The 1077130-nt window shown below is 42.6% G+C and overlaps 4 protein-coding genes and 8 long non-coding RNA genes across 24 annotated transcripts; 4 read left to right on the top strand and 8 right to left on the bottom strand.

Moving 5' to 3' along the window:
* Positions 1-193455: 193455 nt before the first annotated feature.
* On the top strand, positions 193456-711927 carry LOC310757488. Its single transcript, XR_014545260.1, has 3 exons — positions 193456-193673; positions 710236-711611; positions 711779-711927. It is a non-coding gene; the product is annotated as an uncharacterized lncRNA (long non-coding RNA).
* LOC310757429 lies at positions 459240-483236 on the bottom strand. 3 transcript variants are annotated; one of them, XR_014545199.1, is made up of 4 exons: positions 483141-483230; positions 468345-468503; positions 465260-465376; positions 459240-459513 (listed from the first exon to the last, which is right to left on the bottom strand). It is a non-coding gene; the product is annotated as an uncharacterized lncRNA (long non-coding RNA). The 3 variants fall into 3 exon arrangements; XR_014545197.1 differs by lacking the exon at positions 468345-468503 and having other exon boundaries at positions 483141-483236; XR_014545198.1 differs by lacking the exons at positions 459240-459513; positions 468345-468503 and adding an exon at positions 462267-462398 and having other exon boundaries at positions 483141-483236.
* On the bottom strand, positions 656174-678911 carry EDEM1 (ER degradation enhancing alpha-mannosidase like protein 1). 2 transcript variants are annotated; one of them, XR_014544964.1, is made up of 12 exons: positions 678005-678911; positions 672724-672796; positions 671377-671480; positions 669078-669249; positions 668170-668353; positions 666623-666797; positions 664732-664852; positions 663075-663245; positions 662496-662569; positions 661281-661360; positions 660701-660886; positions 656174-659369 (listed from the first exon to the last, which is right to left on the bottom strand). XR_014544964.1 is itself a non-coding variant. In XM_083601281.1 (12 exons), the coding sequence occupies exons 1-12, from the start codon at positions 678484-678486 to the stop codon at positions 659280-659282; spliced, it is 1929 nt and encodes a 642-aa protein (XP_083457407.1). In that variant the 5' UTR covers positions 678487-678906; the 3' UTR covers positions 656174-659279. The 2 variants fall into 2 exon arrangements, 1 of the variants encoding a protein (XP_083457407.1); XM_083601281.1 differs by having other exon boundaries at positions 661264-661360; positions 678005-678906.
* On the bottom strand, positions 685623-714093 carry ARL8B (ARF like GTPase 8B). The gene is made up of 7 exons (XM_083602549.1): positions 713734-714093; positions 694256-694336; positions 692471-692544; positions 691181-691274; positions 690196-690263; positions 689908-689978; positions 685623-687911 (listed from the first exon to the last, which is right to left on the bottom strand). Exons 1-7 carry the CDS (start codon positions 713854-713856, stop codon positions 687862-687864), a joined length of 561 nt encoding a protein of 186 aa, XP_083458675.1. The 5' UTR covers positions 713857-714093; the 3' UTR covers positions 685623-687861.
* Positions 714094-715123: 1030 nt separating this feature from the next.
* On the bottom strand, positions 715124-717125 carry LOC310757447. Its single transcript, XR_014545216.1, has 3 exons — positions 717026-717125; positions 715733-716776; positions 715124-715554 (listed from the first exon to the last, which is right to left on the bottom strand). It is a non-coding gene; the product is annotated as an uncharacterized lncRNA (long non-coding RNA).
* A 29735-nt stretch (positions 717126-746860) lies between these two features.
* Positions 746861-747155, bottom strand: LOC310754537. Its single transcript, XR_014543857.1, has 3 exons — positions 747029-747155; positions 746930-746990; positions 746861-746898 (listed from the first exon to the last, which is right to left on the bottom strand). It is a non-coding gene; the product is annotated as an uncharacterized lncRNA (long non-coding RNA).
* Positions 747156-752281: 5126 nt separating this feature from the next.
* LOC310757471 lies at positions 752282-758471 on the top strand. Its single transcript, XR_014545241.1, has 3 exons — positions 752282-752421; positions 753934-754081; positions 757844-758471. It is a non-coding gene; the product is annotated as an uncharacterized lncRNA (long non-coding RNA).
* Positions 758472-787541: 29070 nt separating this feature from the next.
* BHLHE40 (basic helix-loop-helix family member e40) lies at positions 787542-795473 on the bottom strand. Of its 2 annotated transcripts, XR_014544555.1 has the most exons (6): positions 794747-795473; positions 794364-794433; positions 793682-793789; positions 792541-792664; positions 789941-790878; positions 787542-789895 (listed from the first exon to the last, which is right to left on the bottom strand). XR_014544555.1 is itself a non-coding variant. In XM_083599077.1 (5 exons), the coding sequence occupies exons 1-5, from the start codon at positions 794833-794835 to the stop codon at positions 790019-790021; spliced, it is 1251 nt and encodes a 416-aa protein (XP_083455203.1). In that variant the 5' UTR covers positions 794836-795241; the 3' UTR covers positions 787542-790018. The 2 variants fall into 2 exon arrangements, 1 of the variants encoding a protein (XP_083455203.1); XM_083599077.1 differs by having other exon boundaries at positions 787542-790878; positions 794747-795241.
* A 44329-nt stretch (positions 795474-839802) lies between these two features.
* LOC310757410 lies at positions 839803-844725 on the bottom strand. 2 transcript variants are annotated; one of them, XR_014545174.1, is made up of 3 exons: positions 844513-844725; positions 842874-842963; positions 839803-839932 (listed from the first exon to the last, which is right to left on the bottom strand). It is a non-coding gene; the product is annotated as an uncharacterized lncRNA (long non-coding RNA). The 2 variants fall into 2 exon arrangements; XR_014545175.1 differs by having other exon boundaries at positions 844447-844564.
* Positions 839928-880549, top strand: LOC310757347. The gene is made up of 9 exons (XR_014545082.1): positions 839928-841100; positions 841498-843227; positions 850778-850913; positions 862775-862830; positions 863389-863471; positions 870776-871293; positions 875163-875366; positions 875494-875664; positions 880410-880549. It is a non-coding gene; the product is annotated as an uncharacterized lncRNA (long non-coding RNA).
* LOC310757473 lies at positions 852966-861684 on the top strand. The gene is made up of 4 exons (XR_014545243.1): positions 852966-853978; positions 854753-856059; positions 856429-859179; positions 860805-861684. It is a non-coding gene; the product is annotated as an uncharacterized lncRNA (long non-coding RNA).
* ITPR1 (inositol 1,4,5-trisphosphate receptor type 1) lies at positions 863473-1063262 on the bottom strand. Of its 8 annotated transcripts, XM_083600271.1 has the most exons (62): positions 1062952-1063157; positions 1059905-1060011; positions 1039696-1039803; positions 1031024-1031094; positions 1000071-1000186; positions 994783-994869; positions 993620-993778; positions 989833-989931; positions 988534-988617; positions 988293-988439; positions 987017-987112; positions 985863-985907; positions 980372-980526; positions 979718-979817; positions 978834-978994; positions 978145-978286; positions 977092-977250; positions 976491-976663; positions 975179-975298; positions 974618-974812; positions 973701-973952; positions 973205-973346; positions 972252-972405; positions 969963-970150; positions 968444-968579; positions 967275-967326; positions 964925-965093; positions 964659-964829; positions 963045-963110; positions 961826-961963; positions 960311-960436; positions 959178-959378; positions 958145-958396; positions 957605-957730; positions 956572-956700; positions 951892-952012; positions 949029-949213; positions 945507-945655; positions 943889-944000; positions 942444-942476; positions 933314-933349; positions 931456-931503; positions 926560-926692; positions 924746-924936; positions 914718-914898; positions 913094-913350; positions 910492-910692; positions 908958-909068; positions 907248-907343; positions 905882-906004; positions 905286-905390; positions 903881-904073; positions 901974-902096; positions 899436-899611; positions 898878-899042; positions 896883-897078; positions 893056-893160; positions 888669-888808; positions 887795-887960; positions 886232-886392; positions 869781-869942; positions 863473-865289 (listed from the first exon to the last, which is right to left on the bottom strand). In XM_083600271.1, the coding sequence occupies exons 3-62, from the start codon at positions 1039785-1039787 to the stop codon at positions 865203-865205; spliced, it is 8259 nt and encodes a 2752-aa protein (XP_083456397.1). In that variant the 5' UTR covers positions 1039788-1039803; positions 1059905-1060011; positions 1062952-1063157; the 3' UTR covers positions 863473-865202. The 8 variants fall into 8 exon arrangements, with proteins under 8 accessions (XP_083456397.1, XP_083456396.1, XP_083456398.1 ...); XM_083600270.1 differs by lacking the exon at positions 1059905-1060011 and having other exon boundaries at positions 1062952-1063260; XM_083600272.1 differs by lacking the exons at positions 985863-985907; positions 1059905-1060011 and having other exon boundaries at positions 1062952-1063262.
* Positions 1063263-1077130: the final 13868 nt, after the last annotated feature.

Here is a 1077130-nt window from a genome sequence, read left to right as displayed (position 1 = left end):
AAACGCTGTGTCCCAGACTGAAGCCATCAGCTATGATTTCAGCCATCTATTAGAATCTGCTAAGAACTGGAATTAGTCTTGTTCTGCCCTAGTTTCCATTATTCATTCACACTAAAGTGTGACAAAAAGGATGCTACCTCTCACATGATTTCAATGCATGCATGTGGTGTGTGGGTGTGGGTGTGGGTGTGTGACTCCCTCACAGTTGACCTATGTTAGGCTATGCCTACCAGCATTCACATTGGCTAGCTATGTGTAGTACAGCTGTGCGGGGCTGTTCCACATGAGGGGCAATTCTAGCTGGCACAGGATTCCCTCTCTTGTAAGGAGAGCCAGCGTGGCGTAGTGGTTAAGAGCGGTGGACTCGTAATCTGGTGAACCAGGTTCGCTTCCTCACTCCTCCACATGCAGCTTCTGGGTGACCTTCGGCTAGTCACACTTCTCTGAAGTCTCTCAGCCTCACTCACCACACGGAGTGTTTGTTGTGGGGGAGGAAGGGAAAGGAGATTGTTAGCCGCTTTGAGACTCCTTAGAGTAGTGATAAAGCAGGATATCAAATCCAAACTCCTCCTCCTCCTCCTCTTCTTCTTCTTCTTCTTCATGGTAGAAGATCCTTGTGTACATACATCTGTATGCATGTGCTACCCCTTTACACAGCTGTCAAATAAGCAGTTTGTGGAAGATGTGACCAGCACAATGCACTGGGAGTTGGAGGGCAGCTCTAGCCAGCATGACCCCATGGCTCCCACACACACACCTGGGTGAGGGGTCAGTTAACCCTACTAGTGAGATGTGAGCTAAAATTTCAAAACTAGTGATACCATTGCTCATCTGCACATGTACTTTAGTCTGTGTTATCCTGATTTTGTTTCATTGTTACCAGCAAACGTGTGGCTAGAAGACACACTACTGTGGTTATGTTTATGCATAGAAATCAAGAAGAAGAAATAGTGAAATAATAATACGATTTTTTAAAAGCCCTGTCTATATCCACATCTAAGCCCTGATACTTAGTACAGCAGTATATCTATCTATCTATCTATCTATCTATCTATCTATCTATCTATCTATCTATCTGATAATACCCACTACACAAATAATAGCCACTCCATCTTACTGGTTCAGACTTGTGGTTGGTTTCTGTGTCCCTTCTAAATCACTGGTGATAGTGAGTGAATGGTTAAATCTTAATTCTTTCATGTCTCTATCTTCAACTGTTGAGTGCTGGAGTAAGTGTCACTTGTGTAGCCTGATTCAGCATCCTAAATCAAATTCTGCAAGCTAGCTGAATGTGTCATGACATTTAGAAACTGAAAAATGTAACCATCTTGTCTCAATGACCTCTTGTATTTAGACACTATCTTCATGAGATGCAATGCAACCACTGCCCACAGTCTAGTCCACTATACAGAATACAACATATACCCTAGCATCAATATACAACTCTGTAAATACACATATTTTGCAAATATTCTTAAAGTGTCTTGCTCACATAGGTCTTGCTCACTTTTTACAGCATTCAGACTGGGAAACTTTTAGGCAGGAGAGTAAATGAAATGCTTTTCTTTTGTTTGTTAAGAAGAAAACACACGTTTTAGTGAAATGTCTGTCTTATTGACCCCAGACACATTTCTCTACAAATATGTGACTTTAACTAGAGATAAATCAAAAGGTGAAATTCAAAATATTATTTCTTCTGTTATGTACATCATAACAAACTTTTCTAATGGTCTGACAACATCTGTCAAGCTCCATGATATAGCTTTGAGATCCACAATACAGAAGATATATATCCTCCAACATAGCCACTTTAACATATTTTGCATATTTTCAAAATAAACCACATGCTCTCTTAGGTGGAATCTACACACATATAAAAAACGCCATGAAAATGCTTTTTAAAAAAAACATTTTGAAAAACACATTGAATTTTGCATAGCTCATTTTCACCATCTAGTGTCACATTTGTATACTGCACTTTACAACACATTTAAAACGTTTTATTTGCAGCGGTTTAGCTGAGTCCTTAGTGTTCTGCTATTTCTATTTCTACCCCTGACAGCATCCAAAATGAGAAATTGTTATACAAGTCAACAGAGGAAATGGGCTTTTCTTTTTTTTCTGGTTTAAGTGACTATTTTAAGAGAATCTATATATTACTAGCTCCACATATGATTCTCATGCAGGTGTATCCTTATGCAGTATTAAGTAAAAGGTAAAGGTACCCCTGCCCGTCTTGACAGTCTTGACAGACTCTAGGGTTGTGCGCTCATCTCACTCTAGAGGCCGGGAGCCAGCGCTGTCCGCAGACACTTCCGGGTCACGTGGCCAGTGTGACAAAGCTGCTCCGGCGAACCGGCACCAGAGCAGCACACAGAAATGCCGTTTACCTTCCCGCTATAAAGCGGTACCTATTTATCTACTTGCACTTAAGGGTGCTTTTGAACTGCTAGGTGGGCAGGAGCTGGGACCGAACGACGGGAGCTCACCCCACCACGGGGATTCGAACCGCCGACCATGCGATCGGCAAGTCCTAGGCGCTGAGGTTTTACCCACAGCGCCACCCGCACCCCTTATGCAGTATTAGTCTTTCAGAAATATAAACCTCATTGGTGAGTGGGATTGTACTTGCAATGACTTTTGAGTGACAATTATTTGTGTAGGGAGGGGCTTTGGGGATGATTTGCTTGATGATAAAGAAAACCATGTTTATGCCTATTAATGGAGGCTGTCATGTAATTCCGTACATGGATGTAGCCAAGGGGGGGCAGGGGGGCAACAGTCCCCCTAAATCAATAAGAATCAATACAAAGCTGAGGTTCTATCCCCTCCCAACAAAAGCCTGCACCCCTAACAAAAATCCTGGCTATGCCCATGATTCTGTGTGAATCAAATATAAAAGTAAGTAATTGATTTCTTGTTGAATGGTAGCTTATTCTGAAGACGAAAAGCAATATGGATTCTTATGCTTTTTTGTTTGTTTGTTTAAAAAGAGAAATGACTAAGGTAGTGGTTTTGTATGTAACAAACAATTCAACAGATTTGGACCAGATTTGTGTGGGATTCTTCTTCCTCAATTGAACAATGGTCTGTTTTGGAAGAGATAGTCACAACTGGAAGTGGGGTAAATTAGGATAGCTTTTGGAGGTTTGTGGCCACACATTTTTCTGTAAAGAATTAACAGAATGCATTCATACAGTAAAAACAAAGTTAGCATTCTGTACACATGGGATCACCGGATATGCACATAACAACCCCACACTACATTATGAGGGAGAAGAACCTGAGATACTAAATGGCAACCTAAGTTGTTAGCTTATGGAAAAGCCTAAAGCATTATTTCAATGATTCAGGCATTTCTGGATGAGGTCAAGTGTTCTGGACCAATTTCTGTCTGGCTTCAGGCACTCGTTTAGGATCAAAATAGTCATGGCCACCCTGACCAATTATCTTCTATGGGAGAAAAGCAATAAAAATGTGACCCTGTTGACATTCCTGGATTTCTCAGTGGTTTTTGTAACCATAATTAATGCATCTCACCGGTATAGCTCTGTGGGTTGGGAATTGGAAGTACAGTGGTCCTACTCCTACCTACATAGCCAGTTCCATATGTAGCACTAGGGGATTTCTGTTTGGCCCTGTGAAGGAATTAGATTGTACTTAAATAGATGGCTTCTAAGGACTCTGATTTTATATGTATTATTGTGTATTTTTATTGTCTGTTCAATTGGAGATTATATAGGGTTAACTTGCTGTACCTGGAGGCTCAAATAAAAAGGCAGTAGAACTCCATTGTGTATATGGATTATGACATGTCTCTTGTCTGAGTGTGGGGAAACTAAAAGGCTCCAATACTTCCTGCTGCCCATAACCTGGTAGGTGGAGTCTGCGATTTCCAGGGGTGGATAGGGAAAGTCTTTATCTATAGGTAGCTAGCCTGAAGGTGTGTGATTTAAGGTGGAGCTCCTGAGGCATCAAAGCTTTGTATGCCTGGGAGAGAATGGTGGTAAGAAATATGTACTGGGATTGTACAGGACAACAAATAAGTTTATGATTCTCACTTTAGGGAATGCACTAGCGTTAGGGATAGAGTGTTGTGTTTAACCATTTGTTTGTCTTTTGCTTCATTTGGGTGATGTTGGTTTTCTGTGAAATTTTCCTTGTAATATCTTTTTCTTAAAACACCATATAACTTCAGATTTTGTTTCATAAACTTATTGTGGTCTTATCTCACTTTAACACCTCCAAACCTAGAAGCCATAAACTATGCTACCCTGAGAGGCCTCAGGGAAATATACTCTGTGGTGGCCAGATGTTCCTCTCCCAGGTGGTACAGGACCCAGGGTAGTGACGGGTGTCCACCAGAGGCCCCAAGACAGTTGATCCATGGAGTCCCTCAAGGTTCTGTTCTGTTCACAGTGCTATACAACATCAATATGAAACTGCTGGGTGAAGTCTTCAGATGATTTGGAATGGAATAGATCCAGTATCTCACCAGAGTTAGATGAGGCTGTACAAGTTCTAGATAAATATTTGGCCACCGCAATGGGCTGGATGAAGGCCAGGAAACTGAATCCTGTTAAGAGGGAGATGCTGTGGCTGAGTGGTTCCCTTGTTTTGTGAATGGCCTGTTGTTGAGGTGTGCAATGTGGAGCACCCTACACAGCTGGATGGTGCTGTGCTGCTGCCCTTCCACCAACACACACATAACCACAACACGTGTGAACGTGATTTACGTAAGGAGGCAATTGTGGTGTGTGTTGCCCTTCCATCAATGGCTACATTGTTGTATAGCTGAAAAAGTATGACATGGCTTTTTGTGTGTGTGTTTTGTGATTTTATTGTAATGCATATAGTGATCTTATGACATTTTATTGTTATCTGCCCTGAGATATTTAGGCTAAGGGTGGGATCTAAACATTTTAATAAATATTGAATGTACCTCTAAATAACATAAAAAAGCAGGTGAAAGAAAAAAAAAAGATTTCTGTCATTCTGGGACCAGTCTACTGCAATTCAAACTATAGTTGTGATTAGACAGCCACTGTAGGTGGCTGGAAACCAGAATGCTAAGAAGTGGTCTTTCTATTAGAGGGACCAAACAATTACAGGCACAAATCCATCATAAGGTTTTGAGAGACACGTCTCAAGCAGGAACTCTGCTATATCCTTCAGCTAGACATTTCAGAACATGGGGGCTCTCTTTAATGCTGGCAGTTTGATGATATGGACCAGGTGTACGGATTGTGCACTACAGTGTGCTGTGCATTTGGCATGGGAAGAGTTGTTGATGCAAAGAGAGAGAGAGAAGAGGATTGAAAGCAATTAATTCACTTTGTCTTTAAAATGCAGGGTGGCTGATATGGTCAAAGGCATTAGGGAAAATGTCCTAATAGAACTGCAGTTCAGTACAGCAGTCCAATTGCATAGGGAAACAGCTATCTATGGAATCTTGGTGGTCTTCAAAAAGGGCTAGAGAGGAGTTTGCCCAGGACACAAGATCTCTGGTTTAATTAAGATTCCTTTGTTACCATAGAAGGGGGCGGGATTTGTCTGTGGGGAAGTTGAAATTCTGGAGAAAGGAAAGGAGAATTTGTGGAAGAGTGAGAGCCCTGGTGTGGCTGTTGATGGCTTTGCTACTCCTTCCATGTGTGATCATTGGGAAGCAGCAGTTGGGAAGCCCAAGTTGGCAGTTTCACTGGGGAGGTGTAAAGCTCCGCACTGAACAAGCAAGCTCTTCCTGTAGAGATGCCTGCAAAGCTCAGATGCCAAAAGCAACGGGAAAGCCGGCTGAGCCCTCCCATCCTCCACCTCCTGGCTTGCGGAAAACGGAAGAAAGAAGGAAGATACAGGAACCCGACATTCTTGGGCAGTGGCACCAGCACCTGCACCTCCCTTCTTCCCACCTGGTGCAGAGCCACGGAGCCCAGAGGCAAGAGTGGATCACCACCAGATTTCTCCCTCTTCACATCACCCCCAGGCTAGGCGAGAGCAGAGCAGCCGGAGCCGGGCGATCGCCGCCTCAGGAAACGCAGCCAGGAAAGGCAGCCCCGCTGGGGGAACGAGGAATGGGGAATGCGCGCTGAACCAACGGCGCCAAACGAGGACAAGTGGCGGAGCCTAACTTTACGCTGCCAGCTACAAGTTGACGCACCACTCCTCTTGGGCCAGCCCAGCCTAGCCCAGCCCAGCTGCCCTCCCCAGTCGCTTTCAGCAGCGAAAGCAACCTGCTCCCTCTCTGCGCTCCGCCTTCCACGGAACAGTTGCCATGTGGCAATTAGACGCGAAATTACAGGGTGTTGCGAGGGCGGACGGCGGAGAAGTGCCCCCACTCTTTCTCGCCCCGTTCCCCCATTCCTCCTTTTCCTTCCACTTTGATTACATTCAAATGCTTTTCTTTCCTGATCTGCTGAAGTCCTCCTATTTGGAACCCAATCAGAGTTCGAGGCTATAAATCATTCCCTTCTTTTCTTTTTTTAAAAACAGAAAGGCATCCTCCCTGCCCAAACCTTACAGACGAAGCCTTGGCTTTTGGGTTAATTAAATGCCAGCTCTTTCCCACTCCGGTGGATACAAAGGCCATTGAGTACCAGAGAGTCTGGATTGTTCACCAATTACCAGACATCCAGTCGTCTCACCCAAGGAGACCGTAGGCACTTTGTAAACGGGAGGGGGCTCGCTGTTGTTGCTGTTATGGGTTGGTTTGTTTTCTGGAAGAGGGCGGCTTTAACTCCAAATACTGAAGCACAACTTCGTATCAAAGAAGGAGGCTTAGTTTTGGGAATGCTTCAACGCAGCTGCAGGCCGGTGAGCCGCTGGGACTGGGCTTTAGCGCCCGCAGGGGAAATTCAATTTGGGAAAGGGGGAAAGCCAAGGGAGAGGAGAGGGAGAGAGAGATACACGCGGAAGCAAAGCGTCGCAGCGACACACGTGCGCGCGCGGGGGCAGACACACGATGGTGACATCCTTTAATCTCGCTTCCTCCGCCCATCTTTCACCCTTTGCTGTCCTAGCACTTCTTAGGATGATTCTGCTGCTGAAATTGACGAGACTGACAGAAAAACTGACTGTTCTTCGTTATTCCTATTTCAAGGCGTTCAGATGGCTAAGGATGGGGGATGCAGCTATGCATCTCTTTTGCAAAACGCATCTTCAGTCACCCCCATTTCTGGTTTGAATACTGCCTACTTTGTCAAACAAATATTGGACCCAAACTGGTACACCAGCAGAAAAATAATCGAGCGAAGTTCAGCTCCCCCTCACGGCTCCAGTTTATAAAGACTGGGCTTTAAACTAGAACGCAAATAAATGAAAATGAAATAAGCTTCTTTCTCCTATTAACCAGTAAGGTTATTCCCTCCAGCCCCAAAGCCGAAAAGTGGCGGCTTGCTTCCTCGCCGTTTCGTGAAAGCTGCCCCCTCCTCACCCAACAGCTCGCCTCTTTCTATCACTGAACCAAGAGCTTGGCGGGGAACCGGTTGCCTTTAGCCAAGCCATATTTCACTCTAATGCAAACCCATTGAAATCATCGCCTTGCGTCTCCCCCCTCCGTCGTCTTGATTCACTGATTGATTCTTGAAAATGGGATCATAAATCCAGAGAGTGTCAGGAGAAAAATCCCGAGGATACGTGCTGGAAGGGAGGGCGCCTCTGATTTCCAAGGAGGGAAGAGGCGGCTGGGAAAAGAGAGATGGGAGCGCTGGGGAAGGCAAAGAGCAGAGCAGCAAACTCCCCGGGGGATGGGAGCGTGTGAACTGCCTGCAGGAGGGAAGTGGGATGGGGTGGATTATCTAACGCTGGGCATCCTGGTCCTAAGGAAGCCCTCGAGTCTAGTGATCCTACAGCACAGTGCCAAGTTGGTTGGTTTCCATTGCTGGGGCTGCTCTCTGCCATGCCCGCGGCTGGCGCTCTCCTTCAGCACCACTCCCTGCCAGCCCGCGTGCCAGGGCTCTCTGGCCATTTGTGGCGCCAACAACCTGATGCTGGAGCCTCCGCGGAGCGCCCTACCTGGAAGAGCCTCAAGATGTTGGCCACCATGATGGAGACGGAGCTGCCCGACGCCCCGATGACGCCCACCACTTTCTCCGGCTTGACGAAGACCGGCGGCTCCCCGTTGGTGCACCTCACGTCGGAGGTGTCCTTCTGGATGAGCGCCTGCACGAAGGTGAGCGACTGCTCCAGCGCGTACGTATCCCGGGAGCAGGTGTCCAAGATCCTGGCGCCCAGGGTGACGTTGGGCAGGAGCTCGGGGTCGCTGTTGATCTGGTCCAGGGCGTAGAGCATGGCCTCCAGGCGGTGGATGCCGTTCTCCTTCTTGATGTCCCCGCACGGCACGCCGGTGGGGCCCTTGGCGTGGACGGGGAAGAGGCCGCCCAGGGTGATGTCGCCCTCCAGGCGGATGGAGTGCGGGGCGTACATCTCCTGGCCTTGCGCCACCGCCGACAACAGGAACTCCAGCAGGCACCAGGGCAACTTCATCAAAGTCAGCAGCTGCCACAGCCTCCCCGGCTGGAGCATGGTGGGCACCCAGGCTACCACGAGCAGGAAGGAGGGTTCGCCGCTGTTCCAGCAGCCGCCAGCCAGCCGGGGGTCCGGGCGCCTCCTGCCGCAAGCGAGCGAGGATTCCCCCGAGGGGCGGGCAGGGGATGGTCGGCTGGGGCGGAGAGGTGCAGCTCCGGACTCTTGCCGTAGGCGCTTCTTCCCGGACGCGCTCGCCTGCCTGCCTGCCTTCCTCGGCTCGCTACTGGGCGAAGGGGAGGCTGGGCTGCCGCTTTAAATGCTCGGTCGGCTCCTCTCCGCCTCCCGCTCGCGCTCTGCCCACCTCCTTCTCCTCCTCCTGCTCCCAGGCTTGCCTGCCTGCCTGCCTGCTCTCCCTGCGCGTCATTACGCAGAGATGCGGGAGGAGCGGAGAGAACCGGCGGCGAGGCGGAGGCGGCTGCGGGAAGAAGGGATGGCGAGCCTCTCGCAAACCGGGGCTGTTCTCTGCACGGCGGAGGTAGGCGACATCTCCAGCCTGCCTTAGAGTGTCTTCTCTTCGTGTCTTTTCTGTTGCCTTTTCAAATAGTTTTTCCGCTGCTGTCCACTGGCTTATTCTCTGCTGATTCAAAAGAAGACCCACCTGTTATCCTCTGCTGAACCGATTCGGGTCCCCTGAAACTGAGATTCGGGCACGGTGTACCTTGTGTTGATTTCGAAGAAGGAAAGCACATTCTTCTAATAGATTGTGAACTTTCTGGGACAGGGATGCTCAACCCGCTGTTCAGCACCTTGGAGAGAAGAGGGCTAACTTTGGCTTCTGGGATTTTTCTTGTGTTTTACTAGAACTACTAGAAGTATCAGCTACTGTAGTGCCGGTTGCAGAAGGCATCCACTTAGATTTGAACAACATTGTTTCTCTGAGCAGCTGCTAGGCGTGCGGTTTGGTTTTAAGCACCAGGACAGAATTCAATTTACAATCGCTGTATAAAGAAAAAGGGGGAAAAAATCTGGCAATTCCAAATTTTCTTCACCATTCTAATTGGGGTGGGTGCTGGGTAAGTAATTTTGTTGTTAACATCCTCTACCAATACAGATGGTCTGTTTAAAACTGTCGATTATAGAGCTTCTGGAGTTCCAAAGCTGTGCTACCCAGAGCAGCAGGAGACAGGAGAGAAACGGGAGAAACAAGACAAGCAAACTATTTTCTAGCGTAACTTGAATCAATTCAATATATTATTTAACCCAATGATGCTCAGCCACACAATTGGTTTCCAATGTCAGGGCTCAGGTCCTTTATCTGTGCACAATTCATTTCCTTTTTCAACTACTCTCCATCTCTTAGGATACTAGAGTGCCTTACAAAGTAATTAAAACAAAATACATTATATAGAATGGTCATTTATTCTCTCGTGACTTTGGCAACGTGCAGAGTACTTCCTAAGTCACTTGAGCCACCCACCAGAAATTTCAGTGGAACCTACACTTGATCAAGAGTGCATAGGATTGATAATTAATTCCAGCCTGTGGGATGGGGCAGGTAGGGAAGTCAGCTGAAGTCACCATCAATCTGTTCATTTGCCCTGTGTGTTGATGGCACTGTCAGAAGAGGAATCAAAATGAATGTTATGTAAACTAGCGCACTATCTTTCCCTTTTTTGTTTCCCTTCAGTGTTACTAGAATTCTGAGATCTTTCACAATTTAGGGAAGGCGACTTGAGTACACTTATAGCCTTTTGGAATCTGGATGTGGAGCGAACTTGTGCCCAGTCACACACACTCTGCCCTCTCCCCCCTGGATATCCAAGCACCAATGCAGATATCTGCAAAGGAAAAGGCTTTGCATGTACAGCTTCCACATGACTGCAAACTCGTGACACACGATCCAGGATGCGTGAAAACTGCATCTACCTTCCCTTTTGCAGACATCCAGGCAGTGGGGCTTGGGACATTTACTCTCTGTCACCTCTTTTCCAGACTAAGCATACTCAACTCCATCAATCATTCTTCTGGAAACCAAGCCTGAGACTGAGAGGATATATGATAGCCATATTCTAGTACCAGAGGGGCTGTCACATGGTGGAACAAGCTTGTTTTCTTCTTCTCCAGAGAGAAGAACCAATGGATTCAACTTAAAAGAAAGGAGATTCTGACTAAACATTAGGAAGAACTTTCTGATAGCAAGAGCTGTTCAATAGTGGAACGTACTCCCTCGGAAGGTGGTGGACTCTCCTTCCTTGGAGGTTTTTGAGCAGAGGTTGGATGGCCGTCTGTCATGGATGCTTTAGTTGAGAGTCCTGCATTGCAGAGGGTTGGACTAGATAACCCTCAGGAATCCCTTCCAACTCTACAATTCTATGATTCTATGAAATTCAAAGTGGCTAAGTACGCTTCTTTTTCATGACTGAGGTACATGGAAAAAATACAGTTGGGATGGAGTGTATTCTGCACAGTTATATACCCGCTGGCAAACTCCCTTGTTTTAGCTGCAAGGCAGAAGTCCAAGTGGTGTGTTAGATTAGTTGCATTCAGTGTATTGGACTTCAGCAAGGACAGCATCTCAGATCAGACATCTTGATCTTTCTAGATTCAGCCAAATTTTATCCTGTAACATTAAGATTTCATGGTAGAAGTAGGCTAGCAGATGTGGCTGATCAAATTATAAGTGGTTCTAGCTGATTAACTCTTGATTGAGTTTTTCAAAGCACCCTAAGGGATTTCAGCACATCTCCCATTAATTTGAAACACATATTTAGTGGAAAATTTGTGTTCAAATATGCTTAGACAGCTCTGAAAATCGAATTGTGCTGAAGACAAAGAGTAGGCATCAGGTACCTTTAACAAGGAGCATAATGCTCTAGGACAGCCTTTCTCAACCTGTGGGTCCCCAGATGTTGTTGAACTACAACTCCCATCACCCCTAGCTAGCAAGGCCAGAGTTCAGGGATGATGAGAGTTGTAGTCCAACAACTTCTGGGGACCCACAGGTTGAGAACCGCTGCTCTAAGACTAGGTTCTTCTTCTCAGCTGATACAAGCATGAGCTTTGTTTTTGGTTTTTGTTTAAAATGGGGCTTTACTACATATGCAGTATGTTTTGGTTGCACCCCAGCCAATAAGACTAAAAAAAGAATTTCCAGCTAGATCAAACTAAGGACAGATCTGCTCCAGCATTTCCCTGGCTCCCCGAGGCAAAGCATGAAGCTAGAACCTTCTACCATATTTGGAGTTACCTATTTTGAAGTTCCATTTAGCTATCATGACTAACAGCTATTGATAGACCTGTCATCCGCATTGGATCTAAATCTCAACTTGTTTTGTGATGGGCTGGCCACCCTGATGCTTTCCTGTTGCTGTTGCCTTCTTCCTTTTTCACGTCCCCTCCCTCCCCTTTCACATGGAGGTAATTTTGAAAGACTGGGTTAGCTTTCATTAGGCTGTTCAGAGCTGTCTAGAATTGTGATAGATGTAGTTCCTTTCCCATGGTTTTTTACATCCTTAGTGGGACATACACCTCATCCCCATTCAAGACTCAGCACTATCATTAGTCCAGGAGTAGCTGCCTTGGTAGGGCAGTCTCAACAGAGGCATTTCTGCTGCTTACAGGAATGATTACAGGCCTGACCCGGGGGTGGCAGAGAGAAGGCATGGTGGGGGCAGTGGGAGCACTGTGCCTCTCCTCCACTGGGCTCCTGCGTGTGAGATTGCCACTGGCCCAGCACTGCCAAGCTGCAATTTTACTCAAGGGAACAGAATACAAACAGAGATACCTACAGCCCTACTGGCCCTGGTAAAGCAGTTGCCTGACCTTGGGGCAGCAGCACCATGCCTCTCTTCCACTGAGCTCTGGTGCACGAGACTGACGCTGGCCCAGCACCACCGGGCTACAGCTCAACTCCCAGGTCAAGGCCGACCTGGGGATAGCAGCATCAGATAGACAACGACAACACTGGCAGCACCGCCCCTCTCCTTTACTGGGCTCTTGCATGCAATATTACTGCTGACCCAGTGCTGCCAGGCCACTGTTCCTCTTCTGGGTCAGGCCTGACCTGGAGGTGGCAGTGGTGGAGAGAAGGAGTGGCAGTGGGAGAGGGAGAGAGAGAGGGAGCACTGGGTCTCTCTGCCACTGGGCTCTGGCATGCAAGGGAGGCGAGGACAGCCCATGCAGTGAGATCATGCATGCAAGGCCAGCAATTCTGTTGGTTCCTGCAGAGGATGGGCCTGAGTTGCTAGTTCTGGCTAATCGTTGGGGGCTGGGCTTTGGTGGTGGCAGTGGTGAGCCTCTCCTCTTCTGCTTGTTCTCCAGCAGCCACTTGGAGCTGCAAAAGGGAGGAGGCCAGCAGCAGAGGCCATGGAGAGGCTCATTTTAATGTATTTTTAATCTTCTGTTGAAAGCCGCCCAGAGTTGCTTCCTCCTCCCTGAACTTGGCAGCAGTTCTGGAGGGGGAAAGCGGGATATTCCTGGGTCCAAATGGAAGCCAGGAATGCTTCTGTGAATCCAGGCTATCCTGGTAAAATGGGGGTGGTTTGAGGGTATGGGAGCAGGAGGAACTACTCCGGTGTATACAATTCTAAGCCAAGTCTCTAAACAGCAAAGTAAGAGGGAGGAGTAAGGCGCTTGTGAGCATTTCAGAGTCTTCCAGTCCCATGAGCGTCACCAGGAAGGTGCAGGTGGGGGCAACTTCCCCCCTACATCAAGTAAATAAATAAAAATACTTAACTAACTGCCCAGTTGTGCCACAGATAACTCGGTTCTGGGTCTCTTTAACATAAAGCTTGCCTCCCCTAAAATAAATCCTGGCTACTTCCCTGCTCAAAGCAGGGTGTGAAGGCTGCAGTCTATGTAGGCCCCACTCTGCAGAGTGAGCAGGAAAGCCCCTAAACCCAGTAGGGCTGCCTTAAATTTTAAAGTATGTGGGAAAAAATAATATATATTACCATAAGCAATAAGACCATTAAATCCTGAGGGCTGCTGGACCAGCCTCTGGCTCCACAGTCTTGAGTTGCAGGTGTAGACCTCAGGCTGGCCGTGGAGCTGGTACTGAAAAATGGCTGCTGCATGAGGGAGGAAAACTGCCTCCCTCCTGTCTCTTGACAGCCTTCCCGCCACACATTTAAAGCACTGTGATACCACTTTAGACAGAGAGAATTATGGGAGCGATAGTTTGTTAAGAGTGAGGAGATCCCTAATCCAGTCCTAGAGGTACAGTTGGCAGAGTGGTTCAAAAAGTGATCCCCTCTTCATGGGGAACTCTGGAAACTATGGCACTGTGAGGGGAATAACTCTCTGCGCCCTTCACAAACTACAGCTCCCGTAATAATTTGAGGGAAGCCATGGTCGTTTGAAGTGGTATCATAGTGCTTGAAATGTCATCATTTCTCAGTCTCTCTCTTTCTCTTTAAAATTTCAGAACTGTCTCCCACCCTGAGACCAAACCTTTCCATTTTCTAGGGCACCACCAAAGGGCCTAAAATGGCTGTACCTGAGGCATTCCACAGAGGGCTTACACTGCCCAGGGTTCCATAGTGATTAATAGTCCTATGGCTCATGAGGAGGCCACACTCAGGTCAATGGGGCTTCCTCCTAGGCGAGTGTGCCCAGGATTGCAATCCAGCACGATGAAAATGAAACAGTTTCAGAACCATGTAGTTATTGTTTAAAATACAAATATTGTTAAACACAGCCACACACAACCACCCCTGGAGAAGAAAAAAATATTTGATGATAAAGATTTTGGTTCAGTGTCCCCGACCTCTTCTTTTTCTGTTTGTATGGAGGAATAATATTGCTCATCATCAGGTTGACACAATTGGGACATGGTGTCAAGTTAAGCAAAGCAAGCAAGGTTTCCTGGGATGGTGGCATAAACAGAGCTGTCCAGGTCAGATGGAAATGGAGGGAGGATGAGGCCAGAGATGTCACTGGAAATTTCTCGTGTGCTCCACTGACTGCTGCCCTCCTGAGGCCCACTGATGCTGAAACATACCTGTATCTTGCCCTGTTCCAGTCAAACAGCAAGCTACTGAGGCTCGTTTATCATCCCTCATTTGTCATTTCAACCCATTCAGTTGCTGCTCAGCTGAATGTGAATCTTCATCTCTGCCTGTCACAAAAGCATCCCAATAATTTGTCCACGCTGACTGTTGCCTCTCCATGTTTGCTCACAGAAGGTTGAAACAGTCAGACACTTACTACATTCATTGGCACTTTCCAAGTTTTCCAGTGCTAGTTCTGATCACATGGGGCACAGCAACAGGTGGGAACTTCTCCTGGGCCTCCCCGCTAGAAATGAATGCCCGCTTGCCATGCCCTTACACGCTTCACTTAATGTCATACATTTCAGCAGAAGTGGAATAGAAATCTCCTAGAAAGTCAGTCCTCTGCTGTTGTCCTCTGCAGTAACAGCAGCAAGAATTTTGTTGGCCCAAAAATGGAAACAAGAAGAATTACCTACGATGGAAGAATGGAGAGTGAAATTAATGGACTATGCAGAACTTGATAAACTAACAGGGAGGATCCGGAACCGACGAGACCAGAAATTCACTGAAGACTGGAATAAATTTACAGATTATATGAAAAGTATATGTGATGATCAGATAACGTTTGTAAGTTTTCAGGAAGCTCTGTGAGAATGTATAGTAGAAATATTGTTTAAAAAATAAGGTAAAATAAGAAGAAGAGTTTGGATTTGATATCCCGCCTTTCACTCCCTTTAAGGAGTCTCAAAGTGGCTATCATTCTCCTTTCCCTTCCTCCCCCACAACAAACACTCTGTGAGGTTAGTGGGGCTGAGAGACTTCAGAGAAGTGTGACTGGCCCAAGGTCACCCAGCAGCTGCATGTGGAGGAGCAGAGACGCGAACCCGGTTCCCCAGATTATGAGACTACCGCTCTTAACCACTACACCACACTGGCTCTCGATGTTAATGTAGTGCAATATTAAATTGAGAAATGTGGAAGAAGTGAGTAAAACGGAGAATTATCAGACATGCTGATGGAAGTCCAAAAAGAGGATGTTGGTGATAAATTGGAGGTTTTGTTTTTGTATAATTTTATATTGGAAAATTAATAAAAAATTTATTTATATATATATATATATATATATATATATATATATATATATATAAAGAAAGTCAGTCCTCTGTAGGCTCTAGCCTTGTGATGAGATAATGTTCCCCATGCCCTCATCTTCCTCACATTTCATAGTAGCTGCATGGTTCATGATAAAGATTTAAATAAAAACAGATTATTATTTTTTGCCAGCCATCCCTCAGTTATATTTACCGTGTAAGCAGCTATCATCTTTAGCATGCAACCACCATTTCATTGATGATTGTTTATTAAAATGTGAGTTTAGAACTATGGTGTGTGGGAGTTTTTTAATCAGTGAAATAACTATGTTAATTATGGGTATTTACATTCTACTCGTCAGACTGGGGAATTGCCTGCTGCGCTTTGCATTGTTTTGCATTGAATACATGTTCATGTGTTATTTATTTTGATATTATTGTGACTTGTTTTTGTTTTATATTATAAAGCTTATCTCACCATGTGGCCAGATCCTACAGGCAGCCATTTCCCTCTGTGGTTAATGCTGCATGGAGAAAGAGGAGAGGGTGATTTTACAGCAGTGGACACACAGTTGTACAGCAACAGATACATCTGTTTCCTCCACAGTCTGGTCTTCTCCTTAGTGCTACTACTTGCCACCATCCTTACTGTTTATATTCATTTAATCTTATTTTTCGTCATTAATAAGATTTTGAGGCTGCTTTTCACCAAAGGCCCCAAAGCATTTTTCAGCAATAAGAATACAGATAAAAACCAATATAAAATCAAAGCAAGCATTACAGAATGTGGAACAGAGAAACCTAAAACCCCATATACACCACTGAGAGATTATTGTAGCTAAGAAGTGGTGCTGAAATTGACTAAATAAATAAATGTGCCAAGGTGCTGTCATTCACACTTTAAAATCACAAAAGCAACACTCACTTCCACAAGATGAGAGGATGGCCTTAGATTTGTGCTACACTGCAATCCGATTGACGTTTACTCAGAAGTCAGTCTCATTGTGTTCAGTGAAGCTTATGCCTAGGTAAGTGTACACAGGACTGCAGCCAAAAGAAGAGGATTATACAAATTCATGGAAGGTAGTTTCAAAGGCAGTTGCTGGTAGGCAAATGACAGAGAGAGAGACTATCACTTTCCTGTCTTGCTTGTGGGATTCTTAAAAAGATTTGGCTGGCCAGTCCTGGAAACAAGCTGTAGTACTAGTTGGGATGATCCAGCTGGACTCTTCTTATCTTCTTGAGTAGTAGCTCATGATCACTGAAAGGCAGAAAACAGAGGCTGGGAGATCATGATCCCAAACCAGAGAGAGTTAGGGTGCCTAAAGTGGATTTGTGCATAGTCTTCATGCCATCCACCTATTGCCACCATCAAAATGCCAGCCTGCTCTCTTTCTTTCCCTGGCCATGTAATATAGATTAGTGTGTTCGACATTGGTGAATGTGATATTGGGGTACGAGGAGAGCCAGTTCATGAATCACGAAGTCCTTTGTTCGAGCAGAGCTCAAAAACTGTTTTGAATAGCAGATCGTCCACCAGCTTCAAAATCTATGAACGACAATGCTTTATTGTCAGGGATAGAAGAGGATGAAGGGATGGTAATGAGGTATCCGTCATATGAGAGACTCATTTTCTGTTTGTTCGTTTTTAATCTTTTCATTTGATCCTTTGGATCCTTTTAGAAGAACATGTCAAGAGGCGTCAAGTAACTCCAATTTTGCTTTTTAAAAAGGGGGGAAAAGAAGGTTTTCTTATGCAGGAGTTTGAAAACTATTGTAATGCAGGGCAATTTTTTGTGTGGGATAAATATACGGCAAAGGCAGCAACTCCCAAGCCACTGAATACAGCATAAGCCCAGTGATTTTGGTGTATCAGAGGATCTGCTTGGAATAATAGATTTTGAGTACTGCTCTTGAATATATATAGAACTTCTATAAAGAGACATGAGTTCAAATCCAATTAAGGTACAACCTTAGGCTTCAACTTGTTGCATTATTTTAGGCTTGTCATGTAGTTTGCCCTAGCACAATAGGATTTGGTTTTTTTTTTCTTTGCCTTCAGGGATTAGCCAGTGTGATAGGGGAGGGGGCTGAACCAGACTGGAAACATGGCAAGATCTTTAACCCCAATATGGTCCTGATGGGACTCAGCTACCCTCCCTCTTGCTTGTTATTTGTAATGTGACCAGGGGCGTGGGAGAATCTGATCAGGACCACAGCAGGGGCAAAGTCCTTTTTCCCATATCATGGTCCTGATCCAGATCACCCTTCCATCCTGTACCCCTCTACTAGCTATTTTTTAAAGAAAACAACAACAACTATGGAAAGGAATAGGGCACTGTTACAGGATAATTTGGAGCAAATTGTATGCAAAGTGCTAGCTGCTGCCTGTGTGCATTTAGACTTCACCTTACTATAGGGGCAGCTCTGTAAGTTGCATCCTTTTAGAGAAACCCTGCATTTCTGTGTGTATTTTGGAAGAAGCTGATGGATTAGGGTCACCACCATTAAGCACCAGTGTATTCAAAGTAAACTTTAAATAATAATGGCCTATTTACAGAAGGTAACATGTGTAAGATTTCTTCTGGAGGCTTTTTTTTTTGCCAGTTTCCATGCTATTATCAGACTAGAGTGCAAATTGCCTATTTCAACTCAAATTTTCTTCACATAATGGTTGATATTTGCAATTGCAGTGATTGCTCCCAATACATTTCTGTGTCAATTTGTATATCCTTTCACTCTCTCATCACCTTCCCCATCACTATAAAATAATAATAATGTCTGACTGTCCATTTATATGACATTTCGATGTACCTGGAAATAAGCATGTTATCATCTGTTGCAATGTCATTACATTAGGTTTCTATTTCCCCCCTGTTATTTTAACTTCACTACAGGCCAGGTTACCCCTGGGCTAAGTGGTAGCTGCTTCTTCCTTTTCTGACCCACACGGCTGATGGATGTGTGTATGAATACTTGAATGACATAGGCAAGACCATTGGTGTGGATCATTCCAACTGAGCTGGTTCCAGCCTATGCAGAAGAATGCCAAAACTCACACCACCAGTCACACAGGTGGCTGATATATTTACATGCACAATACAGCCACGTGGTGCAGACCCTTGGAAAAATAGAGACCCTGTGGCTTGGTGTGCATGTGAAAGGGGTCATGGGATGTCACAGTGAAAAAATGGTTCCTGGGAGAAGAAGGCAGGGCTAACTAGATATGCTTCTACATAGGGTGGCCACTTACATGTTGCCAAAAAATGCATCACCAAAAAAGAGGACATGAATTTGCATAAAATCCAAATAAGCAGATTTATATGCATAGGAGCAAATTTAGAAATGATTACTGTAATTTAAATAGAAATGCATATAATCACAGGTAAAGGTAAAGGACCTCTGGACGGTTAAGTCCTGTCAAAGGTGACTATGGGGTACAGCACTCATCTCGCTTCAGGCTGAGGGAGCCGGCATTTGTCCATAGAAAGCTCTCCAGGTCATGTGGCCAGCATGACTAAACTACTTCTGCTGCAATGGAACACCATGGTGGAAGCCAGGGCGCACGGAAGCACCATTTACCACAATGGGGAGGAGTGTGGCCAAATGACTTGTGTGCTCATTCAGTTTGCTTTCCAGGGGCAAACAGCTGATATGCTGCTCCAAGAACCCTACTCACCTTTCTAAACTGGACTTGGGCAGGAAGCCCTTCAGAGGACACCACCCAACAGAGCACTCCATTTAGGAAGACACATAGCCACCCCATTTCTACATGCATCTCAAACACTTGAAATTTAGTACTGGGGGATGCCTACTCATCACTGATGAACATGAACTATTCATCAAGATCCAGAGAGCGGGGCTGTAGCTCACTGGTGAAGCATCTACATTGCCTGCAGAATGTCCCAAACTGAATTCCCAGCATCTCCAGGTACAGCTGGGAATGTCCCCTTCATGGAACCCTGGAGAGGCACAACCTCTCAGTGTAGAAAATACTGAGCTAGGTGGACCAAGGGTTTGACTCAATATATAAGGCAATTGATTTATATTCACATCCAATACAAAGGTAAGGTAAGGTAAGGTTTACCTCACATCCAGTAAAATTAATGAGAAAGGCGGGGGAAGGCAACCATCACTGTTGCAGTCCATGCGCGGACAAAAGAAATTAAGTTGTGGGCAAATGCTTGCTGATTAAATGGCTCCCTATTTGAAAATCACAGCTTCTGCTCCAACAATGAGTTGCGCTGTCATGTGAAAATGGCAGGGAATTATTGGCTTGGCATGAAACCACATCTGTCAGCGACTCCTGAGAATGCCAAGTTGGACACTGGTGAGGTATGTAATGGAATCGGCCGGGCTCTCTTGAGAACCGACTGCTGTTTTTCTGCAACGTTAATGTAAATCTGAAGGTTATTTCCAGAGATGCAGAGCTCAAGAAAATGAGCAGAAAATTGGGGTGTTTCCGTATTGTCAAATTCTGATTTTGTTTTTTTACACTAAATTATAATAAAGATGCTTTCACTTTCCACAGAGTTACGATTTTCCACCATTGACAAGGTAAATTGTTGCACTCCACTTTCAACTTGTCTTTTAGAAAGGAAACAATTTTTTGCATGATTACAGCCACACCACATGAACACTAAAAATGAAGAGAACTTTTCTTATGTGACCTGCGGCATTTGCCACACACACACACACACACACACACACACAAACCTTTTCAGTAAGGCTTGTAGGAAAATATTTTTGGCATGGAGCCCTACTCATGGGTTTGGCTGGGCACAGTTAGAACCTTCTCTGCAGCTATGAACCCTGAACATCTCGAGTTATCAGCTACCAGGAGGCTTCTAATCAAATTCAGTTGGATGTGGTTTGACTCTCTCATCAGGCTTTGTGTTCTACATGTGAAGGTCAGAGGTAGAACTGTTGCACCTTGGTATGGGGGCAGGGCTTGCATGCACAGCTGCCTCCCCATCCTCACCTTAAGACCACATGTGTTCACTCAAACACTGACAGGGGGCTCTGGTGGGGCCAAATGGGAACCAATCAAAACTTGGTCACTAACATGGTGGCCACATCAAAAAGTTGATTGACTAGCTCACACTGGGCTTAGTTTGGCACAGATTTATTGCTGCAGGGCTGGTCAATGAAAATATGGCTCCAGAGAACAACATGCCCAGTCACATTCCACTGTCAGCATCTAAGGGGGGGGGGGGAGACACCCCTATGAGTTTTTGGGTTGTTTTTTTTTAGACATTTGGGGAAATCGCAGGGGTCAGCACACCTGCAGTGCAATGGATGAGCCTCACCCTGGGAAAACCACCTTCATGATCAAGGTGTCTCCCCCGCCAGGTAAGTATGACACCCCCATGAGTGGACAATGGTAATGCGTGGACAGTAGGCCATTGCTGACAGTAGAAGTCAACCAACAGTTAGTGGTCTATAGACTGAAGACTGAAGTTCAACAGTCCCATTTTAAAAGTAATTTCAAATAGAAAGGGTCTTTCCAGCTGTGAAGAATCTAGAGCCAGCGTGATTCAATATTGTGTTCAGAAATGGGAAATCCCCATTTCAATTTGGAGCAGCATCCAGTAGAATGAGAAAGGAGCCTATTTTGAGCTTCTAGGAAAATGTGGTCCTTTGTGGTTTTGACAGAGTTCATGTACACATGGACAGACATACAGAGGTACATACTCAGTGGTACCATTCCAATGGGATATGCAGTCATTGCTGAGTAAAATAGCACTGGCATGTAAGAATCTGTATGTTTTTGGCTGGGCACAATTAAAAATGCATGGCACCGTTTAAGGTCATTTTTTATTCTGTACTAATGGAAGATGTACAAGCAATTAATTTGTTGGATGGAGTCAGTGGTAGGTCCTGAGCCAGGGCTCCTGCTAATCTGGCACTGAGTAAATAATGGAATTTTGTTATCAGAAGCCGGGGGGGGGGGGAGATACTGTGATCTTTAAACCATAAGGTTTTACAGGCTCTCTTTCTAAGAGGAAAGTAGATATCAAAACTCCTGGAGTCAGAAAAATCAGCAAGTTGTCTTGGAGGTAGCAATGGCTAGCCAGATCTATTGCTGGTAGGTCAACTTGTGTCATGACCCTTATCTGAATGACTTACTTTTTAATTCATTTTCTCTTCCTCTTTTCTCTAGCTAGCTAGCTAGAACCGTAAAATTGTATAATTGTAGAGTTGAAAGGTACCTTGAGGGTCATCTGGTCCAATCCCCTGAAATGCAGGAATCCTAGCTAATGCATCCATGATAGATCCATGATAGAAAACCTCCAATGAAGGAGAGAACACCACTTTCTGAGTCTGTTTCACTGTTAAACAGCTCTTACTATCAGAAAGTTCTTCCTGATGTTTAGTCGGAATCTCCTTTCTTGTAACTTGAAGCCATTGCTTTGGATATTGTGGGGTTTTTTTTGTCACTATGGTATATATTTTTGTGTTTTTATATTGTAAACTTCCCTGTGATCTTCAGATGAAGGTCATTATAGAAATTTAATAAAGAATAAGAATAATGTTTGACTTTCTTTCCCCGTGCTTTCCTCACTCAAAGGATCTAAACAGGACAACTTACTCCTTTTCTTAGAAGCTCAGCAGTGTTTTCCTTTCATTGATCTCTTTTTGCTCCCCATCAAAAACTCCAGGTCTGGTGTGGTTCTCCTGCCTGTGGGGAAACTGTGAATGTGACAGCAGCTCTCTGTGGCAACTTTATACAGTATGAAACACCTTCTGGATGATGCCAGTGCATTCACAACCAATGATCGTGGTGGCATCGATTCACCATAGATAGTGCCTGTGGAAATAAACCATCATATTCTGCTGCAGTGTGGAATTTTTCAGAGGATCTGTTGCTGCTTCATAGTCAAGTCCAGATCTTGGAAGCAGCTGCCGTAACCCAGTTTGAAAGATGCCATGTGTCTTCATGGGCAGCCTGCATAGTCTTCGTGATTAGCACACACACACACACACCCTTCATCTTTCGAGAAAAGTTTTTCAGCCTTCTGTCACACGCTCGCAATTCATGTCCCTCTCAAAGTCACATCAATACATGTCCCATCACTTTGAAAGCTGTCCAGGCCTTTAAAAGGAAGGGATCAATCAATTATGCAAGAGCAAGAGAAAACTATAAAATGGTCCCTTTGAGAGTGCAGATATTTCAAATAGGCAGATATATTAGATGAGTGCTGGAGCCAAATCATCAAGCACACTGCAATCTAAGAAGGACAATCTTACTCCCCCACTGCTCACCCTCAAATATTTCATTAGTATTGCATGAAGTTGGATCTGTCTTGGTTAAGTGAAAACTTGCTCAATTTCCCTTTCTTTCCAGCTGATGTCACCATCTTTTCTCAAGCTTAACTTTTTCCTCTAGCTTGATTAAACCAGAATAGTTGGATGTAAAACACCGTCTTTAGTTAGCTTAAACTGGCCAATACATCTTAACTACTTGAGCAGTTTGAGATTAATGGGATAAATCTGACAACTTTCCCCTTCATTTCTACATGTTATGGGAAAGTGAGTTCTTGTTTGTTTGTTTTTCTGTTGGGAGACTTTAAGCAGGTCTACAAATCCTCCTTCACAAATGCAAGACCATGTATGCTTTCAGTTTTGTACGTGATTGGGCCCAATGTGCTTAGATCACATCAGAGGACCTACACACATAGACATTTACAGGTGAGGCTGCCATTCACATGAAAGGTTCTGGGGAAAGGTGTGCATAGGTGACATCCATGCCTGCTTTGTGGTTAAGCTTAGTGCAGGGACTGTGTATGAATCAGCACTCAGTGGCCCATACTGTTAAGAAGAGATGCGCGTCTGGAAAGAGGAAAACACATACCTCACCTAATTGCTACTCCTAAGCACATGTAAATTGCCAGACTGTTTTGCACGTGGGGAACCCTTCCCTGCATGAGACCTAGAACTCACCAGGAAGTCGCCGTGTGACCTGGGGCAGCCTAAGCAGATGCCTGTTTGACAACAGCCACATTCACCACCTGCAAAGGTGCTAAAAAAAACAGGCAAGCTGTCTCCCTAGCTGGTTTAGAGGTCACCCTTGATTCTGGCGCAGGTCAAATTAATGTGCCCCCACTTCCCTCATTCTCTTTGATTCAGGCGGGTGACTAGGGCAGCTCGGAAGGGCCCTCACCACCCTTGTGGAGGTACTACAGAAAGAGAGCTTTCATTTTGAGGCTTCATTTCCTAGAAAATGTTGGGATCAACATTGTTAGTCATAAGTTCACAATTCATGAGAAAACAAATACACACACACCCTCCTTACATCTGATGGTATGAAATGCATGTGTCTGACAAAGGTTCTAATAACACTTTAAATGGTCACATCTCACCTTCAGATTACATTTTCGAAAGTCTCTTCAGAGTACAAGGGGATGATTCAGCGAATACTAGGGTGATTGCAGTGGTTTCAATGACTGTGCACCACCCAAAGTGGTTTCTGAATAATCTTCAAGGGTAACTTGAAAATCTCATTGTGAGTGGTTCAGATTTATTATGCCAATAATGATTACACATGCACAGAGTCAATAGGGGCAAATGTGTCAACAGGAGCCAGGCTACTCGCTAGAAGAAGCACTACCTGCTCAGAGCAATTTGTTTCAGTACACAGAATTACAGGACCATCCTATAATGGCTTGGTCACTCTTGGAGTTTATATTAGCAACCATGACAACTGCTAGAAATGAATCACAGTAATCTCTGCTTTCTCTTCTGGGCAAAGTTTTTAGCCATGATGGATGTGACACAAAAAAACCCTTGAAAACGACCACAATGTGTCCTACCCCCCCCCCCCCCGCAAAAAAATAATAATCACAGAATATTTTCACTTGCAGGTCAGCTGAGGTGGAAAGTGAGCACCAGGGAGTTTATTAGCTACAGAAGCTTCCTGTCAGGCAGTTTTAAAGCACTGCATCCACTAGGCTGAAGCCACATCTAGTGAGGGGATCTTGAAACCCTAAGTATGCTCTTAGCTCCTGAAGGACAGAAAGGGGTTTGAAATGCAGTCGTATCTCATCTCTCTCTCCAACTAGACCCACAGAGTGTCTATTTTATCATTTTGTACTTATTCTGGCCAACCCCCCCACTTTCGCCCACCCCCTCTCACTCCCACTCGTTCCTTCCTTCCTTCTCCCGCCTCCCTCCCTCCCTCCCTTTCTCTTTATCCCCCTTCCTTCTCTCTCTCTCTCTCTCTCTCTCTCCCTCTCCTTCCTTCCTTCTCTCTCTCTGTCTCTTCTCTCACACCCTTTCCTTCCTTCCTTCCTTCCTTCCTTCCTTCCTTCCTTCCTTCCTTCCTTCCTCCCTCCTCCCTCCCTCCCTTCCTAAAAAAACCCCACTCTCTAATGTACATTAAAGCTGGATATCAAAGCCAAGGACAGAAATTCTGAATACATCAATATGTCTTGTCTTGTAATCAGGGCTGAGGCACAACAACCTCCCTGGTTTCACCGCACCCACCCCAATTCACTGGCGGAGAAAGAGCCCCCTGTAACATTCAATTATGCTTCAGAGATGGCTTTGAATAGTAGTGAAACATCCCCCTACTTTGGAAGGCAGGGACAAGGTCCCTGGGTTGCATAGGCAAACAGGTGATTGTGAGTGCTGGAAATGAAGCAACTGCAGTGCAGTTTGGGAAGACAGGGATACCTCAGCCTGAGCAGGCAATGGATATGTTCCTTATCTTCTTGCCTTGCTGCAGTGTTTTCATCGCCTGTCCTCACAGAGTAGTAGAAGAAGAGAAATACTGCATTCCCACATTGCCAAGGCAACTGAGTGATGCTTCCTCCCCAACGTTGCATTGTGAAGGTTGGGCATTGAAACCACTACCGTCCAGTAAAATAAGGAGAAGATGCCTGATTCTCTGGGTAATGTAGAGACAAATTTCTCCCACTGCCCACAGCAAGGCTGGCTAGCTTGTCCCAGCAATTGTGTTATGCAGCCAACCTGATTGGCCATAGGGTAGTGTGATGCCTCATTCACTGCATGAGCCCTGATTGGCTAGTAGCACATTGTAACGGAAATGACAAAATGGAGCCCGATAAGCAAGGGTGACTGGGAGCAGTATGGCTGTGAAAATCCCTTCAATCATCTTTGGTGGTTTTTAACTTGTTCACAAGCAACTTGGAATTAGGGGTGAGCAGTGAGGTGTCCAAATTTTCAGATGACACTAAATAATTCAGGGTGCGAAACACACAAAGAGGTTACAAAAGAGGTCTGAAAAGGTATCACAAAAAGCTTTCCAGATTGTGTGAATCGGCATTAAAATGGCAAATGCAGTCCAATATAAGAAAGTGTGAAGTGATACACAAAAAAATCTGAATTTCGTATACAATTTTTTGGGGAAAATAATTTTTATTTGATTTTACAAGTATAAAAATATAACAGTACAACCATAGACATCCACATTTACAGATTCCTCTGAATCTCTGCTGGACTTCCCACCTCCCCTCCATGGGTCCTATTATTAAAGCTTTTCTACTGCATCTTTTACAATAATCTGTATTTTACATAACATCATTGTCTCTATAGTACTTGCTACATTACAATCCTGATAATGTTTCTGTCTGCTTACAGTGGTCTCCAAGATAGCTAATTTTGTATACATTGATAGGGTTTCAGTTGGTCAAATTGTAGGATCATAGAATTGTAGAGTTGGAAGGGTCTGTTGGTTATTCTGCAGATTAGTTGCGCTGCAGAAAGCATGCTGGGGAGACCACACATTCAAGAAATACGAAATAACTTTTGCTAGGTTTTAATTAAAAAAAATTAAAATTCCTTGTACACTAAATTACAGTATACCAATAAGAATGACCCATCCACCAGGGCACTGAGAGAGCTGCATGCTGCTCTTTATATACCATACCCAACAGCTTAATTACCACAACTTAACAGCACCTGCTATATTGCTTCACAGCTGTAAAACTAGGTCACGTTATTTGCTCTGGCCTTTAAATAAATATACATCTTGTGAAAAAATAATGAACCTTCAAATTTAAAGAGACCATTCAACAGGGTCATCTAGTCCAACCCCCTACAATGCAGGAATCTCAAATAAAGCATCCATGACAGACGGCCATCCAACCTCTGCTTAAAAACCTCTCGTCCAGCACCTTCCAAGGGACTCTGCCACTGTTGATCAGCTCTAAGTGTAGATAACTCAATAACAATGTAAGGACAATCATGCTGGTAAAGGTAAAGGGACCCCTAACCATTAGGTCCAGTCATGGCCAACTCTGGGGTTGCGGCGCTCATCTCGTTTTATTGGCTGAGGGAGCTGGCGTACAGCTTCCGGGTCATGTGACCAGCATGACTAAGCCGCTTCTGGCGAACCAGAGCAGCGCACGGAAACGCCATTTATCTTCCCGCTGGAGCGTTACCTATTTATCTACTTGCACTTTGATGTGCTTTCAAACTGCTAGGTGGGCAGGAGCAGGGACCGAGCAATGGGAGCTCACCCCATCACGGGGATTTGAACCGCTGACCTTCTGATTGGCAAGTCCTAGGCTCTGTGGTTTAACCCACAGCACCACCCGTGTCCCGTGTTTTTTTGTAGCTATGACAAAAAAAGCAAATTCCTCATTAGGGATTGTTAGTAAAGGGATTAGAAGTGGCAGCAATGACTCACCTGCTGAGTGATCAGGTAAGAGTCTCTGCCCCACCACACCATCTGCTACTGCACCTGGTACATTTTAGTAATGCTACAGCATCAGATGCTGCCAAACATACCCTGCCATTGCTATGGAACCATCAGCTATAAACAACACAAGCAAGTGGGTAACCTGTCATCCTCTTACCTTACCGTCAATTGCTAGAAAAATTTCTAGGAGCATTGTGGTGCATCTTCCCATCTTCTGATTTTAAAAGTAACACATCTCTAAATATAGACAGCCTTTGTTCCGTCTACAGAAAAGTGAAAAGGAATTATCTATTCCATTAATGTCTGGAGGATGGGCGGTTAGAATAACACTCACTTCATTAAAATCCGTGAGATAGATTTCCAATTGTCACAATGGAAATTAATTATTTTTATAATGGATGTATATAATTGTACAAAGATTACATCAGGGATGAACGAGCCTTTATAATTAAAGGTCTGAAAGGTTTTCATTTGTAAACTATTGTTTTCAAAGCCTGAAACTAAGTTCATGTCAGGATGAAAGCACACATACCAAGCCTTATCGAGAAGCAAACATTTTCTCCCCTCCTATTTTTATTTCCCTACCAAATTTTAAAAGAATGCCACATATTTCACAAAATGATAGTCCATACTAATACAAGATATTCCACAAGTACAAAAGGTTGACACGTAAGTTGTAATTAAAGTAGCAGAAAGCTAGATTCCTTTCAAATGAAAAACATAGCACCAAGGTGAATGTTCCTTCAGCACAAGAATTTCTTACTGCATGGTGGAACATTCTCTGCCTCCTCCTCTCTAGATATTTTCTGGGTGTTCCATCAAACCTCTGGAGCAGATATGGGGATGACACAGGGCTTTATGGGAGGAAACGGGGAGAATCTACTTGCAGTAGTACTGCTAGCACAATACCACTTCCTGCTTCCCTCTAATATAGTGGATCAGAGGGATTCATTTCTGTAATTTGGAGTGTCCTTTTAACTTAGTTGTCAGTTTAATAATTTCTGTCTGCTCCAGTGATTTTTTTGCAGTCGCTCCTTCTAAGAGGGTCGTTGATTAGTTTTTCCATGTTTTCACATATACAGTTCTTGGAATGAGGCATCTGATCATAGCCTGCATTTTAATCAAGGCTTATATTTTGATCAGATTCCTGTATTCTAAAAATGAGCTTAAATTCACATGTTTCTTTCGAGACAGGAAACCAGCAGGCAAGGTCTTTGTCGCAGGCAAGGTCTTTGTCAGAGGCCCCTTTGGTTTATTGCGGTCATAAAACAGGCTGGGAGCAAAAGGTCACACTGACCATACAAATGATAGAATACAATCAAGGTTGCAAAAACACAAATAGTAATAATTATTGTGCCTCCCATTAAACTTGAGCCACATCTTCCTAAGGTTAAAAGGGCAAGAGCTAATACAAACAGCAGCTGGCTAGGGAAGAGGCCTCTCTCTCTCTCTCTGAAGCTGCTTTGAAGCTTCAGAGAATTTAGGGAACTTAGAGAACTTAGCTTTTACTAAGTTCCTTTTTACTTAAGACGAGATCTTTGCTTCTAAAAATCTATATATGTTATGTATGAAATATATTGGCTTAAATGTAATTATGCAAAGGATTTAGAAAGTAAGAAATCATAGAATCATAGAATCATAGAAGAAGTTGGAATAGACCACGAGGGCCATTGAGTCCAGACCCCTGCCAAGCAGGAAAAACAATCAGAGCACTCCTGACATATGGTTGTCAAGCCTCTGCTTAATGACCTCCAAAGAAGGAGATCTTTCATTGATAATGTGTGGGAAGGTGAACAAAAAGATCTGTTCAGATAAAATTAGCCACCATCTGTTTTGGAGTGAATAGGGCAATAGGGCAAAAGATGAAATGTTAGTTAAGGCGCCTAGTCTAGGGCAAAAGGTTATCTGGTAATTAAGGTGCCTTGTAGAGGGTAATGGCTGTTTGCCAATTATAAATAGAAGGAAATATAGCTCTTTGTCTCCCATAAAAGGTAATAGGAAATGGGTGTATCTTTTATGATTGGTTCTAGCAAACAGCCAATAGGAATTTTAACCAGGCTGATTGGACAGAGGCAGCCAAAGGAGGAGCAAGGGGGCTGGGCTGAGGGAATATAAGTGCTGGCCATAATGGCAGGAGGCCAGGCCAGAGCTTGGTAACCTTATACCACTGTGCCTCACATTTATTTGTCTGACAAATAAATTATTATTTTAATTTCTCTATTGCTGCGTTGAATATTTCATTCCAGCTAAGCGTTAACCACAAGCAGGGTGCTACAGGAACAGTAAAGACTTGAGTACACAGAACCATCAGTTTATTGCATTGCTTTTATAGCACTGTAAGAAGAAGAGAAGAAGAAGAGTTTGGATTTGATATCCCGCTTTATCACTACCCGAAGGAGTCTCAAAGCGGCTAACATTCTCCTTTCCCTTCCTCCCCCACAACAAACACTCTGTGAGGTGAGTGGGGCTGAGAGACTTCAAAGAAGTGTGACTGGCCCAAGGTCACCCAGCAGCTGCATGTGGAGGAGCGGAGACGCGAACCCAGTTCCCCAGATTACGAGACTATCGCTCTCAACCGCTACACCACACTGGCTCTCCAGTGTAAACCAGCTTTATATTCTTTTTAATTAAATACATTATATGAATTAGTGAAAGACTGATGTACTTTTCTAGGCTAATAGGGACAGAACTGGTGGACAACATTGCATTGCAGGGGGCTGGACTAGATAACCCTTTGCATCCCATCCGTTTCTTCAAGGATTTCTTGATGATAGCATTTAGAGTTCCGGAAAAAAAGCAAATTGTGGTGTTCTCATAATGAGTTTTGCAGACCTGAAATAATAAAAAAGGAAAGAAAAGGAAACCCAGACACGTTCCTAATGTCTTCAGTAAGTAGATTAATTAGTAATCGGCTCTTCAAAAATATTTAAACTTCCCTTTGTGAAAAGCTTTGTTTTTTTGTGTGCTCAGAGATCACAGGAACTCCCCCAGTGCTGATTGCTACAGCAATGCACAGAAGTGCTGCTTAGATGTCAAAGGTAGATTACACTACTTTTCTTTCCTTTTTCATGTTTTTAATAGTACATATTCATTGAGGCTGCCATGCTACACTCATTTAGGAGTAAGCTATATGCAGTGCTAAATTCAGCATCAGAAAGCACATCAGGAGGCTTTGTCTACAAAATCATGGGTGTGGCATGCCCTAACTTTTATTGGTTCTGGAGGTTATGGGGACATTTAATCCATTCCTCCTCAACCAAGTTCCCAAAGGGAAAAAAGACCTCCTCATGCTGCTATTCATCTTAGAGAAAAAGCTCCCATTGAGAGAAATTAGAGGTTCTCTTCCCTAAGGCTAATAGCAGTGCAGGGGGGATTTTCATGAGGATTCTATATATGAAGAGAAGGATTTTATTGGTCCCAATAAATAAAAGCTTCACCCCACACCAATTAAATAAACAAGAAATACTGCTGTAGTTTCTAATTATGCATTTACTATTATGTTAGTTTGGGCCTTTATTTGGGAGTGTGTCCCATTCAAGCTGGTGCAGCATTTATCCAAAAAGATGTTCCTATTTTGTGGTTACCTACCTAATCTATCTCTTTCCTCTGGATTTCCTTAAGTTCCATATTCACAGACTTTCTTTCGACTCACCACCTCCAACCTCAACCTTCCCAATGCTTCTTCCCTGGCCAAAGCAGTGGTCTTCCTTTCCCTCTGGAATCTGAGTGAAATACAATCCCTGTCAAAATTATCTTTCACACCTTCCAAGGGGACCACAAAGATTATCATCAGGCCTCTAATTGCCAATAACATCTCCAAAATGTTTGTGAACCATACATTCAGTGACATCACAGAATCTTCCAAAACCCCATCAGGGCTATTAGCAGTGCTTTTTTTAAAAAAAAGAAAAAAGAAAAATGGTGCCCATACTCATCACGAAGCTTAGTAAGTGCCACACTTTGATCATGTTTGATCTTGATCCTTGAGTACCACCAGAAAAAAGCACTGTATCAGGTGAGGCAGCCAATAACATTTCAAGATAAACTCTACTGTAAAATCACGTACTTTGACCCAGCTGTAAATTTGTTACAGAAATATTCCATAGGTTTCAGTCTTTGACAACTCTCAAGAGGTTGGAGAGCATTTCCTTAACCAGATTTGGTGGGTGGGAGTGAGGTGGGGAGAAGTAGACTAGAGAGATATTTCTTAAACTGTGAATGCCTAATGGGCTACTTTGAGATATTGGGACCTGGGAAATACAGTCCAGCTTGCCCTTCACCTGTCCCCCATCAAACTTGTCATGAGGCAAAAGCTCATTAGATGCATGGGACATGCATCACCCCCATTTCCTGCTGAGAGGCATGTGATCTGCAAATTCCTGTGCCTCTCAATTCAATTAGCTTGGCTGGAAGATAGAAGAAGCAGCATCTCCCATGCTGCCTAGCAATAAATGATGCCCCTGAGCATCTTCAGAAATCTCAAGGCATTACGATGTGCTCCATGTGTTGGGATAAACTACAGATTGAGCCATACAGCTATTTTTACGTACTTACATATGCATTGCTTCAAAAATGAAACCCAGCTACCAGTCTTGTGAGGGGTCTGACAAGTGGTGGGAGAGGGAGGAAGTTCTTTGATAAGCGGGTCTGCCCAGAAATAAGGAGCTACACTTTCATAATATGTCATAATCATTCACAAAGCAAAGCACTATGCACAGAGAGGAAAAGGCAACTCAGACCTTATGGAGCACATAAGGTCTGAGATGCCTTAGGTCTGTGTGAGGCAGGACTCTAGAGCTATGAATTCACCCGGGGCCCCTTCTTTCTGGTGTGATATTACTAGCATGGGAACCGCCATGTCTGGACTATTCTGCTTTGTTAACACTGGAAGCCTTAAGTAACATGGAAGGAGCCGGTTCCCTCTCATGCTAGCTTTGCCCCGTCTAGAAGTGATGGCAAAATAAGTGTGGGAAAGAACCACGAAGCACAAATTGCTAATAACATTGGCAGGGGCCCCAAGAGGCATCTGGCAAGCTATTTCCTCTAGGGGTGCCAAGCCTTCAAAGGCAAGAAGGCCCATAGCTGTGTGGTACAGCCCATACTTTGCATGTTCCTTTTGACGTATTATTTCCTCCTTTCAAGATCACTTTGCTTCCCACAATATTTTAAAGAGCCCCTTGCAGAGAAAAACCTCCTGACTCCTCTCTTTTCTATTTAATTTCCAACCCTCTGACACAGATATCTGAGAGCATTTTTCAAAATAAAGGTGCACTGCAGGCTACGCACACAGTGGGCCCTCAAATATTGAAGTCTCTGCATCATGAGTGGTAACCTAGTAATTTCTCTGGAAACTCACACACTCAGTTTGTACTTGAGATCTTTTTTCCTTCTTCTCATCGGTAAGTCAGCAGCCAGAAACATCTCTCAAAGGAACCTATGATTTGTCTTTCTCATTCTCCTCACTGTGCTCAGAATACTTCATTAATCTAATGAAGAGAATGGAATGGATCAAAAAATTATTTTCAATGACTTACAGCAAAAGGGCAAATTCTCTCCATTAGGAAATGCGAGGTGGGGCAGGGGGAGTATCTCTGTGGGTTGTTCAGGCAGAAGTGGTGTGAAGAGAACCTTGAAGGGAAAAATCCCCTCTGAGCTAATTCTACCGTAGAACAAAAAAATTCATTATTATTAACAACTCTTCTCATCAAGAGCAGCAGGAACAGCTGATTTAATGTGCAAGGTATTGCCTTTCCAAAACCACATGCCTTGAGGCACCAAGCCCAAACACAGTTGAGCTATTTTTAAATGGAAGTGCAGATGGGCAGATTCATTTTTAAATTTGTAAATGATTTTACGCAGGCTTTGTAGCATCCACTCAAAGTATGTGCACACCAATACAGGCATGCCTAAAAGCCTCCAGGATCTATTCCTTTTCTTTGAGAACTTACGTTGTTCAACACTTCACCATCCAAAGGAGCAGGCCACCCTTTCCTAAGAACACTGTGGCTCACCTCATAATTTATGTTTATATACCATCTTTTGGTTCCAAGAATCTGCCAGCATGCGACAGTGGCCACAGCGGGAACAGCTTCGACTGGCTGGCTAAACCAGTTGAAGGTTGCCAATCAATGGGTCTCAAACCCTCAGTGAGTCCTGTGAACACAGGCTCTGGCGGATTGCACGTACAAGGCCAAAAGTGGGTCCAAGAAAGAACAAAACAAAGAAGAGGATAATCTATGGTGCTGCACCAATGTAACAAAAAGGCCAGGTAAATATCAAACAGAAAAACACACACTGTGGGCCATATCCAATTATGTGCGAGGAGTCCAAGATTCCCAGGTAGTTACCTATACCGGTGTCAGAGTGCTGAACCAAAAATTGGGACATTCTGGGAATGAAACAGAAGCTGGCTTCTGTGATATGGGATGTCCTGGTTAAAACGGGGCTGTTGGCGGGTCTGGATGCATTCCTTGGAGGCTGGATCTGCTGCCCCTGTGAATCCTGCTGCCCAAGGTGGTCCTCTCACCTTGTCTCATGGGTGGGCCAGCTCTGAACACTGTCTCCAAGTAGCCATAACCACAGCAAGGAGTTTCAGCATTTGCACCCAGCCTTATAGACAGGGAACCAAAGAGCCACCACATAGGTGCTAGCCTTACTATTCCTTCCACCCCCTTGTGAACTGAATGGTGGCTGCTCCTCAGCACTAGTCCTAGTGGTTGATTAGAGCCAAGTGCAATCATAATTATTTGAAATGTGGACACTTCATTGCAAGGCATTGGACTGCACCCATCAATAATATCATTGTCTTGCTAATAAGCTTGGCTCACCTCCAGACTTCAGCTTTCCAGAAGCTAGAGAGGGATTTGAAATCCTATCAGGGTTATCCATGGAGAAAGAGATGTAAGGGGAGGGAGGGAGGCAGAGAGGGAGAAAATTCTGCATTTTACCATTGAGGCTCTAATCAAATTAAGATTAAATTAAGGCAATTTGCGCTGGCTATTACCATTCAAAAAGCAGAGATGTTAAAGCACTTAGAGCACTTTCACACAGAGGTAACTGCAGTGACTGGAAGTGGTTTCAGACATTTTCCTGGCCAATTTTGAAGAGGCAGAGTATTCTAAAAGAGAAAGAACAAAGAGAGAGAGAAATGGGGGAGGCACTAGTCCATTCCCCTGAAATACCTCCTATACTTGAAGTTTTGCAATAGAGGCACATAGCAGGAACTTGTCATGGCATGTTCTAGAGACACTTTGAAAAAGTCCAAGAACAGTAAAATGTGCAATGGTTTACATCAATCTGTCAACACCAGGACACATGTTATTATCAGCACATTGGAAGGGAGAGTGGGACGTCGGCCACTTCCATGTGTCCTCAATCTCTTGCGCCGAATATCAATACATTGAGGTGTCTGAAAGTAGGGTCCATGCACACAACTGTTGTCTATGTGTGCGTGTTCTCCGTCTGACCATAAATTCTGCAGAGTGGTCTGGTCCAAACTGCAACTCTATTACTGTGAGGGGGAAAACTCAGGCTAAAACTCATGCTTGGTGGCATTTATAGAAACCTACTTCCGTGTTCTGCTGCACAGAACTATCATGATTTGCTGGAGCCAATCAGGAGCAGTGTTACAGCCGAACATGCAGCTTTCTGAACAGTGACTTGCTGCAGAGGCTGCTCCTTTGGTGGGGCAGAACTATAGCAATAGCCCCTCGGCAGTGGCGTCAGGAAGGGGAACAGTGAGGTGCCAGGAAGACACATGTATGCACCAGCAGAAGCACTGGATTGGCTGCACCATTATGCCCATGGGCAACCCCAGGGGGTGCAAACTTCAATAAAATATTGGGGGGGGGGGGAGATAAGCCCCACATTGCATAATTGATCACATGATGTGGTGCACGTACATCAATTGAATGGCAATGCCCATCAACTTTGGGTGTGTGTGTGTGCTCTGCCCCCTCAAATATTTTAGAGGGTGGGGGCTGAAGACCCATCAGCTCCTATGAGTTGGATTCTATGGGCAACCCCAATTTTGCTACCTCCCTATCACTCTCTCACACAGTGGTAGTGACGTCATGCTGGGAGGCCATTGCTGCAGCTGCACCCTGCCACTCCTGAGTTGCTGGCCCAGGCCATTCTCTAGAACTGGGAATGTATGCCTGCCCAGTTCAAGTAGGAGTCAGGGCCGGCCCACACATGAGGCAAGTTTAGGCAACTGCCTCAGGCGGCAGGATCCAGAGGGACCTCCAAGAAATTTATTACCCTCTGCTGCTGCTGTGGTGGCAGTGACAGCTGCAGTGCACTCCTTGGAAGCAGCATCTGCTGCCTCCTCGGCGGCCGCCCACCCCTGCCCCAAATGCTGCCTCTCAGTGAATAGGAGGCCCTGCTGGTCTCCTTCCACTCCTAGGAGGTGGGGGTGCCCTCTGAGGTCTCCTGGGCTCTGCATGCACCCAACATGATTCAGAGCGCACCTGCCCCCCCCCCGCCCGCCCAATGGCCTTGAATTCCTACTTCAGCTGTTGGGTAAGGCTGATTTGATTCCCCCAACGCTTGTTCCTGATGTAGATCTTCACTCTGTCCTTCTTCCCTGGTAGGGAGATGCACCATTTTGTGGTTCACCTCGGGTGCCAAAATATCTTGGGCTGGCCCTGGTAGTTTGAGTTGTAGTTTGAGGGACAGAGAGCTTTGCCAAGGGGCATCGCTTCCAGGGACAGTGGGGTCCAGTGCTGCTGACAGAATTTACAAGGTGACCAATTATTTCAATATTGAAACTGTGTTGTTGTTTAGTCGTTTAGTCGTGTCTGACTCTTCGTGGCCCCATGGTCCAGAGCATGCCAGGCACTCCTGTCTTCCACTGCCTCCCGCAGTTTGGTCAAACTCATGCTGGTAGCTTTAAGAACACTGTCCAACCATCTCGTCCTCTGTCGTCTCCTTCTCCTTGTGCCCTCCACCTTTCCCAACATCAGGGTCTTTTCCAGGGAGTCTTCTCTTCTCATGAGGTGGCCAAAGTATTGGAGCCTCCACTTCAGGATCTGTCCTTCCAGTGAGCACTCAGGGCTGATTTCCTTAACTGTGGGTTGTAGCTAATGCTGGTCCTACTCAGACTGGAGCCACTGAAATTCATAGACATAACTTTGTTTCATTAATTTCAGTAGGTCTTCTCTGAGTAGGATCAGTGCTATTTTTCTAGAAACAGATACAGATAGGTAGCCGTGTTGGTCTGCCATAGTCAAAACAAAAAATTTTTTTTCCTTCCAGTAGCACCTTAAAGACCAACTAAGTTAGTTCTTGGTATGAGCTTTCGTGTGCATGCACACGAAGAAGTGTGCATGCACACGAAAGCTCATACCAAGAACTAACTTAGTTGGTCTTTAAGGTGCTACTAGAAGGAAAAAAATTTTTTTGTTCTAGAAACAGAGCTACTGGAATTCACCATCATGAATGCTTCCCCGTTATTTTAGAATGGCAATGTGGCCCACCTGAGAGCTCCAGCGAGTTCCAACTGGAAAAAAAGCCCTGAGTAGGGCTAGCACTGGTTTTAATCCTGTGCTTGGGGCAATGGTGCTGGTTGGAAGCTGTCAGATAATATTGTCTAATACCTGTCTAATGCTTTCAAAAGATGGTCCGATACTGTCACCATTATTCCATTACGGCATGATTTTTCATTTAAAATGGTCCGAAAAAATAAAGCTGTGAAGCAAATTGGTTTCTTTATAGAATATATGCAGCCATATATAACATCAATGGGATGATAATACTTTAATAGGGCCAACTAAAAGGTTGCAAAATTACTCCTCTTTAATATGTTATGCTAAACAAAACATAGCAAAAAGTGGAGCGGATCTATAGGGGTGTGGCAGAAAAGCTTGTATGTGGGTAATTTCAGAAATGTAGAAAATGCAATTTCAGAATTAAAATAGAAGTTTTTATTCCATTCCTGCAATGCAGGGAGCTGGAATAAATGACCCTTGGGGATCCCTTAAAGGTAAAGATAAAGGGACCCCTGGCCATTAGGTCCTGTCGCGGACGACTCTGGGGTTGCGGCGCTCATCTCGCTTTATTGGCCGAGGGAGCCGGCGTACAGCTTCTGGATCATGTGGCCAGCATGAGTAAGCCACTTCTGGTGAACCAGAGCAGTGCACGGAAATGCCGTTTACCTTCCTGCCAGAGTGGTACCTATTTATCTACTTGCACTTTGACGTGCTTTCAAACTGCTAGGTTGGCAGGAGCAGGGACCGAGCAACGGGAGCTCACCCCGTTGTGGAGATTCGAAATGCTGACCTTCTGATCAGCAAGCCCTAGGCTCTGTGGTTTAGACCACAGCGCCACTTGCGTCCCTTTTTCTATGATTCTATGAATTATGAAGCAGTATGTATGGGACTGGATTGTGGTATAAGTATGTGAGCAGGCATGAGATACAAGTTTCTAATGGGTCCAAAAATGGTGCTTGGCACCTACATGCATATAGTATATCTATAGAAGTCTAACAAGAGTATAGTCCTGTTACAGTTCAATGCATCTTTGCTTGGATGTACAATCTGCCTATTTATAACTAAGGGAAATTTGTGGACACAGAAAAGCTGAAGTGAAGACTGCATTTTTTAAACACATATTTTATCATCATTTTCAATTTACAATAAAAACATCAAGCTTTGCTGTCTAAGCATTATATTACAGTCTTCACATACTTCATGAAAACTTAATATAGTAATAAACAGTGTTGGAAAACACCACAAGAAAAAAGGTTATTTGGAAAATGTGGTCATTTTCCAGACACAAAATTACAGCTGTCCACGTTAATATTACTTCAGTTATAATGGCCAATCCAGTTTCTCAGAAAAGGCTCTCATGTTGGATAAAAGTTCTCTTTCTGTAACAGATTTTTGTCTGCCTGTGAATAATTTGCTAATTTTATTAACTTGGCAGTATGCCATGTTTTATTGAGCTACTGTAATGCACAGAAGCCTATCAGATTTACATTTAGTACGACCCAGAATCATTGGCATTATCAACATGTTCTCTATTAACTGATAATTGCACTTACTAAAAGGATCTTTAATATAGCAGAGTAAGGCTACCTCTGCCTTTAATTGGATTATACACCCTGTTATATATTTTGTATACCTGATAGTGTATCAGCCAGTAACTCTTAATTTTGGGGCAATTCCACGAAATATCACAAAATCTCTTGTCAAAACTTAGCATATTAGAGGTAAGGATTACTTAGATGACAATGACATTTGGAACCCATCCTTATTTCATAGAGAATCAGTTCCAAATTGCCAACTTTTAGAGAACACACCTGCCTGCAAGCCAGCTACACAATACAATTTTCTACACAGATATCTGTGTAGTGTCCACGATATACAGCATATACAGTCAAATCATGACAATTGTAAATTCCTGTGTTTCTGGAATTGCAAACCCAGTTCACCAGGAGGAGAGCTGCCACCCAAGATATTTGTGCATTTCACATGCAATTTTTGTGGCCACCTTTTTTCCTGTATGGAAAGATTACAAAAGCAATCTTATGTGCAGCAAGGTTAGGTTTCTGTGTGCAGCAGTATAGTGAAAAACTTCAAATAGCCACCTTATTTATCAGACAGCTATGGTGGAATGGGAGTTGTATACAGTGACAACTTTTCATTTGAACTCACGGCTTACAATCCCCTTCTCTCCACTAAAAAAACCGAACTGTAATTCAGAAGAACACTTAACACACCCAGTGAAGGAGACTGTAGTCCATGTTGGTGCTCCCAGTATGTTTCTGAGCACAATTCAAAGTGTTGGTGCTGACCTTTAAAGCCCTAAGCAGCCTTGAACTGGGCAGGCATACATTCCCTGTTCTAGAGAATGGCCTGGACCAGCAACTCAGGAGTGGCAGGGTGCAGCTGCGGCAATGGCCTCCCAGCATGACGTCACTACCACTGTGTGAGAGAGAGAATAGTCTTGGTGTTGATAGATGGATGTGGACACACATTGGCTCCCAGTACGTTTTTGAGCACAATTCAAAGTGTTGGCCCTAAGCAACCTCAGCCCAGTATACCTGAAGGAGCGTCTCCACCCCCATCGTTCTACCCGGACACTGAGGTCCAGCTTTGAGGGCCTTCTGGCGGTTCCCTCATTGCGAGAAGCGAAGTTACAGGGAACCAGGCAGAGGGCCTTCTCGGTAGTGGCGCCCGCCCTGTGGAACGCCCTCCCATCAGATGTCAAGGAAATAAACGACTATCTGACTTTTAGAAGACATCTGAAGGCAGCCCTGTTTAGGAAAGTTTTTAATGTTTGATGTTTTATCGTGTTTTTAATATTCTGTTGGAAGCTGCCCAGAGTGGCTGAGGAAACCCAGCAAGATGGGCGGGGTATAATAATAATAATAATAATAATAATAATAATAATAATAATACATTCAAGTTTTGAAGAGTGGTAGGGAAAGGCTATTTTGGATGAATAATTACTGTAATGTCTGAAGCCACACAGGATTCTAGTTTTGTATTTGGTATCCAAACTTATCATGCAACAGGACTGGATGCAGTAAAGATTTATAAACTGCATTTGCCTTGAAAATGAAAATGTTTAAATTACCATAGGAACACTTTTTATATTAGTATTAAGACAGGGACAGAAGATGAATTCCAAAGTCCTTTGTTCTATAGAGTTTGAGTCTGTTGTTCTGAGTGGGAATTTAAAAAAGACATTTAAATAACCATGCAATCTTATGTGTGCCTACTCAGAAAACCCCCATTTAGTTCAGGTAAACATGTATAGGACTGCAGCTTTAAGCTTCAAATACATTCAGTCTTTACAGAGAAAAGAAGTAAATAAATACTTTTTAGGTGAGTTTATATATTTTTTTGTAATGCGCATCTTCATTCTGTGTAATACAAAATCGAAAGCAATTGTTCTGAAACAGAATAATTGCCACCTGTAACTACACTTTCAAATATAGCCTTAATACGCATGCTTTAATCTTGTCTACTCGACAAAATTCCTTTGACTACAAAGAAATCTCTAACAGTGTTTCTTCTTCCTTAGAAACATACACTTGGCGAGCATTCAAATGTTATTTGTGCATATGTATACATACCTGTATTTAGTTTCATCCAGGTACGTAACCCTCCATACCCACTGGCACAAATTGAGTAACCATGATGGCTATGTTCTGCCTCTAGTGTTGAGGCAGTATGCTTCTGAATAACATGTGTTGGAAACCACAGAAGAGGAGAGTGCTGTTTCCCTCAGGTTTTTCTTCTGGACTTCCCTCAGGCATCGGGTTAGACACTATGAAAACAGGATGTTGGACTAGATTAGCCACTGGTGTGAACCTGCAGGGCTATTCTTATGCACTCATGTTCTGTAAGTCATAGTCCCAGGTACTGACAGAACTGTCAAGGAGTCATAGAACCATAGAATCATTGAGTTGGAAGGGACCCCAAAAGTAATCTAGTCCAACCCCCTGCAATGTAGGAATCTGAACTAAAACTTCAATGACAGAGGGCCATCCAACCTCTGCTTAAAAGTATGTGCATTAGAGCAAATCACATTACTAATAATAATAATAATAATAATAATAATAATTTTATTTATACCCCGCCCTTCCTGGTTCAAAAACCGAGCGCAGGGCAGCTAACAACAAAGGTAAAACACTTAATTATAAAAGCAGCATAAAATACAGTATAAAAACATAAATAACAATAAAAATCAAAAATCAGTTAGATACGGTAATCCCCAGGCTAGCAGGCTGAATTGGTCCTACTTGGGCCAGCGAGGAGGCCAGGGAAGAATTTTTTCTCCACAGGTATTACAGTTCAGCTTCACAATCTTCTGAAAATAGGTGCTCCCACAACCAAGGGGCAGAATACTGGTTAGCTTTCAAATGTAATAAAACAAGAAGAAACATTGTTTACTAATGTCTCTCCCCACACATAAAAAAAAATCACCATCCATTTTGATGATCTTAAGTAGCTTGCACACAACTCCCCCCCCCCCCCGTAAAGATGCAGCAATTAAAGGGTTGTGAGGGCTTCAGATGATAAAGGTAATAGGCCCCACATAAATGAAAGATAGATATCTCTGCTCTCTGGATTCAGCCCTCGTGGAGAATTGCCATGTGTTTCACATTAGCATTAATAGACATGGCCAACTTAAATACCCACCTATCTCTTTCAAAACGGATTACGCTAAATTAAATTTAGGCCCAATAATGCATAAAATACAATTAGATCTCAGCAAATGGGAACAATTAAAACTTTATGCTGTTGGGTAAAATAGCGTAATTGCAATTGGGCTGAATTTGCTCTTCAGGATATTATGTATACTTAATGTTCTACTGTACCTATAAATTTCAGTACTCCTTAATGCTAACTTAAGGCTGGTTTGGATATTTCATTGTGTTTCTTTTTAATGAAAATATGATATGTGCAGTACTTATGATAGTTATACTGAAGGATGTGCTACTGCTTGAAGTTTATGAGAGGAAACAAATATTTCTTTTTTAAAAAAAGCTCTAAAGCTTTAATTGGGATTATATTACTTTCTACATGAGTTACAGATACAGAAAATTATCTCCAGTTTACAACATGGGCGATCTGCTGTTCCCTCAGGCTTTCAGTATGTGATAATGCAATGAAAGCATTTTTTAATGAGAAGGGTATCTAAAACATTAAAACCAAAGGCTGCTCTAATTTCAGCGCATGTGTGCTAAAGAGGTAGCATGCCAAGAGACTGCAGTGACACTTCTGGTGCATCCCAGAAGCGAATTGGCTTCTAGGGATTCAACTCTTTCAAGGAAAGCAGGATACCGTATCAGGGGGATGTCTGAAACCACTTTGAAACATTTCCCTCTTCTGGCTTCCTTTGAATTCCTAAGACATTTTGCCTGAGTTGGAACATTAAAATTGCTTTCGGTTTTGCCCTATTTGATACATTAAAACTAAGAAGAAAAAGAAATACATTAAAAATACACTGCCTACTTATAAAGGGCCACAGATAGTTAAAGGCCAAAGTCCTGGTTATAGAGAAAATATAATGATGGCACCAGGCAAGCCTCTCTGGGGAGAGCATCCCACAAGCAGGGAGCCACTCAGAAAAGGGCTGTTCTTGTGCTGCCACCATCATGGAGGGAGCACCAGAAGGGCCTCACAGGATGACTTCAGGATCTGGGTCAGTTCACGTGGGGAGAGGCAGTCCTTGAAGTATTGCTGTCGTGAGCCAGTTTCCCTATTGCCGGTTGCTCTGCAGCGCCTTCTAGTGTCACATTTTAATAACGCGTTATGAACGTTACAAGCAAAACGTAATGTGTCCATTACATCATGAGAATCATTCCTTAACCCTCATAAACATTATAAACCATGAGTGTAGAGGTTACCAGAGCATAGACAACAGATAGGGGTGCAGCTGGGTCACCAGCCAAAACTAATGGAAGACACTCTGCACCACCAAGGCCATCTGAGCCTCAAGCGGCAGCAGCAGATCCAGAAGTTTTCCCAAGGTGAGTACCCGCTTCTTCAGAGGGAATGTACAGTGGTACCTCGAGTTAAGAACTTAATTTGTTCTGGAGGTCCGTTCTTAACCTGAAACTGTTCTTAACCTGAGGTACCACTTTAGCTAATGGGGCCTCCCGCTGCCGCTGCCCCGCCGCCGTGTGATTTCTGTTCTCATCCTGAAGCAAAGTTCTTAACCCGAGGTACTATTTCTGGGTTAGTGGAGTCTGTAATCTGAAGCGTCTGTAACCTGAAGCATCTGGAACCCGAGGTACCACTGTTATCCTATCAAGAGCTGTCAACCTCCCAAGGATCTGGTATAGGGAACTGCCCACTAACAGTGCTTCACTTGTTGTGTGTGCATGTGGACTGGAAGCAGACTGGAAACAGAGATAGAATCATAGAATCATAGAATCATAGAGTTGGAAGAGACCACAAGGGCCATCGAGTCCAACCCCCTGCCAAGCAGGAAACACCATCAGAGCACTCCTGACATATGGTTGTCAAGCCTCTGCTTAAAGACCTCCAAAGAAGGAGACTCCACCACACTCCTTGGCAGCAAATTCCACTGTCGAACAGCTCTTACTGTCAGGAAGTTCTTCCTAATGTTTAGGTGGAATCTTCTTTCTTGTAGTTTGGATCCATTGCTCCGTGTCCGCTTCTCCGGAGCAGCAGAAAACAACCTTTCTCCCTCCTCTAGGTGACATCCTTTTATATATTTGAACATGGCTATCATATCACCCCTTAACCTCCTCTTCTCCAGGCTAAACATGCCCAGCTCCCTTAGCCGTTCCTCATAAGGCATCGTTTCCAGGCCTTTGACCATTTTGGTTGCCCTCCTCTGGACACGTTCCAGTTTGTCAGTGTCCTTCTTGAACTGTGGTGCCCAGAACTGGACACAGTACTCCAGGTGAGGTCTGACCAGAGCAGAATACAGTGGCACTATTACTTCCCTTGATCTAGATGCTATACTCCTATTGATGCAGCCCAGAATTGCATTGGCTTTTTTAGCTGCCGCGTCACACTGTTGGCTCATGTCAAGTTTGTGGTCAACCAAGACTCCTAGATCCTTTTCACATGTACTGCTCTCAAGCCAGGTGTCACCCATCTTGTATTTGTGCCTCTCATTTTTTTTGCCCAAGTGCAATACTTTACATTTCTCCCTGTTAAAATTCATCTTGTTTGTTTTGGCCCAGTTCTCTAATCTGTCAAGGTCGTTTTGAAGTGTGATCCTGTCCTCTGGGGTGTTAGCCACCCCTCCCAGTTTGGTGTCATCTGCAAATTTGATCAGGATGCCCTTGAGTCCATCATCCAAGTCGTTGATAAAGATGTTGAATAAGACCGGGCCCAAGACAGAACCCTGTGGCACCCCACTAGTCACTCTTCTCCAGGATGAAGAGGAACCATTGATGAGCACCCTTTGGGTTCGGTCAGTCAGCCAGTTACAAATCCACTGAGTGGTAGCATAGTCAGGACCGCATTTTACCAGCTTCTTTACAAGAATATCATGGGGCACCTTGTCAAATGCCTTGCTGAAATCAAGGTAGGCTACATCCACTGCGTTCCCTTCATCTACCAGGCTTGTAATTCTGTCAAAAAACGAGATCAGGTTCGTCTGACATGACTTATTTTTCAGAAATCCATGCTGACTATTGGTGATCACAGCATTCCTTTCTAGGTGCTCACAGACTGTTTGCTTAATGATCTGCTCCAGAATCTTCCCTGGTATTGATGTCAGACTGACTGGGCGGTAATTATTTGGGTCCTCTCTTTTCCCCTTTTTGAAAATAGGGACAACATTTGCCCTCCTCCAGTCTGCCGGGACTTCGCCTGTTCTCCAGGAATTCTCAAAGATGACTGCCAGTGGTTCTGAAATCACATCTGCCAGTTCTTTTAATACTCTTGGATGCAGTTCATCTGGCCCTGGAGACTTGAATACATCTAGACTAGCCAAGTATTCTTGTACTATCTCCTTAGTTATTCTGGGCTGTGTTTCCTCTGCTGAATCATTTGCTCCAAATTCTTCAGGTCGGGCATTGTTTTCTTTATCGGAGAAGACTGAGGCAAAGAAGGCATTGAGGAGTTCAGCCCTTTCTGTGTCCCCTGTTTGCATTTCACCATCTTCTCCTCTGAGTGACCCCACTGTTTCTTTGTTCTTCCTTTTGCTACGAACATACCCATAAAAGCCTTTTTTGTTGCTTTTAACCTCTCTAGCAAGCCTGAGTTCATTCTGTGCTTTAGCTTTTCTGACTTTGTGTCTACACGTGCTGGTTATTTGTTTGAATTCCTCTTTGGTGGTTTCCCCCCTTTTCCATTTTTTGTACACATCCTTTTTTAATCTTAACTCAGTTAAAAGTTCTTTAGATAGCCACCCTGGCTTCTTTAGGCACCTTCCATGTTTCCGTCTCATTGGTATTGCCTGAAGTTGTGCTTTTACTATCTCCCTCTTAACAAACTCCCAGCCATCATGAACTCCCTTTCCTTTTAGTATTACTGTCCATGGGATCTCACCCAGCACTTCCCTAAGTTTTATGAAGTCGGCTTTCTTAAAGTCAAGAAATTGTGTCCTAGTATGCTTGGCTGCTCCTTTCCGCTGTATAGTAAACTTCAGAAGAGCATGATCACTCGCGCCTAATGATCCTTCCACTTCTACCCCACTAACCAGGTCATCAACATTGGTTAGGACCAGATCTAAAATGGCTGTTCCTCTTGTTGCTTCTCCCACTTTCTGGACAATGAAGTTGTCTGCAAGGCCAGTGAGGAATCTGTTTGACCTTATGCTCTTGGCTGAGTTTGACATCCAACAAATATCCGGGTAATTGAAGTCCCCCATTACTACTATCTCCCTTCCTTTTGCATGCTTGGCCATCTGCTCCAGGAAGGCATCATCTATGTCCTCCGTTTGGCTTGGGGATCTATAGTAAACTCCCACAATGAGGTCACTGTTATTCTTCTCTCCCTTAATTTTGACCCAAATGCTCTCACTTTGGCTTTGAGGTTCTAAATCTTGGATCTCTTCACAGGTATACACATCCCTGACATATTTGGTTGTTGTTGTTGTTTTAATAAAGCTCTTTTGTTTAAGCTGCTCTTTGCTGGACTTTGGGGTTTCCCTGACAACCAAATGGGGAAGCAAGATCTCTTGTGGGGTATTAATGCTGTGAGACCCCTCAATTCTATGCTCAGTTTGTATGTCTGTGTAAAAAAACAACCACCATATATCCAAAAGATAACACAGTTTCACTCACCTTCATTCCAATGAACCCAAACCTTGGATAATCACTAGAAGCTCTCAGGTCTCTCACTGCTCTGAAATTTGGGTGGTGTGTAGCAGTATGAAATATCCATTTTTATTTGCTTAATTATTACATTTGTATTCTACTCTACAACTCTGGAGAGCTTATAGTAAAGCTAGAAACTTGTGAAATCAAAACTATGAAACCATTAAAAAGTAGAAAAAGTCCTACATCTATACTCCCCACACCCCTGAAATTTAGAACAAAGGCCCAGACTATCTACGCTGCTTAAAAGGCCTTTTTGAATAAAAAGGACTTCAATGATCTTAGAAGTTTTACATGAAGAAGGGCTAGTTTTGCTTTCAGTTTTTCTCTCCTATAAGAAGTAACACCACTTCCCCCATCAAACACACATTATATTGTATTTTCATTTATCCAGAAAGCCCAGATAAATGCCTTGAACATAAACACTGTCATAAAATAAGGATAGTGGAAACTGTAATCAAGTGATTTGACATAAAGAGGTAATTGTGGGTCATAAGTGCAACGGCAGATACATCTTTGGAACAGATTCTTGTCGGAGAAGATTCTTCATTTTTGACTGCAGATGCACAAAAATCCTTGTGACAGATGCAGATGGGGAGAATGAATAGTCAAAGTGACTGCTGTCAAGTTAAAAAGAAAGAGTAAAGAATAAATATGGAGAGCAAAGAGGGTCTGGATATTACAAAATGCATTCCCGATTCTAACTGCTGCTGGGAATGTGCCATATTGGAACAGGAGAAGCATTTCCCTGCCACTGAATTCAACTTGGGAGCCTTACCCTTTTCTTTCAGGTCTTCTCTAATGGCATATCTAGACTACATCAAGAGTCATTTTCTCTCCTAAGTGAATATTTTAATTTGTAGGTCTGAGCTCAGGGAGACTAATGACCTCCATTAGAGAGATCTCAGCAGTTCGCCAAACTACAATTAAATTGTTCAGTTTTGAGGATAACCATATTAGCAGTTTATGGGTATAAAACTATGTTAATAGTTCAGATCTGTTGCTATTATTAATTTTTTATTAATATTTCTTTATTTATTATTTTATTAATATTTATTAATTGCCTTCTAATCTACCATCTCAAGATGATTTACACATATGGATATAAAATTTACAGCATGTTAGAGTCTCAGAGAAAATTACATGAAAATGATATCTTGGTGGTATCTAACACCCAGTAAATTGGCAAAAATGTATAAATCTAAATCAAATAAGTGCTGGAAGTGTAAAGAGAAAGAAGGTTCTTTTTATCATATGTGGTGGTCTTGTAGGAAGCTTAAAGCTTAATGGAAAATGATATATAATGAATTGAAAAGGATGTTTAAAAGAAAGTTTGTTTAAAAAAAACCCAGAAGCTTTTTTTTTTGGGGGGGGGGGGTTATAGGGACAGAACTACCCAAACTGTACAGAAACTTATTCATGTATGCTACCACAGCGGCAAGAATGTTACTTGCCCCAAAATGGAAAGAAGTAGAAGTCCCAGCAAAGGAAGAATGGATTCAAAAACTTATGGAATATGCAGAAATGACAAAACGTACTGGAAAAATAAGAAATCAAGATAACAATTTTTTAATAAAAGAATAGAAATGGTTTATTGAATATTTACAGATAAATTGTAAACAGATAAGAACATTGGCCGGATTATTGTAATAACCTGCAGTTTTGTAAGCGTATATATTTAAAGTAAATGAATAAATGAACCAATTAAGTTAATTTGGATATGCAGAAGATATTAAAAATACAGGAAGAGGGGGAAGGAAGTCAAGTTTTGAAATGTTAAAAGGATTGTAAAATTTTTGAAATGTATAAACCTGGAAATTATAAATACTTTTTTAAAAAAAGATGATTTACATATACAATAATTAAAAACAGTTATGAACACAAAGAAGTCAAATACATTTTAAAATGGACACTAGTGGTAAAGACTCATTTATCCAACTGGGAAAGTTTGCATCTTCAATCGTTTTTTGTAATGTACAGTTAGTGGGCACTCATCAGGAAAGCAATTACACAGAACAGGGGCAGCCAAGCTAAAAAGCTCTGTTCTGAATGACTGTGGAATCTGGCTTCAGAGATCTTTTGAACTCACAGAAGAGACTGTCCCACAGACCACAACAATCTACTGGGTTTATATGGGATGAAGCAGTCTCTCAAGTAACCTGCTAAGGTTAAGGTTGCAAACTGTGATTGACGGACCCTGGGACAGCCTCCCGGTGACCCAGAAACCAATCAGGGCTGGGTGGAGTGTAAGCCAATCAAGAAACAGGAGGGAGTTAAAAAAATTGAACCTGAGAGTTTCACTGTCAGTTAGGGCTTGTTTGTGTTATTTAGGGCTTTGAAAATGTCTAGATGGGGTTCAGTTTGGAGCCTAAGACTGAATTAGGGGATACGTAGGCAGGGCAACCCAGAATGTTTTCCTGAGTAGATGATAAATATCCTAGAAGGGACTGGGAGTGTTTTCCTGGTGTGAGACCAATAGCCATTCTAGGAAGAATTCGGCTATTCAAATACAAGTGAGAATTTTTGGAAATTCTTCTTAACTATCTCTGTAAAGAGAATTTGTCTGAAAGAGTGTTGTGCCTTGCTAGAGTAAGCTACACCCCTCATCAAGTGTACTTAAATAAAATTATAGGTTTCCTCCCCCAAAAGTGCCTTATCCTTACTTTGATCCTCTGGGTATGGGATAAGGATGAACAAGTTTCATAATTGAAAATATATCTTGCTGCTGGATATTAAGAAATGCTACCACATACAGACAATAGCTGACCTCTCAAGTGTCCTGACAGGGAGAGTCTGAATTTTAAAATGATCCCCCAATCCAGTCATGTTACCTCACCTCCATCTTCACTGAGGGAGATTACCAAAGAGGCATTCAAATTTCTCATAGGCCTTCTTATACTGAACTCAGGTGGTTTCCCTTTACTCCAGGACTTGTGTCAACCTCCTTTTCCAAGGTTGCTGCTGAAACCAAATCTGAAGTCCCCCTCCCCATCCTAGCTTTCTCATTGTACACATCTGACTTCTTTAATTTCCATAACATAATGATATTGTGTTACTACAGTGTGAATCATTTGTATTTTGCTTCAATGCTTGAGCATGAGGTGATGGACTCTTATCAAGTTGCCCCTTCAGGCTATGAGTACAGGAAATAAATCTCTCACTGCTTCCAGATGTCCCTGAAGAAAGGAAACTCTGAGCCCTGGGGATGCAGAAACCCGCTGCTGCAGAATCAAATATCACTTTCTTGAAACATTATACATTGTTGGCATCCAGCTGTCTCAGGAGACAATGGAAAAATGTCCTTTTGGGGGCAAAGTCATAGTGTTGCAGACTTACAGCAACTGCTGGGGCTATGGATTCTGATACATTAGAGACATGCTTTATTGCAGGTGGGGTAGATGAAGGTGGCTGGTTTTGCTGCTACAGGTGCGCCATGGCGTTTCTTCTCATTGCACATTGCAGTTTAAAAATTGAGCATCACATTTACTGCTGTCTCCAGAGATTGCAGTAATAAATATGCAGTCAACAAGATGGAATATCAAATTATGAAACTGAATCAAGTGATGTGAGTGGTATACTGGCAGTATACAACCTCCTTGGTGATAGATAGATAGATAGATAGATAGATAGATAGATAGAACCTTCCATTCTTGGGCAAGGTGATTGAGCGCGTGGTTGCTGAACAACTCCAGGCACGCCTGGAGGATGCGGACCATTTGGATCCCTTCCAATCAGGATTCAGGCCTCATCATGGGACTGAAACTGCCTTGGTCGCGCTGGTTGATGATCTCCGGCGAGCTAGGGACAAAGGTGAGAGTTGTTTCCTAGTTCTGCTGGATCTCTCAGCGGCCTTTGATACAATCGACCATAACATCCTTCTGGACCGTCTAGAGGGGCTGGGAGCTGGGGGCACTGTTATGCAGTGGTTTCGCTCCTTCCTCCTGGGCCGTGTTCAGAAAGTGGTGGTGGGGGATGAGTGCTCAGACCCCTGGGCCCTCACTTGTGGGGTGCCTCAGGGTTCCGTCCTCTCCCCCATGCTTTTTAACATCTATATGAAACCACTGGGAGAGATCATCAGGGGGTTTGGACTGGGTGTCCATCAATATGCAGATGATACCCAGCTCTACCTCTCTTTCAAATCAGAACCAGTGAAGGCGGTGAAGGTCCTGTGTGAGTGCCTGGAGGCAGTTGGAGGATGGATGGTGGCTAATGGATTGAGGTTGAATCCTGACAAGACAGAAGTACTGTTTTTGGGGGACAGGAGGCGGGCTGGTGTGGAGGACTCCCTGGTCCTGAATAGGGTAACTGTGCCCTTGAAGGACCAGGTGCGCAGCCTGGGAGTCATTTTGGACTCACAGCTGTCCATGGAGGCGCAGGTCAATTCTGTGTCCAGGGCAGCTGTCTACCAACTCCACCTGGTACGCAGGCTGAGACCCTACCTGCCCGCGGACTGTCTCGCCAGAGTGGTGCATGCTCTGGTTATCTCCCGCTTGGACTACTGCAATGCGCTCTACGTGGGGCTACCTTTGAAGGTGACTCAGAAACTACAACTAATCCAGAATGCGGCAGCTAGACTGGTGACTGGGGGCGGCCGCTGAGACCACATAACACCGGTCTTGAAAGACCTACATTGGCTCCCAGTACATTTCCGAGCACAATTCAAAGTGCTGGTGTTGACCTTTAAAGCCCTAAACGGCCTCGGCCCAGTATACCTGAAGGAGCGTCTCCACCCCCATCGTTCTGCCCGGATGCTGAGGTCCAGCGCCGAGGGCCTTCTGGCGGTTCCCTCATTGCGAGAAGCAAAGCTACAGGGAACCAGGCAGAGGGCCTTCTCGGTAGTGGCGCCTGCCCTGTGGAACGCCCTCCCATCGGATGTCAAAGCGATAAATAACTACCTGACATTCAGAAGACATCTTAAGGCAGCCCTGTTCAGGGAAGTTTTTAATCTGTGATATTTTAGTGTATTTTGGTTTTCTATGGAAGCCGCCCAGAGTGGCTGGGGAAACCCAGCCAGATGGGCGGGGTACAAATAATAAATTATTATTATTATTATTATTATAGATACCCCCAGTGCTTTTTTTCTAAAAAAATGTTTAGGGGTACTCTCATTTTCCTACTCATATTAAAATACTGCCCATCAATGAGGCCAAACTTAGATTCACAAAATGTTTAGGGGTATGCATACCCCTGTGTACCCCCAGAAAAAAAGCACTGGATATCCCCATTTATAAAATCCAGTATCCTTACTGCATATCAGCACAATAATTAAGCCGTCTATGCTTTATGCTAGATTGAAAGTCCACCTCCCAACCAATTATCAAGTAAATGCTTCTGGAAGATTTAAACTGGTTCGAGAAATATGTTCAGCAGTTGCAGCTGGACTTAAATTTGTTTTCCAGAAAACCTTTTGAGAATCTTTGTTTGCTAATTCAAGCTCAGTTTGTGGAAGTGACATCTGTTTCACAGGGAATGATTCCCCCATCCCACAGTAGACAGCACACTCTCATGTATACAGCTGTACGTGGTAGTAATACTGTAATACCTTGTTGACAGATACTTGTCTGGATAATTCAGTGCTGGAAAACTTGGCTAGACAGTTATAATCCTACAACAGTTGCTGCGTACATACTAACTAGGTATAGGTGAGTGCCCTAAATGTCAGTCTGTAGTTCACTGACTAATTCCCCAAATGTCTGATAGATTTAAAATCCAGTTAATCTGGGTTTTGAATTCAGACCTGCACATTGCATGTGTGATGGGTGTAATTTGGTCCACAGAAACACCTGACTTGTAACATTAATTAGAACCAGCCAGATGTCCAGAGAAAACACAGTGCCAACAAAACAGAGTTTATATAGTTCTAATGGCCCAAAATTGCAATCACAAAATTTGAGGCTGGGTGGAATTCACTTTCACAATCACACCATCTGTTGTGGACTTTGCTGACAAAAAGTGCCCATAGTTAAGAGCAGGTCCTAGAGTTACCATTGCATGTTTCTGTGCACTATATCCAGTTCTTCAGTTCTTTAGAACTCGCCAGGCACAAATTGCATTTGCCAAGTATAAATGGAACATTCCCACCCACCCTCGTATGAGGTGCCATTCCCTAAACTGTAGCAAAAGAAATAACTATTCAATTAATCAGATCTCAGTAATAATTCATGCCCTTTGAGTTATGGTACTGTTAGGCTGTCTGTTATCCCAGCCTTATTTCTGCTGGTAAATAACAATTCACTTAATTACAAAAATAAATCTGCTGGATGGCATTTCAAAGTGATGAAAAAGTTTAATATAGAAATACAGACCATGATCATATGTAATGTTCGGCCAACATTTGTTTTATTTTGTGATTCACAGGCTGGAGGGCTGGGGAACTATTTTGCAGAGAGGGAACAAAAAGTAATGCAGAGTCATCACCCCCTTTTAGAAGGGGGAGGGCTTGTTCTCCTTCATTTATTATTGTTGATCTTGGGTGAAATTCTTTATAGCTTTTGGACAATGGAGCATCATATATTTTATACATTGCTGTGATTTGGATAGGTGAATTTTGTAATCCGTTTTAGGAGAAAACTTTTTATTATTATTATTAAAGGATATCATTAAGTTTTATTTGCCTTAGTCAGGCACCTTCACTGTATGCTTCTGATATCAGCAGTCTATAAAATTTGGAAATGAACACATAGCTCAAAAGTGCAATTGTTTTTATCTGAAAGTCTAATAACGAATCCTATTTTCATTTGGCCTTGGATTTGAACTGCTGGTCTTTTGTAGGACCCAGATGTCTCACGGTTGTTCCAGTAGCATTCCTTATGACCTTGGATGTTTTTTCTTGTGTGTGTGTGTGTGAGAGAGAGAGAGAGAGAGAGAGAGAGAATTCAAATCCTAATATTGTATTTATTGCAATGATTTTGAAAAAGGAAGGCTATATTTATTTTATATTAATTTATTAATTTATCTCATTTGTTCACTTATTTTCTTAAAATATCAGGGCTGTATGCAGCAACATACAAAACCATTAAAAGCAGTATATGTGAAATTTCTACTTTTTCTACTTCTCTTTATAACCCAGAATGAGGAACAGACCTACTATTAGGCAGACTAAGGCAGCCACCCTAGATATGGCCATTCCAAGATATAGTAGTGGTAGTAATCATAATAATAATACTTGCATTTGATCCAAACAGCAAGGACCACTGGCAAGCACGTTGGTCTTAGACACGCAGGCCCTGGGTTCAGTATATCTTCTGGGCATGGTGGAACATCATTATACGGTTTCACTTTCAGAGGGTTTTTGGGAACATCTGAAAGTAGCAGCCGACAAATGCTAAGAGCAATGTTACAACTGCTTCCATTTTCTCCCCTTTTGCCCTGCCAAACCTTTCAAACGGCATCCCACATTTTCTCCACCTGCAAATGGGTTGGTGGAAATGGGAGAGGCTTTTAGGCTCAGCTCTTGATCCCCTTGCAGGAATAGAAGTTTAAAGACGCTCTCAAGGCAAATCTTTAAAAATGTAGTATAAGCACTGATAATTGGGAAACATTGGCCTGCGAGTCCTCCAACTGAAGAGTAGCCTCTACCCAAGGCGTTGCGGATTTTGAAAAAGCACGAACTGAGGACAAAAGGGAGAAATGAGCTAAGAGGAAGGCATGTTTAGCAAATCCTCACTGTGATCAACCTGGAAACCTATGTCCCCATTGTGGAAGGATGTGTGGATCCAGAATTGGTCTCCACAGTCACTTATGGACACACCATTAAGACCATGTTCATGGAAGACAATCTTACTCAGCTACAAGCGATAGTAGAAGAAGAAGAAGAAGAAGAAGAAGAAGAAGAAGAAGAAGAAGAAGAAGAAGAAGAAATAGGGATAGGAAATACAGTGGTACCTCGGGTTAAGGACTTAATTCATTCCAGAGATCCGTTCTTAACCTGAAACTGTTCTTAACCTGAAGCACCACTTTAGCTAATGGGGCCTCCTGCTGCCGCCATGCTGCCAGAGCATGATTTCTGTTCTCATCCTGAAGCAAAGTTCTTAACCTGAAGCACTATTTCTGGGTTAGCGGAGTCTGTAACCTGAAGCGTATGTAACCTGAAGTGTATGTAACCTGAAGCATATGTAACCCGAGGTACCACTGTAGAAGCATTTCCCATTCTGATGGACCAGCTCCTGCAACTGAAACAAATGTATGCATTTGTATGCATCCATACTGGTGTTGGAGCAGACTGCAGGATCATAGTGATTGTATCCTAGTGACTGTGTGTTGAAATCCTGTCCCACTCATCACAAAGTCTGAGCAATGCACTATACCAGGAAGTTTAAGTTCTTTACAGCCTGTTTTCCCAGCCTTGAGTGTAAGAGTAATTTCAGACCTTCACGCAAGAGCACCCAGTCACACAGGTATACCTGAGTCAGATTGGAACTGACTGCCAAGAAAGAGGGTAAAAATTGAAAGTGCTCTTCAACACATTTAGAAAGCATAGTCCTAGAACCTGCTGTGGCCCAAAGCAGTCGTGATCCTGTCTCTCAAGCTAGTGCCCATCAGCTTCAGTTAGTGACTTGGGAGTACCTCCTATTGGATTCAATGTGGTTTACTTCCAAGTAGACATGCTGCTAGTGATATTCTTTATAGTAATAGAAGTAGTAGTAATATATTACTTATACCTCACCCATCTGTCTGGGTTGCCCCAGCCACTCCGAGAGGCTTCCGGCATAATAAAATCACAGCAAAACACCAAACACTAAAAACTTCCCGATCTGCCTTCAGATGTCTTCTAAAAGTTATATAGTCTCTTGGACATCTGATGGGTGGGTGTTCCACAGGGTGAGAACTACCGAGAAGGCCCTCTGCCTGGTTCATGTACCTTCACTTCTCACAGTGAGGGAACCACCAGAAGGCCCTCAGAGCTGGATCTCAGTGTCTGGGCTGAACTACGGGGGGTGGGGACGTTCCTACAGGTATACAGGACCAAGGCCATTTAGAGCTTTGAAGGTCAGCACTAACACTTTGAATTGTACTGGGAGCCAATGTAGATCTTTTAGGACCAGTGTTATATAGTATTGGTGGCCATTCCTTGTCAGCAGTCTTGCTGCCACATTCCGGATTAGTTGTATTTTCTGAGTCACCCTTAAAGCCCCAGGTAGAACGCATTGCAGTAGTCCAAGGGGGAGATAAGCAGAGCATCTAGCACCCTGGTGAGCCAGGTAGGGTCTCAGCCAGTAGCTGGTAGATAGCTGCCCTGGACTCAGAATGAACCTGTGCCTCCATGGACAGCTGTGAGTCCAGAATGACCCCAAGGAGTTAAGATTAGCAGGCGGGGTCTGTTAGCACTGCTGCTGTGCTCTGTGCTTCAAAGGGCAGTGGTACTTGACAGTGACTTCTCTGTGATGGCCACCGTGTTGGGGAATGATCTGCCCTCCAGGTTGCCAGCATTTTATACATTTTGATGTTTGCTCAAGATACAAATCTTTACCTAGGTCTTAGGGTGAGTGGATGTTTTCCCTCCTTCTGCATTGTTGCTTTGTAGTGCTGTTCTGTTAATTTTGTTATTGGTTGGTATTGTGACAGTATTTTATGATTTTAATTAGAGTGCATGCTGTTTTTAAGTGGGATATTTTTGTAACCCGCCCTGGAGTCATTCATGAAGGGAGGCTATAAGTATGTTGCTTCTGACAACAGCAGTGCGAAACAGTTGGATTATGTACTGGTTTTCCAGTAGTTCACATCATTACTCATTTGGGAGGTGTCTGAATCATACCAGGCAGAAGATAGCCAATAAAATAATCATTAGCAACCTGAATAACAACTCAGTAGAAGTTGGGGTATATAGGCAAGATGGTAACCAATATGCACAACACTGAACCCTTTGAATATAAGATGTGCAACTACAGACATCTCTGCTTCTACACAAATAAATAAACTCTTCCTGGACTGTATTATTCAAAATTGCTGGAAGTAATGTGGACTGTTGGATCTCCAGTGTCTATTACAAAATATCCAAACACATTATAAACAAATATTGCAGTTTGGCACCTGCAGTAACATTTTTCTATCTAGCATCTATTTTTCTATGTGTGGCGTCGTTTTATATGAGGAAGCATTGAACTATTTGACCCACCCCAGCCATCAAAAGTGATACAGTCTAAGAATAGGCATTTTATCATATAATCTTCTGCTTATACCCCCGAGATTGTGGGGGGTGGGGAGGAAAAGTAAATGTTATACACAGTCTTCACTACTGGTTCCCATTCGAATGCAGCTGTATGAAAGACACTTCTGAACGGGGAGTCCAAATCTTTCTGGAGTCTTTTCCTGTTGCTTGCATGAATTACCTCACATGTTCACTTGGGAAGTGTTGCAATAGTTTCACTGAGTCTGTAGTCGCTTGTTTCATGTAGACCAGCCCTCGTGCCAACTTCCAGTATTTCCACGTATTTTTCACACATCCAAATGAATTCTAAACTCTAAATTCTCAAGTTTTTCCATTTTGCTTTATGAAACCAAACTTGTGCTTTTAACATAAGCAATGCAGGCTTCGTTTCTGAACACTGCTGTAACTCCAGTGCATATTGCTTCCCCCACTTTCCATTTTCAAATGTTGCTAACTACTACTGGAGTTAATGCATCTTGATGGGCTGATTATGTGGAGAGCAGTCACAACCTTGTTGGCCCTAAAGCAAGACATTAATTATCAACTGCTTTCAGCATGAAGTCTTCCAGAAGCACCGGACTCTTATTATTTATGTAGTGCCATCAGATTATGTGGTGCTCTGCAAAATTAAATATAGCAGAACAGTGTTTTAAAAGCATCCAGTCTCTGCTGAGAAAAATCAACAGTGAGTTGGGGGGGGGGGGAGAGAGCACATATAGAACCTAGTTAAATGCTACGGGTGTGCACTGAGAACAAGATTTGGTTCAGATTCTGGTTTGGTGCTTTAGAAAGCAGACAACCTTGGAAGCTGCCTGATTCAGTTTGGAATCCTAGTCTGATTTGAAACAATTGGGGCTTCATGACCCATCACCACCATTCACCATGGGGAAATAAAAAGCAGTCACAACTTAAAAAAAATAAAAATAAAAAATGCTGTTGACAGAAGTTGATGAAATTTGCAGCTCAGTAATCTCTCTAGAGTGAATATGTGAAAAAGCCAAACACACACATATACTAATACTAAGACTTTATACTACTACTACATCTAGCTTGTCATCTATGACCAAAATATCTTGGCATCATCTAAAACTATTCCTTTCCTCATACAAAGGTACTGCTATCTGAATGTGTGGATTTCTCAGCTCTGAACACATTTTTTTTTAAAAAAAAAATGAATGCTGGCAGATGCTGCTGAACTGTTGCTTCTTGGGTGTCTTCCATGCTGCCCTTAGTTTTCTGTTCAACTATTTCTGTTAATAATCACACAAGGTTTCTCTTTTCCCCATAGTCTGTAACCTTGGGGTCAGCTGAGACTCAGAAATGTCTCCATAGTCTGTCATTAATCAGGTTGTTAAGTTTCGTATTGCTCTGGCCTGGATGTGTGAAAGCCAAGGCCTAGATGTTTTTATGTAAGCCCTCAGCCCAGCTCTCTGTTGTTATTATAACAATATATTTCACCCTCCCTTGTTCTTCTCCATCCCATTAAATCTTTCAGTAGCAGTCTTAAGAGGAATCATTCTGTCTCACAATATCATCTCCTCTGAAGAAAACCCATTTTATTTCTGAATGCTTTAGCGTGGCCTTCTCACATCTCATGTCAAAGAATGTTAGGTTCTCAGAACCATGAGCATACAAGAGGTATATATATATGGAGGGCGATCCTTTCTGTCTGTGAGTCAACCACACTGGCAGGTGAGGAGATTGATCCCCAGCTGTAGCCAGAGGAGATGTTGACTCACACAACACCACTGAGAGAAATTGCCTAGCTATTACACAAGTTCACTGACAATGCAAGCCTGAAGTGCAGTATGATAACTTGTAATAAGTAACAGCTTACTATATACTCCACTTCTTGAGGCTACAAGTGTCCCACTTAAGCTATATTCATTTTGGTTCTGGCACTTTCCCCTGAAATACCATTTAAATTATGTTGAGCTAAGGGCAGTAGATCTGCCCCCATCTTAAGGCACTATAGAAGATAGGTGTGTGCCAAAATACAGAAGCCCCAGTGTGTAGCAATGATGCCTTGTCAATTAGCATGTTGCAACTCTGAACTTTTAAACTATAGAATAATTCCCCATCCCTGTTTTGTCCTTTCCTCTATTTAGGTGAAAATGTAAGCAACAAACACCCAGCAGCTAGGAGCAGATGAGGATGTCACAGTGAAAAAAACAACAAACCACCACTATACAACAAACAGATCTCAAGCAATTCTATACAGAAATGCTAAGTGTGTATCTGAGGTTAGGTATACCTAACTAGAATGTTTTTATGAGAGATTTCAATTTCCTGCATCTCTTGCAAAATAAGAACTCCACACAATTAAATATCTCCTCCTTATTTTCCTTCTGCCGGCAGGTGAAAAATATTTTATTCCGACAGGCTTTTGGGAACTGACTATTTTCTAAGGAAAGGGCTTTTATATTGTTTTGATTCTCTCAGAGTTTAATTACTTTTGAACTATTATCTTTTATATGTTTTAAGCTTTTTGTGTCTTATCCTTGATACTACATTTGCAAGCCGCCTTGGGTCTCAGTTCTGGAGAAAGGTGTAACATTAATAATGACATGATGGATTTGTGAGTGCCCTGCTGGGTGCTGGGGTTTAACCAGTGTTTTGAAAATTAAGGTGAGTCGATAGGTAGTAGATTTAGCAGTTTTCAATTTTCGAAGCTACCAACATGAGTTTGACCAAACTACAGGAGGCAGTGGAAGACAGGTGTGCCTGGCGTGCTCTGGTCCATGGGGTCACAGAGAGTTGGACACCACTAAACGACTCAACAACAACAAGATTTAGCAGTGAAAAAATGGAAAATAAGTGTCTTTTCTATACCAGGGCATTGTTTTATGGGTGGGGGGAGGTGGACTCATTGTAGAAACAGTGGTGCTGATAACCAGTCACTAGACCTTCAAAGGACACCTTAATATCTCCTTTTGTAATAAGTTTTACTATATATAGTAAAATGCATTGCATGTGATATGATTGCATTACAGAATTTCTAACGTCTCTTCTAAATCAATAAAGGGTATTTTTTTTTTAATCTTTCTGTGTCTATCTCATTTGTATACCATATTTCCTCCAAGGAACTGAAGGTGCATACATGAGGTTATTTCGTTTTATCTTCAAAGAGGTAAGTAAGGCTGAGAGATAACTGGCTGCTCAGGGCCATCCAGTGATCTTTATGACTAAATGGGGATTTGAACCTGACTTTCACAAGGTGAAGTCTGGCACTCTGCCTACTTTGCCACACTGGCTTGCATCTGAATTTCTATTTTTAAGATACCTGCTATTAACTTGTGGAAAAATAATTACTCTGTTGGGGTGGGGGGGATATGTAGTTCTACCAAGTCAGACACACTCATCTTTTCATCGAATAACAAATAAAGAGGATTGCACCAGAAAACTACAAAAGAAAACCCAAGTATAGGCACTGCAATTTGAAAACTTGAAAAATCGATTCACTGAACTGGAAGCCAACAAAGATTAAAAGAGTGTGTGTGTTTAAGGGAAGCCTGTGAGAGGGGAAAGTAGCAAGCATTGCGAAGACTCTTGAGCTAGCTAACAGCAAAATATTATTTTAAGACCGAAATCCTGCTACTGGTTGCCTAGAAACTAACTTTCTGGAGGGGGAAAAATAGGTTGAATCATAGTGGTTGAGAATGTTTTAATAAGGAAATTATGCCATCTGGCAAAAAGCACCTGACATTCTTCCTCTGACATGATGAAGAGCCAGGTTACCAGCCAAAGTGAAAGATTACTAAAGTGCTAGCAATAAACTCTCATGGAAGATGCCACCATTGCCACAATAGATCATCTAAGTTTGCTTGTCAAGTAATGTCTGAAGGTAAAGTATTTTGTACCCAATATCATGAGAAACTGGGGTTGTTTTTATTATCGTTGTCATTGCTATTAATACAACTGTATTCATTTTTATACTAAAAAGCCTCTGAAAAGTCTTGCATTAGGCAAATGAATGGTGTGCAAAACTATCAATCCAAGGCCAAGCTCATTAATTTCCTCACTGATTCATTATATTTCTACCATCTCTTCCGCCTGTGAAAGCCCAGGGTGCATAGAACATGGTCAAAGAGGGCATTTTGTGGCAGCCTCTAAGCTGTAGGATTCCTTCCCCACAGAGGTGCCTCTGGGATCTTCACTGTATAGCTTTCGTCGTATTCTGAAGATGAGCCTCTTTCCTTCAGCCTTTGAGACCTGAGATCTTGTATTTCTGTATCCCACCCTGGGACCTTATGGCAAAGGGTCAGTAAGAAATCTAAATTATTATTTATTAAATTTGTATGCTGCCCTTCATCTGTAGATCTCAGGGAGGTTCACAATATAAACATTGTTGTTGTTGTTTAGTCGTGTCCGACTCTTTGTGACCCCATGGACCAGAGCACGCCAGGCACTCCTGTCTTCCACTGCCTCCCACAGTTTGGTCAGACTCATGCTGGTAGCTTCAAGAACACTATCCAACCATCTCATCCTCTGTCGTCCCCTTCTCCTTGTGCCCTCAATCTTTCCCAACATCAGGGTCTTTCCAGGGAGTCTTCTCTTCTCATGAGGTGGCCAAAATACTGGAGCCTCAGCTTCAGGATCTGTCCTTCCAGTGAGCACTCAGGGCTGACTTCCTTCAGAATGGAGAGGTTTGATCTTTTTGCAGTCCATGGGACTCTCAAGAGTCTCCTCCAGCACCATAATTCAAATGGATCACTGCCTTGCTGTGGTGAAGGGGCTTGAATAACTAAGAGAAGCTATGAACTATGCCGAGCAGGGCACGCAAGATGGACAGGTCATAGTGGAGAGTTTTGACCAAACGTGGTCCACCTGGAGCAGGAACCGGCAAGCCACTCCAGTATCCCTGCCAAGAAAACTCCATGGACAAAGACAACATGCAAAATATAAACATACAAGACAAAAACAATACTAATAATGTAACCCTTAGGCCACACATATGAGGAATTTTGAAGGAACTCAAAGGAGTTTCAATAACAAGGGGTACATTTCTCAGGAAGTTTCACACATCCACATTTATGGCCAAATCCTAGAACTTGATACACTTCCAAATTAAGCATTGGCAAGGGGCATAATGGTTGTTGTGCCAGCATGATGTCATGGGTAATGGAATCACGGCGAAATTACTCTTCCTTACCTAGCCAAGGTAGTTGCTGAGCAGCTCCACCCATTTCTATCTGGCTTCATTGAGCTTTGGCATTGTGGAGGAGAGCACAGTTCAAATTGGCTCAGAAATAAGCCAAGCTATTTGGCTTATTTGGGGGGAAGTAACTCAGGCCAATCTGATGTAAGCCTGTCGCTACATTTCGAGCCATAAAGATCTCAGGAATAGGTTATTCGAAAGACAATCTCCTCTCCTCTCACATGCACCTACCTGTAAGCTTACCTCAGTTGCAGGCAACCCTCTGTGTATCCCATTGCCATGAAGTTGGCTAACGTGTGAGAGGGCTTTCCCTGCTGATGAACCTAGGCCAGATGGGCAACCTGTGACCTGGGACAACAACTCCCATCACCTCTTACCTTTAGCCATGCTGGCTGGGGCTGATGGGAGCTAGAGTCCAACAATATCTGGAGGTTCCCCATCCTTGGCCTAGGCCATGAAACTCCCTATTCCAGGAGATGCAGATGACATTTCAATCCACTGAAGACATCTCTCTACTGGCCCTCTGGGAGACTCTTGTAGTTGTGGAAGACCAGGGTTCTAAATTGCACGTGGAGCCTCCACAAGTACAGGAGACTTCCACTTCAGAAATCTGCCCTTTGGTTTGTGGTAAGTGATGGAGATGGTGATGGGGGGGGGGGGGCAGAGCTTAGAATGTTCATCCCTGGTCACCTGTTTATTTTGCATATGAGTGCAATGGCTCAAGAGGGCTGTAGATGTGTGTAGAACCTTGCCCCATGACTCCAACCCCCCAAATTATGCTTTCTTATGGAAATCAGAATTCTTTATTTGAATAAACAGCAGTTGAATAGGATGAGGCACCATTCTTCTGACATTTTTCACTCAAACCACAGGGTTGAGATATTATAGAGGTCATTTTGCTTGCAATAGCATAGGTGTACAGTGATGGTTTTCAAATGTTCTACCTTCTTATATAAAGTATTTTCCGGCATATAAGACGACAGGGTGTATAAGACGACTCCCAACTTTTCCAGTTAAAATATAGAGTTTGGGATATACTCGCCGTATAAGACTACCCCACTTCCAATGCACATAACGCAAATAAAAATTTAAAAAACGTCTCCAGTCCAGCTCGGAAATCCGCTCCACTTCCCAGTGGCCAGGGCGTGGCATGGCCGGGTCTGTTTAAACAGAGGAACGAGCTGGAGGGCTTCCTCTTTGGCTCATTTCCTCAATTGCTAGGACGTCACTGAACTTTGCTCAGTTATTGCTTTTGTCAGACCTGCTGAAGCATTTTGGGGGGATTTTTTACTTTTGTTGAGCCGCTCTTGTGGAATTTGCTAGTGGTCTACTACAGGGAGCAGTTAGGGTCGTTCTGTTGCTGGTGATTGGGGGGCTTCTGGGGCCAATTTTCAAGCATATTTCTGCTTCATCTAGAGAGCTTTGTGTCCTCTTATTTAATTTGCTGTCGTTTTGTCCTTTGGTGGGGAGTTGCTGCAGGAGCTGCTGCTGTAGCCGGCGTATAAGACGACCCCCAACTTTTGAGAAGATTTTCCTGGGTTAAAAAGTAGTCTTATATGCCAGAAAATACAGTACTTATATGCTATAGAACGTATGCATACTTTAGACAGGTCTGGACAGGTCATTTAGATGCTCACTCAATTCATATAGAACTATCACAAGAAAGTACCATTGAACATGATGAACTCTCTTGAGAATCTGCATCACAAGGGAAGAGTGGCAGTTGTACAGCAAGCTCGCTTTCAGGGAATCTGGCCCACTGTTACTGTTCTTCTCACTGAGAAACCCTTGAGAAGCTTGGGGTAGACCTTAGAGGGTTCCTCAGAGTATAATTTGAAAAGTGCTGGACTGGAATAACACAACAAGGTACTAAAAACTGGATCTCCTTGGAGTTAACTGCAGCTAGGGAGTCAGTGTCATTCACACTGCTCACGTCATTCTTAAGTTTCACATTAGGTCAAGCATCAAAGAAGATACTATGCCCAGTTTTCTAGCCTGAAAGAGTTGCTTAGGGACTGCACTTTTATCCCTTTCCCCCAAGAATTAGGTCAGTTTAATTATTTTAAAATTCAACTGAACAGCCACCTCTCTGCTAATTACTTTTGGGCACATACATAATTCATTTACCACAAGAAAAGGGGAGTATATCGTATAAAAACTAGTTGCAGTCCTTAAAAGAGTCCGTCTGCAAATAATTTGGAAATATTGCACTGAGAAGGCAAACATTTTAAATGTTAAATTAGTTTAAAATGACCATAGTGTAATATCAGTCAAGTTTTTATTCTGCGAAAATGTTCGTGATTTCTCATCCTTTTATTGTAGCAACCCATAACACAATAATCAATTAATAGTATAATAATACAGTAGTATAACAATCCGGTCTCTTCATTTTTAGGGGTGAGCACTGATCTTACGTAGCCAAAAATGATACATGTACGAGGGAAGTAGCTGCTTACTTGCAGAAGAACAAAAGATCATTGAAATGTGGATGAATCTTCTCTAAAGAGACCAGTGGGGACTGAGCATGCCATCAGGGCTAGTACTGGGCCCTGTAATAATAATAATAATAATAATAATAATAATAATATATATATATATATATATATATATATATATATATATATATACCCCATCCATCTGGCCTGCATACCCCCATAAGGTATGCTTAATGTGCATAGTAGAGGAGCCATGAAGATGGATGACAGTATGCCATGTCTATGTCACTTCTGCATAAGTTGTTTGGAAAAACAACTTTGGAACCAGAACATCCAGGATGTCTTGCCATTGTGATAAGAGCAAATATACCCACAACGTAACTGGCTGTGTTTAACTATATGAATTCTTTATCCATCATATAAACATAACTCTTTTCACATTATCTAATTGAGTAGAAGTAATTAAAGACCAAGATTTAGAACAGGAAATACAAATAGATCGGTTCTTATATATGTAATGTCCAAATAGAAGCTTTTGTGTTCCACGTATGTCTTAGAGAATACAAGTGTCAAACGTAACAACTTTAAGGAGCAGTACTTGCAAAAGATGAACTTTTCTTTGTAATGTTCCACATCTGCCTTTGCAAAGTATGGTTATTGTATGCAGCTGCTGTATGCAGGTATCAGACGAAGGATACGGAAGATCTTAACATGTGCCTTTGCAAAATATAGTTGCTGTATGCTGGTGTCAGACGAAATAACTTAAATGTGACAAGGATTCCCGGAATAATATCTTGTTTCACCCTGCCGGTCTTCTGTGACAAGATTAATTTCAATATAATTTTAAAAAGTTTTGTACTCTATTAGAGTGATTTGCTTCAGTTACAATATTTTCTGTATTTTTACTGGTTTGTTTTTACTTCCTCTTCCACTGGAAAATTTGAACATTGGTAAAGCCAATGAATGTTAGTGCATTTACCAGGATTTTGGCATTTACCTTGATTGGATGACCAGACCGACCAACTTATAGCCTCATTCCTCATGAATTTCACTAATCCTCTTTTAAAGCCATCCACATTCATCACTACCTCTTGTGGGAGCAAATTCTATAGTTTAACTATGTGATGTACCATAAAAAATAATGTGCTAGATGTAGGAAAGTAAAGTCTGCTTTGTTTTATTTATGGCATGCTATTTATAACCTGTCCTTCACTGACAGGTCCCGGGGAGGAATACAACAATTAAACAAGAAGTCAATAAGACGATAACCCATACCAACATAATAACTAAATGTCGTAAAACATTTTCAGAATGCACACAATGAACTAGCAAGAAATGACAAACTGCTTCTGTATTGCTCATTGACTGTCTTCAGGTGGTAAGCATTAGCATAATCTTAAGCAAACTATGTAAAAAAGCTTAAGACAGAAAAATCATCAGTCAAACAAGGTGAAAATAGATTTTCACTTTTCACAATGAATTGAAAAAAGTGTTGAAAATAACTTTTGTTAAAATGCCAGAAGCTTTTATTTTAGGTATACTCGGAGAAGAGGTGCCGAAAGACCAGAAAGAACTATTTCTGTATGCAACCACAGCTGCCCGAATGATATATGTCCAAAACTGGAAAGAGGAATTGACTCCAAAAAGAGACAACTGGCAATTAAAGCTGATGACATATGCAGAGATGGAGAAATTTACTGGAAGATTAAGAAATCAAGATGATAGACGTTTTGTAACAGAATGGGGAAAATTTATTGAATATATGAAAACAAATTAAACAATTAAACAGTAAACAATTAAAAACGTTAGCAGGATTTATATAAACACAAGCAGTAAGAAATTTAAAGAAATTGTAAAGGATAAATTTGTAAAAAGGATAAATTTGGATATGCAGTAGCAAAATGACAGAAAAATAAGAAACTGCAGAAGAGGAGCTACTGGAAGGAAAAAAATTTTTTTGTTTTGACTATGGCAGACCAACACGGCTACCTATCTGTAACTGGAACTATGGAAGGCACCACATTGAGCCGCATGAAATGGAAGTCCATCAACCTCACCAGCTACTGGAAGGAAAAAAAAATTTTTGTTTTGCAGAAGAGGAGGGAGGGAAGTCGCATCAAATATTATTTGATTTGTGTAGATTTATATTCATTGTTGAAGGTTGTAAAATGGAAATAAACAGAAAATAACATATATATATTTTAAAAAGGAAATAGATTATCTTATTGTATAGTCACTTTGTACAACTTCTGCACATGAAAAACAGGTCGTTGTGTTCATTTACAAGGAAAGAATGAATAAAGATGATTAATCTGAACCACCAAGAATCTCCTTCTATATGTTCATCTGTCTACGTGTCTATGTGTGGTTCAATAGGTAGGGAACTCTGAGGCTGTGAGGCACATATCCTTGCAGGCCCATGCACATTGTACCTTAGAGTCATCAGATCAGGCTGAATGGCAAGAGACTCGACAAAATGAAGTACAGTGGAATCTCAGTTTTTGAACCTAATCTGTTCTGGAAGACCATTCGACTTCTGAAAGGTTCGAAAATGGAGGATCAAAGGGCTGTCAGCAAATTCAATTGAGAAAATTGAAAAACATGCAGCAGAAGCTGTTTGACTTCCAAGGTGCCTTCGAAATGGAAGCAATTACTTCTGGGTTTTTGGTTCGAGTTCCGAAACATTCATCAACGGAGATGTTCAAGAACCGAGGTTGCACTGTACATCTTCACAGACGTGTTGATGGCCATCAGCTTGGAATACCTGAAAGGTAATTAGACAAATTCATGGAAGAAGATGCTCTAAATGGTTTCTGGTCATATGCAACCTACAGGATCAGAGTCACCATGTTACTGCATACACTACAAAATTTTGGGAGGGCAAAACAGGACCTCCCAATCTCCACACACCTTCTCCATCCCACCTGGCCGATCTACATTCTCTTTCACCCACCCACTGTGTGAAACCAGGGCACCCCGGGATGAAGGCAGAGCCTAGGACACCTTCAAAGAAAGTGGAGCTGTCCTGCTTAAAACAGGGCATGGCATGTATGCCACTGAATACCAGTTGCTGCAGAGCAACAGTGGGTGAGGCCTATCGCTCGCATGACCCTGCATGTGGGTTTCCCATAGGTATTTGGTTGGCCATGGTGGGCAACAGGATGTTTGTCTGGATAGGCCTAGATATGCTTGTAGGAAGCATCCTCCAATTGCTAGGCAACCAAATTTGTTCAACCCCCCTTTTTTTAAGCATCTCAAGAAAGATTGGAGAGAACTGCTGTAATATATTGTACCTCGAGTCACTCATAAACTGGCAGACACCATTTTGATTTGGAGTAACAACTTTTATTCAGTGTTCCAGTCCTCTGTTTATAACAGTATCGTGTATGCTATTGCCTCTTTCCCCCAGAACCCTAAAAGAAAGCTTTTGTTACTTATTCTTTATTACAGAATGGACCCAACCAATGGGGTGCTAGCCAGATATTGTTGAACCAGAGCTCCCATTGTTCCTGGCCTTTAGTGATGCTGGCTAGGGCTGCTGGGAGTTGACGGCCAACAAGAGCTGGAGAATATCACATTGGATGACTCTTTGCTTATTACTAAAATGACCAGATGCAAATAAACACATTGGCAAATGAACACAGCTATATAGAAGGGATTTTGTAAGGCACAGCATGTCGTGCAAGCGTAGTAATGGCTTGCTCATAATCATTCTTCCACACAGCAAGAGCCTTAGCCTTCTTCTCATTCCCATATCCAAAGCATAACTAGGGAATGGCAGCTGTATCCCCACAAGCAGTGAAATATATTAGTAAAATGTTTCTAATCCATTTCAAACAGAGACTAGATTGCTGGCTCTAGTGACTGCACTGCCAATCAGAGAACAGCCATTCCTGCTGCTTTCTGTGAGGTATGGCAGAGAAATGTATTTATTGATGAGCATCCATTGATCTGGTGTAGCCGACCATGCCACACACACACACACACAGTCCTTCCCTTCCCTGCTTTTATCTGGGGGTTGCCTGTACTGGTGGTTTGCAAGATATGTAATAATGGACGTTTGAGCCTGATAATGTAAACTCCCATGCACAGACAGCACTTTTTGTCAAATAAAAACTCACTGGTTTCAAACGTTTCGTACCCACAAAGTGTGCATCGGCTTATGTCATCCTCTTTTGATGCATGTAGCGGCTTTAAAATGTTTGTAGTCAAAAAAATCAAATGTGCAAAAATGACAGCTTCTTACAAAATATCTTTATGCTTTGCATGCTTTCAGCAAGGAAATTAGTTTTAATGTCTACTACTGCTACAGAGGCAAGACGTCAATAGGATGTTAAGCTTTCAGCCCAGCTGTCTTTTCTTTGATGAAAGTAGAGGCAAGATAATTTTTTTACCTGAATATCACATCTCAGGCCTGCCATTAGAGGAGTCTGGTTTGGGCATATAAACAGGATCAAAAAGAGCTTGAAATAACAAAAATGAAAGCTTGGATGATCCACTATTTCTATGCTCCAGCATGCAGAGCAAAGTGCTTGCAATTTTTTTTATTTTAAAGTAAACATTTAAAATGGGCCTATAATAACTGCAGGGGAAAAAATAGGCATTGCTACATTGGTGAATAGCACATAGACCAATAGGTAAAAAGACAAAGGCTCTTTAAAAACGACAACAACAGTTTGCTGCGCTGAATGTACCTTTAGGCTCAGCACAGTAGTGCCTCTTGTGTGAAGCACAGATAGACAAGTGCAGTGCCTGGGGAAGAACACTCACATGAACATAAGAAGAGCCTGCTGGATTAGGCCAATTGCCCATCTCGTCCAGCATCCTGTTCTCACAATGGTTAAACAGCTGCTAATGGGAAACCCTCAAGTACAAGAGCACTCCTTCCTCCTGTAGCTTTTGGAAGCTGGTAGCCAGAAGCATTACTGCCTCCAATATAGGATAGCCATCATAGCACTCTCCTCCATGAATTAGCACTCTCCTCCATGAATTTGTCTAATCCTCTTTTAAAGCCATCTGCATTGTTGGTCATCACCACCTCTCGTGGGAGCAATTTCCATAGCTTAACTGTGCACTGCATGGAGAAGTGCTTCCTTTTATCTGTCCTGTTCAAATTCAGGTGGAAAAATAAGGATGAGCAAGGCACTGCGTCATGGAGACATGGAGACTGAAGGCAACGGATAAGAAAATCATCTCAGAGAGCCCTGTAGGAAAGTTATGGTGCTGCATTTGTATATCCCAGGTTAGGAATATACAGAGAACAATCAAGGGAAATAAATTCATAGAAATTGCTTCAACTGTCTCAAAGGCCTGAGAGAATTTTTTTAAAAAATGTTTTGCCTGGTCCAGAGGTGGCAGGTGTACTTTCTTGGAGATTGAATTCCTGTGTTGTGCTGTGCATTGACAGTTAATGCCAGCAAGCATATGAGCAGGATGATATATGAGGAGGTGTGGCTTAATGTTTTGGTGTTGTACACTATGAAGGGTAAGCAGCAACAGTTTAAACTGGGGTTGTATACAAACCAGTAGCCAGTGACTGTCATCAAAGCAGAGGCCAGTGAGGTTCTTTCCAAAAACTGGTGAGATACAGTATGTTCCAGCAGGGAGTCCCAGCTGTGCTCTGTACTAATTGCGATTTCTGAGCTGCCTCCAAAGAAAGCCCCACATACAGCTAATGGCAGTAGTTTAAAAAGAAGACTAATAGGATATGCATCAGAGGGCCTTCTCGGTAGTGGCGCCCACCCTGTCGAACGCCCTCCCTTCAGATGTGAAGGAAATAAGCAGCTATCTTATCTTTAAAAGACATCTGAAGGCAGCCCTGTTTAGGACAGTTTTTAATATTTAATGCTGTATTGTTTTTAACACTCGATTGGAGTGGCTGGGGAAACTCAGCCAGATGGGTGGGGTATAAATGATAAACAACTTCAACAACAACTTCTTCTTCTTCTTCTTCTTCTTCTTCTTCTTCTTCTTCTTCTTCTTCTTCTTGTAATTAGATTATTCCCATTCAGCATTGTGGACACCCTGGGAATTTATTTATTATTCCTAACCAAGACATTGCAATTTTCTCTCCCAAATAAATTAATTCGGAGTAAAATGCTACAGCCTCATATATGTGATGAACAAGAACAAAAACTCTCAAGGTAAAATGATGGTGTGCAGCATGTTGACTTGTTGTGCGAAGTAAAGGTCTTTGGTTGGATTTTTCAGGATGCTGGGCTTCAAAAAACATATTCACTCACACTGTTCTTCAGGGCGATCATTAATATGTATTTTCCTACATACCACGCACCCACAAAAGAAAACTATTATTCTTCTAACACAAGTATATGTGTGTGTGTGTATGCACACATTCATATTTACATATACATAAAATCAACAAACATTGACACAAAATTGCACAATCATCTCAACGTCTCCTTGCTGCAATCCTGTCACACGCTCGATTAATAAGACTCTTAGCTTTTATGTTAATCATGCAAATCCTTCGTAGTAGAGGCTGTTCATTCATTGATTGGTATCTGCTAAAACTGCTATAATATGTCACTGGGTCTGAAGGATTTCCTTGCAGCAGCACAAGGATGCCCCCTTCTGAAGAAACTGACTAATAACATACTATCAGCTATGCATGCCTTTTCCTGGACAGTTATCTTATGGGCATCTCTGTACTGTGAACGTGAGTTAATTAGTTATTGTTTCTATTTCTTATTGTAGAATTTCATAGTGTTTTCAGATAGACTCCTGTGTGAAAAAAGTGGAAAGTGCAATCAGGGAATGGCCCTTCTTCGTTCATCTCCATATCTGCTTCACGTTTTTTTCATAGAAGCAACAGAGTCAGAGGAACATTTTGTACTGTACCCTTTGACTAAGTAGGTAAATCTGTACTGCAAACATCAGGAAGGCCTCCAAAATTTCAATTTCCTTCTTCAAGCTACGTGCAATCTTTACTCAGGTAAAACTTTAATTGCATTTGTTTAAAGAAAGAAAGAGAGAGAGAGAAGGGAGATCATGTATCAAAGTTAAAGTATGAAAGTTAATTGCCTGGAAATGGATTCCAGAATTTCAGCATATTAAAACAAACAAACTGCATACCAACTGAAGAAACTGGAGCTTAAGCATTGAAAGTTCCCTGTTGATTCCACACACTTACTAGAATTCAGCTGGCCATGATGGGACTGGGATGGTTTGAAGATAAGCATTCCAGATGCAAATGGAGACTTATCCGTGAAACTTACTTCATGTCTGGAGTAGGGATGGAAGGATCTATAAATTTCTGTTCTCTCGCTTTCTTGTTTTTTCAGTCTTAAATTCAGTTCTTCACATATCCACAGCAATTTCTGCAGCAATTGAAAAAAATAATCTAATGAAAAGCATTTTTGTGAAACTTCCTCCTGATAAACACAGTTTTGACTAGCGTACATTTTTTCTTGCAGGCAATTCCCCCCATATAATGCATCTTTGTATGTTGTGTTCACTAATATATTAAGTTTATGCACAGTTTCCTGTCATATATACACTTTGGTCAATGGTTGGGTGAGAACTCCATTGCAGCATTCACACAAGTGTGAATTTTGAACGGTGGTTGTGTTTCCGTTCTCATATCGTTTTGGAAACTGCCAGTGTGATAGATTGAAATGTGAATGGAATGGAATTTCTCCCCCATCCCTCATTGGGAGCTGCAGGACCCCTCATCTCTGGGCACAGCTGCTTCATGTGGAGAGTCCCCAGAGCAATAGGATGGAGCTTATCCTCAGGCAATAAAGGTTCCCAGGCTCAGAACTCTGATCATCCAGGCTGGACTTTGGCTCTCACTTAACAGGAAAGACTGTGAAGACTGGAACTTTGCCTGGGCACTGATCAGCTGCACTGGCTCCGACTCCTATCTCAACACCCCACCCCCGGCAACTGCTTACCTCTGACGCTGGGTGCCTTTAAGGAAGAACCTGCATGCATGATCTGCATGCAGAAAGTCCCAGGTTCAATTCCTGACATCTTCTGGTAGGACAGGGAGAGGCCCCTGTCTAAAATTCTCAACATTTGCCACCATAATATTGAGATAGATGCAGTGCTTTTTTTATGCGCAGGGATACGCATAACCCTAAACATGTTGTGAATCTAAGTTTGGCCTCATGGAGGGGCAGTATTTCAGTATGAATAGGAAAATGAGAGTACCCCAAAACATTTTTTTTAAAGAAAAAAAGCTCTGGCTAGATGCTTCCTGGTCTGATTCAGTATAAGGCAGCTTCCTATATCCCTATGTTCTTGTTCATTGAGACAGCAAGGTGCTGGGTGCAAGCTCTGATATCTCCGGGTATGGCAGGGAAACCTGCAGTTTGAAACCCCAAATCAGGGATCAGAGTCAAGATGACAGGATGGAGGAGAAGGAGGACTAGTGGGGATCACCCCCCCTTCTCTTGACGCTGCAGGAGAAGAGGGAGATAGCTTTGAGGTGTTTAAGGAAGGTCACAGCGCAGTGATAGACAAACAAAGGAATTGGGACGTGTTAGAAGAAGGGGGGGGGGAGGATTGCAACAAGGCAGCCAGAGGACACATTGTCACTGGAGAGTATTTCTGATCCCCCTTCTCCCAGAACTTGGTGTTCATTACGGGTGCAGAAACAATGGAATTAGAGACATTTGACCACAAGTGGCCACCGTAAGGGGGGCTGCTGTTGCTAGGAATGCGGGAGGAGAAGCCCAGTTTGGAGCAACACCATTGTTAAGGCTTGGTTGTGTTCTTTTGTCTCTCTCTATTAGGATTGAATAAAACAAACTAATTCAAACGGACTCTCCTTATTTTTATGCTTTTGCTGCAACCGGGGGAGGAATAGCTTTCCTGAAGCCTTGGCAGAGCCTTGACACCCAGCGAGAGCTGCTTCAGTCAGTGTAGACATGACTGAGCTATTGGACCAATAGACTGACTTTGTATAAGGCCATTTCTTACATGGTAGTTGTTGTAAGCTCTCAGCCTAATCTGCTCACAGGATCTTGCAGCGTGCTTTTTCTTGGAGTGAGCACAGCGAACACCATTGCAGCTTACCCTGCCTCACACTTTGTTTTAAGAGTCTGTCCTACTCCCACCAAGGTACCATTCCACCATGCTTGCATAGTGATCTGTCTATGGCCGACCACCTGAATCAGCGTAAGGAACTGCATCTTATTTATACAAACATCCCTGCCAACAGTGCAATCACACAGAAAAAGCTGAAAAAAATTCACTCTCAAAAATCTCTAGCTGAGAGCTTAATAATTGCATCACCTCTGTTATCACAGTGCCGAGCCAAAAATAAACCCACACTTCATCTTTGAAAGGAAGAAAGAAAACCTCCTGCATATTATCACATCCCAGTCAGCCCTGGATAACTGTTATGTAAATGCCTGTGACGACCTTTACTTCCCTTGCCATTGATCCCAATGAAACACTGCAGGAATAATTCTTTCTAATGGGTGCTTGCTGAATGGTTCCCTGAAAGAGGGAACAATTGTTTCTGTGTCCTGAATATCTTCTAAAGGTGTTCACTGCACCCTCCATGTTCCCTAGAGTATTTTCTACTTGTGGTTGGTTTGAAAAGCTTTAATACAGAAGGAGTTGCCAGCAATGTTTATAGATCAAGGCCAATAACTCATTGGTTCACTTGCAGAGATCTCTGTTTCACTGTTTATACACACTGTTCCCATCCCCCCCCCCACTGTGAGGTAAAAAAAATTTCTATTGATTCTTGCCCCCCAACCCCTTGGACTTGAATATATATAGAAGGGGTGTGTGGAATACACACACACACACACACCTGAATAAAAGTAGGTTTACAGTAACTACATATTTCCATAAGTTGCAGTGCATTTGGTCTCTGAGGATAGTTAAGGATCGTTTGGCCTGGCCCAGTCCTTTCTCTATTGCTGCCGCAGCTATCAGTACATGGATGCTTTCAGAATGTCCCTATTTTCGTGTGGTATTCAATCACAAACAGTAACAGAAAATTCAAGTGATGCATTTAAAGTTGATTTGGTGCTCTTCGGGAAGACACTCACTCCACCTGCCCCAATTAGATTTTTGTGATAGGGAAAGTGGCAAGAAAAATCCTGGGAAATGTGGGATAATAATTCATTGATGGCACATCATAGAACCTTCCTTCAAACAAATAAAAATTAATGCCCCCCCCCCCGCAAATCTTCGTGCAAACAAATCAGGATGAATCCTCCATAAAGAGGTTGTCTGGAAGTCACCTATGACACAGCCCTCTGTCTCTCTGATACTGCTCCCTATAGCTGGCTTAGTGCTATTGCAAGGGAACCAAAGTCTTACTTCTGCCTTTGCTGTGAAGTTCCTGAGGGTAACTGGGTGGCCTGTCTGACTTGACAAGCCTGCCACTCTTGCTCTGCTCACAACTGTTGGGACACTACACCCTTAGCGTCCTTAATTTGCTTGTACTTTTATAGGGGACTCTTGCAAGGATTCTATGACCTGTTGCTTGGACCCAAAACTAAATCTGTTTCCTAGTAGGGGCTGAAAAAACGCTCAGTTCCACATTTTGTCAAGCTCTGCGTGTGACCTTTCAGAGCCAGCCAGAGTCAACTCACAAGGTCAAATGTATGGTGCTATTATTTTTTTTACATGAAAGGTTGGCAGTCTGTTCTGAAACCACAACTTAGTTTAAGCAGTCTATGGACTGTGTGAACTTTTAAGGGTTGACCAAATTTTCATAGCTGGACAGGACCCAAAGGCTACTGAGTTCAACCTGTGCTCTGAGTCAAGGCTATTCATCCACTATGTGACAAACTGCGACAATCAGCAACATGGCATGTGCAGGCAGAAATGGCAACATACAAGCTGGTTAGGAAACACACTGGGAGGTAACAAATAGATGAAGAACATCATCTGATGCTGTTGACATTTGTTAGAGTTTCCCAGCCAACATTAATTTTGGAGGTGGATATTCCCCAGGGAGGCTAGGGTGATCGTAAATTGCTAAGTTGGCATAACATGAGCATCATCCAGAAGAAAATGTGCAGCAGAAAATTATTGCAGACAGGCCAATTCCCAATAGTCTCTCCCTGTCTCCATTTTTTTTACAACTTGTGGAGCAAAAATAGTGCTATTATTATGTGGTTTATTTTCTTCGCACCTAATTATGTACACCAGTATGGTCCAGTGGATGTAATATTGACTGAGAACTGGACTCAAGACCTGGATGAGGCATTATGAGTTCCCTGAGTGATTAGATCACTTTTCAAAATAGATGCAATTTATGCCAAGAAATGTACCTGTAGAAGGATTAGGGGTCAACACCTATTTACCCACAATAACATTTAGTGTGCATGGCAGCTGCCCAAAACTATGGATGTTATACAGCCCCTAATGTTGTTGGACTACAACTCCCAAAACACAGGATCAGTGATAATGCTATTGGGGGTTGATGGGAATTGGAGTCCAACAATATCTGAAGAGTCACAAATTCTCCATCTCTCATTTAATCCTTACCTGAGATGATATGATAATACTCCTCAAATGTTTAACCCTAACCATCTAGGATACTAAAAAGCAGTGGTTTTTTCTGGGGGGACGCAGAGGTATGCATACCTCTAAACATCTTGTGAATCTAAGTTTGGCCTCCTTGAGGGGCAGTGTTTCAATATGAGCAGGAAAATGAGAGTACCCCTAAACATTTTTTTTTAGAAAAAAACACTGCTAAAAAGTATATTGCTAAAAATTCAAGACAAAGTTATAATTGTGGCAGCACAACACTCTCAAGTTCATATTTTACCACCCATTTTAAAATGTCACAAAAATAACATGACTCAAAGGTTGATGAATATTATATGTCATGTAAAGTACAGTGTTATTACATTGTGTTAGTCTGCTAAACTTCAGTTTACTTCGGATTAGCAAGCATGCCATTCAGGGGCTTGTGTCATCTCATCTGCCCCACATACTGAGCCCTAGAGGTAGAATACCTGCTTTGCACACCAAGATATAGCAACTTTTTTTTTATTTCAGAGCAATGCTTTCAGATCTCGACCTTCACCACATTCTTTCATAGGATCCTATTTGAGCAGGATTAACACAGTAGTGCCTTTGTGAGATTATACTTATTCTGGCAGCATTTAGAGTCCTCTGCTCTTCCCCACCTGTGGATTCTTGTCTGCAGTGATAGGCACAAACAAAAAGTTGGGAAATAAATGTATATCAGGCACTAGAAATCCCCATTTTTCAGGCCTAATATATGTTTGCTAGACTAGGAAATGACTGTAAAACCTAGTTGACAACAGACAAAAAATGTTAATTATGACATCTTATTTTTCATTTTGAATTGACAAGTGGAGAGGTGTTTATTTTTCTTAACCAACCTATTTATTATAGATGATGCTGTTAAGGTGCTACACTCAATATGCCAGCAAGTTTGGAAAACTCAGCAGTGGCCAGAGGGTTGGAGAAGATCAGTCTACATACCAATCCCAAAGAAGGGCAGTGCCAAAGAATGCTCCAACTACCGCAACAATTGGGCTCATTTCACACGCTAGCAAGGTTATGCTTAAAATTCTACAAGGCAGGCTTAAACAGTATGTGGACTGAGAACTCCCAGAAGTGCAAGCTGGATTTCGAAGGGGCAGAGGAACCAGAGACCAAATTGCAAACATGTGCTGGATTATGGAGAAAGCTAGAGAGTTCCAGAAAACATCTACTTCTGCTTCATTGACTACGCAAAAGCATTTGACTGTGTCGACCACAGCAAACTATGGCAAGTTCTTAAAGAAATGAGAGTGCCTGATCACCTCATCTGTCTCCTGAGAAGTCTCTATGTGGGACAAGAAGCTACAGTTAGAACGGGATATGGAACAACTGATTGGTTCAAAATTGGCAAAGGAATTTGACAAGGCTGCATATTGTCTCCCTGCTTATTTAACTTATGTGCAGAATGCATCATGCGAAAGGCTGGGCTGGATGAATCCCAAGCCGGAATTAAGATTGCCGGAAGAAATATCAACAACCTCAGATATGCAGATGACACAACCTTGATGGCAGAAAGTGAGGAGCTCCACATCAATAAAACTAAGATTATGGCCACTGGTCCCATCACCTCCTGGCAAATGGAAGGGGAAGAAATGGAGGCAGTGAGAGATTTTACTTTCTTGGGTTCCATGATCACTGCAGATGGTGACAGCAGTCACGAAATTAAATTAAAAGATGCCTGCTTCTTGGGAGAAAAGCAATGACAAACCTAGACAGCATCTTAAAAAGCAGAGATATCACTTTGCCAACAAAGGTCCGTATAGTTCAAGCTATGGTTTTCCCAGTAGTGATGTATGGAAGTGAGAGCTAGACCATAAAGAAGGCTGATCACTGAAGAATTGATGTTTCAAATTATGGTGCTGGAGGAGACTCTTGAGAGTCCCATGGACTGCAAGAAGATCAAACCTATCCATTCTTAAGTAAATCAGCCCTGAGTGCCTTCTCAGTGACTGCTCCCAGATTTTGGAATTCTCTCCCTAGAGAAGACAGACTGTCTCTCTCCCTGCTGTTCTTCCACTAGCAGGTAAAGATTTTCTTGTTCCAACAAGCTTTTGGGAACTGACTGCTTTTAATTAAAGGGCTGATGTCATGTTGTTTTTATGGTAATTATTGGTATGTCTTAAACAGATTATATATATGTATATAATTTTAATTCTATCAATTTTTAATTGTATTTTAATGATTGAATTTGGTTCTTGTTTTTTTATGTGTAAGCCAGCTTGTGTAAGCCAGCATGTGTAAGCAAACAAACAAATAAAAACAGTAATAATAAAATGTGAAAAATATTCCCAAAAATGTCAAAAATAAATCAAATAGATACCTTTCCCACAATATTCTTATGTGCACAATTGCTCAGTTAGCCAGTGATCTGTGATTTTGTTTTTAGGTGGTTTTTCTTGTCGAAATATATTTGTTGTAACCAAGTTGATATTTTTAATGAATTGCAGTATGTAATGATTTTTATAGATACACAAATGAAAAAATAAACAGGATGGATAACTGAAGGCAACTGAGAGGAACTGCGTAGCTGGACAAGCTCAGAAATATTTGCCCTGTTCACAATTGTTGGGTAGATACATTCTCAGTAATTCAGGCAGTGCGTTGCATTTTTGTAAGTGATAATTGTGGGGAGCAGATGTCTTGTGGCTGGGACTGAACCATAAATCAATATGTTTTTTCAGGCTAGAGGCTGAAATTTCAGTCAGTTCTGCATTCAGTTAATTTCTGCCCATGACCCATCTGACTCAAGCAAGTAGCTCACAAGGATCTGCCCTGGCTTCATCCCCCTCCATACTGATCTTTATGCCTGCCAGATACCTCTGTTGTTGTTGTTGTTGTTGTTTAGTCATTTAGTCATGTCCGACTCTTCATGACCCCATGGACCAGAGCACGCCAGGCACTCCTGTCTTCCACTGCCTCCCACAGTTTGGTCAAACTCATGCTGGTAGCTTCAAGAACACTATCCAACCATCTCGTCCTCTGTCATCCCCTTCTCCTTCTGCCCTCCATTTCCCCCAACATCAGGGTCTTTTCCAGGGAGTATTCTCTTCTCATGAGGTGGCCAAAGTATTGGAGCCTCAGCTTCAGGATCTGTCCTTCCAGTGAGAACTCAGGGCTGATTTCCTTCAGAATGGATAGGTTTGATCTTCTTGCAGTCCATGGGACTCTTAAGAGTCTCCTCCAGCACCATAATTCAAAAGCATCAATTCTTCGGCGATCAGCCTTCTTTATGGTCCAGCTCTCACTTCCATACATCACTACTGGGAAAACATAGCTTTAACTATACGGACCTTTGTTGGCAAGGTGATGTCTCTGCTTTTTAAGATGCTGTCTAGGTTTGTCATTGCCAGATACCTCTAGCTTCTCCATTTGGTTCATCAGGCTCTACCATAGCTCTTCTCCCTTGGCCTTGCCCATGAGATCACAATTGTTGAAATTAAAACTTTGCATACATACTCTCAAGTCACAAACATGGTGTATGACCTGTGTGAATCTCACAGTGTGATATTAAATATATAGCTCAGAGGAGGAAAGGAACCAAAGGCTATCTAATTCAACCGTTGTTTTGAAGCAAGACTATCCGTCTATCAACTTTCCCCCAAACATATCACATCAGACCACCCAAGCAACAATGTGACATAAGCAGTAGGCAGTTGTGTGCAAAAAGAATTGCCAATATGTCTAATGTAGCAGCTGGTTAGGAGATGGATCAGGAAATAACCAAAAGATGGACAACAACTTTATTTGATGGTTGCTGCTGTTGCAGACATCTGTTAGTGGTTTTTTGAAGGCAACTGAAATCCTGGAGGGCCAGATACTCTGGTGGGACTATGACCATAATAAACTGTAGAGCTGACATAAAATGGACATAATCTAGCTGAAAATATGCAATGGACAAAGTTTCACAAATGGGTCAACTTTGGGTTGGCCTTGCTGTATTTTGTCAGGATTGCTGCCCTTTTCAGAATAAGAACAACATTTTTGGAAACTGTTTTGGCATGCAGGATTTTTAAGCTTTCCCTTGTTATAAAGTTCAATTTACATTAATAATACACAGACATCTGTGTTCTGCTTCTAACTTCATTCCCCACTCCCACCCTAGATATCTGTGTTGGTGTATTTTTCTTGCTGAATGGTGTTCAAAAAGCAACAAGAAGAAGCTGCCATGTCGTAATCATGGAACAGTAGGGGGTTTAATCTAGTTCCTCAAAAATGGAACACAGAGTCCTTGGAATAGAGAGTTTCTTTATTTTTCAAGTAGTTTTGCACTGTGAATTTTGGGAGTAATGTGGCAAAATAACAACATAGCTTCATCTTTGATCAATGCATGCTGGCAAAATGAGTAACTAATACTGATATTTTGATGTCTGGTTTTATGCATAAGTTCTTTGGGTTTTTTAATCAACAGCTACAATGGTATATATTAATGATGATGAGAAGGATTAAATAAAACACAAAAGATTTACAAAAACCCAGTATGGCTTGCAACACCTTTTATATATTGACATACTTCCCCTGTTGAAATAATCCCAGTATCATCGAGTATTTCCTTACATCATAACACTATTTCACTGTTTCAGTCCCAAACCTACAAAGATATTCTGGGTAACAGTTTTGTTTTGGGTGAAAACAGTTTTGCCTCCAGGTTTCCAGATGCCCATAGGGTGTTCCCTCCTCCTTGATCATTACAGTTACTGTTGGGTTCAGAAATAGATGGCAAAGGGACTAGGGATTGATGTTCTTTCTCCTTGCAACAGGGTTGGCTAACCTGGGGCTCTCCAGCTGCTGTTGAACTACAACTCCCATCATCCATTGGCAATGCTGTTTGAGGCTGATGGGAATTGTAGTCTAGCAACAGCTGGTGAAAAGTCACAAGCCAGCCACCAGGGAAGGAGGAGAAATCAATTCAAGTTGGCATTTCAAGCCAAATTTATGAAATCTATACTTTCCAAAATGTTATAGGAATGGAAACACAGCCATCCTTAAAAATTCACACATCTCTGAATTTTGTGATGCAGTGCTCCAACTAAACCATGTTTACAAACATGCATATGTTTTGGGGAAAATGTGCATATAACGAAAATATTAGTGAAAATGAGGTCCAAAAATGCATTACATTAGAAGAAATGGCTGGCAAGAATTTGTACATTAGTCAAAACTGAATGCATCAATGTGTTCAATAGGAGAAATTTGCACTAAAACGATGAAGAACTTTCATGAGGAATTGCAGAGATGTAGAGGACAGAATTTAAGATGGCTGGGGGAAATGAGAAACTGAGAGGACGAAAATTATTCAGCCTTCCATCCTTATTAGCCACAGCTGCCTTAGAAAGCAGCCTGATACTATTAGTCCATTGCTGTCACAGATTGGCAGCTGCTCTTCAAAGTTTCAAACAGACTTTTTTCCCAAAGCTATTTTGAGAATTCAGCATCTAATCCTGGGACCTTTTGCTTGCAAAGCATGAGCTGTACCACTGCTATCTGCTTATTCCTCTCACTGCTTGGAAAGCACAGGTGACCAGAAAGCAACAGAAAGGAAAGGGAATAGAGGCAGGGTCAGGGGAAAGTCTGGAGGCTGGCAGCAAGGTCCCTGCCAGATTGCGGGGGCTATCTTATGTTGATGATGCCAGCCCTGGGTAAAAGATTACCAATAAAAACCTGAGGGAGGGTGTTTCACCACCCAAAAATCAAGACACGCCCATTCTCATTCCCTCAGGCTTCCTGGATATTCCATGTTTGTTAAAAGGATAATGTGTGCTTTCACAAATGATATAACTAGCTCAGAAATCTGATGGAACAGGATGGTTTTTGGACATGTGGAAGTATCCAATGTTCAGCTTTTGTAGACATTTGCTTCTGGCACTGAACTCAGCAAGGAGATTCCCATTTTACAAAACACTGGAGGTTGATCCATCTGTCTCTTGAACAGCCCGATCCACATGTATTTCTGGCACATGTAGACATTGTTCTAGAGGAGCTAAGAATGGCAAGAATGATGAGCAAGAATGTCCTCCACTCACCAGAGATTTGCATAAACAGTTAGTCAAAGAAAGCTGTCAGCCAGAGCTTACTGTGGAGTAAAAATCCAAACCACATCTAACACAAATCAGCAGCATTGTACTGGGTATGAGGATCACTCATGGAGCACTGTAACTGACATAACATAAATTCATAGTGAATTTATTTATCTATTTACTGCGTTTCTATCCAACCTTTTCCCCACAAGGAGCTCCATGTGAGGTCAGTTAGGCTGAGAGGGAGTGACTGGCCCAAGGTCACCCAGTGGGCTTCATAGCCAAGTGACAATTTGAACCCTGATCTCCCAGGTCCTAGTTTACCGCACCACACTGAACGATGTCATGGTCAGAATATTCAAAGAGAAATGAGTCCAAGATGGATGGCAGTTTCTTAAAGGTGAAATATCGAAGGCCCAAATGCAAACCATTCCAACAAGAAAAAAAAGTGGGAGGCATCTGCAATGTGTCTGCAGAAGGAGCTTACAGATGAGCTGAGATTTAAGAAGGCCGTATATAAGAAATGCAAGAAATGAGAAATCACAAAGGAAGAGTATGCACAAGTAGCTAACAGTGGCAGGGTGAATGTCAGGTGCACCCAAGCTCAGAATAAGCTCGGGCTTGCAAAAGAGGTTAAGAATAATAAGAAAGGTTTCTTCAGCTATGTTCAAGGCAAGTGTAAGAACAAGCAAGTAGGAGGTCCTCTGCATGGAGAAAATGGAGAAATGCTACTGGGTGACAGAGAGAAGGTGGAACTGCTCAATACCTACTTTGCCTCTGTCTTCACCCAAAAGGAAAGCAGTGTCTAACCTGGTAATAACAATATAAACATTGCAAGGAGGGAGCTGCAGCCCAAGATAGAAAAAGAGGTGGTAAGGGAATTTAAATGAATTCAAATCTCCAGGGCCTGATGAGCTGCACCCAAAGGTACTAAAGGACCTTATGGATGTAATTCCAGAGTCTGTCTATAATCTTTGAGAATTCTTGGAGAAAAATTGAAGTCTATGCAGACTGGAGTTCATAGCCTAAATCACATCCCCATTGATTTAATAAGGTTGTGTGAATCTTCTGATGTACCTAGCAGAATTTTATAGATTGTGGATGTTATACCTGGGTCTTGTAATTCTTGTCAGGTCTTTCAAATGGTGGTGGGTTGTTGTTTTTTTAATTAAAGAAAACAACAACAGTGTTCCATCACATATTGCACTGTGCATATAACACACATACTGTTCTATCTATCTATCATCTATCTATTTATCTACCTATCTATCTATCATCTATGTATCATCTATCTCTATCATCTATCTATCTATCTATCTATATCTATCTATGCATCTATAGTATTTTTTGAAACATATGGCATTACACATTTATATTACTTGGCAGTATAGAGTTAACAAGTTCCTTGCTGTTTTCATATAGATCAGAATGAGTGTAGGGAAATTATTCTAAGTCTGTTTAAACTATAAATTAAATGTTCAGCCATCTGAGTTCTCACATGATTTTCAGCCCTGGAGGCAAGCAAACATGAGGCAGTGATAAAGAATGTGCTGTGCCACTCTTCCAATTGCAGCCAATGCTTTGAGAGGCTGAATTCCTCAAAGTCCTAAAGTACTGCACATGTTCTCTCCCAAATGTTGCATAATGTATCTATTTGTGTACCTACTTACTTTATTATAGCTGGTGCATTTATTCAAGGTTGCTAAGTGCTGCTCATCTGGAGACAGCTCCGAACTTGCGTTCCAAATAAGGACAGGATGAAAACATGGAGAGACGAGTGTGATCACGGATGTGGCCTCCGTGCATTCTGCACACCTTGTTTATTCATTTGTTAGATTTGTTCCCGGTTACAAGAATAAAATGGGCAATTATGAAACAAAGAAAGTGTGAAAACAATTAAATGCAATCCCCATATATAGAAAAATCAACCGCCATGCCAGATTGGGTCAGTTTGAAGTGATTCAGGCCTGTATGAAGCACAACTTGCTCCCAGCAAATCTGCCTGAAATTTGGGCCCTCCCCAACCCTCTTGAGCGATTTGGAGATTCAGAAGCAAAAACGTCTGCAAACACCACAACTTTTCTCTCCAGCGATTCCATATGAGGAAAGAATCAGGGTGGAGAGAGGGGAGATATACTGCTGAGAGATGTAGTTTTCTGACTGGCAGGTCAAGCTTCTAACCAGATGGAATGATTTTACCAGGGCTTGCCAATCCCAGGGCTTTGGGAGAGGGAAGAAAATGTATCAGTCATGTCTGTTTTGTGCTATCGACTCAATTTTGTGAGTAGTGCCTGCTTGGAAAGTGCCGAACATTCAAGTCCTTATGCCACTCCCACACATCCACTCCTGTCAAACCAGCTTTCCTCTTAGTTTTTGTGACACTGGTGCCAGCTGAGTGGAAGACAAAAGAAACACACACACATTTTTTTTAAAAAATGTGCTAACGCTTGTGTGTGGTGTCGGGGTTAGAGTGTTGAACTAGGACCTGGGGGACTAGGGTTCAAATTGCCACTTGGCTGTGAAGCTCACTGGGTGACTTTGGGCTAGTTACTGCTTCTCAAGCCAATTTACCTCACAGAGTTGTTATGGGGATTAAATGAGCAGGCGGAGAACTGTGTACAGTGGTACCTCGGGTTACAGACGCTTCAGGTTACAGACTCTGCTAACCCAGAAATATTACCTCGGGTTAAGAACTTTGCTTCAGGATGAGAACAGAAATCATGCTCCGGTGACCGGCGGCAGCAGGAGGCCCCATTAGCTAAAGTGGTGCTTCAGGTTAAGAACAGTTTCAGGTTAAGAACGGACCTCCGGAACAAATTAAGTACATAACCAGAGGTACCACTGTATATAGTAAATCCCTAACCCTTGCACTCTTTTAAAATTCTAAAATAGTGGATCTGGAACCTGCAAAATATATACCATTTTCATGCAAACTGATGCCCACGAAACCCTAGGAAAGGAAGCATGTTCTCTTTCTTTTTAAAATTTCTTATCTCCAGTCAACTTTTAAAGCACCCAGGACAAAAATTGCTGCTTGTAACCTTCCGAAAATTGGCAGGGGCACCTCTATGATTTCTGCTATTTTCATGCAAATTGCCCACAAAACAATAGGTGGGATGAAGTGAATCCTTTTTTAATTTCCCCAAAGTTTAAAGCTTCCAAGAAAATACCTGTGCATGTATCCTTCTGAAATGCGGCAGTATCAAGTCTACAGTTTTTACTGAGTTCTGAAAAATTAGGAAAGTTATTGATGTTTCCCTTTGTTTATTTCTTTATTTGTTTATTTAGTAAAGGTTGCCAGCACAAATTCCCTGTTCCTCTCTGTCTGGAATTTAGCAGGCTTTATACTGTGCCTGCAAATTTCATTCAGTTGTGCCAAAAAGGGTGGGGAGTTTGTGGATGTCCTCACAGCAGCCGAAGGAGAACTATGAGGCTCTGGTTCTCCCAAACTGGCATTGGACCCAAGGTGAACTGGGCTGCCTTTGAGCAGATCAAGCCAAATCAGGTCGATTTATAGAATGCTGAATAGGGATTTGAACTGAATCTTGTGGCTGGTGCCCTAGTTAAAGTGTTGCTAAATTGCAAGAAAACACAAATGTCCTCCAAACTAAACGGAAAGGTAACTATGGAATATTTGCACTTAAGAAGCAACTCTCTAAAACACTTGATACTTTAGGGGCTGCTGTATGCCAAAGATAAAAGTGGGGGGAACAATAGGTTTTAGTACATAACAATCACCTTGCTGGATGATTCTAAATTCTGACCCATCCCTAACTGTGGCCTGTTAGACACCATAGAAAGACTGCAAATGGTTTGGAATCAGATTATTGGAAGGGCCACTTGCTTGGGTTTTAAGATTGGTTAATCCACCAGACGAGGCACTAGAGACAGTTCTTTTCAGTAATGGGTCCATATCTTTGTAAATATCTCCCCAAAGAAGAACATATGGTCCCACCAGTGGCAGATTTTTTTTAAAAAAAGATATTTATTGAAATTTTCCAAAAAATAAAGAAAAAATATAAACAAAACAAAAACAAAAAACAACAACACACATATAATTACATTCCTTTCTTTCAATAACATATTTCCTTGACTTCCCCACACCTCCCCTTCTTGTATTCCAATTCAATTTTAGTTCAGCAAGTTCTTATCCCCAAATTTTACCTTATTATATTTTAATCCTTTTAATTAACCAATTTTAACATAAACCTCATTCTTTATGCATCAGTACTTATTCTTAATATCTTTTTCTAAGATCGACCCCAATTCCCTTTCACGAGTTCCCCATTTTAATATAAGTAACAAAACAAAAATATAACAAAACAAAGTATAATTGTACAGCCTTTGGATGCCCAAAACCCCACTCCCCACCTTTCCCGGTTTCAAGCTCCAACAAATGTCCATCAGTCTATCTGGTGTCAGCCTGGTGACCTCACATCCGAGGCTCTTAAGTCTCTCACCAGTGGCAGATTTTAAACAGCCCTTAATTTCATACTGCCTTCTGTTAAAAGTTAGTTGGGGTGATCTGAAGATCTTGCTGCCCTTTCTGCATTAGAACATTTGACTAATAATTGTCAAGCTTGTTTGTATCCTTATTTGGACATATGGACTGCTTACATTAATCAACAATATTTTTTATTGTCAGTGTCAGCTGATTAAGATTTTATTTTCCTTTCTTTATATTAGAATTGCAAATAAAAATTCTTCCCTACTCCAAAACAAACCCAGGAATGAATGGAAGCTGAAACAACCCACAGAAACTGAACCAGGACAGATAGAACAGAAATTAGCCCACTTTCAAGTATCTTTGCAGGTTTTGATGCAGGGAGTTCTCTTAATCAGGGAATGATATTTCCACAGAGCAAAGCATTCTAAGTCAAGAGTCAAAACCTGATCTACTGTATAATGGAAAGATTGTGGAAGACTAATTTGTTAAACTGGTTCTATCAGCTTTTGAAATTTGTTACAATCATATTCGTAAGTCTAAGATTATCACCTTTCACAGTGATTTTGTACAAGGAGCAAACAATTTTAGCAAGAGAACTATGGAAGCAATGGAACTGTTTAAAGCTGAACTTCAGAGCTCAAGTCCAGGACACCACAGAGAGCCAACTGTAACAATGGGAAGTGGTGGCAGCAAATTGGGACATACTGCTTGAGCAGTCAAAATTAAATCTGCCTGCCATTTTATGTTCAAACAATGCAAGAGTGGCAGTGAACTTGTCTGAACACATTGAAAAATGGGGTTAAGGAAGGTGGAGAAGGGTCAAGTAATTCCCCCCCCCCGAAGTTTGTGAAACAAGCACCCACCTTTTCGTGCCCTGGCAGACTCTCACACAGGAGAGCTGGAACCTTGCAGAGGCAGAAGTACAAATGAAAAGCACCAGCAGTGAGGAGAGAGGAACCACATTGACTGAGCAGTTTGTCCCATAGCTGTGTTCACCCTACACCTGTCATTGCATAACTGCCAAGTGCCCTGGGGAAAACGGGACATCCTATTTTTTGCGCGAGATCGTGATGGCCATTTTGGGTGCCGTGCTCTCACCCTGCAAAAAGCACAAACAAACAAATCTAGAAGGTAAAGATGAGAATGAATTATATTCCAAGTGTTCATACAGGAGATAAATCCATTCCTTCCATTGGAATTTTGCAAAAGTCCAACTGCACAAAAACCACAACTTGTTTCTGGTTCTCCACGGAGGAAGGAAAAGTGACTTACTTTGTTTTGTTCTGCTTTTGCAACATTGAGCTGCACTGTCTGCTTAAAGCAAAGCTCCTGCTTTCAGCCAAAAAGCAGAGAAGAACAAAGGCAAAACCCTCTCTTCTTTCTTCCCTTTGGGCCTTTGCAGGAAGTAGCGGCAAGGTGCTGCCTGCTGCTAGTGCTTTTTGCAAAAGAGAAAAGAGCTTGCCTCTCCTTCCCCAGAGAGGCCTTTCAATCAGATCGTAGTATAGCAGAGCTCAGTCAGGATTGAGCCGGCTTCTTGCAAAGCCCCATTCCTGTTTACTCGCAAGCAGGGACGCAGTGGGAGAGGAAAGATTTTTTTTGGGGGGGGAATTAAGATGTAAAAGGCCAAATGGAAAAAGGGACATCCCACTCTGTACTGTGCCCTGCTTCAAAATCACAGTTTCATCCCAAGAACCTCATGGACAACCTTCTAAGGAACACTTGGCAATGGAAGAAGGGGCCAGAGGCAAGTGTAGGTGGAGCAATGAGTTTACATTTTACATTTATACAATAGGCTACATTCCACACACACTCACCCACCCCTCTATATCCTCCATGCAGACAAGCAAGAGGAATTATTTATGATCATGATCATTCCTACCCCCATCCTGCCCTGCCCTTCACCAGAAGGTCCCAGGGCAGGTTACTGCAATATAAAATACTAATTGTCAGAATTCAAGGGCATAGTCTGGGTGTGAGGCAAGGCCAGAAAAGGGTGTGTTGGGGAGAGTTCAAAGAGCCAGCTAGAGAGGCCTGGAGGGCTACATTTGGCTCCCAGGACCAAGGTTCTCCAGAACACTTTCCACCTTAGAGCAGATTTATGCCACAAGGTGCCATAGGAAGGCACTGGACATAGTAAAAGATCCATCGCATCCTGGTCACTGTCTCTTCGAGCTCCTGCAGTTGGGACGGAGATACAGGACGATGAAGACAGAACGAGCCGTCTTAAGAACAGCTTCTTCTCCAGAGCGATCTCGGCCCTGAATGGGAAGCCTGGACTTTGAAAGACATCTAATCTTCCTTGCTGTACTATACTGTATTGTTTTAATTAGTGTTTTCATGGAGCAGTCAAGTAATTTCGTTGTCCCTGAGAGGGGGCAATGACAATAAAGATATTATTATTATTATTATTATTATTATTATTATTATTATTATTAAACAGAACTGAGCACGACAGGTATAGGGTAAGGGTCATGTTTCCTTGCTAATTATCTGAAGGTTCTCATGCATTCATTGAGGCCTAATGTCTTCCAGTGTGTCACGGACTGGCAGAATGCAGAGGAATGGTGGAGGCACTGGCTAGGGAACCCTCAAGGGATGAAGGCTCGGAGTTGGGTGGCAGGACAATGAAGAGGGGGAAGGGGGAGAAGACTGGGAGGAGGAGATGTTGAAGCTGGAGAGGTAACAGGGTTTAGTGAGGGGGGGGGCAGTCTGTGGCAGAGAGAAGTCCAGAATCAGAGACAGAAGCTTCGGCGGGAGAGAAGGGAAGCCAAGAGGCAGAAATTAGTCTGGCTGGTGAAGAAGCAAGGATGTCTCCCCCTTCTGCTGTGACAAGCTCCCCTACCTGGTCTCCCAGAACCAGGAGAGGCATGCAGTGAGAGAAGCAAAGACAGACATGTCAACATAGTCTCAGATTTCTTGGGAAGGACTTGGGGGGGAGGGACTTAGTCAGCTGTGGGAAAGTAGACCTTCAGTCTACACAACTGCCTCATAGGAGCAAGACCTACTTAGAAGAGTTGCTGTGCTCATAAGTCCTGCTGCTCTGGTTCTCTTCTCATAAAGAGTTAACTTCACTTGCCCTGTGTATTTATTGCTGGCTGGCTCCCTGAAATAGTGAGCAAAAAAGGGGGGAAAGTATTAAGAGACATAGAATTGCAAAATATACAGGAGAATGGGAAATAAAAGTTTGTGAGTGTGTGTGTGTGTTTTTTTTTTTTTTAAAAAAAAGGCCTGATTGCTCATTCTCAGGAATTTCTGTAACAGCCAAATGATTATAGCCATTATGATTAGTATGTTTTCTACAGCTTTAGCTGTAATAATTATGCCACTTAATTTTATTCGTAAAAGCAGTATGGTGTTATGCAAATGTCAGATTGTTAGTATTATTATTATTTTTTATTTTTAAAAAAGAAGAGGTTGAATATAAAAATTCCCTAGCTCAATTTTTAATGACAGAAAGCTCGAAGCATTTTTATTACTTCTCTTAACTACACAACAGAGTCAAAGACCTCAGGGGTTATAAAACTAAAATCAAAAATAGAAAAGCGATAAAGGCACTCATGTATCAGAGCCCCAAATGGCAATATTTAAATAATAAAAGAGCTTCCAAAAATGAAATGTGAAGAATGAATAAAGTTATATATGCTGAAAAATCAGCAATAAAATAAATTAACTAGCTGAAAAAACAAGTACTTTTATTTCATAAGAATATCATCTTACTGCCTGAATTAGCAATAATATAGAAACCGGCATCTCTGCCTCCTTCTCATACTTCATTGTAATATAACCATTATAACAGTTATTAGGCAGAGCCTTTAAGAGCTGATTAAAATGTGTATTTTGACACAGTAGTGCTTTCAAACAAATATATACATAAATAGTATGGTTTGGAAAGACTCTGACCCAATTACAGCTATTATTATTATTATTATTATTATTATTATTATTATTATTACAACAGTAAATTGAGGTGATGGAAACTCATTTTTCCTCAAGTGGATTTGGATTGGGGACTTTTCCTGCCCAACACATTGGGCTAGATTTAAAAACATAGTTGCCTTAGTACAGTGGTTCTCAGAGAGTGTGGCAGGAGAGGATAGCAAGTGTGGCAGGAAGATTCAAGGGCAATCACTATTATATTTTGGGAATAACTCATGTTCTTATGTAGCTGCATCATTTTCTACTTTCTGAATGTCCCATGATCGTATTACAAAGTAGTTGTGTTCTATGTTACAAATCAAGCACTGTTAGGAGTTGTTTTCCATTGCATTTCTTATCAATAAAAATGTAGCGTGGCATGAACGAATTTTGATTCTGAAAGTGTCGCCCAGAGAAAAAAGCTTGAGAACTACATCTCTAGTGGGAGCCAGCAACAATAAGTCTCACTGGTGCAATGGACTTCTCATCCTCCCCCCACATCCTCCAAATCAGCTCTGAGGGGGGTTAGGAAGACCCCCAGAATGGCACAAGGAGGGAGAAGAGGGGATATTGTTCCATCTGGCAAGAAGAAATTCGATCATAAGATCCCATCGTTGAATTCCGCCCTTTTTATTTAAGCCCTTCATTGTACATTTGGAAACCAGATTTCCTTATAACCCTTCGTAGCATTCATCCGTCCATATATTTTTTATGGTTAATTATTCTGAAAAAGTGCAATTTGCGGGTTTTCTTTTAACATAATACTTACAGAGAGACTTCCATGGTCTACACATGGGCAGATATGACACTGTAGAGACAAAGAAGGCTTTCCCATTCAATCAGGGAGTTCATGACTCAGAACCAACAGTGCTGTTTGTCAGCAAAGACCTTGAGAGAATCTATAATGAATTCAGATGTGTGGAAGTGCAGTTCACTTCAAACTGTTCCGCTCCCTGTTCTAGCATTATTAGTAACGATGCCCTCAAATTCTGAGCCCAGTTTGGGTGCCAGTTGGGGCAAATCACTTTCAGAACATCACCCATGAACAAAAGGCTATTTGCAGCAGATTCCTGTCCTGAAAATGCTTTGCTCAGGTGCAGTTAGTTGATGGCAAGGCCGTCCCACCAATGAGGCAATGTGAGGTGACAGCCTCAGGTGGCAGGATCCACAGGGACAGCAGATCCTGATGTAGAACTTTATTCCTTGCTTGTTCCTCATGTAGATTTTCAGTCACTCCTTCTTTCCTTGAAGGAGAAGAGGGGGGCACCATTTTGTGGCTCTCCTTAGGTGTCAAAATGTCCTGGGCCGGTCCCAGCTTGTGGTAAACAACACTTAAAATATTCATTTGCCCGACATTCTAATCCTTAGTCATCAGAATGTTAACTATGTCTCTGCCAGGTGTGCCATGGAGATGGGCTGGTTCCTAAATGCTAGGAGGAAAACACTGGTTTAAAATCATTCTATGCAGATGAGGCTGCTCTTAATTGTAGCTGAGTTTAACTGAAACACTTCTTGTTAATCCTGTTATTATTAACCTAGCTGGAAGTGCAATACAGTGGTACCTTGGGTTACAGATGCTTTGGGTTACAGATGCTTCAGGTTACAAACTCTGCTAACCAGGAAGTGGTTGCTCCAGGTTAAGAACTTTGCCGCAGGATAAGAATGGAAATGGCACACCAGCGGTGCAGCAGCAGCAGGAGGCCCCATTAGTGAAAGCACACCTCAGGTTAAGAAACGTTTCAGGTTAAGAATGGACCTCTGGAACGAATTAAGTTCTTAACCCGAGGTACCACTGTACTGGTCCCACATGGCATCTAATGTAGCACTGTATTCCCATTTAAAACCCACAGTGCAATGCCCACCCTCTTTATTCAGGAATAAGTCACATTTGGTCAATGGGATTTACTCCCTGGAAAAGTATGTTATCATCACTGCCTTTTCAAAGTTGATGTTTATTTTTTCTGTTATAATAATAATAATAATAATAATAATAATAATAATAATAATAATAATAATTTATTATTTATACCCCGCCCATCTGGCTGGGCCTCCCCAGCCACTCTGGGCGGCTTCCATAAAAACCAAAAATACAATAAAATATCACACGTTAAAAACTTCCCTGAACAGGGCTGCCTTAAGATGTCTTCTGAATGTCAGGTAGTTGTTTATCGCTTTGACATCTGCTGGAAGGGCGTTCCACAGGGCGGGCGCCACTACCGAGAAGGCCCTCTGCCTGGTTCCCTGTAGCTTTGCTTCTCGCAAGGAGGGAACCGCCAGAAGGCCCTCGGCGCTGGACCTCAGCGTCCGGGCAGAATGATGGGGGTGGAGACGCTCCTTCAGGTATACTGGACCGAGGCCGTTTAGGGCTTTAAAGGTAAGCACCAACACTTTGAATTGTGCTCGGAAACGTACTGGGAGCCAATGTAGGTCTTTCAAGACCGGTGTTATATGGTCTCAGCGGCCGCCCCCAGTCACCAGTCTAGCTGCCGCATTCTGGATTAGTTGTAGTTTCCGAGTCACCTTCAAAGGTAGCCCCACGTAGAGTGCATTGCAGTAGTCCAAGCGGGAGATAACCAGAGCATGCACCACTCTGGCGAGACAGTCTGCAGGCAGATAGGGTCTCAGCCTACGTACCAGATGGAGCTGGTAAACAGCTGCCCTGGACACAGATTTGACCTGTGCCTCCATGGACAGCTGTGAGTCCAAAATGACTCCCAGGCTGCGCACCTGGTCCTTCAGGGGCACAGTTACCCCATTCAGGACCAGGGAATCCTCCACACCTGCCCGCCTCCTGTCCCCCAAAAACAGTACTTCTGTCTTGTCAGGATTCAACCTCAATCTGTTAGCTGCCATCCATCCTCCAACCGCTTCCAGACACTCACACAGGACCTTCACCGCCCTCACTGGTTCTGATTTAAAAGAGAGATAGAGCTGGGTATCATCCGCATACTGATGAACACTGGTACATGTGCTGTTGTGCAGCAATGGGAATGAAGAAATAAATAAATACAGATGGCCTTGAGCTAAGTTTCAAAGTAATGGTGTGTATGTGTGTGTGTGTGTGTGCGCGCGCGCATGTGTGTGTATGCCTGTATGTAACTCAGAGAGAGAGGGGGGATGCTAAGAATGTTTACTCAGAAGTAAATCTAATATGGTGCTAATGGAGTTGCACCATGTGGAAATGTGTGCTGCAGATTACTATATTTTTAAAGGTTTCAATAGCTCAGGACTTGAGCAGCTGGACTGTAATGGGAATGGTGAAAAAGCAGCACTACCAAGCACATCTACTGAAACTCACAGAACATCCCTGCTGCCGCTTGTATCTGTAGAACTTTGCCAGTCTCCATGTAAAATCTTGGTACTTGAATTATAGCACAAGTCTGAAAGACAAACACAAATCTGGTCCTTTAAAAACAAAAAACAAAACAAAAGAGAAAGATAAGTCAGGAAATAGTGGAACGCAACAGGCTAGCCAACTTTGTTTACCTGGATTTCTCATGACACCAGAATGAAATCACTCATGTTCTGCTTGCCACCTTTCCATGGGCATCTGGTTATCCATTGTGAGAACAAGATGCTGGACATTGACATGATCCAGCAGGGCTCTTACGTTCTTATGAATGTAGGATGGAAAGTTCAGAGAAAAAGCCTATGATGGAAGAGTTAAATCAGGACAAAGAATCCAGGCTTGGAAAGACAGAAAATTACTACAGCTTGACAATCCTTGTAAAACCTTGAAAGCCTGAGACACTGCTAGCTTCTTCCCCTTCCACCCCCAATTTCCCTTTATTCAGAGAATAATATTTTGTTTGCTTGCATAGACCTGAGGATCCTATAGGCTGCACAGTTGAAGGGCATATTGATTGCTCCTGTAGCTGCCTCAGCTTCTGCCAACCTAGCAGTTCAAAAGCATACGAGTACAAGTAGATAACTAGGTTACCATTGTGGTGGGAATGTAAACGGTGTTTCTGTACACTCTGGCTTCTGTCATGGTGTTCTGTTGCACCAGAAGCAGTTTAGTCTTGCTGGCCACATGACCCAGAAAGCTGTCTGTGGACAAACACCGGTTCCCTCAGCCTGAAGCGAGATGAGCGCCACACCCCAGTCAACTTTGACTGGACTTAACTATCCAGGGGTCCTTTACCTTTACCTTTTATGCGAAAAAAGAAAGACTCCGTTTTGTGTTTGTTGTAGGAGTGTACTGACAGGTAACAGTAGCTTTCTGTCATTCCAGCCATGCAAAGATTCTCTCTACAAGTTATCATTTGTGAGCAAATATGTATTTTTATGATCTAATTACCGTTTTTACCATTCCAGATTGTGATTTTAATGCAGAAAATAATTCTACCAGCATGTGGGAAAGACATGTAACGCTCCTTTAAGAATTGCATAAAATAATGAATTTGCTCTACTGGAGCATTTGCACCATTTCGAAATAAACATTCATCCTTTCTAGCATCTTTTGAGATAATTCTCTTTTTTGTTCCCGTCTGAGTACAGGCACCATCTTTTGTGAGGTGATGGTGGGGGGTGGGGAGTGATTCAGACAGGGAAAATGGCATAGATTAAAGGTTCCCTTTTCCAGTACCACTACTCTGTCTAAATTCACAGTCCTTACCCTCCCGTTACTTTACAGTACAAAACCAAAAAAACAACTGGGAGATCCAATCACAGATAACTTGCAGAAGGTAGTTTGGCCTTTAGGCTATTAGTCCTAGGCAGAGATTTATCTTTTATTGTCTCTTGTAATGGTGTAGATTGTGATCACTTTAATGGAACTATCTGGCTTTCGGATCACTTTTGAGTGAATTTAGTGTCTCCTAACTTACCAAAGATTTTGGCAAATAGGAATAAAGCCCTCGCACTGCAGAGACAGGACTGTACTGTTTTAAAGGTGGTGGGGAGGCAGAATAATATCGTTGCATGCCACCTCAGTCTATGTGCAGCGCAAGATTACAGGGGTTCCAAGCATTTACCCAGGGTCTGTTTCCTTTTGGAAATGAGGCACAGTGGAGACTGTGGTGTCTTTAGGATATATGGTTTATTACGCATATATTGTATACCACTTGAGCCAATAATGAAGGAATTACAGCATCAACACCCCAAAAAGGTCTTGTTTATCCTATAGTCTTGATAGATTGATTTCAGATAGAAATCAAACATAATGCTCTGACTCTCTAGCTTTCCAGCTTGCTGCAAACTCAACTCTAAACTCTGGCTTTTGTCTTTCTCACTATCTGTGAGTTGAGGGAGGGGCACCACCCATTTCCTATGTGAAACACATCTCCCTCTCCTTTGCTTTCTTCTTTTTTAATTCATTATATTTTATTGCATTTCAGAAATTTCACATATACATTCCAAAACATAATAATTTTTTCTTTTTTTCGACTTCCCCTCCGATTTTCCACAGTTTTTTAATTTCTCCCCCTTGCTGCACCATATTTTCTCTCTCTTATATCGTAACCACCATATAATAATCTTGGATTCCTTCTGTCGCTCATAGTTCAAATCCTGCTCACGAATTCATCATACTATAATATTTCTTTAGATATTCTGAAAAGGCTCTCATTCTTTCACAAGACAATCCACATTAGGTTATCTTGTTTTTGCTGTTAGCTTGATCAATTCTGCATAGTCCATTGCTTTTCGTATACATTCTTCTTTGGTGGGAACTTCTTCTTTCTTCCAGTCAGGCATCCAGATTAACTCAAGACTTGATTAAATTTTAACACTTAGTGGATCCAGGAACGTAGAGGAGTCTGGCACCCCCAAACTCACAATGGTGTATTACAAGTCTACAGTACCTGTTGTGGGGGCAGGGGTGGATGACAATGTATATTTCAAATGAAGTCCAAATAGTATAAAAAGAGCCACAGGAAATGAACCAAGTATTTCTGATGCACGTATTTGTGCTAGTAGCAGAGTCCATGTCAGCTGCATGACTTGCAAAGGGAAATGACATAGTATCACATGCCAGATTTTTTATTTTTATTTTTTTTGCTATTGCAGTTATTTGGCAAACATTTGGGGAATTAACTAAAATATTCAAGACTCATATCTACCAGTGGATAATTAGTGAACAGGGAAAATAGGGAAAACTCATCAAGTAAATTATTTGTGGCAAATTATTCATTCAAACTCTGCTCCCACTTCATTAGTGATGCAGATCGATAAACTTTAGGAATACATTGGCCTCATATGAATATTCAGTCTCTGCATTTTCTGGTTTTCTGATGGGAAGGCTAATATATGGTCAGATATTGAACGACGGTTGGTGTATCACAGTGCTGGAGTGAGTTAATGAGGTACTCTCAATAGTCTGTTGCAGTTAACTACTTTCGAGTCCTCGCTGTACATTTAGAACATTTAAAAAGCAGTTTATAACATGGAATAACTTTGTGAGGATAGACCAAATCAATTCACAAAGCACTTGTAAAAAAAGAAGTCCTAGTGCATTCAATGAGGCTTTTGCAAGTGGCTGCTGGGATAGCTCAGTCAGTAGAGCATGAGACTCTTAATCCCAGGGTCATGGGTTCTGCATTGCAGGGGGTTGGACTCGATGGCCCTCATGGTCCCTTCCAACTCTACAATTCTATGATTCTATAAAAGGATCAGGCCTGGCATCAAAGGAAGCACCACTTGCTACCTGCTGAGAACCTTATCCCTGCCGGGGATCCACTGCTGACCTCCAGAGCCTCCTGTGGGTTGTGCAGCTGTCCATTTCTGTTCTCCTGCCGTTCCCAAGCATACAAGACATGACAAGGGACAGAACAGGGAGCAGCATCCTCCACCTGCCTCTTTTTCTGCAGTTGTATGGATTGAGTCCACAGAGAGGAGACAAGCAAGTGAGCAATGGGGAGATTGAGGAGAATGGTATGGAGGAGGAGATTGAGGAGAATTTTGATATTCCAAAAGGCTCTGGATTGGCTCAGCCTACTTGGTTATTATAATAACATGAGAAGAAGCTTGCTAGATCAGGCCAAAGGCCATCAGGTCCATCATAAACTGCTTTGAGGGGTTCCCTCCCAATCAAGCAGCGTATAAATTTTATGAAATGAATGAATTAATCTTGTTCTCACAGTGGTCAATGAGATGCCTGTGGGAAGCCCATAATCAAAATTCGAGCACAAGAGAACTCTCCCCACTTGTGATTCACAGCAGTATTGGTATAGCCATCATGGCTGGTAGCTACTGATAGCCTTGCCCAACATTAACTTGTTTTGGGCCATGTCCGCACTATACAGTTAAACCATTATGATGCCACTCTTAACTGTCATAGCAGCCCCCAAACAATTCTTCAACGAAGAGACTTAACAGACTTTTTCTGCAGACCACTGCAATATATATAACAAATTCAAAAAAAATAAAAGTCATGTGAAAGGCAGAGTGTTGGGGGTAGAGCTGTTTTCTTTGCACACTTTTTCTCTTCAATAATAATAATAATAATAATAATAATAATAATAATAATAATAATTTATTATCTGTACCCCGCCCATCTGGCTGGGTTTCCCCAGCCACTCTGGGCGGCTTCCACAAAGACCAAAAATACACTAAGATGTCACACATTAAAAACTTCCCTGAACAGGGCTGCCTTAGGATGTCTTCTGAATGCCAGGTAGTTGTTTATCTCTTTGATATCTGATGGGAGGGCGTTCCACAGGGCAGGCACCAGTGGCGTAGCGTGGGGGGTGCAGGGGGGGCCGGCCGCACCGGGCGCAACATCTGAGGGTTAGGGTTAGGGGGCACAAATCCACGGGTTAGGGGCACAAATTACTTGCCTTGCCCCGGGTGCTGACAACCCACGCTACGCCACTGGCAGGCACCACTACCGAGAAGGCCCTCTGCCTGGTTCCCTGTAGCTTTGCTTCTCACAATGAGGGAACCGCCAGAAGGTCCTCAGTGCTGGACCTCAGCGTCCGGGCAGAACGATGGGGGTGGAGACGCTCCTTCAGGTATACTGGTATCCTTTAGAAATATATTGCCAAAGAATAGAGTGTAGTTTAGCCAGATCCTTTTTGCAGTCCCCCCCCTCTCTCTCTGTGTGTGTGTGTGTAGGAGAGAGAGAGGGAGGGAGAGAGAGAGAGAGAGAGAGAGAGAGAGAGAGAGAGCGCACTATTTTATAAATGTGCATCTGTGAGGGATAATATTCTGATGTTCCTCAGCCAGACAAGTTTTTATTATCCAGTTTGGCAGTCCAGCTGAGGCAATGCCAAGCAATCTGAGGGTAAAGAATCAAATTATGCCTCATATGGTCATCACCACAGAAGATGGATGAAAGAGTTCCAGGGCCAGAACCACAGAAAGGAAATGGTGGCTGGGTCTCCACTCCTTCCCTGGCCCCCACCCCTATTGATAGTGCTGTAAGCGTAAGTATTTCAAGGGGGAAAGGAAACGTACCTGTGTGCAGCACTAACTTAATGTTTATGGTTGTCTTGAGAGCACAAACACTTCTGGAGCCCTGTCTAATTATGTATGCATTATGGGTCCAATTTACTAGCAGCCTGTGACCTTAGCTGTGACTTATTAATGAAGACAACAAGGCGGTGGGAGAGAAAACTGTTCTCAGAGAACCCTCCTGTCGGACCTTGAAGTCAATGATGTAAGCCTCAATGAATCATGCAAGTGCCTGTCACAAGCAGAACAGCATCGGTCAGCTGTTGTGAAAACAGTCAGGAGGGAGCAGGGAAACAGGCTCAGTAGAAGCAGACAAGTCTGCTGTACATATCACTGCTTATTAGTTAGGAGCACTTTAACCAGGGGTGCATTAAAAAAACCACACCTTTATTTTGCAGTGGCCAGCAAGGAAATCTGAACTCAGCAGCAACCCATGTGCCGGTCACCAGACTCCATTGTTAACTTTGATATATTTATTTCACACCAATGTTTGTTTCACATGCTTTCAGCCATGGCCTCTCAGAGCAGCTCACAATGATATAAAAATGACAATAAAACAGGTAAGCAGCATAAAATGGCATTTTAAATAGAGCCCTGTCCTGCCATCAGCACTTTATTTATTTGAAGATTTATAAACCACTTCACAACAGAAGTGTTTCCCAAGCAGCGCTCAGTGAAATAAGAACTTTTGTTAGAGGTGAGTATAAATAAGCCTGCGGGTATAGGGTAGTATATAAATTCAATAAATAATAATAATACACATATATTTCCACCCACCAACCAACTTCCCCTAAATTGTGGCTATGTAATCTTGGCAGTGACAGGGAAAGAGTCAAAAGCCTCATAATGCCCATATATGTCAGAGATTTAGCAGGCACCTTCAGCAATGCATTTCCGACAGCAATTAAAAGCATTTCTGTTCACCCAGACAAAAATAAAATAAAACAGATTACGAAGGCAGTGAATGAAATGATAATAAAATCAGTTATATACTGATACAGTTATTATTCCAGAAAATGATGGGCTCTCACACTTCAGGGAAAAGCCTCTAAAACAAAATGACTCCAATAGGTGCATAAATACCAAGATGCTTGTCTGATTTCAATTGGTAACTGATTCCAGAAGGCTAGAGGTGCAGCACTAAAACCCTAGTTTCTAGTGCACACCAAGCACACCTCTGTAGCATGTGGCATTTATGGCACCATTGAGCATCTGCCAGGGCCCCCAGGCCTCAGTCCCTGGCCTCCCACAACTTGGAGGTACCATTTAAATTCCTCACAATGATCTGGAGAAATGCTACATAGGGGCACTTTGGTCAACTTAAAATAGTAGTTCAAGAGAAACAACTGTGACCTTACTGTGAGTATCTGCTGCAGACCTCCAAGCCAGACCGGAGACTTGGATGATGCCTTCCTAGAGCAGATTATAAAACATTCAGAAAGGATAGATAGAGTAGTCATGGGAGACTTCAACTACCCTGATATCTGTAGGAACTCAAACTCTGCCAAGAATGTAAGGTCCAACAAATTCCTTCATTTCCTTGCTCCTCTATAGGTTTCTCAAAAGCAAGCCATGCCTGATGAGCCTCATTTCTTTTTATGATTGAGTTACAAGCTTATTGGATCAGGGGAATGCAGTAGACGTAGAGTATCTTGATTTCAGTGAGGCTTTTGACAAAATCATCCATGAAATTCTTGTGGAGAAACTGGTATATTGTGGGCTAGGTGAGGTAAGTATTAGATGGATTTATAACTGGGTGACTGACTGAATCCAAAGAGTGCTAACTGATGATTTCTCATCATCCTTGGAGAAAAGGACAAGTAGGGTGCTGTAGGGTTCTGTCCTGGGCCTGTTTTTGTCCAATGTCTTTATAAACGACCTAGATGAAGGAATTGAGGAGACTCTCATCTAATTTGCAGGTGACAAATTGTTGTTGTTGTTGAGTCGTTTAGTCGTGTCCGACTCTTCGTGACCCCATGGACCAAAGCACGCCAGGCTTTGGTGACAAATTAGGTGTTGCTAATACATTGGGATTCAATATGACCTTAACAGATTGAAGAACTGGGTCCAAACTAAGAAAATAAATTTTAATAGGGACAAATGAAAGGTTCTACACTCAGGAAAGAATAACCAGCTGCATTAATATAGGGTGGGAGACATCTGGTCAGTAGGACATGTGAAAAGGATCTAGGGGTATTAGTGGATCACAAGCTTAATATGAGTAAACAGTGATGCAGCAGCAGCAGGAACCCCCCCCCCAAAAGAAAACACCTTATGCTTTTCTAGGCTGCATCAACAGAAGTACATCAAGGGATGTAATAGTTCCACTGTTTTCTGCCTTGGTCACACATGGAGAACTGTGTTCAGTTCTGAGTGCCACAATTTAAGAAGGATATTGACAAGCTGGAACTTGTATAGAGGACAGCGACCAAAATGATCAAGGGTCTGGAAACCAATCCCTATGTTGAACAGTTGAAGGAACTGCATATGGTTAGCCTGGAAAAGAGGAGACTGAGAGGAGATATGATAGCCATCATCCAATATCTCAAGGGCTGTCGCGTGGAAGATGCTTCAGAGTGTAGGACCCAAACCAATGTCATCAAGTTACAAGAAAGGAGATTCTGACTCAACATCAGGAAGAACTTTCTGACAGTAAGAGCTGTTTGACAGTGGAACAGACTGCCTTGGAAGCTAGTGGACTCTTCTTTCTTGGAACTTTTAAAGCAGAGGTTGGATGGCCATCTGTCATGGATACTTTAGTTGAGATTCCTGCATTGCAGGGGGCTGAACTAGATGGCGCTTGGGGCTAGATCTTCCAACTCTACAATTTTGTGATTTTGTGATTCTAAACTTAGGGTTCCTTGTAGATTTCTGCCTATATAATTTTTGCATTCAGAATCTGCCTTATACCAAGCCAGTTCCATGTGGCTCACTGTTGTCCAGGGTGTCAGACTGGGGCTATTCCCAGCCCTACCTGGATCCTTTCATGCAAAACATATTTTCTACCACCGAGCTATGTCATTTCTTACATTGCCCACATAATGTGCAGCACCCATGAAAGATCAGGTACATCAGTATAGCACCTGATCGACACAAAACAGCAATGGAGGCCATAAAACTATTCATGGCACTGCATTTTCCCTTTCTTCTTATTCTTTTAAAAAAAGTTACAGCATAAGCACATTTGGTAAAAATAAAGAAAAAAATGTGGTTCTAACATAAGAGTCGTGCATGGCAATCACGCCTTCCTAAACATAGGTGCAAAGATGTAAAACATCCCCAAGTATCTCGTAAGTCCAATCTTTTTGATATATTGCAAGCCATGCACATGAATCAATTTGCTGGTGCTATAATACAACATTCGGAAAGAAGATAAAATGCCTTCTTAAACTCCACTAGAGCACCTGGAAGGAAAAGATGAGAACAGAAACTCCATCTAAAGCAGCTTTCTAAAGCAGCTCTCTCTCCCCCCGCCCTTAAATTGCTATGCAGAGGTGCTTCTAATAGGGATGTAAGGAGGCATCGTCCAGTCCTGTGTTTGTCACATTCAGCACTGTTTCCTTTCTGACGCAGTTTGGCTTCCACTAAAACCAGTGTTATTAGCTTTGCTATCCAAAACTAAGGTAATTTATTCCCTAATTAGTTACATAATTAATTTCAACAGAAGATAAATGTCAGGGAATCAGGAGCAGGAGCACTGGGGAGAGAGGATTGGGAGAGCGAAGGGGAAGAATCCGAGGGCAGCGTAGGGGAGTATGACAGTGGCCCGAGAGATTCCATGAGCTTCTCCAGCGAATCAGAAGATTCCCAGAAGGGGGCGCCGATGGTCAGGGCAAGGGGGGTCCCAGGGGGGACGCACCAGAAACAAGGAGCCAGAGGGGAACCCCAAAGCAGCAGTGGAGGATCGGGACCAGTTTCCCCACCAGAGCGTAGTGGGGGGGAAGAGTCACATGTGTCAGGGGCAGTGTCTCCTCCAGAGAGGGAGTCAGGGCTGACCACGCCTCCAACGGAGGGGAGGTCAGTTGCAGCTAGCCCCCCCGAAGGGGGAAGCAGTGACAGCAGCAGTGGAACGGTCAGGAGGAAAGCTGCTGGCTGGGCGCGCGCGCCAAGTTCAAATGTGCAGGCGCGCGGAACAGCAGGAGACCCGGATGGGGAACCAGCTCCTAAAGCCCGCCGGAGGGAGGGAGAAGGCTCAGGGGAATCAGCGGGAGAAGAGGCTAGAAAGGGCGGAACCCCGGCGGGCAGGCGGACCCAGAGGAGGAAGGAGCAGCGGAGAAGGTGGAGCAAGGCTAGAATCTTAAATTGGTGTCAAGGGGGAGGAGACTCAGACGGAGCATCAGCGGTCTGACACTTGAGACGTGGAGCTGCGCACTGCGGCTCTGGAAGTGAAACTGAACTTCAATAAAGACTTTTATACTTAACAACGAAGCAGCGTTGGTCCTTTGTGAGCTGGGACCTAGGGTAGCTCTGACAATAAATGTCTCCTAACAATGCAGAAAACAATTGTTAGTGTAATGTTTGCTAAATAAAAACAACGAAAGCAAATATTGCTCACATTTGCTTGCATGATTTCTATTCCTGAGCTTGGATGAACTTGCAAATTGCAGCAATTTCTGTTCCCATTTCCATTTGCAATGGAATTCTCAGATACTCCCAGCTGCTAAGTATTTAAAAGATTTGGGGTGCAGGCCTAGGACACAGACTTGCTCTGATGTCAGAATCTTGGCCACCTTGTAAACAAAAGCAAAACAAAAGTTAAAACCAGGCAGAGGGCCTTCTCGGTAGTGGCACCTGCCCTGTGAAACACCCTCCCATCAGATGTCAAGGAAATAAACAACTATCTGACTTTTAGAAGACATCTGAAGGCAGCCCTGTTTAGGGAAGTTTTTAATGTTCGACCTTTTATTGTGTTTTTAATATCCTGTTGGAAGCCACCCAGAGTGGCTGGGGAAACCCAGCCAGATGGGCGGGGTATAAATAATAAAATTATTATTATTATTATAAACGGGAATGGGAAAGAGATCCAGGGCCTGGTGCAAAAGACTTCAGCCCACCTGCTGAGCCTTCACTGCCAACAATGCCCCTATTGTTATACCTTTGGAGCAATCTTGTTTCATGAGGTAACCTCAGATGTGAAACCAGTCAGAATACAGTGGATATATTTCAGAGATGAAATACTTGCCCCTCCTTTCTCAGTTTTGCTCCATCTTTGACCACCGTAGCTAATGAGCTCAGGATCGTCAATAATTATAATCTAGGTTTGAAGGGAGAACTCACAGCGTCATATTCGAACATATTCCGCATTCGTAAGCACCACTCTGTATGCTGGGAAGCAGATGCTAAAAGGACCTCTCTTCTTTAGCTGCCAGAAAACAGAAATATTCATGCAACATTGATGAATTCTGAAACGTGCTGACAGCAAAAAGCTCTCCGGGAAGTCTTCACATAGGAGCTACAAAGGAATTTCTAGTAGAAATTGTTCAACATCCCATTCTTATCACTCACAATGTGGAGGAAAACAGAACCTAGTGAGAATTGGGAGGAAAAGAAAGAAGAATCCAGCACCTGAATTTGCTGAGTATTATATTTTGCCTTGGAACCCGAAATCCTGTTTATTCCCATCTACTTTTCCTTACCTAAGTTAATATTACCTGCTTCTTATTCTCTCTCCCTCTCCCTCTGCCTCCCTCCCTCCCTCTCTCTCTCCTCCCCTTCCTACCACTGCGCAGTGAACTCTGTTCATTCTTACCTACTCATGCTTTATCTTACGAGGAGGCAGCTGCTTGACTCAATACAAAAGATTATGAACACAAAATAGGATAAGGGCTTACTTGAGGCAAGGCCACGTTACCAGTTACCAATGCATGCCAGTACCCAGACTGTTTTCCATTTCCGAAGAAATTCAGCTACTCAAAGAGAGAGGGGGGGGGGCTAGGAGATTTAATACAGTGGTACCTCGGGTTAAGTACTTAATTCGTTCCAGAGGTCCATACTTAACCTGAAACTGTTCTCTTTTTTTTATAATAAATTATTATTGGTTTTACAACATATATTAACACAAAAAAACTAACAATTCACAACATAACACATTAACAAACAAACATATAAACACATATAGTTTCATAACCTTTTTTTCCTAAACCTTATTTCAACGACTTCCCCATACCTCCCTTTTCTGCATCCCTGTTTTAAACTTTTTCAGCAACCCCTAATTTCAATTACTTATAATTCAATTTCTTTGATCCTTTTTCTCTTACCCAATCATTTATCGCTGCAATTCTGTTTTACGTTACCCATGACATTTTAGCACTCATTAATTTTACAACAGTTCTTAAGATAAACTTTAAATTTCTTCCAGTCTTCTTCCACTGTCTCTTTCCCTTGGTCACGGATTCTGCCAGTCATCTCGGCCAGTCCCATATAGTCAATCACCTTCGTCTGCCACTCTTCCAGCATGGGTAGTTCTTGTGTCTTCCAATACTTTGCTAAAAGAACTCTTGCTGCTGTTGTAGCATACATAAAAAACGTCCTATCTTTCCTTGACACCAATTGGCCTACCATGCCCAGGAGGAAGGCCTCTGGTTTCTTGTGAAAAGTACACTTAAGTACCTTCTTAATTTCATTATAGATCATTTCCCAGAAGGCCTTGATCCTTGGGCACGTCCACGAAAAGTGGTAGAAAGTACCTTCAGTTTCCTTACATTTCCAGCATTTATTATTGGGCGTATGATAGATTTATGCAAGCTTGACTGGGGTCATGTACCACCTATAAATCATTTTCATAATGTTCTCTCTTAAGGCATTACAAACCTGAAACTGTTCTCAACCTGAGGTACCACTTTAGCTAATGGGGCCTCCCGCTGCCGCCGCGCCACCAGAGCACGATTTCTGTTCTCATCCTGAAGCAAAGTTCTTAACCTGAAGCACTATTTCTGGGTTAGCGGAGTCTGTAACCTGAAGCATATGTAACCTGAAGCATATGTAACCCGAGGTACCACTGTACTGTTCATGTGTAAAATGAAGGTTGCATACCTGTAAACTGAATCCTTTCCCAAATGGCTCAGTTCAGTCATAGCGATAAGCAAAGCATATGCAGACCATCTTAGAAATGGAACCTTCTTCGTCATGAAGGAAATGTGCAATGGAAGAACACACTTCTTTTTGTACCAATAGTGACCTCTTTCTCCCCATCAGCCAGACATAGTCCTCGATCCAGGGGTGCAATCTCTCTAACACATCACACCTGAAAAAGAGAGACATTTCTGGCTGGGACAGAGCTCAATGGGTCAATGGACAGAACCAACACAATCCATACAGGAAGTGGACCAGAAGGACGGGGAACAAAAACTGCAGACCATGTCACAACTTACAAAAGGAGTTGGGCACAAATTGACATTTTGGTGGGGGTGGGGCGGGGCTATAATTTCCCCAGTTTAAAAGGCCACAGTCTGTTTTGAGTTGGCCCCAGAAGCCTTCAAGTTCAGGTCCAGAATGAAATGGGCTTTACCAGACTTTCTGTCATTCTCTTCCCACCGCAAGCCATTTCCCTACTCTAAGGAAAACAAGGGCCATAGGTCAGTGGTGGAGCATCTGCTTTCCATGCAGAAGGTCCCAGCTTCAATCCATGCCATTTATAGGTGGGACAGGGAAAAGACCCCCCTCTGAAACCCCAGAGAGCTGCTATCAGTCAGTGAAGACAATGCTAAGCTAGAAGGATCCATGCTCTCTCTTTGTGTAAAGCGGTTTCTTATTTTCCTAGACTGATATACAACCAATATAATTATATAAAACAAGGTGACCCAGCAGCTGGCAGACATTGATAAGGTATTGATTGAGTGTGTGATACAGTGGTACCTTGGTTCTCAAACGCCTTGGTACTCAAACAACTTGGAACCCAAACACTGCAAACCCGGAAGTAAGTGTTTTGGTTTGCAAACTTTTTTCGGAAACCGAATGTCCTCCGTTTTGAGTGTTACGCTTCCGTTTTGAGTGCCACACTTCCGTTTAGAGTGTTATGCTAAGGTCTGCCTGTTTTTGCTCTTTATCATTTTTGTTTTTTGTGGTTCTTTTGTTTTCGTTTTTGTGACTGTGTGGAACCCAGTTCAGCTACTGATTGATTGTGTGACTGCAGTACATTGTTTATTGCTTTCATATAAGTGCGCCTTGGTTTTGGAACCCTTTGGTTTTGGAACAGACTTTCAGAACAGATTAAGTTTGAGAATCAAGGTACCACTGTATAGCCATTTCTATTCTCACCATTCTAGTACCTCTGGATAACTTACAATGATTCAAAACCACAATGTTGTAAATATAATACAAAAATGTAAATTAAAAATAAACAGAAATAAATCTTAACAATGCAGCTAAGGCAGTGACTCTAGGGGAAAACTGGTCTTCACAGAAGAATACTGCAGAAAAGCAAACTAGTTGTGACTGTGTAGGTAATTGCATCAAGACTTTTGAGTGTGCTGTTTTACCAATGCACAGCTGCATGTGTAAAAAAAAAACACTGCACAAAAAATCGCATGCAATCCTGGAGCTGCAAAGAGAGAGAGAGTTCCAAGTCACTTCATGGACCACAGTGCAGAGCTCATGGGCTGTATTTGAGGTTTTTGGTCACGGGTTACATAGCACTGTCTATTCCTTCATTCCCTTTCCCTAAGGCAGCTTTTCTAACCTGTGGGTCCCCAGATGTTGTTGAACTACAACTCCCATCACCCCTAGCTAGCAAGGCCAGAGCTCAGGGATGATGGGAGTTGTAGTCCAACAACATCTGGGGACCCACAGGTTGAGAACCACTGCTCTAAGGGCTGGTTCAAAGAAGACAATACCATCTTCCACATATATATCTGAAGGCTATGTACAAAACATGATAAAAATCAACCAAAAGATAGTTAAAAACAACACACACAAATGAATATGAACCTGTGGCAAGAGACCTGTTCATCAAGCTGGGAAAGCTTATCAGAACAAAAATGTCTCCAGATTTTTCCAGAAAGCAGAGATGATGGGCCCCTGGCATATCTCAACAGGAATGATGCCTGTTCCACAGAATGGGCAGCCACACTGAAAGCCCTGCTCCAAGTGTCTCTGATCACCATCGCTGTGTGAGCATCACAAACAATCTCTTCTTCAGGGCAGTGTTTGGTATAGAAGTTGCAATGTTTAAATGCATCTTGTTTGTCCAGATATGAGAGGCACTCCATGCCGTTGCTGTACTTTCCTGTACCCCTCGGTCACTGGACCGAGGGAAAAAGCCTCCTTACACACATCTTTGGTTTGATCCTAATTTGGCATTGAAATCCATTTTACCTTCCCTAGAAACATTTCCTTTGTTTTAGATTAGGATGTCTGAGTTTAGGCAGCAGAGTCCTGGCACATTAAAATGTATGCCAATACCCATAATGCTGCTCTTTCTCCTACATTTTAATTATAATTCCATCTGTAGCATGATTGCTGGTTCACACAGTCCCTTTAAACCGGGAGAGACAAAACGAACTGAATTTTTAATGGAGGGCTTTAGATGTAGCCCATTGCAGATCCATTGTGCGCGATGTCAAAAATGACAACACTATAATCATAAAACAAATTCTGATTTGTACAGAAGAAATTATACTCATGAATCCACGCAGCACACTGGCTTCCCTCGCTGTCATTTGGCCATTAAATTGTTCCCGGTAAAATCACTTGTAAAGGATGTTGTGCAATAATCTACTTCACATCCTGTATAAACAGTGAAGTCACAAAACAAAACAAAAGTTCAGAATAATTATCTGACATCCGACTTGCTGGAATTAGCTGTTATTAATTCTTAGAAACAATTCTCTGTTTTCTAAAAAAGAAAAAAGATGGAGGGGAATCCTCTGTGTGAGTATATGTGTATTTTTATTCTGATTTTATTTTGTTTTTCATGGTATACTGCACTTACAGTAATTACCGTATCTTTCTAACCTACCTGGGACCAAAGACACTGTACACAGACAAAGTACCTGTTGTTTGTCCTGCTCACTTTTGCATGTGGTCCCTAGAGGGTTACTTAGAATGACGTGTAGCTCTAGGGCTGAAAAAGTTTTATCGCCCCTGATTTATCAGCAGTTAACCAGCAATTCTTTATGTAATGATCACACTTAAGGCTTTAGAGATTATCCAGCTATGAGCCAAGCATTACTAATTTTGTGGTTTCTAATTGCTTTTAGCTGTGCTTTGGTGTTAACACTTTTTCTGTCTAAATTTACTTGAGGCATATTCTATGTATAGCAAAGCATATTGTCGTATATTATATGAAAAGGTGTGTGTTATTTCCCACACTCATACATACAGTGGTACCTCAGGTTAAGTACTTAATTCGTTCCGGAGGTCTGTTCTTAACCTGAAACTGTTCTTAACCTGAAGCACCACTTTAGCTAATGGGGCCTCCTGCTGCTGCTGCGCCGGAGCCCGATTTCTGTTCTTATCCTGAAGCAATGTTCTTAACCTGAAGCACTATTTCTGGGTTAGCGGAGTCTGTAACCTGAAGCGTATGTAACCTGAAGCGTATGTAACCCGAGGTACCACTGTATATGTATATAATCTCAAAGAAAGTCTCAATGGCTCAAGAAACCTTGACTTGTTTCAGACATCTGGGCCTATCTTCTATGCAGGCATCTGTCTAGAACACAATGACAAGCTGCCTGATGATAATGGAAAAAATGTGGACCAAATGAAACTGCTGGGGTGGGATCTGGGTGTGCTGTTGCAGTGGATGGATTAGCGTAACTTTTCTTCCCTTCCAACTCTCTGATGAGGCATGGAAGCTTAGAGGAAAACTTGCCCCCTGTTCCTCCTGCTTTTGATTCCCTATGGACCCTTGTCTTCAGTTCATGTTTTTAGTGTCACTACAGTAGGTTGTGTAAAGAGTTTTCCAAAGCATTTTATTCCTATGCCTTGGGCCTTGTTTAAACTCTCAGGAAGGCAAGACGGAAATAAATTTTCAGTTTTCTAGGTGTGCGATTCTCTTGCCATAATTGCTGTTGCATCTCTATACAGCCATTTCTTTTTTTCCTAATTGCATTAAATTAAATACTTTCCGATTTGCATGGTAAAAGTGCTCCTGCCCCATCCCCCCACCTCAGTGTCTGCTTCCCTAGCAGCAGGAGGTTTACTATTTGTTTTAAATGGCAGGGATTCCTTTTAAAAAGTCCAGACTGTAGCAAGGAGATGTGGTTAGGCAAGTGATGACATAGCCACTACAATTTCACTGCCAAAGTAACCAGCTTCATTTTTGTATTAGCATAAAAGAGAATGGATATACATTTCAGGGTAAAGCCCCCATCTTGCTTTGATTGAACAGCTAAGAACTTCCCAGTAATATCTCTAGTGCTGAAATAACAAACTCAATCATTTCAAGAGAAATCAGAGAAACATAGGGCTCTGCCCACAAAAAGGCAAAAATCTGGAAGAAGCACAATGAATACTAAACAGTATGTGTTTTGACAATTAGTTAATGTTCATTGAGAGCACAACAGCACAAACCCAAAACCTGGATCATAATGTTTTGATGCACACATCTTTCTTGTGTTCATATGGCTCCAGATTCCTTCCCAAATATTATCGCAGGCAGTAATACTAATGTCACATTGTTCTTGGTCTAGATATATTCTCCATTTGCATGAAGCACCTAATTTCCCTTTCAAACCTTTCTGTATATCTTGGTTCCCACAAGTCTCCTCAAGTAGCCTGTAATCGTAGACCTCTTTACTATGCTTTCAGAACAAATAATTAAAGTGTGCAAGATGGAGCAGAAGCACATCTTCTGACCTTGCCCCTAACACTGACATACTCCCTACATTGAGTGTGGACATCTGCAATGAAGTGGGCCACAAATGTCAGGCTTCAGAGACTCAGCTTCCTTCCCTCCTTTGGCAGCAGATAAGCAGAACAAAGAGAAAGGAGTCTCTTACCAGTTAGAAATTTTAATGATCACAGTAAGAGAACAAAGAATCCATTCCTCGGAATGAAGGTGCTCCCAATTAAGGGTTCCACCCACTTCCTCCCTAGTCACCCACGTCCCTCCCGTGTCTTGCAACCTGATCTCACAACCACTTTGCTTTCTGTGCTGCCATCTTATCTGCTATTCTTGATCTTGGGCTGAGCGGCTGAATGCTTTCCAGAGACAATGCGTCTGTTAACTCTCTCTCTCTCTCCTTGTTCTTCTCCTCCTAACTGTTTCTCACTCAGTACTTCCCAGCTTCTGCCTTCTGAACTATGTCCCTCTGCAAACCACTGTTCCAAATCTATACTGTCCCACTGCTCCTGGGAAGATTCAGGATCAGGAGGAGGGGGAGGCTCCCACCATTCTTCCTCAGTGCAGCCCTGCTCAGTACGGTCCCTGACACAAATGACAAACTGCCATATGCAGACAATTCGCCCACCACCTGCATGTTCAGGGTCCTGACAGCATGAAGTCCCTATGCGTGAACAGCTGCTCTTGTACTTTTTTGCTCAATATGTGGACATTTGGGCGTGTGCTCATATGGTTGCAGATTCCTTCCCAAATACTACCACAGGCAGTAATACTAGAGAAGTCTAAGTTTCCAGTGTGCATGCCCTCCAAACAAAGGAAGTTTATCCAGTAAGAGCTATATTAAGCCTATGAGTGATCGCCAAAGAAGAAGCAGCCCAGGAAGAGAAACATAAAACAATACCACCTGTGTGGTTATTTATAGAGACTTAGGTCAAAATGCAGGCAAATTCTATCTGCCATTACAGTTCCCCCCCCCTACACACACCCCAGTTAACATGTTCACTCTCATTTTTCCCTAGTTATTCAGCTCAGCTTTCATTATATGTCCTTGCTTTTCATAAAACAGCCTTTTGTTCTCATTATTTTATTCATTGCTTGTCATGGACATCCTCCTCTCTCTTTCTCCCCTGAACTCATCTCCTGTCAAAACATTTTCTCTGTAAGTATAAAAGCCGGTGGGGGTGGGGTGGGGGTAGGGTAAAAGAAAAAGAAATGAAAAGAAAGGATGTTTCATTGCCAAAGTGGAAAGAAATATGATGGAAAAGCCAAGCCGCACATCTAATTTTAGGCCAGCCATCCAAATTTAAAACTACCTAACTGATATACCAAATGGCAGATATCATCTAAGATGGACACAAATCCTGAGATTCCTTCCAGATACTCGTGTTTTGCCCCTCGTTAGAATGAAGTTATGTATCATGCTAGAAATGTGAATGGCAAGCAGTAGGGTGGCCACATATGCATCAGCAGAAAAATGAGGGCACACATCACCAAACAAGAGGACAAAAGAAGAAACTGATTCATGCACGCTGATTTATGTGTCATGATGCACATTTAGAAAGAATTGGTATAAGATAAATAGAAATATGATGCATCTGACCAACACTATGAGCAGGTGACCTGTGTTGCTCCTCAGTCTGCTGTCCGGGTGCTAACTGCTGATTGGCAACTTCAAGGCCCCTTACCCCACCTCTTCTTGATTTGTTTAGCTTTACACTTGACTTGAACTGGACAGACCTTCCATTAGAGAATGCCTTCTAACAGAAGACTGCCCTCTGATGAAAAGCAGACCAATGCTAACTTCTGCAGTACTGGGATGGAGATAACTACGACACTTATATCTGCTCTTATATCTGCACAGGAAGCAAGATGCAAAGGTTTGGGTGAACTGGGCCACATTGATTAAAATATTTAACCCCAAAACTAATCTCCAAAGGTGTGGGATCTAACTAATAACCAAAATTTGGGCAATCCAACCTTGCTGATGCAGCCCACCCTCTACCCACTCCCTTAAGGTCCACCCTTTCCATTGTATTGGAAGGCCTTCCTGCTCCACCCCCTCCTGGAGCCCCACAACTCCAGGCAGATATTACCAGTTTATCCCAAAGGTGCCCCCTAACAATGCCATTGAATCCCACAGCCCCCAAAGGCAGGTCCTGGGATCACACCTTTACCCTTTAAAGTTGCCCGAGGATGCTCACCAAACCTTAACAACCACATAACTTCCCCATTACTTGCCAATGTGGCCAGTTAACCTATTTGTTGACACTCACTGAATACTTCAGTGCAGAGTAGGAGGAAAGACCCACCAGCAAAGCCAATCAGCTGATAAACAAAAAATCCTACTCTCTCAGGGTGAGGGGTGGGTTGAGGAGGGCTTAAATCGCCTACGCATCAACCATGTCCTCTCCCCAGCATCAACACCGACTGCACACTGAAGCCACTTGCCACATCTCCCCCATTCCCTGAGTGGCCTCTGTAGCTACTTGCCAGTGCAACAGTTACAGGATTATTTTTATACTTTTATATGCTGTGCTCTCAGCAAGAGTCTGGACAAACACTTAAAAGGACAGGACTTGAAATGTTGCATTTCATTGTTTCATGAATATTATCTTGCACTGCTAGTTAAAAGTATGCAGGTGAGTAAAATAAATAAAAGTGTGTGTCAGTTCTCCTGCACATGTTTCATTTCAGTGAATGATGGTGCTCTAGCAGGGTTCATCACAGCAGGTCTTATGCTATCATTGTGAGCTTAAATAAGAATATTATATTGAGGGATAGCAGCAGAAAGGAAGAAACAAAGAAAGAAAGGGTGCGTGCAGGATCATTTTTACAAAGGATTGTATGCAAATAGTGTTAGGAAGAATTTATCCAACCTGGGTTGAAAATACTCAACCAAATGGCGTGTTTAAATCATGTTGGATTAAAAAAGAAAAGAAGAAAAGCCCTACTGAGGAGTGTAGTAGAATGGAAAGAAAATGGAATAGAGAGAATAAATCTTTTCAAACCTCTCAAATCCACAATTTATGCTTCTTCTCCACAACAGAGATGTGCAATACTTAGCATGTCCGCCCCCCTTTCAAATGCAATTTTTGAAAAGAAAAAATAGCCCTTGGCAATTGGATAGGTATGAGTTATGCATTGTGCTTAACACAAAAACAAGCAGACAGGAAAGAATTAGCTTATAAAATTGATTTGGTTTGTTTAGGTACACCAACAAGAAATATGGTATTCAGCATATCACCCTACTCGGTGACAGACAATTTTTCAAAAGTTTATTGCCTCTGAAGTTTCATGTACAGTGGTACCTCTGGTTATGAACTTAATTCGTTCCGGAGGTCCATTCTTAACCTGAGGTACCACTTTAGCTAATGGTGCCTCCCGCTGCCGCTGTGCTGCTGGTGCACATTTTCTGTTCTCATCCTGAGGTAAAGTTCTTAACTCAAGGTACTACTTCCGGGTTAGCGGAGTCTGTAACTGAAGTGTTTGTAACCCAAGGTGTTTGTAACCTGTGGTACCACTGTATAAACTTGTAGGAAACCCCTCAGAACTTCAGCAGATGATGTTCAAACTGAGAATATAGGGCACAACCCTAAAATGAAGGTAGGTGTGCTGAAGTCTGAATTAATGCCTAATTCTGTGTTGGACTGTGGTCATTGTCTTTTTTCTTTCCTTTAGGAAATACCCACAGCTTAGTTTTAAACAGACAAATCATAGCCTGGGCTTGAATGACATGGCAGGTCATAGTGTGGCTTGTCTGAGCCAGGCTGGCGCCATGTGGGGAAAGGGGAAGACTCAGAGTTGAACCGCTCTTTTAGACAAATTGGATTATTGTGATGCATGAACAGGGCCAGTGAATAGTATTCATTCTTTGGAGTTCCTTAAGTCATTCAGGGCAGCCAACTGACTGCAGGAGAGGGAACAAGTACAAGAAAGCAGAGGCATTAATCTCAGGAAGAGTGAAAGCCATTTCTGCTGCTAAATTTATCCATGGTGGCATCTCATTCATGGAATTCCCAAACTGGGCAAGTGCATGGCACTGTTATGATGATGGTGTTTAGGTGCCTTTGAAACTCAAACGTTCATTGAAATTTCAGTGGGTGATACTATTTTGTATTTTTGCTTTAAGAAAAAGAATATTTATTTACGCACGGTACTTTTATTGTATACATTGTATTTTTACATAACTTACCACCCTGGGCTCTCAAATGCAGAAAAGTGGTAATGAAATGATATCATATGAAATATATTTAAAATAATGCATTTGAAGGCTCTAGAAGATATGTGAGTAAATAAACTATCATTAATGTACAAGTTTATAAACCTATCAGACAGAGCTTTATGTCAGTGGCATTTTGAGATTTCACCCCACCTCAGAATTCTTGACATTTTTAGATTTTCCTGTAATAACAATAAGTTCTTATTAAAATGCATATAACAGTATTTCTTTATGGAAATATATGTGTCTCTCTGCGTGCGATATAAAGTGAACTAGTGAAGCTGCCATAGGAGCCTGCCAGAAGGTTCCTTCACCCCACGCCCTAAAATATTTGAAGGGCCACCCCCGCCCCAAGTGAGATGAGCATTTCCATTCAAATGGTGTGTGCATGCTACATCATGTGATCAATTATGTAGGGAGGGGCTTACCTGTGCCCTCCAATATTTTATTTAAGTTGGCACTCCTGGGGGCTGCAATCCTAACTCCATGTACCTGAGAGCAGGGATGGGGGAGCAATTTGTTTCAGTTTTAAGGGAAGGCAAATGTTCTGAAACAATATGTGAACCAAAACACAGGCATCCTTTGAAATTCACACTTCTGATTTTGCAATGCAGTTCTCCAGACAAACCATGTGTACAAAAAATGCATGTACTATAGGTGAAAATGACATACAAAATACATTGTATGTGATGTAAACCATTTTGATGTCATGCCTGATGAAAAGCACTATAAAAGATAGATAGAATCAAAGATATGGAGCGGACCCTGTGGGTCGTCTAGTCCAACCACCTGCAATGCAGGAAAATCAAACAGGCAACCTTGGTGTTATCAGCACCACGCTCTAACCAACTGTGCTATCCAAATAGATGGACAACAGGGAATACGTTGAGTGCCATTAGGAGTATTATGCTAAAGCAGAAGTGAAAACAGTGGCTCCAAAACCAGAAGCTGCTGTGTACAGAATCAAAACATTAGTTTTTTGTCTTTTCTGACTGGCAGAATCTCTCCAGATTTTCAGGCAGGTCCTGCACCAGCCCTACTTGAAGATGCTGGGGATGAAACCTGAGATCTTCTGCTTGCAAGACCATTACTTCTTCTTCCACTGAGCTTCAGGCCTTTGCTGTGCAGAGAGAGCATCAGAGCCTGGGGAACCCACAGCAGGTTCAGGAAGCAGAATAATCTCTCTTGGAAATCCAGGTTCATTCTGATGAATGCATTTTAAGGGAATATTATTTTAGCAGCCCAGTCAGATGACTGCAGGCCTTCATCTCTCTCCTGTATGAAACTGAAGAGCTGAAACTTCCACTTAAAGGTGAAGGCACTCGTCACTGTAGAGCACAGGGAATTGAGGGAAAAGCAAGGCAGAAAGCTTGATGTGAAGTTTTCGTGTGCGCGCCTGCTCTAATTTCAAAGGTTGTGTGATGTTTGGGATTTATTTGTGATGCAGTCAGCAGAGGCTACACAATATATCGTTCCGGAAAGAAGCAAATGCTCTGTTCTGGTAACAAGGAGAGAATTCTGATTTGAAAGGGGGGTGGGAGAATACCTTTTTTTGCACATTTCTTCGGCGTTGACAGGTAGCTTTCTCCCCTTTCAGATCACACAGTAAGCTTAACTGCTGTTAATTAAGGACACCAGACTCTCTTACTTTTCCAATCCCAAAACGCAATTGTTGTAAATATTGTAAATTACTACAATATTTGTGATTTGGCTCCCCAATGAGAGCCTTGCGCCTAGTTTAAACAACAGCAGCCACTTCCCAGAGGAACATGTTACACCTGGCAAGTGTTTCAAACTGTTTCAAAGAAAAGTTTTGCTTTCTGGCTTTTGCCGTAACTTTTTCCCCCCAGCTGAAAAAGAATCTGAGAAAGAAGAATACGTTTTCAGCTAAAATGACTGGATTTTGCTGTGCACTGTGACTAGTCACAGCAGGCAGGACAGGGCTACTATCTTCCAGAACTGTGCTCTCAGCCATAGCACCATGCTGCCTGGCTGAGAGGGAAGCTGTTCGCCTGCCTCTTCCAGCTTGTGTTGTGACTTCTAGCTCAGCACAGTCTGGAAGACATGGCGAACCAGACAACTTCTGCATCTGTGTGCATTTCTTAGGAACTGACAGGGGGGTTGAATGCTGCAATGGCTCTCCTCAGCCACACTCCACAGCTGACCTCAGAGCTGACTAGAAAAAGGCAAAGGCAATCATCCAACTAACCCAAGGCCATGGGACCACTCTTTCCCCTCCCTTGCAGAGCTTATGCTAGATAGCCCATGAATGAAGCTGTGCAGGTGGGTGTAGCAGGCAGTGTGGGATGAGGTGCTGTGCTTTTGTCTTCCATGACCTGGAATGCTGTGCTCAAGAGAAAGAGCAGAACAGAAGTGCTGCTATCTTCTTGCCTGATGCTCATGATCTGCTGTCTGCACCTTTCCATCTGGCCACTTCTATTATCTTCAGCTGACCCTCCAAGGTGCTACCAGATACCTGGGGACTCTTTTCCCCAGGTTGAATAGATTACCCAGGGGAAGACGATAGAAAGAATGTTCCTTTCCCATTGTCCATTCTGTCCAGTAGACTTCGTAGATAATCAAGGGACCAATTTATGTTTGTATTTTTATATTTTTAAAAATATCTATTTTTATTAAAGATTTCATTGTTTACATGCATTGTCTCTTTTTTCAAGCTGTGTTTTCTACAGATCAGCTTCATTTGTTGTGAGGCATTAGTGTTGCTTACAGTATTAGGTTGGGAAGAAAAGAGGGGGGAAAGAGCGGAGGGGGAATGGTGAGTGGGATTGGTTGGTTGTGCTTCTATTTTTCTACTTTGTGTATGTGTGGGGTTTTGTGTCAGTGTCACTGTATGGGTTCTCTTACTATTCACTTGTTTTATTTCCTTGATGGTGAGAGAGGTTGGGGGTGGCCTTGGGTGTGGTTGGTTGTCTTGGTTGGCTGTAGTGAGATTTGTTTTTGTGTGAGAGTGGGGTGTGTGTCTGTGTATTTTTGGATCAGGTTAGCAAGATTGATTCATATGCTGTTGGTGGATTCTTGTTGCCTTGTTTGGCTGTGTATGTGATAAAGGAGAACCATACAGGGGTGAAGGCGTCTTCTCCTAATGTTTGTGTTTTAACACGAAGTTTGATTACTTTGATCTGCAGAGTTTGCCCTTGCCATTCAAGTCCCACTCAAGCCCCATATGATGGTTGTTCTACAACTGTGGCGAGTCAATATTTTAGTGCAGCAGAACCTGGAATTAAGGAAGGTATTCATGTATGCAACCACTGATGCGAGAATGCTGATAGCCAGATGGTGGAAGGGTGATAAAATACCAACTAAAATGGAGTGGCAGGCGAAATTATTTGAATATGTAGAACTGGCAAAGATGACAGGAAAAATTAGGAGGGTTTAGCTGGCTGATCAAAGCTGTTATTTATTAAACGTGCATCCCACCCTCCCAAAGGAGCACAATGTGGTAATCACACTGGTGATAAAAATGACATACTTAACAATACAATCAAATATTTAAAACATGTTAAAACATCTGAAATGCAAAAAAAAACCTGAGAGTTTGTTTTCAATGAAGTAAGTCTAGCACTTCCATAATCATATTAAATTTCAGGCAAATCTAAGTAAGATTCAAGTATTCTTTAACAACCCAAACATGCTCTTATGTATGTGAAAAACAGCAAGACTTTGCATATTCTACTTTTTCCATTAATGCATTACCCTCCCATCACTTACATTCCTCCATACACGCTAGCTCTAGTAATTACCATGAAATACATTAAGAGGTGTCTTCTGTTAATTATAAGAAGAAAAAGAATCATAGCAATTAACCTTTCCATGTGGGAGGTTACATGATTGAAGAGTTCACCAGTAATTACAAGCAGCAGAAAGTCATTGAGCAACACCCTTCTAACCATGGCTAAAAACAGTAATTTGCTTTTAACCAGTTAGTTGAAACGTGCTGATTTTACTGTTCCGTTAAGCAATTATCATGCCTGACTATGGCGTGACACTCTTTAAAATCTTTAAAGAGGAACTGGTCAGTACAAAACTGTAGTGCGCCAGTCTGGCTCCAATGGTAGTGTGAATGAATTATGTCTCTCCCTAGACATCATGAGGGTGATATAAATTTCCACAGTCTTTTCATACTCCAAAAAAGAGGCATTGTACCAATGATTCATGAACCTCCCTTCCCTAAAAGGCATGTGCTAAATTCAGTCTTATCGCTCTTTTTTCCAGCTCCTTTTAGGATCTGTCTGGGTGCTGTGACCAGAACTTTCTTCCAGTCCAGACTCAATATATTTCTCTCAATATTTCTCTATCCAGAGTTTGTCTCCTAATCTCCCCTAGATAATTTTTCTAGCCCCTTCTCAAAAATTCTGACTCACTTTCTCCCCTGATTGTTCTTATCTCCACTGTTTCTGAGACCTTGGACATGTGGAAGGGTATCTTAATGTTTTCCTTGCTTCTCTGTGGTCTTTAGGGGAAGTGCTAGATCTCAAACTTTCTATACTGAAGGAAGAATGTTTTCCATAACCTGGCATACAAAAGCTGAAATCCAGGTACAAACATTGCCCCCTAACTGGATCTGAGATCTTGAGGGACAAGATAGTTTAGCATAGCCTGTAGCAGAATCCCTGAAATTCTGGTTGCCACTGTGATCCAGCAATAGGGAAAGTATGTTTACGTTCTGGCTGGATCACAAACCTTTTATCTAATTCTTTGCAGAGCACCGAAGATACCACATCCAGCAAAGACAGGTCTTTTTTTAAAAAAACTCATTTGGTCCTGGATCAGGCCTAGGAATGCTTCAGTCCCTACCAGAAACCATCAGTCTGGTTCAGTTCCAAAGAGGTTGGGACTCTGATCCATCCCTATGAATGGGACAATAGAACCTTAAGAATCCCCTTTCTGCAAATGAGCCAGTTGGTGAATTCCATTCTACTTCAGAGGCCGTATGTACTTTCCTCCCCGAAACCATCTGACTTGTAGTCAGTGAGCCCTGGAATGGGGACCTTTAAAGCGGTGGCACCCAGAATTTGGAAGTCTACACTTGGCTCTGACGCTACTTGTGATTAGAGGTCAGCCAGGGCTGGATTTAGGTTTGATGAGGCCCTAAGCTACTAAAGGTAATGGGCCCCTTTATATGTCCAGCTGTCCTTTGTCAACAACAAATTGTTGCTGGTTTTTGTGTTGAATATATGCTATATGGTAATTTATGGACCTAATAGGTAACTAAAGCCATTTGCACATGCAGAATGTAGGCACCCTGTATATAGAAATGGGGAAACCAGAGATATTTTAGGGTGCAGGCTAGCAGGCGGGGCCCATTACTTACATCATAGGAGCCTACACAACACAAAACACTTGCTGTATGTAGGTTTTATTTTATTTGTTTTTTATCTTATATTTTGGAAATGTACATCCAGGTTTTTTCCCTTTAATCTTTTTTGGGGCCACCAAGAGAGTGGGGCCCTAAGTTATAGCTTGTTTAGCTTATACTGTACGTAAATCCGGCACTGAGTGCAGCAAAGCTATTTCCCCTGTAGCAGGGGTTTCGTGGGGATTTCATTACTTTTTTAGTTTTTTTCTTATTTGGTTCTAGTCAGTTGTGTTCCTGTTCTTTGCTGGGGCAGAGACTTCTGCAATGGAGTGAGAAATGATTTGGCTGCTTTCCCCTTCTCCTCTTCAGGGCCCTCTCTCCAAATCTGCTGCAAAGGATTGGGGGACCCTTTGGTATCAATCAACAGAAGTATATTGTCTTGGATGTTTTAATTGACATTTCTGGATTGCAGGGGGTTGGACTAGATGATGATGATGATGATGATGATGATGATGATTATTACTTGGTAATCCACTTTTCAACTTATTTATTTTTAAAATCAAAATGGAATATATTGTTTTTAAGCAGATATACAGGATCAGGTAATCCAGAAGACCAGAATGTAGGGAGAGATTGAGAGTCTGATGGTATTTATTATAATAATAAAAATTTATTATTTCTACTCTGCCCATCTGGTTGGGTTTCCCCAGCCACTCTGGGCAGCTTTCAACAGAAACATTAAAAACAGAATAAAACATCAAACACTAAAAACTTCCCTAAACAGGGCTGCCTTCAGATGTCTTCTAAAAGTCAGATAGTTGTTTATTTCCTTGACATCTGATGGAAGGGCGTTCCACAGGGTGGGCGCCACTACCAAGAAGGCCCTCTGCCTGGTTCCCTGTAACCTCACTTCCCACAGTGAGGGAACTGCTATTAGGCCCCTGGCTCTGGACCGATGGGGGTAGAGATGCTCCTCCACTAACTCAGATTACATTTCTGGGGCTTTCTTCACTGTAGCAAAGAGTGAGCACTACCAATTTCTGTCAGAGCTATTTAGAAGCACCCCCCCAAAAAAAAACACAATCTAAAACCCCTTAGAAGGCAGCAATTGCAGCTATGGAATCAGGCAGAGAAAAGTGCTGCAGAAGCATTATTCCCATTATCTACTTTTAGCACCTGGCCATCTCACAGTGAAGTGATCTGAATTTCCTCAACATGATGAGTGCATAGTGCTTTGGAACATTTGTTTGTGTGTGGCAGAGGTTGGGATGGTTAACAAGCCCACCATTTCAGCTGGCTGGATTAATTAATTTTCTACAAAGAACTGCAATGCATGAGCTACTCCTTTGATCAGTTGCTTTGCCGATGTCACCCATCTGAACACATAAAGGCCACTGCACCAAAGCATGACCTTGAACATGCAGTCTGCACCCAGCAGATGAGGAGCCTGGTCTGCTGTGCACATTGAAGTGCTAGAGAGTTTCCTGCCATCCAAACCCCATGGCCAGATTTTCTTGTCTTTTAACCCACCTCATGTGGGACTTGTGGCAGACAGGATTCCACAGTCAGAGAGCAGCAAGAGCCTCAGTAAATTCAGAGCACCTCTCCTGTGGATGCCTCAAGGCTGCATGCCAAATCATAATCTAAATAAATGGGCAACTGTAAAAAGATTCCTTTCACCTCATAAAAGACCATATAAATGGCATATGGTTGTGTACACACACTGAGAGTGGTACTCAACTAAACCGTAATGGGAAGTTTCCCTTCTCCTCTCTGCATGATTTGTGGACTCCCAAATCTGCTTGAGGTTGGGGGAACCCCTAGAATAGATCTAGCAGGTGCGTGGGGGGGGGGAGGGAGGAAAAGTTCTATTGTGAGAGCAATAATTCTTGCACTGATGGAACTATGTAGCATAATACACTTAAAGCACCCCTTCCAATCCTGGGAATGGTAGTTTGTTAAGGGTCCGAGGAATTTTAACCCTGTGAGGGGTAAACTACAGGTCCCAAAATTCTTTGGATGGCTGTTTTTAATGTATGTTGGGTGTCTACAGCAAAAATGCATACACAGAAACATGATTAACCATAGTGCCTTTTAAGTGTTCGGATTCTCATTATGGTGGGAGCATTATGGGCCAGAGTGAGTCTGTATTCATTAACTCCTTCCCCAGTGTTGTGCAACTGCTGTCCCACAGCCACACATGGAGTGTGAATGTCATAAAAGTGTCACAACACATAAGCAGTTGTTCATGCATAGGAGAGTTTTCAGCCAATGCCAAACTCCACAAATGACACCCAACAAAAGCATGCTCAGACCAAAGGAAATAAGTGGACATAACAGACCCTCCAAGTGTCCCTATTTTCCACGGACGTCCCTGATTTAGAGAAGCCATCCTGGTTTCTGATTTGATCCCAAAACATCCCACTTACGATGTCCCTATTTTCATTGGGAAAATGTTGGAGAGTATGGAGTTCTCCGACCCCCGAGCCGACTGAAGGCAATCCTGTATAGGGATTTTTAAAAAATGTTTAATGTTTTATTATGTTTTTATATATGTTGGAAGCTGCCCAGAATGACTGGGGCAACCTAGTAAGATGTGTGGGGTATAAATAGTAAAACTATCATTATGGAATGGGACATCCCTATTTTCAATAGAGAAATGTTGGAGGATATGACATAAGTTGCTCCAACCCAATGATTTCAATGGGACTGCTCCAAGTAGGGCAAACTTTGGATGTCACTCTGTAACAGGGATGAAGAACCTGTGGCTCTCTGGGTGCTGTTGGACTCCAACTGGCCAGTGGCTATGCTGGCTGAACCTGATGGGCCACAGGTTCCCCATCTTTGCACTATATGCTTCATTCCCCCCACTCTTCCAATTATGGCTAGAGTTGGGTAGCCAGGATCCGATCAGGAGTGACCGTGGCATTGCAAGATCACTTGCTGTGTGGACTATATTTTGAATTAATTGAATAATTAAAATATAGGATTGCCAAGCCCTTCATCCCACGGTCCCTAGAAGCAAGCAGAAGGTTTCAACCAATACATCTTAATAACACAAAACAACAAAAATATTTTATCCATTTCCTGTCTTAAACAGATTAGTCTTCTAGTGTTTTTTTTTTTAAAAAGCATGCCAATAATCCTGTATTTTTTTGTTTATAGTGTGCAAACATTTTCTTTTAAGCAAGCACTATTTTGAGCCCCATTTTCTGTGTGCAACCCAGAGCGAGGCAGAGACTTAATCTGAATACTAAAAGCAGATGGCTATCAAGTGTGTCCCACAATGCATGCTGGCAGGAAACTTGAGGAAGACAATATATTTTGACAGTTTGCACAAATGTATACCCCAAGGAATTCAGGAGGAATTGACTGTCTGTGTCTTTACAACAGAAACAATTTATCTATGTGAAAAGGTGCTATGCACTGAAATCCCATTAGGCTGCAATGCACACAGCGTTAAGGTGGGAACAGTAAGTTTTCCATTTAATTGCTCCTCTATTATCTTTTATTAATATGATCTTTTTCTCATTTCTGGAATTCTTCCAAAACAGAGAGAAATTCTGCTCCTTTACTGTTAAACTCTCTTGCTTAGTTTAACATCTGCTAATTGCTTATCATAAGTGAGAGCTGCAACAAAATGTTTCAGCATGCAGTGCTGGAGTGCAGGATTCCAATCACTTCATTCTATTCACGATCCCCCTCATTCTCCACTTCCATGTTCAAAAGTCAACCAGCATTTTCTGGACCCTGAGCATGTTATGTTCTCATTGGATCCTTTGGGGAATTTTCACCCCTTATGATTTGTTTCGTATTTGTGCAAACTTTCTCATGTCTCTTCTTGTCTATTGGTGCCATTTTGGCTTCATAAGGAAGCATGAACCTAAAAAATAGAGGAAATTATGTGTTTGGTCATGATTTCTGTAGTCTATTTAACGTTCTCCTGTGATGTAATCCATATTCACACATTAAACATTAAACTGTATGGATTTTGTTTCATTTTGATGGGTTTAGACTGCTAGATTAAGCCTCACATTTATATCCCTAAGAACGTAAGGCCCAGCTGAATCAGGCCAGTGGCCCGTCTAGTCCAGCATCCTGTTCTCACAATGGCCACCCAGATGCCTGTGTGTAGCCTTCAAACAGTGCCTGAGTGCAACAGTACTCTCTCCCTCCTGCTGTTTCCAAAAACTCCTATTTAGAAACATGCTGAGTCTGATGGTGGAGGCCATCCACTGTCCTGCCTCCATGGAGTTCTGGGAGGTGAATGCCTGGTTAGCCCATTTCATCCTTACATCCCCAAAGGTAAGCCAAGCAAAGAGTTAGTGGCCAACCCAAGATCACCTAGTGGGTTTCATGGCTGAGAAGGCTTTCATACTCACTCGTCTCCAGTCCAAGTGCAAAATAATATATGAGGCAGCTTTACTGTTTTCTGAGGACGAAATTCTCTGGAGGGAAGTTGTTGGGTACCACATGCTCAAAGAAGTACGTAGTGAGCACCTGTTGCTCTGTCCCAGCTCCTGCCAACCTAGCAGTTCGAAAGCACACCAGTGCAAGTAGATAAATAGGTACCGCTGCGGCGGGAAGGTAAATGGCATTTCTGGGCGCTCTGGCTTCCATCACAGTGTTCTGTAGCACCAGAAGCAGTTTAGTCACACTGACCACATGACCCAGAAAGCTATCTGTGGACAAACGCCAGCTCCCTTGGCCTGAAAGCAAGATGAGCACTACACCCCATAGTTTCCTTTGACTGAACTTAACCGTCCAGGGGTCCTTAACCTTTACCTTTTTACCTGCTCAAAGAAGACAGGGCCAAAACACATATATACCCGATTCTTTCTCTTCTAGGTTAGATTACTCTAATTTAGGGGATGGAGGTGTCTTCAGTTCCCTCAATATTTGTTTGAAGGGTGCCCAGCTGCCCAACGTTGAGGGGGCCCAATGCAATGGCCTGTGTGGTGTTGGGAGACACTGTGGGGACTGGCACGCCTGGCACAAGGTTGCATTGGCCTGTGCAGCAATCTCCCAATGCTGTGGGGACTGGTACAGCCTAGCAGAAGGCTGCATTGGTCTGCAAGGCATTGTGAGATGTGTGTGACATTGCACAATGCATGTCATGCATGTGACGTAACACATAGAATACATGCCAGGCTCCCCCCCCCCCCCAATCTTGGGGACAACCCAGCGCCTCTGGTCATAGTCAAGTGATGGGCAGAATCTGCAGGTGTGGTTGGGTGGAGCCACGGAACCGCCCTCCCAGCATGCACCTGTGAATTAGTTATGAATGGCAGTTGTTTGTAGATTGCCTTCACATGCTCCTGCCTCAGGGAGTTTGATGGTTGTTACTTCATTACTGTGAGATGTATCCTGGCACATACATTTCAAAGAGCGTGCTTGACTATGTCACCTCTTTAAAATATTTAACATTCTGATGTTGTTAGCCTTCTACTGCCTTGCATTCTTAGCACATTTATAGCATTTGATTGATGTTGTTTGGAGGTTTGATGATACCAATGTACACATTAGAGTCCAAAGGAATCATTAGCTGAGATCCACTGAAGCTATGCTCACTTAGGTCTCCCTGGCACATTAGGATGATGGTGGGAGGCTTGCTGTACAGGCGGTGGGGGGGGTGTTTGTGTGTGTGTGTGTGTGTGTGTGTGTGTGTGTGACTTCAGAGATGCTGCCATTTAAGTACTGAGCTTTAAGCTTTATTATGATAAACATTAAAGGCAAATCTGCAGGGTGTGTAATGATGCTTGTGAGTAAATTCAAGCCCCACGGTGCACTATACCACCAGTTCTCATTCCGTAAATGAGGGATTGCACCAAACGGCAGCAATGTCAATGACTCTTTTCAATTCTGCCCCTCACCATAAAATCCGTAAGAGCAGGCAGAGCTTTTTTCTTGCATCTGTATAATTGGGGTCACTTCCAGATGGCCTGTTCATTGAGCATTCATCTCGATTTTTTTACAGGGAGATTAGACAACATCAGCTATCCATTGTGCATGCATTCTGATTTGTGAGGAGGTGTGATGTAAAAAGCAGAGACATCACCTTGCCAACAAAGGTCCGTATAGTTAAAGCTATGGTTTTCCCAGTAGTGATGTATGGAAGTGAGAGCTGGACCATAAAGAAGGCTGATCGCCGAAGAATTGATGCTTTTGAATTTTGGTGCTGGAGGAGACTCTTGAGAGTCCCATGGACTGCAAGAAGATCAAACCTATCCATTCTGAAGGAAATCAGACCTGAGTTCTCACTGGAAGGACAGATCCTGAAGCTGAGGCTCCAATACTTTGGCCACCTCATGAGAAGAGAAGACTCCCTGGAAGAGACCCTGATGTTGGGAAAGATGGAGGGCACAAGGAGAAGGGGACGACAGAGGGTGAGATGGTTGGATAGTGTTCTTGAAGCTATCAGCATGAGTTTGACTAAACTGCGGGAGGCAGTGGAAGACAGGAGTGCCTGTTGTGCTCTGGTCCATGGGGTCATGAAGAGTCGGACACGACTAAACGACTAAACAACAACAGTGATGTGTCCCAGCAAGTGTTGTCCTGCACCACCCAGTGCAATTTCCAATCACTTTCCTTCTTAGAAAAAGCCCACCCTTTGGAGAAAGTGGATTTGTTTGTGCAGAATCTCCCAATCAACTGTCGATGAATGTACAGCCTGAACTGCTGGTGTGTGTTTGAATCCCACCTGGAAGTACGGATGGTCTGGAAGCACCTTTGGTGCATTTTAACAAATGCCTTTGAAATGCTCCTCATAAAACCAGCCAGAGATACAAATCTCTAGCACTGGTGGCTATGTAAACATCACTCCAGGTGCTCAGACCGACATATAAATATTCCAAAGTTCCATTTCCCCCCCAGTATTCCTTTTCTGTGCCCTTGCCATTGCAATCACTCTACCTGAGTTGTCAGCTCTGGAGATCTGAACAATATTTATCAAAAGGCTTCAAGGAAGAAAGGGGAAGAAGTAGAGAAAAGGAAAAATAAACTCTGTACCCTTTGGACCTGCTTTAGAACAAAATTTATCAAATGTAAGAGAGTTTTTGATGCCAGCTTCCTTTGTAATCCAATAGACAGTGTCAATGACGGCACCAAATGCCAAAGGCCACTGACTGATATAAATTAACATAGGTGACTTCTGCATCCACAGGTACCTGCCAACTGATGGAATATTGCAAAGGAGAGAAGTAAGTCTTTAGCCAGTAATGTGTTTTTTTTCAGTTGCTGTAGTGTTTTTCAGAAACAAATCTAGGTTTATTCAATGCACATGGAGTCAGGGGCTTGGATACACCAGCAAAAATATCAACGTGGAAAAAGAGGGCAGACAGATTCACAGGGTACTACAGCAGAAGACTGCATTATTATTATTATTATTATTATTATTATTATTATTATTAATAATACTCCCCCCTTTCCCCCAAATGGTACTCAAGGTGGCATTGCTAGAATGTGTTCAGACCATCTAATTGCATTCCATAGTGTTTCACATGACAATCTCATTGAAAGGCTCCATGAAAAAATATGGGACTTTATCTCACCTTTATTATTCTGTAAGATCAGCTGCTGCTACTAATTTGACACCTGCTCACAACTAGAGTATAAAGGATCTTGGGATAGGGAAGGAGAATAGAAAGCCCATGGAAGGCCTAATGTTTGGGGCCAAATGTTTGTACACTGGATGTAAACTTGTTGAATGTAACATACGAACATCATTAATTTGTCTATTAAAATGGTCAGCCTGGGCCCATTTTTAAAGTCCATAGCTAAATATCTCTGGTTGCGAACGGGATCCATTCCGGAGGCCTGTTCGCAACATGAAAAGAGCGCACCCTGAAGTGCCGTATCTGCGCAGGTGCGCGGCGCGATTTAGCGCTTCTGCGCATGTGCGAGCAGCGAAACCCGGAAGTAACCCTTTCTGGTACTTCCGGGTCACTGCGGGACATAACCTGAAAGAACGTAACATGAAGCAAACGTAACATGAGGTATGACTGTAATTGTAGTAAAAGGTGGCAAGAGAAAAGATGGTAGCAAACCAGCAACAGACTGCAAGATGCACCTTAAAAGTATTTTGCATCATCATCAGTTCCATTGGAGCCACTGAGTCTAGGGAGAGTTCAGTCTCTTATGGGTCTAGAGGTTACAACAAATAATTAATGCTATAACTTGTTACAAAAGGGAACTAAGACTCACCAAATTTTTGATTCATAAAACTTTAGAGAAATAGATTTTTCAGCTAATTCATTTTAGAGAACTTATTCATCACTGGCAATCCCATCAGAAATGCAACATGAACCAAATGGCCACTGTAAAATACTTGCTACTGACTTTTTCTCTGCTCTTTTGAACTTTTCTCCCCTTCAGAAAGGAAATAGGACTTCCATGTCCTAAGGAAAAGCAGGACATTCCAGGATCAAACCAGAAACTGGGACAGCTTCTGCAAATCCAGGACTGTCCCTGGAAAATAGAGACACTTGGAGGGTCTGCAGTGTGTATGTTTGTGTGTGTGTGTGTGTGCATTCTCATGTACGACACTCATCTCATTTGCGATAGCAAATTGATGTCATGGTCTTGATCAACTACAGGACTAAATAAAAAAACAAAAGGACCTTTATGCCTGAAAACAATTGTCATGCATTGATCATGCTACTGACAAAGAAAATCGATTGGACCCAATTTGCAGACTAATTTAAGGCTGTATAATCTGAAGGCAACTACTAGCCATGTACGGTCATACCTCGGGTTAAAGACGCTTCGGGTTAAATCTTTTCAGGTTGCGTCCCGCGGCCACCCGGAAGTACTGGAAAGGGTTACTTCCGGGTTTCGCCGCTCGCACATGCGCAGATGCTCAAAATGACGTCACGCGCATGCGCAGAAGTGGCAAATCGCAACCCGTGCACGCGCAGACATGGGTTGCATTCTGCTTAGGTTGCGAACGGGGCTCCGGATCCCGTTCGCATCCAGAGGTACCACTGTATGACAGCCCATCAGTGCTTTGATTTTTTTTAAAAAGAAGTCGTTTTACTGGCTACCTGGACTGTAAAAACAGGGTGGTTGTCCATCATCTGCCCCAGATTATCTTGCATGGTGGCATTTGGCTTGATGGGTCACACTGTGGAGGCTTGGCCTAAATCAACATGAAAGATTAAATGGAGCATACCCTGCTCCTTCTCAACGACTTTGCTGACTATTGTTTCTCTCTAGTATAACCCACAGTCTGACTTTTGCAATCCAGCAGGAACTTCCTCTTTCGCCATTATCGATAGCTGCTTGATAGATGAAAATAAATAAAATAAAACTTCAATTAAAGTTTCATTTATTTTTATATGCACTTACTGTTCTCTCCCAGAAGGTATAGAGATGATGACAAGATGACAAGAAGATTGAAACCATCATCCTTTTTTCTTGTACTGTGGAATAAGGTTACAGTCTCTCTCTGACATATTAATAATTCACACTTGCTTGTACATTCATTAGCATAAATTTAAGAAGTTGTTATTTGCACATGATTTTTTTAAAAGAAAGTTGAGTTATTCACCATATGTTTCTTCAGAGGGGAACACACTCCCCCAATCCTTTATCATTACTCTACCTAATCTCATGGGTATGTGGGCTATAAATTTCCTGGTATGTGACAGAATCCCACCTGAAAATAGCAACAGTCTGGAAGAAAGTTGTTTTTCACTCACCCCCAAACTGTGAAGTCTGCCTTTCTGGGTGAAGCTATCCTTAGGAAAGTTGGCAGAATTCATGCCAAACAAATCACCAAGAAGGCTTGCTTCCACATTGTCACCAGGTGGTCATGGAATGACCAACATAGGCTCCTTAGGAGATCTTAAAGATTGGCTTGGGCTGTATCCAGGAAGGCAGCCAACTAGGGATCCTGGCCTCAAGTTCATTTGGGATTTAAATATTATCAACAAAATCTTGAGCTTGGCTCAGCAGTTAACAGTGAAGTGTGTCCTAGCAGTTGGTTGAGACATCCAAAATATGCAGAGCGAGGGTGCAATCCTAGCCCCTAGGGGGCAGCCATAGGGCTTGACGAAGAGGCGTAGTCAGTGCTGCAGCTGGGGAGAAGATGAGAGAGTGCTGGGAAGTGGGGGGAGGGGGACGTCCCTCGCTGCATCATTTCTCAGCTGGCGCAGTGATGAGGCTCAGATTGGACCAGTTGTCACCATGTGAAGGTAGCATCATCTGCCCAGGATCCAGCAGCCTCTGTGCCTGCCCACCCTCACCTACTCTCAACACCATTTGGGTAATTTCTGCTGGCCAGCCAAAGTGAAGATGCAGTAATATCCAAAGGCAACACAATGACCAAGTACAACAATGTGATGTCAATATAAACTCTTTATATAATCTATACAGAACATTGAACAATATGAAATATATGAAATATGCACTCTCTGCAAAACCAAATAAACAGAATTCTTCCAAATCTCTGAAAGTCACAGAATATGCACTATTGATGGATTCTCTTGAAAACATAGAACCAAATAAACATAAATCTTATAGGTCTCTGAAAGTCTTTGTGGGCTATGCAAGTCTCAGAAAGAAGCAATGGGTCAGATTCCTATCTGGAGAAAACAAGCCGCAAAGCTTTGTTTTATGACGTCCAACGCTGCCGAAGTGGTCCGCAAACAGACGTAGTAAACAGTGATTCCGGATATACCCACTGTTTTGTGGAATTCTTCTTCGGCACATGAGAAGGATACAGAAATGCTTCAAAAACCCATCTATATGGTGAATGGAATTGTATAACAACAATTGCTATGGAGCAGTGGTCATAAAGTGGAGATGCTGCAGGAAGTAGCTTCTCCCCACTTTTTGGGGGGGAGGCACATTGTGGTGCTTCACCCTGACAGGGATTTGCCACCAGTGGCAGAGCTCCTTTCCTGGTGGGGCCTGGCAAGACAGATCAGAGGGACATCTATTCTCCATCCAAACCACCAGATGTGAGGTTTGCTTTGTTCTGCCCTGCTACTGTCCTATGCACACCTGCTTGGAACTAATCCCCATTTAACTCAGTGAGACCAATTGCATTGTAGAGGCCTCACTTCACAATACAAAGGAAGATTTGCTAGCATTCCCAGACAGCTGATTTTTACAGAGAAAAGGAGAGGAGCTTTGGGTAGGGAAATTTGGAGCAGAGAAGCAGAAAAGGCTACAGGTTTCTTAAACTTTCCCCTATCCACTGCTTCTCCAACCCTGTATCCCAAACACTAGAGACCTTTGCCCTCACAGACACAGGCCTGGAACTCCTCAGGGAAAAGTGAAGAAGCTGGCTCAGACAGCATTTTGTGGGGTGTCATGAAAGGCCAGTCACTTAAATTATTATGATGGTATTTTTACTCTATGGGAAAGGTGATTGTGCAATTTCCTGCCTCAGGTACTGAGGCATCTGATCAAGGCCTGTATTTTAAAATGAGCTTAAAGATATATTTGCAAATGTTTGTATGTTTCATGCCAGGCAGAAACCAGCTGGCTAAGTACTTTGGCAGTTGTTTATCTTCCTGCTCTCCTGAACAAGGGCCCCCCTGATTTATAGCAGTACCAGGAGACAAGTTTCTCAAAGTTGTAAAAGGGAATTACAGGCTGGGAGCAAATGTTACACTGACCCTACATATTACAGAATACAATCAAGCTGCAAAAACACTAATTAAGAGTTGGTAAATAGTAAGATTTATTGTTTAACAGAAAATAATACCATGTGCCTCCCATTAGACTCCAGCCATATTTTCCAAAGGTTTAAAGTATACTGAGAGAGTTAAAGGGCAATAAATTTTGGGAAGAGCTAATGGGAAAAGCAGCTGGCTGGGAAAGCGGGGTGTAAACTGAAGAGGCTTCTTTTGAAGCTGTTTTTTACTGAGTTCCTTTTTTACTTTGCAAAGGCCTTTTCTTCTAAAAAGCTATCTATGTTATGTATGAGATTTGTTGGCTTAATGTAATTATGCAAAGGATTTAGAAAGTAAGAAATGTTAGATTCTTATGTTAGATTCGTATTTCAGTGATGGTGTGTGAGAATGTGAACCCAAGATCTCTGTTTAGATAGAATTTAATACCACAAGCCATTTGTTTTAGCCATTTGTTTTGGAATGCAGGGGCAACAGGGGCAAAAGGTGATCTGGTAATTAAGGTGCCTTGTCGAGGCAAATGTAAGATATATGGCTACTTGTCTGCCATTTATGGATAGAAGGAAATATAGCTCTTTGTCTCCCATAAAAGGTAATAGGAAATGGGTGTATCTTTTATGATTGGTTCTAGCAAACAGCCAATAGGAATTTCAACAAGGCTGATTGGACAGAGGCAGCCAAAGGAGGAGCAAGGGGGCTGGGTTGAGGAAATATAAGTGCTGGCCATCAGGGCTGGAGGGGGCAGAACTTTGGTAACCATATACCACTGTGCCTATCATTTATCTGTCTGACAAATAAATTATTATTTTAATTTCTCTATTGCTGCGTTGAATATTTCATTCCAGCTAAGTGTTAACCACAAGCAGGGTGCTACAGTACTAAAATAACTCGGCCAGCTTTCTGTCCTTCGCACCTTGACTTGTGCAGTTGGGAAGCAGGTGGTGAAAGGTCCAGTTGACCATCAGGCCTGAGGCAGCAAAATGTCCTGGGCTAATCCTGGAAGAAATTTATCCAGTGGCCTGGAATATTTGACCTTTTCCTGCAGTGTATATTCATCCACCATTCTTTGTTCATCTAAAACACCTTGCTGTCCGGCTGTTAACCAGAAGGCTGGTGGTTTGAGCCCACCCAAGAATGACTGTTGGCAGGATTACTGTACTGAAAGGGTTTGGACTAGATGACCCCTGGGATTCCTCCTAACTTTCTATGATTATATGATTTCCATTGCTTTCTGCCTGTAGCACACTTTCATAGTAGTCGTAACTTGGAAGTCGAACAGAATCTGTTCTGGAAGTCCGTTCGACTCCCAAAACATTCAGAAACCAAAGTGCGGCTTCTGATTGGCTGCAGGAAGCTCCTGCAGCCAATTGGAAGCAGTGGAAGCCCCACTGGATGTTTAGCTTCCAAAAATAGTTCGCAAACCAGAACAGTCACTTCTGGGTTTGCGGCGTTCGGGAGCCAAAACGTTCAAGAACTAAGCTGTTCGAAAACCAAGGGAGGACTGTAGATTTTACACAGGAAGATAGGAACAATTGAAATGGCCTCATATCAAGTCAGACGCTTGGTCCACCTAGCTTAGGACTGTTGACACAGGCTGGCAGCTGCTTTTCAGGGTTTCAGACTGGGGCACCACTGGATGAGAGAATGCCAGATTTTGGACCAGATACCTTTTTCATGCAAAGCAGGTGCTCTACCACTGATGGTCCCTTCTTGCAGCGAGGAGGAGCTGGTGAGCGTTGCTTTTTGGTGGCAGGTAGGACTGGATGATGGCTTTCAAGAAAGTGATTTTATACTCTTAGCTTATAAGGACTGCAAGCAGATCTGCTTATAAGATTTTAAGCAACAACACTAAATGCTTGTAACGTAATTACAAAGTTCTTGAGCAGTCCCTGGATGGCTACTGCCGCAAACAGAATGTTTGCACAGCTAGATCCATGTGCTTCGTGGGTAGCAGCAATCAACAGTGCAAAAATTCCAAAAGTCACATTTGAATCCATGGTAGAGACATCAACATACCCACGGAGAGTGGGAAGCAAAGTTTAATGAATCGGAATAAAAAATACATATAAATGCTAATGCAGAAAAGAGAGGAACAGCGTGGGGTTCTTGCGCTTTCCATGCTGTACATTAGGCGGGCTTGGCGTGAGAGCACGTTCTCTTTCCTTTTCACAAAAATGAAAGTGGAAGTTCTTCTTTGTAGGATCATTCAGGGATGCGGGAGAATTGTCTGCTGGTTTAATTGCAAATGACAGACAGTGAGCAATTTACCAGAAGGTAAGTTTAAATGTCAGTTGATAGTAAACCTTAAGCTAGCCAGCGGCGTCAGTGCGCTGCTTCCCTACGGTGGAAAAGCAACATCACAGATTATTTTTAAGTCAGGGATTCTGACATTTCGAGGGGGGGGGAGTTTGGAAAATGCAACATGTACCCCATACAAAAGAGTTTGGACCAAGCATTGACAATACTAAGGAGAACTGAAAAATGAAAACTTGCTCCCAACATAGGATCAGATGGGGACAACTGGAACCTGTTCTATATTGTGTCTTTATTTGTTTACCAGTAGCATTTCTCTTCTGCTCTGGCCCAGAGACAAAACGGAGTTAAAAATATAAAATGGTTGTATTACGATGACATGTCAATTAAAGCAAAATATAAACTCTGGTAAAGTAGCAGCCCATTGAATTTGTAAAGTTCTTTTTTTATTTAAAAAAGTACTCATTTCAAACCTAAAGGCATATAAGGAAGGAGCAGGGAGCAAACCCCTATTCTAGAGCAGGGTAGGCTAAGCTGTGGGCTGCCAGGTGTTGCTGGACTCCAGTTCCCATCAATCCCCAGCCACCACGGTCAGGGATGATGGGATACGTAGTCTTTCTTCTAATCCGAGATGATAAAGGGATATAGAGTGGTGGAATTTGTTCTAAGAAAACTTACCACAACATGTAATTACAGTACAAATATTTACAGAGAGGAATGGAATCGGTTTGAATAATTATTAATATTACTATATAATTAATTAATATAGCACATAATTTCCAAAGAGAGGTTTCTTCTGAGTGGTTTACCAGTACAAAACCAATGGCAACAAAGCAGGAGGAAAATACTCCTGACCTGAACAAAACATAAAGCAAGGAATTTTGCTACTTCCTCTGTACTCTACACAAGTCCAACCTCGTTTCGCACACCTTTCCCAGTTCTGAGTGCCGCACTTTAAAAGGGCTATTGACAAATCAGAGCAGGTAGAAGGAAGAGCAATCAGATGGTCAGTGAAATGGAAAGCAGATCCAATGAGAAAAGATGGAAGCAATTGGATATGTTTAGCCTGGGAAACGGACGATGGAGGGGAGACATGATAACTCTCTTTTAAATACCTGAAGAGCTGTCATTTAGCAGAGTTGTTTTCTGCTGCTCCAGAACACAGCACTAGATAAAACGGGCTTAAATTATATGAGTGTATATTTTGGGCATCAGGAAACTTCTTAATGGTAAGAGCAGTTGCATAATATAATCAATTACACAGGAGGGAGGGTTCTACCACTCTGAAGTTCTGCTGGAGGCTGGACAGTCATCTGTCGGGCTTACTCCAGCTCTGGATCTGAACCATAATCTGGTTCAAATGACGTGTGCCTATTTGTCACACAGAAGGCTGGCCCTCCAGGGTCATGTGGTGTGGGGCTTTCAGCAAGCTGCTGCTGCGCTGTTGAAGTCAAAGTAGTGAAATTGCAGCTAATAAGTTTAAATCGTATATATGATTGACACTCTTTTTTGGAAATTAAACCAACGTCCAGACTTTAATATTCAAAAACTACTTGCAGAAACTTATAGCTGTAGATGAATTAAAACATAATATTTACAGTCACACGCTTCTCCAAGCATGGGGTTACAGTCTCTTCTTCTAACTTCCAAACAATTGTATTTCCCTCTCTTTCCAGAGCTCATCACTCTCAGCCTTCTGTATCTCAGTTAGGCCATGCCTTGCAGCTCCTATGAGAGATTTTCACTTTTACCTTCTCCTGCAGCTTTGCTCTCTTTCTTTCAAGCAAAGAAGCACTCCAGCACTCTATTCCACTTAGCAGTGTTCACAGTGGATTCTAAAACACAGTCATCTCTAGATACCTCCTATGTGACCAACATTAGCTAATCACATGAGAACTGCTAGAGCACTCTGGAATTCAGTTACTAACCAATCAAATTTAAGGACATAGTAATGCCTACAAGTAGGGACATGGGTGGCGCTGTGAGTTAAACCACAGAGCCTAGGACCTGCCGATCGAAAGGTCGGCGGTTCAAATCCCCACAGCGGGGTGAGCTCCCGTCATTCGGTCCCAGCTCCTGCCTACCTAGCAGTTCGAAAGCACCCCTAAGTGCAAGTAGATAAATAGGGACCGCTTTCTAGTGGGAAGGTAAACGGCGTTTCCGTGTGCGGCGCTGGTGCTGGCTCGCCAGATGCAGCTTAGTCACGCTGGCCACGTGACCCAGAAGTGTCTTCGGACAGCGCCAGCTCCCGGCCTCTTGAGCGAGATGAGCGCGCAACCCTAGAGTCGGTCATGACTGGCCCTGATGGGCAGGGGTACCTTTACCTTTACCTTTAATGCCTACAAGTATTTACAATTAAATTATAATACTTAACATGTACAGTACAACTCCATTAAGCAAGGCTTTGGTGGGCAGCGGAGCTGGTGGCATGGGCAGCACCTTCCTGTTTCACCTCAGGTGGCTAAGCAGGACAGGCCACCCTGGTCACATTTCCTTATCATCTCCCATATGGGGGGATGGAAAAGAACTGAGGAGTGAATGGTAGAGGAGTCATTCTGCCGTTTGCATCCTATTCCTTCCAAAGCCAGGTAAAGTACAAGGACTGAACCACCAAGTAAATATGACTGTTTACTTTCTTAGCCTTGAGGATATCACTTGGCTGCTAGAGAAGGAAACATTTTATTCTGGTTTCCTGCAGGTCTGCCCCAAACCCTCCTAGGTGAAAATGCATCCTGCTTCCGAATGTTCCTTAGGGTGTTAACTGTAGTCATCTCATTGACCCACTAAAAACATACTCACCTGAAATGAAAGTAAAACCGAAAGATGTGCTGGTAACTTAACTCAACGTAAAGGGCAATAGTTGTTCATTGTTCAGAGGCAATAGCCCATACAATTGCTTCTAAGTACCTGATTTTTTCATGAACTGCCATAAATTTGATTTCATACCAGATCAAAAATCAAAAATAATATTTGGAGGGCCTTCTCCAGGGCCACCATCGGGCTTTGGAATCTACTAGAGTGGAAGTAAAAGTGCACTTACTTACCAGCTTTCAGAGAAAGCGCAACACCTTCCAGTAAGCTTTGGAAGGCTGCAGTTTTATTTGCTGCTGAGATTTTATCATTGCTAAGGGGGAGGGGGGTGTTTGTTTTTCTTTTTTTACTGGGTTGCATTTTATTGGGTTAACATTGTATTTTGTTGGGCTCTATTTTTTATCCTTAACATGTTTTATAGTTATAGGATTATTATCAGCCACCCTGAATGTGAGAAGGGTAAGATGTAGATTACTAAACAAAGAAACTACTTAATAAATGCCCAACTTAGAGAGAAAATTGTTGCAATGAATGTTCAAAGAGGCTGCCTTTTTCCAGTGGCACATTCCCTGCCCCCCATATCTCTTCCATTCCCACCACTACTCAGGACATGTACTGCTCTTACAATATCTTTCATTGTCAGATAAAAATCTGCAGGACAAAAGGCAGATCATCACAGTTATGAATGATGACCACATGAGTGGCAGATCTGATCAGGTTACAAGTTCCTAGGATATTATTTAACAGCCCCCTTAATGATGGGTTGTTAAATAATTGTTTATCTGGTTTCATTACCAAAAGGACAATCAGGGCTTAATTATATTTTCAAACCAGAATGGAAAAAAAATATGACAACAGTACAGTATAGCCATGAATGCTCCTGGCAGTGTTTTATTTTTCTTCCAAAACAATTCAAGCACGGCATTCTTTTCAATTTTGGGCAGCAGCATCCCATGAACCTGTCACAATATGTTGTCTTTCTTAAGTTCCCCACCAATGTGCTATGCTTCGTAAACTGGATAACCATCTGCTCTAGCTGTCGTCCGATTAGTCCCAGCTTCACGTTGGGAGATGCAAACCTGTGAATTATGCATGTGCTCCGTAAACACAAACAAAAAGACAATTTGTATGCTTACAAGATTTTCGATGTCTCCGAGTATCTTGGAGAAATACTCAGGCATAATGTGATTTGCTTATATTTGTTGCATAGCGTTCCAGAGGGGCTAGGGAGGAAGCATAGATTAGGCATTTGTTATTAATGCCAGCTAACCAGGAGAAACCATTTTATCGGGCAGGAAAGGGCCAAATGGAGCCTTCAAAGTAAACATTTTAACATGTAATGGCTGCTAGGTGGTAGATGTGTTTGCATACATGTGGAGGTCACTTTTAAAATTACTCCATGTAGCACCTGGCATCATGCAAAGGGGCTTCCAGAGTTGGGCTTAATGTGCAAATTGGTCACTGAGATACTGCAAGCACCTACAAACACATTGTCTACCTCAACTTCTGATCTTATGGCAACAAGCAAACTGATACCTTAATTCGGTGTTACGCAAAGGACATTGGGGTGCTTTCTGTACAGGAAAGTAATTTTTTTGCAGCCAGGGACTCTAGATCAGGAGGGATGAGCTCCCCCTATCCCCAAGATTGTCCAGGACCCGAGATGTACAGGCGAAGCAACAACAACACCGTACTGTTGCAGTCAAGACTAACTGGTAACGAGAGAGTAATACAGACTTAGGAACTTGAAAGTGCAGCATCTTGCTTGCTTTTCCTTGACAGCGGCGCTCAGCTATAGAGAGAGGAGACAAGCAGAGCTAAGCTGTAAAATAATGTGTGGAACAAGGGAGAGGAAGCCTCAAGGTTTAGAATGGAGAGGTCAAGCATTGAACAGGGAGCTTCTAGTTCTCCTACTATTCTGTAATAATGACCGCTCCCCGCATAAAACAGGGGGCGACCTTTGCATGGACGTGCGCAGCCCCTGGATCTGGAGCGGCTCCATCAGCATAGGCTTGGCTTCGCCTTCCCTCAGGTGGGATACCTGGAGGTCTCCGCCTACCCCAGTCAGCTGTCCAATCCCACCTGGGGGAAGCGTTGCCAAGGAGATCAGGCCAGGTAGGGGAAGGATTACCTGCCCACACAATAGAGGGAGGATCTTACCTGGGAATCCTCACTTGGCTCCAGAGCTTCTCCCACCCTACCCACCCTCAGTTAATGCATTATTTTGCAGGTTAACTTTTCTTCATAGGTTTTGCAGGTTAACTTTTCTTCACGGGTATGCAGGCGCTGCTATGTTAAGGTCGCTGTCAAAGGGCCGGAAAAGAATTTCCCTGCATTGGCAGGTTTCGCCTTTCCCGGAGCAAAACGTCACAACTTTGGTGGTATCAGGCCTTGGGCGGAATCCTTTAGTCCATCTTCCTCTTTGCAGCGGCGATACCAGGGTTCCCTGTTAAAGGGGTTTCTGAAGGGAGGCTTTGACCGTACGCCAAAAGGTTGTCATTGCTCTCCCCTGCGGCGGCGGCGTAACAGGGGCGACTATCTCTGCTTGAACATATGTTCTCCAGAGCCGGCCCATCCCCCCCCACACACTGGATAACCCTGATGCTCCCTACGTCCCCAGCTGGGGACTGGGGAGGGAGAACGCCCAATGCCTTAGCCAAGGTCTACCCACATTTGAAATTTAATAAAGTTGTGGCCAATTTAATCCCATAGCACGTTTTCTTGAGTCGTTATTCCACATGACGGGGGGACCGCTCGGGATCTGGGGACTCCGCCTGTCCACGCAATATCCATGAACTGTGTTTTCCCAGTACAGTCTGGATCCACTTCTCATGGGAGCATATGAGAAGACACTTCATCAAGGAGAAAGAAAAGGAAGATCAGTGGATTTTTTAAGACACTGCCAAGATGGTCAACTATCTGAGCCACATATACCAGCAGTGAGGAGGAGAATATAAATTCAGCATGCAAATTCACACTTTCCAAAACAATCTATGAGCTGAATTACAACCATCCTTCAAAAGTCACACTTCTCTGAATTCTCTGAATTTTTCACTGCAGCTCTTCAACCAACAAATGTGTACAAAAATAAATATGCTAAAGTGTGCATACAACATGCATATATTAGTGAAAATAACACAGAGATTATCACAGTGGGAAACACTTTGCAAAAATCTATCTATCTATAAATATGGGTGCAAATTGTCAGGATTTTTTTCAACCTCTCAAACTAATGTGGAAAACTGAATTTAAGACTGGAAAAATGAGAAACTGAAAGAAATCAAAATTTATATATTCTCCCAGATCTAGCTTGCAGGATTGGCCCCTTTTGCAGTTTGATAGGCATACAGTTTTAAAGTTGTTACCTGCCCTGGGATCTTAGGGTGGTTAGATAATAACAACAACTTTATAGGTCAGTAGTGCCACTGCTATAGATGGCTGCTCAAAAGCAAGCCCCACTGAGTTCAGTGGGACTTACTCCCAGGTCAATGCATACAGGATTGTGATACCTCTTCATGGGAGCTCATTGATGATTATTGACATCTCTGTGTAATAGGATATAGCCATTTAAAAAAACACCCAGTGTACTTCTGTTCCTGCTACCATTAGATTGCTCCATTAACTTTGCTATTTCTTCTGTGAAAGATGTAATCTCAGTTCTTTATTGCCCCTCTCAAAAACTATTTAATAACACAATTGGAGAGAACATGCCACTTTGGAATGGAAATTGATTCCGGAGAATGTGCTAATAAAAATTACACTGGATAAATGGTGCAACCTGGACTTTTTTTGCTCTCACAGAAGCAAGTTATGGGAACGAAAAACCCTGAATGTAGTATGGTTGGGGACAGAGAAGGCAGGGCTGTGAGAGACAGGGCTTATGTTATGAATAGGTGAGTTTGAATCATAGAATCATAGAATCATAGAGTTGGAAGAGACCACAAGGGCCATCGAGTCCAACCCCCTGCCAAGCAGGAAACACCATCAGAGCACTCCTGGCATATGGTTGTCAAGCCTCTGCTTAAAGACCTCCAAAGAAGGAGACTCCACCACACTCCTTGGCAGCAAATTCCACTGTTGAACAGCTCTTACTGTCAGGAAGTTCTTCCTAATGTTTAGGTGGAATCTTCTTTCTTGTAGTTTGGATCCATTGCTCTGTGTCCGCTTCTCTGGAGCAGCAGAAAACAACCTTTCTCCCTCCTCTATGTGACATCCTTTTATATTTGCCTTTCTTAGTTATCATGCCTGTATTTTCTAAACATGATAGCCCATAGTTATCAATATGAATGCTGAACATTTCTGATACTTCTTCTTTTTTGGTGACCACTCGCAGCTGAGTAAGATTGTCTCCCATGAACACGGTTTTAAAGACGAGTCCGTAAATGGCTGTGGAGGCCAATTCTGGATCCACACGTCCTTCCATAGTGGGGACATTGGTTTCCAGGTGGGAGTTGAGGTGAGGGTTTGCCAAGCGTGCCTTTCTGACAAACATTAACAGGAGCAGAACAGAAATTATAAACCCAAACAAAAGCAGAATAAAATGAATAACAGTAAATGGGTCGTCCCCCCACGGCACATTACCTAATTGTCAGCTAATTTTTGTCACTCTTAAAAATGAGAGGATGCAGTAGAAAAAGCAGGTTGACTAAAACCCTGTTGCAAAACTGCATATAGTACTTATGGAGGGTTTTGTTTTTACTCGCAAATTCATTATTTCCTCTGTGTTCATTTCTGTGTGCAAAATGCAAAGATTAGATACCTAAATATTTTAAGTCTTATGCTTCCTAGTACTATTACACAAGCAGGGTGATAGGGCTACCACAGAAAAGAACAACAGAGTGCTCCTCTTCCTGCGGCCACGTCAAGCAGATTTGATTTTCTGTCAGAAAAATAATACTATTTGTATCATCCCCATTTGGGGTCCCCCCTGCATCGGTAAAGTGCTCAGTGAAAACAATCTATTTTCCTGAGGCTTTGAATCCAGCTTTTGCCAGGAGTGCCTCAACAGCAACCAACACCCAAGTCAGGGTGATTCATTGGATCAATAATTCTTGAGTCTGCACCTAAAAGGCTGGGGAAAAAAAGGGATAGGACTTGGCAGAAGAATAATGTTGGCAGAATGGTAATGTTCAGCATAATGGCTATTGATGCTTGGAAAAGGGACATTTTGTGGAGGGGTGGAGGAGAGGGTGAAAAATATGTATATCGTTGTACCCTTATTTGCTAATGTTGTCAAAACACTTGGTTATTGTTGTGCTAATACCACACTTAACACCATTTACTTCTATTGCCAAGTCATCATTGTCTTAATTTATTTGTTTGCTCTGTCTCCAATTGGCCTCCAGAATTCTCATTATCTTGGATTGGTGTATTGACATAGGAAAGAGAGTAAAGGATTGGTAAGTCAGAGGAAAGCTATAATTGAACCTTACTAAAGACCTAATTGATTTGGACAGCATGTTTTACAATTAGAGTACAGAGGTTTGCTTCTCTTCTTCATCTTCTTCTTTAACTGGAATTCTCCTTCTTTCTTGATGTATTAATATCTTCTCGGCTAAAGACTTACCTTCTCTATCTGTATTCTATACCCTTACACCAGTGATGGCCAAACTTGCCTCCCCCCCCAGCTGTTTTGGGACTACAACTCCCATCATCCCTAGCTAACAGGACCAGGGGTCAGGGGTGATGGGGACTGTAGTCCCAAAAACAGCTGGAGGGCCAAGTTTGGTCATCACTGCCTTAGATAGCCTTTGCCAACCTAGTGCTCGCCAAATGTTTTGGTTGGAGCGGATGGGAATTATAGGTCAAACCAACCTCAGGTTGGTGAACGCTGCCCTAAAACAGTGAACTAAGTGGGGGAGCCCTTTCAAATCTAGGCAACCCTGAGAACTTCACAAGTGGGGCTTGCAGGAAAATGCCATATCGCTGAGTGCTTTTGCTTGGTGGGCCAATGGGATTACTCAGTACAGTGCTAACTTGGGTTAAGTACTTAATTCATTCCGGAGGTCCATTCTTAACCTGAAACTGTTCTTAACCTGAGGTACCACATTAGCTAATGGGGCCTCCTGCTGCCGCCTTGCTGCCAGAGCATGATTTCTGTTCTCATCCTGAAGCAAAGTTCTTAACCCGAGGTTCCATTTCTGGGTTAGCGGAGTCTGTAACCTGAAGCGTCTGTAACCTGAAGCGTATGTAACCCGAGGTACCACTGTATATGGCAGCTTGCAACATACAATCACAGCCTGCATGTTTTCAAATGTAGCCGCTTGATATAGAAAAAGCTGTTATTTCTTGGGTCGTGCATCAACTCTCAAATTCAGCACGAGCCCCAGCTTCCACATGGAATACACAAACACCACTTCTTCCACTGCAAAGGGCCTAGTACCACATAAGTGTTGTGAACACGCTTCTCACACGTCACAAGTCTGGAGCTGTTTCTTAGCTATTTCCATTGGCAAGGAGTTAGGTGCAATATTTCACAGTTGAAAGATGCCGCTGTTAGTAATTATTTGTGTGTGGAACAAAGGGAACATTCTGTGCTCTCTCAAATTCTGAAAACTTGGGCTCAAATAGCCTGAGGACCAAACGCTCACAACATTGCACCAGAAATAGCACAAAGTAGATGGCTCTGCATACACTACTAAAATTATAAGGACAAAGGGAAACTATGGGCTTTAGCTCATTGATGGTGGCGTTAACTTTTTCTGCTAGGGGGACTGCTTTGCTCAGAAATTGAAATTGTTGTTGTTGTTGTTACTGCTGTAGAAGAAAGGCCAAGAAAATGTCACCTCAAACCCATGTATCCTAGCACTTTCATATAGGAACCTAAGAAAATGCTTAATACCAGGTCAAGCTATTTGACTATCTACTCTGGCAGTGCAAATCTCTCAGGTACAGTGGTACCTCGGGTTAAGTACTTAATTCGTTCCGGAGGTCCGTTCTTAACCTGAAACTGTTCTTAACCTGAAGCACCACTTTAGCTAATGGGGCCTCCTGCTACCGCTGTGCCGCCGGAGCACGATTTTTGTTGTTATCCTGAAGCAAAGTTCTTAACCTGAAGCACTATTTCTGGGTTAGCGGAGTCTGTAACCTGAAGCATATGTAACCTGAAGTGTATGTAACCCGAGGCACCACTGTATAGATCTTTCCCATAACATGCTCTACCTGACCCTTTTAACTGGAACTGCTGAGGGCTGAGCTTGAACATTCTGCATGGAAAGCATGTGCTCTACCACTGAGCCATAGTCCATCACCCAATTACAGCTGAAGGGGCAGGAGAAAGCACCACACACATGATTTACAAAAATGCCCTCAGCAGGATGCAATGGCCTGTTGGCTATGCAAATAAAGTCTATTCTATTCTATTCTGTGTGCCCTCAGTAGGTACAGTAAGTACAGAATTCTTGCACTTAGGATGGTATTTCTGGATAGAGGTGGGCAAGCTTTTTAAATTAAGTGTTAAAGTAGAACTTACATGTTTTGCATACAGAAATGAGATTGTCATGACAAAATTTTACAGTTTGTGCAATAAAAACATAAAAATAAAGCAACTGATTTCTCAGCTAAAACCAATAATTCCAAATGCTACATAACCATGTTTTTTTGGGGGGTGGGGGGTGGGGGAGGGGGGATAGAAAAAAAATCAGGGTTTTCTAAAACCAAAATTACCCCTTTCAAGCCAGTCCTCCCTTATCTCCCAAACACTTTCCCCACTGGCTCCTAATCGCCATTCTTCCCTCTTCTTTAAAGGAATGAGGGTTTTTTCTCCCACTTCTCCACACCTTACAGTACATCCTGCCTGTTATATAATGTGTCACTGCCATCCATGGGCGATAAGAGTTTTTCTGTGGGCTAAATAAAAGAAGAAGGTGCGGGGGGTGAACATATATTGTACCCTCTATTGGTTCTCAATGTATATCAGGAAACATAATTTCTGTAAAATTACTTTTTGCCTAATAATGTTACTTTATGGAAAGAGAACACTTTTCTTAACAATTTGAGGCATCTGTTTCTCACCACATGGGGTCCATACAAGATGTGTAAGTAACAATTAAAGCTCCAATAAACTTTTATATTCCTTCTTTTATATTCCTTCTAAAATATTAATTATATGAAAGGAAGAGCAATGGAAATAAAAGGGATTTAAAAGAAGAAAAGGGTCAGGACAGAAGAAAACAGAGGAGCAAACGTTTGCAAACAAGCATTTTGAAATGCAGGTGTGAAAGAACTATCACAGCTCTTGTAAGAAATGCGGAAGAGAGTCATACTCCACAGAAAAAGAATTTGTCCAGAAAATTATTCATGGAAGCAAAGCCACGTGAAGTCTCACCATTTGTCAAACTCATGACTCAAGCCTCAGAGCAGCTACATGAGCACATCAGCTCAAGTGTCACTGTTACGCTTAAATGTAAGGGAATGAGAACGGAGGAATAGTGATGATTCTGGGAGAGTTTTCAAACTCAGATTACCATGACTTTTGCAAAACTTTTTTGTGAAGAGTGTCTAAGATTCCTCTCTAAATTGAATTATTATTATTATTATTATTATTATTATTATTATTATTATTATTATTTATTAATTATCTATTATATCCAGAGTGGGTGTGTGATCAGAATATTTATAAGGAGGAAGCCAAGAATTGTCCACCAACACATTTGTAAGGTTCTGCTACTCCCCAAACGTTATCAAATTATTTCCATTCAAACTTTATCCTCTCTTCCCTACCTATTTGGTATGGGATTCTAAAAAAACCAAAAAAAACCCAAACACCTATTCTCAATGATAAAGGTTAGGACAAATCATAAGGAAGACTGTCTCCCGATACTTGAAAGCCTGGTGTGGAACAAATTGCTTCTGTGATTAACTATCTTTAGGTTTAACAGTAAAGATGGGCGAATCTGTCAATTTCAGTTTCAGGTTCTCAGTTATCCAGTCTTAAATTTGGTTCTCCACAATTCCAAACCAGTCTGTGAATTATTGTTATTGTTGTTAATAATAATTATGATGATGATTTTTAAAAAAATCCTCATGAAAATGCAGCATTTTAGTGGAAATTTATTCATATATATGTGTGTATACTGGGCAAATATACCATCTATCTATCTATCTATTGCCCAGCATACTCATTTCACAAAGCAAACTAGAATAGACACATCCAACAGCTTCAAGCCCATCATGGAAGAGGCAGCTGATAATATGTGAGTGCTCTGAATAATATAGAGAGGCTTGGCATGAAAATATGTAATAAGTGTTCTGGTTTTGCAAATTTTCATTCAGAATTAGATTGATGTTGCAAAGGTAAGCTTTGGAGGTTGGATGTGAGGCTTTTGACACAATAAGAAAGCAAAAAACATCTCAAGCCTTTGGAATGCCACACCCTTCAGTGAATGGGAGGCAAGACAAACAGTTTGTAGTTTGAACTTGAGTGTGGAAAGAGAATCAGAAATCTGGGAGTTTAGTGTAGATTGCAGCTGCTGTTCTTTGCAAATCTGAAACGGGATTGCTGATTATGTTGCCAGTTTGGTTTCAGGATTCTTCGTGTATTTTTGTGAGCAAATGGCTGCTATATAGACATCATAATTCTACAATGCACACTTTGTAAGTTACCACCTGAGGAAATTCCATACTACATAGGGAAATGGGGCGGACTCACTGGCGGACTCACTGGCAGCGCGATCCCAGTGGGGTGCCATTGCAGCTGTCCCCCCACCCGCACTGGGCACCCTGCCCCTGCGACACACGCCAGCCCCGCCCCCACCAGCACTCTGCCCCCCCCCGGTGCCGGAGCATGAAGCACCGCCACTGGGCGGACCCCCACTTTACAGCAGCATAAATTGGGCCTCTGTACTGAACCCTTAAGAAAGAGCATTCTCGCTGATTGGGTCAGCTGGGGAACTTTCACTTTTTAGAAGTAATTAGATGCTCATCCTAGAGGTACTACACACTATTAGACTGAAAACTGATTGTAAAGGATTTGACATGGGCATTCTACTCTGTTATGAAAACTCTACTGCTTAAATAAAGCAATGTACCATGGAAAGCACTTGAAAGTGTAGCAATAAAAAGAAAGTGCAAACATATTCCTGGCAGTTTCAGCTGCACAAAGGACAAAGACGTCAGTATTATATTATATGACACAGTTGCTTTGATTCTGGGGGAGGTGGAGTTGGCAGGGTGTACGTTACCCTAAGATATCTCTCCACCATGAGGGTTGTCACTGCAGATTCCCTATTTTTTTTTTACAGCAGCTGACATTGGAATTTCAAAAAGAAATTGATACATGATGTAACTCCCAAGGTCTTTACATATTTTTTTTTTTGTTACCACAAAACAATGCCGCTAAATGTATAAAGCATTGAACAAGTTGGCCAGTTCCTTTCCCTGCTGATCTATGATATTCTACTAAGCAATGATCAGGATGATTCACCTAGAAGGTATTCAACTAAGAGAAAGAATTTGACACACAGTTCCGTAAAGTTAGCAATGGGAATAGAGCACTGCTTTCTTACCTCCAAATGAAGCTGGACTTTTGTAAGAATAGCTAGATATGTTTTCTGGCTTTTGAGTTACCCTGCCAACAAATCTGCTCTTAAAGTGGCTAAAGGACCTGCATACCTCAACATTCCACCCCATAATTGGCTTGGCCTGCTTTATAGTGGAATATCAACCCCTATTATGCACTATGCTTCATTGGTTGGCTCTTAGGTACAAAGCAGTCGTGTTTTCACACTTTCCTAGTAGCTATGACTTGGGATAGGTGTGCAGTAAATTGCAGTTTTCTCTGTGGGGTGGAAGTACATGGACAATTTAGTGGCACCAATTGTCCTGCATTTTAAAGACGTCACAGTTCTAGCAATCAGTGTGTCTTGGGGTATACATGTGTCAAAATTCAGTTTTCTTAATGGCCTGGAAGCACTCTAACCATTGGGAATACATACTAACGACCTAGTTTTGAGTAAACTGTTTACAAATGCCCACTTTTAAGGTCTGTTTAATAATCAGTAATGAAGGCCGAACCTTTTCCCCACAATATCAGTTACTGTAAGTGTGTTTGACTAACCAGAAAATGACTAATCAAGCTCTTTGCTCTTTAAGAATGCAGATTTGTGGCTGATAGCAACGCCAGTGCAGATTGATGCTATCAGGGTTTGCACTCAAGCCAGGTACTGCTGCTACCTTCTAAGGTAGCATGGTGTGCCTGCCCCATGTTGAAGTTGCAGACCACATCACATTCCAACACCCCTCTAGTTAGGGCAATTGATCCACTTCCCCATGCAGCAGCACTCAGTGATGGACAACAGTTGTCTACCAACAAACTACTGCATAAACCACCACTACTAGGCAAGGTGGCATTGAAGAACTTTTCTGATATGTCTTCTAGACGGCTACAAGTTTTGTAAGAACATAAGAACAAAAGGGACGCGGGTGGCACTGTGGGTTAAACCACAGAGCCTAGGACTTGCTGATCAGAAGGTCGGCGGTTCGAATCCCCGCGACGGGGTGAGCTCCTGTTGTTTGGTCCCTGCTCCTGCCAACCTAGCAGTTCGAAAGCACGTCAAAGTGCAAGTAGATATATAGGTACCACTCCGGCAGGAAGGTAAACGGCGTTTCCGTGTGCTGCTCTGGTTTGCCAGAAGTGGCTTAGTCATGTTGGCCACATGACCCGGAAGCTGTACGCCGGCTCCCTCGGCCAATAAAGCGAGATGAGCGCCGCAACCCCAGAGTCGGCCATGACTGGAACTAATGGTCAGGGGTCCCTTTACCTTTACCTTTAAGAACAAAATAGGGATCTGCTGCATTAGGATCATTACCCATCTAGTCCAGCATCCTGTACTCACAGTGGCCAACTAGATGCCTACAGAAGCCTGAGCACAACAGTACTCTCCCTACCTGCAATTTCCAGCAGTTGGTTTTCAGAAGCACATTGCCTCTGACTGCGGCAGCAGAAAGCAGCCCTCCAGGTCTATAGCCTTCTCCTCCATGAATTTGTCTAATCCTCTTTTAAAGCCATCTAAGTTGGTGGCCATCATGGTCTCTTGTGGGAGAAAATTCTATAGTTTAACAATGCGTTGCATGTCTTATTGTCTAACTTCTTTCATTGCAGGGATGATATTTCAGGAGTAAAGAAAGGAAAGAGGAACAGAACATTTTTTTTTTTGCGGTATATTAGCTATTCCGAACAATGTACATGAAGCCTGGAGATACCTTATAAACTAATAGTGAATGGAATACAGGGGATTGCCTTTGGTTTTGGGGTTATTGGATAATTTGTCAGTTGTGGCATTTTTGGCACATAACAAAGTAAAGAACACCTAGTGGAAACATAAGCAAAAGACAGACTCTGACTCACTTTTCTTTATTGCTCTTTATACAGAAGCTACATTTAAATAAATGTTCCTGGTACAATGGTTTTAATATGCACAATGCTGCAGTATTGTTCCCCCTTCTTGTTCTGTTCTGTTGAGGTTTTCTCTGCCTCAAGTTTTGCAGCATTTTCTCATTTGTGTCATGGCATGAATGCAAATGATAATGCCGGGCGGTTCAGAAAAGGCCCGCTGTGCTACCTTTAAATTGAGAGTACTTCCTGTATCCCATTAATACTTCCATTAGCTCCATTAGTGGGAGATTTGTCTCTTGATGGATGTTATGAGCACTAATTGCCAAGAAGAAGGCATTAGATGAAACAAAATGTCATGAAAGTTTGTAAGATGTCCAACCTGTGGCTAGTTTCTCTAGAGTAAAAAGAGAGGGGTGGGGTGAATAGATTTGGGGGCAGATATCTGTCTTAAAGCCATACTCTGACTATGAAGTCCGACTGTAGATATGTGGAAGTGGGATTTGTTATTCATTGATACTTGGACTACTTTTGCCTCATTATTTCTTTGACTGTTCTGTGGTTGAGCCTCAGCTTTCAAAACTTTTGTGGTTGTTGTTGCAAAGATCTCTGAGCGAAGCAGCTGCTGGTAATTGATGCAGGTAATTTCAAGTAGGCATTTCATGATTTTTCATTATTACTTGAATTGCTCCATTATCAAAAAGGAAATCACACAACACAAACACATGAAAATCCTTAATTATTGGGCCACCCTAGGGGAAATCACTGAGCATATCAGATGATTGCCCTGCCAAATTAAAGGTGTGCACCAGGCAATGCGTAGCATTTTGAAATCCCATTGATTTCAATTAGAGGATTAAACACATGCTCAGTCAGACCCTCCAAGTGTCCCTATTTTCCAGGGACGTCCCTGATTTAGAGAAGTCATCCCAGTTTCTGATTTGATCCCCGAATGTCCTGCTTTTCCTTAGGATGTCCCTATTTTCAATGGAGAAATGTTGGAGGGTATAGAGCTATTCGACTCCCAAGCTGTCTGAAGGTAATCCTGTATAGGGAAGGGTTTTTTTAATTATTATTTTTTTTAATTCAAAATTATAACAAGACATATTATCCAAAAACATATCATCCTTGTTCCCCCTCATTTTTCCTCCCCTCCCACAGAACCCACCCACCCCCACCCCACCCCCCGACTTCCCTCAGTTCCAGTCTTTGGTTTCTCTAAGAATGCTGTTTTCTGCATGTTACAAAGTTGTATAGATCCTCAAACTATTTAGCTGATTATTATCAATAAAAAGTTTGTGAATGTTTATTCAAAACCTGCCAAGGAGTCCAGTTCACTTTGTTGCGTCTTCAGATACTTTATAAAAGGTTCCCATTCATTCTTAAAGTCACAGTTACCCTTGTCCCATAGGTTTTTTTTAAATATTTAATGTTTTATTATGTTTTTATATATTTTAGAAGCCATGCAGAGTGGCTGGGGCAACCCAGTAAGGCATGTGGGGTATCACATTATGGAATGGGACGTCCCTATTTTCATCAGAGAAATGTTGGAAAGTATGTTCAGTTACTCCCACTGATCCCAATGGGATTTCCAAAATATTAAAATTTGGCTGGGTCATACCATAACATTTTGCATGGACAGGATAACCTATAAAATTTTCAAAATATTGAAATACTGCACACACACCAAGTGAAAATATGCCAGTAGGTAGGCAGTGAGACAAAATCATTTTATTACAATTCATTGTGTCATTGGGGGAGAGAGCAAGTTCTATCTGCAGACCTTTTACAGATGTAATGCCAAAAATGTCAAACAGAACTCAGTGCTCCAGGGACTGGGACAATCAGAAAACAGGTGGTGGGTGGTTTCACAGTCATTAAAACTACTAGCTTAGGGAGCTAGGACTAGGCCCTACAGTGGAGCGCTGAAGGCTGGAAGCCAATTACACACTTAGACACCATACATTTTCAGAAAATTATATTCCACAGCTTGGCATCCATGTCTGCTGAGTAATCTCTACATGTACAAAGACCAAGGATGTCAGGCTCTTTGCTGATCCATGTGGAGGTGGAAATAGAATTGAATCAATGCTGCCAGAAATATGATGATGTCCTGACAATGTATTAATGGGATTATGTGAAGGTGATGAGCCTAGATTTCATTTTCAGTCCGATTACATTGTGAAAGCGGGGGCAGGAGGGAAGAGAGAAAGAAAGAAAGAAAGAAAGAAAGGCAAGTTTTGGGGGGCGGGGAAAAGCCTATTTAGTTCATGAAGGCCCAAAAAACATTTTGTGTCCCTTTCACATGCCCGTTGGTTATTTTAAAAGTGCTTTCATTACTGAGATTTGCAAACCTGTGCCCTGAAATCTTGGAAACTCACTTCTCCTTCTTCCCAATCAAAAGAAGCGTGCTTTTTACACCTGTTGGGTTGCCAACAGGTGTGGTGTGTCCTTCAGGCTACAATCCAATCTCTGCTTATCTTGGAGTAAGCCCCAGTGGACTAAGTGGAACTTATTTTTGCATGGAGGTTTACATAATTGTGCTTTCAATAATGGCATGGAAGGGAAGAATTCAGAAAGTTCCATCCCTGTGAGAACAGCAGCAACTCTGCCATTTTCAATCCCATTGGGGTCCCAGAAGGGCCCCATCCGACTGGGAAAGAGGCCACTGCTGCACAAATGAAAGCAGATTTTTAACACAGCATTTTGCTGGTAATGTTTCCGTTGGGATGCTCAGAATTCGCACATTCCAAGCCTAAGAGGCTACTAAGGGAATTCGTGAAGAAAGCCTTTAGTAAAGCTGAAGTGAACAGAGCTTTTAAATGTGAAGGTCAGACCTGAGTGTTTATTTCAACAAATAACTCGGCTCTGAATTATAATAATATGCTAAATTTGAACGTGTGCTGTTGATTAATCTCCCCGCCCCCAGCACATTCCGTTCCACTCACACACAATGAAAGCTTTGCTTATTCTCTCTCTCGGAAGAAATTAGGGCTCTCTGCCCGAGGAGGTAAAACGTTTTAAGTAGGAATTAAACTTACTTCACCTCTTCATTTATTACTCTCGTATTTGAGGGTGCAAGACCTTTACCCCTCTTTTGGCGAGAAGTGAGCAGTGCCACTGATATGCATAACCTTTTGTGGAAGGCTTTCTGGTGCCACAGAGTGCAGTCAGGTGCTCAGCACCCACTGAAGGTCAAAGACAATGAAACACCTAATTTCCATTTGTGCCTTTGAATTCTTTTTTACTGGTGATGGGAATATTATTCTCCTGGCTACAAGGAAGAAAATGTGGCCTTGATACCCCCTCACACACCCCACTTAATGCTATGCTAATATTCAAACTTAGCAAAACTTTTTCATTCTGGCTTTCATGCATTTCAGTTACCCCTGGAAAGAAGGGGGGCAACTAAAATCCCCTGCTTTATGGGTCAGTTGCTAAACATGGAATTCTTAAGGAACTGTGCAGCAGCCACAGCTGAATAAGCCCAAGGACAAGGGAATGGTTGTGTTTTGCTAGAGTTCTACTGCTGTTGGTGGCTGCCTTGTCAGAAGGATGAGTCACCAGTTTCACTTAGTAACTAATAAGTTAAAGCATAGTTCTGTTGTAGTTATTTCTATTAGATCAGGGTCCTCCTGTAATTCCATGCTGTAATTGTGATGTTTAGCTTATTTTTAAATTGCTGGTTTGTTACTATTCTGATTGATTTACCGATTATTTGTTAATTATATTATGTGATTTATGCTGTACTTGTGATGTTGTAGTATAGTGGTACCTCAGGTTACAGACGCTTCAGGTTACAGACTTTGCTAACCCAGAAATAGTACCTCGAGTTAAGAACTTTGCTTCAGGATGAGAACAGAAATCGTGCGGTGGGGGCAGCAGGAGGCCCCATTAACTAAAGTGGTACCTCAGGTTAAGAACAGTTTCAGGTTAAGAATGGACCTCCAGAATGAATTAAATTCTTAACCCGAGGTACCACTGTATGTTGTTTTTGTTTAATGCATGTAAGCTGCTTTGGGATTCATCTGAATGGAAAGCAGCGTAGAAATACAAAACAATCAAATCAAGATCAAAATGGTGCAAAAAGGTTTGTCAAGGAAAAAATCTACCTACAATACACAGATTATAATTGTAAGGGACTGGCATGGCTCTGAAAGGTGTGGGGCAGAGGCCATGGGAGGGACCCAGGAGAGGGGACCAGTAATTTATGGGGTTTGGTGCCACCCACAAGGCAGGAGCCAGGGCAAAGGGAGGAGGAAGGCTGCTGCATTTTAGACTGAAGTTATTGAGTCATCTTCAAGGGCAGCCTAGAGTGCATTGCAATTATCCAGTCTGGAAGTTACCAGAGCATGGAATATAGTGGCCAAGTCATCGCTGTCCAAAAGGGGTCGTAGCTGGTGAACCATCCAATTCTTCCTAATCCTAATCCTTTTATAGGCAGTTTCCTTTAAACACAAAGTACCCCCCTCAATATTTAAAGGCTGCCTGCATGACATGTCTAAACCTCTTTGTCTGAAATCTGCCAGATTTCATGTACTCACAAGGAGCTACTATGCTTGTAACTTCGATCCAATGCTGTTAAAAAAAAGTTCGGATAGACTGTTCATTCATTCATTTTCCCACATGAGTACGAGGTATGACAGGTGCCCAATATCTGCATTTTCCAGAAGCAACAGAAGACGTTTTTGTCCCAACAGGCCTTCCCAGCTAGAGAAGGGAGTCTTTGCAAGGGTTTTAGTCTTGTTTTAAATGCATGTGGCATTTTGCTATTTTAAATTATGTCTATATTGCATTGAAACAGTTGTTTAGAAGATGGTCAAGAAATTGATGGTGGTGGTGTTAGTGGTGATGATGATGATAGACCTGTTTGCCCATCAGCTGATTGGCCTGGCTAGCAGCTTTCCCCCCACTTACTCTGCACTGAATTAGTAGAAGGTGGACTTAGCAGGTGGCAGCCATTCAGTAGGCTGGTTGGCTACACTGGCAGGAAGGTGCAGGAAGTTATTATGTAGTTGAGGTTTGGGGAACTCTCTTAGGCACCCTTACAGGTGATGAGTTTAGTCCTGAGACTTTCCTTCAGTGTGATTAAAGTTTCCCTCGTGCTTAATGAGCACCTTTGAAGCACCTACCCAGTGTTGTAGAGGCCTCCCTACTCACCTAAGAGGATGGGGCTTAAGGGAAGAGGTAGATGAAATGCTACCCCTCACCTTTAGCAGGGCTGGCTCTCCCAAAGGTTGTTGTGTGCAGTTAGGATCCCACAGCATGGTCCCTACTGCAGATCTATTGATGTTAAAATGAAGAAATCTGGCCCAGTTCTCCCAGCTTTGTGTCTTCCCTGCTTATTTCCCTGCACAGGCACAAGTCATAATATCTTCCAGAAGCCATGGACTGCAGATGAATAAGCAGCCTATTCTGCTTGGTCTTCTGCATGGCTAGCAATCAATTAAGACTTCCAAGATAATGTATTTTTGTAAGCCTTGGGGATGAGGCTTTGAATATTGTGCATTTGGCAAATAAAGTGTGGTGCTTTTAAACAAATAAGAACATAAGTATTGCCCTCTTGGATTGGACCCAGGTCTATATAATCCAGTTATGGCTACCTGGAAACCTAAGTATGAAATTTATGGCCATCGCTGCCATTCAGCATCTCAGCATGGGAGTTCCATTGAGCTATTTTGGCTAATAGCAATTTGACAGACATGCCCTCTTTGTAAAAAAAATTAGAGAACTTGCATCTTGTTGTCTTTTACAGCCTGCCTCTATCTCCACCTGCTGGATCATACTAACTCACCATTCTGTTTCCCACAGTAGTCAACTAGACGCCCCCAGGGAAAGCCTATAAATAGGTCGTCATCAGTGGTAGGGACAGGTGAATCTGCCAATTTAGTTTTCTCTCAGTTGCTCATTTTCCCACTCTTTAAATTCACTTCTCCATACATCTGTATCAGTTTGTTATACCGGTATATATATATATATATATATATATATATATATATATATATATATATAATCTTTATGAAGGGACGCGGGTGGCGCTGTGGGTTGAACCACAAAGCCTAGGACTTGCCGATCAGAAGGTCAGCGGTTTGAATCCTCATGACCGGGGGAGCTCCTGTTGCTCGGTCCCTGCTCCTGCCAACCTAGCAGTTGGTTACTTGCGCATCAAACTGCAAGTAGATAAATAGGTACCACTCCGGCGGGAAGGTAAATGGCATTTCCGTGTGCTGCTCTGGTTCGCCGGAAGTGGTTTAGTCATGCTGGCCACATGACCCAGAAGCTGTACACTGGCTCCCTCGGCCAGTAAAGCGAGATACGCGCCGCAACCCTAGAGTCGGCCATGACTGGACCTAATAGTCAGGAATCTCAAGCCTTGTCAAAGGAATTTGGCACTCTCCAGGTGCCCGGCTTTGATTCCATGTTGACCTCCCCGTCAGCGACTCCCGGCAAGACAAGGCGAGGTCTCTATCGGCTGATTCTCCTCAACGTGAGAAGAACACAACCACTCCTCCCCATTCCCTGCCATCCCCAGGGAGGGGAAAGAGACAGACAGAAATGTCTTTACATGCCTTTATTTCTGTCTTTCCAGTAGTGCAGAGAAACGTGTCTGCACCCTCTCACATCAGCAGCCAGAGAGAGAATAACTCCACCCATGTACTTCCAGTACAGGGTCATGTGACACTCTGAGCTAACATCCGGTGCTCAGTGCACATAATAGACTGTTCCTTGTTCCCACGGTACAGTCCCATAACATCAACATCCTGTTTGGCTTTCCAGCCATCTGGAGCACTCAGCAGCATTGCTCCTTTTTCGTAACAACCTCCCCCAAAAGAATCAATGCATGTTGCGGCAAGCAAAGCGTGGTCCAGAGAAGAAAACAAACAGTTGTTATACACATAACACTCCCCTGTTGTTTCAGTTCCACCCTTGGAACTACCCGCCACTGGTTTCCCCAGTGTACCTCTCTGGTTGTCTGGCTTCCAAGGAATGAGTGCATCTGCATTACCTTGGCTAGCAACTCTCTGTTGTGTCTTTGTCTCTGACTTAGACACAGCTCCAACCTGTCCTCGGTTGTGTACAACAGCAACACATGCAACAGCTAAATTAGCATACTCTTCTGAGTACCTTTTGGGTGGTTCACCCTTTGTGACTTTCTCAGACCTGCGTATGAGGTGCTGATCCTCTCTGCTCACTGGTTCTGTCTCAGGACTCTTAGGAGAACCAGTTCCAACAGTAAACAGTGGTTCAACCTTCACCTGTGAAGGTCTATCCATTGTGTGAGATTTCCTCTCAATGACTGTGACAATTGAGCTCTCTGAGCTATCACTGTCACTCTCAGTACCACTGTACTCTGTGAAATCATCATCATCATCTGAATCGTCCTCTGTGGGAAATGTGTGCACTATCACTCTCTCCTGTTCAGGAGCACTCTCTAGAAATTTTGTGAGAATCACCTGACCAGATTCAGACAAAATTACTCTGTAGAGACCCTTTTCATACCCCACAAAAATGCCTCTGGCATTCTTTACTCCACCTGGAGCTTCTGTCCTCACATGAGACCCAAAAACCTTGAAATGGGCAACAGAAGGTTTTCTCTTGAACAGTTTCTCAAAAGGAGAACTTCCCAACTCTCTTGAAACCTTTCTCACCCACGCATAATTAAACGACATGAGTGACTCCGCCCAGAACTCATGTGGCAGATGTGAACTAAGCAATTGCGCATTCATCCCCTTTTGCAATTCTTTGTTCACCCTTACACAGACACCCCTGTTCCACGCTTCCGCTGAAACAGCAACCTTGTGTCTTATCCCTTTCTTGTGCAGGAACCTCTGGAAATCCTGTAAAAGAAAAATCTGCTTCTCATCTGTGAAAAGACAATCAATGTTAGCATCATGCATATCTTTAACCTTGTCACAAAACTCCTGAAACCTTTCCAAGGCTTCCTGTGGCTTCTTTAACACATAAACCCAGACAAAGTTAGAGAAATGATCCACACACACAAGATAAAATCTTGCATTGCCTCTAGATGGTTCTAGAGGACCAATCACATCAGCATACACCCGCTGAAACGCTCTGTCGACCCTGGCCACCTTCTTGGCGCTCGTTTTGGTCACACCTGCAAGAGAAATCAAGTTAGACTCAGAATTACATTCGATGTAATCACTTTGGTCAAAAGTCAACAAATACAGTCCATCTTTCTGTCTGGCAGAAAGATATAACTCTCCATCTTTGAAGATCTCGCAGCTCTTATCATCATAGGACAGTTTCAGTCCTTTCTTTGCAATCTGCGAAACACTCAGCAGATTGAACTTCAATTCAGGAACCAAGTAAACATTGTGTATAGTCAGGTTCAGACTCCTGAGATACACAGTTCCAACCCCGGTCGCTTCCAGCTTCTGACCGTTGGCTTGTTCCACAGCGAAGCTTTGCTTCTTAAACGTCGAAAAGAGTCCTCTGTGCGGGGACATATGAAAATTACAGCCCGTATCGATCACAAACGAGTGTCCAACATCTGGCGTGGTTCCTTTCGCCATCAGGGCCTTTGCAGGTTTCACCAAAGACGTGGTATGACTTTTGCCTGCTCCCTCAGGCTTTGCTGAGCGGCCCTTTACTCCTTTCGGCTGGCGTTGCTTCTTGCAGTTCCGCTGAAGATGCCCAGCCTGTCCACAATTGTAGCATCGGACAACGTTCAAAGCTACAGCATCCTCTCCAGTAGCAACATCAGTGGGGGAATTAGGACTCCGTTCTTCCCTCCCCCTGTCCTTCACCTCCAGTGCAGCAAGCCTGTCGTGTTCATTCAAAACAACGGCAGTCACCCTCTCCGCGGTCAAATCGTTCGCCGGAAGGGAACCCAGCTGACTGGCAACCGTTTTGTAAGTCCGATTTAAGCTGTTTATCATCATGAAGCAAAACACTTCCTCCTGTAGACGGAAATTGCGTTCCACCATCTGTTGGCGCAGATATTTCATTTCCGTCAGGTGCGCTTGAACATCTCCATCAGGCGCAAGCCTCAGATTGGTCAGCTTCTCAAAATACAACAACGCTGAAGAGCCAGCATCTCTCTGGTGTGTTCTACGCAGCGTTTCCCAAATCTCACGCGCATATTCCAAATCCTGAATATGCACAAGTTGATCATCCGAGACACACAGAATTATAGCCGTCCTGGCCTTCACATTCTGTGATTCCCAACCTCGGGTTGGTGCTGCAGGGATGGGGTTCTCAATCACATCAAAGATCCTCTGATTCTGCAGCAGGGCCTTCATCTTTACAGACCAAGATGAATAATTGTCATTAGTCAGGGGAGGCGGGTAAGGCAAGGCCCCCCCCTTCTTGGCATCCATTTTGAAGCCAAGTCTCAGCTCTTCACCCTCGAGCTAGTTAAAATCCAAAAGCTCCTTTTTGAGCTGTTTTTCTGCCTCTCTCTCAGGCAGGCAATCTCCAAGCTGTCTCAAAGTCAAAACAACTTTCGCTTTCCCGGCTCTGACTGAGCCAGCCCCAGGTGTCAGTAGTTTTCCACTGTCCTGACTGTCGTTGCTTAGCAACTGTGCATACCTCTTCCTTATCTCACCACAAAAATCTGTGGTATGCAAGCCTTTACTCTCAGAGCTGTTTTTCCAAACGCAGCTCTCGTGAACCAGAGAATAAATCAATCTGCATTCACACTTTTAGCCCGATATTCAGCATACCTTTATGGGGCTCCGTTGCTTGGAAAACACCCCCTCTTGGTGTCCAGCCGTCTGTTCAGCTGATCAGACGTTATCTTCTTTCCTTGGTGCAGAGGATGGCACACGATCCATCAACCTCTCACCTCTCATGCTGATTCCCATGGATCAGATAACCAGCAGCGTCTGCTACCATATGTTGAATCTCAAGCCTTGTCAGAGGAATTTGGCACTCTCCAGGTGCCCGGCTTTGATTCCATGTTGACCTCCCCGTCAGCGACTCCCGGCAAGACAAGGCGAGGTCTCTATCGGCCGATTCTCCTCAACGTGAGAAGAACACAACCACTCCTCCCCATTCCCTGCCATCCCCAGGGAGGGGAAAGAGACAGACAGAAATGTCTTTACATGCCTTTATTTCTGTCTTTCCAGTAGTGCAGAGAAACGTGTCTGCACCCTCTCACATCAGCAGCCAGAGAGAGAATAACTCCACCCATGTACTTCCAGTACAGGGTCATGTGACACTCTGAGCTAACATCCGGTGCTCAGTGCACATAATAGACTGTTCCTTGTTCCCACGGTACAGTCCCATAACATCAACATCCTGTTTGGCTTTCCAGCCATCTGGAGCACTCAGCAGCATTGCTCCTTTTTCGTAACACCCTTTACCTTTACCTATATAATCTTTATGATTATTATTCAGTCAATTTCTCTCAATATGCACATTTTTGAAGGCACTTTCCCCAATGCATTTTGTATGTTATTTTCACTCTATGCATTTTTATGCACACTTTACTTTAATACAGTGGTACTTTGGTTTACAAACATAATCCGTTCCAGAGGTCCGGTTGTAAACCAAAACAGGTTGTAACCCAAGGTGCACTTTCGCCAATGGGGCCTCCAAAAAACGTTTGATTGTAATAAAAAAAATGGGTTGTAATCCAAAAAAAGGGACACACACTTCCGGGTTTGACATGGCTATAATCCAAAATGGTTGTGATCCAAAACAGTTGCAAACCAAGGTACCACTGTATATGCATTTTTGTAGAATTTACTTGACTGGAGAACTGCCTTACAAAATTCAGAGGAGTGAAAATGTTGAAGGATGGCTGTGTCCTGGTTCACCATTATTTTTGAAAGTGTGAATTAGACAGGCTCAAATGCACAGGTGTCAGGACTAGTAGTCACTGATTGTTTTATCCACTATGAATTTGTCTCATTTTCTTTCAAAGCCACCCATAAGTCTCAATCACACTTTCGTCTCACTATCAGACCACTTTTCCTGTCCAATGAATGTCCAAGAATGTCAGTCAGTTTGGCCAATCAGAAGTGCAATTTTATAATTCTACAACTCAATTTAAAAATATCTTCACTTTCCCCAGATCAATCTTATGTAATTAAGAAACAACCAACTTCCCGCCACCAATCACATCACTGCACACACATATTGAATGCTTTATATACATTGTGTATTGTGAAATATACCCTGTTCCATTAAAGACACTTTAAAAGTGATCGACCACTGTTCATTACAAAATGTTTCTTGCCCAAGTTGGTTTACACATTTTTGTAGGGCTGCCATACTTCCGAATTTTACATTACCAGGATTTCAAAGGCGGAATTGACGTCCAGGGGGAATTTTTGAAAGGCAGCACTTTGTCCCGGAACTTAGGCAAGTCAATCAAAAAATTGTGGTTTTTTGGCCGTTTTTGTAAAGAAAAGCCCAACAGCATTGAGATTTGTCTTTAAAAAGCTCAACAACTTTCACGGTGTTCTGGTTTCTATTTTTCAAAATATGGCAATTCTACATTTTTTGTTTCTACCCAAACAAAGAGAAAGTTGGCAGCTGAAGTCTTTTTGATCTATCAGTCAAAAACATGAATAATGGCAACCACCTATCTCTGAAGTTGTCTCTCTAAGTTAACCATTTGATCAAACATCTAGATGATGTTAATTTATTGCCTAGCACAATCTTTTCAAACCTTGCCAATCCAGCCATTTATTGTGCAGCCAGATATCTGAATTCCAAGTTTCTGCTATCTTCATCCTTGTGGTGCAAGCATGAAAATAATTACCGTATTTCTTTGTGTAGTTTGCTTCTTATTATCTTGGGTGGGCGAGTGGGAAGTCCAGGCATTAACAGAGCACTCAGTTGGCTAATATCAATCCAAACAATTTAGACTAAAAGGTTTTCACTGGTGGATATTTCCATCCAATGTGAAATAATGTGTCTCCTGTTTTGCATCTTCTCCAATATGAGGCTAGTAAGAGGCTGTTATTAATATGATGCAATCTTGTAAGTGTTGCCATCTATTTTGCCATCTATGTATAAAAGAAGACGCTCTGATTGTTGCTGAGATAGGTTTGTATGGAATTAAAGCTCACAGAGAATTATCATCCAATTCCTACATCATATTTAAACCATTTGAGCTTCCCAAAGTGTCTCTTATCAGTAAATTATATATTGTGGAAACAATTACCTTCAATTGAACTGTGATCTGGAGACAATGATTTTCAAATATGCTTGGGTCCAGTAAGAAATATGAAATACAATAAATAAAGAATATTTCTTACTAGATTGTTATTCTAACTTCATAAGAATGGCTGTGTGTATGTGTGTACACTTGTTTGCTATAATTGTTGTTAGCAAATGACTTGACTTGAAGTTTCTGCATACAGTTGGAGCTATTCTCTCCTACAGCTTATACAGTATATCTGGTGGTGGCTTGCCCCTTTCAAAAAGCTTATTGAACATGTAGATACACCTTTTCCGTCTGTGTGCATATGAATGAAGAATAAGTGACAAAGGCACTGCTGCTTATTCCTTTTACCTAGTAAAAAATTGCCCTAAACTTTCCCCCGTTCAGCAAAGGGCAAGTGTGAAACATTCTAATCAGCGAAATCCCTTACCCATTGATATGCTTACCCAAGATTCTTTTATCCAGCAAGTATAAAGAAAGTCACAATCATCAGTTGCTCAAAGAGAGTTTCTGGAAGAAATTGCCTTCCATGGACTCTTTAGAGCATTTTCATTATGATTTTTTTTTTAGTGGCAGAAATTGACATTTGTAAACCAGGAAGCACAACAGGAATAATAGCCAGAAATGGATTCTGACCCACTAGGTACCCTCACCAGCTAATTAGAGCAAATAATTCTATTGAACAAAATATAGTTATTATCCCAGAGTTCATTGTGCTCCAGCGAGATTAAAGAACACTGGGTTGCCACTTTTTGTCCCCGGGGGTAAAATAATCCCAGTAATTACACTATATTATCTAACCACTGTGGCTCGTATGTATCGTCTCTAATGATTGCTGAGCTCTTCCACAGATCATTTGAATACATAAAATAAGCAGTTGCCAATACTTTTTTATTCCTTTTGTACAGCAAGTGGTAACTACTTTGCCTGATAAAGAGCTGATGTTTAGCAGCAGGATACGCCGTGCACTTTGAAGAAAATTAAATGTTATGTTATTCATGGTAGTTATGACACCTACTTTACTCATAAGCTTTTAACTACAGGGATTTGAAAGCAGTGGTTTTTCAATGGATAACAGTTAGAATTATGAGCTTTCGGACGAGAGTTCAGTTGCTGGGTGGCAAACGCACAGATGAAGTGAAATCACTCATTTAGCAACAAAGTTAACAGAGTTGTTTTCTGGCACAGCAAAATGTGTGCAACCACCCCTTGTGTTACAAGAAATGTGCAAAAGGACAGCTGCCTCTTTAAAACTCTTTATGCAACAGCTCATTAATGCAACCATCCCCTGCTGGCAGGAATTTCTTGGTGGACCAAACTTGACAGCTGGGTAGGGAGGCTCCCCTGTCACTCACTTGATGCCATAATGATATCAGGTGATGCTGCACTTTGAAGCCCCGATTGTTGGGACTTCAAAGCGTAAGCCCTTTGGAACTTAAGCCATGTGCCTTGCTCAATGAGAGAGAAGTGCTTTCACTGCTTCTCCCTCCCTGCGTTGCTCCTTAAACTTTCTGATTTCAGGTGTCTTAAGGAACAGTCCAAAGTTTTCCAAGGGTTTTGCGAACGGCCCAATATGGCTCCTTTAAATGTCTCATTTTGCAGGTTCAAAGGAGCAGCATGAAGCAGGTTGCAAAGCCATTTGCACGCAGCCCCACACTGCCCCTTTAACCTCTGAAATCAGGTTTAAGGGAGCAGGATAGGGAGGTAAGAAATGGCTTCCATTCAAAGGAAATTGCTTCCCCCTCATTAAGGAAAGTGTGTGCTTACCACCCATGATGAGCAGGTGGGAGAATGCCTTCCTCTAGCAAAGGAACCAAAAGGGCTTGGCCCCTGCCTTGAATACCTTTCATAACAGGACTTTTTCATATAAATACTTCACTCCTATACTGTTGTTTGCATCACTTGTTTCATCTTGGCTCTTTGACCCCTCAAATAAACAATAAATTTGGGTACCAGAATGATTTTAGTCAATTAAAATTTCAAATTAATCATTATGTTAAATTTCATTCTCCTAGCTTTTCATCTAAATATGAATTAAGTTTATTTAAAATTAACCAAGGCAAATTGGTCCTTTGAGTGATTTTCTCCCTTTGCTATTTAGATTTCAGTTTGTTTTCTTAAGAGGGAAAAAAAAGTCTTGCTTATTTGACTGTTTTGCCTCCTATTGACAGTGCTGCCTAATTAGCTCTACATTAATTTGTATTTTTCTATACAGCACAGCAGATTGATGGAGTCCAATTAACATACTGATATACTGTGTGTGTATGTGTACACTGCTAGCCTAATTTTGCTTCTCAGTATTTTTTATAGCCATTTGCCTAGGATCTTGCAAAAGGGGCCTAAGGTATAAAGTAACTGTCTCCAAATGGAAGCCTTGATAGTGGGTCTGATCCCCTCAATTCAGAATGCAAATATAGAGGGGGGAGCTTTCCTATAAATACAGACACAAGACAAGAGCCAACTGTGGATGTATAAATATATCAATTTCAGTTTCTCATTTTCCCACTCTTATGTTCATTTCACCCCACTTTTGTATACGTTCCTGATTTATTTATTTTAATCATATGAAAATTTGTACCCATTTTTGGTCATGTTTCTCCTATATATACACATTTGGTATGTTGGGCTAGATGACCCTTGGGTTACCTTCCAACTCTACATTTCTTTGATTCTATAATGCAATGCCTTTTTGTACATGGCTTCAACCAAAAATATATGCATTTTTCACAATGGTGCACTTTTCACCAACAGGCACATTCTTTGGTTGCAGAACCAGAGAACAAAATTCAGAGAAGTTGGGATTTCAAAGGTGGACCTTATTTCAGGTCTGGGAACTGTCGATTTGGTAGCTTTGCACTCTAATCCAAACCAAACAGATGTCTTCCCCATCCGTACATCAAGGCTTTGGACTTCTTGAAGGCAGAGACAGGTGCTAAATGGAATGCCTTTTTTGTCAATTGACAAGCCCTTCAAAAGCAATTTGCAGTATGCCTGGAGCGTCTGCTGCTCAGATGGAAAGATTTATATATATATCATGTCTGTATCTGTATCTGGATCATCTGTATCTGTATCTGTATCCATATCCGTATCCGTATCTGTACCATTGGGTGTTCCTGAAGTCTTACATTAGACCCATGACACAATGCAGAAGAATTAGAATATCCACACTTTGCATTGGTCCATAAGAACAGAGGAAGTTTCTTGCTGGATCATGCTGAAGGCTATCTAGTTTAGCATCCACTTCTCAAGGGGCTAACCAGATACCTATGGGAAATGCAGGTAGTGCCTGAGTGTGCAATTCCCAACAACTTGCATTCAGAGGCATACTGAAAATGGAAGCAGCACATCACCATTGTGGACCGCCACCAATATCTTTATCCTCAATGTGACTGCAGAAGTCTGCCCGAAATCTCTTAGTAGAGATGCTGCAGAAGTTTGCCCGAACTTTTCTTGGAAATGCATTTCTTTAAAAAGTGATCTCAAAAGAGAGATGAGCTCTCAAGAATCCCCAAGCCATTTGTTGGCTGGGATCAATATTTGGACCTGAAAAGGATTTGTGGGAAAGAGTCCCTGGTGGGTTGTTAGTCTCTAAAGCATCCTTTTGATTCCTCTCTTTACTTATCGGTGAGCAAAGAGTGCAGAAGGTGGCAATGACTGCAGTGGGGAACAGGGCTAAGGAAGATTGATCTTCCCATTTCCTCTCTGCCATCCTAACATGCTTCAGAGGGCATCAGGTCTGGCAAGAACGGATGGAGAGTGAAGATGGCATCAGCACTGGAGTTAGGGTGTTGCCAGCAGTTCCCCTGCACCAAGAGGTGCAAAATAACAACTACAGTGGTACCTTGGGTTACAGACGCTTCAGGTTACAGACTCCGCTAACCCAGAAATAGTACCTCAGGTTAAGAACCTTGCTTCAGGATGAGAACAGAAATCGTGTGGCGGCAGCTGGAGGCCCCATTAGCTAAAGTGGTACCTCAGGTTAAAAACCATTTCAGGTTAAGAACAGACTTCCCAAAGTACCACTGTACCACCTATGTTTACTCAGAGTTAGAAGGGTTGCCAAATTTTGTCCCTGATCAGGACACCGTGTTACCAAAGACCACTCCTGATGGTTTGTTAGTGTAAGAAGATCCAGCTGGGCCTCATGACTTGAGACTGAACATAAGAACAACCCTGCTGGATCAAGCCAGTGGCCTATCCTGTCCAGCATCCGATTCTCACAGTGGCCAACTATAGATGCCCATGGGAAGCCTGCAAGCAGGATCTGAGCACAGCAACACTCTCTCATCCTGCAGGTTCCAGCAACTAGTATTCAGTAGCAATACTGTCTCTAAGTACGGAAGCAGAGCACAGCCACCATGGCTAGCAGCTGTTTATAGCCTTCTCTATGAATTGATCTGATCCTCTTTTAAATCCATCCAAATTGGCTGATTAACATTCTATGGCTTTCAAATGTATTTCTGACTGGAGGGTGGTGGTTTTTTGCTTGTTTCTGTTTCTGTTTTATAAGGTATTTTGTATTCTTATTTTGTATTTTTCTGTTGTGACCCATCCTGAGAGCTTCAGATGAAGGGCGCTATACAAATTTAATAAGTAGAACAACAACATTTGTAGATGCAATAGTTTAATTTTTAAAAAAGATGTGCCACATTTTTTAAATGGTTCTAAATTGCCTTTAAATGTTTTCAATGTTTTGTTATTTATTTGAAATCGTACTATTTGAGAGGAAGGACAAAGTTGAAAATTTCAGAACCTGCTTAGATGTTATATTACAATCAAACGGTGTATAATTTTTTTAAAAATAAAATGCAATAGAACAAATAAGGGAACTTTGACAGCCCTTGCTCATACTGGATGGGGTATTACCTTAGGCCCTAAGCTTTGGGGATGCTCTGAGACTGCATAAATCCCTTCTGTGTTTTCTCAGCACCACAAAATCCTGCTCCATTTTTTTTTTAAATCTGGCCCCAAAATGATAATGGAAAGGTGGGCGGGTTTATTTCCAGAACTCAGTTGTGTGAAAATGGTTCCCTCCACAGGCCCTCCTACTACAGCTTCAAATAAGGAATGATTCCTTTTCCAGCAAAGAAGCACATGCACACACATCAACGAAGAAGAAAATGAAAATATGTAGATCTTTATCTAGCCTTTCCCCTATGTTCTTTTCCTTTCGTGCGAATTGAAAGAACGTGCAATTTTAGTCACTGAATGTAGCAGCATGAAATAAACATAGATAGGTAAAGGGGAGGAAATCTTGTGAAGGTCACTAACGGCATAAATACCTGTGTCTATTTATAAAAGATAAAACAAGTTTGCATAGAGAACGTCTACCTCAAGGCTTGACAGAAATGGAACAAAACACTTGTCAAGTGAAGAGAAGGAAAGCGGGGGGGGGGGGGGAGGACCACACAACCTCACTTTTCTTCAGCTAAAATTACCTACCTGCATAATTTGGGTTAGGGAGCATGATATAATAAATCTCTTTAAAGAAAGTATGCTTGTAAGTGATTACAGTATGTTATGCTGCTTAGGATAAAAGGGAACAGAGTTCCCATAGCGATAGGTATTTGCTTTTAGTAAACACACAGAGAGAATGTGAATATAACCCAGAGTCATAGGCCTAGTTCTCTCAAAGAACAGGTGAAGCAGTCTTGATGCTGATTCTTGGCTGTAGCAGAGGGCTCACCTATGCAGTTAAATTCCCCCCGCACAGGAATCTAGCATGGCAAGGATTGCTGACACCCCAGATTTCTAAATACAGGAGTTCTTTCATTTCGTAAAGAGGAGCCTTCATTTATGTGAACCCCACATGCAGTCTGAACAACTACAGCCCCAAATTAGGTTACTATGTTTGGTGTTTTTTTATGAACTGGATCACAGACAAAGGGAAGGAATATTACTGATGAAGACAGCAGAAAAACAAAGTATAGATAATATCAGCAAGTTATTCCAATCCATTAGAAAATGATGTAGGGGTTCCCATGTCTACCACCAAAATGAGGCAAACTCCCAAACCCTATATACCACCACAGGTTATCTGACGGGTTTTTGCGAGAGGTAAAACTTTGGTACTTGGAGACTTAGGCAAAAAGTGAACAAATGAGAAAGATTTATTTTACAGAACTTAATTTGTAAAACAAAAGATGTGCCAGGAGACTAATAATAATAATACCTTGCACAATCAGGATTCTAAATCTTTTGGGTAGCCTCCCTGAGTACAGGAGACTCCTCGTATCAGACCTTTGCCCTCAAAATTGTGGAGGCCTCTAAACAATGTTAAAGTGATGTGACAGAAGGGTCAGGGCTTGGCTGCATGTCCTTGTTCCCCTTTATGAGATTGCTTACATGTGAAAAATTTGAGCAATAGGGCTTGTGTTTCAGCCAGTTCCCATGGCTATCTATCAGAAGGCTGAGGTGCTGGGTGGCTGTGTATCAACACAGAAACACACACACACACGCAAAAACATACAATTTTATTTCTGTATCTTTGTTTCATTGGCCAAACTATTTAAACTATCAAGTGTGTGTGTGTGTGTGTGTGTGTGTGTGTGTGTGTGTGTGTCCGATTTACTGAATCTTCCTTGTGTGCCAGATTATGGGTGAATGCAAGAAGATAACAGAAAGAGAGATAATTGTGATATTGCATATGTGTGCATGCAGTGATTTATTGTTATATCTGTCTGTGACAGAACCTCTTTTAGATTTTAATTAATCCCACTTAGCATTTAAGTGTCCTATATATCTGCCAATGTGAGTTTAATTCCTGGTTGGTGTTTATTAGCAAGATAATTGTGCTTATTACTTAAGCATAGTGCCTCTCTGGCAGTCAGCCCAGATGGGGACTTTTATCTTCATTGTATCAGGAGGGGCGGGGGGAAGGGAGAGGAAGAGTTGGATTAATTTCAAGTAAAGCAGATGTTTTATCCATTAGCGGGAACTTCATAAAATGCTGTAATCATAAAAAGTCAGTTTGCACCCTGTGCACATTCCAGTCGCGAGTATTAGCAGAATGAAAAAGCAGCAAATTTGCCCATTGTGAGACTGAACATTGTCCTTGGTATGTTTAACACGTTACACAGAATTGGCTGATAGACTGAAGTGGCTTGGTCTCTGGCCTCGATTCTACCACTTCATACTGCAAATGGAGATGGTTCAAATTTTTGAAAGTTTCCCATACTGAACGCAAACAAATAACTCTCTTCCTATAGTAAACTGGCATACTGAAACAAAGCAACAAAGCCTAAACCTCTCACTCTGGTGGACTAGTTCACTAATAATAATAATAATAATAATAATAATAGTAATAATAATAATAATAATAATAATAATATATTATTTATACCCTGCCCATCTGGCTGGGTTTCCCCAGCCACTCTGGGCAGCTCCCAACAGAATATTAGAAACACAATAAAACACCAAAAATTAAAAGCTAAAACAGGGCTGCCTTCAGATGTCTTCTAAAAGTCAGATAGTTGTTTATTTCCTTGACATCTGATAGGGCATTCCACAGGGCGGGCGCCACTACTGAGAAGGCCCTCTGCCTGGTTCCCTGCAATTTTACTTCTCGCAGTGAGGGAACTGCCAGAAGGCCCTCAGAGCTGGACCTCGGCGTCCGGACTGAACGATAGGAGTGGAGATGTTCCTTCAGGTATACTGGGCCAAGGCTGTTTAGGGCTTTAAAGGTCAACACTTTAAATTGTGCTCAGAAGCATACTGGGAGCCAAAAGTGTGCATATAAGAAAAGAGACATTGATCATAAGTCTTGTATGTTAAGGTACCATTCTAGGTGTGTGGGAAACATGTACTGCTCTATATTTCGATATGTCCTTTGTTATAGTATGCCATATATACAACAAAATCCAAATAAAAATGATTTTAAAAGGAAAAGAACATGTGTGAATTTTTACACGTGTCTATGACTGCATACACACCATACAGTTAAAGCCTGTTTAAAGTACATTGCTTCACTTGAAGAATCTTGGAAACTATTGTTTACCTCTCACAAGAAACGATAGCTTTCAGGGTTCTGCTTTCAGTCGTCTGCTTTCAGCATTTGGTGTGTATGCTGCTCCTGTCTCTGAATGATGAGGGGCCGCAGAAGGCCCAGCACATTCCTTGGATGTGATTCCCTTGGAATGAAGGTTAATGGACAGGTAGTGTTTTCTGTGGTGTATACTTTATTTTCACATATCTACAGGCCAAACATAAGATGGAGCATTACCACAGTTAGGGATGCTTCGCAACATCTGAAGGGCACCACCTTGGCCTCCTCTGGTGTATAGGATTTCACTATTAGGCCACCTTTGCACACTTAAAAAGGTAAACGTAAAGGGACCCCTGACCATTAGGTCCAGTCATGGCCAACTCTGGGGTTGCGGCGCTCATCGCGCTTTATTGACCGAGGGAGCCGGCATGCAGCTTCCGGGTCATGTGGCCAGCACGACTTACTCGAGAGCAAATCCCACTGAACTCAATTAGTCTTACTTCTGGGGTGACATGCATAGGAATTCACTATAATATATGAAGGTGTCCACCCTGCCTTCACCTCCCCCCATAATGTCTCGATTTCAGACTTTCTATGTGTAATATGCAATGTATATAAATGCAATGTAATATAAAAATAAGGTTTATTTCCAGGCTACAACTATTTGTTTTTGTGGGTAATGATAACTCTTAAGCTATTTAAGAGCCCATTTTAGTATTGCAATGAAAGGGATTCACCTTTTAAAAGAAAAAGAAAAACTCGCCATCTTAGCAGGATAGATTGTGAAATCACAATCTTTTCACTGAGTCTATACGTTCTTAAAATTGTCCATGTCGCAGAAATAAATACCTGCAATCAGACTGTATGGTGTATAAGCACCATAGTTTTTTTTGGGGGGGGGCAGAAATTAAGTTGTCAGAGGAAACACAAGGAGAATTTGTTTTGCATTAATGTTGCTATCCACTCTATTGTGTAAGCTCCTTCACTGCAACATATTATTCATAGTGTTATCCATTGTCATAATGAATAGACAGGAGAACAGGCAAGAAAAAAGAATACTTTTTGTTTTTTTTATTTTTCATCCAACCCTAATTTCTGCCCTGCAAATAAACTTTGTTCTTATTTGTTTTAGCCTGAAAGCATAAAAATGCAACATTCCAATGCTATAGAAATATTTTGACACGATGGAGCATGAAATGTCTTGCGCCCATGTTGCTGCTTGATGTCCTGTGCCAGGTAAATAGGGGCAAGGCAATTCTATGCCACTGCATGAGGGTCACAATACCTCTAAAACAGCCTGTGGCCATAATTTAGAGCATGGGTAGGCGAACTAAGACCCAGGGGCTGGATCTGGCCCTATTGCCTTCTAAATCCGGCCCACAGACGGTCCAGGAATCAGCATGTTTTTACATGAGTAGAATGTGTCCTTTTATTTAAAATGCACCTCTGGGTTATTTGTGGGGCATAGGAATTCGTTCATTATTATTATTTTCAAAATACAGTCTGGTCCTCCACATGATCTGAGGGACAGTGGACCGGCCCCCTGCTGAAAAAGTTTGCTGACCCCTGATAGAGTTTCACTGCTGTAGCTGGCTTTGTAGTGACTAGAACACCTTAAGTGTGACACAGAAGCACAAGTCCTTTCATGCTGCTTCCATTCCATCCAGTTTTGCATCACTACTATACTTCATTTGAATTTTTAATTGTTCTTTCCAGAGTAATGAGTAGTGCTTTCAGGATGTTTGGCTTGGAGTTGAGCCAAGGTTGACTGCTAAAATTTTGGGTAATTTCCTTTTTCTTCACTCCCACTTTCCCAGACATTTTCAGAATATTATCTCCACCACTTGTTTTGTGCATGATAAGCAGCATAAGCAGAATGACTAGTGGGGCAAAATGATGGCCTCGCTGCCAACACAAGAAGGAGTGGAAGGGAGTGTAGTCCCATCAATGGCAGGCAACTCCACATCCATCTGGTCTAGGCCACTAACAGTGCCTCAGTCTTATCTTCAGTTCATCCAGTCCATTACTGTGGCAAGGCAACAGTCCAGCACATCCACTGCCATACGTGGCTAAAGGGGAAAGGAGCTATTTGGTGGAGAATCAGCTGGCACCCACCTTCATTTAAGTCCCCTGGCTCTTTTTATACTACCCTCTTATATAAAGTGCAAGAAGATCAAACCTATTCATTCTGAAGGAAATCAGCCCTGAGTGCCCACTGGAAGGACAGATCCTGAAGCTGAGACTCCAATACTTTGGCCACCTCATGAGAAGAGAAGACTCCCTGGAAAAGACCCTGATGTTGGGAAAGATGGAGGGCACAAGGAGAAGGGGACGACAGAAGATGAGATGACAATTTATGTCATGGCATATATACATATATATATATAGTTTGCTTAATGTAATTTTAACTTTTTGTAAACCAGCCTGAAAGTTGTTGAAAGGTAGGATAAAAGTCAAAGAAACAGAATAACACAATGAAAGACTAAATAAATTGAAAAATTAAAAAATTGTCCAGTAGCACCTTAGAGACCAACTAAGTTTGTTCTGGGTATATGCTTTCATGTGCATGCCCACTTCTTCAGATACCAATGAAAGACTGTAAAACTTAAGAGATCAACCCAGCAATAAAAACAGTAAATTCACCATAAAACCAGAAGACCTGCCTATCAATTATTGCAAGGCCAGGCAAAACAAAGGCCAAAGGGCCAGGGCTTCTGCAGGCAACTGACTTTGGATATGAAATGCAGGGAAATGTCAGGACTAATATGTCTCAGTTCTGATTTTTACTCTCACCACCAGACAGCTTTGATAGCAATGGCCTAGACGAACCACTGGTCTTACTCAGAATAAATAAGCAGATGTGTAAATAATAGAGATCAATTTCCATGGCACAGCAGTGGACAGACTGAGATTTCCAAGTGCATACTTTAGTAGGAATTAATGATAAAATTATGCAGGAAGGAAGGAAGAGGTGCAGTAGTCTCTGAGTGGTTATTCTAATGCAGCGTTTAGAATTCCGTACACCATGCAATAAAAATAGCACGCTATATAAATGCCAGTTTGCTTTTTTTTCCACATTAAAAAAGGTAGCATTCTGAAACACATGAGACATTTATCATTCAAAGTTACTTTGCCTTGTCTCATTCCGGAAAGCCTGCTGAACATACAGTGAAACCATCTGAGGTAACCCAGTGGCAGTTTGCGGTGATGGTTCTCTCTTTGTAGAATCATAGAGCTGTAGAATTATACAACATGAGAAGAGCCTGCTGGATCACGCAAATGGCTCATCTAGTCCAGCATCCTGTTCTCACAGTGGCCAACCTGTGGTAAACCAAGAAGCTGAACAGGAGTACAAGAACACTCTCCCCTCCTCAGGTTTTCAGCAACTGGTATTTAGAAGCATTGCTGACTCCAACTGTGGAGGGAGAGCGTAGCGATTATGGCTGGTAGCCAGTCCTCCACGAAACTGTCCAGTTCTTTTTTAAAGCCATCCAAGTTGGTGGCCATCACTGCCATCTGGAAGAGCAAGTTCCGTAGTTTGACTATGCACTCCAGTCTAAACACCTGCTTGATGCAGGCCATCAAGCTTTAGAGCATTCCCAATCGGCGGCTGCCCAGATTGTGCTTGAAGACCTTCAGTAACAGAGAACAACCCCATTCCCATTAGGTAATGGATTCCATTGGTTCTATCATCAATTTTTATGTATTATTATCACAGGCGACAAAAATATCCTCTGATGGTTTCAGGTGTCTGATACACCTGGTTGCTGGACAGAAAATTGGTAATAGGTATTTGTTTGTTCATTTGTGTACAGTGGTACCTTGGGTTACAGACGCTTCAGGTTACAGACTCCGCTAACTCAGAAATAGTACCTCGGGTTAAGAACTTTGCTTCAGGATGAGAACAGAAATCACACGGTGGCAGCGGGAGGCCCCGTTAGCTAAAGTAGTACCTCAGGTTAAGAACAGTTTCAAGTTAAGAATGGACCTCCGGAACGAATTAAGTTCTTAACCCGAGGTACCACTGTATTACTCCTCCTCCTCCTCTTCTTCTTCTTCTTCTTCTTCTTCTTCTTCTTCTTCTTCTTCTTCTTCTTCTTCCTCCTCCTCCTCCTCCTCCTCCTCCTCCTCCTCCTCCTCTTCTTCTTTTCCTGTTTAAAATTTGGTCCTGCATTTAAACAGGAGTGATCTTCAGAGACTGGACCTACATCTTGAATGGAATTTTCCTTTATTTTTAGACCAGATAAACACCAATATGCTGGTTTGCACCCATCACTAGTTTTGATGTATGCTATAGTAATATACCATAGTTTTGCAGAAGGGAAAACAAATTGGATCCATAGGAAGTCAACCATAACTTCAGAGCTGATGGTGTTTGAGGCTTTAATATTGGGCTAGTTAGAGCATCTTTGGTTTCTGAGGCATTAAAACAACTTCTAATTGAATAAACCTTGAGAGTAAAAATGAGATTTTTATTGATTTGGGAGAGAATGGGGCCTGGGAAGCCAAATACATTTTTACGCACATATATAGTTCAAAGGGAACAGAACTGCTCACAGCCTGCTCTCTTCCTTAACCCACTCCTGAGCTAGCTGCTGGCTGTTCAGTATGAATCACTTCCATGCTGATTCGTACAATAGCTCACGCTTGAAGGTGGCCAATAATTCAATTAGGCTGACTGAATTCACAGTTGTGTTTTATCTTAATAATACAGTACTTGGAGCTGCAATTATTTCCGTTGACTCTTGTAAAAAAAAAGAAAAAAGAGTCACATACTGAAAGAAGAAGCCGTCAAAATAAAATGAGTGGCATCTATTAATTGCATCATACAAAAGGCTATTGAAATGCTATTCTTTCAGAAGCAAAAGCAGAGAGAGAGAAAACACGCTATCAGCCTCTAACAAACGCTATGGATGGAGAAGGGCAAAAGGCCGACAAGCTCAATAGCTGAGTTTAAAACAAAAATCACTCTGTGATATCAGTTAGCATGCTTGGATTTCTGTGAAGACATGCTGGTGCCTACCTGCTTGCACCCCCATGTTGATGGGGGGGGCTCCTTTTCAACCCAAGGGTCACACTCCTTCATGGGCAACATTCTGGGGCTGCATACCAGTGGTGGATTGGATCTAGGGATCAGGAAAAACATTGATTCACTTCATATTTAAAGATGAACTTACTTAATTTGTAGTTCCCAGAACTGCTTGTGACGGTAAACACAGCCATTTTTCAAAATTTGCACTTTTCTGAATTTCCCAGTGCAGTTCTCCAGCCAAGGAATCTGTTCAAAAATGCTTATACCAGAGGGAAATGTAAGTATAAGGGCACATTAGTGAAAACATAAGAAATGTCTTATTTTTGGGGGGGGGTTGTAAAAAAGGGGGGGCATGAATTAGGCAAAATTGCATACAATCATGTGTTTATGAGGAAAAAATCACACTAAAATGCTGATGAGTTTTGAGGGGGGCTTAATTTTTTAAAAATAAAATAAATCACAAACTGATGTGGAAATGTGGAGACCTAAACTGTGTTCTGACTTCTGTCAGTTTCTCCTTTTTCTAGTCTTCGGTTTATCCAAACATCCCTAGGTGGGGTCAGTGAGATACAGAAGTGGGCACGACAATGGGTGTGATTCTGACCTTTGTACCATGGGTTACATTCCAGTCATGCAAATGTAAGACATTTCTGCACACATGTGCACACCCACACATCTCCATCCTCCTTTCTGGCAAGCAAAAGGCATTGTCATGGTTTAAGGGCACATTCTAGACAGACAAAAGCATTGAAGGATGGTGTGGTCTGTGGGACGGGTGTGGCTTGGAGTTACAAGGGCCAACAAGAGAGACATATCCATATTTGGTCACCAGGCCTGAGCCTCCCCAGCCCAGTGTACACCATTTTATACATTCTTTCTCTAAATACATTTTGTGTGCTTTTCAATGTACAGTGGTACCTCTGTTTGTGCACAGGATGCATTCTGGAGCTCCAGTCGGATCCTGAGGAATTCGCAACCGGAGGTGCCACTTCTGCGTATGCGTGCGGCACAGTAGAGCACTTCTGCGCATGCGCACGGTGCATAGAGCGCTTCTGTACATGCGCGCATGGCTAAACCCAGAAAAATACTTCCGGGTTTGCCGCGTTCGCATCCTGAAGGATACGCAACCAGAGGTGTGCTTATCCAAAGGAACCAATGTATTTTCCCCTAAATCCACATTGGTTTGTGTGCTTTGGGAAACAAAACCATGCCACAAAATTCATGGCAGTGTGTGATATCATTCACTGTGCTCCAATCTGCAGGTGTCTAAGGCAAGATGTGGACCAAATGAATTTCTCCTCCCTTTCTGTTTGCAGGATAACTAATTACTTGGGATTTATAGCATCTTCACATGTAGCTAGTCATACGGCATAGGCTTAAATATATTCAGATTTAAATACATTCAGATATAAAGCTCTGTGCCTGAATAGCAACTGTTTCTGAAATTCTCTTTTATTCATGGCAGGCTTGTGATAAAGGAAACAGGTTCAACACTGAACTTCTCAGCAAAGTCTCTGTGCAGCTTTGTTATAAAAAGAGAGAGAGAGAGGCTGCATTCATGAATAAACAAAACTCCCATGATGCCACAGTGAGTGAACACCAGCCGACAGGATATTGCAGACATATCACTCCTGACAGGGCTAAGCAATAGGTGATAGAGATAAGTGGGGTTGGAATAAAATGTGATTAATCCAGCCTTTTCGATTCTGTTTTGATTTTGAAAAACACAGAGCCAGCTATTCATCTTCTGTCTCTGGAAGGAGTAAATCAGCTGATAAGCGAAAGTGAAATATAAGTGGGGTGCTGAAGAAGTCAAATGGCCATGTGTTCATAAACTGCTTATGCAAATCTGGAGAATGGGATTAAGAAGCCATTGGGAAAGGTTGCCCAATCTTAGTGACCATCAGAATTTATGCAGATAAGCACACTGGAGGGAAATGATGATGCAAATAACAATCATACGAACAGGCAAAGTAAATGAAAGAGCAAAAAAGAATTTAGATTAGTAAGCCCAGGCTATTATACCACTGAAAAATTAAGGTCAGCTCTAGGAACAAAGAAAGCTGGTAGTTTATGTTTTCCTTTTGACTTATGCATTACCAGTCAAATGATAAGGTTTAAGAGGTGTTCAGAAAGTTTAGCTGAAATATTGAAGAAATTGTTGCCCAGTGGGTGAAATAATATTATCCTCCTTGAATGATTTGTTGGTTGATTAGCCAGATTTTTTTTTTTAATTTCACACCTGCAAAAAATTAATAGTTTTTTTAAAAAAATTAAAAAGAACACAGATTGCTCTTTTAATCATAAAAACACACTTTACAATTTTTTTGTTAGAATAGACGGAATTCCCCTCAACTGGGGAGAGTATGAACATCAGAGAAATGCAAATAACAATATAGGGTGTTGTATTGTTTGAATCGGAGTAGGATTGCCATTACTAACTTAGGTTCATTAATTTCAATAGGGTCTCTTCTGAACCAATTTAGTTTAATACCACTCATAGAAACTATTTTTAAAATCGTAAGATCATAAGAAGAGCCTGCTGGATCAGCCCAGTTGCCCATCTAGTCCAGCATCCATTTATTTCTAGACATGCCTTGCCACCTGAGGGTGCTCAAGGCAGCCCATAATACAAAAAAAGTGATAACATGAACACTGCAAATGGTTATATGCAGTTTAAAATCAACTGCTTAAAAATAGTTCAGGACAAACAAGGCTGCAGACCAAAGCAACTCAGCTAGAGAGTTTTTTAAATGGTTGCCAAAAATAAATGTGCCCTGATAAGGTGCCAAAAACTCCATAAGGATGGTGCCAAGAGACACTGTTTCCTGGGACAGAAAGTTCTATAACCTGGGCATGATCACAGCCGTCAGTGTTTATACTACATTTTTTTAGATTTGCCTTCAGACAGTCTTTAAACCTCTTTTGTTGACCACCAGCATTACGCTTTCCATTTTTAAGTTCGGAATAGAGTAGTTGCTTTGGAAGACAATCATCAGGCATCCGCACAACATGACCAGTCCAACGAAATTGATGTTGAAGAATCATTGCTTCAACACTGATGATCTTCGCTTCTTCCAGTACACTGATATTAGTTTGCCTGTCTTCCCAAGTGATGTGTACAAAATTTTGGAGACACCGTTGATGAATATAAGACACCAGGGACAGCTTTGAACTCCACCCCCTGTAGTGCTAGTTTTTTTAAGGATAGACTCTTTTTTACATAAGGGAGCATTTAAACAAGCAGACAAATCACACTTCACCTCCCAACTGCTTTATAATGATGATGTACCTGTAGATGGGTTCTGTGCAAAGGAAAATAAGAGAATTTTTCTTTATGCGACAGTGGCAGCAAGAATTCCAATTGCCAAAATTTGGGGGAAAATGAAACAATCCCAACAGAGAAAGAATCGCAAGATAAGCTATTCAATTATTTAGAATTGGCTAAACTGACAGAGGCAATTAGAGACCAGTCCAAACAAAAATTTCAAAAAGAATGGGGAAAATATAGTGAATACCTGAAAAAGCAGTGCCCTCAAATTAATACTTGGACTTGTCTGGACAATTTCACAAAATAAGATATGGTGTAAAAATGTAAGATACAGAAGAAAAATAGAGAAGAGGAACTGAGAAAGAAACAGTTTATTAAGTATACAACCAGACCCGCAAAAAAAAAAAAATAGTATAAACTATGTTGTGGTACCCAGTCTTCTCAGTCATTATATTATTAGAAGAGCTGCATGGAATATTAAAATGTTCCGAGTCCAAGGTGTCTTGCAATGGATTCTTGCTGCAAAGCTTCCTGAGAGTCAGTGGTTAAAGTCAAGGAACAGGAAGCCTATTTTCAAGTTGCAGGAGGAAAGAGCATTAATGTTCGAAATGGAGTCAATTTGGAGGGCTGAATGTGCTAAACAAGCCACTCCGCGGAATCCCTGGGGGAATACAGGAGTCTCCTGAGGAAAGGGAAATTTGGCACTTAGCACTGGAGAGAGCCTTGAGGGAGGAGAAAGGCAGTCCTTGGAGTGATAGCAGGGTAAAATGAGCCAGAAGAAAAGATGATAGGGTGAAATGGGAGAAATGAGCTGCATTTTTCATGAGCTCATAGAAGAAGTAATCATTAGCTATATTCTTGCGGGCTTGCTTCGGTGTTTAATTAATAATACATCCAATTTTTGAAGACTAGCTCTAGCAAATAACACTTATTTTCTCTCTCTCTTTCTTTTTCCTGAGATATTTCCCCCATTATTGTTACTTTGCCCAGGTGTTAAGAACTGGCACAGAAAACAGATTCCAAAAGCTGAGCCTTGGCCTAAAGTTATGCACTGCCTCTTTGTTCGGAGACAACGCAGAACAAGTTATTGACTTACTTACTCAGATTATTTACTTTCTGCTCTGTGCACAGGTCACAGGGTGGTTTACAATAAAGCAAGTATTAAAAGAATACATAAAAGCCATAAAAGCACAATCCATTCAAAACATACAACAACAAATCACGGAATGGCAGTTCCTAAGAGCAGCAGCCATAGCAATCAGTTCTCACCTCCCCAAACGCCCTCTGAGAAAGATACATTTTAGCCAGCTACCTGAAGCTATATAGAGATGAGGCCAGATACATCTCAGTAGGAAGAGGTTTCATATATGAGGAACAGCCTCTGAAAAAGCCGTTTCTTGGGCCCTCACCCCATCATCTCACATAGAGACCACCAAGAGAGTCTCACTGGCTAATCTTAAAGCATAGGCAGGTTGATATGGGAGAAGAGATCAGCTGCTTAAATGTTGCAGGTGGGGATGTTCCACATTCCAATCGACTGGGTTCCATGCCAGTATACCTGAAGGAGCGCCTCCACCCCCATCATTCTGCCCAGACACTGAGGTCCAGCGCCGAGGGCCTTTTGGTGGTTCCCTCACTGTGAGAAGTGAGGTTACAGAGAACCAGGCAGAGGGCCTTCTCAGTGGTGGCACCTGCCCTGCGGAACGCCCTCCCATCAGGTGTCAAAGAAGTTTATGTGACTTAGAAGACATCTGAAGGCAGCCCTGTTTGAGGAAGTTTTTAATGCTTGATGTTTTATCGTTTTTTAAATAATATGTTGGGAGCCGCCCAGAGTGGCTGGGGAAACCCAACCAGATGGGTGGGCAATGAATGAATGAAACAAAATAAAATAATAATAATTATTGCTATTGTTCAGGGGTACCAGGCCTTATTGGGGCCTAATCTCTGTGCCAGCTCCAGGCTAGTGGAGCAATCTTACTACTCACTGCCATGGCTGCTTGATGATGATGATGATGATGCCACCTGGGGAAGAGTGACCAAGCCACAAGCAGATGCATGCTTCTTCTTGAACTGCTTTTCCCCACTTTGAAGCCACTGCTGCTGCCAGATAAGGGACAAATTATTTACCAAGCAACCCCTCATTAAACAGTCTTCAGAAAGTTCCCTGGGGTCTCTGTGAGGCCTCCTTAGGTAGAACAAGGATAAAGCTATAGGCATGAGCAATTTTGCATTAAGATGAGACCACACAGGTTTAAAAAACAAAACAAGACGGCAAAAAGTTTTGCCCCCCGTAGTGAAAACAAACCAAAATTGGATAAACACAATTCCCTACCCATTGCCTACACAGACCCGAAAACTCACCAGCCTCTTAGTAGAATTGCTGCTCACAGGTAGCTTTTTGTTCCTTGAAGCCTCCCTCCTAGGCTTATGCTGAAATCCTTTTCTTCTAAAAATAAAAATAAAAAACCCAAGATGGCAACTGCTGATATAGACCACCCCACACCAGTCATGTGCTCCTTCCCTTGGGGTATCTGCTCAAGAAAGTGCAGGGCATTTATATTTCCAGCCCTTGGAGAGAGATAAGAAATAGGAGATGCCTTGGGGCATAGCAGGTTAGCCTTAAGAATGTAAGAAGAGCCTGTTGGATCAGGCCAATGGCCCATGTAATCCAGCATCCTATTCACACAGTGGCCAACCAGATGCCTGTAGGAAGCCTGCGAGCAGGACATGAGCGCAATAGGACTTTGCCCGCCATTATTCCCAGCCACTGGCTTTCAGAGGCATAATGCCTCTGGCAGTGGAGGCAGAAGAGACTTCCCAAATTATTATTATTATTATTATTATTATTATTATTATTATTATTACCACTGCTTTTTTCTAGGGGGATGCAGGGGTACGCATACCCCTAAACATTTTGTGAATCTAAGTTTGGCCTCATGGAGGGGCAGTATTCCAATATGAGTAGGAAAATGAGAGTACCCCTAAACATTTTTTTTAGAAAAAAGCCATTATTATTATTATTATTATTATTATTATTATTATTATTATTGATTTCTTTATTTCTACCCTACCTTTTTCCCTGACAAGGCTCAGGGTGACTTACCGATAATAGCATGTGTGGCCCAAAAAATAATCCTAAAAATGTTAAATTTTAATAGAATCAAAACTATATGCATATATAAACATATATGCTTCATCTTCAGGCTAGTGGGCTTTCTTGCTTTCCTTCCTTCTTCGCTTCCTTTGTTCCATGTTTTGCCACATGCAGTCAATGCCGCACTGCCTGTTGCAACAGACATGCCAACAAAATTGGAAAAAGCAGCCTGGTAATTGCATTTTTAAAAACAAATCTTTGAGTAATAGAACGAAGGCATGGGTCAGAGTGAAAGGATGGATTTTTTTTTAATTGTGAATAAATTAGATTGCTCCTGCTAACAGACTGCCTTCAAACATATTGCTGTAACATGGGTCAGCCTGACACTACAGTTCTGCGAAGAATGTTAACTACCATCACTTTAGTTGGTAGTCAGGAAGACATTGCAACAGAAGAGAGGGAATCGGAATAATGATAAGATCGTTCAGAGGCCTTGTGCCAATTCAATGGCCTGCCTGCCTGCCTTTACTCCAGAATGCATAGGAAGCTGGCATAAAGCAAGTTGTTGTGAGTTAAGATGACGTAAAGTTGCACCAGATCTAAACCCCATTTAGCAGTGGGGCTGCTGCTCTGCCTAAGCCTGGCAGAGACCAAACAAGCCTTTAAAACAGTGTTCTATGCCAAGTTCCAGGTCTCATGCCCAAATTGAATTGGTTTAGGTTCTAGCCTATGTCCCCACTCTTGGGTCCCATATTTCCCACACTCCTTTGGGGGACTTGCACAGGCCTCAATACAGCCATCTCCATCTCAGCTGAGCATATCTTTGGTTGGGGACTTAACACCAGCAGAACCTCGCTGAGCCAGGAATCAGCTAGCTGAGTTGTTGATCCACTGCACATTCCAGCAGATCTTCCCACAGAGCTATCAATGGCTCGTCTCGGCTGCCACAGGAGGATGCAGCAATGCTTCTGAATAGCAGTTGCTGGAAGCCACAGGAGGGGAGAGTGCTCTTAGGCTTGAATCCTGCTTGCTGGTTTCCCACAGGCATCTGCTTGGCCAGTTTGAGAACAGGGTGCTAGACTAGACGGGCCAGCAGTGTTTTCTTATGTTCTCATGCTTGCTCCAACCTCCCCAAGTCAGCAAGAAAGTATACTACATACAAAATTACAGTAACTTTGATAAAGGTATCAGTATCAGGGGGAAAGCAATGCTGTCCAGGGTTGTAAACACTGCAGAGAGAATAATTGGGTGCACTCTTCCCACCTTAGATAAAATCTATGCTGTCAGGTGCCACAAGAAAGCTGCAGAGATAGTGCAGGATAGTACTAATATAATGATCTCTTTCAGCTTCTGCCTTCTGGAAGAAGGTATAGGGTTATAAAGACCAGGACTAGCCGCCTGAGAAACAGTTTCTACCCAAATGCAATTCTGGTTCTAAACGCAGTATAAGGAGTCTCTATAGTATATTGTATTTTTAAATGGGGTTTCTGAGTTTTTAGGGGTTTTGAATTTCTTAAGATTTTTCAATTTCATTGTTCTGTATGGGACAATGACAATAAAGATATCATATCGTATCGTATTGTACAGTAAAAGCATCGCTAAACACATTAAAACACCAGTAAAAGCTGGTTGGAACGGAAAATTCCAAAGGTTTTGGACGGTTTTCGGAAGATGTCTGAAAGTGGGCAGGGGTGATTCCTGCCAAGATTCTACTGGCAGGGAGTTCCACAGGGCAGGGTCTTGCCACATTAAAGGCTCATTCTATAGTCTATAGTGAAGGCAAACCAAGTCTCAGGGCTATGGAGAACCATCAAAAGTGCCTTATCAGAAGATCACCATGAGCAAGAAGGAGCATAAGGAGTCAGGCAGTCGTTAAGCTACTTTGGACCTAAGTTGTTGTCTTGCCAAATGCAATGTGGTTCTTTTAAAATGAGATTCAGATGCAATGCAAAACACAAGTGAGTGAGAAGATTAAAGATTTTATTCTGAACAGCAAGCAATATATACATACCAAGTAAGCACCTCAATCTGCCACTTGGAAGCGCTCAAGAAGTGGAGGAGCGACTCCCCCAGGTAGCCTCAGGTGGCATGGCCCCGAGGCCGTCAGTCCGTGCACGAGCCTCTCAGAACTTTGCCCAAAATCATCTGATTTGTAGATAGGTTAGCCTGCGGCTTGCCTGACTGGCTACCTGCTGCTAGCTGTGTGTAGATTATTCATTAGCCACCTCTCCCAATGCCTCACTTTCTTCAAACAATGTCCAACATCAAAAGAAGGTACCCAGCAATATCACTTCATTCCAAGAGATTAGGACTAGGAAATTAATGGCTGTTCTCAGCCATCAAAGAGCTTAACGAAAGATAGGGAAAAGGAAGGAACAGGTGGCAGGAAGAGGGCAACTGAGTTAGATCACTAACTCCTCGAAATGCAAATATCTTCCAGATAGATTGCCCATACTGTTGTTTAGGGCTTTGTGAATTAGCACAAGGACCCTGAAAATTCAAAGATACCGAGAGACCTGGAGATTTCTAAAGGAACGACGGCTCTATCCGTATTAGATTTGAAATTGTTTGTATGAATGGAATTCCTGAATGTTGAAATCAAGGGATACTACCCATGATGGCTATGGTCTGCTTCCATGGTCGGAGGCAGTACTGCTTCTGAATACCAGCTACTGGAAACCACAGTAGTGTCAGGTTCCATTTGCTGGTTTCCCACAGACATCTGTTTATTCACTGTGAGAAGGTAAAGGTAAAGGACCCCTGGACGGTTAAGTCCAGTCAAAGGTGACTCTGGGGTTGCGGCGCTCATCTCGCTTTCAGGCCAAGGGTGCCGGCATTTGTCCACAGACAGCTTTCCAGGTCCTGTGGCCAGCATGACTAAACCGCTTCTGGCACAACAGAACACCGTGACAGAAACCAGAGTGCATGGAAACGCCGTTTACCTCCCCGCCACAGTGGTACCTATTTATCTACTTGCACTGGTGTGCTTTTGAAATGCTAGGTTGGCAGGAGCTGGGACAGAGCAACGGGAGCTCACTCCGTTGCAGGGATTCGAACCACTGACCTTCTGATTGGCAAACCCAAGAGGCTCAGTGGTTTAGACCACAGCACCACCAGCGTCCCTGCATTCACTGTGAGAACAGGATGCTGGACTAGATGGGCCATTGGTCTGATATATGGCAGGGCTCATCTTTCCTTCTTATGTTCTTGCTTTGCACTTGGCCCAGTAGCAAAATGTGCTACACTACAGAGACAGAACTTCTCCAGGGAATTTCAAAGAGGCAATATTTTAAAAAGACAATTGCCAATATGTTGAAATCTATGAACACAGAAGTCAAGTCATAATTAGGTGCAGTTATTGAATGAATTATATGTGGCACAGCTTCTTTTCCATGAACAGTTACATAGAGGGGGAAATTGACTGCAGCTTTATTCTCCATTGTGGCGTTACGATTTGATAAGATGTACCTGCCAAATTTCTGTGTCGTGTGCCACTTAAAGGAGCAGGGGGCCTGTCCCATATTTAGTTTGTCACCACACCTATATTTAACTGAATATTAAAATTGGTATTTTGAAGGAAGTGAAAACACGAATGGATATGGGATGGATAGGAATGTCAGGACTGCTAAGTCTATCCCCCTCTCTCTCTTTTCACACTGAGAAATGTGGGGGGTTGGATGTGAACAGAAAATAAAGCTATTCTGTTGAAGAAAACCTTGCAGATTAGCATGCTTCTGTTGGCCAAATTCTATTCTAAACCACAGTGTGTGGAGCTTGGCATTAATTCTACAGGCGTGTTGCCATGAGTATTCAATCACATTGTTCAATTACATGGTAACTGAATGCTGACACCTACTGACATACAAAACTATCAGACTATAATAATACTGTTGAAAGCTGATTGATGCACATCATACATATTATTTTATTCTCCCTCTGCTTTACTCAGCAGCATTTAGCACTAAAAAAACAACAACGGTGTGCTGTGTCAAGCCAAAGAAATGGCATAGTTAAAACTGCACAATTGATGCCAGCGTAGCAATTAAAACATCGGGGTCTTCCTGAAGCTGAGTTACTGCACATTTAGTGCCACTGAAGCAAATGGGACCATATCCACTTCAGGTAGCCTGAAATGACACAGCATCTTTAAAGTGTATAGAACTATACTTGGGCTTGCTGATCAGAAGACTGGCAGTTTGAATCCCAGCGACAGGGTGAGTTCTCGTTGCTTTGTCCCAGCTCATGCCAACCTAGCAGTTTGAAAGCATGCCAGTGCAAGTAGATAAATAGGTATACTCTGGCGGGAAGGTAAACGGCATTTCCGTGCGCTCTGGTTTCCGTCATGGTGTTCCATTGTTCCAGAAGCAGTTTAGTCATGCTAGCCACATGACCCAGAAAGCTGTCTGTGGACAATTGCCAGCTCCCTTGGCCTGAAAGCGAGATGAGCGCCGCAACCCCATAGTCGCCTTTGACTGGACTTAACCGTCCAGGGGTCCTTTACCTTTTACCTATAGAACTATGCCTGTTAAAGATCAAAATGCTGGTGAGAAAGGATTATTCCCACCCACCCCACTTTGATCCTAACATGTCCCAAAGGCTCAGAGCAAGCTAGAATATGTGTATCTCATCCTAGACTCCCAGTGCAGGCAGTTCTAAATGGTGCTGTCCTGAGATGGTTCAGACTACAACTCCATCATCCCTCAGCACTGGCTAGCTAGTGGGGCTGGCAGGAGAGGTAGTCTAACAGCATCTGTAGCACACTGTGTTTGTAACCTGTGGGCAAGAAATTTGAGTGACGGGCAGGGCAATAGTTCTGATAGGTAAATTAAAGCAGTGCCTTACAAGGCCACTTACTGAGCATTGTGCTGGACTAGTGATTTAAATCTGGCTACTCCACACTCAATGCTAAATAGGGCTATACAGGGTTTTTTGTTTTTAAACATAATTTTTATTAACAGGCCAATCATATCACATTATTTCAAATCACATTAATTCCAAATTATACAGCCGAATTTTTCAATTTTGTTGGGGGTACCCATACATCAAGCTCCGGATGAGAATCCAAACATCACTTCTATTACTGCTTTAATTAAACAGTTCTATCCAGTTCTATCCAGATAGTCTCTTTTTTACTTTCTTCATCTTCTTGTTGTTGTCATATATTCCTTTCTTTGCGATCTCTGATAATCTTCACAGGCACGTTAAGAACAAACATCGTCTGCGTGGGTTTTACGCACTCCACAAGTCATATTTCATAGGGACAGCTGCCATTCCACTCCTCCTTCAAGAATTTATCTTCGGTCTGCCCTTTAGTTTTCCCAGGCTTGTAAAATATCTCCTAGAGGGCTCTGCCAGGTTAAAGATCAAATTCCAAACATCGTTCATTTTCAAATAGTCCTGGTTCTCCTCCCCCCATCTTTCTTAAACAAGCCTGTCTTGCTAGACGCCATTTTAAAACTGCGCCATAAATTTTTTCCATTCTCCGATCTTTACCAATCCCCTCTTCATTCATCATTAATTCATCCCACACAGTTTTTAGATTCCTGCTTGTGTAGTAAAATACGGCGGTTCTTTTTTCTTTGGGGTGGAGGGTTATTATTTATGCTCATATAAGATAAAGAAAGAAAAGTTTTTTCCTCCACCCCACCTTCTTAGCTCCAAACATACCCATTTCTTAATGGCGCTTCATCTCTTGATTTATTTGTCTTCGCCCGCCGCTCCGATCCCAGAGATCCATTAATCAGCAGTCTTATCTCCCGACCTTTGCTTGACGTATGTGCTTTAACATCTTCCAATTATATATTTCCAATTATATTTTCGTGTTAAAGCAAGCCAGCACGCGCAAATTGGAGACGGCATCCGGGAAGAGCCGACCGCACCAAGGGCTTAGCCAAGTGACCGGCGCACCCCCTTCTCTCGAATCTGGGGGTGCATTGTGGCCACCGCTGGCAAGGCAGTCCCCCCATATCCTTGGGGGGGGGGGGGAAGACTGCATACTTCCCATAGCAGCCTCTTAATTACCTCGTGTGGGTCGGAGAGATGTTATTGTCAGCCATCTTCCAATGCGCCACCTGGTGGCCCCCCAGGGCTGTACAGAGTTTTTATATGTATCAAATTTGTCAGCCTCTTTCTTAGCAACTGGGCTAACATGGTCAGAACCTGGGGAATGAAATACTGATGAACTACAGAAATATATGACACCCAAAATATGAACCTTAACATTTTTACAGGTATGTACAAAAATATTTATTGTGATGTAAGTATTTGGAGAATTCATGACAGAATATAGCTTGTGTGACTATGAAGGTTCCTTTCTTAGGTGCGTTATAGTTTCACTTAACAGAAAACAAACAATCACACAGTTAAGGGTATAAAATAACTTCCAGTTATGACCACATAGATTATTTCCACTGTACTTTGCTCTCAGAATCGTTTTTGTGGGTCTTTGCACCATAATAAAGAATGTGTGACCACATGGAAAGGCTCATTCATATTTTAGCTGAAATTGTTGGCTAGAAGTATGTTTGTTTCAAGTTAAGGGGATGATATTATAATACAAGGCATTTACTGGTATGCACTATGCAATTTATGGTAAGATTAGGAGGAAGTGGAAAACTAAGACCATTTAGTATTATCCCATAGGTTCTACAACACTATTTGAAATTCCTGTTCTATTGGTTTTCCACTACTCTCCTCTCAGTGTCAAGATCACAATAAATAGATTGTTCTTCTATGATATTCTTAGGACATCACTATTGGTATGGTAAATATATATCCCAGCCAGATGAGTGGGGTGTAAATAAAATAATGCGAAGAAGAAGAAGAAGAAGAAGAAGAAGAAGAAGAAGAAGAAGAAGAAGAAGAAGAGCAACAACAACAACATTCTATTGTGGAATGAAAGTGTAAGTTTGAATGAGATTCCTCTTTTTTAATTCTTTTAGGAGTTTTTAATTGTTAGAATTTATTTTTAAATCACCCAAATGTTCATCTGTGGTTTATCTTTGTTTCTCTGCAGCCCTTGGATCCATTTACAGTTTTTAGCAGAGCCTGCAGACTCAAGAAAGCATACTTATTTGCAGGCATATTTCCATGACTTTGATTTTCAAGCAAAGGCATTGATTTAGAGTTTCATATTTTCAAGGGATTCCTATTGCCATATATTATTAGGATATCCCTGCACGGCAGCCAAATCCTGTGTATGCAACAAACTTACCTTCCACAGTTTCCAAGGATGAAGGTCTACAAACATGAACTCATGGGGAAGTCCTGCTAGATCTCTTTGCAGTTCATGGGACACTAGTTCTCTGTGTTGCACTGGCCCACACCAGTTCATCCTTGACCACAAACAGATAATTGTATTTCACTGTACACATTTGTGCACCCTCGTTTGTTCAATGTTAGCAGCACAAATCATATTGCTGCCCAATTAAATGAAGTGTTGCATCTTAACTGTATTTGTTTGCTAATTAAGAAGAAAATATGAGATTCCCATGACTGCAAGGATGCCTATAGCTGAGTGAGCCTTCAAATGCCAGTCTCAATCTCACGTTCTGTTCACAACTAAGCATCCCCATCTCTACACTGCTCCTTCTGACTCCATTCCCTTGGTTCTTGCTGAAGGATTCTTAAGGAATCTGTTGCATCATCTGATCCCCACATCCTGAACAAATGTATGGATTGTAAAGTAGTTTGTCTTTGGATTCCACAATGAAACCTAAAGGTTGCTGCTGCTGCTGCTGCTTCTCCTCCTCCTCCTCCTCCTCCTCCTCCTCCTCCTCCTCCTCCTTCTCCTTCTCCTTCTCCTTCTCCTTCTCCTCCTCCTCCTCCTCCTTCTCCTCCTTCTCTTTCTCCTTCAAGCTGCTCCTTGAAGTAGCTTGAAAGCATGCACTGCAAATGGGACCACAAATGGGTGCCATGCTCCCATTCCAAAAGCAATGACAGTGACTCTTGCTATTACAGTTTCCAGAGTGGTTTGTCAGCCTATCATTCTTCGCAGGGAACTCTGGGAATTGTAGCTCTGGGATGGGAATAGGAGGTTCCTAACAACAGTCAGCACTCTTAACATACAACAGCTTCCAGAATTCTTTGGGGGAAGCCATGACTGCTTAAAGTGATATCAGTGCTTTTAAGTGTGGATACAGCCAAAATCATGACAATATTTGCAGTTATATTTGATCTCTAGAAGAAATGACTTGTAGCTTATAAAAACTTACTTACAAAAGGGTTCACCCACACTTATACACTAAAAGCTCAATCAAATGCATTCCATTTCACGTAAAAGTATATCTTATTGACTTCAGCAGGACTTATTCCCAAGTACATATCCATACAGCAGCAGTCTTTGTAGGCTGATCTGGAGGCAAGCAGCCAAGCTTCCAGCGCAAGAAAGTTTTTGAAGTGTCATTTGAGAAATAGTTTTCTGAGCTGGGAGGGGTGTGTTTGTGTGTGTATGTATGTGGAGCCATCAATTACATAGTCCAGTATTCTACATGTATCATTGAAGCGATGAAAGCAAACACTGTACAGTGGTACCTCAGGTTAAGTACTTAATTCGTTCTGGAGGTCCGTTCTTAACCTGAAACTCTTCTTTTTTTAAAATATAATTTTTATTAACAAACCAATCAAATCACATTAATTCCAAATTACACAGCCAAATTTTTAATTTTTTTGTTGGGGGTACCCATGCTTCGAGCTCAGAAAGGGATCCAAACATCTCTTTTGCTGCTGCTTTAATGTTTACAGTTGTGTCCAGATAGTATTCACAGTTCTGTTCAATCTTCTCTTTATTATTTTCCTCATCTTCTTGTTGTTGTCATATATTCCTTTCTTTGTGACCTCTGATAGTCTCCACAAGCGGGTTGAAAATAAACGTTGTTATGTCCTGTGTGGACTTTATTCCTCCAAGAGCCATATTCAAACAGACAGACCCATTTCCGCACTTCCGTACAAAACATTCTTAAAGTCTGCCCGTTAATTCTCACAGGTCTGACAGTCTCTCCTTAATCTTCTCCGGGGGTACTGCCAGGTCAAACTCACAGTCCGATATAATAACAAGCCATGGTCTCCTCCCCCTCAATCATAAAACCTGTAGCCAGACCTGCTCTAACAAGTCTCTTTTTATAACTGCGTCACAAAGGCCTTTCATTCCTTTCCAGATATTCCACAAGAACCTGAAACTGTTCTTAACCTGAAGCACCACTTCAGGCTAATGGGGCCTCCTGCTGCTGCCGCGCTGCCGGAGCACAATTTCTGTTCTCATCCTGAAGCAAAGTTCTTAACCCAAGGTACTATTTCTGGGTTAACGGAGTCTGTAACCTGAAGTGTATGTAACCTGAAGCGTATGTAACCTGAGGTACCACTGTACAGTATTAGGTTTTTCAGAAAAATGCAAATTGCTTTATTGAGAGAGCCCTTTTCTGCAAATCATGAGTTTTGTGTTTCCTTTCAATTGAAGGTAAAACAATTTTGTAGACACCAGCAGTTATTGATATGTACAGGATCATCCCTGCAATGCAGCCTTAGGATTTTTCCACTTGTTTCAGAACAACGTCCCCTGCTATGGCAATGGAATGGAAGACATTGCAGAAGGGATGTTAAACAGATTGTTATCTGCCTTGATGGAATCGCTGCATGAATAGTTCTTCCTCTAAACATGACAAATTGAAGCATAAAAGTTAAATTAAAGTTTGGGAATTAGCCTGTATATAAGTATAAAATAATTATGACAGATAGCTCCTTTATTTCTATATTAAATTACCAAATTAGTTACCTGTAAACAGGCAAATACCCCTTTATTCTTATCAGGTTATATGCAATTTTTCCTCTCTTTTTTTGCCTCTTAATAAGTCATTAAAGTCCCATAACACTCCTGGAGATTCCAATTAACACTGCAGTGCCATCATTCACCTGTACTACTTTTATGCATCTCAGTAATTGGATAATTATATGTATTGCTATTTTTTCTGCAGTATAGACAACCACATACTTCGACATTCTAAACATCGAGATATCTATGTTTAGGGAAGTTTTTAATGTTTGAAGTTTTATTCTGTTTTTAGTGTTTTGTTGGGAGTTGCCCAGAGTGGCTAGGGAAACCCAACCAGATGGGCAGGGTATAAAAAATAAAATCATTACTACTACTACTACTACTACGATGCATTTTTCTAGGAGAGGGGTGGAAACCTGTAAACCACCAGTTGCTGTTGGGCTCCAAATTTCCATCAGCCCTGGCCAGCATGACCAATGGTCAAGGATGATTGAAAGCAGTATTGCAACATCTGGAGGGCCACAGGGTCCCTACTTCTACTTGCAGGTATGTTCTGTATCTTCACGCACTCTGTGAGCCCAAACCAAATGGCTATGGATGATTGTGAGCACCCATTTATTTACCCTAGTATAACTTGCCATGATAAGAATGTTGTCACTTGGTGCAAAGGTTTTGACAACAAATATATACAGTGGTACCTCGGGTTACAGATGCTTCAGGTTACAGATGCTTCAGGTTACAGACTCTGCTAACCCAGAAATAGTACCTCGGGTTAAGAACTTTGCTTCAAGATGAGAACAGAAATCGTACGGCGGCAGCTGAAGGCCCCATTAGCTAAAGTGGTACCTCAGGTTAAGAACAGTTTCAGGTTAAGAACGGACCTCCAGAACGAATTAAGTTATTAACCCGAGGTACCACTGTAATCAAATCTCAGAAACTATAGGACACAGTGGACAAATGGATCCACCATTTATGTTACTTAAACTGTTTAGTGGGTACAAATGTAGGTACACTGGAAGTTCTGTCTTCTTCAGAACAGCCTTCCACTCTTATCAACAGAAGACTGAAAGTTGTTGCTTTAGTAGACTCAACGGGCACAGTTTGCTAACCCCTCACACTTGCTGAAATTCACCTTAGTATGTTTTAGGAGAATGCTTAAAGAGAATTTAGAAAACAATATGATTTGCGTAGCTGCATGTTTGTGAGAGGGAAAGGCAGTTTGGCAAGAATATTTTTTGTCAGCAACATTTCCTAAGGGGAAAGGCTTAACAATCCCCATCACTTCAATACACGCACACTAGTTTGCCCATTCAGATTGCTGCATTGTGCTAAATATAAGCCACACAGCTGTCAGATAAAGATATTGAAAACCCAACTGTTAGGCAACTTGTCCACAACTGTGAAAGATAACAAGTCAAAGCCATGCCTGCAGTTGATGAGGTGTTGATTGATCAGTCGTGTGGGATGTGACAAGGCATTTCATTTCATTCAATTTTATAGAAACCATGATACTACAAGTCAGGCAGAGTTTCTAAAGCCTCCTTCCTGCTTCTCAGTGGTTACTACAGTTACCCATGTGGTTTAAAGAACAGGGCATGACTGGGCATGAAGAGTCATCATGATACATAACTGAAGTTCTTAGTTACTATATAACTTGATAATCCAGGTGCAGTCATTGCAGCGCTTTTTAGATATTGTTCGTCTCCCAGTTCCCATCAGCCCCAGCCAGCATGGCCACTGGTCAGGAATGATGAAAATAGTAGTCAATGACATATGGCCATCACCATTTGGCTACCCCTCACTTCCACAACTTGCTCCAGTGCTTTCCATGAATACAGCACACCATAATATTAAAGACATCATCGTCATCATCATCATTATTATCACCATTATTACAATTTATTACTTGCCCTTCACCCTAAGGTCCAAGGGTGGGTTGCAACAAATAAATTGCTTTGAGCTTCTTTTCAATCAGGTGGTGTAGAAATTGTATGAAATAAATAAACGCACAAAATTAATATCAAAATATAATATTACACAAAATTAAAAACAGTTTAAAACAACTTGAAATTACATAAAGCTCAATTGATTGGAGCATGGCATTGATAATGCCAAGGTTGCAGGTTCGATCCCCGTAAGTGACAGCAGCATATTCCTACATTGCAGAAGGTGGGACCAGATGATCCTCAGGGTCCAACTATGAGTCTATGTTTCTTAAAGCCAGGTGAACAGATGCATTTTCAGAATTCACTGAAAGCTGTCTAATGAAAGGGCCAGATGTTCCTCTGTGGCGAGGGAGTTCCACAATTTAGGGGCTGCCCCATTTAATGCTCTCTCCCGGGCCACCCACCACCACCCCATTAGCTTCTGAGGGTGATGGAACTACCAAGGGGGCACCTTCCAACAAACTTAGTATCTGAGAGGGTCTGTAGGAAAGGAAGTGGTATCTCAGGTATTGGGGACATGAATCATTTAGAGCTTAAAACACTAACATGAACCCCCTGAACTGGGCCTGGAAATGAACTGGCAACCAGTTTAGCTGTTTAGGGATTGCATAAGATCTGAAAAGAACCCCAGCCAGCAGTCTGACCCACTACTAATGGTGAGGGAAAAAATTTAGGTAAAGATACAGGCAGATTTGACTATCTTATTCAGAGTTAGGTACAACTAAGCCAGACTGGCATTAAGATCAGACTGCACAGTGAAATGCACAACTAGATTCTGTGCAGTTTTTGGTGAGGAAATTTATATATTTATTTATTTATTTATTTACAAAATACAGGTGTTATTAACAAATAGTTTGCATAATAAAAGCAATTAATCAAAGAACGGATTTCCATTTTTCTTAATGGCACATCTAACGCTGAAAGTCAAATCATATTTCAATAACATAATAATCAATTTAGAACATGAGCCCTTATCCATAAATGGCTATAACACTCTAAAATGTGTCCTTAAAGATTGCCCCAAGGAATATGTGGTATTGCCCCAAAGAAAATTATTAGCCTATTTAATTTATCCTTGTCAGCAGTGAAAAATTGCTGCACATGATTACTTTATATTGAGTTTATCCTGGAAAGTATGAAAGCCTCCTCTACCTTCCCCTTCCAGCATCATAATTTAGGCAGAAAATGGGGTAGGGCAACATATTTTGCTTCTGCACAATATTCTTGGGTCCCTAGATGTTGTTGGACTAAACCCTGACCGTTGGCAAAATTGGCTGGGGACAATGGGTATGATGGTCGAACCAGATATGGGGACCCAAGGTTGAAGAGCACTGTCTACCTGCTTGAAAAGGTGAACGGGCAACCAATCCTGAAGTGTGTGGCAACATGACTTAAACAGCAATATGCTGGGCTACACATTCAGTGCCTGTGTTAAAGTAAGCAAGCTACATGCCTCAGAGCTAATCTGGCAATCCACATGCATGGGGCACCACAGCATGAAAGCAATAACAACTCCAGAAAGACTTTGGCAAAGAAACTGGGCTTTTATGGTCTCTCAGGTCAGGGGGAACCAGCTTGTTGAACTTAGATTACCAGACAAATTGGATTAGAGGTAGGGAGTCTACCCATCACTAATGCTTCACTGGTGCTGTTTCCAGAGATGATTTTGGCTGTCAGGGCAACGCTTTGAGACAGGGAACTGCACTAGCCAAGAGCTTGTGAGTACCATTTGTTGAATGACTTAATAAATGTATTCCACCCTCCGTCAAAAGGCCACAGGGTGGTTTGCAACACGGTAACACAATAACAATTAACATCACATAAATACATGACATGATAGACTTAAAATACAGAGAACGAAAACAGTAATATACAGTGATACCTCGGTTTAAGAACAGCCCTGTTTACGAACTATTCAGTTTACGAGCTCCGCAAAACCGGAAGTAGTGTCCCGGTTTGCGAACTCTACCTCAGTGTAAAAATGGAAGCCGAATGGTGGAAGTGCACCGGTGGTGGGAGGCCTCATTAGGGAAAGCGCGCCTCAGTTTAAGAACAGCTTCAGTTTAAGAACGGACTTCTGGAATGGATTAAGTTCGTAAACCGAGGTACCACTGTAAATGATTGTCATTGTTGTATTTTGAATCATTTAAATGTTTTTCTTTTATTCGAGGGTGATATAACATATTTAAAATAAATAAATACATAAATAAATAATAGCAAAACAATAATAATATCATAGCAAAAGAATACAAATAATAGCACTGTTATGTGTAAGGTAAAAAGGTAAATGACCCCTGAATGGTTGAGTCCAGTCAAAGGTGACTATGGGGTGTGGCGCTCATCTTGCTTCAGGCTGAGGGAGCTGGTGTTTGTCCACAGACAACTTTCTGCATCATAAGGCCAGCATGACTGAACCACTTCTGGGGCAACAGAACACAGTGATAGAAGCCAGAGCACATGGAAATGCTGTTTACCTTCCCACCACAGCAGTATCTATTTATCTACTTGCACTGGCATTCTTTCAAACTGCTAGGTTGGCAGAAGCTGGAACACAGAAACGGGAGCTCACCCTGTCATGTGGATTTGAACTGCTGACCTTCTGATCAGCAAGCCAAAGAGGCTCAGTGTTTTAGACCACAGCACCACCTTATGAATAGAAAAACATATACAGGAATGAAATATATAGGAATCAAAAGGTTACAAATAAGCAAGACTGAGTTGAATGAGCATTACCTGTGGTTGATTCGGATTTGTCATTGCTGAAAACAATCTTCAGTCACAATAACCGATCCAGCAGTTCTGCTGTTATTCACAAACACTGACGATTGCCTTATTTCCCCAGGATTTGTCTGTTTCTATTTCTTCCTGTGACAGGGACAGAGGAAGATGTCTTCTGCTAAGGCAGACCATTGCTCCATCCAGCTCATTATTGCCTACACTAGCCTCCCCCAACCTGGTGATCTGCAGATATTTTGCACTACAAGCCCCATCAGGCCTGAGCCTTGGCCATGATGACTGGGAATGATGGGAATTGCAGTCCAGCAAATGGTGGAGGGCACCCCATTGGCTATACTTGGTCTGCACTGGCTATCATTGGCTATGGAAGTTTTCAGACTGGGGTATTTCTCAGCCATACCAGGAGATATCAGAGATTTGGGTTGGCATCTTGTAGATGTAAAGCATGTGTTCTGCATCTGAGTTATAGCGCTTCCTTCATTCTCATAATCATTATTAGTCTCAGATTTTTAAAAAAGGAATATAGGAAGCTGCCTTATATTGAGTCAGATTATTGATCCATCAAGCTCAATATTGTCTATATTGCCTTTTAAATTGGGAGTGGGGGGTGATTTTTGTTTGTTACGATGTTGTGTATTCGGTGTTTTTATATTACAAGCTTTGGATGAAGGGCAGTATAGAAATATAACAAACAAACAAATAAAACATGTGTCCAGAATTTCAGAAAAAGGGTCTCTCTCATTCTTTTCTGGAGATGTCAGGGGTTGAATTGACATCTGTGTGCAAAAGAGATGCTTCTCCACTGAATTACGGCCCTTCCCTATTCATTTATTTTTACCAATCTTGTCTTCCAGGATCTATGGTAATGAAATTCAAACTGATGGGCCCTCTTGTTTCCACCTATTTTCAGAGCAATGGCTGCTGACCTGTTACTCCTGAGTCATAAATCAGAATTCTTCCAGTTCCATGGTCTGCTTAGTTTTTAATTTCTCATTAGTGAGGTTTTTCATGGATCTGAATTGTTGCCGCATTAAATAATATCCAGTGGTTTCAAAAGAACCTCTCCCCCCTCAGTTAAGATCATGTGCTGAATATAAATTGTTGTTAAGGGCTGCTTCACAATTCAGGCTTTCGACCATAAATTTATTAAAACTTGGTATGCAGATGTCCTTTTGTCCTAGTGCCACCACACACTAAATACTCCTTGCTCTCTCCATCAGAGGCATGACAAGGCAATTTTGCAACTTAGTGTTATCATGTAAGGTTATTAGAAGGGCTGGACTATTTGAGCCCTCACTTTACTGTATTTGCAAGAACAAAGAACAATTTGAAATCTAATCATGCATCACATTGACTATAACAGCTTTGTTTAGATGTTTGGCTTTAAATTCACAGAAGGGAAGTGGCACAGCGGAATAATAGCGTGGGAGGGAAGCCAACTGTGGTACAACGTAGGTAGCCCAGCCCTAAGGGGCTCTTTTATTTATAGCAATGAAAAGCACAACACTGGTTTATGGAGCTGAAACTTAATTAGGATCCTGTATAGAGGTAGGTTCATTCAAACCATTCCAATTCTAGGTTCCAAACTAGAGCCTGGTGTAGTCATGCTGGCCGAGAAGGCCCAGGGCTAATGTTGACAACCACCAGGATGCCATGCTGAGGCCATCACTGCCCCTTCCACCACCTCATATCCCACCTTGCTCACCAGGGCCACATAAGTGAAACAAAGGTTAAAAACAGAGCATTATTTGGGAATTCTGCTGTTCAGTATCTCTTCAGCATTTGACCATTTAGGGAAATGCACTGTAGCCCTCCCAAACTCATGTGGCACTTATTATTGATCTGATGTGAGATCTTTTCTATTCTACTTAATTCAAGAGGGTTCTGGAAGCTTCTCTGTGTGAAAGAAACAAGCAGAAGGTTCATGATGTTTGGGTTATTCCTTCAGAGAGGCTGCGTACAGCTGGCTTAAGCTGGTTCTCTTATCTCTTCTGTCAAGGTCATGCTGACTATGAAAGTAGGGCCAGAAGAAGCCTGGGTTTCTCTTTCTCTTGCTAGCTCTTTTCCTTCTGGTGTGGTTTTCTGTACAGTATATGTATAGTGTTAAGGTTTAAACTTATTGTAAGTTAATGTAAGTTTAAATTAAGTCTGCTGCAACTGGATTTCTTACGGACAGTGCCAATCCTGAATATATTTGATTTGTGACCATTATGCTCATTTGCCTTCAGTAGCAGCAAAGCTCTGCTGGATGAAATATTAATTGCCTCTGGTCTATTTTTTGGGAATCCTACAACGTGTTTAAGTTTTTACTCTGCTAATTATACATTGGAATCTGCTCTGGATCAATATTGAGTAGAATTTCCAAGACACTTCTTGAGCAGTAGCAGCAGTCACCCCTTTTATAGTATGGGAAAAAAACCAGTGTTTGGGAACAATAAACTTTTATAGTGTAGCTCATCAGCAGAATGATCCAGAACAGGATGTTGCTGCATACCTGACTTCCCAATGCCAAGTATTGGTGCTGGTTGCTGAGAAGTGGGGAGTTTGTGCTAGTATCAATCTTTGCTGAAACTTAGAACAGTGATTTGCTCACTTACTAGAGCAAAAGTTTGACAGCGTGCCACCAGCCTATGTTCCAATGGCAGTCATCAGGGCAATTCTGGGTTCTGAGCATTGTAAAAGAAATGTTTTAAATAAAGCAAGGGGCACAGGGCATTCAATAAGTAACATCCAAATGCACCATTCAAAAAACCAACCAACCATGAGGCTTCTAGATTTCTGTCATGACAACAGAAACAGAATGAACAATAAGAATTTCCAGAATGAGTGTGAGCCAACACACAACTTCTTTCAAGTGCATAGTTCAGTTTATATATTGCTCAAAGTATATATATCTGACCAAGGCAGAGCTGCAGAGGCCTGCTGCCCTTATTGATTTTGCACTTGCTATCACCCAGATGGTAAAGGTAATTTTAAAAGTTCAATAAATGATGGAGCGGGCAATGAAACATCTCTTGCCTAGCTTACAAGCAGCATTCTAACAAATTCTAACATCAAATCTTTTTGTTCTTAAGCATATTGCTTTCACATAATGGTTATTCAATTTTTTCTCATATCATTATTTATTTTTAAGAATATCAGAAGTAGTAATTCGTTGGCTGTAATGGTTTTTTTTTTACATTTTGGAAGCGGAAGTACTTGTACAGCAGGAGTGGGGGACTGGATCTGACAGGCAGGCCTAATCCTTAGGTGACTGATGGGAGCGACCCACTTGCCAATCCCCTAACATTAAAATAATGTCAGGTGACCTGTTTTTGCCCACGTAGATTATCAGTAGATAGTTGGAACTTGCAACAAGTACAAACATATCCATTTAGGCCTCCTCCATTTGAATGGGAACCCTAAATGGCCAGGGGTCCACTTATTATGGAAGAGGACAAAGCAAATATGCACAAAAGGTTCCACTGCCATGTCAGTACTTGGCCAGAAGCTGGTAAATGGGTGAACTTGGGTTGGGGAAGTTTCAAAAGGGTTGACTTGTCCAGACCCTAGACTTGGTCACCAAGAGTGTGGACATTGGCATTCCCTTATCTAAATGCCTCAGATTCACAGACGTTCTTGAGTTGCATCTATAGACGGAGCATGGGGTCTCATTCATCCCCTGCATCATATATATTACCAACCTTCCCATACTGAGCAGGAAGATCTCTTAGGGGTTTGTCAACACGTTCAGCTGAATGCTGTTACAACCACTACCACCACGCAACAATCAGAATAGGTTCCTGATTGTGGGGAGCAATGCCCCTTCAGATCATCCTGATCCTTGTGGGAAAGTCAGGAAGAAACATGTCCCTGCTCCACCTCCATAGCTTCAATTTTAGAATGCCTGACTAGAGCTATGACAATTCACATCCCTGGCTTATAAAGATATATCATTTAGTAGGAGAGAAGCATTCTTCCTCTTGTCTCACATCACCAGAAGCTGCCAGCATGGGCTTAGTGCGGCAGGGTTGGAGAACTGTCTACTCAATGAAGCTTGATTTTGGTGAAGAATTTATGCTATATATTACACTCTCCAAACAAATGATGAGATTTTCAAATTGAGTCTGTGAATGGCCTCTGCAAGATCAACTAAATTCGGGATAAGCTTACAATAATAGAGACAAAGCTCTCTAAATCCCTGAATGCACCTAGCCCTGATGAGAGTTAGCCATTTTATGCTGTCTGGATTTATCTTGAATCAGGAAAAATCCCTCTACACTAATTAAATGTCCCCAATAAATTTCTTCATTCCGAAGCCATCCGTTCACTTTTCACATTTTAGTCTAAACCAAAGAACTCCCGCTGATTAAAAGAAAAACGAGTTTTGTGCAAGGCACATTGCAAAATGCACCATGAAATTGTATTCATTAATACAGAAAGCTGTGGCAGACACTTGACTTTCATTTTGTAACATCCATTGATTCAGTTGTCAGTGTCCTTCTTGTTGCATATTTCTTAATCTAACCTCATCTCCATCTACAGATCAATCATTCACTCACCACGATTTGGACTTCTGCAAAGTATTTTTCATTTTCCTAAGTCCATAGATTCTTAAAACTCCCTCTCTACTTTCCAAGATTCTCATACATCTGTGAGGGTTCATGACAGTCACTTGACTACTCTGTGGACACACAGCTTCCTATCCATAGATTGCTGCCACTGCTACTAGTCACAAAATAAATAATGTACATTCAGAAAAATCCTCTGTGAAATTGTAGTTTTTAGTTTTCTCCTTGGGCAAAACATTTTGAGAAAAAGCAAAAGAGATTTGATCAGACTAGTAACAATTCTCAGGACCAGGTTCAAGTCAACTTGCACAATATTAGATACAATCTTTCATTGGTGGTTATCCATATCATACCCTCAAAAATTCCTCAGATGAAAATAGGGAGATTTTTCACTCCCCAGCCAACTGACCCTCCTTGACCCCCTCCCCATTTTTGTCGTTTTCCCACCCACAGAGCATTTTCATTCATAAGATTGCAGATATCTATTGCAAACAGTTAAGCATCTTTTAGAGTTCTTCCAATTTTTTGATACATCCATATGATGCTTTTAATATTCATTGTGACTATAAAATCATTCACAGGTTTGGAGTACCTATATTAGTCTCTGGTCCATTATACTAACCACAGTAATATTTCTGCAGTAATATTAATGCAACTTGAAATCTGGGATTCCTAATTCACCCTCCTTCCATGACCTTATTTCTGCTGTCATTGCTATTCTGTTTCCTAAACCCTTTCCCATATAAAATCATGTATTAATTTCCTATTCATATACCTCTCTCTAGAACACGCTACCAGGAAATGCTGAATGGGTTATGGAGGAAGCAAAGGTCAATGGACTCTCTCATCTTTTGACTCACCCACTTCTGAGACCTCCCTTCATACACTTATGAACCCCTCACATATTGCCCTAGCACTGAACAGGGTTTGTATTCCCCTCTCATAAATTTTATAGGTTATATTAAACTGGCGTCAATGCTGTAATCATTTATATACCCAAGTTGTGAGATGCTATATGGCCTAATTAGCTATTGCATCCCTAAGGCCTCTGTGAAATCTGCAAGGCTCCACTATCAGATCTGAAATTTTAATTCCCAAATATCCTAAAGTTATGTAAATCCTTCTGATTGTTTTTCATTTCCCCTATAGAATATAATAGCAACTGCAGTATAATTACAAAAGCAGATCTTTGTTCCATTGCTGGAGATGTAAAAGAAGAAGTTGCAACTATGATGCACATGCTAGTAAAATTTTGTGAGCAGACACAGAACAGGCTGGGAAGGCAGCTGAACAGCTAAAATAAAATGAAAATACTGCTCTTCACAGTTATGCTCAGGAGATGGATGGGTGATGACTGCTGTCAGCCCCGGGCTGGCATTAATGTATGCTTCTTTCATTGAGCATTCTGAAAACCAGGTCTATCAGAGGTCAAGGTGGAAGGTTGGACTGGAAACTAGGTCTTCTTGCTGAAGTTTCCTCTCATCTCTCAATATAACAAAGTAGTATAGGCATTGTTGGGTAGATGACTACTGAATATATGTATGTATGTATGTTATTGTTTGATTACTGCCGTTTTTAAAATTTAAAAAGTGCCAAAAAGGAACCCAAGGAACCATCCTTTGCAGCTCAAAATGTGCATACCACAGACTGTGGCCCAGTTCACACAGGTAGAAGATGCGATGAAGTGATAAAAGTATTGCTGGACTCTTATCAGTTGATGGCAGGTGAGGATTTGCATAATTGAATGCAAGGGTGGAATAACCCTGCAAGCCCAAAATGAACATATTGGGAAGAATACTGAACTCTTCTGCGCTGGAATATTTTTATACAGAAGAGCGTCAGTCATAATCCCCATTATGATCCCCATTACATTGGTACCTCGGGTTATGAACTTAATTCGTTCCAGAGGTCCGTTCTTAACCCAAAACCATTCTTAACCTGAGGTACCACTTTAGCTAATGGGGCCTCTTGCTGCTGCTGTGCCGCCGGCGCACGATTTCCGTTCTCATCCTGTGGCAAAGTTTGTAACCCGAGGTACCACTGTACTTTTTCTTTGTTCAGTGGGAAGGTGTGCTGCTGCCAGAGTATCCAAAGACCCCACAGATGGAGGCTGGATCAGGGCACCACTCCTGCTTCATAGTTGATGGTGACTACAGTCAGCTGGGACTTCTCTTGCCCATTCTCATCTAGCGCAGAAATCAGCATCATTTTCTTCCCACCACTATAATATTAGATCAAAATAAAACTTGATTCCTTGCCAGTTGTGGTTTTCTCTCCACTCCATCTCAACTAAATCATAACAACATATTGTGCTTGACTTTATTTATTGAGTTTATATCCCGACCTTCCTGCCGAAGGAGCTCAGGGAGGTGGCAAACACATCTACGATTTAGAACAAAACAAAAGCATTCTAAAACAGTTAAAATGTGTTTTGTGTGTGTGGTTTTTTTTAAAGAGCTAGTTAAAAACATTCTTTAAAAAACGGTTCCAATGAGAAACATCGTCTCGTGATCTCAGGGGTGCCAGGAGCAGTATTCATCAGTCATGAAATGCCTGGGTAGCCAGGAATGTTTTCAGATTCCTCCTGAAAAGTAATCTCTGCTAAAGTCCCGTTTGGGACCAGACACCTGCTCAGGACCAGACACCTCTCAGGCCTGCTATTTTCAATGTCAGAACTTCCAGTGGTGCAAAGGACAGTTATTCTTCCAACATAAATATCAGGCACAGGGATCCAATGTGAAGCGTGATCACAGCAATAGACTGAACTGCAATCTGAACTAAAGCAATTATTTTGGCCTTTGATTTTGTCCCAGTGTCCCTGCCTCTGCCACTGCACATCTCAAGAACACACCATTCCCCTTGAGCTTTGAAGGGGCTCTGTGAGTCCCTAGTGAGCACCTTCCCAGGGTGTCAGCACACAGCCTGGCACTCTGTTGTAACAGGGTGAACTTGGATCCATGGATGGACCAACAGATGGACAGATAACTGCACCGAGTGCATGAGCAGCTTACAGTTGCTGGCTGGCTGGCAGAGAATAATGCATCCAAAGGAGCTTTCCACCCATCTGTCTTTAACAAAACTAGATGATGAAATTCGGGATCCGGTTGCTTTGATTTTTCCACAGGCTATTCAATAGGATAATAAGAAAGCTGATCCCCAAAAAGCCATTTATAGATTGTAACAAATCCACCAGTAATGTGGGTATTTGTTTCTTCTGAACTTGTTGGCTCAAAAAGTATTTTACCTCCCTTTTTCCGATTTATGACAAGAGGTTATTGTGCTTGAATGAACCTAATAGCATCGCCAATCCATTGTCCCGTTGAAAGCAATGAAATAAGATTAGTATGGCTCAGCTCAGCTCAGTTCAGTGGGTTGGGGTTTCTCACACTTTTCAGTTGTGGAAAATATGTTTACATATTTTTTTTTAATGGCCTGAAAAAATGTTCAAAAGTGATGCATAAGAAGTTGCCATATAGTGAATCTGGCCACTGTTCTGTGTAGTATTGTCTAAGCTGGTATCAGCTTTCCAGGGTTTTGGATGGGAGTTTTTCCTTACCCGACCTAGAGATGCTGGCAATTGGCCATGGGATCAGCTGTAGACATCACAAAGGCTCTACCACCAAGCTACCCTTTTAGAAAACCTTTCTTGTACTTGTAGAACACAGTTTAAAATGTAGTGGTGTGGGCATATTATCTGCTGAAAGCAAAGGCAAACATTTGCCAACCCCCCTGTGCCCTACTGCATTCTCTCTTGACCCATACCCATCCTAGCTGGTCTATGCAATCCTTGGAGGTTGACTAGGTGGATGTAGGTGTGGCTAACACTTTATGGCATGATGTGGTGCTCTGTGCTGCCTTGAAGGAGCATGTGACATCAAAATGTATGGCTTAAAAGAGGATTGGAAACTTCATGAAGGTTAAGGCTATTGATGGCTACTAGCCACAATGACTATGTTCTGCTTGCCCTGTTGGAATAGAGTTCTGGTCTAGATGGATCTTTGGTCTGACCCAGCAAGCTCTTCTTATGTTCTTATCTGTCCTTCTTCTTCTTCTTCTTTCGTGATCATTGTAGCCGAGGAAGACTGTCTTCCATAAACACAATGAGTCCTTAAGTGACTGTGGAGTCCAATTCTGGATCCACACATCCTTCTACAGTGGGGGCATTGGTTTCCGGGTGGGAGTTGATCACAATGTGGATTTGCCAAGCATGCCTTCCTCTTAGCATGTTTCTCCTTGCGTCCTGAGTTTGAGTGTCTTCAAAGCTCATGACACCTTTGGTAAAGGCTGTTCTCCAATTGGAGCGCTTGCAGGCAAGTGTTTCCCAATTATTGGTGTTTATACTACATTTTTTTTTAGATTTGCCTTGAGACAGTCTTTAAACCTCTTTTGTTGACCACCAGCATTATGCTTTCCATTTTTAGGTTCGGAGTAGAGGAGTTGCTTTGGAAGATGATAATCAGGCATCTGCACAACATGACCAGTCCAACGAAGTTGATGTTGAAGAACCATTGCTTCAACAATGGTGATCTTTGCTTCTTCCAGTACACTGGTGTTAGTTCGCATGTCTTCCCAAGTGATGTGTACAATTTTTCAGAGACACCGTTGATGGAATCTTTTGAGGACTTGAAGATGGCGTTTATAAGTGGTCCATGTTTCACAAGCATACAGTAAGATTGGTAGTACAACAGCTTTGTAAACTAGCATTCTTGTTTCCCTGTGAATGTCCCAGTCCTCAAACACTCTGCACTTCATTCAAGAGAAAGCCTCACTCGTAGAGTTCAAGCGATGCTGGATTTCAGCATCAATGTCGGTCCTTGTGGAAAGATAACTGCCCAGGTAGGAGAAGTGATCGACATTTTCCAATAAATTCCATGAATTCCATGCTAATTCATAAGTTTTTTTAAAAAAATTCCAGGGTTGACTCATGTATAGTTCCTGCTTCTTTCAGCTTCTTTAAATCCCTTACATCCTATCTCCCTCTATATTATCAATGCACAGAGGGCAATAGAGTTTGATTCTGCTGGCTGCTGTTCCCTGTGGGGAATATGATGACAGAAGAGAGTCCTGCAGTCAGAAGGATCACATCCCTGGTGGGCAGTTCCTGCATTACTGCTGCACATGTATCAGAGACTGGACTTAAGGGGACAAGATGGAAGAGGAATGGTGGAGACGGCCCCCCCTTCTCCTGAAGCTTCCAGAGAAGAGGAAGGCAGTATTGATTTACAGCAGGGGTTTGAGGGAGGTCTCAGCACAGAGACAGGAGAACAGAAGAGTTGGGGGGTGTTAGGAGATGGGGAAGGGGAGGCAGAGCCAGAGCAGCTAGCTGACATGTTGTCACTGGAGGGTATTTTGGCCTTTGTTAACAGTGCAAGAGCAAAAGACCCAGAGACAGTTGGCCGCAGGCAGACACCATAAGGGGAAATGCTGTTGCTAGGAAGGGAGGGAGCTCAGTTGGAGCAACGCCATTATTGGTAGGCAGACTGCATTCCTTTGTCTCTCACTATGATGAATGAATAAACTCATTAGAATGAACTCTACCTTGTTTTTCCCTGCTTCTTGCTGCCACTGGGGGAGGGATAGAATTCCTGAAGGCTGACAACACATGTGGCTGCTGTGCCACACCTACTCGCTCTCTCCTTTCTACTGTCACCTTCTCCTGCATTGTTGTCCCTAACATGTCCCCCGGCTAGATGTGGTTCAGGCCCCAGCCATCGTTGCTACCAGCACCACTGATGTTGCCACCTATTCCACTTACCCAACTGTGGCTGCACTGCGGGATAGCCGCCACCTGAGCTACACACCATCACCATGTGGGCCATAATTCACAACAACAACAACAACAACAACAACTTTATTGTTTATACCCCACCCATCTGACTGGGTTGCCCCAGCCACTCTGGGCAGCTTACAACACATATAAAAACAGAATAAAATGTCAAACATTTAAAACTTCTCTGTACAGGACTGACTTCAGATGAGATGATGGTGAAAGATTGACCAGCCTCTGACCCAACACTGGGGTGGTAGCTGGTTCCTTCAACCTCCTCTCTTCTCCACCAGTACTAGGGCTACATCTCCTCTTCCAGCCATGGGACCTCTGCAGTCTCGGCCACCCCATATTCAGTCTTGCTGGAGTCTGCTTTCCCAGTGTGGTAACTTGCTGTCAAAGCAGACCCCTGCAGCCAGCAGGATTGCAGTGAAACCTTCAGTCCTTCTCAGTTGTGTATGTTTCTTCCCCTGCTGGCAACAGGCATGCATAACGCAAGCACAGTGTGTGCAGCGATGTGGCACTGTTTTGACCCAATTTGGTTGGAGTCTGCATCTGCTCAGATTGACCCAATTCAGCCCGGTTACTGTGTTAAAATCAGTGCAGTTTGGAACAGTTTGGTCTGACGTCTTGACTCAAAATGGCATCCAGTGTAGGGCAAAACCTTTTCCTCCATTATGCAAAACTGGGCAATGACATTCAGGGGTGTCCAAATTGGTGCAGTTTGGAGCCACAATACAAAATTGGCTGACATCATGCCAAACTGAGTGCCAATATCTTCACAGGCATCCAAATTGGCAGAATTTGGAATAGTCCAGTCTGATATCTTGAGTCAAAATGGCACCTGATGATGTCCAAGCACAGATGAAAACTGGCTGTTTTATCTCTGGAACTGTCACACCAAATTGGGCAATGATATGTCAAGACACAACTGAACCCATAGACAACAGATGGACGGACAGACCACTTCCCCAAATATATTGTAAGACCATCACCATCTTTTATACATTTCTGCAATGCAATTTGATACACATCAACTCAGAAATAAGTGCTATTGAGTTCAGTGAACCTTAGAGGATTCATCCCTAGTCTGTTATCTGAGAAATTTGTAGGACAGGGATCTTTGATGCTGTGGCTGTTAAGAAGACCAAGAACCTCTCTTACACTAGTCGTCATTATATGGGCCACGTGAAACAAACTCAGCTGAATACCTTCAAGTAATACTCTTTCAAGTAGCTTTCTTTCAAGGACTTTTGGAGTGTCTGTTATTTTCTAGTAGAAAGTTTTAAACGGTCATCACCAAGAAGGCTGACAAAGTAGGGAGCAAGAGTTCGAAGTAGCTCAGGCTGTGACATTATGATGAAGCCGCTAGAAAAGTTCTTACTATTTTTCTTTAATTTTACTGTAGTTGTTAGCAACTTAATTAACAGTGAAAATCAGAATGAAAGGGTACTTGGAAAATAATATGAGACAGGCTTATATTAAAAAAAGGAGAGCCCATTAAGAAAGGCTTGCTTTTTTAACATCCATAATTTTATGCCAACAGGAAACTACAGAGGGGTGATGAGATACTGTTCTGAGTTGCAGGTGCAAGGAGATTCAACAGGAAGGATCCAGGGCCCATTGTAGCAAAGTATTTCCTGTGGAGGTGCTTCAAGGTTATATGGATTCCTGCAGTGGTTCGATGAGATTGTCTAAGGAATGGGGCAGTGGGCAGCCCAGGGGGTCCAGATCCCATACTTCTGAACTTGAGATAAAAAAGGAGCATGTTTCTTGGAGACTATGCATACTGACCGAAGAATGCATATATTTCCTAGGCAAAGTATTCAATGAGGCCCGCTGCAGATTCTGTGCAATGGCTGGCAAATGTGCAAAATTCAGTTGAGGCTTACACATTCTCTAAAGCCAATAGGGGAATATGCATAATGGCCGGTGAATGTGCAAGATGCAGTTGGCACATTTCCCAACAGGAAGGAAATCCCCACCCGTCCAAAAAATCCCTTCAGGTAATATGAAGAGGAAGAGTGCAGGTTCTGCCCAATCTGCCAAGCAACAGTTATAGAAGCATCTTCCCACCTCTCACCTATGCAAAGCATACAGGCTTAAGCTGATGTTTGACAGAGGGAATCTGGTCCCTCTTCCCACCAGTAGCTGCAGAAGGCTTCTTTTCCTTGCATGTCTTTTTTGCAGGAGGCAGTATGGCCAACCCACCCATGAGGTGGGCTGAAGCAACTGCCTCAGGCAGCAGAATCCCATGGGGCTACCACAGCCACATGACCCCAGTAAGTGAAGGGGAGGCACCTTCCTGTTCTGCCTCAGGTGGCGAAATGGAACAGGCCATCTCTGGGAGGTAGGAAGTATTCCTACAAACACTGCCTACCTCAGATATCTTCTATATAATTTTTTTTTGGGGGGGATGTGTGATCCTCGATAACAAACTCCACACAAATATCTGCTCCATATAAAAATAGGCAAATAGATGCGGTGCGTAAGGCCAATGTAATTCAAAACAAGTATTCCATGGAGCAGGAATATAGTTCTTTATCTATGAATCTGGACCATGAAATGCCACAACGGATATACTTGATGCAACCAATGCTTTCATGGGCTATGCTTTCCATGACTAATAATAGCACTGGCTATTATTAGAGCAGAAACTGAACGTAACATTCTATCTGACCTACTCATAGCCATTAAATATTCTGTGGTACAAAGTAATTTGGTTAAATTGTAAAATCTATACTCTTCAGGAAGATTTAATATTACACAAACCAAAACACAGATAGAACACCCAAGCCACAAGTCTCTGGCCATTATATCCATTAAGCTGCAGGTCCTTGGGCTAAATTAATTTAATGGAATCCACTGACTCCATCTAAACAGGTTTCTATCATTTTTCTTTTTTTATCAGAAGCAGGGAAATGCACTATTGGCATTTTTCTTTTTTGAAAGACACACACACCATGGTGAACTTCTTTGTGAACACAGTAAGAAATAATTTGAGCTTTCTGTGCTTGTAAAAAGTACTTTACTATTCTAATTTGAGGATCAAAAAAATTCCAATTAAGTCTTTAATATAGAGTTGACCCTCTCCTTGTAACTCTGTCATCTTCTGAAATGTGAAGCATGTGCAATATAATTATATGTATATTTCTGCTGAGTGAAAATGGCCCTCCCACTTATGCAGCCCTATTCACAGACCATTAGAGTAAGGTGCCACTTCAATTTATTTTCCTGTGTAAGGGCTAAATTTGTAGGATAGGAGCTGCATCCCCCTCCCCCGAAATCCCTGTTATCATATAGTGTCAGTGTTGTGGGGTGGGTGGCAAAGGAAAATGGCAGTCTTCAGCTGGTGGTCATCAGGCTGACCTCAGAACAGTTTTCATGAGTTTTCCCCCTAACCCAACTTTCAAATACCCATCAATGAAAACAGGGTGGAGATTTTGGCTCAGCACTAATATATGTTCAATAGCTTTAACTTTCCGATATATTTGATTTGCTCGGTACAAAACAAAAGATAGATGTGTAGTATTGATGAATGGTCTCGTTTAAAAACTACACCCAAAGGTTTTATTTCCTGAATAAAATCTATAACAATTCACTTTAAGGCCGTGACCATTTGTTACAATAGTATTTTGTTTTGGACATGGCTTTCCAGAATCGCTAGCACAATTAAGACAGGGAATGCGGGAACAAAGCCTAGAAACCTAATCCATGCCTGACCGATGACATATTTGCTATGCTCAGGCAAAAGCAGAGAGAGTGGTGTCTATGTAAAATATTCTGCAAGGTCTTCCAGGTCTGCTTCAGCTGCCATTACTGGAAATTCTCCCAGAGTTTACAGTATTAATGAACATGTGTGCATGTTGTGCTGCGGTTGGTTGGCTGGCTGCATGCATTCTGATCTGGGATGTTAATCTCATAAAGTGAGTAGAAAACCTGTTTCTCTTTTGGCCAGTTCGGTTGGCTCTTGCTGTGGTGGCTGCAGAACACTCGTCATTGCTGTTTTCTCATCTGATTCTTATGTCCAGTTGGTTTGCCTGTGTGCTAGAGCAGGATGTGCTTGTCTATGCTGAAATAGGCTGCATCTTTCCTGCTGCTCCTCACCGGGGTCCATGAGCTGAAACTCAATGATTTTGTTGTTATAGTTTATTTATCTTTGCTATTAACTCTATTGCATGCTGGGCTTTTCCATTGCCTACAATAGCTATCCCTTTGGCAGCATGAAACACTTTGAAATGTTAGGAACACAGGGGCTACAGACCTGGTAGTATCTATCAATAACTAGGGGATGGGCAAATCTGGCTTCTCTCAGTTTCTCCTTCTTCCATTTTTGAATGCTTCTTCTATGGTTTTTTTCCTTTTTCTTCTGCTTTGAGAGAGAGAGAGCACATGTTTACATGTAAGACCTAGGGATGGCTGGGTCTGTCAGTCTTTGTTCTCTCAGTTTCTCATTTTTCCATTCTTCAGTTCAGTTATCCACATTTCTACGTCAGTTTGAGAATCTTAAATCCTCATGAGAACTCAGCATTATTTTAGTGCAAACTTATTGTCATGTACACACCCTTGTATGCAATTTTCCTTTAGTATACAATTTTTTTCAAAGCCCCTTTCCCTTTTATTTCACAAATATCTGCACTTTTATGCCAATTTTACCCTAGCATATGCATTTTGGGTACACATTTCTTTGCTGGGTAACTGCACTGCGAAATTCAGAGAAGTGCAAATTTCAAAGCATCGCTGTGTTTTGGTTCTCAAGGTGTTGCAGAAAGTAAGAATCATGTAGGTTCACCTATAAATGTGAACTGAATTAAGAAAAACCCTCATCTCCATCAGTGACATCCCCTAGATTACCTGGAGGGCAGCCCAGAATCCAGAAAGCAAAAATAGTGCATAAAGTGGAAGTAGAAACTCGTGACTCTGACTGAACGTGATGTACTGTGGCAAGGATGCATATACAAATAATCCCCCATTGAAGCTGATCAGATCTGTAAATGGGTTATTAAATTCTGCTTCAGCCCAGCTGGGTATAGATCATTCAGTGGCACACTCTGGCTCTGTCTCAAAGTATGCTGAAGAGAGAGAAAATGTGCAGCTCCCTATAGATTTTATTTTATTTTACATAGGGTGTGGGCTATAGGCATCATTGGTGTTCTCTGACTGCAATGGCAGAAATCAGTTTCAAACTTTCCACCTCTGATCTGAACAAGATGCTGGTTTGTGTCTCTGTGTGTGACCATCTGTGCTTCTGACCCTTATTCCAGTTGGCTGGTTAAGGTGAAGAGGAAGCATCTGGCTTTGTGCTTATCAAAGTGTTCCTAAGGAGAACCGGGATCTACCCTCTTTTTCTGAAATGTGTGTTATCACCTTATCAGTCTCAACTGATTATTAAACAATACGTCTTCATATTGCTAGGTAAGAGCATAATGGTTATAAACCACAATGGTGTTGCAAGGTGTGTTTTTTTTTGGGGGGGGAATAAAAGGTAAAAAAGGTAAAGGACCCTGGATAGTTAAGTCCAGTCAAAGGTGACTATGGGGTTGCAGTGCTCATCTCACTTTCAGGCCAAGGGAGCTTTCCAGTTCATGTGACCAGCACGACTAAACTGCTTCTGGCACAATGGAACACCTTGACGGAAGCCAGAGTGCACGGAAACACCATTTACCTTCCCACCACAGTGGTACCTATTTATCTACTTGCACTGGTGTGCTTTCGAACTGCTAGGTTGGCAGAAGCTGGGATACAGCAATGGGAGCTCACCCTGTCAAGCAGATTCAAACCGCCGACCTTCTGATCAGCAAGCCCAAGAGGCTCAGTGGTTTAGACCACAGCGCCACCCACTCCTCATGGGGGCTGGGAAGGGTTAGGCTGTATGCCTGAGTCCCTTCTCATTCCTGGATCCACAGTGACCTACTGGGTATTATAAAGAATAAGGTAGTAACCTGGTACAGCACTGCTTCCTATGTGCTTTATAGTGGGTCCTTTGCTATAAAGCAGCTAGGTATACGACAGCTTCCTATATGCCCCTGCTATAGCCTCATGGCTCTATAAAAGAACCAGAATGCCAGGTCTCTGGAAAAGAAACATGAGAAATAAACCTCTTAGAGTCAGAACAAACAAATCAAAGCGCAAGATATGTATCAGGTCTGACTTGCCTATGACGGCTTGCGTGGAAAATCTCCGCCACTTATGGACCAAGGTTTGATAGAATTAAAGTGAAGTCAGTTTTACCGCTTGTGTATGTCACACACCCCTGTCCTTAGCTGCTGACAGGGTGCTTTCTCCGTACACTTTGACAAGTTCTAAACCAAACCTTGAAGCTGAAATTATACATTCAAATAGATTCCATTGACACCAAAACTGCTGAAATGACAAGTAAACACACCAACTGGGTTCCGTTTGAAACACTGGAGCTGAACTCCCTCCTTCCCACCTTTGGCTAATAAATATGTGTCAAATACTATTGCTCAGCAAGTTAGCTGGCTTTTGGGAGGCTATTAGTGCAACCCAGTTTAAACAGAATTATGTCACAGGAGGAAAATATGAAATGGAGTTTGCTGTGAATACAAAATGTTTGTGGGCTGTCTAAAGGGACTGTCAAAGACACGTTCATTTTCTGATATACAACCCTCATCAGCTTGGCAATGAATCACTTATTTTCCTGCTCTCTTCTGTTTGACCTCCTTCCTGCTATGTTCCCCGTACACCCACATAGATTTCACAGTAAGTATTTTTAAACTCTGCATTAATCACAGGTCACAAATAGGCTTTTCAAAATGCTGGTGCGCGTGTGTGTGTTTTAAGCAGGGTGGCTGTGCAGAGATACACTACACATGGTAAAACGATTCTAATTAGTTTTAATTGGTAATCTGCGCAGGAATTTCCGTGACTTATTTAAGATTTTGTTATTTGAGGAGGGGAAACCCTGAAAATGCTTCTCCTTTTTAGTATTGCATTTCTAAGACATTCCTAAGACATTTTGAAATCTCACCTTGACCCACCATTGACATCAAGAAGGTTTACAAATACTTTGTTTTAGGAAGAAGAGAGCACAGCCTTTGTAGCATGACATCATTAATGCTATAGTTTATGTGGGATGTAACATAAGCAGTCAAGTACAACACTTCCTGTTTGCCCAGAGTGGACACAGAGGGGGGTGTCACTCCAGGACTTCCTGTCACAGCTGGTCTGGAGCTTCCTCCCTCTGTGTGTGACCAGGTAGGTGTGCGTGACCCTGGGAGACCCCATAAAAGGGGCTGGTCACACAGCCATTTTTTTCTTGATGCCATTCTCTCTCTTTTGTTGCTGATACTGTTGTATTTTGCTGTCTGCTGGCTCTCAACCAACAGGACATGGGCTCAAATCCCTGCATGGGATGAACCCACTCTCTTTTCTGTAACTCCAAGCTAAAGCCTGCCTTCAGGGATTCAACTGAGAACTGAATGTGAGTAAACTTCTTGTTACTTTAAAAATAAGATTGTGTCTTTATTCTTTTTAGGAGGGGTAAAAGGGGACTTACCAGGAACAAAACCCAATCTGGACAAAGCCAGATTAGATTGCTTAAGTAAAGAAATTCAAGTGAATCTACCAACTAGCTTCCTGCTATATAGGGTAGACGCTCGGGTTGCGAACATGATCCATGTGAGAAGCACGTTCGCAACCCGCCGTGCCACATCTGCACACACGCAGGTCGCTATTCGGCGCTTCTGCACATGCGCAAGCGCTGAAACCCGGAAGTAACCCGTTCTGGTACTTCTGGGTTCGGCACGGTGCGCAACCCGAAATCATGCAACCCAAAGTGTCTGTAACCCGAGGTATGACTGTATTGGGGAATGCACCCTGCTGCTGACCTACAAACATGAGTGAGGAAGGATACTATTAAATCAATATATCCTCTCCTAACATCCACAACATTCCCACAGCTTACAGTATTGTGCCATGCTGAGCCATTGATACGGTTGAGCCATGCTAAACAAATGCAGACAAATAATTTGAAACATAGATATGCTTTAGAGTCTAACGAAGGTTCTGCTGCTGGGAGCTTTCCAGGAATGGAGTTCCACTTGCGGGATTCTCCCACCAGCAGATAATGGACCCCCACCCCCATTTCCCCATTCTCTTGCTGTCCTGTTGCCCCTTGAATACCTGGTTGCCCTCTAGAGCAAGTCACGGTTCAGGACTGCAAAGGAAAGGGGAGATTGGTGAAAAATGCTACCTAGCTCCATTGGATCCCTCCTCCTCCCATGAGCAGATGGGACCCTTCCATTTTGCAGAAGCCCAGTTGGGACCCAAGCCAATGGCAACTGTGTTGCATGATGGGGTGGGTGAAGCAGTACCATCAGTGCTGTGTTTACCCAAATACAGATGGGGCATGGCAGGGTTGAGGGGAGCTCTGGGTCTCTGGCAATGTTCCCCGGATGTGTGGTTGTGGCTAGTCACACTGGGTTGTATCCAGTGCTGCAAGGAAGTCTGCTGAATGAGTGCTTGATGACACAACCTTCTGTTTTTAAATGGGGAAGGCAAGGATTGATTAGGAAGCTTGCCCATTTGAGTCAGCTTTCAGGCAAGCAGCAGGGGAAGAGGTCTCTGGTTCTTGCCAAGCCCACCAAACACCTAAAAGCCAGGGCAGGGTACCAAACTAGCCCTTTGACCATGTGCAGTTGGTAGGTCATGAGGCTCTTAATCTCAGGGCTATGGGTTCGAGCCCCATGTTGGACATAAACATAATAAATTATTATTATTATAAAATATTCCTCCATTGCAGGGGGTTGGACTAGATAACTCTTGTGGTCCCTTCTAGCCAATGGGTGGGCATGTCTTAGCTTTCCCCTCCCTCTTCCAAAAGGTATACCAACAGCCTACCCAGTGGGTGCTGGAACAAGACAGCAAAAGTTTCAAATAAAGGACAGTGTCTTGATTAAGATTTCAGGAAGATCCCAACATTTCAGCTGATACAATTTTTTGACTGAATGTTTAGAACTCAGAGCTTTGGACAAGTCTCTATATAATTCTTGGGAATTTCCCTGTTAGTGACACACTTTTTAGACATGCATCATTTCGTGACACAGTAATTCAGTGTTACTAGCAAACCAGAGGTTAAACTAACCCCTTCCAGCTGCGGGAAGAGTATGGGGAGCATTTGCATGACACACCTACACACTGCAGCCGACACACTAACATGTTGCTACATACAGTTTGGAAAGCTCTGCTCTAACCACTGCACCAGCCTGGCTCCCTATCACATCATAATCACACCTCTTTTGGATGCTTTGCTATTTTATTTCATTTGGAAATTGGTTTACATAAAACCAATTGAATATGTTCTTAACACACTTCCAGCAGACTTAATTTTATATAAAAAAAAGTATAGTGCCATAAAAGTTTAAAAGTATGCAATTAAATGTTCATAATGTATTCATGAGTTTATTAGCAAACTATTCTAAAATCTGAGGGTAGTGTTGTATGGAAAGAAACTATTTCTTTGATGAATATTTTTAATGAGAAGTATTTGTTTGCATTCCTTCTTATATATTTTACATATTTCTGACGTATTTGATGATAAATATATTTTTTGGCACACACTAACTCTCAAACCCTCCTTTAGCAGCTTTCTGGGGAAAACCTTTACAAGATGTGAGCTAACAGGTAAGCTTCAAACATTGATATCCGAGTCCTTTTAATGGCACCAAAGAGTATTGCAGCTATAAATTTGCTATGGAAGACTTGGCTCCTGTTCTGTTTTCTCTTGATTGTTTCATGAATGCCTGTGCATCATGATTTGTCAACAATCCTTGATTACCAGCATTTGACGATGTTCTGCCAATGACATAGTGGTAAACTCACAATGTGGGAACTCACAATGAACCAATAAGCATTCTGTTTATTAGGATCAGCTGGCAGCCATAGAATGGTGAAGAAGCTGGGTGTGTTAAGCCTGGAAAAGAGACTGAGAGGAGATATGGCAGCCATTTTTAAATACCTAAAGGGCTGTCATGTGGAAGATGGAGCAAGCTGGTTTTCTCCAGGAGGGTAGGAGAACTAATGGGTTCAAGTTACAAGAAAGGAGATGCCAACTGAACATCAAGAAGAACTTTGTGATAGTAAGAGCTGTTCAACAGTTGAACAGACTCCCTCAGAAGGTGGTGGACTCTCCTTCCTTGGAGATTTTTAAATAGAGGTTGGATGGCCATCTGTCATGGATGCTTTAGTTGAGATTCCTGCATGGCAGGGGGTTGGACTAGATGACCCTCAATGAGCATGATTCTGTGAACCTCTTGAGCTAGTTGTAATGCAATCTTACAACAAAGTGCTACCATTTCAACTGCTATCATGAAGTAGGAGCCCCATCAAAAAAAATATAATGAAAGATGTATTCGGTGGTGCTGTTAGATAATTTTAGAGTCCAGAATTACAAAGGCTTTCTCTGTAGATGGAAATATGTATTTACTTTACTGTCATAAGTCTGTCTGCTGCATTTGGAGATGTTCCTACACATTTTGCTGGGTGGACCCTAGACTTCTGCCCCAAAGCCATGATCTGCCTACAGCAACCACGATATGATTTGGATACTCTTAGGAATTAGCCACCTGGATCAGGTGATATCTAGCCTCTGCTTGAATTGTTCCTCATTTGCTAACATCTTCTATGATCTGTCACAAACTTGAAAGCCTCATTAGCACCTCAGCGGGTCCATCCATATCCCTGGGGCTCTGGCACATGATGTCAGGAGTCCTGCTCCATTAAAAAAGAAAGAAAAAAGAAAATCCTTGAGTCGTGCCCCTCTGTGTTCCTCACCAACTACCCCACACCAACAGCGGCTGGGAACTGTCTGTATCCTTCAGATGTAGGGCTCCCCCCCTCCCAATGAATTCTCTCACAGCAATATATACAGTTTGTTAAATGAATAAATGTGTATTTCAAGAAATATTTCTAAATTCATTTTCCCTCACAAGACACATATTAAATGAGCTGCGCAGAGTGGCTGGGACAACACAGTAGATGGGCAAGATACAAGTAGTAATAGATATATGATTTTTCTCAAACCATTTGGGAAGTACAGAAACCCATAGATAACTCGCCTGTTCTGACCCATACATAAGTCTGGCAGGTAAAGATCCAGTCAGCTCACCTCAGAATTATGACTCCTCAGGCATCCCTCATTCCATGGTGTGCTTTCTTCAGCCCACCTCTCTGCTTTTGGGAGACAGCAGTCTATTTCATGTGGGCCAATTTGCGGCTTTGAATGTGTCGGCTGTCATGCCTGACTTGTAACTGGGGCATGGGACTTCCTGATCCACAACTCCATTTCCTCAAATAAATGTTTGTACGTAGATGTTTACGATGGTGTTCATATCTCACCTTGGCAAACCGTATTTTGGTTGTATCACAATGACAAGCATTGTTGAATCCAGCTGCAAATGTATTCTAGCAGAGTAACCGGCGGCAGCTGAATTGAAGGAGAGCCTCCGAACAATAGAGTGACAAAATATGTCACTATCGGAAGAAGATAGCATCGTACCTTGGCTGATATTGGCCCTGCTCATGAAACACGGCATTCATAAGCACGGTGAAAGGTCATTTTTGAGCGGAACAAATGCAAAGGATCCATTATCCCCCACATTTGCATACCTTTTAAAGATGTTTAATGTTTCACCAGTGAGCTCTATATTAAACACATCTATTCTGCTTTACACTCACATTTTTATGACTGCCTCCAAAAGTGATTCCCCCCTCTGAAGAGCATTTAGGAGATGCTGGGCCCTTTATTAGCTTTGTTCCCTCACCCCTTAGCCTTCTGTTTTCTTATAGTACCAGAAACCAAACAGTTCAGGGTTCCTGTCGTGAGGGCACGTTTCCCCCACAGGTGCTTCTTCTAATTAAGCTGGGAGCCCAAATGAAATGCACAGTATTGCCTCTCCCTGGGAATCCCCTGTCCAATATTGACCTGTCTCCTCATGCAATCATTTATTACCTGCTGATAAGTCTTCTCACGGTTTCTCTTTCTTCCTCTACATGCTGTTGTTTATCTACTTTTTTTTTTGCTGTTGTCTATTCCAGCAAAGCCAGCTCTGCTTCCTTGTTCCATTCTTAACCACTGCGGTAAGTGGTTTTCGACTCAGGGTTTTCAAATAGAATATCTTCGGGCTATTCACAGCAGTTTACGGATAAAATAAATCCAGCTTTCAGAGTCCTAGGGGAAATCTGTCCTTCTTTCAATTTCAAGATCAAACTCTTGGAGCTATGTTCTAGAGAAGGTCAGTTTTCCAGCATATATGGATAACAATTTCTTCAATGGCCATCTGGCTGCCAGTTAACTAATGGGGTAAGTTCAAGGTACAGGTTTGGAGATCAGGATACCTGAAAGATCATCTTACCCTTTGTATTGAGATGGTATGGAAAATTGAGATCAGCTGCTAAATAAGGTATCGTGTGTGCAAGCTGATCAGATTTGCCCACATAGGTAGCAGGAGATCATGTGGGATGACTGCTCATTGAATACTGCACCATTCAAATAGTCTGAAAAGCTTGATTGAATACTGTTGCCTGGTTGGAATAAAGGCATAAAACTTCCCTCGCAAGCCAGAGAAGCATATCAAAATTTTAGTTACCTAGGTCCCATTCACATATTGCATGAAACTAGCCAAGGCTAAAGCCAGGGAGAACTGTGAGTGCTGGTGGTTTAGATTCATTCTTCCAAGTCCCGTTGGAAGTTGTGTGCTTATACACAATATTTGCTCTTTGATGTTCCAGGGTCCCAGGAACTTAGATGTAATAAATTGCTCTTTCCCCATCAGAATCATGTGGCAATAAAGGCATGTTTTTAGTAATCATAGTCCATTGCTGCCTTGATGCCTGACAACCACCAATGCTGGGGGTAGCTTGCCCCTTCACATGCCACAAGAAGAGTGGACCATTTCTGTGTCTCCATAAATCCTTTGGGCATGCTCAGAGCTTGTTTGGTTACTCATTCTTTAATTGCACCTCAAAATCTCATACCCTTACATCCTTTTAGCACCTTGTTCTTGCTAGCTGGTTTTGTTTACTTGATGTTCCTTCAGAAACAGGGTCTCTGTGCTTTATATTATTTTAGCCCCTGTAATGTAAATCCTTTCACACCTGCATTCATTCACTCAAAAACTTCTTTGTGAGCGAGCTTCTGGGTATCTGTGATGTCAGGAAGTAACAACATGACTATTTACTTATCCGTGTCCTCTATCAAAGCTACAATGTAGTACTTTATCCCCAACTACATTCTTTCATAGCAATTCTGCAAAACTCAGCAGATTTTGTTCTTTTCGCCCACTTTGTAGCTAAAAGATTTTATACAAAGTTTCTTCATAATCCTAAAAGGTGATGATAAGGATACATTATAAAATTGTTGGTTGTTACCAAGTAGTCTTAAGTGGACACAATAATACATTTATCCCTTCATGATACTTCAGAGGTCTTGATACATTGCTTTTAGATAGATGCTACATTAAATATTTCTGGAAGTTGCCAAATACAGCTCTTAGGCACAGTGCTTCTGTCAATCCATTCATTTATTTTGCCCCATTCACCTCTCTTTGCCCTGACTTTCATTTATTTTCTCCCTTTTTTTTGTTTCAATTTATTTACATTATTTCTCTATGCTTCCCATTCAAGTGTTATTCCCCCCTCCCATACAAATTGATTTCTCCTGGCAACATCTTTTCCACATATTTTGTAATACCCGTTTGACATTTCTTAATTGAAATTAAGTACCTCTCTGAAATGCTGTTACTGTACTGAAATCAAGTTAAGTCAAAGGCAGTGATGCTAAACATTACAGTACCCAACAACTTTCTCTAACTTTCTCTCTCTCTATATATATATATATATATATGAAAAGCTTATAAAAAGAAAAGCTGGAAGAGCAGCTTATCACATGCAAAGTCAAGTTACTTTAAAGAAGAAGAAAACCATTGAGAAGCTCCTCGAATGTGCCACAAAATGAAGCAGCATACATACATTGACTAGGATGTCCACAAAATGAAAGGAAAAGAGACCAATGAAGGGGAATATCATTAATTTATTTACTTATTATATTTATTTATATACCACCCTTCATCCAAACCATCATAGGGTGGTTTACAATAGGCTGGGAAAACAGCAGTAATATTCATTTTTCCAGGTAGCATCACAACGAACTTTTTCTGCTATTGAGGAAGGGAAATGGGAGGAGACAGATATGGTACTCCAGAGACCATAGGAATTTGCAGACGTTCCTATCCTGGTGTCGAGGTATAGATAGGTACACATGGAAAGAGCAGAAGCAGCTACACAAGCTTCCTGGCAAGTGGATCTCTGTGGCTTCTCAAAAGGGAGAGGTGGGAAAGTGAGGCAGCAGAGAAGTTGGCATAGCTGCACTGCTTTCATTGCCCTGGCCTCCCTGCCTCTCCCTATCTCCTTCTCAGTACTCATTAGCAACCCTGCTGGGAAGCTAGCATGGCAGCTCTACCTCACCCAGCCAGCTGCTTCTGGGGAGGAAGCGTTGAAGGCGATTATGAAGAATGCTGATGCTGAGCAAGCTTATTCAGGAAGTATGAGCAGATCGTGCACTTTCCTCCTCCTGATTCTAAATAGTGACAGCAGCATAATTGTCCATTATGATGGCACAGCACTCAAGCAAATCTGGCGTAGATCATAAGGGCTCAGTCATGCAATCCTAAGCACTTACTTGCTGGCATAGTAGGGTCAGCTCATTGACTGTTCATTGACTTGACATATTTCTTATGATAAGAATGCAGCAATAATACCTTGACAGTCGTTATAAATCCTGCAAGGGAGTAGGTAAAGGGATATCACATCAGAGTCAGGACAAAGAAACTGAAAAAGTTGGAAGAAACTTGCAGAATGAATTCACAGCTGTATTTTTCCTTCCTCATCAAAACCCTTGGGGTTATTTTCCCGATCATATACATTGACTAATTCTGTTTTGATCTATGTTTTGTTTTCCAAGCGAGGGGACTGATTAACCCATGTCTTACTAAACAATAGCAAGTGTAAGTCCCACCTGTATGATGTCATTATTACAGGACATTCATTTCACAGTCATATAACTCAGTAGTTTTGAATGTGGTGCTGATAATGCCAGGGTTGCAGGTTTGATGCCTGTATGGGACAGCTGCATATTCCTTCATTGCAGGGGTTTGACAAGATGAAGAAGAGAAGAAGAAGAGTTTGAATTTGATGTCTCGCTTTATCACTACACTAAGGAGTCTCAAAGTGGCTAACAATCTCTTTTCCCTTCCTCCCCCACAACAAACACTCCGTGAGGTGAAAACAACAACAAAAAAAATTCTTTCCAGTAGCACCTTAAAGACCAACTAAGTTAGTATGAGGTGAGTGAGGCTGAGAGACTTCAAAGAAGTGTGACTAGCCGAACGTCACCCAGCAGCAGCATGTGGAGGAGCGGGGAAGCGAACCCGGTTCCCCAGATTACGAAACTACCACTCTTAACCACTACACCACACTGGCTCTCAGGGTCCCTTCCAACTCTAAGATTCTATGGTTCTATGAAATGGTGAACAACTTAGCAGTCACAGTACCTTTTAATGTTAAATTTGAAAATACATTGGTTGGTTGGTTGGTTGGTTGGTTGCTTTTGAAGAAGAAGAAAAGAGTTTGGATTTGATATCCTGCTTTATCACTACCCGAAGGAGTCTCAAAGCAGCTAACATTCTCCTTTCCCTTCCTCCCCACAACAAACACTCTGTGAGGTGAGTGGGGCTGAGAGACTTCAGAGAAGTGTGACTAGCCCAAGGTCACCCAGCAGCTGCATGTGGAGGAGCGGAGACGCGAACCCGGTTCCCCAGATTACAAGACTACCACTCTTAACCACTACACCACACTGGGAAGCCGCTGCCAGAACTTGGGCTCACCTTTTTGAATTCTATGAAACTGAACCCAGTACCTAAGCTACCAAAATGCAATTTATTCTGGGGGGAACCTATCAAATGCTTCGTCATAACAGTGCCAAAACAATGCATCGGATCTGTTGAAAAAACACCCAGGAAGGCCACCACCTTCCCAAGACACCGGGGCGTCTCTCCGGTGTTCACCCTCTGGCTATAAATCTTCCTCAGTCCAGAGAGACCAGTGATAAGCAACCCCTCCCTCCTGAGAGGAGCACGCTCGTCTTCTGGCATCTCATTGCAGAAGAAAGAGTCAATCGTAGTTCTAAAACTACTTTATTTTACAGCCTATATACAAAGAATCCATCAGCATGTCTGTGCTCTCTCAGCAGCAGTACAGAACAACATCTCACACAGAAGTGAAGTGAATCCAGTTCTCCAGCAGTACTCCAACAGTACTGAGACTTCCTTTTCATGCTCTTAGACACTCACATGATATAAACAATATAGTGCTACTTGCTGAGCAGCGTGGCGAGATAAAAGTCCTAACAGGATCCAGTTCAGGCACAGTATAATTCTCCCTGACATGCATAAATGCAACAGTATGAAGATATAGCCTGGCATGATCACAGTGATTAAGCCACTCCTACTGGAATTTCTCATTTCTCTTGTTGCCACTGGAGAGAAGGACCACAGGGATGGATGTGAGCAGCTGAGCTGTCCACAGTTGTTTGGAGAGCACAGAAACAAGTCCAGAATGTTTCTAAATGTGAGTTGCTGCACAGAATAGGAATGTAAGGAACTGAGAAAGGACAGGGCTACAGCTTGGAAAGGGGGTAGTTGGGGGTTTAAGGTAGACAGTGTCTGATGTGCACTCTGTAAGTGAATCATTGCCATTGCTTGTAGAGTTCTAGGGTCCAGAAATGAGCAAACAAACTCATCAAGGGATTGCTTGCAACATTTGGGACTTTTTATATTTTTAAAAGCCAGGTAACAGGGACATGATAGAGGTGTACAAGATTACACATGGTTTGGAGAAAGTGCACAAGAGGACATTTTTCTTCCTCTCTTGTAATATTTAAACTCAGGGCCACCCAATGAAGTTGCTAGGCTCCGGAGAGATAAAAGTGCTTCTTTGCACATTGCATTGTTCCACTAGGGAATTTGCTCCTGCAGCATGTTGCGAGGACCAGATGTGGATGACTTTAAAGGAGGATTTAGAAACATTATAGATAAGGATATCAGTGGGTACCAGCCACGATGGCGATATCGTGCCTCCAATGCCAGAAGCAATGTGGCTCTGAGTACAAGCTGCTGGGAATGAAAGCAGGAGAGAGAGAGCTGTTGGGTTCAGATTTTGCTTTCATGCTTCTCATGGGCATCTGATTGGCCATTGAGAAGACAGGATACTAGACTAAAAGGGTTATTGGTTTGATTCTGCAGGAATCTTCTTAAGCTATTCTGTTCTCGGGCAAGTTCCCATTCACATTTTATAGGAGTGGGCAGTATAATTTTGAGCCTATCATGTACGTGAATACAGGGATGATAAGAGTTGTATCCAACTAAATTCTTCTCAGAGCAATCCACCGAAATTAATGGATATGAGTAACTCAGCTCCATTAATTTCCGTTGCTCTACTGTCAGCGAAACTTAATTCCTCAATCTACAATGAGGATCTATTTTACTTTTGCTCTTCTTTTCTCCATCTAGCAATTTCAGGGCGTAGTAATAATACCAATACTGTGAAGGCCATAATGCAGTGCAACCAGAATGCATGTGTTCAATGTGTTGGGACTTTCTTCACCAACCGAGTTTGCACAGCAACTGGGGCGATGGAATAAAAACTTGCCTGCAACATCTTTGCTTATCTTTATTTTTAAATAATAATCAAACAGTTGCAACTCACCACTCCACACCAGCCAGTACAATACAAAGCATTTGGTCAACCTAAATACAGTTTTCAAAATAATCAAGTACCCTATCACATCGCTGCATTCGATGCAGCATGTAAACTCCCCCCTACTAATTAGTTAAATTGTTAAGATACCACAGGTATGTTGAATTGTTAAGAGCTCACAGATGTGCTGCTATGCAGGTTATAATTACAAACACACAGCTATGAGTAGCACCATTGACCACATCAACATTAAGAAAACCCAACACGATGCACTCATAGCATGCATCTACAAGTCAAAATACATGAAGAAAGACATCTGAGGCTAGGCACAAAAATGTGTAATTGACAATATTGGGGGGAAATGGCAGTGCTGATTGCATCACTTGAAGTTCAGCTAATCTGATGCACTTTCTGCGGTTTTGGCATTTAGAGAATGGAATCAAAAATTGAATTCCTCCTGTAATTTTTGCACATTACTTATTCTATTGCACATTCCCCAAGAAGCCACAACCCCAAGAATGGGCACCCTTATTAACAAGGTTAGTGCTTTAAACTGTGCATTGGGTTGTGGCTTGAAAATTTGTTTGTTTGTTTTTAGCATTTTCCCTCCCAACTCCCAAGTTTTCTTGGCAAGATGATGAAAACATAACAACACATATTTTTGTATTTAAACTTCCTAGATGGCATGTATCATGCAATTTCAAGATGAATTTTAAAGGTCAGCCATTATGACACAGTATGATTGGTTCAACCTGCTGTGAAATGGCCTTAATAGTCTGAACTCCATAAGATCAACTTGACAGGTAAATTTTTAAAATGATAATAATATAGGAGGTATACATTCTGCCGCTTCAAATATGAAATAATAAAGCATTTGAGAAGGTTAGCTATGTTAGCTTTGTGAAACAAAAGCAACAATGTGTACACGCACACATGTGCACACATGTCCTCTGAGATTAGATCATTCTACCAAATGAGATTAAGACATGAATGAACATATCTTCAAGGAAAATAGCATGAGTCAATCAACAGAAGTTACAGCAACCGGAATGACATAAATCAGGAAGTCCATAGATTTAGATGGGCCAAGATGCACTCAATTCTTGCAAGATGCTGCTCTGTTTTCATAACACTACACATGCTATAATTATAATAGGTAAAGGACCCCTGACAGTTAAGTCCAGTTGTGAACGGCTCTGGGGTTGCGGCGCTCATCTCACTTTACTGGCCGAGGGAGCCGGCGTTTGTCCGCAGACAGTTTTTCCAGGTCATGTGGCCAGCATGACTAAGCCGCTTCTGGCAAAACTGGAGCAGCACACAGAAACGCCGTTTACCTTCCCGCCAGAGCGGTACCTATTTGATCTACTTGATCCCTTCTTGATCAGCTAAATTGACCAAGCCTGGAACTAGCAGAAACTGATCTAATACTCTGACAAAGTCCTTTTCTTTTCTTTTCTTTTCTTTTCTTTTCTTTTCTTTTCTTTTCTTTTCTTTTCTTTTCTTTCTTTTCTTTCTTTTCTTTTCAAAACAGAATAAAAAATTTCTTCCTTCCTTTCTATAAATTAAATTAAATGCCTGGTCTTGCTGCCTGGTGTCTTAGCTGTGCTCCATAGCAGGCACAGGCATAGATTCTCTCTCTCTCTTTTTACTCCTTAATAGATAAATCCTTTTTCCAGATAATGTAGAAGTAACAGTTACTATTATAACAAAATACCCAGCTACGCCTTCTTCCCTTTATCAGATGTGTTTTGTTGTCAAATGTGCTAATTATTTTTATGGAATTATATTTGATTGATTTTTATGAGCTTTTTGTATTGTACTGGGAAGGAAAGCTATAAATGACACACAATTAAATTAAATTAAAAAACTAAAATCCTTATCCAACCAAGATCAAAATTCATGTCCACAATATGGGCTAATTATTTCTAATGTGTCTCTAATTGTGAAAGTGCTGCTACTTTATTAATTTAAATGGATAGCTGCATATGGCAAGATTGAAAATTATTGTCAGTGGATTGTGGTGGATATTTTTAGTTGAAATTGATTATTTTGGATGTGACAAATGTATTCCATTCAAGGTCTTTGTTATTTTTCAATCCAAAATTAATAGATAGTCTGAACTTATTTTATATCACTCAACCTCAAGTATTTCAGCAATTGGCAAGTCCTGGAGCCTGCCTGCCAGCGTGTCTTCTTTTGTCCATGGACAGGTTTGAAATGCTGAACTGAAAGCACACAGCTAATCTTTTGCTGTCAATCCTTTGATTCCAGTAGCTCATGAATCAATGAAGTCATGCTTAGCCCAAGTTGACCAAAGGATCACTAAATTTCATGATGATAAATTAACATCAAATGTCAGGTCTCCCATCAATCTTTGTTATCTTTCTTAAACAGGCCAAATCAAATCAATCTCTGTGATTCGAATCAGTTTTCATACACCTGTTGAGTCTAGGCTGGCAGTGTGTCTTAGAACACTCTCGTAACTAATGCATTTAGTTATGATTTATATATTTGAGTGAATTCAGAACTTAAGTTGATTTTCCCCCTATGTTAATTGTGGAAGGTGCACAAAATATATAAATAAATACTTCAACTCTGGAAGTTGGGACACTGTTCATCTAATTGAAGTTCCCTAAACTCTGGTTACTGCTAAAATAAAAAGCCTTAAAAGAAGCATCCATTTTCCTCACACAGTGTGTTCATGACCTTCAGTTTTCATGCACATATCATGCTTGAGCAGCTTCCCAGATAATATATGGTCCAAAACCTGCATAAACACAACAAATTCAAAAATCAACTTTGAGAAGAGCAAAATAAATGAATCCAACATTCTAACGTCAATTAGAAAACAGCCTTTAGTGTTGCAACTCCCATCCTATGGAATCAGGTCCCAATCAAACTTAGATGAGCAACTAACATTTTTGCTTTTAGGCAGCTATTGAAAACTTAGCAATGGGTGTAAATTTGCTCAGTCCTTTTATATTGCATGCTATATGGAATCTGTGTGATTTGATGTGTTTTTTTAACAAAAAAAAATGTTTAGATTGTTACCTATATCTTTACTTTTGTTTGGTGTTATTCATCTAAGTGTTACTCAGAGCAATAAACATAACTGTTTCAGAAGACCAGCTGGTTTGATATCAAAAAGGATTCTCCTTTCTAATGCCGACAGATGTTATAGGAAGTAGATCGTGCTTAAAATCAGCAAAAATGTTTACTCTGAGAACCAATGTGATAAAAAAAGCTAGCATATTGGGTCTGTAAGTGAGAAACCCATGTTTAAATCCCTACCGATCAATCTAATGGGGTAGCCTTGGGCCGGCTAATATATGCCAGCGTAGCCTAGTTAACAGAGCATTTGACGAAACTAAAGCATTGCTCTCTGTGATTCTTGGAGGAGTGGTGCTGTACAAGTGTAACAAATAAACAAATAACAAATGCTTCTCCAGCTTGCTTTCAAGAAAAGGAGCTTCAACCTACAATTATCTGACAAAGATGCCAGTTCTGCCTGCTTGATGGCAACAGTAAGTAACGAATCAATGGGATTACTTATGCAAATGAAGCTGTAGACGCTTATGAACACATTTATCATTAAACCGTTCTATACTGCGCTGACAAGTCAGATGAAGAGGCTCACACACTCCTTTTCAGTTATCATTTTCTTGCTTTCAAAACATAGCGGCTGCTTAATGAGTATAAAAGAGGATCACCAAAGTGTAATAAGAACGAAAGTGGGCTGAAACGTACTTGCTATTTATAGGCCAAAGGATGAGAACACGGAGAGGAGCGTAATGGGGTGAAGTCAGATGGAGGAGCCTGTCAAATATGACCTAGCTACCTGGCTAATAGCTGTAGCTACTATTTAAGTGTGTGGTTGGGCGGAATAAGATATGACAAGGTGTGAAGGAGGTTATATTAATTCGTGGCTAGTGTGGGGTAAGCAGTGCATCTGGGCATGCAGTAGCAGCTGGCAATGCTTATATCTGAAATGACATTATATATATATATATAGTGCTCTCAGAGATGCACACCATATTCCATGTCTGTGTGTCCAAGTTATTCTGCTTGAGAACTGAGGACCGTGAATCACCGTCCATATCAGGACACCTGGGTCTTTTTGCTCTTCTCATTTCTGGGATTCTACATGTATCAGCCAAGCTATACTTCTTGGATCAGTTGGTTGAGTTCCAAATCTACAGTCTCATCCAGTCCAGATTGATCTACAGCTACTTTGTGGGCAGGAAGGTAATAGGGAAGGGGCGAAAAAGATAAAAACCAAAAACCAAACAGGGCGTTCCTTCAACGTAGTCTCTTTGGCAACAGCCATTTTTCCTATCTTTCAGTTTGTTTAAAATACAGGGGGTCAAAGGAATGAAAGAGGATTTTAAGAGATTAAAAGGTTTTGAAGGTTAAAAATCATTTAAAAAATTTTTTTTAAAAAAATGTGGAGATATAGCTGTCAGGGCGATGACTGCAAGGCTGTTAGGCTTCGTTAAAACTAATTTACGATGCTGGTTTCACAAAGTGCTATGGTGCAAATTCCTGGGGTTGCCGGAACATATAAAACAACCTTGCCTTTGATAAGAGGAATTTTAAGAAGAATAAGGGGGGGGGAGCCAGCAAGGCAAACCCCCGTCATGTAATTGAAAGGGAATACGCAGAGCTCTGATAAGCACATTTTACTTTGGCACCATCTTGCCTCCATTTGTGTGTGTTTGTGTGTGTAAATTCCTGAAAATGAGTATAGTATGGTCCACATGAAACTAAAATATGCTTAATTTGTTCCCTGGGTTGTGGCTACTGCTATACACAGCCGCAGTCATGAACATTGTCCAAGAATTACGTTGGACAAGGAATACCTTACCTGCACTGGGTTAGAAGAGGGATACATTTTAATAGTTCACCAACGTATTTTCCATAAACAGTTTGACCTCACCGCCAAAGATGCATTCCTTCGTTGTCTCCTGAGAGAGATGGATGCCAGCTTAGCTTAGGTTGCATCATTCCACATTACAAACAGCACAAACAGGACAGCATTCTGTGACAACTTGGAAAGAGAGAAATTGTAATATAAGTTATTGTGGACACCATTCAATTCTTCAGTTGCCTAAAGTTTAACTCTCAGCTGCATGCACAAATATGCATGGGGTGGGAGGGATTGTAAGCAATGACATCAGGTGGTAAAGGAAATGCAAAACTACTGACAGTGGCAATTCAATTAGAGCCAGAATGTAGGCAAAAGAAACACAGTGACCTTTTACAACAGCAGTGACAGGTGATAAAACAACGGTTTGGTAATGCGGAGTAATTTAACATCTGTAGCGAGACAGAAGACCACTGTCTTTACTCAGTTCCACATGACTGGAACTGAACTTCTTGATGAATTGTGTTTCAGCAGTTTCACATCGGAGAATAATGGAGTGTTCTGGTAGATTGAAACATTTTCCTACTGGTTTCTATATGACATCAGAAATGGAAATGTTCAGAAAGCAGGAGAAGAACATCTACACCAATCTACCAGGATACTCTGCTCCAGATCTTAAGATGGCCACACTTGAAAGGGATTTCAAAGTAAAGTGCAGCTGTTGAACTACAATTCATCATTTCTATTTATATGGGTTTCCTTTGCATTATTGGACTATAATCCACACATTTATATATTGAAATGCATTCCCCAAATGATTAATTGGAACCCTACCCTGACCTTACTTAAGGAGCAGTTTAATTTGACATTTTATTTACACATTTTTATTTTCTGCCGTATATAGAACATTTTATTGGCCCTGTGGCATCAGCATAAAGTGGGGTGTTATTGTCATTTACATAGAACCATTGAGTAGATCCACACTATGCACACCCAACACACATTTAAAGCACATGACTTCCCCCAAGGAATCCTGGAAACTGTAGTTTCCCCTTACAGAACTGTCATTTCCAGCACCCTTAACAAACTACAGTTCCCAAGGTTCTTTGGAGGAAGTCCTGGGCTTTCAATGTATGGTGTGGATCCATCTTGTGTTTTATGAAGTACATTAGAACAGCATCCCCCCCCCCCCCCGATGACTTTACAGTCTACAATTTGATGCAAGGTACATCACCGAGTAATTGAAAGAAATGGAGGCACAGGTAAATGGGAAGAATACTAATTTGTTTCAGTTACATTTACTTAGGATTAGTTACGATACAGCAGGGGTGGCCAACGTGGTGCCCTTCATATCTTGTTGGGTTTCAGTTCCCATAATCCTTGACTGTTGGCCATGAGGGCTGGAGCTAAAGGTAGTTGGAGTCCAGAAATAATCTGGATGGCACCACATAGCTATCCCTTCAGAAGAGGAAGAAGTTGTGCCAAAAACTCAGTCTCAAACCAGTATGCATGTAGTAGGATATTCAAAATCCAAAGTCCAGATATTGTTTGCTGCCATCCATTCCTGTCAATTTAAACAGTAAATCTACATGCTCCAGACCAAAGAACTGAGCAACATGTTTAAGGCAGAGTTAATATCCAAACATCATATTTATATACCTACCACAAGTGCTGTTATTACATTTAATTTGGTTTCCATTTTATGGTAACTGATACATTGGTCTGGTACTGTAATGAGATTATTAGGGAAATAATTACTAGATAATATATTGCATATTATCAATTGATATATAATATCGAAAACAAAATGATGTGCCATTAGCAAAAATCAAATCACAAACTTTTAATGAGGTCACAGTTGGAATGATCTCCAAGGAAATGCTGCAAGGCAGGAAAACTAATTCCATGATTTGAATAAATCAAAATCTTGACTGGGATTTATTTCCTCCAGTACTGGGAATTAAACAATTACACTGATGAAGTTCTATTGAAGTAAGGGAGGGCAACTGGGTGAACCTGCCCTAAAGATATTTGGTAGCATAGTGCTTATTCAAGTGTTCCATGACATTGAAATCTGAGGCTGTGGTTCAAACTCCATCAAAGTTTTGGAAACTGTGCTGTATTTTGGGGGGGATGGGGAGCTATATTCTCTGCCATCAGGTATACCAGCAGCCAGGGCCGTCTTACCCATAGGTGCTAGGGGTGTGGGGCACCCGGGCACCAGGCTCTCAGGGGCACCAGGTCGAGAGTCCGGGGCCCAAGAGAGTCCGCAAGCCTAGGGAGCCCGGCGGGAAGTCACGCCGGTCTCCCCAGGCTTGCGGAGAGCTGCGCGAAGCCCAGGCTTCGGAATGCAGGCAGCTCTGCGAAACCCTTGGGAGACCGGCGCGAAGTCGCGCCAGGCTCCCTAGGGTTGCGCAGAGCTTCCTGAAGCCTGGAGAGCGAGATGGGTCTGTGCACACCAACCTCTCTCGCTCTCCAGGCTTCATCGAAAGCCTGCATTTGCCCCATAGGATGCACACACATTTCCCCTTCATTTTTGGAGGGGGAAAAGTGTGTCCTATAGGGCGAAAAATACGGTATGTGAAAATAATTGCTTCTGTGATTATGGAACATTTTCCTGTTCTGTGCTTCATGGAACTGGGTAATAACCAACTCTGTAAAGCAGCTTGTCATGATTATTATTATTATTTTTCAGAACTGAGCTCTGCATTGACCTTGAATAAGTGTCAACCAAGGGATTAGGTCTTCTGGACAGAATCTAAAAAAGACTTGCAACTAATTAGAAACACCAGATTTTCCTCCTGAGAACAGAGCATTCTAGAGCTAGTTATCTAATGTAACTCGCACCAACTTCCTTAAGAAATGCCTTTATTGAACTGTGTTTCCAAGTGATGATCATCACAGTTTTGGATGGCCACTATAACAAGGTTCTGTATGCAGACAGACTTTGTATTCATGGTCAACCGCAGTTGGAAAACATCACTATATGGCCCCTTATATGGAGACCAAAGAGATCGCTTTCTGAAACCTTTGTTCTCACAAGCAAGCAGCTACACCACAACAGAAATCAAGCTGGATTTGAGCTTCTTGGTGCCTCTAGCCTTTGGCTGGAACAATAAACTTATGAATTTGAACTTGAACATTGCAAATTCATTTTCAGTTGTCTTGAATATGCCCTGTGAACATTAACCTTCACTCCCCCACCTCCATGGTGATGGGGTATGAGTGCAGCCCTACATGTGTCACCGCACCAGCCGTTATTGTCTGCTCCCCTCCTCTGCCTCTGTTGCAGCCTGATGGAATGGCTGCTGATAGCATTGCTTTTATTGCCTCAAAACCATATTATTTAAGAGCACATCTCAGTTCAGACACTGAAAAACCTATGAACCTCCTAAGGGCCATACTTAGATATAGTTTTAGCTTTCCCCCAATTATCTTAGCATACTTTTAAAAACTTTTGAGCTACACTTTTTGCAGAAATTGATTTCAGATAGCTGAAACAACATCACAGGCCTGAATCTTACAGGGTTGGGATTGTCAAATTCCTGATTTAGATAACGCATAATAGAAAATGCATTTTATAGCGCAGAAAGACTAGGCACTGTAGGAAGAAAGCAGCATTCCTGCCTAAAGGTTTACAGTCCAAGATAGTGAGGAAAATGTAAGAAGGGAGGGAGGGAGGAAAGACAAAGTACTGCTGAATCACACTGCCTTTTGTCACCCTGGGCTTGGGGCCCCCAGACCTGCACCCCATAATCCAGCCCTAACAACACCAGCACATACTTCTTATTCATAGGAATGATAAATACCTTAGATATTAAGGAAAGATTATAGGGCTCCACCTTGCGTATACCACACAACCTAGACCAGGCATACACAAACTCCGGCCCTCCAGATGTCTAGGACTACAATTCCCATCATCCCTCACTAACAGGACCAGTGGTCAGGGATGATGGGAATTGTAGTCCCAAACATCTGGAGGGCCGGAGTTTGCCTATACCTGACCTAGACCAAAGGATATTTCACCCTATTTCTCCTTACACTTGGGAATATATTAGCCCTCTCCCTCCCTCCGCAGATCTTCAAAAGGATTCATTTTGTGGTTATTACAGCCGCCAGAAGATACAGCTCTGCTAGTTGTTCCTTGTTACCTAGGTCAGAAGCTCATTCACTCTGTATTTTGTTATTATGCAATGATTGAATGATTTAAGATGGTGGACAGGGCTCAGTGGTAGAGTGATTGCTTTGCTTCCAAAAGGCCCCAGGTGTCAACCCCTGGCATCTCCACATCAGACTGGGAAGGAATTTTTAAATGTATCTAAGGAGCTTGTTTGAGATTCTGGGGGTATTGGTCAATCAGTTCTGGGTCAAGTTAGGGATCTCAGGCTGCGGCTGGGGATAGTCTGGATCCAGAGTAGGAAGACAAGAAACCAAAGGCAATTAACACAGGCTGAGATAAGTCAATGGGCAAGTTTCAGGGCAAGCGGGCAAAGAGACAGAGTAGCTTTCCCCAATGATACATTGTTCAGATTAAGGAGCTGATAGTCCTCCAGACATTACTGAAGACTAGAGAGTACCTCTGACCTGCTGAGAGTCAAAGTGTTAGTAGAATGGGTAGTAAATATTTGAAATCTGGCTGCTGACCATGGTTTTCCACCCCCCCCACACACACACAATCTCTCACACACAAAATCTTAGATTGACATTTATTAAGAACTGATACCACTTGATTATGTACCACAATAATGCAGAACCTTCAGATTATTTCTTCAGTCTCCAGTGCACTTTCCCCCCCTGAATATGATGTATAGTTAGACTTGAACTTTCACAACCTAAGGAGTGGAGAGTATGAAGCTGTAAACAATCCCACATTTGAATCATTGATTGCATCATATGCCTCACAAGTTGCTTTGCAATACATTCCATCAACTAACTCTGAATTTTCAGGTTTTGCAATAACAAGGTAAATGAAGAGTGGCCTGGTTTTTAAAATCTTTGAGCTTTCCAGAGTTCCTGCTAGGCCAAAGGGCACTCAATTCCCGCAGAAACATCCAAACTATGCATGGATTTTGAACTACATAGAAATTGCTAGCCAGATACTTAATTAGATACCCAGATGAGAGCTGAGCTCTTTAGAATTCTTGTCCCACTTACAGATATTTCAACTTTTTCTTTTGAAAAACATGTCCCACTAATTAATTTACTGTTGGCCTGTTTCCCAAATGTATGCCTTGCAGTTAATTTCTGTGGCACATGATGATCAGTTTTATTCTGCTTTGCTTGAGGTCCAGCTCTCTGTTCCATTAAACTTCATACTAAATAAAATAATTGCCTATGTCATTGGTGTCAGTCTAGATAATTTTGACAGAAAAGGTAAAAGGGTTACTTGCATTATGTCAACATGCCAAAATCCTTTAAGCAATTAGAGTGTATGTGTGGCAGAAGAGTGTTGGGATTTAGCGGAAAGTACAAGACTTGCTTTTTAAAAATAAATAAATACTGTCTATGTACCTCTATCTTGCTAGATTGACAGCACAACCATATGCATATGTACTTAGAAGCAGGTCCCACTTGGCTCAGAATGGATTGTATGCTTAGCAAGTATGCAAAGCATTACTTACACTTAATGGGAAATACAGTCGTATCTTGGTTTTTGACCAACTTAGTTCTTGAACGTTTTGGCTCTCAAATTCCACAAACTTGTAAGTGAGTGTTCTGGCTTGCGAACTATTTTTGGAAGCCAAACATCCGATGGGGCCTCCATGGCTTCCAATTGGCTGCAGGAGCTTCCTCCAGCCAATCAGAAGCCATGCTTTGGTTTTCAAACGTTTTGGAAGTCAAATGGATTTCTGGAATGGATTCTGTTCGACTTCCAAGGTATGACTGTAAGTTCCAGGAATTCAATGGGACCTTTTTCTTAGTAGACATATATTGGATTGCATTGTTAAATTGTTAAGATCCTGCAACTTTGTAAGCCAACAGTTGGATCAATATAAAATTACGGTCAAACCATGGAAAACAGAAGAAATAAAACCTTCTTTACTACTTACGGCTTTGGATTTTGTTATGATAAAACTGTCATACCAGCTGAAGGAGGTGCAGAGTAGTAATTATTTGGCCCACCTTTTGATTCTAGAGCAAAAATATATAAGCTACTACAGGGATGTCAAAACGTTACATGTTAGTCTTCATCTGTAGAAATAATAATGAAGCAACCAGGGACCATGATTTACTCTTGCCTTTCCCCACCTCCTTTAATTGCTACTTCCTTTCATTATGACTCCAGCAGTGCTTATAACTTGCTTTGGTATATTTATTGTCTTTGGATAAAGCAGTAAAGAAAGCATTTTTGAAAAGTGTGATTAAAAATAAAATAAAAATAAAATAAAAGGCCTAGCTATGAAAAGAGAACAACTGAACCACTGGAAGGCTTGAAACACACAGCCTCCAAAATGCTAACAATCATGTCTCCCCTCCATGCAGAATTATGAATGGCTTTGAGGTGGAATTCACCTCTTCAAGCATCTTAAGAGTTCTAATAGTTTTAATTGAAAGTCGTCTGTTTAGCTACCTTACGTTAAACATGCAATTAAAGCTGCGCCGCCTGCCACTGGCTTTGCGGAAACACTTTTTGATTTCCTTAACAACAGTTCCCACTCGCATTGTTCTTTCTCCCCCTTTCCTCAGCATGCTGTTTTCACGTACAGCCAAATATGCTTCCATTACACTTGCTAATAAATTTGCTATTCAGATACTTTAATTATAATAAATTTCATGCTGCTTCGAAAGACCACAAAGCACCCTATCTTTATCACAAGAAAGTAACTGGCAGAGAATAATTTGGAGTTTTTAATAACACTGAAAATCTTTATTATAGGCAAGCTGGGCTCTTTTGTATTGCCGAAGAGAGGGAGGCACTGTGACAGTGGAGGATGGTAAGTTAGGGCATATGGTCCACTGCCCCAACAGCCTCAGTCTGCCATCAGTCAGCAACCATGCCTGCGTTCTTACCTACAACCAGTCCAGCGGATGGCACTGCCTGTCAGCTTCCCTCTCCTTGGTCTCAGTATTTCCCCTGGTGGAATTTAGAAGGGAGCAGTATGGGGACAAAATTAATTGGCTTTGCCTAGCTTTGGCTGTGGTTGCTACTGTCATCCGGTCTGGCTCCACCTACTGCTGGCCTCCTGCCTTACGCCCCATTAGTCCCAATGAACAATAACCATCAGCGCAGTGTGAGGAAGTCAAAGTCAGGGTATGCTCATGAAGGTTCTGCCATTCAAGTCTTTGGGGCTTGCCTGTTGTTGATCCTATAATAGAAGAAGGAACTCCAAGCTTGAGTTTTACTGTCTTACTCGTTGCTGCTAAGGTGTGTGTGTGGTTATAATCATTTATCCTTATACAGTGGTACCTCAGGTTACAGACCCTTCAGGTTACAGACACTTCAGGTTACAGACTCTGCTAACCCAGAAATAGTACCTCGAGTTAAGAACTTTGCTTCAGGATGAGAACAGAAATCGTGCAGCGGCAGTGGGAGGCCCCATTAGCTAAAGTGGTACCTCAGGTTAAGAACAGTTTCAGATTAAGAATGGACCTGTCAGCATCGCCCTTGAGCCAGTGCCACCAACTGGACTCATCCACTTCAGCCCCGACTGGGCTAGGTGAGCTGGGTAGCACTTCCAGAGACCACCTTCTGCACAGGAACAGGTTAAAGTGCTGTGGACTCATAGCTTAGAGTTGTGAGCACCGGATTCACTCCAACAAGAAGACAGTCATCGCACAGCAGAGTATAGCAGAGCATAAACGACTCGGAGAGCAGCTCTGTAGAATAACTACTTTTATTCTATCTACAGCTATAATACACAACTATGTACAGAGCTAAATGAGGTCTAAATGAAAATGCTGAACTGCACTGAGTGTCTGCAGCTGCTCTTAGCAGCAACTTTACCTATACACATGATCTCTAACACTCAGTCTCTCTCTCTCTCTTTGATGTGAGGCTGGAGCGGAATAAGTAGAGAGCAGAAACCGCCTCCTCCTCTCTGGAAAATCAGCAGAGAACATCAGCAGATTCTTGGATATGGGAGGGGTGAAATCTCCTCATCACCTCCAGAACGAATTAAGTTCTTAACCCGAGGTACCACTGTAGATGGACACTTCGATGCTTATAAAGCCAATGTGCTGTACTGGTTAGAGTTCTGGACCAGGACTAGGGAGAGCCAGAATCAATTTTAGGACCAGTCACTGTCTCAGCCTAACCTACCTCACAGGGTTGTTTCCAGTGCTTTTTTTCTAGAAAAAGGTCCTAGAACTCACCGTGAATACCTCACTTGTTCTCTTATAATGGAAATGGTGCACACATGAGAGGTGCCCGAACTGAGTTCTGGCTGGAAAAAAAGCCCTGGTTGTTTTGTATATAAAACTGAGGGTAAGGGGAGAGAGAAAACCTTGAAGTTATTGGAGGAAAGGCAGAATATAAATGTAAATAAATTAATGCTAAGTTGTAGTGGGTTCTTTATAATTGAATTTTATAGTAAACCATTCCAAGATTATTATTTTTAGGTGAGGCATATAAAGAGCCATTATGTCAGTAGATCATGATGGCTAGATTTATGGTTTTCATAGAAGAAAATGTAACAGACACCACCGGTGAATTAATATTATGCTCACAATTTGTAAACTTCAAGGAAAGAAGCAGGACATTCCTCAGGAATTCCTTGAAATATGTGTAGCTCATCATTACAGAGGATTGTATGTCCACACGAAGAATGAGTTGCATCTCTTGAGAGCAGAGCAGTATAAGCTTCCCACACTGTGCATTACAGGTAATTTAATTTTCAAATCTGTATTGTGTGGAGTTTGGAACTGACAGGGTTAAAACTCCGTGGTGTCCTTTATCTGGGAGGAGCTTGTCGCAGAGAAGTGAGTCACAGCGTGTGACTGCATTCAGACTTACTTTCGTTTCTGACTGAGACGCAGCTCAGCTCAGAGGCTGCGTGTGTGCTTTTGGAGCACGGAGAAATGTCGGAAGTTTCTGATGGATTTACTGCCTTGTAAATAAACGCTTCTAGAGATAAGAACCGAACTGTCTCTGGACTTGATTTATCCCTCATCTCACACGGACACAGGACCGCTGCTACTCTGCTCTCCTGCCAGGTCAGCTCCCAAGCAGAGCCACGCAGGGAAGCTTACTGGACGCAGGGAATTTTTTTACGCAAAGGTTATGGAAGTTACGCGTTTCCTGACAAGTGTGAGAAGGGAGAAGGCTGCCAGCGTTGAGTTGCGGTGATCTCCTGCCAGAAAGGGCAGTGGGAGATGCTGGAGCGAGGAGCCAAAGGCCAAGACGGGCGGCTGCTTCAGAGGTCCAGCTTGCCGGCAAACTTGTGAGTACGCTGAAGCCCCGGGGGGGAGGAAGATGGCTGCTGCTCAGGAACAGCAGGGCCATGAGAGCTACCCCAGTGAGAGACTGAATGGGGTCAACTGGGAGGCCTGGTCAAGAAGAGCAAGGGGGTGGTTTGTGGCCACAGGGCTCTGGAGTCCAGTCCAGAAGGAGCCGGCCCCACCCATGCATGCTGCTGCTCTGCTGAGTGAGAGAGAGCAGAGAGAGCTCTGCATCTTGAAAGCAAGTGTGGACGCTTTGCTGTTGCCCCACCTGGAGGGCGTTAAATCGGCGCAGGCCGCTTGGCAGGTGCTGAGGAGTCTGTGTGAAAGCTCAGCAGGAGCCAAGGGCCGGGAGGAAGCCGAGGGCCAAGGGAGCAAGCCTCAGGCTGAAGTGAGAGCCAGACCAGAGGGGGCTGTTCCGGGAAGCTGTTTCTTTGCTTCGACACGTCTGTGTGATGGTGCTGGAGAGCAGCTGAGAGCTGTGGAAGAGGGCACAGGCTGCACCCCAAGAAGGAGTGGGGGGGCAGGCCAGGTAGGCCATTCCAAGAGCTCTGAGAAAGTGAAAGTCTTCGAAAGTTGTTTGTGCTTTGAGACGACGTCCAACAGCGCTGGGAAGCGTCCGCTAGAGGCCCAGGCTGCCAAGGACACCGGCTGGCGTGGAATGTCAACAAAGCAGGTTCCCAAGGCCAGTTCCCAGCAAAGACGTGGGAAAGCAGCAGGCCAGGAGGAAAAGAAAAACAAGGCGTCTTATCACCTCACAGCTGCGATGGTGTCTCTGAGAAAAGGCAAAAGCCTCAGTCGGGGGGAGGCTGTGGCCATGGCAACCGATGGGAACGTGAGCAGCGCCATGGCATCTTTGGAAAACAGCCAGAGACACTCTTTATCTCTTGTTGTCGACTCGGGAGCGTCTCACTGTCTCGTCAAATCCCGAGAGCTCCTGCGGGACTGCAAGACAATTAAAACTGGACGCTATGTCACCTTAGCAGATGGGTCTCAAAGACCACTGACTGAATCTGGGTTTCTATATTGTTCTTTTATAGATCATTGGGTAGAAGCTTATGTGGTCCCCGAGCTTGCCCACTCTCTTTTAAGTGTGCCAGCTCTGATGGCTGCTGGGTTCGATGTTCTGTTCTCTAACAATTTGTGTTCCTTCTACAGGGATGGGAAGAAGATCTACAGTGTCGCGAGAAAACACAGGCTCTTTCTAGTGGAGATGCCCATTGAAAATGGGACTGGTGGGAAAATGGGGCTGGTGGAAAATGGGGCTAGTGGAGAGTCCATTGAAGATGCCCAAGGGCAGTGTGCTAATGTCCCACCACACCATGATTGTATACACTTATGGCACAGGAGATTTGGGCACGTTGGGTGGTCATATGTGAGGAAGGCCACAGGCAACACCATTGGGTGTAGGTTCAAGGCATGTGACAGATACCTAGATTGTCAAGCCTGTAAGCAATCGAAGGTCACAACATGCACATACCCCAGGTCAGAGAGGAGAACCAGCAAACCCTTCGAACTTGTGCACGCAGATTTGTCAGGCCCCATGCCGACACCTTCTTTAGCTGGGTCTAAGTGGGTTTTGCTTCTGATTGACGATTTTTCTAGACATTCTTGGGCTTTTGCGCTGCAACAGAAGTCAGAGGCAGCTGCACTGATCAGGGATTGGATCACAGCGGTAGAGCTACAGTTCTCTACCAGGGTGATTTCCTTTCAATCTGATCGCGGGGGGGAGTTCACAGGTTCTGCGCTGCAATCGTTTTTCAGGCAGAAGGGTATCAGTCATCGACTGACTGCCCCCTACAGTCCGCAACAGAATGGGGTTGCAGAGAGAAAATTTCGCACACTACAGGAGTCTGCGAATGCTATGTTGGCAGACTCGGGTTTGCCACAGCGCTTTTGGGCCGAGAGTTATAAGACGGCATGCTTTGTTCAGAACAGGGTGTTCAATTCAAGTGTGGGAGACACACCATACTTTCTGCTGCATGGGAAGCAACCGAAAGTGGATTTCTTGCGTGTGTTTGGTTGTGAGGCTTGGGTCCTCATTCCAAAGGCCATGCGCAGAAAGGGTCAGCCAAGGTCCAGGAAGATGATCTTTGTAGGCTATGAGCCGGGTTCAAAGGCGTGGCGTTTCGCATACCCTACTGGCAACCAGTCCAAGCTGCTTATTAGCGGCAGTGCTGAGTTTTGCGAGCAGAGTGGGTGGAAGCGTCTTCACGGGAATCCAGATGTTCCGTTAGACTCAGATGAGGAAGAGGAGGAGGACGAGGCTGAACCTGTTGCTGAGGTGCACAGTCCACAGCCACAGAGTCCAGAGCCGGGATCTCCAAGGGAGAGGCTCCGTATCTCTCCAAAAGGGAGTCCCAGGACCCCTCCAAAGGTCTCTGTCAAGTCTGAGCTAGGGAGTGAATCATCCTCGCCAGCAGGACCAGCTGTTCGCCCTAAACGGCGCAGCAGGTCAGAGGGGGATGTTTCTGAGGGTGGTAGGGTTGATCCAGGTGATTCAGGCGCAGTTCCAGAATTCACGCTGAGGAGGTCAGCAAGATCAACCAAAGGGAAGCCACCTGAAAGGTATGAAGCCACAAGTGTCTGGGTTGGTGTGGCTAGATGTGAACCTGAATCCTTTGAGGATGTTCAGAACTTGCCTCGGGAAGAAGCCAGCAAATGGCATGAGGCGATGCAGAAGGAGATGAACTCAATGGAGTCTCTTGGAGTGTTCTCACTCACACAGCTGCCGGCTAACCAGCAAGCTGTGAGCTGCAGATGGGTTTACCGACTTAAACCCACAGAAGCAGGAGAACCACAGTATAAAGCGAGATTAGTGGCCCGTGGATTCACACAGAGAAGGGGTGTCCACTTCACAGAGGTATATTCGCCGACCTCAAGGGCGGAGACTTTGAGAACGCTTTTGGCGATAGCAGCACAGAGAGGTTGGAAGGTGAACCATTTTGATGTGGATGTCGCCTACCTGAACTCAGATCTCCAGGAGGAGTTGTACATGCTTCCTCCTCCAGGGTTTGAAGTCAGTGAGCCAGGCGTCGTGTGGCGGTTGCACAAATCCATCTATGGATTACGCCAATCTGCCAGGAATTGGAATATGTGCCTACATGAAGCCTTAGAAGAGCTAGGTTTTAAGAGATCTCTTGCAGACAGTTGTCTTTACATTAGAGATTCAGGCTTGCAACAGCAAGTGGCTCAGGTGTTTGTTGATGACATCTTGCTCATGGCAAAGACAGGTGAACAGGTAGAGAAGTTTGCTAAGGAGCTTGGAAAGCGGTTCAAGCTGAAGCGGCTTGGAGATGTCAAGTCCTATCTAGGCGTAGAGATCACAAGAGCAAGTGATGGAAGCTTTTTGCTTCGCCAGAAAGGTAAGATTGAACAGTTGCTTGAGAAGTTCAGGATGTCTGATTGTGCAGGTGCCAGATCACCCATGGAGACTGGGTACGTGAAGGAGTGTCAGCAAGTAGAGCACGTGGTGTTCGAAAATACTGAACTCTTTCAGTCAGCTCTGGGTAGTCTGTTGTATCTGTCACAGTGGAGCAGACCAGACATAGCGTTTGCTGTCAATCTGCTCAGTAGAGAGGCTTCAAGTCCTAGTGTGCAGGCCTGGAATGGTATTAAGCGGGTGCTACGTTACCTGCAAGATACCAAAGACTTTTGCCTCAAGATGTCAGCTGAGGGTGATGTCAAGCTGACCGCCTGGGTGGATTTGGATTGGGCTAACCTTGAGGACCGCAAATCAGTGTCAGGCCTAGTGGTGAAGTTTGGGGACTCAGTGATTGGGTGGAGGTCCCGGAAGCAAAGTCTCATAGCGCTTTCATCTACTGAAGCTGAGTTCAGTGCGCTATCAGAGGTTTGCAGAGAACTGGAGTTCTATGTGTGTTTGGTGGAGGAAATCTGTGGAGAGAATTGTCTGCCCGTTGTGGTGCATGAAGACAATCAACCATGCCTCAAATTGGCTGAGACAGGGCAATTCAAGGCGAGGACCAAACATTTGGACATACGGTTCCGGAATGTATGTCAGAGCGTTCATGAGGGGCTAGTTGCTCTGAAATACTGTCCCTCAACCAAGAACCTCGCTGATGGTTTCACAACACCATTAACCTTCCAGAAGCACGAGGAGTTCTGTGAGGGTCTGTGTATGGGGAAAGCATTGTTGGCTATTGTCCCCAGATGCAGGACAAGAGGGGGTGTGGAGTTTGGAACTGACAGGGTTAAAACTCCGTGGTGTCCTTTATCTGGGAGGAGCTTGTCGCAGAGAAGTGAGTCACAGCGTGTGACTGCATTCAGACTTACTTTCGTTTCTGACTGAGACGCAGCTCAGCTCAGAGGCTGCGTGTGTGCTTTTGGAGCACGGAGAAATGTCGGAAGTTTCTGATGGATTTACTGCCTTGTAAATAAACGCTTCTAGAGATAAGAACCGAACTGTCTCTGGACTTGATTTATCCCTCATCTCACACGGACACAGGACCGCTGCTACTCTGCTCTCCTGCCAGGTCAGCTCCCAAGCAGAGCCACGCAGGGAAGCTTACTGGACGCAGGGAATTTTTTTACGCAAATATTGCACCTCTCTTCCAAGAGCACAGGGATGTGTTATGCTATTTCACCATCACATCAATTATGTGTGGTGGGTCAGACTGAGATATGGCAAACTGTTCAGGCATAATACCATAAAGATGTAGGAGGGCTGGTGCTACAATGAGGCAGAGTGAGGCAGCTGCCTCAGGTGGTAGATGCTGAGGTGTAGGGAAGAGATAGAGCTGTGAGTGCCATGTACTCACTAACCTAGCCCAGAAGTCAAATTGGCTTCTGTATATACCTTGTGGGAGGGTGCCATCTTGTCCTTTGCCTCAGGCAGCAAAATGTCTCGAGCCACACTTGTGATGTACTATTATGAGAATGAGCAGACATGAGCATTGGGAGCACGTATTCACTCCTCCTTTTCTGCGTCTTCAATGAGAAAATATACAAAGCTCCTGTTCCTGCTTTGGGGCAAACCATAGTTTGCCATTTTGTCTGACCTTGTACAGTGTTTAGAGGTTCAATGGTGGAAGAATCCTGGGTGATTTCCAAACATCCTTATTTAGAGACCTACACGCAGGATAGAATATTTTGAAAAGCAATGCTTCCACACAGAAATAACCAGAATGGGTAGGTTCGTGTGACCACATATGACAACTGGCCTCATTGCATAATTCTTCTTTATAATGCAGGAATAAACTACCACTGAAAAAAGCAAAAAAGAGAAATGTGTGCAGAATGTATATAGACACAGTGGGCTGCATCACTGCATATGCCTCTGGATTCTACTTTGCTGTCTTTCTTTTCTTTCTGCAATATTTCATGTTAAATAGCAATTTTCAGTATCAAAAGAAGTAGGCTCCCCCCATCATAAAGTGCTTCCTTTCTTTATAATAAAGCAGTGCAGAATAATAGTACAGTAGCAATAAAAAGATAATGTCAGTCACTCCAGGCTCTCAGCACAAGACAAAAGCTTTAACATCATTATTCTCTTTGGGGTTGTAGAAGTGAACATTTCGAATCCACATTTCCTTAGTGACTATTTAGCATCCCAGGATTCATTACAGATCTGATGGATAAAGCTCCTACCAACATGTTCTACCTATTTGCACAGAACTCAGCACTCTGCAAGGGAAACAATAAGCATAAAATCAACTTAAATGCAGGCTCTTTTTATCAAATGTAATAGACACACCTAGGCACTCTTACATTTTGTTTTTGCTTTCAATTCTTAATCAGGCTTTCTCTCGCTCATATTTTTTTAATCCTCCCGGTTTTCTTCTCTTCCAGCTGACAGATATGAATTCTTTCCCTGGTTGTTTGTTATGGCATAAAAGCAACACTTCTCCACATCATGTAATTCTTTGTCTGTGTACCAGAGAGATTCACGTAATGGGATTAGCAAATTAACCTTGGCTCCCAGTGATGAATGGATGGCAAATGTGTGTTTGTCTTTACAATAGGAAAGAACAGCATGTGAAATGTCTTGAAGGGCCCGGAGTACAGTCTGAAGACACAAAATGCAGGAACTTTGGTGAAGCTCAGCAGGTCTGAGTGTGGAGATAGACTCTAGCTGTCTCCTTTCATTTTCTGACACTGTAGAATGACCAAAAATCAATACCCTAAATATGAGGCCATTAAACAGAACAAGGATTCTCAACAGCAGCATTTGCCACAGGGTGGTAGCAGGGTTGACCTCTTCCCCATGATGGACCAGTACATCCCTGTACTTTCTGGCAGATGAAAGGCATTGATGCTATTCACTCCTATGGGGGAGAAATGCTGCAACCAGTGGCACTGATAGGGTTGGATTATGGGGCACAAATCTGGGGTTGCCAAAAAACCCAAAATACCTACAGCCAGTGGTGACTGTCGCTCATTATGGCAGAAGGCAGGGAGACCAACTGGTGCAGCCATACTCAATTACAGAGAATGCCAACTAATTCTAATTTTGCCGCCCAAAGGCAACATTGAGATGAAAGAGGAACACTCACAGCCACCTTCTGAAGGGATGGCAAGGAAGGAGGCAGGCAGATGGGTGCTAGCAGAGGGCTGATTAAGATGGGTGTAGAAGTGTCTAATTCACCCAAGTGGACCAGCTCCCACTTCCCACAACTTCTTTCCCACTCTTTCAGAGCAGAGCTTCTGCACTGCTCTCCTGGGAGCAATGGTCTACAGACAGCTGTGCTGGTCAGCTTTAAATTCCTAATCTGAGACATGAAGATGGCAGGCATGTTCGCCTGGTGCTGATGGGCACCTTGCTGGTTGATACAAAAAGAACACAAGGAGCACTTGGTTCACTTCCAATTCTGTCGGTGACTTTGGAAGGACTGCTTGCTCAAGACCATGCCAGCATCTCCAGTGTTCTGTTTCTTCACTAGGCAGTCATGAGGCAAATGTAGGTGGAAGGATGGGAATGAGAAATGCCTTGCTTTTTCCAATGGAGAAAGGTCACTCCTAGCTCTGTGGAAGGGGACGTCTCTATTTTCATCAGAGAAATATTGGAGAGTATGCAACATTATCCCCATTTATAGGTGCTGAATGCATGTGTTGATGTGTGTATATGGGGGGGGGGGTTTCATGGATTTGTCTTGGGGTGGAAGTATGGAGTGTTTTATAGGGTGTGTTTTTAAAAATACAGTATTTTTGCTTCCTTGTGGTGGCCATACAGTCATACCTCTGCTTAGGTATCCCTCCGTTTATGTAAACTTTGGGATACATAAGCGGCAAACCCAGAAGTATATTTCCAGGTTTTTGCCGCGCGCGGATGCACAGAAGTGGTCCCTCTGGTTGCAGAAACCTCGGGATCCGACCGGAGCTCTGGAACAGATCCCGTCCTCAACCAGTGGTACCACTGTAGTAGTAGCAACAGTAGGCTTCAGGCTGGCTTAAGACCCATCTGTACCATACATTTAAAGCAATTTCTTACACTACAAACAGTCATGGCTTCCTCCAAAGAATCTTGGGAACTGCAGTTTGCTAAAGTTCTCTGCACAGAACTACAACTTCCAGATTGGTTGAAGAGTCAGTTCCCTTTCCAGGGAACGCCTCGCAGGCTCAAGTTAGGAATGCTGTTCATTCTTAGAGAAAGGTGCCTACTTTAAACAATGATCACAGAAACTGTTTGTTTTGGAAACACATACACTTTGGTAATCTCTCTGTGTCAAAAAGTAAGATAATGCCATCAAAATATTCTTGGTAAAAGGCTATTGTGTGCAACTTGAAAATACAAGATGATACTTTCAGATGACCCTCTATGATATGCAGCAGACTGGCATATGGGGTATAACAAAATGCCAAAAATTAATTAATTGGGCATTTCTGTTCATCCAGATGCTCGGATTCACCAAGGTTTTGTTCCAGACAGATAATGAAAGGAAGAAATGGCAGCGGTGTGACAACAGCTTTGGGGAAGCACATATCAGAACAATATTTTGACATGCAAAATCAGATCTGATAATTGGTCTTATTCTTAAGGAACTCCAGTCCTTAGTTTAGGATTCTAAGCTGAAGTTTTAGCATGTTAGCATCATTCATGGAAGATACTGATGAATCAAACTACACCATGTCACTTTTGTATGTGTTAGCTCCTAGGCTGTCCCATCCTGTTTCTTCTCATCAATCTGCATTTTAAAAACAAACAAAAGTAGGAATATATTCCAACCTGAAATTTGCAATTTGGGGGAGAGGCTCTCCTTATGTTCCCATGATAGGAATAGTATGAAGAGAAGAGACCCAAGACAGGGCATCCTCAGTGGTGGCACCAAGAGTAACCAAGAAACAAACTCCAGGACAAGCATAATAAATTCATATTGAAACCACACCGTATAGTCAGTGATAAGCTTGCACTAGGGATCACTTATACGGAGAGATTTGAAGTCTCTGTTTAAACCAGGTTCTACTCCATACTCTAACTGGTGCTGCCCATCAGCATCCAGGCTCTGCCTCCTAACAGCGCCATCTAATATATGTCTTCTCATGAAGTATATTACATGGAATTGGGTGGGGCTTACTCCTAGATAAGTGGGCACAGCACAGCAGTCTCTGGAGTCCTGCCAGTATCCAGTCAGAGAGTTAGATATCTCACCACAGCTCACAGCAACAGAACATATCAATAGAAACAACAAATCACAATAAAATAAAGAACATTTGCTTTGCATCCATGCCCAGCTGAAGGTGTTCACACTAGCTTAAGTATACTCAGAGTCCTGTAGTGATTTCATGCTCTTTATCGCAGCTTGTAAAACAGTGATTGAATTGCCCCCCACCCCTCAGGCTTTTATATACATTATTTACACAATGAGTCCTGTCTGACTGGCTGATTCTGCTTCCCTCCTGGAGCCTGATTGGTCTTTTCCTGCAAGCCAATTGGTTGTTGCATTCTAGGAGCCTACTTGCCTATTGTTCTATGATCCAAGCTTAATACATAACACTAGCGTTTAAACAACCCCGGATATCTGAAAGACCACCTCTATTCCTATGAACCTTTTCAGGTGTTAAGAAATCAGAGCTGGCTTTGTTGGTAGCTCTGTCACACACAGAAGTGGAAGAAATGGCATCCTGGGATATGGTTTTCTCAGCGGCAGTTCCTAAACTGTAACTCTCTCTATTCACAGAGGTGCTGAAGATGTGCTTTTTGCCCTGACCTTTGTCAGTTAAGGTATTTTGTTTTGTGGGACTTGCCTCTGTTACTGCATTTATACTGTCCTGATCCATTAGAGATGGCTGTATTTATTTCATAATTGTAATGGTTGTGTCTATTTTTATAACTCTGTGCTGTACTGTTGTATCCTGCCCTGGGAACTCATGTTGAAGGGCAGGTAAAATAACATCTGAAGCCCGGCAGCAATCCCTGATCTAGCCCACACAAGATCAAACTCAAACCAGCTTGGCAAAAATGTTAGAGTCCCTTTGTATACTGTCCAGCCAATGCAATGTGAGACTTGTTCAATCTCCTGGAGCCTTTTGTACAGCGAGATTTATTTGGCATCTGAAACAGGTATCCGAAATCAAGAAATATTTCCAGGTTTTATACAGTGTTTATAACCTGTTCCATCACCGACGATCTCTTCTGGAAAATGCAAATTTTGACATGAAAATCATGAAGACTAGATGAGCTTTAATTTGAACTGCAAACACAGAAGAGGTTAAAATGTAGTCAAAGCCAAGATATTTGAAATGCTTACCATATCAAAGCAGCATGGATGCTTTGGGTTGCTTTTCTTTTATGTTTTGTATTTGATCAAAAACATTGCCTTTCAATGGTCTAAGTCAATATTCTGGACGGTGTATTGCCCACCTGCTCTCTATTGGTTCATATATAGAAGAGAAATGTTTATTTTATTTATAGTGATAAATATTTTTAAAAATGCAGTCAAAGAAAAAAAACACAGCACAGCAGCAGAAGCTGAACATCAGGCAGCATTTTAGTCCTAAAGCCTTCTGAACCAGGAAGCTTTGAACTGTCTTTTAAATGCTGGATCTCTTGGAAGAGTGTTCCATACCTGCATTCAGTAGCCAGCAGGCATTTCAGAGCAGGGCCAGCTCAAGACATTTGAGCACCTGAGGTGAACCAAAAAACAGTGCTCACTCCACCAGGGAAGAAGGTGTGAGTGAAGATCAACATCAGGAATAAGAATGGGAGGAGAGCAGCAGAGCCAAGAGTCTGTTGCATAGGTGGCATTGTGGGGGGCTGCCAAGGAGGGACAGATCCAGCCTCCAAGGAGTGTGACACACCTGTCACTGCCATCAAAGCACAGCAGCAGCAGCAGGCAATGCATTTCTCAGGAGCTGGATCTGCTGCCTCTGTGGATCCTGCCACCTGAAGCAGTCACCTCACATTGCTTCATGGATGGGCCAGCCCTGTTCCAGAAGCAAGGTGGGGCTAGGGTCGCCCAGGATTCATTGTTCAATGAATGTACAGTGTTCTAATCCGAAGCCAGTCTCACTGCAACTGTTCAGTGGCACCAGGAACTATTGGGCCAGCTCTGTGCCAGCTCCAGGCTAGTGCAGCAATCTTACCACTCACTACCCTGGATGCTGTGTGGGCTCATTGCTCCTTAAAGTCCCACTGGTAAATGGGGGTGGCGGCGAAGGCTTGGATTGCTCCCTTAGTCATTCTTAGAGCAGACCCATTGAAACTTGATGTTTCCTCCTCTTCCATTAGCTCCTACTATGAGCTCAACTGGATCCCATCCAGGGCCAGCCTAAGACATTTTAGCACCTGAGACAGACCCCCAAATGGCACACCCCTCCAAACCAGGGAAGAAGGAGTCAGCGAAGAGATACTTTAGGAACAAGGGAAGAAGAAAGAATGACATAAAGGACTGCTACCCATGTGAGTCCTACTGCCTGAGGCTCTTGCCTCATCTTGCCTCATGGGTGGGTCAGCCCTGATCCCACTTGTATTGTTTAAAGTGTGTTGAAGGTCACAGCATAGCCGGGAGCTCCAAACGTCCACCTCAGTTTCACTTAAAGAACAATGTATAATGTTCAAAAGATATCTGCTACACCAGAGTAAACTTGGACTTATTTTATTAATTAGCCAGTTAATTAATTAAAGATATTTATAGCACACTTTTCTTTTTGCCCTTTTAAACACACACACAAAGTTCAAGAGAAAAAATAACTGATGCTCAAATGAATAAAATTAATTGTGAAGCACTGCTCACCACAACATCAACATGGTCTCAAAGGTGAATGCCTGTTCCTCATTAATGTTTATAATGAGTGAAGTTTTCAAGCTGAGATTTAAGAAGAAAAATGGAAAAGTTTTCTTTTCTTTTCCCCTGTTCAAAAAATCAGTGTCTTTTGTTGTCATTCGCTGCTGAGGACTCAAAAGAATCTGAACAAAATCAGATTGTTACTGGTGATAAGACATTTGCATAACTCATCTGACTCACAGCCACTATTATGTCTAAGTCATTATTTCCTCCCTGCCAGTAATAATTTTATTTGGTTGGATAATCAATACAAGGCTCATCTTTCAGAGGAATATGTTTCACTTTGCATTGCTAAGGGCATGCAAAGGAATTCATTTCTGAACAATGAAATATGCTGAAGGAAGAAAGTTTCCATTTGTAAATTCATCCTTGTTGTCATTTTATGAGCCTTGCTTCATTGCTAGTAGGTGCCAGGGAAACTGCCCAATTACTTTGATTGTACAAGCTCATTGCAAAGGTTAGAGGTGCTATGAAACTGGATAGTTAATTTGGTTGTTCAGGAAGGACTGTGAGGCGAATCAGGAGTGGAAAATCAGGAGCTGTGACACAGGCCAGTGTTCAGGGAAAAAACAATGTCTTAACATTTTGATGAAATTGTTTTACTCTGAATTTTAATTATGGGTCACTACAGCTTTACAATATATTTAATACTTGCTATTTTGCTGTTGGCTTTTACTTGTCTGCGAACCACCTCAGTATTTCTTTTCAAAATGAAAGGCGATACAGAAGTTATTTTAATCCTCTCCTAAAAGCAGGACCAAGGAGCAAACCAGGATTCAAGTTGGCAGAACCACCAAGAACTCAGCAACACCACAATTTCACACCGCTTTAACTCTCATGGTGTCTCCTAAAGAATCCTTGGAAGCGTAGCTTGTTCAAGGGTGCTGGGAATAGTTGGAAGGCCATTATTCCCATCACAGAACTAACAGTACCCAGAGTTCAGTCAGAAGAAGGATTGATTGTTAAACTAATTCAAATATGTGATGTGTTGTTCAAGCGTGGCTCAAGTGGAACTGGAAGCTCATTATTCTCCTTCCTGCTGGAAAAAAAAAATCCAGTGGTCAGCTTGTGTGGGCATAGTCAATCCTGAAGGTTCTTCAGTGAGATGGCTGCCTAGTGGCTCAGCACACAGAGCAGCCAAGCATAGATTCCAGTAGTTCCTGACAAGATTTACATATCAAATGTTACATAGCTCCAGTGCTTTTTTTTCTTTAAAAAAATGTTTACTCTCATTTTGACTCAAGAAAAGCACCATTTTATAGTTCAAATCAGGGAAAATAAATACAGTACAGTGGTACCTCGGGTTAAGTACTTAATTCGTTCCGGAGGTCCGTTCTTAACCTGAAACTGTTCTTAACCTGAAGCACCACTTTAGCTAATGGGGCCTCCTGCTGCTGCCACGCCGCCGGAGCACAATTTCTGTTCTCATCCTGAAGCAAAGTTCTTAACCCGAGGTACTATTTCTGGGTTAGTGGAGTCTGTAACCTGAAGCGTATGTAACCTGAAGCATATGTAACACGAGGTACCACTGTAAATGGACACAAGTACAAAGATTCACAAAATGTTTAGGGGTATGCCTACCCCTGTGTCCCCCCCCCCCCCCCCCGAAAAAAAGCACTGCATAGGTCAGAAAAAGCAGGCAGCGAGAACATGAAATTTGGGAATAGGTGTAAACACCTCCTTCCCCATCACACTATTTATTATTATTTTTTTGCAAATGCATTGACACCCAGGTTTGGCACAAATACTCTTGGGTGAGAGAGCCCCTGAAGAATTTAAAAATCACAAAACATGCAGCCGAGTTAAATGTAGAAATACAGGCTGTTAGACCTTTAAAAATATCCCCTTCTAAGTTGTTTCCAAAGACCACACATTTGGTAAGTTAAAAATGGTTTACTTATAAATGCTTCAAATGTCAGATTCCTGTACTGTTCCATTTAGCAGCAAGAAAAGAAAGGCAGTAGGTTCCAGAATGGTAAATGTTTCTAAATTATTTGTACAGAAACAATGATGGCTTGCTTAAGCCATGCTATCTAGGCTTGGAGCATCCAGCTTAGACCTCCCTACTGGTAGGGTTCACATGGGAAAACAAAAAGGTTGGTAACCTTTCCTCCCAAGCTGAGGTGGCATGACCTAGCTAAGCCTGGCTGGAAAGATTACTCTATAGTCTTAACCCTTCATGCATTAATTATTGTTAAGCATACCTGGTCTCCCTACAAACTTCATGTCCATGTGTGTTCTTTGGGAATGCATGAATAGGGCTATTGGGAAATGTACTTCTAATTTTGAGAATGGTGACTTTTGTACTTTCCCACAGTAGAATACATCCCTGGGCAAATGTTAAGCAGAGGAAAAAAGTGAAGGAAACATAAAACTTACCTGTTAACATAAATTATTATGTGCTCTTTCCTCTGTGCACAAATCAAGATATTTCTGTCTTGTCGTTAAGAAAAATAAAACTGACAGCATATGTAGAGTACAATCCAGCTATTAACTATTGTTAAGATGCTCAGTCCTGCGTGAGTGATTCCTTGGGTTTTTTAAAAATGTTTTTTTCAAAAAACGCTGACTGCCAGATTAGATAAATCACTGGTTGGTTTAATACGTTTAAAACACCCAATTGTCTTTCTGCATCATAAATAAATTTAGAAGGATCTAATAATTGTTGTATTTTAACCCTGAAATTTCCCCTTTTAAAGTTGCAGTAAGCTCTCGGGTATAAGGCAAGCTGTCTTGTGTCAAACTGCCGCTAAGGGATTGTTTGTTTCAAATGGTTTTCCTCATTAAATAATTTGTTGTTACTGTTGACGCTGATGACATGCGGCACGTCAGCTAATAAAGTGTGAAAGGATGATACCAATTAAAGGGAACCTTTCACGAAGAACGGACGGGTGTTGCTTTAGTTAGAGCAATATTCTTAAATGGAACGTTTAGCTTATCTACATGCTTCCATTAGTTTAGGGCAGCCTTCAACCTGGTGCCCTCAAACTGTTTTGGCCGACAATGCCCATCATCCCTGAGAGTTTTGCGATGCTGTCTAGGAATGATTCAGGGAGGACTGGCTTAGGGCATGAGGAAAGGTAACACTTTTGCATTAGTGCCTGGTGTGCTCTGGTCCATGGGGTCAGACACGACTAAATGACTAAACAACAAAGAGACTAAGGAAGAAGGTAAGAACGGTGAGACAGAAATTATAGGATATGGTGTATAATCTGAGTTTCTTCCAAAAGAAAAAGAAAAAAAGGTGCCACCCAATGGAAAGCAAAGTAACCACGGCCACCATCTTGAATATTCCTTTTCCCCAAAGAGACATGTGCCTCATTTGGACATCACTTTAAACCATAGGTAAACTTGACTATGGTTTAAAGGTGCAGTGTGGTGGTGCACAGGGCTCAAATCATGGGAGCTTTGCTCCTCTGCTGCCCCGCTGGTGCCAGGAGTAAAGCCATGGTTTGTCAAAGTGTTATGTCTCAACCTGGGTTCATGGTTTGTTTTCCCCGAATAAACCAGGAGCAGTTATCCAAGAACAAAACTTGGTTACTGCTCATGGCTTGTCTGGAGAAAAACAAGCCATGAGCCTGAATTTGGCTGTAACACTAAGCCTGAGCTCCTGGAAGAAGGAGGAGTGAAGCACTCACAATTTTATCTCCATGGAAGTGAGAGCTGGACCATAAAGAAGGCTGATTGCCGAAGAATTGATGCTTTTGAATTATGGTGTTGGAGGAGACTCTTGAGAGTCCCATGGACTGCAAGAAGATCAAACCTATCCATTTTTAAGGAAATCAGCCTTGAGTGCTCACTGGAAGGACAGATCCTGAAGCTGAGGCTCCAATACTTTGGCCACCTCATGAGAAGAGAAGACTCCCTGGAAAAGACCCTGATGTTGGGAAAGATTGTGGGCACAAGGAGAAGGAGACGACAGAGGACAAGATGGTTGGATAGTGTTCTCGAAGCTGTCAGCACGAGTTTGACCAAACTGTGGGAGACAGTGGAAGACAGGAATGCCTGGCGTGCTCTGGTCCATGGGGTCACGAAGAGTCGGACATGACTAAATGACTAAACAAGAACAATCAGCAAGCTGTGTTCTCACCTTTAAACAATAGTGAAGTTAAAACTATGGTTTAAAGTGATGTGTGAACCAGCCCATGGAGGCAATGGCAGTACTATGTGGTGCAGCATCAGAAGCAGTGTGAGGAAATGGGAGAGGATGAAGAGCAAGGGGGATGAAGAGGGTGTGAGGCTGGAGTGGAAAAGGGTTGGCTCAATGCACTGAAAGCTTCCTTTCACCCTCACCAACATGCCATCCACCTCACATCCACCTTTGTGGGGAGTGTTACGCAAATCTGCCACCAAGCTATTCATTCCAATCAGGTTTGCCTAGGAGCCATTAAGACATGACCTCTGTCACGTAGTTGGGGGTTGAATAATTTTTGTTAAAATAAATAACTGGCATGGGGTCCCTGGAGCCAGATTGTCACCTGCAGCATGGGGAATGAGGCTTTTATGCTTTCGTCCCCATCAGAACTGCACCCGCCCACCCAGTGCCTGCTATTGGCAGGCTGCTTCCTAACCCAGTCATCAAAATGGGTTTCACATTATATTATAGCAGCCCTCCGCCCCCGCACCTGACTGTGGGCTTCCTTCGCAGAAAATAATAAGGCACAGTTTATAATATTATAGTGACTAATAACAGCAGGTTTAAAAATAATAACATTACCGAGAAACTCATTGCTACTTTCAGGGACTCTTGGAATTTATACCTCAGTAGGGTTTTTTAATCTATTAAAACACTGCTTAGCATTGTAATATATGAAATGCTTGAAATTGCAAGTAGAAACAAAAACACATCACTGGAAGCTGTCCCAGTTTTAATTAAACATCATTTCCACACCTGGATGTGCAGTACACACATGGCTTTGCTGGTTAATGATGTTGTGCAAAGACTACCACCCTGTGCTCTTGGTGGATGATTTATTAACGGAGGCAATGAAAAAAATTTCTCTTACACATTTGGCATCTGAAAGACAGAGGAGATAATTAGGGGGCCCAAAGCACTTTAAACCTCATATTTACTCGGTGTGCAAAGTGATTTGCATCATTCTTCATCTCAGACTTTATTTAGCTGCCTCGCAGCAACCTGGTTTTGGCAGGGTGGGAGGGCTGGTTTGTTGCACTGGTTTCTGGTCCAGAACCAATTTTGTTGTCCCTGGAATAAAGCTGGTTGGGTCATGCTCAGCAATAACTGGACTCTTATTCTGTGAGAACTCTGTGTGCTCTTCAAGAGTCCGTTGAGACTGAGCTCACTGTTATTTTCTACAGCCGCCACATTTCTAAGATGCAACTGACTGCAAAATCCCCTAACCTGCTTTGCTCATTTCAGAGTCAATTAAATGCAGCCGCCTGATTAGCAATTCTCCCCAATATTTCAGGTTGTCAAGCTCATTTCCCCCCTCCTTATGCTTTGAAGCATCTCTCCTGACATCCCTGGAGCAAGTGCAGGAGATAATACAATTGAATCTTTCAGATAACCCGCATTTACATAAAAAAATTTCTTCATATCCTTTTCTCCTCCAATGTTTCATCTAAATGTCAGATACCTTCTTGAAATGTGTAAGGCTTTGGCTGCTGTGCAGGAAAACTTACTCCCAAAGTTAGCATCCCCTTGACAACTAGATACAGACATCCCTAGTTCTCCCCCCCCCCCCGCCCCCAAGTTACTATATACTTCGTGTATTCACAAAACTGGGGTTAATATATGGATCAAGGTTTAGGTGTTTTTTGAAGGGGTAAATATTTCATTGCTTTATGTTACAATTTGGTCTGGTGCACAGACCTTCTTTAGCAAATGAATAGTAAAAAAAAAAAAATAATAGAAGCAAGTATTCTGCTGTATTCTCTTTGCATTGTATTGTATTGATCTTTATTACGGCCATTGGCCCATCACACAACAGTTTCCCATACCAACATAATGTACTTAAACCTCCAAATTTAAAACTGCCAAAAACTTACAAACAACAGACAAGAACCAAAGCAAAACAAAAAACAAAGGACCAACATCATACATTACATAAAATTTGTAACATAAATATCACCCTCTGCTTATAAATTAGTAAAAGACATCCATGGTGATATCACCTAATTACAACCTAAAACATAGATCATAGTTTAAAGGGATTATCCGAGCCGCACAGGAGTCCGTTTCTCTTCTTTAGGGATAGGACGCTGATCAATAATCTGGCAACCATGAGTGATCTTAGGGGGTCATCATCATTTAATAGATATCTCAGTTTGGCTTCATTCGTATCATCGGCAATTCCCTTTAGATATTGAGCGAGAAACTTGCTCCTGGCCGATGAGTGAAGAGCACAGTCAAGAATTATGTGATGCAACGATTCCGGTACCCCACAATTACAATCACATAAGAGCGATATATGTCCATTGGAGAATCTATTTCTCAGCACGTTCGATGGGAAGGTGTTGAATCTTGCCTTTACAAAGGCATATCTATGAGCCGAAGAAGTCAAGGAATTCAAATAGTTTGGGAGCCTTAAAAGGGGTAATAAACCAAGGTTTAGAGGTGAGCAGGTACCATTGCCCAAGATCATTTTCTGCTGCAAGTCCATCTCCTCTAGTTTACAGGTTACTGTTCTTTTAGCTGGAACTATATCCTGCTCTAGTAATTTGGATGGGGAGATTCCCATTGCCGTAATTTTCAGTTGTAAATTTTTTACCCATGGGCTCTGGAAATCATCTCTCCACATACATTGTATCAAGTACAAGTTTGGGAGACTGTGCCATAGAGATAGCCAGTGACAAAGTATGTGCTTCCACAGAGCGTTTTCCAGGGATACAATATTAAGTTCTATGCGTAGCGCTGAATTACTTACACAGTTGGGCAGTTTCAATATCCCTCTTAAAAACTGATTTTGAATAACCTCTAAGTGAGATAAGTTGACAAAAGTCCCCCAAATTGAGATGGCATAAGCAATTGTCGGGATCACCTTGGCCTTGAAGACTTTCAGCGCCGATGGGATATGAAGGGCCCCATCGGTGAAGAAAAATCGCAAGATCGCCAAGGAGATAGCTTTGGCTCTGTTTGTAACATAGGCTACATGGGCCTTCCATCTAAGGTTATGTTGTAACCAAACTCCCAAGTATTGGAATCTATAGACTTGTTCGATGACTCTCCCGTCAATTCTCCAATTATGGAGTTTCCGGCTCTTTGAGAAAACTAGGACTTTAGATTTTCCATAATTAATTGTAAGGGAATTTGCGTTACAATATGATCCAAAAACTTTTAAGGCCCTCATAAGACCTACTCTAGAAAAAGAAAGGATGACTGCGTCATCCGCATATAGTAACAAAGGGCAGCGATAAAGTGCTAGGCGTGGTGCGTGAATCTTTTCTTGAGCCTCTATTAGGGGAGTCCTCATGTCGCTTATGAACAAATTGAACAGGAATGGAGCCAATATACAACCCTGTCGGACACCTCTGTTAATGGGAATTGAATTGGTGAGATCACCCTCAGGGGTGAGTCTCACTCTAGCCGCTGAGTTCTCATGGAGTTTGATTATTAGCCAGAGAAGCCTTCTGTCGATGCCCCAGCGGGTGAGTTTTTCCCAGAGGATGCTCCTGGAGATACTATCGAATGCTGCCTTTAGGTCAATGAATGCCACACAGAGTTGGCCACCCTTTGGGGTGGAATATTTCCAGGCAAGATGCTGTAAAATTAGAATATGATTAATTGTTGACTGTTTTGGGCGGAATCCAGCTTGTTCGGGCCCAATTAATTTTTTCTCTTCGGCCCATTGAATAAGTCTGTTCAACAGGAAGCGGGCATACAGTTTCCCCACTATTGAGAGCAGACTGATATTTCTGTAATTCCCAGGGTCATCTGGTGAGCCCTTTTTGTGGATTGGAATGATAACAGCGGCCTTCCATACTTCCGGGATCATTCCAGAGTTGTTAACAGCATCGAAGATGGTTGCCAGGACTTTGGCCCACCAGTCCGCGTGGTATTTTATAGCTTCTGCCGGGATCAGGTCTGGTCCAGGCGCTTTCCCTGTTTTGAGTTTAACGATCAAGTCATGGATGTCATCCGGATCGGTGGGGGGCCAGAGGGGAAGCTGATCTTGAGATTCATCTCTTGTGTTAGCAATACAGTCGGTTGTGGCAAAGTAGTTTTTTAAGTAAGATTCCCAAACCGGGGCAGAAATAATAGTTAAAGGGTATCTTTTAGTTCTTTCATTTAACAGGAGCCAAAATTGTCTGGAGTTCCGTGATGATGAGGCTTCTATGATTGCCCACCATTGATTCACTTGCCATTCCTGTCTGGCTCCCTTTTGAATTTGCTTGTAGGCCGATTTTGCTTGGAAATATTCTTTTGGCAGGACCGTTGCCCCGGAGGCTTTATACTCTTTGTAGATGTTACCAAGAAGTTGTCTAGCCTGTTTACAAGCACTATTGAACCACAATGCACCTATCTTCCTTTGTGTTCGATTTATTTTATGCATCGGGACAGAGAAAAAGGACGTTAAATCTTCCGACAGATTCGAGAATAGTCTTAGAGTTTGGTCATAGTCATAATGATCCTCAATTAAGCCTGAGTATGCTTGTTTTAGTCCTTGTTGGAAATATTCTGAGTATTTTAGGGCCTGTAGTTTGGACCATTTTATACTTTTGATTTGCAATGCTGAGTTCGTAATCAAATGTGATGGGTGTCTGTCTCCATCTGGGGTCCAGTCTATAGTCATTGTGGCGACCAACGGTAGGTGATCGCTCAGTTGAATATTTTCAACTTTAAAGTGGGAAAATTTGGGGAATATATCATGAGATACTAACATATAATCCAGGACACTGTTTGCAGAGGAGCTTATGTGTGTAAACTCACCCGGTACGTCAGGCGGGCAGTTCCCGTTTAGAATCACTAAGTTTAGACGTAGTACCAATTGGTAAAGAAGGGTTCCTGCTTCATTTACCCTTTTGTCTTTGGAAAGTCTTTGATTATGGAGGGAGAGGTCATCAATGAATTCTGGGGTTGTCCACCATTTGGCTTTGATTAAGGACTCCCAGTTGGTTGCAATGCGAGCATTGAAGTCCCCTGCAATAACATTGGGTATATTGGGGTATTTGGAGTGACAAAGAGTAAGATGTTCCTCCAAGATTCCCCATTTATTGTATAAGTCTGCAATGTTGCCTCCAGGAGGAAGATAAACATTTGTTATAACAAGTTCAAAGTTTTTCCCCGTAATCAGGGCTGTAATTGCAAAGGTGGAAGCATTTACAAGCGTGAGTTTTGCCTGTATTTTCAGGGAAATTGCTATAACTAATCCTCCACTAGGCCGGCCTCCTTTAGTAGACGGGCATGCCGGTAATGATGTAACATCAAAACCATTAATATCTACTCTCCCCTCTTCCCATGTTTCTTGCAAGAGAATTACTTGGTGTGAGTTTATTAGTTTTACAAGGTCCGGGTCAGATTTTTTCCCTTTCCAGCCTGCTATGTTCCAGCTTAAAAGGGAGAACGGGGGAGGATTTGACTGAGGTTTAGGTAGTCACAATGGAGAAGGGGGGAACGCTGATCTTGGTGGGTTGTCAATTTTAAAGAAGTCAGTAATTCTCCTTTGCCTAATAGTAGATGACTTCTCTCCTTTTGGCACAGGTGTGCTTCTTAAGCTATTTGTAATTATGCTCTGCTCGCCCGGTCCTATAGGGGTAGTGTCCTGGTTTGGTCTAGACTCCTCTCTGAAATCCCTTATTTTATCAGAGAACTTATCACCTAAGGGAGCAGAGGTTAAGTCAGTACAAGTTTTAACTATTATTGGATTTTCCTTCCGTGGGTATATCATCTTATTTATATGGCCCAAGGGGTCTTCTGTCCAGTCCGTATCGGTAACGGATTGAACTTCTAAATCATCAGCTAGAGATTCTCCGTCCGATAATGATGACTCCAGGTCAGGCATTGAGGAATGTGTCGAAATTTTGTTTACACTTTGCTGTTCTTTAGTAGGTATAACCATTCCGGCAGGTGCAGGAGGAGCTGGTTCCAGATTAGCTAATGGGGGTGGCGAGACGATTGTCTGTATCGTTGCCTTGGATTTTAAGGACCTATTTTGAGGCTGTGGGCTAAATTTGAGAAGGTCCACTGAGCCTCCAATGGCCCTGTTGGTTTGAATTTCTTTGTTTCCTATTTTGCTTTTGGCCTGAGACATCTTCATCCTTAATTTGTCTAATTTATTTATTATTTTTTCTTTTTCTTGTGACTGTAATTCGTCAAATGAATTCATAAGGGCGCTTTCATCATTGGATATTCTGGAACCACCCAAGATCGTTCCTGGTTGTGGACTGCAGGCAATCTCCTCCGTTCTATGTGGGGATAGCAACATCTCTTGGTCTGACGATTTTGTAGAGCTATTCTCTTTACATAATTCCTATGGTGGCAGTGCTGGAACACTATTAGTAGTGGAACACATAATAGTTAGCTATTATGCAGTCATCTAAGCCTGCAAAAATCCACAAAGGCATTTTCAACTTTATTACTAGAAATCTTGTTTCTAACAATCAGTGTATCTTAAAAACAGTTTATCACTGGTTCTATATTCTGGTCCAGTTTGCTCATATCCAGCAGTTAGATGTTTCTTGTGATGGTGGAACTTTATTGAAAATTGGTCCTAGTGGCACCTTTGGTGGACTTGATCATTCAGATGCCCTTTGGAGGAACGAGTGGTAATGGGAGACGTTATTGGGGAAATGGTGTCCCTAAACCCCCAAACTATGTTTACCACTGGTGTCTGAGGGGAATAATACTACAGCCTGGAAAGATCTAGAACAGGGGTCAGCAAACTTTTCCAGCAAGGGGCTGGTCCACTGTCCCTCAGACCTTATGGGGGGCCGGACTATATTTTGAAGAAAAAATGAACGAGTTCCTATGCCCCACAAATAACCCAGAGATGCATTTTAAATAAAAGCACACATTCTACTCATGTAAAAACACGCTGATTCCCAGACCGTCCGTGGCCTGGATTTAGAAGGCAATTGGGCCAGATCCAGCCCTCGGAACTTAGTTTGCCTGCCCATGATCTAGAAGCTTATGTGATGGTTGCAGTCAGGCTGGTTGGAAGGACCCTAGGTAGATGGTACTCAAATGTGCTCTTTATTGCTGTCTGGAGGGGGGGCTAACTCACCATTTAAAAACTCTCCAAGCCCAAACTGACTCAGAGGATTTTGCATCAGTTTGGTGGAAGTTTCTCACACACGTGAACAAACCAACATTTTGCATGATCATTCCATCATGACTCACAGCAAATGTGTCTCGTGGCTCATGGCTGCGTCCCTAATCAAAATGCCACAGCAGGAGTACCCTCCAGATGTTTCACACTACAACTTCCACCAGTCTTTACCCTTGACCATGCCGGCTGGGGATGAGATATAGTTCAAAACATCGGGGGGGGGTCACACATTGGCTACAGCTTCATAGAACTGAGGACACAGGTTGTTCGTCCTTATTTTATTGAAATGTTTATTTGACCAGCCCGCATAACTGGGATTCACTTGATAGTTGTTGTTGTTGGTTTGTTTTTGTTTTGTTTTTTTAAAAAAATATTTATTGATTTTCAGATAAGCAAAAAAACTTAGAAAAGCAAATAATAATAATAATCCCCAAAAGTAAAATTTAAAATATAACAATATAACACGTTAACACACCAGAGCAGAACAACCTCTGCTTCATTAGATGTTTTGAATATGTGTCTTTAAAAAAAAAAAGCATTTGGGGATACTATTATTTATTTGGTGTTTGTTGGTGCCCTTGACTGTACAACATGCATATGACCTCCCCTCTTTTTGTTATATTTTGTATTTGATCATTATAACTTTGTACATGAAACAACATGAACACTTTTCACGAGAAGTACGCCTTTCATCTGTGCCTCCCTAAAATCCCCTCCTACTATATATGTTCCAAAGTGTGTGGAATAAAGATAAGATTAACCATGGAGATAGAGCAGATGACCTCCCCTTTTGGAGAAATTCTCAACTAGTGCTGATGCCTCATTGGGTGCACAGGGAAATATCGTTTGTTTACTACATCATATAGCTGCTTTCCATTGGTACTGATACCACGGTGAGGCATAGCAAAACTAAATTATAAAAACCACCAGGAAAACAAAGACCATATTCTTGTGGGAGAGGGACTCAAAACAAAAGCAGCTGAACTGAGGAGAAAACTCAGTCACTCATTCAAAGCCTAAGTATACAGGTAGATCTTCACTTGACACTGAAATGACCATGTTAATGCCCGGTGCCCCTTTAAGGATATGACATTCCACAAACAGGGTGCCATCATGGAGATATACATCTATTTATTTTTAATTTTTGCAACCCCACTCTTAGCAACTTGATGTGTTCTCACAGTGCCTTTACATGATACAATTAAAATCAACTAATTTCATATTAAAGGTAAACAATACATCTAAGCCACAGCTCTTCCATTAATATAGCTCGCTTAATATAGTATAAACTTTGGCCAAAGCTGAGTTTCGAAGCAATGCCATTAGCTTATTTTATAATATAAACCCAGCCTTTGCCGCTGTGTAAGGGTTTCATCTCAGAATAACAAATTGCTTCTATTAATCCTGTTTGCTACACCTGCTATGAATCTAAGATCTTAGGAGCTGTATTATAAAAAGGAAGGTCACTTTCATTTAATCAATACTAATATGTGGGTGGACTTTCTGGAAGTAATATGGCTTGCCACATTGCCTTATATAAAAAGGCATCACTTTGGAATTGATATTCAGTGTAATAGGATCTTACTTTATTTGGTTTCTTTTAAAGAACTACGGGGGAAGATAGAATTCCACCATTTTACGGGCACTAAAATCAACATATTTAGCAAAGAGCAAGATGTGTTTTGTTGGTAAAAGGTAGCTCAGTAATTAGTTTATAAGTTAACAGATGATATTAGGGTTCACATTAATGAGGAACAGAACTTCTGCTACCCTGATGTTACATTTGTCAAGCAAAGCTGTCCATATAATTACATTTTCCCCCTCCTCTCCAGACTCCAATCTGTTTTGTGACCTGTTATTATTTATTAATAGCATTACATCAGCAGTGAGAACATTTCAAGGTGAAGGGTTACTGTTATGATTCAGTGCCAAGAAGATTCTGACTAATAATTCTTAAACTTTAGAGCAGGGTGGCCAACTTCTGTCTTCTTGGAGACCTCCAGATTCAGGAAAAGTGAATCCCTTCACTGGCCACAGTTCGTCTCTTCATTAAAGCTGGGACTGTCAAGAGATAACAATAGTAACCAGGTTATTATACTTTTTGTTTAGAGTCTCAAGGTATGAAATTGTATGTAAAAACCCAAGAAAAGTGTAACATTAACATGTGAAATAGCTCAATTTCTCACCCTTCTGAAAACCACCAATTCTCCTTCTCCTTTTCCTTCTCCTTCTTAATGGAATGATGGTTTGTTGTTTTTTACCATACCTAAATCAAATTTAGGGTGCAGATAAAATTGCTTCATAGACCACATCTGACTTGAGCACCACCTGCTGGCCTACTCAACTTCAAAGGACAAATATCAGGATTCAGGGTAACAAAGGATTCAAAATAATTCTCAAGTTCATTCTGGGTGAATCAGGCTCAATGCAAATGCAGTGAAGAGTTTGATTATTTTATTAGGTGCTCCGATCACAATTTAACATACCGCAGCAACCATTCTTTCGGAAGTGTTTGCAATGATGCATTGAATTGGTAGCTAGGCCATGTTGACTAGTCCTCAGACAAGAGAAAAGGGAGATACAGCTTGAGCTGATTTATGCCACTGTAAATTTCTTTTTTGTGTTATTAAAAAAACATACCACATAGTACCTTGTCAGGAAATCCCTGTTTGCCACAAAAAAATTAAAAATTGCTCATTAATGGACCTTCCCCCCTCCATTCTGCCACAATGAATATATGACTACAGCCATTCTGTGCACTGCTAACTTTATGACATGTTGGAGCTAGATGACTGGCTGGTTCTGTAGGGTATGTATTAGTATGCTAGGTGATAGCTCTCCTTTGCCTCAAGACTGTGAAACTCAGTTCAGTATGGTGCTCATTAATGGAGGCAACTGGAAAGCTGTCAAAAGTGATTTAGCATGGATGGTTATAAGTATCTGAACCCATTTGAAAGCAGGTCTTGCATTACACATTTAATCTTTCAACTAACCCAATATGGAGTCTAACTAATAAGGCAAGAATAAGAAATCATTCTCCTTCACTTGCATTGTGTAGCTACTTTTCATATTATTGTGAAATATATAGCCAGGAACAGTGTGATTCTAGGAACTGGGATGGAGGTTGTACTGCACAGAGGGGTGCAGGGTGACGAGACTGTTCAGGAAGCTGCAGAACCATGACCAATTCATCACTTGTGGCCAGCTAAAAGCTTCTATGTTATAGAATGATTACACACCTCTGCCATGAATTCATTCAGAAATTGAATTTTGGTGAGGTTTCTTTTTTTAATGCTTTACAGTTCAGGTAGTAACAAAAGAGTTCTGATTCAAAGTTCTAGCATCTTGCTCAGCCACCACCAACCTGGTGTTATCCAGATGTTTTGGACTACAATGCAGCCAGCCAATACTGGCTGGGGCTGATGGCAGCCATAGTCCCAAATATCTGGAAGGTGCCCATTTGGTGAAGGCTGAGCTAACTGATGACTGTATGCTTTATAAGTGAAATACCATGTTTCATTAAACTATAAATATTACAAGCTTTCAAATCCAAAGACTCATCCCAGACTCATGGCAGATGTAATTTTCCCAAGACCAATGCCTACTACAATGAGGAGGGAGGGAGGGACAGATCTCACTTTCACCCTCCAGTTGTGACACATGCTACTCCCACCACCAGTTTAAGGGGGAAGGGCATGTGTGTGATATTTTGGAAACTGGAAACTGGAAAGGGCTATCATAGAAGGAAGTTTTAGGTTTATTTTCCAAACGTTGGATTGGCTTAGAACAAGGGTTGTCAACCTTTTGGGACTCATGGACATACAGAAACTCACCCAGACAACTGCCTGCCCCCTCCACAAAGCCAACCACCAGGTAACCCCCCGCTCAAATCATACCCACTTGCGTAAACCCACCAAGGAAGAAATCCTATCCCCCAAAATCAAGGCCACCTGGACAAATCCTGCTAAAAATGACTCCGACCTAGACAATATTCCCAGCCCCTCAAAACATATAAATAAAACTCCAACCAGTCACATAAACACAACCCAGCAACAGTCTATATAAAAGACAAACCCACCCAGGCAAAACCTCTTACGCTCAAATCAACCACCACCAAGGCAGTATTCTGCTCCCTGCCCCCCAAATAGCGTTCCACCCAAACCCACCAAGACAAGAGTCTATAAGCTCTTGAGGATGCATGCCAGTGATGGTGCATGATTGTGGTGTAATTGGGAATGATCCATTTCACACAGGGCCATAGGCAGTCCTGAAGCAGCCTGAAATGGGTTTGTTAAGGTGCAGAACCCCTGAAATCTGGGTTGACAGGGCTTGCTAATACATAACTAATCTTCCCCCCAACTACCACTTGAATGCTCCATCTGCTTCAACAACTTTTGGTGTGGGTGATTGTGTTGACTTCAACAACACATTCACACCACCAACCCTTAAGCCTCCACATCTGTAGTTTATGTAACTTATGTAACTCGTATTAAAAGATCAACACATTTATTATTAGAGGAAGTGCAAGACCTGGCACTTGTCAAGTCCGAGGCAAGGCACTTGCAGCAACATAAAACTGAACACAAAGAAGTGGAGTGAAGCAGATCTTCAGCAAGAGAAAGAGAAAAACATCGGGAGAGTATCCTTATTCCTTAGGAGAGAGAGTAAACCTGACCCAGAAGTTTTAAAGAGGATTGTCCCTTAAAACATGACTCATTTTGGCACACTCCTGTTCAAGAGGCTCACTGTGGCCTGAATGGTTATATCTGAACGTGCCAGCCCCCTTGGCCACAGCCTGGTCCAGGAGCACATGCAGGTGTCCAGCGACCCACCTCTGGTGGAGCTGTGGGCACGCTAATGCATCAGCAGGGTAACAGCAAGAGGCGAGGCTGTGGAGGCATTGGCATTGTGAAAGCTTCCTTTATTTACAAATCAAAACAACAAACATGGCTGCTGTGAGCATCAGCTTCACACATCTGCTCTGTCCAAAAGCAACGAACAAAGAAAAAGACCACAGAAGCACATAGGACGGAAGCACAGTGTCTAGTTCCGTTCCCACACTCCTATCACAAAGGAATGTAAACAGTAGATCACAAGATCCAGTGGCAATGGAGAATGTAAATACTAACAGTATTGGCTACCTTGATGGGGGCACACTGATTTTGTGACATCACCCAAGCTCCACGTTCACAACCCACTGTGGGAATGAATAAAAAGTGTGTTTGTCTAGATACTCATTATCAACATATGGCATATAAGTAATAAACTTCTGGAATGAGCCATAGCCAGCCCTTGAGGTGGAATTCCTTTCAGACCCATTATGATTGAGGCCAGTGTCTTGTAGACAAGAATGTGACCCGACCAGTTAAAAGGGGAAATTATGGCCAATTGTTAAAGAGGAAAATGTCAGGGCAGGTGTTGCGAGCAGGTCAGCAATAACTCACAAAGTGTCAGTGGAATGAATTCTTCATTCAAAGAAATAAAACAGCACAGGCCTAGTGATCACAGCAGATATTCCCAGTGGGTCATGCCCCAATGAGGCAGTTGTGAGGTCCTTCCGAAGCAATCTTAGGCTCCACTATCATGTCTCTCATTGCTCCACCCTCTTCATTTCTCTGTGTGTTCTGCGAGACCAGAGAGGAGGGGAGCTGGTCACAGCAGGAGGGGGAGACTCCCTTTCATCAGCAGCCTGCCTCCACTCTGCCTCTTAGCCACCCTCCTCTCCAGCCTCCTCTTCTGCTTCTGCCTCTGGATTGCCTCTTCCTGCTTGGTCAACCTTGTTGCCTCTTTAGCTTCCAACCCCTCCTTCCTCCAGTCTGCTCCCTCTTCTCCTTCTGACCACTCATCATCATCCCAACACCAATCTCCTGGCTCTGAGCCTTCTTCCCTTGGGGGAACCCCACCTAGTGCTTCCAACCACCCCTCTGCATTCAGGCAGTCCATGACACAAAATAACTCCATGCATCTTCATACATGTAAAGTAACAAATGGGTTGAGTAAGTTGTATTTCGGGAACTGCAGTTGGATGAGAGTTGATCAAATGCTAGGGTGGCAGAAGATGGTTGGGTAGAGGATGAAACAGCTAAATGACATGTATTTGCCTATTGAGTTTGTGTTGTACTGAAAATGCTCTCTTAGATTCTTTGGACTCTATCCTGCAATGCCAAATATTGCTGATTGTCCAGAATTGCCTTGCGTGCGTAGGGCCATACATACCTAGGCTCCTTTGCCATCAATTCTGTATGTGTAGCTACTGGAAACTGCAGCAGTTTCAATGGACTTCTCAGTGTCATTGACAGAGCATGCTTCCAAGCTGCCACACAAATCCATGACTACTCTACCAGATCTCAACCCTCCTCCTCACCTGAATGTGTTTGTATGGGTCATACCACGGAACAGTATTGGGTCAACCCCCCCAAAAAAAAACTACATGCAAAGGGACTCAGCAGAGAACACTATGCCCCTCCAGTAAACTGTACATTCATTTACCATTTACATTTCTTTCAAAAGTAAAAAATGATGAGCACAAGAGCATCAAACACAACACAGTTATGACTTCACAGAGCATTGAATCATGTTTAATGTGCATTATAGATTCACATAGACTGTGTCAGTTTCTGAGATCTAGGACCTTTAAATAATGAAGGAAAAGGTTGAGAACAGTCACTTCATTTATTTATTCAACATCCCTGCTTGGGGGGGGGGGGATGCAGAGGCTGAATATCTTCATTATGTGTCAGTGAACAGCAAAAGCTTCTTATGTATGAACAAGAAAAAGCAAGCACATGCCTTACTAAAGTCAGTAGCATTATTTCTGGAATTTTGATTTTTGTAGTGGACAGGTTGCCTTATCCTAAGGACATCTAACCTATGACCTTCCAGATGTTGTTGGACTCCAGTGCCTATCAGCCCCAGGCAGCATGGCCAATGGGCGGGGATGATGGGAGTTGTAGTTCAATCACATCTGAAGGGTCACAAATTTCCCAAGCACTGCTCTGTGGCCACTGGTTTACTGGGGCACCTTTTCATGTTTCAGTAATGGTAAAACAAGGCTGATTTCAAAGCATTCAAAATTACAGTGGTACCTCGGGTTAAGAACTTAATTCGTTCTGGAGGTCTGTTCTTAACCTGAAACTGTTCTTAACCTGAGATACCACTTTAGCTATTGGGGCCTCCCGCTGCCACTGCGCCACCAGAGCAGTTCTCATTCTGTTCTCATCCTGAAGCAAAGTTCTTAACCCGAGGTACTATTTCTGGGTTAGCAGAGTCTGTAACCTGAAGCGTCTGTAACCCAAGGTACCGCTGTATATTGCAAAAATATGCAACAGAACAATTGTACTGTCAGGTGTGTGCATGCATTAAGGAGGTAATGCTATTGGCATACATATGTTTAACAGAACCATTACATTGTTTACAGTAACAATGATTCAGCTATATAAGTACTTTTGAGGCATAATGTGTTTTGGCTTGAAGGTAAGGGTGGTGTTTGGTCTTCCTAAGCAGTTTGTGACAGAGGAAGTTTCATGCATTCCAAAATACTACTACTACTACTACTACTACTACTACTACTAATAATAATAATAATAATAATTTATTATTTACACCCCGTCCATCTGGCTGGGTTTCCCCAGCCACTCTGTGCAGCTTCCAACAGAATATTAAAATACAATTGTCTATTAAACATTAAAAGCTTCCCTAAACAGGGCTGCCTTCAGATGTCTTCTAAAAGTCTGGTAGTTGTTTTTCTCTTTACATCTGGTGGGAGGGCATTCCGCAGGATGGGTGCCACTACCAAGAAGGCCCTCTGCCTGGTTCCCTGTAACTTGGCTTCTCACAGCGAGGGAACCACCAGAAGGCCCTCAGCACTGGTCCTCAGTGTCCAGGCAGAACGATGGGGGTGGAGTCGCTCCTTCAGATATACTGGACTGAGGCTGTTTAGGGCTTTAAAGGTCAGCACCAACACTTTGAATTGTGCTCGGAAACATACTGGGAGCCAATGTAGGTCTTTCAAGACTGGTGTTATGTGGTCCTGGCGGCCGCTCCCATTCACCAGTCTGCCGCATTCTGGATTAGTTGTAGTTTCTGGGTCACCTTCAAAGGTAGCCCCACATAGAGAGCATTGCAGTAGTCCAAGCGAGAGATAACTAGAGCAGGCACCACTCTGGTGAGGCAGTCCATGGGCAGGTAGGGTCTCAGCCTACATATGAGATGGAGCTGATAAACAGTGTTCTGTCTCTGCAATGGAGAGCATTATTCCACCTTGCCTTTTTGTATGAGTTCTGGAAGCAAATGGGAAAATAAATTCAGTTCTCTTGCATTTCCTCAGAAATTTCCCATTCAGGCTAGTGAAGGGGAACTTTTGCATTGGCAAAGAGATGCATAAAGAGTTTTCATGTCCCTTGCAATGAATAAGGGAAGGTCATTTGTGTGTGACCTGGTTGAGGGCAACTCAGGTTGCAATCAGGAAACATCCCTTTGAAACCAGTATTTAATTGTGTCTTACATCTCATTGATTTCACTGAGATCAAAGAGGCATTATGTTGTGTCCGGTTCATTTTCCTTTACATATGTAGAGCCCTTCACTTGCTTTATTATTATTTTTTACCAGTAATATTCATAGTGAGTGGGACTGACAGATGCTTAACCACTGAGCGCGTCAGTTACTACTTCCAAAATAGCCACAAGGCACTCATACAGTATAGCACTCACTATTCCCATGCATCTCCTCTAAATCTGCCTAACATCCATGACGTCCTCTTCCCACAAAAGAGTAATGGTGATAAAGATAGTTCAAGCCAAGTATTCCTCTGAAATGATGTTTAGCCTTCTGCTGCCCTCTCGCTGACTCTTCACTGATGAGACAGGCCTCGTATTTTCTTGATGTATATCTTGAGTTACATGTGGTGCTGTTGGGGCCATGTAATGAAAAATGGAAGGCCCCTTTGTGGAAGAGGAAAAAAAGCTTGCACATTTCTGACGCTCACTAAGAAAGACCAGCATGGTGAATGTGTGAGAGGAGCGCTTACACATGAAGGAAATGCAGAAGAGGACAAAGAGAGAAGAAAACACCATTTTTTTAAAAGAAAGAAATCACATATATTGATGCAGGACCATAGCTGAGTGGTAGAACATTGTTCCTTCATGCAAAAGGTCTGAAATTCAACCTCCAGCAGAGATTCCTGCCCCAAAGCATGGAGGGTCACTGTCAGTCAGTGTAGACAATACTGAGCAAGATAGACCAATGGTCTGACTCGGTATAAGGCCAAATAATAATAATAATAATAATAATAATAATAATAATAATAATAATAATTTATTTGCACCCAACCCATCTGACTGGGTTGCCCCAGCCACTGTGGGTGGCTTCCTATGTTCCTATGATCTAAAGAAGCTAACTACCATTTTAAAAAAGGACTCTTTAGCTCAATGTCTGTATTTCATAGTCTAAAATGTCACTGACCGCAGAGAAAGATGTGTGAAGCAGGGGCAAGAGTGCTGGGCTAGTTCAGAGTTGAACTTGGGCCAGTTGAACATGGGCCATTCACTCACATTCAGCCAAACCCTTTGAGTTTATTGGAGGATGACATGATGCTGGCTCTGTGCAAGACGAAAGAGATTTAGCAGCAGAAGAGAAGCATCAAGAATGCAACACGTTTCCTTTAAATGTAAGCACTGCAGATACTTGAGCCTACAAGGCACTTCCTGTAATGCAAGCTGTGCTCATCCACGAATGAGAATGGTGCTAATATTCTGCGCGCACAAAATATGCAAAATTCAGCAACTGCAGGTTCTTAATTTAAGGTCTTCTGGGGGTTGAATCTGACTATCACCAGCATGTAAAGAAGCACTTCACGTAGTAAATTGATTTCTATAGCTGCTGCCAAATTTCAGTTTAAGGCAAATTTGGAGGTTCCTTCTCAGTCACAGCATCTGTAGAAGTCTAAAGGAAACAGGCTGCTAAATAACAACCTACCTTGAGCCATTTGGCGAGTGTTTGATGACTGCATTTGGAAGCAACGTTAATTTAAGCCAGGGGTCAGTAAACTTTTTCAGCAGGGGGCCAGTCCACTGTCCCCCAGACCTTGTGGGGGGCCAGACTTGTTGTTGTTGTTTAGTTGTTTAGTCGTGTCTGACTCTTTGTGACCCCATGGACCAGAGCACGCCAGGCACCCCTGTCTTCCACTGCCTCCCGCAGTTTGGTCAAGACTATATTTTGGGGGCCAGACTATATTTTGGAAAAAAATTATAAATGAATGTATTCCTATGCTCCACAAATAACCCAGAGATGGATTTTAAGTAAAAGGACACATTCTACTCACGTAAAAACACGCTGATTCCCGGACCATCCCCGGGCCAGATTTAGAAGGCGATTGTGCCGGATCCAGCCCCTGGGCCTTAGTTTGCCTACCCATGATTTAAGCCATGGTTTCTAATCCCATTTTCTTTCCCTAGGAGAGGGAGGAGTGTATGAGCTGAGCATGTAATGCTAAACCATGGTTTATTGAGACAGACTTGCTAGGTTTTAGACATAATGCTAAACCGTGGTTTAGCATTATGTCTAAAACCTAGCAAGTCTGTCTCAATAAATCCCAAAACTTTATTAACGTTAATGAATAAAACATTCCATGATTATTCCTCAAATATTATCTGCACATTTTGGGATGTCTTAATAAACCATTCTTAGATGTGAGTGCCAGGGGATGGGTAGAGGAGTCACGTGCCACGCTGGTGCATATCTTAATTCAAAAATAAAGCACAGAAGTCAGTCTGAAAGAATTTGATGGTGTCACTTCTGCTCACACATGACTTGCATTGCATGAATGAAAGCGTTTCTTATAATATGTGCAGCAAAACCAGTCTTACATAAATGCCCTACATCATACAAGTAGTCACTCTCTGATCTTCAAATTCCAACAGAATTATTTATAGCTTTTTAATGAAATATTCATAAAGAAGTGTCCGTTGCCTGCAATTTCTGCTAAGAAGTGATTTAACTTTTTTATTTTCTTTTTCTCTTCCCCCTCCTTCTATCAAATTAATTTAGGTCAAGTAGGGAACAAAATAGCATTAATTAAAAATGGGAGGAAAGTATTTGCTATTTTGGAGTGACTCTTCATAAAAGGTCTCTCTCTTTAAAAAAAAAAAATTAAGGGGAAAGACATAAGGGTGCACACAGATCTTGCTGGTTTCTCCCCTGAAATTGATGATAGTAGAACAACATTGGACTATTGAACGTTGTGCTAAAGAAAGGCTCTAATAATAATTCCTGTCGAAGGAGCACAAGGGAACTAAAATCCCCATTCCAAAATATCGCAGCAACAGTAAGGTGGCAATCTCATGCACTTTTACTTTGGAGGAAGCCCCAGTGACCGCTGTAGGACTTGCTTTTGAGTAAACTTGATTGGGCTTGGGTGCTGAGGATGGAGCGATGTGATTCAGCCCTAAGCTGCGCTGCCAGAACAGCCGTTTCCTTCCCTGAGGAAACCTCACTAATACATCGTTTGAGAAACACTGCTCGTTTAGAAATGTCTTGTGCATGGGAAAAGAGGCTAGTGGAATCAATTATTCATTCTGCTCCAGCAAATAGAAAACAGTATTGTTATAGTCGAGAAGTTCAAATCCTAGAGCTTTCATACTTCTAACTTCACCGAAAAGCCTGGGGGAAAGTAGCGTGCAGGCATCTAAAATTAAACGCACAATAACTGTGTGGGTTCTTACATCCAATTGAAAAGAAAATGTGGGGATTGTGTTTATTTCTTTGTTCTGCTTCCTGTGGTTTTCTAATGTTAGGTCTTCTGTTCTCTATTTGTCTCATCTGAACCTGAGCTTCTCCTGATGGAACTTTAGTAGTCAAGATGTTCCCCGCCCTCCATTTTGTCCTCACAATAACCTTCTGAGGTACCTTAGGCTAAAAGACTGTGAAACTTGTTCAAGGCCACCCAGTGAGCTTCATGAGGATATGAAACTGTTATTCCCCTGCCCTAGTCCATCCTCAGTTTGCCATCTGCTACACACCAACATTGGACCTCTCTCATTTCAGTAAGTATCTCATCTTGGCATCCATCTTATCTCGGGAGACAATGGAGGAGTGCATCTTTGGGAGTAAAGTCAAACTGTTGGAAGGTTATAGCACCTGCTGTGGTTGTAGGGGCCGATACAGGAGCGATATGTTTTGTTGCAGCTGGGGCAGATGAAGGTGTCCAGTTGTGCAGCTACAAATGCACCAGAGTAAGCATCTCTGAACTTTTGGTATTTAATATTCTGGTGTCTTCAAGGGAGCATTGGGGAACTCAAAGACCCTTCCTTTGCAATGTCAAAAGCAGAGAGCCCTGATCATTTTTTGAACTCAGAGCTTCCACAAGAGATAGCAACGCAGGAAGCTGCCTTATGCTGAGGTCTGCCTACCATAGTGTTGTCTACACTGACTGATAATGGTTCTCTACGGTTCAAGACAGGAAACATTCCTGTCTGGAGATGAACCTGGAACCTTCTGCATTTGTTTGTTTGTTTGTCTGTTTAATACCTTTTCTCTAAGGAGCTCAAGGTGGTGTGCAAATATCTTCCCCTCCCCATTTTATCCTCACAACAACTCTGTGAGGTTGATTAGGCTGAGAGATTGTGACTGGCCCAAGGCCATCCAGAGAGCTTCATGGATGAGTGGGGATTTGAACCCTGGTGTCCCAGGCCCTGGTTTGCATGCAGAGAATATGCTCTACCACTGAGCTTCGGTGTTCCCCATGATTGCACCGCCTCAGTTGCCACCATACTTCTTTGCATCTTTGTTCCCTCTGCCGCCCCTCTTCTTCTTCATTATGGTGACAGAGGCCCTCTCCTCACTTTAGCCTTGGCAGTGGCAAGGCCCTCCACTTCCACCTCCTGACTCTGTGGCTTGCCCTAGGAAGAACTTGGCAAGATAGTCCTTTCCTCACAAAGTGAGGCATTCTGAGAGGATTGGTCATGAAGGCACTTGCCTAGCTTGGTTTGCTGCATTCAAAGGTCTGCAGCAAACCACAGCAGCACTGCATGACCACCTTGCCCACAATGTCTAGCTGTGAGGAGAGGTCATCCACAGGTCCTTCTTAGAGTGAGGAAGGTGTTGGTGAGTCTTGCCAAAGGGATGGGTGATGATAAGCCTTGCCAGATGGGCAGAAATGATGGAGGACGGCAGGACCAGAGGCCATCAATTCTCTGCTCTCCTGCACCTGCCACCTGAGTCAGCTGCCACAGTTTCTCTAATAGATGGGCTGGCCTTAACTGAATGTTATGGTCCCAGAATGTTAGGAGGATTCTGCATAATTATTAGTTGGGGTTTGTTTTGATTTTGTTTGTATCAAACTAGGTATGAAAAATCAGTAACTTCCCAACTTTTACAATTATTTTTGTTTCATTCTGTAAAGAACTAATTCTTCTGTCTGGAATTCAAATAAAATGTGGAAGGCTGCCTTTCCAGAGATTTAAAACCCCTACTGATTTTCCTTTCTCTTCTTAAAAATGTGGAGCACTATTTTTATAGTATTCTTTAAAAATATATATCCAATGAAAATAAGGAGGGACAGCTTGTCTCATGTTTAGCCACTCTATGTGCAGATTTAGGATATTGTGTCTATTTCAAAAACGTGCAGTTTGCCAATCTTCAGACAAAGGCACCTACTAAGCAACAGAGTATAGGACATAATGTAAACTACAACATAACACTGTAAGCTTCAAATGGCAACGTGTCAGCTAAAGGTCGATTTCCCCTTTGATTGTGTTGATAAAACCAAGGTTGAAAAGGAGAATGATAAAAATACAGTTTCTGGATAAATTAGACTATAAACAAGAACTTTGCATTGCTTGTCATATCTCCAGGGTGGGAGGCGCAGGTGGAGCATCAAACAGCCTGAGGAAGATTGACCTCTGCTACTCCTACTAGAGTTGCCAACTTATCTTCTGTGATCCTGCACCTCCGCCTTAACTTTAGCAATAGTATAATGATTTAAAACAGAAAGCTAAGCAGATGAAACTTTCTTCATCATTTCATCTTCATTCCAAAAAGCAGATCTTTATGAAATCATACCTCTCTCAAAGGTGCACAGAATCTTTCTCTTTTTAAAAGATCACTGTTGTGAAATAACACTGCTAACAAAGTCTTTTAACTGAAATGTGTACCAGTTTCCACAAGAGCTGTTTGGCATTCAGGATATTAATAGCATATGCGTGGACAACTGTGTCTGTCAGGATATTGTGGGAGAAATGTTTCATATGCAGTGTAAAAAGGGTTTGCAAACGTTTTAGACAGGATGGATTTTACCTGAATTTACAGATCAAGTTTGCATATGGTATACTGTTTTGCAAAAGTCTAGGAAAGAATCGGAATACCATAGTCTAAAACTACTGCTAGAGGACAAGAAGCCCAAGACTACATTAAATGTAGCTAAATTCTGTGCGTCTGCAATCAATCGCAGGAAGCAAGTGGTATCCCATAATGTCCAATCCCCTAAATGTTAATTACAGGGGGAACGCTAACAATTAATTTTAATTTTTATATTTAAATTCTTGTTATTGCATATTGTCCCTTGTATTCCTGATATTTTTTATGATCTGTGATATTGTGTGTGTTGAAGCTGGTCTATGACCGTATTAATAAATTCATTTCATTTCATTTCATATGGTATAAGTTGTGGGCAGAGAAAGAAGAAAGAACATATCATGGCAAAAGTGTTTTATTTATTTTCTAAATGTGAATTCTTTAAAAGTTCTGTGCTGGAACATTTGAAAGGCCTGATCTTAAAAACTGCTCTGCTTTTCTGTCATAAACCTCATAAAACAGGATGAGAATGATTTCGCTGCTTCTTCTAGAACTCAGCTGGGTACAATGAGTCATACATCTCCCACGCCCCCTAGAGTTGCCACCTGCCACCATACATATCTACAGTCATACCTTGGAAGTCCGTTCAACTTCCAACTTCCAACTTCCAAAACATTCAGAAACCAAAGCACAAAGGAAGGTCCTGCAGCCAATCGGAAGCCACAGAAGCCCTGTCAGACAGTCAGCTTCCAAAAGAACATTCAAAAACCAGAACACTCACTTCCGGGTTTTGATCATTCAGGAGCCGATTTGTTTGGGAGCCAAGGCATTTGAGATCCAAGGTACGACTGTACTCTACCTCTAAATCTTTCAATCCTGGGACTTATGGGCTAGTCCAGGAAGTGGTTTTCTCTGTAATATGCTCCTAAGTTGGGAAATCTGTGGAAGTGCATCTATAGGAATTTTTATTTATGTTAAAAGTTTCACATGATCTGAAGCAGTAGGAGAATCAAAGCCCAGCTATCCTTTGAAATTTGCACTTATTGTAATTTTGGAAGGGAGTTCTCCAACCAAACAATATTGATAAGAATGTGTTTATTGCTGAAAATAACAAAACAAAACGAAAAAGAATTATATTGCTAGCAACTATGTGTACATTGAAAATACCGCATACAAAATTGTGTTTATTAGGAGAAATTTGCACTGAGGCACTGTAGAGTACTGAGGAGGATTTAAAAAAAAAAATGCTGCAGAAATGTGGGTAACAGAACTTAAGATTGGAAATATGAGAAGCTGAGAGAATCAAAACTGAAGGCTCCTTATGTCCCAAGTCTAGCATCACTACTAGATAATTTCTACCATGTACTGAGCACACACATCTTTCCCCCAGCCTTTGACATCCGAGATATAGTTTTTAGGACCCAATCTATTCTTCTGAATGTAAATTGTTTTATCTGATTTTTATATTGTTGCGTCCCACCCTGGTACCTTATGGTATATGGTAAGCAAGAAATAATAATAATAATAATAATAATAATAATAATAATAATAATAATAATTCTCAGCGAGAAAATTTGCCAGTTCCAATTGCTTGCCTGCTCCCCCTCCCTATTTGAAGTCAGACCCTTTCCTCAGCTTTCCTTAGCCACAACAACATGAAGAAAAGAGTGAGGCAAGCTATCATTCTGGCTATTCTGGCCATTGCAGGAGAGAAAACATTTAGACAGGAATTTAACAGGCTTGGAACAATTAAAACACAGTTCTTGGGATCTGCTGGGAAATGTAACAGGCTCATTAGCTGTTTCCTGCAAGGACCTCTTCCAGTTGACTGATTTCACACCACTTTTTGCATCTCTGTTTCAACTTCTTTTATTCCAGTTTATCAGAGGGGTCAGTTTAGAGATCCACAATAACAGTTCAACAGGCAATATCCATCACTGCTGGCCCTAGGCCCCCTTTTATGATGCTGCAAAGAGTGCCGGGAAGCCAGCATCCCCAAGGAATGCTGCAGTGCTTCGTGTATTATGGGCAATTACAATGAGCACTGCCTGATACCAGTGAAAGGAGTTCTGCCACCACTCTTTTCCTCATCTAGTGAGCCTGTTCACCCATTCCTGCATCTGGTGGGAATAAGGAGGAGGGAGCAGGGAGGAGCAGGGAGGAGCTGCTTGCCACGTGCTGATATGGAGGGACTATTAGTCTCCACAGCAATGCCCACTTTAACAATGTTATGTGAAAGCTAGAGGAGCATTGCAGCAACCACTTCCTAAATATCATGTAAAGTGATGCAGCAAGTACCTGAAAGTTGCCAGCTGGCATATCACAAGCAGCATCCATTATTGAAAAGAATAGCCAATAATAACATCTGCAGCAGCCTGAATCTACCTTAAGGGTCAAAGACATTAGACACCTTTCCCTATAGACCCCCAAGATTGAGGGGAAGCAGATTGGCAGAGACGGTCCTATTGTTTGTTTTGCTGCCTATAGAAGTTCAGGGGCAGTGTCCCAGAAGAGAGCACCCCCTAAGTCATGGGTAGGCAAACTAAGGCCCAGGGGCTGGATCCAGCCCAATCTCCTTCTAAATCCGGCCTGCGGACAGTCCAGGAATCAGCACGTTTTTACATGAGTAGAATGTGTGCTTTTCTCTAAAATGCATCTCTGGGTTATTTGTGGGGCATAGGAATTCGTTCATATATTTTCCCCCAAAATATAGCCCGGCCCCCCACAAGGTCTGAGGGACAGTGGACCGGCCCCCTGCTGAAAAAGTCTGCTGACCCCTGCCCTATGTTGTGGAATTCCCTCCCCACAGAGGTGTGTCTCACATCTTCATTAGACAGCTTTCAGCGAATTCTGAAGACACACCCTTTTACCCTGGTTTTCGACACCTGATGTGCATGTTTTTAGGATTTTGAGTATTAATTGTTGAGCGCTTACTGTTCGCAACCCTAACCCTGCGGAAAGCCATCTAATTAGACTTTAATTTTGACCTGTTTTTAGGAGGTAATTTAATTATTGTTTGATTTTATACTAATGTTATATATCTGATGTTAGCCGCCCTGAGCCTAACTTCGGCTGGGGAGGGCAGGATATAAATAAAACTTGATGATGATGATGATGATGATGATGATTAGCCTGTCCTGGGACCTTAGGGTGAAGAAGAAGAAGAAGAAGAAGAAGAAGAAGAAGAAGAAGAAGAAGAAGAAGAAGAAGAAGTACAACTACAACTACAACTACAACTACAACTACAACTACAACTACAACTACAACTACAACTACAACTACAACTACAACTACAGGATGGTGATAGTTGCAACTATGGTAGAACAGCAACCTTAGGTATGGAAATCTGATGGAATTAAAGGAAACACTCCACTAACAAAACAGCAGACAAAGCAAACAGACCGAAAAACCCCAAGATGCTCATAAGGCCAGAGGGGAGAAAAGATAAATGCATTCCCTGAATTTCTGGCATATTTTCATTAAATTGTATTGTTCAAAGACTGCACTACTGAAAAAATAAATACATTGACTAAACACTTTGATGGAACTTAATTTTCAAGTCCAAGTAAGAATGCCTGCGCATTCACACTGTAGGACTAAAATTAGTATAAATATACAAGGTTGATGCTGTATTTGCTTATGAAAATTGCAACTGGAAGGTGAATGCTTTTAGGTAATGAAGAATAAGGCTACTACAGCTAGCTCATAAGCAGATAAATTATTCAGCTGCTACTTCTCCCTTTAAGCAAAATCATGGTACTTAATAAGACGAAAGTAATAAAAAAAAAAAAGGAAAGCACATGCCTTCTAAAACTACCTTCCTTGCTTATGCGGCACATATTGTATTAAGACTTTCCTCCCCAGGCCGTGAAAAGGAGGGTACAACTTAATCACCATCAGAAATCAAAAAATGTTGCTGATAGTTCTCCCTTGTCCTCTGTTAAATCAGGCTTCATCTTTAAGATCCTAACTTACCAAGAAGAAGATATTTGGCTCATGGAATGTCTTAGGAATGTGAATTGAGTGAATAAACTACCTCAGAATATACATTTGATTTTTAAAAGGAGCAAATTATTCTTGCTTTGTGCTCTCTGTATACTCTCTGTCAGAGTTTGTGGACATTTAATCCCTTTGCTCTGAAGACCTCCTTTTCAAGAAGATGGCAGATAACTTTCATTGTCACCCTACAAAACTATGATGACATTCGCACCACTATAACATGCCTGGTGGTATCTAAATTTATTGGAAATTGCTTTATATTTGAAGTTGTTTTAACTGTTTTTATGGATGCAATTGTTTTGTATATGGCTTTACTTCTATTGTGAAATTGCTCTGAGATGTTCATAGAAAGCAATTCTTAAATGAATCGCCACCACCATCATCACTGTGGGTCTCCCCCCTCTTACACAGTGCTGTCTGCCATAATAATTTACTTTGAAATACCCTGTCCACCCCAGTTGTTTTCAAAGCCAAGAAGGTGTTGCCAACAGCTCAAAATGAAGAGATACAGGCCAGCTTCTCCTGAAAAGTCCTTTGGGGGACTTGCAAAGCTTGCCTCAAAAGGCAGCATCCCAAGATTTCCCCTGCTTCACATATCCCCACTATCTTCTCCCATCCCACTGACTCTGACGTATGCAGCCAAAGGTTCGAAAAGGGGTGCCTACATGCAAACCCCTACATGTAGGTGCAGGTGGCACTATGGTCTAAACCACTGAGCATCATCTTGGGCTTGTCAATCAGAAGGTTGGCGGTTCGAATCTGTGCAACGGGGTGAGCTCCTGTTGCTCTGTCCCAGCTTCTGCCAACCTAGAAGTTCAAAAGCAGCCCAGTGCAAGTAGAGAAATAGGTACCACTGCGGCAGGAAGGTAAATGGCATTTCTGTGCACTCTGGCACTTGTCACAGTGTCCCATTGTGCCAGAAGTGGTTTCGTCATGCTGGCCACATGACCCGGAAAGCTGTCTGTGGACAAACGCCACCTCCCTCAGCCTGAAAGCGAGATGAGCACCACACCCCATAGTTGCCTTTGACTGGACTCAACCATCCAGGGGTCTTTTACCTACTTCTGTCTCATTTTCTACTGTTCCTTTCACACTGCAATACCTGTTGTGTGAAGTGATGCGGGTGGTGCTGTGATCTAAACCACTGAGCCTCTTGGCTTGCTCTGTACCAGCTCCTGCCAACCTAGTAGTTCAAAAGCACATCAGTGCAAAGTAGATAAATAGGTACTGCTGCAGTGGGAAGGTAAACGACATTTCTGTGTGCTCTTGTTTCCGTCACGCTGTTCTGTTGCACCAGAAGCGGTTTAGTTGTGCTGGCCACATGACCCAGAAAACTGTCTGTGGACAAACGCCAGCTCCCTCAGCCTGAAGTGAGATGAGTGCCACACCCCATAGTTGCCTTTGACTGGACTCAACCATCCAGGGTCTTTTATCTACCTTTTCCTACCTGCTTCACACAATGAGGAAATCTGTGTAATCCACATTCCCTGCAAGCATGCAAATGCTCCTTTTCAGGTCTTTGACTCTATATGCAAAGGTCAGGGGGGTGTCTGTGGAGCATAGTGATATTGGTTTTGGAACCTGCAGGCATAGTCTCCCTCTCCCTTCCATTATTTATTCTATACCTAGAAGGAGTTTGTGAAAGGGGCTATGGCCCTGTGGTGTTCATTGTGATATAGAATCAACTCAAAGGGGAAATAAATTCTCACCCTCTCCTCTACAAATATTTATAGCAGGAAGTAAAACAGATAGGATACTCTAATGACGTCTGCCCTTAAAATATCACTTTAAGTTTCCCTAGAACAGCAGCCCACTGCTTGTTCCCATATAATTAAAACACTAAACTACATTCATTCCTTAAACATGGTAATAAATTGTTCAAACATCCTTCATAGCGGCAGTTAATTCAAGCCGTCTGACAGGTTAGCGAGTGTTTTAATTATATGGGAACAAGTAGTGGAATATTGCTGTTTTGAGGGAGTGTCTGAAGGGCAGAAATCATTAGTGCCCTGCATATTTTTTTATTATAAATATTTGGAAAAGAGTAGATAAGATCTTTTCCCCTCTGTAAAGGAGTTTATGTATTGAAATTACATGTATTGAGCCAGAAGAACTAGGACATGACTTGCTACGTATATATCAGTTTCCTATGTTCCTACTGTGTTGGTAATTGTCTGCAGAGGAAGAGATCCATGCAGCTATTTTCCTTGCAACAAATGATGCCGCTGGAGGTGTGCCAAGGCGAGGCTTAGAGGTCTTCAAATCTGTAGACCTTTCCTGTGCTTCTCCTGGTATGCAAATGCTTTACCCTTTACACCAGTAACACTCCAGAATCATTCTGGAAAGGCACAGTATATAGCAACAAGCTTGGAGGGCATTCATGGCCTAGAAACATATATCAAGTGGATGCTCAAAAGAGGTCTGAAATCCACAAGCAAGCCAAATCCAGTTAAATCATAGCTCACCAGGAGCTTTACAGATCCATACCGTCAAATCCCAAATGGTTTGGCGCTACCTGAACTGTTGGACTATTGTCAAAGATGTCTGGTAATAGCAGCTTTGTGAAGAACTTGTATTAGATTCTTTGTTGGAAGTTGCTAGTACTTCTATAATAATGTAGCCTTCCCTGAATTCCCTTGATTGAGAACTATGATACTGAAATGGGCTTAACCTGGTTTAATTTTGTAATGTTGGCAGATCTTTTGGCAAGCTTCTTCAGAACTGCATTTCTCGGTAGAACTGGGGGTGATTTTGACCCTTTCAAAGAAGAGAAAAACATGTGGATTTTGGATGCTCATGACAATGTTGTTGGGATTTGGGTGGGGATATTTGACCACTTTTGACCAACTGTGGCGCCCCACCCTTCTCTTCCTGTGTCATGGAGAGGATTAACTAGCTGCCCATTTTGGGGGCTGAGTAGGAGGCACTTTGTCCTACCGACTCTTCACTTCAAGGTGGTTTGGGTTTGGGGCTGATTTGGCTAATCAGCTGTTACAATTTACAACCAGCCGGTAAGATAGGTAGCCAAGAGCAGGGAAAAGACGCCTGTGCAAGTACCTGCAGGCACCTAGAGTGTGAAGGGACAGTTGCTGACCTACCTCTCATTGCCGGCTGTAATGATGGAGGGAAGGGGATGGACCTTGGCCCGTGGAGGCTTTGACCTGCAAAATGGTGCCCAGGGCAGGTGGGCAGGAAGTGGGAAAGACTCCTCAACTCACTTTTTCTTATGCTACCTATGAAGGGCATCTATCAACCAGTTAGCTGAAATGGTTACTTGAGCCAGGGTGGTACTAGCAGCTGTTCAGAAGTGGAACAGACTCCACTGGGAGGTGGTGAACTCTCCTTCATTGGAGGTTTTTAAGAGGGGTTGGATGGCCGTCTGTCATGGATGCTTTAGTTGAGATTCCTGCATTGCAGGGAATTGGACTAGATAACCCTCAAGGTCCCTTCCAACTCTACAATTCTGATTCTTTGATACCCACTTCAGTTCCAATGATCTGCTGAACCCAAGAGGGTGCCCACACTTAGCCTTGTGTGTTATTCATGTTGTAGTTTTTGTCCTGTCAGTTAATAAACTTGCGACTCTTAGCCCAAGAACATGCCTCATGTCTCCCTTCCTGGTCGAGGGGAAATTTATTTGCACCCTCCATTCAGTCCTATTAGTATCAAGCAGAGCTCTGCAAAATGTGAAACATCTTGCAGTGGACTCCTGCTTTGGGAAGATGTGTTTGGAGGCTACATCACTATGCAGTTAAAAAAAAGGAACATAAGAATGCATACATCAGAAGGTGAAACGAAGCACTTAAATAAAGCTTGAACCAAGACACAGAAATATTTAAAGAGTTCAAATTGTGAACTTTTGACATTGCTTTGAAGGTAATGTAATCTATCACAGTATGAGTTCCTCTCAGAGTAAGCTCACAGGCTCACATCAAAGGATTTTTGCAGGCAATTCTCAAGAAAAAAATACTAGGAATTGCTTATTGACTATTTTAAACCTGCAGCCCTACAATCACTTACCTAGAAGTAAACTAGGTTGGACTTCCTACTGAGTAGACATAAGTGGGATTGCACTATAAGGCTGCAATCCTATGAACACTTACCTGGTGTAAGACTCATTGGATTGGAGGTGGACATAGATGAGAGGAACTCCACTTATGCAGCAGGTATTTCATAGCTATTCCTCTCCCTCTTAAGTACCATGCATTCACCCCAAAAGCTGCACCTGGGGTTGAGGGGCCCATTGGAATGGTATGTGATGAGACATGGTGGACAATAGTAGGAAAAAATTGGCAGGGCCACCTTCCACAACGTTCTTTTCCACTCACACAAAACATTTCCAAATTCAAGCCATTCAGCACAGTGGGGCTTACTTCTGATTAAGCATGCATAGCCTTGCACTGTAAATAAATTTGTATGTAAATTAAGCATCTAAATATTAAGATGTGTTAAATGGTAGAGCTATTATTCCTACATGATAATGAAGAGTAGTTGCTCATGGAATTATTAGCTTTCCTATAGCGTGAACTGCTCAGCAGTGGGAAAGAGTTCTATCTGAGAAATCTACTTTTGCCCAAATGTAAGAGCCTGTCACAAAATAACAAAACAAGTGACATAATATTGTTGAATCAAGCCTTGTCAGAGGAACTTGGCCACTCTCCAGGTGCCCGGCTTGATTCCATGTTGGCCTCCCCCGTCAGCGACTCCCGGCAAGACAAGGCGAGGTCTCTATCGGCCGATCCTCCTCAACGTGAGAAGAACACAACCACTCCCCCCTGCCATCCCCAGGGAGGGGAGAGAGACAGACAGAAATGTATTTACATGCCTTTATTTCTGTCTTTCAGCAGTGCAGAGGAAACATGTCTGCACCCTCTCACATCAGCAGCCACAGCAGAGAGAGAATAACCCCACCCATGTACTTCTGGTACAGGGTCATGTGACACTCTGAGTTAACATCCGGTGCTCAGTGCACATAATAGACTGTCCCTGGTTCCCACGGTACAGTCCCATAACATCAACATCCTGTTTGGCTTTCCAGCCATCTGGAGCACTCAGCAGCATTGCTCCTTTTTCGTAACATCCTCCCCCAAAAGAATCAATGCGTGTTGCGGCAAGCAAAGCGTGATCCAGAGAAGAAAACAAACAGTTGTTATACACATAACACTCCCCTGTTGTTTCAGTTCCACCCTTGGAACTACCCGCCACTGGTTTCCCCAGTGTACCTCTCTGGTTGTCTGGCTTCCAAGGAATGAGTGCATCTGCATTACCTTGGCTAGCAGCTCTCTGTTGTGTCTTTGTCTCTGACTTAGACACAGCTCCAACCTGTCCTCGGTTGTTTACAACAGCAACACATGCAACAGCTAAGTTAGCAAACTCTTCTGAGTACCTTTTGGGTGGTTCACCCTTTGTGACTCTCTCAGACCTGCGTAAGAGGTGCTGATCCTCTCTGCTCACTGGTTCTGTCTCAGGACTCTTAGGAGAACCAGTTCCAACAGTAAACAGTGGTTCATCCTTCACCTGTGAAGGTCTTTCCATTGTGTGAGATTTCCTCTCAATGACTGTGACAACTGAGCTCTCTGAGCTATCACTGTCACTCTCAGTACCACTGTACTCTGTGAAATCATCATCATCATCTGAATCGTCCTCTGTGGGAAATGTGTGTACTATCACTCTCTCCTGTCCAGGAGCACTCTCTACAAATTTTGTGAGAATCACCTGACCAGATTCAGACAAAATTACTCTGTAGAGACCCTTTTCATATCCCACAAAAATGCCTCTGGCATTCTTTACTCCACCTGGAGCTTCTGTCCTCACATGAGACCCAAAAACCCTGAAATGGGCAACAGAAGGTTTTCTCTGGAACAGTTTCTCAAAAGGAGAACTTCCCAACTCTTTTGAAACCTTTCTCACCCACGCATGACAAAACGACATGAGTGACTCCGCCCAGTACTCATGTGGCAGATGTGAACTAAGCAATTGCGCATTCATCCCCTTTTGCAATTCTTTGTTCACCCGTACACAGACACCCCTGTTCCACGCTTCCGCTGAAACAGCAACCTTGTGTCTTATCCCTTTCTTGTGCAGGAACCTCTGGAAATCCTGTAAAAGAAAAATCTGCTTCTCATCTGTCAAAAGACAATCAATGTTAGCATCATGCACATTTTTAACCTTGTCACAAAACTCCTGAAACCTTTCCAAGGCTTCCTGTGGCTTCTTTAACACATAAACCCAGACAAAGTTAGAGAAATGATCCACACACACAAGATAAAATCTTGCATTGCCTCTAGATGGTTCTAGAGGACCAATCACATCAGCATACACCCGCTGAAACGCTCTGTCGACCCTGGCCACCTTCTTGGCGCTCGTTTTGGTCACACCTGCAAGAGAAATCAAGTTAGACTCAGAATTACATTCCATGTAATCACTTTGCTCAAAGTCCAACAAATACAGTCCATCTTTCTGTCTGGCAGAAAGATACAACTCTCCATCTTTGAAGATCTTGCAGCTCTCAGCATCATAGGACAGTTTCAGTCCTTTCTTTGCAATCTGCGAAACACTCAGCAGATTGAACTTCAATTCAGGAACCAAGTAAACATTGTGTATAGTCAGGTTCAGACTCTCAAGATACACAGTTCCAACCCCGGTCGCTTCCAGCTCCTGACCGTTGGCTTGTTCCACAGCGAAGCTTTGCTTCTTAAACGTCGAAAAGAGCGCCTTGTGTGGGGACATATGAACAGAACAGCCCGCATCGATTATAAAAGAGTGTCCAACATCTGGCGTGGTTCCTTTCGCCATCAGGGCCTTTGCAGGTTTCACCGAAGACTTGGTATGACCTTTGCCTGCTGCCTCAGGCTTTGCTGAGCGGCCCTTCGCTCCTGTTGGCTGGCGTGGCTTCTTGCAGTTCCGCTGAAGATGCCCAGCCTGTCCACAATTGTAGCATCGGACAACGTTCAAAGCTACAGCATCCTCTCCAGTAGCAACATCAGTGGGGGAATTAGAACTCCGTTCTTCCCTCCCCCTGTCCTTCACCTCCAGTGCAGCAAGCCTGTCGTGTTCATTCAAAACAACAGCAGACACCCTCTCCGCGGTCAAATCGTTCGCCGGAAGGGAACCCAGCTGACTGGCAACCGTTTTGTAAGTCCGATTTAAGCTGTTAATCATCATGAAGCAAAACACTTCCTCCTGCAGACGGAAATTGCGTTCCACCATCTGTTGGCGCAGATATTTCATTTCCGTCAGGTGCGCTTGAACATCTCCATCAGGCGCAAGCCTCAGATTGGTCAGCTTCTCAAAATACAACAACGCTGAAGAACCAGCATCTCTCTGGTGTGTTCTACGCAGCGTTTCCCAAATCTCTTGCGCGTATTCCAAATCCTGAATATGCACAAGTTGATCATCCGAGACACACAGAATTATAGCCGTCCTGGCCTTCACATTCTGTGATTCCCAACCTCGGGTTGGTGCTTGAGGGATGGGGTTCTCAATCACCCCAAAAAGCCTCTGATTCTGCAGCAGGGCCTTCATCTTTACGGACCAAGACGAATAATTGTCATTAGTCAGGGGAGGCGGGTAAGGCAAGGCTCCCCCCTTCTTGGGATCCATTTTGAATCCAAGTCTCAGCTCTCTTTCTCGAGCTAGTAAAATCCAAAAGCTCCTTTTAGAGCTGTCTTTCTGCCTCTCTCAGGCAGGCAATCTCCAAGCTGTCTCAAAGTCAAAACAACTTTCGCTTTCCCGGCTCTGACTGAGCCAGCCCCAGGTGTCAGTAGTTTTCCACTGTCCTGACTGTCGTTGCTTAGCAACTGTGCATACTTCTTCTTCGTTATCTAGCCACAAATATGCCTGGTATGCAAGGCTAGGCTCTCAGAGCTGTTTTTCCAAACGCAGCTCTTCTGTGAACCAGAGAATAAATCAATCTGCATTCACACTCTCAGCCCGATATTCAGCATACCTTTTCGGGGCTCCGATGCTTGGAAAACACCCCCTCTTGGTGTCCAGCCGTCTGTTCAGCTTCTGGCTGCAATGCAGACGTTATCTTCTTTCCTTGGTGCAGAGGATGGTGCACGATCCATCAACCTCTCACCTCTCATGCTGATTCCCATGGATCAGATAACCAGCAGCTTCTGCTACCATATGTTGAATCAAGCCTTGTCAGAGGAACTTGGCCACTCTCCAGGTGCCCGGCTTGATTCCATGTTGGCCTCCCCCGTCAGCGACTCCCGGCAAGACAAGGCGAGGTCTCTATCGGCCGATCCTCCTCAACGTGAGAAGAACACAACCACTCCCCCCTGCCATCCCCAGGGAGGGGAGAGAGACAGACAGAAATGTATTTACATGCCTTTATTTCTGTCTTTCAGCAGTGCAGAGGAAACATGTCTGCACCCTCTCACATCAGCAGCCACAGCAGAGAGAGAATAACCCCACCCATGTACTTCTGGTACAGGGTCATGTGACACTCTGAGCTAACATCCGGTGCTCAGTGCACATAATAGACTGTCCCTGGTTCCCACGGTACAGTCCCATAACATCAACATCCTGTTTGGCTTTCCAGCCATCTGGAGCACTCAGCAGCATTGCTCCTTTTTCGTAACAAATATAACAGTACCACACACATGCACAAAACAAAACTCTAGCAACTACTCTTTCTCTTCCCATTCATCTGTATCAAATTGTTTAAGCTCCATCAAAGGGCTCCAAAAATCTCTGGTTGTCTGTCAGTAGCTTACCTCAGAAAAAACCTATCCACAGTTTACTTCAAAAAGTGGTCTTCTGAGTACATTCAGCTCCACAGTATGGGTTCCATTTTCCCCTGCTTTATATTACAGTCATTCTGACCAGTTCAGTTCATCATGACTTGGAATAACTTCATAGCAGCGCTGATTTGCACAAAACAAATTATTACAATGAGCCATTATTAGTCGAGGGTTTATAATCCACAGGATGGTTGAAAAGTCAAGAACATAATCTTTGAATGCGATTGGTTTGGTTCAAGCTTTCCCTGCTCCACAAGGTTCCTTAAATATCCCTACAAGTGTCAAAGATACAAATTCTCGGGGGCAGCAGCAATTGCTACTAGTGAAATTTCCTGCCATTTTGTATCTTCACGTGACTAAAGACATGATTTGGATCAAACTACCCCAGTAAAGTGCTGAGTTGCAAATGTAGACAGTGGTGTTCAGACAACAGTTCCAATTTTAACATCCTTTGGGTTCCAGGTAAAAAATTATATCTTCTCCCAGACACCTGGTGGATTATGATGATATGTTGGATGATACATTTTGCTGCCAAAGCTTTTAGTGGTTTACAAAGATTCATTAACAATCATGTACGACACCTTCTATTACATGAAATCTTAAATAATATGTACAATGCAGAAATAATAATGACATGTGTAACCCAGTATCTCAAAGCCAAACAGTCCACATATTCCTGAAATAAGTCCCTATGTGTATACTTGTGCTGGTGTGGTCTCAATGGAACTCCAACAATGAGATACCTGGATTTCAATCTGTGTTTTGTGAATCTTCTTCTGGTTGGCCCAAAAAGGAATTATACAATGGCAATCAATGCTCCACCAAATAGGTCAGCTTCAACCTTAGAATGGCACTTGACTCTTTTTTAAATAGGCCATCAGACATATGGACTTATTTCAGGAATATTTGGACTGCTTGGCTTTGAGATACTGAGTTGCGTGTGTCATTATTATTTTAGCATTGTATATATTATTTAAGATTTCATGCATTAGAAGGTGTTGAAATATAAAAAGGTGTTGAAATGCCGTGCATTATTCTTAATGATTTTTTATAAACCACATACAGAGTTGTTTAGATAGTGATTTATATCTCTGTATTGCTTTGGTGTGGTGTTGAGCGCAAGCTTTTTGTGCTATTTTACTGCACAGCACTTTTTCAGGGTAGAGTGCTTTTTCTTGGCAAGATCTTGGTGCAAATTCTTGCAAGATCACAGCACCCAAAATGGTATCATGCATGTCATGTGTCACCATATGTTGTCTTCTTGTGATTACAAAATATAAATCTATTTGTTGTGAAACCAGTCTACCAAAAAATTGTGTCTGACTCTCCATTCTTTGCACATTGAATGCTGCAATGCAGGAATCACAGGTGCCAAGGGCCCTGGGAAAATAATTTCCCCATGATGCATGAGTCCGGGACATACTGTTTCCAAGGTACCTGATATCATTCAGTTGTCCTGGGAAAACTAATTGACTTCAATGGAACTTAGTGGGTGAAATTCATCTAGCTCTTTCTTTGTCTAGCACATTGTGAGCTCAAGCTGCTGTTATTCCTGAGTTTCCTCTAAAATCCAAGTCATGTACAACAAAACCTTGGCAGCTCCTCCAGCTATAACCTCTGAGATCCTCTTATTCTTAAAAATAAGACAAGTGCCTTCAAAGTCAAGAGGCAATTTCTTCTTCAGCAATTGCAGACGAAATCACACCCTGCAATGAAAATGTGACGTTTCAAGACAACGAATATACTTCTTGTTGAGTTCTTAACATTCACTTATATTCTCATATTCAATATTTCTTCAGTTGCAACTGAAACACCCAGTTCTTCTAAAATTACAGTGGTGTCCTGTAGATCCGGTATGACCTTCAATCTTTCAGAGGAGAATGTAATGGTTTTTACTCCCCTTAGGACCATCTCATTTCCATCTTCAGTCTCTAAGTAGGGAGGAAAAACTCTAATCTTTTAGTCAATAGTATACTGTAGTAGCAAATTCAGAAGTGCAGGGTCCACAGCCTGTCACAATCATGGCCCTTCTATGTGAACCTCCTTTTCTTATGGGATGGATGTACCTGTCCCATGAAGGTAGAAGTACCAGCAACATCAGTTTATCACCATAGCTCAGTAGTACAGCACATGCTCTGTAGACAGAAAGTCTTGGTTTCAGGTCCTGGTATCTCAAGCTATAAGGATCAGGTAGTAGATTTTGTAAAAGATCCCCAGGGAGACTCTGCCTGATCGAGTAAATACTGGGCTAGGTGTACAAACTGTCTGACTTGGACCTCCCTTGGTTCCCTGGGTTCACTAAACAATACCAGAAGGACACTGTAGGAAGAGACAACAATACTAGCCTGTATAAGAGGAATGGGAAGTTTCAATATGCAACTGTCTTTGAAAAGTCCTTGTCCCTGTTTCAGCTATCATTGGACTTCAGCAACCAGTGGGACACTCTTCATTGTAGCACAGTCACAACACAGCAATAAAGGGAAGGAACTCCTTGGGGTTACTGTGGTAACCACAACTGTTAAATCCATATCTGTTCAAAGAATTCTGGGGAAATATTTGCACCAGTTTCTCTAGGGAGTGTTAGGACAGACACATCTGGGTCTAAAATCGAAGTGATTTTCAAAAAGGGTGTTGTTGTTTTTTATTATTATGGTGATGATGGTTTCTGTCTCTCCCTTCCTCCCACTGGAGCCTGAGAATGAGAGCCATGCTTAATTTCTGCTTGATGCCAAAGCTGTGGTGTGCAACAATACATTTAAAGCACATTGCTACTGCCCCGCTTGCCTCCCAAGAATCCCAGGTACTGAAGTTTATCCCTCAAAGAGCTACAGTTCCCAGCATCTTTACCAAATGACAGTTCCCATGGCACTATTTCTTGGGGGGAGGCGTACTTTAAATGTATGGTGTACAGTGGTACCTCAGGTTACAGGTGCTTCAGGTTACAAACACTTCATGTTACAGACTCCACTAACCCAGAAATAGTACCTCGGGTTAAGAACTTTACTTCAGGATGAGAACAGAAATCATGCAGTGGTGGCATGGCGGCAGCAGGAGGCCCCATTAGCTAAAGTGGTACCTCAGCTTAGAAACAGTTTCAGATTAAGAACAGACCTCCAGAATGAATTAAGTTCTTAACCCGATGTACCACTGTATATGCAACAGGAGTCTCTCCTCAAGTGGTTTTACTCTACTTGTCTCACCCATGTGAGTGTACATTTCCCTGTTTCCCCTTAATTTGTCATATTATTGTATCCTTATGTGCCTTCCTTCCTCTTGGTTGTTTGAAAATAAACTTTCAGATAGTATTATTTATTATTAATGTTAATGCCTCAGTTTAATGGGGTTACAGTTGTGTGAAAGCAGCTGAATTATTCCTAAAACAGGTAATTCCAAGGAAGAACAGCTGCTTGAAAGCTGCCCATTCTGTGCTCCCTTGGTGACCAAAAGTTAGCTGATAACACCTCTCTCTGACTGTGAGCACTGGAAGGAAAGCAGCTCTGCAGAGGTTGTGGTGGGGAAACAACAACCACCACCACCGCCCATCTGGCTGGATTTCCCCAGCTACTCTGGGCAGCTCCCAACCGAATATTAAAAACACAATACAGCATTATTAAAAACACAATACAGCATTAGTCAGTAAAAGCCCCCGAAGGCATGAGTTCTCTCTTCCTCACCTATTCACCTACCCATCTTGCTGTTTAGCCTCTGAATTAGCAAACTACAGTAAAGACTGGTTGAAGGACATTAGCAGCATTTTCCGTTCATTTGTTCCTCTCCCCTTCATGCCTGGCAAATGTTGTTCATGGCAAAGCCTCACTGCTACAAGCATACAATAAAAGATGCTGGAAAGATGCTGGGAAAATGCCAATTGGTTTCAGTGGAGTACAGAGCTGTCACGACTCATCAAAGTTATACGAAACTTTCTGTGTTTCATGGGATGTCTCTAGCATTCCGGATTTTTCTTCACAGCCATCCAAATCTGCTACCAGCAAAGAACTCCTTGTTAACACAGTTTGGTCTTGAGCTTGTTTGCCGCTGTTGCGCTGTGCTCAGAAGAGAAGCCAGGCTCTCTGAGCAGGGATTCTGTCAAATACCAGTAGCTTCAAGCTAGAAGACCTGGGTCAGGGCAGGCTTCAGATTTGGGTGAGGCCTTTTGGGCAGGAAACAACTAGCTGGCTCTGTTTAGCTCTTCCAATGCCTTCTCTTGTCCTATTCCCACACTAAATTTGTCCATCTTTCAGCCAGAAGCTTCCTTCCATGGTTTTTCCAGATTTGATATGGTTAATTTTAAGTAAAGGATGTGGGTGGTGCTGTGGTCTAAACCACTGAGCCTCTTGGGCTTGCTGATCAGAAGGTCAGCGGTTCAAATCCCCACGACGGGGTGAGCTCCTGTTGCTCGGTCCCTGCTCCTGCCAACCTAGCAGTTCGAAAGCATGCCAAAAAGTGCAAGTAGATAAGTAGGTACCGCTCCGGTGGGAAGGTAAACGGTGTTTCCATTCGCTGCTCTGCTTTTACCAGAAGCGGCTTAGTCATGCTGGCCACATGACCTGGAAAAACTGTCTGCGGACAAATGCCAGCCCCCTCGGCCTGTAAAGCGCCGCAACCCCACAGTCATCTGCGACTGGACTTAACTGTCAGTGGTCCTTTACCTATACCTTTTTTTAATCTATAGGGGGGATATTTTTAGTACATATTTAGACCAAAGACTCTTCAAGTTGTAGGGAGGTAATATTGAGCATTCATCCTGATTTGCTTGCAGAAAGCTTACATTGAGGTTAGACCACGTCCAGTCTTTATTGACTGAGCATTCATTCTGATTTGTTTGCAGGGAGGTTATAGGACAATGAGCATCAATCCTGATTTCATCCTGGTCCAAATACCTCAAGGACCACACCCCCACCGCCATATGAAATGACCTGGACCCTGTGATCATCACCTGAAGCCCTTCTTCAGGAGCTTCCCCCCCCCCCCGTGGGAACCCAGAGGGTGTCAACTAGAGAACAAGTGGTGGTTCCATTTGTGGAATGTTCTCCCCACGGAGGCTCACCTGGTGCCATCATTACACATCTTAAGAGCCAGGCAAAAACAGTCCTTTTTTCACCAGGCCTTTGGCTTTTAATTACCTATGGCCTTTTTCTATGAATGGGATTTTTTAATCTTTTTTTTTTTAAAAAAAATGCAATTGTTTAAATCTTTCTCTTAATACTGGTTTTAATGTATGTATTTGCTACCTCCAAGTGCTGTGAGATTCCAGGGGTGTCAGGATCTGTGTTTCCTTTTAGATAATGAGGCACAAAGGAGACTGTGGTATCTTTGAGGCATATGATTTATTTACACACCATGAAGCCCTGAGCCTGGGATGGAGGGCTGCATAGAATTTCACCCCACCTCTCACTGGCACAGAGAAATCAGTTTCTGTGTCTTCATTACAGCCTATCCCAGCCAGCCCACCTGCTGTTCTCCTTACATTTTCTTCATTCTCCCTGCTAACATGATGAAAACCAACCCTTCCCAGCCTACGTCGTTCAAAACTGAAATCCAAAAACCTCCTTGTCTCTGTCTGCTAACGCATAGCTGAAGGAGGGGCTTGCCAAACTGCTAGGATTTTTTCCTGTTTGCTTATATCAGACAAAATGTAACCCTACACCAAAACAAGTGGTCTTCTGTCTTATTGACTTCTTCTTTGGTGATCACTCGTAGCCAAATAAGATGGTCTTCCATAAACAATGGAACAGTTAAAACAGAGCTTGACATATACACCCCTCCCCTTTTGCAGGTGTAAATTCTGCTAGGTAGCCAGTTCATGTGAATGAATGAGGCGATTCCAGCATAAACCCCCCTTCCTCAGTCCCATGCCTGTCTCTCCCCTGGAATGCCACCCCCCTTTTATGGATTATGCTGGTATAGGATCTGCCTTGGGGGGAATCTGTTCTATAGGATAAGTCCTAATGATTTTTAGCCTCCTGATGTTCTGGACCATTAATCTGCAATTCATATGCAGAGGACAATTATGCCTTTAGTTTACCCAGAATGGAGCGCAAGACTCCACACTTCCTTCGATTTGGATTTTTCTTTTATGCTACTTGCATTTTCAACCACTTCCTTCTCCTTTCGCCCTCCACCCTGAATTCTGAACGATGGCTGAGATTTGCAGCCCTGTGGTGCTAAAATCCATTATCAAATATGCTTCACTAGCTCAGCTTCAGCACTCGGAGGTGGAAGGTACTGGGAGGGGGCAGGAAAACAAAAAACAAATGTGCAGCTCCCTAGTTGGATAGAAACTGGTGAGGCATACAGTAAATGCATAATAAATTCAAAAGCCATTTGACAAGCTAGGAGGAAGTATGTGAGTGTTGTGTAAAAGGCATGCATTCATTTCTGCTTTGCTAGTGGCCTCCTGCGCTGCAGTTTGAATACCAGAGAAAAATAAATAGATGTAATTGTGCACATAAAGTCTGCATTTACCAGCTTTCCTACACTGCGTTTTTGTAACGGCTCCTGCGATTCGGCGAGTTAGCAAGGGCAACCAACACTTTTAACATACTGTATAACCAACAGAAGCAAAATATCAAAATTCAGGATTTGTGACTAGAGGATAATGCACTGGCTCTCCCTCCCCCCCCCCCCGTCTTGCCGTGTCCTTTGGGAGAAATCTGGGGTTTATGAGGAAGGCAGCTTAAAAGAAATCCCTCTTACAATATAATGCAAATGCTCATGGGTGCTTTAGCTGAGATTCCTGCATTGCAGGCGGCTGGACCAGGTAACCCTTCGGGTCCCTTCCAACTCTACAATTCTATGATACCTACCATGATGGCTGCTCAGAGCCATCTGGACACATTTGCATTTCTTGAAGGCAGGGCCAAAAAGATTGCTCAATACCAATAGTGCTTGTTTAGCGCAACTTGGCTTTCCAATTTGGATTTTGAGTGCTCAGATGCAGATCTCTCACATCAGTTCTTAGCTGTGCGCCTTAGCTATGTCTTCTGCTTTGCAAGGGGTTGGACTAGATGATACTTGTGGTCCCTTATAACTCTGCTAAGGTCTGATATATGGGAAAGCAGGTTTCTCTGCCCATGCAGTTTACAGATGAGGAACCAGGCAGTCACAAAAAGATACGTGCTTGGTTTGAATCACAGGCTATTCCAGGGCCTGAATCTTCTTCTTCTTTGGTGATCACTCGTAGTCGAGTAAGATTGTCTTCCATAAACACGGTTTTAACAATGAGTCTGTAAGTGACTGTGGAGGCCAATTCTGGATCCACACGTCCTTCCACAGTGGGGACATTGGTTTCCAGGCGGGAGTTGATAATGGTGTGGATTTGCCAAGCGTGCCTTCCTCTTAGCACGTTTCTCCCTTGCGTCCTGAGTTTGAGTGTCTTCAAAGCCCATGACACCTTTGGTAAAAGCTGTTCTCCAACTGGAGCGCTTGCAGGCCAGTGTTTCCCAGTTGTCAGTGTTTATACTACATTTTTTTAGATTTGCCTTGAGACAGTCTTTACACCTCTTTTGTTGACCACCAGCACTATGTGTTCTATTTTTAAGTTCGGAATAGAGTAGTTGCTTTGGAAGACGATCATCAGGCATCCGCACAACATGGCCAGTCCAACAAAGTTGATATTGAAGAATCATTGCTTCAGCACTTGGTGGTATTGGTGCCGGTTGTAGCCAATAGATTTCTATTCTTAAAAAACTCGGAAAAGTCACTTTCATCCTTAACCAACCATTTCTCCACTTCACAATTACCATCATCAGACGGGAAGAGAAATGTCTGGTTCATGGTCTGTGCCCCATCCCACGTGTTCCCATCCCCCCCTTTCCTGTAGATCCCCACACGTTGGGGGCTGATGTTTTCAGCAGGGTGCCTCCTCTTCTTGAGTCTGCTCCCCAGACTATTTTGATCCTGGTATTCCAGGGGTTCTAATAGTGAAGCCAGACTATGTGATTATTTCAGGCTTCCAGCTGCAGACATTCAGCCCCCGGCTTGCAGGTGTGGATACAGGTAGGGGACAACAGGCTCGTCCATGCTCTCCCTCATGTGATGATGCTTGTGAGAGTTTCAGGATAGTACTTGTTTGCTTTGTGTGCAGCAAAACCTAAGTCTAGTTTTATCTGCAATGTTGTTCCCTGCCAGAAAGATCCTGGGTAATTTTGTATAAGTGAGCATAGCATCGCTATGGCATTTTCTGCTGTTTCATGATTATTCTATTGTAATATATTTTGACCTCTTGCCCTTTGTTTAATATTCCAGTATGCTTAAGTTCACCCCTAAACAGACCAAATTCAGCTGGGACAACAAAGTTTTTAGAGCCTTGGCTTGGTATAAACCTTATTATGCCAGCTTTGAAGAGAAAGTTGTGTATCTCCTTCTCATAGCAAACACAGAAGTCTAAGAAGCAAGCATCACAATGGAATGGCTTATCTCAGCCAATAAATTCCAATATTTAGTTTAGGATGCAGCTATAGCCATTGACAGGTGGGTGGAAAGGGTTGTGTTAGGGGGGCTGCAGCCAGCAGGGTCCCTGGAGTCTTAACTTCCTTTTTTTTTAAAAAAAAAAAAGCAAGTTCCTATTCTAGTTCAAAAGATAAAAACTGAAATGTGAACTTCCATTCACCCACCAAAATTTATGTGAAATGACCGAGACTGGTTGGTAGTCCTTGCCTTACAGGGGGTTTTTTAGCCAATGAGCGAAGTCAATAGATCTTTTGGGACAGCAGCAGACAGAGCTAGGAAATCTAGAATGGTGTTTGCCTCCATCATGTGAGCTGAGTGAATTTATAAGTTTCAGCAGCAGTACTGGGTACATGTTACTGCCTGCCCACTGTTCTTTTTGGGTGCACTTCCAGCAAAATCCAGAAAATCAGAGAAGCACAGAATCTTTGTAGACATACACATCAAACCATTTCAGTGATGGTGATGATGACATGTAGCTTTAAAAAAACACAAGTAATAATTAAAGGAGCCATTATGGTGTAGTGGTTAGAGTGTCAGACTAGGATGTTGGAGATCAGGGTTCAAATCCCCACTTGGCAAGGAAGCTCCCTGGGTGACCTTGGGCCTGTCACTGCCTCTCAGCCTAGCCAATTCACAGAGTTGTGGCAGGGATTAAATGAGGAAAAGAACCATGTGTTCCACCTTCAGCTCCTTGAAGAAAAAGGCAGTACAGTGGAACCTCGGGTTGCGGATGTAATCTGTGATGGAGGCACATCCGCAACCTGCAGTGTTCGTAACCTGCAGCGTCGCGTCTGTGCACACGCATGATGCACTTTAGCACTTCTGCACATGCATGAGTGGCAAAACCCGGAAGTAACCCTTTCTGGTACTTCCAGGTTTCCTGTGGTCCGCAACCTGAAAACACGTAACCCAAAGCGTCTGTAACCCGAGGTACCACTGTACATACAATGCAGCAAGCAAGCAAATAAATAAATAAAATAAAACAACAGCATATTTCACATTATATCTATCAAGTAAATGCTATAATATAAGAGTGTAGATGCAGTTTATGATGCCATTTAAATGGGTTGGCTGTTATTTTCTAAATATAAAGAGCTATACAATTTTAATTTTCCAGTGCTGCTGAACAATGCAGTTTATTTGCTTAATTCAAATCTGGTCCTTCCCAGCATACTGTGAGAGTAAGGCTGCAATCCTAATCCCATTTACCTGGGAGTAAACCCACTGAATTCAACAGTACTTACTTTTCAGTAGGCATGGGGAGGATTGAGCTGCATATCACCAGGAAGAGAACTGAATACCACAGCAAACTGCAGTGTAAGCTCGATTAGAAAAAGAGTAACGTGGACTCTCTAGGAAGATTTCCCCAAAAGCTGAACAACTTGAAGCTACAAGAGAAATCTGCTTATAGGAAATGTTTATCTACTTAATTGAAAAGCACAATATCTCATTGGATGGATGGAAGGAACACGGCATTATGAAAAACAGGTGGAGAGCTGTCACTAGTCCTAGCAGAGATGACAGAGTCATGAGGAGTGTCCAGGCCAGTCTGGTCAAGCTATATTCCTGTGTCCAATATAGGAACTGTGTTTGTACCTCTCCAGAAATGCAAATGGGGCTGCTTATTGTAATTAGGGTGGAATAGGTTCACTGGAGAAATCCATGACTCAAAGAGGATAATTAATGACCAAATTACCAGAATTAGATATGACATTGTTTCCACAAGTTTAATTAAGCATGTGCGCACATGATTCTTTATACTGAGAGACCATTGGTCCACCTAGTTCCAAATTTTCTGATGGGCAATGGCTCTCCAGGATTTCAAACAGGGGTCTGGACCTACCTCAAGATGCCAGGGATTGAATTTGGAACTGCTCTCAGGCCCTTCGCAGCCAGCCTCCCCAGTTTCAATTAAGCCCAGTTTATAGGATGGCCAATTCCTTCTTTGGATTCCCCCACCACTGCAGGGTTGTATTTAACATAGTGCTGAATAAGTAGATCTGTTGGCACAGGATATCTCCTTGTGCAATGGAACTTCACCCCCTTAAACTGTTCTGGGGGTTCCCCAAACCCTGTATTGCAAATTAGGATATGGAGGCCTGCAAGGGGGGAGGGAAGCAGAGTGAGGAAATCCCATTGTTCTAGCTATAATCACTATGCTGACAGAACTGTTTAGCTGAATGCCAACTACAATCTTGAAATTGCAAATGACAACAGAATTGCCAAATCTAAGTGCAGCTTTTATACTAACTTGCTGTGGGACAACATTTGCTGCCTATTGTCCATTTGGTGCCCTCAATGTTGCAAGTCATCTGTACATCCTGCAAAAAAAGATTAATTTAATGGTAAATCATTGACATAACTCTTCTTTATATAGTCACCTGGGAACTCATTTTCCCAGGCTCAGCCTCTGAGATAGATGAAAGAACACATGAGGCAATTGTCTTTGAGAAAGAAACATGAAAGAAACTTTTCTGTCTTTCTTCCTTGAAGCTTCTTTTTCTGATTATGTTAGCATAAATGTCTTATTTAAGTTTTGGCTGACAAGACGGAACAGGATAAATGCATTCAAGATGGCTCCTATTGTGCTTGTGCCCCTCTTGCTACTTAATTTGTCACCAGCTGAGAAGGATCCAGATTCACATGAAGACTTCTCGTGCAAGAACTTAGCCTATTCAATTCACAGGGACGGCAGGTCTTTATAACTGTACAGGAAGGTTCTGGTGCTCTTGTGGAAGATACATTCATTTAGTTCACATCTCAGTGCAGACTGGCCTAATGAGCTCATCCTGAATCACTGTGCAAACTGAAGCACAGCTATTGTTCAAAAATTCGCTTCTCCAAATTTTGTGTTGCAGCACTTCAATTTTAAAAATGCATGCAAATATGTCCGTGTTGGGTAAAAATGCACACAGATGCATTTATTCATAGTAGTATTTCTTATATCACACCAATAAAAGGTAAACGTAAAGGACCCCTGGACGGTTAAGTCCAGTCAAAGGCGACTATGGGGTTGTGGCACTCATCTCACTTTCAGGCCGAGGGAGCCGGCCTTTGTCCACAGACAGCTTTCCGAGTCATGGGGCCAGCACGACTAAACCATGTCTGGCGCAATGGAACACCATGACAGAAACCAGAGCACATGGAAACGCCGTTAACCTTCCCGCCGCAGCAGTACCTATTTATCTACTTGCACTGGCATGCTTCTGAACTGCTAGGTTGGCAGGAGCTGGGATAGGGCAACAGGAGCTCACCTCATCTTGGGGATTCGAAGCATGGACCTTATGATTGGAAAGCCCAAGAGGCTCAGTGGTTTAGACCACAGCACCACCCGCGTCCCTTATCACATCAATATTCATATAGAGCGCATGGCTGCTAACCACCTTAAAAAACCCAACAAAAACATGGGGGGAAAGACATTATGTTAGGGGGGAAATGCTTGCAAACATCCATATATTTGGAAAATGTGCATCAAAAATCTGTATAGTAAAAGAATGCACACAAAAATGTTTATGCATTTTCATGCAAGCATTTATTTATTTATTTAAAAAAGAAGATCACAAGCAGAAGCAGAAATTGGGTGAACCGAGCAAGACCAAAATAGCATCAATGTTTCCATCCTTGCCTGTGACATTGCTTTTTTTTCTTCATCTCCCTGATAGAAGGGTGGATGAGCAAGATGATAATTCACTTGTGGAAACAGACATAAAGCTATTCAAATCATGCTGGCTTCAGCGGAGTGGGGGTGGGGTGGGAGATTAGTGAATATGTTGTTGATTCTATTTATCAGTCATGCCTTTTCCCATGGGCAAATCATTCCCTTCAGATTAGCACAGCAACAGCAGAGTGGAAAACCCATGACATAAAATCCAAACTGCAAAAATTAAAAGAAGAAAAAAGACAGAGAAGAAATTATTCCTTGAAACACTTCTGCACAAATGCTACGGACTAGCTGCAGATGCATAATTTATTGCATTATTGCTGACCTTTCATAATTCATTAGTGACTTGGCTTTGCTCTACTTCATTCATAAGGTCAGCAGGAGCCTGTAGAATGTAATCTGAAGAATTTTTAAAATTCTGCCTCGTTGAAATGGCCTTCATGCAACATCAGACTTGAGGGAAAGAGATGATTTTCATAGCAAAAGAAGTTTGACCGAGGTTTTCATTCCCTTTCTTCATATGCCTATAGAATATTTTTGCAGCTGTCTTGCAACCTACAAGGTTTGTAGGAACACAAATAGAATATTGGGAAGTATTCAACTAAACCGTCCCACCTGCCCAAGAATTATCACAAGTCTGCTTACCTTGTTAGATGGGTGGCGTCGTGGCTGGATGGCAGGACCCATGGTGATCTGGCCGGGGCTGGAGAGTGCCACCCTCCTTGCCAGGGCTTGGCCATGCCGATGGCACTGGATGGAGTCCTGCCCAGATGGGCGGGCCCTGCTGATCAATCAGTGTTGGTGGGGGTGTGTCCATGGCCCTGGCAGAGGAAGGGGGTACAGTTTGCCCCGGGTGTCATCCCTGGGGGGTGACATCACTGCACCACCCCCCTGGGATGCTCGCTACAGGCAGCGGAGCCCCCATGCTCACAGCCCCACCCCCATGGGCGGGTGCACAGCTAGCTCCGCCTCTGGTCTGCGGGTAATTTAAACTGCAGAGGGAGACCGCCCTTTCTTGCCCTTCGCTGGATTTCTGCAGCTGTCGTGCAAAAATTACTATCATCATCATCATCATCATCATCATCATTATTATTATTAACCATCTGCAACGGAGGGTTGGGGAAAACTCCTAGAGCAGATTTAGGGAGCACACGAGGGGAGGGGAGGAAAAAAATTCCATTGTGCAAGCATAAATCCTTGAGCTGAGAGCACTACAGTGGTACCTCGGATTAAGAACTTAATTCGTTCTGGAGGTCTGTTCTTAACCTGAAACTGTTCTTAACCTGAAGCACCACTGTAGCTAATGGGACTTCTGCTGCTGCCACGCCGCCAGAGCACAATTTCTGTTCTCATCCTGAAGCAAAGTTCTTAACCTGAGGTAATATTTCTGGGTTAGAGGAGTCTGAAGCGTATGTAACCCGAGGTACCACTGTATTTACTTAGTGCTACATTGAATACAACTACATTGAATACATTTGTCTTAACCTTCTTTCAAGGAACTCAGTGTTGCATGCAAGTTTACAGCCCCGTACGCCGTTGCTTTTTCCTCACTACTGTGAGGTGATTAAAGTGGACAGGAGTGAAGGGCCCAAAGTCACATAGAGAGCAGCACAGCTGGGGCACTGAACGTAAATCTCAATCCTACATGCTAACCCAGGCTTTGCTAACCTGGTGCCTTCCAGATGGCTTGGGCTACAACTCCCATCAGCCCCAGGCAGTGCAGCACAAAGTGTGGAGCACCATGTCTTTAAGCACCATGCTGTGGAATTCAATGTAGCACTAAGTGAGGTACATGCATGCTGAATAAGGTCCTCTCATTCAACAGCACTTTGACTCCTCTCCCTCTGCTGTACAGCCTCTAAACCTCTTCTGGGGCTTTCCCCAACCCTTCAGAGCTGATTTAGGGGGTGCAGGAGTAAGATGCAGGGAGGGAAGTCCCGTTGCATGAAGGCACCTCATTGCTTAGTTGGACTTCATTTAATCCCACCCTATCTGTACACATTTCAGGGAACCCTGGACCAATCAGGGCTCTCATTGTTTAACAATTAGCCAATCAAGGTTAATACCGGGACTTTTTTTCAGCTGGAACTAACCAGAACTCAGTTCCAGCACCTCTTCGGTGGGCGCCTTGGCATTATAAGAGAACGAGGGAGGCATTAATGGTGAATTCTGGCACCTCTTTTTCTAGCAAAATAGCACTGGCTAACACCATTTTTTTAAAGGGAATGAAATCCTGGCATATCTGCCCTTCTGTGGCAAACACAGTTGGTGTGTAAAGCAGACTGGGATGAGAACAAATGGTAAGTACATAAAAGACTGGCTCACTGCATAAAAGAGCACGAGAAGAGAAAATACTGTTTTGTTTCAGGAGAAAGTGAGGGAGAGGTTCGTCTATTAGCACCCAATGGTGGTCAGATAGCTCCGTCTTCTTATGGAAATAATTTCTGCTTAAAAGCCAGCTCATCTTTTTTAAAAATAATAATAATATTTGTCTGCCTGTTTTTCTTTTCTAGAACAAAAAACCCCAGAACAGACACCCCACCCCCTCAGGAGACACCAGCCCCAAAGTCCCCAAACTGGCAGAACCCCCCAAGCGCCGCTCAAGGTTAAACTCTTTAAATAGCCAGACTTCTACAGTTTGCTGCTGCGAGGCACATATGTGTGAAGTGTAACGCCCCACACACAGTCTGTGCAGTTTGGCTCCGCTCAGAGCGTTCTGTCAGCATTTCAAAGTTCTTGGAATCCACCTCAGCAGTTCCTGGGCTGCCACATGTGGTGCCTCACAAACAACTTCCAACCGCAACTGTCACTTCGGTCTAAATAAAGAACATTCATCATCATAATCCACCATGAAAACAGGTCAGCATCCCAGCTTCCCTGCCCAAATCTAAAATAGTATAATGTCTTAGCTTTGAGGGATCAAGATGGGAGGGAAGGTGGACAAGCAGGAGCTGGCGTTTAGGGGATGTTTTTTGTGCCAAGAATATTATTCATTATTAGCCAGGCAGATAAGTGGCTGGCAGGAGTGGAGAAATTCAGAGAAATGCTTTGCCTTTGCTGTAACTGAATAATAGCAACATGGTTTAGGCCATGAGGTGTGTTTTTTTCTTGCCTAGGCAACCAGGGGTGTTCGCATGTTACATTCTGTGTATGCAGTGGCTGAGCTGTATAAACCAGCAAGCCTACAGCCTTTCACGCAAACACTTGTACATGTGTACAGGCAGCTTGTACCTGCATTCAGCCTTTTGGCATGTGTACCAAGTGATAACTTACATTTGTCTCTAGGTAGCAAAAAATCTAGCTATAAAAGGACGCTTTTACCAGCAGTGTTATGAAACCCCTTTTTGTTCCAAATGTATTTTGTTTTCTGCATCTTTACAGGACAGGTGGGAAATGCACGATAACTATGCCAACAGAGCAGCTTCCCTAAACCTGCTCAGCCCTAGGTTAGTGATAGGGATGGGACGATATGCCCATTTTGATTTCTCTCAGCTTCTCATATTTCCAGTCTTAAATTCAGTTTTCCATATTCCCACAGCTATTTGTGGTTTGTTTTAAATCCCCATGGAAATCTGACAGAATTTTGGTGTCACTTTCTCCTGAAAAACACATTTTTTTCAAGAAATTTCCTCAAATATGATGCATTCTCATTTGTTGCTTTCAGTAACAGGTGCATTTTGATGTACACCTTTCCTTAATTAGATACAGTTTTCTACACCTAGGTTGGCTGGAGAACTGTATCAGAATATTTGGGGAAGTGCAAATTTCAAAGGACAGCTATGTTTCAGCTCACGTATTGGTTCTATCATGTGAATTAGGTAGTTTCTTGTCTTCTTGTCACCCTTGCAAACATGGAACCCAGGGTGCACCACCCCCACCCCCACCTTGTGACGCCACTGCCACACTAAGAGTCTCATATATGCTTTTGATTACAGCTTTTCTCCAAACTCCTATCTCCCTAGCAAAAGATCCTGGAATAATGCGTCTCTAAATTGAAATGATTATCCGTACAATTACACCATTATCCATATTTCGGTCCCATAAGTTCACCTCACACCATTAACGGGAGTTGGTATGCAAAAAACAAAACAAAAACAAACATAGTGCCCTCCAATTTTCATGTGTCATGTTCTTCCACTGAGATGGTGTTTGTGCAACGCTCTTCTTTCTTTGCATAACCCACCCTCATGCAGACTAACATTAACTGCATTTGCAGGGTGGTGGTGGTGCAGAAAGTGAATAGGGATTTGGAAATGTAACCCTCTGTGGGCACCGCCATACTAGAAAGTCAAAAAGAAACATTTTGCTTCCGGCCATTCATGTGATTTTGATAGTTGTACACAGCATTTGTTAGGTGTAATGAGAGCACAAATTAGCCTGTGGGCGTTATCAGATCCTTCAAAGGTTTTAAGTCAAATTCCTCAGAGATTTGAAGGCATATAGGGCTTAAAAGCAAACTGTACATCAGGAGCAGGACACAAATTGACTCTGCTCTAATCAGCTTATCCTTCCCTCCCACTTTGCTGTGCTTCACTCAGAGTTAGCCATATGTTCAGTGGTGCCATTAATTTAGCAATAACATTATTTACCAAGGCAAGTGCTGGTACTTGCATTTACCTGCGTAATCATGCATACAGTTCTGAACAGCGTACAGTAGCTTTGTTCCAGGAATCACTGAAGCAAATAATAGAGATCCAATGGCTCTTAGCCTCCAGCTTCGGGGAGTGTTTTGGTAAGCCGTTTTCCTGCTCTAGATTAGTTGTGAGCACACAGCACTGGCAGAATAGTGACCACCACCATTGGCCATTCACTGACTACCATTGATGAAGAAATGTACTTATTTATATTTCATAAGTTTATATACTACTCTTCAGCAAAAATGATTGGGCAGTTACCAACAAGAGATATAGTCCTTAGTCACTGAAAAATAATGGGTCAGCAGGGAATACAGGAGGGGAGTGGGGAAGAATGCCCAAATTCATATTAAAATCTCATTAGATGTTAAAAGCTGGAAAAATTAAAAAGGGGTTTCACCCAGTAAGATATCAATATTGGTTCCAGGCAAGCCTCTCAGGGAGAAATGTTCCATAGATGGGGTGCCACCCCAGAGAAGGCCCTGTTGTTTCCACCCATGCAGCAGCCACCATTAGGTGAGGCTGCAGCCTAGCGCCACGTGCTCCTGGTAGTGGCTAGCAGTACGATGAAGACGCTTCACACTATTGGGCTAAGGTAAGCAATGTCATGGTTGTCTACATGGAGAGACACATTGGCATGAGGGTCCTTAATTATTTAGTGGACAGAATGCCACTGCCATTTAAATGGCCAGATTTTACCATCTGGATTCTGATGGCAAAGACCATTTATGTTAATATAAATGTAGGTTCTCTATACAAAGTCACGATACAAAAACTGGAAGCTTCATCCTATTCTGCTTCAGACGTAGCGAGGACTTAAAGATAATTTTGATCAGTTCTTCCAGCATATTCACCTCCCTTTCTTCCTGGGACCCTGCAAGCAAGGGGCTCCAACCTCTTTCGGACCTGTGGATGCATTTGGAATTCTGGGAAAGTGTTGTGGGCACTGTCACAAAATGGCTGTGGGGGGGTGTACGGCAGGAGTGGATCTACTATGAAACTAATGAATCTTCAGCTTCAGGGCTGCTAATCCCAGAGGGGCCCCAAAAGCAACTTGATTCATGCATGTATATAACATGCCCCTAATTTTCACCCATAACTTGAAAACTACAAGGAATAGAAAATATTTATTCACACCAGTGGCTTTAACATGTGAGGTAATCCAGTACAGCAATTGTAATCAAAATCTGAGATGCAGTAGTTAATTTTTTTAAAAAAAAATATTAAAATGTGGTGATCTGTCGTTGAACAACCCCACTGAAGAAGATAACAGTGGTTACCCAGACCTCATTGCTGGTTGTGTAGGGACCCCATAACAGTTCAAGCTTCAGAGCTCCAAAAATAGGAGTCTGCCCCTGAGGGATGGCCACTCACAAAATGTAGTACTGCAGTAGCATTTACTACTTAAAAAAAAAAAACCCTCAGAAGGCAAACTGGCCTCTGGGCCAGTAAACAGTACAAAACAGAGGTGTGATCTGAGCCTGAAATACAAATGCTCTCCTTTGAATCAACTCCTTTCTGCTCCAATACAGTAACAGACCGTCTAAGTGTGGTTTGTAAGCCACTCACTCTTCAGGTTTGCCTACGGTATGCAGTAGATAAAGGTCTTCAGAAGCACCCAGTACTGTTTTCCCCTTGTTTATGTGATCACAGACCAAGGCAAAATAAACATCTCTGTGACATAGTTTCAGACTTCTTTCATTCAAGACTTTGTTGTATCCACTCTTAGTAGTAATCCACAAAGATTCGCATACTTTGTTCATGTTTAGGAAAGCAGATGCCTCATTTCTTGTTGAAATATTTAATGTGATTTAAAAAAACAACAACTGTCCAAGAGCTGAGCAGGAGGCTTAAGCTGCAAAACTGCAAGCTTCTCTTAAATAAAAATGTGCATTTTTAAATATCCATCATCATTTCCCACAGCAGTGAACTATCAGGTAATTAAATGTTTAGAACTTAATTGTATGGGATAGTTATGCGTTGTGCTATGAAACAGGAAATTAATGATTCAAAACATATGTTACTGCATCTTATCTGCTGTGTGAACTGCAGGCACTTGCTTAAGAAAGCTTTCATATTTGGAAAAATTAATTTGAAATGTGCAGCTTTCACTGCTTTATCGGTTGCTCACAGGAAAGTATGAAGAAAACATGCATTTGCTCAATACAGGAACAGAGATTAGCAAGCTCCCCCAGGCTCAGATTGGATTGGTTTAGAATAAACTGTGCCATTTCCTTATAACTAAATTAAATGGGGAAATACCTTTCCTATTTCAAGTTCAGTTGACCTATTCCACCCCCCACATGTGAGCATCCAAGCTCACCCCAACATCCCCACAGAAGCCTCCTTCCCATCTTTCATGATACACCAATTTCTGTTTTCCTTTGCGTGATTATTTTGGATAGTTTAAGGGTATATATGTTTGGGTATTTTAAAATTTTATTTACTCCTCTTTGTGGATTTTGAAAAAATTATCAATAAAAATTTCTTTTAAAAGTGCACAATACTAACAGATCATATGTGGGGAGCTTTTGGCCCTCCAAATGTTGTTGAACATTATTAACAACCACAATAAAGAATAGGTCCTATTCAGTGCTCTTTTTCCCCTCATTTTCCTACTCATATTGAAATACTGCCCCTCAATGAGACCAAACTTAGATTCACAAAATGTTTAGGGGTATGCATACCCCCAGAAAAATAAACACTGGTCCTATTTATATGGGGCTTCTTGTCCACACAGAAACTCCAGGAAGCTTTTGATCCCAGTCCTTGTGCTTAAATTCTTTTTTAAAAGAAGCCCAGAATAACCAGACTCTTAATGGGATTCAGTCCTCCCTGTGTAAACCACTGACTTCTGAGTAATCCTGAAGGAAATAAATGAAGCTCGTCTTTGTGGGAATGCTCAGCATTTAGAATTGCGCAAATTAGTATTCCCTATAAATGCTGAGGAGAAACAGTCCACTAGGTACACTGTAAAACTTCACAAAGCAGTCTCTTGTCCTAGGGTAATTATTTTAAAAGATTAACTGCAGCTGAAGTTCCTGAAACATTGACTGATTGATTATTTGCGAGTTGAGGAGGTAATGAACTTGACAAATTTGTATGCGCTCTGCAAGCAAGCTGGAAACAACACTGGGACTAGTTTATTGACCTGGATTCTTTAGGCTCTGTTTGGCTATGCAGAGTGTCCACATGAAGGCAGCTGCGAGAGAAAAAGCAATTTTAAAAAAATAAAATCAAACAAAATAAAAGTGTGGCCTGTGCAAAACTAAACACTCCTGCTTCAGTTAATGGGCATTTTACAGCACAAGCTTTTAAAATTTTTGTGGGGGGAGGGAAGGTGAGGAAGCAGGAAACATGATAGAGGTGAATCACATTATGCACTGAATGGAGAATAAAAGAACTCAAGGACGTCCAATGAAAAAGCTGAATGTTGGAAGATACAGGGCAGAGGCAATACTTCTTCACACAGTTATACTACAGAATCCGCTTGCACAAGATGTAGTGACTGCACAAGCTCTTTAAATGGCTTTAAAAGAGAATTAGACAAATTCATGAAGAATGAGGCTTTCATTGGCTACTGGCCATTATGACTATGTTCTGCCTGCACTGTTGAAGGCAGCATATTTCTGAATGTCAGTTGCTGAAGATCACAAGTGGGAAGAATGCTGTTTTGCTTAGGTCCTGTCTGTAGGCTTCTCACAGGCATCTGGTGGGTCACAATGAGAACAGGATACTGAACTAGATGGGCCTTTGGCCTGATCCTGCAGGGCTCATCTTACGTTCTTATAATAATGAGGCAGGCTGGGTGTAGGATTGTAGCTGCATTTAATCAAATATAATTGTACAATCCAAGGTCGTCACTGCTCCAGATGTCCTCAGATTCCAAAATGAAGGTTGATTACAGGAATCAGTGTTATCATTAGCTTTATATATTTCTTAAAATACTATTGAGACTCAAATAAGCATTGCAAATAACTCAAAAACAACAACAGAGTCGCCAGGCCTGGAATAGAGAAGGAATTAATGCTGCAGGTATTATGAAACAATCATTTCCCAAGAAACAAGTGTGTTACACAAGCATATCTGAACCGGATTTTATTTCCTTTCTAAAAAGCTTGCAAGGAAAAATCTGGTGCCCCTAAAAATAGTCCAGCTTTTCCCAGCCATGCCATATATAAGAGGCTCACTACAGCCCCCACCTCCCGCCTCAGCACAGCTTCTGTGCATTTACCTGCAGTGCCAGAAGGCATCTCACAAGCACGCTGAAGAACGCTCACCCACTGAATTTCTGCTTGACATGTTGGTTTAAGGATGGGAGAGAGTCCTGTTCAGTTAAAAAGACTGACAGACTAATTGGGAATGAGAAGACCCAGGTTTTAGGAGGCTTGCTCAAGGCTCCGCAGCACTGGATTAAATTTTGAGCTTGAATTTTTTTCACCTCCTTTCCATTGCACTCTGAAGCACCCAATGGGGCACTCAAGGCAGGATTTGGGGACAGAGGTCTGGGGCCCCAATTAATGGAATGAGCAGGGAGCCCTGCGCCAACCGTTAAAGGTAAAAAGGTAAAGGACCCTGGACGGTTACATCCAGTCAAAGGCAACTATGGGGTTATGGTGATTCTGGCCGAGGGAGCTGGCATTTGTCAACAGACAGCTTTCCAGGCCATGTGGCCAGCATGACTAAACCGTTACTGGCACAACAGAACACTGTGATGGAAGCCAGAGCACATGGAAAGGCTGTTTAACTTTCCACCGCAGCGGTACCTATTTATCAACTTGCACTGCCGTGCTTTTGAACTGCAAGGTTGGCAGGAGCTGGGACAGAGCAATGGTAGCTCACTCCATTGCAGGGATTCAAACTGCCGACCTTCTGAATGGCAAGCCCAAGAGGCTCAGTGGTTTAGACCACAGTGCCACACCAGCCCTTACTGTGTGGTGAGCCAGTGCTGCTGTGTTTGGGGAACATCCTGCTCCTTTTGCTGGCGGTAATATGGATTACGATCTAAAGAGCCCCCTCCCCCAGATCGTTGTGCGTGGTGTAATGGTTAGAGGGTTGAACTAGGAACTGGGAGATTAAAGTTGAAATCCCCACTCAGCCATGAGGTTCACAGAATGACCTTGGGCCTATCACTGTCTCTTTGCTTAAGTTACCTCACAGAGTTATTGTGATGATAAAATGGTGAGTGGAGACAACCATGTATGCAGGGCTATCTTAAGCATATGCAGTGCCGGGGTACAAAAATCCGCCCAGCATTCCCCCCCGCCACCGCCACCACCACCTTCTGGATGGAGCTGCTGCGGCCGGCGCTCAGTCAGATGCTGGGTGTTGGTGACAGGGAGGGGGTTACAAATCAAATAAAATGGCCAGGGACTCCGGCGAGCTGATTTCTTTGTCACCTGCATTGCCCTCTCTGATCACATGTTGCCCTCCGTCTCCAGCAAGGCACCTAAAATTTGGGAGGCAGAGAAAGAGCAAAGTTAAGGCTGGTGGCCGCCGGGCACCCAAGTGGCAAGCCTCTGCGGGTGGTTCACGAAAGCCTGTCCGGGGACCCGGGGCACCTGCTCACTTTGGTCCCATGGCGCCGCAGCACCTTAAGACTTTGACGATGACTCCGCCGTCAGATGCTGGGCAGGAGGGCGGAGGGTTGGGCCGGAGAGCCGTCTGCAGCAGAAGAGCCCACTGCAGTGCTCCAACTGACAGTTGGGTTCTTCCCCTGACTCAACTCTTGGGCCCTGGACTCTCAGCCTGGTGCCCCTGAGAGCTTAGCACCCAGGTGCCCCGCAACCCTAGTGCCTCTGGGTAAGACGGCCCTGCATGTACGCTACTATAATCTCCTTGAAAGAAACATAATAATAAGCATAAGGTGCAGGGAGGCATATAGGACCATTAAGTTCAGAGTCTAAGATTAGTACTGGACATACCAAACAGAATTTCTTTCTTTTCCACTTAGGGGTATTGGACTATCACCCAAACACGGAAAGAACAAGAGAGAAAAAGTCATTTAAATGACAAATGGTTATGTCTTCCCTCCACCCCATTCAGAAAAGGACCTTTGTCAATAAACTTGGTGTTTGTGCAGATGTCAATATTAACCCCTTAATGAGCCGCACAGCAAGAGCTACACCCACAAAAATGAATCCTAGGAGCTTTTTCCCGCACTCGGGCCTCCTGCATCTGTGACTCTTAAACAACAGGCAAAAGTAGGGCAGAGGCTTGAGCAAATACAGAGCTGAAAATGATCTGCTTTGGTCTGCTGCCTTGAAAATGGTTTTCTTGATGAAACTCACGAGTCCACTCGAGACGGAGACGCAGATGGATGAGCAAGGCCTATGATAAACCTGCTGCATGAGTTTATAGTTAATTGCCCATCATCTTTTTTTGTCTTCCCATAAAACATTTCACGCCCACCTTGCACAGTAAAGGTAACGTAAGTGTCATAAACCATTTGTCTCCTGTGCTTGCTTTCTGCATTGTTCGATTGGTCTTAGTCTTGAGGTGCTGGTGAGACAAGACAAATTGCACAGCTCCTCTGGAGACTGGGATTTCTGCATCTCCTTTCAAACAATCCCCAGCCCTAACCTAATGAGGAAGAGCATCTTTCAGGGCCATTTACATAGCAACATCTTCATTGTTCCCAAAAACTCCCCTTTAGCATCCTAGTAAGGTCTCTACTGACTAATAGGCACAAAGATTCCAGCAAAGTCAGAAATGTTCCCCACCCCTTTTCTCCCCGAAAGGCATTTGTCTCCTACAATTTTTTTAAAATGAAAAAAAAAACTTCATGCAATTCTTAAAGGTTTTCAGTGTTGGGTCATCTAATGAATATGAAGAAGCAGGGGCTGCAGTCAGTTTCTCTTTGAACTAAGAAGCAGTCAAACAGTTTTGTCACTGAGAAGAGCTCAGGGGCATTCTCGGGGCAGCTATTCCCATCGGACTATATTTAATAGGGAACACTGCCACTGTTGTTGCTTCTTCACACAGCTTCACCCCCACTTGAAGTGGCAGGAAAACTCCTCCTCCTGTGACTATTGTGTAGCATCAACCCCAGGTAGAGAACCTCAGGACCCAGGAGCCAAACATGTCCTCCCAGGCCTCTCTATATGGCCAATCTCCTGCAAAGGGACCCCCAAGGCCATCTAGTTCAACTCCCATGGGGCCTGAACCCACGACCCTGAGGTTACGAGTCTTGTGCTTTACCGACTGAGCAATCTACGCAGGTCACACTCCTCCCAACCCACACCATTTCTCCTCAGGGCACATTGCTCATCAGCCCTACTGTCCTGGAGTGTTTTTGCCTGGCTGGAATGTGCCCTTCAAATCTGACAGCTCTTGCTTACCTGGGTGGGGAATAGGCAGGAGTGGGTGAGTGTGTAATAACTAACCCACACTCTGCCAAGCAGGCAGTAGGAGTCACAGATCATCACTGTAGGCTCAAAGTTAGCAAGCTGATGGATAGGTGTTTGGTTTCTGCTGGAACAGACAGAAGAAGACAACAGTCCCTATTTTCATTGGAGAAATGTTGGCGTTATGTGATCCCCAGACCAAGGAGATAAGTAACTATACAACCTGAAGGCAGTCCTGTATAGGGAATTTTTTTTAATGTTTAATGTTTTGTAATGTTTTTATATATGTTGGAAGATGCCCAGTATGGCTGGGGCAACCCAGTCAGATGGGCGGAGTATAAATAATAAAATGATAATGATGATGATGATGATGATGATGATGATGATGATGATGAATTAGGATGTCCCTATTTTCACTGGAGAAATGTTGGAGGGTATGCAACACAGCTAGGCTAGGCAAGGCCACTTGTGCTTCTTAGGCTTACACCCAACCCCCAAGAGGACTGGTGCATTTGGGCATCATCATCTTAGGGCTGTGCACAGGATTCAGCTGATTGGGGGAGGGGATCTGGGCTTCAAATTGCCCTGGATATTAGGGTGTTGAGTGCAAGAGACAGGAACGAGAGGCAGGCATCGGGTGGGAAGAAAGTAGGAATGGGAAGAAGGGGGGGGGAAGGTCAGGGGAAAACAAACAAAAAGCCCTTCCATCACTTAACAAAAGAGCAGCAGCTGGAAACAGTGGACTATTTTTTATTTCAAGATGGGCATAATGAATATCCCCTCTGAAATTGCATGTGTATAATATTCAGAGATCACCAGCTGAGAAGGTAGCACAAGCAATGAGTCTTTCAGGCCAAACTACACATTATATTAAACACATGCTTAACATTGCCACTTTCATTTCGCTCTTTGGGCCCTTTTCCAATAAGGAAAGTGACGGAAAAAGCACTGGAAAGTGTCTAATCATTCCTAAACAAAGCGAGATGAATGCTCAATCCATAGCCGATGTCCTGTAATCTCCCCACAAGCAAGTAAAAATGAACACTCAATAAACAGGTTGTCTGGAAGTGACCGATGGCATTTTTAAAGGCAATTTTGTTTGGACACAGAGACATCTAGCAACCCAGGAGTTAACTGCTCCCACCTATTGTCACTGGAGCAGCCAAACAAACCACCTGGGCTGGTATAAATCCCAGCACCACTTTGCAGCAATTGTGAAGAAAGATGGATCTGAAGACTGCAATTTGGAAACTGCTAGCTCCTGGCTGAGCAGCCTATTGTAAAGGGAGAATGCTTCCAGAGTTACAGCACTTTGCTTCTTTTGTGTTCCCTCGCCTGCCTTAAAATATTTTCTTCCTCGACCAGCCGTTGTCACCATTTATAAAATTAACATTGATTTTCCTCTTCCATTTCCTCATTTCAAAGAACTCTTAGAAACCTCTTTACTCCACACCCTCCAACTACATCCACCCACCCTGAACACCGCTGTGCCGTTTATCAGCTGGCCATTTAAAAAGGGCCAAGAGGACCTAGCTAAAATGTTTAGCAGTGTCAGGGTTTCCCTAGCAAAAGAACTCAGTGGAAGCAATCAGACACACTTGCTGGAAATGAACAAAGTGAGCCTAATGGGCAGATAAAAGAGTTAGAAGGTATTTCCCAAGTGTGCCTTACAGAACATGGTCTTGATTTCCAGCATTTAAATCTCTGGCAAAAAGCTGCTTGCTACACGTTTTAGTGCATCAGTTCATTTGCCACTGGCAGGGGATCCTTTTAAAAGAGCAATAATAAAAGGAGAAGGGGGGGGGGGGAATGGCTCCTATGCTAACACCCCCCCACTCTCCATCCCCAAATCAGGCCTCCTATGCCTTTGGCAATTTGCAGACAAGCAAAAGTTCAACAGGTGCCAGCTTTTTTGGAATGGAGGTGCACCGATGTAAGATAAATGAATATATAAAACCTTAATTCGTCAGATAGGTGCCTATTGTGGTGTTCTCAACAGCACAGGAGCCCTGTGAGAAAAAGCTGCATCAAACTGCAATAATAATAATATTATAATTATACTGTATTACCTATATCCCAAGGGACGCGGGTGGCGCTGTGGGTTAAACCACAGAGCCTAGGACTTGCTGATCAGAAGGTTGGTGGTCCGAATCCCTGCGATGGGGTAAGTTCCCGTTGCTCAGTCCCTGCTCCTGCCAACCTAGCAGTTCGAAAGCACGTCAAAGTGCTCTGGCGGGAAGGTAAACGGCATTTCCATGTGCTGTTCTGGTTCTCCAGAAGCGGCTTAGTCATGCTGGCCACATGACCCGGAAGCTGTACGCCGGCTCCCTCGGCCAATAAAGCAAGATGAGCGCCGCAACCCCAGAGTCGGCCATGACTGGATCTAATGGTCAGGGGTCCCTTTACCTTTACCTACCGTACTTTTCGCACCATTACACTCAGTTTTTTTTGCCTAAAAGGTAAAGGGAAATGTGTGTGCGTGTTATGGAGCGAATGCAGGCAGGAGGAACCGCTCTTGCTGGCTGTTCGGCAGCCTCTCTTCCTCCGCTTGGCTGGCTGAGAAGCCGGCAACAGCTGAGCAACAGCTGAGTGTCGGGAGACAGCCTCTCTTCCTCCTGTCTGCCTGCTCTATGGCTTTTTGGCGAGGTGGGAGAAGGGAAGCAGCTCGGAAGCCAGCAAGAGCTGCACGCAGTGTGTAAAAGCCAAGGTGGGGAAAGGGAGACAGCCTCTCTTCCTCCTGTCCGCCTGCTCTATGGCTTTTTGGCGAGGTGGGAGAAGGGAGGCAGCTGGGAAGCCAGCAAGAGCTGCACGCAGTGTGTAAAAGCCAAGGTGGGGAAAGGGAGACAGCCTCTCTTTCTCCTGTCTGCCTCCTCTATGGCTTTTTGGCGAGGTGGGCGCTCGGAAGCTGGCAAGAGCTGCGCGCAGCGTGTAAAAGCCAAGGTGGGGAAAGGGAGACAGCCTCTCTTTCTCAGTGTCTGCCTGCTCTATGGTTCTCCCTTACACAAATGTAAGCGGCTCTTACTCTGCTTTTTTTACAATGAGCCGGAAGGACCCCAGCACCTCACCGGTAAATTCAAACAAAGCAGCTTACAAGGCTCGTGTCCCTGAGTCTCCTCCTCCTCTTTTTGCTCCGGTTCAAGGCAAGGCAGCTCCACAAATGTGAGTTCCCCCTCTCTCTTCCTTCCCTCCCTCCCTCTTCCAACTTCAAAAAATATTGGGGGGACAGCCAGGTAAGCCCCACTCACATGCCACAATGGGGGATGGGGGATGACTCCCTCAAATATTTAATGGGGGGGGGTGAAGGCACCTAGGCCTATAGGAGTTGGCTGCTTTGCCTAGGACAAGTGTGAGCTCCCCCCCCCTCTTCCTTCATCACTGTATTGGAGATATCATACATTACTGACAGTTCCTTCATTCACGTGGTTACAAAACACGGATCCACATGGATCCTCAGGATTTTTGCACTGGGTCACCCCAAATTCACCATCAGATCACATAGCATGTCCATGGCTACAGCATGCACCAAAAAAATCACGCACCCACTGTTGCCTGGGGCCGCAGTGGTGCAAAAACGTGGTTACAAAGTACGGATCCACGTGGATCCTCAGGATTTTTGCATTGGGCTACCCCAAACTCACCGTCAGATCACATGTCTGTGGCCACAGCATGAACCACAAAAATCATACATCCACTGTTTCGTTTAGAATATTTTTTTTCTTGTCTTCCTCCTCTAAAAACTATGTGCGTGTTATGGTTGGGAGCGTGTTATAGAGCGAAAAATACGGTATATCCCACCCATCTGTCTGGGTTGCCACAGCCACTCTGAGTGGCTTCCAACAAATTTAAACATCAAACACAGTAAAACATCCAACATAAAAAATTTCCCTATACAGGGCTGCTTTCAGATGCCTTCTAAAAGAGGGCAGTGAGAAGCGACTGCCATTGACTCGTGACGAAAGCTGTAAACCTCAGGTGTCTTTTAAAAGTCAGATAGTTGTTAATTTCCTTGAAATCTGATGGGAGGACATCACACAGGGAGGACACCACTGCCTGGTTCCCTGTAATTTCACTTCCGCAATGAGGGAGTGGCCAGAAGGCCCTTGGAGCTGGACCTCCGTGTCTGGGCTGAATGATGGGGGTGAAAATGCTCCTTCAGGTATACAGAGCCAACACTTTGAATTGTGCTCAGCAATGTACCAGGAGCCAATGTAGATCTTTTAGGACCAGTGTTATATAGTCCTGGAGACCGCTCCCAGTCACCAGCCTGGTAGCTGCATTCTGGATTAGTTGTAGTTTCTGAGTCACCTTCAAAGGTAGCCCCATGTAGAGCACATTAAATAATAATAATAATAATAATAATAATAATAATAATAGTAATAATAATAATAATAATAAAATTATTTATATCCCGCCCACCCCAGCCAAAGCCGGGCTCAGGGCGGCTAACAACAATAAAATAGTGCAACATTCTAAAAACATTCCATTATACAAATTAATTAAAATCAAATTGATGGCGATTGACATTATGTCCCACTCGACGCAGCAGGTAGGTTCTCAGTTGGCATACCAGATGGAGCTGGTAGACAGCTGCTCTGGACACAGAGTTGACTTGTACAGTGGTACCTCAGGTTAAGTACTTAATTCATTCCAGAGGTCCGTTCTTAACCTGAAACTGTTCTTAACCTGAAGCACCACTTTAGCTAATGGGGCCTCCTGCTGCCGCCGCACTGCCGAAGCACGATTTCTGTTCTCATCCTGAAGCAAAGTTCTTAACCTGAAGCACTATTTCTGGGTTAGCGGAGTCTGTAACCTGAAGCGTATGTAACCTGAAGCGTATGTAACCTGAGGTACCACTGTAACTCCATGGACAGCTGTGAGTCCAAAATGACTCCCAGGCTGTGCATCTGTTCCTTTAGGGGCACAGTTACCCAATTCAGGGCCAAGGAACCCCACACACCTGCCCGCTCTCTGTCCTCTAGAAACTTCTGACTTGTCGGGATTCAACCTCAGTCTGTTGACCTGTGGTTCTAATAAGTCTCATGATGAAACAAAAGCCAGCTATGACATTTGTATGTTATCACCAAACTCACATGGAACATTACACGGAACTCACATGGAAGAGAAGGACCATGCTTTCGTGCATTTGCTGGACCAATTGCAGATGCCCTGTGCATGTTTCAGCATAACAATATATGCACAGTGCATCACTCATGATGGCACATGCAGCAATGTTTTTTTCAGTTCGGAAGCTGACATGAACTTCTGTGCATGACATTGCAACATAGAAATTTATGAAATGGAATCCACTATATTGATGCAAATCAGGAGATGAGATTTTTCTCTACTACAATTATAGTGTGGATTTAAATAGGCCTCAGAACTGTATCAAAACCCAAAGGGGAGGCTTTTTTAAATCTCTTTCAAAAGGCTGCCACCATATGGGGAAATTGCTTTAATGCAAGTAGGCTTTCCCTCACTGTCACTGCAAGTTTAAATGGGGGGGGGGCGGTGAGGGAGGAATGTCTTCTTGGAAATTTTCTTCTTGTCTTAATATTGCTCTAGTCTAGACGCTGGACAAACCACATCAGCCACCCTGGGCCAAGATAATTAAAGAGTGGTTGATGTCAACTGATTGCAAATGAATGTGTCTTTATGGGATATGATTGTTCAAATATGTTTCTTGATACAGAAGCCTTTCTGCAATGTTTGGAACGCTGTGGGTGTGGAAAGCCATCAGAAGATTGTGGAAGGTTGCAAACATTTCCTGCACTGTGCGCGCACACACACACAACATGTGTCAACCGTTCCTGCCATGTTCATTTTAGTGGAGGGTCTGGCAGGCATCTGCATGTGTCTGTGAAAAGAAACAAAGGAGAAATTGCAGGTAGAGGCAAAAAGGGGGTGCTGGAAGATAGTTAACTGAAGCCTAAAAGGTACATTGGGTTACCACTCTGGAGATCTGAGCATTTTCTGCTTGTAGAAATGCTGCAATATCTGTCTCCACTTATGCTCAATTTGCATAATTGAACACTCACTCACATATTACAAAAACATGGCAACATCTCCAATGATCTCTCCTCCAAAGGAAATCAAAAGTGAGCAAGCATGGCCTGTTGGAATGTCTTACTGCTTAGGGAAGCGGGGAACACATGACATTAGGTAATTTCTGAAAGGAAACTGCATATGAGCTTGCTGATTACAGCGACGCTACTGTGCAAAATTCAACCACACCACACTACTCAAGGCAGCCAAATACTTATTCAGGGTGAAATACATAGTGCCACAATAGTGTGTGCTCTCTCTCTTTCTCTCCACACATACATAGATGATAGATAGATAGATAGATAGATGATAGATAGATAGATAGATAGATGATAGATAGATAGATAGATAGATGATAGATAGATAGATAGATGATAGATAGATGATAGATATTAAAACGAAAGGTGTCCTTTTTAAATGCTTTTAACGTTCCACACCTTAACATTCCACACCTTTAACGTTCCACACATTAGGTCCAGGATACCTTAAGGCCTACCTCCTTAGTATCTTCCAGCCTTCTCCCTAGAGTAGAAGGAGAAGCCCTTCTCTCTGTCTCCCCTTTAGTGCTAGACTGCTAGGGGCCATGATGAGTTTTCCTGATGGTCTGCCTTGCCCATTGAATAATTGGGTATCATAAGCATGGCGCTCATGGGTCAACAGTACCTCCTATGGTGCCTAGGAAGACTCAGGATGGTATTCAACTAAACTTTACTCAGAATAGACCCACTGAAATCAATGGCCATGACAAAAATAGGCTCAATAGTAAAACTTAGTTGAATACCAGTAATAGTAAATATCATCTCATACATAATACACGAAAGACTGTTTGCTCTTCCTATCCAGTTACTGTTTGTATCAGATCAGCCTCTCCTGCAGTGACCCCCTCCCCCAGTCCTTTAAAGATGCTCGCATAATATTAGATGCAGGGATTGGATGGACACTCCCTTCTGCCACTATCAGAGCAAGAATCAAGGCAACCATATTTAAGGCAACCACCAAAATTCTTATTCATACTGGATGACATCGAAATACAGGAGGGAGCAGTTCTTCCCCAGCTCAAATTGATATCTAAAGTAGAGAAGAAACGTCAAAGGGAATACACCCAGTTTAGATAACAGGGGCACATTACAAGTGTACGAAATTAATATTCTGAACTGAATCATTGTGGGTGTTGGAAGCACTGCTAATTCTGCCTTCAGTTTTGCAGAATTACAACTAGTTTCCAACTCTGAAAACAGTAATTTACCAAGCACAAAAACTGCATATACAAGGGGTTCTTCAGCATTAAGGTGGGGTTTTTGATCAAGGGTAACTTTCTGCTTTGAAACAAACCAATCAGCAGCACTGGTTTAAGTGTTGCAAATTAACAACAAGCAGTTTAACATGTGGGTGAAACATAGAGAGGAAAGTAAGAAGTGTCCGTTGAATTCTGATTAATGCAATTAGTCATATCTGCACACATTTGGATAAAGTTGCCTGTGAGGAAGAATGTTAAAGGCTAAGGTAAATAAAGAGTGCTAGGAATTTGCAATATGTCAAGGTCAAAGTTTAGTCTAAAGGACTCATAATTAACAGGCAGAGAAAGGAGGAACGAATCCCCCAAACCAAATACAAACTAAGGGAGAGGCAAAGTCTAGCATTTGGGACAGAGCAAATTATTATTACCTGAAAATTTCACAACATGTTTTGAAAACCACCTTTCTTGGGGGAAAACATTATTCATGTATCTCATACCAGTTAAAACAATTAGCTCATTTGCATGCCGACAAATCCTGCCCCCAACACCCCAGTGTATTCTGCTTTTACTTTAGACCTTCTCGTATTGCAGGAACTTCTTTAAGCCTGGGGGCTGCCTTCACTTATGGAAAACTTTACAGAAGCTACATGCCAGTAATAAGTGGGGCCAGAAGCAGAAGTGGGTGAAACAATTGTTGTACGTTTTACCATTTAACAGAAGGTTAGTTTCTACTCATATCTCTCTCTCTCTCTCTGCTTTCTTTCTTTTTTAAAAAATTATTTTTATTAAGTTTCCCATTTTAACAATCCAATCAAATCACATTGAATGTTCCAAATTATACAAATGCATATCATATAGTCCAAATATTCTGCCTAAATTATAAAATTTTGTTGGGACTTCCCATGCTTCAAGTTCGGAGGGGCTCTAATCATCTCATATCTCTGCTGCCTTGAATAGTCTTTCCAATAGTTCCTTTAAATCTTCCTATTGTTAATCTTCCTTCTTTCATGCCTCTGAGTTGTTTCCACAAGCGAGTTGAAACAATGATATATCTCTCTGCTTTCTATCCAGGCAAGCAAGGGGCATCACCAGAGTTCAAGGAGACATTCTAGCCAGACAAAAGCCATTCCAGGTGTGAACAAGGGCCAGTGAGGGGTGCAGACCAGAGAGAGCCTCCAGGGCTAGATAGAGAGATCTGGAAGATGACATTCAGAAGGAAGTCTGAAAGTGTATTCCAAGGACACGTGTGGAAACCTATCCTGTTAAGTCAGGGGACCCAGAATTTTCCTCCCAACGTCTAGCATGCAGCCAGCATGTGCCTTACCCTGTGCCCTACCCTCTTTCATCCCACATGCATCCAGGTGAATACTTGAACTGGGCTGGTTTCTAGTCCAAATAAGCTCAGTCTGGAAGCCATTTATAAATAGCTCATGAGGACCTTTGTTTGCCAGCCATGGAAAACAATGCAGTGAGTCTTCATCATAAGAACCCAGCAATACTCTCAAAAGACTCTTTCCCTGTCTACTTTAGACAGTATTAAGGGAGGATTAGACACATGGGGGATTAAATCCAACACTGGCTTCTAGTGATGATAAATCTATGCTTCCTCCAAGTTCATATGCAGTATTTCACCACATGCCAACAGGAGAAGGGATGCCCACAATGTCCTGCTTGTGAGCTTCTCAAACGAGTTTGATAGACCACTGGGGCAAACAGGATGCTGAAATAGATAGAAGATTGGCCTGATCCAGCAGACATCTTCTTAGGTTCTTCTGAAGCCCACTTCCCTCATGACAGAGATATCGCAAAGCACTCAGCATTTCTTCCTTTCTTCGGTGCTGACTATTGTTTTCTCCCAGAAGAAAAAGAAGTAAGTTTATTCTCTCAAGCTTTGTCATTCCTATTTCTCAATGGGTCACCAGCAAATTGATGCTTTAATTGTGCTATTGATTTGTGCCATTAGCTTAAACACTGACAGATGTGAAAGGAAAACAACACTAAGTGAGGCTATTCAACAAAGCTGCTTCCCAGCACATTACCATAAAGCAATGGTGGCAAACATGTCTTCAACGTGATCTTTTGTTTGAATGGAATAGGCCACAAGGGGTACCGTAAAGAAATATGAATAAATCAAATCCACCCTATTTTGAGCAAACAAAATAGTGCCTGTGACTCGATGAGCAAATATTTTTTCTGTAAATGTGGCAAGATTTTTTAAAAAGGTTATGTAGGAAATTCATGCACCGTGTCTCGTTTACCTTGACAGGGGGAACATTTAATGGCATTTTCTCATTGTGCTGCACAGGGTGAGTAAACTCTAATTGTGGATGATGCAGTGTGGCAAAACAGCAATGTTATGTGCAATGCTCACTTGGCACCTGAATTGTTCAGTTACCTACATAGCTGAGTTGTCATATGGTGACATATGAATCAGCTTTCAAAGTTCCATACATTGATTTGGGCACGGTACTGAAAACACAGTGGGAAAATAGCATTTAGGGGGGGAAACTGCCATCAATATTTTCATCTCCTTACTGCATTTTCCAAAATGACTGCTAATTTTAAAGTTTATTTGCTGTGTCCAATTCCCCTCTCCCCGTTTTCAATTCAGTTGTCCTGAAATGTCTTAGTCTACTCTGGTGAGAAAGATTAATGAGATTGTAGTTTGTTTAGTGTGCGAACTGGAGGAACAGAAATATGGTCTCAAGCTCTTGCCATTATATCCTCTGAGAAAGGGAAGGAAAGAGCATTGTGGGAGCTGTAGCTTGCGGTGAGTAGCTACTGTTAAAAATGAAGAGCATATTGATGGAAAGTGTATTCACTTCAGAAATCCAACATCTTTCTGAAACTTCATATGTTGATTCGAATCCCAAACCTAACCACGTTCACTGCAGCTAAAGAATATCCTGCTTGAATTCTCTATATGTTCTAGATATCTAGGAAACTGTCACTTGAAGATTCAATCAAGAGTCTCAGTTAAACACAAGAGCCTTGGGGGATCAGGCCAAATACCTGTTCCGGCATCCGGTTCTCACAGTTGCCAACCAGAGGCCTATTGGAAGCCTGAAAGGGGCATTGCTAGGTTTCACTATTGTTGGAGGAACTATGCTTCTGGGTTCCAGTTTCTGGAAACTGTAGGAGAGGAAAGTCCCTTCTCAGGTCTTGCAACTTCAATTCCAGCTATTAGAATCAAAAGAATGGTGAGGTGATAGATGTATATCATTTGCCAGAGAAATGCTTTAAATTCATGCAAGGAGAGTATTTTAGATTTCTGTGTAGCATCTTGCTCTTTGATATATGAACAATAAGATTAATATGCTCGAAAGCAACATGTTCCCTTGAATTAACAACTAAGCAGCTACTAAAATCACAGCTTCAGAGCAGCAGACAAGAGCTCATATTCTTCATTTCAACCAAATATAATTTATATAGTCGTGGCTTATTGTGCTACTTGTCATTTATTGTGTATGAAATATGGCATGAGGTGAAGTAAAGTTATATATGAGTGGCAGGGGGAGAATAGATTATAGTGTTCAGCCAAAATCGCACACAAAGATTTTAACAAGGCTGTTGTATCACAGGTAAATTGCCTTCAGGTTATCGTTTTTATTGTATAAATAACACTTTTAATATGTCAGAACTTTTACTAGCTTCATGTTTCTTTGCCCAAAGGTATACAGTGCAGCATAATTTATAGAGTTTCATATTTGAATTGGGGGAAAAACCTTGGTTTAAATCCCTGCTCAGCTATGAAGCTCACTGGGTGACCTTGAACCTTTCACTTTCCTGGAGCTTCATATATTTATTGGGATTGTTATGAGGACAAAATAGGGAGGACACTTCCCCTATATAAGAACATAAGAAGAGTTTGCTTTGGTGGTGGTGGTTTTCCATTAGGTTTTGGGGTTTGTTTGTTTTAAACCTATTTCTGCAAATCTTAGGATTCCCCAAGCATACTCATACTTCCCTCTTGCTTCTTAGTAACCTCATTTTACTTCCATTTTGTTGGCACATGGCTCTTTATGGAAAGATAACCGTAGGCTAAATATCCTATATATTCCTGTCGCATTCTATTTGATTGTACAACATACCTTTACTTGTGAAATAACTTGTTTATTTGCAATTATTATTATTTTGTCAAATACCCTATTTTATTATGATTCTAAACCACATGATTGGCTTGGCCTAATTATGTTTACAACTGTATGTAATGTTCTTTACATATCAATTTTCTTTCATATTATTCGTTTACACTACTTTATACCGTTTTATTGCATTCAGTACTTCTCTACACATGTCACACATAATAGAAATAGAATAGAATTGTAGAGTTGGAAGGGACCACAAGGATCAACCATATGTCAGGAGTGCTCTGATGGTGTTTCCTGCTTGGCAGGGGGTTGGACTCGATGGCCCTTGTGGTCTCTTCCAACTCTATGACTCTCTATGACTCTATGATCATCTAGTCCAACCCCCTTCAGTGCAGGAATCTTTTACCCAATGTGGGGCTCAAACCCACAACCCTGAGATTAAGAGTCTCATGCTCTACTGACATGTTTTGGTGTAACCCATTACCTGTTATCATAGAGGAGAGGGCTATCGATGGCCACTAGCCAAGATAGCTATGCTCTGCCGCACAGTTTGAGGCAGCAATGCTTCTCAATATGTTTCTGGAGTCCGCAGAAAGGGAGAGTGCTCTTGTGCTTGGATCCTGCTCATGGGTTTCCCACAGGCATCTGGTTGGCCACTGTGAGAACCAGATGCTGGGCTATTGCCTTGGTCCAGCAGGCTCTTCTTATGTTCCTGATGACCAGTTGCCATCCATGTCATCATTGTTTCTGTGTTGCAAAATTCCAATTAAAAAAAAGTGTAAAACAAAAGCGCCTAAGTTTTCTATGAGAGGAAGTGATGCGTAGGCCTAAAGAATCAATAACCACCCCCAGAAGTAAGCATGACTAGGGAATGCCATCCATCTGTCAACAGTTCCTCTGCCATATGCAGGACCCCTCCCCTTTATTAGAAACTCACCTCCCTCCAATTCTTCAAGGCTCTGTCATACACACTGCCACCATATGAGCAACTCCAGAGAAACTTTTATTGGGAGAAGGAAATTGCTCTCACTAAACTGGCTTGCTTTGTTTTTATGTGGAAGGCCACTGCAAGTCTACTCTTGGTTAAATTTCAGATGCCCAAAGTACTAATAGTTGCCATCCACGAATCTTGCAGTGCTCTAGTCTGTTGTACAGAGAAACAAAACAATGGGTAAAGCTCCACTAGCATTACACTAATGTGGAGTTCTGTTTCATAATCATAGACACGTTTATGAGATGTTTTACTGCATCCCTAGGTAGTAAAATCTTATATGGGGATCATGTGCAGCCTGACCTCCCTCCTCCACCCCAGTATAGCTTGATCTAACTGTTACCCAGCTCAGGTGAAGACAGATGGAATTTATAGAGCGGTGAGAAAAACACTCACCACATTCACATAGATCTTCCCCCCAGTGTTGAGCTCCAGAGCTAAAAAGGTAGCAGAAGCTGCAGACAGCGTTGATTGGCTAGGCCAGTAACAATCCCCCTTCTTCCCCCTCCCCAATGCTTGAAGAAGTTATTGCACTTCAGTAATGACACTGATTTGGTATTGTTACATGGATTCCAAACCTCCTCCCCGCACTATTAACAACAACGTGCCTTCCGAGTGCTCTTACACTGAAGCAGGCAAAAGCCAATGAAGGCAATAAATTAAGTATACTGCCTTCTCATTTTTCTCTTTCCTTGGCTCCACAAATCCCTCTGAAACACTGACAGCACTGGTACATTGCTAATGGCTTCCATTGGTGTCACTGTAAAGAAGAACTATTGCTTCTGTGCAGGAAACTGAATGAACCATCTAAACACAAACAGCACCATATTGAATCTGAGCGGGCTTTTCACTTGGAGCTTTATAGCTATTTTGGTTCCGAGGCAACATGAGCAATAATGTTAATGCAAGCCACCTGAGGGCTGGGTTGGGCTACATATCTGTGCTTCCCCACTTTGGAGGGGATCGCTCTCCTACAGATTAGTTAGATGGCTACAAGGCTTGCCTGAATGAGAGAGTTCTTTTGGAGTAATTATGAATGAAAAGAGCAATGCATAGTTTGGAGGCAGGGTAAATACACTGAGTACAAACAGCAGAGTGGTTCTGCTGCTACACAATAGAGAGTGGCGGGTCTGCATTCATATGGACGGCTCACAGGTTGGACAGGCTCACATGATGCACACAACACAGAACTCCCTCTTCAAGGTTCCTTAGCATGTGGTCATGATTCTTAAAAGTATGGAGAAGCAGATAAGAGGGAAGTTTTTGTCCCACTCAAAAGGCATGGATATTCAATGAAGCTGAATGTTGAAAGATTCAGGACAAAAGAAAGTACTTATTCACATAAGGTAAAGCATTAAACCATTAGGTCCAGTCGCGGATGACTCTGGGGTTGTGGCGCTCATCTCGCTTTACTGGCTGAGGGAGCCGGCGTACAGCTTCCGGGTCATGTGGCCAGCATGACTAATTTGCTTCTGGCGAACCGGAGCAGCGCACGGAAACGCCGTTTACCTTCCCGCCGGAGTGGTACCTATTTATCTACTTGCACTTTGACATGCTTTCAAACTGCTAGGTTGGCAGGAGCAGGGACCGAGCAACAGGAGCTCACCCCATCATGGGGATTTGAACCGCCGACCTTCTGATCGGCAAGTCGTAGGCTCTGTGGTTTAACCCACAGCGCCACCCGCATCCTTGTACTTCACATAGTGTGTAGCTAAACTATGGAATTTGCTTCCATAACAGGCAGTGATGGCCACCAATCAGCATGGCTTTGAAACAGGATTAAACAAAGTCATGGAGGATAAGGCTTTCAGTGGCTGCTAATCCTGATGGCTATGTTCCTGCCTCCATGCTTCTGAATCCCAGCTGCTGGGAAGCATAGTTGTGAAGACTGTTGTTGTGCTCAGGTCTGGCTTGTGAGCTTCCCATAGGCATTTGGCTGGCCTCTGTAGAATAGGAAGCTGGACTAGCTGTGCCACTGGCCTGATCCAGCAGGCTCTTCTTATGTTCTCAGCATTTCATCAAATCCTAAACCAAATCCAGAAATTCCTGCAGGTGGGCATGGCATCAGAATGCTTCTCAGATATTGGAAAACATTAATAATTGTAAAAGAATAGTCCATTTTGGAACACTTGAAGCTGCTATAGTCTCTTGAAATATCATGTGTCCCCACTACTGCTCTGAGTTAGGTGTAAATAAAACTACTATCTTGCTTTAGTATGAGATATATATTTTTTAAAAAAAATGAAAAGCGCAGTTGTGAAATAGTACATTTTCAGGGGAATCAAAATGTCTGTTATAAGAAAATCTAGGAGTTTGTGATATTGCATTTTCTGCAACTGGTAAGAACATTGGATATTTTACTTTGAGCCTCAAGCATTCCGAGCAAGAATGATATCCATCCCCTGCAAAGTTTAGCATCTGTTATACGGAGAAAATCAACACGTGTTAGAAAAATCCCTTAATCTATTCAGCATTCATTTACGATCTTTATCTTTAAGGTTTTGTCTCTTGGTTGTTGTTTTTTTTAATGATAATATATTGAGCAGTAAATCTGTTAAAAATGGTTTCCTAAAGTTCATTATGTCTCAGAGCTTTTAAGGGTCCATTACTGTAGTCTAAGTATAGAAAATCTTGTTGCATTGCAAAGAAAGAAGATTAACTTTGAAGTTCTTTCCAGATGTATGCTGCCATGATTCTACTCGGATTATATGCTTTTATTCTGGGTGCAATCATTACACTCGTGATTTTACAGGCAATTAAGACTGAATCTCAAAATCTTGGTGGATTATGCTGCAGCAAGAAACAAAGAAAACATAATTAAGCTTACAAACCTTGTTGATCCTTACACAGAATGTAGTTTGATACATAGAAAATGCCCAGCTGTGTACAGATATTCTTTCCCAATGATACTTCATTAATCACAGCACTCCCGTTTTTCTCCACCCAAACCAGCATCTTTTGCTTGGATTCTTCATCATGCCATACTTTTGGATTTCAGGGTACAGTTCCAGAAAGAAATGAAATTCACTGGGTTGTAATCAATGGTCATTGCAGAAGCAGGACAACTTCTGTTCACTCCCCTCCCCAAAAGAAAGCTGCTTTAGGAATCCACCTCTGGGGTAGATGTGTGTTTGGGGGGGGAGGTGTAGGTGGTGTGCAGGGGAAAGAGGTTGAAAAGAAGTTCCACTGCATCTGCAAAAGTTCTTCATTGGATTCAGTCCTATGCCTCCTACTTCAGTGATAATGTTGGAACTGTGCACCAAAATCTCGCTAACTTTCCACTATATCTCCCTTTTCAACATCCCTCCTCCAAACTTTCTCATGCCTGCCCTCTTTCCCCGTCAATGAGACAGCCTCTCTACTCTCCACATTGACCCTCTCTAGATGCCTTCTGACTTTTGGTTGCCCACTTCCCCATCCCTATTATATCCATCTACACTGCCACATTATCAGCATAGCCATCCTTTCTGGTTCAAATATGACACGTCCTCCCTCATTCTCGAAACATCCTTCTTTGCCAACTGATTTTGCCTCTTAGTTTCTCCTTAAGACTCCTGGAGCATGCTGTTCAGTCCTGCTGTCTCGGCTTTCTCCCTTCCAAGTCCATGGTCTAGCTGATGTCATTTATTCTAACCAAACGCCCAACTGCCAAACTCAGAGGTGATTTCTTCACTGCCAAATCTACTCTGTTCTTGCCTGCTTTGACCTCTCTGCTGTTCCCTTAAATTGGGTTAATTATTATCTCCTCTTTGACTCGTGGCATGCTTTAGGGTTTCAAATCCCTGTTCTTCTTAGCCAGTTTGTTAGATCACTTGTTCAATGTCTCCACAGGGAAAAGTTCCTTCCCAGCCTTCCTTAAATCAGCAGGACATTTGGTATGCACAAAGGCAGAAATATTGGAATGAAGCCATGCTGAATCATGTCTTTGAAGGCTGAAATCTACATTAGAGTCTATGAAGAGAATAATATCTTAAGCAAGTAGTGTCAGTGCAATTGTAGGGTTGCATCCAGTTATCCCGTTGGCACAAGGACTTCCACTTGTGCAATGGTACTTTATCTCCCCAAAGGCTCTCTATATCCTGTCCAGATCTGCTCCAGAGACTTGGGAAAACCCACAGAAAAGATTTGGGACTACATGGGAAGAAGAAGTTCCATTGCACAGATGAAAGTCCTTGCACTAATGGGACAATTTCACTGGATGAAACCAGAGCTAAAATAATCAGCAATATTTTGTAGGAGCAAAGTGAGTATTATTGCAGTGTATGGAGAGGAGAGCAGAGACATCACCTTGCCAACAAAGGTCCGTATAGTAAAAGCCATGGTTTTCCCAGTAGTGATGTGAGAGCTGGACCATAAAGAAGGCTGATCGCGGAAGAATTGATGCTTTTGAACTGTGGTGCTGGAGGAGACTCTTGAGAGTCCCATGGACTGCAAGAAGATCAAACGTATCCATTCTTAAGGAAATCAGCCCTGAGTGCTCACTGGAAGGACAGATCGTGAAGCTGAGGCTCCAATACTTTGGCCACCTCATGAGAAGAGAAGACTCCCTGGAAAAGACCCTGATGTTGCGAAAGATTGAGGGCACAAGGAGAAGGGGACGACAGAGGACAAGATGGTTAGACAGCGTTCTCGAAGCTACCAGCATGAGTCTGACCAAACTGCGGGAGGCAATGGAAGATAGGAGTGCCTGGCGTGCTCTGGTCCATGGGGTCACGAAGAGTCGGACATGACTAAACGACTAATCAACAACATGGAGAGGCAAATCTGCAAATAAGCTTTCACTCATATATGGGTTAATTTATGAAACCACCTCTGTGGGGGAAGATTTAGATACAATTGCTCATAATAATAATAATAATAATAATAATAATAATAATAATATATTAATAATTTATTTGTATCCTGCCCGTCTGGCTGGGTTTCCCCAGCCACTCTAGGCAGCTTTCAACAGAGGTTAAAAATACATTAAAACATCAGTCATTAAAAACTTCCCTAAACAGTCCTACCATCAATTGTACAATTGCACTGTCATGACAGATTCAACTAGTAGTCTATAAGCAGCATGTCATTAGAGCAGGGAGAGGGAGAGATCATTTGAAGTTCAAATGCCCCTAAGGATACTAAAGAAAAGTCATTACTACTGTGAATTCGGAGACGGAACTGATGATGGACTGTCAGATAAGATGCTCTTGTGCTAATCTGAAAAGGTAATTTCCTGTCATAGAGAATCAATACTTTGAATGCTACAGTACTGTTATAAATTTTAGTATTTTATGTCATCCTGGACCCAGTTGGATTAAGGGTGGTATACAAATATTTTAAATAAACAAATGAATAGATTTCATGCTTAGAATTAACTGTTGTAAATTTTGAATTCAAGCAAGAATTTCCCCCCAAGTTCTATGAAACTGGTGGCCTTTGTCTGCCTCTCTAAAGATGTTTTGGATGAAAAGTGAATGTGATGCAATTTACTTTCGGGAACCATCTAAATGTTCTGGATGCAATTCCAGTGTTCTGTTCTCCCTGAGGCAGCAAGATGATAAAATGTAGCATCTATTACAGTAGCATCTTCTATGATTTCATAACATCAGCTGATTCAAATAGCCTCTCCTGGATTTAAAAGCAAATAGCATCCCCTAGAAAAACTCATCTGAGAAAGAGGTAGATCCCAGCCCAATGACTGTCCAGCATTCTTTATCATTATGGTAGCTGGCAAATATTAATTTGTAGGGAAGAGTGCTCAGGGTCCCTTGTTGCTGCACTTTAATTATTAAAGAAATAACCCATTTATCAAAGAGATAACCCATTACAACAGTGTAATGCAGCTAAGATTTAATATGAGCAGTAAGCAAACACATCAGGCTTAATGGAATATAAATAGTAGCATTCTCTTTGTTTGGATTCACAAGGGAAGTGGTGTGTTGATTTCTAGCACTCATTTATACTACTGCATTGCTAACATGCTTAACAGGTCATTAGGTACATCAGCAAAAAATGGCACATAGTCATGATTTAATATCGGCAATATGAAGTTGGGAAAAGCAAGGTAGAGGCAGAGCAAGGATCAGGGCCAGTCGTACCCTTAGGCGGAGGGAGGTGGCTGCCTTGGGTGGCTGATATAGGGGCGAGCAGCAACACCTCCCAGTTGTTTCCATCCTCCTAGGCTAGAGCCCCAGCAATGGTGATGCTTGCTTGTTGCTATCCTAGGCTGCCTGGTGTCCCATATAGATGCCTTCTCTTAATGCATCAACAGCTATTCAAGGATTTTCCCCTCTTTCTCCATGATTAAGAATGGACAAAACAAGGTGGAAAAAATTCATAACTAGATGGATTTTCGCCGAATCTGCAGCCAGATTTAGCCCATCCAAGAGAAACCAGAATGCAGGGTAACTTATCAGTTCTTGATAAGTTCATTAGGCCTGTCCAGAGAAGCCATTGAGGTCTGGCATGCACTGATGATGCTGTTAGTGCGCACTGACATCTAGAGGCCTCTGGGAAGGCTGCAACCTGCATATTGAGAAATGATCATGTTTTCTGTCCCAAAGGAACCATCCATGTAATTAGAGATAGGAACATAACATGCAGCAGCAGAATATACCAAAAGCTTTGGCTTCCCAGATTCTGAGAATCTGTCTCTTAGTCACATAATTCATGATTTCAGATTTATTTCTACCACTTACTGGCACTATCATTATTTTGCTTAAAAGTGAAAAGAGTCTCAGGTTTTACAATGTAATGGAAGATCCTATGCCAGCATGAACTGAACCCAGTTCAATGTGTGCAAAATTGCAGGAAACAAGCAAACATTCTGACATTTAAGCGTTTGATTCTGAATATCTCGAAAAGGGAAGGCATGCATAATCACTTCTACATTCTTCCATTCAAGTTTCTCTCGAGATGCAAATACTACTGAAGAAAGATTGATTCCTCTCCTACACTATTTCCTTATCAATTTTACTTTGGGGCTTTTGTAACTTGAAACCTCTGCACCTGACCTCATTATTTATTATTGTTTAAGCAATTTTTTCTTTGTTCTAAAAAGCAACAGACCCAGCTAGAGCCTTAAGTCTGATGAGAAACATGTCGCTCCTAATGCACAATGCCAGCACTTCAAAATCTCCACTTAGTCAGTTTTACCCCTTGGTGACTGCAAAAGCCAAACATGTTTTCAAATGGGCTGTGCTCCTCTTCAAAAAGAACAGCAAATGTGTATGTGGAACTAGTCGAGTTCCAGCCCTACCATTAGGCAGAGTGAGGCAGTGGCCTCAGGCAGCTGATGCTGGGGATCAACAGTAGCAGCCTCCCCAGATGTTCCTATCCTCCTGAACTGGGAGCTTGCAGGACTTTTCCACCAACCTGAAAGGGTAGTGCCCTGACAGACTCCAGCTAAAAAGGCTCAGGCTGCTGAACAGACTCTTTGGCTGGCGTATTGTTTAGGAGTTTTCACTGGTAGGTTTTGTTGCTGTTATTGAACACAGAACAGAACCTCACTTTGGAAAATCTGAGGTTTCATTGACATATATGGAGAACTGAACAAATGGCAACTTTTTAAACATTTCTGACAGACTCCTTTGTGGGATGGCATGCCAAATTCCAGACTAATAGGCATTTTTCATGAAAGCAATTTATATCTTTTAAGGTTTGTTTGGTTTTTATAAAAAAGAAAAGAGAAAGAGAAAATTTCCTATAACTTTTTTGGTAGAATTTCATGAAATTTATAGGCATAGATGCCTCTTTATGCTTGGCATCAGATCACATAAGATATAGATGTCACTAGTAAGTAAATGAAGCCTGCCAAATTTCAGATAGATGGATACGGGGTATATTGTGCAAGGGAATCTCTAAAGTTTGGAAGGGAATTCTTTATCTAATCCTTCAGGGAATTCTTTATCTAATCCATGATTTATCTGGGGGCCAATTTGTATGAAAATTGCATACATAGTAGAGGTGCCTCTCACTTTTTTAAAAAATGAGATAGGTGCAGGAGTTTTTCTGCTCAATTCACAGTGACTAATAAGTTCCTTCAACATCCCTTCCCATAGTACTGTGACTAGAAGTAAAAAGGAGAGCCATGGTACAACTATATCGTGTATTGAAGTTAAAGAGATCACAAAATGACACCCTTCTCTTTTCTCTACCGCACTCCTGATTTTTTTTTTCTTCTTTTAATGGCAATCTTGAGAGGAAATGTATCTAATTTTGCAGATGGCTCTGTGTCCCTCCAAATTAGTCCCAAATTTTGTGAAGAGCACAGTTCACTTTAGGCCATTTCAAAGAACATCTGTTTGCTTTTTGACAAGACCCAAATATCTCTGAAGCAGCCTACTTTGTTTCAGCAAATGCACATCCGCACTGCATACTAATAGTGAATTCAATTTTCTGCATATGGATTATACGGCAGCCAAAACAGCACCATCCACACACAAAGGAGAGGCTTGGAGGAACCCAAAGTTTTGAAGAAGTGCAAGAAGTATGGTTCCTTGATACTGGAATGCTCTCCCCAGGAAAAAAATAACATTATTTTCCCAAGCCTTTGGCTAATTAAACAACTGATGCAGTAGCATGCCATTAGTGGACATGGAGAACTAGATTAGTCCCCTAAATGTTGCCAGTAAATTAGAGTATTAAAGTATTAAAGCCTGGGGCCTCCTTCCCAAAGTCCAGGAAGCTTCTGCCCAGCTTAGGGATGGAGGCACAATGCCCATGTGTGCAACGTCCCCACAATCAGCCTCGCAAGCTGGCACCTACCTCTGTTCCTAACTGTGGCCCTACAGTATGTAAAATTTCACCACACACCACTGAATCAATGGCCTTTTAAACTGTGTTTGGGATGGGTGTTTTTTTGTTGTTGTTGTTGGTTACTATGTTATGTATTTTTGTGTTTTCATACCCTGTGATCCTCAAATTAAGGACAGCATAGAAATTTAAATATAGCCCAATAAGGACTGAGCATGCTCAGTAGGCATGGAATGCTGACTGATGGTTGGAGGGCAGAATAAAATTTTGGGGCCAAAAGGGGGCTGCTGGAATGTCCTGAAATAACCCACATTAGGCTGGCTGGAACCATGAAGAGGGTCACCCCAAACTGCTTCACTTGCTATACCTTAACATTTGCATTAGTTTACAGCCTTAAAGGCCTTTTAGTAGCCCAAAACATTTTCCTTTCAGAAAACAATTGCGGAAAGTGCAGTTTAAAATTCAATGATACGTGTTAAAGTTCACATTCAAGCAGCAAATTGCTTCCCAGTCTGTGCCCGTTAGCTTGCTTTCCCATAGATGATGGCGGAGAAGAGAGGGAGGACCTGCTCAAAGGAACCCTTAGGGTAGCTTAACTTCTGCTAGCAGTCAGGTCACAATTCTTTTTCCAGTAATCCAGTTATAGAACAGCCTACCCAGGGGAAACCTTGGTATCCCCATCACTTGAGACACTTAAAATTAGAGTTGACAAAAGATTAGAAAAATACCCTGGAAGGGAAAATCGTGAATTGTCAAGAAGACAGATTAAAAGGCCTAGCGGGGCTCTTTCCATGATGCTATTGTTTTGGAGTGGCAGAACTGCGCTTCTGGAATGAAACGTTGCAGATCCTTCAGAAAAGGGTAAGGTCTTGTTAGCTTGAAGCAACCTGACCTTTCCCTGTAGCTCACAGAAAAGAAGAGTTAACAGGGAGATAAATCAGATTGCCACCGTGCCCATTTAAAGCCTGTTCTGAATCATTCTTGCCTTGCTTGGATTCAAAGGATTTCCCAGTATTAATCACATTTGCCCTGATCCAAACGCGATACTCACAGGTTCACCCTGTGGGCTCCATTCACTGGCCCACTCCAACAGTACATCCCCTCCCACTGGATGAAAGTGTGAAGGCAGGAGCTTACTCTACTCCTGTAGGTGCCCCACATGAGATGAGTCGGTGAGGGAAATGATGTCAGGGATGGGGCCAGCCAGTGCAGACCTGCTTTACTTTGTGCTCAACTGATCACATGAGAGGTGAAAACCCAGCTAGGACTCATGGTTCTCCAGGAGTTCTCCACAGGAGAATCTCCATCCTCTTTAGTCTAGGCAGGTCCAGATTGAGGACAAGGGCAAGAAAGGGCACTTGCCACAGGCAGAAGTTAGTGGAGTAGCAAAACAGCATCTTGTGTACAAGAGTGAGTGAGTGAGTGAGTAGTTAGGTGAACACCTAACCTGACTTACCTGGGAGTAAGCATCATTGATTTAAAGGGGCCTTATTGCTGAGTAGACACAGTTGGGAATGGATTTCTGGCTAACCCAGTTACAGTTATGTACATGAATGGCAATGACACCTTGTACTTCACACCTAACTATATGTGTCCATGTGTGTTGGTGAACTCCCCAGTTAGTCCCATTGCACATTACTAGTTCCCCCTAACCACAACCCACCCACCCCCAAATCATGACAGGATTAGAAATACAAGAATGAATGCTAATGGCTGCTGACATCACCTCAGTTAAACAGAATTCAAGAGAACACACATTTCTGGAACACAACAGATCTGACGTTGAAATGGGTTGCAGAGTTATAATGGTCTGGTTTGATAAGTTGCTGGTCAGTTCTTTTTCACGACTGAAGAAATTTGTAACGCTAAAATGGCTAACACTCACATGAAACCTGATTGGCTCACAAAGCTCATGAATGGCCATGAGTGAGCCAACAGAGCTGAGCTCGAGTGCCAGCTTGATTATTGTAAAAATCATCACCATCCCTAGTCAGGATAGCACTATTAGTATGTTGCTTAATCATAGCAATGGGCGATTCAAATTTGAACTATCTTGAACGTGGATGACAAGATGAGAAGCAAGTGAGCAGCAGAAAATCAATTTTGCAAGCTGAATGCAATGGGAGTAATACATGTTCCCTCTAAATGCACACAAACTATTATCCAAAGCCCCATACACATTTAAGTGCATTCCATTTTCTTCAGTGAGAGGAATGTTCCACACTGTTCTATTGATTTCCCATCACATATGCTAAGTGTTTCCATAGGAAAGAATAGGAAAGCCTTCCCTGTGCTGCACCCAAGCTCTTTGGACAAAGTCAGAGCTGCTGGATTTCAGTCTTGATGCTGAAAATGTGGAAAAATAAAAATTGGCAAAGGCATTGCAGTACTGTGCATCCTTGAGTTTGTTGAAGCAAAATGCCCACAAACTTTTGTAAAGTTTATAGATTGTGAAAAGTGGTGGAAACATGGGTGTTTATTTGGGGCAGTGGAGGCTACTATCTGTATTTGTTGTTGTTTTTTAATCTACTCTGTTTCTGAGTCACTCTGTGCTCTCTTTGCTTCAGTCTGTATTTCAAATTCCAAGTTGCTCTGTTTAAAATGAAACTCTGTTGCACTATTGACTATAAAGCCAAATTTTAAAATGGCTATAACTTCCTAGCTACGTTAAATGAATTCAAATCACCGAGGCCTGATGAGCTGCACCCAATGGTACTAAAGAAGCTTGCGGATGTAATCTCAGAGCCTTTGTCTATAATCTTTGAGAATTCTTGGAGAACAGGTAAGGTTCCTGCAGACCGGAGATGGGCAAATATTGTCCTCATCTAAACTACTACTTCTTCTTCCAAACCTTGGGGATTGTAGTCCTGTTTAAAAAAAACAAAAACTTGGAGGGGGAATAAGATCCAGGAAATTACCAACCAGTAAACTTCACATTGCTACCAGGAAAGGTCCAAGAACAGATAGTTCAACAGTCAGTCTGTGAGCACTTACAAAAGACTAAGGCTTTTGACAAAGTCCCCCCCCCCCAAGATTTTTGCAGAACAGCTGGTAAAATGTGCCCTGGATAAGGTAACTGGATTTGTAGCTGGTTGACTGACCAAACCCAAAGGGTACTCATTAATAGTTCCTCATTATCCTGGGAAAAATTGACAAGTTGGGTGCCACAGGGTTCTGTCCTGGGCCCGCTGTTGTTCAACATCTTTATAAACAACTTGGGTGTGTCAGTGTTTGTAGAAAGAAAAAGGTTCTGACCCAGTGGCATAGCATGGGGGGTGCAGGGGGGGCCGGTCGCACCGGGCGCAACATCTGGGGGTTAGGGTTAGGGGGCGCAAATCCACGGGTTAGGGGGCGCAAATTACTTACCTTGCCCCGGGTGCTGACAACCCACGCTACGCCACTGTTCTGACCTCCTTTGACTCCTTCTCCTGGTCCTCGGACCCTAGTTGGCTCAGAAGAGTCCTTGAAAAAGAGTATCTTTGCAGAGTATTGCTGCTTTTATTCTTAAAAGTCTTCTTATCCCACCACGACTGACAGCTTTATAAATATTAATGCAACCAGCTTCCAACCATCGGACCACCCCAACCCACCACACAACAAACAGACCATTCATGACCACCCTATGTATACGAGCGTATGTAGGTGAAAGGTTTCATGAGTCATGCTGACTCAGTTTCTTTTTGTATTAAAAAAACAGCAGCCAATTTTAAGCCATGACAGGGTGAAGGAATTAAGGGAATGCTCATCAAATCTGCAGATGACTCAAACGGGGAGGAGTAGCTAATGCCGCAGACAAGAGAACTGGGATTCAAGATAACCTTAACAGGTTGGAGAACTGGGCCCAAAAAAACAAAAGGAATTTCAATAGGGGAAAATGTTAGGTTCTACACTTAGGCAGGAAGAACCAGCAGCACCAATATAAGATGGGGGACACCTGGCTTGCCACTAGTACATGTGAAAAGAATCTCAGGGTCTTAACATGAGTCAACAGTGTGATCCAGAAGCAAAAAACTAATGCTACTTTAGGCTGCATCAAAGAAGTATAATGTCCAGGTCAAAGGAAATAATAGTCCCACTCTGTTATGCCTTGGTCTGACCACACCTGGAAAACTGTCTGCAGTGGTGGTACCACAGTTTAACAAGGATATACTGGAACAGTTGCAGAGGAGAGTGACCAAGATGATAAAGGTCTGGAAACCAAGCCTTATGATGATCAGTTGATGGAGTTGGGTATGTTCAGCCTGGGAAAGAGGAGACTAAGAGGAGATATGATAGCCATATCATATTTAAATATCTAAAGGGCTGTCACATGAAACAAGCTTGTTTTCTCCTGCTCTGGAGGACAGGACCTGAGCCAATGGATTCAAGCAACAAGAAAGGAGATTCTGACAAAACATCAGGAAGAACTTTCTGACAGTAAGGTAAAGGTAAAGGTACCCCTGCCCGTCAGGGCCAGTCGTGTCCGACTCTAGGGTTGCGTGCTCATCTCGCTCAAGAGGCCAGGAGCCGGCGCTGTCCGAAGACACTTCCGGGTCACGTGGCCAGTGTGACGAAGCTGCATCTGGCGAGCCAGCACCAGCGCAGCACTCGGAAATGCCGTTTACCTTCCCGCTAGAAAGTGGTCCCTGTTTATCTACTTGCACTTAGGGGTGCTTTCGAACTGCTAGGTTGGCAGGAGCTGGGACCGAACGATGGGAGCGCACCCCGCCGCGGGGATTCGAACCGCCGACCATGCGATCGGCAAGTCCTAGGCACTGAGGTTTTACCCACAGCGCCACCCGCGTCCCTACGTCCCTACAGCTCTTACGTTTCTGACAGTAAGAGATGTTTAACAGTGGAACAGACTGCCATGGGAGGTTGTGGACTTTCCTTCCTTGGAGGTTTTTAAGCAGAGGTTGGATGGCCATCTGTCATGGATGCCTCTAGTTGAGATTCTTGCATTGCAGAGGGTTGGATTAGATGACCTTTGGAGTCCCTTCCAACTCTACAATTCTATGATTCCATGATTTCCCTGTTTTGGCCAAAGTGGGTAAACTTTGCAGGTACAGGTGCCCCTTCAGAGTAGCTTAATTCTGCCAAATTGCAAACAAAAAAAGATTTATGGGCATTTTTTGTGGTTTGTGTTGCTCCACACAGGAGCCCTGCCAAAGGTTGAAAGGTTTTAACTGGAAACACAAAGTATTGAACCTGAGACCTTGTGCATGCAGAACATGTACTCTGCAACTGAAGTCCACTCCTGTGCACTGCATTTTGTATGTTAGCATATGCTTTGGAGAGGGAGTTCAGTTTTATTGCATTAATAAGGCCATTCAAGGTATTCTGTCAATGGCACCTGCAGTAATTTATTCATAGAGTTATTTTGCTCAGTAATTGACCTATAACGTTAATTAAGTTATATTGATTTACCATGATGTTTGAAGTTGGAATGTTCACATTATGTGGCTGTGTACTGAGGCATGAGGTTAAGTGCTGAGAGCCAAAAGCTACCAACCTGCCATTTCTGAGGTAAACTGTCCCACCATTTACTTTCGTAATATCTGAATCAATTCCAAGCTTCTTCTAGAGAAGCACTGAAATCCCTATGTGGTGTTGTTCATGTATTAAATCTTGACTGTGTTTTTTAAAAAACCAAAATAACAATCCTTTAGGTCATGCATTCAAGGACATTTTTTTTAACATAAAGTTTGCTTCCTGCATATTAACAGGGATATTGCTTTATTGTGGGACAAACGAGTCAGGAAATTATTGCTGTTGTTGAGGTGGTTGTTACCTGTCCATTACCAGCACGTTGCAGGGTGAGTTAAAACAATTTTTAAAAACCAAGCTTCCTTGCCCTTCGCTGCCCTAGCTCCCTGCCCAGGCTGGTGCTGCCCTCTGCCTGCACCTCAGAGCTGGGGCATCATATGAGGCTGGGCCTTGGCGATGGTAGCCTCTCCTTCTCCTCACCTGCTCTCCAGTCAACACTACAAGCTGCCCAATGGAGAAGGCCAGCAGCAGAGGGAACAGGATGTGGCCTCACAGCCACAGCACCGACAAGCACCGACTCTGACTCCTCCTCAAGCTCGGTGGTGGCAACACTAGCAGGGGAAATAGAGACAGTCCAGGATCAAATTAGAAGCTGGGATGGCTTTTGTAATTCCGGGACTGTCCCTGGAAAATAGGGACACTTGGAGGGATGTGTGACTGTGTGTAGATCCTAGTCTACTGGAGAAAGGTAACTCTTGCATTTGTTGCTGCACCCACTTTTGCCTCAACCCTGTGGCCCTTGTCCGCAAGGGAAGGTAGGCATTGGATCAGTAGTAGGAATGGTGTGACAAGCCTTTTTGAACTATTGGCAAGTGCAGTGGAGGGCTTGATTCACAGACAGTGGGCTAGGCTCAGAAAATCCAGTTGGCGATCCTGTTCAGCCCAAGAATAGACAGCTGATAACTGTGCACGGTCTACTTGCTTGTCTTTTCCCCATAAGAACAATGAGAATAAACAGATCCTTTCATTAATTATACTGCCTTCCCCAAACCGAATTTTCAAGGTATTTCAATCTGGTATCCATGTAGCATTGCTTTAAATAGATTTGAAATGTACTACATCGGTGTAGCTTGCCTTCCTGGGGTGAATTTTTTTTTAATTACACATTAATATTCTTTTTCTCTGCACACTGCATTTTTGCTTTCTCCTTCTTTATTATTAAAATGTCAAGGTCAGTTTGCAAATGATTAGGAAGGAGTGTGACTGGTCTGACTGCGTTATGTCACCTTATGTTTGTCTTTTTGTCAAATATTCTGCCGCTGGGAAGGAGACTATGACTAGAACGGATGGGTTAGCAAGTTCTGTTTTGGCATGCTTTTGAAGCTAGACAACAAACCACTCCATCATCGAAGAATCAAGATGATCCTAATTGCTGTTTTGTCATCAATATTTGTCTTCATATTATACATTGCACTGGAAAATGTAACCCTATTTTGGTTTTAATAATAAAATAATACAAAAGCATTCTTGCCATCACACATATGCACCATCTTGCCCTTGTCCCTTATACACATGTGTTCTTATTCCAAAGCCAATTAAAACTTTGAGCATTAAATTTGTGGTGAATTGGACATGCTTGTCTCTGAATCCTGCATTGCAGGGGGTTCCTCTATAATCAGGCCTTTGGCTGATTAAACAATCTATGGCCTTTAAAAAGTATTTGAGGGAGGGGTTATTGGGTTGTTGTTGTTGATGATGATGATATTTATTTTCTGTTTTCATTTTGTGGTTTTATGCTGTAAACTTCCCTGCGATCTTTGGACGAAGGGCAATATATAAATTTAATAAGTAAATAAAATACATGTGATCCCTGCATTGCCTGGGTTTGTTCTAGATGACCCTTGGAATCCCTTCCAACTCTGCAGTTCTCTGATTCTGTGTTCAGGCATACTAACATTGATGTCAATGGGACTTACTTCTCAGAAAAAGAACATACCTGAAAAGGAATAAGAAACCAAGAGTGCTGTGAGAGTGATTCTACCTTCCTGACATTCTGGCCTATATGAAACAAGGTTCTTACTCTGCCCACCATTGGATCTGAAAACTTGCAGGCAAAAGGCAGAGATGGCACTCCTGAGTTCTGGGTCACAGCTACTCCATACATTTAAAGCACTTCCCTCCAGAGAATCCTGGGGATATTTGTTTTAAGGGTGGTGGGAATTATTGCTCTGTAAGGGGTTAAATACAGTTCCCATAATTCTTTGGGGGCAAGCCATGACTGTGTAAAGTGCTTTATATGTATGGCGTGTAAACAGCCTTTGTCTTGTATAACTGAAGAGCAAGAGTTCCTGGTTTACTGGTGTTTCTCAGAGACTGCGGGTGAGTGGGAACAGGAAGCCGTAGAGATCGCACAGGGAGTCCCGGCTGATTACAGGGCAGTCATTCCTGAGGGGCTGCACAGCTAGTCTTGCATAAATATATGCCGTATACTGTGTCTGCCTATGCAAACCGCATAATGGCACAAATGGTAAATCAAATGGTGTGGTTAAACATCAGGGGAATGGGAAATCATTTTCATTTCACCACACCTCGTGCAGTAAATCCATCAAGATAATTGCCTGTTCTGTAGCCTTCTATTGTAGTGTGCCATGTGCTTCAGAGAAAACTACACCTGAGGGACTATTTTTCTCTATTTATTTCTCTCCCTTCCTGCCCCAGCGTCACAAAGGGCCGCGCTGCATCGAACCCCTTGTGCTTTCTCTGTACTGACACCAGTAGATTGTATACTTAAATAGCACAGATCTAAAATTGGGAAAGGGTGGTTAACAGCGTGTTCTGACTGCTGCATTCCTTGGGGTGGAATAAACTACCCATGGATATTAAGAATTAGCCAAGACTGGAATACATATATATCTACCACTGTGTATTTTCCAAGGAGATGCAAAATGAGTTCTGTAACTTCAATTCATTCCATTTTGGCCAGCCAGCATTTGAATTCCTGCTTGGAGATTCATTGCAGTGTTGTTGCTGTTGCTGTTGTTGTTGTTTAAAAAATAAAAAATAAATCAGGACACAAAGCACTCAGTCTAAATATAATCAATGTACATTTTATTTTGCACACTCGGTGAGGAAAATTAAATATACAATGTTTTTATTACTCCTAGAGTAATAGAAATCCAGAAACGTACCTCTACTGAGAAATTTTTTAATACACTATTTCAAAACAAGTGATATTTGGACAGACAAACACTTTGAAACACGTAAGGCAAGAATGGGGAACCTGTGCCCCTCCAGATGTTGTTAGACTACAACTCCCATCATCCCGGTCCACTGGCCATGCTGGCTGGGGCTTATGGAGTCTAACAACATCTGGAGAGCCATAGGTTTCCCATTCCTGAGCTAAGGACATACATATGAATAAACAGGCTTATGAGCTGCATATAATGGATGAGGAAATGCAGGCATAAATTGGATCCACATTATTTCTGATGTACACTTACATGTCATCCAAGGCTCTGTTCTGTTGTTTTGAATGGCATGTACAGCCCATTGTACATTTGAATGTACATCCCTTCTAGCATCAGAAACAGTGTGTTGTAATGGTCAGAGGACTAGACTATGGCTGGGGACTGTGAGTAAGACAACATCTGGGTAACTGGAAGGCAGGGAGAGTAAATGTGGAGAGTGCCATTAAGGCTGTAGCATGTGACGTAAGAAGGAGCGATCACAGGGGAGAGAGCTTGTCACGTATTGCAGTGGTAAGAAGAGAAAGCTGGACAGCTCCACCCAACAGGTAAGAAAGAGCATGGAATAGTGTGTCTGCAGGCAGTTGCCTTGGTGGTAGACCATATAGAGGAAGCAGACATGGCAGTCACCGCAGAGCAGCAGAGCCTGTGCTAGTACAATTGAAGTACATATAAGTGTTCTGAGGATGAGATGAGCCCTGAGCTTTACTCAGATTATCCCAAGAGAAGAAAACTCCAGAAAACATCTTTGTGTTTTCAAGGTCTTGATATAACAGGGGGCGTAGGGCAAAAGTCCAGCAAAACTATGTACTAACAACTCCTAAATTGCCATTAAATTGTCTTTTAATTTTTCTGTACGAAGCAATAACGGTAGCATTACACAATCAGTTTGCTACAGATGCATAAGGCTTCCCTAACACTTAAATAATGTGAGATTTACACATAATTACCAACTTTGATTAGCTATCACTGGCGTTTCCGCAAACAATGTGAGAAGATTCCTCATCATCCATCCCCTTCCCATAATTTGTTTTGCCGGAGCTGAGTCGTGTGCTGTGTGCCAAATTCATAAATTCTTGGGAGCTATTATTGACTTGATTAGCTAATTACAATTGTACCCAGAGTGATTCACTCAGTAATTCAGAAGCGCCATGTGCCAAAATAAAGGTCCAGCTGAAGATTACAGTTCAAAGACTGCCATTTGAAGCAAATGTTTAAGGTCTTCCCCAGCTACAAATCTCAACAGTTGCATGAATTTCTAATAGTGAGAGGTTATGAACATTTTGAGCCATGCCACTCTGCTGATAAAAATGCCCCCCACTGCTTTGCCCCCCACTGTACCTATTTCTTATTCCTCCCTGCACAATTAGCAACTCAAAAAGTGGATTTTAAACACAAAAATTGCACTTGTTGCTTTGTTGTTGTTTAGTCATTTAGTCGTGTCCGACTCTTCGTGACCCCATGGACCAGAGCACGGCAGGCACTCCTGTCTTCCACTGCCTCCTGCAGTTTGGTCAAACTCATGCTGGTAGCTTCGAGAACACTGTCCAACCATCTCGTCCTCTGTTGTCCCCTTCTCCTTGTGCCCTCCATCTTTCCCAACATCAGGGTCTTTTCCAGGGAGTCTTCTCTTCTCATGAGGTGGCCAAAGTACTGGAGCCTCAGCTTCAGGATCTGTCCTTCCAGTGAGCACTCAGGGCTGATTTCCTTAAGAATGGAGAGGTTTGATCTTCTTGCAGTCCATGGGACTCTCAAGAGTCTCCTCCAGCACCATAATTCAAAAGCATCAATTCACTAGTGGCAAGTTTTACCAAATGTACCAAAGAACAAAATAAAATCAGGATTGGGGTTTTTTCTCAGGATGGTGGAGGGCGTGTGTGCTGTGTCCCGTTGGTGTAGTGATGGTAGCACTTGCTCTTCTGATCAGAAATGCTCTGGGGGTGTGTGTCCAGAAATGTGGGGTCGAGGAGGGTCAATTGGTGGGGAGTGAGAAATGTCAGTATTGTCATCTGAGAAATGTTGGAAGGTATGCTCTTGTCCTCCATCCAAGCAATGAGAAGCATCATCAGAGCTCAAGGACGCATTCCAGGCAGGCAAAAGGATTAAAAAGCAGGGCTGGTGAGAGTGTAGCATGAGATGATATGTAGCCTAGGAAGAGTCCCAAAAGCCACATTGGATCCATGGGCCTCCACAGCCTTTCAAAAGAGTTACAAGGTTTTTCTGAGAAGTTGCCATCCACAGGTCTATGTGTACTTGCTCCGAGAGGGAGAAAAGCTCTCTCTGTGTGTGACATGTATTATATCCCAAAATGTCAGGTGTGGCGAATCCTATCCTCCCCTGGTAAGAAGAACAAGGAAGTTCATATTTATGGGTTTCATTCAGTCATCTGGTTGCAAGACAAAGAATCCATGTCTCTACGCAAGGGAGATGTTGCCTACTCTGAGTCCCTCCTCTTCCGTCCCCAACAACGTCCTGAGTCCCTATGGAAATTCCTGGGAGTCACATGCCTCTGCATTCTCTGTTCTTGAATGCGAAGTGTTTGACGAGCCCTTGGAGAAAGAGGCTCTCCCAGACTCTCCAAGGAGGTGTCTGCTGGCTACTCTCTCACTCCCCCCCTCCTCCTTCACTATCTCGTAACTTGGCAACTCTTCATTCAGCTGTAATTCAACCTTCTCTCCTTCTCCTCTTGAAACTGCTGGAGACAAGGGGGTGCTAATCTTCCCACTCCCCCTACTCTTCCAGTAAGAGCCCAGGAGACAGAGGGGACAGCTCCCAGCCTACCTGTTCAGTTCAGCCCTGACAAAAAACATTCTGCAGTGCATTTCTTTCTTTCTTTCTTTCTTTCTTTCTTTCTTTCTTTCTTTCTTTCTTTCTTTCTTTCTTTCTTTCTCTCTCTCTCTCTCTCTCTCCCCCTCTCTCCTGGAGAGTTATCATTGGAGTATATTAAATAGCATCTCAAATATATACATGGTGAAGCTCTATGCAAGCTTTTAAGTTTTCTTGCTCGGGTAATAACCCTGAGTCCTCTTCCAAATGCAGATATATCTTCCAAACAATGTGGTAGTTAGTTATCACTTACCCTATAAAAGTCCATTATGAAAGATAAATAGCCGAGTCCAGCTAATTAAGACCTCATTTCCCCATTTGAAATAAAGCAATCTGCTGTGTTTGCTTTAAAAATTGAGCACCAAGGGTGTTTGATCCATGGAGGATCCCATCAAAATGGGGTCTTCTATTTCCATACCTAGAGGAAACATTGGATGGAATGTAAACAAATACCATAGCAAATGAAAGCATGATAGTTGAGAGGCAAAGCTTTTTCCCGCTAAGCTTTTAAGATCCCACTCCTCATAATTCGGAACTGCTGCATATAAGATTGTACGAGTGGAACCCTGCAAAAATCTGTAGACCTAAAAAAATAAATTAAATTGATTTGACCTCTTTTTTATTATAATTTGAAGATTTTTCAATTACAAAGGAGCGGAACATTAATCAGCATTGACTCTTTTACTGTATTTATATCTTACCTGCATCTGAGGGGCTCAGAGCAGCCCTTGTGGTTCTCCCCCCTCCCTCCATTTTCCACTCCCAACAACTCTGTGAGGTAGGTTAGGCTGAGAGATAGTGACTAGGCCAGGGTCACACAGTGCGCTCCATGACCGAGTGAGGATATGGATCTGGGTCTCCTTAGTCCTAATCCAACAAAGCAGACCTTTTACACAGGAATGGGATGTCACACCCACAGAATATCCTGAGACATCATTGCTGTGGTCACTAGTCTCAGAATTTGACCCAAAGTTTTAGGGTTTTAGCCTTTTTCTCAGGCTCTCTAGGGCTAAGAGTTAAAAAATGACAGGCCAGAATCAATTGGCAGATAACTTTATATGGCTTCTGAGATCTTTGGAAATTTTAGGAGAGGCTCTCCCACAGACTGCAGCGATCTGCTGGGTGTGTAAGGGATAAGGCAGTCTCTCAAGTAACCTGGTCCTGAGCTCTATAGGGCCTTATATGTTAGTACTGACACCCTGAAGTGAGTTCAAACCCATACTCAGTTGGGAGGCTCAGTGGAACGGCATGAGCCATTTACTATGCTTGAGCCTAACCAATGCCCAAGGGTAAAGTAAGAGGTGGTAGCTTAGGAAAAGGCAGGAGAAAATAGAGAAGAAAACCAACTCGCTGGCCCTTCAGTGACTTCTGGTGTTGTGGTGTGGTGGTTAAGAGCCAGTGTGGTGTAGTGGTTAAGAGCGGTGGACTCATAATCTGATGAACCGGGTTTGATTCCCCACTCCTCCACATACAGCTGCTGGGTGACCTTGGGCTAGTCACACTTCTCTGAAGTCTCTCAGCCCCACTCACCTCACAGAGTGTTTGTTGTGGGGGAGGAGGGGAAAGGAGATTGTTAGCCGCTTTGAGACTCCTTAGGGTAGTGATAAAGCGGGATATCAAATCCAAACTCTTCTTCTCTTCTTCTTCTTCTCTATTGAACTACTTGCAACAACCTAAATCATAGAATCATAGAATCATAGAGTTGGAAGAGACCACAAGGGCCATCGAGTCCAACCCCCTGCCAAGCAGGAAACACCATCAGAGCACTCCTGACATATGGTTGTCAAGCCTCTGCTTAAAGACCTCCAAAGAAGGAGACTCCACCACACTCCTTGGCAGCAAATTCCACTGTCGAACAGCTCTTACTGTCAGGAAGTTCTTCCTAATGTTGAGGTGGAATCTTCTTTCTTGTAGTGTGGAACCATTGCTCCGTGTCCGCTTCTCTGGAGCAGCAGAAAACAACCTTTCTCCCTCCTCTATGTGACATCCTTTTATATATTTGAACATGGCTATCATATCACCCCTTAACCTCCTCTTCTCCAGGCTAAACATGCCCAGCTTCCTTAGCCGTTCCTCATAAGGCATTGTTTCCAGGCCTTTGACCATTTTGGTTGCCCTCCTCTGGACACGTTCCAGTTTGTCAGTGTCCTTCTTGAACTGTGGTGCCCAGAACTGGACACAGTACTCCAGGTGAGGTCTGACCAGAGCAGAATACAGTGGCACCATTACTTCCCTTGATCTAGATGCTATACTCCTATTGATGCAGCCCAGAATTGCATTGGCTTTTTTAGCTGCCGCGTCACACTGTTGGCTCATGTCAAGTTTGTGGTTAACCAAGACTCCTAGATCCTTTTCACATGTACTGCTCTCAAGCCAGGTGTCACCCATCTTGTATTTGTGCCTCTCATTTTTTTTGCCCAAGTGCAATACTTTACATTTCTCCCTGTTAAAATTCATCTTGTTTGTTTTTGCCCAGTTCTCTAATCTGTCAAGGTCGTTTTGAAGTGTGATCCTGTCCTCTGGGGTGTTAGCCACCCCTCCCAGTTTGGTGTCATCTGCAAATTTGATCAGGATGCCCTTGAGTCCATCATCCAAGTCGTTGATAAAGATGTTGAATAAGACCGGGCCCAAGACAGAACCCTGTGGCACCCCACTAGTCACTCTTCTCCAGGATTAAGAGAAACCATTGATGAGCACTCTTCTACATGGGGTGGGGGGCAGTCATTTGGTTGTTGTTTTTATTTTGATTATGTATGCTGTGGTTTTATATTTTGATTTTGTTCTGTAAACTGCCCTGAGACCTCCAAGTATAGGGTGGTATATAAATTCAATAATAAAAAAGAATAAAAAAATAAGAAGAAGTAGTCCAGGAACTTGCCTTGTTATTGGGGGGGGGGGGCTGAACAACCAGTTGATGACTCTAAAGTCCAAACAGGAAAAAGTAAAAAATATGATCAAGTACATAGGCATATTTATATCTACATTTCTAGCACTTCATCAGAGCCTAAATTGAATATTTTCTGCTTTACAATGCTTCAACGATGTATTTCATTCTTTATTAACCAAGTTTTATCATCCCTTCTCCTGGCACTACTCACATATTCTCCTTTGGTTGAGGACAAATGAGGTGTGCTGTAATGAAACCACTCTCCAGAAACCCAGAAACAGAAGCAGGTATGGTCTTATTCACTCCAGGATTGCATTAAATAATCTACTAATGCCAAGTTCTCATGGAAAATATATTGTTTTATAATGCCCATAAAAATAAAATACAGCTGTTTATTGCTGCAATAAAAGCTAGACTTGTCTAGAACATTGGTATATGTTGTCAATCATGAGATTTAAGTGGTTACGCTATGAAAATCACATTAGGGTTATAGTTTTGTTGGTTTTTCCACCTCTCTAAAATTGCTAGTTTTATGTACACATTTTCCATTCCAAATACAATAAAGTAGATCTCACTGGATGATTTCCCAATAGTTTCATAGTTCGGAATATTCTGGCTTTTAGATATTTATGCTTTTTTTTTAGGCATATAGGATGGTCTCCTAGAAATCCACTCGGCTCTATTTACGTCAGTGATTCTTAAATGGTGGATTGAATATTGTACTTTCAGGTGACATAGAAGCATGGAATTGTAGAGTTGGAATGGACCACGAAAGTCATCTAGTCCAACCGCTTGCAATGCAATTGCCCAACATGGGGCTCAAAAGAGCTGAAGGAAAAATGTAACTTTCTGCATTTGGTGCGGGGAAAGGGCTGTAGATCTGTGGTAGAAGGTCCCAAGTTCAGTCACTGGCAACCTACTGAGCCAATCCTCAGTGGCTGACTCACTTCCTTTCCCCCGATTGGCTCTAATCAGCAAAGGGGCAGGACAAGTTCTTCTCAGTGGCTAAAAAGCCTCCCCTTTCATGCTAATTGGGTGACTCTAGGACACTGGAGACAGAGGCCCTGCTGCAGAAATAGTAATTCATTAATAACAATGGGTCTTTGACCCCTTCCCTCAATGATCCCGGACCACTATGCTTCTATTCATGGGATGAGCTGGCTGGGTTCCTCAAGGCCTGGTGGACTTACCATTCACTTCTTGGGTAGGTCTCCCTCAGCAGATATGTGTAGATTGCGAGCACTGAAGGGTAATGAGGAGCAATAGAGAATGTTTTGGGGCTCAGAACCAGGGCATAGCTGTCAACCGTCCCATATTTGGCGGGAAACTCCCTTATCCCAGTGCTGTGTCCCGCTGCTGTCCTTTATTGATGATGTCCCTTAAATTTCCTGGGTTTCAAAGGAAACAGCTCTTCTCCCTCCTTTCCTGCCGGTCAGGGAGGAGGGAGGCTCCAATTGTGTTGCTTGGCTGCATTGCTCACCCAATAAGGAGTCTAAGAACGACTGGGGGGGTGGAGCTTGCATGCCTTGTGCCGATCAAATCGGCCGCGTTGCCTGGGGACTCGCCTTTGCTCAGCGTTTCCCAGCGGAGAGGTGACGGTGGTTTCCCTTGCTGCATCCCCTTTGCCGGGTTGCTGTGCTGTGGGAACCACCGCTTGAGGCTTCGTTTGGCTGCTGGCTGGGATTTCTGCCTTTGGCTCGGAGGGGCTCAGAAGTTGAACCCATCTGTGCTTGGAAAATCCCTTATTTTGGCTGCTGATCCCTTATTTTTGAGGCTACTGGTCCCTTATTTTCAAATCTGTAAGTTGACAGCTATGAACCAGGGTGGGGTCATTCAGCTAGGGAAAAGTTGTAAGGGTAGGAGTATCTCTTCTGCCTTTTTAGGATGGCAAGAAATGCAGTAGGTGGGAGGCAGAGCTGAGAAATAAATCACATTGCAGGTAATATTCAAGTCAATTCATGTTGCCTTGGCTATATTTTAACTGTGCATTGTGTCCTGCCATCCTTCTGAATTATGGGAACAAGGGGCGAAGCTCTCTGAAGGCATTTATTCTCTTAAATAATCAGGCTGCTAGTTAGAGAAACTAGAAGACTTGCATATAAATTAGATATTTAAGTGCAATTCAAGCCGTCTTCAGATCATGGGAGAGCTGGTGTGAAAAAAGAACAAGAGTACATAACATTTAAGAGAGTTGACTTATGGGGAACAATTTCATTCATGTTTTCTTGACAGCACGTTTCCCAAGTGTTCACTGGGGCTTACTCCCTAGTTTGTGTGTTTAGAACTGTAGTCTCTGCAGTTAGTTTTTTTAGATAAAAACTAACTATGCAATCCTGCGCATGTCTACTCAGTGTATGTCCTCATCATGTTCAGGAGGACTTTCTCCCAGAAAAGTGTGCTTGGTCTTGCAGACCTACATAATATAGTCAAATCAGCAATGAATAGTATGGTGTATAATATTCTTCATTTGAGGCTTCTAGGAAGTGACTTGACAAGCATCTGGAACCAAATGTAAGGGATTGCACTAAGCATTCTGTGTTGTCACTTCCAACCCCTTGTTTGTGTGAGTCTCAATTTTTAATCTCCCAGCACCATTTGTGATTGCAAATTTTAGAGAGAAGTGTCCCTTCTAGCACAGCAGCAGTAGTTAATATTGTGTTTGGTTATCCCATAAGCCTCTATTTTGAGAGGCTTATCCTTCAGCCACGCAGCGCTGTACTAGGTGAAGCTCAAAATAATCTCTCCTCCCTTGAGAATTGTGTTGATCTTGCTGTTGGGCAGGCATAAGAAAATAAGATAAATATTGTAGACTGATTAATTTTTATAAGAAGCCAGTGCATTTTCCAACCGCTGAACTTTTATCCAAATCTCTTGTAATGAAATTTTAGAATAAATGTTTAGCAAAACTTAAAAATGGAGAAGTTACACATATTCAAACGTAATACATTGTGACATGAACTTCTGTGTTTGTGCAAATTGATTTAAAAAGTACCAAGAACATCCACACCTATGAACAAAATCTGAACATGAGTTTTGGATTACAGAAAATAGCTAGCTGTATTCATAAACACACTGAATTAATACATCTTTCCAGACCAGTGGAAAGCCTTACACTGACAGGATCTGGTAGCTGGAAGTTCCAGCACAAAGTTCCAGTTCTTCAAACTGTCTCAGATAACAGAACGAGATTACTTTAAAAAAAAATAAAAAATGGTAACTACAATCTTCATAGCTTGCCTCTCATTGTACCACTAGCAAGTGAAGGACAATAAAACACTGCTAACTTTCAAAATATGTAAAATGAGAATATGTGACAGGTACACAGCTCTATGAGCAATTAATCAAACCCAACTATGCTTTGTCTTGGTTGTACGTTAACTATCTAATCACCTGCAACAGAACCATGCAATTTTGGACAGTGATTATGTTTCAGGGTGTCTATGACTTGAATAGGAGAGTATTGTTGCAGCATTGCTAGTTTTTGAGGGATATGATTAATTACCTCTCTCTTTTTTATTTCCTGTTTCCTTGCAGTATTAGTTGAAGAAACTATAGACATAATCTACTGGCCTCGTAGATTTCCCCTTGTTGCTGGAGTATTCAGTTTTGGCATTCAATAAAGAATACATTTCTACATAGGTTGGACTAGATGAGCCTTGAGGTCCCTTCCAACTCTACAGTTCTATGATTCTATGAAGACAGGGGCATCATGCCACCAAAGTACTGTAAAAGCACTTTCAAGTACTTTGATTTCAAGCTCAGAGATTGAAATGTCTGCTTAACTTACCAATTGAATTCAATGAGGCCTAATAGTGCTCTGAATATTCAAAGCTGCAGTAAGATGGGGGAAAGTTTTACACGTCGCAGACAGAATGTCCTTTCCACTTCCACAAGCTATCCTCAGTAACTAACCAAAGAAACAGAGTTTCTTCTAGTGATTCTTTAAAATCCTACGAGCAGTTGGATTCTAACCCAGACCTCTGACCTTATGCTAGAGAACCAAAGATAACTGTTGCTTGTGTTTTAATTGGTTCCCAAGTGCCATGATATTTTAAAGACAGTAACACTCGAGGAACCCTTCAGAGCTATAGGAAAACTTTTAGGAGTTTTCCTTTTATAATCATTATATATCTACAAAGATATTGTCCCGAAGGAATAGGGAGGATATCAGACAGAGAGCATAGATTCTATAGGCTTTAAACTTCTGGCTTTGTACAAATTGAACAGAGAAAGTTGTGTTACTGAAGTATCTTCAAACAAGATGTTATAGGAATGTTATTGTCAGTCTAGGAATTAGATGCTATTTTGCAGCTACAGGCATCCCAGTGGCTTACATTCCTATAAAGCTGTCATCTGCTGCTGTGCAAGACACTAATATACTAATCATAGAATCATAGAGCAGGAGAGTTGGAAGGGATCCCAAAGGTCATCTAGTCCAACCCCCTGCAATGCAGGAATGAAAGAATTCTGAAAGATAGCCATCCAACCTCTGTTTAAAAACTTCCAATGAAGGGGTGTCCACCACTTTCTGAGGTAGCCCGTTCCAACCGTTGAATAGCTCTTATTGTCAGAAAGTTCTTCCTAATGTTTATATAAATCATATATATATATATGAACTTGACTGCTGTAGGATAAAATGTGTTTCTTCCTATTTGCATATACACATGTACAGTGGTACCTCAGGTTAAGAACTTAATTCGTTCTGGAGGTCTGTTCTTAACCTGAAACTGTTCTTAACCTGAGGTACCACTTTAGATAATGGGGCCTCCTGCTGCTGCCGCGCCGCTGCCACATGATTTCTGTTCTCATCCTGAAGCAAAGTTCTTAACCTGAGGTACTATTTCTGAGTTAGCGGAGTCTGTACCCTGAAGCATCTGTAACCTGAAGCGTCTGTAACCCGAGGTCCCACTGTACAGTCATACCTTGGTTGCCAAACGCCTTGAAATTCATACATTTCGGCTCCCAAACGATCGAAAACCGGAAATGAGTTTTCCGGTTTCCGAACAATTTTCGGAAGCTGAACATTTGATGGGGCTTCCACGGCTTCCGATCAGCTGCAGGAGCTTACTGCAGCCAATCAGAAGGTGTGCTCTGGTTTCTGAATGTTTTGGAAGTCGAACGGACTTCTGGAACGGATTTTGTTCGACTTCCAAGGTATGACTATATGTGTTGTACATGCCTATGTGTACTATAAAACATAAATATGTCTTTCTGACGTGTGTAAAATACTACTGTAATATGAGGGTATATCTGGCATTCTGTGGTGTAGTGGTTAGAGTGCTGCACTAGGACTTGGGAGACCACGGTTCGAATCTCCACTCAGCCATGAAACTCAATGGGTGACTTTGGGTCCCTCACAGTCTCTCAGCCTAACCTACCTCACAGAGTTGTTGTGAGGATAAAAACAGAGAGCCATGTATGTCACTGTGAGCTCCTTGGAAAAATGGTGCAATATAAATGTAACAATAAACAAATAAATATCCATTTGGGCTAAATGACATCTATCAACACTCTTGATTTACCCTGCCAGGCAAGCGTCCTCAGATATGCTGAAATAGGAGCATTCAGATTAGAAATATTTTCAGTGCAGGACAAGTGGGGTTCCTTGGCTTTCGTTTTAAGCATTGGGGTAAGTCTTATTTGATGTATAATGTTCACATTGTACATGTCTGAAATACCCTGTTCTCTGCATGGAATCAGTTGTCCTTCCTTCTTCTGTTTGAATTTCTGTAAAAGATCACACTGGTGGCTGCATTGTTAATAATTGCTCAGCTTTTTCCATTCTAGCCTCCAGTCAATCAGACATCCAAGGAATTATTGAAAGCGCAAATGTGATATCAGCATCTTGGGGGTTTCGTATTCCCTGACTCTTTTTCATTAAAGATGAATTTCCTGCTGCTTCTGTAGTTAAGAGCATCCTCTTGGGTGAGGAAAAGGTGGAAAAAGGAGGCCATGCAAATTGAAGATCTACACTAATATAGAAGATCTACACTAAGACTGCAGTGGAAACTTTTATTAACTTACAAAATCACTCAGCTTCAGTGGTCAGCAAACAGATATTCTATTATCCAAAGAAAATAATTCTAGGATTTTAAACAAGAGGATTAAAGAGGATAAGTCATCTTTGTTCAGCAAAACATGACTTGAGGTGCCATAAGGAATTGCTGTTTGTACTATTGGCAGATTCATTCTTGGTATCCCTTTATTCCTAGCTTGGTCTTTCTTGCTGACCAACTAGTCATTAAATCATGTTTTCATTGTCGTTCTTGAAGAAATATTTCTGATTAACAAGACAGCTCCCTACACAAAAGCAAAGACAATAAACACACAAAGCTTATGCAGAGAGCATGAAACACTGTAAAATGCAAACTTGATCATACATATGACTAAATCAAATATTTGCATGTGTGTACTTTACTTCTGGGACGCGGGTGGTGCTGTGGTCTAAACCACAGAGCCTAGGGCTTGCCGATCAGAAAGTCTGTGGTTTGAATCCCCACAATGGGGTGAGCTCCCATTGCTTGGTCCCAGCTCCTGCCAACCTAGCAGTTCAAAAGCACATCAAAGTGCAAGTAGATAAATAGGTACTGCTCCGGCGGGAAGGTAAACAGTGTTTCCGTGCGCTGCTCTGGTTCACCAGAAATGGCTTAGTCATGCTGGCCACATGACCTGGAAGCTGTACGCCGGCTCCCTTGGCCAATAAAGCGAGATGAGTGCTGCAACCCCAGAGTCGTCCATGACTGGACCTAACACTCAGGGGTCCCTTTAACTTTACCTTTTACTTTACTTCTGCATGGCTGCTCCTGCAGTAACACCACACAAGAATCTTGATAAAAGCTAATGTAAAAACTCCCAGGTCATCTAGTGATGCACCTACCTTCTTGAAGCTGCACAGGTCTGGGACAGATACGTGCCTGCTTTGGAGACTGTGTGTTCTGTCTTGAGAATTCCTATGTATTCTTCTTTGCTTTCCATGATGAAGGCACAAATACATCAGTAAAACACCACACAAAAATAAACTTCCTGCAATCATGAGTAAGATCACATAAAGGGTGTACTGTTTGCAGTGTTTTTTTCAATCTGTACAATGTGTGTGTGTCAGCCCACCCATGAGGCAGGGTGAAGCAGCTGCCTCAGGCAGCAGACTCTCCTGCAGTGTGACCCCACTCACCCCACTGCTGCTGGAGAAGCTCCACCAGCATCAGCTTCAATCTCACCAGAAATCAGCACCAATGCTAGCGGGGGACTAGGCAGGCAGCGAGGCAGGTGGCACAGCAGAACAGGATGGCACTTCTTGTTTCACCTCAGGTGGTGAAACGGGATGCAACATACCCCCCCCCCCACGTGTCTGTAAGACACGAAAGAACAGAAAAAAATGTAAAACTTGCAAACTGCACATGCGCAGCGCTCCGTACAAAAACTGTACGTAAACATGGGAGGGTACCTAATATTGGGCGAACAAGATCTGAGAATTTGAGATTCAACTATCAGAAGAAAAATTCAGATGAGAAGCAGATTCATGCTTCGGTGCAAAATCAAAGCATTACCTGTGGCATGGCTGTCTTTCCAGAACAGTTCTGTGCTGCATGTGTGACACCCATGTCCAGTCTCTACAGAGAAATGGGGAGGTAGTGATGATAATGGGTGAGTCACTTATTCACCTGTACCGCCATGCCCTGAGTGTGAATTTCACTAACATAGTCTGTGCCATAGAAGAGTAACTTATGGTGTGTGGGTGTGGGCAGGTGTGCCACAAGCTATGGCCTGAACTTTAGGGCAAAAGCAAGGGTCGCATTGTCACCAGACAATTAGAGACTGAGTTGTTATCTCCTGAGGCTGCTAATACTTACACATGTAATATTATACACATGAGCACTCTTATTAAGTGCATGAGCATAAAGTTACTCATGCGCATAGCTATTTGCATTAATGGGGCCATAATTTGTAGTAAATTATGTCTCTGATGCTTGCAACAGTTAACCTCTTTTACTGTCCATCTGAGGCCATTTTTAAAAGAAGTTATTTAGTATTCAGAAGTAGTTTCCTCATAATTGCTGGAATGAAAGTGCAAATAGAACAGCAAGGAGCTGGTCATTACTGAATTTCAACTGTGTTTGCTGGTTTCATCTTGCCTTAAATAACTAAAGAGGTTTACACTGGATACACTCCAGGAGAAACTTCACCAGTTCCACTGGTATGAATGGGAGTTGCTCAAGAAAGGATGACAGTTCTTTCACAAAGCCTCATTTTCCCCCATTCAGCTTTGTCCAAAGAAGTGCCTTAATGCATGTAGCTAAAACTGAATTCAGCCACACAGAGAATACTTTATCTGGTACAACTGTGATTTACAATTCAACAGTACATATGCAAATGAAATCAGAATTTGCAAAAACACAATGATAGATTCTCTTGGGAGAATTAATAGCTACTGCCTGCCCTGTTTATGTTGAGGTTTAATTAAATTCTGTTGCATAAACTAAAGGGGGGAATTAATTCAGCATCCAATATCATAGTCAACCATTAATATGCACCAATATTTAGCCCAAAGACCAGCATAGATGAGTTGCCTCCATTATCTAAAGAGGAGGCATTAAAAAATACACAATAATAATAATAGCTAGCACTCAGGCACACAGCAAGTCAAGCCACACATTGTTTTTATTGTTGTTGCTGTTGTTAAATTTCTTACCCATCCGTCGCCATAAGTTCCCAGGGTAGATTTCAGCAATTAAAAATTATAATGTTCAAATAAGTTTAAAATAAATTACAGTCAAGAGAACAGAGTGGGCTATAAAAATATAAATCACAGTAGTAGAAGGCTAGGTTTGTCAGGAATGAGAGAGTTTGTTTCAGATAGCTGAACCAACCTCTTAATTGGGGGTGGTGAATTTGCAGAAACAGTCAGGAATACCCATTTAGTTCAATTGAACTTACTTCCATGTAATGTGTGCAGCCCTAACAATCCTTGGTTGGAGGAGGAATAAGCTCCTATGGTAGGCTCCAGGAACACAGCTGTGCAAGTAAGTGTGTGTGTGTGTGTGTGTGTGTGTGTGTGTGTCCTCAGTTGGTATGTGTGTGTACACACCCACCCATTTTCCTGCAGCACTACTACAGCTATAGTAACTATAGTAACACCAAGAGTGCCCGCAGATTGTCAGTGTTTGTGGGAGGGATTCAATAACTTTTGGTTTGTGCAGTCAAAGTAGATTAACATGCACTGTCACCCTCGTGCAACAAATCAAATTACAAAAGAAACTGACCTTTTACAATTAGTAAAGTGAGAGGAAAATGCATTGAAAAGTGTAGGATGGGTGATTGACTTACAACCCCTACCTCACAGGGCTGTTGTAGGGATTCAATGAGGAGAGGGAATACCATGTATGCTGCCTTGAGCTCATTGCTGGGGGGGGGCTATAGATGCAATCAATCAATCAACCAGGTGTTTATATGCATTACATATTTAATGGATGCTCACAGGTGATGATGATGCCAGCTCTATGACTAAAGCTACAGAAAGAACAGGTCAGGAAGGGGGGAAATAAGGTATCTAACTTGCTATAACTTTTTATTCAAACATAGTGGTACTGTGTAGCCACTGTTAGCGCAGACCACATTCATACAATGATGAAGTATCCTATCTTATCAATACATTTTCAAATGTGTGCTGGTTGTTATATGCCCCTTGAAGTGTGACTAATGCAAGAATGAGGTCATAAAACTTGGATACAATCTACAGAAGACGGGTTTTCTTTGCGTGTGTGTTGTACGGAGCTCGAACCAGAATCTCTTTCGTATGTATGAGGAAAGGAAAACTTTGGAATTCAGAGTAGCCTGGTGAAGATGTAACTTGAATACAGTGGTACCTCGGGTTACATACACTTCAGGTTACATACACTTCAGGTTACAGACTCCGCTAACCCAGAAATAGTGCTTCAGATTAAGAACTTTGCTTCAGGATAAGAACAGTTTCAGGTTAAGAACGGACCTTCGGAACGAATTAAGTACTTAACCTGAGGTACCACCATACAGTGGTGGTGGTGTTCTTCCAACTCCAGATTTTTGTTTGGCTAACAGTTCCCAATACTCTCATACAGTGTTGGATTTATGTATAAGCTAAACAAGCTATAGGTTAGGGCGCCACTCTCTTGGGGTCCCCCAAAAAATTTAAAGGGAAAAAAAACCTGGATGTACATTTCCAAAATATAAAATAAAAAACAAACAAACCTGCATACAGCAACAGTGTTATGTGTGGTGTAGGCTGCTATGAGGTAAGTAATGGGCCCCACCTGCTAGCCTGCTCCCTAAAATATCATATATAAAGGGCCCCATTACCTTCAGTAGCTTAGGGCCTCATCAAACCTAAATCCGGCTGGGCTCCCATAGTACTCTGGGACAAAGCTTTAATTAGGAGCAAATATATACCAAAAGCTATACATACAGTATTAGGGCCCTGATCCTGTGTAACTCCCTCTTAGCCAAGATTAAACAGACCCTTTCCCTGCTGAACTTCAGGTACTTCACTATTCCAGCAGGTGTTTCAGGTACTTTTCTGTTTCTAGGGTGAATGTTAATTATTCTTGGTATTATTTTTTTAAGCAAAAATCAAGAGCCTCTGGCTCCACTTATGTTCACAGTGAAATTTTGCAGCAGGCAACCTAGTGCTTCTGCAGAGGCTCCTTTCCTTGATCTTACAAGGTATCCACACGCTTGTGAAGCCTCCACAGATATTCAGACATGGGGAATATTGCATGACTTTTCCTGCCTTGTTTTCTATCAATCCTTTCACACTGCAGTACCTGTTGTGTTTAGGAGTCATGACTTTGCAACCGATATACTGGCATATCACAATAAATTTCATTCACACCAGTGAGCATGGTGTGACACAACAGTAAATGTCATGGGGCCTTGTTGCTACTCCCTCACCCTTTCCCCACATGTGTGCTTCTGTTCCCCCCTGATTCCTGCATGAAAACAGCAGGAAGGAACTCTTATGCTGGTAGGTAAAGGTAGGTAAAGGGACCCCTGACCATTAGGTCCAGTCGTGACCGACTCTGGGGTTGCGGCGCTCATCTCAATTTATTGGCCGAGGGAGCTGGCGTACAGCTTCTGGGTCATGTGGCCAGCATGACTAAGCCACTTCTGGCGAACCAGAGCAGCGCATGGAAACGGTGTTTACCTTCCCGCTGGAGTGGTACCTATTTATCTACTTGCACTTTGACGTGTTTTCGAACTGCTAGGTTGGCAGGAGCAGGGACTGAGGAATGGGAGCTCACCCCGTCACGGGGATTCGAACCGCCAACCTTCTGATCGGCAAGTCCTAGGCTCTGTGGTTTAACCCACAGTGCCACCTGCGTCCCCTTATGCTGGTATACCGCCCCATATTTCATCACTTTATGCCCGTTATTTTCTTGATGAAGGGGGCTGGCAAGTGGACTTTTTCCTGAAATTAATGTCATTAGTTTTCCAGAAGTTCCTTTTTTGTCACATGAAAGCTCAAACATAATGCAGAAATTAACAGTTAAGGAAATGTTGGAGAAATGGAATAAACTGCCTTGTGAATGCAGCTTCTGTTTCACACAGTTAGAGAGCAACAAGACCAGTAATGACGAGGGGGCAGATTTAGCACCCTTGCCGCTTCTGCCCCCACCCTTGAAAGGTAACACCAGCATAGATCTGAAGACTATTTATCAAAAAGCAAATGTTTTGTAATCCTTCCTTATCTGCATAGAAACAGTTCAGAAAGAACGAGTGTGGAAATAATTTTATATCGATTATTATCCTCCTTACAGATGCAATTTCTCCTCCAGCCTCTGGCAATTGATAATATAGCCATGTATGTCAAATGAAAGCCCCTTACACATATTATATTGGACAATCTGCTGGCTCGATGTCATGAAATATTAAAGAGATGAAATGAAATGAGTTTTAAGGTGGTTGTTTTTTGAGAAACAAAAACATGCTGTTTTTCAAAAGCATCCCTTGACCCTTCCTGCAGAAGAGGATGTCTGCCATGCCACAGGCACTCAACTATTAGCCATCAATCATGTCACTGTAATAAATGGCAGCCTGAGAGGTGAGCCTTCGAGTGGCAGATGTTTGCCGGTGGTGTTTTGAAGCCATTCCACTGAAATGTCAGAGATGCTAGTAAAAATTACGTTGAGCGGGATTTTTGTAGGCTTTCATTTTTACACCAACTCTAATGATAAGATAGACTTTCCCATCTAAATGCTTTGGCAGCTTTCTGTTGATGTTTTATGGTAAGGAGGTCCTAAGCTGTTGAGCTATGAAGTCTCTCAGCACCCAGTCTTTGGATGATGGGAATGTGCAGTGCTTGAGTTGAGGTACACACAACTGGAATGCTTGTCTTCCGAACTCAGCCGAGCCAGCAACTTTCTCTTTGTATACCCAAAGCCCTTCCCTTAAACTATGTGACTAGCAAGGTTGCTCTCAGTCACCTTGTACTGCATACCTAGACTGATAAGCATGTGGACTGCAGTTTTATTGATCGGTCAGTTAATCAGTTTGCAAGCTGTTCATTAGCTAACAAGCGGTTTCCCAGTCCATCGGGCTATATCTGATATGGATATAGACACATGTGTGTGATTTATTCTAGCCTAAGTATTTTCATGGGTAAGGGCAGGTTTAAATCTAACCAAGTTTTAATGTGATTTGAGCAATTGCCATTGTGCTTAATTCTACTATTTGAGAGTAAGAGCTTTCTTTTCCAAACCTTTCTCTCCCCAACACTATGATCTTTTATTTCTTGGTTCACCTGAAGCCCCTACTCTTCCCCATTGCCCACAGTATCCATTGAAGCTCCATTGCTGGTAGGAGGGGGTGTCTCATAAAATATGGAAGCATAGTCAGCATTCTTATCCCAAGATTTGAAAATGCCTAAGGCTATCCTTGCTGCAGAGCAAAATTATTCACCCTCCAGATAATCACCAACTTTGCTGTGTGTTTCTTGAATGGAGACATTTATTAATTTTGTTCTAGCCTCTGTAGTCTGTAGTCCCTCTGTCAAGCTAATCTGAAGTCATTTTTGTGGCGACCAAAACTGCAAATAATGCCAAAGTTTAGGAAAGAGGCAGTGAAAAATGCTTGTTTTAAAAAGTAGAGCATGGGAAGTAAAAAAGGAACATACAAACAATATTTAATGGTGTTGAAGTGAAAGAAGATGAAGAAAATATATGAAAAGGCGGATTGGAATAGAAAAGACATTTTAAGTTATGAAACTGAACAGAAATCAAATTTATCAGATTGCCTAGAACACAGTGAACGTGAAATTGCTGTATTGGGATTGACAGCAAATACATTTCCATTATAAATATACATCTTGAGGCGTAAGGAAATTGGGTGAGATGAAAGAAATGTAAAGTCCATAAACCAGGAAGGTAAAATGGGGTGACATAATAGGAAAGAAGGGATTGCTAGGGTGTTGCAGAGGTATAACTTTTGTGGGGAAAACATTTTAGAACATATGGGAAAATATGGTCACAACTCAAAAGCTAAATCCTGCTTGAGAAAGGGGCTGGTTAATATGTTATCACCATCTGATGGAGGCTTCTATAAATGGCTCCATGTGGTAGATCATAGATTTGGTAATAGGATGAGCCATGCACATGATATGCAAATTCAGACAATGGTGCCGCCAGTTATTAAGCCAAGTTACACAAGCCTCTTGCCAAGGACATGCAGCCCTTTCACATATGTGATGATTAAACCAGGAAATTTCTAGCTTTCTATTTATGGTCCAGCTTTCACTTCCATACATCACTACTGGGAAAAAGCTATGGTTTTCCCAGTAGTGATGTATGGAAGTGAGAGCTGGACCATAAAGAAGGCTGATCGCCGAAGAATTGATGCTTTTGAATTATGGTGCTGGAGAAGACTCTTCAGAGTCCCATGGACTGCAAGAAGATCAAACCTATCCATTCTTAAGGAAATCAGCCCTGAGTGCTCACTGGGAGGACAGATCGTGAAGCTGAGGATCCAATACTTTGGCCACCTCATGAGAAGAGAAGACTCCCTGGAAAAGACCCTGATGTTGGGAAAGATGGAGGGCACAAGGAGAAGGGAACGACAGAGGACGAGATGGTTGGATAGTGTTCTCGAAGCTACCAGCATGAGTTTGAGCAGACTGCAGGAGGCAGTGGAGGACAGAAGTGCCTGGCGTGCTCTGGTCCATGGGGTCACGAAGAGTCGGACACGACTAAATGACTAAACAACAACAACAAATTTCAAAGGTAACTATAGTCACTATCTTTGGAGCAAACAAGGATATTAAACCATGGTTTGAAGTTGGTTTAAGAACTTGGCTCATTTCAAAGCTTGTAACCAATTTCGGGGTTTTGATTGAATGGGAAACTGCGGTTAATTAAAGACTTCTTGGTTTAATTGCAGCTCACAAAAAGAGACGTATATAGGGGCTCTACAGCAGGCTCATAAGTATCTGAGCTCAATATGCTAAAGTATTGTTGTGAATTTAGGGTGTTACTCTGTATGCAAGACCCCTCTAATCATTGGTTCCAGCAAGTGTTACAAGCTAAACAAGCCTTCTAATTCCCAGAATAGCCAAGCTGGCTTCCTAGTGAAGTGATGGGGGATTAAGGGGCTTGGCGCAAGATGACAAATGGGTGGGGCCCCAAAAAGCCAGAGTTGAGTCCAGACAGTTGCATTGAAATGGGTAAGATGTAAAGCAGCAAACTGGAAGAAGGCAAAGATACAGAACAATGTCTGTTTGAATCCAAGGCTACAGCTATGGGAGAAACAAGACCCTCTTGGGGTGTTAATGCTGTGAGTCCCTCCATCATAGGTTCAAGTTGTAAATATGTGTAAATGAACCACATATCCTAAAGACGCCATAGTCTCTGCTGTGCCACGTTCCCATGAACCCCAGGGAAGTGCCTGGACCACTGGGATCCTTCACTGCTTGGAAATTGGGGTTGTGTGCAACAGTATGATCGTCCAAACTGGGACAATGATTCAGGCATGTTTTGATATGCTGTGGTAAAGCTTACTTTAGGGACATTTCCTGTACATATATAAAGATTTGCAATGGTATCGTTAAACTAGCCTAGACCATGTGGAGATATCTTTAATATTTTTTATTGCTAGTTGTGGTCTTAGAGCGCAGTTAAGTTGCATGTTTTACTCTCTCCCCCTGCCCTTCAGCTGTTCACATTGGCTCAGCTTCCATTTGTTTCTGTTTGTGTACACACTAGGGAACACTGACAGGGCAAGGGATGTCTACTCTATGCCAAGGTTTTCTACACCTTGACTTGAGATGAATTAGGAGTGGCTTAAGGACTCCAATTGGTGTGAAGCGGTTTTCCCCTATGTGGAGTTCAAAAGACGAGTATACACATATTTGAAACCAATGGAGAAAAGCAAAAGTTTGGGGCAGAAAAGCAAGAGTTATGCATTCGCTTTCCCTGCACACTATTTTTCTCAAAATCCACCCACTGGATTTTTCCTTTCTAAAAAGTTGCTGATTCCACATGGTGTAGCCAGCCATTTGGAAAGCATAAGGGCAATGCAATTTTACTCCATTGCTGGGGGGTGAGGAATATAGTTTCCTTGTTGGCCGAAGCCAAGACATGGTTACTGTAAGTGATGAAAGCCAGGCTCTTTTTTTAATTATTAAAAATCAATAGCTGTAAGAAGAAGAAGCCATTTTTATACAGAGTTATTTTATTTTAAAAGCATGCACTTGCGGACACATTGTAGACCCTCCTCTCACTTTTTCCAGTTCTTGAAAAGAACAATAGGATATTAGTTTCAGGTTTTAAAATAAATTTCTTATATTGAAGACCATATCTTGATACTCACCTCCAGTGCTTTTTTCCCTAAACATATGTTTAGGGGTACTCTCATTTTCCTACTCATACTGAAATACTGCCCCTCAATGAGGCCAAACTGGGATTCACAAAATGTTTAGGGGTATGCCTATCCCTGTGTCCCCCAAGAAAAAAGCACTGCTCACCTCTATTGATATTTTGAGGAACAATTTCACTGACACTAAAGCCCTCTTCGAGCATTTGTCTGAACATGAAAGCGTTATAAGTGTGCAGCGGGGCACATGGAATTTCCCCTTCCACACGTCTTCATGTGTATAAGCTCTTCTCAGACATTTGTGTGTTGAGTGTGATGGTCTTGGGGTACTTAAGCATGCATTTGAGCAAATGCACTTGGGAGCCTCTGCGCAACTGAGAACACTATCTTATCAGGATTCCCCATTCCACAGGGTCTTCGGTTTCATGAGCTTCAGTAAGTTGCACAAGCAAGTAAGTTGCACAAGCAGCTGAGCTGGAGCAACCAGTTCAAACCTCTGTACACGCTGAGCTTCTCAGGTAGACTGAAGGGAAGAAGAAGAAGAAGAAGAAGAAGAAGAAGAAGAAGAAGAAGAAGAAGAAGAAGAAGAAGAAGAAGAAGAAGAAGAAGAAGAAGAAGAAGAAGAAGAAGAAGAAGAAGAAGAAGGAGAAGGAGAAGGAGAAGGAGAAGAAGAAGAAGAAGAAGAAGAAGAAGAAGAAGAAGAAGAAGAAGAAGAAGAAGAAATTTATTATTTATACCCTGCCCATCTGGCAGGGTTTCCCCAGCCACTCTGAGCGGCTTCCGACAAAATATTAAAATGCAATAGTCCATCAAACATTAAAAGCTTCCCTAAACAGGGCTGCCTTCAGGTCTGGTAGTTGTTTTTCTCTTTGACATCTGATGGGAGGGCGTTCCACAGGGTGGGTGCCACTACCAAAAAGGCCCTCTGCCTGGTTCCCTGTAACTTGGCTTCTCGCAGTGAGGGAACTGCCAGAGGGCCCTCGGCGCTGGACCTCACTGTCCAGGCAGAACAATGGGGGTGGAGACGCTCCTTCAGGGATACTGGACCGAGGCCGTTTAGGGCTTTAAAGGTCAGCATCAACACTTCAAATTGTGCTTGGAAATGTACTGGGAGCCAATGTAGGTCTTTCAAGACCTGTGTTATGTGGTCTTGATTACCTAGTTCCTTGCAAGGAGCAGGGAAGTGGACTTAGATAAACCTGGCAGGACAGCTTGCTTTGTGGTATTAACCCCTTCATTTTTTAATTAGACTTAAGCATGTTGTTTATATGATGCTGATTATGCCACATGTTTAGTGTTCAACTCCTGTGTCCATCTTCCTATACATATATAACGGTTCCTTGACTATGATAAGTGTACCCCCTAACATCAATTCCCCCAAAACTTGCTTTCCATTTTGCTTCCAAAAATGTTTCGAAAAAGCAATCTCCCTAGGTGATCAAAGTTAAAGCCTGTTTCTATGTCAGTTTATGTTCATATCTAAATTTCTCAAAACCCATCTGTTTACTGCCATCATAAACATTTACATTTTTGTATGGTATGCCCTACCATTATATCGCAGGAGTGTAAAAGATACACATTGTGCTATAAAAGGAAGCCCTAACACTAATAATATCTAAAGCAATGTGAAGTTATAAATAGAAAATTATAAATTATGTAATAATCGCAAGAATACCATGAAATGTATCTTGCCCCTCGATCTCTCAATCCATGCCTTTTCCCCTTTCACATAGAACAACAACAAAAACCACAGAAAAAATTTCCCTTGACCAGCTTGCTCTCAGTAAGGGGAAACAAAAAGAATAGATAAAAAGAAAACTCACAGCTTCCCAACTCTCTCAATCTCCCACAGCACCAGCTTTCAAAGGAATTCCCAAGAAAGCAATTCTTTACAAAGTACCTGAGCTTGACTGACCTGACTTCAGATACTTCTGTAAAGGGGATGGTAGGTGGAGCACCTTTTTCTTTGCTTTAGAACATAGGCTGTTAGCACACTTCTGCATCTGTGAGATGTCACCCACGATTTGGATAAAACAGCAGCACAGAGATGTTCCCACTGGAATCACTGAGGCAAATATTCAAGGCTGGGAAACTGTCTGAATGCTCCTACATGCCAAATTCCATCTCTCCAACCGCACTCCTCATTTATAGCTTTGCAGGCTTCCCATGGGCTTCCATGTTGCTTTTTTTTTTTTTTGTAAAAAAGAAATGAGGTGTTGGTAGTCATATCTTGACAAAAGTGCCGCAGGTGCCAGCAAATAATGGTCGTCAGGTAGAGGAAAACAAAAGAGGCGACGGCAGTCTGTGCTGGTGATTATCATCACACAAAAAAGGAACTGGGCTTCTGGTTGGCTACTCTGAGAACAGAATGCTAGACTAGATGGACCGTTAAGAACTTAATTTGTGGTACCTCGGGTTAAGAACTTAATTCGTTCTAGAGGTCCATTCTTAACCTGAAACTATTCTTAACCTGAGGTACCACTTTAGCTAATGGGGCCTCCCACTGCCGTCGTGCCGCCAGAGCACAAATTCTGTTCTCATCCTGAAGCAAAGTTCTTAACCCAAGGTACTATTTCTGGGTTAACGCAGTCTGTAACCTGAAGCGTCTGTAACCTGAGGTACCACTGTAGTAGTCAGTAATATCATCACTGTTTATTTGCCATTGGTCGTTCTATTGCTTTGGGAGGGTGCAAATCACATATACTAAGGATAAAGATACAAGCATAACTTGTATATTGGTGAAATTTCCATTGAGTCCAAAACAGGCACTTATTTCTTGAGAGCACTTTGCACTCCAATAGGAAGCTGCCTGATGCCAGTTAACAATATGTGTCCATCTAGGCCAGTGTTGTCTTCTCTGACTGGCATCAGCTCTCCAAGATTAGAGGCAGAAGTCAATTCTGAATACCTGCTCCCTGCTCCTTTTAACTGGAGATTTCAGAGATTGAACTTGGGCCTGCCACATTTGAAGAACGCCCTTTACACCTGCACGATGGTCACCCTTCTCCCTGGTCTCCTTTATCAGCCTGCCCTTACAGAACCTCCTCAGTTCTTCCACACACCATCCAAAGATTCTAGTGCATTTAGGCTACAGTTTATATTTCCTTTCCCCCAGACAGTAAATTGTTTCTTTCTGACAGGTACAGGAGACAGGAGGGGGGAAATCACATCGCTCACAGTGGCACAGGAAGGCGGTAAGAACACTAAATGCTCTCAAGCATAAGGAGCGTTTATTAGCCTTTGTGGGAAAGAGAATCCTTCTTTCTTGACACCTACCTTGGCAGAGAGGTAGCACTGTGCACACATAGCCTCAAGAAGAGGCTTCTCTGTGAGCGGAGTCTTTTTATTCTGCTTTCCCGTTCTTTACTGTTTAACTGATTGCAGAGCTTGCCTCTTGACTTCATTTAAAGCCAAACTGATAGTCTTAATACGGAATTGTGTTTCGGTTTGAAACCAGTGGGCTAATTGCTCCAGTAATAAATCCAGTACGATGACGACAATTATCCATGTGCAAAATGAGCTTGCCATTGTGAACTCATATGTGTAAATGGTGTGTGACATCAATTAACGATTCAACATAACAAGCCTGGACAAAGGAACAGAGACTAATTGAAAAGTAGAAAAGCAAGCAACATGTCATTGCTTGGTGGTGCTGAAATAATGGCCAGAAAAATTCAACTCATTCATGGTAAGCCTGATGTTTAGATAAGAATTAGTCAAGGATGACATAAGCCATTACCTAAAAGCTAATCTTTTTTTCAGGCCATGGACCTCACTGACCTATGATCAGCCCACCAGGGCAACATGGAAAAGTGGGTGTGGCTAAGGTGGAACTTCCTTCCCGAGCAGCTCTGTAAACAGAGCAACCAGAAATTGAAAGGTCCTTGAACAGAGTACTAAAAAGAAGATGGGGGGAGTGTTAGAAGCACCCAGAAATGGAAATTGCCTTAAAAAATACCAGAGGGCACTTGGAGAAGCCCAATATAACAAATATTGTTAGTAAACAAGTAAACAAATATGCAAAACAGAAAAGAACAAAAACTACAAAGCAATTCAGATATAGATACACCCCACACATCTGTTTTGTTGTTGAAATGGCAGAGGATCCCCAAGGGCCCCCAAGGCATCTCAGTAGGCATATATACTCTGTGGGTCACTAGCCACCCTGGTTGGTTGGTTGGTTGGTTGGTTCAAAAGAATTTCTATACTGTTTGACTGTAATAAAGCTCTAAGCGGTTTACAATAAATATTTAAATGATCAATAAAGACAGTTAAAAGCAATTAAAAACAGTTTAAAATAATTTAAATTATCAGTAACCAGTGGTACCACGGAGCAGAGGATGGATTGGGTAGTCTTTTGAATGGGATTTATTGTCTTCTTGGAATACCTGCACCACAAGCATGAGTGCATGTGTAAAGGGAATTGGGGTTGCTCGTGCGTAAGGGGGCTGCTGCTCTAGGCAACGTTGTCTGGCTAAACCTTTCCCTGGCTGGACAGCCCTTTCTCCGTGGCTGTGTCAGTCACTGGCAGAATCCGTCAGTGGGTGTTTCCTGAACTTCTTCCAACATAAAAGCTGCTTGACGCCAAGTCTCCGCCTAGCTTCCCTGCGTGGAAGTCTTCTGCGCAGAGTGGGCGTGGCCAGCGGAGGTCCTGGGCTCTCCCCGCTGGTCTCTGTGGAAGAGTCTTGGAGCCATCTCTCCGAAGTCCTTCCCTGCTCCCCTTTCTTCCTGGTGTCACGCCGATTTCCTTCCCCAAAGGAAGTGTTCTCTCTCTCCCTGTTGGTCCCTTCTCCTGCATCGTTGGGGAGCCTTACCTCCACTCTTGGCTCCGATGGCAGTTCCCTGACAGCATGCTTTAACATAATTGCCCTAGACAGTAATTCTTTGCATGTGCTTTCCATCTCACTATTTTTCTCCACATCAGCATGCATATGCACCTGCCAACAAAGACTGACACTTCATGCATCTCATGAAGTCTAGTCTAGAAAGCTTTTGGCCATAATTTTGTTCAGCCTTGAAGGGAACTCAAGACATTCTTGCTCTCTGCAGAAGTATTGGAAGTTATTGAGTTAGCTGGGCCAATGATTCTGAACAGGCTAGTGTGTGACACTTTGTCCCTCCAGCTTGTTATATATTTTTGTTATGGTCCTAGGAGCTGGACATGTTTCCCACCTCTTATTTTTAAAATTGCAATCAAAGTGGGACCTGTCATAAGAATAAACATGTCAGTTTCTTGCCCTGACTGGCAGCTTTTCTCTTCTCCCATCTTCTGTCTGTAACCTTTCCTGGAGCCAGAACCATTTCCCATGACCTTTCCACCTTAGCTCCATGCTACTGTGGCAAGGTGTTTTATCTCACACCTCTCAAGTAATGTTAATGTAGAACGGAGGGCACAGAGAGCACTTGCTGGAACTAAGAGATGACATGATCTAATGAGCAAGAAGCAGCCTGACAGTTGTTCTAATGTTATTGATCATTCCTCTGCTTGGGAAACTGAACACCATCCTTCGCAGAGGAATAAAGATACATTTCGAAGCATTAGTTGGAGGAAAACCTCTGGGCAATGAAAGCTGGTAGCAACCAACAGTGGAAACTAAACTCTGCCCATTTAAGAATTGAGTCCCTCAGGATTCTTCTTCTTTTCCCTCTTCTCCATTGAAGCAGAGGTGAAGCCTTACTGTGGAGATCCTTGGGTTTCCAGCATGGCGGCCGGCAGCATGAAACTGGGTTGTATCCAGATTAATTTAGTCATGCTAAATCTGGATACAGTCCAGGTTCAGGTTTCAAGTTAGTCATGCCTAGATCCCCGTGGAAACCAATGTGGGAAGTTAATAGTGACTTACTCAATAAGAGCTAAATGAGATGGACTTAATCTGGATCCAGCCCACAATTTACAAAATAATCCAAAGAGGAAGAATAATACATGATATATTATTGTTACACAGCAGATGCTGAGGAGTGGCAATAAGACATTGCAAGAAAGAGTTATGTGGGCTACTCCCTCAGATGTTCTGTCCTTTTATCAGTGTTAGATTCAACTGCTGGCCCAGTTGCTTTCTATATATTGAATGGTAGGACACCATCTTGGCCTTTGCCTGAGGCGACAAAATGTTGTGGCCTGGCCCTGGTGATGATGGCCAGCTTAAAAATCTCAAAGCAATGAAGCAGATTCAAGTTTTGCAGAACCTGAACGTTCAACAAAAAGAGATGGGCTAGGAAAGAGGATGTTTTTGCTCGAAATCATGGTGGATGTTCTTTACAAGCCACATCTATTTGTTTTTCTTTGTTTTCTTGTTTTGTTCTATTCAACATAAATACTATGGAACAGTTTTATGAAACTTGACAGCTAGCTCACTGCTTTGCGATTGTTGGTCCCTGTTTGGATTATTTTATAAGTGATGTTTCTATTTTAGTTTCAGATTAGTTTTCAGAAACCCATGGATCACCGCAGCAAGACTTACTCATCACTGCTGCTTCAGTGAGGTACCGGGAAAAGGAGACCTCTGAGGAACTTGACACTATAAACGTAGAGTTTGTATCAAGTTGGTTGCCTACATTGTTTTACAGGCTTATCAAATGTGGTGTGTAATGTACATCCCATGGTAGAATCTAATGCAACAGGTGAATATACTAAGGTATCTTAAAAAGTAGAGACATCACCTTGCCAACAAAGGTCCGTATAGTAAAAGCTATGGTTTTCCCAGGAGTGATGTATGGAAGTGAAAGCTGGACCATAAAGAAGGCTGATCACCGAAGAATTGATGCTTCTGAATTATGGTGCTGGAGGAGACTCTTGAGAGTCCCATGGACTGCAAGAAGATCAAACCTATCCATTCAGAAGGAAATCAGCCCTGAGTGCTCACTGGAAGGACAGAACCTGAAGCTGAGGCTCCAATACTTTGGCCACCTCATGAGAAGAGAAGACTCCCTGGAAAAGACCCTGATGTTGGGAAAGATGGAGAGCACAAGGAGAAGGGGATGACAGAGGACAAGATGGTTGGACAGTGTTCTCGAAGCTACCACCATGAGTTTGACCAAACTGCGGGAGGCAGTGGAAGACAGAAGTGCCTGGCGTGCTCTGGTCCATGGGGTCACGAAGAGTTGGACACGACTAAACGACTAAACAACAACAACAACAGTGTCAATTAAATGGGTGATTCCATTGGACCTTCCCCCTGGCAGTTAAGACCCACTCTATTGGGCTCAGCTATAGTATTGCATTATGAACAGTGACCTAGAAGATGACCATGTGGGTCTGAGATTTTGACGGGGGGTGTAAAAACAAAATGCTTGGCATTCTCATTGGAAGGGTTATGCTTCAGTTGCCCCAGTTGGCCAATATTTCTGTCAATTTACCTGACAACACTGGCCATTCATTTTTATGTTTATTATAACTGGAATAGAAGAGCAGTACCTAATATCCCTCACCTTCTGAATGCTGTGCTAATAATGTACTAGAGTCTCTGTCACGGCTGCTTCTCTACTGTTACTCATAATGCTCATTAAGAATGAAAGCTTATACCATCAACTTCTGTCAGCTTGCCCTAGTCCAGATCAGTTAACTCAGTTTATGTTTTCATTGGGTTCTTTTTCCCTCCGGAATGTAAAATAGTCCATTAAGCTTGTTTCTGGAAAGACTCTCATTATGAGCAGGACTTGCAGGCCGTTATGCTAGGGTTTATTTATGCATTTATTTATTCAGTATTTCTTTTCTTCTTGTTTTATTACATTGCATTCTTAAATTCTACCATTTATTTCTTGATTGCATTTTTATCTAGCCCTTCATCTTGGAAGGGTGAGGGACCCGAATCCACTGCCCACCCCTCTTTATCCTCATAATAACACTGTGAAGTAGATTAGGCTGACAGAATGATTGGTCCCAAAGCTTCATTGCTGACTGGGGATTTGAACCAGGCCCTTGTCCAACATTCTAACCATTGCAACACACAGCCAAATGTTAAATGCATCTTTAAAAACATCTTTTAAAAACATAGTGAAGCATTCGGCATCCCATTTGTCAACAAAAGGTTCCCAGAGCAGCTTCTAATGAAAAATATAGTACAAGAAGAAGGCAAGCTTGAATTCCAGTGAATCTAAAATGTGTGGACAATGGGGAATTTTAACTTGCTGTCAAAAATACAGCAAACTTGGTGCCAGGCAAACCTTGCTGGGGAGAGAGTTCTGAAGGTGGTGGCATCACTGTAGGGAAGACCTTACCCTCAGTCAACAAACTCTTCGCCTATGATTGTTAAAGGACTTGGAAAGGAGATCCCAAGTCACTTCTACATACATGAACATGTTTGAAATAAGCATAGACAGGTGCAGACAACAGAGGAAGTTGCCTTGTGCCAAGTCAGACCATTGGTCCATCCAGCTCACTGCTGCTGGCTGGCTGACTAAGTGTGGTTCTCTGAGGGTTTCAGAAAAGAGTCTTTCCCAGCCCTACCTACACACACTAGGGATTGAACCTGGAACCATTTGCAGGAAAAGGATGTGGTCTATCACTGACCTACAGACCTTTGCCTTGTAATGGAGAGTTGCTCCGTTAGAAGCCAGTATACCACCACCATTCCCTCCATGCTGGAACAGCGTCCAGATGCAATTGCCCTTCCTACATGTGTTGTCTCATGTCCCAGGTATCCACAGCCACTTCCATGAAATGACAGCCTTTTGTCCAGCCCGCAGAAGCTGGTGTGTGCTGGAATTGGCATAAGTCTTGAGATGCGTAATGGTTTAGGGTGAGATCCAGAAAGAGTTCTGCTTGAAGTAAAATCTTGGACCATGTCAGAAGGGGGGAGGCAACCATGGCCTGGTGTGAAGGGTCTCTTACTAGCACCCTGAACTATTTCTCTCTTCCATAATTATTTCATTAATGGCAAGGCCAAGGTGTAAAACCCATCTTTTGTGCTGAATCTAATCAGCTCTGTATGAAGATACTACATATCTCATAATCTCTAATATTACACACAAGGAAATCAAAAGTTAAGTAATACTATGGAGGGGGAGATATTATTTGGACAGAGTTTTATTACTTGGATATTGATATATTTCTGACCGGATAAAGCTCAGCATAGGGCTGGAAATGCTTCGTATAGTCTCAAAACTGTGATTTGAGAAGGTTCAGGAACTAAAAAGGAAGAATTTACTATTGCAATCACATTAAAACCATCACATTTCACTACAGATGTTATGGGGGGTGTTGTAAAGAAATGTATGAGCAAAACTCTATGAACTGCAGTAAACAGAACTGGAAAGCAACAAAACAATTGGTTTGTTTAAGAAATAATGCAGATTGAATAGGGTGCTTTTGAAGCATAATGGCCTATTGATGAAAGATAACAAGAGGAGTGAAGCTGAGACATTGATGGGAAAACTATCAGAACATACCCAAACATTATTTTCAAAAGTAGGAAACATTGATCCTATAATTACGACTGATTGCGTTGTGTATTTTCCCTCCTCCACAAATAACTGATGATACTTCTGATGCCAATATGAGTGCATCAAAGTTTCTTGCTGGTTACGTGTTGAATAGCTATATTTTCAATTGAGCTATTACGACTAATGGTGAGTTGAAATAGGAGTGCTTTTTGCCAAAGCTTTCACAAAGGGCCACCTCTTTTTATGAGTTTTCAGGGGACTGCCATCAAGCTCCATATTGCCCACCCTGACTGACAGTGGCTTTCTAGGGTTTTAGAGATGGGGTCTTTCCCACCCTTGTCTGGAGATGCCAGGGATTAAATCTGGGAGATGCCAAGGGTTGAACCTGGGACCCTGTGCATGCAAAACTGCTTATTCCCAGGTAAAAGTGTTCACTGAGGCAGCAGGAGCAAACTCCATTTTATTCCTGTCGTCATGCTTGTACCATGATTTAAGTGAGTTTATAATGTGAAATTGCACAAAGAGGATGGTATTCAACTAAGTTTTATTCAGAGTAGACCTACAGAAATTAATGGGTCTAACTTAGTTCATTAATTTCTATCAGTAAACTTTGGGTAAAATTTAGTTGAATACTATCCAGAACATTAACAAAAAATAGGAAAAGGAAACAGGAATGTAGAAGGCATGGTAAAGAATGAAATGGCAGTGAAGAAAAATGTGGGCTGTGGACTTCACAACTGAAATAACAAATCTAAATATTATTTATTTTATTTTTATCTGTTACATTTATATACCACCTTTATCTTCCAAGGATGGTGTACATGATTCTCCTCCTCCGTGTTTCACCTTCATAACAACCCTGTGAGATAGGTTAGGCTAAGAGATTGTCACCCTACCCCCCCCCCTGCAATCCCAACTTCAGGGTCTCAAATTATCTATCTTTACATTTCCCATACTTAATGCCAATAATAGTAATAATAATAATAATACTTTATGAAGCACATTGTGAAGGAGGCATTTAAAAGGAATAGCCTATGTTAGAGGACAATGTTGGGCTGGATCAAAAAGCTCTCTTCCTTTTCATGGAAGAAGTATTTCCTTCAGTCCTAGGGAACCTTTGGATTCAAGAGTGTTACTCAACTCTTCCCCTATTTAAAGGTAAAACAGTCCTTTCTCGAGTTAATGGTCATCTAGCTGAGGGAAAGGCTGGTGTTGCTGAATCCTAGTGCAGAGCAAAGTAGTGGTAATGTTGGCTCTAAGTGGGACGGGTACCCAGCTGCTTTGGAATCTTAAGCACCATCCATGTGACTGATATTATTCCTGTACCCATGTATCTAGTTCAGAGCACAACACTATCATCAAACTCTGCTTCTGTCTTCAGTCCAACATTTCAACCGCGGTCGTAAAGTGTGACAGATGCACCCATAAGTCCTTGCTGTAGGTACAAAATAAGAACGAGCTGATATATCATTTGAGGGACCCAGTTTGCTCGACTCTCTGATCCTCTCTCTCTGCTCTTTTATCTATGCATTACTTAATCATATTGTGTAGTAGCCTCTTATTGATTTCTTATTGGCTGCACTTCATAAAATGGCTCGCTGGAGATAAGGAATCCTTTTCACCCACCTTGCCCAGATTACAGATCTTTATCGCTGCAAAAGCACATAGCTCAAGGTCAGGGGGGTTTGCAGTGTTTAGTCTGGAAAGAAATCAAAGCAGTATGGGTCAAAAGAAGGAGGGGGCCAAGTGTTTTGCTTACCTGGAGGATTTCTGCTTTGATCGCAGACTCAAATCTAAAGAACTACAATGGATGTTTAAGGAGTACTAAAGGTTCTTTTTTCCCTTAAGTAATTTACTATCTCTTCCCTTCTTAATCTTCTAAAAGGTTTTATTTGAATGCTGTGCTCCTTATTGCTATTACAGATTGCACTGAGTAACTATTTGTTATATACACTGGCCATATTACATAATATAGTGTTATAGGATTGGGTGGGGGGTTGGTCTGGATGATATCCATGGATCCCTTCAGAGTCTGTGAAAATCTAACAAAGGATCCTGCTGAAGTCATCAGACCAGTGCTACTTTTCTAGAAAAAGAGGTGCTGGAACTTACCATGAACACCTCCCTTATTCTCTTATTTACAGTGGTACCTCAGGTTACAGACGCTTCAGGTTGCAGACGCTTCAGGTTACAGACTCCGTTAACCCAGAAATAGTACCTCGGGTTAAGAACTTTATGTCAGGATGAGAACAGAAATCACACATCGTGGCGGCAGTGGGAGACCCCATTAGCTAAAGTGGTGCTTCAGGTTAAGAACAGTTTCAGGTTAAGAACGGACCTCCAGAACGAATTAAGTTCTTAACCACTGTATAATGGCAATGGCGCCCACCTGAGAGGTGCCGCAACTGAGTTCTGATGAGCTCTGGCTGAAAAAAGCTGTGACGATACACATCCTGCTTCTTTGTCTCGGTTATACATGCCAGACTGGCATATTCTTTCTGAATTCTGTCCCAGATGTTCAACACCTTCCCTTTGGCCACCACTGCATTCAGAAGAAGCATCATAGGATCTGAGGGGACCATATTTCAGCCCCAAATGTTATCAAAGTTGGAAGATGGTGTGGGAGGAGAGACAAGGCATAGATGTCTGCCTTGCCTTGCATCTACTTGCTGTGTTTGTCTCCCACTCACCCATAGTACCTTCTGCCCCCTATGCAACCCCTATAACAGCTCCTCTTCAATTGGTTTAGATCTTCCCTGTTTTTTGAGAACTCTGCCTGCGAAGACTACAGACGTTTTCCAATAGCCATCACTGCAGGCAGAAAAGAGGACTTCATTTTCCAGGCGCCCAAAGTGAGCAAATCTTTTTACTGAGATTTCTTGAGCTCTCCTTGCCAGTATAATGGCAGCTGCTGTGCATTAAGAGTACCGAATAAGAGGAAACATTGATCTAATCTGAGCGCTGCGTAAGCTTTCACTACTGGCAGGTAGAGCCACCTGTGGGTCGGCACACTTGCACAGCTTGAAATCTTTATTGCTCTGCCATTTGTAACGGGGCTGAGCATTTTAAGCGTTTAATCACTGATATGCGGTTGGCAAATGGAGCAGCCAGCTTTTGATGGCTCGTTTTGCATGCTTTCGGTGCTTTTGGCATTGCCGTCTCCGACTTCTATTCAGACCCGTTTTGGGGACCTGTGTTCTAAAATGAAAAGTGACATCAAACTGTTAAGTGTTTCACTCCAGCCTTGAGACAGAGAGAGAGATAGTTCTGCCAATGAAGCCCTTGTGGCTGTCAGTGGAACCCAGGCTCAGTTGATGGAGGGAAGGGTGCCTGCTCAGCAGTATCTGCTGTGACTTTTCCCCTTTTGGCAGAAGCAGACTCACACTAGCCAGCTTAAATTTATTGGCAGTTGCTATGTTGCAGGGTGGTGATGTTCTCCAGTGGGTATTTGAGGGTCAGGTTGTCCTTAATGCTGCCTGAAAAGTGCTGAAGAGTTCTAGAGATTTAGGGTGGTGGAGGGGTAAAACAGAGCAGCAAATGTGCTTTTTTAACAAAACAAAGCTTTTAACTTAAAAGGAAAACTCTCCTCTGCTCTGCTGTATCTACAACATAAACCATTCAGAGCTCTTAAGTGTTCTGCAGGTAATATATATAGGGTCATGGGTGGTGCTGTGGTTTAAACCACTGAGCCTCTTGGGGTTGCCGATCAGAAGGTCAGCTGTTTGAATCCGTGTGACAGGGTGAGTTCCCGTTGCTCTGTCCCAGCTCCTGCCAACCTAGCAGTTTGAAGCACGCCAGTGCAAGTAGATAAATAGGTACCGCTGCGGCGGAAAGGTAAACGGCGTTTCTGTGCGCTCTGGCTTCCATCACGGTGTCCTGTTGCACCAGAAGTGATTCAGTCCTGCTGGCCACATGGCCTGGAAAGCTGTCTGTGGACAAACGCCGGCTCCCTCAGCCTGAAAGCAAGATGAGCCCCGCAACCCTATAGTCGCCTTTGACTGGACTTTACCTTCCAGAGTTCCTTTACTTTTACCTTTACCTAATATATATAGACAGCCTCAATACCTGAAAAACCCACGGACCTGAGACCTGAACAGCAGGGGGACATTTGGCCCCATCTGGAATCCTAAGCATATTCATTTACAGTGGTACCTCTGGTTAAGTACTTAATTCGTTCCGGAGGTCCATTCTTAACCTGAAACTGTTCTTAACCTGAAGCACCACTTTAGCTAATGGGGCCTCCTGCTGCCGCTGCACCGCTACTGCGCAATTTCTGTTCTCATCCTGAAGCAAAGTTCTTAACCCGAGGTACTATTTCTGGATTAGCGGAGTCTGTAACCTGAAGCGTATGTAACCCGAGGTACCACTGTATTTCAAAGTGTGTTGCTACAAACACACACATACACCCCTAGTATACCTTCCAAGTGCCCCAGGAAAAAAAGGGACATCTCAGTGGCCATTTTGAGTGCCATGCTCTCATGCTGTGTCTCCCCACCCCCATGCTTTTTTGGGGGGTGAAAGCAAGATGCGTGCCACGTGACTCACTCGGGAGCACATCCTGGAAGATGCGTGCCCAGGTTTAGCATTGGAAAAAGTCGAAAGGTATGAGCTAGCCAGCAAGAGATTTAGGGTGATATTTGAGACAGGCAGCTCCGACGATTCCTGCTTGTTCTGATCTAATGATGATGCTTCTGCAAATGTTACAAGGTATGGAGAGCGAGTATATTTGGGGCTTTCAACATGTCACAGATCTCACCGATACATTTTAAAAACCCTTTTCAGCTGTTAGCGCCATTACAGAGCAGAGCTACTCTCTACTTGTGCTGTCAGCCTGTAGGGGACAGGTAGAATAGAGTCCTTGGGCTTGGCTCCCAAGACAGCTGGCATGCCTCCTTTTTACAAACTAAGCACTGAAGTTTCTGAACTGCAGTCCTAAAACATTAATATGCTTAGAAGGTAGTGTATATAATACATGGAGTGTTACTCTAACATCCTTTAAAAAATGTTGGCTGTTGATCCCAGGAAAAAGAACCTCTTGTACAGTTAGATTCTACCACTGCTACAAACTTGAATTTCAGATACCAGGGTGCATTTGTGCCTGAATTGGGGGTGTAGGAGTGTAAGCACTGCAAAACACCTCTGCTCCCTTTTGAGAACCACAAAAAATTGTAGCTTTCTCTATAGAGGAAGTTGGGGCCATTTTGGCTTCACGTGGTATTGGTTTATAAGGTTTCACAATACCTGAACTGTGCCGACACTCAGAGACAGATAGGTAGCCGTGTTGGTCTGCCATAGTCAAAACAAAACAAAAATTTTTCCTTCCAGTAGCACCTTAAAGACCAACTAAGTTAGTTCTTGGTATGAGCTTTCGTGTGCATGCACACTTCTTCAGATACACTGAAACAGAAGTTGCCAGATCCTTCTATATAGTGAGAAGGTGGGGAGGGGTATTACTCAGAAGGGTGGTGGGAATGGGTGGTTGGCAGATAGCTGTGATGAGCCTGTTGACGACTCTTAACGACTGCAATAGGTCTTACAGGAAAAAGCAAGGGGTGAGAAGGTGAAAAATGGCTTTGTCATGTATAATGAGATAAGAATCCAATGTCTTTGTTCAGACCAGGTCTCTCCAGGGTTTTAAGTTTGGTAATGAGTTGCAATTCAGCAGCTTCTCTTTCCAGTCTATTTCTGAAATTCCTTTGTAGTAATACAGCTACTTTGAGATCTTGTATAGAATGTCCTGGGAGATTGAAGTGTTCTCCTACTGGTTTCTCTGTCTTGTGATTCTTGATGTCCGATTTATGTCCGTTTATTCTTTGGCGTAAGGTTTGACACTCAGAGAGTTTTAGTGAAGGAATGTTCCTGGTGCTGGTGCTGTTTTGGCTTGAGATTCGGCTATCCTCAGAAATGTGGCAAACCCTGAGCCACAATGCAAGAGAGAGAGGAGACACAGTTTTGTCAAATTCCTTTGCTTTCAGCAAGACTTTTAGCTGTATTGAGCTCTTGGACTATTTCTGTCACCGTTACAAAAACAAAATCTTTGAAAGAGGCATGGGTGCTTATTTAAAACTTCCCTGCTCTCCAGCAGACAGCTGCTGATTATATATATTTTAAACCCTCTCTGGTGCTTTAACGTGCCCATCATCCAGCTGATGGGGTTATATTTAAAATGCCTCAGTGCCAGCCAGATGATGCACAGATGGTGTTTAAAACACCAAATAGCATTTTAACAAAATAAAAGGAAAGTGTGTGTCATATGGCTGATGGGGGAGACCTTTAGAAGCCACCACCACTCTTCTATGCTCAAATACTTACTCCACCACAGGCAAGAGTCTCCATTTAAAAAACAAATAAAAGTAATTAATCTTTTCAGTATGCCAAAAAGAAGAAGAAGCAAACCTCCATGGTAGAAGATTATTTTGTTTTCAGAAAGCCTCAGACATCATATTGGTTTTTTCATGTTTGGAGAGCAGTACTCAAACATAGATCCAAATTGTCATTGTCATTTGGGAGCCGCCATTTTGGAGTTCTACGAATGCAAGACTCAAATATTGGTTGTAGGCCACAGACCTTCACTTGAATTTTATATTGCACACAATGGGGGCAATTCTATGGCAAGCTTAGGCTGCAAAAGATCTCTGGCTCAGCTGACTGGTTCTCAGCTCAGCTGGTGGTAAGTCCCCAATCCTGTTGCTCGTCCCAGCTCAGCTGGGGCTCAGCCAGCTGAGATAAAACTGGTTGAGCCAAGACCAGTGACCCAAAAGGGTCACTCTGGAGGTGTGATGGGAGCAATAGGAGAAAGGAGGCACTTAGGCTGGATCCTAAACCCATGTGGATCAATCAAGCGACCTGGTAGGCTTAGGACACTATCTGAAGGCTTGCTTTCAGACAGAGCAACTTTACCCTGGGTTAATTTACAGCAGATTGCTTTATACATACTTCTTGTCCATAGAACTGCTCCCAAGGAAGTGAATTCTGTGATTGATACATCTAGATTGATAGCTTTTAACCTTACTGAAGAAGCGGGTTCAATGTTGCGTTATTATTATTATTATTATTATTATTATTATTATTATTATTTAGATTTCTTCACCTAACATCACAGGGCAGGTTAAAACAATACAAAAAGACAATATTAAAAATTCAGTTAAAGCAATGTACATCCCATATAAAGACTATATGTCTATATTTTCCCTTTCCTTCTCTCTTCATCTTTCTCCTTTTCCCTTCTTCTTTAGAAGAAGGCAAATATTTATGCCACATGGTGCGACATATCTATGGGATAGAAAGATTCAAATGTGCATGCACACACAAACACACATATTAAAAGGGATGGGGAAGAACAACTCACGATACAGGCAACGTGAAATGTTTTGCGAGGGAACACTTCAGAAGTGACGGCATGGCACTGATTTCTCTTTATCAACAAGATGCTAATCTGCTGCTCATTGAATTCACGAAGTCATAGCAGTTATCCCATTTAAAACTGAAACATCTATCTGGGCAAATCACAAACTCCTTTTCTCTCAAAGCAATTTGAATAATGAATCCAACCTTTATGGGCTAATCAAACTAATTCTCTGTACACCTATGTAGTCCACTCCAATCAGTTTCCTCCTTCTTCCCCCAGGTTGACTTGCATGGCCTGCTGTGGGAGTCTTGCTGCCCTTTGGCATATAAGCATGGCTGAATTCAAAGGATAAGCACTAGTTACCGTTTACCAGCACAGCATATGACTTGCCTCCACACCTTTCACTGATTAGTCATAAGAATGGAAATTGCCACAAATCACAACTTTGCATATGCACATGTTCTCTAACATTTATTTACATCTAATACTGCGGTCTTCATCACCTCCTCAACATGCCTTCCAATGATTCTGAAATTGCCCTGTCAATAATCATCCATTTGGGGGGTGACAGATGAGTTCATAGTCATGATTCAAATACCATTTTTTTTATACTCAGGTTGACTCATAATACATGTAGATGCCTGTGTTGTGACAACCCTTATCACAAAAATTATAGATGCCCACATTCACTGTAACCTTTCTAGCCCTCTGCAGATAAACCTTCTGAAATGAATGTGTTGAAAAGGAAGGTCAGTCAAGATGGCAAGGAACAATCAATTCTTCATTGCTATAAAGTATGAATTCTGTAGATACCATGCTGTTAATTTGATCTGACATCTTTTGTGAGATCCATGAATAATTTCTCATACAGGTAAAATGAATGACTTTATATTAATGACTTAAAGAAATTTTTTAAAAAACCTAATCATTTTTTGGTTTGTGCCTCTCTTTTCTTTGGAAAAGTTCTCTTTCAAGTCAGTCTGAAATTTTAAATATCTAAGTCCCATTATGTGCATCATTCCAAACTTCAGAGTAAGATGTCTTACGTACGAACAGTAAAACTGCTAAGATGAAAAACAAGATAAATCCATACAAGATAGCACATTCTTGGTTAGTCACCCAGTAGCTGTGACTTCCTTGAATTACTGTACATGGGAAGTATCATATATGTAGCCCTCTTCAATAATTGTAATCGGGTGTTAACGAAATGCGTATGAGAGCAGTGGGGACTCACACACCAGCTGTGTCTTCCATTGCCCTCCAACTGGGTTAGAGGCCTTATTCGTGGTGCCACTGCTGGATGCTGCCTGATGGAGCTGACCCATGACACCACCTTCTCAGTGGCAGTTCTCTGTTTGTGGAATGCTCTACCTGGCAAAGTGCACCTGTTTACCTCAAATTAACTTCAATGAGTGTCAGGCATGGAGTATCCTCTCAGAGGCAAGAAGAACAAAGATCATCATCATCATCATCACCATCATAATTTATTTATACCCTGCCCATCTGGCTGGCTTTCCCCAGCTACTCTGGGCAGCTTCCAACAAAATATTAAAATACAATAGTCTATTAAACATTAAAAGCTTCCCTAAACAGGACTGCCTTCAGATGTCTTCTTAAAGTCTGGTAGTTGTTTTTCTCTTTGACATCTAATGGGAGGGCGTTACACAGGGAGGGCGCCACTACCGAAAAGACCCTCTGCCTGGTTCCCTGTAACTTGGCTTCTCGCAGTGAGGGAACCACCAAAAGGCTCTCAGCACAGGACTTCAGTGTCGGGGCAGATCGATGGCTTTTTATTCAGTCATTTGGTTGCAAGACAAAAGATCCATGTCTCCACTCATAGGAGACATTGGCTACTCTGAGGCCCTCCTATTCCATCTCCCACAACCAGTGCTTTTTTCCCTGGGGGTACCCAGGGGTACGCATACCCCTAAACATTTTGTGAATCTTTGTAGTTTTGTCCATTTACTGTATTTATTTTTCCTGATTTGAACTATAAAAATGATGATTTTCTTGAGTCAAAATGAGAGTACCCCTAAACATTTTTTTAAGGAAAAAAAGCATTGCCCACAACATCCTGGGAAACTATCGGAAGTCACAGAAGTTACATCCCTCCTCCTTCTCTGTTCTTGAATGCAGAGGGACCGACGAGCCCTTGGACCAAGAGGGTCTCCCATACTCTCCAGAGAGCTTCGTAGCTGGGCATTTCCCCATTCAGCTCCTCACCATCCCTGTCTCCCTCTCCTCCTGAAACTGCTAGAGACTGGGGGGGGGAGGGGGCTTGCGCCTCCTCCTCCTCTTCTGAGTGGAGCCGATCAGACTGAGGGCTCATTTCCTATTCCTCCTGTTCAGTCCAGTCGCTGACAATGAGGAACTTACAAACATTCCTTTTGATCTAGGCCAGGCATCCCCAGACTTGGCCCCCCCAGATATTTTGGGACTGCAACTCCAATCATCCCTAGCTAACACAACCAGTGGTCAGGGATGATGGGAACTGCAGTCCCAAAACATCTGAAGGGCCGAGTTTGGGGATGCCTGATCTAGGCATTTAAATATACTGTTCCCCAAATCCTTGAAATTAAGTGACTGTTTTGAAAGTTTTTAGATGTCCTTTCAATGTGTTTAGATGTGGGTGAAATAAAAATTTAACAGCACTAACTGCTGTACTCAAGGAAGCTGACTGTGGGTTTTATAAAGCATGTTTTCTAGGATTGTAAAATGTGCAGGGAGCCTCCAGAAACACAGAAGGCACCACACTTCAGGTGCTTTCCTTCCGTGAGTTGAAAAGCAGAGGGAAAACCAATGGAGGTGGCTTGTCCCTGTTGCCCCATCACAAGTTTACTTAACTCCTAATTAGTCCAAAGAGGACTAGAGTTCTGCCCCCTTACATTAACTACAACTGTAGTCAAAAGATGTGCCTACCTTCTGAACTGCAGCACCTGAAGCACCACTTTAGCTAATGGGGCCTCCTGCTGCCGCCGTGCCGCCGGAGCACGATCTCTGTTCTCATCCTGAAGCAAAGTTCTTAACCCGAGGTACTATTTCTGGGTTAGTGGAGACTGTAAGCTGAAGCGTATGTAACCTGAAGCGTGTGTAACCCGAGGTACCACTGTACCAGATAGTTACCATTCCTTTTCTGGCTGGCTTTCCCCAGTCAAGGCTCAGGAAACCAGAGCAATGACCAAGTTCGTAGGATTGAAGAGCATAAGAAGAGCCAGGCTTTTTCAGACCAAGACCCTTTGAGTGATATCTAACCATGGCACCCCACTGGTGCAATGGACGTGCTTGCAAAATGCAATTTCCTCATGTCAACCCCTGCATGCCCCCCAGATATGCTTCAAGGGATTAGGAGGCCCCCCCCAACTTGAATTCTGGAATGAAAAAGTCCCAGAACCTCTATAGTGCATGATAGTTCTCATCCCAACATTCATTCTAAGCTTGCAGTAAACCAGTGGTTGCAAACATTTCAATGTCCTGACTTCCTTTCAAATGATTGCATTTATTGAAGTCCTCCCCACACCCTGTTTAGGGTGTGATTGCTTCTGTGTATATTCAAATGTCAAATTTCCAGTCACTACAAAAGCAACTGAGAGCAGGCAAGTGGTGGTATGATAAACATCTTTACAGCCTTTATTGCAGGAGTAGACAAGGTGGCATCACTGTTGTTCAGATTCACTGGACTACAATGCCAATCAGCCCCAGGCATCAAGGCTGTTGGTCAGGGATGATGGGAGCTGTAGTCCAAAAATATATGGAGGGCACCATTTTGCCTTCTCCAGCTCTACTGAAAGAACAAGGTTACTAGTTAATTAAGCAACCCTTTCCATACACACCAAAACTAAACTTGCATTCACACAGACGTATTTTTGTGAGTGAGATCGAATGTTTTTTTAAAAAAATAAAATAAAATACCAAACCAGCTCAAAACAGAATCTGAACTGTATTAAATGGCTACTTGATGAATTAATAAAAATGCAGATAAATAAAATAAAGCAAGTAATGACTGCAGTACTAACAATAAAATATCAGCACGCTAATTTGTGGCAGCTCTTGGAAACCTAAAATTGATTCAAATGATTCTGTATAAACTAAATACCTTGCACATTATGACTTTCACCAAATTGGTGTTATCTTAAAATCTCTTGCAATTACAAGAGTCCAATCAATAATGCATTATAAACAGAGCGGCACTGAGCTTCCTTCTGGGGAATTTGCCCAGAGAAATATATGGAGCAATTGGATTTTAGAGTGTCTTGGTATTAGCTTTACCCTTTGAAATCATGATTCTATTTTAAATTAATTGCAGAGGATCGTTTGATCCATCCCATTTTAAATATGCTTTGGTGCAGGAGCCTCTCACATTTCTTGAACTGATCTATTTATAGTCCATTTTGGATAACACATCTTAGATTGCCCTGATATGTCTCTAATTCATCAACACATCATACCATAATTATTTATCAGATTTCCAAAAACCTTCTCCCAATGAAAAAAAATGAGGAACTTCCAATTTCTTTGAGCTGGGCATTATTATAAATTACCGTATTTTTCCATGTATAAGACTAGGTTTTTTCCCTAAAAAATAATGTCAAAAATTAGAGGGCATCTTATACACTGAGACGTCTCCCCCCATTTTCTTAAATCTGAGTCCCCAAAATTAGGGGGTGGCTTATACATGGGGGCATCTTATAGATGGAAAAATATGGTAGTCTGTCAAAAAACAAAACAAAACAAGAACGACAGAATAAAACATAAAATGCTCAGAAATCCTATTGAATTTAGTAGGATTTACTCCCAAGTAAGTGGAATTACAGCCTTATTTAATTTTCTTTCTTTTTTTAATCCCCTGTGTTACAACGTTGCTGTAGTATTTAGTTAATGGAATAGTTAATGGAATCACCTCACACTATTGGTTGTTATTGCATTTTTAAAATATATGAAAAACAAAACAAAACACAGCTAACAGATTGAGCACTAAGTTTTATTCATTTTAATTCACTTAGAATGCCTCTTTTATGAAGCATCCTCTCTTGTTGAGAAGATAGTGGATTTCTAAAAGGCATTGCTGTTCCAATAACAGCTGCTTTTCAACATCTTTATGCACCCCCTCGCCCAGCTTGTCCGGAGTTTTGGGCTGGGTTGCCATCAATATGCTGATGACACCCAACTCTATTTGTTGATGAATGGCCATCCTGATTCGGCCCCAGACACACTGACCAGATGTTTGGAAGCTGTGGCTGGATGGTTACGTGGGAGCCGGTTGAAGCTAAATCCTTCGAAGACAGAGGTCCTGTGGCTGGGACGGGACGATATGGGATTGGGGGGGCAACTCCCATCTCTTGGGGGCGCAATTAGTGCCAGCACCGTCCGTTAAGAGTTTGGGTGTAATCTTCGACACCTCCCTTTCCATGGAGGCGCAGATTGCAGCTACAACAAAGGCGGCATTTTTCCATCTCCGCCAAGCTAAGCAGTTGGCTCCTTACCTCTCTCGCCCTGACCTAGCCACTGTGATCCACGCGACGGTCACCTCCAGACTGGATTATTGTAACTCGCTCTACGTGGGGCTGCCCTTGAGACTGACCCAGAAACTCCAGCGGGTGCAGAATGCTGCAGCGAGACTCCTTAAGGGGTCTTCGCTGCGAGATCACATTCACCCGGTGCTATACCAGCTGCACTGGTTCCCGGTGGAGTACAGGATCAGGTTTAAGGTGCTGGTTTTAACTTTTAAATCCCTATACGGCCTAGGACCCTCATACCTACGGGACCGCCTCTCCTGGTATGCCCCACAGAGAAACTTACGGTCTTCAAATAAAAACATCTTGAAGGTCCCAGGCCACAGAGAAGTTAGGCTGGCCTCAACTAGAGCCAGGGCTTTTTCGGCCGTGGCTCCGATCTGGTGGAACACTCTGTCACAAGAGACCAGGGCCCTGCGGGACTTGACATCTTTCTGCAGGGCCTGCAAGACAGAGCTGTTCCACCAGGCCTTTGGCCAGGGCACAGTCTGACTCCCTCCCTCGGCAATCTTCGCGGAGCTCTGGCCCAATGGTTGCCAGTGGCTTGAATTAATTAATTTTATAATGAATGATTTTAGAGTGTTGTTTGTGCTGTACTTTTGTACTGTTTTATTGTTGTTAGCCGCCCTGAGCCCGGCTTCGGCTGGGGAGGGCGGGATATAAATAAAATTTATTATTATTATTATTATTAAGAGCATATGAACATAAAAAGAGCCTATTAGATCAGGCCATTGACCCATCTAGTCCAGCACCTTGTTCTCACATTGGCCAGCCAGATTCCTGTGGGAAACCTGCAAACTGGACCCGAGAACAAGACTACTTCCCCAATGGAGCCACTCAGCTCCATTAAAAACAAAAATAGCAGCTTCAATATTCACCTGGAAAATTTCAATGCAGCCAAAGCAATCACGAAGATGTGCAATTTCTTTTAAACAAGCAAAGAGACCTGCATTTGAAATTAGAAAGCTGCCTTTGCCCATTCTCCAGGGTTTATCCTTCAACATCTGAGAAGTCGTTCACCTCAGTTGATACCTGCTCCTCCCTCCCTCCCTCCCTCCCTCCCTCCCTTTTATTTTTGTGAAATTTGGGAGTGCCAATTATTGAACCTGGGACCTTTGGTATAAAGAACAAGGGTTCTGCTCCTGTCCTGCTGCTTCCTCTAAGGCTTGCTATCTTCTGATGATATGGTAGGAACCAAGTTGTTAATGCAATCAGGGTCACTCCACTCCATTTTGCTATCTGAGGCACATGAGATTGCAGGTAAGTCCTACTTCAAAACTGATGGCAGGACAATGTGCTCCCATGTAGGCTAGCTTAAGGTTGTTATTGGTTATGGGTTAGTGGGGGGAAACAGGGGTTCCCCAGGCTCATGGGTGACAGATTTCCCTCTCTAGATTATTGGGTGTTGGGGTTTAATCAGAGCTGAACGGCTGAGCTTGTTTTTTTCTGCCAGACAGAGGGGAGGAGGGAAATGATGGCCCATCACAAAAACTATCTACAAGGCAGAAGACTCTACAGTAGACTCCCCCCCCACTCTGTAACTGAGGTGGAGATTGCCAGGGCAACGTGCGTGGACATGATGTCACACTGGGGGGGGGAATGGTCTGTTTACAAGAGGGTTTATTTTGGCTGGGTGTTCTGGGGACAAGAAGGAGGAAGTTGGGAGAATTCTATGTGGCACTGGCTGGAGGAGGCTGCACCAAGAGACCAGGGCCCATGACTGGCTGCTGCTTTGGACCCAAGCTTGCTGAAGTTATGAGAGGGGCAATGAGGGACACTCTTGCAGTATAACGTTCTTCAGTTGTCAGGCTTTGGGGAACTGGCTTCCTCCCCCGTGGCCGTAAATGAGCAGATCAAACAAAAGGAATTCTTACCAGTTAGTTTCTTTTATAAACACATCAAAGGGCAAAAAGAAGCATCAACCCAGAATGGCAGTGCTCCCAATTAAGGCTTACTCCCCCCCCCATTAATCTACGCCACTCCTAGGTCTTGTAATCTGAGTTTGTACCCTCTGCGCTTTCTGTTCTGAGACTTTCTGAGCTCTTCTCGACCCTGGGGAGGGTGGTGGAGGAATGCTGTCCAGTGACTGTGAATCTGTTTACCCTCTCTCTCTCTCTCTCCAGTGTTTCTTCTCCTAGCTGTTCCCCATCCAGTATTTCCCAGCTTCTGCCTTCTGAACTATGCCCGTCTGCAAACCACTGTTCCAAATCTATACTGTCCTCCTGCTCCTGGGAAGATGCAGGAGCAGGGAGAGCAGGTGGCTCCCACCATTCCTCCACAATGCAGGAGGGCCTCAGCACGGTGCCTGACAGCAGTCCTTTTATTGAAGTCTCCACGTGTAAACATGTGTGAATAAACAGTACAGTGGTACCTCGGGTTAAGTACTTAATTCGTTCCAGAGGTCCGTTCTTAACCTGAAACTGTTCTCAACCTGAAGCACCACTTTAGCTAATGGGGCCTCCTGCTGCCGCCGGGCCGCCAGAGCACGATTTCTGTTCTCATCCTGAAGCAAAGTTCTTAACCCGAGGTACTATTTCTGGGTTAGCGGAGTCTGGAACCTGAAGCATATGTAACCTGAAGTGTATGTAACCTGAGGTACCATTGTATTTCTAAGGTCCTGCAGGCCCTGCTGTGCATTGATTTTCTAACAGATATTTTCTAACAGGATGAACACATGGAACTCTCTTTAATCTTGCTGCTGCTCAGTAGCAGTTGGGGTGGCTTGTAACAAAATATATGCAGCATATGCAATAATGCATTATTATTATTATTATTATTATTATTATTATTATTATTATTACATCATTCACCCTAAGCTCTTACAAATTTTCAAAAATTTAAAATGCAACATTTAAAAGCTCAAAAGCTTACAATATATTTATATATAAAAAGGGATAGATTCTGAGTTGAGTGATATAGGTGGGATGAACAGATAGAGACAGTCTTATCAAGTGTCTTCCATGACGGCACGTGAGTTACAAATGGAACTCCAATCACTACTGAGCACAAATGTATTCCAAGCGGTTTTCATCTTCCATTCTGTACCTTACAAATGGAAGAGAGATAAGAACATTCTATCCTTGACAGAGACAAAATAAATATGCTAGAGAAAAGAGTGTAGTTCTGTAGACTACATCAAAGTCTCCTGCATATGGAAGCTTAATAGCACTGGGATTTGAGGAGCCAGATGAGACAATAAATGAGATGCATTTTCTTTCATGGAGAATAACTGAACAATGTGAGTACACTCAGTTGCCCTGAAAATAATTCAGGTATTTATTTCTAACATCAGAGCAAAACCAAAACCACCCTGGCATCAGAGTTTGGTGTGGGTGGGTGTGCTTGAGGTTTAAGGTGTAAAAGTTCTCCATCTTCTTCAAGAATCATTGTCAAAGGGCAATACTTTTATTATTTATTTATTAAATTTGTATACAAAGTAAGAACACAATTTTTTTTTATTATTATTTATTTATTTATTTAAAAACCCAATAACCCTGTTAACGTAACCCTCCTTGCCCTTAATCCCCAGTCCCAAGGTAGTCCCTTTTTGGGTGTCCTCCACATGTTTATTGGACCCCAACTCCCATTAGCCCCTGCTAATGTGTCCAGTGAGCAGGGATGATGGGAGCTGTAGTTCAGCAACTTCTGGAGGGCAAGATAGAAGGTAAAAAAAGGTAAAGGACCCATGGACGGTTAAGACCAAAGGCGACTATGGGGTTGCGGTGCTCATCTCGCGTTCAGGCTGAGGGAGCCGGTGTTTGTCCACAGACAGCTTTCAGGGTCATGTGGCCAGCATGACTAAACTGCTTCTGGTGCAATGGGACACCGTGACGGAAACCAGAGCGCACAGAAACACCGTTTCCCTTCCCGCTGCAGCGGGCAGTGGCGTACATTTTGACATGCTTTTGAACTGCTAGGTTGGCAGGAGCTGGGATGGAACCACAGGAGCTCACCCCATCATGGGGATTCAAACCGCCGACCTTCTGATCGGCAAGCCCCAGAGGCTCAGTGGTTGGTGACCTCTACCTTATCCTAGCCTAGAAACAAGGCCAAGGAGAAAAAAATGGGAACAAAACACTTGGAACAATTTTTCCATTTATTAAAGAAAGGTCCAACATTTTATATATAGCACAAAGTGCACTGTGCAGGGGTGATGAACAAACTTCGAACTTTGAAAGGCAGCTCTAGATGTAGTCATACATCACAGGAATGCAGGAAGCTGTTTTTCAGAACATTGGTCCATGTAACTCAGTATTGTCTAAACTGACTGGCAGCAGTTCTGTGGGGTTTCAGACAGGGAGTCTTTCCCAGCCCTGCCAGGGAATGAACCTGGACTCTTCTATATGCAAAGCAAATTCTCTACCATGGATACCACTGTCCTTCCCATAATTGGCATTCTTCATTTGCAGGACTCCAGAATCTTGATTGCTTCTTTTGCTTCCCTGGCTCACTTTTTCAAATAATACATGTACTAAACTCCTCTTAAATTTCTAGAACAAATGTTGGTCTTTCCAAAGTTGGATACATGTTTGGCTTCCACCTGCTGGTCACATTGGTACTGCAAAAGAATATCACAGCTGTATTGTTAGCAATATCACCATAAGTAAACCCAACATCAATCACTTGCCTGTTTCCCCATCTCTCTGCTCACCTTTACTTCCTCTTCTGCTATATTGCTGTAATTACCCTTTGGCACCAGGATGATTGGCAGACCAACTTTGCATTACAAGGATGTCTGCAAACATCCCACCCTGCCATGTGGGAATCCCTTGAAGACAACCACAGTGCCCTGAAACAGGCAGTCAAGTTGTGTATCCATAGCATTACTTTATGTATGATTGTAACGTGGTATGTGTTGAAGACCAGATAGAAATGAAAAGCAAATTTAAAAAATATTATAAAAAGTGGTGCATCTATAGCAGTGACCAGAGAAGAGATTATAGTTGGGAGGTGCACAGACAGAAGAAACCCCATGGTGCATCTGCAGCAGGATGCCTTCATCTGCCCCAGCTGCAACAAAACATGTCTCTCCCATCAGGAGCACCAGGTTCCGCCCAATAGTGTGGGCGTCTGGTGCTTGCGTGTGATGTCAAGCACACGGTGCACATGATGTCACATGGCAGGAGGAGGCCCAATGGGGCTTGTCATGCCCTCCAAAAGGCCCAGCAGGGCCTGCTGTGACTGTGACAGGGTCAGTTGTGTCAGTTGGGCCTTTCAGAGGCCTCCTCCCACCATATGGGCTGCAGAATATTGAGGGGGCCCAGCCCTCTCATTGAAAATTTGTGCGGCTCCGCCCCCACCGCCCTGCAAAGATGGTGCCTATGTCTCCCATATTGATGTCTACAGTCACAGCAGGCAGAGTAACCATCCAACAGCTTGACCTCACCCCTAAAGGCACTCCCCTCTATTGTTTCCCAAGACAGATGGATGCCAACCATCTCTTTGGAGCACTCTTGTAAAGAAGACCGGAGAATTATGAATAAAACTAACACAAGGCAAAAGTGGGGGAGCATCAGCAAAGCCACAAGCTCACCATGAAGAGCCTCAAAAGCTCAGCAACTGCTACATACAGCCCTGCCATCAGGAGTTAAAGTGGTTGGCAGCTGCTGGGGGCCCTGAGACTCAGAGGGTCCACCAGTAACTGGCCCAACCTTGCTGTCCATCACTCTTTCCACTGACTGCTGGGCCCCCTGGATAAGTTTTAGTAGTGGGAGGGGCTGCTGCTTTGGAATGTGAGCCAAACGTGGCTCCAGTCTCCTGTGGCCATCCGCCATGTTTGAGCACCCAAAATTGCCATGCCTGATCTAATGTTGCGTTGGGCAATTGCATTGAGTAATTTAAATGACAGGAAGGCAGTGCAGAGCACTGGCTCAAAAGTGCCACCATTTCTCATTACCTTGGGTTACAAACACCTCAGATTACAAACACTTTGGGTTACAGACTCTGCTAACCCGGAAGTAGTACCTCGGGTTAAGTGCTTTACCTCAGGATGAGAACAGAAATTGCGCACTGGCGGTGCAGCGGCAGCGGAAGGCCCCATTAGCTAAAGTGGTACCTCAGGTTAAGAACGGTTTCAGGTTAAGAACGGACCTCCGGAATGAATTAAGTTTGCAACCAGAGGTACTACTGTACTCAAACCCATGAAAGGTGGAGAGAGTGAAATGAAGGATTGGATGCAGTTGCACTTCTGCACTGGCAAGCTATAGCATCAAATGGGAGCCCATTGTCAGCACCATGCTGAAGTCTGGAGCCAGCCCTGACTATATAAATACCAATAATTAAAATTTATCCAGTCCTGAAGCCTGAAGGTTGGTGGTTTGAGCCCATTCAGGGATGACTGTGAGCAGGATTCCTGCACTGCAGGTGGTTGGACTAGGTGAACCTCACTTGTCAAATGATGTTCATGGAGGGTGATAGCAGAAGAAGAATGTTCCTTTAGATTCCTGCAAAGAGGGTGCTTAGTGCACCACCACAAGTCAGGCAAAACCTACCAAGAAACTGAAGTAGGTCTGAGCAGCCATTACACCTGGGAGCTCTTATTTTGCTCAGAGCCTATGTTAATGCATATTAGAAATGAGATCATTGTGGGTTTTCAGCTTATCCTGATAAGGGAGCAGGGGGCAGAAGCAGAATTAGATAGACTTAAATTTTGAGTTTGTTCAATACAAATCTACAAATAATTCAGAACCCTCCAGTATAACTGCAGGGTCATTTTTAGCTCCACTGAATAGTGTGATTTCATTATTTAATCCTGAGATTAATGGTAGGTACGGAAACTTTATAATCTCATACAGAAAAGCCTAAGGAATTTCATACTGCAGGAATCTCCCTGGAGATCAGCATACCAATCAAAAATAATTTAAACCTTAAGGTATCACCGGCATACACAAACTTAACTCTGATATATTGGAGCCACTCCATGTGAGAGGCTGAGAGTACCATACACTTATTGCATGATTTTCCATGGGCAGATTCAGATATTGAGCCATATGCGTTATATAGTCCATGCTTGGATGTACCCTCAGAAACTGATGTAGAGGAGAGTTGGGAAACGGGATCAGGATGATACAGCAGGTCCTTTGCTCCCATACCCCTTTGACAGGTGGGCAGGGCCACTGATCTGTCAATCACCCAATATCACCATTACTTCAGGTGACAGAACCTCTAAGGAAAGAATCGGGAGAGTACTCCCTGCTGAAAGGGGCTTGCAGTCAGCGTTTACAGTCAAACCCCACTGGGATCTTCTGGGAACACAGGGAACTGTGGCAACTCAGGGAACGCAGAGGCTTGCTTCTTTCCCTCCACAATATCCCTGCCCTCGCAATGCTACCATATCAGGACAATACTCTGAGGAGAGTACTCCTTCCCTCCAAACTCCTAAGAAGTCATTGACTCTGTCAAAAAGCAGATCGCATGTATCTCTGCAGATGCCCATTTGCCTTAGGACTGCAGATCATTAACCATTCAATGCAGCATATCCAATGTACCAATAAGAACCTTAAGTATGAAGACTACAGGTCAATGGGAGGAATTTAGTGCCACGCTAAAATTCTTCAGGTTCTTCAGCTTCCCCAGTGGAATGACCTCTCCCCTGCATGGTGTCCTAGGGATGCTCCTGACCGCCAAAGCTGATTGGTGGGGGGGGAGAGAAGAGGGTAAAACCCTGCTGCAGTAGTAGGAGCTCTTGTGTTGGCCCCCGTGATCATAATGACTTAGTTGAATCTGACCCAATCTACTTAAAAGCAAACTGGTGAGAATCAACTACAGTTATACCTTGGATCCCGAATGCCTTGGTACTCGGACGTTTTGGCTCCCGAACGCCACAAAGCTGGAAATGAGTGTTCCGGTTTGCAAACGTTCTTTGGAACCGAAATGTCCAATGGGGCTTGATTGGCTGCAGAAGTTTCCTGCAGCCAATCAGAAGCTGTGCTTTGGTTTCCAAACGTTTTGGAAGTCGAATGGACTTCCGGAACGGATTCCGTTCGACTTCCAAGGTATGACTGTATTAACTCAATGAAAATACCCCTAATCCTGAACTGACATATGCCGATATAAATTGTTTTTGTATTTCAGCCTTTGCTATGATCTGCCCCGAGGTCTTCAGTAATGGGTGGAATATAATTTTTGAAAAATAAATACCGTATTTTTCGCCCTATAGGACGCACTTTTCCCCCTCCAAAAATGAAGGGGAAATCTGGGTGTGTCCTATGGGGTGAATGCAGGCTTTCGCTGAAGCTTGGAGAGCGAGAGGGGTCGGTGCGCACTGACCCCTCTCGCTCTCCAGGCTTCAGGAAGACATCCGCAACCTAGGCAGCCCTGCGGGAGTTCCCGCAGGGCTGTCTAGGCTGCGGATAGCAACCTGCTTCCCGGAGCGTCGGGCGCTCTGCTTTCGGGGCGCCCGGCGCTTCGGGAACACATCCGCAGCCTAGGCAGCCCTGCAGGAGGTCCCGCAGGGATGTCTAGGCTGCGGATAGCAGCCTGCTTCCCGGAGTGTCGGGCGCTCTGCTTTCAGGGCGCCCGGCGCTCCGGGAACACATCCGCAGCGTGGGGAGCCCTGCGGGAGTTCCCCGCAGGGCTCCCCATGCTGCGGATAGCAGCCTGCCACCCGGCGGGCGGGGCGCCCTGAAGCAGAGCGCCCTTCGCGCCGGACAGACATCCGCAGCGTGGGGAGCCCTGCAGGAGTTCCCCGCAGGGCTCCCCATGCTGCGGAAAGCAGCCTGCCGCCTGGCGGGCGGGGCACCCTGAAGCAGAGCGCCCCTCACGCCAGGCAGACATCGACCAGCCCCACAAGCTCGGGGGACAGCAGGGAGGCGCAGTGCCGCCATCCCGCTGTTCCTCGACCTGGTTCGGTTTCCCCGACCTGCTTTTGGGGGGGGGGGAAATAAAGGGGGGAAATTCCTTTATTTCCCCCCAAAAAAACTAGGTGTGTCCTATGGGACGGAGCGTCCTATGGGACGAAAAATACGGTACATAAAATGAAATAAACAAATGTACATTCCCACCACAAATAAGACGTGCTTGCAAATCAGACCTTCCTGTCTTTCCCTTTCCTCAACAGCATGCTTGTGAATGGTATAGAAATGGCCACAGATGTGATGGGGTGGAAATCCCACCCATTTACGTGAATGGAAGAGCAGGCGACAACTTGGAATCTAAACCTATGTGCTTGGGCATGAGAAATGCTTTAAAATAATGGTTCTACTCCCAGTGTCTTGTACTTTTTAGCATTTCATTATCAACAATGAAAACATACAGGCTGCTGAATACTTTTGTTCTCTTTGGGGAAGGGTAGGAGGGAAGATAGAGAAAGAGAAAATGTTTTATGAGCCAAGTTCTGCCCTGGCTTGTTTGTTTTTTTAAAAAAAATTATATGCAATGGAATTGAATAAAATAGAGCATCCAAAACCAAGAAATGGTAATGAGAGTGCCAACAGACCCTTAATTGCTGTTTTTCAGCACACTGTACACAATCAGTGCCGAAACAGTTTGGAAATGTCTTGTTTAAAATACATTTAGGCCATTCAAAGAAGATATTGATATTCGCTTGAGAGCCAGTAGTGCCTTGAAGGCATCTCTCAGCAAGAGGAACTATTTCTGCTGCGTGACACTCAGTAACAGCAGGTGGGATGAAACACTGAGAAACAGGGAGGAAGGCAGCACATATTAAGTATTTAAGGCTCCATTTGGCTGCCTGCTTGGTTGTTATTTCTCATAAGCTGGCACTGGCTGCATAAAGCCATCATCGGCACCAAGGGCTACTCTTGCGATACCATCTCCGGAAGCCAAGGGGTCAGCTTTACTCCTCCCCCTGGCCCTCCCCATATCACATTTGATGGGACTGAGTTAAAAAAAAATATCTTTAGAGCGAAAACATGATTCTGCTGCTGCTGTAAAGCCTGGCAAATAGATAGATGATTCTCCAGTTTGATTTCACTGTAGAAAGTCTATGGGCTGTGACAATGTGCTTTCCTGGAGAGCAGCTAATTCAGTTGGTGGTAGCACACGCAGTGTTCGTGGGAGGCATGAATTTGGTTTCATTCTCCGGTCATATAATGTAGTATTTCTACTTCATGCAGGGATTTGTAAGACTTGTGGGACAATATACACCCTCCTGTATACATAAAAAAATGTAAGGCTGTCGCCGCGCAGTCCACATTGGAGGATTTGTAGTGCTGCATTGCAACCCTGGGTTTGCATGTAGTCAGGTAAGGAGAGGGGAGCGAAAGAGAAGATTTGCTTTAAAATGACTCTTTAAAATGACTATATTGGCAATAGCATATAGAAAATGCGTGAAGGTAAAAAAAAAAATGGATGATTGAGGGATGTGTTGGTGGAAGTTCAAAAATCGGAAATTTGTAAACATGGTTGTATGAACTTATTTGGAAAGCGAAAACTTAATAAAAATTTATTAAAAAAATAAAATAAAATGACTCTTTTAAACAACAGCAGAGGTTTGAATAAAGAAGGGACAGAGGGACACAGAGGAGCTGTGAGGATATGTGGGGCCTGATGAGTAGTGAGGGGATAGGGTTTGGGAGGAGTGGGGTTTTGGGGGGTGGAGGGTAGGTTGGGTTGGTGAGCAATGTTAGCAGGAGCAGAGCACACACAGCATATATGCCATCAAACCGTCCCGAGCATCTCACATCAGTCTTGGTGTGCATATTCCGGTTCCCCTCAACATCCTCCCTCCTTCCCTGGAACAACAAATCCGAGATTGCTTTAAACAGCTCAATCAGAAAGATTGCTTTCCAGTGGGATGGCTCGTAACACCAGCGAGAACAGCAATCTGTTCCAGTTGTCCAGCGCAAGATGCAAACAGTCAAAACTTGAGCACAACAAAGAGAAGGAGCTGGAATTTTTATAGATCATCCACTCTAGTTCTGGTGATTGTTATTATTTGACAAATGCTGAATCACAGGGTGGCTCACTTTTGAATCAACTTTGAATCACAGTTCAGATGATTCACACAGACTAAGCAGATTGTTTCTGGTGCAACTTCTTCCCCATTTATTCTGAACACCTGCAGGTATAGGGAGGTATATAAATTCTAACAACAACAACAACAACATCAACAATTCATTTTAGGGAAACAACCTGATTTGCTTCTGTGACTAGCTGCATGCATGGATCTGCCCTTTCTCAATGGTGCATTTGTCCCCTCTCCTTCTTATTAAGCTATATGAATCTTTGAAGCTAAGTCAATATTTTGCAATGTTATCTACTGCTGTTGTTGTTGTTGTTGTTGCTGCTGCTGCTACTACTACCACTACTACTACTACTACTACTACTACTACTAATAATAATAATAATAGTTGCATTTTCCATAGTTTCTCAAGTCACTTCACACACACACACCCCATCACACACATCCTTAGAATAGAATGCTGGTGACTATGATTATTCCCATATTACAACTGGTGGATTAAAGCGAAAATGGTGCAACTTGCTAATTAAATTTAGTTATGTGATGTATGAACTCGAGATTTGCCCCCACCCCCCCTGCAAAGATGAATCATGAGACAAAGCATTGGGGTAATTCATACTTCATAGCAGCATGGAGGAACTGCAAACCAAATCAACCAACTTCAGTATAGCTCATTCCAGTTGGGAAGCATTTCTCCACATCCCTGGGCATGTGACGCAGCAGCCTCTTGCTCTCCAACAAAGAATGGGAAGGAACTCCCTCCCTCTTTGCTAAGTGAGTCTTGGGTAGGCTGCGCTATCCAGCATGCACCCACTGCCCCCAAGTCCAGCCAGGCATACTGTGCTGGCAGATCCCTGAACACTGCCTTTAACAAATAATGCCTCATTATACGTAATGTTCCTCACCTGCCAAGACTCAATACTGTAAGAACAACCAAACCACTCCCAAATGCCAATCTAAATCATTCTGCCAAGTGTGAAAAGGGGAGCAATCTTGGCAAATCAAGGAATCCCTCAAAAAAAAAAATCATTTTTAGCCCTATCTAGCAGGTGTTTAGCAAAATCCCACACTGCATATAGGGGGGTAGGGAGGATGCAGCCAAGTGTGCAAGGAGGAAGAGCTCAGGGGAGGAGCAGGCTTATAAAGCCCCACTTCAACCCTCTTTCCACTGGCCCTCAAGCCCCCAAATGCCCCCTCAACCCTTTCCCTATGGGAGTCAATATTCCAAGCCTTTCTTGAGGAAGGGGAGTGCGGGCAATTGTGCCCCTATTATGAGAGTGGGGAAGATGTTTTTAGAAATCTGTTCCATGCTCCCATTTGTGCCATGCACAGGTCCAGGATTTCCAGGTCCTAGCAGTTCCTTCCTTCCTTCCTTCCTTCCTTCCTTCCTTCCTTCCGCCCCTTTCCCTAGGAAAACCCACATTTTCCTGCTGCATCCGAGCAAATAGCAGTCCTTGGAAAGCCCAATTGCTGTTTGCTCCAGTTCAGCAATAAAGCATGGGTCTTCCCGGGGAAAGCAGCAGACCTGGAAATCTGTGCCTAGAAATGTTGCACAAAATGAAGTGTGGATGTTCCCTTAATGTTCTCAGCAACATCTTATCATCATATACATATATTAATAGTGACCTCTATATAGCAATCCATGTTATTTGCTATTTGTTACTCCACTTGTGCTTTTCAGTGATTTGATTTGTCTAATGGTAATCTCAGTTGTCCCAGTGCTGGCACTTAGGTAGGCAAAATGGCTTCATCCATGACAAGAAGGAAGTATCAGTAGGGTTGGGGAAAATCCAGTTTTTGCAGAGGTGCAAACAAAAAATGCTAGGCTGGAGACACACCCTCCACCCCCACAATAAAGTATCTAATGAAGACTGAGAAAAACACAGCATCTGTTGATGGGTTAGGGAGTAAAACTGGGATGGAGGTAGATGGAGTACCCTAAAAAAGTTTATTGCTGACTGGCTGGAAAGCTGAACAGGACCTCAACATCTTGCTGCAGCTATCACTTATCAAGAGGAGTTCGAAGATTCCAGTGTGGTGTAGTGGTTAAGAGCAATAGACTTGTAATCTGGGGAACCGAGTTCACTTCCCCGCTCCTCCACATGCAGCTGCTGGGTGACCTTGGGCTAGTCACACTTCTCTGAAGTCTCTCAGCCCCACTCACCTCACAGAGTGTTTGTTGTGGGGGAGGAAGGGAAAGGAGAATGTTAGCCACTTTGAGACTCCTTCAGGTAGTGATAAAGCGGGATATCAAATCCAAACTCTAAATGTTTTATGCTCATACAAACACATTGTATATCTCCCCAGCCCCCTTCACTTTTGGTACAATGTTTCCTTACCACTAAATGCTTTTCTCCCTTGCCCAGGATCCCGAAGTTAATCTTTGTGCAGAGTGTGTCTAAGTACTAAAGCATAATTGCATTAGGCTAGGCATGCACAGTGATTACAGATGCCTCACGTCGTCCAGGCCCCCATCCCGGCCTAATATCCAGTATTTCAAAGTGACCTTTCTAATGACAACCTTTTCTTTTGCATGGGTGCTTTAATCACATAAGAGGTAGGCCCCAATGTTTTAAATTCTCCCGGAAGAAATCAGAAGAAGAGTACCAATTCAATCAATGTCCACGAGTCCCTAATAAATAAACTCAACTGTGATTAGCATCTGCTGCGGCTTACTCAGTCATATCTTGCAAGTAATTAAGCAACTCCCTTCCAAGCCATTACTTGATTGCTTGGCACATTTCAGCTCAGGCCACGCAGGGCAGTAGTTAAGCATCTGTGTGTCATCCATTATACAGCGTCCAACTTTGTTTGTTTTCTGGAAGGGCCGTGGAAGAGATGAAGCGACTCTTTATAGGGTTTTAAACGGATGGTAGGTATTAGACCTAGGAAAGAGGACTCAAGCACCCAAGTTTCAAATGGATGGTCTTTAATTTGGCAACTTCATGTCCAAGGCAGCAAGCTGAATATGGAGAAATAACTTAGGGTTCTGGGTGGCCCCTAGTTGAATGGCAGTAGCTTTCCTTCAATTCTTTTTATCCATCATGATATTTTTCTACTCAGATCCCATCCTCAAGTTGCTAGCCTACCTATGAAGAGACCAACAAAGAGAGAAAAGCAGCTTGTGGTGAATAATAATAATAATAATAATAATAATAATAATAATAATAATAATTTTATTTATATCCCGCCCTCCCCAGCCGAAGCCAGGCTCAGAGCGGCTAACAACAGTAAAATGAAGGGAGATTTTGACCAGGAAAGTTATGGAAAGGGTTAAGCAGCTACTTCTAATGCCAATACTGTTCCACTCAAACTGGCAGCCTTCCACAACCAGACCTTAGTTTTAAAAATAATAATCAGAAGAACACACGCATTTCTTCCATGTAACATCTACAATTCTTCACTGGCCCTTAGACAGATCCAGCTAAATTAATAAACCCATTTTGTGTTCATTCTTCAGGGCATTCAGTCTCAGGTATTGTGATAAAAAGAGGGTATTTCAGTTATGTCCCAATGTAAAAGTGGGGGGAAATATATATTAAGCTGCAGTGGAGAATTAAGCTCTTTTTTATGAATTTCAAGAAAGAAGATTATAAATAATGCCCTTTGAATCTGAAGATGAGAAGTGACTGAGGCCAAGAAAGAAATTCTGTTCCTCATTCTTTCAGAAATGAGGATCAGGAGGTGGATATTCTTAGAACTTTGTGCCCCATCCTCCACTGATAGATACGGATGTTCCAGTATTGACTGGAAAACATGATTCAATTAAAACAAAAAAAAATTTTCCCTTCCAGTAGCACCTTAAAGACCAACTAAGTTAGTTCTTCGTATGAGCTTTCGTGTGCATGCACACTTCTTCAGATACACTGAAACAGAAGTTGCCAGATCCTTCTATATAGTGAGAAGGTGGGGAGGGGTATTACTCAGAAGGGTGGTGGGAATGGGTGATTGGCAGATAGCTGTGATGAGCCTGTTGACGACTCTTAACGACTGCAATAGGTCTTACAGGGAAAAGCAAGGGGTGAGAAGGTGAAAAATGGCTTTGTCATGTATAATGAGATAAGAATCCAATGTCTTTGTTCAGACCAGGTCTCTCCATGGTTTTAAGTTTGGTAATGATTCAATTAATATGTCTTCAGACATCGCTCATCATGAAAACTGTCTTTTCTCCCTGGTTTTGTACAGAATTAGGCATGAATGGGATTGCGCCACCTCCCAAAGATTGCCTTAATTTCTTTAATCAGAATTTAAACTGTATCGTTCTCTATGGACCAGCAGCGCAGTTGGAAAGCTGTATTTTAAAACCTGCTGTTCCTGAGTTCCCTGAATGTGGAGATGGATATGAAGAGAAGGTGACTCTGGGAAACTGGATCTCATGATTAATAAGTTGGTTGGGACACCGTTCCTCAGCTACGTTGTCCTACATTGGCATAACTCTGTTTCCTGCAGTCTGTATGCCTGAGGCTTGCCATGGCTTGGCTGCCTGAGCTGGAATTTGTAATATCATTAGCAAAACTGAAGAAGAACAGCTTTCCTGGGAGTAGCAGGGGGACGGGACCCTGTTTCCAGGCAAACAACTCCTAGGTTCAGTTTGGGCACAGCTTTAGGTTTCAAAAAAACCTTTTGCTGCATCTCTTTTGCCACAGTGTAAATCACAGGGAGGACGCATCGCAGCACCATCATACAGTGGGCCTGTGGCTCATGCCTCTCTGTAACAGAAACATAACCAATGTTATACATTGCTCATTCTTGAACATATTTTGTCCATTTCTTTCCTCTGCAGCATCAAAACTCTAGGTCAGGAGTATCCAACACAGTGGGATACTTTTTATTTCAGAAACTTTGAAATAAAACTCCCATCATTCCTGACCATTAGCCATGTTGAAATTGAAATACTTTATTGTCACTTGTACAACTTGTATACAGTGAAATTACACAAGCACCCCCCACTCAGCTCTCTTAGTCTTAATTCCACACGTTTACTGACGCACACCCACCAAACCCGAAAGTCAGTTGCCCTGTTGTTATCTTTTCATTCAGCAGCCTAACAGCCCACGGATAGAAGCTGTTCTTTACCCTGTTGGTGCAACTAATCATGCTTCTATATCTTCTGCCAGAGGGCAGGAGATCAAGAAAGTGCCGGCCAGGGTGTGAATCATCCCATAGAATTTTCCTCACTCTCCTGAGGCAACGTTCTTCCATGATGTCATCTAGCAGATTCACAGGACAGCCCATAATATCTTGTGCTGTATTCACCACTCTCTGTAGGCACTTCCTATCAGTTGATGTCAAACCAGCATACCACACCATGATGCAGTATGAAAGGACACTTTCTATTGTGGACCGGTAGAAGGAGATCATCAAATGTTGATTGACATCGTTCTTTTGCAATACTCTGAGGAGATGGAGTCTCTGTTGGACTTTCTTAATCACCTGGGTTGTATTGATTTTCCAAGTAAGGTCTTCACTGAGATAAACTTGTAGGAATTTGAAGGAAGAGACTCTCTCCACACAGCCCTCCTTGATGTACTAGTTCTACTCTCTTCCTCCAAAAGTCCAACACCTGATGGGAGTTTTGGTCCAACAACATCCAAAGGACAAGTTGTCTACCCCTCTTCTAGTCAGTGGACCACATCAAAAAATGATTGCACAAGACAGAAACTGTGTTTGCCCCTCCTATTTAGGGGTGGGACATGTGAAGGTGGGGGGAGAATGCAGCATCCCCATATAGGGAAGAGTGTCGGGAATAGGGCCTGGCCCTTTATAAGGCAGCTTCAACTTCTCCTCCTCTCTTCCCTCAGTGCAGCTACCCATTCAGCCATTCTTGGGTTGGCAGTGAGGGCTATGCTTGGTCGCTCTTTGCTAGAGATGGGTGATTGACACAGGTTTGGGTCCAATTAATTAAAACACCAGTGTGACAGAAACAAGGAGCAAAAACCTGTATTTGTAACAAAAGATATTTATAGATAGTCTTAATTATTAGTTGGTTTAAGATTTCTTCCTTGAGAAAACCGACATCTAAATGATAAAAGCAATTCTTTCAAGTATTTTTCATATGAATCTGCTTTAATTCAGATAAAACCAGTAAAAATGTGTGAACAATGTTCAAAACTTAAAAGAGAGAGAGAGAGAACATAATCCTTATAAAGGATTTGTTCCACTGATACATTTCGACAAGCCAGGTATCTAGAGTGTTGTCATAAATATCAATTTAATGGGAGTAATCCATCTTGTAAAAACAATTTCTGGGAGCTTATCAGTCATTCAAGTAATATCTATATGAATCAGGCAAACATTTTGCTATCTGTGCTTATCAGCTGGTGGCATATGCCCAGTATTAGCTCACAGCTAGAGAACAATAGCATAAAACATGAGACTGGAAATCCAAAATTGTGGAGATGAGATCTTTCAGTCTTCCTGCCATTCCTTCCATTAGTTCAACATGCCATGGGTGATCAAGATAAAGTGAAATTCATTGCTCTGCACCTCTTTATTTAGAGGGTTCAAATGATTTTATTTTAATGATTTGCATTGCCTGATCTAGTTGATCAGAAAGAGGTTCAGATATAATAGGTGGCATGCTGATCTTGGCTCCTCCTCTTCCCAGTTACTCATCTCTAGATGGGGCTCCTCAAATGTCTATCCAGTGATGCCATGAACTTAACTGGTGTTCTAACTGGGAAAACTGTATGGAGATCTGGAAGCAATTTCCCTTGTGGCCACCAATCCCCCTGGAACCTCCTAACATCATACTGACTCTGTCAGAGCTGCTTAATGGTGCTGTGCGGCTGTGCAAGAGATCAAGGTGGTGGGTCCTTGCAAGACGGATCAAGTTGTATCCTCATGTTGGCATTGGAACTGTTTGCACGAGTCTTTGAGCTGCTGGTTAACATGGCAGGTCATAAAACATTGGTCTTCAGTTGTGGGCTCCTGGGTCAACCTTGTGTGGAAGTCAGTTCCACTGAAATCAGAAGTCCTAGGTGAGTCTTTTAGCTCCTTTCTTCAGGAGCAAGAAGTGGAGCTACACTGGTTAGCCTTGCCACATGCTCCATACCCAATGCCTGCATATACAGTATTTATGTCTCTTGGGCTTTTACTGTCTGAGGACGAAGGCTTCCATGGGATCTGGAATGTCAATTGTTTGTGCTTCCACATCCTATGGAAGCCTTTACCCATATAACTACAGGTCTTTACAAACATTTACCTGGGGGTGGGGCGTGCACATTACTGGGGGGCAACTACCTGGGTTCGCCCCTCTCCCATGTTGATCAAGACAGGATCTATAATGTCCACATACGGTTACTGATTTGGGAGCGATTCACACTTTGTAGTGGCAGGTGTATCTCCCACACTTATACCTGCGTTTCCTGCTAAAGCAAGGATGGGGAATGTGAAGTGCCACCCCCCAGATTGTTGGACTGCTACTCCCATCAGCTCCCAGTAGCATGGTGAGGCATTATGGGAGTTGTAGTCCAGCAACATTTGGAAGGCCACAGGTTCCCCACCCCGGCTTCAGTAAAGACAGTATCCAAAACAGGGCCTCTCCTGAGGATCCGCAGCCCATGAAGGGCCACAGATCCCCACGCCTCTGCTAAGGACCTGTGAAGTATTAGGGGAATGCATGGGTTTCCAAACAGCCAGGGACATACTATAGCTGTGGGCTGAGGAGCCATGTTTGGACAATGCCTTTTGACCCATTATAAATGCATGCTTGTGGTACTGCATCCCATCCTCCATCTCAGTGTTTTATACATCCCCTGCAGAAAACTTCAGCGTAAATACAGCAAACAAGTATTTTACTGCTATAAAGAGAAAAATGCCCCTTACATGGAAGACAGTTTATTTTGGATTGAGTTTCCAGGCACATAAAATTCCAGCTCAATGGTTATTTGTTAGGCATCTAGGAATAATATATTTGCAATCTTATACATACCATGTCCAATACGGCAGGCTGCACCTTCCAAAGTTTCTTTACTTTATATGATTTATTTAGGACCATTAAAACAGTGTACGCCAGATAGGTATCTGAGGCATACATATTGTTAAATGAAAATCTTTTCCACAACGGGAGCATAAAACACAGCTGACAAGCCCTGCTCACTCTGGAGATAGATTCTCTGTCATACTGGAGCATAATATCAGGCATTCTGTATCTGTTTAGTGTTGTCACTTCAGCCTGCAAACCTCCCTTATCACAAATGTATTCTTTGGGGATTATTTATCTACAGATTATGGGCATATTAAGCTACAATATCCCCTTTGGAAGCAAAGGTCATCAGTTACGTCGACAGCAGAAGTTTGTACCTTTCTACGGGTGTGAAAAAGAAGCCGTGAAGTATGGGTGAAATAATTTAGTTTCCTTTCCACATGCTTGGAATTTCAGGATATGGATAAAAAGATGCAGGCAGGGTGCACTTTGTAACTTTATCTCTGGGTAATCCTCAAAACAACAAATAAGAAACAATAGGAAATTTTTAGAGATTTCGGGGGGGGGGGGATGTTGGATACTCTGCTGGTTTAAAATAAATTTCATTTGTGAGCCTTCCTTTGGGCTTCTTCAGATATTACTGGTTCTCTGACACATAGCCTGGTCTAGATATACAACAGAATGATGGAGTGGTGAACTCCTAAGGCATTAGAGTGGGCTGTATCACTTGAGATTGCAAGTAGGGAACAAGATCTTGATGTTCCTGCCTGTAAACACGAACCCTCTCCTTCTCTAAGCAGAAAACTAGCTTATTTAAGAAATTTGTTCCAGCCATCTATCTTCTTGGGAATTTTGTTTTGTTTTTATTTTTTAAGGAGGAACATTCAAAATGTTCCCTCCCTACTTCACTGGAAATAACTCCCCAAGAATTACATAGCACAATCCGAACCATGACCCTATATTTAAAGCACATTTAAGCACATGGTTTCCCCCCAAAGACCCATGGGAACTGTAGTTTATTCAGGGTGCTTGGAACTGTAGCTCTGTGGTGATTCCCAGGATCCTAAGTCCTATCAAATTCAGTGGGGCTTACTCCCAGATAACTGGGGTCATGACTGCTGCAGCCTTACCTAGGAAAAATTCCCACTACGTGAAAGGAACATGGTTAGAGTGTTGCAGTCCATTTTACCACCTCAGCAACTTGTCACCTGAATTCTGAATGTGTTGGCATCAGGAGACAACAGAGGAGTGCACTTTTGAGGATGAAGTTAAACTATTGGAGATTTACAGCGCCTGCTGTGGCTGTAGAGACCGACACAGGAGAGACATGTTTTGTTGCAGCTGGGGCAAATGAAGGTGCCCGGTTGTGCTGCTGCAGATGCACCAGGATGTTTCTTCTCTCTGCATTCATCTCAATGGTCATGCTTCCTCTGGTCACTGCTGTAGATACTCAGCCTGACTGTCTCCAGGCAGGGTGGTTGTCCGCAAGGGATTCCCACGGTGACCAAAAAATAAATAAATGCTGAGGTGATAGAATGCAAAAGGTGGTGTGATGGACTTGCAAACTGTGACTGCCCATATGAAAAAAAACAAAAAGGATTGGTGCTAGTACACGACTCAAATAGTCAAAACAGCATGGAGGGCCACTTGGTTTGGCATGTGAAGATACCTCATTGAACTTGCATTGCAACTGACTATCCATAATGCTGTTGACAACCCAGTCTAGAACTTCCACTTTGCCTCCAGACGTAGAATTGAGTCCTGCTTCCACAAAACATTACCATGATAGCCATTAGTCCCCCCAGAGGTACTCAAGGGTACGCAGTACCGGCACCTCTATTTTTGTTGTTAAAAAGTGTGACACTTACTGTAACAACTTCATGGTGAGTACCGGTACCTATTTTTCTAGGGGAGGAAGGCCTTGATAACATGTATGCCATGGATTGATCAGGGTGCAAAACAGTTAACAATGAATTATATCACAGATGCCCTTGTAGATAGTTGCTCTGAGTACATTTTTGACCCTTCTGACACCTTCAAAGTTCTCTGTAATTTAAAGGGCTTTGTTTCCATTTTCCTTGCTGTCTCTTGGTTTCGGCGTTCTGGTTTGAAGCCAACTGTTGAGAACATAGCGATGGCTTTTGTAACTCCCAGAGAAATCTCTGTCAAGAGAGACTCATTTTAATTTTGCTGAGGAAGGGGATTTTTTCCCTGCAGAAATGTCTACAATTACATCTGAGTGTTCTTGTTTTTATTGGTGGTGAGTTGTTCATCCTTTTAAAAGGGCTCCATGTCAGCTTCAAAGCCAACGTTCATTGTCACAACACCTTGAAAGACTTTTCTTGCACTTCTTTCCTTGGGAACCTGGGAAGTTCAGAAGATACAAAAGTTTTTAAGTACTTGCTTTTGGTATAAGAGATGAAATTTCTATGTTGCTAAAAATGTATCCTTATAATCAGTGCTTTTTTCTTAAAAAATGTTTAGGGGTATCTCATTTTCCTACTCATATTGAAATACTGCCCCTCAATGAGAACAAACATAGATTCACAAAATGTTTAGGGATATGCGTACCACTGTGCCGCCACCCCCCCAAAAAAATCACTGCTTATAATAATTATTTTATTTCAGGAATGGAGCACCAGCAGCCCTCTAGATGAAGCTTGGGGTGCAATGGGTCAGTTCATCCAGCTGTTAACCAGAAGGTTGGTGGTTTGAGCCCACCCAGGGATGGCTGTGTGCAGGATTCCTGCATTGCAAAGGGTTCAACTAGATTACAGCTGCCATACCTTGAAAAGCAAAAAAGAGGACAGCCTAAGCCACTGCCAGCCTGAGTCAGGAAAAGAGAAGTGTGGGCACACAGGCATGCCTCTTTCCCTGACTCAGGCTGGCAGCAGTCATGGCGTGCAGAGCAGCCTGAGCCCAACCCCACCCCACCCTGACATTTCCTTAAAAATGTAAAAATCCAACTAGATGGGCATGTTGGCCCCCCAAAAGAGGAAATGTTTGGGTTTCCCCAGATGTATGGCAACCTTAAACTATATGACCCTTGAGTTCTCTTCCAATTCTATGATTCGGTGTTGGACCGCAGTTCCTATTATCCCTTACTACTGACTATGCAGCCTAGAGTAGAGGGAAATTGGAGTCAAACTATATCTGAAGGACCGCATGTTATTGGATGTCAGATATCCAGACAACCCAGCCTTTAAACCATGTAACAGCCATGAAGCTCACATTGGCCAGCCACCGTATTCTCACTTCTCTCACAGCGTTTTTGTGTGGGTAAAATGGAGGGAAGGATATCTTATGAGTGCCTTGAGGGAAATGACATTGCTATTTTGGCAGGGCAGCACAAACACAAAAGAAAGGGGGAAGGCCTGTCTCCTTACATGAAGCACACTGCCGTTTCTCTTCAAGACTGACAGCACAATTCACCATAAAGCCCTGCTAGTCCTGCTGATGGGGATGGGAATGACACTAGGGCTTAATGTCATCTGGGGATGTGCACTGCAACATCCTCATGGATTGGGTTCCAAAGCATTTCCACAAAGGAGCTGCAGCTACTTAAGTGCAATTTGTACCCACTGGAAACCTTGCAAAATCCCTCAGATCAAATCTACCCCATTAAACCGCAATCTTGGTTGGTTCTGCAAAGGAATTCACACACTGCTTTTAGGTTAACGAATCATTTTTGTAAAATGGATTTCAGGAATCAGTTTCCGACCAAGGTAACATTCTGAGTTGTGATGTGAACAGAAAATTTGTTTTATTTTCTCTCGAAAATCCTACACGTTTTTAAACGACAGACAAAGCCTATCCCTTGTATTTTGATTCCAGGATCAGAGTTGTCCCTATTGCCCCAAAGCACACAGCTCCGTAACTCATGTCTCCCAATGGTATGACATGCCAGATATCAGAGCAGGAGGTACAGCAACAAAGGCCGTGGTGCTTGGGTAGCTGATGCAGTTGGAGGAACAACAAAGACCTGCTGTGAGATCAGAGGGCCTGGACTACCTGGCTTTAGGGACTCTCTTGGCAAGAAGAGCACAAGGAAGGCCATTCCTTTAAAACACAAAAAGAAAGACATAGAGTGTTCAAATCATTCACTCAAAAAGATTGTTGAAATGTTTTATGTGAACAGCTGGTCAGATGCAACAGTTGTGGGTGATCTTACAACAAAGGACCCTTTGTCTTATCTGTACACATTCTGGGAGTCATGAGATGTGTCTAAGATTATGTATCGTTGGTACCTGACTCCGAGTACAATTGCAAAAATGTATAGAACCAGCTCAAATCTGTGCTGGAAATGTAAAAGGAAAGAAGGTACCTTTTATCATATGTGGTGGTCCTGTGAGGTGGTAAAAGCTTTCTGGGAAATGATATATAATGAATTAAAGAATATGTTTCAACCACAGGCTTCTCTGTTAGGTATAATAGGTGAGGAACTACCAAAGGAAAATAAAAGATTGTTTATGTATGCAATTACGGCAGAAAGAATGCTTCCAGCCCAGAGATGGAAAGAAGTACAGACCAGAGAAGAGTGGCAGACCAAGCTGATGGAATATGCAGAAATGGCAAGATTGATGGGAAAGATCAGAAACCAGGAAGACCAAGCATTCTGAAAAGACTGGAATAACTTTGTAATATATTTAAAAGACCACTGTAAACAGCTGAAATCATTGGCAGGGATACAATGACACTTGTAAAGTGAAATGAACTTTGGTTAATATGATTACTAATAGATAGATAACAGTAAAAGATGCAGGAAAAAAGATTACATTTTTCAAAATGGAACCCATGGAGGGAGGGAAGGAGGTCTGAAGGTTCAAAAGAATCTTCTTTATTTTGATGGTTTGGAATGGTTATGGCAATTGTATAACTTTATGTAAAATCAATAATTATTTTTAAAAATGAGATGTGTCTAAGATCAGCATAGCAAGCAGCCAGAAGGAAAGGGGGGTTTAGTGTGAGAGATTTCAAGTGTTTGACCTTCAAAGCCTCTAATACAGGAAGATTGTCAGCTAGTTGCTACATGATTAAAGATAATAGATTGGGTAATGTGAACTGACACAGAAGAAGCAGAATATAGTTTTGAAATGGCCACAACCTTCTTTGGCACCATAGTGATCCTGAAACATAGGAAGGTGCCTTATTCTGAGCCAGACCAGTAGTCCATCTAGTTCAATATTGTTTGCACAGACTGGCAGTGGCTTTCCAGGGTTTCAGAATGGGGTCTCTGCCAGTCCAACTTGGAGATTCTGGGGAGTGAACCTGAGACCTCCTGCATAAAAAGTACATGCTCTTCCACTGAGCTCTTCTCCAAAGGTCCATCAAAACTGATGTGTCTTGCTGCCCAATAGATGCGCATAAGACTGTATATTCTTGATATTGTGCCTTGTGACTCTTGCAAACCATGGTCAGAACACAGATCACATCTGTGCCATATATCTACAGCACTATTATACCATTTTAAGGGTCACTGCTTCCCCCAAAGAATCCTGGGAGCTGTGAAGGTGCCAAGAGTGGTTAGAAGATCCCTATTCCCCTCACAGAGCTACAGCTGCCAGAGTAGTTTATCAATCAATCCTTCTTCCCAAGGAATTCCGAGAACTACATGCAGAGACTTCCCCTCTCAGACATCCATGGGTGTTAAAGGGGCAAGTAATTAGGAAAGCGCCCTGCTCCTTCTTCAATGCATGGAACCTCACCTTTCATGAGTAGTACATGTCCCATTTACCTCCTGGATGATGCAGAACAACACCTGATTGAATCAGACTAGGATGATTATGATATTCTTGACAGGTTTCCTCTGAGATAATGGTGATACCAGCTTCTGAATACCATTTAAAATTAAGATTCCCCCCACTGAACGTTTCCAGATTTATTTCCCCATATAGCCTAAGGAAAAAATCATTTCTTTTACTCACTCACCATCATTATAAAACACACAATACAACACTGGGGTCCTCTGTCTATAGTCAAAGACCTCTAATGTTTTGGATCTGAAAGATGCTCCTTACTGCAATGTGTTTTCAAAATGACTGGATTGTTTTTTCTGAGCCTTTGTGCTGCTTTTCCAGTTAAGAAAGGAATAAGGAATATGTATTTTTCAAAATGGCTGCTGAAGGTCCCCCCCCCCCCCCCGGATTTATTATGGTTGTTGTTTAGTCGTATAGTCGTGTCCGACTCTTTGTGACCCCATGGACCTGAGCATGCGAGGCACTCCTGTCTTCCACTGCCTCCCGCAGTTTGGTCAAACTCATGCTGGTAGCTTCGAGAACACTGTCCAACCATCTCATCCTCTGTCGTCCCCTTCTCCTTGTGCCCTCAATCTTTCCCAATATCAGGGTCTTTTCCAGGGAGTCTTCTCTTCTCATGAGGTGGCCAAAGTATTGGAGCCTCAGCTTCAGGTTCTGTCCTTCCAGTGAGCACTCAGGGCTGATTTCCTTCTGAATGGATAGGTTTGATCTTCTTGCAGTCCATGGGACTCTCAAGAGTCTCCTCCAGCACCATAATTCAAAAGCATCAATTCTTCGGCGATCAGCCTTCTTTATGGTCCAGCTCATTATGGTAATGATTATTAAAGAAGAGACTACATCTTCAAAACTGCACTCAAGTTGCTGCTGCACCCTTTTGCCATCTTTATAACCTTGCAAAGATTTACTTCTCTAGCAGACTCTCATTCTCTCAAAGAAGAAAGCTTTTGTCTAGAAATGCTCTACTCTAAGGTGTTTTTCTCTCTATCTCTTTAATCAATGGCCGCGCCTCATCCCAGCTTCTCCAGGTTTGATAGAAACAAACACTTTCACAAACCACATCCCAGTTGGGAAGAGAATGTGCATCAAATTTGACAAAGGAATTCTCATGGTCTTGTTTATTGTCCTCTTTAACAAAATATTGATCAATGTTGTCGGCCTCTTTCCCCACAGCACAGCAACATAAACTTACACACTTCCTTACTTCATCTGGAGTCTCAGGGAGAACAAAGTAACTTTGGCTTTTTTTTAGGTTATGCTGAAAGATTATTAAAACTGCAGGCTTCTAGTGCAAAAAGGGAAATTAAAATAAAATAGCATTTTGCTGGTTCTTTCAAGGATTTGTTAAACTGATGCTATATTACAGAAGGCTTAATGAGTATCAGTCAGATTGATATTCTTTATTGTCTTCAAAGGAAGAGATCAAGAATAAAAGGAAACTCCTGGCTCAGTCCAAGCTGCAGCTAATAATATTGCCACCTAGTGACTAAACTGTATAATGATCACTTAGTTCTTCTGAATCGGTGAACTTAGTGCTGGGCGTTGGTCGTAACTGTTATCTCTCTGTTCTTGTTTTTAAATTGGACTCTTAGTGTCATTAGATGTGGCAAAATCTTTACCAAGTGGTAAAGACAGCATTTATAATGTATATTTCCAAAAGCCGGGGGGTAGGGGAGAGCAAACAGAAAAGATTTCACAAACAGCATTTTCCACATGTTATATTTTAAAGAACATTCAAAGCACGTTACTCCCTCAAAGAATTCTGGGTGGTGTAGTTTGCTAAGGGTAACTGGAAATTGTAAGTCTGTGAGAAGTAAACTGCAGAGCCCAGAATTCTTGGAGAGAAAGAATGTGCTTGTAACTCTTTTCAGGTGACGATAATTTGGAAGTAGTCGTAATGATACTATTTTATCAAGACTAGAGCAAATTCAATGTATTGTATTAATATATAATAAAAGTTGTATTATGATAAAGTGAAATAAAAAATTATGCTATGTACTCTTGAAATCCCTTTCATGTACCTTTGTGGGTACACATACCACACTTCAAGAAACAATATTCTAAAGGTGGAGTGTGATCTTAGAACGAAGGAATTGTTTTAAGTGACCAGCATAGCAGAAGTAATATTGTAAAATGATACATGTTAGGAATGGAAATGACCTGTTTTGGCTATCTAACTTTTCCTCCTGCAATCAGGGTTGAATTATCCCCTAGGGTATATTGGCAATAGTCTGAATCTTGTTCAACAGTAGTGTTTCAGACTGTAATAAAACTTTTTCCTTCTTTTTTCTGTTTAATGTGCTGAACAACTTTCAGTACTGCATCTTTCTCAGGATGAAAGACCAGCATCTCACCGTTAGCAGAGCTCAGCAGCAGGTTTTGAGTATATAACACAACTATTTATTCTTTCCCAGCACTCCCTCTCTGAATATATTCAAGCAATGTGTCCAGGATGCACGAGGCAGCATTCAGTATGTCAGCCAGCAAAGTTGGGGTAGCCTCTGATCTGTTTCACGCTACACATTTACCCCAGCTGGTAATTAGTAACTAGTCAGTTGTTAAGCAGTAATTAGAAGACATGTGCCCTTTGAAAAGGGGATGTATTCATTTTATTAGACCCATTCCTCACTGTTTATCGATTGTGTGTGGAAAGGTGGGACCGTAACTATTTGCTTGCTTGCTTGCTTGTAGCATTTCTATCCCACCTTTTTCTCCCAGGAGCTCAAGGTGGTGTAGATAGTTCTCCATTTCCTCATTTAATTCCCAGAAGAGACTAAGAAGAAGCAACCTGCTCAAGATCACCCAGTGAGCTTCAAGGCCCTGTGGGGATTTAAGCCCTGGTCTCCCACGTCCTAGTCCAACACTCTAACCATTACACCACACTAGCAGTAAGGGGGAGATCAGAAAGGCAGGAAATGCAGAGTCCCACCCCTGGCCTTTCATTGTCTATTTTTGGTCCCAGTTTCATCCTGCAAGTCAGTCTTAGGATGAGAGACAGGGAGTATCCCAAGCTCCCACAGTGAGCTTACTCAAATGAATGGACGTTTGAACCTGAATTTGCCCTGACCATGTTCAATACTGACTTTCATTAGTGACCACCTTATAACAAAAGAAAAAAAACCGCTAGGGAAAATCATGTTTTAAAATTTCCTGCTCTCTGGCACCATCTGGTGTTGCATGTTTATAGTGCATTCAAATAGTTGTTTCTTTACTAATGTAGCTAAGTCCTAAATTATACACTATATTATTTAGTAATGTAACTGACCAGGAATCAGACCCCCCAAAATGCCAATTTCACTCACACTGGTACATATAAATATATATATGAGGTGCCTTATCAGAAGGCTTCCCAAAAGGTGGGGGATATGCACTCGTTAAATAAACAAATTTTTTTAAGTCAAATGCATGAAATGTGTTTCTACCACCACCTGCTTTCAAAGAGTAACCATTTGTTTAATTTTCCTATCTAATACAGTCTAGTCTGCACAGAACTACGCCGACCATTGTTCTTTAGTTTCCTAGGAGCTGGGTTTGTTATTTTTCATTACCCTTTCAATGACACCCTGTTTTTGCAATGCTCCACTGATTCTGGGAATAGCACAGCCAATTCTCCATGACTAAGGAAATCCGGAAGCTGTGAGGATTCCAGTTTCCTTCTCTAATTCCTTGTGGTCAACAAATATCAGTCACTTTGCCACTTCCCAATTAAATCCTATTCAGCAAAACAGAAAATTAGCTATAAGCCATTTTGGAATCCAGAGTCATATCTAAATTGCACTTGCAAAACAAACATGGCAGCCCATGGCCCAAGGCTCCCAGGTTTGCTGTTGTATGATTTTTAACTGCTTTTTTAAAAAAATGGCTCAATCACCTTTGGTATTTTTTTCCCTTCCTTAACAGCATGCTAATATTTTCTTAAGAAGAAGAAAAAAACCCAAATCACAAAACTTTATTTAAGAAACTAAGTTATCCCAGCATGGCATGCAAGTGGGAATAAAACTCTTTTTTGAAGAAGAAAAAGAATAGAAGCAAAAAGCTGCCATAAAGGACAAATAATGATGAATATTATCTTGCTGTAGCTTTACAATTTAGTTAACAGCACCAATAGAAAGCAATCTAAATGGAAGTATCTGAAACCTCAAAGCACACTGTTCCCCTTTTGTTGGCTATTTACTTTTGATTATCCAGTGCTATCTGATTCTACTCTTTTTTCCCTCCGCATTCATACATTTCTGTGGTTTGCATTTGTGTTGCCTTGTTGTACATAATAAGTAAACCACATTGATAAGACTGGCACACTCATGGGACACAACCAAATAATAACAGCTTTGGTGGAGCTAATCTCCCACAAGAAGGACTGGCGCTGAACAGCTCAGTACCTGGGCTTTAAACTCAAAGTGCTGATCATTTCCTTCACACAAGGACTTCCGAATGGCATCTATTTTTATAGAGAAGGAGCAAAAAGACCAGGAAAGAAAACTTGAAATTAGCGGTCCATAGAAAGGGTAAAGGCCATCATCTGATTGAGCTACCTCTGTGCAAAGATACTGTCTCTGATTCTTCTTTTTTTTAACCACCTCCATTCATGGGTCTCCTCCATTCATGGGTACCAGAAGATCAGTAGGTAAAGAACTGAGTTATTTTCACTGGATGTGTCTTCAAGTTATCCTAAATCAGCCTTTCTCAACCCAGTGTTCTCCAAATGTTTTGGTCTACCACCAACCCTAGCCAGCAGAGCCAGGAAGGCAGGCAGGAAGGAAAGCAGGAAGGTTGGCAAGGTAGATCCAGAAGGTGAGAGAGTAGATGCAGGGGCCAAGAGGAAGTTGTCCATGTTGATGCAAAAGGGCATTTATGTAACTTAGCTTATGAAAGTGTTGTCAAAACTACTGATAAAAAATAAAGGTAAAGGACCCCTGGATGGTTAAGTCCAGTCAAAGATGACTATGGGGTGTGGCGCTCATCTCACTTCAGGCCAAAGGAGCTGGCATTTGTCCACAGACAGCTTTCCAGGTCATGTGCAATGGGACACTGTGACAAAAGCCAGAGCACACAGAAATGCTGTTTACCTTCCCGCCACTGGCGTGTTTTCAAACTGCTAGGTTGGCATGAGCTGGGACAGAGCAACGGGAGCTCACCACCATCAAACGGATTCAAACCGCTGACCTTCTGATCAGCAAGCCCAAGAGGCTCAGTGGTTTAGACCACAGCACCATACTGCTGATATCCTATGTTATTTGCCCTAAAATGTTTTACCCTATCTAGTGCATCACAGAAATGTAGAGTATGAAAGGGAGAGGGAGGGAGAGGGAGGAGAGAGGGGGGGGTTAAAAAGATATATATAGCAGAAGAAAAAGTGATCCCAGGAATAGAAAAAAAAGGCTTCAAAAATATGTTGTGCTTCTCAACAAATATGTTCTGACACCCAAAGCATTGCAAGGTGTCAAACAGACTGTGATATGCACCCTGGTGCCCCAGTGAAACTGATAACAACACCAGCTGCTCATGTTTGTCAAAATGACAGCACAAACCTGATGTGTGGCTGTGTTTACTACTTACACACTCAGATTTCAGACAACTTTCTTTAGACAATATGAATGGGATCATGTAAAGCTTTCTATTTATTTCACTTTATTCATCCTCTGTCAATGGTATTCTCCATTTTATGGTGTGTGATCAGAATGAAAAGTCTACTTTAGTCAATACCAAAGACTGGTCTTAGGACATACTTCCAAGTGTGCTGATTACAAAATGGTGAAGTGATGATCTTGTAGAGGAACTGCCATTTGCCCGATATTATAAGTTACGCAGCATAATATGAAAAGGCTAAGTGGATCTGAAAGATGACCCCCAAACAAGATTTTCAATTCTTGTTTGGGGACCATTTTCCTCCCCGTTCTGCTACTTAAGGAAAATAATGATTCTGGAATTACATTTAGGTGGCTTAACACATATCCAAACATGTATTCATTCATTCATTTTATTTGTATGTTGCTTTTCCCAAAAATTTTTTAATGATAATCCCGAAAGCCAGTTACAATGTAAAAAACAAGGATGCAATTCAAACACTACAGTAACCATTTCCATAACATAGCAAAACAATAGCAAACATAACAACACACACACAAAACACATTTCAATAATATAGATATAACAAGATTAATTAAATATCATGCAGCAATGAGGCACCCAACAGCAAAAATAAAAGTTTCACCTTAGTCCTTGAAACAGCCTTCCCCTGATGTTTCTCACAGTTCCTCTCCTGCAGCCACTTTCAAGGCTTCCAAGGCACCCCCGAAGGTGCATTCCCCCGAAGGTGCATTCCATTGTGTCTCCATGTGCTGGTCTTTAGTACAGCCATACCTCATGTTGCGTCCGCTTCAGGTTACATATTTTCAAGTTGCGTCCCGCGGCAACCCGGAACTACCAGAATGGTTACTTCCGGGTTTCGCCACTCGCACATGCGCAGAAGCACTAAATCACACTGTGTGCGCAGACATGCCACTTCTGGATATGAACTCTTTGAGTTGCGGACGTGCCTCCAGGACAGATTACGTCCGCAACTCGAGGTTCCACTGTACACCATTTTGAGCATTTGTACATGTTCCTTGGGTGAACCAAAGTAATAAGTTTTGGAGTTCAAGATACACCCCACTTGTCACGAGAGCTTAAAGAAATAGAAGGGACCCAAAGCCTAACAATGATTGTATACTCAACATGAAGAATTCATCTTTTTAGGTTAAGAAGCTTATGTTGACTTTTTCCAGTTGGCCCCCTGAAACGTGGCTCTCAAAAGAGGATATTAAATCAGCAGCTTCTCTAGTGAGGCTCTTCTTTAAATTTAGCCACTATTTACAATCAGGCTGGAGACTAATAATAAGATTGGCCTCAAAATCCGAGAATAAGCTCTGCTAAAATCTATTCATATTTGTTATGTGATCAGTTTAAAAGCAGTTTCCTGAAGGAAAATGGACCGATCTTGTCGTAAAGGAGGATCTGCTTAGGCAACACCATTTAAACTGTTCTTTTCTGTAGGGTTGTCCCTCTTCTTTGGGGTTTGTTAAGCAATATGGTTGAAAAGGGACAACACGTCCCAGAATTGAGATAGCTTTTATTGTGCTTTTGAATGTCTTGCCATAGGCTGCCTAGATAATGTGACTGAAGGATGGGGTATTATTAATAAACAAAAGTAATATATTGGGCAGTCTAAAGTTTCCAAATTTCACTAGATGGTTGGTATTCTATAGTAATGTTAGTGAAGTGTCATGGCAGAGTTAAGATTTGAACCCTGTTCTCCCAAGTCCTAGTTTAGCACTCCAATAATAATAATAATAATAATAATAATAATAATAATAATAATAAACAACTAGTTATCATCCTAATAAAGTCCAGTACTTCTGAATATTCAAAAAATGCTTTTCCCTTGGTATTAGGCAATGGTGTATGTTTTTAACTATTTGTGAAAATGGTGACCTATTTAATGTGTATCTAGTTCTGAGCTTTGTTGATCATTCTGGTTGAATTGCTTCATGTCTCTGCCTGCAAATGTTCTGTTCTGCCGTGTAGAATCAAAACTAAATGGTGCTCTGAGGGCTGTTTTCAGGGTCCAGATTCCTCCACTCAAAGTATGTCTGCTTAGCTTTGATTTGCTGCATGCTGTTACATCCTCCTTTTGCCAAGTAGCAACACCAGGGTGGCTAACAAGCAAGTGCTAAGCACAATGCGATATTAAAAGACTTTTGGCTAAGACAAAGAAATTCCATTTGCTGACTACAAAAAAAAAAGGACAAGATCGCTGAAAATATTCATCATAGCAACCATGTTGTTATCCCAGCCTGTCCTCCTACTCTTTCACATTAACATCTCATCATTTTTTAAATATTTTCTTGGTGTCACACAAAGATTAAAAAACAAGACAGTCCCTGCCTGCAGCTTACAATAGACATGGGCGGGGGGGGGGGGGGGGAAAGGGAAAGGGGAGGAGGAGGAGTGAAGACCAACAAAAGCAAACCGGCAGCAATGCTTAAAAGTGACCAACTGGGATGAAGACACTTCAGGGAGGAGAGGAGCCAAATGCTCCTGTTGTCCCACTTCCTCCTCAGCACCAACCAGGTGGGGGAGATTCTAATAAGAAAATATTCAGGAGCACAGGGATCAAGTGTAAGCTATTCCTAGCTAATTTGATGGAGTTGGTTGCAATTTGGGATTTGATTTTTGGCAAGATATTAACTATAGTGATCTCTACGGCAATCCTTTTTTCTTCTTCTTCTTTAGCTAGCAGCTACCAAACTATAGTCAACAACAACATTGACTCCGCTGTAGTTTGGTAGCTGCTAGCTAAATGTTGTTCTTATTTCAATCAATCCCAGTGATAAGCAATGTGACGTGCTTCAAAGAGTGGCAGAAAGATATTTCGAGATTTATCTTGTGAGGAAAGAAGCCAAGAATAAAATATAAACTATTAACAGATCTTAAAGATAGAGGTGGCTTCTCCTTACCAGATTTAAAATTATGTTAGGCAGCTCCTTGCATATGCTGGATCTGGGATTGGATAGTATTAAAAAATACAGATTTATTAGACTTAGAAGGACATGATAATAGATTTGGATGGCATGCGTATTTGTGGTATCAGAAGGCAAAACTACATAAAAGCTTCCACAATCACATAATAAGAAATGTGATTTTTAAAGACTGGTAGAAAAATAAGGGGAAGTGAGAACTGGACCATAAAGAAGGCTGATCGCCGAAGAATTGATGCTTTTGAATTATGGTGCTGGATGAGACTCTTGAGAGTCCCATGGACTGCAAGAAGATCAAACCTCTCCATTCTGAAGGAAATCAGCCCTGAGTGCTCCCTGGAAGGACAGATCCTGAAGCTGATACTCCAATACTTTGGCCGCCTCATGAGAAGAGAAGACTCCCTGGAAAAAGACCCTGATGTTGGGAAAGATTGAGGACACAAGGAGAAGGGAACGACAGAAATGGTTGGACAGTGTTCTCGAAGCTACCAGCATGAGTTTGAGTAAACTGCAGGAGGCAGTGGAAGACAGAAGTGCCTGGCTTGCTCTGGTCCATGGGGTCACGAAGAGTTGGACACGACCAAACAACTAAACAACAACAGAAATATAAGGACTTGTTAGAACAAAAAACACCATGGTGGAGGGGTAGCTGAAGTTGTATCTGCAAGGCTGGCCCAAGACATTTTGCTGCTGTAGGCAAAACACCACAATGCTGCCACCCTCCACAGATCTGGACCCCTCCCTGCCCCCAATGTTGCACATCTACTGCCGCAGTCCCTGCCACCACAACTGCACCCTCACCTGTGGCTGCACCCGCACTGCTGCCATGGCACAGGGGTGTGGGTGCAATCAGTGCAGTGAGAGCCGTAAGGGCTATGACTCTCTTTCTTATAACTTACAGTGCATTCACACAGCAGTTCATTTTGTCTTCCTGACATTGCCCTAGCTTGATTTCTGTATTATCTTTGAGCTTTCATGTGACATAAAAATCACTTCTGGAAAACTAATGTTTAGCACTCATTTCTGAGTTATCTGATTCCAGAAAAATATCCACCTGCAGCCCTCTTAACCATAACATCACAGGAGCAAGGTGGTCTAAATTTGAGACGGTATACCAGCATACAGGGTTTTCTGCTGTTTTCATGGTGGTATCATGGGGGAAGAGAAGCATGCATGTGCAAACAGAGTAATAGGGTAGCGACATTGTCCAATGACATTTATTGTTGTTCCAGACCACACCCACTGGTGTGTGTTAAATTTAGTGTGACATCCAGGTACATAGGTCAAAAAGCTACAGTTTCACAACACAGCAGGCGCTGCAGTGTGAAAGGAACATTAGGAAATGGGACAAAAGTGCTAGCATTGCAATAAAGAAAATTATCACAATATTCTCCACTTCTGAATGCATCCTTAGTATCTAAATCTGCCCTTTCCAGAGGAAGCTATGGGATATCCTCACTACAAGTGTCATCTCTTTTACCACAATCACAGATCTGCTGTATAATACTTCATGATACAGATTTAAATTGTCTCCCTGCATCCAGTGCATGGTATTAGTTGAAATCTGCAAATGAAATGAACAGTCTAGCATCATCTATGATCTGTATCATGATTTCCACTTAATGGACCCATTTGTAACACAATTAGAAGAATGTGTTAGTATTTCTTTGAATGGAAGCTAATAGACCTGCCAAAACAAGTTAAAAACACTTTACCACTCCTACTCTGCAAATAAATAAAAAAATAAAAAATCACCTCCCCACTGGTAATAAAGTGCCAGACACACAAAACTAATTTTGAGATAAATAGTATTTAGACAACAAAAATGTAGAGCAGAAAAGATTACGGGGTGGAGAGATTGTTGGTTTTGAAAGCAAAATTAGTTACATTCAAGCAGAACACTTTAGGATAACAAGAGAAACATAATAATCAAGAGATGAATAAGAAAATATGTGCAGACATTTGAAATAATTCAAATCACTTTAGAATTAATTTTGCAAGGGAAAATCTTCTGTTTTACTTATTTCAGCTTAACGTTTCGCTGACATGTCTTGGTTTGTCCAAATTTCTTCTTCTTTGGCAAGTTTCACCAATAAACTCCTGTTTTGAAAAAGAAGGAAAGAGTGGATCACTCTAGCAGTTCTCACAGTGGCTAACCAGATGCATATAGGAAGCTCACAAGCAGGACCTGAGAGCAACAGAACTGGTACTGCCAGGCCGTGGTTGTGGCTCTACACTAGTAGATGAGCATCTCCTGAGGAACTGGTGCTGCTAATATTCTGAAATAGTTCACACTGCCATGCCCTAACTAAAGCACTTGCCATGGTTGAGAAAATAATTGGCACTGATGCCAGCTATAAGGAAGCCCTGGGTGCCTGGGCACCCAGAAAATTTCTCTGTGGATGCTTGGCACCCACATTGAGGGGCTCTGACATGACCTCCAGGGTGACATCCAAGGCCCTGCAAAGCCACTGACAGAAAGTCGCATTGGAGGTCTTGCGAGGTTTCGGAAGCGTGGCTGTGGTGCACCGATGTAACGTGGTGTCATGATGTCATGCTACGTCGTGGGTGCTATTGGGCACCCATAAACTGGGGCCCTTCAGTTCCTTTGATCATTAGTTAAAAATGCAAACGACAGCTTCCAGAATTTTTTGGTGGGAAGCCATGACTGGTTAAAATGGTATCCTAGTATTTTAAATGCGTGGAGTGAATGTGGCCACTGTGATATTATATGGTGTCACCCAAAGCGTTCCAGGAAGTGCATCCAATAAGAAGCTGCAGAGGGAGTAAGCCATTGAAAACCTTTAACCATTGAAAAACAAGGAGGAGGAGGAGGAGGAGGAGGAGGAGGAGGAGGAGGAGGAGGAGGAGGAGGAGGAGGAGGAGGAGAGAGAACTCGCGATCATTTCATAAGGTTAAGGCAGGCAAATAGGAACTCCTCCTGAAAATTTTAGACAAATCTCTCTCTCTCTCTCTCTCTCTCTCTCTCTCTCTCTCTCTCTCTCTCTCTCTCTTCTCTCCCTCTAACCATGCCCAAGTGATCTTTCGGAAGGGTTTCATTGATCCCTGACCTACCCAGCACATTGTGACTTATCTCTATGGCTCTCCTTCAAAGCAGTTGGAACCAACCGAGTATTTCTTTTTTGACCATTTCATTTAAAGTGCCGTGAAAACCCCATCAAGTAAATAGGCTTGCAGAATATAACTGTCAGGCAGGTATACTTTAATTTAAACATGATGCCATTATTACTGTAATTTACAATGCTATCTGGTTTTAATCTGATAGGTGAGTTTTCAAGCGTTCAGCCTGACTTTTAGGGAGAACTCTGCCAAGGTTGTGTTTTCAGTTTTCAGAAGAAGGCAGATTCAGTCTTTGGCGACTCCAGATACAGCTGGAACAGAACCCCATATGAAATCCTGGGGAATGTTGGGCTGTGGTATTGTTTAGTGGGGTTCGTGGGCGGGTATTGCTCCTTTTAATGCTCAATTTGTGTATCTTTATTTTGGATCTTATCATTTATGTGGAAATTGTTCATTTTGGCTGTGTACTTTTTGATGTCTTGTTCATAGTTTGTGACAACTTTTGTCATGTTTGTACTAATGTAATTTATTATATGTTGTAAAGCATAAGGTTTGAAAATGCGGCATACAAATAAAATGTTTGTTTGATTGATTGAGTTGTTGCCCGTCATTGCGGACAGTGTTATGCTAGATGGACCAATGGTCAGTTTCAGTATAAGACAATTTCCAAACTATTATTATTATATGAATTTTTGAGGCATGAAATGTTAATATACTGTGGCAGAGATTGGGAATGTCCAGCCTGCAGGCCAAATTTGGACACAGGTTCCAATGTGTTCTGTGAGAATGATTTCCCCAAACTACACCCATCTGGTGTCAGATGTGTGTCAGACATGGCACAGGTAGAGGTGTGGTTGGGTAAAATTCCTGCAAAAAGCAGGCTTGAGGTCACTGCCCATCAGCTGAACACCACCCATGGGGAACTCAGTTGTGCAGGCAATTCCTGCAGAAAGCAGGCTTGAAGTTAGTGCCCATCAGCTAAGTGGCACTGCTGCTCAGTGGTACTTTGTGGGGCTCTTTGCAAGCCCTGTGTGGTGCTTTCAAGTCCTGATTATCATCACCTGACATCACTGTGATGTTCAGGTTAATGGCAGGCATCACACCACCCACCAGTCAGATCTGGCCCATGAGGGGTAGGGGAGATAAGAATCTGAACCACTGGCCAGCTCTAGCACTGTGCCATTAAAATACTGCTGATGTTAAACATATATAGTTTTTTAGGAGATTATATGCATATAGCGGGGGCGGTGGGGGCAGATTCAACTGAAAAAAATGAAATTGACCCAAGGTCCATTGAGAAAAATGTTGCCTTCAGATGAACATTCTGGCTCCTGGGCCTCTCAGAGTCTTAAAAGGGGCCTGCCTATTGAACTTTAGTAACATGAACAGCCTGATCAAAATTCCTCATCTGCCCAAAGCAAGCCACGCTTCCCATGGTGAAACCTTGAAAACCGAGTATTTCTGGCCTGGGCATGAACAGTTTGTTACAGTTAAAGCAGACCTCTGGCCTCCATGTTCTGTTGTGCAGCAGGCACATTTCCGAAAGCCCTTCAAGGATTAATGATAGCGATGATGAAGTCTGGTGCCTTGTTATTTTATAAAGCGAAACGCTCTCGCCGTGAATTCAGATTTTGCGTACTAATGTTGCAATAAGTTATAGCTCTAAGCCTCAGAAGTTCAAGGTTCCACTGCCTTCAAACATTAGCCTGCCCATTTCCATTAATATTTATTTCACCAAAGTGATTTTTTTTGTTGTTCCAAAGGTCACTGTGCAAAGGAAATTTGTGCTTAAACTTCCACTGAACAATGGACAGCTGCGGTGGTGGAAGCAACAGCTAAATAGCTGTCACGGCAATATGGTCATGTCACTAAGAGCAGAGTGCTCAATTATTAGTCTGTCAAGGATCTTTGATTTAGAGGCTATAATAAGTAATATTTCATCCTGGACTTTGCAATACCAAGGTTCTTTTAGCTTACAACACTGTACTTGGAACTCAATTCTTTCAAATGCCACTCTCCCACTCCAAACTGTATTCATTGGCGTTCCACCCTTATTGCCATACATATAACTGCAGAACCAGTAAATAATCTCCAAAGAAAAGAAACAGCATAGGGACCACGGACACATTATTCACGGATGACTTAATTCAGAGCTCCCTTTGTATCTGCAGAACGCATTTCCTCGGCAACTGCAAAAATGAATGGTTTGCCAATGCAGATCTGTCCAAATGCAGAGAGACAGGCAAACCTCAGCTTTCTACTTCTGCATGTACAAGATTAAATGCTTAAGCTGTGTTGGCCGATAGTTAGCCCTCCTCCTTTTTTAGTGGTTAGGATCTGTCCTGACAGATGCAAGCAGAAAAGGAGAAGAAGTATCAACACACACCAAGAGTTCAAATTCATTGCTGAACAGAAGGATCTGTTTGTCACAAGGTACTTCCAGGCTTGCTTTTGAACTATGATGCTGGAGGAGATTCTTGAGAGTCCCATGGACTGCAAGAAGACCAAACCTATCCATTCTGAAGGAAATCAGCCCTGAGTGCTCACTGGAAGGACAGATCGTGAAGCTGAGGCTCCAATACTTTGGCCACCTCATGAGAAGAGAAGACTCCCTGGAAAAGACCCTGATGTTGTGAAAGACTGAGGGCACAAGGAGAAGGGGACGACAGAGGACGAGATGGTTGGACAGTGTTCTCGAAGCTACCAGCATGAGTTTGACCAAACTGCGGGAGGCGGTGGAAGACAGAAGTGCCTGGCGTGCTTTGGTCCATGGGGTCACAAAGAGTCGGACACGACTAAACGACTAAACAACAACAACTTCCAGGCTAAGGGTTTTTAGCCCTGCCCACTCATTGTTCTTGCAATGTTTAGTTACATAGCTTAACATGTTTCAGCAGGTGTGTCCTCCTATCTTCTGTCATGTCATTTTTTACAGGGCAAAGAGTGGAAATTCAGCATTAATGGAGTGGGGAAGTACCCAGAGAGATTCATAAAACTGGAGAGTCACAGGGAGTCTTCTCCAACCCCCTGCTTGATGGAGGGATTCCACACTGAGAGCATCCCCAAAAGATGACTGCTCAGCCTTTACTTGAAGATCTCCAGTGAGGAGATAGCACAATATTATTTCACCTCCTGGTGTCCTCCAGATATTTTGGACTACAGATCTTGTCATCTCAATCCCATTGACAAAGGTTCTGTTATAGATAACAGGTTCTGTTATCAACCTGCTCCTACCACCAAGAAGTTTCTCCTAATGTTCAACTGATAGATTCCATCCTGTAACTTAAGTCTATTGGGTTGAATCCTACTCTATGGGACAGCAGGTCCCCCTCTATTGCACAAGTCTTTCAGTTACAGTGGTACCTCGGGTTACATACGCTTCAGGTTACATATGCTTCAGGTTACAGACGCCGCTAACCCAGAAATAGTACCTCAGGTTAAGAACTTTGCTTCAGGATGAGAACAGAAATCGTGCTCTGCCGGCACAGCAGCAACGGAAGGACCCATTAGCTAAAGTGGTGCTTCAGGTTAGAACAGTTTCAGGTTAAGAACGGACCTCCAGAACGAATTAAGTTCTTAACCCGAGATACCACTGTATTTGAAAAGTGCTAACATCCCCGCACTGAGTCTTCTCTTGTGCAGACTAAACATTTTCCACTTCAATCTTTTCTCCTAGGTTTTGATTCCTACAGAGCATCTTTATTGCCCTCCTCTGAACCTACTTCAATTTGTCTACATCCTTCTTATGCAAGCAACTCAGAACTGAACACATTGCTTCAGAAACAATACTGCAAACTAAAATGCAATGAATACTTTCCATGACTTGGAAATTTCATTAGCTGTATGTAAATGCCCCTTTTTATGTAGATGCATGACACAGCTGGTATGTACTGGAAGGAAAAAAAATTTTTTGTTTTGACTATGGCAGACCAACACGGCTACCTATCTGTAACTGGAACTATGGAAGGCACCACATTGAGCCGCATGAAATGGAAGTCCATCAACCTATAGAAGGATCTGGCAACTTCTGTTTCAGTGTATCTGAAGAAGTGTGCATGCACACGAAAGCTCATACCAAGAACTAACTTAGTTGGTCTTTAAGGTGCTACTGGAAGGAAAAAAAAAATTTTTGTTTTGACTATGGCAGACCAACACGGCTACCTATCTGTAACAGCTGGCTCAGGTTCAGGTTCTGATCGACCACAATTCTGAGATCCTTTCCAATTGTGCTACTGCTAAGATGCATCTCTCTCATCCTGCATATGCTCCTTTTATGATGTAGATGATGATTTTGTTTTATAGAAAGCAGAGGGCCTTCTCGGTAGTGGCACCTTCCCAGTGGAACGCCCTCCCTTCAGATGTCAAAGAAATAAACAACTATCTGACTTTTAGAAGACATCTGAAGGCAGCCCTGTTTAGGGAAGGTTTTAATGTTTGATGTTTTATCGTGTTTTTACTATTCTGCTGGAAGCCACCCAGAGTGGCTGAGGAAACCCAGCCAGATGGGCCGGGTATAAATAATAAAACTATATTATTATTATTATTATTATTATTATTATTATTATTATTATTATCACAGAATGTTGCATTTGTCTCCATTGAATTTGATACTATTTGTTTCAGCTCAGCTTTCCATTCTACCATAGTCATTTTGTATTTTGCAAACTTAGCTGGGACCTTCCATACATCTTTTTTTTTTTTTCAAGTTTGCAAATTAATTTGGAAATAGGGCAGACTTATGGGCGACCACATATGAAAGTGGGAGGGAATGGAAAATGACTAATGTACCCAACCCTTGTTTTTCACACATGTACAGCTCTCAGTTGCTTTTGATGTGTCTTAATGGGAGTCTTCATTCAAACTGCTGATTTCCAGTCTGTGCACCTTTATCCCCTTACACCAATGTAGGGAAATATTATATGTCATCACCCCTTACTGATGTTTTTAGGAATGGATGTGTCCTAAAATCTTAATCTTGGAAGCACCCTGAGAAAAGAAGCTGTGAATCCCTCATGAAACCCAGAACATATAGCCGGCACTATTTTTCTGGTTGTTATTGCATTTATTGCTTTGGGTAGAATGCACTCTGCTTGTGTGAAGAACAGTCTTCGGATGCAGAGGCTTCAGATAGAAATATGGTGTTTTGTGTTTAAGGCCTGGCCAATAAAGTTATAAGAGCAGAACATATATTGAGAAGCAGACTCTTCAGTATAAATAAGCCTCATAAGGTTTATCACTTGGAACTGCAAGCTGATGATCGGATGCTGAGTCTTTCCTAAGCCTTCTACGTAGCCTTTCCTCGCAGCACATAGGCTCTCGCACACTGTTTGCATCTATCAAATTATCACACTAGATTCTAATGATGGGCCCCCTGTGTTGTATACCTAACATAATTCCCACCAGCGACTGCAGTAAGAACATCTCTCGCTCTCTAGCAGCAGAGAAACCTGACTGGGGCGCCTCTCAGCTGGGAGGCATCCTTTGCATATCACACAGAAACGACAGGCTGCCTTTTCTTTAATGTTTGGTAATGATTTCCCTGAAAGCAACAAGCCTCAACCTTCTCCCTCTCTCTCTCTCTCTCTCTCTCTCTCTCTCTCTCTCTCTCACACACACACACACACACACACACACACACTGCCATCTTCAGAGCTGATGTAAGGAGTACTATGAAGAATACGACCACAATGCACCCTGCTGGAAGGAAAACAAATGGCAAACTGTAGAGTGCATCTTACACACACCCAGTTGCATCACGTAGCAGCGGCGGTAGCTGTACTGCTGTAATTTGGCTGATGTAATAAATATTTGATTGTTCTTGCTGTGGCTATATACATGGGTTGCTTTTATCATTGTTGCAGAGTGGATGGGATAAACAGACGAAGGAAGATACTTGAATGTGCTATAAATCAGGCGTGCATTTTATAAATTGCAAACATTAAAATGCAGAAGCCGGACATATTTGTGAACATGGCATTCAGTGGACCTGGAAGACTGTAAATTAGGGCATAAAGATGGGGAGATAAAACAAGACATTGCCTGATGGTGGGGAGACAAGGAGATATGGAGGGTAGCGCAAATCCAAAGAGGCTTGAGGCAGAACTACAATATAATGCTTTTGTGAGCATTTATGCCACAGTTTGCAACCTGAAAATCAAAACTGGAAATATTTGGTTCAGCCTTGTCTGAATAGTATTTTTCTGTTGCGTGTCTTAAAGAACCAAGGCTCTGCAAATGAACAACACAGACTGAACTAATTTGGGTGGTTGGGCCACAGTACTTGAATGGTGCTGAACCTTTCCTGAGCTCCACTTAGGGATAAGACTGCAGTCCCTACTGCAGAAAACCACATGCAGCTAATTCACTGTACATGAATACAATTCCAAAGGCAGTTATTCATTCCTTAACTTACATTCTGCACTGCTTTACCAGTAACACACCTTGTTGCATAAATCAGGAAACTTCGCAATTCTACTTGTAGCAATGCTTGGTTCAAAGTAACCAGTGATTTTTTTTCTGGGGGGACACAGGGATACACATACCCCTAAACATTTTGTGGATCTAAGTTTGGCCTCATTGAGGGGCATATGAGTAGGAAAATGAGAGTACCCCTAAACATTTTTTTAGAAAAAAAGCACTGAAAGTAACCAAATCAAAAGACACTTCCTGGTTCTATTCCTGGTCACATCCACACCATGTATTCAAAGCTCACTTATATCACCTTATAACCTTCATGGCTTCCCCCAAAGAATCCTGGAAACTGTAGGCACGAAGCGTCATTAGGTGACTCTTCACAGAGCTCCAATTCCCAGCACCCTTAACAAACTGCAGTTCCCAGAATTCTCTGGGTGAAGCCATGAGCGTAAAAAGTGGCATAAGTGCTTTTTAAAAGTGCAGTATGCATGTGACTCCCAACCGCATTTTCTACCATCTTCTCCCATCCCTGGCATCTATATTTCACCTTCAGGGTGAGGTCCAACAAGTCCACATAACAAGTGGTCAGCAACAACTTTGCCAAAGCTTAGCAGGTTAGAGTTGATGTATCTAGATGACAAAACCTGAGGACCCCTTGCATGATGTAACAAGGCTTTTGCTGCTCTATTTCAGAACATCACCCCAGTATTTTGGCCTCTGGGGTCACTGGATGATTGGTCAAGCCCATTAAGCAAGCATTTTTAAGCTGCGGGAAGCCTGAGAAGACGATCGCTTTGCACAATGGAACAGCATGACTATGAGGGTGTTTCCACTCCAACAGCATCCACAATTTTGGAGTGTGCATTTACAGGACTGTTAAGATATAGTTTCAGGGATTTGTCTTCTCCCTGAGCATATGTGTCAAGAACCCATATATGTATATTTTTCATTGAAATTGCTTTTGCACATCTGCCCCTTAATTGCCTTTTAATGCAGCTCTTAATGTATAAAGAATATTGTAAGACATTTCATTCTTTTAAACCCTAGGATCTTCTCAACAGCAACTCCAAACCCCTCCGAATGCTATACTGGCAAAAAATCTTTTTAAAAATTTTCTCTGAAGCAGAGACAGCTGTTACAAAGATATATGCCACATGGTGGTTGTTGCTGAGATGCCCTGCAAGCCTTTGAGAACCAAGGGAGAGAACCAAGAAATATGTAAAGGAAAATGCTGCAGGATTCACCCTGTGCACAGTGTGGATGCTGTTTTTTTGGCTATGTGAGCAGCTGCACCCCCAGTCTTTCTAATGGGTTTCTCAAAGAGATAATGAAGAGTCTCCCCATTTGTTTATAGGATAAGGATTCAGCTAGTTACTGAAATGTTTCAAGATGCATTCAATCTGCATGATACATGCAAGCTCCAATACAATGCCTCTTTCTTTGACGCAAGCTTCAAATTCACATCTTTCCTTCTTCAATTTATTGCAATGTTTGTCTCCCGCTGTTCTTTGCCAAACAAAGCCCCAAGCTGCTAACAACAACATGCCAAAATAATATACACTAATACAAAAACCAAACAAAGTAAACAACATGAAAATTACCTATCAGTAAACATGTTACAATAGCCTATCAGTAACACATTAAAAGGGGTGTGAACTAACACTTTAAATCACCTATTGAACATAATAAGCATTTGATCAGCAAATTGCTACAGTACAAAGATTTCAATGCAGGAGAAGGAGATGACAAAATTCAAGACATAACTTTCAGCAAATATATACACACCACCTTCTCCACTCCTGCAGTCACTGGGACATCCTACTAGGTCAGATGATTCCACCCTAGAGGTGAAGGTAAAGGACCCCTGACAGTTAAGTCCAGTCACGAACAACTCTGGGGTTGCAGTACTCATCTCGCTTTACAGGCCGAGGGAGCCAGCGTTTGTCCGCAGACAGCTTCCAGGTCATGTGGCCAGCATGACTAAGCCACTTCTGGAGAAACTAAAGCAGTGCATGGAAACGCTGTTCGCCTTCCCGCTGGAGCGGTGCCTATTTATCTCCTTCACTTTGACGTGCTTTCAAACTGCTAGGTTGGCAGGAGCTGGGACCGAGCAACGGGAGCTCACCCTGTCGCGGGGATTCGAACCGCTGACCTTCCAATCAGCAAGCCCTAGGCTCAGTGGTTTAGACCACAGTGCCACCCATGTCCCTGCAACCCTAGAGGTAGCAGGAACCAAAAGAGCAGGGTCATCCGATCACAAGATTCTCTAGCCAGGCTTGTGCCCATTAGTACTGATGGTTTATAGAACTACCACTAGCAGTGAGTCATGATGGCCATACATTTGTTTCTGAATCTCAGGTGTTGGGGATGGTAAGGAGAAGATGGCTTGTTTCCTGCTTGTGGGATTTCCAGAGGCACCTAATTGGCCACTGTGAGAACAGAATACTTTTTGGTCTGACCCGGCAAGGTTCTGGCAAGGTTCTTCTGGTGTTCTTATGTTGCTCTTTTTAGTACAGAAACAGCACAGGATACCAAGAGCCATCATGCCTCTAAAAACAAATTGAAAAACCCCTCATGTCAAACCTGCCCTTTTAGCTGGGAAGAGTCCACTCCTCTTAAGAGAGAATAATTAAGCCAAACACTTGCACCTTAATAAAACCTACATATTTGTAGCGGCTGATTCCTGCATCCTCCACAGAGCATATGCTAGATTGTGTTTTAATTTATACCATATCCATGGAGCTTGAGGCTTTGGTATCTGCCCACATAGGAAACATTTTGCAAAAGGCCCTTCAGATGATGGGCAAGTATGGGTAATAACAGAGTAAGCCTTCACTCCTGCCAATTTCCAAACACTGTTTAGTTATGTGTTTAGTAAGGTCAAATGGTGCACAACTGGATCAAGACAGGGCTGTTTTGTGATGTAAGGAGCACATTATTTAGAAGCAGTTATTTAGTTTTGGGAAGCCTTAGGAATAGCCTTAGGAAATGTGTTGAGAAGCTTCTCTGTTACCGTGCTTATATGCATCTGAGCAGCAGGCTTTAAATCATTTCTTGCCACTAGGGATAGATAACTCTGTCAATTTTGGTTTCTCTCATTTTCTCATCATTCCAATCTCGAGTTCAGTTTGTCTTATTTCTGCATCACTTTGCAATTATTATTTTCTGTGGGCGGAAATCAGCATAAAATGGTATAAACGTTTTGGTGCACATTTTTCTGTGTGCACTTGGGTTGAAGATCTGCATCACAAAATTCAGAGCAGTGTGGATTTCAAAGGCTAGCTGTGTTTCCATTTGTGTATTGGGTCGGGAAGCATGAATTAGGTAGGCTTGTGTCAAAATGTGACGAGAACAAATATTGCTCCCACCCTTACTGTGCTCTTCTAGGTAGACCATTCACTGATTCTTGGTGTTTCTGTTGGCTGATGCAGAAGGAAAGCTAGATGGAATGTAAGATATCTGCAGACTACAGTAGCAGAAATAGATAATCCTGAAAGAGCTCTGACATTAACAGCCAGAAATTCCATCAGCTCATTCAACTTTTCTTGGCCTTTGAATGTGTGAGAGTCTCACCTCCCATCAAAAGCCCATCAGAACTGTGTATTTTAGTAAAAAGAAAAGAAAAGAAAAGGTAAAGGTAGGTAAATAAACCCTGTATGGTTAATTCCAGTCAAACACAACTTTGGGGTTGTGGGGCTCATCTCGCTTTCAGGCTGAGGGAGCTGGTGTTTGCCCACAGGCAGCTTTCCGGGTCATGTGGCCAGCATGACTAAACCGCTTCTGGCGCAACAGAACACCATGAACGGAAGCCAGAGTGCACGGAAATGCCGTTTACCTTCCCATGTATTTTAGTACATGGATCCGACTCCAAATATCCATGTGAATTGGCTGCAAATGAAAACTAGAGCGAGCAGCCGTTTCCAATGCAGTATCTTCTTTCCCATGTTTCTTTGATCAGAGGTTTGTTTAAAACTGTGGCTATATATTACAGGTCTCTCTCTGTTTCGGGAGGATAGTAGAATTAAGCAGTTAAAATGGTCCATTGCTTTTCTATAGATGGAGGCAATCGTTTTGCTGGAGCTGAAGGTAATACCCTTCGAAGGCAAGTCTTCCATTTGGATGGATGGGAAGCATTTAAGCTTTAATGGAGCTCCTGCAATTTTACTTTGCTGTCTGTCCAGATGAGAAAGATATCATAAAATAGGCAATGCAAAAGTCCTGCTTTCTTGCAGAAGGTGTGAGATTGCTGTGCTTCAACACGACGATGATAGGTATGTTCCTTGGCTGTGAGGACCTATTCCCAGTGATCACAGCTCCATCCAGCAGAAAAATGGCTTCAATTTCTCCCTGTAAAGAATGTATTGAGCAATTTTGCCAACCCATATCCTTCTTTGTCAGACATTTCATTTGTTACGCCAGTCCTGCAGAAAGGAGGAAAGTGGGGTCTCTGGCCAGCATTAACGCTACCGCAGCATTGACCCTTTCTATTTTAAATAGGGAGAGATTTTTCTTCCAGGGAGATTGGTAATGCTTCTGTAAGCTATTCAATCAGAAAATCCAACTCCCACCAAAATTTGGAAGCCAAAACTGATCTGCCAAATAAGGTTAGATCAATGGTGAATGGGAAAATCAGCCATTAGCCAACTTTGAAGCCAAAGAAATCTTGCAAAGAAAGTGAAGAAGAATGTTCTTTTACCAAAGCAAATGAAAGCTTTCAGAAATGTACACTCACTGCTTTAGGGGCCTCTGTGTTTGGGTGTAATTTGGGAAGGTTTTTTCTGTTGTTGGCAGATTAAATATTGTGGTCAGTGAATCTGAAAAAAAGGAGGGGATAAATGCTGAGCTCATTTGCATCCCTGCTTTTCACTTTGCTGAGAATGTTTTTTCAATTTAATTATTAGATAGCCCACAGTAAGCTAGTTATCAATTAATTGCTTGGAAAAATGGCAGCCTGCGTACATGTTACTTCTCACATCTCTAATTGGCTACACAGTTGCCTTCTTATTCAATGCTAATTCAAGTTTTCAAAACAACCACACATTTGTGAGCTTTTGAAAACCCTTTGACAAAGCACGGGGGTGGGGGGAGCTAAGCAGGTGTTTATATTGCAAAATAGTTGTTCCTTATTTCAGCTTAAGGTAAACTCAGAGTTGGAAATGACTGATTCTTCTCTAATGGGGTGGGGGAATGTTTGTGTTTTGAACTATAGGGGGAAAGCTATAAACCTCCACAAACAAAATCTGGTTAGACCTACGCTATAGTAAGTTTGAAATATTTTCTGATACCACAGTGAATGATGTCTAAATAATTTTATTGGTGTCTGACATATCAAAAGTGGTTGATCAGGCTTTGCATTAGAAAAATATGAAAAGACAGAAAAATGCAAAGTGGGTGGGGGAGGGAGAACCCCAAGCTGAGAAACTGCCAAATCCAAAGTCCTGTTTGGTTCGTGCCAGTGAGGTGGGGTGCATTTTGCTCTCACGCTTCTTTTTCATTTTTTAATTCTTCCTAATGGTCCTAATGGAAGGAAAATTGGCATGTCACCTCCAGGGTTTCTGTACTCTTGAATTCCAGGGACATGTCAGGGAATGGGTAGGCTTCAGATCTAGTGGATTAAAGCTGCCATTGATATCCGCCCCCCCAAGGTATGGTTCCATTTCACCCCTGGAGCACTGACAGCAGAGAAGCTTCAGCTGTGGCTACTTCTGTGGCTGCAGTGAGGAGGAGTGGGTGGACTTCCCGCTCTTCCTGCAGAGAAGGAGATCTGCAAGATCCTTCATTCCAGACACAGGCCAAAGAAATAAACATTGGCAGTTTCCACTCCCATCAGTTTCCGTCAGACTTCTCTGACATCCCTGTTCACAGCTATGCATGATGGAGCTTCTGAGATCTGGGGCGATGACCTCCAACTTGGCTTTAAAGGGAGATTAGACAAATTCATGGAGGATAAAGCTATGAATGGCTACTGCCCATGATGGCTATACTCTGCCTCCACAGATGAAGCCAGTAATGTTTCTGAATACCAGTTGCTGGAGAGCACAAGAAGGTAGAGTACACTTGTGCTTATGCCCTCTTTGCAGGTTTCTCACAGCCATCTGGTTGGCCACTGTGAGGACACAATGCTCAACTAGATGGGCCATTGGCCTGATCTAGCAGGCTCTTCTTCTGTTCTTCGGTGTGCTTGCTCCCTACTTCAGGCACCTGTCAAATTCCCAAGGGAGCATATAGCTTCATTCTCCTCTCAGCAGCAGGATGTGACAAGGGCAGCAGGTTTGGTTTCCTTTAGGGGGAGAAATCACTGGAGACTTCTGCTCTTTTTGTAATATCTGATCCATTTGCAAATATACAAGTGGAGCGTTGGTGGAGACAAACTGCTTTAGCACTCAAACAAGCAGCAAACCCACCACTTCTCATTAAAATCCCCAGAGGCATCTGAACTGAAAATGCCTTCCAGCCTTCAGGTCTCCCCATTGTCCTGTGTCTATCCTTCATTATTCACCTTTTTGTGTCAACCTGCTGTTTCTTTTCTGCCATTCGCACACTTACGCCTACTTTCTATCACCGCCACCCCCTCAATGGAGAGAGTAATCTTCTCAAGCTAATGGTTTTTATATTCCAAGCATCCTGGAGATGATCTCTGTACAATCTCCCATCAAAGACATAACACTGAGCTATTGCCAGGCTTGATAAAAGGTATTGCCAGGCCAGCACTGATATTGTTTTGAAGATGCTAAACACAAACAGCCCCTTGAGCACATAAAACCCCCCAACACAGTTTGAATTTTTAACCAACCACTCTGTGGCCACACTCTCACATTCATTCTCTTGCATGCAGAGAGTATAGGAGCCTGCAGGACAAGGCCTCAGGTATCTTTATCTATCAGTGATTTAATCTCCTGTGAACAAGAGACTGAACCTCATACCCCATCATTTTGTGTCCAGTTGAACCAGTTTTCCTGTGTTGCCTTATCCATTGTCTTGCACAGAAATATTCCTTTAAAAAGTGTTCTATGGGGGAGAGGGATATGTATATTTAAAGCTGCAGCTGAGTCAAGCATGTTCATGTGTCCTACTTTACAAAGCACAGTCCTCTATTCAAAGTGTCCTGTTTGTCCAAGTCCTGTTGAAAGAGAAAGGACCATGAGAAGGAGCCTGGACGTTCCCATCAAAGGTCAGCACCCTGGACAGCAGGCACAGCAGGCACACAGGTCTTCCCCACTATGGTATTTCTATTGAATGGGTAGTAATTATTTCCAAATTTTCATATTTGTATAAAAATTAGCACATGTAAATTATGTGCCAATCTTGACCCCTGCCTTTGTCCTTTTTTGTGATGTGTTGTTGTTAGTTGGTGGTGTTGCTGTTGTTTGGGGAGGGTACATAAGTGATCACCCTAGCAGAGACCAATTTCATAGTTTCCCATTTTCATTTCAGAATGTTCGCATTCAGGAGCAAAAAAAAATGGTCACTGAACAGTTATGCATTGCTTTGTTTTAATCCTAATTTGCAAGCCCTGCCAGCTTCCCTTTATATACCCTGTGCAAACATGCCTGTGTGACTAGTGACAGCCTTGCTTCTAGCACAACCACATGGGTTGAGGAAGGCATTCCACAGGACAGAGGAAGGGAAGTCTGTGATTTAAGGGAACGGTCATAAAGCATCTGCTTTGCATGCAGAAGGTCCCAGGTTCAATGCCGGCATCTCCTGGTAGGGCAGTGAGTGTCTGTAGCCTGAAACTCTAGAGAGCTAATGTTCAGTTGAGCCAGGGAGATTTCTTAATTTTGCTAGTTTGAGGACTGTACAGCTGCCTAGAGCCTGGAGGGTCGGTGAAGGAACAGGGGACGAAATCAACCTTTTGAGATTCTGCACTGCTTCCAAAGAAGAGTAGTTTGTGAAGAAGAAGAAGAAGAAGAAGAAGAAGAAGAAGAAGAAGAAGAAGAAGAAGAAGAAGAAGAAGAAGAAGAAGAAGAAGAAGAAGAAGAAGAAGAAGAAGAAGAAGATTTATAGGTAACTTTTACAAAATAATAATAATGAAACTGAAACTCCATAGACATTTCCACCTCACTTCAATTTAAAACTCTTTAACTTGCAATTGAGTGCCTGCAGGGAGAGGACAAAGAGAGCCATTCTGCTGGTGACTTGATGGGAGGGAGCAGCTGCCAGAGAATCTGCTGTGTTGAGCAGGGAGGCACCTTGGAACTCACTTTCTATAAACACTGCTGATCCACCTTCAGGGGCCTAAAAGCATCATCATCCTTTCATCCCAGTATGCAATAATTTGGCCGTGTGGGCTGCAGGTATCGGAGAGCTGTGATTTCTGATCCGGGGGATATGAGTCACTGCTGGAGCTTCTTAGAGGGGAAAGGATTATATGGTGCTCGTATAAACAGAATGATATCCAGGCAGTAAGCTTTCCCCCTGCCCGTCCGATCTGTCTAATTTAAAAGTAACAAGACTGTCGCTGACAAAGCTCAACATTCGTTGAAAATGTATATGCCTTAGTCACTTCCCTAACACACACATTATCAACTGATCAAACTGAGCATGGGGCAATTCATGTAAAAACTATCAAGGTTTACAGAGGCTACAATCATATAAGCAAGCACAAAGAGCAGTAAGCACTTCCGTGGGTGTTATTCAGGAGGTCATGTCTTGTATTGTTTACTATCCATACCTGCTTGCTTTTTACATGGCAGGGGTGCCTTACTAAGAAGGAGGAGGATGTTCTGTGAAATCATCTGGAGATACATGAAGAACCATGGGGTTAGAAGCAATTTGAAGGCCCAGGAGCATCCATTGTGCCATTGGGTGCTAGTCTGGACTCTTTATTTCTATGGAATATGGCATTGAATAGCCGACATGACTTCAATACAAAATATACCCCTCATCTGTGACCCTGGTAAAGGTAAAGGTAAAGGGACCCCTGACCATTAGGTCCAGTCATGACCAACTCTGGGGTTGTGGCACTCATCTCGCTCCATTGGCCGAGGGAGCCGGCATACAGCTTCCAGGTCATGTGGCTAGCATGACCAAGCCACCTCTGGAGAACCAGAGCAGCACACGAAAACCGTTTACCTTCCCGCCGAAGCAGTACCTATTTATCTACTTGCACTTTGGCATGCTTTCGAACTGCTAGGTTGGCAGGAGCAGGGACCGAGCAACGGGAGCTCACACCGTCGCGGGGATTCGAACCGCCGACCTTTCGATTGGCAAGTCCTAGACTCTGTGGTTTAACCCACAGCGCCACCCGTGTCCCATGACCCTGGTACAAGCTCCTATATCTCATGTGACTGGAAAGAACAGCTAACATCCTGGCTCTAATAGCTGCAGAAAAGTTCGAGAACACTAATCCTTGTATTTGCCAGAAAAATATAGTTATCAGCCTCTTGGAAACAGGAACCAAACTCCAGACAGACCGTGAAGAGAGAGCTAGGACTGTTCTCTCTCTTACTACCCATGTGTGTGTATTAACATGCATGTCAAGTAGAGTCAAAATAGTCCCCACTTGGAGTCAGAGATTTAACGAGCCAGAGGAAAGGGCTGAAATCTGAAGAATGACACTTCCAGAACTTAAGTGAACCACTAACCATTTTTAAATAGATATATCAAAAATCTTTTCCGAAAGCAAAATGAGGGACCATGTTCAGGTGCAGAGATCTCAGGTTCAATCCCTGGCAATTCATTAAAAGGTTATCAAGTAGTAGATGATGCAGAATGCATTTGCCTGCGACCCTGGAAAGCCACTGCCAGTTCTGGATAACATATGGCAGATTCCTAGGGACAATGGCTTTTTTTCCCCTGCTGGGGAAAATACCAAAACACAGGGACTGTCCCAGATCAAGAGTCTGCATATGTCAGCTTGGTTGTGCAATTGTTTGGTGACATGTTTCCTGGCATTTGCAAGATTTGCTTTTGCTATGGCCAATGACTAATGCAGTTTGTAAGTTGAACTGAATGCCGACATTGCTAAATGTGTGCTTTTGATTTACTAATTTTCTCCCCAGGAGGTGTGTGGCCTGACAGGACGAGAGTCGAAGCAAGCGGCAAATACTGCAGGATCAAATGTGCTCGAAACTGCAACTGCCAGGCTGCTCTACGTCTGTATCAATTATTGAAGAGCAACTCTTGCCCTGCTCATTAAATAGCCAATGCTACAAAGGATGTAGTCTATACTGATTGAAATAGCACGCTGTGCATCTGCTAATGTTTCAAATAATGAGTGGGTAAAATAATCAACAAACACTGAGTCAGTTAACAGCCCTATAATATAGTTACATGCTACCACAATCTCCGCCAAGCGGCTGCCCGAGATTCCAGGGATTCCAGGTGGAAAATCAAAGCACAACGGAATCTGCAGTATCTTAGAAATATGGTTTGTTTACACATTTTTCACCTGAGCTTTATGAAGACACAGTTTCGAGCATTTACATCCCAAGAGGGGCTTATCCTTCCCAGCAGTGCAGTACAGTGGTACCTCAGGTTACAGATGCTTCAGGTTACAGACTCTGCTAACCCAGAAATAGTACCTCGGGTTAAGAACTTTGCTTCAGGATGAGAACAGAAATCGTGCGGCAGTGGCGCGGTGGCAGCAGGAGACCCCATTAGCTAAAGTGGTACCTCAGGTTAAGAACAGTTTCAGGTTAAGAACGGACCTCCAGAATGAATTAAGTTCTTAACTTGAGGTACCACTGTAATAGATTCAGATGCATCCTAACGACCACCCCTGTGTCTCTCTATATGCCTGCTCTAGCCATCCAGCATGGCTGTTGCCCTTTAGGCCCTACATGGAGTTCTGCCCACTTCCTCCTTCATCCCAGAAACCCCTGCTCCCCAAACCTCTGTTGTAAAAGGATGCCCTCTCTTCCTGTGGTGACAACTATGAAAACATTTGTGTACAGATTTAGACCCCATCATCCTCAGGTGTGGCTGGGAGAGGCGCATGCTTGACATTGTGGAGAGACGCTGCCGGCAAGTGTAAGCAATGCTCTGCTTCATGGACAAATGGTCGGACTCATTATAAGGCTGTCTTCTAGGCTCATGCCTCATCAGCATCTTTTCATTTATACGCCACCTTTCCACTCAAAAGTGGTGAAATAGGAAGACATCTCAAAACCAACCAGTTTCTTAATAACATAACAAAGCAACAACAGCAACTACATACAGTAACAGCAGCGAATACAACAATGCACACAAAAATACAGCAATGCAGTACTATAAACGCAATAGGGTTGCATGATGAACTACAGAGCAATTCCTGGCAGCAGCAGCAACAACAACAACAACAACAACAACAACATTAGCAACAACAGAGCTCACTTTGGTCCCGGCAACACACCCCTCTTGTACCTCCTCTCTTTTGTCCACCCTCTTGGCCAAAAGTGCAAATTTCAATTGCTTCCTCATCCTCAGCTGGCTGGCCTGCTTCAGCCACAGGTAAAACACATGGAATATAATTGGTTCCACTGCTGGAGCGCAACATGGTTTATTCTGCTGGAGCAGGGGAGCCAATACTAACATCCTCACATATTAGAGGTAGTCACTCCCATATGAGTTGGTCTTGCCACAGCCACAGCTAGATGTCACACATACACACACTGGTCCTTAGTATAGTTCTTTTCTCTCTTTTTTTCCAGCCAAGCAGGCTTTGCCTCCTTCCCCACATTTTAGCCTTCGGAGCCATCTGTCACACCTGGCTCAGGCATGTGGATGGGAGAGCCCAAGGCTACCGAAATTCCGAAGTGCCAGATGGCTGTCTGTGAAGACAATCAAACTGCCAGGTTGAAAGCAAATAAAGAATCTAATGTGTCGCTCCCTGGGAAGAGAGAGGCAGTTAATTCAACAGGAGAAGGATATGTGCCCACAGAAGCTTAGAATGGGGTGGGGGAATGGCAGCCATTTAGCGAAAAGGAACCAAAAGAAGCCTACCTTTACACAACGGTTTCTTCATTACAGAAACACTTGGGGGAGGACAAGACAGTGCTTGTGAGAATCTTTTCTCCAGGATGTTCTTGGTGTTGACTCTCCAATGGTTTTGGGTGCTCCTGGACACGAATGAAGAACTCTGGTGCAGAGGAGCTGCACACTAGTTTCTCCTCAATAAGCTTCTCTTTGGAGATATTTCAGATATGCCTGTCATGGTTGCCACTCAGTTGAGGTAACCGTATTATTTTCATGTGTGGCTTTTGAGGCCATTTCCAGAAAACAAGAGGCAAGGCCATTCCCTGCACCACCCTTGTTAGCCATCTTTAGATGTTTTTATCATGCATTCTGATCAGATGCAAATTTACTTGGAAGTAACCCCACTGATTTCAGTGGAACTTGTCGGCATCCGGGGATCGAAAAGCTAGCTAGCTAGCCCCCAGCTGGATAGTCTTCTTCCAGCCCTGCTGCTATGAAGATCCATCGACCTCTGGCTCCAACATAAATGAGTGACCCAAGCCTCCCAGACTTGGGCACACTATACTTAGCAGTGTAAATTGCACAAAAGAAGAGGCTGAGGCTTGTGAATACATACTATGGACTACAAATTTATTAAACATAAATCAAGACAAAGAAACTTGTTGTCTCTCCTTGCTGTCTCCTCGGAGAGAGAGTCCCTAGTAGGGCATTGCTAGCTCAGACTAATAAACAATGTTTAGGCTTGACCTAGCTGGGTTTTCTGTTGGCTTCGCACCTCTTACTCCCCTGCCTGATCCAGAGGGCATAGGTTTTCTATTTCTTAATATAGTTAGTTCAGATTCTAGCCCGTGACAACTTAGGCAGCAATAAAATTTCTGAAGGTGCCAAAAGAATCTGTTATTTATGCAACAAAAGACTAACTTGGCTACTCCTCTGGAATTAATCTCAGAAAAGCAATGCAGTAACTCAACCTTCAGAAACATTCCGCAGATGAGGGATGAGGAGAGCAGCTTTTGTATTCTCCTTTCATGGAAGTATAATCTCTAAAACAGATTCCCACAAATAACCCAATTGCAAATTGGGAATTACCATTTATGACTTTGAAAACCAGCCTTGTGGTAGGCCATGCATATTATAATTATTAGACGCATATAATTATGCTTATAAAGAATGCATAATTTACTCTTTTGCAGCCAAGAGATCCGGGATGAAGAAGCCGGGATATGAAGCATCTTTTCCTTTGATCAAAAATAGCAGGAGCAAAAACTGCCTTGCAGCTTATAGAGAAAGTTTTTTTTTTCTTAAGAGAAACAAAGGCAAGCAAGAAAATGCCTACTTTTGTGGCCAGTGGCAATAAAACCCAGCAAGAAAACTGGTGACAAAGATAGAATTTAATGCAGCTTTGCATGCTGAATACAATGCTTGTGTTGCATTGAATTGTGATCTTATGTTCCATGGCCTTCTTTGCCTATACACAGCTTAGTCATCAGCAGGGGGTAGCCAATATGGTTTCTCCAATGCTATTTTCCTAGAAAAAGAGGTGCCAGAACTCACCATGAACACCTCCCTTGTTCTCTTATAATGGCAATAGCACCCACCTGAGAGGTGCCAGAACTGAGTTCCTGTCAGTTCCAGCTGAAGAAAAGCCCTGGGTTTCTCTGCAGATATTGTTGGACTCCAGTTCCCATCAGCCCCAGCCAGCATGGCCAATGGTCAGGGAAAATGGGAGTTGTAGTCCAACATCACCCAGAAGGCCTCATGTGGGCTGCTTCTTGCCTATGAGATGAGTGAAGCCTCTGGAGCTTTGGGAATCGCCCATCCCCAAGATTCAGCAGAGCTTGTTGGCATAACTGGATATCCAGAATCTAACATCGGTATTAGAGAAGTGGTGTCCAGACATTATGCCTGAACAGGTTATGTAAACACAAGTTGGGGGCACATATGCCAGACCTGTCCAAAACATCTTCTTGTGCATGGCACCCCCATGTGTTCCATGGCCACCAACATTCCTCAGATGAAAACAGGGACATTCTAATCTACATTAGTATCACTGCTTGAGCATTTCCTGATGGTCAAGTATAAAAATTATTAGAGGACAAACACAAAACTACAGTATTTTAAGCACAGAAGTCTTTGAATTTATATACAGTGGTACCTCTGGTTAAGAACTCTGGAGGTCCGTTCTTAACCTGAAACTGTTCTTAACCTGAGGTACCACTTTAGCTAATGGGGCCTCCCACTGCCACCACACCGCAGCTGCGTGATTTCTGTTCTCATCCTGAAGCAAAGTTCTTAACCCAAGGTACTATTTCTGGGTTAGTGGAGTCTGTAATCTGAAGCGTCTGTAACCTGAAGCGTATGTAACCCGAGGTACCACTGTATGTGCATACCACTCAACTGTTCCAATTTTACACCCCAGGTTTACTACAGAAGCCACCCTGGCTTCTGAAAGTAATCCTGGATGTCCCATTTTGTTTGTTTTTTAAATAATATTTATTACTTTTAGACCTTACAAAAAGGAGAGAAGAAAAGAAAAAAAGAAAAAGAAAGAAAAAACAATACAGTACAATATATAAACAATACACAGCACAACATTAACACATTAAACAAAACGAAAGGAAAAAACAATTCAAAAAACACACATCATACCATCTCAATACCCTCTCTTTCATTCCCTTGTTTCATCGACCTCCTCTCACCTCCCTTTTTGTATTCCATTTCTATTAATTATTTCAGCAAATCCTTTCCATCTTTCTCTATTTTCTGTCATATGGTTATCTTGACATATTTTAAGCTTATTTTCCATTAATACTATAGAACTTATTTATACTTAATTCCTTATAACATTTCTACTAAAGCCATATAATTCCATTCCAACATTTTTCTAACACTCATTAATTTTACATTATTTCCATATATAGACTTTAAACTTTTTCCAATATTCTTCCACCGTCTCGGATTCTGCCAGTCATTTCCATCAATTCCATATAGTCCATCAACCTGGTGATCTTCTGTCCGAGGCTCTTAACTCTTTTCCAAGTCCCTTCTGCAAGTCTTCTTCATATTTATACATACACTTTACTTTGTCTTCTCCTGATCTTGTTCTTATTTTCCTTCCTTTGATGCTGAAGAGTAGATCTCGGGGAAATTCCCACCTAGCAATGTTTTTATTCCTTCTCGACAGGTCAGCCAAATCTCCATAATTAAAACTAATATTCAAAAGATATTTCAGGACGTATTTCAAAGTTACTCCAAATCTGGAGGTCCCCACAACTCCAGTCTCCTCCTGACCCAAGTACAGGTCCCAAAGGTCAGTAAATCCCTGCATGAAGGGATCTATCCAACTTTCCTTCTCCAGTCCAAGCAGGGTTCCAATCCTCTAAATTCAATCATAAAAAGCATCAACTTCTAGTCATCAAATTGCATCTGTAAGGCTGGGGCTCTCTCCCTCTCCACTTGTGCTACTTTAGGTTCAGCAACAACAACTTTCTCCCCCGCCTTCTCCACACTTTGCCATGTCAAAGGAGATCCCTGTATCGATTCTTGAATAGTTTCTGTATTAATGTTCACTTTTTGCCCCAAATTAGTCACTTTTTGTCCCAAGTTATCAATTTTTATAGTCATCACGTCCATCTTCTTATGGAGCTGTTCCAGTGAATCATTTATCTTACATAATGCAACCACTAAGGCTTCTTCTGTCAACATTCTTAACGCTCCAAGGTCAGTCCCAGATTCTCACAGTTTTTTATCTTGCAGCTGGAAATTCCCCCAGCTCAGCTCATGTAACAATTTCAAAGGCTTCCTCTAGGGGGAAACAATTTCTATTTGTATCAATCCTTTCAAGCACAGTTCAAGCAATAAAGTTAGCTTCAATTTTCAGTTACTTTTACTCCTTTTTAAACGCAGAAGGAGACAATGGAAACAATGTATTTCTCTTATTTAACTAGCTGTCAACGAACGATCTATTTACAGTCAATTAGCATTTCCAAAACGTCAGTCTTACTAGCAGCCCGTTTCCAGGTTCAGAGCGGTGGTAATTTGACTTTCTTCACTCTCTCCTGCAGGCTTACACGATCCAAAATTTCCCCCCTCTTCTCCTGCTTCCAAGGGGGGTTTAATGATTTTAGCCGATGGAAGTTTAATCCTTTATGGAAGGCTTTCCAAGGCTTTAGCTTGCAGCCTCTTTGCTTCAGTCTATTTACAAAAGGGGAAGGCGGACTTCTTGTTTGAAACCTCCCCGTTTTGGTGCCAAATTAAGACATTTAAAAATCCAATTTTCCGTTCTACTCACGGGTAGTTGTTTTAAGATCAAATTGTCCACAGGAAAAAGTCAGCGCTCTCCGGCAACAGCAGTGCGGCTTCACTCCGTGAAAGAAGCAGTCAATTCAAAGCACCGCGCCACTCACCCCACGTCGCTCCGGATCCCCGAAACCGGGTTTCCCCGCGAGTAGGGGAGGCGCAAAAGGTGCCAGCCGAATCCCATGTTCACAGGCTTCTCCCGCCCATGATTTTTTGTGGGACCCCGCCTTCACCGTGGCGGCCAGACCCTAATTTCCACGAAGCAAGTTCCTCCCGATCAGAGGAATTCAGCCATTGCCGGAGGTGCCAACCCGGAAGTTCTGGATGTCCCATTTTGGCCAACACTGCCACCGCCATGCCATGGCCTTCACCTGTGGCCCAGGTCAAGGCCACTGGCTTTTCTGGAAGTGCGCAGACAATGCACTTCCAGTGTGCCATGCATTGTGCCGTGCTCTGACTCTGTTGCCTCTACCACTGTCTCTACCATGTCACATCCTTCAACTTTGGTCTCTGCCCTGCTGCAGGCATCGCATGCAGGTGGCAGGAGTGGCACAGCCCAGGATGCAGGCCTCAGGTGGTGGCGCAGCCCATGCTTAGGATGTTGGCTTTTCCAGCAGCAAACCGACAATGCACTTCTAGCATGCTGCCACCACCGCCACTGCCTGTGGGCGGCAGTGGTGGCGCAGCCCAGGCTGAAGCCACCAGTTTTCCCAGGAGCCTGATGGTGCACTTCCAGCGCATTGTGGCCTCTGCCTCTGCCACTCTGAAAAAAATTGTGTGTGTGTGATAGAAGGCAAGACGCAAGCATGTGCAAAATGCAAGCATGAGCACCACTAAGTCCACCCTGCCAAGTGAAAGGAGCCATGATGCCCAGGAACTGAACAATGAACTCCAACTTCTACCTACAGTTCTTAGTCAGTAGGACTCAGCTATACACCTGTGAATAAAATGTTTTAAGTGTGTTTTAAGTACAATGTAACATGTGACCCTAGATGGCGATGGTGAGCCTTATGAAAAATTCAACGTACTTTTAAAAACGCTTTTAAAGAAAGCATTTTCAGAACGGTTTTTATATGTGTGTAGATTCTACCAGTACTGCAATAATCCACATGCATCAAGACATTACACACACACACACACACACACACACACACACACACAAACACACACTCATTGTTCACAGGTGTTTAGAATAAGTGGCCCAAATATAAGGTGAGTGGAAGAGGGCTTACTCATAGCTAGAACTTTTCATTGGGATCGGGATGAAAAATCAAGTTTTGTCAAACCATTTCATCAAACATCATTAGAATGTATTGTTTAGAATCAATGCACATTTAATAGCTGTTTTTATAGCGATGGTTTGCATCAAAAAGTTGTATCTGCACAGCAGAGTCTGAGTGTATTCCCACTTCCAATACACACACAGACACACACACATAGCAAAACATTTGGCAAAATGCTGTAAATAAAATCTAATTCAATTTAGGAACACAAAAAGCAAATTGTTGTTGTGCACAGACTAATAGTTATGCATGGACTAATAATAGCTACAGGAGCAACAGACAAGAAGAGAATACAAACAAAAATCCATACATATCCCTGCAGATTTGGAGTGGAAATGACTCTGCATTTGTTACGTGCAGTTCCACACAGGAGCAAAATGAGCATATATCACGGGGAAAGCAATTTTGATTCAGTGGCTCTTCTTGTAGCTCTTCCTCTGAAGCTTCAGTTAAATGACAGGGCTGTTAGGAGATGTAGCAAAGTAAATATACTCCCAATCATGTCCCAACTAGCAAATATATTGATTTGATTTAAATCAACACCGCCGAGAATAAAGCTTTGCTTGAATGTGATTCCATCTGACACTCACCAATATTCCAGGTGTAGGAAGCAATTTAGTTAGCAGCTCCCTCTAGCAGTCTCATTGCATAAACTGCAGGGAGATGGAAGGCGGGAAATCACTTGCAGCTATAAGCAGGCCACAAACAAGCTGTGACAAGTGCCTGCCACAAAACCTCCTTCCTCTGCCAGGACCAACATGAAATCTGTGAAAATAGCAAATACACCTCCTACAAACTGCATTCTTCAAGCTTCTTTCGCTCACATCTGTTTTTGCACATCTGCTGAAGTATTTTTGAAGGTGGCTTTTCTGTTCGTTCCTTTGTGAAAGAAAAGAAGGAGCAGAGAGGGTTTGAGAAAGACAGTGGGAAAGAAGACAGAGAAAGAGAAGGGTGAAGTATCTCATTGTCTAGAAAGGATATTTCCTGGTTCACACTATGAAGCCATTTTCAAATGTCCCCTAGAATTGAAATGAGAGCTGCCCATAGAGCCCAGTGATTAATCTGTTTAATTATTGTCTTACTACTTAAGTCTGTGGAAAGGTATGGCAACTTCAAGGCCATTGATTCGGGGTTTGTTAGGCTCTGCATTTGGGGGGGGGGGAATGCTGGAGACCGCATATTCAGAATGTCATGCGATGCCTGCAAGAACTTAGGTCCACCAGGAGCCACAAATAGGCTCTGTCCCACCAGGTAAGCCACTCCTCAGGGCCATTGCTTTGTTAAGTAGAAAGCTACATGTGTGGCTGCATGCTCTTGCATTTGGCTTTCGGAAGAGGCTCGATTTAAAAAGGCTGTCAGTGGCTCCTAGCCATGATGACTGTGTTCTACCTTTACTCACAGGCAGCTGCTGGGAATCACAAGCGGGTACAGGGTTGTTGCACTCAGGTCCTGTTTTGGGACTTTTCATGGGCAATTGGTTGGTCACTGTGAGAACAGGATGCTGGAATAGATGGGTGCAGCAGGCTCTTCTTATGTTCTTTTTGTGGGAGAGGGGAGATATGGACATGGAGGAGCAGGTGGAAGAGGAGGAAGGGAAGAAAGAGGGGGAGGAATCAGGGACTGGGCAGAGGAGGAATGGTGGAGACTGCCTCCCCAGCCAGACAAGAAGGAGACAGTTCAGAATTACAACAGTGTTTTGAGGGAAGTCACAGCTCAGAGGCAGATGAGGGGAAAAGCTGGGAAATAATGGGAGACGGGGAGGAAGAAGAAGCACCAGGGGAGAGACAGCTGACAGACTCAGTGTCTTTAGAAAGCTCTCCCAAAACATGGCAGGCATTGAAAATAGGAGAGCAAAGAGCTCAAAGGCAAAAGGCACTTTTCAGCACCCGTAGCAGTGACTCATGAGGAAATGGGAGGAGACAGAGCAGGTGGGGTTTCACTTGGAGCGACAACATTACTCCAAGAGGCTGCATTTCTCAGCCTCTCTGTGTGAATATTGAATAAATAGCATTGATAAGAAATTTCCTTGACTTATCTGTTCCTGGCAACCTACCGTGGGGGGGAGGGTGGATTCTCTGACACCTGGCAGCAGGAGAGAAAGAATTGATAAAGTGTCTTAAAATGTTCAAAGAGATAAGTATTATCCCAGCAAACCTTACAACAGCCTTGAATATAGCAAATATGTACTATTGACCCTGACTTCCTGACAACCAGAATTTGAGAGTGTAAGTTGGGATGCAAGAAAATGGAACCAGCCAAAACATTGTGTGGAAAACTGAAGGTTTTCAAATGAGTTGGGTTTCCCTGAACAATGCTGCATGTGTTCCACAGGCTGGATTTCCCCACACTGCCCCCAAATTAATTGTGGAGAACAGGATGTGTTTTTGTTTTCTTTCTGTTTTGGTAAGACAAGAATAGAAGAGCCCTACTGGAGCAGACTGAGGGAGCATCAAGTCCAGCATCCTGTTTTAACAGTGGCCAGCCAGATGCCTATGATGCCAGTGTGGTGTAGTGGTTAAGAGCGGTGGACTCGTAATCTGGCAAACCGGGTTCGCTTCCCCACTCCTCCACATGCAGCTGCTGGGTGACCTTGGGCCAGTCACACTTCTCTGAAGTCTCTCAGCCCCACTCACCTCACAGAGTGTTTGTTGTGGGGGAGGAAGGGAAAGGAGATTGTTAACCACTTTGAGACTCCTTAAGGGGAGTGAAAGACGGGATATCAAGTCCAAACTCTTCTTCTTCTTCTACGGGAAGCCCACAAGCTACCTTTGGGGTCCATCTGGATCCAAAGCTTAGCTAGAAATCATATATATAAAAAATTAAAACCCTATTGTAGGTGGGGAAGTGAGGCTGTAGGGAGAAGACCATCTGCACATTGTTGTTTTAAACTGGCTTTTTCCAATATTTGCAATATAGCATAAATTATGGGCCATTGTCTGAAACTAATGTATTTTAAATGTGAGTTTCTGTTTCAGATTTTTCCCCAAGGAAGAATTCCAGCCTCTTAGTTTATGGTTCCAATTCCTCATTAGCCTGTTACACTGAATTACAGGTACATTCCAGCCAGAATTCAAGTAGATCAACAGGACTACTGCAGAGTGACACCAGTGAAGAATCTATGTCCAATTTCCTTTCCTTTCCCCTTTTTAGGCTGAAAAAAAACCCCACACAAACAGGATCTCCCTGTGACTGTGTTTCATTCAGTTCTCATGTGCATGCAATCCATGCATTGAGGAGAGCACAGGCACTGTGGAATTAAACAAAACCTATCACAGACTTAGCAATGTAGGAACTAGGCTAAAGTGTGCATTACCGAGTGCAGAGATTCATCGTGTGATACATCCACGCGTGAACCAAGCAAAAGTCTCATTTCAAAGATGAAAATTTGGGAACATTGGAACCTAGGAAGCTGCCTTATATCGTTGAGCCATGGTTGACACCAACTGTAGGAGATGAACAGCTGCAAGAAAAAGAAAATGTTCTGTCTGGAAATGCCAGGGATTCAACCTTGGAATGGAAAGCAGGTGCTTTTCCACTGAGCTCTGCAAAATGTTCAACCTTCAAAAAGCCCAAGTCAAATTGTGAACCTCCTGACTTTCCAATTTTGGGGTGGGGTGTGGGGGACTTCATTCAGCTCCAGTTGATTCCCTCCTAAGTGATAAGCAAACTAGGCAGGTATGTGGACACACAGCATACTTGATGCTCCGGAAATGGGGGGGGGGAATGAGAATGAGTAGCTCATTTCTGTGGCGTGAGGGGAGGGGGATCTTCCAAAGTATGAGCTTTTCTCTGAATCTATCCAAATTAAATCTTTATACCTCCATCCGTTTCCATGGAGACATGCCAATTTCTGCTAGCATGACAACAGAAAAGTTCAAATAAAAATGCATAGACCATTTGTCAGTTTCTAGTATATACTTTGGAATATGTTCTGTTCCCAGTCCTCCAGTGTGGCTACGGTATAATTGTCCTCATTAACACGGTGTATTTTAGTAATGGGAATATAATTGCTAATGTTTATAAGACATATAATCTCATTACCTCCAACCTTATTGGTATTCCTTAGCATTAGCCTCTTTGCTATGTATTCATTGTACCTCTCCTTGAAATACATAAACATTTCTCTGTTCCTCGGCATGCAGACATTAAGACATGTTGCTAGCTTTCTGGCAGATATCATGGCTCATCAGGGAGACAAGGCTGCCGGCCTTGTTTTTAATACATTTAATTTACCGTTTTTGAAACAGAGCCAATATGCAGAAGGATGACGCCACAGTGTAATTATCTTGTAGTGCTCCCGACACTCCAGTTAAGAAGGAGAGAAATGACAAGGTCATAGATTGCCTAGAAAACACATTTGTCCACTAGAGGGAAGAAATGAAATCCAAAGCGGTCTCACACTTATACCAAGCCAGTGGCATTCCAGGGTCTCAGGTGGAAGTCTTTCACAACACATTCACTTGCTCCTCTTTTAATTGAAGTTGCCAGGGATTCACCCTGAGATCTTCCATGTACACATTGTGTTTCCACTTAGCTTTTCAGATGAAAAACTGAGGAGGAACTGAAACAAATTCAGGAAGTACTCAGCAACCGTTGAACATAAAAAACATATAAAGCAGGACCTGCTGGATCAGGCCAGTTGGCATAGACTGGGCAGAAGCGGAATGGTGGAGACCACCTCCCCATCCTGACACTTCAAGGAAGGAGGAAGAGGAAGACAGTATAGATCTACAACAAGAGTTTGAGGGAGGTAGGAGCTCAGACACAGGCGAGGGGGGAAGCTGGGCAATCATGGGATAGCAGGAAAAACACCCAGCTGACACGTTGTCATTAGAAAGCATTCCAGACCCTCCATCTCCCAGAAGCCAGTGAGCCTTAAAAGTAGGAGAGCAAAGAGCTTAAAGACAGGGGGCACGTAGCAGCAACCGTAGAAGTGATGAATGGGGAAGTGGGGGAGTCAGGGAGTGGAGATTCACTCAGGACAACGCCATTATCCAAGAGGCTGGCTTCTATAGCCTCTCTCTGTAAAGATTGAAATTAAAAAGGAGGGTAAGAAACTTTCCTGGTCTTTATATTTTCCTGGGAGCCAGTGACAGCATCCTGTCACCAGTGGACCATCTAGTCCAGGATCCTGCTTCTCACAGTGGCCATCCAGTCGCCTATGGGAAGCCCACAAGCAGAACCAGAGCACAACAACACTCTCCCAATACTGCCTCCAGCTGTGGAGGTGGAACATATCCATCAGACTTAATAGACAATAGTAGCTTCTCCTCCATGAATTTGTCTACTCGTCTTTTCAAGCCATCCAAGTTGGTGGCCATCAGTGCCTCTTGCCATGTGGAAGTGAATTCCATAGTTTAACCATACACTGGTGGAAGAAATACTTTCTTTTGTGGGCCCCAAATCTCCCAACATTCCACTTCATTGGATGTCCCAGAGTTCTAGGGCTATGTGTCAGGAGGGTACATTTCTCTCTTCACTGCAATCACCACTTCACACCCGTTGACGTTTACAAGTATTTACAAAAGGCATCACAAGCTAATCACCATCAGTCTGAGTCTGATTTAGATACCTCCAATAGCTTTCGCCCCCACCTCCAGCACCTAAACTGTGGGAACGTTATGACTCTCCTTTGACCCTGCCTCTTTTCCTCACGTGAGCAGACGTAAATCTCCTCTGACTCCGAGCTTAACCCGAGTTTCCCGGTTCATCAGCCACTTCTTCCTGGTTTCTTGTGTTTACAGACTCTAACACTTCACTGTTGGGCCCTGCTCCCCCCTCCTCTCCAGACACACATTCCTCTGCCGCTTCTGATCCTGGCCCAACGCTCTTTCCCATGTCAGGGAACTCTGAGCATTCTGACTCTGCCCTGACACTATGAGAGAAATTTCTTCCTATCCACTTTATCTATATAAAGGTAAAGGTAAAGGGAACCCTGACCATTAGGTCCAGTCGTGACCGACTCTGGGGTTGCGGTGCTTATCTCGCTTTACTGGCCAAGGGAGCCGGCGTACAGCTTCCGGGTCATGTGGCCAGCATGACTAAGCTGCTTCTGGCGAACCAGAGCAGCGCACGGAAACGCCGTTTACCTTCCCGCCAGAGCGGTACCTATTTATCTACTTGCACTTTGAGGTGCTTCCGAACTGCTAGGTTGGCAGGAGCAGGGACCAAGCAACAGGAGCTCACCCCATTGCGGGGATTCGAACCGCTGACCTTCTGATCAGCAAGTCCTAGGCTATGTGGTTTAACCCACAGCGCCACCTGCGTCCCGACTTTATCTATATACCATGCATAATTTTAGACAATTTTGTCATATCACCTCTTACTCACTACTAAACTATAATGCCTCAGGTGTTCTGACCTTTCCTCATAGGTGAATTGCTCCATCCCCTTATCAACAACTTTCTTCATTAGTCAGCATATTGAAAATAAGCGACTGAACCTGAAACTTTGCTAAGCTTTTATCTGCTATTTGAGACAAACAACACCCCCATGTGGTAGAAGGGTTGGGTCCCTTCTAGAAAGTGCTGTAAACAAAAGTGATGTTTCTTTCACATGTGACTCAGAGCAGCACAACAAATGTCAGTGACTCTGTAGACCTCTTTGCAATGAGCAAAGGGTGACTTCTTATGATTAGTTAGTTCCCAAAGATGGAGACACGCCAAGTGGGTGGGTGGAATTTAAGCGACTTTGCAGCATCAAAAGGATGGAGCAGGCAGAATTGTCTGCTTAATGGGAAATTTAGCCCTTTTGGCTTCTAATATAAGCCCAACTATGTCACTGCAGCTTAGATGAGGATGGCAAATCAAAAAAAGAGAAATGGGTGTGATTCATACTTATAAAGAACTTCCTGCAATTTTATTGCCCAGTTGGTACATAAATTCATATAATCAAGTGTTGGGTTATAATGCTTTCTTGAGGGGAGATTTTAATAGAGAAAAGATTTCAAACACTCATGTTGAGGAGTTATGGATAGTCTGTTTCCGTTTGAAAATGACTTTTTGGGTTCCTTTGCACAGGTGTCAGGCTTCGGGGAATCGGCTTCCTTCCCCATGGCCGTGAATGAGCAGATCAAATGAAACGGAATTCTTACCAGTCAGTTTTTTTAATAAACACAGCGAAGGACAAAAGAAAGCATCTAACCAGAATGGTGGTACCCCAATTAAGGTCACTCCCCTGCCCCCCCAACCATCCCTATTAATCTGTGTCACGCCTACGTCTTGTTATCTGAGCTTGGAGCCACTGTGTTTTCTGTTCTGACACTTTCTGAGCTCTCCGGGGTGGATGGGGAAGGGGGGTGGATACTATCTAGAGACTGTGAATCTATTCTACTCTCTAGAGTACTCTCTAGAATCTACTCTCTCTCTCTTCCAGTGTTTCTTCTGCTAGCTGTTCCCCATTCAGTATTTCCCAGCTTCTGCCTTCTGAACTATGCCCCTCTGCAAACCACTATTCCAAATCTATACTGTCCTTCTGCTTCTGGGAAGATTCAGGATCAGGAGGAGGGGGTGGCTCCCACCATTCTTCCTCAGTGCAGCCCTCCTCAGCACAGTCCCTGACAACAGGCCTCCAATGACAGGGGGACTCTTCCATGGTGCAATGCCATAATGAGCAGTGTGGTGAACTATTTCATCCATGTGGGAAGGACAGTCAGATGGGTCTTTCCCACACAACTGGCATTCCAAAGGAAGGTTGGATGTCAACCAGGTGGGGAAATTGCAGGTGTGATATTCACAGATTCATTCACTCCCCCATGGAAAGCAACCCATTTTCAGAGATTTATCATGCACCCTTGAAAAGGTGCAAAAGATGCTTGCAATGCAACAGAAGCAGGCCAGGGAGAGGGAGGAGAGGAAACATACCTGCCATGAAGAAGTAACTGCAGCAATATTCCCTTGCCCACATCCAGTTTGAGATACATAATTGACTGTTAGCCACAGAAGGTAGAGGACATGAACATACTTATTCACAACCCTCTGTAAACAATATTGTGCAGTCAGATGACATCACGTTTATAGCATGATTTATAACATGCACTTAAGGGAAAAGTCATAGAAAATGGTGCTGAAGGAACAGTATATTGGGGCTGTAAACAGCTGCAAAGATGTGAAATAGAGCTAAGAGTGTTCAGGGGTCTTTTTTGAACTGTTGCCTCTAAAAGGTTTACATGTGAAAATTCAGTGCAGCACTAGTTGGAATTGCAATGTTGTTCATAGGAACATAGGAAGCTACCAAGTTTGACCACTAGTCTCATCTAGCCCAGTTATGTAGTTATGTAAGTAACTATATAAAATATTATATATAAATTTTATATAAATTATATTATATATAATTATATAAAATATTGTAACTATATAAAATGACACTGACTGAAGAAGAAGAAGAAGAAGAGTTTGGATTTGATATCCCGCCTTTCACTCCCCTTCAGGAGTCTCAAAGCGGCTAACATCCTCCTTTCCCTTCCTCCCCCACAACAAACACTCTGTGAGGTGAGTGGGGCTGAGAGACTTCAGAGAAGTGTGACTAGCCCAAGGTCACCCAGCAGCTGCATGTGGAGAAGCGGAGACGCGAACCCGGTTCCCCAGATTACATGACTACCGCTCTTAACCACTACACCACACTGGCTCTCTGGAATTTTAGGCAGGAGTTCTTCCCTGCCTTACCTAGGATGCATTTTTAAGCAGTAGAATTTAAATTTTTATCAGGCTAAGTAGACTGTTGGTATTAGTAGTACTAGTAATATAGAAAATGAATATTTGGATGAAATCCTGGTCAAGAAAGTCAGTCAAGTCTGTTGCAGATATTGTGAAGGTTCCCTCTCCTCATTTGGCACATTAATATAATTCATGTAGGGTGTTAGAATGATAGTGTATTTAGCTTTCACAACCTTCCTTTAGGAGACCCTTGCAGTCGTTAAGAGTCGTCAACAGGCTCATCACAGCTATCTGCCAACCACCCATTCCCACCACCCTTCTGAGTAATACCCCTCGCCACCTTCTCACTATATAGAAGGATCTGGCAACTTCTGTTTCAGTGTATCTGAAGAAGTGTGCATGCACACGAAAGCTCATACCAAGAACTAACTTAGTTGGTCTTTAAGGTGCTACTGGAAGGGAAAAAAAATTTTTGTTTTTCCTTTAGGAGTATGTTTTAGTGTGGGTGTCCGTGCAATGTTACCATAGTTCACATCAAACTGCAAAGCAATTTGCTAAAATATACGATCAAGCATACCTCACTTTATTTTCACACAAACAAGTGCATTTAAAAAGATATTTTATTTGTTTGAAATGATGGGAGGTGCAGTGAATTGCCCCTCTAGAAAAGACAGTTAAAGAAGCTAAATAGTGAAAGGGAAAGCTTTCACCAATTTTTGGAATGTGCCAAACAGACACCAAGTCTCCACACAAAATGGCCACCTCCTGAAGTTGTTCTTCTTTTCAAAAAAAATAAAAAATAAACAACAAAGTGGCCCACAAACCTTGAAGATGCTTTCATGTTTTGGCTACAACAGATGTAGCAGAAGGCAGAAACTCCAAACTATCAAAGAATAGCCTGTCAGACAAAGCAAGAAAAATTCTGATACATTAGCCATTGAATACTATATATATTTCAAAAAGAGAGAGAAAAATCTTTTTGGGTTATGACCACTTTGTGACTAGTCCAGTGATGTACAGAGAAATTGCGCATCATTTGCATCTTAGGCTTTTTGCAAAATGATGTCCATTTCCAAGCAGAATAAAATGAACATCAAAATTCTGCCGCTCAAATGACCCTGTGATAGTGTCATTCGTACAGTATTTGTATGTTGTTGATACATAATTCATAATGTATATAGAAAGTTGAGGATTTTATGCAGATGATACACAGCGAACCGCTACTTTGGTGATGAAGGAAGTGTCAAAAATGTGATGGCATTTAGATTATAGTTTTAGACATTACAGTGCAATGCCATTTGCTTCATGAAATATATAAGCAATGCCTATTTGTGATTGCTGCCAAAATAGCCATTTTCATCCTAAGAGCTCAGTGTGGCCTGCCTGTTTATATAACCAAATAATCTTCAACCATAGATGCTTAAATATCAGTTTTAGATTTTTATATGCAATTCTTATCCCAGTATAATCATTGTTTTAAGCTTCTTTTCAACAATATTCAGAAATGAACTTGTCAACAGCTAACAAACTTCCCTTTCACTTTGTGTATTGCACAGTGGCGTAGCGTGGGTTGTCAGCACCCGGGGCAAGGCAAGTAATTTGTGCCCCCTAACCCGTGGATTTGCGCCCCCTAACCCTAACCCCCAGATGTTGCGCCCGGTGCGGCCGGCCCCCCCTGCACCCCCCACGCTACACCACTGGTATTGCAATGATCTGGGGAACAGCACCTTTAGGGAAATTATGCCACCCATTCTCAAGGATGCTGGGGCAGGTTTGCATTCATTGAAAAAACATCCTTTCTTCCATACTACTGCATAAACTAAACCATTGTGGTGGTATTCTCCTTGTTCCAGATGGCCTCCAGTGATCCCAGTCACTGAGAATCATATCTGCTTTTACCTGCCTAGCTCTGCCTAGCTCTGTTCTTGGGTATGCCTCTTGGTCACACTAAACTGTGACAGAATGTTGGGACCTGGCTTTTAAATACTTAGATAAGTGTTTTAAACCTCAAATAAAATAGGTGAAAACAACCAGGCTCACAGATCCTTATGGTATTTTATGGATAACCTTTACAACATACTGGCCCCAATATACCATGATTAATTGTGAACTGCAGCTCAATCCGGTTCAGATATGAGTCTCAATTCAATTCAGTGAAATTTACCACCAGGTAAGCAAGAACAGGGATGCGGGTGGCGCTGTGGGTTAAACCACAGAGCCTAGGACTTGCTGATCAGAAGGTGGGCGGTTCGAATCCCCACAACGGGGTGAGCTCCCGTTGCTCAGTCCCAGCTCCTGCCAACCTAGCAGTTCGAAAGCACGTCAAAGTGCAAGTAGATAAATAGGTACCGCTCTGGCGGGAAGGTAAACAGCGTTTCCGTGTGCTGCTCTGGTTCGCCAGAAGCGGCTTAGTCATGCTGGCCACATGACCCAGAAGCTGTCTGCAGACAAACGCCGGCTCCCTCAGCCAATAAAGCGAGATGAGCCAGAGTCGGTCACGACCGGACTTAATGGTCAGGGGTCCCTTTACCTTTACTTTTAAGCAAGAACATGATTGCTTTTTGGATATAACTATCATTGAGCACATTAAGATTTAGAATAAGACATGCATAGGATTGTTCTTTAAGACTCACTGAAATCAGTGGAGCAAGTTTGTTGTGATTGACTTAACTCTCATTGCTTTCAGCTAGTTATAGGATCAAACTAGATATTAAATCCCCATTGATGGCAATTTACTCCCAATAGCCACTTTTCCTTCCTTCAGATAAAGCATTCTAAGTCCTAAGGTCCCACCAGGCAGTCTCTGAAGGGAAGAGTCAATGTGAGGCCCTGAGGATCCTTGAGACCTGAAAAGGGGGGTTTCTGACATCACCATCACTTTCCATCTCTATGCTGTTATTTGGGGGGATGCAACCCAAAGAACCATAACACTTCAATAAAAAGATGTTACCTACTCCCTGATAAACATACCATTACAATAAAAGGTCTCGCAGTATTTTGTTTCAAAACCTAGTATCAAATCCACACGAGCAATTCATTTTGCTAATGCTAACATTCTAATGTTTACATTCATTATAAAATAGGCAATATGAATCATTAAAACACATCTCAGTGACTTTTATTTATCAGTGGAAGTGCTATCATGAAGAACTCTTCCATAGGTTGTGTTGAAAGACTCTGTCGACAGAAGGAGTTTCCTCCAGTGCAAGGTGTCTTCCACTGATAAAAGGACTCCTTCCATAGTATGAAGGGCAGGGAAAACCTTTGGCTCCATCCCTTGATGTCTAGTGTACCTCCTAGGTAACCAGACCAATACATTTCTACTAATATCAAAATGGTTCTTTGGGACTAGGATTCAGCACATCCTTAACACTGGCTCTCTTTTCAAAACCTGCCCTTCTTCCCTCTCGGGAGTAAATCCTCCACACATTCCCCTCACTTGCTTTAACCAGTGTTTTTTTTCTGGGGGCACAGGGGTACACATACCCCTAAACGTTTTGTGAATCTAAGTTTGGCCACATTGAGTGCCAGTTTTTCAATATGAGTAGGAAAATGAGAGTACCCCTAAACATTTTTTTAGACAAAAGCACTGGCTTTAACCATGGTTAATAATAATAATAATAATAATAATAATAATAATAATAATAATAAGTTATTATTTATGCCCCGCCCATCTGGCTGGGCTTCCCCAGCCACTCTGGGTGGCTTCCAACAAAATATTAAAATACAGTAATGCATCAAACATTAAAAACTTCCCTTTAACTTGACTTGTGACACTAACTATGGTCAATGTTAACCAGGGTTCCGTCTTAATTATTATTTGAATCCAGGGTTTGAAGTGGGATTTATACAATCAAGCTAAGAGATAATAATAATAATAATAATAATAATAATAATAATAATAATAATAATAATAAATTTTATTTATATCCCGCCCTCCCCAGCCGGGCTCAGGGCGGCTAACAACAATCAAATAATCCAACATTCTAAAATGATAAAACAACAGCATCCAAGTATATTTAACAAGAACCACAACGGCAGCAATAGAAATCCTTCCATTTTCTCTGCACATTGAAATGGCATGTGCACTGCATTCTTTGAGGCTTCACAGACAGGAGCGCAGTGGTATTAAATGTTCAGCCTTTCTGTCTGCATGGTGTGTGGCTGTGAGAGTTTGAGAACAGAATCTGGAGCCTCTCTTCATCTCTCTTCTGAATTGTCTTTCTTTGATGTTTATGAGCTGACCTCATAAAGAGTGAGGAATGGAAAGGATTATACAGCATGACAATGAACAGCAAGGCAAGTCCACTGCATATAAAAGCGCACTGAATATTTTGTACATGATACAAATAGACCCTGACACTTTTGGAATATTTTAAGTTCCGTCTATCATTCAGACTGTTGGCTTGTCTACTCGCTCTTGTAAATAAGAAAGCCAGTGATCTTGCCACATCTTTGCCTTGCGGTTTCCTTCTGATTCTGGAATGGCATATTTGGATGTGTGCAGATGGGGTGGGAGGGGAAACAATAAATTCATTCTTTTGTATTTGATAAGCTTCAGAAGATTAACTCTTCTGCAGGTTATTTCAGTAGATATTACCACAATCAAAACACAATTTTCTTTTGTGATGGTTATGACATTTCTGTGTCCCAAACAAAAATATCTTGCCATGGCATATCATTTTAATTTCCTCTTGTATTCATAAATCAAGTTTTTTGTTTTCAAAAGCCTGCTATTTGCTATTTGAACATATTTTTTGGGACTAATTTTTCACAGAGAGCGATGCGATATTCTAACCCTCATGTAATAGTAAAATGAACTGAACGATTTCTGTGCAATTACAGTCAAAGTTGTGGACTGTAAATAAGTTGTTGCTGAAACTTCTGGGCCAAAACAAAGTTGGAGTAGGGTGTCCTGCGCTGTTTTTGTTTTTACATAAAAGCAGCAGCTGGGTGGATCCACGTTGATTCAGTCTTACAGCCTGTTTAACCCTTGGCCTCCCTCTGTTTTACCACTTCCCAATGAAGCCACGATTAGCCTTGCTGCAGAATGAAAATATATAGGCAATTATATTTTTCCCCATTTCAAGCTTTGATGGGAAAAGGAATAAGACTGGAAAAAAGATGGATGAACACACCTGTGACGAATGCAGCTCTTGATTGGAGGAGAAATGTGTAGAGACCAAGGCAGCAGTACCAGTTTTAAGAAGTATTTATTAATGCCATTTATTCAAGACATCTCATCCATATTGCACATCCACACATCCTTGGCAGGAATATAGTTTGATTGTTGCTCTGTCAAAGTGCCCAGCTTAGCAGTACAGAGAAGTGGTGGAATGGAGCAGGTAGGATCTCCATTCTGCCCCTTGGGGGTGCTGCAGAGGTCGCAACCCAAAGGTGGATGGTCTGCGGATTTCTTACACTCTCAGCTGAGTCTTCTGCTTATGTGGCACAGCAGTCTCTTGATTGCAAGACTAATTTGGAAAGTTTTCAGGTGGCAAGACCCTAACATAATCTTTCCAACCTTGATCTAAATGCCTCTTGGTCTCAGGACTGAAAGACATTTCCTGGCTACATGTCTCAGAGGTCTTTAGGATCTAGCCACATGGGCACTGCTGTCCTGAAATGTGCAAGTTCCTTTCCCAATGAAGGTTGCTTTCCCTTAGTCTGATGTTTTGCTTGAAATGTATTCCTGTTTGCAGCCACTGGTCCCTCGACCTTGCTTTTCCTGTTCTGCCAACCACCTTTCCAAAGGTCCACTCACCGTTCTCTCATTCATGCACGTTATAATTGATTACATTGCACATGGTAAGAATAAGAGTATACGAGAGTATATTCACAAAATCTTCAGATGCATTTTGCAAAATAATACCTGACTTAATTTTGGTGTGTGACGCCCTGCTACAGTGCCACTACTCCCGTCCAATTAGGATCCTTCTGAGCCTGCCTTTAGAAATGAAAATGTTGGAAAGGTTTGTAAAAGTCATTTTAAAAACCTTAGGAAATAAAGCTTTGCTTTGTTGTGCAAGCTCAGGCAAATATTCCAACAATAAAAGCCAATGTTATTTGCTCTCAGAATGCACAGCAGCTAACTCAAGTTAATTTATTGCCCAATGATGGGTGTAAGCAATGATCTTGTCCTCTCTACAAGAGGTATAAACTGACTTTATTAGATTAATAGAGTCTTGAGGAATTTATATTCACTTTCCCCAACAGCATTTCTGTCATGATGACTGGCCTATGTATCCCTTATCTGAGATCAGCTCCTCTAATGTATAACTGAAGAGCATGCTGCGGAATCTTCTAAGTGGCTTTTCTGTAAATGCGTTATACTTCCAAAGGTAATGATTTCCACACCACTGCAGAATACATTTATAAAACTAATCTGTTGAAGGACTAGAAGCTAGTGAATTGAATACCAAGAAGAGTGGTTAGTCTCCTAGTTATTCCTGTGGCTCGGCGCTATGTATTATTAATGCCAAAGTTGTCATGCCTGTAAAAAAAATAAAAAACGAAATATACTTCCATCTGAACCACTCGTTTGAACCAGAAGGTATTTATTTGTTCCACTGATGGTGAATAGCAAGCAGATCTCTGTGATGTTGATCAAGTACAATATGATCTGCATCTGGCATAATCCTAGAGATTCTTTATCTTTGTCTATCTCCAGAGGAAACAACAATACTCTGTATCATAATGTTAATTTATTTTAGCTCGACTGTGACTGCACTGCATGCAAAACACCTCATGAATTAGGCCCCTTCCTCCTCGTATCTGATGAAGGCAGCTCTTGCTTCTTAGGATGAAGTAGTCTCTTGTTTATGAACATTCATGCGACAATCAGTTTGTTAGTCTCTAAGATGTCACAAGACTGGTACTTTTTGGTCCATGCATAACAAGAGCAACTCTATGATGAGAAACTGCACTTCGTGGACTCCTCTTGAAGACAAGAAAGGACAAATATGACATACTAGCACAAATACACCTATTCTCTCTCTCTCTCTCTCTCTCTCTCTCTCTCCAGACAAATGTGGCCTTTCATTTTTGCACCAATGATTTATTTATCTTTTGCTATCATAATGATAAGTGATATCTAATTGGTGTTCCTCCAGTGGCAAAAGACATGTGTCCGTAGAATGAAGAGGGGGTTAATTTTTGGTGAGTCTCCCTCATACCTGCAACCACCACCAATAATAATAATAATAATAATAATAATAATAATAATAATAATAATAATAATTTGTTATGTATACCCCGCCCATCTGGCTGGGTTTCCCCAGCCACTCTGGGCGGCTTCCAACAAAAGATTAAAAATACATTAAAACATCAGTTATTAAAAACTTCCCTAAACAGGGCTGCCTTCAGATGTCTTCTAAAAGTCAGATAGTTGTTTATTTCCTTGACATCTGATGGGAGGGCGTTCCACAGGGCGGGCGCTACTACCGAGAAGGCCCTCTGCCTGGTTCCCTGTAACCTCACTTCTCACAATGAGGGAACCGCCAGAAGGCCCTCAGCACTGGACCTCAGTGTCCAGGCTGAACGATGGGGGTGGAGACACTCCTTCAGGTATATTGGACCGAGGCCGTTTAGGGCTTTAAAGGTCAGCACCAGCACTTTGAATTGTGCTCGGAAACGTACTGGGAGCCAATGAAGAGGACTGGTGTTATGTGGTCTCGGCAGCCACTCCCAGTCACTACCCCAAAACTGCTGCAGATGGCTGGGAAACCCTCAGCACATATGGGGAGAGGGATGCAGCAGGAGGAAGATTCACCCAAAAATTATCTACCTCCCCAACACACTGGTGGATGCCTTCAGTTAGCAGAAGGTCATATGAGCCTTATCCCAAGTCAGATTATTGGTCCATTAAGCTCAATATTGTCTACACTGACTGACAGCAGCTCTCCATTTTTCAGAGAGTGGACTTTTCCAGCTCCACCTGGGGAAGCCAGAGGTTGAGCCTCGGACCTTCTATATACAGAGCAGATGAGCACCAGCCCTTCCCAACTGAATACAATACAGTTCCATTTGGTTTTTGAAAAACCACAGTCTCTGTCTACCGAGGCAGGTACTGATTCAATATGATATTGTGGTTAATGTATACTAGATTGTGTATATTCGCTGTAATTTGGGGGTGGGGGAGCAGCTTTGTTGCAAAACTGGAGCGGATGTTCTATCAGGAATGCTTAACGTTGTGCCAAATTGAATTGAACTGATATTTGTTGCAAGTTTTCATAATTCAGGTAATTTAACAGGCCCACAACAATCCTTTGAATGCGTGGCTCTTCCTAGCTCTGGGCATCTGTTGTATGCCAGCTCTGTGTGAGAGAAGCTGCATTCAAATGAGAGAGTGTACATTTAAGAAGAAGAAGAAGAGTTTGGATTTGATATCCTGCTTTATCACTACCTGAAGGAGTCTCAAAGCGGCTAACATTCTCCTTTCCCTTCCTCCCCCACAACAAACACTCTGTGAGGTGAGTGGGGCTGAGAGACTTCAGAGAAGTGTGACTGGCCCAGGGTCACCCAGCAGCTGCATGTGGAGGAGCGGAGACGCGAACCCGGTTCCCCAGATTACCAGACTACCGCTCTTAACCACTACACCACACTGGCTCTCTAAAGGTGCTTGCAAAGTGAAACGTGGCCAAATTCAATAAATCAAAACATTTCCAAAATGAAAAAAAAAGTATGATACCCATAACTATCAACACTGGCTTCATACCTTCCATCCAATATGAAAAACATTAGCAATAGTTTTGTTAAAATTATTTGGCATATGCTTGCTTGTAGCAGTCAGCATTTCAAATCAGAAAAGGCTCATGAGCCAAAAGTTCAGAAACTCGGTGGTGGATGTTGGCAGGGGCAGATTTCACAAAATCACAGCCTGTCACTGTCTTTTATGGCTACTGCCTTTTTCATGGTCCCAGCTGGCAGAGATCATGTTCCTGGGAGTCTCAGCTGCTCTTGGGCACCATCTTACCCAACAGACTCTTTAGGAGGGTGCCACATCATCATGTGGCGTTGTCATGAAGTTGGGGGGGATCTTTGTGGAGTGGATTTAGGGGAGCATTCTAAGAGGAAAGTGACTGAAAACTGCCTCCTTGAAAACTGATGGACAGGAGTAGGCACCCCCTCATATAACTGACAGCCCCAAAAGAAAATGGTGGTAATGGCATGTAGCTTGTGGTTGACCTCAAGCTCCCCCTTCATATTCACTGGCTCTGGAAACTGTTTGATCAAGGGAAGGGGCATTTGCTTAATGTTCAGGGGAAATGATGCAGTGCAGGAGATGACAAGAGCTCCAGCAAATAAAAGTGAAAAATGCAAAAGTAATATGAGAAATATCAATCATGTACTTTATAGCAGCACTTTACAGCCCTTGCTATTTATATTGCATGAAAACTCACAGGAAACCAAAGCCAAGAAGAAGGAACACAGGAAATGGAGGGAAGCTGCAGAATCCCTACTATGGATTCCGAGACAATACCACATAAAGCAAAGAATCTAATAACTGGAGATATTAAATGTATGTGGATCTATCGATATATATTTCATATTAATCTATGAAAGCTAGTCTCTCTTTTTTCCTAAATTAAATACGACATAAAATAAAAGAAGGCTAGAAGAAAACTTATACAGTATTACCAAGACAGCAGAAACTTTCATGGCTTAGCATGAATGAGCAAACATGGCAATGATGAATTTTTAACCCTGGCTGGGTGAGGAAAGACTACTATATGGGAAATAAACACAAACAGATAAATTTTTTACACAGTGAAACAGTATGGGGCCCCTTGCATTACTTCTGTCTTGCATCAGAAAGTGTGTCTCTGACATAGGAAAAAAAAAAAAAAAAACCTCTATCACACATTGAGCCTGGATTTAAAACCATGTTCTTGTGAGTCTTTTTGTTCCCCTTAACAAATGTGAATTTTGAAGAGCCTTTTGGATTCAGTCTTCACCAGTAATAAGACTGGACACTATTTTTTGGTGGCATGTTTTTTATAAAAATCCATTGACACACAACAGAGCATTGCAGTACTGAAACAAGAGAGGACCTCATTTAGCATCCCAAGTTGAAGGACATCAGGCAACAATTATGGTAGTATAAGCACATTAGCATTATTGAACTAGAGGGACCAGGGACCTGTTTCGTCATAAAATAGCTTCCTGTGTGTCTCCAGAAAATGGTAATGTTTCTGGTAGCTGCATGGTTATTTATGCCAACATGCCATCTACCAACCAGTAAACGTTTTTACCAGTAATCACCAATCCTTCACCTAGACAAATGTCATTTCCCCTAATCTTAGATGCATGTGGGGTGCCTATAGCCAGCCATTAAATTCACCCAAGAAACATTTGAACTAGAGACACTTCCTGGTTTGCAAATGAAATCTGATCTACTCATGCAGGAGAATGAGAGGAGGGAATCATGAAATGAAAGACTTCAGCATCTCTGGGTGCTGGTGCAGGACACCATTTCTGAATGGTGGTACCTCAAGTTACAAACACCAGGTTACAAACGCTTCAGGTTACAAACTCCACTAACCTGGAAGAGTTACCTCGAGTTACCTCAAGTTGAGAACTTTGCCCCAGGATGAGAACGGAAATTGTGTGCCGGCGGTGGAGCGGCAGCAAGAGACCCCATTAGTGAAAGCACGCCTCTAGTTAAGAACTGTTTCAGGTTAAGAACGGACCTCCGGAACAAATTAAGTTTGTAACCCAAGGTACCACTGTATAGCAACAACAAAATCTTTATGAATTTATGAATACAATGTATAACCTGCAGAAATGTATACACGTTGTATTATTTCTTCTTGTGAGCATCTTCTTGCTGCAAAAGGCATTACAATGGTACCTCAGGTTAAGAACTTAATTCGTTCCGGAGGTCTGTTCTTAATCTGAAATTGTTCTTAACCTGAGGCACAGTTTTGCTAATGGGGCCTCCTGTTGCCGCTGCGCCACCGGCGCAGAATTTCTATTCTCATCCTGGGGCAAAATTCTTAACCTGAGGTACTACTTCCGGTTAGTGTAGTAACCCAAGTGTTTCCGAAGTGTTTGTAACCCAAGGTACCACTGTACTCTGGGGAAGAGGGAAGGCTGGGTCCCCCACTATCACCTTCAAACTGAAGGGCCTTGGAAAGAAGCCCTCACCCTTAATCTTCAAAGCTCTGGGACATTTAGGAACAAACCATGAACAGTCCTTAGTGTAGTGGTTTATTTTCAGTCCCTCAGGCTTCTAGTCCAGCTGTTCAGTACTAGCTTCTTAGTTCAATGATTTTTTTCTATAGCAAAATATTAGGAATAGTAAATCCACCCATCCTGCTACAGTGGTGCATTCTAACATGCTACCTTGGGACTCACTACCTCAAGGGTAGCCAATCTGGTGTCATACAGCTGCTGATGGACTATAATTCCCATCACCTCTGACCATCGGGGTGGGGCTGATGGGAACTGGCTACCCCTGCACAACCTCATTCCCAATTCATTCTGCTGTGAGTTTCAGCTCTATCCTGGTTGATTGGCCACTATGCCGTGTGTGTGTTCCCCTTTTACAGACCCGTCACCCTCATACTAGGTCAAAGTTTGAAGCATACAAGCCAGCTCTACTGTGGTTGGAAGACATGTTAATTGAACATTTCCTGCATCAGTACCAGTTGTTTCAGACTGGCACTGGAATACAGAGAGTTTTGTTTCTTTCTTTCCTATGGCTCTAAGCTGCTTAGTTCTTTCTCATGTTGGAATTGTATCCTCTCTGGAGAAATTGAGTAATCTCTCTTTTTGTTGTTGTTCTACAGTGCAAATCCTATTTGTGGGTTGACTGTTGTTGATGTTTTTATTCTGCCCACCACCCTTTTTTTCATTCACCAGACCTAACATTTGAGGTTACAAACCCTGAGACATTTGGCTTCTGATCAGTGAATACCGGCTTCATTTTTAAAGAGCTCTGCATCAATTGTTCTTTCTCTAGCTATTTCCCAAGAAGCTAGATCTATTGGGTGTTTATTTTATCCTTGGTAATTCACTTTCTTTCCTTGTGATTAGGAGATGAATGGATTTTTTTCCCAACCTGTTAAGGAAATCCATAAAGAACAATCTGACTTCTGTTGGGAAATGGCCAAAGTGACATTTTGTGAGTGATTAAGGGAAGACAGAATGTTATTCGGTTGCCAACATGGAGAAAGCCAATTCTAACAAAGCCTAAAAGAGCTAGAAGGGAAATTGTAATGAATGAGTTGGTTCTCTGTGAAGCATATTAGTGTCAGAATATCTTGCATTCTTTTAAATATTGACAAGACAGTACACCATTTGCTGTTTTATATTACAGTGCAGTGTTCAGAAAGAAAGAGGCACAAAAACCCAAGGGATGACTAATTTTATATATGAAATGGAAGCAAACTATGAAAACCATTTCTGCCCCGAGAGAAGAGATTAGAAACAATGTCATGTGAAACTAATACTTTCATTGGGATTTCATGAAGTACAAACCATCTGTCTTCCTCAATTTGTTTTCTTTATTTCAGATGGTAACCTATACCAACCCAAGGGCTTGGCGCATTAAGAATTCAGCACGATGGGGTGGGGTAAATCAACAAGACGCAATGCCCCAATTAAGAAACAAAATGGCAACTTTAGAAATGGACTTTTAACCCCAACCATTAAAAGTCAGCAAAGTGTATGATGGCCTTACTTTGTGAGTATTCTCCAGGTGGCCTGCATGATACATCTCTCTAATTACTTTTCTGATGGCTGTGAAGCTTTGCTGTGTAAGTTAAGTCTCTCTTTGTGTTAGAAATCAGATGTTTGCCTGGAATTAGAAAGATTTCCCTTTTTTCAAAAAAGAAGAGATATATTTGATAAAAATGATGATCGCTGCTATTGGAATTCATAATTTTCATTTTGTTTTAATATTATGACAGTGAAGATTCAGAGTAGAATACACTGCTTGATTTAGATCAGGAGAGATTCTAAGACAGAAAATAGATCAGAATTATAGTGTTGGAATGAAGCTCTTCCTTGAGTCGAACCCAGTGCATGATGATAACGGAATTCTTTAGCTCAGACTTCCAAACTGGTGGCTTCCAAGTGTTTTGGACTAACATTCCCATCAACCTCACTCAACGGTGCCATTATCTCATTGCATTTCATAAGAACCTAAGAGCATAAGAAGAGACTACTAAATCAGGCCAATCTCCCATCTAGACCAGCATGCTGTACTCACAATGGACAGCCAATGCCTCCAAGAAGCCTGCCATCAGGACTTGAGTGCAGCAGCACTCTCCCCGCTTGCAACTCCTATTCTGAGGCATACTGCCTCCAACAGTGAAGGTAGGACAGAGCCATCATGGCTCATAGCCACTGATAGCCATGTTCTCATTTATTGTACACCACTTGGAGGTGCTTTTAAAAAACAAACAAACAAACAAACAAACACCTTTATGTACATCATAAAAAAATAAATATAACTTCCTTTTTTTGAAAAAATGCTTTTTATTGGTTTTCAAAAACATAACAAATAAAACTTACACTTTTACGTTCAACATTTTGTGTCTTCTTATTTACCCTGCGCAATTTCGCGCCCAGACTTCCTTCCTTCCCTGCTTCGGTTTTCCCATTTTACATCCTCTCTTACAGATTCTTATTTACACTCTATCCACATCACAAGTTTTATGTTAGCCCTGCTACAGTTTTTAAACTTCTACAATTATTTCATATATACTCAACAAATTTACTCCACTCCTCTTCAAACTTTGTCACTTTTTGGTCTCGAATTTTATAAGTCATTTTCGCCAATTCTACATGCTCAAATAATTTCGTCTGCCACTCCATTAAAGTTGGAATCTCCTGGGTTTTCCACTTTTGGGCCACAAGAATCCTAGCAGCAGTTGTTGCATACAGAAATAACTTGCAATCTTCTTTTCTCACTTCCTCTTCTATTATCCCTAGTAAAAACGCCTCTGGTTTCTTTGGGAAGGTGTATTTAAAGAGTTTTTTCATTTCATTATATATCATGTCCCAAAACTTTTTCATTTCAATATAACTTCCAGAGGACACCAGGTTGTGAAGGGCTGCTACAAATCAAAACTGTTTCTGAATGGTTCTGTGGGGAAGAAGCTAAGTCCTTTCCTACTTATTTGAGCACATAGAATTCTGGCTATGCAGCAAAGCCTGTAAGAGCAGGTGGGGGAGCAGAGACCTGGCAAATCTCTCCCTGCCACCGAGCTGTTAAAAAGACCTGTTAAAATTCCCTGTCGTTCAGGAGTTACAAACCCCACTATCTGTCACATTTAATGGAAAGATTCCTTGAGGGTGCTTCCTCTCCAGGAAGGCAATTACAGTTACGAAATCCAGATACATAAAAGCTTCTTTATGGGAGACTACCAGAGATGGGAGACTTGCAAGTGTTTGGGCCTGTGGTGAGTGGATCTCATCCTACCCCTAATTGACAAGCTAGACATCAGATCCCCTTTCTGGTGCAGAGGTTCTGATCTTCCACTGTATGTATCTAAGGTGCCTTCCTTTAATTCTTGCAGGTGCACAATGTATGAAATGAAAGAGAAGCTACAACAGTAGAATGTAGATAGTTTCCTGAGGACTATAAGAAAATACAATAGATATTCAGAAACTTGAAGCGGGAGGCACTGTGAGTGAGTAGCTCCCGTGTACGAAAAATTGGCCAGTTGCCTACCCTAATGGAGTTTTACTCCCCCTGAAGGAGCAAGTTCACGGTTTGCAAGTGCCGGATCCAGCTCTGTCATTGGGGGCCCAGGTAGCCTCAGTGGCTAGAAGTACCTTTTACCAACTGTGATTGGTTTGACAGCTATGGCCATTCCTGGACCTGGAAAGCCTTGCCACAGTAGCTTGCGCACTGATTACTTCAAGACTGGAATACCGCTTCCCTCACACTCGACCTGGAAGCTGCAGTTAGTGCATAATGCTGCAGTACAATTGCTGACAGGAGTGAGGCCTTATTGGCATTTAAGACCTGTTGCTGATCTGCTATCAGGCCAGATTCCAAGTGTTGCTATTAGTACAGTGGTACCTCGGGTTACATATGTTTCGGGTTACATATGCTTCAGGTTACAGACTCCGCTAACCCAGAAATAGTGCTTCAGGTTAAGAACTTTGCTTCAGGATGAGAACAGAAATCGTGCTCCGGAGGCGCGGCAGCAGCAGGAAGGCCCCATTAGCTAAAGTGGTGTTTCAGGTTAAGAACAGTTTCAGGTTAAGTACAGACCTCTGGAACGAATTAAGTACTTAACCCGAGGTACCACTGTATACAACTTGGAACCAGTTTAACTACATTTTGCCCCACGTGTGCCCACTCATCTGCTTCGATTGGCGGAATTGGCACTTCTATAGGTGCCACGTAATACCTGTTTGGCATTTGTAAGAACTTGATTGCTTAGTGCCTAAACTTTGGAACTCCCTGCCTATTGAGATCAAGCAGGTGCCTTCACTGTACTCTTTGTGGTGCCTGCTAAAAACATTGTTGTTTAGACAAGCCCACCCAGATGCTTAGAAAGGGTCTCTACAGCCACAGGTGCTGCATCACCCCAACAGTTTGACTTTGACTTCACCCCCAAAAGCACACTCTTCCATTGTCTTCTGAGACAGGCAGATGCCAATAACTATTTTAACTTTTGTATGTTTTGAAGTGTGGTTGTGAATTTTTCTGTTTTATCTTATTTATAATAATAATTTTATTATTTATACCCTGCCCATCTGACTGGGTTGCCCCAGCTTCCAACATACATAAAAACATAACTTTTTACCTGTTTAATCTTTTGTAAACCGCTTGGAGGTTTCATTTACAATGAAGTGGTGTATTTTATGAAATAAATAAATAACGGGGAGGTTCACATTACTGCAGTACTATTTAGGTCGTTCCTTTGTAAGAGGAATGACGAGGTATCCAATGAGAGATTCGATATCTGAAATTAATGATAGCAGAATAACTCTATAAAGCTGAGGCTTTAAATAACAACATCAAAGTCATATCATTAGGCCTTCCCATTTCAACTAAGCCTTTTCAGTCGGGTACCTTGGGATAAACGGTATTTGCCGCATGAACCAGTGCTTGGAACAAAACGTTACCTGTGCTTTGCACAATAAAAGACTAACTTGTGCTGTGCCAAGGAATTTAATGAGCTATGACTCCAAATCCCCCATAGGGAATAGTTCTGGTTTATTGTTTATCCACAGCGCTGCCTAAGGTTCTGTATGAGTGCTTTACACAAATACTGTCATTCACGTGGAAGAGAAATCTACGCAGCTGAAATGCCAACTGTGCCTCTTTTTGCAAAATAGCAGGCTCTTCGCCAAATCTAATATTTGTTCTGCTTTAGGTTTGTGTGTGTGTAATAGTAGTCAGCGAAGTCTTCCTCAAGAGTAGACCCACTGAAATTAACAAGCCTTTCTAATTTAGGCCCATTCAATAGGCCTATTCTGAGCAAAACTTAAGTCATTGAGACTAAGTCGCTGTTGAAAAATTTCTGCCTTTCAGTTGGCAAGGGAGTTTTATTTGTACTGTTTGATCTAAGACAGATCATCCCCTCATTCACATCACCACCTGGTGCCACTGCAACCATCAGGACAGTGGCAAAAATGTACGTGTGAATCAGTCCTTGCAGGCCTGATGGGGAACCTTTTTTAAAAAAAAAAACTGTTTTTATTTACTGGTATTTTCATGGTACAGAAGATAAATTTTGAGAAAACAATGCTTTTTTCAGCTCACAGGCTACATTCCCTCATTGGCAACCATTCGGGAGCTGCCAGTGGTGTGGGAGGCCAGTAGCAAGAGTGGGTGGAGCATCTGGTTTGACTCATACCTTTGCAAAGTAAAACTCAGAGGTAAAACACCCACCCACATCTCTTTATCCTTAAGCCAGGAAGAAGCATTATCCTGGTTCAAGGATACAGTTCAGGCATTTAAGGGTGGGGCCTGGGCATAGGAGAACTCCATTGCCCCAAAGTATATTCAACGAAATCCCACCCTCATCCCCAAATTTCGCCTCCCACAAATAACATGGAGAATTTGCGAGGCCGTTTTAGCTCAACTCCAGCGACTACCACCTTTCTCAGTACAGTGGTACCTCGGGTTACATACGCTTCAGGTTACATACGCTTCAGGTTACACACTTCGCTAACCCAGAAATAGTACCTCGGGTTAAGAACTTTGCTTCAGGATGAGAACAGAAATCGTGCGGCGGTGGTGCGGTGGCAGCAGGAGGCCCCATTAGCTAAAGTGGTGCTTCAGGTTAAGAACAGTTTTAGGTTAAGAACGGACCTCTGGAACGATTTAAGTACTTAACCCGAGGTACAGTGGCGTAGCGTGGGGGGTGCAGGGGGGGCCAGCCGCACCGGGCGCAACATCTGGGGGTTAGGGCAAATCCACGGGTTAGGGGGCGCAAATTACTTGCCTTGCCCCGGGTGCTGACAACCCACGCTACGCCACTGCCGAGGTATCACTGTAGCTCCTCCTTTCCAGTAGCATCCTTAAAAGTAATAAAAAATACTATTAGCTTCTATAAAATGACCACAAACTGGTAATGTTGTTACCAGAGTTCTGGACTAGAGATGGCCAATCTTTCAGCATTAGCACTCCAGTTTATATTACAATAAGGCTACTAGTTGTGTCGTCGTCATCATCATCAAATCAGTAAATTACCTCCCTACAGTAAAGTCTCAGTTGTGCTGGTAAAATTCCCTGTCAGTTCAGAGAATACCAAGATATGCATTTTCAGACATTTCTCAAAGGTCTGTTTCAATTTCTGCAGAATCTTTGATTGAAATCGGACACCTTGCATTTAGGTCTCTTGTATTAATTTAAGCAGGAACTTTGGCCTACTTTTTAAATAAGTTTCTTGAAAAATTGCAATATTAGTTCTATGTTAAAGGAGCTTTTTTGCCTGAATTCTTAAAATGAATAAGCTCATCCCTTCCTTTCTTTTATTCTTTATTTCTTATGGTTTTCACACTTACAACCCTGTTGGAACATCACCAATGGGGGCCCACAAGGTCATTATTTTGGTCGATGAGAAGCAAACGTAACTTTGTACAAACCCCTCGATTTCTTGTTCGCTTCTCCCAAGAGGAAGCCCATGTATAATTTAAACGACCTCTTGTTTTCATTAATTATGTATCTGATGAATTGCTACTGAAGAAAAGAATCTGGACTTTTCATCTGTGACAAATCCTCATTGTTATTTTGCATATAAAAGGAAAAGGAATCCATCTCAGGACATGAACTAAGAACATAACTGAATAAATATGGTGTCACAGAGAGTTGGAAATATAGCATGTTAAATTATAGAAATTGCACATAGTTCTCTGTAAATGGGCCATACTGCCTCCATTCACAAAGAACAAGGTTGCACACAGGTATATCTGACGATATTTTTCTCACTCCAGACACTAAATGTGCATCAGTTCGGACAAGGTCGGACTTTCCTGGCCATTTTTTCTTTATAGGGAGCCAGGTTATGCCCTTCTTATGTCCTTGGGTCAATTTGACTGCCAAGCTTCCTATATATCAAGGCAAATCTTTTTTTCTATGGATCTTCAGCCTGGAATTAGTAGAAGTTATGTTCAACTTCATGCCAGCTTCTGCCAGGGAGGCAGAGAGAGACTTTGGTTTCTACTGCCTTTTGCTATACAGTGGTACCTCTGGTTATGTACTTAATTCATTCTGGAGGTCCGTTCTTAACCTGAAACTGTTCTTAACCTGAAGCACCACTTTAGCTAATGGGGCCTCCCGCTGCTGCTGCTGCGCCACCAGAGCACGATTTCTGTTCTCATCCTGAAGCAAAGTTCTTAACCTGAGGTATTATTTCTAGGTTAGTGGAGTCTGTAACCTGAAGCGTATGTAACCCAAGGTACCACTGTACATCTTCTGTAGCCCTGTAATATATTTTTATTCTGGATGGTATTCCACTAACTTTTACTCAGAGTGGTCCAAAGGATCAAAAAAGATGCTCTGAAGCAGCAAAGGAGCATAAAGGAATTGACCTACTGTTCTCTCATTTGTTCTCTCCCCATATGTAGTACATCTTATCCCTTTCAGCAGGTTGGGCAATTCCTACTTTGAAGGAGAGGGATTATAGTCATGGGCTCCTGAGCTTGCACCCTTAAGCCACAAATAATTATTGGGATGAACCTGCAGGTAGGTGCCCTTCTACCAGCTCAGAATATTTTTCCGTCTTGCACAATATTGTCTGACTGGCAGCAATCTTTCCCATCACCTGCTTGAGCTGGAGATCCTGCTTGAGCTGGACTTCAGACTCAAATGGTGTGAGGACACATGGTGCAGCCACCTTGCTAAAGCTGAGCAGGCCTGGTCAGCATCTGAATGGGAGTCCACTTGAATGAGAGACCACCTGAGAACCCTATGCTTTGAGTTCTATTCATGGACTGGCTGGATGCAGAGGCATGATGGAAGGCACCTGCCGGGGAGCCCCCTGGGGAATTTCCAAGGGAAGAATGCTCTGAGCCAGGGGATTGGTGGGGGGATGACAATGAGCAGTCAAAGAGAGAAGAGAGAGCAGACTGGGAGGGGGAGGTTTGGGAGCAACAGGGTTTAGTGAGCAGGAAGAGGCTGTGGCAGAGAGCTGTACAGACTTTGAAGCTGAGTGTAGGCAGGCTGTGGAAGAAGTCAGGGAGTCTTCCCCTCCTGCTGAAACCAGCTCCCTCCCTCCGGTCTCCCAGAACATGCAGAGAAATGCAGAGGGCAGAGCAACAAGAGGCAAGCAGGCGAAGGCTTAGGTTACTAGGGGAGGAATCAAGGGAGGAACCTTAGAGAGCTTAGAGAGCTGAGGGAAGGTGGGGACCTTTAGTCCTCACAGCTGCTTCATTAGGCAAGACCTCCTGGAAAGAGTTGCTGTGGCCACTAGGCCTGGGCTGTGGCTTGTTTCCTTGAATAAAGAGTAAACTTCGCTGGCTTCGGGTAATTTATTGTTTTATTGCTGACTTACACCTGACTCCAACCCCGACACAGGGACCGGGCTGTAGCTCAGTGGTAGAACATCTGCTTTGCATGCAGAAGGTTCTAGGTTCAATCCCCACGTCTCTGGATAGTGCTGGGAATGCCCCCTGCCTTAATTCTTTGGGAGATCTATTGCCATTCAGTGTGCACAATAAGGAGGTAGATGAACCAATGGTCTGGCTCAAGACAAGGCGCCTTCCTACGCTCCTTGATACAAGGGATTGAACTTTGGACCTTCTGAATGCATGCCTATGCTCTACCTTGGGGATATGTTCCATTCCCAAGATGGGGGAGTTGAAATAGGGAAATTACTCCCTTTGCTGCACGTCTTGTCAAGAACATGCATACTTCTCTGTTTGAATGTTAAAGCACTGTGGGTTTTGTCTCAGGTTGGAAACAGGGGACTTCTATGTTTATGTATGAGAGTGGTTCTATGTAAATATTTCACAAGGCCATGCCCATTGCGGCCCCTGGGATCAGTCAGCCCCTTCAGCATGGATTATGTCCCTTTGCCATGCAAACAGCTGGAGTTCTTCAGTTAACTCAGATTTATGGATGAACACTAGAAGGCCAAATGCCTCCTGTAGGTTCTCTCTGTGTGTGCTTTTCTTTTTTAAGCTTTCAAAATGCATCTGTTGACAAGATATAAAAGGCACCTTTCTCCTCCTTTGATGCGCAGATTTCTGAGGAAGAATGTATTCAACTTGGAATCACAAGAGACAAGATTTCTGTGATTTCCCCAAACGGAGGAGGAGCAGGTGTTAGATTAACAGCACATATCACACCGAGATGAGAGGATTCGTATCCACTCATGGATCCTGCATCGTAGAACTGTGAGCACCACTGAATAACAATGAGAAAATTAGATTCTGAAAAGCACCACTAAGAGTGCTAGATGTCATCTCAATAGGCATAAAACTGGAGGTGTTCTGCAGCAAGGTTAAATTTAGAAAGAAAGTGATTAGCACTGAACTACCCCCCCCCAAATAATGGGCACAGAGGATTCGTAATTAGTTTCAGTTCAAGACAGAGTACACGTTAGTGCAGTCCGTGTTTTGGCTGCTAATCTCTATATTTCTGATCGGAGAACCTGGGCTCAGCAGATCTGCAGCTGTAGCAGAAACCAGTGAGCTGCATAGACTCTTGTTCGAAATCAAGCTTCTAGCCCTCATTACTATAAAGCTCAGTGGCAGAGCACATGCTTTGCATCCCAAAGGTTCCAGGTTAAATCCCAGCAGGGCTGGGAAAGTCTCCTGGCTACAACCCTGAAAAGCTTCTACCAGTTGTAGATGTTAATAAGCTAGAGGAGGCAAGGGACTGACAAAGAACAAGGCAATGATTTCTCCCAAAAAATGTAAGCCCCCTTGAGTTAGTACCCCTACACACATAAGTACATGCCATCCATTCCAATGTCTTGCCCACATTTAGTGCATAACATAGCTTTAACATTTCCCTCCCTACAGCTTCTCAGTCAGTGCAAGAGGATGGCACCATTTATGCCATTTTCCTAATGCTTCCCCAACCTACCTCTGCTAAAGTAATGGATCAGCCATTGCTCTTCAAGTTAATACACTGTGTTTTGTTTCTCTCACTGGTTGGTTGGCCCGAAATCACTACATTCTGGCTACCAGACCAGAGCACTCCTTCTGGATTATGGGAGCCCCCCCCCCCTTTTTAATCTTCCGCAATTATTTTGATCAGCCACAGCCCTGCCAGCACGCCTGCTACAAGCGAACAGTTTCCTAGACAAATTACATCATTTGGGTCACTTCTAGAGGACCTGTTCACTGTGATTTGTTTGCACAAAGTTTGTGGGGATGTTAAAGTGTCTCCTCTTTCTTGAGCATTCATTCTGCTTTATTTCTGGAGAGGTTACCGGTATATGATGTTGCATCAAATGAGTGCTATCCCACACTTTCCCATCCATTTCACCTCTCTTTTTTCCCTTTTTGTAAAAGATCCAATTCTGGGGATGGGTTTGTTGCACAAAAGTGTCAAATCAGCTTTAATTGCTTAGCCTGGTTTTTCCAGGATGTGATTGAATCCCACCTGAAAATAGTGATAGTCTGGAAGCACCCATAGCTCCTGGTTCAGGCCATCGTTTGGACCATCACCAAGAGACCTGCTGGATCAGATGAGAAGTCTATCTAATCCAGCATCCTGTTCTCACGGCGGCCAACCAGATGCCCATAGGAAGTCTGCAACCAGGACACGAGTTCTCACTTGCAGTTCCCAGCAACTGGTATTTTTAGAGGCCTGTTGTCTCTGTTACTGGAGACATATAGCTGTGCTGACTAGTAGTTATTAATAACCTAATCTGCCATGACTTTCTTTAATCCCCTTTTCAAGCCATCCAAGCAGTGTCATAGTTTAACCGCCTGCTGTGTGAAGTACTTTTGCTGGTCTGCCCAGGATCTTCCACCACTGAGCTTCACTGGATGACTCCAGGTTCTAGTGTTGAAGTGAACAAAGGGAGAAAAACCTCTCTCTATCCACTGTGTCCTAGCTATGCATCATTATATACACCTCTATTGTGTCCTACATTACTTGTCTTTTTTCTTCTTCTTTTTGTCTTAGTGGAAAAGCTTGTTAAAGGAGAATTGGGCGGGGTGCTCTCTGTGCTCTATAATTACATATTCTGCCTGTTTCCTCTGTGCCGATTACCATTATTCATCCAACAGGCTATAGTGCATAATCATTGTGAACAAAACACACAAATCCAACTGCAAGCAAGTTTCTACCACTGATGAAATACAAATGTTGATTTTGTGGAATGAGAAACAGTAGCAGGATGGAAGCTAAAAGCAATTTCAGACTCCTCTATTACAGGAGCATCAAAATTGAAAGTAATCTGTTTTTATGTATCTGGAAGTACCTTCCACTTTGGTCTGTGAGCATTCTAGATATATGACAACTAATGCGTTTCATCGACTACTAGGTTAATATTCTCATTTAACGGCTACTTCCTAGGCAGGAAATGTACCTGCCATTAGGTTCTTTGGAAGAACTGGGTTTTCAAGATACAGAGCACTTTCTGCAAACTTTTGTGGTGCATCTCTTACATTGAGATTAATGGCAAAAACCTGAATGGGCTTCAGGGCCTTAACATCAATATAGTAGAGCAAAGTTCAGTGTAGGTTCACAGGACCGTGATTAATAAGTCATATGTATGTATTCCATATGGATTTTTCTGACTTGGTTGTACATTTACAGGTTTTCACTCTAATCTGTTTACCCCCATAGATAGTGTCGTTCCCTTTCCTCCTACAGAGTAGTTTTCCAGGGGAAAGCAGAGGGGCAAAAGCAAAACCACTCAGACCCATGTGTAGGAAGCACAGGACGCATAAAAAAAACCCTTCTCAGATTCATGAATTCTAGTTATGGGTCAAGAAGAAGTGAAGATGAGGGAGATGTTCATGGTGAGTTCTGGCACCTCTTTTTCTAGCAAAACAGCACTGACTGTACTCAAATCATAACTCAACAGGCCATATTCAGAAAGGGTTGGGAAGCAAATACAAAGCAGGGGGGTGGAAGAGACTAGTCAAATGTGTCACGAGTTTTGAAGCTGAGCATGGCAGTAGATGTCAGAGTCTTCTTCCCAGTGTGGCTCATCAGTAATAGGCAGGAAGCAGTCTGTGCATAAGAGGAGCTGTGGGAGTTCTCAAAAGTTAACAAATTGGCAAATCACTGAACCAGTCAGTCATGGAATTATTGTATCATTCTTAAAGCAAGCACCTCAGGGTGCAAAGCATAAAAAGGTTATGAGAAGTCACTTCAAACCAATATGCATCAAATTGGAGCTAATGTTCAGCCTGAGAGCTTAATGTATCCAATAGGGCCAGTTTCCGTAGCTGGGAAGTATAATACACAAAAGGTGGTGAACCAAAAAAGATGTCTGTGGAGGCAGAGGCAAAAATTCTGTAGGAGAACATCAGGCAAAGTGAAGCCAGAAATGTCAGGGAAAATGAAGGCACCATAGGCTATGCAAAGCCTTGTAATTTATTTAACACCAGAAATATAGAAAATCAATTTATACCTTACTCCAAGTTAGCTGAGCGCTCCCTCTCTCTCTCTCTCTCAATGAGGGGGCTTTGCTGTTGGAAAGGCTTCAGCTTCTAAGTACTGTAATTTAGCTCCTGAAATGTGTGCTAATGGCAGGTGAATGGCTAGATATCCCATTCAAAGAGAATTGAAGACCCACACACATGCACACATGGGGTAGGGGGAGAGCTCTATGCTTTCAGGCATCAAGCTGAGAAGTTTCCCTGAGGCACAAGTCTTCAGATCTAATAGCAAGACAGATTGATCCCCTGATTTATAAGTGCTTCAGGAGAAAGTTTCAGATCTAAAAATCAATGCTTTGAGGCGAAAGAGTTCTTGTGTGGTCGGAATAAGAAATACTATTAGGTAGGCATAGTGTAAATCTAGATAACCTTCTCCAACTCATAGCTCAAATAAAGGCATTTATGAACCAAGGACTGGGTATGAAACTTACATTCATAACTACAGATCGTCAGCCTAGCCAAAAGAAAGGGGAATCTAACACAGGGAGAGTCTTGGTTTCTCTTCCCCTGCCCCAGTAGTTTAGGACTAGAAAAGTAGCCCCACTGCCCACTGAATACTAAGAGAGCTGTCCAAGGTCCTGACAAGGAGGGTGGGAAGGGGCAATACAGCTCGGTTGGACTGGTGAGAGGCCCTTCTGAGCTGCTGAGGCCAGTGGCTGATCCCTACCATCAAATTATTATTATTATTATTATTATTATTATTATTATTATTATTATTATTATATTTATACTCCAGCCACTCTGGGAAGGCTTACAGCACATATAAAAATATAGTTTGCTGCCAACCCTGACTTTCCAGATTCCAACATGAAATGTGAATATTCCATGCCCATGGGCGGATGGTGGTGCTGATGCTCTTGCAGGAGAGGCACAAAGTGGCCAAACTATCATCTGTGCACAAGGACCACAGTCTGTGAAACCTCCAGGTGGCACTTCAGGCCCAAGAGCATGGAAAAGAGCCAGCTTGGTGCTGCTAGAGCTTAAGCGCACTGGGAGAGGACCGCCACTGAGTCTCCCACCACTCACCCCTGAAGCCAAATGCTCCCTGCTCATGCATTGCTTCTTGGCAGCTGGTTAAAGGGACAGTGACACCTCCCACAACCAGGCAGGCTGCTGCAAATTTGGTTGGAGCCAGGCAAGAAGAGGCCAAGAAAACAAGATCAAAATGTGGGGGGGGGGCAGTGCATGGACCAAGCAATTATTTGGTGACAAAAAAAGGAAAAGGCAGGCAAAGTGAGATTTTGATGTGCCTGAAACTGAAACTTTTAAGAAACTTGCATTTTAACATCCCAGTTCACAAGATGATTCAAAATGACTTGTGTGCTAAAACATTTTCTTTTGTATTTGAGAAAGATAATCAAAGATTGCTGCATTATTCATTTTTGCAATTTAAAATAAATTTATCAGTTTCAAGTTTTGTGCTTTTTATGGGGCAGGCACGGGGTGGGGGGCAGTCATACAAGGAGTTAGTTTTGCCTAAGGTGCCTGGCACCAACACTGACTACAGTTACCATCAGCCCCAGCCAGCATGGACCTAGCTCATGTTTTGCATTGTGTGAGGTGGTGCAGAGGTCAGGGTGGTGCAAATGCTCCTGTGGAGCCAATCTGGTGCTCCTGAATATACTCCCTTGCTATTTGTTTTGCCCTCTCCGTTAAGGCAGAGAAGGGGATCAAGAGAGCAGGGCTCCTGGGCCCTGCTGCCAGAAGTATACAAAAGGAAAGCATTTGGCAGCACAGAAAGCCGAGGAGGTCGTAATGGACATTGTCTCCACTGCTGAAAGGCTGATCAATCCTTTCAGTGAGTTTCAAGATGATTCAGTGTGTTCAGGTGTTTGCACAAGTGCGGTTACAATTCATTTGCTATAGGCTGGACAGAAAGGTGAAAAGTACTGATGGAATTCTTCAGCAACCATTTGCTTTCCCCTGCCCGGAAAATTTATTCTCCCATCAAAAGGCATAACCTGAAAACATACAGTGATCAAACCCAAAGAAAAGCTGTGCTTTCTGCGAAGATGTCATGTTGCAGTGTGTCGAGAAATTCATTGCAAGAGGAGGGCAACAAAGATGGCCAGTGATATAGAAAGTAAATCCTATTTTTAAAAGCTGAAGGAACCGGCTATGTTTAACATGAAGAAATATAGGTTGAGAGGTGACATGAGAGCATTCAGGTATTTGAAGGGTTGTCACATAGAAGAGGGCAAAAATTCAGACCCTGCAAGTGTCCCCATTTTCCAGGGACAGTTGCAGATTTACAGAAGCTGTCTCAGTTTCTGATTTGATCCCAGAATGTCCCACTTTTCCTTAGGATGTCCCTATTTACACCGGAGAAATGTTGCGGGGTATGTAGTTATGTGACCCATGAGCCAAGGAGTTAAGTAACTATACAACCTTTAGAAGACATCTGAAGGCAGCCCTGTATAGGGAATTTTTTTTGTAATGTTTAATGTTATATCATGTTTTTATATACAGTGGTACCTCGGGTTAAGAACTTAATTCCTTCTGGAGGTCCGTTCTTAACCTGAAACTGTTCTTAACCTGAGGTACCACTTTAGCTAATGTGGCCTACCGCTACCGCCGTGCAATTTCTGTTCTCATCCTAAAGCAAAGTTCTTAACCCGAGATACTATTTCTGGGTTAGTGGAGTCTGTAACCTGAAGCGTCTGTAACCCAAGGTACCACTGTATGTTGCAAGCTGCCTAGAGTGGCTAGGGCAGCCCAGTCAGATGGGTGGGGTATTATTATTATTATTATTATTATTATTATTATTATTATTATTTCCTATTTTCACTGGAGAAATGTTGGAGGGTATGAAGACTTATTTTCTGCTGGCCCAGAAAGCAGAATCCAATGTACTTTCGTTGTAGCAGGGTTGATCGCAGATGCACATGAGGAGAAATAATGTAACAGCAAGAGCAGTTTGACAATGGAAACTTTGGTGACCAGTGGGCTCTCCCTCACTGTAGATCAGAGGCTAGACATATATATTTTGGGGCTGCTATAGCTCTGGATTCCCTGCACTGAGTAGGAAGTTGGAATAGATAGCCTAGAATTCCCCTTCAACTCTATGGTGTTATAACTTCTAGTAGGGCACAGCAAATGAAAATGAAAACTTGTATTGACTCTTTGGCATCTGTTCCATAACTCCTCCATAACTTATTAACTTTCTTTAATCTAGAAGGCTATCTTGTTAATATCCTCCCATTCCACCCCCAGCCCCCCAAAACGTTGCAACACACTATGATCACATTGGTATTATCAACAAACAACATAATGTCCTTCCAGCCGCTGGTGATCTTGAAGAAAGTTTTTCTGAACTGGTCCAAACTTTCCTGCAAAGTACAAATGGATGCCTTTGGACTTTGGCACAGATCACTACAACTTCAAATAAGACAGAAGAGCTGCAGCTGAACAGCTGGTGGTTCCCAATCCATTAAGAGATCTGCAAAGGAACAGCAACTGCAACCTACAATTCAGTTAGAAAAAGCTTCTTCCCAGTGGAGGAAGAAAGGAATGATTTCAGAAATGTGCCTTGCATATTATATGGAAAGATGTAGGACACTACTTAATAGAAAATGTTTTGTTCAGGGAACTGAGAGTAAGAACTAAGGTGTGGCCATGAAGGATGGCTAAGGATATTTCTTCATGTGCTGTTAAAGAACTTCTGAAGATCAGTAGTGGACAGAATGGAGGGGCAGCATTGCTTACTTGACCTCCCTCCAGCCGAGCCACCACTGCATACCGGGAAGAGGAGAGAGGCAAGGCAGTGGTGAGGTCAGGACAGTGCAAATGCACCAGTGGAGCATTTGCACCACAGCAACCTTGCCACCACTTTGCCCCTCCCCCCTCCATCCTGGTGTGCAGCAGCTACCTGGCCAGGGGGAGGTCAGGTAAGTGATGCAACCCCACCACACCATATGCTACTGCTCAATATTATATTCTGCACTTCAGATGCTGATGCTGCAGTCCTTTGCATCAGCCAGAAGCCACAATGACCTATTGCTCTCAGTTGGCCATAGTTGCAAAACTGGGTTGCTGTTTTTAAGTCTGGGTGCAAAAAATCACCAGTGCTATTGGACCCCAAACATCCACTAGATCAGGGATGTCCAACCAGTAGATCACGATCTACCGGTAGGTCCCCGGTTGATCCTGGTAGATCGTGGGATCCTTGTCGTGTACAAAAAGTTATGGGGGGAAAGCTAAAAAAACTCTCTGCAATCCTCCCCCAAAACAGCTCAACAACTCTGAGCAATCCACCCACCTCATGCACGCTCCTCCTCCCTCCAATAACAATGGGTAGATCACTGCCATTTTTTTTTCATACTGGGAGTAGATCACAGTCTCTTGGGAGTTGGACATGCCTGCACTAGATGTGATACAGTGAAGGCTTGGCGTGGCGAGTTCCCGCCTCCCCCCAGTGGCAATAAAGACACATGACACAGATATTTAAGGTTAATGGGCTAAATATGGCCACAACGTTATTGGTTTTATGTGTGATGGGCTGCTTACTGTAGTGTTTCAACTCGAAGAATTCTCTGATCTTGGAAAAGACATAACATTTCCAAAATCAACATACGGTGAATTTTTTCTGCTACCTACATGGAAAAATTTTAATAGAGGATGTCAGTCATTCCTGATGCAGCCTGCTCTGCCTAGCAATGTCTTCATTTCCTGACAAGGCCGTGCATGCCACCAGCCAATAATGCGATATATCAACATCTCAGAGTGGTGAATTGCCATGTGCTGCAGTGGAGAGCACTCCAGTAAAGATCATTTACTCCTTTTCCTCGCCATGGCTAGTATTTAGGAGAAAACATGCTTGGTGTCACTTGGGTACTGGATAGTACAGCACTCTGCGGCAACAAGCAAAGAAACGGTTGTACAAGGAGGGACCCTGCCTTGTTATTCAGCTACCCTGTGAGGCAGTTGTATTTTTTGTGTTTTTATGCTGAAAACCAGCCTGTGATCCTCGGATAAAGGGTGGTATAGAAATGTGATAAATAATAATAATAAATAGTAGTGTCTCTGGTCCCATGCTGCAGAATACTCTTACAGCAGAGATTCAGAGATTCACTTTTGACTTTCAGGATGTTTTTAGATTCAGGTAGGTAGCCGTGTTGGTCTGATGCAGTCGATATATATATATATAATTGTCCAGTAAGCACCTTAGAGACCAACTAACTTTTTTCTTAGTATAAGCTTTCGTGTGCATGCAAAAACCTTGAAGACCTTTTTCTACTAACAGAGCTATGCAGCTGTTTAAATCATTTTTTATTTTTCAGTTGTTTTAATGATCGTTTTGTTTTATATGTATAAAACACACACACACAAATAGATGAATAAAATACTGTGGTGATCAATATGGACACATATTCATATTTCTTTATGTTCTATACCGTCTTTTGCTCTGGAAGAATCCATAACAAACTAAAGTGGGTGGTGGTGTACAATAATATGCAGTAGATTGTTCAAATCTCTGAGTTTCCTTTAAAAACAAATAAACAAACCAAGGTGCAAACTTTGAAATTACAGATAATCATTAAGCTGAATGACCCATCAAACATTAAGCAGCTGCAGTGGCCTTTGGTGGGGGGGGGGAGAAGCCCAGAACATTAGTGTCATTAATATATTTATAAAATCATTAATATATTTGGCCTTTCCATCTCAACAACCCCATCCTGAGTTGTGACTACAAGCCTGAGATTGGGAAAGTGAGAAAAATGTGCACGTCTCTCTCTTTCTCTTTCTTTCTTTCGGGGAGGTTAGGCTATGGGAGCAGCTACTACTGATTATCTTCTGGGTTTTAGGAGCATACACTCAATAACACAAGGATTACAAACAAATGGGAACTGTTGATTTTCCTGGCTTTAGGAGAGGACTTTCACAGATCTTAATGGGAAACAAGCAGAAAGGAAAGGAGTTGCTTATTCATCATAAAACAGCTGACTTAATCCATAGGCATAGCCAGTAGGAACCCAAGGAATGAGCTAACAATAGGGTTTGGGGGTTGTTTTTCTATCATCTCTTTGGAGGTTATACAGCAGATCGGGAGAAAGGCTTCTATTTCCACAGAGATGAGAAGAAGTGGCAGCAGGGGGTCCAGCGTACAAAAGGAATGTATTTTAGACAGACGAAATGTGGCCTCATTCCATTTCTGAAAATTGGTCACACGCCAGTAACTTGAGAGAGATGATTCATTTCAGTGACCTGATTGCATTATTGACCAAGATTCCACAATGACCTAGAGAACTAAGTGCATGGTTTTTTCCTCCCTTGTAAAAATGATTTGTGTGTGCCACTTTGTCAGTCTTGCTTTTAAAGCTGTGAAGGCCTGGTAATGGAGGTGTCAACAGCAATCTGACACCTTGGGATGTAGAAGTAAAAGAAAGAGTTTAAAAACTCCCAAAATTCACCTCTCCCCTTGTCTTCTCCTCCGGTAGGCATGGATTATGTTTTTTTTTAAAAAAAAAAGTGTGTGTGTGTGTGTGTGTAAAAAAAAATAAACATAAATGTTGCAGGTTCCTTACCTTTAAACCAGGAGTGAACCTGTGGCTCTGCAGATGCTGTTGGACTTCCAACTGCCATCGTTCCTGACCTTTGGCCATGTTGACTGAGGCTGATGGGAGCTGGAATTCAACAACTGGGAGGCTCTGCTTTAAACTAGGTTCTGCCACCTCTAGCGATATCATTGCCAAACTCAGCACAGGGGTTCCTCAGTCAGGGAGACAGTATTTGTCAATGTTTGAGACCATTCTGAATCACCTTGGTGAACCCAAATGTGACTTTGGGATGACTCCACCCAACTTCTAGCAAACACACAAATTACGCTATCTGTTCAAAACTCACATTTTTTTTCTCTCAGCGAAACCCTGGGCAGTGCTAATAATAAATAAATGCAGTTCTCTATCTAGATACCACAAAGAAATCACCAGATGGACATATAGCCTAACAGCTGATAATCAATCAAAAACTCTCTCCAAAGAAGATTTCATTTCTAGCTCTTACGGGTATAGTTGTCAATAAGCCTATCCAGGTTTAATTTGCCTTAAACCTTTTAAAGAACGTATCAGCTGCCATCTCTAGATTCCCTGCATTTGTGCTAATGGCATCCTGCAATAATGAATTCCATAGGTTCGTTGTATCTTGTTCATTTGGGTAAGACTTGGCACCACCTTGACTGCACTCTCGAACTACATTAGCATCTTCCCCTCTCTTGTTTGTACTTCTGGAGCCAGCTAAATGTGGATTTTATCCAAACCCTGCTCTCTCTCCCTTGCCTCTCCCTCCTCTCCATTTGACAGTTAAACTGAGAAGTTAAGAGACTTTCTCAATACACGATGTATTTCATTGTGTGTTGCCAATAGGCAAGCCCTCTCCCTCTTACCAGATCGTGAACAAGATTTGTATCTCAACATTGCTTCTCTTGATCATGATCTCTGCCCTTGACCATGGGCACTGTGTGCCAAAGGCTGCAGGGTATGAATTAAGCAAATAAACAAATACAAGATCCAAACTGAAATGTGGCCAATATGTCTCAAAGAGTAACTGAATTCATAATTATTTTATCCTATGCTCTGGCTGCTTCATCTATTATATTTGGCCTTGATCCAGCTATATTTGTCAGCAGCTTGTCATACAAAACACCTAGCACAAGTGGTCCTTTGCAACAGGCGGTGGCCCGATAGCAGCACTATTCATATGTTCTTATTGGCAACATTGGCATATAGGTAGGCATAGCTGGCGTTGTTGCAAGCAAGCACATTCCTGTATTTATCCATCTCAGAGCACATACAGTACAAAGCAAGATGCACGGTGCTTTTTCAGGACCTATTGTGTTTCATCTCACAAATATTTCCTCCCCCTTGTCAGGACGAGAAGCGGCAGGACTACAACAAAATTGCCAGAGTGAACAGGACTGTATTAAGCCCAAATAAAATGAAGGGGACATGCTGACACATTGATTACCGTATCCTAGCAGCAATTAACTCTGAGCAGCTAGGAGCTATAAAACCCGTAGTGACTGGAAAGGATACACCTTAAAGCAACTAAATTATGCCTATATTTTAAAGAGTGCAGTTCAGAGCTTAAACAGCAGTGAACAATTAAAGAGACCGAGCCCCACATGCAGAATAGGAGGCTATCAGGTTATCTATCACCTCTTGCCACCCTAGCAGAATGGCTGACATAAGACAAGGGAATTCAGCTGTAGAACTGATGATTTATTTAAACAAATAAATTATACTAAAGGTTGGCAGCTAATGAATTGGTGGTTGATGCTGAAAATGACTCTCTGCTCCTCTTAGCCACGCTGCCACATTAGATCCCCTGCCCAGTGGCGTAGCATGGGTTGCCAGCATACAGGGCTGCATGGAGGAAGGGAGTGGGCAGGAGGGAAATGGACAGTGTCTGCGTGTACATTCAACTGCCTAAGGGCATCCGCGTCACCCAGGAGACATGAGAAAAGAAGAGTTATTCTGTTGTCTGGAGAGGTTGCTTCCTGGTTCACCATTTTCCATGCAGGCCAGTGATGGAAACGCACAGCTGTCTTGAGGCAGCAGGTTGTTGACATTTTACACCCCAAACCATTTTGTGGTTGGACAGATGGTTGGACAGTGTTGATGGTTGGACAGTGTTCTCAAAGCTACCAGCATGAGTTTGACCAAACTGCGGGAGGCAGTGGAAGACAAGAGTGCCTGGCGTGCTCTGGTCCATGGGATCACGAAGAGTCGGACACTAAACAACAACAACCATTTTGTCCCATAGCTTCTCTTTCCCAGCTCCTGACTTACCTCAGACTGTGACTTAAGCCTGACAGGATGAGACAGGCAGCTAGTATACTCCTGCCAAAGATGTCTGGGGAAACTGGGCGGGGTATAAATAATAAATTATTATTAATATTAATAATAATAATCTTTCACACGCAAGCTGTTTTGATTGAGACTTGTATGTGTGCCCTATTTCTGTGCCTCTGCAATAATTTCTCTAAACAGCTGAGAGAAAAAAGGACAAAATGCAGCACCATTTCACATGCCTCACACGGTTCCTCTCAATGGCCACTCAAAAAAATGGCAGCATGGCCAATACATTACTGAGATGACATTCCCCTTTACCCTGCAACAGTTTACAGATATCCAATTTGACTCCCCCCCCCCCCAATGCTGTAATAATCCTTTTGGGGGGATGGGGACTGAATGCTACTTAGATGTATTCATCAACAACTTTAACTGTTACAAAAACTGCTGCTGCTGCTTCTTGTTCTTTTATTAATTATTCTACTTATTTCAGTCTATTTTCCCTGAGAGACCAGAGGGATTTCAAAGCATTATTATCTTCTGAAAGGAGCATAATTACTCCTTTCATTGCAAATGAAGGACAAAGCTTTGTAATAGAGGTGTGAATTGCACTGAATGTAATCATAGTTATCTTTAAATTTCAATTGCAGTTCAGAATGGTACAAGTCTTACAGCTCTGGTTGGTTGGCATGAAGGTATCCAGTTCTGGCTCTGGCCTTCAGGCTGCTCTGCCAAGGCAAACAAGACTTGCTTAAATGAGACTGGTGAATGGCTTAAGAGGATTCAGCTGTTCATATGGTGACACCAGCATTTCTGGTGGGGAAAAGTGTTCCATTTAAACATTTGCAGCACAGTTTGTCCAGTCAGCTATTTCTGCTTTCTATGATGATGAATGGATCGACCAATTTATCCTAATGACAGCTGTGGAAACTATGATATTCCACAAGGCTGAATAGTGACATTATACATTACATCTTAGTTTTATCAATTCCGTAGATTTACAATGAGGCAAGCACGGTGGCCTTTCCCCCTTTGTCTAATTATTGCTTTTATTTAATTAATTAATAAGATTTATATACTCCTTAATCGGCAAAAACCTTCTAAATTTTTCACATAGAGAAATAATAAAAAATCATTAAAAACACCAATAAGATCAAATAAATTGGTATCAAACTTATCAAATAAATAAATACAATCTTAGAATGTGCAGAGGTGGCAAAATTGACGGCACTGATAAAAGATACAAATTTAGAATCTTTTAAAGAAGACTGGAAACCCTTTCTAGTCTATATAAAAAGTTATTTCCCATATGCAAAGATCACAGCGGGAGTGTAAGAAAATAGCAGAATATATTAAGAAACATGTTAGAGATGATGAACTTAGATAAGACAGAACCTTAAAATGCAATGATATGTAATTTGAGTTAAAGACATTGATGTTGGGTGAGTGGGAAGTCACTAGTTTTGTTAAACTGGAATATAATTGTTGAGTAACTTTCTATATAGGAAAAAGAATAAAATATTTCAAGGATAGATAAATAAGTACTATATCATAAAATTTCATGTCTAGGTAAGCTATTAATTTTATTTAACTTTATATACTACTTAATCCACAAAAACCTCTAAGCAGTTTACGTGTATTTATTTAAATTGTTAATTTATTATTAACAGGCATTTATTTATATCCCACCTTTCCTTTAAGGAGCTAAAGGAAGTGTACATTGTTCTCCCTACTCCCATGTTATCCTTACAACAACTCTGAGGTAGATTAAACTCACAGAGGGTGATTGGCCCAAGGCTGCCCAGTGAGTTGTGTTGGCTGAGTAGAATTTGAGTCTAGTTGTCCAAGCCTTAATCCGGCACTTAACTGCTGTTCAGCACTGGCTCTTAGGGATGGTTGATGGTATCAAAAGGAGGCCCCGCAGAACCAACATAGATGCATTCCACTGGCCTCATTCTCAATATAGGTCATCTATGACCAAGGCTGTCCATGTCCCATTAACAGACCCCAATGCATTTTGTCCCTCTGCACATGTTATATTAAGAGCATAGTCAACTGGAAGGGACACATCCAGCTGCTGCTCCACTGTTGGAAAAGGCAACAATCTGAACCACGGTAGGGGTGGGGGTGGGGGTATGACAGTATCTTCTTATATTTTACATAGTTCAAATTAACTATCCTAAAACAGCAAAAGGGTTTTACAGAACTTTGCAGTAAAATAACAATAGAAATAGAGAGAAATAGTTGTTTTTTGTAGAAACAGCAATTTGCCTATTTTTTCTTCAGTGCCCAATCTATCCAGAGGGTTGCAAATTTAATCGGACTAAAACACATGCAAGCCATAATATGGTGTGACGGCGAATCTATTGGGTGTGGGGAGGGGAATGAGAGAATGCAAGCATGTCTTACAAAGCCTTTCAGTTATTTATTTATGTTCCATTTGCTGCCACGGGGAATAACTTTTGTTTTAATTGAAGACATTTTATTGCTGGAGTGGCAATATAAATCTATGAACTCTCTAGCAGAACTCCAACAATAATTACTGGGAAAGGCAGAAGCATAACTTTTCTATGTTTGCTTGGCCCTATCAAAAGTCAATCTTCAATATGTTTCCTTATAGGTTTCACAGAGTCCAGTGTTAGGTAAAGGTAAAGGTAAAGGACCCCTGGACGGTTAAGTTCGGTCAAAGGCAACTTTGGAGTTGCGGTATTCGTCTCTCTTTCAGGCCGAGGGAGTCCTCAGACAGCTTTCCGGGTCATGTGGCCAGCATTACTAAGCTGCTTCTGCTGCAACGGAACACTGTGACGGAAACCAGAGCGCATGCAAACGCCATTTACCTTCCCGCTGCAGCGGTACCTATTTATCTACTTGCACTGGTGTGCTTTCAAGCTGCTAGTGTGTGGCGCTGTTGTCTAAAACACTGAGCCTCTTGGGCTTGCCGATCATAAGGTCGGTGGTTCGAATCCCCGCGATGGGGTGAGCTCCCATTGCTCTGTCCCAGCTCCTGCCAACCTTGCAGTTCAAAAACACACGAGTCCAGTGATATTTGCATCTTGGTTGGATATGCTTATTGCTGCAGCCTCCAAAGAAAAACAGATTTTGCCTATGGAGTATTATTCCAGAAATTATGCAAACATTTTATTACTTTCATTTTCAATATATGTCAGCTACCCTTTGTGCTATTATTTTTTTTAAACTCCCAGAAGGTATTTACAGTTATCAGAGAAAGCAGATTAATAGCAAAATCCTAGACATGTCTAGAAAGAAGTAAACCACATAGAGTTTGGTGGGACTTACTCCCAGGTAAGTAGACACAGAATTGCAATCTGAGGCTGCAGTTCAATATTCATTTACATGAGAGTAAGTCTCACTGACACGGGTGGCATTGTGGGTTAAACCACAGAGCCTAGGACTTGCTGATCAGAAGGTCAGCAGTTCGAATCCCTGCGACGAGGTGAGCTCCCATTGCTTGGTCCCTGCTCCAGCCAACCTAGCAGTTCGAAAGCACATCAAAGTGCAAGTAGATAAATAGATACCGCTCCGGCGGGAAGGTAAACGGCGTTTCCGTGCGCTGCTCTGGTTCGCCAGAAGCGGCTTAGTCATGCTGGCCACATGACCCGGAAGCTGTACGCTGGCTCCCTCGGCCAATAAAGCGAGATGAGCGCCGCAGCCCCAGAGTCGGTCACGACTGGACCTAATGGTCAGGGGTCCCTTTACCTTTACCTTAAGTCTCACTGAACTCCATGGGATTTACCTGTGAGTAGAGACACGGAGAACTACATTGTAACAGTGTGATAATATGCATGTTTACTCAGAAGAAAGTCCCACTAGTAAAGGTACGATGTGTTGGAAATCTGCTACTGTAACCTGATGCCTCTAATATTGGGGTATATATTTATCCAAGGACATATGAAGTTGGAAAACAGATATTTATAGGCCTAAGAGTACATTTGCTAAACGTTACAGAGGAATAAGGGGAGGGTTATTACGGAACACGTTACAGTTTGGGTAGCTTGATTCTAGGAAATGGTCTTACACAAGATGCTGCCTCATAGCAAGTCAGACCATTGGCCAATCTAGCTTAGTATTGTCTACACTGGCCTGGCAGCAGCTCTCCAGGACTTCAGAGAGGAGTGTTTCCCCAGTCCCAGCAGGGCCTGAATCTGAAATCTTCTGCATACAAAACATGCACACTATCACTTAGCTGTATCCCACTCCCATTAGGTTCCACAGTGCAAAGGTTTTGTTCTGAAAACACACACATCTTAACACTATCAAGAGAGACAGTTCCCAAGTTGCCTTCAATATCCCACTACTAATATGGAACACTGATGCAATTTTGCATTTTGGTTCTTGATTCATGGCCAGATAACAGTCTTTTAGGCTTCTGCCAAAGTGGTCCATCTGTGGTTCCTTTCTATTTCCATTTAAGTTCCACAAAGACTGAGGACTTAGCCACACTTCCATTTTCCTATGCCTAAAAATCCTGGGCCTGAGCTGTTTTCCACTTGCCCTGCTCCTTTCTCAGGGTAAACCTACTGTTTAGCACTCAGTTGGAGCAAAAGTCAGTCTGGAGAAAACTTGAATTGACATCTGCTCTCACTGAATGCTAAAGAGTGGCTTTCCCCAGGGGAAAACAGTGGGAAAAGAGGAAATGTGGATGAGCCCTGACTTACATTCAGGGTTACATGATTTGTTCAAAGTGCAAAGGGTGATACAATTGCAATAAGTACATAATAATAATAATATAGGAATACCCATATCGGGTTTTTTACACCAGCAAAAGATTGTGTGATATGTGGTGGTGAATCAGCACAGAATGCTTGTTGGTCACTGGACCAATGCCTTTAGATAGGGTCCCGTGTATCAGCTTTTAACTAGGGCTGCCATATTTCAAAAAGTGAAAATTCAGACAGAAAAGCTGTTGAGCTTTTCTTAGTTTTGCCCAAAGTTGTCCAGGAAATTCCAGACGTACGGCAACCCTATTTTAATCGCGTTTCAAATTAGACTTTGCAAACCCAACTTGAAAGCTCTCAAATGCAATTCATTTTCATTTATGTTGCAGGGAAATGAGGCATTAATGGGTTCTTTAAAATGTGTCACTAGCTTAGATAAACATGGCAAATAAGCAAAGGAATTGTTCTGCAATATTTCTGCAAGGCGAACTCTAACAGTCTGCCAGCAATGATGTTCCAGGTTCTTCTGTGATTAGATTCTAAATATATAGATAGTTATATTTTGTGCAGCGTCTGGAGATAGCTCTGTCCTAGTTCAATTCCTTTTAAGAAGCTTCACTTCTGGTGTCCTCTCTTCATCCAGAAATGCAAGGGCGAGGAGGGTGGGAAAAATGATGCTGGCAATTTCCATCCTGCTATCAAAATTAAACTCTCACTGTTGCCTATTTGTGTTTGTGGCACTACCCATGGGAGTAATGTTTTATGTAGGAAGCACTCGCACATCTTTCTACATACCAAAGGCATATAGAGCAATGGGTTTGGGTTGGGGGGGGTGAAACTTAATCTGTCTTCAATTGTGTACTGTCTCAGGCATGGCAAATAAGACCAACTGTTCCCTATGGGAGGGGAATGAATATCTGCAGTCCTCTGACATTGCCAACAAATAAATAAATTCATTTCAATAAGGTTCATGTCATATTCTGGCACAAACACACTGTGCAGAGATGCATCCAGTACTCTGATTTTCCCTGGGCCAGAGTCAAATCTAGCCAAGCTGTCTCCAAAAAGCCACTTGTATTAGCCTCACACAATTGTGGTACAATCTCAATAATCTTCCAAGAGTTCCTAAAAACCGTATTATGGCTATTTTAGCACATTAAAAGATAACATCTTAATCTAGCCTTGCATCCTTTTTGCTGTTTTGTTAAGTGTGCTCACTACATGGGGAATGAGCTACAGCAGAAAGTGAAGAGAAGGCGCCCAGGGCATATTGTCTGTTCTATAACTCAGTTGACCTTCGTTCCACAATGAGTGGCACGTGTGGAGGATGCCCAGAACGTTCCACAAACCCTTGATTTCATATGGAATCTATATCTTTGGAAACAAACCATTGATATTACAATGGAATTATGACATTGTAGTATTGAAAATAATCCATTTTGATTATTTTGTACAGTTCAAAATAGAAAATATGTTTTGACTGAACTGTTTTAGAGTGCTAGAGAACATATCCTCATAAGGCATTCCATGGGTGGACCACAAATCTCTGTAAGATCCTGAAATGCTGCTGATCACCATGGACTGCAGTGATCAGTTTGGCTATAGATCAGATGAATATTAAGGGGCTCATTATAACCTCTTGCTTCAGTCCACCCAAGATTTCACTTACAGATTGCCTTTTGAATATGATAGGTGTTCTTCATTTGAACTGGGCAAAATAGAATGAGGAGCAGGACGAAATTGGATATTTGGCTTTTATTGTTTTAAAAAATCTGAAAGCAGTGGGATTTGGAGAAGCCTTTGTATGTCTTAAAACACTGTAAGTTATCCTGACCCTTTTAGAGAGTAGACTATAACTAGAACTCAAAGAAACAAATGTAATCGTTGTATGAAATTATTGGCGTTCCACAGGTTAATAATTACAAACTTGATACACATTTCAAAGCTACCCAGATATAAGGTTCTAATCAGGGCTCACTATGAAAGCATTTGGAAAAGGTGTAGGAGTTCAGTCCCAAGTGAAACTTTGCCTGAATATAGGATCCAGGAATAGGTCCTTAATAGCTTCTGAAAAGCTATTAAGTGATTGAGTGAGCTCATCAATACGTGAGAGCCATCATGGATAAACTAACAGCCTTGAAATATACTGTATGATATTTTTGTTTTATTCACTAATGCACAGGCCTACTATTACTGAAATGTTAGAGGGCTGGCATGTGTACATAATTCTTGTTTTTACTTCCTTAGTTAAATTAAAAAGAATAAAATTCTCATAAAGCGTATGGTATAGAACTCCCTGGAGTGCCGCTTTAGGAGTCAATATAGCTTTTATCTAATGCATCATAACTGTTTCTTATGCTCTGATACATGTGCATTTAGGGAATGTTGAAAATGCATGTGGTTTATCCAACAAAGCCAGTGCTACTAAATTTTGCCACATAAATATGTATTCAGACTTTTTACAAAATAAAAATTGATACGACAATATTTTCCTAGCATTCCATTGCGAATCCAAAGAACCCATTACAGTCTATTGCATAATTCCATATCTGTCCTCCAGAGTCATTATAAGACTCAGCCTGTGCAATAGATTTGCTGTAATGGTAATACAAAATTGACACAGAAGAAATATCAACAGCTTGAAACAGCATTAGCAATGCTAGCCCAAAATCATTCAGAAAGGAGATTCTGAAAAGCCCAGTATAGGAAAGCTTCCATTTGTCTATGCTGATTCAAATTAATAGTTTCAGCAAGAATATTGCAAAAATGATAGAAACCGTGTGCCATCACTCCAAATGGGCTTTTTCTTTTAGCCTTCTAGGCCATGGGTAGGCAAACTAAGGCCCGGGTGCCGGATTCAGCCCAATCGCCTTCTATATCCAGCCCGCGGACGGTCCGGGAATCAGCATGTTTTTAGATGAGTAGAATGTGTCCTTTTATTTAAAATGCATCTCTGGGTTATTTGTGGGGCATAGGAATTCGTTCATTAATTTATTTTTTTCAAAATATAGTCCAGCCCCCCACAAGGTCTGAGAGACAGTAGACCGGCCCCTTGCTGAAAAGTTTGCTAACCCCTGTTCTAGGCTTTTGAAAATGGCTCAGCTTCTTATAAAAAAAGCAATAAATCCATTATCCAGTAGTATATACTCAGCTCAGGGATAGGGAACCTCCAGCCCTTGTCCTGTTAGGTCTGGCACGAGTTCCAATCTGGATCACAAGGCCATTTCCCTCAAACCATAGCCATCTTCCCCATACCTGATGTCATCTGTGACATCATGTATAGGCTAGGTAGAGCTGTGGTAGAGCCTTAAAGGTAACTCCCAATCGTTGCTTGGCAAGGGAAGTTTACTGTTGCTGCTGATCAGAGGTGTTTCATGTCAGCTCCGATCAGACTTCAAGCCTGCTGGGATCAGTGGCACTTTGGAGTTCAGGGTGCCAGTGGTCAAGATCTCTTTGAATGGTGGGCATGAAAAACAGGGCCTTCTTAGTAATGGCCCTAATATAATGAACTTCCTCTTCAGGGAGGTAAATATGATTCTTACTTTACTGGCTTTTAAATGTTTTATAAAGTGACGGTTAAAACAATCACCAACACACACATATAAATTCAAATCCAATACAGATATCACAAGATGACATTTCCTGTAAAATGCAGTGGTCAGCAATTTAGTTATTTGCTTATCCAGGGTGAGCTTCTTCATGAATCATCACCATTTCTAAGATGTCTGGGACCATTTCTTCCCACAAGGATTCAATGTGCATGAACCTTGGAACTCCTTTATTGAAACAAACAAAAAACTTAACAAGAGTTAATGTGCTGGAAATTCTTATCCGGCTTCAGGTCTAGAGTCGCCTCTTTCAGGGTGGACTTTACCTGGGAGTAAATCTCATCAAATTTAGGCTGGCTTGTTTCCAAATAGGCATGCATATGATAATACTGTAAGCAATGGTTGCATGGAGAACGTTCATCTATCCAGGCCAGTCTGGTTAGAAACTGTTGGAGCACTTCAGGGTACAAACCTAGCTGGATGGTGTTAACGGAGAAATCCGAGGGTTCCCTTGGACAAAAACAAAGGCACCAACCAGGATAACTTGGAGCAAAACAGCAGCCTGTAGGCTTGGCCTTTATTGGATACTGTCGTGACAGGACTCCCACCCGCAACAAGATGAAGCAAAATGGAAGTCCAGAACAAAAGAAGACCCCAACTTTCATTAGTTACTAATCCCCCAAACTACACCCCTAAGACTACATCACAACTACATCACAAAAAGGAGGGGTTGAGGGAGGAGCTGTGGAGGTAAACTGAGTATCTTGTTACCTGGCTGGTTCCTCCTTTCCCCGCTCCCCATGAGTACTTTCCAGGTGACAAAGGAGAGTTTGCAGTTTCTTGCCCCCAGAGGGAAGAGCTGATCATTGTCTTTTGTTACAGTCCGTGCTGAATCTACTCCTATATGCAAGTTCTTTGTGACCTTGATGGTCTTCTGTCTAGGACCATCAGGGTTGGCATAGCAACTGGGCAGTGCCTCCTGTGTATGTGCTGGTATGCTCAAGGGATTATGGCTGCCCTGTATCAAACATTCCCCATTTTGTAGTCCTTCCTTCATGGAGTAAAATAAAAGTGGAACGGTGCAGATCCGATGTATGGTTGATTTTCTATGAATTTATAACAGAAGCGTAGCATATGTAGTCTGTGTGTGTGTGTGTGTGTGTCAAGTTTGTACAAACTGAATGATTGGGGGGGGGGGTTTCCTGCGACAGTAGCCACGATCTAGGCTAAAAAGAGGGGAGAGCTAGGCTTTACCATCAAGGTGATGAAGAAATACACATAACCTTTGGGACTGACCAATTTGGCAGTGCAGTTCTGCCAGTGACCGTAGCAGTTGTGTCCAGTACAAGTCTGCTCTCACAGAAAGTATTTCTGCTATCAGCATAAAGAATGCATGAGCAATTACTTTGCAGAGTCATTGAGTATTATGGAATTATAGTATTGAGAAATAACACATTACTTTACAATGAAAATTCTGAAAAATGTAATGAGAGGAACTATGAACAGCAGACTATTCAAGTCACTTAACTGTCACCAATCAATATTCAGACTCTTACAAGGGGGCTTGGGTGAAATCAAACGTGGTTGGTGTAATTTTAAATTCATACAAAGTAACATATTATAAATACATATATTCAATTTTATGGAACTATTACTGTTCAAAGCAGGATTAACAGTTCCCTCCCCCCTATATTCCTAGACAATCACATAACAACATCCATCTCCTTGTTCCTCTGCATTAACTGTTTTCTTAATTAGATTCAAGTCCCTTGGCCCAGTCACTGTAACATTCTTATTGCTCTGAGAAAATTACAATTCTCTTTAATTATAGGGAATTCCTTTGAATTGCCTTTGCTTAGGAAATGGTAGCAGCTGTTTATAGCTGCTAAACCAAACAGCTTTTTCTTACTGGGGCAAGTTTGCTCTGTGGGTTCTTTAATTCATGCCCCATCTGCTCTATAAAAGTAGTATCATACTTGGCCATGACTTCCTCCAAAGAATGCTGGGAACTGTGGTTTGTTAAAGTGCTGAAAGTTGTTAGGAAACTCCTGTTTCACTCAGAGTGCTGCTATGCCCATGCCCTGCTTGCAGGCTTTCCACAGGCATGTGGTTGGCCGCTAAGAGAACAGGATACTGAACTAGTTGGCCCATTGGCCTGACCCAATAGACTTTTCTTATGTTCTGAGTTCCCAAAGTTCCCTGGGAAGATGGGTTGTTGTGATACTTCTCTGAAAAGTGCAGCTCTGAGAGGGAAATAACAATTCTCAGCCCTTAACAAATCACAGCTCCCAGTATGCTTTGAAGCAAATCAGGACTGTTAAAAGTGGTGTGATACTGCTTTAAGTGCATAGTGCGGACAGGGTCCCAGTCTTCTAAAACTTCCAAAAGTTTTGGATTACAATTCTTACCCTCCCTGACCATTGGTCATGCTGGCCAGGGTTTAAGAAGTAGTAATCCAAAAATCTGGAGGATACTTGGTTTGGAAAGGCTGTTTAAATTCATGTTTTCAGCTATATTGTTATAAACAGTGTTTTTTTCTGGGGGTACGCAGGGGCACGCATACCCCTAAACATTTTGTGAATCTTTGTACTTTTGTCCATTTACTGTATTTATTTTTCCCGATTTGAACCATAAAATGGTGATTTTCTTGAGTCAAAATGAGAGTGCCCCTAAACATTTTTTTTAAGAAAAAAAGCACTGGTTATAAATACTTCTTCTGAGATTATGGAATGTGAGCAAACACTCTGCTTTTTAGGCTTTCCTATGGCCTGGTCATTGATTGACTATAGAGACAAAGAAAGAGGACATTGGTTAGTGATTCCCAATACCCGCAATGAAACATCTATGCCAAGTCTTGGGGGTGAAATTGGTTTCCCAACACCAAATTTAAGGAGCAGGTTTATAGAAAACTATAAAGTATTGGTGCAGCTGTTGGTTTGGGAAGACTGTTATTATTAACATCCAGGCACTGCCTCTGCAATACCTGCTCAATCTGTACACTAAACCTCCCATTATACTGGGACAGACCACAACATGGGAGTGGAGGAAGTATTTTATTTATGGTCTCAAATGCAAACAAATCAACACAATGGTATCAATATTCCCTGTAGTTCTTTTGCAAAATATTGAAATATGCTAGAATTCCTGTGGAACTAGAAAATTTAATTGGATACCTGAAATTGTAGGAATGTCATGTGAGGGTGTGGGTGTGGGTGGGTGTTTAAACACCTCAATTCAAGTGTTTTTTATTTAAAGTTTGTCTCTGTTGCACGCCAACCAAACAGAATGGGCAGGCTGGACAGAGCTGCTAACTCTATGAACCACAGAGATATGGCACCACTTACCCTTTGTCTTCTGGTGCAAAAAGAATCTGCAGGTACATAAAACCTCACAGAGTCTGCCTCTGGAATAAATTGGATTTGTCAAATTTTATTAGAACTAAATGTATTGTTAATTGGCAAAAAATATATTTTGCCTGACCTATCAAATTAGCAGAATACTTTAATGTACTTTTTTCTTAATTCAGAGCGCAATTCTAATTCAAACATCATTTATTCCACTTCATTAAGTCAACAGCTCTGGTTAAAAAGTTGATCTTACACTCTTTCCTCCATCTAACAATAGCTATGATGATGTATATTAGCATCAAACATTTGCTCTCTAAATGAAGCAGCCAAACAGCAGTGAATGTCAGAATGTCATTGAGTTTGGAAAGGGGGGGGGGACATAATTGGTTTGGCTAATAAAATGTTCTTCTGATCATCAGAATCTAATGGATTGGGGACATAGCATGAAGGGAAGGGAAGGGAAAGGAGGGGGAACTAATCATTTCCCCTCTACACATTTGCCTCAACACCACCCTTGAATCTATTAGCCACTGGTTGCAATATGTACCAGAACAATAACATGGGAATGATTTGGGTTGGGGCCACACCTCTGACCCAAATTGGGAGCTACTGTGCCTGATTACAGAACAAGAAAATTACAGTGGGAGATCTGGGTCATGAATCTCTCCCATGACACACGGCATTGTTCTTCCTATCTTTCACAAAGGTCCATTTTTTCCTTGCTTTATACTTGGGGAATTACTTCATTCCCACACCCACACTTTTGATACCTGATTTTACCCTATGGAGGAAAAATATGAAATGACAACGTGAGTGTCAGCTGCTGTACATTATTTTAGTTTATTTCATAAAATTTATGTACCGCTTGATTCTTTAAAAAAAACAACCACCACAAAGCAGTTTACGAAAAGAATAAAACAATGAAATGATCAGTAAAGACACTATAAAACAGCTATTTAAAATGTTCAAAAGCAATTATAAACTAAAAACAGATTGAAACACATGTCAAGATTCTACATTTCTGGGTAGCCAGATATGTAGATATGGGCAGATATCTCTGTACATGTCTCTGTACATGCCGAATTCTACTCCATTTTGCTTTCCGAATGCTATCTGCACTTGTACACATAATCTAGCCATCATGTGCACACTCTTCCTGAATGTGGTAAGGAGCAGAAGGGAGGTTTTTCATGATCAAGCACCAAGTAAGCAGAGCAGTGTGGTGTAGGGTTCTGGAACAAGACCAGCAGTTTCAGATGCTGGGGGGCTGAATGCAGGAATGCCCATGGTCTAGTGATAGTCAGTCCCTGGTCTCTCCTGATATGCAGCCAGACGAAGGGTCTGGGGAGCCTAGGCCACTCTGTGCATTACACTGATACTGCCCACTCTCCCTCCCTCCCTCTCTCTCTTTCACACAGATGAGAATTCATCCTAGATCCTCTCATACCAAAAGCAATAATAATTCATGTGCACCAAGGAGTCTGGCCTTAAATTTCCACAGCACTGAACTAAGATTCCTCCTTAGTTCTTCTTATTGCAGATTTGTTTTTGATTTGCCAGACTTGAACAGGAAGTCTAGAAATCCATCTCTATCCAAAACAACATCAACGAGTCCATGAGAGGAGAAATACATTTGGTCTGCATCTGAAAGCGAACCAACCAAATTCAGTTATAGGTTGAGCAGAACACTGCTGTCAATCAGACTGAGCCCTTCTCTGAATTTCGCGGGTGCCATTTCTGTTCAAAACAGTTTGCACAAATATATGAAGTTTAGAGGGGAAATGCAGAGGGAAAAGCATACAAAAGGTGTTCTTTACAGAAACCTGACCCGTTCAAATCCTTTCAAAGAGTTAACAAAATACTGGCTAAAGGAGAAGCTGTGGATATAATTTGTTTAGACTTTCAAAAGGCTTTGGATAAAGCCTGTCAGAAGAAGCTATCAAAGGTTTTCTGCCTGATCTTTATCTCTCTTGCTTCCCCTGGACCCAATTTTTCAGCAGCTCTTCTTGAGGAAATCTTTTAACTATCATGCTGTGATGCTTGGCACATTCAAACATATAAATACAAAACAGATGACCTTGATACGTTCCAACTAACCCACATTTAGTTACTTTTCCAAGTTAGCTTGAAAAAAATCCAGGCTCCTTCTCATCTCTTTCTTCCTCAGGTTGGCTCTGTATATTGAGATTCCAAATCTTGTATATTATAGCTAACAGCCATTGATAGACAAAAAAATAATGGAGAACAGGGTGAATCATTTCTTTAAATCACCAGTGCTAGTTGTCATTAAAATATATGACATCAGGATGACATTCAATAATGGCTGCTGACCAGCAGGGGCATAGTAGGGGGGCGGTCCGCCCCAGGTGTCATCCCTGAGAGGGGGACAAAATGGCACACTGCAGGGGGCGGCACTTACCACGGGACCTGGCCTGCAGTGTGCCCGAGCCACGCATCTCTCCTGGGCTCAGGGCCCTGCACTGCCCAAAACAACAGCGTGGGGCTTGCATCCGTGGACTCTGTGGACAGCTCGCCCCGCCCTCATTGTGTGGATCACTGCAGTGCCCCCATACACGGATCACCCCGCCCCCGCCACTCCAGGTGCCAGAGCAGCTAGTTACGCCCCTGCCGACCAGAGTAGCAGACTTCTGTTGGTGTGACAGGACTTTTCCTTCCTCTCCTTGCCCCTGTTGCCCTTCTCACACACCTGATAAATCTTCTCCAGATGGTTGTGGGACCCTCTAATGGTGGGTCATCAATGTGGTTACGATGGGCACAGCAGTGCTTTTGAGGACTTCCCCTATTGTTCACAAACCTCTTCCCCCTTGATCATTGCCCCATTCATCATGACGTCGTGAGGATGGCTACTACATAGAGCTGAAGGAGGAAGTTGACAACCAGAGCCTTCAAAAGCACATTGAGACAAAAGAGGCAGTGGGAAGAGCATGTCAGGGGAAGCCGACATGGTGCCCTGCCAAAATTGCCAATGGTCAAGGATAATGGGATTGGTAGTCATGGTTCTGGCTCAATCCAGCACTGCTGAAGCACAAAATCACTGTTTTATGGCACAGGTTTTTGTGGTCCTCATAATTTCCCCAAGGAATGTATTCAAAGCCACCGCCAAATCATAGAAAACCTCAGTTTTCCTCAAATGTGCTCTGTGATCTTCAGAGGTGTACCTGGGGGTTGGCAAAACAAGCCTCCACCAGGGGCTTAGGCCCAGGGGGTGCAAAAATCACTCCAGAAATCTGTCTCCAGATTGATTGATTGATTGATTGATTGATCTTAAGTCCAGGTTAGAGAGAAGGAGAGAGAGGACTTTCCTTGCTCCCTCCACAGGGTTCATAGCTGTGCAAGCCTCACTCATGAGTCAGCTTTAGCACTGAGCACCATGAGCTTATTCCAGGTCTTCCTTCAGTTTTGCCTTCCCTCGCTGATGTAATGCTTCATCATCTCTAGTAGAAGGCGGGCAGTAAGAGGTCAAAATCAAAATGCAAGTTCTATTACGGATCTATTTCTGTTCTGCCTAGAAATCCGCCCAGAGACTGACCTTCGCTCATAAGAGTAAGGCAGCCATAAAGGTGCAGCCATGAGCTTCTGCTAAAACCTGTAATCCTTGCAATTCAGTTCTAAGCAAGAAATTGCTTTGTCTTGCACACAATTTGTGAGGTCTGAGCCTGTGTTTTGCCTTTCCTTTCTACCACCACTAGCAGTAGTTGTCAGACACCTCTGACAAAGGCACACGGAAGAAAGGCAAGAGAAAGCAAGGACAGTTCCATCCATTCTGCAAACCTCTCCACACGCCATCAGGTTGTCTCAGGTAGATCTCCTTTACTTCCCATGGACTAGCATTTGGAAGGAAGGAAAGGTTGGCCTCTGTGGAAAGACCCTAAGTGAGATTTCTGGTATTTCCCCTATTCCTGTAAACAGCTTTGGGGTGTTCTTGTTTTTACTTTTTGAAATATGGCAACCCTACTTTAAAGTCCTAAATAGCCTCGACCCTGTATACCTGAAGGAGCATCTCCACCCCCAGCATTCAGTCTGGACACTGAGGTCCACTTCCAAGGGCCTTCTGGTGGTTCCCTCACTGTGAAAAGTGAAGTTACAGAGAACCACGCAGAAGGCCTTTTCGGTGGTCACACCTGGCCCGTGGAATGGCCCCACTTCAGATGTCAAAGAGATAAAGAACTACACAACTTTTAGAAGACATATGAAGGCAGCCTTGTATCAGGAAGTTTTTAATGTCTGGTGTTTTATTATGTTTTTATATATGCTGGAAGCCACCCAGAGTGACTGAGGAAACCCAGCCAGATGGGCGGGGTATACATTATTGTTATTAAAATGTGTATATTAGTGAAGAATAACATACAAAAAAGACATTATATTAGGGGAAATCACTCAGTTCACAGCCCCCACCCCTCTCCACTGGAATGCCTTTGCAAAAAGGTATTAAAACCAATTAGATTCAATGGTTAGTCAGCTCTTTTAGCTCTAATAGGACACCACTTGACCAGCACTCCCCAGGACTCAACACCCTTCTGTTTTGCTTTAAGGACAGATATACTTTCCTCCCTGACTCCCCTTCTCTCCACTTCTAGTTTATGCCCACATTTTCTGTAGGCCTCTTAGAATAGTTAGGAAATCTTTTGCTCTTTAATTAAGGTGTGCATGCATTATAGAATTTAGACTTTGCTGCCTAAAACAGCATTTTTATATATTCTGTCACTCCTATTTTCTATAATAAACCAAGCTTTATTTATTTGTGTGCGAGCTTCTTGTGGGCATAAGGTTAAGAGTTAACACACATCCATAACAAGCACAGGTCATAACTCCAGCAAAAGATCCTAAACCTATCAGCAGTGTGTACATGAGTGCTGGCTGCGCACATGTGAGTCCAGGTACACACTCACAACAAAAGTTAAGCATGCATGCTTTGGTCATCTCAGCTGACATTGCTATCATCTCACTGCAGCATGACTTGCTTGGAAACAGAGCTCCTTGGTGTTAAATCCTTCTCAAGTCCCTATTAGGAATGGAAGGAAGTGCCCATAGCAGCTTTCTGTTCATAATCTTCACAGTGCTCAATACAGTATAAGTTGCCAGTTATCTGATCATCAGGAACCGCAGTATAGAATGTTGGATTGGGTGAGGTTTCGGAATATGTGGCTGTTTTCTGAGAGTGCAAAGGCAACTTTTAAGGCTCTGTTAGTGATCCCCTGGAGATTTCAGGTATTCATGGTAACTCTGTAGCCCATGTCCCAGAATGCTGTGGCATATGTTGAAATGCAGCATCTTTCACCGGTATCGCAAGTCATGTAAGCCAAATGATCTCTACTCGAGAGGAAATTGGTTGTGAAATGACTGTCATCATAATTAAGCAGAGTTTTGTTTACATGAGTTTTTACCCTTGTGAGATGCCTGCTGTTTTTCAATATCCCCGTTCTGGCTCCATCTCACCATGATATATCAGCCGAGGTAGTCATTTACAGGGATGGGATAAGTGCTTACTATTGCATTTCAGAAAAGGAGCCCATCCTTCCTTATGCCTTACTTGGACGGATTAAACTATAAGGAACTTGCAGTTAGAAAGGGCAATGCGCATATATATATATATATATATATATAGGCATAATGTCTTAGTGTAATGATCTGCTGTCATATATAGATATATAGATATGCACGCTGGTCTCAAATTCACTTACAAAATGTCATCTCTGCTATTCAAATAATTTAAAAGTGTATGATGCCCTTGGCCCCAAATTTTCTCATGATAATTCCTGGTGCATTTGAAACATTTCCAGCTGCTCTCCCCAGTATAGTTCACATATTTTTTTGCTGATAGTGTTGCTTTAAAATGATGTTGCTAAATTGAATTTGATCTTATGACACAGGGATATTACCTCAGACCCTTTGAATGTGCCTCTCCGAAAGGCAAAATTCAGAGATGTTGTCATATAGGGTGGAGGTTGGGAATCCAAAGGGTACATAAGGATAATTTGCATTGCTTTGTTTGTTTTATATTTTGTTAGTGGTAAGGAAATTGGGTAAACCGTGGAAGGGAAATTTTGGTCGACCTTAGGAAAAAGGTTTAAGAATAAATTAATGAGGTATAAGTATTGATGTGTAATTTTAATAAGGTGAAATTGGTTTTTTCTTTTTCTTTTTTTTAAATTAAGTGAAAATAAGGCTGTTAAAAATAAATGGAGGAAATGGAAAAAAGAAGTAAAGTAAAATAACAGTATGTTAGAATAAATGTTTAAGTTAAGGTGAAGAAATAAGTTAAGGACTTGCTGAATTGACAATTTAAATTGGAATACAAGAAGGGGAGGTGTGAGGAGGTCTGAGAAACAAGGTTGAGGAAAATAAGTATCAGAAACTGTATGTGTTTTTTCTATTTTTCTGTTTATATGCTTTTTTGTGTTGTTTTTATTTTGTTTATTTTTTCGTTTTTGTTTGTTGTGTGTTTTTTGAAAATACCAATAAATATTTAATAAAAAAAAAAAAGAGATGTTGTCATATAATTTCTCTTCTAATTAAGTCTAAACCCGTTTTTTCTGCAAGGATTTGAGCTTCTCCCAGAGGGGAAGGGGGAGAAGCCTGCATTTAAAATGCTATTTTAACAGTGCGTGCCTGTTTCCTGCTGAGAACAAGCAGGTGCCGCCAAAGCGAGCAGGATTTAAACCCTGATTGGCACCAAAAAGCAGGGGTTAAATTCTGCTCTGTCGGTTGTGCTCATGCCTCCCAGGGGGATGGGGGGGATGCTTTGTATGTCCTACAAGGTGTGTTCAGTTCACATTAGCGATTTTAAACACAACCAAGTCATTTTCCTCTACTGTGTCTCAAGCCACATTTACTGAGAGTTGCTCACAAGGGGTGGGGGGGACAGAGAAGTCTTCATCCAACACACGTGAGCTTTTTGGTTCCCCAGCCCCTGCAGCTTCTACCCCCCAGAACTCCTATTCATGAAGTTGTTATCTGCGCATGCACGACGGCCGCCTCGGATGTTCACACCATCCTGAAGCATGAGGTGACTGCGGCTTAAATTTCTAGTCGGGCTGAAGCTGGCTTGAGAAAAAGCGCATCAAAAAGCAGCATTTGTCAAGGATTATATGGAGTGCGGCTGACATCATGGAAACACGCCTTCAAAAACAAGCAATGGAAGTGCACTGGATGCAAAGTTAAGTGGTGATGTGAACATACCCTACAACTGGAGCTTCTTAAAACAGTTCTTTTCCCCTGTCCCCCTGCTGAGAAGAAGCCCACACATCCAAACAGAGCAGAACCGCCCTGAGATCTATGGATGGAGGGCCGTATACACATTAAATAAATAAATATAAATCCCCGCTTGCTGTGCAGCGGACAGACAGACACAGTCAAATACAGTGGTACCTTGGTTTACGAACTTAATCCGTTCCAGAAGTCCGTTCTTAAACCAAAGCATTCTTAAACCAAGGCGTGCTTTCCCATAGCAGCGGGGAACTCAATTTACAAATGGAACACACTCAACAGGAAGCGGAATATGTTCTGCTTCCAAGGCAAAGTTCACAAACCAAAACACCTACTTCCAGGATGTTCTCAAACCAAGGTACCACTGTAAAGCATTTTAAATGGAGGGTTCTTTCTATCTCCACCCCCAGAGGTCTGGCTGTGGGGGTGCTTGGAACCGCATACGTACAAGGGATTTTTGAGAGTGGGTAGGACAACCCACCTGTCAGTCATGTGATGTCATGATGACATGAATGGAGCAAAATAATAATAATTTCATAAAATGGCATCATTTCAATTATTCCCTTTCCTTTTGAGCCTATGGCCTAGTTAAACTGAACACGTCTCTGCCTGCCTACCTTTTACACTGCAGTACTAGTTGCCTTTAGCTACTGCATGTAGCAAATGTTCATTCCAGAACACTGAACAGAATAAACGGTTAGGCTGTATGGTGGCCGTCGAATGCATGAAAAGACAATCAGCTAGGCATGGCAATTGCAATCAAGCTTGAATTGTTTTGTAGAAAGATGGAAGAGAGTATTGGGAGACATTTAATGAACAGGGAAATTAGTCAAAGTCTTAATAAAGAAAGACATTGAAAAATGATCGTATATAATCACATGATATTGTGGGAGCTGATCTGGAGAGGCAAATGGTTTTGAGTGTTTCAGGGTGGTGACATTGGGTTGCAACTCTAAGATTGCTCTGATCCTTTGAGTAGCAAATAGAAACCAGGTGTGTAATCTGGAAGTGTATAAGAACCATTGATTTCAGACTTAGCTACACTGGCAAAGAAAAAGCGTTTTATATGTGTTGTTTATGCATTCTAACACTGTGACACCAGAAGGCGCTGTGGAGTTCTGTTTTTGCTAACCCGATTTTTCATCCAAAGTTTGCAATGCGTTTAACTGAAATGCTTCTTTGATGTGCCTAGTTCCAGCCTTGGGTGTGGTTCTTTGCAGCGTCCTTATTTTTGAGGCTGTCCCTACATTGCTTTAAACACAGAAGGCCTTATTAAGAGATGACATGCCTTTTTCACAACTTTCCTTTTTTTTCCCCTCTCTCTCTTGTAAAAGATTGCCCCCCCCCCTTTTGTATTTTGAAGGAGAGTTATCAACAGCTATAGCTTAACTTTAACCTGCACCTCTCCACCTGAAAGCAGTGGCGGAGCTTCATGCTCCAGCACTGGGGGCGGAGAGCAGGTGGGGGCATGGCATGCATCCCGGGGGCGTGGCATGCTGCCCACAGGGGCGTGGCGCCCAGCGTGGGGGGGGCAGCCATGATGGCACCCCACCGGGATCGTGGTGCCGGGGGCGGTGTTTTCCCCCTCGCCCCCCTCTTCCTCCGCCAGTGCCTGAAAGCAGCCCTTGCTGCACTCATCATAACTCATTTTGTTCTGCTTCACAATGAGAAAGATATGCCATTTGTCTCAGTAGTGTTGCTAAGCCATAATAAAATGTGTTTATAACAAATTTTATTATTTGCACGCTCTTATTAAAAGGAGTGTTATCAACTGCTGAGAACACAGTGTTCTTTTAACATTCTCTTTTCAGAGCACACAGAAATGTGAAGGCAATAAAGGAAAGTATGTAATTTACAAAATTACTGTAATTGCAGCTACTGCTAGATTGAGAGGTTATAAAGTGCTGGAGATTCAACTCTGCCTATAGTAAGCCACCCCTCCTCACAATTCTGAATTTGTCAACATCTATCTCATAGTGCTTGTGATGGGGCGGCAGACTCTCAGAATGATCGGCTGAGCCACTGTGGCTGCAAAGAACGTTTGCTTGTTTCTTAGATTTATAAGGCACACTTCCCAAAGCTCCGGGGGTGGCATAGACGTAAAATACAGTAAAAGTCAAACATAAAATCAACAAAATTGCAAAAGCAATCATCATTATCAGCTGATAAAAATACAACCAAAGTAATAAAACACAAGTAAAACCAACAATACAATTTTGAATGCCGGTGAAAATATAAAAAGTAAGTTTTTCCCTACTACAAAAACAACATCAGAGCTGGCATCATATAAGTTTCTACTGGGAGGGCATTTTAAAGACCAGATGCCATGGCTGAGAAAAGCTTCTCTCTCACCAACTGCTTAATTTGAGATTATGGAAGGAACTGGAGGAACTTTTAAAGGAATATTAATTTGGACACACTCGTGTGCAGAAGCTGGGCCTTAAGGAATCCAGTCCATTTAAGATTTTATTGGCAACAACCAGTACTTTGGATTGTATTTGGAAAAGGACCAGCAGCTAGCATCACTTCTTAAGTCCTGGTAAAATATCTTCCCTACAGTTTACCCCAGTCAGTAATCTAGAAACTGCATCTAAAGTGTCCAAGAAGTCTTCAGAAAATCAGAGGTGCTTAAGGTTTTCAATCTCTGTGAATTCCAGTGTGAAGTGACCTGATACACACCTCCTGCAGATCAGAGTTCTGTGGTACAAAATAGTTCAGACCCAGAACATTAGTGAAGCTGAAATGTAGTAATGACTTTGCAGGTCAGGCTCCAGAAGACGACTGCAAGCTGGGGTCACCATGCCACTACAATGATATGAAAACTAGATTAATGATATGATAATTTTACACTACAGGTGTGATCTAAGATTGGGCTAAGCCATAACGACCTTCAGCCCAGCCTAAAACAAAATAAGCTCTTAGCTGTTGTTCTCCCACCCCCAAGATGGCATGGCCTCCAGCCACTTGGTAGGGAGAGCTCTCTCCTCATGAAACAGCATCATCACCCAGTTGTCTCTGTGGCAATACCTCTGTTCTTCACCAGCTTCTTCAGACAAGTGAATGGAGATTGCTTATAGCCCTGGCTAGGACCATCAGCTTAACAAAGAAACTGGCTTGACCTGTTCAGCAGGTTCCCTATCTTGCAGATACAAAATCACAGGCTTGGTTGTTATCAACAGGTATCATCCACACCAACCTCCCAACCTTATAACAGTATAAACACCTATTCATAAATCAGTCCCATTGAGTTCAGTGAAACCTATTCCCATATAATTGATATAACTTTCAATTTCAACTTTAATTGATATATTGTATTTGTGGTTTTTAATTTGATAAATTGTACTTGAGTTTTTAAATCTGGAAACCAAAATGGGGGCCTTTTGAGGGGTGGGGGAAGGTGGTTAAGAAATTTCCTAAAATAATAAATAAAATTTCTTCCTCTTCAACTTTTTTTTTTTTTTGCCAGAAAATATATTTAGATTTGCACAATGTTTAAGGAACTGGCACAGCACAGTCAGCTGTGTCTTAGAGAATGCTGCTCCCCAAATCTGCTTTTGTTCAAAATGACTGTTGCCTATTGACTCGCACAAAATAATTGGCATTATAATTTTATACCTGTCAAGATCTGACAGATGCAATTGTCTAATTACAATTTTGTCTGTGGGCGCGGAGGTGCAAAATCGATTTAACAGCTTTTGTAATGCAAAGGATTCTTTAGTAAAGCTGCTGAATAGTAATATGAAATTGTTTACTATCTACAGTCTGCAGTTTCACTTTCCTTTTTTAATTATTTGTGCATGTTAGTAAACAGTAGTCATTCTGCAGCGTGCCGGTCACTGCCCAGGAGTTCCTAAATGCCCTCAACTCCTGATTATTTTAGGATTTCTGCTCTAAATTGATACCAAAATGATTGATGTCTGGTACTATAGAGCATGAACATCAACATAGCTGGTGAATCACAAGCTATGAAACTGGAGAAAAGAAGTTTAATGGAGCTCCAAATATTGCATGTATTTTATCGCGAAGGATCTGAGATATAAAAATGAAAGCTCTCTGGCACAATCGCCATTGAAAGAAATGAATGGAATAAAGACCATGCATAGTAGACAATCATTTCAATAGAATTTGTACAGAACAAGTTTCTGGTAGGCAGTATCTGTCTTTTGTACATTAGATCCGTGATTAAATACTTCAACTTCTGTTTTCATTTTTGTTTTAAGATATGATATAGGGTGACTGCGTTGTGAAGTAATGAGATTCTTCCATCATTTCATGTTCTGTTCCACACACACACACACACACACACACACACTTATTAAATAATTGTTGTTGTTTGTCTTTTAGATGCTCTTCTGCACAGGAGGGGCAAGAGTGTACAGGAAGGTTAAAAGTATCCAGGGGCGGTGGTCTGTGCAAGATGATCAAAAGTTCAGCCTAACAAGCTGGCAGTCAAGGAGGAATGGAACTTCACCATGACACTACTTTACTTCTGTTTGGCTAAAAGATAAAGAGAGAGAGTAAAAATTCCATATATTGAAGCAGGATCACCTGGAGGAATTTTACCCTTATGCTTTTCATATAATCAGTTATCCATATATTCACATATAACCATATATCCTTATAATGATTTTTATATAATCCATGTTTGAATCATGAAAGCTTCTGCACAATATATAGTGAAATGCTTAGATCTGAAAAATCCGAAATGAACTCTGCCCCAGTTCCCTTCCTTGTTCTTTCAATGTTTCACTGACAAAAGGGGGGAAGCAATAAATCTGATGTGCTGGCACTTTCCCCCCTGTACCAGACAGGGTCCCGAGTAGCTAAAACAGGAAGATGCTAACCGCAGAATGTCCAGGTAGGAGCAGAACGGGCGAAGTTCCTTTTGCCTTAAGTTTCTGTTTCTTACCATAAATCAGGGGAAAGGTTACAATGTACAATATTACAATGTTTAGACTGAAAAAGCAGAAGTTGGGAGGGAACTCTTTACATCATCAGGAGGGGCAAGGCTTGAATGCGCTCATTAGCTTTATTTTTGCTGCCGTTTGCGATTGTATCTGATTATGTCATGTATCTATGATGTATGTACTCAGGTATAAAGCCTCAGGGCGCTAGAGCCCGGGGCCCAGTCTCTTGGAAAGGATTCCACTGGGTCAATTATTGCTCAGCAATAAATATCACTTTCTTTTTCTCCACTGCTGCGTCTGTCAATTCTTGGACACAATTTGAGTAGGTCACTGGTACCTTAAAATCCTTGCAACATAACAAGTCAAGATCAAAAATGGGGTAACCCTGGGGTATCCAACATGGTACCCTCGGTGTTTTGGGCAAGTCCCATCGGCCTGAGCTAGCATGGCCAATGGTGAGACACTGTGGGAGCAGTGGTCAGAAACATCTGGAAGATGCCACCTTAGCTGTCTCTGGGTGAGCCAGAGTTGGAGATGAAGAGCTGCAAGAGACGGAGAAAGGGCTGGAATGCTTTTGAGAGAAGAGGAACCATGGAATTTTAGGGCACCATACAAGGAATGAGCAAGGAGGCCACAAAGGCAACCAGAGGCTGAACAAAGGGATCCAAATTAATAGTTTAAAATGGAGCTAACTAGCTGCAGTTATCTCTATTTTTATTCACTCTTCATGGTGAGCTGTAAAACTGTAAAACTAGCATGCTAAAATAACAAAACAAAAAAAAACCCTCACTCACAGTGTTTTGGAAAACTTTGGCCTTTTTATTCACCCCATGCCTAAGTGCCATACCACATTACCCAGCATAGAGTGTAGGTTGGGCCACTTAAAGTCTAAAAGATTAAAGAGCTATTTATTGGATGCAGTTGAGAAAGAGGAGGTGGGGAGAGATATCTACTGGGTGACAGCAGTGAAGAAGGGTTGGTGTGACTGGTTTGCTTGTCTTTCTTTGCAGGCTATACCCCATGCCCATCTGCCAGATGAAAAAACTATGTGTTGAAAAAGAAATTTCAGTAGCTGTGGCGTACATAGTGTCTTTGAAAATCTATTCTAATGCTCTTGGGAACATAAAAATAGGGGTTTATCCAACTCACAAGTCAATGTATGCAAAATTCTATAGTGACACGTGTTTACCTCATTGTACAGTTGAAGCTGAAGCTAATATAGACTACTACAAGGACATCCATATAGATGGTACAGCACCTGTGATTTATAGCTTCTAGGCTAGATATCACTAATTTGAGCTCTAGAAAAGTTCGGGTGCTTCCAGACAGGTTGCATATTTGCACAAACTTTTGTTGTCTCCCTACAATTATCCCATCACTTTTCTAAGAGAGAGCCAGTGTGGTGTAGTGGTTAAGAGTGATAGACTTGTAATCTGGTAAACTGGGTTCGCTTCCCCGCTCCTCCTCATGCAGCTGCTGGGTGACCTTGGGCCAGTCACACTTCTCTGAAGTCTCTCAGCCCCACTCACCTCACAGACTGTTTGTTGTGGGGGAGGAAGGGAAAGGAGAATGTTAGCCGCTTTGAGACTCCTTCGGGTAGTGATAAAGCGGGATATCAAATCCAAACTCTTCTTCTTCTTCTTCTTCTAACCACAAAAAGTATCATAAGAAGAGCGATAGAAACTTTCACTAGAAAGAAAAGTGATGGATAATTGCACTGGAACATGTGGGATAAGAACCTCCATGTAACATACCAGTATGAATGCAGAATAAACAGTCTGGAAGGTCCTTTAAATGATATTAAGCAAATGCTGTTCTGTGTTCTGGGTGTTTAGAACATTATACACATTTTCATTTTTTAGAAACCCTGTGTTTGACTAGAACTAATTCAGTTTACAAGTTCCCCTCGTCCCAGCTCCTGATGCATCAGTATGCTGCGTTTATTTAGAGGTCTTTTAACTGCTGACTTCAGATGCTGTCACAAATTGAGTCTTCATACTAGCAGCAGGCTTGAAAACTTTGACATTGTGTCTGCTGCCACAACAGGGCTTCAGTATTGTATAAGTCACATCAAGTGAAAGGATGGGGATTATTAAGAGCTGAAAAGAACAACCTGGAAAGCAGACAAAATGTTTAAATAAAGCTGAGCTAGCAGACAGGTCAAGAAAATAAAGGTCAGGAAAGATCAGGTTTAATATAAGCTACTGTGATAACTGAACATACAGTAGAGGGATGCACAGGTTTCTATCAAACATGCCAGTGGCCACTGATAGCTAAATCCAGCAACTTTAGTATTTTCACTTAACGCTTCATGATATTCTGATTTTAACTATAAGGACCTGTATGACAGCCTAAAATATAACTAACTGAAAGAATCAATAACAGATCTCAAATAACAGATTGGAGTGGACAATTATATCAGATAATCTCTCTGGTTGCTTCCACCATGCAAGGAAGATAAATCCAAGTACAGTCGTACCTTGGTTGACAAACGGCTTAGTTGCCAAACATTTCGGCTAATGAATGATCAAAAACTGGAAGTGAGCGTTCCGGTTTTCGAACAATTTTTGGAAGCCAAATGTTCAGCATGGCTTCTGTGGCTTCCGATTGGCTGCAGGATCGGAAGCTGCGCCTTGGTTTTTTAACGGTTCCGGGAGTCGAACGGAGTCCCGGAATGCATTCTGTTCGTCAACCAAGATACAGCTGTATCTGAAACTTAATGCATCAGCCTCACAAAAGACTTGAGAAGCATTTGAGCATGGCCTCTCCCAGATGTTAATTTATCAACAAACCCCATTGTTTCTAGCTATTGGCCATGCTAGCTAGGGCTAAAGAGAACTGAAATCTAGCAACATCTGGAAGGCCATAGGTTGGCCATCCTTCCATTACAACTTCCCCTTCTTTCACTGATTATTTTCTGTGGTCACTAAAGTCTCCCAATTCAAGCCTTCTAATAGACTTGAAAGTCTATATAAACCTTCCAAGAGCCAATGTGGTGTAGGGGTTAAGAGTGATAGACTCGTAATCTGGGGAACCGGGTTCACGTCTCCACTCCTCCACATGCAGCTGCTGGGTAACCTTGAGCTAGTCACACTTCTCTGAAGTCTCTCAGCCCCACTCACCTCACAGAGTGTTTGTTGTGGGGGAGGAAGGGAAAGGAGAATGTTAGCCGCTTTGAGACTCCTTTGGGCAGTGATAAAGCGGGATATCAAATCCAAACTCTTCTTCTTCTTCCATCTACTGAACCATACCCAGTCCTGGCTTGTAGCAACAGGTCTTCTTCAATGACAAAAGGAAGCAGAGCACCAATTTGGTTTTTCAAAGTAATCCCAGTTGAACATTGCGTTGCATATCTATGCTTAGTGCTGCAGATGTTAGACTTAAAAGAATTAAGTTTTGATAAAACATTTTGGTGAGAGGCTGGTGGGGTCAAGGAGTTAGACAAGCAACTCCCTGTGTGAAACATAGGGCTAGAACCCAGGGTCATCCAATGAAACGGAAGCTTGGAAAATGTGAGATAGACAAAAGGAAGCACTTCTTCATGGAGCACATTGTTAAACAATGGGAAATTGCTATCTCAAGAAGTAATGATGACCACCAACACAGAAGTAGATGAAACAAATTCATGGAGGATCGCAAGTGAGGAAAATGCTGCTGTACTCAGGCCCTGCTTGTGGGTTTCTCATAGACATCTGGGTGGCCACGGTGCAAACAAGATGCTTGACTAGATGCGCCCTTGGTCTGATCCAGCAAGGCTCTTCTTACCCTAAATGAATGTAGGAAAGACATTTTGAAGAAGAGGCACCACAACTGAGAAGGCCCTGCCCCACTTTTCTTTTGAAAGCATGGACACTCAGAGACAAACTGCTGACCTAAAAAAAACTTTTAGGTCATATAGCAGAAGGCATTTCTTAAGGTATGCAGTTTTCAGACCGTTTCGGGCTTCAGAGCTCCAAAGCCAACACTTTTAGCTGTGCCCAGAGACAATCTGGTAGCCGGTGAAGTTTCTTGAGGACTGCCTAAAAATTGACAAGATGGGCTGCTTTGGAACCCTTAACCACTTTCACAGAATGGTGCAGGGACTGTATTACTACAAATACAGTGGTACCTCGGGTTACATACGCTTCAGGTTACATATGCTTCAGGTTACAGACTCCGCTAACCCAGAAATAGTACCTCGGGTTAAGAACTTTGCTTCAGGATGAGAACAGAAATCATGCAGCAGCGGTGCAGCGGCAGCAGGAGGCCCCATTAGCTAAAGTGGTGCTTCAGGTCAAGAACAGTTTCAGGTTAAGAACAGACTTCCAGAACGAATTAAGTTCTTAACCCGAGGTACCACAGTAGTGTTACTCATGCTATAAAACAGTGTCAGCAAGCAAGGAAGCCTGTGGCTCATCTGGTTCCGTTCTATAAACCCTGGCTGGCAGTGGGCTTCACAGCGAGCAGGCTGAGGTTCTAGTCTAGTTCTAGAGTTCTACTGAAGAAGGAAAATGTCTGGACGAAAGTAACCTGGAGGCTTCCTAATACAAAATATGCATGCTACGTGCCATCCAATTTGTATGCCTGAAAGCAGCTGTGAATTATTTCTGACTAGCTAATTAAACATGTAAAGGTGGTGCCAGGGAAAGGTCATTGCTTGGTCTCCTCCACACTGCACCTTGTTCAAAATAAGACTCAGACTTGGTTGGAAGTGTTGCTGAAGACTCTGAAAGAGTCGTGATAAAAGGGTGGTCTAACTCAGGGCATAAGGGTCAATCTAAAATTGACTCAGCACCTGGAAAACTTATACAGAACTATACTTGGGGTGATTTGAAGCTTAGCTGCTTTGGTATTATTACTCATGCAGATAGCACTTTCATGTGTGAGAGACAATTTTCATCTCATTTCTCCTCACAACAGCTTTAAGACTGATGCCACTATCGCTCCTATTTTACGGATGAGGAACCAAACCTGAGAGTCCACAGCGTTCCCAAGGCTATTCTTTCTCAGCAAATCTGAACCTGATCTGCAATTGAAACCCATGTATTGACTCAACACTCGGGCTTCGAGGCCTCATTGGCTTACAGGCGCTAGTCTTGGTTGGAAGCACAATGATTTATACAGATATTTTCACCTGTTGCCGTAGCTCTATTGAATGTAAAATAGGCAAGGAAAGAGGAGATGTTTTCTGTAGCATATTCCAAAGCAAGTGCTTAAATGATGACTTTTGTCTGGGAGACACAATGCTCTTCACACAACAATTGTCAGCAGGGATTGTGACAATATGCAGATGGCTCCTATAGGCATCTAAAGACTGCCCCGCCCACCATAGGAACTGGTTGAAAGGTGTGAACAAATCCCTTTACAGGACTGGTTGAACCATTAAGCAGTGTGAAACAATCCCCTCAGGAGGCGAATTAGGGGAGGGCAGTGGTGGCAGCTAGAGATGGGATTTCCTAAAAATCTCATTTGAGTTTAATTGCATATACTTTATAATTCCTGCCTTGCTCCTTGATCTCACCTCAGCAAGAAAGGGTTTGCGGGGTGTGTTTTTTTACTAAATACATGAAGAATTCTAAAATCTGTGCACTATTACACAGATATGTTCCAGGTTTCCTAAAGTAACTAGAACAGGGGTTGTCAACCTGGTCCCTACCGCCCACTAGTGGATATTTCAGGATTCTAGATGGGTGGTAGGGGGTTCTACGACACAAGATGAATCCTCCTTCCATCAGCATTGGTGAGCAGGAAGGAAATTTTACCATCAACAAAGATGCATTAGTGGGCGGTAGGTATTAAAAAGGTTGACTCCCCCTGAACTAGAATGTAAACATATAACATACAGGGATGCAAATGAATTGTATAAAAAATACTTACACCTCAATACAAAACGATACAGCAGAAATGTAATGCTGCTTAAAGCTCGACTCTTTCATATTTCCCATATGCATATTTTTGTGCCTATAATTTTGCACATCATTAATCAGGCATTATTTACTTATTTTTTGTAAGAAAATTTACATACTGCTTTATTGCAAATAAAATCTCAAAGAAGTTCGCAAATAACGTAAAACTATTTAAATTATCCATAAATATCTAAGTTAAGAACAAGGTTTTTTTAAAAAAAAAAATCAAAATAATGAATTCAAACTAAAATTGAATAGAATAATGTGTTCAAACTAAAATTACAGATTTCAAAAGTCGGGGGGGCTTGCATAAACAGAAGGCATGAAAAGAATGCAGCACAGCTGACTACCTAATGTCAGTGGGCAAAACAGGGGGACAGACAATGGGAGGAATTTAATGTCACGCTAAGTTGATCATTCTGTAAGAGCAAGCATTTCAACTTGCCAGGTGAAATGATTTCCTCCTCCTCCTCCTTCTGTGTGCTGTTCTGGAGGATCTTCAGACCTCAACCAAAGTCAGAGGTGGGGCAGGGGGTGCATAGGAGGTGCCTGGAGGGAGGAGAGGAGGGAAAGCCCTGTTGCACAAGTGGAAATCCTTGCATAGGACTTCAAGTGATCAGAGTCAGTAGTTGAATCCCAACCATAGCATGAGAAGCTCGGGCATAAAGTGGGTGCTTGAGGGAAGGGGTGGTCTAACGCAGGTAAACAGCCAGATTTGAACAGTCAAATTCCATGTATGAATCTGTTGTAAATGGGTTCCTCCTCCATCCCAGGTCGCAAAGATTCCTGGCCATTTCTTCTCAGCCTTCTGGTTATTCCCCTCTGTTGGAGACTGAAGCAAGTTTGTAGCCCTCAGATGCAACGAGGACGTTGCTTTATCCTCAAATGTCAGTCCAAGATGTGTGCCTTCTTGTCCTTTACTTCAGGCAGCAAAACATTTTGGGCCAGCCCCGATTCCTTAAATGATAAAATAAGTTAGACTGCTTACAAGTCCCATTGAACTCAGAAACTGACAAGTCCCATTGAACTCAGAAAAGCTTACTTCTAGTAGACATACACAGATAAACCTCTTCTCTTACAACCATCACATGGGAAATACGTACTTACACCCAGACTAAATCTCAGGAGCAACCTCAGGGTGGAGCGCAAGCTTTCTAGTTAAAAGTTGCCAGGTTCCGTTCTCACTGTCTCCTGTTCAAATAGTCAGGTAATAAATGGCAGGTGTTTTTCTCTCCTACCAAACTTGAAACACCACTACCTGTCCGACTAGACTATGCTGGGCTAAATGGATACATGGTCTGTCTTTCCTTTCTTTCTTTCTTTCTTTCTTTCTTTCTTTCTTTCTTTCTTTCCTTCCTTCCTTCCTTCCTTCCTTCCTTCCTTCCTTCCTTCCTTCCTTCCTTCCTTCTTTCTTTCTCTCCTTACTCTTACTTTATCCCCTGTGGGGATAAAGAGACTTTGTGAGGATCCACAAAGTCATTTTGACTTAGCTAATGAGGGCTGAGTCTGAGTCACATTTTTAGCAGCACCTTGATGACACAGTTATCACTCAGAATGCTTTCCGATATACTACGTGATGCAAATTATAGGTGTGTGTGCTACTTTTTGGTTATGATGACTTCTTACACATTTCCTGAATTGTAAGTTGCCTTGAACATGGGAGAAATGTTTTAAAGGGAATAAATTGCCACTCTGTTGCATCTTCTTCTGCAGGCTGTTTGGTGAGGCATATCCCTCTGTAATCGCTAGGGATGCCAACTATTATTGTGGGAGACTATATACCTTTAACATCTCCCAAAGAGGCAAATGAGGAGGTAAAGTTTTCCCATTTAGTGCAGCATCGTGCCGTGAAAATACAGTATACTGAGAATTTCTGCCTGCCAAGTGCCTGTTTAAAAAGCTTGCAACCACATGAGCATAAACACGCTGTTGTGGGTAATGTTGCCAACTTTTTACTGGCTCTGTTCCTGTGCCTTGAGCAACAGCCTGATACATAGGAATTAAGTCAGTGATGCTTTCCCCCAACATTTTATCTCCATGCCAAGGAACACTTTACTTATTACATTACTGTAGCTCAGGCTGCTGTTAAAGGCAAAACAGCCGGGACAGTAAAACCACCAGCAATCATTGAAGTAACACCTTCAGAAGCACACAAATACAGCTTGTAGTATTTGTGAGCACATCTTAAGACTCCAGCTTCGGATTTTAGAGGCACGCTTTAAGAATCCTCCTTTCTGAAGATACACAATTAATCTCTTTCTCTGAGAATTTTCAGTCTTAATGTGCTTAGGGAATTAATCCATAACATGACAAAAGCAGCCTTGAAACAGACATTTCTTGGTCTTTAAATCAACATTAATATGTTTGTGTTGATTTTGGCGGACCACAGTTTCCACAAACATTTGGCTTCTCAGATTGTATCCATGAAAATTAATGATCTGTCACTGTACATGCCTATGTTCTAATGAAGCACTTTGTCAAGTATGAGTGAAGTCAGGTGTGAGAAGCTGCCTTCGCCTCACCAGTGATAAAAAACCTTTCTCCCCCTCTTCCTCCCCTCCCCTCACACAAATTCAATTAAGTGTGAGCGAAAATTTAATTACTGCTGTGCAGCAGTTTTGCATTTGTGATCAAATAAAAGAGCTTTTGTAGGGTTTATAGTCTCCTGCTGTATGGGAAAGGGTGATAAGTGTTAGATAAACCAAGCCAGGAATTCAAATGCAATTATATTTGTGTGTGTGTGTGTGTTTCTGACAAAGGGAGTTTCTTGTGAAGTTGTGTGCTTGCTTGCTTTTCATAAATTGCACAAGAGAGGGACAGGAGGAATTACCCACCCAGTGGGCCAGATGGTGAGCACAACTTAAATAAGGAGCTCAAGAGTCCTTAACTATCTTGCAAAATCCCACTATCTCACTCACAACAGAGTCTCTGCAAGGCCTTCAAATTCAACTAGTGCAATAGAGAGCAAGGAAACAGGCCGTATAGTTTCTTTCTTCTCCACTATTTCCTTCTTGAGGAATGGCAAACAGTGGTGTGTGTTTTTTCACCCAGCAACAGGCAAAGTGCAACCAATAATATCACAAAAGAAAACAAAGAGACAGGGCGCTTGGAAAAGGTTTCTGCCGGGTCTGAAAACTTGTAGAGACATCTAAGAATTTGGTGCATGACCATGTTCTTCCCATCTTTTCATACTTGAGGCACAGGGAACGCAATTCTTCTGCTTCTTGTGTGATATTATCAGCTATTTAAAAAACCCCAAAGCCCAAGAAGATCCCACCACCAGGTCCCACTAGGCCCCAATCCCATCAGACTCCACCCCCTAATGTGCCAAGGACCACCTCTTCTCTGCCAGGCTCGACCCCCTGTATCTCAAGAGCTGAGCCATAAGAAACTTGGCAACTCTCCCATTTTGCATTTGAAGTCTGGACAATTTTTTTTAAAAAATGCAGTTCAGCAATGACTGGCTGGCATACCAAACAAAATGGCGACTGCACCCACTCCTTTTCCTATATGGACTATTGGCCACGTCCAAACAAGCGACACCTTGTTCTGCCAAAGGTTGCCATTGCTCTCTGTCACAAAGAACAGACCCCCCCAAAAAAAATCCCTCTCTGACTCTGCTCATCATTATACATGGCACCTGCCATAAAATGTGAGTCATAGCTATCGGACTGACATCAGACAAGCAGTCTCCGAACAATATCTCTTCGGTGAATGCCATTTACGAACATGTCAGGGGAAAATCAACAATTTATCATCAGCATAGCCCTACCTTGCTAGTAAGCCCTCTTCTGGGTCATCTTTTGTTGCTGCTGCTTTTAAAGAGTGTGTATCAAAATAAGTTATGCTGGCTATTAAGTTGACGGGCCCCAGAGGCAGGTCATATCACACCAAAGCAAGAAATTGACCTGTGAGCACAAAATGACAAAGACGCATCCTTCTGTCATGCTCTTCCTTTACACCTGAGCCTTAAGAGAGCTGACGTGCCACAAAATTGGACTCCAGAGCTCTGGCTGCCCCTTTTACTTGATTGTTTACCTCCACTTTCCATACCATTTCGAAAGGTTTTTAAGGCGCAAGTGTGTTTTCCTGCCAAAGTGCTTCGCTTGGCAAATTGCTGACGCAGAATCTCCTTGCTCCAGTGCTCCTGGGGTGAGGAGAGGCAGACAGGCAGCATACCAGCATAGCCTCTATCATACCAGGGACAAGGGAGCATCTCTCAGACAGGGGCAAACATGGCGGAAAAGAACAAGGTTTGCAGAGCATAAAGAGGCCAGGATAGCTATGACAAGGGGTGGGGGAATCTGCTTTCAGCCTGTGTCACTTTTCCACGTGTTCACACATAAAGCAATTCTACCCCATTTCTGCATCTATCAGTGAGTGTTTTGGTTTTTTTAAAGTCCTCACACTAAAGTTCACATTTTAAAATGTATTTTTGAGCATACTTTCTCTCTATTTCTTTTCTCAACACACACAGTTCTAAGGGTGTTTTTGTCTCAATAGAGGCATAAAGGGATCATTGGAGTTCTACTCAGAGCAGACCCATTGAAATTAATGGACGTAAGTTAGTCACATTTGTTAATTTCAGTGGGCGTCCTCCAAGTAGAACATAATTGAATGCCACCCTTAATCTGAAATTTGGCTGCTTCTTTCATAACAGTATTATTCACAAGACTAGCTGCACCTGCTATCAACGCTGACAATAAACTTAAAGTATGCTAGGTTCCATTTTTGAAAAAGAGGGACTGAACAGCTTCCTGGATCATATTTTGAAAAGAAGAATAACATTAACTTTTGGTAACTTCCTGCACAGCTTTATGCTTTCAATAATTAAATATATATATATACTAGAATTTTGCCTTAAGGAACAGTGATGGGGAAGTGCAGTAGATTAGAAAGTGTGGGGTCAGGGGCGGAGCAAGGTGGGTGCGGTGGGTGTGATCCGCCCTGGTTGTCACCTCCGAGGGGGTCACACAATGCTGTCCAGCACTCAACCTCTACGAGAGATGCTGTGGCTTTGGTGCACTCTGGCTTCCCACTGTCAAAATGGTCCCCTTGCTATAGGGTAGGCAGGGGGCAGACTCCTCATCGCAAGGTACGTGATCTCTGCAAAAAAAGCTCAACAACCCTGGCTCCCCCCAATAATATGAAATAAAGTAAAACCATTTTTGCAGGCCAAAAAAAAAAAAAAATTCAGCGTGGGGGAGGGTGACAAGAAATTTTTCACACCGGGTACCACCTGACCTTGCTACACCACTGTGTGGGGTAACAGGTTCTTGACACAACTTCTTCATAAGCTTCCCACAAATAAATCAGAATGAATGCCCAATAAAGAGGAGATTAAGAGGAGGTGCTTAACATTCTCACAAACTTTACACAGACAAATTAAGATGAATGCTCAATAAACAGGTCACCTGGAAGTCACCTTAGACTAGAAAATGCTTTTTTTTTACACATTTGACAAGAAAACCAACCTGCATGAAATCAGATCAGCTTTGGCATTTTTGACTACAATGCAGTTTTACAAGGGTGGGGACCCCTTGTTTTTAACCCTTAAAGGTTTTATCTTTCTCTAATGCTGGACATGCCATACTGGAAAACGAATTTGATTCAGCTGGGCAGGTGCTATTAGATCAGCTGTCAAAAGCTGACTTAGACATCTGAAGCTTTCATTATTCCCGTCCATCATTTTAAAAAGAAAATGACTTTTTTATTTTTTTTTGAACTGTAAATGTTCCATTTAAAACTACATTTGTCTTTAAAACTGTGCCACATCCCATTAACATGAATTTATTACTCTGTGGCAAATCTACTGCTAATGAGATGAAAAGAACTTATTAATACATCAAATGTTTAAAATTTCTAATACTTTACAGCCCTATTTAGAGAAATGGAAAGAGAGAGCGCACAGGAGATTAATGCCACTTTGATTCTGAATTAGGTTGACTTCAGGCTTTACAAGTGTGTCATGGTTCCTACTCAAAACCTGTTTCCCCACAGCAGGGGCTTGACACCATGACTGTGATTTTTGCAAGGCAGCCGTGAGAATCGGCTGGATCACATATTAAGTCTCTACACCAGAATCCCCCCCCCCTGAAAATCACACACCACGGCCAATTCACATGGTTGTCACATAAAACATTGCTGCTGTAACATCCCACTCCAAACAATTTGGGAGCCCCAAGTGCGCTCACAGAGTTTATGCATGTGTCTCACTCAGTTTGGGGGGAGGGGAGTTTTCCACAGAAAATACTGCTGTTAATGCCAATTTATCTGCAGCAAATATGTATGCCATATAATTATGGAACCACATCTGAGAGCTGCAGAGGCCCACTCCCTTGCCTTGGAGAAGACTTCAGTGGGTACTTTAGCCTGGCAGTGTCAACAACCACAAGAGAAGACTTGCTTACACCATACGCTGAGTGAGTTCTTGCTGCTCAGCCCCATTCCCTTGTCTCAGAGGACAACACCACAGAGGCCAAGACTGAGGGGCAGGAAATGCCATCTAAACAATCCTGTCACCATAGGGACATTTCTTTTCCTGAGACTAGACTTGACCCTTTTTACTGTGGTCATTTTGGGTAAGCTGCTTTCAGGGCTCTAAAGCATGATATACAGTAAGTATTCTAAATAACTAACTAAATAAGTGTGTGTAGTATTGTGGGAGGTATACGCTGCCTCCTACCTGTGCAGCACTGTTTAGTGTTCATGGGGCACAATCTGGGAGGCAGTCTACAATTCTATGATTTTATCTAAGCAAATTCTTACCTATATTTCAGAATTGACAGTGGAGACTAGAGCAGAGATGAAATTTCCCAGAAAATACTTTTCTCAGAACATTTCTGAGACTTGTTTTCTAGAAAAAGGAGGCCACCTTGCCAAAAAAAAAATATCCAAATATCAACGCTGTGAAGGATACAAAATGGTAGCCAGGCTGTAACACAGATGTTGCTGTTGGTGCTTCTGCAGCCACTTGTGGTGGAGGAGGAGAAACACTTCACAAAAAGAAGGAAGCTGTGATATGGCCACCTCAAATGGTGAGCCCCATCCCAAGAAACTGTTAGAAAATTTCATTCTCCTGGAGAAATTTTTGTGAAATGCCCCTTCCCCATTTCTCTGCCTAAAAATAGAGTGGAGAATTTCAAGAGACCATTTGTTCTTGATATAGACCATTTGTTCAGTGGAAAGAAATTCCATCCATCATGTTATGTGTGGCTACAACTTTCAGGCTTCACTCAGATTTTCAGAGAAGTATCCACTTTAGTGTCCACCACCATCATTTCAGTGTTTGCTTTGAAATCCTGATGAAACATTTCTCCCTGGCTACCACTGGCTACTTAAAGGAACCAGTTCTGGAGAACATACATCACCAGAACGCGCAGGTACAAATTGTACCAATGGGAGAGGGGAGACCAATGACACGCAAATACCACACTGCTGTATGGTAGACCTTCCTCACCACAGCTTGATACACAGTGCCATGCCAGCTATTTAAAGTAAGCACCATCTCTCTCAGGCTGAAGGAAATGGATCCAAGATGCCTCAAGCCAAACGTTTCTTGAATGGTTTTCCCTCTTGTCACTGTACATAAATCTTGCCCAGTCTTTGGGCCATGGTCTATCCTTAAAATTGAAAGCTTGCTTCACTACCAAGCTTCTTTGACCATGTATCAAATAAATCCTCAGAGACAAGCTAAAATCTGATAGCCTCCAGAGATATTCTCCTATAATGTTTAAATGGTATTTGAAAGCTTTAAAAAAGGCCACATACAATTCTCTTCTTCAGCCTTTTGACTAACGTGCATAGCTTTAGTGTGCTATGACAAAATCTTGTTTTTAGACTCTGTGTATGGGTTTGTATGTGTCTTACAGCTTCAAATATCCCAGATTCAGTCTTCAAAAAGCTGAAAACTTTTGTTGCATTATAATTTCCTCATGGTGTTTAGTTTGATCAGTTCTCTCGTGGTACTTTTCGTGGGCTTGATTCATATGGATTTGGATGTGATAAGACATACAGTTTTCTGCAAAATAAACTGCAGCTGTAATGTGAAGGATCATCACTGCAAAGCAGGGGGACGGGGGGACAAAGCAAAAATAATATTAGGCACCAAGGCTTAACATTGGCTACTTGTACTTAACCGCTCCATCCACCCCTTTCAATCTGTAATGCTTGTGCTAGTGACCTGAGGCTTTCGGCAACAGACCCATATGCCACATATCAATGGAGAGCTGCTGCCATTGTGATACAACAAGGATACTCCCTATGTTCCTAATGAATTAGCTGCCCCTAACCAGAACTAGCTAAGTGTACTGGTTAAATACACAATGTCATATACTTCATTGATAGTGGAAGGCTGCAGCTTCAAAGAGCAAGCTCAAGGATTGAACGTTGAACACCATATGAACTGTGTGGCTATCATGATATCGTTCCTAGGAGCTTTAATAAAAGAAAGCAGGTTGAACACTGGATAGAGACAAAACCCTTTTCTCTCTGGGTTAATATTGCTATACACACAGGCAATATATATAAGGCACCAAGCTCTGGTACTCCTGCCAAATGTTTTATTCATTGCTTTTTGCCCTTGGGAGAGAAGGAGCAATCCTTTTGTTTATTAAACCTTTCTTTTTACATTTGAACTTGCCTGTGAAAACACTCTGATATGTGTCTTCTTATTTGGCAAAATATGAGCTATACAAAACAGGCTCTTAGCTTTATGCTACCCACTCTACTTCTTTGCAATTGAAAGAAAAGAAGCCTATGAATATCACAATGTGTTCAGAACTGCCTTAGCTGTTATTTGCAGTGCCATTCTAATGGTTTCCAGTGTTGTTATTTTTTTCCCCTCATGCAGTTTACCTAATGGTGATTTCACTGGTTAAGTCATTCCTTTCGATGAAAGGAGTTTGAAAGTTGTGCTCATGATCCTTCGAACGCACTTAGATCTGGGTGTCTTGGTGTTATGAACCAACTCATCCATGAATTCTTCAGTTGACCCAGGGCAAGATGCCACTCTTCAATCTCACTTCCATTGCTGTATTATGACAGTACTCTATCTGCTCTTCAGAATGGGATTGAGATAATGATTGTAAAAACAGATCCTGGGGGGGGGGGCTATCACTTGAAACAGGGGCCACACAGAGGAGTAAGGAGCAAAATCTCTACCTTTGCTGTCCTTGGCTTGTAGCTGCCTGTGTACAGATGAACTGCCTGCACATTTACCTGTTCTTCCTGATTTTGTTGTTGTATTGTTGTATTTTAATCTTGTTTTTAAGTTGTATTCATTCAGTCAACTTGTTTTTATTATTGCTTGTTAGCCGCCCTGAGCCCGACCTTGGCTGGGGAGGGCAGGGTATAAATAAATAAATATTATTATTATTATTATTATTATTATTATTATTATTATTATTATTATTTGGCAGGCCTGGGGTCAAAGTGGAATCAGGGAGCATCACCTTTCCCTAGCAGGAAAGCAGGAAAGGAGTCTGAGGAATGGAGGCAGATAGTGGTGATGAGAGATGATGTTCTAGGCCTAACAGACAAAACAAAACAAAAAACCTGACAATTTGCCAGGTCCAGATGGCAGCTACTTGAGAGTTCTCAAAGAACTCAGATGTTAAATTGTCTTCTAACAAATGTATGTAACCTGCCTCCATACCTGAAGACTGGAAAGTAGCCAGTGTAGCACCATTTTTTTTAAAAAAAGGGATCCAGGTGGGATCCTGAAAATCTCAGGCCAGTGAGCTGAACATCTGTCCCAACAAAAATTGATAGGAAATATTATTAGAGATAAAATAGCTGAGCATATAGCAGAATCAGCCTTGCTGAAGCAGAGCCAGCAGAGTTCTTTGAGAGGGTCTTTTCCTCTAAACTACTTAATTTAGAGAAAAGGTGAAAAAAAAGGTGATATGTTAGAAGTTTATAAATTTATGCATGGCGTGGAGAAAGTAATAGAGGAAAGTTTTTCTCTATTTCTCATAACCCTAAAACATACAGATAATTACAATAAAACCAACATGGCACCAGCCCTTTTCATTAAAAGCAGTCAGTTCCCCAATGCCTGTTGGAACAAATCAAGTACTTCTTCACACAACAAGCCTTCAAATATGGAACATGCTTCCCCAGGAGGGACTGATGGCCACCAACTTGGATGGCTTTACAGGAGGATTGGAGAAATGCATGGAGGATAAGACTATCAATGGCCACTAGCCATGATGGTTATGTTCTACCTTCACTTTCTGAATACCTGTTGCTGGGAATGCCAGGTAGGCAGGATGCTGTCGCACTCAGGTCCTGCTTGTGCTCTTCCCACAGGTATCTGGTTGGCCATTATGAAAACAGGATGCTGAAATAGATGGGTTGTTGGCCTGATTCAGCCAGCTGTTCTTATGTTTGCCGGCTTCCCTGTGTTCATATGAAATGTAGATTTGAGATGTTAGAGGATTCCTGGCACAGTCTGCATTTGCTATGAACACCTCTCTTTTGTCACATTGGACCACTCCTCAGAACTGAATGTAGACCTGCAGTTTAGTAGTAGGCAGATCTACACACCTTGCTGGGTTCTTGTTCAATCATGGTACTTAAGAGGTGTACCAAAAGCTGTTATGTCTTTTTCCCTCCCCTCACTTTGGACTGTGTAGAGCTGATTGGAGCAGCTTCAAAGCATGGTGCCTCTTTTGTGCAAGATAAAGATACTATGTACAGTGGTACCTCGGGTTACATACACTTCAGGTTACATACGCTTCAGGTTACAGACTCCGCTAACCCAGAAATATTACCTCAGGTTAAGAACTTTGCTTCAGGATGAGAACAGAAATCATGCAGCGGCGGCATAGCGGCAGCAGGAGGCCCCATTAGCTAAAGTGGTGCTTCAGGTTAAGAACAGTTTCAGGTTAAGAACAGACCTCCAGAACGAATTAAGTTCTTAACCCGAGGTACCACTGTACCTTGTATGGAGCAAGACTGCACGTTACTTTCCGGGTAATTCTATGAACAAAGGGCCATGTACGCAAAAACAAAATGGCCACCCCCATGTTGACATGGTAGCAGCCCTTTTTTGGATGTACACTGGTCCTTTGTTCATAGAATTACCCAGGAAGCAAGGTATGGTTGTTTGCTGCACCATTTTAAGAAGTATTTTTGTCTGGTGCAGTAGAGGTGCCATGACCTGAAGCTGCTCCAACCAGCTGTACATTGTAAAGTGAGAAAAATACAGTATAGCCCTTGGTACACTGCATAAGTATTTCTCAGTTCTGATTTGTGGGGTTTCTGTGAGGTTTGTTTTTTTAGGATTTCTCTAGTTTATCCTAAAATGTCTGCACAGAAACAGGATGGGTCATACTTTAGGGCATCAACCTAGTGAAACAGGATGGTACAGATTGGGATAGGTCTACCTATACTTAGTGCTGATCAAATTAAATTGAATAAAGTTTAATATTTATTGAATTTATCATGCTATTCCAATTTGAAAGGAAATAAAACATAACGAAATACTATGTTTGTTTTTCCTATCTTGAGGGAAGAAAAAAATCTGAATAATGTGTACTTACACCAAGTATCATTAAGATAAAATTAATAGTTGAACTGCAAGGGATAAGTGATTTTTCTACAAGGGATAAGTGATTTTTCTACATATCTATGGCAGCTATTTACTTAAAATGTAATTACTGTTATAAATCACCAAATATAGTTTATAACCTCAGCAAAAGACCTAAAAAGGAATCAGGGCTATCTTCAAACTAATAAAGTCAACCCACGAAATCGCTTCTCGGCCTTTTGGCTAAGATCAAGTGTAGAACTAATAAAGTCTATTTATTGAAGCTACTGCTGGTACCTTATCAACCTGTCAGTAGTGGCTTGTGATCTGTTTGTGGCTTATATAGTGCACAGCATAGCACAGTTTTCAGCTGAGGAGGATAATCATTGCCTTCATATACAGTATAGTAGAGTTATAGGTTTGTGGTCCAATATAGTTCCTCTGCAGGCATCTTGGTGTAGTATTGCATCTTGTCTGCTTTCTGTATGTGGCATGCTGGCAATAGCCTCCAAAGTGTGATCTGTCTTAATAAAAATTAAAAAGTACATCACCAGTAGTGATGGGCAATTCTCTCCCTTTCAGTTTCTCTCAGTTTTTCACCTTCCCAATCTTAAGTTCAGTTATCCACTTTTCGACATCAGTTCTTTAAAATCCTCATGAAATTTCATCAGCTTTTAGTGATTTTTTTTCTTGATCAACACCAGGCATAGGCAAAATCGGCCCTCCAGATGTTTTGAGACTACAATTCCCATCATCCCTGACCACTGGTCCCGTTAGCTAGGGATGATGGGAGCTGTAGTCCCAAAACATCTGGAGGGCCAAGTTTGCCTATGCCTGATCTACACATTTTTAAGCAATTTCCTCTAATATACATGTATTTACAAAGCAATTTGTAAATAATATAATGTATTTTTATATCTTATTTTCACTAACAAGCATTTTTTTCTGCAAAGTTTATCATGTATATTCATTTGATTTGTACATATTCCTTTGCTGGAGAACTGCATTGAAAAATTCAGAAAAGTGCTAATTTTCAAAGGATGGCCACTGTCAACTGCAGTCCGTGTTTCGCTTTGGAAAGGCAAATTAGGTAGATGCACCTTTAAATGTGAAGTGCATCAAATTTCTTCTCAATCTCTAGTGGTCACTGAGCCACTCCAAACACAAGCGGCTGCTGCATGGAGAAGCAGTCACAACAAATGGAATTTCAAGGGCCATCCATGCGACTATGGTGTGAAGCAGGTATACTGCGTTTTCTCTGAAACGTCATTTCATTTACTATTAGCTGGTGTGCCTAATTACCATATTTTTTGCTGTATAAGACTCACTTTTTCCCCTCCTAAAAAGAAAGAGGAAATGTGTGTGCGTCTTATGGAGCGAATGCAGGCTGCGCAGCTATCCCAGAAGCCAGAACAGCAAGAGGGATTGCTGCTTTCACTACGTAGTGATCCCTCTTGCTGTTCTGGCTTCTAAGATTCAGAATATTTTTTTTCTTGTTTTCCTCCTCCAACAACTAGGTGCGTCTTGTGGTCTGGTGCGTCTTATAGAGCGAAAAATACGGTACTAACATGTGTTCTGAACCTAATGCTCCTCAGGGCACAATAGTTGTAACTGTCCATCCAGTTCCAGAAAAAGTGCCAAGCTGATCTTTTGCTGTCTTTAAAAAATGCTACTTCATTAATCAATCATGCCATGCCATGGATCAGGGCCAAGAATTGGCTCAGACTTAGCTGCTCAGTGCTAAATAACTCTTCAATCAAAGTAGCACTTCATTAACCAACCAAGAGACAAAAAAAGATGTTTTCTTTTGAAGACTAGAATCTTGAATCTTGTAAACCAACGGTTTGAGAATTACCAAACTGTTTTTCTCACTATCTTTCAAAGCAACCATAGCAACTATGCAGAAAGAAAAGAGTGCAGAAAAGGTAACACCAACCTGCTCTCCACAAATGGCAGGAGTAGGGAGGGCAACTCTTCCTTTCAAGTTTGTTGAATGAATTAACCTAGAGTGAGCCGGGGAAAAAGAATAGAAAGCTAACCCATTAACAACAAAGAAAGCTCCCCCCCCCCCCCTTTGTGCTAAGAATGCCTTTCAAATTGCCCTCAGTTTTCTGGTGCAGAAAAAGTCCTTGGCCTTATAATAAGCAAGCACACAAACATACATATTTCCCTCTGGTGATCCAGATTATTTTGCCAAATGTTCTCCAGGGACACTAAAGATTGTGAGAGCAATACTTCCCATTGTTCCTCGTATCTCTGGGCATTCCCATGGCAGCATCCGGGGGGGATGGGGAGCCATAGCCAGATTTATAATGGTGCAGTTTGAGCATCTGTACTAGGGCCCATGTCTGCAATGGGGCCAGACTCTGAGCTTTCATTAAAAAAAAAAAAAAAAAAAGTTAGTCAAGAAATTAGGAAGCCAAATGCGGAGGGTGATGCACAAGCCTGGCTGCCCCCACCTTCCAGTGATTTTAGCTAGCGAGTGAAGCCAGAGCTGTGACTGATAAGTGGGTTGTTTCAACATCAGGAGACAGGAATCCCTCAGATATTTTCCCCTTCGCTTTAGTACACTTTCTGTCTGGTCAGATGAGAGAAATCTATGCACATTTGTAATTAATAGTGTATATTACAGCCTTGCTTACCCCCAAATGTTTGGGGAAATCTCTCCTCTCTCCACTGAAGCAATCTAATAAATGGGGATAAAGTTTGGAGGTTTGAGGATAGGTAGTGATTTATAGTATTCTGCATAAACAAAGAAAAGTGTTTGGCTAAGCATGCTCTGAATACGGTTAGGCTTTGCATATTAAAGTATTTTTTTAAATTTTGCGCAAAGTGACAATGGTGAGAAATGTGTGGAGAAGTGGTGGTTTAAAATGTTTAAGGTTTTATTCCTGATTATGATCTGTCTTATCACTGATATTTATACACCACTCCAGAAGCCTCTTCTGTCCAAAGAGTGGAATTCAAATGTGTTATTTTCTGTCAGTTGTATAGTATGCAAAGTAAAAAAATATTGCTACTTCGGGACAGTGGTGTTTGCTTGAGTTCTTGAAGCAGTGAGGCATGTCCCCACCTTGGTTTTTAAAATATTGGCTCAAGAAACCAGAAATAAACAATATTTTATTTAAAGAGGAAAGTCCTTTGAATTTCAGAGCAACCAGACTGGGTCAAGCCAAAGGCCCATCAAGTCCAACATTCTGCTTTCCACAATGGCAACCAGATGCATTAGGTAGCCCATAACTTGAGGTAAATAACCCTCATCTAATACTGTAGTTGTCCCTCCTCCTTTAGCATATTCAGAGGTATACTGGGGTGCAGAAGGAAAGATTCATCTCTGGATATTTAGCCAAGATTGCTATATGGAATTTCCATGTTCACAGCCACGAAAAAAATTATGATAATCAGGAAATCCACTGGACAATTTAAAAAGAAAATAAGCATCTAATCACTTATCACTGACATTCACTGTTCAGGTCACTGCTAGATGCGCCATTGGACTTTGAGCAGAAAGGTGGGCAACAAGATTGGCTCATCTGAGAATTGTGGTCCAGCTTGAAGACCCAGGTCACCAATGTTTTGATTGTCTTATTTTTCATATTCCAATTCTACCTTTGGTAGAATTCTACCATTGGCAAATGGTGGAGGCTCAAAGCACTGGGGGAATCTAAAAGTTCAAAGCAGTTCTCAAAAGTTATGATTGTTTTATTTCCTCAACGTAAAACAATTCATAAAATAAAACCATAATATAACCCAGGACTGAAGCTAAATCAATAACAAAGTAATATTTCAGTTCTGTCAACCCATATTATGCACAGAGAGAAAAGTCCAGCATGTACAGTACATTATGATTTTAATATATCACTGTACGAAATGGAGAAAAATCAAAGCAGGTTATGTGGCATTATAAATATTATTGTTTCTTATCCATTTCACCACCAAAGTAGTAAAATATTTATAGCTAATCTCAGTGGCAATTCTTCCATTGGTCCTTTTTCTGTTTTGCCTCACTTTTTTCCGCTATAAGGTTATCTGCTGAGTAAGAGAAGTCACTCTGTTCCACCTGCTGTAGAGGTATAGAAATACAAATCTCTTCCGATCCTTAGCCATTTCCAGATGTAGAGTCATGCTAGTCTCTTGCAGCAAATACAACAAAGAGTCCTCTGACACCTACAGACCAGGGTCGTGACCTGCTTGAGGCAACACCATGATGGGGAGATGGACAAAGGCAAGAAGTGGTGCCTCAATGGTTCAACAGAACTTTAAAGTGTTGGTTCTAGTTTTGGGGTGGAGGGATCATTTGGGTTCCTCCTAAGGCAGAAATATGAATTGGGCTTGATGCTACATGGTACTCACTCTTTTCTGGTGTGATCCATCACTATTGAGTTGTGGGTGGAGGTATTTCTCACCTGATCATATCTCCACTGTGAGGAGTGTCAAGTAGGTGGGAAAGGCCCATGCAATTTTCCTGTCAACGTGGTTGTTTAATTCATACACACTCCCTGAGAAGCATGGGGCTGCACCACGGGGAAGTGGCTCCCGTGTTTCTGGGTGTGAATTTGTATGAGTCCTCAGTATAATTCCACATGACATCCTCTTCCATTCCAGATCTTACCTGTCTCTCCTGGGAAGGGTTCTCATCTCTGATCTATCTACCTCTCCTTTGCCTTTTATTTTTTTCTGTTCTCTTCCAACTCATGATGCCCCATTCTGATTGGGTCCCAATCCCACCATTAGTTTCTTGGTAGTAACTTTTCACCCTTTTCTTTGTTAGTACTTTCCCAGACAAATACATTACTTCATCCTTTACGGCAAATAGATGTGAATCCAGCCTTGATCCAAGACATTGGCTAAGCTATGCCTCTAGAATATGCTTTACTACAAGTTTATCTGTAATGTAGTTATATTGTTGTGTGCAAGGACTATTGGAAATGTCATCAATTTCTAAGTTTGAAACGTTCACACAGCATGAATGCGCCTCGCACGTGGCTTGGAATATTTCTGCTAATGTCATGAGATCGGAACTGCTGTTAGTTTTATAAGGCTATGTACCCATGAACTTGAACCCTCTTGATTTTCCCTTAATGAATCACAGAACGTTCTATAAAATATGAACTTATATGAATATGTGCATCCCTTCTCTTGCAATGTTAGGAGTTTACCACAAAATACTGAGCAGCATTCCATTCCATCATCAAGCTCACCAACTCTGCAACTTGGCGCTCCACAGACAAAATTACTTTTCCACTGCATTGGTCACTTGTTGATGCGACAACAGCCATTACACTTTGTCATATGGATGTGTTTATTTCGCAGTCTCGTACTACTTAACCCATAGCCTGTAACATCTCCCTCTAGGTCGTTACTATTGCTCCAGAAAGATGCACTTGGAATGCTTAATATTTATTGTGACTGTTCTTTATGCAAGGCATTCCCATTAATCTGTCTAAAACCGTGCTCGGAAATGCTTTGGTTTTTAAAGCTGTATATGGGGAGAAATTACAAAACCAGGAATCATATAAAAACAAGGGGTGGTAAACTCCACCAAACTTCTAAACTAGGGAACTCACTCCCACAGGAGGCAGCGATGGCTACCAATTTGGGTGGCTTTAAAAGAGAATTGGGATGCGGGTGGCGCTGTGGGTTAAACCACAGAGCCTAGGACTTGCCAATCAGAAGGTCGTGGTTCGAATCTCCGCGACGGGGTGAGCTCCCGTTGCTCGGTCCCTGCTCCTGCCAACCTAGCAGTTTGAAAGCACGTCAAAGTGCAAGTAGATAAATAGGTACCGCTCCAGTGGGAAGGTAAACGGCGTTTCCGTGCGCTGCTCTGGTTCGCCAGAAGCGGCTTAGTCATGCTGGCCACGTGACCCGGAAGCTGTATGCCAGTTCCCTCGGCCAATAAAAGCGAGATGAGCACCGCAAACCCAGAGTCGGCAACGACTGGACCTAATGGTCAGGGGTCCCTTTACCTTTACCTAAAAGAGAATTAGACAAATCCATGGAGGAGAGGCTACTAGACATGATGGATATGCTCTGCCTCCATGGCTGGAGGCAGTAATACTTCTGCATGCCAGTCTCTGGAAACCACAGGAGGGGGAAATGCTTTTGTGCTTGGGTCCCAGTTGCAGGTTTCCCACAGACATCTGGTTAGCCACTGTGAAAACAGGAAGCTGGACTAGATGGGCCATTAGCCTGATCCAACAGGCTCTTCTTATGATCTCTTGCTCTCCCTTGATGCTGAAGTTCTCATTAACTAGCTCTAAGGATTCAAACAGAAACACCTTCCGTGCATTCTCTATATATTTCCCCCCGAAAAATTGGTTGTTGCAAAGTTCCCTACCAAGGGCAGGAAACAAATGAAAAGTCCATAAACATTTATATTAAAGAGCTAGCTAAAGAAACACTGGGTTATTGTAAATTCAATGGAGGGAATTTGTAGTTTCCCAGGAGCATTACAGCACATCAAATGTTAACTGCTTTTATCTTAAGCATATACAGCTGGTTCGCGGCAAAGGAGCTCTTTTGATTTCTTCTTCTTCTTTTACTAAGCAGTGGGAAATGTAGGAGGTTTCCCAGGACTGTTCATTTTGAAAAGGAAAGGAAGAACTGAGGGGTTGTGGGATTTTTGTGGGAATGTTCATTTTTACACATTTGCAAATATTGGAAAAAGAGATGAAGTTTGTGAAATGCTGTGCTCCATGGTGTTGGTTTATAATGCAACTGCTATACATTAATGCACAGCCGAGCTGTGGGCTGCAAATTGGTGTGATCACTTTCTACAGCGCATGATGGAATAATATGATTTCCTCAGCCTTGAGTGGAGGGTGGAGGGGCTCATAATATTAAAAACCCAAAACATATTTCTTCCACTTTAGCCTTCCGGGACCGCATAACACTGGTCCTGAGAGATCTGCATTGGGTCCCAGTACATTTCCAAGCACAATTCAAAGTGTTGGTGCTGACCTTTAAAGCCCTAAATGGCCTCGGTCCTGTATACCTGAAGGAGCGTCTCCACCCCCATCGTTCAGCCCGGACACTGAGATCCAGCGCCAAGGGCCTTCTGGCAGTTCCCTCATTGCAAGAAATGAGGTTACAGGGAACCAGACAGAGGGCCTTCTCGGTAGTGGCACCCACCTTGTGGAACACCCTCCCTTCAGATGTGAAGGAAATAAGCAGCTATCGTATCTTTAAAAGACATCTGAAGGCAGCCCTGTTTAGGGAAGTTTTTAATATTTAATGCTGTACTGTTTTTAACACTTGATTGGGAGCCACCCAGAGTGGCTGGGGAAACTCAGCCAGATGGGCGGGGTATAAATAATAAATTATTGTTATTGTTATTGTTATTGTTATTGTTATTGTTATTGTTATTGTTATTGTTATTGTTATTGTTATTGTTATTCCAGGGGGCCCCAAATGCCCAGCGCTGAACAAACATGAGCAAGACATATCTCTCCATCTGCAGCTTCTAGGCTGCTTTAAACTCTCTCTCACACACAGCTCGGGCTATTGTTCTTCTACCTAGGATCACCTGGCCTCCAGCCAGGTGAGCAGAGAGGGGAGAAATGCCTACCTCCTTTCTTGGAAAGCACCATCAATCACTTCACTCATTCTTTGAGATGCTGATGAGCACTAAACCGGCCAACTGAAACCACCACCCTGGCAAAGGGGCTAGTTTGGCAAGTTTGCTCTTACACATTCTGCCTCCACAGATACAGGATCCCAAGAACTGGAAGGGACCCATCCAGGCCGACCCCACCCCGAACTCATAACAATATTATTAAATTTTGTTACATTTTCACCCCAGCTTTCTTCCATGATGGAACCCAAATTAACATCTGTGTGGTTCTCATGTCTGCCCAGACTCTGGAGAGCTGCTGTCAAACAAGACTCCATTGGTTAGTTGGACAAATAGTTAGCTGGTAACAATCCCTACATGTTCCTATGTTCCTATGAGGTTAATATGCAGTAGATTCTGCTAGCTCTTTGGATGACTCAATGAAAATCTCTCTCTCTCTCTCTCTCTCTCTCTCTCCCTCTCCCTCTCCCTCTCCCTCTCCCTCTCCCTCTCCCTCTCTCAGCCTCACCTATTTCACAGTGTTTTTGAAGGATAAAATGGGATGACCTGTGCATGCCTCTGTGAGATCTTGGGATATGTGGTGTATGAATGCGGTGAATAAATAAAAGTACTCTCAAACTGCAGTGATCCCTTGATTCAGGAGCTAGGGAATAATCTAATAGGAGCTAGGAAATAATCTAGTGAAATGTGCATGGATGATGTAACCAATAAATGTGCTAATGTTTTGTTTTGCTTTCAGACCATCCTGTCACAACGAAACATGTATATTGTCTTACTGCCCTCCAGTGGTAGTCGTCTTCTTCTTCTTCTTCTTCTTCTTCTTCTTCTTCTTCTTCTTCTTCTTCCTCAGTGGTAGAAGTATTTTCAACAGACAGAATGTAAACATAAATCCAGATTTACTCTCAGGCTATCTATAGCAACCATATATGCCTGTGACATAAGGTTCTAGAGTATGAAGATAGAAGACATCTGTTTAGGGAAGTTTTTAATGCCTGATATTTTATTGTGCTTTTAATACTGTTGGGAGCTGCCCAGAGTGGCTGGGGAAACACAGCCAGATGGGCAGGGTCTAAATAATAATAATAATTATTATTATTATTATTATTATTATTATTATTATTATTATTGAAAAGGGAGAAATCATGGTGAAGGGAGATACTGAAGATGGGATTGATTGGGGATGGGATTTGTGGGACAGGGTACGGATAGGATAAGAAATGTTCCAGGGAAGGGTCTGTTGTGTAATGAGAGAGGGCAGGAATAGGCAAATTTATCATGTGGCAGCTATTTCAGCTACAGAATTCAATATGGATACAGTAGTAATAGCAGTATATAGCTAGTTGCTTCTTAATACAAATTCATGTCTGCCCTTTGCAATAATGTTGGATATAATGGATATAATGTTGTTCCTCACAACAGAAATGAGCATCCCAAAACAGAGTATGGATTGGAAGGCTCCTTTCATCTGCTGCCGTACCAAATGCATTGCACCACACAAAGGCTGGATCCAGACTTCACCGTCCACAGTCAAAAATGTTCTTTCGGTCCATGGAAGGCTTTTGATATGATCTGGTGGAAGGATCCCATTGGTGTAAACTTTTTTCTCCTGCTCCTTTAATTCCCCTTGCTCTGTTTCATCTTATTGAAAATTAAACTTTCTGGTTATTTAAACATGCAACACTGGGAGATTTCTGACAATTTCCCCTCCCCCTGCACCACCAAGTGGTAACTCTGTTCTAGAAGTTTCCCAACCCTCTGGAACCCTGTGGGAGGTGACCATGGGCTCCATCAGTAGCTTATCCCCTGAGCAAAACTACACAGTTATGAGTCATCACATTGCAGTGCTCAGTTGTAGAGATTAGTGGAGTGGCAATAACAGGTTGTCTTGTCTATGACTCCAGCAGGAGAAGCTCCAAGAAGAAATTTAGATTCTGACCTTCAACATAGGGGCGTAGCATGTGCTAATGCAGCCTGGTGTGCATGCACGCAACAGGGGTACGCATGCCAGGGGACAGGGGGTGGGGATGGAGGGAGCCCACCCCACCAGCCCAGCCCTTGCTGCCGATGCCACTGCTTCAGGGCACTCTCATGGTGCTCTGGCAGCCCCTGTTTAACCCAAGAGCAGCACTGTCATGCTCCAGGAAGCTCTCTTGCAAATGCGGCTTCTTCTGGCACTGTGAAGCCCTGGCGTGTTGTGCCCTGTCAGTGTGGCTCGAGTGCACCCCCCACCACAGTGGCATGAAGGCACCCTGAAGCATCGGCATTGGTGGCAAGGGAGGTGTGTGTGAGGGCAGCCCCGCATGGCTTTCTGAGGCTGGGATAGGACTGTCCAATCCCAGCCTCACAATGTGGGCAGGAGCAGAAAAATAAACCCCTGGTGGGGGTCCTGCGCCTAGGGCGACCACCCCTCTGCCCCCCCATGCAACATCACTGCTTCAGCAAAGCTGAAGCAAAAGCAGTAGAAGATGGGGAAGTTCAAAAGACAGGCTTTCTGAGATCATAGCCCCCTGATATTTGAGGTCCTGTTGCTTCCTGCAATTTTCAGAATCGGAAATCACGATAAAGCAAAACTTTGCATGCACCTACTGGATTTCTTTTGAATCATTTCATGCTCAGTTTTCTTAATTTTGCCTACTTGTGCCTCATTGATCCAAGTGATGTAAAATCTAAGCACTGTATTTGTACACTAGATATTATTGTCTACAATCTGTTTTTGTTGTACCTTTGGGCACTTATATTTATTACTTACCTTGAGGGATCTTGGTTATTACAAGAGAGCGGATAAAACAGGCCTGCTCCATCTCCTTTCTTTGAAAGGAGTTGTGATCATCACATAGTGCAAGAAATGATCCTGAAAATAATTCTCCAGAAAGTAAGTAGTCCATTAAGAGTTAGCAAAAGATAGGCCCAATTTCTTTTTTTAAATTAACTGATAATCCATAGAAAACTGATTTAAATGTTTTTAATGTTCTTCACTAGGAAGTAAAATGATCCCAGAAACTATCTTTCAGGTGATAAATTCAGGAAAAACTAGAAAACCAAAACCACTTAGACCTGGAGGCAGAGAGGGCACAGCATAATATTTCTGGCCCAGTTCAAAATACCCACTAAACCATGGTTTGTGCTAATTTATGTTTTGAGGTTTGATATTCCAAATATACATCAGCACTTGGCTTTATAAGTTGGGAAGTACAGTCAAATCCCTATGGTACAGCAGATCCTTAAGGTGAAAAGGAGGTCTTATTTGTGGTGTGCCAAAATTTTGAAAATTCAGATCTAACACCAAACAGTACTGAGCACAAACTGGTTTACAGCCTAATCTCTATTCCTTGCTTGATATATTGATTTGGTATCTCCTTGCAAACCATGGTTTGTAAGTTGGCATGGATTCAGATATAGCACCAAAGCAGGGTTGTTGTCTGAAAATAGATCCACGATACCACACAGATACCACATAGATAACATTTAAATCAGAGTCCAGTGACAAAAGATCCATGGAAGTGAATGGGATTTGTGATGTGGAGCATACTAAGTTTCATCCTCATAAACCTATATAGCAGTTCATAAACCCAAATTGTTTTGTAAAATCAAGATATGATACTTGATGGGATAAGGTGGTAGAACCAATTGCCAGAACATTGTTGAACAGGGCGGCAATATTGAACTGTCAACTTGAGTCCTCCCTGAAATAAATTCCATCCTACTTTTCCTAAACCTATGGTATTTACGGTATTCCTCACTGCACCACTGGTTTTGCAGGGGTACAGATACAGCCAATTATCATGTATCACTTGGGGTTTAATTTAAGTGTACGAAAGGAAAATAAGCTGGAATGAGTCATATATTATAATATAATCTAAGAGAAATTCTGCCTATGTATCACATAACCTCCCTCTTTTCAGATTCATTGCCTCTACATAAATTAAATTATTCGCTACATATATCCAAGTCAGAGATCCATTTAGAATGCCATATTTTAGAGAAAGCAATTACATCAGGTCATTGATATATCACCCTACTATTCCAAATGCTTCCATTTTTATTTTTATTATTTGGAGAAAATGTCAAAACTTAGATGTTTGCCTGACAAATGTTCCACCTTGATAATTGTCTCAGGATCCTTGCTACAATCCTTTTGCTCTAGTAAGTCTTGGAGGCATGTATTGATTTCTCCAACCCTCACTCCAAACACACAGCACCAACAACATCCAGTCATACCAGGGACTAGAGAACCTACCGTATTTTTCACTCTATAGGACGCACTTTTTCCCCTCCAAAAATGAAGGGGAAATGTGTGTGCGTCATATGGAGCAAATGCAGGCTTTCACTGAAGCCTGGAGAGCGAGAGGGGTCGGTGCGCACGACCCCTCTCGCTCTCCAGGCTTCAGGAAGCTATCCGCAAGCCTTCGGAGCCCTGCGGGAGTTCCCACCAGGCTCCCAAGGCTTGCGGATAGCAGCCCAAAGCCCGGGAAGTGCAGCACTGTGCACCCCGGGCTTTGGGCAGCTATCCACAAGCCCTCGGAGCCCGGTGGGGGTTCCTGCCGGACTCAGAAGGCTTGTGGATAGCAGCAAGCTCCGGGAGCGAAGGCGAGGTTGTGCGCAACCTCGCCCCCGCTCCTGGACCTGTTCTGGGGGCTGGGGTTGGGGGAAGCTCGGGCTTCCCCCGCCCCAGCCCCGCAGGTAAAAAGAAAGCCAAGACAGCGAGTGGGATCCATCCCGCTCGCTGTCTTGGCTTCTGCCAAAGGTTGGAGAGGTTGTGCGTGGCTAAAGAGGAAGCCAAGACAGCCAGCGGGATGGATAAAAAAAATTCTTTTTTATTTCCCCCCCAAAAAAACTAGGTGCGCCCTATGGTCCGGTGCGCCCTATAGAGCGAAAAATACGGTAGTTATTTCCATTTCGAGGGACACTGCTGTGACTGGGAGGGACAGTTTCAAAGGTTCTCAGACTGGAAATTCAGGCTTATCGTATCCTATTTCCTGGATGTCACAAATCATCCAACCAGTCACAAAACTATCTAGCTAGGAATGGAGAAGCATTGCTGGTGGTTATGCTGGGACTCAGTTGCTGGCACTAGCACTGGGTAGGAAAAATAACTTCTATCTCTTTGTTTATCATATATAAATATATAGGGTTGTAGCCAACACTACTCCTACTCAAAGTAGGCCTTACTGAAGTGCATAACTATGACTAACAGGTTTATTAATTTCAGTGGCCCTACTCTGAGCAGAACTTAGTTGAATACATCCCAGTCTCTCACATCTTTACAGAATTTGCACTGTGCCTTTCGCTAGAAAGGCTTCAAGGCAGATTTTAATAATAAAATATTAAACAAGATAAAACAGCAGAGATACCAGATAAAAGAGAGCAATAAAAAGCAAATTAAAAGGATATTGAATACCATTAAAAGAATAAAACGGCAGGATGGACTCTGCCTCGTGCTCGGAAGATAACATCATGGCACAGGGCAAACACGCAGAGTTTGTGACGTTGGATATTACCACCAAAAGAGCACTCTTTCTAACAGCCACCTCCATGTCTGTGAGGATAGGGGGCCTCTGAAGACATTCTTAATTGCCAGGTGGATTAATGTGAGAGAAGACAAAACATTAGACCTTCACATCAATGCAGCACATAGGAGGAATGTGGTGGATTATGCCTTGAGAATACTCAAGCAGAACAAATAATGTCCTGGGGGACGCAGTGTATCAGATTAGACAGTCTTGGTTCCAGGCAGCCTTGAGGGAGTCAGTCAACCAAGGGTTCCCTTATATCATGGGAATATTGTAGCCTATATTGTAGCATTACATTGTGAGAAATAATGAGAACAGGTGTCACCTCTTCCTCACCTCACCCTCACCCCTTCGAGTATTTGGGCTGCATAAAATGTAGTCGTTTCTAATGTGGTTATTGAGGTGAAGTGATTTGTTTCTGGGCGCAAGAGACCCTAAGTACGTCTCTGAGACAAAGCACTTGTTCTAAGCCCCCACATGAACGATTTCCCATTCAGACAACAGCCACAGCCACAAAGAGATATTAACTTTCTTTGGTCAAATTCATAACCAGATTACACTTAAATAAATAAATAACAAGGGCAGAGCCTCTTAAGAGTAATCAGGTGGCATATTCATGACCATGTAGTGCTCCCTGGGATACACCAGCAAACAAGGAATTTGGAATTTGGAGTGCATAGTGAAGATAAGGACTGAGTTTGCTTTACTATCATGATGTGTCAAACCCAGAAATTAGTAGGACAAATGTTTCTGCAAATTACCCTTACAATAATGTTGGGGAGGGTGGGGGGGAGTAATTACCCTTTAAGAATACTGATACATTGATGTATCAGCAGTACTGCCAGATATAATGCTGCAATTTATATTGCAGCTCAAGTTCTCCCCAGCTTCCCCCCGAGGATTTAGATTTAATGAAGTTACTGAAGAGCCATTTATCATGCAATTCAAAGGATTAAAAACATCAAAATAAAGATGAACAAGTGAAAATGGGGGCAGAACAGAAAGAACTGTTTAAGGGGCAGAAATCTGTAACCAATTAAGTGCATATTCTAATATATTGTTGAATGATGACATTCTGCGTGCTTTTTTTTTTTTTAAAAAAAAGATATATAAATGTAGGAGTAAAGTAGAATATATGGAGCTGCCTAATAAAGAATCAGCCCAATGTTCCATGTAGAAAATATTTCGAAGCAAAATGCCTCAGGCATGGTCTTGGCACTGATTCCAGTCCATATAATCATAAGGACATGGGAAGATTGCACGTCCAACAGTGCCCATTGCTGTTGCATGTAGCCTTCAAAATGGGGTAACCTGTAAGCTTCCAAAGTATCGCAAAAAATGAATCAAAGTATGTTGTTCTTATTACTGTATCTCCTGGACAAAGCCATGTTAAGATGTAAACTCTCGTTTAGAATTCCGAAAGCTGTTTGCTTGCTGAGAAGGTATGAGCCAGTAGTTGGTAGACAGCTAGATTGGTCTCCCTGTGGATATCCATCTCTTTGTTCTTGGAGCCTTTGTACAAGCTGCATTTCCTCTATATGCTAGAATCATTCAAAAGAGGGCTCTCCCTTTCATCTTACCACATGCTGGGAGTTCCATCTATCTAAATATTAATCAGCCTTGTTACCTATTGGTGGCGTGGTATGGCACCCTCGTACCCTCTGGTGAAGAGCAGGTAAGAAATATAATAAGTAAACAAATATTTAAGCTCCTACCAGGAAACCCCTAGGGGGCCATGGTTGGCACTGCATCTAAACCCTGGGAATGTAGAAACCATGTCCTGCACCCAAGTCCAGCTGAGTAGTTTTACTCAAGTGGAGGAAGGCCCGTAACTGAGGTAACTGCTTTCCTTGTCCTCAGCTGTGCTATAGAGAGTCCATTTTTGACCTTCTTCGTGCTTTTTGTTCAACTAACTCCACCAAGGATGCCGTCCGGATGCTATTGAACTCCAACTCCCATCAGCCCCAGCCAGCCAGGCCAATGGTTCAGAATGATGGGAGTTGTAGTCCAACAGCATCTGGAGGGCACCAGATTGCACCACAACTCTTGAGGCATACTGTTGTTTGGGTGAAATGAAGATAAAGAGGTTTTCTGGTTTCCTGTCCCAGGGAGCCTGAGTTGGAATGGACTGGTGTAAACTATAAATATGTTAAGGCGTCTGCCCTCACCATACTGCAGCTGCAGCAAAGATGGGGGTCCTTCTGCAGGGAGGGAACAGCCTCACTCCTGACCGAAGCAATACTAATGATGCCAACATGCCTCTGACGTAAAATGGAGGAGAGATAAATGAGCTTCCAGAGAGGGCATATATTGTCCATCCCCTCCCAAGTATTGATCCTGCTTTTATCCTCTCTATCCACTTCAGGACAATCACTGCTTATTGTTTTCTTTCCTAATTGCCCTTAGACAAACGAGTCAGGCACGAACATTGCTGTACATACAGCAACCATGGGGAAGGAACTCCATGCAATGTAAAAGCAGCATGTAGCCTAGGAGCAGGATTTGGCTGGTGCATTTGTTTGTTTGTTTGTTTATATTTCTATACCACCCTTCATCTGAGGATCACAGGCCAGTTTACAATATAAACCTCGGGTTGAAGGCAATGAACACATGAACACCTAGTTACGAGAGCCTAGTGAGACCTAGTCAGGCAGGCGATGGTCACTCGCTCTGTATGCATGTTGTCCCTCTGTCACTCTCTCTCCTGTCTCCCAGTGTCAGATGGCCCCCTACTCTTCAAAAGATAAAGCCGCTCCTCTTCCGGGAGGGGCAGGGTTGTGCACCAGCCTCGCACTTCCCATGTCACTGGGGAGTCCCAGCACATGTCACATGGCTAGCTGCATTTAAGCGGTCGCGCGGCTGGGAGCAACCCCTTCTGCTCCCTGCTTCTTCAGATCTCCTGCCCTCCTGCCCTTTCTTCTTGCGTTTATCATCTTGACCTTGCTATGGACGTCAGTTGGTCCCCTGTTGAAGGAGCATGGTAGGAATTTTTCCACTTGGCAGATTGGCACCAGCCACTTGGTTTTTGCCTACCTTATAGCAAACCGTCACAACTTTGTAAGGTTTGGTGGTTAGGCACTGGAAAAGCTTGGTTGATGGCAGGGGAGGTTGTGACCATCACCTGCCCCTCCCCCTTTTAGGGTATTCCATTAAAGGAATCTGGGGTTCATGATTCCCGTCCGAAGTCCGGGTGGAGGCTAGGGCCATGGCACAACCTTTCCTGTGATCCTTGTACATCAACAAGGCTCCCCCTACAGGTGGTTAATCCTTTGAGATTTCCTGCATGGTGGGCAGGAGTCAGATATAGCCAGTTCAGGTCCAATGTCTAAAGCCAATACCACTCACATTCTGTAACCAATAAAAGTTGTGGCCTTTTTCACCCATTAACCTAAAATACTTGTGTCCACAAGTTTTTCATTCATCAAAGGAGGGGGTGTGGGGCCTTGAAGCACAAAACATTTTACTAGGGTCATAAGCCCTGATGATATTTTAGGAAAGCATCAGTGTGAATAAGAGGGTAAAGGTCAAAGAGAAGCGATGCTAAGGATCAGTGGATTCAGAGGCCCAAGCTGTGCTTTGAGGGGAAAACCCTTTCACTCAAGGGACCATCTACTTCTTTCTCTCTGAGCTGGCAGCTCAGTGGCTTTCAAGCACATAAATGTAGCAAAGTTCTGCGCCATCTTCAGGCATGGTCTTGTAAGCAAATATTTTGTTGTGGTTCGAGGACCCGACCCCCGCAATGTGGAATGAATACACAAGGACACGTGATATAAGGTTAATGGGCAAGAAAAGGCCACAACTTTATTGATTACAGCAGTGAAAAGGTATTGGCTTAGGCATTGGATGTCTAAAACAAGGAGGGTTTATTCACCAGTAGGTGGAGCCTGTTGATGCTAATCCAACTATAGGCTCTCCCCTGATGTCACCGAGGGTCATGCCATGGCCTCCCGCCAAGCAGGCATCGGACAGAATACACGACCGCCAGATTCCTTTAACGGAATACCCAAAAAATTGAAGGCATAGGCGATGGCCACACCTAGCTCTTCGACACCACAACACATTTTTCCAATGCCTAACCGCCACCCGAGCCCGAAAAGGCTCGCCGCCAATACCCTCAAAGCTGTAACCAATCCCTAATGCTGCTGATGACGCTAACTAGCCAAATGTCGTTCCCCGGGTCTGAGAGATGCACCCCGTCATTCCGGTACAAGGCCTGGTCGCCAATCCGGATACGGTCATGATAAATGACTCGGCCATTCATAAAGCGCACCCAACGGGCCACTGCCCGATTTACGAGTTTCCTGGTTTTTTCAATGGCCGTACAGTTCTGCGCACCGCGCCAAACAATTCTCTTCAGGAAGGAGGACCAGAACACCGTTGTTCTGGGACACAAGGCAGCAATCGCATCCAAGTCTCTTTTTATGTTCCACGACAAGTCCGCACTTCTTCTGTTAACAAGGTCATTTTCCCCTAATTGAATGATAAGGATGTCAGGAGAGCCGAACGTGGCTACTTTCTCCACCAGCAATGGCATAAGTTCTTCCCAACGCATGCCTCATCTCGAAAACCAGGAAACTCAAACTCCAGGTGGCAAACCAAGGTTGGGCATGAGGCCACAGCTGACCGCCCGTACGCGGGCCCAATGGACTATACTGTGGCCGCAAATCCACACACTTCTGAACACAGCTGAGAATGAAAGGAAAGAAAAACAGGTAAGTAGGGGTAATGTAGCAGAGCGCAATCTAGCGAATATAACCTTTATAAGCATGGGATTTCCACCGGCCCATTTCCTTAATCTTATCCGCAGGCAGACCCAAGCGTGCAGCTGTTGTTGCGGCGCCAATCCTGAATGAGTGTGCAGCATAATCCTGAGAAGATAAACCACAAGCATCAATAGCTTTGCGGAGTACCCTTGTGAATTGGTGTCTCAATAAGGGTGACCCATCTTCGTGAACCAGAAGCGGACCCGGGCCGGGCGGTCTGAGGTAGAGGTACCGCCTAGTGTCCTTGACCGGGCATGGGCCCTGCTGCGCTGATGCTGTAAGTTTAACTAGAACACCCCTACTGACCTGATCAATTTTGGATTGACGTATCCGCACCGTCATGCTAGATTCAGACAACTGCATGTCCTCCATAAGGAGGCCACGCGTTGAACCGCTTGCGCTAACCTCGACCACAACTTCGCCAACTCTCAGAGCGCCAAAAAAGGCGATAGCATACGCTGCGGAAAAGAGGCGGGCCTCAAACTTGGTCCAGCAAATTGACCTAAGCTTTATGCGTATCTGAGATAGCAACCCATAAGAAATTGGCTTACGGCCCTCGGCCCTAGGGGGTTGTAGCCTGCCCCAACCCTCAATAGCTCTGCGGATCAGGAAGTCACTGCACGGATCAGAGGAAAATGTGGCTTTAGCAAAGAAGCTGATGGCGGCTACGTGTATCTTTAAGGTTTTGGGAGCACGTCCCAAATCGTCAAGATGGGAAAGGTACTGCAGAACCTCGTCAGTGGTGGGTGGCACGCTATGCGAAAGCCCTGATATCCCAGACGTGAAACCCAAGAAATCACACCAAGCTTTCTTGTAAGACCTAAGAGTGGAGGGTGCGACAGACGCTAATACTCCCTTAATCACTTTGTGTCTCCAATGTTCCACAGGTGCTCCGGAAAGGGTTCGGGCAACAGTTGCGCTCCAGGTGCTAGCGACCGGAAGTGAGACATCTGAAAGCGAGACAAGGCATCGGCTATATCATTATTGGTCCCTGGTATGAATTTGGCTGAAAAAATTATGTTGTACTCAAGGCACCGGAGAACGAACGACCGCAGAAGGGAGGAGACTCTCGCAGATCGAGATGCCTGCCTAGCCAGTATGTTCACCACTGCCAGGTTGTCGGTTCTGAAGCACACCCGGCAATTTCGAAACTCCTCCGTCCAGATATGTACGGCCACTACTATTGGAAAAAACTCAAGAAAAGTGAGATCCCGCGTGACGGCCTCGCCCTGCCACCCCGTTGGCCAATGTTGAGCGCACCAATGTCCCCTGAAGTACAAGCCAAAACCCAGGGACCCTGCCGCATCTGATTGGACCTGGAAATCTGAGGACAAGTTAAGGACATCCTGCCATAGGGATACTCCATTGTAGTGGTCCAAAAATGTCAACCAAACCTCTAGGTCTGCCTTAACTGACTTTGGAAGTCGGACCCTGTGGTGTGAGTGCTTGAGACCCACTGAAAGCCTAGCTAGGCGGGCGCAGAAGGGGCATCCGGGGGAAACTACTCTACAAGCGAAATTAAAATGCCTAACAGGGACTGTATCTGTCTGAGAGTGATCTTTCTTAGCACAAGGGTAGTTCGGATTATTTCCTTAAGGGTGTCAACTTTTTCTTTAGGTAAGCGGGATGATTGGGCAACTGTGTCCAACTCGATGCCCAAGTACGTGAGGCGCGTAGCCGGGCCCTCAGTTTTTTCAGCTGCGAGGGGAACACCCAGGTCCTGGACCAGAGCTGAGAAGACCCCAAGGAGTGAGGCACATTCCCCAGTGTTGGACTTACCCACGAAAAGAAAATCATCCAGATAGTGTGTGACCTCAGTGGCATTAGTCTTAAAATGCAAGGCCCAGTCCAAGAAGGTGCTGAATGTTTCGAACGCCGAACAGGATACTGAGCAGCCCATTGGCATAGCCTTATCTACATAATATCTCCCTTGAAATTTGAAGCCCAGCAACCAAAAGTCATTAGGGTGCACTGGCAAAAGTCGGAAGGCCGATTCTATATTGCACTTTGCCAAAAGTGCCCCGTGGCCAAAACTCCTAATTAATTTAACTGCCTGATTGAAGGTGGCGTATTTTACCGAGCATAACTCTGGTGGGATGGCATCATTTACTGAGCCGCCTTTTGGAGGCTGGCGCCGCAGCATATAGGCTGCTGTAAACGCCCCCTCGGAGGCACCTGGTTGGGTGCCTGCCGATGGGCGTAGGCACCAGCCAGGTGAGTGGGGGAGGCAGGGGGCTAACGCCCCCTGCTAGGGGCGGAGCTCGGGCTCCTGCCCACAACCACTCCCCTCTCTTCCAGGGAGGAGAGTCTTTCCATATAAATATTTCCATGCAGGGAAACTGTGAAGCAGCCTGTCAGCTGGCACCCTGTACAAGAGCTCTTCACATGTTTCTTTCTATAAATGTGTGTCTGTCACCATGGAACAAGGGGGGGGGGTGATAAGAGCATGTTTCATGCTTGTGTTTGTAAGGATTTTTTAAAATCCACAAGAAAGCATTTGACATATCTATACAAGATTTATGCTAAAGAGGTATGATGTGTTTTTTTAATGGTAGGTTTGGAGAGAAAGACACTTTGGGATTTCACAGGTGTTGAAAAGCTGAAAAGTTAAACATTCAGATTTCCTGCATGGGGTAAGTAGAACAGCACATACCATGCGGTGCGTACACTCGTCAGGCCAGAGGTACCAATTACACAAATCCTGCCCAACATGGAAGGAGGTGAGAAATCACAGAAGGGAGCTGGGTCTACATATTGATGGACACTATCTCAGGTTGCTGTAGTAATACACCTATGGCACATTAAGGTATTTTGAATATATGAACAGTCAGGCCTATAGTAACAACTCTTGTCTGGCCCACTGCCTCTTTTGATAATATGACTGGGGAAATCCAGTGTGCAATTTTTCTTTTTCTTTTTAAAAAGGCATACTGTATTGAGTTAAGTGCTCTTAAACCCGTCAAAATCAAGGAATTTAAACACCCTTAAAACATACTCTTGGGTGAATTATGTGGTCCTTGGTTTTCCTCAAAGGAGATCAGACGCAGCTAGGTGTACTGAACATCTCACCCAAAAATATGTTCAGCACCAAAAGCCTCATTACATATAAATCACATGTTGCTTTGGTGTTGCCTTTTGAATTAGTAAAACACCGTGGTACATTTGATAGGCATCAGCATACAAAAGGTTTTTAATAAATGCAAGCCGATAGCACATTAAATACTACTAAGTATAGGTCACAAATTATTAGATTTGTAAACAAGTTTATGATATTTATTTCTATTTGTTGCAGAATAGTTACATGCTGTGTTTCTAGTGACTCATAGCGGTTTACAGCACAGTGTTGCAAATTACCGATAAAAATAAAACATTAATATATCACGCTTTGGTGCATACACATTCTCAGGGCGCCATTTAGAACTGCAGTGTGTGGTCAGGTAGGCAGCAGCACAATGCCTAAGTAACATGTGTCATGCTCCTCTTCATTGTGCACTGAGATGCTGTGATCCCTGATTGGCTGCCAGAACATGGAGGAGGGTGTATCAGCAGATCACAAGGGCTGTGGCAAGTGAGACGTCTGCAGCAATTTCATCCACCCAACCCTAAAGCTGAATCCACCAAAATGCATTCTTACTTCACTACACTTCAGCCCTCCTCCCCATGTGAAGTGCAGCCTCATACCAATAAATGGAATAAGTAAGAATTGTGGGTGCAGATGGAAGTACTGTATGGTTAGCAATGGGAAATGCCACTCAGTTTGAGCTCTGGAGGTTTCAGTCCCTGGTGACCACATACTGACAGATTCGCTAAGCTTGTCCCAAATTTAGAATGTTTATTCCCCCTAGACGAAGCAGCTACATAAGTATTTAAAGCAGGCAAAAACTGTACTTGCTACTGAACACACCTTTTTGGACAATATACAGGCAGAATGCCTGCTGTCAAGGCTCTACCAGATGTTATGAAGCCCTAAATCACACACACAACTTGTTTCAGTGTTTTTTACCAAAAGTGTGTTGCTATTGTTAATGTATGAAGAACCAAATGCAGATGGAAGGCTCCGATATTGAGTCACCAAATGACAATATTCATGTGCTTGATCCAGAGAAGCAGAACTTTTTGTTTTCCTAACCCTCTGCACATCACTAGTTTGTGTTTAAATTCTCCTCACTTTTGACCACTCTAATGCAATGGAGTTTCTCTGTTGGCTGCTGGTTCAGAAAAGTAAACAAAAAGGCCCACTGTGGGTGTGCAATTCATTGTACTTGAGGAGAAAGGACTCACTGGATACTTCCCATGGAGCCTATCCATTCCAGATTGATTAGACTTGCTGAGCACTTCACTAACAAACCCAATTTCAGTTGAAAATAGTCCTGGCTCACAAATGTATGTACAAACACTTGATTTTGCCTGATTACTGTACACTTGGTGTGGGCCAGTGTGGTGTAGTGGTTAAGAGCAGTGGACTCGTAATCTAGTGAACCCGGTTCACTTCCCAGCTCCTCCACATGCAGCTGCTGGGTGACCTTGAGCCAGTCACACTTCTATGAAGTCTCTCAGCCTCACTCACCTCACAGAGTGTTTGTTGAGGGGGAGGAAGGGAAAGGAGATTGTTAGCCGCTTTGAGACTCCTTAAGGGGAGTGAAAGGTGGGGTATCAAGTCCAAACTCCTCCTCCTCTTCCTCCTCCTCCTCCTCCCTCTTCTTCTTCTTCTTCTTCTTCTTCTTCTTCTTCTTCTTCTTCTTGTGTTCATGTAGTCCCAAGGAAGTCAATCAATCTTACAGGGGAAGATTTGACAGACCATTAAGTTATGTTCTCTTATCTAGTTTGTAAGTTTATTGTTCTAGCCAAAGGTCAACAAGCTTGTATTAGGTAACTATATTAATAAATTAATATAGAACATATACCCATAATATTAAAATCACATATATATAGCCACGTTCTCTTATCATATGAGTCCACCTAAGTTGGAGCCCCTCCAGTGACTCAGGTTATGCTTTGGATGATACACTTGTGTTACTTCATGCACTGTAAGTCAGGGGGAACACGCTCCATCCAGAACATGCCCACACTTTTTATTATGATTTTAAACATCTTTGCTAAGACAGCATTTCCAACCTTGTGCCTTGCAGATGTTTTGGACTACAAGCTCTATCAGCCTTGACTACTGGCTAAGCTAACTGCAATGCAAAACCTCTGGAGGGCACCAGATTTTGGGAAAGCTGCTCTAAGAGATTCTCTTTATTCTTCATACCAAACCTACAAATAATAATAAAACCTTGAACTTTGCCATTGCAAATGCATGGTCATCCAGGTTACATCTCTGGCTGGCCAACACATAAGCTAGTGAGCTGATGATTCAACCTACACAGTCCCCCTGAGCTAACTTTGCATCCTGACCTGCCATTTGGGCAACCGTTACCCTTATGCAATCTTATGATGATCTTAGGAAAAGTGCTCCATGAATACAAGGTTATTATAAGCATAAATGTACATCAAGTAGTACACTGAAATACTCTGACTTTCATTCCACCTTATTATATGTTAAGTTCACTCATTTCCAGATCTCAGGGGATGACATAAAGCTTTCTGCCTCTCAAATGCAAATCCAAGGGGGCTGCATATTCTGCTGCTGTAATGTATGCTGAGCCAAAAGTTCTGAGAACCTCTCTCTCTCTTTTAAACACAGCCAAATACAAAATCAATGATATTTCCCTCTGAAGAGAGAGCTGCAGTTTTTGTCTGGCAGCTCCCAAATCCTAGAGGCCTGGTTGGTTTTGCACTTTTGGTAACTGCAGACCTATCCTCTCCTAGTGACTTTTGTCCATTAGATATGTGAATGCATGTTAAGACTAGTTATTCATAATAACAAAATACTGTGATAGCTATAGCTATTCTACACACACACCCCTAGAAATGGTATAATACCTGGACAGCTCCTAGTCCTTTCAATTAGGCTTAGATTGAATAGATTCCCAGTGAATTGTACTGACTGTAAGGTGTGCACATTTGTTTCATGATGAATGGAAAGCTGAACCTTATGAGGCCTATTTAGAGCAATTTGCATTCATTCCTAAATGAATGAATGGGGGGGGGGAGACAAATGGGGCAAATGAGAGTTCCATTTTGGGATTTTTTCCTCTTTTTGCTTCTTTGTATTTGGGGTAACTCTCTTTCCTTCCTTCCCTCCTTCCTCTGCCAATAAGGCCACCATTAAAACACACTTACACATACCCATGCCCCAGCACCATGTACTGTCAGAGTCATTCTAGGAGATCTAAAATGGTGGCTGTGTGTGTGGTGTAGTGGTTAAGAGTGGTAGACTCGTAATCTGGTGAACCAGGTTCGTGTCTCCGCTCCTCCACATGCAGCTGCTGGGTGACCTTGGGCTAGTCACACTTCTTTGAAGTCTCACAGAGTGTTTGTTGTGGGGGAGGAAGGGAAAGGAGATTGTTAGCTGCTTTGAGACTGCTTAGGGTAGTGATAAAGCGGGATATCAAATCCAAACTCCTCCTCCTCCAACTCCTCCTCTTCTTCTTCCCTTTGATTTCAGCTATCCTGCCACCATCTGAAAACTGCTAGAAATTAGGGGTGGGGGGACACCTTAAGACAAATGCAAGTACTGAACCAAATGAGATTTTAATGAAAGAAACACAACATGAATGAGATTTCAACAAATAAACCCTGAAACAAACCAAGGTCTCAGCCATGAATATGACTGGAAACTTGAAAGAAAACAACAATGTACACTCTAACTCAGTAAGCTCATACAAAACTTTGCTTGCTTCTCATATGAACTCTGATCTTAGAGAAACATCACCCATAAATACAATCTTGAAAAGGCCTCTGATGTCAACACCTTCTCTAACCTATACTTTGTAAAGATGGGTATCCATTTTGATGCCATTAAATTGAGCTTTCTTGATACCACTGCTTCCTGGTGACCACCACCCCCCCGCCCCCCAGTTTAGGCTGCCTTGGTTACAAACTTCTCTCATCTTAAGCGGAGAATGGAGAGGAGAGGTAAAAAGTAAGTGTAAGGAGGAAATGACACAACATTTAGAGACAATTGCAAGTATACTGTAATTACAGCTTTTTGGAAACATTCACATAAATGTTTCCAACTTTGGTGTTTTGGTTTTTTTGTGTTGTTGTTTTTTTAAAGCTGGTGCAGAGCCTGTCATATTATGATGTAAACAAATTTAGTGTTTTTAGCCAATGCCAGGGAGAAGGCATCCCTGTGCTGGTTTTGTATTTTGTTCCTGCCAGCAGAAATCTATAAAAATGGCATATTTCTTTCCCTTACTTATTAAAGCATATGTGGCTCTGCATGCTATTGCTACTAATGACAGTAGCCAATTTAGCAATATTTATGCTTGGCAAATACATAACTAAAGCCAAATGTTAAACACATACACACAACACACACACAAATCCAAACCCCCAGTCACCAAATAATGATTTGAGGTTATTTTCTAGTTCATAAACATTTGAACTGCTAAATCTAGAGGCTTGAATCTGATTCCCAATTTTCACAGCTGTTTTCAACCAGTATGGACCAAACAAACACACCTTCTCATCTACCAGTGACCATCCTTCACTGTGAAACAGTGCAACTCTGCTAGCTTCCTGGAAGGTAGGTTACTATCGCTTACTGGGAAGGAGAGAGGCAAGACGGCAGGGAGGTCAGTATGGTGCAAACACACCAGCAGAGCCAATCTGGTACTCCTGCCAGTGTGTTTGCACCATTCCCCATCCAGCAAACTGCTTCTCTGCACAGGTCAGCCAATGCAATCCATGCCACTGTGTGCTAGAAGAAGACCTTGCTTTCAAGGTTAACCAAGCAACCACTCCAGATGGTTCACCGAAGCAAGCAAAGGAAAGGACAATGCTGGCACCACAGGTAGAAATCCTAGTATTTTCCAATGCCGTGCAAAAGCCTGTCTTCCGCTTTTTCAAATGTTTTCTTTCTTGCCTAATAAATAAATAAATAAATAAATAAATCCATTATTCTGCCTCATTCTCAGAGTACCTTCAAACTAATTTTCTGTATTTCAATGTCTTTCTTGGCTGGTTGGTTGGCTGGATGTTTCAAGGTATAAGTCTAGGAAACTCCACAGGGGCACATGGCAAGGCAAACAGAAAACATGCGGATTTGGTTGCTCTTTCATTTGTACTCCAACTGCAACCATCAAAAAGCATCTGCAGATAGCAGATGTTCTGAAAACTATAATATGCAAAGTATATGAACATAACTTCCCGGAAATGACAAGGAAATAGTAATTGGTGAGCCATATCCTGGCATTCTATATTTGCAATGATGGATGTTACATTAAAAAAACAGTGCCTCTGATGCATCAGCTTTGTGTAGGATTATCAAACTAATGCCATGAACATGAGTGCTGAGCTTTCCCTGTACTGAAGTGAATAGGAGAACCTCTGCTAAGCATAGAGTTAAAGGTACGCACCTTAGTGCTTAACTATCAAAAACTACAAAAATACATGTCACTATATGCTTTAATTTAAGGATCATGGAGCATACTGCTCATCCCTGCTTTAAGAGGATGGATTATGAATAGTAGCTGTTTCAGAACAAATTTATTAGAAATCCTGTAACAGAGAACAAACCCACTCTACAGTGTTACCTCAGGTTACATAAGCTTCAGGTTACATATGCTTCAGGTTATATACTCCGCAAACCCAGAAATAGTGCTTCAGGTTAAGAACTTTGCTTCAGGATGAGAACAGAAATCATGCTCCGGCAGCGCGGCAGCAGCAGGAGGCCCCATTAGCTAAAGTGGTGCTTCAGGTTAAGAACAGTTTCAGGTTAAGTACGGACCTTCGGAACGAATTAAGTACTTAACCCGAGGTACCACTGTACTGATTTTAAATCGCTTAAAGGCCACAAAATAATGGTTTGTGGGCACTTCCCAAGTCATAAACATTTGAATTCCCAAAGCTAGAGACCTGACCCTGATTCACAATTTTCATAGACAACTTCAGCTGGGAGGGACCAAACACACAGAGATTAGGAGTCCTAGCAATGGTAGCTCTATGGGAAAGGAAAGCCAAGGATGAAATGCTCAGCACACCCAACACTGCAACTCCCATGATTACTTGGGGTATAAAACCGATCTGCATCAACAGTGTGCGTGTATCCCAGAACAACCCATTTGTAGGCTTGCCCTTTTAGCTTGCAAGTTCAATAGTTTATGCCCCCTCTTGAAGTCATGAAGTGTGACTCTGCATATATCTGTTACCCTTTTGAAAAGACAATCGTTTTTTATTTGCTTGGTATTAGTGAAGTATATGGACAGATTATCATTTCAGGTTTTATTATTCCAGGAAATCCAAAGCAATAAAGCACTTTTTCCCCCCAGTGGTTAACAACACAGCAATTTTTTTCCAATGCTGCGATTTAATAAATAAAATCAAGTCTGCATAAAGCAAATCATGTCCAATTTTTACAACCTACTTTTTCTTCTTCTCTCCCCCCCCCCATTTTGCCAGGACATAGATAAAGGGCCCCAAAACTCTGCTAAAGACAAAGACAACAGAGGGATCTTGTTGCCATCATGCCCTGCTTGTAGGTTTTCCAGAGGCATTTGGCTGGAAACAGAATGCTGAGCTATGCAGGTGAATGATTTGTCCAAGGCCTCAAACACAGCGCAAGACAGAGGTCTGAGCCTAAACCCCAAACCCAAATACTACCCATTTGTCCCTATATTTGCTGCAGTTCCATTGTATACAATGCTCTGAAATGCACATCTCAACCCCATACTAGCAAGGGACAGATCAATCTATTTCCAGTCAATATTACTTTTGCATGTGTCTGTTACAGCTGATTTCTGCATTTATATGCACAAATATTTGCACAAGTACATATGTCTGTATGTATTTCAGCGTGCATTTTTATTCAGAGGTCACGAAATTAAAAGACACCTGCTTTTTGGGAGAAAAGTGATGACAAACCTAGGCAGCATCTTAAAAAGCAGAGACATCACCTTGCTGACAAAGGTCCAATAGTTAAAGCTATGGTTTTCCAAGTAGTAATATGTGGAAGTGAGAGCTGGATCATAAAGAAGGCTGGTCGCTGAAGAATTGATGCTTCTGAATTATGGTGCTGGAGGAGACTCTTGAGAGTCCCATGGACTGCAAGAAGATCAAACCTATCCATTCTGAAGGAAATCAGACCTGAGTGCTCACTGGAAGATCAGAACCTGAAGCTGAGGCTCCAATACTTTGGCCACCTCATGAGAAGAGAAGACTCCCTGGAAAAGACCCTGATGTTGGGAAAGATTGAGGGCACAAGGAGAAGGGGACAACAGAGGACAAGATGGTTGGACGGTGTTCTCGTTGCTACTAACATGAGTTTGACCAAACTGCGGGAGGCAGTGGAAGACAGGAGTGCCTGGCGTGCTCTGGTCCATGGGGTCACAAGAGTCAGACACAACTAAATGACTAAAGAACAACAACAAATCACACTATTTGGAGAAGTGTGAGATCTGAAGGTTTGCAACACTACAATTCACACACACCAGTCTGGGTGGCTTAGATCAATTCGTACTGAATTCACAAAGCTCAAATTCTTTGAGCATCCCTACTTCAGACCTACCATATTTACAAAGATGCAAGGCAAAACAAATTCATGCAGGTTTAAAAAGCACAGCTGCACACATGTGTATTCATGCACTACAAAACTTATGAAATTCAAGGTTTAGCCTTACATGAGATGGGTTTTTGAATGAATTAGGCCAGCCAGGATGTAGAAGGCTACATTAGACAAATCCCTGAAATGTAGGCCTATCAACGACTATTACCCATGATAGCAAAATTCAGCCACCAAGTTCAGAGTAAGCATACATGTGAATGACAGGCGTTTATGGCATACCAGTTTCCAGAGGCATCTGCCTGGGTGCTGTTGAAAAGACAATGCTTGACTCAATATATCTTGGTTTGCAGGGAACTCATGCAGCAACTCAGCTACCATATATATTTTTTATCTTCACAGATTCGTTTCTTTTGCATATCCTCCCAATAATTAATTTCCCTTTTGAGAGTTTTCCGAAAATTCATTTTCTCTTTCAAAAGCATTCATTTCCCTTTCCAAAAATTAATTTCCCCTCAAAATTTATTTTCCACCAGATTGCCCCATTGACAAACCCATTCCCCTAATTAATTCTCTCCCCCCCCCCAACAATTCATTTCCTCACCTTCTCCAAATTAATTTATGTTTCTGCTTTACACCTGTAGCTCATAGGCACTTTGCATGATGAAGAAGGTCCCAGGATCAGTCCTCAGTAGAGTGGAGAATGTTCCCATTCTAAAATCTGGAATAGCTGCTGCCAGTCAGTGTTCATAAATCTGTGCTAGATGGACCAATGGTCCGACTTTGAATAAGGCAGCTTTCCATGTTGGCAAAAAACTATTTTCCCTCTGTCTTCCCCAAACAAATAAAAATCCCATTATTTCCTCTCACCACTTCTCCTACGTCACCTTCCACACAAGAGTCCAACCCAATGAAATCTGCATCCCGACATCCAAACTAAAGAAGTGAAATGTACAGGTGATCCCTTATGGAGGAAATGTGATTGGTTACACTCGTTGCTATCTGTGGAGCTATCACTTATGTATGTCTCTTGAGGCCAAAATAGAGAGTTCAGGATTTGAAAGGGGGGAAATTGTTCAGATAATGAGAAAAAGGCATGGTGGTTGGCTGACAAATTCCAATCCAAACATTCAATGCTATTTTTCTAGAAAAAGAGGTGCCGGAACTCACCATGAATGCCTCCCTCACTAGAATGGCAATGGCGCCCACCTGCGAGGTGCTGAAGCTGAGTTCCGGTGAGTTCTCGCTGGGGGAAAAAAAAAGCCCAGCAAACATTAACTGTTCAGTAACCATGTTCAATATATGCCTGAAAAAGTTCAGAGTAAAGAGAAAATATTGGTACGTAATAAAATAAAGCAATTTTATTACTGGGATGATTTCGAGGGTTCCTAAGGTTTTATCATTCTGGATATTATGGGAGGAATTCAAAATCACACTGTTACAAATGTTCCATCGGAACAATCCACTTGCCTGATGGGACAATCCCCACTCTCCTTTCTGGCATGTGCAAAGGGATAGCCTTTTCACAGTTTTTAAAAAATAATTATGATGTAATGCCTAGTATTCTGGATTTCTAATCTTGTGGGAGTATAGGAGTTCAGAAGAGGAACTACGTGTCTGCCTGAGCTATGGCAAACATTGTTATTGTGATGAAATTATGTCGGCGGCTAATGATTGTTGTCACGGGCAGTTCTTTGATGCAGCACCATCATCTTGGTCTGAACTGAGCTCACAAGATTTCTCCCAAACATTTACACACGCCACACAAAAGAAAATACTGAGGATCCATTCTGGATTTTTCACAAAAGTCATGGGGGGGTGTGGTAGAAGAAGAAGCAGTTTGCTGGATCCATTATACTAGCTGAATAATGGTGTTGCCATGCTGTTATATGCCGAAGAAGAAGAAGAAGAAGAAGAAGAAGAAGAAGAAGAAGAAGATCTGGAGTAGGAGCTTGTAACTCTACCACCATAAAGGTACGTGTGGGAAGGCCCTAGGTGTAAAACTAACACTTGCTTATCAGGGAAAGATAGAGGGTTCTGCTTTTGTTTCCATTGTTAACTTTCTTTCATTGGCCCAAACCTTCAGCAAAGAAATTAAAAACAAACTTTCAAGCTCATCCTCCTTAGAACTCAAGAAAGCAAATCCACTTCATAAGTGAAGTCTTTCTCTCTAGGTTATTACTATTTGCATTTGAATAAAAAGCCATTCAAAATCAAATAAAAGCTTCAAGGTCGAAAGTCTTTTAATAGGAACTAAAGCCTACAAGGGGAATTTAAGCAATTATCCTAACGCAAAGCAGCCATCAGTTCAAACATATCATCACTCTAAATTATTAGTGATAAAATCCCATGTCGTATAACAATTGCAGCTGTGATACCAATTTAAAAATATAACGTTTCTGTAGATCCAGGTTTACTCAAGGAAAACCATTATTTTATTTTACAGACCAATTATCTTTTGTGAAAAATTAAATTTATGAGTTTTTATTTAATAGATAAAAATAAAGATAGGGTCATTTTCTCTAGAAAATATATTAATAATATATCCCTAGATTAGCCATATCTTCTGGAATCCTGAGCTTCATTCTCAGTATGAAAATTGCAATTACTGAATTGCAAATATAATGTGGACTGTAGTGTTCCAGCCACAAATTCTGTTTTCAAATACCTGGGGACCAAGTTACCTGAAAGGGGCAACACGTCCCGCTTTGTCACCTGAGGTAAAATAGGAAGGTGCCACTGTGCCACCACAGCCCAGCCCACCAAAGTCTCACTTACTAGGGTTGTGTGGCAGCGCTCATATGGTGTCAGATCTTGTGTGAGTCACATGAGATCTTACTGGAAGCCACTACCACATTTCTTCACAAAAAAGCAGATATTAAATAGACACAATTACTCCTACTCAGCATTAGAAAGGTCAATTTCTCAGAACAATTTTAGTAATTTAAAATGCTATCTTATTATTAGGGATAGGGACCTATCCCTGATAATGTGGCCCTCCAGATCTGTCTGTCAGGCCCTCAATACTCTCCTCAGGCAACAGATCCTCCTCCACCAGCCACACACCATCTCCTCAAGCCACAGCCTTCACCAGGGGTAGCTAGCCATTGCGATTGTGATCCATGTGTTGGTGACCCCATGATTGGGCTACTGCAATGCGCCCTATGTGGGGCTTCCCTTGGGATTTCTCCAAAGCTGGTGGTGGTATAGAACACTGTGGCCATGTTGTTGAGAGGACCACCTGGACACCAACATATTACACCTGTGCCAAGGGAAGAGTCCTTGCTGCCCATCAGAATGTCATAGGGCTGTGTCAGGGGACTGCCATCGGAACAGGGGAGGGAGGCAGGGGGATACAGGGAGCCTCCGACACTTCTGAGGAGCAGCTCCTCGTCCAGTGGTGGGGAAAGCCACACCTCCAGTAGAGCAGAGGGGGAAGGGGGGAGCCGAGCGAGGGGAGGGCTCGAAGATGCTACTGAGAGCCCAAGCGCATCACCTAGCCCGGCTGGCCAGGAAACAGACACGCCTTTCCATCACCCAGCTTGCACAGAAGGGTGAAACGTAAGGAGGGGAGGCGGAGATTTGGGGTGTCTAAGTTCTTATGTTGGGGAGAGACCAGAAGGGGCCACTCCCAGAATCTGCAAGTGACTAAGACGGACATAAACTTTGTGTTTCTGCACTGTCAATAATTTTGCACCAATAAAACCTGTGAAACAGAGGTCAGAGTCCTGCCTGGTTACTCACGAGCAACCACAACCAGCACCTGACAGGCAGTGACCCCAAAATAGACATTTTAATAAATTCAAAGGCCTGGGAATACAGGCCTGCAATGATTTCCCACACCTGATCCATGTGAGCCTCCCATCATACAGTCCAGTGGTACAGTCCAGACACAAGTTTAGCAACTCAGTAAGAACTAGGCCTAACTTGGACTGGATCTAGGCTATGCACAAAATCCATTTAAATCACATTGAAAACACACACACTCCTGGGAACTGCAGTTTGTCAAGAGTACTTGGGTTTGCAGCTCTGTGAGGGGTAAACTACAGTTTCCAGGGATCTTTGGGCGGGCAGCGTGCTTGAAATGGATGCTGAGTACAGTCCCAGGCTATGACTGGGTCTACCCTTGAACAGGACATTGCAGCATGCTTCAGACACTAGTTTTTAGAATACCAAAAAAGGAAAGCAATATGGCAATTATATAGTGTATTATATTCCGACTACTGAGAGGCACTATTTGGATTGTTTGCCTCAGACACCAAAGCGTATTGGTCCATCTTTCAGAATTGTTTTGCTAAGCAATCACTCGTTTTCCTAAAACAGAGTGAACAGTGTAAAATTCAGTGTAAAAATAAAATTCAAAATTACATTTTAAAGTCACAGCACCCACAAGTCTGTCTTCAGATGCCACTTCAGACGCCAGCCACATCAGCTGTTTGTTTTAAGCTACTCAGAATATTATTTAAATAAAGGCTAATATGACAAAATTAAATCCCTTTTGCTTGGGTAATATTTTTCATTAGCTCAGCCTATATTTTAGCAAGCTATCAAAACTATTTGAAAGCAGGACTCAAATAAGAAACAATGCCCATGTAAAAATTGTATTACTGTACAATATTAAAATTGACCCCACTTGCTTGGACATCTACCCTTTCTCCTGTCATGTCAGCTCAGAAAGCTGAGAACTCAGCCTCTTTACGGACCAAATTGTCACATTTTATTGGTTTCTCCTGCAGCCTTGCACAGTTCCCATAGTTACTGCTGCCATTCCCAGAGTTCATTATTTCTAGACATGCTCATTAGGATAATAAGCCAAGCACAAAGGTCAGCACTGGCAAATTTGGGACTTGGGGTGAAAACCTTAATCGGGATTTTATACCCCAAAACTATTTGTGGGAATTGGGAGACTCTGGACCAGCAACATCATATCAAGGCCAGAATATACTACCTTGTTCTGGAAGAAGACAAAGGAGAAGGAGAAGAAGGAGGATTTCATCTGATTATCGATTCACTTTCCAGCCTATAGCAAATGGATATATGGTTAAGCAACCAAGAAGTTTGAAATGTTATCTAGAGGACCCATTGCAGTGGAGTCAATTAAAATACTTTGCCATCAGAAGCAATCAAAACTGAATTCAAGGTCTGAAAATTACAGCTCCCCAAGAAAAAAAGAAAAAATAAGATTTAGAAACAATCACCATCAGAAAATTGCTTGATACTTCGCTGAATCTTCATTCAATAATCACATGTGATCTTCGGATGAAATGCAGTGTATAAATTTAATAAATGATAATAATGTTATACTGGGCTGATCTGCAAAGGGCTAACAGTCTTGTCTTCCAAGCAGCAGCTTCAACTATGTGATCTTTTGGTCCCTTGCATGTCTGCAATTCTAGGGGATGCTTAAGGGCAGCATCTAACTAATGGATACTTCGACAATGGGACTTACCCACCCCCCCTTCACTGGCACATGCTCTGAACACTCCCCAAATCTGCCCTGGAAGGTTGGAGGGGGACCCAGAACAGATTTCTTGGAGCATGACCAGTTCAGTCGCAGTGGGCACCAGGCCTTTGGAGTGCTGCAGGGGGTGCCACAACTATGGCATCCTACAGAACGTGAGGGGGGGTTGTGCTGGATTTTGCCATTGCTCAGGGCACTACTGAAATTTTAGGCGCCAAGGTTTGCCACTGTGAAGACTCCAGTTGCACAAGCAGAAATCCTTGCACTGGTGGGAGGCTTACTTAGTGCTACATTGGATACAACCCAAAGCTTTTAACATGTAATAACCACGCCTGCTTCATGGCAGGTCTACCTGATGTCTTTGTAAAACTGTAGTTCTTCCATGTTTTGTCACCATTTCTTCAGCCTTTTTTTTCTTATCACAAAAAAATCTGTTAAGGAGGCAGAGAGTTAGTGACACCATCTCTCTGCAGGTGCGGATTAGAAAATGTAATTGAGGTGCAGTGGGAAGAACTGACCCTGGGGAGGTGGGTGATGTTTTGGAGATGTCCCCTTCTTTCTCTGTCACTTGTATTGCATTTCCAGGTACAGAGTCACTTTGGGTTGCAAATAAACTTCTTTCCCAGAAAAAGAAAACCAGTGGCTGTCCTGTTTCTGGCTCCCAACTACCAGCCCCTAAATAGGTTCTTATTGCGGGGTGGGCACTGATCATGCACACAAGTTTTTCGCAGAATCCACACAATGTTGGTGGCCTATATTCTTTCCCCATTAAACAGATGCATTATTTCCTGTAGAGAGGGAGGGACAATAAGTTAAAAATAAGATTGATATCAAGCCCTGTGTATTAGTTATTATCTCAGACATTAACTCCACTTTGACTAGCAAAATGGGTAAATAATTTCAAGGTTTGAGGCACACACACCCCCAGCTGTGGAAAGAACCCAAATATGTCTTTATAATGCATTACTCTATTTTTCCATAACATGAAACAGCTTCCAAACATCAGCATGACAGACTGCACCTTGTTAGCACATCAGGTAAATAGGTCTAGACCAGCTGCTAGGAAGTAAACAACCCTAGCTTACAAATGCACTTTGCAAATTGCCATGAAAGGTAAAAGGATGTGGGCTGACCTTCATGCTATGGGTGGTCATTTATGGTCTTCATAGCTACTCTATCAGAATTAGTTTCTCCCCACTCTACCTCCTCTGCTTTTTTCAAGTTAGTGCTTTTTTGGCATTCAACTCACTATAATTACCTGATTCACCAAGAGACCAACAATTTCACCGGCTAAGACAGAAGCAATTTTGCACTAATGAGTCCCAAAAAGCAAGAGAGGAAATGCTTGTGTGTCCCCGGGATTGCCGTATCAGTCCTTGGCAGTGCAATTTTAGAGTCCCCTGGCAAGCATCTATTAGCATTGCTGTGACATTTGGCTGCCATGCCCCTGTCTTACAAAATAGATACAATGCTTTCTTTCCCCCTATAAAATCCATCTCATGCCCTGCATGTGTTACATTATTTAAACATTCCAGGAGCTGAGAAACATTTCTGAGAAATAGATGTGGCAATGCTAGAACGTCATTCCTTTATTTTAACAGCAGCCTCGGCTAAAAGAATACTGGCCACAGCTTACATACAAAAACACTAGTGGTTACTTTGGTGTGTGTGTGTGTGTGTGTGTGTGTGTGTGTGTGTGTGTGTACACAAGTACATGTGTGCACACAGAAGCCTGTATGGGTTTATGTTCTGAGAAAGAGCAACAGGGGCAAGAGAGTGATGCCCTCTGAATTGTGTACTGTATTTTTTTATGGGTGTATTCATAAAGGAATTTGTATACTGCACCATCAGTTTGGTGTACAGCAATACAAGAGAGAAATCATTATACATAATTCAAAACAATACAGTGGTACCTCAGGTTAAGAACTTAATTCGTTCCGGAGGTCCGTTCTTAACCTGAAACTGTTAACCTGAGGTACCACTTTAGCTAATGGGGCCTCCCACTGCTGCTGTGCCGTCACTGCGCAATTTCTGTTCTCATCCTGAAGCATAGTTCTTAACCTGAGGTACTATTTCTGGGTTAGCGGAGTCTGTAACCTAAAGCGACTGTAACCTGAAGCGTCTGTAACCCAAGGTACCACTATAACTAAAATGACTGATTAGTCAAGACAACAGCATAGACCTGTCAGCATAAAAAGTCTTCAAGATATACCTGAAAGTCAGTCAGTCTTTCACCTGCAGTGGCATTGGCTGTGATGTGAGAAGGTTGCCATATTTCAAAAAGTGAAAATCCGGACACAAGAGCTATTGAGCTTTTCATAAGGAAAATCAGCAAAAATGACATTGCGCCAACATGGCTTGCCATACGTCTGGATTTCCCCAAACATTTTTTTCCCGATTTCCACCCAGACACTACTTCCCACTACAGTATTCCAGGTATGTCTGGGAAATTCTGGACGTATGGCCACCTTGAATCTCTGCTGGAAGAGTGTTCTATAGCATGGGACTGGCAGCACTAATGCCCAACTTCAGGTTGAGGTCAGTAGGGTGTCTGTAACACAGATACTAACAGAGCTCCTCCACATGATCTCGGTGATCAGGCCGGGATATAAGAGCTCAGGTGTCCTGGGCACAAGTTGTCCAGGGCTTTGTGTATTAGCATAGGATCCTTGAACCTGACCCAGAAGCATACTGGCAGCCAGTGCAGATGTTTTAGCAAAAGTGTCACATGCTGTCTGCTCCCATCAGCGGTCCAGCTACTGTATTCTCCCTTGCTGAAGCTTCCAGACGAAGCCCACAGGCAGATATGATGTCTTACTTTGATCAAAAACAGTTGCACAAACTTTTTTCTTCTTCCAGATCACAAAACAGCACAGATTAGCCATAGAACAAACACATCCTTCAGTTATCCATCACTCTGTTCTTATGACGCGTCGGGAAGGAAACCAAATGCCATTAGTGTCCATTATAGGAAGAATGGTTGAAAGTCCAGGTTGTGCTCTGTGTGAGGGTCTCATCAAACAGCCATTAGGTAGCCACTTGAAAACCCTTCATATATAAGCTCCTTGCTCATCGTGTGCCGCCAGTTGTGCACACCTCTACACAATGTGTGCTTCTGGCACACGCTGATAAGCATTACTTTCTGAGAATCTGCTGGTGCACGCTGGAATCTGAATCCTGCAAATACAGTGGTACCTCTGGTTACATACGCTTCAGGTTACAGACTCCGCTAACCCAGAAATAGTACCTCGGGTCAAGAACTTTTCTTCAGGATGAGAACAGAAATCGTGCTCTGGCGGCACGGCGGCAGCAGGAGGCCCCCTTAGCTAAAGTGGTGCTTCAGGTTAAGAACAGTTTCAGGTTAAGAACGGACCTCCAGAACGAATTAAGTACTTAACCTGAGGTACCACTGTAGTGGCTGGTGAAAATGACTGCCCAGCGACAAGCTGGAAGCTGGCACACACACTGTATTGTAAAGTGTTTCTCCAGAGTTAGGACTTTTCGAGTGTACTTGTGGATTATGACTAAGCCTCAGTAATGTCTCAGAAAGAATTCCACCTTATTGCTCATTTCAGACAACACCTATACTGTATAGTAAAACACTGCAGGGTTTAAGGGAGAAAGAGAGTGGACAGTGTTAAGAAATCACTATTGTGAATTTGCACTGTAGGGATTAAGAGACTAATTGCTAATCTAGAAATGTACATAGATGAATATCTGCAGTCTTGTAGGAAATGGGAGTACTGAATGCTGAACCAAAGGGCTCTGAAATGTTCATATACCACTGATGGCAAGAACTATTTTAACTCCCAATCCCCTGGCAAAGAGGGGCCCCACCAGTGGGAAAACCCCATACCAACAGAAACCCACTCACCTGTGGAGAGCTAAGTGGCTGGAAGATATGTTTGCTGGCAATTTCTCCCATGGGAAGCCCCCAAAAGTGGCATGTTGTGGGAGAGGCAATAAAACAATGAACAGGGTGGTGATACAATGACTACTGTAATCAACACAAGATAATATCACCAAGGCAATTATCTGTAAACAAACCTCCATAAAAGTGGCAAAAGTAGTTTCTTTCCCAAATAGGTTTTATCTTGAAAAATGGCAAATGCAGTAATAAAGAGTCCACTTGTGATATATCAGTGGTTCAGTGCTTGAACGTCATTCCGGTAGTCCGACGTTTCGTCACTAAAGAGCTTAGTCATTGAGCTTTGTAGTAAATAATACACAAGAGAAGACAGTATGTAAACGACTTAAAGCAGGGGCATATCTGTCCTCATCTGCATGTTTCCATTGGGAGGAGTCTAGAAAGAGGATGATGTCCTTCAGTTTGTTAAACCTCCTTTATTTACTGTGTTTAAGATAAAACCTATTTGGGAAAGAAAGTACTTTTGCCATTTTTAATGTACTTTTAGTGTTTCTTTACAGAGTGTTGTGTACTGGCAGTGGTTTTCCAAAATCTTAAATGAGCTTCTCTCCCAGGCTTTCCTGGAGATACCAGGGACTGAACCTGAGTCCTTCTGCTTGTTAAGCAGGTGCTATATCACTGAGCCATAGCCCTTCCACAATAAAATAAATAAATAGCAATAAGTCGACCTGCCATGGCAGTCCCTGCTGCAGCTGCCAAAGGAACAGGAAGAGGCTGGCACCAGTGGGGGCCAGGAGAGGCCCTGAAATGAAGTGGAGGATGGTGGGAGGGGCTGTACTATGTTAGGCTGGAGCAACAAAAAATAGGATGAAGCCCCCCCCCCTCCAAAAAAACCCCTTCTGCCCTGGATGGTTCAAGCAGCAGGATGTAGATGCATTTGTGACTCTGCCACTACTGCTTCCAGCCAGGAGTCAGGATTAGTTCCTCAATGGCTTTCCTTATTTAAGAAGTCTGCTGACATTCTGTGCATACCTATGTATGTATACAGGGACGCGGGTGGCGCTGTGGTGTAAACCACAGAGCCTTGGGCTTGCTGATCGGAAGGTCGGCGGTTTGAATCCCCACGACGGAGTGAGCTCCCGTTGTTCGGTCCCTGCTCCTGCCAACCTAGCAGTTCGAAAGCACATCAAAGTGCAAGTAGATAAATAGGTACTGCTCCGGCAGGAAGGTAAACGGTGTTTCTGTGTGCTGCTCTGGTTCGCCAGAAGCAGCTTGGTCATGCTGGCCACATGACCCAGAAGCTGTACGCTGGCTCCCTCGGCCAATAAAGCGAGATGAGCGCCGCAACCCCAGAGTCGTCCGCGACTGGACCTAATAGTCCGGGGTCCCTTTACCTTTACCTTTATGTATGTATACACATATCCGTATTCACTCTCTGTTGTTTATTAGCAAAGTAAGTTTTTTATTTTTAAAAAGTTTTATTTAATGCTGCTCATTAGCATGGGGAAAATAATTATTATTTGGCAGTGTTTCAGTGAATAAATCATAGCAAATAACCATAGTAAAGGAATCTGCTTGGGGCTATAGGTGCACTGCCTTTGAAACAACAACCTTGAAGAGTGTTAAAGAAATAAAGTCAGATTACAGATGCTCCTTGGCTTTTCTGGGACAGCGAAAAGTTCCAGATACAGAATGTTTTATTTAAATGCTACATGAGTCACAAAGCTGAGGCAGTTATTTTGGAGTACTTTTGAAATAAAATAATAATAATATAAATGATCACAAAAGAGACTCTTCCATGTCCAGTTTACTGCAACATGTAGACTGAGCACTGTCAGCCTCTAGTGCACTTTAGTCTATGAGCCTTGGTTAGAATTACAATTAGGGTTAGGATCAGTGCTATTTTTCTATAAAAAGAGGTGCCGGAACTCACCATGAACTCTTGGAATGGCAATGGCACCCATCTGAGAGGTACCAGAACTCACAACTCTGCAACCTCTGAATGTGTTCTTTAAATGCATAAAACGGGTTTTACTGAACACTCCCCCTGCCTTGTCAGTCAGCTATAAAAGGTAATGTTTCTTCAGCATAAATCATTCCACAGATAACAAAGAAACACTCAGCTATCTTCACAAAATTGAATTGTGGTCATAAGCAGTGAAATGAGAGCTAGAACGTTCGTGTCTCCAAGAGATATTGCAACAGTTTTTGTTGTTGGGTTGTGTTCTTACCAGTAACCCTACCCAAAAGCCTGCGCTCATTTTTTAATGTGTTTGTTTTGGAGAGCAGGCAATAGTTGAGAAGGGCTGGCTTGGATTCTAAGTGTCCCCAGGTTTGTAGTTAACTAAATTATCCTCAGCATCTCATTTCATCTCCATAGGAGATGATCCAAACTAAGTAAGGTAATTATCGTGGAGAAAAAAATATTGAGACAGTGTGAGCGAACGGAGAGCCATATAACGAAATCCTGCACAGTACAAACCACGTTTCTGCCGAGAATGGAAGAGGAGTCAGTCAGGGAAGATGAACACAGCAAGTCACTGAATAGTCGGAACAGTTGTCCTTATACAAAATTCAGAAGCTGCTCCCTCACGTCAGTACCAAACAAATTGCACCATCTGGTAAAACAAGATGAAAGTCTTCTAACAAGAATCTTGCTGAGTAGAGACCCCCGGCTATAAAAGTAAGGCTCGTGTAAACAGGCTGTGGTGCTCCCCCCTCCCCAGTCTATTAAGGAGAATTTTTCTAGTGTCCAGACAGCTTTTAAAAGCCTCAATAAGAAAGAAGGTTATGTGTAGATTCATCAGCCATGGACAAAGCAACCAGTGGTGGCTGGTGCCTGTTGGGACTTGAAGGGTGGAAGTGGGGAGGCTAACACTAGGTGGAGCCAGAGTGAGAGCCAACAACAGGAACAGCCAACAGATTCTAGTTTTGCCTTCATCTTTCTCCCTACTGAGTTCTACAGTGGCAACACCAAGGAAGAGGAAGCTGACAAACAGGGCTGCCCGCTGGACCAGATGCAACTAAGAAAGCTGCAGGTGGAGGCTGGCTGGGGGCAGATTGGTGTTCGTGGGGCAGTGACCCGGTCACACCAATGGATCAGCTTTCACTGAAAACAACAAGGACCCCTGTACGTCAACCTCCATTATTCTGTAAAACATTTACCTGCATTTGTTCAAAAAGTAAAATTCAGAAGCTCTCACGGTTTCCCATTGACACCATCAAAAATTAGGTTTCGTTGGCAGGCCTTAACATAAAACACAATGTGGCTTGACCATGCACTATTGCAGCTAATTTGTAAACAATGAAAACCATAAATTTAACTGGTGGGATTTCTATTTTATGCCTTGGGTTACTGGAAAATAAAACCAGCACAACTTTGAAAAGTTTAAAAGCAATTTACTCTTTCAGCTGGTTGGGTAAAGACATCAGGAATGCTGTTCTGGGTGCCACAACCATTCTTCCTCCATCACCAGAGCCTCCAGGTTGCAAGATGTTTTTTAAAAGAAAATTAAGCTGTGGATGGCACCTTTGTAATTAAAGACTATTTTAGAGCCTTCATTTTTAGCACCAAACCCCTAAAATCCTCCATAATGACTCAGATATAATTGCTTCACTATGTACAATTCACAAATTGAATTTTTCATATTTCTATTTACCAAAGTAGCAGGTCAATACCATTTGTGAAAACAGAAATAGATAACTAGAAAAGCCACTTGCAGGAGATGACACACTGTTTTCTATGGTTTTCTCCTCTTCTCTCCAAAACCCACCATTGGCTAACATTTACTTAAAAGATTATGTCACCTTTGTTCACCACCACCCCTCCCCCCCTAAAAAAAAAAACTGTTCCAAAGATTGACACTGATAAGTTGGAACCAGAAACCAATTATTTAGTAAAACAGTTAATCTGGACATTTTTTACCTTTTTAAAACAAAGATCTTGTATGTCATATTTGGGTTCAAAGGAACATATGATTTGGATTATTGCTTTATAAGCTCTAATTCCCCAGATCTCACTGTAGAAACAAAACATCTACTGGAGAGATTTTCTATCTTAAAAACCCCTCTGAGAAAAATTAATATTCATGCACAGCTGTCCATTTAAGACTAACTAAGTAATTATCCTAGTTTAGCTAATTCCCACTGAGTGGGCTGCTCCTCTTACATTTTTATGCATCTTAACAGTACTAAATAAATAAATTTCAGAAGTATAAAAAGAAGAATTTAAGGACAAGACAAATCAAAGTTGCCTTGTTTGAGAAAGAGCCTGATCAAAAGCCTTCTGTATTTCCCACTTCCCTCATGTCCTAGGCTTATAGCTATACAGTGGTACCTCGGGTTACAGACGCTTCAGGTTACAGACTCCTCTAACCCAGAAATAGTACCTCAGGTTAAGAACTTTGCTTCAGGATGAGAACAGAAATCATGCTCTGGTGGCGCAGCGGCAGCGGGAGGCCCCATTAGCTAAAGTGGTACCTCAGGTTAAGAACAGTTTCAGGTTAAGAACAGACCTCCAGAACGAATTAAGTTCGTAACCAGAGGTACCACTATACTATAAGGCAACATAATTAGTACAAACACACAAATGTGATGCAGCCCATCTTTTAAGTCAGCCTTCTCAGCCTGATGTTTTATTCATTTTATTTATTTATGAAAAATATTTGAAATCACTCCTCATTTAAAAAAAATTAAAGTGGTTTTCAACTCTCCCTCCCTCCCTCAATATGCGCATACAACATGCACAATAAAAGCCACATCAGAATTTAAAACCAGAGAATTTAAAACAAGGCAGAGTAACTGTTTTAGAAATGTATTTTTCAGCAGTTTTCAGCAGGCATTTAAAGGTTTAAACAGAAGGCACCTGCTGAATCTCTACTGGCACAGCATTCCACAGAGCTGAGCCAATGACATTAAAGGCCCAGTTTCTTGTTGTCAGATGAGCCTTAACAACTCAGGGGAGAACCAATAATACTCCTGCGGATGATCTGGGTGACTGAGCCAGGACAGTACCCTGCAGAGCCCCATAGCACAAGTACTAGAGGACCGAGGAGTACTCATTCAGAGCTCATCTCTGAATAAGGCTCTGAGGAGTAGAACCATCATAATACAGTTCCCTCAACATCCATCCTATTAAGTTGGTCCAGGAGGAAACTATGATCAACAGTACTAAAAGGCACAGAATGGCTGATGGGACATGTAGTCCAAAATACTGGAGGGAACCAGTCTTTAATTAAAACCTATTGGTGTTAAAACTTCTAAGATTTTCAGTGAGGTTTTGTATGTAAATTCTGTTTAAAGCATCTAGTTGGTTTTCTAGATTAAATCAACATGCAAAGGTAGGAGAGTGGGGATGTGTTAGCTGGTTTCACCACTGACATGTTGCCATGAGCTGGTCCCAAGGGTTAACCGTGCGGCGAGGTCCAAGTCCAGTCTGAGGTCGAGGGTGTGGTATGGAGGCTGTCCGTCAAAGCTGTAGCTGGGTCCAAGGCAGGGAGTCGGGTGAGGTCAGGAACTCTGGCAGAAGAGCAGGACAGGGTGCAGGCAGGAACAAGCTACCAACAATGTTGCTCCCGCAACCTGGGACTGGGGCTGGCTGGCTTTTATCTGCCCCGAGGCACAGGGCGGCCCCGGTTCACAGGTGACTCGCCTCTCCTGGCCTGGAGCCGAGCACTCCTCCTGCAGGAACTTAGTTCCCTCTGCCTCTCTGCCCTGAGCCTCTGCAGCTCAGGAGAGGCTGGAGGGTTACCCGACCCAGAGGGAACCTCAGCTTCCCCTGATGGGGCTGAGAGTGGAGCACCTGCAGGCAATGGGTCCTCCATCACCTCAGAAGCCAGAGCAGACTCAGCTGGTGCCTGCACCTGAGGATCCAGCACAGGTGAGGACCCTTCAGGCTCAAGCCCCAGCCCCGGCTCAGCTGGTTCTGGAGGCGGGGACTCCTGTGCAGACTGGGATTCCTCAGGTTCAGCCTCCAAGTCCAAATCCCAGGCCATCACATGCCATCTCTGCTGCCATTGCCCTACATGAGGGCAACCCTCTCCATTAGGGAGCCTAATCTACTCATATAGACAGCTGACACAATGTAGAACACACCAGTATCTAATGCCCTGAGACCCTTAATGAAAGAGACTTACACAAACACAAACTTACACAAATATAGGCAATGTTTGAAAATTGTAAGCATCAAAAGATGCGTGTGTAACACTGTCGAGAGGTTTTTTGTTTTTTTAAAATGCATATTGTGTACAGAATGAATTTAAGATGTGGCTTAAGGAAAATTATACCAATTGTTAAAAGTTACATTTCAGTGGATGATAAAGCTCAGAATGTTCTTTCAGAGGAACGGTATTGTGAATTTTAGACTGAAAATCAAACATAGAACTAAAGGAATTTTCAATAAATATGCCCCGGTAAAAAAAATAATTTTTACTGGAGCATGGCAAATTCTCCAAAGAACCAGAAACCTTTTTGTCTGAAAAATAATTGCTTCCAGTCTGAAAGCTTCGTGATTATACGAGTGGAAATATGCATCCCTAGATAAGGTTTGACAAAGGAACATCCTTGTGTGATACTTTAAAGTGGAAAGAGTATTCGTTTGATAATACTTTTAAGACTACTCCGGAAACTCAGTGGCTGACACCTTATTATAGGGTTCCTATGAAACTTTGGGACAGAAAGTTACCAAGGCTTTGGCACACCCACCCACCCAGAACTTTTTTTTCTGAGCACTTATCAAGTTCCATGGTAAAAAGTCAGCATTTATATTATAATATTTACTGGATGTTTTGTGCAACTATTTTTCAAACTGTTGCTTCTTAAAAGCAAGTTTGTAAAGGAATAATGGGGTTTCTGCAAAATTCCAAAACCTTTCGATTTCAAATTTTAAAAATTAGTGATTTTCTTTGGAATTGGACTTCATCATTTAAAATTTTGTGAAATCTCTGAATGCTGAGATGGCTACTACAAGTTTGTTTGTTTGTTTGTTTGTTTGTTTGTTTGTTGAATTTATTTATTTATTGAATTTATATACTGCCCTATGCCCGGAAGTCTCAGGGAGGTTCACAGAACAAAATCAAATCAAAACGTTGTGTGCTGTTAGCCCTTATCGGGTGTTTACCCACCTGATTTTTAAAAATATTTATTTACTCAGAAAAGTATTCATAGAGTATCATATCATAAAATATCAGGGCGGTGTGCAGTGATAAAACACAACCGTACAAAATAATTTCACAATGGAAGAGTGGGCCTGTGCCATTCCATCCCCCAACTGATATGCACGTAGTAGCAATTCCTTGACCTCAGCCCTCTCCCCTTCCAGTTTTGCCTGTCAAGGAGCTACATATATTACTGATTTTCTTCAAGCAACTGTACAAATAGCCACATGGCCATGTGAAGGAGCATTACTGTGAAATAATGGAGAAGTGAAGCCATCATCACAGTGAGGGTTGGTTGCTTGCCCAGCCCCCATTATTCTTCTTTCATAAGGTCATCTGCCCATGCACACATTTCTATATGGAAGAATTCAGTAGTGTGAAAGTCCCATCATAAGGAAGTAAGTGCTGGAGTGGGAATTTGCCTTGTTTATTTAATCAATGCTCCTTCTGGTGGGTTAAGGGACGCGGGTGGCGCTGTGGTCTAAACCAGTGAGCCCAGGGCTTGCAGATCAGAAGGTCATGGTTCAAATCCCTGTGATGGAGTGAGCTCCCGTTGCTCCTGCCAACCTAGCAGTTCGAAAGCACGTCAAAGGGCAAGTAGATAAATAGGTATCGCTCCAGCGGGAAGGTGAACGGCGTTTCCGTGCACTGTTCTGGTTTCGCCAGAAGTGGCTTAGTCATGCTGGCCACATGACCCGGAAAAACTGTCTGCGGACAAACGCCGGCTCCCTTGGCCAGTAAAGCAAGATGAGCGCTGCAACCCCAGAGTCGTTCGCGATTGGACTTAACTGTCAGGGGTCCTTTACCTTTTTTTTACTGATGGGTTAGCAGAAGACTATGGGATATGACGCCAGCTCATTCTGTTCCTTTTCACCATTTGTTTTTGGAAAGCATTTATGGTGAATTTATGATTTCATTCAGCAAGAAACTTGCTCAAATGCTTCCATGTCACTTTGCATCCCTCATCACAGTGTGGCTCTCCCTGTAACCTTTCATACTTTTCTTGAGATCATTAAGTGCAAACATACATATATTTTATGTCAGCTGGAAAGGGCATATCCAACTACACTAAAGCAGCCCCCTGGCATTGTCAGTCTGTACTTTTTAAAGGAAAAAGTTGTATAAGTAGGACTCGCTCACACACTTCACAAACGATGTGCTGCATATCTTTTGGGGTACTGAGATATCTCTGCCAGTGTACAAATTGTGGCATTAAAAATATGGTCCCTTGGGCCAAGAAAGACATTATTCACAGATGCAAGTAACATGCTTCTTAAAAAGGTATTATTCATAGATGCAAGAATCATGCCCACTGGCTCTGTTTAAAGAGGAAAAACCAATTGTCAGGGCCAATTCCAGATTTTGGGGGACTCTTAGGCAAGATGCTGTTAGTGGGGCACCTTCTCTGAATGGACCATTTATCCCTTACCAGTATGGTCCAACCTGCACAGGTACCTAGAGGGAGAGTGTAAGGCTAGGAGAAGAAGCTGCCCCCATTTCCTTCTTGTTTGCAGGTGTTAAGTGAACAGGAAGTGGCAGCAAGGAGAACGAATGGCAGGAGCAGTGAGGGGTGGGGCCTGAGAAGAGTCAGAAAATAAGTGAAAGAGGACTGGAGAGCCTCTGTGGCTCAGGTTTCCAAATTCTGATCTAGTCCAACCACAGCTTGTTGCAGAAAATCAAGAAATAGATGGTTGCTCCTCAGTTTCCCCTCCATTCCATCCACCCTGCTCCTTTCCCTGTTGTTCTGAGAACATCAGCTTCTTTTAAACCTGCAAACAATTGCGTATCGGCTGAAGTATAACCGGTGGCCTGGAATAACTGTTTGCTTCAAGAACCTCAGGACTTATCACCCTTAAGGTATAAATAAGATCTATACGTGTCTCAGTAATGACTATCATTCAAGCACAGATAAAAGTGAGCTAGCTTCAGCGATTTCAAGAATTAGATGAAACCTCGTGGCACACATCAAGCTCACACTGATTTTAAATGCCAGTCACAAGCTGCCCAACTTTAAGCATTCCATTGATTTAAGTTCCATTTAAGTTCTTGGATTCTCCTCATATGCATGCAGCATCCGATGTCATCTTGGACGTTGCCCAGGCTGCCCAGGCTGGGATGTGCCTATAACAGGAGAAGCTACCCTGAAGGAGTGGTGGCTTTACATCAACTGTTGTTAGAATGATGTGCAGATATTTAAGCAATTTAACCTCATGAATGAGCTGAACCAATTTTAATTATTATACATCAGGCCGGGGCAGCCCACCCAGGAGGCAAGGTGAGGCAATTGCCTTAGGTGGCAGGATCCACCAGGGCAGCAGATCCCATTGTCAATCTTTCTTCTCCCCTTCTTCCCTGCTGGGGAGGGTGGCACCATTTTGCAGTCCTGCTCAGGTACCATAATATAATGGGCTGACTCTGCATGAGGCTAAATAGTTTATAGCTCATACTGCCTGTGATTCAGTGGGGTCATGATATGCCTTTCATTTTTTAAATAAACATTTTCCAACATTAAATATATACATCATACAATTACCTTTGGTGAACTCATATTTCAACACTTCCCAGTCCATCCCTTCATGGCATCTTATTTGATCCTAGTTGTGCTGCATATCCTTTTATTCCACCCAGTTTCATTCTACAGATTTGCCTTGCATTTGAGGTTGTTTAAAAACATAATGCTGCATTCCATAACAAATCCGCCATTTATATTTATAAGTGGAGGCCTACCACATTAAGTTCTTTAATTTCTCAGTTGATGTCTGCAGGCAGCTCTTTCGTCTCTGCTTGGACATTAAACAGAGCAAGTAGCTGCTCAGTATGAACCAAAAAGTGATGGTTCCTTCTACTATATAATATTTGGGTGTTCAGAATACTGGTGTGTAAGCAAATACAGACAGAGGAGAAGGTGCACTGTTGCCAAACTCTGCCCTCACCTTCAGTTACATGAACAGGAACCTTACTGTTTGAGCTCCTGCTCACAAGTAGGGGCTCCAGCTATCAGGACGCCTGATTATTCAGATGTCCTGTTCATGAAAACCCCAAACTAGCAAGCAGCAACTTGGGCTCACACAACTGCATGCTATCCATGGTTAAAGGTAAAGGGACCCCTGACCATTAGGTCCAGTCGTGACCGACTCTGGGGTTGCAGCGCTCATCTCGCTTTATTGGCCGAGGGAGCCGGCGTACAGCTTCCGGGTCATGTGGCCAGCATGACTAAGCCACTTCTGGCGAACCAGAGCAGTGCACGGAAATGCCATTTACCTTCCCGCTGGAGTGGTACCTATTTATCTACTTGCACTGTGTTGCTTTCGAACTGCTAGGTTGGCAGGAGCGGGGACCAAGCAATGGGAGCTCACCCCATCACAGGGATTCGAACCGCCAGACCTTCTGATCAGCAAGTCCTAGGCTCTGTGGTTTAACCCATAGTGCCACCCACGCCCCTTACCAATCCATGGTTACTGAAAGCAAATTCAGCAAAAATGGGTGTGGGGCTCAAAGCACAGCCCCACTCCTTGTTCTACAGGCTTTTCATTACATGCAAGTAGCAGGTGACTAAGACGTTTGACTCAGCTATTTTGTGTGTCAGCTTAGAACCATCATTGGCATGAATGTCATTGCCCAGGGGGAAGAGCTACCTCCATGTTTGCCTGTTCTGCAGCGAATGCCTGAAGGAGGTGAATGTTTGATATTATTGCACTGCGCTTTGGAAGGATAAGAGAGGTGGGTGCTAGATCTGGGTTGCAAGATTACTTTTTATACAGCCAGTCTTTCCTACCAGGCAAGTTGAGTGTATAATCAATCATTCACAATGGGCAGAAAACACACAAGGAATGTGGTGGTTAATTCCTGTGTACAGTAAAAATAATGGAATATACCGAAGTGTGTCTGTCTGTGTGTGTGTGTGTGTGTGTGTGTGTGTGTGTGTGTGTGTGGTTGTTATTTGTAAAAGGCAGCATATTTATTAGCAACTCTAGCATAAGGTTACCAGACGTCCCCATTTCCCAGGGACAGTCCCCGGATTTGCAAAGCAGTCCCCATACAAAATCGATTGAAGTTGAAAAGTGTCCCTGGATTCATTGAAAAAAATCTGGTAACCTTACTCTAGCAGTTTAAATCCACCATTAGAAAGGCACCCGCTCATCTGTCTGCTGGAAGTGCAAACTGATGCTGCAGAGGCTGGAGAAATGGTATCTTTGATACAGTCCACAAATAGCCCAGCCCTATTACTGTTCTTCTTGTTGTCACTCTTCCCATCACCATTAAAATGTTTAATATGAATTGCTGGTAACAACTAAAAATGATGACAATTAGAAATTAGAAAAAGAAGCATCCAATTAAAGAACCCCCAAAGCCTGCAACAATAAAGGGTTTTTCCCAATTGTTTAAAAGCAAGTAGTTGCACAACTTTGGCACCACAGCTGAGAAGGCCCTGCGCTATGAAGCCACCCACATACAATTTTATCCAGGGCTTAAAAGGCCAACACCATCACTGTGAATTGGTCCTGGAAAGCAATTGCCAGCCAGTATGATCAGTATAGTCTGCTCCAAGCAACCAATTCCATTTAATAACCTGGTAATTATTCAGCTAATTATTCAGCTAACACTCTTCAGAGACAGCATGTTACAGATGATTGGGGAGATTGCATGCAAAAAATGTGTACATTGGTCAACATTGTATGCAAAAATGTGTTTACAGTGGTACCTTGGGTTAAGAACTTAATTCGTTCTGGAGGTCCGTTCTTAACCTGAAACGGTTCTTAACCTGAAGCACCACTTTAGCTAATGGGGCCTCCTGCTGCTGCTGTGCTGCCGCTGCACGGTTTCTGTTCTCATCCTGAAGCAGAGTTCTTAACCCGAGGTAATATTTCTGGGTTAGCAGAGTCTGTAACCTGAAGCGTATGTAACCCGAGGTACCGCTGTATTAGGAGAAATTCTCACTGAAAAGCTGATCATTTTCATGAGGCTGTTTTTTTAAAAAAGCAAATTGCAGCAAATTGCTGCAGAAATGTGGAGAATTGAATATGAGACTGAAGAAATGAAAAAACCCAAACAGACAGATTCTTCCATCCCTAACTGCAGCCCTGCTGCCTGAAAAACCTTGGATACGATCTACCAGGGATTGGCTCTCAGATCGTTTACTTGCATTGAGCTACAGACATCTCCCAATGCACGTTCATTTTTTGGTTGTTTCAAGTGAGGCAAATTTGGCTCTCCTCATGGGTAGGTAAGATTCCTTGGGAAGATGCATTTGGTGTTACATTTCCCCAGTCACATATACAACAAAATTCATCCTACTTAATGCCAGCAAGATGCTAATCAGGCCCAGTATTTTTAAAAGACTCTTAAATTGCCTGTAAAATAAAATACAGTGATCTGTGTAAATATGTGAGCCTACTGGAAGTTTATAAACACTTCTCTAATAAGCTCTCTGCAACATGCACCAAAAACAAAGAAAATAAAAGCAGCTCTTCAATGCAGCTTTGAGCCTGATTTAAAAATGTTAATTTGCCCTAGTTTTATTCATCTCCCCCAACTTAATATGCATGCCTTAATTATTCAGAGAGCTGAATAGCTATAAAAATGTGGGCAGATCATTCAGTGGTTATTATGAGTTACTTTTTATTACTTCCTCAGTAGCAACAAACTTCATCTGATAACCACAATTACATCAATATTAGCACCATAGCTTACTTACTATAATTATAGTAACTTCTAAGCAGCCTGCATAGGAAGGAACGAGCGGTGGTGTTTCTCTGCATTGTCATCTTCAGTGAAATGATGCTTGTGTTACATAATCCAAGAGACACTACTTGCTTTTCAGGTGGGCACAATGTTGTGTCTCCATTACAGATAACTCATTAAAAAACAATCCAGCAAAGCAGACCAAAGACTGCAAGGGTCATTTTAGTGCATAATAGAACCAGATGCTGCAGTCAAAATTTTAAATGGTCATTTCTGATCAATATGTGGTCCTTTACCTCATCCATTTGCTGCAAAAATCAGTTTTGGGGGATGAATGGCAACTTTGGGGGACAGAGTGCCAAAAAAAGGGTTATTGAAGGAAGGGTTATTGAAAAAATACTTTGTGCTACACTCCTAATGTGGGTTGGAGGGCGTCTCACTCCTGCCCTTGAAAAATGCATGGGGAATCCAAACTGCCATTAAATTATGTCAATAGGCAAAAATTTCAACAGGCCTTACTTGTAAGCAAGCAAGTCAAGCACTGAACATACCAAGCTGCCTTTTACAGAGTCAGATCATTTGTCTGTCTCAACCAGTAGTGTTTACTACAGTTTTTTTTACCCCCACAGTGGGTACTTAATGAGGCTACCCAGTCAGATTGGCGGGATACAAATATTATTATTATTATTATTATTATTATTACTAATAAAAATTATTATTATTAATAAAAATTATTATTATTATTATTATTATTATTATTATTATTATTTGCTCAGTTTGACCCTGAATCCTCTACGGATGTCCTGCCGTTTCTCTGAATTGGAAGTGCACGGTTAAATTAAGACATTCACTCTCACAAGATGTAGCAATGACTGCCAATTTGGATATACCTTGGGTTAAGAACTTAATTCGTTCCGGAGGTCCGTTCTTAATCTGAAACTGTTCTTAACCTGAGACACCACTTTAGCTAACGGGGCCTCCTGCTGCTGCTGGAGCACGATTTCTGTTCTCATCCTGAAGCAAAGTTCTTAACCCAAGGTACTATTTCTGGGTTAGCGGAGTCTGTAAACTGAAGTGTCTTTAACCTGAAGCATCTGTAACCCAAGGTACCACTGTATTTAAAAGAGAATAAGACAGATTCAAGAAGGAGAGGGCTACCAACAGTTACTAGCTACAATGGCTGCATTCTACCTCCACTGTCTTTGAATACCAGTTTGAATCACAGGAGGGGAGAGTCCTGTTGTGCTCAGATTCTGTTTGTGGGCTTCCCATAGACACCTGAGAGAACAGTGTGCTACACCAGGTGGGCTTTTGGCCTGATTCAGCCTGTTAATGTGTTCATATGATCCTGCTCATTTCTACATACTAGCCACTGCCATGGCCATAAAGTGCTCAAAAGACTTGGCATTTGCAGCTGCCTTCTTCTTCCAAAGCCATGCAGATCTATTCATACGCGAAAGCTGTAAGGCAAGCATGCAGCTACCTGGCCATTATGCTATTGCGGAGGGGGGAGGGAGTGAATTATACTTGTATAGTTCATTCCAATCCATTAGGTGCAGAAGAGAAAGGACATTTATAATCTGCACGGCTGACAACGCAAAGAAGTATATACATGTTAGTTTTAAGAATAAATGTGACAGCCAAGGCGTTCATTGCCCTGACAGATTATTGAGAATGACTACCTGCACTAAAAGCAGCAGACTGGAAAATATATTTTCAAAGGATTTCACTTTGGGATGCATCAGATATATATGTAAGAAGAAAGGCTCCTGGGCAGACCTCTTTAGGGTATTGTAAAAGAGCTCTTGTGAGTTCTCTGCTATTATATATTGTAATCATGTTATTACCTGAACAATGAATGAAAGCACTTTACAATTCCAGAGAGACACACATTGCTAAAAGTGTTGATCAGTTGGATTCCCATCAAGCTAGAGGAATGGAGGCTGATGTGCCTACTCTTCAAATGTGTAGTTCACCCTATGAGCAGCAGAAGTGCCAACTTGTCCCCAAGATCAAGGGGGCCCAGCGCACGAAGCACATGTGTGACGTCATGTGTGCATCATGTGTGTGATCATTGCGTGTGTGATCAGGCACACGTGTGACATCATGTGTGTAGCACGCACACACCCAAAGTTGCATTGTTGAGAGGAGGCTGCGTGCAGAGTCCAGCGTGGCACAGCTTCAATGCCTGGGGCTCCTCCTCTCTCGCACTCAGGTGGAGCCACCCATTGAAGTCGTGCCATGCTCAACTTTGTGCTCAGCCTCCTCCACCCCCTTAACATTGAGGGGCCTCAGCAGCCTACCAACAGATATTGAGGGGGCCAAAGACACCTCAGCCCCATAGAATTGGCACACCTGATGAGCAGGCTAAGCATAGATCAGCATAGTTTGTGTGCGGATCCTGCTAGGTCAAATCATAATAATAATAATAACAACAACTTATTATTTATACCCTGCCAATCTGGCTGGGCTTCCCCAGCCACTCTGGGCGGCTTCCAACAAAATATTAAAATACAGTAATGCATCAAACATTAAAAGCTTCCCTAAACAGGGCTGACTTCAGATGTCTTCTAAAAGTCTGGTAGTTGTTGTTCTCTTTGACATCTGGTGGGAGGGCATTCCACAGGGTGGGTGCCACCACCGAGAAAGCCCTCTGCCTGGTTCCCTATAACTTGGCTTCTCGCAGCGAGGGAACCACCAGATGGCCCTCGGTGCTGGACCTCAGTGTCCGGCGATGGGGGTGGAGACACTCCGTCAGATATACTGGACCGACAAGACACACAAGGTGAGGTCCTCAGGAAGTCCTCCATCTGTGCTCAAAAAATATGGGAGCAGGGCTCACAGGATGATGTGTACTAGGCATCCACTGCCCATCTGCATGTTTGGTGCACATCGTAAGAGGTTCTATACGTACACACAGAGAGCTTCGCCATGTGAGAAGGGCCAGGATCTTCCCTTGCCAGGAGGTGTTCTGTGTTGTAGGGGGTGTACACAGGGCAGAGATTAAGTCTGGATCCCTGCTTCAGAAAAGAGTGAAATTTGGTCTACTGTGCTTTGGAGCCCATCCAGTTTGGCACAAGGCCCAACTCCAAAGCCTAATTCAGAAATACTAAGCTTTCACTATTATAGAGAAATTTATTATTTATTATAGAGAAATTTAAACATGGCTATAACTCCATCCACATTTTTATTTTTTTTTGACAGAGCTTGATGGAATTTACAGGCACATTAGCCACTTCTGAGTCAATAAATTCTGCCAAATTACAGAAAAATAGGCCCAGGGGGTTTATGCTGAGTACCTTTGTGGGGCTCAGCACTGGATGAACTGTGCAGACAAGGTAACCCCTTCTGAAGGAATGGATTCTGCCAAATTTCAGGAGGGTACCTGCAGCAGTATATATGAAGTCAGGCAATCCTGCACGTAAACTGGGGCCCAGCTGTGAGGGGCTTTATATTCTAATCATAACTTGGATTTAAATATGCACTGGGTTAAAGAGTATTCTGATTCTGAAAAGGGGCCAGAGATTACAAGAAAAAGAGATTACAAGAGATTACAAACTACAAGAAAGAAGATTCCACCTAAACATTAGGAAGAACTTCCTGACAGTAAGAGCTGTTCGACAGTGGAATTTGCTGCCAAGGAGTGTGGTGGAGTCTCCTTCTTTGGAGGTCTTTAAGCAGAGGCTTGACAACCATATGTCAGGAGTGCTCTGATGGTGTTTCCTGCTTGGCAGGGGGTTGGACTCGATGGCCCTTGTGGTCTCTTCCAACTCTATGATTCTATGATTCTATGATTACATTTTAGTAACCGCTCTGTATGTACCATTACTTATTCTGCTTATACATCTTGCCCATCCAGGACTGCTTGGGCTTGAGCTTTGTTTTTAAAATAGCATGTAGCTTAAGCTTCAGCGTGTGTGTATGTGATTCTTTCAAGAGAGCTTCAGGCAATGACCTAATGATTTTTCTCATGCCGTAACCAATGATTAATGTTCAGTTTACATTCTGCAGCAGAATTGTCTTAGACTGAGCAACACTAATTGGATGCCTGGTTAAGGACTAGCTAGAAAAGCTGCGAAATTGCAGACCTCTCGACATTTTCTTAGGTTTCCAATTTAGGAATGATACGTGCCATACCAAGTGTCCAAACGGCCCCCACTGCTGAGATCTTGATTGTACTCCTGTCAAGGGCTTGAAACATTTTAAATTGGATTCTTAGAAAAGCTGCTATAAAAACATGGAGTGTGCCGAAGGTTCACAGTACGGTAGCATGCCTTGGGGGTACCCGGTCCCTCTCCAGATGTAGATCTGTCTCAAAAAAATGCCCAGAGCAACAGTTTGATATGCTAATGTGCTGCAGATCATGGTGCTTCTGTTGCCGCCTGTTGCTGCCACTGGAACATAGGAAGCTGTCTTGCACTCAACCAGTCATTTTGGTCCATCTAGCTCAGTATTCATGTCTGCACTCACAGTCAGTGGCCCTTCAGGGTTTCAGACAGGAATCTCTCCCAGCCTTACCTGGAGATGCCAGGAATTGAACCTGTGTCCTTCTGAATTCCAAAGCAGATGGTCTACCATCAACCTGCAACACTTCCCATTGCTATCACTAAGCTGATCTGGGGGGATGAGCTGACAGCCCTTTGCCGAACTGGAACACGATCCTGAGTGAGCTGCAGTGTAGCCCTTGTATGTTTACTCAGAAGGTAGCCCCACCATGTTCAATAGGACTTGCTCCCAGGTAAGTATGCCTAAAATTTTGGCTTTAGTCCTCCTGCTCCGTATCAAAGATGGAGAGCTGGTTTTGTAGGTCTTTGGACAAGCTTGAGAAGAAAGTGGGCATTCTGGAAGGAAACTGGGGACTTGAAACATGCAAGAGTAGAGCAGAAAATGGACAGAGAAACCAGAGCAGATTAACTGCATGAGAATACATTCACTGGAAATAAAACAACTTCAGAATTTGCTTGAGGTGATCTGGGATGTGAATTCACATGTGAAACCCATATTAAATTTGGAGGGGAGTAGAACTGGGTTGATTGCGTTTTCTTTTGCATTTGGATTAGGATCAAATGCCCTTTGAGAAAGTGAAACTTTTAAAGTGAAACTTTAAAAAATAACAACAAGAAACCAGTAGACCAAAAAGAGGGAGAATAAAAATAAAAAAAGAACAGCAAAACTGATTATATAACTGTAAATCCTCGGAGGAGTATTTATTGATCTATTTTTACATTTCTGCCTTGCAATGCTCAGCCCAATCAAAGGCTCCCACAATGGTTTGTTGTTTTTTTCTCAGAGAAAGAAATCATGCAAATAAAATATATGTATACATCTAAAAGCAGTGTATCTAAGATAAGAACTAAGATTTTAAAACAACAAATGTAGCACTATGGCACCCAGCTATATTTCTATAGTTTCTTCGTATTTTCAAGGAGGAAAAGTGCTTTCAGACACAGCTGCCTTGGAGCATCTCCAGTTCAGCAAATGGGAAGCTAATTCAGATACAGGTGTGCATTGCTCTCTGTGGAGAGCACCACAATGAAGTTAACGTATTCCTAGACTGTCACCAAAGATGGAAGCCAGTATTGATTTCACACACAATACAGCTCCCTCGTCAGTCTAAACAAGCCCTCAGCAAGGCCCGTGTGACAGTTGATAATCCAAATTCTGCCAGGGAATTCAAGAGGAATAATGAAAGAAAAACAAACGCATAGGGCCTCATTTGTGGATGAAGGGAAGGAGTTGTTCCACAAGCAATGCAGAAGGCATTGATAATTACCTCAGAGTCTTTTACAATGAGTCTTAAAAATAAAATAAAGAAGTATCCAGACTGCAGAAGGCTAGGTGCAGTGAACTAGAAAAACAAACACAATTGTTGGGGGGTAGGTATTTCCATGATAAAGTTAGGCAGAAAGTGTGAGGATGTTGAGATTACGGTGCATTTCATGATGGAATTCAATCCATGTGCAATCTCAGAAACAGTAGCATTATTGTGTGTGTGTGTGTGTGTGTGTGTGTGTGTGTGTGTGTGTGTTCTCTCTCTCTCTCTCTCTCTCTCTCTCTCTCTCTCTCTCTCTCTGTATAATGATACTGTTCCTGAGATTGCACATGGGAAGAATTTCATGCCAAGATTTGCAATATCACTCCCAAATCACAAAGTGTGTGTATACGTTTGCCTTGATACTTTTCTCTAGGAATTGTTCAAATGGGTGATATTATAATATAGGCTATTCAAAGAACACGAGCAAATTTATGGGAAGTTCAATTCTGGGGGATTTATTCAATCCTAATCACACATAGCATTATTCCAATTCCTACTATTAGTCAGTGTCAAGCCCCATAGCCAGGCAAGGCACTGAAAATAACTACAGACATGGTGAGTAATTCAACTGAAGCCGCATCTATTATTATAGAAGTGATGACTGTGTACTCAGCGGGACGAGATGAATAATAAAAAGCCCTGGCTAAAGTCTGATTGGCATTAATGGGATCACCTTTCTTTTTGGCGTAATGAAGCATTCCAGATGGAGCTCTTACATCAATTTCTGAGGCAGTGAATCATCATAGTGGGCCTTTTAGCCTTCGCTGAGGGTATGTGTATCACCTTCAGGTTTCTTGCTCTACCACCATGGTAAGAAAAGTGGTGCCCTCCAGACTGCAACTCTCCACAGCCCCAACCAGTATACAGGAGAGGAGGAAGAGGGGTGCGGTGGGGGTCGACTGCCCCGGGTGTCTTCTCTGAGGGGTGTGACATTCGGCGCGCCGCCCGCCCACAATTCCCAAGCCTACCCTGAGCCGTCAGGGGAAGGAGGGAGCTGCACTGCTTTGCCAGTGGTATTCCCCCCATCCCCCTTTGTTTGGAAAGCTGGGGGAGGCTTGGGAGTTGCAGGCAGGTGGCGCACCGAATGTCCACCACCAGCGGCTTGCTCTGCCCCTGTGGGCAGCTCGCTCTGCACCCGAGCAGCTATCCCACACCTGGGAGGGCACCCTCCACATCCCTCGGGAGTGCGCCCACCCTGGGCAGCACAAGCCTATCTCTACACCAGGGGTTGTCAACCTGGTCCCTACCGCCCACTAGTGGGCGTTTCAGGATTCTAGGTGGTCGGTAGGGGGTTCTATGGCACCAGCTGAATCCTCCTTCCATAGAGCACTGGTGGGCAGTAAGGAAATTTTACCATCAAGAATGATGCATTAGTGGGCGGTAGGTATAAAAAACTCTACACAAACCCCAAAGATCCCATCTGTTATGTACTGAAGTTCTCACCCTGGGCCAGCAGGGGGATACTGTAGATAGTTTTCACTCAGGTCCACATATGCAAATAAGGGGTTGAAAGTGACGTTCAGTGATTGGACAGTTACAGAAAGTTGTTACAGTTGCATTGTACTGGAGCTCTATATAAGCAGGCTGGCTGAACCCTTCAGTTCAGTTCTGTTCTGGCCTGTGAATAAACAAGAGCTGTTTGAAGAATCGCTGTGTTGTCTGATATGTTCACCCACAACTTAACACCATCCAGAAAATTACTTAAGTGCACTAAATAACCCTAAACAGCGTTGGGTATTTTCCAGAGCCCGTTTTCATGTTCTCCCTTCAGCATTGCTAGAGGGCAGATATCATCACATTCCAGTTGAACATCCCCAATGAGCTGGGGTTCAAGGAAGTAGGCTATTTACCAAGCCTTCTAAAGCAATGTCTCAACTGATCACTGGTCATTTCCAAAATATCATAGGCACTTAAAAAAACACACACAAAAACCAGATGGAATTTGCTGGAAATTGCACAAATGGCCTCGTTAAGTACAATGTGTCCACCAGCTGTGGCCTAGCATTCATGCAGAAGTTATGCAAATTGCGCCAATCATTCATAAATAAAAGCCTATCGAGTCTATTCCAGACAGTGGCTTCCAGCGCAGCTCTACAAGTAGCCCATCCTTGGCCTCATCGAGCAGGAGCAGATGTCTTGAGCCTCTCAACTGCTGGAGTGAATGGGAGACGGGGGTGATCTCGCTGCAAGCCCAAAACTATGTCCAGAATGTGGATAATGTATCCATTGACTCCAATGGCTGCTTTTGCGAAAACTGGCAGGAATCAAGCTTCAAGATAGATCCATTCTATAAAAAAGAAAAAGACTGATGGTTTAGCTCTGGCCAGTGTCCATTGCTAACAACCTCTGAGTTCACCCTATAGATTAAGCTGAAGTGTACAAGAGTATGGCTACAGAATTGGATTGTGTGTTGGCTGCGAGCTGCAGAACATTATTCCAAGGGAAATTAAAATGAATTACAGGCTCTGCTGCCAAGAAATAGGGCACATGTTTCTTTTACTGCCTGTGGAAAGTGAAATGTTATCCCCAAAGACTATTGCCAGGGTTGTGGCATGGAGAGAATGCTGGATATGGACCCAGGATTAATTCCCTGCTCAACCAGGATCATCACTGCATTCACGGGCAAATCAGGTGGCCACCACAGATGCTGATTTCCTGCAAAGACCTACATGAATTGCTCTGCCCATGTGCAGGCCCCTGTGGTGTAGGTTGCATCATTGATTTGGAGCATTGCCTTCTCCACCTAAATTATCTCATGAGAGATCTCACAAAAGATCTAAATTATTCGCAGTAGCATGATAATTAAAAAATATATATTCCCACAGTTTTCCACCATTTCCCACCCAACCATCCCAAATATTCTGATTTGCAAACAAAAATATGTCAGGGGGGGATATTATATTGAAATGATTGTCATGTTATTAATATCACCAGCTAATTTTCCATTGAAATTGCCAGACACGAAAAATGTTCTGTCTAAACATTTAAAAGAAATACGCGGAAAAGGTTATATTATATTCTTGATTCTATATTCTGCAGAACTGATGCATTGATTCACAGCTGTATCTGTAGATTTCTTGATACTGTGCTTTAAAAATTAGCTAAGACTTCCAGTGTGTTTTGCCACTGATAGCTTTAGTCTTGATTAATATATTTGAGTTTGGCTTGTGTTGTCCAAGATTGTAGCTCCACCTACTGGCTCTGGAAGTAAAGGAAGCAAGCAAAAAGCTAACGAGAATCTGAGCAGTGACTGGAAATGTCTAAAAGATCAAACACTCATCTCATTGGGGAGACGCAACTCATGCAGAACGTGCCTTAAACAGATAGTTCGATTGTTTCTTTCTAGCTCCAAAACTGCCCTTCTCTTTGGCAAACAATATTCATTTCTGTGCAAACAATAAGATTTTCTGAGGGAGGGAGGGGGAGAAAGCAGAGAGGCATGTGATTCAATCTGCACTTAAAGCGACCTTACATAATTCACACTTTCCAACACAAAAATCACACTTCTCCAAATTTTGCAATGCAGTTCTCCAGTCAAGTAAGGCATACAAAGATGCATATCGCATATAAATGCACATACCAGTGAAAATAGCATACAAATTGCTTTGTAAATACATGCATATTAGGCGGGAAATTGCGAGGGTGGGCGGGCAGGGCGACTGTTCTTATGCAAGCCCTCTCACGGATAGCACATTTCCCTGTAAACTCACACTTCTGGCATAATCTAACGCATGGGTAGGCAAACTAAGGCCCAGGGGCTGGATCCGGCCCAATCGCCTTCTCAATCCGGCCTATAAACAGTCCAGGAATCAGCATGTTTTTACATGAGTAGAATGTGTCCTTTTATTTAAAATGCATCTCTGGGTTATTTGTGGGGCCTGCCTTGTGTTTTTACATGAGTAGAATGTGTCCTTTTATTTAAAATGCATCTCTGGGTTATTTGTGGGGCCTGCCTTGTGTTTTTACATGAGTAGAATGTGTCCTTTTATTTAAAATGCATCTCTGGGTTATTTGTGGGGCCTGCCTTGTGTTTTTACATGAGTAGAATGTGTGCTTTTATTTAAAATGCATCTCTGGGTTATTTGTGGGGCATAGGAATTCGTTCATATATTTTTTTCAAAATATAGTCCAGGCCCCCCCCCACAAGGTCTGATGGACAGTGGACCAGCCCCTTGCTGAAAAAGTTTGCTGACCCCTGATCTAAGGGATGCTTCAATGTGAAAGTTTCACTATAAAACCAACACTCTGTGCTGCCCAAAGTATTTGAACAACAACAACAACAAAATGACAAGCAGAGAGGAGGAAACCTCTACAGATGCTCACAGTGGCCAGCCAGATGGGAAGACCTCAAGCAGGACAGAAGTGCAGCAGCCCTTTCCCCACTTGTGATTCCCAGCAACTAGTGTTCAGAGGCATGCTGTCTCCAGTAGTGAAGGAAGAACACAGCCATCGAGGTGGGTAGCCATTGATAACTGCATCCTCAAGAATTTGTCTAATCCTCTTTTAAAGCTGTTCAGGTTGGTGGCTCTCACTGTTGAACTATGTGTTGTGTGAAGAAGTATCTTATTTTGTCTGACCTGAATTTTTCCCTGTTTACCCCTGCCACTGGTTCCTTTTGCTTCCTCTGTTGTTTTTCCAGCACTGGATTTTAAATTGTAAGCTGTTTGGGGGCAGGAACCTGCTGTCTTGTAACCTGGGAAGTGCAGTGTGCACTGATGGAGCTTCATAAATACACATATACATATATACGCGGGTGGCACTGTGGCTTAACCCACAGAGCCTAGGACTTGCCGATCAAAAGGTCGGCGGTTCGAATCCCCGCAACGGGGTGAGCTCCCGTTGCTCGGTCCCTGCTCCTGCCAACCTAGCAGTTCAAAAGCACACCAAAGTGCAAGTAGATAAATAGGTACTGCTCCGGCGGGAAGGTAAACGGCGTTTTCATGCGCTGCTCTGGTTCGCCAGAAGTGGCTTAGTCATGCTGGCCACATGATCTGGAAGCTGTACGCTGGCTCCCTCGGCCAATAAAGCAAGATGAGCGCCGCAACCCCAGAGTCGGCCACAACTGGACCTAATGGTCAGGGGTCCCTTTACCTTTACCTTACTTCTTCTTTGGCGATCACTCATAGCCGAGTAACATTGCCTTCCATATACACGGTCATAACAGTGAGTCCAGAAGTGACTGTGGAGGCCAATTCTGGATCCACACATCCTTCCACAGTGGGGACATAGGTTTCCAGACAGGAGTTTAGCCTGGTGAGGGTTTGCCAAGTGTGCCTTCCTCTTAGCGCATTTCTACCTTTCATCCTGAGTTTGAGCGTATATATACATATATACATACATACCACAAAGTGAGAGGTAGAACAAGACATAGCTGGAGTGCAAAGAAAATGATTGCTCACCACTCTTTGGTTTTCGATATTGTTTTAGGCCTGCAGAGGCTCAGTCTGGATGATACCCAGAAGTTTCTTCCGAACCTGTGATCGTGTGACTGCGAGGTTAAAATCTACAAGAGGGAAACCTGGTGAAGCAGGTTAAACTAACAGCCTTGGCTGGTCAGTTAAGTATGGCCGTTTACATCTCCTAAGAGGTTGCCATAGAGACAAATGGGTGGGCTTTTTGCCACCACACTTGGCTGTGTGTCATTTCATACTAGGTTGGGAAACAATAGGCCAATAGGGGACTGGGTGTCTGTCAGTTTTACTGATGCTGCAAGCTGAAGGGACAGAGACATGTCTTTTCTCTGTACTGAACCCAAAACAGTGGCTTAGGGCTTCCCTAGAAACCGAATGGAGAAGTAAGATCTGTTAGAGTCGTAATGCTGTGAGCCCCTCCATCCTATGCCCAGGTTTTATATATAGATATGTAAATAAAACCATATATCCTAAAGACATCCGAGTCTCCACTGATCTTCATTCCAAAGAAACTGAACCCTGGGAAAGCACATGTACCTTTGGCGCATCTCGTCATTTGGAGATTTGAGTGTGCACAACAATATATTAAACTAGGGCTGCATAGGTTTTCCAGTGCTGCTGGCTTCACAACAGGTTGCATGGATATCAGGGACATACATATTTTATACTTTAAAAACTAGATGTTTCAAGAGGGTATAGAAGCAAAGTTATGGCATGGATCAACTTTCTGATGTAATCATCGGTGTTATTCATGAGACGCCTGGGCAGTTCCCACAACCTTGTTGCAGAAGTGGGGAAAGAATCTCGTTTTCCTGGGTGACGAATTCATAGCACAATATCTACTGTGAAAATGTGGCAGACTCACAATTGGGGAAGCACCATTTTAAAGGGGAAAGTCACAACAAAGTGGGTAGCCACTGGGTGCTTTGTTACACTAAAAACCTAATGTGTAGAAACGTGCTCAGCAAAGGATCTAGATTGCTTTGTTTGATTTGATTGCCCCCCAAAGCACAACAACTGTGTGGGATTTAGATGTGAAAGTTTATGCAAAAAAAAACCACTCAGTTTGCTTCTCTAGGAACAAATTATAGCCTAATAATACAGAGTGCAAAATGAGACCTAGCAAGCATCTGTTGGGCGCAACACTGCCAAACCAACCTGTCATGGTCACAATTCCAATAATCTGGTGGTCAGAACCATAATTAGAAAGCAGACGAATTGCTTTCAAAAAAATGGGCCTGCATTTCGTCTCTCGCAAGAGCACACAAAGTATTCAGCCAAATGCAATTGTATGAAGCGCAATGGCACAGGCTACTCAATGCCAGGAAAGAGGGAGAGGAAATGGCTTGTCACTTATGACTTAGTCTGATGTGAGGAAGCAGCCCTAATTGGATGCGCCATCCCCAGGGGTCCTGAGCACATGAAGCGGCCTGCAGGAATGGGAGTGGCTAGCCCCACCCCCTCAAATGGCAAGGCATGCGCAAGCCAGGGCCACCCAGCCAGCCAACACATGATAGGTTCAGTCAGAAGGGGAACCAACTTCCACATGGTGAAGACTGACCTGTGCAGGAAACTAGATGCAACTTGAAGTGACTCCCTTCAGACTGAACTGGTCATGCACTGGGTGGGGACACACATTCAGGTTCTGTGCCTCAGGTGATGGGAAATGGCCAATTACCCAGTATCTGGGTGGGCAGTAGTTGCGGTCCATTGCGGACCCCAGCCTCACAGAACAAAGGGCCCTGGCATAGCCTACCACTGGTTAAAATCAGAAGACTGCTGTACAGTGCTACCTCTGGTTACGTACTTAATTCGTTCTGAAGGTCTGATCTTAACCTGAAATTGTTCTTAACCTGAAGCACCACTTTAGCTAATGGGGCCTCCTGCTACCGCTGCGCAGCCAGAGCACGATTTCTGTTCTCATCCTGAAGCAAAGTTCTTAACCTGAGGTAATATTTCTGGGTTAGCGGAGTCTGTAACCTGAAGCATATGTAACCTGAAGCGTATGTAACCTGAGGTACCACTGTACTCTGTTATTTAGGCAAGCAGAGGCAGAGTTCAGGAGCTCAGGAGGAGGAAGGAAATTCAGGAAGTATCCATTTTAAACGAGAGCCTGGCATTTCAGATGAAAGAGTCTCAGGGAATGAGGAGGTAACAAAATTCATTATTATTGTTGTTATTGTTATTGTTATTTTCTTTATAACCCATCTTTTTCCCTGACAGGGACTCACAGCAACATACCGATCATGCTATTCTGTTTGTTGGTCTTAAATCACATTTAGTGAGTATCAGAGCAGAACCTTAAACCCATTCAAAGTTCCTTGCTTGCAACACACACACACACACACACAGAGAGAGAGAGAGAGAGAGAGAGAGAGAGAGAGAGAGCAAGAGCTGACAGAATAATGATCCACAGCAGGAGGCACGGCACTAGAAAAGCTGCGGGTATTTTGTAAAGCAGCAGTGAAAGACGGAAGGGCATTAAATCATGCCGGAATACCATGAAAAACAAAGGTAGATTTGTAAAGTATAATTTTTTGAAAGTAACTTCCTGACTCTAAACGAGCAGACAACAGTAATCTTTATGGGAAAGTTCCCGACGATGAATTTCCTTGTCAAAGTGATCTAATATTTGGTGCCCACTATTATTCCCATTTTTCATTTTATAATTCAACACAGAACTATGCCTGAAAACAATAACAGGAAGCTTTACGGCCATATTTCACAGCCTTCTATTTCTTCCTAGCTTCGGGGATTTCCCCCTCCCTCGCCTCTCCCGTTTATATGAGCAGAGTATATAAAGCAGTGGTCCCAACTGCGGTGTCACAAACAATGCGTCAACTGAAAGAGGAAAGCAGTTGTAGGGGAAACGCAGTGCAGGAAATCAGTGCTTTGCTTCCAGCATCCGGATCAATGCTGGAGCAATGAAAGGTGCATTTCATATGGATACAGACATATTTGTTGGGAACCAGTAAGGTATAGTGGCTGACCTTGCTTTACAGCTCAGAGCATAATAATGTAGTGCCACTGGTGTACAATAGTGCTTATGGAGGGCAAAGAAATTAGTCTCTGCCTCAAGGAGCTTACAAGCAAGGGGAATCAACACAGGAAGGGGAGGCAGAAGTACACAGGAGAAGAGTGTGTGACTATTTCACTTACACATGCCACACCGTACATTTAAAGCACTACGATACCACTTTTGAAGAGTCACAGCTTCCCCCAAAGAATCCTGGGAATTGTAGTTTTGTTAAGGGTGTGGTTAGTAGTTATAAGGGTTTGCACTGTAAACTGTATGGGTTCTAGTTTATAGTTTGTTAGGGGCCCTGAGATTTGTTAAGAGACTCCTATATCCCCTCCCCAGAGCTACAATTCTCAGAGTGGTTTAACGATCACTTTTCACAAGGAGCTCTGGAAATTGTAGAAAGTTGGAGAGGAGCTTTAATATCTTGCTCCTCCAGACTCTTTCTTAACCATTCTATCAGCCACAGACCAGACAAGGGCCACACTTCATCTGACAGACATGAGGATAAAGTCCCACCCGTAGTGACAATTATATCCAGTGGAAGCACAACTCCTGATGTGGATTTCAGAGAGAGGAGAGAGAGAATAAAACTGCCCGAGAGTGAGCAAGCAATTGAGTGTTTGTGTGTGTGTGTAACTGAGGCCAGTGTATATATGAATGGTCTGTGTTTGGTCCCACCCACTTTGGCCGTCCTCTGACAGCTCTTCAAATGGAAGACTGCCCCATGGCCACCGTGAGCAGAACTGAATAGGAAAATGAAAGAAATCACAAGAAAAATCTGAGGGTGGAGTCCTCAGCTCCAACCTTTTACAGTGAAGACATAGAATTTAACCCTACAATTTCCCCCCTACTACAAAAACCACTGTCGTTAACCACAGTTCCTTGGTCTGGATAACACAGCACACTGTGGTTAATCAAACATGAAATGCTAGCTTCCAACCACCCCCTTATAGCTGATCATTCCCCAAACAATAAACCAAGAATGCAGCCAAAATGTTTATTTTTATGGAAAAGCCAAAGACGGAAAACAAGCTTTTTTCTTTATTCTTTTAATTCAGGATTCCAACCAAAGAATAGCCTGCACTGAATGCCTTAGAGAAGCAGAACGTATAACTAAATCTCATTTGAATGGAGCTAATGAGTAGGTTTTGTTAATTGATGAGAGTGTGATGAAGCAATAAAAGGGCAAGAATAATGTACCACAAAATGTGCTCTGAAGTGCTATCATAAATAATATGAAACTACGCTTGCCAAATGAGCAAAGTGTACTAGCAAATCCTCCATAATATCCTATGTGCAGGAATGGGAATGTTTTAGCCCTCTCACTAATTCACTCTGCTATTAAATAGGGGAGAGCCTCTTCGGATAAATCTGTGATGGGGGGGGGGGGAGATTGTTGCCTAGCCAAGTGCTAATCAGCAAAAATTCCACAGAGTGCTAATAATCTACTTTTATTCAATACAATGTGGTGGCATCATAACTAGCAGGGCACATGAAAGAAATTCTGAATGAGAGCATTCCTAAGTGTACCCCAGTGGCAGATGGTTATATTAATGTTGTTCTAGAATCAGAACTGCCCCAGCTAAGAGCATCCATGTACTGTACTCTTGTCTGAGAGATGGATTAGATTCGCCACTTTTAACACTGGTGCCTCAAACTGAAGTGCAAATGCTGCTGTCACTTGAACACACATTCTATCAAACGCACGGAAGAATGTCTGACAAAAAAAACAAAAACCTAGGCTGAAGTAATCTGGAAGAACTGAGTTGAAGTACACATGTGATTTTCAGACACTTCTTAAATCACAGTGAAAAAAATACAATAATAGAGGATAAGGGGACAAGAATGAATTTGGTTACATTCATATTTAAAGGTGAACCTACCAAATTCACAGCAGCCATCCTTCAAAATTTACACTTCCTCCAGAAATCTACTGATCTCTAGTTTGCTTGGACCACCGCCTTTCCTTTGTGGTGGACATCAAACTGATCAGGACAGTGGGGTCTCACAGCACAGGTGCCATCAGTCAAGAGTGTTGGTAGCTGTAAGGCAGTAAACATCTGGAGGGTACAGGTAGGTGTAAACAAGGCTTGTATTCTGCAGTCATTAGCCCTTATGTGACCACTTTGTCTTTCCAGAGTCAAGGCAACATGCACCAAGGTTTATGGTACCAACTGATGTCATACTTCAGCATTTCCCAAAATGTTTATTTATCCAATAATACTTATCCAACATAGGGAAGTGTGGTTATCCTCATTTTATAGACAAGGAATAGACACATATGCAACCTGGCACTCATGGTCAGTTGACACACATAATAGCGCACATCGTTCCCTGTTTCTAGACCCTGCATAAAAATTATAGCTAAGCTCGTTTCAATTCCCTCACAGCAGCTGCAGTTTGTCAGCACTGATTCCCTCCCCCCTCAGTAATTAGAGACTTTGTGAATATTCCATGACATCACAGCCACTGCATTCTTATGATGTCTCTTCTGCCAATTGTGCATAAAAGACACTGATGTGAACTAGTATACAGGTGAAACTCGGAAAATTAGAATATCGTGGAAAAGTTCATTTATTTCAGTAATTCGACTTAAAAGGTGAAACTAATATATGAGATAGACTCATGATATGCAAAGCAAGATATGTCAAGCCTTTATTTGTTATAATTGTGATGATCATGGCATACAGCTGATGAAAACCCCAAATTAACAATCTCAGAAAATTAGAATATTAAATGAAATCAGCAAAACAAGGACTGCAAATAGAGCAATATTGGACCTCTGAGAAGTAGAGGCATGCATATGTACTCAGTACTTGGTTTGGGCCCCTTTTGTATCAATTACTGCCTCAATGCGGCGTGGCATGGATGCTATCAGCCTGTGGCACTGCTGAGGTGTTATGGAAGACCAGGAAGCTTCAATAGCAGCCTTCAGCTCTTCTGCATTGCTCGGTCTCATGTCTCTCATCTTTCTCTTGGCAATGACCCATAGATTCTCTATGGGGTTCAGGTCAGGCGAGTTTGCTGGCCAAGCAAGCACAGTAATCCCATGGGCATTGAACCAGGTTTTGGTACTTTTGGCAGTATGGGCAGGTGCCAAAGTCCTGCTGGAAAATGAAGTCAGCATCCCCATAAAGCTCTTCTGCGGAAGGAAGCATGAAGTGCTCCAAAATCTCCTGGTAGACGGCTGCATTGACCCTGGGCTTAATGAAGCTCAGTGGACCAACACCAGCTGAAGACATGGCTCCCCAAATCTCTTTTCTGGTGAGAGCAGCTTTTGCATCTCATTTGGAAACCAAGGACCCAGAGTCTGGAGGAAGAATGGGGAGGCACATAATGCCAGATGCTTGAAGTCCACTGTGAAGTTTCCACAGTCTGTGTTGATTTGGGGAGCCATGCCATGAGCTGCTGTTGGTCCACTGTGCTTCATTAAGTCCAGGGTCAATGCAGCCATCTACCAGGAGCACTTCATGCTTCCTTCCCTACTTTTCCCCCTTTCCAAACACCAGCACACAGATCATTCACACACAATCATTTCTGCAAATGCAAAAGAAAAACTATCAAAGGGAGAACATTCTGTACTTCTTTGAATAGCACAGCTTAAGGGGGCGGGGGATGGTTTAATAATGAAAATTAACCAGCAGGGGGTGGGGGTGTCATCAGAACATCTTGAAGGCATTTGGCATGTGCCATAAAGACGATACATCTGTTAAGTATAAGCATTTTGATTTCTCCGGTATAGATTTAATCATTGTTTCTAGCCTCCTTTAAACAGGGATGTCAGCATTAAGCCCACACTAAGCTAGGATAGGAATCAATGGAATTCAATAGGTCAGCTCAGGTTAAGCTGCTTCTAGCTGGAAGTTGTTCATTCTCAGTGATGGCGGAGCTAGACATTAATGCAGAAAGGGAAGAATGTAAACCTCCTCTTAATCCATTTATTCAGGTGACACCACTTGACTTCCATGGCTGGCTCCTGTGAATTTATACACAGGTCTAAACACAACAAATCCCTTAATGGCTGGTGAGCTCAGTGACATTATGCAGATTTTGCAAAGGCGAATAAAGAGTGGTTGTTTGGGGTGCTAGAACAGAGGCTGTTGATATCAGATAACCGATAGCATAAAACTCTGAAGTCAGAATGTACTCCTAAATAGTTTTCAACTTGAAACAGATTGCACAGAATCTTTTAATATAAACTTGTTTTTTCGCATATGGTAACACAGTTTTGACTCTCTCTTTTTATAAACTTGCTTTACAAAGAGAAGTAAGTTGACACTTCCGGAGGCGGCGCGACCGGTAATGGCTGCCTTCTCCGAGTAAGGAGAAGGGAGCTCCGCTGTAAACGGGTCGTCCGCTACGGCGAAGCGGAGACCCATTCAGGAAAACCACAGGTGGCAGAAGCCTGTGGTCTCGGGACCCGGCGGGCGCCAGAAGCAGCCCCCAAAACGTTGAAGGGACCCCGTAAGGGGCTCCGGATCGCGGAGGGGGTAGCGGCGCTGTGGGTCGTTGCGCAAACAGCGAAGTGAAGCCGCATTGCTGTTGCCGGTCAGCGCTGTCCTTTCTTCCTGCAACTTTTCTGAACTTTGGAAACTACAACCCGTGAGTAAATTTGGACATTGAAAACTTTCTGAAACTTTTGTCAACTTTCTGAAACTTTTTGAGAACTTTATGAAACTTTTAAAACTTTTTTAAAAAAGTTGAAATCTGGCTGAAAACGGAGTGAGGATAAGCAGGAAGCCCATCTCCCGCTATACTGAACTTTAAGCAAAGAGCAGGAGGAGTGGAGACAAAAAGTTATGCGTTAACTAAATGCTGGCACCCTGTTAAAGCAGTTTTCTGAGTGAAAGACTTTGAGCTATTGACTTTTGCTGGTTATATTCGGGGTGCACTGATATCCTTCTTCTGTGGCACCAGTGGATTATAAAATAAATAAGAATCTCTGGTGCTGGAGCTGCCTGGATGAGCACCAGTTTGCAACTTTGGATACATTGAATTCAGATTTTGAAACATTCTGAGTTGGAACTGGATATTTTGAAACTGTTGCAGTCAAGGCACTGTAAGAAACACTGTTTTGCTTTAAGTTTTACTCTGCTAAAAATAATACACTGTGGAGGCGATAGACATGGATTTAAATTTATAAGTTTAACTTGGATTTGATCTTTTCCCTGAAGACGTATTAAGCTCCCTCTAGAGGATTTTGGACTTACAGCAGTGACTTTGTTTTACTTTCCCTTTCCCGGCCTCTGTTTGACTATTGCATCTGGGACTCTGCTTTCTCATGGGAACAACTTGGATTGACCTTGGATTACAGATAACTTTGGAATGAGTGGCGCAAGGAGAAGAGGAAGGACTAAACAAACAACTCTAACTTTATCTGCAGCCTCACAGCGTAGATCTTCTGTGCCGGCCTTGCCTTCTACTTTGCCTCCAGACATAGAGGCGGCCTCCCTAATACAGGCAGGGGAGGGTGAGACAGAGGAGCTGCACCTGGGAGATATGGCTTCAGGGACAAGTAGCTCTGTCTTGGAGAAAATTTTGGAGAAACTGGAGGCTCTGGACAAGAAGGCTGATTTGCATACAGCTAAAATTGAACAGAACACAGAAAGCTTGAATAAGCTGACTGGACAAGTTGCACAGAATGCCCAGTCTATTGGAGAATTAAAGGAGGCTGTAGGTGAAAATCGTAAACTGGCTGAAGATACTAGTCAAAGATTGGAAGAACTTGAGAAAGAAGTAAGACCACTCAGCAAACAAGTTGGAGAACATCAGATTTACTTTTTGATGACAGAATTGCGAAACAGGGAGACCAACTTGAGGATACGGTCAATACCAGAGGTGGAAGAAGATAATTTTATTGAATTTCTAACTAAGGAATTTGCCAAGTTTTGGAAGTTAGAGGAAAAAGACTTTAAAATTGTATCTGCTTTCAGGCTTGGCAGAGTCAGAAGGACAGAGAAGCCCAGAGATTGTTTGATAACACTGAGATCAAAGGAGGAAAGGGACAAGATTTTGGGCCTGCACTACGAAAAGTCACTAGACATTTTGGGCAAGAGAATTGAAATCTACAAGGACATTCCTAAGCAGTTGCTGGACCTTAGATCTAACTACACGGAATTGGCAAGACTGTTGAGAAGCAACGCAATTATCTTCAGGTGGGAGTTTCCACAAGGATTATCCTTTACCTACAGAGGGAGAAAGATCAAAATCAAAACAGTGGAAGATAGAGACAAGTTTTTGGGAGCACACGGAGAAGACCTCCACAAAGGACTTGGATTGCCAGCGCCAGAACTTCCAGGGGAGCCCGCCCCCTCGGATCCTCAAGGACCGGAGAACAAGGTACCACCCCAGAAAGAATAACCAGATCTATCCAGGATGTCTCTGCAGCTTTTGAGTTGGAACATAAATGGCTGTAACAGTCCCGAAAAAAGGTCTAAAATTTTTCATATTCTAAAAAAGGAACAATTGGACATTATATGCTTACAAGAAACACATGTGATTAGGCTCCATAGAAAGGTGTTAATAAATAAAAGGCTTGGTCAAGAATTTATATCATCGGATACAGTTAAAAAGAGAGGTGTAGTGATCTATGCAAAAGAGAGCCTTTCACCAAAATTTCTCTTTAAAGATGAAAGTGGAAGAATCCTCGCAATAGAAGTACAGTATCAAGGAGAAAAAATTTTGATATTAGGAATTTATGCTCCAAATGAAGGAAAATCGGATTTTTATAAGAAGTTGCACGAGATCATGCTGGATTATCTGGATTACAACAACGTCATCATGATGGGGGACATGAACGGGGTCGTATCAACAAATATGGATAAGTCACAGAACCAGAACATTACTAAAGAGGGAAGACTACCTAAGACCTTTTTTGAAATGACTGACAATATGGACTGGGTTGACATCTGGAGAGTTAGAAACCCCCTGGGAAGAGAAGGAACATTCTTTTCTGAAGCTCAACTGACTTGGACACGAATCGACCAAATATGGATAACTAGAAGTCTGGCACCTAAGGTGAGGAAGGTGGAAATCTGCCCCAAAACATGCTCCGACCATAACGCCTTGAGAATGGATATGACATTGATCCCAATCGGCTCCTTTAGATGGAAGATGAATGATGGCCTGTTTAGAGATCAAAGAATTGTAAAGAAGGCCCAAAAAACCTTAAAGGACTATTTTGAGATTAATTTGAACACTACGGTGGAAAAAAGAACTATCTGGGATGCAAGTAAAGCTGTGATGAGAGGGTTCTTGATTCAACAGAATTCCTTAAAGAAAAGACTGCAAAATGAAAAGAAAGATAAAATTCTGGAAAGTATCAAAGAGTTGGAGAAGAAGTTAAGATCTAACCCGAAGTCCCAACCGATTCTGAGAGAAATTAAACTTTATCAGGTGCAATATTCCAAGCTGATAAATCAGGAAATAGAATGGAAGATTAAAACAATGAAACAAAAAACTTTTGAATCGGCAAATAAATGTGGGAAACTGCTAGCTTGGCAGTTGAAAAGGAGACAAAGATTAAATACAGTAACAAACTTAGAGGTTGAAGGAAGGAACATTCAGAACCCGGGAGAGATTAGAAAGTGCTTCCAGAGGTATTTTAAAAAGTTATATACTCAAGGGCCACAAGATGAAATAGAGATTACACAATTTTTGGAGAGAAATGGATTAGCAAAGCTGTCAGAAGAAAATAGAACAATTTTAAATGGCAAAATAACACGACAAGAGATTGAACAGGCCATCCTGAGTCTGAAACAGGGCAAATCACCAGGGCCAGATGGACTGACCTCTAACTACTACAAGACATTGAAGGATTATTTGATACAACCTTTGTTGGAGGTCAGTAATGAAATAATGGAGGGGAAGAAGGCGCCTGAATCGTGGAAAGAAGCATTTATCACATTGATTCCAAAGTCAGAAACTGAAAAGACACAACTCAAGAATTACCGTCCCATCTCCCTTTTAAATGTGGATTACAAAATATTTGCAGATGTTTTGGCACGAAGATTTAAGAAAGTTTTAAGTGAGATAATCCATAAAGACCAGGCAGGCTTTCTCCCGGGCAGACATATGTTTACTAACACAAGGAACATCATAGACATATTGGAACTTTTACAAACAAACATAAACACTAAAGCAGTTTTAATTTTTATAGATGCGGAGAAAGCCTTTGACAACATTTCTTGGAAATTTATGAAGGGGAATTTAAAAGAAATGGGAGTGGGACGGGGGTTTGAGAACGGGATTGAGGCAATATATTCAGAACAAAAGGCTAAACTGATAGTTAACAATGTGGTTACAGAAGAGTTTAAAATTGAAAAAGGTACACGACAAGGCTGCCCGATTTCCCCATTACTGTTTATTTCGGTTCTGGAAGTGCTCCTGAATATGATTAGGGGGGACCGGTTGGTGGAAGGGATTCAGGTCGGAGCGAAACAATATAAACTTAAAGCTTTTGCAGATGACCTAGTTCTGACATTACAGGAGCCGGAGTCTAGTTTGAAAAGAGTACTACAACTGATTCAAAACTTTGGTCGAGTGGCAGGATTTAAGTTAAATAAGCAAAAAACTAAAGTTTTGGGGAAAAACGTGACAGATATTGAGTTGGAACAGCTTCAGAAAGAGACAGAACTAAATGTGGTTAAAAAAGTTAAATACCTAGGGGTAAACATAACAGCAAAAAATCTGAGTTTATTTAAAGATAATTATGAAAAATGTTGGTCAGAGATTAAGAGAGACTTGGATAGTTGGTCAAGACTAAAACTTTCTTTGTTAGGCCGAATAGCTGCCATCAAGATGAATGTATTGCCAAAAATGTTATTTTTGTTTCAGACACTGCAGATTGTAGACAAGACAGAGTGCTTCCGGAAGTGGCAGAAAGATATTTCTAAATTTGTCTGGCAGGGCAAAAAGCCCAGAATCAAATTTAAAATATTAACAGATGCGAAAGAAAGAGGGGGCTTTGCCCTGCCAGATTTAAAGTTGTATTATGAAGCTGCAGCTTTCTGCTGGTTAAAAGATTGGTTACTTCTTGAAGATACGGATGTCTTGGATTTGGAAGGTTTTAATAATGCGTTTGGATGGCATGCATATTTATGGTATGATAAAGCTAAGATAAATAAGGCCTTCAAGAACCATATTGTCAGAAAATCAGTCTTTAATGTCTGGACAAAATATAAAGACTTACTGGAGAATAAAACTCCGAGGTGGCTGTCACCCCTGGAGGCTAAGGCTCGGAAAAGAGCCAATATGGAGGCCAACTGGCCAAAATATTGGGAGATAATAGAAAAGGATGGTGACAACTGGAAATTGCAGAGTTTAGAAAAGATGAGAGACAAAGTGCGAGACTGGTTACACTATGCTCAGATTAAAGAAGTGTTTAAAAATGACAAAAAGCTAGGATTCCAAGTGGAAAAGTCAAAGTTAGAAACTGAACTGTTAGAACCTAAGACTAAGGTACTTTCAAGAATGTATAACTTGCTGCTGAAATGGAACACACATGACGAAATGGTAAAATCAACAATGATAAAATGGGCGCAGGATATTGGGTATAATATTATGTTTGAAGATTGGGAAAGGTTGTGGACCTCTGGGCTGAACTTCACTGCATGTAATGCGTTGAAGGAAAATGTGATGAAAATGATGTATAGATGGTACATGACCCCTGTTAAACTGGCTAAAATATACCATTCGTCTGATAGCAAATGTTGGAAATGTAAGGAAAATGAAGGAACATTTTTTCACCTCTGGTGGACCTGCCCTAGAGTGAAGGCCTTTTGGGAGAAGATATATAATGAATTAAAAAAGGTGTTTAAATACACCTTCACTAAGAAATCAGAGGCCTTTCTCCTGGGTATTGTCGGCCAGAGTGTGTTAAAAGAGGACAGAACATTCTTTTTGTACGCAACAACAGCAGCAAGAATATTAATTGCCAAGAATTGGAAAACTCAGGAGCTACCCACTGTGGAAGAATGGCAGATGCAACTGATGGACTATATGCAATTAGCCGAGATGACCGGCAGAATTCGAGACCAGGGAGAAGAAAGGATGGAAGAAGACTGGAGGAAATTTAAGATTTATTTACAAAAATATTGTAATTTGGCTGAGTGCTGAATTGGATGCCAGTGCAGACAATTGTCTACCATTAAATTAGATTTAAGGTTGAATTATATGTCAAACCAAATTAAGACTATTAATTAAGATGAATTAAATGATAATTTGTTTGAAACTAATTTAATAATGATGTAAGTGTATGCGGGAGGTGCGGGGGAGTCCCATGTAACAATTGAGAGATGTTAAATGGACAATGATAAGTGCTTATCTAATATATGCTTTATTTGAAAACTTTAATAAATATATTATAAAAAAAAAAAAAAATACAAAGAGAAGTAAGTTATACTCATCAAAATCTTCAGTAACTTAGGATACCCAGGACTAGGATGGTGAAACTTTAGGATCCCATGCAAAAGAACATTAAGGAGAACAAGCTTTGGATGGTGGAAATGAGAGTCAACAGCACCATAAATTAGCAGTAGCAGCAAGCTAAAGCATAAGGGCAAGGGCAAAGTTAACCGTATGCACTTACTTTCTTGCTTACAGTACATTGCATTCCATCCAATAGCAGTGTTCTCCGGCTGGCTTACAATAATAAAACATGTGTGTGTGTGTGTGTGTGTGTGTGTGTGTGTGTGTAAACATCACTAAAAGCAGATGAAATATTCACTGGATTAAAAGAATTCAGTGCGTCTAAGAGGCCTGAAAAAATAAAAAGGTCTTCACAAGCACTGAAAAGAGTATAAGGAAAGCTGCAGGCAAACTTCTCTTTGAAGTGCATTAACTTGGGTGCCACCACTGAAAAGGCCCTTTACCTAGGAAGCTCCTTGCCATACCTTCCTTGGCAGAAGGACCTTGGCAGAAGATCATTTCATAGTCCAAGTGGGTACATGTGGGTGGAGGTGACCTTTCAGATAACCTGCTCCAAAGCTGCTCCAAGCTTTTAAGGTAAAACCAGCTTGTATTTGGCCCAGAAACACACTCCTGGGGGAGGGATACATGTGAATTTTAGGTTTTTTTAAATAATGCTCCAATGTGACAAACCATATATCTCTAATCAAGGCAGTTATTGTCTTTTAGCCTAACCTACGTCAAAGGGTTGTTGTGATGGCAAAGAAAGGTAAGTCACATCCTCTTTGGATGAAGGGCAGTATAAAAATGGAATAAATACAGTGGTACCTCAGGTTACATACACTTCAGGTTACAGACGCTACATGTTACAGACTCCACTAACCCAGAAATAGTGCTTAAGGTTAAGAACTTTGCTTCAGGATGAGAACAGAAATCTTGCTCTGGCGGTGCGGTGGCAGCAGGAGGCCCCCTTAGCTAAAGTTGTGCTTCAGGTTAAGAACAGTTTCAGGTTAAGTACAGACCACCGGAACGAATTAAGTACTTAACCCAAGGTACCACTGTACAGTTCTCTAAATAATGGAAACCCTTTATCAACCAGAAAGCAGATTTGGTTCCACAAACACTCCTCATATAGCCCATCAAACAATCAGAGAAGCAAATCCAGGAAACTAACATTAGTGGAATTAAATTATCCAATTCTACTTTTTAATTTTCAAGCCAGTTATGTAGTTATTGTTCTGATGTCCTACAACAGCAGTGGCCAATGAGGTGCTTCTCTGATGGGTGACAATCTCAAGGAAGAGGAAGGCCACCCTTAATGTCTGGGGCATCTCAGCACCATGCCAGGTCTATGGTGCCTGATTAGCTGGTAGAACTCACTGGCATCAACAGGTTATTCTTATGCCGCTGGCTCCTAGGCAGTAAGCAACCACAGACTTTAAACAGAGCTGCTTGAGATGCCCTTCGTCTTCTTTGCCACTGTCCAGTAAAAGTCTGCGCTCCCTTTCCACCCCATTCCCCCACAGTAATTCCCACCAATGAACCACTTCGCTAGCCACTGCTCCTCTCCAACATTTTTAACCACAAAACATAATAGTCTATGGGCAGAATTCATTGTCATGCTAAAACAGATTTTCTGCCAGCACAAACATTTCTGTCCAAAGGCTCCCATTAGCACAATTGGGCTTTCCCTGCCCTCTTTCCCCTGCCTGCTGTCCCCTGCCAGAGCTGATTTGGGGTTGTGGGGAACACGGGGAAGGGAGATGGGGGAAAGCCCTTGTGCTGAATCCTGCTAGTAATAATAATAATAATAATAATAATAATAATAATAATAATAATAATTTATTTATACCCTGCCCATCTGGCTGGGCTTCCCCAGCCACTCTGGGCGGCTTCCAAAAAAAATATTAAAATACTGTAATACATCAAACATTAAAAGCTTCCCTAAACAGGGCTGCCTTCAGATGTCTTCTAAAAGTCTGGTAGTTGTTGTTCTCTTTGACATCTGGTGGGAGGGCATTCCACAGGGAGAGCGCCACTACCGAGAAGGCCCTCTGCCTGGTTCCCTGTAACTTGGCTTCTCGCAGTGAGGGAACCACCAGAAGGCCCTCAGCGCTGGACCTCAGTGTCCGGGTAGAACAATGGGGGTGGAGACGCTCCTTCAGATATAATGGACCGAGGCCGTTTAGGGCTTTAAAGGTCAGCACCAACACTTTGAATTGTGCTTGGAAACGTACTGGGAGCCAATGTAGGTCTTTCAAGACCAGTGTTATATGGTCTTGGCGGCTGCTCCCAGTCACCAGTCTAGCTGCCACCAGTGAAACTACTGCATTTAATCCGGCTCTATGCGGCCAAGTTTAATGATGACTCCTAGTGAAGTAACATCTTTTCTCTGCCTGGAAGCAGAGACAATCTACGAAGCCTCTCTAGCGCCAGGGTTTCCATAACGCCCCCCCCCCGATGGTTGCAATATTAATACACGTACTCCCCAGCGAGGTGGAATAGCGTCTCTGAGCAGTGGCTCTCACAGTGCTTGGCATGTGTGCCAAGGGGGCGACAGCAGCACATGCATTCCAGCGCTCGTTAACGTAACATTCAGGCAGAAGGCTGCATTATTAAGGAATATAATAATTTAGTTGAGAGCAGAGAAAATGCAATTAAGGCATACAGTGTAACTAAAGTGTATGTATAATAGGGCTGGTGAATGAAGAATTCGGGGCAATGGGTAACTTGAGCAAGCTGTATAATTAGAAGAAAGACTTTTAACTTTTTGTAATCGATATTAATTAAGCGAATGGGAGAAAAAGCAGCCCGCAGTATATAATCAGGCAGCAGAGTCCATTGTAAGCACTTGCCTTATGACAATACTTCTAAATTCCACTGTGCTACATGTAATTAAATTCATTAAGCGTAGCAGATTGCTAAATGCAGGCACTGAAATGATAATGTTTTATTAACTATTGCTATTTATAGAACCTTCCTGCTACTTAAGCATTAGAATGAGAATGCTGAACTAATTAATTCACCTTTGATTTGCTTGTCTTTTTTTAAAAAAAAAAAGTTCTCCTCTTGTTCTCTCACCCATTTTCCCACTTACTGCACTAAAAGTTCTGAGGAACCTTCAGCACAGCAGTGGCCAAGTGGATTTTGGAAGTAGCTAAAGCCACCTTAGCCCTAGCCAGTCATTCTAGTCCTCATACAATGAAGGAGAGCGCCGGGATGCGCTAACTGACCTTGCCCCCTCTGTCAGGTCCTCATCACCTGAGCTCATCATCCTCCATGAGTGGGAGAGCCAAGGTGTGCATCTGGGAGCCACTATGTAGGCACACACACACCCAATCGAAAACAAACATGGCTCTCCAAGATGCAGCCCACTGGAAGTTCAAGCAAAGAGGTAGAGTGGGGGGAAAAGGAAGGGGGTGTTGCAGCAAGAGAAGTGGGTGGAAAGTCAGGGAGATGGGTGGAGGCCTTGTCTGCTGTTTTTCTGAGTCATGCAGAGTGAAGCAGCAGTTTCACCCTCCGATCCCTAGTGATGACATAGATGTCATTGAAATTCTACTCAGTATTGATCCAGAGCAGATTCCAATGTATACTTAGCAGAGTAAAAACTTAGACAAGTTGCAGGATTCCCAAAAAATAGACCAGAGACAATTATATTTCATCCAGCAGAGCTTTACTGCTACTGAAGGAAAATGAGCATAATGGTCACAAATCCAATACATTCAGGATTGGCACCGTCCGTAAGAAATCCAGTTGCAGCAGACTTAACTTAAACATTCAATAACTTATAATAAGTTTAAACTTTAACACTAAGCATACTATGTACAGAACACCACACCAGAAGGAAAAGAGATAGAAAGAGAAAGAGAAACCCAGGCTCCTTCTGGCCTATATTTACGGTCAGCATGACCTTGGCATAAGAGATAAAAAAAAAAAACCACTTTAAGCCAGCTGTACTCAGCTTCTCTGAAGAAATAACCCAAACATCATGAAGTTTCTTTCACACAGAGAAGCTTCCAGAACCCTCTTGAATTAATTAGAATAGGAAAGATCTCTACAAATCAGATCAATACTTTCTGCACTAAGAAATGCAAACTGACAATAGACTCCACATACAAGACTTTGAAAATTACTCTTTACTTGCAGGATGGAAGCTATGAACAAGCAGTGTTATTTACGGATATCAAGTCCAATACAAGCATTTCTCTCCCTTGAGCCCAAGAGAAGGTCTTCTTGCTTCTTCCAAAACTCCTTCATAGCAGTGCATGTTGTAAGTTATCAGTCCATTGCTTGCTTATCCTCACAAACACTTCTGGATACAGCATCTGCTTGAAGTTTCCCAAACTTAGCAAAAGAACCAGCCAACCTCCAACTCCCGCCCCTCCTACCAAAGGTACACAAACACTCGCTTTGAAACGGAGTTAACAAATTAACAAGGCAATGATTCAGCATTTCTGTGACCTTAATTACGAGTCACAAGATTTTGCAGCTGTTACATTACATATGCTGCCTTTTCCTCAGTGCAATTTATGCTTTGTAAAACACATTTTCTAATAAATACAGTTCAGATACTAACAGGCCTGCCCTCTTCCAGAAAACAACAACAACAACCTTGTACCCTGCTTTTGAAATATTACTAGTTTTATACAAAATGCCATTCAAAACAGACTTGGTAAAAAATAAATAAATCAGAATTTAAAAACTGATCACATTGTTTAAGCATTGCTATTTTAATGTTCCATCTAGGCAACAAAATATCAAGCACCTCTGTTGCTTAAGGATGAAAATTGGAACCTTTATGCCTGAATCTCTATTGCCCTAGCCACATTGCCCATTTCAACGTTGCCATAGGTGCATCAGAAGCTGCCTCAAACCAGGTAAGAGACTTTGTCCTTCCAGCCCAGTATTGGCAATAGCTCTCAGGACAGGGGTCTTAAACATCACTGGATATCAGGAAAACATCACTAGATACCTGCCTCCTTCCAACCAGCCTGTGCTAAGGACAGGTGATTCTGTTGTATGAGCCAACAGAATAGGCTAGCTAGGCAACAGGTGAATCAATATGTTTCAGATGGCAGCATGGTGAAGGATTGATGAAGGAAGCATGAATTTTTAAAGTGTTGGCGGTGGCATTGGAGGTGATTTGCTCATTCAATTCCTCCCCATTCAGCGTTCAAGCAGAACTATCTATGCTCAAGTCAGGCTGCCTGTTGTGTCCCTACATGAGTCCTTGCTCTCTGCTCATTTCCTTGCAATCAGAAAGCATATGTTCCCAACATGCACAAACAAAAGTATTCAGGCTCCCTTGAGGAAGGCAATTCTTAACCCTGTCACAATCTTAAAATGAAGTCACATCTGATATAAGAGAAATTCAAAGAGGAAAGTGTTTGTTAAGCTAAAAGGAAATCAGGAGGGGCCATAGCTCAGTGGCAGAACAGGTGCTTGGTATGCAGAAGGTTGCAGGCTCAGTCCCTGGCAGCTCCAGTTTAAACAAGTAGATGAGAAAACGTATGGAGCCTCACCAGTCAGGGTAGGCCGCAGTGAATGATGGGCATATTGTGGGGCCTAGTATAAGGCTGGTTTCTATATTCCTAAGCTGATAAGCATTGCTTTGGAAGTATTTACTGGCCAATGGAAGCCACACTTGTCTTGACCTACGAAACAAAAGTACACCAACACGACTTGGAATGCAAAATAACCACAACTGACAGGTGATTTATTGATTACACTCCGCAGCATGACAGGTCTTCAGCAGGGACAAACCAGCGCTCAAGATTATGGCCTTTTCTGCTGTCACTCTCTCAAGAAGCAATAAAACTTGAAAACAAAACAAAAACAAAACCCACAGCTTTCTTGTAAATAAGTGGTATTTAGAAAAAGGGTTCTTTTTAAACAATGAGAATGGCCCAGTGCAGAGAAGAGCAATAGTTTCATGCAGGCGCCCAGAACGCAATCAACAGCACTCCCTTTTTCGACAGGAAAAAAGCAGTTCTTCAAGAATTCTCCATTTGTATAATGAACTGTCTACTCCTGAATTGCCTCACAGCAGACACATGATTAAAGATGTCAGCCTTTAAAACTGTTACCTCACCGGGCTCATCACTTGCCCTGATATTCCTTAACTGCAGCTGATCACCTCAGATTGCAATGGTTACAAACCAGAGGAGCGGAGAAGGCATCGGTAATCTGTCATGTTTCTGTCCAAACTGTGAGAATCTTCGAGCAGGTGCCAGAAAATGGGACCCCGGCTGGACTAACACATTGAACTTATTTTGCTAATTTAAGGTTGTTTAAAGCAGTCACAGCAAATTGCTGGCAGCCAAGCAATGTACGGGTGACTAGCCTTGCTCCAGCAGCATTCACTTTATATAGGTGTGTCTTTTGTTTTCTCTTCTCAAAACATACAAAAAAAAACTTAGAGCATTCAGAACCTGCTGAATCAGGCCAATGGCCCATCTAGTTATAGAATCATAGAATTGTAGAGTTGGAAGGGAACCTGAGAGTCATCTAATTCAACACCTTGCAATGCAGGAATCTCAGCTAAAGCATCCATGGCAGATGGCCATCCAACCTCTGCTTAAAAACCTCCAAAGAAGGAGAGTCCACCCCCTTCTAAGGGCGTCTGTTCTACTGTCAAACAGCTCTTACTGTCAGAAAGTTCTTCCTCGTGTTAAGTCAGAATCTCCTTTCTTGTAGCATGAATCCATTGGTTCAGGTCCTACAAGCTTGCTCCATCTTCCATGTGACAGCCCTTTAGATATTGGAAGATAGCTAGCATATCTCCTCTCAGTTTCCTCTTATCCAGGTTAAACATAGCCAGTTCCTTCAACCATTTGTCCTAAGGCTTGGTATCCAGACCTTTGTTCACCTTGGTTGCCCCTCTCTGCACACGTTCCAGCTTGTCAATATCCTCCTTAAACTGTGGTGCCCAGAACTGGACACAGTACTCCAGGTGTGGTCCGACAAAGACAGAATAGACTGGTATTCTTACCTTGATTGGGACACTATACTTCTGTTTGATGCAGAACCATTAGGTTTTGGTTTTTTCACTGCTACATCACAATGTTGACTCACTGTTGCGTCCAGCATCCTGTTCTCACAGTGGCCAACCATATGCCTGTGGGAAACTCTCAAGCAGGAACCAAGCCCAAGTGCACTCTTTTCTTCTGTGTCTTTCAACAACTGATATTCAGAAGCTTTGCTGCCTCCAACAGTGGAGGGCAGACAATTGGCCATTTGCCTGATCAGTAGACAAATCAAATCTGTTGAGGATGGAACTGCATGTTGCCATAAGAGGCATGGGACTGCCCTTGTGTGCAAAGGGGCCCTTAGGGTAGAGCTACATGGCAAAAGAAATGAGGTGCTGTTGCTAAAACTGGCAGCCTCGTGCTGAGTTCCCACTCCATAATGTGCATATATAAATAAATGGGATGGTGGAGGCAGTGGTTGGCTCAGTGGGATTGTCCATGCAATGAAAGGAAGACTGCACCAGCCCTGCTGGAACAGAAACCTGGTTGCTGCTTTGTGAGCCCTACCTTATTATGAGCCCTACCTGAGCAGCAGAGGCAGTGGGTAGCTTGGTGGGACGACCCATACGGTGAAAATTCCTTTGCAATATGCCACTTTGGAGGCCACCACAAGAGGGAGACACTACCTCAGTGAGACCATGGTCCTGGCCTGTCTAAAAGTATGTTATTTAATGGGAGAGAGTAGAAGGAAAGTTATTGGCCACCATGTGGAGTGAGAAACCATTATAATAGTGGTCATAAGGCCCCTCCGGGTGAGAGCCAGGTTGGGAGAGTCTACACTGCCCCAGGTCGGGTTCTTTGGTGTTAAAAATGGAGTCTTGGAACCAAACCAAATGTTCTGTATGGTGCTAGTCTACTTCGTATTGGTATCAGTTTATCTTCTATTTAATATTTTTAATCAAGGTAGCTATTTGTATTATTGATTGGGATTTTTTGTAGTTGCTGATATTATGATTTATAATGGCTCCCAAAGTTTTTGAACTGCTATTGTTTATTTCCTGTGTGGTGAGGCAGTTTGGGCACAACTTTGAGGGAAAGTAGCATGCAGATAAACAGGTGAAATATGAGATGAGCTCTATTCTGTCTGAACTGTAGCCTGAAGGAGAATACACATTTCCACTAACTTTCTAAAATGTTCCTTGATATGCCATGCAAATACTGGTGTCACTCTCAAACATGGGTAATATTTACAAATGATGGAAAGATGAATTTTGAACACTCCGCAGTCCCATTTAAATCGTGCCCTTCTACCCCATCCAGCATTGTTTGTTTAGGAAGTTCATCTGGTGAGTAAAGCATTCTAGTCACTAAAGAGTCACTTTCAAAATGCATTTGCTTGTCCTTGAAAGATAACCACCACTAATGCGTCTTTGTGGGCACTGCACACATGAAAAACAACCCTGACCTTTTCTAAAGATGGTAGTCAATTCATTTCATATTTAAAATTCTTAATATGATCAGAAAGGATATTGGCAGGTTGACCTAAAGGTCCGCCTAAGACACGAGAGATAATTGTTTCTCTAATCGTGATGCCTGAATTAAATTATTTTGCACCCTGTGTATTTAGATAATGCATAAAATTGAGGTCCTGACTACTCGTGGCCATTAAACCTCCTCCAGCATTTACTGTAGGAGTTAAGAGAGTTAACTGCTATGTTCTGGGCACAGGTAATTACATTCTGCCAATCTATACCTCTTTGCCACTGCAATTAGATACTGCTTTCTGCTTCCTTCTCTTAACCTCAACCTTTTTATAACTGTTTCTGAATTGTAGCATTGTAAAATAATTGTAGCCTCCCAAGCTCCATGTTTGAATATATGAACTGATTACAAATCCAAGGGAATTTGATCAGTTCAGCATTCCACCCCCTCCAAACAAAAATTCAGCTCCACCAACAGTCAATGACCTGCAACACCAGACACAGGTGTGCCATTTCCTGATGTTTCTTGTCTTTCACTTTCCTGCACAAATCCTTTCACCGTTCCCCCCCCCCCAGGCCTCCCCAACCTTGGGTTCCCAGATGTCATTGGGCCAATGTCCCAGAGAATGATGGGAGTTGTAGTCCAACAGCGTCTGAAGGAGAACAGCTGGGGAGGGCTCCTTTTCAGTATTATTATTATTTATCTTATTTTATTTTTTTACCTGCCGTTCACCATAAAGTCCCAAGCAGTGGAGTAGGAGAGCTGAAAATAATGCCAATATGTTTTACATTTGGCAACCAATGTGTTTCAGATAGTACATGGGTAAAATGTGACATCAGAGAAGGTCTGGAGGGAAGGAGGTGGGTTTTCAGATATTTCAGCCATTAGTTGTTCAAGTTTTAAGCACCAATATGAGCACCTTGGGGAATGGCGGTTGGCACTGTGGTCTAAATCACTGAGCCTAGGGCTTGCCAATCAGAAGGTCGGCAGTTCGAATCCTCGCGATGGGGTGAGCTCCCGTTGCTCGGTCCCTCCTCCTGCCAACCTAGCAATTCGAAAGCACATCAAAGTGCAAGTAAATAAATAGGTTCCGCTCCGGCGGGAAGGTAAACGGTTTTTCCATGCACTGCTCTGGTTTCAGTGTTCCGCTGCACCAGAAGCGGCTTAGTCATGCTGGTCACATGACCCGGAAAAACTGTTTGCAGACAAACATTGGCTCCCTTGGCCAGTAAAACAAGATGAGCGCCGCAACCCCAGAGTCGTCTGTGACTGGACTTAACTGTCAGGGGTCCTTTACCTTTACGAGCACCCTGATGTAGTGTTGCACCTCCACCCAGGTTAAATAAACCCATAGCTATGGAGTTTGATCACAGTTTGCAGTTCAGTGTGGCCTGTTCCAAAATTAACATCATTATCCTCTTATTTCTACTTCAAAGAGCCTCAGCCAGTAAGTGTGTGTGTGTGTGTGTGTGTGTGTGAGAGAGAGAGAGAGAGAGAGAGAGAGAGAGAGAGAGAGAGAGAGTTGTAATCACAGTGCAGGGAAGCCTCATTAACAACAGTCAGGTAGTCATCATCTTTTCTTCATCTCAGGTACAAAGTTAAATTTACATGGTTAAAGCAAACAGGTTGGGCATATTGTGAGGCAAAACTAGATATATATATATATTCCCCCACTGCAAAAGGATGCTTCCGCCTGCTGGCTCCCAGCAACCTGAATCAAATTTCCCTGCCAATTTCATCTTCTGACTGAAAGAGGCAAGAGTGGGCATCATGCTGGACATGAAAATTAACCTGCAGATCCAACAACAAAGGCAACAGATGTCCAGGCTTATGTGAAGAAAGGGATCGTGTGGCAAGCATCCAGACATGCTGTGAGAAAGACAGGTCGGAGAGAGCCCCGGGCTGTTTTAAAATAATGTTTCGTCAAACAAAGCAGAGGGCAGCTGCAGCACAGATCTCTCCTGCCACAGAGAAAGCCAAATGCATGGTACCCACAACACCCAGGGGTTCAACAAGCATTACTAACTGATTCTGTAGACTCTCCCTACTTCCACAAGCCGTGAAACTTAAGGCTGAAGGAAGGGGACAAGGCTCCCAGGTGAAAGATGGGTGGGTTAGGGTTGCCATATTTCAAAAAGTGAAAAAGTTGTTGAGCTTTTTGGGCAAAATTGCAAAAAAAATTGATGGGTTTTTTTAATGGAAATCATCAAAAACAACACTACTGACATGGGTTGCCATACGTCCAGATGGACTTCCTATCTTCCTTTTGTTTGGCTTTTATTGTATTTTAAGTGGGAAATTTTCAATAAAAATGATTTTAAAAAAGAAGTCGTTCCAAAAGAGCAAATTAACATGGTTTAAGCTGCTGCATCCTTATACTGATTTACCTAGGGAAGTCAATCCTTTATTTGCTTTACTTACAAATATACAGGAGAGCACAGCGAAGGCAAGCACTCCTTCAGCAAGATTCCTATAGAGCAATGTGTGCAGCCATCCTTTCAACAGCACCTCCTACTGAGACTGTAATATGAGGCAAATGCTGCCCCATTTGAAGAAGGCATTTATGACAGGATGGGAGCAACTGAGAGTTCAAACAAGTAGGCAGCGCAGACAAGGGGAAATTGCAGAGTGTGAGCCACCTGGTGCCAATGAAACAGAAAAGAAAATGTGAAAGAATGGCAGAATTGCCAGTGAGTGGTTGCCCAAGTCTGCCTGGAAACACAAAAGATTTATTTTTTTTAAGTGGGAGTGTTTTCTTGCTTTTATTCCTTTCCCACCATAGACTGGTGGCAGGTAGCAATCATTCGAAAATACAGTTATGAAAACACTTGCCTGGCATTGAGGACTCTTCATATAATGGGATGTAGGAGGCAGCAACAGCAGCAATGTTCCACCTCCACTGCCAAAGGTTAAAGCTGAAATCCTGCATGCCTACCCAGGAGTAAGCCCCAATGAACTGAATGGGACTTACTTCTGAGCAGATGTGCAGAAGATTGCATGGTAACCATTGCTCTATCCCAGTACAGCATAGCCAGTTTTTAAGAAGAAATTTGTAAATATAATTTTCTTTCTTAAATTGAATGTGTGGGGTGACTACCTCTGTTTTCCTTCATAAACAGATTTGATATACAAAATGGGTTTTCTATGCTGAAGTTATTTGTATAACATGAAATGGACCATAATACATTAATTATACCAAGCAACTAAGTGACTCACACTGTTTACACTGGGAGAGACTCTGGGACTTCACAGAAGTCCAGCCAAGTCTGCGGAAACATCAGTTCCTTCATTGATCTCCTATTATATTTTTACATAATTTCCATAGAAACTGGAAATGTTCCCTAAACCAACAGAGGCTCCCATACTTCTAGCAATTATCTTAAGGTCTGATTTGCATTTTAAATGTCACCTGTATAAATTAAAACTGTTTACTGCTAACAACACTGTCATTTTATGATGCATCTGGCAGAAGCCAGCCAAAGCAAATGTCTGTTGCAAAATGCCCTCCTGCATCCATTACATCACATTAATATTGTATCACCTTACATTTACAACTTTTAACAAACAAATACACTCAGGCCAGCAGATGGCTTGGAGCAAGAAATCAAAAACTTTCCCCCTCTTCTGGCTTTGGCAGGTGTATCTGGAGGTTGTTAAGCTAGCAACCCGTACTTTCCATCTCTGCTTTGCAGTGGTGCTGCAGCAGGAGCAGCATATATGTAAATAAGATCTGGGAATGGTCATTTCAAGAACTCCTGCCTACATGAGCAGCCACACACCCCTTGCTGTCAAGTCTCAGATCAGGCCAGGTTTTACGTGCCTTTTATGTGGGGTGGTATAATTCTAAGGTGCTGGAAAGAACTGTACCGCTTTCAAGCTGCAGAAGGGGGATATAATTTTTAAACACTTTTCCACAACTTGAGTACGTATTACAGTACTATATGTGGGATGTGGGTGGCGCTGTGGTCTAAACCACTGAGCCTCTTGGGCTTGCCAATCATACCAGTGCAAGTAAATAAATAGGTATTGCTGTGGCGGGAAGGTAAACGGTGTTTCCGTGCGCTCTGTCTTCTGTCGCGGTGTTCTGTTGCACCTGAAGCGGTTTAGTCATGCTGGCCACATGACCCGGAAAGCTGTCTGTGGACAAACGCCGGCTCCCTTGGCCTGAAAGCGAGATGAGCGCCACAACCCCATAGTCGCCTTTGACTGGACTTAACCATCCAGGGGTCCTTTACCTTTATCTTACAGTACTATAACACTTATTATACAAAGGCATTTGTTCCTTATATATCACACCCATTTTAACTAAGTTTCTGATCATTTTTATGCCTCCCTGCTTTTGTCAAACTCCACTAATGAAATCACTATCCAAGTGGTAATATTCTGTGCCTCAGCATGTGCTCCTAGGACCAGGATGGTTAAATCTCCTTACCAGCCAAACTAGCATTCAGCAACCTGAAATATACTCAGAGTCGCAAAGTGATTTCATGCTCTTTATTCAGCTCATAGTGGTGAGGAGGAATGAAGGAATGAAAGTCCCCTCAAAGTATCTGCTTTATATACATTATTTACACAATGGGCTGCACATGATTGGCTAATTCCGGAATTCTACTGTAAGCCAATCAAGTTGTGGGTTCACTTCTATCTGGAGCATGATTGGGTGGTTCCTGCCAACCAATCATACTGCTGCATTGTTCTAGGACCAATCAGACTGCTGCATTCTGAATCCTATTGTTCTAGGACCAATCAGACTGCTGCCTTTTGGATCCTATTGTTCTAGGACCAATCAGACTGCTGCAGTTTGGATCCTATTCAACTCAGTACATAACACAACCCATTCTAGAACTTTAATAAATAAATGCTATCCCTTCCAAATAAAAATGACTATTTCCTCACACCTTGAGTTTTTCAAGGAGTTGTTTACTTTTGCCCTTCTCACTTCAGCTTCTGATCTGTTCTTGAAGATGCAAATGAATTACATGCTATGATAAGAGGCTACATTCCCACTTAACTGATCATACATCATGTTCTTTGAGGCAGGTCTCTAGTGCCATTGAACAGCTGGGCAAGTGCAATCTCATCCTTGGTTCATGCACCCAAGCTCCTTGCAGCTCCTTAGGGATTGGAGTGTCCCATCTTGAGGACATTCACTTGCTCTTGAGTTGAGGGCCAAGCTGCTCATGTCTTCAGTTGTGAATTTTTCATAAGCAAACTGCACCATGCAGTGGTCTAGTAATGAATGCAATCATAGGAGGCATAGAGTTGGGTTGGGGATGATTCTGCTGCGATCCTGAGGTGCTATATGTCTCAGGGGGAAATCCCCCACAGGAGCCAATGAGTGATTTCCTCCCTGCCAGTAAAAATACAGTAAGACACTAAATAACTCACGATTTGCTGCCCTTTTGTGACACTCGAAATAGCTGCCTGAGGCAGCCACCTCACCCCACCTAATGTTAGGGCCAGCCCAGCATTACCGCAGCTTCTTTCTGTGATGCCCGCTTGTTATTTTCCTACTGGATGTTGCATGTCTAAGTAATCTTGTTATATTTATAGTATTGGAATGTGGTTTTTTGGAAGTATCTTGGGGGGCGTGGGTTGGACTAGATGACCCTTGTGGTCCCATACAACTGTACAATTCTGTGATTCTAAGGAAAGTCTTGACATGTTGGATTTACCTTATGGAGCAAAGAGGTAGTCAGAATTATTGGTCATCAGGAAATAGTACTCCTGTCTTTTTTTGTTTCTTTTTCATAATCTAGGCACATGTGCAAAACTAGAGAAGTTCTGAATTTCTGAACTCAAGATAGGGGATATGAAGATACAATAACCACACCTGCAAAATCATTTTCAATTTCTAGGCACCAACATCAGCCTTTCCGTCACCTGAGAATCCTCCATCCCTGAACTTAGCCGCATGGGAGCATGTACTCCTTTCATCTTCTTTTCATATACAAAAGACGCCAGTATGGGAAAGCAGAAGCCAGCTTCCATATTCCTCGTGAGTTTGCTAAGTAGTGCCCTTTAGCAAAATTAGTCAAGGAGAATGATTGCTTTGCAAGAAATTTTGTGCAATCATTATTTCGCCTAACTTCTCTGCTCAGCTTCAGGATCAATTCAGGTGAACTAATTTTCTTCTCCTTAATGATTAATGTTTCATATTAATATAGCCATAAGGAGGGCAAAGGCAAGAAGCCTGTGTTTTCATTCTCTGGCATAATTACATCTCATTTCAAGAATAATTTCTTATCATTCCTGGTGTGTGTGTGTGTGTGTGTGTGTGTGTGTGTGTGTGTGTGTGTTTAAATCCTCCAATTCTGTTGGGGGGTTCTTTAGGCATAACAAAGGGGCAATTGTGATGGCCACCTCCCAGCCAGCCTGCATCCCATGCTGTCTGAGATGAGGGTGTTCCCTGCTGGCACAGAATGTACCCCTCCACTCAGCTCACTATTCCCTTTCAAAGTACCGTATTTTTCGCTCTATAACACGCACCCGACCATAACACGCACGTAGTTTTTAGAGGAGGAAAATCCGTAGGCATGCCACCCGTAGGCATTCCCTCCATAACACGCACAGACATTTCCCCTTACTTTTTCGGAGGAAAAAAGTGAGTGTTATGGTGCGAAAAATACGGTACTTGCTGCCACCAGATAAAAGAGGGATCGTTTCTACAAGCCTGCCCTTTATCAATCAACCTTCCATCTTTCCTGGGGTCTCCCTGAAGCAAATTAAGGTAGCATGTTTTATGGCTCTAGATGTGTGTGTGTGTGGAGAGAGAGAGAGAGAGAGAGAGAGAGAGAGAGAGAGAGAGAGAATAAGAAGAGACCACACCGGGTTTATGAAACAGATAATTTTCATTAATTCTTATTCTTCCATTTGCAGGACGTGGTCATTAAAAAAAAAAAAGTACGGCAAAGATGAGACCCCAACATATATTTGATTTACTAGATTTTTTTCCTTCCTGCCCCCCACAATAATCCAGGGTGGGCTTGAACCATAAATGACCTAGGAGCTACCACAGAGAGTGTCCTCCCCCCAGGCCACCACCATCTCAACTTCAGAGGGTGATGAAACAGAATGGTACTTGAAAATTATAGAACTTGTCTCACATCTCTCAACAGCAGCCTGGGGCTCCTTTGTCAAGCCCTGCAAGGCTTTCCATCTTAATAATTTGGATTGCTGGTGCTTTAGGGTTTGGCAAACTGCCCTCCTTGAAATGGTATCTCATAAACTGAAAGTATCTAAAGGGCAGAGCTCAAATGACCTATTTTTTTCCTCTATATAGCATGATTTTATTTCTTATATGGATACTGAGGCACACTGTTACTCAGTGTCAAGCCAGTCATCTGGCTGCGGCAATTTGGACGGTGTGGAATGCTGTGGTCAAGTCATCGTTGTTCAAAAGGGGCCATTGCTGGTAAACTAGCTGTAGCTGCAAATAGGGTCGCCTGAGTGTTAAGTGACAACATTGGATCCAGGAGTACTGTACCAAGCTGCTCTTTCCAGGGGAGCACAACCTCATCCAGAACAGGACATCTTCCCACTCCCTGGACTCAAGAACTTGGAACGCAAAACACCTCTGTCTGTGTGGGGCTGCATGGGGCAGGACATGGAAGGAGCCCACTGTGGCTCACCTCACAAAGCGCTCCTGAGGTGCATGCAGCACAGCCTTTCTCCACCTCCGGGTCAGCCTTGGCCCAGGAGTGGAGTTGTGGCTGATGGCGTTGGACCATCGTACAAGGAAGCTGTCTCTGCATCTCCCTTGCACTCAAGAACCAGGCTCCGATGAGGGAGTCTGTCATGGGGCCCCTCTAAAAAACGTGTCTGTGGCCACAGCCCCCCGCCTCCACACACACTCTACACCACTTCTTATGGCCAGAAAGGGAGGTTGATTCTTGGAAGAAATATAAAAATAACATGTCCAGCACTGTGGTATTAAGCAAAGGGTCAGGCTGCTTACTTTGTCAAGAACAGCATCAAGTGGTTTTGTTGTAATATAATGCACAAATAATTTAACTGGCATAATTCACTTGCCTGCATTGAATGAGATCCTGCATGTATACTGCTGAAATTCATATTTTGTAACTTATTCTCCTCTCTTTATCTTACTTTAGAATACCATTCTTATATTTATGTTGTACTCTATATTTTGATGCCTCCATAAAAGGCATAGATTTTTCTAGAACATATACTTCTGGAATGTGGAGTCACTCTGAACCAGAGAGGCTCTGTTGTGCAACATCGTTCCCATTAGTGACCTTCTGCATATAACTGAATTCCTGTATTATGAACAACAACCCCACATAGCAGATCATCTTAATACATTTTGGGTTGTTGTTGTTGTTTACAGTTACTTAACTGGGGGTCAATTCAACCCTTAATAATTTATTGCTAAAGTGTTTCTGAGTCTACAAAATAATTACATAGTCACATTATAGATCCACTGAGTTTTCTTTCACTGCCGCGATAAAATAGCAGTGGTGGAAGGAAATGTTATGGCCAGAAGATATTAAGGTATGAGTAAAACCAGAGCTTAAGCATCTTGTAGCTTGAAACTGTCACTTAAAAGGAAATATTCCATTTGTCAGTAACCAAACCCTCCAGGTAGATTAACTTCCTGACTGTAAAATGTTGAATGTTGCTTTAGGTCGGAGGCACTCAACTCTGCTCAGTCTAAGTATTCAGCAGCAGATTTATTATTACCAGAAGCAAAATCTGCAGTTTAAGTGTGGGAAGACGGTACAGTCAGAAATGGTCAAAGAGTTTATATATGCTCATTTGTCAAGTTGTAATAAATCATCAACCCACTTATTTAAGAATGCCAGATCAGCAGATATTTTCAAAGTTCAGAAACTGGCTAAGGAACTAGAATTATCTCAGGGAAGCAAAAGATCATTTCAGAAATAAAAGTCAACTCCAACATTTAGCCAAAGTGTGGGTTGCAGAATGAGCAGAACTGATTTACCTAGCTGGTAGCATTCGAAATCAGAACTCTTTGACTTTACCCACAGAGAGACCTGTGGGTTCATTGTACATGCTCAACCTCTGGATCTCATTCAGCACATACCACTCAGTCTAGGTCCTAGATTCTGTTATACTGTAGTTCAAATATTGGGCAGTTCAAATATGATCTCAGATTAATAACCCATGGTTTATAATAACCATAATAATAAACCATGGTTTATTTAGCAGAAAATGTGTCATTCCTGCACATTCACAGTACCACACACCACTCATTTCTTCTTCCACAAATACGCTGGCTTAGACACATATGATGTGTTTATACTACTCTTTCAAATTACAACCATACTGGAAAACTTTCTTATGCCCTTTATAAATAGCAAGCTGTGGTTTAATTTTGGACTTCAAACCAGGGTATTAATGCAGGGGTGTTTTTTAAACATATTATTTGAATGCTGAAAGAATGGACAAAGTTATCTTTCCATATATTCATATTAGATTTGAGTGTGTTTGCATATACAATTTTTGATAGTTGGCAAAATACAATTAATATACATAAAAACAGCTGCAATGCCATTTCTGCTGCATATTGTGAAAGCTTATCAGTATCAGACTTTTTAAAAAATATATGAAAATGCCTTCTATAAATTCATATCTACATTAAAATAATTGTTTCATGAAAGTAATACATGAAGTCCTTCCACAGGTCTCCCCGTACTGCTTGCCATTATCCAGCTGAGCATATCACATCACTTTAGCCATTAACACTAGGCTCAATGTCATAAAAAGCATTCTCTCAGTGTTAGCATCTCACCAGGTCTTGGTGATTAATATATTAACTGTGCTTACTAAATTCCAAATGACCGCAAGATGTTTCCGATAGTTTTTCCAACACTGCAATAAGATATTTAATGGCGAAACCTACCATAGAAGTTCTGTCCCCCAAAGCAAACATTTCCACCACAGATCTGCAAAATTAAATTCAGTCACCCCTCATCCAGTGATTTCTTGCAGATGCAAGAGCACCAATTAATATATCACCCACTTTAGAAGAAGTTTCTTCTTCACATTCAGTGAATCAGGAAGCTCCACAACACACACAGTAAAATAGGTGCAGAACTACCCTCTCCGTTGATGTACACAAAAAAGTCAGCTCGTGAAGGTTTTCATGTGGACATCAGAGTCTTTGCAGGCCGCGAACCCAGACTTTGTCTTCTAAGGCTCGTCTTCTTGAGAATACTCACTATGGCATCCCAAACAGTTGATTAGCATAGAAGAAGCAACATTTGGAAGAGCTGCTTTCTCTTAGCAGTGATATAAGTGTGAGCACAGTTATATGGGCTGCACTCACACAAGCTGCCACCAGGAAGCAACAGAAGCATCTGGGGATGTTACCGTACTTTTCAGTGTATAAGATTAGGTTTTTTTCTTTTAAAATCATGCTAAAAAGTAGGGGTCATCTTATACATGGGTAGTGCATAGGGTGGATGTTTGATTGGTTGCTGCCACAGCTGTCAGCAGCTATTATGCATGTTATTGGTTGCTGCATCAATGGGTGGTGTTGATTGGCTGATGCTGTGACAATTTGGCGGGCGATTGGCAGTGTCTGCCAGTGAGGGGACAGACGAGAGGTGGATTTTGCGACTTGTGCAGGTGAGTGATTTTCGTCATTCCCCCCTTAAAAAAAGCTCAACAACCCTGGGTAATTCCCCCCCAAAAAAGCTCAGCAACTCTGTGCCATCTCCCCCATTTTCTTAAATTTGAATCCTCCAAAATAAGGGACGTCTTATACATGGGCGGTATGTTATACATGGAAAAGTACTGTACTTCTTCCATTTGGCTGTGTTTTACAAAACAATTGGGGCCATTCCACATGGAGTATCCCTAACTGAGCAGACTGGTCTTTTTAAAAGAGCACAAAAAAGGGACCACCTGGCTGGTTTGAAACTTGCTTTGAACTTTTGGATTTATTTTATTTTTACCTCCTTAATTCTGTTCTATTAGCAAATTTAAATAATTTAACTGATTTAAAGTTGCCAGTTGGCCCAGACTGAACAGCGGAGGAAGGGAAACAAAAAACCCGTGGAACTGGGAAAGTGCTTCTTCTTCTTTGGACTCTGGACAACATACCATCCCCGCAAAGGAAATACTAAACCACATCTTACCACCTTTCTGCTGCATTTCCGTAGGCTTTGGACGCTGCTCAACAAAGGAGGGGAAATAGGAACAAGAAGCACAGCTGCACACAAACAGACAATGATTTAGCATTCTTAGTGTAAAGAAAGGCCAAGGGACAATCACTTAGGAGAGGGAAATAAAAACAAATGGGTTTTATTTTTATTTTAAGCCATTAAAACTGATCTGGGGAGAGTCAATTATATCTTTGCTTCCTGTGGGAAACCTGTGCGCATTTAATTTGCATAATGCATCGATGTTCCACTTAAACCTTTAATGACAATGGTTGTATTTATATGCAGGTAAAACAATACTAAGCTCATCTCTTAAGTGTTTGGAGGAATGAGATGCTGACATTTTCATACTGGATGCAACTCACTTAAAAAGCAGGCAACCTGTTTTTTTCTGATCAGATTCCAACATGAAACATGCCCCACCCCCCAGCCAGGTGACATCAAGGGGAAAGGTCTAATTTCAAGCACTGCTAGTGTTATGTACTAAGCTTGGATCCTAGAGCAATAGGCAAGTAGGATCCTAGAATGCAACACCTGATTGGCTTGCAGGACAAAAGCGCTAGCATTATAATCAGGAAAACTATTAAAGTACTTCCCACATCTGAATGCACCCTTGGACTGCTAAAGGGGGTTAGAGACATTCATGGAGGATAAAGCTATCAGTGGTGACAACCTACAATGGCTTTGTGCAACCCTGAGTGTCAGGAGCAGTAATACCAGTAACAAAAGAATACCAGTAACACAAGAATCCCAAGTGAGGAGAGTGTTCTTGGACTCCAGTCCTGCTTGCCTTGCAGGCTTCCAATATGGAACTGGCTGGCCACTGGGAACACAGGATGCTGGACTTGATGAGCCTTTGATCTGATCCAACAGAGCTCTTCTTGTTCCCCTTGAAAGCCTCATCCACAATAAACCTAGCAAGATTATTTTTATGATATACAAACAAATGGAATATGCCAGAGAAAAGAAGTAGGTTGTTTTTTCCCCTATTTTTTGCCCTTCTAATCTCTCTTCTGCATATGCCTTCTTCAGACCCCAGGCCTAATTTCTAAATTGGTCTATTGTCAATTAGTGATGATGTTTGATCCAGATGTCAACAATGTGGACTTCAACCCTGCTATACTGGTGGCTTGTAAACAGATGTCTGCACACAATATACCCATTTAATTAATCTAATTATTTTAAGAACTTTGCTTAAGAAATCCACCACAGCCAATAACCCACATTTGATTCATACTCCTTGGAATATACTTTTTTTCCCGGTTCTGGGGAATAGCAACCTTTTACCGTTACAACAGCAGCCTCTAGAGGAGGAATTCTACCTGTGTTGTTGCTTTGAAAACGAACAGCCAGGCTGCAGGCTGCATTTTTGCAGCCACAATAGTTATTTGCTTATCTACATGCTCAAGTAAACATGAAATATAGTATTGTGAGATGTATGCTTCAGTTGCAGCTAGACCATGTTGAGAATTCAAAGCTTCATGGATCTAGGAGCAAGTCCTTGAATCCTAGAGTTGTAGAGCTTGAAAGGATCACGAAAATCATCTAGTCCAACCCCTTGCAGTGCAGGAATCCTTTTGCCCAAAATGGGGATCAAACATACAACCCCAAGATTAAGAATCTCATGCTCTACCAACTGAGCTATCCTGTCTATGTATTTCTGATGCACACAAAAGTGTGTGTACAAGTATTTAGACACTAGGAAAAACTCTCATTTGGTGTAGGAACCTGCCCTTAAGATCATCTTTACCAGGTTCTACCACCTGATTTGGCAGGTACCACCTCTTAGTTTCGAAATTAAAAGATGCCTGCTTCTTGGGAGAAAAGCGATGACAAACCTAGACAGCATCTTAAAAAGCAGAGACATCACCTTGCCGACAAAGGTCCGTATAGTTAAAGCCATGGTTTTCCCAGTAGTGATGTATGGAAGTGAGAGCTGAACCATAAAGAAGGCTGATTGCCGAAGAATTGATGCTTTGGAATTATGGTGCTGGAGGAGACTCTTGAGAGTCCCATGGACTGCAAGAAGAACAAACCTCTCCATTCTGAAGGAAATCAGCCCTGAGTGCTCACTGGAAGGACAGATCGTGAAGCTGAGGCTCCAAAACTTTGGCCACCTCATGAGAAGAGAAGATTCCCTGGAAAAGACCCTGATGTTGGGAAAGATTGGGGGCACAAGGAGAAGGGGATGGCAGAGGACGAGATGGTTGGACAGTGTTCTCGAAGCTACCAGCATAAGTTTGACCAAACTGCGGGAGGCAGTGGAAGACAGGAGTGCCTGGCGTGCTCTGGTCCATGGGGTCACGAAGAGTCGGACACGACTAAATGACTAAACAACAACAACCTTTTAGTTTGCAGGCTTCTTCCCCGGCATTTCACGGTCTGAGCTTCAGGAGATCAGCCAACCCCACCCACAATCCTATGCCCGCTTACCCAGAAATAGCTTCCACTGTGCCTAGTGGATCATACTTTCTTGTAAGTGTCCTCAGAATTGCAGCCTAATTTACTCATAATTTAAGGCTACACTAGTCATGCAGAGCTGGTTGTTATAAATAACATTGATCAATGTGAACAAGAGGCTATTGAAGAATCTCAGTTTGAAAACATTTAAAAAGCAGGTTATTGTTCAGGGTCCCTGGAAAACAGCAAATTTCCCAAGCAAAAGGCTTTCCTTTAGAAAACTGTTGCCACTTCCCCTAGTGCCTGATGAACAGATATAATGGACAAGAACAGATTAGGTATACATCTTCTGGGACACAATAAATATCAGTGAAAAGGTAATTCACCCTAGGTCACAGGGCTTGGGGAGGGGGAAAAAGAGAAATATCTTTAATCTAATAAGTTTAGAATGGTTTTTAAGAATCATAACCTCGAAATTAAAAAGGCAAGCCCAGTACAGCCTCCAGCATTGATTAAAAGCCCAGAAGCTTTATCACCATGTAATTGCTTCATGACCTGTTTTTCAACAGCACGAGCACCAAGTTTTCTCAATAAGAAATTTTAATTTCAAGGTACCTCTAATTTACTGCGCCTGTTACTGTTATATTACAAAGGGGCTATGCAGCCGCTCTGCAGGCGTGACATTTTTCTACTCGGCTTCAGTTCAATTTACTCCTTAATCTCCTTAAACAAAGCCTTTATTTTCTTGTTTCTGTAGTATTCCTGCATGTCTGCCTTCTAGGCTTGTTCTCAGCTCTCCTTCTTCACGGGGCAACTTTTGGAGGCTTCTAATTAAAGAGGTTGGGACACGGGTGGCGCTGTGGGTTAAACCACAGAGCCTAGGACTTGCCGATCAGAAGGTCGGTGGTTCGAATCCCCGTGACGGGGTGAGCTCCGATTGCTCAGTCCCTGCTCCTGCCAACCTAGCAGTTCAAAAGCATGTTAAAGTGCAAGTAGATAAATAGGTATCACTCCGGCAGGAAGGTAAACGGTGTTTCCGTGTGCTGCTCTGGTTTGCCAGAAGCGGGTTAGTCATGCTGGCCACATGACCTGGAAGCTGTACGCCGGCTCCCTCGGCCAATAAAGCGAGATGAGCGCCGCAACCCCAGAGTCGGTCACGACTGGACCTAATGGTCAGGGGTCCCCTTTACGCTTAATTAAAGAGGTCAAGGGAGAGGTGCTCAGCTTGCTCATGTGGGTTTAGAGTCCATGAAGAGTGGAAAGGGGCACTGCCCCTCCAGGCCCCTCCATCACGTCACTGTTCCCATGCACGCTGCCCTCCACGAGTGGAAGAGCAAACTTCTGGAATGGATGAAGCCATTTGAAGAGTGAATGTCCAATAATGGTGGCACCACAGAGGTAACAGGGCTAAATGGCGTGCACCCTGTTATGCATGCAGGCATTGTAGGCTGAAGCTGAGCTGTATGCATGCAGGGCAGGCCTAGGTCTTCAGGCCTCCTGGATCTCAGGAGCGTCATCTGCATAATAAAAGACAGAGAGGAATCTAAAACCCTCCAATGACATTGTTAGTAGCTGGCAGGCAGGCAGTCCCTGCTGAGATGGGGCCATTTCTCATACCAGAATTGTAAAGGAAATTGCCTATCAATGCAAATATTTATCCAGCAGTGTCAGATCAAAGTTCTGGAAACCAAGCCTTATGAGGAATGGTTGAGGGATTTGGGTATGCTTACCCTGGATGAGAGGAGACTGACAGGAACTATGACAGCCATCTTCCTATATCTAAAGGGCTGTCATATGGAAGATGGAGTAAGTTTGCTTTCCCCTGCTCTGGAGGATCGGAACTGAACCAATGACTTCGAGGTAAAATAAAGCAGATTCTGATTCAACATGAGGAAGAACTTTCTGACAGCAAGAGCTGCTCAACAGTGGAATGGTCTCCCTCAGGAGGTAGTGGACTGTCCTTCATGGGAGGTTTTTAAGTAGAGGTTGGATGGTGATCTGTCATGGATGCTTTAGTTGAGATTCCTACATTGCAGAGGGTTAGACTACATGACTCTCTGGTTACCTTCCAACTCCACAATTCTAGGATTTTGTGCGCTCTGTGGGAAGCTTCATGTATTATAGCCTAATGTGGAGGATAATGAAAAACCCCTTCACTTGAGGCCTTAAGCTACTATGTGCAGTAGGCTGATAACATGATAATGCTCCAGGCCAGCATTAACAGCCACATAAATGTGTGGTATTAGCATGGAGGCCCTCCACACCCTTGGGCATCTATAATTTAAGCCATCTGACCAGTAAAACCACATTCTCTCAAGTAATATGATCAGGATCAGGGGTGGAGGGAATACATCTCAGAACCAGTCCAACAAAAACCTTCCTGCAATTGTCTCCTTTGGACTTGTCAAGCTCCAGCAGGATCTTCTCTAATTCCACCAGGGAGCTTTGTTTTTGTCCTACTGACACACATGCAGCCAAGTGATGATAAGAGTTTTATTGCCGCCACGTGGCTTCTGCAGAATGTAAAATGCTGCTATGCAGGGTCTACACGACATTTAAGAAACAGTTCAAAATCCAGAGGTTCCAGAGGAAAACAGGACGCAGAGGTGGGGTCAGGAAGCTTTGTGTCCCCTTCCCAGTCTAACCCAAGTTTCCCCAATGTTCTGTGAGGTGGAGTAATTCAAGGAGGATAAGCTACCACAGCTCTAAGCTGCAAATGCATAGCAGAAACGATTTGGCATCTGCTGGTGATTTGGCACAAAGTTGTCAGGGCAGCAGCACATAACAAGTCCTTAATGTTTATTTTCTCCATTCCAATAAGTGCCCAACCCAAAATCCAACAACGGGAACAGAAAGGTGCCTACCGTGTTAAGAGCTAATAGGCTTTTATTGAGCCCTGTGGCTTCGCACATAATTCTACCGGTGTTATTGTGTTGTTAAAGCAGAATCAATTTAATGCCTAGAAAAATGGCCTTTGTCTTGAAGGCTGCTGCCTTTAATTATGCAACAGAACACAACTGCAAGGCATCTGTAAAGGCAGGCAAGGAGGTGCTGCAGGAACCTGCATTTCTTTTTCTCAGCCTCGAGAGGAAACTGTAAAATCATAATAACCTCATGGTTTTAAAACCCTGCATGCTTTAGAAGCCCGGGGAACCAGGAAGGGAAAATGCCACACCTCAGTGGTAGAGTATCTCATACCAGGATTGGCTTCTGTGATTCCAGGATGTCCCGCTTAACATGGAACTGTTGGTGGGTATGGCATCCACCTTACATGCAGAAGGTCCCAAGTTCAATCCCTAGCATCACCAGGTGGAGCAGGAAGAGACCTCAACAGAGAGCCAGGCAGTGAAGACAGTACTGAGCTGGGTTCACCAATGGTCTGACTCAGTATAAGGCAGCTTCTTATGTTCCTAAGCTGGGTTCTAAAACTCCATGCAGTGCTATTTTTCTATGAAAAGATGTGCCAGAACTCACCATGAACACCTCCCTCGTTCTCTTATATAATGGCAATGGTGCCCACCTGAGAGCAGCGGCGGAGGAAGCCTCTCGGGCACCTGGGGTGGAGTGCCCCAGGGGCAGGGGGAAGTGCCCATAGGGACAGAACGAGGCACTCAGCGTCCCATGCCGTCCCTATGGGCGCCATGGCGTGCGCCATCCCTATGGGCACCATGCGCTCCGTGCCGTGCCATCCCATGCCGTTGCTATGGACACCGCGGCAGCGCACCCCATCCCTATGGGTGCCGTGCACCATGGGGCGGTGCCGTCCCTATGGGCGCCACAGCGGTGTGCCCCGTCCCTATGGGTGCCGCGCACCACGGGGCATGCAGGGCCCATAGGGATGAGATGTGGACACGGCACCCATAGGGACAGGGCACAGCGCACATAGGGACAGGGGGCACAGCAGGGCATCAGCCGCTCTACAGCTGGTGGGGAGGCAGCGGGCAGACAGCATGGAGCCTGCGGGCACCGAGACGCATGGCTTGTGCGTGCTGCAGGCCCCGCGGTGACGAGTACCACCCGCCATTTTGTCACCCCCCATCAGGGTGGCAACCAGGGCGGGCCACACCCCCTCCCCACGCACCCCCCTTCGTACACCCCTGCCTGAGAGGTGCCGGAAATGAGTTCCAGCAAGTTCTGGGTGGGAAAAAAGCACAGGATCCATGGATACAAAACACTCCCTGCTGCAGACAGGGGTCTTTTACGAGTGAAAAGGCAACAGAAACAGGGAGGGAGCACATTTGTTCCCACAGCTCCTCCCCACATTGCATTTAGTTTTTCCCATTTGGAATGCCTGAAAACGAAACAAAGCAGCTGTTCCTTATCATCTCACAGGATACCGGCAGTTTTATTTGTATGAAGCGTAACATTGTAGATTGGTCCTTCTCAGGGATGGCTTCTCACCTTCCCTACCAGTGCTCTTATTGGGAAGCTCCGGTGGGAAGCACCACTGTTAATTCAGATTCACACAGCAGAATCCGATCCTTGCCAGAGAAAGAGGGCAGATCGTGACATTTCTCTGAGTTTTACTTCAAGGACAAGGTTCGCTGCAATATTTTGAATCATCATTACTGGTCCTGAAGCAGGAACGGAACAGACTGCAGCTCCCTGTTATAGAAAAATAAATAGGCTAGGTTCTACCGCTGGGATGCTGCCAGAGAAAAATGTAATGGTTTATTTGTTGCTAAAAATTAGTTGGCCACTTGTTCGAGGTTGGAGCCTAATATATGCATATATACACAATCGATCCAAAAACTTACCAAAATGTGTGTGCACAGAACACATTTCTTTTTCAACTTACATAACATGCAGTGGAAGATTTATGGTATGTGGGTCCTTGTGTGCAGCCCTTTTGGGGGGCCATGGGCGTAGCCATGGGGGGCAAGGAGGCTGCTCCCCCCCATCAAGTAAAACAATAGAAATACAGTGGTACTTCTGGTTATGAACTTAATTCATTCCGAAGGTCTGTTCTTAACCTGAAACCATTCTTAACCTGAGGTACCACATTAGCTAATGGGGCCTCTCACCGCCGCAAAGAGACAACATTCTGGACACTTTTTGGAATTTTGTGAAATTAATCAGCCGAAAGAAATCTTGTTGTATTCTTATTATTTCCCGTGTTTTTACAAGGCCAAATACTTATATGTATTCAATATATGTAAGTTTTTGTTAAATTCTCTTTTTTTACAAAAAAAAACCCTATTGGACCCTCGATATTCTTTGTCCAATTTCAGATTAATTGCAATATAAGAATTTGAGTTACATGATTTCAGCAAGAAAAAAATAATGAAAGAGATTATGATATAGTGGTTTGGCACACTTTTAGATGGCTTTGAGTTAAGACAGCACAACATGTAAAAATGGAAATTTGTGCTATTTGGGGACATTTTTATATATTTCCATTTTATATCACTAAAATGCATTGTTATGAGGAAAGAGATTATTTCTTTAATAACATAGGGAGAAACAGTGGCAGAATATACGGTGCTTCGTGGCAATATTGCCAGAGGGTTTATGCACACTTACCTCTTGCCCCAGACAGTGCCTAGAAAGCGCAGAGGAAAGGTAAGTCATGGCTAAGCCTGAATAAAGTCAGAGGAACTCTGGTCCCAAACCACACTTTCTTTATTTCTATTTTTAATGAGGGTGAAGAGTTTGCAGCCCTTCTGCAATAGACAAAGGTTGAAGCACAGGCCTGGGCATACGGCCCCAGGCTAACATGGTCCTCTTTTATTAGCTAGAGTTCAAAACTCCAGGCTGCCCTGGGATCAATACAGAAAGTGTGCCTCACACTTGCGGCAGCCATCCAAACAAAATGGAAAGAGATTGCCAGTTTCTCAGAGCATTATTCTTGGCTGTGATGAACAGCTAAGTGGAGATAGATTTCTGCTGCTGCTGCACGAAAGCTGTGTGTGTTAAATGATTTGGTGGAATAGGATAAGCCACGCAGGAGAAGAGGGAAAGAGATTACGTCCTTGAATGTGCGTATTCTTAGTGGGGACATCTTCTAGAATGGTCAGCGTATAATAACCATTATCGGTAGACGTTAATGTTTCCCCCGGCGAAGTATGTTTTTGAATGGATGCTGTACACTGGATCATTCCTTGCTTGAGGAGGAAATCTTTAGAATCAATATTCTCTGGAACAAATCCAGGAATACGAGCATACAGACTTGTATCTTTCAAAGCAAACATGCTATGAATTCCAAAGTGCTTGCTTCATCCAGCACCGATATATAAATATATACTGACACGCATATACATACACAAACACACAGATAGAGTGTATGAGAGAGAGTGGGGAGGGGACATGCACAATCAGGCGCAGTGTTTGAGCCTGGTCTGATTTTCATTTGAGCATATATATTTTTCAGATACACCAGATCTCCCACGCACTTCAGTATAGAATCATAGGATCAGAATTGTAGAGTTGGAAGGGACCCTGAGGGTCATCTAATTCAAGTTGTTTTTGAGAAACCCATGCTGGGTCTTAGTAATCACTGCATCCTTTTCTAAATGTTCACAGGCTGACTGTTTATTTATCTTCCAGTAGCACCTTAGAGACCAACTAAGTTTGTTATTGGTATGAGCTTTCGTGTGCATGCACATGAAAGCTCATACCAATAACATAGTTGGTCTCTAAGGTGCTACTGGAAGGATTTTTTTTTATTTGGTTTCGACTACGGGAGATCAACACGGCTACCTACCTGTTTATTTATCTGTTACCTGGATTTTCTTCTTTCTCCCTTGTTGAATATAGCTTGTTGAACATTTGCTTGCCTCCAGTCTGCAGGGACCTGTTCTCCAAGAATTCTCAAAGATTATAGATAGAGGCTCTGAGATTACACCCGCAAGATCCTTTAGTACCCTTGGGTGGGGCTCATCAGGCCCTGGAGATCTGAATTCATTTAAAGTGGCTATGTGTTCCCTATCACGTCTTTTCCTATATTGGGCTGCAGGTCCCTCCTTGTGTCATTTATTATGTTATCACCAGGTTGGACACTTCTTTCCTTTTGGGTGAAAACAGAGGCAAAGTAGGTACTGAGTAGTTCCACCTTCTTTATGCCACCCAATAGCATTTTCCCATCTTCTGCAGTCTAGCTGGTACCAAATGTATTGCTCTAATTTCCTTTGGAGCACATCAGTGTAGCCGGGGGGTGGGGTGGGGTGTCTTGTTTTCTGGGCAGCCCAGGACCTCCATACACAAATATTGTAGTAATGGGCTATGTCACTTTCCCTCACATTGACCAAGTATATGCGTGCTCCAATTAAGACAGACAAATTTCTAGATACTCTAAACTGGTGGTTCCCAATTAATGGTCCAAGGACTGCATGGGATCCTTGTAACCCATCCAGGAGGTCCATGGCACCATTCACATAACAAAAACTTCCATAGAGGTATAAAAAATTTCAAAGTAGGGGGTCCTTGGCTTGTCTTTTGAAAAACAGGGTCCGCAGTACTTAGCTAACTGGGAACCACAGCTCTATATCAGGCATCCACAAACTCGGCCCTGCAGATGTTTCGAACTACAACTCCCATCATCCCTAGCTAGCAGGACCAGTGGTCAGGGATGATGGGAATTGTAGTCCCAAAACAGCTAGAGAGCCGAGTTTGGGGGTGCCTGCTCTAAATGATTGTGCTCTGGAAGAGTTGGTCATGGAACTGACCAGAAGGAACGTGACCCTGGGCTTCATCTTAAGTGTTGCCCAAGATCTGGTGCAAGATGCATCATTAAACCGACTGAAGCAGTGATTATGTGTAAGTGGACAGTTGCCAAAGAGGTTCAACATAATTCAAAAATTTTCTCAATATGAGATGATTAGTAAAAGAAAGTTGGAAGGAAAAGTCAGATAGGTAAAAACTCCCAAGATGCTTAGGAGTTAGTCAAAACCACAATAGTAGAAGCTCAGTGAGAAGGTACGCCACAGATCAAGGCAGGCATCGTGAAAAACCAAAATGTCTGTGTGGTTAACAAGCAGAGTCGAGAAAGCTATTGGGTATAATGATGGACGTAACAAAACAAGTTCAGTATCAGTAATGATAAAAGTTATAAACAGGTTACTATATTTGCATCAAAACCATTCCTCAAGGGCGCACTTCATTTCTGCAGCTGTCAGTTTAGTTAACTACCGCAAGAGTCAGAACGCAGCAAGCAGAGAGAAAGTTGTGCTTCTACCCAGAATTATATGGAAGTGAAAAATCTTGCAATAATAAATGGGTTATGGAAATTATAAGAAATGTTCAGATTTTAGGAAAACAAGGTGCCTTGCATTGTAATGGAGGCTACATTTATTTCACAAGGACTGGGGTGCAGACAGGCAGACTGGTTAGAAATCGCAGTGGACAATTAAGTTAATCTATCATGTAGTGCCTCTGCAGACAAGATAAATAGTTAAGTTGATGACTATTAAAAACACATTACGCTGGTCATAAGAGCGCAGTTTCATATTTCTCTGGTGGTATTCCTGACACAGTGTCCCCTTTAACATATGAAAGAAATGGATGCAAGAGGCAAATAAAGCCAATTTGCTTAGATTTACCATTGACTACTTTCTTCTGATATGCAAATAACTCAGTTATTAGTTAGCTCAGTATTTGGTCTACATGGTGTCTACTGTTCCTGCCTCACATAGATTGCTGGTTAATAGCCCAACATGGGTGTTGGATCTTCTCTCAGTTGGAGCTAACCATTAGAAACAAGGCACATATCAGAGCTTTGGGAAAATGGCATGCTGCTCCACCCAGCTAAAGGGACAAGGCTGGGATGGTGGGTGAATGACAGAGAGAGAAACAGAGACCACCAAATTAGTTGAAGGTACCTTGGGGTTTCAAGGTATCTCCTGGGAGATCTAAGATGGGGTAGCAGGTGTGTATGGTTCAGAAGGCCTACATTTTGCCCTAATTTGTCCTGTATATTATTTTAAAAACCAGCAGTACAAAAATGCCACAAGTCAAACAAGGGACAGCAGAACCTAGCAGTCTTGTCCCTGGAACATCTCATCTCTCAGGCAAGTGGGAAGGTATGCAAGTATTCTTTAATATTGCTATTCACAAGTGCTTGGGTGATAGCTGAGCTGCCCATGCAACTTGCTTCTGAAAATGCAAACATGTATCCAAAATCTGAGCCTAAAGCCACATGACATCTGGTGCTAAGGTTAATGTCTTAGCGTGTGTGGAAGGACATAGGAAGCTGCTATATGTTGGATTCATTGGTCTATTAGGTCAGTAATGCCTACACCAGGGCTGGGGAGCCAGAATTCCCCCATGGGCAGCCGTCCAGGGACTGCATACAAATGATAGGTGGGACCGGAGGCCAAAGTGTATGTGAGTGACTTTGGTCCAGTAAATGTAAGAAGTTTGCATGTACAAACTATTGAGATCATTAATATTGTGCATGTGAAAGCCGCTGGGTGAATAAAAACTGACTCCTGTGTTGAAATAAAAATTATCCAGTCCAAAAATACTGTTCAAATGCTTTACTTACAGAACTCAAACTCTAAACCACTTAAAACAAATAGAAGTTACATTCACTTAGTTGCACAGTTTCTTATACTGCTCCCAGCATAAGGCATGATAACTTATATTACGTCCTGAGCTAGAGATCAAAGCTCTGTCTCTTCTCCATTGCAGCCTCCATTGACTTCAGGCTGTTTTACTGGAGGCAGAGAGGAAACACTTCCATTCTCTTCAGCAGCTTGGAACAAAGAGTTTACATGCCCAACATGGATGCCTCCCAGATTAGCATACGCATATACTTGTTATACTATCTCTTTCATGTGATTCTGAGCTAAACACCTTGCGACTGAGGCAGCAGAGGTACACTCCCATGATACAGCCCCCTCAATGATTAACCAGGCAAACTCTTCTTCAGCTTCAATGGAAATCTCCAGGTAGAAGAGAGGCCTCATTTGGCCCTCAGGCTAATCTGTCTATGCTAATAATCATCAGTGCTCCAGGGTTTCAGGCAGGGTTTCCTACCCTACCTGGAGATATCAGGAACTGAACAAGGGACCTTGAGCATATAAAGCAGATGCTGTACCGCTGACCTTTCCCAAGCATTGTGTGGCACTGTTGAACCATTATGCACAGCTCCCCATATTTGGATCTGTCTTTAGACATCTAAGGGGTCAGAATAGCCAGGTGGTTGTGGCATGAAATTATTGTACATGGAGCTGCAAACAGGATTCTAAGGAGGTGCACGTTCTTCCATTCACACTAACACACCAAAATCTCAATCGGCAAGCTGAGCGAGAATGGAGGTAGAAGAAGCAAATGCATAGCTGTATTCCATTTTTCCAGCTGTGAAAAATAGAGCGTGGATATTTTTGTTTTAACTGTGCATCAGTTTTCTCAAATCTCTGGAGCATGGGACGATGCAGCTTTTTCTGCTACTTTTTCTTTTCTTTTTTTTTAACCAATCTGTAAATTTCCACTACTGAATCTTACTGTGAAGAATCCTAGGGAAATCCACAGCCACTGAAGGGAAGGAGCAAATAATTAAACAAATTAATCAGAAAACAAAGGCAATGGTGTTATCACCTCCCCAAGCAAGCAGATGCAAATTGCCTCCTGGTAGAACAAAATTCAATAATAGGCTGTTGCTTCTAGATCCACAAAATGGCCCTGGGGAGAATGGAGATGTATGATTAGGGATGAGGAACAATAGCTGCAATGTGTACATTGTATAAGCCTCAGAGAAAATCGGGGTCTGTGTTGGCTGAGTACATTAGTAACTGCTTCATTTGCCAGCGTGGATATTACCCTCCCAGGGCTTTTAGTTACAAACGTTGGCTTCAAATGTGGCTGTGTGGTAATAACTTACAGCTGAATATGTCATCTGTTCCTCAAAATATAATTTCTTGAGCAACTATAACAGAAGTAGCCAAGTCAATTCCATTCCTGTCAGATAGTTCAATCATTTTTTTGCTAGAGGGAGGCAGGCTTTAAGAAATGGGCTTGCATGGAATCTCCTGCTAAAATGGCGGGTATTTTCCTTCATTTTATCAAGGGATTCCAGGAAGGGGTTTGCATCAGAATCCCCTGCCAAAACACAGGGGGAAAACCCTTTTGTTTTAGCATCTGCCTGCAAAGTGCTTTGAAGCCCTAACATCATTGTGATGCTGTGTGATTGACAGGTGGGTGGCCCCACCCAACTGTCAAATTTGGTATGATCAAGATCTGGCCCAGGGAGTCAAAAAGGTTTCCACCCCCATCGTTCTGCCTGGACACTGAGGTCCTGCTCTGAGGGCCTTCTGGAGGCTCCCTCACTGCGAGATGTGAGGTTACAAGAAACCAGGCAGAGGGCCTTCTCGGTAGTGGTGCCTGCCCTGTGGAACGCCCTCCCATCAGATGTCAAGGAAATAAACAACTATCTTATTTTTAGAAGACATCTGAAGGCAGCCCTGTTTAGGGAAGTTTTTAGTGCTTGAAGTTTTATTGTGCTTTTAATCTGTTGGGAGCCGCCCAGAGTAGCTGGGGAAACCCAGCCGAATGAGTGGGGTATAAATAATAAAAAATATTATTATTATTATTATTATTATTATTATTATTATTATTATTATTTCCCATTCCTATGCTATAGCAACCCGACCAATGTCTGAGTAGGGCTTGCAAACAGAAAATGGCACAATCCAGCATTGCTGGGAATGTATGTGAAAGCAGAAATCACATGACTACAGCTGATCATATGAGTCTTTCCCACCAAGTCAGCAGCCTCCTCCTGGCAGGTGATCAATGAAAAGCGAACAGGATGTTGCAACACTCTTACCAGTGGAATGTGATAGGGTCGTGGTGGAGTGGCTCCATATCATGTACTGGCAAATTCAGGTTGTGTAATTAGAGTTGATTTGGTCTCCTGCCCAGCAAACCCATTTCCCCCCCAACACACACACACACTCACACACCAAAAAATCAGACTTTTTGCAATAAAGACCACAATGGGGAAATGCACTGAAAAGTGCGTTTTAACATTTGCTTGATGCAACATCATATAACCTCCTCCCCACGAGCAAGTCAGAATGAATGCTCAGTAGATAGCAGACATCATCTAGTCTCTCCCAAAACTTTGTACAAACAAATCAGAATGAATGTTCAATAGGTCACCTGGAAGCAACCCATGTTTGCAGGAGTTCAGAAGTAGAAAGAATACATTCAGCATTTATGAAGGAAGCTAAATCCATACCAGCAGTAGAGAAGAATGAAAGAATGGGTCATCATGGTCATCATGGGACAAAGACTGAAACAGTGATATGCAACACACTTGCTGTGGGTCTGGATACACCCTCATTCTTAACGCCAATACAAATTGGAGGTCAAATATTATATCTTTTTGTTATGCAGGAAGAGCCAAACCTAATTAGACATCATTAGAGCTCTTGGTTCCCATAACACAATACAGGAACAAGAACCTCATTAGTGATGGGAGGAAACGTACAAAGAAAATGAAGAAAATTTAATAACGGGAAATAGGAGGGGAGCCTTCTAACAGGGGAAACATTTTAATGCTTAATGAGTAGATCCACGGATTTCATTAACCTGCACAAAGTGTGTGTGAGTGTTGGTACAGTGGCTTTATTACCTCATTAATTAAAGCATTACCAACAAGATGCATTTATTTAATGAAACTCTGCTCTTGGTTTAAACAGCAATACTAATTAACCCCGTAATTGAGACATTTCTCACTCAATGAGAAAAAAGAAGAAACCCCACAGCACTATCTTGACATTACTGAGGTAAAGTTTAGAAAGAAGGGGGTAAGGTGAAGGTAAATGAGCCACAATAATTCTAGGAATTTGGTGCCCACCAGTTTAGGCCTGTTTGTAGGCACAGCTCTGCATTACTGGGTTTTCTTCCAACTGCTCAATGTGAGAAAGGTGTGGTGCTGTGCTCAGGAAGAGCTGTGGTGTGAGTAGTGGCTCTTTGAGCATCAGCTAGCAGTAGCCAAGGTGGCAGTGTCCCCATATCCAGCCTTTCTGGACTACCGTCCACAAGGAAAACTCTACTATAGCTAAGAAAGCGATTGTTTCTGTACATGAGCTGTTTTTATTGCCACCCTTGGAAGATCCAAACTAAAATGTTCAGTCCAAACCACTGCTACGTTTCCACTGATTGCAGCCTATTAAACAACTTACTGAGCAACGGGGAAACCTGAGTCGTTTGTGTAGCAATATTTGGACTACTGCAGTATTGGAGAAAATTACCCATAATGTACACCTATTACAAGGAAAAGAGAAATCGCAAGTGTTCAGTGTGATATGGTGGGGCTTTATTTCATATGGCAATACAGGGTTTGGATTACATGAAATTTTCTCCACCATCAATGGATTTTGCCCTTTTACTGCTTCTCTGTTCTTCATTTCACTGAAGTATTGTGATTTATTCATGGACTTATACGCATCCCGTGTTGGGGAGATATTTGAGGGAGGAGTTGCTTACTTGTTTTTTGTGTGTATTTTATATGTTGTTCTTCTTTGTTATTGTATATTTGAAAACCCAATACAGTGGTACCTCAGGTTACATACGCTTCAGGTTACATACGCTTCAGGTTACATACGCTTCAGGTTACAGACTCCACTAACCCAGAAATAGTGCTTCAGGTTAAGAACTTTGCTTCAGGATGAGAGCAGAAATCATGCTCCGACGGTGTGGTGGCAGCAGGAGGCCCCATTAGCTAAAATGGTGCTTCAGGTTAAAAACAGTTTCAGGTTAAGTACAGGCCTCTGGAACGAATTAAGTACTTAACCCGAGGTACCACTGAAAATATATGTATTTAAAAAGCATGCAGTAGCCAAGGAGAGAGGTGCTGTCAGGCTTGTTCTCACCATTGCTATCACAGCTGCTTTGCCTTACCTGCGCCGAGACCTGCAGTGGACCACACAGGTGTGGACTGATGTATCAGCAGCTACCCCTTGTAGCTCAAACAGAACAAGATAGTGGACCTTCAAACTAGAGCCAACATCCTTCACCACCCTCATTATTTGCCTCTGGCCATCAACCACTGTTACTGCAACTGTGAACTCAGCAGTGATTATGTGCTATATAAAAAAAAAGTACAATAGTGAATCAGTTGCCTTGCTTTAGCATACCCGGAGCACTTAACGTCTGCTTTAGATTAACAAGAAAAGAGCAGGTGAAGACAGGAAGTGAGAGGTCAGGAAACGGTGGAGAAAAGAAGCAGCAAATGTCTTGACTAAAGTTTTTGTCTGAGAGGCAAAGGTTGAGTTCTGATGGTTTGTGAAGCCATTTGGCAGAGGATCAGGAACAGAGCCATGAGCCCAACCCATTTTCTTCACAATGCAGTTTAATAAGTCACTTTCCCTCTTTATGAAACCATAGCTTGATATTGTGTGCAGCCTGTCGTTTGAGTAAGCCCATCAAACAAGAGCTGCAAATAAAGAACAAAGTCTGGTTTGCAGTCCTTTAGGAGGACACAGTCCAACAACGAATAGTTTAGCAGTTTGGTGTATGAGTTCTGCTGAAGAGCAGTAGTGATGAGTGAACCGCATGCAGCCGAACCTTCTTACGATTCCACTCTATGCCTAGCTCTGCACACATCCACTCCACTCGAATGGTCAGCACCTTAATTTTGGCATGTGGCTTGCCATTCCCAAATAATGCTGGTGGAATACATTGGAAACAAAAATAAATTTTGATGCAAGTCAACTTTTTTATAAAGTCAGGGGGAAACACCTTAGGATACGGTGGGTTATAAACAAAATATATATATTAATTCATTTAAGGATATGCATATTTACTGCTTGCCTCACGGGTGAATTGTGAAGCTCAGCTGTGGGTATGGGGGGAAGGTTAATGGCAGAAAACAAATCAATCTGTTTTAAAATAGAATATTGCTAAAACAGACTGAAAGCATAATCCAGGCATGGTGATATTTTTCAGCATCCATGCTATAGATAGAAACTGAGTGTCAGTATCATATATCCCCTAAAGTAAAGCTAAAATGGTTACAGAAAATGTTTTTTTAACCTATAAAGACATTTGGTGGAGACCCAGAGCAAAAATTATAATAGCTTTTAAAATCATTGGGGATTTTTGTTAATAGGAAAAATATCACTATACAAGCATGGTGGGAAGTCTCTTAAGGATCTGTCTTAACCCTTTTTGCTTTCGATCAATCCATCCGACAAATGGATGAGTACTTGAACTAGTTTTGCTAACAGCTAGGAATCCAGAGTAATAAATGTGCATTCAGTTAGAGAAAGCACCAGTATCAGATTACAGCTCAGGTCAGCCATGAAATTGCAGCAGTATTTATTTATTTATTTGTTTTTAAAGGACCATTGTATGCTAACGGACAAGACCTATCTGTTTTTCTCCACCACTTGTATTGAATTTCTAAATTGCTTCCATGGTTCAAGAAGCTCTGGTACCATTTGTGTTGTGTCACTAACAAAATATGCATAGGTGGAGCAAGTCTCCAGGAATCTAATAATCATGTGTCAACAGCAGAGGAAAGCTTCAGTTTTCTCTTTATGAATAAAACATTTTCAATATCGCTTTCATTTTTCAAATCCTGAAATCCAACAGCTAAAAATCCTGGTTTGGTAATACCATCCCTATTTGACTTTGGTGTGCTTGTTTGCCACTTGCTGAGGGGGTCACAGGATAGGTGTGTAAACTTTAGGCATTTAAGACGTCCCAGAGATCAAAGACTACACGCTGGGATGAAATCACACATGCATACTCATGTCTGTCATTATTGTACAGAGGTGCTCGTGCAATCAGGAGGTGACATAGGTGTGAGCCAGGTGAGCCAGGCACACCCTAATATGTATGGGTGGGGTTAAGGGAAGCAGACAGAGAGATGCAGGCAGAAGAAAAAGGCTGGAATGGATCTGAAGTTTCTGCCTGTGTCTGTTTCTGGATGCAGCCGGGGGTGACTGGCTCCAGTGATGGCGTCAAGGGAAAAAGATGGTCTCCTTTGCAGACAGAAGCTGCAGGTCCACCCCAGCGTTTTTCTTCCGCCTGCATATGTCTCTGTGTCATGACTCTGTCTCCATCTGAGCTCCACTGGCCACCTTTTGTGGAGGGGCTGCTTTTTGTGGCCCGCAAACAAGGAAAAGGAGGCACTATCCTGCGCTTGGCCCTCCAAGTCTGACCTGCCTCTGCTCAGCTTGACATGGGTCTTTTGACAGCTTGACATGGGAGCCAGTGTGGTGTAGTGGTTAAGAGCGGTAGTCTCGTAATCTAGGGAACCGGGTTCGCGTCTCCGCTCCTCCACATGCAGCTGCTGGGTGACCTTGGGCCAGTCACACTTCTTTGAAGTCTCTCAGCCTCACTCACCCCACAGAGTGTTTGTTGTGGGGGAGGAAGGGAAAGGAATCATAGAATCATAGAGTTGGAAGAGACCACAAGGGCCATCGAGTCCAACCCCCTGCCAAGCAGGAAACACCATCAGAGCACTCCTGACATATGGTTGTCAAGCCTCTGCTTAAAGACCTCCAAAGGAGGAAACTCCACCACACTCCTTGGCAGCAAATTCCACTGTCGAACAGCTCTTACTGTCAGGAAGTTCTTCCTAATGTTTAGGTGGAATCTTCTTTCTTGTAGTTTGGATCCATTGCTCCGTGTCCGCTTCTCTGGAGCAGCAGAAAACAACCTTTCTCCCTCCTCTATGTGACATCCTTTTATGAATGTTAGCCGCTTTGAGATTCCTTAAAGGGAGTGAAAGGCGGGATATCAAATCCAAACTCTTCTTCTTCTTCTTCTTCTCTGCAGGAAAAACTCTCCTTTTGGCTTCTTGGAAGTCAAACCACAACTCTTGTTGTGGTTGTTTTGTTAGCTTTTTACATAGTTACCTCTTCCTAGTACTTGTATGTCTTGTCATCCCCCACCCCCGCCTCTTCTTCCTTCGTTGAAATATTTTTTAAAAAAATCCCTGAGTAATGAAATGTGCACTTTGGGAAGTGTTTGTGCACAACCATATTGGCATTCATAAGAGCTGCTCAAGAGTAGTTCCATAGCATGTACCAGGAGGTGAAATTAAAGAGTTACAGATGCAATCCCACCATTAAAAAAACAGCAAAGGCCAGTTTTCTTTTGAAACATATCTATGTGAGGAATTTTATTCATCCAAACCGGAATTACACAAAGTTAGCCACACTTATTATTAATTATGATTAATGAGGGATCTATGACAATAACTTATTCAACTGACAGATCTTGTAATTCCCTTAAAGATGAATTCTCAGAGCCGTAATAAAACTGCCACCTCATTTTTTAAAAAAGTGACACTAACAGTATTATCACTCACCCTCACCCAGGAGAATCTGGGAAGAACATCATGGGAAGAAAATGATGAGAACAGTGCTCAAAACCGTAATTGTAAACATGGCCTTCTTGTTCTTTAAACAGAACTAGAACAACTTTATGCCTTAAATTAACCATAGATTATATTGTTTAGTGCATTTCTTCTGCCAAAAGGACTACAATTGATGGATTGTGCATCCATCTGCTAGAAATGTTCAGTGCAATACAGTGGTACCTTGGTTTACAACCATAATCTGTTCTGGAGGTCCATTTGTAAACCAAAACAGGTAGTAACCCAAGGCAAGCTTTCGCCAATGGGGCTTCCAAAAAAAAAATTTGTAATCCCCAAAAATGGGTTGTAATCCAAAAAAAGGTTGCAAACTGGGACACGCATTTCCAGGTTTGACGTGTTTGTAATCCAAAACGTATGCAAACCAAGGTACCACTGTACTATGCTTATTTACTAATTGTTCAAGAGGCAGCTGTGAACTGTTGGGTGGTAAAAACATAAATAGCTGGACGAGAGAGAGAGAGAGAGAGAGGCAGGGAGGGAGGGAGAGGGAGGAAAATGCTCTCTAGGCAGGTCAGAGGCAATATATTTGCAATTTCCAATAACAGTTTTTTAAAACCAAAATGTGCATATTAGTACTTCAGTGGTTTGAATTTTCACTCATCTAATGAAAATGCTTCAGTAAGTTTTGTGAGTTTGATCTTCAAGTAACTTGCCTATCTTTGACCAACTCAGTGGCGTAGCGTGGGGGGTGCAGGGGGGGCCGGCCGCACCGGGCGCAACATCTGGGGGTTAGAGTTAGGGGGCGCAAATCCACGGGTTAGGGGGCGCAAATTACTTGCCTTGCCCCGGGTGCTGACAACCCACGCTACGCCACTGGAACAACTTTGTGTCTGCCAGTTGAGAGTAATTATGTGTTGTTGTTTTCCAGTGGTGTTATTATTTTCCGGTAGGTGGCACTAGTATTTCTACCACAAATCTTCTGAAAGACACCTGGTCTTTTGAAAACATTCGTGCTAGTCCCATACAGTTTTAAAGTGCTCTAAACAGCTGGTTTCCCCACTCTTATGCGCTGTTCTGAAACTCTTTTTGCAGGTGTTGTTCCAATGCTGAGACACAATCAACGAACTCAAACTTCCCCATTCTACGAATAAACAACATAGTTTTCCTAACAGCAAAACCAATTGCAATATGACAGCATTGACATCAGAAGGAATAATTAAACTTTTCAGCCAACCATTATTATAAAAAATATTCCTCTGACAGTGACAGCGCTGTCCTGTGAGGAGTTGTCCTCTTACACTAATTGTATTTTCCCTTGAGTTTGCCTTAGTTGGTAACACATACTGTGCGGCTGATTTTTTTTTTTTTGCAAGCATTGCAACACTTCCCTATTGCAGGACAGGGCTTGTGTCTCTAACAGCCTCCACACTGCATGCACTTCTTTCAGCAAGGTGTTAATTCAAGGGACAGTTCGGTGTAAACTTGCTCGTGTTGCATCTAGGACTCCTGCAGCTTCCATCTTCACTAATTGTATCTATGGAAACATTTGCAGTTTTTCTTCTCCAGGGCTTGCATTCCAGGCCATGTTGCAGCAGCAGCTTGTGCAGCCTTGAATGCCTTTCTAGCATTAGATTGCAGTCTTCCAGGAGTCTTTTTTTGCTGTTTCCAGTCTCTAATCCCCAAAGCTACCAGATCTCTAATTAATTAATCTGTTAAACTCCCAAAGTCACATATCTGATTCATCAGTTTAGGGTCAGTAAGGAATTCTTTCAATGTTTCCCTGAAGGGAGAGGTGTAGGGGTCGCACTTTGTGCCTGGGAGGGGTTGCTGTCAGTGATCCCTGCACCTTGTACCTGAGGTGAATTCCTGGGGTAAATTCAGTAAAATCCTCTCTTAATCTTGCTTTGCAGTTGCCAGCAACAAGACCATTTCCTGTGCTTGCCAGCTAAGCAGAAACCGCATCTATTTACCGTATGTGGTCAGACAGAGCGAGGCGGCCGCTTCCTATTGCAGCTTCCTATTGCAGCTTCCTGTTGCAGTAACTCAAGAGAAGAACACACGAACAAGGGAAGGAGGGGGGCTTAGCTGGTCAGATAGCCATATGCCATATAAGGGAATAAGCATAACCTTGCTAGCTGATTGGAGAATTTGAAGAGGTGGGAAGAGATGGGCAGACTCTCAGGTATAAAGATGCTTGTTTATTTGTATCTATGGGCCAGTCTTTTGGGAATGATTCCACTGGCCACCTCTGTGCACAGATTTCAATAAAACTTTTTTCTCCAAAGAAGAATCTTTCCTGGTGCTTTTTGCTCTCTCTTCGGCCCTGGGGATGCAGGCAAACGATTCCCTGGCAAGGATAAGGCTTCAGCCTTCATCCCCTTTATACTACACTCTTGAGCTAAAACTCACACCTTTCATAAGTCTCGTTGCTCCTGGTCATGCAATACTCAAATTTATTTAGAACCAAGCCTGCTCTTCCTGGCTTAAGTGCACAGCATGGAAAATATCTACTGCCTCATGCCCTGCTATATGCAAAAATGTGGGTATCTTTTGAAGATCCTCTTTTTTCTTCCATTCCTGTAGCTTGCATACAGATGGTGAAGTCATGCTTAAACCTTTCCCTGAGATCTGCTGCATTGCCATTCCATGTGTTATGTGGCCCCTGACAGGTTTGTCATGAGGGAATGTGGCCCTTCCTCACTCCTGATTTTGCTGCTACAGTACTGGCTGAAACAACACACCCAGGTTGCTTGTGCAACATATCCTTCTCTGTTGCCTGATTGGCCTAGAATTCTGTAGTAATTGGACCTCCTTATCAACAACAACAAATTATTATTATTATTATTATTATTATTATTAATAATAATAATTATTCGTACCCCGCCCATCTGGCTGGGTTTCCCCAACCACTCTGGGCGGCTTCCAACAAAGATTAAAAATACATTAAAATCTTATCACCTGCTTGCACTTTGTACCTGATAAAATGGACTCTAGTCCATAAAAGCTTATGCCACAATAGATCTGTTCTTCTTTAAGCTGCCACGCCACTCTTTTGTTATTTCACTTAATGTGTAACTGTGTTACGTAAATGGAAACAAAAGTGCTATGATTTTAATAAATTTTCACGGCGCTCCAATTTCCTCGTTCTGTTTTAGACAACCGCCTCCCGTAAGTTAGGTTATTCCACCTTGCCTTGCCTGCGATTGTGCAAATCAACTTTTGCTGACAACTTAATTCCCGTCCTTTCCTTTGAGCCTCCTTGTGGTGTCTCAGGGGATGTCCATCATTATTCAGGAGAACGCCTTGCGTGAATGATGGTGTCGGCTGTTCCTCGCAAGCTCCTTCGTTCATAGCTTTAAGCACTTACCTGAGGTAAAACTGTAACAAAAATTATTTCCCTTTGTGTTAAAATGTACACTCAGACTGCCTGATTTAGGCTAACCTGGACATTAAAAAAAAAAAGACAGTGACACCTGTTATAGACAGCAATAAAACTGTCCCAATGATCAATCTTGTTTCAGGTTGGGATAAAACTCCGTGAACCGAAACATAACAATCCATCAGATTGACAGGAATACTACATGCATTATCTCTTGAAGTAGTACGCTTCCCAGCTAAGATTCCTAATTTGTCTTTCCTTTGCTTCTTGACAGGCACCAGATCTGTCATTCATGCAATTCATGCAGTTACTCGCCATAAGCAAAGTGAAGCTCAGAGCATCTCCATCTTCAGAGCAGGCCTATATTTTTTTCTGCAGTCAAAGTCCTATTGTAGTCACAAAATGCGCACACACTTAAAACAGGGATGGGGGAAGAGAGGGGATGAGTTCTTTGGAATAAGGGTGACGCTACCACTTACGAAATACTATAAAAATTGCTGCCTGGTATTCTACGCATACCAGGACAGACGCGGGTGGCGCTGTGGGTAAAACCTCAGTGCCTAGGGCTTGCCAATCGTATGGTCGGCGGTTCGAATCCCCGCAGCGGGGTGAGCTCCCGTCTTTCAGTCCCAGCTCCTGCCCACCTAGCAGTTCGAAAGCACCCTTAAGTGCAAGTAGATAAATAGGTACCGCTTTATAGCGGGAAGGTAAACGGCGTTTCCATGTGCTGCTCTGGTGCTGGTTCGCCGGACCAGCGTCGTCACGCTGGCCACGTGACCCGGAAGTGTCTCCGGACAGCGCTGGCCCCCGGCCTCTTAAGTGAGATGGGCGCACAACCCTAGAGTCGGACATGACTGGCCCGTACGGGCAGGGGTACCTTTACCTTTACCTTTATTCTACGCAGACAACTATCACTCTCTGGCTCTGTATGCAGTTAAAAAGCGTTAAAGTGCCAGTATTGTGACACACCAAGACCTCACTGTCAAATAATCCTAAAACAGGTATCAGGATTGCATATGAGAACTACAGATTTGCATGCAAATGGCACACTTCATGACGGTGCAAACACGCATAAAACTGCCTTTAAAGGCAATTTGGAAACTGGGACTGGTCCAAAACTATAGGTTCAAGGAAGGGGTTCAAGCTCAACACATCTTGCACCAATCCTATGTAAATTACATTGACTATGACCATTCATTTACAGACTCAATTTTCATGTCTCGGCGTTGATCTTTAAAGGCCCTTAACGGCACAGGAGCAAGTTATGCGAACGGTGAGTTATGCTCAAATGTGATTAGCTGAAGCCTAAGACCTTTATCAGAGGTCTTCTTCTATGGCCTGCCTTAGTCAAGATCAGACTTTCAGGTGCCAGGAGCGGGGTCTTCTTGGTGGTGGTACTATCTCCCCACAAGCCCCTTTCTGCCAGGTTTTAACTGGTCTGTCAAAACCTTTTTATTCCGAGAGGCTTTTTATTATGGATTTTATTATTAGATTTGGATTAGATTCTTATGATGTTATGCAACTGCTTAAACAGTTAGATGCTGAGAAATTGCTTTGCTTTTTTTCATTTTCTTGTGAGCTGCCTTGGAATCTATTTTATTTTATTTTTTAGAAAGGATAAAAATGTCCAAAATAGATAATTAAATCACCTATCAGTATTTATTAAAATGGGGGGGGGGGTTGGGCGGGGAGGCAAATCAGCTATTTTAAATCTTGACTCTCCCTGATTAGATAAAAACATCAAATTTAATTGGTAGCTCCTGTGACATAAGGCCAACAAATTTACTGGAGCACCAGCTGTTGTGGGTCAGAGCTCACTGGAGCAGAAGCTTCAAAAGATAACACTGTAAGAAATTATAGGTGTGTTTTGGGGATGGGATCAGTGGCGGAGCAAGCCGATGGGGTGGCAAGTGTGCCCTGCACCCAGGGGCAGGGCAAGCCGCCTGTGAGGTGGGGCAAGCTGGGGCAGGACGCTCTGTGGGGCCTCTGAGGAGTCTGCTTGCCTCCTCCCACTCAGCCGCCCTACAGCTGAGGGGGAGCAGCAGGCGGACCATTTGAGGCAGTACAGAGCCTGCGGGTGCCCAAGCCACCATGTCACTTCCAGGAGAGATGTGTGGCTCAGGCGTGCTGCAGGCCCCACGGTGAGTGCCGCCCGGCATTTTGTCACCCCCCTCAGTGGTGACACCCAGGGCAGCCCACACACCCCTTCCTCCGCCCCTGGCTGGGATGTATTGTAGCTCAGTGGCAAAGCACTGGAGAGCCAGCGTGGTGTAGTGGTTAAGAGCAGTAGACTCGTAATCTGGGGAACCGGGTTCGCGTCTCCGCTCCGCCACATGCAGCTGCTGGGTGACCTTGGGCCAGTCACACTTCTCTGAAGTCTCTCAGCCTCACTCACCTCACAGAGTGTTTGTTGTGGGGGAGGAAGGGAAAGGAGAATGTTAGCCGCTTTAAGACTCCTTCGGGTAGTGATAAACGGGATGTAAAATCCAAACTCTTCTTCTTCTCTTCTTTGCATTCAGAAGGTTCCAGGTTCAATCCCTTACATCTCCAAATAGGACTGGGATCATCCCCTGCCCAGAGTTGGCCCAGAATAGTTTCCCTATGGCCTATGCTCTTTCAAGGTGCCACCCAATACATAGCTCTTGGTTCGGAATTCACTGGAGATGCCATGTTACCTAGCAAAGACCCATCAAGAGCTATGCATAGGTCATGTGCAACATTTGTGAGATGTCACTTCAGTCAACCCAATACTTCCATTCCATATCAGGAGACACAGTTGACCCCTTCTCATGCTATCTGAAAACGTTTCTGTTTCAGACTGCTTTTAATTAAAAAGGAAGGTCAGGGTTTTATTATGCTGTTGGACTCTGTTCAGACTTTATGCTAAAATGGATACCTAAATTGAAACTTATATATTGCTCTTTTAGTGCTTTCCTTTTATTATTGCCCTTGCTGCTTATTTTGTAATTTTGGTGTTGGTAAGAGTTTAATTGGGGTTTTTTAACCCCTTTTCCTATGCCACCATGGCTCATAAATCTAAAAATAAAACAATGAAGTAAGCTACTGTTAAGTTGTGGGTGAACATATCAGACGACACAGCGATTCTTCAAACATGTCTTGTTTATTCAGTGGCGTAGCGTGGGTTGTCAGCACCCGGGGCAAGGCAAGTAATTTGCGCCCCCTAACCCATGGATTTGCGCCCCCTAACCCGTGGATTTGCGCCCCCTAACCCATGGATTTGCCCTAACCCCAGATGTTGCGCCCGGTGCGGCCCGCCCCCCCTGCACCCCCCACGCTACGCCACTGTGTTTATTCACAGGCCAGAACAGAACTGGACTGAAGGGTTCAGCCAGCCTGCTTATATAGAGCTCCACTAGAACGCAACAGTAACCATTTTCTGTAACTATCCAATCACTGAATGTCACTTTCAATCCCTTATTTGCAGTGAAAACTATCTACAGTATCCCCCTGCTGGCCCAGGGTGAGAACTTCAGTACATAACAGCTACAATATACACATACATGCCAAACACACCAGTTAAATTTCTACCACATTACAGAAGCACACCTTTCCCAAGCAAAAGCAGCAAAGCAGAGAAATTTGCAAACAATTCTGCTGTTGCTTGCAAACGCCCAGCACTTAGCAAGATTGCTCCTCCATTGCATCAGTTGCTGTGAAGAGAGAAATCCTGCTTAGCAGTGGGTTACAAAAGGTGCCCCCTTTCACCTTTGAAGTGCTTCAGGCAGCACTTTTGAGAAGTGCTTTAAGGCAGCCCCCATGTTGAAACACGAGACTTTGCCCCCAGCCCACTGCTATCAACCACCCATTCGCAGGAGCTGTACACAAACTGCTTAAAACAGTGCTTTTGAGCAGGATTTAATCAATTGATGAGCAGAGATTAAGTCCTGCTGTCTTGGCTGTGTGATCCTGTTCCTTCCTGGGAACTGGGCAGCGAAGGGAGGATTTAAATCAGGGGTCGGCAACCTAAGGCCCATGGGCCACAAGCGGCCCACAAGAGTCATTTAACCGGCCCACGAGTCACCCCCAAACTGAGCCGCCTACCTGGCGAGTCCCCGCACGTTGCGCTAAACCAGCACAGTGCAGTGCGGGGACTCACTTCCGCTGCACCAGAAATCGCATCTGCCCAGACGCAGGTGCCGAAAATCACGTCTGCACAGACACAATCCAGTCCATGGAGTGATCTCCACAGCAGTGAACCGGCCCAGGCAAGGTAAACTTTGCCGACCCAATTTAAACCCTCTCCTCCCACCCATCAGCTGACATCACCAGTGATGTCAGTAGGTGGGTGTGGTTTGGAGAAAACAGCCTGGCAGGCCAATTCGGAGCCCCTAGTGGGCAAGGTTGATACACCAACCAGAGGTTCCCCACCCCTGTAGTATGGTAACCTTAGCTAACCTTCCCTTCTGCTGAGAACAACTATCCTAATGTGACAAAAGAGAATTGTAACACAAGTCACCCAGCTCCTCCCTCCGTGACCACTTAATACCTTCAGAGCAGGGAGGCGCAGCATGCTGCTGGATCCTTTCCTTTGCACTTCAGCAAATCCTTATGGTATGCAACATCAGGATGTTCCAAGTGCAGCAACATTTATTTACTGTAAAGGTGGAGCTCTTCTAAATATATCTGACTTTTGCTTTGATATATTCTTCGCTTATGGGCTCTTTCCTATACAATGCGGAATTGATTTACATCCATCTCACTTCCATTTAAATGCAGTCTCAACAAAAAAAAAGAAGTGCATAAGCTGGAAAGTTATTTTTTAAATGTTCAGTGCAACTTGGAGCAATGGCAATATAATCACACAATTGGTCTGCTCGGGTGGAAGGAGCATTTTTCCTTTAGCTTACTGTGTTTTCCAGTTTGCACGTATGATGTACCCTCCAACATTTCTCCGGTGAAAATAGGGACGTCCCATTCCATGATAATTTTACTACTTATACCCCACACATTTTACTGGGTTGCCCCAGCCACTCTGGGCAGCTTCCAACATAGATAAAAACTTAATAAAACATTACTTTTTTTAAAAAAACTTCCCTATACAGGATTGCCTTCAGATGGCTCAGGGATTAGATAACTCCATACCCCCCAACATTTCTCCAATGAAAATAGGGGCATCCATACCCTCTAACATTACTCCAGTGAAAATAGGGATATCCTAAGGAAAAGTGGGATATTCTGGGTTCAAATCAGAAACTGGGACAGTTCTAGGGACATCCCTAGAAAATAGGGACACTTGGAGGGTCTGATGTTATATAAACCAGACATTCTGGGCACCAATTAGATGGGCAGCAAGATTAGACCCCAAAGTGTGTGACTTTAAAAGTGGGTGCATTTTGTCACTGAATTGCAATGGCTCTCCTGATTAATTCAGGCTTGTGCATATCATATAAGTGGATTTGAGCATCCACATGTTTCTGCATTTACCATTCTGCATTGGTTGCAAATATTTGCATGTACTTTGTATGAAATGAAGAGATAAGCATTAGCCACAATCCATCCCTAGGAGCCGTAGCCCTGCAAACTCAAACAAAAGAAAAAACCCAAAAACAAAACCCAGAATAATTACATCTCTCAGGCATTTTTGCTCACCTTAACTGAATGACTAGAAGATAATCTGGGTTAACAGATTGTGAAAACCTGTTTGAAGTTAATGGTCAATAACACATACAAGCAGTATTTTCTCTCTGCTAGAAGTAGTACATGATCAGGGCCTTCAAAAGTTAAAAGGACCCATATATCATAGGTGCCTAAGGATAGAGACTCATCGGGGGGAGGATAAAAGTAAGGCTAACATTATATGGCTTTAATTTGCATGTGTAATTCTGAGCAATAACAATTCCCACACGGTTCATAAGAGGCACATTTTAGAAGCAATGAGTGTGATGGGTAAACTGGACCTGAGCTCTGGTTGATTGATCACTAGCTTATTATTACAAAGCTCTTATTGTAAATGTGTGTCTTGCTAGACCATCCATCTGTTTTGCATCTAGTTGTGTTTGAAGAGACTTTAAGTGCTTTAGTGAATTAGCGAAACTCACCACACACAAAAAAAATTTTTTTGAAGGGCCTCTACTGTAGCAGCAGGTTACCCTTGTTATAGTAAACATGGGTATAAATTTCCACCTATATCGCAACACACCAAGGTATTTTGTTAGCGGAGCTGCTCTGGTATCAGTCATAGAATGTTCATAATGAGGCAAATGAAAGGTCATTTTGGAAGGGACTAATATGTCATGGATTGAAGTGAACGGCAATTAAGAGAACCTGATGATCGCAAAGCTCGGTTGGAAGAGGTCCCTGCACCTAAGGAAGCCAAGTGTGGCAGTAGATTTGAAGAAAGAGAACAATGGGACTAAAAAAGGATGTAAGAGCAGAATAGACAGCACAGACAAGGTTAGGGTCAACATCAAGCTCTAAAACGTTATTGTGTGGTTTTTTTAAAATAAATGAATAAATCAGTAGCCTTTTTTCACATGACACCTCTAAGCAGAGGTACACCTCCTATAGGAAAAAAAATCATCAGTTTGTAACTCTAAACACAGCAGGAAATGTAACCCATGCTGAGATGCACAGCTGCAGGAGAAACTTGATCCTTGGTCCACCAGGATCTACTTAGCAGCTACCGTATTTTTTGCTCTATAAGACTCACTTTTACCCTCCTAAAAAGTAAGGGGAACTGTGTGTGCGTCTTATGGAGCAAATGCAGGCTGCACAGCTATCCCAGAAGCCAGAACAGCAAGAGGGATTGCTGTTTTCACTGTGTAGTGATCCCTCTTGCTGTTCTGGCTTCTGAGATTCAGACTATTTTTTTTCTTGTTTTCTTCCTCCAAAAACTAGGTGCGTCTTGTGGTCTGGTGCGTCTTATAGAGCGAAAAATACGGTACATGGACTTTCAGGGAGGGGGGCAGGAAAGCATCTTAATCAAGGGAACATGGAGAAAATGGATCATCTTGCATATACGTGTACCACATGCAGAATCCTGCTGCCTGTTTGAAAGAGAGCCAAGTCCAGGAGTTCCTTTTACTGGAGAGTCAGAATGCTCACATTTGTTTCAGCCAGGAGGAACATGAAGAACCGCTGTAGTTTTTCATCTGCTTATGGCTGGTCTTGTAACCAAGCAAGCCAGAAGGTGAAGACTGGCGCTGTTGCTTTGTATCGGAGAGAAGACCGTTGTGGTTGCCTTAGCAACCGTTACTAAGAGGAAGAGGCTTCAAGCTGACAGTGTTCACTTGTTCATGCACCAGCCAGGTGAACACAAGAATATGTGGATAGGTGAACAAATTTGGTTGGTGGTTAGAAGATCCATACAGAACCACTGACTGGCTACCAGTGATGGAGCTCAACTATGGAACTTGCTGCCACAATAGTCAGTGATGGCCACCAACCTAGGTAAAGGTAAAGGGACCCCTGACCATTAGGTCCAGTCGCGGACAACTCTGGGGGTGCTCATCTCGCTCTATAGGCCAAGGGAGCCGGTGTTTGTCTGCAGTCAGTTTCCGGGTCATGTGGCTAGCAAGACTAAGCTGCTTCTGCCGAACCAGAGCAGCACACAGAAACGCCGTTGACCTTTCCGCCAGAGTGGTACCTATTTATCTACTTGCACTTGGCGTGCTTTCGAACTGCTAGGTTGGCAGGAGCAGGGACCAAACAATGGGAGCTCACCCCGTCGCGGGGATTGAAACCACCAACCTTCTGATCTGCAAGTCCTAGGCTCTGTGGTTTAACCCACAGCGCCACCCACATCCCTAGATGACTTTAAAAGAGGGCAAGGCAAATCCATGGAGAGTGCTATCGATACCTACTAAGCCATGCTGTCTATGCTCTGCTTCCACAGTCTTGAGTCACTAATGCCTTGGAATACCTACCAGTTGCTGGAAGCCACAGGAGGGGACCATGCTCTGCTCCTGGCTGAGGGTTTCCCACAGGCATCTGGTTGGCCACTGTGAGGACATGATGCTAGACTAGATAGGCCGTGGACCTGATCCAGCAGGACTCATCTTATGCACTTAGAAAAAGAGACAACCAATGGGCAGGGTGTCCTGACCAGAGTAGGTGCTTGGTTGGTCAGATGTCTTGGCCAAGAAAAGGCACAATCAGGTCTGTTAAGGCAACTGGGAGACAGCCAAGTTAGATCTCTGAGAGGACTGTGCTGTGGACAGGACACGAAGATGGGAGCCAGTGGCTGAGAACAAGGAACCATGTCATGAGGGGTTGGCAAGGTTTCAAGAAAGCAGCTGTTCTCCATAGCAGGTTTCAGTGAGAGGTCTGACAGGAGAGAAAACCTTAGCAGGTAAAGGACCCCTGGATAGTTAAGTCCAGTCGAATTCGACTATGGGGTGCAGCTTTCAGGCTGAGGAAGCCAATGTTTGTCCAGCTTTCCAGGTCATGTGGCCAGCATGACTAAACTGCTTCTGGTGCAATGGGACACTGTGACGGAAGCCAGAGCACATGGAAATGCCGTTTACCTTCCCGCCATAGTGGTACCTATTTATCTACTCATGCTGGTATGCTTTCAAACTGCTAGGTTGGCAGGAGCTGGGACAGAGCAATGGGAACTCACCCTGTCATGCAGATTCGAACTGCCGACCTTACAATCAGCAAGCCCAAGAGGCTTAGCAGGCACTCTTTAATACAGTTCAACTACCCTAGAAGCAGGAGAGGCTCTTGAGGCAGAGGAAGAGGAGCATAAAGCATCTGTCCCTACTTGTGACTGACCAGGGATGCAGGAGAGGTGAATTTGGTATGGGTAAAAAAAAAAGGCAGGGGGCTAAAAGCTTTAATAAGTTGAGGCAGACTCTTTTCATTATAAACAACTGTTACTATGTTTGCGTAACCTTGAGTAACTAAGCACTGCATACCCAAGCAATCTTACACTAATATCAAAATAGGAATAGGACATCCCCTTATGCGAATATAGTTTTGTTACTTTTATCTGTGTCTCTTGTGGGGGTATCAATCCTGCACCTGCCATTTGGGGTGCAGCAGTTAAAGGCTTCACATACCACACTGCAGGAACTATGGCAGGGGATTCCACATGTCCAGAAAGGAAGCAGCTGGAATGTTATGTCACTTGGGGTGGCAAGTGGTGGGATGAGAACCACCTTATGCCTCAAGGATGCATAATCCCAGGTTCAGCTGTTGGTGTCTCCAGGTAGGGCGTTAGGAAAGAGTCTGGCCTGAAACCCTGGAGAGCCTCTGCCAGCCACGTGTTCACAATACTGAGCTAGAGGGACCAATTGGTCTGGCTGAGCATGAAGCAGCTTGTAATGTAGTCCAGTATATGCACTTTGAATTTGGTTCCTCTATCTTTCAACTCTCTGCACATCTCTCCCTGACCAAACTGAAGGAAAAGCAAAGCTTCTGGAAATGTTTTTTCAAAAACAAGTGTTTAAAAATGCAATTACACTTTGCTGCACCCTTTAGGAAAGATTTCAATGAAGCCACAGTGCCCTCTTGTGGGTACAAATCACATCTGTGGCACACAAAAGCAGAACAAACCATTAGCCTCTGGGATGATTCCTACATACTCCTTCCTCTATGTGGACACTCAGTTTACGTAAGTCGGTGTCTTCATTGCCGCCATTGTGTCTGAGCTTTCATATTGCCACCGTCTATGATCAAAGTCTCATACTTATATATACAGCCTTATTAGGTAAAATGTTTCACATTTCCAAAACTCTATCGCTCAAGCTTTGGGTCCTCAAAATATGCCATCTCCTGCTTATTTTCCTACCTTTTAAATTACAAAGGTACTCCTTCATATGCAATTCATGAAGGACTGGCACTACCCTGTTGATTGTCAGATAGGAGAACTTGATATTCTTAATACACGGATTCCAAGCCTGTTTTAATTCCTCCTTTTTCCACCAATCTTATTTTTTAAATCTAGTAATGGAGAGTTTTGACACTATGCGTAGAAGACAGGTGGCGTATCTTACCTTTATATATTTTGCCATCGCGCATGGGTTTTGCAATACCCCTGATGATAATTATTGTCAAAACAAAGAGGCAAGGTTTATATCTAAATATACAAGCCAGTGGCACCCTGGTGGGGTGCCTTGAATGATGGTCAGGGGTGCTGTGGGCAACACTGGCCTGTCCCTCTTTCTTTCCTTCCCTCCCTTCTCTGATGCCCTCTCACATCTCTGCCTCCCAAAGGCTTGCACAGCTGTTTGTTGCAGCAGCTCTGGCTACAAGCTCCCCAGGCGAATGGTGCCCCTGGGGCTGGTCAAAGGGTGTTGGTTGCCAGGAGCTGAGGCAGCTCAGAGACTGGGGTGACTGTGGCAGCTGCCCACAGGACTCCCAATGAGGAGAGGAGAGGAGAGGACACTCCACAAGGGAGGGTGTTTGAAAAAGGGTGAGACGCTGCCATTTGGCAGACACAGGGTGACATAACTAGGCTTGGGTACCGCAGAAAGAATGTAGTTGGTCATGGGAGCCGGGGAATCAAAAAGGTTGAAAACCTCTGATATAAGCAGTAGGGCTGGATATTCAACAGGAGTGTGCATAAGATTCAGATGAACTCCAAAATCAAGAAACAAAGCAAAGACATTACGGATGGATTCAGGGCTTCTCCAAGCCAAAGAATACGGTATATCCAAAGTGCCCCAAACTTACTACTGGAGCACTTTCGCAATTCAGACGTTTTTAACAAACTGCAAAAACTGAAACATCTCCAGCTTGCCAGATAAGGAAGTGGGGAGATGGAAAGCTCTTTTGTGACTGACTGGCCTAGTTTCTAATCAGAAGGAATTATTTTACCAGGGCTTTCCAATCTCAGTGCTTTAGAAGGGGATACTGAAATTATGTATCCTGTTCTTATCTGTTCTGTGCTGTTTGCTACTTCAGTTAATCGTGCTTGCTTGGAAGATGTTGAATACTGAAATCCTTCTGCCTCTGTCCTAGATGCCCACACATCCACTCCCTCATCAAATCATATTTGGACTTAGTTTCTGTGACTCTAGATACCAACTGAGCTGAGCAGAAGCCTAAAGCTTCCCCCCCCCCACTCCCAATTCACCAACTCTCCTATCCTTCATCCTTTCTGAAAGTTTGCAGCTTGCTTTCCTCAAGGCACCTCTACAAAATAATCAATTTTCATAATAAAATCATTGCCCACAAAGCCATAGGAAAGGGAAGCAAATCCTTTTAGGTCTTTCAACCCCCCCCCCCATCAATTTTTTAAAGCACCTAGTACTGAAAGCCCTGGACCCATTTGCCTAATTTGGCAGGTTTCATACGTAAGAGTACTCCTATGGCATATGCTCATAAAATAAGGGTAGATTCAAGCAAATCCTTTTTAGCTACCTGAAACTGTAAATGATTGCAGGAAAAAAAACAGCTGCACCTTTTAAACTTAGCAGGATTCTCTCTCTCTCTCTCTTTCTCTCTCTCTCTCTCTCTCACACACACACACACGAAGGAGATACTGTTCCTAGATTGCAGCAACAATGAATTTGGGTTTGGGCGTTCAAGTCACCTGGTGACAGCATAAAGCTCAATGAGACAAATATAAGACAGGTTTCTGCAGTTACATTATGACAGCGTGTCCAAAGGAGGGCCTCCAACATTTAAAGCCTGTAGAGGGTAAAAACTGGCCAGTCTTACACATTACGCAGAAAATGAAACACCCTCTTCCACAGGGTCCTCTAGTCACATATCATTTTCTGTTAAAACTCCAGAAAAGACAGGCACCACAGAATTAAGAAATAGTATTTAATACAAATTATAATGTAAAATCTGTGTTACATTTTCCAGACCATCTGATCCTTTATAAACAGTAACGCCCTCACCCTATTAAATACATTTTGTAACAATGCCGTATTAGGCTAGGGAAAAAAAAACACATATTGCACATTATGGTGAGAAATTCAGTTTGGTTTTATGAATTGGCAAGTTATCCAAGCAACGCTTAAGACTTGGTCTTAACACTAATATTGCAACAGAAGAAACTGGACACATTTTGTAACAATAAAAGGTGTTTTATAGGACAGTGTTGGTAATCTTCAAATATTGAAAGACTGCAAATTTCAATATTTCACTTGGAAATTTGATCTAGTCCCTTCATATCCCCATAGATAGTGCAATCTATGTCAATATCAGGTATCTGTTTGAGTGTTCACAGCACATATTAGCATCTATGAGTGGCCTCGGACACCAGTCACTAAGGACAGATACAACCTTCTCAATATGAGATTTTATCCATACCAAAACCAATCAAAATGCTGGCTGAATCACATGGGAAAGAACTATACTATTTTGACTAGAAGTACAAGTGTTTTGTAAGTGCCCTTAAGCCTTTAGAACTCTAGTAGCCTGGTTGTTGTTCTTTTTTAAAAAAGCAAACATCTGAAACGCATTACTTGGAAAAATAAGCCAAACTGTAAGTCACCATTTGGACACCCAACATTTTAGTAGGCACAAACTTTCCTAACTTGAGTTACAAAACGTGCAATTTGCATCAAAGAGGCTACACATAGTCATAAGCGCCAATGTGGACATGCCGAAAAAGTTACACACCCAGTCGACCCCATTATGCAGACACATACATACCTTGTGACAGCATGCTTTGTTGACAACATGATTATAGCAGTGATAAACTGACTTGTTTCAGTTTGCATTTCTCATCACATCAACAGCTTATGGCCAGGATCTTTTTTCAACAACAACAAAAACTTTGGAAATACTCAGTTTCAAAAGCAGTTCATGACTGGGGTGGGGCCCAACTGGGCACAATAGCAAAATTCACTGTGCTAGTAAAGTACTTTGCATAAACTGCTCTATGGATTCCAGCCAATGTTGAAGTTTTCAGCTTTTTTGCTTCACACATTCCCTCCTAAAGCACATGTTCTAATTGTGAACTGTTAACATGCTCTCCTTTGCAGGATTAGTAGATGATGCCAGCCCTGTATAACTGGTCAAAAAGCCCAATCATTTTTTTCACCTGCGCTCTCCTCGCAACTCAGGAAGTGTTGCTTGACCTGAAAAGTCAGCTACTAGGTCAAACATCATAGGCATAATTTTGGAGGAAAAAAAGAAGGCCATTAAGATCTGGTCTCACCTATAGAGGTATCATGGTTTTTATAGGATTTTAATCTTCCAGAGGATTCTGAACTGTTCGCTCTCTCTTACAAATAGCAACACTGAGAAAATAGGAAGAAAGGCTGTACAGTGAAACACAAAATCTTCTAGGCAAACATAAGCCTACTTTGAGATCCCTGAGATTCATTTGTTTGCCAAAGAGATTAAGCAAGCCCTAATTATTTATTTGATAAATATTATGTAGTATTTGATGTGTTTTGTGAAAGCAAACATATATTATGAACTGGATTAGGTTAGGTAGTGAAACTGGTATGTACACAATGCATGGTAAAATTTGATCCAAGATGTATTGCGCTTTTCAAAGAGGAAAATGCTGATCAATAATCATATTTCAATCTACTGTAAGAATCCTCAAGTGGATTTAAATTATATTCCTGAAGGCAGACAGATACTCTCTTCTACCTTCCCAGACTTACTGGGGTGTGGAAGAAAGGCTTTGTTCATCAGAAGCAAAGGAAGGCCTCATATTATATCCATTTTGGTTGCCCCAAGGTGCTTCAAAAATGATGAATATTCTTGTCACAGGAATTAAAATGGGAATCAAAGGCCAGAACATCTTTGAGGATCAGCTTCTCTCTCTACTTCTTCTGCTATATGTATATGTAAAATACATGCCCCAAGAAGGGGCAATAATCACCTGTAAATACTCAATTCACAGTAAACGTGAAAGGAGAGTGTACAACCCTCAAACACTACTTGGGATGTTAATCTTTTATATTGTAAAAGCACAATAGTTATAAATGATTTTTAAAAGGTTATTTCTTTCTGGAAAATGAACAGCTCAAGCCCTTGCCTCTGTTCTGAAAACAGCTAAGAAGGCACTAGCTCAAAAAGCTTACATATTACAACTACAAGGAATGTAAATACTTAGATTCAGGAAGATCTCCCAGAGAGGCACAAAGCAGGAGATGAATATAAACAGAATAATGTTGTGAATGTTGGTAAATCAGCAATACAAAGTATCAGATGAGTGGCTCTGTGCATTTATACCTACTAGAAGGCACCTTTTAAAAATTACTGGTTTCAGAAACTAGTAAACTCCATACACCCTTGAATGTGCAATTCTAATTAAGAACACTGTTTTCAACATCAGCCTAGATGTTAGTCCTAAACACAGTGATGCAATATCTTGGCTGATATTACAAAAAACTGCATTTCAATTAGGACATTTCCAGCAAGACACCAAGTAAACCAGAACCTATGGATTTTTTCCTACCTGAGCAATAATTAATATTGTTTATTGCTAGTTAAATAATCTAATAATTAAGCTTGGTGAGAGAAATTGCACATTCCCTTTTTTTCCAACCCCCCCTTTTTGTAAGAAATATATATAGGTTCTCTCCAACATTCTTATTTAGAATGCAATTAAGAGATGTGGCAAAACAGTATTTCTGATACAAGATACTTGCAATCCTTTTAAAAGGTCACCTTAGTCTATCACGTATTTTTCAGAAATACAAGCTTCAAAGTTTCACATGCGATAACGTAGCTTACATTAGGCAAAATATGCCACATTCGACTGTATTTCAGTGATAACAACTGGAGTTTAGCACGGGATCCTCTTTCCATCTTTAAACTGAATCCTTCATTACAGTGAGTGGCTATTTAAATGCCTGCACCTGCTATAAGCTATGTGGCTCAAGAGACTCATCTTCAGAACAAGATGCTGCCTTGCGCCTTAAGGATTACGCCATATGATGAGATGTTCAGATCAAGCCCACCATCTGATCAATCTGTCTCATGTAAATACTCTTCAAAGGCAGCAAGTATCTCCTCTCATCTGGTACTCTGTTGCACTGCAAAACAGAAGGAGACGTTTTTTAATAGTTGGAAGTTCACAGCAGCTTGCTTTTCAGAACTGAATCTTGTACCATTTGGATGGGAGGACATGATTCGCACCACGCATCGCTTGGCAACATGACAGGATCAGATACTGCTCCTAACAGAAGTAAGGGAATGTGGATACTTAAATGATGAGTGTTACTCGACGCATTCATATCTTTAAAAAGTGAGAGAAATAGTCCTCAGTACTGAAAAGTTTCCTTCAAAGCTATCCAAAACGCTGGTGACTTTACAGGAACAAGTAGAATATCTCTGTTAAACTGCTACATTCCAGGAACATCAACTCACCCATTGTGATTCTTGGTCATGCACACAAAGCTCCCTTTTACCACTGGAAGGAACTGATGAGTGAACTTGGCTTTACTGCTTTAAACAAAGAATCTTCTTGACTACCTGAACCAAAATGTGCTCCCCGCCCCAGAGTTTAACTGGATGGCAAAGACAATTACTGTATTTCAGGCACGTCCAACAGGTAGATCACTGGACATCTGTGGTATATCATTATTAGATCACTGGCTCCCCCCCTAAAAAAGCTCAACAACTTTGACCTGAACCCCAAAAAAGGGGGTCGATCACTGCCAGTTTTTAACTCTGAGTTGATCGCAGTCTCTTGGGAGTTGGCTACCCCGTGTATTCGTGTGAACCAAATGAATACAGCCTTTAGTATCTACATCGTTTCTGAAAAAAATCGGAGCTAGGTCTCATGTGGTTCTAGCCACAACCATTCAAGAAGGGTGCAGAATTGTGCATTAAACGAATTCAGGCAAGGACTATGAATTATAGTGTCTAAAAGAAATTTTATATTGTTGAGATCTCATTTCTTTCTGAACATTTGGGCTTTTAATTTGCTATTGGATCTTTACCCTCGTCTAGAAAGACAAGCAACACTTATATGTATGAAACAAATATGTCTTGGAGAATACTTGGACACAGGTTGTATGAACACTCAAGTTTGCTCCCCAAAACCTTCAGATTTAGGTCCCTGCAGGCTGGAACCTAAGATTCTAAAATGGGTTTCTGATCCTCTCCACCCCCTCAAAAGCTAATTATAAGATCATTCCTATTCAGCAAAACAGAAACTCTTTACAGGAAAAATACATATTGCAATTGCCATCGTAATATATCTGAGCAGCATCCATGGATATATTTGCTGAAAAAGCAGCCCCCCCCCAGGACACTCTATATTAACTAGTTACAAAATGCTTAGTTAACTGGGCACAATTGCTTGCATTCCCTATTTCTGTACACAACTACTATACCCAAACTGGAAGTGGTTTATATTTACATTAGAAGTAGAGTTGATTGCTCTAAGTTCATTTGGCTTTAGCTTTTCAGTCTTCTTCTGTTCTTCAGGGAAAGTATCTTGCCACAGTGAAACACGAAGACGCTTATCCAGCGATACTATATGCCCCTCTGTAGTAAACATATATCTATTGCCCAATTTGTGCACTGGGTTTTCTTCATCAAAAAGCTGAAACAAGAATTTATGTATCCTTAATGTTTCACATTTAGCATAATATATAACAGCAATACAGTACCACGTTTGCAAAACTACACAGGAAGCAGGTTACTCTGCAGCTAGGTGCCATAAAATGTATTCTGAATATGCAGATGACCAATATAACATATTTATTACAGACACTGCCTGCCAATGTGTTAGATACACAGATTATATTATAAAACATTGTGTGTGTGTGTGTGTGTGTACACACACACACACACACACACACACACACACACCCTATGACTCATTATAAGCACGCCTACCACTTGTTGCTAGTTTCAGTTCTAGTGAACAAGCCTATTTTAAAACAGAAAGCCCCAAGGCTGACCATAAAGGATACCTACCAAATACAAATATTTACATGTTTCACTGAGAAAAAAGCTTTCCATCCGATCTTCTTTGGACTTGTCTATAACATGGTGCAGAGTAGCATAGCCACATCTGAAATAAATTTTAAAAAAACCTCAATTATCACTAGTAAGCCACAAATGTTTTAAGAAATTAAGCCCAGAGAGGGATAGCTTGGTCAGTAGAGCATCAGACTCTTAATCTCAAGGTCATGGAGTCAAACCCCACATTGGGTGAAAGATTCCTGCATTGCAGGGGGTTAGACTAGATGATCCTCGTGGTCCCTTCCAACTCTACAATTCTATGATTCTAACTGTATTCCAAAAGTTACTGCTATTCTTAGCTTTCTTCTAGTTACTGCTGATGGAGCAACTCTGCTCTGTCAAGCAGCAGACCCAAGAGCAACAAGCAGGTCTTGTTCTAATATCTCACAAACACAGGGCCTCTTAGAGCCATTAGAACAAATATCCCACAACCATTAGCTTGTTCCTCTCCATAATTCAGGCTGGTAGTAGGAGGAGATGGCGAGAGGGTGCTGGGAAGTGTTATGGCACAGTGACAACTAAAGAGCTTCATGCCTAAAGCCATGGGCATGCTGGGAAATATTTTCCTCGTTTGAACTCTCTTCCCTTCATCCATATGACTCCTTATGAAACTTCTCTCAGTTGTAAGAGGCAGCAGCAACCCAGTGAGTAAACCCCACTCTGTAAGGGACTAATGCCAGACTGCTTTCTTTTCCTCTAAGACCTGCTTGTGGCCCAGAAATTCAGCAGCAACATGTCAACTGAACACCTGAAAACTCCAGAGAGGCTTATAAATACCTTTGCTCCTCCCTATAACTCATGTATTTTGAATGCATTGTAAGCTGCCGCCTCAATAAACTTGGTTAGTAGGCAATACAGAAGTACTATACACAAAATAAAGTGAGATTTGCAAATCCAACATAGGGGCCAACACTTGAAGCACAGGTTTTTCAAACATCTCTTGTGAGCACTGGGATCCAAGCCATAGCGTTGCTGATGTTTAAAAGCAAAGAGGTTGCTCACATGCTCGTTAGATAAGATTTAAAATTAATTCAATGGAAGCAAGCATATTTGTATAAACTGTCACATGCAGCTCAGTTCAGAAGAAACTTCACAAGTAACTTAAAATAAAAGGTTTCATTTGTCCCTATATTTTCCAATAACTAAGCACAAGGTGATATTAAAAGTTTAGTTTGAAAACTAACTTTGCTTTTGTGTGCTTCTCCAGACTCTGAAGAATATCCATGCCTACATGGAGATAAAAGGGATTCTTTGTTGCCTAAATAAAAGGAAGGAAATAAGTGTGAAGAAATTATGCAATGCCATGTAAATAAAGGCTCAAACACTAGTAAAGCTAAATAGTTCAGCCACTAGAAAGTAAACAAACCAGATGCAAAACCATAGTTTAATCCTAGTTTGTTCTCACCAATAAGAATTTAAACAAGTTTCCAGAGTTTGGATAGTGGACCACTATGCCAATTCAAAGGTTAGCATTGTGGGAGGACGGGAGCCCCACATCCTCTACACAAGAAAAACTAAATTGCTTAACCAGTTCTTTGGATCCTGATTGTCATATCTAAACATGGAGCCCAAAATGTAATGTAAACCAATGATTCCCTTAAATCCGTGTTTCCCAAATAGAATAGATTGAATCAGTCCAAAAATATGTAACTGTATATTGGGACCACACCTCTTAAGCAGCAGCAACTGTTGAAAAGGTTCTTACTAAAATACAAGGATACATTCATTAAGACAATTATATATATAAAAAAAACCTTTAATACCTGATAAAGAAGATATGTAGATTCTACTAACTCTGGCCTTAGGGGATAAAAGAGGACATCAGGTGCCTGTAACTGCCAGTTGTACCTCTCTGGAAGAGCTCCATATCGTTTCCATATGGCATAATAAAATGCATGGAGGCAAATAGCATCTTCTACATCACCTATTAAAACCTGAGAAGCAAAATTGAAAAATTGCATAAAGGTAGGACAGCTCACTGGTAATAATACAGTAACATTACCAATTTCCTTCATGGTATCGTCAGTCTCCCTAGGCCAGGAAAAGCACCAGCCAATAAATCAGTTATCAGGAACGCTACTCTAAAATTGTGTAGCAAGCATTAGCTCAGCAAAAGAACTCTGACTTTTGAAACATATAAAAGCGCTATAGCTGCTTTTGGACCAGACACAACCAAGCAAATAATAAAAGTAGGCTGGGAAAACCTATGTATTAGGTGCATGCTGTAACTCCATGTAACATTCAATCAGCAGCAGTAGAAGCTGAATTGCTACATACCTTTTGCTGCAAAAGGAACATAACCAGTTTTACTGGAGGTGTCAGTGGTCAAGGAACCTTAGTATCTCCTTCACAAACCCTTTTGCGATTACCGTATTTTTCGTCCCATAGGGCACTCCGGCCCATAGGACGCACCTAGGTTTTTTGGGGGGAAATAAAGGAAAAAAAATTTTCCTTTATTTCCCCCCCAAAACCAGGTCGGGGAACAGCGGGATGGCGGCGCTCCGCCTCCTCGCTGTCCTCCGAGCTTGTGGGGCTTGTGGGGCGCTTCTCCCAGCGCCAGCCTCCGAACGAGGTCGGGGAACAGCGGGATGGAGGCGCTCCGCCTCCCCGCTGTCCCCCGAGCTTGTGGGCTGCTGGGAGCGCAAGGCTTGCGGACACCTGCCCGAAGCACGGGGCGTCCTCCGGAGGGCGCCCCGTGCTTTGGGCTGCAGGCTGCCAACCGCAAACCTTGCGAGCCCGCGGGAACTCCCCCCGGGCACGCAAGGCTTGCGGACACCTGCGCGAAGCATGGGGCGCCCTCCAGAGGGCGCCCCGTGCTTCCGGCTGCCGCCCACAAGCCTTGCGAGTCCGTGGGAACTCCCACCAGGCTTGCAAGGCTTGCGGATAGCTTCCTGAAGCCTGGAGAGAGAGGGGGGTTGGTGCGCACCAACCCCTCTCACTCTCCAGGCTTCAGCGAAAGCCTGCATTCACCCCATAGGACGCACACACATTTCCCCTTCATTTTTGGAGGGGAAAAAGTGCGTCCTATAGGGCGAAAAATATGGTATCTTGTGTCTACCACTACAACCCAACATCCATTTCATCTTAAGTGCTAAGCAGCCGGCTGGCAAATTAATGCCCTGGGAATAGGCACCGGCTGTCTCACTTCCCACCCGCATGATGATGCTAACATTGCACTTCTGGAATCTGTATGGTTATACATATGCATTTTAGCTCCAGCTGTTAAGAGTAGTACCCACACTTGCAAGTCAACTGCACCATGCAATGCAGGATTCAGAAGTGAATATGTGGGAGTCTTTCCTACCAGGTGCTAGTTTTATAGAAAGGACCAACAAAATCTGTTCTAGATTGGGAGGCTGAGCTCCTAATAGTTCACATTTTGCAAAGCTTTCTATACTTTCTCCATCAAATTGAAAATACCTGAAGCCCAGGGAAAAAAGCTTGAAGAGAATCAATCCATGTGTTTATCAACTGCCCACTGAACATATTTACATTAACATAAAGTGGTGGGTCCCCTTCACCTTCATTACAGGCTTCTCTCCTAAAAGGAATAAAAAGCAAGGTTCGATTCAAAACAATATGCTTTATCGTTATATGTACAAGTGGTGCACACTGAAGACAAGATTCCATTTCGATCCTGCTTCAGCATCTCAGAAAGTGAGTTGTTTCAGCTTGGACCACCTTGACCACAACCCACTTTGGCCCAGATCCGAAGTCTCATCAAAATTTGGTCTTTGTATGACCCCTCTAACTACTACAGAGAAATCAACCAACAGCTATAACTTTTTAACAGAAATAGATAAAAATGTGTAGGCACAGTTGTTCCTTCTGAGAGATCGAAACCTGACAAACCTTAGACAAGTGCAGGATTTTTTGTGCAAGAGGATGAAGTCTTTTAAAGTCTGGGGAATAAATTAATTTTTTTAAAAAATCTTGCATGGGTCAATTTGTGTGCAAATAACTTTTAAAATACCTTGTAAAAAAAGGACGGATGCCAGAGTTTGAGCCTTTCGGTGAATGAATAAAATGTTGTTTTCTGCTCTACAACACTGACAGATAAAGTGAGATACATTCCCCCAAACTCCCACATCCAGTGAACACAAGCAAAACTAAGTTCTCTGTAAAGTTATTCCCTGGCTGTAAAGTTATTCCCTGGCTATTAGAGGCCTCGTCTCCCTCTACCAACCTTATATGGAGAGTTTATAACAATCATACAGTGTAGTTCACCATTATAACCCTACTTGCAGGATGGAGGGCTATGCTGAGAAAGTGTACGTACAGCATACCTACAACAGTGCATGTCAGTTTAAAGGCTTGTGAAACCTTTCAAATATGCTACAGCTTTGACTGCTCTGATGTCACCCAATCTAAGAGATTATAGCAAAAACTAAGCAGGTGGTAGCTTGGTATAAAGCTATCACTGTGTATTGTTTAAGCATGATTATAATAATGTGGTGTGGATTTAATAGAATTATTTTTTAATTGGATCATTTTTTGGATTTTTTCCCCCCTACACAAAATAGGTTGATTTGTATTGGGAAGTTTTCCAGTGTACATCAGAAAAATTTCCAGTACTTTAGAGAGTAATCTAATAATTAACACGTTTATTTTACTTACATTGAGGAAACAAAGCTGAACACATCTGAAACTGTGAAACTTGACTTATACTGTATTTGTAACTAGCATACATTCCTGTGAAATGGAAAATATAAGCACTGGGAAACCTTCCACCCCACATCACTGTTACTATAATGTTAGAATAGATGGCAGTATATGGAGGACAGATCCTGTCCAGAGTTCTTACAATCAATGATTTGACACAGGGAAATCAAGGAAGGGGAGCTAAGAGGAGAGAGGAGTAAAGAGGGGGAAACCATTTCAATTTTGTATACTTAAGGTTGCAACTCAAACTGTCTGCTTATGAGTGTAACAGACTTTCACTTACGCAACAATATTTTACCTTCCACTCTGGAAGGTTGGGGGGCTCTTTGGAACAGATCTGAGTGGGGTATGGGGTATGGGGAGAGGAAGGTGATGTCCCATTGCACAAGCAGAAGTCTGCTTGTACACATCTAATTACAAGTAGGGCATGGGGATTAAGTGGTTACGCCAAAGACTGAACGACGACATGGGTTTGCAGAAGAATTTGAAGGTAGACAGTAAGTGTCAATTTAGTTTGTTGTAATAATCACAGTTTCTAAGTGTACATCCGAGGAACACATAATTATTCTTAAGGAAACTGATGTTCCATGTTCCAACCAGCCCAGGCAAGTTTTACATCCTCCTGAAGATAGTAACGTAAGGAACATACCCTCGCCTTAAGTAGTTCTGAATACTCTGATAAGCATCATTGAACATCTCTAGATCTTCTTTTTCTCCAAAGAGGATGTAAGATTTCAAAAGATATTCATAGAAGGAATCTAAACCTGCTCCCAAACCACTCTGCTTTCCAACCCAGTGGCCAGTTTGAATATTCACAACATTGCCTATGAAGTAAACACAAAGACAAAGATTATCCAAGAACAGCTACAAAAATTGTTGCATTTATACACTGCTTGGCTGATAATGCTCAATGTAGTATAAAATTCCTGTATAACATGAAATAAATTACAATAAAGCGTATACAATCTCAAAAGCCAGAGGACATCAGTATAGAAGTCAAGCATTACACCCAAAACAAAAGTCTGGATGCAAAACATTCAGTATGGGAAAGCTAGATCCCTTTGCATTGTCTTTTAAAAATAAAATTGTGGCTTGGATGTTAGCGGATCTCCTTCAACAGTCTGCCAATATAAGCACTCCTAAAGGGGACTTTAAGCTAGGACTTCCCAAATCATTTCAAGGGGATTTTAGGACTATATGTTCATTAAAGTCCAGTGGTACCTCTGGTTGTGAACGGAATCCTTTCTAGAGTCCCGTTCGCAACGTGAAAAGCCTGCAACCTGAAGCTTCATATCTGCACATGTGCGCAGCACGATTTGGTGTTTGTGCACATGCGCGAAGCGCGATTTAGCATTACTGTGAATGTGGCGAAACCCAGAAGTAACCCTCTCTGGTACTTCCGGGTTGCCGCGGGACGCAACCTGAAAAAACGTAACATGAAGCGGCCATAAGATGAGGTATGACTGTATGTGAAGTACTGAAAGTACAAGGTTTTATTAAAAACAAACTCTGAGAACAGGGCTTGGAAGACCAACAGCACAGTTCACAAATAATTAGTTGTACAGAATCCCATCTTCATCATCACGTGTGCACATAGCTGCATTCTACACCAGGTGACTATATTGCAGTAATCAATACCCATATTTGAGTGTTCCTATAACATTGCCGTGGTGCATTATTGCAGAGATAATCATTCACTAAATTAGGGTGGCTTCACACAGTATGCAGCTAATGTATTTTCCATTGTGTGTACATAAATGCAGCAAGGATCCCAGACAATCCCATCTCCCGATTCTGTAATATGCCTATCTATGATGCACTGCTCACAAGCAAACAGCGGACGCACTAGCGTAGAAGTAAAAATTTATTCCTAATATAATGGAGGATTTTTAGGCAATTGGGCACAAAGGTCCCAGTGCAACCATACAAATGATGCTGTGGTATAAGCTATCACAACTATGCAAGTACCATCTTGCCTCCCACAACTGCTCCCCTACCTTGCTGGGGGGGGGAGGGATATCTGATTAAAAAAAAATATGCCTTCCACCCATTGCAGCTTGCCTTTGCTTTGTAAGTCAATCTGTGAGGCTCACTTGAAAAGTAGTATATAAATACCTTAAATAAGTAACTTTTCGGGATTATACTACAGTTAACAAATTCTGTTAATTATGCAAGACCCATAAACCTATTATGCACCTAATAGTCCAGTGTCATTGCTCCTTAGATTCCAGAGTGCTTTCACAGCTCGGCGGGCAACCCATTCAAAAGTGGAATCGCCCAGAAGCCTGCTAAGAATTCCAAATTCCACCAATAAGGATCCAGCTCCTGCAGTGCAGGTCTCATTGTTGCTGCCAGAAGGAACTCCTGTTCTTAAGTTTACCTACACAAAGATAAGAAGGTTTAAATGTACATTTCTTGAAAAGCAAGCAGCAATAAGGATCCAGCTCCTGCAGTGCAGGTCTCACTGTTGCCCCCAGAAGGAATTCCTGTTCTTAAGTTTACCTATACAAAGATAAGAAGGCTCAAATGTTCTTCTTGAAAAGCAAGCAGTTATATTTCTGTCTTTTGCTTCCTTCATTTCTACCCCCTTGATAATCAAGGACAAATATAAAGTGACTTGTGTGTTTCATCAGTGTTCTGTCATGAGGTTGCATCATATTCCACAGGGAATCTGTCTTAAAGGAGTATCCAGATTAACATTAGGCATGTAAATACCCAGCCATCAAAAGACCAAGTCAGACACTGCAAAATCTTCAACATGGAACAGCTTCAGGAACACAGTCATGTTGAGGAACCAACAGCTGACCTAGGGCATCCATTAAAGCAGTTGGTTTTGACAGCAGATTTTTAAAGTGAGGGCAAAGATATTTTCTGCTGTCAGGCTGTATGTTTTAACATGAGAAAGCAAGGCCTGTAAACACAGATGTACTGAGAAAGGCATTACTTCCTCCACAAAGCTGCTATACGTGGATGATATTCCAATCTAGTTTTTCAAAAAGCGAGCCTTATGTTTAATATTTAAGACCCATCTAGCCCCAGCAAGCGAAAGTAGAATGAAGTATTAAAGAAGGTGTCATGAAAACTGTTCTTCATGGCACACTTACCCGAGGATATGGAATTCCTGTTTTGGTGTTCTCAAAAGCAGGTAACAGTCTTACAGCCAGGTCATGAGCCATATGCAAGAGCTCATTATCATAGCCCTTAATAGTCATATCCCCAAACGGCTGCCTGGCATCTGTTATGATGATATGGGCTGAAAGCAAGCTTCCCAAAACCCTGTAAGAGAAAGTTTTAAAAGAGACAATATATAATTTGCTACATTATGTGTAATGTACAGCATATCAGTTATCAAAGTTAGGTTCAAGCTGAAGATCAAACAGAACATTAGCTTATATCAGGAGTGGGGAACATTTTTCAGTCTAAGCGCTGCAACCCTCCTGCGCAACGTTCCAATCACCTCCATCCATGGAAGCAAGGGTCATCATGAGAATTCAAGGACACATACTAGTCAGGCAAAAAGCACCTGGGGTGCAAAGCAGGGCCACTGAGGGATGTGGCCTGGGGGAAAGGGGTGAAGGAAGTTCCATGGACAAAGAGAGGCCTGGCTGAGAGAGACATTTTGGCCTTGGGCCCAAACCACATTTTGTACTCTTCAACTGAAAGATCAACATGTAAGATGCAGAGCATCTTAATCTGCTTCTTGAGCTATTTCACATCAGTTTTGTCTACCAGCACAGAATTCAGAAAAATCTGCTGTCATTTACTTGCCATGTTTCCTACTATCACAATGTCTTAATACCAATTTTGTCATGTCCAAAAACAATATAAATTGTTTTATGTTTATTCTGTACACCATCCCATACTTGGCAATATTATGAGCTTGCAGGTCCTGAGCAAGGACACATCTGTGATTGTAGTCTCAGCTAACAAGGAAATATCAAGTAAAGTAAAGTTGAATTAATTAATTTAAGTGCAGGACCTAAATTGAGCTTTCAGCATGTAGTTAGCCTCTAAAAAGGCTCTGAAAATTACTGGCTAACACTGAAAATTCCAAGCCAGGATGCAAATCACTGTGATATCTCCACTAATCTATAAACTTGCTGTTTCTAAATTATTATTTTTTCAAAACCCTCAATAGAAAGTCCTCTTAAGTAAAAAAATAAATCACTAGAACAGATTACAAACCTTTGCTCTATCTTTCTTATAAAGAAGCCAATGCCAAAATGCTGGCAATTTGCTTAGCTGCAAGAGGCAAAATAGATATATCATGACTCAAATGCATTGACACATTCTTTTTATTTAACTAAACATAAGTAAATATAAGGCAAAGCACAAAAAGGCAAGACTTGACAACCTTTACGCAATGAAGTAGTCACAACTGAGGGGTAAGGAACAAAAAGGGTATGTTAATTTCAGTGGTTAATTTCAATTCTGCCAGTTATAGGTATTTCTTGCTTTTGAGTATCTGAATGTGGTTAAAATTGCAGGTGTTGGAAACAGAGTTGAATGTGGCAAGTTTGCTGTTCTCGAAGCACAGTGGAGTTCTATAACAAAATTAATTGACAAACTGAGGAGTACATGCATGAGTACTTCTGCACACAGCATGCAGTAAAAAGACTAATAAGCAGGACTTTTTTTCAGGGGGAACCTGCCAGAACTGAGTTCCGGCACCTCTCTAAGGTGGGCATCCTTGCCATTCTAAGAGAACGAGGGAGGCGTTCATGGTGAGCTCTGGCATCTCTTTTTCTAGAAAAATTGTTGTTTAGCTGTTTAGTCATGTCCGACTCTTCGTGACCCAATGGACCAGAGCAAGCCAGGCATTCCCTGTCTTCCACTGCCTCCCGCAGCTCGGTCAAAGAAAAATAGCACTGCTAATAAGGGCAGTCACCAAGATGCAAAGCAGCACCCCAACTTGTAGTGTCTTTTTTAAAAAGAAAAATGAGAGTGCAAAAAGAGGATGTTGTAGGGAGGGAGGTACTGTTGCATGCTCCATTCATACAGAACAGCAGCATGATCCATTTGTACTGTACAGCAAAAAGTTTCGTAACTCTCTGTAGTAGATGGTTACAGTTTTACTAAGCACTTTGCTCCTAAGGAACTTCATGTCTGTCCTCCTCTGCTTTGACTTCAGGGGTAAGGACAAAAAATATTGCTAGGCATTTAATATTAAGAGGGCTAAAATTATTGTCAGTTCCCTGCTGGTGTTTGTTTATAAAAAAAGTGGGTCCTCTTTAACCCTCTATTTTGCTTTAGTGACATTCTTTCTTCTATCACTCAAAATTGCCAATTTATTACACTATGTTGTGAGACAACAAGCAAGCATAAATTAACTGTCTTCTGAAAATGTGATAAATTTAGTTGGTGCTCACGTACAATGCTCTCAGATTTCAAGTGGCAACCTACCTAATTGTTGCTTCAAAAACTTGGACGGTTGAATCTGTGTCAAATGATACTGTGTCTATCACTAGTTTCACTGCTTTCTGGAACTCTGAAGAATTTCCCATTACCTTTAAGGCAAAACATAATTATCAGATTAAATAATCACAAGTTTTTGTACTAGCTGTTTAAAATGTTTAAAAACAAAAATTAAATATCAGGCATTACTAAAAATTGTAGAAATTTCCACTGTCACATTTCCTAAATCCCAATAATATTTCAGGACCTCAAAAGGTACCGTCCTAAAAACAACAAAGTATTAGAACACAAAGCACCATAATTTAAGTGTGATGGTTTAGTAAGGTGTATGATTTATGAAAAGAAAGAAAAACCAATTGCAACAAAACTATGCCCTATACAAAGTTTCAAAGTATAAGAAAACAACTTCCAGGGTTAAATGTCTGTCTAAACAACACCATGTAGAGAAACTATAGTGATTTGTCCAAGCTAAAAGCAGGCTCTAACACTAATACAAATGGTGATGGAGTTAAAATAATCAGAATGCAATGGCACTGGGGTAATTCCACAAGGAAGAAAATGATACAAAAGTCTACTGTGGCATGGATCTTAATAACAGTCAATAATTAGGGTGGTTATAAAAATATCAGATGTGTTGAATCGAGCTTGCTTGACAGAATTAATTTACTTTTTTTTAAAAAAAACCTTCCTCAGTTAAGAAAACTACCTTGGCAGCAAGACATTCAATTCCAACTGCTTACAATTGACTCCACTCTGCTCCATAGAGTCTGCTGGCACATATAATCAAATTTCTCACTGCTTGTGACTATCAACAAAGCCAGACATGAACTGAAGCCAATAGATCCCTTTTCCCTGAATAAGGGAGTTCCGTTTCCAGCAGAAGAGAACTCAGGAAAGGGGAGTTATCTAAGGGGAAGATGTTGGCACCTGTCTCTCTCGAGAGACAATGGAGTGCACCTCCTGGGGTGAAATCAAACTCCTGCGTTAACAGCGACGAGGTGACCTCCCAGGGCGCAAGCCTGGGCAGTGTGTATGGAGGTCCTGGATTGCTTACAAAACAAGACGACCTTCTCGGCCTCACTGATGTGGTCCAAAGAAAGCAGAGCAATACACCTGGCACCAGCCTGGCTGCAGGAGTTGCCAGAAGGAGGTGTACAAGGCACCATCCAACCATCTTAGGGACTCCACTCCGGATTTGAATAGTATGGGTCTTTGCCCAGAAGACATGTGTGTTAACCAAGGCAAGGCAGGAAAACAAGAGGTGCAGGTGTGGGGTTGTAACTACTTTTGATCATTTTTTCTTTTTCCAGTAATTAGAAAACATTTTAAACTCACTGCTAGGGTATCCAATGCATCAATCAGAGTAAGCGAGTAGTTTCCCAGGACATCATTGATATTCAGATTTGAACTGAAATAAAGTCAGTTAGAAGTTAGTTCTATCAGATTTTTTACAAGTTAGTTCAAGAATGTAGTCTATAAATCTTGTAGCTTGATACTAAGCTTGATTATCTGGATGAGAGTCTTAAAGAATTTAATGGGATGTATTCCCAGCTAAGTACCCAAAGGATTGCAGCCTTGGCCCCATAACATAGATGCAGTATTAGCACACTCCTACAGCTAATCAGTCTACTGTCATGTTATACTTTTAATTCAGCCATATGCAATTTCTTTCATAGTAAGGCAAAGATGCAACATGCGTCTACAGTCGGACCTTGGATCTCAAACGCTTTGGCTCCCGAACAAATCAGCTCCCAAATGATCGAAACCCGGAAGTGAGTGTCCCGGTTCTGAAATGATTTTTGGAAGCTGAAGGTCCGACGGGGCTTCTGCTGCTTCCAATTGGCTGCAGAAGCTTCCTGCAGTCAATCAGAAGCCGCGCTTCGGTTTTTGAACGTTTTGAAAGTCGAATGGACTTCCGGAACGGATTCCGTTTGACTTCCAAGGTACGACTGTAATAGGACATGTAGTCTAACAAAGTCAGAAATAGGATATACCGGTAAGTGAACTACGGTAGGCCTAGGTACATCTGAAATTAAAGTGACACAAATATCTAGAAGCTATACTACTGTCTGTATAACCGAGTGAATAAACGTATACAAGTCTAAACTTGGAGATGCAGTTTCAGATACTTGTTGAACTATGAGCAAATTAGAACATCAGAAAATTGTTCATTCTTTTTCTAAATTAAATTAAAAAGAATTCTTGTTATAAGGCTTGATACAAAAAGCAGGACAGGATTATTGTGCCACATCTTCTCACTGAGCACTCTGCTGTTTAAAACAAAACAAAAACTGGTGCTCTCCAGATGTTGCAGAATACAAGTCCCATAACCTTTTGTCATGCTGTCTGCTGCTGAGAAAAAGTTGCTGTCAAAAATAGCTAGAGGGCACCAGGTTGTTGAAGGGTGGATTAGGGTATATATACTCAGGATCAAAACACAATTGCTTATTTCTTTAGACACACAATCAATAACAAGGCTGTAAAAGGGTGTATTTTTCCTTCTTTCAAAGTGTATGTAGGGATTAGGATGGGATCCAAAGAAAGTACAAATACATACACTCAGAGCTCAGCATGCTGTTTTTGCTACAGCAACCACTGAAGTGAGAAGCCACTGTTCAATTTAAGTTACCTTGTCTCCTTGTGAGAACTATTTAATCAAAACAGCAAGTAAGCTCTCTCATCTTTTTTTATGAACTTTTCTCTATTCTTCAACCCAGTCTTATAGTCTTAACTAGGCCCCAAAATGTGGCAGAAATGCATGATTTTCTAAAAGTAACTTGAAATATCCATACAATTGCTCAAATTTGAGGCTGTTATACAAACATCTGCGTGCCAGTTAAGCCTCAAAGTCAGAAAAGGAAGTAGCTCAAAACTGGTAGACAAGAAACACGGAAGCTGCTTGCAGTGAAAACAGATTTTACAAAGCAAGAATAGCTAGGAACATGAATACAGCCATGACATAGACTATTTTGACAAAAGTAGGCAGCTATGTTTATAAATACAACATTTAAGCTTCCTTCCCTTTTTCAAGAACTGGAATAAAGTTACCAATGTAACCTTCAAATTACTGGATTTAGTCTACAACCAACATTCAACACTTCAAGATATTTTAAAGTTTTGAGTAGATACTTATATTTTGAAAATATGTTGATTTGTTTTAGGAAATAAAAAAAAGAGAGAACAGATGTCTTGGAGAAGAGATGTCCTTCTCCAAGAACACAGTGTTCTTTGGACCCAAAGCACCATTCGAAATTGAACAAGATGGCAAAGGTTGACAACATCAGCTTGTTCATTATGAAAGCTTTAAGATTTACTCTGATGTTTCTCAACCCTGACAAAAACTACCCTAAAAGCACTTTCTAAGCATAAAATTGGATTTTCCTTACTGGTGCATCTGTTGAGAAATAGCCACACAGGCAATTATAAATATAATCTGGAAAGACAGAATGGGTGAAGTCCACACAGTATTATATAACTTTATATGAAATAAAATTTTCAGCTCAAATTGCTCTGCTAGCACAGGCCTATTTGTTCAAGTGATACATAGCAAAGAGCCAAAATTAAATCCCCAAATAATGTTTAGGCTAGGTCTAATTGATTTTCCCATGTGCTTCACATATGTAACTGTGATCCTGATCAAATTCCAGAATATCAAGCTCACATTGATTCCATCTTTGTGTCAGTACCTGTCTTACTTAATTTAGGATGTTGGGCAGAAGGCTATATTTATAGTGTAGCTTTTATATAAAATTTAATCCAATTATTAGACAATACATATTCCAATAAAACATGGATTATTTTGTATTCAAAATGTTTTTTAAAATCTGCCATTCAAAAGGTTCATTACCGAAGGCTCCTGATTAAACTTAGCAGTGATAATAGGACATATAATCTTATAGATCACTGAACCTTTTTTTTAAAAAGGAAGCAGAAAGTAGACTAAATGGATAGTTCTCACAACAGATGTATGTAAGAAGTGAGGCTCCCTCAAGGATCCATTTTGTGCTTTTTCATAATGACCTGGACTCTGGCACAGTCAGGTCAAATTATTAAGGGTGGTAAAAAGAAAAAGGGATCACAAAGAGCTCCAAAAAGGTATTTCTCCAAACAGGACAACGTCAAATGCAGTTCAGTTTAAGTGTAAACTGATGCACAGTAAGGCAAAAAATTATACCCGCAAAAAATATACACACCAATGGTGAGCTAGTGATGACTGACCAGAAAAAAAGGTACTGAGGTTGTGGTGGGTAGCTCAGTTAAAATGTTGAGCTGGTGTGTAACCGTTGTGAAAGAGGTAGATTCTGTATTAGAGATCAAAATAAAACTGCCAATATTGTACTGCCTTTATACAAGTTTATGGTGCAACCACGTTTGGAATATTATATACAATTCTGATTCACACTTTTTTTAAAAAAAAACGCGTAATTAGAAAAGGTGCAGAAAAAGGCAACCACAGTGGCTAGGGGTTAAAGCAATTCCCCTACAACTTTTGGGGCTCTTCAAATTAGAAAAATAGATGAGGGAGGAAGACACGATAAAATGCACAAAATTATGCGGTGTCTTAAAAGAGGATAGGGAGAAGAAGATGCCACAAGAATTACACCTCCATAAACAATCCTAGAACCCATCCAGTGACACTCAGGAAAGACAAATGTACCACTTTAGACACACAGCAGATTCAGTAACAGAGTCAGGAACTTGGGTGGCTTTAAAAGGGGATTAGACAAATTCATGGAGGATAAGGCAATAAACGGTTACTAGTGATGATGGCTACATACTAGAATCAAAGGCAAATACCAGTTGCTGGGAAATCAAGAGCAGGAGAGGCCCTGGATGCAGGATTAAAGGACTTTGATCTGATCAAGAAGGTGTTTCTTTATGTCCTTAGGTGTGTCTGTGTTGACTAAAAGCTTTTGTGATCTTATTTACAAAGTGTCATTTCAAGGCTCACTTACAAATAAGCTTGCAGGAAAGCATAAAGAATATGGCATGTAGATTTACTAGCAAACATGTGAAGTTGTGTTAGTTAAACAATCCACATCACTGAACTGCACAAATCAGTAAACTGCTACTGCATGTATCTTACTTAACGTGTAGCCATTAGAAAACAGAAAGAGACCTATACAGGAAGGACAATGTATAGCTGCAGGAAACCGAGAGGCACCAGGAATCTATTAGTAGCAACCAAAGCTTTAGCAGCAAAGTTAGTCTTTGCAACCAAGGGAAACCCCACTGTCGACTGCGTCTCCCTCCCAGGAGGAATGAAGCAATGCTCATGCAATTTTTGAAGCACTCTGCGATTTTTAAGACTGCAAACAACATGTAAGATGGCATCACTGGGTGCAACATAGTTGGGTCTGACACTTCTGTAAGAATAAGATCTGATAAAAGAAACTAGAGGAAACCAATAGCTGTCACACTCCAACCGTCACCTTTGCACTTTGGAAAGAGTACACATATGCAGTCACTACATAGCTCTTGTGACTGTTCAGTTTTATTGTTTCTGAAAGACTGCTTTTCCTATCCGCAGCCGTAACTTTACTGCCAGTTTCACTTCTCCTAAATCCGACCCTTCCCATCTCAAAAACAAGCTCCATGTTTTCACCTTAAACTCTGCTCCCCACCCATTTTTATGTGCAGGGACCATTCAACACTGTTGTTGTTGGTTTTCCCTTTAGCACTGCAACTGGAGTTAGCATCAATACATTCCTACCTTTGGGTTCCCAGACCAACCTATGGTTCTTACACTCACAGTAGTTACAGTCATAGCTCCACATCGATACAAGACGGCTGGGGCAAGAACAAGGCAGGATTTAGGTTTGATGAAGCCCTAAGCTACTGAAGGTAATGAGGCCCTTTATATGTCCAGCTGTCCTTTGTCAAGACCCATTACTTGCATCATAGGAGTCTACACAACACAAAACTCTATTGCTGTATACATCCATATTGTTTTTTCCTTTAAATTTTTTGGGGGCCCCCAAGAGAGTGGGGCCCTAAGCTATAGCTTGTTTAGCTTATACGTAAATCTGGCACTAGGCAAGAAATGGGAACACGTACTAATACCTATACTGTATGACTGCTAAACCACAGAGATGGTAGTTGCTATCGGCTTCAAATGGGCTCCCTTTCAACTTGCTCCCAGGGCCTATGGCAGCACATCCCATAACCTGTTCCCTCCACCACCACCCCCAAAAAAGAAAATACTCTTTGAAAGGTGATTCAAAGTCTCCCTGCTTTAAGTCCCTAAGTTGCTCCACTCTTACTTTCTCGTCGAGTTCAAGTTCACCCGCTGAAACAGATGGGACAAGGTTTTCACACACACCCACCGAAAACTCTCAAGTCCTCTTTTCCCCTCTTAACTCCATTCTTTTGCCAACAGCCCAGGTAGACCACGTCCAATTCCCTCTCCCTGCCCGATCTCCAAATTCTCTTTTCTCTCTCTCTCTCTCTCATCCCCTCGAAGCAAGCAGGAGGGCCTACAGCCTGGACTGCGGTGCCCCTGAGCACGAGCAGAGCGCGCACCCCACCCAGACCGTGGGACGGGCGTCGCGGGGGGCAGAGGAGGGCGGGGTGCCGAGCCCCGGAAAAAGGAGTCTCCCTCGCGAAGGCTACTCACGGGTCGGCTCGGTCGGGCCCCCTCCCGCTGCACTCGATGGGGTTCAGCTCGTCCTGGGGGAAAGCGTGCGCCATGTAGTTGTCGTAGCCGAAGGCGAACATGCCGCGGGCGGCGTCGCGGAGCTGCGCGCGGAGCTGCGGAGGGAAGGCGCGGCTGTAGCGCTGCTCGTACTCGTCGCCGCCGCCAACACCGACGACCCTCCTGGGGGGCGACGAGGAGGCGGCGCCGCTACCGGCTCCCCAGGCCTTGCCCAAGAAGGAGGCCCAGTGCGGGGCGACCAAGCCGGCGTCGAAGCAGCGCGCGTCCGAGAGCGGGGAGGCTCCGGCTCCGCCACTGCCGCCGCCGCCTCCCTCCGGCGGGATGCAGGAGAGGCCCCGCAGGCGCTGGTGGTAGAAGCCCAGGCTGGGCCCCGCCAGCCACAAGAGCGCGTGCCCGGCCAGCTTCAGCGCCACCAGCGCCAGGACCAGCGACCGCCATTGCATGGTCGGAGCCGTCAGCAGCGGCGGCGGCGGTAGCACCACGGCGGCCACCGCGCGCCCCTTTCACGCGCATACTTCAAGCGGAAGCTCCGCGCCTGTCGGAGGAGGGGACCGCGGAGGGGGGAAGCGCGCGGCCTCCCCGCCCCTCAGACTCCTCCCTCTCCTCCTCCTTCCCACGTATCCTTGGCAGAAACAATAACACGTCTCCTTTAAGGGCCGACGGGTGTGAAGAGGCGCGAGAGGGGGGTGTTGCCGAGATGGGGAGGAGGAGGAGGATTGTGACAGGGCCGTGTCGGAGTCACCGTTGCCGCCGTCATCACGCGGAGACGGCGGCGCAGCGTTTCACGCCCGTCCCCGCCCACATAAGGTTTCTTTCCGAGAAGCGGTCGAAGGAAGATGATAACAACAACAACGCCAGCCTTGGAACTGACGTGGCGAGCCACGATTTCACCCAGCCGAAGCGGTTAGCCAATCAGAGGGCCGGGAGTGTTGCCCTTGGGTGCACTCGGCGCGGCCTTCCTGGTGACGAGCGTGAAGGGAAGCGCTGCCGCCGCTAGAGGGAGTGCTTGCGTTTTACCTTAGTTTGTACAGCTGCTGTAAACAAGGGACTGTTGAAACGTGTTGTTTTTCCCCACCTCCCCGTTTTGAATTGTGTTTGGTAAAGAGCTGAATACCTTTTATTCCTCCCACCTGTTTGATTGCTTCACGCACTGGGGTTTGAATCACGCCCCTAACCCCAGTTATGATGCTGGGATAACAAGTTGTTTTGTTTGTTAATTTGACAGCTGGTGGAAGTGATTTCATAAAACCACAGAATTGCAGAGTTGGAAGGCAGTTCCAAGGGTCATATAGTCCAGCCCCCTGCAATGTGGGAATCCCAACTAAATAATACACGACCGATTTACAGACTGCCTTCCAATTTGGGGATGTGGCACCTGCTTCTCTTGTCCCTTTTCGAGAGAAGGTGTGGCAGCTTTTTGCTGGTTTGGAAGGGGGCAGGTCGCACCATTTAAAAATCTCTATAAAACCTGATTTTTTTATTTAAAAATTGTTTAAAAATATGTGGACTCTACAACTTCAATAGCTTTTTAAAAGATAAGACCAAAAAAAAGTGGTTGGGAGCAAAATTAGCACGTGGAGGGTTTTTTCATCAACTTTCAAAATTGTGTTGAAACGCTTTCATAAGAGTGGTACTACTGCAAAAAAAATTAAAATGGAAACGAAAGGATTTCTTAGCACAAAGTACAAGATAGATTTTAAAAATTAAGACGCTAATAAAATGGCAAAGGCTGCCAAGTATAGATGCTTGTTGATAGTCTCGCGTGACCAGTAGGTCACTGCACACATTGAAACCATAAAGGGTAAAGGGACACCTGACCATTAGGTCCAGTCGTGACCGACTCTGGGGTTGCGGCGCTCATCTCGCTTTATTGGCCGAGGGAGCCGGCGTACAGCTTCCGGGTCATGTGGCCAGCATGACTAAACCGCTTCTGGCGAACCAGAGCAGTGCACGGAAACACCATTTACCTTCCCGCTGGAGCGGTACCTATTTATCTACTTGCACTGCCGTGCTTTTGAGCTGCTAGGTTGGCAGGAGCATTGAAACCATACCTCTTTAAAAAGACAGGAAAGTATTGCTAAGGCTACCTACACCTGTGGAACGTGAGCTTTTATCTTCACCCTACACCCCTGGGGGCGGGAGCAGTGATTGAAGCAGATTACTGTTTATGTCATTTAAATGCTTGTAAAGAGAGAGAACCAAGTGTGGCAATTCCAGAGTAAACCCTGCAATTTTGCATCCGCATGGAGGAAATAATGTGACAGAATCTAGTGTAAACAGCTGAACACATGCAACCATCTGTGTAGAGCAGCAAAAAAGAGGCTCCGTAAGGTAAGATGTGCAAAGTGGGGGGTTGATGCTGTGAGGATGCAAGAAAGGTAAGTTGCTTAAACTTTTCAAAAAGGATTTTTAAGTTTAGTATTTTATTTTGCTTTTGGGAGACCTCCTTTTGTGAGATACCCACTACATTTGTGTGTAGCAGTAACTCACCACAGCAATACCATTTCACTTTGTAGTTAGGTGACACATTTCATGTATCAGACAAAGCAGAATCTGGCCATGAAAGCTTACAACACATCACATTTTTAAAGTCTTTTAAGGTACCAAACCATTTTTTTTAACCACATGGATAAGATTTCAAACTGCTTCTACATGGACAAAAGCACCTTCTGTGTAGATATATCAGAGACAAAATTTGACTATGGCTGTGATCCTAACCATGTCTACTCAGATGTACGTACCATGGTAAGTGGGCTTAGATTACAGTCGTAGTGGGCAGTATCGCAAATGATCAGTAAACATACCCTTCGTTGTATAACAAATTTCTGAAGTATAAGACTTAGGTCTAAACCCTACCTATAGGATCAGTTTTCATCTTTAGTGTCCACCCATAGCAAGCCAAAGCCACAGGAAATGCACAAATAATATAAGGTTTTACACAGCCCGTTTGCTATTTAGCTCTACCCTATCCTTCCCTGAGTTGCTTTCTAAAGGTTAATGTGCTATTACCTACACTGTGGGGGTAATGAGTCATTGAGCAGCAGGGACCAACCTCGCAAGGATTCTCTGTCTCTCTCATTTTGTTTGAACACGTAAGTGCTGGTTTGTATTGAAAATGAAACTTACTATGGTGGAACATAAATCACACTGATGGATCAAACCATTTTCTTGCAACATAGGGCTTGTCTACATTTGAGCGTTATTTCACTATTAATTAGACCAGACTAGTTCACACCAACACATATTTGATTTTGTATATGAGAGCAACCTCAGACCACCATGCCAGTAGGCTTCTCTCTTGTGTCTGTCCCAGCCTTCAGCCTTTCAACCTTGTTGATTCTGTTATTCCAGATGCTGCATGCAGAACTTATTTTTTAAAAATAAAAATCTCTGCCCCCAAAATGTGCAAAACCAGAGTGAGGCAGTTGTAAATTTGCTTGTTTGCTTGTTTGCTGTTCTGGTTTTGTGCAAATCTGAGGGATCTAAACAATTTATATCTAAATATCTTAAAGCCCTTAAATTCGCAGCACACTTAAAAGAAAATTTTAGTGTAGATTGCTTGTGCAGTTTTTATTTTTATTTTGTGCAAATCTCAAGGATCAAGGGGGGCGGGACAATTATTCCATTCAGGAGCACACCAAATGTAGTTACAAGCACAGCTGAAGAAGAAACAAGCATTCAAGAAGTAGCAAACATGGAAAGGGAGTAGCAGAGGGACAATTGATCCACCAACTAGAAACACCAAAACAAATTTGGAACTCCAAGGGGAAGTGGTTTTAAGGATTCAGTGGGTTACTGTAAATTACTTTATTAGTAAAACACAGGCCCTCCCCACATTCAGTCCTCAACATATATTTGAGGGAATGTGACCCTCAAGAGGAAAGAGGATGTCTACCTCTAATTGTTATGTGAAATGGGAACCATGTTGCAGATTGGTATTAGAGTTCGTTCCTACCTCTAAAAATATAAATATTAAGCAGGCACCCTCACTATATACTGTTTTAGATGCCTTTTAAAAATTCACTTCAAGATTTTTCAAGTGCATAATACTCATTTCTCATAGTGACCCAAAGTAACCAATTAAGAACATCAAATAAAAATCTAAAAATATATAGCAATACAGATAAAAGATAGGACTCCTGGAACCACTAAGAGAGGCCACAGTGCCACCCTTCAAATTTAAGGCCCAAAGTTCATGTAAAAAGAAGTGTCACTGCCTGGTGGCTGAAAAATTCACAAAAAGGGTGTCAGGCGTGCCTCCCCGATGAGAGCATTCCACAGGCCACTATCAAAAGGGCCTCCAAAGTTCCTATTGAGATGGCACATGAAGAAGGGCCTCAGATTCATAGAACTGTAGAGTTGGAAGGGACCCTGAGGATCATCTAGTCCAACCGCCTTAAAGCGGCAGAGCAAGCCAATCGGGCGCCTGGGTGCCGTGCGCCCGGGGGGGGCAGCCAGGGGACGAAGCTCTGAGGAGTCTGCCTGCCTCCTCCCACTCAGCCGCCCCACAGCGGAGGGAGAGGCAGCTGGTGGACCGTTTGGGGCAGCACGAAGCCTGCGGGCACCCAAGCCACCGCGTCACTCCCAGGAGATGCATGGTTTGGGCATGCTGCATGCCCCGCAGTGAGTGCTGTCCGCCATTTTGTCACACACACACTCCTCAGTGATGACACCTGGGGCAGCCCGCCCCCACCGTACTACCCTTCCCCTTCCTCTGCCCCCTTACAATGCAGGAATATGCAGCTATCCCATAAGGGGATCAAACCTGCAACTGTAGTGTTATCAGCACCATGCTCAGTTAGCTCAGTTACTACCATCAAGCTCAGTTAGAAAGATGATCGCATGGTCCAGATTGGTTCATAAGGTAAGACACAGCCCCTGGGGTCCTGAGTCACATGAGCTTCTAAAGGTAAAAAAAATAACCCAGCACTTTTGAGTCCAGAAGCTAATTTGTAGCCCTGGTCAACAATCTGGTTGTTGAATTCTACACCAGCTACAGCTTAGCTATGGATCCTTGTTTTTAATATTTTTAGACTTCAGCTATTATAGCAGTAATTGTTTTATTTTAATTTCAGAATAGGGTTTTTTTTTTTGATGAAGCAGTTTCTATTGGTTTTCTGAGGTAAGGAAGTTGGAAGGCTACAACAGGAGTCATTCTCTATGTGCTAGTTTTCTTTTGGTAATCCTTCTAAAGGACATTGCAGAAGGCATCTAAATAGGCGTGAAATCTTATGTTTACAAAAGGCTAAGCAGATTGGCGGAGAAATGCCAGCATCTGCTGCTGCCAAAATTCATATATAAACCATCATTGTTCTACAAATGACTCAATTTTCTCTTTTCTCACAATTTGAAGCCAGTTTTCACATCTATATGCAGCTTAACTGGGCTTTAAACAAAAAACCAAAAACCATGGAGATTTAGTTGGGGAGGGGGAGAGACAGACAGATAAAAATGTGTTTGTTTACAAGCACTAGACGCAATCATTCCAAAAGCAGTTTGTGGTTTCTTGAAATGCCAGTCAGGAAGACGGTTTTACTGCCTCTCCATCCACCATCCCTAATTTAATTATCTTGTGAGAGCTAAAAAAAAGGGGGAGAGGGAGTCATAACGCATCACATGCCACTTTCCCCCTTTATTGGCCCTGTATATTTTTCTCCACCACACCCTCACTGCACAGAATCAATTTGACAGCCATCAGCATAGTAGAGGCATAAGGAACCTATGTTGGAATCTTGTTGGGCCCCAGCTAGCATAGCCCATGCTCAGGGGTGGGGTGGGGATTCTAGTCCAGACATTTGAAGGGGCACAGACAGGTTCCCCATCCCTGATACAACGCTTAAAGACCTGTGCTTCTGCAAGCTGCTACAAGCCACACAGGGCCTGTTGTTCCACCTTCATTGCTATTTCAAACACACTAGCGCAGGCATAGGCCAACTCTGGCCCTCCAGATGTTTGGGACTAGAATTCCCATCATCCCTGACCACTGGTCCTGTTATCTAGGGATGATGGGAATTGTAGTCCCATAGGTCTGGAGGGCCGGAGTTTGCCTATGCCTGCACTAGTGGAAGCTGTACAAGGCAAATCTACAACTGCGCTCATCTTTCTGTGATACAACTTCAGGAGTTTGTGGATTAGCACCAAATTTGAAATGACAATTGAGAAGTAAAATTCCTCAAGTGTAAGGGGTTAACCTCTTTACCTTTCCTCACTACTTCAAAACAGTTCTCACATTGAGCTAGGAACTTTATCACTCTTTGCCCACTGCAATTTTACAACTTTCAACAAATGCTGAAAATGCACCTTTTAACTCTGGCCTTTGGCACCAGAGGTGTGTGTTTTTAGTAACCAATTTGCTTTAAGTGTTTTCAATTGTGGTAACCCGCCCTTGGACCTGCCACTGAAAGAGAAGTTGCAACTTTACTGCTAATAATCATACCACCAATAATCCAATTCTTGCAGTGGTTGCAGAATTTTAGCAGGGTTATTAACCTTTAACAGCTCATTGTGTCCCATCATGCAGTAATGTCATCTTTTCTGTTGTGCTTGCCTCATCCAAGATCCCAGAAAGTTACATCTTTTCCCATGCCCCTGAGGAACATTTAGCTCCATAGCCCAGGCAGCAAAGGTATTTATACCTTTTCCCCCATCCAAAAGTCTGGGAAGTTCAAGTATACTTGAATGAAACATCACCAGGCATAATTGTTCTTAGCCTTATTAGAAGCAAAGCATATACTGAAGATATTGTGGTGTGGGCATCTCTGCATTTGTCCTAGGCCAGCTGTGTTCTAATCTACATTAAGAGAGGGTTGTGGAACCCATTTGCTGCCATTCCCACCAGCATAGCCAATGGGTCCAGGAATTATGGGTTTTCATCCAAGAAGCGCTGTAGGTCCACAGGTTCCTGAACACAGTTTTAAGGCATAGCTAAAGGTAAAGGGACCCTTGACCATTAGGTCCAGTTGCGGACGACTCTGGGGTTGCAACGCTCATCTCAACTTTATTGGCCGAGGGAGCTTCCAGGTAGTGTGGCCAGCATGACTAAGCCGCTTCTGGCGAACCAGAGCAGTGCACGGAAATGCCGTTTACCTTCCCACCGGAGCGGTACTTGCACTTGCACTTTGACGTACTTTTGAACTGTTGGCAGGAGCAGGGACCGGGCAATGGGAGCTCACCCCGTCACAAGGATTCGAACCGCCGACCTTCTGTTCGGCAAACCCTAGGCTCTGTGGTTTAACCTACAGCGTCACCCGCTTCCCAAGGCATAGCTAGGTAAAGTACATTTTGTAAAAAGAAAAAGGGGGTGTATTACGGAAATGGTACAGGAATACAAATTTCTACATTATGAACAGGAAGGACACCTGCATGAGGCTGGACTGGATATTTCACACACTAGGTTTTGAGGCTTCACTCGCTGTGGAGAGTGCAGTTGCCCACAGTCTCAAGGACTTGGAACATATGCAAGTTTCCATAAGCGCAGGAACAGTGAGAGTCTCTAATGTCCGAATAAGAATACAGGCTTACTCCAGCTCTATTTCGGTCACATTGACACTTTTAAGGTCCAATTACATACATGCCAGCATAACCCTGAAAACATAAGTTTATTGGTTAAAGCTAAACAGCAGTAAAACAAAATGCCATCCACCTAAATAAAAAAAATTCACATATTTACAAAGTTTGGTAAATGTATAAGTTCTTCACATGCCGAGATTAATGCACAGATTAAAAAGTTGATAGTGGTTTTTGATGTCGAAATGCTGAAAGCTGTGAAGTATGCACAAAAAAAGAACCCACACTGAATTCAGCAACAGGCCAGTTTCTTTAACAGTAATTTGATTCTCAGAAGAAGAAGAAGAAAAGTTGACACATTCTAGTTCAGCTTCCTTATTTTTAGGCACAAGCAGAGTTTCTCTAGTTAAGTGTTGCAGTCTGTAGTCAACTACAATAGCAAGTGATTGACCTCGTCTCTACAGCACCAACAATACAGGATTTATAGAAGCATATATGAAGTTAAAAACGCAAAAAAAAGCTCAATTTGCTAATGGAAGCAATAGTTGTGCCTGTGCAACAGTGCAGCAAGTTTGTATGGGAACAGTAAGGCCATGGCAGTATAAAGCAAAACTGGCTGTTGTGGGGCACATTTGTGTGTTAAGTCAACTTGGTCCAATTGCTGTTGCAAAGCTGCTGTAACTTTTGAATGAGTATTCATACATTCTGCCTGTAATGCACACATATTCGGCTATTGCAGCTAATGTATGATCCCATGTTACTTTTCCCCCAGACCACCTGATAGCACTGTGGAGTCTTTTACAAACTCCATGTGATACTGTAAAGGCATGGCCTGTGGACTTTTGGCATAGAGCCTTTGAAAGTAAGTAACACAGGAATGCCGGTATAAGACGAGAAGAGTTTTGCCATACATGCAGATTAGCAAAGGCATACTATACCATGGCTGATCGCAGTACTTGGGGGGTCCAGTATGAAATATCTGTCCTTTGAGAAACCATTTTGTCCTTGAAAGACATATTATGAACGTGCCCTTAAATGTACCAAACCTGTGTTAACATGGACTCTGAAAAGTGCAACATCCAAGTACATGCAGGTGCTGCTTTAAAAAAAAACGAAACAATGGGGGCAACACAAGCAGGTGTACCATATATTTGTATGCATACAGTGGGCTACATTGACATTGTATGAAGAAAACCAGCCTTAACAAGTCTGTCCCTTTAAATATTGACATTGCCAAGAAGGTAAAGCTACAAAAGTAGTGTTACAGTTTGATTCATACACCTCTATGCTGTGTAGAAGCTAACCAAGAAACAGGATCAGTTCATTGATTCTCTTGTGCTTCAAGACACCATTCAACATTTCTTAGCCTGTGGACTTTTACACATGATTACACACCGAGAAAGCAGGCAAATCTAGAGTTGTCACAATAGCCTAGGCATTTCCTAGCACCAAGTGCAACTGTGCTCAATTATTCCATTAAGAGGACAAGCCAGATAACGATACGATTATTTTGTGCTGGGAGTCTGACACCATTAGGGTGCCATGCAGACTTTGCAAAGCATTTTGAGGAACAAGGTGTGATTGTTCCGTCTCGTCCGAGGTTCCCAGGTTCGTTTGACTTGCTTGTGTGTTTAAACACTTGAAAGCTCTATTTCAAAAGTACTCTAGTCCCCTTAAGAATTTCAGCATATAAAGTCATTAGCAATGACCTGCACAGATACAAAAGTTGACAATTGGACATTTCATTCATTAGAATGAAGGAAGTTTTGAGAAACTCAAGGTAATTTAGTGATTTAATAGCTAGTGCCTGGCACTTTCCATTGCAAACCATTTTACAATACATATCACATGCATCGGAGAGAAAAAAGTTAGTATCCCATTTAAACAGTGTTTGAAAAGCTTTATAAGCACAATAAAGTGGTGCTAGAATCCTTGCGCTGCCCTGTGTCAGCATCTTCAACGAGCCACTAAATATAAGAATTAAATAAGTTTGTTGACAATCAAATATAAAAACCTGGCTCCGGAAGACCAGAGCAGAAACACACTGATTTAATGATAGCCTTTGAGAGGGGAGAAGCACCCACTGCCACTGCTTAGATGAACTAAGAAAAAACATTTGCACGACTCATGACAACTCTAGCCAATTTTTATGACAGAAGTAGGAATATAAGTCTTCAGCAGTGCACATGGAGGCATGAACTGTGAAAAAAGGCAATTCCTTGGATACAGGAGGACTATCCTGAATAACATTTCATCATGGAAGGAGCAGACAAATCAGACTATGGCCAACTGGGGGTGTTATCGGTGATATTTCAGCTTCTTCTGGACTTTGAATGCTGAATAAGCCACTGAAGTGTGATATCTAGAAGAAAAAGAAACAGTTGTCATTTATCTTAGATATTCTACTTCCTGCAGTTGAACATCCAATCTAAAAAGGAGATTACACTTATCTACACATATATATATTCAAAAGGGTTAGACTAGGGTATACATGTAAGTAATAATTTCCTTTTCCGGATTTGGGTGTGGGGAGGCCATAGGAAAATAGCAGGCAGGTGTTCCATTAATGATCCATTTACAGAAATACCTCATAGGGCTGCGAAGCTCCAGGACCCAGGCATCTTGGCAAAAGTTTTTTGGATAGGTTTCGGGGCAAACTATTACTACCTGTTCTTTCAAAAAGTGCTAAATAATAGGCAGGCAGGCAGGCAGGCAACATTTGGCACCAAAGTCACATTAAGAAAGGGAAACCTAATTAGGACAGAGGTGGATACTTAAGAAATGAGCATGTACACTATGCTCTGCACAGCAATAAGTTTAGCTATATAAATGCTGTGTACATACACACACCTGTTAAGTCACACAATCATGAAGAACATTGTAGGCACAGTCTATGCTATATATTCAGTCAGTTATAGACCTATAAACAACAAACTAAATGAAATTCTACAAGGGCCAGTGCTTGGAATGAACTAGTTTGGTTTAATGAAGTCCACTGAATTAGTTCAAAAATCTCTGAACTACGCCTGAAAGTTGTTCCCATAATCACCAGGCTGAATATGAATTAATTTTTTTGGAAGTGCAGCTTTGAACTGATTCTAGTTCATCTTCAAGTTCCTTTTCTTACACGTGCTTCTTGACTCTTTCTTTGGGCCTTTAAGCTTGAAGATCATAATTGTTGGGGAAAGCTAGTCACATTGCTGTCAGTGTGTGCATATTTTGATGTTTTCTTCTTAAATAACTTTTATACTTCAGCACACCAGCTTGTAGCATTCTGAATGTTGGAAAAAAATGCCAAGGATAGTTTGAATGAACTTGAACGGAAACAGAGTTTTGTAAAGTGATGAACATGAACTAGAATTAGTTCCTTTAAAAAATGAACTTTCCTAGTCCTGATTAGGACCATATATTTTGCAGGAGGGACAGAAAGCTACTAGCCTAGTAACACATGGCAGACACAAACAAAATCAAGAGTTAATTTTAAAAATCTAAAAATCTAGAATCTAAAGGATGACATATGTAATAAGCAGAGTATTAGGTCACACAAAATGCCAATTGTCAACTCCAAATCCTTTAGTGATGGCAAGTTGACTATTAGGAGCACCAACACTTAGTTAAGAATACTGAACAGCTAGAAGTTAGGTTGCTTCAGTGTCCCTCCCAAAAGAAGAGGGGGTGGAGAGACCCGGAAAAGCCATTCCCTGAATGGAAGCCATCAGTCACAAAGGCACACCACTCTCCCCCGCCACCCTTTTATGGAGAGATAGCCTGTAGGTGGTTAAAAAATGTATCAAATAGGACTTACAAACTGAAACCAAGAACCACCCTCTGAAATGGACCTGAAGCTTCAAGAGAAGCAGGCTTTGGTTTGGAGTCGGTCCAAATCTATCCAAAGCAAGCTGGCTTTACTAAACTATATTGCTTAACAGATCTCAGCCTTATTCACATTTAAGTGAACTGTTTGTGATCAGTCTGTTTTTCCTTGTCTTTATACGTAGTTTTCCAGTTACCCAGGTACTACCATAGACTAATTCCACTGCTCTGAGCGGAAGACAGAAGCATTTGCAGCACACTGTCAGGGTATTCAATGAAAAACACCTTATAGAGATTAAACTCTGAGTTCCCATATTTTAGCTCAGAAGTGTGGCCTGCCAGGTTCACTTTTATGAAACCATATGTTTGGTCTATCTAGTCTCACAGTCAGTTAATTACACAGTTCTGAATTTATAAAAATGCTAGTATATGTGTTGGCATGAACTGCTAAATGTCTGAAAGGATGCATGCAGTTTTGCAAGAACAGCCTTTATGAATCCAATTTGTGCACCCAGTGGAAGTTAGCACCTATGCATTTTAATCACCTATATTGTCCTTTTCTTTGCAGGAAATGGAGTAGCAGCAGATTTCTCTGTCTTGAATAGCAGCCAGGTTCCTGGAAGAGAAGCAGCACAGGAACACATTAGTGATAATCCCTAATTGTAATTAATAGGAATATTTCTAAGATAAGTCATCTTACCACTATTCCTAAGAATCACATTACAATATGAAACTAGTCTCTTAGACAACACCTCTCTTACCATACCAAGTTTAATTTTGAACACAGCAAGTCAGCACAGAGCATCTTATCATATAATTGCTTAGTCACTTACATTTTTTCAATAAGTTGCTTCTCATCCAAAGCATTGGGAAGGTCTCTTTTGTTTCCAAGTACTAGAACCTGAAAAGAGAAGGTATTGTATTTATTTGTACCCCATCTTCTTGTGAAGGCAGCTTACATTCTGTTTAAAACAAGACACTTACTTGCCCAATTTCGTATAAACCAGAACATAGAGGGAATAAATCGGTAGTGTGAAAGAACTAAAGTTTCAGGTTCTAGGCAGTTAACCTAAAGAAGGGCTGGGGAACCTCTACTTTGTGAGCCTCAACAAGCTCAGGCTTTGTTTATCTATTTGTAGACGTAGTTTGAATTCAAACCAAACCTATGAAGAGACTTCAAAGGGACCCCACACTCTGGCGCCGCTAGTCGTCCCATCAGATGCAGCACAGAAACTGCATGCAGAGGCAGTAAAGGAGCAAGATGTGAGCACACCAAGCAAGAAGCAAAACCAGAGGGCTCGCTTCCATAGCACCCTAGTCAGATTTGCTAAGTTTAGGTATATAGTGGGCTTCTTCAATTAGCAGCGTTCGCTAACTAAAACGTTTTGAACACAGATTGTCAAAACCAACCCTCTTAAGTTATTTTTAAGACTTTTCACATTAACAGCTTCCACTCTGGGAAACATTTGAATAGTCTTCATGTTTTGGCTACATTGCTGTAGTGTATTAGTTCTATGGAAGCTTCCAGACAAGGATTAATACAAGAGGGATGGAGCTCCCAGAAAGGGCTGGGAGAGACTCCTGCCTAAACTCTGGAGAGCCACTGTCGGTCATTATAGATAACCAGGAGCTAGATGGAACAATGGTCTGATTCAGTAGAAGGTCAAAAGCATGCTTAAGAACATGGAACAGATGGAGCTGCAGAAGCTGAACACAAGTGGAGTTTGACTTGTTTGTGCACAAGGTAGAATTCCTTTCAAAACAAGTTAAAACCTTAAAAGTTTGTATGGGACAAAGGGCCAGATGTTTACAACTTACAGGGATTCCTTGTAGCTGTGGTTTGTCTAATAGATTGTGCAGCTCATTTCTAGAGGCTTCTATTTTTTCACGATCCGCAGCATCCACCATATACCTGTTAAAGGAGTTCAGTAAGTGACCACTGGGTTTATGCAATATAAAACATTTGTGCAAGGCAATCCTACCTAAGCCAAAGTAACTCTAGCAAAATTGCTAGAGATTATAAAATAGCTCACCAGTAATGGGTCAGTGCTGAGGACATATGCAACCTGGTAAAGCCATAGATATTAACCATAACAGTAGCTGCTGCAGTAGGCAACTAGGTAGATTAGAGACTGTGCTGCAGTGTGAACTAGATTGTGTTAGAGTATGATCTAATGTTTGCAGTTTGCTGGTATCATGCTGGGAATCCCTGTGAGGGATTAAAGAACAATCAAGTGGATTCACAGGAAGTAGATATGCAAGTCTGATTTGCTAGGGAGACTGATAACTCTTTTGGGATCAGAGCATTCACTCGACTAGATATTCTCCTCTGCACTGTATGTTAAGAACATGCTTTTCCTTTTTTTATATAAATTGTGGTTTCAATGTTTTACTTTTATGCATTGGATGTTGCCTTGGAAGTCCAGTTAAAAGGTTTTTGTTCAATTGCTTACAATAAATAGAAGAAGAAGAAGAAGAAGAGTTTGGTTTTGATATCCCGCTTTATCACTACCCGAAGGAGTCTCAAAGCGGCTAACATTCTCCTTTCCCTTCCTCCCCCACAACAAACACTCTGTGAGGTGAGTGGGGCTGAGAGATTTCACAGAAGTGTGATTAGCCCAAGGTCACCCAGCAGTTGCATGTGGAGGAGCGGAGACGCGAACCCGGTTCCCCAGATTACGAGTCTACCGCTCTTAACCACTACACCACACTGGCTCTCATATAAACTAATTGACAAGCCATGGTATTGAGAAACTTCATTTTGAACAGCATCCACCATTTTTAGGGTATAGGATCCCAGGTTTTTGTAGAAGTACTGTGTACCTATACAACACAATCATTTTTTTTAAATGACATACTTTTGTAGTGCTCTGAAAAGCACTTTCAACTCATTGTAATACATAATAATAGCAATGCTACCAAGCGGTTAATGCATTTCCTTAGACAGTGAAATTTAACAGAGTTCAAATGAAAGAAAACCCAAGCTTGCACAGTCTGCAAGCACATAGCTAAACAGTAGCAGTAGAGTAACACACCTGAAGAACTACCGGTAGGTACAACACAACAAATGCAGCCACAACCAAGTAATCGCAAGATGTATATACTTACACAATAGCATTTACTCCTCTGCAGTAGCGTTCCCACATACTTCGGAATCGTGGCTGTCCTCCTATATCCCAGATCTTTTTTAAGAGACAAAATGGAGAATTATGTCTGGAGGCTGAATACAAAATTGCAACGACTAAACTCAATGTTATACAAGTCATAAAGGAAGCTAGGTGGACCAAAAAACTGAAAGCATTTTGTCAGCCAGGAGGAGCAACAAGCAGGTTTTCCACTAATATTGTTTTTACTGCAACATGAAATTTGTTGTGGGAGATGCTTACATCTGTAGAACGAATGACCCAAGTAACACAAATAGAGGACTAATCCCTAATCACAGTTACAGTGACAAAACCTGATACAGGCAGCGACCTTTTTGAGTGTGTTCAATTGATGCACAACCACCGACGCAGGTTTGTTTTGGACCTGGAGGCAGAAAGGGGCGGGCTTATGCGGGCTCCATCAGCGCATGGGACAGCCAGGAACGCAACCCCCACGCAAATAGGGGGTTACCTGCATATGCAATCAGCACTCCTCCTATGCAGCATGAACAGCAGCAGCCGGTTTCAATGCTCTTTCTCTTTGTGGGCAGTTTGAACGAGGTACAGCAGAGCTCCAAACCTTGCCACTCTGCTTTCCACCAAAATGTCCACTGATGTGCTGAAAAGCTGCCCCACCTGCCCGTGAACCCTGAAGCATGCATCTTGCAGGCCCCACCTTAAGGAACAACTGGACTGATGGGGGTTGTGCATGTTCCCATTAACACTTTCCCAGTAACTGTATGTCAGGGCAGCCAGGTCCTGTTAAACACAGAAGTAAGACTGCACACTTAATCACCCAAGTTGCAGTAACCCATTGCCTGATTTCCTCTAACTACCCTAAAATGCATATAATCCTAAAAAATAGCTATCCTTCAATACTAGATATGGGGAACCTATGGGCCTCTGTATGTTGTTGACCACCACTGGCCATAGTGGCTGAGGCTGATAGGAGCTGAGAGCCCTACACAATTATCTGGAGGGCTGCAAGTGCTGCATCCCTGCTTTATAATGTAATAATGACAGCAGCATCGGGGGGGGGGGGGTGTCAACCAAGCTTTGTGCCCTATGGCACAGTTGTGCCGGTAGCCTTTTAAAAGTTATCAATTGCTTACAGCCGACTATAGGAAGCTAGGATTCATATAAGGTAAAGGTAAAGGGACCCCTGACCATTAGGTCCAGTCGTGGCCGACTCTGGGGTTGTGGCACTCATCTCGCTTTATTGGCTGAGGGAGCCGGCGTACAGCTTCCGTGTCATGTGGCCAGCATGACTAAGCCGCTTCTGGCGAACCAGAGCAGCGCACGGAAACGCCGTTTACCTTCCCGCTGGAGTGGTACCTATTTATCTACTTGCACTTTGACGTGCTTTCGAACTGCTAGGTTGGCAGGAGCAGGGACCGAGCAACGGGAGCTCACCCCGTCGCGGGGATTCGAACCACCAACCTTCTGATCAACAAGTCCTAGGCTCTGTGGTTTAACCCACAGCGCCACCCACGTCCCAGGATTCATATAAAACAGCGTAAATAACTTGCAAGCTCGAAACAGCATCAAGTGTTGCACACAGTGCCCTCTATTACAAATTTTGAGCCCAGCAGACAATATTAATAGGATGATGGGTACGAGAAGCAGTCAGGGACTGAATGGGTGGGAGAATGGAAAGCTTTTATGCCCCCCCCCAGGCTCGAACTGGTCTCCTTCCTGAGAAGTGGTTAGCAGAACAATGTATTTGCCTTCATAAACTAGAAAAACATACCTTTATTGTGACATTACCCTTGGTAACTTTCCGCATGTTGAAGCCCACTGTAGGAATCATATCCTCACTGAACTGACCTGACTGAAGAGAGGAAAGAGCACAGTCATTAGTAGGGGGCCGGCAGAGGATCTCTCAGGCAGCTTAATTAGCTGTGCTAAACATGTGCCTACATGTTTTCCCACTGATGCAAGAATCATGGTTGCAGTGCCATAGAAAATTAATTATGTAGGAGAGCTCTAACCAATATTTCATGCTTCTTTCCAACATCCTTTTCAGAAGGAACAAGTTTGCAGTTGAGACAGTCAGTGAACAAAGATCACATGAGAGGCCATGAGCATCATCAACAGAGGGGAGGAAGGAAGAAGTCAGCATATGCTGAATCACATACAATGACCCCAAAGGGCCTCCAGATTTATGAAGGTAGCATAGGAAGAGTTCTCAAGCTTCTTAGCACTACCTGCAAGTTAAGCATGCCACTCCCAAAAACAATTTTCCTGCAATCACATTAAGAAACTATTAGTCAACTTGGACAGAATGTCTCATCTTTTTCAAGCGGGTTATCTACCAGAAAAACAGTACTCTCAACTCCTTGGTGTGACAGGATAGTATCTGGAAGAACCTGAACAACGTATGCACATCATGGGAAGCTATACTAGCATCAAATTGCATAATTTCTAAGTATTAAACTTGAAAGACTACTCTGGGATGTGTCTGAGCCTGAAGAATCTGGGGAATATTTTTTCAAGGTAAGGTTTACTGTGCTGCAGATGGATTACTGCAGACCACGGCTGAGCAACAATGCTGGAGTAGGTTCAGATACCATGAGCTGTGTTTAACTCAACCCCAACACACACATGAAACTCACCTGCAATAGACTACTTAGGCAAAGCCCTGTATATATTATTCTCCCTTCAAGTTGCCTGCTCTTTTGAGACTAAAGAATACAAAGCAAGGCTATCACCAAGCTCTTTGGCCATGAGTCTGGTATAATATACAGGAAAGGCCTGATCCAGTCAGTGCATTTCAAGTCCAGTCTTGATGTTACACTTAACACATTATTTTGTAAAATTGTGACTGGTATGATTAGCTGCCACTCATCACTTCAGTTGTAGATTGTATGTTCTATATAGACAGACGTATTTAAAAGCCATTCTACAGTGAGGCAATGGGCCTTATCCCACATGAGGCCTCGGTAGCACCGCTAAAGCCATTTGTAAGTTTCTGCGCTTACCACTCAATGAACACTTGAAGTCCTGCACTGTGCTGTTTTAGAGCTTTCCCACCAATTTTATATTACTTACTGAAACACAGCTTGCTGTTTTTACAAACACATCAAAGTAGTGAAGATTATACTGTGATCATAATGCATTGAACATGTCCCTGTACCTTAAAAAAGCAAAGTAGATCCACACAAAGAGTTTGCATTGATTCAATCAATTTGCTGAACTACAAGCAAGTACTGTTTAATTGTTTTTAATTGATAAATGTTTTAACAACCCTCTGCTCTTGTGTGACTGGCTATGGATAAATACCTTGTTTTAATTCAATCCAAGTGCCAACACTTGGAGAGAGACACACATAGATTGTTTTCTTCAAGTGTATCTTAGTATACCATCACTAGGAAAGGAGAACATCAGATCTACGAAACACAAAGACGCATTGCAGGTTTCTTCACTTTCAAAGCCAATATTATTAAGCACAACCACAGAAAAACAAAGGTTAGGTAGGTGCCTGTTCTGCAGTCAAACCGCTTAGCTAAACACCTGCCACAAGTGAAACTGCATTGTACTAAACTATCACATGGGGGGGGGGGCAAATATCCAAGTTGAAAAGCAGAAGATAGACTTCAAGTGATCCATGTCACAAATGAACATGAGCACCACATGAAGACTACTGAGGGCCACCCTCAAGAACAGTGTGTGATGCTGCAAGGAGGACTACTGATGGAAATTATACTCCTGCCTATCATGCAAATGGAAGTATCTTCTGCTCACACTGGTGACCTTTTGATCAGCTGGCAGTATATTGTTGTATAAGCTTTAGCCAGTAGCTTTCACAAGAAAAGCCAGAAATGTTATGTTATCTTCACTGTCAAGCTCTAAACTAGGGGTAAGTATTGCCCTCCATATGTTGTAGACTACAATACAATTCTAATCCCTTACCATAGCTCATGTTGTATGGAACTGTAGTCCACAACATCTGGAGGGCACAACATTGCCTACTCCTGCTCTAAAGTGTGTGTGTGTGCGTGCGCGCGTGAGACAGAATTACAGTGGTACCTCGGGTTACGAACTTAATTTGTTCCACAGGTCCATTCTTAACCCAAATCCATTCTTAACCTGAGGCGCACTTTCGCTAATGGAGCCTCCCGCTGCCACCGGCACGCAATTTCCATTCTCATCCTGGCGCAAAGTTTGTAACTCAAGGTACTACTTCCGGGTTAGTGGAGTTTGTAACCCAAAGTGTTTGTAGCCCGAGGTACCAATGTACAGTGGTACCTCGGGTTAAGTACTTAATTTGTTCTGGAGGTCCGTTCTTAACCTGAAACTGTTCTTAACCTGAAGCACCACTTTAGCTAATGGGGCCTCCTGCTGCTGCTGCACTGCCGGAGCACGATTTCTGTTCTCATCCTGAAGCAAAGTTCTTAACCTGAAGCACTATTTCTGGGTTAGCGGAGTCTGTAACCTGAAGCATATGTAACCTGAAGCGTATGTAACCTGAGGTACCACTGTATTTCTTTCCCGACTACAACCCACTTGGCAGTGCACTTGCAAAATGTGTACAGCTCAGGTGACCCTTTAAACAGGTGATCCATTAACCAGAAACTTCCTATACTACAGGAGTGGAAAAAGCTTAAAGTTGGCAGGCAAAGCAGTGAAGTCCAATGTGATCCTACTTCAACTTATATATAGTGTCACCAAATAAAGCAATCCTACAGGTAAGAACTAATGCTAAGGCCTGGAAACAATTATAAGAACAGGACTGGCAAGAATTAAGATGCCCGAATTTTACACTTATCAGTCTCTATTCTGCCATGGAGGGGGGGGAACACTGGGCATTTCTTTCCATTCCCTATTCTACTTTGCTAGCTTCTCCGTTGTGCTCTTAGTTTACAGCGTTACCACTTCCTCAGTTTAACCAAATGAAATAAAAGTCAAAGTGGTCATGAGTCTGTAATCCTACTCGTGACTAGGGAATCACCTGACCGTTTAGAAGCAGGCAGCTAGAGACCTATAATCTCTGAGCTACTGGAAAATATACTCATGAACGTATTTTAAAACTGATGCTTCAAAGGAAGATTACAGCCAGGAAGTAACCTGAAACAACACTCATTAGATTTAGTGCTCCTTACACAGCTTTGTTATTTAGTATGATCCTATTTTATATGACCACTAAATTAAGGTTAAGTAAGGCTAAAGATACACACACTACTACAATGATTTTGTAAACTTTTTGTTCACCTACCAGTTAACTTACTACTGTGCATGCTGCAAAATTTTATGCGGTAAAAATTATCTATGATCCTAATTTTCTGAGTATTAAAAATTGAGAATCCTACACTTCTATAAGTTTACAGAATTATGGTGCAGTCCTGAGTGCAGAACACTAAATGCTTATTAAGAATGAGGTTAGCCCAAGTAAGTTTCCTATGATTGTATATAAAACCTCAGATTTAATAGTGATCCAGCTCCTCCCAAATTCTACAGTAAAACAGATATGAGTCTATCAAGTTTAAATCAAAGATGGACAAGCCAAGTACTTCTATGGTTTAAGTTTCTAAAATGATACATCAGGAATTTAAAATGAAGGTATTCACTTGAGATTCCTAGTTTTATATATATCAGTGCAAAATGATTAATTCCCAGAATATACAAGAGCCAACTTTATTTGTATTGCAAAATGAAACAAGTTAATTACATTGACTAGCTGGGGACAGAATGCTGGTAGATCAGTCTACTTTGGCATATTGGACTTTATATGGCAAAATGGGAATATTATTATCTACAAAAGTAGGATTGACTGTACTTTGGGATATATCCAATGCCACACACATCAAGTTCCAATTGCCCAGTGAGATTCTCTCTTCTTCTCCCCTCTTCTTCCAACCCTCTGGAGCAGATTCTGAGGGGTTGCAGGAGAAAGGAGAGAGGAAAGCTCCACTGAGCAAGCAGAAGTCTGCTGCGCTAGCAGAGCAAGTGTTGGATACACCCTTTCAAGCTCATGACAAAGCAGATTACTATTCCAAAGTAGTTAAACAAAACATACCAGTTTTGGAAGTATCAGAAGGAATATAGTTATTTCCATGTGCGATGGACTTGCTCAACTCCAAATAATTTTGCAATGAAAGATTTGGAACTGAGGTCGTTAACAGTGTTGGTGCTGAGCTTTAAAGCCCTGAACGGCCTCGGTCCAGTATCCCTGAAGGAGCGTCTCCACCCCCATCTTTCTACCTGGACACTGAGGTCCAGCACCGAGGGCCTTCTGGCGGTTCCCTCACTGCGAGAAGCCAAGTTACAGGGAACCAAGCAGAGGGCCTTCTTGGTGGTGGCACCCGCCCTGTGGAACGCCCTCCCACCAGATGTCAAAGAGAACAACAACTACCAGACTTTTAGAAGACATCTGAAGGCAGCCCTGCTTAGGGAAGCTTTTAATGTTTGATGGATTACTGTATTTTAATATTTATTTGGAAGCTGCCCAGAGTGACTGGGGAAGTCCAGCCAGATGAGCGGGGTATTATTTATTTATTTATTTATTTATTTATTTATTTATTTATTTATTTTGCAGCATAAAATAACTTTTAGATCCATTGTAATTGTTAAAATGTGCAAAAGATGTGCAAATAAATGCTGCCAGAATATGCATGTAAAGCACTGGAAACTGCCGACAGAGCAAAGTAGGAGAACAAGTTATACGAGTGTACCATGATGTCAAAGTTAGCAGGTTGCATAAGAGTAGCAGAGAAGAGAATCATCCTTATGCATCTAAAATGCCTCCCTAAAATACTGTACTGTGATTATCTGTCAAAAAGCAGCAACAGGTGGAACATTACAGAGCAAGAACGCCTCCATGAAAAAGGTGAGGCTCTATGCCCTCACTTCCAGCATCTCTTTCAAGTACTGAGGACATACATATGGGAGGTGCCCTCGTGTTCAAAAGGCTGCCCCATAGTTACCAAAGCACAGAGGACAGGCACCAAACCCTTGTTCCAAATGAACTCTATCAGAGCTGGTGAATGGTATAATAGATTGTCACCACCATTTAAAAACCAAGCAGAAAAGCCAGTGTTTAAGAGAACTTCCAGGCTATGCACATTGTCCTTTAGGAGGGAGAGGGCAACCCCAGGGCAGGCAAACATCTGACTAAGAAACCCAAGGTTAGCAATTTAAACTCTTAACCTTGAACTTGCTTGTGCATGGATGTGGGCTGAATGAAGGCTAGCCTTGATTTCAGCAAGGCATTTGACAAGGTGCCCCATGATATTCTTGTAAAGAAGCTGGTAAAATGCGGTCTTGACTATGCTACCACTCAGTGGATTTGTAACTGGCTGACTGACCGAACCCAAAGGGTGCTCATCAATGGTTCCTCTTCATCCTGGAGAAGAGTGACTAGTGGGGTGCCACAGGGTTCTGTCTTGGGCCCGGTCTTATTCAACATCTTTATCAACGACTTGGATGATGGACTCAAGGGCATCCTGATCAAATTTGCAGATGACACCAAACTGGGAGGGGTGGCTAACACCCCAGAGGACAGGATCACACTTCAAAACGACCTTGACAGATTAGAGAACTGGGCCAAAACAAACAAGATGAATTTTAACAGGGAGAAATGTAAAGTATTGCACTTGGGCAAAAAAAATGAGAGGCACAAATACAAGATGGGTGACACCTGGCTTGAGAGCAGTACATGTGAAAAGGATCTAGGAGTCTTGGTTGACCACAAACTTGACATGAGCCAACAGTGTGACGCGGCAGCTAAAAAAGCCAATGCAATTCTGGGCTGCATCAATAGGAGTATAGCATCTAGATCAAGGGAAGTAATAGTGCCACTGTATTCTGCTCTGGTCAGACCTCACCTGGAGTACTGTGTCCAGTTCTGGGCACCACAGTTCAAGAAGGACACTAACAAACTGGAACGTGTCCAGAGGAGGGCAACCAAAACGGTCAAAGGCCTGGAAACGATGCCTTATGAGGAACGGCTAAGGGAGCTGGGCATGTTTAGCCTGGAGAAGAGGAGGTTAAGGGGTGATATGATAGCCATGTTCAAATATATAAAAGGATGTCACATAGAGGAGGGAGAAAGGTTGTTTTCTGCTGCTCCAGAGAAGCGGACACGGAGCAATGGATCCAAACTACAAGAAAGAAGATTCCACCTAAACATTAGGAAGAACTTCCTGACAGTAAGAGCTGTTCGACAGTGGAATTTGCTGCCAAGGAGTGTGGTGGAGTCTCCTTCTTTGGAGGTCTTTAAGCAGAGGCTTGACAACCATATGTCAGGAGTGCTCTGATGGTGTTTCCTGCTTGGCAGGGGGTTGGACTCGATGGCCCTTGTGGTCTCTTCCAACTCTATGATTCTATGATTCTATGATCTTTTCAAAAACTGAGCCCACTGTTTCTGGATTTGATGAAAATGGAAGATGGGCAACATCAGCATAATAATGACATCACATGCTTAGACATCTTTTCCCATAGATGCGTACAGGTGTTGCAAGCATATGATAAAACTTTGCAGCACCTCCATCAGGTAGGGCGGAACCAATGGCAAGTAGTGCCCTCAGTTCCCATGTCTATCAAGTTATCCAAAAGGATCTGATGACCTCACTATATCAAGCATCCCTGAGAGGTCCAGAAGAATGAATGGTTGTAGTGCTTCTGTCCAATTCAGATGGAAGTTATTGACCAAGGCCACCACAGTAGGTCACTGCCCGACGGTACACGATGCAGCCATTTTGCTGAAGCTAAGTAAATTTCTGTTTGCAAACTGCCCAGGTAGGAAACTGCCTGGGAATGCAATGTATGACACCTTGCATGCCATGATGCAAGCAAGGTGGGAGATAAATTTACTAAACAAAATATATCAACACAAGAATTATATTATTGGTTTGTCTAGAGCCAGTCGCCAAAATATTAGCTTCAGTATGTTCTGCAGAATCAAAGTTAGGATTGCTTTGAAAAGCAAGTTATTGCACCCTGCTTGCTAGACATCTTTCATTACCCAAGCAGTCTTTCAGCTATGATAGCCATTTAACAAGTAAATATAATCCTACAACACGTGTGGTGCTGCTTCTTTAATGCTCAGCTCTCTCCACAGCATCACCAAATCTGTATGCCGGACAACTTGCAGAAACATTAACATTTATTTAGCACAAGTTCAGCATACACTGACAGACCTACAATTTTAAGATTGTGAGAAATTTTAGTCTCTGAATCTTACATGAGAAATGCTTATTCTTTTCTCATATGCATGTACCTACTCGACCCAAGATTTACAGTGCTTACAAGCCATAATTGTAAACTTCTAAGTGCAACATACTGCACCCTTCTTCCAGGGAGATCCGGGTGGCAGAAGGTTTTCTTGTGAAACGACTCAAGCAAAGAGACTGACAACTTTCCCAAGACCACCAGGGGCTCAACAGAGATTTTAACACTATTTATATATAGAAGTACTTATATACAGAAATATAATGGCAGCGTAAGAAACACATTAAATCAATAAACAGTGCAAAACAATCATTAAAATGACTGGCCAATCAAAATAGCTTCAATCAGCTGTGTTGGCCAGTCAGCATAAAAAGGTCTTCCAAGAATTGTCACTACACTACAGAACCATAGTATCCCTATATATTATTCACTAAAACCATGCAAATGCATACCTAACTATCAGTCCATGTAAAGAATATGGTACTTGTCAGATCATAGTTTGCTGTGCTCAAACTGAAAGCAGTTAGTACACACATTTTGCTTAACCCTCAAGTTAGTTTAGGGTAGTCCGGGGAACCACCATCTAGAGCAGTGGTTCTCAACCCTGGATCCCCAGATGTTTTTGGCCTACAACTCCCATGATCCCTAGCTTACAGGACCAGTGGTTAGGGATGATGGGAATTGTAGTCTCAAAACATCTGGGGACCCAAGGTTAAGAAAGGCTGATCTAGAGTGATAACCCCTGGACAGATGTTGCACCTAAAGTCTCATCCAGTAGAACAAGTTTCTGAAAGTTGTCCAACTGTAGAGAGAGAGAGTGTGTGTGTATGTGTGTAAGTAAATACATATGTATGGCATTTATACACTGCTTAAACCTAAGCATTTCTAAGTAGTATGCATAAAAACAAACCATAGAGAATAACACAATAAAAATTCATTGTAAAACTGGACAAAAACCAAACACATGATCTAAACTTGGGAGGTAAAAAATCTTTTCACAGTTCTAGAAACATACATCCATAGCTTCCCACTACATTTGGAACATTCCAGTTTTCCACACTGACTATTGCTAGTATCAGAACAAAGATTAATGCTGTTGCAATATTAAATTATGCAATAACAAGCATGTAATGAAGTATCCAAAAGAGGAAATGTTGCTTTAATGAGTGACTTCCACTACTCTCAGAGCACCATATATAGCAGATTGCAGCAGCACCACACCCTAATCCCAAACAGTCCAGCAGTAATAGACTCCTGGCAGATGCATGTGGCCAAATAATCAGAGTTCGAAATTAGCAGGGCGCCAGACACATTTTGCCCCTAAAGATTCTCCATTTGTGAGTACCTCAAAAAGTCTAGGTGCTATTTTTTGCAGCTAGCTAACACTCAAAGATTACTGAAATGTACGTGCTTTGAAGCCTCGAAGTATATGTTAAAGATAGACAATATGTTATACATAAAGAGTAGTGTGTTTTGAAAACTGAAGTATGGTACCAATATTTTTATTGTATACACCAAATTAAACATGTATTAACAATTTCTGATAAAAATGTGATATTAATAATATGTCTCTTATATGACTTGTGTATTAGTTCATGCTTATAAAAATAATAAAAGTGTTGCCGCTCCCCACCCCCCATGGCGACTAGACATTCTGTTTTGGCACCCACAACCCAGGTCCCAGAAGCCATTTGGCTCCTAGCTTTTCTATCCCAGTTTCTAACACTGCAAATAATACTTCCCTCCAGCTCTGTAGTCCCAAGGCTACTAGCAGTTGGAGCCAAGTGTTCACTCTGGGAGTGGAAAAGCAAGTTGTAGTGCAAAAAAGTTGTGAAGTATAAACAGCGACATCTGTTTTTTTAAAGATTGTAATTTCTTACATAAAGGTCTCTGCAACACTGTCCCAAGTAGGACTTGAAGGTAAGGATCAAGAAGCCATTTTACTCAACTAGATTCACCGGCACAATGCAGGAGTGTTCAATGATGCGCATACACTGGTGTCAACATGGCTTTGCAATGTCCTCCCCTCCCCCATTTTATTCTCATAACCACCCTGTGAAGTAAGATAAGGCAGCGGCTGGCCCAAGTTTAGCCAGCAAGCCTTATGGCAGAATGGGCATTTAATGCTGGGCCTCTCCAGGTCTAGTAGGACACTGATCATCACTACAACACCTCGAATTCTGACACAGTGATCTGTTTGGAGACCTATAGAGACGTTGTGGTGCTATTTCATGTCCCTGTCTTTTCAGATGTGGGAGCGATATTCAAACATGCACTTGGTTCTTTAGAACCTGGATGCCTTCAGTTATAAAAAGGCAAGAAGGATTATTGCATTCAGAGTCATAACATTATTTCAGTTTTAATGCGGCCCTTTCTGCTCACTGATAGCCTGTCAGAGTGACCATGCCCCTCTGACAGGAGATTCTAAACTAAAGCAACACAAAAAGTATGGCTGCTGATTAACACATGTTGCTTACAGAGCAACGAGTGATGTTGAGGAGCCAGGTCAGCTGACTGATGGAGGCATAAACACACCAGTGTTTGATTTCAGCATTCATGAAAAGCTACACCACATAAACATCTTGCACTAGAGTCATCAATCCCCATCAGAAGTGGCCAATTAGACAAGGATCTCCTACAATAAGCTGCACGACCTTTCACTATGGTCTTGTCACTCTTGGAAGCCTGAACTTTCACTTGTTTTTTTTCACAGCAGCACAGAATTGTACAGCTAGAAGGGATCCCAGGGGTCATCTAGTCGCAACACTTGCAAAGCTGGAATCTCAACAAAACATCCATCAAACCTCTGCTTAAAAATCTCCAAGGAAGGAGAGTCTATCACCTCTTGTGGGAGTCTGTTCCACTGTCAAACAGCTCTTATCATCAGAAAGTTTTTCCTGTTTAGTTAAAATCTCATTACTTGTAACTTGAATCCATTGGCTTGGATCCTACCCTCCTCTGCAGCAGGAGAAAACAAGCTTGCTCCATCTTCTATGTGAAAGCCCTTGAGATATTGGAAGATGGCTAGCCTATCTTCTCTCAGACTCTTCTAATTCAGGCTAAACTCCCTCATAAGGCTTGTTTTCCAGACCCTGCCATGTGAGAATCCATTGCAGATGACTGTAGTGCCTGGTAACAGGCAGTCAGGTCATGTATGCATACCAGTGACCAGAGGAAGAATGACCGCTGGAAGGAGTGCAGAAAGAAGAAACATCATGGTGCATCTGCAGCAGCACAGCTGGACACCATCTACTCTAGCTGCAATAAAACATGTCTCTCCTGCATCAGTCTCTACAGCCACAGCAGGCGCTGCAACCTTCCAGCAGCTTACCCTCACCCCCAAAGTTACATTCCTCCATTGTCTCCCGAGACAGACGGACGCCAATTACATTTGAATCCTAAACCTCAACCACAATTAGTGGAAACAATCCAGCTCCATAGACTATGCCTTGACGTTGGCTTGTTTCCGCTAACTATAGTTAGCATAACTATAGCTTGTCTGGGTTTGGATGGCGCAGCAAGCTGTGGTTAGTTTGAAAATGTAAGCAAAAGCTTTCATATCCCTTCTCATGGTTGTGCCAGAGAAGGGGTGGGAAGGAGAAATGTGAAGGCCACAGAAGGCAGAATCAGAATTCAAAATGACTGTAACAGATTGGAGAACTCGGCCCAAACTAACAAAATGAATTTCAATAGGGACAAATGTAAGGAAAAACCAGATGCACAAATATAGGATGGGGGACACCTGGCTTACTAGCAGTACATGTGAAAAGGATCTAGGGGTCTTGGTGGACCACAAGCTTAACATGAGTCAACAGTGTGATGCAGCAGCAAAAAAAAGCTAACGCTATTCTAGAAGTATAGTGTCCAGATCAAGGGAAGTAATAGTATTACTCTATTCTGCCTTGATCAGACCACTTGGAGCACTGTGTCCAATTCTGGGCACCATAATTTAAGAAGGATGTTGACAAGCTGAAACATATGCAGAGTAGGGCAACGAAGATCATCAAGGGTCTGGAAACTAAGCCTTATGAGGAATGCTTGAAGGAGCTGGTTATGTTTAGCCTGGAAAAGAGAGGAGATATGATAGCCATCTTTAAATATCTTAAGGTTGTCACATGGAAGAGTAAGCATGCTTGTTTTCTCCTGCTCTGGAGGGTAGGACTCAAACCAATAGCTTCATGTTACAAGAAAGGAGATTCTGACTAAACATTCGAAAAAACTTTCTGACAGTAAGAGCTGCTCAGCAGTGGAACAGACTCCCACAAAAAGTGGTGGACTCTACTTCCTTGGAAGTTTTAAAGCAGAACTTGGATGGCCATCTGTCATGGATGCTTTAGCTGAGATTCCTGCATTGCAGGGGGTTGGACTAGATGACCTTGGGTACTTTCCAACTATTATGATTTTATGATTTTATGAGGCTTCTGAGGCTTATCCCTGTAACACAAAGTCATGGTTTAGGGTTACAGCATAACAAATCCAGTGTCTTCTTAGATACACTAGTCAATCTGTATACGTCTCACCATGAAATCGTAGTGACCCAAGTATTAATTGTTTGGATAAGCAGCAGATACAAAAAGTGAATATCACAAGTTCCAGATTGGGGGGAAAGACCCTCACCAGGGTTGCATGTGGCAAGCTACTCAGGGAAGCCAAGAGAAGCGGCAACTTCCCCCTCTTTGAAGCAAAGACGTCACTATAATCAACAAGGGTGCATACAGGACTGTTTTTATTTTATTGCCCAAGAGATTTCTGGAGGCATTTGTGTTACACAGACAGCTGAAACCTGCAGCAGCAAGTCTACAGTGTCATTGCTACTTGTGACACAGCAGGAGGAGGTTGCTTCTACAAGAGCCACGTCATTACTTCCCTCATCACTTCTATTTCCATCCACAACTGCAGCATGTTCCGTCGTGCGTAAGATATCCAGGGGCATTTAAAGCAAAGAAATACCTCTCCTCTCCAAAGGCTTGTCACAGCATTTTCGATGCCAGGCTTCTCAATGCTAATCCTACAAACATCGAGTTGGGTAATTCCCCAAATGCCAAAAACTAACACAGGGTTCCACAGTAGCCAGTCAACTACTACCAAGGATATTCAGAAAAGGTTAGGAGAGCAGATACAGCTCTGCTTTCTCCTATCGATTTTAAAATCAGTATGCTGATATTCATAGACTGGTATTAGCTTGTGTTTTTAAAAATGCACCCCAAGTTTGCTAAATCCCAAGTTTTTGCTTAGCAATTGAAGATTACTTCAGCAGTCTTAAATATTTGGAGTTCAGATAAAGGAGGTTGCAATCACAAAGAAGCCAGACTTCACCCTCATTAAATCACCGTTCATGAGTCATGCTATTATTACATCTGTCCAGAAAACAAGTAATGATCCAGTTTGGCCGATGACTGGATAAGAGCCTACATCAAGCAATGACCAGCCTTTCTCCTAGAATTGAAAGATCTAGGAATCCAACTCTCAAAACATTTAGTCCCAGTATGGAAGCATTTAGGCTAGCTTAGCTCCCTTGAAGTTGCTCAGGCAGGCACTTTGAATGATAATGCCCAGCTGAAAGTACTTAAAAAAAAAAAGTTGTAATATATCCCCAGCCCACACACACTATCTTACTTATACAGTGAAATCCTAAACATGCACACTCAGACACAAGCCCCATTGAATTCAATGAAACTTACCCACATGTAAGCTTGTAAAAGACTGCAGCCTTTAGTCATTTACCGTATTTTTCGCTCTATAGAACACACCCGACCATAAGACGCACCTAGTTTTAGAGTGAGAGAACAAGAAAAAAAATATTCTCTCCCTCTCTGCGCAGCACCCCTTCAGCGAAGCGGCAGAAGAAACGGAGACCCTTCCTGTGCAGAGAGGGAAAGCTGTGCAGCGCCTCTCCAGTGAAGCGAAGCCAGAAGAGCAAGAGGGATCTTGCTCTCCTGGCTTCAGCGAAAGCAACGCGAAGCCTCCGGAGCGCAGCGGGAGCTCTGACTCCTCTTGCTCTCCTGGCTTCAGCGAAAGCACTCTGGAGGCTTCGCGTTGCTTTCGCTGAAGCCATGGAGCCTGCATTCGCTCCATAAGACGCACACACATTTCCCCTTACTTTTTAGGAGGGGAAAAGTGCGTCTTATAGAGTGAAAAATACGGTAAATTAAAGAGAATCAGCTTCCTTCCCTATTCAAGCTTCACATGCCACACAAACATCCCTGACCTTATTATTAATGGAATAATAATAATGCAGGTGGTTAATATGTTGTTCAAGTTCTGGTAACGTTAGTCAAGTCTTTTCTATTAGCCATTTTTATATTTAACTGAAATCCTTACTACCAGACTACCCATATATAACTGAGCTATCAGGCTGGCAAGTTATTAGCTTTCAATATTTTATACTTACCTTGGAAGGATAGGGAACTTTACTCTTGGCCAGGCTTCCTTAAACTTGTCCCTCCAGATGTTTTGAGACTACAATTCCCATCATCCCTGACCACTGGTCCTGCTAGCTAGGGATCATGGGAGTTGTAGGCAATAGATCCCCAATACCAAAGTGAAGCACAGTGGATTATACCCTCCCAAGTTTTACTCAGGGTAGAGTCACTGAAATGAGCAGACCTAAGTTAGTCATTCTTTTAATGGGTCTACAGTATGACTTATGTTCAACCCTGTATTTTTTAAGGTGCTTATCAGTTGCAATCATCACAGAATAAAAATTCCTATCATCACTTGCCTACAGTCCAAGTGACAGAAACACAAACTATTGAAGTTTAATACTAAAGCCGACAAAGCTCTTTTATTTCACGCAAGAACAAGTTTGCAAGAATACATATTTAATAGATTTCACCCAGTTAAGTCTAGAGATGTGTTAGATCCCAACCAAGCAGTAAGGTACACAATTTCAATTCAAAGAACCAATCCTTCCCCACCCCTTCCACTGAATGGCACTTTTCTTTAACAGGCTGAACTATTAAATTAAATTATTTACTTTTAAAATGCATAAGGACATTACTTCTACATAAGAAATTGACACTCCTTTAAATTGGGGTGGAAATATATCCAGTTCTTGTATCATCTAGGCACCTCGACTTCCAACAGTGGTTTCTATGATTTGGCAAGAGGGTATGATTCCCAGTATTCAACACATACCTGGCTTATTTTTATCCCTGTTTAAGTTGTAATATGGCAACACTCTTTTGATGGGTGGAAAAGAAGCAACTCTCTAGTTTTAAATATTTTATCAACTTTAGTTCAGTTTATAGGAAGAGGAACAGCAAAATTTTCCATAGGATCTGCTATACGTTCAACCAGGTCCCCTTTCTGCAATTTGCATTGCCAGTAAGAACAAAAAAGTTCTGCTTAAAGATATATCATCCAATAACAGCATGTTTTTAACAAATTCCACCACATGTGCCAAGTTAAAGCTAGCTTCCAATTTACCTGAAAGGTTTTGATAAAATATTTGTTTATGTTGTAGATCTAAATACTACCTTTAAAGAAAGTCATTGTATCTGAAGGGTGGCCAACCTGCAGTCCTCCAGATGTTGCAGTTGCCATGCAGCAACATCTGGAGGGCCACTGGTTCCCCAGCCCTAGCACAGAGGAAGCAGCTACCAAGCAAGCACTCTACCAACATCGCCCTTTTGCCTCGCCATTCTAATTCCATAATTCGTTCATTCAAAGTCAACAACATAGCAGATGTGCCCTGTAGTCCTGAAAACAAGCAATGCAAGGCAGTCAAGGACTGATATTAAAGAAATGATGCATCAACCTCTTAGCCATATTTTGTGCATTTAGTGTTTGTTTTTGAATTAAGAAGTTTTCAGGGCAAGCACGCCCTTTGGTAGCACTCAAGCACAAGAACACACATATTGTCTTTTGGGTGATGGTTCAGCACTTGCTTAAACTATCCCTATTCACAAAGCTTTGCTTTGTTTTTATTTATTTGCTAATTGCCCCCCAAGACAACAGTATGGGTTGATTTCAACCTTCCCTCCAGCACAGCCTAAGAATCCCCATGATCCATCAAGAAGTATAAAAATGTACAAAGCAAGCATGCATACATAGGAACTCGCATCAAGGCTATGATCTGTGCTAAGTGTTCCAAATATGAACATAAGTCTTAGTAGGTAGGCAAAAATTCACTAGTCCAGTATTATTTGCAATAATCTCAGTAGCTGATCTACCATAAATCGGGTACTGGTCTGTCAGTAGACCAAGACTTAAATACACCCAGTTCCTAGGCGCTGCTGCACACACATATCCCCAGTGGATAAGGAGAACATGGGTATGGCCATCTTCTGATTGTATTATCTCAGCTAAGGAGAGAGGATATCCCAATGCAGGCGCTGAACCTGGAAGCTTTGGAATACAGTGGTATCTCAGTTTAAGAACAGCCCTGTTTATGAACTATTCGGTTTACAAACTCCGCAAAACCGGAAGTAGTGTCCCGGTTTGTGAACTTTACCTTGGTCTAAGAATGGAAACCGAATGGTGGAAGGGCACCGGCAGTGGGAGGCGAATGGTTTCGGTTTTAGAAAGGACTTCCGGAACGGATTAAGTTCATAAACCGAGGTACCACTGTATTTAGAAGTCATCTCAAATGAGCCCATCACTATTATGGAGCATATGTCTACCACACAACGACGTTCTTTGAACTTAATGAACACAAAGCTTAAGTGCAAAATGTTGTTGTTGCTGCTGTTGTTTATATACTGCCCTTTATCAAAAGATCTCAGAGTGGTTCACAAGAAGATATTTAAATCATTCTAGTTGCTTAGAAGTATTATTTACAAATTCAATCTTGTCAAGACTCAGACTCAAGATGTTTCCATGAAAAAATTGAAAAAATGCTAGGACTACTTCATTTATAGACCTAACCCATACTAATTTGGGAATAAGCCCTACTAACTTCAACAGAACTCATTTCCAAGCAAACATGGTAAGGATCACACTCTTAATTTTCCAAACTATTCCTTGCTCACTCTTTGTCATAAGCACTACTGTTAAAAAAGAAAAATGTGAGGAGTTTCAGATCTCATTTACAAGATCCCCTCAGAAGTTTCATTACTGTATTTGAGGCAAGGTCTAAGCAACAAATAGGACAAAAATATCTACAAGCAAAGTACATTACACTCCAATGGTCTGCCAAGCCAGTACAGACCAGAAAGCATTTCCCAGGCCTGCAAGGAAGCTGTTTTGTTGTCTTTTAGAACCATATTATGAACTAAATTTATCCAACAAACTGCCACCATTAAAACCTACAGAACTGACAGAAGCAGCATGCTGCCTCAGTAGGCCTACCAAAGCCAAAACGATCTTAAGTGTAGTAAGTAGAGGCCAGTTTGCCCCCCCCCCCAAATAAGAGCACTGTTTTAGATTTACTCTAGCAAGACAATGCTGCATGCCCCTGATAATGGCACAAATCAAGAAAATGTAGCATCTTGTTTGTTGGAAGTGATGCAATCAAGTCATTTAGAAAGACATCATCAAAGCTTTTTATGAGGCAACTTCAGCATAGATAAGCAAGTTAATGGCTAAACCGAGAGGCACATTCTGCAGCTGAGTCCATTGTGGAAGGTTTCTTGCCCCATCCCAAACTGCAACCTGACCCCACCCTCCTATTGTTAATGCACCAAGGGGGAAAAGCTACTTTGACCTACCAGGAGAATGAGCTGAATGTAATTCACCCAACTCTGCTCTCCCAAAGGGCAAATACTCAAGACAGAGAGAGCCCCTTTATTCAGAGCAAAGTATTCCAAATGGATTGGTCCCGATTTTACCATAGCTATAGATATCTATAGATGGCATAAAGATATATATACACACACCAAAAACCCTGGAAGAGAAAACGATGCTTTACAACTAGAATGCAAGTATGAAACGTCAGTTAAAAAGATCAATATTCGTCTATAATATGTGCTAATTAAGATACCTTGAGGCAAATAAGTGTTCTGAACACATTTTAACCATCTATTGTATTTCTAAGCAGTAAGTAAGCCATTTGAGGGCCTGCACCTTCACACATATGTAAGGTAAAACTTACTTTATGCAACGGTACTCAACGGCAACATATGTCTGTTTGCCTGAGTATAAATCCTAATGAAGTTAGTAGGAGTTACTTGTGTATCAAGTCTGTTCAGGCTATGTAGTCTAAGTGAGCTTTTTTGCTTACAAGAATGGTGTCAATAAATAAAAAAGACAGACCTTCTACGGATATCCCTTGCCCTGGTTAATGAAACATAACCCTAATAAGTCATTACAGAGCTCCTAAAGGTAAAGGGTAAAGGGACCCCTGACCATTAGGTCCAGTCGTGGCCGACTCTGGGGTTGCGGCGCTCATCTCGCTTTATTGGCCGAGGGAGCCGGCGTACAGCTTCCGGGTCATGTGGCCAGCATGACTATGCCGCTTCTGGCAAACCAGAGCAGCGCACGGAAATGCCGTTTACCTTCCCGCTGGAGCGGTACCTATTTATCTACTTGCACTTTGACGTGCTTTCGAACTGCTAGGTTGGCAGGAGCTGGGACCGAACAACAGGAGCTCACCCCGTCGTGGGGATTCGAACCGCCGACCTTCTGATCGGCAAGTCCTAGGCTCTGTGGTTTAACCCACAGTGCCACCCGCATCCCTAGACTCATTCAAACTCACATGGATTACTTTAAGTACATGTAGTCATCCAATAAAAGTAGTAACTTGCATAAACAATTTAAAAACCATCATCAGGTTTAACTGATGGTAAAATGATACTCCAAAATACAAACAAAAGAAAAAGAATGGAAAGACTGAAACCTCTGAAGAGTCTGGGAAAAGAGGTATGTCAATCTGGCACCGAAATGATGTTAATACTGGCATCAAGCAGGCCTCGCTGGGGAGGGCCCTCCATAGACACAGCCAAAAAGACAGTGCCACCACGTTCAAAACTTCTTTCAGAGGAAGTACCTGGAGAAGGGCCTCAGATGATATATGTTCAAGTATACCACAAACTGCTTAAGTGTTGCCCTTCAGAGGGTTTAAGTCATCTTAGCAAGGTTTTTTACCCTTAAAGGTGCCCTAGAAATACCTTCAAACAAAATAGATAACATTTATATTTTAAATGTCTTGGAAGAGCTCAGACATACATGGGGTTTCTGGATAGCCTCCAAATATTGGCTAGGCCCATCCTTACTTAAACTCATGTGGCACCTTAAGACCACTCTTGAGTGCACACTGGTCTTGTATTACTAATCTTGAGCAACATGCCCAACTGTTAACTTCCTCCAGAGAGAGAAAGGCCCAGGAAGTCATCTCCAAACCAAAGCAAAGTCAGGTAAAACCAGACAGGCCCTTGGTCCTCCCACATCACAGGCACCTACAAACACTGGGGAGAGAAAAGTGTTCTCCTTTGGGAAAGTCACACCCACAGAGAGTCAGGATTATAGCAGCTTCAGGGAGAAGAGTTGCAGCTTCTTCTTTTGCCCATCCCAAACAAGGCTTGCTATGCAAAGAGCTTCAGACCTGACTAAGACATGACTGGGCTGGGAAAGGCAGGGTACCACCCACCATTCCCTAATGCAGCCCTCCTCCAGAACTCCTTTCATCCACGGCTTGCCGAGGTCCGGGAAACAGCAGAATTCCAAGTCCCTAACCTAAACTCTTCTCCTGTCCCCTGGCTGTACAGCTGAACACGTGAGCGAGCTGCATGTCTGAACGCCACCCCACCCAGGAAAGAAAGTGGGAAAAGCCCCTTTGCCCTATCCTGAGGAGTTGGCGTGGCCTTTCCCCTCGCATGCTCCCCCAAAGTGCTGGGACTTTTAACCACCCGCACGAGGCAGAACCCAATGGGCCGCAGGAGGCGGAGGGAAAGCCGAGGGCGGGGCCTTCAAAATGACAATTTGGTGCTCCTCTTCTCCCACCCAAAAAAACCCACAACCCCACTCTACAACTAGTGGAAAAATTACTGTGCATGCATTTGACTGGGGCCAAGGAGGGGAGGAGCGAAAGCAGCCGCCCATCTCCAGCTCAAGCGGGTATCAATGGACAGGCGGGAGGGGGCAAAGTAGGGACTCCCCGGGGTGCGGAATCACGCATCTCACCGCGATGACGTTGACGAAGGTGGTCTTCCCCGAGTACTGCAGCCCGACCAGCGTCAGCTCCATCTCCTCCTTCCAGAACAGCGACCGGAACCAGTCCAGCAGCCGAGACAACAGCGCCAGCATGATGGGGGTGGGGGGTGCAGGTGGTGGCGGCAAAGGCAGAGGCAGCAACCAGGACGCTTCTCGTCTCCCTTCCCTCGCCCGCCTCGCCTCCGACGCTCCTTCTCGCGACGGCGCCTCGAGGCCGAATCCGGAGGCTGCTGCTGCTCCCGGTTCTCCTGCTTGCTGCTGCTGCTGCTCCTGCTGCCTCCCGCTCCCCGCGCGACGTGGGTCATATGACGGGACTCGCCTCGGCGCGTCAGGGCAAGAGCGGGCTAGTTCCGGCAGCCGCGCGCCCGGGCGGCTCCACAGCGGCCCCTGCTGGCGGAGTGGCGCGGGAGGACCGGGGAAAGGAGCTTTTTCGGGAAGGAGCGATATACAGTGGTACCTCGGGTTACATACGCTTCAGGTTACAGACTCAGCTAGCCCAGAAATAGTGCTTCAGGTTAAGAACTTTGCTTCAGGATGATAACAGAAATCGTGCTCCAGCGGTGCGGCGGCAGCAGGAGGCCCCATTAGCTAAAGTGGTGCTTCAGGTTAAGAACAGTTTCAGGTTAAGTACGGACCTCCGGAACGAATTAAGTACTTAACCCGAGGTACCACTGTATAGTATGTGCGGCTTACAGGCAGGAAAGCGAAGGGGAAGGGAGGAGAAGGGATGCAACCCTAGTTTTAAAGGTCCCTGCTACGCCGCTGTCCTCGACCAGGGAGACACCCGGACTAGTTTTCTCTGACGGCTCGTTCGGGGATTTAAAGCGAAATGATTGCAGGTCGTTTTAAAAGCGCCAGGAAACGCGGCTGATAGCTTTGCTGCCCTTTAGTGTGCCGTGGTTTGCTTTTAATCATCTATCCGTTTATTTACACCCCGCCGTTTCCTTACCCGACGGGACTCGAGGCGGCTTACAGCGGGGTGCTGAAAATGAGAGCCGCTGAAAACGTGGGGGGGGGGAGTATTTAAAAACCAATAAAACGTGAATAAAATTAAAACTCTCTCTGTGTGTGTACACACACACACGCATATATATAAAATTATTATTTGTTATAAATAATACAAAGTATATGATACGAAGTGTATATAAAATCTATTAAAGGCATACAAATAGTTTCCACTAGAACAGCATGGCACCAGGCCTTTCATGAAAAGCAGTCAGTTCCCAAAAGCCTGTCAGGAAAATGTATTCACCTGCCAGAAGGGGGACAGCTAGGAGGGAGCCAGTTTAGCATCTCTTATAAATACTAGGGACACGGGTGGCACTGTGGTCTAAACCATTGAGCCTGTTAACAGAGTGAGCTCCCATTGCTCTGTCCCAGCTCCTGCCAACCTAGCAGTTCAAAAGCACAACAGTGCAAGTAGATAAATAGGTATCACTGTGGCAGGAAGGTAAACAGCATTTCTGTGCGCTCTGGTTTTCATTATGGTGTTCCGTTACACCAGAAGCGGTTTAGTCAAGCAGGTCACATGACCCGGAAAGCTGTGTATGGCCAAATGCCGGCTCCCTCAGCCTGAAGCGAGATGAGCACCACATCCCATAGTCGCCTTTGACTGGACATAACCATCCAGGGGTCCTCTACCTTTTTTATCTTTTTATAAATACTCTTATAAGCTAAATAAAACACCCAAGATTTGAAGAAGAACACAAGTAGGTTTTGATGGGTGGGTGCGCAATGCATTCTGACATTTGTGTTGTAATGCACATTTGTTTGATGCAAGAAATTTTCTGTCTGGTCCAGTGAAACCAGTGGCGTAGCGTGGGTTGTCAGCACCCGGGGCAAGGCAAGTAATTTGCGCCCCCTAATCCGTGGATTTGCGCCCCCTAACCCATGGATTTGCACCCCCTAACCCTAACCCCCAGATGTTGCGCCCGGTGCGGCCAGCCCCCCCCTGCACCCCCCACGCTACGCCACTGAGTGAAACTTTTGTTTGGGGCCTTAACTGGCAGCTGTGAAGAAGGGTTGGTGTCAGAAATCTCAGTATGCAAAAAGAATAGTTTGCATATTATTTCAATTAGTGGATGCAGGTTTAGAATTATCAGCTAGACGGTGTGATTGGCTGGGGATGGACTAGAAGGGCCAGGAAAAGAAGACCCGGGGAAGGAACAGAAGACCTGAGAGGCAAGCAGAGTGGCTAGGTGGCTGAAGACTTGTTGGAGATAGCTAAAGCACTTGCCTGAGGCTGAAGAGACAAGAGGGGAGCCTGTCTGCAGCATGAAACAGCTTAAAATGTCAGTCTTTGGTGGCTGGTAAGGGTTATCAGAGAAGATTTCCAGGGCAGTACAGCAGGACAACTCTAAATTCAACAGATCAGTAAGGAGTTGGGGGTGGGGTGGGAATAGATTCTAGCTGCTGGTGTTGGTGAAACTTAACAAAGGTGGTGAAAATAAAAGGGTAAAATAAGGTGTTGGTATTTAAAGACATAGTAGCAAGTTAACAAAGCATGCACACATTTAAAATTGCAGTACTATTTTAAACCTAGGAGGTTGCCTTAAACTGGCTTCATTAATTACAAACCCTGAGTTTAAAACACACTTCTTTAGAAGATGCCCAAAAAGGTCACCAGGGTTGCCTTCTGAGCAGTCAAACATAGGATTTCATAATTGCATGCCATGACAGATCTCTGTCCTTTGTAAAGTTATTTTTATTGAGATTCTTAAAACAAATAAAACATTTTTTGGGGTTTTTTACAATTCCAGTTCCAATGCCAAAGGTTTGCAATTGTTCTGCAGCGTTTTGTTGCGCACACCTCTTTTGTGCAACCCAAGAAGTGAATGAAAGCATCCTAGTAGAAGAGCCTATGTTGTACCATGTGGCAGAGATGAAGGACATTGATAACTGGGAGACGGTTTTTGATGGGAACAAGAAGAAAAGAAAATGCTTTTCTTACATACAAAGACAATCAGAGTGGTGGCTCATAAACACCAGCCAGGCCAAACCTGTACAGTGGTACCTCAGGTTACATACGCTTCAGGTTATGGTACATACGCTTCAGGTTACAGATTCCGCTAACCCAGAAATAGTGCTTCAGTTTAAGAACTTTGCTTCAGGACGAGAACAGAAATCGTGCTCGAGCAGCGCAGCGGCAGCAGGAGGCCCCATTAGCTAAAGTGGTGCTTCCGGTTAAGAACAGTTTCAGGTTAAGAACAGACCTCCAGAACGAATTAAGTACTTAACCCGAGGTACCACTGTACAGTGGAACTTTGGTTCTCAAGCGGCTTAGTTGACAAACAAATTGGCTCCCAAATGCCGAAAACCCAGAAGTAAGTGTTCCGGTTATTGAATGTTTTGCAGAAGACGAATGTCCGACGTGGCTCCGCTTGAGTACAGGAAGCTCCTGCAGCCAATCAGAAGCTGCACCTTGCTTTTTGAACAGTTTCAGGAGTCGAACGGACTTCTGGAATGGATTAAGTTCAAGAACCAAGGTTCCACTGTACTGTATTCATGTTATTCCACTGTATTGCTCTCCTGGAATATGGCAACAGAGACTCATTGAGCCCAGTTCTAGGGAACGGTGCATTAACAATAGTAACAAACATATGTTTCTCTGATTCTGTCTTACTAGTACTCTCTGTAGCATATTGTGACAGTCAAAAGTACAATATGTTTGAGGATAGTAATAATGTGTCTGGGCAACATAGCCTCAGACATGGCAAGGATGGGTGTGTCTGCTGCTCATACATATAAAACAAGGGCAGGTGCTTTGTATCCCGTGAACATATTCCAGCATTGCCAGGAGTTATCAATAAAATAAGCTATGAAACTGTAATATGTAGCTTGGTGCAAATTTTACTGAAAAAGTCCCCAAGTGTGAAAGAAAACAGCAAATACTCAGAAGCAGATTGTCCAAAGAAGTAAAAGGCAGGAAAGTAAAGGACCCCTGGACAGTTAAGTCCAGTCAGAGGTGACTATGGGGTTGTGGCGCTCATCTCGTTTTTCAGGCCAAGGGAGCTGGCTTTTGTCCATAGTCATGTGGCCAACATGACTAAACCGCTTCTGTGCTCACTGTGCATCTGCCAGGACTGGAACTGGAAGAGCTAGAGATGCCACACAGGTTAAACACACTTGCTGCCACCGCAAGAAAAGGTCTCTGAGAAGACAGCCAGATTATTGCAAAGCTAAGAGAACAAGAAGAGAACAGTCTTCTCCGATAAAGAAAACAATGCCCGACCTGAAGAATTTGGAGCAAATGATTCAGCAGAGGAAACACAGCCCAGAATAACTAAGGAGATAGTACAAGAATACTTGGCTAGTTTAGATGTATTCAAGTCTCCAGGGCCAGATGAACTGCATCCAAGAGTATTAAAAGAACTGGCAGATGTGATCTCAGAACCACTGGCGGTCATCTTTGAGAATTCCTGGAGAACAGGCGAAGTCCCGGCAGACTGGAGGAGGGCAAATGTTGTTCCTATTTTCAAAAAGGGGAAAAGAGAGGACCCAAATAATTACCGCCCAGTCAGTCTGACATCAATACCAGGGAAGATTCTGGAGCAGATCATTAAGCAAACAGTCTGTGAGCACCTAGAAGGGAATGCTGTGATCACCAATATTCAGCATGGATTTCTGAAAAATAAGTCATGTCAGACGAACCTGATCTCGTTTTTTGACAGAATTACAAGCCTGGTAGATGAAGGGAACGCAGTGGATGTAGCCTACCTTGATTTCAGCAAGGCATTTGACAAGGTGCCCCATGATATTCTTGTAAAGAAGCTGGTAAAATGCGGTCTTGACTATGCTACCACTCAGTGGATTTGTAACTGGCTGACTGACTGAACCCAAAGGGTGCTCATCAATGGTTCCTCTTCATCCTGGAGAAGAGTGACTAGTGGGGTGCCACAGGGTTCTGTCTTGGGCCCGGTCTTATTCAACATCTTTATCAACGACTTGGATGATGGACTCAAGGGCATCCTGATCAAATTTGCAGATGACACCAAACTGGGAGGGGTGGCTAACACCCCCGAGGACAGGATCACACTTCAAAACGACCTTGACAGATTAGAGAACTGGGCCAAAACAAACAAGATGAATTTTAACAGGGAGAAATGTAAAGTATTGCACTTGGGCAAAAAAAATGAGAGGCACAAATACAAGATGGGTGACACCTGGCTTGAGAGCAGTACATGTGAAAAGGATCTAGGAGTCTTGGTTGACCACAAACTTGACATGAGCCAACAGTGTGACGCGGCAGCTAAAAAAGCCAATGCAATTCTGGGCTGCATCAATAGGAGTATAGCATCTAGATCAAGGGAAGTAATAGTGCCACTGTATTCTGCTCTGGTCAGACCTCACCTGGAGTACTGTGTCCAGTTCTGGGCACCACAGTTCAAGAAGGACACTGACAAACTGGAACATGTCCAGAGGAGGGCAACCAAAATGGTCAAAGGCCTGGAAACGATGCCTTATGAGGAACGGCTAAGGGAGCTGGGCATGTTTAGCCTGGAGAAGAGGAGGTTAAGGGGTGATATGATAGTCATGTTCAAATATATAAAAGGATGTCACATAGAGGAGGGAGAAAGGTTGTTTTCTGCTGCTCCAGAGAAGCGGACACGGAGCAATGGATCCAAACTACAAGAAAGAAGATTCCACCTAAACATTAGGAAGAACTTCCTGACAGTAAGAGCTGTTTGACAGTGGAATTTGCTGCCAAGGAGTGTGGTGGAGTCTCCTTCTTTGGAGGTCTTTAAGCAGAGGCTAGACAACCATATGTCAGGAGTGCTCTGATGGTGTTTCCTGCTTGGCAGGGGGTTGGACTCGATGGCCCTTGTGGTCTCTTCCAACTCTATGATTCTATGATTCTAAGAAATACTACTCTGTGTGGAACCCATCTCTGTGTAGAGGTTATCCAATGAAATGAAAAGAATTGGCCACAGTGTATTGTGCAAATTGGGAAGATACCAATCCAGGTAAAACTGAATGACTTGACTTATGTTCTGAGAGGTGCTGTGGGGTTTCTGGGGAAGCCAGTCAATCAGCGTGAATGCCATGGGGCAATTATTGTTGGAGACATGATGACACCTGGGAGGAATATAAGGGAAAAGAAGTGATATTGCAGCAAGACCAAGCAAATCATTTGTTATCTTCTTATTTATGGTGTATAGAAACATGTAAGTTTGGCAATAAGCTTTCTATATCCTTTTGAGGCTGTTGCATGGGGGGCAGAATTCAAGGCAGGCAAGAAGTATTTTCTATGGCTGCTCCTGGTAAACATGCTATTTTCCTGGGGACTCAATTCAACAGTACTAAATGGTGTCTCCATACCACAGCTTTTAAAATATGGAATCTGTGTATATAAAGCTCACACATTCTAGTCTGCTTTAATTCACTCCTCACAAATTATGTTTCTGGAATTTGTGCTGCTGAAAATATTTTTTTTCAATAAATGACAAGTGACTGTGTATATGGATATTTGCATCTGATGCTTGTATATATGTTTACATGGCTATTTGCATAAATGTTCCTCTTATTAATTTCTGAAAGAATGTTTCAAGTTAACACTTAAAGCTCGTTACCACTACCATCTATATTTGCATTTTCAAATTGAACCCAACATCTTATTCCCCATGAAAACACATTTCAAGACATAATTCAAAATAAGGTGATAGGAGTTTGTATGGATGCCCAAATAACAATAGCTCTGGAGGCAATTGGGCAATATTGAAGGGACCAGAAAGGCCACACCCTGAGTAGGTCACAGTTTTGTTGGGTGTTAGGGTGATGCCTGGGACCTCCAGTTTGAGTATCAATTACTCAGTTTGGGTGGCCCTGCAAAACATGGGTTTTGCGTTACAAAACGATTACAAAACTTCAGCACCAATCTGGAGAGGACCCCAAATTTCAGCGTTCGCAGTTAATGAGGCTCCTTCAACTGAGTCAGACCACTGGTCCATCTAGATAAGTACAGTGGTACCCCGGGTTACAGACACTTCAGGCTACATATGCTTCAGGTTACAGACTCCACTAACCCAGAAATAGTACCTCGGGTTAAGAACTTTGCTTCAGGATGAGAACAGAAATCGCGCCACAGCGGCAGTGGAAGGCCCCATTAGCTAAAGTGGTACCTCAGGTTAAGAACAGTTTCAGGTTAAGAACAGACCTCCAGAACGAATTAAGTTCTTAACCCGAGGTACCACTGTATTGTCAACTGGCAGGAAGTCTCAGGAGTCATCCACAGCCCTGCTTAGACATGGCAGGGTTAAATCTGAGGCAGTTTGCAAACAGCAAGCCCTGTATCATTTAGCCACAATTCTCTGAAATTCACACTCCCAGGCTCAACTCCTCTTTCCCAATTTGTGTGGGTAATAACATAAAAGCACACTGCAGTGTTGCCACAAGCCACTCTCACCTTCCTGTATCCAACATGTAATATGCATAGAAACTATATTTGCATTAAAACTATAGTTACATGTGAAGGGCATTAAAAAAAAATTTAAAATGCCCTTCTTTCCCCCCTATCTGTTTAAATATTTCTAGACCACCTAACCAGGAGGGAAGCAACATCAAATATAAGCAGAACATTCTGTCTGAAGGCAAAAGAACTGTGTATCTTGAATGTTTTTTTGTCCACAGAATGGTCCCTAGGAGAATCGTGTTTTGTTCATTTATCAGATTTCGCACTTGCCCTTCACCAAAAAGGTGCCAAGGCAGCTTAAAATAAAACAACAATACAATTTAAAATGAGGAAAAGCCAATACAGTCATACCTTGGAAGTCAAATGGAATCCGTTCCGGAAGTCCATTCGACTTCCAAAACTTTCAGAAACCAAAGCGCGGCTTCTGATTGGCTGCAGGAAGCTCCTGCAATCGGAAGCCATCGGACGTTCGGCTTCCAAAAATAGTTCACAAACCGGAACAGTCATTTCCGGGTTTGCGGCGTTCAGGAGCCAAAACGTTTGAGAACTAAGCTGTTCAAAATCCAAGGTATGATTGTATATAATAATATCACCCAATACAACAGTTTGGAATGTTGCCTCTCTAGATCACGGCATCTCACTAATTAAACCCTTTTAGGTTTTGTACTGGGAAAAGTGAAAACCAAAAACTGAAAGTCTTTGTAAGAACTGCTTGTGGAGATGAATTAAATTAGTGTGACACACCATCACAATCCTTTAAATTCCTTCTGGATTAAAACTTCCATGCAAAATAGTGGATTCTTCACCATTAGAAATGTGAAGAGATAGAAATACAACACTCTGCAGTTATAGAAAATCATAGCCAATGGTTTTCTGATTTTTACCAGAAAACCAGGCTGTGCGCTGCTCTACCATTGCTGTTTCTATAGGACTGCTCCCTGGACCAATCATGGTAGGGCATCGCTTTATCAATGGAAACACTTTGGGTGGAAGTTCTTCAGGTACTGCATTGGAAAGAGCAGCAAAACGTATAGGACATGTAAGGCTGGAAGTTCTCATAAGGATTGGGATCTCCTCTTGGTGATGCAAAACGGACTTTGAATTGCCTTGGGGAGAAGGTAGAGCAGGCATAGGCAAACTCAGGCCTCCAGATGTTTTGGGACTATAACTCTCATCATCCCTAGCTAACAGGACCAGTGGTCAGGGATGATGGGAATTGTAGTTCCAAAACATCTGGAGGGCTGAGCAGTTTGCCTATGCCTGAGATAGAAGATGGTTCCTGAAGCTGCTGAGTCAAAGGTACCGGAGCAAGACGGTTTGAGCATATAACACCAATCCTGGTCTGACTGCACTGGCTACCAATTAGTTTCCGGGACCAATTCAAAGTGCTGGTTTTGACCTATAAAGCCTTAAACGGCTCAGGACCGCAACATCTCAAGGACCGCCTCTCTCCATATGAACCTACCCGGACCCTGAGACCATCTTCAGAGGCCCTTCTTCGTGTGCCTCCTCCTCGAGAGGTCAGGAGGGTGGCAACACGAGAACGGGCCTTCTCTGCGGTGGCTCCCCGTCTGTGGAATGCTCTCCCCAGGGAAGTTTGCCTGGCGCCTTCATTATAAACCTTTAGGCGCCAGGCAAAAACATTCCTTTTTAACCAGGCCTTTGGTTGATCTTATTGACATCCTATGCCCCTTTAAAATGTGGCTCTTTTGGGGGGAGGGTATTATTGGGTTGTCATTGAGACAGTGGGTGGAAACGCAAAAAGGGTTTATTCACAGCTGCAGCAGTGAGTCTTGGTAGGATTATTTTTGCTGAGAGAGCTTCACCTAAGTGACTTCCTAGGGGCACGAGTCTGGGCAGTGTGTATGGAGGCCCTGGGCTACCCATATGACAAGACGCCACTCTCCGCCTTGCAGATGTGGCCCAAAGGAAAGCAGAGCAATACATTCAGCACCAGCTTTGCTGTAGGAGTTGCCAGAAGGCCGCGTACATCCAACTGTCTTAGAGACTTCACTCTGGATTTGTGTAGGGTTTACTCCTTAGCCTTTCCTTCTCCAAAAGATGTCCCACTATGGTAGGATAAAAAGGGCCTTAAATTCTAATTCTATTTTTTAAAAACTTTTTTAAATTCAAAATTAAAACAAAACATATTATCCAGAAACATATCATCCTTATTCCCCCCCATTTTCCTCCCTCCCCCACCTTCCCACACAAAACCCCACCCCCACCCCCCGACTTCCCTTAGTTCCCGTGTTTGATTTCTCTAAGAATGTTGTTTTCTGCATGTTACACAGTTGTATAGATCCTCAAACTATTTAGCTGATTATTATCAATAAAAAGTTTGTGAATGTTTATTCAAAGCCATTTAAATTTTTGGCTTTAAATTCTAATTCTAAAGATGTTTACTGAAAAGCAACTTCCATGGAACTGATGGGGTGAAAATGGCTGCCGGTTACTATCTTGCCAGCAGCTCCGCGTTAGTATTGTGTTATTTGTGCTATTTTATTAATGTTTTATTATTGTTTTAAGTGATAAGGAGGATTAATAGCTGAAGGAAACCTGCTGTGAACTTTTACTGCAGCTGAGTGAGTATAACTCCCTAAAGGAAAAGAAACGCGACTAGAGAGAAATCCTTGGGAGGAAAGAAAAATCGCTTACCTGATAAGGGCCTGGAGAGGCCTTGGAACCTCTCCCCTTTTACCCAAAACTGCCTTGCGGAGAGCCCTGCGACGGAGCTAATGATCCTAGTTTAGCTTAATTAAGTTTTTAACTCAAAGTTTTAAGGTATGGAGACCCTGAAAGAATATATATATATATATATATATATATATATATATATATATATATCCTTTTTAAGCCGCTTGATTATTACCGGGGGAGTACCAGAGCTTCTGCGGTAATCACTCCATAGCAATTGAAGAAGTAAACTCACCCCTGCTTCTCCACCACGTTGTTTTTCTTCTCTTCTACAAATACCTCCTGTCCATTTATCTCAGTCAATGCATTGTAGCGTGTTTATTACAACAATAAAGAAATAATTTACAACTTTAAAGAAACAATGGTGACGACCAGGAGTGGCTGCAAAACCTCAGGCTTTTCTCTGAAGGCTGTAAAACCCACCTTTAAAAGAGCCACTCTAAAGAAAACACAAACAAAAATCACTCGCTTCTACATGAACAGAGCAAAATGTGGAACAAATGAGGAAACGACTGAAATGAATGAGAACAAGAACAAGAAGGGAAGAGAAATCCTACTCTCTCCTACCAATCTCTCTTACAGCCATAGTGAAGGACTGGTTATGCAAAGAAAGGAGTGTACTAAAAGCAGCGATAAAAGCCTGAATATATTGGAAGCAACACAAAACATCCTCGATACAGCCGATGAAGCATCCCCGAAACTGAAAGCCAAATCCCAAGTTCCCCCCGAACCATCGTTAGATCAAAAAATGGAGGAACTAATGTTAAAACAAATTTCGGAATTGGCCTCGGGAAATATTAAACCTTCGAAAGACTCTTATCCTCATCCCCATGAGACAAATGAAGAGGGTCTCTCAATCATCAAATGGCTAGTGCTCCTTACTGAGGACATTGAATCCATAAAGTCCTACTTGGACATTTGCACAAAAATTCTTACCATCATGGTTGACTCCTGTAAAACTCTCTGGAGAAAACCCGTCGGAATGCCTGCAGAATCAGAAAGTAATCATGGCCTCGCCTCCACCCTCTGTAGGAGTGGCCCATTAAGGAAGGGTAAGAAAGCCTGCAGAGCTAATGCTTGTAAAAGGAGATCCATAGTTGTAAAAAATGTTTAAAAAAGTAAAAACATAAAGAATCTTAAGACAGTGCATTATAAAAAAATGGTTTTTAAAAAGCTTTTTAACCTACTCGAGAGCACATCAGCCTCTGGGACTAGAGGGAACCTGGTGAAGTCTTTAGCCAAGAAGTCAGTTAAACAGGATTTGCCCCCAAACGTCTGTGCTGATAAAACTCTGGATTGTCTAAAACCTTCAGCGCCTGCTCCACCACCAAGCCCTAAGCAAGATTTATTGCCCCAAGATCCATGGTCCTACGTTTTAACCATAGACAACTCCAAATCCAATAAGGAGAGCATTCCAACAAATAAGCACTGGAAGCTGGTGTTGCTTCAAAACAAGCTTGTTTTTTCAAGCTATCCTAAGCCTCCAGGATTCTTATCTCAAGAGGACCGCAAAGTCCATCTACTGAACTTCCTTAAGGCATATATGCCAGGTACTTTGAGTAATCCCTCGGAGTTGGACCAAGTGGAATATCTATATTTTGATGGCTTGCTTGCCAGGGCGGTGGCTACATTCCATGATCGGAGTTTGGCAAAACTGATATATAAACACAGAGAACACCTAAAGACAACTGGTGTAAAAATATCAAGGTACTTCAAAAATGAGGCCTCTCCTATCCCACTATTCCCCAGTTCTGCAACTTCGACTACAGCACCTCATCAAAAGGCTGAATACCACACTTTAATTGATATAAAATCCACTGAGGACTCGCCGAATCACCACCCAGAGTTACTTACTAATGATCTACAAAGACCAGACTCTCCCGGGACTTTATATGAGGCGAGCCAAGGTAACGGGTTTGAAAGTTTTGAAAATAACTTAGTCTACTCCTACTGCGCTCTCCCCCGAGAAACTCAGAACAAAATACTTTATAGACTGAATAACCTTCGTTCTTGTCTGATGAATCTGATGAAGGACCAACCGGGACCACACAACCAAAACATATCTGATTATGTCCCAGATCAGGCTTCATGCTTCTATCGTCACGAGCTGGATTTATGGGTCGAGAAACCCTCCGTTACCCCAGGCCAATTGGTTGCCGCAGAGATGAATCCATCCTGTCAGATCTTGGAGCTGAAACGCCCCTCCTATAACCCAGCTCGCATGCAATCCATCCCAGAGGCAAACCTGATCACTACATTAGCATGGGATAAAATGAGAGAATTAAATGAGACTGAATTGGGCTCCCCAAATAAAGTGCCCAGCATGGGTGCGCCAGGTTGCAACCCTAGCATTCCACCCTCCTCAAATGTGAGCATACTGAATACATCTTTAAACATCATTGAATTAGCACCTGAACTATCTGAACCCGCTGAAAGGGCTAATAGTAAGAACCAGAGGAACTTGGTGTGACATCCGGAATGCATCACGCATACCTCACTAGCACCCTTAAACCAAAGATCTCTCCAAACTCTTTCTATTATGTCCTGGAATGTAGCTGGACTCTCATGTAAATTAGCTGATTCTGATTTTATAAATTTTCTTGTGTCTTATGATATAATACTTTTGCAGGAAACCTGGTCTCTTAAACCTTTAAATATTCCTAATTTTATTACTTATAATTTACCCGCTACTAAAATGTCAACAAAAGGACGCCCTAAAGCCGGTTTGATCTGTGGTATTAAGCAGTCTTCTAACCTTAAAATTAATTATATCAGAAATATTGGACAGTATGGACAATTGTTATCATTTTCCATTGGGTACAGGGAAATTCTTCTTTTAAATATATACTTTCCTCCCACAGAGTTGGAAATTAGACCAGATTATGGTTGGAATATAGTCTCTGAAGAGCTGTATTTAATACGCAGTAAATCTCCAAACATCCCCCTGATTGTAATGGGAGACACCAATGCTCGAATTGGATCAGATAATACAGCTCTCTATAAACGCTATGTCTCAAATCCAGCTGAAGATGCCCCACTTCCATTGAGAATAGGGAGGAATTCAAAGGACATCATTATTAATAAAGCGGGAGGAAAACTTTTACAATTGGTTTTAGAATTTAATCTTTCATTTTTGAATGGCTCAATGTGGCCGGATATTCCAGGAAATTTTACCTTTAGCTCCAAAAGGGGTAGGAGCGTAATCGACTATTCTCTAGTTTCCGTTGAAATGTTAAATGAAGTTGCCTCTTTTACAGTTGTACCTCGCTCAGAGAGTGACCACTTCCCAATAGTTTTAGAGATGTACAGGAATCCTAGAAATAATGATATTTGTCCTCTTAATAGTATTGATAAGACTATTTATGCCAAAAGAATTTATATAAGTGATAAAAATAGGGAGGATCTATTAGCAGTATTTGAAAATAACCCAGTTATTCTCGAACCTGTGGCTAACCAAAATTTGATGCCCTTGGAGAACAATGATTGTTATTATAAGACTATCCAGGAATTATTTTCTTCTTTTTTAGACCCTCAGTTCAGCAACAAACCTTTAAATAAGTATAACTGGTTTGATAAAGATTGTATTAACTATAAGAAAGAACTTAGAACTTGTCTAAAAGAAGCCTCTATTAACAACTCCCAAGGTCTCTGGAAGACTTATTTTGAAATGAAAAATGCTTTTAAGAACATGCTCCTGGAAAAAAAATCTGAGTTCGCACTAGCCAAATGGTCTAAAATTGTTACTGCATTAGAAATTAAAGATACCAAAACTTTTTGGTCACTTCTCTCAATAAAAGATATCATTGATTTCCCTAATATAAGCGATGAGGCTTGGATCTCACATTTTACTGCTGTTTTTTATGATCACCAAGTATGTAAAAAGGAAAATTTTAAATTTTCTCTGGCAAAAACCACACAATTTCAAATTACTGTTGAGGAGATGAAAAGGATAATTTATTCGTTTAAGCAAGGGAAATCACCTGGTATGGATGGCATTCCAATAGACCTGTTGAGATTAAATGTAGAATGGTGGGCCATTAAACTTGTGCCGCTTTTTAATTCTATCTATCACTCAGCCCTTGTACCTAAGTCGTGGAACAACTCAATAGTGGTACCGATCTTTAAAAAAGGTGATAGGAATTGCCAAGAGAATTACAGGCCTATAAGTTTGTTACCATGCATAAGTAAAATCTATGCCAAATCTCTGCTTATTAAATTGGAAGAATGGATGCTGACAAAAGGTCTACCTGGTAAAGAGCAGGCTGGTTTTAAGGCAGGCTCGTCAACTCTTGACCAGTGTCTAGTGTTAAGTCATCTTGTGGATAAATATGTCATGAGAAATAAGCGAAAACTCTTTGTGGCATTTATAGATTTAAAAAGTGCCTTTGATTCGGTCGACCGCAATAAACTATGGACTAAACTAGAACACCTTGGTATCGACCCATATCTACTTACACTGATTCAAAGTCTACATTCTAATAACCAAATATATGTTAAAGTGTCAAAAGATGGTAGACTAGCAGGTCCTATTCTGAATAATCGAGGAGTTAGGCAAGGCTGTATCTTGGCCCCTACCCTATTTAATCTATTTTTATCTGACCTACCATTATTTCTTCAAAACGCAACCACTCATACTCCTTATTTAAACAATAGCCCACTCTTTTTATTACTTTATGCAGATGATGCTGTAATTATTTCACTCTCTGTTTTGGGTTTAAAAAAATTATTTAAGAGTTTCTCAAACTACTGCTCTCTCAATAATCTCAAAATTAATTATGATAAAACAAAGATTATGCAATTCAGAAAGAGAGGGAACCCAAAAGGCTGTATAATTAATGGACATCTAATACAGGAAGTCAAGCACTTCAATTATCTGGGAATCACATTCAAAAATAATATGAATTGGAATACACATATATGTGCTGCAATAGTTAAGGCCGAAGTGACAGCCCACCATATTAAATCCTATTTTTTTTCTCCAGTAGGAAACAGATTTATTCCAGCTGTATTGCAAGTGATTGACATGAAACTTTGTGCCCAACTTCTATACGGCACACCAGTGTGGATTTCAGGTGACCTCAAGAGGTTGGATAAATTTCACGCATCCCTTCTGAGGTCATTATTAGGACTTGCAAACTCTGTAAAATATGAAACAATATGTTGTGAGCTGGGAATATTGCCTTTATCAGTAAGAGCATGGCTGAGGACCTTGAAATATTGGATCTTCCTCCATTATAGAGCCCTATCCCCTAATTCTCTACTTTACGATCTTTTAAGTGATAGTGCAATTCACAATCTATCATTGACTTGTAGGAGAAAACTGGATTCGATAGGGCTCACTCTAACTGATTTTGAAATTTCTGATCCCAAAGATACATGGGAAATTATCAGGAAGACTCTTACAGAAAAAAGTGTTCTCGCCATGCTTGAGGTTGCAAAGCACAGCACCTGCTCTCCTATCCACTTAAATCTCCCTTTGTGTAGAGATTTCCAAAAGGGATACATGACAAATCTGAAGAAACATGAATCGTGTAGGCTGTTTATGCTGGCCAGATTTAACATGTTTCCCTCGGTGGTAGTGAGAGGAAGATACTTAGCTATCCCAGAATCAGAGCGTCTCTGCAAGTGCGGAAGGCGGGAACCTGATACTCTGGAGCATATATTCTTTTCCTGTGATTTTGGCAGTTATGCCAGAGGACAATTGTTTGAGGCCCTAGAATTTAATAGACAGATTTTTACACAACCAACTGTTCAGGACCTGCTGGCGGACAGCGATGATCAGGTTACTATTGTGGTGGCTGAATTTTTGAGTGCTGTCCATGGAGAAAGAGTGGGCCATGATGAGGAGACTTAGTGGTTCTTAATGGTAGGTGATGTTGCTGTGTTGTATTATATTATCTATGTACATCAATTTATTTTTGGAGTTAAGAATAGGACGGGGATAAATTGTGTTCGCTGAGCCCGTATTTTATACAGTTTGTATATGATGTTTGTTTGTTTGATATTGTGTGGTGTGCTATGCCTAATAAAGGATTTTGAATTGGAACTGATGGGGTTTAGTTCAGATCGTGGGTTGGATTGCTCTTCCACCAATGGAAGGACTCGGAATGGACTGAGATCCTGTGGAGGTTCTGATGGAAGAAAACAAGGAGGTGATTTGTGCCAAGAACTCGCAGGCCATATCCTGTATCAGAGGGTCTCCCCCATTCAATGGAACTCTGGATCCAAGCCTATGTACATTTAGGTCTGGAACCCATATGCAAAGAACTGCATAACTAGTTGGGGGAACCTAGGAGTGCTTTGGATGTCCACTCCCACCCCAAAGCAGCCACTCTCCTTGCAAAATGAGAAGCCATGTCCCAAAGCTGGGGCAGGATGTTTGAGATGCATTTTGTGATATTGAAGGGCCTCAGAAATAGAAATTCCAGCATGCTGTTATCAAAGCCACTGTTACAAGACGGGCAAGGCCATAAGCAGGCAGACAGACAAAGCAACTGTTATAAGACAGGGAAGGCCGTAGCAGGCAGACAAACAAAGAATGAGTAAATTAAGAAGTGTTAACCTTCAAAAGGAGAAACATGGAATGTTAGAGCCTGATTGGATAAGAATGTAAAATCTCACTCTCTGTTTTTTTTTGTATAGTCTATAAAAAGTGGGCGCACCCTGACTGGGGTGTGCAGATTGCAAGCTTATTACTCTGTACCTTTGTTCTGCATATGCATTTCAAATAAATCCTGTTGAATCCTGCAAGGTTGGTTGCCACTTCGCGTGAATCTATGCTCCGGGGACCCAACAGCAGATAAGGAGCAGGTCCATCAATATGACACCGTGGGCCTTCCATTCAAAGAGGACAGAGTCAGAAACCTCATTGGGTACATCCAAGCCCTTGAGTATACTTAAAATCATTCTTTATTATTTGCTTCTTATCCATAGGTATTCACAGAGGTGCCTCAAAAAAGGAGTTTCTGTGTGGAATGATTTCTGCTTGTTCCACACACAACAGAATGCTGATTGCTGCACTGGCTCCCCAAAAGCCCATTCCATCACCACCATGTGTAGCTCCTTCAGCTCCCAACATTAGGAACCTATTTCCACAGAGCTTGTTTTCGGGAGCGGTTGTACCCAAGCAGCAAGTGCCCTTCCACAGTGGAACTCCCCACGTGCCATTTTTGTACAGTAGTATCTCAGGTTACATACGCTTCAGGTTACAGACTCCGCTAACCCAGAAATAGTACCTTGGGTTAAGAACTTTGCTTCAGGATGAGAACAGAAATCATGCTCTGGCTGCGCGGTGGCAGTGGGAGACCCCATTAGCTAAAGTGGTGCTTCAGGTTAAGAACAGTTTCAGTTTAAGAACGGACCTCCGGAACGAATTAAGTACTTAACCCGAGGTACCACTGTACATCTTTTGTACACAGCCTCTGCTCTACTCCTCATGACCACTAGATGGCACCTCGGTTCCAGGTTTGAACAAAAGCTCACCCTTCTCTGTATGAAATGTAAACAGTACATGCGCAGTTTATGGTTTACTTTTCCCTACTTGTGTATTTAATATATTGTATTTGCAATGCCTGCGTGGTTAGCCATTTGGAATGCTTTGGGTATGGGTTTTATGAACTCGGTTGTTCGCAATTAAAGAAATTAAATGAACAAAACTGTTAGTCTTTGTTGGGAAACCAGCAAACAGGATTTGAGCACAACAGCACTCTTTCCTCTCTGGTTTCCCAGAAACTGGTATTCAGAAGCAACACTGCTTCCAGATGTGTGGCAGAATATAGCCATCATGGCTAGTAGGCACTGATAACCCTCTCGTCCATGAATTTGTTGAAGTTTCTTTAAACCACCCATGTTGTTGGCCATTGCTGCCTCCTGTGGCAGTGAGTTCCATAGTTTAACTGTGGGTTACACAGAGAAATACTTTCTTTCATCTGTTCTGAATCTTCCAACATTCAGCTTCATTGGCTAGCCACCAGTTGTAGAGTTATGAGAGAGGGGAACAAAACGTTTCTCAACAGCCTGGTCTATGCAATGCCTTTTAGTGGTAATAATAATAATAATAATAATAATAATAATAATAATAATAATAATAATAATAATAATAATAATTTGTTATTTATACCCTGCCCATCTGGCTGAGTTTCCCCACCTCACTTCTCACAATGAGGGAACTTCCAGAAGGCCCTCGGCACTGAATTATAGTGTTATTATGTCACCATTAAAGAAATTGCATCAAGTTATCATCGCATAGTTTAAATATAAAACTACAGATGCCTGAATTTTAGCGACATGCAGACATTACAGCTCTTATATTTACAGTATATGAATTCATGTTTTTAAAAGCTACCCTTCCCTCTCTTTTGCCTCCAGCAGAGGGCGCTGTGATTCCACGAAAGCCTCTTCCACGCTCCGTGTTTGAGAAGCAAATCAGGCCACCTCCGGCAGGAAACGTGGTTTCCTCGTGATCTGGGGCCTCCTAGGCTGCCTATTCAGTGTGCTGGTGTTGCCTTGACACGTAGCCAGCATGTGCTTGAGCAACTCTGATCCCTTAGCGCGCATAATAAATTCAAAGGCACTGGCTCTGCAGTGAATCAGATGGCGACATACTGCGAATGGATATAACAGGGGCATTTTGTCTCAGCTTCAACCTCCTTAATCAGAATGTTACTTTTAACGGTGATGCCTTTGCAACAAGTGACCCTAGAAAAAGGGGAACACAACCACACACACACAGCACAATTTGCCGCATTACTGGAGTAATTTCTCAAGGGAGTTTTCCCAAGCGACACTCAAAACTCCTTTAACCTTCTGCATGGAGTGTCTAGTGCTGCAATCCTAACCTCACTCAGCTGGGAATAAGTAATAATTCAATGTAATTCAATAGGACTTTCTTCTGAGTCGACATGGTTAGGCTTGCTTTGTTATTCACCCTGCCCTCTCCCTCTTGGAACTGAATATACTGTACAAGCTAACCTCATGGCTACTCTTTATTTTGTGTAACATCTTGCCTGATGAAGCATTCTGGGTAACTCAAAAGCTTGCCCTTATTTTGTGACATTTTGCTTAGTTGCAACTGCTAAACAACAACGACAAACTGCTATAAACCAACACAGCTACTTCTGTTTTTCATGTTACTTGCTTGTCCGTGTGACTTAATCACTATAATGCTGTTTTGAATGCAGAGAAATTCAATTTTATATGTTGATCAAGTACTACTCTATTTCAACCACAGTTTAGTTTTTGGATCATCTGTAAACAGAGTGCTTTCTACCTGAAGCTCATTAGGTGTCTGGCTCCATCCTGTTATTACTATGCAGCCGTATACTTTTCCAAATTAAGCCAATGTAGGAGCAATCTGCTTACAGAACTAGCTGGGAGTGTGACAACCTTTTCAGTGAGAGAAGCCTCACTTAAGAACAGTGGCAATGTAAATTGGTTGATGAGACCAAATTGGTGAGGATTTAATCAAATTTCAAGTAATTCATGCATATTCCCCAAGAATTCTGATTTACCTATAACTGCACACTTTTACATTGTATGCCACAATCTATATGCTTTTAGAGCCTTATAGAGGTCTGGCTTCCCCAAACTATCATTTTCATAATTGCAAAACAGCACTTGTACCAAGAAACTGATATGTATGCTGCAAAACAACCTTAATTTAGGCCGAACTACATCCACTGTTAGAGTTCATTTTCTTCTTTGGATACTAGATCTAACAGCCTTTGACTAGTTACTTTAATTATCTTCGCAAACTCTACAATTCTATGAAGCAGCAGCAGGGAAACTTTGGCCAGCTGGATGTTACAGAACTACAACTCCCATCAGGCCTAACAAGTATGGTCAAAGGCCATGGATGAAGGGAGTTGTAGTTTAGCAGCATCTGAAGGGACAAAGGTTCCCTACACCCATTTTAAATCAAGTGGCTTTCTTACTGGGTGTCAGGGACTGGCTAGATGGTGAGGAGTGGTGGGAGGTACTAGCTGGAGAAAGTTTCAGAGGAAGAAGGCTTAGAGCCCAGGAATTGGTGGTGGGACACTGAGCAGTGGTCAGAGGGAGAATGGAGGGATGCTGAAGAAGAAGCAGGCTTTTGTGAGCAAGGAGAGCCTGTGACAGGGAGCAGCTCAGAGTCAGAGGCTGAAGCAGAGGATGGGGGCAGGTGGGCTGCAGGAGAATCCCAAGCCAGGAGTCTGCCTCTCTTACTGCTAGAAGTTTTCCTCCCCGCTTGTCTCCAAGGACACACAAGGTGATGTGTAAGGTGGAACAGAGATTACAGGTGCCCTGGCGTAGTTTGAGGCTGCTTGGGAAACATCTGGCAGAGAAAGAGACCTAGAGGAAGTAAAGGGCGGGGACCGCCAGTCCTGGCAACTGCTGAACAGGGGCAAGTCCTGTCGGGAGGTATGGCTGCACACTGTAAGCTGCTTTCTTGAATAAAGAATTAACTACAACTGCCGAACCCCACGTCTTGTGTGATGACCTGCAGCTGACCCATTTTGGGGAGCATAAGGGTGAAATTCCTTAAGGTCAGCCTCCCTTTGAATGTTGGAACAGACCCTCAAATGACCTTGCCATGAGTGACAGCAAGGCAGCCTTCGTGGGCATTTATGCATGGTATTATTATTATTATTATTATTATTATTATTATTAATACCCTGCCCATCTGGCTGGGTTTCCCCAGCCACTCTGGGCGGCTTCCAACAGAATATTAAAACACAATAGTCTATTAAACAATAAAAGCTTCCCTAAACAGGGCTGCCTTCAGATGTCTTCTACAAGTCTGGTAGTTGTTTTTCTCTTTGACATCTGGTGGGAGGGCATTCCACAGGGCGGGTGCCACTACCGAGAAGCAAATGGCCAGGTATTGAATTAAGATGCACTTTTTGGATTTTCCACATGGGGCACCAAATTATTTTGGGCCAGTCTTGGACGATACTAAAAAGAAAAGAAAAAAGCAGACTCCAAGTAGCTTCCACAGCATTCTCCTCTCCTGTGGTTTCCAGAAACTGGTACTCAGACTGCCACTGACAGTCAAGGGAGAGCATAGCCTTCGGTGGCCTTTGATTGCCGTCTTCTCCATTAATTTGATGGGACGCAGGTGGCACTGTGGGTTAAACCACAGAGCCTAGGACTTGCCGATCAGAAGGTCAGTGGTTCGGATCCCCGCGATGGGGTGAGCTCCCGTTGCTCGGTCCCTGCTCCTGCCAACCAGCAGTTCGAAAGCACGACAAAGTGCAAGTAGATAAATAGGTACTGCTACGGCGGGAAGGCAAATGGCGTTTCCGTGCGCTGCTCTGGTTCACCAGAAGCGGCTTAGTCATGCTGGCCACATGACCCAGAAACTGTATGTCGGCTCCCTCGGCCAATAAAGCAAGATGAGCGCCGCAACCCCAGAGTCGGTCACGACTGGACCTCATGGTCAGGGGTCCCCTTACCTTTACCATGAATTTGATTAATCCTCTTTTAAGGACATCCATGTTGGTGGTCATCACTTGCAGGAGTGAATTCTGTAGTTTACCTAAACACTGTGTGGAGAAGTATTTCCTTTCTAGTATTAAGAGGGAGGGAAAAAATCTTTTCTCTATCCAGTTTCTTCCATCATGTCCCCTCGCCTCTTCTCTAAACCAGGGTTTCCCAGACTTGAGTCTCTTGCTGTTTTTGGACTACAGTTCCCATCATCCCTGTCCACTGGTCCTGCTAGCTAGGGATGATGGGAGTTGAAGCCCCAAAAGAGCTAGAGACCCAATTGTGTGGGAAACTCTTCTCTAAACTAAAAGAGCCCTAATGTTGTAATCTCTTCTCTTAGTGGGGGTTGTTTGATCATTTGGGTTGCCCTTTTCTGAACCTGTTTTCCAACTCTACAACATCCTTTTTGAGGAGAGGCAAGGTGAGATGAAGGAAGGCAAACCAGAACTGTACATAGCATTCAAAACACAGTCACATCATAGATTCCTAGAATGGCATTATGATACCAGCTGTTTTATTTTCAGGTCATTTCTTAATGATCCCTAGCATGGAATTTGCTTTCTTTTTCACAGCTGCCACACACTGGGTTGACAGCTTCACTAGAACGTTTGTTATTTACTTGGCACGACTGGTTGTCATTTTAAAATCGCCAAACATCACCACGGGAGAAGACTGCAGAGTCAGCCGGCCCTACCTAGTGCACATGTATTTTTCATTTCCTTTGGCTGACTCTGCCTTCCATACACAATAAGCAGCTTGCCAAATCTTTTCCATAACCAGGCCCACCTAGGGAGTGAGTTTGTATGTTCTGTCTGGTGTGCTTCTCTCCACCAGCCTGGATTGTCAGCTGAAACGTTCAAAGTCTTTCTTACCCAAAGGAAATGTGGTTTACCCAGCTCCTGAGTATGATGTCATTCCTGCTTCAACTGGATTTAATTGACTTAAGGCACCAAAGCCTGGAGTTCTGATATATTTTCCAAGGTGGGAGGTTTTGGTTTTGAGAAGATCTCCTCTCTCTCTCTCCCTTTCTCTGTTGTTTTGTCTCATGCCTCAATGGCTTGGGAAGAAGAAGCTCCACGCCACACATGGCCTAGATTACAGGCATAGGCAAACTCAGCCCGCCAGACGTTTTTTGAGACTACAATTCCCATCATCCCTGACCACTGGTCCTGTTAGCTAGGGATGATGGGAGTTGTAGTCCCAAAACCTCTGGAGGGCCAAGCTTGGGGATGCCTGGACTAGAAACCATGTGACCTGTATCACTGGAGTCTTTAAAACATTTTGAATAAAAAGCTCTTGGAACCTGAAATTTTTCTAAGCATCACCCAAGGCAAACAAAGAAAAACGAAACAGGTTATTATATGAATAATAATGATTATAGTATTTATTAGCCACTTTTCTTACAAGCGACTTAGATCACAGCCAATTAACCTAAAAACTCAGCAATGCAAAAAAAAAGGCAGGACTACAAGTTGTTCTGCTGCCTTATACACCACGATTCTTGTGTTTTGCACTGCACGAAAACACTTTACAATAAAAACATTTTATGTCCTCTGGTATCAAGCATGAGCTCACAATTTAAAGGCCCTTGCCTATATTGCTTGGTCACTCTCTCTCTCTCTCTCTCTCTTTAGGCCCTTGCTGAGATCAGCAAAGCGGAAACCAGACTTCAGTTATCTCACCACCACTCATGTGTCTTCCAGGCATCCAGTGCCAGTAAGACTCTGCGGGTGGCAGCGATTAACAAACAGTTCTTGCCAATAGATTAAATTGCTGAATAGACCTGGGCTGTGAGCTTGTGCAAGGAGACCTTGGGGCAGCTTACAGGCAGTTGACTGGAGATGGCGAAGCGGTGGCCCTTCGGATGTTGTTAGACTCCAACTCCCACCAGCCCTGGCTTTTGGCCTGATGGGAGTTGGAGTCCAGAAATATCTGGAAGGCCACATGTTCCCTAACCATAGTATGACTAACCTGGCAGGCACTCAATCACCCTTCAGAATTTTGAACCATTCTCTCTCCCCCCCCCCCCCGCTAACGAGCTGAAAGCCTTTAGTTGGTGATATCAGGGGCGGAGGATGGGAGCATAGTGTGTGCATCTAATTTATTTATTATTATGCATATAATTTATTGATTGTTGATGTGTTCTACCGTTGATTCAGGCCCCTTCCATAAAGCACACGCGCCCATCCTGACCATAGAATTCAATAAGGAAACAACAGAAGGGCTTTGAAACTCCATTTATGTTGATGGTTGGTTTTGTGTTTTCTCGCAAATTTACTGGGTCTTATGAAACCTATTTCCTCTGTGGCTCAAGATCAAGCAATAGATTTCGAGCTGGTTCTTATTCTGTCGAGTGCTCAGGTTTCTCAGTAAGAATGCTTTCGCAGCTCCTGCATTCATTGAACTGGCCTCCTGAGGCCCAGGGATATTTTCTCCTTTACTAAGCTCCCTTAGAATGGAGTCAAGTTATATTTACACCAACCATGAGTGACACTGGGAGATCTGTGATGAGATCTTCCATGTGGTTTGGCATTCCCCACCTCCCCAGTTCAAAGCAGCTGCGAGAGATCCTGCATCAGATCAGGGGAGTGACCTAGTAGAGGTGAATTTTAACTGTGCCATTTCCCTAATCTAAATCAGTCCAAAGGTGCTATTTGCCCACACAGAGAGGATTGATCCAGACTTCATTTTGTGCTGTGTTACTAGGCCTGGGCTTTAAAGCTCCATGTCCACGTGATTTCTTTCACCCCCGGAAAAACCCACACTTGGAATTGTGGTTTGCTCTGATTCAGTTGTAAAATGTGGGTATACCTGGGGAAAGCACCAGGACAAAAGAAAAAATTAATGCTCAGACAAAGAGCTTTAAAGCATGGATCTGTGCCTGAGAAGTAAAGTGCAAAAGGAAATCTTGATGCACCCAGAGTAACACAATTCAGGTGCCTTTATGATGCCCTTGGGGGGCCAAATATTAGCTCTGGAGAGGGGCAACTTGAAGCGGGGGGGGGGAGGGCACGAAGTGAAAGCTTTTTAAAAAACAAATATTTCCCAGGCGAGATCATATCATGCATGTTCCAGTGTCATTTGTAAAAACACTCTAATGGTTGGAGTAAACACAGTTTGACACCATTGCAAGCACCCAAGAGAAACTCCCGTAGGTCCTCAGAAGTTCATTTCTGTGGAAGTTGCAAAAATGTTTGTATGTGATTCACTCTTACAGAGAAAGCCTGTGGCTGCTCCTGTAAACAGCCTCAACTCCTCCCCAACAGGAGATCCAAACACAAAACTCCCAGTATCTCATCTCTTTTGTCCCCAGGGGCCAAAACTGATGTTAGGCTGATACAGTCTATGTGCCAGATTGCACATTGTGCTAATTTCCTGTAAAGCAGTTGAATAGATGGGGTGGGTGGGTGTTAAATTGTTTTCCTGGCAAATCTCTCCCCTCAACCTCCCAATTGTTTCTCCTCACCCATTTTTCACCCAGCAAGGATTACTTGTAGTCTCAGAGATCCACCCACTGACAGAGAAACGGGCAGGGAGAAGTGATTTTGTGAGAGAAAGGGTTAACAGAAAGGCATATATATATATATATATATAATATGTTTTGAAACAGCCTCCCACAACAAAGTGCCATCTGGATGTTGCTGGACAACAAATCCCATCATCCCTGACGATTGGCCATGCTCACTGGGGCTGATGGGAGTTGTAGCCACCATGTTGGGGACGACTGCTTTTTAAAACATCCCTCCCGCCACTTCAGAGGAAACTCTAAACTTCTGACACGTAACTCTCCTCCCATCACTTCCAGTTTGCCCGCAAGAATACCTCTCATGCTGGAATGCGTCATTTCTCAAAGCTGTCAATATGGTTTAAAAAGTGGAATGGAGTCAATTTTAACCTGAGTGAACTTTCTGTACAGTACAGTTATTAGACACTTAAGCTTAGAGACGGAGTCACTTCAGGCAGTGACTGTTCATATCAGTTGTAAAAGGGGCCTTCCTCTGCATACACTAAAGATCTTTATCTCTGTTACAAAGAAGAATAAAGGGAAGTAAATGTGGAGCAAGATACTCCCTCCTGAAATGCGGTTTATATCTCTTCCCCCCAGCCCACTTTTATGGGCAGGTGAACAGCACAGGAATGAGGTGCTTGCACGCGGTCGACCAGTGTGGCTTAGCACTTCAGGACACCACACAGACCTGGTTTCAAACCTCCATTCAGTCATGAAACTAGCCTAGTAGCTCACAGGGCTTGTTGTTTGGGTAGGAAAAAACATTCATATCCTCCCTGAGCTCCACAAAGTAGGAGGAGTGGGATAATAATGGACAGAGGACTTTGGTTGATCTGCTTCTACTTATTAATGTGAGGAAAATGGCTGCTGTGGGCTTGAAAAACTGAAGCTGTGTGTTTCGTTGCCGCTCTTTGCAACCATCTTCCTTGTGCTGATCCGAATAAAGCGCTTTCAGGATTTTGAATATAGGTGTTTGTGTGGAATTCCCCCTACCCCCCAAAATGGCCAGTTCAGTCATAGGTTTGTCCAAAGGCCAAAAAAACCTCCAGAAACTGTACACATCCTCTTTCGGCATTTATTTCCTGTACAGGTGTGTACACTTTCCTTTATTGGTCACTCTTTTCGGGGCATTGCAGCTTCCTTTGTTAGTTTTCCGTTGACTTGGGAGTTGGGACAGCTCCTTATCCTTGCACAGATCAAAAATTCTCCACCACCTCCTTTCACATTCCGCTGAGGAAAGCTTGTCTCCTCTTGTGACTCACACAGAGAAGAATGCCCACACCTTAGCGGGAAGGTTCTGCTTGTTGTACTGCACCAGCCAGCAGGCACTTTTAGGTGTCAGGGAGTTTTAGCTGCTTGTTTAGCTCACATGCTCCATAATGAGATCACACCCTTCCATGCCCTACATTATTAATACCATGCAACTGCCCCAGCAGCAGCAACAGTAGCAACTTATTCACAATCACCAATGCAAATTAGGAACCCACCCCCCAAATCACCATAAGGTATTTACCTTTTCACAGCTATTGGGTAACAAATCCCTGTTCATTAGCCTAGAGCAGGATTCCACTAAAATCTGTTTAAATGGTTTTTTTAAAAAAAGAAGAGGAGAGGCTGTGCCTCATTGGTAGACCATCTATCTTGCATGCAGAAGCTCCCAGATTCAGTCCCCAGCATCTCTGGGTACGGCTGGGAGAGAGCCCTGCTTGAAACCCTGGAGAGCTGCCAGTCAGTGTATGCAATATTGAGCTTGTTATTGTTGTTTAGTTGTTTAGTCGTGTCCGACTCTTCATGACCCCATGGACCAGAGCACGCCAGGCACTCCTGTCTTCCACTGCCTCCCGCAGTTTGGTCAAACTCATGTTTGTATCTTCGAGAACACTGTCCAACCATCTCGTCCTCTGTCATCCCCTTCTTTCCCCCCTCCATCTTTCCCAACATCAAGGTCTTTTCCAGGGAGTCTTCTCTTCTCATGAGGTGGCCAAAGTATTGGAGCCTCAGCTTCAGGATCTGTTCTTCCAGTGAGCACTCAGGGCTGATTTCCTTAAGAATGGATAGGTTTGATCTTCTTGCAGTCCATGGGACTCTCAAGAGTCTCCTCCAGCACCATAATTCAAAAGCATCATACATCACTACTGGGAAAACCATAGCTTTTACTATACGGACCTTTGTCGGCAAGGTGATGTCTCTGCTTTTTAATATGCTATCTAGGTTTGTCATTGCTTTTCTCCCAAGAAGCAGGCGTCTTTTAATTTCGTGACTGCTGTCACCATCTGCAGTGATCATGGAACCCAAGAAAGTAAAATCTCTCACTGACTCCATTTCTTCCCCTTCTATTTGCCAGGAGGTGATGGGACCAGTGGCCATGATCTTAGTTTTTTTGATGTTGAGCTTCAGACCATATTTTGCGCTCTCCTCTTTCACCTTCATTAAAAGATTCTTTAATTCCTCCTCACTTTCTGCCATCAAGGTTGTCTCATCTGCATATCTGAGGTTGTTGATATTTCTTCCGGCAATCTTAATTCATCCACTGACTCAATATAAAGCACCTTACTATGAATCTCAGCATTACAGAATATTTGAGTATTTCATCTGGTCTCTAGGAAGGTTATTCCTATTGATTCCTTCAACCCTAGAAAGCCTTTCTTTAGTGGGCTTCTGGCTGGATGTTCAGAAGATCCAGGGTTGTTGTGGTGGTTTTTGGTTGTTGTTGTTTTTTAAGAAAATCAACTCCAATATGCATGCAACTTTAATAATAGTACCACAGCACTTAGGAATTCAGAGACCCACATGCATACTATAATCTCAATAACCCTTACAACAAGCGTGTAATGTAGGACAGCTTTATTATTATTAGGAAGAGGAGCAACAACATGTTTGTGTTTTTTGTAATTACCTTTACATACAACAAGGAAATCCAAGGCTGGCTGACCACAATGGATTAAAAACAAGTGAAAACTCCAATAATTACATACAACAAAAACCCACCACCATTTTTTTGTATCATGGCAAAATATTTTCCTCAGGATACATGCAAGAGAGAGGGACACCTTCCTACGTGTGCGACAATGTGTGCACATCTGAGAGAGAAAATGTACATGTGGGTGTTAGGGAGAAAAGATGGCAGTGTATGCACGTGCACACAAGTGAGAGACACAGAGAGAACATGTTTTTGAGTGTAGGAATCAGGATAAGGTGAATGAGCAAAAAGTGGAAAAAAATCCCCTTCCTCTCCCTTCCCCACTGGGGTTTCCTTGTGGGCCTCATACGTACAACGAACGAAAACCTACGTGGTTAACTGGCTTTTCTTCCTCTGCCCCAAATACCACATGAACTCAGTCAACCACTGTCTTTGGCAGCCCATAGCACTGCTGGAACACATTCCTTCCCCACGCTGTGGTTTAGTCACAACAGTAGTGTCTTCACTCCCAGCACTAACCCTTTCTTAACCCCATTGACTTCAAAGGAAACAAAGACATGCCCAGGAAGCTGGAGCCTCTGGACTCTTGATGTGTTACCGTCTGCAGGATGCCTATCTAGTGAACGTGGTTTGTGGGCCTGGCAAAGTGGGTTATCCAGCAAGGTCAGTGTGCACTGTTCAACCATCACCTGCAGCAGATAACAGAGAGAAAACCCTGTGGATCATTTTTCTTGTGTAGCTGTCGGTGCCCATGCACTAGCACTGGATCAGTCCCTAAGCTTCAGAAATCTTCTCCGGAACAACCTAAATCATCCCAAAACATTTGCAACACTCTGTTTATTAAATTATTATTATTTGGACTAAATGATCCTTTGGGTCCCTTCCATCTCCACGATTCTATGATTCTAATTTACAACGTTCTTATACAGTACACACTGATCTTTCGTTCCACCCCTTTAAAAAAACAGCTAGTGAGTTATGTGCATTGTTATGTGCCTTTGCAGATCCACATCATTCAGTTAAAGCACATCCAACACACATGTATGAAAATAATCGTGGGAACTGTAGTTTCCCCCTTAAAGAGCTGCAATTCCCAGCACCCTGACAAACTACATTTCCCAGGATTTTATTGGAGGGGATTGTGTGCTTTAAATGTGTGTTGTGTGTTTTCTTTCTGCCAGCAAGAGCGCTGCTTTTCTGATACCTTTGTTCCTTGCCTCTCATTCAACCTTATTTCCTGATATCTCTCATCAGCTCCAAATTATTCTCCCACAGAGGGTATTTCCTTGATTCCTACAGAGGGTGTGGGTCAGGCTGAAACCCTATAAAGCTGGGTGGATTTGAAGCATAGCATGGGTGGGAGGCACTCTCTGTCCAATCCCCTTCAGAAACACTTCTCCCCAGCTTTATGTCCCGTCCCCCCCTGGTTGGGGTTGAGGACTCAGAGCCCAATTAAAAGGGGGGTGGTGGCTTGTACATGCTTACATGTATAAACCACCATTGCTGGACCATGGCACAAATATTTAAAACAGGAAAACATGTTAAAAAGCTCAGTGGTAGAGCATCCCTTCGTCCTAGGTTCAATCCCTGGCCATCATCTCCATGTAGGGATGGGAAAAACAATGAACAGCTTTCTATGGCATCCTCTAGCTAAGGTTAGGCCCAATACAAAGTCCTTGCAGTTGTCTTAAACTTGCTATCTAAATCTTATACTTAGGGGATATGGGGTGGGGTGGAGAAGGGTTAACACCCCCTCATGCCTGTCCGTGCTGTGCTTCAAATCCTCTTACCACCACCACTTTATAAGAATTTGGCAGCTGCCCGCTTCTAAGACATGGGTCTGCCACCATTGGGCCGAGTGACAATGTTGGATTTCTGGGTGATACCTATGACCCCCCCCCTGTTTGAGTGTCATTTTCTCAGTTGGGAGGGGGAGTGTGGGGTTTGTGCTACAAAACCAATCTATTTCTCAGTGGGTGGGGGCCTACAAAATGCTGGGTTCTCGCTAACGAAACTTTGGGACTGATTTGGAGCGGATCCATAATTTTGGGGTTCGTAATTGTAAACCCCTAAATGGGATTTCCCCCTCATAATTCTGGTTCCCTACTGTGGAATGACCTGAAATAGGAGAAGAGCTCTACTGCTAGGACTCCCGAAGTCAATGTATATAATAACAGACTAATTAGCACTCCACTTCACTGGATGGGAAGCTTCCATTTGACTGACTTGACCCGCTGAGCTTAATTAGCGACAGACAGGGGGGGATAAGGAGGATCAAAACCAGCAGCAACTCTTGCAGTTTCTTCACAGGGTTGGAGTCCCCAGCCTGACCTTATCTTCACCCCAGACTAGCAGCAGCAGCAGCCCAGAAGAGAAAGGAAACCCGACTGGCTGCTAAATAAGAAGGCAGGGTTTAATTTGCATGAGACTAAGCGCCTTTGTTTGAGCGTGTACTAACTAGAAATCAAAAGGACTTGGCATCGTGAAAGAATCTTCCGATAAGCAGGGCAGGCTCGACTTGCTAGCAAATAGTTCAGATGTGCATGAACCCAACCCCACTTCCTATATCTGCACTGGATCCTAAGAAATCAAGCAGTTCTAAAAGGTTGGTGGAAGTGGCTGACCGAATACAAGTTCTCTGTACTCAGAGGCATTTGTTTTCTAGGAAAAGAGAGTTGAGTTCAAACCACTTCCACTGTACTTGGAATGTATGTCTGTTCGGGCCAGGGCAGCTGCAAACCCCCCCCCCCATCAAGTAAATAAATTAAAACACTTAACTAAAATAGAAATAATCAGAATATTTCAAATTGAAATGCTCACTGGGGTCACTTGGATGATGTTCTGGCACATTCTAGCACCTTCTAGTTCTAGTCGGAAGGCAGCAATATCGCTCCAACCTTCCAGCATCTGGAAGAGATCCTTACTAATTCCTTACTTGGACTCTTTAGTGTCTTCGTTGGAGCAACATTTCTCATAACAGCATTCACCGACTTTTTCACTTTTGGCTCTACACCCCCTTTTCATGTTGGACATGACCATTCAAGACTTCAAGATGAAAGCCAAGCAGTTCTCAAGATTTTATAAGCTGCAAGATTTCAACTTCGAAACTGAACTATGGTTACGCCGTGTGGAAGGAGAAGGAACTCAGCAAAGAGCAGCTAAAAGAGCTGAACATAGCAGACCTAGTAAAAGAGGCAGAAATATTTTACCCTGCCACAATAAAAGGCTCTGCTCATCTCTCTTGCTCAGCCATGAACCACTTGTATCGTAGAGCGGTCATTCAGTACCAGTGGCGTAGCGTGGGTTGTCAGCACCCGGGGCAAGGCAAGTAATTTGCGCCCCCTAACCCGTGGATTTGCGCCCCCTAACCCGTGGATTTGCCCTAACCCCAGATGTTGTGCCCGGTGCGGCCGCCCCCCCTGCACCCCCCACGCTACGCCACTGTTCAGTACCTTACGGAAAGTAAAGACTTGGCTGAGATCGATGGTGACAGGGGAGTGTCTCAATGGGCTGTGCTTACCGAGGACTCAGCTATACAGCTACAAATAAAATGTTTTAAGTGTGTTTTAAGTGCAATATGTTTCCTGCTTGGCAGGGGGTTGGACTCGATGGCCCTTGTGGTCTCTTCCAACTCTATGATTCTATGATTCTATGATTCTATGATTCAATATACAATGTGACACTAGATGGCAATGGTGAGCCTTATGGAAAATTCAATGTATTTTTTTAAAAAAAAACACTTTAAAAAAGCATTTTCAGAGTGGTTTTTATAAGTGTGTGAAATCCACCTGTGTGTGCACAGAAAAACTGCACTGGAAAAAAGAGGAATTTGATAATGAAAAGAAACTAGGTTTAGTATAGATGTAAAAAAAAAAAGGCACGTTCTTTGTAATTTTGCAAAGTATGCTTGTTAACCACATGAAAGGTACTCCCTGATGTTAATTTTTTATTTAACTTCCTAGTTTTCAAATGACTGGAGATTTTGACAGAAGATTTTTCTGAGCACTTGAGGTCAAAAGAAAGTAATTTAAAGCAACTCTTGTTGGGATAGTTCATTCCGAATCTGCTCCAGTGATGTCCAGACTTGGCCCTCCAGCTGTTTGGGACTACAACTCCCATCATCCCTAGCTAACAAGACCAATGGTCAGGGATGATGGGAATTGTAGTCCCAAAACAGCTGGAGGGCCAAGTTTGGCCATCACTGTGTTAGACGGAGCCAGACAGAGGATGACAGGTGGATGTCCTGCCCCTGCAACATAAATCTTGGCTATGCCCATGATTGGATCCAACCATAAGCCACATGGGAAAATTAGGGCCATTGAAATCAATGGGATTTAACTAACAAACAGGGCATCCCATTAATTTCAGTGAGTCTAATAAGTATGATGGGTAAGTCTAGATCTAACCTTATATTAATAAGGAACTTCCAGCTTTTAGCTGTGATGCACAACGCCCATTTAAAAGAGCGCAAGATGTGGCACCTCTAGGCTTCAGTCCCTACAAAGCACAAAGGTGGGGGGGCGGGGAGAGGAAGGCACCATTGGGCTGTTACTATATTTATATGCTGCACGGATATCAGTGGGAACTGGATGTCCCAGGAGATTTGAAATAGAACCTGCTGAATCCTTCACCTCCAGGTCACCAGTTCAAATATATTCCAGGATCATGCAGTGATTGTCAGGGTTGCCTCTTCAGTAGCTTATGATGTCCTTAACCAAACTCGTGTCTTCTTCCCATGGGCATCTGGGGTTTCAAAAACTACCTGTCATTTAGCAGGGTCTAAACTGTAGCCTAGGTAAATGATTTGTTTATCAAATGGGTGTGCCCTGCATTGTCCTTTTGCATCAAAGTCTTCCTAGGCAAGTAGTTCTGATATCAACAGCATAGTATGGTAGGGAAACCCCTGCTGCTACTCTGTCAGGTGTGCGTGCAGGAGCCAGGCCCTGTGACCAATAGGACTCTGCAAGACTGGGGCCTTCCTAAGTTTGTTCTGAAGAGGCAAGGCATGGCCACACAGGTGAGGCGATTGGTAACTCACAGCACTTGGTGGCAAGAGCCGGGAAGAGATAGAATGTCAGCATTTTCCCTTCGGCTCTTTGCCACAGCAACACGTTCCTTGCCTTGCTGCGTTTGACTCCTTGACTCCTTGCTTCTTGATCCTCGGACCCTTGACTTCGTGACCCCTTGCTTCTTGATCCAAGGACCCCTGACTTCGTGACTCCTTGCTTCCTGACCTTTGGACCCTTGGCTTCTTGACTCCCGGCTCTCTGACCCTTGGACTCTTGGCTTTCTGACTCCTGGCTTCTGGACTCCCGTTCCTGCTCCCACCCCGCCATCTTGCCCCCGGTCCCAATGTCCCCAGCCGGGATTTCGATCGCCCGTGAACCAGACCGTGACATACTCTTCAGGGACAAGAGGAGACAAGTGTCCATGGAGTAGGCTAGTGTTTGTGAAAGTTTCTGGCTTTCTTTAGGGAACCTGTATGAGGTCAACCTGTCTCCAAGAAACCGCTGCATATCTGCCATGGAAGCCCTTGTTTATTGCGTAATTTTCTGCACGTGTAATCCAGTTTGGTGTAGCGGTTAGTGTGTTGCACTAGGACCTGGGAGGCCAGGACTCAAATCCCCAGTCAACCATAAAGCTATCTTGGGCCAGTCACTGTCTCTCAGCCTTACAGAATTGTTGTAATAGTGAGCAGGAAAACCATATGCACCACCTCGAAGGGGTGAAAATATAATAAGGAAGGAAGAAATCTGCAACACAAATGAGGCATCCTGTGACAGTGAATGAAAGGAGCCTCTTAGAACACACCCAGGGCTCACCTGAGGACAGGTTGCAAGTTGCCAGTGTTGGTTCCAGATTTCAGGAGGCCCTTGGCAAGATGACCTCAGCGACTTGATGTTACTTATGTTTTGCAACAGCTCTGAGTTTATTTACAACTATACAGACTGAGCATAGGTGTAGGCCCACCTAAACATTTCAACAGACAGCCAGAGTCTACAGCTCCCACATCAGGTCTCTAGAGACAGGCAGCCCCCCAAAACATTTACAGATCACAGCACTCAGTTCACAGTGTCTCTCCTGGTCTCTGACTCAGAACTGCAATCTGTGCTTAAAACTCCAGCTCACTTCACTCACAGTGCTCTAACCAAGCACTGAGGGAGTTGGGAGTATGTATAGCCTGAATAAGAGGAGACTGAAAGGAGATATGATAGCCATCTTCTAATATCTAAAGGACTGTCCTATGGAAGATGGAGAAAACTTATTTTCTGCTGCTCCAGAGGGTGGAACCCAAACCAATGGATTCAAATTACAAGGAGTTCCCAACAAAACATTAGGAAGAACATTCTGATGGTAAGACATGTTTGACAGTGGAATGGCCTCCCTCAGTGGACTCTCCTTCACTGGAAGTTTTTAAACAGAGTTTGTCAGCAACTATTTAGCTGTGATTCCTGCATTGAAGGGTTGGACTGGATGACCCTTGTGGTCCCTTCGAACTCTACCATTCTATGTTTCCATTTCTTAGCAGTTTAGAAAACTCAAGGGAAGTGGACTAAGGATTAGTTTCCACAGAAACATATCACTGAGCTATTAACATTCTCTTTCAAGTACAAGGTACATAAGAGGAGATCTGTTGGATCAGACCAAAAGCCCACCAGATTCCTATGGAACGTCCACAAGCAGGACATGAGCCCAACAGCCCTCTCCCCACTTGTGATTCCAAGCAACTAGCATTCAGAGGCATGTTGCCTCTGATCCAGAAGGAAGTTATATAGCCCTTGTGATTCGTAGCCACTGATCCATAGCAATGAATTCACTTTTTTCCCACAGTTGCTGTGCAATGACTTGACATGTTTATTGAGGTCTCCACCAGAACCCCACAATCTTGCCTGGCCATTCTCCACCAGCTCCACTTTGTGGTTCTGCTTGGAGCAGGGATGGGGAATTTGCAGCGCTCCAGAGGCTGCTAGATGACAACCCCCAGAACCTATACCTAAACATTTAACACAACAGTCTGCAGCTGATGATGGGAACTGGAGGTTTAGGGGATTCTGGCAGGCTATGAACCTGCATCATTAGAGCAAACATCCTTGACATTCCTGGCATTGGTCCTTATCAGATAGGACAGTGATTCAGCAAGCACACAGACTTAAAACAACTCCTTGTCATCTAATCTTTGAGGTATGTTGCTAAGGGGCAGCCCTATGAAGTATGTGTTGCCACTCCCATGGCTGTGTTCTCTGTAAAGAAAAAAGGGAAGGGACAGCTGTCTAAGAGCTGTCAATTTGGTATTTTCCCAGGCAGGAAAAAAATCCAAGGATGCAGGGACAAAATAATAAGAGTAAAACATATAGAACCTGCTCAAGTGATGAGTAGATTTGCAGTACCTGCTTTCAGCCAAGATCTCTCCATGAAGAGGGTCTCTGCCTCCTTCTCTCCCTCTGCCCCGCTCCTCAGTCTCTCTCTCTCTCCCCCCCTCTCTCCCCCCCCCTCTCTCTCTCTCTCTCTCACACACACACACACACACAAATGCACATACACCCTTTATTTGAATGTATTAATTTTTTAAACAAATTCTACCCCATCTTTCACTGTAAAACAACACTAACAAAACACCATAATGCCACAGACATAGTTTGAAACCACAAGATAAAACAACTAAACCAGCGGGGGGGGGGATAAATATAAAACCAGCAAACAAAATGTTCCTTTAAAATACAGTGGTACCTCGGGTTAAGTACTTAATTCGTTCCAGAGGTCCGTTCTTAACCTGAAACTGTTCTTAACCTGAAGCACCACTTTAGCTAATGGGGCCACCTGCTGCTGCTGCGCTGCCGGAGCATGATTTCTATTCTTATCCTGAAGCAAAGTTCTTAACCTGAAGCACTATTTCTGGGTTAGCGGAGTGTGTAACCTGAAGCGTATGTAACCCGAGGTACCACTGTATCTCATGTTCCTGTCTTTCCCAACTTGGTGCTCTCCATATGTTTTGGACTCTTCATGTTGCCATGGCAAAGGTCAGGAATGAATTGCAGTTGTGGTCCAAAATGTCTCAAGGGCACCACTTTGGGGAAGGGTCTCATGCACCATGCGGAGCCTGAGAGAACAGCACGGACCTTGTCTGGCATCCAGGTGGGTCTCTCTGAAGAGTTCTCTCATCTGGGTTTCGCCATAGAAAAGGCCCCATTCAGCAGCCACCTGCCTAACTTCAGCAGAGATCCAGAGAAGTGCTTCTCATCTGACAGGTGGATTCACTTAATTTTAGTAGTATACTCATGCTGGTCCCAATCTAGCACCAGGGCAGAAAATTCAGCCTTCACGTAATGCATGGGCCAGGTTGTTTTTCAAGCATTAAAAAAAAAAGAGGGGGGAGAGATGCATTCCTCCTTTGGAGACGGAGCCACAAATGAGGGCATGGCAGAGGTGGAATGAGATTCACATTCTGTTCACTACCCACCAGACTGCAGACATTCAGTTCTGATGCAAGGTGTTTTGTTCTCAGGGAAATCAGGTGTCACGATATCAGCACAGAGGGGAAGCAGGAAGCATCATTTGATTGCTGTTGCTTAGTGATGGCCGAGGCTGGGAAAGGGAGTTCGGATGTCCCTGGAGGAGAATTTGCTAGGTGCTGATATAGAGAGGCAGCGACTGGGCATTCTGCATGCAGGTCACCTGGGAAATGGTCAAAGGTTGCTTGTCAGAGATGCAACTTCTCAGGCCTGGAGCTTTTGGCTGTTCTCCAGGCACAACACCCAGATGCCAGGGAAATGCAATGGCTCAATCAATAAAATAATGGAAAGGAAAGGCAGATAGGCTAGCCCACGAGAGACTTATGCATATGTGAAGTGTGTGGACAAATGAAGATATCTGTGTGTCTGTAGTTTTGTATGTGCACAGTGAATTAATGTGTGTGTGTGATCCTGCTGGATGGGTTGGGTATCATCATCATCATCATTAATAAGTGGCATAGCCACTTAGTAAATTTGTCCTTATACTTGGCAATGGTCTCTGTTGTCACTAGACAACAACAGCGCTAATTGTATGGGGAAATCAATATTTTGTGGTCTCCACAATCAAAACCAGTAGGACATAGCTGACTTCACCCAGTAAGCATGACGCTGTCAAGGGGCCGAGAAAGAGCAGCAATGACGGTACAGTGCTGTGCTCTAATTTTGCATTATACCACACGCAGCCATGGCAGCCATGTTGAGTCATGCCTGACACCCCAAGGCAGCTGTTTTGTGAATGGCACCTACAGCACTTTCCTCAAAAAATCCAAATCTGCTGACCAGTCCCAAAAAGACTGGTGACCCCTGGTCTAGCATAACACATACTCTGGGAAGGCAGCATTTGGGAGAAACTAAACTGTGCATTGACAGTAAAGAAGCCCCGCCCCAATACTGTGGCCATTGCATTTTAATTAAAAAACACCTGGAGATGTTGTCACAATAGGAAGTAGTTTGTTTTGTTTGTTTGTTTGTTTGTTTGTTTTAAACAGAAGCCTCTGCTCTATACTAAGATGGCAGCCACCGACGCCTTAAGGTGGGCTCACCCTTGAGTGAGAAAGCTCTAAGCCCATGGTCCCAACTGGGGCGCACACACCATAGGGGGGCAATTTGATTCTAGGGGGGGCAATTTGAGAATGAGTTATGGACAGTTAATGGCATTTTAGGCTTCCTTCATGTGAATAGGAATTCATGTTTTGTATAATAAGAATTATATGTGGGGGTAGGGGGAGAGAGAGATCAGGATGTTAGAGAACCACTGCTAAGCTTTTTGAGGGAGATAGAACCAGTCACCGTCTGAAACCAGTCACCGCCATCGACCCAATTGGCATGTTTGAACTTTGTCCACGGTGGTGGCGGAGGGAAACCTGCAGAGCACCTGAAACGGAGGGCGCTCCTAGCCAGGATCCTTCGAGGGCAGAAGAGATGCCGAAGCAATTGCCCTGAACTGCTGCACTTGCCATTCTGCCCGCAGCACCACGCCTCGCCTCGCCGGCAAATCCTTTTCTCACGCGCTGGGTGTAGCCGCCCAGGCTTCGGTCCCGTTTGCCTCGCCCACACCAGGATTTGAATAACACCTTCGGCTCGCCGGTGCGTACGTGTGCGAGGCAGAGGCGGTGGCGGGGGGAAGGCGGCGGGCAGGAGGAGCGGTCTCCAAATAATTCTGCTCGCCCGCCTGTCTCTGCGCCCGGTGCAGGTCTCCGGAGCGCAGGAGGGAGAGAGGGCCTTCCGCATCCTCCCCAAAAGCATGTCTGGACTGGGGAGCGGCGGCTGAATCAGGAAAGTGCCGCGAAGGAAAGTGAAATGGACCCGCCCTGGGTGTGAGATTAGGATCAGGGCGCGATTAAGCAGGCATTCATGGCGAGGGTCAGCGCTAAGTCTTTGTAATCTTCGCCGAGTCCCAAAGGCCTTTCCCCGCTTCCCTTCCCTCCCTCGCCTCCCACCTCTGGTCACATGCACCCGCACGCAGACACGCTCGAGTGGATGACTAAACGGCTCGGAGCACGGGGAAAGCAGACGCTTCAGAAACTCCCTGCTGCTGCTGCTTTGGCTCTGTGGGCAAAACACCTCATACAATGCCCGAGCTGTGCTTTCGCCCAGAGCGGCTCTTCAGCAGCTGCAGACTGTGCCCTAAACTTTCTGGTTTCCAGATCACAGGGTGAGCTCGCTCTGCTGCAGCTGTAAAATGGACATATTTTTGTTTCTCCCTACCTACGTTATGCTGGCTTGGGGGAGGGAGGAGTAGTGTCTGTTTGATGGTGGGTATGTAGCCACATACCCATGGGTATATAGCCACATGGTGGGTATGTAGCCACATACCCACCACCAGGGACACGGGTGGCGCTGTGGGTTAAGCCACAGAGCCTAGGACTTGCCGATCAGAAGGTCGGCGGTTCAAATCCTTGCGACGGGGTGAGCTCCCGTCACTCGGTCCCTGCTCCTGCCAACCTAGCAGTTCGAAAGCATGTCAAAGTGCAAGTAGATAAATAGGTCCCGCTCCGGTGGAAAGGTAAACGGCGTTTCCGTGCGCTGCTCTGGTTCGCCAGAAGCGGCTTAGTCATGCTGGCCACATGAGCTGGAAGCTGTACGCCGGCTCCCTCGGCCAATAAAGCGAGATGAGCGCCGCAACCCCAGAGTCGGCCACGACTGGACCTAATGGTCAGGGGTCCCTTTACCTTTATGTAGCCACATTATACAATTAAAGCACTATGGTGCCGCTTTAAACAATCATGGCTTCCCTCAAGGGATCCTGGGAACTGTAGCTCATTTATAGCTGTCAACCTTCCCTTTTTTTGCGGGAAATTCCCTTATTCCAGCGCCGTTTCCCGCTGCTATCCCGGATTGTTAGATATCCCGTAGACTGTCCCCAGGACAGGTGAGGCTGCTGATCCCTTATTTTCAAATCTGAAAGTTGACAGCTATGAGCTCGTTAATGGCGCGGAGAGTTGTAGGAGATCCCTGTTCACCTTACAGAGCTTCAGTTCCCAAAGGTTCCCGGGAAAGAGGGATCCAGCACATAATAGTTGCGGCTCCCCCAAGGCCCCACACCCAGCTCAACCAAACCAGTCGCACGCGCCAGAACTAAGCTTACCATATTTCAAAAAGTAAAATTCCTGACACCCGCACCCAAATTGTTGGGCTTTTTCCCCGGGAACAAACCCAAATGGCTGAGCTTTTTTTGGGAAACCTCCCCCCAAAATAATGGTTTTAAAGCTTTTTGAGCTGTTTCCGCTGCTTTTTCTATCGTGTTGCCATACATTCCTGACATTTTGCCAATTCAGCAAACAAAACCCTGACGCCATTTTTAGACCCCAAAACCAGGACATGTCAGGAATTTTTCTGACTGTGGCAAGCCTACCCAAAATCCACTTCTGAGGGATTCACTGTTAAACCACTCTGAAAATTGTACATCTTTGAGAGGTAATGAAGGTGTCAGGCAAGCCTCCTTGGGGAGAGCATTCCACAAATAAGGAGCCACCACAGGAAAGGCCCATTCCTGTGTTGCCATTCGCCAGACCTCTCGTGAGGGAGGCACCCAAGGAATGGTGAAAGATGGTGAGTGCAAGTTGAAGTTCACAGTGAGGTCTCTTTGCAAATGCCTGCCATTGTAGTTCATAGCCCGTTATCCAAATTTCTGATCAGGCAATTGCTTTGATGTGCTCCATCCTAGAGCTGAAAAGGACTTCAACACCTTTCAGAGATTTCACAAAGGCTTGATCATGAGATGTTCATGCAACCGCTTCTTCAGGACCTCCCATGAAAGAAATTCTATTTTCCCAGTGTTTACACCTGTTGACATTCACTGGATTTTTGTCCAAGTAAGTGTGGTTATGATAAGATATGCCAGAAGCATTTCTTGATACCCAACCTAAGCAATTAAATTACATAGATAAATCTCCCTACAATTTAACCTTTTGGCATGCAGATGTTTCAGCTTCAATGTGAGAACATTACGTTTCCCAACAGCCAAACAAACAAATTATGATTTCTGGGCAATCTTCCCACAAACCAGGACAAGCAAAGCTCGCATAACCTTGAGTGACTATTGTGGGCATCTAGGGGACAATGTCTGTGACACCACAAAGACACAAGATCTATTACAGGCATATTTCATCATATAACAGGTCTTGGCATTTTAAAACTTTCTTTTGGTTTCTTTTTTTAAAGCAGTTTTTAGACCTGCAAAAGTTGAGCAACCTTTAAAAAACACACACAAACACTACATAGCTATCCAGATAGAGTGAGTATTTATTTTTAAATTTTTAATTTGCTTCCTTTCTTTGAAGGACAGGTGTGTCAAAAGCAGTGAGCAGGCTCCCTCCCTCCATCTCTCAAATCAAAGCTCTCTCCACCCAGTAGATCTGCAAATTTAACATGCAACTGCACTGACTCCATTCATGCAGCATGACATTGCTGGCAATAATCACCCTCCCTTCACACAGAAGATCACACAGATCTTCTGAATCAATAAAGAGGGGCATCTGTAGCCAATCTGACCTGTGGTTTAAAAAAAAAAACAAAAAAAATTTCTGAGCTTGGTTATCAGTCTAAACAGTTAGCTCAGCATAAACAAAACCCATCTACCGTATTTTTCCATGTATAACACGCCCCCCAAGATAACTGAAAATCGCTCACCCGTCTGAACAACATTTGAAAAAGCACGCGAGGCAGAAGCCACCAATTGTCTGACCGCTCACCACCAGCAGCAGCCAATCGCCCACCCAAATGCCGCTGCAGCAGCCAATCGACAACAGCCCTTGCCGAAGCCCACAATCACCTGCACTATCGCCGCTGACAATCTCCTGCTCGCAGCAGCAAACAACCCCCTGTCCCCCCCCTGCACTATCTGTGTATAAAACGAGCCCAGTTTTTAAAGATTATTTTAACATAAAACTCGTCTTATACACAGAAAAGTACAGTATTCTAAAATACTGGCTTAGTGGGACTTTCTTCTAATCAGAAATGTGCAGGATGGTAGTGTAATTTAAGTGGGCACATTTGCCAGGGTAATGCCCCCCATTGGAAGGTTTGTGCGATGTATCCCATTTCAAGAGTTAGTATACACAACAGGCTTGTAGGATTTACTGCTAACATATAAGACGATATACTACAATCTTAAAGCTGTACTTACACATTTATGTGCTATTGGTTTCAGCTGTTCGGTGGATAGTTGAGTCGATCACCCCTAACAGCCCAGTGTCTTCATATTGTGGGGGGGGGGGTGCGGTTTGCTGTGCATCCTTATGGCCAACAAATAATGCTACTCAGGGTGAGAGCGTGGGGGTGAAAAGCATGAAGTTGCGAGAGTCGGTTGGCAGAGTGAGGCCCCTTTGGGGTAAGGGACAAAGGGTGTGAGTGGGCTTCCTCTGGGTGAGAACTGTTGCTAAAAAACATTTGATTGGTCTTTTTTTTTTTTTTACCCAGGAATTTGGTTAAATTGGAAATTCTAATTGTTGTCCTCACTGCTGTTTAGTTTTGTTTGACCATTGGGAAATAGTTACCGTATTTTTTTGCACCATAACACTCACTTTTTTCCTCCTAGAAAGTAAGGGGAAATGTCTGTGCGTGTTATGGAGGGAATGCCTACGGGTGGCATGCCTACGGATTTTCCTCCTATAAAAACTATGTGCATGTTATGGTCGGGTGTGTGTTATAGAGCGAAAAAGATGGTAATTTATGCTATTTATTGGAATTTTTTTAAAATGGGATTCTGCACTTTTTGCATATTGTTTCCTTTTTCTGTATATTTTTATTGTTAGTTTATTTCATTGTTCCCAGCTCTGGGGTTGACATATTAAATGAAGAGCAGTTTGATCACTGTTGTCATCAAAAGGCTTAACCGGGGGGGGGGGGATAGCTTGTGAAGTGGGACAATCAGTGTACAAATCTTTTCTGGTATGGAACAAGAATAAAGCTGAGAACTCCTGACCTACTTTTGGTTTCAGTGCTCTGATCTTGGGAATCTTAGTAGGGAAGGATGTGGTTGAGCAGCAAATGAGTGTTTTAAAAATAATAATAGAACAAGAAAACTCTGAGATTGAACCCCAGCACCATCTCTACAGTTGTGGGCAAAATCATGCCCAGACTTGTTTCTGGTACTAAGGAAACAAAGAGAGCATAGGTCTTCTTGGCAATATTCCCGACTCTGAGCTGTCTGCACAATAGACTCCTTGTTGCAATCCTTCAAGTGTCATGTGCGTCTTGCTCCAAAACTCCCTTGGAGGCTGGCTGGGCAATCTATATGACAATTCATATGCCTAAATACCTTGTACCAGCCACATTTAGATATATATGCCGTGTCAGACCATTGGCATGCTTCAAAGCATAACAGACTCTATACCAACAATAATTTTTTTAACTCACGAAGGCTTCTGCAATTCTTTGCATTTTAATCTGTTGCAGTTGGATGACATTATTAAAAAAATAAATTCTTTGCCCACCTAGATTTATTGCATTATTAAAAAAAGAAAGAAACTGAACTATTAAGCAATTTAAAGGTTGCAGATCAGTTATGCCAGATATAGACCAGCATTTACTGGCTTGTCTATAGATACTACTCTATTGGAAATATTCCTATGGTTTTGACCCTATTCATGTTTACATAAAAGTAAACTGTTTGGAACTCTATACCACCCGCTTTAAGCTGGGCAGTCTTTGGTCAATAAAGTGCTTAAATGCCATGGTACAATCTTCACCTGCCCCAGCTGCAACAAAACATGCCTCTCCCATATCAGTCTCTACAGCCACAGGTGATGCTGTAAACTCTCCAATGGCTTGCCTTCACCCCTGAAGGTGCCCTCTTCCATTGTCTCCCAAGGCAGACAGATGCCAACAACTGCCTAGAAATCAGCTGGACTCCCCCCCCCCGCCCCATGTAAACGGGTTGTATTCAGTGTTGGCTTTGAGCTAGCTTCATGGAACCTCCCCATGCTCTGCAGCCTTGAAAAAAAAAAAAAGTTGCTCCTGAAGGCTAGGGGAGCCTCCAGAGCATTATGGGATACAGAGCAGAAGGTTGCAGCAGGTAAGAGCATCGCAGGAAAACTGGATGTCCCACCTTGTATGAGCAGAAACACTTTCTGCTAGTGCAAAACCACCATTGGATACAAGCTAATGAAATCGTAAGCCTGTTGCTTGGGTCCATTATAGATATAAAGGTAAAGGGGCCCTTGACCATTAGGTCCAGTCGTGACCAACTCTGGGGTTGCGGCGCTCATCTCGCTTTATTGGCTGAGGGAGCCGGCGTACAGCTTCCGGCTCATGTGGCCAGCATGACTAAACCGCTTCTGGTGAACCAGAGCAGCGCACAGAAACACCGTTTACCTTCCCACCAGAGCGGTACCTATTTATCTACTTCCACTTTGACGTGCTTTCGAACTGCTAGGTTGGCAGGAGCAGGGACCAAGCAACGGGAGCTCACTTTGTCACGGGGATTCGAACCGCCGACCTTCTGATCGGCAAGTCCTAGGCTCTGTGGTTTAACCCACAGCGCCACCTGCATCCCTCCATTATAGTTACTTCCAGATAAATACTTCCAGATAAAGGACTTGCACTGACGATTTCTGTGTTTTCATAATAACTAGCATCATCCGTCACGGGGATCAATGAAGCTGGCAGAGTCCAAAAGTGAGGGTGGGTGGAAATAAACATGTTGCAAGCATCTTTTGTCTTCAAAATCCCTTGGGCTCAGGTGACTCGGTTCAGCTCCCTTGTAAGCTGTGTGCTACTGTTTCACAAAGTAGGTGGTTTAATTTACAGAGCATGCAAAGGATGCCCTCGCCCTTCCCATGTTCCTGTCAGCAGGGAAGTCCTGGCATGTGATTCTCACATGCAAAGCAGTTGCTGGTCTTCGGTGGCAACATGCGGTGCGCATTGCTCTCGGGCAGCAAAAGGCCGCCTGCAACATGCGGCCAAATATTTTCCACCCCAAGGCAGCTGAGCTTTTCGCCTCCCTGTGATTAATTCTGCCCACTCTTACAGGCATTATTCTCCCAGCCGAGGAGGAATGGGAGACTCCCTTCTCCTAGTCTCACTATTGAGCAATCGGAGCCCCTCCCACCAGCTCTGTGTATGTACTGTCTTTACACTAAGATTCAGCCACATGGGCATAAAACTATAAGGAAAAATAAAGCTTTTGCTTTAAAAAAAAAACTGATCTAAACGTAGGCATGTTTACTCAGATGTAAGCCCCACTGTGTTCATTGGGGCTAGTCCCTATTAAGTGTGCTTGGGGCCCCCTGCAGACCAGTGGTTTATTCCAGCTTCATACAAGAAGCACAAGGGCTGCTGTTGTTGCTTTCATAGAATCATAGAGTTGGAAGGGACCCTGGGGATCATCTAGTCCAACCCCCTGCAGTGCAGGAATATGGTACTGTCCCTTACAGGGATCGAACCTGCAACATTGGTATTTTCAGCACCATACCCTTAACCATTCTGCAGCACGTTCTTGCCACAGTAACAGTGCATTGGTGGGGATTTCTCCAGGTTCATTCATTGTTCTACGATGCCTCCCCGATGCCGCCACATTATTATTGTCCGGAGGGGCTACTGTGCAATGAAAGCAGAAGGAAAATAAACCAGGACGTTTGTGGTATAAAAATTGATGAGATGTCAGCAGGAAGTTGCAGTGAATGAAGCATAGAATCATAGAGCTGGCAGGGACCCTAATCCAATCCACTGCAATGCAGGACTCTCAGCTGACGCTTCCATGACAGATGGATGCTCTGCATCTAACCCATGGGTCAGCAAAGTAAGGCCCAGGGGCTGGATCCAGCCCAGTTGCCTTCTGGATCCGGCCCATGGACAGTCTGGGAATCGCCGCGTGGATCGCCATGAATCTGATTCTGATCGTTTGGGCTGCGCCATTCCTCCCCCTCCCTCCCTCCTCCTGGCTTCTCCCTGCCCTGCCTAGAGGAGGAAGGGGGCTGGCCTTTGATTGGTGCCAGCACCAGCAGCAGCGTGATCGCTCAAGCAGCTGCCATTTAAAGCAGCCCCTCTCCAGAGCCCTTTTGTGTGCCACTCATCATCTCTACGCCACTCCCTCCATAAGGTCTGAGGGACAGTGGACCAGGCCCCTGCTGAAAAATTTTGCCGACCCCTGATCTAACCTCTGCTTGAAAGCCTCCAAGGAAGGACAGTTCGCCACCTTCTGAGGGAATCTGCAGTGTGACCACCCCAAAACTTTTGCAGGCTCAAAAATATTGAATGTGTGGAGCATGTACCAGTCCACCCCTGGTAGCATCATTTGCACAAGCCTCCACAAATGCACAATAAAAAAAGATGTCCAGAGAGGCCCTAGGATTGCAGCCTTGGTTAGAATTTCATTGGCATACCTCCCTTTGGTTAACTCCTACAAGAAAGCATTCATTAATGAGTAATTTGCAGTGAGTCACACACAAGAGGAGACGGGCCATAGTTCAGTGGCAGAGCACATGATTTGCCTGAAAAAAGATCCCACCAGATTCAGCCCCTGGCATCTGACCCCTGTCTGAACTTCCGAAGAGCTGTTGACAGTTGTTTTAGAGAGGTCCATGTTGAGCAAGATGGGCCAATGGTCTGACTCAGCATAAGAAAAGTTTCCTTTGAGAAAATATTTAAGATCAAACACCCCAAAAACATCAACAGCAGTAAAGAAATGGCATCAGTGTGTCAAGGCTTGTGCTAGTGTATCACAAACACCACATAGTCTATGTGCATATACACCATTGAGTTCACTCTCAGGGGACTCAGTAGGGCTTACTTTTGAGTAAATGCACACAGAACAGGGATTTAGGAATAAAAACATCCTTGGGAGGGTATTTTCTGGACAATATTTCTAACATGGTACTGGACTTTGAGATTCTGAAAATGAGAAGGTTTCAGGAATGAGCTGGTTGCTAACAGCAATTTTATGAATTTATTAGATCCTAATTTGAAAGCAGAAGTCTCTGCCAAAGTCATATTGAAATAAGGGACTGTAGTTGTACATAGTTGTACACTGTTGTTTATAGATGCATCTGAGAATAGGCTCCAGTGTAGGAGAGAATGTAATCCTATGCAAAAAGGTAAAGGTAAAGGGACCCCTGACCATTTGGTCCAGTTGTGACCGACTCTGGAGTTGCAGCACTCATCTCGCTTTATTGGCCAAGGGAGCTGGCAAACAGCTTCCGGGTCATGTGGCCAGCATGACTAAGCCGCTTCTGGTGAACCAGAGCAGCGCATGGAAACGCCGTTTACCTTCCCGCCGGAGCGGTACCTATTTATCTACTTGCACTTTGACGTGCTTTCGAACTGCTAGGTTGGCAGGAGCTGGGACCGAGCAACGGGAGCTCACCCCGTTGCGGGGTTTCGAACCGCCAACCTTCTGATCGGCAAGTCCTAGGCTCTGTGGTTTAACCCACAGTGCCACCCGCAAGCCCCACAGTAAGTCTTACAGAATATGGCAAGGTTTACTTCTGAGTAAGCATGTCTAGAATTGGATTGCGGGGCTGCAATCCTATGCACAGAAGCAAGATGCATTGTACATGGTGGTATTTACTTTCAAGTAAGCATGCAGAAGATTGGCTACATGTGGAAGTCTATGTTCAATGGCATTTAGCTTGTGATCTTGTGTACATCTACTTGGAAGTAAATCCCACTGAACATAACTATTTTTATTACGGTTTATTAAATTTGAATACTGCCCTTCATTCGAAAATCACAGGGTGGTTCATAACATAAAAAACACAATATAAAAACCACAAAATGCATAATAAAATAAGAACAACAACAAACCAATAATCCCCCCCTCCCACAACACATTTAAAAGGGCATTGGATGTCAATCAGCCAGAGGCCTGGTTATAGGGAAACATTTTCGCCTGGCGCTTAAAGATATGCAATGATGGCCCCAGGAGAGCCTCCCTGGCTTATTGACAAACCAGGTATGGGGAACCTTTGGTCGTCCAGATTTTGCTGAAGTACCATTCCCATCGTCCCCAGTCACTGGCCATGCTTGTTGGGGCTGATGGGAGTTGTAGTTCAGCAACCTCTGGAGGCAGTACCAGAGGAAGAGGGGAGGAGGGGGTAGGGTGCCACGGTTGGCACTGAAGCTGCAGGGCTGGCTTGCAGGGTGCCCCAGCTGCCTCCCGCTCGACCACTCTCCAGCAGAGGGGGAGGTGGCGGACAGGTTGCCCCAGCTCTTCCTATCCAGTAGTCTGCCAGAACCGCCCATGGCAGCTAGCTCTGCCCCCCGGTGCCTGGCACCTGAGCAGCTAGCTACACTGCTGTCTGGAGGGCCAAAGACCATGGTGCTGATAATGCCAAAGTCGCAGGTTCGACCCCCATAATGGGCAGCTGCATATTCCTGCATTGCAGGGGGTTGGACTAGAGGATCCTCCGCTACCCTTCCATCTCTACAATTCAATGATTTGATGAATGCACAAAAATTGCTGTAAATTCACCTACAGGTGTAGGGCAGGCCTCGTTGCTCCTTTGCAGGGTTTTGTTGACTTCTTTGTTTTCTTATCGGCCTCACAACGTAATCTTGAAACTTATTATATAGAGGTTCTTGGGTGGCAGAGCTCAGGGGCGGAACATCTGTTCTGGGTGAGGAGGGGTTCCCAGGTGCATTTCCGAGCATCTCCAGGTAGGTGTGGGAAAGTCCGCCGTCTGAAATCCTGGAAAGCTGCTGGCAAGACCTTGTAGAAACAATACCAATCTAGACGGATTTATGGTCTGACTCAGTACAAGGTAGCTTCCCGAGTTCCTATGAACCTGCCTGGAAGTGTTGCGCGATCAGCTTAGTCTGTTACTCTAGCCCTGATTTCGCTGTTTGCTTGACACAAAACAAATATACCTTTTACCTTTGTCAATGGTCATGACAAGTAGGAAGAGAGTAGGGAACACACGTCCCTCTCTCCCTCTTCCTCTCTCTCTCTCCATCCTCCCTCTGCCCCACCTACTCGCCACAGATCAGCCTACACAATCCAGACCATAGGATGCCACGTGCAAAAACCATGCTGGGGAATTGCACCATAACGTAAGTTTGCTTTGCATCTTTGCCACTCCGGGAGAACATCCTCATTAGCTGCTGCAGAGCTGTCCCAGCTCCCTTGCATCTCTTATGCCAAAGCAGAGAAAAGGCTGTGCGGCACCAATCCTGTCTCACACGTGGCAGGAGCACAGCACGCAACTGCTGCCCTCCCACCTCCCACGGCTGCCACCTGTCCCAATGATGCCTGTTGTAAAAGTGCTGCATTGTGCAGGGAAGGAGGAGCACACAGGGCAGCGTAAGGGAGCGGTCAGCCTAAGGCAATTTTCTGCTTAGATTAGATTGACTTGGCTCTGGTGCCACATACAGTTCTCTCTCCCTTCTTTTTGGATGTTTGCCCTGTGCTAGAGATAGGTATCTTCAACTTAGAAATCAATGGCACCGTCTCATCATCCTGATCCTGGGCCCTTCCACATCTCCTGCCATTCCTCCCTGTACTTCCCTGGCCCTGATGCACCTCATGTAATGTCTGCAGGATGCGGCTGGGTGTCCCCAGCAGGGCCAGCTACAAAACAAAACAATACCTGCCCCATAGATGGCTTGGCCATGCTATCCTGAGGGATAGCTCACGAGACTCTTAATTTCAGTGTTGTGGGTTCAAGCCCCACATTGGGCAAAAAGATCCCTGCATTGCATTGCAGGGGGCTGGAGAAGATGATCCTCATAGTCCCTTCAAACTCTACGATTCTGTGAGTCTGTTAAAAGAGAACAGAGCCCTTGAGAGGGCTGGAGAGGTTCCCAAGATCACGCTATTGGAAGTTCCCCTTTTCTTTCTTTCCCCTGCCAAGCATTTCACAAGGAAAGAAAGTCAGGGAGCAGTTCCTGTCTGCCAGACAATCCCCTGGGGAGTTGTGATGATGCAAGAAAGGAATGGTTTCAGGTCTCCTCTTCCCTTTTCTTTTTAAGGGGGCGGGGAGGGGGGAAGGATTGATTGCTAGAAAAAGAGGGAAGAACTCAGCTGGACTCAGTGCTCTCTCTGGTTTTTTGAGGGGTCTTTCCATGCAGCAGCTTTCTAACCTTTTCAGTGAATGAATTTGGCTGGTCTCTTTTTAAGACTTCCCCAAATCCTTTCCTAAGGGAGAAAGGACAAGAAGATGAGTTTTCATGTCACATCAACCCTGGCACGACGCGCTCTCTCTCTGGTGCCACATACAGTTCTCTCTCCCTTCTTTTTGGATGTTTGCCCTGTGCTAGAGATAGGTATCTTCAACTTAGAAATCAATGGCACCGTCAATGGCGCTCTCTCTCTCTCTCTCTCTCTCTCTCTCATACACACACACACACACAAAAAAAACCACACACACACACACACACGTACCCTTCCTTCTCACCTCCTCACATGCTGTAAGATATATTCCTCCACCCTTCAGAGTGCAACCCAGTTTCCCCTTATGTAACACCCGGAGAAAATTCGCAAGCATCTGTAAAGGTGCAATTACCATTAGGCGTGCCTTTCGACAATCAGCACAAACATTTGAAGTGGGCATTATCGTGGCTCCTTCAGGCAGGTGGAGATGTGGGGTACGTAAGTTGTAAACATCAATGCTGTTGAGCTGTTACATCACCAATGAGGATGATCTAGAATTACATAACGGGTGTTGTTTTCTCTTGTCCACGTTCAGATTCTGTGACCTTTCCCCGACTGAAATTACTGGAGAAGATCGTGATCGGTGCCATGCGCTGAGACTTCGTCCCACTTTACAGCTGGGTGCTGTGCAGGGTGTTTAGAGCGGGGGGGGGGGGAGGGATTGCAGTTCCTATGACCACATGTTGCAGAGCCTGGAGTTGCCATGGATACTGTGCTTCTCAGGATTTTGCCACTTGTTGGCAGTCACACTTGCTCAATAAAGCAAAACCAACAGATGTCATGACACCACCAGAGGGCTATATATCTCACCAGCTCATTGTGTGTGGTAGCTGCTTTCTTCCCCCTCTCACTCCAGATGCCTGCTTTCCTGCATTTTACCCCTAGTGAAATAGTCATAGAAGAAAGAGTTCAGTGTACTTTCTCAGATCTGTAGCATGAAGCAGCATTGTAACCCTTCCAGACATGTGCGCTGGGCAACAGTGCACCAAAATGTGACTGCTGAGCGCATCCACATCATACATGTAAAAGTCTCTTGTTCCACTTAAAACAGTTGTGACTTCTCCCCCCAAAGAATTCTGGGAAATGTCGCTTGCGAACAGCCTCCTAACGATTCTCAGCTTCCTTTACAAACTACAGTTTCCAGGATTCTTTTGGGGCAAAGCCATGACCCGTAAAGTGGAATTAAAGTGCTTAAAATGTATGTTGTGGGTGTGACACACATGGAAGTTCCCCACTTGACCATTCCAGTAGGGTCAAAAGATAAGAAAACCAGGTATGGCAAAAGAAGAAGAAGAAAGAAATGGCTCAGGAGAAGCAAATGTATTAATGAGAACTTACCCACTGAATTGTAGCTTTACCTTTTCAAAGCCTGCACTCTTGCATTTGCATGTGCACACAGAAGACTCTCCACACTAGTGATGTGTCTACTTCCTTGCTACTGCTGGCTTCTTCTTCCTTCTTCTTCTTCTTCTTCTTCTTCTTCTTTGGCGATCACTCGTAGCTGAGTAAGATTGTCTTCCATAAACACGGTTTTAAAAGTGAGTCCGTAAGAGACTATGGAGGCCAGTTCTGCATCCACACATCCTTCCACAGTGGGGGACATAGGTTTCTGGGCGGGAGTTGATCACGGTGAGGTTTTGCCAAGTGTGCCTTCCTCTTAGTGTGTTTCTCCCTTTCATCCTGAGTTTGGGGGTCTTCAAAACCCATGACACCTTTGGTAAAGGCAATGGAGCTGGGAGGAGGGGAAGAGAGAAAACAATGCTTGGGAGGACTGGAGCAGGTTCCCTGGTCTGGATCAGCCACCCCTTATGTAATATATTGCACATGACTAGAAAGCTTGAGACTGTGGTGGAGGAGGGTTTTATTTGTTTGCTAATAGTAGGGTAATAGTATCTGAACTGTAATTGGCATAGCTGTCTATGCCCCATTGTTGCTTTATATGGTCTAATCTGTTATGAATGTTTATTTCCCTCTTAAATACCCAATTAACAGTCCACACACCTCTTTATTCTGAAGTAGAAGAGTCCCCTGAAGTGACTATCCTATACCATTTACATGTAATAAAGTAGTCGTGTGAAAATTCCCCAAGGTGTTTGAACATACCCCAAATACCACATTTGCAGGACATGGGACTTGAGATTTAACAATGCAGAGCTGCTTTCACAAAACTACTCTGCCATGGAAGTGCCACCTCAAAAATTGCCACATGCCTGAAAATAGCTAGTTGGAAAATACGAATAGGAAAACCCTGCCCAGTTATTACCACACTTCGGATATTTGTTCATGTGAGCTGCAATCTTGTTTTCATTTGCTCAGGAGCAAATCCCTTTGCTTTTGATTTGACTTACTCCCATGTAGCTCTGTGTGGGACTGAGCCATGCACGAAGGGAGTTAACAAAATATTTCAAAGTGGAGGCTAAATACAAAAATACAGGAAACAATTTATACTGTGCCAACCCCATCAAACACACTGTGGCTTAGTTGGGAACAGGAATATCGGAAGTTGCCTTAAACTGAGTCAGACCATTGGTCCATATCTCAGTATGGTCTGCACTAACTGCCAGTAGCTCCCCAGAGGTTTTAGGCTAGGTTCTCTCCCGGCCTTACCTAGAGATGCCAGAGATTGAACTCAAAAGACCTCCTGCATGCAAGGTAGATGATCCGACACTGAACTACTGCCTCTCCCTTGAATAAACACGCATAGGATTGCACTGTAAAACCATCAAGGCCTAGTGGTGAAATGCGATGACTCAGGATTCTCCTTTCTTTATACTTCTGCTTCTCCAAAGGCATCACAGGTGAATTAGCTTCTCAAACCTCATTTCCATTAAACAGCACTCTGGGTAAGCTGCAGGCAGCCAAGGCTGGACACGTAAGAACATTTAACATTAGATCTTTTCCTTTTAAAAAAACAAAACAAAAATAAAAAACAGAACCTTGAGCAGTACAACTTTGGAAACCATAGTTTAACATCCAGTTAATTTTAAACACATTGAAGCATTGTTCACAATTGCTGCAGAAGCATCATGACACTGAATTTTCTCTCACACCTCTGTAGGCAGAGCAAGCTATGGAAACGTTCCCAGCCTCAAGGATGTGTTTCAAGAGTGCTCTCAACCTCCAGGAATGAGAACAGTGTGATACTGTATTTCATCTTCCTGGGGTCCTCAGGAGTTCCTTTTAGGTTTCACTACTCAGAATCAGATTGCTATTTAAACAGCCCATGGGATAGTTAAGTCATCTGAGGTGATGTGGCACTGAAGTCAATAGCCACCTCTTTCCAACTTTATTTCATTTAACTCTGACTCCTACAGTAGAGCTCACCTTTTACTGGTGTGACTAGTCTCCAGTAAAATTTTGCTCGGTGATTTTGTATTATTATTATTATTTTGTTTTTTAAAAACTTCTGCTTGTTTCCAGTTGCTTTTATGCCTTATTATTCCACCTTGTCAAGTTGCTTTGAGACTTTTTATTACATAGTGTGAATGATAAATGCAAATAACAACAACAATGCAGCAACCCTGCTTTCCAGGGCAAATGCATATGAACATCCCCAAACCCACAGCTGGGGAAGGTCTTGACAAAGATGTCAAGGAGATAAATAACTATAGAACCTTTAGAAGACATCCGAAGGCAGCCCTTTATAGGGAAGTTTTTAATGTTTAATGTTTTTAATATTCGATTGGGAGCCACCCAGAGTGGCTGGGGAAACCCAGCCAGATGGGTGGAGTATAAATAAATTAGTAGTAGTAGTAGTAGCAGCAGCAGTGGTACTGTAGTATGTTTTTGTATACGTTGGAAGCTGCCCAGAGTGGCTAGGGTAACCCAGTCAGATGGGTGGGGTACTACTACTACTACTACATTATTGGAACCAACCATTTGCTTTAAACAAACACACACACACACACACACACACAGTTATCCTTGAAACTCTCAAACCTGTGCAGTTTCCACCTAAGCCAATGAAATGCCATGCACGCGAAAGGTTACATAATTGGTACAAAATGGGTGAGTTGTCACTTCAAAAATTATCAGTAACAATTGCCACCATAAAAAGCTTCTGGGGCATTTAGTATAGGCAATACTAGCTACAAAATGGAAAGCACAATGGAAAAGTAGGCATGTTGTGTCAGAGACACATTCTAACACTTAAAACCTCTGGCAGATGCATTGTAACAGCTGCATGGGAAGAATTGTAATATGCAAAGCTCTTCCTGCCAGGAAGATCCGGTGATGAGGACAGTTTCATCTGTTGAAATCCTGCCTGTCCTACAACTGATGGTAGAAGCATAGATTATTATAATCATATAATAATAATAATAACAACAGTGGCATGACAAGCTATGGGAGCCAATTCTTTTCCCAGACTAGCATTAGCATAAAGTTAAATGGCAAACAATCAGTTAGCAGCGAGAAAGAGCTAGATTTGACTCGGAACTTAGCCAAAAATCGTGACATTTCATGCAAACTGAAGCCAAAGGGCTGGCTGGGTTGTTCTGATGAGGCTGTGATATTCAGCCTCTTCCCACCAACTCTTTGTCCTGCCTGACTCATACATTCTTCTGCAATCAGCACACTGCTTCTATTGCCTCAGCCATGCACGAGAATGTTCCATGGACAGTTTCACTTTGGCTCTCTCACCCTAGAATTCCTTTGCCTCCTTCCTGCCCTCTCAAATCTCAATTTCCTTCATCCACCCACTCCTCAGGCCCCTGGTTTTCAGTCTCCTGAGCCCCCTGCCCTGTAATGGACTCTGTTCTCATTCAGCTTTCTACACTTCAGGGGCGGAGGAAGGGGGGTGCGGTGGGGGCAGTTCGCCCTGGGTGTCACCACTGAGGGGGGTAACAAAATGGCGGACAGCACTCACTGCAGGGCCTGCAGCGCGCCAGAGCCATGCGTCTCTCCTGGGAGTGACGCAGTGGCTTGAGCACCCGCAGCCTCTGCACTGCCCCAAATGGTCCACCCGCTGTCTCCCCCTCAGCTGTAGGGCGGCTGAGTGGAAGGAGGCAGGCAGACTCCTCAGAGGCCCCACAGAGCGTCCTGCCCTGGCTCACCCTGCCCCGCGGGCAGTTGGGCACAGGGCATGCACGCTGCCTCAGGCGCCCGATCGGCTTGCTCCACCGTTGCTACACACTAGGCTTAACATTTATGTCTATTTAGCATTCCATTTCTGTATACACTCCACCCCCTTTTCCTCTGGGTCCTCCCTTCCAGGCCTTTGCTTTCCCAACTCCCTGTCATCATCCCTCTTTGTGCCAGGTCTTATCTATCCTTCCTTTCTTCAAATTCCTCCTCCTTAACCCACTGCCTGATCTACCCCTCCCAGTCTCTTAACCTCCCTGCCCTCTACCATTTCGGCTGCCTTCCATAAACATGCACACTTGGACACATCGAGCCTTTGATTAAATTGAAGACTGTGTTTCTAGCCCTCATGGTTGTAAAATAAAACTTCAAAATGTTCCCTTTCTGGAGCAGAACCCAGTTGCTTTGTAGCACATGAGCCCCCAAGATGCTCAAATTGTGAAGCCATATGTTTTCTGTATGACTGGGAAAACCTTGGGTGTCACCATGTCAGGATTAGACTGCGCCAAATCATTTCTTATAAGATGTCTCTCCTGGCCATTCTTTCGGTCTATTGTTTCAAGTGACTGAAGCTACTCCCAACATTATTTTGGCATAGGATTTTAGAGATTTAAAAAAATGTGAAAAGAAATGTGAGTGAATGTGAGTTGTTGTGGTTTTATTCCATGCTGGCAAAGTGTTGGAAAATATGGAGCCAAAATATTGCATCAAGGTGAAATCCCAGAATGAAAGCTAGCACTTTAAATCAAACGCATACAGCAGTCCTAGGCTAGAAGAGAAGGAGGGAAATGGACCCAGCCCCCCAACAACAGAGTAGCATTGCGTGATTGCTGCAATCAGTGAAGGGGATAAAGGATATCTCTCAAATGCAGAGACTTAAAAGCTGCTTCTCAAAGCCCCAGCAGTTCAGCGGAAATCTTTGAAAGTTCCGGTAAGTTTCCATCCAAACAGCTACAAAGAGCACAGTTTTCCATGATAGAGTGGAAGATTGCTTCAGCTTCCAAGCAAAACCCAGAGGGAATCGCCACCTTCCCTCTCCTCTGCACTTGCTGCAAGAAGTTCCTGAGTCATCCCAGCCAGATGTAGCATTAAAGAAGCCCCGCAGGCAAAACAGTGTGAGTGGGCCTGCTGATGTGTACAGCGTAGGTAGCATGTGAATCCTGCCACAGCAAGCAGCTCTCTTAAGAAGAAAATCAATCTATGCAAAAAGGGTTCGCTTTTCCAGCAAACTCTTGCTCAATAAAGCTCCGCGTGCTGAGGTTACAGCCAGGGAGTAGGTGTCAAGAGGGATATGCTCTCATGCCCTGGAGTACCTTCTTATTCTGGCTCAGAGTGCATCTATAAGGGCAATTCTGGATTATTATTTTTACACGCCACCCCAATCTCCAAGCGGTGAGAGATTGCAGGGGGTTACAGCAGTGGTGTCTTTAGGTTGTATGGTTTCATCTGCACGTATATGTATAATGTGAGCATAGGATGGAGGTCTCACAGAGCAACTTCTTTGGCTATGCTAATCATGGTGCTTAACTAGTCGGCCAAAGCCACTACCTAGACAAAAGAACTGGTTCTGCAAGCTTCCTCTCACACATTCTACCTCCACAGATACATGTTCCAAATAATTGGAAGGGACTCAGAACACCATCCAGACTGACCCCCTAAACTCACAGAATCATAGAATTGGAAGGGATTTCAACTAAAGCACCCATGGCAGGTGTCCATCCAACCTCTGCATAAAAACCTCCAGTGAAAGAGAGTCCACCACATCTGGTGGGAGTTTATTCCATTGTCAGACAGCTCTCACTAATGTTTAATCTGCTTAATCTCTAGACCAGTGTTTCTCAACCAGGGGCCATATGGCCCTCTGGGGGCCCCCAGAATATTCCAAGAGGTGGAAATCGTGTAAGGGAGGAGGCACGGTACGAGACTAGAGGGCCACAGAGGGAAGTGAGAAGTGAAGAAAACAGAGAAGAAAAAAAAGAAATTGATGTTTCTTTGCAAGAAGCGCTCATAGAGCTACAGAGCGACATAGCAGCCAAAGTAACTTTCAGTCAAGAAAAACACCATTTTTGGATAAAGAGTACAATATCTAAAAAGTTTCCACAGCTTTGGGATAAAGCAAAATTGTTTTTCATGGCATTTCCTAACTTCATATTTGGTAGAATAGGGTTTTCAGTCATGTGAATTACTAACTCAGCCTAACGCAGAATTGCCTTAACATAATGGACAGAGGTGATCTTTGGTTATCCCTCACAGCAGTAGAACCACATATTAAAAAAGCTTGTTTCTGGTCATCAAGCACAAGGGTCACATTGATCGAGGAATACTTAAAAATCCATTGAATAAAAGGTAATAATAAATTGAAATAAATCTCTCTTCATACTTATTGACATTCAATCATTAAGGCTGAAATCCTAATCCCATTTACCTAGTCTAGAGATTGTAGCGGTCTTTCAAATTCATGACGCAGTATAGAAAACAATGACATTATAAAACAAAAGAGAGAAATGTCTTAATATTTTCCTTCTGGTTTATCTAATAAGACCCAATGTTATTCTTTCAACTTTTTTCCCCCTATAGTCTGATGCTTACTTTGAGATTTTCGGGATTCAGGCATCACTGAAGTTTCTTTCCATACCTACCTTATTTATTGTCTTGATGTTGCACTAGTGAATACAACACTCTTATAACCATCAAAAAGGCTCTTGGTATGGTATTGCCTCATTAAGGATTAGATGTCAAGAATAGAAATAAGACATAACTCTCCTATAAGCGTCTCAAAAACATATTAGCATTGTGTGTAGGATGGTCCCTCTGGCCAAAGGGAAAAGAATGGCTGTTGAAATACAACATAAGGTCACCTGCATTTTCTACAATAAGGTAAGGAACATGTGAGCTTTTGTTATTTACAGATCAGTCAGTATTTTGAAGCAAATAGAAAATGTAATAAAAAAGGAAGATCAAGGAAGTTGTATTCTAAGAAGAATGTTCTTCAAAAGGCAGACAAGGTTGTGTTTTGCAAGGTGTGTTCATTGTTGACCCTTGAGAGACGTGTAATACCTTAAATAGCAGGCACTTGCTTTTGTCACACTGAGCTGTAGCCTGCTCCCACTCCCCACCCGCAAATAACTCAGAGTAAAACACTGCTTGTTAAACAATAAAAAAATACAAGGTAAATGTTAGTCATGGGAGATAAATCCTGAGAACTGCCTCCTCTAAAACCTAAGACCTGATTCTTAATTCCTTTGGCAGCTGATAACCTCATGAATAGGAAAGATTGTGTGGAGCATCACATGGCCTTGGCCTGCTAGCTTAGGGATCTCATCAGCAGGAGGGAGAAAGGGAAGGCAATGGACTGCACCCTTGCACTTATTATGAGTCGCTCCCCACATCCCATACACAACTGTCCACATTTGAATGTTCTGTATATGTCTGTCAGCAGCTACTTAACTAGGGACCCATAGCTGTGTGCCCAGTTGCCCCCTGTGGCAAACCAGTGTTTCCCAACCGGGGGCCATATGGCCCCCTGGGGGACAGGATATTCCAAGGGGGTCACAGGTGAAAATTTGCGTAAATGGAGGGACCAGCACGAGGCTAGGGGGCCACAGAGGGAAGTGGGGGGGGGGGTCATGAAAAACAGCAACCCCTGATGGGCTGGCTATCTGCTTGATCAATCACAAGCAAGTAAGGGGGCGTCCCACCAGGGCCTAGTGCTCCTTTTTGCCACGTGCGTTTTCTTGGGGAAGTCCTGGGTTGTTTCCAGCAGGAGAGGGAGATCGCCGAGGCTCCCATTTTGACTGGTAGAGCCAGTGATCTAGAACCCCCAGGTCAGGTGGCAATGGGTAGGGTTGGGCGAGCTCAGAGCTGCTTGTTGCTGCCGCCAGTGGTGGGCCCAGTGGAAGCCTAGGCCTGGCTCTGCAATCCACCAAGGTCGTCTGGTGCTGCTGACTCACATCTAGTAAATAATGAAGTGTCTACTCAGAAGAAAGTTGCACTGAGTTCAGTGGGCCTTATTCCCAGGTAAGGGAGTGTCGGGCTATGATGTTTTATCTAAGCAGCCAGGGCTTCTCTGGATGACAAGATCTTTTTGCACCTGTTCAGTGAGGAGCACTTGTGTTTTAAAATTCCCCCATGCATACAGAACTCCCTGTGCGCCTTTTGGACTGTATCTGTAGGATTCCCCCTCTGTGTCAAATAACTGGGGTCAAATAAGTGTTGTTTACTTTTTATAATACATGGAAGATGGATCTCCCTTGGGAGGTTCTGGACTCTCCTTCCTTGGAGGTTTTTAAGCAGAGGTTGGGTGGACATCTGTCATGGATGCTTTTGCTGAGTTTCCTACATTGTAGGGGGTTGCACTAGGGGGTCCTTTCCAGCTCTATTATTCTATGTTTTTCTGCTTTAAGAATATTTCATTATGTTCCTATCATTTTAATAATTAATAAATAATAATAATAATAATAATAATAATAATAATAATTTTTATTTATACCCCGCCCTCCCCAGCCAAGGCCGGGCTCAGAGCGGCTTACAAGCAATAATAAAAACAAGTTGAATGATTACAACTTAAAAACAAAATTAAAATACAACATTAAAATATTTAAACATTAAAATATTAAAATGTAGCCTCATCGCAGGAGGAGAAGGAAAAGAAAAAAGAAAGAGAGGGAGGGCTCCAAGCCAAAGGCCAGGCAGAACAACTCTGTCTTACAGGCCCTGCGGAAAGAAATCAGATCCTGCAGGGCCCTGGTCTCATGAGGCAGAGCGTTCCACCAATTTTATGTAATTGTATTTTGTTCAAATTATAAAATTATAAAGAAAATGTTCTATTTACAAACAAAACATTCAAATAGCCACCTTTCTACCGGTAGGACGGTATGGGCATAACCAGGATTTTTGTTAGAGGGGCAGGCTTTTGTTACTGGGGACAGAACCTCATATTTGTATTTATTTGGGGGGGTGCAGTTGTCCCCTGTCCCCCCCTTGACTATGCCCATGGGGGGCACAGGAAGGAAACAAAGTCAGAAGGGGGCCCTGGCCATAAAAAGATTGGGAAACACTATGATAAACTACCACAGCTACAGGTTAACTACAGGCTCACATATACCGTATTTTTTGTCCCATAGGACGCTCCGTCCTATAGGACGCACCTAGTTTTTTTGGGGGGAAATAAAGGAATTTTTTCCCCTTTATTTCCCCCCCAAAACCAGGTCGGGGAAACTGAACCAGGTCGAGGAACAGCGGGATGGCGGTGCTGCACCTCCCTGCTGTCCCCCAAGCTTGTGGGGCTGGCCGATGTCTGCCCGACACGCGGGGCGCTCTGCTTCAGCGCGCCCTGCCCGCCGGGCGGCAGGCTGCTATCCGCAGCGTGGAGAGCCCTGCGGGGTACTCCTACAGGACTCCCCACGTTGCAGATGTCTGCCCGGCGCGAGGGGCGCTCTGCTTCAGGGCGCTAGGGAACTCCCGCAGGGCTGCCTAGGCTGCGGATGTGTTCCCGAAGCGCCGGGCGCTCTGCTTTCAGCGCGCCCGGCACTCCGGGAAGCAGGCTGCTATCCGCAACCTAGACAGCCCTGCGGGAACTCCCGCAGGGCTGCCTAGGCTGCGGATGTCTTCCTGAAGCCTGGAGAGCGAGAGGGGTCGGTGCGCACCAAGCTTCAGCGAAAGCCTGCATTCGCCCCATAGGATGCACCCAGATTTCCCCTTCATTTTTGGAGGGGAAAAAGTGCGTCCTATAGGGCGAAAAATACGGTATACTATTTGGCCTGATCCACCCAAGGGCTATACAGGCTTCAAGTCCAGGCTTGGACTTTGCATGGCAATAGTAGTCTATCCTGGCTTTTGACCAGTTCTGGAGCTTGGCTCTGATCCCTGGCATAACTCCTGGTTCCTACTCAATGGCTGCCTAGCGCTAATCTTTGACAGCCTCCAGGCCATTTGTAATACTAGTACACTAGAACATGGTGTTCTTGTTCCGTTTGTCAATGATTTCTTACTTTTTTATAGGTCGCCCTCCCATAGAAGCATCCCAGGACAATTGTCATGCTCCAGGGATGTCCTACCTTGGGGGTTATGGTCCTAGTAACAAAAGATCCAAGTCTTCAGTGATGTGCTCACCAATTAAGACAGGGATGCAGATGCAGCACAGTCAAAATGAGCCAAGGCCCAGTACAGAGAATCAGTCCAAACGTGATCAGAAGAAGGTTGTGTGTACACCATACATTTAAAGCGTGCCCCCTCCCCCAAAGAAGCCTAGGCACTGCATTTTGTTAAGGTTGCTAAGAACTGAAGCTATGTTTAGAGGAAACTACAGTTCCCATGATTCTTTGAAGAGGAAATGTGATTTAAATGTGTGGTGTGCCCAGTCTGACAACAGGCCAAGGTCAATATCACAGGGAGTTCAGTCAAGGTAAACCACAGCAAGGCAGGGAGACTAGGCTCAGGAACTAGGAGTGAGAATTCAACATAGCATTTGGGGGATCACTCCATCAGCGCAAGCACGTCCCCCCAATTGGGGGGGGGGACCATGGACGAATCCCCCCACCCACCTGCTCAACAGATCTTAAGGATCAAGTTGGCTAATTTGGGAGGCCTTCTTGCATACCTTAGCGCCACAAGCCGCTTAGGACTTTGTCACTGACATATTGAATCAAGCAACCAATAGGCAACCAATACATGTGTGTTACATGATCCTATCTTGCCCCAGTTAATAAGTTGACAGCTACATTCTGTACTAGCTGCAGCTTCCATATCATTTTGCAAGAGCTGCTGCACATAGAACGCATTGCAATAATCCAAACATGAAGGACAGGATCACACTTCAAAACGACCTTGACAGATTAGAGAACTGGGCCAAAACAAACGATGAATTTTAACAGGGAGAAATGTAAAGTATTGCACTTGGGCAAAAAAAATGAGAGGCACAAATACAAGATGGGTGACACCTGGCTTGAGAGCAGTACATGTGAAAAGGATCTAGGAGTCTTGGTTGACCACAAACTTGACATGAGCCAACAGTGTGACGTGGCAGCTAAAAAAGGCAATGCAATTCTGGGCTGCACCAATAGGAGTATAGCATCTAGATCAAGGGAAGTAATAGTGCCACTGTATTCTGCTCTGGTCAGACCTCACCTGGAGTACTGTGTCCAGTTCTGGGCACCACAGTTCAAGAAGGACACTGACAAACTGGAACGTGTCCAGAGGAGGGCAACCAAAATGGTCAAAGGCCTGGAAACGATGCCTTATGAGGAACAGCTAAGGGAGCTGGGCATGTTTAGCCTGGAGAAGAGGAGGTTAAGGGGTGATATGATAGCCATGTTCAAATATATAAAAGGATGTCACATAGAGGAGGGAGAAAGGTTGTTTTCTGCTGCTCCAGAGAAGCGGACACGGAGCAATGGATCCAAACTACAAGAAAGAAGATTCCACCTAAACATTAGGAAGAACTTCCTGACAGTAAGAGCTGTTTGACAGTGGAATTTGCTGCCAAGGAGTGTGGTGGAGTCTCCTTCTTTGGAGGTCTTTAAGCAGAGGCTTGACAACCATATGTCAGGAGTGCTCTGATGGTGTTTCCTGCTTGGCAGGGGGTTGGACTCGATGGCCCTTGTGGTCTCTTCCAACTCTATGATTCTATGATTCTATGATTCTATGATTCTAAGTCCCGGTTAAAAAACAACAACAACCCTGTTAAGATTAGATCCTCGAAAGTTTGCACAGTTTATGAGAAATAGGTCACCTAGCCTTGCTCACAAATGTAAGGAAATGCAGTAGTTATTTTTAGGAAACCTTGCTGAGTTGCCAATTCACACACCAACCAATTTTTAACTTCTGATCAAGAAGCCATCATTAGGGAGCTGTGCACAGGAGGTAGCATGGTCAGAGCTTTGCGGCAGGCATTGGTGTCACACCCCACAGCAGCCTCATGGACCATCCAGAACACATGGATGTGTTCCACATAAATGTGGTGTTCATGTGAAAAGTAAACATGATCCCGATGATATATGCAATTGCCCATTGCATGTTGTCACTGCTCCCCATCCCCACACAGAAGCAGTTTCTTGGTTACAGACGCATCACAACAGGACAGCATGGATTGGGTTCATTTTTCTTACTTGCACTGCTAAAAAAAAGCGTGAAATCTCATATTATCTTCTTCTGCGAGTATGCTCATTTCAAATTTGATGTTCATGAGTGCGCTACCAGTAAATTAATGCTTCCTTTCTAATTATTACCTAAACTTCCAATCTAGTTTGCAGAACATAACCTTGGTATATACTATATAGCAGGTGTGAAGAACCTTTGGCCCTCCTGATATTACTGAACTACAACTCCCAACCAGATCAGCAAACGTGGCCAGTAGCTAAGGATGATGAGAGTTGTAGTTCAGCAACATAGTAGAGCAGTATTTCCCAAACTTAGGTCTCCAGCTGTTTTGGACTACAACTCCCATCGTCCCTAATTATCAAGACCAGTAGTCAGGGATGATAGGAACTGTAGTCCAAAAACAGCTGGAAACTCATATGGGAAACATCTGCAGGATCAAAGGTTCCCCACACCTATATACAACATATAACATGATTATTATTATTTTGTCAATCTTGACATAGAAACCCTTGCTTGAAACATTTTCTGTTACACAGATAATAATATATACATATAAGAGCTATAGGTAATGGGCTCCCACTTTTGGGTTGCTGTCACTATAAACATTTGCTTATCACCTCTCTCTCTCTCTCTCTCACACACACACACACACACACACACACAAAACACACACACACACACCTCTGAACAGTTAAAGTCTTTATTGCTATTCTGATGAGGTTGATATGAAACCTTTCACTACCGTCATGTGACATAGCTAAGTGTTACCAAAAGTCAATAGCTCATGTCACACTGCAGGGTCAATATCCACTAAAACTGTGGCTTTGGTTACATAGACCAAGACCAGCAAACATATTTTACCCATGTTGGCAGAAAGTCCTCAACCGGAAACAAGGTGTGTAGTGTGTTTGTGTGTGTTTGTGTGTGTGTGTGTGTGTGTGTGTGTGTGTGCGTGAGTGCCTGGTGTGTGTGTGTTTGGTCACTAATAACAAGGCTAGTTAGGAAACCACTGGCAAAACTGAAAGAAACAGTCCCATGGTTTGGCCTTAGGTTTCTCCCCACCTCCCCACCCTGTGCACCTCTCTCCCTCACAAAAGGCCTCTTAACATCTCCTCAGATGTGTGAGGAGAAAACTGACTTGACATGAGACTTCTACTGCTTTCTCTCAGTGCTGAGGCAGCCAAAGTCACAATTATCTGGTTCATTCTAGGTCTGCTGGGCTGGAACATGCCATGACAACGTGTTTCTCCTTTCAAAGCCTCTTTTGTACTAGGGCACAGTTCAAGGGATCTTGCAAAGCCCACTGAAAATACTCAACACTTGCTATTGCATGGTTTACAGATGAAGGGGCAATGCTTTCCCACACAGTTTCTGTGCCACGATGTGTGGGAGTGGGATTTAGATATTGTTACATCATTGAGAAATAGCTATCCCCATTTCTGAGCACTTTCGGGATGTGCGCATTACATTGCTAGAACTTGACTGCATCCATCAAGACTCAAACCTTCCCTCTAAAAATATGTCACTGTAGACTATTTTGACCTTACAGAATATGCAATGTGTAGAATCCATGTAAAAGTTCGTGAGGTTGCAAGCTAAATCCCACTGAACAGAGACTTTGACCTGTAGCCAATCCTGTGCACATTTACTTGAAAGTAAATCCCATGGTGTACAATGCTTCTTCCTTCTGTGCATAGGAATACAGCCATGCAGTCCAATTCTAGACATGCTTACTCAGAAGTAAAACTCATCATATTCTGTGGGACTTACTCCCAGGTTAGGGCTTTCCCAGACATTACCAGGATATCAAGGGTGGAATTGACATTTGGGCGGGGGGGGGGGGATTCGAAAGGTCCTGGATCTTAGACAAGTCAATCAAAAAATCATGTTCAGTGCATATTATCATATACACCTATAAGTAATTATAATAATAATAATACCCAGGTTTAATGCCTACAGGTTTAATGGCACCAGACTTCAGGCTTCCATGTCCTTTTAAATGTGTTTGTGTGGGCAAAGGGGCTTTAGGTTGGTTTTTGTTTCTGTTTTTATTATGCATTCTTTTGTTATGTATTATTAAGTTTTTATTTTTCTTATGTATTTTTTGTTTTTATTTTGTATATTTATGCCGTGAACCACAGTGAGATCTTCGGGTGAAGGGCAGCATACTCATTTAATAAACAAATAACATAAAAATAAATAGATTGGCTTCCTCTTTGTTATTCTGCTGTCTGGTGAAAACCTTCCTCTGCAGACAGACCTCTGAAAACTATGCTGATTGCTGGTCTGCAGTCAGGGGAAACTCTTTTAATTTCTTCTTCAGAAGTGGGTGTTCTGATGTATTTTAATTATTGTATTTAACTAGTTTGCTTTTTTGTTGTTTTGTATTTTAGAGTGTTGTTTTTAAATGTGGTAAGCCGCCTTGTATTCCAAATTTGGAGAAAGGCGGGATAAAAACGCATACAGAAATAACAACCACAACAGGAATATTAATAATAATCTAGCTATACAGGTGGCAGCCATTTTGCACGCGTTCAACTGATGTGCAATTGCCAACATGTGGGTTTTGGACCTGGAAGAGGGTGGAATGGGTGGCAGAATGAGGGGCATCATGAGGGTGGGGTGAGCATTTGTATAATGACAAAATGGGCTTATATGTGCACTCTGCCAATGCAGGCAAATGCCCTGAACACAACCCCCATGCAAACAGGGAGTTGCCTGTATTCACCAGTTCCAGCAGAACTCTCAAGCAGTCATGAATTAAATACACCAGCCCTTGTGCATTTTTCTTCTAGCCTTATCCCTTCACGCCTCTGAACATTAAGACTGAGGGTGCCTGGAAAAAGGGTTTGGTGCTGATAGGTGTACGACTGGGAGTCTCTTGAAATCGGACGCCAGGTTTATGAGGCAGGCAAAAGGAAACTAGCGGAGCCTGGGGAGAGGCAAGCGGAGATGAGATGGGATTTGTATTTGGGTGGGGTGAGGGTGAGGTGGTGTGTGTCGGGGGCTGGCCCATGATATTTCGCTGCCTGAGGTAGAACCTCAAATGCTCCCCGCCCACAAGTCAAGGTACAGAGTAGTCAAGCCAAGTTATTTTGCCACCTGAGGCAGGAAATCTCTCAAGAACCTCTCACCCTCACTGGCAGTGAAATTCAAAAAGCATACGTTGAATAAATGACAATTTCATGCTCCTTCAAGATACTCAAAATCATTGGTTTGAGGAGGTCACCCCATTCTACCTAATAGTAGGGCTGGTTCTGTCATATGTGTGCATAATAGCTCCCACTTACCAGAAGGGATAAAATGGTGTCAAAATCAGAAACAATCCGGCACTTCTGCCTATGTGTCCGCACAGCCCCAACTTCACTTCTACTTCACCCCACGCCTTACTCCCCTCCTCCTGGGAAGTAGTAGCAATGCTCCTGGTGTTTGCATCTGTCAGAAAGAAAGAAAGAAAGAAAGAAAGAAAGAAAGAAAGAAAGAAAGAAAGAAAAGCAACCTCAGAACTAAGGTGAACTAGTACAATGTACTGTGGTAGTTAGAATGGTGGTTTGGATATGGGAGAACCCCCTTTGTGGCTGTGGGCAAGTCATGTTCTCTCAACTGACAAAGGTCACAAGGTTGCTCAGGAAGAAGCAGGGTATAAATGGAACAAACAACTGAGGAAGTGAACAAGGATGGAACAAAAAGCTTGTTGGGTAACCCTCTGAAGTTCTCTTGAGGATAAAACTTGTCAGGAAAGCAGAAGTTGTTGATTTTATATCTTGTGAGCCTTGGCTCTGTTATACGTGGGTTTTGGCTTGGGAAGTTTTTGCTTTACTGGGCCTGTGCTTTGTGGGCTTGTGTTCATAGTCGTAGCAAATTTGCATGTTATGGGGTTGTAGCCCATGGGGCACTTTGTAAGCTTTTCCAACTGTGGGGAATCAGCCCGTTTTTTTCAGCAACTCCATACAGGCCCAAGCTGACCACTGGCATGTAGTAGCAGGGTCAGGATAAGAGGATAACTGGATCCCATTAACACTTACAGCGTAGATGGCTGAAGCTGACACTGCCATCTGTGGTTGCATTGCCACTTTTACTTTCTGCAACGCCTCATTTTCTCTGAAAAGCAAGCGCCCACCACGTACTGGCTACCTTTCTTGGAGTTTGGTTGGGGAGCCCTATTTATGGGCTGAAACGCCGCTGAAAGAGTTATTGCCATGTTATTCAGCCTGCTGTGCCAAGCTCGCATGGGGATCGGGTTTCTGCTGAAAGGGTGCCAGGCACGTCTGTTTCCAGGAACCAGCAGCCGTATTTAGCCTCAGGCTGCACATGAAAGACTGCAGTCGGAAACGTGACATTGTGTCAACATTTGAGGCAGGTCAGAGCTGGGTGAGACCATGAAAACAAGCCAGGGAGGGGAACTCGACACACACCCTGTCTGAACAGCCCAAGTGCAGAGGCAGAGTGCAAAGCAACTCCCGTCACAAGCTGATAACTCCAGCTGCACAGAGGCCCTTTGATGTTCTCTCTCTCTCTCTCTCTCTCTCTCTCTCTCTCTCTTTCCCTTCCCTTCTAATTTGATATTTGTTTTTCAGCCAGGACAGAGTCTGCTCACATGCCTAAGAGCATTTTGGGTGAACGCACTGCTTCAAAGCAGTGGAAGGAGGGCATGCTGGAATGGAAAAGCAATCTCGCCTGTACATTTGCATTTGCACAGTAGGTTATATAACAAGAGCGTGCTTATGTAGGACTTTCCATGGGGGGAAGTCGGAGCGCCTCGCAAATAACACTCACGCCTAACATCATCGCTCTGGTGACAGGGAAAGACTGCTGCTCCCTCGGTGCAGGTCAAGAAACGAAACAGGGAGCTTTTGTCAGACCCCCTCCTGAATTGGGAACAAATGCTTTTCTACTTCTCACTGCCAGCAGTGATTATACAATCACCGTTACACGCATCAGGGCATTTGTAAGTTTATGGATTAGTTAGCTTCTAGCACAGTTAACCACCATTTTGTTCATCGGGGTGGTTTTTTATTTATTTGAATAACAGATTTTCCAACTGCACAAATTCCTCATTAGACAACCTACACTAACACACACACACACACCATGAACACAAAGTTATTTGATTATACCCTGCATCTGTGGCAACTTCTCCATAAAAGTTAGTGGTTGTTGGCTACTATCCACACAGTGATGATTCATTTAGCCTCCATTCAGTAACTAACAGGTTTAAGGATGTGACAAAGCATTACCTGAAGGAGAAGGAGAGGAGATTCTGGCCCCCAAAAGGAAGGTGTTTTAATATGGTTTCGGTGGCCAAGCACATCCTGCCCTTATATAATTTGTAGACCTGCTGCCCCTGACACTGCCTGATATTTAAGCACTTGATAAACACATATGCTCAGTGTGCCTGATCTCCCCTCACACTATTTTTCCGACAGCAATTTTTTTTCTCCGGCTCCACATTTTGTGTCCAGCTGTACACTAAAAAAACATTTAATTGACTACTGATCTAGACCCGCCTCCCTACTCAAACGCTTTTAATTTGGTTCACGGGATTGTTGGTACGTGCCTGTTGATATTTTAGTCCGTCCTCCTGTGCCTGCCCTCCCCCCCAATGATGAATTATCACAGATTGTTCTTTCAGTCACTACTGCATAATAGAATTCCATCGTTTAGGAAGCTCTTTGGAACAATGGAAACCCTTCCACCGATTTGCCTCCTTGGTTGTTGGCACAAAGGGGTGATTAAGTTGCCGTAAAGCAGAGCTAGTTTGCAGCTTGCTTCAGCTTGCTGGGGGATTTGTTGTGCAGGCCAGCTCAAGTTTTACTGAATGAGGAAGCAAGCAGTAACAGCAGCAGCATAGCAACAGCACCGTGCTGCATGGAAATGCAGTGGTGTAGACCTAAGTGTGCCCTGCTTTGGTGTAAGAATGCCCCAAAGCCTGGTTGCCCATGCCACCTGTCCTGCATGTATAATTAATTAATAGTGCAGTCCTATACGGCAGGACTTTTGACCCCCAGTATGTTGCTGGACTGCAACTCCTAGGATGCCCCAAAAGATGTTGACAGTTTTTTTGACTTTTTATAGGAAACCGCCCAAATTGAAATTGTTGAGCCCACGGTTATTTGATTGAGCTGCCTAAGATCCAGGACAAAGCGCCACCGTTCAGAAATTCCCCCCAGACATCAATTCCACCATTGAAATCCCAGTAATATCTGGATGTATGGCAGCCCTACTTTACCATTGGCCATTTGGGCTGGGACCAGTGACAGTACAACAGCATCTGATGGGCTACAAGTTCACCACCACCACTCTACCACCTTGATCCATGAGACTTCCTCCCAGGTAAATGTGTACTGGGTTACATTGCATGTTAGTTCACTCATAAGCATGATTATTCAGAAGTCCCAAAGACTGCAATGAGATTTGTGTTCAGGTGCATATGCATAGGATTCTGCTCCTGATGAACAAGTGATTGTAGTGGCAACAAAATCATCAACTATGGTCCCAATTCCACAGGCAGTCTCACAAGTTTATTATAACAGCATTAAGCAAGAACAGCTCTGGACAGAGCTAGCTCCACAGAGAAACAAGACTAATATTGCAGTTCTATGAATACTTGGTTTTGTTCCTTTTAGGAAGGCTTACTTCCAGATAAGTGTGATACAGTAGTACCTCAGGTTAAGTACTTAATTCGTTGCGGAGGTCCGTTCTTAACCTGAAGCTGTTCTTAACCTGAAGCACCACTTTAGCTAATGGGGCCTCCTGCTGCCGCCGTGCCGCCGGAGCACGATTTCTGTTCTCATCCTGAAGCAAAGTTCTTAACCCGAGGTAATATTTCTGGGTTAGCAGAGTCTGTAACCTGAAGTGTCTGTAACCTGAAGCGTATGTAGCCCGAGGTACCACTGTAAGTGTAATTTCATGAAATATTTCAAATGGGTTTGAAGCTAAGCATTTTCGAATTTTGAAGTTTTGGGGGTTGTTTTTAGAAACGGCAGAGTTTGATATTTATAGAATTCTGAAAGCACAATGTTAGTCTCACCCCCAGATAGCTATGTTAGGCCCACCCAATGCTGCATGCATGATCAGCATGACTTTTGACTGCTTCTTCACACATGCACGTACCCCAACCATCACATGTGTTGTGTCACAAACTACTTCCCCCTGGAATTGTAGGCAAGCTGATGATGTAGCACAGGGTTGCGGGGGTTGCTGTTCAAGAAACATGCCAAAAAACACCACCAGGGATGACAACTTGTCTTCTGGACGGTGGCCAACATCAGCAAATGGCAGTGCTGACAAACTGGGCATCTTTGGAGTGTGATTTCAAGAACGATTTAACAGAAAATAGCAACGTATTTGCGGAAAGCAAGAACGGGGGTGGAAATCACCCTATGAAATGGGTTTATTGTTCAAACTGTAACTTTTAAGAGGAACACTGCCAAACAGACAGACCTGGTGTTTTCCAGGAAGAATTAAACCGCACAGGGACCTGGAGCCAAGATTAATCTGGTGCAACCAGCAAGATCCCGCCACTTAAAGAGGTGTGCACCAGCTACACCCAGGCAGCGTGTTGCAGCATGCAGCAAAACTCATGGTGACCTGGGTAATAGGCATGGCTACCCCCTGAGCAGGAACACGTGCCAGGCATCTACTTCAGGCCAAGCCCAACAGTGCGTTTAAATAAATAAATAAATAAAAATAAAAATTCTCATTTATTTCAAGTACATGGGGGTATAAATTACAAAGGAGCAGCAAGGACTAGAGTTGTGATGCTGAAGTCTGCACAGTGCCTTGCATGAAAAAGACACGGGGTGTTCAGTATGGCAGTGCACCAGCCGTGAGTAATGGATGCATCTGTGAAGATCAACTGGCCACCAAGGAAGCACAGTGTAGATGTGTAGAACTTAGGGTGGCAGGGAGGGCAATAAATATAATTAATTATAAAATAAACAGCAAACTTCACCATTTTTTCAAGCTATACTATCGAATTCTACCATTTGGGCATAAAGGTTGCCAAAGTCTAAAGCTATTCCATATGACCTTTCCCATCCTCTCTCTCTCTGATTAGGGGCAAGTTAGAAGGGATCGCAACAATTTGATTTTGCTGGACAACTGGAAATGAGAGCAGGTAGAAGTCACCATAGATACAGCCATATGACAGGGAGAGTGGGAGAAGGAGGAGTGGAGACACCAACCTAGGCTGGTGCAGTGTCATGAACTGGCCCTTGGCAATGGGAACGGAAGGTGGCTGAACCACCTCATCCTAAGCCAGTAATCAGGTACCTGTAGATCCCCAGCTGTTGTTGCACTCAATCTCCTTCCAGCTCCTACCAGCATGACTAATGATCAGGGAAGATGGTAGCTGCAGTCCACCACTGTCAGGGCCACAGGTTCCCCATCCCTGATGGGCATCTTTGCCTGTGGGACCAATTCTAGGTACTCATATTGACATTTAAAGCAGTATATGGCCAGGGAATTGTGGGTGTATCTCCCTCTCTCTGTGTGTATATATATGTATATATAATTGGTCCAAGCACCTATTATAGTGGAGTCAGCAGGTGCTACTATTACATCACTGCATTGGACAAAAGTGGTAGCAGATAGGATCAGGGCCTTTACCACTATTTCCCCAGGCTCTGGAACTCCCTGCCTGAAGAGATAAGAACTCTTTCTCTCTGCCGAATTTCAGGTGGAGCTTAATTGGTGGCTTGCTCTGTAAATTGTTAGTTTGATGATATTATTATTATTATTATTATTATTATTATTATTATTATTATTATTTCAGACTTGCTAATTTCCCACAACCTTCTTACCCTCTAAATATCTTAAATAAATAATCTCAGTGAATGGTGTCCGTACTGAGAGAACTTAAAAGAGGGTAGCCAACGACAGTAGCTGCTTGCACCTTGCCAAAAAAAGGGGGGGTAAATGTATCACCAAAAGAGGACACAGGTGTGCATCGAGTCTGCATAAGCTAATTTATATGTGTGGATGCAAATTTAGAAGGAATTAATTCAATTTAAATAGAAACACATTCCACCATTGTGGGGAAGACTGCAGTCGGGAGACATGTGCACCTACTTGGTCCAAGTGTTAGACAACTGTTGGTGGGCAACTTCCAAGGCCCTTGATGGTCTCCCTTCTTATTGCCCTTTCTCTTTAAACCAGATTCAGACCAGGCAACCCTTCAGTTTAGAGGTCGCCTTCAAACAAAGGAGTTGTCTGCCCCGCCCGCCACCCCCCAGAAAATAGGACAAACAGCCTCCTGAAAGCCGGTGGGCAGTCTGAAGCCTTTGGAATGGCTTCAGTGACTGCTTTCTGCGCAAGCAGTGGTATTTGGCAGTGGAAGACAGGAGTGCCTGGCGTGCTCTGGTCCATGGGGTCACGAAGAGTCGGACATGACTGAACAACTAAACAACAACAACAAGAAAGAGAAAGCTACTTCTGTCTTCTCCAGTAGTGATGCTTTCTCTACGTCTTGTTTAGCAAAAAACCAACCAACCACAGAATAAAGTTCAAGTGGGCCGCCTTGCATAACCTCCCTTACTTGAGGGCTGTGGTGGCACAATAGGAGCAGCTACTTGAGTCTTAGGCCAAGCACAATGAGAAGACGAGCAATTTCAGTCAGGGAAAGGCATTTTGGTGGCTGAAGTAGAGAAGCAAACGGCACCCCCTCCCTCAAGTCAAATCAAGTTATTTTTAGCACCTGAGACAGAAAATCCCACACTCGGTGAAATGTAACAATTGTAATGAACTGGAATAACTAATGATTTGCTGCCCTTTCGTGATACCCCAAATCAGCTGCCTGAAGTTTTAACAGGGAGAAATGTAAAGTATTGCACTTTGGCAAAAAAAAATGAGAGGCACAAATACAAGATAGGTGACACCTGGCTTGAGAGCAGTACATGTGAAAAGGATCTAGGAGTCTTGGTTGACCACAAACTTGACATGAGCCAACAGTGTGACGCGGCAGCTAAAAAAGCCAATGCAATTCTGGGCTGCATCAATAGGAGTATAGCATCTAGATCAAGGGAAGTAATAGTGCCACTGTATTCTGCTCTGGTCAGACCTCACCTGGAGTACTGTGTCCAGTTCTGGGCACCGCAGTTCAAGAAGGACACTGACAAACTGGAACGTGTCCAGAGGAGGGCAACCAAAAAATGGTCAAAGGCCTGGAAACGATGCCTTATGAGGAACGGCTAAGGGAGCTGGGCATGTTTAGCCTGGAGAAGAGGAAGTTAAGGGGTGATATGATAGCCATGTTCAAATATATAAAAGGATGTCACATAGAGGAGGGAGAAAGGTTGTTGTCTGCTGCTCCAGAGAAGCGGACACGGAGCAATGGATCCAAACTACAAGAAAGAAGATTCCACCTAAACATTAGGAAGAACTTCCTGACAGTAAGAGCTGTTCGACAGTGGAATTTGCTGCCAAGGCGTGTGGTGGAGTCTCCTTCTTTGGAGGTCTTTAAGCAAAGGCTTGACAACCATATGTCAGGAGTGCTCTGATGGTGTTTCCTGCTTGGCAGGGGGTTGGACTCGATGGCCCTTGTGGTCTCTTCCAACTCTATGATTCTATGATTCTATGAAGTGGCTCTCTTATTCTGCTCCATGGTAGGGCTGGCCCCAATTTCCCCTGTGCCACCATTTGGACCCTAATATCTCATCTTTGCAGTTGCTGTCTCAGCAGGCCTCTTGTCCCAATGAACTAGATAGTGCTAAGTCAACTTCCACCCAAAATTCCAACCTTAATTTGGATTCATGGTCATGTTGCCTGCTTCTGTACAACAGGGATAGGGAACCTGTGGCCCTCCAGGACTCCAGCTCCCATCATCCCCTGCCAGTGTATCCAATGGCCAAGCATGATGGAAGTTGTAGTCCAACAGCACTGGGGGGGGGGCAGGTTCCCCACCCCTTTTGCATAACATTCATACCTGGATACAGTTGATGGCACAGACAGTATTTTATTATGACAACCAAAGGATTCCTCAAACACAAAGAGAAGCAGTGCTCATGTTCCACAGGAAAAAGAATTTTATTTAGTATTTTTTTAAAACAACTACGTAACATTTACTCTGATAAAAATATTTACAATATCCCCACGTTCAGGAAGGTTCCAAAAATATAAACACTCTACCTCTCCCTAGAGGATGAATGGATCATTCTCCTCAATAAAAAGAAAAACAGGAATACATTCATATTTCCCACTTTCTTTGTACTCAAGTAGTTTTACAAATAATAGACTTCTGAAACATTTTTTTTTTTACATATCCATATAATATATATTTATATGTACACATTTATATTTATAACAGATTTTACAAATAAAGGCAACAACTGTGTACAAAAAAAAAACTTTTTTTGAAAACAGACAATAAAATAAATGGTCAAATACGATCTGCAGTTCAGCATAGTGCATTCTAGCAGTTGGTGCAATAGTGTAAGGAGAATTCGTAGGACCACAGAGCTCTATGAATGTCTCAGAACTACTCAGATGACACCACCATAAGACATGGATTATTATTATTGTTTTAAGTAGCCGAAATCAAATGGGAGTATTCACCAGTGCAGAATCTGCTCCATCTAGATGATGGTTTCTCACACTATTTGGTTTGGTGCGGCAGCACACAACTATGAGCACAGGAAAGCGTCCCGGGGGGAAAAGGGAACATCTTCCACTGCGGAACTCCAGCAGTGAATATGGCAATCCAGTTGTGCAAACTTCACAGCCCATGCCAGACACAATCAGTTCCAGGGGAGCGGGGCAGAGGCTGTAGAACTAGGGTTAGGACACACCAAAACAGCACATCTGGTGGGCTCCATCAAGAGCACTCATGGCCAACACTGACATTGCCACCTGGGCAAGAGACCTGCTTTTCTTTTGCAGAGAGCATTGCTCATCCACTTCCTGCAGTTCTTAAACTACCATCAAGGTCCAGCCTTAGGAGGATGCAATGTAAGAGAGTAGCTTCAGGCAGCAGATGCTGGAGGGGAATCACTCCAACAATCATTGTCTGTTTCTTTGATTTAAAATGTGCTCTAATACAAACTAGTGGGGGCAGGGGAGAAGATTTATTTGGTTGGGTGTGTTATTTTCACTTTTGGATCCTTTCCACCTGTACCTGCCCAGCCTAGACCAGGATCACAAGCCTGCCTCTTGCTTTAGTGCAAAAGTGCCATATATTCCACACCCGGTGAATTAGGTATTGCTCAGGTGGAGGGGGAACAGGACAAAGAAACAAAAAACCTTATGGGTTTCAAAGAAGTGCTTAGCATTGCCAGTTCTGCTACCACAGACGGCAAGGGCTATCCGAGTAAGGCCTTCATCTTAGAAATCGTAACATTCCATATTCTGTTTACATTGGTACCTGGAAGAAGAAAGTTACAAGCCCTGCTATGGGCATGAAACTCCCTTACATAACAGCCACATCTTGTCGCCTTCAAGGACGGGGGGGGGGCAAACTGAGAATGGACTTCAGAGAATATCACGCTCCTGACATCCTTGCAACGTAACAGGATCCATAGTAAAACAGCTAGTGGCAGGCAGCTCCCTTGTAAAAGTACCAGTCTGATCTGGTTTTATTTTATTTTTTGTTTGCCAGAGCTGAACCGTGCCACAGCATGGTATGTCTGTCCACTTCTTGTGGACAAGTCCCAGACATTCCTATCTAGCAGTTATGAGAAGCAATGCCTAGTGTGAGATACAAGGAGGCATAGAACGCTCCTCAAGGATGTTCTCTCTCTTGTCACCATCCCTATCCGAAAGCTCAAGCTGGACAAATTTTCCAGGCAGAATCTAAAAGGAAAATGACATATGCAATTCAGGAGAAATGTGATGAGAATCCAGTCTCAAAATCTCCCTGAATTGCTTACTGTGCTCTGCCAGCCAGTGACTACTAAAAGCAGGGCTGATCCCAATGCTTGAATTGTTATATATGTAATGTGTGTTTGTGAGTGTTAAAGTTAAAAGGTTTTGAATATTGGCAGCAGCAGGAAGAGGGGAAGCTTCTCTGTTTGAATCCAGCTCTTTTACTAAGCAAAGTCCTCATGAGAAGTACCACTTTTTTTGTAATATTCACAAGAGTCTAAATCCACCTAATTTTTTTAGGTTTCATTCACAGCTTTGAAACATAATCCTAGCCAACCAATACAGGTCTTTCTTTGCAGATGGCAGAAAGGAAAACAAACAAACAAAAACCCATCAACACATTTAAGGGGCGAGGAGAAGCAGCAAGAACTCTCTCCTTCCCATAACTAATTTGGGTTCATCTCTGAGGTCTTTCCTAAATTCTCTGGGCAGTCAAAGCAAGGGATGACTCAGCTTCTCTACATATAAATGATCAACGATCTCTCCACTCCCCTCAGTGCTTCTCAGTTCAGCCAGTTTAGGGTGTGTGTGAGAGAGAGCTGGGAACCCTGAAATAATCACAAACTCATCCAGCAAAGGGGGGGGCGGGGAGAGAGAAAAATCTCAAGGAAAAGTCACTCCAGGTTTAGTCTTTGGTTTCCAAATTCAAAGGAGACATCTGCTTCAAAGCCTGAAGCAGAGCAGTAGAGTCCATGGGGGAGTGGGATGGTCCTGGAGAAGGGAGTTGCTGAGGCATTAGTAAAGGAGAAGAAATCTTATCTGGGTTCATTAACCCCGAAAGTGCTGCAGTGGAGGCTGGGAGGCCTGGATACAAGAGAGGCATAGAGGCCGGGTACCAGCACTTCTCCAGCATAGGCAGGTAGGCTGTCGCTGAGGGTGGAATCAAATAGAAAGGCAGGCACAGAGGAGGCTGGTGAGGGTGAGGGCCCAAGAAACTGCTTGGAGAGCCGAGCACATCGCTGCCAAAATGATCTTCGTCCTCCAACATTTCCATCCTGGTTCTTTTGGCTGGCGGGTCCTCAGTCTCTTGTTTGATAGAGCTGATTCTCTCCTGGACAGCATATTTGAGTTCAGCGTCCTTTTTAAAATATTGCTGGTCGGATTTGGAGTCGCTTTTCTCCAGCTCTCCCCCATATCCACTGTCTGTGTCTGTGTCGCTGCCACTCTGCTCTCCGCTAGAGTGGGCAAAAGTCCTCTGAATCACAGGCACACAGTTTTTCCCATGAGCCTCGGCAGCTTTGGTCAGAGCGCCAGACTTCTCCTTCAGTTCCGTAAGTTTAGGGGCAACATCACCAGGCTTTCTGCCAGCTCCACCCTGAAGAACCTCGGAGGCCATTCTGTGCAGGTGGCCGATGAGCTGGGAGGATTTCAGCTCCTTGCTGTTCTCGTGTTTGGCCACGTACTGCAGCACTTCTTTGGCACACATTTGGAAACCGGACCGAAACACCTCCTGGCTGGAGTCAAGGCTCCTTGGGGGCAGCTCATCTGAGGAAACACCAGCAGAAGGGGAAAAGATTAAAAAAAACCTGAATATATCAGAAAAGTTAAACGAAAAGGTAAACCAGTCATTATTATAACCATACAGCACAAGTTCATGCATGTTTACTCAAAAGCAAGATGCACTTCTGTTCAGCACAGCTAACTCCCTCTGGCCAGCATGGAAAGGGTAGTAACCTGAGACTTTGTAAAGCCACCTATTTTGGGATCAGTACTGGAGAAAGACACCTTATTTCAGCTGAGTAGCTGTTTGAACCTGCAAGGGTGAAATTCAGGCTTCTCTCAAGTAGATAGGAAGACTTCCGCTGCGTTGGAATGTCTCTGTTGGTCTAACAGGAGCCTTTGAAGCACAGCAAACAAACATAACAGGAAGCAAACGAGTTCTTATCATGCAAGACTCCAGTGTGTTGGGTGAACCGTGGAATGAAAATAAACCGCTTGAGGTTTCGGTCAGCTTCAGTGTATGTTACAGCCCCTGAAGTGCCCAAGCCACTACAGACTTCAGCAAGGGCAGGTCAACTTAACTGCAAACAAGGTGATATAGTAAGACCTATGACACTCGCCCCTTGTAGCGTTCTGCACTACAGCTGCAATGTCAAGAGCAGTTTGCTGCATAGACCTGCCCCCAACACACAGTGACATGTTTGGTCCTTGCTTGGCCATTCCTGGTGGTAGCTCACAATGGCACAGAGCCAAGATTTGGAGCCTGTGGCCCTACAAGACCTTGTTTGGGGTCTTATCACCGTGGCCAGGAATGACGGAAGCTGAAATCCTCCAACATCTGGAAGGCCGCAGGCAACACATCCCTGGCATAAAAACTGTCCACATATCAGTGGTAATTTGCATGGTAAGCAACTCTGGATGCAACAACCACAGATGGCTACCTTGTGACTTTGCAGAGGGAGGTGTGACTTTTACATTGTAAGCCACGCATAGGCAAACTCGGCCCTCCAGATGTTTTGGGACTACAATTCCCATCATCTCTGACCACTGGTCCTGTTAGCTAGGGATGATGGGAGTTGTAGTCCCGAAACATCTGGAGGGCTGAGTTTGCCTATGCCTGATTTAAGCTATATAGAAATGGGGCAGAAAGTGTAAAGGAGGAGAAGACAGGGCTTATCGGAGAAGAAGCAAAGACTTGGTTAGGGGGAAGTTAAAGGGCAGCAGAAGGCACAGAATGACACTGTGCAGGAGAAGAGGGCTCTGAATGAAGTGGGGGAGGGATCACTCAGAGGTGCAGAAGCTATTCCAGGCTTCTAGGCTGCTGGAACACCATGTTGGGAAAAACTGACCCTGCCAGAAATCCACCTCCTGACATGAAGGTGATACAGCAGTTGGCAACGGAACTTTTTTAAAAAACAACAACAACAACAACCTGATCGAATTTCAAATAAAGCTAGTTTTGAATGAAAAGGGCGAAGGATAGGGACAAGTTTTATATACTTTCGATAGCACAAGGAAGAATTAGAGCCCTCTTCCCCCGGAGCAGTTCCACTGAAATCCATAGGACTGCTCTGATGCGTGCACAATTAGCTGAAGAGGATTTGGAAGACATTAGCAAGAGTATTAAAAGTGTGAGGAATAGAGTCATTGCAGTCTCCAGGAGCTTTCCTGGTCAGGGTAACAACAGCACAGTCACAGAGCACTCACCAGCATGTAGACCTTTCTGGAGGGCAATGATCTGCTGCTGCTGCTGTTCAATGAGACTGGTTAGTGCTTTCACGTGCTTCAAGGTAAGTTCAAGAACCACCGCCTTTTCCAAGTGTCCTAATGTCTAGGAAGGGAGAGAAACGGTTCATTAGAGGATGGCTGGAAAGGGGGGAAAAGGAGCCTAAACACAAGACCGAGAACTGATTGGGCAGTTTAGGGTGGGGAGCTTGATAAGAACATGAATGGGTCTAAGCATGATGTGACACTCATTTTTATTCTGACTGACAGCTATGTATTATATAAGCTAAAAAGTATTATCTTTAAAAAAGGCTATGGCCATTTTGTGTCCCCCCCCCACACACCAAAAAAAAGTGTGTCTGCATAATAAACACAGGTTTTATGTATCTGCCCTGCTGGCACCTCAGTTGTAAAACGAGGAATTCCAACATAAGGTTTTTCTTTTCCTGTGACTAAATAGGGCAAAGCAAATAGCTGAAGCAGGCAACACTGGTTTCCCAAACAACCCTGAATAATAATTTAGACAATCTGCCTGTCACTTTTTTAAAAAATAACAATGCAGTCCTTAATACCACAGAACGGGTTGCTTGGAGCTGTGGTCTCAACCAGCCTTCCCCAAACTGGTGCTCTCCATATGTTGCTGGATTCCAACTCTCACGAGTCCCAGCCAGTATGACCAATGGTCAGGGGTGATGGGAGTTGGAGCACAATAGCTTCTAGATGGGCACCAGGTTGGGGAAGGCTAGCCTAAAGGGAATTCAACTATCTGAAACCATGGGATCCAAAGCAAAAACATAACAATATGGAAAGGGGTCACTAGCAAATCCACATTAAAAGCTATCCAGTACAGTCCAGAAAAAAATCTTTTATCTAATCCCTGTTTATTTCAATGTGTCATCTGGTCCAGTCCATGCATGCATGCAAGTTCTTGAGAAACTGATCTCATTGGAAACAAAACCAGACTAGGTGGCAATCCAAACCCTGAAATGCAACCCTCTCCAGTTAAATCTGCAGCACTCCAGAAAACCTCTAGGTGGCACTTTTACCTGCACAAAGATTCATGAAACCCAACATGATCCCCAAAAGGAAGATGATTTTGGGCAGTGGCCAGATTTTCACTTACTGTAAGTTTGAGATGTTCTGGTAAGAGATCTTTCAGCTGGGCAATGCATTCATTAATCCTATCACGTCTTTTCTTCTCTATCAGTCTGTGGGGCAGCTTATAGGTCTCCTGGAAGTCAAAAGGGGAGAAAAACAATTGCATCACTCCGAATGAAAAGTGATTCTTAAGCGCTATGGAGACAACCTTTTCTCAGGGCTCTAAAACATAAAGCTGTGCAGCCATAAAGAGGGGGGGGGGGGGAGAGAGAAGAAACATTTCCTTAAGGCAGAAGCAAAATCCTCCAAGTACCACAGAGTTTATATCAGAAAATTTATGCATTTTGATCATGCCCAGAAAAGTATTTTATACAGCTACAACTAAGGGGTTATTTTAGCTTATGACAAAGAAGTAAATCTTATCTACTAAAACTGTTTTTCCTTAAAAAGAAAATCTTCTTAACAGTGTTGTCCCACCCTTAAAAAGTATATTTCTTCCAAAAAACAAAACAAAACACGTTTGTGCACACCTGGGTGTTGTTGTTTTTTTTGTAAAAGAAACCCACCAAGCTTCTTCATATATATTTCACAGGACAACTTCCTTATATTCGAACCCAAACTGTGCATTAAACCATCTCAAAAGTGGGCAAAAACCAAAGATGCCAACAAACAAAAATGGAAAGGGAAAGAAAAATGCTTGTATTTACCTTGCTGTCGTCACCCCTTTTTAACCCTCTTCTGGGCTTGTAAACTTGATAAATATGAGCGAAATCCAACCTGCAGAGGAGAAAAAACGTTATATCACTCATAACCAAGGGGACAACCATCTCCCCCTCCACACGCAGCCCCAGAACCTATTGAAGCCCGTAGGTGCCATGTGGGGCGGAATTCGGAGGCTGCTAATGCGGACCCAGACCGGCCGGATGGGCTCGGAAAGCGAATCGCAGCGCAAGCCCCGGCACGTCTGCCCGCCAGCAAACCGCGTTGGCTTCCATGGGACTTAAAATCCCGGGTCGGCGCGTTTGAGATGGCAGCCTTGAAACATTTATCAACAAATCTGCCCGGGATATCCTTCCGTAGCGGCACTTACCCTGACATTTCGCTGCCCTCCAGAGCTGCCAGCTTGCCCAGGCAAGGTGGTGGAGGAGGAGGAGGCTGAGCGCTGGGGATCCTTTCCATTTAAACCGGCTTGATTTCTTTTTTCCCCCCACAACCCAAGTTCTGTCCTGGAAGTAAGGTGGAGGCTGGCAAGCTAGTTAGCTGGCTGGCAGGCGCACTGCTTCGTGTCAACGCGGATCCAGTGACTGAGCCGGGACGCGCCACCTCCGGCAAACGGTGCGCGCCTGGCACCCACAAAAGAAGCGGCGCCGGAAGAGCGCAGAAGATCAGCTAGCGGCGGCGGCGGCTGCTGCTGCTGCTCTTAGTTGCTCATGTCCTCTTTCCACTTGGCAGCGCTGGGCGTCTGCACCGGGTCGCGCGGGAGCTGGCGAGCTGAGGAGTAATTGGAAGGCTGCAGGCTGGGTTAAATGTGAGCGAGTGGGTGGACTGGAGCTACGTGTTCTACCCTGTGACTCCGGGCACGTCTGGCTGCTACCGGAGGGAGGGACAGACCTGCCTTCCCCTCCATCACATGAGCCTCACGTGTTGGACAACGCTTCAGCCTCTCCCCGGGCCCCCGCCCTCGCCGCTCCCGGCCACACAAGCAGGCGAAGCCGCCGCCGCCGCCGACAAAACGTGATAGGGTGATCCCTCTCTCTCTCTCTCTCTCTCCCCACCCGGCCTGGCTCCTCTCCTGCTGGCGGCTTGGGTGCGCGCGCAGAGAGGAGAAGGAGGCGGGTGAGGGAAGCCAGGCTATCCCCACACATGATGGGGCGAGGAGGCGGAGGAGGAGAGGGGCAAGGTATCAGATGTTCCCTAGTGGGGTGGCTGAGCGCCGATCCACAAGGCACTTCGCACATGCTCAAAAACTTCCTTGATCGGGACCTTCCCCCGAGCCCGAGCCCCCGGTACGAAAAGCCTATCTTAGGGCTGCGCCCTGGAGAGTCCTGGCGCAGGTTGGGAAGCCCAGCCCTGCACTTTCCTGCCTTGGCTCCATTTAGCGCTGCAAGGTGAAACTTACACAAAATAAGGAACAGCCGGGCTGTGCAGTGCAATGGGCCCTGGTTCAGATAGAGAGAGAGAGAACATATGCATTTTAGTTCTAAGAAAGGTCCACGGCTCACATCTGCTTGGTAGCTATGCTTTCCCCATTGACCCCAAATATATGTGTTTGTGTGTGGTGCCACTGGTGGGCAGGCTGGGCTCTGCCCATGTTTGACGTTGCTTCATATAGATCCCAGGATTGAGTCTTGGCATTAGGAACATTTTCCAGGGTTGTGCCGTGACTCAAATCTTAATAATGAGGTTTTCTCTTGAGCCGGTGTGATCTTCAGGAACACAAAGTCTCTGATCCGCCCAGGTTACAGGTACCTAAAGATACACTAAATATTTTCCCTAACAGAGCGAATTGTAGTTGCAGTGTGTGCATGTGTGTGTTATTTCCATCAGGTTAAATAGCATAAAAGGGAAGGGCTAAATCATTGTAACCAAGCAGCACAGGCCGAGCCTGAATTTGTGCACCCTATGGCTGCTTTTTACAGTAAAGAGATAAGAAAGCCTATTATGGATCTCCTTCATCCTATCTAATTTGGTACTAAGTGGCCAAATGGTGAGCTGCTTGCACCTCCCGTTGAATGACTAATTCTGTTTAATAGCATTTATAACAGTGAGCCACAGCAAAGTCCCCTCTCATTTGAGATACCATTTTTTGACATGTGCCTCCACCACTTCGCCCAATACAGAGGTTCCTCTGGTTAAGAACTTAATTCGTTCCGGAGGTCCGTTCTTAACCTGAAACTGTTCTTAACCTGAAGCACCACTTTAGCTAATGGGGCCTCCTCCTGCTGCCGTGCCACAGGAGCACGATTTCTGTTCTCATCCTGAAGCAAAGTTCTTAACCCGAGGTACTATTTCTGGGTTAGCGGAGTCTGTAACCTGAAGCGTATGTAACCCGAGGTACCACTGTATAAATGCAGAGTTGATACAGGACTAGCTTGTACTTTTTCTTGATGGGCTATTTGAAGAAAGGCAGAAGCAACAATGTGTTGAGAGGTCCTACAGTGTGCTTTAGGTGCAAAATTTAAGACAAACATCCATTTGTTCCTGGTGAATTTTTTCAAGCCTTCAAGAAACGTGCAGATAGTGCTGCTGTGGAAAGGCCCTTCTCCCAGAGGAATCCCACCTTTATAGAAACATAAGGGTTGAATTCAGTTTAGGAAAATTCAGCTACATTATTGATAATCCCAAAGGAGCTTATATTAAGATGGTGGTGCAGATGGTTCCAGAAAGTGAAGTCCTTCCTTCTGCTTGTCTAGTGTCTATTGCCTGAGAGCAAGTATCATTCAGTACAGAATTGACCTGAGAATCCCCCAAACCAAACCCTCCACAAGCTTACTGCTATAGATGCCATTAAATGAAATGAATGCTTCAAGGGGCAGTATAGCTGGGACCCTGACTGGTCACTTAGGGCCGCTATCAAGTCAGATGAAAGAAATCTATAACCCTGTACACCTTTGCTGTTGAAAAAGTCCCCCTTAACTTCGTGGAACTTACTTCTGAGTCAACATACATAGAAGCTGAGCTGCGTTGCTTCATCTCTCAATTTCCCCTTTAAAGAGGAAAATAAAGCTCGTAATGATTTACCTCTCAGGCTTGCCGTGAGAATGAAGAACTTTGAGGGCCAAAGTCCTTGTTAGGTTAAGTGTGTGGCTCTTGTTTCTTAGAATGTGATGGGCACAAACAAGTTAACTGCCCTCTCCTTACTGCAGACCCGGTCTGAGTCACCCTGCTTCTGAGTCCCCACAGGCAAGCTGAAACTGGTAGGAGCTGTGGGTGGGGCTGGCCGGCCCTGCCATTAGCCAAAGTGAGTCAGTTGCCCCAGGCAGCAGATGCCGTCGGATAGCAGTGGCAGGGCTCGCCCCCTCCCCCCATTTTGTTTTTATGTTTTTATGTTGTGAACCACCCTGACATCTGCAGATGAAGGGCAGTGTACAAATTTAATAAATAAAAAATAAATACCTGTCTCAGTGGGCCACTTGCACGAATTTGTGTGTGTGTGTGTGTGTGTGAGAGAGAGAGAGAGAGAGAGAGAGAGAGAGAGAGAGAGAAGTCATTTATTACCAGTTTTATGATGCAGGTTCAGAGATGCAAGATGCACACATACATTTAAAGTGCATAACTCCCTTCCCCAAGAATCCTGGGAACTGTAGTTTGTTAAGGGTGCTGGGAACTGCAGCGTTCCCTCTTTGTGTCAGGGTAAACTCCAGGTCCCAGGATTCTTCAGGGGAAGTCAGGCGCTTTAAAAGTCTGGTGTGCAGGCAGCTGCACTGAAGGCAGATCAAGCTGGCTGCACCTGACTTTGATGCACGTTTAACTTATTCATACTGGAGGGAGTAACCCTGGGTGGAGGCAAGGACACCTGTAAACTGCAGCAGGAGGAATCCTTCTCCCTTGGCATTCTTTGTCTCAAACATTCCCACAAGCAGCAAGCCAAGCAGATGCCTGAGGCAGGAGGACCCTGGGTCTGCTGCAGCAGAAACCTTTGCCTCTCACTGAATGAGGCTGGCTCCCCGAGGCTGAGATTATGGCAGCTCTCCAGCAGGAACAGAGGCGGGCCATGCTACATCTGTTCTTAGTTTGTTTGGCTCCTGTAATAAGAATAAAAAGTTTGCATTTAGCTTTAATCTAGTAGCTGAGGGTTTCATAACGTGTAACACAGGGGTGGAGAAACCTTCCATCCTGAGGGCCAAATTCCTTTCTGAGTGACCTGCTGAGGGCCACATGACAATGGCCAGCAGCAAAAGTGGACAGAGCAGTGCATGTAAATGTTACCTTTATACAGGAGGTTACTTTTCCACAGAGACTCACACGTTTCTCTCTATGTTCTGCTCAGACAGGCAAGAGGCAGAGTTCATTTCAGCAAGGCAAAAACACCTGGAGCGACACGGGTGCGGCCTGGGGAGAGCGCTGAGGGCAGACAGAGAGGCCTGAAGGGCCCAAGGGCCCTCAGCCCTGTAGTAGAGGATAATGGGAAAGACCTTCAGCTGAGACCCTGGAGAACCACTGCCAGTCTTGAGTATACACTACTGGGTTAAATGACAAGCCGTCTGATCTGACAGAAGGCATATTCCCATGTGAAACTTTGCCAGACCAGGCCACCTCAGTCTTTCCCTCTGTCCCTTTGCAACTCTTTGCCTTTAGCCGGTATTCAAAAGCCACTTCACCAGATGCACGAGGGAAGTCCACTGCTACACATACCCTGCAGACTAACCCCTCCTTCACCCCATTGACTTCAATGGAAACCCCCAGAGGTTGCCGCATCCTGCCAAGGGACTTTTGTTTCCATTGAAGTCAATGGGGTGAAGGAGGGGTTAGCGATGAGAGTGAAGGAGATGCTACTGGTGTGACTAAACCACAGCATGGGGAAGGAATGTGTTCTGGCCGTGCAATGGGGCTGCCACGTCAGTGGTTGACTGAGTTCATGCAGCATTCGGGGCAGGGGAAGAAAAGCCAGGGAAATGCGTAGGGTGTGTATGTGTGCGTCTGCCTGTCCTTCACCTCAAAAGCGAACCCAGGTCAGGGTACAATAAAATAGGATTGAAACCACAAATAGCAACAAGAAAAATAAAAAAAAAATCTAAGACCTAAGAATGAAGCAATTTCTTGTGCATATACAGTGGTACCTCGGGTTACATACGCTTCAGGTTACAGACTCCGCTAACCCAGAAATAGTGCTTCAGGTTAAGAACTTTGCTTCAGGATGAGAACAGAAATCGTGTTCTGGCGGCGCGGCAGCAGCAGGAGGCCCCATTAACTAAAGTGGTGCTTCAGGTTAAGAACAGTTTCAGGTTAAGAATGGACCTCTGGAACGAATTAAGTACTTAACCAAGGTACCACTGTAGTCGATTGGCAGCACAGCTTCCAGATTTCTTGTTTTCAGCTCAAGCTTGTGTCGCTTGAGTCTTGGGTCCACCTCTGAAACACTCAACAGAGAGGATCAAAAATAGCTGTAGTTAGATACGTTTGCCTTAGCATGCTGGTAAAGGTTAAACATGTTGGTGAAAGGTAAACACTGTTACGTTTTGCACTTGCAGCAAAATTTGCCTTCATTAAGTAACCTGCATAGGAGCTGAGGTCAGGCAAGGAACTGGCTTTGATCTAGCAGTTGATCATTTACATGTCTTATTTTAGCATGCAGAGGAGCTTGCGATGCAATTTGTTTTGATACTGTGGCAAGCTCAGATTGATGGGATTGCCTGTCACATTGCTTAAGAAACAAATGCTTAACACAATAACTATTTTGCAGCACATCATTAGGAGAAACAAAATCAAGGCCAAGCAGACCACAAAGCTGTCGAGAGGCAGGCCACCTTAAAAATCAGGAGAATGATGTTCAAAGTGGGAGAGCCAGCAAGCCTGAATTATATTGGAGGGGTCCATGAAAACAAAAAACAGCAGCATAGTTCAGGTAGAAGCAGAGTTTCTTCTGCTAGTTTCCTCTGAGGATCTAATAGCTCTTAGAAAAGGAAGTTAAGTATAGCCACACCTTGCAAATGGGTATAATTTCAACGAGGAAATCATTTTGCCTTTCAGAGGCTGGGATGTTTTTCAAAAGTGTGTTTAACAAGGTGACATCTGGTCAGTAGATGGAAGGTACATTTGCTAGATAAGATAATAGAAATTCAGCGCAGATGATTTGTCAGAGGTTTTCGTGACTCCTTAACGGAATCAACCTGCTGCAGCCAAAGGTCAGCAAATGCCATGCTAGAAATGGGCCGAGAGATATTAAGAGAGGATGGCGAGAGAGGATTAATCTCAAAATGTGAAAAATACAACTGAAGTATTACCCTGGGGTCACCAATGGGTGTAATGACACTGCTGCCTAAGAAGCATCGGAGACAGCCTCGCCCCGGCTCTCTGGCCTCTTCATCATGAAGCGGCAAGAGGTTACCTTTCCAACCCCTGGAAAGTACATAGAGCTGGAAGAGAGAATGAGGAGAATGATTTTCTTTCCCACTATCTGTTTCAGTTCTGTGTGTTTTTCCAGGCTCAGAGTTGCATACCCCTACATGTAGGCATGTGCACACATCTGCAGCCCCTTTGCGCTGAGGCCAAATGTGCAGCTGTTAGGGAGCATGTTAGCATGCAGCAGGAATGGCTGGAAGATGTGATCACATTTGTGAACATGGGGGTAGGTGGGTTGTCTTTTACAGATATGCATCAACTGTAGGACCAACAGAGCTGTAATTAACAGGTTTGGCATCCATATAGATACACTGTGTGAGCGACAGAAGTTGTCTGTCTTAAGCGCATGTTGATGTCTCTCAGTGCCCTGCATGAACCACCATTCAGCTGCTACTCAGTTCTGAAAGATACAGGCTTTTACTTGGCAACCACAGACAAAAAGTTGGAGGAGGTCAGGACTCTACACAAAAATTCCTCATAGTGCAGTTGCAAAAACCCAGTGTGTTTTTATATATGCAAATTAGGGATGTTTGCATAACATGCTTTAATGTGGTTGCAAAATCTTGAGTGGGTATGATTTGCAGAATTTGGAATTTTCTCCCCCCCCTTTCTCTTTTCATTTTTGTCGGTCAAGGCCTGGGGAATAAAGATTGAAACTCTGGATGGAATTACTTGTGGCAATTGGGGCATGAGGAAAGGGCAACAGAGACTGATGTCATGGAATACATCAGAAAGCAGAGTGGATGCTGATGGCTGTAGGATGAAAGTGAGCAAATAGCCTCAGCAGTCCAGTTTCTCAAAATTTTCACCCGTCATTATCAATAATAATAATAAGTTTTATAACTTGCTTTTAAGTAAAAGCCTCATTAACAAGGCATATTAAAAGGAATACAAAATCATACACAAATATACCATTAAGAACAGTCAATAAAAACAAGGTTCATTGCCTGCATGCTATGCCCCTCAAAACTATAAAAGTATCCTTTCTCAGAACGAAAGGGAAGGCTCTCAGAAGTTTTTTGAGACCAGCTTAATTGACGAGAAAGATTCCTCAATCCAATTGGTTGTACGTTACTTCCTCTGTCAAGACATTATGCTGCTTATGGGGCTGTTGCAGTCAGACTAGACAGTGCTGTGTTAAACGTACAAGTCGTTTGACCTGGTATAGGTGTCTTCCCATCTTCTTGTGTGAAATTTGGCAATTCCTCTACTGACTTTGGACAGGTCAAAGCAATGTTCTTTCCCCAGAACAGGCAAGTCCAATACATTTGTAAGGTGGTGGTGGGTTTTACAAAAATCTAAAAGGGTCAGAATCAAGGGTTTGTCTCTTAATTTCATCCCATGGTACTCTGGTCATGTCTGCACCCACAAATCACATTGGAAAAATAAATCATATAGAATGTAGCCTTGCTAAGGTTGTGAATCCTTCAGAGAGAACATTGTTACATCCTGCATATGGCTTACCCTCTTTGTGAGATTGCTGGATATTATTTTCATTCATTTATTTAGAATGCTTTTGCTCTATTTTCAGTCTCAAAGAATAATCCCAGGGAGCTTCCTACACTTAAAAAGAAGTTCTAAACATCCTAAAAAGAATTACCTGAGCTACCAACCTAAAAAAGGGATGTGGGTGGTGCTGTGGGTTAAACCACAGAGCCTAGGACTTGCCAATCAGAAGGTTGGCGGTTTGAATCCCTGCAACGGGGTGAGCTCCCGTTGCTCGGTCCCAGCTCCTGCCAACCTAGCAGTTTGAAAGCATGTCAAAGTGCAAGTAGATAAATAGGTACCGCTCCAGCGGGAAGATAAACGGTGTTTCCGTGCGCTGCTCTGGTTCACCAGAAGTGGCTCAATCATGCTGGCCACATGACCCAGAAGCTGTATGTCGGCTCCCTCGGCCAATAAAGCGAGATGAGCGCCACAACCCCAGAGTCGGCCACAACTGGACCTAATGGTCAGGGGTCCCTTTACCTTTACCTTTTACCAACCTAAAACAAACCTAGAACTAGGTATTAAAAAGCAGAAAGCATCATTAAGCTGGTTTCAAGTAAACAATGGGGGGAATATTGTCAGTGCAAGCAATTTACTTGATGGAACAATTGCCTCTCTCCTCCCCCTGAGTGCTGTTCTGGGGGTCCCCCCAACACACACCCCCAGCCAATTTGAGGTAGGTCTATGAGATGCAGGGGGAGAGGCGGAAAGCCCCATTGTGCCAGTAGAAGTCCTTGCGTAAACTGCTGCTAGTGGGAGCCCTTTGTTGAATCTGGCCCAATATCAATAAAACTAAGCAGCAATAAAAATTCCACAAAGGAAGCAGGAACAAACATTGTGATTCAATGAAAGCAAGAGGAACAGGGTTATTATTATTTATCTGACGTGGTTGATCTAGACCAACATGCTGCTAGGTGCTTGAATTTGGGGGAAGGGTCATAGCTCAGTTGGCAGAACATCTGCTTTGTATTGCATAAGTTGCCAGGTTCAATCTCTGGCAATTTGAGGTAGGGCTTGGAAAGATTCTGACCATCAGTCAGAATAGACAATACTGAGTTAGATGGACCAGTGGTCTCACTTTCTATAAGGCAGCTTCCTATGTCCCTAACTGAGGGGAGAAAGGTAAGTGGGTGTGAGCTTAATTAAATCCACAAACATTACATATTTTCATTTTTAAATATAAATTTTATTTTTGCATTTTCTATTTTACATAAACAAATGAACTGAATACATAAACATATAATCCCTTCTGACTTCCCTCTTAATGTAATGATTTCCCCCTCTGCATCTCTATCATAACTCTATTTTTATAGATCCTTTGTCAATCCATAGTTCAATTTTTTACTACAAGTTTTCTGTCAATCCTACCAATGTATGTAATTGTTTACAATAGCTTTTCAAATAAATTATAAACTTTCCCCATTCTTTATTAAAGACCTCCTCTTCCTGGTTTCTAAATCTTACTGTAAGTTCTGCCATCTCGGCATAGTTCATCAATTTTGTCTGCCACTCTTCTTTGGTCGGAGTTGTACCACATTTCCATTTCTGGGCTAAGAGAGTCCACGCAGCCATGGTCACATACATATATAGTTTCGTCTGGTCCTTCAGGATCTCTAGTCCTATAAAACCTACAAGAAAAGCTCCTGGTTTCTTAGGAAAAGTTATTTTCAACTTTTTTCCCCATTTCATTATATATCATTTCCCAGAAGCCTTTTATCGTCTTACATGGCCACCACATATGATGAAAAGTACCCTCCTTTTCTTTACATTTTCAAGTTTAGCCCAGTTATTTTGCCCTGTAGCCTCCTGAAAACAAGGAGCTAAAGGCAGCAGCACGGGATCTACAAGGGACATGAACAACCCGCATGGGAAATGGGTAAGTCAAGCCTCTGGAAGCAGTTGTTTGTAAGAGAGCAAGAGGAGAGGCCTCCTGTATCCTTGACAGTTGTGCAGAGGAGGGCATTTCAGCAGGTGCAGCTGGTCCTGCAAGCTACTCCTGCTGAGATTTCCTCTGGAGCACTACTACTATTAAAAGTGCAGCAGCTTGATCCTCTTTAACATCTGGCCAGCCTACCTGTAACAGGTGATCAGCAGGTGCGGGAAATCCATTTCTGCTTCCCGTTCACTGGGCACGATGCAAGTGACGATGACTTCAACACACCTTCGGTGCTGAACAGGTTTAGAAAAGAAAAACCCACAGACGAGATGGTTGGAGGAAGCATTTAATCGTGAAGGTGCAGCCTTTCAAGTGTGCGGCTGTGTTTCTTCACATGTGAAATGAATTCACACACAGAAAGCCAGCTAACCCTGGTCCATAGCCTCCAGTGACCTGCTTCACACAGCTTAGCTGCCAGAGATGCTGTAAACCAATGCTTCCAGCAGCGCCTCTTTATATATCAAGTTTCAGGTGTGTGAAGCATCTGAAGAGGTGCATGTTATTCTCCTCCCTTCCCCTGTGGTGCTATAAAGGTCCAAGTCCCAGCAAAGTGAAGGATGTGCTGATGCAATGGAGAAAGCATTGAGAGGGAGGGATATCTTTGGAAGAAGCCGCCATGCTTGATGGGCAAGGCAGGACTGAAATGTATAGAGAAGGGCGACAATGAGAGCTACTCTGATCCAGTGGAAAGAACATGTGCTGACAGCCCAGAGAGCAGAGTACATATCTCAAGAGTGATTTATACTGCAAAGGAAGAGATGCCACGTCCAATAAGGGTGTCGAGGGTCGTCCCTTCCCCCCTTTTACACAACTGTCATTCTTTTGGAGTGTGCCATCTGCTTGCAACTCCCTAGTTTGATCTTTGGACTAGCAGGGGTCGGTATGGGAGTTGGCAGTCCTAAATGCTTCTAAGTGACAGGCCTGCTGAATTCATGTTATCTGATGCTTGGAAACGCACCTCTCAGATTCCTGGCTGTGCTAGCAAGTGCCAGTGGAAGCTGGGCAAATCTATCCAGCTCAGTCACGGTGCACAGACATGTCTGGCACATTGATCCTAAACTTTTAAATGTGCTGATAAGTCCTATAGATGAAAAGATGTTGAGGATTGGAGCCTTACCTCTGTTGGAGTGGTTTGTAGCCCACTCCCATGATGATCTTTATCAAAAAAATAAAATTATGTTGTGTTGGGTGGAGCTAGCTCCTGGCTAACTGGACATAGGATTGTAGCACAAGAAAGAGAGCCAAGTGCACTTCCCTGGGAGTAGACCATGCTGTACACAGTGGTGCCTACTTCTCAATAAGCATGCATAAGCTGAAGCTGTATGTCAGTGGAAAAAAACAAAAACAAATGGGCTATGGATGCCATCCACAATAATTTCCTTATGGCTAAGTCCTAACTAGGGATGAGGGACAAATCCAATTCAGTCAGCATTTGAAGATTCGCACTTTTTGAAACAATAAGACAGCCAAAACACACCCATCCTTTGAAATCTGGGTTTATTGAAATTCTGCAATGCAGTTCTCCAACCAACCAATGTTTACAAAAAAGCATATATTAAGGGGAAATATGCATTAAAATGAAAGAGCTGAAATTGACAGATTCTTCCATCCCTAGTTGAGGCAGTGCGAGATCTCCTGAAAACTATATATGGGGCCAGAATATGTTTCTACATATAGTCTGCTTGTTTCCCAAGTCTTGGAGCTGGTGTGTAACTTTTTCTCATGTCCGTAACCTCGCCGACTGCATTGCGATTCTGCCCACCATTTATTTCTATTTTAAGGTTGGAAAATTAATAATAATAATAATAATAACAATAATAATAATAATAATAATAATAATAATAATAATAATAATAATTTATTATTTATACCCCGCCCATCTGGCTGGGCCTCCCCAGCCACTCTGGGCGGTTTCCATAGAAACCAAAAATACAGTAAAATATCACACGTTAAAAACTTCCCTGAACAGGGCTGCCTTAAGATGTCTTCTGAATGTCAGGTAGTTGTTTATCGCTTTGACACCTGCTGGAAGGGCGTTCCACACGGCGGGCGCCACTACCGAGAAGGCCCTCTGCCTGGTTCCCTGTAGCTTTGCTTCTCGCAATGAGGGAACCACCAGAAGGCCCTCGGCGCTGGACCTCAGCGTCCGGGCAGAATAATGGGGGTGGAGACGCTCCTTCAGGTATACTGGACCGAGGCCGTTTAGGGCTTTAAAGGTCAGCACCACCACTTACTGGAGAATAAAACTCCGAGGTGGCTGTCACCCCTGGAGGCTAAGGCTCGGAAAAGAGCCAATATGGAGGCCAATTGGCCAAAATATTGGGAGATAATAGAAAAGGATGGTGACAACTGGAAATTGCAGAGTTTAGAAAAGATGAGAGACAAAGTGCGAGACTGGTTACACTATGCTCAGATTAAAGAAGTGTTTAAAAACGACAAAAAGTTAGGATTCCAAGTGGAAAAGTCAAAGTTAGAAACTGAACTGTTAGAACCTAAGACTAAGGTACTTTCAAGAATGTATAACTTGCTGCTGAAATGGAACACACATGACGAAATGGTAAAATCAACAATGATAAAATGGGCGCAGGATATTGGGTATAATATTATGTTTGAAGATTGGGAAAGGTTGTGGACCTCTGGGCTGAACTTCACTGCATGTAATGCGTTGAAGGAAAATGTGATGAAAATGATGTATAGATGGTACATGACCCCTGTCAAACTGGCTAAAATATACCATTCGTCTGATAGCAAATGTTGGAAGTGTAAGAAAAATGAAGGAACATTTTTTCACCTCTGGTGGACCTGCCCTAGAGTGAAGGCCTTTTGGGAGAAAATATATAATGAATTAAAAAAGGTGTTTAAATACACCTTTACTAAGAAAGCAGAGGCCTTTCTCCTGGGTATTGTCGGCCAGAGTGTGCTAAAAGAGGACAGAACATTCTTTTTGTACGCAACAACAGCAGCAAGAATATTAATTGCCAAGAATTGGAAAACTCAGGAGCTACCCACTGTGGAAGAATGGCAGATGCAACTGATGGACTATATGCAACTAGCCGAGATGACCGGCAGAATTCGAGACCAGGGAGAAGAAAGGATGGAAGAAGACTGGAGGAAATTTAAGACTTATTTACAAAAATATTGTAATCTGGCTGAGTGCTGAATAGGATGCCAGTGCAGACAATTGTCTACCATTAAAATAGATTTAAAGTTGAATTATATGTCAAACCAAATTAAGATTATTAATTAAGATGAGTTAAATGATAATTTGCTTGAAAATAATTTAATAATGATGTAAGTGTATGCGGGAGGTGTGGGGGAGTCCCATGTAACAATTGAAAGATGTTAAATGGACAACGATAAGTGCTTATTTGATATATGTTTTATTTGAAAACTTTAATAAATACATTATAAAAAAAAAAATAAAGGTCAGCACCAACACTTTGAATTGTGCTCGGAAACGTACTGGGAGCCAATGTAGGTCTTTCAAGACCGGTGTTATATGGTCTCGGCGGCCGCCCCCAGTCACCAGTCTAGCTGCCGCATTCTGGATTAGTTGTAGTTTCCGAGTCACCTTCAAAGGTAGCCCCACGTAGAGCGCATTGCAGTAGTCCAAGCGGGAGATAACCAGAGCATGCACCACTCTGGCGAGACAGTCCGCAGGCAGATAGGGTCTCAGCCTACGTACCAGATGGAGCTGGTAAATAGCTGCCCTGGACACAGATTTGACCTGTGCCTCCATGGACAGCTGTGAGTCCAAAATGACTCCCAGGCTGCACACCTGGTCCTTCAGAGGCACAGTTACCCCATTCAGGACCAGGGAATCCTCAACACCTGCCCGCCTCCTGTCCCCCAAAAACAGTACTTCTGTCTTGTCAGGATTCAACCTCAATCTGTTAGCCGCCACTTTCTGAACACGGCCCAGGAGGAAGGAGCAGAACCACTGTATGACAGTGCCCCCAGCTCCCAGCCCCTCAAGACGGTCCAGAAGGATGTTATGGTCGATGGTATCAAACACCGCTGAGAGATCCAGCAGAACTAGGAAACAGCTCTCACCTTTGTCCCTAGCCCGCTGGAGATCATCAACCAGTGCAACCAAGGCAGTTTCAGTCCCATGATGAATACCCTGATTCTATGAGTGTCTACAAAGTACGGCTGATTTACCACTACTTGCACCAGTACAGCCTCCTATATGTCAACATCTTATTTCTGGAGAGCATCCTGTGGTCTGTTTGGGCTTGGTGCTTCGCGGCTTTTTGCCCCATGTTTGTGATGCTGTCATCATGAGTCCTGTCGGTGAGGAGAGGATGGTGCTTGGTGTTGTCACTCTGGCCATGATTTGTTCAAGGCCTTGCGCATGATACAGTTGCACCGTTTTGAGTCAGGCTACATCAGTGTGTTATTTGGATGTCTTGCTGTTCTATTGCACTGACTGGCACAAAGATCCTGGTACCCAATCCTATGCATTTTTTTGCCTTGTCCAGTACTGGGGCAGGATGAATAATTATTACTTTTGTCCAAAACTCGCATGGCTGAAAGAGAACCTGTGAGAATAAAAGCTTGCGAGTTTTCAGCAGCTAGCTGTTCCACTGCAATTCATCACTTCATCTACTCCACAAAAGCACACAGTGTAGGGTGGGGTGAGGAGGTTATGAAGCCAAACAATATGTTTGCTTTCTGTTTAGTGCTGCAACAGTGTCTGAGGTCCAGAGAGCAAGGCTTTTGTGGCCTGTGTGCTAACAGCGTGTTCAAGGAGTGCTAATCAGTTGCAACAAATGAGCCTGCACTGTAAATATTACCTTAACTTCAGTGATGGGATAAAGTCTTGGTATGTCACAAAGGCAAAAAGGATGAAGGAAACTTTGTAGTTAGGACCTCCTAGAATAAAATGCAGACAGAGGCTGTGTTGACGCTTTGCCAGTGCAAATAAGCGGGGTATAAATCCTGCCAAGTTTGGCCGTGTGCACCAGTTGCCCTACTGGAAACAGGCCTACACAGCCAAAGCACAGCATGGAGCTGTTTGAAAGCCCTTTTGCAAACACCAGGGCTGGATCTGCAAATTTTGCCTTAGGGAGCAAAGGTCTGTACTGCTGCCCCCCACCCTGCTGCCATATGTATGGGGGAAACAAAGGAAGGAAATATTTCTCCCCTTCATGTCCCATGCAGGCTTCCTGCCTGCCCCAGGAAGAGGAAGTCAAGATGTGGCAGTTGTAGCTGGTGGCACAAGCCACACTGGTGACGGACAAAGGGGAGAAACTCTCAGCTTTGCTGTTCTGCCACTGCCTGCTGCTTCTCACCTTAGGCCACAAAAGAGATCAGAACAGACCAAGGCAGCTAAGCCGGTGCCAGGCAGCTCACAGGAATCCTGAACCAGAGCTGGAAGGGGCAGAAGGAATGTTTTGCTCGCTGTCCCTGAAGGTGTTTGGCTGCAGGATGCTTTTGCAACCCAGGCAGCAGAAGAGATAGCTGCCTAGCACATGACATCAAAACATGCGTGCCTGGTATCATCAGCAGGGTACAGGGCGAGGCTGGCTCCACTGTTTTTTGGTACCAGCCAGCCTCTGCCTCCCTTCTTTCTCTCCTTCATGTTTCTACTGCTTCATTTGAAGAGGTGGGTAACTGTCCATGCATCTCTTCTAATAAGCAGAACCTGCTGGAAAATAAGGAGTCACCAAGTGTGTGCTGTGGCCAAGCCATGCCTCTCTCTTCCACACAAGATTTTGTTGCGCTGTCCCTCTAACCTGCCATGCCACCTCTCACCCCTTCCTTCTGTCTGGACCTGGCAAACACCCCCACGCTCCTCTCTTTAAACCTCTGGTTTCCGGAGGTTCAAAGAGCAGCACAGGGCTGTTTGCAAAAGGGCTTTCAAACAGCCCACTGCTGCTCTTTGAACCTCCCCAAACAGCAAAACAGTGTATAGCCTGGTGCTGTAATTACAGTGTGTTGTAAAAATAAACGAATAGGTCTCTGGAAGTCAGGTTTGAGAACGTGTAGGAGAACAGTGTAAAACACTGGTCTGCAGCCAGTGCAAACAAGATTTGATGACCATTTCATCCGGAGTCTCTGTAAATAATGGGCAAAGAAAGGATAACACTTTCAGAGAAAAGGGCTAGTGTAGCAAAGAGCATGATAGGGCACCAGAGTTTTCATCACAGTGCTGTAAGACTTTGCAATTTTGGAGTAACTAGGGAGCCTTCTTTTGTTTGGTGGAAACATCCAGGATTAATGTGGTCATATCTGATAAATGGGGAAGTGATAAATACCCAAGTGCTTCCCGCCCACTGCCAAAGGTTCCGTTTGCAGGACAATCCTAACTTGGACCGTTGGAGGAAGTTGTTCATCTGCCCACTTTATAGCATTTGAATGAGTCACAGTGGTAATCTGTGCTGTGTGTGCCACCCCTCCTACAGGGATGACACCGAATATGTACTAACTCCTCATCCAGTGGTGAAAAATGTTGGAGCAGTGCAACTGCCTGTGGGTGACACACAAGGACAGGGCCTGGGGAAGGTGAGATCTATCTTCAGCAGCTGTCCTCATAGCAAGGGTTGGGCTCAGGCCTAAGCACTCTGCACTCACATTGGCATTAGGTCTCTTCTACCCTGTGCTATTTTTCTAAAAAAAGAGGTGCCAGAACTCAACGTGAATGCCTCCCTTGTTCTCTTATAATGGCAATGGCACTCACCTGAGAGGTGCCAGAACTGAGTTCCATCTGGTTGCAAAAAAATCCCCCTGCTTCTACCAGATGTCGTAAGCCACTGCCTCACTGCAGTGATTCATAGGATCAGACATTTGGTCCTCACTTCACCCCCTAATTCACATCCCGAATTTCTATCCAGTGTCAAAATGATGCGTTCCTTTTGCAGGGGCTGAAGAGGATCTGGTACAGCTTTAGTTGGAAAAACCACCATTTGACCCTGGAAATGAATGGAATATGAACAGAGGCCATATGGCATCCGAGGCCGGTGTGTGTGTGTGTGTGTGCGTGTGTGTGTGTGTGAGTCAGCAATTTGTGGTCCCCACCCAGATGTGGTTTTGGGAAACAAACACAGTGCTGATCTCCAAAGGGTAGGTGGCTACATGTCCTTTTGACACTGGCTGCAATCTGACCAAAACTCCTTGCTTCCGGTATAGCTCCGGGGTTGCCAGTAAAATTGTTCTGAAATGATTTTGACCCTGATCCTTGTTATCCTCCTGCTTTCTTATCCTTAACGGTTTGGAGCAGCAGGGGGTTGAACAAGAAGACCCTCTGGTCCCTTCCAGCTCTACATTTCTGTGATTCTATGGTTCTTTGTTTGTTTGATTTTGCCTTTTTAAAATTTATTTATTAAAGATTTCTTAGTTTACAAAAGTATGCGCAATGTCTCTTTTTTCAAGCTACAGGTCAGTTTCATTTGTTTGAGCAGCAATCCTTTTGCACTAAATCCTGTGTTGCTAGCAGACCGTCTGGGTGGAGAATGGCAGAAGCTGCTGATTATCAGCAAGACAGCGTGAACAAAGCCCATGTCAGGGCCAGAAGGTGATAATTGTTTGAATGAGGAGCCACATGCGCCAGAGGTGGCTGGTGCCCTCGGGAGGACTGGAATGTTCCAACCAGTCTTTATATCTAAGTTGTCTTTAAAAAAAAATCAAAAAGTTCCAGGGCTTTGGAAAGGCTGTGCAGCTGCTCCTGTTAAGCAAGAATGCATGGTCTACTTCCCTGTAACACCAAACATATTCCTGCTGCTGTGATAATAAAGAGAATCCGCGACCAGAAAGAAGAGGAACACCAAGAAGATTGGAAGAAATTTAAAGACCATTTGAATAAATATTGTAATATTAAAGATATGTAACCACTTGAAAGAAACAATTGGGCCTAGGATTAAAATGGAATTAATTTAATAAATAAGAAAATGTACGATAAGGAAAGTTATGTAATATGATTAGGACTGTGATATGGTCTTTTGAAACACTGATATTGGAAACTGCTACATATAATTACTAAGAAATTCGGATGGAAGAGATTCGAGGAAGTCAAACACTATGTTTATGAAGATGGATGATACTTAATTTTAATTAATTAAGTGGTAATATGTTGTATGTATCTTTTTTCTTTCTTCTCTTTTTCTCCTATTTTTTGTTTGTATTTATTATTGTTAATCTCTTCTTTTTTATTATGTTTATCTACTGAAAATAATAAATATTATTTGAAAAAAATATATATAATAAAGAGAATGTTAAGCTGGCTATGAGATCTGGTGCAAAATAATTCCATATAGCAGGGGTTGCCGATGTGGTGCCTACAGGCCCATGTGCACCCACAAAGGCATTGCCTGGCACCCTTAGCGCCCCCACGTAATATACCAAAATTCTGTCTTTGGCAAAATAGGTACAGTCAGAGTGCCTACAAATACGGTCTCTTCTTACTCTCACTGGAAGTGTGTATGGAAAAGGACACATGCATCCCTGTAAGTTTAGGAAACGTTCCATGTGGCTGGGAACCTATAGACAGTGTGCGTGTCTCCTTGCGCATGCACACACAGATATACACCTCTTCCCGCAGACCTTAAACTTGTTAAGAAGCAATAAGTGTTTTCAATTAAAAGAAACAATATTACTAACCCACAAACAAAAACATTTTAGAAGAAAAAATACCCCCCCATTCATGAGCCAAATTCTTGGTTGATACAGTTTTAAGGGGTTTTTTTGGGGGGAACCCTTACATATTGCAAAGCGTGGGGAGAAATTTAATGTTGCACTAAAGTCAATTTCCTAGACAAAATAGCCCCCCCCTCTCTTCCGCCCATGTGTTATTCTGGGGGTTCTCCCGAACTGCCCTCAAGCCAATTGGGGAGGCGGGGAGCAGCAGGAAGAGGAGGGCGGGGGAAGCTCCATTGCACAAGCAGAAGTCATTGCATTGGGCCTCCACTGACAGGTCTCTGTAGCTGAATCTCGCCCATGACACAGCGGACCCTCCTAAGTGTGCATTTTTGCTAGCCAGCAGAAGCACCCCCAGCATCTGCTATGAGAAATTGCTCCTCAGCCTTCAAGGGCCCATGTGGCAAGTGACTTCACCCCACAAGTGACAGTGGCAGCTTCAAGACATTTGCTCTCCCTGCTTTTGGTTCCTTATCTTTAACCTGTATTTGGATGAACAAATGGAGGCCTCCTTCAAACCGTAAAGCGAGACGTATGGTCATCCTACGTAGACAGCAAGTATAGTTTCTGCCTTTCCACCGGGCGAAGTTCTAAGTGGCCTCGTTTGGCAATGCCCCAATGTCTCCGAAGTCAGTGAGAATGGGGCATACAGGTGCCACACATTAAATAATAATTATAATATGTAGCATTTATATAACACTTTACAGCAGAGGACAGCAAACGTTTCAGCAGGGGGCGGGTCCACTGTCCCTCAGACCTTGTGGGAGGCTGGACTATATTGAGGGGGGGGGATGAACGAATTCCTATGCCCCACAAATAACCCAGAGATGCATTTTGAATAAAAGGACACATTCTACTCATGTAAAAACACACTGATTCCCGAACCGTCCGTGGGCTGGATTGAGAAGGCCTTAGTTTGCCTACCCATGCTTTACAGGATTCAGAGTGATTTGCATGCAATATATTGTAAGCAATGTAACAACCTGGTCAGGTAAGTCAGTATTTTCATACCCCACTGAAGATATAGGGAAAGGGATGTGTGACTGAGACAGAATGGCTTGTCTGTGGCCGGTTAGCAAATGTGTGGCATGTGATTCAAACGGTGGGTTTCCTTTCTTTGCAGCTAACCTTCTGTAGCTGTCAAGGAGGGGGTCGCTTTCCCGAGTCTTCTCTCTAAGCTACTAATCAGTCACACACAGGCACCAAACGCGTTACCAGGTTTTATTGGCTTCTTCTCGGGCACCACAGGACATCAAACAGCAAATCTAATATACGGCATGTCCTCTCCCTTCCCTGGCAGGTTAACTCAAAGATTTATAGGGGCAGGGGAATGCTGGCAACCAGCCAGCCCCATCACATGCTCCCACTTTGGGGGACTAATTGTTACCACCTGCCTGAGGGGCCCCACCCAGCGATACTTGCTCACAGGACCACTTCTTCATGACAGTAGCCACTGTGCCACATCAAGTTTATAAGGCCTAAATGAGCATGTTCTAAAGAAATGTACTTTCCGGTCCTCTAGCATTCCTTTCCTCTAAAATCTCCAGTACTACCTGCCTTTGCACCTCCCACATGACATCCCACATTTTCTGCTTTTCTGAATCCGAAGCTTCATTGATAGTTTGGAGCCCACGTCTCTGCCGACTCGCAGTTATGCAACGGTGGCATGATTTGAATGATATAATCTTTTTATAGCTTTCAGGAGGGTGGAAATTAACATAGTCATACTGTGCTATCATACCTTCGTTTTGGCAGACAAGCCTGTTTTTCTGCCTCAGAGAGCCAATTTCTACAGAATCCAAACAATTAGCTACTATGATCATTCATTTCTGATCACAAGGCTTTGGGACTTCTGTTTTCTTCCCCCTCCCCCAACCTGTGACTCAGTAGCATGTGTTTTTTTAATCCAAGCTTTTCCCTTGCTTTTTATCCTTTCCCCCCTCTCCCTCCATTGATTACATCTAGGAAAGTAAAATAAAGAGTCTGGGTTTAAGGAAAGCAAATACAAAATACCCAAAAAGTGGGTCCTTCTCTGGATATTGTTAAATTCTTTTTGAATCAAGGAGAGGTCATTGTTGCAGTCCTCCTCAAGACCTTGCACTTGTGATTGGGAAATAGCTCTTATGATGGCTCACATCATAGAGCAGAAGGCTAGAGTGTCCTACCAAAGTCATGTGTTACTTGCGCCAATATTTGCCCTTCTGGGCCTTAAGATCGACCACAGAGGTCCCGCTTGCAGACCCAGCAGTGGCTACAGTCAGCTGGCAGGAATAAAATATATGGCCTTTTCAGTGGTGGCCCCTTGCCTCTGGAACTCCTCCCTCAAGGAACTTCCCTGCACCAACTGATCTTGGTTAGGAAGTTGATCTGGCTTAAATCTTACCTAGTAGTAAGGGTGCAGCAAACTGGAATTTGATGGTGTCGGCTGACATTATGTTGATAGAGGCTGGTTTTAGTCTTTTCTTTTAGCTTTTAGAGTTTCTCATTGCATGTGGTATTAATCATGGGATATGTAGTTTTTAATTGGGCTTCTGCTAAAAGGACCTTGGTGATAAAAAGCAGCATTCAAATAAATTGAAATAGAATAAGATTACCAGACGTCCCTGTTTCCCAGGGACAGTACCCAAATTTACAAATCAGCCCCCTGACAAAATCCACCCATTCCGACTGAAGTTGAAAAGTGTCCCCGGATTCAATGAAAAAAATCTGGTAACCTTAAAATAGAATGAATGAAGTCTTCAAGCTGCTGATTGGTTTCTGGTAATGCAGGCTTGCCATGTGCCCTCTTTTTCCAGGACACATCCTCATTTTCAGGGCTAAATTTCTCTCCAGGCAGATTTACTTTGCCAAAATGTCTCTGGCTATACTTTCTGGATGAGACATAGACATAACTGGTGGCTGAAGACTTGCTTTCCTTTTTTCTTCTCCTACCCCCCTCAGCAATATATCACAGCTTCTATAACCTACATATAGTAGGGGTATTAAAAATGAGAGTCGTCATAGCGTCCTCTTTTTTGCTCTTCAAAATATGGCAACCCTGTCCTTTTAGAAAAGACAGAACGAAGTTAACAGAGTTGAGAGGTATGATACATAAGCCTCTTCTTCCTCACCACACTACCCCATTCTTGTGAGGGTTTTTTGTTTTTAAGGACAGAAATAAAAAGGATAATGGTGGGTGGGGGGAGCTTCAGCTCAGTAAAGTTGATTAGCAAACGCTATGGGTTATCATTAGAGTACAAAACATAAAATAATTGTGGAATCATTATGGATAACAGGAAATCATTTCCCACAGGACCCCACAGTGCCTCCGAACTCATTCATTTGCGTGTTTGCCACAAGCCTTGAATATTGTGCCGCTAAATGAGTTCCAAGCCCCAGTTTCTCCCTACTCAGGGCTGCTTGGGCACAGACACCAAGGCGTAAGAGGCTGCTTCACGTGTTTCTCATTTCCAGGCCGCTGCCAGGCTGTCACTATTTTGCAGGTATGATTCAGCTGCATACCAGGAAATTTGGGCATGCCATATACAAGTGAAGTATATGTTTGGTGCAACAAACCCAATTCCAAAATGAAACCAAACAAAAAACAACAACACATGGATTTTTAGGTGGGAAAAGAATGGTGACATTATATCAGCTCCATTCTAAGAAATCAGAATGAATGCTCAGTAACCAGCGATGTTGTATAACCGCCATACAAACTTTGTGCGAACAAATCAGGATGAATGCTCAATAAACAAGTCATTTGTAAGAGGAGCAAACATGGTTTTTAACAGAAGACACAACAGCTAGCCATTGGGCAGCCCTGTGTTCCACTTTAGAGAGGACAGTCCTCTCTTTGAAGGAGTATTCTATTTGAAGGACTGTCAAGGTTCAAATCTGATTTAAAGATAGAGAACCATAAGAAGGAAGGTGAGGGCTTAAATTTGCCCATCAACTGGGGGTTTTTTTTAGCATCTTGACAGCAGACTGAGCAGGCACACAGAGGTCACAGTCTTCTCCACTTTAGTGAGATGTGTTTCTGTTTAAATACATTAAAAAAAATAAAAAAATATATAAAACCATAGATCAGTGGTAGCCAATGTTGTCAAACTACAACTCCCACCATCCTTGAGCAGTGACCATGCTAGCTGCTCCTCTTCCTCTTCTTTTGTCAAAAGAGCTTAGTGACAACAAGTGACATGTCACAATATTGGCTGGGCATATGGTCAGCTTCCAGTCATGCGGGCTGTAGGTTTGTTTTCGTAAGGCCAGATTCATCTTTCCCTGAATAGAGAACAACAATACCTTATTTCTTCACCTCTCAACGATGAAGGCATGGAAGGCAGACTTCCTCCTTTTTTGAATCTTGAAGGCTGTGGCATTTCTAGAAAGCTGCTGAATCACATCCTTCTGATTCATTGTCCTTGATTTCGGACACAAAGTCCATGTATAGCGTAGACACCACCATATATGATGGTGATGGTGGTGGTGGTAGTGGTGATGATGATGATACACTACTATTTGCTGTCCTGGGTAACATGCAACTACTGTTTGATGTTTCCCTTGCCTAGTAAACAGCCTGTCCTACAATGGGTGGAGCCTGACCTACATCCGTCAACTGGCTTACTTCAGCCTGAGCTGTAGCTGGATGCTACACCCAGGAAGGCGTTTGTGCGCACAGACTCTTTGCCCAAACAACCCCTTCCTACACACCAGCCATTTTACCACTACAGGCTTGTACAGTTGGCTTGTTGAACACTGGAGTTCCCTGGGTATTCACGCAGCACAGCACTCATTTGGATGCAAATGTGGCACCACAGAATTTGAACCAGGCCTGCAACCTTCTAATTACATTTGGAGGAAAAACACAAAACCCTAGCCCCCTAGACTACCTTACCAGCATTGTGGAGCATACCAGGTGTACAGTTGGTGGACTATGGATTTTGTAAATAGGGCACGGAATGTTTACTGTTGAAAACAGGCAAGGGCCAACCCGAGAAGGAAATAAATGCAAGTCCTCAGGTAAAGCACACAAGAATCTTAGTGAATGCTTAATTTGCAACTCCATCTCTTTCTCTGTTTAGTTGTGTGAGGCCCAGGGGAATCCTGGGGTGGGGAAAACCACTGGCATTTGAGAGAAGTATAAATTTTATAGGGGCCAGAAAATTCTGGTGCGGGACCAGCCCACCCGTGGGGTAAGGTGAGGCAACCACCTCAGACGGCAGGATCGACAGGGGCAGCAGATCCTGATGTAGATCTTATTGCCCCCATGTTCCTGATTTAAATATTCACTCACCCTGTCTTCCCTGGTGGGAAGGTGGGGTGCTGTTTTTTGTTCCACCTCAGGTGCTAAAATGTCTTGGGCTGGCCCTGTCTTGGTGGCAGCTCAGAACAAATGCATACAATAGGAAAAAGCAAACATAAGTTTAAGGAATAAATCTGCCTTGCTGAGAAGTACCAGCTGCCCTCCCCCAGATGCCAACTCTTATGTGGATGCTGTGACAATGGGACTTGCTAGCAGTCCAAGAAAGAGGCAGTCCACAACCACCTACTGTCTCAGAATGCCTCATGTTTTATTATTTTACTTTATTTTATTTGGAGATTAAAAAATCTCTTCACAACCAAAAGTTACCAAAGTGGTACATAAGCTGAAATGCAAAATATTGCATACTCAGTAAGCTACAAGTGATAGAACCAATTGTAGCATATTTGTCACACTTCAGGGAAAGCCTTCTCAAACACATAATGTCTTCAACAGCCTCCTAACTATCAAGATGTGATGCACATGCCTGATTTCAATTCGTAATTGATTCCAGAGGGCTGGAGTTGCATAAAGCTGGTTAATGACCAGGAGCATAAGATCAACTTATTTGCATCCGCTGTGATACAGAACTGCTTTGCAGTCTGCCGTCAGAGATCTCTGTTGAGGAAGTATATCGAAAATGATTTCAGCGCAGATTACTGCGTCAATTGTTTTTAATTTTTTGTTCTCACAACTCTAAACATCAGATGGGTCAAGAGGGTCGGGTTTTTGGTTTTTTTTAATATTGTGAGAGGATATGTCATGTTGTGAATAGATATTGTGTTGACATATGTCTGCCGGAACCATGGAGGAGGTTTGTTTTTATTTAGCCTGATCTGCCACCACAGAACCTCCTCCAGATTTCCAGCGTATTCTATGTCACAGCAGATGTCCTGCTGCTGACTCAGTGGAGGCCCTCGTTCGGTTCTTACTTTTCAGTCACTTCTAAGGGATTCCTGAGATACAGTGAATCCCTGTCGCCGCACCCCTCACAAAACTAACAGTTCTCAGAGCTCTCGGGGTGGGGCAGGGCAGAGGGAACGACTCTTAAACCAGATAAAGTCTATAGTGTGGGCAGAAATTAAGGACAAAATCCAAAAAGCAGTTCTCTTTCACAAGCCCCCACCCCATTGAATGGGAGCTGCCCAAAGTAATCACTGTGCAGTATTTAATGGAGGGCGATGCTTTGCCAAACCACTTTCTGAAGTGCCTTCCCCTCTCTGCTAAACATCACATCACACATCAAGGCAAAGGTTTGATTTCAGCTTGCCAGCCCTAATCCAGCACCACAATCACTGCACCACAATTGGATCTAATGTTTTCAGTACTTTGGTTTGTGGCATGCTTGTTAATATCTGTTTGTTGCAAATGCTACCATCATCAGTAAGGTCAAAATTAGTCCAATATATTCTGTTTTTCCTATAGCATCTTCTCATTTTCTTACTTCTATAGCTACATGCATTGAGGTGGGCAATTCATGGCATTAGATTCAGGTAGGTAGCCGTGTTGGTCTGATGCAGTCAAAATAAATTAAAAAATTGCCCAGTAGCACCTTAGAGACCAACTAAGTTTGTTCTGGGTATAAGCTTTCGTGTGCATGCACACTTCTCCAGTTCATGGCATTGTAAGAAGTACAGAATACATTAAAAAAAAAAAAAGAGTAACTACTGATAAAATATATAGCAGGCCCACAGCAGTGCCCATTTTCAAAGCTAAGACACAGTTTGAGGTGTTAGACGCTGATGTAATAAGGCACATGCTTCTGTTCTCAGATGTTTAACCTTATTAAGTCACTCATTTCTCTTCCTTTCTTTCCAAGCCAGAAGTGTACTTACCACAATGAGGGTAATTCACTGACCTCTTGCACTAGTGAACACCCATCTTGGCCAACGTATCAGCATAAGTGGTCATTGAATCATCACCCTTAGCCTAAAGCTAGACAACCATTTTATTGTGCATAGAGATAAGAGGCCTCCTGTTTGTTTTCAGCTGGGTATAACTGGTTGGAAAGTAGCTGTACACAGGGAAGGTGAGGTATGTGTGGGCAGCAAAGAACAGTACTATCTTGGCTAGTGCCCTGCCAATAGGAGCCTCCTTTGTCTGGGACATCATTCACTTGGATTATCTGAATTCCCAGAGGAAGGTTTTGAGGTAGAGATTCATGAGAGGAAGTGACTCAGGAGCATGGGTGGAAAGAGTTTGGCAGAAAGCAGGAGTGTGAGGAGCAAAGCCTTTTGCCTCATGTGGAGAAGCATGGTTGGGGGAGCAAAAGGGAAAAGGAAGAAATGGTGTAAGGAAGAGCAGAAGATGGTTTTGCAAAGCAGAGGGTGTGTCTCTTATATGCTTCTCACATCATGTACAGGTAATGAAGAATTATGCACATGGTGTTTTCCGGCAGGGGAACATGCAAATATTAATCCCTGTGCCACATTTATTTGTTAATTACTTTGTTCCTTCCTATCCTTTCTGCAAGGGCCTTGGGGAAGGGTTGTCGTTTCATGACACCCATGTAAAGTGGGGGTAAGGCAGTAAGACACTGAGTTGCCTAATGTCACCCAGTGACCTTCATAATGAAATGTGAATTTAAACCTTGGGGGTCATAGTCAATGCTGGTTCTACACAAAGCAGACACATTGACATTAGTAGACATGGCTAACTTCAGGTTCATTAATTTAAAGTGGGCTACTCTGATTAGGACTTAGGTCTGGATGTAAGAAACCCAAGGTTTATTCAACTAACATGCCAGAAACTACAGCAGGAACCTGTTGCCCTCCAGATGTTGTTAAACTCTTAACTTCCATCAGCCCCAGCCAGCATGGCCAATAGTCAGCGATGATGGCAGTTACAGTCCAGCAACATATGGAGATTCAAAGGTCCCGCCATCCCTGGACTACTGTCTTCGTTGTATGCGAGCAGCTGTTTCTTTTTGGGATTTTGCTTAAACCACTAAATGGCACTTCATAGTTCTGAAAGACATGGTGGAGATTTAAATATGTTGTCCTTGGAGACACAGTAATTAACACTGGGATAATGTACACTTGTAAGTTTAATACAAGATACAGTGGTACCTCAGGTTACATATGCTTCAGGTTACATACGCTTCAGGTTACAGACTCCGCTAACCCAGAAATAGTGCTTCAGGTTAAGAACTTTGCTTCAGGATGAGAACAGAAATTGCTCAGTGGCGGCGTGGCAGCAGCGGAGGCCCAATTAGCTAAAGTGATGCTTCAGGTTAAGAACAGTTTCAGGTTAAGAACGGGCCTCCGGAACGAATTAAGTACTTAACCCGAGGTACCACTGTACCAGAGAATTGTTCCTGCAAAGCAACTTACTATTTTTTTGCACCCTGTCAAAATGTTTTACCCATTGATTTGAAAATGTGAGCATGCTGCCATGATTTATTTCGAAATCATGTTGATTGTTTCGTGTTGAGTGCTTTGATAGAGACACTGTGTGAAATGAATAACCATGTCAATTAGTTTAAAAAAACCAACACCCCTAAGGGCAGGCTTGGACATAATGTTTCTGGCTTAATAAAACATACTTTGTTACACTGGGAAGGCCCTTATGGCTCATCTTCCTTCTGTCTTGCAACCCATGTCTCTTTAAACCGCAGTTCCTGTTACAACCAAAATAAGGAGCGATGCTTAATGTCGGTTAACTAACCCAGATCTTACACCAGGCTCAAACCATAGTTTATGTTCCTGGTTACTAAAGTGACAATAAACCATAGTTTCTTGTTTCAGTTGCAGTGGAAAACTATGGTTTAAAACAGGGATGGGGAACCTCAGGCTCTGGTGTCAAATGTGCCCTTTGCTAGGCCACCGTATTTGGCCTTTGGAAAGTAAGGAGGTGCAGTAGAGGAAGCCAGCAATGTTACATCTGAAAAGGCTCTTAGGAATGCCTGCATTTCCCACCATTTATCACAAGCTCAGAGTGTTGATCTCAAAAAACAACTAACCTGGCACTGCTTTTTAAATCTCAGTCTCATGCTAAGAGACAGCATTAGAAACAGGGCAGACAAGCTGGGGGGGGGGATCACGAGACAGAAATCAAAAGTATCATGAGACCTGAGGTTTAACAAGCATGTAAATTAAAGTTGGGTCTAATGCCAGATGTGGCCAAAGCAATTAAAAGAAAAAATACTGTGCAAATGCCAGTGGAACAAAAGTTGGCTTTTCCATATTGCACTGAGAATATTTAGACTTACTAACTGCAATAAAAGCATGGAGATTCTAATGGAAGAAGGCATTTAAAATTTTAATCATCACTCCCTGACCAAAGCTAGACTAGTTCAAATCTTCTGTAAAAGCAGCTGTGGACAACCAGACTTTCCAGATGTTACTAAACAATAATGCCCATCAGCACTAGTGGGGTCATTGTCCTCTTTATTTGTATTCCACTAGGATTGGAATGGACGTGGGTGGCGCTGCGGGTTAAACCACAGAGCCTAGGACTTGCCAATCAGAAGGTTGCCGGTTCAAAACCTTTGACGGGGTGAGCTCCCGTTGCTCAGTCCCTGCTCCTGCCAACCTAGCAGTTCGAAAGCACGTCAAAGTGCAAATAGATAAATAGGTACTGCTCCGGCAGGAAGGTAAACAGCGTTTCCATGCGCTGCTCTGGTTCGCCAGAAGCGGCTTAGTCATGCTGGCAACATGACCCAGAAGCTGTATGCCGGCTCCCTCAGCCAATAAAGCAAGATGAACGCCGCAACCCCAGAGTCGGCCACGACTAGACCTAAGGGTCAGGTAAAGGGGTCCCTTTACCTTTAGGATTGGAAACATTTTTTTAATGACCTTTCGGTTCTGTCGCTGCTTAATGCATTGATTGCTGGTGTTGCTGTTTGTGGTTTTTTTGCTTGTTTTTTTGCTGTTTTTCTGTTCCTTTTAGTTTGATAGTGTGTTTTCATTACTGGGTTATTATTGGAATAAATAAGAAAAATATCCTAGCAAATGCTTTGCATGGCATCGATTCGGGAGGAGTATTTTTGGAAGGCATTTGGAAGTGGACATTCTACTCAGCACAGGGGAACTAGGTTTTGGGCAGCCCATGATTGCTATTAGGATTGCCCATACATTTCCTACTGTTCCTCACAGCTGTGGTAAGTACAATGAACTTTCTCTTTTAAAAGCAAATACAATAATTTATGAAAGAAAGATGCATTTCCATTGAAATCTCTCGGTTCCTGCTCAAACTACTGTATCTTCCAGTTTACATTAGAGTGTTATCATTATTCTCTCTGACAGCAAATTTAGTGGCCTACTGTCAACTAATAAGGCAGTCAAATGTGACAATCCCAAAATGAGCTAGGAGCTTCTTCACACTTGGGAAACTCCCCAAGTATGCAAGAAACAAAAACTGAGACCAAAAGACCCAAACATCTTTTCAACAAGAGTTGCACAGAACAATCCTTAGTTAAAAACCCAGAGAGCAATGAAATTCAAAAGAGGAAAGAAATGGCTCGGACTAACTTCCTCTGGCAGTTAAACAATGTGGACATGAGGAGAGGAAATTGGTTACAGAGGGGTTAATTTCATTCCTTCTTCAACAAGGAAAGTAGGAACTCTTCCAGACAGCTCAGTGAGGGAAAAGGATAATCCTCACCCCTGCAGTGTACTGACCAGGTTAGGTTGCTTATAGTTATGGCTGAATTTGTCAATTTTGGTTTTTCTCGGTTTCCAGTGTTCAGTTCAGTTTACCCTATTCTTTTAACAAAGCCTGCATGAAAATTCAGCCACATTTTCATGTGTATTTCTCCTAATATATGTATATTTGTGCCTAGTATATGCATTTTTCCTATAATGCATTGCTGTATTTTCACACATATACACATTTTTGCATACACAATGTACACGTATTTGTGTGCGTTCTTTGGTTGGAGAACTGTATCACCCAATCCAGGGAAGTGCACATTTTGAAGACAAACTCACATATTGCTTTTTTCATTAGGGAAGGGCAAATTTTCATTAAAACAGAAACCAAACACATTTTTCTGCTGTTTGAGTACACTGCAGTGATGAGGTGGTAAGCTGGGGGCGGGGCATAGCTGTACTGACACTGAGTGGCCTAATGTTTGCTCACAGGAACACTTTGGGAGTGTAATGCACACACCACTGTAATGATGGGCATTTTCCTAGTTTTATAGAATTACAGCATAGAATTCCTCTGCGTCAGCTCAGCATCCCACAACCAGTGGGAACTGAAACCTTTCAGCAGCCCACATCTTGTGACTCTATCATCAAACTATTGCTCCTCTGGATTTCTGCATGGATCTGAAGCCATTCAGAATAGATGATGAAGCATCCTTTATTTCTTCCGACGCCTGCATGCCATGTGCTGGCTGAAAGAGAAGCTCCTCTTCCCTCCTTCTTTTTAATGTCAGAAGGAATATCAAGTCATAAGTTGATCACACGCAATAGGAAGCTCTTTTTCACACTTCACCTGGTGGACATGCAGAAATAATTGCCAGGAGATGGTGAGAAGGTAGACAATATTTCTAAATTATTATTCTTTTTAAGAGGTAACATTCACAGGAAGCTGCTTCAGACCAAGGTTGAATTGTTGCCTAGACCAGTGTTGTCTACTCCGGGGACAAGCAACCTGGGGTAGGCAGCATGACCAATGGCTGGGCATAGTGGGGCAGGTTAGACACTCAGGAGCTACTCTGGCTGGCAGCTGTTATTCAGTGTCTCAGATAGAGGTCTTTCCTATTGCCTGCTACCTAAGATGACCACAGTGCCTAGAGACGGGCAGTCAGGTCATGTACCCATAGCAGTGACCAGAGGAGGAATGACCGCTGGGAGGAGTGCAGAAAGAAGAGACGCCATGGTGCATCTGCAGCAGCACAATCAGATGCCTTCATCTGCCCCAGCTGCAACAAAACATGTCCCACCCGCAGCCGTCTTTACAGCCACACTAGGCACTGTAACCTTCCAATAGTTTGAGTTCATCCTTCATTGTCTCCCCGGACAGATGGATGCCAACAGCTACCTAAGATCAGTTTTCTTAAAACTGGAGAGCCAGGAAATGAACACCGAGCCTTTTGCAAGCAAATATATAAACTCTGAGTCTTTGTCAGATACGAACAGGGCCGGATTTAGGTTTGATGAGGCCCTAAGCTACTGAAGAAGAAGAAGAAGAAGAAGAAGAAGAAGAAGAAGAAGAAGAAGAAGAAGAAGAGTTTGGATTTGATATCCCGCCTTTCACTCCCCTTCAGGAGTCTCAAAGCGGCTAACATTCTCCTTTCCCTTCCTCCCCCACAACAAACACTCTGTGAGGTGAGTGGGGCTGAGAGACTTCAAAGAAGTGTGACTGGCCCAAGGTCACCCAGCAGCTGCATGTGGAGGAGTGGAGACGCGAACCCGGTTCCCCAGATTACGAGACTACCGCTCTTAACCACTACACCACACTGGCTCTCGAAGGTAATGGGGCCCTTTATATGTCCAGCTGTGCTTTGTCAACAACAAATCGCCACTGTTTTTTGTGTTGAATATGTGCTATATGGTAATTTATGGACCTAACAGGTATCTAAAGCCATTTGCGCATAACAAATAGGAGCCTGCACAACACAAAACACTGTTGCTGTATGTAGATTTTATTTTATTTGTTTTTTATCTTATATTTTGGAAATGCACATCCAGGTTTTTTTCCTTTAAATTTTTTTTGGGCCCCCAAGAGAGTGGGGCCCTAAGCCATAGCTTGTTTAGCTTATACGTAAATCTGGCACTGGCTGGGAAACAACACAAAGGCAAGGATTCAGTCCATACAAATGTTTCTCTCTTTTTCTCTATTCATCTTGGCCAATGTCTGAGACAGGGCAGGGAGCTCGGTGGTCTGACTCAGTCCTTAAGTAATACAGCATTATGAAACTGCTCATTCCGTCACTAACGGGGTAAAAACAGAGAACATTTTTCAGATCTCATGCTTGTCGCTGGCTGTGCCTCTGTTTGAAAAAATCAAACAAAGCAGCTGAGAGGAAGCACACAATTTGGATCAGGACCACAGTGCAGTGCAGTGGCTCCTTCCCACTGTGCCGTGGCCTCAATTCATACCAGGGGGTGCCACAGTCGCTCTTCATAAACAAAGAAATGTGGCAGGCTGCAACCACGTGATTCAAAAAATATTCAACCACATTTAATTATACAATCAATGGGTGCCCGGAATCAAAACTATTACTTGCCTACCAAAATACCCAATGAGGAAATCTTGTAAAAAAAAAATAAAAAATAGGTTCTTCTTGATTCTAGCTTATAAAATCAGATTATAAACTGACAACAAAGCATGGGAATCTTGCAGAATGAGACAGTACTCCCCCTGCTTCTAATTCATCACCCACAACACAATCCCACCAGTTTACATCAAATCCCGTTTTGGAGCTAGTCCACCACCTTAATAAGTGAAATGAAAGAAATCCAATTCATGTTTCCCAGAGACCCTGAAGTTTCCACCATGCATTTGCTTTTTAGTCAAGTGACTTTTCATTAGTCCTTTCCAAAAACAAGCTAAAGTGTTATTCGAGACTACAGTAAGATTTCTTGTTAAGCAACAGTGTTTATCTTTCTGACAGATGTATCTTTGAAGGATGCACATATCCACTATCAATGCCACTTATTGTCTACTCAGAAGTAAAACTCATTATGTTAAAATGGGGTTTAATCCCTGGCCAGTGAATATAGGAGTTTGCAGTCTCAGTTGTTCTTGATCTGTCTTTCTCTTCTGCTTGGATTGACCAGTTCTGAGGGGGAGGCGGTATCTCTGATCATATGTGCTTTTTAATCCTTTGTTAAGTTTTGCCAGCTAAATCCAAACCTATCCCTAACCTTTTCAGGCTTCTTCAGTCTTCACTCTGTTCCGGTTAACCTTCTGCTTCTCCAGCTAATTCTGCAGCCAGGAGGAGGTGTGACTCCCACGTTACAAGTCTAGCTGTGCTGTTGACTCATGCTCTGCTCTCAAAACAGCCATATGCTTTTTAAGAGGAAGGCTTATACAATGCAGCCACGCAAGGTCTCCCAGAGCACACACTCTTACAAGAGCTGTGAGGTTTCTGCTTGTTCTCCCCATTAATTGAAACTGGCGATGATGCAGTTTGGCACAGCAGATGCACACGGTTATGTAAGCCTGTACTACAGTCCAAAAATATACATCAGGAAGAGTCACCTGTACACTTCACAGGGCTGTACCAGGCAACAGAGTAATCAAGCTGGCGGAAGCAAAAGTGGGTGCCCTCCTTCTCATCCACATTCATGTCCCCAGCTGAGATTTAGGGAGCAATCCTGTAGCAAGATCCACCGGGACGAGTGGGTTAGCATCCAGTGGATCCCTGGCTGAGTAGGGAAGTTCCTGGTGCAGCCGAGCTGTGCTGGTTTAAGTCCTGCATCCTCAGCTCAACCAGAGATACACAGGTGAATCTACCTCCTCAGCTGGGACCCAGCCAGCTGAGCTGAACCTGGTAGGTTTTAATCCTGTCTGAACCTTGAAAAAAGGGTGTGGTGGGGTTGGGACTAGATGGGAGGGAACTTATACTGGATCCTAAACCCATTCAACTTGGTCACATGACCTGGCAATCAAGTGCAAATTAAGGGTGGTGTCACTCAAACAAATAAAGGCTTGTCTTCCCTCTGCAAGGCTTAGGGTTTGGACCTGAACGGCATTTGGATCTGGTGAAACTTTATGTCAGCTTAATTTACGCCAGTTTCTTTCGTGCAGAATTGCTCCCTAAAAATGCCTGAGTTGTATGAATCCTGTCCCAGGGATCTGAGTGATGGAAAGCAGGTTGGGGAATTCCTTAGCAATGCAATAATGAGGAGTCAATATGAGTTGCAGCATAACTCAGGGTGCTATAGCCTCGAGCTGCTAATGAGTTGCTTTGTGAATGGTGCCAGTTCTGATGCTCCAAACACAAGATACTTAGGGAAAGCTCCAGTTGTGAGGAGATGGGCCAGCCTAATTATACAGAAGCAGATGACCTCTGAATGCCAAATGCTGGAGACAGACAAGAGACAATCTTGCCTTTGCACCTTGCTAGAGACAAGCCACCAGAGTTGTCAGAATGGCTATTCTTGGTCACTCCAGCAAGACAATTCCCAAGTTTCTCTGAGACGAAATCAAACACAAGGTGCAGCTAAGGTCACTTCCAGGTGGCCTGTTTATTGAGCATTCGTTCTCATTTGTTTATGGGGAGGTTATAGCCTCAATCAATCACTTTCCTGTTCCTTTCCTTTGGGGAGGAAGTGGGCGCAAGAGCATCACACCAACTTTCTTTGCAGAACCTGAACTAGCTGGCATGTGACTGAATCCCACTCAAAAGAAGCAGCCATCTGGAAGTGCCCTAATGCTCAAATTACATGGAAGAAGTAAAGCGAGAGAGAGAGGCTTTTATTTCTTCAATACTTTTGTATGTAAAAGGAAGCATTTTTGAAGATGGATAGAGAGTTCTGAACTTGCAGTGAGCTTCTTGGTTTTCATTTCCATTGATTATAAAACTGATGGTATCCTTTTCTCATGTGACTCACCCATAAAGGCCAAATGCTATTATTGGATCTCCTGTAGGTTTTCCTGTGGATAAATAAATGCAAATCTTGGGGGCTGTGATTCAGGTTGGGGCTCTGGCATAGAAGGGGTGGTAGTTAAAGCTTTCACCTAGAGCCATTTTTTCTAACCCATTCCCCGCCCCCATGAGAGGATGGTGGCCATTTTGGCTGCTGTGATCTTGCACAATTTCACGCTGCACTTTTGTCTTTCCTGTGGCTCCCCAAAATGCACGTTTTTGGGTGCTGTGCCACAAAAGTGTTTTTCTTCCCAGGTCTGCGATCTCATGCTGGTCACGTGAGTTGTACGGGGGGTGCGTCCCTTGAAGATGGTGTCCCGGATTTTCATTGTGATGTGTTGGTGGATATGCTTTACTGTCCTGGAACTATTTGCTTCCTGGATCAAAACATGCAAATGTTGAATAGGTTTGACTACCTGTATGTCTGGCTCCACAGGGAAATAACAGTGCAGGGTGATGGTAGGCAGAGCACAATTGAGATTTATTTAAGATAAATTTGTTGGAGAGTTAAACCAACCCTCCTGATCTGTTGCAACCCCAATCCAAACTGGGGTGGGGTGAATACAGTTCTATTTTCCATTAGAACAACAACTACTACTGCAGGAGACCTGATCACAGAACCCTTCTTGCCACATCTTGCTTCTCCCTGTTTCTTTTCAAGGTTTTTCTCAATACCTCCTGCAGAAAATGATAAGCTCCCAAATGAATTTCAGATCTACCAAAAAGAGAATACATGTACTTCTTCTGGCCAGATTCTGAGTGTTGATTGGGGATGTGTGATTGGGAGTGGAAAGGCAACAGGCAGCAGGAATAATTAATTTTTCCCTTATTGCCAATTCCCAACTCCAAATCCTGCCCTCCTTCAACTTCCTCACAGTTGCGAGGAACCTTTGGCCCTCTGGATGTTGCTGAACTACAACTCCCATCAGCCCTAGCAAGCATGGCCAAAGGGCAGGGACAATGGGGTTGTAGTTCAGCAAGATCTGAAGAACCAAATGTCCCCCACACCTGCTGTAGGGTTTAAAATATGTGCTTGAATACTCTCAGTTCATGCTGGCCATCCCTCAGAATCTCATGCAAAATGGGCAGGGGGGTTGCGGAAAAAACAGGGCAGTTCCTTGCCTGTACTTAGAAAATTGCTTCTGAGTTTGGGTCTTTGTGAAATGCGTATGCATAGCCAGGTAATCCAAGCATATTTCGATAAACTGCAATGCTAGTCACACATCGTGGCGTGGGGATGATGGGGCCAGCCATGAATTCAAATACAGTGGTACCTCTGGATGCAAATGGGATCCATTCCTCAGCCCCGTTTGCACCCTGAAGCGAACGCAATCCGCACCTGCACGCGTCACAATTCGCTGCTTCCGTGCATGTGCGTGACGTCATTTTGAGCATCTGTGCATGTGTGAGTGGCAAAACCCAGAAGTAACGCGCTCCATTACTTCTGGATTGCTGCAGAGCATAACCTGAAAACACTCAACCTGAAGCACATCTAACCTGAGGTATGACTGTAAAATATTTCAGGTAAGTGAGATAACAGTAATACACGGAGGGTGGAATTATGCTATGTTGGGCCTCACGTATTCCAGCCATTGCATATGCAAATTCTTTGTACAATGTAGGTAATTCCCTGCAAAGGAGACATTAGGTAAGACTTAGACGTCTCTCTTTTTTAAAAAAAGAAAGAAAGAAAAAGAAAAACACTTTCAGTGGTACTGAGTCACCATGGCTGGGAATTCTCAGGAAAGCAAACCAAAATGTTGACCTGAGGTTCTCTGAAATGTTCCTTATGGCACCCTTCCCAAAAGGAGATTGAGCCAAACAGCTGCTGATATGGAAACCAACTGTTTGAACTGCAGTGCACTTACATATGTTAATCGCGTCAAGCACGCCTTGCAAACGTGATGCAGGAAATGACTAAACGTTTAGTGCTTGTTATTTAGCAGTATTCCTGGAGACACGTAGGTGGTGTGGACAGCACGGTATGTGCATTAAAGTGCAATTTAGGTCAATGATTCGTTGAAAGGTCCAGCCTTAACTTTATCCAATTTCCCCCCCAGCAATGAACTACGAAGATCACCTTCAAGAAAGTTTTACAGTGATACCTCGGTTTTCTAACGTAACCCGTTGTGGAAGACCGTTCGAGTTCCGAAACGTTAAAAAACCGAAACCTCAATAGCTGACAGCTACGCCTCCGGATCTTGCACTCAACGGAAGCCGCATAGCTAGTTCGACTTCCGATGCTTGTTTGAAAACGGAAGCATTTACTTCCGGATTTTTGGCGTTCGAAAACCAAAACATTTGACTTCCGAGACATTTGAAAACCAAGGTACCACTGTATTTCCTCAAGAAGTGCAAATGAAAACAAGTAAAAAACCGGAACGCATCACACAGCACAAAGTCTCTCGTCACTCGGTTCCATACAGTTTCCTTTTTTTCATTGATATCTTTGTAACAAAAACTGTGTACAGTGGTACCTTGGGTTACATATGCTTCAGGTTACATACGCTTTAGGTTACAGACTCCGCTAACCCAGAAATAGTGCTTCAGGTTAAGAACTTTGCTTCAGGATGAGAACAGAAATCGTGCTCCGGCAGCGCGGCGGCAGCAGGAGGCCCCATTAGCTAAAGTGGTGCTTCAGGTTAAGAACAATTTCAGGTTAAGAACAGACCTCCGGAATGAATTAAGTACTTAACCCGAGGTACCACTGTATAAGGATTATGTAGTACTGCAAAGCTACCCTTTTGTATAAAGTAGATTTTTTAATTTGTAAAAAGAACAATTGCTGGGATAGCTCAATTGGTAGAGCGTGAGATTCTTAATCTCAGGATCACACGTTTGAGCCCCATGTGGGGCAAAAGATTCCGGCATTGCAGGGGAATGGACTAGATATCCCTCATGGTCCTTCCAGCTCTTTAAGTCTATAAGATAATACAGTGGTACCTCAGGTTAAGAACTTAATTCGTTCTGGAGGTCCGTTCTTAACCTGAAACTGTTCTTAACCTGAGGTACCACTTTAGCTAATGGGGCCTCCTGCTGGCGCCACACCGCCATCGTGCGATTTCTGTTCTCATCCTGAAGCAAAGATCTTAACCCGAGGTACTATTTCTGGGTTAGCACAGTCTGTAACCTGAAGCGTCTGTAACCTGAAGTGTCTGCAACCCGAGGTACCACTGTACTCATATTCTATGAAATGCAGCAGTTAAAATCTGGTTACCTTCAGGAACGCCTTACCCAGTATACCCCTGCCAGATCACTTTGAGCCTTGGGAAAGACACTCTTAGTAGTACTGCTCTTGAAGTTTGTCTTAGGTCTATTAAAAACAGGGTCTTTAGTGTGGTTGCACCTTCCCTTTGGGATGCTGTTCCAATGAACATCAGATAAGCACCTATGGTCCTGGCATTTAGGTGCTTGTTTAAAACACACCTGTTCACCCAGACTCTCCCTGAAGGGTGATATATAAATCTGATCTACAGATTTCTGATGCGTTTTGCATTTGTTTTACGGTTGTAATTCATTCCTGATTCTATACTGTTAACAGCCATGATATCGTCTCTTAATGTTGGCTGGGCAGGAAATTTTGCAAATTAATAAAACCAGCAAATAATAAATCTGGTGGCAGAAAGAACAACTCTGAAGCGACTTGAACAACTTTCCAGAGGAAGGTAGGCTTACAGGGGTGGCCGTAGGGAGAGTCAAGGGATAATAAAACCACAGAGATGAAATAGCCTGAAGCAACATCTAGTGCAACTCTTTTCCATTCTTGGCATAGCTAAAGCAGATCATATTATACCTAAAGATGTGCAGTGCAAGCGATGTCATGCACTGTACTTGGATGCCCTGCCTCAGATGCCACATGTAGTCACAGTGGCTGCAGTTATTGCAGTGGCTAGATTGCAAGAGGAATCTCACCACATTCCTTCTGAGAAAGCCTTTGGATGGGCTTCAGCTACAGGTATGGCAGCACAACTTTCTCAGGAACCTTCCTCCTCAGGGGTCAGCAAACCTTTTCAGCAGGGGGCCGGTCCACTGTCCCTCAGACCTTGTGGGGGGCCGGACTATTTTTTTTTGGGGGGGGGGATGAACGAATTCCTTTGCCCCACAAATAACCCAGAGATGCATTTTAAATAAAAGGACACATTCTACTTATATAAAAACACGCTGATTCCCGGACCGTCCACGGGCAGGATTTAGAAGGCGATTGGGCCAGATCCGGCCCCCAGGCCTTAGTTTGCCTACCCATGTTCTTCCTGTTCCACACACAGTTTTTGAAATGCAAAGAAGCAGGGGCATCATTACAGCAGCCCAGTGCTAGATCTACAAACTTTTCTTCAGGTGGGGGAGGTCCGCAGTGCCGCCTCTCTTACTTGCCCCACCGTGGCAGTGTCTGGTTCTTTGGGTACAGGAGAATGGCTTGCCTCCTTGCCCACTGGAGGAACATGAAAGCAAGAAGCTGTGTCATCCAGTGGAAGTTGGAGACAGGGGAGATAGGTTAGTGTGGCAGTGCCAATCCTTTGTAACTCCCTCCCTATTGAGATCAAGTAGGCACCTTCACTGTACTCTTTCTGGTGTCTGCTGAAAACATTCCTGCTTAGTCAAACCTACCCAGATGCTTAGAAATTTGAGGGAATTTTAATCTGTTTTTGTATTTTAACTTTTGTATGTTTTAAAATAAGACTGTACAATCTTCTTTATTTTCTTGTGGTTTTTTTGGTTTTGGTTGTGGGGTTGTTGTTTTTTACAATCAAGCGCTGCATAAATTTTATGTGTGTGTGTGTATATATATATATATATATATATATATATATATATATTAGCTGCACCAGCAGCATATCTATTTTTTCTTGTATCCAAAAGTGTAAGAAGGGCTTTTACACTTGCCAGAAGCTCGGCTCTGCCCTCGCCGGTCTTGGAAGAATCCTTTAAAAAAGTCCCATATGACCAGAGAATTTGCACCTGTCCATTGGGGGATATAGGAAGCCCCGAACACATATTTTTTAGATGTCCCTTTTACGATGAGGCACGTAGAGAAACCATTGACCCCCTGCTGGTGAGGCTTGCTGACCTGCCAGTAAAGCAAAAATTCGATTTTCTCCTGTTAGGCAAAGATCACAAGACGACCCAGATGGTCACCAGATTCTGTGCACAGATCTGTAGGCACAGACCATCCCCCGATTCAATATAGTTTGTTAAGAAAATTCCCAAACTCGAATCCATGGGCAACTCTGGGTCATTTCTCTATGGTAGTCTATCTTAAAGTTTTTATGTGTTTATATGCCTACCACATTTTTAAACTTAAAATCCATTGTTGTATATTGTTTTAAATGTTTGTTTTGCTTTTGGGATTGTAGTTCCATTTGTGTTTCACAAGCTGGTCTCTGACCGTAATAAATTTCATGTTCACATGTGTGTGTATATATATAACACACACACACATATATATGTTGTTATTTAGTCGTTTAGTTGTGTCCGACTCATCGTGACCCCATGGACCAGAGCACGCCAGGCACTCCTGTCTTCCACTGCCTCCCGCAGCTTGGTCAAACTCATGTTAGTAGCTTCGAGAACACTGTCCAACCATCCTGTCCTCTGTCGTCCCATTCTCCTTGTGCCCTCAATCTTTCCCAACACCAGGGTCTTTCTTTTCCTGGGAGTCTTCTCTTCTCATGAGGTGGCCAAAGTATTGGAGCCTCAGCTTCAGGATCTGTCCTTCCAGTGAGCACTCAGTGAGCGCATATATATATATATATATATATATATATATATATATGGAAAAGACTGTGCTGGAAAAAAATGACTAATCTGACCTTCATTCCCATATAGCTGATGTGTTGGAAGTCTTAGGTTCATGACCTGAAAATATCAGCCTCTCATTGACCATGATTACAAGTAATTAATGGTCTTATTAATGATACTCCAAGTTGACTGCAGTGAAAAGAATGTGGAAATCAACAGCATGCACTGTGACTCAGACATTATGGTGGCAGTGGGATAAGTGAAAGAACAGTTATTCAGCTGCAGTAAATAAAACTGGGTCAAGTAATTGTGCACAGAAGAAAACATAAGTGATTACTAATAGATCTTCTTCATTTTTTGGAGGCCAGTGACGAAAGAGCTCATTAGAGCAGATTCTAGGCTAGAAGTTACGCATGCACTCGTAATTTAATTACACCCAGGGATAGTTGCCTTTTCCTTCATATCTTGCTATTTTAAAGTATCAATTCAGCCAACCCAGTGTCTGATAAATCATTTTAAAAAGGAACCAGCCCAAATTCATCCTTTTACAAAACAAACTAGTTCAGTTCCAAGACCCAGCCTTCAAAATGTTACAAGCTGTTCTGTTGAAGTATAGGATCCAAAAGTAATTCAGGGGCCACACACAAGTAATAAGATGTCTGAAAGAACAGGCATGCCAATTCCCCATAAGATTGTTTCCATACTAGAAAAGGCTTACTGTGTTTAATTTCTATCAGCCACACAGCTATTAAAGGCATAAGCCAACATTCACTTTGTTCATGTACCTGCATGTCTCGCTACAAGTTGCTCTTGTTAGAAGAGAATCAATCACTTCAGCAGGGAAGATACAGGAAATCCCTTACATTCCTTCCTTCTGATGGCTTAGCAACAGTGATTAAGTAACCAAGTGTCCTTTGCAACAGCTGCACCTCTGTATCTGCCTAATTCTAAGACTTGAATGCTGCCTTCACATTTTGTTTTCTAACTTTCTTTATTTTATGTATTTCATTAATTTTATACACTGCTTGATTGTAAAAAAACCCCTCAAATCAAGAAAAAATTACAACCCTACTTTCTTTATATATGTTTGATTGACTTACTTTTTAAAAATGTCATACACCAACATATTGTCTAGTTAACCAAATCAGACTATAAGAGCTACAGAACACATTTTTACTGATTTTAATATATTAGCAGTGTGAGAATGTATGACTCCATAGCTGTACCAGAGAAGAGTAATCCTAAAAATGTAGTGATTTTCAGGGTTGCATAAGAGCATAGTCACCATTTATTTCCTTGAGTTATGTTTGTTTGTGGCAGTGGCACAGTGATGAAACATAACTAGTTGCTTTTTGTCTCATGCTGGTTAGACTTGAAACGTTATGAAGAAAAAGTCCCTCAGACTTTGTCCTGGGACTTTCCATTGATCACCGGAGGCTGATGCATTGCAATGTTGTATGTAATCAGTTCCTGAAGGGCTGTTACTGCAATACTTCAATCTTCTCCTTAGAAATGTTTACTCTAGTTCAGAGATAGTGACCCTCCAGATGTTGCTGGGCTACAGCTCCCATCAGTCCCTGCCAGCATGATCAATGGTCAGAGATGACAGGAACTGAAGTCCAACAACACCTGCAGCATTACACAGTGGCATCGCAAGGGGGCAGGGGGGGGCAGTGCACCCTGGGTGCCATGTCTGGAGGGGTAACAAGAAGGCACCCCATGGCGTGCTCGGCCCACGCGCCACCGCAGCCGCATGTGGAGGATCCTCCATTCAAGGCTGCAGCCGCAAGCACAGGATCCTGCCACCGTCCGTACGGTGTTCAAGTGGCGCCGGCGGCAAACCACTACATACAACGCATGCGTGGTGTCGCACATATGCACTGTACATAGCGACACCGCACATGCACTGTACATAACAGTTTGCCGCCAGCACCGCCTGAGCACCGTACAGACGGTGGTGGGATCTCTCCATCGCCACTACAGCTGCAAGCAAAGGATCCCTCCACTGCCACTGCAGCCACGAGCAGAGGATCCCGCCACCGTCCGTACAGTGCTCGGGCGGCGGCGGCAAACCGCTGCGTACAATGCATGCATGGTGTCACACACGTGCTGTACATAGCGACGCCACACATGCGTCGTACGTAGCGGTGCAACACGTGTGCAACTGGCAGTTTGCCCCGCCCCGGGTGATGGTTAGCCTTCGTTTGCCCCTGGCATCACAGACTCCCCAGCCCTATTCTAGTTTATTGTGCCAACAGCATTAAGATACATTTGTGTCTGTGTGACACTGATATTTCATAAAGTGCCCCAACATAGATTAAAGGCAAATATCTTCTCTAAGGAAATGTATATCTAATAAATACCGATGAACCTTTCCTCATCAAGCTTTCCCTGCAAAGCTTTCCCCGCTCTCCTGCTCAGTCTCTTTTAGTGTAATAAGAAGTCTATTCACAGTTAAGTTTAGCAAATCCATTTAGCCAGCTAAGAACTGACCTCTGGTCATGCTGCTTTAACTGTACACAACAAAAACATCAGCTGATGATCCCCAGAACCTTCCAATACATACAGCTGGACATAGTGTGGAATAGAGCCAGCTGCCTCTCTCCCAATCTCTTAAAGCAATATGCAGCATAACCTCAAAGGTAGCTTTGTTCTCCTTTCCTATCCTTCAGAATCTGCTAACGCAACCTCACAACTCTTCATAGCTTTGTTGTAACCTACTGCATTCAGTTAACAGCACTAAGGTGTATGAAATTCCCTCATGAACGGTGAAAACATTTGGCTTCGATGGATGAATAAGGAAGGCAGTTTGTTGCAACCAAACGACGGTAGGTCTCATAGTCCTGTGACTGTCTTGTGCTAGATCATGGGCTAAAAGTTAGGGAAGGGAAAACAGTATAGACGGGCAGAAGACACGGTCATTCTTTTGAAGAAGTGGGAACCTGTAACTAAATGTTACAGTGCATCTCCCCAGCCTCCAACAGGAGTGTTCCTACGTAGGGCTCCAACCAGTCTGGAACAGGGAGCCTTGCAGTACTATTTAGCACTTGCAGATGACCTTTTTTTTCTCCCTACCCACTTGAAATCTTCCCCTCCTGCGCAATAGGGCTGAGGATTGTGACTGAACGACAGCGCTGAACCCAAGTTCTTTGTTTCTATATGCTGGGGGTGGGGGGGCATAGTGCTTTTAAATTAATGCCACACATCTCCCTGGTTCTAATTGCTGACCTCAGGGTACTATAAACTGTTATGACCACAATTCTTCCACATATAATATGATCTAAATTTAACACAAAATCAGAATGCCTTCAACCATACATGGCCAAAAGCTATCCTCCAGTTTCAATTTAGGAAAGCCAGGTATGTTTGCAGTTAGAAAATTTTGTGCATATTCTAGGGGCTGCTGCATACCCTGCAAATGTCCTGATTTTCCAGATCCAGAGTTATGAAAGCCATCCCAGCTTCTGATTTGAGCACAGAACGTTCCTATTTCCCCTGCCAGTGCTGCTGCCATGAAGCTTGGCAGCAGGATGAGCCGGTGCTTGTCCCGAGTGGTGGTGGCTGAGTGGGAGCATCCCATGGCCTCTCCATGGCCACTGCTGCTGACCTTCTTCCTTGGGCGGCTCGTAGTGGCTGCTGGAGAGCAGGCGAGGAAGAGGCCAGGTTGCCTCCACTGGGGCCCAGCCCCGGGTGAGGCGCTGGCTCTGAGGGGCAGGCAGAGGGTAGGGCAGCACTAGGTGGGAAGAAAGGAGGAACAGAGCAGAGCGCAAGGAGTTCTGACTTTTTTTTAAAAAAAATGCTTTGTGCATCTGCATCTAATCTTCCCCTTTTCTAATATTTATTTATTGGGGTGTGTTTTTTTCTTTTTGTAAATCTACCAAAGAATAAAATAAATTTGGGATTAAGGGGTTTTCTCAGAATGGTGGAGGGTGTGTGCTGTGTTCTGTTGATGAAGTCTGATAGGAAATGCTCTGTGGGATAGGAAATGCTCTGTGAGGGGGGGACACAGAAATGGGGGGTTGAGCGTGTAAGGACAAAAGAAGTAATTATAATTTAACAGGTTTCATGTTATTCTATTTTATTAAAGCAACTAGAAAAAAATATTATGATGGGAAGATCTCACACAGGTGAAGGGAAATAATAATAAAATAATATATGGGACAGCAAAGGATATAATAGATTCTTATAGAATAGTAATATATTGTTCAAAAGGGGAATATATATTGTAATATATAATGTATATAATGTAATGTATATAATGTATAATGTAATAATATAATGTAATATATTGTTCAAAAGGGGAAGTAAATATATTTTTAGTATGTTCATTATTGTAATAGTTATTATTTCTTATCGGTAGAATGCAATGTTATTTTAGGCTTCTTCGTTTTGCTGTCTGTATAATTTTCTTAAGCCAATAAAAAATAAAATAAAATAAAGAAATGGGGGGGTTTAGGAGGATCATCTGGGGGAAGTGAGAAATGTCCCTCTTTTCATCTGAGAAATGTTGGAGGATATGCTGCTGTTCCTGCTTGCCAACCCCACCTATGCCTTTGTCCTTTCCCTCCATCTAACCAAATCACCCCCCTTTACACCTCATCCACGCCCTCAACATATGCCACCTTGCTGCACACACATTTGATGGAGGCAGGAGGCGCTCCCCCTCTGTTAAACAGTTCGCCTGGGCCTGCCTGCTATTCCTCTTGCTGCAGTTGCCGTGGCGTCCTATTGGCCATGCAAATGGCAGAATGTGATGACACCTACATTTTTATGTATATAGCAAGACATACACACATGCATATGTAAATACAGCAAATCAAATTGGTTTAGGCTACAATCCTATACCGCTTATCTAGGAGCAAGCCCCAGTGAACTCAATGGGATTTGCTTCTGAGTTGACATGTATAGGATTATTCTTTAAATCTGCTATATTTAAACCACAATGGAGAAGAAGGGGAAAACTTCTGATTCTTAAGAATGGGAGTCTAATTTTAGCCAGGTCCATTGTGAGGTAAGTGTGTGCATGACTCAGAAATGATTGTGCGATGTTACATAACCCACTGTATGTGTTGTATTTCCTAAGCACACACTGCCAGAAAGGAAGATGGTGTTTTTGCATCCTCTTTCTTGCCCATAAGTATGCTGGAACGTTCATTTCAAGAAAGACCCTTTATGCCAGTCAAAATGTATTAAAAGAAAAAAATAATTAAAAATAGCAGTGGGTTAGTTATGTAATGTGATTAATTGCAGTAGTAGGGTGGAAAAAACCACCATAGGCCTTAAACATTCACATGCAAAGTCATGTGTAGGAGTGAGAGAAGAGGTTGAAATGCACAAATTATCTGTTTCATTACATACATTTCACGGGACATTGATTTATTCCTTGTATAATTTAATCAGCATATGGAGAAATTAGATAAGTCTATGTGATGCTAAAGCAAGCAGGAGAAACTAGTTCAAGACGCAAATAAAATCTATGGAACTTTGAAACTCAAGGCACTTTCTAAATGTTATAAAGTCCCTTTGCAGATGTCAGTAGCAAAATAACCTTCCTGCTCATCTTGTGCGTCCTGTGGTATTTGCATGCCTTACCCTGAAAAAAAAATGTGCATTTTTTTTTGTCTACTGCGCCCACATTTCTATAGAAACGGAAGGCTTGCTGTAATAACCTCTTAGAACATTTACAATCCAAGTAACAGAAATTCCGGGATTTTTCTTTGCAATGTGTTTATCAAAGAACTAAAGACACTCAGTGGAACTTTGTCTACGCAGAAATCTTATTTAATCCAATGGAAGTTTATTCCCAGGTAAATGGGGGATTGTTGCGCCAGTCTACATTGTTTCCTCTGTCATTGGCTGCCACAAAACAGTGAGTATTGATAAAAGACCAGAGCTGAAGGTGTGGAATGTCTAACAGCGCTGTGCCCAATTTTGTTATCCAGCAGTCTTGCAGAAGAATGTTACATCCTGGAAGCTTTACCAGGGCACATGGCAATGATAGCTTTTATCAATACGTCAATACTTCCGACAGTGCTTCTTGTCACTATGACATCCTTATATGACTTGTGGTGTGAGTGCTGTGCCACAACATCATCATCATCATCATCATCATCATCATCATCATCATTATTATTATTATTTTGTTCTGTTGTTGTAACTAGCCATACCATAAACCATTACTTGCCAAGCACTAGCTGCTAGAATCAGACCATAAAAAAGGTGCAGCAAAGTGTGTCAAGCTCAAGGGTAAATTTATAGAGATATCATTAAAGCTTCCCCTCAGCTACTTCTCTACAGAGCAGTTGCAGTTTCATAAATAATAGTGGTCTAATGAGACTTTGGTGAGATATTTTTCTTCCAATATTTTTCTAGTCTATGCTCAGCAAGGGTTATAGTTTAATTAAAGGATGTCAGAAGAAAAGGAAGCTGCCCCTGAGATAATCACTGCCTGTTGTTAGATAAGTACTGAGGTGAAGACAAGCAAAAAAGGGCTATCATGAAAACGATAAATTATGGAGGAGAGGGGATGGCAGATGGTTCAAAAATACAACTGACTTTTTTCCCTTTTAATTTATAAAGGATGCACCAGCACTGCTCTCTGAGTTGCCCTGTGCAGATGGTCTCCAAGTGGGAACGATCAGCTCCATGATGCTCTTGGGAAGGATGTTTACCTTTCAAACAAATGCCTCTAACACTCATTTCAACACTGAAGAATCTGTTACTCTTGCACAAGCTTTTAATACTGGTATCCTTTCCTTGTGGTATGACTTTTAATATTCTGATCAAGGTCTTAAAATGCTGTAAATTACCAAATGAGTCCATGTACATTTAATTATGAAAGGCCAACCAGTAACTAAATTTGCATGTGACATCTATTTGCATGCTAAATTTCGAATACAAAATTTAGGGTTTCAGAATTTTAATGACCATAAGTGTTCAAGTAAAAGGGAAGATAGAAGTGAAATAAAAATGTATGCAACACTGATAGCATCTTTATTATTCCTCCTCTGAGTTAAGCCTGTACACAAATTACCAAATCTCTCTCTCTCTTTACTGAAGCACTGTCAAGACATTTGAGTTGTAATTAAGCAGATATAGGATAAGGTTAATTCAAAATATCATCTATATTTAGTGGACAATTTATTTTATTGGTTTCAGGGATGCCAACACACAAAAAGGACTCTAAATATGTGCAGTTTCACAGCTTTGGTGTCTGAACTACCAACTCCAAGCCTAGCCTACCCCACAGAAACGTAGTGAAGATAAAAAGGGGAGAGGAGAAAACACTGTACACAGCCTCTGGGAGGAAAAATGAGACACAAATCAACAACAACAACCAGCCATCTAACCACGTGCAGTCCCCTTCCCATTTTGCCAATCTTGATAAACAAAAAAGTAGCATTGTGTTGAAGTACGGTCTATATGAATTTTTAACTTGTTACAACTATAAAGTGTTTGATGCTTTTATGGTTGTATTTGCTGAGTCATTTTTTATTTTTGTTTTATACTTCCTGTATAACAATAACCATAAATAACAGCCCAGTGATGGCAATCAGGTCAGTGGTGGCTGTGTGTGAGACATGAAAAATGGTGGTGGTGGCAACTTTCAAAGTCACAATTTCTTTTCAGTAGGAAGGAGGCCTCATTTACTTCTGAGTAAAACAATTGCCAGCCAATTGTTTTTTATACTGTAAAGGCAGCACACTTGGGGAATAAATGAAATAATGTGTACATGGAGGACTCTCATCTGTCCAGTGTCAAGCTAGGAGCAAAACAAACAGCTTCTCCTATTTTTTCTGCTGCTCTAGAGGCCCCCCTCCAGATGCTTTGATGCCTGCTGATGCTTTGGAAAGTTGCCTCCACATTTTGCTTCCTAACTTTCTTTGTACTGCCAATTTATTTACTTTCTTTTAAAAGGAAAGCTAAGAGCCTGGGCCCCAATCAATATGTACCCGCTGAACAAGCCTTGTGAGCAGCCCTGATTTGTTATATTATTAGCTGCCCTGTTAGATCAAGTTAGGTTAGGTCAAGTTAGAAATCTAAGCTACTGTGCAATAAAATCTTGGCAATGTTTCTGTGGACTCTGTCATACGGGTGGGGCAGTTTGTCCTAATTTTCCTAGTGTTGTATGGATTCATGAGCAAATACATTAATAAGTGTTGGTTATAGTTAGTTACAGTGCTTTTTTGCTAAAAAATGTTTAGGGGTACTCTCATTTTCCTACTCATATTAAAATACTGCCCCTCAATGAGGCCAAACTTAGATTCACAAAATGTTTAGGGGTATGCGTACCCCTGTGTCCCCCCAGAAAAAGCACTGGTTAGTTACAAGGCTCGCTGCTATTTCAGTTTCCTCTCAGTCATTCCCACTTCTTTCCTCAGTTAATTTCCATCTTACCAAGAAAACTTGACTAGGCAGGAAGTATATTATATAAACTGAGATGTGATCAGAAACATTGACACCAGCGATCCTGCAAAATATACATTGAAATTTATTGGTAGTTTAGGCTAACAGTGAATTTCTCTTAATCTTACCTCACAAAATATTAATTTCCAATAGAACATCCTGGTTCAGTAGTCTGTGACTTAAGTATAATACTTCAAATATTTTCTGGCTCCTCTTAGCTGAAACACCAAATATACTTTTTCCTTAGTGCACTGAACAAATTATCTTTAGAATATACTGCTGCCAGGGCAACACTCAATGCAAATCTATTGCTACATATCTTTGGTTGCAATTGTAGTCACCAGCACAAAATGATAAAATAATGAGCACTGTATGTTTTTCCTCCCCCAATAACCTTTTCCCAAAGGGGACAGGCTCCAAGCTGAAAGACCGAGTGCTTTATCGTGAGGGAGCCAGATTACTGCTGAGAAAAACAGTGTGAGGTGACTATAAATAACACATGTTTTGCAGCCAGCCAGAGCCACATTGTGGCTATTAATCTTTCTGTCAAACGGCCATCATTTGCCACCATGAAATTCAGACTATGTCTCCAATTACCCCCCTCCCATGGAGAAGTTGTCCCCCAGAGGGTTTCACATAAATATCTACTGGCAGTTGTGGGGGAGGGATCACTGCCGACAAGGAGATGTTTGCTTTTTCACATTTCTTTTTTCTGTGTCCTAATATTTTTTTAAACACACACCCCAATCAGTTAAGTAAAGGAAGCATTATTTGGCTTACTATGAGATACAGTCTGACAGTGCATCAGTTTGCAGGTATATGGGTCGAGATGCACGTGCGTTGTGTGTATGTGTCTTTGTCACATGGACATTCATCATTGCCTCAGGAACCTAAGAGTGGCCTTGCTGCATCAGACCAGATATGCCTCTAATCTACTTTCTATTTCCAACAGTAGCCAGCCAGATGCCCTTAGCCAGGCATAGGCAAACTCGGCCCTCCAGATGTTTTGGGACTACAACTCCCATGATCCCTAGCTAACAGGACCAGTGGACAGGGATGGTGGGAATTGTAGTCCCAAAACATCTGGAGTGCCGAATTTGCCTATGCCTGTCCTTAGCTATTAGCAAGGAGTTAAATTTGCCTGGTGGTGGGAAAAGGAGGACAGGGCTCTTGCATTTTCAACAGTTGCACAAAGGAGGGGTTTTCAGCAAGTGTTGCTTGTGGGAGAGGAATTAGGGAAAGGCCATTGTCTTCATGCTCTGCTTTTGCCAAGAGGCCAGATTCAAAAGAAGATGTTGCTACTGTACCACAGCTGTCGGGAAGAATTTCAGCAGGTGCAATCTGCACATCCCTTGCATTCTGGAGCTGAGATGTGTACAGTATATCCAAACTTCAGGTTCCATATGTTCTTATATACCAACAAAATTAATCAGAAAGGGTAGCCCAAAGAGGAGGCGCGGACTATGAAAACGCATTCTGTGAAGATTCAGCGCATCCTTGTTTAGGCTGCTAGAACCTTTTTCCGAAACACATTACAAGTCATCTTTCATTATGACTTTTGTTTGTCTGCTTGTTTAATTGGCTCAGACTGTTGTAAACTGCATGATATTGTTCCTTCAGCTTGTAAGCCACCTTCTGCGCAGCAATACAGAAAGGCGGTATACCGTACAAATTGAAAGTGAAATGAAAGAAGCGTCGCACCTCTCATTGCTATTATTCATAATAATGATAACGATTAAAAAAAAAGGTTTGCCTTGACAACCCTACTACACATTGTAACATATGGGAGGCACGGGTTGAAATTCTACGACGTGGGGGGGGGGAGTGGAGATCCGTCCCGACCCTTATCGTGTGGTAAACGTCTTTTTATATATTTTTATTGCCAACAGGAGACACAGCACAGATACGCAGGTAACGAAGCGGCCAGTGGGCGGGGCGTTGAGAGGAGCGAGCGAGGGAGAAGGGAGCGCGGCTTCTCATTGGCTCCGAGTCGCTCGCAGGAGTCCTCGGGCCAGCAGCCCCTCCCTTAACCGTCCCTCCCGTGCGCTCCCCTCCTCCCTGCGGCCGTTGGTGCCTACCGCCAGCGTGTGGAGCCGCGTGAGGGGGGCGGGGCCGCGGCGCGCGAGCCCACGAGGAGGAGAACGTGCTCGGGGCGTGCCCAGGGCGCGCTTCCTCCCCTCCCTCTCGGCCTAGCTGGCCTCAGCCAGCCTAGCCTAGCAACGGCCTCGAGGGCTGAGGCGGTTGCATGACCGCCTCGTGCTTCCTCCTCCTAAACCCCCGTCCAGGTCCCGCCCTCACTCGGGTGCTGTCTCTGTGTGTGTTGTATGTGGCCGTGGTCGAAGCTCTGCTGCTCACGGGGCAAGGCGGGGTCCTTGTGGGGCTGACGCGGACTCCCGAGGAGGGCGTCGGGAGGGAGAGGCTGCCTCGGCGGCTGCTTTCTCCTTTCCTTTAAGGGCCAAAGCTGCACGTTAGGACGGTGCGGAAAACCCGCGTGGGGTGCCTCACTGTGTAAAGTCTGTGCTTGCGCGCGCCTGACAAATCTGCCTCATGGCCTTTCCCTCGTCAAAATGATCTCCCCACCTCCAGTCTCCGTTGTTGTGTTCCCTGGCTGAGGGGAAAAACGAAGGCACCTTGTTCTTCTTCTTCCTTTCTTCCATCCCCTCGCCGACAGAAACCGGGGCAGGAAAACGCTTCATGAAAATGATGTGCCAAATAGGGAGGGAAAGCACTGCGTACCGGCGGCATTTTAAGCTGCTTCCAACCCCCGCCCCCGGTAGGTCCATTTTTCCTGTACTGTATTGCAAGGAAGCACTGGTCCCTGTTTGTGTTTTGCAGACGCTTCTCTGAATTCATTCCTTTTATAAACGTGGTTGTGTCAGAACGCCCTCTTGCCACGCTGGCCCTTTGCACCGTCTCCTTTGAAGGTTGTTGCTCCACGTTTTCCCCTCCGGATTTCTGCGGGTGCCTTATTGACCTGCCCTCCCTCCCATGCGTGTCTGGCTGCCGGGCCTGTCTGTGTCTCCCCGGGTTTGGCGCACCCTGTGGCGGTTCTTTCCAGAGCCCTTTCCCTTTTTCTTTCCCAGGGTTTCCTGCTCCGTTTTCGCCCACAGCCGAATTGGCGCTGTCTCGCCTGTCATCCTTTCCAGACCGCGCAGGGAATTTTCCAAGCCTGTACTTCCCCCCCCCTTTTTAGGGGGGCAGTGCTATTTTTCCCGGAAGATAGGTGCTGGAACTCACCATGAACACCTACCTTGTTCTCTTATAATGACAGCATGAAAAATAACAGCATGGGGGGCAGTTTATGCAAAGAAATCAACTGCAACTCTTATCTGGACAAAGATAGCCTTGCAACAGTAATCCATACCCAGATAGATTACTGTAATGCATTGTCGTGCATGGAATGCACCTTTTGAAAATGGTCTGTAAACTCCAGCTTGTGCAAAAAACACTTAGTGATATGATCATATCATGCTGGTACTTTGCTATTAGCACTGGCTTCCAGTTTATTGTTGGGACCAATTCAAAGTGGTTTTTTTTAACCTAGTACAGGTACCAGTTTACCTGAAGGATTACATATCCTACTTCAACCCCCAATTCTTCACAGAATGCCTCTGCCAAGCGAAATGTGCTGGGTAGCTTGTAGAACCCAGCAGTCATGGAATGCACTTTCTGGAGAGGCTGGAACCTATGCTCTGGATTTTTTGTTTGTTTGTTTGTTTGTGTCCTTGAATATATTTTCTCAGGCCTTTTAACTTTAACATTTTTTATGGCTCCATGAGATTTTGGGATAAGAGATTTTGTTAAAAAGGTTTGTAGTCAACCAATCTTTACTCAGAGTAGACCCATTGAAATGAATGGCCATGGCTAATGGCCCGTCCTTTTATTGACAGCCACCTAGAGAAAAAATTGTTATTGTCATTTTTGTATTGTATTGGATGGCAATACAAATACAGCAAATAAACAACTATTATGCAGAACTATACTCATTTGGCTATCATGGTAAGACTTGCTCTCTATTCATTTCTTTAATCCTATTTAAAGTAATATGCGCCTGCAGCCATCACCTGTTGCTTTTGTCTGCTAGTCAAATTTTATTAGATAACTTTTAGTGGAGTAAGTCTGTTGCAAGGAGTTCTAGCGTTAAGGGTTATAGAGGGGGCAAAGCCTATCTTCCTCTATACTGTGCATCATTTTATAAACCTTTATTGTGTTCCTCTGCCCTTAGTAATATTTAAAATACATAAACTGACCCCCTTCAACTTTCCTTGTAGGGAAGGCACTTCAGTCCCTTCATATTTCTTAGTTGCTTCTTTTCTTGCTGTACAGTGCTCTTTTTGAGATGGGTCAACTACATACACTATTCCAGAAGTGACTGCAACATAGAAGTATTATAATACTGGCAATTTTATTTACAGTCTTTTGTCTTAAAATTCCTACATTGGAATTTGCCGCCTTTATTGCCACAGAACATGTGAATTGGCATTTTCATTGGGATATCATGAGAACAATATCACTTCACTGGTTAGTCAAAGCACATCAGTCTATATGTGAATGCAAGGCTTTGTTGTTTTTGCTGCAAAAGACTAATACATCTATTCCTCTGGAAATTGATATGAGAATTTATAAAATGTTGCCTCAAAGTGCATCAATTTATACTTGTATTGGACATCATTTGCCATTTTGTTGCCCATTCATCCAGTTTGGAGAGGTATTTTCTGGAATTTTTTACTGTCTGAGGAATAACTGGGACAGGTGATGGGTAGGTTTGGGGGATTCTCTGGTCCTGAATGGGGTACCTGTACCCCTAAAGGACCAGGCGCGCAGCCTGAGAGTCATTTTGAACTCACAGCTGTCCATGAGCGTACAGGTCAATTTTGTTTCAAGGGCAACTGTAGACCCTACCTGCTTATGACCTGTTTTGTCAGAGTGGTACATGCTCTGGTTATCTCCCGCTTGGTCTACTGCAGTGCATTCTACCTTTGAAGATGACTTGGAAACTACAACTAATGCAGAATGTGGCTACCAGACTGGTGACTGGGAGTAGCTGCTGGGACCATATAAAACCTATCTTAAAAGATCTACATTGGCTTCCAGAACATTTACAAGCACAATTCAAAGTGTTGGTGCTGACCTTTAAAGCCCTAAATGGCTTTGGCCCTGTATACCTGAAGGAGTGTTTCCACCCCCATTGTTCAGCCTAGACACTGAGCTTCAGCTCTGAGGACCTTCTGATGGTTCCCTCATTGCGAGAATATGGGAATATGAGTTATGGGATCCAGGCAGAGGGCCTTCTCAGTAGTAGTGCCTGCCGTGTGGAATGTTCTCCCATCAGATGTCAAAGACATAAACAGCCCTGTATAGGGAAGTTTTTAATGTTTGATGTCTTACTGTGTTTGTGTTTTAATTTGTTGGAAGCTGCCCAGAGTGGTGGGGCAACCTGGTTGGATGGGTGGCATATAAATAATAAAGTATTACTATTACTTATAAAATTGTGTGTTTAAAAGTAGGTTAATTAATAGTTAAATTTAGAACAAGAAAAAGGAGCAGGTTTTTATTATTGGATTACCGTATAGTCTTACTGGAGTTTGATATTTTTCTTTTGAGGCTTAAAAAATATGTTTATTAAGAACACATCTAGCTGTTAAACAAAGGAGAACAGCATTTAATTGACCCAAAGTCAGAGACGTTACCTCATTATCATGAGGTCAGTTATAGTTGGCCTTGACTGAGAAACCAGGATGTGGCAAATAACACATTAGTTTGAGGGTGGGCTTCATTTTGATAGGCACTGTTCTTATGAGGCATGCATTCATATGAGGTGGCCAGACATGGTATTTTTGTCCCATGCTAATGGCCTATCCAGCTAGCTCTGCTGAGCTGACTTAGCTTGCTAGCATAATTTCCAGGGGGGTTCTGTTGTTTGGCAAAATTTAATCAAACCTTGATTAATTCAAACTTTTACTAATTTATGGGGAATTATATGATACCCAATGAGAATTCTGTTTTGAGCATTAGACTTTTTATTGAAGACTCTATTAGAACAAAAAGATAAAGCTAGGTATTGCCTTTTGTGTAATGGGATCAGCAATCCCTTTGGCTCTTGTGAGAGCATCCAGGGGCCATAGGAAGCATCAGATCTCCCTCTATGAAAGTGGAGCGGGTGTCACTGGAGATATCAGAGATTGAGATCTGTGTCAGATTCCCTTCTTCCAGCCCTAGACCTACCACTGTTGGAATGGTAAAGCTGAAAAGGGATATCTGGAGGTAGGTTAGAGGTGTGCCAAAGGAGAACTGTGTGGAAGCCTTGGATCCAACACCTTCCAAAAACTCCAAACTCAGAGAGGGAACTGTGGCAGCCCTGGAGTTGGTATAGTTCAGTCCCATTTATTTCCCTCCCATTGAAGGAGAAAAAATAGAAAAGGATATAGGAGCGCATAAGCAATTCTCCACCCTTATTTCCTCCATGTCAGCTAGGGCCTGACACAGTGCTGGATATGGCTGATGCCCTGCCATCAGCCTCCATCCCCTGCCTTAGGATTGCACACTTAGGGGATTTTAAATTCCTTGAAGACCGGCTCAAATTTTTTTTGGGATGCACTCCTAAGCAACGCTTAATTGGAACTAGCTTCACTGACTGCATTTGGGCTTACCACAGCGTAGATATGGTTCGAATCATGTCATAAGTGGGAAATAAAATGCATGCCAAAGGCATTTCTGGCTTGCACTATACATTATTTGTGCAAAACATAGAATGGACGAGCTTAAACAATCTAACTCATAGGAATGTAAGAGAAAATGAAACTCCTGTTGTACATCTAATTAGATTTATGTCTGTTTTGCTGGGCATATTAAGTATTTTAAAATCTGTGAACTGACATTTAGCTGCTTAAATTATAATATATGAAGTTGCAAACAAGAAATGCCTCATGCACACAATCTGTGAATAAAAGAAGTGATGTATGGAGCTACTGGGTGGAATTCATCTGATGAGTCCCCGTCAACAGAAGTGTCAGGAGCTGGAGTCAAGAGAAGTTCAGCAATGAGAAGACACTGGTGTCAGTGAAGTTAACTCTTTAGTCAAAGAAACCAAAACAGTGCAGGCCTAGTGATCAGAGCAACTCTTCCCAGAAGGTCTTGCCACAATGAGTCAGTTGCAAGGACTGAAGGTCCCCGCCTTCCCCCGTTCTTTACCCAGCAGCATAAGGCTCTGTCGCCTTGTCTCTCATTGCTTTGGCCTCTTCATTTCTCTGCATGTTCTGGGAGACCAGTGAGGAGGGGAGGTGGTCACAGTAGGATGGGGAGCCTCCCTGGATTCTTCCGCAACCTGCTTCATCTCTGTCTCCTGGCCCCCCTCCTCTCCTGCCACGACTTGTCCTCTGCCACAGCCTCTTCTGCACACTAAACCCTGTTGCCTCATCAGCGTCCGACACCACCTCCTCCCAGTCTTCTCCCTCTGCATCCAGCCAAACCTTGCACAAGGACTTCCACTAGGGCAGTGGGGTTTCCCCCTCTCTTTACCCTGTGGCACCCCAAATTGATACGGGGGAGGTTGGGTAGGAGAACCCTCAGAACATTGTGCTAGGGGAGGGGGATAATTCCATCAGGGAAGCTGATCTCATAGAATTGTAGAGTTGGAAGGGATCCCAATGGCCATCTTGTCTAATGCCGTACAATGCAGGAATCTCAACTACAGCACCCATGGCAGATGGCCATCCAACCTCTGCTTAAAAACCTCCAATAAATGAATGAATGAATGAATGAATGAATGAATGAATAAATAAATAAATGTTTGCACTGATGGAGCAATCAGAGGAGTGTGATGTTGAATTCCTCCCACTATCTTTTTAGAACAAACACATTCTCAAAATAATCATTGCAAGTAGGACTAGTGAATTACTAATTTTCTAAAAACAAATGAGCAGTGGAATTGGGCAGAACCTTTAAAATATTCTTAAGTACAATCTTCAGCTATAGACTGTGGGTGTGGACCATGTTTTGATAATTTTGTCTGCACCTCTGGTTTTCTGTCTAGATTGGCAATACAAAGACATCCACAATTCACTTCACCAGCTCACAAGAACATCTGCTTCCAACTCTGGTGAACAGAACACTCAAGACCATACAGATTCCTGCTCCAGAGGTTTCATTTCCACTGCATTTTTTAATAGGTAAGAAACAGCAGGAGACTTTTATGAGTAACAGCAGAGAATGTTTCTTACCTTTCCCTTATCTCATATTAATGAGAGATAACCTGCCTCTCAAGCTCTCTGTGCATGCCTGAGGACTTGAGGGGGCAGTGGTAGGTAGCTGACTAGTACGCTGAGCCAACATTTTGAGACCCTGGGATATACAGATACCTGAAAGTTTCCCTTCAGTGGAGGGTGGAAGAGTGATTTTAATCAGGGCTAAATAACAGTAAGGTAAAGGGAAAGGTCCAGTCATGGCTGACTCTGGGGTTGTGGCGCTCATCTCGCTTTATTGGCCGAGGGAGCCAGCGTACAACTTCCGGGTCATGTGGCCAGCATGACTAAGCCGCTTCTGGCGAACTAGAGCAGCGCACAGAAACGCCGTTTACCTTCCCGCCGGAGCGGTACCTATTTATCTACTTGCACTTTGACTTCAAACTGCTAGGTTGGCAGGAGCAGGGACCGAGCAACAGGAGCTCACCCTGTCGCAGGGATTCAAACCACCAACCTTCTGATCAGCAAGTCCTAGGCTCTGTGGTTTAGACCACAGCGTCACCCGCGTCTAATAAAAAGCAGATCACTAAAATATAGAGAGAAACAATGAAACGTTTAAAAAGAGCCAGGATATATATGTGTGTGTGTGTGTGTGTGCGCGCGCATCAGTCATATAAAAAAGATCACTGGAAAGGTATTCAAGCAATGATGGGATATCAATAAAGAAGGAGCTGGTCTAACATCCCTGGGTGAAGAGTTCCATGTAGTGGACTCCACAGCAGATAAGGTTCACTCATAAGGACCACCCTTCCACTGTATCTCAGGAGGCAAAACGATGTGCAAAAGGCCTCACTAGATGACCTCAGATGGTAGACGAATTCATTTGGGAATGGTGTAATATGATCCTTGGACTTGACACCCAAGTTGTAGTCTCTACAAGTAGCTGTATTGTTGCATGCCACCCCAATATAAAAGCAGTGCAGTATTCCAGGTGCTTACCCAGGGTCCATGTTTCCTTTTGGAATGAGGCACAGTGAAGATTGTGGTTTTCTTAGGATATATGGTTTATTTACACACATATGCAATCTGAGCCTATGATGGAGGGTTTCACAGCATCAGCACCCCAAAAGGGCCTTGCTTTCCCCATAGCTACACCCTTAGATTCAAACAGAAATCAAACATTGCTTGACTCTCTGGCTTCCCAGCTTGATGCTTTGCTTCTAGCTCACATCACACAACTCTCTGCTCTCAACTCTGACTTTGTTCTTCTAACCATCAGCGAGTTGAGAGAGGGGACCCCACCTATTTCCCATCTTGCACAGAGCCCCTTCCTTTGTTCCTTTAATGACCCATCACCTCACCAGGAAGCTAGCTTGGCTACTCCAAGAATTAGAAGGGGGCTCAGGCATTCAGCCTACCCCCCACGAAACTCATAACACAATTATCTGTGTTGAACAAAGGCATTATGGGAAAAGAAGCCCAAGCACTACTTTTAACATTCACAGGAGCAAATTGACTAGGTAACGCATGTGCATAAGGAAGTCCATATTCTTTTTTGCTCCTCATGTAGAAGAGTTTGAATATTGGGCTTTATTGAAACATGACGAGAGAGGAATAAAGCAAAAGCAGCTTATTATACTATAAATGGGAAAAATCTATTTGTATCAATCAGTCTAGTAGTTGAATTACAGTAATCAAGCCAGGGTCCTTCAGATGTTTTGACCTATAGCTCATTGTCCCAGACTCCCATTGACTATGCTGACTGGGACCGGTGGGAGCTGTATTCAAAAATGTCTGAAGGGCACAAGGTTGGCATAGGTTGCATAATAATTTCAAAACTTTCCAGGTTGCCTGGCTGATGCTTTGAGGTTTTAGTATGATAACCATGTCAAGGACTCAAAACTATTACAGACTAGGGTCACTATTGTATATTCTGTGTACATGTTTATTATTATGAGAAAATAATAAAGTTTAGAGCAGATAACAAGTATTTCTCATAAACACATTGGGGTACATCTCCTGTCCACTGAAAAGCACATAGGTAGCATTAGGTTACATTTCTAAAACTCTGTTGACATTTACTTTTTCTGTTCTTTTATTTCACTTGCTGTGCACTTCGTGCTTAGTGTCTAGGGCTAGTAGCCTGGAAGGCAACAGGGGCATGTGGTCAATCATTTGTGTGAATTGATGAGACGGTATTTGTTACCATAGATTTAACTAGTCTTATTCAGACATGACATGCAGATTTCCCTTTTGATAGAGGATAACAGTCATTTTGAGAGACACCCACCCACAAAAGCCACAGACATGATGCCTGACTCAAATCTTTACCCACTGCTTTGCAATGCAAAACTGGTGGAGTTTTTGGTACTTTCTGATTAAAGCAAAAGTATTTTACAGGGGTTTTCCAGCATCTTAGATGGTTGCTCAAAAACAAATCAGCTGTGGTTAGTGGAGGGGGACGGAGACATTTTTTTTTGCTTATCTTTGACGCTCATTCAAAACAAAAAATAAATCAACCCCAAAAGAAATTGAGTGTGGTAAAACATGGCAATACCACTCCAGGTGTAGGAGAACAAATCATACTGCAAGGGCTTTAGTGGAAGAAACAGTTAAAGTGGGCTTTTTGATTAGCATCCACTCTTACAAGCTCTGGCACCCATGCTAAAGCTATTGCACAGTGTTTCCCAACCTGCTGTTTTCCAGGTATTTTAGACTACAGCTTCCATCTGTCCCAGCCAGTTTTGGAGTTGCAGTCCAAAACATCTGGAAAGCACCAGTTTGGGGAAGGTTGTTAGAGGCATAGGAATCACTTTGGAACTTGTAGCATTTGGACACAGCATACCAAAATATTGAAAGCCTTCTACTTGAAAACATCCAAAGCACAAAAGGCATGATATATTGGTTTTGAGGAAGCCTTTATCTCTTATAGTGCAGGTAGCCATACTCTGGGAAAGGAAAAGGACTGTTTCTAGGTGGTCACTGTTGTGTGTTGATAAAGTGAATTGATAGTATACTAGTGAGGTATTTCACAAAAGGAGAGGAAATGGAGAGCGAAGGGGAAGAATCCGAGGGCAGCGTAGGGGAGTATGACAGTGACCCGAGAGATTCCATGAGCTTCTCCAGCGAATCAGAAGATTCCCAGAAGGGGGCGCTGATGGTCAGGGCAAGGGGGGTCCCAGGGGGGACGCACCAGAAACAAGGAGCCAGCGGGGAACCCCAAAGCAGCAGCGGGGGATCAGGACCAGTTTCCCCACCAGAGCGTAGTGGGGGGGGGGGAAGAGTCACATGTGTCAGGACCAGCGTCTCCTCCAGCGGGGAGAGAAGGTGAGTCAGGGCTGACCACGCCTCCATCGGAGAGTGGGGGAACGGAGGGGAGGTCAGTTGCAGCTAGCCTCCCCGAAGGGGGAAGCAGTGACAGCAGCAGTGAAACGGTCAGGAGGAAAGTTGCTGGCTGGGCGCGCACGCCAAGTTCAAATGTACAGGCGCGGGGGACAGCAGGAGACCCGGATTGGGAACGAGCTCCTAAAGCCCACCGGAGGGAGGGGGAAGGCTCAGGGGATTCAGCGTCAGAAGAGTCTAGAAAGGGCGAGACCCCGACGGACAGGCGGAACCAGAGGCGGAAAGAACAGAGGAAGAGGTGGAGCAAGGCTAGAGTCTTAAACTGGTGTCTGGGGGGAGGAGATTCAGACAGAGCATCAGCGATCTAGAGTTTGAGACGTAGAGCTGCACGCTGTGGCTCTGGAAGTGGAACTGAACTTCAATAAAGACTTTCGTACTTAACAACGAAGCGGCGTTGGTCCTTTGTGAGCTGGGACCTCGGGCAGCTCTGACAGCAAACCAATGGTGAAAGATGGTGGATGAGAACTTTCAGAAGTAACATATACTGGAGTATTCTTTCCATCTTTCAACAAATCCTATGTATTCAGACGTAAGTCACTCTGGGTTCAGTGGGACTTACTCTGAAGTAAGAGCATAGGACTGCAACATTAGTAGCTTAAATAGAAATGAAGAAGTTTGGTTCAGTTAATATTGCACTCTCTTATTGAAGAGTTATAGAAGTTGTGCATGGCAAGATATGTTGGTTTATGCAACTATATTAGACACAGGAACCCAGTCCATATAAATTTTTGGAGCTTTAGAGAACAATAAGGCAGGAATCTGTTTTGACCCATATCACTTTAATCCCCTTTTATCCAGTGAGACATGCCTAATGTTCAAGAATTTTCAGTATTGAAAGTAATGAATTGATGCCACTAACTTTAAAAACCCTTTTATTGTATGAGGTTCCCCCACCCCCATGCTTTAGGTGTAAAGGAATGGGAGTGGAAAGGAATTCCCCCCAGATCAGATGTGTCAGCAATTCTTTTTCCTGTAGTGAGTACAATAGGTGTGAGGCATCTGCCTATGTAACTACATATTTTCCTAAGCACATTTTACCTTTGTTGCTCATATTTTCTGCTTTGGCACACAGTCTTCTGTTAGGGGCAACATACCTAGAGAACCCTGCTGCCTCAGTAGAGGGGATCAGGTCCCTACATTATAGTGTACTTTATTAAAAGCCACCCTCACCACAAAATCATCCTTGCTTGTTGGTTACTTGAAGATGATGGCCAATTTATTATTTGCATGTATCCAAGAGCTGTTGCAGACCAACAATGGATGGATATTTTATATCAGCTCAAAAACATTGCTTTTCAACTTCCTATCAAGGCAGATCACAGATTCAGCTGCAAGTATAATATGGAAGATGAAAAATCATATACTTGAGAGGCAGTGTTATGTAGTGGTTAGAGCTGGACTAGAACTGGGGAGACCCACATTTACGTTCCCTTCTTAGCCAGGAAGCTCACTGAGGAGGTCATTCTCTCTTAGCTCAACTTAAAGCAGGCAGGGAAAAAGAATTATTTATGCTCTCTCAAGTTTCTTGGTGGAAAAGCAGGATATACAGTGGTACCTTGGGTTAAGTACTTAATTCGTTCCGTAGGTCCGTTCTTAACCGGAAGCACCACTTTAGCTAATGGGGCCTCCCGCTGCTGCTGCGCCGCCAGAGCATGATTTCTGTTCTCATCCTGAAGCAAAGTTCTTAACCCGAGGTAATATTTCTTGGTTAGCGGAGTCTGTAACCTGAAGCGTATGTAACCCGAGGTACCACTGTACATAGAACAGCTTAATAACTTAACAAATTGGGACAATGGCTGCCAAGAGGCATTCTGTCTTTCAGACACCTTATTACTTCTGTGCGGCCCCTGATTTACTTTTGGGGCTTTACCTCCCACCTGCAAAGGGGGCCATAAATGCAATTTCAATGCAAGCTTGTTCTTTTGTGAGTACAGCAGAGGGCCCAATCCATATACTGTGCACTTGGCCCCAGTAATTCTGGTAGTACTCCTGAGGTCACCTAAGCGATCGCCTCGCCACATATATCTCTGCCCAGCAACTGCGTTCCTGATAAGGGGAAATGAAGAGAGTACAGTGGTACCTCTGGTTACATACTCTTCAGGTTGCACTAAATTCTTCCAGCCATCTGGAATCAATTACCAAAGAGAATTAGGCACCAAGAGTCAGGATGTTTAGACACCCATATTTTTTATTAAGAAGCTTTTTTGTGAGATGTGACCCATTCTTTTGTGAACTATTAACTATGTCTGTAGGAAAGGTTTTATTGTTTTTAGAATTTGTAGGAAGCCTTGGCATAGGCATTGGGCGTGTATCTGAGGCATGACAGGGTCTCTTCAGGGGTGGATCCATAGCAAAACTTAGGTTTACGCAGATGGCCCCCAAATGCTGCGGGAAGCCCACTAGCCCTGCACAACTGACTCTTTGGACAGAGACTTCCCTCCAGACCCCTCTAATGTGGTACCCTGTTATCACTGTCACAGGGATGAATGTATGAAAGACTATAGGATTCTACCCAAGGCCTAAACTGCCAAAGTTGTGACTAGTGCTATGGGGAAGGCGAAACCTGCAGAACAGGGAAGAATCCTTCCCAGCCCTGAATATGATGACTGTGAAAAAACCACAGCAAAGCCCTCCCAAGCTGAAAAGGAATTGATTAAAACAGCAAACAACTAAAACGAAGGGAGGCAGAAGGGTGGGTGACGCTCTTGCCTGACTGGATGAGGAGGGTAGGATTGGCTGGGAATTACAGTTGCCAAGCGGACCTGAGTGAAGCATTTCTCCCTCAGGTCCATTCGTCAATCCACGCCCCACTAAGGTGGCCATGGATTGGCTCATTTGAATCAGCGGGTTTGGCGGGAACCCATGAGCCTCCATGGTGGCTGAGGGGGACATGCTGTGCATCCATGCAGCAATGGAGGCGTTGCACTGGGCCGCAACCACTGCTCACCAGTGAGGTACGGTAAGCGGCCATTCTTTGCATTAGAATGCATTTACTTTAACTTCATTCAATCTGCAGAGGAGAGATCACATACTGTTTTTAGCCACTGAATTCCAAATGTGATGTTGGCATCTGTGAGACGATCCAAAGCAATATCTTCAAAAGGTTAAGTACTCTAAATATGGTTCCTCTATTCAGAAACCCAAAGGACAGTTTGAAAATCCAATTATGACACTTGAACTTGATCATGTTATAGACAACTTGAACTGTTGCTGGGAACTACATTATAACTTTTCCGACAAAAGTATCATTCAAGGCTCCCTTTTGCAATTAGGGAGCCATCACACTCAGGCTTTTTAAAATCCCTGCTGTGAGAATACAGACTTTCAATTCACATCTTTGTGTCATATTCTGTGCCAATCAGCTGGACAAGTGAGACATTGTAATAAACATGAGACACAATGATATAATAGTTTGCCTCTTCTTCTGCAGCTCATCGCCTCATCTGAAAATTAGCATGATTACGCAAACTGAATTTGTTCATTCAGTTTTCTCCCCTTCTCAATATTGTTTGTAAAAAAATAAAAGAATTGGAAAAACAATTAAAGAAAATGTTTAGAAATAATAAAGAGACTAAGAGAAACTGCTTGATGTTAAGAGCAGTTCAGCAATGGAACCACTTAACTAGCAGAGTGGTGGATTCGCCTTCTTCTGAGGTCTGAAGGGATGCCCTAGTGCTGGATTTCAGGCATCGGACATGGGGGTTGGAATAGATGGTCTACAGGGCCCATCTATCATTTAGACATACATCATCATGTGCAAGTGTCAAGCACTTAAAATACAGCAAGACAGCAAAGGGGTGTGTGTGCAGGGGGTGGGGTGGGGAGCTTATTAACAGACAAAACTTCTGTACAGCAGCTGCTTCTTAGTTTTAGTATTACAACTACTGCTAGTTTTGATTTCTTTATTTAAAATGTTTGTATTTGTCATCTAACAGGATTTATGTTGCACTTAATCAAAGCTGTACCAGTCAATACAAAGCATCATTAGAGTCTAGATTAAACCAGCAGGTAATAGCTGAATAACCTTTTTAGCCAATGAATCAGATTAGTAGATGTAACTTTTTTGGTTTTTAAATAAAGTTTCCTCCAATAATCAGGTTTCAGATCTTGTTTTAGAAAGAAAATGAAGTGTAATATAAGACTATAGCAAATCTACAAAGAATAAGCACCTTCTGTTACCTCCTGTCTTTGTCTCCACATGTATATGACTACACACACATCCACGAAACACACACTTGGCCCTTTAATCGTGAGCCATGGTGTGCCACAGCACAAAAATGGTGAGCATTCAGTGGAGCTAGCAATATTTTGGTTAAGCCTCTAGAGAGAGTAAGAGATGAAAAACCTGATGAGAAGCATCAGCATATGAGTGACAGGAAGGCAGAGAAGGAGCAAGGCAACCATTGCCAAATAAGAATACAGGATGACAATGGAAAGTAGGCCAACAGATGGGTAAGGAATCAGGTTGGAGCAGTTTTTCCCAACCTGGTGCCTTCCAGATGTTTTAGACACCAACTCCTGTCAGGCCCATCTAGCATAGTCAATAGTCAGGAGTGATGGGCAATATAATCCAACAACATCTGGAGGACTCCAGTGTAAGGAAGGCTGGGTTAGAGGAAGAAGCCAAAAGTGTATGCAGAATGTATGCAGCCATACATTCCCTGGGGATGCATGGTTGACTGAAGCACTAGAGAGGCAAGAGAGAAATTAGTTGGAGAGGAGGGAAAAAGAGATCAGAGCAGTTACTACCAAGACAACCAGTGGTGGGTGGGTAGAAGGCGACTCTTCCTCAGGGATTTACTCTGCACTGGTGGTCACATGGTTATTCCTTATGATTTGCAATCATAGAATTGTATTTTTTTAAAAAAAACAATATTTATTGAAATTTCAAAAAATTACAAAAATAAAGAAAAATAAAGCAAAAAATACAAAATACAGAAAAATAAAAACAATTATAAACAAGTCAATCTTTCCATATCTTATCTTTCATTTGCTTATTTCCTTGACCTCCTCACACCTCCCTTTTTTGTATTCTAGTTCAATTAGTTAATTCAGCAAATCCTTTCCATCTTTGTTTTTATCTTAGTAATTTATCTTAATATATTGTAACTTTACATTCTCACCTGTTAACAGTCCATTTTTACTTACTCCTTTGTAACATTGCTGCTAAAACCACATAACTTCATTCCAGCATCCTTCTAACATTCCTTAATTTTACAATGTTTCTGTAGATAGTCTTTAAATTTCTTCCAACCTTCTTCTACCAACTCTTCTCCCTGGTCTCGGATTCTGCCAGTCATTTCTGCCAGTTCCATGTAATCCATCATCTTCATCTGCCATTCTTCCCGGGTGGGTAGATCTTGTGTCTTCCAATACTTTGCGATAAGTATTCTTGCTGCTGCTGTAGCATACATAAAAAAAATTCTATCCTTCTTTAACACCGATTGGCCGACCATGCCCAGGAGAAAGGCCTCTGGTTTCTTCAGAAAGGTATATTTAAATACCTTTTTCATTTCATTATAGATCATCTCCCAGAAAGCCTTAATCCTTGGGCGTGTCCACCAAAGGTGAAAGAATGTACCTTCAGTCTCTTTACATTTCCAGCATTTATTATCAGGCAAATGATATATTTTTGCAAGCTTGACTGGTGTCATGTACCACCTGTATTTCATTTTCATAATATTTTCTCTTAAGGCATTACATGCCGTAAACTTCACACCTGTGGTCCATAACTGTTCCCAGTCAGCCAACATAATGTTGTGTCCAACATCTTGTGCCCATTTAATCATAGCAGATTTCACCGTTTCATCCTGAGTATTCCATTTCAGCAGCAGATTATACATCCTTGACAGTCTTAGTTTTGGGATCTAACAGTTCTGTTTCCAATTTTGATTTTTCCACCTGGAAGCCAATTTTCTTGTCCAAATTGTATGCCTCCATTATTTGATAATAATGAAGCCAATCTCGCACTTTGTTTTTTAGTTTTTCAAAGCTCTGCAGTTTTAATTTATCTCCCTCTTGTTCCAAAATTTCCCAATATTTCGGCCATTTGGCCTCCATATTGAGCTTTTTCTGAGCCTTCGCTTCCATCGGTGACAACCACCTTGGGGTTTTATTTTCAAGTAGGTCCTTATATCTTGTCCAGACATTAAACAATGCTTTCCTGACAATATGGTTTTTAAACGCTTTATGTGCTTTGACCTTATCATACCACAAATATGCATGCCACCCAAATACATTATTGAAACCTTCTAAATCCAAAATGTCTGTGTTTTCAAGAAGCAGCCATTCTCTCAGCCAGTAAAATGCAGCTGATTCATAGTAAAGTTTTAGGTCTGGCAGGGCAAATCCACCTCTTTCTTTTGCATCAGTTAGTATTTTAAATTTTATTCTGGGTTTCTTGCCCTGCCAGACAAATCTAGAAATATCTCTCTGCCACTTCTTGAAACAGTCCATTTTATCCAAATGCAATCATAGAATTGTAAAGGATCCTGATAGTCATCTAGTTCAACCCCCCTGCAATACAGGAATCGCAACAATTCATGCCAGATGGCCATTTAACCTCTGCTTAAAAACCTCAAAGGAAGAGTCCATAGCTTCCTGAGGGAGTCCATTCCACTGTTGAACAGCTCTTTCTTTCAGAAAGTTCTTCCTGGTGGCTAAGGCACCCTTTGAGAGAACAAGGTTTAACTATTTTTTTTTCTAGGCCACGATGAAGAGCTATAATCTAAGCTGTGAGTTGCCTTGAAAGAAAAAATACAGTGTAAGGAGAAGGCTGCATGGTCGGGGGTGGGGAAACAAAAGCCACAAGCAAAATACAAACATGGTTCTACTTGGGAATTCCTCTTAATGGCTTTTTTTACTGAAGTAGTTTTACTAAAGCATAGGATGGGGAAAATATCTATAGTGTTGGTGGGATTTTTCCTTTCTCACCATGGGTAGTGAGTGCAAAGAAAAGTCTTCATTTAGTTGTGGGGTCCTATATGTGTTTACCAGTGGACTTCATATAGTGCTTTCCCTTTTTAGGCCCACAGGAATCCAAACAATAGCTTTGCCACAAGGCATGATTAGGTTGGAACAAAGGGAGAATAAGGCTCATGTCTCCTGAATAGAGGTTGGGAAAAAGATGATGTCTTGATGAAACAGAGAAATTATCCCCAAATTTGTTTTATGAAGGATATATTGTGACAGACTTCATGTAGTTGTAAGTCCTTGACTGCAAATCTGCCTTGACTGCAATTGCCAGGTGGTTTTTTAACTTTGGTTGTTGATTCATTAGGGTTTGTTGGCTTTTTTATTAGTATTTTAAAGTTTTTTCAGTTGCATAAAATAAAGTGAAAAAAGAGAAAAGAAGAAAGTGCAATATATGCTATTGTATACAAGCATGGTGGCCATAATGCCAAGGTTGCAGGTTTGATCCCTGTATGGGACAGCTGCATATTCCTGCATTGCAGGAGGCTGGACTAGATGATCCTTAGTGTCCCTTCCAAGTCTATAGTTCTATGATTCTTATATATGCTAATACATATATAATTATTAATAACCACCTATAGTCTGTATAAACTTGTTTCACATGTAAGCATATTTATTCAAACAAAGTCTGATGTTGCAAGTGCCGTCATGTCTTCAGTCCATTGATGAAAGGAACCATAGTTTTTATTTGCTGGCTTAACTAGCCGTTCTTAACCACATGCAGTTCACCTGTTAATGCAATGGAAATACCGTACATCCAGGGGAGATAATTTGCTATTTAAACGTACTGTAAGTAAAACTACTGGATTTGCAGTATTACCCATACCTGAGTTCTCAACTGAAACATCTGACTTAATGACTGTACCTATAAATGCCAAGCTGCTTTCCTTTAAAAGAAAAATGTTGAAGCTTTGCAATATATAAAGTAATATATTCTTTGCAAATTCAGTATTTGACAGATTTAATTTTTAATTATAAACTAACTGACTTATAATGGATTGAAAAGAAGTAAAAGTTTTATTACAGTACTTAAAATTTTACATGTACTGATTCTTCCCATTTTGGAATAATGGGAACTTCAGTACTCGATTCACATTTAGGCTGCAGTTCTGAGAACGCTCACCCAGGAGGATGACCTATTAAACACAGTGGGATTTCTCTGAGTAAACAGGAATAAAATTATGTTGCAACAGTTGTACAGTTGTGAAGCATTTACAAATATTTCTCCTTGCCTAGTCACAATCATTGGTGAGATCCAAAACATCCTGCAGCATTCTTCCTATTCACCAAACAACAATTTTGTTTTTCCATGACTATTACTTAAGAGGATTTCTAAAATATATACAAGTTTTGGTGTAAGAGAAATTCTATGATAATGCTCATGAAGAGATGTCCATTGGAAAGAGTATACTGCTCAGTTGTGCAAGAGTTCTGAACATTCATAAAAAGCTCATTATTCCCATTTGTTTTAACAGATCTCAATCAGCCTGTGCTTGAGACACTATGAAAATAAGTTGAGCAGCCCACACAGGTAAAAAATCTGCAAACACAAACACATGAAGATTCCTAGCTTGGAACAACATGTTTTGTTTTAGCTATAATCACCCATAGAAATTTTTAGAGATTCCTATACCTCAGCCTTCCCCAACCCTTAGGTCCCCAGATGTTTGATGTTGAGATGACAACAACTCCTACCATCCCCAGCCAGTATGGTAACTCTAACACTTCATTATAGGCAGGATTGAGAATGTAACTGGAAAGAGAAACAATTGTGATAAATTCAGAGTTTATATTCTCACATGTAATGATTATGAGTAGTGACCAGCATTGCAACTAAAATCCACAATGTAGGGTTCAGAGTTGAATGAATGACACAAAAGGCCACTGGTTTTCCAGAAGGTGTAAAGAGTTTTAACCTGTTTAATATAAATAAATCAGCATGCTTTGTTTTTGTTTGGTAATTCCAGTATGGCATAAGGTGTGTGTGTGTGTGTGTGTGTGTGTGTGTGTATAAGAGAGAAAATAGGCAAAAACAGAAGTATTAAAACATGTATTCCAATAACGGGCTATCTTTTGTTACTTTTCACAGTGCCAGGACCCTAGTTTATCCTTTGTTTCCAGCAACATATAAAGCAAACACTGAGGAACTCAAATACGGAAGGAAACCAGTGGGTAAGGTTAACATGAAATTTTTAATTTAATTAAACATGGGTTTGAAGAGGAACACAGCTATTTTTGGTTTGGTGAAGCATCAACTGCCTTAAGACTAAAAACACTTGCACATAGAAACATTAGCCTTTGCACGTTAAAGTAATACCAGCTATGCTGCCTGGCTTGGAAATGGACTTTAGTATTAGACACAGTGCATAAGGCTGGTGTAGCAGTAAGTGATCAATCATTATCTACCCCAGCCTTTGGTTTTCAAGCACAGTACTTTATTGGCAAATGCATTTACTTCTCCTTCAGGTAAGCAGTGTTCATGACAGCATAAGCTGAATGGAGAGTAGTTTCATTAGTGCTGAAGAAGAATGAGACTATCACACTGAAGTACTATACATTATTATTATATATTTTATTTAAATATCTATATTTATGCATTTACAAACTTTAATAAGCATTCATCATCTCCACTTTTTTATAGCAGAGAATTAGCTTCTGTAAAATGACCATGTACAAAACTAGGCAACAGGTTTTTTTTCCATATTTCTCAGCTGTCGTGAGCAATAAAAACGTGACCAAGATGGAATGAAAACTAAAATACAATCTCAAACCAGTGGCTCTTTTGCAAGTATTACAAAATCAGTGCTCAGCTAGGAGTCCCAAAGGGGATATTTAACATTTTAATTGGTTTAATGCATGAGGGGAATGTACTTCTGAGTTACAAAGTGCAGATGCTCAACTGAGGTGGTAGCCTGCAAACCCTTCTAGGATCCTCTAAATCAATATGGCACACGCACACACAGGGGGAAAAAAATCTAGAAGATTACACTGATCTGCAGCAGTGTCAAATCCTCCTAGTTTTAATTTTTCCATAAAGAAAAAGGTTCATTTCAATACTTCAGATTTCTTCATAAATGAATGCTTTAGCCTCTTCCACACCTCTCGAGATTTAGGGATCAGCCCACCAAGGTGCAGCTTTGCACTGTGGTGGGTTCTGGAATCCTCAAAGTAACATTTAAGAACTTTGGGTGGTATTCAGAGTTTTACTCAAAGCAGACCTCTTGAAAAATAATGCACCTAACTTAGTCATGGTTATTCATTCCAATGAGTCTATAAAAACTCATTGCTCATTTTAATTTAAATCAAAAATAGATAAAGAGGAATGTTGGGAGATGGGGGTGGTAAGAGGAAGCACCATTGCCATGATGTGTCAATCTCTCAGAATGCCATGTGTTACAAAAATGGCCTGGAGGACAAAACCTCGCCAGGAACACGGTTTCTCAGCAGCCTTGCTTAACTGTGTCATCTGATGCCATTTAGTAAATGATGTAAGATGACACCAAAGATGTGTGCACTCCCTTTAGGACACACAGGAGTAAAGAACAAATATAGTGTGATTGCATAATTCATATTGCACAACTGTATAAAAAACCCATAAATACCAGCTATCTGAAGGTCTTAAATACAAAATACAGGTCACGTACTATTTTAATCAATAATCATTTTCAAGTGCAAGTTAGGTGTGCCCTTCACTTCTTCCTATAAAAGGCATTTTTTTGGCACAAATGTAACCCCCCCTTCCAATATTGTGCCCATACTTTCTCAATGAAGCCCTATACATACAGTATAAAAAGGTTATTTACACACAATGAACTAGGTATACAGAAACAGCTTTAAGGGTTGAATCTCAACTCCTGTTATGAAAATGGGGAATAGGGTGGGCAGACAAGCCACCCATCTGATTTATGCTGGTTGCTGTGGGTTCACATTGATAGAAGCAGGATGTCCTAGGAGACCAATACGCTGTTTTTGCTTCCTCTGCTCTGTCATCTGGAAAATTGAAACATGTACTTGGTTAGACATAAGCACTTCCTGTACGTCAGACCACAGAATGAGCTATTGCTGTTATATTGTGGTCAAGGTTTATTCTGAAAGCCATTTGCAACAGAAGAGCACGATCCTGTTTGATGCATCAAAAACAATTAAGAGAAAAACAGCTACCCCACCCCCGCCCAGCTGGGAAAATCCAGAGAGAAAGTTTGGGAGTCTAGCACGAAGTGCTCATTGACTCCTCATGACAGCAAGCAAGCTACGTGGTGGAATGGAGAGGTTGGGACATGGGAAATGCAAAGGAAAATCCCCACTCAGTCCCCACAGAGCTCAGCTGGGTGACATGGGCAAGCGATCAAATAAGAAGTTCAACCAAATAAATGCTTGCATGGTAGCTGTATTAAATCCAGCATTGGAGAGCCTGCTTTATATGTGGCAACGTTTTGTGTGTAGCAGCTCCCTAGGTAGAATGTTCAGTTCTGCAAAATGACAGCCCCATCATTTTGGCTGGCACAGCTATTTGCTATTCTCCAGGATCTTGCAGAAGGGCATAGGAATGGACTCTATTCTATCCCCGCCTGCTGATGCAACCCACTCTTAGGCTGTGTGCCACACATATCCCTGAGTGGAAACTTGAGCTTGGGAACACAGAATGCTACTGGGCTGGGAATAGAGTTCAGCCCAATGGAAGGGAGGCAACTCACCCCGGTCCCTTTGTTAACACAGCAGCAAGCTATGTTAACCTGATCCTGCATCTAGAACTGGTACACTGATTCATAAAATTGGGCTGGAAGGTATTTGAATATGAATTTGCAATGTACCCAAGATATAAATGACAATTTGAAAATTACATTTTAGGCTGAGGAGATACACTGAGTGTTTACAAGGTAGCTGCAATGTTACACAACTAGGAGTAAATTGCAGTGGACTAATTTCTGAGTAGACATGCATAGGACTGCATTGTAAGAGCCACACCTCTGCAGACAAGTGCTTTGCCCAGCTACTGAAAAAGTGGCATTTAAGGGCTAAAACAAAATAAAATTAAACACAGTAGCAAGTGCAATTCAAAAGATTGTTTCTGTTACCATATGAATGTTACATTCTGTGGAAGTCAATTTTCTCCCTTTTTGAAAGGAACATTGTATTACTAAACAAATATTTAAGCCCCACCCCAACTGCAAGAAGTATTTACATTATTTTTAAATTTGCATATGCTTGAAGCATGTACTGAAATGTATATAATTGTTATTGAGATTTTATGTCTTAAACTACATAGAGAATGGGCAGATTACTAAATTAACTGCTAAAGAAAACAGAACTAAAGCACACTTAATTAGCTAGTTTAGTGGAATGAGGGCCTAATCATAATCTTCATGCAATATCTCTAAATGTTCATGAAATATCATTCTGTCATGAATTAGCTACATTTTCATTATGGTGGAAGAAATGTTTAAGCTTGGTGCTTCAGTCCCTGATAACTTTCTGTTAAACCAGTTCCCTTTAATTATTTGTTATTTGCAGCATATTGCTTGCCAATTAGCATTTGCAACGTATCACTTAAGTGGATCCTGAGGCAAACTATTAGTAGTTTTCCTTCCCTTCCTTTTAAAGGGTGTAAAAGGTAAAGGTAAAGGTACCCCTGCCCGTACGGGCCAGTCTTGACAGACTCTAGGGTTGTGCGCTCATCTCACTCTAGAGGCCGTGAGCCAGCGCTGTCCGCAGACACTTCCGGGTCACGTGGCCAGCGTGACGAAGCTGCTCTGACGAACCGGCACCAGAGCAGCACACGGAAACGTCGTTTACCTTCCCGCTATAAAGCGGTACCTATTTATCTACTTGCACTTGGGGGTGCTTTCGAACTGCTAGGTGGGCAGGAGCTGGGACTGAACGACGGGAGCTCACCCCGCCGCGGGGATTCGAACCGCCGACCATGCGATCGGCAAGTCCTAGGCGCTGAGGTTTTACCCACAGCGCCACCCGCGTCCCTTTAAAGGGTGTATGCACCTTTAAAACCTGGTTGTTTGCATATTCATACGAGGTTCACAGAGTGCATTCATGAGATGTACAGGGCTGGGGTAAGTGGAGGCCACAAGTCACTGCAGAAAGTGCTTGGTCAGTACAAATCTGGTCCATTCTTAGCATTATGGAGAATCCAAAAAAAAATTGAGTTATGTGGTGTGTGAACAAGCAATGTTGCCATAGCAACAGACCCTCCAATTATTCCTCTTTTCCAAGGGCTCTTTTCTGGATTTACAGAAGCCATCTTGGTTTCTGATTTGATCCCTGAATGTCCCACTTTTCTTTAAGGTGTCTCTATTTTAACTGGAAAAATGTTGGAGGGTATGGCGTTATGAAATCCCCAAGCCAAGGAGATACCTGAAGGCAGCCCTGTATAGGGAAGATTTTAAATGTTTAATGTTTTCGTATATTTTTATATATGTTGGAAGCTGCCAAGAGTGGGCAACCCAGTCAGACGGACAGCATATAATAATAATAATTGGATAGGGCGTCCCTGTTTTCATTGGAGAAAATTTGGAGCTATGTAGCAAAGGCAGTGGGAGCATATGGGAGAGGTACATGTACAACTGGATCCTTCTCTGGTATATTGCTTGCAAACTACTAATTTTGTGTGTGTTTGTGTGTGTGTGTGTGTGTGTGTGTGTGAGAGAGAGAGAGAGAGAGAGAGAGAGAGAGAGATGGAGAGTGATGTAATGACATGCTGTGGAGTGTGGCATAAAAAAGCAGACCAAGGCATTTACTAGAGAGAGAAAAAATGTAAAGGTCATATTAACTCCTGCATAAGTGTACTGAAAATTCGTAACAAACCAACAACTTTGTATTCATTAAATTGCCAGTGGTATTTTTTTTTAATAGTTTGCCAGGAATGTTTACACCACTTGTTGCAGTTCAATAGTGTTTCAAAAGGAGTTGTTGAATTTTGGCATTAATGACAGCTCTAGTCTCTAGAAACCAATTAGAGGTGACAGCTGTGAAAGGGAAACTTGCTCTTATTTGATTCAAACCAGCCTCTCAGTTAGCTCTTCTTTCTAGAAAGGGTTGTTCCTAATGAGAAAGTGATGTATTGGTATGGTCACACAACTGGTACATGCTGCAACTTGATCTGGGCACACTCAATGACTGCACTTAGGGGAAATTCCAAAGAGTCCTCTCCTGTTAATAAACCTGGTTTCCCCTTCTTCCTCAGCAGGGCAGAGGCCCTCTGAATGCTAATGTCATTCTCTCTCATTTTCACAAGGGCAAAGTTTAAAAGCTGGGCAAGTTAAAAGTGGAAGGCTTTAAACATTAAGGCATATTCGGGCTTTAGCTGGTGAGGTTGAAGCAAAAGGTGGGGAAGGAGAAGAGGGGCCTCCCATTGAGCTTGCTATCAAATTCCATTCTGGATTACTTCAGTCACATGTTTTAAAATTCTGGCTACAAATCCAAAGTGCAGCAATGCATGTTGTGGTTGATAAGGAACAAGCAGGAGGCAAAAGGATGTGCAGTATCCAAAGGAATTCCGAGGACAGTGCATTTGCACTGAGATCCATGCCTTTACAGTGGTACCTCAGGTTAAGTACTTAATTCATTCCGGTGGTCCGTTCTTAACCTGAAACTGTTCTTAACCGGAAGCACCACTTTAGCTAATGGGGCCTCCTGCTGCCGCCGCACCACCGGAGCACGATTTCTGTTCTCATCTTGAAGCAAAGTTCTTAACCTGAAGCACTATTTCTGGGTTAGCGGAGTCTGTAATCTGAAGCGTATGTAACCCGAGGTACCACTGTACTCAGCCCTTAATCCTATGGTGTGTGTGTTTTTAAAAGATTATTAAGGCATAAACTTTTTTAAGTTTAAAAGGCAAAGAATAAGTCTTGTAGTGTCAGATAGACAGGGCATGCGCAGGAGCAGGATGCTAGCATCTTTACATATTATATGTAAGTTAGGGATGTACTACGAGAATAGAAATGAGGGTTGCCACATTGCCAGAAATAAAGAACCAGAAGCATGCTTATTTGCATGTGTCAATTTCCCTCTGACTAATTTTAAGCTAGAACAAATTAAAAATCCCGGTGGAACAAAACACGTCACAGAAAAAAACAAATAACCCCTCTAGCTAGGCCAGTTTAAACAAGCCTGGTGAATGGTAACCTAGGATATGTGTGTGTTTGGCCTTCTAACTTAGCAACCATTGTCACCAACCCTGCAGAACAAGCAAAGAATACCAATAATTTTGAAGCTTCTTGCTGTATTACCTATTACCCATCATATCAAGGCAGGGGGAGAGTCTGTCATACTCTCTCCCAACTCCAATATAATTTTGTGTATTGAAGGCTGCATTAAAAATACAAACAGTTGGTTTTCCCACCCTCAGGTTTTCCATTCAGTGACACTTATTAAATGTGACTAGGACATTTCTGGTTTTCCAAAATTTGTGAAAACATAAAGGCTTTGTGTAAACTGATACCCTGTCTGCATCTTCTGGAAGTCTCTTACCTGCTCTTTAAGCTCAGACAGCTGATTAGAAAGATTGGACACCAGCTTCATGGTAGATTCAAGCTTCTCTTGCAAGTTTCTAAGTTCATTCTGTTCTCCTTCAGAATCACTGCTCACAAGCGACATGGCACGCATCCGAGGGAACCAATCCAGATTTCTCTCCTGAAATTCAGGCATGACAATGACATAAATGCGTGGCAAAGGCACAATTGCATATTGGCCACTGTAAATTCACTTGAATATGGGTAACGCTCCAAAAGCTTGTTCTAAAATACAATTTTGTATCACTAAAAATGCATTTCATGTGCTTCTGGTGTAAAAAAATAAATCCAATTAATCTCAGATAATTTTAATGACTATTGCTCAGAAGTCACAAAACAATACCATATTAGAACTCCTTCACACCTCATAACTGTGAAGTTATTCCATGCTTAACTGTAGCAATTCAAGAAGAGATTGTTTGTTGTAGCTTCTGCTTTTGAATTACAGGTAACATGTTCCCCACATTAATTTTTTCCATTTACATATCTAGTAACAATGTTTTCTTGAGCCCTCCACACTTGAAAAACAAGATACTCATTTATATGTCTTATGAAACCTTAAACAGTACTTAATTGTAAAACCCTCCAAAAATCTCTATGTAGTTTACAACAATAGAAAATAAAACATTTTAAATTATCTATAAAAACAGTTAAAAACAGGTATTAAAAATATTAAGAGCACTAAAATCAACAGTAGCTAAAAAGAAAGAAAACGCATGTAACTTCTATATGATGGATAGGCTGTGCCTAAAAAATGTTTTAATCAGCAGTATGTTTACCAATCAATTTTATCCCCCAAATTATGGGAGAAGGCTAAAGCTTCACAATGCTAACTTTCATAATAGTAATGTGTTCTGTGATCCTTTCAAAGTATTCAGTTAAAATAATGAGATGCCTTCACAAGATATTTGGGGCAACTTTACTCACTAGTTGGCCTCTTTAAATCTATTACAGGTGATTTGGGGAGTAAGTCTTAGGATTTCCCTTGCAACTTTCCTTATGAGACAAGAACAACTGAACTGGAAGATTCCTTGTGTATTTGAAACTCCCTGGTTCTGCAGGAGAGAATCCATTAGAAAGCTGGTTCTTCCCTACAGAATATGGGTTCCTTGCAGAACCTAAGATCTCCTGGTGGTCTTGTTACTTTCTCCCCAAGGTGAGGAAGTGGAGGAGTAACCTCTAGTGAAATCAACATACATACCAACACTTATTGACAGAATCCAGAGGAGCAAGTAATAAGTGAATGCTAAATCTAATGTTGAAACCCTCCCCACCCCCAGTTCTAGAACCTGTTTTGATTACATATTTGGGGGTTCCACAGCTAATTGCTTACAGGTAAATCAACTCTATAAATGTGATGTTGCATGCTTCTGTACTGATGTATACAGCTAGTGATGCAAAAGAAAAGGGAAGGAAAACTGGCAAAAAGAAAAGCCCCTAAGTACTGTGGGAGCAGAAAGGGAAGAGAAAGGGTGCGTAGCAGACAAAAGTTTCTCAATTCATTAAAGGCTAGTACTGACAGCCATTCAGTGCTACTGTTTGATTTCTCTCCCCTCCCACGTTGGAGGCATATCTTTAATGCTGAAGTTCAGACGAGGAGGAGGAAGCAAGAAAGCCTGGGTGTAAGCAGATGCACTTTAATACTACCTCATGAAACCTGGGACAAAACTAGTCTGATAGCCAAGTTTTATCTATTGTAACAATCAATTTCAACCACACGCTATGACAATTGCCAAGTTCTAGCTATTTCCATTTAGTCAGTGGAGCATCTCTAGGTTAGGCAAGTGGTACTCCACTCACGCAACAGGACTTCCTCTTCCTCTGCCCCAAATCTGCTGCTGAGGATCCTCCAATCCTGTGTAACAGATTTTGACGGTGCATTTGGGGGAGAGGGGAAAGGAGCTGCAGGAAAGGAGGTGAAGTTCTGTTGCGCAAGCTGGTGTCTGTTGTGTGAGGAAAATAGCAGCGTTGGATACAACCTGAGGAGAGGAATCTGGCATTCACCTTCATGCTCCACAGAACCACACTTGAAATTGATAGGTGACCTTTCAAAAACCAGTTCTTGCTTTAGGAACCAATATTTTATTATTCTGAGGTTCTAGTGCCTTTGAGTGTACATATACACATGCAGTGGCGTAGCGTGGGGGGTGCAGGGGGGGCCGGTCGCACTGGGTGCAACATCTGGGGGTTAGGGTTAGGGGGCGCAAATTGCTTGCCTTGCCCCGGGTGCTGACAACCCACGCTACGCCACTGTACACATGTACCAATTGGATCAGACTGAAAGTTCATAAAGTCTAGCGTCCTACTTTCTAGTAGCCAGTCATGCATCTGGAAGGCACACAAGCAAAAACATGGTGACCATAGCACTGCTGTGCTAGTTGCCTCTATGTGGCATTAAAAGTACCATTAAAAAGTAAAATGTCATTATATTAAATGGAAAACCAGAAACAAGTAAAAACAGAAATTCAGAACTAACAGCTCAGTCCTATTACCATTTATGCAGCTACACCATCAATGTAGATAGTGCTTTAGAGCACCTCAAAAAAGAAAGCAAATTATGTTGCCCTCTTCCAATGAATTTACAATCTAACTTCTATTTTTAACAGGCATATGCTTGTAATAGTGATGGGTGAATCAAAGTTCTCACTGCAGATGAATAGATCACAAGATCTTCTCAGAACCATTGTTACCATTTTTGAACTTGTTTTGCAGCATTCTTGTAATCGAGTGCTAGCATTTTATCAGAAACATAACTAAAAGAATAATAGAGTTGTAGAGTTGTAAGGGATCCTAAGGGTCGTCTAATCCAAGCTCCTGCGACTTAAGTTTCTGGAATCCCTTGTGGGATCCCTGTCCATACCTACTAAACTGCCACAGTCCCCTTCCATGAAAACATTTCTTCTTCTTCTTCCCCATGGGTTTAACGGTATAGCAAAGCCATAGATAGGTCCCATTATGGTCAGCAGCTGGCAACAGTGTGAGCATGTTTCAGTCACAACCTTTCATATGGCCTTGTCCCTTTTGTAAACTGCCATAAATTCTCCAACACGTCCCCCAGAGTGTCTTGTCCCTGAGGGCAAGCCCCACAGACAAATTTGTAATACCCAAATCACAAAACCCATGTAGGATAGGCCCTCTATCTTCTATATAGCACAAACCCATAAAACCTGATCAGCTATTTCCCCTACCTTATAAACCTCATGTTACTCCATAGAGCACAATGCACAACTGTCTGAACTCTGAACAGACCAACTTGTTTCTCCTGCCCTAAGTTTAAAAACTATAAAAACTATAAAACAAATCCTTCAGTGATGGACAAAAGGATAATGCAGTCCTACCAACACAACCCCCCTCCCACTGCCTTTGCTATTCACCTGACAAGAGTCTCAAACCATTTTCCTTTGTAATGAGAATTGAAAATGCATGAGGGAAAAACCTCCAGTAACCAGAGAAGAGATTCTCAACTGGATTTTTTAAAGGCATACCAAAGAACATTAGGAGAGGTGACTTGCTTGGCCCCTCACCCCAGCACGAGGCAAGCAGTACACCTGCCGAACCTTACGTATTCTTCGCTGTTACTGGATTTGCCCTTTAACCTACTCAAAGCAGTAAATGGGAGCAGGGGTGCTTGGCAACTGGCTGGTTTTATCACAAATCTACGACTGTTAATCCCAGCTGGCTATGAAACCTAAGACAATGACCCACATTAGCTCCCTTGTCAGCTGCTGAGGATATACATCACAAAACATTTCTGTATGGATAACTTACTTGCATGCATATCTCCACTTAGTGGTTTGTGCACATGGGGAACAAGGGTTTCAGTACAGTAATACCTCCGTGAATGTCCGCCTTGTCTAGCATCCGCTTCGGCGAACGTCCGTGGCAAACCCGGAAGTACCGGAATGGGTTACTTCCGGGTTTCTCGCTCACGCATGCGCAGAAGCACTAAATCGCACTTCGTACATTCGCAGAAGTGCAAACCACTCCGCGCACGTGCGCAGACACGGCACTCTGCCCTGCATCCTTTTCGGCTAGTACCTGGGGCTCTGGAACAGATCCTGGTCGCAAAACAAGGTACGGCTGTACAATAGAAATAAGGGGCTGCTCATTAAAACTGGGTCAGCAGCTTGCTGTGATTTGTGGGAATCGGTCAAGGTACAGTGGTACCTCCGGTTACAAACTTAATCCATTCTGGAGGTCCATTTGTAACCCAAAACTGCTCATAACATGAGGCGCGCTTTTGGTAATGGAGCCTCCTGCTGCTGCTGCAATGCCGGCATGTGACTTCCGCTCTTGCGACTAACTTAAATACATTGCTTTCTATAGGTATATTTCTAAGTAGAATTTTGTTGGATATAACCCATATATTCTCTCTCGGTCATCACTCTTCCTACCAGCTTACCCAAGAAATGGGTATTTGTGACTGGGTGGTAGTTATAAACCATGGGCTGTATTTAACAACAAAAGAAGGGGAGGGAGCTAGAGTGAGTGAGTGGTTACCACCGTAGAAATATGGTGCCACCCCAAGCACCACACTCCTGACACATTCAGCAAATCTGGTTTTCAGAAACCCTACACCGATTACTTTGGTCTTCAAAGAAATATCAAAAGCTGTGAACTCCATACGTAGTAAAATGGAACAGGTACGCCTTCAGGGTGGGAGGAAAGGGGGGGCAGATAATAGTTTCTGTAGCTGAGAGACATACAAAACAAATATTTTTGGCAAATAACTTGACACCCTTGTTTCACAGATCTTGGTCATAACCCAACAAGCAGCAAATCAACTGGATTAGTAGCAGCTGACATGTTTCTGCAAGATGGCGCACCAGCTTTGCTTCTCAATTCCCTGCATGAGGTTATATTGATGTTTTCAGGAGACATAAGAAATGAACCTGAAATGTGCATTCAAAGCAGCTCATTTTGCGGGCCAGAGAATTCTACAGCCTATATAACAGAGTGCACCTTAACCTGCTTCTCCCCTCTCCTTTATCTCACTATCAAATCATACCCATTTCGGAGGATTGTTTGTTTTTTATTAAAAAAACATTCAAAAGTTACAATACAATACATTTTAAATCAATATATCCCCTCCAGAGACACCTCTGCAATGATGGTGGCATTAAAATAAGAACAGGATATTTTAATTTTGGAGGTGGTGTGTCCAAGGAGTAAGCTTGACAAGCAGGTTTCTGTTAAAAGCTCAACAAAGCCCTCAAGGTGTCTGGTCTTGCAAGCAACATGTTAAGTTACCATGGCTCCCCCCCCCCACCTCCTTTTTGCATGCATTAAGTGAGCCATAATCTTCAGCCTTTATGTTTGGTCTGTTTCCTTGCCTCCACAGGCACACCCCTTTCCTACTGGTGTCCCACATACCAATGCTGTTATGCACTGTCTGCTTTGGCCCTCCTACAAGCCTGGTGGTGCCGTCAGCTCCCTCTTCCCGTCACAGCAGCAGCTTCCTCTCTTTAAACAGACCAACTGAATTAAGCCACTGACGGAAGCTGGCTAACCACAAGTGTTGTGTTTCTGGCTAGCTCTTTTCTAGGTAAAGTTGGAAAAGTCCCTTTCAAGTAGCAATCGTCAGAATCTCAGACACGGGGGTGGCGATGGCCAGAGCTTTTAAAATGTCCATGATTGGTAACTTGTTTGTTTTTTCTTTCTTTCCAAAAAAGGAAGCTGCTATGTGCGATGGAAATGATAATTCATTCTGAGAAATCTCACACTTCCTTGCTTTCACTGAACTGAGCTTGCTATAGGGGTCTTTCCAACCTTGGATTTTATCTTTATCGTTAAAAGTCAAATCTATCTTCCAGTGCGCAGTCCTGATCTGTAATTGATTGGAGGTGAGTGGGGGATAGCTGCACTTTTACCCTCTTTTAAACCATGGCATATGGGTTCAGCACTCGGGGGCTGGGGGGGGGGGAGCGCACCTTCTTCAAAAGAACTAAAAAACAGCATGGCAACAGATGTATTTCAAAGACAATGTACTGTTGCGGTGTGGAAAAGGTAGCTCTGTTCATCTCATCACATTTCCTCATAAAATAATGCTACAAAGAAGTAAAATTAAAGACTTTAAACAATTCCTAGAATGGTACAGACATGAAATGGAGTTTGTAGTTTGTGTTACTATGGTTAACGCATGTCATATCTAATAGGGCCTCGTTGACTACTACTTACATGCAATCGCCACATCCTACACCTGCAGTAACAATTGTGGTGGACATACTGGCCGGAGAATTTTATTTTGTACAGTGATAAATATCAAAAATGCAGTATCCCTTTCTGGGGGAAAGACACCTGAACTTCTTGCAATATATGAATAGCAGTATTTTTTGCATTCTGCATGGATCTTTTGGGTACAGTAGCTAGGAGAAAAATATCCAAGAGTTATTGTTTGTACCACTTTTTTAAAAGATAGAGAAACCTCCACTGAATAATAGCCAGGTCTGAGATCCATCTCCCAGTTTTTAATTTTCATTCTTGGAATCTTACTAACGGCGCACAGTCATTTTGTGGAAAGAATGACTATCCCTAACTCAGACAGGGATGTATCTAAAAGGATCCTGAAATAGTTCAGCCTACTGCCATGACTATGGGAAAGACCAGTTGAAGCCATTCCCACATTATGCTTATAGCCATGCTGTGAATTGTAGATGCAGTCTTGTAAGAACTGGAAAGAAATTCAAAATTTGTTTGAAAATCAATGCATATGTAGCATGAGAATTATGGTCAACAATTCTGTATATGAAATGAACTCTGGCGTGGGTAGAGAGTCTGCTGTTGCCATGTAAAAAAACAGATGGAGAAGCTGTGGTCCTCCAGTTGTTGTAGGACTCCAGCTCTCATCATCCCAGTTCATTGGCCATACTGGCTGGGGACTGATGGGACTTGGAGTCCAACATTTGGAGAGCCGTAGGTTCCACATCTCTAAAAGAAAATGGAGAGCGAGAGTGAGCACACCTGCATCTGCTGGTGATTCTCTCCTTAGGCCTTTCTCAGACGCAGAAAGCTAGCCAGTTGCTTCCAATGCTTTGAGTTCAGTTTAGTTCTAATATTAAGCAACTTCAACCACACCCAACACCACATGCCAACCTGCGTGCAGAGAAGGAGACAAGGCAATTCAACAGACCATTGATCTTGGTGGAAACTTCCAGGTAGCAGCCCTTCGCTATTAGGAAATGAGTTCTTCTCAGTAAGCCACCACTCCACCCAGAGGCCAAGCAAGACAAATACTTGAGAGCTCATTCTTTCTTTCTTTCTTAATTTAAAATAGTTCACTGGCTGCAGGGAAATTCACAGCTCACAGCTGTTTCCCATGATGAAGTAATTTTCATTACGAGCAAACCTTGCCCAGCTTTTACATAACCAGTGATGAAGAGCTGCTGAGGGATTGCCCAAAGGAGGTTCCCTTTTGTGTTTCATACTATGACAGTGCTGGCCCTTCCGCTAACCTAGTTCTTGTTTGGTACTGTAGGGATTACATAAGTAAACCAGGACACATTATATCATGTGCAGCTGGGCTGGAATTAATTGGCCGATTGCATAAAATGGATCATTAGAAAAACACAACACTAGCATACACACACATACAACAGGGATTGTCTATAACCTGCCCATGGAAATGAATTCCACCCTAAAATTATTGTGCAATGGATAAAGTGGGTAGTGACCGAGGTGTTCTCTGAGTAGAAGGGCTAAGCAGGTAATGCAGAGCTCCGCAGCATCTAGGCTGGGTACACAGAATATGGCAGCACACAAGATGGGCTAAGAACCAAGCCAATGTATGTTGCAAGTATTCTGGATTGGGGAAACTGTGATTGAAAGATGCAGTTTTCTTAAAGAGAAAGAAAAATGGAAGCAAAATTAATATTCTTGAGTAGGGGTGGATCTGTCAGTTTCAGTTCTCAGTTTCTTATTTTCCCAATCTTAAATTTATTCTCCACATTTCTACAGCAGTTTTGTGATTAAAATTAAAATAAAATAAAAAACCTCATGAAAATTATTCAGCATTTTAGTATGACTTTCTCCAATAAACACATTTGGTACTGAGTACTCATGCACATATTTTTGGCAAGTGATTCCCCCTAGTATTTGTATGTTATTTTCACCAATATAATTGCTTTTATGCACACTTTCCCCTAATATATGCATTTTGGTTGGAGAACTGCACTGCAAAATTTGGATAAGTGTGAATTTTGAAGGGCAGCTATATTTTGTTTTTCACACTGTTTTGGAAAGTGTGATTTGGTAGAAGAACATTTAAATGCAAGCCAGATTGAGCCCCCCCCCCCACTCTTGAGAATTTCAAACATTATATGAAATTTCTGTCCCCTGTTATTATTTTGGGTCACAAACAGTTTCTTATAAACTGTGAGCCTGAATTTCTGCACTCACAATCTCCTTCTGGATCTCAGCTTCTATGAATAAAAATTTTTAGTACTCCGTTTTGCAAAAAAAATAATCTGCAAATGGCAGAGAAACAAGAGACTTCCAGTATTCAAGAACTTGAGAGTTCTTAACTTACTACTCTGTCACAACTTCTAGTTGCTGCCCTACTTACAAAAATCCCTTTGCACTCTTCATCCCACTATGACTGGAGTGATCATGCCCACAGGGGATGGTTCTGGGGCACGGCTTTCAGCTAGTCAGCACAAGCAAAGCTTGCCAGGGTTACCAGGATAATGGCTATGATTTTTCATTTCCTCACAGACATGTTGGCAGCTTGGGCTTGTACTGAATGGCTGGTGGAAGGTCCCAAACACCTGCTCTCTATGGGAATGTTCAGTTCAGGGAGACTTAGAAAAGTTTGATCATTACCAAATTCTAGCACCTACTTCATACCCACATTTCAGAAAGCAGCAGATTTCCAGAGGGGACAGCCACATTAGTCTCTTGCAGTACAAACCGCAGTGTGAGCAACACATATTTATTTTGACATAAGCATTCATGGACTAAAGTAAAACAAATTTGTTTATAATCCAAAGAATGTAATTCTATATGCCACCCCCTGCATTTCGTTTGTCAATGAAATGCAACCTGTTTCTGAACACGGCACTCTTTACATAGCACTCTGGGACCCAAACAATTTACAAGAATGGACAATTCCACACAAAATGTGAAACTTCATCCTTCCTATAACAGAAACTCCCCTCTCATGCCAAGGAACAGGGTACCCTATCAATCCCGCCCATGTACATGAACATATTTTGATCCCGGCCATTGAACTTCCTTCCTGTCCAGAAGTTACACACTTTTGTATAGATCATTAACCATATTGAGAAAGGGGTTCATGCACAGGGTTTCTGGCTAAATAAACAGATGGCAATAATAAAGGGGTTAAAATCGAGTCAACACACAGGACTTGGAGGGAGGCATACTGGATGAGAGCAACAAATGCACTTGAACATAACAATCCAGGTAAACAGAATAGATAACTCATAGATTAGCAAGAGAGTGAGGCAACTGAACACCTGCCCTGAAAGTTTACAGTGAGGCAGAGCCACAGTTATCAGTCTAAGACTGGTGTGCTGCCTTTAAATCTAGCGCATTAGCTCACTTCAGTGTTCCACAATAAGCCACTCACTGGCGGAAATTGTTACTGTTCCTATTACAGCATGTAAAGGCTGCAATCCTTGTTCCACTAATCTTCATGACAACCATAGGAAGGTGGTAATTAATGTTCCCATTTGATGGTTAAAAAGCAGCCATTAGTATGGCCAGCTTCAGCCAAGGCAAAGCAACATGTTTATTCTATCTACTTTTTATCAGGCTGCAGGGCAGAGGGAGAAAAGAGAAGCAGTACAATTCCATCATCTCTGTGGAAAAATTGGCTGTTTTTGGTCTGCGCCCCTGCAAACTTGGGATCCTAGCTAGTTGTTGTAAGAAGTGTAAGCTTAAGAATTCGTCCCTGAGTTTGCTTCCCTTGTCCTCTCTCCCTGTTCCTTCTTCCTTCTGTGTCAGATTGTAAGCCTAAGAGCAAAGACTTGTCTTACTAACAATCTTACTAACAATCTTTGCAAGACATGGTGGGAATTGGCAAAAATGCTTTAAATAAGTAAATGAATAAATACTTGGACCATGTGCACTCTCAGATTTGACACACAATTATCTCTTTCCCTCCCTCTTTTAACTTCCAATATGCTAAGCAGTGGCACAGCAGAAAGACTATGAATAACTAGTTTGAGCATACGTCAAATGCAGTTTCCGACTTTACGTCTAGAGGACAGAACGTACTAGATATGAACAGGACAGACTTGTTTCTCCCTGCAGCAATGGCTGATGTGTGGCACACCCATTTTTTTTTAGGCCATTTGTTTCAACCCTAGCATTATATAGGCACATTTAATCCCGAGGCCTAATGATACCCAGCTTCCAGCAGCCTTGGCCCAGTACTAGTGACACAACATAGTGTTGCATGCCACCCTGATGTTCAAGTGGTGCAAGATCCCAGGGGTTCTAGGTTCTAACCCAGGGTTCGGTTTCCTTGGAATGTGGGACTTTAGGATATATGGCTTAATTACACATATATTTAGTCTAAGATGGAGGGGTTCACGCATTAACACCCTGGAATGTCTTGTTTCTCCCATAGTCACAGCTTTGGATTCCAGCAGAAATCAAGTGTGGCTCTCACTCCCTGGCTTCTGCCTGCTTCTAGCCCTGCTCTCTCTCACATACTGGCTATTGTCCTTCTCAGTACCAGCCAGGTGAGGGAGGGGCTCACACACATTTGATGTTGTCAGAGCTGCCCGAGATCCCAGCTCACAAAGGACCAACGCCACTTCGTTGTTAAGTACGAAAGTCTTTATTGAAGTTCAGTTTCACTTCCACAGCCGCAGCGTGCAGCTCTACGTCTCAAACTCTAGACTGCTGAAGCTCCGTCTGAATCTCCTCCCCCCAGACACCAGTTTAAGACTCTAGCCTTCCTCCACCTCTTCCTCTGCTCTTTCCTCCTCTGGTTCCGCCTGTCCGTCGGGGTCTCGCCCTTTCTAGACTCTTCTGACCCTGAATCCCCTGAGTCTTCCCCCTCCCTTCGGCGGGCTTTAGGAGCTGGTTCCCAATCCGGGTCTCCTGCTGTCCCTTGCGCCTGTACATTTGAACTTGGCGCGCGCGCCCAGCCGGCAACTTTCCTCCTGACCGTTTCACTGCTGCTGTCACTGCTTCCCCCTTCGGGGAGGCTAGCTGCAACTGACCTCCCCTCCGTTCCCCCACTCTCCGATGGAGGCGTGGTCAGCCCTGACTCATCTTCTCTCCCCGCTGGAGGAGACGCTGGTCCTGACACATGTGACTCTTCCCCCCCACTACGCTCTGGTGGGGAAACTGGTCCTGATCCCCCGCTGCTGCTTTGGGGTTCCCCGCTGGCTCCTTGTTTCTGGTGCGTCCCCCCTGGGACCCCCCTTGCCCTGACCATCGGCGCCCCCTTCTGGGAATCTTCTGATTCGCTGGAGAAGCTCATGGAATCTCTCGGGTCACTGTCATACTCCCCTACGCTGCCCTCGGATTCTTCCCCTTCGCTCTCCATTTCCTCTCTCCCCTGTGCTCCTGCTCCCGAGCCCCTGACAGATGTGTTATTGTGTTTTTATATTTTGCTGGAACCACCCAGCCACCCAGAGTGGTTGAGGCAACCCGGTCAGATGGCAGGAATCATCATCATCCCTTGCACAGAGGAGCTTCCTTTGTTACACTAAGGACCATACTTCTAGTACTTCGGTGGCAACTATGACCCTTGCCCGGCTAATTCAACAATGGAATTCTCCGTTAGATTTTAATCCTTGCTGGATCCAGAGGATTAGAAATGACTCGGGCATTATACAAAGTGACCCCCCCCCCAAAAAAAACCTCATCACAGCAATAGCTTTCCTTTGCTTCTGAAGTTATTTAAGCATGTGATTATGTGAACTGGTTCTCTAGACATTTGGGTGGCGACAAAGCATCAATTATACTGTACCCTACCGTAATTTTAGTCATTCTTCATTTGTATGGGTACACTGGTAGTTAGCTATCATTCTGGGTCGAAGACATATCACACACATAGCAAAGAAAACATACAAATGAGGCCAATCCACTGAATTTCCCTTACCTAAACAACATCCATCAAAACCAACACATTTCATTGTTGTGGAGCTTACTCAGGAGAAGAGTAAAGTGGATTCTCATGATCAGCAGTTCAGCGACCTCAAGCTTAGGCCAAATATAGCATTAAACAGGATGGTTAGAATAAGAGAATCATAGAGTTAGAAGTGAACCTGAGGGTCATCTAGTCTAGCCCCCTGCAATTCAGGAGTCTTAACTAAAGCATCCATGACAGATGGCCATCCAAAGAATACCGTGAAATGGAATCTGTGTTCTGCTCACTGGCAAAAATATCCCTAACTCAAACTAAAATTTCATGTTTCTGTGCTTCACAGTTTCTTGGACTGAAGTACCACAAAATGAAATATTACAAAAAAGATTTGTTCAAATTCTTTCTCTACTCAAATGCAATGATGATGCCAAGATTGCAAGAGCAGGTAATTAGAAACTATGGCTGCAGCTACCTACTGCACACAATAGAAGTGTTATTGTGGTCTTCCCTAAAAGGCAGCGGACCACCTCTTCTTGAGATTTCCCTCTCAGAGCCAATTCAGATGTTCTGTTTTTGGTAGGGTGCAGCTAATAATCACAGCCGTGTGGGCAAGGCTCCATGCAGCTTAGAGAACAGTTTGATGCTCTTTCCCCATGAGTCTGCTAAATCACAAGGGAAAGAACCACGCCAGAACTATACCGCCTCAGAATCTTAGCAGAAGAGACAGCGTGCAGACTTCTCTCCCAGTTTGACAGACTCACGTGATAAAGGCATTTGAACTTCCTTGCAACTTCACAGGGCCCTGGTCAAATGGCTCCATCCTGTAGCTACATTGTAAAACATTTGAACCAGGCCTCAAGAGTAACGGGCTAAATATGTATCAGTGTCTGAAAGTAAAAGTGACCCGTGCATCTCGTTTCCTCACTTCTCCATAACTTCCACAAGTGGAAGTTTCACATTTCCTCCTGCGGTTAGACTTAAAACTGTCTCCACATTTAAAGCATTCACATCTTACTGCAGAGGGAGAAGTTCACATAGAAGCACAGGGAAGAGGAAACACTTGCAAGTCCCTGTTCTCTGAGCCCCTGTCTCTGAGCTTCTGAAGCAGGGGAAGGGATCCCCAACAAGCTCTTTGCATTTTTAAACGTCTTCCGATGCCTTAATTTCTATGGTGTATGCTACTGTTATGCTTTTCTAACTTCTTTCAGCGCATGTGTGTGTGTGTTTTGCATCAATAGAACATAAAACTGTACAATAAAAACCATATAAAAAGTTAACTTTGAGTTTACCAGTGTGGTCACAGCTGCCATAACCAGCAGGAACTGGTAAATAGTACTCTTGGCCAAGAGTCACTGGGACCTCTGGTGATGGATCAAGGAATACCCCCAGGCTGTGTATCTGCTCTATTATTTTGGGCAACTGGTGCACCATGTCACTTCTGTCCCTCTTACTGAGCCCTAGGCATGGAACTATGATGAAATTGGAAAAACAAAACATACATATATTCTCTCTCTCTCTCTGCCTGCCTCTCTCTCTGTCTCTGTTGAACACACACCACTTAAGTCACCCTCAAGCCATGCTGTGCCATGGATGCTTGACTAGCAGAGTTCAACTGCTGGCTTTTCTTGTGCTCACATCCTAAGGAAAACTATAGCCCAAAACCTTTCAGCTATTATGTATGCAACTCCCATGATCAACATATTTTTTTGGGAACAAACTCCTGCAGGGTGCAAAAAAAAAACAACAACACAAAAAAACACGTTACATAACCCATTTTAAAGTTCTGCTTCGTTCCTCGATTAAAAGAGACATTTAGGCAAAAGCACAATGAGCCTTCTTCCAACAGTCTTTAAGGAAATAAGTTGTTTACAGTTATGATATGCATCACAATGCTGAAAATGTGCTACAGCATATGTAAGTGACGAAGAACAGAAAATTCAGGAACATTGTGATTTGACTAGATTTAATAACTGCATTTTGTAACAGACTGCCCATGCATCTTGCAAGTGTATGAAACTATAGCACTGGATATTGGAAGAATCAGGACAGATACTTCTTCATGCAGCACATAATTAAACTATGGAACTTGCTCCCACAGGAGACAATAATGGCCCCCGAACTTGGCTGGCTTTAAAAGAAGTCTGGACAAATTCACAGGGGAGAGGGCTATCAATGGCTACTAGCCATGATTACTTTGTCCTACCTCCACAGTCAGAGGCATAATGCCTCTGAACAGCAGTTGCTGGGAATCACAAATGGGCAGAGTGCTGTTTCGCTCATGTTCAGTTTGCAGGCTTCCCATGAGCATTTCTTCAGCCACGGAGAGAAAAGGATGCTGAATTAAATGGGCTATGTTCTTATGAGTGTGGCAAATCAGCAGCCAAACCTAACAAATGCATATTGCTACTTGTTAGCCTGAGAAGGGGCAAAGTCTACAGAGCTGCCCTGATGACAGGCAGATACTCAGACCATAGAAATACAATTGGTAGAGAGGGCTCCGTGTGATGTCATCTCTTCTGGATAGGAATGAGCATATTGTACTTCCTGTTCATCTCTCTTCCTTTGACCAGCGTTGGATGAAGACATGCCTCTGCTTGCTCCAGCCTCAGGCATGCTTATAAATTTAAGTATTTTGCAGGTTAAACAGTAAATACAAGTGTTTTGCCTGCATAGGTTTTTTTACTGCTACTCTTACTGTGAACCAATGCATGAGTATTTTTAAACTTAATTTACAAGTTCAATGCACAGTGCTTCCAACACCCAAGATGCTCTTACAGAGATTTTGTCTGCAAATTCCTATGCTTTTCTCAAACATACATGATCACAAAGGTTACACCTTTTTAAGTCTAGGCACTTTGACAGGAAGACACTATAGCTTTCCAGCAAAACGTGGAATTAGAAAGGTTTTCCATATGCTATATTAGCATTCCGTCTGATCTACAAAATCCATTCCAACAGAATGCTGCAATTCCCTGGCCGCTGCTTTTCTAGCATGCCGAGGAGCCATAAAATAACAGGCTGTTTACACAGAGGACTGCAACATGCTTCACTTCACCACTAATCCTCTGTCAGGTGACTACTCACAAGATTTCTTTAAGCCCTTAGGAAGCACTCCAAAACCAGGACATAAGAATTCAATGACCCTGAAATAATATAGGTTACCTAATAAGAGATTTTGACAACAGGATTTATATTCCCAACAAGTTAGCATATGTTGCACCTAAAAAGGGCAGTTCCATGCCTTTAAGAAACACGCAAAACCAGCATTTAACTGGATTTGCCTCATAGGAAGTTTCGATGCAGAAGCTATCGGGGGGGAAAGATGCAGCTCACTCTCCTGACCAGTCAATGTGCCAATCAGCAAATCAGACTATGAAGAGAGAAATTTTTTTCAGGACTTATTAATCTAGTATGACCAGAAAAAAGGGGGGTCCACTTTTTTCTACAGAAAAGTGACTTAAAATAAAACCCTCATAAATCAACATGAAGTATATAGGATAGGAACACATAATAAAGGTGTCCTGATTTAAAGTTTTCTCACTCATAAGACAATTGTGATGAAAAAAGGAGAAAACATCTTTATATTATTATAAATTGTTCTCAAAGTAAAGTAAACAGTCTGCTAGGAGACTGATCCCAAAACACAACGGCAAGACTTTGCTATTTAGCCCTGTTTATTTGGCTCCCTTGCATAAATATGTTAAAGGCTTAACAACTTTAGTTATGAAGATGCTAGCACTGATTGCTGCAATAAACATTTGGGTCTCACCAAAGAATCCTTTGATTAATTTAATATTAAATCAGAGAGGAACCTTAAATGAATTCACCCCTCCTTTGCTTGCATATTATGGGGCTATTGTCATTACAGAACCCAATCTAAGCCTAGTTTAAAAATTAGATGTATTTGACTATGACTCCATATTAATGAAAAAGTAAGAAACTGTATTAGGAATTCTCTCTTTTTTTGGACTATTTTGCAATTTAGTATATTAATTAATGTTTCATTGTCACCTCCACCACCTCTTCTGATGGGTATTTTGGGACTGGAAAAAGCCAACAGGCAGACAGAATGGCACACTACAGCCTCTGGATAGTGACTAGGGTGGCAGGCAAAAAAACCAGTCACCTGAAAAATAATTGGAGCATTTACCACCTTTTCATGCTTTCTGCATGTTTAACCAACAATAAAGGAAACAATACTAGACTTGTTTGATTGATTGGGATACTTTTGGTTTCCCCATCTTCTTTTCCTTAGGTCTCACTTAATGGTACAAACTGGATTTGCATTTAGTTAAATCAAAAGCAAAGTCTGGAAAAGCCACAGTTCAGGACCAGCACGCCCAACTCACCTTTATCATTTCAGCCACGTAGCTTTCAGGCCCGGTATATTCCGTAGAATCCTTTACTTTGACCAAGACAATGAAGAACAAGTAGTGCCACATATTATGCTCCTCTTTAATATGCTCTTCAAAAGTGACCGTCTTATTATCAAACTTGTCTCTCTCCAGACCTAAAGGGGGACACACAGCCAAGTCACCTCCCTTAAGATTTTTACAGTGGAAAAATTATCACAATGAAAAGAACACATTGAAGGTAACAGGATTTCCCAAATTTGTCCACCTTTATTTTGAGGGCTGAATGCACTGGTACAGGGCACCTGTCCCTTCAGAACAAAGGCTTCCATTTACACTGGTCTGTCATCTGTTCATATGGGTGAGTGGGATGTGTTAGGGGGAGGAAGGCAGTTTGGCCAGAGCAGCCTGCATTACTGACCTCCCACTGCTGACATGTGGGTGCCTAGGTCCTTATAACCTCACCCTACCATTCAATGCCAGAACCACAAGCAGCTGAAACAACTAAAGTAGTGTCCCCGCCTTAGATATCATAGATTGCAACTAGCAATGGAGACTTTTTCACCTGTGCAATGCGACTTCCTCTTCCCTCCCCATGTGCCTCCAAATCTGCTCTGGAAGGCTGGAGGAATTTCTTAAAATCTTAAACGAAACCTACTTCAGGGAAGAACAGTGAAGTGGGTTTGTGACCTCACTGGTCCCCAGCCAATTAAGGCATCAGTGCTGCTCCTGCAACCAGGAAGGATGTGTTGCCCCTGAGCTCAGCTGGAGGTAAAGTATTTATGTCTGCTCAAATTGCAGAAAGTGGGGCGCTACCACGGGTTCTCTGCTAAAATTTTGTCTTGACACCCAACTGGAGCTTTTGGTTTCAGCCACATTGGGGGGGGGGGGCGGGCAGATGTTCTGCAGCTGTTGTATAGGAAACTGCTTTAGGTAGCACACTTTTTCCGCTGCTTAAAAAACTCAAGGAATTCCATACATTGCAGAAAAAAATTGTATGGGCTTTATAGTACCCATATAAAATGCGGCTGCTCAGCATGGTGCAGACCTTGAAACATTATAACACATTATAAAAACCACAGTCTTTTCTAAGCTTCGAAGAAGTTCAACTCTCTTTTTTTGAAAATGAAGCATCTCAACTCTGCATAAGTATCTGATGACTATATGCCATTATTAACACTGAGTTTGTGAAAACACAATTATTATCTGCCATTCAGGAGCACATTTTACAAATACACAAGTAAGCTTGTACCCACAAACAATTCATTTATAAAATAGTTTTAAAAACATGTACACAGACATAAAACAGGAATGGAAAGTCCCCTTACCAAATCAACATATTTTACAATATCAAATCAGTCATTCAGATTTACATGGAGATTCCTTCCTTTCATTCATTCATTCAAAAAGTAAGAAACATTCTACTAATTATACAAGTGATTACAAACATCATCATCAGGTAAATACTGAATCCACTGTCGAAGCCATACATTACTATTACTGCATTTGACTCTGGGGCAGAACAGCTGCTAGTTTCATAGCACTGGGTTCAACACTTACCACAAATAAAGCATGTTGTTTTTAGTATTTCTTCTTTCTTTTGTTTCTCGCTTCTTAGATCCGCAAAGGTATCAATAATAACACCAAATATCAGATTGAGGACAATAATGATCACCATGAAGAAGAAGAGGAGGTCATAGATCACTCTTGCAGCAAAAAGGGGCTCCTAAAATAAAATAGTTTTAAGATGAACAAAATTGGAGCCTAAAAGGCTTTGGCGCAAAGAATAGCATGCTGCACAATGCAAAATGAAAAGAGAAATGATATCAAGAGGGGCGTAAACTTGTGACCACTGCATACATAGATGTGTGTTTGGGGGGAAGTCTTGCTATTTATTTGCAGGGGGTGGGGAGAATTTATTTTTTGTACCTGTGGCCTTATTAAAATTGTTAGTAACTACTGTAGTGCTAGCATTCCAATAACATTAGAAAAGTTTTTACAGTAGTTCTGATATTGCAGGTATTAACTGCTGCATTTCATAGGAACCTCTTTGCGTGACCAAAAGATGCTTGTATGTCACATATAGTTTAAAAAAAAACAAACCACAACATTGTTGGGGAGTGCTTGCACAGAGCTTAATTATTACAGCAGTATTTTTCCACTTAAGAGTACTTTTAAGGTATAAGTCTCCAAGTACTCACATTCCCTTACTCTTGACAGTACTAGAACCTGTTCATTTAGTAAAGGCAATTACACACACCTACACTTAAAGTTAAATAACCAAACTCCTTTGTACATGGCACACAACTTTTTTCCAATTGATGCAGCGACATATTTCCTCCCCATGGAAAAGTGTTCTAATCCTTTAATGGGCATCTAACCCTATTTGGTTTCTCTTGCACTACATCCCCTTTCACATACGGTGGTAATTTACCTCCTTGGAAGGTTTCCTGAGGACATCTCCAACACCACCCCCACTCCGCAGGCCATGGCTAAGCACAGTAACAATGCACATCAGCAATGTCTCGCACGTATGTTCTTTATCCTCTTCCTCAGCTTCTTCAGAAAACAGCTCTGTTAAACAAAGCAAGTTAGGGTACCATTGTGAGACAAGGTTGGTTTGGAAAACTCTCATCTAGTACATTTTTATCTTTGCTTGAATTTGCACCACCACTTTGAAGATATTCATGAAGTCAAAGGAACAGACCTCCCTTTCTTTCGCCTCTTGAGATGCCACACCTTGGGTACAGAATGACACAAGTTGTGAGGGTGTAAAAAAATTGCACCCATTAGGAATATGGCAACAGCACACCCCATCAAGTGATAAGGGCACAGCCACCATGGACCGAGTTGTGGGGACTTTTAAAATACCTCCAGTACATGATAGGAGCGATATAGGTAATCTTTTAAGACATAGATGAATAGAAAATCCTAAAGCAAACTTAAATTAATCTTAATATAGTCCTTTACCAGTTCTAGAAACATTGAACATAGTAGCTAAAGCCAAACACTTGCACATGTGAACATAAAATATACAAATCTCAATTTCTCGTTAATAATGCAGAGCTCTGAATCTCTCTGAACATAATTTTTAAGCTCACAAGAGTTACTTTGGAGCAGGACTATGGGTAGTCGTAGTCCCCCTACAATCTCCAGCTCCCTGGAAGAATCCCAAATGCTGTTTGCAGCTCTTTCCCACCTCTTTCTGGAATGGTCAGGGATGATGGGAGTTGTAGTTCAGCTACTGGTTAGCCACCTCAGATCAAAAGTCTACCCACATCTATCAGATGTGCAGGTAGAAATGGAAAATTGCCTGTGCCTTCACATCTGCACTGCCCTTCTCTTCCTGGATGCAGAGGTACATGATGCAGCTGGGGACAGTTTTGCCCGTGGAATGCAGCTAGGCAGCCAAGCTGCGTAGCGCAGACATTTCCAACGCTCCCTGGGCCGCAGGGTGAGCAAAGCACCTTGTGGGCTACTGTCACCGAATTCAACAAGGACGGAACAGAAAAAGGCACAACAGAGAAATTTTAAAAGGAGGGGCTGAAAGATGGGGGTGCAGAGAATGCAATGACTGGCCAAGTTTAAAGCCATTTTTTAAGGAGATGCGATTAAGCCAGTGTATGCTCTTTGTAAGCAGAGAAGAGCTGTTTTGTTTACTAAGAGGGCTAAATAGAGCTGGTACTGGAGAAACAGAAACGTAGGAATGTAGATCTGTGGTGGTACAGAAAGAAGAATGTGTATGTGTCTGCTGGTGTGATCAAGCTATGGGGTACATAGGTTATTGTTAATAGGTTATTTATTTTAGTGTTTAATTGGAAGCCGCCCAGAGTGGCTGGGGAAACCCAGCCAGATGGGCAGGGTATAAATAATAAAATATTATTATTATATTATTATTATTACATACAATGGAGAGAGAGAGAACATTATGGACAGAGAACAGGAGACACAGAAGAGACCACGTGGTATGGGTTACAGAGAAGAAAGCAGGGTGGTGGTGGTGGTTTAAAAAGCAGAGTCCAAGTTAAATTAAATTTCTTCTTCTTCTTTTTCAAATAATGCAGCAATGTAGCAAAGAGAAAGTGACCATAAGAATGATTCAACTTATGCACCACAATCATACAGAAAACGTTTCTGTTCTGTTTGGTTTATTTAAAAAAGTACGACATATCTCCTTTTTCCCCAAGGATAGAAGCAATCTACCAAGAATGACTACATATTCGTCAGGTCTTCCGACACCACTTCCTCCTCCTCCAGCTCAAGGTGACTGGGATGAATCATTCTGTGTTTCTTAATTTGTCTTAAGGAATGAACCAGGGTAGTCTTCAAAGGACTCACTGACCTTCAGAAGTTTGAGATCTTAAAGCCCTTTGACTTCCTAAGATGCCAAAATTCCATCTGGGCCTGATAGCATATATTATTCATTGCAGTAACAAACAAAAAAAGTTGCAGGAAATGATGGGGGAATTGGCACTACTTAAAAGTCAATCACCATAATAAATGTGGCTGAACAATCAGTCGCTCCTGGATGCTTCCAGATTGGGGGGGTGTGATCCCTTGCCAACAAGCCACTCAGATCCCATTTTTTTCTGTGTGAAGTTGGCATAAGAACATAAGAAGAGACTCTTGGATCAAGCCAGTGACCCTTCTAGTCCAGCTTCCTTTTCCCACAGTGGCTAATCAGATGCCTGCAGGAAGCCTGAAGCAGGTACCTGAGCGCAATAGCACTCTCACCTCCTGCAGTTTCCAGCAACTGGTATTCAGAAGCCTATTGCTTCCAACTTTGGAGGGGGAAATACAGCCGTGTCCTCCATGAATCTGTCTAAACCTCTTTTAAAGCCATCCAAGTTGGTAGCCATTTCTACCTCCTGTGGGAGTGAATTGTACAGTTTAGCTCTTTGCTGGGTGAAGAAGACCTTCCTTTTGTCTGTCCCAAACCCTCCAGCATTCAGCTTCATTGTGCAGATTCAATCTTACGCTTTTCAAAATGTATCCACAGGAAGTGCTTAAGAGAAAACACAACCAACTCATATTCCCATGTTTCACAATGGGGTCAGTGAAGGTTTGTGCCTTTTTCAGGGGCTGGACAACACCCATCTCCATTTGTTCGTTTGTTTTTGAAAAAATAATCATAATACAGAGGTCTTGCACCAGTCTGAAATTTAGCTGTATTATTAATAATGATTTATAAGTTGTTCACTATAAGAGAGTCTCTGAGTGAAAAATTAAGACCTGAAGGCATAGCATAAAATAAAGAACTGCATACAGTAGACCATTACAGTGACCCATAAAAGCAGACCCAGACAAACAGTAAAACTTTAGCAGCAGAAACCAGTTGCAGCGGAATATACTGAAATGCTGTTAAAGAGGTCTTGTGCAAGACCTTTGTATTAAAAATAAATTTAAAAACTCCTGGTGCATGTACAGTGTTTACAGTCTCCAAGGTAATCTCCCACATAGGTTGAGAACAGCTCTTCTGAGCTGGATTGTTGATGTTCTAACATGCCTTCTGCATACAGCAATTGGTGGAAATAGCTATTTTCACTCTCTTGAGTTGTTAAAGCATTTTTTGTTTGCAGACTGGTTAAAGGATAAAGTTTATTTGATAAGGTATTTGATTCCCCTAACAAAACACAATGGCTCTAAGAAATTTTAGTTTTGTGTATACACTGCTATTTTGGATTGCGGGCACGCTGGCGGCTGCAGGGTTGAGCCTTCTTTTGTTGAAAGACATCATAAATTTCATTTTTTAAAAAAAATGGTCATATTGTTTGGGACACTGGAGACAAAATAGCAAGGTTGTGCTCCAGTGTGGAGCAAATGGAAGTAGAAGCGTGGCGATAGAGAACAACCACAGAAACGTCACCACGTACAACAAACCACCCACCAGAAAAAAAGTAGAGGAAGCACTAACAAACTTCCACACCAGTGGCAACTACAGATGCATAATAGATTATTATTATTATTTGCTTATTGGATTTACCTCAGTAAGAGGAAATCCAGATTATATGTGCAATAAAAAGAAGAAATAAGAAAAAGATGGGCTGGCATTTAATTAAGACCAATGGGGCACAAAACGTGTGTGCATGAGCAGCACTGATTCTGCAATAAACTTCCTGCTGGGGGGGGGGAACACACCTCTTTGTGGAAATTGAATTTTGGGGAGAAAATGATTTTGGGTGGGCAGGCAAGGGTTCTGAAAGGCAAATTTATCTGCAAGGAGAGAAAAGGCTTTGAAGCGTAAGTAATGGTAACTAGATGCTGCTGCTCCATAAGAATACACAAAGATCTCTGCTAGATCAGGCCTGCTCAGAATTCTGTTTCCAGCAGCAGGCCATGAACCTCTCTGGAGGCTTGCAAGAAGGGCACAAGGGCAACAGCGTACACTGCATCTGAACACTGCATTCTTTTTAGATGCAATAGCTGGTAAGAGCAGCTTCCATGGGGCTGAGCTTTGAGCATGTGGATCCCAAGGAAAAGGTTGGGTGGGAGTGGATTGTACCTCTTAAGTTTTCACTAGTTCGTGTAAACATTGTATGATGCCGATTTGCTGCCTCTAACAACGGCAATGGATACCAGAGCACTGCTTCTCAGCCTTTTGGCTAAGACCAATCATGGGTTACCAGACCACCAGCAACAACCAACATTGTTATGTGGGTCCAATCCTCTATGCCAGCTTGGGATTCTAGCACAGCATCACGTGTTGTCATCTCAGTCTGTGGTAGGACTAGCATGCAAAGGAAGTTGGTGTGTGTAGGTTCCATATGACACAGAACTCATGCATTGAGAGCTGCATTTAAAAACTGGTACCCGATACTTACCTGCCGAAGGAACAACAGAAGAGCAGTTTTCCCCACTCTCTATTCTGCATACATTAGAATACAGGAACTCTGCGGTCATTGCCTCACCAGCTTCAGTATGCTGATCTGAATGTGTGCAAATTAAGACACCAAGGATGTAGCTTTAAAAACAATACACCAAAGTTCTTACACAACCATTAGCATGCACGGTTACCACTTGTTGTTTTTTAAAAAATAATTATTGTGAATTTTAAAATGTCTGTGTTGCCGTTCAGTCTAAATAGACTCTCAAGAGGACTTGAAACAAATAAAGATGTATAAAATTTATAGGCAAAGGAAAATGCATACTGTACAAGTTTAGCCAGCTTTCTTTATAAGTTCACCAGGGTTTAACATTCAAAACCATTGATACTTTATATTGAATTAAATGTAAAAAAAAACCCCCACCAAAACTCAATTGTTCCTGTTTACTTCATTCAGAATGATACAATTACTCCATATCACTGCTTAAAAATCTGAACAACAGCTCGCAGTCATCATATATGTTGCATTTCCAAAACAGACATGGCTTTGTGACACTTCTTTTTTGTTCTGGGGTACCTGTTGTATGGGAAAGGTAGCATGTATGGAGCAGGGAAAATATTTCATTTGAATCTGTTTGAGAGATTGTCTGGCATTTATCACATGAGATGGGGGGCTGTTAGTGGGTTTGCCCAGTATGGGCTATATCCCAGATCTCATTCAAGTAAAAAAAAAATTCTCTGAGCCAAAGTTAACACAGTTTTTTCTTGACTTCTTTCATATGGCAGTCAGAACTGGGCCCAATTCTGTGGCAAAAAGGGACTTGAACTCTAGCCATCTTCACCTAAGGATAGCTAAAATGTGATCATGACAAAATTTCTCTAATTCATTCCATCTGATGAATGGCTGTGGCTGAAAGTGTTGTTATGCCAGCCGTGCAAAACCTTTCCAGCACTGCTATCCTTATTTGTGAGTGGGGGATTACCAGCCTAATCTGGATGTTCCTACCTAGTCGCCTGATATTGGTTATGTTTAGGGAAATACAGCTGAGGGGGGGGGGAGGCTGCTGCAAAGTTGATTGTAGCAGCAGTGCTAGGCAGATGGGGTGAAAGGGGAAAGAAAAGGACTTGGGGTGGGGGATTCTGCTTGCAAAGACAGCTTAAAGAGAAACTGTCAAACCACCCTCTTCCAGTGCCCCTCCTGCAATGACCTACACAGCCCCTCCCCTTATTTCCCTAAAACAAATAAACAAACCCTGAACAGGGCTATAGCTAGTGGGTGGTGAGGTGGGCCCCCGCCAGAGGCACCCTGTCCAGCCAGCACTCCCTGCCCGCAACCCAGGCAGGGCAGGGAAGAGGGCGTGCTGGGCGGCGCCAGCTCTGGGCTGCCCCCCTCACCCCTTGGCCCTCCTGGTACCTGGCCTGGTGGGGCAGCCTGCGCACGCCCCGAGTGTCTCATCCTGTTTGGCCATCTGGCTCTGCCTCTCCCAGACCTTACTCAGGGTCGGGGCTGGGATGGTTCACCAGCCTCAGCCCGACACTGCCTGGCCCACCTCACTGCCTGCACCCCTGCCTCTCCAGATGTCAGGCCTACTCCAGAGTCACTTCTCTCTCCTTTCGCACACCTTCACTCAAGGGTGCCAACTTGAATAAAATATATGGGGGGGTGCAGGTAAGCACTACCCTGTATAATTGACCACAACACGGAGTGCATGCACACTGTTTGAATGGGAATGCCCATTAAGTGGGGGGGGACTCCTAAAATTTTTTAGGGTGTGTGTGAAGGAACCTTGGCCCCAAGGAGTTGGCTCCCATGCCCTTCTTCCTATTAAAGTGGGGTGCTCCACGCGTAAGTAGGAAGACGCTTATACAGTGGTACCTCGGGTTAAATACGCTTCAGGTTACAGACGCTTCAAGTTACAGACCCCACTAACCCAGAAATAGTACCTCGGGTTAAGAACTTTGCTTCAGGATGAGAACAGAAATCATGCAGCGGCGGCACAGCGGCAGCGGGAGGCCCCATTAGCTAAAGTGGTGCTTCAGGTTAAGAACAGTTTCAGGTTAAGAACGGACCTTCGGAACGAATTAAGTACGTAACCAGAGGTACCACTGTACACCATCATTTAGGTCAGCCTTCCCCATCTTGGTGTCCTCCTTCAATCAGAATTCATTACAAGGTTAAATGTGTTAGGAATTGAATGGGGGGGAGCTTGGAGGAGAGGCGGAAAGAAGAGCTAATTTGTCCGTGGCTAGGGGGCGCTATCTGGATGGTTCTGACAGGGGCGCAAGATCACCTAGCTATGGCTCTGACCCTGAAACAATCTAGTGCTGCCTGAGCCCCACAGTTGTTAAACAGAATGCAGCTGTAGGAGTTATTAGCTACCACCATCCTTCCTCATCTGATCTATTTGCTTCGATTTCTAGCCAAAATACCCTTCCCACATTCGCACCACACAACAGGTCCCAGCAAAAGTCAGTTTGGTTCAATTTGCTCCCTTCTTAAAACACCCTCCCAACCCAACCAGTGCTTAACTGCCTTCTCACTCCATTGGCCAGCATGCAGGCATATACCATATTTTTCCATCTATAAGACGCCCCCATGTCTAAGACTCCCCCTATTTTTGGGACCCAGGTTTAAGAAAATAGGGGGAGATGTATCCGTGTATAAGAAGCCCCCTAATTTTTGACATTTTTTGGGGGGGACCTAGTCTTATACACTGAAAAATACGGTACTTATTACACTTTTCCCAGAGCAAAAGTTAACATTCCCCTCCCCTTTTCTTTTGCTCCAGACCAAGTTAACCTTTAAGCTGCACAGTGAGTCACTCTAGACTTTTCCTGTGACTCTGCTGATAATCTGCTTTATTTTGGCTACAGAAAGTTAGAGATGCAACAGAGGCAAATTGTATGCATGCATCTCTGCCCTACCCGTGCCTGGAAAAGCAACTGCAGGTATCCGGGCATGTGGGGAGTTTCTAGAGGCATATGAGACGCCTAAATAGGGTTAAGTTGAATTACCATTGATCAGAAATAGGGTTCTACTTGCATGCCTAGCTCTTCTCTGCCATTCTCCCCAATTTGCATCTCCATACTCTTTGCATTTAAATTTTCCTGGACCAGAATTCCCCAATCTGGTGCACTCCAGATATCCCTGGAGTCTGATGCCCAGTGCTTTTTTCTAGAAATAGAGATGCCGTTACTGTGTACCCTTGAACACCCCCCTGAAAAAAAAGCACAGCTGATACCTTTCAGCCCCTGACAGTATGGCCAATGGTTAGGGATAACATGAGCTGCAACCAAGCAACATCTGAAGAGCAATGGGCTGCATGAAGCTATCCTAGGCATCCCCCAAAAACTTTTCTTTTTTTTCTTTTTGCCAAAAATGTACAACTTGGAAGCAGAAAAGGGAATTATGTAAGACGATTATATGATCTTTTAAAAATCACAAGTATGTCTAGAACACATAACATGATTATATTTGGTCCTCTGCTGGGTCACTATGGGCTATTTTGGAACACACGCACATAGTTTTGATCACAAAGTACTAGATAATCCCTACTAATGTGTGCTACGGGGCAAAAAACATCCACATTATTCTCTAAAGGAGATATTGATGCAGTCATGTTTTATTTTCAGCCTCATTATCTATGCTTTCAAAGCACCGAGACCTAAATTTTTGGCAGAATGTTCTCTAAGGAAATCTGATTTTAGCAGGCAGTCATCTGCGGAGGGAGCATAATATTCACAGGATAAACCCCCTTGGTGCATTTGCATGGATAGAAAACTTTGGGGGGCGGGGGGCGGGTTTAAGATGATTCTGGTACGAACCTGGCGACAACGTCTCATTAGGGAGCTTATCTACTTCCAAGATAAAGTCATCCTTGAAGAACAGGTAGCCCACTATCGAGAACAGGTAAACCAAGATAAGAGCAAGAACAGCAGTCAGGATGATGGAGCGTCCATTGCGAGTGACACTTTTAATGACATTCAACAAAGTTTCTTCTCTGTACACCAAGTCAAAAAGCTGGAAAAAGGGCAGTTCAGAATGTTGAATAAGTTCACTTTTAACTACAGATAGCACCACGATACCTAGTAACCTATATGAACGGTGCAATATTTTGACGTATATGCTTTTCATGGTAATTAATTTTTGGAGGCCTCAGTTTAGAATCACTTTCTAAAACAACTCTAACAAAATTAAAAACAAACAAACGAAAACAGCAACATTATTAAACCAAGAACATGGAAAGCCAAGGTAAAGGGGTGTATTGAGGGCCAGAGTTTTTCTTTCAAAATCCCCTCAAAAGTTATAAACATAGCTGGTTTTCTTGTTCCAGAACCTTGCTGAACCTAGCTGGTTTCTAGCTCATAAATTACAAGATATGCCAAGTCACAAATAGTGTCATAGTGATCACATCACTGCATCCTTCGGGTTTTTCTCCACTGCCTGTTTGCTCCGTATGCATACCATTGGGCTGCAATATAATCAAAGACTGAAATTGGACATGGAAATTCCCATATGAGTAGTTAATGTATCAGTGAAAAGCCACAATGCAGCCTGATGGAAAATTTGCTGCATCTTTGACTGCAGTAACACCAGAAGACAGAGAGCCTGAGTCAAAGGAAGTTAGTCACCCTGAAGTCCATTGACAGAACTATACGTTACCTTGTAAACAGCATGTCCCCAAATCTCAGTTTGCTCAGGTAACAGAACCCAGAGGTGGATGGATCATAATTAAGGGTCACTTCAAAAGTTTCTCAACAATATCCCCCACTTTCAAGTGAGGAGAGATTTGAGGTGAAAAAGGCCTGTTTCAATCATGCTCACTCTCCCCCTCCCCAGGTTTTGTGGCAGTGGCAATATCCCTAAGTAACTAGCTGCCTACTCTTCCCCACCCACCCATGAATGATGGTTTGTTATCACACGACATCATTCCAAAGGAATTAGGGTGTTTGTTTCTTTAAGAAAAGGTGTCTGTGTTATTTAAACCCAGCAGTGCTACTTGTAATGATGAAATGGTGTAATTCACAGAAGCAGGTGGTGGTGGTAAAATGTCTTCTTCCGGTCACCAGAAGAGCTACTGCAAGCATTCTATTTTGATCCCTTTGTCATCCCCTGCTGAAAATTGCCGAAAATGCCTGCCATATTTGCACCCCACAATTGGGGTTGCAAAAATGGTTGGGGGGCTGGTTTCAGGCCCTTGGCACATCTGTAGTAGAGATGAACAGGATGTGAGAAGAAAACTAGATGGGTCACTGGCCTGATTCAGTAGGCTCTTTTTACATTCTTAATAGGTGTTCTCAGTGTTTTGTAGTGATGTCATTTGAAGTTTGCAATATAAATTGGCCAACTCATAACTTTAGGCTGCTTTATGAATTGAGCAGCAATTCGCCCATAAATTCTACTCTGGCTTAGAATAAAAATGAGGTTCCGTGCGTGCAGATCAAGGACATAAAAGCGAGCTGCTTTGTAGTCACATGTAAAAGGTTTATTTCACATTGAACTGCCTTTGCTTATGTAAACACTTGTTAACTGCTGTGAAGTACGTGACCAGATCACATGCTGAATATCTTTGCTGTTTTGGTAACTGTCAATGATTTCTTGAAAATCTGGTATGTCTAACCTAAAACCTTCTCTTGTCCCTTTGAGTATTTGTTTGGAAAGTGGAGGGGCAGTTGAATTTCCGAGCTGCTTTCTGCCATTGCTGGTGCTGAGAAGCATCTGAAAGTCAGCTTAAACCCATTTAGCATCATTCAGGGTCGCTAATATCTACAGTCATCAACTACAGTAAAAAATATAAATTGTTGGGATTAAACGCTTACCAGCAAGCTGTAGAAAAATTCATGAACGAAAAGCCCCATTGCGCAAATAAGAAGATATAGTAGATGATAAAGGAACTCCACATCCAAGATCATGGCTTTGTATCCTCGAGTGAATGTTCCACAGTTACCAACAAAACTCATCAGAAATATTATTTTGTTACAAACCTGTGGAGCACAGGACAGAAGATGAATGCCTGGAGAACATTCGTTCTTGAGCATATTTTAGAAAACCTATCAACACAACACAACACAACACAACACAACACACCAGTTCCAGCATTCTTCTTTTAAACTGGGGTAGCTAACCGGTGACTCTCCAGACCTTACAGAACCACAGTTCCCATCATCCACAGTGAGTGGTTAGGGATGATCGGGAGCAACATCTGGAAGGCTGTAGGTTAGCCACAATTGGTTGAAACCCTGGGGGGGGGGTTGTTGTTAACGATTTATGATTAATGATTTATGGCAGAACAATGAATTTTTAACATACAAGCATGTAGAGAATATTTCATGGTGCAGGGCAAGAACATTTCAGAGAGATTTCTATCTGATACTTACATTGAAAGCCCCCAGAAGAAATAATGTTGGCTGCAAGCCTACAGAAAATATTAGCCGCAGTATTGTGGAAGCTATTAAGGCTCTAATGCCGTGGGGTTTAGGTAAGGCAACAACTATGGCAAATGATATCAGCATGGCTGTCCAAAGTAAGCCTGACAAGTGGGGCTCCAACGTACCTGAGGAGAGGAAGACACCCAAAGACAGTTCATTGTTTATTCAGTTTAAAATTTATTCTGCTTGCTCCACAAAGCCCCCTGGGCCGCTAAGAACAATATCTCAAACAATATCAATTTGAAATATGCCAGCAAACAGCATCTTTAGCTTACAGACTGGCATAGGCAACAGAGCAAGGCATAAAAAAACTAAGCAGTAGATTATAGTAAACATGCACCAGCCTTCCCCACAGCCCCCAGACAAACTATCTAGGGAGGGGGGAATTTAACTGCCCTGGTTTGGCAGCATCCCTACCCACCTGACACAAAATTTTCAAAACTACCCTAGGAAATGCCATATTCTGATATACACATTAAGTATTGCTTATTAACCTTTTTGTCTAGACCTTACTGTTTTCAGACTGATAAGTGACTGAGTACTGCGGACTCCTAAGTAAATTATACTTAAAAGTCTGTTGTGGTTAGTCACTGATCAGTCTGAAATGGCCCTGGCGCAAACAGCGCACTTTTGTTGCTCCTGTTCCTGTTTCAGAAAACATCCGACATGAACTCCAATGCGGTAGCCAACATCAGTCAAAATACTCTTCTCATTTTAAATAACTATCTTGAAAACCTAGCTAGGAATGTGTCCTATGGGGATCCAATAGAAATCACCTGACATTAGAGATACACGGTTGCTTGCCATCATTTTAAGGGAATTGGAGTTATACTGAAAGTGGGGCATGAACTCACCTCACCCTACTTCTCTCCCCGCCTTGTAAACAGGCTTTTGTATAGTTTCACAAACGTTACACCTTGAAGGGAAAGTGCTTAAAATAATAATATGAAGCAATTATTGCAATACCAAAGTTCTCATTGCAAGGGTCCCTCGTTGCCAGTTTGTGAGCACTCAACACTTTCTCCTTCCATGGCCAAAATTGGTGAAGTCCCACTTCCACATGTGAGAACTAGCTTACTTGTCAATGGCCCATAAGTCAAATGGTGGCGAAAATTGTGTGTGTGTGTGTTTAAAGACCTGGTTTTGGTTTCTTTCTACCATTTCTGCTCATTATCTTTTCAAGTCTCAGTAATGGGAACCTTGTGCTGAATGGTCTCATATAAATATACCAATTAATAAATTAATACAAAATAATGGATAGAAACCTGCATTAAAATGTGAAAGCTGTCATATTAATAAAACTCCAACTGAACTTGGAGCTCAACTCCAGTTGAAATGGATTATAAATCACACCAACATTGATGCAAAAGCATGTTCTTACTTCTCTTTCCCAATAAGCCACATAGAAATGTGACTTAACGGCAACATGCATTGTGAAGCACCCTTATTTTAAGTTTACAAAGTAGCTGCAGTGGAGCAAAGCTGGTAGGATGCAGCTCTAACATCACAGGCTATATTAATGAACCTAACATCCATTCCATAGCCATTGGCTGAAGTATTTATGGAGTGCACTCAGAACATAACTTTCCGTGATATTCTGCTCTCTTGCGGCAGATATACACTGCAGATACAGATTGGTTCCATACTAGTTTAATGGTCATGACGTCCTCCAAAAACTCCTGGGGACTCTAGTTTTGTGAGACTGGTGAAAATTCTGAATCTGGGATCTGTTTTATACAGCTACCATCCTCAGGGTTCCCTGAGGCAAGGAACTGCTGAAACCATTTTTAAGTAGGGAAATTTGCAGCTTCCAGTCTAACTTGAAGTGTACCATCTGGAATAGCATGCATGCTCTTTGCTCAAAAACATCAAAATGAATATTAAAATTTGCATTTTGAGATTAAACACCTTTAGAGCTGTGCATTTTGAGAGCCAACACTTCTCCCAGATCCTAATCTGACACACTGCTTGAGATGTAAAGGTGAAGGTAAAGGACCCCTGACAGTTAAGTCCAGCCGCGAATGACTCTGGGGTTGCAGCGCTCATCTCGCTTTACTGGCCGAGGGAACCGGTGTTTGTTTGCAGGCAGTTTTTCTGGGTCATGTGGCCAGCATGACTAAGCCGCTTCTGGAAACCAGAGCAGCGCACGGAAATGCCATTTACCTTCTCACCAGAGCAGTACCTATTTATCTACTTGCACTTTGATGTGCTTTTGAACTGCTAGGTTGGCAGGAGTTGGGATCAAGCAATGGGAGCTCACCCCATTGCAGGGATTCGAACCGCCGACCTTCCGATCAGCAAGCCTTAGGTTCAGTGGTTTAGACCACAGCACCACCCCTATATCCCTTGAGATATAGAGTGTGCTTAATAATACAACTGATAAAAATTCACCAATACTAAGATGCTTAAGTTAGCCGCCGCCGCCCACCTGCATTGTGCTTTGATTTTTGTAAGAAACTACATTTTATAACTTTGAAATACTAGTACCTCCTTTGACTCCTTTAAAAGGATAGAAAAATGCTACCAAAAGATTCATAAGGACTGCAAGGTTAAAGGAAATACTGCTCCAGAAGGACATGTTGCGCGAGCACCAGTACAGTATATGCTGAGCTGCAAAAAATAAAAAATAAAAATGTTTACAAGGGATTCAAAGTACAAGATTGCCCCTAACAATGAATAAATCAACAGAGATCATTGTATTGCCAACTTTTCCTAGAATCACACACTGTGAACTGTAGTAATCTTTATTGTTTGATTTAAAGTTTGTGCTTTAATTGTTGTTTGCAGAGTCCATAAGTTCAGGGCATTTGCTTCCTAGAGAACCTTTTTTTCAGATCAAAGGCCATACTGAACAGAAACCAACTTTTTATATAAACACTTGGTTTACAAGCACCAGGAGAGCAAAAGTTGATCGTGCGTTAAAAAACACAAAAAGGTCAGAATGTGCTGACTGCATGCCATGGCACTCTGCACTGTATGAACTTTTGAGACCGGCACACCCTCATTTTCATTTCCAGTCTTTATTCTCTGCAGTGGAAATGGTGGCTTCAGAGCTAAACCAGATAATTGCATTATGCATTTAATGCGTGACTGGTTTCTCTTTACTAAATGGTAGCTGTGGGACCAGATTGGGACCACAACGTTCAGGATGGAGGACAAGAGAAGATTTGACCCTTTAGTCCTGTTAATGGTCCTGCTCAGGGTCACCCAGCCACAGATGCTATTCTGCGGCTGTGTAGGGACAGTGGTGCAATCCAAACTGTGGCAGGGGAATAATATCCCTCGGCTTCCATGCTGCTCTAGATCACCCTTCCCCACTCAAGCTATTTAGTAAACAAACATCAAGTATATCTTATAGGTTTAATGTCACATCAAGTTTGGTCCCCGATCATTACACTGCCAAACTTCAAAATGATGCAGTGGAATGTGAGCTTTAGAAAATGTCATAACCTCAAACTGAGAAAGCAACCAAGATATAAGTGGACCATTGTGCCAAGCAGATGCAGCTGTCTCAGAGGTTTCGACTTCCTGCCTACCTAAGGCCAGTATTGCTGAATGTAATGTTTGGTTCTTATTTACAAGTTCTTCTCCTTTCGCCACTATATCAGCTGAAATGATGTAGCTGCAAAAACAATAGTCACAGATGTGAGCTTTTGTAGTTTGAACATGGGCACGAGCATAGGCATGATGCAGGAGAACGGTGATAAGCGTCTCCTGTGATTATATACATATGTAATTTTAATGCTAATTTGGTCAGAGGAGCAGCACTGTGAGACAGCTGGAGTTGCTATTAGCCCTGCAGGCAATCTGTACTATATTCTCTCCCCAAACTCCACTCTGAGCTGATAGTAGCTTTGTACATTAAGAGGTCTGCATCCAGGAAATAGTGCAGAAAAGGGTGCAGCACACTTTCTCAGAGAGCTACTTCCCCAAATTAGCATCTCAATGCAGCTGCTTGAAGTAAAAACCAAAGCAAAACCCCACAGGAGATTGTGAACACAGATCTCCTGTGTCATGTCTAGTTTAGTCCTTATGTAACATATCTGACAAGGAACCTAGGGCAAATTGCCCCTAAGATTAATGGCTGGCCATTCCCTTCCCAATGATATCCATCTGCATAATCTTCTGGCTGCTTCAAAGCATTTGTTTTCACAATAGTAATCAGGAAATGTAATGCTGGAAACACACAACAATATGCACAGCTAATGATTAAACCAAGTCTTTCTGAAAATATTTAAGATACTGAAAGCAAAATTACATGGAGAATAATTTTGTGTGAGGATAAAATTCCCCAGAGGCTGAAATTGCTTCTCTGACACAGAGAAGAATTTTGCAGTCTCCCAGATCAAGAATTAGTATCTTGAAAAATCGCCTTTGGCAGCAATCCAGTTTACCTCTGAGTTTCTTTTGCCAGTTCATTTCATTGAAGAGGTCTTCTGATCTCAGGAAAAAGTCATTTATCTTACTGCCTTGCTCATCCCTCTCGGTAGTATAGTACACCCGTAGTTTAGATTCCTTCGTGAGGAACTCACATATACTGGGCACAGGGAAAACTATTTGCTCCATGGTGCGATCTGATCTAACAATCTATAGAAGAGAGGATTTAAGTATTACTTCGTATGGCTGCCCCTTAAAATGAGCATGTATCATCCCCCACGATGCAAACTCTTCCTTTATCAGAACCTCACTTATGCAGTAGACCTGCTACTCTCCTCACAAAAATACTTCATGATTTCCATTAGCGTAACACCATTTACTGTAGGTCTCTCCCTTTTGTTTCAGTAACATTTCAAGTCCAAAAAGCTGGGTATATACATATATCATTATGGTTGATGGCCAACTATTCCTTTTGTTAGGCAAATTTAACAGTCCAGGGTGGTTAAATTATGTTTCTATTAAAAAAATGAGTTAATGGTTATTTGGTGTCCTGAAAGCTAAGGACCTTTCTCTCTCTGTTTTTGAATGATATTCTCATCAGAACTTAGAACAATGAAAACATCCGTAAGAGATGAGATAAAAAAAAGGTTTTCATTTAGAATTTCTAAAAACAGAAGAACAGATACGAGAAGATGAAACACTGTGCCATGTCTCTCATTAGCAGTGCTTTTTTTAAAAAAAAATGAGGTGCCAATACTCCCATGGATACCAGGACAAAATGACTGCAATGTCAGTGGGGGTGGGGGTGGGGGAAGGTGACAGATCTCTGTCCTAGTGAGTACAATCACAAAGAAGGACTGCTCATTGGGATCTGAGATAGGGCAATGGTTCTGCTGGGATACAGGTTGGTTCTGGTATTCATTCACTATTTGCAAATATAGCAAAGGTCTCCAACACTTACTCCTCAGTGAACAGTGTTTACCCAGAACAAATCAAGCCAAACAGTCCTTCCCCTGCTTAAGTGGGGGATATGTCACAGTATGAAATTTTGTGCGTATATCTCTACTACAGTTACACAGATCTATGTAGCTAAGATCCACAGGGCTAATCCGTCTTCTCTAAAGCTCACCACAAGGACCATTTTTTTAAATTTAAAAAATGTTTGATTTAGAAAAGAATTGGCAAACTCAATTAAATTCAAAAGAGGATGGAATATAAGCCAGTTTAGAACATATTGGATAGCATTGTATTTGCTATAATACTCCATAGGTGCAAGTTGTTTTTGATGTAGTACATGTGCATTGTATTGTTTGCACAGGACACTTCTGCTGGTGTTACCACTTAATTTTAAAACAATTTATTGCTTTATCTTTCCTTGGACTGGCACAGCGAAGATTACCCAGAATTTCCTGTAGCCTTTACCTCAATCTGAGCCGTGTGCTTAGCATAGAATTCCAAAGCTTCATCTCCATCAATTTGACCTCCAGGCTTCAACATGTTCTGCAACTCTTTGTTATGACGAGCGAGCTAAAATAAATGAATAGTACATTTGGTGATAGCGGCCTGCATCTCAATGAAAATGTACTTGCATTTTCTTTGCACTCTTCCAGGTGCTGGCTGGTCAGGGTAACTGACAATAATTTTTTTTCCTGGAGTAACCTAAAGCTGTTTTGAGCATGTGCTCCCTAAGTTACAGATGTGGCATTTCAGTGGTAAATCAGAAATTTAGGACAAACAGCACCAATGGGAGGCACCAGTCTGTGAAACTTCATGCAACATTTCTGCCAGTGGAATGAATCTATGCTGACCTCATGACTCTCCTGGTCATTTGTGTATGAAAACATGATCAGTGTGCAGAATCAGCACATCTGGGCTGTCCCAACAGAGATCAGATTTCCTGAATCTGTGCACTTGAGCCTAAACGATAGGTTGCACATGGCCATGCCTATATTTGGGTATAGGGCCCTGCTACTCGTAGAATGTGCCACAAAATTCTCCTTGCATAAATGCAATTGTACCTGATGGGCTAATATGTAAATATTATGCCCCACATTTCTAGGAGATGCAGCAAGATCTTCACCATTCTCTCCATCCTCAAACTCAACTTCACCTTGCAGATAAGCCTTCTTAATCACTTCAACCTGGGGAGAAAAGATAAATACAACATTCAAAACTGTGGTGTTGGTGGTGGTGTGAGAGACAGAAATACCAAGGCCAAAGCCAAAACATACTGCCAGTGGACGACTCCTCTAAAGGAATTTCACATTTATTGCTCCCTCCCTCCCTCCTGAAGTAGAGGTCTCCGTTTCAAGTTATAAAAAGGTTGGTTTTTCCGTTTTGTTTTGTCTTTGAAGCAGCTGGTATTTGCTGTCAAATTGAGTCTACATTACGAATCACTTGACTCAGTGGAATAGGAGCCAAAATAAAGACTGAAACTTTATCCCCAGCTCACCCCTTTGTTGCTGGATAATAAATACATTGCATCACACACCCGTCTCGGACTACTGCCATAACCAAGGCACAATGTGGCGAGTTTATAGACTTTCAGCCCTGCACTTTGGAATCCCAGGCTTGATGTTTTGCTATTTATTAATGCTGGATGGAACAAAACGCTTAGAAACTGTTAAATGGCTTTTGTCTCAACTCGTCAAATTGATATCTAGTTGTGATAGATTATTTGAATCCAAACACTGTCACCCCTCATCAACACAGGATGTTTTCATATGGGTGTTGATGGATCAGTGCACTTCACGCTTGCAAGGTTTTCATTTCTTTTTTACAGCGTTGCCAACTATCCATTTGTGATATCTCAATGACTCACTTGCAAATTAAGCAGCCATACTACTAAACAGCTGATTAGCAGTTACATCAAAATAAATTTGAGGATGCAGAGAGGACCGTCATGGAACCTCAGATGTTTTCCCTCCCTCTGCTATCTGATCTTCAAAGAAGCAGGCAGAGTGGACCACCATAGCTTTCCAGGCTGCCAAGAGCCACTGAGCTCTTAGCCCCAAGTTGCACGGGAGATAATTTCACAGGAATTTGTCAGAAGAGAACTGTACAACAATGCTTCTCAAATCTTCCAAATCCTTATAGGCTCTGATGCTGCACAAACAGTGCTTTCTGGATGCACTCTTTTACTTTTTAATCTCACTTGGAAAAATTCATTTCCCCATCCTCAACTGACCCGTGTGCTTATGAACTCCCCCAACATCTTTGCAGTCCACTTCAAGAGTTCAGTGAGTAGAAGTAATTACTTTACTTAGATCCTGAACTTAGTATGAACTTAGCCACCCAATCAGCAGCAAGATTATTGCATACTGCCAAATTCGCCTTTGCCACCACAACCCCTGAAAATTTGGAGGCGTATCCTTGGAAACGTACCAATTCTTTGGGTCTCATATTATACAGGATCCTTTCTGCGTTCTCACTGTCGTGCCTACTTTCCATTATTGCCAAGAGTAACTTAGAGGCATTGTTCTGGTAAAAGTCAAAGAAAGATATCTGATGAATAGTTGAATGTGTTATAAAAACGGAAAGAAGTGAAAAAGACAACCCACAGATCTATGTGACTATTTCCAGCTGCATAAACCTGTCAAAGCAACGAAGATGAGTAAATGTGAAAGACCGCAAGGTATCATAAAGTTGAAATCTAACACGATTTCTACTAAGAAGCAATGATGTCATTTAGATACATAAATACAATGAAAGTAGGTTTCAGGCAACACACAAAAGATAGCTGCATCTTTTCTCCTTTTAAACTGTGAAGTCAAGTGTCTATCAATTTGGAAGCAGAATAGGACCACTATAAACAATAAGGGAATGGTTTTTTGTGTGTGTTGTTGTTTTGCATTTGGGGCACTCCCTAAATATGTGGAAGTATAGATATTTATACATTAAAAGATTTTTAAAAACAAAAGCAAAACAACCTATCTGTTAACCTGTGAGCTGAAAGAATACTGATGGCAGCTGAGCTTGAAAGGGGAAAAATATAAAGAACCGCAAACTGGTTGAAATCAGGTGAGACTGTGTATACATTACCACCTTAGGACACAGTGAGGTAGCTTTCTCCCTACTGCATTTCAAGTCACAATTGAACTTTGCTGTACACATCAGTATGCTTTGGTATATATCCATGCCACCCACTGCCTGTCTGCTTCAGTGGGCACAGGTGTTTTTTCCATGGTGTAAATTGCCTGCTTGGTTTCCTGATATGGTTTCAAATCAGACTGAAGCTGGATTTCTTTTGGGGGTGGGGAGAGAATACATCAAACCACAGTATTTCACAAGAAACTACAGGATCACTCTACACCTCCTGTAATATTGGGTATGCACAGCACACTGCAACACTAGACACAGATGGTAGCTGACCCATCTCTAATATAGCGTGAGGGGACTCAATGGGACTTTTTCCTTTCCTATCGTCTTGCTTCTCCCAACTGCAATTAGCACTGGAAGTCCCCCCTATATTAAATTCTGTATATAAAAATTATGTTAAATTCACAATGCAGAAGTCGATGCTGGCAGCAAGGTCAGCAACTATGTCCAGCAGAGTAGAGGCTCCACTGATTTAATTGCAACAAAGCTGAGCCTAACCAATGGATCAGGATCAACACTGGATGGCTTGCCCAAAGTAGCTATTGATCAATAGATGACTGGCCCCTTTGTCCTGTTCCCTCAACATCTATATTCTGCCTTAAATTGCAGGACAGCTGTGCATGAGACCACCTGATGGTTTCTGTCACAGGACTGGTTATGTATACAGCTCTGATCACATGTCCTAACCCCCTTAACAGGCTGAAATAATTTTGCAAGTTACAGTATCATAGCTAAGTAATTGTACTTCATGTTCTCTTTGAAATTAAGGTTTGAATGTATGAAATACATTCCATATCTTAAATTAAGAACAGGCAAGCTGTTTGAAATAAAATATTATGAAGTCTTTATTTTAAAATGATTTCTTAAAAAAAAAAATCCCATGTGATAGCAAACAGCCCAGGGCACTCAAGGAGCCTGCTAGAATTATCTGGATAGAAGCTTTTGCTTTTTCATTGTGATACTACCATCCATCTTCAGAGTTGAGTATCCACTTGCCTTCAGTTCTAATACTAGATCCATCCGCTTCTTTCCCAGAGGGTTGATATCATTGAGAATTAATGCTGTAATTATATCTATACCATTGGACTCATGAGTCGCGATGCAGTTCTGCACAGGGGAGAAAGAAACGTAAAAACAATAAACCTTTTTTAAGTGGCTAACCAGAAAACATAACCTTTCTTCCCAAAGGCCTGTTAAGTCTCTCTCTGCCCACCACTCCCATGAAGAGTTCCATAGGGAAGAATTCAACTAAATTATTACACTAATGCAAAGGAATTTCTTCCCTTTCCACTCCATGTGTGTATCCCATGTTGTCCCAAAACCTGCTCAAGAAAGTTGGAGAAAACCCCAGAATAGATTGAGCCGGGGGGGGGGGGGGACAGGGGCAGGAGGAGGGGAAAGTGTCCCATTGAGCAAAGAGATATCAAAATGCTCACAGAGCATTCTACTTAATGCTACTTTCATTGCAGCTCATAGTAAGCTAAACTACTGGGCTTCCCTTTTGTTAAAGGTAAAGGACCCCTGACATTTAAGTCCAGTCATGAACGACTTTGGGGTTGCGGCGCTCATCTCGCTCTATAGGCCAAGGGAGCCGGTGTTTGTCTGCAGACAGCTTCCGGGTCATGTGGCCAGCATGACTAAACAGCTTCTGGTGAACCAGAGCAGCGCACGGAAACGCCGTTTACCTTCCCGCCGGAGCACTGCCTATTTACCATATTTTTCGCCCTATAGGACACACTTTTTCCCCTCCAAAAATGAAGGGCTCTCCCACGGCTAGCGGAGAGCTTGCCGGCACCCAGAAGCTTGGGGTGCGCTGAGCTCAGCACGCCCCAAGCTTCGGGTTTCGCGCAGTCCTCCGCTAGCCGTGGGAGAGCTGCGCGACTTAGCGCAGCTCTCCCACAGCTTGCAGATAGCAGCCTGTTCTGGGGGCTGGGGTCGGGGGAAGCTCGGGCTTCCCCAGCCCCGCACCTGGGGGGGGGGGAAATAATTTTTTTTCTTTATTTCCCCCCCAAAAAACTAGGTGCGTCCTATGGGGCAAAAAATACGGTATCTATTTGCACTTGACGTGCTTTTGAACTGCTAGGTGGGCAGGAGCTGGGACCGAACAACAGGAGCTCACCCCGTCGTGGGGATTCGAACCACCAACCTTCTGATCGGCAAAGCCTAGGCTCTGTGGTTTAGACCACAGCGCCACCCGCGTCCCTTTTGTTACCTTACTACAAATCCAACTATTCTCTATTTGCACCAAGGTATTTTTAGAGTCTCATGCTGAGAGCAGCTATTTGCCTGCTCTAAGAAAGAGTTGGGGGTTCTCACTGATGAGGATGCTCTGTTCTAGACTTCTCATTTCTGATTTCTTTGGGGTGTTGTAGTTAAGCAGCACACTTTGGAACGATTGGTGGTATGGGAATGGATACCCCTTTGAGGTCCCTTCCAACGGTTCTGTGATAAGTTCTTAGGGTTCCAGATTGTACATGAGATTCCCAATTTTGTGACTACGTCACGTTTTCTACTGCAATAACTGGATTACCTGGTTTTCATGGCATGGTCCCTGGCAGTACTCAGTCAAACTTTCCAGTGTCTGGTTGATCAATGCTACATTTTTCTCATTAATGTACAGCCCAAGAAGTCCAAGTCCTCCAGTTGTGCTTCCACAGATACAGTCCAGAAACTGCAGAGTCTCACACACTAAGTTGTAATTTGTCTTGTTGTTTTGACAACGCAGGAAATTCTGTAGATGAATATGAAATAATGGAGAGGGGAAAGTTCAGTTTCATTTTTGAACATTGATGCTGGTCAAAAGAAATCAAAATGTGATTTATTTATTTTTGCAGCAGATTCACACAGTTTTCCATTCACACATCACTTTCTAAAAGAAATAATGAACATGATCTCAGTGTGATCTAAGCCTCTGAACACACCCATAGATAAATATTTAGGGCTTTTGACTTTTGTAATGTTTTGCAAGTGCCTATAGGTCAATTACACTCATTTCTCTCCCCTCAAAACTTTCCTTTTAGTTAGTTGTCTTTGATCTATAAAGAGCAACAAGTTTTCATTCCACCCACTCAAAGTTCCTGCAGATTACAGCTAGAAATTACAGTTAGAAATTCCCTCTTTGAGCTTAATTCTTTTATTTTTCCCTCATGCTTGCTAAGTATCTTTGTTCCTAAGTCAGCATCTGGGGCGAGCATTTTTGGACACGTGCCAAGGCTCACTGCCAACCCCAGAGGCTTGTTCTTCTACTATTCTGCCCCTTATGAAATCTTGTCACATGTCTGCCTATGACATGGGGAGACAGATGAAATTACGCTGGTATCTGGGATAGGGGAAGATAGAGATGTGAGAGACAAGCAAGCCTGAAGATGGAAAGAGAGATCAGACATCTTTATGCTATTCTCTTATCCCCTTCCAGCAGTGGAAGTCTGAGGGCAATGTTTCTTGCCCATTGCTGCCATTTAATGCCCTGTTGGTAACTGGAAAGCATTTGATCCTGGATGAGCGGGATAACTGGGTGTGCAACAATGAGATCCTGACTTAGTCCACCACATCTAAGGCATGGATTCGCCATATTTGGGTTATATTCAACAGTGTCTTGTTCATGGAGGGCTCTCTGATAAAAGGGGAAACTCCCATGAATGGAAGCAGGGAGCTGGCTGGTTTTCTGGCTGACCGCACCCTTCAGTCTTTAGCCACCACCACTCCGCCCCAAAAAATCTGTTCCAGAGGGTTAGAAAAACCATCCAGAAAAGCATGAGATGGGTGTGTGAGGGTATATTTTTAAAAATTGCCTTCTTCCCTGTTCCATGCACTGAAGCCTCTGCTGAATCAAGCCTTCAGTGAATGGAAGAACACATCTGGCTACAACCCATCATCACCAGCAGCCTAAATTTGATGAGGGTCTATTAGGATCCCACTTCCCCTGCTAGGTATTCTATCAGTCACCCACTTTTGAGTGTATGCACCTGGTTTTGTGTACCTGCCTCCCTGCCTGAGTCTTGTCACTGGGGTGGACCTCAGGTGATTAGGAATGTGGCCACCAGGATACTGGCCAGGGAAGGCTGCAGGGAAGAACACAGTGCCAATTCTGAAGCAATTTCATGCTCCTCATTTTAAGGAGCTGTTTTTGATCTTTGTGATTTTAACTGATTTGGGTCCAGGGTGTCTTTAAAATCTCCTGCTTTGTATGAATCCATTCATAGTGTTTTAGGCTTAAAACTATAAATGACCCAGCTCATGCCTGTGAGATTTGTTTGAGATGCTTTGCTTATAGCTTTTGGCACTGGAAAATATGTCCTGGACCATCTCAGCACTGCATGTTTCAAAACAGTCTCGAAGATTGTGGAGCTTCAAAGAAAACATATTGTCAGGTTTTCAGTTCATTGGTTAGACCTGGAACCTTTAACAAGCCTAATGCAGAACAAACAGCCCATCTATTGTTAAGCACTGTGAAATTATCACAATCAAAACTGGGCCACACAGATAAAACAGTAGACAGACCTATCTTCCTAGATCAAAGTAAACCGCACCGAATCAAGATGATCAGGGATAATCTTTAGAGGGAAGCTACATGAATCAACCCTCTTCATGGATCACTGCCTTGTCGTGGCGAAGGGGCTTGAATAACGAGCTATGCCATGCAGGGCCACCCAAGATGGACAGGTCATAGCCGAGAGTTGTGATCCACCTGGAGAAGGAACTGGCAAACCACTTCAGTATTTTGCCAAGAAAACTCCATGGACATTAAAAAGGAGAAGCTTTGAGAAGAAAGTCAGAGTTTCCAAGGCATGCTCTGGTTCATAGGGTCAGGGAGAGTCGAACACGACTAAACAACAACAACACGAATCAACATCTCCCCATGCTTCCTTGCCTCTAGCAGGTTTCCACTCAGGAAGGGACAGTTTTGATATCACATGGGCTTCAGTTCCAAGCTACCACACTCCAACAGAGAAACACTTTGTTCCTCAATGAGCTGGCAACAACATGTCTTGGGAAGGCACTGCTGTTCATTTAGGGGTAAAGTAGCATATGTCTCCATGCCCTCAGCTCAAGTGAGATGTCTGCTTTTCTGCTGACAGGATGGCAGAAAACCTTTTTTGTAGAGCTGAGCCTGAAGATGCTGCATAGCCTACCTGCAGGTCCCGGTTGTGGTTTTCACACAGCAGCTGCAAAAACCGCAAGATGGGCTGCATTATTGTGATAACAGGACTCATCTCCAGTTCGTCTTTGTTTTTGTCTGCTGCAGACTGTGCGCCATCTGCAGCTGAATAATGGTCGTCGGGATCAGCTTCCCTCCTGTAAGTGTTGTATGCCTTCCTTGTAGCAGCAGAGGCTTCAACCAACTGATCTCGCACCTCCTCTGTTATTTGGGTCATGGGTTCTCTCAAAGCTACAGAACACAGAGACAAAGGTCCATTAGCAAACAACCACCAAGCAGAGTCAATTCAACATTTTTCAGCATGTTGACACATCTACCTTTGTAGTAAGTGTTGTCCAAATTAATGCCGTAAGTTTTACTGAGGCAGCCTGATTTGGTTTATACTACTACACAAGACACAGCAATATCGTTTCTGTAAATGTGAAGGCTGTTCCCTAAAGAATAGATAAGCATCCACCATTACAGTACAGGAATCAAATGAGATTTAGAGCCAAAAAAAAAAAAAAAAAAAAAGGATTTGAGAAGTTTTATGGGGAAGCTCCAAAGTTCAATTCTTGGAATCTCCATGTAGGGCTGGGAAATACTGTGTATACAATACTGAGCTAGATGGACTTTGGTCTGTGTCCCTATGATCCTGTCTTACTCATGTCCATGCTATTCCCCCTGCCCAACCATGAATGCTTGCATCTGGTGCCTAAGTACATGCTGCAGGGTCACTGATAATGCAAATAGGTTCTTCAGATATTGCAAACGAGACACTAGCAGCAGGGCGTTCTAACGAGTACTGAATTTTCAGTAGTGAGGGTAAATCCTGATTAAATATGGGGTAATGGCAAGAATATGTGCTGGCATTTTGATGCCAACTGACACTGACAAATCTTATACACGAGGGGCACCAACCCCACAACAGAACACCTGACCGTAGGCATGTAAAGTGCCACTAGGAAGCAACCTTTTCTGTTTCTTCCAGTGTCATGTTATTGACAATAAACAGTATGTACTGATGCATCAGACATGTACGTTATAATGATTCCAAAGGAAAAGAGATGTTTGAGAGTGCCAGTGCCCATCTCAATCCCTCTCTTATTACAAATAGAGAATATGGGACGTCTGTTTTTAGCTACAGAATTCTAGACCTATTGCACGCAGAGCAGAGTGTTAAAAACAAGGATTAAGCAACATGTCAAGCTACTCAAGCTGGCTGGCCCATTAATGCTAAAAATACCTGTCACCACTACAGCAACTGCCACATCCCAAATGGATGAAGGAGGAAAGCAGTGCCATGGTAGGGCTGAATTTTTAACTTCCATGTTGTGGACCAGAACCTCTGGATCAATAAAAAAAAAAAAATTTCCTTCCAGTAGCACCTTAAAGACCAACTAAGTTAGTTCTTGGTATGAGCTTTCGTGTGCATGCACACGAAAGCTCATACCAAGAACTAACTTAGTTGGTCTTTAAGGTGCTACTGGAAGGAAAAAAATTTTTTTGTTTTGACTATGACAGACCAACACGGCTACCTATCTGTAACTGGATCAATAAAAGAATTCACTGAAGGGTTTGATTTTCATATCCTTCTTTAAGGAGCACTGGAGAATTACCTCTTTTCCTGGCTGGTACATCTCTGTCCGAGTCATCATCTTTCTTTTTATTTCCTAAATCACTGGTGTTAACTGTGACTGTAGCCTTGATCTCTTGCTGAGCCACTTTCATGCGGTCGTAAAAAACTTTGAAGAATTTTTCTGACTTTTTATCTTCCGTCAGTCGGCAGAAGAATGAGTGCTACAGAAACAACAGAGATGCAGAACACCTTAAATGGTAAAACCCAGTATCAATGAAACATAGATACCATGGAGTGAACCCCACAGTCACTGACTGAGCTTTCGTTAATGAAATAAAGCAAGTGACTTGAAGAGTATCAAAATGCCCCCAACTGCAATATTCAGGGCAAGAAATGAGGGAATAAATGTTATGGAAATGGGTATTATTTGGAATACACTTTGTAACGGAGGTTTGGCCACCACCTTTACCTCTCTTCAAAGCAATCCTCCTATGAAACCAGCTGCTGGCCCCAGGGTCCTATGCTTATAATTGCTGGTGAAAGGGAGATATTCGAATCATGAAATACTGAGAAAACACTGCAGATCCTTCAAAGGATGTGAAATGTCAGTTTGGCTACAAAAGATGGCATTTTTAGTCACTTCTCAAGACATCTGGGATTAGGGGATAGCACTTCTGGGCCAGAGGGATTTTTTGTTTGTTTGTTTATCACTTACCTTACAGAATTTGCTGGTTTGATATGATATACTACATATGATGCTTTCAGAAGGGACAGCGAATATTCTTTAAACCTGGCATGAATGCTGCTGATGCATGGGAAAGGCTATTCTCTAGCCACAGTCAGACCTAACGTTAGTGTTTCACTTACATTTAGTGTTCATATCATTTCGATGTGGAAAAGTCAAATAAAGCACCATTTTCCCCAAAACTGTGTGGAATACAGATCAAAGACTGTGTGCATGGAGGAAGCTAGAGCAAGCAGCCAGGGACTACATCTGACAGCTATCTGATGAAACCAATATGCTGTTACGTAAATCAGGAACAAAGCTTAAAGCATGACTGCAGGATGAACTTGTAAGTGGGTCACCTTATGCGGAGTATTATGAAATTAGTTAGCATTCTGCAGTGGCTCATGTTGCAACAGCTTCTCCTACAGCAGACTGACACAAAGTCAGATTTATTGGAAAAGCAAATTGAAAAGAGGAAAAGAAGAGGAGGATGGCAATACATCCTCTGAGATGCAGAGAACACAAGGCTGTCCCCTGCACGGTGCCCTTTAATCACTCTCCAGAGAAATTGTGTGGCAAGGTGACTTTGAAATATGGGTAACATCATTTCCCCTTACTTTATGGAAGTGTAGGCAGATAAGGCAGCTGTCACAAATACTATGTGAAGCTTCGGAAGAAGAGATTTTTGATACTAAGGACAAACAATTTATTGACTTGTTCTGCATGTGTACAGACTTCCCTGGGAATGCTGGACTGGGTGAATCTTAAATGTGTGATTAGAAAGTCAATTCTCATATTCTTTGCACCAAAGGAGCAAAAGGGAGAGGATGCTGCAGCCATCTTCCTAAGACACATGGTCCTTTCCTGACATGCACCAATTAATTTCCAAAAATGCAGGGAAAAATGCTTAAGCTTGCCTGGAAGCCATACAGTCTTCTACCCAAACTAGAAGTTTCTCCCGGACCCCAGATACATACATGATAAAGGGAGGATAAAGTAATGGAAGAACTCTGCACATGTTCAGAGGTGCTTTCAGATGCTCTGCAGCTGAGTCAAGTTAAGCTCCTATACTATCAGTAAGCCTCTATCAATGCAAGCACAGGCAGGCAGTAGTTTAAAGAAGCTGCCTTAAAACTGGTCCACAAATCTAATTCTAATTAGATAGACAGCAAATAAATTATATTAAATAATTACTAGACAAGAAGAAATGTAAAACCTGATTAGGCTACCTACTTTATTACAAAGAATTCAAGGAGTGGAGCAACATAACAGGGTGCATTATGCAGCTGCAAAACTGAGAATCTAACTGCTAGTAAAAAGAGCTGCGTACACAACCAGCCTCAAAAGTATAATGAACATGTGTTTAAAATGTCCTGGACATTTCCAAGAAGAAGACCTTCCTCAAACAAGGCAGCTGGTTACAAATACTGAGCAAACATGAACCACAGCAAACTGCATGCTATTAATTTTATTTGCTCAGAGATTATGGCTCCTTTGTCCTTATTTGGATGTTGATTTGTTTCCAGTATGCTGAATCTGGGTGGCTAGATAAAGATTTTGAAATATGTCTCCAACATTTCATGGATGAAAATAGAGACATTCTTATTTTTAACCCTAAAATTTTTAACTAATTTCATACAAAATATTAAAACGCTTATGTGCTTCCCTTCCATTACACGGTGGTCACATATTATGTATTATTTCTGTAGCTGTGTTAACTTATTCTGGCTTCTAAAGCTATACCAGCATGGTCAATAAACTGACCATAACAATTTTAAAACAAAAAGATTGAAATGTTTAATCCCATAATGGATCTGGGTTAACTTGTTAGAGAACTACAACTCAAAACACAACTAGCAACCACCTTCTTTCTGAAAAAAAATGTATTTTATTTATTAAATTTATATACTGCCCTTCATCCAAAGATCTCAGGGCGGTTCACAGAATAAAATACAAGATAAAACACAAGTAAACAATTAAACCAAAACAAAGGTGCAATTGTTTAATTTAAAACAATGGCTAGTAGACCATGTTTTATTTATTACTTATTTATTGCATTTATGTTCCACCTTTTTTTCCCAAGGAGCTCAAGGTGGAGTGCATGGTTTGTTCAGTTCCAAGAAAACTTTTTTTTATGAGGCAGAACATCAGTTTGACTGTATTCTGCCTGAAATATTTAATCAGATGCTTTCTTTTGAATTGTCTTGAGCTAGCTTGCAGTAACTGGTTAACTACATCTAGATGAAAAAATAAAACACTGCGATAACAATATATAATTCATACTGTATGCATCCGAAAAAACTGCTTCAGTTTGGAATTTGTATCCTATTAAAATTTGTGGAAAATGCACTACTAAGACTAAGTGAAGTTATTTAAAGTGACTGAACAAATATTAGAAACTGCAACACATCGGTTCTGGAAATGACAGTTTATAGTCTTGCACACAGTAAGATCACAAGTCATTCTAGTGTTTCATGTCAGATTTTATCTGCCGAAAGAATATCGCCTTTTAGGAAACAGTGAAAGCTGTGCTGTATTTCACATACTATTGGCAGCTATATCTTTTCTCAGATTTAAATATTGTTTCATTACATTTCACACACAAAACTGTATATCCTATAGGGCACTTCTGCTTACAGCTCACATTGGGTGAAGATTGTCCTAAAGTAGCAAATTCCACCCGGGTTAATTCCTTCACGCTGTATGCTAAGAGGCAATGTTGTGCTATTTTCTAGGTATCAACAAGAACCAAAAGTTTGAAGCACCTTTGTCCTGTGAAGCGACCAAGAAACATGAGAATGGGCCTTTCTTGTGGTGGCCCCTTGCTTATGGAATGCTCTTCCCAGGGAAGCTCACCTGGCACCTTTGTAACATATCTTTAGGTGCCAGGCAAAAACATTCTTCTCCTCTCAGGCCTGTGGCTAATTATGCAGTCCATTACCTTTCAAACTGTATTGTTTTTGATTGTTACTATGCTATGTATTTTTGTGTTTTTGTAAACTGCCCTGTGATCCTGAGATGAAGGATGGTATGTAACAACAACAACAACAACAACAACTTGAAGGTAACCTTTTCTGGTTCTGGGATATTGAGGGGAGCACTAAGGTTGTACCTCTTGCCAGACTTAGGGTTTTCAATGTTTTCTTTAGCTATCCCCCAATAAAGAGTTATGAGCTAATGTAATCATATCTTCCTTCTATATATAGAAGGGAGATCAACTGTCCAGTCTTGTCCATGCATGAAAGGTCTGAGTACAGTCACCTCTATTCCTTTATTTTTCTAAAGAAGTACTGAACCATGGCATCAGACAAGTGGTTCTTTTTGCTTGCTTGCCTGCTTTTTAAAGGTTGCTAAACATCCCCCTGTTATCTTGCCAGTTATTAATTAGGGTTGTCTCAGAAAAACTGTGGACAAGCAAAACTCTGGGAAACCCCTTGTAAGAAACCCCTGTGAGTTTCTCCAAGGCTTCAGCAGCAGCAGCAGCAGCAGCCACTGACCAGCCTTTTCCAATTCCAACTTGTTGAAACTGCTTTCTAGACTTTTTGCTGAGGTCACATATTCAGCCCACCTGCTGTTCTTTGTCACCTCACACTCACTTATGCCTACATTACTACTGCCTCTCCTCCTTTTCCTCTTATTAACAAGGTCCTGACATGTTTCAACAGTGGGAAATCACAACTTCCCCATGTTTCCCTAAAGGCACTGTTTGGAGCCGCACATTTACTTCCTTTTATCTTGTTTCTGGTGCTGCATGAACCCTTCTACTTCCGACTGGTAAGTTCACCCTGGAACTTACTTGCCTTTTCCCTTCCTTCCTTCTTTCTTTTTAGAAAAAGAAAAAGAAAACGTTTAAAAGAAAACTGTACAGTCCCATATGCCAATGGTGACGGGGGATAACACTTGGGAGAACGAGTCAATGCCAGACATATGGCAAAGCCTGCTGCCATTGAATCTGCCTTTTGGAGGAACCGCTGATAATCAGATGGTATTTTGTTTCACAACCAAATCATTTGCCATGAAACAAGAACTATCACATGACGTGCAGAGGTCATGAGGCATGCTTCACAAACAATGGGCATCAGTAAACACACATGTAGCCCAAGCACACTTTCATTTCTAAACTGAATGTCTTTCTTCTGGTAGGACATTTGAGATAATGATTGTGATTGATTGCTACAGAATTTCAGAAAAGTCATAGTAATTCACATATTTGAATTCTTGCCTTTCATAGCTTTTCTCCCACCCTCCCCACTCCTGATGCCCTCCAGATGTTTTGGACTACAATTCCCATAATCCCCATCCAGCACATTAGGACTGTTGGAAATTGTAGTCCAAAGCATTTGCATGGCACCATTTTGAGGAAGGCTGCTCTGCACTCCATTTAACCAAGCAAACCTTCCTATAGACTTGTGTCTTTCCTAGTGCGCTATATATTTCATTTTTCATGCTTTTCCAGACTCAACCATCCTAGCTGCACTTTTTGGTCTAACTCAGAATATCTAAAATAATAATAATAATAATAATAATAATAATAATAATAATGGGGGGAAGGATATAACTGCTTGTTCCTTGTTCCTTTTCTCTTTATTTGCTCACTTTATCACCCCTATTCTGCTTTGCATAACTGCCACAAGTGCACTTCTCATTATTAAATAGCATCCTGTTGCAGCTTATGACTTGAACAGATTTCATTTCCTCGGTATCTGCTAATGCAAGCCATCTCCCGCTTCACCTTTATATCTTCCTATTCCTCCTCATATTTCATCAATTCCCCCATCTGGCCATTCACCACTGTCCTGTTATTTACAATGCAAAGAAGCACAGTGTAATGGAACTCATTCACATTAATTAATCCTCTTATCTAGGTCCATCAAACTGCTGCTGTTGCTAAATAATAAACATTGGTGTCCAGTTATAAGTCAAGGGTTGCATCTTAGTTGACTGAAGCCACAAATCTGCCCTTTCAAGATTCAGGGAAGTATTGAATAGCAGATCATATGCCTTGCTGATTGATGTCTTCATTCCAAAGCACACTAGAGAACCGTAGTTTAAAAGGTGGACACTCAGCATGGACCTCTCTCTGCTGCTGCAGGTTTGCTGAACTGGTAAAGCATATTCAACTGTTTAGGGGCCAAACTTTTTTTATATTAAAAAAAAAACTCCAACATTTCAGATGCAATGGACTAGTTAAAGGTAGCTTAAGGATTACTCTTGCATATATGTGGCGTATCAGGTTTTTTCTCAGATCTTGAAGTGTGCGCATTTGCCATACACATGGGGAACATTATCATCCCAGTTAGCTGTTAACCAGGTCTGCCCTGCAGTTACAGCTATTTATACTGTAACACACACACACACACGAAACAGGAAAATTTGGATCAGGTGGTGTGGTTTTTGCTTGGACTTGATAATTAGAGGTTTGCTACTGCATAGGCTTTGCTTGTTGCAAGCTCATGTTGTAAGAGCAGTAGGATTTATCCACATTCCTTCATAAAGAGAACAGTAATGTGATTACAGAAACATTCATTAGGAATATTTCATGCATAGGGTTTCTCACGCTTGGTCATATGCATTTCCCTCCCCCCAAAATAAAAATAAAAAATGTCTTTCATGGTATTTTGCCCTTGAATAACTTACATGGAACATGCAATCTGAATAAATACTTTTCACATATAAGCATCCATAGGCTCTGCGCCCACAGGCACAAAACCATACACAGGGAGGTAGAGGACAACAGGGACTATGGAAGCAATTCTGCTTCTCTCCTGTACAGTCACTGTATATGCTTTTAGATTCAAGACAAATCAATGAAATGGGACCTTAGGTTCCCATTAAATTTTGAAGAAAATGCGCAGAGACAAATCATAAGAGGATCTGAAAAAGGATTAGCTTGGATAAAGGGTTTCTGTAAGGGGATGGGCATAACCTGGTCACATTAATCACTGCTAAGACCCTTTGGACATACATAAAACTTGTTTATCAAGATATGGGAGTCAGCCCTTTATGCTTTCCCTAAGATAAGTAAACCTTCATTGCTAACTGTCAAATATTAAATTCTATTTTCAAAGCCAACAAGGCACATCAAAGATGCACTTTTCTTGGCCTGAAACCATTTGCTGGCCAATGGTTTATTAATATATACTTAATAATTGTTAAATTCCCTTGCTCTTCTTCAAGTATCCCCAGAAAAGCAAGAAATGTTCTGGTGGCAGTCATCCTTCTCAGCCTAAAAAGGAAGCTCATTGGGGATTTCTGCTTTGTGCCTTAAGAGTTAATATAAGCTTACAATCTGGTTTTAAAATAACCAGAGAGTGTCATGGGGACATCACGTAGTCAGAGTATGAAGTTCTAATATGAATCAAACGCACAGTTCGGTTGTATTCCTGATGCTTCCCAAAAGGCCAATCATCAGAACTGGATGCATGACATTTTAACAAGAAACCTGATTAAGCAGACACTTTCAAAGGGACAAAATTGTTTAAGGATAGGCTTGGGTTGCTACTTGTCTTCCTTTGCAAGCAATAAAAGGGATGTCGGATGAGGCCATCTGTGACATTTGATTCCTGAAAATGGTATTTCATTTGATGGTTCCTCAATAGGCACACCTAAAATCCTGATTGTCTCCAATTTAAAGGAGGCACTTAACCAAACAGGAGAGATGGGGGGAAGGAAAGGACAAAAGGACTCTGAGACCTTAAAGCAACTGATTGGAGCCTGAATGAGCACACTTTACAGTTCTGCTTCTGTTACGAGGATTAAACATTTAATAGAACGCAGCAAATGATTCTGGTTATGTGCAAGTTGTGGGGCTACCATTTCAACACTGCTTTAAAAAACAAAAACGGAGCCTCTGTGTTCATACATTTAAACACAGCTCCACACAAACACATACCCACACACAAGTACTTGAGCCTTTAAACCACGCAGCACTATCAATACAAGGCAGCACACATCCTACTTCCTTCCTGAATGAGGGAGTTTTATGTAGGTGTGAGAAACAAGGATGTTTTACAGGCTCCTGGAAGTGAGGAACCCTCAAAAAAACGGGGGGTGGGGGGGAGAAAGTGAAAGAGAGGGGAATTATAGAAAAACCATAGCAACTAGTCAGTCCATCTTCCCACACCACCCACCAGCCACCAGCTTCATTTGCTGACGCACTTTAAAAAAAAAACCCAGCAGAAAAACTCAAGCTGTCTCTACCAGCCTGGGAAGGTGAGCAAGCCTTGAGAGCTCATTAAATTCCCTCCTCAGCTTCTCTTGTATGCCTGCAGCTAGTGAGCAAGTAGGATATAAATAGAAGTTATATAACATCTTTGTTGATTCCTGTGCTTACCAAAAAGTAGCATGACCTTGTTTTCAATAGCCTGCCTCTGCCTGCTTGTCAGGGACTTTAATCTTGTTAGGGATCATCTGAAAAGTCTGAATAAATGTTATATAGACTTTGCAGATAAAACAGGAATATCTGGGCCTTCATGTGTGACTGTAAACACACTACCTTCTGTATATGCCTTAGTTACAGATGAGAACCACCTAGTGCTCAAACGAACTGAGATAAGACAATATTATTACTACAGCAGCAACGTTACCAAACTTTCAGAATGTGATTTCTAAGACACAGTACTGCATATAGAAGCATCTCTAGAATGGAGATACCATTTCGGAGGAAGAGTGTGTGACTTCTCTAGGGAAAAAGAAGTTAGCTGACGGACTTTCAAGTGAAGGCACACACTCAGATAAAAAAGACCTAATAAAATAGACCAATGTGCATTAAAAAGAAAAAGAACACACATACGTTGTGCAGAATGATGCAGTTCCATACACCCAAATGTTAGCAATAGTAGATAAGAGACAGTTGGCGTTTGTAGCAGCCCGCTCTGCCAGCACCCAAAAAACCTCTTTGGGGATCAAAGTACAAACATGGAATGGATTGTCACACAAGGGCATTGTCAAACAATAAAGAGTTTTTGCTTTTGTCACATAAGAAGAGACTATTATGCTATTTCCAAGAGATTAAAAACAAAACAAAACCACAAAACCTGTAATTAAGATGGGAGCTGGCTATGACAACATTTGTGAATAATATGCTAGTATTTTAATGCTCTCCAAAGTAAGGATGAGTTCAAAGTTGTGCATGCTGTGAAGTACAACACCGTGCAAAATGGAAAAAACTGCTGGAGCTAACATGATCACATCAGCTCAAAATACTGCAGATTCAGCTACAAGTCTTCAAATTATATTAAGGGGAAATCCTACAGCAAGATCTGCTGGGATCAGCGGCTTCAAGATGCAGCAGATCTCTGGGCTCAGCCAACATTAAGTCTCTAACTCCAGCTCAGCCACTGCTGGAACTTGCTCACCATAGCTCAGAGTTCAGCTAAGGTTGGTGTGATTCCCTCCAAAAGGGATGTTCCCAGGGTGTGGTCAGGGCATGACTAGAGGAGGAGGATCTAAGCTGGATCCTAAACCTAGTCAATTTGATCACATGACCTGGCAACCTGGCATAGAACACTCTTTTCACCAGTGTTAGATCGAGCAATAGCTTGTCTACATTTTTACTACTAAAGAGAATGTTTGTGAGACTTTCTGCCCAAGGTGCCGAAATAACTTGGTCAACTTTTTGTATCATGAACCTTGATTGGGATGCAGGGTTGCGGGGGGGGGGGGGGAGAGATGGAGAAAGGTGCTGTTCTAACTCAGGGACCAACATGTCTTGCATTAACCCTTGTACACAGAGAGAAATATACAGACATGACAGTAGATGTTGCAATATTTGCATGCTGAGACTGCTTAAGATATTCGGATGGCTCTGAGTTTGGGGCATAGATGTGAAAAACCCAGCCACTAAGGAAACTGCAGTCTTATGCAAATCAATATTGCTGAACATAGCCTAACTAGCAGAGTACAGGCTATTTGATAAAGTTTCAAAATTCAGCATTTTTTTATTAAAAAAATCCTGCTGCATGCAGTTTTTTGTTAAAAAAGGAACAGTTTATCAAAATTATGTTTGTCTAGAAATCTTTAGTAAGCTTTACACAATCAGTACTAACTCCCTCATGCTGCTTTTTCAGGATTCCCCAGACCTGCATGGGAAGCTGCAGCTGAGAAAACCCTGTTAGATTTTTCCTTTGAGTACTAAATCAGCCATACCAGTATGGCCACCTCCCCAAATCCTCCAGCAGTGAACCTAGAGCAAAGAGTGGAAAGCAAAGTTATTGTACTTCAATATCAGCAGAGTGACTTGAGCATGATGGATCTCACCTCTTTACAATGCACTGGGCTCACCGACTTTCATGTTAAACCCACAAAGCTTATCAAGAGGAGTACACAAGCACTTTTCCTACCTGTATAATAGTGTTTCCACCTTCCAAAAGGGCAATAGCCAGAAGGATGCTTTCATGAAAAACTCTGTCACTGGTGGCATTCATGATGAGATCTATGACCAGATTGGATGCACCTTCCTTATCCAGGTGACACTGGACTTCTGACAAACTCATTTCACTTCGGTTTGCTGGGCTGGAACCAGACCCGCCTCCTACAGAAAGGTAAGTCACACAGGTTGAGCAAAATGAAGCCTCTTATGAACCCCGCTTAATTATTTCTGTCTGAAAACATTGGTCACTCACCTATAAAAACGAATGAATCAAAGTGTAACTGTGAACATATTCCATTTATTCACAGCTTTATTAACCATTAAAGTGTGAACAACATGCTTGCCTCTTAATAATACAAGCAGATGATGCTGTCATTAAGACTGATTGATTTATGTAAAGAGCATTCATACTCTCCCGCTCCTCAACAAACCCGCGGCAGCTAACAGACGTTAAAACAGTCAGTTAACAGTACAGCAACAAACAATAAATGCAATTAAACCACCATGACAAACAAAATCAACAGAGAATAAGAAGAAAAATACAACCACCATAAAAAAAACCTTTCCAAAAAACAGAGCAACTGTTTGTGGCCCAAAAACCTATCTAAAAAGGGGGGGGGGGAGCCATATAAAGGGCATTAAAGGAGACAACCAATACATTTTATTTCTCTAATTACTTTCAGTTGTGAAGAAGTCACATGAAGTCTTATATAAAATAAAACCACATAGGGGCTACTTCTAACATGTAATATTGGCCTGGAGTAAGAACATAGGAAGCTGCTTTATACTGAATCAGACCATCATTGGTCCATGTAGCTCAGTACTGTGAAGCGGTTCTCAACCTGTGGGTCCCCAGATGTTGTTGGACTACAACTCCCATCATCCCTGACCACTGGTCATGCTGGCTAGGAATGATGGGAGTTGTAGTCCAACAACATCTGGGGACCCACAGGTTGAGAAACACTGGTCTACACGGTTTGGCAGCCCTCTCCTGGGTTTCAGGCAGGAATTCTCCAGTCCTATCTGGAGTTGCTGAGGATTGAACCTGGGACCCTCTGTCTACAAAGTGCATGCTCTACCTCTAAGCTACAGCCTCTCAATACCAGGAGATTCCAAGCAAACTTCGGGGGAAACTTTCTGACAGTGGATCCGTATTGTATTTTAATGGGATTTTTTTGTTCACTGCCCTGTGAACCTTTGGATTGAAGGGCAGGATATAAATTTAACTGATCATCATTATCATCCTATGTGTCAGAAACCTCTTTAAATAGCAAGGGCTTGGACCCAATGGCAAGTCATGTAAGGTTTGTGGAAAAGGCACCATCTTGTTAACAGAAGGCCATCAAGCCACCTCTGTTTCGAAAGCAGTACTAAGTCCTTCAAAATGCAAATAAAGGTTTTTTTAAAACAAACAAACAAAAACCGTGTGAAATATGACAAAAACCACATGTTGGGAATGGACTTCTACATACAGATTTTGGGAACTGGCAAGAAATTGGTCCTGAATATATATATATATATATATATATATATATATATATATATATATATATATATAATTTGAAAAGTCTAGAAATGGAAGGATGGAGAAGGCAATTAGTGGATTCATTTTCAACTTTTTAAGGAACTGCAGTAATTCTCCTCTGTAAATGACAATGTGAAAAAAATACCTGCTGACAACCTGCCAAAGCTATTAAATAACTGATTTGTTATTCAGAGACAGAACGTTCAACATGGCAGGCTAGAGTCACACAAAATTCATAATTAGCACAGCGAACATCCTACCTCCTCCCCCAGCTTTGCCAGGACCTCCAGGAGACAATGGGCCATTGCCAAAGCTGGTCAGGCTCTCTCTTCTTCCTGTGCTTCTGATGTTGCCATAGTAACGGTTGACCAAAACCTGTCTGAGTGCCTCACCCTTAATTCAAACAAGATATTAAATTAAAGAACAACAACATGTAGACAAATTATGAGTGTAGCAGGGTTGCAGGACTCAAAAGGACTAGCAAAAGTTATTTTTAGTACAATTATACAGCAAGACGACAACAGCAATGGGGCTGAGAAAGAGAGAGAATGTTATTAAGGGATTAAAATATTATAATAATTAAAAAAACACTGTTGCCAGATATATAAAATATATCACTTAAAAAATCTGTCTCCATAAGTTGAGATAAATATTATGAAATAGTAACAGAAAGATGGTATTTCCAGAATTTATCCTGACCTTTTCTAACTAATACCAGTTATTATTTATTCATTAAGTGTTATGAAAGCATATTTTGAAAGGCAACATTCTTCTTTAATTTCAGACTTGATACAAATTTATTCGCTACTATGTAACAAGTGTCACTACCTACAAAGTATTTTGAATATGATCACTACACTTAGAATAAAGCTATTGTGGTTCAGGTTATCCCTGATTTGTTACATTCATAGATTTTAAGGCCTATTACCTCTTTAAATCAGACAGCTAGTCCCCCTACTATAAACACACTCTATGAGCACTGACCTCTTAGTCACCAAGATGTAAGGCCCTACGTGGTGGGTAGGATATCTAGCTTATTTGAACAGATACATCACACAAAAGGAGATAGAACCTATAGCCCCCTTCATCTACTCCCACACGCCTCACAACATTGGAAACAGTCACTAATTTATCTGCCAGCAAATTATGGGAATAAGTGGCTGTGAATCTTCACTGTAGACTGGATGACTTTAGATAGCAAAATTCTCACCAACTGTCCAAGAAAACAAAAGGTGATATGTTGAAAACAAAAAGATGCCCAACTCCTCAAAGAATGAATCCAATACCTGATCTAGGTATGGTCCTTGTATCTCAGCCTTTTTTGTTCATGATGGTTTAGAGAGGAGTGCAGATGTTCATATACAGCAGGGACGTCCAACTCCCAAGAGACTGTGATCTACTCACAGAATGAAAAACTGGCAATGACCTTTTTTTAGGGAGGTTGGTCGGAATTGTCAACCTTTTTTTAGGGGTCAGGGCAGCAACAAAAATAGATAGACAAGAAGTCATCCCGCCAGCGGAAACTTCTTCTGCCACTCTTGAAATCGTGCACACATAAAGGAAAGAGGGAGGACGCAAGGCCAAATGGGAAAATGAGCCCAGGATCAACTAATAACAACCAGGGGTTGACCTGTCGATCATGGTCAACCTGTTGGACATCCCTGATATACAGGATCTGTGCTTTCCTGATATAGATTATAGCAATGGGCCTCTACTTGGGGCCTGACCTTGGAAAAGGTTTGGAGGCTACAGCTGTGGCAGAATCCAGTGGCTCAGTTTCTGAGAACAGTGACTAAAGGACAACACATCGTTCCAGTTCAGAGAGTACTGCACTAATCTGTACCCAATTCAAGGTACAGATACTTGTGTGGTGATTTGGCGGGCCTACCATATGCTCCAACCAGTAGGTGCCAGTCAGGAGGAGAGGCCTTTCTCTCACTACAGCTGCCAGTATGAACACAAGAGAGGACTTTCCCCATGACAGTGTCCTCTTCTCTGAAACTCCCTCCTGGGGAAATCTGGCACTCCCTTCCCTGGCTTCTTTTTTTTTTTTTTTGGTGGGGGCGGGGACAGGTAGGGATATTCTGCTCTTTAACTTGTTTGTCTCCATCTCCTTGCCTAAATGAACCATTGGTGCTGCCACACACACATAACTGGCACTTTTTAGCTCCTCTCCAGTGAGTTGTTGTAGGGCTGGGTGAAGATTTGAGAAGCCGAAAGTCACAATAGATCAGTAATAGGCATTGTACATTAGTTGCCCTTTGATGAACCACCTTGAGAGCTCTCCAGATGTTTGCAAAACATTATTTGTGGCCCATTTCAAGATAATTCATGTAATGAAGTGTGTGTTTTTTAATAAAAATATCCCTCCTAAGCACTCCCTCATAGCAAGAGATATCCTGCACTTGGGACTTGTTCAATGAAGCATATTTAAATGGTATCATTGGCTTTGGGACTTCCTAGTACTTTTCCCATCCACAAACCTGGATGGATTAAGCCCAGAGAGACCCACATCTGCTTCTGAAAGTGACAATGCCCATCATAATGGAGTGACCGTAAGCTTTTAAGTAGGCACTAGATGGCTCCCAGACTGGCAGCTCTCCATGTTAGTAATCATTGTTCTTCACTCAACTGAATTCACCTGTGAAAAACTAATGAAGCAAAAGGATATATTTAATAAGTGGAATTGAAAAGGAAATGACCCGTTTAGTTTGAACGCTTCCTTACTCTTTACTTCCAGGAGAATTGCACCGTAAGTTGCAGATTCTCACTCCTCTCCCTAGATAGCCTTAAGCAACTAGTTATGGAAATGTCCTTATCCGTTACACTAGCATTCATTTGACAGCTGCAACTAGGTGGTTCATTCTTCTAACATACCTCCATGTTAAAGGTAAACGGGTTATAAACTGGCTAGAAAAATCCTGACATAGGGCAGTTCGTCAGAATCTAAAAACAACTGGGTTTCTACTAGAGACAGAAAAACAATAATTTTCTATAAACAGAATGAACTTCATGGCTTAAATATTTTCATATTTTTCCATGTAGTAGAAAATAGATGCACTGGCCTTTTGGCCACCTTTAGAACAAACACAGAAGTCCAACTTATTACCTGAGTAGGATCATTGTTCTGTGGTGGAGGAAACTGGCTTATTCAGATTCAGATCATTGGTCTACCCAGCTCATTACTGTCTGCCAGGGACTGAACCTGGAGCCTTTTGCATGCAAAGCATGTGCTCTGTTGCTGAGGTACAACAGTGCCTCATAGACATGGTAAGGAAAAGAACACAATCCATTCCTTCCACCATGGAACAATGATCTGCGACACAGTGAGTGAGCCAGTCCAGAGACTCAAATGTATTTTAAGCATCTCATTTTTAATGAGACCAAACTCCACCTTTCTCACTAGAGTTATTTCTGCCGCAAAAAAAAACAGATTGTGGAACATGTTCCACCAAAATATTCTGTTAATATTACCCACTATCTGCATTTTCCAGAAACAACTAAATATATATTTGTTCTGTCAGGCTTTCCTAGCTACAGAAACATCTATTTTGTATGGTTTCTGTCTTGTTTTAAATTTATTTTTTGTGCTTTAACTGCTTTTAATAATTTTTAGTGCAAATTGCCTTTAGATGGTTGTTTAGGAGATTATTAATAAATCAATGATATTTAGTGGTGGTGGTGGTGGTGGTGGAGAAAGAAGAAGAAGAAGAAGAAGAAGAAGAAGAAGAAGAAGAATAAGAAGAAGAAGAAGAAGAAGAAGAAGAAGAAGAAGAAGAAGAAGAAGTTGTTCAGCATCACACTGAAGCATTAATGACAATAGAGACCTCACAAAAACCCAATTCAAACAATCATGGGGTGAGTTAATTAGAAGGAGACAACAAAATCTGCATAGCTGTCTATGTTGACATCAATCCTGCACAGTTTGCAAGGCTGGAAGCAAAGCACATACAACAGACCCAGGCAAGTTTAATAGGCATCCAATTTCTCCCCCTAGGAGAAAATTGATTTATGTTAATGAAGTGCTAGAGCTGAGTTTTATATTCTTATTTCTACAATATTTACTACCAGTTGCCGTTAACAACTGGCCCACAGAAGTCTTTCTCAGTTCCTGTAGGGCCCCCTCCATCTGTCGTGGCTGAAGTTCAGGTTGCAGTATGCGGTTTTTGTTCAGGGTGTGCGCAGCACCCACAATAGTTCCTCCTGTTTGAAAATGTGCCCACGGGGCCTAAAATATTGGCAAAAGCTGATCTACAGTATATGGAACAGTAGAATTGATCCTCAAGCCCAGTAGGAAAAAGAAGGCATGCCTCTTCATAATATTAGTATGGGGCACCTGTGTTACTTCCAGTAGAGAAAGAAATAACATTGCTAAAATCATGCATTGAAATAGGCAGACAGTAGGCTACTGGAAAAAACACAAATAATTTTGTGTATTCTGCTGCTATATTTCAGCATTGGCTGCAAGAGTTTTCCAACTGATTATGTTAAAATAAATCCTGAGCTTTAGGACTATGGGTTGGTCAAGCGAAGACACCTCTGTTTCTAATAGTCTATGCAGCAGAATACTGCAATATTACAGGACCCCTAGAGAGATAAGCCCTCTAAATTACAGCTTTAGAAGACTTTGTGGGACATGGTTTAACTACAAGTGGGGAGAGGGGCACACAAGGTGATATTAATGGGCTTCATTAATGCTGTAACCTTCCCCCCAAAACTGAAACCCTGCATCTATGGTACAGAACACATTATATAAGGAAAGAGACATTGCACCAATGTTTCTTCCCTGAAAGCAAGTCCTAATTTCTAAAACACTTACTACCAGTTGCCACTGCAGCTACATCTATATTAACTTAATTTACAATGTCATATGTCACAAGTCAGGTGACACCATTAAAAATAAATAAAAGAACACACCCACACATTCTCTAACATCCGAAAGCCTCCAGAATCTAATCTGGACCTATCAAATAGCATTTGTCATCTTTGTTCAGTAATATTTTTGAAATTTGCAACAGCAACAAACAGATGGATCCTTCAGCTACTTCCACATTTTCTTTATGCTATTTAAAAAGTGAGAAAAAGGAACAAAGAAAGCCCAGGTGTAATTAGCACCCAACATATTAAACCTAAACACCACCATAGAATATACGTACCCTTTTATGATCTTCAAGCTGTCTTTGTGGTAGACTTTGATCAAGCTCCTGGCGAGTATGCAAAAATTCTGTTTTAAAGTCTGATACTAAAGAGACACTAAATAAATTTAGCACCAATAACTAACTAGTTGCTGCAATGAATTTGTTCAACATTCATCTAGCCTTGATAGCACTGGCTCTAACATTCTTTCTCTACCTAACCATAATGAATGAAGAGAAAAAAGAAATTGCCAATGGTTGCCTCCATGCAATATACAGACACGTCACAGTTTAATGTGCAGTTATTTTGGACACAATTCACTCCAAATATCTGTTTCAAAAAATGGAACTTAAGAAAAAGTGCTTCATTTCTGCTTGATGTAAACTAGAAATGTTAACTTTAAAAGAAGGGCCAACACTACAAGTAGATCTTTTATTGTCAGTCTTCATTATTAGTTTTTAAAGAAATGTTTTGGAAATTTGGTCTGGTTTGAATATAAGATAAACTATGGTTTAGTGTTTCATGCAGAAGCCATAGTGAGTTGTGGCTTTAAGACATTCCCCTTCTCCTCCCTCTAGCACAGACCTGAGGAGAAAACACAAAGTATCCACTTCTGATTTTAAACCAATCACAGTTGCTTGCTATGTCTGAATTCTGGGAACTCTGGTTAGTTTAAAAGCAACAGATTTTAATTTCCTCTCGTCTGTGAGAAGAGGAAGAAAGGGGTGCATATAAGTGATTGTGGCTCCAAGCACAGTGAGCCAGTGACCTGGGTGGTGATTCTGTAATAGCAGGAATGATGACAAGATAATAATCTGGGATTTAAATTGGCCACAACTTCATTGATTACAGATGTAGTAGACTTTGGAATAGGCACTGAGTGTGTATCCTAAATCAACCAACCCACTTGCTGATTGATTACTCCTTCAGGGTTGATGGGGGATTCAAGGATCTCCCCATAACGCAGATCAAATGAGGCAATCCCACCAGGGCGCCAGTAGGGTGTTCTTTGGCCCAACGGCCCCCGTCTGGACCACTGGACAGAACCTTCCCTCTGGATCTTTTACTGGGGTACCCTGAATTAAGTAGACCCACTGAAATCAATTGACCAAAATCTACTATATGACTAATACTGGATATCACCCCAAAACAAAAGTAAAAAGTCTGCAAGTAACATGCAAAGTACTCTCTCTGATAAAACGTTCACACATGACAGTCACCAACGTTTACGCATACAAAACACTGAACCACACTTTCCCAATACATGCATGTTCATTATGTTACTGAGTCATCCTGTAAGAAAAGGTCAGTAAATCTGTTTAAAGTACAAGTAGCTTATTTTCAAGCAGGATTACACGGCCTACAAGATTAATGGGCATCATGTTCCGCTTCAAAAGCCTCATGAAAAGTAGTATAAAAGTTCAAAAGATAAATAATAAAAACAGAAACACATAGCTCAAGGGCAATCTACTGTAAATGGAGATCCAAGTACAGGCTTCTCTTGCTACACCAAGGTGATAGGTATTTTGAATTTCAAGAGACTAAGTACATTGCAGTTATATTTAAATATTCCAACTTTTGTTCAATATTTCTTTGATAGTAAGATGTAGTTAGGCATCTATCAGAATTAATAGACATAGCCCTTTGCTATTTTGTTTTTCCATTTCTCTCTCTCTCTTTTTTAGTGAAGCAGGATAAATTCGTCCACTTAGCACTATAATCCAAGCAGTTGGAACACATGCAGAGAACACTGGCTAAACTTCACTGATCTGAACGGAACTGGAACCACCAAAAAGACAGACAGACATCCAACCACAGCTACTTTAAAAACCACCAATATTTGCATGTTTTGCAAATATAGGTGAGCGAGTGACAGACCTCTATGGAGCTTTCCATTTCTGGTGACTGTGGCAGCTATTTAAAAGCAAAATTGTAAAAAGAAAATTCATTAGTCATCAATCTTTCCCGTAAACCAATGATTGGCACATGGAGATATTGACTTTTTTTTTACAAGACAACAAAATACTGATTTGACAACAGTACAGAATCCTGTCCCCCATCCCCCCCCCCAAAAAAAAGATCCTTGGAAAAATAGGCATATGCCTAAAGTACATGGTCATTAGCACAATGTCCACATGCATATCTTGCTCAGAAATGCCAATCCCAGTCATATACACATCAATATGCTAGGGATGTAGTGTTAAATATCTGTTCCCAGTTCATACAGTTCCCTTTTATTAATTTAATCACAGTGGACTTCTCACCTCCAGTCCAAAATAATGGAAGAAAAAACGTTCAAGACATACACAAGCAGGAATGCCATGTCCAAGAATACACAATTAAATTCTAACCTTTTCCAATACCAAACCTTCCTCTTCCACAATATATGTGGTACAGATTTGCTATGAGCAGCAGCAAAACAGAATGTCTGCATAGCTGATCAGTAATGCTTTCAGCATTTAAATGTTTAAAAAATGACTAAGGAACATATTCAAACTTTAAATGACTATACCAAAATCCATTAAAAACATGAACATCTATTGCAAACCAATACCGCATGCACAAGGAAACACCTAGATAACACAAGTAAACTGAAGGCAAACAACACCACACAGACATACCAAGCACTGGACTATAACCTGTAATAGCAGCAGTAGTAGAAGTAATAATGATGATGATGATGACTTGGAATTCGGTCATGTTACATGAAAAAGGGATGCTTTTCATATTATGTTTAAATATATGGAACGGCAAGATTCGGGTCTATTTCTGAAAATACGTGTAAATTAAAGTATTGCCAAAGAACGTTACGAGCGGCTAACTCCCAGACAATCTTGTACAATGCCCAACTATTTCTGGAGTGGTCTCTTTTCCTGAACTAGTTCCAAGAAGATGGATGCTTGTTTTCAGGAGACTTTGTAAACCCTTAAATGAGAAGCAGCTGTAGGAGCTTATCCTCCTTCACCTAACATCAGGGGTCAGCAACCTTTTTCAGCCATGGGCCGGTCCACCATCCCTCAGACCTTGTGGGGGACCGGACTATATTTTGGAAAAAAAATATGAAGGAATTCCTATGCCCCATAAATAACCCAGAGATGCATTTTAAATAAAAGGACACATTCCACTCATGTAAAAACACGCTGATTCCCGGGCCATCCGTGGGCTGGATTGAGAAGGCGATTGGGCCGCATCCGGCCCACAGGCCTTAGGTTGCCTACCCCTGATCTAGCTCATTCTGGTATATCTATCCTCTTTTCAGATCATACTGGAAGTTTTAAACAAAATAGTTTTCTTCTGGTCCAAAGTGTATAAAAATGTTAAATAGCTTGCCTACAACTCCAAGGCCCATTCACTCCAATACTACCACCTTTTAACAACAGGATTGCAAGGTACAAGCTGTTAAAGAAAGAGTTCCATTCCCCAAAAATGTAATTCTGAAAGCATTTCCCTGCTGTTTTGCTATACTGTTGTTAAGTAAAGGGGGACTTTTCTTGGCCAACTATTTACATATTATCAAAGATTTAGCAAAGTAAAGTTACTGTAATAGTTAAGCATATATATATATTGCTGAAACAACAAATCTCAAAAGAGAATTTAGTCATTATAGATTAGAAATTAATGAATGCTAGGGTTTTAGTTATTTGTGATAGGAAAGGAGAATGCAAGCTGCAAAGGCTTAGTAAAGAGAAAACCTGTTAACATGAGAAAAGGTGTTGAGGGGCCACTGAGGAGAGGAATCCTTCAGCCTGGGGGATAAGATGTTACCAAGGTGACGGGGTGTGTGTTTGAGGGGACAGGAAAAGGGAGTTTTCAAGCAAGGGTAGCTTGGAGGAAGAAGCAGGAAGAGGGGCAGGGAGCGAGAGAGAAGCAGTAGGATGCCTGTGTTGCTGCCTCTTGAACAGGCCATGCATTTGGTAATCACTATGCAAAGTGCTTTCAAGCCCTGTGATTTGTGTTTGGAAACCCTTCGGCCGAGCCCCACCCTTAATTGCCTGCCCTGGGGGTAAGGGGAGGTAGATATGTAGAGGATATGGCTTGGCAAGAAGAGCCTTGTGGGTCAAAGGCCATGCAAGCCATATTTGGCTTATGGGGGCAGTTTCCCCATCCTTGCTGTATGACAAGCATAAACGGTTTAGGTGAAAATGATTTGGATTTTTGGGGTGAGTGCGTAAGCGAGTTGGGGAGCATGCCATATAAAAACTGAGCAGTCTTCACTGTTCTTAAAACCATTTAAAAGCCCCCACATCCTAGCTAGCAGGAACATTAGGCCAAACACAAGGATTTAAAAACACTTTAAGGCTAATTAAGATTCCTTGGCCACATTGTACAGTTAAAAAAGTGTAAAGGTAAAGGTAAAGGTACCGCTGCCCGTACGGGCCAGTCTTGACAGACTCTGGGGTTGTGCGCTCATCTCACTCTATAGGCCGGGAGCCAGCGCTGTCCGCAGACACTTCTGGGTCACGTGGCCAGCGTGACGATGCTGCTCTGGCGAGCCAGAGCCACACACGGAAATGCCGTTTACCTTCCCGCTAGTAAGCGGTCCCTATTTATCTACTTGCACCCGGGGGTGCTTTCGAACTGCTAGGTTGGCAGGCGCTGGGACCGAGCAACGGGAGCGCACCCCGCCGCGGGGATTCGAACCACCGACCAGCGATCGGCAAGCCCTAGGCGCTGAGGTTTAACCCACAGCGCCACCCGCTGTGTACCCGCCCCCAATTTAATTGGTTCCTCCAGGTCAAGAGCTCAAGAAATGTTACCTCTGGTTTTGCAGGTAACAAATGGACCTGTGAAATTGGAGAATAATGTTTGGCCCACCTTTAGTTTGAACCAGTGTGGCCCAATCTGATGGCCTTTACATGTTTTGGACAGCAGCCCCAGTTAACCCAGCCAAGTTGTAGTCCAAAAAAATATATGGAGGGGACTTTGGTAGTGAGAGAAGGCTGGTTTAAACTATGGTTCCTTGGAATATGCTAGCTTCAGAAATGACAAACTTATTTCTGCTTGTTTCAAAGAACCATAGTTTAAACTAAGCACAGTTTATCCTTTCTGGGCATAATGCTACTTATTTCCTCTTCTGGGATGCATCAGAAAAGAGGGAATGGGAGCACTGAAGCTTGAGACAGAAGCAGTCTTGTTAGTGTAGCACTGAAATATGGTTTCAGTCATTAAAATATATTTCATATTTTCAAAGAATGTACCAGTGCATTTTGGGGGGACTTGACTATACAGGTACAAAATAATTACAAGTCCACTTCATTACTCTTCAGTTTAAGTGACCATTAAAATGAGAACAGAACATTTTCAAGGAGACATAACCTGAATAGTACACCTGGAGCTATTCTTATCCCTATTTGTGGCTTAGGGCAGTTTCCTTAAAGTACTTTTAGTCAGCAAAATTACAAGTTTAACTGTGTCCCAAAATTTCAGCATTCCTATTTCCAATGCATATTTTTCCCTAAACAAATTCTAAAGTGACATGCAAAGCGTAAAAACAGATTAAAAGCAAATATGCAAAAACATGAATTGAAAAATTTCACTCACACACGCACATACATACTTTGTCTTTGGGGTCTAATATAGTATGCTGTTCCCCAGATTATTTATTTGTACATGCTTGTATCCAACAATACTGATCTGCTTGCGCAATGAAGCTTCTCACTCCTCTCCTCTGCAGCCCCACACCCATCAAAATGTGTTCCAGCAACTTGGGAGACATTCCAGAGCAAATTTTGGAGAGGAAAGTCCTTATGTGACAAAACTCTGTTCACACAGAGTTGCACATGTGTGTGTGTTACTTCCCTCTTCCCTCCATGCAGGGAGGAACTTAAAACGAAAACCTTCCCTGAGTCGGTAACAAGTCAAGGCAATGCTGGCAAGGTTAGTTACATTAGTGGACTGACCCCTCTCCTCCAACAGCAATATACAGCAGGGGTAGGCAACCTAAGGCCCATGGGCCACAAGCAGCCGACGGGGGTCATTTATCCGGCCCATGAGTGGCCCCCGAACCAAACCGCCCGCTTGGTGAGTCCTCGCGCACTGCACTAAACCAGCACAGTGCGGCACGGGGACTTGCTTCCACGGCACTGGAAATCGCGTCTGTGCAGACACAGACACTGGAAATCGGGGGGGCACTCACACACACACGCAATACAGCCCACAGAGGGATCTCCGCTGGAGTGAACCGGCCCAGGTGAGGTACGCCTTGCTGACCCCTGATCTACAGCTTCTATGTAGGAGAGGAGAGGAGAGGAGGAAGAGGAGAGGAGAGGAGACGAGAGGAGAGGCATGAAACACTTGGCTGAAAACACTCAATGTTATGACTAGCCTTGAAATGCTTCTCTTTCCCTCTTTCTCGTTCCACACCCTACTGGAGCTGCTGCCCTTTCTTCTGGCAAGACACCCAACAGTTATAAAACAGTGGCCATGGGAAAAACTTCATTTGTTGAATGTGTGCCTGGCATGCAGCTGAAAAGGCAAAGGCTCAAAAATACTCCCTTTATCCTATCAGTTGTCTTTGATAATAAATGCAAATTTGCTTATGATGTACGCATGAAAATATATGCGGGGATGGGGGAGCTCCCTTTAAATACAATCACTTAAGCATAATGAGCCGCTTAGTAATCTGGACCAAAGTCTTTTATAGACGAGCAAATTCTCCAGCACAGGGCTGGTTATAAAATATTCCCTCTTTCTTTCTGCATGCAAACCCCCACCACCACCTCTCTTGCTTTTACAGCACTATTATAGCTTTGGGCACAGTTCCCTGTATGCTTCCTTGAAGCTGTATTAGCATTTTAATGTTGCTGCTTTTTTCTTTTTTAAAAAAAGAAATGCTTTAGCAACCACACAGACTGCAATATCTGCCAGCATAGTCTGGGATACTGACAGCCAGAGTCTGGGCTGAACTAACAGTAAACAGCTCCACCACATTTTATTGGCAATTACTGCTGAAGGTCACACATCAGCAGCAAGCCTAAATTCCAGGAAGAAAAAAAAAAGATGCCTGTTATGTAACTGCTGCTTGGCTGTTGGCAGGTGCCCAACTGAGCAGTTCACTGCAATGTAGGAGGGAGAGAGAGAGAGAGAGAGAGAGAGAGAGAAGGCAAGTAGGACATCTCTCTGTTCCATTCAGCATCACCAGAATGCCCCCTTCAGGCAAAGTTTAATAGTTTCAGAAGAGAGATCAGTTCTTCTAAACGCTATCTCACTCCAGTGTTCCATTTAATTCCTTCTGTTTTACAACTTTCTTTATCAAGGCCATTAAGATTTTCAATTACTCTTCCTCCTCCTTTTTTAAAAAAAGAGACAAGGCTTATTTAATATATCCAGTTGCTATTGAAGGAACAACACACCTCCAAGATCAATAAAAGGTAAAGGGACCCCTGACCATTAGGTCCAGTCGTGGCCGACTCTGGGGTTGCGGCGCTCATCTCGCTTTATTGGCCGAGGGAGCCGGCGTACAGCTTCCGGGTCATGTGGCCAGCATGACTAAGCTGCTTCTGGTGAACCAGAGCAGTGCACGGAAACGCCGTTTACCTTCCCGCCAGAGCGGTACCTATTTATCTACTTGCACTTTGACGTGCTTTCGAACTGCTAGGTTGGCAGGAGCCAATTAATTGGCAGGGCAATTAATCCATTTATGTAACCAGCAGAAATACAAAATTAAAATTATATTAGTCCTACATGCATATATATTTCCCACCCACCCCCCAGCACAGAAACCCATTTCACATAAGGTCCTTGGGCAACAAAGCTCTGAAGCTGGTGGTATGTAGGAAATACCATAGAATCATAGAGTTAGAAGGGACCCCCAAAGGGTCATTAGTCCAACCCCATGGAATGCAGGAATCTCAACTAAAGCATCCGTGACAGGTGGACATCCAACCTCTGCTTAAAAAACTCCAAGGAAGGAAAGTTCACAACCTTCCAAGGGGGCCCCTTCCAATTAGTTAGTTCCTCATTTTCCATTTGTTCAATCCCTTTTGTCCAGATTCACCTAAGATGGCATGTACTTGCCTCTATTCCAGGACTGACTGTGCACATTAGGGTAATTGTTAGCCAAGGTTTTCTGTTTCCTTCATTTTTCTTAGCAGAACTGCCGAAGGAGTTTCCAGGAGTTGGAGAGTTCTTATTTTCCTGTTCTTCTACCTTAAGGCAGCAGTTTCATGACTGCATAATTACTATTCACTGTAATTTTATCTCACCTTTCTTCTACTGATACTTGTTCTGAGGTTAGGTTTAATATAACCAACGGTTCTCGCTCCAAAAGGAATTTGCTTATCAGCAGCCAGTCCACAACTGCAGCAATGGAGTGTTAAGTTGAAAGCCCAGCACTTCAAGCAGAGATTCCATTGGTTTAAATGGGGTATTTCTTATTTGGAAAACTCCACAGCTGAGTTAACCATTGCACTAGGCTACTCCTATTCTTTGTCAACCTAGCCAGGATCCCTTTCTTTTCTTAATGTGTCACACAGTATGTGCTGCTGGTGAGCAGTACAAAGCACTAGTTAAATGGAGGACGCACACCCACAAAATTAAGTACTGCTGCCTATATTTCTGCATTGGACAAAGTGGGTTCTAGTGCATGAAACCTTATGGAAGAGACCTACAGTTCTATACATGTCAGAAACCAAAGACATATAGTTGGGCTAGCAAAGAGGATGAGCAAATAATTGGACTTGCAGGAGCGTATTTTATCAGAATGAACACTAAAAGGGTGAGTTTCTTTCATTCCATGCTTTTACAGTGGCTGGTGGAAATTACGCAAAGGAAAGCACTGCTGCTTCCTTACAGAGGCTTCAGGGAATCCAAACTACTGCCAGAAGACACTTTTAATAAACAGACAGCACTCATTTCCTATATTTATAAACACACCTGCTTGAAGCATGAAATCCCTTCCATGCAAGGCAGCCAACAAAGTTCTTACTTGAAATCAAGAGCCTAAGTTCTAAATCGAGCCTGATCACTGTAGTTGATTTACTGCAAAACACAGCAGGCTACAATGGCCAGAGTCTTGGGTGGGGAAGAGGGAAGAGTTTAAATGAAAATCAAAGCAAAAAAAACAAACAGCCCCAAACTCCTTCTGAATTTGTCACAAACTAATTAGACAGAGAAATACATGAAGCTTCTCTACACCAGCCTTCTCCAACTCAGTGCCCGCAGTATGTTTTAGAGTGCTACTCTCATCAGTCCTCTAAGCAGCTGTGATCCAAAACATCTAGAGGGCATCTGGTTGGGGAAAGCTGATCTATACTTTGAAGCCAATGTGGTCTAGGATGAGGCTGAAGAAAAACTTAGCACCTCGGAGACAGTGGATTTCCAATACAGCATTCTAGGAAGGAGTTCACTTTAGTACAATTTCTTAAAAAAAGCAAAAAGCCTACATATCAATACAAAAAAGCTACAATATGCTTACACTTGATCAACTCTGCCACTTAGCTTATGCTCTCCTCCAGAACCTTGGAAGTATCTAGGTCCTAGAGTCCCTAATAGCAATGTAGACATAGACCAGATCCTAGTGACATTTAAACAACAGCAGTCAACTTGGATTGGAATGAAATTTTGGCAGCGGAGAAGACGACCAACACTACTACCTTGAGCCAAAGTAAAAGCAACCTAGCCCTATCCATTCACCTGAGAAGGAGCAGCTGCAGTAGGCTTGTTCCAGTCAACCACTCTCCAGACACAACTGCCAGTTGTCCTGGGACTGCAGCAAAACGTATCCTGGCCTGTGCTATCAGCTAGGGGACATAGGGTTGCTGAATTGTGTGGAGTTTGTGTGTATCTTATTGCAAACTACTTTAAGCCACCTTTGGGATCAAAAGAGGTGAGATGTAAATATTCTAAATAAACCTTCACCATTTTATCAGAGCTATTCAATGGAGAAATAAGAAAATTTGCTACACTTAAGAGACATTTCAACACCCATCAATGAATGTCTTCATGCATTCAAAATGTACATTTTTCAAGTTATCTAAAGTGTACCCGAGTTCTACCAATGTCTATTCAGCGTAAGCTCTAGAATTCAATAGTTCTACTCCCATATGCAAAGGTTTGCTGATTTAGCTTTATAGGTGTCATCTTCAAAGCTGCAGTCTTATTCAGGATTGATTAATTAATTCACAATAAAAAATTCACCACTTGGTTTTGCTCTCCAATTCAGTTACCTAGATTCAACTCTACATTCCAAGTTTTAGGATGTATGACTGCTTTTCACTTTAGGAGATAAATGTAAATCTTTCAGCGTCACTGATCCCAGCTCTCTATTAGAATGAAAACTTTGGGTCAACTAGTCAGACCCACTGAAAGACTCACTCTGTTTAGGTGTCAGCATAGGAAAATTAATCAACAATATAAACAGTTAATATTGGACTGCACTGTTCTAGGGTGGTGTCTCCCTGGTAGCAACAGTCAGTTTCCATGATCCAAGGCATCACACAACTACTTCTGCATATCTAAACATACTTTCCTGCTGCATGGCAAGCTATTTTGGAAACCGAAAGTCCTTTAAAAGGCAATTTGAGATATGGCATGGGCTCAAAAACTTCACTAGACACGCTCAAGTCTATTTATGAATAGTGAAACTATTTGGATCCCTTATTCTAGTTGTCTTTCCCACATTTAATTACTCAGAATGACAGACAATGGGACAAAACTTCCTCCATCCTTGCATCTTCATTAACTGCTTCGATATGCACGTAAATAATCTTTGGGTGGGGTGGGGGGGTTACATTATGTTTAGTAATGCAAATGATGGCCACCTCTCCATTCTACCTTTCAAGAGAGGATAAAAATGTTGCCTCCAGAGGACATTTGGACAAAATTAATGTTGAAGGATAAGAGACAATATAATTACTTGTTTCCTCACTGCAGGCACTGGCAAGTTACATTCTACTACGTCACTAGTACAAGTACACGAACCACAACGCTTAAGCACTGGCAAAACAGCACAACAGATTACAAGGCTACAAACACTACATTTTGGGGGGGAAAGAAAGAAAGGCAAAACCTCAGCATTATCCAATTCACCAAGTGCAATCAACTGGAAAGTGGAAAAAAAGGAGGAGAAAAAGTTGAAAACAAGAATTAATGCAAGAGAAATTGCAAGTAACCAGGTGATAGGAGCACCAAGATCCACAATGCATACTCTACCCACAACCACTGCCAATATTGTATTTGGAGGATACTGTAACGAAGAAAAAAGGTGGCAAATCATAGGAATGCCATGTTGCCCGTTTAAGTAGAGCCAAGGAAGTAAGTACTTGTCCAAATTCACTGAAAACAAAAACAGTAACGAATCTCTTCTACTTTTTTGAGACAGTAGAATCTTCTTTATGCATACCACATACTTATAAGCGTTAGAACACAAGTGATCCCATGCAGATGATTTAGAGCGAAACCAGTTGTTATTGTTTCCTAAAGCGTGGAAGGTATCAGAGGACCTAATACCAGATAAAATATTAATCCTGAGTTCTTAAAGAGCCATGAAAGGTTTGTGGGTTTTGTTCAAGAATATATTTGGGGAACAAAGGCAGGACAGAAAGGTAAAATCTCCCTGTTGTCCCCTCCCTATGTGTAGGGCTGGCAGGGAGGGCTTCTGGGACTAAGAAATACAGAGGGAGCCAAGAATGCTTTTCTGCCTCCGCGTCAGGGGTTTTAAGAGCTCACCTCTCATGCATGCTAGTTTTTTGTGAAGCCCCTGAATTTCTTATCTGATTCTTAACTGAGTGAACTTCACTGGCACCTCAAAACTTACATAAACCTTAAGATTCAGATGTAACATATAGTTTATCCTCATACAAGTGGACTTCATAGATCAAAAGCAATTTTTTTTTTTATTTTACACTAAGGATCCTGGGAGACCATGTGAAGTATAGTAGAACAATCGTTTAGGGTTTACATTGGGGTGGCTGTCCTTTGGCCCCCCGGGTTTTGCTGGACTACAGTTCCCATTACCCTTGACCGCTGGCTGGCTGGGCTTGGTGGGAGTTGAGGTCCAACAGCATCTGAAAGGCTGCAGGATAGTCACCTCTGATTTAAACCATTGGTTTTCCTAGGCTAGCAGCCCTACAAGTATTTTCACTGATTTCAATATTTTCAGTATTTGTTTACACAGTGAGTAGGAAGGGAACCCCTGGAAAAAAACAGAATCACTTTCCCCTTGCTTCTGTATTCATGATGTGATAAAAAGCCAAGTAAGCCATTCTATGATCGGTTATCCTCAACAGCAAAGAAAAAGGTATGTTTGAGGTACTTTGGTATTCCCAAGCCTATGTTAAAAATACCTGGGATGATAACAACAGCAGCAATTCAATTGTGCACAACAATGTTTCAGATGTTTTTACAATGCAGAAAGTAGACAAAGATAAGGACCCAGTACTGATGTTTCTTTTACTACACTGCAAATAGAAAGACAGAATAAAAGACAAGATAATATACGGTAAATTAAAGTACCTTCTCTCCATAGCCTCTATCTTTGGTCATCATTTCCCTGAGTGTCTGTAATACTTTAATACAAAGTTTCTCCTCATTTTCCTCCAGCAGCTGTTTAGTATGTTTTATTAACCTGAAAATAACCAATTGATCACAGTTTGTTTCAGTACTAGAATTTCTAATTGGTTAGGAAGGCATTTGTGGCTATTTAAAATCAAGGGTCAAGAGGGAGAACAAATTGGCTAGCATATGCCATATTCATCTGTTGTTTATATTTGCTGTGTTACTGGTGATAGGTGTCACGCAACAAGATAATTTTGACTCACAATTCTCCTATATGTAAGGACTACAAGGTGTAATGATAAAATAAAGATTGCTTTAAATATGGAATAAGGAAACTATAAGTGCTGTTATGTTATTTCATTCAACGTAAGTCCTCATTGATGACAAATGAACCATGTGATTCTGGGGTGCTGTTTTTGGAAGCTATTGGGTCACTTACCTATTTTCACGCTCTAAAAGTATTTCTGGTCTAAAAGTTATCAGACTCTTTCATTGTGAATTGTCCTGAAGGACTGAACAAAGGAACACAACTACAACCTAAAGAAAGGCAAGCTTCTGGGCACTTAGGGCTGAACTGTTACAAGAGATGCATGGCTTCTACCAAAAACAGCAGCCCCACCAAATCCCACATAAAGTTTAGCAAATAGAAAAGACATGGCATCCCCACACTTCTGAGAATGAGAAAACCCCAAACATGACAATGACCTCATTCATCATGGCTTAGCATGACCGATCAAACGTATTGGTTCCCAAGGAGAATATCATAGTCACCTTGCTCATCCCTAATCATCCTACTGCTGTGTTGTGCTAAGCTGTAGGATTGCTTGACCTGTTGTCCCATCCTGGACTTGTGGTGTAGCTATCACAGACCACAGACATGAACAGCTGACCACAGGGATAAAGAAACATGGTTACAGCTCATGGTTTGTTTTGAGAGAGCTAAACCACGAGCCTGGGTTCAGATGACACACTATGGCAAACTGCAGCTTAGCTCAGTGCACCACAGGAGTAGAACGACCAGGGAGGAGCAAATCAGCCAGGATCATATCTCTGGAAGCCTTCATATTTGTTTGTTCATGCCATGTTATGGTTAACACTTAAAGAGTTATGTGTGAACTGCGCTAATATGACATTACACATTTTTTTTCTTACAAGTCATTATGGAGGGAAGGCTGTTTTTGAGGGCAGTCACACGTCTAGTTTTGTCATTGAAATCCTGGGAACTTGAGAAAATGGAACTGTCTTACTGGTCCTGATACCGCCCACATGGCAGGAAATATGGTGAACTATAACTCTGCATCCAGGTTGTTGAGGCTGCACTTCATGTTTTGGGGGGGCCCATTGATCAGTGTTCCTGTTACAGAACCTGCAGTATAGTATAGTTTTCCTCAATCATAAAGATGTTGCCTGTATCCAGAACCTTTTACTGACAGCCTGATCCATGTGCAAATCTGCAAATATCTCGCCAAAGATAAATGATAACAAGCTGAGATTAGAATACGGTGCAACATCCTAAAAGGAAAAAGAACCAGGATTTACTGGAAGAGAATTAAGTAAACACAACTCCACCACTCACTTGCAGATGAAACCTCCACTTTCGCATTTCCTTCTTGCATCTGTATTCTCTGGGAAGAGCAGCTCTGGTCTATGAAGGACGTCCACCAATACAGACAACTCAGCCTGGACAAGCGGGCGCAAGCGATCTTCCAGAGCAGACACTATATCCTGAAGTGCAGATATATAACAGTTTAAAATTAACATTGGGAAATTCGTAGGGACTAAAATATTTTTTAAAGGGGTTTCTGGCTACGCCCATGAGTCAATGGTGCATGTTCTTTGCAGCCCTCTGCGGTCTGTGAAGAAGTTCAGATAGGGGAAAGGGAGAAAATGTGGTATAAATCCTCCGATGCTTCTCAGTGGGGTCTGGGGAGTTCACTGTATCCTGCAGTGCCGCGTAATCCTATGTCTGCCAACTTGAAAGGCAGAACAGGAGCGACCTAGGAGTGTGTCCCTACCATGGATGAGCCTCTGTTACTGGCATGATTTGTGAATACAGTGGTACCTCGGTTCTCAAACGCCTTGGTACTCAAACAACTTGGAATCCAAACACTGAAAAACCCGGAAGTAAGTGTTCTGGTTTGTGAACATTTTTCGGAAGCCAAATATGCTCCATTTTGAGCGTTACGCTTCTGATTTGAGTGTTACGCTGAGGTCTGTCTGTTTTTGCTATTTATTTTGCATTTTTGTTTTTGCGGCTCTTTTTTTGTTTTGTTTTTGTGACTGTGTGGAACCCGGTTCAGCTACTGATTGTGTGACTGCAGTACATTGTTTATTGCTTTCGTTTTATGGATCAATGGTCTCGTTAGATAGTAAAATTCATGTTAAATTGCTGTTTAAGGGGTTGTTTTTAAAAGCCTGGAACAGATTAATCCATTCTGCATTACTTTCTACGGGAAAACGCACCTTGGTTTTGGAACGGACTTCCAGAACAGATTAAGACTGAGAACCAAGGTAGCGCTTTAGTTCCTCCTTAATCTGGACAATTGGCATTAACCAAGAGGTGCTCCTGAAGAGACATATGCTAATAGGCTGCAATCAATCAGCTGCCGAAAGGACTGGGCTTGGCTCTCTGAAGGTATTTGACTGTTTTTCTGAAGCTTGAGAATCCTTGCAACAGCTGGGAAAGGAAGGTGCTTTGCGCTTTATGGTTTCCAAATGGTCCTTCTTTTTCTTGTCCTCCACTGCACAATGAAAGAGACGTGTGTAGTCGTTGCTTTGTTACTCTGTTTGACACTTTGAAAAAGAGGGGGGAGCCTTTTAATTTATGCTCAATATGGAATTTAATGAGGTTTTGCTATGCCCTCCTCCCTCAATCGAGGCTGAATGGACTTTAACTATGACCACTTCTGGATGGGGGTGTTGTCAGAGGACTGCAGTGAGGGGGGGGAATAGAATGTCCTGCAGCCGAATAGATGTGGAAGAGAGGCTGAATTTGAGAAAAGACCTTGCTGTTAACTGTGTGAAGAGAAACAACTCCAGAGGGGAACTTAATGGCGGAAGCCTGGGGTGCACCCTGTGAGTTATTTATGGCTGTGGTTCGTAGGTTAGTTTGAGAACAGTGGAAAGAAATGACATGTGACCTTGTACCATCCAGATAAACACTGCAAAAAATTGAACAACAACGAAAGAAAGCACTGAACCCTCTCAACACACCAGGTCTGGAACAAAATGTATATGAAGGATTACACACATGAAATGGATTATATATTTATAAGATGTAACAGAGCTAAGATCTAACGGGAGTAAGTCTGATGCTTACTAGTAGAAGAACTTGTCATTGGGAATGCTAGGTCTTTTCAACATATTGCAAGCTTGCAGAGCTTGCAGAGCTTTCATCTAACAAAAGCATTTGTTTCAAGGAATTATTTTTTCCTATATACTAATACGAAACTCATAGTTTTGAGTGGCAATCCTTATTTAGCCCAAATAGCACCACCTATGCAGAAGAGGAAGCTATAAGCAGGCTTGGGGGGAAAACCCAAATGTTTTAGGAAGTACATATATTTAAAAAGATTTGGAAAAAGAAATAAAAAATGAACTTTTCAGAGGTCATGAATGAACATGCTCATTGGCCATGAAACTCAGAGTGTCTGTTGGGGTGGGGAATGTAATGGATTACCTGGAAGAAGGCATGGCTGATTGGTACCCTGAATATTCCTCATCCCCACTGCTACAATTCCCACCAATTTAATGGTCTGTGTCTTCTAGACTGTGGTGTGGGAGGAGGGACTTCACACAGCTTTCTAAATGTGTTATCTATGCAGGTCTGAATTACATTGAATACAATGCTCATTGTGCAAGACACATCCCTGTAAATGAAAGTATGTGTGGCTTACAGAAGCAAGACATGCTGTCTTGAATATCTCTTGCACAAGCAACTAATGCCATTTCCCATATCCGTGTAAATACAACCTAACTCTTTAAAAAAATAAATATGAGAAGAGTGCTGGCTGGATCAGGCCAATGGCTCATCAAGTCAAGTGTCCCGTTCTCACAGTGGCCAACTATGTCTATGGGATGTCCACAACCAGGACCTGAATGCAACAGCACTTTTCCTGCTTTTGATTCCCAGCAACAGATACATAGAAGTGTACTGCCTCCAACAGGGGAGAACTGAACATAGCCATTGTGACCAGTAGCAATTACCAGCCTTATCCTCTAGTATTATGAATTCGTCTAATCGTCTTTACATTCATGGGAGGATTTTAAGCAGAGGTTGGATGGATATCTTTTAGAAGACATCTGAAGGCAACCCTGTTTAGAGAAGCTTTTAATGTTTGACGGACTACTGTATTTTAATATTTTGTTGGAAGCGGCCCAGAGTGACTGGGGAAACCCAGCCAGATGGGCAGGGTATAAATATATTATTATTATTATTATTATTATTATTATTATTATTAGTCTTTGATGCTTTAGTTGAGATTCCTGCATTGAAGAGGTTGGACTAGATGACTCTCTGCATCTCTTCCAATTCTACAATTCTTTGATTCTATGGAGTGAATTCTATAGTTTAACTACATGTTGTGCGAAGAAGTACATTCAGGTTCACTGGATGAATCTGAGTTCTAGTATTATGAGAGAGATCTAGCCATTTTCTCCACACCATCTTCCACCTCTATATCACATCCCCTTTAACTTGCCTTTTCTCCTAACTAAAAAGTACCAAGTGGTTTGGTTGCCCTTTTCCGAAACTTTTCTAGCACTAGAATAGCCTGTTGGACGTGATGCAACAAAACTGTACACATTATGCAAAGTGTGGTCTCAGTATATGTTTCTATAAAAAGTTTTAAGTTTTATTTTCAATCCATTTCCCAATCACCCCTAACGCTGAATTTAACCTTCTTGCAGCTTCATCAAGCTATCTATCAGAATCCCAAGGGCTCATTCCTGGGCAGTCACTGCCAGTCCAGACCCCAATAGAACATTTTTTGAAATTTGGAATTTTTTTCTGTCCCAGTGTGCATCACTTTTTTACCATTTTATTATCCATTTACCCAGTTCAGAAAGACCCTTTTAGAACACTGTGCTATGTACCCACCTGCAATCTCTCAATGATGTTGCGGTAATCCCTAGAAGCAGCCATCACCGAATCTCTCCGAGCAGCATTCCTTGCTGTCATCCTCCAGTTCATTGCTGTTTTTTGTACTATGTTATGAGATTTCAGGAAGAGGTTGTTTACTTGGCTGTCCAGGTCAACCGGGATGGCAATTGCTCTGCTCTTTGCTGAAACAGACAAATGAAAGTGTCTCCGTGATCCAACAGTATGTTACAGAATGTGCATTTCAGAACATTTTTCTTCTCATAAGGTGCTCATTCATATTGATCAGACAAAATCTAGATGTATTATGGCAAGTTCCAACAAGGAATTTTGTTCACCTCAGGGGAGGGAGGTGGAGAATTGTTGTGAGTAGAACAAACAAATACTGTTTTTACACTGTGTAATCACACACACATTGTTGTAGCACACTATGAAATAGTTGCATGGGTTGGATCAAAAATTGTGCAGATGAAAGGCTCCATGTGTAATTGGATTTTCTGACCTGTTCTCTCCACTACAGTACCCTGAACTTTCTGTTCAACATTTTAATGACTTGGACAAGGATGTATAGGGGGTGGCTTATCAAATTTCCCTATGACCCAAAGCTGGGAGGGGAAGCCAACATCAAAGATGACAGAATCATGATTCAAAATGATCTTAACAGCTGGAACTGGAATTGGAATTTAGCAGAGATAATGAAAACTCCTGCATCTTAAGTACAAAATAATAGCAATGGGTGCAAGAACTGGGGAGAGACCAGGTCTAGGTATCTTGATCGCAAGTTGAACGCGAGCCAGTGCTGTGATGCATCTAGAATTTCAGGCTATTTTAATGGACACATAGAGCCCAGATCATGGGAAGTAATAGCTCTGCTCTATTCTATGTTGGTCAGACCCATACAATTAGTACACACATCAACTGAAACAGAACAGTGTGTTAAAACTGTATTATGCACGTAAATGTCCACAAGCATATTTGTGCATTACCATGGTAATGAACTGTTCTAGCTATTAAAGTTCCTTTATTCTACTTAATTTCTTAAGAATGCTTTATAACCATCTCATTCTTCTACACGAGTCATGTTAAAGTTAAAAAGAATATATGCACAATTGTATATTAAACACAGTTCAGTTATACAGAAAAGCATGGCCCCTTGGCAGTACCTTGTGGTAGGAACAACCATAGGCTAAGGATGTGAAGCAGTTTTCAGTATGCAGAATGAACAGCACATATCTGCACTGCTGGCAAAGCACCCCAAGTACCACATATGTAGCAAGTTGGAGAATGTTAATATTTTTGCCAAAACCAAAAATGCAAACATCAGCCAGATATATACACTTTTACAAAATTGTGGGAAGAGCAGAGGAGGTCTCCTTCCACATCTTCTCAATTTTGGATTTCAGAACCTTATCCACGGGTAGGCAAACGAAGGCCTGGGGGCCAGATCCGGCCCAATCGCCTTCTAAATCTGGCCTGCGGGCGGTCCAGAAATCAGCATGTTTTTACATGAGTAGAATGTATCCTTTCATTTAAAATGCATCTCTGGGTTATTTGTGGGGCCTCTCTGGTGTTTTTACATGAGTAGAATGTGTGCTTTTATTTAAAATGCATCTCATTTTGTGGGGCATAGTAATTCGTTCATATATTTTTTTTCAAAATATAGTCCGGCCCCCCACAAGGTCTGGGAGACAGTGGACCGGCCCCCTGCTGAAAAAGTTTGTTGACCCCTGACCTAATCTTTCTGTGTCAGGTCAGGTCATGCATCCATAGCACACAATGAAATTCAGCTTTTACCAATTATGGATGTGGCCTCAAACCAGTTTCAGGAACCAGCAAATAGTTATTTACTCAACAAAGTTTACACACCAGCATGAAGCTGATTTAAGCCAATGAATTCCTGAGCAAGTATTTGTGAATTCAGCTGTCATTTTATATATATATATATATATATATATATATATATATATATATATATCTCAATCAATAGAAATAGACATGATTTGAATCTGCTGACAAATCCAATCAATTGCACCAATATATACATCACTGATATACATTAATCAGCGCATGAGAAGCCATGCTTAGTATTAGCAAGGGCAAAGAAAAATATTTTGTATGTACCTAGAACATATGTATATTTTGCATACAGCAGCAATTACATGGAAGGGCTGTTTTGGTCTATGAAGAACATCCACCAGTAACCAAGAGAGACAAGTCAGCCTGGATAGCTGAGTGATAAGGTTAAAACAAAAACAAAAACAGCCTAATAAAAAGTCATGGCTTGTATGCATAAAAATTTGTAGAAGGTTTAGAATGGCAAAATAGTGTCATCTAAATATAGAGATTATTCGAAGTAGGGCATGGTTATTTCATCCCTCATTTATCTGTTTAGTAAGAAAGTCTGTTTGTTCTTTCAAACTGACAAGAGCTTGCCAGGCAACTTCAGGACCACTTTATTAAGTGATGGTACTCCAGATCTGCTTATTGTCCCACATGCCTTGGGACTAAAGCCAGCCACATCTCAAAAATCAACTAGAAATTGAATATCTCATGTGTGTTGTGTGCCTGATCTCTGTCTTTGTAACCAACAACAGTTCAAATTATGTATTTTATTGGACTTGCTATTATTGCTAAGGGCAGTAAAATTTGAGATTGCCCAGAACGTGGCCTGTAAATCTTAAAAGGCTCCTAGGCTCATCAGTACAAATTGTCTCAATAAAAGGTATAGTGGAGGGAAGGGAAGAAGATGGACCTTGGAGCACTTCTGCTGCCACTCAACAGATGTTCTGATAAGCACTGATGTAATATAAAGTAACAGATGTTGCATAGATTATGTTTAAATGCATGCACACAGTTTTCTTACCTACATCTGAAAGTACTCTGATACAGCTTTCCACTGACGCTTTTTGGCTAGGCATGAGCCAGTTGCAGTGATACACTCTGAACACACCTTGCAAGAGCTGCACAAATACAGGCTGGCGAGTCTGAAACAAGCACACACACAAGCATAAGTCTGAGGCAGGGGAACAGTTCTGAAAGCTTCTTCTTATATTTGGAGAACTAAGGGGTCTGTCAGGATGCTAAGCAAACTAGTGGGTTTGTTCAGGAGTCCAAAGACACTTTGAAAGCAAAACCAAATTGAGCTTCTGAGCTACATATGCATTGTAAAACAGTAAAAAGATTGTGACTGATTTTGATGATCAAGTTTAACTAGGATATGCTCAGCACATGCTAATTTGATAAAGGAAAAGATAGAAAAAACATTTTTCTTTAAGAATTTACGGAGAAAAAAAGTAATTAAATTTACAACTGACCAGCAGGTGGCTCTATAATGTTATTAAAACTTAAGGAAGGATGAAGAAAATATTAAAGCTCTATTGCACAATTAAAAGTGTTCCTTAATTATTTTTATTTTGATCGTTCTGGAACACAACTTACCATATTTTTCCAAAATTAAGAGATTTTTCAAAATTAAGAAAATGCACTATGCACTATCCGTGTATAAGATGACCCCTTACTTTAAACTTCAAAAATTCAGGGAAAAATATAGTCTTATACACAGAAAAATATGTTATATATTTTAAATGTCTCTAAAATCTACATTCCTAGCTTCAGGGTTGAAAGCAACATAACCAACTGGTGTGGAACAAAGAGATACAGGAATATATTGTAATATTTTTCCACTATGGATAGGCTGGATACCCCGAGATTATCAGAACTCTGCTGTGCCAAATCTCACCCATGACTGACATTTCCTAAACCAGTAATATAATTACTGTGTTGTAGAGCAGGAGTAGTAATTTTGTTCAAGCTCTGTATTTTAGCAAGGACTAACAACCCCAAAAGGAAGATTTTCCAGGGATGTGTAGACAAGCCTACCAATAGTAGAAAAAAAACCAATTAATAAATAGTAATATCTATTATACCTATTATCTACATCTTAAGCATCTCAACTAGCTAAAGGAAGTTAGTGACACTAACACAGAAACTAAAGCAGATCAGGAGCTTCCAAAAAGTACCTCTTTTAGTTTGGCAAAGACTGATTGCTGTTATATGGAGAGAGTATGTAAAATGCATTAGAGAAAAGAAGGGGGAAATGTATTTTGAAAGAGCATGGGCAGGAAATAAAAGCAGTCATTACCCACAGGAACTAAAACTGTCAGTTACATTAGAGAGAAGTCAATTTAAATACAGCCATCCATGTTATTTCAGGTTAAGCTCAAGCACTCGTTGATAGACTTTCAAGACATCACATCTTCCTCTCTATTTCAACATGGGGACAGTAATGATTTTCCTGGCGTAACTGTGGAAAAAGTCCCTGTATTTCTATGGGATCCATTGACAGGCAGAATCCCAAAACAGTTGCATGGACAAATTGATTCCATTTAACCTCTCCAAATGCAATATCTCTCACAATTCTCTCTGGTTTAGATAGAAATGGTTCTACATCCAATGCACAAAGTGATCCACAACAGTGTCTATGGCAGCTGCATATCAGCATATACCCAGCAGATGCATCCCAATTGCTAATCTGCCAGTATTGCTCAAATCCCCAGAATGCAATGAAATCCAAACAGAAACCTAGCCATGTTTTTGAATGAGTTTCCAATAGCCACTGCAAAATGTGAGAACTGAAGCATTTGGTGGAGGGTGGGGGTGTAGAGAATAGTAAACCACCCACAAGGCACCATATGAAAAACTATTTAGAGGACTAATGACAGATACTTGGAAAGTTTCCTCTACTATTAAAGTGTCACTGAATTCAGCCATTCGCTGCTATTGTGACAGGAGCCGATGAGCAGCTGTCAAGGCTGCCACACAGCTCTCTGGAAGGAGGAAAAAGTCAGTCGTGCAAGAAATGGTACAAAGGAAGACAGGGGAAGAATGAGGCTTTCTGCCACCCCCTGCGCATTAGTCTTGAGGGATTATCTGCAGGGTGAGGCGGGGCACATTGATGCACGGGGCACACTTGATACACCAGCAACATTTCGATTTCGATAAACGTTATTCGTGTCGTGACATCACTAAAATGTGTCTATACATGTGCGAGTGCAACAGTTGCAACCACGCTGCCCGCCAGTTAGCTGTTGGCGTTTGATGAGAGTAGGTGTGTTTTTAGTGCAGCCAACTAGAAAAGTACGTGAAATGTAAAAGTGTTCCAACGCTGTTTTATGTCGTTTAGTTAAGATTTAAAAATACCAAAGGTAAGTTATTCCACTCAGTAATCAGGATTACACATGGTTTTTAAATAAGTTCAGTGGTTTTATTAATAAGTGTTAGTTTTTTGAAAATGCCCATTGGGGCACTTTGATACACTAAGACGCGGGGCACATTGATACGTATAAAAGTGCCCCGCTAGTGTACAGTAGTGCCCCAATATACACGTTTGCATGAAATCTCTAAACTAGTTATTCTGTTTTCCAAAAGATGAGGATATAAATTTTGATGTTCCCAATCCTGAAAATATAAATGTTGGAGATTTCCTACTCATTAAATTTGAAAAGAAAGAAAACTGTTGTTTACTACGAGGCCAAAGTCATTTCTAAATATATATGACCGATTTTCAAATGTTGTATCTCAGGAAAAAAACAAGATCTTGTATGTTTGTCTTCCCCATTGTAGAAGATAAGGCAAGCGTTGATTTCAAAGATGTTGTTTTGCAGTTGCCAAAACTAAATTTCTCAAAGGGGCACATCTCGAACATCATCTCTTTGTACTTTTTCTATTGACTTCAGTGGATATAATGTGCAATAGAAGCTAAACATTAAGTAATTATCTTATTTCTTATAAGAATTTTGTTTAAATTACTATTTTTTTATGATCTAATGTGAGTTCTTATACTTTTTAAAGTTTTTTCAACTTTTTTTTTAAATGGAGAAGTGTTTGAGGAAAGATTAATACAAGTTTTGATGTTTTTTAAGAAAACCACAAAGTCTATGATATGTGTGAAACACTTGGTTTTGATACATTATTTAGATTTTAAGTAACAAATTGTAAGGCTGATTATGATCTCTCACAATAAAAACTGTTTTTTCATTAAATTTTTGTAAATAGTTACCATTCTCATAAAATTTACGCTTTGTATCAAAGTGCCCCATCCAATGTATCAAAGTGCCCTGCAGGTGGGGCAGAATGATACAAACCCCATTTTTTACTCAAGTCATTATATTCTTGTTATCTTCTAACTATAATGGTTCTTTTGATTGCTATTATAATATTGATTAGTTATGCCATGCATAAAGCAAAAAATATATTATTTGACTCATTTTTTGTTACATAAAATATGATATTGAATTTTTCTGCATCAATCTGCACCACCTCACCCTAGGAGGACATTGTTCAGGACTAGGAGGCACGGGTCAACATAAACGTTCCATGAATGTTCACTTTATGTTGGCCCTAATCTTTTTTTATAACGCTGGGACAGGTGTAGAAAAGGACAATCAAAGTGATTAAGGGCCTAGAGAAATTCACACCAAATATTACAATGTATGGAGCTTCTCAGTTTACCAGGAGCAAGGTGTTGAGAAAATGGATAGAGAGAAGTCCTCCCCACCCCCTCTTTCATTAATACAGTGGTACCTCGGGTTAAGAACTTACTTCGTTCTGGAGGTCCTTTCTTAACCTGAAACTGTTCTTAACCTGAGGTACCACTTTAGCTAATGGGGCCTCCCACTGCCGCCGTGCGATTTCTGTTCTCATCCTGAAGCAAAGTTATTAACCTGAGGTACTATTTCTGGGTTAGTGGAGTCTGTAACCTGAAGCGTCTGTAACCCAAAGTACCACTGTACTAGAACTGGGCTCATCCAATGAAGCTAAATTACATTTTCCCTATTTATAGACCACTTAACCATCTGGAGGTTCCAAAGTGAATAGTGGGAGATTTGGAACAGGCAGAATTTTCTGCTACAGGATGTGGTGATAGCCATCCAACTTAAAAAGTGGACGAGACAAGTTCACGGAGGGTTATCAATGGCTACTAGTAACTATGGCTAATATTCTACCTCAGCATGCCTCTGAATACCAGTTGCTGGGAACAGCAGTATGAGAAGGCTAATGCCTCCCTGGGCTGGTTGTCGGTTTCCCACAAGCATATGGTTGCCCACTATAGGAAACAGAATGCTCAACTTGATAGGCAGCAGTACATGTCTCAGCCATGGGGCCTGGGGCAATCACAGGAAACATGCACAAAGTCTGCATGGAGGGGAAATGTGTCAAATTGTTCCTGTTTTTCAGGGACTTTCCCATACTCCAGCACTACTAAATGAGTACTAGAGACGAGCAGGAAGCTCCCACACCCCCACACTTTTAGGGAAACGAGAAAAGACCGAAGCAATGGACTCACTGCTTTTGTAAGGTTCACTGCCTTAAAGTTAACCACAGAGAAACACTATCAGAAGACACCACCGTTTTCAAACTCAAGTTGGTGTTCTAGTCTGATGCACAAATGCTGTTCTGCTTCACAGGTGGAGCAAATAGTAAATAGTAGGACAAAATATGTTTTTGTGTGTGGGGGTGTAAATGATTCCTCTTGGTTTCTTACCTGCAGAGTTGTGCTTTGATCTGAGAATGGGGAACTGAAGAAAGTGGTAACTATACTCATCACTATTTCAGTCACATACTTCTCTAATACAGAATCTGCATGCTTCCTGTCACTGGTGTTGTTGCAAGTCTGGAAAACAATTCACATTAAAACAAAACAGAATAAAAACAAAAACAAAACCCTATACAATGATGATAATTCCCCGACAAATGCAAGCTAATATCATTGCGATATGCACTTCCTGAAATACCATAGACTGTACTAGACATAAACTCAAGTGATACATTACTCCTGACAGCAAACTCCTGACAATAACGAGTGATACCAGGACTGTGGTAAAAATTGTGCTACTGACAAATGTGAGATATCTCAGTTCTGAAGGGAACTTCAAGGTTTGCAAAAAGAAGCGGGGGAACCTGAGGCAGCAAAAGTAAACAGCCCGTTGAGGACACAGCGTGTTCTGTGGTCATGGAATAGAAAGTGAAATTGGATTGTGAAGGTGGGAGAGAATAGAATGCTCTCTACTTAAAGGGAGTGGCCAGCTGAAGATCCAAACAGAAACACTCATTTTAGGAGGGAGAATAAACTCTGCAACATTTTGTTGTAGGCATCATTTGTACAACACTGTAGCAACATGAACTAAGGCAGAAGTTCCCACAAATTCTAACGAAGAGACGACGAGTCAAGAATACAAAGAATTCCCCCCCACCTACCTAATTTCAATTTGCCATACTTTATTTTGTTATAGTTAGAAGCAACCCAAGAGTGAGAAGGACTAAAGTGCTAGGAACCTTGACTGTGTGAAGAGCCTTCAAGGCATGCGCAGATGTGCTCTGTACATTAGCTGTGGCCATGCATCATCATTATCATTGAATCCTATAGCCATGGATGAATGAAAATGTATGAAACTAAGGCAACTAAGGATATTACTTTCATGAGTGTTAACTATATGATGTGATGTGATTAGCAGTCAGTTATGGGTGCTTTGTGTCACTCAGCTTTTTAAATATTTCCAAATATTGAAAACACTTACCCTACAGATGTCAACGAGGAAATTCTCAAAGAGCTTCCACATATGATTGCTTGTATAAATCTCTTTCATTTCAACTTCTGTGTCTACATAGCAATGATTTAGGAAATTTATATAGGCAATCTTAACCTGCAGAAAGGAAAACACAGGTGATAAGAAAACCTTAGTAATGGCTTGCCATCTAATTATCTCTAATAATCAGGTTAATTGTTCTGCTGATAACAAGAATAATCTGCAGTGAACAGGATTTAACCCTGCTTCTGTAGTTTCCCCCCAGTATTATAGGGATACTGACAACCACAGTGAGGTTAATGCGGCAAAACGATTGTTTTATAGGTAGGTTTTGAATTTATTATAAAGTTCTATACTTAAGAGCTAACTTGGAATCCTTCTGCAGACTTACATAAGCCCCTCTTAGAAAACTTGTCAGGGAGCAGCAGGTCCTTAAATTTGAGTGATAGATAAAAGTGACCAGAGTGTTATTTGGATGAGACTTATGAATGAGAGAGGAAGGGGAAGAAAGGACAATGGACAGAACCTCACCTCAGGTATGCAGTCCTCATGGGTCACCACCCTAACAATGTCATCCAAAGGGAGGAGAGAATTGCACTTGATTTCTGTGTAGACATTTTTGCCCTCAGTGCAAACAGCCAACAGCTCAACTAAATGGATATGATACATTAGAGCACTGTTTTCATCCATCCTGTCCCGTTCTGATCTCATCATCTGCACTAGTGTCTGAAAAGAGGCCCTGTCATTGTAGAAAACAAGGACATCTTCCCCCGCGTTGACAAGCTGGCAAAAGAATAGCATTATGGTCCCATTAAACATAAAAAAACAGAGAAAATTAAAGTAATGCAAGTTTTCATATGCACCAACATGCATGTTATCTCTCTCTGAAGATTAATGATTTCTACAACTCTATCAGTGTACAAAGCACTTTACGATGTTTGTTTTGATCGCTTATTTATTTATTTCCTAAATTTATAAGCCACCACTAAAGCACCAGACTGGTGCAAGCTACAAACTTTCAAAACATACACAACTAAAATGTACACAATTTTAACAAAAGTAAAATTGCGGAAGCAGCAGTCCATAACCAGATTGAGGGTAAACAGAAAAGAACCAGCTAGTTAATATAATGAAATGATGGGTTAAATCAAAAAGTCTTTCATTTTGCTGCCGGACATTGGTGATGATGACACACAGATTTCTTTAAGGAGAGACTTCCTAATAAAATATTCCTGATTAGCTAACCATTTTGTCGTTTTTTTAAAAAAAACAACAACCTGTGCTTCATGTGTTATTGCATACATGTTACTGTACACTGCTCAGATATTTCCTGAGGTAGCAATAAATACATCCTTCCCCACCTATGTAGTAACGGCTTGCGTGCAACGCCAGAAAACAAATAATTCAATTCCAACTTTGTTGGAGACAACCCATCGCAATTAATCTGAAGTTTCATAATGCTGACACCTAGGCAGCAGTGCCTGTCCACCAACTAGTTTCTCTTTGCATGGATTTTCCTCAGGCTGATTTTATGCTCACAAATATGTATACACAGCCTTCTCACCTCAGCCATGACCATATCCTGGCACTTCTTAATGAACTTTCCTTCGGCCTTAACAATTGTCTGCAGGAACTTAATGTACTGGACATTCCGTCCATGAGTTTCAATACAGTGCACAAAGTGCTGAACCACCCGCTCATTAATCTCGCTGCAAAGCTGGAAGTTATTCATGAAGATATGTTGCATCGTTACAGCCTCCAGGATCTATTAAAAGGGACAGTAGTAGAGAAAAATGTGAATCCTGACAAAGTCGACACCACAACACTTTGGAAGCTTTTAGGGAATGCATATTAGAGCAGAACAGTAGATTTAGTGCTAACAGACAAACTTCTGAAAGCAAGCTGATGGAAGGCGAGTTTGGTCAGAGAAGATTCAGAAATCAGGCATTCTGAACATATTGACACAGAAGTATTTAGAGGATATTTTCCTCTGTCCCTGAACTGCTTGAACTCTCTTTTTCCTTAGAAAACCCCCACAATAGGCCTACACTATGCCATTAGCAACTTAGCAGCAATGTACTGTGGCCTTCCAGTACACTACAACTTTCCCTGTTTTTTTGCAGTTCCAACAAACCAGTAGAAAGAAGAAGAAAAAGGCAGGCTGCACTGTAAGTTGTAGTGCATAAGGAGCATAAGTTGTGCAGGCCTAGTGTACACAACGCAATACATCTCATTCCTTCCAACTTATTACGTATTTCCTCCCCCACCCCACCCCTCCACATACAGAAGCACAATCTCACTACAACACTGGGGAAAGGACACTGTCCTCCATGCACCTGAGATCAGCAGAAATAGTTTAGGGGTTAAAGAACCTGCCTGAGATGACTCTCCCACTCTGTCTAATGAATGGTAGTCCTGCTGAAAATCTGGAAAACTCATGAAAAAGCTGTAAAGTGCCGAAATGCCATAGCAGTGGTGATGGGCTAGTAAGAAATTAAACAAAGCAACTTGGAAAACTAGAAGCAGCCCCCAGAAGAGCGTTTGGAGAACACAGGGGGTGGCAGTAAGCAGGGCAGGGGGTGTGGTGTGGGAAGCTACTTTCCAAAAGCGGATTTCCACTCTCAAGTAACTCTGGTTACAGCCCCCAATCAGGAAAAGGTTTGTATTCTCTTCTATATTTTTCAGTTAACTTCTTACCCCAGGGTTGAGAAACAGATTTATATGCTTGTGGAGCAATGCTTGGTTCTGTTGGTTGCCAGCACAGAAGTTCTGCAGGAATGCATGGGCGAGCTTCATGATCTCCTGCATCCTTGTATCTTCAGCCTGGAATAACAAGGCACAAGTGCTCCAGAATAAATTAAAGTTAAATTGATTTACGAGGTGCTTAAGCAAACTGACCTGTCTGCTCAGTTCTAATTTCAAAATACCAGTATTCCCATTCCCTTTTTAAAGCATGCTGCAAACTGGGATAAATTGGGGTGGGGGGGAGAGAGCGAGAGATTTTTAAAGGCTCTGTAATGTTTAAATGGGGACGTGGATGGCGCTGTGGTCTAAACCACAGAGCCTAGGGCTTGCCGATCAGAAGGTCGGCAGTTTGAATCCCCGCGAAGGGGTGAGCTCCCGTTGCTCGGTCCCAGCTCCTGCCCACCTAGCAGTTCGAAAGCACGTCAAAGTGCAAGTAGATAAATAGGTACTGCTCTGGTGGGAAGGTAAATGGCGTTTCCATGCGCTGCTCAAGTTTCGCCAGAAGCAGCTTGGTCATGCTGGCCACATGACCTGGAAAAACTGTCTGCGGACAAACGTCAGCTCCCTCGGTCAGTAAAGCGAGATGAGCGTCACAACCCCAGAGTCATTCACAACTGGACTTAACTGTCAGGGGTCCTTTACCTTTACATCTCAAGCAGTGTGTCAGATTAGGATTATGATCTATAACAACATGCCTTGAAATATCAGCCAGAACTAGTTGCATTATTTTTATTTTTCTGCTTCTTAACTAAAATACTTGTAGGGCTGCTATGTTTGCTTCCCCTGCTTTACCCCCCCCCCAAAAAAAAATTATGAGTCCAGACTCCTTGCCTAAGGAGGCACAAATCTCCTTCCTTCTCAGTTTCTCCAGCACAATACTTTTCTTTGTGTGGACTAGAGGACTTCAAGACTAAAAATGGAATACATATGCTCCCCGCCCCCCCATTCTGAACTACAGCAACATGTGCCTCCATTATCTTCATCTGACTGACCATTATGGAAGCAGATATAGCATATTGCCCTTTTATAAGGACATTTAAAGCAGGTAAACCAACTTGTTGCTGTGACTTGGAATAATGACCACTGTGTGAACTATACAGCTTCAATTTGTCTTTCCACAGTAAAAAGGAGGCTTGGAAAGTCCTCAGCTGACTTATGAAGAATTTGTACAAGAAAAACTCAGAAACCTTGGGGGCACCTTTGTAATGTTATGCCCAATGCCTCCTTGAGACAGCCAGGAAAGACTATATAAACCTTAGTTCCTATTTCGTTCGTCCTTGCAATAATTAATGTATGAAACTGCTTCAATAACCCCCAAACAAATGAATTATTCCTTAAGACATGAATATTTAGCAACTGCTCTTTGATGTTCAATGCAACTTGTAAGAGACAACTTTTAGGAAGATCTAAAGACACTTTAGTGGTTTGTTGATGGATTGTAAAGTAACTGATGCATGCAAACCTCACTTTCTCATACGGGATCTGTAAGAGCTCCAGGACCACAGTGTGAGCTCCCATGTTTCGGAGCAACCTCTGTTGCTGCTTCCGGCTTTTCCTGACCAAGATGCTTTCTTGTACACAAAGCTTGCTAAGTCGAAGCAAAATCTGCAGAAACACATTTCTTTTAGAGCCAGATGACATACTAATGGTTCCCCCCCCCCCAGACAGGCTGGAGGAAAAGCTCGCTTTCAACAGATCACAGAATAACATTAAACAAGCAGAGTGAAATTAAGGAGATAAAGACAAAAACGCGTACACCATGTTGCATGCAACTGACACAGCAATTACATTTGGATGACATGTATTGCACCATGCATGTACAGGAAACTGGCACTGGCTAAGGTATCTTGGCTTTCCTTTACCAAGGAAAATGAGTGTCAGCCTTTTAGTGCTACAATGACAGGTCTTCTGGTGCCGTCCAGATGTTTCAGACTACAACTCCTGTTGGCCATGATGACTGGAGTTAATGGGAGATTCAATCCAAAACACTTGTAGGGTGGGTGGGGGGGAGGCTGGTTTAGACAACGCCAGGCAAAACTCTCATGTCAGTAAGTATTATTTCCAGTGTATATGGGTCAAGCCTTCTTTGCATCACACAACTTCCTTGCCCTTTCCAAAAGGACCAAAAGATGCAGAATGCTGTGGACAAAGTTGATTCTTTGCCTAATTTATACCTCATGTAGCTTTTCTTTCATTCACACACAACCCTGAATATAACCCTAGAATTAATGTTAAGACTGAAAGACTGTCCATGGAAATTATACAACAATGTTGCATAAGGTTTTTCTTACTTTCCTTCTAAAAACCAGTGTAGATTATTTTAAAGCTCGCACTTTTTAGTACATTTTAGTGCATGCATTATATAAATCATTAACACGTACATTAACTGTCCGTACTTTATTAGTCTAGTCCATAGCACTATGAGATTTTAATGATTTAGTTAAACCAAGTTATTATACATACTATACACCCAGGTGCCGTGATCAAACAACTCATTTGGCATACAAAGGCTCCAGTATACGCACAGAGCTCTTTGTGTGCAGCGGCCTATTATCTTCTAGGAGGCAAGGAATATTCCATATTCAGACAGGAAAAGGTGCATGGTATATATTCATAGCATTCCTCAACTCATAGAAAAGAAGAAGAAGGCAAAAGTAATGGGCAGCTGGGAAAGGATGAGTCTTACCTCTTTGACCACCCTGTAATTATAGCTACTAGTGCTTTCGGGTTTCCGTGATTTGCTGTGGCCTTCCTAGGGGACAAGCAAGATTTATTAATTTATTACATTCCCCTCCTCCCCACCCCCAATTCTGGTGATCATTAGATCACAAATTTTAGCAGCTATTTTGCACCAAAAACTTTCCAGAAGTTTTAAAACTTTTACCAACCTTTCTCTCTTCACCAATATTCAGTTTTAACACAAACTTAACAGCGGTGTTGTCGGAACACGCCTGGGGGGCACATGCAGCCCCCGGAATAAGACAGACCTCTCCGGGCGTCTTCCTGATGAAGCGTAGCCCGGGACATTCACAAATCAGTTCCGGTGCACACCAGCGACACATATCAAAAGGCATGTGCATGCTCACTCAGCAGAGTATAGCAGAAACGACTGTGGAGTGTGAGTGTAGCACTCTAAGTGATTTATTAAGCAATATATACAGGACAAAGTAACTATGGCGTCCTCTCACTTCTTCTCCAAGAGAGAGAGAGAGAGAAAGGAAGTACAAAAGTACAGCACAGTGGAAGAGAGATAACTTCCGTTCTCACACTTTCCAAGCCTAGAAAGTAAACACTGACATGTGATGTAACAATCACACATCCAGCTATGGAGGAGTGAAATGCTAACAGGTATTTCTATAGTGAGTCTTCACAAATTATCAAGTCACACACTCGTGCTATTTACCTAAGGCATATATATCCACCCGCCACCCCCCAATTCTTTAAATGGATAAATGTTATAGCAGCACAATAGTATATCTGCAGCATTTTTAAAAAATACTAGTTACATTAAAGGCACATTATGATTAGTGGTACTGTTTGCAAGTAAACAGTGAGGAGATATTACACATATGTACACTGCGTTATTGGTCTTTTATTCTAAATTTTAGTTTAATGTGAATAGCTATGGAAGAGGTGGTTGAGGCATAGGAACCGGGGACAGGGGACGGAGGTTAGAGGAGGCATGTATAACATGATGAATGGAACAAAAAAGGAGACAATCAGATTTTAGGGTTAAAAGAAGCTGGGAAACAGACCAAGAAACCTCTTAGAGGAAGTCTTCAGGATTCCCATGAATTAAAAATGAATAAATATGTAAATGTAGCTTTAATAATATATTGCACAAACATGAACCACTATACAACTGGCTGGGAGCAGGGGGAATAAACATAAACTGTGGAAAGAGAAAACAGCAGCAACAACAACAAAGGTGTAAGAAGATGGAGAGAGGGGTGGGAGGAGAAGAGAGGAAAATCAAAATGATAAAACTATGATTCTAGCATAACTTTGCTAAAGTCTTTTAGAGCTTATGTTTAAAATATAATACTTTTAAGGTTGTGTACAACAATGAAATGTTATTCATCTTAATCAACCCAGTCAACCTTCACAAAAGCCATGAGAGTTAGGCAACGACATTGTTCGGGAGCAAAGGACAGCACACAAAATGAAGACTGCAAGAAAGCAATTCGCTCCAAAGCCACCATTACTGTATATAGCTTCTGGCTGAGTTGAAATTTGAACTCTCCTGCTCTTGACCACTATGTTACGCTGGCAGTGCAACAAAGACAAAAGCTATTCTTACCTCCTTTTTCTTATGTTCATTCTCTCCTGTTGTTACATCCATCGTTTCATCAGGTCCCTGGCCTTTGTACACCCAGAGTTCGGATTTTTCCACAATTGATCTCAACTGATCCAAATCTTGTTTTATCTGCTTGTAGTTGTCCACATCTTGGCTGGTGACAAGCAGTTGGACCTTACATGAATTGCAATCCATTAGTTGCATAACACCCTTGCATCATCACACAAATTTAGAGTGAAAGTGTAGACGGTATAGAACACTACAATTACCTGTTTAAAGGCCTGAAGGACTTCTTGCCTCTGACTAAAGTGCCTAAAGAGTAGCTGAAGGGCTCCAGACACGAGAGGAGGGTAGTCGTGCATTGTTAAATGGAGCAATACTCTAAGGAAAGTTCTGCCACCATGATCATCCAAATCTAGCGGTGTATTCTCTTCACTGAAAATAATAAAAATATATGGAGTAAAATTGGGGTGGGGGGATGGGGAGGAAATGGTTCCACTTAAGAACTTCCAGGCAGCTTCCATAACTGTGTTAGTCTATCTGATGTTGGGAAAGGAACCAGAAACCACCACAAATTCAAATTCAAATACAGTGGTACCTTGGTTTTCTAACGTCTCCATTGACGAACACGCCTCAGAAGTCAAACAAGCTACGCAGCTTCTGCTGAGTGCAAGATCCTGAGGGCTAGCTGTCGGGTATTGAGTTTTCGGTTTTCGAACGTTTCGGAACTCAAACAGTCTTCCGGAATGGATTACATTCGAAAGCTGAGGTATCACTGTACAATGTAAGCTACCAGTGGCAATGGAAGAAGGGCACCCTTTTTCATATTAGAATCATAAAACTGTGGAGTTGGATGGGACCCAGATGATCATCTAGTCCCATGGTTCCCAACGTGGGGCACACGCCCCACAGGGGGGCAATTTGATAGCTTGTTTTGACCAAGTTAATGGCCTTTTAGGCTTCCTCCATATGAATAGTTCATTTTTTGAATAATAAAAATTATATGTCACTGGGGGGAGGGGATCAGGATTTTAGAGATGCTTAGGTGGGGCATGGCCCAAAAAAGGTTGGGAACCACTGATTTAGTCCAACTCCCTGTAATGCAGCAATCTCACCAACTCACCACCACAATCTCAGCACTGTGAGCACTTCACCTCCTCGTTTATTCTCTTGAAACTTAGCAACACCCTAAAAAAGTGTTTACCTTTCTCTAACTAATCTAGACCAAGGTGGGAGATTTGTGGCTTTTCAGATGTTTCTGGACTCCCAACTCTTATGAACCCCAACAAGCATGGCCAGTGATCAGGGATGATGGGAGTTGTAGTCCAGCAACATCCCTGATATAGACACTTTTTTTAAAGAGCAGCCCTCATCATAGTCACTCTTTCTCCAGGCTTCCCTCCACAGCTAACACCTTGGATTCTGCAAAGTCTTTTCCCCTTTTGCCATTCTGAAAACATTATTTTTTAAAAAGTTATTTTCCCCCTAATGGCCTTTAAATTATGTCCTGCATTTCGGCAAAGACTAGCAAGGCTGTCCGACCTGGCAGTGCTACCCAGTCATTGGCAAACTCTCCTCCTCCCATCAGTTAAAAGTGTATTTCTTTGATTTACATTCTTCTTCATTTTAGGAGTACGTATCTATCCCATTAGGGACGCGGGTGGTGCTGTGGGTTAAACCACAGAGCCTAGGACTTGCCGATCAGAAGGTCAGCGGTTCAAATCCCCGCAACGGGGTGAGCTCCCATTGCTTGGTCCCAGCTCCTGCCAACCTAGCAGTTCGAAAGCACATCAAAGTGCAAGTAGATAAATAGGTACCGCTCAAGCAGGAAGGTAAACGGCATTTCCGTGCGCTGCTCTGGTTCGCCAGAAGCAGCTTAGTCATGCTGGCCACATGACCTAGAAGCTGTCTGCGGACAAACGCCGGCTCCCTCAGCCTTTAAAGCGAGATGAGCGCCGTAACCCCAGAGTCGGTCACGACTGAACCTAATGGTCAGGGGTCCCTTTACCTTTTATCTATCCCATTAAATATTCTGGGTGACATTTAGCAATGACTGCTTGCTTGCACCACCAAAATCTGTTGTACAACAGGACATCCAGTTTTATTTTTTCCCCTCCAGCCCCTACATGCCCCCTACATCTGTTCCAGGGGGTTCCCTCCCCCCCCCAATGCTCCTGGGCAGATTCTGGGGTTGCACTGGGAGCTGAAGCAGGGAGGAGAGGAAGGAGATGTCTTGTTGCACAAGCAGCTGCTATACTGTATAACACCCCCGTTATCCTGTATGGTATTCTTAACACCCACACCCCCCACAAACAGACACTCCCACCCACTGTGTGGGGGGGACAGACAATGGGGTCATGAAACCATAGCTGCAAGAATACAGTTTACGTCCCCGGTCTGCCCTCTCATCTAGTAAGTACCTTAGGAAACATACATGGATAATTCTTTTAACTCATTCATGGTAATTAAAGTAACAATTAGTGTATGCGCAAATGGGTACATGAATGATTAGTGCAAGTGACTTGCTCCTCTGAAGAACTGTGACCTGCAACTGTCCAGAAGCAGTTTCACATACAGTTCAGAACAGACAAATGCAAATCGCAATAGTTTACTTTCCTGCCTCCAAATATCCCTTCTGCTTGCTCTTCAATGTGTTCAAAGTCAAGAGCTCCTGTAAAGGAAAACAAACAGTTTTGTCTTCTATGCCAAGCTGAAAATATAGCTTAAAATTCAATAAGGGGAGCAGAGGAAGCAAGCTACCATTCTTTCCATCACAGAAACTACACTATAAGATTCCTCTGCTGCAAGGCAAGGAAATCCTCTGTGAAATAAGATCCAAACGGTTGTTTTTCGATCCAATTGTATAAATTTAATCCAGCTGGCATCCATTTCAGTTGTATGGGCAACTACTGTGTGAAGATGTTTCAAACTATACAGTAGAATATGTGAGGGTATTGTGTGCATGCAAACTTATGCCTGCATCCATACACAAACATGCAATATTTAAAGGCAGCCTTGGATTTTTCCAGAGGAGCAGTACAGCAATTTGTGCAGCCTCCACCTTACATAGTTTCAAAGGGAACTTATGTCTTCCATAGTGTGAGACTGTGCACATATGATTTCGTTATTAAACTTTCTTTTTGGAAATAAAAGTTTAAAAATGAAATAAATAGTGCAAGCGATTAGCTCAATAACTATGTATACTGATAATCTTTGTACTTTCTTTCTCCTTTCTATTTGCTTCACAGGGTTTTCTTTACAGAAATTTTCCTCACAGGGTTCAAGATGTGGAGGTAACTAATGAAGTCCACAATCTAGAGCAGTGTTTCCCAAAATTAATAAAACCATTATAGTTTGATAGCATATTATTGTATCTTGCTTAATTAAAAAAAACCCACATGGACAATGGAATGGCTGTTTTTCTGCTTTATTCACAAATGGTTCAATAAATCATTATTGAGGGAACATACAAAGTGGCACATTGGGATGCGGGTGGCGCTGTGGTCTAAACCACAGAGCCTAGGGCTTGCTGATCAGAAGGTTGGCGGTTCAAATCCCCGCGACTGGGCAAGCTCCCGTTGCTCGGCCCCTGCTCCTGCCAACCTAGCAGTTTGAAAGCACGTCAAAGTGCAAGTAGATAAATAGGTACCACTCCGGCAGGAAGGTAAATGGCGTTTACCTTCACTGCTCTGATCAGGGGTCCCTTCACCTTTACCTTTACCAACTGGCACATACTGGCACCTAAGAAAAACTTTACAGCACTTTTAAGAGAACATGTTGTAACTGACCTGGTACATTTGGCATTTCTTGGTTATTGCTTCCTGTAGGTGAATCAGGTGTCTGCGCATTGCTTTCATCAAACTCATGTTTAAATATGCACAGAAGGCATGAGATTCTATAATCCAATCTCACATTCAAAATGAACTGATGATTCCATAGTATTTTAAAAAGAAGAAGAAGAAGAAGAAAGAAAAAGCTTCAATAGCACAGCTCATTTCCTTCCCCCGTTTTGCGTTTTTAAAAGCAAGGACCTTCCCTTTCACGTGCTTAAAGCATGCATTTAAAATATATTAGATATCGAAAGTAACTCCTGCCATGAAAACCAAAATCTACCGGTCTAGTTTGTATTATATATTATAGATGCATATTGTGTCCAGACAAAAGCATACACAAAACAAAACACAAAACACCTTTTTCAAAACAACACAATATATCAGATTTTTCCCTGTTGTAGCTAAGTAAAAATAAGAACATGGTCATTCTGGCTTTTCCTGTTTCAATTCACATTGGCAGCATCAGTCAGTACTACCCTGTCAGTTCATGCTTATACATTTCGGTAAATTAACCAATAAATCTGTATAAGCATAACTAGGGAACGAAAGGAACTGCTTTGCTCATGAAGCCCAGTTCTGTGGACCCTAACTGTTAGCAGCTCCTCAGGGTTTTGAGCAGAGAGTTCCCTTTATTTTCACCTGTGACCTGATGTGTTAGCTGCAGAATGCCAGAAAATGAACCTGAGGCCTTCCACTTTCAAAAAAATGTACTTTATCCACTGAACTACAGTCCCTTCCTCATGGCATTTATCTAAGAGTAGCACAGGCTACAGAGCAGACACAAAAAGTTTCAGTTTCCTTCTAATTTATAATATATTCTTTCAGTAGTTATCCCAGGGCTGTGCACTCTGACCCAGAAACCTGCCCCAGTTGGGTTGATGAAAATGCACAGCACACTGAATGTCAGGCAGCCTTTTGCAAAGCAGTAGCTTTCAAAATAGGATCTGCAGTGGAACTCAAACGAAGCCTTGGAAATACTGTCACGGGAGCATGCAGCTTTCTGAACACTTCCACTGGATTGCTCTGCTCCAACTCTCTTGAACAATGTCTGTATTTCAACCTGACTGCTCAATGTTTTATAGGAGCTGGGTTATTTGAAGTTACCTTGCACACAAAAGTTTTAAAGTATGTAACTGGTTTTAATGGTTTTAATGTGACTGGTTCAATGGTTTTAATGTAACTGGTTTTAATGAGGGCATGGGTTAAACATCTGCAACTGTTCGCAATTAGTAGTTGTTATTAGTATTTTGTTGTTAATACTTGCAACAATGTTTATTAATTCTTTTTCTAATGGTAATTTTTTTTTAAAAAAAATAAAGCTTACACGCAATCCATCCAGTGAAAAAATTATTCATTTCTAATTCTGTCAAAAAGAGAACAATGGTCTAGAATGAAAAATCCCCAAACAACATAAGCATGACAGTACAGCTCTTGCGTCAATATTGTTTTCTAAGCTATGTCACCTGAAGTATACCTGAAGTATCTCAATGATTTTCAGCTTGGTGTCCATTACCAGGATGTCTTCTTTCTCAGGTTCAACCTGTTTCACATTACCTTCTGGGGCAGCAGCAAGAGGAGTCATGGGCAAGAACCCTCCACCCCTGAGCACAACTTGGGTCATGAGCTCCCCAACACCGTGGATAGATCTCATCACATTGCTCCCTTCAGAGAAACAATACAAGATAAAGTTTTGTAATACAGTAATTAAGGTAAGACCTGTCTCAGCATTACCTGTCTCAGCCTATTACACACATTACTGTATACTGGAATCAGATTTAATGTGTACCTGCTTCTTATCTATCAGATGCAACATGTGCAACCTACAAACTGCAGAAATAACATATTTGTGGTATTCTGCTATTTATAAAAATGCTTTGAGATCGCCCTTCGTCTGCAGAGATACAAAATGGGCATGCAAAGGCAGAGAAAAATAAAACAAACAAATCCGATATAATACAATTAAGGATACAACATTGTTATAAAAATTCTACATGCTGTGAAATAGGCAACGCTTTCCACACTTACAGAAAGTAGCAGGAACATTTAATGGATACTGTGTTGTACGAAGCAATTTCTATTCCAGGTTGTAGTTATAACAGCAGTTACTTTAAGAATTGGGACCTGTTCTTTTCTCCTCTTCCCCCTCCAACTCTTTCTCCTTGTGTGACATATCTTTTACACTGTAAGCCTAAGGGCAGGGACTGCCTTACTAGTGATTTTTGTAAGGTGCACTGAAAGCCTTTTCAGTGGGGCACCAATGCATTAAATAAAGAAACAAACCCTACCACTATATCATATTGAGGGGAAATCCACATGGGAGTTGCCCCCAAAATTTGCATCCTTATACTTTATTCTTCCTCTCCCCTGACTATGTGAAACAATGGCAGAAGAAATGGATCTTTACCTGCCTCTCTTGTTCCATACTATGCACTTCGAAAATCTGTTCCAGAGGTTCCTTTGGAGCAGATTTTGAGATTACATGGATGGGGAAGAGCAAGGTATAAATATGTTGCATGAGTGGAAGCCCATTCCGTTTGTGTACAGATAGTGTTGGATGCATCCCACTGATAACATATGGGAACAGATGCAAGCCAGGTATAAGTGAGATGCTGAAGGTTGCACAACATGTATAAATGAGATGGCATGCATTTTGTGCCACCAGCTCATATGCTCGGTCCCCATTCAATCATGCAGTTGCAAGCTCATCAGCACATGCACGTGTTAATAATGTGCATTGACAAGGCTGGGTGATAGTGGTTTTTCAATATCACCAGCCAAACATCACGGTCTGGCAATGTCCTGCAATGTTGAAAAAACAAGCCACATTGGCCTTAGCCTGTGAGGTGCTGGGTGCAATTGCCACAGCACTCACCACGGATGCTGAGGCAGTTTCACCCCAGCGCCTGGCCCTAGCGGGCTGGGACAAAGCAGCATCCCTGGTGCTCCCTGCTCACGGACAAGTGGGAAAAGTACCGGGTATTCCTTGTGCGGCTCTGCTGGGGATGGGGAGGGCTCCCCATCTCTGGCAGAGTCATTCCCGGTGCTCTCCCCATTTGCATGGAAGCCAGCGCCGGGCTGGGGTATCATTTAACTGCTCGGCTGATGGGAGCGGCAGCCACACACTTCTCAGCCAAGCACTTTAAAGATGCAGAGGGAGGAACAAGCTGTATCGGCGCCTCGTGGATGCAGCTTTTTTCTCCCCTGCGCAGTATGATATATGATGATATATCGCTACTGAAACCGCCACCGCTCCTAAGCCCCTCTGCTAGCAATGCTCGCTGGAGGAAGTCGCTAGTAGAGGGACTCAGGAGCGGTGGCGGTTTCACCAGTGATATAGCTGACATTGGGGTCTGCTCCTCATATATTGATATATCGCCCAGGCCTAGCATTGACTGTTTCTTTGGCTGACACAGCCTCAGAGCAAAGGAGAAGCCATGTGAAAAATGCAGAAGCCATGTGAAACTCAAACTCCTGTGGGTATTGTCTGCAACCTGGAGCAACAAACTACCACCATCATTAACCAGAGGAACCTTGTCAAATACGGATGGAAAATTAGGTGTTCCCCACACCTGACTTTCATGATGAGGTCTCCACGATAGGAGTCAGTTTTCTCAGGAGTGCTAGACAGCCTATCTTTTACAATTTACAAGCCTGCTTCCCCCACTCCTTGACACAGGGTGACAAAAACGAATGGCACCGACAAGAGACCAATCATTCTTCAATAGCATGTTTTTCTTCCTCTATGCCCCATGGCCATTCATACCTTTACTCTCTTCTCCTTTTGCAACCTTTGCGATAGGAAAGATCGTAGCAACATGGACACAGTCCAAAATAGCCAGGAGGATTTTTGTTAGCCTGAGCAGGTCACAGAAATTGTAGAAGCCAAAATAGATCAGGTTTCGGGCCAAGTTTACCACCTATTGTTTTAAAAAGAAACAAAAAATGGTTTGTTACAATTTCTATGATATGTACCAAAGCACCTGAATATTGACTTTCTGGCACCCACTATTCAAAGGATCTGCACAGAGCCAGTGTGGTACACTGGTAGACTTCAACCGTGGAGATGGAAGCTCAGTGGAAGATCTCAGGCTAGTTACTAATTCTAAGCCTATCTCAATTGACTGGGCCACTGGGAGCACTAAAAGTTGGTAACACCCTGAACACCACCCTCAGCTGCTTGGAGGAACAGGATGCAGCTATCCTTTATTTTTCAGAATATATAATCATAACACACAATACTGTACCACTTCACTATACCTTGTCATAATAAACATAATTTTCTGTATTTTAATAAGCATTCTACTGTGTTTTACTGCATATACAGATGTATTATATATAGATGTATTATATATAGAAATTCTGGATTTAAATCTGCCAGTTCATATTTTTTACATTTTTTTTACCATTGATTTTTGGACACCAACCTAAGGCAGTGCTTTTTCAGAGAGCTTTTCTCAGTATTTCGTAACAGATCTCCTGCAATTGTTTCTGTGGGCTTCTCTGCTTTTTAATGACTTGCTATTCTTTTTGGTCTTTTTTGTATAGTTTCACTTGTTATTGTTGTGCTTTGCCCGTCTTAGTATAAGGAAGTTTCATCTGTTGATACTATTAGTCCAACTATGTGGGCAATTTAGGATTAGCTCCAGCGTGAGTTAGCATCTACTGTACTCAGAGGTCTTGCAACTCAGCTTTATTTTTTTAAAAAAAGATATTTACCTCAAAGGTGAGTTTATTTTTTTCTTTGTCGGAGAAAGGAAATCTCTGACAGACAACATCTCTTAAATATTCCTCAACGAAGTCCATGGTTTGTGCAAACCGCTCCTTGATTTCATCTTTGGAAGTTCCACTGCTATCATAGCTGAAGAAATGAAATGAAAAACTTCAAATGGGTGAATGCCATAGGAAACGTATGGTTCTTTTCCTTTTCTTGAGTCAGTCAGAAAGTACACAGAAAACTGTCTTATGCCAAGTCAGACCACTGGTCCATCTAGCTCCATTCTGTAACATTTTAGCATAATTTTTTTCAAAAAATGTGGCTCCTGGAGCAAGCATTCCTGCTTTCCAAAAGCCAGCCACCAAGCAGTCACTCCAGACATTCCTGAATAAGGTCTCACAGTACGACTGCTACAAGGCACTGTGGAAAGGAGCGAAAAAGCATCTAGGTATTTGATAGCCCTCGTTTCAGAGAACCATTTGATCACAAAATACTCACTCATCGATTGCAATTTCAGAAGGTATCTCTGACCACAACCGGGCATATTTTACTGGTGTCACTTGTTCTTGGGGATCACGGTCAACATGCATATGCAGCATCAGCCGGCAGAAGGACGCTCTCAAGTCATAAGGCAAATTTTCGTCGGACATGCACCGAAGGATGAGATCTACATCTAGCTGGCCAGATATTTCATTTATAGCCAAGTACTGCCGATCAAGGCACATCCTAGCAAAAAGATTCAGCTGGTACCTTTGGGAGTTAGGAGAGAAGGAGAAGAGTATCATTTTGCTTGCCTGGGACTGAAAATTAGAAGATACCTCAGAGGGAACAATACAATGCATATTCTGATGCAGCAGCAGAAATAACACTTCTTCAGGAGCAGAAGTACATTAGCAGTCCATAGGAGGCTAAATTTCTCACTTCTGGACCCATTACATATATGCGGATATATATATATATATATATATATATATATATATATATATACGCATATAATTCAACATTACTATCATTTCTTTAAATCCAATTTGAAAAATATCCCAGATGAACTGCTGATGAACCTTTAAAAAAAATCAATGTATTTTATGTACGTATTTTAGAAATTTGGACAAGTTCCACCAAACAAACATGAAGCCTCCAAACAATTTTAAGGAGTTTATAATACAAAAGTAGATTTGAACAACCAATTTTGCCAATGATCAGTGAAAAATGCAGCTTGATTGTAAAGAACCAATATCACAGTTGTATGAAACTGTTGTTATGGAAAGCATCATTTGAGATCTATTTCTTTAACCAATTCTATCAATTAACCTTGAAGTCTTCTAGAAGCTGGTTAACATTACAAATAGCTAGGGTCAGTTGTCTATACACTTCAGGTTACACTGCCGTAGCCAAATATCGCTTGCGGTGTTAACCTGTAGTAGCTGAGCACATCCCGGTCTTCCTTCTGCCCTTCTTTAGCATCCTGAGCCAGCTCTCTGATACTCTTACTGCGGACCTCTTTGTTGCTGTCTCTCCAGAATAACCAGACTTCTTCCTCATCCTCACCAACCTCCAATGAATTCTCTCCAGACGACAGCTCTTCAAATTCAAACCGAGACAGGACCAGTCTAAGAATTGAGCAAGAGTGAAAAGCAATTATTTATATGAAATATCTTAATGAATCCACACAAGTTTCTTCTATTCGTTATCAGAAAGCCATTTTCTACCAGCCAACACTACATACAATGGCAACAGCACACCTTGGCGTAGGGTAAAGGATTTGGTTAATTTAAAATCTACTTCATGACACACCTACTTCTAGGATTAAAAGCTTGTTGAAGAATCCATTGTTCCACCAAAAATAATAATCTACGTATTATCTGTATTTTCCCCAAACTGGAGGGGGAAAAATTTATGTGTCATTATTGCCAGGCTCAGAACGCTGCAATCTTCTTATTTCTAAAAGAAAGTTCTTGAAAAACATCTCAGCTTACTTGGTTTCAATGAGTATGTCTGCATTTGCTGGGTTTAACACAGCTTTACAAATCAGCTCCTGGGTCACCGGAATAGATTTGTTCATGGACACACAAAGATCTGAAAGGTAATCCAAGAACCTAATGGGGAGAGAAAGCCAAAGCCCATTAAACTTTGTACAATGTTTCAGATGCTAAAGAGCTGTATTAAGGAAGGTGATAAAAGATACCCCCCCCCCCGACAGGCCCTCAAAAGATTAAGGCCTAGGGTATGCAACAAATAACTTACCAGATGCACCTAACCTACCACATCATTTCTTGTCATCAGACATCTCATTTTTAAAATCCCCTTTTCTACAAAAAAATATTTTAAAAAATCATAAAATCAAAGAATTGTAAAATTGGAAGGGACCCTGGGGGTCATCTAGTCCAACCCCCTGCAGCGTAGGGATCTCAACTAAAGCATCCATGACAGATGGCCATCCAACCTCTGCTTAAAAACCTCCAAGGAAGGAGAGTCCACCAGCTCCTGAGTGAGAGCATTCCACTGTCGAACAGCTCATACTATCAGAAAGTTATTTGTGGTATTGAGTTGGAATTTCCCCTGAATCCATTGGTTTGGGCCTACCCAGTGCTCTTTTTTTAGAAAGAGCCATTAAGTTGTTGCAGCAAATGCCACACTTTTCACATTTGAAGAAAAACAAAGGTGCTGTTACTACATATCCTTGAGTATCCCCCCTCAAAAAAGCAAACCAACCACCGGTCCTATCCTCCAGAGCAGGAGAGAACAAGCTTGCTTCATCTTTCATGTGACAGCCCTTTAGATATTTAAAGATGGCTATCACAGCTCCTCTCAGTCTCCTCTTTCACAGGCTAAGCATACCCAACTTCCTCAACTGTTCTTCATAAGGCTAGGTTTCATCATGACTCCACGAAACCAGTGTTTATTCATTTCTGAATCAGCAGTAGATTTCACTCCATTAGACCGCATCCAGACATTATAACACATGACAGAAGTAGGTGCCTCCAAAAGTATTCACTGGGTGTCTGCTGATAACAGCACAGGGCACAGGCACTGATAATAACCCCTACCTACCTATAACAATAACCCCTTTGATAACTTATGTTGCACCCCTTCTACATCATTACAACTCATGACATTGTGTGGAAAGATCACGAGTGTTGTTGGCATGTCAATTTCTCCAAGCAGAAAAACCCAGGCAGGCATGAAAACAGACTACTGACCAATCATTCAGGTAGTTTCAGAAACCTACAGGAGTGTTTATGCACCGTTTATTTTGTCTAAGCAGTAGAAGGAAGAGTCTTATCTTACCTCGGCTCTCTGTTTTTCCTTACAAGGCTAACAAAGGTATCAATCTCAGCAGCAGTAATGTGCTTCTCCAACAGCTTGCGGTTATTATGGAGCAGTGCTGTTATGGTGTCTTCTGCCAAGACGTCATACCCAATTTGCTTCTGCATAAAGCCAAACTGCTTGGCTATATATTCCTTGCAAAGAGAAAGTGGGTGGGGTGGAGAGAGAGAGAGACTAGATGCTTACATCACTTAAAAACCATTAGAGTGAAAGGAAATGTGAAATTATCCATTTATGTTGATTTCTTGATGTGATTTTTTGTTTTTAGGAAAAGACTACTGAAAAGCAGGGTGTGCATGATCCTTTTGTCATATGAACTGCCTGGTCTAACTTGGATTTGCAGTTCCAGTTTGCAATCAGCCCAATTGTTCTTTGCGTAAGTCATAGTTTTTTCCGGTTTCGGTTTAACAGCAAACAATTGTTGTGATTGATCCTAATTGGGTGGTGGTGGGGAGGCTAGAGAATGTAAATGATTCAAAAGCCTTTACACCAAGCAGTTCAGTTGTCCTTTACTGTTACATTTTGGAGAAACACACCAGACTGTCTCAAACTCCTTGCTAACCTGGTTCTTCCTGTAGTCTTGTTGGGAGTGTCTCAAAACTCTGTAACAGAGCCGACATATGTGTCTGAAAGGAGCGTGGCGTTGGTCTCCAAGTTCTTCTAGTCTCAGCATTGGTCCATCTCCACAGTCAGTAAATGGTGCTTGTAATAGCTTGAATATCTGGCAAATTATTTTAGAAAGAAGAAATGAATCAGCATTAACATTGCAGCATTAGAACCATGAGTATCATCTACACAGAGTCTTGCCTTAAGTTTACCATGAGACTGAAGTGATCCTGTCTACTGACAGCCACTTCTGTTTCACCAGAGGCCGTGTCTACATGCCAGGATCCTTGCCTACAGCAACTAATCACATGATGGAGAAGCCTATATTGCCAAGCTGCTAAACCCCATACATATGCAAATTAGCATTTTAAAAAATAGGCTTCTGAGCATGGCAGGTGACACCAGACAAGCAAACTTCCCCTTATAATCAGTTATATAAGGGCTGGTTCACATGTTACAGTAGACCATGGTTAAAGGTTTACCAAGAATGAGCAGATTGATTTACTTCATTCCTCTCCTAACATGTGCGGGAGCAATCAGCCACACTCCTTGGCTCAGTGTTATGCCCAAATCAAGTATCATAGTTTGTTTTGCTCACTCCATAACCGGGAAGTCAACAAGAACAATCACTGGCTTTAGATCATGTTTGCTTGGAGCAAATATTCATTACTGTCATGCAATGGGCTGACACTTTTTCGTACAGATATTCACTATGACTTCAACTTCTCTCCCCCAGTTAGCATACACCCATCACTGTAGATGTGAACTTCAGATATTTGCCCCACTATTCACAACTTACATTGAACAACATTTGATATTTTGTTGCCCATTTATTCAGGGTCCAATTTCCCAAATACTTCTCAATTGAAATCTGGGATTCTGGCCAGGGATTTATGTTGTGGCATCTCTATTTACAAGCCCCTTATCCCAAGAAGTCCAGACCATCAGCTATTTTATTTGTGACATCTATGTCATCAGAAACAACCTTATTAAACACAATTTACTGTACCTGTTTCAAAATATTTTGCTCTCTCATTAGCTTTTGTCGTTCTCTGTTTGGCTTTGAGAACATGACTTCAAGCACATCTTGTCCAGAATTTGTTCCGCCGGTAACAAAATATACCAAATCTTCCAGCAACTTTGTAACAGACCTACAGTTTGTTTGTTTTGAAAGAAAATCCTAGCTGTTAATCCAAAATATAATATGAACAGTGAAAATATCACCCTCTTAAAATAAATGCAAGCCACTGAGTTACAACGAAGAAAAGGTGCTCATATTAAAAACAGAGCACTGTATTCAGAGCCACTCCAAAAATGTATTACATTTAAAAGTTCAAAGTTATATTCTGAGTAATTGTTGAAGGAGAGGGGTTGTTAAATTCATAGGTATCAAGGAAATTGGTACAAGAAACACATGCAAGATCATTAAAATATGTAACAGTTTTATTATTGACTCCTTGTCTAACAATCCCTAGCACGTTTTAAAAACTAAAAGTAACTTGATGCTTATTGTTGCAAATGCTACTTTTCTGTACCACTCTGTGACAGCCACCTGAAAAGCAGTATATATGGTAAGTAACTTAAATATTAAATTAATGAATGAAATAAACAAAGCTGCTTTCTCTGTCTTTCAAACTTTGTCTTATGTTGGAGAACATCTTTTTCCATTAAGAAGCTCGCATTATTATTTTTCCTTACCTCCGTTCATTCTGGGTTATTGTCCCCTTTTCCAACTTGCCAGCAATGGAACCCAATACTTTGCTTGCGTCATTTGCAAAATCCAAGTCTCGGACTTCTGCTGGAGAAACTGGTACTATAGCAAAAGCTTCTTTGTCTTCTTTTACTGGAGAGGTGCCAATCTTTAAAAACAAGGCAATTTTAGTCACAATCTCACAGAGAAAACGCTTTTGTAATGAAGACCCTAGGGAAACAATGCTCAGGTTCGCCAAACATTATTGTGAAATTGTGGTAGGAATATTTCCATTACCACAATAGGCAATTCATTGTCTTCAGTTATCATAGTTCAAGCCAAACTCATTGCTTCGGATTCTTCAGTTTGTTTTTAGTGAATATTCTACTATTATCCATTGGATTTTATTTTATTTTTTAATTATGGGCTATGATCTGACTTCTGTTTTCCCCTTTGACTCTAGTGCTAAACCAGAAAAAAGCAGCGGCGACGAGGAAGATGATTTGTTAACCACTTTCTTATCTTTTCTGATGAAAAGCAGTACACCAATGCTTGAAATAAATAATTGGATGAGAGACTAGACTTAAGGGTTTAAGTGTTGAGACAGTAGAGGGACTTGCCGTTAGACAAATGGACAAGCACTCAGCACGAGTATCGTACCTGATACACAAAAACCTTTGCAAGGTCTTCCAAGAGATACTTATTTAAGATGCAAAGTGTTAATTTATGTTCTTCTACTATTCCATTTTAATAATGGACTGGCGTTGTGCCCAAGCAATGCTGTGTGAATCATGTCCTAAATAAGAACTGTGTTCATCAGTGTCTTCTCTGAAATAGCTTTATTGGTAGCAGAAGAGATGAGATACAGATGAGATTCCATTGCATGACTTACTTTAAGCATCACAGGCTTTTCTTCTTCTTTATCAATGGGGATATTTGTGCTGTGAACCCAGGTATTTGTACACAAATGTCTAAGTCTGACATAGGAGTTCCTAAAAAGAACCAGGTATTATTTATATTATTAAGCTCCTCAGTAAGCCAATACTTTTCAAATAAAAACAACACCTTTTCAATCTCCTTTTAATTTTTTACTTGCAAGGTTTTATTTCAGCTGGAATATGAAATGCAGCCAAGTCTTAAATTGCAAGGTATTCAGTATGTAATGACTTCTATGAAGCCTGATTCACTATTTCAAATGATCTTTCCCAGGTACAAACAGGATGCTAGTTGCAGAGGTATAATATGACACTGTTTTTTTTAAGGTGAGATCCAGTGTTGTGCTGGCAGCTGCAATGCTTCATCCTGCAGCCCTCAGCTATTCCAGAGGGGGCCCCCCAACTCACTGGCACAGATTTGGGGGAGTGCTGTTTCCTAGCCATAAACACATCAAGGAAGCACTGGAAAATAAGTCACAATTCGTTTCTGCAAAAGTGCTGCCTTTTGTAACTGTCTGCCGCAGCTATCTAAGACTGCCTAGCAAATGGTCTGGCATTTTAAAGTGGTCTCACAACAGCTGCAGACACCTTCATCATTTATAACATCGTACCTTGGGACAAGGCTGTCTCCCCCTCGTAAAGTAGTGGGGTCAAGCTCAAAGATGGAAGAGATATCATTTCCTTCAGGCACAGAGACTAAAGAGTATGCCATCTTCTCTGGAGTATTATGCAAGCCCCTTCTGGATGCATCCTGGTCAGGATCCAGCTGTGGAAGAAATTGCAAATCAAATCAACATTGCAAAGCTGCCTGCCCAGGCTGGAAGGCAGAGCACCTCATGGTTATAACTGAAGCATTTCAAATATAGATACAGGCACAAGAACTGAATGGCACATCACAATCTAATAGGGTTAACTAGAACTGGGCAGAAGACTTAGAAGCAGCAGTAAACCATCAAGCTGGGTTGTGTCAAAGTCACTGAGAAGCCAAGACATAGCCTAGGGTTTTCCAGAGCTCCTCAGTCTCCTAGAAAGGACAATTCTACCCAAGTTAGGCAACCAAAATGACAGCTGCCAAGTTTTGGCAACCAACAATTAATTCATATTTGTTCTCATTGTTTTAAGGGCAAGTTGATATCCTCTTAACCCCTGAATTCCGCTTGTGTAGGGAGAGGCCTACACAAATCTACTTGGAGGGTTGAGAGACCCTCTGGAGGAGCATGAAAGGTGGTGTAGAGGGCTTCAGAGAGAAGGGGGGAAATCGTGGAAATTGCCTCCCACTAAAAATAAATCTTATGAATTAAAAAAACTGAAGGTTCTTGGAAAGGCCAAGGATACAAAGGGGGAAAAATGAATTATCTTTTTCTTCAATTTTTATAATAAATATGAAGGTGCTGGACCACCCTGAGATCTGTGGCTATAAGGTGATGTGTAAATTTAATTAATTAATTAATTAATTAATTAATTGTATTGTTACAAAGCTGAATTAGAAGAAAGCAACCCTAAATACAAAAGGGCATACGATTTTTACTTGGAGGAAGTAACAGTTTCTATGGGTACATGCACATAAAATAAGTAACTGCAAGCGGCTCGTCCACGCATCTTCCTAGAGGCAAACTTGAATCCCTTGCAACTCCTCCACAGAAAATGTGAACAATCCCTTCTGCAAGAGCACCTCACAACGAACTAGAAACATTGTCCAAGAAAACCATAGCGAAGAAGCACTCCGCAGCGCTGTAAGTGAAAGGAGGCAGAGGAAAAGCAAAATTCAAACCACCAAACAAATCAGATGAAGAAAGGTAAAGCCAGCCCTTCCAAAAAGTGGAGTTTGGAGTGAGGGGAGGTAATTTAGTTGAGGCACCACAAACTGCCCTTGCAGTGTATGGATGGAGCAGTAAAATGTAGATCTAGAAGGGGCAGCATAGATCACCTGTATAGATTTTGGCCCGATGTCTTGCTGAGTACACTGCCAGGTATTTCTAGTTCAAAAAGAAGAGAACTTAAAGGAGCCTGATTTGGTTGAAGTGGAGCTTCAGGGAAGTGGGAAATTTCAACCTTTCGGGTTACGTTCCAAAAGACAAAATTGTGCCTTCTGCGCAAGAGACTGAGCCCTTGATGTCTTATTTTACTATATGCTTATGTATCCAGCGACCATCTCCACACCATCTCGTCATTTCTCTTACACATCGTGTACATTGTTGTACACGAAAAAAATCAATTTGCCTCACACTATGTTTATCTTGCTTACGGTCTAATCTCGCCATCTGGTGGTTAAAAGCAAGAAGAGAGGAAATTGTGCAAGTAAGACCTCCACCCTCTGTATGTGTAAGAAACGTAGTTGTTTATTGGTTTGCACAGAGTTTCCCCTCAAGGCTTTTGGAATGTTGCTTTTTCTGTTTTAGAGTAATATGTAACAGAGGAGGAGAAGATAATGATGCAACCCTTATGCCAAGACAACAGCAGTGCCACATGGGCCTGTGCCACAATCATGGGGACCTACTGGTTCTTTCTTGTGACACAGTTACTGGCAAGACAACTCATCCTATCCCCAAAGTCCATAGCATTATGTAAATGCTGTGGACAACCTTGTTGTGCACCCTAGTGGCTCAGCACCCATTTAGCAAAGTCCCCTCACCCTTGGACAGTGGGAAATCATGCTCAGAGTGCACAAGCCCCCAGATGCAATCCCTGATTACACAGAAGGGATATCAAAGAACTACAGTCGAGAAATAAGTTAAATTAGGCATTCCTGGGATTCCTGCTATTTTACTTGATTTAAAGCAAACCCTGGTAATAAACTGATAAAGCAAAATGCCAGGCCTGTTAAATTATTCTTTCCCTCCCGAGGAGACTCTGACAGTATCTGTCAACCACAAAAGTGACCCCACCAAAACTTAGCATTTCCTACAGATTGTAGTGCAAGCAAAATGTGTTGAAGCTAAAAAAGAAAAAAAGAAAATGAGGAAACTGGCAGCCATTGGCTCTGAGCATACAAGGCAGCAATCTCTGAACCTCAATAAGCTCATTCTTCTCATTAAAAGGACCATGCTGCAACAGACTCCTTCTCCTGAACCTAAGTACTTTAGTCCTCTTCCAGCTTCCATTGTTTCTGCTTTCCTTTTTGGAGCATTTCTCCCACTCTAACCGAAAGGGCTCCCAGATTGGCTTACAAAAGTAATAAAAAAGCTCCCTGCTCTCAGGCCTACAATCTAAAATAAAACACACACAAGGAAAATGTGATGTGGAGGGAGGAAGAAAAGGGTAAGTTAAGGAAGCTGGTTATTTTTAGTTACATTTCTTATAACAACCAGTGGGAATGCAGCCTGAATGGAATGGCTGAAGGCAGACTGACTCTCAGCAAAAGGGATGAAATAGACTTGCTTCACTTGTTAGCACTTTTCTCAGCAGTTCCTTCATTGTCTGCTTTACAAATTGATTTCAACTTCAATTAGCATTGTCGGATTGTAAGCCGACAGGGGAATGTTGGAAATTGGACATGTTGATGAAGGTGGGGATGCTGGCTGCAAGGGAAAGCAGCTGGGTTCTATATTTAGATGGATGCAAGTTGGATCAGCACCACTTAGGTGAATTGACTGAATCTACCCTTGTTTAATTCCTGCCAACCTAGCAGTTCGAAAGCACGTCAAAGTGCAAGTAGATAAATAGGTACCGCTCCGGCAGGAAGGTAAACGGCATTTCCGTGCACTGCTCTGGTTCGCCAGAAGCAGCGTTGTCATGCTGGCCACATGACCTGGAAGCTGTACACCGGCTCCCTCGGCCAATAAAGCGAGATGAGCGCCGCAACCCCAGAGTCATCCGTGACTGGACCTAATGGTCAGGGGTCCCTTTACCTTTACCCTGTTTAACACAGCTATAAAGTGGGGAAAGGGGTTTTGGGTGGAAGCAAAGAAAAGAGGGAACTACTTTAATTCCTCCCCCTTCACTAATATTTAGGTTCAGGGCTAGGGTGCTTCATGTGTGTGCTTTGAACACTCCGCAGGACCCTTCTTCATAACCATATAAAAAATATATGAACAGCATTATTTTGTGTGACAGCCTATATCATGCATTCCAGGACCTTAAGTGGTAAAGAGAATTTGAGTTTGACATACTAATGATGATTGCAGTGATGACTTACCCACCCTTCATGCAAAGTCCCCGGGCAGGTTACAGCAATTAAAGTAGAGTGTTTAAAACAGTTCAAAAACAACACAATTGCTGCTTATAGTTGCATTCCCATCCCCCCTTCTTCTCCTTTCCCCCAAGTTCTGTGTTGCAGAAGGCAAAGCATGATAAAATGCTGGAAACAGCTATGAGAAACAAGCATCTCTCACAGCATTAGCATGTAGAAACAGAAAGGGGAAAACCCCAAAATTTCTTTTTTAAAAATTATCTGAAATCAGCAACCTTGTAATGAAACTAACATGTTATTGAACTTCCTCCGTCTTTTTTTTTCCAGAAGTCACAATTTTTTGATAAGTGTCCTTAAGGGCTTTTCCAAATTCCCCTGCCCTCCCCAAGAGTTCACAACTCTAAATAGGAAAGAGTCTTGTCTGGGCCCTGGGGTGGTAATTCAATGCTGTTTGCCAGGAAGGAAACTGTCATTAGTACAGGGGAGGGAGCTAATCTTCGGTGCTGCTTCCTAAAGGCTCCCTAACCCTCTAAATCTGCTCTGGAAGGTCCTAAATGCAGGGGGAGGGGGAGGGGGCTGCAGGGAGATATCTCTTAAAACCACCTCAATCCCCCATTTTGTTAATGTATTCCTTCAGCCAGTAAACGAGCAGCGCTGAATGAACAGCACAGAATACCCACCTCTGTGATTTGCTGCGCACAAACCACCATTAGAAACCTTTTAATAGTTTCTGAAAGAGCTGAACAAGTCTCCTTAATTTAGCACTGAAATCATGTCCTTCTGGTTACTGACACTCCCACTGTCCTACACAATATCCTCAATCAGGAGATGGGATACAATTTCCTGTATCTATACATATACTTTCTCTGTCTCTCTTTCTACACACACACACACACACACACACACACACACACACACACATTTCCTGAGGTCCTTAAATTACAGCATCTCGCTTCCAAGTGCTTAGAACCCTGTGAAAATGCTGCCGCTCAATTCACGGACAAAGATCTGCAGTTTCACCTCCACTATTCGTACACAATGTGCTCCCTGCACCACATAAGCATTTCGAACTGCAACAGCTAGCTTGGCATATTCAAATGCTGACACACACATCCCACTATTATCCATACATTGGAGACATGACCTTCAACCTCCTACAGTCTGGAGGACAATCAGCATCTGCATATACCATACTTCCGAAAGACTAAGTCAGGAGTGGGGAACATTCAGCTCCTTGTTTTTTCTGGTCATGCAGCACAGAAAATGCTTGCTCACTGTTCTGGAAACTTATCAACAGACACATCGTTTATTACAAGCAAGAGTGGAGAGTGACTACAATTTCAATGGAGGGATATAGTTTCCCTGTTTCTAAGGTAGAGAAACACTGTTCTAACCAAGGTGTAAGAAGGGCTTTATAACATGCTTGGATATATAAAAGTGAGATTACAGCAGGCAGAAGGATAGCAGATTTGTTTAGCTAGGTATCTTACCTAGGTAACTAACGATTACCACAGCCCAGTATCACTAGAGATGGCAGTGGAAAACGCCACGTTAAATACTTCATCAATTAAGAGGTTAACAAAGAGCTGCAATACTAACCCTGCTTAGTGAGTAAGCCCCACTGAATTAAATAGAACTTATTTCTGAGTAGACATGGTTAGGATTGCACAGTAAGCTTTGATTTGTCTACATGCTTGCCAATCATACCAGGGCCTGTGTCAACACCAGTGCTCAAATTACAGGGGGCAGGCGGGGCTTAGCCCCCTTATTTTTTGTGTTGCCCCCTTAGAGACTTACTTTAGAAACTCTAGAAGCATATCAGGGGCATAATTTAGCTAAAATTTGGGGGGGTAGGCAGGGGTTGAGTTTGTGGATTTTGTTAAGGGCCCCCTTAACTTCCACTCCCCCAATAATTTGAGCACTGGTCAGCACCCCTTGATTAGAGGCAAGAGGATACTCTTGCCTATACTTACTGAGGACTGACATTCCTGGTAATCTTCCACATAGTCAGGATTTACCTGATGGAAGAGAATCACAAGCAGGTCAAAACAACAACTAGCTTTCCCCCCACCCAAAATCTATAACACAGTACACAATGAGCATAAATAAATTCATAAAATGCTATCATAGCCGTGCTATGGCCAGCCACTCGCAAAAGCAAGCTAAGCAACTGTAAGGCTAAAGCAAAAGAAAAAAGAAAAACCCATCCATGTAGTGTGCTGGCTCAGCTCTTTAATATGAGCAAATTTGTGCAGGACATAGGAAGAGCTTGCTGGATCAGACCAATGACCCATCTAAGTCCAGGATCCTGCTCTAACAGTGGCAAACCCGATGCACTTGAGAAACCTTCAAGCTGGACAAGAATACAACAGCTCTCTGTCCACTTGCAATTCCCAGCAAGTGGTATTCAAAGGCATATTGCCTCTGACAGTGGAGGTAGAACACAGCCATTGTGAATGTCGCTAGCCTTGTGGCTCCATGAATTTGTCTAATCCTCTTTTAAAGCCATCCAGGTTGGTGGCCCATGGCTGCCTTCCGTCGGATAGCGTTCCGTTGACTATGTGCTATGTGAAGAACTTCCTTTTATCTGTCCTGAGTCTTCCAACATTCAGCTTCATCGGATGCCCATGAGTTTTAGTGTTATGGGAGAGGGGAAAAAACTTTTCTGTATCCACTTTCTCCATGCAATGCATCATTTTATAAACTTGTTTTATGGTACCTCTCACTCATCTTTTCTCTAAACTGAAAAGTCCCAAAGGCAGCAACTTTTCCTCACAGCGGAATAGCTCCACCCCCTTGATTATTTTGGCTGCCCTTTTCTAACTCTACAACATCTTTTTTGAGGTGACTGTATCAACCAGTTCAAGATATCACAGTTTTCAGGGCACTTTTTTATTAAAGTACATCCACAGAACTCTATAGTAGGAAAGTCACTTATGGAGAGAGTTTAGTCTTTGTTTCAAGCTTAATTCAAAGAAATGTCGGTCCTGCCTAACTTGCGACCCCTTCAGATTAAGATATTCTTTCCAAGTCTCAGTTTAGTTACCCAGCACTTATCCTGAGTAACAGTACCTATAAAATAAAGGAGGATGGCAGAATGTTAGGAAAAGGTTCTCGGAATACTGACCTCTGCAGCTAAGTAGTGTCCAGTGGCAAGATGTTTGAACCGAAAAAGGCTATTCCAATATCCCGCACCACCTCGACAAGGGTCATGTTGTACTACCTGTAATGCAATAAGAAGAGATGCCCTTCCATAAACCACCTCTCATTTGACCTTAAGAGGGTGAACAAGAGAATGGGCCAAACCTAACAGATAGGATGAAGAGAACGGGGACGATCAACAAGAAAAAAGTTTTCTAAACAGCTATGACAAAATATATTTCCAAAGGTTTCAGGTAAAAAGTGCTTGGTTATCTCAACATGTTTGTGATAGTGCATCTTCCTATGATGAGTAGCAAGGCTACGCTGATAAAACATTGGCACCAGTGAGTGTAAAAAGAATGGCTTGGTGTCGGAGGATAGCTGCCTTGAGTGAGAGCAGGAAGGAGTGGTTCTATGACCACAGGTGAAATGGACTGAGTTCTGGAGGAAAGGGTTATATTTGGTGCCTGGACTCCTCGCAGATAGATAATGTAACATCCATATTTGGGGATGTATTTGTTTGTGGAGATGTATACTGTGCATTTATTGGTGCCACAATAAATGTTGTGCAGGCAAAATGGTGCTGTGATTAATACTACTACTACTACTACTACTACTACTACTACTACTACTAATAATAATAAAATTTATTATTTATACCCCACCCATCTGGCTGGGCCTCCCCAGCCACTCTGGGCGGCCCCCAACAAAATATCAGAACACAGTAATGCATCCGACATTAAAAGCTTCCCTAAATAGGGCTGCCTTCAGATGTCTTCTAAAGTCTGGTAGTTGTTGTTCTCTTTGACATAATTGGTCAAGACACAACATCCTCCTAGCCTCAACAGTTTAGAGGGCTTGTTTTTAGCACCCTCTAACCTGGTCTGCAGGTGCTGCTCTGAAATGCCACTCTGGCAGGTGGAAAGGAAGTTTAAACACCAGCCTACTGCTTGAACATCAAGCCAAGCTGAAATGTGTAACAGAAATCAGGTGAGACAAGGGTGAGGGGTAAAGCTCTCCTAAAGTGTTCAACCAGCTTTCCAGGCACAACACCAGGTGGCCAGGTATCCAATCCAGTTAATAACCTGTCCTTGAGAACATGTTGCTGTTTTTGAAATCTAAACAGTGTTTCCAGGTAGGGGGAAAAAATATAGGATGGGAAGAGCAACAAGCTTTGGTGTATGTGGAGCTTTCCATCTAGGTTTTAAATAAAGGCGATACTCATAACAAACCTATTCAGAAATCTCTATTCCCATCTTTACCTCAACTTCCCACAGAGCTTTTGAGCTAGTTGCAGAAGTAGCTGACTGTCTCCCAGTGGTTCTCAGGAAGACGTGCTGCTTCTTTCTGTGCTCATCACAAGTCAGGAATTTTTCCTGCTCTGCATGAAACAACCGCACCACATCTCCCTGCAAAGGCAATGAGAAGGCAAATGGGTAGGAAGCTCAACAAATACTTTTTTAAAATTTAAAACCTAGCAATGAGGCGCATTGTTCATCTTACCCCTTTCAGGATATCGTCTTTGTTATCGCTCCATTTCATAAAGAGAACTATTTTCCAACTTGTGTTGCAGTTCACCGAGTTCACCTGTAACAAAAGCAAGCATAAGCAATTAAAACAGAAACATGCAGACACATGAATTGTTATGAAATACTTTTGTTCAGCTGTTGCCTTTTTAAAAAAAACAACACACACACACACGCTTCATCGGTGATATAAATTTTGCAAGGGAAGTGGCAGTGTGCATGAAACATTTGGAATGGTAATGGAAACCATGACTGATGCTAACTAGGAATTTCTCTCATTGAGGGCTTGCTAACCATGGTGAGAGCTGTCCTTTTTTTTTTTTGGAGTTTTATTTATTTATTAACATTCTTATGTTACATCAGTAAACATTATCATATTACATATTACATCACAAGGCTTATTATAATTTTCAGCATGTATACAAAGTTTATATACCTAAAGGAAAGAAACAAGGACAAAAAACTATTCCAAAATCATATATGTACCAACACTTTGGATTTCCTGTCTATTCCTTTTTTACAAATGAATGTACTCTTATTATTGTATATTTCTTTACATTTTATCTAATGAGAGATGTCTGATAAATGGAATTTCTGGTGAAAGAGCAAACACTCCCAAAGCTAATTTCAATCATGCAGCATAGTCAAGTGTGGGAGCATTCACCAAAAATACAGGGAATCTTTACAGTTTAGGAGACAGCTATAGAAACAGACAACAAAGCTTAGTTCAACAACCTTACTGAGGCTATGATTCTGAACAACTTGAACGCAGCTGCCTAGTTTGCTCAGCAAAATTTACAGCATGCTTATGCAGAAGTTTTCAGAATTCGAAAAGACTTACAGTGCAATCCTACTTATATCTAATCAGAAGTAGATCCAAGTTGAATTCAATAGGGCTTGCCTCCAGGTAAGCTTAACCCAACCTCCCTAGGAGTAAGTTCCATTGAAATCACTATAACTTACTTCTGAGAAGACATGGGTAGATTTCTTGAATTTAGCAAATTTACTTCTTCATAAGCAAGTTGGGAATTTTGCTGTTAGTGGTCAATTCAAGGCTCTGTCCTTCAATAACATCTTTAGTAAAGCTAACTGAGCTACAGATGAAAAATGTGTCACAGCAATATTACTATTAATGTAGTATTACTATTAATGTAAGTGTTGAAACATCTCACTTATACTCTTTATTTGCAGCTTTAAAAAACCACTCCAGTTAATCTGCAAACCAGTTTATAGTCCAACAAATTTTTATTGGCTTAGGTACTTTGTTTTAACTTACCTCATTACAGCCAGGATTGTCTACTAGTTGGTGACTACTGGCATGCAGAGGCTGGCCAGCATTAACCGGATTCAATACCACCTTGTCCCCTATGACGACCTGAAAAACAAAAGAGTAAAGGTACAGTGTTGCCCCTATAATTCTAGTGACCTCCTGTTTGTGCTACTGCAATGTTCTCTTTGTGGGCTGCCCTTGAATTAGCCAGATGCAGAATGAGGCTATCAGGCTGATGCATGGCACAGTTCAATGGTCCTGAAAGTGCTGCACCGCCTACCAGTGAGCTTCAGGGCCCAATTAAAGAGTGTTAGCGCTAGAGTACAAACCCATAAATGGCCTGAGAACCCAAGCAGCATCCTAAAATGTCACCTTCTGAAGGAAGCCCACTGTTAGGGGTGCTGCTGAATGGCTGACACTGACACATGACAGGGCCTTCTTGGTTGTGGTCCCCCATTTATGTTGTTGTATTGTTTTTATTGTTTGCCACCCTTTGTCCCATGCAAGAGGAAGGGCAGGATAAAAATCCAAAAAATAATATGAATAATAAAAAGGATATTTCTACAAGTTCATTTCAGAGTAATACCATTATTAAGCCAACCGAAATGTCATGAAAAAATGTGTGAGCTTTTGAGTTTCCCAGAACTCTTCTTCAGGCTAGATGGTTTTATTTAAAACACACACAAACAAAACAGGTAGGGTAGAGAGAAAGAAAGAGAGAACAACAATTGGTGTTTGTCAAGTCCTCCATATCCACATCTTGTTAAGTTTTAAGATGGAGTGTGGGATGAATTAGCAGACATGAGGCACTTTCAGGTGCACATGAAGGTTTCAGGTTGCGCCTTTGCCTCTTGGGGGAAAAGAAACACAGAATGGTTGAGCCACGATCTCTGCAAATACAACAACCAGCTGCTGCTCAGTTCTGCCTCATGGAAACTTTGAAAAACAAAGTTTCGGATGGACTGTTTGACCATCAAAGAATGGAACTTAAGACAGAGGCACAGTTTTTCTAATGCTCCTTCCACCAGCATTCATACTTCGAGGTTAATCTGAAAGTTGACAAAGTGAGTCTTTTTCCATCCACGATAGTTCAGAGATTAAACTATTTTATCATCTCTCTCACAGACATGACTCAACAACATCAAAAAGTATAACCAAAAATGCAAAATAGCGAACAATAGTTTACTTCAGCGATGCCATCCGCCTTCGCTAGTGCATGTTATCATGAGTCACGGAAACCTCTCTTTAAAAATAATAATGCTTAATGCATTTTAAATGAAGCTCTCGACTCTTGAGCAGTATTTCCACAGCAGTACTGAGACATTACTTTAAAGCGTTCGCACACATGGGAGGGTGGGAGACAGCAAGGATGGAAAGTACCAGCTACACCACCCCTATCATTACAGTTTGCTGCTTATCAAGTCATTCATGGAAGGCAGCTGCCTGAAGCAGGAAACCTTTTGTAGGTTCCAGGGCACTTCAGAACTCTGAACAATCAGAGGTCTAACAGGTACAGGGAGTCTCCATGAAGACAGGAGGCTCTCCCTGCCATATTGTTGCCTTCCATAATTTGGAAGGCGACAGAAATGGAAACCAAGCGTAAAGGCTATGCATTTGTCCCTGCTGCTGTTCCTCATACATTAACAAACACATTTAAATAATGCCTGAAGAGGGTTCATATCCTCAATAAAGCTACATTTAAATCACTCTCACAAAAATATGTATGGCAATATAATCTGGAGCCTCTCCTGAAAACTGGCTATTTAAAATGCTTTGGCCAAACTGATACAGTAATTGGCTGTGTTTCCTGCTTGCACTATTATAACAGGTGCATCAAAACTTCAGCTTCAGAATCTCGCAGCTATGGTACCCAATTACCTACCATCACTATCAAGAAACAGTATACTAGAGTTGCCATGTCCTTCATGTTATTTCCATAAAGCAAAACAAAACATATTAAAAATGTCTCAGTGCTACATCTTCTGCCACAGAATCACCTATGTGGAAAATCAAGGTCATGGAAAGAATTATAATGCGCCATGTTAAAGATTCCCAACAAAAGCCTGGAATCAGCAATGGACTGGATGAAGGCCAATAAACTGAAACTCAGCCCTGAGTTTTTGTGGGAAAGTTACCTGGAGAGAGAGAGAGAGAATTCTCCCTCAAAGAGCTAGTATTTTGGGGGTACTCTGAGATTCAGCTGTATTCAAAGTGGCCTAGGTCTTTCTCTGCCTTTCTTCAGACTAGGTTGGCGTGCCAGTTGTAGCCTCTATTGGACAAAAGCAGCCTAGCCAGTATGTTCTGGTAACATCCGGTTTTGCCTAATATACTATGTTATATGTTAGGCTGTCTTTGAAGACTATTTGGAAACTTTAATCAAAGCAAAATACATTCTCATAAATCAGTCCTGGATTAGAGATTGCATCTCAATAGTATTAAAAGAACCTTCAGGTCCATTTCCAAACACAATTCAATATATCACTTAGGATAATATATCACTTAGGACGCAGGTTCTTAAAGGAATGCCTACCACTGCCAACCTGCATGAGATAAGGTGTGCAGTGATCAGAGGGTGCACATTCTCAGGGAAGGCACTGTAGGTCGATTTCCTTCCCTAGAGAAGTGTGTCTGACACATATTGTTAGAGGCAAATGGATTTTTATTTCCGCAGGCTTTGAAATGCATTTTAACATACTTTTTCATTCTTAAAATGCACAAACAAGCTATTACATATTCAGCTCTACTGAAAGGGATATATACAACTTTTAAAGAAATGAACAATACTAGCCCCATGTAACTGAGGGGCAGACATGCTAAACTGTTACAGAAAAAGCAATGGGAGAAGAAGAAGAGAAGAAGGGTTTGGATTTGATATCCTGCTTTATCACTACCCGAAGGGGTCTCAAAGCGGCTAACATTCTCCTTTCCCTTCCTCCCCCACAACAAACACTCTGTGAGGTGAGTGGGGCTAAGAGACTTCAAAGAAGTTTGACTAGCCCAAGGTCACCCAGCAGCTGCATGTGGAGGAGCGGAGACGCGAACCCGGTTCCCCAGATTACGAGTCCACCGCTCTTAACCACTACACCACACTGGCTCTTAATGGCTCTTAATAGTCTTAATGGAGACTACCATGGCACCTCAAAGTGAATGGGTAAGATCCAACAGGGTTTCTCCTTCCTCTCTTCTCCCCATGCAGCTACACAAGTGCCTCCACATTATGCTCCAGAGGATTAGAAAACTATTTGGAGCAGATTTTGGAGGGTGCCCAGGGGGCTGGAGGGAGAAAGGGGGAACAAGAAATCCAGTTGCACTAGTAGATTTCTGTTGTGCAGATGGGCAGACAACAGAGGATGTCACCCAATGATAATTTTGGCACACAACTTTCATGGATGCTGTGCCCCCTCCCCCCCGTTTTTGCTGCAATGAAAGTAAATAAAAAAAAGGTTCCCAATCGTTTTATGATGGGGAAACTAAATGCTTGGTGCATTGCTATATTTTAGCTTAAGAACAAATTAATACATCAACAAAATAACTTAAGTGTTTTCATAACCATTTGAAGTAAGTGGAGATTTAGATGGCTACTGTTCCAGTCTTTAAAAAATGTCCCTTGTTTCCAAAACATTTGTTGCCATAGCAATTCACCTCCCACTCTCTTCAGTCCAGGAAAAAGAGACATGTATACTGTACAAACTCTTGGGCATTTAATTAATAACAAGAAAGTAAGCTACTGATGAAACAGCTTTGCAATATATTGCACCGCACACCGTTTTCTCTGACAATCCTGTAAACTTACGCTATCTCCTATGGAACGCAGTTTGTAGAATGGCTGTATGTAAAACCAGGAGCCTTCATTGCCAGCCTCATCCAGAGTCACCCTCATAGCATTCTTCTCTAGCAGAGCTGGAAGTCTCTTATTTACCGTCAAGTATTTGTTGCTTTTCAAGTGCAAAAGCTAGAAGTTAAAAAGAAAAAAAGGGGGAAAGAGGGGGAAGGGCACCACAAACACAATTAAAACAAAACAAAACAAAACTTTCATCCCACTAACTACAATAGTCAAAGTTTCCATAGGAACGATGAGAAAATTCCTTTCGTTCCTTAATGCTTTCACATACTGTACTTCATACTGAGGTTGAAAGCAGAATACAATTCAGTTTTTAAGGCCCCCTTAAAATTATCCCAAGACATTTCTTACACAGAGTGGTCAAGCTAAAATTTGAAACCTCCTACCCAAAATTCTCCATAGTTGAAGGAATACTGCTCACTATGGAGTAAAAATCTGTAGAATACCAATATAATTAAGAGCTATATAGGGTCCTATAAAAAGCATTAAATGTTCACTCAGTATATTTATAAATACCTTACAGCTATTACTGCATACACCCTTGTAGGAAGTTTTAGGAAGATGCTAAAGGCTACAAAGATGCCTAGGCTACAAAAGCTAGCAACCAATCTAACACCCTCCAAATACCATATTTTTCCGTATATAACATGTCCCCGTGTATAAGCCAACCCCTATTGTTTGGGACCCCAAATTAAGGAAATGGGGGGAGATTGCCCAGAGTTGTTAAGCTTTTAGCATTTTTTTATAATAAAAAACATTGTCTAATGGAAAAATCTACATGGAAAAATATGGTACTCATTGGGATTCTAACCTGCGTCTCTCATATTCAAAACCATCACTCTAGATGCTGCACCACATTAACCCCTTAGAAGAATGCCTACATATATATGGATAAAAAGTACAAGGCCCAAAGTGCTGTGACAAAACAGGGCAACAAGTGCTCACTAAAGCACAACCGCTTGTGAGTCGAAGAAAGGCTATGATGCTTGTGCATCTCTACTTGCAAAACAATGCAACTTCATGTCAATTCAAGCCAGTCTGTGTGGCATATACAGCTGCGTAGAATTATGGGTGCCAGGTTCACGGAGACTTCTTAAAACACAGCTGAAGCATACCTGAATAACATTGCCATATTGGATAACCGTGCCAAGCAACTTCCTGTTCTCGGTCTCGTTCTGCTTCTTCTCCAAATCTGCAGCATGCTACAAAGAAAAAAAGAATGCTGATAAGCAAGGATGGGAAACTGGGTGACCAGCTGCTTGCTTTGGTAAACAAACAAACAAAAAAGAAGCAAACAAAGTATTTTATGAAGACTGCTTGGAGAGCAGGGCAGTGGTGAAGCTTGGAAAGAACAAGAGTTTTAGGGAGGAAAAATACTGTGGAAGTCTAAAAGGTCGGCCCCTTGCTGAATGCTAGTTTTAAAACCATCTAGCTTTACTTATACAGTGGTAACTCGGGTTAAGTACTTAATTCGTTCCGGAGGTCCGTTCTTAACCTGAAACCGTTCTTAACCTGAAGCACCACTTCAGCTAATGGGGCCCCATCTGCTGCCGCGCCGCTGGAGTACGATTTCTGATCTCAGTGGTGCAGCCAGTGTGGTGTAGTGGTTAAGAGCGGTAGATTTGTAATCTGGGGAACTGGGTTCGCTTCCCCACTCCTCCACATGCAGCTGCTGGATGACCTTGGGCTAGTCACACTTCTTTGAAGTCTCTCAGCCCCACTCACCTCACAGAGTGTTTGTTGTGAAGGAGGAAGGGAAAGGAGAATGTTAGCCACTTTGAGACTCCTTCGGGTAGTGATAAAGCGGGATATCAAATCCAAACTCTTCTCTTCTTCTTCTTCTTCTTCTTCTTCTTCTTCTTCTTCTTCTTCAGCAGCCTGAAGCAAAGTTCTTAACCCGAGGTACTATTTCTGGGTTAGCAGAGTCTGTAACCTGAAGCGTGTGTAACCTGAAGCGTATGTAACCCGAGGTACCACTGTACTTTAAAACATTTTCAAAAAAAAACCCACCACCACCTCAAAACCAAATCAGGACTCAAGTTTCCCAAAAATACAGCTACACAAATATATAAAAGTCAACATTATGAATTAAAGTGATATGTGCTGTTGCAGTTTTATTTATATCCCACCTTTCTCCCTGACAGGGACTCAAGGTAGCTTACAGCTCAAATACGAACAGTTAAAAATGGGGGTGGGGGGCGACAACAAAAATTGAAACACACACATACATGATTCATTAAAAAACATACCGACAATTACAGTAAAAACAGCACAACACCAGCCCTTTCATTAAAAGCAGTCAGTACAAGGATGGAATCAGTCTAACTTCTCTAGGGAGGGAGTTCTAAAGTTTTGGAGCAGCCATGAAGAAGGCCTTCTCAGGACTAAGAGAAAGGCCTCCCTCAAGTATATAAACCCAGGCACGTTCGTATGAGGGAATACAGTCTTTCAGAAAGCTTGGATCTAAAATGTACATCTAGATGGTTTGTTGCTAGTTCAGTTCCCTCATGAACAGTGGTGGCCTACAGTGCATTACAAAAGGAACAAGAAGTCCTGCACTGTGGAAGAAAAGTCATCTTTCGTATTTCACAGAATGTCTCCTAAGACAAACATTCCTTTTTGACGTGCTTGCTAAACAGGCTAGTCAGCTTTCCATTAAAACATGCTGGAAGTGGCTTTACATTGCAGAACACAAAGAAGGATATTTTGGAACAACCATACAAGGTTAGACAAGAAGGGGGATATAAACCCAAACGATTATATTCCTCTAATCCATCCTCTAAACAACAACAACAAAAATCAAAATGAAAGAGAATACTTCAAGTGTTTCTTACATTTCATTCTTTCAAGAAGTGAACATTTTTTGAAAGGTGTTAAATGGAGGTATAGAGTCCCACAACTCTTGATGCTCAGAATCCAAAAAGTGTTAAATTAAAAAGCATTCACAAGACCAAGAAACCTAAAATATGGGGTTACTGTCTACTAGTAGCAAAGCTATTATATTTATCTAGATCCATTTCAGTCAGACTTGGGTCAGAAAGGCATCTTAGTTAGCCCTGGGTAGCATGGGAGCAGCAGGACCAGAGGAAGAGCACTTCGGCCACAATATTTGGTCCAGGAACACACACAGCTGCTAGTTTGTGCTAAGCCATGGTTTGGCTTAGTGTTGTAATGTGTGAACTCCATCAGTGTCCTGGAGTCACAAAATGTTTCATCATCGGTTCTTCTTGGAAACTTCACAGCACTTTCAAAACATCACAAAATGACAGTACTGGAATGGCTTACACACAAGGGGCACACGCATGGAACGACCAACTTTTGATGCTGAAGAACAAATCCAACCAAGCACTATATGAAAAGGCCACTAGGTGTCAGCTTTCCAAAAGGAGCATTGATTTTTGATGCCGGTCAAAAACTTCAGCGTCCCAGATTCCTAAATCCCTTAAATGGCATTAGCTTAAAATAACCTGACCCTTCGCATTGGTTGATCTGCAACAGAAGATGCTGAATTCCATTGGTAGACACACAAGCCAAAAATGCAAGTGATTAAATATTGGAGTTTAACGTTTCCTTAAAGATTACTCCAAACCCACATGACACAAAAACAGTAAGACAGGAAACTGCTTTCACGTTCTGCAAAAACTGTGCCAGGAATTCTCAATGAACAGTCCTCACACACTAAGATGCTTGTGTGCTTCTATGCTGGCAAGAGATTCATACAATAATACACACCATGGTACCACTTAGGCATCTTCTAACCATATTAGTCTGTTTGCAGCACAAACAGCAGAAGAGCCCATTGGCATCTTGAAGGCTAACTCATTTTATTATGGCATTATGTATTGTGATGAAGCTTCATGCTGTAATAAAACTGCCGTAATTAAACTTTTACTGCTACAGGAAATTGTGGTGTCTAGGTCTGCAGTCTACAGGCACATGCTTCAGCTGTGAACCAGTAAATATGTTTTCCTTTAGATTTACCCCTGAAAAACAAACTCTGCTATTCCTCCTAAATGCTTGTCTTTTTATATACTCATGTGTGTAGTTTATCATTGTTAAAAAAATCTCCTGGTTGGTGTGATGGTATGCTCAGATCTTTTTCTGGATGAGCCGTTCCTTTAAAAACTCTTGTATATGATAGAAATCCATCACTTGTCTGCCATAGTTAAGTATAGCACTGAGGTCCATGACTTGCTGAGACAGAGATCTTTTAAAAAAAAAATCTGCTTGCTTTGAACACTCCAAGTCATATCAACTGTTTTTGAAACCCCTCTGTTTCAGAATAAGTTGGTCATGAGACACTGTGGGCCGTTGCGAATTTGCTTTTAAAAGACAGACTCGTACCTGCTGTGACTACAGTGAAGGTTTACAAGCATCCAGTGAAGGTAGTTTTTCATATGTGGAACTGACCTCACATGCAAGGTCAACCCATTATTAATTATTTCCCAAGAATAAATTAAGAGTTAATACACTTGGCAATTATACACTCTGCTGGTTCTTTGGATTAACTATGTCTCATTCCTTTCCCAGAAGAACTTAGCATAGTCCAATGAGCATTTGATTTGTTCTAGCTAGATCGATACATGCAGGGGTATTTTCAGGCCAAAGCATGCCAAATACATGGCGCCAACACAAGAGCTATATACATTTATTCTGAATGGAAGGTATTATATTCAAAACTGAACATTTAGTGAGTCTTGATCACGATGTACAAAACTAATCACTGAAAGGATATCCATCCATCTCAGAAAGGACAGAATTAGGGAAAAGAAGAAATTAATAATAATAATAATAATAATAATAATAATAATAATAATAATAATAATAATATATTTATACCCAATCCACCTGGTTGGATTTCCCCAACCACTCTGGGCGGCTTCCAGCAAAAGATTAAAAATACATTAAAACATCAGTCATTAAAAACTTCCCTAAACAGGGCTGCCTTCAGATGTCTTCTAAATGTCAGATAGCTGTTTATCTCTTTGACATCCGATAGGAGGGCGTTCCACTGGGTGGGTGCCACTACCGAAAAGGCCCTCTGCCTGGTTCCCTGTAACTTCGCTTCTTGCAGTGAGGGAACCGCCAGAAGGCCCTCGGAGTTGGACCTCAGTGTCTGGGTTGAGCGATGGGGGTGGAGATGCTCCTTCAGGTATACTGGGCTGAGGCCATTTAGGGCTTTAAAAGGTTTAAAGGTTTAGGACTTTAAACTCACATTTCAAATAGGTTTCCTTAAAAAAAAAAAAAGGGAATATAATAAAATAATCACTTGTTTAAAATATGCTCCTATTTCAACTTGAGTGTAAGCCTTTGCCTTGTATTTATGTACTTCATATAAAGTATTTTATGTACTTTGTGTAAAACCAGCTACAAACTGCAGGAATAAAAGAACTTAAAAGCATCTGACTTCAATTATTAAGTCTTTATTTTCAAAGTAAGATAGACATAAAGCTTATTCCAGTTTTCTTCCCTACCCATGTAGAGAAGTTTATTTTCAAAAATTATATGTTGTTACTCACACCACACTTTCGTAGTAAGAGATTTGCTTACTGCAGAGATGAGAACTGGAAAGTTTAATTTTTAAAAAAAGCAGACTCGGGTACCTGTCTAAACTATGAGTACTTTCAGCAACAGGCTTGTTATGAGAAACTACTGTGTAATAAGAGGTTTCCCAGCCTTTCCTTGCCAAGTTGCTACCACATTTTAAATGATTCAGGTCTGGGGAAAACACCTTCTCCCCTACCTAAAAGGGGGTAGGCATTGTTTCCCTGTGGAGCTCTCTCGTCCTACGCATGCAGAATCTATTCAAGGCCCATGTCCCTCATTTCTATGCTCTTAGTTTCTTGCACTCTCTTATACATGTAGCTGATTACAGATGTTAAGAAAAAGTATCATCAACTCTGATTCCCCCCCTCATTTGACCTGGGTTTGGTTTGTTCACATTAAAGCATGTATTGAGAAGACCCCTCTGCCTACCTCTTTGCTAGCCACCTTTGTCCACACCTAAACAAAGACACCCCACCACCCTTCCGCATCCCTTCGCAGTTTGCTCCAAGCACCTCCCCTCACAGATCACAACAACCCCCACCCCCTTTTAAAGGAGAGCAGAGGTGCTTCCCAGAGTAGCTTAGTAAACCGCTCTGTAAAGTGATACTCCACTCAATTAAACAGCTCGCCTAGGCAACCTGCCACCAGCACTAATTGCCTGCTCACCTGCGTGTCGTTTACCATGCAGGAGTTGGCATGGCTGCCTGTTGAAAGCCATATGAACTGCAGCATGGCAACAGTCTTACATATATGCGTGTGTGTGTGTGTAAAAATGATTATCTAAAAGTACTGTAACGTAAGATGTTGAAATCAAAAAGCAGCATAAGATGAAGATCAAGATCAGTACCATACTCACATGTAGCTTGTTGAGCAATACAGCGTCAGTTGTGCTGTTAGCTCCTGGCTTAGCAGCTTTCCAAAACTGCTTCTGTGCAGAATAGCGATTCATGGGACATAACTTGAAGAGGCAATCTACAAAGAGACATAAGAAAGAGCCATAGTTTAGCCATAGTTACATGATATTAGTTTTATCAACTATTATTAGTTTTAATACCGTACACCAATTTAAAATATTTGAGAGACATTTGGAAGAATTTTTTTTAAAGGAAAACAAAGCCACTGTATAAAACAGAAGAATTCATTATTCCATGATTTATGATAAACACCAGAATGGTGGTATTTGACTTCAAATCTGCAAAGCACAAATAGTATATTTTTTTGAAAGGATAAATTGATGATTCATATAATATTTTTTTTTGAAAACTCAGAGGAAGGCTGTGACATTTATAATTCTGGAATCAAACTTTTATGCCCTACTCTTATATGGAACTGAAATAGGGGACTTTAAAGTAGCACTAAGGAAACTGCTGCATCAGTACAACCATTTCTGCTTGTCTGATGGAATGATCTCCCTTTTTCTTGCCCCACATGCTGATCTGTGGGTTCTCCCCAGAGCCTATTAGGTGGGCAAGAAGGGAGGAGAAGGGGGCAAAGCCGTATTGCACTAGCAGGACTTGACAAACTGGCTACCACTAGGCACAACTATTTAATTTTACCCACCCTTTTGACAGTACAACTAATGCAATTTTGTTTTCAGAATAAGATCTGGCAGGTCAATTTTACGAGCACCTAACCTAAGGGAAATCCCCTCAATTCTTGTTGAGAGCTGAAACTGGGATATTACCTAGCAGAAATGAAAGTTCATACACAGTAGAAGTTAGACTCTCAAGACTTAATCTAAGCAAGCAGATACAATCTTTTTCTGACTCAAATGTTTGATTTCACAAAGTTGCTCATATGGTTCAGCTATATGTGTCTTCTACGTACTGTTTTCAGGAAATGTAGCCACTGAACACAAACTGGAATCCAAACGCAAATACATTATTTTTGGGCAGAGATTTTGTTTATTGGCAGGATTAAAAGCACCCTGATATGCAATAATTAATTCCACCTATTAATAGCCCTATCAGATTTCATGCCAAGGAGTGTTCCAAGCCTTCTGCGTTTTCAGTGAGTTTCCTCCACAATTTCAGACAAATAAAGGATATACATGCCTATGATTCTATGTGTTGTTTAAGTTATAGCATCATACTTGTAGAGGTACAATGTTCCCTACAATTCCACTGTAGCCTTTTTCAGGAGGTATGGAAATGGGGGAGCTACCATGTGATGGGGCTGCAGCAGGGTTATAAACATGCTAGATCCAGTCCTGGGTCTGTGGCTTTCCAATAATAAGGCCTTTGTGAATACATCTTGTAAAATCCAGATTGCAAAATGTGTCAGGAATCCTCGTGCATACAAAAAGTTGTCCACTGCAAAAAGTCACATTCTAAATCATGGAAGGCAACTAAAATGCGGCCAGAGGGTGGCTCTGATATGTTGTCAGATATCTGATATCCCTCACCTGATATGTTTTCTATTTCCGTAATTCCTGTGAAGAGATTGGGTTATATCTCATAAAATGCAATGAATAAGCTACTGAAAAATTAAGAAAGTTATTCAGACCAGCAGAAAGAATAATCTATCCTGGTCAGTGAAAACAATGACAGGAGTCGAAACTATGGAAACTTTTGCCTTGGCAGCTGTGAAACAATGGCAAACCTCTTGTGGCTTGAATGAAGCTGAGATGGAAGCTTTTATTTTATTTTATTTAATAATAAAAAACCACACCAAAAATAGCTTCCTTCTTTACAAGCAAATTGCTGTGTACATTTTAACGTTGTTGTTTATGCTTTGATTCCATGATCACTTAGATTTACTTATTGTTTAAGTGGTTCCTTTGGTCTGACATTTTCTTGTTGCAGCTTACAGCTAAAACAGCTTATGGCTAAAACTAACAAAATCTAGTCAAGCAAGAAGCACCAAAATAATTGTATTTAAGTAGGATAAATGGGCCTAAACAAGAATTATGGGCCAAATCTACTTATGCCAACAGACAAATATGAAAAAGGTTGTAATAGTTGTTTGCTCGCAGAGATTTATACAAGTTGCAATACTCTCTTCTACAACTGGCTTAACATTCCACCATAGAATGTGTGAGCGCCACTAATGTGCAAAGTTTCATCTCTACATCCAAAGTAAAGATTACTTTGTCATCCCTCACAGCAGTACCAATCTTCCGAGCAGCTATAATTTAAAGGACCCATGACTATGCCATCAGGCTTTTCAAGCTGAGAGAGAAAGGCAACTGTACACAGGTTCTGGACATTTAACACCTATGACTTCCTTCTGTTTTGCCATAAGCACCAGTGAGCAAGCACGTGACATTTAACCATTTAAGTAGCGAAACAGGTAAGTGACCTTCTAAGGGCTGCTTATGGAGTTTAGGATGTCAATCACTGACTGCTGCTTGTATTTGTGGCATGAAGCAAATATATTAATGTATTGCAAGTTTCAGCAGTGAGGGTTTTTAAATAGAACGTGTTTTAGCAAGTTCAAGATGCTATTTCCACCAACAACTTGGGAAGCCACAATGAGATATAACTGCTTGGGAAAGGGGGAGAGAAAAGGAAAAGAGATTCTCCCTAGATCAGAACAAATTTTCCCCTCATCAGTTGCTAAGCAACAGATAATGCAAAAATTAAATCAAGCTCTTTCAGAATTGAGTGCTCCAAGTAACCATTAGAACTTCTAGCTGCCAGAAAAGTGAAAAATAGAACAGCTGTTCCAAGTGCCTCTTTGCAATTATGCAGAAATAAAACTTTAGGCTGTTCATTATGTAATGCAATAGACAATGCAATGTTATATGCAGTTGCATAATCAACTTCAAAATATGGCTTAATATCCTGGTTTGTCCTAGAGCAGTTAACCATAGTCCCCCAGTTCGGACAAAACAGGAAACGATGGTTAATTAAGAAATTTAATCACAGCTTGCATGGCGGGGCTCTGTGCATGAGTAAAAGGCTTGTGTATTGTTTCAGCTTAATAAGCAGTATAGGATCATCTGAAGCCTCTTACTAAATTAAGGGGGAAAACTTACTTCAAGGGATCTTAGTATCCCACATCAAGTTATTGAAAAAGACAACAAATGAGCCAATCTAACCTATTATCCTATTCTGCAGGTAGTCAGTCCCAATAATCTTCAGCAGAAAAAAATACATTGATGGCTCAAGGCTCAAATCATTTGGACCTGGAACAACAAGTCACCTGGATCCTATCACTGAAAATTATTTTACTATCCTACCCACACAATTACAATCCTAAACTCATTTCAGAAAGAGACTTGGCAAAATGAGAACAGGAAATCTTGGGAGCCACAGCTAAATAGTTAGATTTGAACCCTAGCAGATAATCTGCAGGGTTTTAGATACAGAAGATCTCCAAACATAATCCTGCCATTAGACAATGAAAATACTTCATTCCTAGGGGCCAGAGGAGGAAGTAAGAAGCATGCATCCACGCAACAGCCTAATGAGAACTGGATATGGGGGTGGGGTGCAGTATGGAACAAGGAATAGAAGGATGTACATTGTATTTTAGGTAAACCACCTTGAGATTCTTCTAGATCAAAAGAAAGAGCAGAAAAGAATAGAATTTTCCATTTTATTGACCATGATCACAACAACAACCCCTTCCCAATTCCATAAATCAAAACAAAGCAAGAATATTTGACTTTAAAAAGAAGGAAATGGAAGAGGGGTTAAGCTTTCAAGTTGAGTTTTTCCCCAGACACTAATGTTTCGAATTTACATCCAAATGATTTGCAGAGATTGACAGCTTTGACTAACACAGAAGGTACACTTCAGGCTGGTATTTTTGTATTGCAAATTGTAATCAACATGCCAGCCACCAAGAATCTTCATTTCTACCCGAGAGAGAAATGTATTCATTTGCCATTAGCAATCAGCAAATGGTACTTCCAGGAATGTAATAATGCAGCAACTTGGAGAATCAGGGGACAAAAATATTTCCCAACCAACTGGAACGTATTTAAGTTTGCACAGATTTTAGACCAAGCTAAGGAACCTGTGGTCCTCCAGAAGTTGACTGACTCGAATTCCCATCCATTTCAGCCAGAATGCCAAAGGTCAGAAATTATGGGAGTTGTAGTCTTGCAACATCTGGAGATCCACATATTCCTCATTTCTGGAGTTGAACTTCTGGGTAATGCCATGAGTTGGGCCCAGAACATGCAAGTGTGTCCAAGACAGCTATTGCCTCCACCTGCCTACTCATCCTCTCTCCAGGTTGCACAGTAGAGAGAGTATCATGCTTTCTTGCCCTTTCCCCACCACTTTGAGAAGCAGCAAGGGAGGGAGACACCACCCATTCCTATTGCTCACATGTTCCAAGGGAGGGAGACTCTACTGGGCACAGTTTTAAAAAGCCACAATTCCATAATGAAACAGGTAATGCAGTATGTAACGGACATTAGAAGCAAGGACAGAAGTGCTAGCATTATAAGAAGGAAAACTAACACAACAATCTCTCTGTCTGAGTGCTCCCAGGGAAAAAAGGGGTGAGTTCTGTGATAGTGTTGCAACTTTGAATTGTTTCCCCCCAGTTTGCTAACCTGACACCTGGTTTCCCATGTTTTAAGCACCAGACTATATTTAACTGATTTAACTGATATTTGACAGTAAAACGACAGCACCACCTGGATGTACTTTTCAGTTATTGTTTTTAGTGTGTGTCTGTGTGTGTCTGTGTTTGTGTTTGTGTATAGCAGCTTAACTTGTGCTTCATTCACCTCAGGCTCGACATTTTAAAAGTTACAGCATTGAAAGAGACACGTTGATAGCTCATAGCTTATCAGTGGATGCCATACAAAGAATAAATAGAACACAGAGAAAACAAAACCATGCATTTAAATTACCAGAAGGATGTGAAGAAATGGTTGCAATGTGAGAGGATATTTATAACAAAACCCTGTTGTTACATTTTAACACTGGTAAAGAGTGAACTGTATGAAGAGATAAACTGTCAGTTGATTTCTGACTAAAGCCAGGAAGAGCTGCAATGCATAGGGGTTCAGTTGGCAGTATTCCAAGAAACAGCTAGGCTGTTGGTTTGTGGGTTTTTTAAAAAGGTCTTTACATACTTGGAAGGTTTCCTGTGATGGCAATTAACACCAGAACTTGGCTTTTATATTATGACAGTGGAGATTCTATTTAAAAAAATAAAATAAATCATCAGTTCTTAGTTGCCACAGATTCACAATTCCAAGGAGTACCTAATGACTGGCCAGAGGGATCTGACTGGAAATACTATAAGGGCAAGCAGAGCACTGTTTGAGAGGGAAAGGGGCTAGTCAATGAAGCGCCGAGGCAGAAGCTGAGAAGCCAGAAAGGACAGGAAGTCTCCAGAGACAGTTTTCTAGGATTGCCTCAGACCAGAGCTGCAGTCACCAACAGCTGGCCACAGGAAGACTTCAGAGGAGGCAACTGCAATATTTTCCTGGGATCTTCAAGTTACCTGACCAGAAGGAAGACTTCAGGGGAAAGCTGAAGGGAGTCTTTCAGAGGAACAGAGGCAGCCTCAAGGAGATTGAATCTAGTGTGAGTGATGAGCCAATCTTGGACTCCCGGCAGTGTGTCCACTCAGCCCCAACTTTTGCCACAGCCACGCCCACTTGCAGCCCTATCCAGGTAAATTGTTGTACTGTAGTAGCAGTAATGGCAGTAAGCAACACTGTCAGGGAAGTCTAATATTGTACAAAAGGTACAATATTAGAAACGTTTTATTAAATACGATGGAACAAGCCACTTCCAGAAACTCTAGAATTTCCTTTCAAACACACTTAAGAGAGGGCTGGGCAAGCATCTCTCAGAGGCCAACACAGCTCCAAATGCACTTATATTCCGTTTACTTATTTCCCACAATAATATAAAGTTAACGCTATAAATATAAAAAAAATGTATGTGAGCAAAAAGGAGGAAATAAATACATAAATGATCAAATGGGCTGAAACACGTTAAATTAATGTTTGAAATGCTAAATTTGTTTACAATATAAAATAAGGATTAACATTTACTTGTGCTTTATTGCACCAATGCATGATAAAATAAAACCCTCAATTTTTTAATGAATAAATTATCTGGTTCTTTACCCTCACTCACACTTATAACGTTAGTCAACTTATGGGTGCTGGCTAATTAAAAAATATATTTATAATCCATTATTTCAATGTAAAATGCTCCATTAATTTTAACAGGATTGCATGTGCATATCTCTGCAATGAATTGTGGTTACTGTCTCCAGCTGGATTAGACTACTGTATTTTTCCATGTATAAGACGTCCCCTATTTTTTTTGAACTCTAAATTAAGAAATCAATATTTTAAACACCTGAGATCGCCCAAACATGTTGACTTTTTTTTAGGAAATTCACCCAAATGTGCTGCCGCTGAGGGAGGGAGGCAAGGCAGGGCAGATGGGTGAGCGATAACTAGCGACAGGGAACGGGAGAAGGATTCAGAGCCAAGCAGGGCATGAAGATGGCTGACACCAATCAGAAGTACAACGGGCAGGTGAAGTGCTGGACCGTATTTTTCTGTGTATAAAATTACCCCCGTGTATAAGACGGCCACCTATTTTGGACTAAAAAAAATAAGCAAAAAAACCCACCTCTTATACACAGAAAAATACGGTACCTGCAAAGTGACTTTTTTTTTTTAAAGGCATGTGAAGGAAGGACATTTAGAAGCAAAATTCCGTTTTCATATCGGTCACACATGCTTTTCACAATATATATTTAAGTATGCAGGTGATATATTAAGCGCCTATGAAAATACCAATCCACCTGTTCTCATTCCACGATAGAATCAACCTGAATTCGTATTATTCTAAATTACTAAATTCACAGCTCCTTTCAAAAAAAATAAAATTTGCAAGTCTGAAGTCACCAGTCAAGATATTTAAGTTTTATATTCTTCAAAATTATTGGAAATAGAATCATTAAAAGGAGAACTGTGACTGGCAGGCAGGAGATTGCAGTGTGGATATATGCTAACATCCTGCCCCATCCTTATGACAGAAACAAAATCTCTGCCTGTCTCTGTGTATATCAATATTAGACAGAGATACCATGAAAATCCCCATGGAAGAAACAATATTTTCTGGCAACAGAATCTCAAGCATATCTGGTCTAGCAAAAAACAGCACTCTATATTTCTACTAAGGGATTCATATTCACAGACTTCCCTGGTCCGACTGCCACAATTTCCAATTGATTGCATGCATGCTTTAATAAATGGGTAGCTCTTTAAAAAGCTTCAGATAATGCAAATCTGAAAAAAGCAGGAAAATTGTCATTTGGTTTGCATGTAAGTAATTGATTTTTTAGAAAACAGTGGGAGGACAAGCCAGGCCAAGACAGGGACAACAGTTTAGTCTCTTTCCCTCACGAACCCAAACTTATAACCCTAACCCCTCAAATACTAGCTTATTTGCTTTTTTAAAAAGGCTATTCAATGACAAAACTATGTGACAAATGCCACGTCTAGTTTTGTCCTAAATTTTCATTCCTAGATTGGCATGGCACAGGGAAAATAACTGATAAATGGAGAAGGTAGCCACAACGTTGCCCGCTCCTTATTTGCTTTCAGTAGTAGTATGAAAGTTTGCATTAAAAATGCAGACAGCCACAAAAGGCTCAACCAGAACCGTAATTCTTGCAAGGTATTTTATATTCAGGTACAGTTAACCAAGTACAAAATATGCATAACGTTGGCGGTGGCAAAGGGTATGCAAATTTGACTTGTGACTTTCCCCCTTTTTGAAGGAGGGAAGATTTAGGCTGTGTAGAAACTTCTGAGCAGAAACAGGAAAGCCACATTTGAAACAAATGCACCATATTCAGCAATCTCTTGACTAGCATATATCAGCTGGTGACAGAACAGTGGGAATACTCAAACTCTTTCTCCCCAGCTAGAGAAAGGACAGTAGCTTTGAATCCCCGTTACCAGAATTAGAGCTGCCCCAAATATCCAATCCTGTTTGGCACCATTATTCTCTCTGATGGTCTCTTTCTGCAGCTCACACAAAGAAGGGTCATGCAGCAAACCCAATGCACTGCACTGCACACACAATCAGATTTGGCTACATGGCAATGTTAGGGGATGTTTGAGAGAAAGGAGGCAAGTGAGGTCAATGTAAATGAATAAGTGAATGTTTTCAGAAGTTCCGGGGGTGGGGTGTCATTTTGGGAACTCCTAGAAACAGTTTGCAAAAAAAGCAGAGCCTAGCTGATGCACTCTACTTGTAGAATATCAGATTCTTATTTTTTTTAATGCAATCTACTATTTGGCCCAAGAGATAACTGAGTGAAATGGAGAAAAGTTGGAGATGGGTAAAGCAAACTGGGATTTCAAAAATAATAATAATAATGCAGTATTTTTTTGCTCTGTATTTTCATATTTAGCAGCAAGGTAAATAGTACCTGGGACGTGGGTGGCTCTGTGGTCTAAACCACTGAGCCTCTTGGGCTTGCCGATTGGAAGGTTGGCAGTTCAAATCCCTGCGACGGGGTGAGCTCCCGTCATTCGGTCCCTGCTGCTGCCAACCTAGCAATTTAAAGCATGTCAAAGTGCAAGTAGATAAATAGGTACCACTCCGGCGGGAAGGTAAATGGCGCTTCCGTGCGCTGCTCTGGTTTTGCCAGAAGTGGCATAGTCATGCTGGCCACATGACCCGGAAAAACTGTCTGCAGACAAATGTTGGCTTCCTCGGCCAGTAAAGCGAGATGAGCGCCGCAACCCCAGAGTCGTCTGCGACTGGACTTAACTGTCAGGGGTCCTTTACTTTAAACAGTACCTAGCTGCATGTGACGTTCTCTAACACTCACCAGACAGATAGTTAGAAAGGGCTTGGGGAGTCTCAGAAAGCGAAGCAAGTTATAGAGGAGATAACCATGTTTTAAAAGGACAGTGTTTGTCAAACATCTATCTGCAGTTCTTGATTGTGTGAGGTGACATGCACAATCCCCAACATTTAAGAGCTAGTGTGTATGATCAGCACCTTCATGAATTTCTTGCCTAAAAATGCAAGAGTGAGTGTGGGGGGGGAGAGAGAAGAAAGAAAGAAAGAAAGAAAGAAAGAAAGAAAGAAAGAAAGAAAGGAAGGAAGGGAAAGGAAAGGAAAGGAAGAAAGGAAGAAAGGAAGAAAGGAAGGAAGAAAGAAAGAAAGAAAGAAAGAAAGAAAGAAAGAAAGATCAGGCAAAACCTGTTGTTTCCCCACATCTGCAAGAGATAAAGCTGATAAAGTACATTGCCTAATATTAAGACTTAAACAGGATAAAAAAAATACATCCCTGAAACTACTACTTAACTAGTCAGCTTTAAACTATCATTTTCAAAGCATACTTGCTAATTTTTTGGTAGTACTACTTCCCTATTTTGTTAATACAACTTCCCTATTTTGCTCAATAGTGCCCTTCTGCATATCTCTGAAACCTGTAGAATAACATGGCTCAAAGCTGCTTTTTGAATGATGCACAGTTCCTGTTTAATTTTAGATGCTTTTAGGGAAAGACCCAACTGCTCAAGCTCAGAGGAATTCACCCTTCTCTTCCCTTCTTCCCGCCCTGCTGAGCCCTTCAAATCCTTAGTGGAGGCCCAAGACAGTCTACATTAAACAACTACAATCTTTTGGCAGAGGATCAAAAATTATTGTAACATAGCATGGAATTTCTCCATCAAGACATTTTTAGAGACATGGCTTTGAAACAGTCTCCCACTTCTTCCGAAAAGAAACAGAGAAAGTTTCTCACTTGGCAACCCTCTTGTAATCTGAGTTAAAAAGTCAACAAACAAAACCTGAATTGCTCCAAATATTGAAAGATAAGTACCTGTTAAAAGGTACGACCCCAAAAGTTTTAAGTGCAATAAAGCCATGTGTGGCAAAATGAACATAGGCTTCAGCCTGATCCAGCATAGTGTTCTCCAACTAATATGTTCTCAGAATGGCCAATCAAGAGGCCTCTGGGAAGTCTGCTAGACGGGCCTAACTGCAACATGGGAGTGGTCTAATTGTTCCCACACAGCCTCAACCTATCTTGGAATACAAAGCTCACCTGTGACCACTGAAGCTTCCAAAATCTCTATAGCTCTAACTTCCCCTATGAATGTAAACAGAGAGAGACTTTGGGCAAGTTGGTAAGCAGCTCCGACTCAGGGCTCCATGATTGTCTCCAACACACTACCTGCTCCATATTGGCGCTAGGGTCCTGGGGAAAGATGCCTGCAATGGGCCCCATCTCCAAGTGGGCTGCCTCCATGTCATTGCCCAAAAGGAGAGGGGCAAGGGAAGTGGACGGTATTGCTCTCTTTGGCCCATCACTACTTGCATGCTTGTGAAGGGCAGGGGGAGGAAGGAGCAACAATGATGGGAACCATAGAATTAATAGCCAGCCCATAAATTCAGGAGTGTTGGCCTTCTCAGGTCCCCAAGACCCACCTGCTCACCAATTCTCTTCTTCTGCCTTGGTCTGATCCAAGCCTTTAGCTCTTACCTGGACTGTTTGCCTACACGTGTCCTTAGTGTTCTCCTGACCCAGCTATGCCTTTAACATGCCCACAGCATTCCCTTTCCAAAATTACAGAAGAGGCACAATATCGTCAACTCAGCTATTCCAGCACTTTTTAGAACACCGAAAGCCATTCTCAGAGGAATTGGCAGACATGGGTGCCCTGCATGAAGACATTGAACTAAGTGGACTTTTAATTCTCTCAAACGCTTAAAGATTCAATGACACAGATATACACAGAACAACCTCCCACCAAGCCTATTTCCTATCCACAATAATCCAAGTTGATTAACACTGAAGATTTCCCTATTACTGAAAACAATCTCCTTAACTTTGGAGGAAGGGAAACGAAAGTGGAAAAATAGTCCCTAAACTAGCAGAACAGTTCCTTCCAGAAGCAACAAGGAGCAGAGCGTTACCAAATAAGGCAAGTGAAAGCTAAACGCCAGAAAGAAGCAGGCCTCATTGTGGGTATTTTTTATTTTTTGGGTGGTGTGTGCTAAAGATCAGACAGCTGGATAATAGAAAATGCAACTATACCAGCATTATTAGAGTGGTTCTCAGATGGGAAGAACAAATGTTCAGAAACCATGAACGGAAGCAAGGTCTGCCAGAAAAAGGGACCTAAAGGCATTTAAACAAGGCTTCAGAATGCTACCACATATTTTTAGACACAGAAGAACATATTAAAGTCTAGAGTTAAACAGCCTATCCTGTCTTTTTCAGCACGGTAGTTAAAGCTTAATATTTGCTTGTGCTGTTGTTGCTCATGAGATACAAGCAATCACTAGATAAACAACTGCAATTTTAAAATGCAGAGTGCACCCCAGTATAATATACAGTACTGTTTTCGTGGGGGTTTCCCCCCTTTTTTTCTTTTAGTGCTTTAACACCTCTCTTCTAGGTGACTGTCATTTCCACTGTAACACTTAAGCAAAAACCATACAAAATGCTCTAGACATAAGGGTATTCACAACTTGGAATGTAAATGCTGCAAGATAAATTCTGAGGAAAAATTTTAAAATGTTGAGGAGCATAGACAGCTTACTATGTGCTGTGTGAAGAAATACTTTCTTTTGTCTGCTCTACATCTTCCAACATTCAGCTTCATTGGCAGTCCCTGTGTTAACAGTAGTGCCCTGAGAAAGAACTATCTAAGATTGTCAATTAAGTTCAAGGCCACGGCAAAATTTTAACTAGGACTGCACACTTTGCCAGCTTTAAAACCTTTACTTCTTCAGAAACCACGTTTCTTTCAAAAGCTAAATTGATTTCTGCTTCGAACCTACATCAGGAGAATAATATGAAGTTATTCTCATTGCCTATTCACGGTTACAAAGCCCTAAATAGCACGGTCTTTGAAAATCCTACTTGCTGAACCACTTCAATATGAGGAGCATTCAAATTAAGAGAGCCTTACAAAGCAGGATTTTAAAAAGGCGTCCTGTTTAATGGATGTGCGTTTATAGTAATGATAATGTGCTTCAATGTCTCACATCTTTTGAATGCCTTAAAAACAAAAGTGATGTCTGCATATCACTTTCAGGATATTAAGCTATATTTCAGTAAATAGAATAAGACATAAGAATATAAATGCATGGGTAGTAGCAAAAAGAGAGGAAGCAGCTAAGCTAGGTCAAAGAAATGAGAATGTGGTTAAAGTATGATTCAACATTAAGTTGTCCTCCAGCACAATCACTTAGTATATTGCTCTGGGAAGCTGCCTAAGACATTTGTCAACCAAGAGAAACAGAACCAGCAGTCAACTTGCATTTCCTGTTTGAGCAGCCAGTCAGTGGCTCAAGCTTCTCTCCACACATCTGGTGTTCCCACGGTTCCCCATATAGACACTCGCCACTGAAACACTGCAAAAACATGAATCAAAGAACTGGGGCCTAATTTGAAGGCTCCCCAAAGAAAGCTTCTACAGTGTGAGCATCGTAGAAGACTTACAGTGCCTCTCACTTATGACAGGATTGATGCATGCTATTTTTAAACATAGGCTACATCACATGCTATACCAGGTGGGCAGAAGATATTGCAGAAGCACTTGGCAATGCTGAGCATATTAACTGGTCTCTGAATAAAAGAGAGTCCTTTCCATCCACTATTGGTCCAATTTTCTACAAATATTCACACAACACTTTACCCATCATATTTTCAGGATATAAATAAAGCAGAGTATAGAATTCACACTACATGGCCATGCATGCTTCTGATTAAAAATATGACCATTTTACCCACTAGACAGGAACCGCGAATGAACAGGTGCTAATTTGCAAAAGACAAGAGGATTGCGATAGAGCAAGGTTAGACACATGGTATCCTCCAAATGTTGTGGACTAAAACTCCCATCCGCCCCGACCAGTGTGACAAGTAGTCAGAACTGATGGGAGTTGTAGTCCACATTTTCTGGAGGGCACCAGGTTGGCTACCCCTGTGCTTGAGCATTAGAAGAGAGAGAAGAAACATAAGAGTAGCTCTAGCTGCCTCCTGAAGGAATCAGTTGCTCAGTGTCCAAGAGGATATATTGTTGATGTGAGTCTCTCAGTAACAATAAACAGAAGTCCTGTGATAGAGGGTAAAATCAAGCAGGCATTTCAAAGTCAGTAGCAAAGATGTCCAGGGCCTCCCTGATCAGCTTTAATGGAAAGAGTCTCAATTGTTGACACTCCAAGACTGATGGTGGAAATGCCTGCTCTAAAAATTAGATAATACTCCCAGAAAGAACTAATGTGTGATTTGAGAATGTTCCTAAATCCAGGTTCTCTCTGGGATGCCCAAGTGCAGGTAGTGTCCAGGAACATGTTTCATCAACAAGTGGATTTGTAAATTATGCCCCTTCCTTTTAAAAAAGAGAGGATTTTTATCATTATGGTGTGTGCCCTGGGAACCTCCTAACCAGACTAATATATTGCATGTGAGGCTGGCCTTTAAAACTGTTGAGAAGCTACAAAATGTGGCAATTAGACTGGTTTCAGGTGTGAGACACAGAGAACAAGATGCACAACTTAGCATGAACTTCACTGTTTGTCAATTCCTTTGCAGGTTAATCTGAGGTGCTGCATCTTACAGTCTTCATAGACTGGCACCAGCATCCTCTTTCTTCCTGCTCTTTGAGACCTAGGATTTAAAATGTGCTGACAGTATTATTGGAAACATGGGTTGCTGATGATGGGGTGGAGGTGCACAGCTTATCTCGAGCATTTTTTACTAGCTTGTATCGCAGAACATTTCCACTGCTGCAGAATAGTACCAGAATAAAAACAGGGATCTTGCAATGTACTTCTGCCTTCTATAGCATGCTTGTCTCACTATGCACTATGCAAAGGACGTTCAGGTGAAAAAATACATGTCCAACCATTTTCAAACGCAGAGCTGCAAGGCTTTGCACATCTATAGATTTCTGAATTCACCCGATACCATTGCCATGTTAGAACGTCAAGGACACAAAGATAAAATCAATGTAGAATTCGCTGCCTCTGAAGACTTTGCCTGAGCCTGTGCCTATTTCAAAAGCAGTATTAGGGCTACTTTTGAGTTACTGGGGCATTTTACTATTTTTAAAGTTACATTTTTGTTTCATTTTAGCTAAGTGGCTTTTATGCTTTTAGTACTATAGGTTGGTGGTTCGAATCCCCACGAAGGGGTGAGCTCCCATTGTTCGGTCCCTGCTCCTGCCAACCTAGCAGTTCGAAAACATGTCAAAGTGCAAGTAGATAAATAGGTACCACTCCAGCGGGAAGGTAAATGGTGTTTCCGTGCGCTGCTCTGGTTGCGCCAGAAGCGACTTAGTCATGCTGGCCACATGACCTGGAAGCTGTACGCCGGCTCCCTCGGCCAATAAAGCAAGATGAGCTCCGCAACCCCAGAGTCGGCCACGACTGGACCTAATGGTCAGGGGTCCCTTTACCTTTACCTTACTATAGGTTATTGGTGGTTTGTTTGTTTATTTGACAAACGGTTAGCCACCAGATGACATTAGGATAAAAGACAAAGATAATTCTATATGTGTCTATTCAAAAGTAGAAATGAACAAATCTATGCATTTTGGTTTCTCTCAGTTTTAAAGTACTGTACCGTACAGTTTACCTCATTTTTTCCATCAGTGGACAAACTTCATTGAAATAAAGAAAAACCTGCATGAAAAATTATACTCATTCTCATGAACATTTTACAAGCCATTCCATCTATTATTTTTGCCTGCTATTTCCCCAATATATACAGTTGGATGCTTTTTGTTGCTGGAGAACTGCATTACAATATTCAAAGTATCGCTGTGCAAAGAGCAAAATTGACAGGTTCACATCAAAATGCAAACCAAGCGAACTTTTCCTTCATCCCACATTATTTTTATTATGTATTTTGTGGTTTTATATCTTTATTTTATTATGTGAACTGCCCTGAGACCCCCAGGTATAGGGTGGTATATAAATTCAATAAATCATCATCATCTCCTCTACACAGAAGCAAGTCCTGCTGAATTCAACAGGGTTTCCTCTTGGGGGAAACGGGTAGAGAACTGCATCCTGAATAAGCTAAATTAGCACGAAGTGTGTGAGCAACGGAAAGGGCAGAAGGAGAACAGGAAACAGAAACTCTTGCACTGGATGTTCCACCACTTGTTTTCTTGCTGTTAAGTGTTTTAGAGAACTAACAAGGCCCTCCTACTTCAAAAGCAGTCCACCAGGACTGTATCAGCAGTGACATTTGATATCTCATACTACACCGTACTGTGCCAATTTCTGTTCGCTACCACAGAAGAAAACTGGCTCCCAATTAAAATGCCACCATCTGATATTAGGCCTCCCACGGAAAAGGTTTTCTTCCAGGCAAAATAAAATCTCAAAATTTAAAGCCAGAAACTTGACTTATTACTGAAGCTGTTTGCAAAAATTAACTGACCCCTGAGCTTCAAGCACAAGTTTTAGCTTTTAATCCTCCCGTTTTAATCCTACACCGTTTAGCTAAAATCTGATTTCCTATCTAAAAACCTACATTTTCCTTAAAAGCAATGACATTGTCACTAAAGGCTCAGGTGGCCTCAGTAGCTCCAGCTGCCTATTTCCAGCTCCAGCTCCTTTTGAACAGGGATGACCTGGACATTGTACTCCGTGCTCTTGTAACTTCCAGATGGGATCATTACAATGCACTATGCAGGACTCCCCTCCAAAGACAACTCAGAAAATTCAAATGGTCAAAAATGCAGTGGCCAGATTCCATTCAGAATGCATACAGTCCCTGTGATAAAACAGCAGCACTGGTTGCCAGTTCATTTCCAGCTGTTGCACACTGGGTCAACATCTTCACTGAGCTATCCACTATGATCCTGAAGTCTTGTTTGTGGTCTGTCAGCACCAATTCATATCTCATTAGCATATTTTTAAAAAAAAAAATATGGGGTTTGTTTTTTGTTTTGGTCCCAATGTACATCACTTTACACATGCTTAGATTGAATTTTATTTTCCATTTAACTGCCCATTCACCCAGTTTGGATAGATTGTTTTGGAACTCTCTGCAATCTTTTATTTTTAAGCATGATGAGCAATAGGCATCAGCAGCGATTAAATAATAAAGTAAAGGCAGCAAGCAGTGGGAAAACACCCTTTTTAAAAAGCCTGCCTCTTCGTTAAACTGTTTGTGAGCAGAAGGACTACCTGCACCCATATGAATCTCCCTGTGCTCTAAGATTAGTATCCAAGCTATTGCTTGTTGGTCACCTTTAAAGATCAGTTAGACTGGCAGGAGCTAGGGATAGGGTCTTATTAGTCCCTTCTCCAAGAATATACAATTGGGCCCTTCAGTTGTAATATTAAATAAGACGTTGAAAACCCTCCTATTTCAATTAGCCATTACTTGATGTGAGGTTTGTTTCTATAGCTCTGGAAACGGCTTTATGCAGATTTATATTCTAACATTGCTATTTCATTAACCATGCCTTAATTTTAGTGGTTCTACTCAGAGTAGGACTTACACTGAATACAACACACTGGGCGAGATTTACATAACCAGCCCTATCAGTGGAAGCCTTGCGCAAGGACTTCCACTTGTGTGGTGGGACTCCCCCCCCCCCAATTATTGTTGTTGTTTAGTCGTGTCCGACTCTTCGTGACCCCATGGACCAGAGCACGCCAGGCACTCCTGTCTTCCACTGCCTCCCGCATTTATATGCCTGTTGTCTTTGTCCATGGAGTTTTCTTGGCAGGGATACTGGAGTGGCTTGCCAGTTCCTGCTCCAGGTGGATCACGTTTGGTCAAAACTCTCCACTATGACCTGTCCATCTTGGGTGGCCCTGCACGGCATAGCTCATAGCTTCTCTGAGTTATTCAAGCCCCTTCGCCATGGCAAGGCAGTGATCCATGAAGCCCCCCCCCACAATTGCATCCCTCCAAAATTGGCTTGGGGCAGTCAGGAGAACCCCTAAAACAGCATGCGGGGGAGGAAGGGATAGTTCTACCTGGCAAGCTGAAATCCTTGTATAGGTAGAACAACTGAAAGAGAGGGTGGTGTTGTATTTCACCCAATGATTCCAATTTTCAATTTGCCATTGAAAAAACAAATTTACATTCGACCAAGTCAAAATTATTTAAATTCCATTCACCACTGGATATCATACAAAATAGATTCTGATGAAGTTTATCCAAAATTAAGTTAGCTTAATCTTCTTATTAAAATTTTAATATCCTGGCTTCAGAAATACTATACACATACTATATAATCTTAATATACTATGTTTTGCTATGTTTTTATATACAGTATACTGTAAGACGCCCAGAGTGGCTGGGCAAACCCAGCCAGATGGGCAGGGTATAAATATTATGATTAGCATCATCATCATCATACATTCTCTCTCAGGGATACAAAGTTTAGCCCTATAGCTACTTCATCCCGGCAAAGCACACATTAGAGAAATGCACACAATTCCCCCAAATGGCAACTCAAATCTCTGGTTTTAATTGGCTGCTGCTGACCAATTGCACTCTATTTCCTTTTGCCTATTACCTGATCCTCCTTTGCCTCCTTTTAGCACCACAGCCTCTGTCCTTTCCTACTTTGCCCTTAACTTTTCTGAACACCAGCTCATGTACCAAGGCAATATGGAGAAGGACAAACTCATTTCATCTGCTAGTGGAGCAAACCTATGCCAAAGTGAGGGTTATTTGAGGTAAGTCTAGCCTGGCTATACATGAAGAACTGCTGCCAAGGAACTATTAAGTACCACTGTTGAGAGCCAGTGTGACATACTGAGTAAAGTGTTGAACACGGGCAAAAGAGACCCGGGTTCAAAACTCCACTTAGCCATGAAACTCATTGAGTGACCTTGGGCCAGCCACTACCTCCCAGTCTAACCAATCTTCTGTTAATACAGTACAGTGGACAAAATCCATCAGCCCCTTGGAAGAATAAAAACATGCTATTAAACTCAAGCTACTCTATATTTTCTGTCTAAAGTTGTTTTGGCTTAAAATAAAAGATTGTACTGCTTAATAGAAGAATTCTGTCTTCTGATGGAGGACAGAATGTTACTTTGTCCATGCTTAAGATGCTAATCGTGCATCCATCACCTGCTGAAGAAAATTATATCTCTATTGCCAGGTACAGTACTGGCAGTTAAAATACATCTTTAGCTTACGTTGAAAGGCAGGGGGTACAAAGAGAAACTGCCAAAACTCAAAGTGAAAAAGGACAATGATTCAATCCAGTTATGCACCCTATTTTACAGAACAATCAGCTGAATAGTTTCAGTCAAGGTCTCAGCTTTCAAAATATGTGGGAGAAATCATAGGGGGTCGCATATATTAATGGAGCTTTAGGTCTTCCATGAAGGTACCAGAAGTCATAAATCTATCTTGAAAGGCAATATTGCTTGATCCAAAAACGAAACAAAAATCAGTGATAGATCTGATTTTGATTGGGCAACAATTTTCAAAATAAATAAATGCAGGCAAACAGTTGCAGCATGTGAGGCTTCCACAAATCTACTAGATAAGTCAAGAGCGACATTTGCCTTCCCCTCACTCCAACAGCTACTCCTGTCCCACAGCCCAAGCAGAAAGATTTGCTCTGCAAACTCTCCATTACAGTACTTGCAGAGAACTTGGGAGAAATAGATTTTGCTCTCCCTTTAGTAGAAGCCCAATGTGAAGCCCAAGGAAACACCTTTCCCTTCCCTTGAGTTCTTGGCACATGCCACAACACTCGGGGGGGGGGGGGGGAGGTGGCAATTAAAAGCCAAAACAAAAGCCAAGCCAAAGATACATGGCCCTTTGTTCATAGAACTATGGAGCCACTGGTTTCTATTTATGAACTCTCATAATTTCAGAGAACTGACTCGAATTTGCAACAATTGCTTTATCAAATGTTTGTCCGCTGGATGAACAGTTTTGCTTATTTAACACATAGCAGTAACTCCTCGCAGCAGAGAAAAGAGAAAACAGCCTCAATAAATTGCTTTGTGTCAGTTACTGCAGTCAACATGCAATGCAAGGAGCTTTGGCATCTAAAATCAGAGGTGAGTGAAGCAACCGTCAGGACATGCCCAAATGTTCGCAAGTAAAATCCACCACTGGGCCACTTGATGATGCACAATATTCCTTAACTATTAAGGATGGTTAAGTAAGTTCTGAAAGTTCTATTTTTCCCCAGGCTGAAATCCACCAGTAAGTCACAATACATGGGGTATAGATGCTCTGCAACCGAAGCATACCTAATGTTTGTATAAAAGCTGTTTATCTTTGAAGACACAACATTCGTTCTGTGGTTTGCTATGCTGTTAGTGAAAACTATAAATTCACCTCCAGAGCTTACGCACTGAATGCAGGGAAAGTCTCCAGCACAGACGAACTGGACAGGCAGGTTTTCATAGCTTGCATAACAAAATGACTGAAACCAGCATACTCAAGGACAGAAGTCAAGGACTGGATGGCTTTGCTATACAGATATAATTACAGTTGCACAAGCAGGTGTACTGAAACTGTAGAGAGAAAGAGAAGACAAAGGGGAAAAGCAGAACAACATTGAAAGCAGGAAGTCAATGGCCTTTTAATCTGAGGGGAAGGTTATTGTTTTGTTCGTTGTTATAGTGTGTATTTTTATATTGTAAACCGCCCTGTGATCATCAGATGAAGGGCAGTATATAAAATTTAAAAATAAATAAATAATTGTTGAATGCACCAGGTAGTGATGCCATTAGTTTCACTTAGTGTAATAATGTATTACGTGGTGAGAGTATCAGGCCATGAATGCTTACTCACTGTAGTACAGAGGTGGGATCATAAAGAGAACAGAATTGCAGAGCCTGCCATCATTTGCACTGTACTTGTACAAACTGATAAAACTTCTCACACATACATGCATTCCTTCCCCATATTTTGTTCACGGTTTCCCCCTTTCCTAAAAAAAGGAAATATACTAAAACATTTGGATATATTGTTGTAAAAGCTGAACATATATGCATTACGAATGCGGATAGCAAGGATGCAATCCAGTCATACTTTGTATGAATTCATATTTCAGGAACTAACAGTCCTACTAGGAACAGGATATGCATACACATATATGGAAGGATTACTTGCCTTAATGATTTTCAAACAGCCCTGTCTCCTCTTTCAAAAGTGCTTATTTGAGAGAGGAAAGGAAATACTGCTTTTTAAAAATAAAAGAAAGCTAAATAAGCATAGTGTTATGTTGTCTGCCATAAGCATGCTGAGAACTGAACATTCTGTACACAACCATGTGTTTTGTCAGTTGTTTATTATTTTATTTTATTTTATTTGTTTTGGTATGCTACAATCTCAGCTGGAAGGAACATCAGGGAACCAACCTTGAAAATGTCAATTTGTTGTGTTCTGAATATCCGTAATTCAGAAAGCGAAATGTGGGCAACCTGCGTACACCAAATTTCTGCAGGATTCTGGACTTATAGTCCCTGAAATCATAGGCTGCAATCCTCACCCTGGGAGTAAGCTCACTAAATAGAACTCCTGAGTAGATATGACTAGGATTGGCCTACACAGATGTGTTAACAATATACAGCCATACTTTGGTTTTCGAACAGCTTAGTTCCCAAACGTTTTGGCTCGCGAACGTCGCAAACCCAGAAGTAACTGTTCTGGTTTGCAAACTATTTTTGGAAGCCAAATGTCCAGTGGGGCTTCCGTGGCTTCTGATTGGCTGCAGGAGCTTCCTGCAGCCAATCAGAAGCTGTGATTTGGTTTTCAAACGTTTTAGAAGTCAAACAGACTTCCAGAACGGATTCCATTCAACTTCCAAGGTACGACTGTACCATCCTATCAGCAGAAGGATTTCCCCATTTGTGCATCAGGACTTTTCCTTCTCTCCTCTCTGGACATATATTAAGGTTACCAGATTTTTTCAATGTATCCAGGGACACTTTTCAACTTCCTACTAAATAGATGGATTTTGTCAGGGGACTGATTTGTAAATCCGGGGACTGTTCCCACAAAACAGGGACGTCTGGTAACCTTAGCATATACCCTGACCCCTTCCCAAATCAGCTTCAGAGGGCTGGGGAAAATATTTACAACAGATTTGGGAGGCACACAGGAGGAGGCAGGGAATGTTCCATTGCTCAAGCAGAAATCCTTAGCACTACACTGGATTCCACCGTTAGTCTTTCAGGGAAGATATTCAGACCACCTGAACATTATTTTCACAGTCACACTTCATTATGCACTTTTAATGGCTTTTATGAAGCTATAAGTGAGGCTAAGCCGTCCTGAGCTCAACTCCCCATAGATCCAAAGTATTTCAGTCCCATGGCATATTGTAACCAAGTATAATATTTCATTAAATATCTTGCTCATACCAGCTTATTAAGTAGGGAACACACTAATTTTAGAAAACTGATTATCTAGTTCTTTCTAACATAGTGTTACTGCAGTTAAGGTCAGATTTTACACAGCAGCTATGGCAACAAATCTGCAATATGCCTTTGTCTACAACACTGGAGCTAGATTTATTTGCCGGAGTGTTCTACTTTATAGCTAACTCAGCCTTTTGGCATGGTTGCCCTCAGCCCTACCCAAAACATTATGTGCTTCTTTGCAAAAGTGAAGAAGGTTGGAGGAGGGAGGAGTTAAATAAGCTCCTTAAATACACACTCACCAATTTTAAACTGGCTACCACTGGTATTCATTGTTTCCCAGTTATTTAGAGGCAGATCTTGTCAATGTCTCCCTTCACCCTGCACAATGCCACCTTACAAGCATATTTCAAATCTACTCAGCAGGGGTCACAGCTAGAGGCAGTCATGAAGTAAACCGGGTAGCTTTTAGGCCCTGCAGCACAACTTGATTCACAAGGGTTCACTTAACTCTAATTCTTAGGTAAGCATCATCGCATATGTGTTGCATGAAGGATGTCCCAGTTTCAATCCATGCTATCTCCAGCTAGAAGGACTTTCGAGAGCTGCTACAGATGCCAAGCTGGCCTGGTATATGGCATGACTCTATGTTCTTAATATGACACAGTGCTCTCCTTTGTTCTGCATCATCCTTCACACCCACACCACACATTGAAAGCAGCAGCACATTTAAAACACATTGCTTTCCCCCAAAGAATCCTTGGAACTTTGGTTTAAGGGTGCTGGGAATTATAGCTCTGTGGGGGGGGGGGTTAAACTACATTTCCCAGGCTTATTTGAGGGAAGCTATGATTGTCAAAGTGGTATAATTGTTTCCTAAATGTACAGCACTGATGTCACCATTATCAGCCCCCTATCATAGCAAGCCATGCAAGCTATGTAAAAGGCAAAATGGAACAATCCCACATATACTACTCCCTGAACACTTTTGAATTTTTTTTTATTCTACTTGCCGTATTTTTCGCTCTATAAGACGCACCAGACCACAAGATGCACCTAGTTTTTGGAGGAGGAAAACAAGAAAAAAAATATTCTAAATCTCAGAAGCCAGAACAGCAAGAGGGATCTCTGCGCAGTGAAAGCAGCAATCCCTCTTGCTGTTCTGGCTTCTGGGATAGCTGCGCAGCCTGCATTCGCTCCATAAGACGCACACACATTTCCCCTTACTTTTTAGGAGAGAGAAAGTGAGTCTTATAGAGCAAAAAATATGGTACATTTGGAACCTATAGCTTTTTCATTCCTATTGTTTGAATATATCTCACTTTCATTTAAGAATAGAAATCAGCTGTTTAGAAGGGCTAAAATGTTCAGTCATTCTAAATCATACTGTGTATGCTGCTTCAGGAAACTGCAGCAGTCCAGACACACCAAGTAACACATTTGCCTGCTTTTCTTTCAATTTGGGGAGATTTAGATGTTCAGAAATGCCAAATTAAACCTCCCATCTCAATGCTGCTCCCTAGGCTTCAATTTTATCACATTTGCCGCTGTCATCTCTGCTGCAGCTTGTATTTCAAAGTAACAAACGGGCAGTACCTTTACAGTTTATTTCCATACTGAAGAAAAAGGAACCATTAAAAAGGAACTTAAATGCTTATTGCCACATTGATGTTTAACATTTGTGGCCCTCCAGATGTCCTTGGACTCCATCTCCCATTGGCCCCAGCCCAAATGACCAATGGTCAAGGATGAGGAGAGTAGGAGGCCAACAGCTAGAGGACCAGATGTTTCTCATCCTGCTTTAAAAATTGTGCTTTGTGTATGCATGTTGAATATTTGGAGAGGGCGGCAGCAAGAATAAATAAATATATACAATATGGTGGATATGTCGCCCTTCCTTCTCATAAGTCTAGAAAGAAATGAACTTCAAGGAATCATAGAATCATAGAGTTGGAAGAGACCACAAGGGCCAAGATGTTCAATTCCCACAAAGTTGTAATCTGAGCCCCAATTCATGCAGCACTCTAAGCTCACTAAAGGCAGAAGAAGAGGAAAGCTTCAGCCTCTAACATTATTAACATCAAAGTCAACATCAGCAAGGTTAGACCTAAGCTGAAAATTTGTTATTGCATATGAACAAGACATTTGATTTGATTTTGTTTTCTTAAGTCCTATATCTCCATGCATTGCATTCTTCCTCCAAGGAGCTCTACCTACATTTCTCAAGTAGCTTCCTTGAAGGTAGGTTACAGGAAGTGCACTTCAGTACAGGAGCTGCATCATGTCCCTCCAGGCCATTCTCTCAGCCTAACATTAGCATCACCATGACACCACCCCAAGGAGAAGTTCATAACACTTCAGAAACTTCCCATGTGGTCAGACGAGAAAGCATCAATCTACCCAGGTTTCTGGAAATGCATCATAAAAATATGAATAGGGCTGAAGTGAAAAGTCAGAGATTCAAAAATTTAGTATGCAAAGCCAACCCATGGTTTCAAAATAATAACTTTCCCCCTCTTCCTTTCAAAAACTAGCAGAGGGGCCCAAACATGTTGAAAATGGAATCAAAGTACAGTATAATCTGAACTGCTATGTTTAAAGATACATTAAATACTTGTATTGGAGGCCACAAACTTGTACCATAATAGTTTATGGAATGTTTTAGCAAACAATGCTTAAGCCTTTGCAGAAAAATACCTACCATAGATCTAACCTTGTAATGAGTCTAGACTTATTGGGATTCCGACAGTTATAAAGTTCTGTTTTGCCCTGAATGAGCCAGAAATGCAAACATGTTATCCACGTATAAGCCCAAGAGTCGTTTTGATATCTAAGGGGATTTTGTCAGTCGGCTAGACTAGCATCTGAGTCAGAGAGCAGCCTAATATGGAGATAACTCTGGTCCTCTAACTTGGACCTAGAGCATACACTGCACTCCTATAGTAGCCAGTGACATCATTCACAAGTCTAGAAGGCTACAAGCTGGTAAACCAATTGTCAGTGCCACACAGAATGTGTTGTGACCTACTATGATAACATATGATAACATATGATAACTATGTAACAGCCATAGAGATGGTAGCGATGAGACAAATCACATCATGTCTCAAACTGGGGAAATTGTAGGGAGTGCTTGAACTTTCACTGTGCAATCATTTCAAGGTTCCCTGACATCACAGTGATCTTGCTGATCTTGGTGCAGAAGGAACGAGAAGCAAACTTGTTGCTCCCTTAGTTTGCCAAATAATCACCCAGCAGCCAATGTTGCTATATTCACCCATGGCCTTCAAAGTACATACTTTGAATCAGTGAATCAGTGAAACGTGAATCAGATACTAGCCCCACAAAGATAAAAACTGCCGAGCATGTTTAAAAAGGACACAGTAAGAATACTGAGAAGTCAGGAGTATGCAACTATAGCCTCTGAAGTCAATCAGCAGGTCTGCTGGAAAAACCTATAGACTTCTGTGTTCATTGTCCAATTTGTAGCAGGAAATCTGTGTGTGTGTGTGTGTGTGTGTGTGTGTGTGTGTGCGCGCGCGCTAAACTTTTGACATGGCCCTAAACTTCTTTTAATTTCATAATCTAGTAAACTGTGCATGATGCACAAAGCTAAGCAGAACTTTTCCATGCTATCTAGTATTTTGACACCTCTCCAAAATATATGTATTTTTTTTTGTTTAGACACTCAGCAGTAGTTATACCCTATTAAGCAGGCATTATTTAAAACAAAAACAAAAAACAAAACTGCGTGATACCAGTATTTGGAAACCTCAGCAAACATGGTATGGTTTGGTGTCAAAAAGGGCCAAACAGAACTGAAAACTACTTGCCATAAGTTTTGCTATGAGGATTTCCCTCATTATATACATTTCATGGACTCCATCCTTCCAACAACATGCTTTAAAAATTGTGTCACTTAGCAACATAAGGCACAATTGACTCTAAATTAACCGTACTAAGCACAAGTTCACAGAAAGAGTTTCGGTAAGCCAGACTATGTGATGAACATTTCTGTCACAATAGATCTCCAAGGGAGAAAGAAATGGTTTACTTATGGAATTATCCATTAGATCCAGAGAGCCATGCGGTGCATGTTACTGAACTAAAGGGAAGCACCACAAATAAATTACCAGCTTCTGAAGGGCTCATCACCCTAGATCCCTATCACAACTGAAGAAAGCTGTTAACATTCCAGCACAAAGATGCTCTACGACATTCTTCCTGGACAGCTGATGGCAACAGCTCTCCACAAGCCTTGAGGAAATAATGCCAACTCCCACTCACAACCAGATGGTTCCATGCTGCTAGAAACACCTTGCAGAACGGTCCACAAAGTGCTCAGATCATCCTTCTAAGACACCAAAATACTGCCATACTTTAGGGCTGCGAACTAGACTGAAGGTGGTTTGGAAATTTTGGTTCCAATGGTGCTCATGTTTCAGAATGTTAAAATACTAAGGAGTTTAGAGGGAACCAGATCAAGCAAGGCATTGTGATTTAGTAGGAAAATTGTGGAAAAATTCATCACAATCAGTTGGAACATATACCCAAGTCTCACAGCCAGGGATGTGGCAGTTACAAGGTGAGGTTTACCCATAAATTCTGCAAGTTAATATATTCGTGAATGCAGAACCCCTACATTACAGAACCGCAAGCTACTGCAGCTTGAGAATAGCTGAACAGGTTTTTGGTTTTTTTTTAAGGAAACAATGATCTGGCTTGCTCGTGAAGAATGGTTTAGTATGGAGGAGCAAATCTGTGGGTTCCTAGAGAAAAAAAATAACCATGGGCAATGTACTCCTGCCCAGGTCCTGCTCCTGCTGCACCACCCAAGGCTAATCCATTATACCTGGGCTCATGGTTTGCTTCACTTCAGAGAAACCACAAGTTGTAACCAAGGTTTGTCCTTGTTTTATTGCTCATGGTTTGTCTACAGCAAGACCAGGATTCAGATGAACTCCTAAGCCCCAGATAGCATGGTAGCTCAAACAGCAGCAGCAGGATCAGTGGGGGAATACAGTGGCCAAGAGCTTCTCTCTGAGAACCTGCATGTTTGCTCTTTCACACTAAACTGTGGTTTGGCTTCACATTACATCCTACCTGCGAAACAGGCTTAAACTCACAATATTGCCTTGTGTTTGTCAAGAGTTCTGAAAGCTACAGGGGAGGCAAATGAAATAAGCTTATTCCACATGTTATTTAAAATATACAAATAGTTGAATATGCCACTGTAATGGTTAACATTGCAATCCATTGCAAAATTACCCAAGCGTAAGTCAAAATTTATTTATTTATTTTCTATACCACCCTATACCCAGAGGTCTCAGGGAGGTTCACATAAAATATCAAATACATAAAATCAAAACAAAAACAACAACCCAATTAAAAATCCCCAAAAGAGCCAGCATTTTAAAAAGCACATAGGATGTAGATCAAGTCAGGCGAAGGCCTGGTTAAAAATGAATTCAAAGGAACTTAAGCAGGCATAACAACAGGCTGTAAAAGACACCAAACTCAGCAAACCTTGGCTGCAATCCAATATACAATTATCCAAGAATAAGTCCCACTGAACTCACCTGGGCTTACTTTTGAGAGGACAAGTACAGGAATGTGTTGTTATTATGGCAGAGACAAAAGCCTGATGATGATCCCACTAGTATGATATAGCACTGGACCAGAATCTTGGATTCCAGAGTTCAAGTCCGCCCTTAGCCATGAAACTTGTTGGGTGACCTTGAGGCAGTCACTGCCTCTCAGCCAAACTTATATCTCACAGGGTTTTTGTGAGGAAGAAATGGAAAGAAAAGAACCATGCACAGCATATTGAGTTCCTTGGAGGAATTGGTGGGATTAAAAATGTAATAAATCAGAAACCTCCTGCTGCAGTGAGTATGCCAGCCATTAAGATTGTGGCAACACAGCCAGCTCTTGTAGAATTGAACAATATGTAGAACAGAGTTGCCAGCAACAGAGAGCCCTCATGCAAAATACCTGCATAGAATTAACTCTAGTGGTGGCAGGAATGGGCAAATTTGTCAACTTCACTTTCTTTTTTCAAGGGGTTATTCAAATCAACAGTAGCTAAAAAGAAATAAAACACTGAGAAGCGTACAATGAAGGTGCCTGCCTGATATCAATAGGCAGTGAGTTCTAAACTATGTACGCTTCCACATTAAAAGATCAATTTCTTACAATTGCAGATTAAGTATGATGTACTATACTTTAAAATGGAAGCGGGTGGCACTGTGGGTTAAACCACAGAGCCTAGGATTTGCCGATCAGAAGGTCGGCAGTTCGAATCCCTGTGACGGGGTGAGCTCCCATTGCTCGGTCCCTGCTCCTGCCAACCTAGCAGTTCGAAAGCACGTCAAAGTGCAAGTAGATAAATAGGTACTGCTCCGGCGGGAAGGTAAACGGCATTTCCGTGCGCTGCTCTGGTTCTCCAGAAGCGGCTTAGTCATGCTGGCTACATGACCCGGAAGCTGTATGCCGGCTCCCTCGGCCAATAAAGTGAGATGAGCGCCACAACCCCAGAGTCGGTCACGACTGGACCTAATGGTCAGAGGTCCCTTTACCTTTACTATACTTGTAACAGCACAAGTTCTGCAAAATAGGGCATTTTGTATGTAATTTTCACTAATATAATGCACACATTATGCTAGTATATGCATTTTCGTACACATTAATTGGCTAGACTAGAGAACAGCATTGCAAAATTCAGAGAAGTACAAATTCCAATAGATGGCTGTGTCGTCATATTTCAGACGGTGAAAATTAGGTAAGTTTGCCTTTAAATGCAAACTGAACTGAATTTCTCTCTTATATCTAATGAATGGGATAAATTATCATAACCAAAAGGAAAGCAGGACTGAACAGATATCATAAAAAAATTCCCTCTTAAACCATCTCACATTTTGACCAATTTCCTGATTTGATAAAATACAAATTCTTAACACAATAATTTAAGATCCACATGAACAAGAAGTCATCTTGGAGACAAAAAGAGCCTTCCAAGTCTTATTCTGCCAGGGAAGAAACTCAACAACCACACATTTTCATATCCCAAACAGACTCGTGGATAATTACAAAGGTGCCATGGCTGAATCTGCAGCAACAGTATGCTAGTCAAGCAGTACGCTGCTGAAACACACACACGCATGACAGCGCAGATAAAAAGCAATACCAGCTTCTTTGGAATAATTCTGAACTGCTAAAAGCAATGTAGATAATAAAGGGACCATCTTTGCCTCTCTCTCTTTGCCTTTCTAAAGAAATGAAACTAGAGTGTGGGACTCTACATTTTATGCAGTAGCATACAAGTGTTAGCATGTTTCTTTTAACAAACACATGAAGTTCGAACAACATGCCTGCAACTGGGAATCCTAATTTGACTGTAGCTGCCGAATACTTATTCATAGGTCATGGGAAACAACAATGCAGCCCACTACCTTTTTACAGTGAAAACTGCTTATATTGAAGGATAAAGGTGTTGATTAGTTTTGCCAATGGAGTCAACCCTGTGCTCCCACCAGTGCCCCAAAAACACCACCTCACCATGCTAGGATGCAGCAATGACATCACTAGGGTCCACAGGTTATCAATAATTACTTCCATTGTTGCCTCTTAGTAATCTACAGTGTTCTATATTCCATCAAAGCACTTATTCTCTTCCGACACATGAACACACACATGGAAGTGTGAGAATATATGGGAATCAAATAGGTGTGGTGAGCTTTGGGTTCACATGGTCTTTCCTCCCATCTCCTTTTTTTCCACAGCTATAAAGGACAACTGTAGGCTTCCAGGGTTTTTTTAACAAACCACAGCCCGGCATTCTATTTGAATTAATGGAAGTGTGGCTTGTCCAAAAAGCCACAGTTTGAACCTGGTTTGCTCTCACCAAGTTTAATCCCCTCCTTCTCCAGTTTCAGATACAACGAGAACTGTTTGTGTAAAGTGGAAGTGAAAACTTCTCATTGTGCCCTTTGATGCATAAAAGGAGGGGGTGGAGTGGGGTGGGGGTGGGGTGGGGAAGAGAAGCACACAAACCCAAGACTTGGTGCAGCTTGTTCACATAGTAAGAAAACACATGATATCTAGTTACATTAGAAGTGGGCATTGCAGAGTTCCCTACTGAGTAGACCTTGCATTTCCTCCAGCAATTACCAGGTATGTGTCCAAACCATTAGGTCTAAGTCATAAAAAATGCTTCATACAGTACTACTACTACTACTACTACTACTACACAGAGGTAGTTTCTGCATTTATTCTTATTAGTAGCAGCAGCAGCAGCAGTAGTAGTAATAGTAGTACACCCTCAGCTGGGATTAATAACCCAAGTACAGGTTGCTTGAAAACAAGATGTGAAGCTACTGTGTTATGCATGAAACAGCAATTACACCCCCCGCCCCCAGTGTATCTCACTATATGATGATCTTTTATTTCCATTTAGTCTGAAGTACCCCATTAAGCACCCACCTACTCACACCTCCTTTAAGTACTCAAGTTTCATCAACACAACATTGGTTTAATTTTGTGTGGATCACATAATTCCACCACTGCAGTGCAACCAACTCAGTGCACACATAATTTTGTAGTAGGATGGTTGGTTGAGGGGGGGGGGGAATCTATCATACTAAAATGGTCCAAATAAAATGTGTTTCACCTAGGAATATAGGATATAAATGCCTTACTGGACACTCCTTGGATGAGAATTTAACAGTTGTGTTACCTTTATTCAAGAGTCCTCTTTTATAAACCAAAGACCAGAGTCTTTTGTCATTGAAAATCAAAGACCAATGAGAATACCCAGCAGCATCACTAATTCAATTAATATCCCCATGGAGGATGATTGAATTCAGTCACTTCAAAGTGCCAGAAGGAGTAAATAAAACACATTAAAAAACTATAACAAGATTTGCCTCAAAAAAGAAGACCAAGTGTTATATCTCCATTTTACTTTTGTGAACTGAAAAGTTGCTGTTTAAAAAGAACTAGGTTAATTCCTGTGACAAAGCCCACCATTTGCATAAAATAAAATAAAAATCTAAAGGAGAAAGGTTGTAAATTCACAACACACTGCTGAGATTAAGCCAAGAGTCATGTCTGAGTCAGTCAATGGTCTGCCAACCCATCTTTTTTTGCTTGTTTATTCAATCCTAGAATGAGTATTATCCTTCACACCTGGAGAAAAGCAAGTGAAACTACACAGACATCCTGTTAGTCACAAAGATGTCTTGTTGCACATTCTCAGATTTATGTGGGTTCTTAGAAGAGGTAAGTCAGTCTGCTAAAGTACAATAAAAACAAATGTGCAAGGCTTCTTCAGGGCAATACTCTTTGTATTGGCAACCCACACCAACTTTGGAGCCTCAACCCAAAAGACAAAACACCATTATATTGCAAACAAATAACCGAAACTATTGTTTCATGTGCGCAGCTGTTATTTTGGACAAGCTAAACCCAAGTACAAAGGAGTATCGTATCAACATTTCAGCAGATGGCTGAGAAATCTCACCTCTGAATTTTTTTGGAGGGTTGTTAAGGTCCCCTGTTTCTGGCTGTACAACACACCGGTCATCCACAAGTCTGAAAGAGAGAAAAAATGGAAAGCATTTAAAAGATTGTCAGAAAACTGCCCTAGCTTTCCATGGGATTGGGAACCCTGGGGAAAAATCAGCACTCCAATCATTTGTAGTCATGCAAATTCTGTTTAGACCTAATAGGTTAGAGGCAAGGACAATAGGCTCAAACCTACTCTTCATCACACCTACAGTGGACAAATGATTGCTGCATGAATAGGTTAACACCCTGGATTGCACCACACTAAATGTTTGGAAGCCTTATGCAGCAAACAAGAATGAGCACAGCAGAAGCAGATGGCAGGGTGGGATGGCTGCACTCACTTGGCCTCTGGCTGATCACATCACTGCTGCTTATGCGGAAGGGGAAGAGAAGGCAGCCTTGAGTTTGGCATGGTGCAAATGAACTGGGGGAGCCAATTAAGCACCTGACCTTGCTGCTCCCCCGTACCCTCTCTACAACAAGGCTGACTGCTGCTGCACCACACCATCTGCTACTGGAGCATAGTTTTATCCAAAAACTGAAATCCCACAGAAGGCAGAGAACCAGTGACATGAAAAAAATGGCCAATGAAGTTTAAAGAAAAGTTTACTTTTCACAAGAATTTGAGCTAAACAGAATTGACTGTCCCTTTTACCATCTTCCTTAAAAAAATGTTGAACTAAAACCCAGTCACTGTTCAAAAGTCACCTTTCTTCAAAGATCAGAGTGGAGTTCGTTTTCTTCCTGCTGTGCAACACATAGATACCGCAAACCTTTTTAAGCATAAAATAATAGTCTCAATAAAATGGGTTAAGTATATAAGTCAAAGTTTAATGTGGTCAGTAAAGTGTGTGTGTGTGTGTGTGTGTGTGTGTGACTTTTCTATTTGATTAAATGTGCAGATTCATCTTCTGTTAAGAGGGGAAATGAGAGATCAGGTTCCTGATCCTTAGATGGATTGGAAAACAAAAATCAAAATATTCAGTATCAAAACTCCAGGTCATTTTTTACATCAGAAGCATTGTTCCTAAGTACATGGTAACATGTACCATCTTCAAAGTACACGGTACTGGTTTTAAGACACTGAGCTAGTCCAGCACACTTTATGCATAACTTTATGAATTCATTTCAAGATTCTGTGAGGCTGATGATGTACCCAAATAATTACTGTGCTCATTATGACCCTGAACAAAATTAGATTTTGTTCAGTACTGCTTCCTGTGTCTCCTGCTCAGTGAAAGGTAGGCTACCATCCAACAGATTTATGGCATGGGGGGGGGAGAAAGATCCGGATATTTGCAGTATACTTCCTGGACCCAGGATGACGCAGAAAAGTTGTAGTAAATGCAAAAAAATTATTGAAACAGGCCCAATGCAAACTGTCAATGTAGAGCAGGACCTGTTGTAATGTTTTATAGCTGCATACACAGACTCAGCTTGCCGAGAAATCCAGGCCAAGTAATTGCTAAAACCTGTAGTGGAACTACTCCGATTCTCGCACATGGAAACTATCACACATCATGAAATAAAGGTATTTGTGACTGACTTAAACATTACACCTTTCAGAATACAAATGTCCTTGTTTGCACAGAGATGTGAAACTGATATACAAGTAAGCATTTATCCAGATTACTTCGGATGACAGAATACAGATGTCGTTTAGGACAGACACCATTTTAAAAGTCCTATTATATGGAAATTACTGGTCTCCAAATGAAAACTGAAGAAGGCAATGACTGATTTCTAAACAGCTTCAACTGACAGTTTAAAAGTGCTTTGTGTTTTCTTCACAGGCCTGTAAGCTAGTGTGGTGCAGAGGTTGAGAAAGACTGACTAGAATGTGGAAACACATATTAGAATCCTCACCTGAGTCACAAAACAAAATGACTGAAGAATTTTGGCCAGCCTAACCTACCCCACAAGGCTGTTGAGAGGATAAAATATGGAGGTGACCCATGCAGAGCAGTCTCAATTCCATGGAAAAAGGAAAAAATGTCCAAACGTGTTTTTGATATATTTTTTTTAAATCACCTCACTTTGGAACAAACTTAGTTCAATGAACTCTACTTCACCTAACACACTAATGGAGCTATTTTAATTCAATTAATTTAAATGCTATGAACCCATGGTAAAGTGCATGCCACAGTACAGAGAGAGGTAGGAATTAATAATTGCAGAAAAGTTCACCTGCCTTCTAGAGACAGCTTTAGAAGGAGAGCTCCTAGTTGTTGTTTGCAGACTGAAGTTACAAGTCTCTGGGTCTTCATTGTGATTTAAGAATAAACTGTTTAAGTTCTATTAGTAAGGAGCTCTGTCAGTTCTGACTGGAAGCGCCGACTCTGAACTACAGCAACATTGACACCCTTAAGTCCATCCATTCAGAAGGAAAGGTTATCCAAATGTATCCAAAAAATATGCAAGAAATAAATCTGAACTTGGCTGTAGAAGACAGCTCCCTGAGTGGCCACTCCCACCTCCAAGAGTTACCACAGGGGCTTCTGGGGGGCCACCTTGCCCAGGGGGGAAAGCAAAAGAGGCAATGGCAGCTACTTCTCAACAGCTGTCTTCTCCATTTCAGTATAACACTTTTTACTGCTTTTCATTTTGGTAAAAAGGAAGGTGCCACTATTCATACATTGATAAAAATGCCATGGGTGCCAGCACAAAATGGCCGCCATAGGCAGCAAAATAAGAGGCGAGGGTACTCCATACTTGTGAGCAGTGCCACAAAAAAGCACTGTTATTTTAAACCCACTCCCACCACTGCTTATTGTTATCATAAACAGCTTTGTGAGGTCTGCCTGAGAAGCGGTGTATTAATTGCCTTACATTTTTAACAAGTGGAAGTTAACTGCCACAAACAAAAAAAGTGTGAGGAGTGCAAACACCATGGGTAGGATCCAACTAATGAGTCCTGTCCATGGAAGCCCTCCATAGGCTTGTGCAAGGGGGCTCTTCCCCCTTGAATTTGGCTTCTTCCAAGCCCCCAATCCCGCCCCGAACAGTGCAAGGGAAGAGGAGAGGGGAGATAATTCCACCCGGCAAGCTGCAATGCTAACCCAAATGGAACAATTACCTCAGCGTGACGCTGAATTCCTTCCAATATATTCCTCTCCAAGTCTTGCTTGCATGAGAGATGTTTACAGTCAACCAAGTGACATTCAAGTGGCTAAAAGCTTCCCTCGATCTTTAGAGACTCTGATGTAACTCTTCTCACACATATAGTCAAAGTTCAACATATAGTTCAACCAGCTCCCTATCTGAAATGCCATCATTTCAGCTGCTCTCCTTGGCTAGAAGCATATACAGATTTGCCCAGTGGCTGCTTACGCAGCCATCAACCATCTTGCACTAGAGCTATTATGCCTTTTTTCCCTTCATTTGTATCTCATCTTTTCTCCAAGGAGCTCAAGCTGGCTGCAGAGTTCTTCCCCCTCCGTTTTCATCCCTCCCCCTGCATTTCTTCTACACAACAACCTTGCGAAGTAAATTTAGGATGGAAAATATAGTGAGTTCTACAGCTGAGTGGAATCTGAGCGCAGGTCTCCCCAGCTGTAGACCAACATGGTAGCTTTTAACAACTGCACCACACAGACTCTAACAATGGCTCACATTAGCAATCTAACTTAGCAAAAGGAATGGTTGACCCTGTTTTATACTTTGACCCCAGAAGCTGATGAGCTGGTCATCACCTGCAGAATTTCTTTCCCTCTAATTATTATGTTTGCAGTAATAAAATGGACTTTGGTGATCAATAAATAACAGTGTATCTGTTGATTTACTTCAGTTTAAAGAGGCATTGCAAAGTATAAAACAAAAAGAGTTACATTTGTAGCAGTCAGCCAGGTGGAAGAGGTATGTTTTCATTAGACTATTAAAGCACAAGGAATATTTGACAGCCACTCTCTCTGGAGAAGGCGTTCCGCGGTTATAAAATAGTGTATCAACTTTGTAAAAATGAGCAGAGCATCCATAAAGTCTCATATTCCATATGCCAGTCTGAATAAAATTGCCTTAGCCTGATAGACTACAGCAAAAGACGTTTATTTATTTTTAAGACCTCTTTGGAAATGCTTTCCACCAGAAAGAAGGTTCTGCTCTAAGTCCCTGCTAACATGGAAGACAGAAAGTCCCCAGAGAGGGAGTATTTCAGACATACTTTGATGCAGAGAAACAGGAAAGGAAAAGAAACCACTATTATTGTACACCACAGTGCTCAAATCCATTCTCATCATCTATTGATAAACCTCTGACATTCAGAAGGACCAAGTACTGTAAAGAAAGTCTATTGTCTATCCAAGTGTTCCACTAGCCAAGGCAGGGATACTTCATGAAGACATTCTAATGGCAGCTTTCAGGGTCTCAAAGTAATAGAGTTCAGCTGCAGATTTAGGAAGGCAGAAGATGAGGCGCCATCTTGGCCTTCTTCCCCTTCTAAATTTTTATTTTCCCAGCATGCTCTTCCAGTCTCAATATTTTATTTTCTGTAGGAATGTGCAGCAAGAAAGACCATAACAGAGATAAGATTCCAATAAGATTCCTTGGTTCATGAGAAGAGTTAATGGCAAAAAAATTACAATGTATGCAGTGGTTTTATATATATATTTATATATGCAATTGTTTATATATCCTGTGAATAATTCCAAGTATACACACTTAGGAGCACACTGTAAGCCACTTAAAGTGAAAATAACTCCACCAGGGAGGCATTCAACAACAATCTGTGTAGTCCATAGGAACGTTAGTTTCAGTGGCCATGTTTGCAGCAGCAAGCCAAACCATGACCTAGCACAAATGAGTAAACATGCTGGTTTTTAGGGAGGAGATCCCAGCCACTTTGCTCTTCCTTGTAGCTCAACGCAGCATGCCACACTTGAGCTTTCTCTTCCTTAATCATGACTTATACCCATGGTTTGTTCTTTGCTAATGATTGTGGTGAAGGAAGGGGGCACTCAATCACAATTTGATGACATGTTAAGCCAAATTTTGCCTTCGCTGCTGAGCTACACTGAGTTAACGGACTGGGAGGAGCCAAGCATGTTGGCTCTTTCTGCACCTGGTCAGCTCACCACTATGTGTAAACTAGGTACAGTGGTACCTCAGGTTAAGAACTTCGTTCTGGAGGTCCGTTCTTAACCTGAAACTGTTCTTAACTTGAGGTACCGCTTTAGATAATGGGGCCTCCCGCTGCTACCGTGCTGCCACCATGCGATTTCTGTTCTCATCCTGAAGCAAAGTTCTTAACCTGAGGTATTATTTCTGGGTTAGTGGAGTCTGTAACCTGAAGTGTCTGTAACCTGAAGCATCTGTAACCTGAGGTACCACTGTAATGCCCTGGAGATATGTTGATACTGTTAGTTATTTTTAAAAACGTCTTCTTAATGGATTCTGCGGTCCACTCAGTCACACATCATAGAAATTCTGCTTAGGACTTGTAGTTATGACTTGAGCCCTTGACAAATGAAAAACAACCTTCCACCCCAGGGCTTTCATATGAGGGAAATAAACGTTATATGGCTCTCTCACAACTCCCCACCCCCCTTCTCTCTAAACTAAAGTTCAAAAAAGAAGGAAAGTGTCCTGCTCTCAGCCTTAGTATTGCTTTAACAGGACTAACATACGCTCTGAGACTATGAATAAGGACATACTCGACCTTTATCCGCAGCAGGGGATAAGGAGGTTAAAAACACCCAATGCAATAGGGAACATTGCTTCTGTAACTTTAAAGCAAGAGGGAATATCAGCTAGACAGCTATTCACTGCTACAGCGCAATGACGTGAAAAGGTGAATCTGCTGAAATTCTCTGTTGCATCTGCCCTCCCACCTCCCCAGAAGTATCAAAGGATGGGGAAAGACTTGCTCAGGAAAGGGTAGGAGGAACTGAGTATCAAAGCAAGAAGCCACCCTAATTTTATGAAGTTCAAAAAAAGTCTTGCAAAAAGCATCCAGACAGCTAATTCTAGCAGCTGAAAGATTCACCTTGTTCCAAAAATAGATCACAGGCAAGGGAGCCTTATTCCAGGCAAACAGATAATCAAAACAAAGATTACACAGCTTGCTTAGTGTTCAAAAGGCAATTAGGTATATTACAAACTAGGAACCAAAGCCATTGGAGCACTGTATTTAGAAAAACAGAAGCAAGGCTGTGATTAAGCTTCAAGTCATCATCTCACAGGAATATTAAGCAGGATTCAGCTTCAGAGAAATATTTACTTGAACAAAATATCATTACTGTGTTTAGCTATATTCAGTTCCCATTGTTCTTGAGCTCCTAACATGTAAACCCTTGCACAGTTGCTCCGAAAGGGTGTTCTGGTGGTTAATGGCCAGCTCGGCTGTTTGCTGCCCAAGGCAGAACAACAAATATCGTATCCAAGGCTGAGCAAGTTATTTTGTCACCTGAGGTGGTGTCTAGCTCTGGGAGCAGTGTTAGAAACTCGGATCTATAAGCCAGGCACTAAATGGCTCCTTAAACCAAGGTTGAAGTCACCAAAACAGAACGTCTAGTTGCCACTTTGGGGGGTGTCTATAAAGCCTTGTTTTTTCGAATGACTGTCAGACTGTGATTGATTCTCAGTTAAACATCCAACTAGTTCAGATGAAACCTTGAGCTTGGAATAGAACTTTGAGAATTTAAAGAAAAACAATAAGTTTACCCAGGGAGAGTCCACATATCTATTGGCCTATTCAGACCTCTTTTTCTTAATGGTGACTGCTCCTGCTCAGGCTGCACAGAAAAGGCATTTTGGTTCCAGAAATTCATTCTGATTGTGCAGATAAAATATAACTGATAGAATTCTACCGGTGGTGTGGGGGGGGTATTAGTGTGTTAAAATAGTCCAGGTCCAACGCTTCCCAGATGGTAGAGATGTCAGGCGCCAGACCTCTTCACTTGGTCAAAAGCCAGGTATATACTCTGACTGTATTGGACATCTGCTTCTAGAACTTCACACTGGGATCCTCAAAACACACAAATTAATTCTGCCGAGGAGGAGGAGAGAAGCCCAGGCCAGAAAGCTTAAACTTATGTCATTACATAGGAAAAAAGAAAAGAAAATACACCAAAACACTTCTTCCACATATGAATCAATTATACAGGTTAGTAGGTGTGGGGAGAGAATCATATTTAACAATGCACAACCTTTTTCATAAACTTTCCTGGCTTTACTTACTCAGAGGACTCAACATTTAGTGCAGGGGAGGGGAACTTAAGGCCTGCAGGCCAAATGTGGCCCTCTAGACCTCTCTAAGTGGCCCTTGAGACTATCTCTCCATGTCCTCTTTGAGTGCTTCTGCCCAGATAGAATTAGCAGGATGTGCTAATATGTCTTCAAAACATAGCTTTATTCTTATTTATTTAACCATGATCCACCTTTCATCAAAAATTGGAGTCCAGGGCAGCAGACAAGGAGTTTTAAAATTACAAAAACGCAACAAGAAAAAGGGGAATAAAACCATTCAACAGATATAGGCATTGTTCTAGAATGCATGGGCAAATTAAAAGGTTTTCATCTGCTGCTGAAAAGAATACACTGTTGGTGCCAGGTTTAATTCCCTCAAGAGGGCCTTCCACAGGTAGGATGCCACCACAGAGAAGGCCCTCCCTTTTGAACATGTGTGAGATAGTTCCCCTTAACCTGTTAGCACACGGGCAGGTTGATATGGCACTCCTTCAGACATCTGGCATCCCAGCAGGGCCAATGCTATCATTAGGCTAATTAGGCTGCCCCTAGGGCACACAACTCAAGAGGAGCACAGTTCTGGTCTTTGAGGAGCATAATTTCACACATATTAGTTTATGTTATCTCTTATAAATTTCTGAGAATATTTTACTTTCATTTTATATATCAGCACCATGAATTAGACTTAGTAGCAAGTGGGGGGGCAAGGGAGTTCCTTTAGAACTGATGTAACACGGATCAATTTGGGAAACCTGCCAGTATCCTAGCAGCCAAATTCTGTACTAGTTGAAGCTCTGGAACTGTTTAAGGGCAGCCACACATATAAACACCTTGCAGTAATTCAGCCAGGAGGTTGTAAAATAGAAGAAGTTCCATCATTAGTATTTGCCCTGTCAAGGGTCTCATCATCGTGCTCGGCACACTAACTCTTCATACAACCTTCCACATTAGGCTAGAGAATAGTTTCGGGTTCCCTACTGTCGTTCAATTTGCTATCATGCCAATAAGCTCCATTCTGGTCCCTCATCTCACTGTTTCCTCAATTTTCTCGGTAATAAAGCATGCCCCCTAAGAAGCAGAAGGCAATGACATAGTGTTATTCTCTCTTTGGATTCCGCTGCCAGTTTCTCATCTAGATAGTAAACCACAGAGCTCCGGGCTTCAATATTCTGCCCTGAGCAACAAAATGAAGATGAAGAAGCTGCTGCAGTTGTTTTTTTAAAAATCTACGTTAAGTGAAATGTTTAGATTCTGCTGAAGCAGATTCACTCACCTGGGAAACTTCTTATCCCAGGATTTATAGCTGCAGGGAAGGAAAGAGACACCCAGCGCTGTTAAACACATGGCGATGACAGCGTTGGCTTCTAGACAACCATGCCTATTTTTCCTCCACTGCCAGCTCATTAAACACACCCTGCAGCACCTGAAAAATGGCTCACTTACCCCAACGTGCTGATAAATCCATTTGTTGATCCCTCTGCGTACAAAGAACATATGTCTCCAATATGCAGGAAACTTGACATTTTGTCGGACATCTCTGGCTTGTTGGCCCTAAGGGAGAGAAAACAAACTCATCGTTATTTATTAGACATTTGCTCAATTATACTCTAAGGGCAGGCAATTAAAGTCAATGGAAGTTTTGCCACATATTTATTGTAACTATATATATTACTTTTATTATTATTATTGCATTCCCCGGAATACAATAATATCTAAGCCTTACTGGCTGAAATTAATGAATGTGACTAAGTTAGGTCCATTACAGTTTATCTACTCTGCATAAAATTTAGCTGAGTGCCACCTCTACAGATTAAACCATCACTATACTGCTTGCAACAAACTCAGTAACTCATGATCAAAAGTAGACATTTAAACTTATTCATAATATATGCAATGCCCAGGTTTGAATTATAGCCTGCAGTTCAGGTACCTAAAACCTACTGTTGCTAGGGATTATCCAGAAGGAGCTGAGTCGAATGACATTTGTGGCTTTTTGTCCTCTCCTTTGTGAGTTAGGGAAGAGGCATAGCTTAAGTAGTGGAATAGAAGGTTCCTGATTCAATCCCTGCCATTTCCAGTTAAAATAATCAGGTAGCAGTGATGGGAAAGGCCTCTGCAAGTAACTAGCCCAGATAAACCAATGGTTTGACTCGATATAATAGCTCAGTATGGTAAAAGGTAAAGGTACCCCTGCCCGTACGGGCCAGTCTTGACAGACTCTAGGGTTGTGCGCTCAATATGAGCTTTACCATATTCTTCTAGAAATGTTGCTGGGCATCATCTTCTCCTACGATAAATACTAATGCAAGGGAATCATCAGCTTATCACTGATGCTCAAAAACCCATGCAATATGAGAAGAATGCTGGGTTGACTGGACATCAGTTTCGAAATATTGGCCAGCACCGCATTATTATTGTTCTCTGGTTTCATGCAATGCAGCAGCTGAACTGACAGACCCTCCAGTTCATTGCTTTCTCAAGAGTAGGTGAAAACAGCTCTCCGGCAAGTGTTAAACTCAGTGCCTCAATGAAGAAAATCAAACCAAAATCTAGTTGTCCACAGACAATTCAACAGGTTGTGAAGTATATTATTTATGAATTGTGAGACTGCTAAGCGTAACTGTATAACAAGCATAAAGGACATAGTGCAGGGGTCAGTGTATGAACAGTATGCCCACACTGGCAGGTCCAGTCATGCAGAGCTTTCTCAGCCAATCAGTAGCCTCACAAAAGGGTACTTGTCTGGAAATAACCCATTCAGTCTTCTCCATTCATACACACAACTGCATAGCATGGGATTGTGCAACTAGGAAGGAGCCCCCATGATATGGGGAACACTTGTAAAAGTTTGCCCCGATTCCTCTCTCAGCAAGAAGTGCACACAAGGACAAACAAAAAACCAATGGAGATAGATAAATTATTAAACACAGCATTAGAGTTGTTTGGAAGCTAATATAGTAGTATCCAATATTTTTATTGTAATGTAAACACAGCCTCTGATCTGCAAATACCAACTGGGGTTTTTTATTTTTGTTCTTTAAAAAAAAGTTTATACCTTACTCCTACAGAGGAAATCATCAAGTATACAGACACTTGGGAGTATAAAAACTGAAGCGAAAGAATGACAATTGTTTCTGAACTAAACCGCTCTGTGTGCTGTGTTTCATTAACAGTCACTTGGCTCTGCTTATTCATTTTTCACCCGCTGACCCTGCACAGACCTGTGACTAATTAAAAATTTCAGGAACAAGCCAGCATGTTGTAGCTCTTAAGTGTGACCAAGTGCTCCACCACCAGTTCCCAACACCCACCCCTAATGACACAGCTCAAGTAGACATGCAAGCACTGAGATTATTTCTCTTTTGGTGGAGAAATGGCTTCAATAGCAAGAAATGTGGCACTTATTGCAAAACACAGCCCTGACATCATAAGGGGGAGAACTGTTCCCATTTCATTGAACATTAACTTGTTTACAGTGAAAGGTACAGATCAAGCATATTAAAGCCAACTGTGAGATCAGCCAAGGACAGCACTTGCAGCTCACACAAACACACCTGAAAGAGAGAGATTTCAAGCTGTTTAAGCTCATTTGGGCTAGTTTGGGTTTCTTCTCTTTCGCCCTGAGGGCCTTTTTAGTGTAACAAACTTGAAAGAGTTTACAAGCAATTTGAATCTAACCTATGATCTCTCAGAAGCCACGCTGAGAAGGGGAGGGGAGTCTACAACTCTGAACAACCCCAGCCAGCAAAGGCCAGTGTTTGGGATTATGGGAATTCTATTTCAAAATTTGGAGAACACCAGCTTAGGGAGGACTGCTGTAAACCATCAGTGCTGACTACTTTGACTGGCTAAGGACGTAATTTTACAAATTCTAATAGTACCGTATTGGCCTGAATGTAAACCTCACTTCTTTTTCCCAAATTCCAACTATGAAAAGTTAAAGTGCAGCTTAAATTCGTGGGTGGCGCTGTGGTCTAAACCACTGAGCCTCTTGGGCTTGTCGATCAGAAGGTCGGCAGTTCGAATCCCCATGATGGAGTGAGCTCCCGTTGCTCGGTCCCAGCTCCTGCCAATCTAGCAGTTCGAAAGCACACCAAAAAAAAGTGCAAGTAGATAAATAGGTACCGCTTCAGCAGGAAGGTAAACGGCATTTCCGTGAGCTGCTCTGGTTCTCAGAAGCAGCTTAGTCATGCTGGCCACATGACCCGGAAAAGCTGTCTGCAGACAAATGCCAGCTCCCTCGGCCTGTAAAGTGAGATGAGCGCCGCAACCCCGGAGTCGTCTGTGACTGGACTTAACTGTAACTGTCAGGGGTCCTTTACCTTTACCTTTTTACAAAAATTGGCTTTTACAATATCATTGCTGAAACTGACATACAGTAAAACGGAACTGCAGAATTTTAAGGGAGTGGCTTATATTCAGGTTTTTTTTTCTTCCCCCCCCCCCTTGAATTTTAAAGGTGCTGCTTATATTTGGGTGTGGCTTATATTTGGGCCAATATGGTAAAAGAAAGAGTTTTAAATATTAGAGGCATCCAATATCCACTGAATGGTCAGCTTTTTGAAACTAGATTTTAAGATCTCTCATGCAGCCTGATTAGAGAAATTTTGGTGTGTTAGTTCATCTTGCCTGCAACAAATTTAGTGGGAGTGCAGGCTCTATAAATTCTTCCAAGCTGCCACAGGCAATGACAGTCAAATGGCCTAAACATCCTTTGAAAGAAGCAATTGAAGTCGTTCTGAGCTCAGAAGAATGTTCTTAACATTTTATACCAGGTGTTCTCACTCATTCCCTACAAATAGGCTTTAGTGATTTTATAGGCATCGTTGTGGAATAAAACACATCAGAAAGCACTTTTACCCTAGAGAAAGTTAAGCCACTTACAATTACTGTCCCAGATTGTTCCTACCTGTTTGAATGTCCAACCAAAGTGTGTGTGTGTGTGCGTGTGTGCGTGTAATAGAAGATATGTTATTAACCTAAATCCCAACAAACAAACACCAGCACTAAACCCTCCTGCATCCTTAGCAAGCATTCTAGCATACAGAAGCCTGTTGCTTTTAGTTGTTCCAGCAATTGCACCATCCTCTTCACTTCCAACTTTCAGGGGAAAGGAGTATTGTTTATGTAACAAAAATGGAACCACCCACCTACAACAGGAGGTCTCAGCAGCCTTGGAGAAGCTCAACATTTGCAGACATACAACAAATCTTTGGGGGGGGATCATAAGGGGAAAGCCCAGAAACAGCACAATGAGGCTGGAGCATGCAAGGAATGCCAGCCAACTGTTGGAAAGGAAAACCAGAAGGGGGTAATAGAATAAGGTATCCTGGGAGGAGGATGTGGCTGACTTGAACACTAAACAGGATGACTCCATAATACACTTGGTCATAATTGTCAGCAATAACTATTACATCAATATTACAGCACCAAATCTTTAAAAGCAATCCAAATACATAGTAAGCACCCCATAGGTTCAGAGGATCCTTTACTCCTGAAATGTCAATTCAAGGTTATCATTCCTAAGAACTGCCTTCTAGATTCAGCCAAGTCTGTCAAGCCGCAAATTCCTCGTCAGACAACAGCCAGAGAGATGCTGTTTGGAGATCGCAAGCAGGGAACGATAGCAATACCCTTCTCTGGCTGTCCCCACCATCTGTTTTTCAGGGATATGTCTGTAGCTATCGTTATTTTTGTCCTAGCTTTCCTCCCAGGAGTTTGAGGTGGTATACATAAACCTTCACTTTCCCACTGCATTCTCATAATCGCACTGTGAAGCAGGCTAGGCTGAAAGAAAGTGACTGTCACAAGGTCACCTAGCGAGCGTCATGGCTGATTTGAACCCTGGTCTCCCAGGTCCTAGTCCAACACACTCTCTGCAGCACCAAACTGGCTCTGTTAGGATTGCCCTCTTAGGATTTGAAAATGATCTCCAATTGTAGATCATTAGGTAGTATCCTTCTATCAGGCAAGGAACCTATCGTATATTCCCGATTTTTAAATAACAATGAGATTCCTTTAGAAAACAAAGATAACTACTTTGGAATAGAGTAGAAATAACTTGTATGCATATTCAAGGCAGTTTGTAATCAGTTTTCAAGGGCTGCAACAAAGCTAGTTATAGCCACCACGGAATTCAGCTCCTTAGTCAGAAAAACAGGAATGCTGTCAGTAGTACAGAACTCAATACTAATTTAGATTGCAGGACAATGTCAGTGGCATGGAGCTGGATCCAAAATCTAGCAGATATCATTATGCCACTCCATAGCTATACAGCGGTACCTTGGTTTTCGAACGTAAACCATTCCGGAAGACTGTTCGAGTTCTGAAACGTTCGAAAACCGAAAACTCAATAGCCGACAGCTAGGCCTCAGCATCTTGCACTCAGAAGAAGCTGCGTGGCATGTTCAACTTCCAAGGCGTGTTCGAAAACTGAAGCATTCACTTCCAGGTTTATGGTGTTTGAAAACCGAAATGTTCATCAATGGAGATGTTTGAAAACCGAGCTACCACTGTATCTGTATCTATATATTCAAGTCACAATGCCGACTCAGACTGGCGTAACTCACCAGGTTACTTTTCCCTCAAGCTCTGCTACTAAAAAGTATTTTAACAGGGGACAACATCAAGGGTCATATGCATGCGGCAATTATGACCCCATATTTAGGGTTGGGCTATCACGCCCTTCTTCAAGTATAACAGGAAGGTAGGGAAGGGTTCCCATACATTAAGCCTACTACAAACCATGGTGGCAATTTTAGACAGGGTCAAAATAGAGCTCAGAATGAATCATAAAAGCATCACTACAAGAATGAAGGAGTGATCAAAGAGCTCACAAAAGTACTCAGTCAGGGAAATGCTTCACAACACACAAACTGTAGTAATTAAGCACTTGACATAAATATTCCTCCCTATCACCATTATCAGTTTCTGAGCCACTGTTATCAGGGCATTCCTTAACAATACAAACATTAGGCAGTTGCCCTAGAGCCATTGCCATCATTCCTTGTTTTATACAGTATTCTAACTTCAGCCATCCCCAGCAGATACTTGCTTGATTCTAGCCAATAGGGCTGCAAATTATAATTGGTCATTAACCTACTAAATCTTCAGTTACGTGACCAGAATTATGCTTCTTTAGCATATGTTCTACATCAGTGGTCCCCAAGATTCCCCCCCCCCCCCCGGGACCACCTGAAAACTGCCAAGTGTCTTGGCCAACCATTTAACGATTTTTCTTGCCTTTTGTAACAGTTGTGCTGGATGGTCTTTAATTGTGTTTTTACAGACCTTCCATAGGCCACCTGCCGCAGACCACTTGCTGACCACGAGTGGTCCATGAACTGCAGTTTAAGAACCTCTGCACTACACAGGGTGTGGCGGGTATAGCACCGTGAGGGGTAAACTACAGTTCCCCCCCAAAAAATAGGGTCGAGGAAGTAATGTGATTTCACATGTATGGTGTGGATGTGATCTTATTCATTGAGGTGGTGAAACAGTGGTCTGGGGCTGGATTACTTTGGACTGCAGGTAGATGCTCACACAATGAAAAACATTGTCAGAACTTCCCCCACCCCATAAAATGTATACACCACTTGATTGTAAAAAAAACACACAAAAACCTTAAAGAAGTTTACAAAAGATAAAACAGTAAAATCAAGAAAAAACCACACCACTATTTTAAAACATACAAAAGTTTAAATGCTAAAACAGATTAAAATTACCTCAACATTCTAAACATCTGGGTAGGCTTATCTAAACGCAAAGGTTTTCAGCAGGAACCAAGAACACAGGACACTAGGTTTCCACAAGAAGGGTACCAACCGAGATTTTTCAATTTGACTCTCTCTATCTCACATATAATTTTTCTTTGGGAAGGGCTTTTTATTTTATGCATGCATCCAACCTGCAGCCTGACTGACACGCACATCACTGTCAGACTCAACATCTTTTTATACTTTGGGGGAACAAGACTGATGCAACTTTCAATCTCTTCCGTTTCATTAAAAGCAAAATGCTTATTCAAAATTATACCTGGTGGCTAAGAAAATGACAGTGTAGTCTTTTAAAAGCCACAAGTTGGTGAGGAAGCATGACTGCCAAAAGTGTTTAATAATATTAAAGAGGAAGGTAGATAAGGACACACCAAAAATAAAATATAAACAGGAACAAGGCAGTTGGTGCAATTCATCTCCATGTTCATATATTTTATCTAATCTATCTATCTACACACATACACACACACACACACACACACACACACACACACACATCTCATACACAAAGCAAGAATGAGTACGCTGATCTTTACTTTGTAGCCAAATACAAGCCTTTTAACATGTCTACGCTCTCTCTCTCTCTGAGGTTTAAATCTGAATCCAATCCACCATTGCACACATTTTTGATATGCAAAGTGATTTATGCCAAAATTACTATTGAGTGGTGTAAAACTAAGTCATACTGTGGGTAAGTTAAGTTCATTATTTCAGAGGGTCTACTCAGACTTACGTTTTATACTACCCACTGTACAGTTAAAAAAGCACACTTTCCATATATATCAACCTATGTTTTTAGTCCAACCTTCTTTATTTTTCAGTATGTGTTACCCCACCCACCCCTCTTCTAATGCCTTCTACCTTCCCCCAAAGCACCTCATTTCGGATGCAGCTGTGGCCCTTCTTCAGACTTCAGGTTCCTGGAATAAAAATCTGGGAACAGTTCCTTGCTGTTTTGGATCCCTGCACGAAGTCTGCCTGCTGCTCTTCCCCGCAGCAGCAGCAGCAGCAGCAGCTGTCCTCTCTTCGCAGAGGCTGGAGGTGATCTTAATGCAAGCAAAACTAGCCTCTTGTCTCTTACAGCTGCTTGTGCAAATATCCCGTCTCCGCAAGAAAGTATCGGGATGGCTGTATGAAACGGATGTGCAGCAATCACCTGAACAAGAGCATGCTTTATATGAAGAGTGCCATGGGCGGGCCAAGAGATCTAGTTTTAGAGAGGGGAACAATTCCCATTAGGATAAAAAAATAATTACGAAGCTCTAGTTTCGGCCCACATAATGCTAGCTTTCCACTTCGCCCTGAGGCAGAATGTAACACAAAACACAAGTCAGTTAAAATGACATTCTCCAACGTTTCAGCAACTTGCACTTGACCCTAAATAAATTTAACCGGCGGGGGGGGAGTTAACTCAAAAATGGGTTTATTTCTGATTATGTTTGCTAAGCTCCTGATGTCCACTCCCAATAGGTTGTATTCAGCGAAAGCATCCATTTAGAGCAGGGGTCAGCAAACTTTTTCAGCAGGGGGCCAGTCCACTGTCCCTCAGACCTTGTGGGGGGGCCAGAAAAAAAAGAAGAAAAAAATGAACGAAGAAAAAAATGAACGAATTCCTATGCCCAACAAATAACCCAGAGATGCATTTTCAATAAAAGCACACATTCTACTCATATAAAAACATGCTGATTCCCAGACCGTCCGCGGGCCGGATTTAGAAGGCAATTGGGCCGGATCCGGCCCTTGGGCCTTCGTTTGCCTACCCATGAATTAGAGCAAAGACTTCTGCCCGAACAACAGAACTCCCTCTACTTGCCCCTCATCTGATCTAGGGGGCCTGAGGAGGAAACCACAGATTTGTGGGGAAATGTGGGAGTGACAGGGAGAGGAAGTTCCACAGCAGAGGTAGAAGTCCTTGCACCAATGGGACAACTTCAATTAATTATACTCCATTTAATCTTTACTGTATTAACAATAACCGAAGGATCTAACAGGTTATTTTAGGTCACAGAAGACAAATTCCAAATGAGCTCTTGAAGCCAACTCTAAAGGCGCAGAGCCCAAGAAAAGTAGCCAAGTGTCTGATTCCACTAAGCCCTGCCTGTCCAACCTAGATTGGAATTGTCAAATTCTTGGCTGAATTCCAGAGTTGCATTAAAACGATGGACAGTTTATAAGCCTGCAATGTACATACTCTTTGCCCATACTTGGATGAAATGCACCGTGCATATAAAATGCCATAATGAGAATGTTGTGATACAGGACAGAGTAAATTCCACATGGTTTTTTTGTTTTGTTTTTTGTAATCTACTTAAGAGAATTTCTTACAATTTTTTAATAATAAAGTATAATAATAATAATAATAATAATAATAATAATGAAGTATTGCACCAGATGCCTTCCATGCCATGACTTAAAATGGTGAAGTAATTCTACTATTCACCATACCTAGATATAGGTTTTTTTAAAAGTTTCCATTCTGCTTGACAGTTCTGAATGCAGACTCACATAATACCTTCACTCAGGAAAAGATAAAATGAGGTTCTTGCTAATCTTTATATTAAGTCATATGTATGGTTCTATAAAAGGCATCTTCAAAGGGAGACAGCTTTTAACCTTGTTCACTAAGGCTGCTTCAAAGCTTACAGCAGAGATTCATGCATTTCTCTGCACAAATATACAGTGCAAGGGGCTGCAGCTTTTAGGAAATTCTGTGTACCACATCGCATTCTTGTTTGAGCCATATTACAACATCGGTGAATGTTAAACGTTAAGGCACGTAACAGTCCTTAATCTACAGTTAAAGTTTGTCAATCCACATCATTTCTTAATATATCTTCCACAATATGAACCAACATGTATATTTGGTTTTAAAAGATAAACAACAATCTTCTAGTTCCAGCCATCCAGCAACACATTCTAGACAAAAAGGGGTCTCATGACTCAACATAATGCATTGGGAAAGGGCTGGTATGCATTTCTTTGCCCCTTCCTCACTTTCACACCACATGGCTTTAAATGGATGCCTAACCAGGGCTTTTGTCTCTGTGGGACAGGGGTGGAGAACCCAGTGCCCTGCATATGTCGTTGGATTACAATTCCCATCTTTCCTGATCACTAGCTATGATGGTTGGGTCTGATCTGCAGGGCACCAGGCTCCCAACCGGTGCTACAGAATTTGATACTTAAAACATAAAATATATAAACCTATTCATTGCTTGCCTTCTGTCCAGATGCAATTATTACAATTCTGACTGGGTCAGGGGAAGTAATAATTTGTAAAAGAATTAACAGCAGGTTTGTCTTGCCAGATCCTCAAGACCAGCATTCTCCTGACATTGGCCAATCAAATGCCTCCATGGCGGCCATCTCTGCTTCCTCACCCTCAAAGCATCTGGTACTAAGGGATACACTGCATCTGAATGTCAACATTACATACAACTAGCATGGCTGATAGTTATTAACTGGTCTTTTCCTATCTCAAAACTATCTGAGCTAGTAAGCTACCATCTTGTGGAAGCGAGGACCCTAAGTTAATAGGGTCCTGTGTGAATAAATTACCAGTCCTAAACCTACAGCTAATTTCATTGGGTGACCCTGAGTTTTCTGAGGTCTTGTCAATGGGAATAAGGAGAAAGGCATTCTCTGTTGCAGCTCTAAAATGGACCCAACTGGTTTTATTTGTTTCACCTGTTGAAGACAGGGCATTGTATTTAAGGGATATAAGGATGGCCTTTATTGTTATTGTTATTATTTTATTGATTGAATTTATATAACACCCTACCCCCGGAAGTCTCAGGGCGGTTTACAGAACAAAATCAAAATATAAAACCACAATGTATATAATCAAAACAAAAACAACCCAATAACACTCCACAAAAAACAACCACATTTTAAAAGAGACAGCCTCTCTCTCTCTCTTTTTTTTACACTTATTGATACACAAGTTTTAACTCTCCTGAACCAAGTGAAGCCCTGAGAAGTTGACTAGAAGTTCTATGTAATACCTCCCCACAGACTCATTTTCTCAGGGGACGGCCCTTAAATAAGAAAAGACCTTAGTTATAGGAGGAAGGAGTTAGTGCTAAAATGCTTCAAAGTCTGTTTGTGGGCAGCACTGATAATGAAGGCACAATCTCTAGCAGGCAGGTGAGGCAGGACTCCATTCAGCACTCTATGCAGTACATACAAAACTTTTCTCCCAACAGTTTAAGCCCATTTAAAAAGCAGTAGCTGCCCCTTCAAGTGTGAAGCGACTGCACAATCTGTCACACAGCAATTTTTCTTGACTTCTTCCTAACTAACCAGAACGAATTAAGCGGGGCAAGCTAGCAGGTGACAGGATGAAATTCAGCACAACTAAGGGATAGGCTAAGGGAGGATTGATAAAACCATCATCAAATTATGGACCAATACCATAATGGGAATTCAGCTCAGTTACCTATTTTTCACACTACTTCTTGAGTCCTGGAAAGTGACAGATAGGTTCCATCACTTCTCTTCAGTATGGCCAATGGACAGAGATGATGGGAGTTGTCTACCAGGCTAGGAAGCCCTGTGCAGAGGATGAGTAACATTTGGAGGGCCCTAACTTACTAGGAGCAACTGTGGACAGAATTACGGCAGATAGCAAGTTTGGCATTATACTAAAGGAAGGAATTTGTTTCCAGAAACCCAGCTTTCAGACTCCGTTAATAGCCAACTTGCTCAGCCATCTGACACAAAGGTTTCCCAAGCCACAGTTGTGAGAGGGAGAGTGTGGCACTTGCTAGTGGAGAAGCAAGCCCTTCTTCAACCCAGTTTTGTACAGACCAGTCTCCTTTGAACCAGGCAGTATTGGATACAGGGCTGAGTTCTCCCGATCTGAAATGAGATTTCTAATGTTGATAGAGCACCCTTCATTGATCATGCAAGGATATTGTGTAACGGCATTTTGCAATACAGCTCAGCTCTTTGCAAAGTGTAACAGGTTTTCAAGAAGCCAGAAGAGGAACATGCTTATTTTGCCTCTGGGAAGCATGAAAAAAGAAACCCCAGCCGCATTAGTTACTAGCCATAGTTGGCTACCAAGGCCAGGCACAATTGGAGGGTCCCTTATGACGCCTCAGACCCAAGTTTCACAGTACAACTTACTGGGAGAGGCCTAGCTGAGCATCAAAAGAGCTTTTAAAGACTTTGGGCTCAAGTCCACATAGCACTTGATAGGATAGATTACAGTAGTGTACATTGAGGAATATGATCTGAATGCATGCAAATGCTAATAAAGGATCCCAAATGTTAGGTGCCTTCCCTTGCAATATATTCCACATTAAGGGAGACAGACCCCTAACTTTCGTAAGATACACTTGTCCATGCCTAGATTGATACTTCACCCAGGCAAAGGAAGCAGTCATATCGCACAGATGGCTTTCAGGAAAAAGAGAACACTTCTGTAATTTCGTGTGCGTCCCTCTCAACTCCAAATAACAGGGATCTGCCCTGCAGTGAACAAAAGAGAACTGCTATTACAATTCAGAAGGCCCAAACAGAGCCTTTTTTTGCAATCCAATATGAGCAGATTCAGCTTACACAGTGCAATCTGGGATTAAAAAAAATGCAACACTGCTTTATCTGCTATAAATGGCTTGCTTTTCAGCTCATGTTATTGTGTGCTAGCAATTCTAATCCGGCATATAAAAACATTCCACTTAAACACCAATTTTATAACATTAAACCTGCACTGATGCAACAGCAATCCTATTTTTATGCAATAACCCATGATCTTCAATTCATAAGGTCCTCTGCCTTTCATGAGCTATTTGTTGGCAGGGATGAGAGTCATCTCTCTTGCCGTACATTACCTGCAAACAGTGCTTTTTTCTTAAGAAAAAAATGTTTAGGGGTACTCTCATTCTCCTACTCATATTGAAATATTGCCCCTCAATGAGACCAAACTTAGATTCACAAAATGTTTAGGGGTATGCATACCCCTGCGTCCCCCCCAGAAAGAAACACTGCCTGCAAAAGTAACTTGCACAACATGTTGGCTTGTAGGCTCACTGAAGTCATGCATACAAGCACGCTTAGGTACGGTAAATAACCTCAATGCAACTGCAACACATCCTCAGGGTGCTTGAAGCCTAGCAGTCCCAGCATGCAGCAGCACAAATTCTTAAAACAGCTTAATTGCAATAAACTTCAGGCTTACAAGTGTAAAACCAATTACAAAAACATATCTACACACAATGAAATTTCATCAAAACATTTAAAACAGCCATAATTAAGAGGTCTAATAAAACAAGTCTATTAAAACAACATAAGAAAGCAGATAAAACAGCAATTAGATCACAAGGTTAAGATCAGGAGAATGCTTGTTTAAACAGGTGTGTCTTCATGAGCCAGCTGACTGCCAAATAGAAGATTTATAGGGATATACCAGCTGAAAGTTTGTGCCAATATCCCTGCCAATAATTTTACTCATTCAAATGTATGCCAGGACCAGAGAGATTCCATGGACAGGATCTAACCAGCTAGATTGCCTTTCCTCCCCAGCACCTTTTAGCAAATTGGAAGGAAAGGACACATTTTAGAACTCAGCACAAATGTTCACAAACTGATAGATTTTACTTCCCTTCGTCCCTTGATTCACTCAGTGAACCAGATGTGTCCATATCTAAAGATACCAGAAAGCGAAGCAAATGAAGAGTCCTAGAATCTCAAATCATTTTCAGCTGCCTGCCCCTCAGAGATATACAAAGGGTGTCATCCCACTGCTCCCAACCAGGACACTCACTCTTCTCCCGCTAAGCCAAACTTAGTCCCAAGGCATACAATCTATGCACTCCTCTGTCTTTGGGTCCTAACCTCATACAAACAGAAATCTTAATACAGTCTCTTTCACTGAAAACATAAGTACCCATCTTCAGATATGATATCTGCAACCTGAGGGACCCCATTCTAGGTTGGACTAGCCAAGGACCAGTGGGATGGTCAGGCTCTGACAAGAGTTTTTCATCTCTTCCATGCGGCAAGTTGCTTGGTTTAGGCCAGAGATAGACAACTAGGGGTAACAGGTCCTGGCCCAACCTTGATGCACATGAAACTGTTGTTGGGCCCCGGCGGCACATCTATCTTTTAAACAAGGTGTGGTAAAAATGCAGCCCACAGATTCGCACACAAGGAAAAGAAAATGCTTTTCAAAAACTGAGAAGTAGAGATAACCCAACACCTTTTTTGTGTGTTTTATATGGCGCACCCTACTTATTAGCTCCTTAGAGAGCCTACCCAGTTCCAAGAGGGGTTTTTTGTGTGACATCTTTTTGTGGTGGGAATTTTTGTGTGGCATCTTTTAAAAATGAAGAAGCAAAAACCAAAGCTTGGCTTCTGAGCCCCAGTAGACTATCATACATGATGAAGCAAGGGTGCAGACCTGCCTTAGGTGCTCCGAAGTCCTATAATTTAAGTCATTTAAACAAACATTTAAGTTATAAAACAAAGATTACTTTTAAAAAATTGGTGAGCTGCTTTGCGTAGCCTCACTACTAGAACTAACACTGGTTTTGCTCCCCACACATTGAATCTTTTCCCCTCAGTCCAACTTTTTCTGTAGTTAACAAGTTTTTCTATGACGAGAAGTTCAGCGTACATAACGCCTTGCCACACCAAGTATTTTTAGCATGTGCTCCAGCACTAATTGTCAGTACCTGTGAGTCTCAGCCATAGACACCACCGACTAAGCAGAAAACAGGAGTCAAGATAATGCACATTTTGTAGTCACAGGGACAATTCCTTATTTAGAACTTGCAAGCTTGTCAATACCTGAAGATTAGCTTTCAGAACAGAGAAGCCATGCCTGGAATAATAAGAGAACTGTCATCCAGTATAAAGGAAATAGTACTCTTGCTACCAGCAGCTTCCACGATCAACCCAATCATTCAGAGATGTGCTCCCAAGCATTTTGCCAAGTACTCAGGTGCTGCATGTCAACCTTCGTAGAAACTGGAGCTTTCTGCCCCCTAAAACCAGCATTTATCTTGTGATCCCTTGTAGTGCATTGGTGGGGTGGCTGGATGAACTCTTTAATCATATGCTCACACACAAGCCTTTTCTCAACTTGGTCCAAGAAAAACGAGCAGACATCTTTCTTACCACTGTGGTAAAAGGTAAAGGGACCCCTGACCATTAGGTCCAGTCATGACCGACTCTGGGGTTGCGGCGCTCATCTCGCTTTATTGGCCGAGGGAGCCGGCGTACAGCTTCCGGGTCATGTGGCCAGCATGACTAAGCCGCTTCTGGCGAACCAGAGCAGCGCATGGAAATGCCATTTACCTTCCTGCTGGAGTGGTACCTATTTATCTACTTGCACTTTGATGTGCTTTTGAACTGCTAGGTTGGCAGGAGCAGGGACCGAGCAACGGGAGCTCACCCCGTTGCAGGGATTCGAACCGCTGACCTTCTGATTGGCAAGTCCTAGGCTCTGTGGTTTAACCCACAGCACCACCCGCGTCCCTTACCACCGTGGAGTAATCCATTTATTATCATCATCTGGCACCCTACCCACCTTTTTTCAGGGCAGATAAGGCTCTGAAGGAGGTCTATGCTTTCTGGACAGTGGTGATGCCTCAGAGTCCCCTGCACCTTTAACACAGGCAGCAGTCAAAAAATCTCGCGTGCAGACATCCTTTGCATGATGTATTTCTTTTATCTATTTAAACAATCTATGTACCACTTAACTGCAGTCACCCCTGTGTGATTTACAAGGATACAATACAAAAAGCAAATGGCAGTTGAAACTATAAACCCACACTTCAATTAAAATGCTTGCTGGAATATTTAAAGAGCTTTCAGCAGGCCACAGAAGTTCTGCACGGAGGAAGTTGCAACTTAACTGGAAGTCAGTTCCATAAATTTGAGCCCGCAATACTAAATGTGCAGCTCCTGGTGGGATACGAGCCATGCATCTAAGCCACACGGGACCACTAACAGTCATTCACCTGAAGATTTCAGGGATCAGGCTGGGAATATAAGGGACTGGGCAGTCATTGAGTATCCTGGATCCCAATTGTTAAGGGCCATACAAGAACCTTGAGCCTGCCCCAGTAGTGTACAAGTGGCAGCCAGTGCAAAGTTTTGAGCCCCAGTGTTCTGTGCTAGCACTAGTCTGTCCCCATCAAAAATCTAGCCACAGAATTTTGCGCCAGCTGGAGCCTCCAGTCCAGGCACAAGCATACTTCTTATCTATTGGCATAAGAGAAGAGTGATGCTACACAGGGGCTCTCTCTGGTGCAGCTGGCGGAATGTTCAAGGTGGTACCTTACTTTTTCCAAGGCACGCTTTAGCTCATCTTGTGGCACAGCAAATGCGTTCCAGCAAACACACACTGCCGGGAAAGTTAGTTCAGCTATAACTGTCCGTAAAGGGATTCCAGGGAGGGTGGGAAATATACCTCAGACATTCTCAAAGCCTTCCCATGCCCAGCTGCGTTTCACTTTCAAATGGAGACAACATCCTCCTTCCCATTCACTGTGATGCTTTAGAAACAAATAAAGGTGGCGGTACCTAGAGGGACGTGGGTGGCGCTGTGGGTTAAACCACAGAGCCTAGGACTTGCCAATCAGAAGGTCGGCGGTTCAATCCCCGCAACGGGGTAAGCTCCCATTGCTCGGTCCCTGCTCCTGCCAATCTAGCAGTTCGAAAGCACATCAAAGTGCAAGTAGATAAAAAGGTACCGCTCCAGCGGGAAGGTAAATGGCGTTTCCGTGTGCTGCTCTGGTTCGCCAGAAGCGGCTTAGTCATGCTGGCCACATGACCCGGAAGCTGTACACCGGCTGCCTCAGCCAATAAAGCGAGATGAGCGCCGCAACCCCAGAGTCGGTCATGACTGGACCTAATGGTCAGGGGTCCCTTTACCTTTTACCTAGAGTTTAAGCTAGCTGAACCTGCAATTCCAACATGCAAGGGGACTAGTCATGGCATTACTCGGCAGGGAGAGAAAGACACTTTGTATATGCTCAGTAGCAGTGGGAAAATGAGTCAAAAGAGGAGTTCCAAGGCTGAGATCCAGGTCAGATTAAACCCAGCTCACCCGCAAACAGAAACAAAAGAAGCCCTTGTCGATGTTGTCGATTTATTGTCTGTGATACTGCACCCTTTGCCAGCTGCAAGGGTTATGAGTGAGGCTAACTGATTCTTCACCATTGATAGTTGTGGGTCAGCCACATGCACTCTCTCCATCTAACGCACCCTAAGGTTTTATCATGGAATGAATACCAGAACAGATTGCTCCAGTTCAGTTCCCCCCCCCCCCCGAGCTTGCCAAGAAGAATGGCAGGTATACACCAAGTTGTATTCTTCTATGATAGGCTTGGCATTCAAGCAAGCAGAGTAATTAGTTGCCTTGTCCAGCATCCAAAAAGAATGCCATCTTGGATGTAATTTCTGGTGTGCAGAAGACTTCAGTTTGGCAAAGCTACCCATCTCAAATTAGCTCATCTGACTGTACAGCAACCTCACCAAGACTCTCAATCAGCATTTCTCAGACTGTGCAATAGGATGCCACAAGAGGAGCTGAAACGTGCGTTGAAAAATCAAATCACTTTACTAAAGGCATCCATTACTATATGCCCTCAGAACACGGAAGTCCCATTAAGCATCTATCTCCCCATCGTCCTGAGAGAGTGGGAACACTTGCCTCAAGTTTCCCTGGCACAACCCACACTACAACTGACAGAGGCAGGGCATTCAGGAACCTTACATCTGCCCAGAAACAACAAACCTGTCTCCCAACTCATGAGTGACTGGACAAAGAGGAAGATGGGATGCTAGGAGAAAATATTAAGTGGGCTACCTTGCAGTTGCAAAAAGGGGTGCCTATTCATGGCTTTGGATAACTAACTGAAACAGCTCTATCTATATACAGTTTCAGCTATATGCTATCCAAATCCCAAGCACTTAACTCCTCTCTGGTTTATTAACTGTTGCAAATCCAATTGCCGGGCACGAATCTACAATTCTTGCCAATACAAGTGTGCCTTGAAAAAAGAAGTACTGTACAGCCTACACTTTCACTCAGAGCAGAGTGGGAGGGCTCCTCACAGAGCCGATAAAACTGATTACAGAAGATACATAACAGTTAGTCTAGCTTCTCAGGCACCCAGGTAGGAAAGCAATTGCCCTCAAGGCCCACTGTCAACCTGAGGGAACACCTCTTAAGCAAACCTGGACAAATCTAATGGCTTAGGATTCGTTGCTTTTCTTTTGTGGAGACCCTTGGCTTTTAGCTAGGACTCCATACAAAGTCCTAAGCCAAGCTTGCTCAGCTGAAGTGGATAAAAAGCTGTTTCCGTCTCAAAGCTCCACTTGCCTCCTCACACGCATCCTAATTTCCTGCTTTTATTGCACCTTCACTCTCCCGTTTATACCTCACCACTGAGATTTCAGCAGTGGAGAAACACCTGATGTACTTGTTGCTCCATTAACCTGTTGACGATATCCACTTCCAGGGCTTTCATGCAGTCCATGTCTACGTGAGAATTCAGCATGGTTGCTACCACCTAACTGTCTGTCTCCTGCTACAATTACAAGAGCATCACCTATGAGCCTCAGGATGTTTGTAATGACCGGATTTATGTTTCTCACCTAACCACACTGGGTGCCCATGCTTTGCATGTAGAAGGTGGCTGTCCCAGTTCAATCCAGGCCTTGGCATCTCCAGTTTGGCCTAGGATAGACCCCTGCCTGAGATAGCTGCTGCCAATCGGTGTAGCCGAAACTAGGCAAAAGGGATCTGTAGTCTGACTCTGTAGAAGGAAGCTTCCCACGTTCCTAACATCCAGACAAAAATAAAAGTCTCTAACAATTACCAGTAGTACCAGTTTTCTCACTAGGCAGCATACTGCTGTAAATGTTGGGGACCTATCAGAGGAGTAATACACTGATCAATTTAGTGCAGTATTAGTATATTGATTATTATTTTTCCTGTTACAGGTGGGAACTTTTTTGTGTGCTTTCTGGCTCCGGCAGCAAAATATTCTGAGCAGTGTCTGATTAGTCTTTAAAAAGAAGTCAACAGGAAGCTAAAGAACACACAATTGAGAAGTATGTGGCTTTTTTCCCTCCTCAGGCCCAGTTATTGTAGTCCAGGAAACAACTAAATATTTAGACTGTTAGACTAGTTACCAAGACCCTCAGAACTAGCCAGCTGCAACTGCCCATCTTTTGACCATTTAAGACCATCTGCAGCCAAATCTGCAACAACATTCATGTGTGTTTATATAATGCATCCTTTAACTTATGTATCAAGTATTCTTAAAAGCTTGAGAGAAGGGACAATGCACTCTCAAATGACTGTTAAAGAGGCCTATCCTAGCACAAGACTGCACATTCTTAAAAAGGCACCATGGAGGGTGACGGCTGAGGGAGGATTCAAAAAGGAAAAACAGCAATTCAGAAGTACTAGCAATATTCAAAGTAACAGCCTCTTTGCCCAGCCGAGATACAACTTTAATAGTTCTTTTTGAATTTATCTGATACAATGTACCTGGGGATCACTTTAACCCTGTGAACTTACCAGGTAGCTGCCAGGAAATTGCTACCTTTCAGCTTCCCATCTGTATTATGGGACCACAGACTCATTTGCCTTACATGGAAGCAAGACCTACCTTCCAGGGTTGCTTCTTGGGAGAAAAGCAATGACAAAACTAGACAGCATCTTAAAAAGCAGAGACATCACCTTGCCAACAAAAGTCCCTATAGTTAAAGCTATGGTTTTCCCAGTAGTGATGTATGGAAGTGAGAGCTGGACCATAAAGAAGGCTGATCACCGAAGAATTAATGCTTTTGAATTATGGTGCTGCAGGAGTCTCTTCAGAGTCCCATGGACTGCAAGAAGATCAAACCTATCCATTCTTAAGGAAATCAGCCCTGAGTGCTCACTGGAAGGACAGATCCTGAAGCTGAGGCTCCAATACTTTGGCCACCTCATGAGAACAGAAGACTCCCTGGAAAAGACCCTGATGCTGGGAAAGATTGAGGGCACAAGGAGAAGGGGACGACAGAGGACGAGATGGTTGGACAGTGTTCTTGAAGCTACAAACATGAGTTTGACCAAGCTGCGGGAGGCAGTGGAAGACAGGAGTGCCTGGTGTGCTCTGGTCCATGGAGTCATGAAGAGTCGGACACAACTAAACAACAACAACAATATAATGTGCGTGAAGCACTTTGGAAAATAACGTAACACTGACTCAGCTTGCAGGTGACAGAGGAACTCTCAGCGAGAATTGCTCTCCACCATCTCCAACTCTCCATTAAGTCAAGTCAGTTGTTGAATCCGCCCAGCAGCCTACTTCTGCCCACCCCCAAGGGTAGCACCTTGAAATCTGAACAGTGCCCTAAATGGTATGGCGCATGCAACCTTTTCAGAGCCCCACTGTGGTGCAAATATAGCATTTTCCCTCTCCTCCTGAAAATGAAAGAAAGATGCGACGTACACCAGTTTCACCTAACATGTATCTTCTAGTACAGCAGGAGCCAACATGGTGCTTCCTACAGATGTCATGGGACTCCATCTCCTATCAGCCCCAGCCAGCATGGCCAGTGGTGAGGGCTGCTGGGAGCTGTAGTCCAGCAACATGTAGAGGGCACCACAGAAAGTGGCTATGCTTGTCCACTCCTAATTGCAAAGGAAGCTACCTCATTTTATACCAAACACGATAATGTGACTGTTGAAATCGAGCCTTTATCATTATACTCAACCTGCTTTGTGATAGTTCAATCTTTTAGCATAATGTGATCAACAGCTAGAGACTTCACTGTGATGAATTCAGACAGTGAACTCAATGGGGCTTCCTTCTGAATTGACATGCACAGGATTGTATTAATAATGGGTAGGATGCAGTACTGACCAAGTCAATATCCCATTGATTTGAATGTGCAGCCTACAGATCTAGCAAGGTCACTGAAAGTAGACTCCACTCTTGGAAGAGAAGCTTATTCCACCTATCACAAGGATCTAAAAAGTGAATGCGGGGAGAGAGAGAATATTACATTTACAAATGATTAAAGTGGAATATTGATCAGCATTAAAATCCATGCATGCAAATATTGGCTTTGCTTAAATTGAAGTTTTTCTCTACTTCTCCCCATCATCCAAGCAATTTTAGGGATACTTGGAATATAAGGAGACACCCTTTAATAAGCCTTACAAACAGCAATAAAGGGGAGAGGATCACAGCAATTCCCTCAACCTCAACTTGCTCATCTTTAAAATGGAACACCCACACTCATAGGGTTGTTGTGCAGATGTGTTACCTATTGCAACAAACTGTACAACAGCTATAAAGTGCAATGGAATATCATCGCTACAAACATCAGTCTCTTTACCTACAGACTGGAAGACAGCCCAAGAGGCCTGCCGTTTCCTGGTTCCATTCTGGAATTATTTTTGACAAATGAAGTGTTGTGGTGCCTAACAGCTAGGTAAAATAGCAGAAAGAAGTATTAAAGATGGAATTCTGAAATACGGATTGGTGGGAGAGAGAAACGCTTTGCTAAGGAAGAATCAGCATGCCTTGGGCAAAGGGAAGTCCTGCATCACTAGTCTTTTAGATTTAAGTGTGATAAACAGGTTGACTGGATGGTCTTGTACAGCGCATACTTAGGCTGTCAAAAAGTCTGTCACTAAAGGTGAAGTGGCAGTCACTAGATAAGACAGGTACACTTATGCATCAGCAACTGGTCAAAACAAACAAGCAACAGATCATAAAGCATTAAGTGGACAATAATTGCAGTGCAGGAATGTATACTGTGGTGCCCCAGCAAGGATCTGTACTGGTACCAATGCTATTTAATCTGAGTCAGGGTGAACAGCAATATAGCCAAGATGACACCAAATTATACAGATGCAAAGAGCTCTAAATGAATTACTTCATGCTGGCTGAATGGGCAATAGAACAGCAAATGGTGTTTTATATAAGCAACTATAAAGTAATGCACACTCTCAGTCACAAACTTAGGTATGTTATATATTAAGTGCACACAAGCATGTACACATGCAGATGGTATCCATCTGCAATTTTCCAGGAAAGAAATCTTGGGGTCTTGGTGGCAAGCTCAGTGAAAGTATTATTTAAACATCTATAGACCACTTTCAATCTAAAATATCAAGGTGTGCTGTGGCAGTAAACATGGTCAATTCCTTGCTATGTATTATTAATAAAAGGACTGAGAATAAAATCGTCAGTATCATAATGCCCTTATGTAAATATATGGTGGTGCTGCATTTGGAATTTTGTATCCAGTTCCAGCACCCTCATTAATAAAAACTAAACACTACATTAAACACTCCACCACCTGACAAATTATTTCTCATTTTACCTATTGTTTCATTCATTGCCAACAGGTGCAGGTGTAGGGAACAGGTCTCTTAAAGACTACACATATCTCCTTTTCGTCAAACATTCTGTTCCTGCACACTGCATGTACCCAACTGTTCAGCTACCTCCACAGGAGAACTGCACCATGGACTACTGCATGTGTGAACACAACCTGGGTGTTTTGTTTGCTTTTCCCAAGAAGGCATCATTCTGACAGACTTCCACAGCATTAGAACCTCCTACCCCCCAAAAAAACTAGACACCTAAATCTCTAAGCAGGTGCTTCCCAAACCTTTCCCCTCCTATGGGGCACTTGAAAATTGCGGATGATCTTGGCCGACCACTTGATGATTTTTCTGCCTGTTGCAGCAACTGCTATGCACTGTGCTAGACACCGTATGATTTTTAATGGTATTTTTATTGCTTGTTTTATACCATGTATCACAACTTGGATCCCACAGAGTTCAAACTACAATGCAATGCGTGACACATACAAAGCCGTAAAAATACAATTTAAAAACCGATATGAATCTGTAATGTGGGTGTGCTGTGGACCAGCTGAATGAAGTTCATGAGTGGTCCACGGACCACAGTTTTGGAATCCTTGCCCTGAACTAGAGTGAAAGGAATTTTAAGAACCTTAAAAAAGAAGAAAAAAATGAACCCATTAAAACTCCAAAAGGCAACTTCCCACATGCCCTTCCCACATTAACTCGGGCCAATTTCTGTCAGCTTCCTTCCACTCTGTTTGATGCAAAAGCAATCAAGTTAATAACTTAGGAACTCGTGTTGTTCCCCACAAGTCAGAAGTTTGCTGCCAAAAAAACAGACCTACAGAAGGCTAGAGAAGGCTCGGCTCTCGCTTAAGACGACAGCAGAGATCGAGGGGGGAAATCTGCCACGGTTTCCAAGAAATGAAGGCGAGTTTAAAAACGGAAGGGGAGAGGATGTCGAGCCGCAACATCTTGCCGAGACCTTTGGGAATCACCCGTGTTTTAACCCGTCTCTCCCTTTTTTCCGCCCAAACCCCAACCGCACACGCAATCACACCTCTCGGATCCCCGCTCTAACACCCGCCTCCTTATCAGTTTGCTGCATCAGTAGCCATGAAGTTTTAACAAGCCGGGGGACGCCGCCTTTCAAGAGAGGTCGATGCCTTCCCCACATGATTCAAGCAGCATTTTTTTTTCTTCCTGTCGCTGTCAAGAGTTGCAAACTTGGGCGATTGCGGGGGGGGGGGGTGGATTTAGGATTCAAGAAAGGAAGGAAAAGGGAGCCTTATTTGATCTGTTGCTTCTTTCCCCGCCGCCGCCAAAGCCACAATCCCTCCTGTATAAACAGGATCAGGGTGATCTGATAATAAGAAAGGCAAGCCAAAAAAAATATTATTATTTTTTAAATAACAACCACCACCCCCCACCGGAGGAGGTTTGTAAAGGGCTGCAACGAGAAGCTTGCAAACTAAGGCGAGTCCAGGCTGGGCTTTTGAGCCTCCCCCTCCCCTGGAGGGCAAAAGCCAACTTCTGCTGCTTCTGGTCTCTTGTCACTGCCGCCCCCCGCTGCCTTTTGCCTTTTACCTGATTGCATAAGGGGCTCGGCTCGCCCTGGAGCTGGAACGGGTTAGGAGCCGCTTTGTAATCCCATGTTCCCGGAGGAAGCCCTGTTGCCCCTGCCGAGGAGCTCCGTGAGGGATGGAGGCTCGCTAGCCCCCGCTCCGGCTCCCAACCCTCCTCAGCCAAGAGCTGGCTCAGCAGCACATCCACATGGTTACTGCACTTCTCGGGCTCTCTGCGGCTGATTATATAGTCCCCGCCGGCTCCATGGGCAATGTAGTCTCCGCCGGAGAGATCCTGCCGCCCGCTGCTAGCTGGCGGGGCCTCACCGCGGAACTACGATTCCCAGCATGCACCCCGCTCCAAGGGTGGGCTGCTGAGGGAGGCTCGCGGACGGGGCAGTGTTACACTCCCTGTGTCAGATCAAAAGGAATGTGTTGCAAATGAGCGCTGGAAGCCAAAAGTATTTCCTAAGCCGCTATTGGCTGAGCTTTTTTCCTTTATCCCCTCCCCGCTTTCCGCCTGTAAACCAATTGTTTGGCCCAAAAGCAGCCCACCTTCCCTATCTCCAGTGTAGGGAGGGGGTACTCCTGTTTCCCGAAGAAAATGTGTTTCCATTCAGTTTCATAGACATGCTTCCAGAGGAATTTTGTTTGGAGCATTTATTTCCTCGCCCCCCTCCCAATACTTTTTGGAGGCGGTCAACTGTCCTTTGAGCTGTCTTGGAATCAGCCAAGAATTTCAACCATCTGTGACATTAAAAAAGAGAGAGAGTCTGTTTTGGGACAGGATTGAGCAACATGCATATGTAGTATATATTGGAAATCTCCTTGTAATAACTATTATGAAAGGAAGGGGGGGAGTGATGACAGAAAGTCAACTCATTAGTCTAAGGATCAGCCAGATGTAAAAGTACGCAGCAATATGCTGGTTTGTGACAAAGGACATAAAAACACCCCATACTGCTATGAGTTTGTGGCTGGGACCAATAATTAAGGCTTGTGTGTTAAAACTGTGTGTCCGGTTCCCACATGTTAGACTCTCATCAAGACCTGCATGTGTTAGACTGTGTGTAAAACTCCTCTTTCATCCTAGGGAATCAACAAGTGTTAAAAACTAATTAAGTCAGGATAATTTCCTTTTGAGGTGATGGCCTGTGGATGACTCATTAAGACAACAGCAAGGATCAACGATGAATCTCACCTGCCAATGAGTGGGCTCCCTCCCTCCCCACAGAAGATAGTTTAAAAAGACAATGCTGGCATTTTAGGTTAGAGTTTAGGGATTGTGGTTAGGAGTTATGCAACAGAGTTAGTAAACTAGTCTGGAGAGAGAGAGAGCCAGAGCAATATTTGAGAGCAATGGCTGGCATAATGCCAAAGCTGCTGTGGCTATGGAAGACGCCAGAACCTCTGGGAGTTTTAATGCTGCAAACCCCTCCATCACAGGCTCAGGTTGTATATAGGTGTAAATAAACCATATACCATAAGGACACTGCAGTCTCTGCTGTGCCTCATTTCCAAAAGGAAACACAGACCCTGGGTAGGCATGCCTGGTACCCCTAGAATCTTGCACTGCTGTGGAGAAGGATGGTGTTTAACAATGCATTTGAAGCATATCCCCCTCTCTAAAGAATAATGGGGTCTGTAGTTTGTTAAGGTTACTGAGAACTGTAGCTCTGTGAGTTCTCAGGATTGTCTGGGGGAAATTACTGTATGTGGTAATGGATGACTTGCATGAGATGTAAGTGTTGTTAAGGCAGTTGGGAGCAGTGAGCATAGTGCTATTAAATTAAATATACATGTAAATAGGCAATTTCCCAGAAAATGCAATGTGGTCACATCTGATTTCAAAAGAGGAAACTTCTCCCAAATGAGATTGATAAAAAATAAGTTGAAAGGCAAAGTCAAGAGGGTCAAAACACTGTCCTGAAAGAAATGTGGGCTGTGCAATAGTATAGGATTTCAGTTTAATGGGGGTTGCACTGAAAAACTTCCCAATTAATGGGAGGGAGGATGCCATTTGGATTTCCTCCCTCGACTATCAAGACATCTCGGTGCCAACTCTGTCCTGGTTTCTGCTTATAGTATGTTGCTTTACCAGAAGCACGCCAGTCATGTTGGGAGTTCTGCAGGGGATCAGGCTAAGCAGGATTTGACCTTGGAGCAGCAGGCTGTGGTTGATTACCTTAATTTCCAGCAAAGGTTTTATGGTTACAATCCACCAACCACTGGCACTAATAATGCACAGCACTTCCACTAACCCATGCAATCAACAGATCTAATCCCATTTAAATGCAAGCTTGATGGTTTAAGTGGTTTGTCAATGGCATCGTAAACCCCCTTAAATGGTTTTTGACTAACACTGCACAGTGTGAAGCAATGGGGAAAGTTACTTTTATTAGCAATAGCAATGGGCACATTGTTGAATTTCTTTGAAGTTTGCAGAACTGTTTTGGAGTCCTTGTCCCAAGTAGTGGGACAAGGTCACTGAACTTATGTACCACAGGAAGTAGTGTGTTAAGATTCAGCCTTTGTTTATATTCACATTTGCACCAGTGATGCACTGGGTGGCTTCAGTTAGGATGGGCTGAAGCCTTGGAGAACTTCTCCTTGGGAAGATAGACAAACTGAACAATCCTAGATGTGCCTATAGCTTGACCCAGCATAAGACATCTAGGTTTAAACCAGAGCTTTCAAGCTCTACAAGGGGCAAGCTACAGTTCCCATGATTCTTTTGGAGGAAACAATGAATGTTAAAGTGCGCTTTCAATGTATGGTGTGGATGATCAAAGTTGATGTAAAAATGGATTTCCTGCATCTGTAGCAGATAGGGTTAGATTACCCTGAAGAAACCTTCTAGCTCTATTATCCTCTTACCAGGGAGTAAGTTCCATTGAATGCAATGGGGTTTATGTGTGAGTAGATATACGTGAACTATGTAATAATAGTAAAGCACTTCATATGCTGCAAAGGGCTACTAGAATATTAGTGCATTTATATGAAGTTCATGTCTTATTTTAAAATGTTCTTTATTTCATTTTTGCAGCCCTACAAACTTCTTGTGGTTGGCAACCCAAGGAGCAGTGCTTGTTTTTTAAAATGGAAATCCTTAACAAATACTTCCCCACCCTTCTATATTATTGAAATCACTCTGACCTTACGTAGCTGCAGAGGTTTTTTGTTTAAAGGGGGAGTTGTAACTAAACAAGGTTATGTAACAGCCAACATCCATCAGTTGGAATTTACTGTTGTTTAAAAGTGTATTTTATTCAAAAATCCCACTAATAGGATTAGATACAGTTCCCATTAGCAATCTTATTACTACTTGTTCACAGTACTCAGATCCCAACTTAGTTTCCCACAGGCAAGGGAAGAAGGAACATGCTCGTTTGTTTAAAAATTTCCCACTGGCATTCTTTCTTAAACAAGCATTTAAATATATAGTACATTCACACACAGCCTGGCTTATTCTATGTAGTTTCACCAAAGCAGATACACTGAATGAAATGTGCTCATGTTCCCTTGTGTCTTCCCCAGGACTCTTCAACCTCGGGGCCCCAGATGTTGCAATACAATTCCCATCGTCTCTCACTCACCCTTGGCTATACTGGTTGGGGATTATGGTAGTTCAGCAAAATCTGGTGATCCAAGGACACTGACAACAGGCTAGGTGTGCAAAGTGCTTTGTCTTCAAGGTTCCCACCAGTAGAGTTCTTCCCAATGGGCTCTAACTGTGCACAATCTGCCATAGCTGTCAACTTTTCCCTTTTCTTGCGAGGAATCCTATTTGGAATAAGGGAATTTCCCTTGAAAAAAGGGAAACGTTGACAGCTATGTCTGAGACTAGAAAAAATATTCCCCCATACCGTGCAGCCCCCTCATCTAATTAACAGCATCCCTGGATAGGATTTGCATATGGGGGTGGTATGCTGTGATTATGCCCTATCCTATACTCTACTGTAGCGATATGTAGAGCAGAGGAACAAAAGAGGAGCCCTACTGGACCAGATCAAAGACCCCTCTAGTCTAGCATCCTTTTCTTATAGTAGTCAACTGGATGCCTGTGGGAAGTCCACAAGCAAGCGGGACCTGAGTGCAACAGCACTCTTCCCATGTGTAATTCACAGCAACTGGTAATCAGAGGCATACCAACTCTGAAGTATACAGCCATTGTGTCTTGTAGCTATTGATAGCTTTATTCTCCATGAATTTGTCTAAGCAGCTTCTAAAGCCATCCAAGTTGGTGGCATTCACTTCATCTTGTGGTACCAAATTCCAGAGAGAAACTGTGCGCTGCTATAGTAATTGTAAAATTATTTTTTCCTTCTCCAATAGGACTTCATTTCCCACTAATTCCTTGTGCCAGCTGTGAGGTCACTGTAAAGTTGAAAAGCCTCTCCCCATATGAACCAGACTGGAACCAGCAATCATCATCTGATGCCCTTATTCAAGGTCTGGAGGGTGGCAACATGAGAATGGGCCTTTTCTGCGGTGGCTCCCCATTTATGGAATACATGCCCCAGAGAGGCTTGCCTGACACCTTTGTTACATATCTTTAGGTGCCAGACAAAAAGCATTTCTCTTGTCCCAGGCCTTTGGCTAATTAAACAAACTATGGCCTTTGAAACTCAGGAAGTGGGTGTTTATTGTTTTTGTTTGTGACTATGATATGTATTTTTCTAATGTAAACCACCCTGTGAATCCTCAGATGAAAGGCATAATAATAATAATAATAATAATAATAATAATAATAATAACAACAACAACAACAACAACAACAACAACTGGGCCATCAGTCTGAGGTCAGTGAGATACATAGGTTTGATGTATTTTAGAGGCACAGCAGGTGCTACCCATGCCTTCACAAGCAAAGATGTTGATCCAACAATATCACTGTTAAGTTGTGGGTGAACATATCAGACAACACAGCGATTCTTCAAACAGCTCTTGTTTATTCACCGGCCAGAACAGAACTGAACTGAAGGGTTCAGCCAGCCTGCTTATATAGAGCTCCACTAGAACGCAACAGTAACCATTTTCTGTAACTATCCAATCACTGAACGTCACTTTCAATCCCTTATTTGCATATGTGGACCTGAGTGAAAACTATCTACAGTATCCCCCTGCTGGCCCAGGATGAGAACTTCAGTACATAACAATCACGTCCTCTGCAACTCTGGGAAAGGGGTGGGCACAACTTAGCACAGCAAGACTGGTGAGGAGATGGGACAAGGTGATGAAAACCTGCCTTTCACTGGGACCTTCCTCAGGATTCTCTTCCTCAGGTTCTCTGATCTGGGTAGGTATCTTCCCAGCTCACTGGATTCCCCCACCCCAGGTCACTCCTCTGGTCTGTCCTGTCCTGTCCATCACCCCCAGGGCCCATGACAATCTGGAGGGATATAGACTATGGCAGAGCTTTCCAAATTTTTCATGTTGGTGACACACCTTTTAGACATGCATCATTCTGCGACACAGTGATTCAGTTTTACCAGCCAACCTGGGGTTAAACTAACCCTTTTCCAGCCCCTGGGGTGGGGGTGGGGAGCGTTCACAGGACACACCTACACACTGCAGCTGACACACTAACATGTCACGACACACAGATTGGGAAGCTCTACACTATGATATAAATGTGTTCTGCCTCTTTTTAGCCATTCCAGCAGCAGACTTTTACTAGCCTTTAGCAGATGCACCAGTGACATGTTAAGCCAGCACATCTGAGAACCTGAGCCAGGACATCTCTTTCGGTGGTGGCAGCCACATATCTTACATCGCACTGACATTTTCATGCCCTCTGCCAATTCTTCTTAGAAGAGAAATCCATTTTTTAAAATTTGATTCAAACATCTCCAGGGCCATTGGAACAGAAATACACCAGATGGTAGCATAAAAATGTTCTCAGAAGGAAACGTGGGAAATGCAAGGTAATGCTGCAGAACAGATTCACATCCCATGCCGACATATTTCAGAAAAGTAAACAGGACAGAGGGTTGATTCTTTAACGGTACAGCCAAGACAACTGTATTCTTGCATGCCAATATCAAATGTGTGGGGAAATCTTTCTTAGCACTTAGAAGGTTGATAGAGATTAACAGGCCAATATATAAGATTTTTTCCCTAGATCATAATACAGTACTAGAACTCAGGGTCATCCCGATTGGCAGTGGCGTAGTGTGGGTTATCAGCACCCGGGGCAAGGCAAGCAATTTGCGCCCCCTAACCCGTGGATTTGCGCCCCCTAACCCTAACCCCCAGATGTTGCGCCCAGTGCGGCCGGCCCCCCCTGCACCCCCCACGCTACGCCACTGCCGATTGGCCGGAGATTCTGGGCAGGCAGAAGAAAGCACATCTTCACACAGCGTGCAATTTCTTTATGGAACCTGCTGCCATAAGTTGCTATCAGATGGTGCCTTTAAAGGAGACTTAGACAAATACATACAATCTAAAGCCACCAAGGGCTACTAGCTTTGTACTACCCCCAGTATCAGAGGTGGTGCCTCTGAATACCAGTTGCTGGGGAGTGAGGTCTTCTGCTCTTGTCTTGCTTTATGGGCTTCCTAAAGGCATCTGTTTGGTCACTGTCGAGAACAGAATGTTGGACTAGATGAACCTTTAGTCAGGCCCATTAGGGACGTTCTTATGCAAACCTCTCCACCCAGCATGCAAGTTAAACCTAACTGCTGTCAGTTTTAAACAGAGACTAAAATTACCGTATTTTTCGCACCATAGGGCGCACCGGACCATAGGACGCACCTAGTTTTGGGAGGCGGAAAACAAGAAAAAATTATTCTGAACCTCAGAAGCCAGAACAGCAAGAGGGATCTGGCTTCTGGGATACCGTGTGGCTGTTCTGGCTTCTGGGGTAACCGCGCCAAGCCTCTTCAGGGCAGCGGGATGAAGGCTCCCCCTGCCCAAAGAGGCTGCGCAGGGCTAAAGCAGAAGCCAGGACAGACGCGTCGCTGAAGGGGCACTGCGCCTTCTCTCTCTCTGCGCAGCGCCCCTCCTTCACAGGAGAGGCGCTGCGCAGAGAGGGAGAAGGGGCAGCGCCCTTCAGCGAAGCTGGAGAAGGAACAGAAGGAGACCCTTCTGTTCCTCCTCCGGCTTCGCTGGACAGGCGCGTCGCTGCGAAGCAGGAGGAGGAACAGGAGACCCTTCTGTTCCTCCTCCGGCTTCCAGGACAGGTGCGTCGCGGCGAAGCCAAGGAGCCTGCATTCGCTCCATAGGACGCACACACATTTCCCCTTCATTTTTGGAGGGGAAAAAGTGCGTCCTGTAGAGCGAAAAATACGGTAGATGACTCTAAAGCAATATCAAAATGTTAAAAGCTGTTAAAAGACCTGGGAGAAAAGGAATGTCTTCATCTGCCCCCCCCCAAAAGTCATCAAACAAAGTTCAGTGGATAAAATAAATAAATAAACAGTTGCATTCGAGAGTGTGTGAATCTGTGGAGGATAGAAAGCAATATATTGAAAGCAATGTCATCATTTTTTATTATTTTTATACCGTCTTTCTATCTTACAATACTCAAGGCGGTTTACAAGCTGAAGAAACAAAAAATGTACATCTTATAATAGTCTAATGCATAGAAAAATGTGATAATAAATAAAAACTTTAAAATAAGCAACCTACATCAAAAAGTAACATTCAACAATTATTAGAGTAGTATAAAATAATAATATCAACATATAAAAGTTAAACAGAAATCCACTGAAAAGTTACAATAAATAATTTCTAAACTATAATCAATAAAACAACGGCAAGCCATAGTACATAAAATAATACAATACAAACTGAGAAACATACAAATATATTGCCTGCAACCATGAAAGCAATATATTGTCGCACGCCACCCCAGTCTCTGAACGATGTGAGATTCCAGGGGTTCCAGGTGTTTACCCAGGGTTCGTGTTTCTTTCTGGGAATGAGCCACAGTGGAGACTGTGGTGTCTTTATGATATATGGCTTATTTACACATATATACAACCTGAGCCTGTGATGGAAGTGTTCACAGCATTAACATCCCAAAAGGGTCTTGCTTCTCCAGTAGCCACAGGCTTTGATTCAAGCATAAATCAGCCATGGTTTCTTCTCTGCCTCTTCAGCCCATAGTTCCCCCCCCCCCAGGTGACACATTACACATACTTTTCAATTCTAAACTCTGGCTTTTGTCCCGTTAACTATCCAAGAAAGGGAAGAGGACCCCCACTCCCTTTGGCACAGAGGCCCCTTTCCTTGGCTCTCCTAATGGCCCATCCTCCAGGTGACCACTTCATGAGAAAGATATCTTGATTTATATTTTCACAGTTGCTGGGATTATAGGGATTAGAAGTCAAACTCGTCACAATATTATTAAATGCCTATTCAGCAGCAACACAGGGTTATGGCTAGAGGGTTGTGTTTGGGAACAAGCCTACTGGATTGGATGCACATTTGGACTCTGTCCACATTATACCTTTTCAGAACATTTGAAGTACATTCCTTCCCTCAACGAATTCTGGGCAGTGTTAGTTTGCTAAGGGTTGCTGCGAACTGTAGTTCTGTGAGGGGTAAACTACATTGCCCAGAATTCTTTGTGGGAGAGAATGTGTTTTAAATGTGCTTTAGAGGTATACTGTGAATGCATCCTTTCTGAACGTAGTTTCTGAATTCTGTTCCTCACCCAAAAAAGTGGTGGAAAGGTGGAATGATTGTTCTGTGCACTTCACACCAGGGAATACAAACAACCCATTATTACAAGATAAAAGGATATTTAGCACAGCCCTGACCCCAAAAAACAACATGAGCAAATTGGCTTCCTAATTAAATTTGATCTCAGTTTGTTTTTGTTTTACTCTCTTGCTTTGCTAAAGATGTCACAATGCTGGAGGGAACCAAGACAGATAAACGGAAACCATGCTTGTGCAAGCTTTCAGCTCTGTATTCTTAACTCCCTGGAAACTTCCAAGGCTGGGGGAAAGAACTTTGTTAATATGTTCCTATCCAAATCCTAAAGACAACAAATCATTCCTATGCCTTCGTTATAAGAGGCTGCTTATTTTTATTTCACAGGACAAAATAAATGTTCTGTTCAAATTAAGATGACATTTAATATGCTTTAACTGTAAAAATGAATTAATGAATATTTCTTTTCTTTTGAGGGCTGATCCTGCATTCCCAGTGTCTGGCTGCCTGCCTGCCTGCCTGCTGAATTCACCATTCTCAGCATCTTCCATCTCCCCTGTAGCTTTCCATGCTTAGATCTTAAGTACCTTATTTGGAAAAAAAGCTCCACTGAAATGAATATGACAGTGTGGCGGATTCATGCCATACATTAAAAAAAATAATAATCATGGGAACTGTAGTTTCCCTTTCACAGAGACACAATTCCCCAAACTTTTAACAAACTACAGTAAGTAAGTAAGGTGCACAGGACTAGCACCACCTCTTTTCCTGTAGTAGTAGTAGTAGTAGTAGTAGTAGTAGTAATACAGTGGTACCTTGGTTCTCAAACGCCTTGGTACTCACACAACTTGGAACCCAAACACTGCAAACCCGAAAGTGTTTCAGTTTGCGAACTTTTTTTTGGAAGCTGGACATGCTCCGTTTTGAGTGCCACACTTCCATTTTGAGTGTTATGCCAACGTCTGTCTGTTTTTGCTATTTATTTTGCATTTTTGTTTTTGTGGCTCTTTTTGTATGTGCATGACTGGGTGGAACCCAGTTCAGCTGTTGATTGACTGATTGTATGGCTGCAGTACATTGTTTATTGCTTTCATTTTATGGATCAATGGTCTCGTTAGATAGTAAAATTCATGTTAATTTGCTGTTTTAGGGGTTGTTTTTTAAAAGTCTGGAACAGATCAATTGATTTTGCATTCCTTTCCATGGGAAAGCGCGCCTTGGTTTTGGAATGCTTTGGTTTTGGAAAGGACTTCCGGAATGGATTAAGTTTGAGAATCAAGGTATCACTGTAATAATAATAATACATTTTAATATCTAGGTAAACAAGCATAGAACACCCCAAATAAAAACTACAGGATGCAAAAAAGAAGAAATAGAAATACAGTGGTACCTCAGGTTAAGAACTGAATTCGTTCTGGAGGTCTGTTCTTAACCTGAAACTGTTCTTAACCTGAGGTACCATTTTAGCTAATGGGGCCTCCTGCTGCCACCGCCACGTGATTTCTGTTCCCATTAGAACTATGTATCAGTACTGTGTCTGGTCAAGCTGAACTGGACCATCTTTCTACACCCTTGTTTGCCTCATGGACCACCCCACTTGAACATGCCCTTGCATAGCCCCACTCTTGTTCCTTGTTTGGGGCTCTGTTTGCCTGTACCTAGGATTGGCCCTGGATAGTACTGCTTTTCCCCATGCTACCACTGGCAAATACCCAGATCCCACCTAGTGCATGTAGGACCCAATGGTTGAAATTCAGTTTGGCAGCTCCGTGCCTTTGGCTCCCATCATCTCAAAGTATTGTAAGGAGTTGCATTTGCCTTGGATAGCAATGAGCTGAAGGGAAATTATTTGTTGCAAATGCAGTTGGACGTACCTTGCTTTTTAGCTGATTTAGTGATCTAAATGAAAGCTTAAAAGTGCATGTCTGATGTGTTCATTTCCTCTTTATGACACATCATGAGTTTTTCTATTAAGTGTGATGGAGTTTTTATAGAACCAGGACTATGTGTAGACACTTATGATGGGAGATAGCTTTTGCTTTTGAAATTGTAACTCATCCCAGTGCAACAAGGGTGAGCCAGCACCAGATTTAGGGCAGTGTGGGTGGTTCCCCTGCACAGGGTGCCGAGCCGAGGGGGTGCAAATAATAAAAGATTAAAAAGGAATTATTGTGAAAATAAGAAATATTTTGTCCTTGATCAGGGTGCCATATTACCAAGTCTACCCTGGGTGAGCTGTTCGTGGTGGCAGGCTTTCAACACCTTTAGCTGCTTTGGATGCACATCTGGATGAGTACCCCTTTCTACCCTGTAATTATTACTTGAGTTCTGTTGCAACATCTGGGTAAGTCTTTTCATGTAAGTGAAGGTGCACATCCTCATTAAGGGACGCCAGTGGTTGCAAAGCTGCTCAGAGCTTGAGCTGAATTTCTAACAGAAAATATAATAAGAATAATAAGAATAAGAATAATTTATTATTTCTACCCTGCCCATCTGGCTGGGTTTCCCCAGCCACTCTGGGCAACTTTCAACAGAACAATAAAAATAGAATAAAACTTCAAACATTAAAAACTTCCCTAAACAGGGCTGCCTTCAGATGTCTTCTAAAAGTTGGATAGTTGTTTATTTCCTTGACATCTGATGAGAGGGCGTTCCACAGGGCGGGCGCCACTACCAAGAAGGCCCTCTCTGCCTGGTTCCCTTTAACCTCACTTCTCGCAAATATTAAGCTGTAATCTAATTGTTACAACGGCAAGAATTAGGGCTTCCAGATGGCTTCTGTTTTAGGTAGTGCCCCCTGTTTTAAAGGATTATTTCCCATGTCACAAATTCACAGGCCTTCAAAACACTTTAACTGCTATTTATTTACAAGAAGCATAGCCAGAAATATTGATTTTGTACTCTAGGTTGCAGGCTATATTCTCCTTTTCTCTCACACACATTCACACTATGGGTAAAATGGAGATAATAGGATGAGTCTCAGTGATGGGGTGGAGGAGCCTATAGACTCATTTCCTCAGACTTTCCCCAAAATATAGACAGTGTGGGATGTGGCTGGCAGGGGATGTGGCAGTGAGATCATAAACAAGATTATCCATTAACAGCTGCTATTGATTTCAGTGGGATTTACTTCCACATAACTGTGCTTGAAGTCTAAGAAATTTATTAGACTACAATCTTTTGCGAACTACAGTCCACTTCATCAGGTGCATGAAGCCTTATTATGCGTTGCTGTGCATGTGTCTCACACACATGGTTAGCTGCGTAGTTGGTGAGATTAAATATTGCATTTCCTTTCCTTCTGACCTCACAGGTTACAGGTTCCCCCCCCATTCCCCCATCTGCACTATAAATTTAAAGTAGCATCTTACCACTTTTTCTACACACATGGTTTCCCCCCAAAAATCCTGGGAACCATAGTTTGTTAATGGCATTGAGAGTTGTTGTTGTTTAGTTGTTTAGTCATGTCCGACTCTTCATGACCCCATGGACCAGAGCACGCCAGGCACTCCTGTCTTCCACTGCCTCCTGCAGTTTGGTCAAACTCATGCTGGTAGCTTTGAGAACACTGTCCAACCATCTCATCCTCTGTCGTCCCCTTCTCCTTGTGCCCTCCATCTTTCCCAACATCAGGGTCTTTTCCAGGGAGTCTTCTGTTCTCATGAGGTGGCCAAAGTATTGGAGTCTCAGCTTCAGGATCTGTCCTTCCAGTGAGCACTCAGGGCTGATTTCCTTAAGAATGGAGAGGTTTGATCTTCTTGCAGTCCATGGGACTCTCAAGAGTCTCCCCCAGCACCATAATTCAAAAGCATCAATTCTTCGGCAATTAGCCTTCTTTATGGTCCAGCTCTCCCTTCCATACATCACTACTGGGAAAACCATAGCTTTAACTATACGGACCTTTGTTGGCAAGGTGATGTCTCTGCTTTTTAAGATGCTGTCTAGGTTTGTCATTGCTTTTCTCCCAAGAAGCAGGCGTCTTTTAATTTCGTGGCTGCTGTCACCTTTTGTGGCTGCTGTACTCCTGCAATTTCCAGTTCACTACGAAGAGGGATTTATTGTTAAACCATTCTGGAAATTGCAGTTCTGTGAGAGGAATAGGTGTCTCCTAACTATGCTAAGCACCCTTAACAAAATATAGTTCCCAGGATTCATTGGGGGGAAATATTGACTGTTTTAAGTGGTATGATACTGCTTTTAATGTATAGTGCAGATGTGGTCTCACTAACAGTGTGCGTGTAACGCTTTATTTATCTCAAGCAGTGAGCTGTGATGCACACACATTTATGGTACAATAATGTGTTAGTTTTTAAATGCCACAAGGCTTTTTAGTTGCTTATGCTACAGGAGACTAACATGGCCACTCCCTTGGACATTATAGTATAATTATGCTTAAGTCTTACAGTCCATGAGGGCATATTAATCCTCCCCTGCCCCCCCAATCTGTAAAGTAAATATGACCGAAAATAGATAGATAAACATAAAGGATCCAATACCTGATCAAAAAGTAATGAACTGTAATTATGCTTAAAGTTGGTAAACAGTAGTTCTGATATTGGGATTCATTGTGGGGGAAAATATGAATAATACATGAGAGCTGTAGTCCCAAACACACTCACTAGGGAATATGTTCTGTTGAACTCAATAAATCTGTTTATGATCACGTTGCAAGAGCTTCCAAACAGTGTGCAGTGTTTTAAGAGCTACAGGAAACAATACAAGTTTTTTGAACTAACTTCATAATTGCAAAAACACAAGACATTGCAAAACTGGCACAGTGTTTCAGAAACAATTAGGTACATCAATAGTTTGGAAGATCTGGTCCACTGTAATTTCACAGCTTTTTCTAATTACTATTTTCCCATTTCTGACTTGACTGAATGTATTTCTCTTTAATTCAGCATAAACAAGCCGTTATGAATTCCAGACATTAGTATACTGAGATAGTGGTCCTCTGCCATTGTCCTTTTAGTTAACATACACAAAAACATTAAATGCTTCTTGTGGGGAAAATAGTCCATCTTTATCATGAGTGTAATTTGGAAAAATGGGTGAAAATGCACTAGTCCATGTCTTGAGCTGCTCATTCTCCATGTCTGGATTGTTTAGAGTTAGTACACCAGTTGCACTGGGTGGCTTAGAAACAGTCCGAGGCTAAATGCCTGGAACACAATTCATTTACCCTCCTCTTCTCTAAGGAATGTTTCTATGTACATGGGGTATAAAGATGTGGGTATAAAGCCAAGGATGTATTGACTGAGAAGGTTTTGCTCAGTGCAAGGTAGCAGCAAATAAGCTGAAGGTTACATACTGTATGGTTCAATATAGTATGGTGAACCAGCATGGTAAAGTGCTAGCGGATTTCTCTGTATACTTGTATCTTTACAAGGTTTACTTTTAAGACCAGAAGAACTGCATTATAGTAGATTAGTTCATGATGTGTCAGCATCTCCTAAAGTTTATGTAGCTAGCGTGTTTATGCTGTTCCAAACTGTGGCTGACTGGGGCTTTACTTTCTCGCTCTGCATTGTTTTAAG

Source organism: Podarcis filfolensis (genome assembly GCF_964270895.1).
Source record: "Podarcis filfolensis genome assembly, chromosome: 2".
In the NCBI taxonomy this organism is placed as follows: Eukaryota; Metazoa; Chordata; class Lepidosauria; order Squamata; family Lacertidae; genus Podarcis; species Podarcis filfolensis.
Note: the sequence above shows the minus strand (reverse complement) of the source record. Positions and strands in the feature narration are given on the sequence as shown.

What these genes read in the sequence shown, in the direction of transcription:
- EDEM1 (XM_083601281.1), bottom strand. Translation starts at nt 678,486, where the DNA reads ATGCAATGGCGGTCGCTGGTCCTGGCGCTGGTGGCGCTGAAGCTGGCC. An exon ending in CAGAACTACTTAAGGCGAGG is followed by an intron (nt 664,853 to 666,622) that starts GTATGTTCCTTA and finishes TATTCCTTTTAG; the next exon opens with GAGAGAAGCCTGTAATGAAG. An exon ending in CTACATATCTTCTTTATCAG is followed by an intron (nt 662,570 to 663,074) that starts GTATTAAAGGTT and finishes CCTTTTATTTAG; the next exon opens with GCAACAAAGAATCCCTTTTA.
- ARL8B (XM_083602549.1), bottom strand. Translation starts at nt 713,856, where the DNA reads ATGCTGGCGCTGTTGTCTCGGCTGCTGGACTGGTTCCGGTCGCTGTTC. An exon ending in CCTTCGTCAACGTCATCGCG is followed by an intron (nt 694,337 to 713,733) that starts GTGAGATGCGTG and finishes TCCTCTCTTCAG; the next exon opens with TCAGGTCAGTTCAGTGAGGA. An exon ending in AAGCAACTTATTGAAAAAAT is followed by an intron (nt 689,979 to 690,195) that starts GTAAGTGACTAA and finishes CTTCTCTTCCAG; the next exon opens with GAACCTGGCTGCTATTCAAG.
- BHLHE40 (XM_083599077.1), bottom strand. Translation starts at nt 794,835, where the DNA reads ATGGAAAGGATCCCCAGCGCTCAGCCTCCTCCTCCTCCACCACCTTGC. An exon ending in CAGAACATCTCAAACTTACA is followed by an intron (nt 792,665 to 793,681) that starts GTAAGTGAAAAT and finishes CTCCCTTCCTAG; the next exon opens with ACATTAGGACACTTGGAAAA. An exon ending in CCAGAAAGGTCTACATGCTG is followed by an intron (nt 790,879 to 792,540) that starts GTGAGTGCTCTG and finishes GTGTTTCCTCAG; the next exon opens with ATGAGCTGCCCCCAAGGAGC.
- ITPR1 (XM_083600270.1), bottom strand. Translation starts at nt 1,039,787, where the DNA reads ATGTCCGACAAAATGTCAAGTTTCCTGCATATTGGAGACATATGTTCT. An exon ending in AGCAAAATATTTTGAAACAG is followed by an intron (nt 977,251 to 978,144) that starts GTACAGTAAATT and finishes ATAATTTGCCAG; the next exon opens with ATATTCAAGCTATTACAAGC. An exon ending in AAAATAAACTCACCTTTGAG is followed by an intron (nt 972,406 to 973,204) that starts GTAAATATCTTT and finishes TTAAAACAATAG; the next exon opens with GTGGTAAACTTGGCCCGAAA.